Below are 1,109,585 nucleotides of genomic sequence, written 5' to 3'. Positions count from 1 at the left end.
TGTACATCAGAAACACAACATCGCAAACCAACTGTACTTCAATTAAAACAAAACAAAACAAAACTCGTCCAATGGCACACACATGCAGCAAGGAAAAGCAGTTCAGGTATGCAAAAAAGGCAGCTGGATTCCAGAATCAAGGGAAATATAAGTGTATGCTATCATGTGAACTAAGATTTTAATTTTTTAATGCTAATATGAAATTGATTCACTAAGCAGTTTCTTAGGAAAATTAATACTAAATGTCACAACAGATGGTATACTAGTTTGTTGTCTTATTCTATCCTTTGCTGCTTCTGGCTTCAAAATTTCAGTTAGGAAAGTCAAAGTTAGAAAAACTGAATGAGAAAGAATAGAACCACAAGGGGGCAAATCTATCAGAAAGACAAATTCAGTATATTTTTCAATAAGGAAATAAAAAAAGGGATACTGCTTATTTCTAAACTACTTTTTAAAGAGCAAGAGTTTTAAGGGAAAAAAAATCTCATTCTTTAAGCAAAATTGTGGTAATATATGTCATGATATCTACGTGTAGCATGCATTAGTATTGCTTGCATCTGCAGAATCCAGAAACTCAGCTATCATTTCTTTGCTTTTGTTTCCCTCTTTTCATATTTAATCACCTGTAGTGAGAAATCGATAGTTTGTGGCCAATGAAATGCCTACTCCAAGACATGCGGCAAAGTGGAGGGCATTTCCATCATTCCTGGAAGTCACATGGATATTTCAAGACAAAGAGACACATGAGCTACCTGCATCTTAGAGCTTCATCCCACCAAAGTATTGTAATAAATTCTAGTGGTCACTATCACAGAGGTGTCTCTGTAACTTCCCTTTCATTTCTTGCCATTTCCAGGTTTTACAATAGCTTATGGTGGCAGCTCAGTGAGCCAAAGGCTTTGTCTGAACAAATCCTTGGCTTCTTTTTGTCTTTCTTTGGTCCAGCTTTTGACAGTGAAACCTGCCTGAAGGGCCCAGTCTGGCAAGGTAAATTCCCAATGATTTATGCAATGTCACTTTCTTGATGATTAACCTGAATAAATCATGCTGGTCTTTTCAGCAGTGACCTTTATATTCTTATCAATTTTCAGAGCAAGAAGAAATTAGCCCAGTCCTCTCATTGATCTTGTGAGGGAAACTGTACCTCATAGCAGGGGTTCTACTGATAGACAATGAACACTACAAATAAGTTATCAGTTTACTTTTAATAAAGCGTCTCACAATGCATTATTCTAGCAACGGGTCTAAATCACTGTAACTATAAGTGTTGTTTTCAAAACCTTTTAATCTAATTGGAAAATCTTCCTTCGTACTAGTAATAAACACTCACTAAACTGTCTGCACCTAATTGAGCTATAATAATTTATGGGTACCCTCTACTGTTTTCCCCCTTTTTAATCAGACAGACCGCTTTATGTCTTTAACTAATGAAATCTCAGAATCCACCCAGTAGATCTGGTCAAATGTCACTAGTGAATAAATCTTCATTAACACTGGCAGGTTCCAAACCTAGTCTCCATCTTGATTTAATTATTGTCTCACAACTGTACTCTTGTCAGATTGCAAACACTTTTTCTCCATTTCTTCAAATAACATGCCTTCATCACCAGATCTACTTGTGGAGCACAGCCCTCTGACAGCAAGTGTCTGTGTAGCCCTCGGAATGAAAGCAGAGCTGACTTGCTAGTCCAAGCAAGACCATGTGTCCCAGTCACGGGCACTGCTTCTGTTTCAGCTTCCTCTGCAACTTTTTCTACTTCTTACCTTTGTCAGTGTAAAAGCACACTTCTGTCAGTTCACTCAAGCTGTCCAAACCCTGGTAAATTAAAGTACACCACCCCAAATCAGAAAAGAACAAAAGATAAACTAAAATAATTTTAGGAGGAATAGAATAGTCCCACAATAGCTATTTATCCCAGCAGGAAAGTTTTCTTGGGAAACTGACTAAGGTCCGAGCAAAAGGAGTTAGATGATACTAAGTTTGGAGCAGTGTCACAAAGCTGGCCCCTACCAATGACCAATCAGATCCTCTGGAAAGTCCTCATTAACTATATTTGCAATAAACTGACATAGCATTTATTTCCCTGAACTGTTCTCAGAAACACTGGCTGATCAGGTTTACTTTGAAAGCTTGTTTTTTTAATCCCATCTGCTTCATTTTGAAACATGCCATTATATGATTTATATAATTCCAAAAAGTATGTCACCCACAAGTGACTTAGGTACCTTAAAATTAATAAAGAGAAATAGATGCTGGGAAGCAGGAGCTGGATCGAAGGAGAAAGCAACACTATTATCATGAGGAAGCCAGTTTCATTGCCAGTTAACAAATGCTTATGTAGTTTTAACCATATGCCAGTTACTCTTCTAAGTCCTTTGCAAATTTTAACCTTTACAAAAACGCCAAACAAGTTGCTCTTATTAAAAAAAAAAATAAGATTTTCCAGCTGAGGGAACTGAGACACAGGAAGTTTAAGCACTTTGTTAGAATCACACAACCAAGGGGCGGTAGAACTGGAATTTGAATCCTGGTAGACAGGCTTTGGAGTTAATGCTTTTTCCTCTACATTATGCTATCACTTTGCACAACTGAATATCTGACTTGATTGAGTTCCCGAATGTAGGGCAAAAATGGAGTGTAATGATACCTTAGGGAAGACATTCCTCTTGGTGTTTAATTATAAAAAGGTATCTTTGCACTTATTCCAGGGAACTATAGTCTCTCAGAATAATCATCCAAAAAAGGATTCCATGGCTTAATGAATTGGGGAACTTCACCCATGTTATAACTTCTTTGGAAATTCACAAAGCACGTCAGTATGCTAAAGGCTCTGGGATGTACAACGACGACATATGTATAAGTAGGTGTTTGTAGACCTGCTCAACAGCGGAACAATGTTTTCTGGAAGACTCACTAAAATCTTGCAGAACTAATGACTCACCATGAATCATCTTTATGGAAAAGTCATAAAAGTCTTGTTTAATGTGGGTCCTTAGAGGGGCACTGAATAATATATTCAACATATCCTTGACACAAATCCAAAAAAACAAATACTGAATTGGTTTTTACATACTTTCATGAACTTTTTTTTTAATTAAATGATTAACACTGAAATACAATGTGTTAAAGATTGTCCTGAATGAAGCTAAACTACATATAACATTCCTATGGTTATTAGATGGAATGAAAATGTAGTATCCATCACAATTTCCAAAACTATAACTTACTTAGGTTTCAGATTAGTTGCTTCCCAATTGAAATTTTGGAAAATACGTATTAACATAACCTTAAATCAGGCATTAAATGGGGGTAAAGTGATTGTATTCCACGATACAGGAGTTTTTATGTCCATAAGAGAGGTCATTTTTTCTCACCATTGGGTCAATTACTGATCCCCAGAGCCTTGTTTTTCTGAAAAGTTTTATGTAGCCTTTTCTACTTGGGGCCTACAGTTGACTTTTCTGTTGTGCCTACAGTGTATCTTTGCACAGCATTGGAGAAGTCCCAGTCTTTCCCATTTCTGCTTGGATATTCTTCAGTGGTTCAGAGTATGAGATCTAGACTGGTCAGAATGTGCTTAGAAATCTATCTCCCATTTGATAGTTCCATAACTTTGGTCAAGTTACTTTACATTGATAAGCCTTGGCTTCCTGACCCATACAACGTGAGTAATGATGAAACTTGATTCACATGCTTATTGTGATGACTGACAAAATGCTTACAATTAAATGATTAACACTGAATCTAGTGTGGTATACTGGTATCACCCAGTAACTGGTGTCTACTCCTATCATAGCTTCAAACTTTAGTTTCCATCAGACACAGTAGAGGCTTTTTAACACAGATGTGAGCTTTACCCCCCGAGTTTCTAATTCAGTGGATCCGGGACGAGGCCTGAGTATCTGCATTATTGATAACTTCCCAGGTGATGCTGATGCTATGGTTTGAGGACCACACTTTGAGAATCACTGCCATAGAGTACCTGACAAACGTTCTATAAGAAGAGAAGCTGTCAAAGTGGTCACGTTGTAGCAGGTGCATTTATCAGAGGCATTCAACAGATGTGCCTGTCAGAGACGTTGAAGAAAAGGGCCTTTAGGCAGCATTATTGTCTTAACCTAGAGTCTGCCAAGAATAGAACTTTTGAAGAGGTATACAAATGTCTTCAGCTGGTAATGCATTGGTCTTGTATTGGCCTGGGATGGTTTCTTCCTCCAAAACAGTACTGCATTCAAGCTTGGTGCTAGGTAGCAATGTTTTGTTTCATTGTTGTTTTGTATCAAATTCCCATGCTGTCACATAATGGTGGTCTATTAGAGCCCATTTTACACTCTCCCAGGTGTCAACGGTGCCGTTAAGATGGCTCTCCCCTAAAAGTTATCCAATGAGAAGTAACACTCATGAGTCACTGGGGGCCCTGAGCATGCAACCTGGACTAGAGTCATTGGAAAGTTCATCTTTTCACCTTAGAACAGATGGAAGCAGCTAGAGAAAATGATAGACAGAAGGGGAACAGAATTCATTATACCTTCTGAGTTAATATTGACCTGGGAAAAATACAATGATTTCAAAGTTTGTTCTGATAACTGAGAAAGCCTTCTTAATTAGAAGTAATGTCAAAAAGGTGGCTATTCCCCCAAATTCCTGCTCACTCACCATCTGCTGCTGATAAAGGCTGGCAATTAAGGAACGTTAAGAGTAAGTTCTAATTACCTTCCTACCTCTGTACTTTGTTCCCTTGTTGCTCTTTGATAGCTTTAATTGAAGCCCACATGTGAATCACATCTTCTGCTTCATGCTGGCTCCTTCTGCCTGAATATGCAGAAATCATCATAAATCCAAAGTTGCCCTCTGGTAAGTATCTGTTGTTAGAAACACTCTTATCCATTTCAGCTTCTCTGTGTGTACTCATCGTGTTTTCCCATCATTACTCTGAGTGTGGCGGTGATAGCAGTCCTAAATTTAATTTCATGGCACTTGTCATTGGCTTAATCCTCCTCTTTGGTAAATTTGATGATGCAGTGGAAGTGGCAGCCTTTCTCACCAAGCCCTCACCAAGTGTATTGAAATCTGTGTGGTCCTAATTCATGTCACCTCTTCTTTTATAAGTCACAGAAACAAATTTTAGAATCTCTATTTTTAGTAGGGAAAATTTTGCTTCCTATGCTTTGGTACTGCCAGTAGAGAACAGAAAAAGAAGAGCAGTATTATGCTGGAAGTAATTTATGACTGCTGAGGCTTTGGCTGTATAGGAATCAGAGCTTGTTTACCCTCCTACTGTCAGATAAAAACTATGACATTCTGGCTCCATGTTGCTGTGGTGTTTTTTGGAAGAGAGATTCACCTCACTGCACTGACCTGGAAAAGTACAAAATAACTGTTTCATTGAGGCCAACATAAATATATCTCTACAAGTGGTGCCCAGAATTCATAGATCTCTAAATATCTGAGTTTATGAAATTTATTTATATCCAGCATCTGTTCAATTTTTTCACCAATTATTTTAGCAAAAAGTGAAGAGCCAGATCCTGATAATTTTCCACTTTATCACACAATTCAGAAAAGCAGCAACATACAGGCAGTTATTCTTTGTGGAGCACTTACAGGAGCAAAACCATATGCTGTTCTTGTTTGGGATAATTATAAATTTTTAAACATTTAAATGTAGTTATCTTTAAAAGTGGTATTAACTCCCAAACAATTTAACGTCAACAACTCAATACCTGGACTGTCTATCATACAAAATAGTTAATTAGGTTTATATGTGTATCACTGCAAACAGTTGCAAATGGCTTTCATGGGTTTGCATGAATAATCAAAGTAGGTTATACATTAATACATAATTTTTTCCTTTTAAAATAGTTCACTAGGACTTGAAGTCACTGAATTTTAAAGTTAGGACTTCAAAATCATCTAGTCCAGTGATGTGCAAGCTTGAATATGCATTATAATAAGCTTTGGTGCTAAAGCATATATACTTGAGCTCCAGGTATGTACGAATAAGAATTTGAGATGCTTATTCACTGGATGAGTAAGAATGAGAACCTGGCATGTATATTTTTAGATGTGTAACAGATCATTCTGATGGGCACTTGTATTAGTTTCCTAGAGTTGCCATAAAAAATTATCATAAACTGGGCTGCTTAATGCAACTTAAATGTATTCTATCACAGTTCAGGAGGCTGGAAGTCTAAAATCAAGGTGTCAGCAGAGCCATACTCTCTCTGAAAGCCCTGAAGTCGGAAGAATCCTGCCTTGCCTCTTCCTAGCTTCTGGGGGTTGCTGGCAGTCTATATCATCCCTTGGCTTGCAGCTGCATTGCTCCATTCTCTGCTTCTGTTGTCACATGGTCTTCTTCCCTTTGTGTCTGTGTCTCTATATCTCTCCTTATAAGGATACCAATCACTGGATTTATGGCCCAACCTATCCAGAATGATCTCATCTTAACTTGATTACATCTGCAAAAATCCTATTTCCAAATAAGGTAACATTCACAGGTACCCAGGGTTAGGAATTAAATATATGGGTGTAGGTAGGGAGGTGACACAGTTTAATCCACTAAAGCACCCAAAGTAAAAAGTTCTGATCTAGTGTCTCTAAAATCTACTGACATCACTGTGTTTAAAATAGAAAGTTAAGCAACTTATATTAGTTTTCTGTTGCTCCATAAGAAATTACTCCAATTAAAATAATAAACCTTTATTATTTAACAGTTTCTGAGGGTCAGGAATCCAGAAGAAGTTTAGTTGTGTTGTTCCAGCTCAGGGTCTCTTATGAGGTTTTAGTCAAACTGGTATCTGAGGTTATAGTCATCTGATGGCTTAAACAGGGTTGGAGGATCCAGTTGGAATCTCACTTAGTTCTGCAGTGTCAGTTGGCTTTAGGCCTCAGTTCCTCACCAGGTCAGCCTCCCCAGAGGGATGTTTGTGATATGACAATTAGCATCCAGCAAAGTGAGGGATATGAGATAGAAAAAGAGAAACCAAGACAGAAGCCACAGTGCCTTTGGTAACCTAATCTCAGGCGTGAGATACCATCTATTCTGTCATATTTAATTGGTCACACAGACAAAGGAGGGGACTTACAGTGTTTAATAGTAGGAGGCATAGATCACTGAAGGCCATGTTGGAAGCTAGCTACCATAAGTGGGGAGTCAGGCATTTTGACTTCAGGACCAGAGACACACCTTTGCCACTCAAGGTGTGGTCCAAGGGTTGGCAACGCTTGGGAGCTGAGTAGAAATGATGAATCTCAGGCTTTATGTCAGATCTAGTGAATTAGAACCTATATCTTAATAAGATCTCCAGGTGATTTGTATGCACACTACATTCCGAGAAGCACTAGGCTAGAATTACTGACTCAGACACATTGCCCTTTTGAAAGCAGTGCCTTGAGTAGTACATCTAAGTCCAAAGAGACTGTCATTGCTTGAAATCTGCTATGAACTTTGCTTTGGGACAGAGCATAAGACACCCCAAGAAATCAGTATCTTCCCCTTGTGGCCACACTATCTTACTGTACCCATAATAACATTTTACCCTTTGGTCACACAAAGTTTATTTAACCAGGTTGATTCAAAGATGTTTAATTCATTTTAAAATACCAAAAGTCCACTTAAAGAATAAAAATCTATTCTACAGTAAAGATATTAAAAATGTATTGCATCCTCCAAAGATCATATGATCCCAAATCATAATGCTGTTTTCAGAAACAGCGCCATGCACTTCTAGCCTCTCAGCTTCTAAAGGGAAGATTACGATCTTGCCCTCAAATAACTGAAGCCAGTGGTGAACTGAACCTAACTAGAAGTACAACAAAACTCAGACCAAAATAAAATACAGATTACATTAACTCAGGCCCCTATACCAACAGCTTGAGAGAATGAGAGGCATAACGTCCAGAAGAACACTGTATACTGGTTCCCATTTCCAAGGGAAGACTCCTCAACTACATGGAGAGTAGCAAAGATCATCACTGTGCCAACCACCAGGAATAGGAATCCAGACACCTCTGCCCATTGCATCTTGGTGTTGGAGTTTCCAAGGAAAACAATGCATCAAGCACTGGATGAAATAATGCTTTACTTACATAGAGAAGGGACAGAACGAGATCAGCTTCTGTAGTGGGTGTCAGTTCCCCATGGCCTGCAGGTCTCTCTCTCAGCAGCCAATGCAGGGCAGTTCTATGTGCAGCCCTCCCGTGCTGCAGTGGAAACACCCCGTGCCATCCCTGTGAAGGACAGACATAGCGGTAGGGTTGATCAAGTGCTGAAGATATATCCTATAGCACACACATTTAAGGAGAACCACAGAGAACCCACTGAACATGAAACAGGGAAAGGTATTTCCACACAAGGTGATAAGTGTGGCATAGGCTGTGTGAGCTTTTTTGAAGTATTTTTTTAAAACTTAAAAAAAAAATCGAACGAAAGATTCTTTAAGTTCTATAGTGCTTTACAGTTTTCAAAAGTTTTACACACATGATTTCATATAATTCCCAAAATAACCCTTTTTAAAATCCTCTACCCCTATATTGCCTCTTCTCCCTTCCCTCTCCCGACTGGTAACCACTAGTTTGTTCTCTGTATCTGTGAGTCTGCTTCTTTTTTTTTATTCACTAGTTTATTATATGTGGAATCTAAAAAATACAAGTCATCACATACAGTATTGGTCTTTCTCTGACTTATTTCACTTAGCATAATGCCCTCCAAGTCCATCCATGTTGCTGCAAATGGCAAGTTTTGTTCTTTTATAGCTGAGTAGCATGCCATTGTGCACATATACCACATCTTCTTTATCCATTCATCTGTTGATGGACACTTAGGTTGCTTCCATATCTTGGCTATTGTAAATAACGCTACTATGAAAACTGGGGTGCATGTATCTTATCGAATTAGTGTTTGTGTTTTTTTTCAGACATATACCCAGGAGTGGAATTGCTGGATCATATGGTAGTTCTTTTTTTAGTTTGAAAAATCTCCATACTGTTTTCCACAGTACATTCCCACCAACAGTATAGGAGGTTCCCTTTCTTTTGGTAAGGAAGTGTTCCAGGCCCAAGGCCCATTCTTATGAGGACGAGTGGGAGTCAAAAGCCTGTAAACATGAGACTGCCTTTCCCAACACACAAACTTTTCTAAGTGGCAAAAAATATTTAATGTCATACTTTTTTTGTTGTTTTTTATACAGCTACTGTCATGTGATAAAACACATATGTGTTTTTATTATAAGATAAAGTAAAAACATATATATATATATATATATATATATATATATATATATATAGTCAAAAGAGAAAAGCATCAATAAAATCAGACTCAGAGATGGCCCAGATGTTGGAATTTTCAGACAGAGACTTAAAAATAACTATGAGAAATAATGTTAAGTGTTCCAGAGGAAAGATTAGCAACTTAAGGGAACAACGGGAGAGAGATGGAAACTATAGAAAGAACCAAAAGGGATTCCTAGGGATAAAAATATACGATATGAATCATAAAGAATTTATCTGAAAACAAAAAGAATTTATCTGATGAGCTAATGTGGTCTGGGCACAGATGGAGAAAAATTTAGTGAACTCGAATCAATGTCAATAAAACTTATCAAATCTGAAACTTATGAACATAGACACAAAAATCCATAACAGGATATAGTGCATCAAATCATACAATACATAAAAAGGATAATCCATCATGATCAAGAAGAGTTTCTCAGAAATGCTAAGTTTGTTCAGCACTAACATTTTTACCAATTTAATTACCATATTATGAAGAAAGTATCATAAATTAACCTCAATCGATTCAGTATGGGCATTTGATTAAAATTTAGCACTCATTTTAATAAGAACTTGCTGCAAGTGAGAAATAAAAGGAAACTTCCTCAGCCTGATTTAGGGCCTCTCTGAAAAACCTACAGCCAACGTCATGCTTAGTGAAGAAATAGTCATCATTTTTCCTTTGAGACTGGGATGAATGCAAGAATGTAGACTCTGACCACTATGCTAGAACATAATGCTGTTTTATTTTAGAACCACAGATTCTCACCAAGTAAGCTAAGACATCTTATTCAGGGAAGTCTTGTCCTCTACCTGTTTTCTTCCACCCTAGAATTTGAAGGTAAATATACAGTAGTGATAGTCTCAGACTTTGGTGTCCTTCAAAGTCACAGGACATCATTCACTTTATTAATTCAGAGTCTACTATGTCTCAGGCACAGTGCTAGGTGATGGGGAATTATTTATACTTCTTTTCTTTAAAGAACATACAGATAGGTGGAGGAAGTAAAAAAACACATTGTGTTTTACAAAGCACAAATGACAGTGTGCTTCTACAGAGATAAGCACAGGCTGTCACGGGCACATTGGAGGGCGTTAACCTAGCCTGGGAAGGAAAGGCCAGGGGAAGTGAGGAAAGTCTTCCAGGAGCAGGCAAATATTAATCCTCAGATTTGACTGCGATCTAGTAGTTCTTGCTGTAAGGTCCCAAGTCACAAGCACCAAATCCAATGTAGCCAGAAGAATTTCCTAGTGTCCCCAAGGGCAATTGGCCTTCTTTATTAGCAATAAGCCAGAGACAACACATTCATTTATTCCCACTTGAGAGCAAGGGGTGTGTACCCAGCCTCAGCCTAGCCAAGGCTCATGTCCATTGCAATATACTGTTGGACCTTCTTTTAAACTGGGTACAGTGTGTGCCCACTTGTGCTAATCAGTCCTTCCTGGTCTTGGTCCTACTTTGTCTGGAAGCATCTGAATTATAATTTTCTGTATCCACTACTCCTAATTTATGTGTATAGAGAGGACTAGATAATGGGCAGGTGCTAACACTTTTACACGTTCCCAAAGGAAAGAAAGGAGAGTGAAGATGTGTTTTGACAGAAAGAATAACAAATGCAAAGGCTTGAAGGTAAGAAGAGCATGACTCTTTCAGGGAACTGATAGTGCTTCAGAAGGAGTAAATTTTGAATGGCTACCGCGGGAGGAGCAAAGCCATAAAAGGGCCTACATGTCACACTGAAGAGTTTAAACTTTCCTTTCCCTTGGGCCAACAGAGAGCTATTGAAGGGTTTTAAGAAAGAAACTGTGTCACTACATAATTCAGGTTTAAGAAATATTACCCTGGTGACAATGTGAAAAGTGAACTTAAGGGGGCAAGACAGGAGTCATGGAAACCATTTAGGAAATTGTTACCATAGTGGACTGCGAAATGATGATGCCATAATTCAAGGTGCTGGTGCCCTGGTGGAGAGAAAAGGACAGATTCGAGAGATTGAACAGATAGCACTTGGCGGCTAATCGGACATGAGGAATGACATAGGATAATTATGCTTTAGCCCTTCCTCCTTCATCAAAGGATGTTTTTGTAACACTGTGTTACTCTATGTTTTATATTGATACTTCTACACCAAGCATGTATTTCACACTTTGTTAAAAGCCCGAAAATGTTCATCCATTTATAATGTTTTTTTACTGTCAGTTCCTAAGATAGCAAAGATAAAATGTATCTTTGAACAAACTCTCACATCACTTTCCAGCAAAAAACACCTTGAATACTCAGGTACAAATAAGATAAACACAAGATACAATTTTCATGTATTGTGATACAGCATTACATATTTCAGTGGAAACTTGAACTAAAAGAGATCTAAGAAAAGAAGTGTTTAAAATCATTTTCTGGTTAACCTTAAATTAACCAGAATTTTCTCCTTATTTCAATATTCATAATTGAAAATCTTATTAAAATTAAACTGTTAATCCTTTGCTTTACTATCTACATCATACCAAACATAATTTTTTGATGAGTCAAGGTTATTTTTGTACTCTTTAAGTCATTCTTATAAATATCAATAATTAATCACCCTTCAACCCACTCTATATTCAGTAATGACTTTGCTCATTAAGCATATCAAAGGAAGAGTAAGATGAAGCTTCTTTAAGAAACAAATATCCTAGTATAAAAAATAGCATAGTTTCAAGGGGGATATTTTAGAGAAAGCTTTCAGGAACACTATGGAGTGTAGACAATCTGTGTGTGGTCATGGCAGGAGGTGGGGGGAAGGGGGTGCAGTAGTGCAAAGGCCTCAAGGAAGGGGCCTGGATGGTGTGTTTAAGGACCAGAAGGGAGTGAGTATGGTTAGAATTGAGTGAGAGAAGAGAAGAGGTACAGGGATAAGCTCTGAGAGGTAGCCAGCTATGGTGGTTTCGAAACCTAATTCTCAGATTCTTTGACACTTCCCTCATCAAGAGGTGGGGCTTATAGGTCTCTCCCCCTTGAATGGAGGTGGGTGAGTGAGTGACTGACTGGCAATGTGGTTGAGGTTATGCTGTGCCAGTCTCTAGGTCCAGACCTTAGGAAACTGGTAACTTCTGCTTTCTGTTCCTTGGATTGCTTGCTCTTAGAACTGTGAGAGGTGCAGGCAACGTGGAGGGGCTGCGTGTAGATCCCAGCTAACAGGCCACGACCACCTACAGCCAGGATTAGTTGTCAGTCTTGTAACTGGGAAAGCCTGTCAGATGATTCCAGTCCCTGCCACCATGAAAGAACCTGAGAAAGAACCACCTAGCTGAGCTCAATCAACCCCAGAACCAAGAGAGAGAGTAATAAAATGATCACTGTGGGGTGACTTGTTACACAGCAATAGGTCATCAGAACACCAAGTTCTATGTCCAGTAAGGCTTTTTAGGCCATTATAAGGCTTAGACCCTGAGTGATAGGACTGCCAATTTGAAGATGGATAAGATTTGACTTCTCTTTTAAAAGGGTCACTATAAGTGCTGGTTTGGTAAAACACTATAAAGGGTAAGGGGTGGAAGCAAGGAAATTAGGCCACTGATGTAACTGAGGTGTGAGTTCACAGTATTTCCATTTAAGGTGGTAGCAGTGAAGTGGGTAACAATGGCTCACGGGCAGGATATATCTTAAGGGAGACTGAAGATATATCCTGACTTGATTTCCTGAAAACAATGTGGGTGTGGTCCATTTTTATAAGCATATTCTCCCAGGATGATCCTGATTTATAAACATTTTCCTTCAGTACAGAGGAGGGTACATATATATTATTTTTCCCTTGTTTCAGTCTATTTATTAACATATTTGAAGGGAATATTGGAACAGCAGGTACTTGCTGTTTCTGTACATTCTACTTCATTCTACGAAGCATATTTCACTTGTCACTGGTGGCCACTTTTACAGCTTTCTTTAAACTTCCACAAATAAGTGCTCCCTCTTCCTTCTTTGTTTAAAGTAAGATAAATGAAAATTAGAGTGGACTGGATTTTATCTGGAGCCCACCTCGATGTTTTCACCTGATATCTGTCACCTAGGGAAAGATTTAATTAGATGGCTACTGTTCTCACTGTTATGCTGTGAAAATTTTTACTTCAGTGGCTTATCTTGTCTTATAAAAAGAAATATATAATTAAGCCCTATGGGAAACCATGCACTTTGTGGCAGCTTCCACATTTGTTACACTCTTGTAAAAATACAGTATGCCAAGTCAACTATGCATAAAAACAAAGTTCACTTTATGTGAATAGTCTGTTCAAAAATGGTGAAAAGAATGAGTTTAGAGCAAGGGCTCAGGAGGTAAAAGAAATGGCAAAAGAAACAATGCAAATATAATACAAATAACAGAAAAAGGAAGGATTTGGGGATTCTGGTTATGAATGTGTTTAGGGAAGAAGAGCTGATGAAATTACTAATTGTCATAAAAAATATAAGTAACTGAGCTCCCTGAGACCAACTGCTCACAGCTGCCCTCTAACACTGAAGTGTGAGTACGTGTCACATCAATCTGAGCTCAGTTTGTCTCATGCGGCCTGAAGGTCTGAACCATTTCACTAATATTTCACACAACTTTAAGGCACAATTTCCCCAATGAAGAGAACCACCAGTCTACCAGGTAATGCTAATTTTGCTGATGAGATCTCATAATTCAACCCAGAAGACACCAAATACTAGCCAAATAGAAAGTGCCCTTCACTCACAGCTTGGCTCTGAAAGCATTAAATGTGGAAGATGGGAAAGTAATATTTTTACTTTGACTTTACACTTAAAGATAAGAGCGACTCTATCAGAATTTCTACAAAATTATAAATAGAAGAAAAATGCGATGCCTGGTTATAACAGCTGCTGGACCATTTGCAACACCATTTCCCGGGGTGGGTAAGAAATGAAACATGAAAATATAGTAGAGGCACCATCAGAGAGTCACATGAATCTTTTGAAATTATAACCTGATTAGGCCTATGGGAAGAGAATGCCTTGCCAAATGCAGGTATTCATCTATCATATTCTGAAATATCATTTCTTCTCATTATTTTTCAAATATATTCATTGAAAATAAGCTTTGTAATATTGTCAATCAAGAAAAAAAGTGAAGCACCATTTAGTGGAAAGAATTAGAGTTTTAGACCTTTCTCTATCACTAACATGTAAACCTGGACAATTCCTGACGTGTCTGGTCACAGTTTCCTCATCAGTAACACTGCAGTTTAAATACCTCTCCCCACACTCCCCCTCAAGCCCTTGCTTTGTCTTGTTTGTAGGTTGGCTCAGCCTAGACTATGGTGGGGAAATGTAGATGCTGGTCCTTGGTTGCTTCTGATTTGCACATGTCCCAGCATCTCTGGGATCCCCCACTCACAGTAATGCTGACCACCTTCTAGAACTCCTCCTCTCTTAGGTACAGCCTGCTGAGCATGGGAGTTAGTGCAGAGGTGGAGGTTGTCCTCCTTGGTCATCTAGGTCCTTCAAATAAAACCAGGACCATAACACCAAGACAGCAGGGCTAAAGGACTGTATTACTGAAGGACTCGGTTACAGTACAAGGGCAGTTATGATGGAGGAGGGCAAAAATCAGCAGCATGCACTAAATATCTTCTCCAGAGTAAGTGCTGCAAGGAAAAAGTACCATTCTGGAGTGCATCTCCCTTCTTAGACAAGCTTCCCCACCCTCAGGTTCTACAGGATAGTGGAGGTAAGAACCAGGAAGAGGCTTTGTATTTCAGGCTTCTTCTTCTACTCTTCAGAAAGAGTAGAGATGAGTCTTTGAGGCCCTGTCACTTGTGCAATAGTGTAAACTGCAATAATGTTCGTCTCTAGAGCTTTTACTTCTAAATTTTTAATGGTTACGTATGTTGAATTATAATATATGCTCACATCTCCCCCCAAAATTTTCATTCATTCACTCATTCATTTTAAGTATTAAATGAGAGCCTACTCTCTGCCAAGTTAATAGTAAAATAGTAAACAAGTCATTTAAGCAAGAAAATCTTGGATTGTGATTAGTGCTCTTAAGACATTAAACAGGGAGATGAGTGAAAGTTGCATAAAGGGGGTGCTACTTTAGGTAGGATAATCAAGAAGGTCTCTGAGGAAATAACATCTGAGGTGAGATTTTGTCTATGAGGTTAAGATAACAATTGTATCTACATTAAAGTTTTTGTTGAGGATTAAATGAGATAATGTATGCAAAGTGACTACCACTGCATGGCTCATAGTTGGGACTCAGTAAATATTAGCAGCCATTATCCATGTTATTTTTATCATTAATCATCATAACAGCCTGGCAAGATGGGCAAAGAGACTATTGATATTATTTTATAGATAAGGAAACTGTAACTCAGAGATGTTAAATCACTTCTCTATGGTCACACAACTTATAAACGGTAGAACCAAAACTCAAACCCCAGTCTTTTGACTATTATTCCAATGCACTTTCAATGCACACTGTCATATCACTTGGGAGCAACACCTCTATCTATCTGGCTATCTGGCCATCACTCCCTCTCTCCATCCATATCCATTCACCTATTTAACTAATTAGTCAGGGTTCCCCAGAGAAAAAGAACCAAATGGATAAACATAGATTTATCTCCTATCCTATGTTCTTTCTCTCTCTCTCTATCTATATATACATACACACAAACATATATATAAAATGAAAAGAACACATAGGATTAATATATATATAGATATAGATATATCCCTATATCGCAGCAAGATTGTATGTTGCAGACTTGAGCCTGAAGATCATCTAGAGGGAGAAAGCCTTCCTTTGCAAGGATCCCAGTCTTTTAAAGTCTTCAACTGACTGGATGAGGCCCGTCCACATTACGGAGGGTAATGTGCTTTACTCAAAGTGTACTGATTTAAATGTTAATCACATCTAAAAAATACCTTCACAGCAGTATCTAGACTGATATTGCCAAAAAACTGGGCACCTTTGTCTAGTCAAGGGGAAAATTATATACCTACTTTCCTACCTATCTAGGAGTGCATACTACCTTTTGTCATAGGATTTACATTGAATAAAAGGAAGCTCTTAGTTTCAGCTGTGGGTTTGTGAGGTACAGGCAGACTCAGATTCCTGGCAAGCATTCTTCCATGGATTCTTCCATGGATGCCCCCTGATAGAATGTGTTTGTTCTAAATGCCGTTATAAATCATATTTTATTTTAGTTACATGGTTATAGTGGATGTACATCAGTGTTCCAGGTATGTGGTATAACTATTTCTTTTCCTTTAGCTCAGCTGAACAAACAAAATGCTTTCACAAAATAATTTCCCACAAGCTCATTCTTCCATAACAGTATCAAAGAGACCCCAAGAGGAGAAAAGTAGTCTTCTCTTTGTGTATATGAGGGTATTGGTTTGATTCTTGGTTATTCATTAAATTATATAAAACAAATATTTTGCAAGTTTGATAAAGAAGTTGGTTGTCAAAATAAGGTATCTCAGTTCTACCCACTGTTTCTGTAATATAATGCCTAGATATTTAAGGTAATAATCTGCAATGTATATAATGATTTATGTACATAAATATTTGGAATTGTGAAAATGAACACAAACGAAATATTTAATAGGCAAATGGCTAACTATATTAGAGTATGTTTTTCAGTCCTTCAAAATGCTGAGTTTTTTTTTTATAAAGACATGGAAAACTGCTTATGAATTTATACAATTAAAGTAGAATTCTCTTTGTCTCTATTTATAATATCCCAATTATGTAAAAAAATGCGTAGACCAAAAGGATATCTACCTAAAAAGTATATAGTTATCTATAATGACTATTATCTCTAGATGGTAGTATGGATGATCTTATTTTGCTTCTTTATATTATCTTTATTAAAATTAGCTTTTATGCCATACATGTACATTTTTATAAGTAAAAAATTAGCTTAAAATTAAAAATAAAGAAAAAAAAAAAAACCCCTAAGTATCCTAGTTCCATGTGGTGAGCTTAAGTGGCATACTATACTTGTGGCATATGATCTCTTTTTAATGCTCAGTCTTGTATATACTAATAAAATAAGAAAAACATAGCATATGCCTAGTCCATTCTATTGGCTATCAGATTTTTATCACTTAATTTAGGAGAGAAATTCTAGGAAAAAAGTAAAACCATTTCTCAGTTTCAATTTGTACGTCTAGATCTTCACACCATGAAGTTTCTTTTAAAACTGGTGAGCAGTTTGTGTGACTGTGCTCACATTGTTTCCCTGCCTGGAAAACTCACATCTTCTCTCTCATTCACTTTGCTCTAATTTCAAGGTGCTGAACAAGACTTGACACCTCCAAGAAGTTGTCTCAGATACCTCAAGCCCAGAGTAATCTTTCTTTCTCATATTCAGCACATGATGTATTACAGTTGATGTAAACTGAACCCTTGACTTCATCTCTCTCTTCCATTAATTGTTCTTTATTTCCATTAACCTTCCTTCAGATTTATCATCGAGTCTTTTTTTTTCAACAAACTTACTAAAAGCACCAGTCTTAGAATTAGTTTTATTATAACAACAGTATACAAACTAGAACGAGCCAAAAGGAGAGATACACAGGGCAAAGTTGGGGAGAGTTCCAAATGCAAGCTTTCCAGGGATGTGTTACCTTCTCAGAACCAAAGTGTGATAATACTCAAAAAGTATTGCCAACCAGGGTACTTCAGCTAAGCTGCAGTGTCCAAAGTTTTCAATGAGTCTTCATTCTGTGGGCATGACTGATTAAAAGATTTGGCTATGTGATTGAACTCAATCTCCATCCTCCTTACCCTCCTCAGAGGTAGGACAGATATCACCTGGGTCAAAGCCCAAACCCTCTAATTACACGATTGGTCTTTCTGGCATGGCCAGCCCCCATTTTGAGTCATTTCATTAGCATAAACTATATAGGGGCCCACCACGATTCACCTTGTTAGCATAAACTATCAAATGTGGTCCAGGGGCCCACCCTGGATAACAAAGACAGTCCTATCACTTGGGAAGTTCGAAGGGTTAGGAGGTTATTTCCTCAGAACTGGGGTAACAGCCAGCCAAATCCTTTATCACACAAAATAAGTACACAAATTTAACAACTTTCTTACCAAGCAGAAGAAAATTTGGCTCCTTAGATTTCCATGCGTGCATTTTTAAACATGAGAAAAAGGTCAGTGGCCGTAGTTTATAAAGTATCTATATCTTGATTCTCTATTACATTTATTAAAATGAATAAAACACAATATCAAGCAATTAAATACTGTTCATATCCTAGATTTTCATTTGAAACAGAAGGGGAAATATTTTTTGCTGCCAAGCCATGAAAAAAACGTGAACAACACTTTTTGCTATCTGAACTGAAATCTTGAAAAATGAAAGAGTAAACGATAAGCTTAAAAGTAAGTGAATTTAAAATGGATCAAAGACCTAAATTTAAGAGCTCATACTATAAAACTCTTTGGAAAAAAAAAAGGAAAATCTTCATGACATTGAATTTGGCAATGATTTTTCAAATATGACACCAAAATCACAGGCAACAAAAGAAAAAATATATAAATTGGACTTCATTAAAATTAAAAACTTTCGTGTATTAAAGGAGACTATAAAAAGAGTGAAAAGACAACCCACAGAATGGGAGAAAAATTTTGCAAATCATATATCTAATATGGATTTAATATTGAGACTAAAGAACACTTACATCTTACCAACAGAAGAAAACAACTCAATTATAAAATGGACAAAGGACTTGGATAGACATTTCTCCAAAGAAGATATACAAATGGTCAATAAACAAATGAAAAGATACTCATCACTAATAATTAGAGAAACACACATTAAAACCACATTAAGATAGTACCTCACACTCAGTAGGATGGCTAGTGTGAAAAAACACACAAAAACAACAACAACAACAAAAACCCAGAAAATAAGTATTGGCAAGAATGTGGAAGAATTGGAATATATCAAAGGTATATTTGTACATTCACGTTCATAGTACCATTATTCGCAAAACCCAAAAGATAGAAGTAACCCAAGTATCCATCAACAGATGACTGGATAAACGAAATGTGATATATACATACAATGGAATGTTATTCAGCAATCAAAGGGAATGACGTTTTGATGCATGCTACAACATGGATGGACCTTGAAAACATTAGGGTAACTGAAATAAGCCAGTTACAGAAGAAAAACTATTGTATGATTCCACTTATATGAGGTATCTAGAATAAGGCAAATTCTTAGGGGCAGAAATTGTTACCAGGAGCTGGGAGGAGGGGGCAATAGGGAGTTGTTGCTTAATGGGTAGAGAGTTTCTGTTTGAGATGATGATAAATTTCTGAAAATAGATAGTAGTGATGGATACACAACATTGTGTATGTACTTTATACCACTGAATTGTACACTAAAAAATGGTTAATTTAATATTTATGTTACGTAAATTTTATCACAATTTTAAAAAGAGTCAGTGAAGTAAAGAAAAAATAGAAGAATGTATCATTAGATAGCTAGATACTAAAAGCAAAATAAAAAGTTATGACAGTTGATAACTACCGAGAGGCTTTCAAATGGGCCTCTATACAGAGAGGAAAAGAAAGTGATGGAATCAATTCCAAACAAACATCACAAAAATTACACAAGAGAAAACTCTTTTGAGATACCATTTCCCCCAATTTAAAGATGTTTATGGCTCTATGCAGCTATTATTAAATTATAATTTAACTTACTTGAAGAATAGTGTGGTAGGCAGAATAATGGCCCCCCAAGGTGCCCACTCTCTGATTCCCGAAACCTGTGAATATGTTGTGGTTACATAGCATAAGGGACTTTGCAGATATGATTAAGATTACAGTACGTGGGGCTTCCCTGGTGGCGCAGTGGTTGAGAATCTGCCTGCCAATGCAGGGGACACGGGTTCGAGCCCTGGTCTGGGAAGATCCCACATGCCGCGGAGCAACTGGGCCCGTGAGCCACAGCTACTGAGCCTGTGCGTCTGGAGCCTGTGCTCCGCAACAAGAGAGGCCGCGATAGTGAGAGGCCTGCACACCGCGATGAAGAGTGGCCCCCGCTTGCCACAAGTAGAGAAAGCCCTCGCACAGAAACGAAGACCCAACACAGCCATAAATAAATAAATAAATAAACCCAAAAGTTAAAACAACGCAAAAAGCATTATTAAAAAAAAAAAGATTACAGTACTTGAGGTAGGGAGATCATCCTGGATTTTCTGGATGTGCTCAATCCAGTCATATGAACCCTTAAAAGCAGAGAAATTTCTCTGGCTGTTGTCAGAGAGATGCAACAGGAGAGAAGGGCAGCAGATAGGTGAGGCAGAGAAATTTAAAATGTGAGAAGAGCTTGAGCCCCTTTGAAGATGGAAGGAAAGTGGTCATAAGCCAAGAAATGAACTCACCTCTAGTGTTACGGAGTCCAAGCTTGTACTGCTCGCCACAAAACGGGCCAATCACTCGAGAAACAAGGTTTTGGGGCAAGGAATAGTAAGTTTATTCAGAGAGCCAGCAGATCGAGAACATGGCAGACTAGCGTCCTCAAAAAGACTGCCTCCCGCGAGATTGAATTCAGCCTTCTTTTATACTAAAAGGGGAGGGGCTACAGTCCTGCTTCTGGCAGGACTCCGGAAGGGATGCGTTAATTTATTCTCGTCCCCAGCCATTCACAGGTGGGCCTGGTCGAGATGCTCCTGTGAGTTAACCCAAGGTATTTTAGCTTAACCTTCATTACCTGGGAGGCAAGGTTCCCAGAGATGGATCATTACATAATATTTAAGCTTATAGGCAACATCCCTTTAGTGATTAACTTAACAATAGAATACAAAGTTTCTTCCCTATTACACTTGGAGCCAACAGCCAGCAAGGAAATGGGGACCTCAGTAGCACAAAGCCATGGAATTGAATTCTGTCAGTGGGTGGATTCGAAAAGGATTTGGAAATGGATTCTCCCCAAGAACCTCCAGAAAAAAGCAGAGCCCTAGTGACACCTTTTGGTTTTGGCCTTGTGGGACCCTATGTAAAGAAACCAGCCAAACCCACTGGATTTCTGACCCATAGAACTATGAGAAAATACATTTATGTTGTTTAAATGGCTAAGACTGTGGTGATTCTTTTTGGTAGTGATAGAAACCATACAAACAATAAATCAGGAAACACTTTGTAAATACATCTAAATTTCTTCCAAACACTATTTAGAATTAAACATCAACATCACTGTTCCCTTCAGATGATTTCCTGACATTTAATAGTCATTGAAATTAAGCAACCTAACTCCAAAGTTTCTGAAAATCAGTTATTTTTCCCTGGGTATGTTTTGACTTTTTATAAAGGGCACCCAAGAAAATCAAGGGGCAGCAAGAAAAATAAAAGAATAGTGTTATTTTTTTTCCTTGTGTGTTAGCAAAATCTCAACTCAAATATTACATATTTGATGTTGAATAATAATGACTCAGGAGATGATTTCTCACTTGCAGAATAAAAATACTTTAACTTGAGAGAAAGCAAAACTTCTCTCCACTTGACATGAGGTAGCTCTGAGCACTATCCATTTTGGGATTTGCTCTAGGCCTCAAGGTCGAGATCACTGAGGTAACTGCAGAAGTCTAGAGTCGGTACCTCAAGGATGGATAATGCACACAGATATGGTTCAGATGCAAGTGAATTAAAACAGAGATATTTTACTTTCTGAAATATTCCTGCCAAGCCTGCTTCTCATCCTGCATTAGTTTTATATTCTCCATAAAAAATTACCATAAACTTAGCGGGTAACACAACACAGATTTATTACCTCTTATTCTCTATAGGTCAGGCGTCCTGGCACAGGACTGGTTTCTCTGCTCAAGATGAAGCAGGGCTGCAATCAAGGTGTTTGTTGTCTGAACTGCGTTTTCATCTGGCTCAGCTGGGAATGTATCTCCTTTTAAGCACATCCAGGCGGAATTCATTTCCTTGTGCCTGTAAGCCCGAAGGCCCTGACTTTTTACTGGCTGTCAGCTCTCATCTGAGGCTCCCCTCAGGTCCTAAAAAACACCAGTGATTCCTTGCCAGGTGGGCTTTTTACTTCATCAAGCTAGCAAGGAGAAGCTGTGAAGCAATTTGGCTAGCAAGACTTATACAATGGGATATAATCACAGAAAGTTCCATCCCTTTCTCATATTCTAGTGCTTACAAACAAGTCACAGGTCCCACTCCCACTCAAGGGGTAGGAATCTTGAAGGGCATGAATGCCAGATAGCAGAGATCACTGGGGTCACCTCAGGGTCTGTCTGTCACACCCAGTTAAAGATTTCATGATTTTATGTTGTTTTTCTAAGCTTAGAAAATGAAAAGATAACCCGACTTGGGTTGATTTTTTTTTTTTAATTCCTGTACTCATTTAGAGGCAAATATGGTAAGCATTGATTAAAAGCATTGGTTTTGGAGTATTTACATAGGCCTGGGATCAACTACCAGTTCTAATGTGCAATTTGGGGCTAGCTGCTTAATTGCTATAAACCTTGACTTACTCTTATAGGAAATGCAGATAAAATTACTTACAGTTATTCTGTGAGAATTAAATGACAGAATGCATATTTAGTAAAGTGAGACAATTCAAATTATTTATTTTATATATTTTTCATTTTTATTGAAAAAAATCCTCCTGATCCACAGGCAAGAGTCAAAGTTAGTATCTGGGCAAAAATAGTATCTGTTACACATGGTGTCTGTAGCATAAACCAATCTGTCAAACAGATGCAATATATGCCATGTAAAGAGATTTTACTGAATACACATTTCATTTTAAGTCATTCTTTAGTAATCCATAACACCAGTTTTGGAAATTTCAGTTTCACAAATTTCTATTATAAGAAATACCAAACGTAAAGCTCACATTTTAAATAATTCCTTCTCTAAAATTGGATGGAACTGGATTGACTTATTTATTTATTTGAAGACATTACAAAATAATTGAACTCCTCAACAATTTTTTTCTTTTTGTTTCTTCAGTGATCCCCCTTTAAGTAATGACTTTGCATGAAGTGTGAAACCATGGGAGTACTTAAATATACAAATCAAGTGGAGGTAGAGGAGGCCATTTTTCTAACAACCGTTTTATTGTTATGCCATGTGGGCCCCATTCAGTTTCACATAAATTGTTGGAATATAAAGCATGGTACATAATATGAGTTCATGTACCAGCTGAATTTATTTTTGTCAATTAACAGCTGCATATGCTGTTGAGATCCTTTGGCTAATATGCTACATTTAGTTCATATTACAGCATCCAATACAGATCACACCAGGCCATGGCTGTCTTGCAGAGAACAATTTTATAGTAATTATTATTGTGGCCAGGAAATATTTCCTTTTAGTTTTTTATTTTTGTACTTCACTCATCGTAGACATAAAAATAACTAGATAAGTAGGTAGGTAGGTAGATAGATAGATAGATAGATAGATAGATAGATAGATAGATAGGTAGATAGATGGATAGGTACTTCTTGTGGGTGATTCATACTAGATCATTTTGGCAAATGAGCCATAGTAAAGGTGCTGTACTAAGAAATTTATTAAATAGAATTTTTACAAATCAGAGAAAGTATATACTAGAATCGAGGGAGAAAGTTAATTTCTGATTTGATGGGTTTGTCTACTCTTGTCTATGTTTTTACTACTTTTTTCTTTATACATTTTTGTGCTTCACCATTATTATTAAAATGAGCATGACATTCAGGAAAAAGATGCAGACTTGTAGTTTAAAGACCTGGGACCGGGCTTCCCTGGTGGCGCAGTGGTTGAGAATCTGCCTGCCAATGCAGGGGACACGGGTTCGAGCCCTGGTCTGGGAAGATCCCACATGCCACGGAGCAACTGGGCCCGTGAGCCACAATTACTGAGCCTGCGCGTCTGGAGCCTGTGCTCCGCAACAAGAGAGGCCGCGATGGTGAGAGGCCCACGCACCGCGATGAAGAGTGGTCCCCACTTGCCACAACTAGAGAAAGCCCTCGCACAGAAACGAAAACCCAACACAGCCATAAATAAATAAATAAAAGAACGTGAATTTCTTAAAAAAAAAAAAGACCTGGGACCATGTCTCAAAACAATAATTATTCATTTTGGCAAATCATGGAGTTCTTTTTAGCCTCAGCTTCCCTTTCTGTAACATGGGATTGTTAAACTTCTGCCCTGCCTACCACACACAGTTGTCACAATGATTAAAAACATATAAATAATGTATTTGGTGTGTCTCGCCGTTTTTATCTACGTAAGTCTTAAGATCCTGGGGTATGGATGTATAACCCTAGGACCCTGGGGCTAAGTCTGAACCAGCTGTACAAACACAAAATTTCTTTGATTTACTAGTTTTATTTTTAATAAAAATGTATATGACTTTTAAATTCTATTCCTTAATATATTACATTAACGGTAATAAAATTTTGTAGTCACCTCTGAGTAAAATTAATGCCATGCAAAGATATACTTTGGCTTTAAGAATTTCCTGGCTTATGGCTGCTTTGTAAATACAAGTGCTTTGTATATTGTAGACATTTTACACATCTGAATTATTTTTGTAGATAAAGAAGGAAAAAACTTTCTCTGTGAAATAAGCTAATAATAATTTTTATTTCTCTAATAAAAGAATATGCTTGAATGAGATTAAGGAAGGCCAAAAACATGTGATAGAGTGAGAAATATAAATATTCTGTAATGGTTACTTCAAAGTACACTTAAAGTAGTTATTAGCAACAGACAGAAGAATATCTGAAAACTTATATATAAGAACTTTATGAAATAAGTGTCTTTTAAGAAGGTAATACTAAATGCTTCATACAGCTCATCATGAACAACAGGTCTAGACACCACCTTACATAATGTAGTGAGCCTTTTACTGATCATGGCAAAGTAATTGAAGGGGGCAATTCAGTGGCAATTTAAATAATCCAGTGTTATCAACAGCTATGAAGCTATTTCTAAGACCAATGTGACACTCAAGATGAAGAACTGGTTCAAGGTACAACATGATTTGCTTTTGTGTGGGAGTTCATCTGATCATTCCTGGCCCATTCTGGCTATTTTACAGGCCTGTGTGGCAGAGGCTGGGACTCCACTGTTTTCCAAATGTGCACATTTATCCCTATGCCTTCTTCACCCAAGAAAATCTTAGGTTAGTGAACATTTAAATGTCACCATTTGACTGATGTCCATAGAGCTTCTTTGCATTTTATAACGATTGAAGAAATCATACAAGGCCATCTGGAGTATATAGGTTGTCATGTATCCTTAAATTCCTACTCCAGACTTACCATGGCTGTATCACTGGGACTATTCTTATAAAAACGGGTTTCCAAGGAAGCTGAATCATTTGATATATGATACAATAAATAGAGGAGAGAGAGCATAAATGTGAAATGGAGAAAATTTACAGGGTGACCATACTCTTTCGATTTTTATGTTTCTACATTATATCATTACAATTCCATTCAGCTGTTCATTCTTTTAAAAGCTGGTTAAACTGCTCCATTTAAGGATTTATGTACTAGATTCCTTACAAATATGGAACATAATTATCTGTGAATTATATTCTGAATATGGCACTTCTGCATCACTGTCACTTGAGCCTCAGAGATATAAATAGGAGGTCATATTTATGTTTGCTTGACCTTACAGCATCTAACAATCGATTTTTATAAAACACAGTAAAAAAATCCTATCAAGTGTCCTTGTTGAAATATAAAACAAAGTGTAACTTCTAATATCTAATTTTCAAATTATCTGTTTCCATCTTTAGCCAGTTACTGAAAAAGTTAGATCCCCCAACACTGAATATACTATATCTTTCTCAAATCATTTCCAGCTCAAAGTCCTGCAAATGTAGATGATTCCAATAATTGTGTTTATCTTCTTCAGCAATTTAACTCTCTATTATGTAAATTCAAAGACATTGGAAAATGTACCCCCATGTCCAGATATTGAAGAGCCCACTCTCTCATTCATGCATCAGCTGGAAGCAGGAGCTGGGAGAGCAATTCAGCTGTGGCAAGACTGCCAGAAACTGACCAATCCAAAGCAATTCAGTCTCTAAAGATAGGAGCCAGTTTTTCAATGAGGCTGGCTGGTAGAGAATGTGAAACAACACAAATTGGCCAATATTAATTTATTTTCACCATCCATTAATTTTTTGATGGGAGAAATAACTCAGCTACATTCCCCAGTTCTTAAACAAGCATGCTTCTTTCTTTAGTCTCTCTTTCGCCTCTACTCAGCTTTCTACCTGTGTTACCACCATCATCCCATGGGTCGTTCATTCATTAATTTAAGAAATATTTGTTGTGTATCAGCTCTGTGCCAAGCATCTCTATTAGGCACTGGAGATGTGGCACTGAACAAAACAGACAAAAATATCTTCCCTTATGAAGCTTATATTGGGAGGGGAGTGTGTAAGATATTAAAATAATTAAAGTGCTGATTAGAAAAACAAAGTAGGGAGGGGGGTTAGGGAATTTCTGTGTGGGAGGCAGGGCTTGCAATGCTGGCCAGAGGAGGTCTCACTGAGAAGGGGGCACTTGAAGGGAGATCAAAAGGAAGAGTTGGGATGAGCCTTGTGGCTATTAAGAAAAGAACCCAGGCGCAGCACAAATGCCCTCAAGTGAGGACGTGTTGTTTAAGGAATCACAATGAGAGTAGTAGAGCAGAGGCAACTAGCATGAGGTGAACAAGAAGTGAAGTCAAAGAGGCCACGGGAGGGAAGCAAATCACAGTGAGCCTTGGAGGGCCTTTTGAGGACTCTGGCTTTTATGCTGAGTAAGTGGGAAACCCCGTGGAGAGTTTTGAACAGTGATGAGGCATTTGACTTAGATTTTGACATGATCACTCTGGTGTCTTTTTTGAGAAGAAAATGAGGAGAAACTAAGAACAGAAATGGGGAGATCATGATTCTGGTGAGAGATGGATGGCAGCAGTGGAGGTAGAGAGAATTGGCCAGATTCTGGAACTATTTTGAAAGTACAACCAACAAGATGTGCTGACAGATCATACGTGAGTGTGAAAGAAAAAAAAAAAGAGAAGATAAGGGAGACCATCAAGATTTTGGACTAAGCCTCTGGGAAAATAGAACTAAAGGCTGTAAGAGGAACAGTGGAAACTCTCAGGAGGCCAGCTTTGAACATGTTAGGTCTGAGGTGTTGATTAGATATCCAAGTGAAGAGAATGAAGAGCTAGTTGATAGATGCCTGAAATTCAAGGGTGCGATCTAGACCAGATATATAAGATTTGGAGACACGAACCTAAAGATGGTATTTAATCCACTGAACTGGATGAAATCACCTAAGGAGTGAGTATAGATAGTAAAAGAAGTTCATAGATGGATTAAACTCCAAGGTTGATTTTAGTTTGTTATCTTACTGTTTCTTAAATTCTTTTTGTCTTTTAGTGTGATTCTTTTCTTGGGGGGAAAGGGTAGTATAAGCATGCTTTTAATTACAGTAACTCCCCTACATATGAATGAGTTTTGTTCCAAGAGTGCATTCATAACTCCAATTTGTTCTTAAGTCCAACAAAGTTAGCCTAGGTACTCAACTAAACAATTGGCTATACAGTACTGTACTGTAATAGGTTTATAATACTTTTCACACAAATAATACATAAAAAGCACAAAAAACAAAGAAAACACTTTTAATCTTACAGTACAGTACCTTGAAAAGTACAGTAGTACAGTACAACAGCTGGCATACAGGGGCATGTTCGCATCTTTGAAAGTTCACAACTTGAAGGTTTGTATGTAGGGGACTTACTGTACTTACTTTTAGGCTGGCTTACTTCTAAAATATCATTTGGAACTTAACTGTAGCTAATATATTTTATTGATTTTTATATATATTTTTAATACCCAACATATACAAAAAGGTAGTACAATACATTTTAATAATTCCCATAGTAAAAATTCCTATAATGTATATGATTATCTTGTTAATAATAGTTTTCATTATTTCAAAAAGTAACATAGGAGAGATGACTAATTCAAAGCCTGGCACTTTTTGCCCCCAGCATCTAACACACTGTCTCATATATAGAATGTGCTCAATATACATTGATTGAATGAGTAGTTATGCATGCTAATTTATTTGGCACATGAGAAATTTGAAAAAGAAATTTTATTAATAGAATTGAAAAAAATTAGTGCTCTAATTATTCCTTAATAAGATTTTTAAAGTTATTTTTAATTTTAAAAGTTATACAATTATAGAAATACAGTTAATACAGAAATGTAAAAAGAAAGGAAAATAACCTAGTCTAAAGAACACTAAAAATACACTGTTAACATTCAACTGCATTACTTTCTAATCATTTTCTATCTATACTTTAAAGTTAGTTATGATTGTTTCATATATATGTACATTAGTTTAATCTTACCTTTCTCAGCAACATCACAACAAAATATTTTCTAGCTATTTTGTTTTAAAACTATACTAATTTAAACTGTTAATCTCTTTTTAGGATATTTTTGGATATTTCCAATTTTTCATTATCAAAAAACAATGTTCAATGAATGTATTCGTACATGAATTTATTTTCTGAATTAAAAATCATTGACATATATACACTGCTATATTTAAAATAGATAACCAACAAGGACCTACTGTACAGCACAGGGAACTCTGCTCAATATTCTGTAATAACCTAAATGGGAAAAGAACTTGTAAAAGAATAGATACATGTATATGTATAACTGAATCATTTTGCTGTACACCTGAAACTAATACACCATTGTTAATCAACTATACTCCAATATAAAATGAAAATTTAAAAAAAAGAGAGAGAGACTGTGGAAGAAAAGAAAAAAAGAAAAAAATTATTTTCTTAGGTGATATTCTTGACTTAGAATATAATAAAACTTAAAAGGTATTTTTAAATGTTTTAGAACCTCAACATTAGAATATGTACATTATATCTCTGTTCAAACAGTAGCTGCCAAACAGTATAACTTCAGAGGTAGGAGATATGTTTTCTCAAGCACAAAATCATCATACTTTTGTAATATTTCTTAGGAATAAAGTCTAATATTCTGACTATACCTTCAATATATGAAGATATATTGGAAATATATCCAAATATATATATATTTGGAAATATAAATATTTCCAAATATATATTTGGAAATGTCAATGTAGCATCCCCAGGACATGTTGAAGTAATCACACAATTGTTCAACCATGGCCAGAAATCAGATATGAATAAAAGAGAATTGCCTTAAGAAGGTTAAAATTTAGAGAGGGAGAAATAGAGATAAACTGAGTATTATATTAAGGCCCACAAAACCTGGGGCACGGGGGTTCCGCATCTGCATAGACACACTTAGAGAAGCACTGAACAATAACTCATGTAAGTAAAAAGAACTTCATTCTCTACTCTTGTCTCCTGAACAGCCCAGGGTGACGCATCTCAAACAGCCCATTCACTCAGAACTCATTTGGAATCTCTCACACCTCGCACCCACCATTCTTTCCATTTCAAGTTTTCTTTTACCTAATTCCTCTCTCTACTCCCAGGTTTTTATTGCATTGATAGATTTAGCCTCTGAAGTCAAGTCCTTCACTCTTGCCTCCACCCTTTCCCACTATCCTGTTTATTCATTTACAAAATATCCAATAAATTGTATCATTCCTTTGGGGAAAGGGAAGGGATTAAGTTAGATAAGGAGGCAGAAACATTCCCATGATAATGAATCTAGTCCCTACCTCGTTTCCCCCATCTATATTTAAAAATGCACGCAAAGAGATGCCTGACATTTAATTGTACCACTAAAAAGCACAAACCCCTTTCTTCTGGAGTAAATGTAACTTCATGTGGTCACTTCTGGAGGTGCCGTCAAGCTCAGCCTATTTGTGGCAGTCAAAATCCTATTTTGAGGACTTTGACAAGGGGTGTAGGGTGGGAGGGTAAGGGGTGTTTGAGTACCAGGGTTTCAGTATTGGAGGTTGCAGAAGGGTACCCTATTACCATAGGCCCTTCTTAGTGAAAACCAAACATATACAGCTTTTGTTGGTGTGGATTTGGGATTTGCCATATGCCAAGCCCTGAAAGCAGAACTGTTATCTAAACCAAATGGTTTCATGGGAAGCATGAGCAGGCAAGGCTGTCAATGGCTGTCTCTGAGAACCTGCTATTGGAATTACTTTTCTTGCTTTTCACCACCCATGGGTACCTCCTTTAACACAAGTACAACCCTATGTCCCAGATCTGAACTATCCAAGCATCCGATGTCAGTAGTTTCCTTCAACAGTGACTAGAATTCAGATAAACCACTGGTGTGACAAAACGACATAAGATAAAAATCCTGGATTCCTGTTTTTCATGCTTCTGCTACTATAAGAGTTTATCTCCTAAGACTACACACTGGTTAAATTCTAGATGCTTAGACTTTGTTCATATTAGAAAAAAAAAACTACAGGAGAATTTTAAGAGTAGATTTAAGAGGGTACTGAAGAGAGGCACAAGGCTGTGAAATATTTTAGAATAATCTGTGAGAAGTGCTAAAGAAATTCAATTATAGAAAAACAGAAATTGGCAGCTAAATGGTAAGCTTAGTAAGTTTTGACCATATGAGGAGACATTAAGTGGCTTGCCATAGAATTCGATAAATATCACTTTAGAGAATAAATGAATCTCCTGTCACAGCTTTGAAAAAAAAAGAAAAACTCCTTTTTGGAGGTTTGCATGAATAAAATAGCCAAATCTTCTGTGAATGATTTGATACAGTTTTCCTGGGAAGATAAAAAATAAAGATACATCCTGAAGTCCCATTTAGCCTCATGGTTTTATGAGCCTCATCTTTCTTTATTTATTAGCATGTCTGAGTAACTTTCTAGGAGCAGATGTTGATTTCTCACGATTTTTGTAAAGTCTCAAAATAATTTGCAAATTGGTTTCCATTTGCATTTGTTATCAACTACGAGTTTTCCATATTTGTTTTTAAGGTACAATTTTCTGACAAATAGGTTGTTGAAAAGAAATGATAGTTATGAGTACAGAGAATAACATTTGTTTATCTTTCTGTATCATTCCTCCAGGAATTTATAAGATTTTAATACATTAATTATCTCAGAACCCCACCCAACCACACATACAGCAAAGAAATATTGCAAACTCTGTTAACTGAAAACCATCTGAACCACTATGAATCGATTACTCCAGCACCAAGATTTCTGACACTCAGTGGGTGTTCAATAAACATTTGCTGAATTTAAATAAATTGACTCAACAAACTTGAACTGAGTCTCCTGTGGTTGTTCATTTCTCTTCACAATCTGCATTGTACAAAGAAAGTGACAAATTTACTAAGAAAAGTCATTGTCTCTGAGTTTACAAATTCTAGCTCAGACAGTCACGATTAGGTAAGATGGCTTTTCGTGTATGTTGAAATTATACCTAACGTCCCTTAGAAAGGGATTACAATATATTTAAAGTATTTCATCTAGGATTCACCGAATACTATGATAGTTTCATTCTTTTCCTATTTTCTTTCTCTCCACTCTGTATGTGAGTAATGGAAATGCTATTATTGTAATCTCTTTCATAATATTCAAATCAGATCTAGTAGTCAAAAGTTTGTAAGTTGGAAATAAAGGCCAACATAGCAAAAGAAAAATAAATTACCATTAAATAAGCTTAGAGAAATGTCAATCATTGGATACAAATTTTATTTATTTATTTTTTGAGTTACTTCCTCTATATTAGTGAGTGGGGTGAAAAGTAATGCAATTATTTCTTTCTTTCATGACCAGATTCTTTTAATCATTAGTATCACTCTTGTTTTAGAATCAATGGATACATCCAGCCATTGTTTACACTCAGGCTTTGACTCCAGGCACACAGTAGGTATTCCATAAATTTTTTTTTTAGATTTATTATTTAGTTATTTATTTTTTGGCTGCGTCGGGTCTCAGTTGTGGCCCGCGGGATCTTCGCTGAGGCATGCGGGATCTTTGGTTGCAGTGCGTGGGCTCTGCATTGCAGCGCGCATAGTTGTGGCACATGGGCTTAGTTGCCCCGTGACATGTGAGATCTTAGTTCCCTGACCACGGATTGAACCCGTGTCCCCTGCATTGGAAGGCGGATTCTTTACCAGTGGACCACCAGGGAAGTCCCTCCATAAACATTTATTGGGTCAATAAATGCAAGAGTGACCTAGCATCAATTTCTATGCTTTTGAATACAGAATGAGTTAGGAAACCTTAGTAAAATTACAGAGATAAATTTCTACTCTTTGCAACCTGACCAATGTGTTTTGCCACATTTTTAAAATATGAGAAATGCTTAGATTTTTTTCATAAGGGGAAAGGTAGACCTAAGAGAGGAGTTCAGATTTTAAAAAAATTTCCTCCATCTTTGTAATTAGCTCACCCTAGTAAGGGCAAGGCAAATAGAGCTTGAGAACTTAAGAAATAGCAGTTCAATAGGTTTAATCTGACTGCTAATGTCAGAGAATTATATAAGCCATGTAAATAAGCTTATTATGTACCATGTCCTGCTTTACACGGCAAAGGGTATTGTTACTGTGTTAGAATTGTTTTTTGCTACTATCAGGAAAATTTTAGGAAACAACCTTGCACATATGCTTTTTATTATTTTTCTATTTCTTTATTATGGATTCTACAAATGGAATTGCTCCCTGTGTTGATTCAGATTGCCGACTCTCCTTCCAGTGTGGCAATATGATTCAGTTTGAACTTCTGCATATAATGTGCTATGTTCATTTCTCAAAATCATGCCAACATCGAATAGCATCGTTTAATTCTTTGCCTAAGTAATGAATGAAAAATCTCTCATTAGCTACCGATGCATTCATTTAAAAAAAAAAATTCTCACAGAACACCACTAGGTAAGAACTAATACTGTCTTTCTTTTATAAATAAAGACACTGAGACTCACTAAGACTCAGAACACCATGTATCTTACCATAGGTCACAAAGCTGGAACCCATGTCCTTCTCACTTATGAGCTAGTGTTGTCAACAATGTATCATTCAACATTTCCTACTGAAAAGGAACATTTCAAAATTTCATGTCCTGAATACTGGCATTTTATAAAATCTATTCACGACTTGTATTTTTTTACTCACAATATTTTCCTTTGGACCACCATTGTTTGTTACTGATTTTTTAAGAAGCCTGTAAATGTAAAGCAACAGCTCTGTTACACTACATTTTGATTTGCATTTGGATCTTATTCAACTTTGTGCAGTAACTCAGTATATCCATAGAATTCTGCAAAGTTTCCATAGGTTGGAAATCAGTAGTTTATTCAAAATTAGTGACTTTCAAATAAGTAATATGCTGCTTGAGCTGACATGGTTTACCACATGAATCTCTAAAGGATTTCTTCCAAGTATGTCCTGTTTCTCAGGATATTCCAAATCATAATCCATACATTAAACAACTTGCTTAATTTCTCTTCCACAATTTTCTTTCTATGAATAATAGAGTTCCTTACTGGCTTCCTAAATCTTTCCACATAAACTGTATGTTATTCTTTGTTTAAAGTGCTTTCACACACACACACACACACACACACACACACACATTAGATAAGAGTAATATTTCATTTTGAAAAATTCATTTCAAGGCATTCATTTTTAGATCTAAGAAAAATGATCTTTAAACACTTTGGCATAAGACTGAAAAATAAGTAATTGATAGATATTTTGAACAAGTAAAGAGATCTGCATCATTACCAGATTAGAAGTTGGTTTGATGAAATGGTCCAAATGCAGGGAAAATGAAGGCTATTAAGGGTCTTAAAAGCAATTTCTAAGTAGAATTGTTTTCATTTATTGAGTACCACCTTAAATTTATTGGAAAGCTTCCTGAAGTTGTTCAGCAGGAGTTCTATAAAATGTATCTTTAACCCCATTTTCCCTTCTTTTCTCTCATCTAAAAACAGCTTGAGGATACTTGCCCAGTTGGTTGTCATCTTGAGAGGGCCTTTTAGTAAACATGTTCTGAGTAGGAACTCCCTGGCACTATAAGAGACAGTTGGCTCTTATTAACAAACTTTGCATTACAAATAGAGGCAGGCGCATCACACATGGGGGCTTGTGCATCTATTTTCCTGCATTCCAGGCAAGTGTTCTTCCCACAGAGGCCAACTCTCAGGCACTTTTATTTTAACTATAGATAAATTATAGGGAACATGTGTTTTCCTTTTGAGAGCGCTGCGTAGCCTAGAAGCAGTTACCCGACTGCAACCACAAATGTGAAACAACAGTCTCCCAGAATAGAAGTAAACACAGGATCAAATATTCTTGGGAAAGAAAGAATAAATAGCTAACAAACTTTATGAAAAGATACATAATATTACTAATAGTAAAAGAAACACAGTTTTGTGGGGGTTTTGCAAAGATTATTGGTAAAGGTATGTATGGATAAAAATACACTTTGATGTACAATTTCATGTTTGTATGTACCTACATACATATATATGCAATATGCACATGATACATACACAATACTTACATGATATATGTGTGTGTATAAAACCTATTTGTAAGAATATAATATACACATGTATAACATATCTATATGCATATAGAAAATTCATCATCAAAGTTTATATTTCTCCATTTGTACCCTTATCAATAATCTTTCAAGAAACAAAAACTGTTTTTCTTCTATTTGTTTTAGTATGTACAGTTGACCTTTGAACAACACAGGTTTGAACTACATGGGTCCACTTATACGTGGATATTTTTTAATAAATACTATAGTACTGCACTATCCACTGCTGGTTGAATCCTCGGATGTGGAACCATGGATACAGAGGAACCTTGAATATGAAGGGCAGACTATAATGTTATACATGGATTCACCTGCTTGGGGTTGGTGCCCGTGAGCCCCACCATGTAATCAAGGTGCAACTGTACATGCATATATGTACACACATATGTGTATCTCCCCCTTGCCACCCCAGTCTCCTGGAACCCAGCTAGTCTATTTATCCTACAAAATTATCCTTTGAAAATGATTGGACAAATATACATATATATATGTATAGGATTGCTTATTGTGACATCTATTTTAATAGTAGAAGTAGCTTACATGTTCATCCATATGGGATTAATTAAATAAACCATGGTGCATTTATACATTGGGCTGCCAGGCAACTATAAAAGAGGATGAAGTCCTCTGTTACTCCACATCTTAGTGATGTAATCAGGGACAATTTACTTGACCTCTTTGTATTACATTTTTCTCAGCTGTAAATGATAATACTTGTATCTAACACACTGATTATTATGAAGATAAAATGAGTTAATTTATGTCAAATGCTGAGAAAAATACCTGGCATATAGCTATTATATATGTTGGATTTTTATTACCTATAGTACATTTTGAAATATAACTGCTTTGCATAATTATGTGAATAAATCAGATTACAGGGTAATAGGTGTATATATGTATTTATAATTATATACACATTTAATGAATGTTTTATACACACACACATATATATATGTATACATATCTCCAAATTTTGTTTATGTACATAAGCAAGTCGGAATGGATATTTACTGACTATTGAACAGTGATGATCTCTAGGGTGATTTAAGGTGCAACTTCATTTTCTCCTTTATACATTTCTTCAGTTTAGACATTTCTATATATGATATATTTAATAATATCCATGCATTACTTTTCTAAAATAGAACAAGGTTACTTTGATTATAGAAATAATCTGAAGAGCAAAAACAACTTCCAAATAAAGGAGAAAATTTAGTTACATATGCAAAATTGGCCCAATACTTACTAGTAATTTAACAGAAAATAATTGTGATCAGATATTATTCTATAGATGCAGGTATTATAATCAGATGTAAAATCTTTTGATTTTTGTATACTTTACCAATTTCCATCAAGTCTTCTTAAGAAAGATCAAAGTAAAATATTTTTATGCATGTTAGTTTTATGCAGCTGCACTTATTGAACAATCATTATGGGTTTTATGTTCCATTTTTGCATAATATCTCATTCTTTACATTTGTTTGCCTTGCTTTATTGTAAGATTTTTAATACTAGAGAACTTATTTTTTAACTATACCAACATTCTATTATTTAAATTACAACTGTGATCATGAGTTGATTACATTAATAACATTCATTCCTGCCACCTAACCTTCCCTTACAAACTTTGTTGTTAAAATGGTAACTATAGCACTTGGACTCCTGGGGGAACTAAATGTATTTACCAGCTGCTGCCCATACTATTCTGGTATCGCTATAAACTATTTTACTGGGGATGAAGAATAAAATGGGAGCAGTGGGGAGAAATTGTAAAAAAGACTATCTCAGATATTTCAGACAGAAATGAATGACATAGTTGATCAAGACTCCAAAAAGTAGGAATTAACTGTCAGTGATCATGAAACATATAAGAAGATTTCTGTTCCACATTAGAAGGACTAATCATTTCCTTGTGCTTTTAAAGCTTTTAAAGCTATAGCTCTATAGCTATATACCCACAGTCTTGTTTCCTGATGGCACCTGAAAGTTTGCCAGACTGATCCAGTTCTGTATCTTGATGATGGGCCATTTAAGCGTTTTTATTTCCAAATATTTTGTGATGTTTCTGATATGTTATTGTTACTAATTTCTAGTGAACATTATCGGGGTCAGAAACACTATTCTGTATTGTTAATATCAATCTTTTTAAATTTATTGAGACTTGTTTTTTGTACCCACCTTATTGTCTTTCTTGGTGAATATTCTATGTATGCTTACCAAAAAAGTGTGTATCTATAGCTGTTGGGTATAGAGTTCTACAAATATCAATTGGGTCAACTAAGTTGATACTCTTGTTCAAGTCTTCCACCATGATACCTATATTTTTGTCTACTTGTCCTTTCAACCACTGAGATAAGGTTCTTAAAATATCCAACTGTGTGTGAATTTTGTCTATTTCTTCCTTTAGTGTTTAAGTTGTACTTCATATACTTGAAAGTTTTGTTGTTATGTAATTATAAAGTTAAACTTGCTAGGCCTTCTTAATGAATTTCCTCTTTTATCATTATTTCTTTAGTTCTAGTGAAAATCACCATCTTGTTTATATAGCCATGGCAGTTTCCTTGTGCTTAGCATTTGCATGGTGTATCTTTTCATGCTTTTATTTTCAATATCTTTATTAATATATAAACTGTGTTTCTTGGAACAGCATATAATCGAATCCATTTTTTAAAATCCAGTTTAACAATATCTGCCGTTTATGTGGAGTGATAAGCTCATTTTTATTCAGTATATTGTGGTTGAGTTTGTCTATCATCTTCATATTTGTTCCTATCTATACTACTTCATTAACAATGTTAAAAAGTACAATGGTATAATTCTATGCTCTTATTGTAATATATTTTATTTCTGTATATGCTACAAACATATTGCTTTAATAAGTCAGTATTCTTTTTAAAACATTTAAAAATAAATTTGTATGTAAATAAAGTAAAAAGATGTCTTCTAATTACCCATACTTTTACCCTATCTGGTCCCCTTAATGGTTTCTGCATATCTGACTTCTCTATGGTATCAATTCCTGAAGAATATCTCTTAACATTTCACCCAGTACAGGTCTGCTAGCAATCAATTCACTTGGCTTCTGTTTGTCTGAAAATGTCTTTCTTTTGCCCTCATATTTGAAGCATATTTTCACTCAATATGGCATTTCATTTGATGGTTCATTTTTGTTTTTCTTTCAGCACTTTAAAGATGTTGTTCAATTGTATTTGGTTCTCATTGTTTCTGATGGGAAGTCAGCTACCAATATATCTCTATGTAATGATTCTTTTTTCTTTAGCTGTTTCTTTATATTTGGTTCTCATCAGTTTGTGTATGATGAAACCAGTTATGGTTTTCTTTGCATTTACTCTGCATGAGGTTTGTTGAGCTTTCTCAGTCTATAGGTTGATATGGTTTATCAATTTGGAAAAAATCCCAGCAACTAATCTCTTCAAATAGTTCTTCTGGGACCTCAATTACACATATATTGCCTTACCATTTGATATTGTTCCACAGACCTCAGGTGTTCTGCACCTTTTTTTTTCCTCTTTGGGTTACACTTCGTATAATTTCTGTTGACAGGTCTTCAAATTCACTGATTCTTCCTTCTGTTGTGTTCTGTCTTCTGTTAATCCCACAGAAAAAAAAGATTTCTGATATTGTATTTTTCATTTTCTTCATTTTTATAGTGTCTACCTCTCTGCTAAAATCCATCATCTGTACATGCATGTTGTCTACCTTTTTCACTAGGCATATTTTTGCCAGTTATTTAAAAGTCACTGTCTGATAGATAATTCCAGCATTGTGGCTAATTCTAGTTCTGTTTCCATTATTTCCTCTCTTCATCAAAGGTCATATACCTTACTTCTTTTTGTTTATTATTATTATTGCTTTTTATGACAGAATTTGTACATAAGCGACCAAAGAAAATAATATTTATCTCAATAAAGGTGTGCCCTTATGTCAGCCATTAGTGATGAGGACTAAATCAGCCTAATACATATTTGACCTCCGTCTGAGTTTTCTTGAAGCTTTAGTTAAATTCAGTTAATCGTTGATTTAAAATACTTTGAAGAACTGACTTAAAATGTTTCCCTTTAGCAAGGCTTGGGATCTGGGCACTGGCAAGAGTCTGCTAACCTCTTTTTCACTAACATCCAGCTTCCAGCTTTCTGGGCCATTTGGGAGTTCTCTTTGCTCTCCAGTCCTGCTACTCGGGAGATCTCTCTCTGTCCTGCGGCCCAGTCCATAGGCTTCTGTACTGCAGCAGTACACTTGGTGAAGCGCCAGGGTTTCCCAGAGGGATTTCTCTCTGTTCTCCTGCTCTGTCCCCAGCCTTTGGCATGCTGCTTCAGTACAGTGGCAAAAGCCCAGAAAATTTTTATGAATTTCTCTTATTACTCCCTCCCTAGACCCAGCTTTCAGTGTATAGCTGCTTTTCCTTTGGAAGGCCCAGGTACCTGGAGGGGTATCTCTCTCAACTTTGCTGCTCTGTCTCTGGGCTGCAGTGTACCCTATTATGTGAATACTTGGGGAAAGACTGGGCAGGTGGGTACAGGCTTACTCTGTGGCTGAGATGCCCTATGATTCTCACCCATCATACTGATCTACATTCTGCTGTGAAAGTTCATTAAAGGTTGGTCAGATTTCTACATGTCTTGCCCTTATCTCTGGAAGATTTCTCCATTTCTCCCCTTGTTAGCAGTGAAAGCAGGTGTCCAAATGCTCATAACTTTCAGGATTTTAGTTCATTTTGGTTTCTTTGCATAGTCAATTCTCTGATTTTTTTAAAACCCTTCATTTGTAGCTTACCTAGCTTGTTCTAGTTGTTTGGATGGAGTGACACTCATTTGTGACTTTCTAGATACTAACTCCACTTGGTGATGAAAAACTAGTAATACTAATTTGAACTCTGGTGCCCTGGGACACAATGAAATTCACATCCAACCTCAGGAAACTAAGGAAAAAATCAAGCAAGTAAATTTATTTGTTCCCAAGCGCCTCCTTTGTTTCACACCTGTTCCTTTTTCATACTAGGTGTTTGCCTTTGAACATTCCAATTCATTTCTTTAGTATTCTTTTTTTGTGCTGACCTCCTCAATTGATTTGACTGTATTCTTTCTTTCTTTAGGTCAGTTTTTCTTCATATTGGTTGGCCAAAAAGTTCGTTCGGGTTTTTCTGTAACATCATACAGAAAAACCTGAACTTCATGGCCAACCTAATATAAGGACATGTGACTCTTCCTGAACTTAAATCTGAGTATTATGGTAATTCTCTTCTCTTTGAAAACCCTTCCTGTCTCTTGGAGAGGATGAGTGAAATAGCTGAGGGAGATGAAGAGGAATAAACTTCCAAATGCAAAATAAATGAGTCACAGGGATGAAATGTTCAGTGAAGGGAATATAGCTAATAATAATGCAATATTATTAACAAATAATAAAACAAACGGCAACTAGACTAATTGTGGTGATCATTTTGTAATGTATAGAAATATCAAATCACTATGTTGTGTACCAGGAACTACCATAGTGTTATAGGTCAATTATACTTCAAAAACAAACAAACAAGCAAACATACACACTCATAGAAAAAGAGATCAGATTTGTGGTTACCAGAGGTAGGGGGTAGGTGGAGGGGGAACTGGATGAAGGCAGTCAAAAGGCACAAACTTCCAGTTATAAGATAAATAAGTACTAGGGATGTAACGTTCAATATAATAAATATAATTAACACAGTTGTATGTTACATATGAAAGTTGTTAAGAGAGTAGATTCCGAGTTCTTTTCACAAAGAAAAAATATTTTTTTCTTTTATTTTTTAACTATATGCGATGATGGATGTTCACTAAACTTATTATGGCAATCATTTTATGCTGTACATAAAACAAATCATTATGCTGTGCACCTTAAACTTATAGAGTGCTGTATGACAATTACATCTCAATAAAACTGGAAGAAAAAATAAAAATAAATCCCTTTGCATCTTTTGGCAACTTCATGCAATTAGAGACTCAACACTATTTCTACTGAGAATTTTTGTAAATTATGTTTCAAATGATGCATGGCCCCATGGATCTAACACATAACTATATGGCTATGATTAATCAACACATATTTTATCAATTTGCTTTACTTGATTGAGCTCCTTTGAATCTATTACTGAGCATAACAAGAAAAGCTGATCTGCTCTAGGGAGTTTCTATGTATCTTACTGTTATATTTTTATATTTCTCTAAATGTCATAAACATATAGTTGAGCGCTGATTATTTGATGATTTATAGATTATGACATTTTTATTTTCAGTGTTATTGAGGTGATTAAATATTTGATGCAACACTACAAGCACAGACACTCATTTCAATCATTACATATAGTTGAAGTATGGAATTGTCAGGATGAATATGAGATGATGAAATCATCTTTTCATTAAAGTTAAAATATAGCTATGCTGGAGAGTTCACCCCACCCTACGGAAAGTCTAGATTCTAAAATATAGTAGTGGGATTTAGAGATTAAACTGCACAAAGTCAGTAGTGCTGCCCAAAGATGTAATGTACTTATATACATTTTGGAATTAAAAAAAATGGGTTTTGATTAGGACAAAAAATACCATATAATTTCATTCAATAAAACATCAGTTAGCTAATTCTTAATCTAATTAAATATCAAAATTTCAAGATTCAGTTCTCCCATATAGCACATTATTTTCCATTTGCAAGAAGCAAATGATCCAGAAATATTTAAGATTTGAAAAATATGTGATAAAAATGTGAAATTTGTTTGAACTCCATGTCTGAGCCTCACTGATTATTATTCAACTGAGTGCTTGAATGTGTGTGTGTTTTAATCACATAAGAGTTCTGAGTTAATCAGAGAATGGATGTCTAGTATAACACCTTTTAATTCTTCAGTTTTCAGAAGAGGGGAGAAAAATCCCATCCCACTATGTCACATAGAATATTTTGAGATGAACAGGTCCTTAATGAAGAGTAGAATGAGAGTTGTGAAAGACTATTATCTGGGGAAATGTCCTAGCAAGGAAAACAGAAGTTGTAGGAACATGTGGGTTGGATTTTTGGCATAAGCAACCAAATGTACTCACGAGGAGCAAACCTTCCCAAAGAAAACACGACTGAAGCTGTCTGCTTTTATTAATGCGCCTCACTGGTGAATCTCCAGTGGTGATGGATCACCCTCATTTAAGGAATGATGTGCTGGAAAAATGCATTATTTTCAAGAGTAATAGAGTGGATTAATGCAAGTGTGTACTGAAAAAAAAAGTCAAAACTCTCATGATATATGCTGATTTTCGGGTGTTCCCTATTTTGCACGGCTGTTTAAGCAAGCACTCTAAATGGAAATGCACTTGACATTTTTGCAACTGGATGTGGTGAAACACCATTAGAATTTAGCTGATTTCTCAGAAAAATGATTAAACCAATTTCTTTCTCATTTCTACTTCTTGCATGGAAACAGAAGGAATAAAAGACATTTAATAAAATAGATGCCCTAAATGAAAGGCTGCCTGGGAACAATAGAAGAGGGTTGATATCTTTTTTCTTCTTTCCTCCCTTCCTTCATCTGTCACAATAGTTCTGAGCTGCATACATCATCAGAGGGGAATTTTGATTACCTGTTTCCAGGCCTTGGTAAAGCCATTCATGATAAATATTCTATAAGGTACCTTGAGACTGAGTTATGCTTGCCATTAATGTTTATGTCACAAGGACTTGTTAATACAGAAACATTCTTAAACATTCCATAATAAATGATTTTGGCCTTGCAATGCCTGGTAGTGGACAACTGAGCATTAAACTCTGTCAGGGAGGTAAGAGATAACACGATAAGATGACTATGTCTGCTGCACAAGATCATCAGGCACAAGTACATATTTTATTACCTGGTACAAGTTAGGGTAGCATATAAAACAGGGTGATGACAGCAAACATAATTGTTAGGTGTGTTTGTAGCTTTTTACCTACAGGAGCATTCTTGTTCTATTGAAAATAAAATGGATCAATTACTACTTTAGTTACTAGTGCTGCATAATAAATTATCACAAAGTTAGCAGCTTAAAATAACACATATTTATTTCCTAATGGTTTCTGTAGTCAGGAGTCAGGGCATGGATTTGCTGAGGCCTCTGCTTTAGGGTCTCTCAAAGCTGCAATCAAGGTGTCCACCAGGAATGGGGTTTCACCTGAGGCTGGACTGAGGAAGGATCTACTTCTAAGTTCACATAGTTGTTGACAAGATTCAATTCTTTGCTCGCTGTTGACTGGAGGTTTCCCTCGGTTCCTTGCTATGTAGGCCTTTTCACAAGGCAGTTTGTTTCATCAAAGCCAGCAAGAGACAAAGCCAATAGTGAGAGTCTGCTAGAAGATGGAAACTATAGCCCTATGTAATATAATAATGGGAGTGACATCCACCCCTTTTGCCATATTCTGTTGGCTAAAGGCATGTTACAGGTGCTATCCACATTCTAAGGGAGATGATTATACAAAGGTGTGAATACCAGGAGGCAGGGATCACTGGGGGCCATCTTAAAATCTTCCCATCACAATTACTAAGCCCTAAACTATTTCTCTGTTTTCGAATCCAGTTATGTCTAAATAACTTTGTATTCCTGCAAAATTCTGTACAAATATTTCTGTGATGGAGAGTTTGTAGTCTTGTGAAATCCTAAGAGATGTATTACTAAATCTGTCTAGAAATTAGAGAAAAAATATATTTTAAAATTCTTTCCCGTTCCTTGCCAGCTATACAACATAGGTTAATTTCATAACCTACTGTGCCTCAGTTTTGTACATGTGAAACAGGGAAACTGTGGTTCTCTTGTCTACCTCACAGACATATTCTTATAATTAAATGACATACACCAAAAGAGTCATTTGAACAAATAAGTTGCTTATAACAACTTATTTGATATATGCAAAGGTAACTTAAATTTTCCCAAGTTTCACTAGTCTGAGATCCCAAATATAATAATGGCTTGAATGTTCTGATCCCACATCTCACAATTTCACCACACCTCCTCCTGAATTTTCTCTGAGTTTTTCTATGAGCTTCCAAGGAATGTCTCTCACGTTCTCATAAACATTTTCAATGAACTGCCAAATGCCATCTACAATTTCTTACCTTTTCTCCTGCCATGGCCTCCCTGTGTGAGGTCCTGGGAACCCGCTGGGTCCATTGCCTTCTCTAGGGACACTGCCCTGGAGCTTTGGAGGTGGCAGGCCTGTGAGTTGGGAGTTTAAATAGGGCCAATGTAGTACACACTTCCCCTCCACCTCAAATGTAGAGTCAGTTGAAAAACAGATACAGGAGTTTGATAAATAGAGACTAAAATGCCAGCTTAACCATCTGTGGAGGTGGTTAGAAAACACAGCTTGGGTCTGTGACTGTGCACAGACTTCCTGATAGCTATTGCCTGAGTTCTGATCTTAGAAAACTCCTTTCAGGAATACAGGGTATGCAGGCTGTTTACACACATAAGCTGCACCGGGAAGTCACAGTCTCATACCCATTGCCCCCTGAGAGCGGGGGCAGGGAGTGAGGCCCAGGGCTTGGGCCACTAACCAGTGGAGGAACTGGGCCAGTGGAAGGAACAACGGGCACCAGAGCCTCCTCATCTCACCGGTCAAATCAGTCAATCCTTTTCCTGTGGAGAGGGGGAGCTAAGAGAAGGAGAGAGAGGCTGGAGGAAGAAACTCACACGAACGTGGGGAAACGGAATAGGATATCCCCTAGCACCGTGTCGTGTTCTTAGGCAAAGCTGGGGACTAACTGGTCTCTCATCTTGAAATGTTGCTCTAAGATAGAGGGTATAAAGGAGGTACTGCTTGTGTCCTGGTGAAGGGTCTGGGAAAAGAGTAGGCCAGCCAGAGCTCAGCTCTGCTACCTATATGTGATCGAGAGGAAACATCACTGTTATATTATGATGTTTACTCCCTGTGAAATGGACTAGATCATTGGCTGGAATTTGACAAAAATAAACCAAACGGCATCACAATACAACAACAGCGGCAACTCCTTGCTAACACAGGTCTATTTCTGTTGATTTGTTTTGCAAGGTTACATACCTTGGCTAGTTGAAAGCCAGTGGTCACAGTTGACTGAAAACCTAAAAATACTAATACATGGCATGGTGCTGTTTACTGAGACTAATTTTATGCTTTTATTATCTAAGTCATAAATGGCTTAATATGCCTCCCAAGAAGCTTTGAAAAATCACAAGAGTCTAAAGAAGAACAAGTACAAAAGAAAAAGGAGGTGGTTTGTAAACTATTTCCACAATGCCAAGTCTGATTCAGACCATGGAAATGAAATGATAAGTGAACCTGGTTTTTAAACAATATTAAAGAGCAAATCAATTTCTCTCTGCCCCTATTAACTGTACACTGAATGCAAAACTGTTTTAAACCTGTTTGAGGTAGTAACACATAAAATCAGTCCAGGGAATTCTTATGTCCCATGCTGGTCTGTCTGTGCCTAATTGAGTTCTTAGCAAAGCAGAAGTTTTGGTTTTTATTTATGAGATACTCCACTTAGCTACATATGCATGGGGGCCATCTTAATGACTGACTGTCTTTGCTCTTGCCCTCCAAAGAAAAGGGATTTGTTAGTGTCTCTCAGCCTGAGTTATTTCCCTGGAAATTTTTCGTCTCATAAAATTAGGCTTCTCCTCAAGTTTCCAATTTTGCCCAAGAATACCAGCAGCCTAGGCTCAAACCAGGACTTCTCCTGTACTCCCATTCTCTTCTCCACTTCTCTTCAATAATAACTTGGAAATGTGATGGTGGATACGAAACTGAAATTAGGATTTAGGAATAAAATGTGCCCACTGGGCACTTTTTCTATGTTTGTGGTTGAGGGAGAAGTAAGATTCTGTCATTTGGATTAGATCATTTTATATCTACATGTAAACAGGTTGGGATTACCAGATGCTACGAATTTGTCATAATTTGGCTGTTCTCTTCTTGTGATGCCCAGCCCCGTATTTTGTTAAGTGGTCACACAATCACGAGGGCTCCGCTAAGCTGAAGGCAAGTCTGATAGCACCTTTTTTCTTGAGCAGGGTGAGCTTGCATTTGAGATTTAAAATGCACTGTATTGCAGGTGTTGACCCAACCCTTGCTAATGCAGAGGAAAGTGCACTCCCATGACAGGAAAGGGAGCTAAAAACGTTTCCTGCTGTGCTTATAGCTCTGTCATCGCTGTCAATTACTCTTTGTAGATAGTTTTACTGGCTGCTTTGCTTCACAACTCTTCCACTAAGCAGTCCTTATCTCAGAAACAGCTCAATCATCCACCCGTCCATCACCAATCATGAGTCCTGTTGTGTCACAACTAGATGGAAAACTGCTGGATAAAATACCTCACTTTTAATATAGAACCAAAACAAGACAATAAAGACGGTGTTTTGATCTTTCTTTAAAACTAATAGCGCTGATTCTAACCAGCCTCTACAATAGATGTTGCAGCAGCTACGGGTGTTTATACTAAGAGTATAACTCTTTGGATTGTAGTCCTAACTTGCACCTCTTCCCCAAATGCTGGGAGCAGTTATGACTAGAGGAAGTTCATATGCAAAGCGAATAAAATGTTTTTGCTTGGGTTTCAGAGTTTTCACTTATTTCTTGTTATCTAAAATCATACCTTCAAAACACTGACATGGGCCAGGATAACATAAGGGAATGGATGAAGGATCATTTTTATAAAGTCATTCATGCTGTATCTTTTTTGTTGGATAAATGTAAATTGAACATTTAAGGGAAATTGCTGAGAAAGGTAGAAGTGTATTACCAATAATGCCAAAAAGTTTTACTTGTAAAAGCAAAATGAAACAAAAAACCTCCCATTCTTTTTATTTTTAATCCAGATTACAAATTAAAGAATTATATGTATGTGTTATATGCTCCCTTTTTGCAAAAACTTAATTCTCTGGAAAGAATTCATATGAAGACTGCAATCATCAGAGTTTTAGAATTTGTGATGACAGCCAGGATATCCACGTTTACCCCAAGTAATTCTTATGTTAACTTTTATCACTGCTTTCCTATTTCAATGGTAGTACACAAAAACTTGCTGGATATGCTGGATAATACGATCAGAGCATAACTCTTATTAGTCATAGGCTCTATAAAGTTATTTGTTCAAAATAGAGATAATATTTTAATTGAAATAGGTTCATAAATCTTTGGCCACTGTGAATCTTATAACTGATCATAGCTTCTTTGTTGCCATTAGAAATCTAAAAGCCCATATCTAGCATGTGAAAAAGTCCTTATAATATATGTTTTTAGACTCACCTTAACGTGACTTTACTGTGTATGTGTGTTTGTGTTTGCTGCACTTTACAGTGTGTAGATGTATACTCACACACTCATATACATAGGTTCACACATGCACATGTATTTTGAATGTTTTGTATACAAGAAATGAGTTTTGAGTTTGAATGGAACAATAATTAATGAATTAATTAAATTAATGAACAAGTTAAAGCCTGTGAGGCATACCAACAATTCATCTCAAATCACCTTTCTGTTTGGATGAAGTCTTTGTGCTATTGTCATTGTTTGAAATCTCCTGATAGATGGTGCTGGTGGTTTATTTTAGCATGCTAAAAATGGGTCAGATATTTCTTTTTTTTTTTCTTTTTTTCCTCCCAAATCTCATGGGTTTTGTTTTGTTTAATAGATTCCTTCAAAAAGGTGGGCTCTTGCCCTTGGTTTCTAACGAAGCCTTTTGTTAAGTTCAAGCCCAGTAATCACAAACAATGTAGAAGGTAATGGTTGAGTGAGAGACATAGTTTGCTCTTCTAAGGATTTCAGTTACACTTCAGTTTTTATATTCAGCAAATGAGAATGCCTTTAAAACCTCTCATCTGTACATAAAAGTGAGTAAAAATAGAAAAGAAGAGAAGTGAAAAGAAGCTACAATTACAGAATATACGATAGGAATACAGAGAGCAAGATGGCATTGGTCCGTTTAAGAAAGAGAAATGCATTTTTAATATTTTTATAGAAAAATCCCTTCAGATTGATTTGCATTGCCTCTGTTTAGCACAGATAATCGAAAAGAATGTTTGATGGTAGTGGTATCGGAGTCAGCCTGTGAGGAGGAAAGACAATGACTGGATTGCGCTGGCACCGGCACCCTCCCCGCTCCCCCAAGCTGTGGGCCACTGTGTCTGCAGGCTCCTCCCCCTCCTGCCCAGAAGCACTGGCAGCTCTCTCCAGGTGTCCTGTCACCCGCCCTGACCTCGCAGACCCGGCTCACTGTGGACACCCTGGATGCTCCTGGGTCTCCTCGGTTACACTCACACACAGTGCTCTATTGTGTTTGGATTCCAGAGTCCTGACTAAAATTCCGTAACTGTCAGGAGTAGATTTTTTTTTTTTTTTTTTTAACTGCAAAGATAGTTAGAAAATAACTCAGCAAAGAGGATTTTGGCTAATTTAAGCTGTTTATCATTCTTCCCCATAAAAAGCAAAGAGAAATAAAGGGGGAGAGGGGCAAGGACAAAACTTGGAGGTGAAATCTGTCTATCCTGAAACACTCCGCTGGATGTGGTAGCCACCCAGTTACAAAGTGAGAACACAGAAAGATTATTCTTTTCAGCCTTCGTGTGCTCGGCACAGAGAGAATCCTATTATGTCCACTATTACGTTGAGAACCTGTACCCGCCTCTCCGTTATCTGGTTGAAGAATATGCTACTATGACATAATAATTACTGTGAGTTGAAGGCATTAGAGTTCCTGAAATCCCTTATTTGCCTAAAAGTAGAGCCTCCCAAAAGAAGTCAATTGTTATAAATTCCCTCCAGGGAGCCACAAGGGACAAGTTGATTCTTATCACCTGAGACAAACAATGAGTCAGCAGCACACCTAAAAGACACTGTCAAAAAGCTATGTAACTCCTGTCTGTTCTCCGAAGGACTCATTTATCTTACCGAAAACTCATCTGTTTTCCCATAAGTGCCTTTCTCTATGCCCCACCTCCCCTTCTAAGAATTTACTTGTTTTCCCATGTGTTCTTCTCCCCATTCCCTTCACCTATGTGTTCTAAATTCTAACCACCACTTTGAGGCACATTTTTTGGTGAACTCTCTTATTTACATAGGTGGTTAAAATCTGTCATTTTTCTTGCTAATCCGTCTTCTGTCAATTTAATTTGCAGGCCTCCCAAACTCAACATAAGAGGGTAGAAGAAAAGTTTTTCCTTGAAGACAGGGTTTTATGCTTATGCTTAACAATTTTAGCAAAATTCTCTCTGCCTTTTGTTTAGGGTGGCTTCCAGACATCAATGTATTAAAGAATTTCATTTGTATGTATTTAAAAAGATAAAGTTATAACATGTATACTCATATATATGCATAAATTTATTCTATATAATTTTCGCATATGGCCATTTATGTAACTATTATTTCTGAGATCCCCTTAAAACAAAAGGAATCATGAGAAAACGTTGTCTTTAGAAAAAACTGTGAACTCTGGTAAATGAAGAGTTTTCCCAAATCCTTTCTTACTACAGAATCCAGTGATTTAAAATATTACATTTTGTATGACGCATAGAAAAACTTTAAATTCAAGTTTATATTACCAAAGAATTTTTGATTTTTCCCTTTCAATTTTTTTTTTAATAGCCTGATGCTGAAGAGAAAGATAGAAACTTGGCCCTCCTTTTTATTCCTTTCTTATCATCTGTTTGTTTTAGACCCTGGGTGGCTAAGTTATGGATAGGGATAAAAAACACAACATCCAAGCAACATCTAGCAAAGAGCATATGGATATAGATATATAAAAATCTGGACTTGAATGAAAGATAGATAATGCACTGTCTGAAGTATTCTTCATTCTGCAATAAAATGCTCTATAGGAGTCTTTTTTTTTTTTTAGCAAAATGTCTAATCATATCACTCCCCTATATAAATAGTCTGCATGATATTGCCAAGGCATTTAACATGGTATTCAAGCCTAATTATTTGTCTTCGTCTATTCCTTTATAGCTCCATCATAGTACCTATCACATTCTATTATGGTTATTTGTTTACTTTTCTGTATTCCCGACTAAATTAATATTCCATAAAACAGGAACATTTAATGTCTCTATCTCCAAAAACTAACACAAATTATATCTGTATGCCAGCACCTAACTCTTATGTTTAGCACACAGTGGGTGCTCAATATATGTGTGTTGAATAAACTCATATTTGGAATGCCTCCTCTGATCTTTCTGCCTGCTTAGCTCTTAAACTTCAATTAATATTAAATTCAGAAAATCTTCTTTGTAATGGCTAGCCTGGTCTCACAGTCTGAATTAATCACACACTAATCTATGCCCCCAGGGCACTCTGGTCATACCACTAGTATCACATTGAAATACAGTATTTTAAGTGTTTGTTTCTATATGTCCTTTCAGGTAAGAACTAGATCTAATTCATTTTTATTGCTCAGAATCTAGCATTGTGTCTATCAAAAAAGAACTGCTGAATAAATGTGTGTGAAATGAATAAAGGAGCAGCCTCAATGGTGGGAAATATATGAGGTTTTATTTCCTGGGTGGAATTGCATCCCCCAAAATAATATGTTGATGTCCTGAATCCCAGTACCTCAAAATGTGACCTTATTCGGAAATAGGATTGTTGCAGATGTCACTAGTTAAAGAGAGATCATGCTGGAGTAGGGTGGGCCCTTAATACAATATGACTGGCGTCCTTATAAGAAGAGGAAGAACAGACACAGAGGGAAGATGGCCATGAAGACAGGGCTAAAGATTGGAGTTATGCTGCTATAACCTGAGGAACACCTGGGGTTACCAGAGGCTGGAAGAGACAAGGAAGATTCTCCTCTAGTGGTTTTGGAGGAAGCATGATACTGTCAATATCTTGATTTCAGACTTTTAGTGTCCAGAACTGAGACAGAATAAATTTATGTTGATTTAAGCCACCCAGTTTGTGGTGCTTTGTTAGGGAAATGCTAGGTAACCAAAACACCTAGTATGTTTAAACTGTCTTATTTATGTTACTTGGAGTTATCTTTAAAATGGAATTGGTGTAGGCAAGAAAATAAAAGCATATGTGATACTTAAGGATTGCCTCTGCTCTGTAAGGTGTTAATGGTCTCCCAACATGGCATCCGCCTGAAATGTGAGCTCTTTGAAGTGAACAAACAAATGAATGAACATATACTTATAAGTTACTGGGTAACAGTAACGTACGGAAAGTGATGCCCTTTGTTTCCAAATATCTCAAAATTGGGAGCAAACTGTCTTTAGAATCATAAAAAAGTGATAATAAATTTTTACTTAGAATCTATAATGAGAGGAGGACACAAAATGAAAGATAGCAGATTCATCTATTCATTATCCCCTGTTTTGGGGATACAGCAGTGGGCAATAAAATGAAGGTCGCTTCTCCTGGAGATTATACTTTATTGGGGTAGAGCAGAAAAAACAAAATATAGGATACATTGGATGATGCTATAAAAAAAAAAAGAAGTAGGATAAGAAGATGAGGAATATTGAAGGGAGGTTACTTTTTCAGTTGGGGTTGTCAGACGGTGTTTTTCATCCGATAGCATTTGGGTGGAATGAGGGAATGAGCCATATATATGGATCTATATAGACATATATGTATATATATACATCAGATATGTGCATGTGTGTATATGGATCTATATAGATATATATGTGTGTATATATACATCAGATATGTGTATGTGTGTATATGCATCTATATAGATATATATGTATATATATACATCAGATATGTGCATGTGTGTATATGGATCTATATAGATATATATGTGTGTATATATATACATCAGATATGTGTATGTGTGTATATGGATCTATATAGATATATATGTGTGTATATATATACATCAGATATGTGCATGTGTGTATATGGATCTATATAGATATATATGTGTGTATATATATACATCAGATATGTGCATGTGTGTATATGGATCTATATAGATATATATGTGTGTATATATACATCAGATATGTGTATGTGTGTATATGCATCTATATAGATATATATGTATATATATACATCAGATATGTGCATGTGTGTATATGGATCTATATAGATATATATGTGTGTATATATACACATCAGATATGTGTATGTGTGTATATGGATCTATATAGATATATATGTGTGTATATATATACATCAGATATGTGCATGTGTGTATATGGATCTATATAGATATATATGTGTGTATATATACATCAGATATGTGTATGTGTGTATATGCATCTATATAGATATATATGTATATATATACATCAGATATGTGTATGTGTGTATATGGATCTATATAGATATATATGTGTATATATATATACATCAGATATGTGTATGTGTGTATATGCATCTATATAGATATATATGTATATATGTACATCAGATATGTGTATGTGTGTATATGGATCTATATAGATATATATGTGTGTATATATATACATCAGATATGTGTATGTGTGTATATGCATCTATATAGATATATATGTATATATGTACATCAGATATGTGTATGTGTGTATATGGATCTATATAGATATATATGTGTGTATATATATACATCAGATATGTGTATGTGTGTATATGCATCTATATAGATATATATGTATATATGTACATCAGATATGTGTATGTGTGTATATGGATCTATATAGATATATATGTGTATGTTGTATATGTGTATATATATATATATATATATATATAAAATGTGTGTGTGTATATATATATATATATATATATACACACACACACAGACAGAGAGCGAGAGGGCAAAGGAAACATGTCCTAAGGTAGAAGAGTATTGTTGGAATAGCAAAGGAGCCACTGTCGCCTGTGAAGGGGAGAAACATGTGACAGGAGATTAGAGAGGTAACTGAAGACCAGATCATGTAGGCTATGAAGGCCATTTGAGAATTTTTCCTTCTCCTCTGAGTGAGTCTGCTTAGTCTGGTTAGTTGTAAGCAGAGGAATAATATGATCTAACATAGGATTTCCCGTGTCCCTCTGGTGGCTGTGTAGAGGAATTCAGCATGGGGTGAGCAATGGTAGAAGCTGACAGACTAGTTAGATGGAGACTGCAGGAATCTATTTGAAAGGTCATGGTGACTTGAACTAGTATGAGAAGTGGTTGGAGTTGTTATGTTCTGAAAATGGAATCCGAGATTTGCAGATGGGGTATATGAGTACACCTGAAATGAGTTTTGTCAGACAAGTAAACATCACGGTGAAGAGGGGAGTAGTGAAGGTGGGAGTGGAAGGGCCTATCAGAAGGCATGGAGGCTTAAGGAAAGAGTACATGCTTGAGGAATTGGAAAGCCCTTGGAGGAAGAGGAGAATAAAAACAAATGACAAGGGAGATTTCAAAGCTCAAGGGGACCTAGCTTATATAGAATCTGCTGCTGCGTTCTGGAGGTTGGAGTTTATCCTGAATGTGGAAAGGAGTCCTTGAAGGTTTTTTGAGAAGGAGTGAGGCAGTTTTATATTTACAGTGTAGGATGCTAATGCTGACAGTAGATTGGAAAATGGATGGAGAGAGGGCAAGGATTGAGGGTAGAGACCAGGCTGGAGATTTTGCAGTATCTCATTTAAGAGATGATGGTGGCACTAGCACTATAAATAAGGAGAAATAGACAGACAAAAGACATTTATGAATAAAGTGGCTAGACTTAATCATTAGTTGAATACAGGAGGTGAGGGAGAGGGAGACAGCAAGGGTAATTCCAAATTTTCTGACTTGGGTAACTGGGTTGTGATGGGCCATGACCAGCCTTGTCCACAGATACCTTCTAAAAGGACATAAACAGAAAACTCCTAGGGCCTGAGAGCAGAGGCAGAGATCAATGAAGATTGCACACAGTGCAGGCACATCAAGAATGCCAAGGCCTAAAGGCCGAGCCTTGCATGATAATTTGCTTCAAAGTGCTGATGTAGCAACAGGTAAAGAGCCAGTATGCCCAAAGTTCTGTATTTCTCTGACCTGGTGGGCATCTCCTTCTCTGTGGGTGTTCAAGAATACCAAATTTTGGAGCTTCCCTGGCGATCCAGTGGTTAAGACTCCATGCTTCCATTGCAGGGGGCATGGGTTCAATCCCTGGTCAGGGAACTAAGATCCTACATGCTGTGTGGTGTGGCCAAAACAAAAGAATACCAAATTTTGAGCACTCCTTCTCATGAAAACAAGGAATGAATTGGGAGCCATGCCTATCACTTGTATCCTTTGCACTTCCTATTGTGGCTTCATGAATAAACCATAGAGAAGTGCAAGCCAAGCCAAGCCATCACCATCTCTAAGCTTTCAGCCATTACCAGACTAGCTCATGGGTGGATGATTGTGCTATTAATTAGGTTTGTGAATAATAAAGATGAAATATGTTTGTGGGGTGGGTGGGGGAGGGTAGGAAAGACAAGAAATCCAAGAAGAGATTTCCTGGGTCTGTAATTCAAGTTTAAAACCTGTGTCTAGAGCCCCCAGATGAGGTCTGGCTTCAACCATAGATATGGATGCCGTTAGGGAACTTAGAAGATCCCAGAATGCGGTCAAAATAAGGAGACAAAAGAGTCAGGGATTGATTTTAGGAAATGTCAGAATGCAAGTTATTAATACAGGAAGAACATCATTCTAGAAGAGGAGACCAAGATGGAACTTCCAGCGAGCTAGTAAAACAAGGAGAAAGTGGATCTCAGAACCCAAGGGAGAAGGGATATTTATAGGTTGCAGAGAGACCTACTGAGGTAAGGAATTAAAACTCTCCACTGGATTTAGCAACTAGGAGGTCATAGATGATGTTAGGTGTAATCACTGTGATAATGAGGTACAGGAATCAGATTTCACTGGGCTAATGAAATGGCAGGTGAAGCACTGGAGACAGCGTGGGTTTAGCACTCTGATGCACAGGCTTTTAGGTGAAGGAGAGATCAAATGATGGCTGGAGGGGAATGTTAAATCAAAGAAGATTTATTATGTTAAACTGAAGCATATTAAAATTTTTAAGAGTTTATTTGAGCAAAAATCAATTTGAATATGGCAGCATCCAATCTAGCGGATAGAAAGGAGCTCTGAGAAGCTGTACAAAATGAAAGACTTTTATAGGCAGAAGGGAGCAGGAACAAGGAAGTTATACTAGTCAAAAAAGCAGATTGGTTACTGCAAGGTTACTTTCCTTTAGGGGATGGCAGGTAATCAGACAGATTACCTAACTAGTGCTGATCAGGTGATTCCTGATTGACTGGTTTAAGATTTCGTTTCTGGGAGAGCCAAAACAGTAATTAAGTCTCAGTTTTGGTGACCTTGGGCTCAGCATAAGTGACTCAGTTTCGGGCCTGTTTTCTCCTTTTTTAACAATTTTATGTGGCACAGCTGTAGAACTCTTGCATGTTGAGAAGAGAAGCAAGTCTTAAGCAAGTTTTTAGAGGCATCATTTGAACCACAGCTAGAATAAGCTATCGAGTGAGGCATTGGAGAAAGCAGATGGTTCCATTATTCTAAGGTTTAGATTTTACCTAGTGAGTTTGCTGGAAGAATATTTGCACTGGGTGTTAAAGTCATTGTTGGGAGATTTAACGGTTTAAGTAAATCAAGTCTAGGCTACTAGGAGTTGAAACCAGGAGGGGACTAACTCATTAAGACTATCCCTTCATCCTCACAAAAGCTGGGAGGTTAAAGCGAGAAAATGGTAATGTGGCACACGGTGAGTATTCCATCAGTGCTGGTTCTCTTTTGAATAACCTGAAAAAATATATATAAGAATGTGAGACCCCCAAAACGTGTCAAAATTAGAGAGCTCATTATTAGCTCTAAGAAAAGTTGTCTCCAGTAGGACACTGCAGAAACTGGGCAGAAAAGTCTTAACAAAGGCAAATCCGTAATTCAGTCTCTTTGTGCGCCTTAATAAAGGAAGGGGCTTGAGGAAATCCATGGCACAGTGGCACCTGATTCAGACAGCTTATCAAGAGTCCAAGAAACGCTGCACTTCTGAGTTCTTGTCGAATAGATTCTATAAATGCTAGACTCTTAGGAGACAAAGAAGTGCTAGAAATATATCTAGTGATCTCTGAGACAAATGCAGCAGACCAGCTCTGTGACTGATCTCACCGTTATTCCTATTTCAAGGCAAATGCTTCTAAATATTGGCCCATTCACACTTAACAAAGAATTCCTATGATCACGTGTGTATTTTAAAATATGCTTTAAATTTTTTCACTTTACTTTTTATACTTTCTTTTTTTTTTCCTTTACACTTTCCACAATGCTTTGAAGAATGAGCCTTTGTTGAAAGAATCTAGATTTCAAATAATCCCTCTCTATCCTCCTTCAGTTCAGGATTACTTTCCTCTCTTAGGCTGTCCTCTCCCAGCCTTCTAGATGACTGACCTCCTTGCAGGCAGAGAACCTTGCCCTTTGCACCTTTCAGGCCATCATTAGTCATTTCAAAAATTTTACAGAGTAATGATAAAGAAAACTGTTATTTGAAGGACTTGGGCTGTGCATTATTTTTTTGGCCTTGACAAATACCCATTGGTAAAATGAAGACTTCAAAGGGCCTTCGTTAGGGCCTAAGAAAGGAACAGTGGGAAAGTTAATTACCTGGAGCCCAAAATCCTATTTTCCCTTTAACAACCCAGGGCTGCACTTTACAAGCAATCAAATGGAGTGATGTTTGGCAAATAGCCTTTCTTGAAATGCTGAGTGTAAATAGATGCTCTCCTGTCTGTCATTAAAGACAAATTGTTTATAAATGGTTAACATTTGAGTACTGCACTGTCTTCAACCTTTATCATAATTATATTTCCAATATTGACTGAAATATTCTAAACTGAGAAATGGGAGCTTATTGCAAGGTTAATTGCTTGATAATAAATTACTGTCACTCTTAAGAACACTCGCACTGTTTATGTATTTTGCCTTCATTTTCTTTAGGGGTTTTGACATTTGCATTTCAAATACATTCAGAAGAAGTCTTCTGTGAAAAGAATCATCCATTCCCTGATAGTGGCTAATTTTGTTCCTAATTGGGGCTGTGAACCATTCAAAGAAAAAAACTCTCAACCCTGCCCCAAACCCACTGGCTCAAAAGAAACCCAGATGTCATTAGGGTTGTCAATGCTCCCTGATGAGAGAGAAGGGTGAATAAAGTATTTTTGACCTGTAGAGGATGTTTCGAGATTGTGATGTCATATGCTTCTCCCATGCTTGACAGCAATTTACTTCATTATATTGTATTTTAACTATTCAATGCACTATTCTAATCTGTTTATTCAACTGCACTATTCTCATTCAGTCCCTAGTCACCCTACATAAAACTAGGAAGTTCAGACAGAAGGGCACAAGAGTCAGGCTCCTGAAATGATGGTGATACCAATTTAGACTCTTCTGCATCTTTCAAATGATAAGGTTTCAAACTGGCACTTGGGTCTATTTCATCAGTACTATTTCAGTACTTTCATCTTAAGAACTGAATCTAAGAGGGTTGAGGAGAAGTTTTTTGTTCAGAATTCCGAACAAAATAATATGGATATCTTCCTAGTTATAAAATTTTGAGCATGGTGTTTCTAAGTGGTAATTCTCATCATTAAAACTGAATGTTTCAAGGTGGAGATATCAAGTCTATTCTAGGGATATCAGTAGAACCCAAATGCTCATTTCTCCATTGCCTGTCCCATAAAACCTCTATTTAATAATAAATGATAAACGATGAAAGAGTAACTTAGCCATTAGTTATTTAGAAGTTACTATATGCTAAGGGAGTGTGCCAACTCCTTTTATGTATTTTACATTTAATTTTCATAATTACCCCATGAAATAGATTTTATCCTTTCCCTGTTATAAATGAACAAACTGAGTTTTGGAGACATTATTTTCCCACAACTAGTAAATGGCAGAGCCAAAAATCTGAGGAATATTTGTCTGCTTCCAAAGCCATGTTCTTTCAAGTAGACAATTACCTAATAATCTGAACATTATAACGCTATTATTACCCACTTTTTCAAAAACAACATTATAAATACTATAGAAATAATGAAGGCTCTTGACAAACTAAGTACAGGAAATTAAGTAAAAATCTTTGTTAACAAGTTGAATTTTAACTGCATTATCTATATTTAATGTGTGTGTCCTGAACTTACAGTAAAAGTCTAGAGTAGGATCTGCAAACCACAAACCCCTAGCCAATGACTGTTTTTGTAAAGAAAGATTGATTGGAACATGGCCATCCCCATTCATTTACATACTATCTATGACTGCTTTCATTATAAAACTATGAAGGGTTCTAGAATATACCATTGTGGCAAAAGGATTACTTTGAGCTGAAGACAGTTGAGAATCAATAGATGAAGTTTTTCTTCATCAATAGATGAAGTTTTTCTGAACTCCCTTTATCTGCTTAAAAACAGAGTCTCCCAAAAGAATTCAACTGTCATAAAACCCCTCCATGGAGTTTCACAACCAGGGAAGATTGACTCCTATCACTGGAAAGAAGTCAGCAATGGGGATAAGAAATAGACAGAAATTGTCACAAAACTATCATATCTCCCATCTGTTCTGCTAAGGGCCCACGTATCTTTCCTAAAAGTCATTTGTTTTCCCACAAGTGCCCTTTCTCCTCAACCTCTTCCCCTATTGATATGGTATATAAACCTCAAATTCTAACTGCCTCTTTGAGACACATTTTGTTTTGTTTTGTTTTGTTTTTGTGAGCTCTCCTGTGAACATATGAGTAAACTTTATCTTTCCTCTTGCTAATTTGTCTTTTGTCAGTTTAATTCACAGGGCCCCAAGTAATAAACCTAAGAGGGTTGAAGAGAAGTTTTTCCTCCCTGATGACTGCTTTGTCAAGAAGTTGCAACAGAGACCCTATGGCCTATAAGTGTAAAATGTTTGCTATCTGGCATTTAATAGAAAGTTTGCTGACCCTGGTGAGGCTGAATGAATATTCAGAAATGGAACAGAGAACTTCACTATGTTTTAGCCAACTTCATAGTGAATCTGAAGTTTATAAGAAGAGGCACAGCCATATTATCTACTTGCAAATAATCATGTAGATAATGAAGGAAATATATAAGCTTCTTTGCTGCCATGTTGCTTATGTGGTCACCAGCAATGAGAACCTAGGAAACTTTCTTCTCCTAAAGGTTACTGTATAATTGTAAAAATTTTATCAAACGTCTCTAGTTTAAATTCCAATCAGATATACAGTGTGTGGTATGTATGTAACACAATAACATTCAAATACAAATAATCTGGAAAATGATTGTTTAATTTCTACTTTAAAATTTTTACAGTTTGATTATCCAATAATATAGTTATGCATGCTTCCTCTTCTGTTAATTTCTTTTTAACGTCTTTATTGGAGTATAATTGCTTTACAATGGTGTGTTACTTCTTGCTTTATAACAAAGTTAATCAGCTATACATATACATATATCCCCATATCTCCTTCCTCTTGCGTCTCCCTCACACCCTCCTGATCCCACCCCTCTAGGTGGTCACAAAGCACGGAGCTGATCTCCCTGTGCTACGTGGCTGCTTCCCACTAGCTATCTATTTTACATCTGGTAGTGTATATATGTCCATGCCACTCTCTCACTTTGTCCCAGCTTACACTTCCCCCTCCCCGTGTCCTCAAGTCCATTCTCTACATCAGCATCTTTATTCCTGTCCTGCACCTAGGTTTTTCAGAACCATTTTTTTTTTTTGTAGATTCCATATATATGTGTTAGCATACGGTATTTGTTTTTCTCTTTCTGACTTACTTCACTCTGTATGACAGACTCTAGGTCCATCCACCTCACTACAAATAACTCAATTTCATGTCTTTATATGGCTGAGTACTATTGCATTGTGTATATGTGCCACATCTTCTTTATCCATTCATCTGTCAATGGACACTTAGGTTGCTTCCATGTCCTGGCTATTGTAAATAGTGCTGCAATGAACATTGTGGTACATGACTCTTTTTGAATTATGGTTTTCTCAGGGTACATGCCCAGTAGTGGGATTGCTGGGTCATATGGTAGTTCTATTTTTAGTTTTTTAAGGAACCTCCATACTGTTCTCCATAGTGGCTGTATCAATTTACATTCCCACCAACAGTTCAAGAGGGTTCCCTTTTCTCTACACACTCTCCAGCATTTATTGTTTGTAGATTTTTTGATGATGGCCATTCTGACTGGTGTGAGGTGATACCTCATTGTAGTTTTTTTTTTTTTTTTTTGAGTGTTCCCCATTGTTTTCTTTTTTCTCACTGTAGTTTTGGTTTGCATTTCTCTAATGATTAGTGATGTTGAGCATCCTTTCATGTGTTTATTGGAAATCTGTGTATCTTCTTTGAAGAAATGTCTATTTAGATCTTCTGCCCATTTTTGGATTGGGTTGTTTGTTTTTTTGACATTGAGCTGCATTAGCTGCTTGTATATTTTGGAGATTAATCTCTTGTCAGTTGCTTAATTTGCAAATATTTTCTCCCATTCTGAGGGTTGTCTTTTCACCTTGTTTATGGTTTCCTTTGCTGTGCAAAAGCTTTTAAGTTTCATTAGGTCCAATTTGTTTATTTTTGTTTTTATTTCCATTTCTCTAGGAGGTGGATCAAAAAGGATCTTGCTGTGATTTATGTCATAGAGTGTTCTGCCTAGGTTTTCCTCTAAGAGTTTGATAGTGTCTGGCCTTACATTTAGGTCTTTAATCCATTTTGAGTTTATTTTTGTGTATGGTGTTAGGGAGTGTTCTAATTTCATTCTTTTATATGTAGCTGTCCAGTTTGCCCAGCACCACTTATTGAAGAGGCTGTCTTTTCTCCATTGTACATTCTTGCTTCCTTTATCAAAAATGAGGTGACCATATGTGCGTGGGTTTATCTCTGGGCTTTCTATCCTGTTCAATTGATTTATATTTCTGTTTTTGTGCCACTACCATACTGTCTTGATTACTGTAGCTTTATAGTATAGTCTGAAGTCTGGGAGCCTGATTATTCCAACTCTGTTTTTCTTTCTCAAGATTGCTTTGGCTATTCAGGGACTTTTATGTTTCGATACAAATTGTGAAATTTTTTGTTCTAGTTCTGTAAAAAATGCCACTGGTAGTTTGATAGGGCTTGAATTGAATCTGTAGATTGCTTTGGGTAGTATAGTCATTTTCACAATGTTGATTCTTCCAATCCAAGAACATGGTATATCTCTCCATCTGTTTGTCATCTTTAATTCCTTTCATCTGTGTCTTACAGTTTTTTGCATAAAGGTCTTTTGTCTCCTTAGGTAGGTTTATTTCTAGGTATTTTATTCTTCTTGTTGCAATGGTAAATGGGAGTGTTTCCTTAATTTCCCTTTCAGAGTTTTCATCATTAGTGTATAGGAATGCAAGAGATTTCTGTGCATTAATTTTGTATCCTGCTACTTTACCAAATTCATTCATTAGCTCTAGTAGTATTCTGGTAGCATATTTGGGATTCTCTATGTATAGTATCATGTCATCTGCAAACAGTGACACTTTTATTTCTTCTTTTCCGATTTGGATTCCTTTTATTTCTTTTTCTTCTCTGATTGCTGTGGCTAAAACTTCCAAAACTATGTTGAATAATAGTGGTTAGAGTGGGCAACCTTGCCTTGTTCTTGATCTTAGTGGAAAGGGTTTCAGTTTTTCACCACTGAGAACGATGTTGGCTGTGGTTTTGTCCTATATGGCCTTTATTATGTTGAGGTAAGTTCCCTCTATGCATACTTTCTGGAGGGTTTTTATCATAAATCGGTGTTGAATTTTGTCAAAAGCTTTTTCTGCATCTATTGAGATGATCATATGGTTTTTATCCTTCAATTTGTTAATATGGTGCATCACGTTGATTGATTTGTGTATACTGAAGAATCCTTGCATTACTGGCATAAACTCCACTTGATCATGGTGTATGATCCTTTTAATGTGCTGTTGGATTCTGTTTGCTAGTATTTTGTTGAGGATTTTTGCATCTATGTTCATCAGTGATATTGGCCTGTAGTTTTCTTTCTTTGTGACATCTTTGTCTGGTTTTGATATCAGGGTGATGGTGGCCTCATAGAATGAGTTTGGGAGTGGTCCTCCTTCTGCTATATTTTGGAAGAGTTTGAGAAGGATAGGTGTTAGCTCCTCTCGAAATGTTTTATACAATTTGCCTGTGAATCCATCTGGTCCTAGGCTTTTGTTTGTTGGAAGATTTTTAATCACAGTATAAATTTCAGTGCTTGTGATTGGTCTGTTTATATTTTCTATTTCTTCCTGGTTCAGTCTTGGAAGCTTGTGCTTTTCTAAGAATTTGTCCATTTCTTCCAGATTGTCCATTTTATTGGCATATAGTTGCTTGTAGTAATCTCTAATGATCCTTTGTATTTCTGCAGTGTCAGTTTTTACTTCTTCTTTTGCATTTCTATTTCTATTGATTTGAGTCTTCTCCCTTATTTTCTTGATGAGTCTGGCTAATGGTTTATCAATTTTGTTTATCTTCTCAGCTTTTAGTTTTATTGATCTTTGCTATCATTTCCTTCATTTCTTTTTCATTTATTTCTGATCTGATCTTTATGATTTCTTTCCTTCTGCTTACGTTGGGGTTTTTTTGTTCTTCTTTCTCTAACTGCCTTAGTTGTAACGTTAAGCTGTTTATTTGAGATGTTTCTGTTTACTGAGGTAGGATTTTATTCCTATAAACTTCCCTCTTAGAACTGCTTTTGCTGCATCCCATAGGTTGTGGGTCATGGTGTTTTCATTGTCATTTGTTTCCAGGAATTTTTTGAATTCCTCTTTGATTTCTTCAGTGATCTCTTGGTTATTAAGTAGTGTATTGTTTAGCCTCCATGTGTTTGTATTTTTTACAGATTTTTTGCTGTAATTGATATCTAGTCTGATAGCACTGTGGTCAGAAAAGATACTTGATACTATTTCAATTTTCTTAAATTTACCACAGCTTGATTTGTGACCCAAGATATGATCTATCCTGGAGAATGTTCCATGAGCACTTGAGAAGAAAGTGTATTCTGTTGTTTTTGGATGGAATGTCCTATAAATATCAATTAAGTCCATCTAGGTTAATATATCATTCAAAGCTTGTGTTTCCTTATTTATTTTCATTTTTGATGATCTGTCCATTGGTGAAAGTGGGGTGTTAAAATCTCTTACTATGATTGTGTTACTGTCGATTTCCCCTTTTATGGATGTTAGCGTTTGCCTTATGTATTGAGGTGCTCCTATGCTGGGTGCATAAATATTTAAAATTGTTATATCTTCTTCTTGGATTGATCCCTTGATCATTATGTAGTGTCCTTCTTTGTCTCTTGTAATAGTCTTTGTTTTAAAGTCTATTTTGTCTGATATGAGAATTGCTACTCCAGCTTTCCTTTGATTTCCATTTGCATGATTCCATCTTTTTCCATCCCCTCACTTTCAGTCTGTATGGGTCCCTAGTTCTGAAGTGGGTCTCTTGTAGACAGCATATATACGGGTCTTGTTTTATATCCATTCAGGCTGTCTATGTTTTTTGGTTGCAGCATTAATCCATTTACATTTAAGGTAATTATCAATATGTATGTTCCTATTACCATTTTCTTAATTGTTTTGGGTTTGTTATTGTGGGTCTTTTCCTTCTCTTGTGTTTCCTGCCTAGAGAAGTTCCTTTAGCATTTGTTGTAAAGCTGGTTTGGTGGTGCTGAATTCTCTTAGCTTTTGCTTGTCTGTAAACGTTTTAATTTCTCCATCAAATCTGAATGAGGTCCTTGCCGGGTAGAGTCATCTTGGTTGTACATTTTTCCCTTTCATCACTTTAAATATGTCTTGCCACTCCCTTCTGGCTTGCAGAGTTTCTGATGAAAGATCAGCTGTTAACCTTATGGGGATTCCCTTGTATGTTATTTGTTGTTTCTCCCTTGCTGCTTTTAATATTTTTTCTTTGTATTAATTTTTGATAGTTTGATTAATATGTGTCTTGGCGTGTTTCTCCTTGGATTTATCCCGTATGGGACCCTCTGCGCTTCCTGGACTTGATTGACTATTTTTGTTCCCATATTAGGGAAGTTTTCAAGTATAATCTTTTCAAATATTTTCTTAGTCCCTTTCTTTTTCTCTTCTTCTTCTGGGACCCCTATAATTCGAATGTTGGTGCACTTAATGTTGTCCCAGAGGACTCTGAGACTGTCCTCAATTCTTCTCATTCTTTTTGCTTTATTCTGCTCTGCAGTAGTTATTTCCACTATTTTATCTTCCAGGTCACTTATCCATTCTTCTGCCTCAGTTATTCTTCTATTAATTCCTTCTAGAGAATTTTTAATTTCATTTATTGTGTTGTTCATCATTGTTTGTTTGCTCTTTAGTTCTTCTAGGTCTTGTTAAATGATTCTTGTATTTTCTCCTTTCTATTTCCAAGATTTTGGATCATCTTTAGTATCATAACTCTGAATTCTTTTTCACGTAGACTGCCTATTTCCTCTTCATTTGTTTGGTCTGGTGGGTTTTTACCTCGCTCCTTCATCTGCTGTGTGTTTCTCTGTCTCCTCATTTTGCTTAACTTACTGTGTTTGGGGTAACCTTTTCGCAGGCTGCAGGTTTGTAGTTCCCATTGTTTTTGGTGTCTGCCCCCAGTGGCTAAGGTTGGTTCAGTGGGTTGTGTAGGCTTCCTGGTGGATGGGAGTAGTGCCTGTGTTCTGGTGGATGAGGCTGGATCTTGTCTTTCTGGAGAGCAGGACTGCATCCAGTGGTGTGTTTTAGGGTGTCTGTGACCTTATTATGATTTTAGGCATCCTCTCTGCTAATGGGTGGGGTCGTGTTCCTGTCTTGCTAGTTGGTTGGCATAGGGTGTTCAGCATTGTAGCTTGCTGGTTGTTGATTGGAGCTGGGTCTTAGCGTTGAGATGGGGATCTCTAGGAGAGTTTTCACCATTTGACATTAAGTGGAGCTGGGAGGTCTCTGGTTGACCAATGTCCTGAACTCGGCTCTCCCACCTCAGAGGCACAAGCCTGACACCTGGCCAGAGCACCAAGACCCTTTTAGTAAGTCTGAGGTCTTCTGCCATCATTAAGTGGGTGTTCTGTAGGAGTTTTTCCGCATGTAGATGTATTTCTGATGTATTTGTGGGTTGGAAGGTGATCTCCATATCTTACTCCTCTGCCATCTTGAAGGTCTCCATCTTCTGTTAATTTTCTGTTCAAATTTTACTGATCTTCTCATAAATATTTATAAACATTATATATACATGAGTGTTTGCTTTTAATACTACATGAATAAAAGTAGTGAGAGTGGGCATCTTTGTTTTGTTCCCAATCTTTGAGAAAATGCTTTAGCTATTCACCATTGAGTATGAGGTTGGCTGTAGGTTTGTCACATATGGTCTTTATTATTTTGAGGTATGTTCCCTCTATACCCACTTTGTTGAGAGTTTTTATTATAAATGAATGTTGAATTTTGTCAAAAGCTGTTTCTGCATCTTTTGAGATCATATGATTTTTATTCTTCAGTTTGTTAATGTGGTGTATCACATGGATTGATTTGCAGATTTTGAAACTTCCTTGCTTCCCTGTTATAAATCCAAGTTGATCATGGCATGTTATCCTTTTAATACCTTTGTGAATATAGTTTGCTAATATTTTGCTTAGGATTATGGCATCTATGTTTATCAATTTTATTGGCCTGTAACTTTGTTTTTTTTGTGTTGTCTTTGTCTGGTTTTGGTATCAGGGTGATGCCGGCCTCAGAGAATGAGTTTGGAAGCATTCCTTCCTCTTCAATTCTTTGGAATAGTTTGAGAAAGATAGGTGTTAACTCTTCTTTAAATATTTGGTACTATTCACCTCTGAAGCCATCTGGTCCTGGACTTTTGTTTGTTGGGAGTTTTTTTTTTTTAATTGCTGATTCAATTTCATTACTGGTAATCAGTCTATTCATATTTTCTAATTCTTCCTGATTCAGTCTTGAGTGATTGTAAATTTCTAGGAATTTATCCATTTCTTGTAGGTTGTCCATTTTATTGACATATAATTGTTTGTGGTACTCTCTAATGATCCTTTGTATTTTTGTGGTGTATGTTGTAACCTCTCCTTTTTCATTTCTGATTTTATTGACTTGGGCCCTCCCTCTTTTGTTCTTGATGAGGCTGGGTTAAAGTCTATTAATTTTTTTACCTTTTAAAACAGCCAGCGCTTAGTTTCATTGATCTTTTCTATTGTTGTTTAGTCTTTATTTCATTTATTTCCCCTCTGATCTTTATTATTTCTTTCCTTCCACTAACTTTGGGTTTTGTTTGTTGTTCTTTTTCTGTCTCCTTTAGGTGTAAAGGTTAGATTATTTGAAAATTTTCTTGTTTCCTAAGGTAGGCTTGTATTGCTATAAACTTTATTCTTAGAACTGCTTTTGCTGCATCCCATATGTTTTGGATTATTGTGTTTCCATTTTCATTTACCTCCATGTTTTAAAATTTCTTCTTTGGTTTCTTCAGTGACTCATGAGTTGTAACAATAGTAACATATTGTTTAGCTTACACCTATGTGTGTTTTCCTTCTCCCAATTTCATTGTGGTTCCTTCTTTGTCTTTAGTTGTGGAAAACCTTTTTTGCTAGTCTTCAGGTTGTTCTCATAGATAGTTGCTCTGTAAGCAGATGTAATTTTTGTGTGTCCAATGGAGGAGATGAGTTCAGAGTCTTTCTACTCTGCCATCTTGGCCACCTCTTGTTCATTCATTTTATTTTTCCAAAAATGTATTAAATAATTTGGAATTTAATTTAGATAAATAGGTAAGCATTAAATCATATCAGAGACTCCAATTTTCCAAACCTTCCTGTTAGCATAACAATGGTCACTAGAAGTTGCCAAATCTAGGAATACTCAAGGTGTCGCCTGCCCATTCTTAGACATGTTTCATTTTTGGTGTACATTTTTAACACTTTTAATTGGACACTTCTAATGCAGACAACAAAATTGCAGGTGATGTGCATTACTTCAGTGTTTTTGCTTTCAAGAAAGTGAATTTACAGCAGGAAGCTTATATAAAACTGGTAATAAAACTATGTACTTCTGCACCACCCACAGCCTAATAATCACAACTAGTACCTGATGTTTATTAGTGGGAACCAAGAGCTTAATTTCTTAATTTTAGAAATAAGAATTAGAAATACTCATATGTGAGAATATTAATTTTTTTTCTGGTATATACCAAGCATGCTGATGTATAAGTGCCCAGTAAATGTGTGTTGAATGAAAGAAAAATTGATAATATTTTCCAAAGAGTCAATCAAATCCTTGATATTGAAGCTGAACTGCAGGTTTATCCTCTCTACTCCTTCTTACTAGTCCTGGCCGAATCCTCTTGATCTTTATTCTCCCTTCTAAGACAATACATAATAAGTATAACCCCTCTTCTATATGTAGTCTTTCATATAGTTTATGATACTTTTAATTTCCTATGGAAGATACTCCTGATTTTTTAATATGTAAACTCTATGTGAATAGTATTGAATTTACTAAGGGTGATAGCCAAAATGTCTGATACACAGTAGATAATGAATAGTTTGGAGGATAAATTTTAGATACATACAGTGTTTCCAATACACTATATCCTATATTTTTAATATTTTAAATACTATATTTTAAAATCTGTCTGTAAGTAATATTTTTTCCTGTGTGTTCACATTCTTCTTCAAGCCTAGTATACAGAATTTAAGGAATTGTTATTTTGATGAATGTACTTCAGTAAATGCAGACTAAGATCATATTAGCCCTTCAACAAACATTATATTTTTAGATTAATTATACCTCCCTATTCACAAGTTAGCTGCTGAATATCTAGCATATGCACAAACAGAACGTTAAAAAGATATAAAACTGTGTTATTTTGCCATATTTATACATCTGGGATCTTTAAGCCGAGTGCACATTTGAGTGCCTTTAAATTTCTTGAATTTTCTGGGAAAAATAAAAGAAGATTTAAAAAAAAAAGGCGGGTGATGTTTTGGCTGGTGATAGACATCAAACATTAAAATGTCACAAGAAATATTTACTTTTGTTCACATCCCCTATTTGACCTGTGTCCTCTAATATTTATGCTTTTTGGTTTCCAAGGGTTGTTGAGTGTTTTAATCATAAAGATAATTAAGTAATGTCATTTACCTTTTATTGCACCTGGGATCTGATAGAAACTGCAAATACATATATATATACATAAGGCTTTAAAAAATATATTGCAATGCTTTCTCCCAAAAAGCAGGGTTTAGAAGTGCTTGAAAATTGAAAAAAATGCTCCTTTGGCACATTTGTGCTGGACAGATATTCTACTTTTTAACTATTGGGGCTCCATGTCCAGTCCTGGGGCATCTGTTGTGTTGATGTTTTCAATATTTTCTACATTTTCAAACTGGCTTCAGATTAAGCCAGACTTTTCCTTGTGTAGACTGCAGAATACTGGGATATAACCCATGGATGAGCACACATGAAGGAACACGATAAAAGTCTAATCAATCACTCTTATTTGCATAGTCCTACTTCCCAAGTACATTATAAAGACTAAGAAAAAGTGATAATTAAAGCAACCTAATAATAGGAGGCATTTAAATTATTTTTGTATTTAATTTTATTTTCCTTTGTTTGCAGCTTCAGAGTAGATAGCTAGATAATTAACAGAGGGGAGTATAAGGATCATAAGAGGAGATGGTAAATAAAATGGATGGTTCTGAATTCAAAGAATTTTCCTAAAATGGTAGATTCTAATGAATGAAAGTAGTTTTCTGAGTTATGAGTTTACAGCACAATAAAATTAACATTCAAAGTTTCCTATATTGTCTTATAAATAGCTACAATTATCTCAGATTTATAATCAGATTGACCACATCATTTCTTCTTGAAACCAGAACATTTTAAGAGTGAATGGGTGAGCTATGGGTAATTATGCCTGGGCAATAGGCATAAACACAGATTGTTCCAGCCAAACAAATACATATGGTCATGCCCACACAGTGTTCTGTAACTAAGAGATATCACTGATTTCAATCAAGTTTTGAGTTTTCGTTTGTTTGCTTTCTTTGATTCCTTCTCTTTTGTTCTTGCCTTTCCTCTTTCTTGCAATGTTTTTCCTCAGATTTTCACATAGCTGACAACTTCTTATTCAAACTTTAGCTGTAATATCTCATTTTTAGAGAGCCCTTTTCTAGAGCACCCTATGAAATGCCACCCACTCCACAGCCCACCCACTGCCACCCATCCCACTGCCCACTCACATTAATATATCATTTTATTGTTTTCTTCTCTTCATAGTTATAATCATGATCTGAAAGTATCTCATTTATTTATCAGTACTTGCTAATTGTCTGTCTCTCCCACCAAAATGTAAGCTACATGAGAAAGGGACCTTCTGTGTTGTATACTGCCAAATCTTTAGACCTTTGAAGAATCTCTGGCTCAATAAAAATGTGTTGAGTTCCTGAACAAATAACTAACCAACCACCATTACCAGCTTATATTGGTGTTTAGAACCGGAACTAGAAACAATGGGAAATAACTTGAATTTAATGTGTAGATTACATGAAACTTCTATATTACTATGATTTCATGGCTTTGGAAAATACAGATTTTGTTCTATGTTAATTATATTTAAGAAGTTTGGGTCATTTGAACAAAAGACATGGATTATGGTTTAGGGTAGAACATCCTTTATCTCAGATTCTTAGTTCACTTTATGGCAGATGTACATAAACACAGATATACCATATGAATGATTCCAAAGATTAATGCCTTCCACATGAAGTTTTTTTTTTTTTTACAACGAATGAAAATCATTCTGCCTTGTTAGGGAGGTATAGAAATAGCCAAGTACACTATGTACCAAGGGGGAGATTTAACTCTATGTTTGTAAATCTCAGGATGTTTCTAAGTCAGTTTTATTGATATGCAATTACAACCTTGAAACTCATCTATCATCAACTGTAGTGGGAGATAACCTGAAATTCTAACTGGCAGATTCCTCTCCTCTCTTCTTGAACACAGTACATAAATAATCCTACAGAAGTCTCAATCCTACTATTGTCTCAATATTAATTGCATCAAAATTCCTTGACCAGAACATTATATGCCACTGAAAGAAAGGGGAAAAAACCTCTCAGATGGATTGAATTTTCTGGAGATTTTGCCTCTTTTTCAAATTAAAAAAATTTATTAGGAAGAATAAACTCATAAAATTCTACTTAAATTTGAATGAGAAAATGGTTGTTCTTCAACTGAAACATTTTTTAATGGGTTGTAGGATTCTTCAAACAGCTACAAGAGAAAAATTATTAGAAATAAGATTAATTTTTCATGTGATATAACTATTCAGCTTGGTCTAAATGTAGTAACAGAACTAGAATTCTGCATAGACAGTGTGGGCAACATTCAAACTTTGAAGGACATTGAAAGAGCAACCTATCTAAAAATCTCTTATGCTCTATTGTCCTTACTTCCTCCCATTTTTTTGTCCTAAAAGTATTACCTTAAAATTTTATCCACAATATGTCTTTGATAAAAGATTGTTCATTCTCTTCACACTTGTCTCCTAAGCTCTTCTTTTCCATGCTTACTATCTTTTTCACGTTATTAATAAAAGTATTTTAAGTGCAAACCTTTGGTGAATTCCTGGTGACATCTTTATAAACAGTATTTTAAAGATTATTTCTAAATCTTAGTTAAATGTTATTAAGCCTTTAGGGAAAGTGGCAAGTATACTCAGTGTCACCAAGTTAGAATCTTTTAAGTATGAGGAAATTTCCAGTCACAAATAGTTGACAGAAAAAAATGCTTCTGATTCCTGACTAGAAGATCTAGCATGGCTGCTAGCTTATCCCTTCAACCTAAAACCAGAAACAGAAAGAAGAATGACACTGATGGAGTCAATAACCTAAGACAAATGGTAAGAAAATCCTGGGGAGAGAGAAGACATTTGGGATCACATCTGTAATGGGGACCCTGGGAGTTGAGGTCAGAGGAGAATTAGATGTTTTAAAGTGGGCAAAAGCCTTATAGTTGTGCCTTTCTCTCTCCCCTACTTAAGCATGGGGGGATAATTGCCTGTATTTGCACTATTCTGGGACAGAAAAACCAGTGACGTCACAGTGAAACCAACCAGAGGTGACAAGGTAACATCAGTACAGAAAGAGGTCCAGATGAGGTGGAGAGCACATAGTATCTAGAGCTAATAGGGGGTAGCTCCTGAAAATTTTCCTCTCACCACTCTTTGTCTAAGGGATTTTACCTGAAAGAAATGGTTCAGGGCAAAGAACAAAGCCAGGGATCAAACAAGATATACCAAGAAAATATCAATTCAAAGAAAAGCTGTGATACTGATTTCAAACTTAGCTAAAATATAATATACAGGTTTGGAGATCCTGGTTAAAATATAAATGGACTAAAAAAATATTTCTTATTTTCAGATGACATGATTATCTACATAGAAAGCCCAACAGAATCAAGAAGTTATTAAAGTGAAAAAGAGAGCTTGCTGAATACAAAAGAATCTTGCAAATATCATTAGCATTTTTCTGACCTAGTAGTAAGAAACTAGAAACTATAACTGAGAACACAGAAACTGTCCCATGTAAGCTTCGTAACTTAGAAATTTGGTCTCTTGTTCTTGCTATGGTTATTAAGAGAGAGCTAATATGTTATTTAATGAAAATTTATTGATAAACAAATACAGCAAAGCACTATCCTTGGTGATAGGCACAGAAAATTGTCAGAAAGACAAAATATCAGCTTTGCTTCAAGGGAAGAGCTTAGTAAAATGGAGGATGATCTCTACCAATGAAGGTAAGTTTGTACGTTTATATTTACTACAATAATAAAGTACATTTTTCTTAACATTATTGCTTTTGAAACTAAATTTTTGACTGAAGATGCACAAACCAGTATTATACGTATTTGTCTCTTGAGAATACTAGTAACTGTTTTTTAAAAATATGTACCCAATTATCTGACATAAATTAAGCATTCATTGTAATCTTATAGCTAGTAGTGCACACAGGTCTTTTAGACAGGAATATAAAATAGAAAATATAGTTCCTGAGTATGAGGCCCTTAGAAGCTAGTTGAGGAAATAAAACATAGGCATATGAAACAACATGATAGCAATTACAAAACAACCTGTGTAGTAAAACCTCTGTAATGAGAACTAACTAGAAATAAGCTAATTTAAACTAGTTAAATATGTACTTACTTCTTCCAGGTATATAAAATAGCCCACACTAGGCTAAATAATGCTCCATAAATTAGTATGTGCTAAATAATTTTGCATAAATAATTTCTGTGGTGGAAATAGCTCCACTGTGGACAATTTCAAGCTACCAATGAGAATTCCTTAATATTTGCAGAATTACCTTAATACTCATGAACCAGTATGAGCTGGCTCCAGCACACCACAACCTGTATTTTAAAAGCATATTCTCTTTCATTATCTCTGAGAGTTACTACTCCCTTCCCACTCTGACTGTTGGAGAGAGATGTGGAGATGTTTTCTTTATAGTCAATTTGTCTCAAAATGTCTTATTTCTCATATGTTTTGTCAGAAAAATATCTACAAATGTCATCTGAAATATTTGAATCTTTAGTCCATGAAACCATACCCTTAACCACTGTGTGGTTTAAAACAAACTTAGTGACAAGATATATGTATAGGTATTATATTTGTTAATGATATGTTCTTTGCATTTCATTGAGACTATTTGCTTCAGAGAGTATCCTCATCTGAGAGAAGACTTTATCTTCTCAGTATCCTCCAGCCAAATTCATTTTTCTCAATTTTTTTCATGTTAGTGTTTCCTAAAAACTTAGCACTTACTTGTAAAACATCTTGGACTTGGTTTATCTGAGATACTGCAATGTGGATTATTTGTAATAGGAATATTAGAGAGTTAAGCTGGATACTGTTCTTTGACAGTTTTTCTATTGATGTTTTTTCATCAGATGTTGGAAAAGCTGCTGTTCCCTGGAGCCCTTTGGCATAACAATGTTAATGCCACAAGCCGGTAGTAGTAGGTTTTGAGCTTGGGGAGTCTTGGAAGCAGGGGGAAATATAGACAGCTTGTCTGAAATTCCAGCTGTCTGTCCCTTTTGTACATGAAGAGGTAAGGATGACGTCCAGATTATTTTATTTTCCAGGAAAGACTGTGGGGGAATATACGCTTAAATTGCAAAGGCAGTTTCACATCAAATCGTTTATTAAAGTCATTACCATTTAGCCTCCATAAATCCTCACAGGTCACTTAGATGGAGAAAATAAGGATATGACATGCAGTAATATAATGTGGGCGGGGGTAAGGTGAGGATTTAGACAGAGAAAAAGGAGGAAGGAAAATGTTTTGAAAATGTATTGAAAATGCATTTATATCAGAAAGACTCATTTAAACTATATGGTTTCGATAAGGAAAGGAAAAATAACTCATTTATATCCAGGGCCATGAATAAGTGCATGTAACATATATTGAAATCTCACATAATGACTGACATAATAACTGATTCAAGTAAATTGAATCAGTTCCCTGGAGGAAGTTTCTTCATTTGATACATCATAGTATAAAATAAGAAATGTAGTGAGGTAAAGGTATGATCTTACTATGTATGGCTTTTAGAGTGTATGTAAAGATGTTTGACATTCTTATACCTTTAAAAGCATGAATTGACAGAAATGAAATAGGTAATGATGAGATGGTGCTTTCAACTGAAATTGAACAATGATTTATTGATAATGTAAATATGAAAATTATTCTGTAGGTCCTATGGTGACCACAGTTATGAATAAACTGCATGCCCTTAACCATTAAGAGCATATAATTTAGCAGAGGAAATAAAAATCATATATAATTAGATTTAAAATTCAGCAGGCCATAATAAGATCTTTATACACTGGTGCAAATAGGCCATAAGAATTTAGGGAAGAAAGAACTTAGTTCTGAGTGGAGGGTACCTGGGAGAATTTTGGTAAATATATAGCTTTGAGGCAGAATATTAAAAGGTACCTAGAAGTTATATAGGAGATATCTGGGGAGTAGGGGCATTCAAAATACAAACCTTTGCTTTTTATTGTTAATTTATTACTCAAAATTTATTGATTGTTCTATTACATGTCAGACCTTGTGTCTGATGCTGGGAGGAAGGATGAATAAGGTGTGGTCTCTGCCCTCAAAGAAATAATAGTGATGGTTCATGTTATGAAAGCAATTCATCTTTTTTCCTTTTTCCTCCTACAGTATAAATACATTGATACAAACTTTTAAAAAATTGTGTTTAACCAGTCAGTTAGGGTTATAAGTGGAGAAGATGATATAGAGAGAAAAGAAGTTGAAAAGTAATAAATCAGAGCAGGTAGCATATAAATATGATAAAATGTGGAAAAGTCAACCTAATTCTTGAACTTTAGCACCAGCGTTGTGATGGACCTAGCCTAGTTGATATATTTTTTAACATCTCTCTGTTCTCTGTGACAAAATTGTTTTGAGTAATAATTAAGTAGTATTTAATAATTATTATTATTTTTATTTGTTCTTTATTAATAAAACTTAATAATTTAAGAAGAGAATTACTTTCAATTTTAAAGCTATTAAAATTTATTAAAATATTTCATGTGTGAGCTAAAATTGCACTTAACCAATTGTAGTATTTCCTATAGCTGCTATAGCTAATTACCACAAACTTAGTGACTTAACACAAATTTATTGTCTTACATTTCTGGAGGTCAGAAGTACTAAATGGGTTTCATGGGACTAAAATCAAGCTGTTGGCAGAGCTATGTTCCTTCTGCAGGCTCTGGGGGAGACTTTATCTTTTTCTGTGTCTAGAGGTTGCCCCTCTTCTTTCTTCAAATCCAGCTATTACATCACTCCAACCTCTTGGACCCTTGTGATTACACTGAGCCCACTCCATCTCAAGATCCTTAATTCAATCACATGTGCAAAGTCCTTTTGGCTGAGTAAGGTAACATTCACAGAGTCAGGGATTCTGACGTGGACATCTTAGGGAAGGGGTCATTATTTTGCCTATCATACAAATAAAAAATATTGTGTCTTACAGTTTGCCCTTTCTTTCACTGTTTTATATTTTAAACACAAATAAAAACTCCGAATGCTCACATTGAAACTGAGCAAGACCCTGCAGGGCCTTCCCAAGAGCCCCCCTTGCCCCCCAACCATGTCCCCTTCCTCTTGTTAGTTGAAAAGTGTTAGCCTCCTAGGCTTTCCTAGAGTTCCAAAGAGCAAATTTAATCAGAGAAATGCAGAAACGAAAGAAAACAGTCAAGCAAGACAAAATAATAATAGTTTAAAAATAAACTACTCCTTTAGTTCCTTCTTAAGGAGTATATTCCCTTGAGTTTTTTTTGCAGATACTAAAACGCCCACCAGGTGGAAGAAATTAACTGCTGACCACCAGCATGTAGACACCAGACTGGTTGGAACCAGAAGGTTGAAGATGTTGACTCCCAAAATACCACCCTGTTACCTCACCATCAACCAATCAGAGAATTGTGCACAAGCTGAGCACACACCCTGTGACCCTCTCCCTCACACTGTCTTTAAAAATCCTTCCCTGAAAGCCAATAAACACTGTACTTTCCTTCGCCACAAACCTGTGTCAGTAGATTGGCTTTACTGTGCATTGGGTGAGTGGACCCAAGTTTGTTTCATGAGCATCATGCACGGATTGACAGAACTGAAGGAACTCAAGTACTGGGTATTTTGTCTGTTTGTTTTTACAATCACTGTGCTCAATTCACTTATTTCTATCTAACAAGCTAAACACAAAAATATGTTTATTTCTAATCTATTAAATAGGGGTTTTCATAGGCATTAGATAAATGAACTGCACCAAAAGTGAAAAATTTTGAATTGCTATGAAATTTTCTTGAAATAAATTTGCATAGTTGAGACTATATGTATCAGGGCCAGTTGTATAACTAGATTTTGCCTGAAATAACTTTAATGAAAGAAACAATATTTATTAAAGGATAAGCAATGAAAATGTGCTAACGTTAAACTTCCTTGTACGTTAGTGAAATTCAAGAGTAACTGTAGCACTTGTTTAAAAGTTAGACCATCAAAAGATCCTTTTCATGGAGAGGTAATTTACCACTAATATTGTTTAGGATCATGATAAGAAAAAGAAGATCAATAGACATCCTTTCACCGTCTCCACACAGGAGAGGACTGTTCCTGCAGCTCCCCCTTTGGCCATTGAATCAGTTACATTCTTTCCAGGTGCATTTTTAAAAATTTCTGTTTATCAAAGTCTAATCTGGCTATTTCAGGTACAGTAAGTGCTGCTATAATGAGACATCTGTGTGCCTAAAAATCACTATACAAATTCTCAATATTGGGACTTTGTTAAATTAACAATTATTACGTAAAGCCCTGGGTATCTGAGGTGAGCTGTGGTTCAACAAAAGACCTCAAGAGAACTGAAAAAGAGAAGTTTATTACTCACAGATCTTGGGGGAGGTAAAGGCATTCCTCAGAGACTACATGGGGAGATTAAGGCAGGGTGTAGGCAGAGAGAGCGGCAGGGCATGGGGCACATGCCTTCACTAGGGTCCGTGGGCAGAGTGCTTTGGGATTCTAGGGCTAAAACCAAATTGGCTTTGAGGGGGTCTTATATAAGTAGTGCACAAGGAGAAGGCCCTGGGAGGTGGGAGAGACTGCTTGTCATGAGGGCAGTTGCCGAGAGTCATATCAGGAACTTACATTTACTTGTGACTCTGCAGGCTATCTAGGGCATGTAATCGAGGGTGTGCCTAGTGTCAGTTCAAGGTACCTGTAGGCTGTTTGCCACATAAAACAGATGCTGGATGCCAAGGCAGTAATATAGTTAATAGTTTAGCTAAACTCTTAACACAAGAAAAAGTCAAGATCACAGGACTTATGGGAACAATGGGGTTAGAGTCACAACACTCAAAAACTTCAGTGACACATTAAAAAAAGATAGGAATCTAATAAAAATGTTAGCATAGTTTTACACATTTTAAATTGTTAAGAAATAGATAAATAATTCAATATGACACTTTATCTTGACAGAGACCTGAAGTTTACATGGAAGGGGGTTTTGGAAGGGTTGTAGCCTGAGAGTTACTGTGAAATGGCAAAGGGAGGGTTACCTGAAATCAGTCCGAAAGTTGTGACGGCAGCTGTGGATAGGTGTGGTTCATAACACACTGGATGAACTGAGATAACTAGTAGATATTTGAGGTGTGTGCCTGTATGTATTACGTATATTCATATACATCTTGGTTCAGCAGTGTGCAGTTTTTTGCCATCATGTAGCTTTTCTCACTGATGAAATTACACATAAGCAAGTGTGAAATTTGCATGATGCTCAAAATGTTCCTTAATAGATCAATTAATAAATCAATTGCGACAAATTTGTGTTTTCAAAGCAAGCATTATAGCAGAGTCCAACATAATGTCACTTCAACTCTGAGTGGCAACATGGAGAAATACAAAAGCATGTTTTCCAACTTGCAGATCAGAGAACATGCCTGGTACTGAGAGACCGGAAGGTTTCATGTCAAGTACACAGCACCTGTGACAAATACTGCCTCCATTTTTCCAGGCAATACCAACATATCCCAGTACTTTTCCCTCTTGGGTCTTAACTCTACCTCAGAATCTCTCTAAAGACAAATTTCAGGAGAACCACTGCCAATTGGCTGGAGTTGGCATCAAGAGATGGGAAACCGCTTTGCCATTATCAAGGGTGGAAAAAAGCATGGGTTATGAAGTCTTTTAGACTTGGGTTCAAATCTTGGCTTTTGGCTCTTATTTGTAAGTTGTGAGTCTTGAAGAATTACCTAGACTCTCTTGGCCTCTGTTCTCTGAACTATAAAACTGAGCTAAAAATGCCTATTACAAATAGTTGTTGTGAGAATGAAATAAGGCCATATAGACAAAGTACCTAATGCAGTGTCTGCATCAGTCTGCCTTCAGTAGTTTTCTTAACTTCCCCTTGGGCAAACAAAGAAGCAGAGAAATATCTTGATTGGGGGTAGAGGATAAGATGAAGATATATCATGAAACTCACAAACCAAAATAATTGTCTTACTTTTAAGTGTACATGCTTTCTGTGCCCTCTGCATGAAGACAAATTTGAACAAAATGTTACCAAACCACAGATACATGGCACATTTATCCTGGGTGAAATACAGATCCACTGAAATATTGCTTATCACTTCTCGTCGTCTGTCCTAGTCACCAGGCAGTGCTTTACAGAACTGAACTTTGAACAAAATATTTTGGCTGCTTCTCGTGGTACGCAGGTGTATGTGAGATGGATTTTAAAACTAAATGCAAAGATAAAGGTGCCAGTGGAGAATGCTTGGTTCTCCTCTCTCTAAAAATGTTGATGATGACTTATGATATGAACTCAGGCACACTTGACTGAAGAAAAAAAGCTCCAATTCATAATCATTTCTTAATGATATCACAAAAAATTAAGCACATAAAGCATGGAAATTCTTGCTTATATTATTCAAAAAATAATGAAATAGTTGGGCATTAAAGTAATGTTAAAAGATGTTGTTGAAAGGCAATCAGTGTATTTCTCTTAGTTGGTAAAACAGAGACCCTCTTGCACTGTTGGTGGGAATGTAAATTGATATAGCCACTATGGAGAACAGTATGGAGGTTCCTTAAGAAACTAAAAATAAACTACCATATGACCCAGCAATCCCACTACTGGGCATATACCCTGAGAAAACCATAATTCAAAAAGACACATGCACCACAATGTTCATTGCAGCACTATTTACAATAGCCAGGACATGGACACAACCTAAGTGTCCATCAACAGATGAATGGATAAAGAAGATGTGGCACATATATACAATGGAATATTACTCAGCCATAAAAAGAAACGAAATTGAGTTATTTGCAGTGAGGTGCGTGGACCTAGAGTCTGTCATACAGAGTGAAGTAAGTCAGAAAGAGAAAAACAAATACTGTATGCTAACACATATATATGGAATCTAAAAAAAATAATAATAATACTGAAGAACCTAGGGGCAGGACAGGAATAAAGACACAGACGTAGAGAATGGACCTGAGGACATGGGAAGGGGGAAGGGTAAGCTGGGACGAAGTGAGAGAGTGGCATGGGCATATATATACTACCAAATGTAAAATAGATAACTAGTGGGAAGTAGAGGGGTGGGATAGGGAGGGTGGGAGGGAGATGCAAGAGGGAGGAGATATGGGGTTATATGTATATGTATAGCTCATTCACTTTGTTATACAACAGAAACTAACACACTATTGTAAAGCAATTATACTCCAATAAAGATATGAAAAAAAAAATACTGATTGCAATCTGCCAAAAATGTGGATACTATTTCTTGAGGAGGTAAATTGCCCAGCTATAATATTTGCTATCAAAGGCATTACATTATAAAGCTTTAGTCCTCATTTCAGAGGCAGAGACCTGCTTCTTTTGTATTGTAATCTTTAGACAAGAAGATTCATGCCCATAAACATGCACAACAATAAAGCTACCCAGGACAGATGAGACTTGAACACTGGCAGAGCACATTGTCGTTTCTGCCATGGTTGTGCCAGTTACACGATCCCTACTGGAAGCTGCTCGTTGGCTGAGACCTCATTTCAATTCAGAAGAACTGAATACCAGTGAGGTTTCATGTTCTGGTATAAAAATGGAAGTGCTGAGCTAAAGTTAAATAAAAGTCAGAGCTCCAGGAAAGTAGAAGAGGAAATTGTTTCTGCTCCAAGCTAATGCTAAGGATATACAACAGATTCATGCCAAAATTAACCTGAGTTTAGACTGAATACGGTGTCAGATATGTTTTCATTGGGTAAGAATACTGATGAGGCATTTTATATGTTATTAGTATTTCCATTATTTTACTGTGAAAGTGATGATTTTCCACTATTCTAGCCGACTGTATTTCAGGAGGTAAAGGGAATATAGTATCACTGTTTCTTCAGCCTGACAAAAAGTTGTGGATTGTGTGTCTGACACTATAGAGAAGATGTGTTCTAATCTGTTAAACCAACAGTTATTTCACAGTGTGGACTAGAAGCACATGCCCTTCTCTGTCTGAACAGTTAAAGCCCTGGGATTCACCTGGAAGCCGGAGTGTTTTTGAAATAAACCTTCAGAAGTACACTGTCTGAACATCCCAATCATTGCCCGAGATTCTCTGTTTTCATTGTCAGTGGCAACAGGTCTGATGGAAAGCAGGAGATAGCCTTGTGGTGTATCAAGGTGGTACCAGTGCCCAATGAAATTGACTTCCTGCTGGAAGATGTCTCTTAATATGGCAGTATCTAGACTGCCCACCTAAACCCAGTTGACTTGCCATCTGCTCCACAGTGAAACTGGCACAGTTTCCAAGAGGAAACATCCTGCCATCCTATATAATGGCCTTTGGGATGGAAAGCCAATTGACCATGGTAAGTTAAGTTGATTAATTGTTGATGTTAAAATTAAGATTGCAAGCCAAAAAAAGAAAAAAAATTGTAAGACTCTAGTTCATCCTGATTTTTTTTTTCAGTCTGAATTTTTATGCTGAAAATGATTCAGGTTGTTTGCTAAGGTGCTGTATTTTTAGAACTCACATTTACAGTAAAATATCTATATCTATAGATATTTGAGACTAAAAAATAAGGTTTGTGAAATTATTAATTACGTACCACCAGATTTTGAGGTAGAATGCTAATTTTGTAGTTTTCTACAAACTACAGTCAGACTCAAGACACGGACACATGCGTACATCTTTGTGTTTGTACTTAGCATACTATGTTATCTGAACATCCTAAGATATTGTCCTGATAGGCAATTTTTCCTCTGCTAAGAGAAAATGACCTCAAAGTTACATTATATGACCATTAACTCACATCAGTGTACTCCTCTCAAAATAGTTCCCTTTGAAAGGGATTACTTTGTCTGATCTAGCATAGTACCAAGAACACAGAATGAGCTTAATGATTATCATTTTTATTTGATATTTCATAAAATTTATCTTCATGAAGTTCTAAGGCTGTAATTCAATGACACTTGGATTCTGCAGCCACCAGAGCTGTAGTTTCTCTCAGTGTGTGTTCTTTACCCGTGATGTGCTGTTGCATCAAAGTCTATGTCTCTCATAGTTTATCGGTAGTTTGCGGTTATTCCCATCTTATAGCTTAAGCCTTTCCCCAGTTTATAGTTTAAGTCTATGCCCATTTTATAATTCATATATAGGTAAGATCAGTTTTTAATTTGCCTATATTATGTTTAAAATTAGTCATATTGGTTTCTTTATGAATTTGTTTTCATATTTTTGGGGGTTTCCTCATGAATTCATATTTCATCTAAATGATTGTTGAACTCATGTTCAGGGTAGGAGACAGCTCTACTCTGCAAGGGCAGCAGAGAGACTAAAAAAATAAATCTAGATGGCCCTTGGTCTCACATGGGCAGGTGCACCAATCAACCTCACGGTGAGAAAGCTATAATGATGAGATATGTTATGGACTTGTTGGCTTCAACTCCATCAGTCGTGGAAAACACTGAGAGCAATTAGATTTGACATTGATACACCCTCATACTTAAAACTCTGGGGGAAGGAATTTCCCCCTGCCACAGCCAACTGCTTTCTAAACAGGATCTTTAACTGTTTTTATAAAATGTCTGGCTCCTTAAAGAGTGAAAGTATCCAAATTAAACCTAAGCAAGGGGCTCTGTTAATTCTGAATTGAAGATTTCTTCTAGGCAAGAAGGCAGATGGCATTTGGAAAAGGATTGTAAGATGATCCTTGAAAATCCTTTGGACTTTCTCTTTCCAGATATGCATGAAGACATTTATAAAACTTAAGGGAGGGCAAACCATATGGGAAATTTGATAAATTTATAAATATTAATAAATGTACAATTGTTTTGTATTTCTTTTCAATACAGAAGATTTTGAAAATACATATTTGGAGTATTTACATATGTGTAATATAGATATATTGTGGAATGAAGGTCAAACAAAGCAGGAAGACATCTTTGGTAATTGCTGAAGTTATGCATAGTATTTAGGTTTAAGCATTGCTGTGAAGATAATGTAAAATATTTGACATACTGTATATATTTTAGTAATTCTGGCTCAAACATTTAAGGAACAACTATTCCAAAAAGCAAATTAAAAAAAAAAAATCCTAAGAATTACTCCGTTTTATTGTTTGCTTAAGATTCCTTACCTGGGCTTCCCTGGTGACACAGTGGTTAAGAGTCCGCCTGCCAATGCAGGGGACACGGGTTCGAGCCCTGCTCCAGGAAGATCCCACATGCCACAGAGCAACTAAGCCTGCGTGCCACAACTACTGAGCCTTTGCTCTAGAGCCCATGAGCCACAACTACTGAGCCTGTGTGCTACAACTACTGAAGCCTGCGTGCCTAGAGCCCGTGCTCCACAACAAAAGAAGCCACCACAACGAGAAGCCTGCACACCACAACGAAGAATAGTCCCCGCTCCTCGCAACTAGAGAAAGCCTGCGTGCAGCAACGAAGACCCAACACAGCCAAAAATAAATAAATAAATAAGAATGAAATTTTTTAAAAAAAGATTCCTTACCTTAGATAAATCGTATTGTATAAATGGTTGAAAGATGATTCTAATTGTTTTTTAAATATGCTTTTTCTTTTCTTTTTTTTAAACATCTCTATTGAAGTATAATTGCTTTACAATGGTGTGTTAGTTTCTGCTTTATAACAAAGTGAATCAGTTATACATATACATATGTTCCCATATCTCTTCCCTCTTGCATCTCCCTCCCTCCCACCCTCCCCATCCCAACCCTCTAGGTGGTCACAAAGCACCGAGCTGATCTCCCTGTACTATGCGGCTGCTTCCCACTAGCTATCTATTTTACATTTGGTAGTGTATATATGTCCATGACACTCTCTCACGCTGTCACATCTCACCCCTCCCCCTCCCCATATCCTCAAGACCATTCTCTAGTAGGTCTGTGTCTTTATTCCCGTCTTGCCACTAGGTTCTTCATGGCATTTTTTTTTTTTCCTTAGATTCCACATATATGTGTTAGCATACTGTATTTGTTTTTCTCTTTCTGACTCACTTCACTCTGTATGACAGACTCTAACTCCATCCACCTCATTACAAATACCTCCATTTCATTTCTTTTTATGGCTGAGTAATATTCCATTGTATATATGTGCCACATCTTCTTTATCCATTCATCCGATGATGGACACTTAGGTTGCTTCCATGTCCTGGCTATTGTAAATAGAGCTGCAATGAACATTTTGGTACATGACTCTTTTTGAACTATGGTTTTCTCAGGGTATATGCCCAGTAGTGGGATTGCTGGGTCGTATGGTAGTTCTATTTGTAGTTTTTTAAGGAACCTCCATACTGTTCTCCATAGTGGCTGTATCAATTTACTTTCCCACCAACAGTGCAAGAGTGTTCCCTTTCCTCCACACCCTCTCCAGCATTTATTGTTTCTAGATTTTTTGATGATGGCCATTCTGACTGGTGTGAGATGATATCTCATTGTAGTTTTGATTTCCATTTCTCTAATGATTAATGATGTTGAGCATTCTTTCATGTGTCTGTTGGCAATCTGTATATCTTCTTTGAAGAAATGTCTATTTAGGTCTTCTGCCCATTTTTGGATTGGGTTGTTCGTTTTTTTGTTATTGAGCTGCATGAGCTGCTTGTAGACCTTGGAGATTAATCCTTTGTCAGTTGCTTCATTTGCAAATATTTTCTCCCATTCTGAGGGTTGTCTTTTGGTCTTGTTTATGGTTTCCTTTGCTGTGCAAAAGCTTTTAAGTTTCATTAGGTCCCATTTGTTTATTTGTGTTCTTATTTGCATTTCTCTAGGAGCTGGGTCAAAAAGAATCTTGCTGTGATGTATGTCATAGAGTGTTCTGCCTATGTTTTCCTCTAAGAGTTTGATAGTGTCTGGCCTTACACTTAGGTCTTTAATCCATTTTGAGTTTATTTTTGTGCATGGTGTCAGGGAGTGTTCTAATTTCATACTTTTACATGTATCTGTCCAATTTTCCCAGCACCACTTATTGAAGAGGCTGTCTTTTCTCCACTGTATATGCTTGCCTCCTTTATCAAAGATAAGGTGACCATATGTGCGTGGGTTTATCTCTGGGCTTTCTATCCTGTTCCATTGATCTATATTTCTGTTTTTGTGCCAGTACCAAACTGTCTTGATTACTGTAGCTTTGTAATATAGTCTGAAGTCAGGGAGCCTGATTCCCACAGCTCCATTTTTTGTTCTCAAGATTGCTTTGGCTATTCTGGGTCTTTTGTGTTTCCATACAAATTGTGAAATTTTTTGTTCTAGTTCTGTGAAAAATGCCAGTGGTAGTTTGATAGGAATTGCATTGAATCTGTAGATTGCTTTGGGTAGTAGAGTCATTTTCACAATGTTGATTCTTCCAATCCAAGAACATGGTATATCTCTCCATCTATTTGTATCATCTTTAATTTCTTTCATCAGTGTCTTATAATTTTCTGCATACAGGTCTTTTGTCTCCTTAGGTAGGCTTATTCCTAAATATTTTATTCTTTTTGTTGCAATGGTAAACGGGAGTGTTTTCTTAATTTCACTTTCAGATTTTTTGCCATTAGTGTATAGAAATGCAAGAGATTTCTGTGCATTGATTTTGTATCCTGCTACTTTACCAAATTCATTGATTAGCTCTAGTAGTTTTCTGGTAGCATCTTTAGGATTCTCTATGTATAGTATCATGTCATGTGCAAACAGTGACAGCTTTACTTCTTCTTTCCGATTTGGATTCGTTTTATTTCTTTTTCTTCTCTGATTGCTGTGGCTAACACTTCCAAAACTATGTTGAATAATAGTGGTGAGAGTGGGCAACCTTGTCTTGTTCCTGATCTTAGTGGAAATGGTTTCAGTTTTTCACCATTGAGGACAATGTTGGCTGTGGGTTTGTCATATATGGCCTTTATTATGTTGAGGAAAGTTCCCTCTATGCCTACTTTCTGCAGGACTTTTATCATAAACGGGTGTTGAATTTTGTCGAAAGCTTTCTCTGCATCGATTGAGATGATCATATGGTTTTTCTCCTTCAATTTGTTAATATGGTGTATCACGTTGATTGATTTGCGTATATTGAAGAATCCTTGCATTCCTGGGATAAACCCCACTTGATCATGGTGTATGATCCTTTTAATGTGCTGTTGGATTCTGTTTGCTAGTATTTTGTTGAGGATTTTTGCATCTATGTTCATCAGTGATATTGGCCTGTAGTTTTCTTTCTTTGTGACATCTTTGTCTGGTTTTGGTATCAGGGTGATGGTGGCCTCGTAGAATGAGTTTGGGAGTGTTCCTCCCTATGTTTTTTCTTTATTAGCCTTTTTTAAAAAACTGCTTTTTCATTTCTATTGGTCAAAGTCTATGAATATGTGAATTTTTCCCTAAATGGTCCTATGTTATTAAATAAAATGCGATTCAAAGGTATTTGTTAACTTTTTTTGAACAGGCTTGGGACAAAGCATATAAAATCATATAACGATGGAAATCGTTAAGACCACCTGATCTCTGCTTCACAGCAAAACTGACATATGTGAAATTGGACTCTAGCTTATCATCTAAAAAAAAAAACCTAAATCAATTCAAGTTATTGCACCTTCAAGATCATTTTAGGAAAAAGATATTAAGACAAGAAGCCTTATTCTTAGCCAGCGTATTTCTCTTCTCAGGGTGGAATCACTGAGAGCAGGTATACGGTCTCTTTCACATGCTCATCACAGCAGTCAATACAAAGAAGACTTCTCGTTTGTGCTCCAGGCACCAACACCTACCTTCCCTATCTCCACCTGTCTTTTTAATTTGTTGGTTTCAGTTTGGTTAGATATTTTATTAAATGACAGTAATATAAGCAAGATAGGAGTTTGTTACTTTCTTATACAAAAGAAGCCTTCTTTGATTCTAACTTTCTGCTCCTAGGATAATGTCATCATGTAATGACATCATGTCACTACATTTGAATTTCAGGCCCAAAGAGGGGGAAGACTAAAGGTGAAAAGGGAATCTCTTCCAGAAAAATTCAGAGAAAAGTTCACTGAGAATAAATTTTGTCTAAAGATACGTTGTATACTATATTAACCCCTTTCACTAGAATATTTATGAAAATGTTTATTAATTAATAGTAAGGTGATTTTCTAAAACTTGACAGGATCTGTTTATTCTTTTCCTTGTCTAGATTTACTAAAATTATGTGACTATGGATATATATATAGTTGTAGTTTTCTGTATTTAATTATGCTTTTGTGACATAAGATAAAAATCAGTTAATTCCAAAATGACATCAGTCTTTCCTAATTTTTTTTCATTCCTCATGCAATAGTAAGTTGAGAGAATCCCTTCATGTGAATGTAAGAAGAGACACTGTGGGCACGGGCTCACTACCCCAGTGATTTGATTGGACTGAGAAAGTAAGCACCACTTCTCAGTGATACCTGGAAAAGTAAATTCCTATGAATTAGGTGCCCTCACAAATAAAAGCATTTCCTCTTTATTTTTCTTTCCTGCTTAATTCTGAAGATTGATACAGAGACAGAGTCAGAATATGTCTATTTGTAACTTCAAAGACCTAGGTAGGATTAGACGCTCTGAGAGCATATCCAAATCTAGGGGTTTGCTGTAACATAGTTTCCTTGAGAAATATGTTGAGAACCTAAACTTACATGAAGAAACTCCAGAGGAGGGGGTCAAAGCTAATATTTGTTTCTTTCTTCCTACATCAGTTATAAAATCCATGATATGCTGATCTAGCTAGAATCTCAGTTATCTTTGACCACAGTACTCCTTCATTTGATCCAAATACACAAGTGGAAAAGATGGCAACTATTTATATCAACAATCAAATTTCTCAGTGACAGAAAGAATTTAGAGCTATTATATTGCACAAATAATTAATCTAACCACCCACACAAGCAACAATGCAAATTTTGTAAAAAGAACTATTTTTATGCACATGTATCAACCCAATTACATGCTCAGGAATGAATATCATTAAAGGATGTCCTTATGTGTACAGTACACTAGAATACTGAGGTCCATTGCTTAGACGTCTGGTGTCCTATGCACGCCTCATTCCTGGGATTTTAATGTGCAGCTGCACAGTGAATACACTGTACATATTTTACCACTTGCCCATTGTATTAATTTTGTAAAGTCAGAAAATCTGTCCTTTGTGGATAGAGACAAGTGGACACAAGCTTATAATCTTTGCAGAAGCATTAGTTTTATCATATGCAGCTGTGAAAGAAGGTTGGTTGCATTTAATTAGGTTATTTGCCTCATGTTGAACCAAGTGGATGCTCATTTCAACATTCCGCTGTATTGTTTTTGTAGATCTGTATGGATGTCTGGGCTGAATCAAATGTGAGGCAGACAGAGCAAATCTGTATACTTTAAAATGTAAATTTTTATTGCTTATCCAGAATGAGTCTGTTAATCTAGGAAGACATAAAGTTTATATTTATCATTTAGACTGGAGTAAAATTTATGTGCATTCCCTTAATATATAAATTATGAAAAGTCAAAATGTGTATAAGGGACTCATTACTGTGCTTGATTAGAGGTATTTTACCATGTTTTGCTTGCTTTTGTGTTTCTTTATTTTTTTAAACATTCTAATGTGTGCCAATAAGCACTCTGTGGAGTGTTACTAGACAAAATTTGAATGAAATGAGGGGGTAAAATTACATGAAAATAAAATGGAAAGAGTTTTCAGGCAGAAGAACTTTAAGTATAAAGGTCCTGATTGGGTACAGGTGTGTTGGGTCTTAGACTTAGCTAGAAAAGAATGAGATGAAGAGTGGTTAAGAGATAAAATCAAGGAGATAATTTGGGACCTGAGCATGTAAAACCTTTTAAGGACATGGTTAGGACTCTGAAATTTATTCTAAATGTGTAGCCAGTCATTGGTGAATTTTGAGCAAAGAAGTGATGTGATAAGCTTTATGTTTTAAAAGGATATATCCGGTTGCTGTGTGGAGCAGGAACTCACTATTCATAGGAACTGTCTATGAATATTACTTTTTCTTTCTTTAACATAATGATATAATTAACTGTATTGATATAAAACTATCTGTGCATTCCTGAAGTAAACTACATTTTATGTAGGGTATTACATGCAGTTGACTTTAAGTTATTATTTTCTCTGAGATATTTACATTAATGAATGAGGTTTCTTTTCTAAGCTTTATCAGGAAGTTAGGAGAAACTGAAGAAGGTACTGTTAAATCAAAACACAATTTAAACTGGGTATCTTATTGATATATTTGAAACATACCTAAGAAAGTAATCAGAAAAGAGCTGGCAAATGTAAAATTATATTTGGATTAGCAAAGTAGATTTTAAAATGAATAGGTTGGGATCAGTATTATTCACCCTTTGCTGTTAGATAGAAAGTGAGAAGTCAATCTAGCATCTGAAACAATGCAGTGGTTTGATAAAACAGCATTTTACTGGTTTTTATGCTTTCAATCTTTAGTGGAACAAAGGAGTGAATGAATAAGTGAATGGATGGATGGATGAATAAATCACCAATATTTTCATAGTACTTTTCAGAATACAAAGCTCCTTTCCCCAACATCACTCACAATAATTTTTGCAATAAAAACTCTAAGAAGTGAGCTATTCCAAGGTTTTAAAAGAAGCAATATATGCAAGTGGTTAACAACACCCAGAATTCTGGGATTCAAGTCCTGTCTGTGCCTCCTATCACATGTGTAGTATCTGGTAAACAACTTCTTTGCCTCCAGTTACCTCATCTGTAAGATGGAAATAATATTTTATGGTTTTATTGCAAACATTAAATGACTAAGGCATTTAGAACAATACCTGCAGAACAGTATGTGTTTAATAAATATCTGCTTAAAAAGATAGTGAAGGTAGTATTAATTGTATGGAATAGAACTGGCCACAAACAGAGGTTGTTTCAAAGTAGCACTCTTTCCATTAATAAGGCTAATAAAAATACAATCACAAAGGGCATGCTAAATAATTTGATCTATCAGCTCAGTATTCTCATATAAGAGAGATAATGAATATTTAGTGCTTTGCACATTAAGTGTCATGGTTATTATAAGTGCATTTAGCCAAGTTAAGGACCTAATTATTGTAAGGCTAAAGCATTTATATAAATATAGCATGTTGTTATGAAGACAGTAGCAAGCTATATACTAGCCAGAGATTTGCTGTTTGTCTCTATTGGCTATAGACAGCTCTTTTCAAAGCACAGCTTGTTATATCGTCCTAAATGCTATTCAACCCAATTTTCCTCTAGGTGTCCATGTGGACAATGGTATTTTGCAATGTTACTCATCTATTAGGAAACAATGTCATTTTCAGAGATTAGAGATGACTATGTTATCTGGCCAGGGCTGTTTGTCACTCCCCTACGTTCATTAGTAAGCACGGCAACAGAAGATTCTGCATGCAGTGCCACCTGTGTGTTCAAAAGCTTTTACTCCCATTCACTCTGAGTTTGCTCAGTTTGGAAGCATGACCAAACTCTAAAAGTCATTTACCAGCGGGGTGGGAGGAGAAATAAAAACAGGGCCAGAAAAATTCTTCCCAGACCACCTGAAGAGGTATTTCTAAACATATCACCAGACCTGAAAATGTTCTATCTGAAATGAATGTATGTACTACCTAACATGAATGAATGTATAATACTGACAAGTTTTTTCATAGTGAAATAAAATTAAATACATGACTGTGAATAGTTAGTCCTGTTTATGCTATCATCTCAAATATTTGGCAGTGATAATTAAGAACCTGGCATTTGGCAAGTTTTTCTTATAATAGTCGTAGTGTCTTTGTGTGTCTGTGGTCAAATAATAGATGGCCATTTCAGCTGAACATGTAGCAGTCTCCAGGAGTTGGCTTCTCTCTCTTTTTGGGTAAGCATTTCAAGTTGAATCTTTTTTTTTTCCTTGGTGTTGAGGTATTCTGTCTTTTATGGTAAGTGCTTTACAACGTAATCTTGGAGAAAACACATTAGCCTTATTACTATATAACCCTGTTAATAGTGAATGAGTGCATTTTATTTAAATTAATAAAATGGAAGCTCAAATAGAGAAAGATTGAGGGACTGGGATTTTGGGGGGAAATATAGAAGCTAGCATTTCTTGTAATTCATATCCTTATGAAATACTTCAGTAATATCTTCCCATTACCCTTCTCTGTGGAATTATAATTTATCCAATAAACCCTTCTGCAAATATAAAGTCTGCCTCAACTACTTAGTGAGTTTGTTTTTAAAATTAGTTACTACTCATGCACTTTTAAGTGTCTTTTGTTAAGACAGTTTTTTTTGTTTTGTTTTCTATTTAATTAATTAATTAATTAATTTATTTATTTAGTTTTGGCTGCGTTGGGTCTTCGTTGCTGTGTGCGGGCTTTCTCTAGTTGCGGCGAGCGGGGGCAACTCTTCGTTGCGGTGTAAAACAGTTTTAATCATGAGGAAATTGGGTGAACTCATGACTAAAATTCTTGAGAGAATAGTCTTAAATGTCTGGGATCATATTTCCCAAGCAGTCTTTCTGCCTCAGAAAATGATTTATTAACCAGAGTTCAGCTGCTTTTTGCTTTTGTTGTTGATGACAAAAGGCATGTTTAAGCATGTTAAATTGGCTTAACGTAGTGGACAGAAATGTTGGTTTACCGTAGGAGAATTCGCTGCCAATGCATATTTCTTCTTTGTGTTACATATAAGGAATAGTTAATCTGACCTCAAAGAAAAGAAACATATGCTCCCCTAGATAAGGTTCTAGAGATGAATGAGTCTGTCTGCTATATAGCATTTGCTGGTCAGAGAGAAGGGAGAAAAAAGGAGGGTGGAAAATAAGCAGAAAATGAGACTCACCAAAGGCCTGATTCTAAAGGGAAAAAGTGAAATAAAACAGAAATGACACATAAAATGGAAGGAAAGTGGGGTGAATAGATGTGGAATATAAAATAAGCACAGGTATATTGGCAGTATACTGCTGAGTCTCTCTGGGGTCACATTTGTTATTTGTCCCTTAGCAAATGATTCTGGAATGTTAAACAGTCAATGTGCCTGTTTCTAATAAATTAGGCTGTCAAAAATAAATAAACTCAATTTGGGGACTGTGGTCCATCAATTATATAATTCTAACAGGCACAACTATTATCCAAATTCTATTTTGGGCAATGTCTCTATGTACTCAACGAATTAAGACTGCAGTCTTAATTGGCCCAGTTTGGTGTGGTTCACGTAGCTGGAAGCTGAAAGAGGTGGTATCACCTAATTTATATCACTGGGACAATTCAGGATGGCTGTATTCAAGTTCCACAACTGCTTTGCCATCTATTACACTGTCCCATTTTATGCCTGCTTGCCTTACTCATTACCCTTTTCTTACTCTCTCTTCCACTCTACTCCATTTTCTAAGTTGGTTATACTTTATTTTGTTAGGAATACTTGTGCCAGGCAACTCCTCCTTGATCTTCCAACATTACTCGATTTACTGAACACTACTTTATTCTTAAAATTGATCCTTCTATTTTCAAGATGCTTCACTTACCTGGTTCTCCTTCTACCTTTCTGATCACTTCTTGTTTCCTTTCTTTCTCTCTCTCTCTCTCTCAAAATGTTTAAACACCAATAATAGTCAGTGAGAAAAGTGCTCTTTTGTCAAATAAATTTGGAAAATACTACACATAACACCCTCTTCTTGGTAACTTACCAAAGCATATTAGATTCTTTTACACATCCTAGGAATAAAGAATCTTGTTTGTGTTTAACTCAACATCTAGCACTATTTCAAACACTTTTTTTGGTTTCTTGTTTACTGCTATATTTTAAAGGATCATGTATCTGCAAATAACTGCATATAATGGGCCTCAGTTACTATGTCAAGCATTAATCCAACATTTCCAGTTACCTGTTGAATATCTTGGTCTGAATATTATGCCAGAACTTTGAATCAATATTAAAAGACATGTCGTTTTTCCTCTTAATAAAAGTATTTATCAGTTGGCTTCAGTGAGCCAGGCACTGCTGGGTGCTAAGGATAGAATGATAAACAGGATGTAGTTTCTGTGATGGAGATAAGTAAACATAAAGTGGGGTGCGGTTTGGGAGAGATGAGGACAAGAAGGGCGACAGATCTAAACAGAGATCAAATTGTGAAAAGCGTGGAACGTCATGCTATGGAGTTTGAAGTTTTTCTTGACAACAAAAGGCAGCCCTTGAAGGATTTTAAGGCCAGCGATGATCAGATTTTTTTAAAGACTCCAGGATGAGGTATACATTAAAGCAAGGCATAGATTCTTCATGGAGTCTATGAAATCAGCTATCGTAAGACAATAAGACGATTAAGAAATTAATCAGAATCTGCCTCATGTTATTCTTGGGTGTGAGCACTTTTCTATTTTCTAAATGTGAGGTCCTTAAGGACAGTAGTATCTTGTTTATCCTTGTATACTTGCCCATCCTTAGCATATCTCTTTGTACAGACTAGTTGCTTTCTTAATGATTGCTTGGTGAGTAAATAAACATGAACTTGTTACTGTTTAAAACATGTTGTAGAGCACATTTCCTCAACGGACTGATAAGCAAAAAAAAAAAAAAAAAAAAAGAAAGCAGTTAATGAGCACCAAGAGAAATAGGGAATTAGTGATGGGTGAAATACAATCATAAAGAAAGAAAGTAAAATTTGATGATAGGAATTGCCTATTTAGGAGACATATGAGTTCAGAGGCCTGGTAATTTAGTACAAAGACTTTCACTTCTAAGTCAAAGAACTTCAGTCTTCCCATCACCATTTAAAAAAATAAGTAAATTGTTGGGTAAGCAGCCACTGCGCAACCTGCCACCCCTCTCTCTGGGATTGCCCAATCAGTGCCCTGCACCTGGAACATTCCCTTATACGGAACACAGGTGCCAAGGTGTCAGTTGACTCCAGATTTTTCTTTCTTATTAGCAGGAAACTTTCCCATGTTCTGGGTACACAGTGAATTTCCTTGTATTGCTTACATGTGTGTCGTATGGACAGGTCCACCAGTAAATCTGCCCTCCCCAACCCAAGGTAAAGGGGTCTTCGCCCGCAGCATGAGCGAGGTGCTGAAGCCACTGCCTTGTGTTGGCTATCAGAAGGGACCTGGTGGCCATGGATGACAGCACACGCTATAGACACTGATCTCGCTGCATCTCTTCTCCTTTCTGTGAGTAAGGCTTCTTCCAACCAGCATATTATGTGTTGAGTCCTCTTTAGCAACTCTGCACCCAGAGAAGATGCAGTGGGTCGAGGGCTGTGGGCTCCTACTTCTGGAGGTTGGCATTGTCATGATCTCTGCCATCTTTCATACAGTGGAAATCCTCACTTGGCATTGGCAGCTGGTTCTGCCTGCCCAACATAAACCCATAGTTTGTCAGAACTACAACATGGAGTAAAATCAAGGGGCAGACAGTTTCAATTTGGTCACTATTTGGTAACCACACCTGAAGTAAAGCTCAGTCCAGGGTGCAGAAAGTGAGTAAAAGGGAACCTTAAAATGCTGATGGTTCCCTCTCATGCCTGTCAAGAGTATGATGTTGAAGGAATGTTTTGCATATCCATTGGTTATTATGTTTTTGAATGATAAGCTTTAAGCTAAGAGTCTAGAACTATAATCTGGTTTCAGTGAACTTGGAGGAACTCTTCTACATTCTCAGCAAATGTTAAAAAAATATAATGTGGTGTCATTAGTTTCTTGAGTATTTATTATGTGCCAGGATCTATGCTATCTCATACAAATCATCTCTACCTACCCATTATTACCCCACTGTAGAGACAGGAAAACTGAGGATCATGGGGATTAAATAACAGCTAATAACTGGCAAAATAGAGCTAACTTCAAAGTTTATGATCTTAATCTCTATATTTCATGCTTCATCACTTCATCGAAAGAAGAGAAAATAATTAGCTTTCTCATGAGCTCAGCAGTGCCTAGGAATTCTTTTGGCCTCAGTTTGGATTAAAACTGCTAAAAAGCCATTTATTTCAACTGTGTTTATTAAAAATTCTGCCATGCTAGTCAAAATATTAATAAGAATGGAAACTATAAGCCACCATTAAAAATACTTTTCCCTTGGTTATATGTTCGCCTGGGTCAAATATGTTATCTTCCTGACACCAGGAAAAATGGCTCAGATTTGCCCAGCAAAAGCTCGGGTGCCCTGAAAATTCGTATTCTAGTAGCAGAGATTCACACATTTTGATGTGATCACACAAAAATGTAGGAATATTTCTATTAGTCATATCACCAAAATAAAAATCAAAGTGTAAAAAGCTCCAATGACGGATGATACTAGCAAGTAGCCAATATTGTTCCCTATGTTTGATGAGTATCCCAGGCAAAGCCAGAGTTAATGTTTTATTCTTTCTAATAGATATTTAAAATTTTTCTTCTATTTTTAGCTTTTGAAATTGTTTTGGCTTTTGAATTGTCTTGGCTTCTGGGTGGATAAAGCTGCTACTAAACTTGGTTTTGTGTACTATGCTTAAAAGGAAACAAACAGACCATTTTAAAGTGTCAGCAGAGATATATGTAAAGACAGAAGTGAATAACTCCTGCAAAGAGTAGAGGAGTCCAGCAGCCTGAAATAGACTCATTAAAATTAACTTCATCTAGTATCACAACCAGGGGCCTTAGGAAAATCTATGGTATCTACTCTGTGGGCAAGAAATAGCTATGTCATATTTTAAAGGGAAATCATTGATTCTGTATTTTTCTCAACCTTGAAACACATAATAAAGTGCAGAAAGGAAAAAAAGAAGCTGTTCTGATTATTTTCCCTGGGACAGGGGGTAGAAAGGTTTGGACCTAATAGAAAGGTTATTTTGGAAAAGCTATGACTGTATCAATTTGAAAGTAGTATGAATAGATGCTCAACCTTGAGCAGCTTGAACAAAACACTGCAGAACTTGTGGATGCCCAGAGAGCACATACAGAAGACTCACGGAACAAGGCCTTTCAATACAGGTAGCTCATACATTTTCTCTTAAGTTTTTTGCCGAAGCTGAAGCCTGAAGTAGAATAGAGATAGACAATTCTCACCTTGGTGATAGTTACTGACAGCAGAAATGATATTAGGAACAGAGCTCATTCTGCAAACAATCAGAAACCAAGCCTTTTACTCTTAACTTGGAAACATTGATATAGGCGAGGTTATGTTGAATTAACAAGTAGAGCAAGGACTAAATCTTTTTTTAACACAAACCTGGTTCGAATGTCCTTTTGTAGAGGTGTTCTAGGGGAATTTGCTTCCACAGGCCATAAAATTTTCTACCTTTGTCCCATTCAATGAAGTTTTATGTTCCTTTTAATGAGGTGCTGAGAATTTTTGTTTCCATGATTAGAGAAATGGCTTATATATCTATGGAAGCACAACGGAATATTGGCTAAAATTCGTATTTACCTAAAGTTGATCCATTTTACTTTATTGATTGATGGGGGTGAGGTAAGAGAAAAGATATCTTGGAGTTCAGATATTGAATGGAAAAAGATAATAAAAAAATAGGAATAAGCATGTGGAGAAAAAGTTCAGCTACTTAACATTGGGGCAATATGTACTATTATAATGCTTTCAGAGGCATTTCATACAGGGAGTCTTGCTTTTGTGCTGAACTCAGGGCTACTGGAACAGAGAAGTTGATGGAACAGATGAAGTTCGAATTGATTTCCCCTAATGTTCAAGGAGGCAAGACTTTCTACTTAGAATGGAGATGTATTTTAATAATGTTAAGATAGTAGGAATAAATTCATTCAGCTTAATCCCTAGGCAGAGTTTTTCCCATGGCAACATTACCAGGTAAGCCCTAAAAGAAGGGAGCCGATACTAACAGCCATGTGGGAACACCCTGCCACCATTCCTCTACACAAAATACAAGTTACTCCATAAGCCACTGAGAAAGATCACCATTTTCCTTGTAATACTCAAATAGCAATCAGTGCAAAAACAATATTTGTATTCTGTTTTAAGAAACTTACCAAGATAAGATGACCCAAATGCTGTTTGAGTTTTATTAAGAATATGCCAGTCTTAGTGAAAATGTGAAAAAATAAAGATTGTCATAATAAAACCACTTATTGTGGTGAAAAAAAAAAAGCCAGTCTAATAGTTTCTTTTTTGTTCAATATTAAGAGAGAAAAGTAACTTTTAATTTTTATTTTAAAAGGACTCAGAAGAAGATATATATGTTGGATTGTTCCAGAATCTTGTTACACTCAAAAGTGAACATGGATCTGGTTCTAAATCATTTTCTTGGCTTAGATTCAGAAAAGGTTCCCTGCATATCAGGTAAATTGGTCCTCAAAAAACAAACAAACAAACAAACAAAAACCAAGTTTTTAACCTCCAAGTTGCCCTTAGCTGAAGCTTGTTGCTCCATAGGCTTCCCAGCTGGTGCATCTGGCTCCAGGACAGGGCGTGTCAGGTTCTATCTATCATAATGTTCCACTTGACCTCATGGTTCAGAGAGGAGTGCAGATGATGAAAGGAGATGGTGTCACTCATAATGTGAGGTCTCAGTTGGGGAAAGTCTCAGAAACCCTCCAACACATTATTAAAAGGAAATAAATTGGAAATGAAAAGCTCAGCTTGCTGGGCAAATTGAATTTTATTTGGTTCAAAATTTTATCTCAGAAAAAGTAAAGAACACATGGGAGTAAACAAAGATTACAAAGTTGGGTTTGGAGATTTTGTTTAGTTCGTAGATAGATATCAGAATTCTCCCACTTACTCAGCTCAGGCTTCATCTCACTTGCTAAAAATTCTTTTATTTATCTGACCATTATTTTAAAAATAAGTTAGAAAAGCCTATGTGGGTTTTCAAATTGATGATACAATCTAAGATATTACTTAAATCTACACAGTACTTATTACCTTTCAGAAATAAATGCTTTTTGTTTTATGCTATTTTGTAATTGGTGCCTAATGACACCAAAACATCTCTGTGTTTATGTGACATTGTTTCACATGGAGGAAAACTGAGGCTGGTCTTGGTTAAAAAGCAGATTCAGAGAGAAAGAAAAGAGAGATCTAGAGAGTAAAAAGTTAGGAATATAACTACAGAATATTAGAGTTGGAAGCTTTCTTAGAAATCATCTAATTCCTAAAATATACAGAATTAAGAATATTATTTCCACACGATGTCCTGAAAATAAAGTTCCATTGTTAAAGAAACATGAGCAGTAATGTATACTAAACCATCATCTGTAGATGCTCATTGTATATTAGTGTATTAAGGACCTGAGAATTTAAAAAATTTTTTCAAAAACTGTTTAACATGTTTCTTCATCATTTCCTCAAGTAATGTAGTGTGGCGGTGACGATTCAAACAGATTTAGCTCAGAATGCTAACTTTACTATTCATTAACTGTGTGTACCTGGTAAGTCAGTTAGCATCGCTAAGTCTGAATTTACTTACCTAGTAAATGTGGGATAATATTATTTACCACCTAAGGTTGGAGTGGGGATGAAACGAGAAAATGATAGTAAAGATCCTAGCTTTGCAGCACCTCACACATAATTTATGTCCTCTTCAAATGGTAGCTTAATTAACAAGATAGCCTTTGATAAAAATGACACAGGAAAACAGTTGTTATGGGAATTAAAGCAATGCATAATTTTGAAAAGGAAATTGTAATAAATTGTTAGTGAAAGTAAATGACATGCAATACATAGAGTTACTAGTAAGATGTGAAATCTTTGGACTCCTAATAATTGTCCTCTTTCATAATGGTTTAGTCATCTTTCATGGATTATGGATTAGGTGATTACATAGAGTAATGATAAAGGTACACAGTTTGGTACTGTATCATCTAGATTCAGATTCTAGCTTGCCAATTCCTAGTGCAGTAATGTTAGGCAAGTCACTTGACATTTTGAGCCAGTTTTCCTATTTGTAAACCATGAATTAAAATATTATTCCTCTTTCTAAGAGTTGTTGAAGATAATTAAGCTATAGAAATTTACCATTTGTTGAGAGTTTACCATATCCTAGGCCACAGTTCCTAGGTAAAAAGGTAGTAAATGTTTTGCATACAGTTAGTGAGCAACTGTTCATGAAGATGCTGTACAAACTACAATGCTATTAGTAAATATTAGTCAATAGTAACAGTTAATGCTGCTTGGCACCCCATGGTTTCTGAGTAGTTAACTAAATATCTGTATGACTTCAATGCCTAGTAATTACATGGAGGAAGAAAAGAAGATATACTCAGTCTCCAAGTAATTTTGACCTTTTAAAGAACGTTTAAAATCTGTTCTAATATCAAATTTCAAACAATGTAAGAATCCAGGTTCAATTTGCCCTGTGCAATCTGGGATCTCCTCTGTTTTCTTAGTTCAGACTTTCAAGGTGCCTGTCCCTAAGCAACTGTGGATGTGTTAGGGTTACATAAAACTTTTGTGGATGGACCCAGTAGAAATGAGAGTATGTATTATTATTCTGATTTTTCATAAGAGGAAACTGAGGTTCAGACAGGCCAACCAACAGAAAGTTAGAGAGTCAGGACATGCACCTAATTTTTAAATTTCAAAGTCTAGGCCACCTTCTATTGTGTCCAAGATATGAAAAAGAAAGATAATTTAACAGATGATTTCTAGAGCTCAAGCTCTATCAGATTAGCTTTATTAAAGGATTGATTTACTTTAAAAAATGATCCCTGGGCATATATTATGTATTTAAAAGATAAATTTATTCTGGGAAGTTTTATATCAGTTAATTATTTTTATATTCATAAGTGGTTACCAAAGATGCTTGAGGAATGTTCAGTCTGTACAGTTTTGAGGATAAGAATTATAATCTCTCATATTCCCTCTGTGGAGATAGAAAGTAAACTGGGTAATCTATGTTCAGATCTGGTACTATGTTTGTTTTTTGATCATTTTTGCTTTTCCTTCTCTAAATTTTATACGTATGCTCTCTAAAACACAGGACAAGTATTGAACAGTTAGATATATAATTTCCCAACCAATACCTATCATTTAGGATTAAAAAAATCCCTTTTGGGTGAAAATCTTTTGGGAAATGACTTACCACCATATAATCTGTATAGAACTTTCATCAGTAAACATATTTCAATGAGTATTTGTCAAACATCTTTGCAGTCTAGGTGTTGTGCAAGGTAGTAAATGGCCTTCCTGTGTTGAAAGAAGTTAAGAATCTGGTGAGTGAGGTAGACAAAGTCAGAGAATATTTAACTGATAAGGAACGTACTGGGCCAGCACGTAGACTAGGTCCTTTGCTCTGTCTGGATGTGCACACTAAGCTTCTCCTAGTGCTCTGTTCATTCATTCTTCCAAGGCACACTCACTGTGAGTCAGTCAGATATCAGGAATTTCATCAATCTCTTGTGATACTACCATAAAAAAATTAACATAGATCTATAAACCTTGTCCTCAAGAAATATGAATTTAATTGACTATTAGTGACTATGCTATTGCAATATAGATTGACATGATATAGGAAGTAGAACAAGCTATTGGAATATATGGAATGAAAACTGCCCAGACATGGGAACTCAAGGAAGTCTTTCTCAAAGTGGCATCTGAACTTAAAATTGAAGTCAGAGAAAGAGTAGCCAGAAAAAAGTTGGGGAAGTGAAGGAAACATTCCAGCCTAGAGAAAAGTACATAGGAGGAACAGCCTCAGCTTCACACTCTAGAACAAACAGAATTGAACCAATTGAGAAAAATTTTTGAGAAAGGGAAAACCATATGTGAAGTTATAGAGGAGTTAAATCCACCATGTATATGAGGCAGCACTAGTATTTTGGTATACTTCTATAAAATTCTGCAGTCAATTCAGACTATACTACAAAGCTACAGTAATCAAGATAGTATGGTACTGGCACAAAAATAGAAATATTGATCAATGGAACAGGATAGAAAGCCCAGAGATAAACCCATGCACATATGGTCACCTTATCTTTGATAAAGGAGGCAAGAATATACAATGGAGAAAAGACAGCCTCTTCAATAAGTGGTGCTGAGAAAACTGGACAGCTATATGTAAAAGAATGAAATTAGAACACTCCTTAACACCATATAAAAATATAAACTCAAAAAGGATTAAAGACCTAAACGTAAGGCCAGACCCTATAAAACTCTTAGAGGAAAACATAGGCAGAATACTCCATGACATAAATCACAGCAAGATCCTTTTTGACCCACCTCCTAAAGAAATGGAAATAAAAACAAAAATAAAAAAATGGAACCTAATGAAACATAAAAGCTTTTGCACAGCAAAGGAAACCATAAACAAGATGAAAAGACAACCCTCAGAATGGGAGAAAATATTTGCAAACGAAGCAACTGATGAAGGATTCATCTCCAAAATATACAAGCAGCCCATGCAGCTCAATATCAAAAAAACAAACAACCCAATCCAAAAATGGGCAGAAGACCTAAATAGACATTTCTCCAAAGAAGATATACAGATTGCCAAGAAACACATGAAAGGATGCTCAACATCACTAATCACTAGAGAAATGCAAATCAAAACTACAATGAGGTATCACCTCACAGCAGTCAGAATGGCCATCATCAAAAAAACTACAAATAATAAATGCTGGAGAGGGTGTTGAGAAAATGGAACCCTCTTGCACTGTTGGTGGGAATGTAAATTGATACAGCCACTATGGAGAACAGTGTGGAGGTTCCTTAAAAAACTAAAAATAGAACTACCATATGACCCAGAAATCCCACTCCTGGGCTCATACCCTGAGAAAACCATAATTCAAAAAGAGTTATGTACCACAATGTTCATTGCAGCACTATTTACAATAGCTAGGACATGGAAGCAACCTAAGTCTCCATCAACAGATGAATGGATAAGGAAGATGTGGCACATATATACAATGGAATATTACTCAGCCATAAAAAGAAACAAAACTGAGTTATTTGTAGTTAGGTGGATGGACCTAGAGCCTGTCATACAGAGTGAAGTAAATCAGACAGAGAAAAACAAATATTGTATGCTAACACATATATATGGAATCTAAAAAAAGAAAAACAAATAGTTCTGATGAGCCTAGGGGCAGGACAGGAGTAAAGATGCAGACGTAGAGAATGGACTTGAGGAGACGGGGAGGGGGAAGGGTAAGCTGGGACGAAGTGAGAGAGCGGCACTGACATATATACACTACCAAATGTAAAATAGATAGCTGGTGGGAAGCAGCTACATAGCATGGGGCAATCAGTTCTGGTGCTTTGTGACCACCTAGAGGGGTGGGATAGGGAGGGTGGGAGGGAGATGCAAGAGGGTGGAGATATGGGGATATATGTATACGTATAGCTGATTCTCTTTGTTATATAGCAGAAACTAACACAGTATTATAAAGCAATTATTCTCTAATAAAGATGTTAAAAAAAAAAATCTGCAGTCAAGTAGATGGAACAGGAGCCCTGAGGAGGAGAGGAGGGTCAAGATTAAAATGGATCTTGATGTTATTAGGTAATAGGAAACCACTGACAGGCATCATACTAAATCATTGCTTAGACTGACTACCTCAGATTTACAGGTAATAAAATGGAGGTCCAGAGAGGGTCTATGACTTGCCCAAAGGCACACAGCTAGTTAGAAAAAGAATTGGAAATATAATGCTAGTCTATGGAGACCTGCTACACATGCCTCACCTTCAGGCGTTTAAATTATTTGGGAAGTTTAAAACAATGACAAATTGATTGTCTATCAAGTAACTGGTAGAAGTGGCTCCTTCTCTCATGAAGACTCCTAAAATATGTTCTTCCCAGCGTAAATCCTGGGATGATGGCTAGATAAACACAAAGGAAGGCAATGCTTGCTTGATTTGCAATATTCTTCTTTTGTATCCCTCCCTTTACACCTCACTTATTTTTGATTATTCATTGTCTCTCACCCTGAATATGAGTTTCAGGAGGTCATTGTCATCTTGTCACAGACTGAGAGCTGTCTCCCCTGAGTTCCCCAGCACCTGCAGCACAGAGTTCACACTGATTCAGATTAGCTCTGGGTCAGCAGCGCTGTAAGGAGAGGGTTTTAACCCCTTGTAGACCTGATTTCTTTCTTGGAGTGAGGCTGAGGAAAACACATTTGCAGAATTCCTCTTTCCCTGATCTTTCCTGCTCACTTCCTGCCCTCTCTCCAGAGCAGGCCGAATTTTCTCCCTCAGCCTGCAAGCTTCTGTTTTCTGCCTGGCTGCGCTCACCGCCTTCCTATGACACCTTAGGGAATTGCCCTCTTATTACCACAATTACAATCTGTACACATTTCATTAAACTAATATCGCGTCGCACAGGCTTTCTCCACAGAACTGCACAGCTGGAGGCCCATTTTTTTCCCTCAGCTTAAACACTTTGACAGGTTAAGAAAGCTATTATGTCTGAATAACAGGTGTTGCAAAACAATGTGCATTTGATGCTTAAATGAGAGAGCTTCTTTATTGACTGGCTTTATTGCAGCTAAGGCTCTCCTTTTTCACAATGACTGGATTTTTATTGTTTTTACTGCTTTTTAAAGTGTATTCTCTTGTTTCAGAATAGGTCTGAAGTGACTGTGTGTGGTTATTTGTTATTCTGCTGTCTTCTCTTTAATATTATTATTATTATTATTAGTGCTTCTTGCTTTACTTTTCAGGTGAAGAATAGTTGCAGAAATAAAAGGGTTTTATTGGGTCTCTCTTTCTCTCTACTAGAAGAACACCCACTTCATGAACAGCTCCCAGAGGACCTCCAGTGGGATCCTTCTCTATTATTTTCCCTCCATTTATATTGCCTTACTCACTTCTCTCACCTACCTTCCAGTTACCCAATGAATTGGCTCCCAAATGAGAAACAATAAAATACAACTGGAGGGAGAGTTTACTGTTATGCTCCCTTATCTGAATATCACTCACATTTTTTGTACAGGATCTGGCTGCATAGAACATACACACTGGTATATAATTTTTGGTATTTATCCTTTACCTCTTGACATTTTGTTTATTTTTCCTTACGTTCATCAATGTTAAGCAAATCTTTATTCCTTTTCTCTTATTCCTCACACAATATCATGCTCAGCAGGATATAGTCTGTTTTATTATTTCAATAAGATGACTTTTGCTGAAGAGACAATCAAGTGTTAAAATACCATTTTTCAAAGGCAAGTGCTCAGTGAGAGAGAACACATGATTATGAAAGCATAGAAATGGATGGAAATAAAAGATGGCTTTGAAATATGTAGATGGGTATCCTTACAGTATCTAGTGTAGTTCTCTTCATATTGCAGGCACTCAAAAATGCTTATTAACTCAAAGATAGGCCATAACATACTTTTTGAAAGCAAAATTTGGGTTTCATGTTTACTTACATTTTATGGTAGTAAAAAGCCGAAAGAAAAAAAAAAGGCAAAAGAAAAAGCTCATTATTTCCTTGAGCTGAATATTTTCAATTCTCCTAGTGTAGTCAAAAGTTGTAATCATCCTAATTATCACCTATTTGTTTCCATGAAGGCAAATGAAGTCATATCTGTGATTAGGTGAGACACGTATTTTACTCAACGTATGTATAATGACTACTAGAGTTGGGACAGTGCCTAGTTACCTAGTATCTTTAGTATCTAGGTCATTTTTGAGAACAAAGTAAGGGCCCAATAAGTGATTGCCGAATGAATTAACCTTAGTCCCTTTAGAGGTGAATTCTTCACCTGGATTTCAGATGGTTCCAAGACCTCTTGAAATTCTAAGTACAATTTTGTGTATATGCACAGGAGTGGGGCAGTAAGAATTCTTGGTTTTCATCTGATTGTCGAAGGAACCTGTGACTCCAAAATTTATGAGCATCTCCTTAAAAAGAAGTCCTCTGAATGATAATAATAATAATAATAATAATTTGGTAAATGCAGGAATTATTTATTGAACCTGTAGCTTAAGCATATTTTTCTACCATAAAGTTATGCCTAGTTGAACATGGAATTTAGGAAACTAGGTAAGCTTTACTTGATCTTATAAAAATATACTCTTAAATTGTTTAATTGTTTCTTCCCAGAGCCAGAGAACAACTGTGATCATCAACCTACAATTGTAACACAAATGGATATTTTTAATAATAACACCCAAACTTGTACTTTCTGTAAGTGCTTTACAATTTAACAAGGGCTTTCTCATTTAAAGGACAACAGAAATCCATCCCACTAGAGTACTGATTCGCCAATATCCCTGGGAACAGGTGAGGCCAGTTCTATTTTCAGGGATTTCCAAGTACAGTGTGTCTAAATCTCTGTGATGCCTAGTTATTATTTTTTTTGAAGTAGTAACTCTACATTTATGAGGCACAGTTCTCCTAAGAATTTCAATGAACTTCATGAAGTTTCTACAAACTTTGTAGAACAAGACTGTGATTCTCCTCACTTAACAGGTAAGGAAACTAAAGTGCAGATATAGTTCAATGATTATTCTCATAGCTATTTGGACCATGACTGGATATGCAAATCAAAACATTAACCCTGGATTTTTCATTGATTTCCTGCTTCTAAACTAATACATACAGAAAAAATTAAATATTTATAATTTTAGGAATACCTTTGCAAAAAAAAAATCTCCTAATATATATTTTTCTTTCTGATTTAAAACTGAGAAAATAATTTTACCTTAGGAAATTGGTTCTAAAATGAAGGAAAACGTTTTATATCTTTGAGCTAACAGATTTAAATAAAATGTTATGAATACCTATCAATATATTAAAATCTAGTAAAATAGTATATGATGGAATAGTTTATGGAAATCCATTATAACAGACTTTTAGAATTATCTGCTCTCTTAAGATAATTCCACAGATGTGGGTGATACATAAATTTTCAGGAAAAGGTTTTGTTTGAAAGATGAATGAAAGATTACTATCAGATTGAGAAGGTTCTGCTTTTGAATTTTCCCTTAAGTCTCAACTATGTTAATTAAGTTATTTAGCATGACATGGATTCCCTGTATCTGATTTGTACTTTGGGCCATTTTGAAACTTTATATCTTTAGGTATTTATGTGAAAGAACATGAAAAAGTTAAATTCAGTTTTGCCTCTTATACATTCTTCCCTTTTGAATATTATTACAAGGTATGATTATGTTTGAACAGATTCTCTGATTCAGCCTATTGAAAATAATAGAGAGAGGAACCAAGATGGTGAAGTAGAAGGACGTGCCCTCACTCCCTCTTGCGAGAACATAAGAATCACAACTAGCTGCTGGACAATCATTGACAGGAAGACACTGGAACTCACGAAAAAAGATACCCCACATCCAAAGACAAAGGGGAAGCCACAATGAGACGGTAGGAGGGGAGCAATCACAGTAAAATCAAATCCCATAACTGCTGGGTGGGTGACTCACAGACTGGAGAACACTTATACCACAGAAGTCCACCCACTGGAGTGAAGGTTCTGAGCCCCACGTCAGGCTTCCTAACCTGGGGGTCCGGCAACGGGAGGAGGAATTCCTAGAGAATCAGACTTTGAAGCCCAGTGGGAATAGATTGCAGGACTTCAACAGGACTGGGGGAAATAGAGACTCCACTCTTGGAGGGCACACACAAAGTAGTGTGCACATCGGGACACAGGGGAAGGAGCAGTGACCCCAGGGGAGATTGAACCAGACATACCTGCTACTGTTAGAGGGTCTCCTGCAGAGGCGGGGGGTGGCTGTGGCTCACTGTGGGGACAAGGACACTGGCAGCAGAAGTTCTGGGAAGTACTCCTTGGCATGAGCCCTCCCAGAGTCTGTCATTAGCCCTACCAAAGAGCCCAGGTAGGCCTCAGTGTTGGGTTGCCTCAGGCCAAACAACCAACAGGGAGGGAACTCAGCACCACCCATCAACAGTCAAGCAGATTAAAGTTTTACTCAGCTCTGCCCACCAGAGCAACAGTCAGCTCTACCCACCACCAGTCCCTCCCATCAGGAAACTTACACAAGCCTCTTAGATAGCCTCATCCACCAGAGGGCAGACAGCAGAAGCAAGAAGAACTACAATCCTGCAGCTTGTGGAACAAAAACCACATTCACAGAAAGACAGACAAGATGAAAAGGCAGAGGGCTATGTACCAGATGAAGGAACAAGATAAAACCCAAGAAAAACAGCTAAATGAACTGGAGATAGGCAACCTTCCAGAAAAAGAATTCAGAATAATGATAGTGAAGATGATCCAGGACCTCGGAAAAAGAATGGAGGCAAAGATCGAGAAGATGCAAGAAATGTTTAACAAAGACCTAGAAGAATTAAAGAACAAACAAACAGACATGAACAATACAATAACTGAAATGAAAACTACACTAGAAGGAATCAATAGCAGAATAACTGAGGCAGAAGAATGTATAAGAGACCTGGAAGACAGAATGGTGGAATTCACTGCTGCAGAAAAGAATAAAGAAAAAAGAATGAAAAGAAATGAAGACAGCCTAAGAGACCTCTGGGACAACATTAAACGCAACAACATTCGCATTATAGGGGTCCCAGAAAGAGAAGAGAGAGAGAAGGACCAGAGAAAATATTTGAAGAGATTATAGTCGAAAACTTCCCTAATATGGAAAAGGAAATACCCACCCAAGTCCAGGAAGTGCAGTGAGTCCCATACAGGATAAACCCAAGGAGAAACACGCCAAGACACATAGTAATCAAATTGGCAAAAATCAAAGACAAAGAAAAATTATTGAAAACAGCAAGGGAAAAATGTCAAACAACATACAAGGGAACTCCCATAAGGTTAACAGCTGATTTCTCAGCAGAACATCTACAAGCCTGAAGGGAGTGGCATGATATACTTACTGATGAAAGGGAAGAACCTACAACCAAGATTACTCTACCCGACAAGGATCTCATTCAGATTTGAAGGAGAAATCAAAAGCTTTACAGACAAGCAAAAGCTAAGAGAATTCAGCACCACCAAACCAGCTCTACAACAAATGCTAAAGGAACTTCTCTAAGTGGGAAACACAAGAGAAGAAAAGGACCTACAAAAACAAACCCAAAACAATTAAGAAAATGGTCATAGGAACATACATATCGATAATTACCTTAAACGTGAATGGATTAAATGCTCCAACCAAAAGACACAGGCTTGCTGAATGGATACAAAAACAAGATCCATATATATGCTGTCTACAAGAGACCCACTTCAGACCTAGGGACACATACAGCCTGAAAGTGAGGGGATGGAAAAAGATATTGCATGCAAATGGAAATCAAAAGAAAGCTGGAGTAGCTATACTCATATCAGATAAAATAGACTTTAAAATAAAGAATGTTACAAGAGACAAGGAAGGACACTACATAATGATCAAGGGATCAATCCAAGAAGAAGAGATAACAATTATAAATATCTATGCACCAAACATAGGAGCACCTCAATACATAAGGCAACTGCTAACAGTTATAAAAGAGGAAATCGACAGTAACACAAAAATAGTGCGGGACTTTAACACCTCACTTACAGCAATGGACAGATCATCCAAAATGAAAATAAATAAGGAAACAGAAGCTTTCAATGACACAATAGACCAGATAGATTTAATTGATATTTATAGGACATTCCATCCAAAAACAGCACATTACACTTTCTTCTCAAGTGCACACAGAACATTCTCCAGGATAGATCACATCTTGGGTCACAAATCAAGCCACAGTAAATTTAATAAAATTGAAATCATATCAAGCATCTTTTCTGACCACAACACTATGAGATTAGAAATGAATTACAGTGAAAAAACCGTAAAAAACACAAACACATGGAGGCTAAACAGTACGTTACTAAATAACCAAGAGATCACTGAAGAAATCAAAGAGGAAATCAAAAAATACCTAGAGACAAATGACAATGAAAACACAATGATCCAAAACCTATGGGATGCAGCAAAAACAGTTCTAAGAGGGAAGTTTATAGCTATACAAGCCTACCTCAAAAAACAAGAAAAATTTCAAATAAACAATCTAACCTTACACCTAAAGGAAGTAGAGAAAGAAGAACAAACAAAACCAAAGTTAGAAGAAGGAAAGAAATCATAAAGATCAGAGCAGAAATAAATGAAATAGAAACAAAGAAAACAATAGCAAAGATCAATAAAACTAAAAGCTGGTTCTTTGAGAAGATAAACAAAATTGATAAACCATTAGCTACACTCATCAAGAAAAAGAGGGAGAGGACTCAAATCAATAAAATTAGAAATGAAAAAGGAGAAGTTAGAACAGACATCACAGACATACAAAGCATCCTAAGAGATTACTACAAGCAACTCCATGCCAATAAAATGGACAACCTGGAAGAAATGGACAAATTCTTAGAAAGGTATATAACCTTCCAAGACTGAACCAGGAAGAAATGGAAAATATGAACAGACCAATCACAAGTAATGAAATTGAAACTGTGATTAAAAATCTTCCAACCAACAAAAGTCCAGGACCAGATGGTTTCACAGGTGAATTCTATCAAACATTTAGAGAAGAGCTAACACCCATCCTTCTCAAACTCTTCCAGAAAATTGCAGAGGAAGGAACACTCCCAAACTCATTCTATGAGGCCACCATCACCCTGATATCAAAACCAGACTAAGATACTACAAAAAAAGAAAATTACAGACCAATATCACTGATGAATATAGATACAAAAATCCTCAACAAAATACTCGCAAACAGAATCCAACAACACATTAAAAGGATCATCCACCACGATCAAGTGGGATATATCCCAGGGATCCAAGGATTCTTCAATATATGCAAATCAAACAATGTGATACACCATATTAACAAATTGAAGAATAAAAACCATATGATCATCTCAATAGATGCAGAAAAAGCTTTTGACAAAATTCAACACCCATTTATGATAAAAACTTTCCAGAAAGTGGGCATAGAGGGAAACTTCCTCAACATAATAAAGGCCATATACAACAAACCCACAGCAAACATCATTCTCAATGGTGAAAAACTGAAAGCATTTCCTCTAAGATCAGGAACAAGACAAGGATGTCCACTCTCACCACTAGTATTCAACATAGTTTTGGAAGTCCTAGACAAAGCAATCAGAGAAGAAAAAGAAATAAAAGGAATACAAATTGGAAAAGAAGAAGTAAAGCTGCCACTGTTTGCAGATGACATGATACTATACATACAGAATCCTAAAAATGCCACCAGAAAACTAGTAGAGCTAATCAATGAATTTGGTAAAGTTGCAGGATACAAAATTAATGCACAGAAATCTCTTGCATTCCTATATACTAATGATGAAAAATCTGAAAGAGAAATTATGGAAACACTCCCATTTACCACTGCAACAAAAAGAATAAAATACCTAGGAATAAACCTGCCTAGGGAGACAAATGACCTGTATGCAGAAAACTATAAGAGACTGATGAAAAAATTAAAGATGATACCAACAGATGGAGAGACATACCATGTTCTTGGATTGGAAGAATCAACATTGTGAAAATGACTATACTACCCAAAGCAATCTACAGATTCAATGCAATCCGTATCAAATTACCAATGGCATTTTTTTACAGAACTAGAGCAAAAAAATCTTAAAATTTGTATGGAGACACAAAAGACCCCGAATAGCCAAAGCAGTCTTGAGGGAAAAAAACGGAGCTGGAGGAATCAGACTCCCTGACTTCAGACAATACTACAAAGCTACAGTAATCAAGACAATATGGTACTGGCACAAAAACAGAAACATAGATCAATGGAACAAAATAGAAAGCCCAGAGATAAACCCACGCACCTATGGTCAACTAATCTATGACAAAGGAGGCAACGATATACAATGGAGAAAAGACAGTCTCTTCAATAAGTGGTGCTGGGAAAACTGGACAGCTACATGTAAAAGAATGAAATTAGAACACTCCCTAACACCATACACAAAAATAAACTCAAAATGGATTCGAGACCTAAATATAAGACTGGACACTATAAAACTCTTAGAGGAAAACATAGGAAGAACACTCTTTGACATAAATCACAGCAAGATCTTTTTTGATCCACCTCCTAGAGTAATGGAAATAAAAACAAAAATAAACAAATGGGACCTAATGAAACTTCAAAGTTTTGCACAGCAAAGGAAACCATAAACAAGATGAAAAGAAAACCCACAGAATGGGAGAAAATATTTGCAAATGAATCAACGGACAAAGGATTAACCTCCAAAATATATAAACAGCTCATGCAGCTCAATATTAAAGAAACAAACAACCCAATCCAAAAATGGGCAGAACACCTAAACTGACACTTTTCCAAAGAAGACATACAGATGGCCAAGAAGCACATGAAAAGCTGCTCAACATCACTAATTATTAGAGAAATGCAAATCAAAACTACAATGATGTATCACCTCACACCAGTTAGAATGGGCATCATCAGAAAATCTACAAACAACAAATGCTGGAGAGGGTGTGGAGAAAAGGGAACCCTGTTGCACTGTTGGTGGTAATGTAAATTGATACAGCCACTAGGGAGAACAGTATGGACGTTCCTTAAAAAAATAAAACTAGAATTACCATATGATCCAGCAATCCCACTACTGGGCATATACCCAGAGAAAACCGTAATTCAAAAAGACACATGCACCCCAATGTTCATTGCAGCACTATTTACAATAGCCAGGTCATGGAAGCAACCTAAATGCCCATCAGCAGATGAATGGATAAAGAAGAAGTGGTACATATATACAATGGAATACTACTGAGATGTAAAAAGGAACAAAATTGCGTCATTTGTTGAGACGTGGATGGATCTAGAGACTGTCATACAGAGTGAAGTAAGCCAGAAAGAGAAAAACAAATATCGTATATTAACGCATGTATGTGGAACCTAGAAAAATGGTACAGATGAACCGGTTTGCAGGGCAGAAGTTGAGACACAGATGTAGAGAACAAAGGTATGGACACCAAGGGGGGAAAACCCCGGGGGGCGGGGGATGGTGGTGTGCTGAATTGGGCGATTGGGATTGACATGTATACACTGATGTATATAAAACTGATGACATAAGAACCTGCTGTATAAAAAAATAAATAAAATAAAATTCAAAAATTAAAAAAAAAACAAAACTAAACTTTCTTTGGGTTATTTGTATGGAAATATGTTAATATAAATGTTTCAAACATTACATGAAATTCCAAAAAATCTTATATGTTCTGGTATAATGTTATAAGTCATAATTCTAGTTATTACTTTAAAATGTATATCTCAGAAATAACTAAATTTCCTTGTCAATTGCACTATTATGAACTTTCATAAAATCTTTAACTGTGGTCATTTTTAAGTCTTTTGTTATTTACAGACAGTTCTGGGTGTACTCTGATGCTTCTGCAAAAATGTTCCTATAAAAGGGTTAAAAAAAAAAAAAAAAAGAAAATAATAGAATCAGTTGCCCATAACAACTCTGTCAATTAGATTGTATCAGTGCTGTCATTCTCTTGTCCTAGAAATTCATCTTCTTGAAAGCATTTGTGTTATTGAAAGCAATGGAGCCTGGTAATGCTGGCCATTACCTTTACTTCATTTGCATTTTTGTCCAATATTTTATCCCCAAGCTCCCTTCTGTCTCCTGAAGCCCCCATCACTCCACTGCATCTCATCAGGCACTCTCTCAGCCACATAGAGGCAGTCTGCTGTGCGAAAACGAACTGGGTACAAACCACAGTTCCCCATGTGTCTGGGGCTTTTCACGCTTGTTCCTTAAGCCCACAGCAGCTGGGATGACCCAGATACTAGAACGGTTTTCCTCTCTCTGGGTTTCCCCATTTCCAGGAACGACCATTGCTGCATTACCTTTAGGATTTGAAAACACAGCATGATCCCTGTGGGTGGCACAATTTTCCTCTGCTGGAAAAATTAGGGCACAATACAAGACTTAAAGCCCCAAAGAGCAAGAGGGTGAATGTAGCAAAACAGAAAGTATTAGCACGGTGTTCCATTGTGCCAGCAAATATTCCCTCCTGTGTGTGTGAAAACAGTAAGAGAATTACACACTCACCTGCCTGGTTATGGGCAACAGGCACCAAGAATAAACGCAGTTTTCAAATACAATAAGGAAACGAGAATTTGTTCAGTCTGGGGATTAAATCTAAGCAAAAAAGAAAATGTCATAAAGAAAAAACATGTATGATTAATTTAATAAGATTTATTTTCTTCCCAGCAAATGCTAAATAACTTATAAAGAACAGTCCCTGGTCATAGAAGGAAAATAAATAAATTTCTAATTTTTCTTTTGGCTTATGCTGCAAAAAGGACCTTAGCTATTAGTCAATATCCCTAAAAGATTTTATCTAAACCCGTGGTTCTTAAACTTGGGCATGTATTACAATCACCTGGGGACTTGGTAAAAGTACAGAGGCTTAGGTGCTATCTTGCTTCAATATGTTGGCCTCTGTACTCTGGTAGCCTTCCAAACAATTCTGCTACACACCCAAGTTTGAGAACCATTGATCCAAACCATGAGGGAGAAGAACCAAAATACTTCAATACTGTACATTTATTTATTTTAAATTTTTTGTACTATTTTAAGTTATAAATTTTAATAGTAACTTTGGAGACATCTTAGACTCTTTTCATATCACACATCCAATCCATCAACATATCTTTTTTTTTTTTAAAGAATTTCACTTATTTATTATTATTATTATTATTATTTTGGCTGTTTTGGGTCTGCGTTTCTGTGCGAGGGCTTTCTCTAGTTGCAGCGAGCGGGGGCCACTCTTCATCGCGGTGCGCGGGCCTCTCACTATTGTGGCCTCTCTTGTTGCAGAGCACAGGCTCCAGATGCGCAGGCTCAGTAGCTGTGGCTCACGGGCTTAGTTGCTTCACGGCATGTGGGATCTTCCCAGACCAGGGCTTGAACCCGTGTCCCCTGCGTTGGCAGGCAGATTCTCAACCACTGCGCCACCAGGGAAGCCCCCCATCAACATATCTTGTTGGTCTTTCTTTAAAATGGAGCCCAAAGCTGATCACTATTCATCATCTTCACCACCGCTATCCTACTCAAAGTCAAGATGATCCTCACCTGGGCTATAACAACTGCACAGGTTCCTTGAATCCTCCTAGTCTACCCCGATCCCAGTCATTCAGCAGCCTGAGGGATCCTGCTGACACAAATAAGACCATGTTACTCTCCTTCTAAGAACCTCCCACAGCTTGCAATGTAATTCAGAGTAAAATCCTATGAGTTCTGGACCCATTACCTCTCTTTCTTCTTCCCCTCACTCACTTCTCTCAACCACATTGCTTTCCTTGCTGTCCTTTGCACATGCTACTCTTGCTTCTGTCTTGGAACTCTTCTCCTGACCTGTTGCTTTGTTTGGATCACTCTCTTCCATAGGAACTACCTCAATCACTGACCTGCTTCATCCAAACCTCTACTCAGCAGGCTTCTTGCTCAACCTTGGTAGAATAGAACCCCAGACCCTACTGATTTAATTTTCTTATGTGTGTGTGTGTGTATTTTAAACCCTTGTTGATACCTGAAATGTTATATATTTATCTGTTTACCCTTAATAGAACATGGGCTTCATGAAGCTGAGGCTTTGTCCTTTTTGTTCTGAGGGGTGGTGTATTATTAGCATTCAACAGGGTTCTGATAAATGAATGAATATATAATTTCTTCCAGAAATACCCCAAATCACCAACTGGATAGTATTCTTGAGATTTATGTTAAGTTTATGAGTGTCATTTTACATATGAGAAAACTAAGGCACAGACCCACCTATTTATTTGAGGGCATTTATCTAACTAGATAGAACTATATTTCTCCCAAACCCCCTGGACCTGTGTCTGGAATTCAGACATCTCATGACTTCCAAAACAAAATCTTATTACATATCATCTCCTCTGGACTTCACGTTTTACATTTAAAAATGACTTTTTTTGAAGTAATATTACATATGGTAACAAAAGTTTTTTTGGTAATCATTCTGTGGACACACAGAAAATGCATCCAATTGCTTAAAAGAAAATTGATGAATGTGATACTTGGACTAAGTTTTAGTTTGTTCAGAGTTCACATCATTATCTCTTCTCAGGCAACATTTGTCTGAGTGTATTTCCTTGTATCATTCTTCCACACACCCTCCATCCCAGCCTCTCCATCTAGATTATGTTCATGGTGGGTGACTTTACAGTCTTTTATCATCCTAATATACCCAGGTTTGTCCATATTTAATGTCTCATTCCTACAAAGTCTTTATTTTGTAATCATAAAACAATTTAACTAATTTCACATATGAAGGTTTTGCTTATTTGGTAATATTCAGTATAATCCCTAGGTAAAATCCTTAGATATTTATGATAGTAAATATAAGCAGCAAGAGAAAAATATTAAACAAACGTCAGTGAAGTGGCTATTAAATTTAAGAGTGAGTGAATTAAAAAGCAGTTAATTAATGGCAATTAGCTAAGTGGATGAGTTGATTTTTTTCCCTCTAAAAGAGGTTTTCCACATAACGACAGTCTTTGCTTTACAAGAGCTGTTCGTAACCCTACTGTCATCCTACTGAGCGCATTTAGAAAGATGAAAACTGGAGTGTGAGCCTGGAGCTGAGGCTATGCCATGAGTACTGCATGTGAGGGCCAGGGAGATGGCTTGGAAGCTGCATCACTAAGCTGAGCATTTGGAATGGGAACTCCAGAACAGAGTACCCACCTTCCACTAAGGAAAGTCAAAATTGGTTCCAATAAGCCTCATGTCCCTACTTTCTTCTTCCAGAAGTCCACAAAGTCCAAGTGCACATAGAATCCAAAGAGAAGCTACAGATATATTCTCACAATTGATGAGAGGTCAGCAAGTTTCCTCAATGTAAGAGTAATATATGAAAGTACATTCCAACAACAGTTATAAAATGAAATTTATGTTGTCACCTACGACAGCAACAAAACTGTAAAGCACTTAAGAAAAAAATCTAGTAGAAAACATGCATTGAAGGATAAGAGTTTATTACTTTATGACCTAATACTAGTTTTCATAAATTTTCTATGTGCTTAGAGTATATTTATCAAATCATTACTTAGAGAAAATAGATACATACATTATATGTCCTTTGGTGGAAGCTTGCTTAATTGTGCTGCTGCAGTCTTTTGAAATCTTACTATTTTTTATGCCATTTTCCAATATAATTTTTTAAAAATAATTGCGATTATTTTTAAGCATAAGGACACTGCAGTGGATACTATGGAGAAAACATAAATGTCAGTAAAGTGCCACTATCATTAGGATCACAACCTAAAATGAATTAAAATACGGGTGCCATTACCTATGGATGCTGTCACTTGGAGGAAGGCAAGCAAGGCAAAAAGTCATGAACAAACGAAAAACTTTTTCAGGTGAATTCTACTAAAGCTTCAATATAATTGTATGTTAACATTTTCCCCATTTACTAAGAAAAATGTGGCTTTGAAACTAAGTAAGAACTTATTCCCTCACTGAACTTTAAACGGGTAAGCATTTTGTAGAGTATCTCACAATCTGACCCAAGTTGTTTACTGGTCTGGGGTTTTTAACAGCCAGAGAAAACTCCGTGAAAAGCAATTATAAAATAGCCCTTGTTTGTTTCCCATTCCAAATGCAATTTTTCAACTTCTTCCACCTATCAATGAAGAAAGTACTGCTTCTGATAATACGTAATTACTTTAGATAAAAAGTTTTAGGTGGTTTAACAAGTCTTATAGTTCAAAAATTAATTTACCTTTTAAAAGAGAATTCAGTAAAGATGGCAATGAATCTTTTGGTTATCTAAGATTCTTATGTTAAAGTAAGATAAGTAGGCAAGGTAGTTAATAAGTTCAATTAATTATTTGTCAAATTGATACGATTCCTTTTTTTTTGTTTTCACCATGTATTTCTAGGTTAAGGGTATGTCATGTTGCATTTTGAACAAGAAGGCACAGCACATTTTCCAGTCCTGTATGCTCTTCTAGAACCTAGCCACTTCATCAATCAAGAGATAGAGTCTCTTTGCCCTCTGCTTAAAATTAGGCTGGTCTTTGTGACCGCCTTAACAAGTAGAATGCAGTAGAAGTGATGATGCACAACTTTCAAGGACAGGTCATAAAAGGTAACGTAGCTTCGACCTGGCCCAACCCCTGCCCCAGCTCTCTCTCTCAAATGCTCACCCTTAGAATCCAGCCACTGTGCTGTGAAGAATTTCAGGTCACGTGTAGTGGCCACAAGTAAGTGTTCTGACCAGTATCCCAGCTAAGGTCTCAAATGAATGACATTAGCTTCCAGACATGTGAGTGACCAAGCCTTTAGATGAATACAGTTTCCAGCCTTGGGGCCACCTCACATGATGCTGAGTACAGCAGAGATAAGCTAGCCCTGGTGAGCCCTTCTCAAATTGCAGATTCAAGAGCAAAATAAATGTTTTAAGATGCTAAGATCTGAGGTGGTTTGTTGCACAACATTAGGTAACTAGAAAGAGGAGAAATAAGAATTTAACATCAAGAACCAAAACTACAAATTCTTCACTATTTTGTACATATTATAAGAATCTATACGTTGACTTCATGTAAGTCTGTTAACTTTTGTTTTCCATATTTTGGGATGATGCTATTAGATGCATGCATGTTTTGAATTAATATATATTATCTATACGGTGAACTAATTCATATTAGATGTGTACATATTTATATTTATAATATATATGGCAAATTAATATTTCGTATGTTGAAAGCATTGTATTTCCTAATAAATTTTTTATCTTACAGTATCATTTATTTGATGTTCATATAGCCGTATCAACTGCCTTCTGGATGGTATATGCCTAGTGTACTTTATCCATTCTCTTTTCTTCAAATTTTCTTTGTCATTATGCTATAAGTGTGTCTCTTATTTTTAAAAGCATATAGCTGGATTGTTTAAAAAATGTCAATTTTTGAATTTCAACTCATAAATTTAATTCACTTATATTTATTGTGATTATCAACATATTTATATTTGTTATTCCATTTTATTTTGTACTTTCTTTTTACCCAGCTATCGACATGCTTTTTATTCCCCTTTTATCTTGCAAGCAGGGTTTTTTTTCCCTTTCATTTATTGATTTTTTTTTCTCCTTTGGATTGCATATTATATATTCTCTTTCTATTTTTTTAGTGCATACTCACATTTTCAGTTTGCATATATAACAAAGATGAATCCACATCTCAACCCTCCTCCTGAACAATTTTAGGAACTTAGAATGCTTTAACCCTGCTTTTCTTCCTTTGACATCTTTCATGTCATTATTTTCCTGTATTTTAATTCTATGTTGTTATTCTAATTCTATAGACTAATCACTAATTTGTCATTGTTTTATGTCATAAGTATTCACCACATTCCAGCAAAAATTTTTCTCATTATTCTTTGCTGTATCTCAGTACAGCTTTTGTGGTTCAATTTCCATTTTCCTAAGATGAAGTTTTTGAACACCCTTTAGTGAATGTGATGATAGCAAACACTGTTTGATAATTAGAAAATATCTTTACTTTGCCTTCATTCTTGAGTATTAGTTATGGCAGAGATTTACAAAAAATTTTTATTTTATATTGGAGTATAGTTGATCAATAACGTTTTGTTAGTTTCAGGTGTACAGCAAAGTGATTCAGTTATACATATACATGTATCTATTCTTTTGCAAATTCTTTTCACATTTAGGTTATTACAGAATATTGAGCAGAGTTCCCTTTGCTATACAGTAGGTCTTTGTTGGTTTTCTATTTTAAATATAGCAGTGTGTACATGTCAATCCCAAACTCCCAGTCTATCCCTCCCCTGCACCCTTCCCCCCTTGTAACCATAAGTTGGTTCTCTAAGTCTGTGAGTCTGTTTCTATTTTGTAAATAAATTCATTCATATCATTTTTTTAAAGACTCCACATATAAGTGATATCATAAAATATTTGTCTTTCTCTGTCTGACTTACTTCACTTAGTACAATAATCTCCAGGTCCATCCATGGTGCTGCAAATGGCATTATTTCATTCTTTTTAATGGTTGAGTAATATTGCATTGTATATATGTACCACATGTTCTTTATCCATTCATCTGTCAATGGACATTTAGGTTGCTTTCATGTCTTGGCTACTGTAAACAGCACTGCAATGAACATTGGGGTGCATGTATCCCTTCAGACCATGTTCTTCTCCAGATATTTGCCCAGGAGTATGATTGCTGGATCACATAGTAGCTCTATTTGTAGTTTTTTAAGGAACCTCATACTGTTCTCCATAGTGGATGTACCAATTTACATTCCCACCAACAGTGTAGGAGGGTTTCCTTTTCTCCACACCTTCTCCAGCATTTGTTGTTGTATTAAGAGATTTTTTGATGATGGTCATTTTGAACAGTGTGAGGTGATACCTCCTTGTAGTTTTGATTTGCATTTCTATAATAATTAGCAATGTTGAGCATCTTCTCATGTGTCTCTTGGTCATCTGTATGTCTTCTTTGGAGAAATGTCAAACATCGGTAAATGTCTTCTGCCCATATTTTGATTGGGTTGTTTGTTTTTTTGATATTGAGCTGCATAAGCTGTTTGTAAATTTTTGAGACTAATCCCTTGTCAGTCGCATCGTTTGCAAATATTTTCTCCCATTTTGTTTTGTTTATGGTTTATTTTGCTGTGCAAAACTTTTCAGTTTAGTTAGGTTCCATTTGTTTATTTTTGTTTTTATTTTCATTACTCTAGGAGGTGGATCAAAAAAGATCTTGCTGCAATTTATGTCAGAGAGTGTTCTATGTTTTCCTCTAAGAGGTTTTTTGCTGTTGTTTGTTTTTTAATTGGAGTATAATTGCTTTACACTGTTGTGTTAGTTTCTGCTGTACAGTAAAGTGAATCAGCCATATGTATACATATATCCCCTCTTTTTTGGATTGCCTTCTCATTAGTTCACCACAGAGCACCACGTAGAGTTCCGTGTGTTATACAGCAGGTTCTCATTAGTTACCTATTTTAAACATATTAGTGTATATATGTCAATCCCAATCTCCCAGTTCATCCCACCCCCCCTTCCCCCTTGGTACCCATATTTTTTTGTCTATGTCTGTGCCTCTATTTCTACTTTGCAAATAAGTTCATCTATACCATTTCCCTAGATTTTGTGCCCTTACATTTAGATCTTTAATCAATTTTGAGTTTATTTTTGTGTATGGTGTTAAGGAGTGTTCTAATTTCATTCTTTTACATGTAGCTGTCCAGTTTCCCAGCACCACTTATTGAAGAGACTGTCTTTTCTCCATTGTATATTCCTGCCTCCTTTGTCATAGATTAGGTGACTATAAGTGTGTAGGTTTACCTCTGGACAAGATAGGACAATATAGGAATATCTTGTTCCACTGATCTATATTTCTGTTTTTGTGCCAGTACCATACTGTTTTGATTACTATAGCTTTGTAGGATAATCTGAAGTCAGGGTGTCTGATTCCTCCAGCTCCATTTTTATTTCTCAAGATTGCTTTAGCTATTTGGGGTCTCTGTGTTTCCACACAAATCGTAAAATTTTTTCTTCTAATTCTGGAAGAAAATGCTATTGGTAATTTGATAGGGATTGTATTGAATAAGATACTGATGAATGAAATAAAAGATGACCCATTTGTTTATTTTTGTTTTTATTTCCACTACTCTAGGAGATGGATCAGAAAAAGATATTGCTGCAATTTATGTCAAAGAGTGTTCTGCCTATGTTTTCCTCTAAGAGTTTTATAGTATCTTGTCTGACATTTAGGTCCTGAATCCATTTTGAGTTTATTTTTGTGTATGGTGTTAAAGAATGTTCTAATTCCATTTTTTAAGATGTAGCTGTCCAGTTCTCCCAGCACCATTTATTGACGAGACTTTCTTTCCTTCATTGTATAGTCTTGCCTCCTTTCTCAAAGATTAATTAACCATAGGTGCATGAGTTTATTTCCTGACTTTCTATCCTGTTCCATTGATTTACATCTGTTTTTATGCTAGTACCATACTGCTTTGATGGCTATAGCTTTGTAGGATAGTCTGAAGACAGGGAGACTGATTCCTCCAGCTCTGTTTTTCTTTCTCAAGATTGCTTTGGCTATTCGGGGTCTTTTGTGTCTCCATACAAACTTTAAGATTTTTTGTTCAAGTTCTGTGAAAAAGGCCATTGGTAATTTGATACGGATTGCATTGAATCTGTAGATTGCTTTGTGTAGTATAGTCATTTTCACAATATTGATTCTTCCAGTCCAAGAACATGGTATATCTCTCCATCTGTTTGTGTTGTCTTTGATTTCTTTCATCAGTATCTCATAGTTTTCTGAGTACAGGTCTTTTGCCTCGTTAGGTAAGTTTATTAGGTATTTTATTCTTTTTGATGTGATGGTGAATGAGATTGTTTGGTTTTTTTTTTTAAGATTTTATTTATTATTTATTTATTTAAATAATTTATTTATTTTTGGCTGCATCAGGTCTTAGTTGTGGCACACAGGATCTTCATTGAGGCATGTGGGATCTTTCATTGCAGTGTGCGGGCTCTTTATTGTGGTTCACGGGCTTCTCTCTAGTTGTGATGTGCATGTTTTCTCTTCTCTAGTTGTGACGCACAGGCTCCAGGGCACGTGGGTTCTGTAGTTTGCAGCACGCGGGCTCTAGTTGAGGCCTGTGAACTCAGTAGTTGTGGCATGCAGGCTTAGTTGTCCAACGGCATGTGGGATCTTAGTTCCCTGACCAGGGATAGATCCCACTTCCCCTGAATTGTAAGGTGGATTCTTTACCACTGGACCACCAGGGAACTCCTGGGATTGTTTCTTGAATTTCGCTTTCTGATCTTTTGTTCTTAGTGTATAGAAATGCAACAGAGTTCTGTGTATTAATTTTGTATCCTGCAACTTTACCGAATACCTTGATGAGCTCTAGTAGTTTTCTGGTAGCATCTTTAGGATTTTTTTATGTATAGTATCATGCCATCTGCAAACAGTGACAGTTTTACTTCTTCTTTTCCAATTTGGATTCCTTTTTTTTTTGTATATATCTTTACTGGAGTATAATTGTTTTACAATGTTGTCTTAGTTTCTGCTGTACAACAAAGTGAATCAGCTATATGTACAGCTATATATACATATATTCCTATATCCCCTCCCTCTTGAGCCTCCCTCCCACTCTCACTATCCCACACCTCTAGGTTGTCACAAAGCGTTTCTTTATCTTCTCGGATTGCTGTGGCTAGGGCTTCCAAAACTATGTTGAATAAAAGTGGTATGCGTGAACATCCTTGTATTATTTCTGATTTTAGTGAAAATGCTTTCAGCTTTTCACATTGCGTATTATATTAAGTGTAGGTTTGTCATACATGGTCTTCGTTATGTTAAGGTATGTTCAATCTAGGCCCACTTTCTGGAGAGTTTTTATCATAAATGCGTGTTGAATTTTATCAAAAGTTTTTTCAGCATCCATTTAGATGATCATATGTTTTTTATTCTTCATTTTGTTGATGTGGTGTATCACACTGATTGATATGTAGACACTGAAAAATCCCTGCATCCCTGGGATAAATCCCACTTGATCATGGTGTATGATCCTTTTAAGGTACTGTTGGATTTGGATTGCTAATATTTTGTTGAAGATGTTTGCATCTATGTTCATCGGTGATATAGGCCTGTAATTTTCTTTGTTTGTGGTATCTTTGTCTGATTTTGGTATCAGGGTGATGGTGGTCTCAGAGAATGAGTTTGGGAGTTTTCCTTCTTCTACAATTTTTTGGAATACTTTCAGAAGGATAGGTGTTAACTCTTCTCTAAATGTTTGATAGAATTCGCCTGTGAAGCCATCTGGTCATGGGCTTTTGTTCCTTGGAAGTTTTAAAATCACAGTTTCAATTTCAGTACTTATGATTGCTCTGTTCATATTTTCTATTTCTTCCTGGTTCAGTCTTTGGAGCATATACTTATCTAAGAATTTGTCCATTTCTTCCAGGTTGTCCATTTTTTTGGCATGTAGTTGCTTGTAGTAGTCTCTTACAGTCCTTTGTATTTCTGTGGTATCCCTTGTAACTTCTCCTTTTTTATTTCTGATTTAATTAATTTGAGCCCTCTCCTTTTTTTTCTTGATGAGTCTGGCTAATGGTTTATCAATTTTGTTTATCTTTTCAAAGAACCAGCTTTTAGTCTCATTGATCTGTTCTATTGTTTTCTTCGTTTCTATTTAATTTATTTCTGCTCTGATCTTTATGATTTCTTTCCTTCTGCTAACTTTAGGTTTTGTTTGCTCTTCTTTCTCTAGTTGCTTTAGGTGTAAGTTTCGGTTTCTTATTTGGGATTTTTCTTGTCTCCTGAGGTAAGGTTGTATTGCTTGTCCCATAGGTTTTGGATCCTTGTGCTTTCATTTTCATTTGTCTTTAGGTATTTTTTGATTTCCTCTTTGATTTCTTCAGTGATCCACTGGTTGTTTAGTAGCATACTGTTTAGCCTCCATGTGTTTATATTTTTTGCAGTTTTTTTCTTACAGTTTATTTCTAATCTCATAGAATTCTGGTTGGAAAAGATGCTTGATATGATTTCAATTTTCTTAAACTTACCAAGGCTTCCTTTGTGGCCCAACATGTGGTCAATCTGGAGAATGTTCTAAGTGCACTTGAGAAGAATGTGTATTCTGCTGCTTTCAGATGGAATGTCCTATAAATATCAATTAAATCTATCTGGTCTAATGTGCCATTTAAGGCCTGTGTTTCCTTATTGATCTTCTGTCTGGATGATCTGTCCATTGATGAAAGTGGGGTGTTAGAGTCCGTCACTGTTATTTTGTTACTGTTGATTTCTCCTTTTATGTCTGTTAGTTTTGCCTTATATATTGGCATGCTCCTCTGTTGGGTGCATATATATTTACAATTGTTATATCTTCTCCTTGGATTGACCCCTTGATCATTATGTAGTATCCTTCTTTGTCTCTTGTAACAGTCTTTATTTTAAAGTCTATATGAGTGTTTGTCTGATATGTGTGTTTCCACTCCAGCTTTCTTTTGATTTCTATTTGCATGGAATATCTTTTTCCATCCCCTCACTTTCAGTCTGTATGTGTCTCTAGGTCTGAAGGGGGTCTCTTGTAGCCAGCATACATACAGGTCTTGTTTTTGTATCCATTCAGCCAGTCTATGTCTTTTGGTTGGAGCATTTAATCCATTTACATTTAAGGTAATTATCAATATGTATGTTCCTACTGCCATTTTCTTAATTGTTTGGATCTGTTCTTGTAGGTCTTTTTTCTTCCCTTCCTCTTTTTTTCTCTTCTCTTCTGATTTGATTACATACTTTAGTGCTGTGTATGGATTCCTTTTTCTTCTTTGTGTGCTTATCTATTGTAGATTTTCAGTTTGCAGTTACCATGAGGTTTTGATATAGCAGTCTATATACAAGAAAGATCCCTTTAGGCTGCTGGTCTTTTAATTTCAAATGTGTTTTCAATATCCTGCATTTGTGCTCTCCTCTTCTCACAATTTCTGGTTTTGATACAATATTTGTGTGCAGATGATTTCCTACATTTATTTTATATTTGCATTTACCAGTGAGCTTTTCCATTCATGTTTTCCTTGTTTCAAGCAGTGGCCTTCTCTTTTCTTTTTTTGGAAAATGTGTTTTAATTAATTAATTTATTTTTAATTAATTAATTATTATTATTATTTTTGGCCATGCCACACAGCATGTGAGATCTTAGTTCCCTGACCAGGGATTGAACCCATGCCCCCTGCAGTGGAAGTGCAGAGTCTTAACCACTGGACCACCAGAGTTTTTCTTTTCTGCTTAGAGAAGTTCCTTCAGCATTTGTTACAAAGCTGATCTGGTGGTGCTGAATTCTCTTAGCTTTTGCTTGTCTGTAAAGCTTCTGATTTCTCTGTTGGATCTGAATGAGAGCCTTGCTGGGTAGATTATTCTTGGTTGTAGGTTCTACCCTTTCATTACTTTAAATATATTGTGCCACTCCCTTCTGGCCTGCAGAGTTTCTGCTGAAAAATCAGCCAATAACCTTATAGGAGTTCCCTTGTATGTTATTTGTTGACCTTCCCTTGTTGCTTTTAATATTTTTTCTTTGTCTTTAATTTTTGTCAATTTGATTACTGTGTATCTTGGCGTGTTCCTCTTTGGGTTTATCCTGCCTGGGACTCTCTGTTCTTTTTGGACTTGGGTGACTGTTTCCTTTCCCATGTTAGGTTAGTTTTCAGCTATTATCTCTTCAAATATTTTCTCAGGTGCTTTCTCTCTCTCTTCGCCTTCTGAGCCCCTTATAATGTGAATGTTGGTGTGTTTAATGTTGTCTCTGAGTTCTTCATTTCTTCTCATTTTTTTTTCTTTATTCTGCTCTGTGGCAGTTATTTCCACCATTCTGTTTTCCAGCTCACTTATCCGTTCTTCTGCCTCAGTTACTCTGCTATTGATTCCTTCTAGTGTAGTTTTCATTTCAGTTATTGTATTGTTCATATCTGTTCGTTTGTTCTTTAGTTCTTTAAGGTTTTTGCTTTGATGTTGATGACTGATCAGGGTGGTGATTGCTGAAGACTGGAGTGATGGTGGCAATTTCTTAAAATTAGACAACAATGACTTTTGCCTCATTGACTGATTCTTTCATGAATAATTTCTCTGTAGTATGCAGTAGAGCATCTTTCAAAATTGGGAGTCAATCCTCCACTCAAACCCTGCCAGTGCTTTATCAACTTAGTTTATGTAATATTCAAAATCCTTTGTTGTCATTTCAACAAGTTTCATGACCTCTTCACCAGGAGTACATTCTTAAGAAACCACTTTCTTTGCTAATCCATAAGAAGCAAATCCTTATCGGTTAAAGTTTTATCATGAGAGTATAGCAATTCAGTCACACCTTCAGACTCCACTTCTAATTCTAGTTCTCAAGCTATTTCCACCACACCTGCAGTTCCTTCCTCCACTGAAGTCCTGCTTTCTTCAGAGTCATCCTCGAATGTTGAAATCAACATCTTCCAAACTCTTGTTAATGTTGGTATTTTGACTTCCTCCCATGAATAATGAATGTTCTTTTTTTTAAAAATGTATTTATTTCATTTATTTATATTCGGCTGTGTTGGGTCTTCGCCGCTGCATGTGGGCTTTCTCTAGTTGCAGCGAGCAGGGACCACTCTTCACTGCGGTGTGCAGGCTTCTCATTCTGGTGGCTTCTCTTGTTGTGGAGAATGGGCTCTAGGCATGTGGGCTCAGTAGTTGTGGCTCATGGGCTCTAGAGCACAGGCTCAGTAACTGTGGTGCAAGGGTCCAGTTGCCCCACGGGTGTTGCCCCCAGTTGCAGCACCCGAGCTCAGTAGTTGTGGCGCACAGGCTTAGGTGCTCGGCGGCATGTGGGATTTTCCCAGACCAGGGATTGAACTCGTGTCCCCTGCATTGGCAGGCAGATTCTCAACCACTGCACCACCAGAGAAGTCCCCATGAATGTTCTTCATGACATCTAGAATGATGAATTCTTTCCAGAAGGTTTTCAATTGACTTTGCACAGATCCATCAGAGGAATCACTATCTTTGGCAGCTATACTCTTATGAAATGTATTTCTTAAATAATAAGTCTTGAAAGTCAGAATGACTCCTTGATTCATGGGCTACAGAATGGATCTTGTGTTAGCAGGCATGAAAACAACATTAATTTCATTGTACATCTCCACCAGAGCTCTTGGATGACCAAGTACATTGTCAATGAGTAGTAATGTTTTGAAAGGAATCCTTTTTTTTTTCTGAGCAGTAGGTCTCAACAGTGGGCTTAAAATATTCAGTAAACCATGTTGTAAACAGACATGCTGTCATCCAGGCTTTGTAGTTCCATTTATAGAGCAAAGGAAGAATCATTTAGCATAATTCTTAAGGGGAATTCTTAGGATTTTCATCATGGTTAATGAAAACTGGCTTCAACTTAAAGTCACCAGCTGCATTAACAAGAGAGGCAGCCTGTTCTTTGAAGCTTTAAAGTCAGGCATTGACTTCTCCTTTCTAGCTATGAAAGTCCTAGTAGGTGGCATCGTCTTCTAATAAAAGGCTGTTTTGTCTACATTCAAAATCTGTTTCTCATGTAACCACCTTTATTATCTTAGCTAGATCTGGGTAACTTGCTGCAGCTTCTACAACACCACTTGATGTAATGGAGATGGCTTCTTTCCCTAAACCTCATGAGCCAACCTTTTTTAACTTCAAGCTTTTCTTCTGCAGCTTCCTCACCTCTCTCAGCCTTCATAGTTTGAAGAGAGTCAGGGCCTTGCTCTGGATTATGCTTTGCTTTAAGGGAATGTTGTGGCTAGTTTGATCTTCTATCCAGACCACTAGAACTTTCTCCATAACAGCAATAAGACTAATTTGCTTTCTTATCATTTGTGTGTTCACTGGTATAGCACTTTTAATTTCTTTCCTTCAAGAATTTTCCTTTGCATTCACAACTTGGCTAATTGGTGTAAGAGGCCTAGCTTTTGGCCTATCTTGGTTTCAACATGCCCTCCTCACTAAGCTTAATGATTTCTAACTTTTCATTTAAAGTGAGAGATGTGTGAATCTTCCCTTCACTTGAACACTTAAAAGCCATTGTAGGGTCATAAACTGGCCTAATTTCAATATTGTTGTGTCTCAGGGAATAGGAAGGCCTGAGGAGAGGGAAAAAGATGGAGCAATGGCTAGCGGGTGGAGCAGTAAGAACACCCACCACACTTATCAATTAAATTTGCTGTCTTATATGGGCACAGTTTGTGGTGCCTCAAAACAATTATAATAGTAACATCAATGATCACTGGTCACTGATCATAAGAAACTAATAATAATGAAAATGTTTGAAATTTTGCAAGAATTACCAAAATGTGACACAGAGATATGAAGTGAGCAAATGCTGTTGGAAAAATGGCGCTGATAGACTTGCTCAACACAGGGTTGCATTACCTGCAAAGCACAATGAAGTGAAGTGCAATAAAGCGAGGTGTGCCTGTAATATCTTTATGCTGGCCATTTCTAACATTTGTGTCACTTTCCATTAGCGCATAATAGAGCAGTGTTGTACAAACTTATCTGATCACATGAATTAGCTAAGGATCTTATTAAAAATACTAATTCCAGGCTCCTCTTCTGGAAAGTCTGTTTGTCAGACACTGTAAGTACCCCATCCATATCCACTCTTGGTCTCACTGTTCTGGCATATGTCTCTTGCTTCCCACTATGAGCACTTGCGACTCTCCTTCTGGGTACTCTTTCTCTTTTTTTGTCTATGCAGAGCAGACAAGAAGTAATGAAGCTGCATGTTCCTGGGGATAGACCTCAGTCAATGACTAATGGGAGCCAGAGCTTCCTTACCCTTTGGATGGAATAACTATTTATAATTATTTACATGGTCCCACAGTTCTCCAACATTGAGCCTCAGCTCAACAGTAACATGCTCAGCAATGAGCAACTTGTTGGCTTCCTCTCCTTCCCTGTTTCATTTCCCTATGCCCTTAACTGCTTCCTGGGACTCCCCCCACAAATATGATATTTGTACTCAAATACTTTTCTCAGTTTTCTTTTTTGGGGGGGTCACCCAATTTAAGAGAATCTGATAGGTTTGGAATGGGACTAGGAATCTGCATTTATAACAAGCATTCCATTATGATTCTTGTGATAAGTTAGGAGCAGTATCTTACTGCCAGATAACAATCTATTTTTTTAATAGCCTGCAGGATTTTTCTCCTTGAAACTTCTGTGTTGTGAACAACTCAACTATGAACTATCCTCCTATAGAGATATTTTATTTGTTCTCTTCCTGTATAGCTTTCTAAAAGATTTTTATAGCTTTGAACTCCAATAAATTTTCACTTTGGTTATTGCAACCTCTTTGCTATTTTTGCTTATTTTCATGGTAATCTACATAAATTTGAGTTCATCATACATTAAAAATTTTTTTCTATGTAACCTCTTGCCTTTTTATAACCTGTAATACAATGCTAAGGAATCAGCATTGATGGGGTTGTGTTCTTACAATTTCATCAAATTCTACATTCTTTTGTGCGATAGTTCAGATTTAGTTACACTGAATAAATTTTGTGATTATACAAAGTGAATAGTGGTAGGAAGAGAAAGGGGCTTTTATTCAAAATGAGCCTATAAAGTATTCATTCCTTTTCTAGACCTCCTCAGTAGTGAACACTATGATTCATTTCCCAAATACATCTATAGGACTGAAAGACATATTTTCCCAGCTACTAGGAGTGGGTTACCTCATCTGTAAACCCTCTCCAGAAATTGCCCTCAGATGGAGAAAGCTGTCTCAATCCAGGCTATATTCCTTTCTCAGAGGCCAACTACACTCAATGACCGATTGATATGTGAGTATTAAAGGTCTGGACTCCTTGTCACAAGCAGGTTAAATCTAAAAGGTTATTCCAGCTTCAGAGCTTCCCAAGGGGTCAGCTGAGTCTAATGTGGATTGTATAACAACATAACTTCTCCCTTGCTCAATCCTGCTTCTTTCCTTTCCTTGTACCAGGAGTTGATCCCAAGGACACTCCCTAACACATTTGCTGCATGCTAATCTCCATCTCAGAATCTGCTTTCAGAAGAACCCAACCTACAGCATTTGGTTCTATGAGTGGTATTAATAATGATATAAGAAAGCAGATGCTAAGATGGGATTCTGGAGCCCATCATTCTTCAGCTCACTTGCACTGAGGACTCCATCACTGGTGGTAAGTAGAGTGTGCATAGTTGCTGGCTTAGCGTAGCAGATGCAATCCTTAAAATGTTCATTGGTGGTGAACTGCAACAATAAGACTGGAAGGGATTCCATTAATGGGGACAGTATATCAGGTGTTTGAGAACAATGGTGAAATAGTAACTATAAGGATAAGGAAATTGGATGTGTGTTGCTAAGTACAATTGACGGTTTAGAGAAGGATAATGAAAAAGGCTGAGAGGACTAACTAGGGATTAAAACTAAGTGTAAAAGTCAGGAGTCCTCCTGCTAGAATATAAAGAGGCTCTCACTGGGACTTCCCTGGTAGTCCAGTCATTAAGACTCTGCACTCCCAATGTAGGGGGCATGGGTTCGATCCCTGGTAGGGGAACTAAGATCCCGCATGCTGCACGGCATGGCAAAAAAAAAAGGCTCTCACTTTTTAAAGCTTGAAGACAGAAAAATCTGAAGACCAGGACTTAATCATAAATATGGCAGAGCTCCTAAGAAAGTTATGTACAAAACCTAATTAAGTCAGCCACCAAAAGTCAGGGCCCAGAGTTATGGAATGGGACATCTGTGTTGAGGCGCTCAAAAACTCAGGAATCTCAAATATTCCTGAACTCTCAGCTTGGCAAAATGGTCCATGTCTCCTTATTAAGGACTGGTGTATCCCTTGGCTTGATGAAAAGGCAGAGACCTCTACCTGTAAGACAATATGACACATATATCCGCAATCCCTCTGAATCTCCCCTACCCCCATTTCTGGACACTAAGACAACAATTAGGGATAAATTCCAACATAACCTGGCTCAGGAAGTGCCGTGCCTGCCAATGGAGAGAAAGAAATATACTCCCAAGGAGCTGTAGAACATAGGCAACATATACCAGTAGGTACTAGGAGATACTCATGGAACTGGATTCTGAGGGTGATATATCAAATGGAGGGAAAGAACATAAAGTTGGATAAGTTACAGTATGGGTCTGCTGTCATGGGATATAGGATTCAGCACCCAAACAAAGATCCTAGCAACACACTTCTTAGAATGGTTCTCAGAAGCTGAAAATAATCAAGCAACAACACAAAGTGAGGTAGAAATGCCAAAACTGTCATAGCAGACAGAGAAGAAGGGATGCTAGAATAACTATGCTAGGTGAGGTCTGAAGTACCACCAATGATTATGTTCCTTAGGAGCACCCAGAGTGTTCATTATTTACCAGAACAATAAGGGATAGGTTGGTGATAAGGGAATCAGCATCACTAAGAAGTTCAGTTATGCCTCTTCTCTGTTAAACCAAGGAAGGTGGTAAGATATGCCATTACAGAACTGCATTCTCTGACATCAGTGGGGATGATAGGACTCCCAAGCAATAGAGGCCAGGTGGGGAGGCTTAACCGACATAATCTAGGCGGATGCAATTATTGCAATTGGTGGCAAGGTCACAGTGTGGAAGGGAGGAAATGGGGTGGCTTGACACACAGAGAGTTTTGGAGATAGTTAATAGAACATGGCTTTCTTCGGGGAAAGACATACGGTAGCCAATAAGGGGATCTAAATAATTCAACCATCTAAATAACAAAAACCAGTCAAGAATGATGGTCAGGAGGTTAGGGCAGTTGTCCCAATAACATTTCATGACGCCTTGCCCAATTTTAAGAACAGGAACCCATTGCCTGGTCCTATCACACATCACACTATCCAGAAGCTTCTAGCCTGACACAAAGATGGGTTAGTCTGTGGAAAGCACAACTACAGCACCAGACAGTATTTTGTAAACATGGGGCACCATCATCCCAGATTCAGTGTACACTGAAGGTGCTGTTTCTCCAATAGCTAGAATATATGGATCCAGGAACCAAAGGCTGGAGGCAAGAGTGACTGTGCTTCCCATCACTTCTGTCACTCACTTGGGAAATTTGAGTTTCTTGTTCTAGTAATGCTGGGCTTTGTGGGTTTAAAGATTCTAATTTCCAAAGCAGGGATGCCTACACCTGGACACATACCAAAAGTTCCACTGAACTATATAAGTTTTGACTTTTCCTGAGGACTTTGGGCTCCTCAGACAAGAGGACAAGAGGAGGACTCACCATCCTGGCAAGGATAACTTACCCGGATGTTACTCAGGAGGGACAGGGAGGAAGATGTTTGGCACCAGGTGATTCACTTTAGTACCTGTTGCTACTTCCTTGCTCAACTTTGACAGTAAATTGACTAGTGCAGAAACCACAGTCTAAAAAGGGCAAGCTCAGATCCCATAAGGATGAGTGTCACAGTCACATCATTCAGTAAGCCACCTAGACAAGGAGTGTCAGCTGAGGATAGAAAAATCTAGAAAGTAGTATAGATGGGAGACCTGAGCATAATTTGTGGCCCTGAAACCAGCTGTACCAGTGGGGCATAGTTTGTCCCACTAACCTTCCTCTTCTAAGTTTTCCTAAGGAAAATAGGTACACCAGAGTTCTAGAAGATTTGCTCCAAGAATTTATATAAAGAACTGTATCTGAGAGGCAGAAAGAGTGAAATGGCAGTGGATGTTGCATTATTTCCTAAGTCTCCTTTCGGAACTCAAAGACTGAATCTCCCAGCTGCCAGCTGATCCCCCTGGAAGTCAGGGTCCTCTGGAAATTGCCCTCAGCTGGAGAGATCTGGTTTGTCCAAAATCACACTCCTTCCTGGGAAAGTCTGCATTCAGTTGACAGGTCAATATGGGACTATACAGCCTCAGTCCCCTTTGATACAACTCTGAAGGGTCATCTTAGCTTCAGAGCTTCCCCTTGGGTAGCTGAGGCCTTTGTTGAGACAGCCTCCAGACCGAGATCCTCACGTTGCTTAGTCCTGCCACAGCTATTGATCCTGAGAGCACCCCTGCTGCACTCTCCATCTCAGAGTCTCCTTCCTGGGGAAATCAACACCTTCAAATGCTGTTTGCTCTTCGACTAATCACGTCCCTCAAGTAGGATCAATGGGTTTTCTGTTTCAAAAAAATGTGTTGTACTAATCTCTTAATTCAGAACCTCTGCTCAGGATGTCTGGCTTCAATGCTTGCCTTTTTTCCAGTGCTTTTACACAGCACAAAGTCTCAATCCACATTGACATTCCCCTGCCCTTCATCTGCAAGACTATTTATGCTCCTCATTCCAACTAAGTCATATAGTTTATATTTCCCTGTAAATGTATTCTTCTGCTAAGTAAGAATCATTCTTTAAAATTTGAGATTATGTTTTAAATGATTTGTGAATTCTCTAATAAATCCTGTGTAAGACGAGGCACATTATTTAAAAGAGCAACAAGTATTTGTTAATTTGTAAATTACCTAATAAATGTAATCTACACCTTTCCCTCTCTGCCTCTTACCCTATAACTCACTACATTCAAGTTCTACCTCCCTCTCTAAACCTTCCCTGCCACCCCATCTTCAGTATCAGTTACTGAATTAACTGTGGCAGAAAGAAGCCTCAGCTATTGTGTTTACTCCATAAATGTTGGCATTTAAATGAGTGTCTGAATGAATAAATGATTAACTTATTAAGTCAAGTTCCCCCAGACCTAGAATCTTCTTACTGAACCATGATTAATAGATCCTTGCATAAATCTACACACTTACATGAACCCACCTTACCCCTCTACCAATGCTCCATTGTCTCCACATCTTGTCTGTGGCCATCTAGGTAAAAGATCTGGTGTACTGCTAAGGAGAATGGTAAAGTGGAAGAAAATCAAGGCTCACTGAGCCTCTGGGTTATAGCATTTCCTATCTTCCTGTGATTCTTGGGCCCACTGTTCTCCATTCTACTCTATGTGGTAATCAAGGATGGTGGTCCTGCTCTAAACCTCAACCAATACCTAAGGGTCCTGGTACTTCATTAATTCCTGCCAATCCTCTTACCCTAGATCTAAATCCTGCTTAGTTTACCTCAGGCTCTTGTCAAAGGATCCTTCTTTGCATGTACAAATTGCCTGACATAGAACTAAACACCACCCTGCCCCATTTCAGAACTGATTTATTACCTAATCTCTTTTTATTGCTATATCCCAGAATGCAGATTGGGATGCTTGGTATGTAACAGTGACTAAGCTTATGCTCACTAGACACAGGGCTTCAAATGCAAACTTGCTCTCTTGTGCTCTTCTTGGGTAAATGTGTAGGGTAGGGGAAACTTCTGCAACAAACATTGCTTCCTCAGTTCCATTCTGAATGCCACTGCATTGATTTCTAATGAGTCTTGGCCTTCCCTGATACATTAGTTAGCAAGGGCTGCCATAACAAAATACCACAGAATGGGTGGCTTAAACAACAGAAATTTATTTTCTCATTGTTCTGGAGGCTAGAAGTCTGAGGTTAGGTGTTGGCAGGTTTGGTTTCTTCTGAGGCCTCTCTCCTTGGCTTACAGTTGGCTGCCTTATTGCTGTCTCCTCAGATGGTCTTCCCTCTGTGCACAGCGTCCCTGGTATCACTTTTTGTATCCTGATTTCCTCTTCTTATAAGGACACCAGTCAGATTGGATTAGGGCCTACCCTAAGAGCTTCATTTTAACATAACTGCCTCTTTAAAGGCCCTGTCTCCAAATACAGTCACCTTCTAAGGTAACTGGGTGTTAGGGCTTCAACATAAACATTTGGGGAGGGGGCACAATTCGACCCTTAACAGTGGCATGTACTCTGCTCTGTGCTGCTCATGTCTTAGCAGTTCTCACATTTGAGCCATCCCATTTATTTTATTTGTTTATTTATGGCTGTGCTGGGTCTTCGTTTCTGCGCGAGGGCTTTCTCTAGTTGCAGCGAGTGGGGGCCACTCTTCATCGCGGTGCGCGGGCCTCTCACTATCGCGGCCTCTCTTGTTGCGGAGCACAGGCTACAGACGCGCAGGCTCAGTAGTTGTGGCTCACGGGCCCAGTTGCTCCGCGGCATGTGGCATCTTCCCGGATTAGGGCTCGAACCCGTGTCCCCTGCACTGGCGGGCAGATTCTCAACCACTGTGCCACCAGGGAAGCCCTGAGCCATCCCATTTATTAACTAATCTATTCCTCAGCAGCTCATCACTATTGAAAAACAAACTAAAGAGCTCCCCCAAATATTTTGTGATCATTGCTGCTATTAATACAGTTTAGTTTTTTTATAAACAAATTTACTGGCTTCCACTTTGATTTGTTAAGTAACAAATAGTTAACAATTCAAAAATAAGAAACTCTCACCCACCCCCATCCCCAGATCCTAAGTATTTCTGTATATTCCAAGGGAAAATATTACATTTTGTTTAATTGGATAAATATGCATTTCAAAGACAATAAATTCTTAACTGTTTAAATTTGTGGCTTTGACCTCTGTTAGTAGTTTTTCTATTTCTAACTATCTGCACTCATTCTCAATATACTCTCTGGGAAATTATGCTTTTCTGTGTGAGTGAATAAAAATTTTATTGTTTACATAGTCTAAATACGTATAAGAGATTTATTATAACATATGGGAATTTGAGAGACCATGGAGATCTTGAAGATTTGGAAATATTGGTCTAAGATGTCATATATTTATACATTCCTTCATAAGTTTATCAAATCCCTGTCTGAATCTCATTCCTATAGTACTGTGATACACAGACATAGGCAAGGTTATAAAGAATACAGAGCCACAATAATGTTATAAAGATTGTCTCTTTGTTACAATGCTAAGGAAAGTACCAGGATTTGTGCTGTTTTATCACTGCTCAGAGACTGACTACTCCTGATGGCAAATTTCAGATGATAGATTTTTCAGGAAATTAAAATGCCCAGGAGTGGATATTGAAGGGCTATCTAAAGGATCCCATTATTGACAACAGAGAAAAGAAAACTTGCAATGATATATAATTTTAATTGGACTCTGTCATGACAGGCTGACCACTTGCCAACAGTTATCCTGAGAAAAAATAACATGAAGGGGTGTAAAATTTGCTATATGTCTTCCCAGGTTGGTTGGAACAGCTGTGACAGTTTTTAATTCATTTAAAATGCCTCTTGTCTTGGGCTTTCATTTTTAAAACTTCTTTGACAAAGAAGTAATGGAGGAGGGGGGCAGCCAGACAGTGTTAAATTGTCTAATGAGGAAACTTTACACTAGATATTACATGGGCAATAGAAACAGTCCTTAGACTGTGTACTATAAAACGTATATGTTTCTTTATTTCACATTTTAATATGTCTCAAATGGAGGAAATACTTTCAAACCTCCCCCCTCCCCCAAACTTGTTGTTTCAGGAGTGAAAACCAAGGATGGAATGCAGTTACATTATATACTGGATTTACCATGATAATATCAATTTTGCTGGGTCCTTGAAAGCTCTTAACCCTGATGAATCTAATTATTTGTTTCTCTGGTAGTTCCTAGAAAACAGAGGTGGTATAATCCGGGCCTACAAGGCCCCCAGCCTTCAGGTCCATTTTGTTTGGCCCTCAAAATGTTGGCCCTTGAAGCACTTAAAAAAATAACATTTTAGCCAACTATTTTCAGATAGGCCCATTTTCCTTGAAAAATGGAAGTTGGAAGGTCTGATGATACTGCTTCCTCATTCCTGCATGGTAAAATATCACCTGTGAGTTTATTACTCTTATAAAATTGAAGGGAAAATTAGTTTTGCTTTTCTTTTCCAACTAGAATCTCCATTTCTAACTCTAATAAATATGGCTAATGATCAAATTTTAAGTTTTAATTTAGTTCATTTTCCTAGACATGTTGTGGGTGAAAGGAAATAAAGTGTTTTCTACGTTTTGCCTTGAGATCCTCAAAAAGACGTTCTGTCTGAGATCATGCAAGAATCCACTAAGGTAAGCTTGAAATGATTATAATTATGGGTTTGATCACTACATTTTATGCATTTCTCTCTTCATTTCAACATCTATTATTGAACACCTGTACTGAGGTCAAAACGGTACCATGGGCTTTGAGAGATGCAAAAGGGATATGCAACAGTATTTTCAAATAAGGGTATTAAAGTCTATTTGGAGAAATAACAAATGTACAAAGGAAATAGTACTAAAATAACATGAAACCATGCATATTTAGAAACCAATGAAGGTTGCACAGATAATGTTGTAACTTCAGAGAAGGGAGATATCAATCTAAACCAGAGTGAACAATGAAGACTCCAAGGAAGAGGTGACTCATAAATCGCATGTGTTAGGCCTACAGTCTCGGAAAACAGGACAGAATATTTAAAATAGCAGTGGTATAAAGGCTTCAAGGCAGAGATGATTTTAAAAATATCTACAGGGACTTCCTTGGTGGTGCAGTGCTTAAGAATCCACCTGCCAATGCAGGGGACACAGGTTCGATCCCTGGTCCAGGAAGATCCCACATGCCGCAGAGCAACTAAGCCCGTGCACCACAACTACTGAGCCTGTGCTCTAGAGCCTGCAAGCCACAACTAATGAGCCCATGTGCCACAACTACTGAAGCCCGTGTGCTTAGAGCCTATGCTCTGCAACGAGAGCAGCCACTACAATGAGAAACCCATGCACCGCAGCGAAGAGTAGCCCCCGCTCGCTGCAACTAGAGAAAGCCTATGCACAGCAACGAAGACCCAACACAGCCAAAAATAAATAAATAAATTAATTTAAAAAAATATCTACAAAGAGGCTTGTTTGATATGAATACCTTGGGGTCATGATGAGAGAAAAGGATGAATACACAAGACATTAAAAAGTCATGATAGAATGCAGTAGTTATTTGAAGCAAAGAAAAAAGTGTTACTTCCACCATCACTTTCATTTCATTTTTATAGTTGTTTTCAAATTTAGCATAACTCACTAGTGTTAATAGCCAGTGCGTCATTGGAAAATCCATAATAAAGTAAAGAAGTCACGTAAAACCCTAAGACCTGTCTTAAGCAGCTATGATCTTAGGCAGCAGAGTGTAGAAGGTTTACTAATGCTCCGTTCTTCATCTCTGACATCTAGACCCAGGTGTGATGAAGAAAACCCTCTTCTCACAAACCACTGAGGTTAGGTCACAAAAATAAAGGTGAATACATACGTGCCACTAACTGCACAAACACTCATTCATAGGTAAAAAGACATATCCTTGCGATCAAGGATTTCACAATTGTGAAGAAGAGACAAACACACACATACATGTTAAAGTTCTCTGTATGTGAAAAAGAAATGTGCTATTTACAGTAATAGAACTGTGTACAAGACGTGATAACATGCTCTTTCTAGGAACGTTTACAACATACTTCAATGGAAAAGGTGATTCCTCATTAGGATTTAAACAGAAAAATCAAATTTTGCAAGATACACTGAGACTGAAAGGGTATTCCAGGCAAGAGACATGACATGGGCAAAGGCAGTAAGGCATACACACCTATAATGTTAGGGTAACCACGGGTATTTTTTGATATTATTGGAGGCTGAAGAAAACAGGAGGATAGTGCTGAGAAGTAGAAGAGGGGCAAATAATTAAGGAGTCACAGCTTTGTTCTATTGGCCATGGAGAGCCACTGAAGTGTTAAAGCTAGGAAGAAACATGATAAGATTATTCTGCTTGCAGTGAAGAAAACATTAAATATAGTCTAGTCTAAAGGCAGGAAACTCAGCTGGCTTTCCTCAGAGAGGAAAGCTCTGAGAGCTTTCTAGGAAATAAGATTTACAGGACTTGATTAATTTAGTAATGATAATAATGAGGATGGTAATGATCATAACAATACCTAATGTTTATTGAAACTTATTATATACCATGCTCTTTGCAGAATGCTTTTATTTTCACATTAAACCTTTGAGGTAGGTATGTTTAATTCCCCCAAAACTTGTTTACCTCTAATGTGTCCCAGCTCAGTAACTAGAACCACCTTTCACCCAATAGCTTGATTCAAATGCCGTCACCCTTGATTAATCTTTCCCTTCCACTCTTCCTCCAATTCATCAGTAAAGAATAGTCATTCCTCACAACCTCCATGGCCATAGCCCTTGTCCAATCTGCAGTCATCTCTCTCCAGTATTAACTGAAACTGCTTCCTAACTGGTTTCCTTGTTCTTGTCTGTTTCCCTACATCCTATTCATCCTACAATTGTTGGAGTGACATTCCTCAGGCCTCAGAAACACCAATTGATTCTCATCGTACTTAGACCTAAGTCAGAAGTCCTGTTGAAGACCACCAAGGCCCTACCTGAGCAATCACTGGTCACTTCTCTGACCTAATGTCTGCCAGTTTCCTCCTCCTCTCTCATTCTGCCCAACACATACCTCTTTGTTGTTTCGTGAACACACACAGGCATGTTCTGCTTCAGGGCTTTTGTACTTGTTCTTCTCTCTGTCTGGAACTGTCTTCACAGAATTCCCTCCCACAGAAAGATCTCTGTTCAAACATCATCTCCTAAAAGATGCATTTTGTGACCATTCTATCTAAAATAGCTTCGTTTTCTTTTCTCTACCATCACTCTCTAGCCTCCAACCAACTCTGTTCTTCTTCATTTGTAATTGGGTATTGCTACCCAATGAATATATCTATTATTTGTTAACTGACTATCTTCTCTGGTAATATAAGTAGAGATTTTATTTGGCTTGTTCCCTGTTATATCCCTAGGACCTACGGGCAGTCTCCTGCATTCTGTTGGTATATAATACTTGCTCAATAAATGTAAAAATGAATGAATTAATGGATTAATGCTCTTTTTATAGATGAAGAAACTTTGGCATAGAGAAATAAGTAAATTTCCCAAGCTCCTACAGCTATTAGATGTCAAGAGCCGGGTATTAAGCCTAAGCAATATCACTAAGAACATGCATGTTTATGTGCCTGTGACTTAGTGGAAACTGATTCACAAAAGAAGGTGTTAGAGAAAGACTAGTAAATTCCCTCTCCTTCCCCAATTTACATATTTTAGTTAAAATTTTAGGCTAGATGTGATTTCATAGGAAGGGCATATTCAATATAGCAAAAAATAAAAGCAGATTGAAGATGGAGTCAGTCATTGTGGTGTGCTAGAAAAATGACGACTTGGAGTCAAAAACACTGCTTTCTATTAACCTCCACCACATAGTCATATAGGTGGGCTTCATTCCTCCTATATATAAAAGATAATTTCTAAAGATAATTTCTACCTCAGATATTGTGAAGATCAAATGAGATAATATATGTGAAATATTTTGCAAAATATTATAGCAATGTTGGTTTTCTTTACCACTATAATAGGGCATGATCTGGACTACAGTGAATGCAATGATTGTGGGTTAGAGCATATCGTTTCTTCTCTTCCTAATGTGCTATATATTCTGTTGTGGCCTAGGTGTGTTATATGGCTAAACACCACTTGCCTAGATGCTTTTGGCTCTTGCAGACCCGGCGGTCTCCTGGGAAACCACGTACATACTGGGGAAATTTGGCTCAATCCGTGCTAACTGGCTGATGGAACTGACCTTCTGTCTTACAGAGCATAATTGCAGCCCTTGTATCGAGAGTTGCTAACAGTGAGATCTGCAAAGAAGTTCAGAGACAAATTGACCCTTTGCGCTTTTTTTCCTATTAAATCCATTACAAATTGTTGTGACTGGTTAGTTTAAACAAGCTGAAAACGAGCCTCTTATGTGCATAAAAAACATGTAAAGCAAAGTGGTGTCCCTAGAATTGTTCATTGTTTATTCAAATCAGAGGTGTTGGAAGGACTCGTTTCATGAGAAGTAAAGGGAAAAGTTTAAAAGGTTAGCCATGGCAATTACTGGGAGCGTGTTTTCTGTCTCTTCTCATAGAAACACATGCATCTTATCCTCAATGGCTGCCAGCCTTCTTGTCAGACCAATTACTTTAAAACAATTGTTTCATTTGGAATAGATGCCCCAGCCCAAGTGATTGTCCCTTGTCAGTGACACATTCAATTAAAACAGCTCTGAATAGGAGTTCTGGGGGGCCTACTGTGACTTGTCCAATCTTATCAGTCAACAAAGAACAACCTTGGAGGATTCAGTGCCTACTGGGTCCACTGTCAGTTGGTTCAAACATGTTGCACCTTCCCAGGGTTCCTCAGAGTCTTCCATCCCTGTGCCTTTTACAGCCAATGACGGGCGCCATCTCAGCAGTGTCTGGGTCCACAATGCCAAGAAAGCTTATGGCAGTAAATAAGATGGCAGCTGTGACAGCCTTGACAGCTGGCTGGAGCTCAGGGTGGCAGGCTGAACCACACTGGGAGCAGTTGGAGCAGCAGTGAAGTATGACCACCATTACTGGCTGGCAGATGCCAGTTTCCACACCACTAGTTACTACATGATATGACGGGCACACTTGCCTTATTAGATAGGCAGGCACAACTTTAAACAAACTCTGCGCACCTAGTACGCTGTTTACCTTCCTTTGAGTTCAGGAAAATGTAAACATTCTCATCAAGATGAAAATTCCTTGCCTTTATAGTAGTACATGTACAATTGAAGAAGAATTTTATGAAGTAGCAATAGCAGAGAGTTGAGTGCTCCATATGAGAGCCAGAATCAATGAAAGTAAAACTGATTCCAAAGAAAGGTTTGTTGTGTTGGCTGCCATTTTAGGAGAAGCACTGTGAGTTCACATGTATCTCAGGACTCCTGTGTGTAGAAACTGTACCTGTCCCCCATACCTTTTGCATATTCTCCCATACTCTCTTTTCTTAGGCAAACTTACCATACCTCTGCTTCTTAATTATCTTTCTTATTTTTGAAGAAGAACTGGTTATAAAACAGCCTATTATCAGAGGAGATGTGTGATGTAAAATATATATTATCAAAACAGGTAAAATGAAAAGAAGCTGTTGTATTAAATCATGTGTACCACTGTGAGTTCATAGATAGGGCAAGATGGGTTTCTGTGGCCATGTCAATTCTGTGCAGAATACAGATTTGCTACTTTGTCACAGGGTCAACCAAGGTGGGTGAGCCAGGCTCCAGGTCTGGAAATTTGTCATGGATCTGAAGTTGAAAGCTGTCAGACTAGATCTGACAGCAGCTAGTTTCAGAGCTGAACCTTGTCACAGAGAAAAGTCAACAAAATGACCCAGGCAAAAACTGGTACCACTGCTCTCACATCCCGACCCCGTGGGAGATTGAGCGTGGTTCACCTAAAACCAATTCTCCTAATATCCAATCTGCCCAAATGCCCATTAGGCTAATGATCATATTCCTAATAAAAATCTGTCAAAGATGTAGCATTTCATATATAATAAGATGCCACTCTTAAGCATTTTTAGGATATAGTGGGCTTTTAAAATCTACTTTATAATACTTTAAACATTTAGTCTTAATTGGGTGAAATGTCTTGAAAATCCTCAAAGGTCAGCAAAATAGTCACTATGAAAGTTTATAAAAATGCCTCCAAGCTACTACTATTTTAGTACAGATGAAAAGTTGTATATTTGGTAAGTGAACATTTTAGATGACTGTGTCATTAGGTAAATTGATCATTATGCCAATTGATTTTAAGAAAATTAGTTTTAGGCAATTTGACATTCTCCCCCTTCCCACTCTGAAATTCTAGGATTTTTGATGTGCACAGCAAAGCCACTGCCGAGACAAGGTTTGCTCGGCCCTACCCCCAAACAAGATCAAGATTTCTAATATAAAGTTATGATAAAAGTAGTACAAAAATAATTGAGTATTTGCTATGAGCCAGGTATATGCCGATGTACTCTACATCCATTTATTCAGTAAACATTTATTGAGTATCTACTGTATGCCAGGCACTGTTCTGAGCTATCTCATGTAATCCTCACACTGACCTTGTGGTTTATCCCCAAATGTGTCTGGGGATGGGGCTGGAACTGAAGTATAGAGAAGCTAAGTAATTGCTTAATTAAGTGGTGAAGGTGGGTTTTGAACCCAGGCAGTCTGGGTCAGTGCTTTACTGCCTCAGCAGATAGGCCCTGCTGAGAAGTCATTAACTACAGCTCTAGGTGATTTTTCAAGCTGAGCAGGTTGTGGGGATGTAGGTGATATCCCCTGTATGGTTAAAAAAAAATGTTAGGGTTATGCCTTCTCAGCGATAGCATTACTGGAAGATCAAAAATCTGCTTGAGAGTGGTTCCTTTCTCTGAGTGTGTCTAATGATCTCCAGATCCTAAACAGATGAAAGAGAGTACCTATCAAAATGAGCATATAATGAGCAAGAAACTCCAGATGAATCCTATTAAAAGAACAGCAGTATGACACGCTAATAATGTTCATATTCCTTCTCCATGCTGTCCAGTTGTTGATGGAGACCCAAACTCTGTTTCCTCACCTTCCTGCCTTAATACTCCTGCGATGGATGGGAGCTGAATGTTTGAAGATGTCACTCCAAGAAGGACATTTTTGCTGGCATTCTGTGCAAGCTGCCATAAGTCGGAGCTGGCGATGGGGATCATGTATGTGTTTTCATGCTGTTGACCAGGTGAGTGACCTGGACCATCAGAAATATACTACACTAACGCAGTATCCAATATTTGGTGCTAAACATCAGAGACCTTCTGGACAATGGAAATTGTTAACCAGTGGCAGTACTTTCAGTGTCCTTCGTTAAATAAAACTTCCATTATGAGATAATTATAATGAATCCTAATGCATAGTTCTCATGTAAATTTGTTAGTAAACAAACAAACATATATATATATGTGTGTGTGTGTGTATTATATATATATATATAACTAATTGGAAATTTAGGAAACAATAGCAAAACAGAAAAAAGAAGGAAGAACACTTCAGATTGGAGTTATTTAAAACTTAAAATTAGTATTGCTTGATTTAAGCTTTAATTTGCAAGACGAAGATAAAGATAAGAAAGAAATTTTGGTATGGCTAAAGAAATATTTGCAAAAGGTAAAATGTACCTGCAATGCAACTGACCAACTGGGGACACTTTTCACAGAAGTAAAATGTCTTCCTGAGCTCAGCTGGTGATCAGTTTATGCCCTGAAGCATGATTATAATGTTAACCTTGAAAGGTCCTAATGAAATGAGTTTGGTGGTCTCAGTCTACATATTTTTGTATGCACCAGTTCACGCCTTGGAACATATCTTGATGGACTCTCTGCAGAATAGCACAGCATGTATTTGAGATTACAGTGTGACCCCCAGTCTCCACACTGTAACTCCTATTTTTTCCTGCATGATTCACCTCTCAAAATTCAGCCCAGAAGGGAGAAATGACTACTTAGTGACAGTCTGTACATTATTGATGGGGCAATAGGGTGGTAAAGAGATAACCCTAGGTGTCTTGTTTGCCAGTTGATTAACCAGAGTGAGTGCGTTCCCTAGGGAAAACATGTTTTGCAGAAAACCAGTTATCCATTCAGTCCCTCACTAATGACAATACTGCAACATTTGAGACATTCCTCTTTCCTCAAAAGCTTGGTGGAGTATGACTCTTTAAATCAGACTGCAAATTAAGACATAAAATTAAAATTGAGACGCATGCATACCATTTGGGTCAATGAAGTACTATTAAGAACTTAGGTTGAGGTAAATGACTGAATTATATTATTTGTATTTCACTGTAAAGATGACAGGTCTCCTGGGTAATCTTTCTACGTTTTAAGGCAAGAAATCTTTATATGTCTGGAAGGGATATGAGATTGCTATACCTATTACATTTGATTCAAATAAAATATTTAGAATAAAGTAATCACATTATAGGTTAAAGCTTTAGTATTTTAAGGGCTGTCTAGTGAAGTTCTAATGTGATGGTGCCACTCTTTCTTAAAACAGGGGCGATCAAGTTGCAGCTGTCCAATCTTCTGTATTAACTTTCGAACCAGTTTGGTAATGTCAGCAGTTTATTCTCAGTATCCTGGAGGAAAAGACATTTAACTTCTCTTGAATCCACTGCTTCATGACATAAACCAACTCAGGATGCCCTTCTGTTATATTATACAGAACTAGAATGTTGGATAGAATTCAGTAGCAAAGCTTTTTCACAACCAAAAACTTTGCATGTCTCACTCCTCTGAACATGAGTGTCAGGCTGATAAATAGCTTGCATTCTTTATATTTAACTTCTCTGAATGGAATTCAAGATTTTCTTCTCTGAGGCCATCAGAAATTTATGAACCATTTTTCTTTTCTATAGTCTTCAGAGAGGAATCTACTTGTATAAAGAAGACTCCAAGGCATCTGTCATTTTACAGAGTGAGACCATTAGCAGGTATTGAATACGAAACTAAGATTTTAGGAGTTCTGAGGAACTGTGGAATCAGAGCACCTGTAGTTAAAGAACAGAGACTAAGCACAAACATTTTATTCTCCCTCACTGAACATCTTTTCTTTTGTGTCTTACAGAAAACTCAAATTATAAAATTATTCAGATGTTAGCAACTTCTTTGAAAATTTCTGTTAGTTATCATGTTTTAGTAGTGTTATCTCCACACATCACTGCTCTTTTCTTAACATACTTAAGGAATGTTGGGTTCAAAATCCCCTGTGACTTCAGCATTTCTCCTCCTGGCTAATGCAAGAAATTCAGATAAGAATAAAATAAAAGAAGGAGATGAATTATTTAGCCTGCAGAAGAGAAGACTAAATGGGTTTGAGGATCAAGAAGGAAATTTAATGATAATTTTCATGTACAGAACAGATATTATACAGAGATTGATGGCTAGCTATTCTCTACATTTTCTGAGATCATAATAAGAAGAAATAAAATAGGAGAGACTAAGGCAGCAATGAGGAAACATTTCCTGATGTTGAAGTTTGTTGATTATGAATATGTTCAGTTTGTCATTCAATATTTATTAAGTTTCTACTATATGAAGTCATTGTTGCCTGGGATGGAATTGTTTACTTAGGGGTCTTCTTAGAATATATTTACATTTTGTTTGAAATGATTTATCTGGTCTTGTTTAGAGATAGAGAAACAGATCATCGGCTTTATGATTTTTGTAACTTACTTCAAAGACTCACAGCAGAAAAAATAAGATGCTGATACAAATTTTCACACAAACGTAACATAGATTTTCCCAACATCCATCTTAAGAAACATAGAGAAGAGCAGTTAAATATAAGCTCCCATCAATGTAATCATTGAAGCTCCAATACCTTTAAACCTCTTTTTTAATCAGGGTCAAATTATGGCTGATTAATCTCTTTGAGTTCCATTAATGTTCTCTTGGATAGCTGACCATATCAAGTCTCATTGTTTTGGTGGCTTTAGCTACCATTTTAGGGGCTCGTCCTGAATAAAATGATGACCATTGACTTGGGCTAAGATACTTATCCCTCTGGTTTGCTACAAATGCCACACTAACCTGCTGGTTACTCAACTCCAGTTTCTCCTTGATGGATATCACTCTTCTCTCCGTTTAAGACATTTATTCCTCTGACCCCAAATCTACATTATCACTAAAGTTAAGGAAGGTCTCTTCCTCATTAGAAAAATCATTACTTATTAAGCTCCTAAGTGGTGAGGATGTGCTCTTTCAGTTAGGACAGTTTCTACTTTTTGCTGAGTTTGAGGAAAATACATGAGATGCAATATTTTATGTGGACGTAAAACTGAAAATCCTAACTGACAATTCAGAAGTATGTAATAACTGACCTCAATCAATTAAAACACTTATTTTGAATGAGCTCCTGCCTCCCAAGGTACCCCTCCTCGTGTTTGCTGTATTCTTGGTTGTCTCCATTGCTAAAAAGAATCTCAAGTCATGGATCCTGGGGCTGTAAGTTACAAAACCATCCTACCATTTTCCAATTACAAATTAACTCATCTTGTAAATACAGCACCTGGTCACCAGTTTTTCAGCTGTGCTTTTTCGTAGTTTTCTCTCTCCCATTTCATTTAGATAGGTGGAAGTACTGAATTTTAAAAGAACCCATTAGGGTTACAAAGACGTACATTTTAGTACTCAGAAAACATTTGCTTTGGGAATTCCCTGGTGGTCCAATGGTTAGGACTTTGTGCTTTCACTGCCGAAGGCGCAGGTTCGGTCCCTGGGAGGGGAACTACCATCCCCCAAGCCACGCAGCACAGCCAAAACAAAACATTTGCTTTTGCATATGATCCTCATAAATAACTTGCAGCCATGATATAGTTAAATAGCATACACCTAGACCAGGTCAGGGAGAAAAAGGAGTCAAAAATGTGTGTGTGTTTTTCAAAGTGACCCGAATTCATAAATGTGATTCTACCCTTATTGGAGGAATAAATAAAGGTTTATTAAGTCAGAGCTAAAATTAAACATTTTCAAAATCTGAATAGTTACTGAACAGTATTTTTGTCTACTGTAGCCTGACAATATATAGGAAACTGACAAACAGCTTCAGAGAAAAACCAGAGGAAATGCTTTCCTCAGGAATTTGAGGTATAAAGAAGGTATGCAACTTCCCCAAGGCACAGCCTGGGTGGCAGAGAGGAGATTCATATTTACACAAGTCTAAGTCCAAAACACATGCTTTTTCCTCCATACAACTCAACTTTTACAGTGAATTTTAAATGATCTCACTATGTCTCGTAATACTTCAGTTCAAAATTGTAAATGTGTTGACGGCTTCAGTTGATCACTGCCTCTCCCCGAAGCCCTGTGTTTTTCACTTGGTTTCTAGGACACAACTTCTCTGGGTTTTCCTCTTGCCTTAGGAGTAATTCTGTTTTCCAAACTTGTTCTTGGAAGGCCACAGGCCTTAGTACTTCCACCTATTCATATTAAACACTTACTTCTTTGGAGATCTCATGAAATCTTGTGGCTTTAAATATGATCTATGTGCCAATGGCACCAAATTTATATCTATGTTTTAGAACTTTACCTTGAACTCCAGACATATATTCAACTGTCTACTCAATAGCTCCCGTTGGATGTCTAATAGATATCTCATATTCAACATGCCCAAAATTGAACTCCTAACTCTGCCTTCCTGCCACAAACCTGCTCTACTTTAGTCTTTGTCATATTAATGGCAACTCTGCCCTACAGTTGTTTAGATTCAGGTCCTTAGAATCCTCTTTTACTTTTTGCTTTCTCTATACCTCACATCTAATTTATGAGAAAGTTGGTGTGGCTCTACCTTCAAATATTTCCAGAACTAGACCACCCCTAAACATTTCTACTGTTCCTACGGTTATTTCCACAGCACCATCATCTCTGGCCTGGGTTACTACTGTAATCTCCTAACATTCTTCCTTCTTCCACTCCTGCTTCCTACAGTCTGCTCCCAGCAGAACAGCAAGGATGATTCTGTTTTACCATGGATGATGGAACAGTTCTACTCCACTCTCCAAAGTTTCTCAATATTTCTTAGAGTTAAAGCTATAATCCTTACAGAGTCCTTCAAGGATCTACCAGATTTGACCCTCTGTTACCTTGCTGACAGTACTGCCTGTTGCCTGCTCCCTTCCTCTTCTCCAGTCACCTGTGCCAGAATTCTTACCTATTCCTCACATACTCCAGGTAGCACCTGACTCAAAGTCTTCGTAGTGGCTCTTGCTTCTTTCTCCAGATATCTGCATGGCTCACTCCTTGATTTCCTTCAGCTCTTTCCTTGTATGTCAGTTGAGGAGGACTTTGACTACTCCTTCCCTTCCAATCTTCCTTACCCTGCACTATTTTATCCCATACCATTTAACACTTTCTAGAGTACTATGTAATTTAATTATTATGTTCATTTTTTACATTTTCTCTCTACTCACTAAAACATAAGCTCCCACAAAGCAGGTTTTTCTACTGCTTTGTTGTTGGATGAATTCCCATAGCATGGAATGATATCTGATGCAGTGGGCAGTCAGTTAATATTTTGAGAAAGAAAAAAAGAAATAAATGAATGAATAAATGAAAACAGAAAGAAAAGAGGAAAGAGAAACAGGAAGGAAAGAAGGTAACTAAGAAGAAAAAGGGTTTATTACTATTATTATGGAATCTACATACTATCTCTTACTTAAGGTGATAGCTCATTCTCTGATTAAACTATGGAAATTTAAAACTTTGGAATAGGGACTTTCCTGGTGGCTCAGTGGTTAAGAATCCGCCTGCCAATGCAGGGGACATGGGTTCAATCCCTGGTCCGGGAAGATCCCACATGCCGTGGAGCAACTAAGCCCGTGTGCCACAACTACTGAGCCTGTGCTCTAGAGCCCACGAGCCACAACTACTGAGCCCGCGCGCCTAGAGCCCGTGTGCTGCAACGAGAAGCCACCGCAATGAGAAAACCGGCGCACTACAACGAAGAGCAGCCTCTGCTCGCTGCAACTTGAGAAAGCCCACGTGCAGCAACAAAGACCCAATGCAGACAAAAATAAAAATAAATTAATAAAAAAAACCAACCAAACAAAAAACTTTGGAATAATCATTTATAATAATTATAGTGAGAGTATTTGGGGTGGTATTTTTAAACTATTGGATGTTAATTTTAAAATGCAGGTGTTGGGCTTCCCTGGTGGCACAGTGGTTGGGAGTCTGCCTGCCAATGAGGGGGACGTGGGTTCGAGCCCTGGTCTGGGAGGATCCCACATGCCGCGGAGCGACTGGGCCCGTGAGCCACAATCGCTGAGCCTGTGCGTCTGGAGCCTGTGCTCCACAACAAGAGAGGCCGCGATAGTGGGAGGCCCGCACACCGTGATGAGGAGTGGCCCCCACTTGCCGCAGCTAGAGGGGGCCCTCGCACAGAAACGGGGACCCAACACAGCCATAAATGAATTAAAAAAAAAAAAATGCAGGTGTTTACCAATGCCAAAAGATGCCTACGGAAACATGAGGACTAAATGTAATGCATCCTGAATGGGATTCTGGACACCTCACCACCACCCTATACATCTGAAACTGATTTGATCAACTGAATGTTGTAACTTTTCTGTATTCAACAATTTCCCTTAAAAGTAATATTTCTCCTATCTAGCTTACTTACTATCTCTTCATTCCAAGCCACCATTCTGCTTTAAAATTCCATCATTTATTTTTGTCATCCTCTGTTATTCTCCCATTATATCAGTAATACCACAGACTAATATACTCCCATTGCCCAACAAAGTTTCTGGCATATGATATAAAACAATATTTGTTGTGTGAATAAATAAGAAATATATAGGTAATAGTCATTCTCAGATTATTATGTGGAAATCATATATTATCCCTATCAAATTCTTCTAAGATCTGTTGAAAAGTTGGTAGAATGCTCTGGCATCAGAATTATAAACACTGATTTGTTCTCTTTGACTTTTCTCAATATAATTTATGGCAATGGATACCAGCACACTAAAATGTGCTATGCATGATGGTTGTCACTTTTTCCTTATTGTGTCTATGACTGAGTTCTCAAAATAAGAAACAACAAACACTGTATGTGTATATATTTTGTCTCTTTCTCTTCTGAAAATGTCATCTAGCTATTTTCTCTTCATTACTTTCTACGGATATTGTTTGTTTATTAATTTTTGTGTTAAAATGAAATTTAAAGGTGAATTTTGGGGTCTGGCCAATAGTTTAGAATCCAATCATTAATAAAAGCAGCAGGATCTGATAGTGTTTTGAGGAGATATTCTATCTGAAATTCTTTCACTGGATGAGGATTTTAAAGCAACCCCTTCAAACCAAAATGTCTATGCTCTATTTTGAGAACTTGGAACTAACCACACCCATTTTTAGGCTGTATTCTTAGACCATATTCAGCTCTCTCTCTTCCTTGTGCTCTTTGCTAATTTCTGTATATTATTTCTGCACATTCATACCTCTTCTTAAAGGTAGAGAAGATATTTCTTCTCCTACCCAATAACTAGAATAGTATTTTGTATGAAACAGATGTTGAATTAATCTGATTAAATATATTACAATTTGTGAAATGAATAGAATGAACATTATACTATTTCTACTAAAATTTATAATGCTTCAGTATGCTGCCAAATGGCCACGTGTATTCTTGATTTCCTGTCAATCATTAAACACATATTTTATTGTTCCATTTTACTTCATTGTTCAGAATTACCCATTTCAGCCATAATTTATTACTTGTTCTATGCTATTTAGGTCTACTTGCTGGTTCTAAATGACCACAATATCATTTTACAGATATAATTCATACTAGATAGAAAGCTTAATACAGCTTCTCAACATTTGATCACTTCATAATGTCATGTTTTTGGATTAATGGTATATTGTATCCTATTTCACTAAGTTAAAATGAGGGTCTAATAAAAATTATAGTACCTAGAAAGTATAATTTTAGCATTTAAAATAACTGAGAGAATATATCTAGAAGTCACATTTTCCCTTAATTGATCACTGTAGGAAACTTCTGATGGTGCTGTTGTTGAGTGGAGGTCACTGTCAAGGAGCATGATGTAATATATCACAGGACTCATGGGCAGATATTAGTTGAAACTGGCTTTTCCAGAACCTTCCTGTCTTCCATGTCTTCCATTTCTAAGAGATGTGTAAGTATGTAACTTTCAATTTCATAAGAACTTTATTCACTTGTAATTAGATCATTTGACAGAACCCACTGTCTTGAATCACATTTTTTCCTATTTTGGGCTATTGAGAGTTTAGCTAAGCTACTTCATGGTATTGCTGCCTTGACATCCATTTTGTTTGGCCAAGTGACCTGCAGGGCTCTTAAACCAACACTAGCCCCTCATGTAAATGCATGCCCTAGATAAGAGCTCAGAGTCACAAGCAAATGTTAAGTTCCTGATATGACTACTCCAACTGCCCTTGTGATCAACAGTCGCCCAGCCTCCCAGGGCCTTTCCCTTGTGCTTAGATAAGACCCCCATGCAACTTAACCAAAGCTGTGCTCTTTTGGTTTGAATTGACCAGTCTGGCTTTAGCCTTGGAACCCCAAAGCACTCTGTCCAAGGACCCTAGTAAAGGCATGTACCCCAGATGCTATGGCTCTGTCTGTACTCTGCCTTGGCCTCCCCATGTAGTCCCTTGAGGCATGCCATGCTTCCCCCAGGACCTGTGAGTAATAAACCTTTATATCAATTTCTCTTTTGGTCTGTCGTTAAACTGTGATTCACCATCTGGCACCCTATGCTCCACTTAACAAATGTTAATTTAACAAAATCAGAACATGGGAAAATTCATTTGCTAAAATACAATATAAATATCAAATTGAGCGAATTCATCCAGATATTTTCTTCTTATGGACAGAAGCTCGATAGATATTAAGCCCCTAAAAGGAGGACTGTAATTCTAGTGAGAAGAAATATATTGGGTAAAAAGATTATGGAAAACAATGTGAAAACACTTAAGCAAGTACAGAATGGTATGGGGAAAATTTGGCATGGATTGATAAAAAGAAAGGTGAATGTCAGACTTAACAAACCAATTAACTTTCATCAGGCAGGAGAGTCAATGAGTTCTTGACAGGGGTAAAGTAATAGACATAATTTGTTTACAGACTAAAAAACCTCTTTGACATGCTACCACATCATAGACAAGAACATGAAATTAGCAAGTTATTTATGGAGACATTATACATTGAGTGAAAAAAAGTGCACAATGGTGAAGAACACTGACAGGCATTCCAGATTACATAGAAGGAAGACCTAAATGGAAAGAGGGGGCTGCAGCTGTGCCCACACAACATATCTGCTCAGAGAGACATCTGTTAAAGGGAACAAAATTGAAAGTTGGGAGGAAGCTAGCATTGTCAATCAAGAGTATTGATTCAAACAAATTAGGATCAAATTGGGTCTGTTATTAGAAATTTATTCCCTTGATTTTTTAATGGCTTTGAATTCCTTAGAAAATATGAAAGAGTTTTTCATCAGCAATAGCTGTATCTTTCGTGCCAAAATGGATTTCACACACTAATGGATGATTAGAATATTCTGTTTAAAGGACATATACAAAAAAGGGGAGGGCAGATCTTCACTGCCTTCCTTCAATCCTTCCTTCAGTCATATATTTAGATATATTTTCTCTTCTTTCTTCTTCACTTCATGTTTTCCCATACCTATGAGCCCAGACCAGCACAGCATTATGTCTTACACATTTTGTATACTCCAAAGAAATCCCATTTTTCATATTTTCATATCAGTACTGGGTCAGATTCCAACATTTTTATACCTCAAATATTTTAATAATTTTCCAAGGTAAGACAAATTCTTAAGTATCTAACTTCAAAATTGGTTCCTTTTCATATAATTCCAAACTGGGTTACTGACATAATCCCCCAGAAGGTTAATTTTGACCCCTCCTTTTCCTTCCCCTATCCAGGGGCTTCCTTAGTATGTCTATACTTTTTCTCCATTTTTCTCAAACTGATTTTATTCAAGCCTCTAATACTGCTAACCTATATTATTCCAATCAGTACTAACAGCATCCAATTATATGTTTATTCTTCAAAACTTGCACCATGCTAATGGTTTTATAAAAATTATTTTTCATAATTTTTATAATACTACGTCAAGAAAGGTGTTAATATGTCAGTTTACAAGTAAGGGGAAGGAGACTTAGAAAGGCTAACAAACGCTGCAGGCCACACAATTGGAAGAGAAGGATCCAGGATTCAACTGATACTCTAGTGACACTTTTCTCTGATAGTTCCTGTAATTGTTTCCTATCTGATGTCCTTGCTTTACTTAATAGACCCTTTATATTGGGTTGGCCAAAAAGTTCGTTCGGGGTTTTCACAAGCTATCATGGAAAACCCCAAACGAACTTTTTGGCCAACCCAATATTACTACAAAAACACTTTTTAAAAGATTATTTGACTTTGAATTTAAATCCCTTCAGTGCAGTCCACTCTTATCCATATTGCCTTCTGGTTAAAGTCTAAACTCCTTAGCATGTCATATCAAATTCTCCCTGACCTGGTCTCTTAGGCCCCATCTCCTTTCATTCCCCACCTAACAGCTCCAGTCATACTAAACTACTAATTTCCTTTCTGGCAAGTTTTTGTCCTGACCTTCATGTTGTTACAGCTCCCTTAGAACCTCCTCCCTCATTATCCACTGGAGGATGTGTCATAATTTCACCTTCTCTGTCACATTCCATTGTTTGTGGTTAAGCCTCTTTCAGGAGGATGCTATCATTTATTTCTGCTACTGCAATGCCTAACACAGTGACTTTCACATAGGAAATGCTCAATAAGAGACTGCTGAATTAATGTACAGACATATCCCAATGATTTCCCTCTGTCTTATTATATGAATTTTGAATAATTTAACTTTTGTTTATACCCTGAATTTTTAAAATGTTTTGATTATGTGTGTTCATGTTTAATTTCTGTCCTTATGTATACAAATTTTTGTGGTCTGAATTTTTCACTTAATCTCATTTATTTAAAAATAGATATTTAGATATGGACACATATTTTTCAAAATTATGTTGGGGCAGATGCCTGTTACCTCTTTTTGGTATGCTTGACTATTTCTTTGTTGTTGAGAATTAAGACAATAACAGTGTTACCCATTATGGTTAACATAGCAATGAACATTAGGGTGGAAATATATTTTTAAAAATTATTCTGGTAAATATCTTTCTTAGGGTACATACCCAGAAATAGGGTTAGTGGATCAAAGCATGAACTTTTACATGGCTTCAGAGAAGGTGTCAATAAACTCCAGCCTGTGGGTCAAGTGTGGCACATTGCCTCTTTTTGTGAATAAAGTTTTATTGTAACACAGCCACACATTTATTTAGATATCACCTATGCCCTCTGTCATATTTCAAGGGCAGAGTTGAGTAGTTCAGCCCATAAAGCTGAAAATATTTACTATCTGGTTCTTTACAGAAGAAGTGGCTAAACTCTGCCTAGAGGCATATTACTCAACTTATTTCTGAGAGGCAGTTTTCACTACTAACAAAGTAAGTGTTGACTGATTTCACCATACCTTCACCTGTGATGAGAATTATGATTATAGTAAAACATTTATGAATTGCCTTTTCTCCATGATAGTCTCATTCTTGGAACTGAGAGGAAGATTGAGAGATCTAGAGTTTGTACCAAGGGACCTGGCAGCTTAAAAAACTGTCCTGAAGCTTGGCTATATATGCTTCCAAAGAAAGTCTATTACTATGGGAGTCACCATATTAGCACTTCAGTGACTGCCAGGTGCTTCCTCTCTCTAGCTAATGAGTTCTATGGAGCCCTCATCCTCATCTAGTTTGTAATGCCAACAACTATCAGACTTTGTAATATTGTCTACTTTACCACACTGAACTGTTGCAGATGTTTTGCATTCCAAGAGTACCATTTAATATACACAAAAGTGCCGTAAAGCAAAATTTAGGTTATTGCATAAAGGTCTGCTGACTTGCTTCAGCATGGCACTATGCTGAGATTGCAAGCCAGGTGCAAAGGGCCTATCACGTTTCATCATTTCTGTGTTGCAAAATCAGGTAACATGGGTATATTATAGGTCAGATTATCTCCTTGTAATACAATGTGACCCAATTTGCCAAATAAAAATGGAATGAAACAGCAGCTTGTAGCAACACCTAAAATATCTTCTGAATCATTATCTCTTTAATGAAAAGCAACACTGGACAATTTCAACGCAAATTGTGGTTTAGCATCTCATTAACTGAATAATAGCTTTTACACATGATGCATTTCTAAGCACCTGAAGTGTTACAAAAATGTTACACCAAAATGAATCAAGAGTCCATTCTTCTATCCATCCTAGATGACAAGTAAGATCTTTCTGTCTTTCATTATTTCACAATAATAATTTGTTTTTTCTTTTATCTTCCACAGATACTAAGTAGAACAGAGTAAGATTTCCAAGCAGCCTATTTGCAGTATTTCTATGTGTTTAAAAAATTTTTCCACTGTGGATTATGTGGCTATTTGATTCTGATTTGCCATTTGACTGGCATATTTTTTTCTTAGGAGACTTAGGGGATCTAAAAATAAAAGAGGAGTTGACTTCGTGTATGAAAGTCTCCCCAGAACATAAATTACTTCTGGGCATCTCCTAGTGCCAGTAAAACAAATCTCGCAACTTTTTAATTGAAGCCTACTGAGACCAGTATGTCTATTTTTTAGTTCATTTAAAACATACCCCTCCAGAAGTGATATTTTCCTTTCAGTAATCAAGCAATTACTAGGCTGATATCACTTCTTTTGCACAAACTTTGCCTTGTGTTCATCAGTCTGGTTCTTTCACCCTGATAAGCCCTGGCTACTGAGGCTGGAATAGCTGTTCCATACCAGGTTTGAATATCTGCAGGCATTTTCCTCCTATTTCACACTGAGTTAGCAATCAATCCCATCTGTTATTTATCATTAGGATTTCACAATGTGCTCTAAGCCATTCTTCAAGTAATGTCTTAAACTTTCGAGGCAGCTTTCTAGATAGATAGATAGATACATACATACATACACGTACACATACATATACACACAGTTTTTTATATCCTATAATTCTCACACAGATTTTAGATAATATGGATATATAGGCATCTGGAAATAATTATTTGTGAAAAAAAACCTCACTTGTATATGCTCATTGCTTTATCATTCTCTATGAAATAGTATCAGATGACTAATTGATATACCATGTTTATGCTCTTAGTAAAAGACAAGTTGTTTTTCAAAACACTCATGCATCAAGGCCAGGTAATCAATCAGGTGTTAACATTCCTTGATTTTTGCTTCAAGCAATTCTTCATTGACTTATGCAGTATTCTCATATTTGATGTGTTGTCAAAGTCAAGAATAATCAGTACCAAATCCCTCACAGGCCATTTTGTTGGGGTATTAATGTTAAAATATAGCAGTATATAAATTGGCTAGTGTATGACATGTGTTTCAAATAAAGACAAAAAACACTACCCAAGAAAGCCCTACAAAATATTGTCCTACTGTTTTATAAATGAAAATAAATGAACTTCACTTAACATTTACTTTAAAATATGAACAAATTTGAGCTGTTATGAATCCTTAAGAGTGCTGCTTCATTGTGTATGGTGTGAAGGCCTTTTAATCCAAAACTTTGCTTCACACAATGAAATCTGACTACTTCCACTGGTTAGTACGTTTCAAGTAAATACAATTATTTAATCTTTAATGTATCTCAAATGCTATTTAATATTTGATCCTTTATCCATCTCCTAAGTCTCTAAAACTAAATAAGTCTTGATCAAAATACTAGATCTGTTTCCTTAAGAGATTTGATAATACTTTTGTAGAAAATATCATTGCTTATTTTCATTTTTCAGTATTTTAGTAAAACTATAAAGGCTACTCATACCATTTATTAGAGCATAACAAGATGTCCTAAGTTTCTAAAAATAATTTCAAAGAGCTGCATAAGCTCCTTGAAACCATGAATGATGAAGTATGGAAAATCCAAAAAGTATCTACTTTATACAAATTATATTTTCGATCACTTATTAAGATACTCCTAGAATAAACACCAACTTTAATATATCAGGTTTGAAATGCAATTTTTCTGCAAAGCATAGGAATTTACCAACTAAACTTTCCCTACTACTTGTTACAGGGGACTTGCAAGTATGTTTCAGTAAAGAGAACAAATTTATTAATAAAAGCTCTTGAAATAAGATCTATAACTTTTTAAGAGTATGCCTTTTGCTTTAGAATTATTAAAGCGTAATTATTGGAACCCCTTAAAGTCAATTTACCCAAATAAGAGCATTATAAAAGCATGAACAGGGATGATTGTAAAATTATAGGCTCCACTGGTGACTGAGCTCCAGGAGGCAAAACATTTTATGTATACTTTCTTTGATATACCATATCCATGTCTGTTATATAATTTCTTTGGCATTTTTAATTGATCTTTTAGACAGTTTATAATACTGAACTTGGGGAAAATGTGATTTGAAAGTACAGTGGCATCTGTTACACAAATATCTACTAGGGGCAATTAATGCTTCGAATTTTCCCAAAATTCCATTAGGGAGGAGGGAATAGGTCAGAGAAAATTGAAGGGAATAATAGAAGGAGCATAGCAGAAGGTTATAGGCTTTGTTTAGACATCTGGATATAGAAGAAAAACAGCCTGAGTTGACATTCTCCTGTTTTTTTCCAAGCTTTAGTGGAGAGGAAGTCAACATATTGTAAATTGTTTTCCTTCCTAGCTTGTGACATTGAAAAACTCTTACCTCCTAGTTTTGATTCAAGCTAGTCATCCAGCCTCCAAATTTTGGATGAGATGTGACTCATCCCAATTCTTTTTAAGATCCAGTTGGTCACGAAATTCTACGAATTATTCCTTTAAGATATCACTTATCCAAGTTCTTTTCACTTTACTTTCATTGTCAACATCCTAATCCACAGTTTCATCACCTAACACAGAGACGAATCAAAGAGCCTTGTATGTGTTCTAACTTCAGTCTCCTCCATCTGCTCCAGCCTACATACAACTGACAGATGAACCTTGCTTAAATCCTTTTTCTAAAAATTTGTGTCATTATCTACTCATCCTTCACAATGAATTTCAACAGTACATCCTGTAATGTTTCTCTCTCTCTATCCAAACAACCATATATCATATGATTTCTCAAAGATAACTTTAGCTTAACTTATAAAAGCCTCTACATCTCAGGGTTTATGTATCTACTGGGAGTTGTTTGGATTTGGCCTATGAATTGAGCTTTAAAGAGATATAATACCATTACTGAAAAATAATTTTTCTATTTGTTCTAAGATTTTTTTCAAGTTCATCTTTTCTTGATATAGTGGCTGCATTAATTGTTCCTACAACCATTATCTAGCTTTTGATTTAGAACTAATCACCTATTAGTTATCTATTTCTCACTTAATATTTCTCAAGATATAGGTATATTTTAATTTATATTAAAAGGAACCAAATTTGAAATGTTAAGTGGTTACAAATAGATCTAGATATAATGGGATATTTTTGTTTCCCAATTATCCAAATGTTAAACTTTTCTTTTTTTAATAGGTGATTTCACAATATCAGACAGGATTAAGTAGCTATTCCCTGGGCCCAGAAATAGAGGAAATCAGGAAGTTTAACTGAATTCATTTGAGTTCAGATCTTTCTAGCTAAACAAATCCTGATGATATACTTCCTTTGGAATTTTAGGAAAGAAAATTCAATTAATTAAGTTCAAAATATTGCTATGAATAACCAGTGTTATTTTTTGTTGAAAATTAACCTAAGCATATCAAAATAGATTTCGGTTACAGGTTTGATTGTGTCTACCAAAAAGATACATTGAAGTCCCAACTCCCAGTACCTGTGAATATGACCTTATTTGGAAATAGGGTCTTTGCAGATGTAATCAAGTTAAAGTCACATTGAATTAAAGGGACTAATCCAATGACTAGTGTCCTTATAAGAAGAGGGACATTTGGACACAGAGTAGGCAGAAATACGGGGAAGAACTCCATGTGACAGTGGAGGCAGAGATTAGAGTGATGCACTTAGAAGTCAAGGAATGCCAAGGATTGCCAGAAACCACCAGAAGCTTGGAGAGAGGCATGGAAGAAAATCCTCCTCAGAGCTGTCCAGAAGGAACCAACCTTGCCGACACCTTGATTTCAGATTTGTAGCCTCCAGAACTGTAACAAAATAAATCTGTTTTTTTGAGCCACCCAGTTTGTGATAACTTTGCCACAGTAGCTCTAGGAAAGGAAAAACTGATTGTGTTTAGCTAAACTACTAATATACGTATCTATCTATGCATTCATCTATCTCTCATCATCAGCGATCAAGCTATTCAAATTCCATCCATCCATCTGTCCGTCTGTCCATCCACCCATCCTAACAAAGAGAACAAATTTTGAAGTCAGTCAAAGCCAAGTTGCAAGATTCTCAGCAAGTTCTTAGTTTTTCAAAGCCTCAGTTTTCTCATCTGAAACATGAATAGGTTTTAGGATTAAATAAAGCTTAGAACAGTACCAGAAACATTAGTAAGGAGTCAATAATTATACATACACACACAAACACATACATATACACACATATTGTCTGCTTATAACCATGTTCTCTTTATTCCTTAGCAATATCTGCCTAGCTCACTATGTATTTTTCTATATGTCCATATATACATACAAATGCATAAGTGGTTTGGTAGCAGAAACTACTGGTTGTCCTCCAGTATCCACACTTTCCTCCTTCTTTCAGAGCTTCACTTGAGTACATAAAAATCTGGAATAAAAACTGTATTTTCCACCTGCCCAAACTCACAAATTGTGACCATAAAATTCTATTCTAGCCATTAGAATATATGTTAAATTGTTGCATCAACTCTCAGTGAGAATGCTTAAGAGGAGACAGTGCACCTTTGTTTGTCAGATCAGGCCCTACTTGCTGGAACCCTATCAATGTGATTAGCTGGAGTTCAAGTAGTCATTTTGACTATCAGGTGGAAACTGCATGTTGAGAATGGTAAAGTGAAAGATAGAAGAAAGATTAATTATAGTTTCTGTCATGGCCAACTAATTGTAACAGATGTCCATGTACTAATAACTTGAGAATATTTAAATCTCAGCATAAAATTTCTCATATGAACAATGAAATATATAAATGGGTTGACTATAGGAGCTCCTATATGTGTCTATTTCTCGTTATCTCCACTATTACCACCCTAGTCCATGATTTTACCGTCTCTTTCCTAACCCATTGCAGTTGTCCCCAAGTGGTCTTCCTGCTTTCACTTTTGTGCAACACCATGGTCTATTATCTTCATAATAACTTGTTTTCTTTGTTAAATAATGGGTCAAGTTATATATTTCTCCTTCTTAAGACTCTCCAGTGGCTTCTACTGCATATACATCAAACTCCTTAAAATTTATGGTAAATTCCTTTTTGGTCTGACCTGGTTTTATCCTTTCATTTCATGCAACATGTTCCTTATAGCCAACATGCACACACTCCAGATTTATTTCTGTTTATCAAATATTTAAGGCTCATGTCATGTTACTTTCCTAAAGAGGACTCCTTATCCAAAATTATATCGCCCTCACATAGACACACCTAATCACACTCTACCAGCAATCTCTGTGTCAATACTATGTTTTATATTTTGTATACTGTCTACTGCAATACAGTGTAAAATTACCTTGTGTATGTATGTTTGTACACATATGTGTATATACTTATTTTTTATCAGCCTTAACTGGAATACAAGCTTTATGAGAACAGAAGCTTATCTATCTTATTTATCTTCTTATCGAAGTTCCTGGAACATATCTGGTACATAATAGATGCTCAATAAATATTTGATGAATGAACAAATGAATGAACTCAAAATTAAGACTTACAGAAAATACTTAAAAGGGCTTCACATGGTTATCCTGAACAAAGGAAGATTCAGGGAGAATATCTGAGTAGCTGTCATGAAAATAATCTAAAGATATTTCAAATGGAAAAATAATTTTTTTGGTATACCCTTAAAATTAGGATACCTATTTTGATTTAAGAGAGAGAAAACCATTCTAAAAATCAAATCTGTGGAAAGATAAAATGAGTTGTTTGGGGAGTTTTTTGAATAAAATCTAAATAATCACAAGGAGGGTTTCTATAGAAAGCACTGAGCCTTAGTATAGATAATGTAGCTGCATTATATATATGCCATCCTCTTATACCGAGGAGCTGCTTCCTCTTTAGCTATCATAACCCAATGTGGCATTATGTTATCTTAAAAGATTATGCAAGTAATCTAATTAAGTTTATTTTATTTTCCTCATCAAGCCTATGAGTTACTCAAAGTACTGGAAATACCATATTTTAGATCTGTCTCAATGGTATACCAACATTTAAATAGGTTACAAAAAAATCCAGTTTCCCCCCCAAAATTTTTTTATAATCTATTCCCATTTTTTTGTCCCCTCTCAACCTATCACCATGATCACTGAATCGTACTTCTGAGGAATGTGGAAGGAATATTATTAGGAGAGGCAGTATGAAACATCCTGCCACTGGGACCGTTACCCTTTTATCCAAGAAGATTCTTTCCATTTCTTGTTATGATGTCTTATCATCTTCAGCACATGACCATACACACTGGGGAATATAGGCTCTACTGTGCATTTTGGTCCTTTGTTCTTATAAGCAGTATTAATTGCCCAGTAATCAAATGGCAAGCCTAGCATAGACTCTGCATAATATATGATCTAAGGGAAAGGTGAAAAGCATGAATGGCAGTGCAGTGGTATGAAGACTGTTCCTGAATAGCATGGTCTGAAGGTAGAAGATAAGGAACTTCAGTCTGGGTTATTCTAATAGTGCTGAGCAGAGAATGAAAAGGAACAGAAATACTGACTAGACTCTTAGTTACACTGAAATCATCTAAAATAGCCAGAGTAGTTACTCAGAGTGCAGGCCCTGAGATCAACGCTGACAGAGTCTGATTCCCTGTTTTATCACTTACTTAGCTGCAAGACTTTGGACGAGTCACTGAACTTCTCTCATTTGTTTCACTGTAGAAATGAAGATAATGATGGCATGCACATGATAGCATTTGGGGAGGAAAAAGTAAGTTAATTCATGCAAAGCACTTACCAAAGTGCTCGATGCATCAAAAAAGGCCCACAAATGTTAACACTCTAATTCTTATTTTATACTTTATATGCTTAATAGCCTCTGCTTTCCTAAGTCTTCTACCTTTACCCTCCTCTGAATGGCTGTTTTTTAATCAATTGAGAATAGAGACAAAATTATAGAACTTAACATCAAAAAATTAGGATAGAGGAATGGAGAAGAAGAGAGAATAAAGGCTGGGGACTAAGGAAACATGTCTTGTGACTATAAAGCAATGAGGTTCACAATTTTCTTCCACAATAAATTCTGAAGGCAAATTCTTAAGAGGAGTTTCATTCCAAAAATGCTCAGAGCAAAGACAGTGAATTTGAATAAATTTTGTCCCCCCAAGGGATTCCTTTGAAGTAGCACTCTTGTTCTGATTATGTATCCTGTAAAACTTACTAAAAATAAAAACCACTTGGCATTATACAGACAATCTATTTTAGAACAATTTGTAAGCAAAAGAAATGTGTATATATGCACGTTCACACATACACACACATGTTCTTGCCTAGTAATTGCAGAAATCCATATCATAAGGCAGAGTTCAGATAGCAACACCTTTGATGTTACGGTTCACGATCAAATTACATCAGCTTTTGAGTCTGGCCATGGTCAAATAACAGCTTTGATACTTCGGGTCAGTTGAACAAACATTTGTTATCTACTCTCTGCAGGCACTGCAGGAGAGTCCCTCTATGATCTAGTGAGTACATCAGACACGTCAACAGCTGGAACAATACCGCTGACGGTTTCCTCTGACAGAAATGGCAAATGTGTACAAGAAAGTACAGAGGAGGGTGACAAAAATCATATGACTAAAAAAGGATTCGAAGTTTCCTTCAGGAAGTGTAACTTGAGTTACACCTCGCAGAATGGACAAAACTCTGGTAGCTGGAAAAAGTGAGGAAACAGGCTCTGAAATGGAGGGTTTAAAAGGCATATTTCCCTTGAAGTCTTAGTCACTTGACAAACTTAATTCTTTATCTCTGATGCCTTCTGGTGCTAATCCCAGATTTCCTGTCACCCTGTTATAGGAAATCTACCCAATCATTGATTTCACCACACCCACATGTTTGTTCACGAGCATGTTTTCTGAAATGATTGAACTGGCCAATGAATAAGTGGTTAGAGGCCATTTGGGGAAGAAGACTTTAAGTTCTGAAGAAACTCTGAACCTTAAATGAAAAAAAATATGTATAAAAGATACTGGGAAGAGCTCTCCAAGATCAGGGGAGAGAGAGATCTGTGCATTATCTCACATTTTCTGCATCACCACCAAATTTATTTTAGTAATTCACTTCAGAGCCTGGATGCTGCATCATCAATGACTGTACCGTGAAGCCAAGCAAAAGGGGCTGCTCAGCAGTTCCCTGCCGCTTCGCCAGTGCAGACCTAAACTTAGAACCAACTCCGCTCCACACACATGCTCTTCCTATTATGCCATGGTTCATTCTAATTAAAAGGCATAAATCCCCTGCTTGCAATGGCAGGCAATTTTGTTTATTTTTGTCTTAGGTAAACCATACAGAGCAAAACTCATGTGGACTGGGGCCATAAACATGAAGCCCAGAGATAATAAGACCACTATTTTCCTTTAGGAATGACTAGAAAAATCAATGAAAGGGTTTGGTAAGAAGGGAAGACTACAAGCTCAACCAATCAGGAAATGATCTGTCATTTGGATGAGTCTAATGAGAAAAGCAATGCAGTGGATGCTGTGACATTACGCAACAAAATAGTGAATGATTAAGAAGTGACAAATGCAGGAGAAAAAAAAGGTACAAAAGATAATTTGACAAACTCTTCCCAAAACTAACCAAAAATTTTTTTTTCTCTGCGTTAGTGGAACAACTTGACATGAGGAGAGTTATCCTATTTTCAAAGAATTTTGTGTGAAGTGAGTTAAATTTTTATATAATTTTAATAATTAAGAATTGCAAATATATGTAAAGAATTTGGACTTTTAATGATGTAAACTCTGAAAATTGTGCTACATTTATTCAGAGTGCATTAAAAGTAGAAGAAAAGCTGATAATTATATTTTCAAGTATAAATATCATATATTTTATTTATTAAAATGGAAAATTAATAAAATACATTTTACATTGAATATAGTTAGAAAATTTTAGATCGTACATTTTACAGAATTAATATGTATTATCTGACCTCTAATTCAGAGTATTTTAAAACTCTCTTTCCTCTTACTTCTTTTAAACAGAAACTTACGTGTAATATTTTTTATTGACTTAGATCATAACAGTGGAGTATCATGGAAGGATGTTGGCCTTAGGCTACCTGGTCATGGATTCAAATCCTAAGCACTATTATTTTCTAACTATGTAGCCTTGGGCTAGTGTCTTAAGTTTTCTGAGTTTCCTAAGACTCAGTTTCCTTACATTCAAACTACAAAGCCTGCCACAAAACACACATCCACAATATTAATTTTCTCCTATCATTCCATTACATAGTCTCAACAAGAAGTTAAAAATCTGACCTCATCTGAGATCCAGTTAATAAGGTGAGAGAAATCAGAGAAATTTGTTTCCTATGACTTCAAGTACAAAATTTATTGCACCCTAGGGGGATTTAAATGATGGAGAACACCAGATGTGAGTGGAGTTTGCCTAGCACAAATAAAATAATCTCCTTTTCCTTGAGGATGTTAACATTTAGTAAATGTTAATGATAAAACAAGTATTACATGCTTAGTCGTGTGCTGCAAATGACTAATCTGGAGTAATCTTTAAATAGGGAACAGTTTAAATAGCAAATTCATATTTTGGGTTCCTATTTGTAACATGTAAGCTTCATGTAACATGTACACTTCAGTAAAACTTCATGTGTCTTGAAATATCTTTATGTGAATATGCTGACTGAAAATGGATCATTTGACAAAGACATATGAAGGTCGATATCTAGAAAAAATAGTAAGATTGGCTTAATTTCTATAAATAATGTATGCAAGATAATAGAAATATGACTCATTGATTTGTTAATAATATTTTTGTTTTTAAAAATACAAATGTTGCTTGGCTCTAGAGGCAATGTGCATATGCACAGTGTGAGGAATATTTTCTGACTCTGCCTGTGGAACTTCCTTAAAATATAGGCTCCAAGAGTTGTTTGTTTGTTTTTCGCTATGGATACTTAATTTAATGACACTCTTTTAGAAAAAGTTAATTTACCACATAAATGGCCATTTTGAGTTAAGGCTTAGAACTAATTATGAATATTCTCAACATTTTTAAAATAACAAAAAGGACAAATAGGATTAGGAATGAAAAATGGGTAATGAGTGAGGGATAAGGGTAAAGCTCAATGATAGGGTGATACATTGAAAAGGCTTCTGGGATAGAATTGACTGAATGACCCGGGGCCCAGCTCAGCTGACTCCTGATCTAATCATTTCCCATATAATCAAAGTTTATAGTCTAGGCAGAGAACTTTGCCTGTATGTATGCGTGTGTGTATTTTAGATAGGAAAATCTCTCCCCCACCCTTTGGGGCACATTTTTATCAGTATTAGTTATTCCTCTGGGCTGTAATAGAATGAGCCATTTGAGCTGTGTTGGAAAGTTATTCCTTAAACAGAAGTGGACCCAGACTGTTACTCTGTTCTCAGTGTTTAATCCTGCAGTTTTTAGCTCTCCTCTGGAGTCGTGCTGTGGTCAGCTCACCGGCCACACTGGTCACTTCTCCATTTCCCAGGGGAAACAGAGTGTTACAGTTACAGTGAAAACAAAATGAGCCTCTGAGGCAGACAGACCTGAGCTATATCCTGGGCCTCTCAAGGTGAGCAGATTACTCAAACTCAACGAGACCCACTATCTTCACCTGTCAAATGAGGATAATAGGACCTACCGGCTGTCTGAATTAAATGAACAACATCCACCAGATATTTAACAGGATTCCTGACACATAAAGCACTCACTAGAGCCTTTTCCCTTCCACATTCTCCCATGCTGTTAAAAGTATGTCTTTTGGGCTTCCCTGGTGGCGCAGTGGTTGAGAGTCTGCCTGCCAATGCAGGGGACACAGTTTCGAGCCCTGGTCTGGGAAGATCCCACATGCCGCAGAGTGGCTAGGCCCGTGAGCCACAACTACTGAGCCTGTGCGTCTGGAGCCTGTGCTCCGCAACAAGAGAGGCCGCGATAGTGAGAGGCCCGCGCACCGCCATGAAGAGTGGCCCCCACTTGCCGCAACTGGAGAAAGCCCTCGCACAGAAACGAAGACCCAACACAGCCAAAAATAAATAAATAAATAAAATTTTAAAAAAAAAGTATGCCTTTTGTTGTGTTTTTGGAGAATGTTACTCTAGCTTGATAAAATATTGCCTAAAATAATGGTAAACTGGCTCTGATTACATGACTGAGACACTTTCCTATGGGTTTATATTTGTCTATTATGGCTGCCTACTACTAGGTTTTTGGCTGTATCCAAATAATAGAGATTTTTTAAAAAATATAAGTGAAGTTACCACAGTATTACAAAATCTTAACATTCAACGTTCTTTGAGTTCTGTGTTAAGAAAGTGCATGTGTTAAATTGAATACCTGAGTTTTCCTATTCACATATGACATAAGAGAACCAGTGACAAACTGAAATATACCAGTTAAGTTATTCATCATATAGACTGTTAGATTTACCAAATTATTTATTGTATTGAGTATTTAAAAGCATATATCTAAACCATATTTTAATTTAGCCAGATTGGTTTCATGTATATTTACTATACATGTTTCAGATGGTACCATTTTAACATGTCTAATTTATTTTTTAAAGATTATGAAAATAATTTCTAAGTGATACTATTGTTACTGAGTTCTGTGTTTTTAATAAATCTAAGAAATTCTCAAAAATAGAATTCCCATAGAAATGAATTCTAAGTTTTTGAAAAATGGGAGCTCATTTTGGGGGCTTAATTATAATCTGGTACTTTTAATTATAATCTGGCACTTTATAAGTATAATCAGATACCTGATTATAGGGACATGTATGCACTCAACAATAATAAAAAAGCTTAAATTCTGTCTCTTCAGATATGGATATCTTCCCACCCGCTTTTTATGTTTGTTGTAGGGCAATAAACTCTTACTTTTCTCCTACTGGAAAAGAAAAAATTACCTTCTTTTAACATAAATTTTATTTACATTTAATCTTTTTCCATTATGATTTTGGTTATTCTGTTTAATAATAGAAAAAAAACTCTATGCATACTTGATTGATACTAAATTCTTTCAAATATCGCACGAGAAAGCACATAGAAATCACAGTACAAAGATATAAAGTTTATAAAATAAAAAATGGAAAAAAGATATCAAATAAAGCAAAAAAATGTTTTACCTGATTTTGTTTGTACTTAAATTTCATGTTTTCTCATAAGGATCTACTCAGTGAATGACTCTAAGGAAATTTGACTAACTATTTGTTTTACATATACAGTATTTATTGAGATTTCATTAAAAAGATGATTTTGTTCAAGTAATTTCTCATTTCATAGCAATAGATGACAGAGAGAAAATTGGAAAAATAAATATTGATGAGTACATTTCAAATTGAAATTTCTATTAAGTCTTTTTTTTTAACATCTTTATTGGAGTATAATTGCTTTACAATGGTGTGTTAGTTTCTGCTTTATACCAAAGTGAATCAGTTATACATATACATATGTCCCCATATCTCTTCCCTCTTGCGTATCCCTCCCTCCCACCTTCCCTATCCCACCCCTCAAGGTGGTCACAAAGCACCGAGCTGATCTCCCTGTGCTATGCGGCTGCTTCCCACTAGCTATCTATTTTACGTTTGATAGTGTATATATGTCCATGCCACTCTCTCACTTTGTCCCAGCTTACCCTTCCCCCTCCCCGTATCCTCAAGTCCATTCTCTAGTAGGTCTGTGTCTTTATTCCCATCTTGCCCCTAGGTTCTTCATGACTTTATTTTTTTTTTTTTAGGTTCCATATATATGTGTTAGCATACGGTATTTGTTTTTCTCTTTCTGACTTACTTCACTCTGTATGACAGACTCTAGGTCCATCCACCTCACTACAAATAACTCAATTTTGTTTCTTTTTAAGGCTGAGTAATATTCCATTGTATATATGTGTCCATCTTCTTTATCCATTCATCTGTTGATGGACACTTAGGTGGCTTCCATGTCCTGGCTATTGTAAATACAGCTGCAATGAACATTTTGGTACATGACTCTTTTTGAATTACGGTTTTCTCAGGATATATGCCCAGTAGTGGGATTGCTGGGTCGTATGGTAGTTCTACTGTTAGTTTTTTAAGGAACCTCCATACTGTTCTCCATAGTGGCTGTATCAATTTACATTCCCACCAACAGTGCAAGAGGGTTCCCTTTTCTCCACACCCTCTCCAGCATTTATTGTTTGCAGATTTTTTGATGATGGCCATTCTGACTGGTGTGAGATGATATCTCATTGTAGTTTTGATTTCCATTTCTCTAATGATGAATGATATTGATGTTGAGCATCCTTTCATGTGTTTGTTGGCAATCTGTATATCTTCTTTGGAGAAATGTCTATTTAGGTCTTCTGTCCATTTTTGGATTGGGTTGTTTGTTTTTCTGATATTGAGCTGCATGAGCTGCTTGTAAATTTTGGAGATTAACCCTTTGTCAGTTGCTTCATTTGCAAATATTTACTCCCATTCTGAGGGTTGTCTTTTTGTCTGGTTTATGGTTTCCTTTGCTGTGCAAAAGCTTTTTAAATTTCATTAGGTCTGATTTGCTTATTTTTGTTTTCATTTCCATTTCTCTAGGAGGTGGGTCAAAAGGATCTTACTGTGATTTATGTCATAGAGTGTTCTGCCTAGGTTTTCCTCTAAGAGTTTGATAGTATCTGGCATTCCATTTAGGTCTTTAATCCATTTTGAGTTTATTTTTGTGTATGGTGTCAGGGAGCATTCTAATTTCATTCTCTTACATGTAGCTGTCCAGTTTTCCCAGCACCACTTATTGAAGAGGCTGTCTTTTTTCCACTGTATATTCTTGCCGCCTTTATGAAAGATAAGGTGACCATACATGCATGGGTTTCTCTCTGTGCTTTCTATCCTGTTCCATTGATCTATATTTCTGTTTTTGTGCCAGTACCATACTGTCTTGATTACTGTAGCTTTGTAGTAGAGTCTGAAATAAGGGAGCCTGATTCCTCCAGCTCCATTTTTCGTTCTCAAGATTGCTTTGGCTATTCGGGGTCTTTTATGTTTTCACACAAATTGTGAAATTTTTTGTTCTAGTTCTGTGAAAAATGCCAGTGGTAGTTTGATAGGGATTGCATTGAATCTGTAGATTGCTTTGGGTAGTAGAGTCATTTTCACAATGTTGATTCTTCTAATCCAAGAACATGGTATATCTCTCCATCTATTTGTATCATCTTTAATTTCTTTCATCAGTGTCTTATAATTTTCTGCATACAGGTCTTTTGTCTCCTTAGGTAGGTTTATTCCTACATATTTTATTCTTTTTGTTGCAATGGTAAATGGGAGTGTTTTCTTAATTTCACTTTCAGATTTTTCATCATTAGTGTATAGGAATGCAAGAGATTTCTGTGCATTAATTTTGTATCCTGCTACTATACCAAATTCACTGATTAGCTCTAGTAGTTTTCTGGTAGCATCTTTAGGATTCTCTATGTATAGTATCATGTCATCTGCAAACAGTGACAGCTTTACTTCTTCTTTTCCGATTTGGATTCCTTTTTTTTTTTTTTTTTAACTTTACTCAGCATAGGTTTTACATTTTATTTATTTATTTTATTTTTGGCTGTGTTGGGTCTTCGTTTCTGTGCGAGGGCTTTCTCTAGCTGCGGGAAGCGGGGGCCACTCTTCATCACGGTGCGCGGGCCTCTCACTATCGCGGCCTCTCTTGTTGCGGAGCACAGGCTCCAGATGCACAGGCTCAGTAATTGTGGCTCATGGGCCTAGTTGCTCCATGGCATATGGGATCTTCCCAGACCAGGGCTCAAACCTGTGTCCCGTGCATTGGCAGGCAGATTCCCAACCACTGTGCCACCAGGGAAGCCCCTGGATTCCTTTTATTTATTTTTCTTCTCTGATTGCTGTGGCTAAACCTCCAAAACTATGTTGAATAATAGTGGTGAGAGTGAGAAACCTTGTCTTGTTCCTGATCTTAGTGGAAATGGTTTCAGTTTTTCACCATTGAGGACAATGTTGGCTGTGTGTTTGTCATATATGTCCTTTATTGTGTTGAGGAAAGTTCCCTCTATGCCTACTTTCTGGAGGGTTTTTATCATAAATGGGTGTTGAATTTTGTCAAAACCTTTCTCTGCATCTATTGAGATGATCATATGGTTTTTCTACTTCAATTTGTTAATATGGTGTATCACATTGATTGTTTTGTGTATATTGAAGAATCCTTGCAGTCCTGGGATAAACCCCACTTTATAATGGTGTATGATCCTTTTAATGTGCTGTTGGATTCTGTTTGCTAGTATTTTTGTTGAGGATTTTTGCATCTGTATTCATCAGTGCTATTGGCCTGTAGTTTTCTTTCTTTGTGACATGTATGTGTGGTTTGGGTATCAGGGTGATGGTGGCCCCGTAGGATGAGTTTTGCAGTTTTCCTCCTTCTGCTATATTTTGGAAGAGTTTGAGAAGGATAGGTGTTAGCTCTTCTCTAAATGTTTGATACAGCTCGCCTGTGAAGCCATTTGGTCCTGGGCTTTTTTTTGTCGGAAGATTTTTAATCACAGTTTCAATTTCAGTGCTTGTGATTGGTCTGTTCATATTTTCTATTTCTTCCTGGTTCAGTACCAGATGGTTTTGCGTTTCTAAGAATTTGTCCATTTCTTCCAGGTTGTCCATTTTATTGGCATATAGTTGCTTGTAGTAGTCTCTCATGATCCTTTGTATTTCTGCAGTGTCAGTTGTTACTTTTCCTTTTTCATTTCTAATTCTATTGACTTGAGTCTTCTCATTTTTTTTTCTTGATGTGTCTAGCTAATGGTTTATCAATGTTGTTTATCTTGTCAAAGAACCAGCTTTAATTTTATTGATCTTCGCTATCATTTCCTTCATTTCCTTTTCATTTATTTCTGATCTGATCTTTATGATTTCTTTCCTTCTGCTAACTTTGGGGTTTTTTGTTCTTATTTCTCTAATTGCTTTAGGTGTAAGGTTAGGTAGTATATTTGAGATGTTTCTTGTTTCTTAAGGTAGGATTGTATTGCTATAAACTTCCCTCTTAGAACTGCTTTTGCTGCATCCCATAGGTTTTGGGTCATCGTGTTTTCATTGTCATTTGTTTCTAGGTATTTTTTGATTTCCTCTTTTATTTCTTCAGTGATGTCTTGGTTATTAAGTAGTGTATTGTTTAGCCTCCATGTGTTTGTATTTTTTACAGATTTTTTCCTGTATTTGATATCTAGTCTTATAGCATTGTGGTCAGAAAAGATACTTGATACGATTTCAATTTTCTTAAATTTACCAAGGTTTGATATGTGACCCAAGATATGATCTATCCTGGAGAATGTTCCATAAGCACTTGAGAAGAATGTGTATTCTGTTGTTTTTGGATGAAATGTCCTATAAATGTCAATTAAGTCCATCTTGTTTAATGTATCATTTAAAGCTTGTGTTTCCTTATTTATTTTCATTTTGGATGATCTGTCCATTGGTGAAAGTGGGGTGTTAAAGTCCCCTACTATGATTGTATTACTGTTGATTTCCCCTTTTATGGCTGTTAGTATTTTCCTTATGTATTGAGGTGCTCCTATTTGGGGTGCATAAATATTTACAATTGTTATATCTTTTTCTTGGATTGATCCCTTGATCATTATATAGTGTCCTTCTTTGTCTCTTGTAATAGTCTTTATTTTAAAGTTTATTTTCTCCAATATGAGAATTGCTACTCCAGGTTTCTTTTGATTTCCATTTGCATGGAATACCTTTTTCCATCCCCTCACTTTCAGTCTGTATGTGTCCGTAGGTCTGAATTGGGTCTCTTGTAGCCAGCATATATACAGGTCTTGTTTTTGTATCCATTCAGCCAGTCTATGTCTTTTGGTTGGAGCATTTCATCCATTTACATTTAAGGTAATTTTCGATATGTATCTTCCTATTACCATTTTCTTAATTGTTTTGGGTTTGTTATTGTGGGTCTTTTCCTTCTCTTGTGTTTCCTGCCTAGAGAAGTTCCTTTAGCATTTGTTGTAAAGCTGGTTTGGTGGTGCTGAATTCTCTTAGCTTTTGCTTGTCTGTAAAGTTTTTAATTTCTCCGTCAAATCTGAATGAGATCCTTGCTGGGTAGAGTATCTTGGTTGTAGGTTTTTCTCCTTCATCACTTTAAATATGCCCTGCCACTCCCTTCTGGCTTGCAGAGTTTCTGCTGAAAGATCAGCTGTTAACCTTATGGGGATTCCCTTGTACGTTATTTGTTGTTTTCCCCTTGCTCCTTTTAATATTTTTTTCTTTGTATTTAATTTTTGATAGTTTTATTAATATGTGTCTTGGCATGTTTCTCCTTGGATTTATCCTGTATGGGACTCTCTGTGCTTCCTGGACTTGATTAACTCTTTCCTTACCCATATTAGGGAAGTTTTCAACTATAATCTCTTCAAATATTTTCTCAGTCCCTTTCTTTTTCTCTTCTTCTTCTGGGACCCCTATAATTCGAATGTTGTTGCGTTTAATGTTGTCCCAGAGGTCTCTGAGACTCTCCTTAATTCTTTTCATTCTTTTTTCTTTATTCTGCTCTGCAGTAGTTATTTCCAGTATTTTATCTTCCAGGTCACTTATCCTTTCTTCTGCCTCAGTTATTCTGTTATTGATTCCTTCTAGAGAATTTTTTATTTCATTTATTGTGTTGTTCATCACTGTTTGTTTGCTCTTTAGTTCTTTTAGGTCCTTGTTAAACGTTTCTTGTGTTTTCTCCATTCTATTTCCAAGATTTTGGATCATCTTTACTATCATTATTCTGAATTCTTCTTCAGGTAGACTGCCTATTTCCTCTTCATTTGTTAGGTCTGGTGGGTTTTTGCCTTGCTCCTTCATCTGCTGTGTGTTTCTCTGTCTTCTCATTTTGCTTAACTTACTGTGTTTGGGGTATCCTTTTCGCAGGCTGCAGGTTCGTCATTCCTGTTGTTTTTGGTGTCTGTCCCCAGTGGCTAAGGTTGGTCAGTGGGTTGTGTAGGCTTCCTGGTGGAGGGGAGTAGTGCCTGTGTTCTGGTGGATGAGGCTGGTTCTTGTCTTTCTGGTGGGTAGGTCCACGTCTGGTGGTGTGTTTTGGGGTGTCTGTGGCCTTATTATGACTTTAGGCAGCCTCTCTGCTAATGGATGCGGTTGTATTCCTGTCTTGCTAGTTGTTTGGCATAGAGTGTCCAGCACTGTAGCTTGCTGTTCATTGAGTGGATCTGGGTCTTGGCGTTGAGATGGAGATCTCTGGGTGATTTTCGCCATTTGATATTATGCGGAGCTGGGAGGTCTCTTGTGGACCAATATCCTGAACTTGGCTCTCCCACCTCAGAGGAACAGCCCTGACGTCTGGCTGGTGCACCAAGACCCTGTCATCCACACGGCTCAGAATAAGAGGGAGAAAAAAAAAAGAAAGAAGATAAAATAAACTAAAATAAAGTAAAATAAAATAAAACAAAGTTATTAAAATAAAAAATAAAAAACAATTGTTAAAAAAAATTTCTTTAAATAATTAAAAAAGAAAGAAAGAAAGAAAGAAGAGAGCAACTAAACCAAAAAGAAATCCACCAATGATAGCAAGTGCTAAATACTATACTAAAAACAAAAAACAAAAAACAAAAAACGGATAGACAGAACCCTAGGATAAATGGTAAAAGCAAAGCTATACAGACAAAATCACACAAGAAGCATACACATACACACTCACAAAAAGAGAAAAAGGGAAAAAAATGTATATATCGTTGCTCCCAAAGTCCACCTCCTCAATTTGGGATGATTCGTTGTCTATTCAGGTATTCCACAGATGCAGGGTATATCAAGTTGATTGTGGAGATTTAATCCACTGCTCCTGAGGCTGCTGGGAGAAATTTCCCTTTCTCTTCTTTGTTCGCACAGCTCCTGGGGTTCAGCTTTGGATTTGGACTTGCCTCTGCCTGTAGACCCTCCTCACAGGACAGGGTTAAAGTAGAAGCTGCTTCAGGGGCTCTGGCTCACTCAGGCCGGTGGGAGGGAGGGGTACAGGATGCTCTGAGAGCCTGCGGTGGCAGAGGCCAGCGTGACGTTGCACCAGCCTGAGGCGCGCTGTGTGTTCTCCCAGGGAAGTTGTCCCTGGATCACGGGACCCTGGCAGTGGCGGGCTGCACAGGCTCCCAGGAGGGGAGATGTGGAGAGTGAACTGTGCTTGCACACAGGCTTCTTCATGGCTGCAGCAGCAGCCTTAGCATCTCATGCTCGTCTCTGGGGTCCGCGCTGATAGCCACAGCTCGCACCCGTCTCTGGAGCTCCTTTAAGCAGTGCTCTTAATCCCCTCTCCTTGCGCACCAGGAAACAAAGAGGCAAGAAAGTCTCTTGCCTCTTCGGCAGCTCCAGACCTTTTCCCAGACTCCCTCCCAGCTAGCTGTGGTGCAATACCCCCCTTCAGGCTGTGTTCACGCCGCCAACCCCAGTCCTCTCCCTGGGATCCAACCGAAGCCCGAGCCTCAGCTCCCAGCCCCGCCTGCCCCGGCGGGTGAGCAGACAAGCCTCTCGGGCTGGTGAGTGCTGGTCAGCATCGATCATGTGTGCAGGAATCTCTCTGCTTTGCCCTCTGTACCCCTGTTGCTGCACTCTCCTCCGTGGCTCTGAAGCTTCCCCCCTCTGCCACCCACAGTCTCTGCCCACGAAGGGGCTTCCTAGTGTGTGGAAACCTTTCCTTCTTCACAGCTCCCTCCCACTGGTGCAGGTCCTGTCCCTATTCTTTTGTCGCTGTTTTTTCTTTTTTCTTTTGCCCTACCCAGGCACGTGGGGATTTTCTGGCCATTTGGGAGGTCTGAGGCCTTCTGCCAGCATTCAGTAGGTGTTCTGTAGGAGTCGTTCCACATGTAGATGTATTTCTGATGTATTTGTGGGGAAGAAGGTGATCTCCACGTCTTACTCTTCTGACATCTTGAAGTTCCTCCTCTATTAAGTCTTATAGATCTGAGACCAAGGCTATTAGTGAGATTATCTTGATAACCTGGGTGATAGTATTTTCCCAAAATAGCCACAACCGTATCTCCCATTCCACATTCTCTCCTACAATATGACTTCAACCTTTCTTCCATTAAGAGGTATGGTCTACATTCCCTCTCCTTGAATCTGGATATGATTATGTCTATGGCAGAAGTATGACTTCTGAGTTTATGTCATAAATAGTGATACAACTTCTGACTGATTTTCTTGAATATTTGTTCTTGAGAACCTATTACCATGCTGTGAGGAAACACAAGCAGCTAATGGAGAGGTCTACATGGAGAAGACCCAAGACCTTCTGGACTACAGGCCTAGCTGAGCTCCCTGATGACAGGCTCATTAACTTGCCAGCTATATAGATCAACCATCTTAAAAGTGGATTCTCCAGCTTCTAGTTAATCCACCCCTGTTGATGTTTACAGAGAGCAATGATGAACCATCCTTCTGAAATTTGCCACAATTTCAGATTCATGAAATTCAGAAATGATTGCTCCTATTTTAAGCCACCAAATTTTGAGCAGTTTATTACATAGAAGAGATAACTAATAGAGACAATCTCCTAAAAATGATACCCAATTATTCAACTAAGTTTGTATGAGTTAGGAGTGATCATTGTCCACTTTCCCAGTTATGAGTCAAAGAATTCGGCTTTATCACCTTTAATAAGAGGCAGAGTATGTGTGTGTGTGTGTGTGTGTGTGGATATATATATATACATACCTACATATACATATATATGACATACCATTCAAATATGTCAATGTAGAAAGATATGTTTTCCTTCACATAAATATCTAATAAAATCCCATTATCTTCTTGAATAATAGTTTTACTTAAAGCCCTCAAGCTGAACTCAGTATTATGTAAGAAGTGTCAAAACCAGGGGGTTTTCTTCGTTTTTTGCACCTCAGTTTGAGAAGTACAGACTTCAGAATTGGCCATCCTCAAGAAACTGTCTCCTAAGAACCATTTTCTGTAACTGTGGCTCAACAGCAGCAAATATAAAGGTAACTTTATAAAGAAAAATATAGATCACCATTAAAATAGCCTGGGTCTTCTCTCACCAAAATAACTTTATACATTAAGTGATAGAATAAGTTACCCTAACTTAACATAATGGTACTTTCCAAAATTAAGTGGGTTTAACAAATGGTAGAAGCTCTCCTAAATATTATTATTCATTATCCTATCTTCCACAGACAGCTGAAAGACAGAATTGATCAGATAAATCCACAAAATCCTGTGTGACTATTTTATGGGAGGTTTTAAATTGCACTCAGAAAAAAAAATGAAGGAGATTAAAATAGAATCTATGTACATACAATTTTGGGGATCAAATGCAGGCCGAAAGAGTGATGTTCCAGTTCTAATGTAAATAAACGTAGACAATATTTTAAAACAAAAAAGTTGTAGTTTACAAGGCCAGTTAATGTTAGATGAGAATCATAATCTAGAAGGAGATTTATTTTTTTTTAAATATATAATTTCTTTGAATTACTTGGAAATTAAAGGATTTGTTTAATAAATAAGAGATTAAAGATGAGATTTATGTCAATTACATGAAAGTGAATTGGCAGAATTAAGAAAATAATTTAGGATGAAAATAATGATACTTTAGCTTTAAAATGATTTTAAAAGTACTAAGGAGCTAAACTGATATATAGAAAGAGAATTCATAGAAATGGTGAACAAATTTATGGAAAAGCCTTTACCCTGGATGCAGGAAAAAAATAGAAAAGAAGTGAAAAAGGATAATATATATATATTATATATATATTATATATATATACATAATATATATATAATATATATACACACACACACACACACAATGAGCTGAGTTACTGAGTTCGATACACTGATTAAGAAAAAGCTGAATGGCCTATTACCAAATGCACAACAACACTGAACAGGTAAAATCACAAACACAGATCACAAATAATCAGTAAATGTTTCAAACTCATATAAAATCAAATGTAAGTTACAAAAATCATAAAATTGCACATTCATATTCCAGAACATCAGTAATTAAGACATTAATAATATCAAGGTAGATGTGATTGTGAGACATGCAGGGACTCTCATACAACGCTGATAGGAAGGCAATCTGGTATATTTCTGATAACAAGTACCAAAATGTACTTTGTCAGAGGTTTCTATAAGTATGCTCAACAAACCCTGCTTCGCCTTTGTTCATGGGCACATAGCTGGATGAGATTTCCTGTTAAATGTTAGATCTGCTGTTAAATGGTCATGCAACTAAGATTTGGCCAATGGAAAGAGGTTACAAGTGACACACCAATTTTAAATCCTGAAGACTAAAATATATCACATGTAATCTTTTATGTACTCTCTATTTCATGTCTATCAGTTGAATTATGATAATGTAGCAAAGGACTGAATGCCCTAAGGAATAGAGGAATTATAAGTTAAAAAGGTGTCTGAGTGGCTGATTCACTGCATGAAAGAGAGCCACTCAGGACAGCTGGTCAACAAAGAATCCATATGTTGCATGGTTGCATGATGAAAATGAACATTTGTGTTAATCTACCAAAATTTGGAGGTTGTTTATAACAAACACAGACATAGACAAATCGTTATCTTAAAGTATGATGCTGCCACAGCAGAAACCTAATGAGGCATTGGCTTAATTGGTCAGGTGGCTGGCAGCAAGAAAACTGATATCAGAGGCTGAGAAAGTGGAAACCCAGGTTGTATTGTGATGGTATATCTGGCAAAATTCTTGCCTGGGATAACTTGGAAGGCAGACCACATGCCTTACTGATCTTGTACCTCTAGAGAAAAAATCAGAGTGTTTGTGTGTGTTGGTTATTATTGGTTGCTTTTGGCAAGTTATAAGAAAGTGAAAAACTCAAGAAAGTCTTGTCTGATTTGTTACTAGATATGGACAGGAGTTTTGAAAGTACAAAGACTTGGAGCAATAAAAGTTTGTAAAACCTTATATATTCTAGACCTAAACAGTGAAAGATAAGATTGAAAAAAGCTTTCAAAAGATATTGCAAAGCTTCTATGCTTAAAAGAGACCATCATTTCTGTGTTAAATGTATGGACTTCCCACCTATTGTTTTAAGTTGGCCAAAATAATTGCCATGATGTTGATAAAGCAGCATGGGTTTGAGGAAGCAAAACATTAGCCTTGAGAATTTCTGCCTAAAAGATAACCTTGGTTGTGGTTAGCAGCACCTGGAACTCACTGGATGCAAAGAGAGATCTACTAATTTTCTGAGAGAATATTATTGCCAAAGGAACTATGAGCCTGAACTTAAAAGCCACCAGCCATTTGAATGATAACATAATATTCAGAACACAATTTTTACCAGGAGGAACAGGCTATGAAACAAGGGAAGACCTAATAAGGGCATATTCCTCATTGCTCACCTCAGACCACTTCAGATATGAATATGGAAGATAATAATTTATCAGTGGGTAAAACCGTTAGACAAGGGAGTTCCACACAAAGAGCAAACCATAGTCTCATCAAGGAATATCCCCTACCCTATGATAAGGAGTTTTTATATACCCTGCCACTGAGATTTCTAGATGTCTGCATACCAATAACTGCTATGTATCTCCCACTCTGCCCTTTTCAAATACGATTTTCTGTTGTGGTCATCCTGTCCCAACTGTGCTACTGTATATTGGGTGTAGGGGGAGCTAAAGCTCTATTTCAAGAGCATCAGACCAGAGTAGATATACATGGATCTAATAAAGATCACTACACTCATATTACATCAATATCCTGGACTTCAAGTTGTACAGGACTTCAGAATGTATCTCTTTAGGAAAGGGGTAAGTCGGAAAAAGTACAAAATGATATTTGGGGATCAGATGGATACACTGTGTCAGAGGCTGCTATGGGTTCACTGAAAGCTACATTCCCTTTCTTCTGGAGAACACAGTTAGACCACATTTTTTATTTAGGTATGTCCCTGTGACTGACTTACGGCCAGTGGAATGTGAACACAAGTGATGTGTGATACCTCAAAGCCTAACTCCTAAAAATCCTCAAATGATCCCCATACTTCTTTGCAGAGAATTCACCAGAGGAGCTTACCTACCTAGGGAATGCAGAGTGATGAGAGAGGAGGAGCCACAGGCTCTAAGACACCACTTGGAAATCTGCTTTATTCATGACAGACTGGTGCATGACCAAGAAAAAATTTTATGGTGTGAAGCCACTGACTTTTGAGGTTGTTTGTTACAGTAGTTAGTACATTCTGACTAACATACTGAGTCAATAACTCTATTGCATTGAATTTTTTTCCCTAAGGTTGTTGTCAGGTAAAAAGAAAAAATAAATGAATAAATAAATATATATACACACACACGTATGTGTGTATATATATATATATATATATATATATAAAGTTATGCTTATAACAACAATACTTAGAAAAATAACATCTAATTAAATTATAGTGCTTTATATAACTGAATATTTTGTATTATTTAAAATGATACATGTATCAAGGTAGAAATAGATTTAAGCTATATTGTTTATGGAAAAACTTTTATAATGAAATTACAAGTGAATTTTCACTTTCCTCTTCATTGCTTTTACTACTGTCTGACTGATTTACCTTTACCATGTACTTATAATCAGAAGTTTTAAAAAAGTATTTTCTTTTTTTTACATTTTTAAATGGTTTTAAAAAGGTATTTTCTTTTTTTTACATTTTAATTTTATCTTGGAGTATAGTTGATCAACAATGTTGTGTAAAAAGGTATTTTTTTTTAAAAAGTTAAATTAAAAGACAACCTAACAAATGAGAGACGATATTTGCAAATCATGTATCTTTAAGGGGTTAATATCCAAAATATGCAAAGAACTCATACAATTCAACAGCAAAATATTCAAACAACCCAACTGGAAAATGGGCAGAGGACCCGAATAGACATCTTTCAAAAGAAGATGTACAGGTGATCAACAGGTACATGAAAAGATGTTCAACATCACTAATTATTAGAAAAATGCAAATCAAAACTACAATGAGATATCACATCACAACTGTTAGAATGGCTATTATCAAAAAGACCACAAATAACAAATGTTGGCTAGGATGTGGAGAAAGGGAAACACTTACATCCTATTGGTGGGAATATAAATTGGTGCAACCACTATGGAGAACAGTATGGAAGTTCCTCAGAATATTAAGAACAGCATTACCATATTATCCGGCTCTTCCACTTCTGGGTACTTATCCAAAGAACAGGAAAACACTTCAATTCAAAACGATATATGTACCCTAATGTTCACAGTAGCATTATTTACTTACAGTAGCCAAGATATGGAAACAACCTAAGTGTCCATCAACAGATGAATGGATAAAGAACAGTGTGTGTGTGTGTGTGTGTGTGTGTGTATATATATATATATATATACACACACACACATACTACTACCCAGCCATAAAAAAGATGAAATCTTACAATTTGTCACAACATGGATATACCTTAAGGGTAATATGCTAAGTGAAATAAGTCAGACAGAAAAAGACAAATACCATATGATTTTACTCATATATTGAATATAAAAAACAAACAAAAATAAATGAACAAACCAAACCAAAACAAACCAAAAGAAACATGTAGATACAGAGAACAGAATGTTGGTTACCAGAGGGAAGGGAGAGGGGAGGGCAAAATGAGTAAAGGAGTTCAACTGTATTATGAAAACTAAATTTTTGGTGGTGAGCATGTTGTAGTGTATATAAAAGTAGAAAGATAACATCGTACACATGAAAATTAAACTTATATGTTATAAAAAAGTTATCTCAATAATAAAAAAGGAAGACAAGATAAAAATGTAAAAATAAACAAAAGTAAATTTTATCTACGAGGCATATGAGATTTAATTTGTACATTGAATCTAACATAGATTGTGTCTTTCCCAAATCAGTTTTAGTGAGTCTGAATTTTTCTGGAAGATAGAAGAGCTCTTCCAATCATCTGAGCCTGCTTCTCTTTAAATAGGTAAAGAGAACTTGGGGGGAAATTAATGTTTTCACTGTCCTGCTATATTGGAGTAAGATTATTTTAGAACGATAAAGTCAAGCCTTAATGAACTCCTTGCAGAATTTCTGAAGGCCCTCAAACTAGGCATTGATGGAATTAGTTGTTTTAAAACCTATGTCTGGGACTTCCCTGGTGGTCCAGTGGGTAAGACTCTGTGCTCCCAATGCAGGGAATCCGGGTTTGATCCCTGGTCGGGGAACTAGATCCCGCATACATGCCACAACTGAGAGTTCATACGTCACAACTAAGAAGTCTGCATGCCACAACTAAAAAAAAAAAAGATCCCGCATGCCACAACAAAGATCACGAGTGCTGCAACTAAGATCTGGCACAGCCTAAATAAATAAATATTTAAAAGCAAAAACAAAAACACATATGTCCATCCACCTTACCCAACCTTAGTTTCTTTAGTAAACCACTATGTTCTAATCATTAGTCTATATCTATGCCCATTAATCTGCAGTCCTTAGTTTTGAGTCAGACTCATAATTTACTTCTCCATCTCAGTCCTGCCATTCTACTGAATAAATTTTATATTTATATAGATGGGGTTTTAATTTCCTACTGGTGCCATAACGAATTACCACAATTTGGGTGGCTTAGAACAACAGAAATTTATTCTCTCACAGTTCTGGAGGCTAGAAGTCAAAAGTCAAGGTGTTGGGAGGGCCATACTCTTATCAGAAGTTTTTGGGGAAGAATTCTTCCTAGCTCACCTCTTCTAGCTCCTGTTGGCTGCCAGCAGTCCTTGGCACTCTCTGACTTGTAGATGCATCACTCCAATCTCTGTTCCATCTTCACGTGGAAGATGTTTGTCTGTGTCTCTATATCTGAATTTCCCTCTTATTATAAGGAAGTCAATCGTATTAGATTTAAGGCCCACCCTATTCCAGCACAGCCTCATCTTAACTTTATATCTGCAAGGACCTATTTCCAAATAAGGTCACATTCATAAGCTCCAGATGGAAATGAATTTTGGGGAGACATTATTCAAACCAGATGGTTCAACCCAAAACTCTGTTTTTTAAATTTTCTCATTTTCAACAAGATTATACAGTCACACTCTCTTTCCGTCATACGTTAGTACTTGTTATAACCCGAAGCCCCTTCACTTCTGAAATATTAAATTCAAACTTTCCATTCTCTGACCGATTTTTCTTTCCTTTTTATTTGCTTTTCCCTGTCCCTTCAATATCTACACTTCAATTCATCCCTCTAATTCTCCTGATGCATCAATCCCTTCTTGTCTTTGCCCAAATTAATATTCTGTCCCAGATTCGGTGGTCTATATATTGGAAATATTTTTACTATCTCTCTGCCTTATTCCTATCTTTTTGTCAAACACATCCAGCAAAACTCCAAACCCTGGATGAATATGAGTATCTATCTTTGTTTGTACCTGTGCCCAGGACCCTCAGCCTATGTGCAAAATTATTCATATAATCAATTAGACTGTTATCACCATGAATGTGGTATAAAAATATGAAGTGAGATTTCAACATTCCTCAGTAATTATACAGGGTATCTATTTAGGTCACTTTCTCATTTTCCTAAATTACAGGTTTCAGGCTTTCTGTGAATATTTCTATCAGTAGTTGACACTGACTAGAGCTTCCTCTTAGAAATGCCCTTTTCTTGGCTTTCACAGCTCTTTTCTTCTCTAGTCTCTCTTTCTTAGTCCTGTTTGCAGGACCTCTTTTCATTTTTGCTTCCTCTTAATATTGATATATTGGTGAAACAAGGTTCTGTTTAAACCTATTTTTATCTCATTCTATATACATACTAGCAAGGCAATATTATTCATTTCCATGGTTTTGATTATAATTTATATATTGAAGATATGCATTTATTTAAAATATCCAATTATTTCTTTCTTCTAGACATCAGGTCTACATATCAAATTGCTTACTAGATAACTTCACTTGAATGTTTTATTGGTCAGCTCAGATTGCCATAGCAAAATACCATAGGCTGAGTGGCTTAAACAACAGAAATATATTTCTCACAGTTCTGGAGGCTGGAAAGTCCAAGATCAGGGTGCCAGCATGGTTAGGTTCTAGTGAGGACTCTTTCTGGCTTGCAGCTGGCTGCCTACTTGCTTTGTCCTCACACGGTGGGGACAAAGACAGAGAATGAATTCTCTGGTGTCTCCTAAAAGAGCACTAAAAATCCCAACATGAGGGTCCCACCCTCATGACCTAATCTAAGTCTAATTACTTCAACAAAGTCTCACCTCCAAGTACCAACACTTTGGGGATTAAGGACACATTTTAGTCCATAGTAGGTGTATACAGGTATATCAGCCACAATATGTTGCATGATTATCTCCTTGTCTTTAACACCAAACCTATCTATTCCCTGAAATACTTAATTATACTAACATCCATCCTTCTGCCAAATCATAAAACTTAACACATTTGACCTTTCCTCCTCCTTCAAACACCAAGTTTTTTCATCTATCTATTTTAAAAATGCTGAATACCAACAGGATACCAGGCACTGTGCTAGGAACTGGGTTAACCACAGATAGCCTGAGTAAGTGAAGATTGGGTTGAGATGTGAAACAAGAGTAAGAATTTTACCACGCAGAAAAGAAAGAAGAGGAACAGGTCTTTTATCTTCCTTAGATTTATTCCCAGGTATTTCATTCTTTTTGATGCAACTGTGAATGGGATTAACTTCTTAATTACTCTTTCTGATAGCTCATTATTAGTGTATATAAACACAACAGATTTCTGTACATGAATTTCATATCCTGCAACTTTATTATGTTGAGATATGCCCCTCTTTACCCATCTTGTTGAGAACTTTTATCATAAATCAATATTAAATTTTGTCAGTAGTTTGTTCTCTATTGAGATTATCTATCATATGGTTTTAATGCTTCAATTTGTTAATGTGGTACATCACATTGGTTGATTTGTGGATATTGAACCATCACTGCATCCCTGGGATAAATCCCACTTGATCATGGGCAATGATCCTTTTAATGTATTGTTGAATTTAGTTTGCTAGTATTTTTTGAGGATTTTTACATCTAGGTTTTTCAGTAGTACTGACCTGTAATTTTCTTCTTTTGTGATGTTCTTGTCCAGTTTTGGTATCAGGGTAATGCTGGCCCTGTTGAATGAGTTTGGAAGCATTCCTTTCTCTTCAATTTCTTTGGAATAATTTGAGAACTATAGGCATTAACTATCCTCTAATGCTTGATAGAATTAACCTGTGAGGCCACCTGGTCCTGGACTTTTGTTTGTTGGGAGTTTTTCTTTTTAAAATCATAGATTCAATTTCAGTACTAGTAATTGGTGTGCTCATATTTTGTATTTCTTCCTGATTCAGTCTTGTGAGATTTTACCACTGGGAATTTATTCATTTCTTCTAGGTTGTCCATCTTATTGGTGTGTAATTGTTCATAATAATCTCTTATGATCTTTTGTATTTCTGTGGTGTCAGTTGTAATTTCTCCTTTAGCATTTTTTTATTTTATTAATTTGGGCCCTCTCTTTTTTTCTTAATGAGTCTGTCTAAAGGCTTATTAATTTTGTTTATCTTTTCAAAGGACCAGCTCTTAGTATCATTGATCTCTTCCATTGTTTTTAAAATCTCTACTTCATTTATTTCCACTCTGATCTTTTTTGTTTCTTTCCCTCTAACTTGCTTGTTTTTTATTTCTTTTAGGTGTAAGATTAGGTTGTTTATTTGAGATTTTTTCTTGTTTTCTAATATAGGCTTGTATCACTATAAACTTCCCTCTTTGAACTGTATTTGCTATATCCCATAGGTTTGGGGTCATTGTGTTTCCATTTTCATTTGTCTTCAGTTAGTTTTTGATTTCCTTTTTGATTTCTTTCTTTCTATGTTTAGTGGCATACCATGTAGCCCCCACATGTTTGTGCTTTTTGCAGTTTTTTCTCTTGTAGTTTTTTCTAGTCTTATAGTGTTGTGGTTGGAAAAGATGTTTGATATCATCTCAATCTTTTTAAATTTATTAAGTCTTGTTTTGTGACCTAGCATGTGATCTATCCTGGAGAATGTCCAATTTGAATTTGAAAAGAATGTGTATTCTGCCTTTGGATGGAATGTTCTATGTATATCTATTAAGTTCACCTGGTCCAATGTGTCATTTAAGACCAGTGTTTCCTTATTGATTTTCTGTCTAGATGATCTGTCCATTGATTTAAATAGGTTGTTAGAGTCTCCTACTATTATTGTATTACTGTCAATTTTCCTTTTATGTTTGTTAACTTTTGGTTTATGTATTTATGTATGTTGAGTGCATATATATTTACAATTGTTATACATTCTTATTGGATTGCTCCCTTTATCATCATGTAATGTCCTTCTTTGTCTTTTGTTATAGTCTTTGTTTTAACATCTATTTTGTCTGATATAAGTATTGCTATCCCAGCTTTCTTTGTTTCCATTTGCATAAAATACATTTTTTTCATCCTTTCACTTTCAGTCTGTGTGTGTCTTTAGATCTGAAATGAGTCTTTTGTAGGCAGCATATATATTGGTCTTGTTTTATTATCCATTCAGCTAATGTATGTCTTGTAACTGAAGCATTTAGTCCATTTCCATTTAAAGTAATTTTGATAGATATAAGCTTGTTGCCATTTTGTTCATTGTTTTCTGGTTATTTTTGTAGGCCTTTTTTTGTTCCTGTCTTCTTCTTTTGTTCTTTTTCCTTGTGATTTGTTTACTGTCTTTAGTGTTATGTTTGTGTGTGTGTATCTATTGCAGAATTTTGTTTTGTGGTTACCATGAGGTTTATATTTATCTATTTATCAATCAACCTATCTATCATTATTTTAAGTTGATGATCTCTTAAGTTTGAAAGCATTCTAACAATCTTTACATTTTTACTCCCGACTTTAATGTTTTTTAAGTCATATTTTACATCTTTTTTGTTCTGTGTATTCTTTAACTACTTATTGTGGACATAGACTATTTTACTACTTTTGTCCTTTCTATTAGCTTTATAAGTGGTTGATCAACTACATTTACTGCATGTTTGCCTTTACCAGTGAAGTTTTCTTGTCATAATTTTCATATTTCTAGCTGTAGCCTTCTCTCTCCTCTTAGAGAAGTCCCTTTAACATTTCTTGTTAAACTGGTTTAGTGGTGAGGAACTCTTTTAGCTCTCGCTTGTCTGTAAAACTCTACCTCTCGTTCAAGTCTGAATGATAACCTGTCAGTAAGAGAATTCTTGGTTGTAGGTTTTTTCCTTTTATCACTTTGAATATTTCATGCCTCTCCCTTCTGGCCTGCAAAGTTTCTGCTGAAAAGTCAGCTTATAATCTTATGGGAATTCCCTTGTATGTAACCAGCTTTCTCTTGCTGTTTTTAAGATTCTTTATTTTTACCTTCTTAATTATAATGTGTCTTGTTATGGACCTCTTTGGGTTCATCTTGTTTAGGACTCTTGTGCTTCCTGGACCTAGATGTCTATTTCCTTCCCCATGTTGGGAAAGTTTTCAGCTATTATTCTTTCAAGTAAATTCTCTGCTTCTTTCTCTCTCTATTTGCCTTCTGAGACCCTTAGAATGTGAATGTCATTATGAGAACTGCCTTCATTTTTTAAATTCTTTTTTTCTGTTCAGCTTGGTTCATTTCCACTACTCTGTCTTCCAGATCGCTGATCTGTTCCTCTGCATCATCTAAGCTACTGTTGATTCCTTCTAGTATTTCTGTTATTGTAGTCTTCACTGTTTTGTTCCCTTTTATATTTTCTGACTCTATTGAAATTCTCACTGTGTTCATCCATTTTTCTCCCAAGTTCTTTGAGCATCTTTATGATTATTACCTTGAACTCTGTAGGGGAAACTGCTTATTTCCATTTTGTTTATTTCTTTTTCTGAGGTTATGTCTTGTTACTTCTTTGTAACATGTTCCTCTGTCTCCTTATTTTCTCCCAATTCTCTATGTTTATTTCTATGTGCTATGTAGGTTAGTTATGTATCCTGATCTTGGATAAAAGGTCCTATGTAAGATACATCTTATGGGGCCCAGCAATGCATTCCCCTTTGGTCACCAGAGCTATATGCTCTAGGGTAGGGGTGCCCACTGCATGGGTTCTTCTGGTGTGGCAGGGCTGACTACTGTCAGCATGATGGTAGGTGGGGCTGGCCCCCAGCCTGTTTTTTTTTTTTTTTTTTTTTTTTTTAGGCCATGCCTTATGTAGTGGCTCTCAGGTCTGCTGGAGGGTGGAATAGGCTTCCTGTGTGATTGGTTACACGGCCCAGAGGGGCATGGGGCTGCTGCCAGCTTACTGTTGGGTGGGTTGGGTCCCTACATTTTTGTTTGGCATGGAAGATCCTATATTTATTTCAATTTTAGTATTTGCTTAATTTTTGGCTGCATTGGGTCTTTGTTGCTGCATGCGGGCTTTCTCTAGTTGTGGCAAGCGGGGGCTACTCTTTGTTGTGGTGCGCGGGCTTCTCATTGCAGTGGCTTTTCTTGTTGTGGAGCATGGGCTCTAGGCACATGGGCTTCAGTAGTTGCAGCATGTGGGCTCAGTAGTTGTGGCTCACAGGCTCTATAGTGCAGGCTCAGTAGTTGTGGTGCATGGGTTAGTTGCCCTGTGGCATGTGGGATCTTCCCGGACCAGGGATCAAACCTGTGTCCCCTGCCTAGGCAGGCATATTCTTAACCACTGCACCACGAGGGAAGTCCCTAGTATTCACTTTTTAAAGTGTTTATTTTTTAATTTATCTATGTCTTCTGGGACTATAAACACATTGTATGTAGGACCTATATTTTGATTATTATCTCTCTAGAACCTAGCATTGTAGTCCCTCAGTAAACAATTGTTTAAGCATAAATTGCATGATTAAATAAATGGATGAATACTATTTAATTTGTATAGTAGGGAATTTGAATCGAATATGTGTGTCCTAGTGCATAATACTGTCAGTGCTACTCCGAAAGAGTTCCTTAATAAGAGAAAAATCTCATAATATATTTTTAAATTTTCCTTTCCTTTTATAGCTTGGATTATGTCAACTTATTGACTAGTATCCCAGAGAATATTCTGGTTTTTTCAACAGATTGCATGTATATATTGCTTCTTTTATGTAAAAAATATTTACAGTTTTCATAATAGCTAACATCTAGTGAACAGGTATTATACATACTCTAGGCAATATTCCAAGTAATTTGCATGTATTAATGTAATTATCACAACAAAGCTATATAGAAGATATTACTAGTATTATTTTGTGTATGAGGAAAATGAGACACTGAGAGGTTACGTAACTTGTGCTAAGTCACACATCTAATAAGGCCAAGAGTCAGGACTTGAATCCAGGCATGCTATCTGCAGAGTCTGTGCTCTTATTCCCTATACCATATTACCTCTCAATCTCAAATACAACATAGAAGAACCAGAAGACTTATTTTTTTAATCATGTTAGGCTCAGGAGAGAACTCAGAAACCCACAGTGTATTAGATAAAATCAGTGCATGTTTTCCCCCAAATTATACTTGGTAGTTTCACTTTGTAATTACACATGCTCCATACATTTCCATAGCTTCTAGAATATAGTCTGAGTACAAGAACCAAAAGGAATTTTGTTCAGGACCAGAATAAATTAGTAGAACTCATATGAAAATGAAAATAAGCAAAATGGGAATAAAATTAAAAGGGCCTTTGGGACACATACAAATTCCTTTATACTCCAGGCATCAGTAAATGCAGTATGAGGAGCTATGTGACTCTAACTTCTATAAGAGATAGTACTTAACAGACACACACTGATAACTCTTGATAGAGTAATTAACTTTTGCTGTATAAATCAAGGTCCATGTTTCAAAGCTATTTTTCAGTCTATACAAAAGAGATAGAAGGATTGATTGAGTGATGTCGTTTTTCTTTGGTATGTAATTATTACCTGTTCATAATTATGGATGTCAGTTACATGCAGATATCATATAATAGTAATAGGTTTGGCAGTGAGAAGCAGTAACTAGCATTAACTGTTATTCCAATTACTTAGTTGTTCTGCAAATGCTAAGATAATGAAAGAGGTCATTTTTCTACTCCTAATTAATTAATTCATACATTTATTTAACAGATATTTTCTGGGCACCTTGGTATATACTAGGAATTCTTTTCAGTGATGGGTATCTAGTGGTACACAAGACAGACATAAATATCCTCATGGAGCTTTCAATCTAGTAGAAAATATAGATAATAAAAAATAATTAGGGAAATATATATAGTAAGCTAGATAGAGAGGAATTTTATGGAAAAAAATAAAGCAAAGAAGGAGGATAGAAAAAGCTAGTGGGAGGGGTAGCAATTTTTAAACAGGTAATCAGAGAAGGCAGACGGGTAAAGACTTAAAGGAGAAAGCCAGCAACATGAGTATATGGGAAATGAACTTTCTAGGCAAAGCAAAGAGAAAATTGTATTTTTGCTGTATTAGTGCAACAAGGTGCTCATATGCCTGAATTTGCAAAAGCAAGGGAAAGAGCAACGGGCGATTTAAGAAGTAATGGATATCTAGGTCTAAGACATTTTAGCATGAGTGACATAGTATATCATTGCAAGGTTTTGAGTAGCAGAATGAGATCACCTGATAAATTTAAACAGGACCACCCTGGTTGTTATGTTGGAAAGTAGGCAAGGGAGAGACAGGGAGATTAGTTAGGAAGTTAGAACATTAACACAAGCAAGAAATGATAGTGTTTGACCTTGGGTTGCTGAGAAATGTTCAGATTCTGGAAATATTTTGATGGTAAAGCCAATGAGATTGAGCGTGGACTGTGAGAGCAAAATCAAATCAAGAATGACTCAAGTTTTATGGACTCTACGATTGGAATCATAGCATTTGCTATTAACTGAGATGGAGAAGAATGGAAGGTGAGGTTTTCTGTGTGTCTGTGGAGAAGATCAGGAGTTTGATTTTGGGTGTGTTAAGTCTGAGACAAGTAGTAGGCATTCAAGTGGAAACATCAAGTAGGTAGTTGTGCTTAAATGTATAAATTTCAGAGAGGAGATCTGGCCTTGTAATATAAATTGGGAGTCGTCATCATATAGATGTTATTTAACAACATGAAACAGGAGGGAAACATCAAGGGAGTGGAGATATAAACCTGTACTCTCTAATATGATAGCCACAACCAAATGTGTCTATTGGGCACCTGAAATACAGCTATTCTCAATTGAGAGTGCTGTTAAGTGTGAAAAATACACTAAATTTCAAAGACTGAGTATGCCAAAAAGAATGTAAAATAGTTTACTAACATTTATATATTCTTAAATATTAAAGTAATATCTAAAGCCATTCAAATAAATATATTACTAAGATTAATTTCACCTGTTTCTTTTGCAGCTCATATTTGTAGCTCATATTTCTATTGAGCATTATAGATATAGAGGAAATGAAGTCCAAAGTTTGAGCTCTGTGAAATTCCTAGATTAATATATTTGGAAGACGAGAGGGAAGCAAAATGTAGATTGGGATGGGGCAGCTAATGATGTGGGACAGATACTGGAAGATGATTGAATCCAGAAATTCAAATGAAGAAAATATCTCAGGGAGGAAGGAGCAGACATGGAGTTTGATCTACCATGTCCAATTTTTAATTGACTGTGATACTTCAACTAAAACTAGGGTTGAGAATTGAGTATTGGATTAGCACCATAAAGGTCATTGGTTTTGGAGCAAGTCATTTCTGTGGAGATTTAGGGTAAAAGTCCTATTGAAATGTTTTACAAGAGAGAATTAGAGGAAACAGACTGGAGGAAATTAATATAGAAAGCTCTTTTGACGTGTATCATGGTAAAAGGGAGGCAATCAATGAAATGGTAGTTGGAGGGGACAGTATAATGCAGTTGAGAGCCATCTTTTAAGGAAGAGAAATATAGCACCATGTTTTTATGCTGACATGAATGATTCAGTATTGAGGAAGTAAATGTTCATATCATAGAACTCTTCAGTGATTTCCTGATTAGTCTACAGGAGTTGGAATCTAGAGCAAAATGCAGGTGAATATGAGAAGCTGACTTGCTCACAGAATACTTAAAATCTAAAGGGGGTTGTGAGAAAGTGTATCTGCATGGAGAAGATTTGTTACTTAAGAATAAACACAGGTGGGGGTGAGAGTTCTCCCTTTAAAATGTGATGAGATGAGATATGGAAAGGAGGTAGTTAAGTAGTCCAAAAAAATTCAGAGCTTTTATGTGAAAATCTGCCTTAAATTCAGAAACAATAAAAAATTTATTATTGGGGAATTACAAACTAGTGTGCTCCACAATATTGTTTATTTTATTTGAACAAGTGGTGAACTCTAAGGGAGAGAAGGATTAAAAAAAATAACAGAGTTTCATTTCATCAGTGATACTTTGGCTTTACTTTCATGAACTCACTTTGAAGGTTTTGTTTTCACTACTTATTGGAGTTACATTAAGAAATTAATAATGAACATATTTTGACATTAAAACCAGCATAGAAACTATGGTTGCTTGAAGATGAAGGAAAAATAGCTGCTTTGTAAAATAAAAATGTTAAATTTTTGTATAAAGAAATAGAGTCCAAGTTTTGCTTCTTCAATGCCCATTAAATAATTAAGATTGCAAAGCATCCTATATTTCTTAATATTTGCTTTTAAGAGAAGGTTAAGTATAATACATATTTTCTACTACTTAGTTACTTTTAAATTAAACATTTATTATTGAATACTATGTGACAAATGCTGTTATACAAAAGTGGATGAAGACATCTTCCCTGTCTTTAAGAATCATATACATAAGCAGAACAGTCACTCCTATAGACAAATAATATAATAACAATAATATTGAGCATCTATTATTGGGGTAAAGACCTCACAATAACCATGCAACATATGTATCAAATTTAATCAATAAGAAAACATATTGTAACTTGTCTAAATGCACTCTGTTAATAGTATGGTAGAAGTAGAATTTGAACTGTCTAATTTAGTTCCAAAATTTCTTTCCTTTAATCCACATTCCCCTTGACAAGCAAATAAAATAGAAATGGTGTGTATTAATGATCTATTGTTGAGTAATAAATTACCTCAAAACGTAGTGGCTTAAAGCAATATTTATTATCTCAAAGATTCTATGGGTCAGGAATCTGGAAATGGCTTTGCTGAGTCCTCTAACGCTGGTCCCTCACATGCAATCAAGCATCAGCTGGAGCCACAGTCATCTCAAGGCTCTACTGGAGATGAAACCACCTCCAGACTCACTCATGTGGTCATTAGCAGGATTCAGTTCCTCTCCGGTTTTTGGACAGAGGGAATGGAGGTGTTGGCCAGAGGCTTGCCTTAGTTCTTTGCCACCTGAGCCTCTCTATGGAGTATCTCACAACATGGCCGCTTTCTTCATTAGAGTGAGCAAGTGAGAGAGCAAGAGAGGTCTAACAAGATGGAAGCTAGAGTCTTTTTGTAACCTAAACTTGGGTGTGACATTTCATCCCTATGCCTATGTACTATTCATTAGAAGTAATTCAGGTCACATTCAAAGGGAAGGGATTACATACAGGCACGCATACTAGAACTCAGGCATCATTGGGGGCCACTTTAGAAACAGTCTACCATATGGTGTATAAAAAATACAATAGTAGCTCAGAGGAGGAGTTGTTAAATCTTTTGTAGTGGTGGGAAGAGTTGAAAAGAAGCAATATGTGCCTGAAATGCATGTTGAAGATCTTATAGTAGTTAGGAAGTCATTTTTCTATAGCTTTGTTTGTTCGTTTGTTTGTTAACATACAGGAAGTGTGTTTAAAATAAAGGGTTAAGGGAAAGGCATACCTAGAAGCTTAACAAGATGGGAAAATATGTTAAGTTATAAAACTATGGAGGCAAGTGGGAGATGAAATTGTAGAACAGCAGACCTTAAATTTGGGGGAGGCCATGAACCAATTTAAACAGTTGATGAAAAACAATTATAGTGTTCTCAGAAGAAAATTGAGCATAAATATAACATTTGTTGCTTTTCTGAAATTATCTGTGGATCCAAGTTAAAAACAAACAAATACCTCCATGGTTAATTAGGCCCAGGGAAAATTTTGAAGGACATCCTTAATAAAAAATTGGAATTTTACCCTGCAAGGCAATGGTCAGGTTCTGAAGAAATTGTAAGGAGAATGAGGTGATGACATTCACTAACAATGGGTGCAGCGTCACTAACTGATTAGAGGGAAAAAAACCATGTTATGAAGCTACTGTAGTAACCTAGGTAACAAAGATCTGACTGGAGCAGTGATGTTTCAGTAGAGAGAATGACAAATCTCTAGGAGATACAATCACCTGGACTTGTTGACTAATTTAAAACTTGAGTGATACAGAAAGGAGAATGACTTTAGATTTCTGGTTTTAGAAGCTGGGCGATGTGAAGAGAAAAGCATAATGGAGTAGGTATTGTTAAGAATGCTCTGTAAAATGGAGCTGGGAGGCCACTGAGGAAATGTGACTTAAGTATGTCTCAGCCCAGATGGAATTTAAACTTTTGACCACTTATTGTCTTAAACAGGCATACAGCCCTTCTGTCAGAAACTTAAGATACTTATTGGACACTTACCCTAAAATAACTCGTGAGAGCCTATTCCTTAAGGACAAATATTTACTTTCCTGTATCACAGTCAACCACAATTCTTGCTAAACAACTTTAACAATTGTGTGACTTTTGTCTTTATAATCCCCTGACTCTTTCTCTTCCCCAGAACACTCTTTCGGTTTTACCTAAATCTGTGTCTCTGGAATTGTAATTCCTAAGAATCCAAATAAAGTTCTTTGCAGCCTTGACACTGGTTATTGTTCAACAATGATAACATTTAGAGAGATACAAACGTCCTTATTTCCTTCCTGTGTAGGGAAAAACTCAGTTCTTTGTTACTATGTTTTTCTTCTCTGTGAGTCTCTTTTCTATTCACAAAAACACTTCACTTTTGACACCTCTGGTCACCAACTGTGTGGGGAGTTTTCCTCACAACCTGAAGCAAGTTTCCATGACACAAGCTGGGTGTCCTACAATTTAACTCAATTTTAACACTATCTACCTGGAGATAGTGACAGATCCCACAGGTTAAGGCTCAGTCCCACAAGACTGCTCCCACCCTCAAGCTCAGCTTGTCACCTATACTTCTGACAAACCAGCTATAGATTGGAGGTTCCAATGACCTCCTCCTCAGGTTTGATTAACTTGCTAGAGTGGCTCACAGAACTCAGGAAAACACTTATGTTAACCAGTATATTAAAGGATAAGATAAATGATTCAGATAAACAGTGAGATGAAGAGATGTATAGGGTAAAGTCTGGGAGGGTTCTGGGTGCAAGAGCTTCTCTGTCCCTGTGGAGTTGTGGTGTGTCACCCTCTTGTATGTTCACCAACCTGGAAGCTCTCTTAACACATACTTTTAAGATTTTATGGAGGCTTCCTCATGTAGGCATGATCAATCATTAATTCTATTTCCAGTCCTTGTGCCTTCTCAGGAGAATGTGGAGTGGGGAGCTTCTAATCATGGCTTGGTCTTTCTGGTGACCAGCTCTCATCCAGGAGCCCATCCAGATTTGCCTCATTAGAACAAAAGACACTCCTATCACCTAGGAAATTACAAGGGTTTCAGGAGACCTGTGTCAGGAACTGGGGGCAGAGGCTAATATATATATATATATATTTTTTCTATTATCTCACAATACATATTAACAAATATACTAATTTTTCTTAAAAAGAAAAGAACAAATGTAATATCGATAAAACAGATATACTTGTATTGGCTATTTCTAACATTGTTTAAATACCATATCTGCCTATAATAGAAACAAAATTCATGGCCTACAATGGCACCCGGAGAAAATCAAAGTAGAGAGGGACCGTCTACAACAGAAATGAGATAGAAAATGCTGAGAATGCCCAGTGGTTCTCTTAAAATATTGTAGACTAAATTAACTGATGGAATTGCACTTCTTAATTTAATTAATGAAGTTTGCAGCCAGAAAATGCTTCTCTCTATATTATTAGTCTGACATTCATTTGACTTATGTAGGCCAAAGAATATTTCAAATCACCTTAGGCTCAGGGTTGTCAATCTTATTTTGCTCTTTTCTTCTTGTTCCTTATAGAACAACAGAGAAGCATTATAGAAGCATTTCACAGTGACAAAATGCCATATGAATTCTCATATTCTTTCATTTGAGCTTTGGCCTTATGATGACTTCAATTTAATTCACTAAGAATGTTAGGGCCATTTGGCTGAACCATCAACAGTAAAGCACATGTTTACTGAGTTCTTGCGTTAGGAATATAGGAATGAATAGAACATATTTACAAGCTACAGTCATTCTCTTCAAGAATTATAAACCTAGTAGAAGTACTGAGAGTATATAAATAATTATGAAGAAAATAAAATTTATAAACACAACACTATTAATATAAATAAAGTACTGTGAAAATCCAGAGAAAGGAGAGATCATACATATCATTAAGAATCCAGAAATATCTCATTTAGTAGGTGGCATCTGAGACAACCTATGAGCAATCAGTAAGATTTTTGAGCAGTAGAAACAAAGCAGAAGAAATAGGAGAAATCATAATCATAAGACTTAGGAAAATATTGCTGTTTAGTAAAGTTTTCCCAAGGAAAATGAAAGATGAGCTTAGAAAGATATAGTTGAAGTAAAATTAGTTTATGCTTGCTGCTCAAAATAAAATACTTAATCTCTGTTGCAGGACCTGGCTGGCTGTTTACCAAACTTGTTTTTTCTTCCTCCCTTGCATAGAGCTAACCTACATTTACTAGCATACCTTGCAGTTAGGTGTGGCCAAGTGACTGAATTTTGACAATGATATAAAGTGTGCTACTTCCAGAGGTGGCCCATAGAAGATTGAATGTGATCCTCCATGTTCTTTCCCCTTCAGAACAAATTTGGAATACTCACATTACCTGATTTGAAGACTTGGATTAGTCAGAGTTTTTACATAAGGCACCAGGAACATGATATATAAAAGAAAAATTGCTAAATTAGACTTCATCAAAATTAAAAACTTTTGTTCCGTGAAAGAACTGTTGAGAGAATGAAGAGATCAACCAGAGCTAGAGAAAATACTGATAAATCACATTTCTGACAAAGGACTTGTACCTAGAATGCATAAAATTTTCTAAAAGTCAAACAATGAAAGAAAACACAATATGAAAAATGAGAAAAGGATCTGAACAGACACTGCACCAAAGAAGATATTCTGATGACGCAAAAGCATAGGAAAAGATACTCAACAAAATTAATTATTAGAGAAATGTAACTTAAGGCCACATGAGATACAGGTATATACTTATTAACATTGCTAAAATGAAAAACAAACAAAAAACACTTACGATACCGAGTGCTGGTGAGGATGTGGAGCAGCTGGTAGGAATGCAAAATGATACTGTACAACTGCTTTGGAAAACAGTTTCACAGCTTCTTGTAAAGTTAAATACACACTTGACATATGATCCAATGATCCTCCTTCTAGGTGTTTGGCCTAGAGAAATGAAAATGTATAATTATACAAAAATCTGTTTCTGAATGGATATCAGCTTTATGTTAGTCACCAAAAACTGAAATCAAACATTTGTATTTCAATTGTTGAATAGTTAAACAAACTTTGATACATCAATACAATGGAATTTTACTTGGCAATAAAAGGAATAAAATATTGATTCATGCAATAATATTGATAGATCTCAAATGCATTTTGCTAAGTGATAGAAGTTAAACACTCAAATACATTGAGCAATAAGAGTAATTCTACTATTATAATAACTTTCTTAAAAAAAATAGTATTTTCAAGTTCCTGAGTTTATGAACCACTATATTCTTCTACTGTACATCATACAAAATAACACTGGGAAATTGTTTTTAAAAAGAACATTTCTATATGTTTTTCTTTTTACTACTCAAAGTATTTCAAATAACTCTCACCACAATGGTAAAAGGTAAGTGAGAAAATTAGATAATAATTGGATAGCAGGGTAGTTTATATGTATTTGGTGAGGGAATTAACCTTTTATTTGTGGACCAACCACAAAATTGCAAGTCTGGAATGTTGTATTCTTGGTATTAATAGCAATACTCTTACTTGTCTTCATATATTATTGCAGCTGCATACTTATACATTTCATTGAACATTGAGCTGATTACATTTTTGGAACATTTCAAACTTTAATATTCAAATGCTACTCTTGTGACAGTCTAAATACTAACTAAAAAAGAAGTAACAAGATCTAAAAGAATAGACAAACTTTGTTAGTAAAATGTTCTCTGGCATACATTTGTCTTTCTTTTCCTAAAATGAATGTATATGCATTTAAAATCTATTTCTCAGAAAATAATTTGTATTAATTTCATGCATAATTCAACAAGGTCAATCCTGACACTTTAAAAACTTTTACAGTAAGTGCTAAAAAAAAGTTTTCAAGAAATAATGTTACCAGATATAGGAAAAGCACAGTCATTTACTCTTAGAAATTCTTCATGTTCCACATTTTCCCCAAGCATGAGATATAAACAAATGAACCAACAATCATGTATTTTGCAATTTCTAGATTTGCTATTCTCATTCATATAGGCTAACACATAGATTTTTTTCACTCTCTAGAAATACTAACATAGAAAATATGAAAAAAATTCTTTTTTTAACTTATAGCTTTTCTGTACTATTTATCTGATTTAATAGAAAAGAGAGAGAGAGAGAGAAAAGAATGACTGAGAGGATTTGGGGAAGGAGGAAGGACAAAGAAAAACCTAAACTAAAACTTTAACATTCAACTCTAAACTGAGTTTTGATTTCACCTACTAACATCTTGATTGAACCTGAAATGCCCATCACAAATATGAATGTCTTTTGTTCCCAACAATCTGCAGCACTTTATGGCCTATTTCATTGCATCATAAATGTCATAATGACCAAATGTTCCATGAAATGTCATAAAATGACATGAATTACAGTTATCATCTAGGTCTATGTCTGGAAAACTGAGTTTCTGGTTCATGCTCAGGTAACATTGTGCTTTTTGTGTTTGAAGTTTCTGTGTACTGTGGCACTGAATTAATTAATTTTATCATCGAAATGTACTATGGTTCTCTCTCAAAAAGTAACTCATTAGTCAGGAGAGTACACACATAACTGAATTAAGTATTTCTCAATTATAATGCTGTTATTTCTTTAAATACCAGCTATTTAAAGATTCTTAAAATCTCATCTTAACAAAGCTCTCTGGCATGATATTGCTTTACAACTAATGTTTCATTTTCAATATTGGGACATTTGCTGCTCTGGGACTTATTAATGTGTATGAGATTTTATCATACTGTTCAAATTCAGTAATGAATGCCATGTTCTTTGGCCACCCCATTCTCCCATTATCATGTGCATGCCAGGATGTAATTTGATAGTTTCCTAAATGTGAGTAAGGAAAAGGGAAAAGATCATAATGATGCTATTCACACAACTGTGCTACCTATACTTGTATTGCTAAACCTATTTTTGACAAGTTGGTTTTACTACGTACTTTGATCCAGCTGGAAATTTAGCTTGCTAGCTAAAAAGCAGTTTTTGAAATGTTAATTTTCAGTTTATATCAGTATTTTACTTCTCCTTTTTCTTAATCCAAATAGAAAAATGATGCAACTCTTAGACTGGATTTTAATGTACCTATTTATTCAACAGGTATTTACTGAGCCCCTTCTGAATCTGGGTACTGTGGCTTAGAGGCAGAAATAAACATGGCAATTGCTGTTTCTCCCTTCTTGACACTTATCCAGGAGTTCAGAAAACAAATATGTAATTGTATGTCCAGTTCTAAGTGTCTGATTTTGGTAAGCTAAGGCATTTTCTACAGAATACCATTACTCCAGATCCATAGAGGAATAAAAATTGAAACACTTGAATCAGCATTTTCAATTCTGAAAGCTATTCCTTTTCCTTTCACTTAAGGAATTTTCCCTGTACTTTACCACTGAGTGAATTACAGGCAAACTAATGCAATCCCTTCTTCTTTGTAGGAGTGCATCTTTGTGGACAACCAATGTAATTGTAAGAGTGAACACTTTGCTACTCTTGATTTTCCAATCTCACTCAGTATATTCCTGCTGGTAAGAGAAAGTAGTGAGTAATTGAATATCCTGAGTAGTAATGTACATCCTGGGCCTCTGCATCTAATTCTCTCTCCTACTCTTACCTTCCTCAACAAAACATTTGTCTCTTAGTTCTTTCAACACACAATTAGATATTCACCACTTGGTTTATTGCCAGTCCCTACCCTGACATGTAATAGTCATTCAATAAATTAACTGACACAACCCTGGAAATAAGCTATAGAGAGTTTAAAAAATATTTGCAGAAACATGGTTCATTCCATTTGGCACGATACTTTTACCCACAAGGATTGTGTTTTACTGAAACAATTATTTACTTCTGTGCAGAAAGAAGCTAAAATGATGCTTTAAAATTTTTGTTAGGGTTAGACGAAAGAGCCATAAAATAATGGAATTTGTCATATTGGAGACTTATGTGATTGGACAATGATTTTTAAGACAAATATGGGTGCATACCTTATTATAATGCCCCAAGAGAAAATCCTAAAGCCCAACTCAGCAACAATATAGTCAGAGGTTATATAAGGCAATTTATATATTCCAAGGGAGGAAATTACTACTACGCTTGGGGCACTTTATAATGTGGAAAAATACAGTGAGAAAGACTGTCAACCTAATGTTTCAGTAGTACTAAGTATATATGTGAATAATTCCCTTGACTTCAATCTTTCTAAAATGGCTCTTAATCAACAAAGAAAAGATTGGGAGGAAAATGTCTGTTTAAAGGTTTTTGTAAAGTTCTGAAACTTCCATCTGTGTCTGTTTGTGTAAAAATCTGCCTGTCATTCCAAAATAATTTATAATTTTTTTTTCAAGGATTTTTTTTTAAGTTTATCATCTCACGAAAAAAATCCTACATTTAGAAAAACTATGCAGACTTAAACTTTGAACTACCTTTGGTTTTGTAATTAGTAATTCCAATTGCAAGAACTTCTGATTCAGGAAAAAAAATCTGTAGGAACATTTAAGTGCTTGGAGGAAAGGTGCTGGATAATGACAAGTGAGATATTCGGCCTTGCATGACAAAGCCAGTGAGGAACATTTACGTTATAGGGAGAGTAATATGTTACTTTAAGTTCGCACAGTCAGTCGTGTTTCCTATATGGTTTGTTAGGTTCCAACATATCTTTTAAACTTTCCACTTAATTTGGGCTCTGAATCTCATTGTTTTACATGGTTATATTTTTGATGATCTTTAAAAAGAAAGTTTAAATATATTTAGAGAATGTTTTTACTTCGTGAGTGACATTATGCCAGGCATATTAAAGGACATAAAGATAAAAGAGACATAGCCTATTCCATGAAAAAGCTTAAGCAGTCTATAAGGAGGAAGAGCTCAGTACATTTAATAGAGAGAAGAAAAATGCATAGTAGAATATAGTAGGGAGATGTTTTGAATATTAAGTACTTTTCTCATGTTTTTATTTTTAAGGGTACACTGAAAATCTCAATTGCTAATAATAGAAGAAAAATAAAAACATTGAGGGTTAATTTCCAAAACACGAGTAACAGAAGTATGTGCATTCATTATAGTCCCACTCTTTTTCAGTTCCTTTGTTTTTGAAAGAGCAGAACATAGGTAGAAATTTTCAGGCCTTTGAAAAATTTTACATCTTTCATATGTGCAATATTTGGTTGTCTTTTCTATCTTAATGTTTCCTCTTAGAGTCTATCATTTCTTAAAAGACAAAATTAACATTTTAATGTTTACTACATGGCTGTAATGTTCGAGACTTGAATATTCTGTGATATTCAAGACTTGTGAGAATGCATGAAAGTCAAATTGAAGAGTTGTTCAGTAAACCACAGAATTTGAACATTGAACAAAATATTGCTGTTAATATGGTACATTATAACCTCTTTTTGTTAAATCTTTGGCATGAAATACTGTTAAGTTCCCTAAGTCCTCATTATTTTCAGCAGGCTAATATTTTTGTTGCATTGCTATGATGACTGAACTTGAGTTGACATGGGTTGACTGCCTGTAGGGTATTGTGGGCTAACTTGCTGTTGAATAGACAAGGCTTCCCTTCTCTCTAAATTACAGAGGAGAATTATTTTGCAGAATAGGAATAATAAAACATGCAAATTAGCTGAAATAGAAACAAAAAAATTCCACAGGAGTTGAAGGAATGGCATTCAGCTAACAATACTGTTATAAGAGAAATCTTTCCTGTATGTTGATTTTATCTTAAAGTGGAGGGATCATTTATTGTTTGGGAGAAAATTTACACAGAGTTTGGAGAAGTGTTTAAAGAAAGCTTTTCCTTTCATTATTTGTGCTTGGTCAGATCCAAAGAATTCTCCAACTGCATCACTTTGTTAATTCACTGAACATAAGTTCACAGAATATCTGCTATGTGGCAAAGTCTACGCTAAGTATTAAATGTACAGAGGTGCAGGACCTGGTCTCTAAGCTGAGGGAAATTACAGGTTGGGGGAAACACTGTTAAAAATCAATTAAGTGCAACACAAAAACTGTAAATTTCACCAGCCCTTCAAGGAAGATATAATTCTTATTTAAAAATTTCCAAATCTTCCAACTAATTTTATAAGATGAGTAAAACACTGTCACCAAAGCAACACAAATAATGCAAAAAAAAGTAGAACATTTTCACATATGAGTAAAGATACAAGATTCAAAATAAAGTATTAGTAAATAAAACCTAACACTGTATCAAGAGGAAAACACCTCATAAAGCAGTCTTATGACTTCAAAGATTAGTTGATGTCAGGAAATCTCTAATGTAATTTACTACAACAAGATTAAAAAGGAAATAAAATAATATCACTATATTGATAGATATCCAATATCATGTTTTGCATTTTAGTACCCATTACTGAAACATAACTTTGCTTTTTTTTCTGAGCACCTTTCAGAAAACTATTGCAAAGTCCTATCTTCAAATATATTCATGCCTACTCTTACATCTCCTCTTCAGTATTGTACTAAATATTTTCCTAAAGTTAAATGAACATGGTTGATAAATTAACATCTCACAAAGTTGGTGTTATTTAAATCTCTTTCCTTAATAATCCATTATATATCCTTACTCCCTGGATCTTTGGATTTATCTTACGCTCCTTTATGGTTATTTATAATTGGATTGTATTATTTACCCATAATTCTCAAAATTCCCCAGATTCTCAAATTAAAAAGTCTGCATTCCAAAAGACTAAAAAATTAATTGCTTGATATTTGGAATGTAGTTTTCTGTAGAAAACTCTGTCTAGACTAGCATACAAGACCTATTAATACTAGGGAATAAACTTAACAAAGAAAAAACAAACTAACCTACATTCTATGTAAGTGAAATACAGAAGTAATATTAAAAAATAGTGAAATAGGGACTTCCCTGGTGGTGCAGTGGTTAAGAATCTGCCTGCCAATGCAGGGGATACGGGTTCGAGCCCTGGTCCGGGAAGATCCCACATGCCGCGGAGCAATGAAGCCGTGTGCCACAACTACTGAGCCTGCGCTCTAGAGCCCGCAAGCTACAACTACTGAAGCCCGTGTGCCTAGAGCCCGTGCTCCGCAACAAGAGAAGCCACCGCAATGAGAAGCCTGCACACCGCAACGAAGAGTAGCCCCTGCTCACCGCAACTAGAGAAAGCCCGCATGCAACAACGAAGACCCAACACAGCCAAAAAAAATAAAAAAATAAAAAAAAATAGTGAAATAAAATACTTTGTGATACAAATAATAAACATAAAAATAAAATATGTAATGAAAATTTTCAATTTTCCTTGAATTCTTGTCCTTGAAGGAAGTAAGGTGAGGTTCTAGACCCTCCATGCACATTAAAAATCAATAGAACTTCTTTTGGGGTTTTTTGTTTTGTTTTCTGCTTTTTTTTTTTTTTTTGCCCATGTATAATTTCACTTCAAAGTGAAAATTTTAATTATTGAAAAATATTTAATTATTTTAAAAGAAATTTATTAATTGTGATTCCAGTCTTTTATTGGCTTACAATTGATTTTTTAAAACATAAGCAAATGACTGAATTTATATAACTGAGCAAAAGTTGGAGGACAGAAAACAAAGAGTATACCTGAATGAGATCATTTTATACAATATAAAATGAGGACGACTTTAATAGAGAATCTTTGTAGCATCTCTTTGAGAGAGAGAAAGGAACAATGCATTAGTCAGTTCTCCTGTCAACTGCTAGTCTGCATTGGTATAGGTCATCTCGGTTATGATCCAAAGCAGGCATGAATAATCTTGGGGTGACTGTGGAGAAGGTACAAATAGTCGAAACCACAGAACATTAACCATACAGATATTTGTAGCAAAATTTTGATAACTGCATAACTAAATGGACTAATATCATCTCTAACAATTTTGCTAGAGTTAAAATGTATGGATTAGCACGCTGCAGTTAAGGTTTATTTATATGTTAACCAGCTTTAGGCTAACTTGCCAGAAAACAGTAAATTGCAATAGTAATTTGTTATTTTTGTTTAAAAGCTAATTTAAATATAATGTGTTTCTTCTCTCCTTTTAATTGAGTTGTACAAGATTACCCTCATTTAAAAAAACAAAAAACAAAAACCTAGAAACCAAACTTCTATAATCTGTGCAACATACTATTTTTGAGTACCTATTATTAGTATTCAACAAAACACACCTAGGGGCTTCCCTGGCGGCGCAGTGGTTGAGAATCCGCCTGCCAATGCAGGGGACACGGGTTCGAGCCCTGCTCTGGGAAGATCCCACATGCCGCGGAGCAACTGGGCCCGTGAGCCACAACTACTGAGCCTGCGCGTCTGGAGCCTGTGCTCCGCAACAAGAGAGGCCATGATAGTGAGAGGCCCGCGCACCGCGATGAAGAGTGGCCCCCGCTTGCCACAACTAGAGAAAGCCCTCGCACAGAAACAAAGACCCAACAACAACAACAACAAAAAATTACCAAAAAAAACCACACCTAGTTTTAGTTATCTTGGAATGACATTAAATGAACAAAGATAAATCCACAGTTGAAATCTGTGGAAAATGCAATGAAGGAAAAGAATAGGATGCAATGATATACAGTCACAGGAAGAACAACTTTTAGGGGAGGTGGTTATAGACAGTCTTGCTCAAAATGGCATTTAAGCTGCAGTCTGAAGGGTGACTAGAAGTTATGCATCTGAAGAAGAAGAGGATGTGCATTTCAGGCAGGATGAATAGCTCATTAAATAATAACAGTAACAATTTAGATGAAGGAAGAGCTTGTGAAAAATTTCCAGGCGGGCTGGAGGGTTTTTGAGCAGTGGGGGCAGTGATATTGAGGAAGGCTGGGACCTGGGATCTGGGACCCTTCACTGCAGTGCTTGCACCTGGACAAACATCTCCTCAAGCAACAGAATACAAAGAAACTACAAGGGACTAAAAATAACTGCACGCCTGAGTAGTTGGACAAATTATGAACAATAAGATACAAAAAGGCCAAACCCAAACTGTCTCTTCTGAGGTGCCAGGAGCAAAAGCAGGGTATGACGCATGATCTCTGCACACAACACCACGTAATGGTGGGCAGCCCACCTAAGCCACCCCTCTGGCCCAACCCACCGATCTGCTCCCACCCTCACCTCCTCTAGGGAAGCCACTCGCCAGCTAGGCCCCCACGCCCCACCGCAGGGGCAAGCAGCAAGGGCAACTGTTCCTTGTTCTCGCTCCCTTGTGCTACAACAAGAGTCCGGGTAAAGCCTTGCCTGATTTCCTCCTCTGGCCTCTTATCAGTTTTTATTAACTAAAGAGTCCACGAACCCAGTGTGGTAACAATATGAGTTGAGGATGGAGTTAAATCATGAAGTTTTTACATGATTCTGGATATAATGAGGAGGTTACGGCTGTGATGACATTACGGCCGTGGCAGACGTTTAGTTTTTCTTTTGGAGGATCAAATACCTAGATCGTAAATTGGGTATGATGTGGTCAATAAGTACAGAAAATGGAGGAGGAAAAGCACAGGAGCTTAAAGGTAAGGCAACTCACATGCCAGGAAACTGCAAGTACAGAATCTGTTATTGTAAATAACAGAAACCACCAAAGGGAGTTTATGGGTACACATAACAGGAAAGGTAGAGGCCTGTCTAGCTTCAGACACATTGTATCCACATACTCAAACAATGACTGCAGAAGAAGCTGTTTCGTCATCTCCCAGCTCTGTTTTTGTGTGTGATTTAATTTTTCATATGAAGTGACACATTGCCAACAGCACCTCCAAGGTCATATTCTACCAGCCAAGTGACTCCAATGAGGTAGTGCCTCTTTCTCAATAATTCCCATCATAAAGCCTCCTTTAAATCCAGGTCACCTACCCATCCTTGAACCACTCACTCACTAGGAAATGATCTAGGAAATGGAATACCCTCCTTGTCCAGGCCTGACTCACATGCCCAACCTTCAACGGGTATAGGGTTAGGCTTTTCCGAGTCACATTGGCTCAACATGACTGAGGGTGCAGAAGTTGTTCACTAAGGGAAAATCAGGATGATGTTATTGGAAGAAGTAGAAATGTACGTAGGTGTTAGACAGATAGGAAAGTGGGGGATTACGGAGGGAATCAGTATACTGAGAATCAGAGAAGGTCCAGAAGAAATTAATGGCTGGGAGATGGATTCCAATGAGATCTGTAAAAACAAGTCCAAAAATAGGATAAAAGTAAAAATACATATATACACTACTATATATAAAATAGATAACCAACAAGGGCCTACTATATAGTACAGGGAATTATACTAAATATTTTGTAATAACCTATAAAGGGAAAAGAATCTGAAATATAAATATATATATACATGCATGAATCACTTTGCTGTACACCTGAAACTAACACAACATTGTAAATCAACTCTACTTCAATGAAAAAAAAGATAGGCTAAAAGGACATATTCATAATCTACACCTGAGTTCTACTGAATCTGAACCAGATCCTCTAGGGTTGTGTCCTATTGATGTGCATTTTAAAATAAGAATACCAGGATTCTTTAGCACTCTATAAAGTTTGAGAATCACTGGATTAAAATTATAACCATGGGAAGGCCTGAATCTCTCAATAATTCAATGTGTAGAGTTTCTCTGAGTTGTGAATTTGTATGATTTTTTTTTTTGTCACTTGTTATCTGAAGCAAGAAAATAACCTGACCACAAAATGGGCATCTACCACATAATATTGTTTTTAATGTTGGTACTTCTATTAATGCATTTGTATGTAGAGAAAAATTGGCCCAAATCGATTTAAGACCAGTAAGACCTCTTGGTGATTTTGCTTCAACCTCCAAACACTCAGATTTTCTTCTCCACATAGAAACTCACAGCAGATGAATTGAGTTCTTGAAAACAGGTGTGAAAACTTGAAAATGAATACCCATGAGTGTCTCTGAACATGAATAAACTGCAAGGTTTTGCTTCAACTCTGAATTTCTTACCCTGCTTAGACTGGAGTTAGTGTTAGTGTCCCTCAGTGTCAACTGTGTTGCAAATCCTGGACTAAGTTTTATTGCACAAACAGCTCATGTTTGATTACTGTGAAGTCTGTTAGGATTCAGCCACCAGGTGTCAGTAAGACTTGAAAAACAGTAGGGTTCTGCAGAGTCCAGTGATTTTCTTCATTCAGTCTCTAGGAGCAAATCAATACAGCCTTTGGTTATATCTTTTTTTGTTGTTCCCAAGGAAATGCAATCCATTGACAGACCCACTGAACACAGAGAGAATTTAAATCTTCACCCCGCCCCCCATGACAAGGCCTTGTTTCACCACACTTTCATAGTACGGGCTGGTTTTTAATTTCCAATAATTGAGTACCTCAAGATTCATAGTGAATGAGGTAGTTTATCCAACCTAGAAGGAAAAGGATGCATCTGAAGCAAGTGACAAGGAGGCAGGGTATCTTGACAATTACATGTAATCTATTATGAAATGTCAATTAATAAAAAACAAGTAGAAAAGTTAAGCATTCTCAGACTATTTATAATGCCAAAAACATACGCTGGGACAATTTTGAAACTTAAATAAAATGGGGTCTTTTTTTTACTAAATATCCAAAGTTTTGTGTTAGTATTCTCACTTATTATTGTTGTTGTCTTCATCATTATTGTTTTTTTACTCTGCTATTGTTGCTTATAAGACAAACATAAATCCACTTGACCCTCATACAAAGCCACCTTAATACCTCAGTTTTTTTTTCCTATTTCATATAAACCTTGAATTAAAACTTGAAATTAAATGTGTCACAGCATATCCGTGATATCATTATAAAATTTATTCTGTTCCCTATAGTTCTGTGTAGAAAAAAGATTTTGCAAAATGTACTCTCAGCTTCTTGAGGATTATTCTAATAGTTATTGTGTTCTGGTACAGTTTGGTGTAATTCCTATTTCACTTTAAGTTTCCTCAGAGGTAGATATTTCAAGTGCTTGGTGCTGCCAGCCTATCTAGTTAAAGTCTGACCAAGGTCACAAAGTCTGTTGACTCATATGGCAATTCCTGTGTAGAACACAAAATTCTACATCATCTTTGAGTGAAATCCAATAGAGCAAGATCCCAGCTGTCCTAGTATCTGTTGAAAACATAAGACTGACCTAGTCTAAATTGGTTCTCAGCATTATTTTGGAGAGCATTTAGGTTTTCAAGACTGCAAGAATAATACATGTATATTTTAGAAAATTTGAAAAATCAAGAAAACACCAAGATGAAAAAGAGACAGCAGCTGTTAATATTTTGACTCTCAAGATTTTGTATTATCTTGTCTCAGTGTTTACAATATTTAAAAAGAAGCAGCAATAGGAACAGCTGGTTTTGTAAAGAAATTACTTATTTGTGAATAATCCAAAAGACTGTACAGAGCTTCTCTTCCCAGGATAATAAATGGTAAGCTACAGTGGCCAGATTGTATTGTTCCTATGTCTCAGCAAGGCGAAGTCCCTGACGGCTATTGCCAGACTAACATCTTTTTCCTCCTTCAAATACAACACGTTTCTAGAAACTGAAGTAGGAAAAAGTTATTGTAAGGGAGGCGTGGCGCAGGGAGAAGGGTTAAAACAGCTTTGAATGCTCTATAAACCGGGTCCAGTATTATAAAGGAGTGACTTACTTCCCTGTAGACACAAAAAAAGTTTGGGTTTGTCGGGGGGATGAGTGATTGCAATACTGGTGAGTGAACACAAATGTGCTGTGGTTTTTCCTTGCGTGCACTTGCTGTTTTGCCTCAAGTCTTTGTTAGAACTTTGGTTAGGGGACATTCTATTGATATTTGCCAGATTAAAAAAAAATAGTTCTAGTGCTGTTAAAACTTTCCACATCACATTTTATTTTGTGTTGTGTTTCAGCGGGAGTGTGAGGGGGGGGGTCAGTCAGGTACCCCTAAATTTCTGCCACTGAACTCAGCAGCCCCTCCTCACCAGCACTACGATATCCTCATTCTGAGCCATTAGTGAGCACTTTTCCAGGTAGGGCTTTTCAGAGTAAACTAGTCAGATTAATTTCTAGTGGCTATCACAGTCCCCAGGACAGAGTAGATACCGAAAAAATATGAAAAGAGTCAGTAAACTAATTTTTTAAGATATAGCAACCTGTTGTCAGGTATTAATGAACAAAACAAACCATAGTTTTCATTTGTCATGTTTCATCGGTTTAGTTGGGACATCTGGTGGAAATAATCCAAGGCAGACACTGTTAATATATATGACTGGCAGGGTACACATGCACATGTGAATGATAAATATTGGACAGAATTGTAACAAGAAAATACTGAACATTTAGATTATATACAACATAAATACAGTTTCATTGTTGGCAATAAATAATAAAAGAACTAGTGGAGTTCAGTATTTGGTGTGAGTGGGTAAGTGGAACTCCAGTTAACAAAAAGTGATATTGTCAAGAAGGAAACCATACTTTGATAGTGTGTAAGAGAGAAACTGGATCACAAATTGAACTTCGGTTGTACTCAAACTGTGAAGTTGGAACATGACCTGGGAATATCACTAGATTTATCACTTTTGATGCTTTTCAGATTGCTTAGGTGGCCAGGATGCCCTTTTAAACTCTCCATCTGACTGACTGTCTGCATCCTTTCCTACAGAGCACAGGCTTTTTGCTACAGTGATCCCTGCATTTATCATGTTCAGATGTGTCTATTTCAATGTGTTTTTCTGAAACTAGGGGAGAAAACCATGTGGAGATTGCAGCTGGTACCAAATGCCGTACCTCACCTCATTGTATAAGACAATCTCCAAAAGAACATTACTCAGACTCCCATGTACACAGAGAAAACATCCCTCAGGGAAGATTATCTAGCTCACTGCATGAGTGTCTAATTGAAGATTCTCCCAAAGTGAATATGTAACTTCCTAAAAGCCCCACAAATATCCTTAAATATTACACATAGCATAGAGGGCACTTTCAAGAGGACATTTTGTTATTAAAAATACCTATATTTGAAATACTATTTAAGAAAGAATTCATTTTTATATTAATAGTTTCCTTGTCTATAGGCATGTGTCCTTTCTATCCTAATGTGTTTTGGTTCTAATATGCATTTGTGACTTTGGCTTCATAGAATATAATTGTGACTTACTCTTTTTTTCCTTCATTCAATAAATATTTACTGAGCACCTCCACCTTTAAATAAGTCTACTATACTCCATAGGAGATACAAAAATGTTTAACACAAAAAAATAAATAGACCCTCAGGGGCTTACAGAGTAGGACAGAAAACAAGAAAATCACACAGATCTTTTTATAATATAAAATATAAAGCAGTAAGTTCCCTGTGAAATGTGTACATCAGTCATTCTCAGTCAGCCAGAGAGGGTGGTGAAACTTTCCAAAGATTTTCTTGTAAAATCGCACACTGAATTCTTTAAAATATGATGAATTTGAAATCAAGTCAAGAGTTAATTGAAGTTGAGTACCAGTAAATCTAACAGTTTCGGGCAGTGAGGCATATACGTTTATATTTAATTGGCAAAAGTTACCTGATTGAGAAATCTGTCAATCACAGTGTATGAATGGCTAACTCAATCACCTGAGTGACTGATACAGCATTCAATGAAGAGTATTGTTATTAAAATACCTGGAAAAAGAATCAACTATAAATAAATTAGTTGGCTGGGAATAGAGTTTCAAATTTATGTAACATGTAGGAACCTCTGTTTTATGTTTGTTTATTTTCTATAACAATTAAATTTCTGCAAATATGGCAGAAAAAAAATTTAATATATAACCAACCACTTCTCTTTTTCTAAGGCAGTGCTAAATTTTGGGAAATCTGACATAGGACAAGGCAATGGAGAGACTCATTGGATCCTCGGTGTCCTCTTCCGGGCTGAGTGAGATCCATTGTTTTATCTGGACCCATTTACCAGTACATATATGTTGCCTTGTAGGCATCTCTATTCCTCTGTTTCTTCTTCCTCTATTTCCCGTACTTCCATGCCACATTCATAGGTACAAGAATCATGCTGCTATATCCATGCAAAGCTAAGGCACAGAAATCTCTGGAAGGCTGTCTGAGGGCTTGTCTTTTTCCTCCACTTTCATGGTGCTGCCTGGGAAGTAAAACTCAGAATGTTTGTCTGGGAGGGAACCATCCCTTTCAGTATCCTGTCCTCATCGTGTCTCATCTCTCACTTTCCTTTTTTCCAAAGAAAAATTTTCTATTTGAGGGAGTGTGAAGATTCCCTTCTTCAATCTACCCCTCTTAAGTATTTATTGTATACATAGTATTTCTCCATTTACTGAGGGAACCAGTCTCTTGGAAGACAATAGGCAGGACAATTCTCTTTTCTGCCTTCTTTCATCTCTCCCATGAAGTACTGAGTAGGAAAAGGTCTAGCAACTTGACATGGGGGAATAAAGCAAAGTAAAAGGGGTAATATCCAAGAAAAAAATCACAATGAATAATATGTCAAATATGGTTATTCCTACATTTATGTATATTATAATCACCTCATGATTTTTTGATCAAATAAAAATCAAATATATAATAAAACTATAAAAATGGAATAACATATCAGAACATGTATTCATTATTTCAACATTAATCCTTGAATGAACATTTAAGGCACTGTCTCTAGTGGCTCAGGATGCAAAAACTAATAAATTCTCTCCCTTTTTTTTTAGATGCTTATGACCTATTTGGGATGACAACACATGAATAAGAGCACAAAAGTATTACAGATTATGAAAATACGTAGAAAGTAGACTGTGGATGAAGGTCTAGGTGTCGTCAATTCTATTTAGGTGGGGAAGGATTAGGCAAGTCTTCATAGAGGTGAAAAATCTTGAGTTGAGTGTTGAAAGATGGCCAGATGTTCTCTAGCTGGTCAGAGCAGTGAAGGTCTTCCAGGAAGAGCAAGCAGGAATAGAAGAGAATATGAGGCATGGCATAAGCAAGTAGGATGTAGACTAGAGTGAGGGAGTCTGACGAAAAAGAAAATATGAGCAGTTTGACAAAGCAATGACACAGAGTGGGTTTTGTTAGGGGAAAAATAGCTGAAGACGTAGAATTCTGAAGGACCCTATATGTCATTCTACCGAGCTCTGTATGTCATTTTGAAAGATTGAGAATTTAGTCAAAAGGTGTTGAGGAACATTGCATGGTTTTAGAGGAGGGGGGGTTAATAAGATTGAACTTGATCTTAGGGATGTCATGTTGGTTTCAACTGTGGAGGACAAATGTGAGGCAAGCACAGATAGAAGTAGGGAGAGTTTTGGAGAACAGTTCAGAAATGTTGGCAAGCCATATTTAAAAGCAGATGGACGAATGGATAAAGAAGATGTGGTACATACATATATATATAATGGAATATTACTCAGCCATAAAAAAGGAATGAAAGTGGGTCATTTGTAGAGATGTGGTTGGACATAGAGACTGTCATAAAGAGTGAAGTCAGAAAGAGAAAAACAAATATCTCATATTAACACATGTATGTGGAATCTAGAAAAATGGTACAGATGAACCAGTTTGCAAGGCAGAAATAGAGACACAGATGTACAGAATGAATGTATGGACACCAAGGGGGGGAAGGAGGGGTGGGATGAATTGGGAGATTGGGATTGACATATATACACTAATATGTATAAAATAGATAACTAATGAGAACTTGCTGTATAGCACAGGGAACTCCACTTCACTGTACAGTAGGAACTAACACAACATTGTAAAACAACTATACCCCAAATTTTTAAAAAAGCAATCTGTAGTAGTGATGGGGAAGCAGTAGCTTCAGAGTGTTGTAAGGAGTTCGAATTAATAAGACTTTGAGTGTCTTTTAGTAATGTCTAAATATGAAGTAAAACCCTAGAATGACTCTAGATTTTTGGCATGGGTCTCTGGTGTGTGGTGGTATATTTCACAAAGATAAAAAATAAAAAAGAAGCAGGTCTATTTGGGGAGAAAAGTAATCCAGTATATAAATGAAATGTAGAATAATTAGGCCGATTGGATCTTTTTAATGCTGAGAATGTTGACTTTTTTTCTTATCATTATATAAATGAAGGTTTTGAAATGCTAAGTTTAAGGCACATAATACCATACTGACACATATACTTTTCTTAGTGATCTGCTGTAGGTAATTTCAGTACTTCATTTCAAAGTTCTAGCTGCCACCTGGAGCTTATATATCTAAACAGACCTCAACATCTAGAATCATTATTCTCCTCTTTACTTGTAGCATATTACACTAATGAATATTTTGTGTCATTTGGAGGGCAAGATTTCGGATTGATCATACTTCCTCTTCTTTTAAAGATTTATGAGCTTTATAAAAGGCTTTATTTCAGCTGGGAATTGTCCTGTGTCATGTTCTGGACTATGTTCGTCATCTAGTCTCCCATAAATATTAAACCAAAGTCAACAACAACAATAACAGTGAAACCTTATGGGAGAAGGAAGTATAATTCTGAGGATGCAATTATGTTTATGCATTTAAGAGCATGCTCCCCTTTATGACATTTTTAAATGAACAAAATTTCATCTCAAGTCACCAACTAAACAGATGGTATTGACCAGTGGGAATCTTTTTAGTAAATGGGATAATTTTTTAAATTGTGCACATGCAAATTTGGCCATGGCATTTATGAAAGATATTCTGACACTAGACCTGTTAAAGGATGGAGTAGGAGATAGTAGCACGTGAAGTTAGTGTCAGGTTGCTTTAGCTGTCACTTTAATGTTAGGGCCAATTTTGTCCTCAGTTAAAGAAAAAAGTACTGTTTTTTGGTTTGTCTCTCTCTCACCTTACCATTCTCTCCTGTTTTTCATTTCTGATGCTTGTCAGTTTCCAGACATGCCTACCATAAAATACATCAATCAATTGACTCTTGCAATTTTTTTTCTCATTCAGTAAGCATTCACTGAGATAGTGAGTAAATGTGGGAAAACAAATGTAAACTGGTTTATAAGCTATAAGGACTGTGATATGAGTAACGGCTTCATACTGGCCTTTGCTACTTGACTACTAGAATAATGGATTTTCTTATGCTACTTTTTTTTATCTCCCAAGGCAGAACAATGCAATTAGACCAGTAGTAGTGTATTCCCACTTTTCATGAGTATGTGCTATGGGGGTGAGTCAATGTAAAATAGATCACTGCTTCCAGTGGTCAGTCATGGGAGATGTGGCCCAGTGAGGAATAGGAGATGGCAAAGCCAGGTAAGGAAACTGTACTTAATCAAGGGGTGGTATCACACCATTGTGGGTCCCTATGATTTCAGAAAGGCAGCCCAACCTTGTTGGCTTCTCCTCTGGGGAGGAATAGGTCATCATTCTAGAAAGGACATCTAGCTCCAGAGAGAAGACCCAGGCTGTGGGAGTATTACAGCTTGAACCAGAGAAAGGAGATAAGTAGGGAAATGCTTACTGGTGCCAATAGGTTCCTATTATAGTGGCACTGTAGCCAATACATATGTTCTGTTACTATTTGTATTAGTTCTCTATTTCTGTATTGCAAACTACCATAAGCTTAGTGGCTAAAAAATCACATATTTATTATCTCATAGTCTCTGTATTTTGGGAATCCAGACACAGCTAGTGGATTCTCTGTTTCAGAGCTTCTCGAAAGGCTGAAATCAAGGTGTTGACCAAGACAAGGGATTCATCTGAAACTCAAATAGGAAAGGATCCACTTTCAAGCTCAAATGGTGGTTGGCAAGATTCAGTTCTTTTTGATTATCAGGCCGAGTCTTCAGGCCCTTGCTGATATTGGCCAGAGGCCATTCTCAGTTCCTTGCCATGTGGGCCTTTTCAATGGCTGGCTTACCTCATCCAAACCAGCAAGGGAGAGAGTCAATGAAGTCTCCTAGCAAGACAGAAATTACAATCTTAGAAGGGACTTCCCACCCTTTACCTTATCCTATTGTTTGGAAACAAGTAATAGGTCCTCTTTCATACTCAAGATGAAGGGTGTGAATGCCAAGAGGTAGCAACAATATGGGTATTGCAAACATACAGCAGAGTAGAAGAACATATGACTAAGACCATAAACATTGGAGCCAGACCACCTGCGTTCAAATCTCAACTCTGCTACTTACCAAGCTGTGTACTTGACATTGGGTTAGTTACTTAACTTCTTTGTATCTAATTTCCTATCTATAAAATAGAAAATACAATCACGCTCACCTCGTACGACTGTTGTGAGGATTAAATGGGTTCAGAGGTTTAAGCAGTAGGAAAGTCTCACTAAATGTTTGTTATTACATTTTGTGAATAATATGGCGAAAACAGATGTATTTATCACTAGACCTTGGGTCATCCATTCAAGGGCATGTCTGAGTTTGCAGAGAGACATGAATATCAAGAATCACTGCTTCACAGAAAGAGCAGACTTACAGATCTGCGTCTAGAAAGCAGTCCTGGGCCCTGGCTCTCCTCATGGAGAACAGGGTATGGAGGGACTTACATCCATCCTGAGAGCCCTTAAGCCAAAATTAGGATGCACATGGGGCTGAGTCATACATACTCTATTTCTCCTCTTAGGTAAAGGGATAAGAGACCTCATATTTTGTTTCCCTCCTGAGAAATGAAAATTCTCATCTTTCTGTGGCACCAAGAGGAACAAGAATCTTGTAGTGCCCTCATCTCCCACTTCAATACTTCTATGACCTATAAGTCACTGCATAAACCTGGCTCTATCCACTCTCCAACATCATGTCAATACTTATCCCATCATTCACTGTCCCCGGAAACTGACCTCTTCTCTGTTCCCTGAGGAAACCAGGGCCCTTTTTGCCTCAGGACCTTACGTAAGTTCTTTCTTCTGACTGAATACTTTCCCCATATCTCTTCACACTGTCATTCTTGGTCTCAACGTCAATGTCCTCTCAGGGAGGACGCTGCTGAAAGAGGTCTCAACCCTCTCACAAAGCTGTCTAGCACATCACTCTTCCAGAATTTCTTTACTTTCTCCCCTTATTAGAATCTAAGCTCCATGATTGCCAAACTCTTTTCTATCTGGTTTTCTGCAGTATTGGTAACACCTATCACAGACACTGGTAATAAATATTTGTTGAATAAATGAATGTTATAAATGCAAAGATATGATTGCTGAACTCTATTACATCTTTACAAAAGAGTAGAAAAGCTATTTTAGCCATATGAAACCCTCAAGATTTTCAAATAAAATACACTCCAAAAAATAGTCACATAAAGGTAGAGTTATTTTTTTCTGTAACAATGATCCAAAGATATATCTTGTTCTTCACATGGAAAACATTTTAATAAGTGATAAGTTAATTGAACTAATGCTTTTAGTCAGAGGGTTAGAAATGAAGATTTATCAATTCATATAACCATTTCATATATTAATCAGAAGGCAGAATTTAACAATTAGCTATTAATCATGTGCTAACTGTTTTTGAACTAACTAGTTGTTTGATCTGATTATTTTCAGCTTGAATATCTATTGGAGTACTACATTCTGCATGCCCAGCATTAGAGTGCCAATAAAAATCATATTTCCAACATCATGGGAAAATTCTCACAATATACGGTACTGCTAAACACAAAAAAATAGTACACAGATTCTGTATACTCTGTGAACTCAATTTTTTTTAGAAAGAAAGATTCTTTAGAAACATAACCAATTATTAAAGTGTTTATTTCTAGGGAGTGTTTGGATTATGAGTGATGTTAATTTTATGTAATCTGCTTTTATGTTTTTCCACAATATTTCTACTTCAAATTATTTTAAATAAGGGAATTTTCTAATGCAACTACAAAAAATTTCTCTGTTTGTGGACATCTTAATAGTTGAAAATCAATGAATAGTTGAAACTCATGTGGATTTAAGTATTAAAATCTTTTTAAAATGAAAGAGGGATATGAATCAGCTGCATTCATTAAACCTCCGGGACAGGGACAAATGGACGAACAATGGTTAAATAAAGTTTGGACAATAATCTCAAGGAAGTGTTTTAAGCAGTGGGTGGTGCCTGTGTAAAAAACACCCTTCCAAGAGAAGCAGTAAAGGAGTTCCCTGGTGCCACTTCATGAGAACAGAAAGAACACTTAGCAGGAGAGACCCCTGAGGACTATTATTATATTAATGGCTAAACTCACTACTGAAGTCAGGTGGGAAGCTGGCCAGGACCCTGCTAAGTCTCAGGTGCTTGACGCAGCTCCCTTTAGGCAACGACACGTTTTTCTGGAGCATGTGTAGGCCAAGTTCACAGACTTTGGTGGGTAACCGCTTTTTTTGTTGTTAGATTTGTCCATTCCAGAGACTTAGTCCCACACATTGGTTCAAAATTACTTCTGAGCCTTCATGTTTGCTAATTAATTTTCAAACATGTAGCACAAAGGAAGGAAAAAGTCCTTCTTTTTTACAGCTCATTCATTTGTACATTTTTTCCTCTGCCCTATCCCTGCTCTATTAACACAAAGATTCTTTCTATTTTATATAGCTGTAAAAACCAGCAGGCTTCGCTCTTAATCAGAGTTGTCTAGTTTCATTGCCTGAGGGCCTAGATCATTAGTAATAAATGTCATTAGTTGATGTTTCCAACATCCAGAGACTGTCAGATGATCTCCTCATTTAATCTCCCCATGATTAGAAACAGGCCCAAGCTTATGATATTTAGTAATTTTATTTTCTTGTTGTGGGAAAAGTAAAAGGCTACCTCTTGGAAACAAAAACAAAACTAATAGCCACTTCACAGTAGACTTGAAGGAATAGCAGACTATATACAAAGACACTCAAAGCGGAAACAAGGGAGAAACTGCAAGGAATTGGTATCTGCTGCACCCCAGGTTTCTTCAAGGAGCTAAAATAAATTGAGACATGGGCAGCCCCAACTTGCCTGCCCTCGTTACCTTACATCTTAGAGCATTGTCTGATTTCCAGCATTCTAATTGAAAAGACCGTTTGTAGTAAAAAGCTCTGTTTGAGTCGCTTTGAAATCATGAGCCTCGGGTTTTCTTTCTGGCAAATGTTTCTTAGAGATCACTAAGCTTATTAAACAGTTCTGTGTTTGGAAGCTTCTGATGTTGGAACAGGCATAGTCCAGACACCTTGGTATAAAAAATAGCAGTCAATTCTCCATGGACTCTTTGGAAAGATGCTGTGTGCTGCTCTCCCTTCCTTGACCTGTATCTTTGGAACCTCAATGCCATGTACACAGAAGTACCTGGTAAACATCTGCAGTGGCAGATCATAATCATATAATTATTATTAGTCACAGAACAGACTGTTCTTCTGTTCTTCAGTGTTCTTCATCTTATTTCCTCCATGGACCCAAAGGAAGAATGGGAAGTTATAGAGCATCAGAAAATTTTTAAAGATGGAAAAGTAGTTCTACTTGAGTGAAATTTAAATAATCTTTAGGGAGATGAAGTATTTATGAAGTCTGGACACCTAACAAAATTGTTCACAATTCATTTTTGAATGCTGAAAAACAAGATTAATGAATGTAACTATACGTTTGTTTCTCTATTCTTTCAATACTTTACTCAGCATTACGTTATATGAGTATTGTCATATAAGAATTGTCCTAAGAAAGTGATTTTTTTAAAGTCTTTGTTTTCATAGTTATTTCTCAGTACAGAAAAATTGCCTGTTTTATTTTTTAAAGTTCCTTGAGACAGGCAATACATGAGCCAGTTAAAAAAAAAATGGCAAACTTACAGGATTTGAAGCTCAAACTGATAAAAAGCATAATCAGTTTCATCATAGGTGACTGCCTTTGATCAAATATTGGTTATTTAACTCAGCTGAATTAGCTGCTCCTGGAAATCGGCTTCTACTCTACATAGTTGGCATATCTTTGAACATTCAGGGCCTCACTAATGCAAAACTGAGGCTGAGAATTCTACAGTCACCTGCTTATTGATACATATCATCTTTTAATGAAGAGGATTTGTGGAAAAATAAAGAGAAAATAACACGTTGAGCTTCTGTGTGGCAGGCACTTTCCAGTTTTATCTCTTTTAATCCTAACAAGAATCTGCCCTGTGGGGTACCCATCGTTATTTCCATTTTACAAGTAAAGACAGTGAGACTAGAGAAGCTATGACTTCCCCAGGGTCATAAATCTGGATAGAATGGGAGACAGATTTCAAACCCACATATGACTGACGCTAAAAACTCAGGCTCTTTCTTGTATTCCATGCTGGTGAACATACTTTGAAAAGATAAATTTATTGCATTTCTTATTCCCCCATTCAGAAATTTACATCGCCTGTTTAATTTTCTAGCTATATACTCTGTTCTTAATTCTAGTAATTAAATATATATTTATTTTTCTTCAATACAAATTTTTTCTAATTCAATTCCTTTCTCTCTTTTTCTTCTTCCCTTGAACTATTTCTGTCTTTTTCCTTCTCATCTTCTTCCTTTACAAAAGCAGTTCCATGAAGGAGGAAAGAAAAAAGAATTCTGAGTGGTCACAGTGAAGAATGAGATTACTACCTGGGGCACTCAGGAAATAATGCTGGGAGATCAACCAACAGAATGGAACTTGTGTCCAGACCAATGACCATTCATAGATGTGGTCATTCATTTAACTCATGTATTGAGTTCCTAGTATATGCCTTCTATTGTGCTGGCACAGGCCTTAACACCAAGTAACGCAGTGTTTAATGGGACAAGACTTAAGCATGAAGAAGGTAATGACAGAGAAAGTGATATGGGCAAGGTGCTGTGGAGAGACATTGGTGAGGGCCCTAATCAAAATGGGTGGCAAGGTGGTGGAGAAAAACACAAGCTTCATAAAGAATTGAAGCTTAAAATGAATCCTGGAGTCCTGAATGAAATATTTGAGCCCAGGGTCCACTATGTAAGGAAGAAGATTTATCTGTGGTTCTAGCCTAAAATGTTGACAGCAGCTAGACTGTGATTCGCGAAGATCATGGCCTAGAGAAGAAAATGTGCTTTAAGCCTAACAGAGCCATGGTTGGGTTTTGTATTCTTCACCAGAAGGGCAGGCTTGGAGTAAAAAGGCTGAAACACGTTTCACTCTGCTAACCGCCCCTAATCAGTAAAAGGCCACACTTTTAAGTTGTGCATTATGCTTTAGTATTCACAGACAGAACAGAACAGCTCTATTCTTCTGCATTGGCCTAGGTTATATTGACTCATCACTTTTTTTGGATATCTTGCTAGGTAACTGAACTATGTAATGGTTAAGTATGACTCCACTGTCTGACAAAGTTTGGAAAACTATGAAATAGATAGATACCTTTATCAAAGAGATACCACTGTAAGCAAATTATTCAATATACATTTAAAATTAGAAATTTTTCTCTAAGTAGAACGTCTAGCTATAGAGGTTCCATTATTTATGGCATTATGCTTAAAATTTGATGAACAGCAACAACAAAATTAAAAACAAAGAAGTAAACCTAATGTATTTTTATCATATGTCTGAGAATCACTGAAAATAAAGGTCTGGAAAACAATCACTTAAAAAATACATTGTGTCAGGCTTCCCTGGAGGCGCAGTGGTTAAGAATCCGCTTGCCAAATGCAGGGGACACAGGTTCGAGCCCGGGTCTGGGAAGATCCCACATGCTGCGGACCAACTAAGCCCGTGCGCCACAACTACTGAGTCTGCGCTCTAAAGCCTGCAAGCCACAACTACTGAGCTCACGTGCCACAACTACTGAAGCCTGAGCACCTAGAGCCTGTGCTCCGCAACAAGAGAAGCCACCACAATGAGAAGACCATGCACCACAATGAAAAGTAGCCCCCACTCACCGCAACTAGAGAAAGCCCATGCACAGCAATGAAGACCCAATGCAGCCAAAAATAAATAAATAAAATAAATAAATTTATTAAAAAAATAAAAATAAAAAAATAAAAAATACATTGTGTCACTCTTATTCTTTATGAATTACTGTTTTATGGGTCTACTAAAAAACTGAAGACAGAACCAACCTTAGTGTAGGCTTTGTTCTTAAAGATAATTTGGGAAATAAGACATGATCTAACTTAATACCTACAGTCAATAACAATTGGCTACTTGTTTATGCAAATAAATAAATAAATAAATAGTAAGTGTTAATGCCCAAATTCCCTCTCTAATGCTGGTGAATAGAGAAAATGTACATTCTATAAGCAGAACAATATTCTTTCAAGCATTCTGTAGCATTTTCCTTTCTCTTTTTTCTCCTTCCCCTTGTTTCCTCCTCCTCCCCCTTCTTCAATTTCAACCTGGGTATCTGCCTGCTGGATATATGTTGGTAGGGATTCAAGAAAGTTTTGGTTTACTCTATTTGACCTCTCATCCTTCCTACCCAATTGAAATTTTTATAGCCCACAAATCCTGCATACAGAATTACTTATTTAAAATAAATTTACAATGGAAAAGTTGGCATTTTCACTTATGAATCTGACAAAGTTAAAATTTGCCCCAAAATAACCTTGTATAGATGAGATAGGCTGAGCAAACTAACCAATGACTGTTGATTCTGGTTCAGTTCCACAGATGCCTCACCTTTAAAGTCTTGTTTGGCTGAGTTGAGTGCTTGTCTGAGAGGAGCAAATCCTCAGCAGGAGAAGGCCAACACTGAAAGAAGTCCTTGATGGTCTTCGAAGCAACCAGGAGCACTAGTGCAAGAAAGAGTGAAAAAATAAAGAAACACCTCTGAAAATCTTTAGTTTATATGAGGTGCTAAATCGGTAGTAACTTTGGGCAAGGAAAGTGACCCAAGCAATTCTATCAGAAGTTATCAAAAAGAATGTGTCTGCTTAGAATTTTATGTCTAACAGGCAAAAGATAGTTTGGGAAGGCATGCATTAGGCAATAGGTTACTTTTTAATTATGAAGTCATTGTTTATCAGTACTTACATCTGAGCTGCTTTTGAACTCTCATGTAGATTTAGAGAAATAAAAAGAAAAATATAAAATCTGGAACTAATTTCTACTCCAGGGGGCACCATTTATAGAGAACAGAATGGGAATGATACTTCTGGAATTGTATAACATGGTAGCCTTCTTGAACATTTACAGATTTACAGATTTTCTTGAATATTTACAGTAACTTTTTGCTATATGCATATCAATCTCCAGTATGGAAATTTTAGAAAAAAAGATAACTTTAAAACATCCTATTTAATTACTAGACAATCAGGATGCTGATTATATGGAACTGATAACCAGATTTCTGGTTATCTGGAACTACTTAAAATGACCAAGAATTCATATGAGTTTTTCTATAGTTTTAGAACCAATTTTGATATAATTTGACATCCATTATGGATGAAAACTCTTATTAAAGTAGAAATAGTTGTAAAGTTCCATATAGATACATATATATATACAAAATATATGATCATATATATATATAGATGCATAATATGTATTTCAAAGTTAACATGTTAAAACCCAGGCTCCTGATCATTTCACAACAATCTTGGTTTATATACAATCTTCTCCATGTATGTTAAGGCAACTCCATCCTTTCAGTTTTTCAGACCAAAAAACTTGGAGTCATACTTGACACCCAGAAAATCCTGTTAGTTCTTTCAAATAAGTTCAGAATGTGACTACTTCTATTGCTACAAGTTTGGTAGTCAGAATGAGACAGACCTATTATTAATATCAGGAAAAGATCAATATGATATATTAAGTGGAATAATCAAGTTGCAATAATTTTTATTTTATGCTGCCACTTGTGTTCCATAATTTCTCACTATATATAGTAATTTAGTATGTTTATATATGAATTTGTTTTACTTGTTTAGATAATAAGTAAGAAAGAATATCTTTGGAAGACTGATGGGGTATCTGGTTGGGATGATGAGCTGCTTGGGGAAAAAGTGGGGGGGGGTTCCTTTAATTGTGTAATTTCTGGTACCTTCTGAATTTTATAGCAAGTGAATATATTACCAACTATTAAAGTTGAAATTTTAGAAGACTATAATTATTCAAGAAAACATTTCATTTATTTTTCTCTCAGAGTTTACTTAACTATATGGTACTTTGGAAGACAAATACCTTAAGATATAGTTCCATTCTTCACAAAGAAATAGGTGAAAAATCAATTTATCATTATGTAGTATAGATAAAATTATGCTTTGATCATTTTGTATCACTATCTTATGTAGAGAATGTAGTTAGAAAGTGGAGATAAATTACTTAGGCCATTATAAGGCCTCTTATCTAGTGAAATTTAGATACAATTAAGAAAATGGAATGTACATTTTGTGTTTAAAAGCAAAACAATCACAAAATCCATGAATTTAACAATAGGGCAAATGAGCTTTCAGAGAAAATGATAGAAATCATATCTCTGAAGATAGCTGTAACCAAAATGGACAAAGTACACAAAATATCCATAAGGGAATAATCTTGATATCAGCAGAGAAAATACATGACTTCAGAGAATGGTTTCTTTCTTCTTCCTCAGTGATAAAATACTATGATTATGAACCGTAATTAACTCTAAAACAACATGGAAGTTGGATGGAAAGAACTCTACCTAAAATGTTGAATTATTAAAGTGAGTGAAACAGGAAGCATGCACTGGGGACATAAAGCATGCTACTCTAGCAGAGCTATTAACTATTGCATTAGAGCCTCTAAAATATGCTCTTTTTACCTCTATTGACTTCAGTCAAACTGGATCTTTCCACTAAAGGAGGCAAATGAGCTTAATGTTTCAGCTGGTTGATGCCAGTGGCAAAGAGACCTTCAAATGCACTTTGAGAAAGATGTATGATCAAGGAGACATATGCTTTTCTCCATTAGTGTAACAAGTCAAAATATCATTTAATTTATTTCTGAAAGTGTTTTTTACTGTAACAGATATAGCTCATCATTTAACTTCATTCACTAAACATTATACACTAGCATTTTATTATAGTTTTAGGAAGAGAAAGGGGAGGCATTTCAGGGGTGATTCACTGACATTCCTGAAAATAGTATCATTGCTTCAGAATTCTTAAAATGTTAAGTATAGGTTTGAATGCAGTACAAGTGGATACTGAAAAATTTAGGTTTTCTGTTGCTGCTTTAACCATATGTTGTACAGATAAATGCTTACAAAATCCACATAAAGCATTTTGAAATTTCAAAGAAGAGAAAGAAAGTATAATTGATGCTACCATTGAACACCAAAGGAAGGCAATGAAAATGGAATAAAATACCAGTATAAATACTACTATTATACTACTAAGTACTCTATGACTATCTGAGCTATATATAAATTAGGGCCATTTTCACATGCCACAGATTATCTGCATGAGAAAATTCAAGTATCTAGATGTTTTAACTTCTAATCTCTAGATTTTTGGTTTCATACAGAAGAAAAAAATTATTGTAAGTTCAATATTTTGGTTGTCTTTTTTATATTTTAATGACATAGATACTATGGTATCTTTTTGGTCAGAAACAAGATGTTTGGGGACATAGAGAAGATAACTGACATACTTTAGATTGAAATGGGGGGACTGAGTAGTTATACTGTGAATCTGGAAGATAAAATGGGCATTTATATACAGTATTACAGAAATGCATAAACATGGTACAGGTAGCATAAACAATTATCAGGTAGCAATGAAGCATTTTTGCAATGCAGTTTACTGTAGGAATAAGAGAGTCTGGAGTTAGATTCAGAAAATCGTATTTATATCATTTTCTTACTTTGAAAATTGAACAAGTCATTAAACATCTCTAAACCTCTATTTACATATTAGGGAATTAGGAATAATATTAGGAATAATAATTCTTATATCACAGGGGTATTATGGATATTAAATTAAGTAATGGGTAGCACTTGGCATAAAATAAATGCTCAATAAATTAGAGCCATTATTCTGTGCAAATTTTGCTATGTTAAGCATTTCTTGTAAATGTAATTGTTAATGTATTTTGTTTCTTTTGACAGTTAATGAGCTAACTATAACTGTTAATCAGGTGTTAGCCTGGTAATGTATAAGTATGGTATAGGCTTACCTTCAGAAGAGTGAATGGTCATTAAGCTGTGTAAAGAAACAGATCTGGCTCTGACTTGACAATAAGTTTGTCTCCCTCTTTTCTATCATGCTTTTTGCAGGGTTTTGCAGTTCCACCTTGTAGATGCACCCCATCACCACCTGAAGCCTGTTAGGTATTCCCTCAGGGAGGTGTCGCACAAAAGTGTCACTGTGAATTCCATATCTTCACTTTCCATCTTTGAGGAAGTAACTTTCTCTGTAGCTTAACTTCATTACTCTAAAATAAGTGTAATAATAGCACCAAACTCAAAGTTTTATTTGAGGACTAAATGAATTGATGCATGTGAAAAAACTTAGAAAAGTCCATCATGTAAAAATCTGTTTGTAAATGTTAGCCATCATTCTTAGTGACTGCTAAGCATTTGACTCTTCTCAATTATTGAAAAGTGAATCTGGGAATCTAAAAGAATCATGTTCCTTCCTGAAACCTATGCTCAAGTTCTTATGAAGTGATACTTGTATGATTTAGGAATGAATTCGATTCTTATTAATAAACTTAAGCACAAGTTATTTAAAAACTTGTTAGTAACATTATTATCTAAACTTGTCTATGGCTGTACACTCTGACTAGGCTTAGAGTTTTACAAACTTGTTTTCCACCAATTGATTGACCTTATTTTGCCCTCACTACTCTCCAACTGTAAAACAGATGGTGAAGTGAATTATAATTTTTTTTTAAATAAACTGAATATATAGACACACCGTTGCCTATTTTATGTATAGCAAAAGTTGACTGGTAAGATGTAACAATCAAGATACAAAGCTAATATATAACAGGTATAATACCTTATATCTTAAATACAAGGTATTTAGTTTACTTGTTTTTTCAATTGGTGTAATCAAGTCATTTTTAGCTATTTATAATTGCATTACATACGAGTAACTACTTTCTTAATTGGAGAACTGGAATAATTATCCATTTAATCACAGATTAATATACGGTACATTTTAAACTACTTTTGGTTACTTAATAATTACTTTTTTCTCTACACACCACTGCATATTTGATAATTGTATAATATTGTCCTTACTTTGCTAGTATATAAATAGTCCTAAAATTCTAGAGCAATTAAAACAAGGTTTCCTCTCCATCTTGTATGAATATGTTAAGTATGTATTTTTAAAATTAAAGTAGAATTAGTTAAGAAGGCAAACTGTTTACATGGAAAAATATGCTATATTAAAAAATACATAGTTTTTAAAAGACTTGAAAGCCCAAATGAAACAAAGTGCTTCAATGTATTTAGTCCAAAGTTTGATATAAATTCTTCTAAGTGCGTTAGAGGAAATTATATGACAAACAAAACTTACTTGACATTTTGGTGAAACAATTAGGACACTAGCTTGTTTTTCCTTGGGTAAGCCATAACTGACCATATAGGATTAGAAATAATGGGGATGGGCTCATTTAATTATGCTTTCAGAATCTTAGCCCTGTATTTAATTATTATTTTTATTATCCTTCCTGCTCTTTGCCTCTCACTAAAACAAACTCCATTTCAGAATGTAGAAATCTATTCTAATAGAGCAAATGAAAGTAAGTTTGTTGATCTAGGCTTACATTAACAAAACATATAACTAACTGGATATCATTTTGAAATGAATACAATACTTACTTCTGGTTATTTCTGTGTTATAAAATTACTGATGATTCTTATTTTACTTTTTTTCTTTTATTGCTTAGTTTCACATTCTACAATGAATAAAATATATATTTCTTGTACAACATGGTTAATTTTTCAAACCAAATGATATAAATATATGTTTGTGTTATACCTACGTATTCCAACTTGTATGATGTATTCTAATTACGGTTAAATTGAGATTTCATATATGAGGGAGATTTTAATTAATTAAATTCTATTTTCTCTGTGTAATAATGTCTTCAATTCTCACCAGTATGTGATAACTTTTTTAAGAATTATTATTTAGAATGGACACTGGCAAACAATAATGGTACTAAAATAAAATTTTTGGTTTCAAAAAGGAAAGGCTTTTTTGTGTTACTAAATGTTTTCATTTTCATAAAAATGTTAAAAAATATTGAAAATCAAATCAAATTATTATTTTAATTAAGGTTTGATAAAGTTGTCCACTGTAGATGTAACTTTTAACAAGATTACCACATATTAGCCATCTACCCCATTTAAATATAAATCCAAAATTCACTCAGTGATAATCCACATTGTACATTACTCTATACTCTTTAGGTGTGCTATATGGGAAAACTTAAGTATTTGAAAAATATAGCTTACTAGGAAGGAACTTCAAGTCTTCAGAGACTGGCTATGAGAAGTAGCTCCTAGATTCATCTTACAATTGCAAATTGTGTCTTACATTAAGATATACTTATATCTATCTTGTTACTTTTTAGGTCTCCTCCTCTCAGTCTGGAGGGTACAGGACCCTGGAGAAAGATTTAGATGAAGAGGATCCTGAGGCCCAAAGGACTTGGAGTCTCCTAAGATCACAAAACAACGAATTAAGTCAGTAATGAAAAGATCATATCTTGCTTTAATAGTTTCTTATATTCATACCTGAAAGGACTCCCTCACCAATGGGTCTGAGTATGGTGCATTCAAGCTGCCCCAAATTAAAAAACTCTGTAATTTGCTGCAAACATCTTTCGGATAAGAGACACTAGGAGCTAAATTTGGTTCAGTCTCAGAACATTTATTTTGTTTCTACCTCTGTTGCTACTATACCTCTTCCATTAAGCCTTAATGCATCTTACCCCAAATTCTATCTCATTTTCATAATTGTAATTTAGCTTCAAGTAGGAGAATTTGATGATCCATCCATATGAGCAATGTTCTGAGCCAGTGATCTTGCCTGGTTCCCTGTCTCTGGGCATGTAACCATATTCCTTGATAAGCCTCCTCCTCAATAAGTTCCAGGCACCAGACTTAAATCCTAGCTCCTGGTACAGCTGTGGTTACAACTGGGTAATAAAAGCAGATACTTTCATACAATAGTAACATTTTTATATATATTTTTAAAGCAAACAAAAAAAAATCCAATTTTGAAAAACAGGTTTATTGGAATGATTTCTAATTATGTGTGGTTACTGCATTCTCCCATCCTATCAAATTGATGAAATAAAATTCATATTTTATGGCAAGACAAGAAAAATTTAAACATAAAACTTTTCTTTGCCCATCTGGGCCTCCTCCCTTCCCTTTAGTGTGTTTTATGCATCTGCATCAACCAGACCTCCTTAGGAGATAACATTCCTTCTTACTCTTGTAAGAGGTCGCAATGACCGATCACCCCTACTTGCTTTGTAAGTGCAGATCTGGATTGTGTAAACTATCAATACATCATTTGCTATATAACCTTTTGTCTCAAAAACTTATACAACTGTGCTTTGATCTCTAATGGGCAGAACAGTCCTCGGAGCGTTCTGGAAGACTGTCTCCTGGGTTTTAACCCTCAGCTTGGCTCAAATGAAATTTTTCATTTCTTTTTTTGATCAATCGACTATTGATTAATTTTTTTCATCAATATTAAACAGTAATATTATTTTCTCAAATGTTTGTGCACTACCTCGTAAACATGGTTTAATAAACCTTCATAAAGTAAACAAAATACTTCCTTCAGGACCATAGAACCCTGTCTAGTGTGCATGTAATTAGCCAGTGTACTTCCTAAATCCTATTACTTTCTAAGTGAGAATTCATTCTCATTTAGAATCTCTCTCTCTCTCAAAAGAAGAAACAGTGGTATTTCAGGAAAATATACTTATCTTAAAGATTCTCAAGTCACCCTTAGCTATTTTTATACAGGCCAACATATAGCTCACATTCTAACTTTTATTAAGAGGAAATGATTTTCTTTCCTTTTCATTCTCACATAATTTACTTTGAGTGAGAGAGTTATCTTCAGCACATCTGGTTACAAGACAGAACAATGAGATGTTTATAACAAAATAATGTTGCATAATGAAGTACTTCAGGTAGACGAAAAGCGAATCTCCAAAGAGATTAGAGCTGTAATTTGTATTTGGTTCTGAAGATGAACACCTGTAACAGTCATTTTTCCCTATGGTAGCTATCTTTATAAAATTAACAGTGATTTAGATTTAGATTTGAGGGTTAATCCGTATTCCTTTTGAGTGCTAAGGCAATTTCAAATAAGTAAAAATGCTTTTTCTCTAGGTCAAAAACAAGTACTGTGAGGGTATAAGACTGCTTCTATAAATGAAATGCAAGTGTTTGAAAAGTGACATCCATTTCCTTGGCTAACAAATTTTTCTTTGAACATGTAAATGCCTATAAAGAAAGGAGACAAATGGTGCGTGTTTGTCATTAACATCTTATTGTCTCTTTGTTCAATCAAATGATTTCTTCTGAACACCTAACTAAGATGACGTGGAAGAACACTTGCAAAATATTGTTATTTTTCACAAAAATACTTTTCTTTGAGTTGACACTAAATATATAAATATATACTTATTCCCTCCCTACATTGAAACATATTTGACCTTTGATTACTATGAGAGATAAATATTTAGGCTACTCCTAAATAGTTACTAGGTAAATAAAAATCAGAATTGTACCTGTTGAATTTGATAAATTAAAATAATTCAATAGAAACAATTCATCATGAAGCTTGCATTGGACCACACAACCGCATAAACATCGTGATACACGATCACTGACAAGCAGTATAGCATGGTAGTTAGAAGCACTGGCTCTACAGCCCATCTGCCTGTACTTAAATTGGCTCCATGACCCAATGCATTTGCTTAACTTCTCTGAATCTCAGTTTCCCTATTTCTGAAAGAGGGATTGATATTTAATAGGGCTATGATTGGAATTTAATGCATCAGTACAGGCAAAGCTCTCAGAAGGATGCCCAGCTCATAATTTAGCGGTTATCATTATTACCATCGCAGAAACAGCATACAGGAGAAATGTAGTGAGAAGCTATATTTTTATGGTAACTAAATTAATTTGCAAGTTAGGACAATTGAAACTTAACCTTTAAGGTGCCACAAGGTATTTAAAGTATCCAAGTGTTACGGGTTGAATGTTTGTATCCCCCAAAGTTCATATATTAAAATTCTAACTCCCATTGTATTAGGAGATGGGGCCTTTAGGAGGTGGCTATGTGTCAGAGCCTTCACAAATGGGATCAGTTACCTTATGAAAGAAACCCCAGAGAGCTCTCTGGCCCCTCCCACCAAGCGAAGACACAGCAAGAAGATGTCTGTCTAAGAACCAGGAAGCAGGCCCTCACTAGACACTGAATCTGCTGGAGGCTTGATCTTGAACTTCCCAACCTCCAGATTTGTGAGAAATAAATTTCTGTTTTTTTAAAGGCTGCCAAGACTATGGTATTTTGTTATAGCAGCCTAACAGACTAAGACCTGTTATAATTTGACTATGACCTAAGACTGAATACAAATATATGCTTTACAAAATACTTTATAAACAATACCTGTTTTAATTTTGTTAACTGCTGAGTTATTTTTTATAATAACACATTTTTTACTAAAAGAAACAGGCCTATAAGCAATTAATTATGTAATACAGAATGAAATAACTGTAATACTAGGCAAATAAGCAAAGTGATCACATCATCTTGGAATTTATAATAGACATAGAAATGAATGTATAGTCAGATAAACAATTTAGATTTTAGGACAACTGATCTCAAAAACTTCAAGAAAGAATAGGCTGGATATTCTTAAAGGAGATGGCTCAGGAGAAATGTGATGTGATATTAAAAAGTAAATTCTTATAACACAATTTTAAATAATTCCAAAGATGAAGAAATATGGCAATATTTTTCAAATTACAGTCAACTTACTGTTTTCATTAAAATGATGTAGACTGTTTCATAAAAATGTGGATTCTAGAACCACACTCAAGTCTGGCTGAGTAATTATCTGGAGCTGAAGTCCAAGCTGATATTTTTTTTAACAGCTTACTAGGTGATATTCATGCATGCTAAACTTTGAAGTAGGGAAAATGTGAAGTACTTTAAGTAATACAGGATGAACTGGTGAGAGGCCAAAAGAAGAATCACTTCTCCCAGCCTTTCCAAACAAATGATCTTCAAAGTCAAAGGATAAACTAAACTTGGTTGAGAAAATATTTGAATATCATAAGTGAGTTATTAAATATTAACTGCTTAATTAAATACAGTCATCCCTCCATATCCTCGGGGGATTGGTTCCAGGACTCCCACAAATAACAAAATCTTCAGATGCTCAAGTTTCTTAGTATGGTCAGCCCTTGGTTTTCCATTCGACTTCCTCAATGTCAACTGGTTCAGTACCTGTGGATTCTGCATACAGAAATTTGAAGTTGATTCTGTGGATATGAAGGGCCTATTTTAAGTTTAAATTTCTTGTCCAGATAAGTTATACTCAAGAAACAAGAAGCAATTTGAAGTTTTAATTCCAGACCTACTATTGGTGATAACTGAAGAATTATGGATCATTTCAAAAACAGTAGAAGAAAGTTGTCTACAGTTTTTCTCTTTTTCTTTCTTTTTCTCCCTCTCTCCCTCCCTCCCTCCCTCTCTTTTTCTTCTTCCCCTAGCCTCTTTCATTCTTTCTTTTCTTTCTCTCTCTTTCCTTCATTTCTCTTCATTTCTTTCTATTTTGTGGGGAAGCTAGATCTCTAAAAATATAGACAAGTGATCTTGGTAACAACCTCAACAAAATTAAACAAAATCAGGTCAGGTTTAGGAAAGAAAGTATTGGTAGTTATGACCCTGTCTCTATTTACTAAGAATAAAAAAGATCCTTTTATTTTGCCTGATTTTTCTCAGGCTTTGACAAAATTATTTAACTGGCATAGTGAGGACCACAGACAACTGTATTTCATCAAGGCTGCTTAAAATGTTTCTTGGTATGTTTTTGTGAGAACTGTCTTAATTGAATTTTAAATAAGAATGATCCAGTATTTTAATTGACTATAACTCATACTTAGGCAGTAGTGAGCTATGGCTGCAAACAGAGATAAACTACTCTAGCCTGTTTTGGTAGAAGTACAGTATCAAGCAAGACAGGTAAAAGTTCTTGGCCATATCTTGATTTCTATGTTTGTTATAGGGGGGACACTTTAATAGGAACATGGCAAAATAATACAAAACAAAACCAAAAAACACCTAGTGTAAGGCCAGAAAAAAAATTGGAAAGAGCTGGTTAATGGTCTAAGAGCTCTGTCACATGAGGGAAAGCAGAAGGAGCTGCGATATTTAGCTTGAAAGGAATAGAAATTGGAAAAGTAGGTTTACCCGTTTCTATGTGTGAAGACTGATCATATGGAAGAATTAGACGGATTCTGTGTCATTCTACAGGATGAAGTTAAGGTGGTGGGTAGAAATACATGGGGAGTGTTCAATTCAAACTAAAGACATTGTTTTTAAGACATAACAGCTTTCTAAAAGCACATAAAGAAAAAACATTCTTAGGTTCTGAAGTTTATGCAAAACTAGACGATGATCTGTCAAAAGTGATACAGAGGTAATTTTTTATTGGGTGTAAATTGGGCTTACTGACCTCCTTTAAATTCTAAATTTTCATGATGGTCTCTGTCTAGTTTATCCTGAAGATAGGTGGGACTTGAATCCCAAGTGATATCATCTTAGTCTAAGTTGGTACAATCTTCATGATTTAGGACTTTGTGATAGCTCAAAATTAATAGTGAAATAAGTCTTTAAAAAGTGTAAGTGAGTGAAATTGACTTTTCCTTTAGTGATGTTAGGGTTATGAAATATTAGAAAGGGAATAAGTTTTCTTTCATTAATAATGGATAAAAACACACTTTTCTCTCATGGGACTGATAAGGGTTGAAAATGACAGCTTAAAAAGAACAGTGTTGTATATTTCATTTAAGTTTTTTTCCCCTAAATTTAAAAGTATAATCTATTTTATTAAATGTAAGTATGCATATAGCTTTGGTATTGCATGTCATGTCAAGCTGTGTTGTGGAAATTGTGCCAGGGTGAAAATATTTTAAATAATTTTTTGAGATATACCAGCTTTTTAAGGTGTAAAATGCTTTGAGATCATGATCTATGTCAAAATGGTTAAAAATAAATAAAGAAAAAAATAAAAAGCTGCTATAATGCAATAAACTGAGTAGCCTAGTACTTATTAAACAAACGTTTCAGTTATACAATATATGCAAAGGGAGTAGTTGCTAAACTCAAAAACAACAACAAAACATTTGCTAGTAGCTCAGTGTTCTTATATTAGTGGTTAATTCACTAACATCATACTCTAATCACTGCATAGAATTGACCACTTACCTGAATGGTCAATTCAGGTAATCAATTACCTGGTTATTTTAGATTAATCTACAGATAACACTTTAGTTTTTCGATGACTTTGGGTTTCACCAAGGAAGTTATTATTTTATGGTTTTTCATTTGAGGAGTCAACATTTGTTCTATATCTGTTACATTAATTGAATTGAAATAAATATAAAATCAACTATAACGTCACTCTTCCTTATTTAACGAAGAATCATATAAGGATAAAATACCAGAAGAGATGTCACATTTATTTATAAAAATCACTGAACTGGAAAGTAATGATTTTCTCCATGATTCATAATATTATTTTCAGATTTTTAATGTTATGCTATCAATCGCTTCAGAATCTGAATCATTAGAATTTCCTCAAAAAGGTTTTAGCTTTCTGCCTTTATCAACTTGAAAACAAAGAAGTTTTCAAAGTTTACAGAATTCCTCTTTTAAATTCTTTGAATATAAAGTTGAAAAATAAATTTGACTCAATCTTTTTTTGCTGTTTGTTTTTTTTTAAAACTACACATCACTGAGCCTATATTTGACATTCTAGAGAACCATGCTGTCCATGAACATGCATAGTTAGGAAATAATATTCAGAGGCTATACACAATCAAAATAGGAAGCCATTGAGAAATAATGAAATAGAATACCTGGTCAATTGTAGGCCACTATGCCAGAAACTGCAAGTTACTACTCAATATCCTTTCTCTCCTTCCTCTGTTTCTTTCTCAGGAAGAGATACCTCCCCAACACCATCCCCCATTTTATTCAAGTGGCTCTGTGGCTCAGCTAAAAGATTATATTTACAGCCTCCTTCTCTGCTCATTGAAGCCACTTGTGTTAAGTTATGGCTGATGAGATATAGATGCAAGCTATTGGTGGGGCTCCTGAAAAGGTTTTTTAAATGGAACTTAATTAGCTGGGAGGAACCCTTTGCCCTTTCCTTCCCCTTGTTCTTCTTCCTGCTGAAACATGTATTGATACATGGAATTTGGAGTTCTGGTATCATTTTCTTCCTTTGTGGATAGGGACAGAAGGATGTGAGCAGAAAAACAGAAGCCTGAGTTGTTTAATGATACTATGCAGTCACCTCATCAATTTGGGCATGCCTACTGATGTACTTATTCTTTTGTGAGAAGATAAACGGTAGTTCATTTTAGCTTCTGGAGTCTGGCGTTAGTTATGAGTAACCAAACACAACTCCTAACTGACAGAGACACTCAGTGACATAACATGTTGTTGGATGCAATTTCCATGTCTGTAGCAGTGGCAAAATGATTTGATTTATTTTGCATGAGACTACAATGCAGAAAATCTTTGGGGGAGGGTGTGAGAGTAATAGAATCATTTTGGGTGTGATCTAATAGATGTATCCACATAGAAATATATATTTAAAAATTTGTGATCTAATAACTATTTTTACTCAAGTAAAATATCCACCAGGGTTCAAATTAAAAGCAACTGGGTCAGGGGTAGGTTTCTAGAGTATTTATGAACAGGTTCTTAAATATTTCTGCCAAGAAAAATATGGGAAGGAGAGACTGCCGACTGTAACACATATGACCCTGGATTATTACATAGAAACACAGACTTAGCATTGGAAAACCACCCATTGTACTTCTCAAAACGGTGTCCAACAGATGCTAATGTCCCTAATGGATTCTCTGTCGCTTTTGGCATGAGAATTGATTAGACTTGGATAGTAATAGAAAATATTCTAACAAAAAAAGTGAGGTCATTGGAGAATAACTTTGTCTAATTCAATATTTGGCAAAGCAAAAATACTACGTTGATGCTCAGTTAAAGATAAAATGCTAATAATTTACTAATTTCCACTACTATACTCAATCTCGCCCCTCTTCATCTTTCCTTCAGACAAGAGAAAGAAAATCTACATAAATAAAACAGATTTTAAAAAACCTACAAAGTCACATTGGTCCCCTTTAATCAGTAATTCTCAAACTTGTAATTTTGACCTTAAATATATATTTGAGCCTTCCCCTTTATTCTTTCCCCAGCTTCTGGGTGTTTAGCCCATAAAAGAAATAACGCTGGAATAGGTCAAATCTGATGTGAGTTGCATTTGATGACAGAGATACCAGGAAATTGTGAGTCATTCACCAGGGTGAACATTGAGCCTTTTCTGTACTGCAAGGGCTCTAAGATGGGTGCTTTCTCCTGGGTGCCAAGAGGGCTGTTATGACTCTATGCAGAAGCTGGAAAATGTGAGAGATAAAGAGAAGCAGGCCATTCTTTTAACTCCTGAGAGACCATAAATAACTGTCAGTAATATCATACAACTTAAGAGTTGAAATCTCATTAATTGTATGGTTTTTTTAAAAAATGGCAGCTTATTTGTCAAAGGAAATCAAATCACAGAACTCCAGTATCTAAACCTGACAACAGCCAATAAAAATGGAGCTCCTCTGGTTAAAATTTGAAGAGAATAAAAAGCCCCACCCTACTCAATCTCCTCCACATCCCCCCAGGCAGACCTTACGGTTCTCCCAGAAAGCTCTGAGTTCCACGTGGTCCTTGGAATTGACAGAACATGATTGGAAGCTTCTTGTCTGCTTCACCTCCTTCCATCTCCTTCTATCATTTTACAACTTGGGTGCTAGATGAGGAAATTGAGAGCAGAGAGTTCCAGTAATTTCCCCATGGTTACTGTTAGAGGGAGAAGTAAATCTGACTACTGTCTTTGGTTTGTCTGTTTTTTCATTGTACAACACTGTCTAGAAACAAAGGGAACGATACTTAACATCATTTCAAACTCCTTTTCAAATCATTTCCCATCTGAATATGTTAAACTGCAAAGAGAATGGCATTTGTCACATACTTTTGGATTACTTCATAAACTGAAGAAAATTAACCATGATTAATCATTGAGGGAGTGATTCGGGACACAGTCTTAGATTGCATGAAAATTCAAAGCAACCACAGACAGTTCAACCAATGAGAATATTATTTATTCATCATCAATAGTGTGCCCAGGATTCCAGAAGATATTAAAGGAGCATAAAACATGGTACTTGACCTTAAGGAACTGACTATTTTGTTAGGCAGACAATGTGTGTGTGTGTGTGTATGTGTGTGCATGTGCATGCGTGTATTTAGAAGATAAGTATCAATTGAACTGTGTAGGATTTAATAAAAACTTCATTGTAGTTTATGAAAGAGAATACAATCAGGTTCTCTTACTTATCAATTTAGAAAAAGAGAGAGAGAGAGAGAAAAAGAGAGAGAGAGACAGAGAGCTTCAGGAATTTGGTTTTTGGTCTTTGAAGCTATCAGTGGATTGATGGATCTACTGCTGTTCGAAGTTTCCTGGCCTGTCAAATTCATGGAAAGCAGAAGTCAAGAATTTTGCAGAGAAAAATGGGCAGCATGGGATAAAACAGATTTTGTATGAAAAGAGAAACAGAAATAGAGAAGGCAGAAATGGAACCGCAAGCTTGGAATGTTCTAACTACTATATTTCCTAAAGTTAGCCTCTGTAAAATTGCCTTCAAAATTTTAGATTCATGAGTCATTCTTTAAGCTTGGGTGAAGGGTTTAAGTTGTATTCAATCAAACTTTTCCTGAATAATTCGGAATAAATGGATACAAATTACCTAGTAGAGTGTATAGCACATGGAAGAAAAACATGATATATATCATTATTATGTTGAAATATTATAATTTCTGGTGCCCAAGATTCCACATGGTTAAAGTTATAGAAACAAAAAATGCAAAGCTGCTGCACTTTTCAATACCTTGTGTAAAGGGAAAAACACTGAGTGGAATTTGGGAGCTGGGACCTTTAGTCCCCCCCTTTTTTTTCTTTTTACCAAGTGTCCCGTTGCCAAGTGTCGGTAAGACTAAGTAAGGAAGCCTCAATTTTCTTTTCTGATGACAAGGGAGAAGATGAGTGATTTCAAAGATATCTTCTATCTTTAAACTTATGTAAATCTGGGGTTGAATCAAAGGCCTGGTATAATCTGCAAGTACTTTTGTTATTTGTCCTGTGAAATCATCCATGCATAAATTTATATGACTTCAAAATAAGAACATTTTTCTTTATGTGAGCTTTTTTCGTGTTAGCTTTCCAGCCTTGTACTGTATGTGTAAACCTCATTTTGGAGACTTCCAAATAATTATCACTGATTAAGAGACAGGGGGATTTTAGTTTCTAAATCATAACATGTGGTAAGTGTACGCTTGTTTTCCTTGACATTAACAAGATCTTAATTCCATCTGAAAAGCTGATTTAACATAGGTTTAATCTTGTATATGTGTTATTATTGAGAATGGATCTGCCTTTATACTTGGTAGAAAATATGACTGTGTCCTGATGAGAGTGACATTTAAAATTAGTTTCCCAGACTCAGTGTGCCCATTGAAACCTCACAGATGCAAGAGGAGAAAAATGTCAAAGAAGCTCATATACTTGGATTTGTTTCTGCTGCCTGTGCTTTTCTCCTGACACCTGCTTCTTGGCATTGCCTCCAGTGCCTCAAAAGGGAAACATGTTGCAAAATGATATATTAGAGCACTGTATAATATTTTGATACATTTTTTAAAGGGAACAACTTTCTCTTCTCTCATATTGCTGACCTCTCCACTCCTGTATTCATCTTCCTCCCTGCTCTTGATTCCTCAGGACACTGTAGTGTTTCCCTGGGGGACAAAAGCAAAAAGAAACTCTTGGTGCTTTAACAGGTTTAGATATTACAGAGAATTCCCATTTCTCACAATGCCCCTTACAATAGCAGTTCAAGGACTCACTGTTGCAAAGACTGATGTATGTATATTAAGCAAAAACAACAAGGAAAAACAAGAAGCTGACGTCTCTTCTATATGTCACAATGTTTTAAAAATTGCCCATCACTTGGTAACCATGTCTTCCTCTCTAAGGCCAAAACTTCAGAGGTTCATCTTTTAGTATAAGTCTATGACAACTGACCTCTATGGTGTTAGTGGTTGGAATTGGTACAGCCTGTAAAATCACATAACGTAAGGGAAAAATGTGACCCTGAAATAAAAGGATATTTTATTTGTTAGACAACTTTTGTTTGGAAGAAACAAATTCAAAATGAAACAAATTGATTTAATCTGGCAAAATTCTGGTTCATCTTGTATTCATGTATTGCTCAGTGATGGTTTCATGCTTCCCTTCTCATTCCCCATTGTGATGGTTAATTTTAGGTGTCAACTTGACTGGGCTAAGGGATGCCCAGATAGCTGATACGAATTATTTCTGGGTGTGTCTGTGAAGATGTTTCTGGAGGAGATTCGCATTCAAATGAGTACACTGAGTAAAGAAGATCCACCCTCACCAAAGTCCAATCCCTTGAGGGCTCAAATGCAACAAAAAGGTGGAGGAAGCGTAAATTCTCTCTCTCTCTCTCTCTCTCTTCTTGAGCTGACATCTTCTCCTGCCCTCTCTCTCAGACCTTCAGACTCTGGAACTCCTATCAGCGTCTTTTCCCCCAACACCCCCCATCTGTATTTCTCAGGCCTTCAGATTTCAGCTGAATTATACCACTGGCTTCCCTGGTTCTCCAGCTCACAGACAGCAGATAGTTGAATCTCTCAGCCTCCATAACTAGGAGCCATTCCTATGATACATCTCCTTTTACATATATCCAGATATATCCTATTGGTTCTGTTTCTCTGGAGAACCCTGACTGATACGTCCATCATTCTCCTCTTTTCTGAGTGTTAGATATAAAATCCCCATATATTTATCTGTTTTCAGTGACACTGCTCTCAAAAAACTTTGTTAGATTTCTGTGAGATATTAATCTCATCCAAACTTCAGCAAAAAATAGAACACTAAAACTCCTAGGATACCTTATCTTCTCTTCAATAAAATTTTATTAATGTTCTAGGTCCAGTTTAGTAAAAACAAAGGTGCTCTTTCCAGAAGTTCAATTTTCCAGCATGCTTACAATTGTGATTTAACCAGGTAGCCTGAAACTGTTGATTTTAATATAAGTTTCTGAACTAAATGCCTTGGGTAACAAAAATCAGAGGAATAATATGGTAGTGACATGGTCCCTTAACAAAGCAGTAGCACTCAACATGAGAAGACTCCAGTCTGGCCATAGAAACTGAAGAAAAATTGTCATTGTTACAGTTGTGAAACAGGAGGAGACAAGGGGTTGAAAGTTAAATGAGGTTTTTCCTTCTAGAACTGAAAAGCAAGTCAATCCAAATGACAAATTGAATGGAGTTTCTTACAAAATTGTGGGTTCCCCATCACTGTAAGTATTCAGACAAGAGACAGACACAAATCTGGGGGAATCCCACAGTAGGTGGGAATTGTACCAGGTGAACTGTAAGCCCCTTCTAATGCTGAGATTCCATTGTTCTAAGAACCATACGGTGAGGGCATTAAGAACAGGACTGGGGAAAAAGAGACACTGTAAATCCCCCAGTCATCCTCCAAATTTCTCTCTACTTGCTGGTTCCCTGGAAAGGCAGCCTCTCTTTATAACAGAGATGCTAAATTTAACTGGTATGCCTAACCTCATTTATAATCTCCTAGCCTATTTCCCAAGTTTTTTTTCTATACTATTACAGGCATCATTTAAAAACCATTAATAATTGTGTCCATTAACTACGTTTTCAAATGTTCTGAGACATAGTCTCAGAGATGAGGCATGTGAAGTGGCTGGAGCCTGGAATGGAGAAGAATATGAATTGCACTTAGTTTGTGGCAGAAGGGAAGAGCATAGGAGACTATTCCCCAATTCACTTGATTTTTACCTGATGATTTACAAGGTATGTAAATTAGGAGACAACCACAGAAGGTACATTTAATGACATCTTAATGCATCATGGAATTTACGACAAGGCATGAATAGCTTGTGCACTCAACCATTGGAAGCAGATGTTGCAATAATTCTACTTAATACTTAGGAGCAAAGTAAAGCATATTGTTTTATGTACAAATGTTTATGAAACATTAATAAGAATAATATGCACCATTCAATGCTGAACATATAATCTGAAATCCTTTCCTATAAATATTTATAAAGGAGACATTTTGGTTTTCAATGTAAACTGATTTTAAGCCCAGATTTTGAGATGCTGCATGTGTTTTTTTTTTTCCTCTGGGTGTATATTTAACTAGAGTAAGACTAACTGACTCACAGGGCAGCAGCACTTTTTACTGTACCTACTTAGTGAGAGCCTAAAGAGATTGCTTTGAATTAATTCATGAAATATACTCTCTACTACAATAGCTCAGCTAGTGGCTTGGAAATGGAACTTTTACTGTTGTATTAGTTAGTAACTACTTACTGTGTTGCAAAGAATTAATGAGCTTCATTAAGTTCAAGGAAGTACACAGTTTCTAAATTATGTGGTAATATTTGATATGTATAATATAAATAATTTTAAAAATGCCTTTTCCATCAATGCCTCAAATGTTGGCTTGGTTATCCGCAATGACCAATTAGAGGTATTAAAGGAGCTAGGGTATATTTGAGAGAAAAATCTACATTACAATATTATAGTAAATTTGATTTACTGTTCAAAATGCTGTAGTTCTTTATTGCTAACTACGGTTGCAAGGCTCTTAGTCACCTTATTTTCTTTCTGACAGTATCTTTTCTATTTGCAGTTGTATTATGTTTCTTCTAGTGACTTTTACTAGCCAATGTCAGGTTTTATTTTGTTTCTCCCCCTCCCCTTAATAGGGGAACCATTTTAGAGAAATAGAGTATCTGTTATTTTCTTCTAGTTAAAACAATCCTAACTGCTAATTGCTCTTCAACACTGCAGTATTGTCCATCCTTAGCTGCCCAAGTTTAGTTGAAAATGTCAAGATTATGAAGTGAATCATTTTCATAACTTTTTTTGTGTAAGTATATAAATATGGAGTAAGTTTAACATGCCAAATTTAGCATTCTCAAGCAATACAGTGAAACTGAAAAGCGTCAGGTGAAACGTGAGCCTTGGGAAAAGTGGAAAGGACTTTATGGTGTAAAGAATATCCCACAGCAACAAAGCAGACAAAGAACAGCTTGAAGGTGGTTAGGAGCTATGCATAGGAGTGATTTTTAAAGTAATGCTGAATTTGTCTCATCAATTTCACTTAAATCTGCCTAATCCTTTTGAACAGAATATGATCGGTAATTTAAACCAGTCTTGAGACATTTGATCACAGCATGATGACATCAGCACTCTCTAATCCACTGGCTCGTGTCTTATCATTTAAAGATGTTAGGATTTGTAACATCTTCTCTGACCTTTGTGTTTGTACTGGATGTACAAATCCAAAGAAATCAAGTATTATAAAACTATGCTGCACCTTAGGATATTTAAAAAGCTATTTTTGACTCACCCTTGTCCTACTGACTACCAAAATTGAGACACTGTAAAAAAGATTTGGTGAAAATTTTCTTCTTTTCTATCGCCATGTATCTACTGTGTTATGAATTTCTTCAACTTATTGAAAGTTTTTAACAAATTTTATATCAATTGTGTCTAGAATACCTTTGTGAAGTAAATTTTAACACTAAAGTAAATGTTTGTAAGAATATAGTACTAAAAATAATCTCATCATGGGCACTTAAGCAGATATTTGTTCTAATTGGAATAAATTAAAGTGAATTTACATTAGAAAATAACAATGGTTATTTTAAAGCACCAATTGATATTGTAAAATAAAGGCTTCACAAATGTTTAAGTTTTATCCATTTCACATACCTTGTCTTGCAGTGGGAAAAGAAAATGGTAAATAGTGAATATATTCCGCAGCCCATTTTAAAGTAGCTAGAGACAGAGATTATGATTTAAATGAGCTTTAGAGTAAAGCTAGGATAGCAGTATTCCTGAGCCCAACTGTGGTCCAGGTTTACCTAATGAAGTTGTAAACGTCTTTTTTTTAAGGTTATACTGTTAATTCCCTCATTAGACTCCATGTTCACAACATTACCAGGAAGCTGGGTCTGGTTTATTGCCAGGCTCAAACCCCATGCCAGCCCCTGCTTATTCACATATACTAGATCATGGGACTCCAGTAGTCACTAAACTACTGTTCTTCCTTTCTCTACTACCTTCATCACCATTTGTGACCTGAGGTGAGAGAACTTCTTGTCCTCTAGCTATTATCCCCAACCTTTCCTGAGAATGTCCTCTCTCTGCTGTTACTACTTGGATACTGGAAGAGACCAGGATGGCAACAGTAGCAGTGGGAGGGAAACATGCAATTTTATATATTCTATTGCATTTAATGTTATTGTACCATAACCCTATTTGGGGAGATCAGAGAAAAGGCTTAGGGTGATTAAATACTTTGCCTCAAATCACACAACTGTGAAGTGATATAGCTGGTGTTTCTGGACCAGTTTCTGATTTCAAAACCCCCTTTTCCCCTACTGGATCACAGTGCTGGCAGCAAGAATGACCAGCGACTATGTGCTCTTACATGAAAATGGACCTCTGATACTTTCCCAAGGCCGTTATCTACCATGACTTCGGGTTCCATCTAAGATGGGTCAAAGATTATCAGGGCATTATAGCACTGAATTTACTAATAAATTATGAAATAAGCCTGACATCTTCAATTAGTCTTGGAAGTGAACTATTTAATAAAAACTCTGAATCTTTTTCAAAGGTAGTTTTAAATGGTTATTTTTGAAGTATGAATCCCAACAATCAGAGTTCTGTGGGCAAAAGTTCTTAACCAATTACTTCTCTGAGAGTTTATTTTCTCTGAAAACTTACCTTTATTCTTGACATTAGGCATGTGAATAGAAGTTTGAAAGACAGAATAAGCCAGAGGAAATAAAGGAATAAATGATTCTAGGAAAAGGCTTGAGGAAATGTCAAACTCAGGTTATAGATTGTTGGGACTGCAATTTATGTAACTTATTTTCCTGGATATATCCTTTGACACACTTTCATAAATATTTTCTTTGTCTCTCCAAATGAAGTTCAAACTCCTGAAGCTTGGAGGGCAGATAAAGTGCTTTATTAACATTATATCCCCAGTGTCTCACATTTATTTGCTGCTTAATAAATATTTACTGAATAAGTGAATATAAATAAAAGAGTAAACTTTGTCTTATATATTGTATGTTATACAATTTTTGCTTGACTATGAACTGTCAGTTGTCTTTGAATCATGAGAATAAGGACCAATAATAAAATCTATGCAGCAAAGATATATTAATCAGAACAGAATCCTTTAAAATATGTGGGTCAGTTGGCATGTATATGTGCAAGAATAATGTGAGTTACAAATATGCATGTATGCTTATTGTTAGTAGTCTTACCTCCTACATAGTGGGTTTTCCAATGCACATTTTTTTGTAACTCATTTGATTGAACAACATTCACATTATGCTTTTACTATCAGCTATAATGTACAGGTATTCTAGAACTAACTCTGTACTTTAAGAACTTGAGAAGAAAGCTCCCAGATGCTATTTCATCATAATAATGGCTGATAAAGGTGACAAAATGGTAAGAAGGTGCCAGAAACCCTGGGCTTTGGTATTGCTGATGGTGACAGAAGAAGTAAGGCCATTACCCTGGAGCAGAGGTTGGAAGCCTCGGGTGCTGAGATGCTTAAATTTTATTATTTACTTGTATCACAGTTAAACAACTTAAATTATTGAAATTCTAACCACTAACTACTGTTTTATATTGAAACGACACCTTTAAAATTTTCCATACACAGTATTTATTAAAAATGCATTATACTTTTAAAATCAACCAGCCTAGGGACTTCTGATTCTGGACCAAAATAGAGTAAATTCACTTCTCCTTATTGCTCCTGATAAGTACAGTTAAAAACTTTGGAGATTATACATATAAAAAGCATAAGAAAACTCTGGAAGGTGGAGAGAAGAAGGCAGAACAACAGAACAACTAGGGATCTTGGGGGCCAAGGAACGACTCAGTATGTGTGTGTGTGTGTGTGTGTGTGTGTGTATATATATATATATATATATATATATATATGTATGTGTATATATATATATGTATATATATATATATATATATATATCCAGGGCAGATTGCCTCTGGATGTGGACCCCGAAAGAGAGAATGTATCAAGAGACTTGGGCATACCTGAATTCTGCTTTCTGGAATGCCAAGTTCTCGGGCCAGTCATTTTCTAGTTGTTATCCCAGGGTAGCGGTTCTGTTGAAAGAGTGTTTGCAGGACATCCTTCTGACTCAGCTTCAGAACAAGCCTCCTTCTTTGTGATCCTCTTGAGAGTGGGCCTGTGGAAGAGAAAAGGGGGCGAAGTCTCAGCGGGGAATCCATGGAGGTACAAAACAATGGTGCCGGCCCAGCGGTTATCCTTGTGCCGTGTGGAAAGCCTCTAAGTCAGGGGACAACTCTGCATTTGGAACTGACTTCGGTACACCGAAAGCCATGTTGAATGGGACCCTGGTGGTCCTGGGCCCCCTACCCTCATGGTGCAGTGCACGCCTCATGGGGAACCTAGTTTTCCACTCCCACGCCAGGCTGCGCACCCCCTTCCCTTCTGACACAGTGTCAGAGGAGGCCTGATTAAACAGAAGATTTAAATAAGACACAGAGTCTAACAATATAATACCCAAAATGTCCAGGACACAATCAAAACTCACTTGTCACACTAAGAACCATGATAATATCAGCTTGAATGAAAAAAGGCCATCACAGATGCTCACACTGAGATAACACAAATGCTGGAGTTATCTGACAAAGATTTTAAAGCAGCCATCAGAAAAACGCTTCAAAGAAAAATTATGAGCTTGTTGTAAACACATTAAAAAATAAAAAGTAGTAAACAAATGGAAACTTTAGAACAAGAAATAAGATGAAAAAAAGAAACCCTCAGGGAATGCGCTCAATAACATAATGTAAAGGGCAGAGGAAGAATCAGTGAACTCGAAGATAGATCAATACAAATTTCTTAGTATGAACAAGAGAGAAAGAATGGGCTGAAGAACAAAATAAACAACCTCTGAGATTACGTAGGACTGTAAGAAAAGATCTGACATTCATGTTATTGGTTTCCCAGAAAGAGAGTAGAAAAAGAGTATGGCTGAAAAATTATATATAAACCTAAAAGAAGTCATGTCAAAACAACTCATTATTAAATTTCTGAAAACTAAAGACAGAAAAAATCTTCAAAGAAGCACAAGAGAAATAACACATTACATATAGTAGAAAAAACAATTAGAATGCTCTAGACTTTTATATTCAATTAAATATCCTTCAGGAATGATGGGGAAATCAAAATATTCCCAAGAGCACCAAAACTATGAGAATTTGTCACCAGCACATCTGCCCTAAAAGAATGGCTAAAAGGAGTTCTTGAATCAGACTGGGTACAATTTAAAAAATAAAAATGAAAACAGCAAATCTTGGAACATGAAGAAAGAAAGAAAAACTGAAAAAAAATATGGGCAAATACCATACACTTTCCTTCTCCTGATGGGTTTCTAAATTGTGTTTGTTGGTTGAAGCAACAATTATGCCATTTTTTGGTGTGGTTTTCTATGTAAAGGAAATACTTAAGACAGCGCTATTATAAACTGAAAAGGGTAAAGGGATTTAAAGGAAGGTAAGGTTTCTTTCTGGTGATGAAACTGTTCTATATATTGATTTTGGTGGTTATACAAATATACACATGTGACAAAATGGCATAAAACTATATGCATACATTATACCAATCTTAATTTCCTGATTTTGATACTGTACTATAGTTATGTAAAATGTTACTGTTAGGGAAAAGGGTGAAGGGTACATGAGATGTCTCTGTACTATTTTTGCAATATCCTGTAACTCTAAAGTTATTACCAAAAGAAACTTAAAAAAGAAAGACAGGGTATGCATGTATTTTGATACTTATATTTATTATATGTATTTGTCTTTGAAAAATAAATACATTCCATATACTATACACAAAGACCTGTTCAGGACTGGTCACTCACTCTGGCTAACATCCAAACTTGGTCCTGATCCAGTACTGGATCTCTAAAGATCAAAGCCTGGATATATGATACAGGATATATTTAGCATCATCAAACCTGATCTTTTAAAACATAAGGTGTCAGGATGAAATGCAATGATCAAGTAAAATTTCAAAATGAATGTAATAATTTCCAAGCCAGTATTTAATCAACCAAACTATCACTGTCACTTCACACAAAGTATTAATTCAGTTAACATTACTATTTTATACATAGTATCAACCTGTTACAGAAATATCTACAGAAATATCTATTATAAGATTTCTTCCTAATAGTTTTTTAATACCTACAATGTGCCATGTACATTAAATATACCATCTTATTAAACTTCACAACAGTCCTCCAATGTGGATATTATTTTGTCTGTCTTTTTTTCAGAGATAAAGATAAAGCTTAAAATATTTAAATAACATATCCAGAATTATCTATCTAGTTAGTGGTCAAAGGCAATATTTACGTTTGTATCAGGCAGTCTACAATGAGGAAAACAGCAACCATACTAGGTATTTCAAACAGAAAAGAATTTAACACAGGAGATTCATTATGCATGTTTTTGAAAATAGAAAAAGCAAAAATTGGAATGTGTATTAACGCAGAAATTAGAAATTGTGAGAAGTAGCTATCACCTACCTGAAGGGGGGGGAACACAAGGGAAGAAGTGTTAGTACCAGACCTTGGAGCACAGAGGAAAGGACCCTACCTTTGGTATGTTCCAGAAGCAATGCCAGAATAAGAAAAAAAAAAGCTAGAGTGAGAGTGAATGTGAGAGAGTGTGAAAGCAAGAGGAAGGAGCGGGAGACAGAGAGAAAGACACAGAGAGAGGACTATGCTTGTTTCTCATCTCCCAGTAGTGCCTCCTATTGATCACACCCAGCGAGAAGCCAACTGGAAAAATACTCTGGGAAACAGTGTGCAGACCTTCAGTGTAGATGGGGTGCGGGGATAAAAAGAAGGGTTGAGACAGTAACAAAAAATTGGTATAGACTGATTTATTTTTAGAGTTATATTTATACTGGAATATGCTGCCTTCAAACCAGGAACTATGCACAAATACCTAAAATTTGAAATCTAAAGCCCAAATCTGTTCCCTACATTTTCTAAGAGTTTTAAAACTATGTAATATATAATTTAGTCTTTTTTCTTACTTTTCCACCAGCCTTCCAGAGATGCAAAGGTATGCAATTTCTCTTTTATATTTAACCAGTTGTGTAAAAATCTTTAACATTAAGAAATAATTCTAAACTTTGACATGATCCAAGACAAAAAATGCTGACCTGCTTTACTTTCTTTTCATAGATCCCTGGTTAGCATTGAAGGTGATAATAAGGCCAAGGTCTCAGGTATATTTCCTTAATGGGCCAGTTAGCGTCACTTATCTCATGCCCACAGATGATTTTTACTAAGGTTTGTTAGACTTGTGAACAGATGTTGTTGTTCACCTGAAACACCCTGGGGGTTGATGGGTCATTGCAAAACTCACTTGGTAGTATTGGTAGAAGCTGTTGGGCGTGAAGATTAGTAAACATTTAAACATCAAGGAAATACACTTCTCTGCAGTGTATTGGCATTCAAAGAGAAAGAAATAATTCTAGTTATCTTCTGAGGGAGAAAACGTCTTTTTAAAAAGCTGACTCTCAGAGATGTCAGTGAGGTTGACCCAATGGACTCTTGTCCCCTTCTTTCTATTTATGTTGTTGTCTTTGGGGCCAACATTGATTGAATAAAAGTAAAATAGTTTTGTATTTGCTGGGTTTCTTCTGTAAAAAGTCAATGTTGTCAGGATATAGTTTGGATTTTGAGATAATTCTATATGAAATGAGTAAGGTGTAATAGAGAAGAACATGTTAGATTTTATACCTGGGAAGTGCACTCTAATTATTTATATAAATCACTAAGAAGCAGAAATTAAATGGACAAAAATGCATTTGCATGTTCAATGGCATAAAGGAGAGAAGGATGAGAAGTTCATTTTAGTACCATAACACTAGAAGTCTTATTAATAATATTAGATGTATGATATGTAGTAAATGAAGATAATTTGATAGAAGAAAAAGCTTTTCTCTGACTTTTGTTTTTATTTTTTATTTCTTTTTTCCCAGCTAATTTTTTAATGAGGTATATTTAACATGTTACTTTTGTTTCAGATGTACAACAATATTCAATATTTACAATGATTCAATATTTGCATACAGTGTGGAAGGACCGCCACAATAAGTCTAGTTAACATCCATCACTATACATAGAAGTTTTTCTTGAGGTGAGCACTTTTAAGATCTACTCTTTTACAAACTTTCAAATATACAATACATCATTATTAACATAATTGCCCTGCTGTACATTACATCCCCATGACTTATTTATTTTATAACTAGAAGTTTGTGCCTTTTGACTCCCTTCACCCATTTCCGTACTCCCCATACCCCACCTCTGGAAACCACCAATCTGTACTCTGTATTTATGAGCTTTTTTTTTAATGATTCCACATATAACTGAGAACATATGGTATTTGTCTTTCCTCGTCTGACTTATTTCACTTAGCATAATGTCCTCAAGGTCCAACCATGTTGTCACATTTGGCAAGATGTCATCCTTTTTTATGGCTGAATAATAAATAATAGTCAATTACACATATATACCACACTTTCTTAATCCATTCATTCATTGATGGACAGTTAGGTTGTTTCCATTCTGATTTCTGCTTTTAAAACTATGTTGCTGAAGCTGGTCGTGATGGCAACATGTAACGGGGGATTTAATTCTAATTATGTCTTTCTAGACTGACTTTGATCTTGTAAATATGATTAATTAAGAGAACTTGAGCAACATCTGACCAGCAACTTGGAGTAGGTGAGTGGTTTCCAAACAGACAGTATCAATCAGTGTAATGACTTAGTAGATCTGGAACATCACTTTTGAAAATGAAATTGAATAAAATAGGATAGAATAAGATAGGATAGGATAGGATAGAACAGAATAGGATAGGATAGGATGGAATGGAATAGAATAATATAGAATCAGAATAGATTAGGAGGTGAATAATATTTGGTGAAATGCTTACTTTGGTTGTGTATATATCTGTGTGTGTGTGCATGTGTGTCTGTATGTGTGTGTGTTCTGGGACATGATATGAAATGTGCTGCTCACTATAAGTTGTGGACAAAAATATTTGAAGTTGGAAAATACAGCGAAAGAGATCTAACTGAAACAATTCTGTACTTCCTTGTTGCTTCTGTTAGTCAAACCACTCTGGCTAATTGTCTTCCTCTGTTAGATTAAGGTAAAAGCGGAATGAACTTGATGACTTAAAATGCTAATTCTTCATAAAAACATCAATTTTGACTTGGCCAATTCATTCTGTCCTCATTTTACTATAGATAAAAGTAAGAATTTGAACCTGTTTCAAAAAACAATATTTTCCATCACCTTGTAGGATTACTGCCACTCCAAATCACATAGGTTATCTCATAGGTCTGAAACTTCTTTTACGTGGTGGTTAGTTTTTAGACTGTCTTTATATCTGATTATACAGTGTATTCACTACTGGCTATTTAGGATGTGGTAGGGATGGCAGGGGCAGTTGTGATTCTAGAAAGCAGAAGACTGAATAATACTGACATAGTTTGTGAGCTGTCAGGTTTTGCCAACTTGATTGTGGTAAGCAGACTTGAAAATGGTCCCCAAATACTTCCCACTTCCTAGTGTTCATAGCCTTATTAATCCTGTCTCCTTTAGTAACTGATTCTCACTAATAGAATACAGCAACATTGAGGGATGCTACATTATATTACAAAAGATTGTGACTTCTCTATTACTGGCAGATTCTCAGTATTGCCTTCTCAGCTTGCACAGTTTGATGAAGAAAGCTGCCATATGGGAGAGGTCCACATGGAATGGCCTCCAGCCAACAGCCAGCAGGGAACTGAGGCCCTTGTCTCTCCGGGAACCATTCTACAGGAACTAAATGCTGCCAAAAACTAAATGCTCAGAAGCAGATCCTTCTCCAGCTGAACCTTCAGATGATACCCCCCCTCTCTTGCCAGCAACTTGATTGTGGCCTTTTGAGAGATTCTTAAGGAGAGGACCCATTTATGCCATATCTAAATTCTTGACCCATAGAAATTGTTAATTTTAGGGTTAATTTGATATACACAGCCATGAGAACTAATGCGTTGACATATACTCTGCTTCTCAAACATGGGTCATTTGGCACTGGCTGGAAATACTTTTGGTTTTCACGACTTTATGGGTGCTACTGGAATCTAGGAGGTAGAGGCTGAAGATGCTGCTAAACGTTCTATAATGCACAGGACAGCCTCCTAACAACAAAGGATTTTCTGACCCAAAATGTCAATAGTGCTGGAGTTGAAAAACCTTGGTCTAAAGAAGATTACAGAACCTTTAGACAGTAGACTTTAGATCTCATTTTCCACAAACTATCTCTAATATCTACTACTCAAAGGGAAATTACTTTTAAGTACATTCTGAGAATCTTGTTATAAAATCAATGCAATTTCATTCATTTTTGAAAGATCACAGCATCATTTTCTTTAGGAATGTCCCAGAAATCAAAGTATGAAACATGTCTCCATTAAAATACTTTGTTTATTAACTCTAGAGCTATGTCCATTCTGAAATATATAGGCAAGCTAGAAGCTGATAATAAAGCATCTAAAAGAGGTAGAGAAATTTTACATCATATTAATCTCATTATGGTAATACCTGAGCAGCCAAATTTATTTTTCTCTGTATTTGGTAAGTTTGCTCCCCCTCAGGCTAAGGCTCATTATGCCCAGTTATATCTTACACTGAAATGGCTGACATACAACGAAAGGAGATCCTAAAATCCCGGTGGGTGTGCCTGTAACTTTTCACACTCTAAAGCGCTTCATGAATAAATCAGTGAAGTTGTCACAGAGAGGAAGCATACATTTTTCCACAAATGGAACTGCAAGCAACCTGTGCACATTGTGAATAGCCAGTAAGCTTCATTTATGACCTGTCCTGTCAGAGAAACAGCATAGCTTGTATTGCTGTTGACATATTGACAAACAATTGACATATTTCCAGTACATAAAAACAATCTGAATGGTAAGCAAATAAATACTGATATTATTGTGTTTCCGCCTTATTCAGAGCAATAATATAATTCCTTTTTTCTTTAAGGAAACAAGAGACAACCAATAGTCCATTGAAGAAATAGCTCCTCACACTAAGTTCAAGAATTGTCTTACTAAAATTTGCCTTAAGTACACTGTACTACATAGCCATGCTCCATCACCATCAAATAAGCTACATAACCCTTTAGTTTGACTGCATATATAGCACTTCACTTTTGCCAGCATAGATCAGGGAATACTGGTTAAGGATACATCTGCCAGGGTCTGTTACCCTTCAAGCATATTCCTGTCCTAAATTTATTACCTAGGCTAAAGACAGCTGAAAGGCTGATTCAAGCCCACATTGTGGTTTTGCTTTGACCATGATCATGAGAAATTGTGATTGATCAGCACAGACTTGAAAAGAGGTTAAAGTACACAACATGCAAAGTGAAAGATACTGGCTCAAGATCACCCCTTCTGTTCACTATTCAAAAACTCCAGTGGTTCCTTATCCTCTACAAAAAGTTTAGTCTCTGTCTGGCATTTAATGATTTCCCTCCAACTACTTTTTTAAAAATTTGTTTCTTAGTACTTCCCATCTTGAAGTCTTTACTTCAATCAAATTCAATCAGACTCTTTTCTCCTTCTTATGTCTGTGTCACAGGTTATGGGGTTCCCTCCATCTGAACTAACCTTTTCTCTTCCTGCACAAATTGTAACCATCCTCAAAATTCTAGTTAATGTCTTACTCCTTCAAAGATGTCTTCTTAGATCTACAGCAAGAAGATAGTTCTTTCCCTCCTCTAAAATCATAAAATGCAGTTTATCTGTATGTTCAGTTCCTATTTTGCATTTAATTTCATGTCTGAATTACCTTTGCGTTTCTCCAATGCACAAGGTCTGCTGTATTAAATACACATGTAATCACCTGACCTAGATCCTAATGAAATGCAAAGTGCTTACTTAAATTTGCAAATTCAAATTTTTATTGCCCAATCATTAAGTCTATATTTCTTGTTTGACTAGTTTGACATGTCTATTCCTGAACGTATCATTCACTTTACAGAAAAAGAATACAAAACTGACAGAGAACAGTATTTACATGGTAATTAACTAATTAATAGGGATCTGTAAAAAGCCTCTCAATATCTTGTATCAGTCTTTAGTCTGGCACTATCAAATAAACATACTGATCTTCCTTATTTCTTTCCTTGGTAATGAAAGATGATCTAATTCATCTCAAAGATATGTTTGAAAGTCTAAACTGTTGACTTGCACTGGAATGAAGCTTTCTTTTCTAGCACAGGATAGGCAATGTGGTTAGTGTACAATTGCTATAATGTGGCAAAAATACAATTGAATTTAATTAAGCAGGTTTAATGACTAAAATGTTAACACAGTTCTAGTTTATAATATCCAGCCTTAATGTGTGTTTTGTCTGATGAATTCATAGTGCCTCCCAACATTCATTTGGCTTGACTCTCCTGCCTGTCACAGAAGGAAGCTGAATGGCTCAGAGAGAAAAATAAACAATTCTCCTTCTTGTATACCATGTTTATTTATGGCATATTTGAGTTATAATAAAAGAGAACAGTTAGGCAAACTAGCATCTATCCTGACGAGTAAGACACGAAGAAGCTAAAAGTGAAAATAAAAGGAAAAGAATATAAACACACATCAGATAATTATACTTCCTCATTAACTCTCACTGCAATCTTGTAAATGAAACTATTCTTCCATGTTTAGAAGACTAAATGTATCCCATTACCAGAATTTACCTGCTAATAAAATAAAATTTTAATTCTATTGTCTTGCCATCATATCCTAATGGGACCAGGCAACTAATACTTGCTAAAGGCATCAAAGTTATCTTCTAAGAATAAGTACAAAGTCATGAAGCTTTATAACTGCAATGCCAAGGATTTTGTGTGTGCTTGTTTTGTGAATTTGTCTTTTACTATGAGTTTAAATATGTGATTCTCTAAAGGTAATTTTACAATAAGTTTCCTTTTGTCTTCAGGAGAAAAATTTAATAAGGATGATAAAAAAGAATTTATTTTTTTTTCCTTTTGGAGAATAGGAGCTTTTGAAAAACATAGTCCTTCACTGAATGAGTAGCTCCTATTTAAATAAAATACATTCCAGTTCTATTTTCTTTTTTAAGTAGTAAATGCATACAATGTTTTAAAAAGGGAGATTTGGTTCCTGGGAAGCAGTTAGATGATAATGATGTCAGGAAAGAAGCCTGGAAGAAAGGAGTCCAGACAAAGTGTTAAAGAGGGAACATGGCACAGTGCAGCACTTTCCAAACAGTGGTTCTCCTACCACCTGTACTACAGTAAACAGGAATGCTTAATAAATATTTAAATTCCTGGCCCACTCAAAACGCACTGGGTCAAAATATTTCAGCGCTGGACAAAAGCATCTGGATAGACATCTTTGGTGATTCTGAAGCACATTAAAAATTTAGAACTATTGCCAATGAGAGCACATTTTAAATTTTTTATGAGTATAATAATAACTGTTTTAAAAAAGCATCAGGACACTCATCTTTAGTACTTTCTCCATCTCTTCTTACCTTTTAAATTTAGCATTTCTATTTCATGTTTCTCTGCAGACTGTGTCTGCTATTCATACAGTCTACCAGGTGGAAGATGGTCAAATCATAAAGCCCATATCTTTACCTCCTTGTTCAAGAAGGCAGCCAAGTCTGAGACTATATTCATTTGGCCTCAGTTCCAAATTTCTAGAGAAGGGATTTTCATTGGCTCAGCTTGAACTAAGTGTCCACCCTCTGCCCAATAAGCTATGGCCAAACAAGACAGGACCATGATATAAAACACGGTAACAGAGTCCCTACCCCAACTACCTATGAATTCAATTACAAAAATATACTGTTTGACAAATACAGGACACTTAAAACAGAGAGCAATTAGGAGTGAGGGAGAGAAATTCCCAAAGATAAACAAATCATTGTATTCTGGGCAGGTAACTTAAGACCTGTCAGCCAAAGGTAGCAAAATAGTGGTAAAGAATCTAAGTGTCCAACACGATGGCTTGGTTAAAGGATAAGATACATCTTTGAAATAGTAGAGTAAAAACCCATTCTTAGGAGAATGTAAAGAATGAAGGAAAACAGTTCAAGAATATTTTTATGCTAAAAATACATACAAATTTTTAAATGCCTTAATATGACCCTATTTAAAAATAAACACAAAACCAGGAAAGACATAAGGAGATATACTAAAGTTGCACAGTGAACGTCACTGGATTTCTTCTTTTTTCTTTAAATATTTCTGATTTTACAAATTTCTACAGATTACTATTAAACTGGCAGAAAATAGAAAGGAAGGAGTAACATTTATTGTGCAGCTTGCTGCTTGTCTACTTTTAAGTCTGACAGCAACCAAAGAGGCTCCTTTCTCTCAGTGTTTTTGGAGCCACAGTCATTGACCTGCAGAACACACCTCTTCTTGAAGCCAACCATAGAGAACACAACTTGCATTTTTTGCAAAGCATAGACTAACCATTAAGACTGTTTAGAATAAATATTCCTCAGGATTCCATCCTTAAGATGTGGTGAACCCACGCATGCCTTCTTCCTCAATCCACATGGTATTTGGGTTGACGTCAATATGAAAATTACCTGTACCCAACTGAGCACACCCAAAAATGTCAACTAGATTATAGTGATCATTTACATTTTTTGGCCATTTGTCATCTGCATATACTTTTTATTTGGAGGAAATTTCAATATAGGTAGGAGGTATTATCCCAACTCCCACTACAAAAGTAAAATGAAATGCATATTTTCTCTCCCACTCCAGAAACTGCTATAAAGTGGACTTGGGGCCTTAGTGTAGACAATTAAGTATTCCTATGCAGAATTTTGACTTCTGTGATCGTTATACAAAGATGCAGGACAATCAGGAATTTTCAGCTGCTGAATTGGCTGGTTCTAGATTTGAGTGGCATTTGGAGAGTGTCTGATGGGGACAACATAAAACTGTGTCACCCACACTATTGTGGCCACTGCCTCCCTTCTCTTGATCTACCTGGTTAACTAGTCTTTCTGAGGATTTCATAACGTAGCTTTGATGGTTAATTTTACATGACAACTTCACAGGTCATGGAGTGCCCAGATTAAACATTATTTCTGAGGGCATCTGTTGTTTCTAGGTGAGATTGTATTTGAACAGGTGAACTCAGCAAAATAGATTGCCCTCCCCGTTGTTGGCGGCATCATCCAATCCACTGAGGGCCTGAATAGAACAAAAGGCAGAGGAATTTTTCCTGCCTCATTAAAATGGTTTTAATTTAAAAAATCCTAAAATGAATACATATGAAAAATAAAGACAGAAAGGGAATAGAAGGAAGGGAGGGAAGGAGGGATAGAGAGGAAGGAAAGGAATAATATTTGGAGACTGAATGCCCTGAGATTAAGCTGAAACATTACTATGTGCTGTGTAATTTTAGGCAAGTTACTTGAGTTCTCTGAGCCTTAGTTGTCCTCACTTAAGAAAACAAAAGATTTAATATTTTTTAATCTGTTAGAAGAATTAGAAGAGATAATTTATGTAAAATAGATAATAAAAATGAAAGCCTTGTACATGGTAAGGACTTAATAGATATTAGTTATTTCTCCTTTCCCCAACATCATCTCTGAATGGGTCCGATCTTTCTAGTTATGTCTCTCTGTCAGATGTAGAGGGAAGGATGGACTCTAAAACTAGTTCAAGAACTTGTTAACTTGACTCACAGAGACATCTAGGTAACTGAAGTTTATTTTAGCTCTGTAACAATAAAGCCAGGAAGATACTGGCCCATGCTGTGTAAACTCAGGGAGATTAAGAGTGAAGATGAGAAGTTTGTTCAGCAATATCTGTTCTGTGCACTATCCCTTAACAATCATATTGTGCATGGCTTTATAGATTTGATGCACCTGGCCCAGGTATTGAGCTCTCCAGCATCAATCTAGGCAAGACAGCATCCTGAACTGTTTTAGCTATATTGGGCCTAAAGAGGGCAGTTGAGTTTCCAAGTTCTGATATTTATTCTTTCAACCTTATTATCCACAAATGTTGGTCTACAGTTCAGCCCCCCTTGGGTAGACTAAAATTCTTTTTACCTTCATATGTCTTTGTAGAATGTTAATGAACTATACAATATATCCCACTCAGTGCTGGAAGAAACACTGTTTTCATTACTGTCTTGTCTCTTTTGCCCTTCCTAGTAATGCTCAAGAATATAGGAGGATATTGTGATGGTAATAAAATGAGGCCAGTAGCTCTAATCTTTTGTCTATCAGATGTCCCAGAATCTCTAAACATATCATTTTTCCCTTGGAGACACATTAGTTCAGAGAAGTGATGTAACCTACAGAGATGTTGAGATGTTAGTCAGACTTTGGAATTAGAAGACCCTACTCTTTTACACTGGACTTAACCCTGGAAGAAAAATCCATAGCACTTGTGGTAGCCATCTGGCTAACTAAGAGGAGTTTGTAATTAAGCCAAAATAGGGGAAAGGAGAGTCAACAAATGACAACAGATCTAGTCTAAACACCCATTAACCCTTTGTATCAAGCTACAATTCACCAGATCTTTTCCTGGACTTTTTAGTTGTGTAAGACAATAAATTACCCTTTTTCCTTTAGACAGTTTTAATGGGATTTTTTTATAACTTTGAAATGAAAATGGATGCATTTTTTTTTTCTTTATGGAATTCGGCAGCCAAAGGAGTTACCTGGTAGCTGCAGGTCAGAAAGAGCACTTGATGGGGCTTATGAATTCTTCCCAGTAGTACTGAATGATGTCCTAATTAATACCCACATTCTCATTTAGGATTTAAATGTGTTCTCTCTTAGCTCATTCTATCCCTCGATTCTTCTGTAGGGCTCTACCTTGTTTTCTATAACCCCCAGTCCCTAGGGAGTTGAAAGTGGAAGTTCGTTGACTATAGACAGATATTTTGTTTCCAAATCAATAGTCTACATGGGATTTCTTAGTGTTGTGCTCTGTTTAACATACTGAATTTTTGGTTATCTCTAAGTGCCTGAAGCTTTCCTGAGCTTCCATCATTCTGAGACTATTGCTCTTTGGAGCATGTGCTGATTATTTCCCAACTGACTGGCCTGAGGAAATTCTGGGCATGGCCGGATTGTAAGACTGAAGGGTATGAATACAGGAACAAACAGATCTTCAACTGAAAAAGGTAGGGTCTGAGAGCAAGCTATGGAGGAGGGCAAAACCAGTACCCTGAAATATACCTATAAAGAAACCAAGGGTTAAATAATCATGGAAACAGTTGACTCTATTATAAAAGGAAGAGCCACAAAACAAAAACTGGTCAAAGGTAATGGAACGTCTATAGGGACAAAAGGATTCAAGCAAATTTAAATATAAGTATAAGACAAAATTATTAAAAGTAAAAGAAGCAAACTCCCTTGTTGCTACTTCTGATAATTCTTTTTCAGCTTTATCCACGTGTGGAAATTTGATCTGCTTCACACAGACTTCCCAACCTCTGAAGAAGGATGCTTTTCTATATTCCAATCAGAATAAGATTTTTCCACCAGACATATGGTATATTTCCTCAAGCTGCTCTGTCTACATTTGGAGATCCTACCCCGGGTACTGGCTTGTATACTTTGGTTTCAGGGAACATGGAGACTAAACTTTGCTTGCCATTTTCTGAGTCTAGAGCTAAGTCTTCTTCCAGCAGTTTTCCAACACCCAACTGGTTGTTCAACAATTCAATTCAATGCAATTCTGACACTAACTACCTTGAGTTTGCCCAGATCCCACAGGTTAAGAACTCAGCTCTACAAGGCTGCCCCAATCAGATTGGGGGAACCAAAATAAATGGGGCCCTTGGGTAATCCACACATCTGCCTGGTTGGTTACAAATTCGGGTCTTCCCTCGACCGCCCCCTCAGGTTTGATAATTCACTAGAACAACCCACAGAACTCAGGGAAGCATTATGCTTATGATTATAAAGGATACATTATAAAGGATACAACTCAGGAACAGCCAAATAGAAAAGATGAACAGGACAAAGTACGCAGGGGTGGGGGTGTAGGGTGGGATGACGCAGAGCTTGCACGCCCTCTCTAGGAGCATCGCTTTCTCAGACCCTGAATGTGTTCACCAGCCCAGAAGTCCCCTCAAAACCCTGTCATTCAGAGTCTTTAATCAAGGTTCCACTACATAGGCATGATTGATTAGATCATAGACCCCGATGACTGAGCTCAGTCTCCAGCCCCATTCCCGGGAGGCTGAGGGATCAGGCTGAGAGTTCTACCCTCTAATCATGTGGTTGGTCCCAGTCCTCATCCTGACGCCATCTAGAGGCTTACTGTGAGTCAACTAAATAGTCAGGCAGGATACAAAGAGGCTCCTTATTAATAACGAAAGACACCCATCACTCAGGAAATTCCAAGGGTTTTAGGAACTCTATGCCAGGAACCACGAACAAAGCCAAATATATTTTGTAGTATAGGACAGAATTTCTCCCTGAAATTCCAGAGGTTACATGTAGACCTGAGGCAGGAGATAGATAGGCTCCAGGCTAGGCATTTACAACTGGCCTCCTGTTCACACCTCCTGGGGTGAGAAGAAGATGGGCTCCAGGCTGGACATTCATTACCAGCCCCCTGTTTACATTTCCTGAGGCAAGAGACAAATGGGCTCCGGACTACATATTTACGACCGGACTTCTGTCTGTATTTCGAGATCTGCACATCGGTATAAGAAACGACAACAGAAATAGGGTAGATGACCAGACACTGGATACTTTTATGGCAGGGACAGAGAGGGGCTCAACTCTGTTAAAAGATCAAGGGGTCATACACTTCCCATCATTGGGGCAAGGGAAACATGGCACATGTGCAGAAAGGCTCCTTGGGGGTCAAAAAAGAGGGGGCACCACCCCATAATATGGATGCTAAGGCCGTCCCATAGGCCTCTGGGCTGAAATCCATCTTGGAAAAATGTTGGGCACGCATGTTGGGGCGGGTCCTAGGGCAGGGCCGGTGCAGAGAAAGAAACCAGGTAATTGGCCAGAGGTAAACAGAGACCCAGAGGAACTGCCCTATACAAATGACTTAACCACCTCTATTGCACTCCTCCTCATTAGGGAGGATGCCCACACCCTTTCTCTCCAGGTGTGCATCTCTGACTTGCTTCTGTCTTAACTAAACAAACTGTTTCTCTGTGTGCTCTCCCACTTGTTGTTGTGCTATGTCTCTAATAATAAACTTTGTACCTGTTTTTACACTTTTGCCTCCGTGAGAAATGCATTTTTCACTGGGGGCAAGAGCCAGGGGGTGTGGTACCTAGGAGTCCTGGTTTTCATCCAGGCTACCCAGGTTCGATTCCTGAGCAGGGAATTAAGATCTCACTTCATGCCACCACTCACTGCTGCCTCTCCGAGATCAGACCAATCAGAACATCCATATCACCCTCATAAACCCTTGTTCTCTATTCTTGGGTCTTCATTATTTTCTGAACAGATAAAAACAGTGTCAGAAAATATTTAAAATTGCATTAGCTGATCGGTAATTTTCAATGGAAAAAAAAAGTTTATTCATATATATTTTACAAAATTGAAATGTAAGTCTTCATGATCTTTAAAGCAATTCTCTCTTTTTTTTTTTTTAATTAACCATTATGCTCTGAAAGGGTATAAATGAAGCTAAAGGTTGTACCAGTTATTTCATCTAGGCTGCAGTCATTCATGATTTTCCTATTTGTATAGTATTTGCCTGCATGGTTTCACTTGTTCAATTTGCATTTTCATAGTTACTACTATATTGCATATCTTCAATTCTAAAAACTGACTGTAGGAGTCAAGATATGTTAGATGATAATAAATAACCACAGAGCTCTTAATAGACTTAACAGAACCAAACGCTGCTCTTACTGTTGCTTCACATCTAAAAGACCAGCAGGGTGCTCTTCTCACCAGAGCACCAGGACCAAAGGCCTTCAAGGCTTCATCCCGACACCGGTTTCTTAGATTAGCGTGGCAGAGGGAAAGGAACCTGCCAGTCTATGCACTGTCTCTAAAAGGTCTGCCCGGAATGGATGTGTCTCACTTGCTCACATGTTAATGACTAAACCCCCATGAATCTCTCTCGACTTAATTGCAGGTACCATGATCCTATCAGCTTTTGGTAGGGAATCTAAACAATCATTTTCCTGGAGAAATTTTGACTAATTGAAAGGATTTTTTTCCTATGTGTTGCCATAAACCATTCAGAGGTTTAAATAATGAGTTTAATGGCCATGCCTTTGATATGATGCTTGCCAAGAGTCTGAATTTTAATTGGCCTTTTTAATGCAAAGCATTTCTCCATTTTATTTTTTTATAGTTTGGAGTTGAAAGCAGTTCTGCTTCTGAACCAACAAGTCCCTGAATTTGTGGACTGTTTCTATGTCTTTTAGATCTGTTTTCTTGAACTCAGCTTTTTCCTTTGATACCTCGCCAAATACAGTCAATAACAACAACTTCAAACCATTACTATTCTATTTTCCACTATTAGACCACTTCTAGTACTAAAAATTCATGTGGTGTATAAGCTGCCTTCCAAGCAGAGGTGGAAATGTTACCAAGAGCTTTGACCCTGCATAACATGGACCATCCTTTCAGGTTCCTATATCAGTTATCTCCCTGCTTGTTATTACCTAGCCCTTATGTTAATCCCACGTTTTGGCTCTGTTGTCACAGAAGCATCCAGAATAAATTTTTATATAAATCAGGACAGGATATTTTCATTTGCCCCTGTAGATCTATAGTCTACACTTCACTACTTTGTGCCTTGTGTGGGGAGAGCAGAGCCGGGGGGCGGGGCGCGGGGGGGGTGGGCGCGGGGTGCAGCTTGATGTTATTATCTGTATCAGTGGATTCTTTTGTCTTCCAGCTTCCAAGAGTGTTCAGCAACAGAAATCAATGGTAGGAGATTGGAGGGTAAAAGGAAAGTAGGTTGCTTACTCTCCTGGATTCTTCCCCTTCAGGTCACTACAGGTTGGCCGAAATCTTCTAATGAAGGCTACAGTTATTGTTAGGCCCTTTCCACACAACTATACTCTCCATCTTCTAGTAATTAACTCTCCTTCTTCTTGCTCTTTCAGGTCTAGTGGTCATAACATCTATCCAACGTCATAAGGCCCAGGATACTACACCAGTCCTGGTTAGTTTACCTACCGTCCGATGGCGACAACGCTGTAAATACTTCCTTCCTTTAAACCTCCTCAGTCATCGAGTTTGAAGGGGCTTCCTTTTAGGACTCTGATTAGGTTACGCTTCGGTAGTACAATAGTCCTGACTCCTTGCAGCCTGACATAATAAAAGTTCATTTCTTACCTAGGCTACCTATCCCACACGTGCAGGCAGGGAGCTCTGTTCACTCTAGTTACTCAGCATTATTAGCTTCAGCTTGGCTTATGCTTCTGTAACCAGCGGAGCCATAGGGAGAGTATACGTTACTCCCGTAGGGGCCCTTCTACATCTGCCTGGTTGTGACACCTGCCACTTTTACTTACATTTCTAACCTCGGAGGTTTAAAATTTACCACCCTAACATGCAACCACACAGGGGAAAAGGGGAAGAATTTAATGTGTACTTTACAAATGGTTCAAAAGTGGGTTTTGAAGCACAAAGTTATGATGAAATTAAAGCAAACATTAAAACTCATTTTAACTTCATACACGTACATAGCAAGAATGGCGACAGCGCCCACACAGACTATGAGGACTATCTGTTTGTCCTCAAGCAAATAAATCTGTTATTGTAATGATGCTGCACAATTAGCCAAAAAGGAAAGTGTAAGATCACAGACAAGTAAATAACTGAAAACTGAATAGTATTCAGGCCCGTTTATGAGCCTTCCAGATCTCTCAGCTCCACTCCAACCCTGGGCCTGGGAGTTGGTTGTTTTCCCTGCTTCCCACACAGAGTTGCCCCAGTGATGGCTTTCACTCTTCCCATGGGCTCAAAGCCAAGATCTATTCGCCACGGCCTTTGCCTCATCTTCAGCATTTTAAATTATCCTACCATCCCAAGAGTGAGAGTGGAGCTTCGGCAAGAATTCTATTGTACCCTCATGGTATGAGATGAAGCTGCTTTGGCTCTTCAGTGTGACACGCATGGACTTTTGGAAGGGCCAGGTTCCCCAGCAGCTACTCAAAGGGGCCAATTAGTAAAATGCAGAAGAGTGGGAGAGTAAACATCATATGAAATGATCTGTGACCAAAGAAAGACAAAGAGTGGGAAAAGTGTATTGAAAGATTGCTTTCCCTTCCTCTCCTAACAGTTTTGAGATGGTGGTATCATATAGTCTCTCTGCAGATATTCCACAAAACTAAGCAGCTGATTGCATTTCCTGGGAAGCTGGGACAGTTTAAGTAACAGGCAACTTTAAACTTGCTTGCCCTTCTTCACCGCCTCACTTCCCTTTACACTCTTGTTTCCCTGTGATTGTACTGCCTCTCTCAATACAGTGTTTACACGTAAGGTTTGCCTTAGGAAATATTTGCTAAGGAATCTCAGCTTAGAAAACTAGTACCAAGGATGGTCATAAAAAGAAGAACTTCAGGAGGAAATTTGGTGGTGAATTTCCCACCTGTCTGAAAGCAATAAACACTCAATCATTGGGGGTGATAAATAAGGTGATAAAAATCCCTGGAATGAAATAATAGTACCAGTATTAAACATTTTAGCAGTAAATAACAGAATTTAGGTATATTTGGGTTTTTTTTTTTTGGCTCATTATTTTAATTTCAGGTTTTCCTTGACATTTATCACACTTTACCCTGTAAGAGTTTTTTTTTTTTTTCCTCTGCCACTTATATTTTCATGTACATCTATGAAAATACCTGCTCAGATTGTTGTTGTTGTTGTTTTTAAATAAGATACATACTAAGAAAATTGAAATATTGGGATAGTTATAGAAACCCCATTTAATCACATTCCCAGAGAGAATGTCAGTTGTTAACAGACTCATTCCAAAGAAAACTTACCAAAGTTTATTTTAAATTAGTCACTGTCCTTTTGTTGGTTTTGCAGCTTCCATTTGAATTTTCTGACCAAATCTGGCTCTTTTACTTCATCTGGACAGACAGGTAAGCATATTGATCTAGGTTTTGGTAATAGAATACTTCTCATGCCAAACTCTGAATCAGGTCAAACTCACTTAGGAATCAAAGAAAAAGGAAGAGTGTTCTAGGTAGCAACTGAAGTTAGCATAAACTCTGACTTAAAATGGCTCAAATACGTAGGTGTTATTTATACCCCATAAATCTGAAGCTAGGCAATTGCTGGTGTTGATTTACCTACCCAAGCCATTTACGTCTCCCTGTCGTGTCATTCTTATATGTTGGCTTGGGTCCACACATTTATTAGTTTTCTAGGGCTGCCATAACAAAGGACCACAGACTGGGTGGTTTAAAACAGAAATTTATTTTCTCATAGTTCTGGATGCTAGAAGTCTGAGGTCAAGTTGGCGGCAGAGATACTTTCATTCTGAGGCCTCTCTCCTTGGCTTATAGATGGTCCTCTTTTCTGTGTGTCTTTGTGTGGTCTTCTCTCTGTGCATGTGTGTGTGTTCCAAGCTCCTTCTCTTATACAGACTCCAGTCATAGTGGATTGGGGCCCATCCCAATGACTTTAGCTACCTCTGTAAAAATACTGTCTCCAGATATAGTCATTCTTATGTACTGGAGGTTAGGGGCAACATATGAATTTTGGTGAGGGGCACTATTTCAGCTCAGACCACTGTGGTTATCACTTTGTGGTCTTAAGATGAATGCCATGCATCTCATAGTTACTATAAAAACAGAAAGAAAGAAAAAAAAAAAAGAAAGTAATGGGACCTGTTATCTTTATCCCCTTTTTAGAAGAAAAACAAAAGCTCCCCATGCCACCATCCTTTCCTCATGTAGTTGATTCATGTATAGCTCAATAGCCAGAACTGTGTTACATGGTCACTCCTAGCTGCAAGAATGGCTGGAAAAGTGAGAGGGCTTTTTAATAGTTACATGAAATATAACTACAGGTCTACAGTATCTACAGTAAAGGAGACAAGGAAAAGGATGATTAACAATGGATTTGGGACCCCTCAATCTACAGAATCTGTTTCAGAGAATTTCATAGAATGTTTAACAAATGTGTATTTATTGACCTACTACTAATGACAGATGCTATGCCAAACACTCAAGACATATGAGTGGACAAAACACATACCATAAACACAGAATTCACAGCATGGTTTGGAAGACAGAAAATTAGTACAGGCAGTTACAGGGCTGCATGGCAATGGAAACGATGGAGCAGCACAGCGTACTGCAGAAACTCACAGGAAAGGCAACCAATCTGGCCACAGAAGATCACAAAAGGCTCCACAAAAAATGTGATATCTATGCTTTTCTCATCATTAACATGCAAGTAGAGATATTGGTAGAGATATTTTAAGCAGTAAGTAAATGAATGTGCCAGAAATCACAAGCACAGGGCTTGGCACAAAATAATTACAACGTCTGTGTGCATTTATTGATAATTGTGGGGTTTTTTTTCTTTGTTTTTTCTTGGGGGGGGGGATTTAGTTGTTTACTATGTCACAATAGCAAACACTTTTGTACTTCTTAAAATACATTAGACTCTACTTGAAGGGTTCCGTTTTACTCAGTTATTCCTCACAATAATTAAAGGAGGTAGTAACTATTACTGACCTCATTCCATAGATGAAGAAATTGAGACATTAAAAAATTAAGTAATTTGTGTAAGGTCATGTAACTACTAAAAGACAAGGCTGGGATTTGAGTCTAGCCAGTCCAGCTCCAAAGAGCAGTCTCTTACCTACCCTGTCATCAAGGCTCTCCTCATTATACTCTGCCTCTGATACTTACTTCCGGTGGCGTTCAGGGTGTACTCATTTTAAAACTATAATTCACCCTGATGTCTGAGTTTCTATCTCTGGTAATCTATCTATCTTGTAGGATAGGTGGTTTCTATCTACCTGCTGCTGCATTACGTTTTTAAAAAAAATGTATATATTTCCAAGTTAGATCATGGAGTAATCATTTTCTATTCAAATGGCAAAAATAGGGGAAGCTTTAAATTCCATCAGTACATTAAATGTCTTAGTTTACCTAAGGCTAGTCATTTTCTCCACTCATGCTTTTTCTTCCTGTGGGATATGCTATAAACCAAATATTGTTAATTTGGCATTCAGACAAATTGGATGATTTTAGAAACTGTTTTTGGTTCTTTCCGGGCAATGAAAAATAGAAGTTTTGTTTTTATGCAGTGACCATCTCTTCCTTTGTTTTGTCTTTTTGTTAATATTTTTAGTGTTTTGTGTTCATATTTTGTTTCATTGCTATCCAAGTTTAACATAGTTTCTATTCAGTTATTTGTTTCAGGATATAATTAAAGGAAATATATTCACCAACTATAATATAGCTCTTATTTTAATTTTTCAATGACACACATTTTGAAGTTAGTAAAGCCTCAGTTTTGCTTTACTTTCTTCTGGCTGGGAAAAGAGCCTGCCAAGGTGTCAGGTGAACAATGGGATTTGAAGAGTACATTGGAAAAAAAAATAAAAGAGAATTGGTCCTCAATTTTCATTTCAAGCATCAACTACTAAATGTCTATGTACCACTGGCAATTTTTCATAATCAAGTCCTATGCTTTGAGAAGTCAGCAGATCCACAATCCTGAAAATGCTGGTTGTTTTTATGCAAATATGTATTGTGTATAAACAATTGTAACTCAGGAACCTGGACTTTTCTTGTAGACAAAGCCAGTGTTAGCAAGTTTTTAACTATAGGTTTTAGAGTTTGCTGCCACTTGCTACTTATTTTTCCACAGCGATTTCTTGTCTGTATTTTCTAAAACCGTATTTATTTTTTATTTCCAGTCGATATAGGAAAGCTTTCATGTCTCACTCACCTTTTATGCTTTTTTGAGTTTTATGGAATGAATACATTTAAAAATTGTGTCAAGAATAATCAAGGGCCTTGATAATTTCCAAGGATGTGCTCTCTTGTTTTGTTGTGATGCTACTATTTCCATGTTACCTTGATGCAGCAGCATGTAATTCTTATTCTGCCTATGATAAAGTATGATTTCTATTAAAATTGCGATTGATTCTGTATAATAACTACATTTTGAAATAGATCTTTTCAGTTTTCTCTTGGCAATGCCTATTTCTATTTGTGTCTATATGGACTTAGCACTTAAAGCCAACTGAGTTTTATTACATTTTAATTTTCCCAATACTTTGATGGCATAAATTAGCTAACCTCTGGCCTGTTAGAGCCTTGCTGTTAAGATCTGACAAACAAAAATTTTACTGTGTTTATGATGGTTAAACAATTCTAGCTCTGTTCATTTCCGGCAATCAACCTTGGGGGTCTCATGGTCACTCTAGGCCTCAACTTTCTCATCTCTAAAATGGTAATGGCTCTCCCTGGCATGGCTCTTTCTCTGAATGGCTGTGAGGATCAAATGACATAAGATACGACTTGGCATCTCAAAATGGAGAAAAAGGATTCCAAGGAGGAAAAGTGGTAATCAGGAGGTGCAGAATTCTTACAATAAAGATGGTACATCATCCAACAAAAAGGATTTCACTGAAAATCTGGAGGGAGAAAAATGAAATAATTTTATACATAAAACCAATACCAGTATTATGGTATGGAATTCAAAACTTACATGAATGTTTAAGATAAAACATTCAAAACTAATAGTGAGGAAGTGTCTCTCGTGGCACTAAAATTCCATTTTGTCACTCTGTTTGTCTCAACCTATCCTCCTATCAAGCTTGTATGTTCACTTTTCTCTGCCTTAAGGGGACTTGAGAAATAAGCATATAAATGTGCTTAAATATGCATAAAATGGCATTCAAATATGACATATTACTATCACCTCTGGTCTTTCTGAAATTGTGTGCAATATCTTGAAAACCTTTCTGCATTTCTGCTGTTTACCACTTAATTCAAGTTGCCATCTTCACTCTGTGGATCACTGCAACTACCTTGCAGCTGATCTACTGTATCCAGTCTGGTTTCTCTCAAAGTCAACCTCCAACACTGAAGTAAAATAGTGTTTCTGAAACTCTAATCCAATCATGGCACCTTCTTCCTTAAAACCCAGCCATGACTTCCCATTTTTCCTGGGAAAAATACAAAAGTTTTCAACGTGTCTTCTTGAGCCTTCCACAGCGATTCCCCAGCACTCTTCCTAGCTCACACTGTTCCTACTGTTCTCATTTTTCAGCCGCTAGAATTGTTCAAGCTCTGTCTTGCCACAGGGACTTTGCATATACTGTTCTCTTGCTGTTATGGTCTTTCTTCCTCTCTTCATCTATGACTCCTCCTCTTGCTTGAGATCTTTCATGAAAAAGCAAACTTCCTATAAGAAGCTTTCCCTGTCCACTACAGTTTAGGTAAACTCCCATTATAAGGCTCTGTAGCACCTTATGTGTCTCCTTTGTGGCACTTACTACAGTCACAACCAAACATTATTTGTGCAAGTATTTTATTAAAGTTACTCTTTATTACCTCTCTATTTAAACTCCATTAGTCTACTTTGTTTCATAGTAGCACATAATAAATCCTCCATATATATTTAATGAATGAATGAATGAGTGGATAAAACTACACTTTACATAACAATTTTCATCATTGTCATTTTCCTGAATATTTTATAGATAAATACCTGCAAAGTAGAGTTATAAAATTCTTCTAAGATAGTAATATTACCATACTGCATGTCTCATTTATATAAAATTTTATTGCTGATATAGTGTTGGATATACAGTAGAATTAAAGTGAATTTTTATTAAAATGGATTGAATGATGCAATTTATAGGGAAATGAAGATCAGCTATATATTTGATTTTAATTTGTTTATTGATTTTCTCTGATTGAGACAGAACTATATGTATTCTACTAAGAAAGACTATATTACATTATGATCTAATCTCTATAAACTATCATGGAGAAAGGAAGAATGATCCCAGATAGAATGTATTAATGATGAGTGAAAACGATTAGCATTTAATGTAGAAAATGATTAGCATTTAATACTAGGTGGGTAATTACCTTTGTTAGAAATTAGATATAGACATTTGAAAGCTGGATTGCCAAAGTGATGATTTAATTACTTATGTATTAAGCATCTATCATAGGCAAGAAACAGTGATAGGCATTGTGAAGATAATCAGTTTAAATTAGAGGGTATCTCTATCCTCAAGGAGGTTAGGCTCCCATTAGAGAACCAAACAAACAAACAAACAAACAACAAAAACGTAAAATAGAGCCAGACTGCTGTAATAAACGCTATAGTACAGTGTCAGTGATATGGGCTGAATTGTGTACCTCCCCACCCTCCATCCCCAATTCACATGTTGAGGTCCTAACCCTTGGTACCTCAGAATGTGACTGTTTTTGGAGATAGAGCCTTTAAAGAGGTAAATAAGGTAAAATGAGGTCATATGGATGGGTCAGTATCCAATATGACAGGGTTTAGTACTGGATTAGTATCCAATATGACAGGTGTCTTTGTAAGAAGAGGAATTTTAGACACAGATACACACAAAAGGAAGAGCATGTAAAAACATAGGAAGAAGATAACCATCCACAAAGCCAGGAAGGAAATCCTCAGGAGAAAAATAATCTGCCAATACCATGATTTTGGACTTCTAGCTTCTAGAACTATGAAGAAATAAATTTCTGTTGTTTAAGCCACCTAGTCTGTGGTTTTTTTTGTTGTTGTTTTTTTTTTTTTAAATTAATTAATTATTTATTTATTTTTTGGCTGTGTTGGGTCTTCGTTTCTGTGTGAGGGCTTCCTCTAGTTGTGGCAAACGGGGGCCACTCTTCATCACGGTGCGCGGGCCTCTCACTATCGCGGCCTCTCTTGTTGCGGAGCACAGGCTCCAGACGCGCAGGCTCAGTAGTTGTGGCGCACGGGCTTAGTTGCTCCGCGGCATGTGGGATCTTCCCAGACCAGGGCTCGAACCCGTGTCCCCTGCATTAGCAGGCAGATTCTCAACCACTGCGCCACCAGGGAAGCCCTGTGGTTATTTTTTAATGGCATCTCTACTTAACTAATACATACAGTTATAATCAAAATGTTTTAGGAACACAGAGAAGAAGAAAACAGTTTTTCTGGAGGTTTATAAACCTATAGTGAAAGTAGTATCTCTGCTTATTTATTGAAGTTTGTATAAAACTTTCAAAAGCAAGATCACATTCTTCTCTGTTTCTACAAATCACTCAGTAAACTTCTCAACTTCAAGTCTTGTAATACAACTCCAGTTTTGGTCACCCATACCTTAAACCTTGACACCTAGAGTACTCTGTATTAGTTTCCTATGGCTGCCATAATAAATTACCACAAACTTAGTGGCTTAAAGTAACACTAATTTTTTTTTTAATATTTTTAAGTGTCAGAGGACTAAAATTGAGGTGTTGGCTGAGCTTGTTCCTTCTGAAGCTTCCTGAGAATTTATTCCTTCTCTTTTCCAGTTTCTAGAGGCTGCCTGCATTGCTTGGCTCATGGCCTCTCCCTCATGTCACTCTAACCACTTGCTTCCTTTGGCACATCTCCTACTGCTAACTTGGATCTTTATCTTCCTCTTATAAGAACCCTTGTGGTTACATTGGTTCACTTGGATAATTTAAGGTAATCTTCACATCTCAAGATTCTTAACTGATCATATTAGGAAAGTCCCTTTTGCCTTGTTACATAGCCATAGGTTCTGGGTATCATGATGTGGACATTTCTGGGGGCCATTATTCTGCCTAACATATCCTACAAAACAGATCTCTCATATTTCAGTACCCTGCTTTTTAAACTCGGCCTTTTGTCCTCCATTTTCTCATTTCTATTAAACCTGCTCATTGAACTCTAAGCAATATCCAATATTGAATCTTTCACTTTCTTCGTTGGTGTCGCTTTTGCTTCATTCTATGTTTACTGTAATTTGATCATCCTTATTACTCTCTCCTCAGATCCTTCAATTCCCTTACTTTACTGTCATACTATTGCCCAGGCCCAGACACACCCCCCGGCTGATCAGTCACCCACGCTGTCTTCTCCCATACACTGGTGCTCCTGCAGGGTAGAGGACCGACCACACAACAAGGGTCTCCAATCTAAGTCAGTCTGCAGTGTTAACTTTACTTATCCCTTTCCAGTTTTAATGTCTATTAAAAGAAAACAAAACAAAAACAAGAAGAAAACTTTTACCCTTCACTTTAAGCATTCCCAATCCTCACCATTTCTCAGTAGATGATCTAACTTCCTATTTCCATAAAATAAGTGAGCCCATCAGCACAAAATATCTCAGTATCTTGCTCTCCCACCCACAGAATCCTAGAAAGGTGTCTGATCAATCTCCATTCTCCTTAGAAAATGCCGGAAGGAATATAGATTTGATTGTGTCATACTGCTGCTTAAAAATATTTATTGGTTCCCAGTTATCTACAAAGTAACTTCTAGCTTCTTAGTTTAGCAAGGAAAAATGTTCCAAATCATCCAAATAACTTACCATTTTGCATCTTCATCTTATACTCTACCTATATTGCGCTTCTCGTTATTATCTAAATATGCAACTCTACACTATTATACATATTTGATCAACTTTTTTTCTGCCTGTAATGTTCTTACGGGATGCTTTAAACTAGCAACCTTCACCTTCTCCTTAACAATCTAAATCATATTTTTCCTGGGAAACCTTCCTTAACTCTTCTTGGAGAAGTTAGTAGATATTCTCCTTAACTTTTAACTTAATTACTACTTAATACTACTACTACTGCTGCTACTACTACTGTTAATATTATCCAGACTATTACAAATAATGTAATGATTAGCTACCATTTACTGAGTTAACCAATGCAGATAATATTTCTTTTGAATCCCCCAATCACCCCTGAATTTAAGGACAATTATTATCCCTTTTATTGTTGAAGATACGGAGGCTTAAGGTAGTTAAGTGGTTTGCCCAAGGTCACACAGATCTAGGATTTATATTCGGGTCTGTCTGATCCAAAACTTTTACTAAATGCTATATTCTGTTGCCTCCCTTGCAAATTTATCACATTTAACTGCAAGGCCACATATGCTATATTATATAGACTACATACCCTATAGAGGATTAGCAATTCTGTGGAGCAATCTGTGTAATATTGGTAAATCAAATTCTTTTAATTACTGCCTTAATGCCAAACTAACATAATACTGGCAAAGAATATAAAAAGCAATTATTATTACTTAAAATATGTGCTTTCTTGTGTAAATTGAGGTGCTTAAAAATTCACCAAAGGATGTGTAATCTACAATCTCACTTATATCTTTCAAATTCCTAGTGAGCAGAAAAATGCTTCTCTAAATGTTTATAATGTATACTTTGTGTAAATTATATAAATGTTACAAGAAATACTTAAGATTATAAACAGTTGACTGACTTTATTCTGGTAAAAGGAATCTGGGACAATTATAGTACTCAAAGTTAGAATTATTTTTTCCCATTTATTATTTTTATTATTTTTAACTTCTCATTAAACACCTGCCATGTAATACACAACGCACAGGAGGCTTTCTGCGTACAGAAAATAATTCTAACCAGTGCACAGAGTATCAGATTAAAAGATGTTAAGTCTCTTGTCTATGATGTCTTAGTCTGACTGATGCTAACCCTGTGGGCTGCATTATGGTACATTTACCTTTAAAAAAAAAGTCATCACCTTGCAAATTATCTTTTCATTTACAACCAAAGAAGGGGCAACAGGAGAGGGACAGCCAGCTTTTGAAGGCTCCCCAGCGGATGCAGTCTACCAATTACATCCTAGCCCACAGCATCGCAGAACAGCAGACAATGGGATGCAGAGCACTTCGTCTCCGCCAACAGATACCACCACTCAGAAAATCCTGGTGCAATTGACATTTTATGGATAACATTTCCCGAAAGAGCTGGAGTTTGAAATTTCCTAAAGCCAAGCCCACTCTGTATCTATTTCAATATATGACAGTCTCAACTGAGTGTCTAACCAATAAAGTCTAAACAAACTGGCATTACATTTGAAGCCATATATCAGATGTATAGCTAACTATGCTCATCTCATCCTGAAAATGAATGAATTAAAATACATTACCACAGGGTTGGCTAGCTAAGCAAATACTATGAAGTTTGAAATTGTTACTGCCTTATTCATGCCTGTAATTAAAGTTTAAGTGTTTCTATACCAAAAACCTTGAATGGTCTCCTAATGATCTCTGGAAGCCAGGTCTTTTAAACTGAATGTGCTGATGTACATGACTGGCCCCAAATCTTACCCACAGGTCTTCATGGTTTACTTCGAAGGTGAAACTGATAATTATTTGTCCTGATTCCTGAAAGATCCTTCCTTTTATGTTCTGCACTGAATGTAATGTGGTTCATTTTCATTAGGTGAAAGCACTGAGCTTCAGGCAGAATGTTCTACTGAGATGCTGCAGAAAATGCACGCAGCACACACATTAGAGCACACATTGAGAGAACACACTTAAGTGTGACTAGCCTTTCCTATAAATCAAAAGATTAGAAACTCCAGAAAGCTACATTAATTTTTTACCTTTAGAAAACTGCACTGTTTTGAAGCCATTCATACGTGTAACTAAAAGAAATGTGAAGTTAGGCATCGGTAATAGTGTTACTTCTTTCATAAATTCAGACAAATTATCTGAGTTAATTCCCAAGAGCTTTCTATTTACTTTTAAATTATTTCCTTGTTATTTTCCCCAGATTGTGAGGCGTGAATGCATAGATGTCTGTAGCCATACAATCCACCCCTTTGGCAGCTGCCTGGATTATTCTGAGGACTTTATAAGAGCATTTAGAAAAGCATGAAAAATCCTGATTGCTAAGCATAAAAAGGAGAGTATGCATAATATGGGAAAAGGTTATGAATTTTTATTACCCACTTCTCTGAGCTCCATTTTTCAAACATATATGGAGTCAGCATGGCTCTGTAGAAGGAACACTAGACCAGGAGAAGCAGGGCTAGATATTCCACTCCCAGCTTTTACAAAAAACAGCTTTATGCTCTTACACAGGCATGTAATACCTTAGAGTTTGAGCTAATGATCTTTCATATTCAGTTCAGATTTAAGATTTTATTATTCCATTTTGCAGTTTTTTCATAACATACCATCTGCCTACCTATCTACCTACCTACCTATCTTATATCCCACTTTCAGGAAAAACTTATTATATAGAATTTACTTTATTTTTACTTAGCAGTACCAACTTCCAAAATCTATTGAAGTGCTGGGTAATTTGGAAATGTCTGGTTAAAAAAAAAACTCTTGGCTGTTGGCAAAAATGTTTCCAAAATTGTAATACACTGCATGATGAGAAAATGTGCCAGATTGAGAGAGTTATTTAAAAAAAAAACAAGTTGATGCTTACTGGGTAGAATAACTGTTTATAAATGTAATGAGCTTATCATGGAGTAAAGAGAAAGGATTTACACAGTATAGACACAGGGGTCAGAGACTGAGCAGATTAATTTAAGAAATGATGGCACATTAAGAAAAAATTATATTTTTTTAGAGTTTATGGGTTTATCTGCTTGAAAAGTAAATCTCTTATTATTCTTTCTCTTGTGTTTCTCTGAAGACTTACTGTGTTGTGACCTTTATACATTGATAGGATAAGAATAGAAGAATATTTTATATTTTCATCTATAGTATTTACTACTACATTTAAACATTCTAATTCTCATGTCTCTCTACCTATCAAATTTATTTTAAAAAGACTCTAACAGAAAAAAAATAATGATAGAATAATTAAGGAAACAGGATACATGTACAACAGAAGTAAGAGGATTATTTGTAGCAATTTTTCTTCAGCTTCCCCACTTGCTTATGTTTTTGAGATCAGCATTCAAATAATTATCTTTGGATATCTACATGCTCTTTTTGATATGTTAGAAAAGTGGAACGAAGGGCTGAGGAAAACAGCCAGTGGGGAAAATGCTAAGTCTTTAAATATGAGCAGAAAGGGGAATACTCCTAGCACTGCTAATTGCTTGCACTCTGAAGTGGGCAGCTGTCAAGACAGTCATGTTATGAACCCCAAGCTGAAGCAGCTGCTGCTCTTGTGCACAGAATATTTTGTGTGCTCTTTTTCATGTAGAAACACTCCCCTTGTGGTCTTTCGGGAGATTTTGCTTTTATATGGATGCATTCATAGTTTTCACTCCCAGACTGAAATTATTCTTCAATAAAACATGGCTATGAGAGGTTATCGCTCATCCATCTTTGGAAAGGACATCCTAAGATGAAGTCATATTTAAAGAAATAAAAGAAAAATGAATTTACTAAAATTGCTATTAATTGAAAAACACTTACGGAGTGTCTATCATGAGGCAGACCCTATGTTAGGCTCTGGAGATATGTCATATTCAATACAAGAGTGAACATAATTTTTGGACATTAAACCACAGAATTGGAAGGGAATTTGTAGATACAGCATTATAGCCCTGTGGTTCTTTTTCTTTGGGGTTCTTCTATGTTAGTGGTACTAATAAAAATAGCTACATGCCAGAAACTTCACATGTTACCTCTTAAGGCATGTGTTAAAAACTACATTTTTAGATAAGGAAGTTAAAAATTCATAGTGGTAAACAATTTGCCTAAGGTCACACTGTGGCTGACAGATTCTCAGGTGGCTTTTCATGATCAGTGTCTCTTGGTGTTCACACCCTTGTATAATCTCTTCCCCTTAACGGTGAGCAGAGCCTGTGATTTTATCTAATAGAATGTGGCAGACGTGGTGAGACGTCACTTTGGTGCTAATGTTACGTTATGTGGATCCTGCTAGTGGATTTCTGCTAGAGACTCACCTTGCTGCCTTGCTGAAGTAGGCATCCATGTTGGAGAAGCCCAGGTGTCAAGGAGCTTTCGGTGGCCTCTAGGAACTGGAGGAGGCCTTTAAAACTGATCTCTTGGCTGTCAGCAGAAAACTGAACTTCTAAGTCCTACCACCGCAAGGAAATGATTTCTGTCAACAAACTGAGGGAGCTTGGAAGTGGATCGTTCCCCATTTGAGCTTCTAGATGAGAACGCAGCTCTGGTCAACACCTTGATTCTAGCCTTGTGAAACCACAAGTAGAGGACCCAGACTAGAAGTTCCCAGCTCCTGACCCACAGAATCTGTGAAGTAATAAATGTGTATTTCTTTTAAGGTGGTAAGTTATAGTTATTTGTTACACAGCAATATATAACTAATACATAGTATTTGAAGACAGAGGCCAAATTCAAATCCAGGTCTGCCTGACACTTAAACCAATTCTTTTTCCATAACGTCAGTGTCTACAAGTTTGGGTCCCAGGATCCCCTCTATAATAAGTACCTGGAAGTCTTATTAAAAATATTGTTTTCAGGGTTTCACAGCTGACCTACTGAAACAGAATCTCTGGAATAAAGGTTGAGTATTTGTATTTTTCACAAACTCCTGAAGTGATGCTTATATACATTAATGCTGAGAATGTTTCACTATACCTGGTTGCTTTTATAAGCTGCAGTTGCTATTTTAATTATTTATAATGGCTATAGATCAGAACATCCTTTTATCCTCTAAGAAAGGTTTTTTTTTTTTGAAGGTTGATCATTCCAAGATTTTTATTGCAATACAACAAGATTATCAACTAATAGTAGGGATAGAATTGTGTCTTTACAACTTAGTTTGCATATTTTCAGTTGCATTATTATCCAAAAATAAAAACAATAGGTACTTGTTTTATGGCTCAAAATAAAATGAAAAAAAAAAAACCAGGGGATATGTGAGACCCTTCATAGATTAAGAACTAAGTGTCTGACAGATAAGAGCTACATCTATAGTGTTAAACTCCACTGTATGTACCCAGCAGCTGTCACAGTGTTGGATACACAGAGGGTGCTCAACGAATATTTTCCAATGATTGACTAAAGTATAAAGCAGGCAAACTCATCAGTCCTTAGCTTTTTCAAGTCTTGATCCTTTAACACAGAACTTCTTAACGTGAATTACAGGTATGTCAATATAAAGACATTCTCAGTGCTGTTTGGCACCCAAGTTTGTTACTGTTAGACATAAGTAGCATTGTTCACTTACCTTAGTGTGCCTCTTACTACTTACTATGTGTGTCATGACTTTATTTAAAGTTGGAAGTTCTGCATTAGGGTTTATATGACATAAATGGTACAAAAACCAACTTTCAGTAAAAGTGTCTTTTAATTTATGAAAAACAGAATCTCACTGCTTTAATTTTGTGTGTCTGTTTGACTCCTGAACGCGACAGGCAGGTTTCCGAGAAACATCACCAGAAATGCCTTTGCATAACCAAGTAGACAAAATCATCCCACTTCCTGTGATCTTCAGGGAACCAAGTGTGAGTTTAGATATTAAGGAATTCAGGTACTAAGACTATAATATTATAATGCCACAATCTGTAAAAGAACTCTTATTTCTTATACTATAAAAGACCAAAATTAGCTCAAAAGAGTGATGAGTCTTATCCAGGCTGAGAACCTGTTTTTTAAATCCTCTTCCAATGTTCTTTCTTTAATACTGATTTCAAGTTTTAAGCAGTACAAGCCTCAATTACTTTTGGAAATAAAGGAAAAACGTCTCAAGATTGAGTTAGGCACTAGGAAACAAAGAAAAACAAGTTCCCTAGTACTGAGAATTTCCCATGATAGCAGGGGAGATACATACATAGACCAATAGACAACTATAGGCAAAGAGGCCTTTAGCACTTCAAACGGTTCCTCTTTGACATGGTTTGGGTGAATGTCAAATGTAACTCCTATGTTTCTGTATGTTTACCACATATGTTGGGTCTCTTTCTGTCTCTCCCTCTTTCATGTTCTGTTTCTCTAAGTACACAAACAAACACACTACCTCTGTTGGAGTGGGAAAATTACTACCCTTTATTTTTGGGCACACAGGAAGACTGCACTTCCTCCTTCCTCTTGAAAGTAGACAAGACCAAGTGACTTGTTTTAGGCAATAAAGGAAGAGCAGATATAGCATATCTTTCACAGGTAGAAACATTTAATTGCTAGAACTCATATCTCCAGCAATCTCTTTTCCAGCACCAATGATCATAGCACAAATTGATGTGAAAATGCTAAGTCAAACCAGCCTGGAATGCTGAGCCAACACAAAGAGAAAATTTGACTTGAAGGTTTACTCAGATGCAGAAAGTACTGAATACAACCAAGAAATACTTTTTTGGTATAGTTGAGGCACTAATCCTTTGGGATTATTTGTTACTAGGACACAACCTAGTCCATTCTGATTAAAACATATCCTGCTGACAGGTATTAATCCTTAGACAGAGTTGAATCTCAACTTAGAAGACATAGTGAAACTGCCCTATAATTTTTTAATGCTAATTCATCTCCAAATGAGAAAGGAATGGCTTTTATCTAGTAGAGTCCTGCTATTTTTTTTCTTTGATTTTATCCCCTTCTGGCGCCACCCTCCCCACACTCTCATTTTATGTCTCCTTAGGTGCATTTAGAATAAGAGAATTTACCAATTTTTCCCAATTTTGTTGAGATATAATTGACACACAACACTGTAAATTTAACGTGTTTATGAGGTGTTGATTTGATATATTTATGAATTGCAAAATGATTACTACCATAGTATTAGCTACCACCTCTATTCCATCACACAACTACCATTTTTTCTTATGGTAAGAATATTTGAGATCCACTTTCTTAGCAACATTCAAGAATATGATGAAGTATTATCATCTATAATCACCGTGCTGTACATTAGATCCCCAAACTTGTTAATCTTGTAACCGGTAATTTGTATCCTTTGAGCAATAGCTCCCTATTTCCCCCTAACCCTTAATCTGATAATTGGATGTTTTAATTTTAAATGGCTCTTTTGCTAGAAAAACCCAGCCTATACTTTGAAGTTATTCCTTGTTTATAAGAGACTTACTTAGATCCTAGTAAAATACTAGGATCCTGAATTTGCATTTTATGATGATATGGGGGAATGATGGTTCATTTTTTCCAATCACATATATAAATTTGACAGAATTAGACAAATAATGTCTGTAAGCTAAAAGTTACCAAGTTTTAATATAACATAAAGGAGGGAATCATTAATTCTGTCTCAATGGGGTAGCGGAAATTTTAAAGAGGTGCCACTTAAATATGGCATTTAAAGCAAAGGGAGAAAGAGAAGTAAATAGGTAAAAATTATAAATATATATATTTACATATACAAATATATAAAATATTTAAAATACAGAAAATATATTTGTATATATAATTATATATCATATAATTATATGTATGCATGTAGGTAATACCAAATATATACCATATACATATATGTACATCCACTCACATGTATCTATATATCTATATATTTATCTGTATACACACACACAAACACACACACACACCTTGGAGCATGGAGAACACACAGCAACAGCAGTTAGAAGCAACGGGCCACTTGTACACTTAACAATGAGGATAGACTTTTAAAGGTAATACTGAGTAAAAAAAATAGTGTGATTTATACTACAGGACTTGGAGAATACAGGGAAGACCAAGAGGAGCTTCCCATTTTCAGGAGAACAAGAGTAAAAAGGAACTGGGTTTGTTGGACAGACTTGTTGCAAATAGATTCACCAAAGGCTGGAATGCAGAAAGCTGAACCAAGAAGTATAGTTGGCAACCAGACTCTTACCTGACTAAAGTATAAAGCAGGCAAACTCATCAGTCCTTATGAAAACGTAAGGAAGATACATGATTTGTGTGTGTGTGTATATGTGTGTGTGCGTGTGTGTGTAAAGAAAATAATTAAATCATTAGATTCTTGGGCAGTTGAAGAAAAACTGTGAATAGTAAGGGGTAAAAGAAAATTTTTCTTAGAGATAAAATCTCTGAAATATGAGAGAAACTTGGAGGACAATTGGAAAAAAGAAATAAATTAGATTGAACACTGATATTTCTTTTGACCTGTATAAAATTTTGCATTCATAATATGAAGACCATCTAATTATATTATGATTTCATATTTTTAAGTTTAAATTGGAAATATTTCCTAACCTCATTGGAGATGTGTGCCAGAAGCTTAGATGCTTCAAATTATTTATTGAAATATTAAACATAGTATAATAGGTCAATAAAGAATACTATTTCAGTATAGCATTATATAACATAATATATAATATAATATTATATAATAGCAATATATAACATTTTAATAGCACTAGAACACAAAAACTAATTTTGGTTCTTTTCCTGAAAAAAAGACATACTGCTTTTTTTTGGATTTTTTAAACCTTTTTATTGGCTTCTGGAAAGAATTCATTTCAAATTTATATTTTGTGAATGCTACACACTCTGCCTTTCTTCAAGAAAAGAGAAAGGAAAGTAGAAGTAGAAAAATATGTATTATGTCTACACCAGATCTAGAAAAATCCCAAATAGTAACAGTTACAAATAGTAACTAGCAAATAATAACAAAATTCCTATTTGTTTTGAAAATTTGCAAATAACACAATATTTCATGAGATTTTATTAATAATATAAACTATGTCTAAATCTCACAAAAGATATAAATGTATTTGAATCTGTTTATGTTGTATAGGACTGGGAAAAAAAGAAATTATTATGTTAAGAAAAATATTCTACCCATTCTTTTCAATTTCACTTCCACACAAAAATATGTATGATTTACTAGCTTACAAATTTCAAGGTATGTATTACCTGCATAATCATAATAAAATAATAAACAATATTTATTGAGCTCAAGCACTTACTACATTCCAGGCACTGTTCTAAGCAGTGGGCACATACTACGTCATTTAATTTTTGGCACAACATGTGCGATACTTACTATTAGGGAGAAACTGAGGCACAGAGAATTGAAGGCTCTTGTCCAAGGTCATAGAGAGTTAATGAGCTAACTGAGTTTCAAACATATGGTCTGGCTTCAGAATTGGTATTCTTAACCACTTGGTGTCTTTATTCCTCAGCGTGGCAGTCATGGCTCTTGTCATCTTGTAGGAGGGAACCTCTCTAGAATCGTCACATATTACTCTGCTGTATCTACTCAACTTCACAGCCAATCTGCTCCTCGAATCTGTATCATGTATTTCCATTTTTGTGGTTGTTTATGTTGTTCTTCCTTACTTAATGCTTGTCTTTTTTTAATAGCCAGGTCAAAAGTCAATTTCTCTGATTTTTCTCCCCAGGTCCTACCAACCACAATGGATTCCTCTTTCCCTCCTTCTTGCCCCTATAATCATGTATCACTTAGCTTAGCTTAAATCATTCATAGATCTCTTCCCACATATTGCTTTCTATTTTGCCTTGTGGTTTTAAATTTGCAGTTTAAAATAATATAATATTTCATTTATTTTATTAATAATATAAATTATGTCTCGATCTCACAAAAGATATAAATGCATTTGAATCTGTTATGTTGTATAGGACTGGTAAAAAAAAGAAATTATTACATTAAGAAAAATATTCTACCTGTTCTTTTCAACTTCACTTCCACATCTTTACATCCCTAAACAATCTTACAATGTCTGAAGACAAGGCCTGTTTGTTTTTAATCATAATATCTAGTCTTATCTTTGAAAGCATATCTTTTGATCGAATGTTAATAAATGAATAAATAAGTGATTTAAATATAAAAAGAGATAAAAAGCTATGAAGTCAATCAATCTTGGAGAAGTAATTAAAGTGTTCACTGTTGTGCAGTACGTACATTATCGGTTTTTTCAGACTACTGGGACTATTTTATAAATAAATTTCAAGGACAGTTAAGAACTCATTCACTCATGAAGTGAATGATGTACTTTTTACATTGTAAGATTCTGAGTCAAAGACATGTAAAAATAAGATATAATGTCCTAATCCTTCATAAAAATTTATAAAAAAGTAAAATGTATAACTAACAAAGTATGTTAGTACTAATATTTCTCCTAAATATATTTTGGACTGCTTGACCACAGAAGCTATGTGTTTCTCTCTACTCATAATATTTCATAGTGCACATCCATAGAAGGTAATTAATATATTCTGGCTGAGTGAAAAAAAAAGACATAAATGAGTAAAAAAGTTAATGAATGATGAGAGAACTTCAAACTTTAAGAAATAACCAGAGCATATAAATTTGTTTAAACTCTGACCCTAGGAAAAAATACTTTTTGGTTAGCGAGTAAGGAAAGTATATGGTCACTAATGAAAAGACTTTTGGCTCTTGCTGCTGATCCAAATTGTTATAGTTAATGGAAGTTGAGACAACGTCTACGCCAAGAACAACACACTAGCTAGGCATGTAAACATATCAACTGGGACTTGAAGTCAGGTTACCAGATTGTGGTAAAAAACGTAGCATTATGAACTGGCAATGACAAAGCAAGTAGGAATTTCTTTGGAATTAGGAATATACTTCTAGTCTTTTCACATATTGGAGCACATGATATTTTCTGTGCTTTCCATTTTATCCCTTTTTCACATGCAGAAGTATCATATTGTAGTTTTAATGAGCATTTTCCTAATGATTAAAGATATTGAGCAGCTTTTCGTATGATTATTTTCCATTTTATGCCTTTTTTTGTGAAATACTAGCTTAAGTTGTTTGTTAAGAGATACAATTATCTCCCTTTTTATTAAGTTGTAAGATATCTTCTGACAATTTTGGTACATGTGCCTTTTTTCCTGAGATATATATATATATGCATAATATATATGACAAATAACTTCATTTCTTTAGTTTGTTCTTCATACTTTAATCTATTCTTGATGAACAGCTCCTTAAACCCATTATTATTTAATTTATCATTTTTAAGAGGAAATGTTTTTATGCCCTGTGTAAGAAAGTTTTGCTAACTCTAATGTCATAAGTTTTTCCTATGCTTTTTTCCCTAAAATCCTTATTATTTCTACCATTGACATTTAGATTTGCAATCCATATAGAATTGATTTTTAGGAGAGGTGTGAGATTTTTAGGAAAGGTTTAAGACTGGGGAGGGAGACGCACTAAATATATGTTTTCCTTATGAATATCCAATTGATCCAGCATCATTTATTGAAAAGATCATCCTTTCTACATTGCATTTCTGATTAACATCTGTCAAAAATCAGGATGCTGTGTGAGGATCTGTTTCTGTACTCTGTACATAACTCTAATACACAGCTAGTTACATTGTAAATTGGTACCACCACTTTGGTGGAAAGCTATTTATAAATACCTGTTAAGTTTGAACATAATGCATATACCATATGATTTAGCAATTCTACTTCTAAGTGTACATTCAAAAATAAATGTGTGCATATGTTCACCAAAAGACATGTGACTGAATGTTCAGAAAAAGATTATTTGTAATAACTAAACAGTGAAAACTACCATAATGTTCATGAATGCTGTAATGGATAATTATAATATATCATACAGTGAAATATACAGAATGATGAAAGTGAATCATCTACAGCTATGCACAATAACATGGATGAATTTCAAAAACACAAAGTTGAGGGGGAAAAGCAAGTATAAAAGCAGGGAGCAGGGTAGCGGGTAGTGGTAATCTTTATACATTAAGGTTTGACTACAGATAAAACTAATCTATAATACTAGAAGTAGGAAATTACTAACCATTGGGTGTAGTAATGACTGAAAATAGGGGTTCTTCCAGGCTGCTGGTAAGGCTCTATTTCTTGAACTGGATGCTAGTGACATTGGTATATTCAGTTTGTGAATGTTCATCAGCCTGTATGCTTATGTGCATTTTTAAATGGATGTTACATTTTAATAAATAAATTTTAAAAAGGAAGAACATATTTAAATAATTTACAGTTAAGGAATAAATTATAATAAAACTTAGGAGATATTTAGAACAAAACCAAAACTTGTGGAATGCAGTTAATGCTCTGCTTGGAGGGAATTCTGTAAGAGTTTTAAATGCTCATGTTAGGAAAAAAACCTAAAAATTGTTTAAGGAAGCAGACAATTTAATATGTGAGAATAGAGCAACAGAGTAAATATAAAGAAAGTAGAAAGAAGAAAATATACAGCAGATGCCACTAAAACATAAAACATGCATGCAATAGAATGAGTTAAAGAATACAGTAGTTGTGGGTTTTTTAATGAATAAAACTGATAAATTTGCAAGAGTGATTAAGAGAAAAAGTAGGTACAAATAAAAATATAAATTTTGGAGTGAAAAATATTACATAAACACTGAAGATGTTAAAAGATACTGAAAGAACACCTTGAGAAATTTAATGACAAATTTGATAAGTTAGGTTAAGTAAACAAAGGTATACAAAAACAATTTTTGCAAAATAAAATAAGATTCAATTCAAGCGAAAACCAATTTTTCAGAAACAAAGATATGCTTTAGCTTGAGATTAGAAGGTACAGAGGAAAGTAATGAGAAGTAAGGTTAAAAAAAGGAATTAATTGAAATTGTCTTAGATGAATAGCTGTACAAATTGGCATCTTCTAACCCAATGCGTACTCCTTTACCCCATCCTCATGCACTTCGCTTTTAACCCTAGTTAAAACCCAACTAAGCAATCATACAGTAGAAAAACAGTAAAATCAACAATAAATAAGAAATAGAAAAAACTATGTGGAGAAGGTTTAGGGTTCTGGCATTCCAGAGCAAAATCGTATCCATTAATGGTTTCTCAGACCGCTCATTTCTTAAGCAAAGTCTATGAATCGTCAAGCTGAGCCAACTGACACAGAATTACCAGTCAACATTCCTATTTATGAGACAGACTTGGCTGAAAACAGACAAGTAGGAGTGAAGGAAATTTACATATGTAGGAATGAAGGAAAATCACAATAGCTACCTGAGAAAAAAATCAACCTGTAATAATCAAAACCTTGAAATATAAAGACCACAACAGATAAACATTAGAACTGACTCTGGAGGAAACAGGCATATATCAAGAAACCACAAGATTATTTAAAACAATATTACCAACACCACCAATAATAATAACAACCAATCCCTCTAATTATTAAGCCTCCCTTCTTAAAAAGCGGTACTTTTATTCATGTACTTAATTTAGGGCACAAGCCTTACAGTCATCCCTACCCACTTCTTCTCTCATACCTCCCATCTGACTTACCAGTAAATCTTATCAATACTACTCTACATCAAAAATATAATCCGAGCCCAATTTTTTTCTCATAAACTACAGAATGACCACCTTATTCAAGACACCACCATCTCACCAATGGACTATATAAGTTTCCCTCGAGTTTGTGTCTTCCTTCTTTGCCCCACTGACCTTTTCACCTCACTCATCATATACCTTTTCCCCTTATAAATGTAACTGTGATCATGCATGTCTCCTTCAAAGCTCTCCACTGTTTACTCATATAGTAGAATAAAATCTAAACTTCATGCCATGGTCTGTAACGTCCTGTATATCTTCACAGTGGCTACTTTTAAAAATTTTACATGCCCCCCCCAAACATTCTTTACTCCTTCACTCAACTCCAACCAGACCAATCTCTTTTCTTGTTCTCAAAAATGCGAAATATGCTTTACAAATTTAGAATCAATCTGAAACAAAAATAAAACAAAACAAAACATACATATTTAAATAAGTTACAAAAGAGAATGTAAAAGCTACAACAATCCTCCTAATGTAAAATTAAAGGTTTAGTTGACAGAGATCAATGACTATACATAGATGCAAAATATCCATTGTATTTAGATAGATATGATCATTCCTAACAAATAATATAATTTTATGGGAGGAAACCACTGTATTAAAACAGGAAAATATTTTTACATAAAATTATATAGATTGTCTATATACTATGTTTTCTATACATACTGTATTATACTTCGGTATTTAAAAATTTTTAATACAAATTGAATGCAATTTTAAAAGATTGAAAAACATGTACAATGTTACTTGTGGTTACCTCTGAAGGAGGACATAAACATAATGATTTTATGTGCAGTTTTTGTTCAGCCATACTTCCTAAATCTCTCAGTCTAGTGTTAAGTTACTGACAATAATAGAGTATACTTTCAGAATAGTTATATTGCTGTGAAAAAATTTTTTTAAATTATACAATTACCTATACACACACAAACACATTCCCCAAAATTTATACACATAAACTCCTTCTCCAAACTTAGATATCAAGACAACATTACCCAGTAGGATTTCAGAATTGCTATGGACCAGGGACTATAATGCACCTCTCATTCTTTCCCTCCTTGGGTGTCGTTGGGTCTTACAGTTGATCTGTCTCTGTTCCTCCTTCATAAAGGTGAGATAATTTGTCTTTTTATACAAATTGTATTGTAAGACTTACATCAAAACCTGATGTAGATCATGAGACCCTGTACTTTGAGCATAATATTGTAAGTGGATCAGAATTTTGAGCCTCTTGAAATAGAATGGATGTAAACAACTGTGGTCAGGAAGTGGACTGTGGAATATCATTTAGAAAAATAGTTACAATTAATCTTTTCTCTATAACCATACCCTACTTAGAATATAACACTGCAAATCATACATTAAGCAGTAGAATTTCTTTCTTACTCCTTGAATCTGTGCTGTCCTCTTAATTTGTGGTGACCAATACAGTACAACAGAAATCAGATTGTGTGAATTCTAAGCCTTGTTTATTTCTGCTTTCTCTCTCATGGAATCCTGAGACTGCTATGTGAATAAGATCCACTAATATGCTGGATGATGAGTGTCATGTGGTCTCTTTTATCCTGTTTCCATCACTGACAGCTAACCTTCAGACTTGTAAGTGAGGCAATCAAACACCAGCCAGCCCCTAGCTAACCTGACAATAAACCTCACATATATAACAATTCAAGAAACCCAGATTAGCAGAACAGCCCAGCTGACCTGTAGTCTTATAAGTTATAATAAATGGTTGTTTTTAATTCACTCAATCTAGGAAATGTGTGTTACACAACAATAGTTAACTAATGTACTGGCTCAAGGGTAACTACAATTGAAAAATCATAACAGTGGACAGTCTGAAAATTTGGAACAAGAAAAAAGTTATGTAGATGCATGCTACCACTAAAATTAGAAGCAAAATACTATAGAGAATAATAATAAACAACAGTTGGATTCACTAGTCAAATAGTGAGTGATGCCTAGCAAATATGATTCAGGATTGTATAGTTTTTCAGTTTTATTATTTTCTTATGCAAAATAATTTCAAAATCTATAGCAGAAAAAATTATTTATATATATTATAAACAATGGGTGAATGAAGCTATGAAAAATAATTAAGTAATGCTTTTGTTTGACCCTCCATACTTCTCATATCCTTTTCCCCCCACCCTAATGGTCTTGGCATAACAGTAATATAAATGATGGCTGCACTTAAAATAATATCTATCTCCCATAATACATTCTCTATAATCTCATTGAAATAATCAAATGATCTCAAATTATTCAAGATAAGAATTTTATGATTAGACATAGAAAAACTGAATCATACTTGTTTATGCAGTGTGAAATAGAAGCTTGAAACATCTTGAATACAACATTGTTACCTAAGTAGGTATAAACCAGGTCAGCAAATGAACTAGTTTTACTGACTGATTAGAAATATATTAGGAGCAAAGGAAAAAAAAGGCATGTTCTACAGAAATTCAAATAAACCACATATAAATGAAGAAAAAATAGAGCAGAATAGCCAAGAAATGTTTTCTATTCAGAATTGTAAAATGCATAAATAGGTCTCTTGGCACCACCATCATCAAATTATCAAGAGTGAGTTAAAGGTTATACAAACAGAAAAGATAACATTTTGAAAAGTATCAACAAAATAGGGAAATGCTAGATTTGCATCATAAAGGACACACACCTTGCTGGGCCTTAAGCAGTACAGAAGAAATGCACTTACATGAAAAATTGAAAGACATTCTGTCAATCTGGGCAAAGTGATGTGGAAAATTGGAATAATTATCTGGATAATTCAGGCCAAAAATGCTAATGAGGTAAAAGAGTTCTTTACAATCTGATTTATCTAAGTCAGCTGTCTACATTTATTAAATTAACTGGACAGTTATTCAACTCTCCTTTTTTCTGAGCTTGAATAGACTTTGGTATTGATTCCTTGTCTGTAGGATGAAGCAGAAGAACCTTGGTGCATTACTGACATTTCCATATTGGTTACAGATAACTCTCATTTTTAATCTCACAATGCACTTAATTACAGTTTAAGACACTACTGAATTATACTTAAATATTTATAACATTCTTTTAAAAAATTTGTTAAATATCAATTTCCAATTTAGTCTTTTATTAAAGTAATGTCCTAGGCACAAAGCAAGTTGAGCTGCACTTAATGGCTACTAATCACTGGATAGTTTCATAAGTCTTATAAATGCTTGACAAAATCATATAGGATAGTGTTCTGTGTGTTTCAAGTGACAATTTGACTCTAGCATGTTGATTCAATTCATTAAAATAATATCAATTCAATGATTAATTTTATCTTTCTACCAAATCCAAATACTGATTTTTTTTTCTTTTGACATTGGTTATTTAAGAGTAAATGGAATATAATAGCATGCAATCCCTCCAGATATGTGTAAGAAAAGAATGAAGCAGAAAACTATAATAGTATTCCAGGAGACCTTCAAGATGGCAGAAGAGTAAGATGTAGAGATCAGCTTCCTCCCCATAAATACATCAGAAATACATCTATATGTGCAACAACGCCTACAGAACACCTATTCAATGCTGGCAGAAGACCTCCGACCTCCCAAAAGACAAGAAATTCCCCATGTACCTGGGTAGGGCAAAAGAAAAAAGAAAAAACAGAGACAAAGAATAGGGACGGGACCTGCACCTCTGGGAGGGAGCTGTGAAGGAGGAAAGGTTTCCACACACTAGGAAGCCCCTTCGCGGGTGGAGACTGCGGGTGGCGGAGGGGGAAGCTTCGGAGCCACGGAGGAGAGTGCAGCCACAGGGGTGCGGAGGGCAAAGTGGAGAGATTCCTGCACGGAGGATCCATGCCAACCAGCACTCACCAGCCCGAGAGGCTTGTCTGCTCACCCGCAGGGGCGGGCGGGGCTGGGAGCTGAGGCTCGGGCTTTGGAGGTCGGATCCCAGGGAGAGGACTGGGGTTGGCGGCATGAACACAGCCAGAAGGGGTCTAGTGCGCCACAGCTAGATGGGAGGGAGTCTGGGAAAAAGTCTGGACCTGCCTAAGAAGCAAGAAACCATTGTTTTGGGGTGCGCGAGGAGAGGGGATTCAGAGCGCCACTTAAAGGAGCTCCAGAGATGGGCGCGAGCCGTGGTGATCAGCGCGGACCCGAGAGACAGGCGTGAGATGCTAAGGTTGCTGCTGCCACCACCAAGAAGCCTGTGTGCGAGCACAGGTCACCATCCACACCGCCCCTCCCAGAAGCCTGTGCAGCCTGCCACTGCCAGGGTCCGGTGATCCAGGGACAACTTCCCCGGGGGAATGCACGGCGTGCCTCAGGCTGGTGTAACGTCACGATGCCTCTGCCACCGCAGGCTCGCCCCACACTCCATACCCCTCCCTCCCCCTGGCCTGAGTGAGCCAGAGACCCTGATCAGCTGCTGATTTAACCCCGTCCTGTCTGGGCAGGAACAGACACCCTCAGGCAACCTACAGGCAGAGGCAGGGCCAATCCAAAGCTGAACCCCAGGAGCTGTGTGAACAAAGAAGAGAATGGGAAATCTCTCCCAGCAGCCTCAGGAGCAGCGGAATAAATCTCCACAATCAACTTGATGTACTCTGCATCTGTGGAATACCAGAAGAAACAACGAATGATCCCAAAATTGAGGCAGTGGACTTAGGGAGCAATGATAAATATATATTTTTCCTTTTTCTCTTTTTGTGAGTGTGGATGTGTATGTTTCTTTGTGTGATTTTGTCTGTATGGCTTTGCTTTAACATTTGTCCTAGGGTTCTATCTGTCCATTGCTTTTGTTTTGGTTTTTTTTTTAGTATAGTTTTTAGCCCTTGTTTTCATAGGTGGATTTGTTTTTGATTTGGTTGCTCTCTTCTTTCTTTCTTTCTTTTTTTCTTTTTCTCTTTTTTTATTACTTTTTAATTTTTTTTAATTTTAATAATTTTTTAATCACTTTGTTTTATTTTACTTCTTTCTTTCTTCCTTTCTTTCTTTCTCTCTCTCTCTCTCTCTCTCCTTCTCTCTCTTTCTTTCTTTCTCCCTTTTCTTCTGAGCCATGTGGCTGACAGGGTCTTGGTGCTCTGGCCAGGTGTCAGGCCTGTGTCTCTGAGGTGGGAGAGCCGAGTTGAGGACATTGGTCTACCAGAGACCTCTCAGCTCCACATAATATCAAACGGTGAAAGCTCTCCCAGAGATCTCCATCTCAACGCTAAGACCCAGCTCCACTCAACGAGTGGGCTACAGTGCAGGACACCCTATGCCAAACAACTAGCAAGACAAGAAATAACCCTACCCATTAGCAGAGAGGCTGCCTAAAATCATAATAAGTTCACAGACACAGCAAAACACACCACCGGACATGGTCCTGCCCACCAGAAACACAAGATCCAGCCTCATCCACCAGAACACAGGCTTCAATCCCCTCCACCAGGAAGCCTACAGAACCCACTGAAACAACCTTAGCCACTGGGGGAGGACACTAAAAAAAACGGGAACTACAAACTTGTAGCCTGTGGAAAGGAGACCCCAAACACAGTAAGTTAAGCAAAATGAGAAGACAGAGAAACACACAACACACGAAGGAGTAAGGTAAAAACCCACAAGACCAAACAAATGAAGAGGAAATAGGCAGTCTACCTGAAAAAGAATTCAGAGTAATTATAGTAAAGATGATGCAAGATCTTGGAAATAGAATGGAGAAAATATAAGAAACGTTCAACAAGGACCTAGAAGAAGTAAAGAGCAAACAAACAATGATGAACAACACAATAAATGAAATTAAAAATTCTCTAGAAGGAAGCAATAGCAGAACAACTGAGGCAGAAGAATGGATAAGTGACCTGGAAAATAAAATAGTGGAAATAACTACTGCAGAGCAGAATAAAGAAAAAAGAATGAAGAGAATTGAGGACAGTCTCAGAGACCTGTGGGACAATATTAAACATAATAACATTCGAATTATAGGGGTCCCAGAAGAAGAAGAGAAAAAATAGGGACTGAGAAAATATTTGAAGAGATTATAGTTGCAAACTTTCTTAATATGGGAAAGGAAATAGTTAATCAAGTCCAGGAAGCACAGAGAGTCCCAAACAGGATAAATCCAAGGAGAAACATGCCAAGACACATATTAATCAAACTATCAAAAATTAAATACAAAGAGAAAGTATTAAAAGCAGCAAGGGAAAAACAACAAATAACATACAAGGGATTCCCCATAATGTTCACAGGTGATCATTCAGCAGAAACTCTGCAAACCAGAAGGGAGAGGCAGGACATATTTAAAGTGATGAAAGGGAAAAACCTAAAACCAAGATTACTCTACCCAGCAAGGATCTCATTCAGATTCAACACACAAATTGAAACCTATACAGAAAAGCAAAAGCTAAGAGAATTCAGCACCACCAAACCAGCATCACAACAAATGCTAAAGGAACTTCTCTAGGCAGGAAACACAAGAGAAGGAAAAGACATACAATAACAAACCCAAAACAATTAAGATAATGGTAATAGGAACATACATATCGATAACTACCTTTAATGTAAACGGATTAAATGCTCCAAACAAGAGACATAGACTCGCTGAATGGATACAAAAGCAAGACTGATATATATGTTGCCTACTAGAGACCCACTTCAGACCTAGGGACACATACAGACTGAAAGTGAGGGGATGGAAAAAGATATTCCATGCAGATGGAAATCAAAAGAAAGCTGGAGTAGCAATTCTCATATAAGACAAGAAAAGACTTTAAAATAAAGGCTATTACATGAGACAAAGAAAGACACTACATAATGATCAAGGGGTCAATCCAAGAAGAATATATAACAATTGTAAATATTTATGCACCCAATACAGGAGCACCTCAGTACATAAGGCAAATGCTAACAGCCATTAATGGGGAAATCGACAGGAACACAATCATAGTAGGGGACTTTAACACCCCACTTTCACCAATGGGCAGATCATTCAAAATGAAAATAAATAAGGAAACACAAGCTTTAAATGATAAATTAAACAAGATGGACTTCATTGATATTTATAGGACATTCCACCCAAAAACAAAAGAATACACTTTTTCTCAAGTGCTCAGGGAACATTCTCCAGGATAGATCATCTTGAGTCACAAATCAAGCCTTGGTAAATTCAAGACAATTGAAATCGTATGAAGTATCTTTTGCAAACACAGTGTTATAAGACTAGATATCAATTACAGGAAAAAATCTGTAAAATATACAGACACATGGAGGCTAAACGATATACTACTTAATAACCAAGAGATCACTGAAGAAATCAAAGAGGAAATCAAAAAATACCTAGAAACAAATATCAATGAAAACACGACTACCCAAAACCTAAGGGATGCAGCAAAAGCAGTTCTAAGAGGGAAGTTTATAGCTATACAAGCCTACCTCAAGAAACAAGAAACATCTCAAATAAACAACCTAATCTTACACCTAAAGCAATTAGAGAAAGAAAAACAAAGAGAACCCCAAAGTTAGGAGAAGGAAAGAAATCATAAAGATCAGATCAGAATTAAATGAAAAAGTAATGAAGGAAACAATAGCAAATATAAATAAAACTATAAGCTGGTTCTTTGAAAAGAAAAGCAAAATTGATAAAACTTCAGCCAGACTCATCAAGAAAGAAAACGAGAGTACTCAAATCAATAAAATTAGAAATGAAAAAGAAGTTACACCTGAGACCCCAGAAATACAAAGGACCATAAGAGACTACTACAAGCAACTACATGCCAATATAATGGACAACCTGGAAGAAATGGACAAATTCTTAGAAAAGCACAACCTTCCAAGACTGAATCAGGAAGAAATAGAAAATACACACAGACCAATCACCAGCACTGAATTTGAGACAGTGATTAAAAATCTTTCAACGAACAAAAGCCAAGGACCAGATGGCTTTACAGGCAAATTCTATCAAACACTTAGACAATAGCTAACACCTGTCCTTCTAAAACTCTTCCAAAATATAGCAGAAGGAGGAACACTCCCAAACTCATTCTATGAGGCCACCATCACCCTGAAACCAAAACCAGACTAAGATGTCACAAAGAAAGAACACTAAAGGCCAATTTCACTGATGAACACAGATGCAAAAATCCACAACAAAATACTAGCAAACAGAATCCAACAGCACATTAAAAGGATCATACACCATGATCAAGTGGGGTTTATCCCAGGAATGCAAGGATTCTTCAATATATGCAAATCAATCAATGTGATAAATGATATTAACAAATTGAAGGATAAAAACCATATGATCATCTCAATAGATGAAGAAAAAGGTTTTGACAAAATTCAATACCCATTTATGATAAAAACCCTCCAGAACGTAGGCATAGAGGGAACTTACCTCAACATATTAAAGGCCATATGTGACAAACCCACAGCCAACATCGTTCTCAATGGAGAAAAACTGAAACCATTTCCAGTAAGATCAGGAACAAGACAAGGTTGCCCACTCTCACCACTATTATTCAACATAGTTTTGGAAGTTTTAGCCACAGCAATCAGAGAAGAAAAAGAAATAAAAGGAATCCAAATTGGAAAAGAAGTAAAGCTGTCACTGTTTGCAGATGACATGATACTATACATAGAAGAATCCTAAAGATGCTACCAGAAAGCTATTAGTGCTAATCAATGAATTTGGTAAAGTAGCAGGATAGAAAATTGATGCACAGAAATATCTTGCATTCCTATGCACTAATGATGAAAAATCTGAAAGAGAAATTAAGGAAACACTTCCATTTACCATTGCAACAAAAAGACTTAAATACCTAGGAATAAACTTACCTAAGGAGACAAAAGACCTGTATGCAGAAAACTATAAGACACTGATGAAAGGAATTAAAAATGACACCAACAGATGGAGAGATATACCATGTTCTTGGATTGGAAGAATCAACATTGTGAAAATGACTATACTACCCAAAGCAATCTACAGATTCAATGAAATCCCTAACAAACTACCACTGGCATTTTTCACAGAACTAGAACAAAAAATTTCACAATTTGTATGAAAACACAAAAGACCACGAATAGCCAAAACAATCTTGAGAAAGAAAAACGGAGCTGGAGGAATCAGGCTCCCTGACTTCAGACTATACTACAAAGCTACAGTAATCAAGACAGTATGGTACTGGAACAAAAACAGAAATATAAATCAATGGAACAGGATAGAAAGCCCAGAGATAAACCCATGGTCACCTTATTTTTGATAAAGGAGGCAAGAATATACAATGGAGAAAAGACAGTCTCTTCAATAAGTGGTGCTGGGAAACTGAACAGCTACATGTAAAAGAATGAAATTAGAACACTCCCTAACACCATACACAAAAATAAACTCAAAATGGATTAAAGACCTAAATTTAAGGCCAGACACTGTAAAACTCTAAGAGGAAAACATAGGCAGAACACTCTATGACATAAATCATAGCAAGATCGTTTTTGACCCACCTCCTAGAGAAATGGAAATAAAAAGAAAAATAAACAAATGGGATCTAATGAAACTTAAAAGCTTTTGCACAACAAAGGAAACCAGAAACAAGACGAAAAGACAACCCTCAGAATGGGAGAAAATAGTTGCAAATGAAGCAACTGACAAAGGATTCATCTCTAAAATTTACAAGCAGCTCATGCAGCTCAATATCAAAAAAAAACAAACAACCCAATCCAAAAATGAGCCGAAGGCCTAAATAGACATTTCTCCAAAGATGATATACAGATTTCCAACAAACACATGAAAGGATGCTCAACATCACTAATCATTAGAGAAATGCAAATCAAACTACAATGATGTATCACCTCACACCAGTCAGAATGGCCATCATCAAAAAATCTACAAACAATAAATGCTGGAGAGGGTGTGGAGTAAAGGGAACCCTCTTGCACTGTTGGTGGGAATGTAAATTGATACAGCCACTACAGAGGACAGTATTAAGGTTCCTTAAAAAACTAAATATCGAACTACCATATGACCCAGCAATCCCACTACTGGGCATATACCCTGAGAAAACCATAACTCAAAAAGAGTCATGTACCACAATGTTCATTGCAGCTCTATTTACAATAGCCAGGACATAGAAACAACCTAAGTGTCCACTGACAGATGAACTGATAAAGAAGATGTGGCACATATATGCAATGGAATACTACTCAGCCATAAAACGAAATGAAACTGAGTTATTTGTAGTGAGGTGGATGCACTTAGTGTCTGTCATACAGAGTGAAGTGAGTCAGAAAGAGAAAAACAAATAGTGTATGCTAACACATATATATGGAATCTAAAATAAATAAATAAATAAATGGTTTTGAAGAACCTAGGGCCAGGACAGGAATAAAGACACAAATGTAGAGAATGTACTTGAGGATGGGGGAGGGGGAAGGGTAAGCTGGGACGAAGTGAGAGAGTGGCATGGACTTACATATACTACCAAATGTAAAATAGATAGCTAGTGGGAAGCAGCTGCATAGCACAGGGAGATCAGCTGGGTGCTTTTTGACCACCTAGAGGGGTAGGATAGGGAGGGTGTGAGGGAGATGTAAGAGGGAGGTGATATGGGGATATATGTATATGTATAGCTGATTCACTTTGTTGTAAAGCAGAAACTAACACACCATTGTAAAACAATTATACTCCAATAAAGATGTTAAAAAGAAAAATACAACTTTAAAAAAAACTATAAAAGTATTCCAAAAAAATCACTTAATATGTTTCAATTTCAAGCATTTTATCACAAGTAACCATGAGGCATATATTTTATTTTAAACATTTGTGCAGTGAAACTGGAAAATAGAAGATACATCTTAAACACAAGTTAACAAACACCATTGGACTTGGAAAGTTCAACCAGTCTGCAACAGGTGCCTACTAAGCCTGTTCAGACAATTAAGAAAGTATTACAAATACTTCTGAAGGTGTATGCTTTGACAGATACTGCAAAAGAAATGTATTCTTAAAGATATCACCTCTAAAAATCTTTCATCTAAGGTTTGCCCCATGTAACTGACTATTAGAAGATGCATAAATTGGAAAAATATATCCAATGATTGTGAAGAGGAACGAGCCCACAGAGCAGTATTTTGCAACTATGGCAATATTGATATTTTGGGCCAGATAATTCTTTGTTTTGGGGGGGCCGTCTTATGCATTGTAGGATATTTAGTAGTAGCATGCCTTGTCTCGCCCCACTAAATGCTAGTATCACCTTTACCCCCAGTTATAACAACTAAAAATGTCTCCAGATATTGACTAATGTCCCGTAGGGGGCAAAATCACCCGTGGTTGAAAATCACTGCCATAGAGTGTACACCTAATGTTCTCAGTGCCAGTATACCTGCACAACTAGCTCAAGCTCATTCCCAAACAAGAGGGCATGTTGCCCTCAGAGACTAAAGCTTTTCAGCTTTGTCCCAGCTACAGGGTACATCTAGAGACTGAAAAGGAAAAAGTGGTTAACAGTGACTTTGCTGTGAAGAAACTATCAATAACTTGAACACCCTACAGGCAAAGCATAGCCGATTAGCCCTTTAATTGTCTTAAGCCCTCAAGAGACTTCCCAAAGAAAACAAATGAAACCAACCCTGGACATGTGGATTTATGGTCACTGTGTGAAAGAACCTCTCCTGCTGGGAGATCTCTGGCCAAACTGGGAATGCTACAGGCACTAAGGCTGTGCAAATAGAATGCCTTCCTGCCCATGCTTAGATTTTTCCCCCTCAAGATCAAAAGCCTGAGCTCTGGAATCCTTGAAAAGAAATCACCAGAGACCTGTGCTAAAGCGGAATAGAGTCATTAGGGATGCCTGATTTCCTTGAGTTTCTGTTATCCCTTGATAGGGCTGTTGCTTTTTCCAGTAATAAAAGTCTGTAAAAAATCTGAACTGTTTAAACGTTGCAGTGATAACTGACCTGAAAGCCACCATTTTCTTCCCTATAACCAGTGAAATAAATGGTTTTGCTTGAAAATATCTGGCAGTGAAGCAAGAAATTTTTTTTTTTTTAGATTTTGGTAACCTATGCTTTTTCTCTCAGAATACTGGCTGAAAATGCCTATTCGTATAAAAGCTATCTTTGTTATTTAAGTTGATCGTATCAAACAATATCAATAAAGATATTTTTTCACCTTCTGAATAATTAGATAAATACAAAATGATTTTTAAAGTGCCTGACATAGGAAAAAAACAAAACACCTGAACAAGGTTTCTCAACCTCAGCACTACTGGCATTTTGGACCAGACACAGTGTAATAGTTGTGAGGGAGGCTGTCCGGTTCATTGTAGGATGTTTACCAGTATCCCTGGCCTCTACCCAGTAGATGCCAGTAGCACTACCACCCCCAGCCCCGGCCACACACACAAACACAACACACACACTTTCAGATTATAGCCAATGAACATGGCTCCAGAGATTGCCAGATGTCTCCTATGGCGGCAAATTTGCCCAAGTTGAAAACCACTGATCTAGAAAAGTCCTGCTTTGAAAAGGCACAGGTGTCATTTGACATTTACAATTCCTTTGTCATAAATAACCTTATTAGGCCACAAAGATTTTCTCCTATTTTTTTTCTAAATGTGTTAAATTTTTACATACGGAGCTATGATCCATTTTGAATTAATGTTTATATAAGGTGTGAGGTTGGTATCCATTTTTTGCATTTAGATGTCCAATTTTTCCATTTGTTGAAAGACTACCTTTTCTCCACTTAATTATCTTTACACGGGTGTCAAAAATCAATGGTTCATATTTGAGTGGATCTATTATTGGCCTGTCTTTTCTATTCCACGGATCTATATGTCTATCTCTCTGCCAATAACACATTATCAATAGCAGTATATAGTAGGATTAAAAATTGGGCAATGGGAATCCTTCTGTGTATTCTTTTTCAAAATGGTTTTGACTATCTTATTTTGCCTTTTCATTCAATTTTAAAGTTAGCTTGCATATATCCAAAAATAAGTATATATGTATATATACATATAATATGTATTATATATAATTTATCATTGTAAATGATTTCTATATAGCAGGTAACAAGTACTATATAAATTCTATATAAGTATGAGTTTATATATTCACATATATAAGTTCATGTATATATGTACATATATATATTTGCAATAGCTCAAAAACTACATGCTTAAAGATAAGTCCAAGAGAATATGTATAGGATCCTTATGGGGAAAACTACAAACGCTAATGAAAAAAATCAAAGAAGACATAAATAAATAAAAGATATGCCATGTACATGGATTAGATGATTCAACATAGTAAAGATGTCAATTACTCCCAAATTGAACTGTAACACAATTCCATTCAAAACCAAAGCAGGATTTTTTTTCTTTTCCACATATATATACTATTCTAAAACTGAATGAAAAAGGCAAAATGTTCAGAATAATTTTAAAAAGAATAGCTGAAGCAACTGAACTATCCACTTTTAAGACTTACTATAATAATATCACAATAGCTCCAAATATATTTTTACTACTAGTTATTTAGAAATATCTAAATACTGCTTTGTCTGAATGCTGCAAATTTTGATATTTTGTATTTTCAATTTTGTTCACTTAAAAATAATTTTTAATTTCCGTTAAAACATTCTCCTTGATCCATAGATTTTAAGTTTTTTTTTTTTAATTTAATAAACTTTTTTTGGCAGCAGTTTTAGGTTGATAGAAAAAGTTGAGTGAAAAATTTAGAGAGTTTTCACACACAATTTCCCTCTCAATCTCCATTATTATTAATATCTTACATTAGTGGATTGCTTTCATTGTAATTTGAGTCAATATTTATCATTATTAATATATAATACATAACCAAAGTGCACAGTTTAGTTTTAACTAAAGTCCATAGTTTATATAAGGTTTACTTTTTGTGATTTATATTCTATGGGTTTTGACAAACGCATAATGACATTAACCCACCATTACAGAACACTTTAACTGCCCTAAAAATCCCCTTTGCTCTGTGTGTTCATCCTTCCCTGACTCCCCCCCAAATTGCTGGCAACCACTGACCTTTTTATGTTCTCCATATTTTGCCCTTTCCATAATGTCATATAGTTGGAATCATATAGTATGTAGCCTTTTAAGTTTGGTTTCTTCCACTGAGTAATATACGTTTATGGTCCTTCCATGTCTTTTTGTTGCTTAATGATTCATTTATTTTTATCACTGAATAATATTCCTTTGTATGGACGCACCACAGTTTATCTGTTCACTCAACTGACGGACATTTTGGTTGCTTTCAAGTTTTAGCAATTATGAATAAAGCTGCTATATACATTCATATGGAAGTTTTTGTGTGGATATTAAGTTTTCAGCTCATTTGTGTACACACCAAGGAATGTGACTGCTGGATCATAAGGTAAGAGTATATTTAGTTCTGATAGAGCAGCCAAACTGTGCTCCAAAGTGGCTGCACCATTTCACATTCTCACCAGCAATAAATCAGAGTTTCTGCTGCTCCACAACCTTGCCAGAATTTGGTGTTGTCAGTGTTCTGGATTTTCACTATTCTAATAGATGTGCAGTGGTTATCTTATTGTTGTTTTAATTTGCAATTCCCTAATGACATATAATGTTGAATATTCAATCAAATGCTTATTTGTTATCTGTATATCTTTTTTGATGATATATCTGTTCATATCTTTTACCCACACTTTTTATTTCTCTTATTGTTGAGTTTTAAGGGTTCTTTGTGTATTTTGGATACAAGTTCTTCACCAGATATGTGTTTTGCAAACATTTTCTTCCAGTCTAGGGCTTGTCATTAAATTCTTAAGTGTTTTTTCCAGAATAGAAGTTTATAATTTTAAAGAAATCCAAAGTCTTTGTCCAATAATTTCAACATCTATGTCATCTCAGTGTCAGTAACTGTCCCCATTCAAGTTGAGATTTTTCTCAATTCTACATATGCTGAGTAAATTTGGATTTTGTACTACACTTTTGATATTATAAAACTCTGGGGCTTATTTAACATCTATAGAGAATGTTGCTATTTTTGTTTTGTAAGCAGTCAAAAAACAATATATATAAAAAAAGAGATTTTTACAAACAATTGATCCAGCTGAGTTCTGGCCACAAGTTCCAACCAGTATCTTGTGAGTTGTGATACTAATTTAGTTTTCAAATTATTGTAGTGCTAGTCTAATCTGTCCCACACATTCACCACCAAGTCTGAAACTTGAGTGATGTTCTATCTTGCAGTTAGTTTTCAAATGCTATGCATGCTGTTTAGAGGCAGATGCATGCATGTTCAGGTCAGAGGAGAGTTTATAAACAACTTTAAAGGGTCAGTCTTTTGAGTTCAACCCCCTGCACCATTGCCCAGGCATATTCCAATCCTCTGGGTCCTTCTTATCCTTGGGCCAAAAGTTGAGTCTCAATTTGCTCCAATATGCTGCATACTTCCTACAACATCACAATGTTTGCAACTAAGATGTGGGAAGATGAAAAGGAAAAAAAAGTCAATGGGCATTTTCCCCATTCTCTAAGGACCCCAGCTCCACGGACAGTGAGGAAGACTTCCTTTCTAGAGAGTTATGCACTTGCTCATATTATAGCTCACTTGTTACTGCTTCCACAAGATCATTTAGGTTTCAGGATACAAAAGAATAGAAAAAAAGAAGAAAAAGAGAAAAAAAATGGTGACGTTCCTTACTTTCTCTGAGTATGAGAACATCTCTTTCTTGTTCTTCAAGCTGGACCAGTGGATTTTTCCTAGAGCTCTCTCTCTCTGCATTGATTATCTCTTCCAGATTTCAGGCTGCATTGAATTCAGGCTAGGGGACACAAGAGCGAAAAATAATGGCAGACTCACTGATGGCCAATAGTGTTTTGAATACTGGTATTCTTCCTCAATCCTCCTATCATTATTTACTTTTCACAGTCTATAGATAGCTGTCCCATGCATTTTTTTCTAGGTTCCATAGCTGCTTTCAGTGGGGTAGAGAGGGTGGATTATGTTCACTGAATCCTAGAAGTGGAATCTTTAGTCTTATTTTAAAGTATATATTGTTGCCTTAGTGGATATTTTTAAAAAATCATGGATTTTTACAACAGTTGAATGAACTTCCTACAGCCCTTATCTTTAATATATATTTTTACTTTGTATAGGGAAATTGTATTTTAGAGGAAAATAATAGAGAACGGCACAGTCTCTTTTAGTAAAAGACAAATGATTTTACAAATCTGTACACATCTTTATGAAATAAAGTTTAGATATTTAGAGGACCCCTCTATGTATAATGAGGTGGGATCGACTATGACATCTGCCAAAATTATAGCCATATTGACTATTTTTCTGAGAAAAATGAAAAATTTGTAGGTGTCCTAATGCTCAAGTACTGGGGTAGGCATGTTCACATATTATCACTCATTCAATTTAATGTAATCCTACAGCATATTTTTAATCTACTTACTATTTACATTTATACAAACAAGGAAAACAAGGATTCAAAGAGGAAATTTCTCAAGAAATTTCTCTTGAGTTATACAGTCTGAAAATGGCATAGCCTGGGTTTTTTATAGATCTTTCTGATTTAAAGACTCCAAAGCATGTGATATAGCAAATATTATTTGATTATTTGAAAGTTCAGATGTGGAGGAAAGTCATGAAAATATAAAGTAGAAAAGACTAAGAAGAAAATAAACAGAAATATTGAATTAGATTTTAACATTAAAAAAATTAATAGGTAATAATTACTTACTCCTGACTCTGTCAAGAGTCATTTTGTATTTTCTAAATATTTCTCTGGAAGGCAGTTAAGGTTTTACAACATTAGGATTTTACTCACAAGATTTAAAAATAATAATTATAGAAATAACCCATGTTCAGAAGTTTTTAACCTCAAAAATATAATTTAAAAATGTACTTTAAATAAATGTTGAAATTATAAACACTCATTACTTAGTATAGATAGATAAAGAGACAGGTCATAGACTGAAAGAAAGATGTGTGTACAGAGAGATAAATCATTAGATAACCAAAGCCTACTCTATTCAAATATATTTATTCAAATAGTACTTAAATTGAGATGATTACTGCTAAAATAAATATTAAAAAAAAAAGTGGGACTTCCTTCATGGTCCAGTGGCTAAGACTCTGCACTCCCAATGCAGGAGGCCCGGGTTCGACCCCTGGTCAGGGAACTAGATCCCACATGCTACAACTAAGAGTTTGCATGCTGCAACTAAAGATCCTGCGTGCTGCAACTAAGACCTGGGACAGCCAAAATAAATATTAAAAAAACAAAAACAAAAAATGAAAACAAAATAAACAAAAACAAAAAAAAATTGAGGTGATTACTGTAGGGGAGTAAAAACAGTCTTTTTCCTCTACCCTTTGTGGGTTCTGATTGAGGCTCTGTAAATTAATAAATGACAAATTAATAAGAGAAAAACAAAAGTTTATTAACCTGTGCATCACACTAAACAAAGGAGCACTAAGTAATGAGTAATTCAAAGGAGTGGTTACAGTTTGAGTTTACATAACAGTTTATCAAAGAAAAAGACAAAGGAAATGAACTTTGAGCTCCTTTTTTTAAAATTTTTTATTGTGGTAAAAGTCACATAATATAAAACTTACTATTTAACCATATTTAACTGTACAGTTCAGTGGCATTAAGTACCTTCACATTGTTGTGCAACTCTCACCATCATCCATCACCTGAATTTTTCACCTTCCCAAACTGAAATTCTGTCCCCTTTAAACACTAACTCCCCATTCCTCGTCCCCACCTTACCCCCCGCCCCCGCCCCTTGGCATCTACCACTGTACTTTTTGACTCTATAAATTTGACTATTCTAGGTACCTCATATAAGTGGAATCAAACAGTATTTGTCTGCACCTGATGCATACTGGAATGCATTTTTAAGGTTAACTTAATATATGTCCTATAAACAGATCATACCTTCTTTTTTTTCCCCCTGTGCTATACAGTAGGAACTCACCAGCCATCTACTTCATACATAGTAGTGTATGTACATCAATCCCAATCTCCCGATCCATCCCACCACACCCCTTGGTGTCCATATGTTTGTTCTCTATGTCTGTGTCTCCATTTCTCCTTTGCAAATAGGCTCATCTGTACCGGTTTTCTAAATTCCACATATATGTGTTAATACACGATATTTGTTTTTCTCTTTTTAACTTACTTCACTCTGTATGACAGACTCTAGGTCCATCCACGTCTCTGAAAATGGCACAGTTTCATTCCTTTTTATGGCTGAGGATTATTTCAGTGTATATATGTACCACATCATCTTTATCCATTCTTCTGTTGATGCATATTTAGGTTGCTTCCATGTCCTGGCTATTGTAAATAGTGCTGCAATGAACATTGGAGTGCATGTACCATTTGGAGTTATGGTTTTCTCTGGTTATATACCCAGGAGTGCGATTGCTGGGTCATATGGTAGTTCTATTTTTAGTTTTTTAAGGAACCTCCATACTGTTCTCCATAGTGGCTGTACCAATTTACATTCCCACCAACAGGGCAAGAGGGTTCCCTTTTCTCCACACTCTCTCCAGAATTTATTGTTTTCTCCACACCCTCTCCAGGATTTATTGTAGATTTTTTGATGATGGACATTCTGACCGGAGTGAGGTGATATCTCATTGTAGTTTTGAGTTGCATTTCTCTAATGATTGGTGATGTTGAGCATCCTTTCATGTGTTTGTTGGAAATCTGTATATCTTCTTTGGAGAAATGTCTATTTAGGCCTTCTGCCCATTTTTGGATTGGGCTGCTTGTTTTTTTGATATTGAGCTGCATGAGCTGCTTGTATATTTTGGAGATGAATCCTGTGTAAGTTGCTTCTTTTGCAAATATTTTCTCCCATTCTGAGGGTTGTCTTTTTGTCTTGTTTCTGGTTTCCTTTGTTGTGCAAAAGGTTTTAAGTTTCATTAGGTCCCATTTGATTATTTTTGTTTTTATTCCCATTTCTCTAGGAAGTGGGTCAAAAAGGATCTTGCTGTGATTTATGTCATAGAGTGTTCTGCCTATGTTTTCCTCTAAGAGTTTGATAGTGTCTGGCCTTACATTTAGGTCTTTAATCCATTTGGAGTTCATTTTTGTGTGTGGTGTTAGAGTGTTCTAATTTCATTCTTTTACATGTAGCTGTCCAGTTTTCCCAGCACCACTTATTGAAGTGGTGTCTTTTCTCCACTGTATATTCTTGCCTCCTTTGTCATAGATTAGGTGACCACAGGTGTGTGGGTGTATCTCTGGGCTTTCTATCCTGTTCCATTGATCTATATTTCTGTTTTTGTGCCAGTAGCATACTATCTTGATTACTGTATATTTGTAGTATAGTCTGAAGTCAGGGAGCCTGATTTCTCCAGCTCCGTTTTTCTTTCACAAGATTGCTTTGGCTATTTGGGGTCTTTTGTGTTTCCATACGAATTGTAAAATTTTTTGTTCTACTTCTGTGAAAAATGCCCTTGGTGATATGATAGGTATTGCACTGAATCTGTAGATTGCTTTGGGTAGTATAGTCATTTTCACAATATTGATTCTTCCAATCCAAGAACATGGTATGTCTCTCCAGCTGTTTGTGTAGTCTTTTGATTTCTTTCATCAGTATCTTATAGTTTTCTGAGTACAGGTCTTTTACCTCCTTCGGTAAGTTAATTCCTCGGTAATTTACTCTTTTTGTTGCAATGGTAAATGGGATTGTTTCCGTAATTTCTCTTTCTGATCTTTCCTTGATAGGAATCAAGAGATTTCTGTGCATTAATTTTGTATCCTGCAACTTACCACATTCACTGATTAGCACCAGTAGTTTTCTGGTAGCATCTTTAGGATTTTCTACATATAGTATCATGTCTTCTGCAAACAATGACAGTTTTACTTCTTCTTTTCCAATTTGGATTTCTTTTATTTCTTTTCTGCTGTGATTGCTGTGGCTAGGAATTCCAAAACTAAGCTGAATAATAGTGGTGACAGTAAACATCCTTGTCTTATTCCTGATCTTAGAGCAAATGCTTTCAGTTTTCCACCATTGAGAATAATATTTGCTGTGGGTTTGTTGTCTATGGCCTTTGTTATGTTGAGGTAGGTTCCCTCTATGCCCACTTTCTGAAGAGTTTTTATCATAAATGGATGTTGAATTTTGCCAGAAGCTTTTCCTGCATCTATTGAGATGATCATATGGTTTTTATTCTTCAATTTGTTAATATGGTGTATCACATTGATTGATTCAGGTATATTGAAGGATTCTTCCATCCCTTGGATAAATCCCACTTGATCAAGGTGTATGATCCTTTTAATAGGTTGTTGGATTCTGTTTGCTAGTATTTTGTTGAGGATTTTTGCATCTATACTCATCAGTGATATTGGTGTGTAATTTTCTTTTTTTGTGATATTTTTGTTTGGTTTTGCTATCAGGGTGATGGTGGCCTCATAGAATGAGGTTCTGAGTGTTCCTTCCTCTGCAATTTTTTGGGAGAGTTTAAGAAAGACAGGTGTTAGCTCTTCTCTAAATGTTTGATAGAATTCGCCTGTGAATCTATCTGGCCCTGGACTTTTGTTTGTTGGAAATTTTTAAATTACAGTTTCAATTTCGTTACTTGTGATTGGTCTGTTCATATTTTCTAATTCTTCCTGGTTCAGTCTTGGAAGTTTGTACCTTTCTAAGAGTTTGTCCATTTCTTCCAGGTTGTCCATTTTATTGGCATATAGTTGCTTGTAGTAGTCTCTTATGATCCTTTGTATTTCTTCAGTGTCAGTTGTAATTTCCCCTTTTTCATTTCTAATTTTATTGATTTGAATGCTTTCCCTTTTTTTCTTGACGAGTCTGGCTAATGGTTTATCAATTTTGGTTGTCTTCTCAAAGAACCAGCTTTTAGTTTTAATGATCTTTGCTATTGTTTCCTTCCTTTCTTTTTCATTTATGTCTGATCTGATCTTTATGGTTTCTTTCCTTCTGTTAACTTTGCAGTTTGTTTGCTCTTCTTTCTCTAATTGCTTTAGGTGTAAGATTAGGTTGTTTATTTGAGATGTTTCTTGTTTCTTGAGATAGGATTGTATGGCTATAAACTTCCCTCTTAGAACTGCTTTTGCTGCATCCCATAGGTATTTGGTCATTGTGTTTTTGTTGTCATTTGTTTCTATGTATTTTTTAAAATTTCCTCTTTGAGTTTTTCAGTGATCTCTTGGTTATTTAGTAGCGTATTTTTTAGCCTCCATGTGTTCCTGTTTTTAGTCTTATTCCTGTAATTGATTTCTAATCTCATGGAGTGGTCAGAAAAGATGCTTGATACAATTTCAATTTTCTTAAATTTACCAAGGCTTGATTTGTGACCCAAGATGTGATCTATCCTGAAGAATGTTCCATGTGCACTTGAGAAGAAAGTGTATTCTGCTGCTTTCAGATGGAATGTCCAATAAATTTCAATTAAGTCTATCTGGTCTAATGTGTTATTTAAAGCTTGTGCTTCCTTATTAATTTTCTGTGTGGATGATCTGTCCATTGGTGTACGTGGGTGTTAAAGTCCCCCACTATTACTGTGTTACTGTCCATTTCCCCTTTTATGGCTGTTAGCATTTGTCTTATGTACTGAGGTGCTCCTATGTTGGGTGCTTAAGTATTTACAATTGTTATAGCTTCTTCTGGCATTCATCCCTTGATCATTATGTAGTGTCCTTCCTTGTCTCTTGTAACAGTTTTTAAAGTCTATTTTGTCTGATATGAGAATTACTACTCCAGCTTTCTTTTGATTTACATTTGCATGGAATATGTTTTTCCATCTCCTCACTTTCAGTCTGTATGTGTCCCTAGGTCTGAAATGGGTCTCTTGTAGACAGCATATACAGAGGTCTTATTTTTGTACCCATTCAGACAATCTGTGTCTTTTGGTTGGAGCATTTAATCTATTTACACTTAAGTTAATTATTGACATGTATGTTCCTGTTACCATTTTCTTAATTGTTTTGGGCTTGTTTTTGTAGGTCTTTTTCTTCTCTTGCGTTCCTGCATAGAGAAGTTCCTTTAGCATTTGTTGTAAAGCTGGTTTGGTGGTGCTGAATTCTCTTATCTTTTGCTTGTCTGTAAAGCTTTTTATTTCTCCATCAAATCTGAATGAGATCCTTGTTGGGTAGAGTAATCTTGATTGTAGGTTTTTCCCTTTCATCACTGTAAATATATCCTGCCACTCTCTTCTGGCATGCAGACTTTCTTATGGAAAATCAGCTGATAACCTTATGGGGATTCCCTTGTATGTTATTTATTGCTTTTCCCTTGCTGCTTTTAATATTTTTTCTTTGAATTTAATTTTTATTAATTTGATTAATATGTGTCTCAGCACGTTTCTCCTTGGGTTTATCCTGTATGGGACTCTCTGCACTTCTTGGACCTGGGTGGCTATTTCCTTTCCCATGTTAGGGTAGTTTTTGATTATAATCTCTTCAAATATTTTCTCAGACCCTTTCTCTTTCTGTTCTTCTGGGGCCCCTATAATTCAAATGTTGGTGCATTTAATTTTGTCCCAGAGGTCACTGAGACTGTCCTCATTTATTTTCCTTTTTTTTTTCTTCATTCTGCTCCTGGCAGTTATTTCCACCATTCTATCTTCCAGCTCACTTATTCGTTCTTCTGCCTCAGTTATTCTGCCATTGATTCCTTCTAGTGTATTTTTCATTTCAGTTTTTGTGTTGTTCATCTCTGTTTGCTTGTTCCTTAGTTATTCTATGTCCTTGTTAAGCATTTTTTGTATTTTCTCGATCCATGCCTCCATTCTATTTCTGACATTTTGAATCATCTTTACTGTCATTAGTCTGAATTCTTTTTCAGGTAGGTTGCCTGTTTTGTCTTCATTTATTTGGTCTTATAGGTTTTTACCTTGCTCCTTCATCTGTACCATATTTCTCTGTCATCTCAGTTTTGTTCATGGGTGGGGCTGTCTTGCTGGTTGTTTGGCCTGAGGTGTCCAGCACTGGAGTTTGCAGGCCGTTGGGTGGAGCTAGGTCTTGGTGCCGAAATGAGGACCTCTAGGAGAGCTCACACTGGTTAATATTCCCTGGGGCCTGACGTTCTCTGTTAGTCCAGGGGCTTGGACTTGGCACTCCCACCACAAGGGCTCAGGCCCGACCCCCGGCCTGTGATGAGACACAAACTTCACATCCTCCTACTCTGCAATCTTTACTCCACCCCCCTTAACTTTGAGTCTCTAGGTGCAGTAAACTATGGCTGAATGCTATGGAAAAGATGGGAATATCATAGCTAGAGGAATGGGTGGGAACAGTGTTTTTATGAGAGGGATAAATCTTCTTTTGATTGAGAAACTCTAAATAAAATGTGTCTTTGAGAGGCTCATATGTAAATGATAAGAAGAAAACAGCTAAGATTTGGAAGTGTAGGGGAGCAGATTTTGCCACCCAAAATTATGTCTCTGGCATATCAACTATTTTAGGCTGGTTATTTTCTAAGAAACAGCAGATATGGGAAAAATTCTGAAAACCAAGGAGTTATCTTTTTGTAAGAAACATTTACATTTGTAAGAGAAATCTTCATTTGTAAGGATGTCTTCCTCACTGTACCAAGATGAGGTGGATGACCAAATATCTAGAAATCTTATCAATGGAGAAGGCAATGACTTAAATTTGCATCACAATCTTACACTCATTTACTGTGGTTTTCCTGGTAGCCTCCCATAACTAACTCCACCCTCAACATCCTCTTGTCTTTAGCTGAGGATGGTATTTAAGGTGAGGGCTTTGGCCATTTTGCTAGTTACTCAGTTTTCCTGGGCCTTTCCCATGTATACATTTATTAAACATTTGATTTTCTCTTGTCAATCTGTTTCATGTCAATTTAATTCTTAGACCAGCTAGAAGAACCTAGAAGAGTAAAGGAAAATTTCTTTTTCTCCAACAAAAGAAAGGAGAGAAAAGAGTTAATGTTATAGGCCAAAAGTAGGAAGATGCTTCACTTTCTAAAAAAGAAAGTATCATCATAGATGACTGAGAGGACAGTAGGAAATGGAGTCAGAGAAATGGGCCTGAATCAGATCACCAAGGGGCATAGGAAACATGATGAAGTGTTTGGATTTTGTTCCGAGTTGTTCTTTTTCATTTATGTGTCTACACAGATGCACATGGTCACATGCATCTCAATCACTATTGTCCTACCCCACCCACTTCTTTTCTCAGGTATTCACTATACCTCCCCAATTATTTTGACAGTCATCATCTCTCCTCAGAAGAGGTAAAAAATAGAGGAGTAATTTAGAATTCAGACTTTGGAATCAGATACACCTGGATTCAAACTTTGTCTCTGACCTTGTTGGCAGCAAGATAATTTGGGCTTTGGTCAAGGACCTTAACTCTTTAAGATAAGACTTTTCATCTGTAATATGAGAAAAGCAATATTTAATTTGTAGAATTTTTGCCAGACACAAACATGATAATATTACACACTACTTAAAAATAATGTGTAAAATAAATGGTATCTATTATCTATTACTATATCTATTATTATTACTAATAAATGGTATATATTATTTATTACTGTAAAATGGCCTTCCCTTCATTACATCTTCCAAGGCTGTTTTCTATGATGTAGTATCCAATTGAAATTAATCTCCTCTATAATCTACTTCCAATCTTTATCTTTATTTAAAATGACTAAATTAAATTCTTTTATATGAATATGAAACCGAGCAGGACCCTGTGGAGTCCTCCAGGGTACAAATACTTTCTGCATCCCCCATTTCTTTTCTGTAGGAAATAGGCTTAATTCAGCCTCCTAAGACCTTCCCTGAGTTCCAAAGGACAGAATCAAAAAGTTGCTAATCAAGGAAGGGAAAGAATGCAAAAACAAAAGAGGAGCAAGTCAAGAAACAATAGTGCAGCCGTAAAGCAGGGTTCTGGTTCCTTCTCAAGGAATATACATAACACTATATCTCTGAGTTCTTCTGCAGGAACTAAGGCCCCTACTCAGGTGGAGGATGGTAACTTCAGGCTGAGCACAAAAGTCCTGGAGAACCGCCCTGTTACCTCACCACCAACCAATCAGAAGAAAGTCTGTACACAGTGGAAGATAAGGAAGACTCTGACCTCCTCCCCAAATAATTAACTGCAATTAACTTCCTTTTTCTCCCTTTAAAAACATTCAGGGTCAAGCAGAATCTTGAGACTTGGTTCTTAGACATGAATCAGGCTTCTCCCCAGGTTGCTGGCCTCTTGAATAAAGCAAACTTTCCTTTCCGAACAACTCGTCTCTTAAGTATTGGCTTTCGAGCAGTAAGCACCCGAACCCAAGTTTGGTAACAAACAGTTATTTGTCTTACTGTAACTTAAGCTACTTAATGATGACCACATATCACATTATCATTAGAATCTCCATAATGACTCCACCAAATATGCAGTAGGTACTTTTAGCAAATAAATACATAAATAGTTTATTTAACTATTTATTTAATAATATAGTTATTATTATTTTTATTCTATCTATTGAAAGTTGTTTCCTATCACAGAAAAATAATAGATGAAAATATGGCCTGTGTTTAATAACAAAGTTGCCATTTGTTTAGCCGTTCTTTTCTTAATCAACGCATTCAGTATAAGATCCCTTTAAGCAGTGAGCTCATCATGACATATATACTTTTGTTGTGATCACAAAAATCTCATTTATACATCACCTTTGAGTTGGTCAGAAACACTTATTTGGTATACCAACCTACAGGTATGTAGATGAAATGAGGTGTGTTGAGGCAAGTCTCAATGATATAATGATATACTTATGAAAAGATATTTTTTATCTAGAAATGCCTCTGTGTGTGTGTGGAAACCTTCGGAAACATTAGAATGCAAATGTCAACATACCTCAAAGGAGATAAAGTAAATAATGAATTGTTTAGGTACTTAAGAAAGAAGCCAACATGGCAAATCTTTCTGAGATGATGATAAAATCCATGTGATTACTTTACTTGTATTTATTTAAGCTATTTTAAATGTCACAAATCTCTTTGAGGGCATTATTTCAACAGGCTACAGAAGCAATCCTCTCTTTAAAAGTGAAGATCCCTTTCGTCAAGAGAAGATTCTGTGATTAAGTCTTTATACCACTAAGTACCCAGACAAATTGTTTAAGTTCTAGAAAATTAGTAATTGTATTAAGCCTAAGCTTACAAAATAAACAGTTACATTTTATGTAATCCATAGTTCAAAGAAACATAAATTTGCAATTGATAATTGTATGTCTTTATATTCCATGCAGGTAAATTTCTACTAGAGATTAAAGAGAGTACAGCCTTGATGCAGAGACACAAATGATAGAAGAAGTGGTAAGTTAATAGCTTCTTATACAAAAGAAAGTTTCCAGTTAATGTCAATCTTAGTTGCCAAAACATGACTGTAAACCTAAAATGAACTGTGTAGATTATGGACTGTATCGTCACTCATGCTTGGTCTTTCTTACTTTTCAAAGTTTACCACTGTTAAATATCAGCCTTTAACAACTGATTTCTGAAGGATAAATTTACTTGTACACAGAATGCAGAATTCCTCTGTCTTTCTGGAACTCTATATCCATATTTTCTGTCAATTCATCCACTCTGCAGACTTTAGCATGTTTATTATTATCTTGTGTTAATGGAAGGGGACATTTTAAACTGGCTTTCTACATGGAAATCTTGCTTAAAGTACAGTCACCTAGTTTGCCTCATCATGACATTTCTTGATGTGCAGGAATGTCAAATATGAACTTGAGAGTAGCATCACTTTTGGTCAAACCATATCCAGTATTTTTTGAGCTACAAAAGCAATTTGTCTCAATTTAAGCAAAATTAGATGGGATTTGGGTAACTGTGTCTGAGTAAGGCAGTCTTAGGGGATCTGAGATCTGGGATTAGATGATTATTGTAGAGAAAAAGATTAAATTTTAGGTGCTGAGAGAAAAGCCACACACAGAGGTATGGCACCAGAAGACTATGCTTCAGACCAGCAGTGAGTGCCAGTGCACTGCGTTAGTCCAAAGTAACAGTAGGTAAGTGGAGCATCCAAAGGCAAAGATCTAGAGGAAGAGAGACAGCTGGACTTCAGGAAATGTGCTGGGGGGAAATATGCCCCAGCCAAAGGGATGGCTTCATTATTTCACTACTTATATACTACTGAATATCTGTTATGTGCCAGATCCTATGCTAGTGACACAAAATAAGAGTTTTGAACAAGGTAGACATGATGTTTGCCTTCATAGAGCAAACAGTTTAGTGAGGGAGATAAACAAATATTAATTTTACATACAAAATTATAGAATTGGTGTATACTTATAATTATATAAGTATAATATATACTTATCAAGAGTAAGTGCCATACTGTGCTATGAGACCATATGGCAAGAAAATATAACCTAGTCAGCATAATTATGGAAGGTTTCTCCAAGGATGTGAAATATAAGCAGACTCCAATCTATGGAAAAAAGGCTGCCAAGAATAAGACAGGGACAATTCCATAGAGACTGGGCCACTAAGTCTTTGCTAAGACACAGATTCAGGAATGAGTTAGGCAGAAGCCAAGTTTTTAAAAATTGAAACAAAATGGCAAAGTTAATACAGCTATAAGAACAATTTGATATCAAAGCAGAGAGCAAAGTTAGTACAATTTAGATTCTTTTGTTCTTGCACTTCTGCTTTCCTACAATTGCTTTACAACTCCACCTCCAGTTTAAGCTGAGGGTTTATCTTAGACACTGGAGGAATGACTGAATTAAATGACTTCAGTTATAGGAAAAAGAGGAGTGCAAGGAATTTGAGTTTTTGGGATCTAAGGAGAATTTTTTTTTTAATTAGAAGATATTATTTCTCTATGACACATGGAATGAGGACAGAGAGATACTGAGGATGTCCCACTATTTTAATCAATTTTATTTTTTTAAAAATCAGTAAATGATTATTGAGTGGCGATTACATGTCTGATACTGTGCGACTCCTTGAGGATGCAACAGTGAACAAGATTAGCTTTTGTACTAAGATGGTCATAGTCCAGAGACATATCTGACACATGATATAATAAGGTTGAGCTCTAAAAGATCACACAGAAGGACAAATAATCTAAACTTAGAGAGTCAAAAATAATTTATTGGAGAAAGTAATGTTTAAACTGAGATGATTAGTGAATAAAAAAGAGGTGAACTTGAGACTATAGGATCACCCAGGACAACATGTGGAGTGAAAAGGTAACAGTGTGAAGGAGAGTTAACATGAGGAAGGAAGAAGGGCTTTTACGGAACGGGTAGAGGGAGGAAAGCCCAAAAAGGAGCCTATAAAGGATTATCCACAGATAAGAGAAAAACACATATACATACGCACAAAAAAAACCAATCACAGAATGTAATGGAAGAGAACATTTCAAGAAGAAAGGAACTATAGACCATGTCAAAAGTAGCAATTAAATTCCTTAAAAAGTGTCCTCTGGTTTTAGCAACAGAGAGCTTGTTGGCCACCTTGGCTAAAGCGGTGGTAATGAGAAGTTGAAGTCAGGAGACTAACTGCAGTTTACCAAAGACTATTTAGAGGAGAATATAAAGATATAAGTGTAGACAACTGAACAAAGTTCCATAGGTTATTATGGGTTATAAAACATGTGGGGGAAGGGCCCTCTGGTTTCAGTCTACACTGGTCATAGTTGATGTGCTCAGTGTCTAAACCAGCTTAGTCTTACTAATGCAGATACCAAGCTAAATCATTGTTGACCTGCAAGGTGGTGATGTTGGGCTTCAAGTGTCCAGTCTCTCTAAGTGCATTGCATAGACATTCTCCACTGAGGTCCTGCCATTTCCAGGATGCTATGATACTCATAATATCCTTATTCGTTTTACAGTTTTGGAAGAAAGTTTCTGCCAACAGTTCTTCATTTAGTAACTTCTGTTTTTTTCATTCTTTCCCTTCTGGGATAATTCCATAGAATTATGGAATATTATGGAATGGATAATTCCATTTACAGAATTCCATAACTCTTACAAACAAAACCTAGGAAAGCACTTAGCTTCTTGTGCCTAGGAACATCTCCTTTGGACCTGACTACTCTGCAACCTCCGAGTGAAGAAAACACAATATTGGCCATCTTCTTGGAATCAGGAAGGGAAAGCATTTACAGCAATCCAAGCAAAATCCAAGTTAAAGTTTCAATAAATCATTCTGCCACATTAGGCGTCTTTTGTGCAAATATCATCCCTTCTCTATAGGGTACACTGTTGGCTTTTTGTTTTTCTGTGGAATCTGGAGATAACATTATTTTTATTAAATTACCTTAGAGATATATTAAAGAAAATTTGACCATTCCACCTTAAATTTTCAAAGTCCAGCTCCTTTAAGGTTTACATATCTTTAGAAAATTTTTCTTCTCTTAAAAATTCAAAAAGAGTCATGTACCACAATGTTCATTGCAGCTCTATTTACAATAGCCAGGACATGGAAGTAACCTAAGTGTCCATCAACAGATGAAAGGATAGAGAAGATGTAGCACATATATACAATGGAATATTACTCAGCCATAAAAATATATGAAATTGAGTTATTTGTAGTGAGGTGGAGGGACCTAGAGTCTGTCATACAGAATGAAGTAAGTCAGAAAGAGAAAAACAAATACCGTATGCTAACACATATATATGGAATCTAAAAAAAAAAGAAAAAAAATGGTTCTGAAGAACCTAGGGGCAGGACAGGAATAAAGACACAGACATAGAGAATGGACTTGAGGACACGGGGAGGGGGAAGGGTAAGCTGGGACGAAGTGAGAGAGTGGCATTGACATATATACATTACCAAATGTAAAATAGATAGCTAGTGGGAAGCAGCTGCATAGCACAGGGAGATCAGCTTGGGTGCTTTGTGATGACCTAGAGGGGTGGGATAGGAAGGTGGGAGGGAGATGCAAGAGGGAGGGGATATGGGGATATATGTATATGTATAGCAGATTCACTTTGTTATATCGCAGAAACTAACACAACAATGTAAAGCAATTATACTCCAATAAAGACGTTTAAAAAATATAGATATGCTCAGTTCTTATGCACTAAAAGCACTAACAAGTTTAAAGAATTAATGCATGGATTCAGCAAAGTTTTACCTTCACCTAAATTAGTTAGCTATGTAGACATTTTAAATAAAAGGAACATAGAGACTTGATATTTTTAAGTATAACGGAAGGAGCAGCTGCCACCACCATAGGAAATTCATTTAAATGCAATCTCTGAGGGAGTTAGATTTTCATACGGAAGATTTTCCTTGTGTGTATAGAAGTCTTTAAAGATCAGTCGTCTTTCATGAAAGTTCTTATCCTTTAGTTTATTTGCTTATGCTGCCCTTTCCACCAGTTGCTAAGCTCATGGAAGATGGTATTTCTGAGGTGAATAATTTGCCTTTTTCTCTTTGGGTTCCTGAATATGACTAGAGGTTTGTAAAAGTTCAATGGATTTTTTGTTCACCTGTAATATCCTCTTCAATTTCTTCAAGTTTATAATAAGATAATATTAAAGCCAATAATAATGCAAATCCATTCTATGTAATTTATTTGTTACAAAGTTCTGAACAAACACGCCTCAGTAATTTGAAAAACAATTTACAGCAACTGGAAGGTGGTCACATACTACTCACAGGCAATTTTAGTTTGGCCTGCATGATTTTTTTAAATATATTTTAAATACTCAGAAGATTTCACATGAATAAAATCTGAAATTTTAAACTATTATTCTACTATTGCAAACTGATTGGAAAGAGTGAGCTGCAGCAGAGAAGCTCCATTCAGACAGAGCACTCCCACTGTCTGGTTCAGAGAATGATGGGCTCGGCTACTGTGAACATTTGAATTTGCAACACTGATTTACATAGTTGAGTTCTGGTAACGAGATTTCAATTTCCAAACTACTTTTAATAGCAGACCAACGCCTTTTTTTAAAAAAATGAAAGCAACAACAAGAAAGAGGTGTCACCTCTTCTGAGGTGAGGTTTGGGTGGCTGTAAGCCCATCTTTTGATCTCTTCATAACAATCCTCACTAAACCTCTGAGCTATCCCTCATGGTACCCTTAAGGCAAATGTTCATACTGAGTTGTATGCAAAATATTATTCTTAAAACATCTTATTAGGTCTTAGCATATCTATAGTGACTTCCATGACACTGGTCAGAGCTATTTTCGTTCTTTCTCATTTTATCTGGTTTTGTAGCTGGACAATTTCAATTTTGAGTTTTGTGTAAAATATTGTGTAAAATATTGAGCTAAGATATGTCTAACAAGAAATAGGGTACTTTCTCACTTACTCACTTGTTGGGTAATTTATTTCCTACTGAGACAGGAAGGAAGGGGGCAGGGCACAATTGTTAAAAGAATGAGGAGGTGGGCACAGCCATTGAGAAAAATAGGATATGACAAAAACCAGGCGGAACCAGCTAAAACCAAAATGACTTTGAGCAATGTCTGGTCATTGACCTTTAGCTCATTATACCTTCACGAGAATACTAAAAAATCACTCCCCCTAGCGCCATGACAGTTCCAGGGCTGACCATAAAAGGTCAAGAAGTGGGCAGTGGCCCAACTCCTAGAAATCCCCACCCTTTCTCCTGGAACAGCAAGAATATTCCTCCCACTCATTAGCATATGAAATTACCCAGCCCATAAAAACTAACAACCCTATACCCCGGGCCACTCTTGCCTTCTGAGACAGACCACATTCTGTGTATGGAATGTATACCTTCCTAAATAAACTCGTTTTCACTCTACTTCCTCCCACTCTTCTTTCCTGCGCCAAGCCAAGCACCCTCACTTGGTGGCCTGTCCCAGGGACTTGCATGTGTCCCAGGACATGATATTTCCTTCTGCACCACTACCATCCAAAACAGATTCTGCTCTTCCAGCTCAATGGAAACATGGTTCCATAATTCAAGAAACCAGCTTGGTGTAGTGCAAGACAAACACATTCTGTCCAACGTCACTATAATGAGTTTACATTGAAAATGTGGACATGTGAAAAATGGAAAACAACTTAACTGAGTCTTTAATATCTTGTATTTTACATAATTCACATTCATAGTAATTTAAATTATATATCAGTGTAACAGTATCATAACCCGCAAATATATAACTATTGTATTTTTTCTCCTTTTTCTGGCTTTTAAAATTCTCTTCACTTATTTTTAATTGATATAATCTAGGAGAACTTTGTTTTCTATGTTTGTATCCTGAGACTTTTACAGAGAAAGGGTTATGAAGAATCTAATAATCACATAGGTAAAATACATAAAAATATGCAGTTACCAGGTTTTGGTCTTTTCATAACCTTGCAATATCTAAAATCCCTTTTTCTCCCTGCCTTTGGCCAAGAGAGCAGATGGATAATTACACTCCTCAAAAGATAAATTAAAGAAAGAATTTGGACCAACTGGGTTACTGAAATATAGTGCTAATGGAGGGTTGTGGAGAAATGGCCAAATAAGAGTCTCGAATGACCTTCTTTTCCTCCTGGTGACAGTGCTTTCCAGATTAAAAGCTGTTTTCTTTTATTGAAATAGAATAGTGCCAAACATTGAACATGCTTTGTAAGACATACATCAAGAGAGAAAATATTTCACCACAATGACATGACCTGACATTTTAAAGCAGATAACAAATGACATCTTGTCAATGGCACCAATTTATTATTCCCTCTCTTGTACCTTGGTGCAAAAGCAGGATGCACATTCCTTTTAATCATGGGATTGTGTTAAACAAATTTTTACCAGCAGAGACTATAAAATGCCCCTCATCATTTCCGAATATCCTGACCTCTTGACTGCCCCCACTGTAGCATATAAAGACAAAGGCTATGCTAAGTTTTTCATCATTTTATTCCATTTCAGATCCAATTATGTGAGGGTCTTCCATCACTTACAGGGGTGTATATGCTATAACATGAAGTGCCACACATTAATCAGACTCTTTTTATCCAGCAGACACCAGTGCTAAATCACATAACTCCAAAAAAAAAAAAAAAAGGAACATGAAATAGATGCAAACGTACAAGGAGGGGGCCCTCTTTTGTGCAGCTACAATAGGAGGTGACTTGTGTGGGTGGCCTTCCCATCCAGTCCCAGAGAGTCTCAAAGTGCATTTTGTTTTTCATGTTTTCTACCACGTTCTTCCCCAAAAGGACCCTCTTCTCCCACTTGCTTTAATGTTCCTCTGCCAGTTTATATCATAGAATCTACCACTTTAAACACTGCCCTGGGCAATGACTTTCTAGTTGAACTGTTGTAACTAATCGGCCTGTAAGCTGAAAAATGACCAGCTTGACACTTGTTCAGCCCTCTCAGCAATGAAAATTCTCCCTTTATCTCAGCAGTCTCTTTACAAGCACATAGGACAAACACCTTAGATGCTGAATATTTCTGACAAATGACATTGAAATTGTGGATCTGAGAGAAGCAGAAAAGTTTATATTACTAAATAATCATAACTCTATCTTGGAATTAACATTTTCTCTATAATATTTTAAAATTATATTTAGGTTGTATTTTCAGACACCATCATGAAGATGGGTTGCTTATGATTTCAAAGACATACATAAAAAGTACAGTATAACAGTTAAATAAATTTCACTGAAAAAAATTAATGAAAAAAACAAGTATTCTAAAAAAAAAAAAAAAAAAAACAAGTATTCTTTTCTTTTACCAATATGGGGTAAGGATTACAGTTTAAAACAGACATAGTTATAAATATCACTTCGACAGCTTTCTCATGACATATGTTTGGGCAAGTTACATCACTTTTTGAAGTCTCGATTGGTTCCTTTAAGAAACAGGAATAATATTATCACTTAACTTCACAGAGTTGAGTCAGATTAAGTGAGCTAATACCTGTAAAGCCTCAGGAACAGTGGTTGACAATGTTAGCCACTCAATAAATATTGGTCTTTGTTATTATCATCACAAAATTCTAAGACATGCCTAGAATAAAACAAAGAAAAAGTATAATTGTTGGTTTGATTTCTTCCAAGGACTAATTGGAAGGAATAATCTCAATTGCTTTAGATTCAAACTGTGGATTTAGAAGTTTTATTGCAGAAAATAACATAATTTTCCTTAAGAAAGTCTTCCATAAGAAAGTCTTAATAGATAGCCTAAGAAACAAATTAAAATCAAAGTTTTTAAAAATTTAACTATAAATTAGTGAGTGTATTAAGATAATTTCACCGTATCAATGAAAGACACAATCCCTCCACTTACAAGAAAATATTAATAAGATTTTAGGACTCTGCATTTTTAGGAGTATTGGATTAATCTTCTAACTTTCACTGAAAAATAAACAAGAAATGCATACCTCACATAAATTTAGGCTCTAGGAGCAATTAGATCTGATGGTTTCATTCATTCCAGATTTATGTAATGATCTGAAATCATTTTAATTTCTTGATTTTCAATTAAAATATTTTGTACAATGAACAGATTTTGGGAGAGGAAATACAAAGTAATACATACAAAGTAAGCAAATATACCAGTGACTTATGTGAAACAGTCATTTTCTAAATCACCTTGGTATATATATTATAATCTAAAAGAAATGAAGGAGATAAGTTTCACATTATTCTTTTGTGAATATAACATATACTCTTATCCTTTACTATTAGTTTTTAGAATAAAGGAGAAAACCATTAAACCAAATAACTGGGTGGTTGTGAGCTAAAAAAATTCTTACCTTAAACTATGTAATTCAGAGTTAAGTGGTCGTACATTAGGTAAGCTTTTTAAAACTTTCATGCTAACTTTTTCTTAGGCTTACTATTAATATACTGGAGTTTCGGGGGGTTTTTTTCTTTTTTTTTTTTTTTGTGGGCTCTTAGTTCCCTGACCAGGGATGGAACCCATGCCCCCTGCAGTAGAAGCACGGAGTCCTAACCACTGGACCACCAGGGAATTCCCTATACTGGGGATTTTAAAGTGTATTCTAAGTTACACATGGCCACTCTTAGTGTATTTTGGACTCAACTGATTCTTTCACTAGAAATGTTTACACGAGTTCATATGTATATGAATTATTTCAGGGTATTTTTGTTTTTATCAACTGTTAGTTTGGGATGGTTGGCATCACTTAGCAGGGTAAATAAGAGTTCACAGATAATGAAGCAAGATAGACAAATGCTTAAGGAGTAAAGGATACCATTGAATTTAAATTGAGGTACAGTTTTTGCATTACATCACCTTGTACTTCATTCACCCTGAATACAGAAGAAAGGGAACCAAATTCTTCATTTCTTCCCTACAGTAAGTTTTATCATCCTTTATCTGTTTCAGTGATGTGATCATTTTTTCTTATTAGTGGACTTTGTAACTCAGATTCGGTTTTTTTGTTTATTCTTATTCTTTGTTTACCTAATGTAGTTCTGTTTCCCTTCTTTCCTTTTTTTCTTTCTCTTTTTTCCCATTCCCATTGAAACAAGACGAGTGCAGTTCCACAAAGCCTCACACGTAGATTACCACGGTAACCTCTTAGCATGCTTAGCTGATCTGCTTGGTTTTTACTTCAGTTTAATATGACTTATTCTGATTCTCTCAGTTTTACTTTTTTTTTTTATCATCAACAGCTTTCTATTAATTACAAGTTTCTGTTTTAGACCGTGGGGCTATAAGAAATGCAAGTTTCAGGCCTACCTCATACTGTCTAGATTTAGACCGTATTTAATAAAAAGATAAATAATAGTGTATGAGAGTAACTGGTTAATGACAAATGAATATTACAACTTATTACAATAGCTGCTTCAGTGAGAGGAGAATGAGATGAGGTGGTGCTAAAGTAAATCTAGGAACTTTTTAGAGTGGTGTTGGTAGTCCATTCTGGGGAAGATGGCGAGAAAAGGACATGAGCAAAATATGGGAGGAAATAAATATACATTGTGCAGCAGGAACACGGTGAACTGACTTGACAAGCAGGCACCAGGAATTCAGAATGACTGACTGGCAGCAGAGCAGGTACATCCTTGGCTACTAAAGTAAGGAGACATGGACTTTACTGTGTATGCAATTGAAATATTTTTGTTAGGAAAGTTACATACACAGAGCCTTGGTTTTGGTTGAATTTAAGGGAGGAGAGACTGACAGGGGGAATACAAATGAGAAAAAGGAGTAGCATTTATTTAGTACCTTCTGTAGTTTCATTCAGTCCATCAAACGTTACTGAGGTAGGAAATGATGGTACAAATATATATATTCCTGAAAAATATTTGTGTGTTGGAAAATTGTATATTAAAAGTAACATGGCTTAAAGGAGAAATGGGATTGTGCAGACCACTAAAAGCCTATATAACTTTGAAACCACAGCACTAACAAAAGCAGTAACAATCTTAATAAAAACAGTAGCACAGCTATATCTCCCCTGACATTTGCATTCAGTAACAAAGTCAGTTGCTCCTTTGCAGACTTTTACCCTTGCACTCACAACTCTGAAGTCTTTGGGAACATTCACCTATAACAGATCAGGTACAACAAAATTGAAAAATCTTATCCAGGGTATTTAACACATGAGAAAATGTCTTCATAGTTACTTCATCTGTACTTTCAAATTCCCTAGGTTAATTAATATTGTGGAAAGTGTAACAGTCTTTGAAGCAACTAACTCCATGCCACTCTTAGATTTTCAACCTTTTTCCTTAAGGTTTTGTGTACTACTAACATGTTCTCTATGATTGTGAGAAAGTTTGCCCTTGATCTCTTCAAAGTATTGAGAAAGTTATGAATGAACGAACATTAGATTAACTTCTGCATTATACTGATATCATTCCCCTACTTTAGCAATCATAAATGAGCTAATTTTCATTAAATAAATACATATTGTAGCAGAACAGATTGAAATATGTTTTAAGGTAGAGGCTACAGAGGATATCAAGAGATCACAGAGAGGAGATACTTGATTTAACTTGAGGTCTCTGGGAAGGGGTGCTGGAACAGGTGACATCTTAATTGGGCCTTAAGGAATAAGTAATAGTTGCCCAGGTAAAGATGCCACATTCCTCTTGATGGAAAGGAAATTGAAGCAGAGAGAGGTTGTAAAAATTGCCTAAGATTGCAGAGCTAGTAAGTTATTGAAGTTAGTATTTGAACATATGAATACAGTTCTAAGTGTACAATCTTTGCAAGTATGTTATATTAACTTTTTTTTATGCTTACTATTTAGAATATATTTCCTTAGACCAGGTGAGAAATGTTGAGGGACTGAATAATATCATTGATGCTAGGAATGGAGAAAACACTATGAATTGGAGAATCATTTTGTAAGTTAGTTATATAAGATTCAGTCACTGATTCAATGCAGGGGTGACAAGCGGGAGAACAAGCTTCTGACGAGGGCAACTCACTACTGCAACGACAATATCACTAACTGAAATTTGGGATGAAAGAGGAGAAATGAGTTTTGAGGAGAGATGCTAAGTTTAAGTTCTCTTTTGTACACGTTGAAGTTGATGAGCCGGTGGCAGAGTTAAATGAAGAGGCTTAGCTGAGTAACTGAGTCAAGAATTGTACATGTAGGACTGGAGCTCAGAGAAGAGCTCAGGACTAAAAGCATACATATATAACTGGTAATTACTTGCATACAAATGATTGTTCAGAGTGTGAAAATACATGAGATTTCACTCCAGAGAAGCACAGCTAAGCATCAAGCAGAGGAGACGACTCACAAGAAAGAGATGTGAGTCATCTTGTGAGTCATCTCACAAGAAGGACTATAAAGGGACAGTTCTGGAAACTGTAGGGAACAGTAGGGTCATGGACGACAAAGGGAAAGAAAATTCAAGAAGTCATGAGGGCTAAATGCAAATTTAGTGAAGGGGCCTATTTTAAAACAGTCAGGTGATTGACAGCCTAGATAGGATCTAATTTAGAGGATGGGCAAGTCTGTTTCCAAGAGGCTAGGAAATACAGAATTGAAGAAGTGTGTAGAGTGAATAAAATATACCCTTCTAAGAAATTTTGCCTGGAAGGGTAAAGGAGGATTAGGATGGTAGCTCAAGTTTAGATCTTAGACCAGGGAGGGACATGTCAGGATGAGAAGTTTCAATTGTGTTTAAAGATTAAGGCAAAGAGTAAGTAGACGTGGATATTTAGAATGTAGTAGAAAAGGGGACATTAGTAATGGAACAAATTCCTGAATGAGATAATATGGGAAGTGAGTGATCAAAAGAAGAGATGAAGGGTTGACCCTGAACAAAGGCGAGGACACCTCTGTGCCTAAAACTGGGAGCAAAGGAATAAGAGAGGGGGCATAGTTAGATCAACTTATTGGTGTGAAGGTAGAAAGATGAGATAAATAAACCTGACAGCCTCAGTTGAAGACAAAAATGACACCTGAGATTAAATGGAATGAAAACAGGTAAAATGGCTTATGGGGAATGGTGAAGGTTCAGAAATGTTCTGAAAGTAAAAGGAGAAGAAGAAGCTGATTAAAAAAATAATGAATTATTATTGGAAGCCTAGCTACTCTTCGTGACTTTGAACTTACAGAATTGTATGATTTTCTTCAGTAATTCTCAGGAGTCTGAGGTGGAAGAAAGGAGCAATTGTGGGAATAATTGTGATAACAGATTTTCCTAAGCGGGTACTAGACTTGTGCTAAGTCTTCAGATAAATTATTTCAGGTTATCCTCACATCAAATCTGTAAGGCAGCTATTTTTAATCTCCATTTTACAGATGAAGAAACTGTAAATTTTAAGTGACTTGCTGAAGGTCACACAAGGTAGTCCAACCTAGGTTCATCTGAACACCAAAATCTACGTTCTTTGTTCCACAGCTAGTCATGGAAATGGAGGATCCAAAAGTTAATCTAGACTGGGGAAATGACAGTGGGAATGCAGTAGAAAGACTTGGGTAGGAGGTTAATAACAAGAAAGTTTTTGACTCATTTTTTATGGTAAGAGAGAAAGAAAAGCAGATAATGTATATATATTTTGCAGGGGCTTGAAAGAATGGTGGTAACCTGGTAATGGAATCTGGCTTAAGGAGAAATTGATAATTTCAGTTTTAATATGTTGTGTTTGAGGCTATAATGAGAAATATGACTAGAAATAACCAAGTAGCAATTTGGGGTTCGGAACATGAGTTTGAAAGAGATATGGCTGAGGATAAAGATTGGATATCATTTTACTTGAGAGATGACTGAGAGAATGAATGAAATCTCCATTGTAGGAAATAAAAGAGGGGAAAGCGAAAAGCCTGAATAGAATATACATTCAAAGTTGAATGACATACATTCAAATTATGGAAGTAAAAATACAGGAAAAAAATATCCAAACTAATAGGAGGAGAATAATGAGAGGGTTGTCCTATATAGACCAAAAGAAGTTTGGGGTTTAGGAACTGCTCCTTGGAGCCTAAGAATATAAATGGGGATGAGCACTTCGATATATCCATATTGCATTATACAATTATTGACTTCAGAATGAAAATTTCTAAAAGAGAGGTAGGAAGAGAATCTAGATTACAGACTTATGTATACACTCATGTATAAGTATTATTTATTGACTTAACAGACTCATTGCAAAAATGTAACTTTCAAATATGACCCTTTGTAATTTCCTTACACTGAGGTACCAACCTGCTTGATGACAAATTAACCTAGGATCTTTATAGGTCTCCCTTTGTCAGCACAAGTATTTAACATTCGTTTTCGGTTTAGCCCAGTCTCACTTTAGTTCACTCTTCTCAAAGCCCTCGTGTTGCTGCTTCTCATCCTGCTTCTGTTTCTAACCTCCAGGGGACCTAACTGCTACCAGCAGAGTGGCTGGAGAGGAGTGACCCTGCCTCACTCTCCCTCGCGGGCCACGCTGCTCTTCTTCTCCTGATGCAGAAGGCCCCAGCAGAGTTCTCAGTGTTGATGCCTCTGGCCTTTGTTCTGCCAGGTCCTGTTGCAGTAACCCTAGCCCCAACACGGTCCCTCGAAGCCCAGCCTCTGAACCTCTAGCCATGTCTTCCTGGGCCTGGCTGCTGGAGACCTGGCTATTCGTCTATGCCTCTCTGAGGGCTGCAAGTACTCAAGCGTCCGTGCTTACTCCTGTTGCTCTGTAAGGCCCTCTTCATCACTCCTGTGAAGCTGCTGACTAGCCGTGCTCTAGCCAGGACAGGAGCGGTGCTGGTCCATGCAAGCTGAGAACGTGGGCAGAGACCTGGCACCTGCAATGCCTCTTAGTATAGTTTCTTTTCTTTTCTCTTCTGCCTCTCTTAACTCTGAGGATTCTTTATGTGGTAACTGGAAGAAAAACATTCTTTATGTTCATTTCACAGCCTCATTTTTTTCTTCTTTATATCCAATGAATCCTTTCACAATTAGAAGCTACAAACGAGGTTTTTTTTTTTTGCTTGTTTGTTTATTTTTGCTTTTTTTGTTCCAGTCTATTTTTGACAGCTGCTCCTGGGGCAAAAGCTGGCTCACTGTCTCTCAGTCAATGAGTCAAGTAGGGAGACTCACATGAGAAAATGGAAAATATGTGCTGCTTATTATCTCAGATTATTAATCTTCCTTATTTATCACATCTTTTCCAGAAAAGGATTTATGGAAGCTTTCATATATTTAGGTAAATTAAAGTAAAAAAATAAATGGCAATGGGGGAGAAGGAAAGCAAAAGAAGGAAACATGAGATTAATTCAAGAGTGCCATAAAGGCATCTAAACTTGCTTGAGGCAGGCCACACATCTGACTCTTGAGTTTTGACATTAGAGGAAACATGTTGCCCAGTGCCAATAAAATAGAAGCTCACCTGTTGCCTAGAAGAAGCACAATTATTCCTGGCACTGAGTCCAGAGAAAAACTTCTCCTTTGAGTCCTCATAAGAAGGGCACTGTGACACAGTGAACAGTATCCTCAAGAAATTGTTGTAGTAACTACATCAAAGTGTTTTATGGGACTTTTTGTTACAGAATCCTGCAGTGCAGGCCTGGGCATGATGCCAAGGTGAAAGCACAATTGACTAGAAGTATTTCTGTGGGGGGCAACGTTTGGATGTCTAGGTGTGCATTTCTCTGTTCGTCAGGTTTATTAATCCATGGGTTGATTTTAATGGCTCCTCTATGTGGATTCAATTACACTTCAGAAAATTTTCCAGATACCACTCTCTTAACTAAAGTTTTGATGGGTACTGAGTGGCAGTAATTTGTAGTTGGATTCCCTAACAAGAGCTTGGAGTGCAACTGCTTTGTGTTATTAATGAAGAGCAGAGCTGCACACTTTATTGTTCTGTGGTCTGGGAGTAGACCAGCATTTCTAAGGAAGGAGGAGGGGACTTAGAAGGAGCTGGGATAACAGCTACCCCATTTCTACTCAGCAAATGTCTGTTGGGAAGGGTTGGTCCCAAATTTCCTCAGGAGGCAGTTTGGAGTCTATTTTAACTCATAGATAAAAAGGCCCCTTGTATCTGGCCACTATAATTTCATCCTGAAAAAAAAAAAAAGTGTACTGTGTGTATTTAAATACTCAGAGCAATTATGAAACCCAGCTCAGCCTCTACAGACCATTTAACCTTGAGCTTTGTCATTTCCAGGCATGTCCTGCAAAATAAATGGATGGCAAATCATATAGAGATGTAAATAGATGAGTCAAAATGAGTCTAAAATTATGTCAAATAAATGTTGCTTTGTATCTAACAAAAATAATGAGGTTGTTTTTAGTGGGGTAGATTAGCACCTCTATTTTGGCAGTAATTAAGTAGTGGACCAACTTGGAATTTTAGAATCATAAAAGTAAAATTCATTCATAACCATTAATTTTAAAATATATTTTTAAAATAAAATTCTTAAAAAAATGGAATTCAATATGTTGAGACATTTTCTTTCGCGTGGCAACATAGTTAACTTTGCAGAATCAGCTATGGTAAAGAATGGTTGGTCCCCAACAGTATACAGGTTTTTGAAAATTCATGTTTGGATTGTAAACTTCACCAAAACAGAACACTTTCTTTCTGTTTTGTCTCTAGGCCCGCAGAACAGTGCTTAGCACATAGCAGATATTAATAGCTGATGTTATTACATTGAATATTATGCTCTGGTAAGACAAAAAAATAAAAATCAGGAAGAGATGTTATAGTTTTTGTGTGAGTATTATCCAATGAAAAGTACATGGTATATGTTTGTATTAAAATCGTATCAGCTTTTAATTAGTGACTTTTGATTCCTTCTTTAATTAAAAAAGCGGCTATCGGGCTTCCCTGGTGGCGCAGTGGTTGAGAATCTGCCTGCCAATGCAGGGGACACGGGTTTGAGCCCTGGTCTGGGAGGATCCCACATGCCGCGGAGCAACTGGGCCCGTGAGCCACAATTACTGAGCCTGCGCGTCTGGAGCCTGTGCTCTGCAACAAGAGAGGCCGCGATAGTGAAAGGCCCGCGCACTGCGATGAAGAGTGGCCCCCACTCGCCGCAACTAGAGAAAGCCCTCGCGCAGAAACGAAGACCCAACACAGCCAAAAATAAATAAATAAATAAATAAATAAATAATTTTAAAAAAGCGGCTATCACATTTTAATCAATGGTCTATCACAGTATCCATGGAGACATGATATAACTAATATATTTTTACAAGCCACTTTTGCTTGCTTCTTTGAAATCAGACCTCTAAATATGTGATCTGAACAAAATATATAGCCCAATTATGATCCAACTTAAAAACTGAAAAATATAGAAAAGTTTATTGTATCACATTAGAAAGATTAATGTGGTGAGACAAAAACTTCCAAAATTTTAGAGACAGTGGTTCTGCATTTGCAGGTCATTATGGTAATTAAAATAAGGTAAATGCCAGTTGTTTCTTATGCTCTTAGATTATCTATTCATGTTACTGTGATGCTTTTATGAAGTTGATTAAGTGCTGAGTATTAGATTAACTGTCTTAGCAGGCTCAAAGCCCAAAATCAGAACCCTGAATTTAAGTTTGAATTAATCCAGGTTGTCATTTACTTGCTTTTTGATAATAGTCCACCTAAAATGGCATAAGTAGTAGAGATTTTTATCTCTGAATGATATTCCTGCCAGCACCAACAACTGTTGAACGTTAAATACGAGATCTGGCAGGTGCAGAGATTTTTAGTCACCTACGAAAAGCAGTATGTAGACACCCAAGCCAAACAGCTTATACACTAACAAAATCAATATCCAAAACATCTGCCAATGGAACAAACGTGTCAGTCATCTTTCCATTTGACTGGTGGTGTTTCTAGAAATGGATGATTTTAAACATTATTTCTGATCCAAAAAAGAAAAAAAAAAAACCCCATAGAGTTTGAGTTTTATTTACCTGGCAATTGAGCTGGTTCTAGGCAAAATTATGAGGTTAAAAAATGTCTTCAGCTTCTTCCCATTGCTCTTTCATTGCCTGCTTCCCGGTTACTAGTTTACACCCTGCACACTCATCCTAGCACCGTGACTAACTCTTGCCTGCTGCTGTACAGTGACTAGGACAAGTTAATGCTTGCATCTGATTTATTTCCTCTTAGCCAAACTATGTTTTTTAGGACTCTGCTTATAGGTGATTATATGTAGTAATTAAATCAGGTAAACCGATTCTTGATGATTAAACTACCTAGTAAGTTATAATTCCTAGGTTAAAAATGACATCTGTATAAAATACGCTTCCCCACTTCCCTAAAAATCTTTAAAGAGTAAGTATAAATTCTTAAAATGCTTGTATCTCTCTAGTCTGCTTGGGAAATGTTTGAGAAATTGTTAGCTTATTCAGTGCCCCTGAAATTAGAGGTTTTAAGCAGCAATGTAATCTCTACTCGTCTCTCTGGCTAACTCTGCTTGGAAAACTCTGCTGACAAATGACTCTGCTATGGTTTGGCAGTGGTAGCGGAAGGTCAGAGTCTCTGAGGTTTGCCAGACTCCCTGAAATTTCGAAAGGACCTAATTCCTCACTCAACAGACAAATTCTTATTCATTCAGTGAGATGCTAGACTGAATTTAACAATAACAACAACAAAAATTCAGCAGCGAGTCTGTATGCTTAACTTAGGGGCTACTTGAATCAGAAAGAAAACAAAATAGATGTTGACAGTATCATTTTATATTTTATTTTCTACTATCATGTACTCTGATAACAATTTATTTCTACTCTTAAAAGGAGAGGAATTAGGTATAGAGAATTCTGTAATATTTATCTTGTCTTTCTTTCAGGATAGAGTATCCAATTATATCTTTTGCATAATGTAAAATCTTCACCATCATAGAGACCACATTTTAAATTTATGACTCAGAGGGATTTCAATCACCTCTGACATTCAGCACTCAAGGGGTTTCAGATATTTGTTCAGAGAAGTATAACAGAAAGTACACAACAGATTGCAATTTAAATGCTGTACTTTTTGCAACATATATTTGCAGTAAAAGCTTGTAGAATATGTGAAAGTAAGAATGTATTATGAGTACTGCACATTTTGACTACACATTTTGATAAGAGAATTCTTACATTCTTCCATTTAACAGACATTTTCTCAGCACAACTCTATGCATAGAAGGACACACACCTGATGTCATGATCTTACAGTCATGTGCATTGTTTTTTGTCCACGTCTGGGTATATGAACCTTCATGTGGAGATCTTTTCTCTATGCAGTAGAGGGCAAATAAAAATATTGTAATATCGCATTTATTTTTTGGCATATAACCAAAGAGTAATGCAGAGGATAGACTGACTGGAGGATTGGGTGCCAAGAAGTTAAGAAGTCATTGCAATAATCCATGAGGCCTGAAGAAGGCTCCAGCTAAGAAGAGAGAGAGAGAGAGAAAGAATGGGAGAGGAATGCAGAGTTAGCATTTTCTAGGGAGGTAAAGAAAAGAATGGAAATCCATGAGAAAGAATGAGATACATTAGCAAATAAATGGGATTGAGGAAAGGCATGCAACATTAAATTAGAAGAATTTTTGCAAAACCTATATTTAAGGAATTTTTAAAAAAGTAGCCATTAGGAAAAAGTTATATCAAGGACAATTAATCAAGAGCTAAAGAGTTTCAGGATGTTGAGGGCGAGTACAGCCTTGGTTAGCATGAACGCTGAAAGTAAGTTGGTCTTGTTACCAAACGTCATAGATAAATAGAAGCCCTATGGTATCTGTGTGCACACAAAACTAAGAGAAAAGTAAAAGCAAGAGGATAAAGAGCATTCAAGAAAAGAATTTGGTGGTTGACAATACAAACCAATGCTTTAGACATATCAAAGAGTTTGGAAATAGGCCAGTTGGATTTGGAAATTAGGATATCTTGTGATGTATGTGAGGGTAATTTTATTAGAATAGTGGAGATGGAAGTCAAACTGCAATTGACTTAGGTGATAGGGAACTGGGGAAATTGGGAAAGCAAGTGTGGGCAATATCTTTTAAATAATTTGGTCACTAAGAGAAGGAGGGAGACAGAGTCTCAACTTGAAGGATATGAAAGTTCAGAAATTTCTCATTTAAAAAAATAAATATGGAAGGAAGAAAACTGAATACATTTCTATAATGAAAGGCAAGAGAGAGGTGCAGGTAGAATATCTGGAAAAGGCCAGAGAATGTTGAGGTGGCAATTCAAGATGGGGCAAAGTGTGCAGGTGAAAGTGTGAATCTTAGGAGTTGGAAACGTGGGTGCTATTAGGTATAGATGAGAACTGGAGAAGGAGGTGGCAGGGCACTTTCCCCACTGATGGCATCTATTTTATTTATGAAGTAAAAAGATATTCTGATGGCAAGACAAGTAGAAATCCTTTAGGGAACATGAGGAGGGAGAATATCAGAATTGGGAGGCCAGATATTTTGAATGCAGTAAGCACACGCTTAAGGATAAATACTCCAGTCACTAAGGAATCTCCGAGAATGGTGGCTATTTTTAATATTGCTCTCACTAGTGCTTATCACCACACTCTTTGTAAGTCCCACAAATATTTATTGAGATCAGCCTATGTGCCTGGAACTATATTAAGGTCTGGCGGGTTTTACAAGACAAGGAAAAGAGGTGGCTCTTTAAGGAGCTCGTGTTCCTGTCAGGTAGCAGTAGGCCAAGGAAAATAATTTATTTCAGCCCATTCTCTTCTTGTATTGAACAGTATTTCATTGTCATATTATCCCATTTGCTGTTCATATGTGACTGCTTCATGGTTTCCTTCCACTTCCCTGTGCATGTTACCTGTATTTTGTGAATGGAGAAAGGATCCATAATGATAGCATTTTGTTCTTTCTTCTAATGCTTTCAAATAGGCTACTTGTTTATTAGTGCTGCCTGCTGTGAGCAGCTCCGTCCCAATTTAGCATCATCAGTAATGACTCTATTAAGGTGATCGTCCCTGTGCAAGATCAGTAACCAGGATACTAACCACAAAGCTCATTCCACTAACTCATGAAAGCAATATCCATTTATTTTTAGCTTATCCAGTAATCTTCAAACTGCTTTTTCAGGTATACATCACCAAAACATTTCCTATATCTGTAATGTTTTCAACCTTCATTATTTTTTCACTCCAGTAATTTAGAATGTATGCCTCCCTCAAATTTTATGAAATTAAACTACAATCATTTAACCTTTGCCATTATGCTGATTTATTTATTTATTCATTTATTTATGGCACATGAATACTTAATAAATAATGGGATAGAGTTAGCTATTTAAAAATAAAGAGCACTTATAGAATAAAAAGTTACCTGACAGAAAATTTTAAAAATATCATTTTTGTCTATGTATTCACTCCACATTTACTAAAAATCATGGTGGAAATTACTGGTTCCACTTCTATCCCTGCAAACCATCCATTCCTTTTCTTTTCACTAGGAAGCAGTCATTTAGTTCCAGTGGGTTGATCCCACCACTGACAGCAGAAAAGGAACTCTGCCATTCAGCATAAATCACACATCCCCACCTCAGTGACTGTTCAGGGCACTTGAACTAATTTGGTCCAACCAGAATGAAATGCATGGCAGTTATTTTCTGATTGGGGGATCTTTTTCCCCCCTGATGGTGTGGTACTCTGGTGTGACACATGGCCCTACTGCAGCTGAGTGGAAGGGGATTGAAGCAGGGAGCTGACCCACAGAAGAGCAGCGATCAACCCTCCATCACAGTGAGCCAAGCCTGCCCTTTCTCTGGTCATTTCAAGCACGTGAGCCAATAAAACTCCCTTACAGTTTGCACAACATCATCTTCCTAATTATTACAAAACTCTGTTATAAAAAGCAGCGTGGTAGAAACTCTTTGAAGCTAGACACACTGATAAGTTATCCCAGCTCAAGGAGATACTGACATCTAAATGTCTCTGAACCTCAGCTTTCCTTGGGTAATAGGGATAATCGTACTACATTGCAGTTATCATAAGAATTAAAATAATATATGTAGAATAGCTACCACACAATGCATTTATTGTCACAAGGTAGTATTAGGAATACTAGATCAAATAAGAGTGTTTTGGACACAATCACCTAAGTAAAATACTCTTTAGGTTGACTTTTTTGAAGTCTCAACTCACTTAACTAAGACACAAATATCTGCAGATAAGCAGGAGACATACTGATTGTGTACCCATCAGTATTGGAAGTAGTTTTATGATCTTCATATTCTGGAATTTCTGTGCCCACTGAGTGAAAGCTTTCTTCCTATCTCTCATCAACTGGTAAAATGCATTTTACCAGTTTCTCTGAATGGGTATCTGTATCAATATCCTCTTTGCATTCCAGGTTTTCTGCAAAAGAAATGAAGAATTCTCCAGCCTAAATTTTTTTCTTGACATACTAACTCCTAACTATTACTGGTTACCAGGTGCTGTATCTGATCCTCTAAATTCTTACCTAGAGCGGTGGTTCTTCTTCAGAATGGTCAGATAGTCTGTGACCACCCTGCTGCCTCACCTTTGTGAATCCCTGGAACTGTCTGGAGACTTCTTCAGAGTCTATGCATCTTCTCTCCCATAAGACTCTGGGCACTGGCCCGGGGTTAACTAGAATTTGATATTCTCCTTTGCACATTGCAGTAGAACCTGAAGACCACTTCTCCATCCCTTCCTCTGGAGCTATCCTCACAGCAAGGTTGGATTTTCAGGGCTCAGCAATATTCTTCTTTGCATTTTCTTTCTCTTAGATATGCTATTGAGATAGCTTGATGGGCTTCATGGTTCAGTCCTCGTACATTCAGAAAAAAATGTTTTCAGAAATATTTAGAGTCAAACAATTGGAATATATTCCAATATATTTTTTTTTTACTTTCAAAAATTTTGGCTAACATGATTGGGCCTTAATTATGTGCTGGTAATTAGTCTAAGAATTTTATATGCACTTTCTTATTCCAAAGAAGGCATTCTTTGAAGACCTGTGTTTTCATTCCTCCTAGAATTGCAATTTGGGAAGGTTAAACTCCCTTAATATAGAATCTGACTAAATTTAAAAGTAGACAATATTAATAAGAAAAAGCATAGGAATTTCTTGTATTTTTTCCTATTATTTAGGTGTTCAAAATCAGAAGAACAAAAAGTAGTAACCTAAATCTAAGAGATATAATATCTTTGCATTGTGACAAATTTGGTAACAGATAAGCAGAAAAATTGAAAGGAAAAAAAAATACCCACAGTTTTAAATAGAGTAGTCTATAAATTTCTCATACTGATTATATTTCACTTTAACTTAGAAACATATGAAATTACCTTATGTCCTATAAACTGAATTTATGAAAGTAAGCAGAATTTTTTTTTTCCTTTTGGGTTATGTCATAGAGTATTCTTCTTTTGTCCAGTAACCAGCAAATTCCAATTGTAAGTTCAAGTTTTCATATCATTTTTAATCTTCATTTTCCTTGAATGACTAAAGGAAGCTGCTTCTGTAGTAAGTCACTTTGAATCTGATAACGCAATTAGATTTATGAGTTAGGGCTTCTCCTTCCAGTTACTCTAGGAATTCAACTGAAAATGTCTTCTGAGTGAATAATTCTTCTTTTTTCGGTCTTGAATTTGGGCAGTACTTAGGAACTTAGGCAAATAGAATCCAATGAGAATTGCCTGTGAAATTATGTAAGCTTTATAATGTTTTGAGCTGAGAAAATCAAGAAAATTCCATTTCCTGACCTATGTACTCATGGGATGTTCTGAAGATTAATGTGTCTCTTTCAGAGCACTAAGGTACATTTAGAGCACTAAAGAAGTCATTTACTAAATGGTGCCCCTGGGACTTGAAAGAGTTAATGTACCTCTCAAAGGTGAGCAATGAACTGTCAAATGTGTGCAAGGATCAGTACCAAAGCTTATAAAGAATTGAAAGAATGTTAGTTAAAAGCAGCTGTTAGTCCATAGTTCTATTATTCATTACTATACTCTTTAGTCAGTATATTTGCTAGTATTCAGTGGGTACCTTACAAACAATGCAGACAAATGAGAATCTTCTTACTTTTAAAAGTGAAAACATGAGGTGCTATAAACATTGGCCAAGAAAAAATATTGTAAATGTGTAAATGTTATCCAAATAGCTTAAATTTCAAGAATGAGACAAATTATGGAAAACTAGACCTTCACTCCCAAAGTGTTTTTTTTTTTACAAGTTACATCAGAATATTATTAAATCCTTTGCATATTTTCTTCTGAAAAAAAAGTATTATTTGAAGATAATTCTGAGAAAATTTACAATATGTAATGTTAAATGATAAAGTAAGGATATAAGACTGCATATAGAATATAATAACTATTTTATCAAATATATTATATGAGATATGAAAGCCCAAAGGAAATACAACAAAGCATTAAGATCTTTTACTCTATGTGATGGGATTACAAGTTATGGTTTTATTTTCTTATAATTTTTGTTTTTCTCTAAATTTTTTGCAATGAACATTTTTCTTGAGACAGTTAAATGTTGAGAAAATGTGAAAGGAGGTTAGTGACAACTTTATCACGTTAAAGAATGTTGCTACTCTGCTTTCTTTCACCTGAAGCAGGACACTTGAGCATCACTCTATGCAGGATCCTTGCCAGAGTGAAAACTGTGCGCTTCTCAGTGATTCTTATGGAGAAGTCAATTATTCTTCACAGGCTAGTCCAAGTTTCTCAGTATGGAAGTTGAACATAAAGAAGAGAGAAAACTCCATACCTTGAATGATGGTAGAGCCTGGAATTCTCTCCTCACCTTTCTTCTCAACTTCTTACTCTTTCTGGGTGATAAATCTACATTCCTGGCTTCAAATGTCAATCTACATACTAAAAACTCTCAAGTACTTATCTTTAGAATATCACACTCTCCAATTTTCCCTATTTAAGTACACAGACACCTGTAAATATGGTTTACTTAGTACTCAATACAAGATGAAAACAACCTCAACTAAACTCAGAAACTTCCCTAAAGCATTTCTTCTTTCCGTTTCCTTTCCCAGAGAATGACGTTAACATCCTCCCAATTTCCCAAACCAGAAAAAATGAAGCCACGCTTGACTCCCTATATTCCCATTCACTCATTCGTTCTACAAATATTTTACCTCCTATGTATTTCTCACATCTTTTTTCTTTCTCTTGAACTCACTCTTATAACCCCTACCTGGGTCCTCAATTTGTCTTACATGAATTAATGCAACAACCTCTGATATTTTCTCCCTACATTTGGCCTCCTCTTTCCATATTTGTCATCCACATTAAAGCTGGAATCACATGAAGTCATAATTCAGGCCCATGTTTATCTCTGATTCCTGAGCTCTTTCCACTGTAATATTTGCTTCCTATGATAAAGAATTTGGGGGAAGCTTCAACCATCTGTTTAGGGGGGAAAAAAAGACAGGCTTTCAGTTAAAGTTGGGGGGTTGAACTCATATATCAGCTTTCACTCCTTCCTCAAACCCCACAAAAATGATATAATAGAAAGTTTGGTTTTTATCTTTCAGTCATAAATTCAAAAGGCTAAGTAGAATTTCCAATATACATCTGGAAGTTGGAAAATGATAACTGATTAAATAGAACCAAGAATGTTGAATCTCATGGCAGCAAGATTCTGAGAAGCAAAACACATGCAGAATCCCCCAAAGGGAAAGGATAAACAGCACCAGGTACTTCTGGAAATAAGCATCAAGATGGGACTATAATCTAGTGAATTTGGGGGAAGTCTATTTAAGAAACAGTTAAAAGATCTTTTCATTGACACCCTCCCCTCCAGGAAGCAACTGTCCCTCAGGAAACACTGGATGGTTATATTAGTTTGTCCAACAACAGAAGGATGCACTTTATGGTGTGGGTCCTCCACACAAAGCAATATATTGGGCTCTCAAATAAATAACATATTTAGAAGTGCAAAAGGAAGTCACTTTCCCTCACCATGCACTACATTTAAAAACAAAGAATGAAAAACAACTAACAATAATATAATGTGACAAATTCTGTTACATACCTAAATGCAACCAATCTGGGTTAAATGCAACCAATCTGTATGGTGGGGGCCATAGGGAGAGTTTTCTTAAGCCTTGGAGGGTATCTATTTTTGTAGAATTTTTAAAAAAGGACACTAAGCAAGCAATAATATTCTAATTATAACTTGGCCTGCATAAATAATTTTGCACTTATAATAAAAATGCTGCTAGACAGCAGGAACAAATAAATCACCCACCAACAACACTTGTGCCTTAGGTGTCAGGCACATAGCAAACTCTGGAGAAGGGATATTGTAATGAATTACTCACTCAGACTTTATTCAATTCCAATGACCATAGTTTAGCCCAAACAACAAAATTGCTCTATCCAAAAAAAGATGTAAGGAGCCCCAGAAAGTATTCTAATGGCTCAGTACAAATTCATGTTGACAATTAGAAACAGTACAAATATACAGTTTCCTGCTGCATCTGAAGCAGGAGAGAATATATCTGAGAATTAGATACATTCTCATTGTATCTGGAATTATTTTACTTATTTCAAATTATTTCTACTTCATTACCAGTTGACAGATATTTTTATGACATTTTTATCACTTTCTTCCAAATAGATTGTTAGCTCTTGAACGGGAAAGCCAGGAGTCATTTATTCTTGTGCCCTCTGAACCTAGCAAAATGCTTGAACATATGATGGATACTCAATAAATGATGAATGACTTATTTGACCCTAATTCTAATACCAAAAATTATTGATTCTTCTTTGGGACAAAGGGTCTTTCTGGTCAATTGGATGAACAGCTCAATTCCTGTATTATGAGTCCTGTGCCAGGATCCCTTCCAAATATCCTAGCTCCCTTGGTCTAAGATTCCTATCCTCTGGGAAACTAGAACAGAGTTTGGAATTCTACCCCTGAAAATTGCTATGGAACTTTTACCATGACACTTAATATACTACTATGTTCCTTTATTTACATGAGAATACTACATCTATTTATTTATTTTTTGTGTTCACTTGAGAATGTTGCTGAGGTACGGGCATTAATTGAATGATCTCTATATTGCTAGTCACGTTTAGATACTATATTTGTTTTGTTATGACAAAGTACCACACATGGAGTGGCTTAAACATTAGAAATATACTGTCTCACAGTTCTGGAGGCTAGAAGTTCAAAATCAGGGTGTGCAGGGTCAGTTCTTTCTGAGGGCTGTTAAGGGAAGGATATCTCCTAACTTCACGTGGTTTGCTGGCAATCTTCATATATCTTGGTGTGTAGATATATCACCCCAATCTCTGCCTTTATCTTCATTGGTATTCTCCTTGTGTCTTCACATTGTCTTTCCTTGTGCATGTCTCTGTGTCCAAATATCCCCTTTTTATAAGATCAGTCACATTGAACTAGGGCACAACCTAATGACTTTGTTTTAACTTGACTACTTCTGTAAAGATCCTGTCTCCATATAAGGTCACATTCTGATGTACTAGGTATTAGAATTTCAACATATGAATTTCGAGGGAACACAATTCAACCCATAACAGTATTCACTGTCTAAAGAGAATTATGCTGAAAGTCTCTTGTATGGGAGCATACCAGGCACAGTTGAGAATGGGATTATCATTCTGAAAATTTGGGAATAAAGTAAGTGCTATACATATACTGTGTCTGTGACGCTTTACATGTTCATCTCTGCCAGACTCCAGAATTGTGTGGGTACAGATAGAATTAGGTCTTCTTAGCATTAATTTAGAAGTGCTTTCTCTAGAAAATGAGACTAGTTTAAGAGAAAATATACTAACATCAGGGGTTCTAGCAAGGGAATGGCCCAAAGAATCACCCTACTCTGGAACCCACAGTTTATTAGCACCACCCAGTATCACATAGATAGAACTTCTAATCAGCATTTGGCTGCCCAAGTCAAATAGGAACAGATAGCCACAGGTCACCAGACTTTGGGAATTCCTGTAATATCAGACAGAAGCTAAAAGAAAAAGAAACACCAAACAAAAAATAAAACCTTGGAAGAAAGAGTGAATATAGGGAAAATGAAACTTCAAAAAAATTGTTAGTGGCAAGGGTGAGGGAGCTACAAAAGAGGAGCAGGAGGGAATCTGCGAGGATGATGTAACTGTTCTGTATTATGACTGTGGTAGTGGTTGTATGGCTTTATGCATTTGTCAAAATGCATACAACTGTACATCATAAAGAAGAAAGTTTACTGTATATACAAGTTTAAAAAAATCACTTGGATGTAAGTGGAATCCAAAATAGAATATAAACTGTAACAAATGAATCTAACTGTATTACATATGAATAATATAACCATACTGAAGAAGTTGAATTGTGCCCTCTGAAAAAGATATGTTGAAGTCCTAACCTCCAGTACCTGTGAATGTGATCTTATTTGGAAATGGGGTCTTTACAGACCCAATCAAGTTAAAATGAGACCATCGGGGTGGAGCCTAATCCAATGACTGGTGCCCTCGTAAAAAAAGGAAATTTGGACATAGAGAAAGACATACACAGAGGGAAGACAATTTGAAGACATACAGGGAGAAGAGGGCCATATTGACCAGAGTGATGCATCTACCAGCCAAAGAATAGCAAGAATTGCTGGCAAACACTATAAGCTAGAAGAGGCAAGCAAGGATTACCCCTCTAAAGCCATCAGAGAGAATACGGCCCCTTAGTTACCTTGATTTCAGACTTATAGCCCCCCAAACTGTGACACAATAAATTTCTGTTGTTTTAAGTTATCCAGTTTTGGTACTTTGTTATGTCAGCCCTAGGAAACTAATGCAGTAAATTACTTTGGAAAACAGCATTTTTATTAGATTCTATACAGCTAATAACAAAAAGAACAGTGTACAAATACTGTACTCTAGTTAACAGATTTGTTTCTCACAGGATTATAGTTTAGAATTTCAGAACTACTTTACATATACAGTAGGGCTGAACAAATAAATAAATGTATTATAGATAATGCAAAGTGAGAGTGATTTCCTGTTTTGGACAAAAACTTTACAGATATGGAAAGGGAAAGGCTAGATGGACTCTGTGGTGTTGGATTAGAATTGCAGCTATTGATATAAATTAATGATTTTAAATGTTGACCAAAAAAATTAATCAATAGTCAATCTTAGAAATAAATAGAAATTTTTATTTAAGCCAAATTGAGAATTATAACCCAGAAGACAGACTCTCAGAGAGCTCTAAGAATTGTTCTGAGCAGGTAAGTAGGGAGGTCAATATATATGTGATTTTGGTGAAGGGGATACATGCAACCAAGCACACATCTCAGTAGAAAGTTGCTGCTACTCATAAGGAAGAAACATCTTAGTTAATGGTTTTAGTGTTAAGTATGGGAAGATGCAGGAATCCAGGTTCATAAAAAAATTTCTCCTGAAAATATCTAACTATCTGAAGGCCTGTTCTGCCAGTTTTCCCAGAGCACAAAGTGCCTCATCCTGATCTTCACTCTGAATTCCTTTGTAGGTCAGCCACTGCAGTGGCTAACAACTTAATTATTTTAGAGCTGGATGGTGTGCAACATTCTTTATTTTACAATCTCTTTCCTTTTAGTCTTAATTTCAACCAAGGTTTGGGAGGTATTTTTTGACCAGTTTATCCCATGGCCCTAGGAATGCTCATTCCCAGGTCAGGCAAGGATTTAATTGGTAAGTCACTCAACGTGCTTTTACTGGATTAGGCCCTGTTAACAGTAAGCAGAAAGCTTCTGGACTGCCTGTCTTACTAGTCTGTCATAGCCCAGGAAGTTGTTCCCTCTTGTCACTTCTTCCTCTATCTAGAGTTACACTATCAGAATCATTGACCTTATAGGACTATATATTTGGTCAATCTTTTCAAGTTTCCTAAACATCATTATTTTTATCTGCGTTTCAGTCACACATTTGGTAATGCAAGAAACAATAATCTTGTAAAATAGGCAGAATACAAGTAACATAGCTAGTAATATTAATAAGGTCATAAGTAAGTTTTTTTTTAACATCTTTATTGGAGTATAATTGCTTTACAATGGTGTGTTAGTTTCTGCTTTATAACAAAGTGAATCAGTTATACATATACATATATCCCCATATCTCTTCCCCATCTCCCTCCCTCCCACCCTCTTATCCCACCCCTCTAGGTAGTCACAAAGCACCGAGCTGATCTCCCTGTACTATGCAGCTGCTTCCCAATAGCTATCTATTTTACATTTGGAAGTGCATATATGTCCATGCCACTCTCTCACTTTGTCCCAGCTTACCCTTCCCCCTCCCCATGTCCTCAAGTCCATTCTCTAGTAGGTCTGCGTCTTTATTCCCGTCTTGCCCCTAGGTTCTTCATGACCATATTTGTTTTTAGATTCCATTTTTATATGTTAGCATACGGTATTTGTTTTTCTCTTTCTGACTTACTTCACTCTGTATGACAGGCTCTAGGTCGATCCACCTCACTACAAATAACTCAACTTCGTTTCTTTTTATGGCTGAGTAATATTCCATTGTATATATGTGCGACATCTTCTTTATCCATTCATTTGTCGATGGACAGTTAGTTGTTTCCATGTCCTGGCTATGGTAAATAGTGCTGCAATGAACATTATGGTACATGACTCTTTATGAATAATGGTTTTCTCAGGATATATGCCCAGGAGTGGGATTGCTGGGTCGTATGGTAGTTCCATTTTTAGTTTTTTAAGGAACCTCCATACTGTTCTCCATAGTGGCTGTATCAATTTACATTCCCACTAACAGTGCAAGAGGGTTCCCTTTCCTCCACACCCTCCTCAGCAATTACTGTTTGTAGATTTTATGACAGCCCTTCTGACCAGTGTGAGATGATATCTCATTGTAGTTTTGATTTGCATTTCTCTAATGATTAATGATGTTGAGCATTCTTTCATGTGTTTGTTGTCAATCTGTATATCTTCTTTGGAGAAATGTCTAGTTCTTCTGCCCATTTTTGGATTGGGTTGTTTGTTTTTTTGGTATTGAGCTGCATGAGCTGCTTATAAATTTTGGAGATTAATCCTTTGTCAGTTGCTTAATTTGCAAATATTTTCTCCCATTCTGAGGGTGGTCTTTTCATCTTGTTTATGGTTTCCTTTGCTGTGCAAAATCTTTTAAGTTTCATTAGGTCCCATTTGTTTATTTTTGTTTTTATTTCTGTATCTCTAGGAGGTGGGTCAAAAAGGATCTTGCTGTGATTTATGCCATCGAGTGTTCTGCCTATGTTTTCCTCTAAGAGTTTGATAGTGTCTGACCTTACACTTAGGTCTTTAATCCATTTTGAGTTTATTTTTGTGTATGGTGTTAGGGAGTGTTCTAATTTCATTCTTTTACATGTAGCTGTCCAGTTTTCCCAGCACCACTTATTGAAGAGGCTGTCTTTTCTCCACTGTATATTCTTGCCTCCTTTATCAAAGATAAGGTGACCATATATGCATGGGTTTATCTCTGGGCTTTCTATCCTGTTCCATTGATCTATATTTCTGTTTTTGTGCCAGTATCATACTGTCTTGATTACTGTAGCTTTGTAGTATAGTCTGAAGTCAGGGAGCCTGATTCCTCCAGCTCCCTTTTTCTTTCTCAAGATTGCTTTGGCTATTCGGGGTCTCCTGTGTTTCCATACAAATTGTGAAATATTTTGCTCTAGTTCTGTGAAAAATGCCAGTGGTAGTTTGACAGTGATTGCATTGAATCTGTAGTTGCTTTGGGTAGTATAGTCATTTTCACAATGTTGATTCTTCCAATCTAAGAACATGGTATATCTCTGCATCTATTTGTATCATCTTTAATTACTTTCATCAGTGTCTTATAGTTTTTTGCTTACAGGTCTTTTGTGTCCTTAGGTATGTTTATTCCTAGGTATTTTATTCTTTTTGTTGCATTGGTAAATGGGAGTGTTTTCTTAATTTCACTTTCAGATTTTTCATCATTAGTGTATAGGAATGCAAGAGATTTCTGAGCATTAATTTTGTATCCTGCTACTTTACCAAATTTACTGATTAGCTCTAGCAGTTTTCTGGTAGCATCTTTAGGATTCTCTATGTATAGTATCATGTCATCTGCAAACAGTGACAGCCTTACTTCTTCTTTTCTGACTTGGATTCCTTTTATTTCTTTTTCTTCTCTGATTGCTGTGGCTAACACTTCCAAAACTATGTTGAATAATAGTGGTGAGAGTGGGCAACCTTGTCTTGTTCCTGATCTTAGTGGAAATGGTTTCAGTTTTTCACCATTGAGGACGATGTTGGCTCTGGGTTTGTCATACATGGCCTTTATTATGTTGAGGTAAGTTCCCTCTATGCCTACTTTCTGGAGGGTTTTTATCATAAGTGGGTGTTGAATTTTGTCAAAAGCTTTCTCTGCATCTATTGAGATGATCATATGGTTTTTCTCCTTCAATTTGTTAATATGGTGTATCACATTGATTGATTTGCGTATATTGGAGAATCCTTGTATTCCTATAAGTAAGTATTTTAAGTAAGAATTTCCATTAGGTGTGGCCCAGTATCTCCCCAGGTCATCTGACCAGCCTGTTCTGTACCAATCCCTACTTTAAGGGAAATGATATATTGGCATTATTACATATAAAGTTTACCAAAGATGTCTGCATGTAGAAGTGGTAAGTCATTGTGACCCTTTATAGGATTGAAAAAGGTATGTTATCTTCTAAGGAGTTACATGGCTAATGCCAGAAAGAGAAAAATTGATCTTTATAGTTGAGCAGGTATTTCTTCTATTGGAGAAGTCTGGCTAACACATAATGCAGATGCACAATGCACACTAGATGGGAAGGAGGAGGCCAAAGGGCAGATACAGGGTTATAGATATATGTGTGTTTGTGTGTGTGTGTGTGTGTGTGTGTGTGTGTGTGTGTGTGTATACACCTGTGTAAGCATAACTTTATATGTCTACATATATTTTCAAGGTCGGTCCACTGAGAGGTCCTACAAGCAATGGTAGACTTAAGGCCAAGATTTAGTTTCTAAATACCATTATTCAGTAAGTGTAACTAGGGCTCCTTGGAAAAGTTGTTGATTCCAGGGCTGGGATGGTGTAAACACATGATGAGCCTGGAACATCTTGTTGTGCTCTTTGTATACATTATGAACTTTTTAGAATACGAAAGTGCTCAAAACTAGGTGAATGCATGTTAAAAGTCACTAAAACCAATACGACGCAATGGCCAAGGACCAAAGCTAGAACAATCAGAGCAAGAAAATAAATCATAATAGTACTGGATTAAACTGAAAGAATAAAATAAATATCCGTGAGTCTATACTTATATAAATAAATAATTAAATAAATAAGAAGTGGAAGAGAAGACACAACTCTTCCTTGTAAAACAATTCCACTTATTAGATGAAGATGGTGTGAGAAAAATAAAAATCACAATTATACATAAAGAAAATAATGAGTGATATCTACCCCTGGCGATGGAAGCTAAAATTAAGAACCAAATGTTTGAGATGAAACAGGATATTGCAGTCTCAAGCAATCTCCCCTAAAATATTTATTGACTACAAAGTTTTAAAAAAAGAAAAGAAAAAAGTACTTTTACAGTGGATAAAACAGGCAGATCCCACTTACCCAGGTAATCAAGGTAAGTGTCATCAGTAATAAGACAGATCAATATCAGGTATCTTTGAGATGATATACTGAGAAGGACACATTACCTTGATAATTTTCTCCAGAACCCACAACCTCAATCTAATCAAGGGAAAACATCACATAAACCCATATCAAGGGGTATGTTACAAAACAATTGATCAATGACTCTTTAAAAGTAAGGTCATAAAAGAAAAGGAAGGACTGAGGAGCTGTCACAAATTTGAGGAGATTAAGGAGACATGATGATTACGTGTTGTGTGGAATTCTATAAGAGATAAAGGACATTAGAGAAAAAAAAATCTGGTAAAATCCGAATGAAGTCTGTGGTATAATGTACAGTATTTTATTAATGTTAATTTCTTAGTTTTGATCATTATGCAATGGTTATGAAAGATGTTAGCCTTAGGGGAAAATGAATGTAGGTATATGAGAACACTCTACTATTTTTGCAACTTTTTTGTAAGTCTATGAAAGAAAAAAATTAAAAATGCTAATTATAACCTCAGAGAGATATGAAAATATATTGAGCTATGAACAAGAGCACAATACTATAAAAATAGTATTTATGAAACAAAAAGATATTCCTTGAAGATTAAAATAAGAGTGGAAAAATTCAATAAAACAGTGGGTAGATACAGTTGATGAAATCTCTCAGATGGTAGAAAATTAAAGAAAAAAATAGGAGAGAAAGGTAAGAACATTAGAAGAGAACTTTAAAAGATCTAGCATCCAAGAGAAAAGAATAAGAAATTATCAAATCAATGACAAAATGATTTGAGGAAATATCTTAATTAAAAGATGTAGAGAATACTTTTATTGGTCTATATCAGTATGGCATAACTGGTATTTACTGAATTATCCAGTGCTACTGCATTAGATGAAAATGGATTTTAAAAAGACACATTCCTGTGAAATTTCAGAACATTGGAGGCAAAGAAAAGGTTTCCAGAGAGAGAAAAGATGTCTTAGTAAAAAGGTCAAAGATATAAGAACACTTTATTCTTTTGGACTTTTTAGCAGCAGCACTGGAAGCTAAAAAATAATAGAAAATCTTTAGTCAAAATAACTTTCAAGTTAGAATATAACCAAGCTAAACTATTATTCAAATGTGAAAGCAAAATATAGACATTTTTATACAGGCAATGTCTCAAAAATTTACCTCTAATACACTTGTTTTAGAAAGTCATGGGAGGATTACTTCATCAAACCAAGGGAGTAAACACAGAAATCATGGATTTTGATGCAAAGGAAAAACCTTAGGATGATAAAGGGTATTCCTGTCCCCCCCCCAAAAGAAAGAGGCTCTGAAAGAGATTTTCAAGACGAAAGCTCATAGACTACTGTACTGAAAGTGTTTAGTACATTAAAGAAAAAATTATACAACTGAAAAAGAATAGGAGGATAAATTAGTGATAAGTATATAGAAAACCAAGCAGAAAAATGGAAGTAATCATTAACTCCAAGGAAAACAAAAATTGTGCAGTAAAGGAAGAGTTATTCATAGATGACTCCATATATGGCTCAGCTATGAAAAGCATTGTGTCATATAAAGTTGAGTATAGAATTGACAAAAAATTTCTGTGTTTATACTGGGATAATGTGGAAATTAGAAGCATGAATATGTGATGTAGAGGTAGCTGTATGACAGAAAGCTAAATATTAATACTTCTATCGTGGGAGTCCAATGACAATTCTTACAGTGTTAAAAGATAGAAATAATAGAAATGTACTGCAAGGTATTTGGAAGTGTAGGAGAAAATTCCGAAAGAATAAATTCAAAACGTTGAAATCAGTAACCTTTAAAGTGTAATGAGAAAACAGAGATGTAGAGTTTTTGGAATCTTTAAACAATGTTTATAAATAAAATTCATAAATACTGAAAACAATATTAAAAAAAAGAAGAAGTAACTAGTTGATTCCCAAATTAAAAAAAAAAAACACATTCCAAAGTTACTAAAATTGTTTTGGCTAGCATTAAGAGAACATTTACTATGTGCTAGGTACTGTTTTAAGTACTTCACATTTATTAACTCAATCCTCTTAATGGTTATTCCTATTTAATAAAGAAGACACCATGTTCAAAGAAACTATGTCTCCAAAGTCACACATAATGATATAGCAGCAATGGAGTCTGCACCCAGTCAGTTAGTCTTCAGAGCATGCATTCTTAACAGAAATACAAAATCTTACGCATGAAAAAATCTATTAGCAGAATATTGCAGTCGTGTGGACAGATCCCTGGAGGTGGTGCAAGAACACCTGGCTCTATATTTTGACTCTATCATTTACTAACTACGAAGCTTTTTACAAAGCAAGTAATTTCTATGAACTTTAGATTTCTTGTCTGTACTGAGAATAACTTCTGAGTGCTGATATTAAAATAAAATAAGGTGATGTGAAGTCAAGCATAGGGAACAAACTGATATAAAGCCTACATAGGGAATGGCACATAGTAGACATTCAATAAATTCATTCAATAAATGTTAACCGATTTGAATTTAAAGGTTACTGAAATGGATGTGAAGTTCAATGTTATGTTGGTGCACCCGTAATTTTTAATTCTAGCTATAGCTCCTTCAGAGTGTCTAAGGAAAAGCCATGGATACTTTTCCTTGGGGAAAACTGAACCATACACATCTTATTATGATTGAAAGTAGATTGTCTAAATTTCCTTATACATATATTATTTTTCCCAGAATCAATTTAGGATAATTATTAATTAAGCCACCATGATATCTTCGACATTTTTTTTTCAAATGCTCCTTTTCCAAAAATAGCTTGTTGTTTGAAATTAATTCATGCATCTGACTTAATTGCACTTGTTAAAATTATTCTCTCGGGTTGTTCTGCATGAATAATAAGTTCAGTCAAAACTTTTACATTCCAGAGATGAAATGTTGACAACTTTAAAATGAATATGCTTCCAAATAATCAGACTCTACAAAACTTTACTGTAGAAGAGCAGCTTTTGAGTATTCGAACTAAGACATTTTTGTCGTCTCTGAGCATTTCCCAAGAGTCCAGAGAAATATTTGTGCCTCAGGATATTAATAGCAGCTATGAGAAAAAGGTGTTCTGTGATGATAAAATATTTGGAAAATGCTAAGTTAAACTAGTAAAAGATAGGTTTCTTTTCTGTGAGACTTTCCAGAACCTCTAATGTGGTAGCTTATGCTTGAATCTCTAATAGGAAATAAAATGTGCACTGTTACTCCAAATTACATTGACCACAGCATCCTTTATGCTTGGTTTTGTTTGTGTGTTGTTTTTTTCTGAAGCTTACCTATTTCCTATTCCATAAAGTTGACATTTCTCTCTAGAAGTCAAATGAGTAAGGGGTTTTCCCCCAATTATTCTTTAGACTTTACTTTTCTCCTGTATTTTACAACAATAAAAAAAAATCAATAAATTCAGAAACCAATGTGTAAATGAGTCGATATGTAGTTATACCTAAAATTCAATTAATATGTAAGAGCAACTTTCACCAGGAAACTTATTCCTACTTTTAAAATTACAAACACAGAAAACAAACTTATGGTTACCAAAAGGGAAAGGTGGGGGGAGGGATAAATTAGGAGCTTGGGATTAATAGATCACACTATTAAATATAAAACAGATAAACAACAAGGACTTACTGTATACTACAGGGAACTATACTATAATCAATATCTTGTAATAACCTATAATGGAAAAGAATATGAAACGGAATCACTTTGCTGTACACCTGAAACTAACATAACATTGTAAATCAACTATACCTTAATTTAAAAAACTACAAATATAAACCAAGTATTGAATAATCGTTCAAACTGTATGCACTAAAGTTTGGGTTTGAATCAGATCTGGGCACATAGTTTCCAAGAACTAGTTTTGTAGGTATTGTAAAATAGAGAGATGAATCTAGCATATTTTCTCATTTGGGTTGCGGAAGTATTTTGTTGTTTTTCCTAAGGATATTTCCTTTACAGAGAATGAAGTAAACAATAATATATAGTTAGTGTCTAGAAAAGCAAATTTGTATACATGTATTTTATCTTATATATTAAATAAAAAGTTAAATATGAGAAACTTGATTAAGGAATTTCATTGTATGTCTTCTTTGGAGAAATATCTATTTAGATTTCTGCTCATTTTTTGATTGGGTTATATGTTTTGTTTTGTTTTTTTGATATTGAGCTGCATGAGAAGTTTATATATTTTGGAGATAAATCCCTTGTTGGTTGCTTCATTTCCAAATATTTTCTCCCATTCTGAGGGCTGTCTTTTTGTTTCATTTATGGTTTCCTTTGCTGTGCAAAAGCTTTTAACTTTAATTAGATCCCATTTATTTATTTTTGTTTTTATTTTCTTTACTCTAGGAGGTGGATCAAAAAAGATGTTGTTGTGATTATGCCTAAGAGTGTTCTGCCTATGTTTTCCTCTAAGAGTTTTATAATGTCTAGACCTACATTTAGATCTTTAATCCATTTTGAGTTTATTTTTGTGTATGCTGTTAGGCAGTGCTCTAATTTCATTTTTTTACATATAGCTGTCCAGTTTTCCCAGCACCACTTATTGAAGAGACTGTCTTTTCTCCATGGTATGTTATTGCCTCCTTTGTCATAGATTAGGTGACCATACGTGCATGGGTTTATCTCTGGGCTTTCTATCCTGTTCCATTGATCTATAAGTCTTTCTCTGTGCCAGTACCATGCTGTTTTGATGACTGTAGCTTTGTAGTATAGTGTAAAGTCAGGGAGCCTGATTCCTCCAGCTCCATTTTTCATATGGAAATATGCTCAACATCACTAATTATTAGAGAAATGCAAATCAAAACTACAATGAGGTAACACCTCAAACCAGCCAGAATGGCCATCCTCAGAAAATCTACAAACAACAAATGCTGGAGAGGGTGTGGAGAAAAGGGAACCCTCCTACACTGTTGGTGGGAATGTAAATTGGTACAGCCACTATGGAAAATAGTATGGAGGTTCCTTAAGAAACTAAAAATAGAACTACAAGATGATCCAGCAATCCCACTCCTGGGCATATACTCAGAGAAAACAATAATTCAAAAAGATACATGCACTCCAATGTTCATTGCAGCACTATTTACAATAGCCAGGACATGGAAGCAACCTAAATGTCCATCAACAGAGGAATGGATAAAGAAGATGTGGTACATATATACAGTGGAACATTACTCAGCCATAAGAAAGAATGAAAATAATGCCACTTGCAGCAACATGGATGGACCTAGAGATTGTCATATTGAGTGAAATAAGTCAGACACAGAAAGACAAATATATGATATCGCTTAATTGTGGAATCTAAAAAAAGGGTACCAATGAACTTATCTACAAAACAGAAATAGAGTTACAGATGTAGAAAACGCACTTATGTAAGGGGGGAGGGACAAACTGGGAGATTGGGATTGACATATATATACAACTATACATAAAATAGATAACTAATAAGAATCTGCTGTATAGCACAGGGAACTCTATTCAATATTCTGTAATGGCCTATGTAGGAAAAGAATCTAAAAAGAAAGAGTAGACATATGTATATGTATATCCCAACAGCCAGCAAGCTCCAGTGCTGGACGGCCCATGCCAATCAACTGCAAGACAGGAACACAACCCACCCATTAGCAGAGAGGCTGCCTAAAATCATACGAAGTTCACAGACACCTCAAAAACACCACTGGACATGGTCCTGCCCACCAGAAAGACAAGATCCAGCTCCACCCACCAGAACACAGGTGTCAGTCCCCTCCAACAGAAAGCCTATACAACCCACTGAACCAACCTCACCCCCTGGGGGCAGACATCAAAACAACAGGAACTACAAACTTGCAGCTTGCAAAAAGGAGACACCGAACACTGTAAGTTTAACAAAATGAGAAGACAGAGAAATATGCAGCAGATGAAGGGGCAAGGTAAAAACCCACCAGACCAAACAAATGAGGAGGAAACACGCAGCCTCTCTGAAAAAGAATTCAGAGTAATGCTAGTAAAGAGGATCCAAAATCTTGGAAATAGAATGGAGAAAATACAAGAAATGTTTAACAAGGACCTAGAAGAACTAAGGAGCAAACAAAGAAAGATGAACAACACAATAAATGAAATTAAAAATTCTCTAGAAGGAATCAATAGCAGAATAACTGAGGCAGAAGAACGGATAAGTGACCTGGAAGATAAAATAGTGGAAATAACTACTGCAAAGCAGAGTAAAGAAAAAAGAATGAAAAGAATTGAGGAAAGTCTCAGAGACTGCTGAGACAATATTAAATGCAGCAACATTCGATATAGGGGTCTCAGAAGAAGAAGAGAGAAAGAAAAGTCTGAGAAAATATTTGACGAGATTATAATTGAAAACTTCACTAACAAGGGAAAGGAAATAGTCAATTAAGTCCAGGAAGTGCAGAGAGTCCCATATAGGATAAATCCGAGGAGAAACACGCCAAGACACATATTAATCAAACTATCAAAAATTAAATACAAAGAAAAAAATGTTAAAAGCAGCAAGGGAAAAAGAACAAATAACATACAAGGGAATCCCCATAAGGTTAACAGCTGATCTTTCAGCAGAAACTCTGCAAGCCACAAGGGAGTGGCAGGACATATTTAAAGGGATGAAAGGGAAAAACATACAACCAAGATCACTCTACCCAGCAAGGATCTCATTCAGATTTGATGGAGAAGTTAAAACCTTTACAGACAAGCAAAAGTTAAGAGAATTCACACCACCAAAGCAGCTTTACAACAAATTCTAAAGGAACTTCTCTAGGCAAGAAACACAAGAGAAGGAAAAGACCTACAATAAAAAATCCAAAACAATTAAGAAAATGGTAAGAGGAATATACATATTGATAATTACCTTAAATGTAAATGGATTAAATGCTCCAAGCAAAATATATAGACTGGCTGGATGGATACAAAAACAAGACCTGCATGTATGTTGTCTAAAAGTCACCCACTTCAGACCTAGGGACACATACAAACTGAAAGTGAGGGGATGGAAAAAGATATTCCATGCAAATGGAAATCAAAAGAAAGCTGGAGTAGCAATTCTCATATTGGAGAAAATAAACTTTAAAATAAAGACTATTACAGAGACAAAGGACACTAAATAATGATCAAGGGATCAATCCAAGAAGAAGATATAACAATTGTAAATATTTATGCACCCAACAGAGTAGCACCTCAATACATAAGGCAAATGCTAACAGCTATAATATGGGAAATCGACAGGAACACAATCATAGTAGGGGACTTTAACACTCCACTTTCACCAATGGACAGATCATCCAAAATGAAAATAAATAAGGAAACACAAGCTTTCAATGATACATTAAACAAGATACATTAAATAAGATGGACTTAATTGATATGTATAGGACATTCCATCCAAAAACAAGAGAATACACTTTCTTCTTCAGTGCTCATGGAACATTCTCCACGATAGATCATATCTTGGGTCACAAATCAAGCCTTGGTAAATTTAAGAAAATTGAAATCATATCAAGTATATTTTCTGACCACAACACTATGAGACTAGATATCAATTACAGGGGAAAAAACGGCAAAAAATACAAACCTATGGAGGCTAAACAATACGCTACTAAATAACCAAGAGATCATTGAAGAAATTAAAGAGGAACTCAAAAAATACCTAGAAACAAATGACAATGAAAACATGACCACCCAAAACTTACGGGATGCAGCAAAGCAATTCTAACCCGGAAGTTTATAGCAATACACTCCCACCTCAAGAAACAAGAAACATCTTAAATAAGCAACTTAACCTTACACCTAAAGCAATTAGAGAAAGAGAAAAAAAAAAAAACCCACAAAGTTAGCAGAAGGAAAGAAATCATAAAGATCAGATCAGAAATAAATGAAAAAGAAATGAAGGAGACATTAGCAAAGATCAATAAAACTAAAAGCTGGTTCTTTGAGAGATAAACAAAATTGATAAACCACTAGCCACGCTCATCAAGAAAAAAAGGGAGAAGACTCAAATCAATAGAATTAGAAATGAAAAAGAAGTAACAATGAAACTGCAGAAATACAAAGGATCATGAGAGATTACTACAAGCAACTATATGCCAATAAAATGGACAACATAGAAGAAATGGACAAATTCTTAGAAAAGCACAACCTTCTGAGACTGAACCAAGAAGAAATAGAAAATATAAACAGACCAACAATAAGCACTGAAATTGAAACTGTGATTAAAAACTTTCCAACAAAAGCCCAGGACCAGATGGATTCACAGGTGAATTCTATCAAACACTTAGAGAAGAGCTAACACCTATCCTTCTCAAACTCTTCCAAAATATAGCAGAGGGAGGAACACTCCCAATCTCATTCTACAAGGCCCCCATCACCCTGATACCAAAACCAGACAAAGATGGCACAAAAAAAGAAAACCACAGGCCAATATCACTGATGAATGTAGATGTAAAAATCCTCAACAAAATACTAGCAAACAGATTCCAACAGCACATTAAAAGGACCATACACTGTGATCAAGCAGGATTTATCCCAGGGATGCAAGGATTCTTCAATATACGCAAATCAATCAGTGTGATAAAACATATTAACAAATTGAAGGATAAAAACCATATGATCATCTCAGTAGATGCAGCAAAAGCTTTTGACAGAATTCAACACCCATTTATGATAGAAACTCTCCAGAAAGTGGGCATAGAGGGAACCTATCTCAACATAATAAAGGCCATATATGACAAATGCACAGCCAACATCATTCTCAATGGTGAAAAACTGAAACCATTTCCACTAAGATCAGGAACAAGACAAGGTTGCCCACTCTCACCATTATTATTCAACATACTTTTGGAAGTTTTAGCCCCTGCAATCAGAGAAGAAAAAGAAATAAAAGGAATCTAAATCAAAAAAGAAGTAAAACTGTCACTGTTTGCAGATGACATGACACTATACATAGAGATTCCTAAAGATGCTACCAGAAAACTACTAGAGGTAACGCATGAATTTGGTAAAGTAGCAGTATACAAAATTAATGCACAGAAATTTCTTGCATTCCTATACACTAATGACGAAAAATCTGAAAGAGAAATTGAGGAAACACTCCCATTTACCAATGCAACAAAAAGTATAAAATACCTAGGTATAAACCCACCTAAGGTGACAAAAGACCTGTAGACAGAAAACTATAAGACACTGATGAAAGAAAATAAAGATGATACAAATAGATGGAGAGATATACCATGTTCTTGGATTGGAACAATCAATATTGTGAAAATGACTATACTACCCAAAGCAATCTACAGATTCAATGCAATCCCTATCCAACTACCAATGGCATTTTTCACAGAACTAGAACAAAAAATTTCACAATTTGTATGAAAACACAAAACACCTCGAACAGCCAAAGTAATCTTGAGAAAGAAAAATGGAGCTGGAGGAATCAGGCTCCTGGACTTCAGACTATACTACGAAGCTACAGTAATCAAGACAGTACGGTACTGGCACAAAAACAGAAGTATAGCTCAATGGAGCAGGATAGAAAGCCCAGAGATAAATCCACGCACATATAGTCACCTTATTTTTGATAAAGGAAGCAAGAATGTACAATGGAGAAAAGACAGCCTCTTCAATAAGTGGTGCTGGGAAAACTGGACAGCTACATGTAAAAGAATGAAATTAGAACACTCCCTAACACCATACACAAAAATAAACTCAAAATGGATTGAAGACCTAAGTGTAATGTGAGACACTATCAAACTCTTAGAGGAAAACATAGGCAGAACACTCTATGACATAAATCACAGCAAGATCCTTTTTGACCCACCTCCTAGAGAAATGGAAATAAAAACAAAAATAAATAAATGGGATCTAATGAAACTTAGAAGCTTTTGCATAGCAAAGGAAACCATAAAGAAGACGAAAAGACAACTCTCAGAATGGGAGAAAATACTTGCAAATTAAGCAACTGACAAAGGATTAATCTCCAAAATATACAAGCAGCTCATGCAGCTCAATATCAAAAAAAAAAAACAACCCAATCCAAAAATGGGCAGAAGACCTAAATAGACATTTCTCCAAAGAAGATATACAGATTGCCAACAAACATATAAAAGGATGCTCAACATCACTAATCATTAGAGAAACACAAATCAAAACCACAACGGGGTATTACCTCACACCAGTCAGAATGGCCATCATCAAAAAATCTACAAACAATAAATGCCAGAGAGGGTGTGGAGGGAAGGGAACCCTCTTGCACTGTTGGTGGGAATATAAATTGATACAGCCACTATGGAGAATAATATGGAGGTTCCTTAAAAAACTAAAAATAGAACTACCATATGACCCAGCAATCCCACTACTGGGCATATACCGTGAGAAAACCATAATTCAAAAAGAGTCATGTACCACAATGTTAATTGCAGCTCTCTTTACAATAGCCAGGGTATGGAAGCAACCTAAGTGTCCACTGACAGATGAATGGATAAAGAAGATGTGGCATATATATACAATAGAATATTCCTCAGCCATAAATAGAAACGAAATTGAGTTATCTGTAGTGAGGTGGATGGACCTAGAGACTGTCATACAGAGTGAAGTAAGTCAGAAAGAGAATAACAAATACCATATGATAACACTACATATGGAATATATATAAAAAAAAAATGGTCCTGATGAACTTAAGCACAGGACAGGAATGAAAACGCAGATGTAGATAATGGACTTGAGGACGTGGGGGGTAGGGGTAAGGGTAAGCTGGGACGAAGTGAGAGAGTAGAATTGACACATATACACTACCAAATGTAAAAGTTAGCTAGTGGGAAGCAGCTGCATAGCACAGGGAGATCAGCTCGGTGCTTTGTGCCCACGTAGAGTGATGGGATAGGGAGGGTGGGAGGGAGATGCAAGAGGGTGGGGATATGAGGATATATGTATACATATAGCTGATTCACTTTGTTATACAGCAGAAACTAACACAACATTGTAAAGCAACTATACTCCAATAAAGATGTTTAAAAAAATGCTATGCATGCATCTCATTTCTTCACAATTAAATTTTAAATAGAAGCAAAATGTCACTAATGCATGTCTAATTTTACAATGCAAGAAGATGTTGTTGTTAAAACATCTTCCACTGTTAGCCTCTGGCTCCAGTGACTGCCATCCAAAGAACAGGGAGGAAGAAACAATTTGGAGAGCAAGATAAGTTGTTTGCTGGGGGCACAGAACATGATAAGTAGTTGGAAGTCATTAAATTATAAGTGCCTACAAGTGTGACTCATAATCTATCTATTAAATATATTTCAACTACAGATCACTTTTTATGAACATCATTTCTCATGATTTCATGAAAATACTTCAAATTTTAAGAAATTAAAGAAAATGTGATAAACTTAACTAACTGATATAATTTAACCTGAATTTGTAGTTTTATTTAATTTAAAGAATTTATTGGAATTTTTTCCATTTAACTAGAAAGCATCTGCAGGTTTGTAAATGTAAAATAATGAAGAACAGCCTTGGGATTTGTTTTAACTTTGCATGTGTGGGAAGAGAAAAGACTTTAAAATGTCCCCCAGCTTTGGGAACACATGCACAGAAAACCTAAATTTTCAGTCCTATATGACTGGATATTACTCAGGATTGATAATTTATTGAATTAAAAATTATATTCAAATATGCATATAAATAGTAATAACTGATTCGTATGTATCTGTGGTCCATTGCAAAAGGTGGCCACAGATAATTCTTACATCTGTACACATATTTCTTTGCAGTGTGACCACTAGTACTTTTTCATCAAGTGGTAGAGTCTATTTCCACTCTGCTTGAATTTGAGCTGGCCCTGAGGATTATTCCTTGACCAAGAGAATGTGGTAGAATTGATGCTGTGCAACTTCTAGGTCCAGACTTCAAGAGTACTTGTAGATTCTGCTCTAACTTTCTTAGAACTTACTGTAACCTTGTAAAGAAGCTTGAGATAAGTACCCTGAGGGTGAGATACTGCTGGAAAGAGGCTCTACCAACAATGCACCAGATGCCCAAAATGCGTAGGGCTACTTTGAACCATCTGTCCTTACTGGAGTCACCAGTAGACTGCAGATGAATGCATGACTCAGGTGAGACTAGCAGAAGAACTACCAGCTGAACCCAATCCAATGCCCAACTCACAGAATCATGGACAAATAAAAGAGTTGTTGTTTTAAGCCACTACATTTTGGGATGGTTCATTTTGTAAAATTAGAATACTGAGACAACAGCATTTTACCAAGGGTTTAATATATGGAATATCTTACAATATTTAAAGGGACGATATTATCCACACTGCTTTTTACATAATTTATAAACTGTATATTTATAATGTTCTAATTTAGAATCCATTAAAGATATTGCATCAGCTAATATATTTATTGGATATCATTTTAAAATCATTTTCTGAATGAAGAGAACATCACTAACTCTTTTTCTGGTTTCCTTATTCCCAGCAAAGATTTCTTCATATTGAATTTGTTCAGTTTAATTTCTTTCTGGTTAAGTATATTGTCCTGAACTCTATTCAATGAATTTCATTATATTGTTGCAGAATGTTTCTAGGGTCATTTGGGACACTTCTGTCTTCTTTGGATGTGCTGTTCACACTCCTTAGTTCAGTGTCATTGGTATTCTGTCATCAAGCTCGTTGTTTAAAATGTGAAATCTCACTGAGTATAGGATTAACTACAGAGGAATGGTTCTCTCCATTCAGAAGACACAGCTGCACTCCTGACAAGAGTCCTTGCCTGCCCCTGCCCTGTCTCTATCGATAACAATTTGTTCCGGTGGAGCACACTGCCAGACGTGATACAAAGGTCTTGTCCTATATTCATTGTGCCTGGGATGAATAGAGCCCCACATAAATATGCATATTTAGCAGAGACTTCTTACCTAATCCCTTTTAGTATTCCTCAAATTATCTTGGATAGACCTTGATCTAAAACATGGATATCCTTTACTCTAATAAAAGTTCCACCTCCTAGAAAACCCACCACTAAGCCAGGTCTAAGACTCCATGAATCACAACCTTTGGTTAGGGATGCTGACCAGAATCATATTCAACCATGTAAGACTTTGGAATTGGTGATTTATATTGCAATTTTGCCCTGACCAGACAAAATCTGTATTTGTTCTTCCTTTGCAGCATGACTACACCAGCTAAAACAAATAAACTTCTTCTTGGGAAGAAGCTTCTTGATTTATTCTGAAGGATTATATGTTCATTAGGATCCCAGGAAGAAACAGGTTGTACCCTCAAAGGGATAATTGAAGGGAATTTAATAAAAGGATGCTTTTCAGAGGTGGAGATAAGATAAAGCCATTACTATCCCTGAAGTGGCAAGTGTAGGCTGTGGCCTTACAGAACTGGACTAGGGCCACAGTCATAGAAAGTGAGCCACCGCCAAAACAATAGTCCTTCACAAAGAAGGAATGGATTTAAATCATATCCTAGATAGTATTTCCTTCAGACTTCTCATCTTCAGTTGATTCCTTCCATTTGCCAAATCCAACAGAAACCAGACGGCAATACAGCCCTGGACTCTTGGGGCAAAGAGCAGGGCAGGGAATGATAGAATGGATATGGGAGAACACAGAATAACCATCACAGCTCGGGTAGAATGGCTACAAGTTCTAGATTGAAATCAGGCTTTTTTCTCCTACTCTTAGCAGATCAGGTGCACTCACATACTGCTAAAGAACAAGATGTCCTCTCTGTATGCCAAATATGAAGTGTTAGCAGGGAATTTAACTTTACTGTATATACACAATAAATGTATCAAAATAATACCCTTGCTAGACTTGCCTTTCCTTATCTAGAGAAAATGTGGGGAATAAACCGGGGCTCTGAATATCAGAAAAATTTGTTTTAAATCCTGAATTTGCCACTGCTTAGCTGCAAATCCTTGAGTAATAAACTTAGTTTTTTGCTCGTTTTTTCTTTACCTATAAAATGGAAATACCATACCTACTGTATAGAATTACTGTAAAGATTAAACAAAAAGATGGTTGTAAAAAATTTGTAACATGCTCAGAATTTAGTAAGCTCTGAATAAATTTAAGGTATTGTTTTCAGCTAAAAGTTGTTAGAGTTGGTAACCTTGATTATTACTACTTTTTTCCTATTTAATGACTGAGAATGTTCCTGAATGTGTGGGTCTCTGGACTCCTGCATCTACTAATAACTTTCTTCCAAAAACTGTGAATTCACCTTTTAAAATAAATACATAATTGATAATACAATTAAGAGCAACTAAACAAATGAAATTTGTTTTAATGTATTATTAAGTTAATAATATTAATAATATTATAATTATCTATTAATGATAAAATGAATATAAGGCACATTGATCTGCTACTCGATGGAAGTTTATGACTCGAGTCTTAGGTCAATATGGATTAGATTCTACACTCATGAGAGTTACTCAGCATGTAGTTAAAATTCTTATTGCCAAGTCCATAAGCTGAGGTGGCTGGAGCAATGAACATCTTAGTGAGAAGATATTTATAGTAGCTGGAGATGTATTAGTGATATTACCAAGAAATTGATCAAAGCACTTACTGCACTGAGGGTTTTTACATTTGAAATTTTAATAAAATGAATTCACATTTGTATGGACAGCATTTTTATAATCACAACTTCAATCAGATATTGTTTTTTTCTCTCTTGAAGATTTTGGCATGAATATAATTTTCAAAACCTTTCCTATCACATTCACATGCTCTGTTTTGTGATAAGCTCTCATAGCTGTTACTTTGAGAAGAATAAATGGTACAAGATAAAACCCTTTAGATGCGTCCAGGATTAGAACAAAAAAAAGTGATGGTCCAAAATGTTTTACTTCAAAAAAAATCACTAGAGTGTTAAGTGATGATTTATAAACACAGCCAAACTTCCAACCTCTAAGAAAATCTGGGAAACATTTATCAAGACCAATAAATAATAATTTCTTCAGGGTACTTTTCAAATGGTATCTCATCACTAGTTTTATTTTGATCTATTTTTTAAAACTTCAGTTCCTCATGGAAACAAGTTGTATAGCTTATGGTATTACTCTAGCAAAATGATTTCCATAAATAAAGCAAGATGCAATGGAAAGGAACATATATAAAGATTAATGCAGCAGGCTTCTAGGCTTATGGTGACTAACTATAATTCCTGAGCCTGAAGTTATTGGAAAGAAAATCTCTCTTATGGAAACAGGCAACAAATCCCGAACTATCTGGTCAGCACAAGCAATTTACTTTCCCTTGACTTAAAAAAGTGTGGTTTTATAGCCATTTTCCCTGTGTTTATTGATTTCATATGCAGTTTTGTACAGTGACATAATGCATCTGGGCTTCATACACAGAGAAAGGATAACTAACATTTGTCTCATTCGTCAACCCAAAGTAATCAATGGGACCTGGTCTCCACTTAGATGTGCAAAGCAACAAGGCAAATTCTCTTCAATTAAAGTGACTCAGGAGCAAGAAAGGTAAGAATATTGCAGAAAAGAAGGAGCAAAAATAAGAAAAAAAATCCTAATGTTAAATGCTTGTCAGAAAATAAAATCATGTGTAAGTTTTTTGGCATCTTTCATCAAGTGTCACTTTAGCAGCATTGTAAATGCTAGTCATTTGTGTGCTCTATGCACCAAGAAAAAGTGTGGGTTACTTAAGGTTATTAATCTGTGTGCTCAAGGAATATGGATGCACTTTAATACAACATAATTAGGTAAATTTGCTGCAATATCAAAGTCCTATTATACTTTATAAACTAAAATACAAAGTTTTTAATATTATTTAATGTTTCATTTTCCTGCATCAGTATACCCATTCATCATGTCAGAAAAAATTAATGAAATATTCAGTAGAAATGATAGCACTCAGAGGCAAACCTAGTCAAAATTCTAAAGTTGGTGAAATTGTTCCTTCTTCCTTCTAACCTTTCCCTGCCTGTGCTTTTCTTCCATAACTCCAACCACTGTGCTCAGTATCCAGTGTTTTCATGTTATTTCATTGCTGCTCTCTTGTTAGGGACTGAATGTTTGTGTTGTACCAAAATTCATATGTTGAAATCCTAACCCCCACAGTGTGATGGCATTAGGTAATGGGGCCTTTTAGAGGTGATTAGGTATGAGGGAGGAACCCCTATGCATGAGATTAGTGCCCTTATAAAAGAGACCTCAGACAGTTATCTATGAACAAGGAAGGTGAACTTCACCAGACTCGAAATCCGATGGTACCTTGATCTTGAACTTCTCAGCCCCAGAGCTAAGAAAAAATAAATGTCTTGTTTAAGCTACCCAGTCTATAGTATTTTTGTTATAGCAGCCCAAACATAACCTCTAGATCACACAAGGTAATCTAGCAAAGATTTTGCTCTGTGTTGTAAACTATTTGCTCTACCCTACTTATTCTCAAAGAACTTGACTCTCAATGTAGCCACTGTGAGTAGGCAGGGGACAACTTGACCACATTGCTCCAGCTAGTTTTTGTTGGAGACTCTTTCACAGCAAGTCTGCTAGCTCTTCTTAAACACCTTAAAGGAAATTTTAATGAAACAACCCATAAAAAACGCATCCCAGGTCAAGCAAATAACAATGACACAAGTAAATTTCTTTACCTCTGAAGAAAGTCCTGTGTCATCCAGGTGCAGTTCCAGCAAATCATAAATTATTCTCATTCATTCATTCAGCAAATACTTATCAAGCAAATATTATATGTTGCTTTTGATGTGGTGAAGCAACAAACTAGACAGACCCACTCCTTGAATCTGTCGAGTTTAAATTCTAGAATAACAAATTCTTACAGCTCACTACGCCTTTTGTCAGTACAGAAATGTTTGTATCCAATATTATAAACTTAGAACCTGGGAAAGCCAGCAATCTAAAGAAATATCTATGCAGATTTGGGAGATCCTGAGGGCAGAGGGGGCTTTCTCCTTTTTTTTTTTTTTTTTTGGACTACGGAAGAAAAATACATCATAGGCCCTTCTCACACAGATATAAGCAGTAAATTCAGTGGTACATCTTATTGAAAAGATGGAGGGCCTGAGTTTCTCAAGTTCTCTTTGGAATACACACAGCTCAGAAGATGTCTCAGAGTGTATTAAGGGTGTTAGTGGATAGTCTGACTGGGTATCTTGACTAAGGAGTTTGCCAGAAAGAGGCGAAGTGAACTGAAGTGGAGGGCTGTGTGGCAGACAGCCTCAGTCAGACACACACGGAGATCACAGATGGATGCCCCTGGTCCACAGCCCAAGGGGATCAAGCCCAGGACCTGCCAGTCTGCCCTACTGACAGGGACAAGAATCAGGCTCTGAGATACGCACCCTGGAGATTATACCAGCAAACCTTTTTTAGAATGGTGACAGGAAGGGCAGTGGGGCTTCAGTTGTCACCAGTCTGGTTTTTCAGCACAGATCAGTCACACTTAAGTAGACACCAGTGAAGAACCTGAGAACCTGCCTGGATTGAAGGGCTTCCAGAGACCTACCCTGCTCCTTCCCATCACATATGGTACCATACACATATCCTATATATCCAGATACCATCCTAGAAAGAAAAAATAAGAACATGGAGGTAGGGGAAGACTGGGAAAACTCTAAAAGCAATACAGTTCATTTGGAAAAGAATGATTCAACTAAAGATACTGTCTAAATTACAGGATAAACAGCATATATCATACTAAGTTTAGTTTTGTATTGCTCATGTGCACTAGTATAGTGTGTGTGTGGGGGGAAGTTGTGAGGAAGATCAGATAATTTCATAGAAAAATTAAGAAGCTGTATAACATAACTTAGTGTAGTGAAAACAAATTTGCAAACCTGTATGTTATCTTCAACTCAAAAGAAAAGAAATATATTTGTGAAATATGGATCATTGCTTTCTATCAAAATTACGTGTAGGGTTTTATTTCAAGTACATTTTCTAAAGTACCATTATTGGTTCATTAAAATAAAATTGAAGTCTAAATCATATTAGCAGCTACATCACATAGTAATTAAAACTTCCAGTCAAAATCATTTCAATGTATGCCTGTTTAGACACTGTTATTATTATTACATAGTGTCTCTAATGCATATAGAGATTGTACATGATTCCAGATTATAGGTGATATTTATGCGACGATAAAACTCTAAAATATTATTTGAAATTTTCCTTTTTGGTGTCCAGTGGCCCTATGCACAGCTCAGCTAGCTGGGCTACATCTAATGGCCAGTCTCAGGTAATGGAGGCCAAAGCAGAATCTGAGGCCAAGGAGAACAGTTCTTGGTGTTTTTATTTTCCAAATATAAGCTTTGAAGTTAAGGTTTTAAATTTGCAAGAGTCGTATTAGGTAAGGCCCAAATGTCTAAGCCCTAAAATCTCTAGTGATGAAGATTATATCACAAGAATAGAGTGGGAAGAAGAGCAGCAGTGCCAGTCTCCCCCTTCCCTCAAGCCCACAAGAAATAAAAATTCCAAGAACCAAAGGAAGAAACTGAGGGAGCACTGTAACAAGGGACAGAGCTATGTGGGCTTCTGCTGGAGAGAGAAGAGGGACGACCCTGTGGGTGTGACTGAGTCTGCAGCGAGTGACCGTCTGTGCTCCACCCAGGTCACAACCACTCATTGCAGGCTGCCAGGGAGCCAGGTGGGAGACAAGCCAGTGTCCCAGAGCATCCCAGGAGCATCTGTACCACATCAGCAGTGCTGAGGAAGCATAGTAGCAGTTCTTTTCAATATTGTTCAAAGAAGACTTCCCGTTCGCAGCAGTCAGAACATCTCTCATTGTTCACACAGTAGCACTGACATCTTCCTGGGCCCTGAAACTTTGCTCAACCCTATCTGAACTACGCTTCCAGAGCAAACAAACTACCCTTACAGACAATTCAATGTCTTAGGATCCACTTAAATTCCAAAGTAGGGAATGGAGGCCTGGACACCTGTACTTACGTGGATGTGCTGGTTTAAATCACTTCAACCTTCCCTGAGCCTGGATCCGTATATCTTTACAAAATGAACTGCCTTTGAAAATAGAGCTGACAATGGTATTTAGTGAGCAACAAACATCATGCCTCTCATATACGTAGGAAAGAAGAAAGTGTTAAAGAGGGTTTTCTCTTTAGGGAGAAGTAGTTACCCATCAAAACTTTAAGTCGATAGAGATAATGACACCAGGAAAATGAGAGCTTGTAACCCTCTTTTATAGCTACTGCTGAGTGCTCTCTCAATTTGTAAGAATATGATCCACCTAGGTAGTTGTCTCCTTTGTAGTGCTCTCCCTTGCTTTAGGGTTTTCCATATGCATTATAACGGACATGGTGGGTTCCCCTCTCATATCCCTCAGCCCACCTCTGGAGTCAGATTCAGTTCTGGCAGACAGATTTTATTCATACCTATAGCTTTCTGCTCCCCTTCTCCTGGGGCCAATCTTTGGCCCTGGGACTGTGTTTAGCACGGAGCTATGCCACCATGAGTGCCTCTCAACCAATGAATAGCAGTGGGTATATAGCTTCGTGCTTTCCTCCCTTGGTTGCAATAATTCTACAGAATCTCTTAAAGGGTCCAGAGCAGGACTGAGTTCCAGTTCCCCACAGCAGTAATCCACTCATTAGTAAAACTTTAATGGCTTCCCTCCCTTTTGTTTCTCACTTGTTCTCTCCTTCACTGTCCGAATATTTGGTTTAGTATCTGCTTTTGAGGGACCCAAACTATGAAATGCACATTGTGGAGTCAGTGTACTTATGTATCACAGCCCTTGATAACTTCAATTGTAAGAAATGTGATGTGTTGATATAAATTATCCTTAAAACAAAAAATCATTTTTATAGCTCCATCTTTATAGATTTGATTTATTATGAGAAAAAGTCTTTCTTTTAACTTTGTAAGGAAATTACAATGAATGTCAACTAAAGGAATTCTTAAAAAAATGAAATCTCAAAGACAGGTTAAGTGCAAACTGTTTGCCTGAGTATACCATTCTTTAGTGTTTATACTCATTTTAGGTTCAGGTTTATCTCTAAGCTGGGTGCCTATCATTTTCTATAAATAGCCATTAAAATTGTCTTCTGAATCCCTTTACAGCACTCCAAAGATATGAAGTTCTCACAAGGGAATGTGAGTTTGATTTTGTTGAGTTGAGAGATCTGTCCTTGGGAAATGTTTGTTATGTTTAATTATGTACCCCTGTGTCTTCATGAAGCACTCTCTCTGTTAAAGCAATATTGATCTACTTCCCTTTCTGTCTGGGCATTGTATTTCACAGATCACTGTGGACATGTCAGGCATTCCGAGAAATTTAAGTATAGAGAAAAATATATAGGATAAAAAGAAAAAAAAAAGAGCACTAGTTCCTGTTCTTATATTTTTGCATTAGTTTGTTGATAAAACACGAAGAAGCAAGGGTGATTTTTTTTACCTCATACCTTCTAGAGGTCTTAGAGGCTGTGAGGTGAAATGAAAAAAATAATAAAATGAAAGCAGTGAGTGCATTTTTGGATCAATTTACATAGCTCTACACCTGGGGCCAGCTTGCCCTGGTTATGATGGACAGGTGTCTGTTGGTTCCTTCTTGAATTCATCTTTGCTTATGGATCTGAGAAGGCACTTGTCATTCCAACCACATCTCATGTCATATATAGACTATAACAGAGAATAAAAGAACAAATACTGAAAGAGGAAGGCAGCTGGCATAATTCAAGGTGAATCTCACACCTGGGGATAGTCTGTCTTTATAAGAAGGTAGTGTAAACAATAGCTATAATTTGTGTCAGGGCACATTCCTGAGAGCTTTCAAATTGTCTGATGCTAAAAATAGGAATGCTGCTAATAAAAATGATTAAGGGGAGAAAACCGAGGGCAACTGGCTAGCTAAGACATTTAGTAATGGAATATGACACTGTTTGCTTCTAGGTCACTAGCTCCAATTCAGTCAAAATCAGAAGCAGCTGAAAGCTGTGGTCATGTAATGTGTGCTTGGTGGCCTATGTGAAATAGTGTGATGGTCTTAGTTCAGGGACGATGTGTCCCCTGCACCCATAAATATATTGAGTATCAGTTATAGCCTTTCAACCGTTTTAACTGTTTTGCAGTTACTCTAAAGAGACCAAATATTGCTTAGGATTAGATTCTATTCTGATCTTTCTTACTGGTATCTCATCGTTGCCGAAAGGGGCCTCTCAAAATGTGAGTACAGTCAGCCCTCCTTATCCACAGATGCAGAACCCACAGATATAGAGAGCCATCTGTACTACGCCAGTTTATATACGGGATTTGGGCATCCATGGAGTTTGGTTTCCACAGGATGGGGGGCGGTGGGTGGTGGAAGTTCTGGAACTAATCCCCTGAAGACACCAAGAGATGATCAGAACAATTTTTTCCCCCAGAGACTTTGGGGACTGATTGGTGACTTTAGTTTTGTCCCGTATGGCAACTACTAGCTTCTTAGAATTTTTATTTTAAAGAAAATAAAACAAAAGGCATTGTGGGGGGCTTCCCTGGTGGCGTAGTGGTTGAGAATCTGCCTGCCAATGCAGGGAACACGGGTTCGAGCCCTGGTCTGGGAAGATCCCACATGCTGCAGAGCAACTAGGCCCGTGAGCCACAACTACTGAGCCTGCGCGACTGGAGCCTGTGCTCCGCAACAAGAGAGGCCACGACAGTGAAAGGCCCGTGCACCGCAATGAAGAGTGGCCCCCGCTTGCCACAACTAGAGAAAGCCCTCGCACAGAAACGAAGACCCAACACAGCCAAAAATAAATAAATAAATAAATAAATTTATTAAAAAAAAAAAAGGCATTGTGTTATTTTGAGGTGGAATTTGAAGGAATTTGCATTGATTTAAGGGTTGTATTTTCTTTTCCTTTTTTTTTTAAGCTTCTTTAAAAAGCATAGCTTGGGTTTCTGGATAATTTTAGAAATGTGATAAAAAATAACTTTCTAAAAAAGCCATCTAGTTCCCACTATGCTCAGCTCAACATTTAATTTCTCCAGAGAAGTATCAATTTTGAAAGGTACAGACTTGTAGCCACATAAATGGGCAGTAATACTACAAGAAGTCAGGTACCTTCTATGTAATACATACACAAAATAGCAATGTAGTGTTTAGTTTACCAAACCCTACAGCAGCAGCCATTTTCAAAAAGTAAATAGTTATTTACTCCAGTCCAAGGGGAGGGGATTAAACTTGAACAACAGTAAACAACTATGAAGGTAATTATTTTTCAGTTACGAATGAAAGTCTTCCAGATAGTTATCAATCCTAAATATACTCTCTATATGTTATATTCCAGATGAGATTTGCATTTTGAAGGTTTTGGAAGCTTATGTCATTGTGAAGTATTAAATAGGAATACTAATAGATAAAATGAAGTCTGTGTCACTGAGGAAATGTTGAATGGTCTTTGGTGTCTGTGGAGCTTAGACTCTTGGCTCCATCATTTACTACTAGTATGCTCTTAAGCAAGAGTATTTCCTCTAGCCTCAATCTTCAATGCTTAATTTGTAATCCAAAACCTACAAAACTGGCCATAACAGTATAAAAATTATTTGGTTCCTGTGGCTATATAGAGATTATAGACATATTAATATTAGTTTGCTTCCATTTAAAGTTTGAATTTAAATAAATAAGCATTTCATATATATTAAATTAGATAAAAATATAAAATATTATATATATATAGCAAATTCTCTCCAGTATGAAAAACTTGAACTCAAGATACTAATCTCCTTCGACCATTCTAGATAGTATATAGAAATTTACAGTTTGGCATGAATTAGATAAACACTGCCTAAGCAAAAAGTAAACAAACAAAACAAAAAATAAAGTAACAAAGAAAAGAGCCGGATAGGATGGGACCCTGCCTGCTACCATGATTATTAACAGTTGATTCATATTCAATGCATAAATATACATTATTTATAATTTTTTCCATGTATTATGGTGTGTATGTGTGTGTGTGTGTAAGATAAGTATAAATAAACTGATTCTACTTCATGAGTTCAATCTTCTCATCTAATTTGTCGGTAGCTGGAGGGCCCAATTCAATATTCCTCCCTTCCAGGGTATTGTAAACAAAGGGAGAGATACAAGGTGCCAAATGAGAATTTCAATATTGGTATTATTCTTGATGGGCCAATAACTCCCAGTAGTGCTATACTGTAGAAGGCGGTTGCAACCTAACGCCAAAATGGGACACTTTTCCTTCCTCCTCCTCAAATCTCCGTTTGGTACAGCTGGGACTACAAAGTAGTTTAAAAGTACATGCATTTGGACTTCCCTGGTGGTGCAGTGGTTAAGAATCCACCTGCCAAAGCAGAGGACATGGGTTTGAGCCCTGGTCTGGGAAGATCCCACATGCCGCAGAGCAACTAAGCCCGTGTGCCACAACTACTGAGCCTGCGCTCTAGAGCTCACAAGCCACAACTACTGAAGCCCGTATGCTACACTACTGAAGCCTGCACACCTAGAGCCCATGCTCCGCAACAAGAGAAGCCACTGCAATGAGAAGCCCGCGCACCGCAACGAAGAGTAGCCCCCGCTCGCCACAACTAGAGAAAGCCCGCGCGCAGCAATGAAGACCCAACACAGCCAAATAAATAAATAAATTAATTAAAAATAAATAAATAAAAGTACATGCATCAACAAGCTTTGTGGAGGATCAGTGCACTTTACAAAACAGGTCACCTGATAAGAAGCCATTGAGCTCAAGAGAGAAAGATGGGAGTCCCTGACCTAGGTGCAGTTTCTGCTTTCATTATCTACTAGGTATGGGGCTGTGTGGAAATCACTTAACATCTCTATGCCTCAATTTCCTTCTCTATAAAATGGAGATGACTAAAGACGTATTTTACAGGGCTGTTTGGAAAATTAAATGAGTTAATGTATATAAAAACTTTAGAACAGGTGTCATTCTTCTTACCTACAGGTGAGAAGTGGGATGGGGATGGGTGCCTGTTTTGAGGCCTTAGGCACTAGTATAGTACTTGGACTAACACATATCAATAACCTTAGCTAAAATGTTGAAGAGTAAGTAAGGAGTGGAGAGAGAAGCTACACATGTTCACTTCCTTATTGCTCTTTCCTGGAGTAAAGCAGAGCCCATGCCCTCTACTGAAAGAGGAGGAATGAGAGACAAAGCTGCCCTCTAAATTCAAATAACCATTTCATCAGCTTTTTGAAGTCCCAAGGTAAAAGCATCTCTTCAGGTACTGTGAAATACAGCACCTGAAATGTGCTTTTGTCACACTCATCTCTCTACCCTTGGAAGAACAGGGAAGTGTACACTTCAGAGAATGGAGTCTAAAACGGAACCGCCCCTATCTGGCTGTTCCATTCTTTGTGAAAAATTCAAAAAAGTACCTCCATAAGACCTTCCAGATTGAGAATTTCATTTACTTCCCAGAATAATGATGAAGGTTTTTTTTTTTTCAAAATAATAAAATCCATGGACTTAGTAAGGGATCCTGATGAAGTACTATATAACCATGCAGTATTCTTTTTAAATCTGTACTTTATCACAGATTAAATGGGTTGAATTTACAAATATTTAAACCATTTCTCTAAGGCTTATGGGGAAAATTAAATTCAAACAGGTTTCCTATAGGCAAAGGCTGAATCCTTCTGGTAGTGAAAGTTAACAGCAGTGACTGAGTTTTCAAATTCTTTTATATGTATTGTCTTACTTGATCATTCCAACAGCTTTGGGAATTAGGACACTGTTATCGTTTTTGTTGTTGTTGTTGTTGTGTGAATGAGAAATTTTAGCCTCAGACAGTTTGTTTTGATTGCTCCTAGTCACACAGCTAGAAAGTGGAAAAGGCAGGAACCAAACCACAGGGCTCCACATCTCTTGCTGCTTCACCGTGCTGCCACTAAGCAGTTACGATTTCACTTTCCATTTTATTGGGCATTGGGTTAGATGTTTTACCCTGTAAATATCTCTCAGAAATTACAGTGCAAACTAAGAGAGGGTCATTCAATTCAACACATACGTATGGTATACCTATTATGCTATTTGACAATAAACTCTCTTTTTATAGTTATCAGGTACACAAAATGAGATCAGCTTACACTATATATTTGCCCCTGTAAAGAACTGTTTGTTTAGCATTTCATCTACTGCTGTTCCTATAGCAGGGATCTAAGGCTAAATGTCTTCTAAATGGAAAACTGAACGTACAAGGCTCTTTACTAAAACAGGCAAACTAGTGAGCCAAGTAATAGATCTCCTTAACATAGTTGCAGGTTATTCCCACAATATCTAAGCCCCTTTGAGTTTAGAAAGATATGTGACCATTTTTAAGTTATTTCTATTTTGTACACAGATTTGAGAGATTGAATAGTACGTAGGTTCAAATCTTGAAAGCCTTTTGCACAGATCATATACTGACTGGCGTGATGTTGAAAGATGCCCTAGTGGAAAATTCATGGCTTACTGCATTCCCCTAAACTCCCCAAAGTTAGAAACATGAATTAGCTTATCTTCTTGAGAACTATTTGTGAATAAGTGTTCAACATTCATTGGTAAAGTAGAAAAATCTTGATAAGTATTTTAATTTTAGGATCTTAAGTATTTTACAATTGGTCAGATAAATAATTACAATTACAAAAATGTTTATCATAAAAATACAGATATTACAGAAGTAGGTATTTCTATATGTCTTCCTTTCCAAGATATTTATTGCTCATTAATCTTGCATCATTATCTCTTACACACATCATTGTAGTAGCCTTCTAACAAATCAACCTCTTCCACTTTTGTCCCTCTCTAGTCTATTTTTGCTTTCTACTGCCATCTTTAAATATATGTATATGCTCTTTTCTTTTCTTTTTTGTGTAAATACTTCAGTGATTGAACATCGCAGTAAGAATAAAACCCCAACTCCTTACTATGGTTATAAGGCTTTCCATGATCTGGTTCTAGCCTGGCATGACCATCTTATTACACACCTCTCTCCTTTTTTTTCACATTAAGCGACAGACATAGTTTTTAGCTTGGCAAACCTACCAAAGCTCCTCCCACCTCGGGGACTTTGTACAGGTTGTTTCCTCAGCCATTTTAACATAGCTGGTTCATTAACACTCTTTAGATTTCGTCTCTATTGGGTAGTCTTTCCTGAGCTAGAGTAGATGGATATCCCCACAACCACCAGCCCTAATTACAGAAAGAACAAAGTAACGTTCTTTTCAACTTTGTTTTGTGCCTTAGCTTCTATAATAATTTATCCTGGTCACACTCCCCACACCCTACTTTTTTTTTTTTTTTTTTTTTTTTGCCTGCAATGTTCAGCTTGTGGGATCTTAGTTCCCTGACCAGGGATGGAAACCATGCCCCCTGCAGTGGAAGCAGGGAGTCAACCACTGGACCACCAAGGAAGTCCCCCAACACCCTACTTAAAAAAAAATATTTTAACAGATTCTAATGAAATATTTGAACTCACTTATTAGAGAAAATATACAGAAAAAAATACATTCAAAGATTTGAAAAGCTTTTAAACTTTCAATTAAAGTATAAAATACATAGAGACACAAATTAAAAGCATACAAATTGATGAACTTTCACAAATTGAACACACCCTTATAACCAGTACCCAGAACAAGAAATAGATCATCACAACTAGCCCCAGGAGTCCCACCTAGTCCCTTTCCAATGTTCACTAACACCCAAGAGTGCACAATAGCCCCATATAACACTATAGATTAACTTTGCCTGATTTTGAAATTTTTATAAATAGAAATATGTACTCTTTTTTGTCTGTCTTCTTTTCCTCAACTTTATGTTTGTAAGATTCATCCATGTCTTTGCTTGGGGTTATAGTTTGTTCATTTTTACTCTGTATTGTATTCCACTGTGTGACCTTTATTTTATTATTTATGGAGTGTGGTTTTCAGCTTTTTCTACTACAAATAGCATTTCTATGAATATTTCCCTACATATCTTCCTGTGGGGGGGAGAATATATATATACATATATACTATTGGGTTACAGGGCATGCATACGTTTAGTTTTGTTGATATTGCCAAACATTTTCCCAAAGTGATTGTATCAACTTATCTTTCCATCAGCAGTGTGTAAGTGTTCTCATTGCTATACATACTTGTGTAAACTTCTTTTCTTCTTCATTGTAGCCTTTCCGGTGGCTGTCTAGTTGTATAATACTGTTACTTCGGTTTGTTAGTTTTCTTAGTTACTAATGAAATTAAACACCCTTTCAGATGTACTTTTTGGTTTCAAACTCTTACCTGTTCTTTTCTAATGGTTTTCCTGTCTTTTCCTAAGTTTTTAAAATTTCCTTATATATTCTAAACAAAAGTTCCCTGAATCTGTAGATGGCTTTGGGTAACATGGGCTTTTTAACAATATTGAGTCTCCCAGTCCATAAGCATGGAAAATCTTCCCATTTATTCGTCTCTTCTTCAATTTATTTCATCAATGTCTTATAGTTTTCAGTGTACAGGTCTTTTACTTCCTTGCTTAAATTTATTCCTAGGTACTTTATTTTTTTGATGCAATTGTAAATGGAAATGACAAGAAATAACAATTGTTGGCAAGGATGTGGATAAAATGGACACTTTTGTACTGTTGGTGGGAATGTAAATTGATGCAGCCACTGTGGAAAACAATATAGAGGCTCTTCAAAAAATTAAAAATAGAACTACCATATGATCCAGCAAATCCACTTCTGGGTACTTATCCAAAGAAAAAGAAAACACTAATTCAGAAAGAAATATGTACCCCCATGTTCACTACAGCATTATTTACAATTAGTCAAGATATGGAAACAACTTAAGTGTCCATTGATGGATGAATAAAGAAGATGTGGTATATATATATATATATCCAATGATGGACATTTAGGTTGTTTATATATATTTTAATATGTTTATATACACACACACATGCACACACACAATGGAATACTATTCAGTGCTAAAAAAAATGAAATCTTGCCATTTGTGACAACATGGATGGACCTTGAGGGCATTATTCTAAGTGAAATCAGTGAGACAGAGAAAGATATGTACTGTATGATCTTACTTATATGTGGAATCTAAAAAGAAAAAACAAAAAGACAAAACAAAGCTCACAGAAATAGAAAACACATTGGTGGTTACCACAGGCAGGGGTGTGCAGTGCACAAAATGGGTGAAGGGGGTCAAAAGGTAAAAATCTGCAGTTATAAAATAAACAAGTCATGGGGGTATAATGTACAGCAGAGTGACTATAGTTAATAATACAGCACTGTATATTTGAAAGTAAATCTTAAAAATCCAATACTAGGAAAAAAATAAATTTCTGTAACTATGTATGGTGACAGATGTTTACTAGAATTATTGTGGTGATCACTTCACAATGTATACAAATATTGAATCATTATGTTTTATAATTGAAGCTAAAATAATGTTATATGTTAATTACACCTTAATAAAAAAATTCTTAAAAAAAAAAGTTACTTGCAGGACGTGTAGGATATTGTATTGCATTTTCTCTCTCTCTGTGGCTTCCATTTTTCAGAGCCTTATTCAAGAGATGTCTTTTGAACAGAAGTTCTAATCTTATCATTGTCTTATTTACCATTTTTCTTATGTTTAGCACCATTTATTATATGTGATCTTTGAATACTCTATAGTCATGAGGATGCTTTTCTATGCACTCTTTGAAAAGTTCTATTGATTTCCCTTTTACATTTAGATTTGCAATCCATCTGGAATTTACTTTTGAATAGTGTGAGGTACAGGCCAGGATTCATTTTATCCATATAGATATCTAACTGACCCAGCACCACTTACTGAAAAGTTAACTCCTGGCCCACTGTGCTGACCACATTGTTTGTTACCTTGTCAGAAATCAAGTGACAATCCATCTATGGATTCAATTCTGAACTCTCTTTTCATTTCTATTTTTCTGTTTGTCTTTGTGCCAATAATATTCTGTCGTAATTACTATAGCTTTACAATACAACTTGATATCTGATAGTTTAAGTTTTCAGCTTTATTTACCAGCTTTGTTCTTAGCCCTTTTCAGTTCCATATAAATTTTACTATCAGTTTGTCAATTTCCAAAAGAAAAAAAAAAGAGGGAGATGAGCTACTGGGGCTTTAATGAATCATGTTAAATCTATTAGATCAGTCGGTGATATTGACATCTTTATAATATTGAGTCTTCTATATTCCACAGACATTTTTACTCACAGTTTGACTTTTTTTCTTCCAGTTATACTGAGATATAACTGACATACAGCACTGTATAAGTTTAAGGTGTACAGCATAATTATTTGACTTACATATATCATGAAATGACTATCACAGTAAGTTTAGTGAAATCCATCATCTCATATACATACAAAATTTAAAAAACAGAAAAAAATTTTTCCTTGTGTTGAGAACTCTTAGGATTAACCCTCTTAACAACTTTCATATATAACATTCAGCAGTTGTTTATCATGTTGTATATATTTATCATGTTGTATATATTACATCCCTAGTATTTGTTTATCTTATAACTGGAAGTTTGTCCTTTTGACTGTTTTCATCCAACTCCTCCTCCTCCCACCCCACACCTCTTGTAACCCCAGATCTGATCTCTTTTTCTGAGTGTTTTGTGTGTGTGTGAAATATACTTGACCTACAACACTATGTTAGTTCCTGGTATGCAATGTAATGATTTGATATCTATACATTTCAAAATGATCACCACAATATGTCTAGTTACTATCTGTCACCATAAAAAGATATTACAAATTCATCGCCTATATTTTTCACACTGTGCATTTTATCCTCATGACTCAATTCTTTTGCAACCGGAAGTGTGTACCTTTTAATCTCCCTCACCTACTTCTTTCCTGCCCCCACTGCCTCCCCTCTGGCAACCACCTGTTTGTTCACTGTATATATAAATGTGTTTCTCTTTTGTTATGTTTGTTCATTTGTTCTGTTTTCTAGATACCATCTATAAGTGAAATCATTTGCCTTTCTCTGTCTGACATTTCATTTAGCATAATACCTGTAGGTCCATCCATGTTGTCACAAATGGCAAGATTCCATTCTTTTTTATGGCTGAGCAATACTCCATTGTATCTATAAACCACATCTTTATCCATTCCTCTATCAGTGGACGTTTAGGTTGTTTCCACATCCTTGCATTGTAAATAATGCTGTAATGAACATAGTGGTGCATATATCTTTTCTAATTAGTGTTTTGTTTTCTTCAGAAAAAATACCCATAAGCAGAACTGCTGGATGTGCTGGATCATATGGTGGTTCTATTTTTAATTTTTCTGAGAAACTTCCATACTGTTTTCCACAGTGCCTACACCAATTTACACGCCTACTAACAGTGCACGTAGATCCCCTTTTCTCCACATCCTCACCAATACGTGTTGTGTGTTGTCTTTTTGATAACAGCCATTCTGACAGGTGTGAGGTGATATCTCACTGGGTTTTGATTTGCAGTGCCCTGATGATTAGTCATGTTGAGCATCTTTGCATGTGCCTGTTGGCCATCTGTAAGTCTTTTTTGGAAAAATGTCTATTCCCATCCTCTGCCCATTTTTTAATCAGGTTTTTTTTTTTGATGTGGAGTTGTATGAGATCTTTGTAAATTCTGGCTATTAATCCCTTACTGGATATATTATGTGCAAATATATTCTCCCATTCAGTAGGTGGCCTTTTCATTTTGTTGATAGTTTCCTCCACCGTTCAGAGTTTTTAGTTTGATGTAGTCCCACTTGTTTATTTTTGCTTTTGTTGCTTTTGGTGTCAGTTTCAAAAAAAGAATCATCACCAAGACCTACGTCAAGGAGTTTACCACCTATGCTTTCTTCTAAGAGTTTTATGGTTTCAGGTCTTCTGTTCAAGTGTCTAACCCATTATGAGTTAATTTTTGTGTAAGTTGTAAGATAGTGTTCCAGTTGCATTTCTTTGTGTGTGGCACTCCAATTTTCTCAACATCATTTATTAAAGAGACCATCTTTTCCTCATTGTATATTCTTGCCTCCTTTGTCACAAATTAATCAACCATATATATATGTGGGTTTATTTCTGAGCTCTCTATTCTGTTCTATTGATCTATACATCTGTTTTTATGCCAGTATCATCCTGTTTTAATTACTACATCATTGTAGTATAGCTTAAAATCAGGGAGCATGATACTTCTCGCTTTGTTCTTCTTTCATAAGATATCTTTGGAAATTAATGGTCTTTAGTAGTTCTACACTAATTTTGGGATTGCTTGTTGTATTTCTATGAAAAATGCCACTGTAACTGGATAGAGGTTACATTGAATCTGTATTTTGCTTCGGGTAGTAAGAGCATTTTAACAATATTAATGCTTCCAATCCATAAGCTTGAAATTTCTTTCCATTTATCTGTGTCTTCAAGTTTTTTCATTAATGTCTTGTAGTTTTCAATATCCATGTCTTTCACCTCCTTGATTAAATTTATTCCTAGGTATTTTATTTTTTTTTGATGTGTTTGTAAATGGGATTGTGTTCTTAAACTCTCTTTCTTATAGTTATTAGTGTATAGAAATGCAAGTGATTTTTGCATAATGATTCTGTACCCTACAACCTTACTTGATTCATTTATTAGTTCTAATGGTTTTTACTGAGTCTTTAGGGTATTATACCTATAATATCATGTCATCTTCAAATAGTGACAGTTTTACTTCTTCCTTTGCAATTTGGATGAACTTTATTTCGTTTTCTTGCCTAATTGCTCTGGTTAGGACTTCTAATACTATATTGAATAAAAGGGCAAGGGTGAGCAACCTTGTCTTGTTCTTGATCTTAGAGGAAAAGTTTCCAGTTTTTCACTGTTGAGTACAATTTTAGCTGTGAGCTTGTCATATATGGCCTTTATTATGTGGAGGTACATTTCCTCTATACCTGCTTTGTTGAGAGATTTTATCATAAATTGATGTTTAATTTTGTCAAATACCTTTTCCTGCATCCATTAAGATGATTATGTGATTTTTTTATCCTTTGTTTTGTTGCTGTGGCATTTTGCATTGACTGACTTGTGGATGATAAAACATCCTTACATCTCTGGAATAAATCCTGCTTTATCATGGTGTATTTTTTTTAATGTATTATTGAATTTGTTTTCTGTTGAGGATTTTTGCATCTATGTTCATCAGGGATATTGGCCTGAAATTTTCTCTTCTTGTGGCATCCTTATCTGGTTTTAGTATCAGAGTACTGCTGGCCTTGTAAAATGAGTTTGGAAGATTTCCCTTCTCTTCTATGTTCTGTGAGAAATTGAGAAGGATTAGTATTAATTCTTTTTTAAATTTTTGGTAGAATTCACCGGTGAAGCTATCTGTTCCCAGACTTTTGTTTGTTGGGAGGTTTTTGATTACTGATTTAATCTCTTTAATAGTAATTGTTCAGTAAAAGTTCAGATTTTCTATTTCATCCTGATTTCATCTTAGTATAGCTGTTCCTGAGCCTAAATTGTAGCTCAACTTCCCTTTCGGCCTAGTTATATTTTCTTTTCAAGAGCATTTCTGGATAAACATCCTGTAAGCTAAACTCATCTAATTCTACTTTCCAGAAACCCAACCCAATCCTTCAGGTTGGAGACAAGATGGTGGTAGAAGAACTTGAGCTCACCTCCTCTGTAGAAAACACCAAAATCGCAACTAACTGCTGAACAACCAACAACAAAAAAGACTGGAACCTGCCGAAAAAGATATTCTACATCCAAAGACAAAGAAGAAGACACAATGAGACGGTAGGAGGGACACATTCACAATATAATCAAATCCTATATCTGCCGGGTAGGCGACCCACAAACTGAAAAATAATTATATCGCAGAGGCTTTCTCACAGGAGTGAGAGTTCTGAGGCCCATGTCAGGCTCCCTAGTCTAGGGGTTTTGGCATTGGGAGGAAGACGTTTGGCTTTGAAGGCCAGTGGGGCTTGATTGTAGGAACTCCATAGGACTGGGGGAAACAGAAACTCCACCCTTGGAGGGTGCACATAAGGTCTTGTGCACACCAGGATCCAGGGAAAAAGCAGTGACTTCACAGAAGCCTGGGCCAGACCTACCTGCTAGTCTTGGAGGATCTCCTGGGGAGGCAGGGGTGGCTGTGGCTCACTGTGGGGACAAGAACACTGGTGGTGGAGGTACCAGGGAGTACTCATCTTTGTGAGCTCTCTTGGAGGCTGACATTTTGGCACCAATACCTGGCCCCACCCAACAGCCCTATCAAATTACCAATGGCATTTTTTGCAGATCTAGAACAAAAGAATCTTAATATTTGTACGGAGACACAAAAGACCCTGAATAGCCAAAGCAATCTTGAGAGAGAAAAATAAAGCTGGAGGAATTAGACTTCCTGACTTCAGGCAATAATACAAAGCTACAGTAATCTAAACAGTATGGTACTGGCACAAAGAAAGACTTACAGATCAATGGAACAGGAAAGAAAGCCCAGAAATAAATGCATGCATCTATGTTCATTTAATCTATGACAAAGAAAGCAAGAACATAAAATGGAGAAAAGACAGTCTCTTCAATAAATTGTGTTGGAAAAACTGGACAGCTACAGGTAAAAGAATTAAATTGGAACATTCTCTAACACCACCCACAAAAATAAACTCAAAATGGATTAAAAACCTAAATGTAAGATTGGATAGTATAAAACTCTTAGAGGAAAACATAAGCAGAACACTCTTTGACAAAAATCTCAGCAATATCTTTTTGGATCCACCTCCTAAAGTAATGAAAATAAAAACAAAAATAAACAAATGGGACCTAATTAAACTTAAAAGCTTTTGCACAGCAAAGGAAACCATAAGCAAAATGAAAAGACAACCCACAGAATAGGAGAAAATATTTGCAAACAATGCGACTGACAAGGAATGAATCTCCAAACTATACAAACAGCTCATGCAGTTCAATATAAAAAAAACCAAACAACCAAATCAAAAAATGGGCAGAAGATCTAAATAGACATTTCTCCAAAGATGACATACAGATGGCCAAAAAGATCATGAAAAGATGCTCAACGTTGCTAATTATTAGAGAAATGCAAATCAAAACTACAATAAGGTGTCACCTCACACCAGTCAGAATGGCCATCATCAAGATGTCTATAAATAATAAATGCTGGAGAAGGTGTGGAGAAAAGTGAGCCTTCCTACACTGTTGGTGGGAATGTAAATTGCTATAAGCACTACGGAGAACAGTCTGGAGGTTTCTTAAAAAACTATAGAGCTACCATATGATCCAGAAATCCCACTCCTGGGCATATATCCAGAGAAAACCATAATTTGAAAACATACATGCACCACAATGTTCATTGAAGCACTATTTATAATAGCCAACACATGGTAGCAACCTAAATGTCCATCAACAGATGAATGGATAAAGAAGATGTGGTACATATATACAATGGAATATTACTCAGCCATAAAAAAGAATGAAATAATGCCATTTGCAGCAACATGGATGGACCTAGAGATTATCATACTAAGTGAAGTAAGTCAGACAGAGATACACAAATATCATATGATATCATTTATATGTGGAATCCTTAAAAATGATACAAATGAACTTATTTACAAAAGAGAAACAGGCTCACAGACACAGAAAACGAACTTATGTTTACCAAAAGGGCAAGGTGGGTGGGAGGGATAAATTAGGAGTTTGGGATTGACATGTACACACTACCATATATAAAATAGATAACCAACAAGGACCTACGATATAGTACAGGGAACTCTACTCACTACTCTGTAACAACCTAAGTGGGAAAAGAATCTGAAAAAGAATAGATACATGTATATGTATAACTGAATCACTTTGCTGTCCACCTGAAAGTAATACAACATTGTAAATCAACCATACTCCAATACAAAATAAAAATTTCAAAAAAAGGAAACCCAACCCAAATGACAAGCAGTTACAGCTAACTGGAGAAATGACAACAACCTCTCCCTGGGCAGTTTATTAAGTATGAAATGTCCCTCTTTATCTTTTTCTAAGGTAGATGCTGTGCTATTTGCTGGGGAAAGGGAGGGAGAAACTGTGGCAGAACATCTTGTGGGTGGGGTAGAAGGGTTACTATCTGAGAGAGAAAATTTATAATGACTAAGGCTGCGGGGTAGCAATGAGATGTTTTTCAAATAAGAAATAATTATTGAAAAGTCATGGTTTCAGACTGATATACCACTGAAAAGCCTGATCCCATATAGGAAAGTAGAGATTTAGGTAGATCATGGAGAGACGTTGCTATAGCATTTTAAAAGCCCTTTCTTCCTTATTTATAAACAAATGAATTGAAACTCTTCTCTAAACTAATTGTGTGTGTGTGTGTGTGTGTATTTCCATGTGTGTTTTGTATGTGGTTGGTATGACTCCAACTGCTAGAAAAACATGTCATGAAATCAATTTTGTGTTATCCTATACAGAAATGCCATATTCCAAATAATGATGACATATATCCAACGTATATCCACTGTCAAAATATATCTACTTGTTTATTTCAATGAGCTTCATAATAATAGTATATTTATTCACTTTACTGACCATTACAACATGCCAGATATTATGCACATACGATTTTAAAAATTCATTACAAGTCGATAGGTGTCATTTTCTAGGAATACCTTGGAATCTGCCATTATAAACTGTCCAGTACCATTGAACACAAATTTAAAAGGAATTTTGAATCTCAAAATTTAAATAAGTTAAACACTGATAAACTATAAACTACAATTTTACTATGAGAGAACTTTGAATTCCCTTTAACAGATTTTTCTCAGAGTCTTTTTGTCTTTCTTAAAATTGTTGAGTATGTTACTATTTTATAGCAGTCCTACATGCAAAAGTAAATTTGTAGATTCAGATAATGAAGAAGCATAAAGTCAAGTAATAAATAAAATATTTATTTATTTATGGCCACCAAATTGATGGTGGCCATACAAACACATTATTCTGAGATCTAATCTTTCTGAAAAACTTTAAAAATCCATAAAGAAAGGAAAATTATGTGAAGGCTGAGAAAAATGTGACTGCTAAATAAAAATATGTAAATGAATAAAGAAAATAATTGAATAACAGGTGAAGTAATCAGTAAGAGCCTCAAATTATCAAAAATATGAGAACTGTTATATACGTATGTGTATACACCCAAAGTCTATGATTTATATGATTTACATATAAATCTCCCAGGTATATTTGATTGCAGGATTTTAAGTTGAGCAAAAATTCACCAGCAGAAGCAATATCTTGGACTTAACTATTTTTCTCTTCTAATAAGATCCAATAAATACATAGACAGTTTAGAATACCTAAGCAGTTATTTAATTAACTCTGAGAAACACACAAAGACCAAATAAATACAGGAAATAGTGATTAGTACTGAGAAGAAACAACTTGGAATAAGGCAGATGCTGGCATATGGCAGAATTGGAGAGCTACATATTTCACATCCAGAGGGATCCAAACAGGGAATATGACTACTTCTGGGATATGGATAAAAATGCAAATGGAGCCATTGGACTAAATCCTCAGAGTAAGATAAATACTCCAGAAGATACAGATGTCAATTTGGACAGTAATGGTGGTTAGTGTGATTTGGTAATTGAGGAGACAGCAAAGGCAGAATCTGAAGTCTTCTACATTTAGGTCCTGTGACATGTTGTTATTTGACTCAATTAACTTAAATTACTGAGATATAACTGAATACGTTTTATTGTGAGGCATGACTCATCCAAGCACATGCTAGTTAGTAAGGAAATTCAGAGTTTTGTTAACTGTAAATTAAGAGTTAATGGGAATTTGTAAACAATATTTGATCCCAGGAACACAGCTTTCTATTTTCTTGAGGAAGACTAATGGCTTAAAATGGCATCCTGCCTCACTGGTTAAACAACAGAATGAGAAGACAGGGACTGTATATTCTATTGAATAATGATTCATCTCACACTAGGTGAAGCAATTAAATTTGGTTTACTTGGGTATAAAATGGAACAAATAATACCCAATTACCTTGTGGGAATATTGTAATGAGAAACTCCTGATGCATACTTATAAATAACCTCAAAAATATAAAGCTCTAGATAACTAAGTGGTAGTATTTTCAAATTCACCAGTCATATGCAAAATATATTGCTGGTTTTATGCTATATTATTAAGCTAGTAACATAGAGTAGTATGGGAATGCGTAAAAGTTGTCTTTATTTTCTAGATAAAATGATTATGAGGCAAAATAAAATTTATTCAAAGCATTTTAAATTTACAAAATTTAAGAAAGAATGGCATTGGTCCATAGATAGAAAAATTGACCAATAGAACAGAAATGATTGCAGAAAAAGACCCATACATATACCGTCACTGAATATGTCAAAATAATTACTGAAATGTAGTGAGGGAAGAATGGTCTTTTTAAGAAATGATGCTGAATAATTAGATATAATATAGAAAAAAATCTGACTGTACTATACCTAGAACTATACACTAAATAAAATCAGGTGCAATTGGATTATAGACCTAACTGTGAAATGTAAATCAGTTAAGCGTCTTAAGGAAAACATGAAGAATATTTTTTGATTTGGGGAGGATTCAGAGATTTCTTACATAGGACAAAATAAATATTAAAGAAAAGATTGATAATTTGGACTTCATTAAAGCTAAGAACTTCCATTTGTCAAAAGATTCTATTCAGAGAATAAAAAGTAAGCCACAGGATTGATGAAAATATCTGTAAGTCATATTTGACAAAAGGTTCACATCCAGAAAATTTGTATTTTCTTTGTAGAACTTCTAAAATCAATGAAAAAAAGAAAGGAAACACAATAGAAAAATGGGCAAAGTAATTATCCTGCACTTGACAAAAAAGGTTATCTAAAGGACTATGAAACATGTAAAAAGGTCCTTAACCTCTTTGGTCATCAGGTAAATGTAAACTAGAACTACAGTACGATAATTTCCACCAGGAAGGCTACAAGTGAAAAGACAACTGTTATGGCCTGAACTGTTTCCTCCAAAATTCACATGTCCAAGTTCTAACCTCCAGTATCCCAGAATGTGACTGTATTTGGAGGTAGGGTCTTTAAAGAGGTAGTTAAATTAAAATGAGGTGATTAGGGTAAGCCCTACTGCAATATGACTGGAGTCTTTATAAGAAGAGGAGATTTGGACACAGACACACAGAGACAGTGGAGAGACCACATGAGGTCACAGGGAGAAGATGGCCACCTACAAGCCCAGGAGAAGGAACCAACCCTGTGGACATCTTTATTTCATACTTCCAGACCCCAGATCTGTGAGAAAATAAATTTCTATTGTGTGAGCCACCCAATCTGTGGTATTTTGTTATGGTAGAACTAGGAGACTAATACAATGAAAATACCAACAGTTGGCAAGGTTGTGCGAAAAAACTGTATCCTCTTACATAGCTGGGGTATGCACCCCAAACTTGTTGTCACTTCAGGGCCTTTGCACAACAGCATGACTTGCTTCCTCACTTATAACAGGTCTTTGAGCAGATATTATTGATATTTTCTTGTGAGGTCTTTCCTGACCTCCCTATCTACTACCTTATCACTCTTCCACAGTCTTTATTTTCTTTTTCTTGCTTCATTCTGAGTAATTATTTATCACCATATTTATTAGATATTTATTATATATCCCTCACACAACTAACATATAAGCCCTTGAAGGGCACAGATTTTATCTGCTCTTTTTTTTTTTTTTTGTATTCTCTTCACTTGGAATACTGCCTGATATGTAGTTGGCAGTCAGTAAATACTTGCTTGAAGGGGATAAACAAATCAGTTTTCTCTTAATTTTAATTATTAGGCCTCAATATTACCCTGTCATCTGTAACTTTTAGTAAATGGATAATTGTCAAATGAGAATCATTTGTGGATTACCTTAAATTATGAATAGAGATGTGAGGAAGAACCCAGGACACCATGCATTTATTAACATTAATCAAATGGCTTGATTTAACATGCCTTATTTTAACAAATCACAATGATCTCTGCAATGGTTTGGTAGAAAATCAACATATCAGAGGGAAAAAAAATGCCATTGTTTATTTCTTCTCGAAGAAGTTGTCTCCTATTATGTAAGTACAGATTGCATAACTAAATGTCTTCCTCAAAAACTAAAATTGTTTAAGCAATGTAATTGGAGATCAATTACTCAAATTAAATTTTAATGTAGTAAATGGGACACATGAAATGCTGGAACAAAGTGGTTTTTAGTGTTGGCCTCACTTTTGTCATGTACAATTTTGTTATTGTGGTTGGTCTTTCAGAATGTAAATTGGAACTTCACCAGAAATGCTGTCTATTTTCATGCTTCTATGTCAACATTTTGTGAATCACAATGTATTGAAATGTCAGAAGACCAAGAGTCTGTAAGAATAAGTAGCTAGTATTAGATGTTTATGGCTCTATTCCAGACCTTGATCTTTATGTGAATATGATGACCTCTGTATTGTTCATGAGGATATCTCAGTGACTACCTCAGTGCCTGTCACAGACAGTGCTCAGTAAATGTTTCTAAATGGATTCTGTTTGCTTGCTTTTATTTGGCACTCACATAGCACATCCACATTTCAAATATCCTTAGCTATCCATTTGACTCTATTGACTATTTAAATCTCTAACTAAAATAAATTTCAATTGAAGTGTGTCCTTTTGATGCTCTTCTGGTCAGAGTATGGAGCTTTAAATAATAGGGTTCTAAAATTTTATTTTCATTAAAATCTATATCTTTTCTCCTAAAATATAATTCTCAATAAAATGAGAGAAAAATGCATCATTTTCTATTCATCATTTCAACCTCTTATACAGGAGAAAATATAATTGTCAAAGAACTAATATTGACACTGGAGAATATTATCAGGGAAAAAGTGAGTTAAGACTGCCTGAAAATTATCTTGTTTACATTTACATGTAAAAAAAATCATTTGCAAATACTAAAGCTGTGGCATTGGACTCCCCTGGGGGCACAGTGGTTAAGAATTCACCTGCCAATGCAGGGGACACGGGTTTGATCCCTGGTCTGGGAATATACGACATGCTGTGGAGCAACTAAGCCCATGAGCCAAAACTACTGAGCCTGCACTCTAGAGCCCATGAGCCACAACTACTGAAGCCTGCATGCCTAAAGCCTGTGCTCCGCAGCAAGAGAAGCCACTTCATAAGAAGCCCGTGCACCGCAATGAAGAGTAGCCCCCACTTGCTGCAACTAGAGAAAGCCTGTGCGCAGCAACGAAGACCCAATGCAGCCAAAAATAAATAAATAGACATATGGTGGGGTGTCACTCAAGGACCTTGCTTCAGACGTTTGAGCTCCCCCATCCATTAAACCATTGATGACTCTTTCGCTGACTCGGGGCTCTTTCTTCGGTCTTGAAGCTGGGCAAGTGCAGGCCTCATAGGCCAGCGGGGTGCAGCCCAACAACCATCAAAAAAATAAAGCCGCGTGGCTGACAGGGTCTTGCTGCTCTAGCCAGGTGTCAGACCTGAGCCTCTGAGGTGGGAGAGCCAAGTTCAGGACATTGGTCCAGCAGAAACCTCCCCACATAGTATCAAACAGTGAAGGCTCTCCTAGAGATCTCCAACTCAATGCTAAGACCCAGTTCCACTCAACGGCAAGCAAGCTAGTGCTGGACACCCTATGACAAACAACTAGCAAGACAGGAACACAACCACACCCATTAGCAGAGAGGCTGCCTAAAATCATAATAAGTTCACAGACATCCCAAAAACACCACTGTACACGGCCCTGCCCACCAGAAAGACAAGAGCCAGCCTCATCCACCAGAACACAGGCACCAGTCCCCTCCACCAGGAAGCCTACACAACCCACTGAAACAACCATACCCACTCAGGGCAGACACCAAAAACAATGACAACTAAGAAGCTGCAGCCTGCACAAAGGAGACCCCAAACACAGTGAGTTAAGCAAAATGATAAGACAGAGAAATACTCAGCAGATGAAGGAGGAAGGTAAAAACCCACAAGACCAAAGAAATGAAGAGGAAATAGGTGGTCTATCTGAAAAAGAATTCAGGGTAATGATAGTAAAGAGGATCCAAAATCTTGGAAATAGAATGGAGAAAATAAAGAAACGTTTAACAAGGACCTAGAAGAACTAAAGAGCAAACAAACAATGATGAACAACACAATAAATGAAATTAAAAATTCTCTAGAAAGAATCAATAGCAGAATAACTGAGTCAAAAGAACGGATAAGTGACCTGGAAGATAAAATAGTGGAAATAACTACTGCAGAGCAGAATAAAGAAAAAAGAATTAAAAGAATTGAGGACAGTTACAGAGACATCTGGGACAACATTAAACGTACCAACATTCGAATTATACAGGTTCCAGAAGAAGAAGACAACAAAAAAGGGACTGAAAAAATATTTGAAGAGATTATAGTTGAAAACTTTGCTAATATCGGAAAGGAAAGAGTCAATCAAGTCCAAGAAGTGCAGAGAGTCCCATGCAGGATAAATCCAAGGAGAAACAGGCCAAGACACATACCAATCAAACTATCAAAAATTAAATAAAAAGAAAAAATATTAAAAGTAGGAAGGGAAAACCAACAAAAAACGTACAAGGGAATCCCCATAAGGTTAACAGTTGATCTTTCAGCAGAAACTCTGCAAACCAAACGGGAGTGGCAGGACATATTTAAAGTGATGAAAGGGGAAAACCTATAACCAAGATTACTCTACCCAGCAAGGATCTCACTGAGATTTGATAGAGAAATTAAAACCTTTACAAACAAGCAAAAGCTAAGAAAATTCAGCACGACAAAAGCAGCTTTACAACAAATGCTAAAGGAACATCTCTAGGCAGGAAACACAAGAGAAGGAAAAGCACTGCAAGAACAAACCCAAAACACTTAAGAAAATGGTAATAGGAGCATACCTATCAATAACTACCTTAAATGTAAATGGATTAAATGCTCCAACCAAAAGACATAGACTGGCTGAATGGATACAAAAACAAGGCCCGTATATATGCTGTCTACAAGAGACCCACTTCAGACCTAGGGACACATACAGACTGAAAGTGAGGGGATGGAAAAAGACATTCCATGGAAATGGAAATCAAAATAAAGCTGGAGTAGCCATTCTCATATCAGACAAAACAGACTTTAAAACAAAGATTATTATAAGAGACAAAGAAGGACACTACATAAAGATCAAGAGATCAAACCAAGAGGAAAATAGAACAATTGTAAATATTTATGCACCCAACATAGGAGCACCTCAGTACATAAGGCAAATGCTAACAGCCATAAAAGGGGAAAACGACAGTAACAAAATCATAGTAGGGGACTTTAACACCCCACTTTCACCACTGGACAGATCATCCAAAATGAAAATAAATAAGGAAACACAAGCTTTAAATGATACATTAAACAAGATGGACTGAATTGATATTTATAGGACATTTCATCCAAAAACAACAGAATACACTTTCTTCTTAAGTGCTCATGGAACATTCTCCAGGATAAATCTTATCTTGGGTCACAAATCAAGCCTCAGTAAATTTAAGAAAATTGAAATCGTATCAAGTACCTTTTCCAAACATACACTATGAGACTAGATATCAATTACAGGAAAGAAATCTGCAAAAAATACTAACAGATGGAGCCTAAACAGTACACTACTAAATAACCAAGAGATCACTGAAGAAATTAAAGAAGAAATCAAAAATACCTAGAAACAGATGACAATGAAAACACAAAGATCTGAAACCTATGGGATGCAGCAAAAGCAATTCTAAGAAGGAAGTTTATAGCAATACAATCCTACTTCAAGAAACAAGAAACATTTCAAGTAAACAACCTAACCTTACACCTAAAGCAATTAGAGAAGAAGAAAAAAACCCCTAAAGTTAGCAGAAGGAAAGAAATCACAAAGATCAGATCAGAAAATAAATGAAAAAGAAATGAAGAAAACATTAGCAAAGATCAATAAAAGTAAAAGATGGTTCTTTGAGAAGATAAACAAAATTGATAAACTATTAGCCAGACTCATCAAGAAAAAAAGGAAGAAGACTCAAATCAATAGAATTAGAAATGAAAAGGAGATGTAACAATTGACACTGGAGAAATACAAAGGATCATGAGAGATTACTACAAGCAACTTATGCCCATAAAATGTGAATAAAATGGACAACCTGGAAGAAATGGACAAATTCTTAGAAAAGCACAACCTTCTGAGACTGAACCAGGAAGAAATAGAAAATATAAACAGACCAATCACAAGCACTGAAATTGAAACTGTGATTAAAAATCTTCCAACAAACAGAAGCCCAGGTCCAGATGGCTTCACAGGAGAATTCTATCAAACATTTAGAGAAGAGCTAACACCTGTCTTTCTCATACTCTTCCAAAATATAGCAGAGGGAGGAACACTCCCAAACACATTCCATGAGGCTACCATCACCCTGATACCAAAACCAGACAAACGTGACACAAAAAAAGAAAACTACAGGTCAATATCACTAATGAACATAGATGCAAAAGTCCTCAACAAAATACTGGCAAGCAGAATCCAACAGCACATTAAAAGGATCATACACCATGACCAAGTGGACTTTATCCCAGGGATGCAAGGATTCTTCAATATATGCAAATCAATCAATGTGATAAATGATATTAACAAATTGAAGGATAAAAACCATATGATCATCTCAATAGATGCAGAAAAATCTTTCAACAAAACTCAACACCCATTTATGATACAAACTCTCCAGAAAGTAGGCATAGAGGGAACTTACGTCAACATAATAAAGGCCATATATGACAAACCCACAGCCAACATCATTCTTAATGGTGAAAAACTGAAACCATTTCCACTAAGATCAGGAACAAGACAAGGTTGCCCACTCTCACCACTATTAGTCAACAGAGTTTTGGAAGTTTTAGCTACAGCAATCAGAGAAGAAAAAGAAATAAAAGGAATCCAAATTGGAAAAGAAGAAGCAAAACTGTCACTATTTGCAGATGATATGATACTATACATAGAGAATCCTAAAGATGCTACGAGAAAACTACTAGAGCTAATCAATGAATTTGGTAAAGTAGCAGGATACAAAATTAATGCACAGAAATCTCTTCCATTTCTATACACTAATGACGAAAAATCTAAAAGAGAAATTAAGGAAACACTCCCATTTACCACTGCAACAAAAAGAATAAAATACCTAGGAATAAACCTATGTAGGAGACAAAAGACCTGAATGCAGAAAACTATAAGACACTGATGAAAGAAATTAAAGATGATACAAATAGATGGAGATATACCGTGTTCTTGGATTGGAAGAATCAACATTGTGAAAATGACTATACTACCCAAAGCAATCTACAGATTCAATGCAATCCCTATCCATTACCAATGGCATTTTTCACAGAACTAGAACAAAAAATTTCACAATTTGTATGGAAACACAAAAGACCCTGAAAGCCAAAGCAATCTTGAGAAAGAAAAAGGGAGCTGGAGGAATCAGGCTCCCTGACTTCAGACTATACTATAAAGCTACAGTAACCAAGACAGTATGGTACTGGCACAAAAACAGAAATATAGATCAATGGAACAGGACAGAAAGCCCAGAGATAAACCCATGCACATATGGTTACCTTATCTTTGATAAAGGAGGCAAGAATATACAATGGAGTAAAGACAGCCTCTTCAATAGGTGGTGCTGGGAAAACTGGACAGCTACATGTAAAAGAATGAAATTAGAACACTCCCTAACACCATACACAAAAATAAACTCAGAATGGATTAAAGACCTAAATGTAAGGCCAGACACCATCAAACTCTTAGAGGAAAACATAGGCAGAACACTCTATGACATAAATCACAGCAAGATCCTTTTTGACCCAGCTCCTAGAGAAAGGGAAACAAAAACAAAAATAAATAAATGGGAGCTAATGAAACTTAAAAGCTTTTGCACAGCAAAGGAAACCAGAAACAAGGCAAAATGACAACCCTCGAAGGGGCGAAAATATGTGCAAACAGAGCAACTGACAAAGGATTCATTTCCAAAATATAAAAGCAGCTCATGCAGCTCAATATCAAAAAAACAAACAACCCAATCCAAAAATGGGCAGAAGATCTAAATAGACATTTCTCCAAAGAAGATATACAGATCGCCAACAAACACATGAAAAGATGCTCAACCTCACTAATCATTAGAGAAATGCAAATCAAAACCACAATGAGGTATCACCTCACACCAGTCAGAATGGCCATCATCAAAAAAATCTACAAACAATAAATGCTGGAGAGGGTGTGGAGGAAAGGGAACCCTTTTGCACTGTTGGTGGGAATGTACATTGATACAGCCACTATGGAGAACAGTATGGAGGTTCCTTAAAAAACTAAAAATATAACTACCATATGACCCAGCAATCCCACTACTGGGCATACATCCTAAGAAAACCATAATTCAAAAAGAGTCATGTATTGCAGCTTTATTTACAATAGGCACGACATGGAAGCAACCTAACTGTCCATTGACAAATGAATGTATAAAGAAGATGTGGCACATATATACAATGGAATATTACTCAGCCATAAAAAATGAAATTGAAATATTTTTATTGAGGTGAGTGGACCTAGAGACTGTCATACATAGTGAAGTAAGTCAGAAAGAGAAAAACAAATACTGCATGCTAACACATATATAAGGAGTCTAAAAAAAAAAAAAGTTTCTGAAGAACCTAGGGGCAGGGCAGGAATAAAGACATAGATGTAGAGAATGGACTTGAGGACATGGTGGGAGGGGGAAGGGTTAACTGGGATGAAGGGAGAGAGTGGCATGGACATATATACACTACCAAATATAAAACAGATAGCTAGTGGGAAGCAGCCACATAGCACAGGGAGATCAGCTCAGTGCTTTGTGTCCACCTAAATGGGTGGGATAGGGAGTGTGGGAGGGAGACGCGAGAGGGAAGAGATGTGGGGATATATGTACGTGCATAGCTGATTCACTTTGTTATACAGCAGAAGCTAACCCACCGTTGTAAAGCAACTATACTCCTATAAAGATGTTAAATAAATAAATAAATAAATAAATATATATATATATATAAAAATATATAAATAAATAAAAATTAATTAAAAAAAATAAAGCTGTGGCACTGAGAAAAGATGCAGTTTTCATTCACCTATAATGAAGAGATATTTGCAAGGTCAAAACTTTCAGTGATTTGTCCAACAGAATTCCTCCTATGTTCTTTTGGGAAAATTGATCCAGACTGATACACAGGCTAAAGAAATAGATACAGAATTTCAGTATGGTTTAACTACCCTGAGGTATGCCAACTAAAAATTGGCATTTGCCATCTGTTTCCACAAGGATTAGGTTGCTAGCCACTGCAGCCGCTGACCTTCAACACACACTGAGAGGAGTTCAGGTTGGAGATCAGGAACCGAGGCACTCTGTGTTCTGGGAAAAACTGGCAGCACAGGTCTTCAGACAGTTAGATATTATCAGGAGAAGATTTTATGAGCCTAATTCTTGCATCTCCTCATTTCTAGAAAAGCACTAAAATCTTAATGGTGACATCTGCTCCTCGTGCCCAGCAGCAAGTCTCTGTCAAAATGTAGATTTGACTGCATGTACCCCCTCCCGCTTCACTAAAATCATATATAATACTGACCTTCCACCCTACCTCTGGTGCAGTTTCTCAGAGCTACCTGAAATGCTATCTCTCGGGCTATAGTCCTCATTTTGCCCCAGATAAAACTTAACTTACAATTCTCACGTTGTGCATTTTTTTCAGTCGACAGGTAGATGTATAAACAATATGAAATAGTTTTCTCCTTTAAGAAAATCATTTCAACACAAGAAGAAACAAAGAACCCAAGGGCTCCAGTGGATTTATACACTCCTTTTGCCCTTTTTAGTTAATTAAGTGACCTCAATAAAATGGAGGGCATCCATTTTTAAATCTCGGGATTTCTGAACAGTAGATTATATCTGAAAATCAAAACACAAATGGCCAGCTCTGCTATCAAAGGGAAGGCAAATTCATGGGTGGATTAATTTGGCTTTTTGTTTCATCTATTTCTTTCATTAACTTTTTGTTTTTATACTACTTATTGCTTAATTTTTCAGTTTTAATGAGAAAGAGATATTAAGAGAGATGACATGTTAAACTCTTGGTTGAAATTAAGTTTTTTGATTGTCTCTTTTATGTTTTCTCTCCCAGCTGACTATTAGACTATAAAATCAATTATTTCAGAATTAAAGACATCTGTTATAATTATATATGAAAAGAAGAGATTTTTAAAAATTAAAAGATTAAAAGGTTTTTGTTGTTTTCTCATAAAGTGGAAAAGCAGGTATCCTGCAAGCCACATCTAACAGATGGGTCCATAAACCTGATTTTCAAAGATGCCTGTGTTGCTGAGTCTCAAAGCTGCTAAGAGCGTCTCCCAGCTGTGGGATGTTCTAGGTAGTGCCGAGGAAAGAACCTGACTCTTGGTCTACAGAGATGTGGCGCCTGCAAGAAGAAAGTTTGCAGTAGTCCAAGGAGATTAAAGAGGAAGATGAGATTGAAGGACCTGAATAGAGACATAAAGCATGGAAAGTTTTGGCTTATGACAAAGTGGTGCAAAGTGGTTCAGTAAATTATCCACAAAACCAACTTTCTTTATGTGCTTGCTTATAGACTTCACATATATTTTTTAAAGAACTTAGGCAATGAGAATGGGTGTTCTATTATTACTACGTAAGAGGCATTGTCATATTTAACTTTATGTTGCCCTCAGTGTTTTGTAAATAAGCACTCAGTCAATACTTGTTTAGTTTAATTTAGTTATAGATAGAATCTCCCAGTAGCCACAGATCAAAACAGATAAATGATTTTCCTTTCTTTTTTACTTTAGGATAACATTGACATTTTGTAGGGAGGTGGATTTACTTAAATAGTATTTATTTAACCACTCAAATACAAGAATAATAATAAACCTTATTTACTATTACTACTAAGTGTAATTTTTTAAAGTGTCAAATTTTTCTTAATTTTGTTATTTAACTGATTTTGTTATTAGGTTAATTTTGATTGATAGTGATATAATACTATTCATATATTAAGGCAGCTTTAGTTCTAGATAAAATTTTATCAGTCTTAAAAAGATAATGATTTTGATAGCATTATTTGTTTACTCAGAAACAGAAAAGTGTGCTCCATATTAATCTAGGTTATCTAAGAAAAAAGAAATATCATATGCTAATTTCAATGTCTCCAGCTATTTTTGAAAAAAGATAATTTTATAGTACTGTATCATAAAAGTGAATCTTAGTATATAAATATTTAGCATAATTTTTCTTCTGGGGACCTTAAATCATATTATTGATGCATCATATCATTTTTGAAGATTTTTAAAAATGTTGTATTGTTTAGGGTGATAACAAAATAGTTATTACTATACATGAAACATAAAACACTGCTCTTTCACAAACACCTAAATGTTGTTGGCATGAATCAGTTTTAACTCATATTTCCTCTTTTACTATAACCTAGCCCAATGAACAAAATATTATCAGGTGGCTATCACATAATTAGACAATTTTATTATAATACAGTAATATCAAGAACTTCATATAAAAGCAAACATAATGCAAAAATTAAAATACCCTGTTAAAAAAATTTTTTGCAAGGCTGTCTCTCACTTATGACAGAATTATTTGCCAGAGGCTTAAGTAATATACATATATTGACTATTCTTGAGAAACCTATTACATTTCATTATTCAGAAAAGTGAGCGTTGACTGGGAAGAATGTTGCATTTGGATTACATTTTGTCCTTGAGCCACGATTTTCCCCACCCCTATCTACAGGAATGTTAACTACTTCATGCACATCATCCTTTTGTTCCTAATAAGTAAAATGCTCTCGATTGAGTTTAAAGTTGATTGATGTCAGCAGAGTGTAAAGATATATAAATATGTAATGTTTTCGGACATAAAAAACTTGACCTTCATTTGTTTTTTCTGTCTTTTGTCTACTTTATTAGAAGAAGTCAATTGACACGTGATGTCCTGCCCCCACCTTACCCCCAGGATTGAGGGCAGAATTTCCCCCTCCTGTCTGGGAAGTAGTAAACAGACAGTTTTGTTTCTAACAAAAAGACCTCCCTAACCAGGGAGAAAGAGAGAGACAGAGAGACTGTTTTTAGTGTGTTTTGTTCTGTTTCTTTTCTTTTTTAAAATAAACGGCTAATCTGAAAGTGGAAGGAAAAGAAGATGGGATCCAAAAGATCAGGAACCACTGAGCTAAGGAGCAGACCCAGCACAGGGGGGCTGCCCTGGAGGTTATGTTTCAGTGTCTCAGAGAGGCAGTGCTCGCGTTCAGGAGTGTGGGAACTTCACGTTGCCACATAGTATGTACTCACCAGTTGACTGTTCTCACACCAACAGTAGTAGGAAGGATATTAGATCCACATTACCAGACTTCCTTCTTGCTGCCTTATTTATCTGTGAAAATGATTTCCAGCAATGCATCTCAAGGTTTCCATAAGACCAAAGCATACACCCCCATTCCAAGTATTCATTTCTGCATAAAGTGGCTGTTGTTTGAGCCATGTGTGTAAAATGGAATCCACTTGTGCTACCATGACTGCAATTAATTACATACAGATAAAGTGTCTGACCAAATAGCAGCTACAGTTTCATCTGAATATAACTGCAACCAACTGGGTGATGACAATCTGTTTCAATCAAATAAACTCTTATGTAGTATGAATGCTGGATGCACACAGATAAGGTGGGTCATTTAAGCTCAGGCCGTATCTCAAACAACTGAGCTCCATTTCTGGCTCTCTACCTGGCTTTCTCTGCACCCCAGTCTTGGATCTGATCTGACCACATGATCCACATTGCTAAGAAGAAGATGATATCCAAATAGTTGGGTCTTCAAAGACAGTTATGGCAAGCTAAGAATTGATCATAATGACATCTCTCTTGTTCTGACACTTCTGCTTCTTTCTTCCCAATTTAAGAGCCCTTGTAAACACATTGGGCCCATCTGGATAATCTAGAACAAACTCCTTATTTTAAGGTTAGCTGATTAGTAACCTTAATTTTATCTGTAACCTTAATTCCTCTTTGCCATGTACTACATTCACAGGGATTAGGGATCAGGATGTTGACATTCTGGAAGACAACATTTCAGATTCATAAGAGAAGTTGTCATTTGTATGGTACACAGATTGAACAACTCTAATCATGCAAAATTCCTGGTAGCTTGAGATAGTAAGACTAATTCTAGACCCAACCATGCTATTGTGGATGTGATTTCTAACAACTGTTACACATGGTGGCTCTAGGATTGGATGAGGTTTGAACTTCAGGGAGACAGTGTACTGGTTTATAGCTGGAGGGAGTGGAGCAGTCAGAGAATAAAACTTTCTCATTATTAAATAAAATATATCCCAGCTACCAATTTCATTTCTGTTATCTTTTTCACTATTTTTTCTTTTGAAGGCTTTCCAGGATTAAAATAGCCCTCCGTTATTTCTAAGACTTAAAAATTATTCTTGCACTAAGCTATTCAAAACACTGAATAACTGGACTTTATTTAAGAGTTCTAACTGTTAAGTCTTAAAAGTGATTCTTGCTGTGGAATGCCCTGAAACAATGAACCACTGAGTTTAAAAGATTTAGTCAGGTCTGCTGTGTGCTGATGAAACCGAGCAGGACCCTCTGGGACTCCCGGGCACAGAAGCCTTTCTGTCCCCCATTTTTTTGTTTGCAGGGAATAGACCCAGCCTCCATGACCTTCCCTGAGTTCCAAAGGGCAGATTTGAACAGTTGCTAATCAAGGTAGTAGCAGCCAAGAATCCACCTGAGGCTACATTAAAAGAACCAGAGAAGCTCACCAAGAAGATTACCTCAGACTAGATTAGAGGAGTGCAGACCCTGCATACACCCTAATCTGATCAGCAACCCCACCCTTGAACCATTGCTATAAAATTCCTCATCATAATCCTCCCAGGTTGGGTCACATAGTTTTCGAGGTTAGGAGGCCACTGTGTCCACCGTTGCCTGGCAAAGCAATAAATCTATTCTTTTCTACTTCACACAAAACTCATGTCTCTGAGATTCAATTTGGCGCCAGTGCACAGAGGCCGAGCTTTCAGCATCACTGATATATCTGCTCTATTCCATCATCAGTTACAGAATCAAAAAAAAAGAAAAAAAAAAAAAGGACACTGTTAACCTTCTAAACGTCTCAGCTGTGAAAAAAGATAATGATAATTGAAGCACAGAATTTATCCTGTTTTCTGGAACATCTGAGTGTGTTTCAGTTTCCTTGCTGTGAGGCTGTGGGGACACTTTTTACCAGGTTTTTTCCCCAGGTTGTTCACACACACACACATACACACACACACACACCCCTTTCTTCATACATACCTTTCTTCAATACATGAGGCTATAATAATGAAAGTAGATATTCATTACATTTGGTTAATATTCTTCTATTCTTTTAAGATAGCCACAGTTTAGTTTTTCTCAAGGAAAACACAAAGTGACTTCCAGAAATTAATTATTTATTACGTGAACTGTTAATGATATATTCCATATTTTGTAAAGGCTTAAATACAGCAAAGAAGAAATATTTATTTTGTGGGTGTTTAGACAACAGTTTAAAGTTTTTTTCTCCATATAAATATTGTTGTCACGACTATTCCTTATACTTCACACCCCACAATCTGCCTTTTCTTACATACATGGCATCTCTTTCTTCCTGTCTTCATCAGCAGCTCTAGTGTTTCACTTGAAATTAACACTCACTTAGGCAAAAGATTTTTAAGTGAATCAGAATGCTCTGGGTTCATCTACATTGAAATCTACATTGTTTTCTACCTGTCAGAAAACAGGTCAGTACTGGGACAGAGGGCTTCAACTGTGCAATAAAGGGCAAAATGATTTTTAGTTCAGTCTGCACCCAGGACAGAAGCCTGATTTGTCAATGAGAACAGCACCCTCAGAACTTTCTATAACCACCTACAAGTAGTTTGGTGAGCCTCGCAATATGGTTCTTAAATCACCCTCTGGTCACTGAAAATGATAATATTTGAGTTAAAAGAAGATGTATGAACCTATAATATTCCTCAACTAACCAGAATCCCCTGTGATTGGCAGCTCAGCTGGTTGTGGCTGAACAGGGGCACATAATTGTTTTCATATTGGTTTGCCTTTCTCTTTGGGCTTATTCCATTCCTTTTAGAGGTAAGGCTCAGAATCCAAATGATCTTGATTACTATGTGATTTAAAATTGAGGCAGTTAGAGGATAAAAGAGACTCAGATTTGAACCAGAGCAGTGGTCCTTCATAGAATGTTGTCCTCTCTCAGAAAATGTTTTTTAATATTTGGGGGGTGGGGAGAGAATTTTTGTCATGATAATCAGTAGATGATTCTTCTGGCAGTTTTGTGGACAAGGGTCAGGAATGTTAGGGAATCTACAATGCACAGAGCAGCAAATCATGTATTTTCCTATTTTATAAAAATTATTGTAATCATCATAATAACTTAGCAAGGTAGGAATTATTAAATCCATCTACAGATTGAGAAAGTGAGGCCCAAGGAGGATAAATGACCCTTCCAAAATTCAAACCGAGGTTACTTTGGTCTCCCATCTAATCTAGAACTTCTACTCTGTCATAATGTGTTAGTTTTCAGGCACGGATTCTACTTATTCTTTCTAAAATCACCTTTTCATCTTCATATAGTTTATGTAAGATCTTTTGTGTTCATTTTCATCAGTATAGATGACTATCACTGTCATAATATCCTCCCATCTTTTTGTAACTAATTGTGCCACATACAGATACATCTTTTCTTTTTATATTGGTATTATAAGTCCATAAATAATTGATGCCAAAAAAAAACCCCTCTGCTATAGAACAGAAGCTAAGTTAACAAATTCTAGTTTTCCAAATGTAGTACTAATGATTCACCAAATAATAGATATGGAATTGCTAAAATTTTCACATGAATTTCCATCTTCATTTCCTGGAGAACTAAAATTTTATCATTTCGTCTCCTAAATCTTTAGAGAGTGATCATCTGAGCAGAAATATTTTATAATATTTCAAAAATATGTAATCTTACATCAAGGTGGCTAGTGGGAAGCAGCTGCATAGCACAGGGAGACCAGCTCGGTGATTTGTGACCACCTAGAGGGGTGGGATAGGGAGGGTGGGAGGAGACGCAAGAGGGAGGGGATATGGGGATATATGTATACACATAGCTGATTCACTTTGTTGTACAGCAGAAACTAACACAATATTGTAAAGCAATTATACTCCAATAAAGATGTAAAAAAAATCTGACATCAAGACCATTTTATATCAACAGTAGATGCACGCCTTTCAACATTTCTATGCTAAAATATAACAATTTCCACCTTTCCTCTCATAATTCAAAATTCTGGATATTTACCAAAATATGATATAGTTCTGGTAAACATCAAATTTTTCCACATTATAAAATTCAGGTTTCTCTAATACATTGATAGATATGATTTAAAATTATTCAATTTTCTTCTTTTTCTGAAAATGATCTGGTATCAGAACTTAACATTTCATAGCATTTTTTAGGCTGATGTAGTTTGACACAACCACTGAATCACATTAGTACTTTTGTTATGTCGGGGACATACTGTAAACAGGGAAACAAGAGAAACTGAGTAAGTGTCCACAGCTGCAGCCCTCTTTAGCCTTTATCCTCAGTTGCCTTTCCTTCCTCCCTCCCTTTCTCTCATTTATTCTATCTCTCCCTCCCTCCCTCCCTTCCTATCTTCCTTCCTTCCTTCCTTCCCTTCTTCCCTCCCTGCCTTCTCTTTTTTTATTGCTATTTGATTAGCAGTTATTAAGGTGGATGTTAAATGATGATGTTAAATGATTTCAGCACTCTGAAATTCATGCCCAGGAAAGAGAAACATTTTTATATCTACCTGTGCACAAGAAAATTTCCAGTTGATTTTCTTCTTTGGTTCTTTTTCTCCAGTCTTATGACAATTTTATTGCTCTATCTGTGACAAGCCAGTGTCATTTCCGCCGGCAGCACTGTAAGTGGCATTTATGCTTGCTCATGAATGTTCACAGTGTCCTTCATGCCTAGAACATCTTATCTTCTCCTGAATTTTCTTTATGTATTAAACAACTCCCAAATCTATACCACCTGCATCTGATACCGTTTGATAATTTGTTTCTGAATTTACTTACTTGTATTTTGTTCTATCTTATGCAGTTTGATAGTTGAAATAATGTTTCTTTTATTTCTGATATGAACATGAACCATAAAACCTAAATTCTGGCTAGTGGGGAATGCCAAAGAACAATAGGTCTGTGCTTAATAATTCCATCCCCATACTGAGATTCACTCATCCTTGGTTTTATTTCTACCTTTGTGATTGACTTTTATTAAGACTTTAAACAATCCAAAACAAACAAAACTTTGTTAAAAGCTCATTTGCTCCTTTTAAATCTAGAAATAATAAATACTCAACAAGGAATCTACTTCATTGCAGTTTACTGTAATATACAGTCTTTCATGCATTGCATGAGTTTTCAAACATGACTAGATTTCTTCTCACAGAGCCCTATTTAATTTCTTAGCGTGAAACACTGAAAGTTCCATTTAAATATCTTCAATAAGACTAGAGAGCACATTCCTAGTGTAGGTAAGAATATATTTTCTTCCTCCTCACATGTGCATGTTGCTGTGATGCATCTATAAACAAAGCCAAGTTCCTATTATGAGAAGATGTGGAGGAGGAGAACAGACAGGAGAAGAGGGGTCATTTAATAACCTACTTGTTCCTCATTCTTCCCTCCCATTGCCTAACACATGAAAAATGGTACCCAGCATTTACCAATTGATTACAATGTGCATCATGTACATTGTATACATGTATCAAAGTATGTACTTTGCAGTATATATCATGGTAAGCCTTTTTATATACACTAACCATTTATTCTTCACAAAAAAATCTAAGAAGCTAGTATTTTGTCTGAACTTTATGATTAATGCACTAGGTATAAGAGGTCTCGCAGATTGCTTGCCCAAGATCTACTAGATTGTAAATATCTGACTTTAAATAGAAACTCAGGTTGATTTGATCCCCAAGCCTGTGTTTTAAAGAGGCTATACTGCTTCAACTTCATAAAACCACGTCTGCATATTTAGTGCTTAGCTACTGTCTTCCAAGTACTAGGAAATATCCTCTCCAGAGCCAAGTAGAATTAGGGAATCCCTAAATGAAATATTCAATGACTCACATTAGGCCACTCTTTCCGCTAGTCATAGTTCCAATTCCAGGATTATTTTCTTGTTCCTTGTAACCCAGAACTCAAAAATCATGCATATAATTTTCATAATCTGAATTTGGAGCTAGTTTCTAGAACAAAGCCCTTTTTCTGGCACTTTCCAGAACTCAGATATACTGCAGTTTCATTCCTAACCTTTAGTTCCCAGGTCTGGGCTTTCTGTACAGTGCCACATCCTTCTGATTCCAGTAAACCGTCTTTCCGGATCACTGCCTAATCCTGGCTCTCTGACTCCCATGAGTCCTCTTGCTTGCCGAGATTTCTTCTTCTATGTATACTTGGGTCCTCTTAGACTTCACTTCAACAACCAAAAGGATCTTTCAAATCTTTGAATGCCTAGCCCTTCTGATTGGTTCTCTTTCTAATACTTGCTTAAGTTTCACAAAGATTTCTTCTATTATATTCCAAGAAGTATGAGTTGTTGAGGATATAATAGGAAATAAGACAACAAACAGCTATTCCCTTATGGAAATAATAGTCTAGTGAGGGAGCAAAACAGAAACAAAGACTATAAGAAAGTAACCTTATAAGAAGTTAATACAAGTGCTATTAAAGGAACAAATGGGTGCTCTGATAGGGGAAAGTGTTGGTTAGGTGAGTACTGATTTAATAGTGTAGTTAGGAAAGGACTTTCTGGGGAAGTAGAGTTTAAATTGGAGCACGCAAATGTATATGACATGTGTAAGTAGTGAAGGGAACGATATTGCAAAGAGAAGAATCTGTATGCACAAGGATATGTGGGTAGAAAAGAACTCAGCATGTTCAAGGAACTGAAAGGAAATTGGTTTGGTGCGTGATAAGTCAAATTAGATGAGGTTAGAAAGGTAGATGGAAACCATGGTTTTAAAAAAAGTCATACTATATTTGTTTTAAGCAGGATATTGATAAAAGCTGCTTTCCATTTTAAGAAGGCTTTTCTAGCTGCTTCATTAAAAATTGATTTAAAATGACAAATGCAGTCATGAAGAGACCATTAGAAAGCTGTTCCAGTTTTATAGACAATGAAAGTTGGTGGCTTGGGCTTGGGTGGCAACACTGAAGATGGAGCCAAGTGAAGTACCCCATATATGTCTGTGTGATAAAAATTTACAAGGTTCAGCTAGGGTGAGGTAGTAAGAGAAAGGGTAATAAATGCCAAGATTTCTTACTTGAGTAACCAGGTGTGTAGAAATGTCCAGAAATGTCTTTTAATTAAAGGGGAAGAACTAAGGGAATTAGGATGGACTTGGGAAGTAAAATCAATAGTTTGGATTTAGACATGTTCAGTTTGAGATGTCTGTGAAATGTCCAAGTGGAAATGTCAATTATCAATTTCATATATGAGTCTGTAGTTCAGAGGAGATGTCTAAGCTGCAGATGGAAATTAGAGAAATCTGGCATATTTCATAGGAATGAATGACAGTTTAGGAAGAGAGTGTAGAAAGGAAAGGAAATAAAACTTAGGACAGACTTCTGACTAATTCCAACATTCAAGGTAGAGGAGAAACTAGTAATGAAGATTCAGAATTGGCCAGAGATGTAAAATAAAATCCAAGACGGTGTCTCTGAAGTCAGACATGAGTAGAAGGATGAGATCTATAGCACTGAACACTTCTAAGAGGTGGAGTAAAATGATAATGTTGTTGATTTCCAATTCTGACAGCTTCATTATGCCAATATTCTTTGCATCAGTACTTAATTTTGAAAAATCTCAAAATAAGTAAATAATCCTAACAGTGCCCAGATATCAGAAGAAATCTTTCTGGTGCAGAGGGAGTAACTGAGTTAAATAAGTAATTATCAAGCACAGCCATTTACTCTGGGAAGGGCTCCTAAAATTTGAAAGCAATATATTTTCAAATTCTTTTGTTGAGATGCTTCCTACATTGTTTTCATTAATAATTAACTACTAATCAAAGTAGGGTCATGTTACAAATAGTTGTTTTGTCTTAAAATAATGTTTCTACTATATCACTTCTTACAACCTATCTAGATCTCGTAGTTTTATTGAATTTTGGCATATTGATGATTATCCTTTAACTGTAGATATGGTCCTTTTTGACTCTTTGTTTTTTCTTTTATGTTTCACAACCAATCAGGAATAATTATGCAAAAGATTTGAGATTGTCATATTATCTTAGTTTTTACTTGGATTTGCAGCTTGCTTGTTTATTGGGCTAGAATTTCTCCCAGCTGTAAGATCTACTTCTTGTTTTGGTGATATTTACCATTAAATCTGTTAGTTGATACGGTGTATGATATTTAAGTAGGAAGAGATCCATAGATATCAGATAATCACATGAAACCAACATGATCTTGAAAGCCATATTAAAATGTAAAAGAATAAAAAGCTCTTTCAACTAATATCTTTCTTTTCAAGTTATGCTCTACAAAATAAATAAAACTTCGGTGAATAAGGGTTGAAGAATATTCTCATCTACAGTACAGGTTAGACTTTAAAGTGCACTACTACTTCTATTCATGTATTCAGTGTTCTTTCCATCCATGAAGTCCACAAAGGTGGGTGCCATATCTGTTACTCTCAACAATGGCACCATGCCTGTTACACAGAAATCTCTCAGTAGATATTTGGTAATGAGTGAGTTTAAGATGGTTAAACGCAAGAGTTGGTCCCCAAATTCCAATATTCCAATTACAACTTAACTTTATACTACTTACATTTGAGCCCTATGAAACTAGTTGTATTATGCCATACTTAGAATAGAGGAATTCTTCCCAGTAATAAGCGCGTGTATTTATACACAAAAAGAAAGAGAGACAGAGAGAGAGGAAGGAAGGAAGGAAGGAAGGAGGGAAGGAGGGAGGGAGGGAAGAAGGAAGGAAAAGAAAAAAATTCTCAGAACTTACTTCTCTTCCTCTATTTGCCCAGATGATCAGTGATTGGGGTTCAAAAAATTTTTTCCTACATACTCAATGGCTAACACTAAACTCCAGCAAGATTGCAAAGAAACTGGGTCACTTACACATTACTGGTGGGAATGTAAAATAGTACAGCCACTCTGGAAAATAGTTCGACTGTTTCTTATAAAACTAGCCATGCAAATACTATACGATGCAGCAATTTCACTCTTGAGCATTTACACCAGAAAAAATAGATACTTATGTTCACACAAAGACCTGTACAAAAATATTCACAGCAGCTGTATTCATAATAGCCAAAATCTATAAATGACCAGATGTTCTTCAATAGGCAAATGTTTAAACAATGTTATATCCACACCATGGAATACTACTCAGCAATAAAAAGGAATGAACTATTAAAACAGTCAACAACTTGGATGACTTATCAGGGAATTATGCTCTGTGGAAAAAGACAATCCTAAAAGGTAATATACTGTGCAATTTAAATATTTAATTTAAAATGCAAAATAAATGTGATCTTCTCTCACTATCTTTATACACTGGGTAGGGCATTTAAAAACCAAGACATAATTCTGAATTTTAAAAATCTAATAAAGGTTTATAAGACTCTCACGACATTGTTCTTATTTTTCTCATTTTGATTAGCCAAACACTAATCCACGTACACGCCTTTAGATAGTGCTGATTTGGAATAATACATTACCTAGAAATTCCAAAATTCAACAAGCAATTTTCCTAAGTGTAAAACACTGAGTATATAGGTACCAAAATGATCATAATCTTAGCTGTATCTATTCACTATGTATAGGGACTGCTCCCAAAATCTATTCTCTCTTCCTCCTTCTCCACCTCCCCTCACTCCCACCTTCTTCTTTCTTCTTTTGTACCTTCTTTTCCATAGAGTTTGGGACTGCGCAGAAGACCTCCTGCTCAGTTATGTGTCATATAACTAAGTTCTGAATATCCATTGGGATAGCAATTATAAATAATACATATAGTATATATTATTATATATAATAATAGTAATAACAACAACAACAGAAAATAACAAGTGCTGGCAAGGATGTGGACATTTGGAACCCTTGAGCATTGTTGGCAAGAATGTGAAATGGGGCTTCCCTGGTGGCGCAGTGGTTGAGAGTCTGCCTGCCAGTGCAGGGCACACGGGTTCGAGCCCTGGTCTGGGAAGATCCCACATGCTGCGGAGCAACTAGGCCCGTGAGCCACAACTACTGAGCCTGCGCGTCTGGAGCCTGTGCTCCGCAACAAGAGAGGCCGCAACAGTCAGAGGCCCGGGCACCGCGATGAAGAGTGGCCCCCGCTCACCACAACTAGAGAAAGCCCTCGCACAGAAACGAAGACCCAACACAGCCAAAAATAAATTAATTAAATAAAAAAAAAAAAAGAATGTTAAATGGTGAAGCCATTGTGGATAATAACGATACGGTGGTTCCTCAAAATATTAAACACAGAATTATCATACGATTCAACAATTCTATTTCTGGGTCCATTCCCCAAAGAATTGAAAGCAGGGACTCAACTAGGTATTTCCACAGCCATGTTCACAGCAGAATTATTCTCAAGAGCCAAAAGGTAAAAGCAACCCAAGTATTTTTGGCCAATGAAAGAAAAATTAAATGTGTTACATATATATATATATATATATATATATATATATATATATATATATATATATATATATATATATATATATATATACACATATAATATTGACTATTATTCAGCCTTAAAAAGGAAGGAAATTCTGATAAATGCTACAAAATGGATGAAACTTGAGGACATTACTCTAAGTGTAATAAGCTAATTGCAAAAGGGCAAATATTGTATGATTCTGCTTATATGAAGTCTTATAATAGTCAAATTCATAGAGATAGAAGGTAGAATGGTGGTTGCCAGGGGCTGGAGAGAGGGAGGAATATGGAGTTATTATTTAATGGGTATGGAGTTTCAGTTAGAGAAGATAAGAAAGTTCTGGAGATTGATGGTTGCAATGGTTTCACAACAATGTAAATGTACTTCATGTCACAGAACTGTACATTTTAAAGTGACTAAAATGGTAATTTTTACATACACTTAATCACAATTTAAAACATAAATCATATTTCCTTTATCTGAATTCAACTGAGTGATGTGAGAAACTAAAGGCTGAAAGACACAAATAAGGACTGAGGAAAACAAAGACAAGAGGATGGAAGAGAATGAGAATGTGGGTTTTCTGTATTTATCGGAACAACATAGATGTTGTTTCCAATTTTGTTTTTAATCTGTTATTAGGTTTGAAAGAATAATAAATACTGAATGAATAGTTTTCAGAGTAAATCTGGCAGAAAAAGTAAAATAATTGTGTGTGAAACCTTCTGAATAATGGTGCAATTGCTATAAACTGGCATAAGGAGAACCCACATGAAGTAGATGTCCTTAATTAAATATAAAAGGTATTTGCTAACTTTCAGTCATTCGTACTATATCATTAGGTACTACTGAGACCTGAAGCATAATGACCCCTCATTTTCAGTAATTTTGTAATCACCATGTAGAATATTATTCAAGTTTCAATTTCATCATCTGTGTCAACAAATTTACGGTAGACTATGCCACAACGCAACTGAAACCTATACTTATATGTAGTATTTTTTCCAAATTTGAACATATAACAGATGTTGTCAGAAAAACAGGATAAACTATTCTAACATGTTTGTTATACTTTGTTTTCCCCTGGTCCTTATATCTGAAAGTTTGGGCATCTCTAATGACTTTTAACACTTCATTTTTGCTTTTATTTTTGTTTGTGGATGCAAGGAAATAGAATTGATGTGAAGAGAAGTCTTATTGGGTAAGATTTCAACTGTTTTGATATTCAACTTTAGAAAAAAATCAATTTTTTCCTTTGGATATATCTCCTAAAACTTTTAGAAAACTGTTTTTTATTTTTTTTATTGAAGTATAGTTGTTTTACAATGTTGTGCCGATCTCTTCTGTACAGCAAAAGACATATATACATTCTTTTTTTATATCTTTTTCTATTATGGTTTATCCCAGGAGATTGGATATAGTTCTCTGTGCTATACAGTAGGACCTTGTTGTTTATCCATTCTAAATGTAATAGTTTGCATCTACCAACCCCAAACTCCCAGTCCATCCCTCTTCCTCCCCTGATCCCCTTTGGCAACCACAAGTCTGATGTCAATGTCTGTGAGTCTGTTTCTGTTTTGTAGATAGGTTCATTTGTGCCATATTTTAGATTCCACATGTAAGTGATTTCATATGGTATTTGTCTTTCTCTTTTTGACTTACTTCACTTAGTATGATAATCTTCAGGTCCCTCCATATTGCTGCAAATGGCATTATTTTGTTCTTTTTTATGGCTGAGTAGTATTCCATTGTGTGTGTGTGTGTCTGTGTATATATATATATCCACACACCGCATCTTTACCCATTCATCTTTCAATGGACATTTAGGTTGTTTCCATGTTTTGGCTATTGTGAATAGTGCTGCTATGAATATAGGGAGTGCATGTATCTTTTTGAATTACAGTTTGTCCTGGTATATGTCCAGGAGTGGAACTGCTGGATCATATGTTAGTTCTATTTTTAGTTTTCTGAGGAACCTCCATACTGTTTTCCATAGTGGCTGCACAAACTTACATTCCCACCAACAGTGTAGGAGGGTTCCCTTTTCTCCACACCCTCTCCAGCATTTGTTATTTGCAGACTTCTTAATGATGGCTATTCTTTCTGGTGTGAAGTGATACTTCATTGTAGTTTTGATTTGCATTTCTCTAATAATTAGTGACATTGAGCATCTTTTCATGTGCCTACTGGCCATCTTTATGTCTTCTTTGGAGAAATGTTTATTACGGTCTTCTGCCCATTTTTCGATTGGGTTGTCTTTTTGTTGTTGTTGAGTTTGAGCTGTTTGTATATTTTGGAGATTAAGCTCTTGTTGGTTGCATCATTTGCAAATATTTTCTCCCATTCTGTAGGTTGTCTTTTTTTTTTTTTATGGTTTCCTTTGCTGTGCAAAGGCTTGTAAATTTGATTAGGTCCCATTTGTTTATTTTTGTTTTTATTTCTATTGCCTTGGGAGACTGACCTAAGAAAACATTGGTACAATTTATGCCAGAGAATGTTTTGTCTATGCTCTCTTCTATGAGTATTACGGTGTCATGTCAATGTCTTTCTAAGCCATTTTGAGTTTATTTTTGTGCATGGTCTGAGGGTGTGTTCTAACTTCATTGATTTACATGTAGCTGTACAACTTTCCCAGCACCACTTGCTGAAGAGACTTTTCCATTTTATATTCTTGCTTACTTTGTCTAAGACTAATTGACCGTAGATGTGTGGGTTTATTTCTGGGCTCTCTATTCTGTACCATTGATCTGTATGTCTGTTTTTGTACCAGTACCACACTCTCTTGATTACTGTAGCTTTGTAGTAGTATCTGAAGTCTGGGAGAGTTACGCCTCCTGTTTTGTTTGTTTTCCTCAGGATTGCTTTGGCAATTCTGGGTCTTTTATGTTTCCATATAACTTTTTGGATAGAAAATTGTTTAAAACAGTTATCTTTTACTACGAAGGACATTTTAAAAGTAAAATTTAATTTTTCTATTTATTTCCTCCTTTTTACATCTCAGAAAACACATGTTGAAAAAGGAAATTTTATTGAAAACAAAAGTACTTTTCAATTAAATTGAGATATCTGCCAAGTATGAATCACCTACTTTATTTAATATTAAAGGTTCAGAACAATAATCTAATCATCTTCAGAATACTTAACTCTTATTTTCTTAGTTTGGCCCTGTGTCACAGTAAGTGTCCTGATATTAGAGTATTACATATTTTGCTCTTTAAAAGACTGTTTTAAAGGAAAATTCAAATATTTATGAAAGGTTACAGACAATAAATAGCAAATGTAAGCTCAGTTTAGAACATTCATTCTTTTCCTGCACAGAGTAATAGACTTAAATCATTTCACATATGGAAATTCACATTTGATGGCCAGTGAGCTGTGAACTTTCCCCATGTATCAAAATTACTGCAACACCTGGAGCAAATTTCTCTGTGATGATGCACTGCAGTTGCACCGTAAAGTGTTCAATAGCTTTCAGAATCTCGTTCTTACCCAAATGTGATTTCCACTGATGTAGTACTGCACTGTATTTCAGAAGTTTTTTCAAACTTTGATTTAATATCAACTGATTTAATTTTAAATGTTACTCATAGAAAGTAACATCTATCCAACTGCATTTATAAATGGATATTTCTTCTGATTCTCTGTTTTTATCTGGAGTACTCCTTTTATCTAGAGTACTGAATGTATTGATTATAAAAACATATTTAGATTTGGTTTATACATATTGTAACAGAAGAGATCTTTAGGCATTTTCATTTTTACCCTAGAGCATTCTGAAACAAAAATAGAGACATGGAAAAAGACATAAAACTTTGAAATGATGCATCATATTTCTATTTAATTAAAACATACATGCACTAAAATGCACACAATGCATAATATGTGCTGGCAGGTACTTTTCTAAGCATTTCACATACCTTAACTTTGTTTGTTGATCCTCAAAATCATCCTATGAGGTAGGTATTATTATTATCCCCATATTAGAGAAGAAGAAACTGAAATAACTTGCTCACAACAATTAAGTAGCAAAGCAAAGATTTGAGTTCAGGAGTCTAGTCTAGATTTGGTATTGCTAACTGTAAATTTGGACATATTGTAACAAATGTCTTCTAGCTTGGAATATTTAAGCCTTAGCCACAGGCTCCTGACTAAAATTTCTCTGCTTTAAAGGCACATCAAAGCAAAGGGACGCCTTTGCTGGGCTCCCAAAGATGCATATAATCAGGCTGGCAGGAGTGAGGGTAGCTTCCCCAGATGCTAGAATATTTAAAAAATAAGTGATGCCACAGGAGCTACATTATGATGGGTCTCTCCCTTTGGCTACTGATTAGAATTTGTGTATCTGCCCTTTGAGTGGTAGTAGAGAGGACTGCGCTACTGTGGCAACATACATTTCTAACAGGGGAAATTCCTTCAAAGGGAGGCTACAGAGCTGTACTCCCCAAATACATTTCATGGAAGAGTAGTTGAGTAGGATCTTTTTCATTTAATATATTTGAATCCCTTAAATGTGTCCAGTAATTATTGTTACTTAAGAAGAAAATTCAGATAAAAATAAGTGAAGTGGTCTGAGTCTTATTTTATAAACACAAATATATAAGAAATACTGTATCTATTTAGAAATCAAAATAAACTCAATTTTGAGTTACCCATCTTGCTAGTTTGGCAGGAAATTCAACATTAGTCATTATCAGAGTCTCTCTACTTCTTGTCTACAATTTCAGATTGCACACAAACACAAAGGGTTTACAATGCTCCAGCAAAAGAGGTGGGGACTATCGCTCATGATCACAGCAACTGCAGACATCCTCATTGTCTCAGACCATGTGATCCCATATGGCAGGCTACACTGTGGCTTTTGTGCCCAGCTTGGGCCACAGGACTTTTTCTTCTTCTAAAGTTTAAGGCCCTGGGACCTAGGGTCCTACCATGCAGCCATTACTCTCTGGGTTTTGTCATCTGTCATGGGCGATGTCGTAAAATGAGAATGCATCTGTGTTATACCCAGGACCTGTTGATTTCAGGACTGGTTCCCAGGCTGGGGAAATGTCTCATTTATGATTCTGTTCAAAACTCTCTCTTTCCCCTTTAGGTCACTACCATCCTTTCTTTAATAATCTTAGGCTTTCATAAAGAGAGAAAGAAGAGAAATTGATCACTTCAATAATCATCTGCTTTGGGCCAAGACAAAAGAAATCAGAAAGAGTCTGGCTCCTTGCTTGAATAAGGAGAAGAGGACATTGCAGAAAATTAAAAATGAGATAAAAATCTCAATAAATTTATTCTGTCACCAAAATTAAACACATTTCTTTCCTGTAGTACTTCCCAGAATATTTAATCTCTATGTATTACTAAACAAAAGATTTATTATGTAGTATTTTCCAAACATCTTTGTCCATGAAAACTTTGTAGGCTTTTCTCTTCTCTGAAGAGCATCTTTCAAGAACTAGTTTGGAAAATGTTTCTCTTGGAGAATGTCTGGACCTCTAAGATTCTCCACATTTGGGTTTTCTAAACCTCACTGTTTCACACTGCTTCTATTCCCAGAGAGCACAAGAGAAGATAGCTTGTTTTATAATGGCTCAGAAGACTTACCTCTATATTTTTTATATTTAAAAAGGAGATGGAAATGTTCTAAAGAAACTTAATATGTGCTCTTTTTGAAGTTCCTTCACAGGTAATTAATAACATTTTTTCTCTAAACCTGCTTTTTACAGAGGAGGGCTCTGTGTCTTTTCAGGATAAACAAAGCAACAGGTGAGGGGGGTTGTGTAATTTAATGATTCTGCCATTAATTCTGCCATTAAAGAATGATAAAATTGAGCACAGGCAAGCCTCCTTCTTTTGAATCACTGGATTTGTTGAAAGTTAAGCAACAGGGAATACAGAAACATTTCTCTTTTCCTATAGTTCAAGGAAAATAAAGCTCAGAAAGAAAGAACACAGAAGAAACTTGTCCGTACGTAGCAAACAGAAGTCATCTGTGCATTCTTTGGATTAAGACTTGGTGATATATTGAAATGTTGGATAATTCATCGCCTAAATGCTGTCTCCAGTGCTTTGTAATTTGAATTCAGAAGTGCGATTTTATTTCCTTTTTGGTGGCAATATTATTTCATATAAAGAAGAGTTATATGAAGTGCTTATAGCATGACTTTGGTCAATTAGTAAATTTTTGTCAGTTACTTTTAAGAAAAGGAAAGAAAAGAGAAAAATATCACTTGCCTAGTGAACTTTTGGTCACTGCATAACTATCTATTGGGTATAAAAAGGACCTTTACTAGCCCATGGAATATAATATTGGTCAGACAGATAAGATCTTGCCTTCATGTATCTCACAGCCTTATTTAAGGCAGATCGACTTTGTAAAACATGGAATAAATGATTCTAGAGTACAAAATGGTATGAAAATAAAAAGTATAAAAGGTAGGCAAAAATGGGTTCTGGAAGAAAGCTAAACCAAGATTTAGCATGAAAAGCGGAAGTCAAGGACAGGGAGAACACCCCATACTAATGTTGGAGGAAAAAGCCAAACCTTACGTGTATGTCACAGATATACAGAGCACACTCGTTTCCGTTTCTATTCAATTTGTTCTGGCAAAAGATTAGGTAAATGTAAAAGCTACTGGTCTTATATATTTTGTATTTTTATCCTGTTCCATGAAACGTCTGCCATGCATGCTTATTTTCTCATCAATAAATTAATGAAGGAAAGTATATTTACATCTCTTCCCTTATCCCAGTGCTTTTGTAATGTACATCTTCCTAAACGTTTAGGTAAAATGTCAAATGTACTGATAGATATTACCACCATAAAACAACAAGAACAACAACAATAACAACAAAAACCCAAGTAAAAACAAGCGAACATAGGTAACTTAAAAATGCTCTAAGGTTTTACAAACTTGCAAAAACTTTTTCTTCTGTGTGTAATTTTTTTCTTTTTTTTTCTTTTTTTCACAAAATATATAACTCAAATCTTTGTAGACTTCTCTTTATGAGATTGGGACTCACTTGACTTTCTCACCTCACCTTTGGAACCTCTTTCCCCTTCTCCTTCTCAGAATTTAATTAAGAAGGTACAATTTGGGTCTCTAGACTTAAATGTACAATCAGCATTACTGTGTGTCTCAACTTTGCTTCCCAACTCAGCGGCACATGTATAGATTTGCTCCTTCTCCCATTGTCCCAGAGAAGCAGTGTGAAGTCCTTCTTGAGGGCTGTCTCATGCTTCCTCAGGTGACTAACATTAGGGGCATCTTGGTGTCACCACCTTAGAGTGGAAGTCCTGAGAGTCCCAAGGGTGTTTAGAAAATCATCCAGAGGATCTGAGATGCTTGCTCCTAGCAATGTATTGGAGAGAAATAATGTCTCTATCAGTCCCAGCCCATCAATACTGAGTCACTGAATTTATTTGTCATATAACAGTCTACAGCATTATTGATGTCAGAATAAAAGGAAAGAAATGTTGTACTGAATTGAATTAACGGGGAAACTTTCCTCATTACCACTGGTAAATCACTCTTCTTAAACTGGCTCTTGTTTATGTCAGAACCTGGTACCTGAGGTGCTAGTGAATGAAAATGCTCAAATCATTAACCTGACATTAAAATAATATGAGTTGTGCTGATACTACTGACTATAGGAACTGACTCACCCAACTAGGAGTCTCAACATATTTTCTTGAATTTCCTCAGATAACAACCTCATAAGATACAGCAAGGTTAACACATCCTCCCTTAACAATTTTCTAATCTTTAGGAAAATATGAAATATAGGGCAGACAGTCTAAACACCAACTTATATTAGTGAATATAATGAGCCTAACACAATATTAATTAGTTTACTGGCACAGCAAGCTGACTATCCTTTAAATTAAAGAGTTTCTAATCCAAGCAAGTAATATTTGAAGATATGTAGATACCTTAAATATACTTAGGCTTCCTGACCCTGTGTCTGTCTATTGTCTTTCCTACTGTTCTATGCTTATCCATTGTCCTCATGAAGACATTCATCTTCAGAGGGCCAGCAGTGAATTCCTGGGTTGACGGTCTCAGTTGTTTGTGGATGGACATCATCTGTTTTTAATCTGTGGCTCACCATAATTCCATAAGACAAAAAGATAGATGTGTTTTTGTTGTTTTGTTTTTTGCTTTCTTTTCTTACTGCCGTTTCCTCTCTTCATTTCTGGAAATCTCTGCTCCATCTACCAGTTAGCATATCATTTCCAGTCTCTCCTGGTGGCTATTTTACCCAACCAATCCACTGAGTCCTTTCATTTGGTAGGTCCTCTAAGAATCAATGACTATGATGGCTTCTACTTTAAGGTTTGGTTTATTTGTTTGTACTGTTTCAGTTATGCAGTTTCTCTTCTTGGTACAGCTTGTTCTTGATGACTCTTAATGAGATGATGTTTAGTGACAGGACGTTTTCTGTTGGACACCTACACTAATGGTAAAGTTTCTTGGTTTAATAAACCTATTTGCCAGTCCTTGTGGGAAAGCAATAGAAAATTAGTTACATTTGTGAATATTTTGGAATTGCTGTTATTGTTTCTCATTATTTACTAAATAATAAAGAATTCTTGGTTTATGATTGTAGCGATGTTCAAATGTTGCCATGGAAACAAGTTATTTGTTGTTTTGAAATTTTACATTTAGATTTGAACTGTAGAAAATATAAAGCTAAAAACAGAAATTAGATGGTTAAGAATTATTGGTAATAAATATTAGTTAAGTTTATCAGGAATGAAAAGTTACATAGTATTTTCTGTAATGATACTTTAGCAAGATTTTTGAACTCTTAATTTGTGCATAAGTATTTATATTCTATATTTGAATACATTTTTTGGGTTTAAGAAAATATATAATTAAAAGATTTTAATTATTTCTCAAAAATATTTGAATAAATGATTATTGATAATTAAGTTAAACACTTGTCATTTGTAGACAGTGGAAACGATTGTTTGCCACTGCTATGATATTAAAATTTATGTAAAATTATATACATTGAAAAATAAGCCAAGTTTAAGACAGCAAAATGCTATCACATTTCACTCTCTTTTCTGTTGTATTCTGCACTGTTTAGTTTCCAAGGAAGGAGAACATTTCAATACTACCTGCAAATATCCTTTATATCAGTAAAAATGTATTACATTCTTAGAACTGAATTTTATATTCTCCTCTCAGATGAAATCCCATGCTTTGAGAGAGAATTTGGCTTGTGTAAAATGAGGGAAATTTACAATAATCATAGCGATGGACATGGATTTCCTTATAGAGCAAATTAAAACCCTTATTTTTCCATACCACAGTCATAATCATTAAAATCTCTGTTTTGACTGTTGTATAATATATTGAAATGCCAAAAAGATAAAACCCCATATAAACCTGTGATGTAAAGTGCTTACTACCTTAAAGAAAATAATGAAAAAAGTATGTCTTTCTTACTTTAGAGTTTATGACAATTGTAATGTTACTCTGATAATTTTCATAGTAAAACTTCTTCCATTAGGTAGTGGTCTTTGTACCGTTTAATCTAATAAAACAGTGGATTTCAAGTGTTTTTGCTCACGTACCACCTAAAAGAGTTTTCAAAAATGATATACTCCTTCATAGGCTTTCATGTTATCTAAAATTTTACATTTAAATAATTTCTAGGATAAATTTTCCAGAGTGTTATACATTATATCTATTCTTCAAATGTATTTTCATCAAAGTCTTTGAGGTACAAATTTAACACGTTCAAGTTATGGAAAATATCTCGCAATTTTCAGCCTTTGTTATACAAAGCAGCCAAATGGGACTATTCTGTCTGAAAATGGGTGCCTTTATTTCGTTTTAACATTTAATAATTGCAAATATATTTATGACAATTTACAGCTTAGCTAACAGTTATATACATAAGTTTAGCTATGAAGTCCCAACAAACTGGTTACATTTAAATCATTGGATCTGTAGAAGCCAATTTAGACGTCTTCTAGTCCCCTAACTTCACCTTCCTTAAATCATAAAAAAATAAAGTCTGATAGTTTTGATTTCAAGTTAACAATGACTAGATGATGTTATCACATTTGAACACTCAGAAAAGGAAATTTTACTTGTCTGTACAAAGCCTTTCATATGCTACATTGATACTTAAAGCACCATCGCAAGATTTTTAGGTGTGTAAAATGTTCAATTAAAACTTCTAAGGATTTTCTTTTTAAGATTGAAGGCTTAACTTTATTCTAACAACTAGAATCAGAATGAAACTGGTAAGAATTCTGTTTTTTTCCCTTGTCTAACTTTAAAATGGTCCCTTTTATCCTTATCACCGTCTGATCACTTCTTTTAAAGGAGGGTAGTAAATGGGAGAATTCTTCACCAAGCTTTTAGGTTATTTGGTAGTGAGGTTGGAATTTCAAGGGAACAATTCTCCAAAATCCAGTAAATGTAAAGATATTCCATTATTTTCATATATGCAGAGGTGCAAGATTTCAAAAACACAAAACACAACTCAAGTCTCTGAAATAAAATACTATACTTCAGTCTGGTTTTAAAAGAAGGCCTATACATTTTCAAAGTTTTCTTTTCAAGGCAAGTGACACCTTCTTTCCAACTGACACAGCTAGTGCTTGAAACTTAGCCTATTTCCATGGTGTTATACCAGACTCTATAAATGCATTCCCTATGATTACCTAAAATGGAGGGGCACAAAACACATTGAAGAAGGGCTCTGCAAAAATCTGACTAACTTTTAGTTGTTGTACTCTCAGTGTGTTTATGTATGAATATATATATATATATATATCTCCATATATATACATATTAACACTAGAGGCAGTTCTTAGAGCAAACTAAATAGAAATAAAATAGTGACTAGGTAGATTATAAACTGAGGTAGTAACCCTACAAGCACTTCGATGAAAAATTTGTCCCCACTCTGAAACATGTTCAAAATTAAGAGGTCATCTATTCTATTCGTGTTTTCCATTATCTGTGATAGGAGGCACATGAAGTAAAAATAGACCATTAAGGAGTCAGTTAACATTCCCCCACCTAACAAATGCACACTATGTAGACCTAGCTAAATATAACAAACACAATCAGTCATTGCAAAAACTTCAATTCAATAGTAAACTTTGGTCAAGGTAAATCTGGAAAATCCCATTCTTCTTAGTTTTTTTTTCTTTTTTTCCTTTTTTCTTTTTTGCTTGTAGTTTGCTTTGGAAAATAAATATTGTCACCTTTGTTTATTAAAGATATTGGCTTTTCAAGTGGAAAAAAATAGCAAAAGTAAACTTTGGGCTGAAGATATTAAGACTTTCCATTTGTTAAATCTATAGTTCTCTCCTGAAATTATAGGCCTTGCCATTACTTCTCTCACTATTAAAAAAGGATAACACAATAAACTTGGATATTGACTGAAGTCTATATTTTACATTTCAAACTGGAAAATTAAGAACTGCCCATTTCCAAGTTTACGGTGCCACCCTGACAGGTTTTAAAAGTGATGGTGCTGAGGCATGATATTAATAACACTGGTTTTCTTTGAGAGCATATACAACAAAACCAAATTGCTCTGAGATGTCTCCTATCTTCTTCCTAGGAAAATTCTAAGCTTTTAAATTTCAAAGCAACTATGATGCCATTATTACTTTCTGAAGTCTTTTACAATAATTGCTACCTGCTGAAGACACAAAGAACCACTCAAGTAGGAACTACAATAACATATACAGAACCTTCTCCAGAAAAGAGTTTGCACAGAAATTAAGTATATCAGATGTTAAAATTTGGCAGAAATATGCAGCTTTCCCAAAATAGCAGAAAGTACTGCACATACAGATTTTGTGGCAGTCCTTGGAAATATTCTAGGTAGAGCTTAACCTAGAAATAAAAACCCACAACACATTTTCAACCAGTCATTTTTAGAAAGAAAAAAAAAAAGAAAAGAAACAATGACACAAGATAATGTAATTTAAGTTGGTAGTATATACAAGATTATTTTCTTAGCCTTGAAGTAGAAGGGCCAAATTACTGAAATAAAAACATATAGAAAAAACATAACAGCCCATTAATTTCAGAATGTTCAGGGGGAAAAAAGAGCCCAAAGTGTTTAGACAACTACACATAATTTAAATTAGAATGGAAAATGGGCTTTGAACCCTACAAATATTGTTTCCTAAGAAAATAAGTTTCCAAAGTGCAAAATTACACCGTAAGAGGTCCCCTTTACACTTCAGCAAGCAAACATTCAAAAACAGTTTCAACTAAACAAAAAAGGGAGGATTAGAAATCACACCATCTCATCCTTCATTTTCAGTGGGTGCCTTTATTTTAAAATCTGGATTCATGTGTTAGTGTGACTGAGAAAACATGTGTTTTCTGAGAAGTCATGTGTTAGCATGACTGAGAAAACAACCTTTTCTCTAGAATGCTAACTCTAAGATAGATAGGGAGATTGTTTATGTATATAAATAGACTGTTGTTCTAAGTTTGTGGCATATATGAAATTTGGTGCTCACTCTTGCCAATTTTTTAGAAGCTCTATTTGCTGTGCTCTCACAGAATACATCTCGGTGGCACTGTATTCTTTTTTTTTTTTTCTTTTCCTACATCTTTATTGGAGTATAATTCCTTTACAATGTGTTAGTTTCTGCTGTATAACAAAATGAATCAGCTATATGTATACATATATACCCATATCCCCCCCCTCTTGCACCTCCCTCCCACCCTCCCTATCCCACCCCTCTAGGTGGTCACAAAGCACTGAGTTGATTTCCCTGTGCTATGTAGCTGCTTCCCACTAGCTACCTATTTTACATTCGGTAGTGTATATATGCCAATGCTGCTCTCTCACTTCGTCCCAGATTACCCTTCCCCCTCCCCCCATGTCCTCAAGTCTATTCTCTATGTCTGTTCTTTATTCCTGTCCTGTCCCTAGGTTCATCAGAACCATTATTTTTAGATTCCATGTATATGGGTTAGCATACTGTATTTGTTTTTCTCTTTCTGACTTACTTCACTCTGTATGACAGACTCTAGGTCCATCCACCTCACTATAAATAACTCAATTTTGTTTCTTTTTATGGCTGAGTAATATTCCATTGTATATATGTGCCACATCTTCTTTATCCATTCATCTGTAGTTAGAGACTTAGGTTGCTTCCATGTCCTAGCTATTGTAAATAGTGCTGCAATGAACATTGTGGTACATGACTCTTTTTCAATTATGGTTTTCTCAGGGTATATGCCCAAGAGTGGGATTTCTGGGTCATATGGTAGTTCTATTTTTAGTTTTTTAAGGAACCTCCATACTGTTCTCCATAGTGGCTGTATCAATTTACATTCCCACCAACAGTGCAGGAGGGTTCCCTTTTCTCCACACCCTCTCCAGCATTTATTGTTTGTAGATTTTTTGATGATGGCCATTCTGACTGGTGTGAGGTGATACCTCATTGTGGTTTTGCTATGCATTTGTCTAATGATTAGTGATGTTGAGCATCCTTTCGTGTGTTTGCTGGCAATCTGTATATCTTCTTTGGAGAAATGTCTATTTAGGTTTCTGCCCATTTTTGGATTGGGTTGTTTGTTTTTTTGATAGTGAGCTGCATGAGCTGCTTGTGTATTTTGGAAATTAATCCTTTGTCAGTTGCTTCACTGGCAAATATTTTCTCCCATTCTGAGGGTTGTCTTTTCGTCTTGTTTATGGTTTCCTTTGCTGTGCAAAAGCTTTTAGTTTCATTAGGTCCCATTTGTTTCTTTTTATTTTTATTTCCATTACTCTGGGAGATGGGTCAAAAAGGATCTTGCTGTGATTTGTCATGGAGTGTTCTGTCTATGTTTTCCTCTTAGAGTTTTATAGTGTCTGGCCTTACATTTAGGTCTTTAATCCATTTGGAGTTTATTTTTGTGTATGGTGTTAGGGAGTGTTCTAATTTCATTCTTTTACACGTAGCTGTCCAGTTTTCTCAGCACCACTTATTGAAGAGGCTGTCTTTTCTCCATTGTATATTCTTGGTTCCTTTGTCAAAGATAAGATGACCATATATGCATGGGTTTACCTCTGGGCTTTCTATCCTGTTCCATTGATCTATAGTTCTGTCTTTGTGTCAGTACCATACTGTCTTGAATACTATAGCTTTGTAGTATAGTCTGAAGTCAGGGAGCCTGATTCCTCCAGCTCCCTTTTTCTTTTTCAAGATTCCTTTGGCTATTCGGGGTCTTTTGTGTTTCCATACAAATTGTAAATTTTTTTTTCTAGTTCTGTGAAAAATGGGTGGCCCTGTATTCTTAAAATACCACTTGTTTTGTTCGCTAGATCTAGTTGGGAAGAACTTTCTGCCTGCATTGTAGAAAATAAATGAGAGTGAAGATGAGACTGGAATGAGCAAAACAGTCAGATGGTTGCTGCAGTGATGATACAGGTGAAAGATGTGATGCTCTGGACTTGAACAGAGCAGTAAAGATTTAGAGAAATGAACATATCTAGAGATATACACAAAGGATTATCAACAGAATATACTGATTGCTTGGATGAGTCAGTTTTAACACCCAGGGCCCTGGCTTGGGAAACCAAATTGTTGATGGTGCCATTTACCAAAGCAGGAAGCAAGTGATGCATCTGGCCCAGCCAGCAGGAAGAAGAGATGATGAGTTCAGTATGGGAAATAGTCTTGAGGTCCTCTCTGACATCCAAGTGGAGATCAAAGTAGATTATTAATCATACAGGTCTGAGACTCAAATATATCTCAGACGAGAGGGGTGAATATTTCCTGTCCTTCAGTCAAGCAGTTTCAGAAATCTGCTATTCATAATCTTTTCTTGATTAATTATAAAGATGGTGACACTGGTCCTCAAGACATACTTTCTATGATTTCTCCTCTACCTGCTACTCCACATATTAAACATCACTATTATACATCAAAGTAAAATTATTTCATTTAGTCTCTCATCCTTCTTTAATAAACATTTTGGTAAAAATATACTGAGGAAATTATACAACCATGCAGATATCATTCAATGATTTTCCACATCCTAAATACATCTACATAACCACCACCCAGAGCAAGAAATAGAATACACCCAACAGTGCAAAAGTCCTATCATGTTCCCTGTCAATCACTTCCTTGTCAACAAAAGTAGCCACTATCTTGACTGTTAACTTTATAAATGTGCCTGTTTCCTTGTTGCTGTTGTTGTTTTTATTTTCTTTTAACTTGATATTGCAGGGCCTTGCTTGGAACCTCAAAGTAGGTATGAATATTATTTTCACCTAAAGAGATTTGAAATTCAACAGATGCAGAAAGAAGCCTTCTTGGAGCTTCCCTTATCTGACTAAAAGCGACAACCTCTGAGAAATGAAGCTACCATAAATCCCCTCTCTTGGGAAATTTCATTGCGATGAAGAAGACGGAATGGCACTCACACCTGCATAAACAAATAGCACAAACTTTCTTATCTCCCATGAGTTGGCCTGGAAACTCATTTGTCTTTCCTAAAGAAATCTATTTCTTCTTCCCATAGAAGACTTTTCTGCCCTCCTCCCTTTCCTCTACTAAGTTAGGTATATAAACCTCTCTCTTCAACTATTCAGCAAACTAGCTACTTCTTTTGTTAGTTCCTGTATGCATATGAATAAATATTTCCTCTGTTGATCTGTACTTTGTCAGTTTAATTCCCAGGCCCCTAAGAACTGAACCTAAGAGGAAAAGTTTTTCCTCCCTAACAATACCAATGGAAATACATATTATGCTCTTTTTTGTGTCTGAAAATTTTGCTCAAAATTATATTTGTATGATTATTTTCATTGCTGAATAACATTTCCTTGTATGAAATTACAATTTATTCACTCTAGTATTGAAACAATTTTGGGTTCTTTCACTTATTCATTAATGTATCAATAAGTATGACATACATTTATTGAGTATCAATTTAACATTAGATACTGTACTAATTAAAGATAAAAATATTGATAGGACACAATTTATGCCCTCAAGGGACTTACAGTCCAATAGCAGTAATAAAAGATGAACAAATGTAACCAACTGCAATATGGTTGGACTTGATCATTTAGCTCTCTTATACTATGGTTGAGTGAAATGATAGTTGAGATGCGTAAATCCTATAATATGTTCAACAATGAAGATATAGTTATTTGCATTTTTTGCAGTAATAATATAATTTTAATGTATACTTTGGAGTAGAACAGTATCTTAAAACAAAACAATGTTCTTACTAAAGAAACTAAATAAAAAATGAAGACATATAATTGAAATTGGCTGTGGTGCTCATTATTTTTTAACTTCATCTTAACAAATTGCAGTGTTTTCCCAGTTGACGTAGAAGGTACAGCTGTAACAATATACAAACATACTTGTATATATTTCAAAATTTAAAATAATGTTAGGTATTTTAGCACTGATGTTCACCCTCAAAAGTGTCCTGGTTTTGATGATATAAATGATATGAACACATTAGGCAAGGAAAATAAGCAATAGCAAACAAACCAAAATACTGAAAAGTGAAATTTGTGGTTTTCATGATGTTCCACTAAAAAGTTATGTACCATTATTTTATGGTATTTACTTCTAGTCATTCTCAATTTGTTTCAGATTTCAATGGGTGACTTTGGGGTGAAAGATGCCATCTTCTATAATGTCTAATACATCCAACTACCCCACACACTGAAACAACAATTTTAAATGGGAAACATTAAATCAGCTTCCCCTTTGGCACAAAGCTTGAGTCTTTGCTCCTCTACTAGTCCTCATGAATGTATCAGCCTCTCAGAATGAAAGATTGCTCTACTTTACGGTAGACATATATTTTACAACAAGGAATTCCTGACCTGTTATTTTACAAACTATAAAATCAGTAATGCAGTTATGAAGATAAACTCTGGTCAATATATCAAAGATCTGAAGAAAATGAGGGTGACGCTATTAAGATTTGGGCCACAGCCAAGAGAAGAACTGTAACAAACTCCATTTCCATTACATCTTGGTTGTTTTATGCATATATGAAGTATCTCTTAAACTAAAACCTGTAAGCAAAAGAATATTGAGTAAAATTCAGACAAAATTTATCTTCCAGATGGAAATGACCTAGACAAGTGATTTTTGTGAACATTTGCAAGGCTAAAGTAATTTGAAAACTTGTTTACACAATTGTTTTCTGAAGTTGAAGTTGAAGTTGAAGTTGATATCCAAAGTTACTTAATGGTTTTTCACTTGAAGATTGAAGTAGGGAACACAGAGAGACAGTAGAGAGGTAATGAAGATGAATGAAAGAATATAGGTAATAAAGGAAGGTATGTATAACTTATAAGCAGCTAAAATATGTGCCATGGTGTTGAAAACCTCTACTGAAATTCAAGTTGATTTCAATGACTCCTATCCTGTATATAAATCTGTTTTGTGCTGAGAGCTCCTGGCCTCACTATGCAAACCCTTAGCGTAGTTCCACCCACTGGGCATTTTACTGACCACAGCAAAGAACAGTTACACTGTCTCTGAATAATGAGAATATCAGCTTGACACATTTAGACAGATTTTTAAAAGCACCTCTTTAAAAGAAAGCAGCAGCTTGAAGAAAGAGTTATAATGTAATGCAAATAAATTCTAAGTCCCCCAGTTTTCCTATGCATGGGCAGTTAGTTCTAGTATACTCGGAAATTTCTGTATTGGTAGGTAATTTAGCAAAATACCTAAGAATACTGTATTTTATTATGGAAGGATTATAGATTTTCCCGTTCAGTGATTAAACAGTGAATTGTGGCTCTGAGCGATCATAAATTCAAATGTGTTAACAGTTTTAAATCTCTTATAGGTTACTTAGAGGAACCCATTCTTGTGTGTGTGTGTGTGTGTGTGTGTGTGTGTAAAGTAAATGATAATGTAGAGACTGACCAGAATAGGTTTTAAATAGCTTTTATAATATGAAAATGACAGGAATTTTGAGAGAAGATTTAATTAAGATCCTTTTTAGAGGCACATAAGATTGTGAATAGTTCACTCACAATTATGCATGAGGTTACATTTCCTTCTCCTGGCATTGTGGGGTCACCTAGACACTCTCATCCAGCATACCACCAGGTATCCAGGAGGAAGGGATGAAACTCTGCAAAATGCATCCAGTAGACAGAGTATCAGAGAGAAAAAGGGAATCAAATTGACATCAGGGTTCCGTGCAGATGAAATCTGGGCTCAATCTCAGATACTTTAGTATCTTACACTTGAAATGGATGTTAAGAATTAATCTAGTTTTGTCAATTAAAGTCTGATCTTCAGGTAAGCTGTTGTCAGTATTACCAATGTGCACATCAATGGTATCTATTTTATTCTCTCCTAAAAAACACCATTAAAGTAAAAGAAACTCATCATTAAAAGTAAAGCTAGATATTAACTTGTGATAAAGCAAAGATATCCAACAAATTCCTTGTACTTGTTATAGTACTAAACACTGAAAATCCTAAGCAAAATACTACTGATGGAGAATGTTATGGAAAACATGAAATGACAGCTATATATATGTCCTTTCTTAGTCAAATTTGTTGACAACTCTCTTGATTTTTTCTCCTTCCATATCCTTTCAAACAATTTCTATTTTGCTCTGTCTCTATTACTTGATTGAAACAGCTCTTGTCCAAGTTACCACTGACAACTTATGTTACAAAATTTAAAGAATGCATATTTATTCTTATATTGTTGATCATTTTCTCTGTCTTTACACATGCTCTTATCCTGGCTTCTGTGATTAGCATTATCCTATATATTCTGTAAATCTGCTCTGCCCCTATAGTGTACTCAAATATTTCAATGGCATTAAATATAAGTTATTTGCTTATGTTTCCCAAATTTACATTTTAAAATCAAACTTACCTCAGCAGTAAGCTCATATATTCAAATATCTTCTTGTCATAGACTACTGAGGTTTCATTCTATAATCTCAAATATAATAGGCCCTTAGAAGAATTTTAACTCTGTTCTTAATTTTATTTTTTTCTCTCTGACACTTTTATCTCCCCTGGGTTTCTCCAAACCAGCAAATGGCACCACCATAATTAATAAAACTTCTCAAGCCATAAACCTGAAACTCATCCTGATTCCTCTATTCTTTACCCTCCATATCTAATCAAACAGTGCCAATTATAGCCCACCAATATATTTTAAGTCCACCCACTTTATCTCCAACTTGACTGCCATCATGGTAAACCAAATCATCATCAATTCTTACCTAATAAAATTACTTTCTTACCTAATAAAATTACTTTCTAACTGATCTTAGCATGTCTATTTTTAGATTCCTAAACTAATTGTGTGCAAAGCAGACAGCAGGATTAAAACAAAACGAAACAAAACAAAAACTTGAATTAGACCTTGCTTAAAACCTTCTGATGGCATCTTATTGCAGTTAGAAGGAAATAAAAATATCTAGACAGGTCCTATATAATCCTTTCTGATATGAGGCTGCCAACCTCTCCATTTTCCTTCGTAACCCTATACCTTTCACTCTCTACACTCCTGCCCCATTGTTTTTCTCAGTTTTTCAAACACACCAAGTTCTATCTCCGCTCAGGGTCTGTGCACATTTCAGTTTTTGTCTGTTTTGCTTACTATGCTTTTGTTCCTGCTCTTAACATGTTTGCCAATTAATTAATTTTTGCTACTTCATTAAAATTGAATGAAAAAAGCATTTTTCAGAGAATTACTGACCTATTTAAACGACCCTGAAACTACCAACCTATTTTAAATGATATTGGGCAGATATCTCAAGATGAGAAACAAATTTCTCTAGACTCTGGGCTGAAAAATTTTATGAATATCATTACCCTGAAAAATAGAGATGAATATAACAAACAAAAGGACATCGTGATTCTGTGTTCCTATTCGGTATAAAGATAAATATATACAAAAGAAAAACCGCAAAAGTCACAGTTAACTTTTTGAAAAGGTTGCTGTCTATAAACTGCTTAACATTGATGTATTTTCTTAGGAGAGCAATAAGAAAGGGAAGCAAGCAAATGGGCTTTAATAAACCGTTATATTCATTTGCTATCTTCTTTTTCCTTACCTCTCCTCTAACAGCATGTCTCTTAAACTGGGGACAAAACATAGATAGTAATTTAAATTTCAAAGAAAAAAAAGAGCTATTTTAAAATAGTAGTTACAAAAAGTGACTGCCTGCCAGCTGCACTGATGACCTCTTAGCCCGCAGACTGACTCACACTCAGTCCACCTGCAATGTTGCTCTAACTGGTCTGCTGCGTGGAAGGAGCCCCTTTTCAGTGTGTGTTTAGTCAGTCACATCTCAACTAGCTTCCATGATGTAGTTCAAGTCCTACCTTTCTAATAAGCCTCTTGCAGACCATTTGAGCCTGTATGTGGACTTATTCTGACATATGCTGCTCTATCTACCAGTATGACCACTTGATCACCTCTTTTATCTTTTCATAAAATAATTTATGGGGGGATTCTTCTTCCTGGTGACATTCTAAATTCACTGAGGGCAATAATAATGTGCTTTCTGTTTGCTTATTTAATATATTTTCTAGTGCTATCTTGTCCTAAGCATTTGTTTTATAATAAAGAATATGATTCACTCAGCAAATAGTTACTGAGTTCTGCCATGACACTATAACATACTATAGTGCACTGGGAATACAGTGTTAACATATATTAAGTGTTTCATATATGTCAAGTATTGTTCTTTGTGTTTTACATTTGAAAACTCAATTTTCACTGTCAAGTTCTGAATAGACAGTATTATTACCCCCACCCGCAATTTATAGATAAAGAAAATGAGACACAGTCACGTGAAATAACTTGTTCAAGATCACAGAGGTTGTAAATAATAAGGTCAAGATTTGAATCCATGGAGTCTCATTACAGGTATATGTAATTAACTGCTTAGCTCACTGTACTTACAAGCTTGTGAAGAACACAACAATTGAATGAGCAATTACAAGGTGACATAAATACTGTAACAGGGTATAGACAGGGTATAGAGGAACACAAAGGAAAAGATTTAATGTAGACCTGTGGGCCTAAGGTCTATAGAGTCTGTACATATAAATTATATATAAATTGTGTGTGTGGAGAGAGAGAGGAAGAGAGAGAGAAGCTGTGTGTATGTGTGTGTATATATATATACCTTGTATTGAACATATGCATCACACACATACACACACACACACACACACCACACTACACTAGTCCTTAGGCGGTTTTGGTCTTCAATTTGTTTCTATCTTTTGCATACTATCAGTTTTGCATTAAAGCCATTTAAAAATGGATTTACAAAAAAAAACTACTGCCCTGTCATCAGCAAAATCTTATTGTCTACATTTTCCTACTGAATTCCTGGGAAAAATAATAGGCTTAAATTAGTTTACAGTATAAAACATAAATATTCTCCTAAAATTATATAAACTAACTTCTTCTAAAATGGAGAAAACCATTCGCTTACAGAGTCATATACAAATATATTGCCTGCATTCAAATGTTTGTCTTTTGAATTAATAACCCTATCTAGAGTATTTACTAGGAAAAATATCTGAAAGTTTTACAAGTCATATTAATCTTTTAGCAATGGAATTTCAAAATCTTTACAAATGTCTTACCAAAGTAGAACTCTTCATATGTAACAATTGCACTTAATTTTTTCAAGTTTGAAAGTTCCTACAGTGCTCCAAAGAGTTTGGCATATTGTCTTCTGTGAGAAGACCCAAAATCTCACTCAACTTCTCTCAGCATTCTTTGAACCCAAGGAATAAATTACTCCATCAAGAAGTGGTTTTCATTGTCCATTCATTGCTTATGTATTAAGCGCTGATAATATAAAAGTAAGTCTGCCATCAGGGGAGCCAGAGACTAGTGGAGAAAGAGATTCCTTGTTTTTGTTTTAATCCTTTTCAGATGACACATCAGTACAGCCTAAGTCTGAACCTCAATGTCTTCCCAAATGTGCCAGGGAGGAAAAGCCTGATGTAAAGAGAAAATGTGATGTGAAAGATGAGCCACAGATGCACTGATTACATAATGCTCTGAGCAGGGCTGCTGCATTGCACAATTCCAGGAGGCAGTCACATTATCGTCTATGTGTTAATAAATAACGCTCTCTGGAGTTGTGCAGTTTACAGCCTGCTCAACCACACCTGGCAGCCCTGACTAGGGCTTCTCTTAATGCTCCAAGTAACAGTTCCAATGAATTCATTTTAGAGACATGAAAACATCAAACAAACAAGGCTACTCCTCAGCTTCAGAAGCAGCTTTTCAAGATAATGGAGAGAAAGCAAATCATTATAAAATTCAACATTTATATTGCAGACCATCAATGATTAATTTAAGAGACTTTTTTTTTTTTTTTAAAGTAACCATGCCTACTGGGGGACATGGAGCCAAACTTCTATGAATGACTTCATCCTGCTCTCCAACAAAGCTTTTAATTATGGGTACTTTATAAAGTGCATGATGTTAATGAGACATTTGCTCAGCAGGCTGCTTCCCAGGGCTCCTTCTTCTAGTTCCCTTGACTCTGGCAGGACCTGGCAGCCGCTACAGCAAGAGTAAGAGTTCAGATGTTTCAAAACAGAATTCAATGATCTTTTGCCAACATGAAGGAGATAGATATGAGCATAAGGAAAAAAAATACATTGCTCTGCAAAACACTGCTTCATTTCTCAAACACAGAGGGAGGGCAGAGAGGAATAAATTGCATTGGGCTGCTTCTCAGTTTTAAAATAAAGGTTTACAAAGCAGTTTCATTTTTTTTGTGCAATTCATCATTCCTTTAATATTATTTGGATAGGAAACTGATTTAACTCAATTATCCTTAACTGAATTCAGGGCATTTTAGTCACGCAAACAGGAAAGGAAGAGTGGAGTAGCATGAGAGTTATTAGGGTTGAGACAGAGAAGAAATGTTCCACCCACCCAGCTGCCCACTAGTACCATTACTTTTGCCATCTGTAATTACATTCTATCCACAGTTTTATTCTCTTCACAGAGACACATAATCTGACTTTGGAAGTTATCTTTCTAAAGCCATAACATGCTGGAAAGCCTCACTATTTCACGAGCTTTACTGAAAATTCTGGAACTTTCTTCCCCAACTGTTTCCTCTTAACCATGATTTCAAAGCCTAATTTAGGAACCTAAAAGTTTGGGTTTGGAAGTATTTTTCCGTATCATCCTCCTTACATTGCACAAGTATGAGTTTGTTACAGGAAATTCTGGCTACAAAAAACATGGAAGGACTAGGAGCCTGGGAAGGCAAGACTATTGCAGGGGCCAAATTTGATATCAATTAACATTACTTGGTAAAATAAATTTCAGCATCTGCCTTGTGCAGTTCCTGACAGCCATCCCCACTACTGTCAATTTCCCTCTTTTGAATCTTCCCATCTTACTTTCCCTACACATGTCAGGCAATACTTATAATCAAGGCATATCTCAGCTAACCTTCTCCAAGGTATAAGAGCCGCATCTCCTGGTCTCATACTGTGGAGTTATCCTAGGTAATTTATTTATTTATCACATTGGCTAATAAAGCCTCAAATATGTGAAGGACTTATCCAGATATCGCCATAGAATTCTGTGAGGATGGGCATAACTCAGAAGGAACATTCATGTAGAATCTCAGACATATTTTTTAAATACATGGGCTATTAAATAAGGTGAGAGAAAAAATACATGTCAAGTACTTTTCCGTTCACCAAACTAATTCAATTTGTGCCGTTGACAACATTGATGATGGCTTTTCTGGGAAAAGCCTGCTCAGTTTGAGATTGTCTCAATATTGTAAGCATGGTTTTCAGAAATGGACTGCATAAACAATCCTGCCCAGAGATAGAAGCAGAGAGAAAGCAAATGGACTGTGGTTCCATGGAAGGCTCCTCCAAGCAAGCTCTGGTGCTCAGATGTTCCCAGGAAGGGAATACGTGTGCAGAGACTGCTGGGTTGCCTTTCCCTGGTGTTAGCACTCAGAGCCACTGAACATGGACTAATATTCTCCATTGTGCAATATCACACTGTTTTACTCTGACCTGTTTTCATCAGAGACAGGCTAGAGTGTGTGGACCTTTTTATCTACCAGATCTCTGCACTAAGCATGGGTATAGGTAAGTAGAGGAAAATGTCTTGTATGGGAACAGTGGCACATAGTTTACAAAGGGCTTATTACACATGATCATTTGCCCTAATCCTCCAACAAATGTTTTAAGGAAGGATTATTAACTCCATTTTTAAAATGAGGAAACTGAGGCCTGAAGAGGTGAAAAGGTTGGCTCAGAACCATACAACAAATAATGTCAGAGTGGAGGCTCAAATGCAAGGATTATATTTCTTGCAAGGATTATATTTCTAAGTCCAGTGTTTGTTTAAGTTATTGCATATCTCTATAGTTACCTGAAACTTAAAATAATTCTATATCATTGTAAAAGCTTTCTAAAAATTTCCTAGTGACCTAAAAGAAAAGAGAGAATAGATGATACACCAAAAACTATGTTTCCATGTTTTTCTGAGGAGCTCTTTTTTTTATTTGATAGGAACATAGAGAAACTAGAGAAGAGTCATAGAACAGAGGACAATTCCCTGGAATCAAAGAATACAATTAGGCTAATTTGTTTTTAGTGCACCAAAATATATCTTATGGACAAAGTAGCTGCTGAGCCAAAGCTGTATTCATGGTAGTGATACACACAGGAATACACAAATTGTGATGCAGATAACCAAGTCTTTGTGGTCATTGGAGTATGTGGGGCAGTGAAGGTGAAGCTCATTGACAAGTGTGGTTTGGTTTCTTCCCAGATTTCTATACTTTCTGAGTTTCTTATTTTTGACTCTATAGGTAATTTTTAAATTATCTAACTACAGTTCTGAGATGTCTATTATTATTTTGCCTTAAAATAGTCTTAAAAAGATATATTGGATATCTTATATTTTTAAATGGTCATATACAAAACATTCTCCTTCCTTATAAAATGTTATTTCTTTGCATAAAAAAGGTATTTCTTTTAATTAATTGATTTTACTCTACTCACATTTTAAATTCCAACGCTCCAATTCTCGTCAACTATCAACTAGGTCAATGACACCTAAATCTGCATCTTCAGTGCTCACTTCCTCTCTGTCCATTTCTTTCTCATACTTCCTGGTCACTGATTTACCTCTGAAACATTTCTCAAGACTGTTCATATTGGCCTGCTTTCCTAAAACCCTTCAACATTTATTACTTGAATAGCAACAATCTCCTACTTGGTGTTCCTATTTCCACCTCTCTTTCTTCCATTATAAAGATAGAACCTATCTTTTGTCAACATTTAATAAACAAAAACCTCAGTTAAGTAGAGTCAGGGGACCAGAAAGGGGAGCTCTCATGCTCTACCACTTTGTGGAGCCCAATAGGGAGACAAAAGACTTCCTCTTCTTGCTTGGCAAGAGCTCAGCCTATGAGAGACTATCACAGCTCAGCCAGTGAAAAGTCCTGGACTCTTTGTTTACTATAGTTCTCACAACTTCCTTTTCCACTCTATAGAAGAGTTCTCCTCATTTTTGCTGGGGGATTGCAAGTGCCTTGCCATGGTTGCAGACCTAAAATTACAGCTCTTTGCTGATCCTGAATAAACCCATTTTTGCCGCAGAAATAATTGGCAGTCTATTTGGTTTATGTAAACACTTTCTAAAATGTAAATATAAGTCTGACAATCTTTTACTGAAATGTCTAATACCTGAATAAAGAAGGAATTTAAAATATAAACATATTTATGGGACAGTATTAAATAAAAGAGTAAAAATGCTGTATGCAGTGTTAGACTTAACTAGGTAAGTATAATGCAAGCATGTAGGTAGTAACACACAAACTTCTCAGGCATTGTGTATTATTGTGGAGGATGCAAAAATATATTTTAATGATATCTTTTCTATTTATTTTTGTATAACTTTAAAATTAAATAGTAAAAATGTATATTCAATAGCTGTGTTACCTAGCATCCTTAGTCTAACTGTATCAAAACAACACAGAAAATTCTTTCAAAGCTGAACTCAATTTAATTTTCCCCAGACACAAATTAAAAAAATAATCGTATCCAGGCATACAATGCTATTCAATCTTTTAAAAATATGCCTTGTTAATTCCTCTTCCTATACTTGGCACATAAATCCCATTTTTCAATGCTTGTGTTTTATTTCTGTCCTAGATCCTACCCAAATTTTCCAGGCAGTGAGGTTCTTTATCATCTATGTTTCTAATGCTCTGTTCAGCCATAAAAAAGAAGGAAATCTTGCCTTTTGCTGTAACATGGATGGGTCTTGAGGGCATTATGTTAAGGAAGTCAGCCAGAGAAAGACAAATGCTGTATGATTTCACGGATATGTGGAATCTTAAAAAACCAAACTCATAGATACAGAGAACAGATAGGTGTTGTCAGAGGCCAGGATGAGGGTGGGGGAAATGGGTGAAAGGGGTGAAAAGGTACAAACTTCCAGTTATAAGATAAATCAGCCCTGGGAATGTAATGTACAGCATGGTGACTGTAGTCAACAATAGTGTGTTGTGTATTTGAAAGTTGCTAAGAAAGTAAATCTTGAAAGTTCTCATCACAAGAAAAAAAATTTAACTATGTGAGGTAATGGATGTGGACTAAACTTACTCTGGTAAACATTTCGCAATATACACATATATCAAAGTATGTTGTACACTTTGGACTAATACAATGTTAAATATCAATTATTACCTCAGTAAGACAGGGAAAAAAAGTCCTTGACATACTGGGCCCATCACTGGACCTCCTTGAAATGAAGAACCTTAGCTTTTCATATTCGAATCTCTCCTTTAACTTATCAACTCCTCTAGAGTACTTCCTTGTCCTCCGAGTAACCTCTCATCCCTCTTAGCCCTAGCCTCAGTTTATAGCATTGCACCTGGATTGGAGCTGAAGCTGGAGCTTTTCTTTAAGCCTAACAGGCCGTGGACCAGTACCAGCCCACAGCCCAGGGTTGGGGACCCACGTGCTAGGTGATTCTGTCTTAAGTAGAACTTTACAGCTGTATTTTAGTGCCTCCATCTATAAGGGAAGGAAAATGCACTTTCACCTACTTGAAGTACACAGAATCAATAAAGCACATTTAAATCTCTATAAACTTAGGTAGTAGTATGATTTTAGAGCACTTCCCTTCACACACAATCTCTCAGTAAGGGATAAGTTATTGCCATTCTGATACACACACTCACTTATATAGTCACACTCTTTTCGTCTCCCCGGTCTGTCCTTACTTTTCCTTTTCAAGCACTGTGTTCACATCACTTAGTTTCACATAGGTAAAGTCAGCACTGAACCATACTTCCTTCATTCTCATGTGCTATGTTACTTCAGCAGCAGCATCACTATCGTATATCGAGTACCTACTACCTAAAGGCATTTTCAAATGACAGAATAAAATGGGTTTGAGGGGAAATCCACTTTTCTCCCACAAGTTCAGAAGCATGTTCAAGTTCACAGCTCCTCATAGAACAGTGTTTAATCATGATGAGTTACAGAAAGTCTTCTTAAAAATGAGCCCATTAAAAAAAAAAGTAACATGGTAGACCTCCCCTTTCTATGACCAAATATTAGTAACACCATGTCCTTCCTCTTCCTCACTACAAGCAGACTGATAGACCTATTCCTTCCTGAGAGGCACATGCAACACACCTTTCAACTAACAAGTTCTATGTACCCATATATTCCAGCACACTTTTTCTGCTCCCTACTTGTTCCTATAAGATGGAGGAACATTTCTCATTTTAATCATGTTGCTCTCCACAGTTTATAAGAGCTATCTGACACTGGCTTTAAAAGCCAGAAATAAAGTGTACGCTTTGTTATTTTAACAAAGTTCATTCCTTTAGGCAGAGCAGCAAAAGGACTACAGGGCAGTTTATTCCAATCTCTTTACCAGATAGACACCTCCCACTCTTTAATAGATACCCAGCTTTTCACAAGCAAAGGCTGTTCTTCAGATGTACAACCACACTCCTAAGGGATTCTTCTCCACCAGCTATTCAAAGAGTACACTGTGGGATATAAAGATATTTTAATTTGATCCATTGACTGCCTGATATTTTTAAACATTCCTGGTTTTTTACCAAATTATCATAATTACCAGAGTTTGGTTCTTTCTTTCCTTTCTAAATTATTGCTATATTCTACCTTGCATTCTTTTCGTGGAGCCTCAAGCAGCTAGATCTTCCTAACAGTACTTATTCCAACAAACTGAGAGGAAGGGGACCTAATGTAAATCTGCACAAGGACACAAAGTGTGTTGGGAGGATGGTAAAAAGGCCACTTAAAAGAAAACCAAACACTTCATCAGTGACTGCACTTTAAAAGTGTCAAGGTCATACAAAGACAAGAAAAGGCTAAGGAACTGTTACAGACTAGAAGAAACTAAGGAGAAATCACAACAACATGATTCTGGAACAAAAAAAGGCCATCAGTGGGAAAAATGAAGAAAGTCAGATCAGGTCAATACATTAATAGTTAATACTATTGTACCAATGTTAATTTTCTGTTCTTACCACTGTTCTGTGGTTACGTAAGATGTTAACATTAGGGGAAGTGAATGAGGTGAGGAATATAAGGAAATTATTCAGACTTTTTTTTTTTTTGTAACTTTTCTGTATTTCTAATATCAGTTCAAATTTAATTAATAAATAAATAAATAAAATGAAAAAAAATGTAAAGCCCATGCACAAACCAAGGTCATGTTCCAGAAGTTTTGGTTGAAGCCTAACTTTCAGGAAAATGGAGAACCTAGACAGGGAAATGATTCGACAAATATATGGAAAATCAAACTTCACTTTTAAGCAGAGCCACCTAAATGAATCATCTAACAAGTTCTGGAGAAATAGCAGATTAAAGGGCCAGGCCTAGAAGGCAGAGAGCAGGGAAAAACGTTTCCTCACTGTTTTCTTCAACATTCCCAGCAACAGAGGAAAGAAAGCAAGCCTGAGTAAGCAGCAAGTCATGTGCTGTGACTCTGGGAAGGCTTCTCCTCCCTCCACCCCCGTTTAGTTTGTGCTTCTTAAAAGGAAAAAAGTGTACTTGGTCACTGTGATGGAATGTCTTTCATTAGGAGGATCTGAAACACCTACCAATATTAACGTTTATGGAGATAAAAAGTATTCCTCTTTTAGAATCCCAGATATAATACCAAGGTGAAAAAAAAATCCAGTAATTCACACAAATTGTCTTGTGCAATGATGCCCTAAACTTAATACATAGATTTTGAATAGCCTCTATTAGCAGTGATAAAATATGAGTATCTATCCTTAGAAAAATTTTAGTTGTTAATAGCATATTGCATTTGCTTAACATAGTAGATATCCAAAGTGTTTCAAAATATATTATGACACCATGACATCCTTATAAAATATCAATATATTTAAATTTTCAAATGAAAAAAGTGAAACTTCACAAGGTTTATTAACTGCATAACCTACATATGGCAGTAACTGACATTTGGCTTGAATGCAGAGGAACTCCAAGGGCATGGTAAAAAAATAGCCTGTGCTCCTGGGAGGGAGGAAGCTGATATGCAGCTCGGAGCTGGCTGTCATGCAGGACTGCAGGCCTGATGTGATCTGCCAATTATTCAGCAGGAAATCAAAGTTTCATCAAATAAAATTTTGTCAACCAAAAACTGACTGTCTTGTTTCTACTCCAACTCAGTTGGAGTCAGAATGGCATTTCTGAAATATATATATTTCTAGATATAATAGTACATTAATTTCCTCATCAACTATCACTTGAAGACTAAAAAGTGGGATAAATTTGTGGCTATTTTACTATATCTATTGTGAAATATATATAACATTTTACATCATGTAAATATTATGTGATATTTCTTAATATTTAAGGATTCAAAAACTTAGTTTTTTTAAAAAATAAAGTGCCAGGGGACCTTCAAGATGGCGGAGGAGTAAGACATGGAGATCACCTTCCTCCCCACAAATACATCAGAAATACATCTACATGTGGAACAACTCCTACAGAACACCTACTGAACGCTGGAAGAAGACCTGACTTCCCAAAAGGCAAGAAACTCCCCACATACCTGGGTAGGGCAAAAGAAAAAAGAAATAACAGAGACAAAAGAATAGGGATAGGACCTGCACCAGTGGGAGGGAGCTGTGAAGGAGGAAAGGTTTCCACACACTAGGAAGCCCCTTCACGGGCGGAGACTGCGGGTGGCGGAGGGGGGGCTTTGGAGCCACGGAGGAGAGCGCAGCCACAGGGGTGCAGAGGGCAAAGCGGAGAGATTTCCACACAGAGGATCGGTGCCGAGCAGCAATCACCAGCCCGAGAGGCTTGTCTGCTCACCCGCCGGGGCGGGCGGGGGCTGGGAGCTGAGGCTCGGGCTTCAGTCAGATCCCAGGGAGAGGACTGGGGTTGGCTGCGTGATCACAGCCTGAAGGGGGCTAGTGCGCCACGGCTAGCCAGGAGGGAGTCCAGGAAAAGGTCTGGAGCTGCCGAAGAGGCAAGAGACCATTGTTTTGGGGTGCACAAGGAGAGGGGATTCAGAGCACCACCTAAACGAGCTCCAGAGACGGGCGCGAGCCGCAGCGATCAGCGCGGACCCCAAAGACGGGCGTGAGACGCTAAGGCTGCTGCTGCCGCCACCAAGAAGCCTGTGTGCGAGCACAGGTCACTCTCCACACTGCCCCTCCCGGGAGCCTGTGCAGCCCGCCACTGCCAGGGTCCCGTGATCCAGGGACAACTTCCCCGGGAGAACACACGGCGCACCTCAGGCTGCTGCAACGTCATGCTGGCCTCTGCCGCCGCAGGCTCGACCCCCATTCCACACCCCTCCCTCCCCCCAGCCTGAGTGAACCAGAGCCCCTGAATCAGCCGCTGCTTTAACCTCATCCTGTCTGGGTGGGAACAGACACCCTCAGGCGACCTAAACACAGAGGCGGGTCCAAATCCTAAGCTGAACCCTGGGAGCTGTGTGAACAAAGAAGAGAAAGGGAAATCTCTCCCAGCAGCCTCAGGAGCAGCGATTAAATCTCCACAATCAACTTGATGTATGCTGCATCTGTGGAATACCTGAATAGACAACGAATCATCCCAAATTGAGGCAGTGGACTTTGGGAGCCCATAGAGTTGGAATTTGCTGTCTGTCACTGATTTCTTTCTCAGTTTTATGTTTATTTTATCATACTTTTTAGTGCTTGTTACCACTGGTGGATTGTTTAGTGGTTTGGTTGCTCTCTTCTTTTTTAATTATTATTATTTTTTTAATTTTAATAATTTTTTTGTTTCTCTTTTTCTCCCTTTTCTTCTGAGCAATGTGGCTGACAGGGTCTGGTGCTCTGGCCTGGTGTCAGGCCTAAGCCTCTGAGTTGGGAGAGCCGAGTTCAGGACACTGGACCACGAGAGACCTCCAGGCCCCATGTAATATTAATCAGTGAGAGCTCTCCAAGAGATACCCATCTCAACACTAAGACCCAGCTCCACCCAACGGCCAGCAAGCTCCCGTGCTGGATGGCCCATGCCAATCAACTAGCAAGACAGGGACACAACCCCATCCATTAGCAGAGAGGCTGCCTAAAATCATACGAAGTTCACAGACACCCCAAACACACCACTGGATGCGGCCCTGCCAACCAAAGACAAGATACAGCCCCACACACCAACACACAGGCAGCAGTCTCCTACACCAGGAAGCCTATGCAAACCACTGAGCCAACCAGACCCACTGGGGGCAGACACCAAAAACAACAGGAACTACAAACCTGCAGCCTGCCGAAAGGAGACCCCAAACACAGTAAGTTAAACAAAATGAGAAGACAGAGAATTATGCAGCAGATGAAGGGGCAAGGTAAAAACCCACCAGACCAAACAAGTGAAGAGGAAATAGGCAGTCTACCTGAAAAAGAATTCAGAGTAATGATAGTAAACATGATCTAAAGTCTTGGAAACAGAATGGAGAAAATACAAGAAATGTTTAACAAGGACCTCGAAGAACTAAAGAGCAAACAAACAATGATGAACAACACAGTAAATGAAATTAAAAATTCTCTAGAAGGAATCAATAGCAGAATAATGGAGGCAGAAGAACGGAGAAGTGGCCTGGGAGATAAAATAGTGAAAATAACTACTGCAGAGCAGAATAAAGAAAAAAGAATGAAAAGAATTGAGGACAGTCACACACCCTCTGGGACAACATTAAACGCACCAACATTCGAATTATACAGGTCCCAGAAGAAGACAAAAAAAAAAAAAAACGGGACTGAGAAAATATTTGAAGAGATTATAATTAAAAACTTCCCTAACAAGGGAAAGGAAATAGTCAATCAAGTCCAGGAAGTGAAGAGTCCCATACAGGATAAATCCAAGGAGAAACACGCCAAGAAACATATTAATCAAACTATCAAAAATTAAATACAAAGAAAAAATGTTAAAAGCAGCAAGGGAAAAGCAACAAATTACATACAAGGGAATCCCCATAAGGTTAACAGCTGATCTTTCAGCAGAAACTCTCCAAGCCACAAGAAAGTGGCAGGACATGTTTAAAGGGATGAAAGGGAAAAACCTACAACCAAGATCACTCTACCCAGCAAGGATCTCATTCAGATTTGATGGAGAAATTAAAACCTTTATAGACAAGCAAAAGTTAAGAGAATTCAGCACCACCAAACCAGCTTTACAACAAATACTAAAGGAACTTCTCTAGGCAGAAAACACAAGAGAAGAAAAAGACCTACACAAACAAACCCAAAACAATTAAGAAACTGGTAAGAGGAACATACATATTGATAATTATCTTAAATGTAAATGGATTAAATGCTCCAACCAAAAGATATAGACTGGCTGAATGGATACAAAAACAAGACCTGTGTGTATGCTGTCTACAAGAGACCCACTTTATACCTAGGGACACATACAGACTGAAAGTGAGGGGATGGAAAAAGATATTCCATGCCAGTGGAAATCAGACAAATGCTGGTGTAGCAATGTTCATATCAGACAAAATAGACTTTAAAATAAAGCCTATTACAAGAGACAAAGAAAGACACTACATAATGATCAAGGGATCAATCCAAGAGAAAGATATAACAACTGTAAATATATATGCACCCAACATAGGAGCACCTCAATACATTAGGCAAATGCTAACAGCCATAAAAGGGGAAATCGACAGTAACACAATCATAGTAGGGGACTTTAACACCCCACTTTCACCAATGACAGATCATCCAAAATGAAAATAAATAAGGAAACACAAGCTTTAAATGACACATTAAACAAGATGAACTTAATTGATATTTACAGGACATTCCATCCAAAAACAACAGAGTACACTTTCTTCTCAAGTGCCCATGGAACATTCTCCAGGATAGATCATAACTTGGGTCACAAATCAAGTCTTGGTAAATTTGAGAAAACTGAAATCTTATCAAGTATCTTTTCCGACCACAATGCTATGAGACTAGATATCAATTACAGGAAAAATAACTGTAAAAAATACAAACACATGGAGGCTAAACAATATGCTACTAAATAACCAAGACATCTCTGAAGAAATCAAAGAGGAAATCAAATTACCTAGAAGCAAATGACAATGAAAACATGACCATCCAATACCTATGGGATGCGGCAAAAGCAGTTCAAAGAGGGAAGTTCAGAGCAATACAATCCTACCTCAAGAAACAAGAAAAATATCAAATAAACAACCTAACCTTACACCTAAAGCAATTAGAGAAAGAAGAACAAAAAAACCCCGCAGTTAGCAGAAGGAAGGAAATCATAAAGATCTGGTCAGTAATAAATGAAAAAGACATGCAAGAAACAATAACAAAGATCAATAAAACTAAAAGCTGGTTCTTTGAGAAGATAAACAAAATTGACAAACCATTAGCCAGACTCATCGAGAAAAAAAGGGAGAAGACTCAGATCAACCGAATTAGAAAGAAAAAGGAGAAGCATCAACTGATACTACAGAAATACAGAGGATCATAAGAGATTACTACAGAAACTGTATGCCAATGAAACAGACAACCTGGAAGAAATGGACAAATTCTTAGAAAAGTACAATCTTCTGAGACTGAACCAGGAAGAAATAGAAAATATAATCAAACCAATAACAACCACTGAAATTGAAACTGTGATTAAAAATCTTCCAACAAACAAAAGCCCAGGACCAGATGGCTTCACAGATGAATTCTATCAAACATTTAGAGAAGAGCTAACACCTATCCTTCTCAAACTCTTCCAAAATATAGCAGAGGGAGGAACACTCCCAAACTCATTCTACAAGACTCCCATCACCCTGATACCAAAACCAGACAAAGATGTCACAAAAAAAGAAAACTACAGGCCAATATCACTGATGAACATAGATGCAAAAATCCTCAACAAAATACTAGCAAACAGAATCCAACAGCACATTAAAAGAATTATACACCATGAAGCGGGGTTTATCCCAGGGATGCAAGGATTCTTCAATATATGCAAATCAATCAATATGATACACCGTATTAACAAATTGAAGGATAAAAACCATACGATAATCTCAATAGATACAGAAAAAGCTTTTGCCAAAATTCAACACCCATCCAGAAAGTAGGCATAGAGGGAATCTACCTCAACATAATAAAGGCGATATATGACAAACCCACAGTCAACATCATTCTCAATGGTGAAAAACTGAAACCATTTCTTCTAAGATCAGGAACAAGACAAGGTTTCCCTCACTCACAGCTATTATTCAACATAGTTTTGGAAGTTTCAGCCACAGGAATAAGAGAAGAAAAAGAAATAAAAGGAATCCAATTTGGAAAAGAAAAAGTAAAACTATCACTGTTTGCAGAGAACATGATACTTACTGTACATAGAAAATCCTAAAGATGTTACCAGAAAACTAGTAGAGCTGAAAAATCACTGAATTTGGTAAAGTAGCAGGATACAAAACTAATGCACAGAAATCTCTTGCATTCCTATACACTAATGATGATAAATCTAAAAGTGAAATTAAGGAAACACTCCCATTTACTACTGCAACAAAAAGAATAAAATACCTAGGGATAAACCTACCTAAGGACACAAAAGACCTGTATGCAGAAAACTATAAAACACTGATAAAAGTAATTAAAGACGATACAAACAGATGGAGAGACATACCATGTTCTTGTATTGGAAGAATCAACATTGTGAAAATGACTATACCACCCAAAGCAATCTACAGATTCAATGCAATCCCTACCAAACTACCAATGGCATTTTTCACAGAACTAGTACAAGAAATTTCACAGTTTGTATGGAAACACAAAAGACCCCGAATAGCCAAAGCAATCTTAAGAAGAAAAATGGAGCTGGAGGAATCAGCCTCCCTGACTTCTTACTATACTACAAACCTACAGTAATCAAGACAGTATGGTACTGGCACAAAAACAGAAATAGAGATCAATGGAACAGGATAGGAAGTCCAGAGATAAACCCACGCACATATGGTCACCTTATCTTTGATAAAGGAGGCAAGAATATACAATGGAGAAAAGACAGCCTCTTCAATAAGTGGTGCTGGGAAAACTGGACAGCTACATGTAAAAGAATGAAATTAGAACACTCCCTAACATTGTATACAAAAATAAACTCAAAATGGATTAAAGTTCTAAATGTAAGGCCAGACACTATCACACTCTTAGAGGAAAACACAGGCAGAACACTCTATGACATAAATCACAGCAAGATCATTTTTGACCCACCTCCCAGAGTAATGGAAATAAAAACAAAAATAAACAAATGGGACCTAATGAAACTTCAAAGCTTTTGCAGAGCAAAGGAAACCATAAACAAGACGAAAAGACAGCCCTCAGAATGGGAGAAAATATGTGTAAACGAAGCAACTGACAAAGGATTAATCTCCAAAATATACAAGTAGCTCATGCAACTCAATAGCAAAATAAAAGAAACAACCCAATCTAAAAATGGGCAGACCTAAACAGACATTTCTCCAAAGAAGATATACAGATTTCCAACAAACACATGAAAGGATGCTCAACATCACTAATCATTAGAGAAATGCAAATCAAAACCACAATGAGGTATCACCTCACACCAGTCAGAATGGCCATCATCAAAAAATCTATAATTAATCAATGCCGGTGTGGGTGTAGAGAAAAGGGAACGCTCTTGCACTGTTGGTGGGAATGTAAATTGATACAGCCACTATGGAGAACACTATGGTGGTTCCTTTAGAAACTAAAAATAGAACTACCATATGACCTAGCAATCCCACTCCTGGGCATATACCCTGAGGAAACCATAATTCAAAAATAGTCATGTACCACAATGTTCATTGCAGCACTATTTACAATAGCCAGGACATGGAAGCAACCTAAGTGTCCATCAACAGATGAGTTGATAAAGATGTGGCACATATATATAATGGAATATTACTCAACCATAAAAAAATGAAATTGAGTTATTTTTAGTTAGGAACTTTTATCCTGGCGGTTCTTATACTATCACAGTATATGACCCCATGTGAGTAAAAGAGTATACACAGGATCCAAACACAGGGCTGAGTTCGCTTCTACGGATTTGTGCCTTCTTGCTTACAGAAGCAAATATGAAGAAATGAAAATAGTAGTAGTAGTAATATTAAAACATAATGTTCCGTGTAGTAAATGAGTATAATGAGACAGCTAAAACTTAGCTTTCAAATCAGAACTGATAAAAAATTTTATGCATATAATATGTATCAACATGAATTTCAAAATTAACCATTGTCAAATGTCAGAATAGAAAAAATGAGATTAATAGTTTGCTCCACCAACTAGTCAATATGCTATGAGATAAAATTAATAACTCAATATAATTCATACCACTTTCCAAATACATGGAAATACCAGAAAAATAACAGAGAAAATTAAGCAAATATGTATGTGCCATTGCATTTCTTTAAAAGGCAAGGGTAGTAAATAGGGACTTAATTTGTAGAGATAAACTTGGATAAATGGCCCTAGGGCCAAACCATAGTCCCTCACAGCTCATAGGATCTCTCATGACGAACTTCCCCTGCCTTCACCCCTTCTAAGAAAGGAGAATCTGAAGCAGGTTTTAAACCCCACTTGTTATGGAACTTTCCACTCAGGCTTTAGGGCCAGACTGACTAGATTCTGAGCTGTCATTTACTGTGAGACTGAGCAAGTTATTTAATTTTCTTATTCTCAGGTTCTTGATATGTAAACTTGTGGCATTAAAAGTACTTACCTGTTAGGTAAGGAACATCTAAAATTGACTCCAATTTATTAACAGAGTATTTTTAGATTTTGTGCTCTCAAGGAACATAGCTATTTTTCAAATAGAAAAGGAGATTCTACTCTGCATTGCCTGCTGTTGTATGTTATTTTGACATGAAAGAAATATTCTCTGTGTGGGTTTTGATAGTATTCAAGAGAGATTTATTATGTTTGACTTTATTTAGTTTTAGAAAGAGCCAATTTCATATATATGTATAAATTATATGCTAAACTTTAAATATTAATAAATTATATATGTAACTCTCAATGTCCCAGTGTGTTTATTTTTCCACAATGTAATTGCCATTATTCAAAAATATTCTCTGTGAACAAACTGGAGTATATTTTAGATACTAATAGCAATACTTATTAGTAGTTACATGAGAATCTCACCGTGTGACAGGCACTGGGCTAAACATATTACACACAACATTGTGCTGGTGAAGGAACAAAAGTAGAAAATTTGGAGTAGGTATCCTGAGTTCAAATCTTCACTCTGCTACTTCCTAGCTGAGTGAATAAGGGAAAATTATGTAACATCTTTGTGTCTCAGTTTGTACAACTGTAATATGGATCCCATGTATAGAGTTGTTATAAGGATTAACTCAGTTAATTAGAGGTTTCAGATCAGTGTCTGGCACATAGGAAGCACAGAATTAATGATTATTATTATTAAATATTTTAATTGAGACTTTTGTTTTGTTTTCAGAATCACTGTAGTAGGCCTAGCAGCAAAATTTGCATTGAGAAGACCTGAATTTCAATTCCAGATCCAATTTCTAATATCTGTTGTGACTTTGGTTGAGTCATATGAAGTCACTGAGCTTTACTTATCTGTAAAATCTGAATAACAACATTTGACTAATGGCCTACTATTACTGTCAAATAGAACAATGTAAGAAAAATTCCTCATAAGGTATAAAACCATAATGAAAATATAAGTATCTTCTTACCTAAACATAGAAAAATGAGTATTTATTGTCTTGCCTTTTCTTTCATGACATCTCCCTCAGTCCACCCTAACCCCACTCAGTGGAGGGTTTCAAAACTACAAACCCCAAATCACAATGGTTTCTATATGTGTTTGAAGATACAATGTCCCTAACCAGAAATATTTAAAGCAGCTGCTTTCTTTCTTTCTTTTTTTTTTTTTAAAGCAGCTGCTTTCTTAAAGAACAAACGATAATTTGGTACAAGTTATTCCATGTGCAAAAATCAAATAATGGTATGCATTTCCCAATTCACAGGAGGAAAAAAATGACAGCATTTTCTCAAGATTGAGACATTCTTTCATTTATTTTTTTCTTGTCTTTCCTTTTTGCTATTCTTTATCTGTTAGGGAAACTGAAAGTGACAGAATGAATTGTTGAGTATCAAACACACATTAATTAAAAGCCTCAGCCTCAGCCATGCTTTTTCTTTGGCAACAAGTTTCGTGATTGATACATGTATTTGTGGTTTTGCTCTTATATTGTGTTGATAAAATGTCATTTTTCCCTGTTATTTAATGGTTATGACACTGGGTGGAAATGTTTCAGGGTAAAAACATTCTCCAAGGAAAATCACATATGGTGTTTCCCACACTAGGCAGAAGAATTTTTCAGTAATTAGGTAGGATTTTACCAATCCAAGTAGAGATTTCTGAAAATAACTGGAGATATTCTTTCCTTGGGATGGAAAATTTTTAAATGACGAAAGTGAATTATATAGTTAACTAAAACTTAATTTTTTCCAACAGCTCTGGAAACCATACATTGGTCTGATTTTTTAAAAGCTTAATCACTAAATTACTAGTGGGAATCAGTATGTGACTTGTCATCAGATATGACTAATAAAATTTTTCTCTTATTTTTCCAGTAGAGAAGAAAAAATTCTGACAAGTCAGAATTTATCTGAAAGTCTTTTCAGTGGAGACCTGTGATTGAATGGTGTTTTGGAATTACACTTGGTTATGTAATTCTTCTAAATCTTTTCTCACTGTGTACTCCTGAAAGTAGAAACATGTGTTCTTTGGATGCTCTGGGCTGATAAAGCATGAAATTTCTTTGAAGTTTGCTGTTTCATTTTTTAAATTCACGTGAATTTTGCATTGTATTCCTTAATATAGGTGAATCTCTTTTAAAAGGAAAAAATCATTTTAAAGATAAAAATAATAAAATTAATAGTAATGTATACCAGGAAGATGTTTATCATGATTGAAGAAAGTGTTTCAAATTTTAATGTCCACACAAATCTCCTAGTAACCTTGTTAAGATATACATTCAAACCCAGTAGTCTTGGTGACGGCCTAAGACTCTCCATTTCTGAAGGCCCCGATGTGAGGAGATGCTGCTATAGTCCCCAGACCATATTCTGAGTAGCAAAGTTTTAAAGGACAACTGAAAAAAAATCCAGATGAGTCTCATGTAGACTCATTACAGTGGTGTTAATTCTGAAGTCATGTTGAAATATACAGGTAATGCATAGGAGTAGTGATTTCTGAATTATAAACAAAACATAAAAATTTCTCACTTCAATTAAATTCTAGCTACTTAAATAATTTCAATTACTCGAAAGCTAATTGGTATCACTCAGTTTACACATATTCTTTAGATTCTAATTTAGTGTTATATTGAACTGAACAGATTCCTTTATGCCCTTTCTAAGTAATGCATGCAACTCATTCCTCCAATGAAACCAGTTCTGCCACTCTGGCCCTAGCAAGGGTCTAAGGATCAGAGTCAGAACCACAGGTTTATAAAGCCCCAGAAACAGTAAATGATGGGTCTGGAATTTTAATCCAGTTTGACTGCAAAACCTTGCCATATACCTGTACAAGACAATGTTTATTTCCACACTAAAACCCTAAGTTTGTAAAGGCATTAAAAATGGAAGAAGTTAATATATTGAATATAATTATTTTCTTGAACTTATGGCAGTTGATAGAATACATCTTTATAATATAAGGTACTGAAAATATGTTGAACTGAATACATTTTTTAGGTATGTTCTAAAATAAAGCAGAATTCCATAACATCTGATGCAGATAATGGATAATATCCAGTCTCAAAAGTTTGACTTGATGTTAACCTAATACAAAATAACAGCATAATCACGTTATGAGAAAAGTGAGGATCTGAATTCACACTGAAATCACTTGTTAAGTCATTCTAGAAGAACTCTACCATTTTGAATAGTTTCAAATACACTTGTATTTTCCTGCTCTGGGCAATAGATGTTTATATGTCTATTTATCAGAGATTATCTTTTTCATAGCACCTTTAAAATCAGTAATCTGAGAGAAGCGGTACTGAGTGTCGAAAAATGCTACTATTTGTTAGTATTAGTAAAATACCAAAGTGTGAGAAAATCATCTAACACAGCTATACTTTTCTCCAAACCTAAAATAGCTTCTGAGAGCTTAGCTTGTGCAATTAGATCAGTGACAGCTGAGGAAGAGAGAAGTTCAAAGAGTGGCTCAATCAAACCACTAAACCAGGCAAGTGGAAAATTGCATTTTGTTGCTTTGAGTTAGGTAGGCTATTACCTGAATATGTATGCACATATTTATTTTCCATGTTTATTAATTTGGAGTTCTTCACTTTTCTTTTACCCTTTCTATAGCCCCATATTTAAACAAGTTGATGTTTTGGTTTTGTTTCTTTAATCTCTCGATGGCATTTCTCACAGTACGAGGTTTTCCACATCTCATTTTAATATCATTTAGTATTTAAGAAGAGTACTTATTTGCGAACCCCAGTTTATTAGTCATGCTCCAAAGTAAACATTCTGTATGAGCCCTCTGGAAGCACTGAAATTAAACTAGAAAACACTAACTCAAATGAATACAGGGCTGATGTGCATTCAGTCAGATAGCAATGTGCAACAAATGATCCCATTTTGATTATTTGTGTATCCTCATGCACAACAAGGGTGTGCTGTAGACCATGGTATTTAACCTGGACTCCACAGGCCCATGAACTAATTTCAGGGATCCATAAACTAGCTGATATTGGGTGGAAAATCTGTATGTATATATGTGCATGTGTATATTTCTGGAAAGAGGAGATGCTGCTTTCAGGAGCTTCTCAAAAGGGTTTAAAGCCACCAGAAAGATTAAGAATCACTGTCATAAACCAAGAGATATGTGATCTGACATTTAGATGTGGGATTTAGCAGGTTAACAGAGAACACAAATAATGCAAGCTAAGGTCAGATATGGAAGAATGTGGCAAACATCACCAAGCAGTCCTAAAAATCTTCAGTTGAGCAGAAAATACTAGCATTGGTTGAACTACTACTACAAGTCAGGCACTGTGTCACATGCTTTTCATATCTCATTATATCTTAACTACACTTCTGTGAGATGATTCTCCTTTACTCCATTTCACAATTGAAAAATTTGAGGGTCAGAAGAATTAAATGTTTAGCCATTAGACCTCAACATTTATTGACACCATTACTTGTGCCAGCCACTACTTCATGCATTATTTCATTTAATCCTCACAAACAACCCTATGAGGAAAGTGTTACCCTTATTTAATAGATGAGTAAACTGAAATTTAGAAATTTATGTAGCTTACTCAAAACTACACAATTAGGGAAGGGCAGAACCAAGATAAACTCAAACAATATATGAAACAAATTCTATGCCCATAATTACTATTTTAAACCAGGTATAACTCAAAATTCATATTATTCTTACTAGGGCACAACTCCTAAGAAAGCAACAATGTTAATTCACATTTATAGTCTACCAAAACGATTTTATATCTTAAAGGGGATTAGCAGTAGGAGAGAATAATTTTTTTAGAAGACCTGTAAGAATTAGGTCAAACTCTTTAGATGAGAGTTGAGTTCAAGAGATTCTTCTTTGCTTAGAGCTTTAGGGTTGACGAGAAGTACCTTAATACAGTCCAGTCCAACCACCCTTTGATGCTGAGTTTCCTCTATCTCCAAGTCAGTATCCAGCTCTTGCTTAAAATTCTCATTGGGTATGAAACTCATTTTCTCTTGGTTAGCCCATAATAACATTTTAAGTTTTCACAATTGTAAAAATTATAAAGGGAATAAATTATTTCCTGACCCAGAATATAATTCAACTAGGTTGGGCAACCCAAGCCTAAACTCATAGAGAGCATGTAAATGTTCTTTTCCTTTATTCGTTCCCCTTGAGCATCCATCCTCTCTTTGGTTTAGTATATCCTCTTCTGTTTCAAGATTATTTTTATTGGCCAAAAGCATAGGTGCAAAATATCAAAGATCTCTATTTTTGGTCACTGACTGCCAGCAGCAAGCTTATCCCTTCTTTGATTTTTAAAATCCAAATTTTAAAACCCAAATTTATCTGAGAGCTGCTTGTGCAGTCAGATGGCTCTCTCTGGGAAACTAACCCTTCTCTTACTCATCAGAATCATTTGTGATTGCAGAGTTAAAATTGCATTTGTGATAACATTTTCATCTTTTAGAAGCCTGATGACACATTCTGATTCATAATTCTTATGTATATTTTGTTGACAGAAAAATCAGAAAAGAAACCTTTCCCTTCCTTCTCACTGCCCTATTTTTTTCTCTAATGTTTTCCTGTGTGACAATTGTCAGGGTCACTCTCAGATAGGTGGTATATTGGCAAATAACAAGTGATTAGATCAGACTAAGAGAAGATGTTGGCACTGAATTACGAAGAAACAAAATACAAATTGCTAATAAGAAGATTGTATTACCTTCCCCAGTGTGAAAAGAATCTAGAAAGAATGAAAAGTGTCTTCCAACTTTTAATCTATGTCTTCAAGTTTTGATCATGGTTGATCATGAATCTGACAATCTAGTGATGATATCTTTAGCTTTGTGCCTACTCATTTTTATCCATTTAAACACTGAGTAATCTGATTTTCTCCCTTTTTTCCCATAATATGTTTGCAGCTCAAGCTTCTAGAAAAGTCATGGTAGAAGCCTTTTGTACCCTGTGGTTCTGCCTAAGCTATCTGAAGTTTCTTCAACAGGAAAGGTCTTTTTAAGCCATATTTAATAAAGGAAAAAAAACCCAACTCACTAGAATTCTCAACCATCATCTTTCATGTGTCACAACAATGTAAGCTTTAGAGAAAAATGTAGCTTTTTGTCCAAATAAAAATAATAACTATAGTATAGTAATCTGGCTCCCTCTACTTACTTTCTTCCATATAACTGAAAGAGCTTTGATGAATATTATCCCATCCTGAAGATATGGAGGTACCAGTTTTATGGTCACCATTTTTTCTCTTGAAACATTCCTACAACATTCCTGTTCTCACTGGTTCTAAACTAACTCTTATCTCCCATAACCAAAAATGACATGATATTTTGCTTTTATCTATTTTCCTTCTCTTATATGTTGTTACTCAATATCATCTTCTGCCTTTACAATAGTCTTCAAACCTGTGTCATCATCACCATATTGTTAACATCCTTCCACAGAAACTAATCTCTTCTAAAGAATGAGCTTTCAGCTTTCTACATTCTCTGTTTTGCCCATTATCTATTTCAAGAGGCATAATATAGCAAAAGTCACTAAATGGCATGAAACAACTTGCTTGCAATAAATAGATTACATTAAAACCAATAATAAGATATTATTCTATATACTTCTTAAGTTTAAAATGTAATTTAAGTTTGTTTTTCCATACCCCATACCTTTAGAGGTATGGAAAATACAAAACCAACCCTCCCTTTGCCTTGGTCCAGTCCCTTGTGACAGCTTAACCCTACCCTTAAATATTTTAAACATGCATGTAATATCTGGAAAAGAGTGATTTTCTATCCACCTTCCTGCCTCCATAGAATCTATCCAAGGTGTGTAGGCTTCATTTCCTAAGTAAATTCTGGGGCATGTTGTCACCTAAATCAGAAAAAGGAAGTTCTCTTCTGAGTCTGGAAACTTACAACTTTTCTAAATCTCATTAGAATGTATTCCGTTTGAGAACAGGTAAAGAAGGGGTGGAAGATGACAAAATAAGCCCCCAAAAGGAAGGCACTAAAGCAAGCAATCTGGTGCCATTAATGCGAGAGCTGTCAGAGACACAGCTTGTAATAACAGGGACAGCGCTTCTTTCAAAGCCTAAACTTAAAGCTTCAACAGTAAGCAGGAAAATGATATTTACATTGAGATGTAAATTACAGCCAATGACACTGTTCATTTATATAAGATGGGTTTATTTTGGTGTTCAGAAATATAAGTTGAAACCCTGTGTTTTCTTTTAGAGAGACTCTGCATAGAAAGTAAAACTTAAACTTGTCCCTGATATACCAGGAAAATGCAAAGGCCACTTCACTGCCTAAATGTGAGTTAATATAGTGCAAAGGTAATCCTGTTTAAGAGGAAATCTACATTAGTAAGATTATTTCCAAGTTCTCTTGTAAAGGCCACTGCTTTTGAGGCAATGGAAAGTCTATAAAACAGTAAAGCCTTCCATACAGAAATACGCAGACACTTCTCCCTTATCCCTGAACATTAGGTAAACAGCTTCACAATTGTGTACCCTAGAGATAAGTGATGTATTTTATAGAACTAAAAGACTGAAAGAGAATTTAAAATGCTATTTCATTTGAATTTCTATCTCCTGGTACAAATGGATTATGGGTTTATTTTTTCCATACAAATTCCTAGAAAAGATGATTCTTTAATATCTGTGGTACTATATTAAAGCAATCACAACCTTTCTCATAAGGAAGCTTGGGAGACCAACTCTAACCCCACCTCCTTCCATTTATTACACTGACTGAAACATTCCTCAGTGAAAACTCAAAACAATGCTCAATCACCATACACTGCACATTTGTATCTGCCCCTTCAATAACGCTCTGCATAATTTTATGATAGCACCAATCACATTGGAAAAAAGTTACACCTGTCTCTCTTACCTGCTGGATTGGTCACTCTTTGATGGCAGTGTATCTTCCCAGTGTCTATCTTAGTAACTGGAGCACAGTATGCATTCAATAAAGGTTGAGTTATGTTATGTTTGTTATATTCAGTTATGTACACTATTTTTAATCTAAATACTTTCAAGCACTTCAGCTATTAACAAGAATTATTTCTCAAACTCTTTCTAGAATTCATCAACATACTTTATCAACAGCATCCCAATAAATGTTTTATAGTTATGATAATAATGCAAAATATAATTTATGAGTTGCTTTGTTATTATTTTGAAGACCCATCAAGGTGTCATGTTATACATTGCTTATAGTACAATCTTTGTGACTGATATATAGTCTATATTTGAGATAATTTGGGGGGAAAGTAAGAGCTGCTTGGTACAAACCACACTATTTGTTGTGATTCCACCTTAACATCTCACTATAATCCCCAGGTATGTTGGAATAAAAATGATCAGGGCAACTTTAACAATAAATAGAAGGCAAATGTCAGTAACAATAATAGTTAAAGAAGATAGAGATAATGTCAAAGCTATTTTGAGAAGTTGTCTTCTCATTGCTTTAGAGATTGTGACAATTCTCCCTCAGGTTCCAGCTGATCAGACCGCCTCCATCACCTTTCCCACTTTGACACCCTGAGTGGCTTGGGCAAATCTCACACCAGCCTTGCTGCAGCAAGGGTATTCCAAAAACACCAAGTTCTCTGTAATATAGCTCCACTATGATCAAGATTATTAGTTCATTCATTCAACTAATATTTTTTAATCCTTTGTCATTCATCAGACATTTTTCTGAACACTAAACAATTATTAAAAAGAAAAAGTCTTTACTATGGAGCTTATATCTAGTACAGGCAGACAATAAATATATGTGAATAAATATACAGTATATTAGATTGTGCTAAGTATTATGGGGAAAAATAAACAGGCTGAGGCGATCATATAAATCATTGTACAAAATGAGAGATTTTTGAACATTAAAGAAGGAGTATTTATAATAACACAAGTAGTCATAAACCAGAACTGTCTCATGTAACCAGAGCATGTAGCCACTGTAGGTGAGGGAGATGAGAAATGTGTTGGGGTACAAGAAAATGCCTTAATTCCTAGGATCTAGAGACCTGAAAATTAGGTAGCTAGCTTACAGGTATTGAGTAGCAGGAACTGTTCAGAGTACATTACCCATAGTAACTCATATCAACATTATCACAACATTATGAGATAGGTGCTACTATTATTTCTATTTGATGGTTCAGGAAACATATGCATAGAGATTTGAGAGCAAGTTTTTCCTAGGAAAGTTTTTTTCATTACCTCCTTGTTCTACTGCCTCCTCTGGATCCTTTTTCCCATTAGCCTGAAGTGCCCGTGACCACGTTTTCCCTTTCAAGGAGGCTTCTGCATGTGATTCAATAAGACACCATGCTTACCAAATATGGTAAGTTAAAATAGAGACACTGAATTCTCATCATAATTGCGGCGCTTGTGAAGCTGGGGATATAATTCTTTTCATGGGTCCTCTTTGGTAATTAAAGTCTTTAGACAGAGCCTCTGGTGTTTGGCCACAAAACTATGTTTACTTTCTCCCTATATCCCTCTGTACTGAGATTTGATGAATTGCCTTCATATCATATGCATAGTTTTATTTCACTTTTACATATATTAAGAAAAGAGGAAATATAGCCAGTTGTTAGACAAGCCTAGTTATAAAATCAAATCTGTACCTTTTCTCTAGAGGTATCTGTAAGCAGAAATGTACCTTAAAATATTTCCTCTAAGTATTAATCATTTTAGGAAGTTATTCCTCTAATTAAATGGTAAGAAATAAACATATGTTGTCCACATATGAGTCAGTGGATATCTGCATTTTTACTATAATTAAATCAATAAAACACAAGCAAGCCAATAATGAGATATTCGATTATTTATATTATACGAAAATAATAAATATTCTGAAAATATCCAGTGTTGCAAGAACATTATCACATGAACACAGGCATATTTTTTGGTAGCAGTATAGCTTGTTATACTCCTTCTAGAAAGCAATTTGTCAGTACTTTTCAAAAAAAAAAAAAACGGTAAAATTCACAACCTCAGCACCTAGTCACAGAGAAATTACCTTAAGAAAAATAAACAAATGATGTATAATTCTATTGGCATAAATAAACAAAAGTTGGAAACAATCTAAATGTTCCAAAATAAGGATATTAATTAATTCATTGAGTTCTAACAACACTATAGAATATTTTATAGAAATTAAAAATCTCCTTTTGGAAAGTTGTATGCCATCAAAGTAAGGCAATCTGATATAGAAATATTAAGCTAAGAAGAAGAAAATACAAAGTTTCATTTGTTATATAAATATCTTTGTGTAAACCATGGATATTAGTGGGAATTGAAAGAAAACATGCAAAATAAAAATTAAAATAAAGTAGATGTATTAGAATTATGGGATTGTGAGTAATTTTTAATGAGTTTTATTACTATTAAAGATTGCAAAATAAATAGAATTTTTAAAAATCACCGAGCACAAGTCTTATTCACATTATAGAATCACTCGAGAGGCGATTTATGGTCCTTGTATTTTTCGAAGCCATGTAGATTAAATGGTACTCTTCTTATATGATACATGGATTGGTTTAAAGCCTTATCTATCAGTTAAGCATTTTAAACTTACACAGAATGAATTGGAGAAAGGGAACACAATTGAGTAGAAAAATTGTTAGAGAGCTTTGATGAAATCTGATAATAAGAGTAGACTGTGATAAAGTGTTTTAACAGAGACATTTTTAAAGTAAAAGTCTATGATTTGACATCCAGTCCATTTGTGTATTTTGAGGGATGTCTGGAGAATTTGCTGGTGCCCTGCAGAGAGATAGATCCAGGATACTGAGAAAAATAAATGTCTCTGATAGTTCTTCATGGATAAAATTTGAAGGTTATTTATGCCCCACAGCTCAGTTTTAAATTAATCACTCCGAAGCTATGACAGTCTTTATATATAACTCTTCAAGTTGAAGCTATGTAAATAAATAAATATATATTAAAAATTTTATTTAAATATATATATATGTTCAAAACTGCTAGCGCTCTGCAAAAGAAGTATTTTTAAAAGGGACTTCTCTGGTGGTCCAGTGGTTAAGACTTTGTGCTCCCAATGCAGGGGGCCCGGGTTTGATCCCTGGTCAGGGAACTAGATCCCACATGCCACAACTAAGAGCCTACATGCCGCGACTAAGACCGGGCACAGACAAATAAATAAATTAAATAAATAAATAAATAAATATTTGGAAAAAAGAAAACAAGCAAGATTAGAGGATTGAAATAAACAAGTTAAGAAAGTTTAAATGTCTTATCCTGGCAGAGAGGCTGTACATTTGTCATTCAACATTTAGAAAAACAGCTCTTTGACTTTGACATTTGAAAAACATTGTATGCATATGTTCATTTAAACATGCTGCCTTATCAATGTTGTCTAGGAAATTAAGAAAGTACTTTTTGTTACTGTCCCATTCTGGAAGATGAATGAAAGCAGATGTTGAACCAAGAAAGGAAAGGTTACTGCAAGATACATGTATGTGGGCGCTTTTGAAAAGAAATAATATTGGATATATTTACGTGTAGGCATTGAATATTAATTGGCTCAAAGTGTCTGTTAAATTTAAACAAATGTTATACTAAGCCTTGTGATATAGCCTTTAAGGTGTCTTATTTTCCAAGTACTACTAAGCTTTGTCAGCTTCAGCAAGGCAAATAATGCAAAGCCTCAGCAATTATTAATTTAATTAATTAATTAAACACCCCTCTGCTCCAAACAGTCTTTGAGTAGGTCTTAGGGAGACAGGAGGCAGAAAGAATAAGCACTGGTCTGAAGCTGGTCTTAGAGCCAACAGAGGGATGCTCTAAGGGGACTTACTCATCCAGATAATCTTTTATGGTGAGTTTGTTTTTGACAACTCCCTCTTTAAATTGAGAAACCTACCCATACTATTAGATCAAGTAACTCAGCCAAGGTCAAGCTCTGGTTCAAAAATATTATCAATACCACATCTATGATATCCATTGTCAATCCCTTAACCAATCCTCTCTATGGCCAGACCCCAAGGTTGAAGAGTGAAGGATTGGGGGAGGAGGGCATAAAACTAATTCCATTTCTATGTTTTCATTCTTTGTATGCAGGCTTTCTTTCAATTAAGACAACATTAAAATATCTCCCACCCTCAAATCACAAAAACAATAATCACTTGTTTGGTGCTTCCACCACAATAATGATCAGCACAAGAGTAACCATGGGAATGAACTCTATAGAAACCAATTAGAATACCATTGTGTGCCGTGGGATGTATGTGTATGAGGAAATGTTTTAAAAGTGCATCACTGTATTACAAGACGTTCTCTATAAAATTAACAGCAATGTTTATGGATAATTTAAGCTAAACATCTAGTTAGCGAGCAAAACAAAAAGTTCAAGGTAAATCAATACTTTTGATGTAATAGGAGTAAGAGCATTCCAGTGCATTTAGCCTAAGTACGTAAGCTTTACTAACAAGAACATTTGTTTAGTCTTTTCTATTAGGTTTTATCACTACATTGATTGTGAAACTATAATAAAACCTGTTGAGACTTTATAACCAAATAAAATGTGCTGATAAATGAGTCACCTAACACATAATGCATAATACACGATGGCAACCACTTTTTAAAGACCTAGGCAAACACATTTAATCAATAGACAGCTGTTTCCTAAACACTGTGTTAGGCACAACTAGCATCATAAAATATGCAAATGTATTCCGTACAATCTGTAATACTGAGTTCATGTTACAAAAATATCTCTTAATACTCCAAGGAATAGAAGTGACACGTGATGTAGAGATAATAAATGATAGAGGAGTTCATGATATTTGAGTAGTAAAAACGTGTTTAATGACAAAGAGTGTAATTGAGTTAGGCCTTCCTTAATACAGGATGAGAATCTGGAGTGGTAAAAAGGAGAAAAGAAAGGCATTAGGGGATACTATGTACAAAGTCCGCAGACACTTGACAGACTGAGAGGAAATTATTACAGTTAAAACAAAGACTAGTGATTAACCTTAGAATATGTAAAGAACCCAGGTGAATGAAAAAGACAGGAAGCCTCACATGGATGTTAACAGGCACCAAAGGGGAAACCCAAAGTATAAGAAGATACGCTCAATCTCATCATGAAGACAGGAATGAAATTAAAACAGAGTGACCATCCCTTTTGCAAACATTATTTAAGCAACATGGTCAGACCTAGAGATAATCATACTAAGTGAAGTAAGTCAGACAAAGACAAATATATGATATCGCTTATATGTGGAATCTAAAAACATGATACAAATGAACTTATTTACAAAACAGAAACAGACTCACAGACACAGAAAACAAACTTATAGTTACCAAAGGGGAAAGGTGGGAGGGTATAAATTAGGAGTTTGGGATAAACATATACACACCACTGTATATAAAATAGATAATAAACAAGGACCTACTGTATAGCACAACTATACTCAATATTCTGCTCAATATTCTGTAATATTGGGAAAGAATCTGAAAAATAATGGATATATGTATATGTATAACTGAATCACTTTGCTGTACACCTGAAACTAACACAACATGTAAATCAACTATACTCCAATATAAAATAAAAATTAAATTAAAAAAAAATCAAGCATGATACAGCAGTTTGCAACTTAGATTTAAAAGATGAATGTTTTCTCAGTAGGCAAGAATCCTCAGTGGTAACATTTAATGTGCATGTGGAAAGGGCTAGAATGGCACAGATTTGCCTGCTTCAAATTTTCTTACCACTGTGTCAGTCTGGTTTCATCCACATTCCCTGGAAGAAGTTGGGCAATTTCTCTTCTCCTCGGCTTTGGCCTGTTGCTCTCAGTATCTTCCAACCCACAGCCATTGCTTCCTAAACAGTGCACGCTCTGAACTCAATCCATTTCCACCCCCCCTTTTCTCAGGTCTATATTTCAGAAAAAAAAAAAACACACACAAATTTCAAAGCTCTCAACCAGCCCTATAATCCTGCTGATTTAAGCCATGTATTACAAAGTCCTTGTTAAAAAATTCAAGATAATGTTAACCCCAATTTTATTCCTTTTGTATAGAATTATAACTGTATGCCAAGAAAACACAGAGGCTGACTATTTGGCTTTCCTCTTTTGGGGACCCAGGTATTAAGAGTTGAGTACTCCCCAGTTGACTGTCCCTTTCATCTCTAGTCTCTGCAAATCACCCTCTTAGATTGATTTTTCTTTCATCTCAAAATCCTTCTTATTTACCCTCTCCTACTGTAGGTATCTATTCCTTCTGTTTGCTGTATATCTCTGGATATGTATGGAAGGACTATCAGTGGGCCCCAATATTCATCCCAGTCTCTGACACTGTTTGCCAAGATTGTTTCCTTTAAAATCAAAGGAACTCAGATACTAGTGTCAAAGCATTTTTAATCTAACTGCCTCAGAATCTATATGCTACCTGAGCATACTGTGCTACCTACTGCACATTCTTCCTCCAGCTCCTATCCTACTCAAATCCATCCCCAGAGCATTTTCTAGGCTGTCTCTCTCCCTTTTAAGGCCCACCCTTGGCTCTTGGCCTAAAATTTCATCTTCTGCCTACCCAACATAATTTCCCCATTCTTAAGACACTGGCCCAATGCATCATTCTGATTCTGTGGTACAAGTCTGCCCTTTGATTCCTCCCTTGAAACATGTAAGCATTTGGGGAGTTGTGAAAATATTGGTTTGATGGTTTGACAAAGGACATTAATGGGGAAACAAACATAGAGGAGACTCCAGAGTATAATGTTTTACTTTGTGTGAGAATTGAAGTGGAATCTCCTTTCCTCGTCTTCAGCTGATAAGAACTAGGAATTGTTCTTATCACATGAACCACCAAAACTCCCAACACTGTTTGAACAGCTTCTCATCAGGTCACTGTGAAAAGGGAGTGACACTGCATGAACTCAAACTCACAAAAAGGCATTTTGATCATTGACTTTCATGTGAGTTGCTTACAATTTTATACCTGATTACTATGCTATAGAATAATGATTATGTAGACCATTAAATGTTTCCTTAACATTTTATGTCTTTTATTTGATTAGTACAGGAAACTCTATTCATGTGTTTTCTGTGTTCATAGTTTATTAAATGTGCAACAAGGTTATCTGCCCATAGAGCTTGATCTCCCCTGGTGTACACATAAGGAAATTTTCAACTGTATAGTCTTTTTTTTTTAATTTCCTTTTTTGCCTTATGTTGGAGTATAGAGAATGGAACCACGAGACAGAGTTACCAGAAATTTCATATAAGTATAATGCAGTAAAAACCAACTTAAAATAACCTTTTTGAAAAAATGAATACTTTGGATATTGTAAAAAATGAATTGAGTCTTTCTGCATCCCAGCTCCAGACTTTCTGGCCTGTAGCATGAGTACAAGTACCCTCATTCTGGGTTACACAGTTCAGTTAAATTGAGCGTGTGTTAACTGGCAGCATACATTTATAATGGTGACAACAAATAGAAGCATGTCCTTCTAAAAAACATGAAGGAACCTAGGCTTAAGAACTTTATAACACTTTATTCATTCCCTTTAACGAAACTAAAAGAACTCTATTTTATAGATAAGAACATTTCATGTACTTGATGAAATGCTGATTTCATGTAATTGATTTATGATAATAAATCCAAATTCAGGACTCAATATCCCATCTTTATTTTTCATTAGTACGACTCCAAACATTGCCCAATATAAACCATTTTAAGAGAATGACTGAAATTGAGATTAATTTGCATTTTTAAATTAACAATTAAAAAAATAGAGATTGTACTTGAACCCGCATCTTGTAAGAACCTAGTTCTTGCTTAACCTTTGAATTTCTTTAATGGACTTCAACAACATGAACCTATAACCCTCTGCTCATGCTAACTGTTCTAGATTCCCTTTATTTCTCAGTTATACTGTCATTCTGCTTTTCTAGCTTGTTGATGTCCTTAGTCTCTCCACAGTAGTTGTAAAAATTTTTTCTAATAGTTCCAGATCTCCTGTGACCTTTCACTTGATTTATGCGATCTCATTTGACTTATGTGAGAATTTATTCTCAATAACCCCTGCAGTTTGAGATGTTTCCCCCTATTTTTGGCTTGGCTAGTAGCAATGAAAGGAGAAAGTATTTAATTTATTGCAATCCTAAGACATCTTTTCTTTCTTTACCATTGTCACATACATCATAACGATGCAAATTTTATTTGTTGCAAGAATATGAGAACAGTTTGCAAATGATGAAGACAGCATTTGAAATTTTTAAAAATAAGTACAAAAATATATACACAAGTGCATTTTGTCAGGTTTGTCATTCCTAAATAACAATATGAAAACAGACTGAATTATCCAAGATTAGGAAATATTATCACAAGAAGGTAAAGAAACAACAAAAGCAGACTCTCCTGAGAGAACTTAGAAGCTCAGCATTAATACAGAAAAACAAGGAAGTTTGATGGCTGTGATGGTTAATTTTATGTGCCCACTTGGCTAGACCATGGTGACCAGTTGTTTGGTCAAACATTAATCTAGATTTTTCTGTAAAGGCATTTTTTAAGATGTGAATAATATCTATAATCAGTTGATTTTAGGTAAAGCAGATTACCCTCCATAATGTGGGTGAGCCTCATCTAATAAATGAAGCACTTAAGTGAAAAAAACTGAGGTTTCCTGAAGAAGAAGGAATCTTGCCTCCGAATGCCAAAATAAAAATTCTTCCTGAGTTTCCATCCTTTGGACTCAAGACTGTAACATGAACTATTTCCTGAATCACCAACCAGCCAGTTTGCCTTAAGGATTTTCAACTTGCCACCTACCAGCCCTAACAATGGCATGAGACAATTCTTTCAAATCAATCCCTCTCTCTCTTTCTCTCTCTGCCTCTCCCTTTCTCCAACTCATCTCTTATTGGTTCTCTTTAGAACTCTGACTAATACAATGGCCACTAAAGAATCTTCCAAATTTTATCATAAAAAAAACAAACAGGACTTACCCAGATCATAATTAGTCATAGTCAAGATATAAGATGTTTTCTCTCCTTTGTGATCAAATCATTTTCTTGACAGAGGTCTCAAATATAACTATCATCTGCAAAGGGTCATTAACACAAGTAGTTATTTTATCCTGAAAGTTGATATATTAATAGAAAAGAAATCTTGTGATGTTTGCTCAACCTATGGTCTATTTTATTTTTCTGAAAATTTCCCGCCCATCCCATAGCATTAGACCACTTGCTGTCATGTTTGCACTATGTGAAACCTACCTCTGGTCATTGCTGATTGGCCCAGAGATGGGCACCCAATACAGGCTGGATTCACCATGTCTTTCTCTCTTAGGGATCTGCAGGTTGGTTTCAAAGTCAACAGTCTCTGTAAGTCTTCTTGGAAATGGAGACAAAGCTGGCTTCAGAGAAAAAGGAGACAAGAATAAATCAAAATGTAATAAAAAGCAGAGACAATAACTTCAAGACCCACAAAAATGGGAGAAACTAAAATCCTAAAAACTAGTAATTTTAATTGCAATTAATGATTACATTTAGTAAAAATAGAATCAATAATAACCAGATTCAGTTCCTGAGGAGGTCTGAATACATGTCTTTCTTCAGATTCCATGAAATATCTCGGAAAGCTTATTCTGAAGTCCTTCCTCTTTTTAATTCTCCTCCTACTTCTTTGTTTCCTTCTTCTTTGAGCAAATTTGAGTGGCTTAGCCACAAGAGCTCTGATTAAGATAAACAACCAGTTTCCTTTTGAAAAAATTAACTATGATTTTATCATTTGCTGCCTTATACTTCCATTTTTAAGCATTTTGAAAAGATAAAATCAATACCTTTGCTTTTAATTCACTGTCACCTCATTGAAACACATCATTTTGATTCATTCAAAGAGTTAAAGATAAGAGGCACTTCAAGATGGCAGAAGAGTAAGACGCGGAGATCACCTTCCTCCCCACAAATACATCAGTATTACATCTATATGTGGAACAACTCATACAGAACACCTACTGAACACTGGCAGAAGACCTCAGACCTCCCAAAAGGCAAGAAACTCCCCACGTACTTGGGTAGGGCAAAAGAAAACAGAAAAAACAGAGACAAAAGAATAGGGATGGGACCTGCACCAGTGGGAGGGAGCTGTGAAGGAGGAAAGGTGTCCACACAGTAGGAAGCCCCTTCGTGGGCGGAGACTGCGGGGGGCGGAGGGGGGACGCTTCGGAGCCACGGAGGAGAGCGCAGCAACAGGGGTGCGGAGGGCAAAGTGGAGCGATTCCCACACAGAGGATTGGTGCCAACCAGCACTCACCAACCCGAGAGGTTTGTCTGCTCACCCGCTGCAGCAGGTGGGGGTTGGAAGCTGAGGCACAGGCTTCAGAGATCACATCCCAGGGAGAAGACTGGGGTTGGCTGCATGAACACAGCCTGAAGGGGGCTAGTGCGCCACAGCTAGCCGGGAGGGAGTCCGGGAAAAGGTCTGGACCTGCCGAAGAGGCAAGAGACTTTTTCTTGCCTCTTTGTTTTGGGGTGCGCGAGGAGAGGAGATTAAGAGCACCACCTAAACGCTCCAGAGATGGACACGAGCTGCGGCTATCAGCGCCGACCCCAGAGTTGGCCATGAGATGCTAAGGCTGCTGCTGCTGCCACCAAGAAGCCTGTGTGCGAGCACAGGTCACTCTCCACACCTCCCCTCCCGGGAGCATGTGCAGCCCGCCACGGCCAGGCTCCCGTGATCCGGGGACAACTTCCCCGGGAGAATGCATGCCGCACCTCAGGCTGGTGCAACGTCATGCTGGCCTCCGCCTCCACAGGCTCGCCCCGCACTAGTACCCCTCCCACCCCCCGGCCTGAGTGAGCCAGTGCCCCCGAATCAGCTGCTCCTTTAACCCCGTGCTGTCTCAGCAAAGAACAGACACCCTCAGGCGACCTACACGCAGAGGCGGGGCCAAATCCAAAGCTGAAACCCAGGAGCTGTGAGAACAAAGAAGAGAAGGGAAATTTCTCTCAGCAGCATCAGAAGCAGCAGATTACATCTCCGCAATCAACCTGATGTACCCTGAATCTGTGGAATATCTGAATAGACAACGAATCATCCCAAATTGAGGCAGTGAACATTGGGAACAACGATATATATATTTTTTTCCTTTTTCTCTTTTTGTGAGTGTGTATGTGTATGCTTCTGTGTGTGATTATGTCTGTATAGCTTTGCGTTTACCATTTGCCCTGCGGTTCTGTCTGTCCGCTGTTTTCTTTTTTTTTTTTTTTTAAGTATAGTTGTTAGCGCTTGTTATCACTGGTGGATTTGTTTTTTGGTATGGTTGCTCTCTTCTTCCTTTCTTTCTTTCTTTTTTTTTGTATTACATTTTCATTTTTTAAATTTTTAATAATTATTTTTATTTTAATAACTATTTTATTTTATTTTATTTTTTCTTTCTTTCTTTCTTTCTTTTTTCTCCCTTTTATTCTGAGCCGTGTGGATGACAGGGTCTTGGTGCTCTAGCCGGGCGTCAGGGAGAGCCGAGTTCAGGACATTCGTCCACCAGAGACCTCCCAGCTCCACATAATATCAAACGGCGAAAACCTCCAAGAGATCTCCATCTCAATGCCAAGACCCAGCTCCACTCAATGGCCAGCAAGATACAGTGCTGGACACCCTATGCCAAACAACTAGCAAGACAGGAACACAACCCCACCCATTAGCAGAGAGACTGCCTAAAATCATAATAAGGTCACAGACATGCCAAACCCCACCACTGGATGCGGACCTGCCCACCAGAAAGACAAGACCCAGCCTCATCCACCAGAAAACAGGCACTAGTCCCCTCCACCAGGAAGCCTACACAGCCCACAGAACCAACCTTAGTCACTGGGGGCAGACACCAAAAACAATGGGCATTATGAACCTGCAGCCTGCAAAAAGGAGACCCCAAACACAGTAAGTTAAGCAAAATGAGAAGACAGAGAAACACACAGCAGATGAAGGAGCAAGGTAAAAACCCACCAGACCAAACAAATGAAGAAGAAATAGGCAGTCTACTTGAAAAAGAATTCAGAAAAATGATAGTAAAGATGATCTAAAATCTTGGAAATAGAATGGAGAAAATAAAAGAAACGTTTAACAAGGACCTGGAAAAACTAAAGAGCAAACAAGTAATGATGAACAACACAATAAATGAAATTAAAAATTCTCTACAAGGAAACAATAGCAGAATAACAGAGTCAGAAGAATGCATAAGTGACCTGGAAGATAAAATAGTGGAAATAACTACTGCAGAGAAGAATAAAGAAAAAAGAAAGAAAAGAATTGAGGACAGTCTCAGAGATCTCAGGGACAACAGTAAATGCACCAACATTCGAATTATAGGGGTCCCAGAAGAAGAAGAGAGAAAGAAAGGGACTGAGAAAATATTTGAAGAGATTATAGTTGAAAAGTTCCTTAATATGGGAAAGGAAATAGTTAAGTCCAGGAAGCACAAAGAGTCCCATACAGGATAAATCCAAGGAGAGACACACAAAGATACATATTAATCAAACTATCAAAAATTAAATACGAAGAAAAAATATTAAAAGCAACAAGGGAAAAACAACAAATAACATACAAGGGAATCCCCATAAGGTTAACAGCTGATCTTTCAGCAGAAACTCTGCAAGCCAGAAGGGAGTGGCAGGACATATTTAAAGTGATGAAAGGGAAAAATCTACAACCAAGATCACTCTAACCAGCAAGAATCTCATTCAGATTCAACAGAGAAATTAAAATCTTTACAGACAAGCAAAAGCTAAGAGAATTCAGCACCATCAAACCAGCTTTACAACAAATGCTAAAGGAACTTCTCTAGGCAAGAAACACAACAGAAGGAAAAGACCTACAGTAACAAACCCAAAACAATTAAGAAGATGGTAATAGGAACATACATATCAATAATTACCTTAAATGTAAATGGATTAAATGCTCCAACCAAAAGACATAGACTGGCTGAAGGAATACAAAAACAAGACTTGTATATATGCTGTCTACAAGAGACCCACTTCAGACCTAGGGACACATACAGACTGAAAGTGAGGGGATGGAGAAAGATATTCCATGCAAATGGATATCAAAAGAAAGCTGGAGTAGCAATTCTCATACCAGACAAAATAGACTTTAAAACAAAGACTATTATGAGACAAAGAAAGACACTACATAAGGATCAAGGGATCAATCCAAGAAGAAAATAGAACAATTGTAAATATTTATGCACCCAACATAGGAGCACCACAATACATAAGGCAAATACGAACAGCCATAAAAGGGGAAATCGACAGTAACACAATCATAGTAGGGGACTTTAACACCCCACTTTCACCAATGGACAGATCATCCAAAATGAAAATAAACAAGGAAACACAAGCTTTAAATGACACATTAAACAAGATGGTATTAGGATCATGAGAGATTACTACAAGCAACTATATGCCAATATAATGGACAAGCTGGAAGAAATGGACAAATTCTTAGAAAAGCACCATCTTCTGAGACTGAACCAGGAAGAAATAAAAAATATAAACAGACCAATCACAAGCACTGAAATTGAAACTGTGATTAAAAATCTTCCAACAAACAAAAACCCAGGACCAGTTGACTTCACAGGTGAATCCTATCAAACATTTAGAGAAGAGCTAAAACCTATCCTTCTCAAACTCTTCCAAAATATAGCAGAGGGAGGAACACTCCCAAACTCATTCTACAAGGCTCCCATCACCCTGATACCAAAACCAGAGAAAGATGTCACAAAAAAAGAAAACTACAGGCTAATATCACTGATGAACATAGATGCAAAAATCCTCAACAAAACACTAGCAAACAGAATCCAACAGCACATTAAAAGGATTATACACCATGATCAAGAGGGGTTTATCCCAGGGATGCAAGGATTCTTCAATATACCCAAATCAATCAATGTGATACACTATATTAAGAAACTGAAGAATAATAACCATATGATCATCTCACTAGATGCAGAAAAAGCTTTTGACAAAATTCAACACCCATTTATGATAAAACCCTCCAGAAAGTAGGCATAGAGGGAACTTACCTCAACATAATAAAGGCCATATATGAAAAACCCACAGCAAACATCATCCTTAATGGTGAAAAACTGAAACCTTTTCACTAATATCAGGAAGAAGACAAGGTTGCCCACTCTCACCACTATTATTCAACATTGTTTTGGAAGTTTTAGCCACAGCAATCAGAGAAGAAAAAGAAATAAAAGGAATCCAAATTGGAAAAGAAGAAGTAAAACTGTCACTGTTTGCAGATGACATGGTACTATACATAGAGAATCCTAAAGATGCTACCAGAAAACTACTAGAGCTAATCAATGAATTTGGTAATGTAGCAGGATACAAAATTAATGCACAGATATCTCTTGCATTCCTATACACTAATGATGAAAAACCTGAAAGAGAATTTAAGGAAACACTCCCATTTACCATTGTAACAAAAAGAATAAAATACCTAGGAATAAACCTACCTAAGGAAACAGAAGACCTGTATGCAGAAAAATATAAGACACTGATGAAAGATATTAAACATGATGCAAACAGATGGAGAGATATACCATGTTCTTGGATTGGAAGAATCCATTGTGAAAATGACTATACTACCCAAAGCAACCTACAGATTCAATGCAATCCCTATCAAACTACCACTGGCATTTTTCACAGAACTAGAACAAAAAATTTCACAATTTGTATCCAAACACAAAAGAGCCCAAATAGCCAAAGCAATCTTGAGGAAGAGAAATGGAGCTGGCGGAATCAGGCTCCCTGACTTCAGAGTACACTACAAAGCTATAGTAATCAAGACAGTATGGTACTGGCACAAAAACAGAAATATAGATCAATGGAACAGGATAGAAAGCCCAGAGATAAACCCATGGTCACCTAATTTTTGATAAAGGAGGCAAGAATATACAATGGAGAAAAGACAGCCTCTTCAATAAGTGGTGCTGGGAAAACTGGACAGCTACATGTAAAAGAATGAAATTAGAACACTCCCTAACACCAAACACAAAAATAAACTCAAAATAGATTCGAGACCAAAATGTAAGGCCAGACACTATCAAACTCTTAGAGGAAAACATAGGCAGAACACTCTATGACATAAATCACAGCAAGATCCTTTTTGACCCAGCTCCTAGAGAAATGGAAATAAAAACACAAATAAACAAATGGGACCTAATGAAACTTAAAAGCTTTTGCATAGCAAAGGAAACGAGAAACAAGATGAAAAGGTAACCCGTAGAATGGGAAAAAATATCTGCAGATGAAGCAACTGACAAAGGATTAACTCCCAAATTTACATGCGGCTCATGCAGCTCAATATCAAAAAAACAAACAACCCAATCCAAAACTGGGCAGAAGACCTAAGTAGACATTTCTGTAAAGATATACAGATTGCCAACAAACACATGAAAGAATGCTCAACATCACTAATCATTAGAGAAATCCAAATCAAAACTACAATGAGATATCACCTCACACCAGTCAGAATGTGCATCATTAAAAAAATCTACAAACAGTAAATGCTGGAGAGGGTGTGGAGAAAAGGGAACCCTCTTGCACTGTTGCTGGGAATGTAAATTGATACAGTCACTATGGAGAACAGTATGGAGGTTCCTTAAAAAACTAAAAATAGAACTACCATACGACCCAGCAATCCCACTACTGGGCATATACCCTGAGAAAACCATAATTCAAAAAGAGTCATGTACCACAACGTTCATTGCAGCTCTATTTACAATAGCCAGGACATGGAAGCAACCTAACTGTCCATCAACAGATGAATGGATAAAGAAGATGTGGCACATATCTACAATGGAATATTACTCAGCCATAAAAAGAAATGAAATTGATTTATTTGTAGTGAGGTCGATGGATCTAGAATCTGTCATACAGAGTGAAGTCAGTCAGAAAGAGAAAAACAAATACTGTATGCTAACACATATATATGGAATTAAAAAAAAAAAAAAAGGTCATGAAGTACCTAGGGGCAGGACGGGAATAAAGATGCAGACCTACTAGAGAATGGACTTGAGGATACGGGGAGGGGGAAGGGTAAGCTGAGACAACATGAGAGAGTGTCATATACATATATACACTACCAAATGTAAAACTGAGAGCTAGTGGGAAGCAGCCGCATAGCACAGGGAGATCAGCTCAGTGCTTTGTGACCACCTAGAGGGGTGGGATAGGGAGGGTGGGATAGGGAAGGTGGGAGGGAGGGACATGCAAGAGCAAAGAGACATGGGGATATATGTATATGTATAGCTGATTCACTTTGCTATAAAGCAGAAACTAACACACCATTTTAAAGCAATTATACTCCAATAAAGATGTTAAAAAAAAAAAGAAACACATAATTTTTCCTAACAGCATTGAATGTATTATCTAACACAAAAAACTCAGATGACACCAAAATGTAGGTTTTGATTTTTACTGATTGTTTCACTTAAAATCTGAAGAACAAAGGGTTTAGAAATCAAGGGGTGAAAAGTCTGGAATTGATTATATTGTGAAATAGCTGCAAATAGTCCAAAATACACCAACTAGAAAAATGATTCAAAATAATTAGTATCTAAAATTTTTCAAAGAAAGAAAGTGATTAGAACTTATATTTGATAGCATTTGAGGTAGGAGTTCCAGTAGGGTATATCCATAAACATTTTTTATCCAATCTCTGGACCTCATCCAATCTCATCCAATGTTAACCAATCGAAAAAGGACCTTTACAATGGGCAATGCAAGAGTGCAGTAGGAACAGACTGAGTAAATATAGAGTTCCGGCATGGCAATTTTGGAGATCCATATGTTTGTGAGATAGAAAGTCAATACCCTTAGCAATTATCCAGCTTATCCATTGCTTCGGTTTAATCAAGAAACTATGTATAGTCCATCTGACAGTGACCTGGGCTTCCTCTAAATAGAGGTTTGGATTAGGAATACTGTAATCTCTTCCATCATGATACATGATTTTCTTTTATGACAAAAGTTCACCAGAAAAAGCAAAATCTTGACTCTTCCCCAGAAAATATGTTCCATCTCAGGAGAGGTAGTAAAAAAGTATGTAAGGCATGCTATATAAGAGATAATGTTTAAGAAGAGCAAAAATAATAACTATCCATTTTACTATTCTAGAGAGGAAGTGATATAATGACATTAATGTATGCAAAAATTTAGGGATAAATACTTTAAGTAATGAATTTGTCATTTCAGATTTGTGTGACAAAATTTTCAATGAGCCAATCAGATCTGAATGTTTCTAAATAATAATTACACTGACGTCAGACATACTTAGCTGATTAGTATATCAAAATCTCTTTAAAATAATTCATAAATGACTCACCATTTCATAGGCTGAATCTGTGACGTGGAAAAACAGGTGTATTTACCAAAAAAAGTGTCTTCTAAAGGTGTTCCCAAATGGATGACCTTTGCTGCTTGCTTATTTTAAAAATCTTTGTACTTATTAGGTGTATATCATATAAATTTAAATGAAGATGTCCATGTAGCACAATTCTACTGAATAACAAGGTTTCCTTTATTGATATGGCTTTGATTATGTTTCTTTGTACTAAGGCAGCTACAGCATCAAGTATTTCCTATGCAACTCACAGGAGCATTGTACTATTTAAGCCTAATGTAAATATCTTTATAAATCCTAAGTGAAGGAAGTCAGTCTCAAAATCTTTGTACAATTACAGTGCTCTGTGGTTGAATGAAGAGCAATGTTCAGTACAATATGGCATCTACTATGCAGATTTGTTCTATGCACCTGCCCCCATCCTCATGGGCCCACAGCTTAGTTGTCTCAGGGAAGTCTTCAATTCAAAAGGAAAAGAACTTAGATGGTAGTTCACATAACACTTTCTGTGGGATACAAGGGCAGTAGAACAAATAGGCATGGCATAGGAGAAATGAATTCTCTTCAACGCAGTGCTATGGCATTGGCCATGCCTTAGGCAACTCTATATCATAGGTGGTACTAGTGACAACAGTTATGGTGGCATCAGGGTCTGATGACTTGTCTTAAGTGTAGGTGGTAGCAGTTAGGATTGCAGTACCTCTATTTTTGCTATAGAAGTTTCTTTTCAGTGAGTTTTCTTGGAAGCCTAGTACAGTTTTGGAGCTTTCAGAGTGATGCATTGTAGCAGCTCTCACCACTCTGACAACAATAAAATCCAACACTGACTACGAGACCAGCAAGAGAAGGCAACTCCACAGCCAGCCTCAGTGGCAGGAGTGAAGGTTCCTCCATGAACCTTGTGGGAAACAGGGCTTTTTGAATAAACTTCAATCCTTAATTAGTGCATATCTTTTCATCTGCCACAGACTACACATCACTTCCTCAGAGAAGCCGTCTCCAGCTCCCCACATATGCTTCTGTGGTGCTCTGTTAATACTCTTTCAATGAACACTTTTACTTGCTTAGTGCCTACCTCCTTTCCTAGTTCCTAATTGGCAGGAGAACATTTACCTGGCTTCTCTTGTTCCCTGCTCTATCCCTAGAGCCTGACATATAACAGGGGCTCGAAACCCATTTGTTGAATTAATAAAAAGGATATCCTGGCTGGGCTAATCCCGATGTCGCTAGAGGTCTTCGTATATAATGAGCAAATAAAGCCAACTTGAATATAATAGGATATTTTGTGGTACATGAATAGGGGCTGAACTCTATGTCTTAATTAGCCAGGAGCATAGGAAGCCCCTGGGAAAGAAGTAAAACTATGCCTTCAATCAGGGATCATACACATATGCATTTGTCTAGTGGTCTGATAGATGCCAACAACGGTATTGGGAGAGGGCATGGTGGAACTGGAACAAGTTAAATGGTCAGGAGACCTAACTTATCCATGAGATAAGATCACCTTTAACCCAAATGTTCTCTGGGCCCTTATGTGTGTGGGCCTTACATAATGTCAGTTGTCACAAATTGCTCCGCAGATCTGTTGAAAAGAGCTCTTCTTCATGCCAAGAGAAAAGACCACAATCATATCTATTTGTAAAACTTTCTAGAAGTGTTCATGCAAATGGGTATGATGAGGACATTCTCATATATAATTAGAGCTGCTCTTTTATCTTCTTTGGCTAAAGCTCTTCCAGTCACTGATGCTATTTTGCCCTGAACCTCATAATATGTGTCAGATTCTATGCTAGTCCCTCAGAAGTCAATTGTGAAGAAAACAAAGCAAAACAAAACACAATTTCTGCCAATGAACGTGGTCTAGTAGAGCAGACAGACATGAAAATGGGCCATTACAAGCCCAGTTTGTAAGTACTGTGATCAGACTAAACACAGAGGACTCTGGGAGCAGAAAAAGGTCACCCAAAGTATTATCAGAGAAGGATTCTCAGAGGAAGTGGCATCGAGGTTGAGACCTAGAGAATGAATAGTAGGAGGTTACAAGGTCTATGCTGAGGGCAAAGCCTGTGCAAAGGTTTGCACAGCATAGTGTATTAAAGAAATACCAATTGGCAGGTACAAATTACTGTGTATAAAACAGATAAACAACAAGGTCCTACTGTATAGCCCAGGGATCTATATTCAATATCCTATAATAAACCATAATGGAAAAGAATACGAAAAAGAATATATATATACATATATAATATATATATACCTGAATCACTTTGCTGTACACCAGAAACTAACACAACATTCAAACAAACAACACTTCAATGGAAATTTTTTTTCAAAAAAAGAAATACTAATTGTTCAGTAGAGCTAATCGATCAGAAGGTCAGAAGTGGCAAAAAGGTATAGGAGAGGACTGGGAGATAAACAAAGCCAGATCATGAGGGCATTAGAAGCTATGGAAGTACCTTTAAAAATGGTAAATTTCATGTTACATATATTTTACCACACACACAAAAAAATCTCAGCTTCCCTTTCCAACCAATATAATGAAATAAAGAATTGTGGTTCTTCCAAAAAAAAAAAAAAAAAAGATGCTATGGCAAGAGTCTGGACTGCTGGACTTTATCCTGGAAGTATCTGAGAGCTATTAAGGGTTTTAAATTGGAAGTGATAGCATCAGTTTTGCACTTTAGAATGATGCCTCTGGCCATAGATAGTAAAAAAAGGATCAGAGCATGAAAGGCTAGATGTAGAGAAACAAGTTTGGAAGCTCCTGCAAAGTTCTAATAATACCTATAGCAAATGAGAATGGTTTGAATGCAAAGACAGAGGATATGGCAAACTTGAAAGAGTAAGTCTCAACAGCTGTTAAGGACTGGTTGATTGATCTGAGTGAGGGGATAAGACAAAGGGAAGATTCTTGCTTGCACATTTGTGTGAATAAGGGATTTCTGGCTCTGAGAAGGAGAATCCACTGGGCCTGAATAAGGTTAGCCCATGGCTGGTATGAGTGTGGTACAAGCCTGCCCCATTACGTGGGTACAAGGAAGTTACTGACAGAATCCTTTCATGGTGCTGAGGGGGAAGCCCCCTACACTTCACAGTACTTCCAGGGACAGCGCCACTGTTTTTGTCTACTACAAGTTTTAAGAGACAGATCTTCAGGAGCTCTTTATACAACTACCCCCAGCCTGCCTTTGCAGCATTAATATTGTTTCCACAATCTGGTTAAGAAACCAAGGCCCCTTACCTGAGCACACTTCTTCCCCTGACACTCTCTGAAGTGGCTACTTTCTGGTATTCTTTTCCACATCATGGGTATTAGTGCACCTGGAGATGGTTTTCCCTTTTTTATTTCATAGAAACATAGAAGCAATGGGAAGAGAACTTATAAACTCTACCAAAGCCATACTTCCCTATCTACCTGTATCTGAAACCACAGACTCTGACTTTTCTCCTGTCACTGGAGATGAATCATTTCTTCCCTGGGTTCTAATACCTCTCACTTGTTTGTGCCTTCTCCATCTTCATGTTCTCAGCAAATAATGTCTCTATTTATCCATGATCTCAGGAGAATGCCTTGTAATCCTTGATTCCTTGCTTTTTCTTACCCTATGAATCCAACCCAAATATGATCCCTGGGAGCTCTATCACCAAAATATATCCTCAAACCGCCCAGTTCTTTGGCACTTCCTCTGTCACTACTCTAAGCCAGCCACCATCAGCCACTGCAGAGACCCGCCCCACTGTGACAGCTTGCTCCCAGGTCTTCCTCATACTGATTCATGACCCCTCAGGTTAATTTTTCATACAGCAGCAGAAGTTAGCTTTTAAAATATACATTTGAGCACATTAGTTCACTTCTCAAAACCCTCCAATGACTTGCCCTTATATTCAAATAAAACCCTAACCCCCTTCTATAGCCTGCAAAGCCCTACAAGATCTGGTCTCTGTCTTTTCCTGCATCAACCATATACAACCCTCTGATCCATGAATTCACATCAGAAACATAGGACTTTTTTCTCTGCCTCAAACTCTCATTTCTGCCTCAAGGTCTTTCTTATCCCTCTGCCTAAAATATTCTGTCTGAAGACCTTAAAATGACTCATTTCTCCAGTTCGCCAAGGACTTTGCTTAAATGTTAACATATCATTTAGAGTTCAATCAGAGAAGCAGTAGGAATATGTGTGTATATATATATATATATATATATATATATATATATATATATATATGAGAGGTATAGAAAGAGAACTTCTCTCTATATATAGAGAGAAAGGAAGTATCTATCTCTGTCTCTCTATATGGAGATATTTATCGAGGAAAGGGCTTATGCAATTGTGGAGGCTGGCTTAGCTAGTCCACAGTGTGTAGGGCAGGCCATCACGAAGGGAAGACCATGAGTAGACTGACTGTGTCTCCACAGGCATGAAACTGTTGTCCACAGGCAGAATTGCTCCTATCTCCCAGGAAAGCCTCAAATCTGATTTTAGAACTTCCATTTGATTGTCAGGCCATTCAGCATAGTTACTCTTATGTAAAGACAACAGATATGAAACTTTAATTACATCTGCACAATTCTTCATAGGATCATCTAGATTACTGTTTGACTGAAGAGTTAACTGGGGACTGTAGCTTAGCAAAGTTGACGCATCAAAAAGCCATCACAGTCACCTATTCAGAGAGGCCTTCCGTAATCATAGTGGCCATATCAGGACCCTGTCAATCTCCTTACTCTCTGTGTCCATAATCTGCTTTGTTTTTCATAGCATATATCACAAACTGACGTTAATTTTTTATTTATTCATTTTATGATTTCTCCAATAGCTCCAAGAAATCAGGGACTTTGTTTCATTTACTACTTTATTGTCATTTTAAAATTTTTTAAATGAATGAATGCATTGGCCAATGAAATGATCACTATTAATGTAACTCAGAGAGGGAGGGTGATCTTCAGTGTGTGATATAATTCTCTACTCAGAGATGTGTTCACAGTGATTGGCAATAAGTGTGGTTAGATCTTTCATTAGGGACTTGTTGTCAGAAAAGTTTGATGGTGTTGTCATCTACAACCCAAAGTAAGAAAGCAAGGAGGACTGGTCATGATCTATTTAATTTTAGTCTAAAATGTTTTAAAGATATTTGATTTCTAATACATGATTATTTCACTCTGATCAGGACTTCTGACATCTGTTAACATTTTTTCTGTACAACTTAAATCTTAACTTCTCTTCTGACCATAAAAGAGCAGCATTTATAGGTACAGAAATTAACAATGTAGTTTCCAGATATAAGAAAGAGAAAAAAAGAAAAAAGAAAGAAATGAAGGAAAGAAGGAGGGAGGAGGGAGGGAAGGAAAGAGGGAGGAAGGGAAGGGCCAAAATTAATCCATGGTCAATTTCAATTTTTTTTGTTGATAAATTTTCCCTTTTCTTTCAATGTTCAGAATACAGTAAACCAAAGTGCTGTTTATAGTCTTGGTGTTTTTGTTTCATACAAGTATCTTTAAAAATACAAACAACACTGTTGTCAATAAATTTTACTTCATCCAATTTCCCATTACAATGAATGGCCTGTGCAGTCTGAAAAGAGTGAAAACGGTGATAATTCAACTGATTTGTACCATATACTGAAATTCTATTACGTGATAGGCACTAAGTAGGTGGTATGAAGGATACCAAAAATGACCTCTGCCTTTCTGTACCTCATATTTATAATATGCATAAATCTTTCTTTCATTTTTCTCTGAATTTACAAAGCACAAATTCCCTTTCCCATACTTACATGTGTTTTGAATTAACTTCAGCTAAATGAATGAATAAATACATACATAAATGAATAAATAAATGTCACAAACCCATTTAAAACATTTACCTTTGCACAGGGGACCTATACACACTATTATTGATATGAGAGATTAGGACATATAAAAATCAAAACCCAAAGCAAAACAAGCAAGCAAACAAATTCTGAGTTCCTCAGAAGGAAGAAGCTGTGGGTATACTGAAAATAAATACTTCATTAACCAATTCTCTAGTTGGATGAATGGATGAATCATTCCCAGGGAGCAGTAAGTTGGGTCATTGCAAAGGTCTAGTCTCTCAGGCCACTAAAGGCACATTTAGAAAATGAAGCTGTTGTATATAAACTGTACCAGACAGGTTAGAAATCAAAATGCCTCCCTATCTCACTCACGAGGAGAATCTGGCAGATTGAGAATTGTTCCAGAAGAAAGCATATTAGGCAACAAATAGCTTCTTGAATTATACCCAGTGTAGGAAATTAGAGATGTTAAGAAAAACTCCTTATATAAAGATCCTTAGCAGAGCAAAAGGTAGGGTTCCAGAATAAATGATTCTCAGTGGATTAACATCTTATATCAAATTCCTACTAAAAGAGAATTTCAAAGCTTGCATGAGTGACTGCTCAAAGGCTCCTAATTGTTACTTTCTGGATGGGAGGTTCTCAATGTTTTGTACTTGTTGCACACTTTCAAATACAGGCCTTTCCCTCATGAGCCAAGTTTTCATAATGCAAATTTGGTATGACTTGATCAATTAACTTTGGAGAATAATTAACTCTATAATTTCTATCATATAGAATAGGATAATAAAACTTGCTCTATTCTAGAGTTCATATGAAAAGATTGTTACAAAGAAAATAGATGCAATCAAACACTGGGTCTCTCAAAGAGATTTACATTAACTTGTAACAATTAAAAATAAAATTATCACTGAAACTTCCTGTGAATCATTGGATAGCCCACACATGAAAGTGGCATTTGGCATTTCTCTATCATTAAGAATCAGCAAAAAAAAAAAGAAGAAGAATCAGCATTATTTACAGTACCTAAGACATGGAAACAACCAAAGTGTCCATTGATGGATAAATGTATAAAGAAGTTGTGGTATATATACATACAATGGAATATTATTCAGCCATAAAAAATGAGGAAATCCTACCACTTGCAACAACATGGATGGACCTTGAAGGTATTATGCTAAGTGAAACAAGTCTGAGAGAGAAAGACAATGACTGTATGATTTCACCTATATGAGCAATCTAAAACAAAGGAACAAACAAACAAAGTCATAGAAAAAGAGATCAGACCTGTGGTTACCAGAGGCAGAGGCTGGGGGAAAGGAATTGGAGGAAGGTGGTCAAAAGGTGGAAACTTCCAGGTATAAGTAAGTGCTAGGGATAAAATGTACAACATGATGACCGGAGCTAACACTGCTGTATGATATGTAGGAAAGTTGTTAAAAGAGTAAATCCTAACAGTTCTCAGCCCAAGGGAAAATTTTTTCCTCTTTTCTTTCTTTTCTTTTTATTGTTCATATGAGAAGATAGATGTTAGCTGAACCTATTGTGGCAATCATTTCACAATATATATAAATCAAACCATCATGTTGTATGTCTTAAACTTACACAGCGATGTATATCAATTATTTCTCAATAAAACTGAAAAAACTGTAAACTGTAACATATTTGCCAAAGTAAAAAAAATCAATATTTTCAGTATATTTGTACTTATGTCACCATACCCTATTTCCCTCTTCTTTTTATGTAAGTTGACATATAATTTATATACAATAAAATAAACCAATCTGAAGCGTACAGTTCAATGATTTTGCCTCTTTTAGAATTTGTATAAATGGAATAATACAATAAAAAAAAGAAATAGGGACAATTTTAAGCCCTCTTTCATTTTATGTGAGATACATCAGGATAATCACAGATTACTATATAAAATATTTATAGAAACATCAACATAAAATGTACCTCGATTTGTTATAGAGACTGTCCCTGATCATCTGAATTATAATTGCTGATATTTATTGAGAACTTATTAACTTTCCTGCTTAAAGAAACTGACATATTTACATGTTAATTTTTTCATCCTTAGATGACTCTATGAAGCAAATACTATGTTATTACCATTTTATAGATGAGAAAATGATATACAAGGAAATGAGGCAATTTGCACAACATCAGAAAGCTTAGAAGTGGGGGAACCGGAGCCTAAGCAGACTTTAGAAGATAGGTTCTTAGTCACTACATAATACTGCTTTTATAAACTCACTCAATTTCTCCTCATTGTATTCATGGAACCTTTCTCCTACCATTCATAGCATGCATCACAACTCATAAATATACATCTAATTGTTCTCTTATTGATTTAGTATGTCTTTTCCTGCGGTCTCTAACTCCCAGTAGACTGGGCCATGTCTGTAAATGCAGTTTTTGGCACTGAGAAAAACCATCATAAAGGTATATTGACTATGTGAATGAATGAATGAATGAACAAAGGGATGGATGAATAAATGAACAAAAAATCATTTAAAATTGTTTTGCCTGATATTATCACCATTTTTTTCAATTGAAACAATTGCAAGCAAAACTTAGTTTTGATATCAAGTGAACCTAGGAAACTTTGGTCACTTGACGGTTACTTTAGGGGAGGCATTAAAGGCAATTTCATGGTACCCATCAATGGCTCACTAAACCTAATCAACCTCAGCTCTGTTTCACTGTCTAAATAGAACTGACTGCCTCTTTTATAATCACAAGGCAAAGTTCTCATATGCTCTATTAAATATACACTCCTTTATGGCTGTTCAACTTGCACTACCCATACCTCTGACTCCTGGCAGGTAATCCCCTGAATTACATTCACAATGATCCAGTATCTCAGTCCATATGAGAAACACTGTCATAATAATATCTGCCTCATTATGGAAAAGTATGTTTTATAACTCATAAAAGTTATGAAGGGAAATTAGTGGTGATGTTTAAAAAGAGTAAAAAGTTGGTGGAAACATAAGAAAGTGAAAACTAGAAATATGTGAGAAAAAGGCAACACCTTGGAGGTATCAAAGGAAAATATTCCCTATGATCTGCTTAAGCTACTCAGTGACATTCTTCTCATTATTACCAATTCCCCAAACCCTCACTTTCATGATTTTTTTTAAAATTTGAGGGTACCCTTTGTCCCTTATTAGACTGCGAGCACCTCAATGTTAATGGAAGGAACTACCTTCTATATATGTACAGAGACTTAAATGTTGGGATAGTGGTCAGGTCTCATGGAAAAAGCATACGATATGTACTTTGGGGCCTATACATGTGACAAAGTAGCACGAAGAGTGTGGGATGCCTGAGCAGCAACTAGGAAGAGAGAGTTTGCTGTGACAGGGTGTTAGGGTTGTGGTGAAGGGGCTGTGTGGGTGAGAGAAAGAGGAAGGTATTCTAGGCACTCTTGAGAGTGAAAAAGATTTAAGGGGATGACGGCAGGCCCAAAATAAATTTTAGAAACATTTTGTATGATTCATTTTCATCCAACTGTTAAGAAAACCTTTGATAATATCTAAATTATTCTCTGAGGTCTCTGAGTTCACGCTATTCTTTCTTCACCTATGACTGAGGAATTTGGGCCATGAAGGAGGTGGAGAGCTCTGTGTGACCTACACACAGTTCCATTCCTTGACACTTTATAGAGAGCAGTTTTTTTTAAAATTGTTTTTTGACTCAACACATAACTTAAAAATAAAGAGGAGTAAGAATGCAGGCCTGAACATAAAATAATAAGGTCTGCTTTTTCTTAGGAAATACATTCACATGAGATGACTTATTTGTGATTTGATTTAGACTATTTCACAAAAGAACTGCATTGCATTCCAGACTCTAATGCTTAGCAGATAGAGGGTCAATAAATGTATAAAATGAAAGATGATCAATAAAAAAATATACGATTTCATTCAAAACACAAAAGACTTACAAGGCCAGAAAAATAAGAACTTTTTATCAGCACCAGTTAATAGAAAAACAGAATTTTAAAAGTTGAGGCAAAGTGAGACCCTTGTTGGGATAAAATTCAAATCTACATCACCCAGATGACCCACACCTATAAAATCAACTTGCCCTCCCCCTCTCGCCATGATGCAGTAGCTGATGCAATAAAATTGGAAATTTTACATATATATTTCTTCTGTGTTGCATTCTAGTATGAATTTATACAGCCTCATAGATTGGTCTCTTGTCTCTTTCATTTGGGGGGAAGGAATAGAGTTTACCAGGACACAATAATCATAATGAAGATGTGGCTGAGTCCCCAGGAACTCGATCTGAGACCAGACGTGCCCCTTAAAGCCTTGCAACCTGTTGCAAAGTTCCAACATTTGTAGAAGGTTTGTCAAAGGGAAGTTGATATGTACTGCTACCAATTTTCTCCACCTTCTTGCAAGTCAACAAAGCCTGTCTCAGCTGAAAAATGACCAGAACCTGTTTATTAGTCAATATATTGAATCACTGCTTTCTCATTTTTTAGAAATTGCTTTGAATCATTTAATTATTCTATAGATCAAAGTATAGCAACCTATGACCCATGGACTGAACAACATTTACCTAAGCTTTAAAAATGTGTTTATAAAACCATTTAGATAGCAAACACCTCAAAAGCAGAGACTCTAACATCCAAATTGTTTATGTCTAACAATAATACAGTACTATGACTGTTAAGGGATTCCACAATGATGTGTATGTGTGTGTATCCCCAAATTTGAATTAAATTATTTTCCTAGGTAAGGAACTTAGCTTTCAGAGCACAGAAATATAGCTCATTCTGTCATCTGTTAGATTCAGGCATGACCATTACTGTGTAGTTATTCTGAAAGCTCAGGGACAAAGGGACCCTGAAATTTAGCATCATTAAGACTAATCTTTTATTTTTCTCTCATACTTCCTTTTTTCAAATTCCATGTATATCATTCATTCATTTACTCAACATACATTCTTAAGGCCCTATAAGTATCAAATACTGTGCTAAAATTTTATCACTTTCTCATAGCAAGCACAAGTGTGATGAAGAGAAACATGTAAATGCATGATACAACAGAGATTGCTATGGATAGTATTTAAATCAAAGAGGATAGTAAAATGATGAGCACTGGCTCAGGGAATAGAGATAATATTTGAGTCATGTTTTGAGACTAAGTAGGAATTTTCCAAAGAGGCAGAGAAGGGCATTACCATAGAGGAAAAAGAATACATGATTTTTCAGAGGCAACAAAAGATTTTGCACGCAATTCTTAAGGACATGGGTTGCTTCTAACTCATCAATAGACAATAAAGCAAAGGAGTGTTACTTTCTCTACTTCACAATTACTTTTTAAATCCTTAGAACTGGGGGCCAAAGCCTGAATACTTGAAATTATAAGGCAATATTTCCATACATAGAGAATAATCTAGTGGTACAGACAGAAAACATATGAAAATTTTAGTAATATGAAATAGCATTTGAAATTACATGTTGTGGGATGTTTAAAGGAGAGAGAGAGGGAGAGAGGGAGAGAAGGGCGGGGAGAGAGAGCGATGGAGGGACAGAAAACGCAGTATTATAGCTAGGGTAGGACTTTGAGGATGGGTGGGGTTTAGACAAGTGATAAAGAGTGGAAGTATGATGTCAGTGAAGGATGTCCAAGCAGGGTGACAGTGCTGCAGAGTTCTACAGCATAAAAGTCTAACTGAAATTCTGCTGCAGGGAGAACCATTTGCATAGACTAAAATGTGAATACGTCATTCCCATTTACCTCCTGGATTTGTTCAACTCAGCAGCACCAGATAACCCACCCTGGATATCCTCTGAAAGCCCAGCCACAGAATTTGCAATTTAGAGCATCAAAACTTGTTTAAGGCCTAAGGAGCCAATTTCTTCTCTGAATTGGGATCAGGCCACCTTAACACTGAATCTCAAGAGAGTCCTAAAGGTCACTAGCTTTCTGTGCCTTGCTTTTGCTGACCCAGCACTTAGAATTTTCATTTCCATTTTGAAACCAATAAATCAGCATATCTTGCCAGAGGAGTTTTAACCTCTTAAGATGCAATCAAATTGCTCAGTCAAAATGACTCCTGAAATTGATCTGCACATTGCTAAGAATGAAAGAGAACTTTCATGTTTCTAAGGAATATATATCTCTGATTTATAGGATAATGTTAGCTGGATCCTGAAGGATTGAGTAATGCTGTTACAATTAGAAAGATGTGATATTATCTATACCAAATAGAACAGAAAGTTGCCCATCAGTGATACTTACCAATTGTACATAGATAACCACTGTAATCAATGTGTTTGCTGATACATTGTTTTCTAATTATCTCCATTTCAACTTGAATGTTTACTGTCTTTGATCACTGTTAAGAATGATAAAAAACACAAAATATATCTTTAATTTCTGAAGTACCTCCTTTGGTGCTTTAAATAACATACCAAAGGCTTGAAAGTTGTTTTGGGTTTTGTTTGTTGTTTTTGGGTTTTTTGGCCACCTAATTTTAATTTTTTATCCTGATTTTTTTCTAGTTTGACTCAACAAATTATCAATAAATAATTTTCACCAAAATTAGGTCTTTCAATGAAACAATTTTATTTTGAATATGTTAAGTTTCTCATTCAATATATGTTTCAAAGCAATAGCTTTATCAATGTGTTCCTTCTCAGTTTTTTTCATCCCAATTTTGTCTTATTTCTTTAGTCAGGGCTGGCCCAGCCTCACAAGAGAATCTTAAAAAGATCATTTATCTCCCTGCTTAAACATTGTGAGGGAGTTGAGAAATGACCACCTCTCTTGGGACCCTACTTTCCCCATTAATGAAGCAATAGCCATCTAATTAATTTAATCAGCTATCACAAAGATTAGCAAGGTAACATGTCCCAAGTGTCCCATGTTAGTTAGAGAAAGGTATTATGTATACGGAAGAAACAGCATGATGTTATCTGTGCATTATTCCCTCAGCCCTTAAACTGGCTGACTGGTTTTCAGCTTCAGTGCTCAGGATCAAGTGAGCATAATGTACATTTAGGAAGAACACACGAATTGCCAACCAACCACCAAAGATCGCTAAGTAATATTTGAAACATATGAACATGAAAAATCAGTCTGCTATTGGGAATCTCAGAATAGTATTTTTTTTTCTTATAGACTTTAGCACTAATTTCTCCCCTCTTCAATTGCTGAAATGTCATGTAAAAAGTAATCTGTGCATGCTTTACTAAACTAACAAGGCAGGGAGCGTTGTTTCTGTCTTCCTGTGGAAAGGAATGCAAACCTGTCCCATTGTAAGTGAGGTAATCAGGTAAGTATAATGGAACAATCTTTTCCTATAAAGTTTTGTATTGTTATGAATATAAAATAATAATAGTGTTTTTGTTAATGTTGTTATCACCAACTCATTTTCTGTTTGAAGTCAATGACTGCTAAAATCTAAATGGGAAAAGGGGATAGAAAAATGAAAAGAATCATTAAAAGAGGGTTTTAGTAATACAGCTGCAATGCATTAAATTGTAGTTTAATTTTATTTCAAAGTTTTCCTCAGAACACTTAAGGGAGAATTGTAGGCATACTGGAGAGGAAAGGCCAATCTGTGCCAGGCATTTTGAATGAAAGTATTCTAAGCTTTTCTACTTCTGTTATTCTTCCATCTGCTTTCTGTAGCCCACAGAGGAAGGAAAGGAAGGAGCAGATACCATATTCATCCCTATGGCCTAGATCTTGGTTGCAAAAGCCTCAAAAGCATGCTGTCCCTTCAAGCTTGCTCTGTAATTATGATATGGGCTTTTCTATGGAAAGACACATGGAAAAATCTGAAGACTAATCTTCTAGTATCACTTTGCACAGAAGTTGTTTTCATCTCATCAGAAGCTACAAACAAATTCCTTCTTGGTCTCTCAAGAATCGCAGAACTTGAAGCTGATATTAGGGGAAACTACTCTTGTTCACATTTATGAACTTCTGAAAGTGAAGAGTCTGTATACAGAAAGAGAAATATCAGCACTGGGCAGGGTACCAGATTGGACAAGTTCCCACAAGTCAATTGTTAAATGTTCTGGCATTTAATGAGTCAGTTTTTAAGCCACTGGTAGTTTCAAATTGGGCTTGACAGGAGTATTTATACCGTGGAAGCTGATAAACACTACACATCAGTTCCCCAGTTTACCAGCATCCCAGGATGCTGAAAGAAGAGGCAGCTAGAATAATAGTGACTGCCATCTGGACCTTATGTTCTTTAGTAAAGACACTTGAGTATAAGAGGATTAGTGTGGAAGGCTCTGTTAGTCTTGAGATGATCATCACAGCAGCTTTCAGAAAGACAATGGATACCAGGATGATACAGCAGAAGATAATGCAAGAAACAAATGTCTAGAAGTTGTTCAAAAATGGTCACTAATCACCCATGACAGATATCAATCCCTAGATAGGAAACTTTGCCTCTAAATGCCACCATGCTTGATCGTTTTAATTAAATGTTGTACAAAATTGCATGCAGTTTAACCAAATTTCCTCTCCACCTACACCCAGCCCCAAACAATTTTCTTAGTGGTGTCCTAAAGCTCAAATTTCAAAAAAAAATCCTTTTAGGTTTTGTTAAATCAAAATACAACCTGAACTTTCTGGAGGTCACTGCCTCAGGTTTTTGCAGACAGTAGCCTAGATGGGTAACTGAGCAAATTTAGTTTTTTATTTATGCTCATGAGTGGACAGTTGCAAGATAAATAACCAATACAAATTTGAAATTATAGTTAACACTTATACATTGCTTACTATGTACGACATGTATGAAATACTACATCCTCATATGATGTAACTACTGCCATTTTACAAATGAAAAACAAAAACAAACAAAAGATGAAAACCTGGGTCACAGGGAATTGAAGTACCTTGCCTACTATTTCACAAAAGCAAGTTTGGAGCATGGTTTTGGATCTAGAAGGTCTGGCTCCAGAAGTGAAGAGCTTAACCATTACACCAATGCTTTTCATGGAACCATGATGTTTGTGGCATTCAGAAGCGCCACTGACTAAGAATGTTCCAATTCAGTTGCCTCTTTTACTAGAATGCAATGTGTATTATATTTTCTCTTTCCTTTTTTTTTTTTAATAAATTTATTTATTTTTGGCTGCGTTGGGTCTTCATTGCTGTGTGCGGGCTTTCTCTAGTTGCGGCAAGCGGGGGCTACTCTTGTGGCGGAGCACAAGCTCTAGGCACGCAGGCTTCAGTAGTTGTGGCACGTGAGCTCAGTAGTTGTGGCTCGTCGGCTCTAGAGCACAGGCTCAATAGTTGTGGCACACGAGCTTAGTTGTTCTGAGGCATGTGGGATGTTCCTGGACCAGGGCTCGAACCCGTGTCCCTTGCATTGGCAGGCAGATTCTTAAGCACTGCACCACCAGGGAAGTCCCTCTTTCCTTTTTATAAAGAATGTTAGTTTATATGTCATGATTTTTACATATTTATCACTTGCTATGATTATTATAGTCATTTGTATAAATGTGAATTTATCTACTTCAGTTGGGTTTAATAAACAATTAAGAACTTACTAGAAGCTACACACTCTACTGAGAACTAGGAAGAATAGAAAAGCAGGATAAACAGTAACATGATCTCTGAACCAGACGTTGTTACAACAGAACTTGGGGAGCAATGCTTACACACTTGGCACACTGAAGACTGGAACAAGATAATACACAATAAAGCGCTTCCTCTAGGAAAATTTGTGTAAGAGACAGTATTAAATCTAGGTACAATCCATAAATATTTTTACAGAAAAAAACATAAGGTGAAATAATTAGACACTAGCAAAATAAATGAGAAATAAACTGTCACTTTGATATATAAAGATGAATAAAATAAATGACGATATAAACAAAGGATTTTCTAAGAAAAGTTGATACTGAGAAAAAAAGAAAAAAACTGAGATTAGATAATGTATAAAGGAAACATTGCACAGAATCCTGAAAAAATGAAAAAGAAAAGTGTATAATGCAAGAATAAAGCAGAGCTGTAAATTAATACAAAGCTGAAGGGAGAAATTTAAATTAGAAATTCAAGAGGTGCCAGTATTTCTTTCAGTAGGTTGAGGTAACTGGATTAACAGCACTGACAACTCTCAAAGCCTATAAGTATGGTTTATACTCATTGAAACATAGTATTTTAAATTAATATTAGTAAAAAATATATTTTAACATTAGATATCCTGTGATGATTGTGTTGACTGAATTTAACTTCTATTTGAATTAAAGTAACAAAATTATTGAATTTAATGGGTTATAAGATCAGTTTCTTCCTTAGTGTCCATGTTAATGGAATGACTGAGGAGCTACTAGGCATTTGAAAGATGAAGAGAGAAATAAGGACCCATGGTGTCATCTGAGGAAGACATTAACTCAGAAAAAAAGTAATGGAATTGACATGTAGTAAAATATTTCCCAATAAATAAAGAAATTGATTCAGTATTCTTTCAAGGCCTGGAGGTATACATGGGAGGATAAGGTCAGAATAGCATGTGTGAGAACAGAAATTCTAGAGGAATCAAGCAACTTTCCTGATAGAATTGGATGATTTTTGACCTCATAAGGGCATTTATTGGCAAATTGATCACAAAAAGTAATGGTGAAATCCTGAAGCCTATTATCAAATTGAATTTTATTTATTTTTAGTCATAAGTGTATATATAGTGGTTAGGCTAATGGCATAAGTATTAGTTAGAGTAAGCAACCCTTGCTATTGCAACAGATAAATCCTGAAATTTCAGAGGCTTAACAAAGATTTATGTCTCACATGTGCAAAGTCTAACATGGGTCAGTCAATGCTCCTCCATCTTTCAGTTACATCATCTGTAGTACTTGGCCACCAGGATCACCACAAGAGGGAAGGTGTGACCTGGAGTTATGCAGAATTTTTTAAAAGTTCAAGCCAAGAAATAGCACACATTGTAACCGTCCACATTGCATCGGTCAAAACAATGACACAACCTAAGAGCAAGGAAGTATATTTTTCCTGTGTGTCCAGGAAGAGAATATATTGAAGAGGCAAATAGCACTTTTTCTGCCAATATAAATTATTAGCATACAAGAAACAATAAATATATTTATGCTTGGAGAACATTCTGCTTTTTATTACTCATGACTGGGAGAGAAAACTGAGCAATGGGATAAACTAGAACAACTAATCACCAGTGTCTTCACTATGAAACTGAAAGACCTGTGAGCAAAGCAGTGTCTGACCAATGCATGATGAGCCAGTCTTCAGAGAGAGAGGAGGGTGCTAGCTAGTCAAATAAAAAGTGTAGCTTATCAAATATCAATCCTCAGTAAGAATTTATATATAGGCTCTCTCTATATACATACTGTCTGGAAATCCTTTAGTCTCTGTGTCCCTGTACCATTCTAGATGCACAGTTGGGCCTCTCAAGATTTTCCAAGAAGTCATCCAATGTAGAATTAGCTGATAATTTCATGGAGAAAGGTACACCGCAAGGAATAACTTGATATGCTCGTTGGGATGCTTCAAAATTTGTCTCCAATCTGCGCTCAGTTTTGCTAACTACTGCTTACTTCTTGAACCTACTTTTCCCAATAATACATCTAATTATACACAAAAATTTACCTTTGGAGAAATGCACTCATAAATTTGAATACTCAGGGTCATAATTTTTCCCAGGGAAAAAAATAAAAGCTTGGTGAAATTATGAAGTCCTTCACATCTCACTCTTTAGAAGGAAGAGGAATAGTAAGTAAATGTGTAAATATCTTTTTCTGTTTTACTGAAAGGCAAGGGGGGGAGGGAGGGAAGGAGAGAGGGAGGAAGAGGACTGGCTGTCTCAGATCAGACATCTCTATCCCCTGCAATAACTGGATCAAGGATGGACACATCCAAACAGGCCAATTAGACTTATGCCTGAAATTTTTCTGAAACTGTCAAGAAAGACATAATCTTTCCTGATTTGCCAAGTTGTGATAATATAAGATGGTAGATAGGACCCTTGTTCCATGATATGTAGAAAATCTAAGAATAAATTTAATAAAAGTAGACAAAATAGCCAACAGATGGAAAAACAGAGAGGGAAAGAGTGGAGAGAGAGAGAGAGAGAGAGAGAGACATGAGTCCTATATTCTTCAGGACTGAAGCCATTTCTCAACTTTCCAATTACTGAGCTAATAAGTTTCTACACTATGCTACTTCCACAATTCACATAAAGGGTTGTTTGTATATATAATATAATAGATGCATATCTATTTAAGAATAAAATTGTTTAAATTTACTAGAGAAATATGTACATAAGTAGAAATAAAGGGTGAATATCAATAACTACAGATTTTTATAAAGAAATATTTTAAGGTTTCTGTGTTAGTGCTTAAAATGCTTTACATTTATACAGTCCTTTGTACTTACAAAGTTTTCCAAAAAATTAGCTAATTTAACCTTAACATAACCGTACAACAGTTATTATAATCCCACTCCAGAAGAAGTAAAATTGTGGCTCAGAAAAGGAAAATGATTTGCTCAAGGTCATGTAATAAAAACCTGAGTAAGAACTCAAACTAATGCCCTCATTCCTGCTATATGATTACAAAATGTTCATCTTAGAGCCAAGAACTGCAAAGTCTAAATTAAACGTAATAACACATGGTCAAAAAGGTAACTTCCACCTCAAAAAATAATTATAGAGACGAATTTATTTTAGTCAGTCATCTTGGTTTGAGTTCACCTGAAAGCAGAGCCTGAGACAAAGACCTGATGCAGATATTTTATTTGGGAGGTGATCCTAGGGAGCTAGAGTGAAGGAGTGGGGAGAAAGAGACGAAGAAGAGAAAGACAATAAAGGAGGAAGTACTGAGCTTGTCATCACTATGAGCAACTAAAGTTCAATCCCACTTAGGAACCTCTAATAAATCTTACTGCATATACACAAAACTTTTGTGGGAAGCATTGGAAGCTGGGGCTTTTATCTACCAACACTGGATTTCTACGTTTAAAGCCCACACCTCTCCCCTGCTTGAGTACTTCCACCAGCTCCTTGATGCCACACCTGCAAATGGGCCATGAGTACTTGTCTCTGTTGCTTAGAGGAAGACCTAATGGAGAGTTGGGAAGAGGTCAGCATTTCAGTGAAGAGTCCCTCACAGCTGCAGTGAGTCAGAGGTGGGATATGGGTACCTGGCTAAGGGTACCAATAGTGTCTGCTACAGACATACCCAAAATAGATTGGCATTAAAGTCAATGTGTTACCATTAGTTCAAGATTTGATATGGACTTGGTAACTACAGAGAGAAAGAATAATGGAAAAGTCTATATCAGCTCTCATAGAAAATAGGTAACATTTTTTTCTCCTTATCAATTAAAGTTCAGCACACATCTCTCTAAAACAATTTGCAGTTTCAGAGAGATTCCATTTCTGACTTGAGTGACAAGTAGAATTATTCATAAGCAAAGAATGAAAATGAGTTAGAAGAAGACCAAATTATTATATACAGATATAAATGTCTCATCTCTATCTTTAATGAGAAATTCTAACAGATTTTGCCACTACAAATGAGTCATAACTCATGGACTAAATTATCCTTAACACATACATCAGGAAGGCAACTACTTTTGGGCAGTAGACAAAGATAAACATAAAAATGTCTCAAGAGAAATACAAGGACTTACATCTTTATGGTGTTACAAACTAAAGATAAATTGTGTAGTGCTAAATTTAAAATCTGTACAGAAATCAAGTTTGTATAGTTTCAAAAGAAATTTGAATTGTAGAAACTTAAGTCCCTCTATTTAAAATATCCTATTTGTTTATAGCCTTAAAAGTCTTCATAAGCATCAATACTTCCAAAATATTTTTAATATTTGCAAAGAAGTCAGGACTAAACAAACAGAAAATGGAGATTTCTATTGGGTAAGGCATGTATTAGTAATGAAACTTATGTGATAGCAACTATGCCAGCCACTCAAGTCCCTTACTAAATTATGCTTCTATTGACTTCAGGAGTTTATACTCAAGATCACATAAAAAGTACCAGACAGTTGTTTAGGCATATCTCCCAGGATAATTTAACTTGTGATAAATTAATCCAAGCAACTTTAAATATCAGATAAAAACTATTAAATAGAGCTAGCATTTTAAAATCCTACAAACTTTTTAATTAAAATACTTGAAATGACATTGATTTTATGAATCTTTCCTACTAAAGTACAAAAGCTTCACATAGAAATTATAATCCTAGAAATAAGAAGATTAAGGGAATTTCCCATATATTCAGGTATATCTGTATAGGTATTATTCATAAATATTTTTAAAATTTATATCAACATTATTGAGGTATAATTTATATTCAATAAAATATACCCATTTTGAATGCACAGTTTGACAAGTTTTGACAAATGTATTCCAGTAACTACTACCACAGTCAAGATATGGAACATTTCCATCACCTCAAAAAAGTTCCCTTATATCCTTAAGCAGTCAGCCTCCACCACCACACACCAGTGCTGGCCCCAGGAAACCACTGTTTTTTGTTTTTGTCACTGTACATTATTGTTGCCTGGTGAATTGCATATAAATGGAATCATATGTATTATAATATTTTTTGGCTTGCTGAAATAAGGTCCTAAACATAGAATAAAAATAAGCTGAGAATTATTGTCCCCCTCTTTGAAGAATGAGCTAGAAAATGGAATCTTCCCTTGGGAATGACCCATCAGGAGCTCTTAGGGTTTACAGGTGTCAATAGTGATAGCTGGTTGCTTGCTCCAAATTTTCACTTGGTCTTTCTCTCCTCCACTTGGGGAGACGCTGGGAAAATTTCTGCTTCTAAATTAGAGTTTCTACTTCTTTTTAAAGTCTCCTGTTCTAAAATCTGCCAAAATCTAGACACTACTCTTTCTGGGATAGACAGTACTTTCATTCATCTATTCAAAATGAACAAAATACTTCAGCACAACAAGCAAATCTGAATAAAGGCTATCCCTATAACTATTTATTCCCTGTCAAAACTAAACATCCTGCAGAGATTTCATTTCTCTTCCTGAAGAGGGGAAACTTCAGTTTTGTCAGGGGATCCTATGGTCTGAGCAATAGTTGCTTGATGATGATAATCAGAGAGAAGGCAAAAGGGACTGAATGAAGGTACAACAAGTGGAAAAGGAAAAATCTAAGCCTTTCATATTTTGCTGGGGAAGTGGGTTTGGGCCTCCATCTACATCCCAATCCATAGGGTTATGTCCAGGCAAATTCTCATTTTGCATGACTTGTGACTATTTTCTCCTTAATATTGTGGGGAGGAATACATATTAAAAAAAGGGCAAGCCATCTGGGTTTCTATACAAATGAATTTTAAATATGGAATCTGCATATGTTATTTATTGAAAACATGTAAATGTCTTAGGGGAAAGGCTGTAGCTAATTTTAAAATATCTTACTTAAGAGTGATGTTTATAATATTCATATACTTTATTCCCATTAAAAAATCTTTATATGATTAGGATCATGGACTTTCAAGATACATTTGGAGAGGGCCCCTGAGTTTTCCAATAATGATCTATATAATTATGTAAAGTGAATACTTTGTCTTAATACTTGAGGACTTCAAAACTTTCCTTTTCCTAGATTTTAGTTTCTGGTAAGCCTGTGGTATTCCCCCAATTGCTCTTCATACCATAAATTAAACATCGAATTCTTAAGAGAATCTGATGAATTCAGCCACTGTAATTTAGTTTGACAATCTATGTCCTTATCTTTCTTGACCTTGCCTTTCCTCCTTCTGAAAGCACCTGCTATTTCCCCTACTTTACCTCCTCACTTTATCTCCTCTTTTCAATGCAGCACTCAGGTGATTGCTGAAGTCCAATGAGCACATAGTTAGCCACAGGAAAATGTGTAGGAGAGAACAGAAAAAAAAAAAAATGAAGTCATTGGCATGTACTAAGAATAAGGGAGCTTATTTATGGAGATGGAGAAGACATGATGATGAAGATCAAAGAAAAATGATACTGGGAAGAGTCATGTAGGTAAGCGAAAAAGATCATTAGAGAAGTGGTGGCAGTTAAGATTTGTGAGATAGATGACACCAGATCTTGGATGTCCATCACTGCCAGGCTGAAGATTTAGATATAACTTTATAGATAATGGATTACAACTGAACCTTTTGAGCAAGAAAGGAGTGTGAAAAACACAAAGCTTTGTTTTAGAGAAATTAATCTGGAAGATACTTGTAGCATGGATTTTATATGTGTAGACTTTGTCAAATGGCTATAATGTACCCTAAAATGCTTGAGTTGAGTGACGTGTGTGTGTGTAAGTTAACTTTAATCTATACTTTAAGGGCAGTTGGTTAACTTAAATGATCCTAATCAGGATTTACCTACTCCAGAGATTGTTGGTTGGTTAGCGGGAGTTCAAATCCCAGAACTGACTACACTTTCTTCCATTATCTTTAGCTCCCTTGGCTCTTGTGGGTTTGTTAGCTAATACAAAAGATGTAAGAAATAATTTTTCATTGGTGATACATGTTATTCAAAGTATCTTGATTTGCCCAGCAGATTATACATTTCAGAGTAGTACCATAGACCCAATACTTTTAGTTCAACCTTTGGTTCAGACATTCAATGAAGGATTCTGTCAGTGTATTCCAACCAGGACAGCTGGATTCTACTGCTAGAAGATTGTCACATATGCATTGAGCTAAGCTTTCATGTAATAGTCTCACCAGTATGCCTAAATGATAATAAGCTGTACTCCACTGAACTTACAAGAAAAGGTTATATGACTGTTTTTGTCACTGTTTCTTAATAAATGTTTCCATAAGTAGCGGTATTTCGAAACTCGCATTTATCATATTTACTATCAGGTAGTAGCACTGTAAAAAAAAAAAAGAAAGCATATTTGGAGCTATCTCACCTAATAATTTAATTGGAGACTACTTATAAAAAATGAAAACCAAAAACCTAATAATTGTGAATGGCTAAATTGGCTTGGGCCAGCATGCAACAAACATAAGATATAAGACCTATTTTGAAAATAGTATCCATGTGAGGGAATGATGGACTCAATTGTATGTGGGAATAGAAATATTTGGGAAAGGCTGAGCTCAAAGTCTCTTTAAAAGCATTAAACAAAAGAAATTTAACCTCAGATTTAATTAAACTTTCCAACTTAAAACATAAATTTAATTCAAGAATATCAAATTAAGAACACTATTATAAAATGTAAAACTTATGTGTCAAATTTTATTTAGTCATTTTGATTAAAATAATAAGAATCAGTAAGAAAGTGGAACTGGAATAATACAGAAAGTAATTAGAAAAAATAATTATATCATGGGGAAAAAAAGGCAGAATTCCAAAGATTGCAAATGGTTTATCTAGAGGCATATTACAGGTTCTGTGGAAGAGTTTCTAGCATTGTGTGGGATGATGGAACTGCACTGTGTTATGAAAACACAGCTGCACATCCTGTTCTATATAAAATGCTATGCTAGGGCGACAGATTGTACATAGGTGCAATGTGTACTCAGTTTGTTCTTATAAAGGACAGTTTTATGTTTTGCCATTTCTAGCATAGTTTAGTCCATTTTGAAAATTACTCTCTATCATCCCCAAGGAATGGCAAGAGAATTTTGGATTGAAATATTTTCTTTTTTAAGAAAGGGAATTGAACATTCAGGGGGAAAAAAAGAAGGTAAATTTCATGTATCTCACTCTATATGCTCCTTACTTAATGAGGCGTTTCCCCCAAATTTGACTAGCTCTATGGTAAGCAGAATAAAAACTACTTATATGACATGACTCCAAAAGTATGAAAAACCCCTTCAGTGTCCAAAGGATTTCTGAAGTACTTAAAAATATTATTATGTTTGACAAGAAGAAATTAGCTGAAGTTATAGTTACACATGTAAAATTTCACCTGGTGCATAGTAGGTATCAATGAATCGTGTTAAATTTAAATGCACATACTGGAGTGAGAAGTAGAATAAAGATTATTAGCTCCTGGACTTCCCTGGCGGTGCAATGGTTAAGAATCTACCTGCCAATGCAAGGAACACGGGTTCGAGCCCTGGTCCTGGAAGATTCCACATGCCTCAGAGCAGCTAAGCCCGTGCGCCACAACTACTGAGCCTGCTCTCTAGAGCCCATGAGCCACAACTACTGAAGCCCGCATGCCTAGAGCCCTTGCTCTGCAACAAGGGAAGCCACCTCAATGAGAAGCCCACACACTGCAACAAAGAGTAGCCCCCGCTCGCCGCAACTAGAGAAAGCCCGCACATAGCAATGAAGACCCAATGCAGCCAAAAATAAATAAATAAATAAATAAATAAATTTATTAAAAAAAGATTATTAGCTCCTTTTTACAAATCAACAGAGATTAGTTTATTGCGTTAGCATTAGTTTCTTCTTAGAAGAACTAGGTCCTTTTTTTCAAGAAAATAAGAGCAAGTTAGAGTGTGTCTGAACCTCGGAAAATTATCTAGGAATGCCAGGCCAGGTAGCGGGGGAGTCTGGAAACTGCCAAAAAGTGAATGGGCAGGACCAAAAGATGAATAATTTAATATTATTTAGTTCAAATTATTGTAATATTAGAATATATTGCAAAATAAAAAATGCTTTATTTCCTAACTCTAATTATAGAAATAAATAAAATAAAATACATTAATGGCAAACTACTTGCTTAAATATTTATAATTATTTTTAAAATATTCTAATTCTAGTTAGTTATTGAAAGTTAATATAAATTTGAAACAGGAGGGAAGGGGGCAAGGCACAACCTTTAAAAGAATGACAAAGCCCTTGAAGATACAACATAAACTGGTTAGAACCAACTAGGTCCAAGATGGCGGCAGATTCGACTTCCAGTAGACCTTGAGCCTCATTATACTCTCATTGTAATTAGCATGTAATTAGCAATGTAATTAGCATTGTAATTAGCGTTAGCATGGTAAACGGCATACCTGCAGGCGCCATGACAGTTCCAAGGCCGAGGACCATAAAAGGCCAACATGTGGGTGGTGGCCCAATTCTTGGAAATCCCTGTCCCTTCTCCAAGATAGTTGTAATAATCCTCCCACTCATTAGCCTATGAAATCACCCAGCACATAAAAACTAACCACCCCATATTTCGGGGCCTCTCACCTTCTGAGATGGCCCACGCACACTCTGTCTGTGGCATGTGTTTCTCCCATGGCTTCTCTCACTTTCCAAGACAACCCCATGCCCTGGGGCCAGTCTTGCCTTTTGAGACAGACTTCGTTCTGTGTATGGAATGTGTCTCTCTCTAAACAAATCCACTTCTTACCTATCACGTTGTTTCTCACTGAATTCTTTCTGTGATGAGACACAAAGAACCTAAGCTTCAGTAAGTACTGACACCAGGTGAGCAATTTTAAATAAAAGACAGTGGGTTCAAGTCCCAGTCAGAGTTTTGGCTGAGTTAAGAGTCTCAGCCTGTGGGTTCAAGTCCCAATCTGGGTGTAGGCTGGGTTCAAGTACCGGCTGAGTTGTGCAGTTTTAAAGATACCTAAGTAAATCAATGAAACAGAATAGAACCCAAAAATATATGAACAATTGATTTTTGATAAAGGTGCAAAAGCAATTTAGTAGAGAAATAACAGATTTTTTCAACAACTGGTGCTGAAAATTAGATAGCCATTAAAAAAAAAAGTACTTCAAACCATACCTTGCACTAAAAGAAGTTCATTAACTTAATATAAAATCTAAAACTTAAGAAGCAAACAAATCTTTGATTAGGAAAAGCTTTCTTAAATATAGCTATAAAAGTATGATTCATAAAATAAAATTATTGATATGTTGTACTTCATAAACATAAGAATTCTGCTCTGTGAAAGAAACTGTTCGAAGAATGAAAAAATAAGCCATAAATTAGGAAAACAATATCTGCAAAGCATATATCAGATAAAAGATCTGTGTCCAGAATATATAAAGAACTCTAGTAACTCAAAAATAAGTAAACAAACAGCTTAATTTAAAATGCACAAAAGATTTGAATAGAAGTGAAAGAAGTGGCAAATTAGCCCATGAATAGATGTTTAACATCACTAATCATTAGGAAAATGAAAATTAAAGCTACAAACAGATAGCATTACATACCTCTTATAATGCTTGTAATACAAAAGACTGACAATACAAAGTAATGTCAAGGAATGTGGGGAAACCAGAACTCATTGCTGGTGGGAATAGTACAACTACTTTGGAAAACAGTTTGACAGTGTCTTAAAATGATAAACATACACCTGTCATATGACCCAGCCATTCCATCCTTAGGTGTTTTCCAAAGAAATGAAACATTTCAATAAAAATGTCCATAGCAACTTTATAAAAGTATCCCCAAATTGGAAACAACCCAAATGTCCATCAGCAGGTAAATCCATAAACAAATTTTGGTATATCCCTTCAATGGAAATCTATTCAGCAATAAAAATTTCGGGACCATTGATACAAGCAACACCATGAATGAATTTCAAAATAACTATGCTGAGTGAAAGAAGTCAGACAAAGAAACAGTACCTACTATATTTTTTTTCTAAAATTCTAGAAAATATAAGCTAATCTATACATAGAAAAGGCAGATCCATGACTTTCTGGGGATGAGAGATAGTTGGGAAAGGCTGGGAGAGGGGAATCACAGAGCAGCATGAGGAAATTTTGGGAGGTGATGAATGTGCTCATCATTTTGCTTGTTTACACACACACACACACACACACACACACACACACACAGAGGAGTATTTTACAGTTTAAACATGTGAAGTTTACTGTATATCAATTACACCTCAATAAAACTGTGCAAAACATATTTCCAGTTTCTGTGAGATGCTTATATAAACCTGTACAATTTCCTATGAAAGCATCCTGATGCATAGCTCATGTTCCCTTTAAATTTATCACAGAAAAGGGTGAATTAAAAATAAAATTATATGGCAAGAAGTCAAAGGATGTAGTTAAAAATGACAACTTTATGCTCTTGAAGGGAACCACAAACACTAAACAACAGAACAATAGTTCCTAGACTATTACTGAATTCAAAATTACAGGAAATGATAAACGAGAAAAACATTAAATCTGACTGTAAATTGATCGATGAATTGAAAAGCAGAATCAGGAAATGGTAAATTTCTTAAAATGTTGCTTTTCTCAGCCTTTGGAGTGAAGATTGCCAAACTACAAACTGAAAAGACCATATTTTCTACTGCGAGGAAAACTTAAACATTGTCATTTAGAAGTAACTGAGGAAGTGGTGGGAAAGAGACTAAATGCTTGAACCTATTTAGAGGGTTCTCTATAAATAGCAAATTCCCACAGGTCCTAAAGAGAACTATAAGTATAAGGTGAGCTGCCTTGTAAATGTGCTAGTAGTGAAGGAAACTTCCTAAACAATTAGTCCATTTTTCTGCAGTGAAACAAGGATTTTTCTTAAGGAAACTAATGGTGGACAGTCTGGAATTGCTACAAATGAAAGATCTAGATTAATTTATAAAGCATTTGCAAGTTCTTGAGATAAAGCCTGGGAGACTGGGGACTTACTCACTGTTTGTTTTTGTTGTTTTGTTTTTTAACCAGTGCTAAACACAGGCATACTGGTGGTACTCAACAAATGTTGGCTAAAGCATGTTTTTTGTTTTGTTTTGTTTTTTTACATGGGAGAATCTCATTTTTAGTGCATTGAGATTTTATACTAGGCAATACTGGTTTAATTAAAAAAAGGAACTCTCTTCTCTGGTAGCATATTTCTACTCTTTCATAAGTGAGATTAATAAAGTGAGTACAGGACAACACAAGAGAAACCAGATACAACAGAGGCATCACCAAGACAACCAGAATAGAAAGGTTTATTAGGACAGAGGCCAACGAGCTATGGAGTTGAAACATGACAGAAATGCAATAGAATCATAGAGAAGGCAAATAACTTCCAAATCAGTAAATCAATCTGATGCAAAGATTCGAAGGCCCTTCCTAATTCCAAGGTGTTACACTACTCAGAATAGTAATAATGCAGAGCAAGGAAAATGCACATTAGCAGAGGATTAGAGTAGATTTGGACTTTAAAGTAAATGAGTTTTATTTTTACCTTTGGACCATATGTAAAAATGAATTGCCTAGAAGCATAAATAAAGGAAACATATAAGTAGCCAGAAGTTGGGAGACCAGAATCCTGATCACATCAACACCACCTTCACTACCCGATGCCAAATGCACCCATAAAGCGTCTCTTCGTCACACCTTATATTAGCTTCCTAGGGCTGTCATAACAAATTACCATGAACTAGGTGACTTCAAACAAGAGAAATTTATTTTCTCATAGTTCTGGAGTTCAGCAGTACAAAATTAAGGTGTTATCAGGACCACACTCTCTCCACAGGCTCTAGGGGAGAATCTGTTTCTTGTCTTACCCAGCTTCTGGTGACTGCAGGCCAATCCCTGGCTTGTGGCCATGTCACTCCAATCACTGCCTCCATGGTCACATTCCTCCTCCTTTTCTGGGTCTTCTCTGTGTGTCTGCTTTATGAAGGATACATGTGATTGCAATTAAGGCCCACCAGGAGTATCCAGGATAAACTCCTCCTCTCAAAATCCTTACTTAATCATACATTTGCAATACTAAGTAATATTCATTCTTTTGCCACATTATGTTATATTCATAATAAATTCTGGGAATAAGACATATTTTGAGGGGACTACTATTCAACCTACTACTACATATCATCTCTCTGGGAAAAGATTCATATATATATATATATATATATATAATAAAGGGAGTATAGTTACAATTGAAAATAATAATAAAATACACAATACTATTTATTGTAAACTCTATTTTAATCAATTCTTAAGGAGTGCTTTCACTGATTTTTGCTGAACTCTTGTATCCACAGCCAAACTACGATTTCAGTTAGCAAGGACTGTTGATTGATATTTTAGTTTATATTTATAAGTTATGTGAGGGTGAAATAATGAGGACAAATGTGGGAACTTTACTCATTCACCAATGCAGTGAGCATATTTTTCCTGAATTTACTGATAGTTTTTTTTTTTTTTAATACTGAAATGGTATTTCCTCAAATATTTTTATGCTAGTTCCAAAGTAACAGCTACAGGTGGCACATAATTTGAAATTTAATCTGCATTATTAACATTTTCTCCATCACTTTCTTAGGTCCATACAATCAGCAAAACAATAATCAAGTTCTGATTTGTAGCATTTGCTGATTTTCCTGGTGTAAATATTTCCAACATGACTGAATTCAGGCTACTAATATGAAATCACTAAATGCAGAGTTGGGAAGAGATAGTCAATAGCACATAATTATATAGTATTTCCTCCGTTTAGACACATAGAGTAAATAACCTCAAGAGCATACATAACAGTAAAATATACTAAAATAATTAAGAAGTGATAAACTTTGGTATTTGTCTTGGCTTCAACACAGTTTTTGAATTTTAAGTTTATATAATTTAATTTTCAATAATGGTTATGTTTAAAAACTGTCTTTTACTATAACTGAAAATTTAAGCTGGCTCTCACAAATTATGAGTTGGTTCCAGCATGCTACTATATAACATGACAATGAAGAATCAGAAGAGGGCTTCCCTGGTGGCGCAGTGGTTGAGAATCTGCCTGCCAATGCAGGGGACACGGGTTCGAGCCCTGGTCTGGGAAGATCCCACATGCCGCGGAGCAACTGGGCCCGTGAGCCACAATTACTGAGCCTGCGCATCTGGAGCCTGTGCTCCGCAACAAGAGAGGCCACGATAGTGAGAGGCCCACGCACCGTGATGAAGAGTGGCCCCCGCTTGCCACAACTAGAGAAAGCCCTCGCACAGAAACGAAGACCCAACACAGCCATAAAAAATAAATTAATTAATTTTAAAAAAATTTAAAAAAAAAAGAATCAGAAGAAACATTTTCCAATCTTTACATCAGTTACACTAAAAATTAACGATAGGCTAGCAGGTTTAGCCAGAGCAAATGCATCTTAAAGTCTTCAGTCTTTTCCAGGACTATTGATACAACTATCAGTCAGGGCTGACTCCAAAGAAAAACACCAAGTTTTATGTTAAAGGTCTCAATAATTCAGTTATAATAAGCAGAACAAGAAGCTGACTTTCCTGCTCTACATTTCTAAAAGTTTCAGCTATACCTACTGATGAGTCTCCAGGTGAATTTCATAAGAGGGAGCTTACTGATGAGTTCTAATTATGCCTAATTCCATATTCACCAACAAATTGACAGTTTTGTTGTTTTGTTGTGTGACATTAGGCAAGTCACTTCCTTTTCCCTGGCGATTTCTTAATCTACAAAATGTGGATATCCTACCTCACAGGGGTGCAGTAAATTATGACAAATTAAAAAATATTACATATCCAAAATGCAATTGCACAATTTAAAATAGTAATTAAGAAAATTAGTAGGATACTATGACAACTCCTTTGGAACCAAGCCATTAATTTTTAAATAAGGAAAGGAGAAACACAAAGGAGTAACCTCATCATGATCTTTTATAACCTCTCTTTTGGGAGAAAGGAATCAGGCAACACTTATTCTCTCACAGAGAAAAATAGAGAGAGGCATGTGACCCCCGGCCTGTTTCTATTATGCTAGCATCTGCAATCATTAGGTTCAAGTGACATTTAAAAAAATTATTTTCTGCAAGAGTCCCAAGGAAACAATAATTACCATTTAATGGGATTCACAGTGGCACAATAATATCACTGCTCTTCCTCACCTGAGTTCTGAACCAGTTGAGAAAGGCAGATGGGCACCAAAATACCATCTTTATTATTCATAATGGAAAATGTGGCTTTTATTGGATGGTAAGTGGGCTTATAATGAACACAACAGTAAAACTGACTTACCCACTATGACAAAGGCAAAATGGGATCACTGCATACTTCTGTCCTAGAACAAGGCTCTTGACAACTTATAGCATGACAGATATGCACAGGATACATGCTTCCCAAGACAGGGAGAGACAAAGGGTCAGCGCTTCACACCTAGCTTCTCCTTCTAAATTCACCCATCAGGTAAATCCTGCCTCTTCACTGGGAGATAAAAGAGTGATGAGGCAGAAAAAGTCCTAGAATGTTATGCTAAAGGAGCTGCCTCTATAAGGAAGGAAACCTCAGGAGTAGAGAAAGCTCATCCTTTTCAACTCTTTCCCACCACCATTCAAAACTACTGGTGTAAGAAAAAAGAGTTAGGAGTTGTCCATGAGGTACGCACACCCCAGCAAAGAATTTGGGATCAAGAAAAAGGATAGTTCCCTTTAGTTCACATCTAATGATGACTGACTCAGTACTAGGTGCTCAGAGAAGTCAAGCAACTTAAGTAAGGTCACACAGCCAGCAATGGTGTATGATTAGATTATGTGCTCTTTGAATGCAGAGATTATACCTTAATAACTATATATAATAACTATAGTTTAATAATAGCCTGGAACATCATAAATATTTGTGGAAGGAAGTAAGAAAGGAAGGAAATAAGGAAAGAGGTAGGAAATAATTGAGAGAAATAAATTTAAACCCAGGTCTGAATAGATCCTGTCACCACTCTACATTGCCTGAGTATGGGTGTTATTACTGGGCCTTGTGACTCCTAGCATTTTATCACACATTTAGGAAGAAGGCACTCTTGAATGATCATATTCTTATTCTTAAGAACAGTAAGTCTCTCTAAGGGAAATATGCTCAGTGTTCCAACCAACTCAGATATTGTTCTGGCTGCATGCTGAGATGATATATAATCTCACGGGTCCTCAAACCAAATGAGAAAAACAAAATGAATTGCATCTAATACATAATGGTGTTTATAATCATACTTAACATCAGCATGTTATGCCATAAATAATAGTGTAACTACAAGCTTGCATTAGCGTATTTTAGGCATCCTCTCTCAAAACAGTATACAAAGCTAGGGTTGTCATTCTTTTGCTGTTAAAGATTGTTCTTATAACACTGACAAGCATTGATATATGGGATTAATCCCTTTAACTCATTTATTCAAGAGATTATTCTCTACCATGTCCATGGCTGAATAAGCAAACAATAAATATCATTGAAAAATCATAGGCAATCCATTGGTCAAAAAATTCAGGTAAGAAAAGAAGTCAGTCATAGAGCTCAAGTAGTTTTTCTGCTCTTCACATACTTTGGGATTGTGGGATACTATTACTTACAGAGAAAAACAAAGCCCTCAGTATGTATGATGAGCTATTTAAAAACTAAAGTGAAATTTCAAAGTGTTTTATATTAGAGAAACATATCAATATACCTTTTAAACTTATATATTTGGTAATTGTGAATCTCTCCTTTTTTGAAGATTCTCACATAAATGTGCTATCAGACCTGCATTTTAGAGTCTACTCTGTTGATGACTAGCGGGACCACCTTAGCCATATGACGGCTCTCCTTTGGGTCTCAGTTACAGTATTTTGTTTATAAGGATGACAGTAACTGGCTACATGAAGACAGAGGCCTAGATCAAGCAACCTCTTCACATCTTTTATAGTCTTAAGTATCATGATCTATGATTATATGTAAAAAGTTGCAATTTCAGACAACTGGGGTCTGAGGTAGTTACGTGGCAAAACTGCTGTTCTCATTCAGCTGCCCTTCTGCACCCATGGCAGCTTCAGGAGCGGTGCTATCTTCCTCAGACTTAAGAGTCTCAGCTGTGTCAACCTCCACTGCAGTAACATGAAGGTTGATGCCTAAGTGAAGCTTTATCCTCCACTCCAGTCCAGCCAGCCTCCTTTAGTACAGGAGCACTCCACAATCAGGCCTGCAATTCAGTTCTGCCTACACAACTCTTATTCAAGTCCTATTCAGGCTATAAATTCCACCTCCTCAGTATGTTTCCTATTGCCACTGAAACACAAACTTAGTGGCTTAAAACACCACAAATTTATTATCTACAGTTCCTCAGGTAAGAAGCTCTGCATGGGTCTCTGCACAAAAAGATATAACAGGGCTGTGTTCCTCTATGGAGGTTCTAGACAAGATCTATTTCCTTGCTAAGAGGCTGCCCACATTCCTTGGCTCATGTCTTCTCCACCATCTCCAAAACTGGCCATTGACTCTTCTTCCATAGTCATACTAACCTCTAGCCATAGCCAGGAAAGTGTTTCCATTTTAAGGATGCACGGGATTAGATCGGGTCCACCTGGATAACTGAGGATATTCTCCCTATCTCAAGGTTTCAAGATCCCTGTTCTTAATCACATCTTCTAGATCCCTTCTGCCATTGTATTAGGGTTCTCCAGAGAAACAGAACCATTGGGGTGTGTGTGTGTGTGTGTATGTGTGTGTGTGTGTGTGTGTGTGTGTGTGTGTGAGGGGTGAGGTGGGGTGGGTAGAGAGAGAGATGGATTCTTTTTCAGGAATTAGGAGTTGGGTTACAGGATCATGGGGGCTGGCAAGACTGAAAGCTGCGGAGAGGCCAGCAGTCTGGGAACCAGGGGAAGAACTGGTGTTGTTTCTCAAACCCGAAGGCAGTCTGAAGGCAGAACTCCTTCTTCCTTAGGGGAAAACCTTCAGTCTTTTTTTAAGACCTTCAAATGAATAGATGAGGCCTACCGACTCATGAAAGTTAATCTACTTTACTCAAAGTCTATTTAAATGTTAATCTCATCTAAAAAATACCTACACAGCAACATTTAGACTGACCAAATATCTGGATACCCTGGCCTAGCTAAACTGACACATAAAATTAGCCATCACAGCCAGGTAAGGGGACGTATTCATAGGTTCCAGGGATTAGAGCAGAGACATCTTTGCAGGGAGGGAGTATTATTCTGCCTGTCATCTCCTCTATGAAACTTACCATAACCATTCCAGCCCTCACTCATTAAACTGTGCCTGCCACTACTGGAGTCTATGTTCCCAATTACTTAACAAGTCATTAATTACTGCCTTTTTGAAATCAGATTGTTTTAAAAGTGGTGTGGTAATTATCATCTTTTGTAAGAAGACTTTCTGCTTTATGTGTCCTGTGTCTTCTCATTCTTTCCCTTTCATGTTCACAGTGCTAAGTACATAATAATCCGCATATTTCTTAGATACTTCTTTAAAAGCAAATAACATATTTTGTTTTTGAAGACACTTTATGTTATATTATCTTTTTTTTTTTTTTAACTCAAATTGAGTACCAGAAAAATCAAATGAACATCTAAGGTGACATGGAGTAGGACACAGCATTTAGGACCTTACAGGCCCCAACAATACTCTTTCTATTACCTCAAGTTAAATGTTTATAAATAATAATCTTACAATCATAAGGCAAGGACATTGTACATGGGTATAAATTTCCCATTTTTTTAAAATTAATTAATTTATTTTTGGCTGCGTTGGGTCTTCGTTGCTGTGCGTGGGCTTTCTCTATTTGTGGCAAGTGGGGGCTACTCTTCGTTGCGGTGCGTGGGCTTCTCACTGCCCAGGCTTCTCTTGTTGCGGAGCACAGTCTCTAGGCGTGCGGGCTTCAGTAGTTGTGGCACACGGGCTCAGTAGTTGTGGCACACGGGCTTAGTTGCTCCGTGGCATGTGGGATCTTCCCGGACCAGGGCTCAAACCCATGTCCCCTGCATCGGCAGGCAGATTCTCAAACACTGCGCCACCAGGGAAGTCCTATTTCCCATGATTTACCAGTATGAACATATACCATTTTCATAACCAGTTTCATATACCATTCTGAAAAAAATGTTTTTAACAAAAGAATATAAATAATATTCTAAATACCCAGGTATACTATGATTCAGTATTTTGGTTATTATTCCTTTAAATTCTTATTGTTATGTACTATGAGTTTTAACATGGCTTAAGTTCAAAGTAATTTGCAGAAATGAAGTCTTGCTGAAGTCTTCCCTATTCCCTGCCAGTGTTTTAATGCTACCCAGTAAAAACAAGGGAAACTTACTATCAGTGTCCACAAAGGATACTTTATCCCTGTACAGTTCAGTCACTAAAGTCTGACTGGTATTAAGAATTTTCTGGGTCAATATTTAAACAACATTGAGGTTAATCAGTGATCCTTCAAGAATTTATAGCTGGTATAAAAGAGGTAAAAGAAGCAAAAAATACCACAAAAAACCCAAAACAAAGCCAAAACCAACACACACACACACACACACACACACACACACACACACTCTCTCTCTCTCTCTCTCATACACACACAGCTTCTATGCCTACAGTGAAAAAATGATAGAATATATTTTCTAAGTGATCTGTAAAACAGGGATTCTTAAGATGATCTCATTTGACTTAAGGATATAGAGCCTCCCCATTCAATTAAAAAGTGGTAAAGTCTTCATACAAGCACAGTCTGAATTTAAAATTCTGTAATATATTTAAGTAAATAAGATTCACATTTGCTATACAAACATTATTTACTTCTCCCAAATTCTTATATTGAAGCCTTAACCCCCAATGTGATTGTATCTGGAGATAAGGTCTTTAGGAAGTAATTAAGGTAAAATGAGGTCATAAGGGCAAGGCCATAATCTGACAGAATTGTAGATTTATAAGAGGAAGAGAGAGATTTCTCTCTCTTTCTCTGCCATGTGAAAACACAGCAAGAAGATAGCCATCTTCAAGCCAAAAAGAGAGCTCTCATCGGAAACCAAACCCTGCTGGAAACTTGATTTTGGATTTCCAGTCTCCAGAACTGTGAAAAAAAATTTTTTTCTGTTTTTTAAGTCACCCAGTCTATGATATATTGTTATGGCATCCTGAGCCAACTAATACAACTTTTAATTTATGAAATGGCTTCAATGGAAATCTAATACAACTAACCACAACAATTTAGTATATGTAACTCTCTCCAACAGGAATAAAGAAATTTCCAATCAATAAAACAATAGGTCTTGTTGAAGCACAAATAAAAAAATAAATCTACATGCAGAAAAACCCCAAAAAACCAAAAAACAAAAAATCCCAAAAAACTAGACACTCACACTAAACTGTTCACAAAAATTAACTCAAAATGGGTCAGAGACCTAAATGCAAAATGCAGAAACTGCAAAACTATAAAACTTCTAGGAAACAATAATGGTGAAGATCTAGGTGACCTTTGGTTTGGCAATGACTTCTTAGAAAACAACTCCAAAAGCATGATCTGTGAAAGGAAATTTTGATAAGCTGTATTTCATTACCATTAAAAACTTCTGATCTGCAAAATACAGTATTATAAAGTATGAAACAACAAGGCACAGACTGCAAGAAAAATATTTGCAAAACTCATATCTCATGGACTATATCCAAATATACAGAAAACCTTAAAAATCAATAAGGAAACAAATAACCCAAATAAAGTGTGGGTAAAATATCTAAACAGACACCTCACCAAAGAAAATATACAGATAACAAATAAGCATATGAAAAGATGTTAAACATTATTTATCATTAGAAAATTTCAAATTAAAATGAGACATCACTACGTACCTATTAGAATGGCTAAAAAAAAAAAAATGACAACATCAAATGCTGATGAGGATGTAGAGCAAGAGAAACCCTTATTCATTGCTAGTGGGCATGCAAAATGGTACAGCCACTTTGGAGGACAGTTTGGCAGTTTCTTACCGAGCTAAACACAGTCTTACCACATGAGCCAGCAAGCACATTCCTTGATATTTATGTCAAGGAATATATGAGTTGAAAACTTATGTCCGCACAAAAACCTGCACACAAATACTTACAGGAATTTTATTGATAATTACCGAAACTTGGAAGCAACCAAGATATCCTTCAATAGGTAAATGGATAAACAAACTGTGGTATATCCATGCAATGGAATATTATTCAGTGCTAAAAGACAAAAGGAGCTCTCAAGCCATCAAGCCACAAAAAAGAAACAGAGGAACCTTAAATGTATGTGTGTGTATGTGTATATATATATGTACATGAAAGAAGCCAGCATGAAAACACTGCATACTGTATGCTTCCAACTATATGACATTCTAGAAAAGACAAAACTATAGAGACATTTAAAAGCACAGATGTTGCAAGTGGTTTGAGAGTGATGAATAGGTAGAGCACAGGGGTTTTTTAGGGCAGTGAAACTATTGAGTATGATGCTGTAATGGGATGTGATGGTGTAATGGTGGATACATGGCATTATGTGCTTGTCAAAACCAAGAAGAACAGTACAACACAAAGAGTGAAACCTAATGTAAACCATGGGCTTTAATTAATGTATTGATATTCATTCATCAACTGTAACAAGTATACCACATCTATGCAAGATGTAAATAATAAACGAGGGAGAGGGAATATATAGGAACTCCCTTTATTTTCTGTTCAATTGTGTGCAAGCCTAAAACTGCTCTAATAAATAAAGTATATTAATTTTTAATAAATAGGCAAAATCAAGATATAATCTATAGCAAATAAAAAGTTTTAATCTTGTAATAAAACTACTAAACATAGCGGTCAGATATTTCTTTTATATCCATTATACACATATGCATATATTACTAGAAAATACAATTCTATGACATATCAGCTCATAAACCTAATGGAACAAGAACAATGAGGTACAGAAGAAATAAACACAACTACAGTTATACGAGTGAAGTCTCTAAAAAAATATATATATTTATACTCCAAAATGCCTTTCCAGCATGAAAATTGATTATATTTTAACTCCTAAGAGCAACATAAAAGTAGAATGAGTAGAAGTTACAATATTTAGACTCTTAAGAGAAGAAAGAATCCATAACTTGAGTGAGGAACAGCACTGGGGTATGTTCAGTGAAAGGTTTTCATATATTCAAATTGTTCTCTACAGAGGCTATGGGATGCTCTCTAATGTCTGTCTTGCTGGATCCTCACACTGGGAAGAAGTGGTCTTTGTTCTTTACAACGGCGGGTCAGAAGGAGAAAAGTTTTGCAAGCTCCTCTCTCAGAAGTCACTGCAAATTTATAAATGTCATGTACCGTCTCAGAAGGGAGATGGGACAAGTACTGTTTGAATGTTGTAAATTCTGTGACTTCTACTTGCTCATTATTTTTATTTATACTGACAATTTTTGAGCTCTTTAATTGATTTATTCATTGATTCATTCATTCAGAAAATAGCACAGGAGTTTCTACCATCCATTCTAGACACTGGCAGTAGAACAATGATCAAAGTGCACCAGATCCTTGGTCTCAACAGATGGAAATAAATCCTTAGTTCTTTCAATGAAATCCTGTGTATGTATGTATCACTCAGGAATGATCAAGCCATTGTCTTGTGGTATCTGCTGATGGAAGTGAAATAACTCCTTTCGGTCTAACTGTTGTTTCTTGAAAGTAATCAGTTTATTTTCTCCGGTGACTTCATTATTTTTATATCCCAGGTTCTGCAGTTTCATTGTAACATGTATAAATGTGGATTTGTTTTTATTTATCCTTTGTATGCTTTGTATGCTCCTCCAATCTGGGAAACTTTATGTCATTGCCTCTTGAAATACTGATGTACCTCCACCCTCCCTCTTACTTTTCAAATGTTCTATGAGAACTATTTGGGCTTCTCATTCTACACACTGTACTTCAACTGCTCTTCCATTTTTTTCCATTTCTTTTCCTTTGCACGCTATATTTGCCAGATATTTCCTCCAATTCACTTATTCTCCCTCTCTTGGTATCTACTCTGTTTGATTCATCCATTGTTAGATATTTATTTCTAGAAATTCATTTCATTTTCAGAGTATGTGTTTCATTTTTTAATAAATTTGTTCAATTTTTGTATTTCCTTAAATTGTAAGCAATGAAAAATGTAAAAAAAATATGGGAGAAGAGTTTGTTATATTTAAGGAACAAAAGAGCGGTCAGTGTGAGAAGGAAAGAGTGGTATAAAATGACGTAATAAAAGGTAGGCAATAAATAACCAGATCTTGCTGGGTCATCTAGACCATTTTAAGGAGTTTAGATTTCATTCTGAGGGTGAAAACAGTGTTTTAAGCTGGGACATAATATGATTTTATTTATGTTTAGAAACATGTCTTCTATGAAAATAGGAGAGGAATGAAGGGAAAAGTGACGAACAGTATTTCAGAGGTTTAGAAAAGAGATTATAGTGGTTTGGATTTGATCATTATAATGAGAATGCAGTGCAGTGACAAATGATCCTTAATGTATATTGGCCAATGCTCAACAGCTTTATGCACATTATTATTTTTAATCTTCAGAACAGTTTTTAAGCTTTTACTAGTCCAGTTTTGTAGATGTGCAAACAGAGGCTTAGTCATACTAGATAACTTACTAAATTCACAAAGATGCCACATAGTGTAAATAGTTTTTGACTAAAGTCTCTCAGTCTAGTCATTTTAAGAGAGAGATATAATGAACAAATAGACAAGGTATATTCAGATTATGACATGTGCTGTGAAGAAAATACAACAGGATAATTGATAGAGACCAGCTGTTGGGGTGGTGATCATTCAGCAAACTTTGAATTTGAGAACCGGTTGACAAAAAGGCATGAGGAAATCTGGTGGGAGAAGGATTTTTGTGAAGACTAAAAATTGAAAGTTTTAAAAAACTCTCAGCATAACACTCAATATTATGAGTTCTTAGCTCCAACTAAGAGTCACTCTTTTGATGTGTTTACTTCTCTCCACATCTGTAGTGAGCAACACCTTAGTACCTGCTATCAATTTCATGTCTTATCCCTGTGTCTATTAATGACATACCCCTTAAAAAAAAAGGACCCCCCCCTCCTTGACTTTGGGAGCTCAGGGGGTTGATTGAGAGAAGAGTAAGGGGACTGATAAAGGAGACGCAAATTCCAATATACATCTATGCATGGTGAAGAATTTCTGGAAAGATAATATCAGACAGTTACTGAGAATAAATGACAGGTGCCTGCCTTATGGAAGGAAAGCAGAGAAAACAGACGAGGTCTGAGAATAAGGCCTTGGCTTCTAACAATATTTCTTGATGAATGAGTGGCCCTTGCAAAATTCACTTCTATCCTAAAAGTGTATCAGTATTTTAGAAGTTGTCCATCTGTGTCTTCATGTTCATTGGACAAATCAATATTCTTTTAAGCAAAATAATTACTATGTTTAAATTATATAACTTTAAGTTTTCTCTTGGCAGTCTTTGCTTTGGGAATTCAACAGCATTAGAAAGAGGCAGAGTTAGTAATAAAAAGTGTGACCTGATGTATATCTCAATGTATTTTAAATTTTAGAAAAGTTACATAATTATGCAAGTAATATATGAACATACAGACACAGGTATACATGCGCGCACACACACACACACACACACACACACGCACACAAACACTCAGTATGCTTCTGCATGGCAATCTTTTATTTACTGATACCAGCCAAACTGTGCATTTCTTAGCCTAGTCTTCTGGAAATCCTAAAGAGCTTAAAAATCACTACTTGACCTGATAGATGACAGAACTGAGAAACAGAGTTCATGTGCTTGACTGCTGTAGCTGCAATCATTTTCACTTAGTGACAAAGCACAAGTCTATATCTGAGAATATCTTATTCACTGTTCACCAGCTATAAAACCAAAGACAATGTTCTCTCTCATCAATAGCTCTGCAGAAAGAAAACTGTCTGGATAAGGGGAATGGCGGCACTGCCATGAACTAAAGCCCTGGCACTCTGTCCAGAACTCTATGTGCTTTTAAAAAACTGCACTTATTCTTTTCCATATGTGAGATGAGGAATAGTAAGAAATCCAGCCATGCAGTATCAATAGCTCATATTCCGGAGTCAGAATACCCTGTGTTCCAAATCCCCTGTGTGCTTCTTGTTAGTCAGACGTGCTTGGGCAAGTGATAGAATCACACAAAGTCTCAGCTTCCTCCTCAGCAAATGGCTTGAATAATTGAACCACTCTCTCCACACAAGAGATGTTGCGAGGATTAAATGAGGATAACGTGAATGCTCCATAATTGTGTGATCAACAGAAATAATTTTCAAAGCACTTTCTTCATATAAGACATAGAATAATTAAATTATCATTCTGTAATGAGAGACTTACTGCTAATTGATATGGGTACCGGGCCCTTGACTAAAACTATTTATTGAATCATACCCAATATATGTGACAACTTTAGTGGTATATGATTTTCTTTCAATCCAGGACCTCATAAACAGTCAGTTATAACCGAAGCTACATAGTGGAAGAAACTACACACTGTTCACTAGACAAGTATTAACTCAAACATAACTATATATTTAACAAGCTACAAGTAGTATTTAATTTTGTCAATTACATTGATTTTCTATTTCCCCTTTCTTGAGTTAACAGGACATTTTAGCCAGAAGTCTCTGAGTATCTCTTTCTTCTGGTTTCACTTATATCCCCATCTTTCATTGTTGAATCCTATAATGTCCCGAATAACTCTACTGTGTGTTCAATGCAGTATTAGAGCTTTTAATACCAATTTTTGGGATTCTTTGGTCTCTCCTTCCTCAATAACTGCTCTGTGCAATGCTGGAATTTAAAAAGATTTTTCTATCCTTCAGCATTTTATCTTTAAAATACTGACTACAGATGCTTATCCCTTATTACACAGGATACAACCCAGGAAATGACTAGTCCCTTTATTTGCAAGGTACTGCAGTTCTGTACAATATCTCTTGATCAGAATTCAAGATTCTATAATCTTGACCCTGTGTCATCATGAGAATGGAAGGGAATTTTATTACTGGTTGCTTTTAGCCAAGAGCAAAACTGTTTTCAGGGTCAAAGAACATCGAGGTAGTTAATGTGCTACCTGGAAAGTAAAATTATCCTTACTCATCAGATATAAAGAAATTATTGGTTTACATAAGCCTTACAGTGTAGCACTTAATGTGCATGAATGTTTTTCCTAAGAGTCTCTAAGAGTTTAAACTTTAAATTGTTTATTACTCACTTTCACTTTTTGTTTAGGTTACACTTTCACATATATCACAAACACTGGATCACCATAAATACCCTGTGCAGTGAGCTGGGCAAGCATCTCCCTACAGGGACACAAAGGCTTGAGAGATGCCCTGAAAATGACGATCATGGTGACTGAGGAGCCAAGATGAGGACAGAACTGTGATCCACATCCAGTACATGTTTCACATACCACAATGCCTTCATCATGTGTAATTTTTATTGAACACCAGTCAGCTCAGTACTCGTTGTTTCTAATCTTCAAAATAAAGTTCACCAAAGGAAGAAACTAATTCTATACTTCTATGTTTCTTTTTTAATGTCATTAACCCAAAATCTAAATGACATTTAAAGCATTTGGGCAGACAATGGCGGAGTAGGAGGATGTGGAACTCACCTCTCCCCACAAATATATCAGAAAATACATATACTTGTGGAACAATTCTCACTGAAAACTAACTGAAGACTGGCAGACAGACTCCTGTACAACCAAGGCTGTAAGAAAGATACACGCAGCATCAGGTAGCAAGGGAAGAAAAGTGATCAGGTAGGGACAGGTGCTCTGGGAGGTGACTCAGAAGGAAAGGGAGATTACGTGGGTGGAGACTCTCCCCGGAGAGTGAGTGGTTCAAGCCACACTTTGGGTGCTCCAGTCCTGGAATCCAACAAAAGGAAGACAAGCCCCCCTGGCTGGTCAGAGGGCCAGTGGGACTAGCAGGAGGACTGTGGGAAGGCTGGACTCTGCTCCTGAGAAGTATGCAAATGCTTGCTTGAACCGGAAGCAGGCGAGAGGGAGTGGAAAGGGAGGACTGAAACTGTGTGGTTGACTGGTTTCCCACAACCACCCTGATGGCATCCCAGCCTAAGCCAAGCAAACCACAATGGAGCAAGGGATGCCATGATCGAGGAAACAGCGTAGCTGCGAGACGCTGTGGTGGCTCAAATCCTAAGTGGCATATCAACAGGGAGGTGGCAACCACTACTCGCAATTACACAGGCAGCATATCAGAGGCAGACCATATTTCTGACAGTGGCCAGACTACCACATCCAGTACCCTGACCTTAATCAAATACCCATACCAGCCTCTCTTGCTCTAGCACTGTCCCCCTCTGGGATTGAGGGTGCTGGTACTGGGAGGGGAAAGAGCACACACTTAAAAGGAACTGAGCAGGCTCAGACTCAACCCTCAGGGCTTCTGCTCTAGTACTTGGGACCTGACCCTGCCCCACACCTGGCTCCAGCCCTAGCCCCTCCTTCTCCAGCACCACCTCCTACCAAGGTGATAGCTGCCAGCACATCCTGAGGAAAGATCTGACTTGAGTTCATATCAAATCCAGCTCTCCCACCAAAGCCACTGGGCACACAGACTATATAGGGATGCTCCTATGTGAGAACACCACTTCAAGACCACCATAGGTAACTGTTTGACCTAATTTGAGAAAGATAAGCAAAATTAGAAGACAGAGGAATTTGTCTCAATTGAAAGCGCAAAAGAAAACTTCTGAAAAAACAACTACTGAAACAGAAATAAACAATTGATTAGATAAAGAATTCAAAGCATTAGTAATATGAATGCTAACTGAATTAGGGAAAAGAATAGATGAATATCATGAGAATTTTTAAAAGAAACTAGAAAATATAAAAAAGAATCAGTGATAACTGAAGAATATACTAACTGAAATAATTTAAAAAAAAACCCACACACATTAGAAGGAATGAATAGCAGACTAAATGATATAGAAGAATGCATAACTGATCTGGAAGATAGAATAATGGAAATCACCCAATCAGAACAGTGAAAAGAAAGACAAATTTAAAACAAATGAAAACAGTTTAAGATATCTTTGGGATAACACCAAGCATACCAACATTTGCATTATAGGAGTCTCAGAAGGAGAAGAGAAAAAGAAAGGGGTCGAAAATGTATTTAATGAAATTATGGCTGAAAACTTCCCAAGCTTGAAGAAGGAAACAGATATCCAAGTACAGGATGCACAGAGGGTCCTAAACCAGATAAACCCAAATAGACCCACACCAAGACATGTCATAATGAAAATGGTAAAAGTTAAACATAAAGACAGAATTGTAAAGGCAGCACGAGAAAAACAAAGACTCATATACAACAGAACCTCCATAAGGCTATCAGCTGATTTTTATGCAGAAACTTTGCAGGCCAGAAGGGAGTGACAAAATATATTCATTTGTAAATATCTTCTCCCAGTCTGTAGGTTGTCTTTTTGTTTTATTTATGGTTTCCTTTGCTATGAAAAAGCTTTTAAGTTTACGTAGGTCCCACTTCTTTATTTTTGTTTTTATTTCCATTACTCTGGGAAATAGATCCAAAAAAATATTGCTGTGATTTATGTCAAAGAGTGTTCCTCCTACGTTTTCCTCTAGTTTTATACAGTCTTACATTTAGGTCTTTAATTCATTTTGAGTTTATTTTTGTATATGGTGTTAGAGAATGTTCTAATTACATTTTTTTACATGTAGCTGTCCAGTTTTCCCAGCACTACTTATTGACGAGACTGTCTTTTCTCCATTGTGTATCTTTTGCCTCCTTTGTCACAGATTAATTGTGACCATAAGTGTGTGGGTTTATTTCTGGGCTTTCTATCCTGTTCCATTGATCTACATGTCTGTTTTTGTGTCAGCACCATATTATTTTGATTACTGTAGCTTTGTAGTATAATCTGAAGTCAGGGGACGTGATTCCTCCAGCTCCATTCTTCTTTCTCAAGATTGTTTTGGCTATTCGAGGTCTTTTGTGTTTCCATACAAATTTAAAATATTTTGTTCTTGTTCTATGAAAAATGCCATTGGTAATTTGATAGGGATTACATTGAATCTGTAGATTGATTTGGATAGTATGGTCATTTTAACAGTATTGATTCTTCCAGTCTAAGAACACAGTATATCTTCCCACCTGTTTGTGTTGTCTTCAATTTCTTTCATCATTCAGCAAATATTAAACATTATGACAATTAGTTAATAACATGATTTAGTAAATCTGAGGCATAGAGAAATGAGAAAGTTTTCCTAATGTCACAAAATGAGTACTGCTCAATCTGGAAAAAAGAATCCTCATGTCATCACACTATTTTTGTTCACTTAAATTAGGTCAGCAACCAAATGTCCTTATTTCTAGAAACTTTTAAGTAGAATGTATTATTGGTATCACAAAGAATTAAAAAACAAGGGATAAATGGCAGACATGTTCTACAGAGATATTTGCTGTACTGGTGGTAAACCAATGGTGGAAAAATGACATTTTATTTTTTACTATCATAATTTAAAAGATAAACTGAAGAAAATATACATATTTCTAACATCTAACCATGAACTCTCATTTAACATCTCACTTAACTCATCTACAAAATAAGAGTATTAGACTAATAAATATTTACCAGTTTAATCATGTTTTTATTCTATGATTTAGAAGGAAAACAAATTCTAGGACAATAAGGCAATATTATGAATTTTATAGGAGCCCTGGGACTCAAAAGTATTTTGTCAGGATTGTGAAATATCAGTTGAATTAAGGAGAGCCACTGATTCACATATCTGGGAAGAAAATAAAATCACTGCTGTTAATTTTAATATTTCATCAGTTGATGAATCCTTTTAGCCTTGAATACTGTGTGCCAGGAAGTTAGAAACTGGCAAATTATGATTCAACTGTTTTACCTTTTTTAAAAGCTAATCATAATTTTCTACCTTCACATATATGCCCTACTTACATTTTGTGAACCAGAAGATGTCTCTCACAGAAAGAGAGCTCTCTGAGACTCTATCACAGGAGAGGCATTTTGGGTTTTCCCCTGTAGCAAAACAAGTAGAGAATTTCTTCTCATTTCTTGGGTCCAAAGGATTTAGTATTATTTTCTGAGAAGGAAAATAGGAGAAACTGCACTACTACAAGCTTAATATCATGTCAGTCTCCAAGGGCATTAAAGTCTTTTCCCCTAAATTCTCGTAAGATTCTTAGAACAAATATACCATATCTTAGATTAAATTTAATCACTTGACCATAGAAAAAAATTGCCTATGACATTCCTTTAAATGGGAAAATTATATTCCTATAGTTTTATATAAATTACATTCTTAAGTTAAATTACATTCTTAAGTTGTATAATTGTTATATAACATAGAATGAAATTCAGGCCTAAAACGCATCACAGAGGAGCCTTAACCAGCACAAGATATCTATTTAACCACATTTCTGCAATTCTTAATCTTGGGATTGAAAACAGCCCCAGTAGGAAGACTACTGCCTGCAAATGCTTGACTTAATATCATGCCAAGGGATAGATAAGAGTTTACAATGCTGGTTTTAAACTGTGTGGGTGGGGACAGGGGAACTGCTTATGATATAAATACTACAACAAATGTTTGACATGATTTTGACAGTGGCACCATGGTCGGACATGATGGAAAATAGAGCAGCATTTGTTTCCACTGTGTGTGGAAATCTAAAAGGATAGTTCTACTCATTAAAAAAAAATCGAATCTAAATGTTTCCTGTTTCATGTATGATTAATGGTGGCTCAAATTCATCCTCACTCAGGAATGAGAACAGAGGAATGAAGGAATCATTGAGTATTCAAGACTCATATTTTTTAAGCATGTATTAAGGATGATTAACTCGGACATCTGAACCAATCATCTTACTATATTTATAAGATTTCAGGGAACTCTACCAAGTTAAAATGTTATTTCTCTAACTGCTATTAACATGTTGAAAATAAATTTAAATATATGTATAATTATGTCCTGACTATAATCTCAAAAGGCATATCACACAATGAATAATCATATATTTTTAATAAATACATTCAATATATAATACAATATATTTCAGTATACAATGAAAATTAACTCCAAGCACACTGCTTTTTTGTTGCCTTCTTGTTGCTTAATAAACATTTTCTCATTTACATGTAGTACCTGTTTGCAAATTGCACTGCTTTATCTAAGAAACGAAAGTGAGGTAAAACATTATGATGTATTCATTTATTTTGAATTTTATTTTATTTTTTTAATACAGCAGGCTCTTATTAGTTATCTATTTTATACATATTAGTGTTTATATGTCAATCCCAACCTCCCAATTCATCCCACCACCACCCCCCACCCCTGTTTTCCCCTCTTGGTGTCCATAAGTTTGTTCTCTACATCTGTGTTTCTATTTCTGCCTTGCAAACCAGTTCATCTGTACCATTTTTCTAGATTCCACATATATGCGTTAATATATGATACTTGTTCTTCTCTTTCTGACTTACTTCACTCTGTATGACAGACTCTAGGTCCATCCACGTCTCTACAGATGACTCAATTACGTTCCATTTATGGCTGAGTAATACTCCATTGTATATATGTACCACATATTCTTTATCCATTCATCTGTTGATGGGCATTTAGGTTGCTTCCATTACCTGGCTATTGTAAACAGGGCTGCAATGAACATTGGGGTGCATGTGTCTTTTTGAATTATGATTTTCTCTGGGTATATGCCAAGTACTGAGATTACTGGGTCATATGGTAATTCTGTTTTTAGTTTTTTAAGGAAACTCCATACTGTTCTCCATAGTGGCTGTATCAATTTACATACCCACCAACAGTGAAAGAGGGTTCCCTTTCCTCCACACCCTCTCCAGCATTTGTTGTTTGTACATTTTCTGATGATGTCCACTCTAACTGGTGTGAGGTGACACCTCACTGTAGTTTTGATTTGCATTTCTCTAATAATTAGTGATGTTGAGCAGCTTTTCATGTGCCTCTTGGCCATCTGTATGTCTTCTTTGGAGAAATGACTATTTAGGTCTTCTGCCCATTTTTTGATTGGGTTGTTTGTATTTTTAATATTGAGCTGCATGTGCTATGTATATATTTTGGAGATTGATTCTTTGTCAGTTGATTCATTTGCAAATATTTTCTCCCATTCTGAGGGTTGTCTTTTCATCTTGTTTATGGTTTCCTTTGTTGTGCAAAAGCTTTTAAGTTTCATTAGGTCCCATTTGTTTATTTTTGTTTTTATTCTCATTACCCTAGGAGGTGTGTCAAAAAATATCTTGCTAGAATATAGAAATCAATTTTCACTGCAAAGTAAAGGAGCTGTTACAGTGGAGGATTACTGGACTGAATGTCAATATTATGACATAGTATGAGTGTGTTTTGTGTTTGGTAACTGCAATCATTGTTGCTTTTGTTGTGGTCATCCATTTACAATGCTTGGTGTCAGTCTATTTATCTCTTGCAAAAATAAAATACAGTGTGTGTGAAAAAAAAAATCTTGCTGTGATTTATGTCATAGTGTTCTGCCTACGTCTTCCTCTAAGAGTTTGATAGTGTCTGGCCTTACATTTAGGTCTTTAATCAATTTTGAGTTTATTTTTGTGTATGGTGTTAGGGAGTGTTCTAATTTCATTTTTTACATGTACCTGTCCAGTTTTCCCAGCACCACTTATTGAAGAGATTGTCTTTTTTCCATTCTATATCCTTGCCTCCTTTGTCATAGATTAGATGATCACAGGCACGTGGGTTTATCTCTGGGCTTTCTACCATGTTCCATTGATCTGTATTTCTGTTTTTGTGCCAGTATCATATTGTCTTGATTACTGTAGCTTTGTAGTATAGTCTGAAGTCAGGGAGTCTCACTCCTCCAGCTCCGTTTTTTTCCCCTCAAGATTGCTTTCACACTTTGGGGTCTTTTGTGTCTCCATACAAATTTTAAGATTTTTTATTCTAGTTCTGTAAAAAATGCCATTGGTAATTTGATAGGGATTGCATTGAATCTGTAGTTTGCTTTGGGTAGTATAGTCATTTTCACAATATTGATTCTTTCAATCCAAGAATATGGTATATCTCTCCATTTGGTTGTGTCATCTTTGATTTCTTTCATCAGTGTCTTATAGTTTTCTGAGTACAGGTCTTTTACCTCCTTAAATAGGTTTATTCCTAGGTATTTTATTCTTTTGGTTGCAATGGTGAATGGGATTGTTTCCTTAATTTCTCTTTCTGATCTTTCATTGTCAGTGTATAGGAATGCAAGAGATTTCTGTGCATTAGTTTTGTATCCTGCAACTTTACCAAATTCATTGATTATCTCTAGTAGTTTTCTGGTGGCATCTTTAGAATTCTCTATGTGTAGTATTATGTCATCTGCAAACAGTGACAGTTTTACTTCTTTTCCAATTTGGATTCCTTTTATTTCTTTTTCTTCTCTGATTGCCGTGGTTAGGACTTCCAAAACTATGTTGAATAATAGTGGCGGGAGTGGACATCCTTGTCTTCTTCCTGATCTTAGAGAAAATGCTTTCAGTTTTTCACCAGTGAGAATGATGTTTGCTGTAGGTTTGTCATTTATGGCCTTTATTACGTTGATGTACGCTGCCTCTTTGCCCACTTTCTGGAGAGTTTTTATCATAAATGGGTGAATTTTATCGAAAGCTTTTTTTGTATCTATTGAGATGATCATATGGTTTTTCTCCTTCAGTTTGTTAATATGGTGTATCACATTGATTGATTTGCGTGTATTGAAGAATCCTTGCATCCCTGGGATAAATCCCACTTGATCATGGTATATGATCCTTTTAACATGTTGTTGGATTCTGTTTACTAGTATTTTGTTGAGAATTTTTGTATCTATATTCATCAGTGATATTTGTCTGTAATTTTCTTTTTTTGTAGTATCTTTATATGGTTTTTGTATCAGGGTGATGGTGGCCTCATAGAATGAGTTTGGAAGTGTTCCTTCCTCTGAAATTTTTTGGAAGAGTCTGAGAAGGTTGGGTGTTAGCTCTTCTCTAAATGTTTGATAGAATTCACCCGTGAAACCATCTGGACCTGGACTTTTGTTTGTTGGAAGATTTTTAATCACAGTTTCAATTTCATTACTTGTGATTGGTCTGTTCATACTTTCTACTTCTTCCTGGTTCAGTCTGGGAAAGTTATACTTTTTAAAGAATTTGTCCATTTCTTCCAGGTTGTCCATTTTATTGGCATAGAGTTGCCTGTAGTAGTCCCTTATGATGTTTTGTATTTCTGGGGTGTCCGTTGTAACTTCTCTTTTTTCATTTCTAATTTTATTGATTTGAGTCCTCTCCCTCTTTTTCTTGATGAGTCTGGCTAAGAGATTTTCAGCTTTGTTTATCTTCTCAAAGAACCAGCTTTTAGATTTATTGACCTTTGCTACTGTTTTGTTTCTATTTCATTTATTTCTGCTCGGATCTTTATGATTTTTTTCCTTCAACTAACTTCAGGCTTTGCTTGTTCTTCCTTCTCTAGTTCCTTTAGGTGTAAGCTTAGATTATTTGAGATTTTTCTTGTTTTTTGAGGTAGGCTTGTATTACTATAAACTTCCCTCTTAGAACTGCTTTTGCTACATCTCATAGGTTTTGGATCGTCCTGTTTTTGTTGTCATTTGTCTCTAGGTATTTTTTGATTTCCTCTTTGATTTCTCCAGTGAGCTTGGTTATTTAGTAACGTATTGTTTAGCCTCCAGGTGTTTTGTGTTTTTTACGTCTTTTTCCCCTGTAATTGATTTCTAATCTCATAGCATTGTGGTCGGAAAATATGCTAGATATGATTTCAATTTTCTTAAATTTACTGAGGCTTGATTTGTGACCCAAGATGTGATCTATCCTGGAGAATGTTCTGTGTGCACCTGATAAGAAAGTGTAATCTGCTGTTTTCAGATGGAATGTCCTATGAATAACAATTAAATCTACCTGATCTATTGTGTCACTGAAAGCTTGTGTTTCCTTATTAATTTTCTGTCTGGATGATCTGTCCATTGGTGTAAGTGAGGTGTTAAATTCCCCCATTATTATTCTGTTACTGTCAATTTCCTGTTTTATAGCTGTTTGCACTTGCCTTATGTATTGAGGTGCTCCTATGTTGGGTGCATATAAATTTATAATTGTTACATGTTCTTCTTGGATTGACCCCTTGATCATTATGTAGTGTCCTTCCTTGTCTCTTGTAACAGTCTTTATTTTAAAGTCTATTTTGTCTGATATGAGAATTGCTACTCCACCTTTCTTTTGATTTCCATTTGCATGGAATATCTTTTTCCATCCCCTTACTTTCAGTCTGTATGTGTTCCTAGGTCTGAAGTGGTCTCTTGTAGACAGCATATATATGGGTCTTGTTTTTACATCCCATCAGCAAGCCTGTGTCTTTTGGTTGGAGCATGTAATCCATTCACATTTAAGGTAATTATCGATATGTATGTTCCTATGACCATTTTCTTAATTGTTCTGGGTTTGTTTTTGTAGGTCCTTTCCTTTCCTTTTTTCCCCCAATTAGACAAGTTCCTTTAGCATTTGTTGTAGAGCTGGTTTGGTGAATTCTCTTAGCTTTTGCTTGTCTGTAAAGCTTTTGATTTCTCTGTCGAATCTGAATGAGATCCTTGCTGGGTAGAGTAATCTTGGTTGTAGGTTCTTCCCTTTCACCACTTCAAATATATCATGCCACTCCCTTCTGGCCTGTAGAGTTTCTGCTGAGAAATGAGCTGTTAACCTTATGGGAGTTCCCTTGTATGTTATTTGTTTTTTTTCCCTTGTTGCTTTTAATACTTTTTCTTTGTCTTTAATTTTTTTCAATTTGATTACTATGTATCTTGGCATGTTTCTCCTTGGGTTTATCCTGCCTGGGACTTTGCACTTCCAGGACTTGGGTGGCTATTTCCTTTCCCATGTTAGGGAAGTTTTTGACTATAATCCCTTCAAATATTTTCTCGGGTCCTTTCTCTCTCTTCTCCTTCTGTGACCCCTATAATGCGATTGTTTGTGTGTTTAATGTTGTTCCAGAAGTCTCTTAGGCTGTCTTCATTTCTTTTCATTCGTTTTTCTTTATTCTGTTCCATGGCAGTGAATTCCACCATTCTCTCTTCCAGGTCACTTATCCATTCTTCTGCCTCAGTTATTCTGCTATTGATTCCTTCTAGTGTATTTTTCACTTCAGTTATTGTATTGTTCATCTTTGTTTGTTCTTTAATTCTTCTAGGTTTTTGTTCTGTAATTCTTCTAGGTCTTTGTTAAATATTTCTTGCATCTTGTTGATCTTTGCCTCCATTCTTTTTCAGAGGTCCTGGATCATCTTCACTATCATTATTCTGAATTATTTTTCTGGAAAGTTGCCTATCTCCACTTCATTTAGTTGTTTTTCTGGGGTTTTACCTTGTTCCTTCATCTGGTACATAGTCCTCTGCCTTTTCATTTTGTGTATCTTTCTGTGAATGTGGTTTTCGTTCCACAGGCTTCAGGAATGTAGTTCTTCTTGCTTCTGCTATCTGCCCTCTGGCGGATAGGGCTATCCAAGAGGCTTGTGCAAGATTCCTGATGGGAGGGACTGGTGGTGGGTAGAGCTGGGTGTTGCTTTGGTGGGCAGAGCTCAGTAAGACTTTAATCTGCTTTCCTGCTGATGGGTGGGTTGAGTTTTCTCCCTGTTGGTTGTTTGGCCTGCGGCAACCTAGCACTGTAGGCTACAGGCTCTTTGGTGGGGCTAATGGAAGGCTCATGCCAAGGAGTACTTCCCAGAACTTCTGCTGCCAGTGTCCTTGTCCCCACGGTGAGCCACAGCCACCCCACACCTCTGCAGGAGACCCTCCAACACGAGCAGGTAGGTCTGGTTCAGTCTCCTATGGGGTCACTGCTCCTTCCCTGATGTGCACACAACTTTGTGTGTTCCCTCCAAGAGTGGAGTCTCTGTTCCCCCAGTCCTGTCAAAGTCCTGCAATCAAATCCCGCTAGCCTTCAAAGTTTGTTTCTGTGGGAATTCCTCCTCCCATTGCCAGACCCCCAGGTTGGGTAGCCTGACATGGGGCTCAGAACCTTCACTCCAGTGGGTGGATTTCAGTGGTATAACTGTTCTTCAGTTTGTGAGTCACCCACCCAGCAGTTATGGGATTTGATTTTATTGTGATTGCGCCCCTCTACCATCTCATTGTGGCTTCTCCTTTGTCTTTGGATGTAGGGTATCTTTTTTGGTGAGTTCCAGCGTCTTCCTGTCAATGACTGTTCAGCAGTTAATTGTGATTCCAGTGCTCTTGCAAGAGGGAGTGAGTGCATATCCTTCTACTCTGCCATCTTGAACCAATCTCCTAAAACAATATGTTTAATGAACAATCATTATCGTGCATTTAAATTCCATTGAATTGGTCCTGTCTGAGCCTGCATTTTCAAAAGAACTATTAAAAGAGTCCTATGCAATGAAGTGTCCCTTCTGCCACCCTAAAACAATGTATTTTTCTTAACAGTGTGTTTTTGAGCTATATATCAAGTCTGAGATGAGCTGACTTTCCTGAAAATGGCCATATAAGCACAGAGAAGCAGAGGAGATGACGAACAGAAATACACATATTAGTGCGAGACACCCAAAGTGTCTTCCAAAGAGTTTGCCATTGGAAAACTCATTCCTTAAGAAATAGTAGCAGAACTATCAATGTGAATAGTGTACAATTTATTTTATACATTGTGTTCCTCTGATTATGGTGTCATCAGTTCCTAGTGTAACTGAAAACATATTTTCTAGACACTTAATAGGAAAAAAAAGTTCTATAGCCAATTCCCCAACAAAACAGTGTTAGTTACTCTTCTTTATCAAAATTTTTCCAACCTAAAAATGAGATTAAATTTGTGTTAAAAAATGAAAAATTAAAGAAAATAGTCATTTTCTTATATAAAATGATTATTTTGATGTAGTGCTACCAAAGTCTTAAGTCCTTATACTATTTTAATACTTTAATCCTTCATAGACTTTTATAATTGAATCCTAAAATACAGTAAACACACACATGTAACTGGTGTGTTGAACATGACTAAAGAAATATAGTCAAGACAACTTTATGAACTCTCATTGTCTTTTCAACATTTATTCATAGAAAAGTTTTCTTGTTGTCTACTTAAAAGAAAAGTTATATGATCACTTTATTCCATGAAACCCTTTGAATTATTTTATCAGAAATGTCCAGTACAGTAGCTTAAATCTTCATGATTCATTGAAAAGTAAAGTTTCTGGTCACTGCTCCCCACAAGCCCCAATCACCCCACCGTTCACCACCAGTATTGCTGAGTAGCAAGTAGGCTGCTTCGTTTTTTATGAAGGGGTATGATTGGCTTTTTCCCTTTATTCTGTTCATAATCATACTTCATGCTTTTAGTTTTTCTTGGGTTAGATTTTGGGGAAAATGGAATACAGAAAATTCTTGTTAACTGGTACTCTGATAAGATAATCTTCATACTCTTCGAGCTTGGCATAGGTTGAAAATTAGTCCTGGTCTCCAAGTTGCTTTCCTGGAAACCTCTGAGAATGATTACTGGGACTCTCTGGAGAATGCCTGAGTGGACAACCCTATTTGTCCTATACCTGTCCTGCCCCAGCTGCCCCCTCACCCTCATACTCCCCATTCCTCCACCCCCAGCTTTCTAGTTACCCACTCTTACACAGTTTCTTGGGCAGGATTCAAGAGGGCTCCGTTCTTGCAATTGTTTTTATGTGGCTGATTTTTTTTGTTTGTTTGGTTTTTTTGCTTTTGTTGTTGTTGTTTTTAATGGACAATTCTTACGGTCCTTTCTTCTTTTGAAAAAAAGCAGGCCACCATTCTGCTGCTAACATCACTCTGGGTTTCTTAACTTGTGTCAGGCACATTTTCTAAGTCTCCAGTGTGGGCATACTCTCTGGGTGGTCCCTTTGGGGTCACTGTAAATGGCTGAGGCTTAGAGTAAGTCCCTCCACTTAATTGGGCATCCTGTATTTTATCTGGTTACTTTATTCACCCTTCCCTTGTGGCTGAGTAGGATATAACAGCACTTCCCTCCAACATATCCTTTCCAAATCTCATTCCAACTTCCCTCTTAATCCGGGCTATATCCCTAAGAGGTAAAGGCAAGGAATTTAGTTCTTGGATATTTCTTTTGATTAATGCATTTTGGTATATCCCACAACTCATTAAGTATCAAAAATCTATCTTATCTCAGTCTCAGTTGAAACTTTAAATTTATCTTCCTGGTTTAATAAATGTGATATATTGTACCTTTATGGGATAATTTTAAATTCTCTAAAACTTCATATATTTTAAAGCACATTGTATAGCATTTACTATTATAACAGTCTCTGATTATAATAATTTTATACATTTCTTTTATTTTATTCATACGTTTATATATATTATACTTATGTGCATTTACATATTAAATTTATAATTTATATAGCTTATAATTTATATAGCAATTATAATTTTTTAATCTAATGCCTCAATTCTTCCAGGAACTGCAATAGCCCCATTCTTTCTGGAATTGCCCCTTTCCTTGTTACAAACAAGATCTTCTATTTTGACTGGCCCAGGATGGGTCTGTGACCAAAGTCAAGCGAACCTGAGTCATAGTTACAGTCACAGTCACAGTCAAGCCAATCATTGTCCATTGGTAATTTATAGCAAAACTTAGAAAAATCAGTTAAACTAAACTTTACCATATAAAATTCAGAAGCTGTAATTAATCATATGTTTCTAGAGATAACAGGATTTTAGTAACAGATATGGAGGCATCTGAGACTCTGTTCTATTTATTTCTGTGGTCTAGGTGCCGCTCTTGACCTTCTCACACATGGGATGTTTAATTTTTCTTTGTTTTTTAGACTGACAAGTGACACTTTTTATCTAATCTACTTGGAGTTACAATCAATAGATACAGTCAATCAATTGTATCTTACCTTACAATCAATAGATTGCTTAAATGTTGCAATTCAATTCATTATTTTAATATTGTGTCCAACAAAATATTACCAAGTCTTTTACAAAATGTCATAAGTTAGGGAAAATGATAGGTTTAAAATAGCTTAACTAAAATAAATTGGTCCTATTTTAGGAACACAGTTAGAAGAGAGAGAAACAAAAGAGCACCACAATAGACACAGTTAATACTTGAATACACCCCACACAAATATTCAATCCACAGAATATTTATAAAGCCATTATTAAAATGGGTGGTAATACCTGAGTAGAACTGTAATTAAGATAAGAAAATAAAGACTAAGAGTACAAGTTCTAAAAATTCTTAAACAGATCATCAAATATTCTTAGCAAAACATTTTTAAAAAATATATTTTACATAAGGAATTAAAATTAGAATGAAAATCCCTTCATATACGAACATTGAGCAATGGTATTGTTTGATACTTTGTGTGTGTGTCCCTAAACCACACCTCTCACAATGACAGGCGAATAATTGAAAACGTACAATTAACTACTTTACCTTCATTTTAGCATTACATCCAGTCTTGGCTCTAAGGAATATTTTAGGCAAACGGTTTGGTATTCTATTCTTTGCCTCTCTCAGAGCTTTTCCCCTCATTTCATTAACGTCCCTCCAATAGCTTCCTAGTTCTCTTTTGCTATCTTATTTTCTGTGGCACAGATACTTAATCGGTTACTTCTGCACCAGTCTTGACCCTAAGTCTAAAGCCGCCCTTCTGCATTATCACTCACAATAGTCAGCACATCATGACATAATCAGGTGTGAATCAAGTAAATCACCTTTACAGACATTCAACTACAATGTCTTCTTTTGCAGGCAACACACTGATGATATAAAATTTTGCCTATTTTACAATTTTTATTTCCATTTTTATATTATTTTATTCATATTTTCTAAACAGAGGAAAAATTGTTTCCTCTTTCAGATCTATCGTTTTGCAATAAAGTTCACATAATTTTATGAAAGGACTTTAACGTCTAAAATTAATATATAATTATACTTTATTTAATATTTATCAAGTTTGTTATATATCTTCCTTCATTTCGGAAATCACATAATCATAAAAGAAATAGAAATAGGATGTGAGATGTTACTAAAACATATATATTGTAAACATGGTAGAAAGCTGCAAATATTCCAATTGAAAAAAGAAGTGTAAAATACCTGTATTCTGAAGAAACCAACATGTAGCTGAATTAGAATGATATTTTTCTGTGGTGTTCATACTCATACTAAAAATCAAGAAAAAATGTAATGGTAAAAATATGGAGCCCTCTAAGAAGAACTTTGCCTCTGAAAGAACAATAGAGGGGAAGGAGGTGATGGGTAATGACATAGTCAAAAGAAAAGAAGGAATACAAAGCAAAATAGCTAGTGAAACACAAGGAGGGAATCAGATTCTCCAGTGGGGGTAAACTTAACGTCAATCTGCTTGACATATGAAAGTCACACAATTGGGGATGGGAGATATTACAGTTAACAATGTACTTTTTATTATTATTGCAGTATGGATATAGAAAATAATAGCTGTCACACAAAGGGACTTTGAAAGGGCCCGACTTTAACATAAATGAACTAAGGTGAGGGGAGAAGGCCTCCTTGAGAGAGCAAGCATTAGGAACTCATGCTTTTGTTAAGTAATTAACGTAGCAGCAGGCTTCACACTGACTATTTCAAAGCAAAAAATGAAGCAGGTAGCAGGGGTGGGCGGTTATGGTACATGGCATTTAATTTCTCACACTATACTTGAAAAGAGAAGAATTCAAGATTATTTGTAAATTAAGCTAATTAATTTTACTTAAAGGAAAAAAGAAAAAAAAATGAAAAAGAGAAAAAAGTTGCCTATCTGCATAGTCTATATTTTGAAAAACAATTTCCAATTTTATTTCTCTTATTTATTTAGCTATTAGCTACACAGTATTCTAATTTCTACTTTTAGTTTTAAGATTATTACAGAATTGATATATTATATATCAGTGGTATGGTGAAGTGAGTACATGTTAATCTTTCTAATCTTTTGCCTTTGAGAAGCCACTCCTTCTGGATCTATGTTTGGACCTGGGTCCTGCAGTCATAGTGACTTTCCCTGCATTTACCTCACCTCCACCTCATTACCTGGCTCCAACAAGTGGTGATCCTCTGATCCACAATGACCAGTGCGTGGGACCACCTTATACAGTTTGTTGCGCCTGAGAATGTCTGGCCAGGGCAATGAGTGGGGCCTGAAATCTAGCCACGCTTCTCTCCCCAAGCTGTGTACCTTGGCATGGGGTGTATATGTCTGAAGAAAGGTCACCTTTCTCTCATCCTCAAAAAGGCTCCATCTGCTTGCCAAGCTGTTCACCTGCAGGGCTGCCTCTACCTAGCAGGGAAATCATTTGCTCTTTTGTACAAAGGCTATGGAGCCATATGGGCTAGCAGAGACCCTGCCAATGACAGAAATTCCATACTCTGCCTCAGTGACTGTTTTGTGGATGGACCCAAGCTCAAATCTGGTGAATCAGAATTCTCCCCTGAACTTTTATTTTACTATTAGCTTGAAATATTGCATTTAATGGCTTGGGTTGCTAAACTGAAAGGATGGTTGCAGCCATACTCCTCACTATTTGCAGAGTCTGTTCGCAGCATTAAGCAAACACAAGGAAGAAAAGAGCACTAAGAGATGGAAAAAAAGAGAACAAGCTCTGGTTTGAACCCCTGGTTCCAGCTCTAACAGAAGTCTCGACCAGCATTTCCCAGCTACAGGAGCCAATGGATTCTTCCTTAATTAACTTGGTGCAAGTTGAGTTTCTGTCATGTTCAAATGAAAGATTCTTATATACACTGATGGTATACTGATTAGTTCCGTTGTTGCAATTCACTAGAAAGGATGTTGCGCATAAGGAACGCTACTAATCTCCCCCTAAGAGCAGTACTCCAGTTACTATGTAACAACAAGCATCTGCTGCCTTTCACCTTGAACCTGTATGTAAATGCTGATGTTTTCAGAGTAAGTGACTGATTACAGTGGGATGAAGTTAGGAAAGGATCTCTGAAGATAGATGAGTGCTTTTGCCTAATCCCAAAGCAATGAAGCTGGATTGGCAAAAGAATGAAATGGAACATTCCCCCATTTGAGGAAATAGCATAAGCAAAGGCACAAAGAAGCAAGTTAGAGACATACGTTATGACTCTTTTAAGTTTCAAATGAATGAATTTATTAGCTCACTACTGAAAATCATCATGGATAGTCCGGAAGCAGGATTGTTTTGATTCCTATTTAGATATGATTGTCAGGAATCTCTTTATCTCTCTCCTCTTGGAGAGGGAACAGCTCCTTCTCTGTTATTCTAGCACAAATCTTAGGAGTAATTATGACTGAACAGTTCCGTTGCTTAGGTCATAGGTCCAACCTTCACTGGATCTGATTGGCCAAGGTAATATGAGGCTCTGATCAGTACTGCCTGTAGCTGAGTGTGGAGGCAGCACCATCTGACCAAACTCATTGATAAGTGTTTGCCCAAGGTAGTAGTGGGAGCCATTACTAGAAAAAGGAAAATAGATGCTGGATAGGTAAACATCCAAGGTCCAAAGAAGAGAATAAGCTGGCTGGCTAGGTGATAAGGAACGAATTTATTAGCTAGCATGAAACATGAGATTGGATAAATGGGACCAAGTTCAAGAAATATTGGAGTGTTTTAAATTTGAGGTATTTGAATATCAGTATTGCACATAAAAATGGAGTTTACACACAGTAATCTGTTTAGCACTAGAGAAATAGGTGGGAAAAGGTGCGCCTCTTTTGAATAGGGAGCTCATGTAATTTATATTCCAAGCTGTGACACTTTCAAGAGTAAAAGGGGGGTAGTCTTAATGATTATACTGGAATAAGAGGCATAAATTGGGACTTTACCCCAGAAAACTAGGGCAAATGGCTGCTCTTTTTCTCAGGAAAGTGGTCAGAAAGAGTAGTTTATACACACATTTCGTGTGTAGTGCCTTTTGACGGTGTAATCATAGACAGAATCAATTCCAAGCATCTGTGACTAACCTTTAGGCAGTCACCTATAGCTAAACATAAGAGGAGCCAGGTGATTGACAGGAAAATCTGTGCCAGAATGGATACTTGAGCAGATGGTAATCTACAAAGCCAGTTGGATCCTCTCCCTTGAGAAATGTTAGATGCAAGATACACAGAGCAAGACTCCTTGGAATGAAACAGAATTTAAAAGAAACTCACAGATAATGTGGTGTATTAGCTGGTGTGGGCTAAAGTTCTATAAAAGATAGAACAAAATATTCATGTCTCAACCAAGAGAAGTTATGTCTTACTCCCATGACAGTCCAAAGTGAGCGTTCCTAGTCAGCGGGAAACTCTCTTCACACAGGGATCCTGAGAGTAGGACTTTTTCCACTTTGTGGCTTTGTTGTCCACAAATCACAGATTAGGATTAACATTTGTACCATCAGGAGGGATAGATAAGACATTGGAGGAGCCAAAAAGTTTTTCTTAAAAGTCTTGGCCAGGGCTTCCCTGGTGGCGCAGTGGTTGAGAATCTGCCTGCCAGTGCAGGGGACACGGGTTCGAGCCCTGGTCTGGGAAGATCCCACATGCTGCGGAGCAACTAGGCCCATGAGCCACAATTACTGAGCCTGCGCGTCTGGAGCCTGTGCTCCACAACAAGACAGGCCACGACAGTGAGAGGTCCACGCACCGCGATGAAGAGTGGCCCCCGCTTGCCGCAACTAGAGAAAGCCCTCGCACAGAAACGAAGACCCAACACAGCCAAAAATTAATTAATTAATTAATTAATTAAAAAAAAAAAAAGATAAATGGGCGAAGAACATTTAAAAAAAAAAGGTGTTTCTCCAAACAGGGATTGAGTTTAAGTATATAAATACTTCCATATGGTTTGTCAATTACCTTTAGTAATTAAAAAAAAAAAAAAAAAAGTCTTGGCCAGGAATAGTTCACACATTTCTACTCACTTTCCATTGATGAGAAGTAGGCACAGGAGACAGCTACAACTAGAAGCAAGGAAAGGAATAGGGTCCTTTCCTGGAGAAAGGTAGTATGGCTGGGACACCTGTATACCAAGTAAGGGACTTTAGAAGACTACCAGTGGTCTCTGTCCCAGGCTGTAAGCAAAACCCTCAGCAAAAAACCGGAGAGGTGGAGAGATGGACAGTTGTGAGTGGGTTAGAAATGGACATTTGCATAAGAAGCAGAGACAGAGAGATGTTGACTGAGCCTTCTCAGCCCAGCCTCCATAAATTGGTGTTAAAGGATTTTTTTCCTGACTTGCTCTTTTTGTTTACAACAGTCACTATGTGCTTACATGCGTTAATCTGGGGAAAATAATCTAAGAAGTCTGTGACCTGATCAAGTTTAAGACCCACCTCTCTTAACTCCCCAAGCAACACTGTCCACTTTTATGGCTTCACTGACACTTTACATGGTGATGATTCCCTCGTTTATTTCTCCAGGACAGACTTCTCTCGTGAGCTCCAGCGTGGCATACCTAGTAGTACTGCACAGCTCCACTGTATCTCATAAACAAATAATGGCATTCTGGCACTGAATTCATCACTCATCCTCCTCCAGCCTGCACCTCTCGTACTTTGCATCTCAGTGAATAGCACTAGCATTCATCTGGATGTTCGGATGGGAAAACTGGGAATCACTCCTGGATCCTTTCTTTCTCACAGCTCACAGAATTGATCAAGACAGGAGCTCACCTCCTTCTAAGGCTGGAATCCACCTACACATCGCCACCTACTGCAGGTTTCATAACCCAGGTCATCTTTTCTCGCCCAGATTTTCACAGGAGCCTTCTAACTATTCCTCCTGCCACCAGTTTTGCCCTTCTATTTATTCTTTACACATCAGCCAGAGTGATCACTTTGTTGTAGATATACAACTAAATCACAAGTCCTGCTTAAAATATTTTTTTGCTATCACTTCTAGAATAACTCTTATTTACCATACATGGCCTGTAAAGCCCTTTTGTTAGTCAGGCTCTAATCAGGAAAACAGAATCCACAGAAGTTCATTCAAAAAAGGATAGTGAATACAATAAACAATTACAAAGGAGTTGAGAGAAACAAAAGAAACACAGGTGATGCTGAGACAAGCAGAAACTGGCAACAGCAGGAAGCCACTACCACTCTAGGGTGGCATGAACAAAAAGAATAAGTAATGTTATTAGAGTTCAGAGTAAGGAATTCCTAAAAGAAGATATAACTTCTGCAGGAACTTGTCTGACAGGAGCTGGGACCATGGATGAGGAGGGTCTGGTGAAAGCTAGAATCATGAAGAAGATGCAGTCTCTTTAGAGAAAGAGAGGGAAAACCATCCTGGCTTCTCTTCTGCTCTGCACTCTTGTGCCCTCAATCACTGACTTTACCTGGAAGCCAACTGGCAAGGGAGCCTGCGTGATGTACTTTTCAAAACACAAGAAGGTTAGGAAATGAATGTGCACAACTTCATATTCTGGCCCTGCTTATCTTTCTAGCTCAGCCCTGCCACTGCTCCCTCCCCTGCATACTCTGCACTTCATCTCAGGAAACTCATTTCAGTTCCCTGCCATACTCTGTTCTCTCTGTGTTTGTACATCCTATCACCCCAATTCAGAAGGGCCAGAAAAGAGGTCACCCTTTTGCCTTCTCCCAATTGCCTGAATATCCCCAGCAACGCTTTGGGTCTCAGCTTAAGTATCACTCTTCTAGAAAGTTTATTTTGGTCCCCAAATCTGAACTAAATACTCTTAACATATGAGCTCTTAATAGCCTATAAATTCCCATTACAGCATTTATTAAAAAAATTAAAACATGATATAAAAATCGATTATGGTTTACAATTTACCTGTCTATATCCTGAGTCAGCCTACAAATTCTGTGAGAGTAGGGGCCCCATATCTGCTAGTCACCACAGCACACAGAAGGTGCTCAGTAAGTATCCATTAACTGAGTGTGTGGATCAAGAGATGAAGGTGGTGAGTCAGAAAAGAGCAGTGGTTGACAGGTAGTGGTGCCAGCCCCTGATCTGGAATTGCAGTGAGGACCTCACTGCTTTGAAAAGCAAAGGACATTGTTCAAAATTTCCATGATTTCTGAATGTGTGATTGCTACTTGGGCTTTAGGCTACCTTATTTCACTTCTACCCTTACAATTACTTCCTCACTCCTTGACTCAGGTAACACACATCTTACTGTATTAAACAGCTGAAGGAGAAAGACACAAGAAGCCGGAAGTCCAGCTAAAGGGCTATTGTGGAAATTTATGTATGAGTTTATAGGAGAAATAAATTAAATATGAGGCAAGAAATAATGAGGATATTATTTAAACATGAAAATAGTTTAATTTGGAAATAATTCTGTAAGGAGTAATCATAGAAGGCCATGCTTACCTGAGGAAACAACTAGGAAAATTTATTCCAATCTAGTTTAGATGCCTCCCTTTTAACTCATTTGTGAAAAAACAATAAAAAGATTAGCTAAAGAAAAGCTAATACTACCACATTCTGGAAAAAAGTACATAGTTCACTAATAGTTATTTTAAATACAACATATACACCAAATTACAAACAAGAAACAGTATGGTTCTGGCTTTAGTCATTATTTCCTCAGCCACAAGTAAGTCAGGTGGTGTTTCTGTCCTCATCTCTGTCTCTCCTATTTCCACACACAAATTCTGCTGCTGAAAGCTGAGACAATGCTCTTAGGAAGTGCTGTTATCACTCTCTCTTGGAATGATCACCTTTTATTATGATAATCCATTTGTCTGCAGTTTTTTTTCCATTTTAGTTCATAGATAATTTCTTCCTTAGCCATGTAGATTTGTTCTTACTTGCTCTACTTCTATACCTAATTTCTGTTACACAAATGTATGATGATGAAATTCTTCAGGGTTTCTGGTGTGACTGACTTAATATGTGAATGTGCTATGCTTGTAATCTTCTCTTCTGTGTTGGAGGGGATTTCAATTACTCCTATCTGTGAGCAGAACATCTTCTAGAGTAGTCCATGATATACAATGCCCTTTTCCAATGGTTTCTTGTCTCTATACTATAGTTATTAACCTGAGCAGCTAGAGATAAAATCTCTTGCTCTGTAATAAAACTCTGCCTCACTAGGTCTTTGCTTACTGTATATTGGTTCCATATATTCTCAATATTAAATAAAGAAGCAAAGGAAGATTGAAGTAGGGTATGTTTATAAAAGATTACAGAGTTCAGTCAGAGGTATGATATTGGGTTTTCTATGTTCTCGAACAAACACTACTTGAACAAATTTGTCATTAAATCTGACCTTGTGAAAAGGGATATTCAAAATCAATAACATATATGCCTTAAAATATAAACTTAATGATTTTTTAAATTCAAACATAAGATCAGTAATTATATTACTTATAAAATACCTCAATAGTTTGAAACTGGCTTTATGAAAAATAAAAAAGGTCTTCAAACAAGAGAAAGTAACCTAGAACTAAAGGCAGAAGTCAGATTGCATGATTTCCCGGGAAAAAATCTTATATCTGAGATATCTTGTCACCTAATTGCCCACACAACTGTCCACAAAGCAATTGTGTAGCCAAGAATACAAATAATAAATAAAAACATAACCACAAGAGTTCATAGCTGGAGTTCACAGTCAGCCAGGAGTTCTACTGAGGAAGCTGATTTTATGATGCTCTCTGAATGATATAAAATATATTTTCCAAACACAGGCATAGCAAAGTCACCTGAAAATTCTATCTAGATAGAACCCACAGGCAATTTTTATCTAATGGAGATAAATATACTTACCTCATAGGGTTGTTGTGAGGATTAAATAAGATAAAGTACATTCAATACCTGTTATGGGTTGAACTGTGTTCCCCCCTAATTCACGTTGGAGTCCTAATCTCCAGTACCTCAGAATGTGATCTTATTTGGTACTAGGGTTGTTGCAGATGTAATTAAGATGAGGTCACACTGGAGTAGGGTGGACCACTACTCCAGTATGACTGATGTCCTTATAGAAAGGCAGATGAAGGCAAAAAGTGCCTTCAATCTTCTACAAGCCAAGGGAGACCAAAGATTGACAGCTAATTATCAGAGGTAGGCAATAAGCATGGAACAGATTCTCCATTCTCCATCTCCATCGTTCTCAGAAGGAACCAACACAGCAATACCTTGATGGTGGACTTCTAGCCTCCAGAAATGTGAGACAATGTATTACTGTTGTTTAGGCCTCCCACTCTGTGGTATTTTGTTATGGTAGCCCTAATAAGCTAATACGGTACCTAAGAATGACTGGCACATAGTGGAGGTTCAACTGATGCCAGTGCATCAGTGACAGACTCGTGTGAACACATTCATGTAAGTAAAGTGATGTAGTAGTATATATTCTTGTGTAAAGGAATGTAGTAGTATATTAAGTGTTGCCTCAAAAGTTTCATAGCAATTTCGAGGGCTAGGATTCAAAATCTCTAATTTCCTGGAGGAGAAAGGAGAGCTAGACAGGAATCTGAGACCAAGGGAACTGAGATATTTGACAAGACTGTAGCAAAGCACTCAAAATACAGGAATTCAGCTGTTCATCCAACTGACAGAATGAGCTTTGGACACAAGGAAGAATGAAAAATTTGTGTACTGGAATTAGGGTCACATTAGTCATTCATCATTTCTAGAGTATCTGTCACATGTTCATGCATTTTGCTAGATACAGAGGGCACAAGAAAAAACGACTCCTGGCTTTCATGTTCAAGAGCTAACAGCCTACTTGGGAGGAAGTCATAAAAATGTCATAAAAAATACCATTGGGATATAAAGTAGAAATGATTGGTAATACGTAAAATAATTCTAGATACAATGAGGATTCAGATGTGGCAGGAAACCGTATGTGTCTAATGTTACCAACTGTCAATATGAAGTTGTGCTGAGCCATTAGAACACTTCACGGAGCTCCTTGCATCTTTTTTAGATACAGCAACTTTGTTGTTTGGGCTAAACTGTCATCACTGGAATTGAATGAAGTCTGAGTGAGTAATTCATTACAATATCCATTCTCCAGAGTCTGCTATGCACCTGACACCTAAGGCACAAGTGTTTTTGGTGGGTGATTTATTTGTTTCTGCTGTCTAGCAGCATCTTTATTATAAGTGCAAACATTATGCAGGTCTAGTTAGAATATTTTCAATGACCTTTCTTAAATATTCTACAAAGGTAGATACTACAAAAAACTTCTTTCCGTGGCACCCACCATAGAGATCAGTTGCATTTAATTCATAGCTATATAACAGAGTTTGTCATAATATATTATGGTCAGTCATTTCTAGTTCTTTGTTTTTAAACACTGTGTACAATGAGGGGAAACAATTTACTTTTGGACTTCTAAATGTGTTATTGCTTTAACAGCCCAATATATTGCTTTGTGTGCAGGACCCACACTATGAAGTGCATCCTCCTGTTGTTGGAGAATAATACAAGAATAGGACAAAATCAAGGCAACAGAGGGTAGTATCAGGAGCATACAGTGTGATTCCTGTTGCACAGGGCCTGCCCTTGCTAGGAGGTGGGCATGCATGTTGACATAGCATAAAGGAGCAGTCTAGCATCCTACACAGTTCAGAGGTTCTACATACAGGTGGAGGTGGGGTGATGGGCTTGGCAACAGGTCTTGAGGCTGGAGGCTCAGGGACAGTACTTGGTTCTGGGCCATGTGATGAAAGTCTGAGATATGCTGCAGGTGGTGACAAAATGACTCCAGCTCTTGGGATTGGCAGAGGTGAAAAGACATGCAGAATTACACAGACCAAGAAACAGGAGCAAAGAGTCATACCCCACAGGATCAGGACAAAAAAAGTACAGAATACAGTTCAGATCCTCCCTAAAAGAAAAGGATCTAGATGAGAGGGGTGGCAACAAGTTGGGGACAATAAGCAACAAAGCAACATGACTGCAATGGTGACGATAATATACAGACTTCCTGAGCCAAAAGAGTCTAATATTCCTCCTGCCCTCCTTCCAGGGACTAAAAATGGCCTCAGCCAAACGGATGCCAGCAAAAACATCTGGCGAAAAGAGGTGTGAGGTTGCCAAAATCAAGGCAGTTTATGAAAAAAAAATGTACATATTTAGAAAGATAAGAGTAACATATAGTTTGCAAATTGAGTTTTAATGATGGAATTTTGAAAAGCTTCTAAAAAGTTTTTGATTCATGTTTAGCCAAATTAATATAATCATGATTCATGTATGTAAGGATATTACCACCCCCTTTAAATATAGCTAACATATCTCATTTACATTTTATAGGGAAAAAAAGATAATGGTGCAGGGTAGCAGATGTTATGCTACTGTCCCAAGAAACTCATTTTCTTTTCAGGCTAAATTCAGCTACTAAAACTTTATAGTCAAGCATTAAAATGCCTGGGGAAACAAAGGTACTGGGCAAAGATCCTAGCAGATACTTCTGGAAGCATGAGAGGGCAGGTGATCTTGAGTCTAAAGTAAAATGAAATCATGAGTATAGATTTAGAACTAACTTTGAGTCATTAGGAAAACCAAAGAATCTCTATGTATTTGAAACAATAAGCAGACGTTTGATTAAAAGAGAAGATGTGAATAACTTTAAGTTGATTTTTAAAAATTGACTCAACGTTAGTTTATTTTAGGGCAGTGTTTCTCAATGTGTGTTTATGGAACCAAGGGCACCAATATCTCCTAAGAAATCTGTTAGAAATGCAAACACTCAGGGCCTACTTCAGATCTGCTGGATCAGAAACTCTTAGAGTGGGGCTAGCAATCGGTGTTTTAACAAGCTCTACAGGTGTAAAATTGCCACATTTAGCAAATAAATGTACAGTATACACAGTTGAATGGAATTTCAGATAAAAAAATGAATAATTTTTACTATGTCCCATGCGGTATTTGGGACATACTTATACTAAAAAAAATACGCTGTTTATCTGAAATTCAAATTTAACTGGGCATCTTTCATTTTATTCTACAACCTTACCCAGGAGACTCTGATACAAGTTAAACAATGAGAATTTTAGGGTAAAAATCACAGCAATGTTAAAAAAAAATAGTATTTCCTTTGCCTATAGAACAGATAATGCTGAAAGCGTTAATGTCTGGTGCACGCATCTTTCTGCATCTGTCTGACAGAATGTTGAATTCGGTTTTAAGATATTTTTGTTTGGCCAAATGTATTTGTTTTTATTTGTTCTTTGTGTTTGGATGTTTGGATTAATTGCAATATTTAAAATGTTGTGAAATTTCACATAAAATCATGATCTGGATCACATACCAGTATGGCAACAACTGAGACTTTTAACAAGTGGGTCCAGTGTTCCACAGTCCACACCACTCCCAATTGTGTCTCTACCATAAATCTAGACATTGCCTGTCATTTATATCTGCTATTGCACAGTTTTAATTATCCCAGGTTGGGAATATATTACTTGCCTCTGTCCTCATAGTCGTGTAAGTTTGCAACCTCTTTTCATTAAAGGTTTCCCCCTACATGTGGACTTTTTGGAATATGAACTTCTCAAAAGGAAGGTCTCACATGGGAAATGGGTATCATGTCTTTGGCTACATCTCCCAGAAAACAAGTTAGTAGAATTAGAAATCAGGGTTGTAATAGAGTTTAGCCTAAAACAACCAAGCTTGACTTACACAAGGACCAATTTAGAGGAAAAAAATATTGGGCTGCTTTTGTTTGTTTCATTTAAATTAAAAATATTGTTATTGATTTTCCAGGTAAAAATGCATATTCTAAATCTGATGATATGTTTTAGTAGTGAAAAGAATAACAATATAAAAATGAACAGTGATTTCTAAGGACTAAAATGTTAACACTGCAGAGTATTTAAGAAGCAAAACACAAAGGGTGATTTTCAATCTTTCACACTAAAACTAAATTTTAGGTCATATCTTGCATTTAGGTCATATACATGCACCCTAAAGATTGTGACTTACTAATCATTTCTCTATACCAGCTTGAACTAACATGTGGGCATGTGGGCATGTATCAGTAGCTCACGCCTTGTTGAAATTTGGTTCCTGGCGCACTCCAAGAACTGCTGTAGGCACACTGTTTAGGCAATGCTCCATTTATTTTAAGTAACTGGATAAGTACTGAAGAAAAGTCACCTATTTTGTACTTAATCCAACTTTGTGCCTTGCAGATCTGAATTCTGCAAAGTCGCTTTTGATTCAAACTTTTGCAGCAATGTCCCTTTTACTATCTCAACAGCTTTCCCAGAATAAATCTTTCCCCTTACAAGCTAGGGTTGGAGAACATGTGCCAGGCTTTTGTGACATATGGGTCTGTCTACAGTAATTAATTCCTAGTTTGTCTGACCTAATTGCTCCATGTTGGCAACTCTTGTTATCTTATTAAAGGCAACATTGTTAAATATAAACAGAATATTGCCAAAATAATGATTATTTTTTCAAAGCTGCACACGTTTCATAATTCCTCTATTGTATCAATTATTAAATTCTCTTTGTTCACTAAATATTTCCTAGCCTCTGATCTCAAATGCATTGCATGTTCCAATTTAATTTATCTTTTTAATTATATTGATGATTAGTTGTGTTCTAAATCTACTGTGGAGCCAGAAATTAGATTCAATTTTCTTTTCCCACGCTTCTATATATCTATATATCTATTTATATCTACTTATATATTTATATATCTATATCTATATATCTATGTATCTATGTATTTATCTATATCTCCTATTTTATTCTCACCAGTCAGGAAAGTAGAAAACCCAAGTGTTTTCTATTTTTATGTAAAGTAGATTAGTGTTCCTCTCTGCATGGTTGATGAGGAAGGGCATTTTGTCTACCTTGAACTCCCTCATTTCAAGTTGGTATATGCATCTCAGATCCATCTGGACTTTTTTCTCTATTCACTTGTATCTCCTTTTAATCCAAACTCCAGAGCAGTGGCTTATAGTAAAATTTGGTTTGAGGCAGAGTAAACAATTCAGGCATTTACAAAGCTTGATAGTTGTTGCTTTGTCACAATTAACAACAGAGAAAAACCCCTGAGGGAATGAATTTTATCTATCACTCTCTAGATTTGTGAGACATTTTTACAGCAATTCCCTAGGTCTCATGTAGTATGTTATAGGATGCCCTTATTCTACATGCCTAATTCTAATGCTGTCCCTTATGCATCAAAATATACTTTATAAACAGTAAAATAATTATAAACTCACACTGTTCTCACTTCTGAATTCTAATATACTACACTTTTGAAAAATCATATGGAATTTGTATAGCCTTCACAAAAATTTTCATCTAAAGCAATCAGTTACACTAGACAGGACCTCTCAATTTACGAAAAAAATTAATCAGGGTATACAAAGGTATAGGTGCAGCAGTGGGAAGATAAAATAGAGCAGTATCTCCTTCTATCTCCCCCCTCCCCAGCATCATAAAACTGGAAGAGAAAAATATTTTTGAAACATTTTCACTTGAATTTGAATATTCTATAAATCTTGATGCCATGTGAATTTCTCACCCATTAAAAGCAATGGGTTCTGATTCTTCAGAGAAGAGACTGATACACGATAAAACAAGAAGTTATATCTCAGCTTTCACTGTCAGATTTGATTTTGTAGCAAAACAGCAGGCTTGAAAAACAGGCCTTGTTAAGGGATGGAGGATGGAGATTCTAAATTCCTTTAGCCTGGACGATTGAGATCATATCAATAATTTTGTTTTCTAAAGTATAGGAAAATGGAAATAAAAACAAAAATAAACAAATGGGACCTACCTTACCCTGTCATCCCAAACCTGTGGAGACAGGTAGAGGGGCCTTTAGAAACGTCCAGTGAGCTCTGGCAAAACCCAGACTTTCAGGCCTACATCTTTGGGTGTGTGTGTTCAGGAGGGGGAGGGAAATGGACGGTGTGCTCCTAGTAGAAACCTTGCAATAAGGCCACCAGGTGACTGTGCACAATGGGGGCTGAGAGAAGCGATGCAAGCAGTGAGATAGTTACCGGGAGAGAAGGTATTTTTTGAAAGCTAAATGTCAAAGTCATGAGGCTCACCTTAAAGTCTAGGACTCCAGAAGATCATCTCAAAGGCCACGCGGCACGAGCTTCGGAGGACCACGCACAGTGAAGTAAGTGCAGCTCAAATTAAGAAGAAGAAAGGCCAAGATTCAACTCTTCTGTCCATTCACTCCCCTTGTGATGAGGATAGGTTGCAAAACATCCCACTTGGCCTTCAGGCACACACGGAAGCCAGCTGAACCTGCTAAGCTAAATTGGATACACGTGATGATGAAGGGCACGGTGGGCCTGAGTCGTGGCTGGTGGTTGCATGGAGCGGAGTGACGGAGGTGGCGTCCAAAACGTTGGCTGCTCTTGCTCTGGCCTGCCGTCACTGCCCCAGAGTCGGAGCGCTACAGTGACCGTGGGAGAGAGCTCTCACTTGGACTGGGCGTCCAGGGGGCACTGGCCTCGCTGGGCTCGGGCGGAGCGATCCCATCATCCCCCACGGGATGGCAGCTGACAAGGGCGACAGAGCTGGGGCTGAGGTGTCCCCAGAGAAGTCGGATACTCGAGGGACAGGCATGACTGGCTGGTGAGGTTCACCAGGCGTGGTTTGGGGGGCGTACGGTGACTGGAAGCTTTGCGCGGCCTCAGGGGAGCTGTCGCCAGGCCCTGCCTTTGGCTGGTGCCCATTCTTGAGGACGCACGAGTCTGAGGAGTCTGAGGTCCTTCTTATTGCCTCACTGTCTTCTGCCACGACCGCACTCAGGCAGCAGCCCATGAGCAAGAAGATGGCGTGGCTGGCGAAGTATGCAATGCCCAAGCAGGGTGCGCGGTCCCGCACCCCGGGGCCTGGGCGTTTGCCTGGCTGTGGTGGGCGTGCCTGCCGCGGGGTCAGCCTGGCCACCACGCCCACCGCCTCCACACGGGGCTTCAAGCGCCGGAGCTGCTCCAGCAGTCTCTAGCTGTCACGCAGCAGCTGGGCCACTGCGCTTGCGCGTTGACTTCTGACCCTGCACAGCGCGGCCGCACGGCACGTCCTCGTGCTGCGCGCGCCCGGCGTCCCGAGCGTGCTTCCTCGGCTTCCGGAGGTTCCGTGACTAGCAGGGAACGCTGGTGGGAGAGCGGCGTACCGCGGAGAGGCTCCGCAGGGACCTATGTGTGTAAGTATATTTACATGTTTCTATATTTACATTTATTATAGATGTTATGTATAGCATATTTTATATATATATTATATATATAGCCCTTTGTTGGGCCACGGCGGGAGTGTGGCCCAAGAAAGGGCCGTATATATAATATATATATATTTACATATATATTTATATTATATATTAAATATATTTAATATAATATATGTTAATATAATATGTTTTATATTATATGAAATATTATGTATAATATAAATCTATATATAAATATATTTTTTGATAAAATCTAGCGTCATCTCATGCTCCCTCATGCCCCTGTGGAACTTTCTGAAGCATTGATAGCCTGCTGGTAGGGCTACAACCTGGTACAACCATTTTGCAAAACAGTTTGTAATAGTTACTAAAGTTGACGATTTGTGTGTCCGTGTCCCAGTAATTTAATATCTGGTGATTTAGCCTACGGACCCGCATGCATGGGTGTACCAAATTATAATTCAAAGAGTTTCTAGCAGTGACGTTTATAATAGCACAAAATTGGAAAAGACATTGCCCACCCAATGTTAAAATTAAGTTTGATATGTTCAAACAATGGAAAATACTACAATTTACTTAAATATAACTTAAAAGTTATATTTGATATGTTCACACAGTGGGATACAATCCAGTAAAAAGAAAAGAAAAAAAAATAGAGGTATGTGTGACAATGTGGATGGATTTTGCAATAGTATTATGGGCAAGAAGCAAAACCCAAGTGTTTACTTACTTATGATTTGTGTAAATTTTAAAGGCAGGAAAAGCTAAGCTATAAATTATATTGTTTAGGAGTGTATATTTTGGTGTTATATCTGTACGGGAAAACAATAAATGAACTGCCGCAATGGTCCTGGTAGTGGTCGCCTCTGGGAGTTGGAGGAGGAAGACGTTTGTAGGGGTACATAGAGGCTTCCAGGATGTTAGAAATGTTCTGCTTTTGACCTGGGAGGTGGTTACATTGCTGTCTGCTTTATAATCATTCTTCACACAATTTGTTTATGTTTTATGCATGTTTCTATACATTTTTATTGTTTAAAATGAAAAACAAAACAATTTTAAAGCTGGGGAGTTTTTCAGACACCACATAATTATCAAAGTCTTCTTGTAGCAGAGGACTCACAGTGGGCTGACTGCTGGGGCTGGCACCCATGGTCCTCACAGCCTGACCTCAGGACATTTCCCCGGACCAGGGAGGACTAAATGAGGCTAGATCAACCAGGAAGGACTGTCAGGCCCTGTCAAGACCAGGGAAAGAAAGACCATGAGTTGTCCCAGCCACAGTCCTCCAGATGCCAGCCAAATCTACCCTTGACAGGAGTTCAGCGAGGAGCCCATACCAGCCACCCCTTGGCAAAATGCAAAGATTATTTAGAGGACAGCATATTTATACATGGTTACCAGCTCCCTTCATTACCATACTACCCTACAAAACACATGGACACTACCTTGGGGAGGAGCAGGGTAGAACTCTGAGCATTTTTATCTAAAGAGGCTAAGCATTTACCTAAAAGGACTGTTTAAATGATTACAGCCACAGTGCTTACCCAGCTAGACTAAAATTTATGTTTTTTTTTTCTTTCTACTACGCTGAAAAGTGTGAACTGTAAAGAAATTCTTATCAGTAACACAAAATAAACTACATTTTCTTTGGACATCTAAATGTAGTAAATCTTTGAGTAAATCTTTGACCTAGCAATAAATATATGTGCATTTCTAAAGGACAGTGGGGAGGAAAGAGACAGTCTGCATTGTTGTAAGTATTTCATTGGAACAACACTGGGATCCAATTTACTCAATAATTAATTGCTGTTGCAGATGATTCTCTCACCCACTTTGATTATCAAGGTTGTACAGCTCTTAAATTTGGTGTGGCAAAGTTTCCTATGTGTGCTTTGTTTCTTGAGCTATGGCCTCCATGCAGAACTATACTTGATTATAGTTAAACCTTGTATAAAGAACATCAAAATATGAATATGGACATTAACAGTTAATTGAAGTATTGATATTCCTTAATAACATTGTTAAAATTGTGAAATTAAATAATGAAGCAAATAAGATGCTTATGAGTCTTTGAGAAAAAATAAAAGACTGCTTTAATGATTTTGAAATCCCTTATATGACATTCTTTTTGTTATTCTGTTTGACTCAAATAATAATATCCTAATATTATAAAAAGTTATAAATAAAATTATGAATTAGAATAGAAGCTTTCTATAACACATATGCTGATATACAGTGTAGCTGTAACACAGTGAGATTAGCTGTGTGCATGGCTCATTCCAGAACTCCTCTGAAACAAAAATCCCATTTAATAGTTTTTTTTTTAACATTTTTATTGGAGTATAATTGCTTTACAATGGTGTGTTAGTTTGTGCTGTATAACGAAGTGAATGAGCTATACATATACATATATCCCCATATCTCCTCCCTCTTGCGTCTCCCTCCCACCCTCCCTATCCCACCCCTCTAGTTGGATGCAAAGCACGGAGCTGATCTCCCTGTGCTATGCGGCTGTTTCCCACTAGCTATCTATTTCATATTTGGTAGTGTATATATGTCCATGCCACTCTCTCACTTCGTCCCAGTTTACCTTTCCCACTCTTCGTGTCCTCAAGTCCATTCTCTATGTCTGCGTCTTTATTCCTGTCCTGCCTCTAGGTTCTTCAGAACCATATATTTGTTTTTTTAGATTCCATATATATGTGTTAGCATACTGTATTTGTTTTTCTCTTTCTGACTTAACTGCACTGTATATGACAGTCTCTAGGTCGATCCACCTCACTACAAATAACTCAATTTCGTTTCGTTTTATGGCTGAGTAATATTCCATTGTATATATGTGCCACATCTTCTTTATCCATTCATCTGTCGATGGACTCTTAAGTTGCTTCCCTGTCCTGGTTATTGTAAATAGAGCTGCAATGAACATTGTGGTACATGACTCTTTTTGAATTATGGTTTTCTCAGAGTATATGCCCAGTAGTGGGATTGGTGGGTCGTATGGTAGTTCTATTTTTAGATTTTTAAGGAACCTCCATACTGTTCTCCATAGTGACTGTATCAATTTACATTCCCACCAACAGTGCAAGAGGGTTCCTTTTTCTCCACACCCTCTCTGGCATTTATTGTTTGTACGTTTTTTGATGATGGCCATTCTGACTGGTGTGAGGTGATACCCCATTGTGGTTTTGATTTGTGTTTCTCTAACGATTAGTGATGTTGAGCATCCTTTCATGTGTTTGTTGGCAATCTATATATCTTCTTTGGCGAAATGTCTGTTTAGATCTTCTGCCCATTTTTGGATTGGGTTGTTTGTTTTTTTGATATTGAGCTGCATGAGCTCCTTGTAAATTTTGGAGATTAATCCTTTGTCAGTTGCTTCATTTGCAAATATTTTCTCCCTTTCTGAAGGTTGTCTTTTTGTCTTGTTTATGGTTTCCTTTGCTGTGCAAAAGCTTTGAAGTTTCATTAGGTCCCATTTGTTTATTTTTGTTTTTATTTCCATTTCTCTAGGAGGTGGGTCAAAAAGGATCTTGCTGTGATTTATGTCATAGAGTGTTCTGCCTGTGTTTTCCACTAAAAGTTTTATAGTGTCAGGCCTTACATTTAGGTCTTTAATCCATTTTGAGTTTATTTTTGTGTATGGTGTTAGGGAATGTTCTAATTTCATTCTGTTACATGTAGCTGTCCAGTTTTCCCAGCACCACTTACTGAAGAGGCTGTCTTTTCTCCATTGTATATTCTTGCCTCCTTTATCAAAAATAAGGTGACCATATGTGTGTGGGTTTATCTCTGGACTTTCTATCCTGTTCCATTGATCTATATTTCTGTTTTTGTGCCAGTACCATACTGTCTTGATTACTGTAGCTTTGTAGTATAATCTGAAGTCAGGGAGCCTGATTCCTCCAGCCCGTTTTTCTTTCTCAAGATTGCTTTGGCTATTCAGGGTCTTTTGTGTTTCCATACAAATTGTGAAATTTTTTGTTCTGGTTCTGTGAAAAATGCCATTGGTAGTTTGATAGGGATTGCATTGAATTTGCAGATTGCTTTGGGTAGTATAGTCATTTTCACAATGTTGATTCTTCCAATCTGAGAACATGGTATATCTCTCCATCTGTTTGTACCATCTTTAATTTCTTTCAACAGTGTCTTATAGTTTTCTGCATACAGGTCTTTTGTCTCCTTAGGTGGGTTTATTCCTGGGTTTTTTCTTTTTGTTGCAGTGGTAAATGGGAGTGTTTTTTAAATTTCTTTTTCAGATTTTTCATCATTAGTGTATAGGAATGCAAGAGATTTCTGTGCATTAATTTTGTTTCCTGCTAATTTACCAATTTCATTGATTAGGTCTGTTAGTTTTCTGGTAGCATCTTTAGGATTCTCTATGTATAGTATCATGTCATCTGCAAACAGTGACAGTTTTACTTCTTTTCTGATTTGGATTCCTTTTATTTCTTTTTCTTCTCTGATTGCTGTGGCTAAAACTTCCAAAAGTATGTTGAATAATAGCGGTGAGTGTGGGCAACCTTGTCTTTTTCCTGACCTTAGTGGAAATGGTTTCAATTTTTCACCATTGAGAACAATGTTGGCTGTGGGTTTGTCATAATGAGCCTTATTATGTTGAAGTAAGTTCCCTCTATGCCCACTTTCTGGAGGGTTTTTATTGTAAATGGTGTTGAATTTTGTCGAAAGCTTTTTCCACATCTATTGAGATGATCATATGGTTTTTCTCCTTCAGTTTGTTAATATGGTGTATCCCATTGATTGATTTGCATATATTGAAGAATCCTTGCATTCCTGGGATAAACCCCACTTGATCATGGTGTATGATCCTTTTAATGTGCTGTTGGATTCTATTTACTAGTATTTTGTTGAGGACTTTTGCATCTATGTTCATCAGGGATATTGGCCTGTAGTTTTCTTTTTTGTGACATCTTTGTCTGGTTTTGGTATCAGGGTGATGGTGGCCTTGTAGAATGAGTTTGGGAGTGTTCTTCCCTCTGCTCAATTTTGGAAGAGTTTGAGAAGGATAGGTGTTAGCTTTTCTCTAAATGTTTGATAGAATTCACCTGTGAAGCCATCTGGTCCTGGGCTTTTGTTTGTTGGAAGATTTCACAGTTTCAATTTCAGTGCTTGTGATTGGTCTGTTTATATTTTCTATTTCTTCCTGGTTCAGTCTCAGAAAGCTGTGCTTTTCTGAGAATTTGTCCATTTCTTCCAGGTTGTCCATTTTATTCATTCTTTTACTTGCTTGTAGTAATCTCTCATGATCCTTCGTATTTCTGCAGTGTCAGTTGTTACTTCTCCTTTTTCATTTCTAATTCTGTTGATTTGAGTCTTCTCCCTTTTTTTCTTGATGAATCTTGCTAATGGTTTGTCAATTTTGTTTATCTTCTCAAAGAACCAGCTTTTAGTTTTATTGATCTTTGCTATCGGTTCCTTCATGTCTTTTTCATTTATTTCTTCTCTGATCTTTATGGTTTCTTTCCTTCTGCTAACTTTGGGGCTTTTTTGTTGTTCTTCCTCTAATTGCTTAAGGTGTAAGGTTAGGTTGTTTATTTGAGATGTTTCTTGTTTCTTGAAGTAGGATTGTATTGCTATACAGTTCCCTGTTCAAACTGCTTTTGCTGCATCCCATAGGTTTTGGGTCATCATGTTTTCATTGTCATTTGTTTCTAGGTATTTTTTGATTTTCTCTTTGATTTCTTCAGTGATCTCTTGGTTATTTAGTATTGTATTGTGTAGCCTCCATGTGTTCGTACTTTTTACGGATTTTTTCCTGTAATTGATATCTAGTCTCATAGTATTATGGTTGATATGATTTCGGTTTTCTTAAATTTACCAAGGCTTGATTTGTGACCCAAGAGATGATCTGTCCTAGAGAATGTTCCATGAGCACTTGAGAAGAAAGTGTTTTCTGTTGTTTTTGCATGGAATGTGCTATAAACATCTAATATAGCTTTATACCCTTCATAGCATATAATATCTCAATCATTATTTGAATGAATTAATGAACAGATAATGTGAAATCTTGCCCAATTTGGAATTTATAGTTTAAAGTAATATAGTAATTAATTTCAAATTTATTTTAAAAATTCAAATTTTGATGGTTTAAGTATGTTTTATATTTGCATTATACCCAGGTGCATTCCTTTATTTTTTTATTCAAATATAATTGACTTATAACACCATGTTAGTTCCAAGTGTACAACACAGTCATTCCCTATTTCTATACATTACAGAATGATCACCACAGTTAGTGTAGTTACCATCTGTCACCATACAAAGTTATTACAGTATTGTTGACTATATTTTCTATGTTGTACATCTCACCCCAGTAACTCACTTATTTTTTTAAACTGGAAGTTTGTACCTCTTAGTCTCCCTCATTTATTTCACTTATCTCCCCACCCCCCTTCCCTCTGGCAACCACCTTCCCACCTGTTTGTTCTCTGTATATGTGAATCTGTTTCTGTCTTGTTATGTTTGTTCATTTTTTGTGTTTTTTAAGAGTCCACACATAAGTGAAATTGTATGGAATTTGTCTTTTTCTGTCTGATTTATTTCACTTAGCATAATGCCCTCTAGATCCATCCATGACATTGCAAATGGCAGAATTTCTGTTTTTATAGCTGAGCAATATTCCATTGTGTGTGTGTATGTATAAATTCTTTATCCATTCATCTGTCAGTGGACACTTCGGTTGTTAGGTTGTTTCCATATCTTGGCTATTATCAATAATGCTTCAGTGAGCATAGGGGTGAGTATAGCTTTTTGAATTTGTGTTTTACTTTTTCTTCAGAAAAATACCCAGAAGTGGAATTGCTGGATCTGCTGGATTGTATGGTAGTTCTGTTTTTAATTTTTTGAGGCACTTCCATACTGTTTTCCATAGTGGCTGCACCAATTTACATTCCAGCCAACAGTACATGAGAGTTCCCTTTCTCTACATCCTTTCCAACACTTGTCTTTTTGATAATAGCCATCCTGAAAGGTGTGAGGTGGTATCTCATTGTGGTTTTGATTTGCATTTCCCTGATGATTAATGATGTTGAACATCTTTTCACGTGCGTGTTAGTCATCTGTATATTTTCTTTGGAAAAATGCCTATTCAGGTCCTCTGCCCATTTTTAAATTGGGTTGTTTGTTTTTTGATGTTGAATTGTGTAAGTTCTTTGTATATTTTAGATATTATTCCCTTATCAGATATATTGCTTGCAAATATCTTTTGTCATTCAGTAGAATGCCTTTTTGTTTTGTTGATAGTTTTTTTTGCTGTGAAAAAGCTTTTTAGTTTTATATAGCCCTATTTGTTTATTTTTTTATTTTGTTTTCCTTCCTTTAGGAGACATAGGCAAAACAATATTGCTGAGACTGAAGTTAAAGAGCATACTGCCTACGTTTTCCTATAGGAGTTTCATGGTTTCAGGTCTTACCTTTAAGTCTTTAATACATTTTGAGTATATATTTGTATATAATGTGAGAAAGTAGTTCAGTTTGATTCTTTTGCATATTTTTATCCAGTTTTTCTAACATCATTTGAAGAGACTTTCTTTCCCCTCTTTGTATATTCTTGCCTCCTTTGTCACAGATCAACTGACTCTAAATGTGTGGGTTTCTTTCTGGGCTCACCATTCTGTTCCATTGATCTGTGTGTCTGTTTTTTGCCAGTATCATAATGTTTTGATTACTCATAGCTTTGTTATACAGTTTGAATTAAGGGAATATGATACCTGCAACTTTTTCTTCTTTCTCAAGATTGTTTTGGCTACTTGGGATAGTTTGTTTCCATACAAATTTTAGAATTATTCTAGTTCAGTGAAAAATGCCATTTATAGTTTGATAGGGATTGCACTGAATCCGTAGATTGCCTTGGTCATTTCAACAATGTTAGTTTTTTCGGGAGTATGGTCATTTCAACAATGTTAGTTTTTTCACTCCATGAGCACAGTATATTTTTCCATTTGTATTTTCTTCAGTTCCTTTCATCAGTGTTTTATAGTTTTCAGAGTATAGGTCTTTTACCTCCTTAGATTTATTCCTAGGTATTTTAGTCTTTTTGATGTAATTGTAAATGGGCTTGTTTTCTTAATTTCTCTTTCTGATAGTTCTTTGTTGGTATATAGAAACACAACAGATTTCTATGTATTAATTTTGTATCCTGCAACTTTACTGAATTCCTTTGTCTAATTCTAATCAGTTCTAATCGTTTTTGGTGGTGTCTGTTGAATCTGATATCTGATTCCTCTCACAGGCAATTTCTGTGGCCTACTTTTTTCCTGTGTCTGAATCATGTGTGGCATGTCTCATATTGTTTTTTATTAAATACTAGCCATTTTACGTTATATATTGTAGCAACTCTGGGTGATGATTTTCCTCCCTACTCTCTGGGGATGTTTTGGTGGTTGTTTGTATCCTTATTTGTTTTGTGACTTGACTAGGCTACTTGTTAAAGTCTATTTCCCTTGCACCATTAAGCCTTTGGTGCCAGTCCTCTGAGGACATAGCTTTGGGCATGTGGCCCATGCCTAGGATAACAGTGGTTTTTCCAGGGCTCTCTTTGATTGTCTTTCTCTGATAAGCCATCTTCTTCCTTTGGTATTACACCCTGCTCATTAGGCTTTATTAATTACTGGCTGATTTCTCTATTATTTTCAGCATCACCCTAGAGCATAAATTGCTCAGCAGTCTGGTCCAGTTAATTTGGACAGTGATAATTTTTAAGACAATCTTTAAGGTTTTTTGCTGTCCCTGGGAGGGCTCTTTTCAACTGTTTCTATCCATGGTTCTTTCTGGAAAATGAGGTGGCCAGTGGTTTAGCATGTTACTCTTAATTAAGGAAAGTTATTATTTTTGAGAGCACCCTTCAGCTTGATCTCTAGTTCAAATGAAGAATCTAAGTAACTCCTTTAGATAAAGTTTCAGAGCTCCCTTCCTTATGGACTGCCCCTTCCCCTGGGAAATCTCTGAGCCACTACTCTGGGTTCTGCGTGAGGCAGTAACCTCTGGTTTTCTTGGCTTGCCTCTTCCAGAATGGAACTCTGCTCTAAGAAGGAGCTGGGCTTAGTGCCATAGGGGCTTCAGTATTCTCAGCTTGCTGAGGGTAGAGCCTCTGTGCTATGAATAGGAACTGAGTGGAAAAGGAGCCCCTCAACTATTAGCTGGCCCTCACCAGGAATTAGCCATTTCAACTTGCAGTTGAAGTGGATGAGAAATACTGATGGCTTATACCTTCTGGTGAAATATGGTAAAACTTGATTGGGAGCTGAGGGAAAAGGGAACCCCATCCTCTTAGCCACACCTACCTGTAGTGGAGCTTTCATCAAACTGAGTTTGGTGGATGGAGAGAAGCAGTGAATCATGACTCAAATGCCACAGTCTTTCATTGTTCTTACTGAGAAAAGTAAAAACTCACTTCATTCTTTTTTTTTTTTAAGATTTATTTTTGTTTATTTATTTATTTAGGCTGTGCCAGGTGTTAGTCGCGGCACGTGGGATCTTCGTTGCAGCATACGAGGATATAATTCCTCAACCGGGGATCAAACCCAGGCCCCCTGCTTTGGGACCACTGCAGAGTCTTACCCACTGGACCACCAGTCTAGTTTTATATGGTTTTATAGTTTTCATTAGCTTTGCTTATTTCACTGAGGAATGGGTCTGCAGGACTCTTCACCTTGTTGTCTTGAAAATGGAGCCCCTATAATCTCATTCTTTAAATTTTTATTTTCTTTTTTTTATTCCAAGGAAATATGAGGTGAATGTGAGGTAGACAAATATGTTCAGTTTGTCATCTTGATCTAATCCCTTTCATCTCTTTTTAAGTGTTCATCTCTTCTTTCCAGGTCTCCTTTCTTGCCCAGCTATGAGAAATTGACTTGTGCAGTCCTATTACTAGCATTTGAGAGAAGCTCTCTTAGTAAACTTGATTTCAAATTCAGCCTTCTCTACTAACTAGTTGTTTGACTTTAACATCATATGGGCTCTTTGAATTTCTGTTCCTTCACCTGTAATAAAAAAGGAAAGAACGCCTACCATGTGTTGTTGTCATTAGAGATAATGTAAAATGTTAATCTAAATATCGCTTTTAAAGAATCCAGATTATCTTATCTTAATTATGGGAAATATAGGAAAGAATGTGGCAAAATTATTTTAGCTTCATTATCTAATAAGCTTCAAACTACTTTTGAATTTAAAAAAAGTCATCTACACACAGAGCAATTACTGCTTCATTAAAAATGTTTCAAAAGAATACAATCAAACCTATTTTTTGATTTTTGATTAATCTCTACAGTGCCGTGAATTCTCATGTAAGAAGCATTTAAGAGCTCATGACTGGGAAAAATAATTTCTTTTTCATATGAACACTCTCAGATATTTTGGTGCTGCTTTTGAATATAGGTTTAGACAAAACAGAATGACTTTAAAACTCTCGTACCAGAGGGTTTCATTTCAGAAACCATTGCTGTTTAACCCCACAGTGACTGATTCCTGTATCTAGAGTGCTTGATTTAATTTAAAGGTCTATAACTTCAGCGATTTCCATACTGTTAAGAAATGCCATATTATTGTATTTAAATTTTACTGATTATTACCCCATCTATTTGAAATTGGTAAAGATTTATACAAGGGTTGAGTGAAAATTTGCCTTTCCTATTCTTTTTTGAAGTGAGTTTTCTAAACATTTGTCAAAGCAAAACCTAGTTGAGAACCCTACAAAAGTAGGTAGTCAATTGCTATATTTAATAAATTGCTGTATTTAATAAACATGCTCCTAGATGAGGGAAGCATTTGATAAGCAGGGATTTGCTGTACATTTAGACAAGTGACAGATAAATTACACATTTCTAAAAATTTAGAGTATAGGAAAGGCCTTCAGGACCTTGCCTAGCAATACCTTCTTACATCAATTGGTGTCTGAGGGCTGGAAGTTGCCCCATTATTTAGACATTTATGTGGTTTTTAAATGGTGCATCAATAAATCTTTGCAGACTTTTTGAGGCCTCTTAGTGATGGAAATCGGTGGTTTTGAAGTGGGAGGTGTTGTCTGTAAAAAATTCCAGGAATTCATCCTGCTTCAGTTGTTGAGCTTTTATTGATTTTTACGTATGGATTTCTATATAATGTTTCATTCATTCAAACAAAGGGTTCTGTGGTGGTTAATTTTATGTCCATTTGATGAGACCTCAGTAACCAGATATTTGGTCAAACACCAGTTTGGATATTGCTGTGAAGTATTTTTAAGATGAGATTAACAGTTGAATCAGTAGCTTACTCTTAATAATGTGGGTGAGCCTTATCCAATCAATCGAAGGCCTTAAAAGAAAACAGACTGAGTAGAGTTCCTTGTGCTATACAGTAGGCCCTTACATGGGAAAAGAATCTTGAAGAGTAGATATATGTATATGTATAACTGATTCACTTTGCTGTACAGCAGGAAGTAACACAACATTGTAAATCAACTAAATTAAATTTAAAAATTTAATTCAGACTGAGGACTCTGAGGAAGAGTTTTGCCTCCTGACTGCTTTTGGTCTTGAGCTGGAATATCAGCTCTTCCCTGGGTCTCCAGCCTGCCAGCATGCTCTGCGGATTTTAGATTTGCTGGCCTTCACAATCACATGAACCAATTCCTTAAAATAAATTCCTCTCTCTCTCTCTCTTTCCCCCTCCCTACACACACACACACACACACACACACACACACACACACACACACACACACACACACACACACACACACACACACACCCTTATTGGTTTTGTTTCTCTGGAAAACCCTTACTGATACAAATACAAGTGTATGTTAAAAATCTTGACTTGGTTCAATCCCCTCTTTTTCCAATAAAGTCTTATTAAAACACAGATTGCTAAGTTTCACTTCCTCCCTGTTAGAATTTCTGGTTCACTATATTCATGGTAGGACCCCCAAATTTGCCTTTAATTTCTAACAAGTTTCCAGGTGATGCCGACCCTGCTAGTTTAGAGACCACACTTGAGAACAGTTCCTCTAGATTACAGTGTAAAATGTTGGGAAGTGATGAAGGAGCTGCAGTATACTAGAAATTTTTAAAAATCATTAAATAAGTTATTTGATATGGCCCCTTTCTTGGCCTCTTGACTGGGATCTACTGCAATTTTAATCCATATTCCTGGGCCTCAGATTTGTTATTAATAAAATAAGGACTTTGGAGCAAATGATATTTGATGTTCCTCCTAGTTATAATTTATGGGATTTTATAAATACTACTACTCCTTGTGAGAATTAAAGAAAAACACTTAAGAAAATAAATTCTGGAATTGTCTGCCTGTAACAGTGAGGAATGGTTTGGCAGCAGGTAACTGTGAACTTTGCAAGTGACTGTGATTTGAGTAAATTGTTTTCTCACATGAAAAATATCTGAGAGTAGATGACTCATTATTGTTTCCATGATTGCAGGTTGGGTTCTCTGGAACAGAGTCTGAGATGCAGTTTGGGTTATAAAATGCTAAGTAGGGATCAACACCTATGAGGAGAAGTGGGAGCAAGCAGGATTGGACAGATAAAAACTGAAATGCATACCCGACAAAACCTCAGCCATTCTGGCAGGGAGCTCTAGAGTGAACATTGCGTAGCAGAGGGTCTTGTGTTGGCCTGAAACAGCCGGGTCTGTCTCAGGGTATAAGCTCTATCTCACTCCGTCACTGGAAGAGTGTGACCTCAGCTTAGTAGCTCTCAGCAGCTGAGTTAGACCCTGAAGAGCTGATGTTTGGATGCTGTCTGCTGGTCCCACTCTCTACACCTAGCAGCCATTTCTTCCTTAAAGGGAGTTATGTGTGGTACATCTTTTGTCTACCACACATATGAAGACAAGTCCTCTCTGGCTCTCCTTACCTTTCTCTCATGTTCATAAAATGGCTCCTGCAGTTGCAAATATTACATGCCATTCAAAGCATCAAGGGAGGGGAGAAGCAGTGATGTCCTTCTCTTTTATCAGGAAATAAAAAGCTTCCTAGAAACCATTGAGCAGATTTTGCTTATGCTTCACTTACCAGAAAGTTATCACATGACTAGATCTGTAGAGGTTGGAAAGGTGACTAGTTAGTGTCTTTATTCTCTACAGTGGAGAAATAAAAGGGAAAGATGGTTGGGATGGATGTGGGATTCCTTGGAAGTCTTTGTCACTCATTCTACTAATCACCTAAAATATCTCCCAGTTACTCTTCTAGGTACTATGTGTTAAATCCCACAAAGGTGTGCAGAATCAGTAGTTATTCCCTATTCCCAGGTAAAAGCCTGAAAACTAAATTCTTGCTTTTTCTTATGCTTTTTTTTTACATTTTCCTCAGTCATTGTCATGGAATCCAGAATTAACAGTCTTAGACTTTAAAGAATTTACTGGAGCAGCAGAAAAGAATGTTTTCTGGCAATGTATATAGAGTGCAGTTTTACTAAGAACACATACATGCTCCAATTGGGGAAAAATAGCATTTACTAAACTTAGTATTTTTATTTTTATTTTTCCTTTAGAGTCCAAATAAGTTTTCTTTTCTCTCCTGAGAAAATGTGGGCAGGCAATTCACAAATATGTCATGAACTGAAGGATACAGGGGCTGTAATTTGCATCAAAGCCAAATCAACAGGACTCCTGTCATCTCCTTTTCAAAGCGATATTATCCCAAGGGATGTGCTATTTCACTGTAAACCAAGGAATTCATGCTCAAACATGCAGTTGCCAGCTCACAATTTAACATAAAAAGTCTTAAGAAGAAAGCAAGAAAGTAGGTGGGAAAGAAGCCCTACCAATCTCAGGAATCTCTCCTGTTCTTAAGTAGCAGGCATTGTGCTAATAAACAAATGAAAATGAGTAATGACTTAGTGAATTACAATAATGCATATTGTCAAGTGGATAAATCATAACTAAAAGTAAGGACCATGCTTTCACAATTGCTGAAGTGGATAGGAAGAAGGAAGAACCTAATTATCTTATTTCTATAGCATGTCTGATTGAAATTTAGCTATATTCAAACTCACTTCCTGTAAATTTATTTCCGGGGTCAATGATTTTGACCTAGGATTTGAAATTTTTTTTCAAAAACATTTAAAAATTATATAGAACAGCAGAATAATGTCAGCGTTGTAATGTAATATCAAAGTTATTGTAATAAGAACTATGTTTTAACAGCAGTGTATAACTTCTCAAAATAATTTAGATAGCTGTTTTTCATGGGTGCTTTTAGAAATTGTTAGAAAAATAAATACTTTGATGTATTGGAGAAGAATATACTGTTTTCATAGTGAAATTGTAAGATCTCTCTGCAACTTTAACAACCAGAATAGCCCAATCAATGAGCACCTTTGAATGAACTGCCTTTCAGGAGACAAAATAAGCAGGGGTTTAAAAAACTTGTTATTTTAAATAAAAACAGTAGAGGGCTCTAAAAATGATGAAACAATCAACTGCAAAAGCTAATTCAGTTGAGTCCCAACTAGGTATGACACATTTTACACACATTATCTCATGTATAAAAGAAATATAGAAGCTATGAATAAAGGAATCATAAAAAGCAAGTTGTTTATGAATAACTTTCCATACAATATTATTTATCCTTTTAAGCCATTCCTTAACTATTTTATTTTTTTATTATTTTTCAATAAAAATTCCAAAGAGGCAATTTAATCACTTACAGAAAGATTTCAAACATATATATTCTCAAACATATATTCACTTACAGAAAGATTTCAAACATATGTTATTTCTTTAGGGAATAGTATTCTCTGTCTTGTTTCAATATTGATTTATGCGTTAATTTTTTTCTGCCATGGAACATCAGTGGATATATTTTTCAAGGGGCTATATTTCTAAATTATATTAAAATAGAATTTGTCTACTTTCATAATTAAAGTTCCAGGAGATATTTTTCACAGGAATATACATATAATTTTTAAAATCCTTCTTAATGCTACTAAAAATAATTGCATTATTTTCCTAATGAACTACTATCACCAGGGCTCCATGTTCATAGAACTGTATTAATTCTGACTCAGAATTTTGTACACATATTTCACTCGGGTAATTTTCTAAATAGAGGATAAATTTACTCAATATGGAAAATATATATTGAATGTTATTTTTAAGCTGCAATTATAAATTTGGTAATTAATAAGATGGAATCAATTGATTATATTTAATGTTTAGCAACATCCCTCTCTCCTACTATAGATGATTAGGGAGCAACAAGATGGCTGAACATCTGAATTGCTTATTTTTTCTTTCTTCAGAGTTCCCAAAGGTATATATTAAAACACAGAAATGACAATTTTAGAACCATAAACACATACAGAACCCAAGATAAGTCCTGTGAAAGGAATTAATGGCAGTGTAACCAGAGTTGTAATGTTAAATATTTCTGCGATATGAGAGGCAGCATAATGTTATGGTGAGGAACACAGACTCAGAGCAAGACTGCCTGAGACAAAGCTGGGCTCCACTCACCATCTGCATGCCTGTAGGCAAGTTGGTGCCTCTCTATCAATGTGGAACATTACCATAATATACTTACTATTAATATACTACTGACTTAAAGCATTAACGTAACTTCCCAAGGGACCTATTTTATTAATAAGAGCCCAGTTTAAACCCAAGGAAAATTGAGTTCAAATAATAAAGGATGGTTAACTATTTCAAAGTGTGCAAATAATTTTTAATTTTATGATATTAATATGAGTCTGGAGTAATTTATCTATTTGAATCTCTTATTTCTATTCTTCAAAATTCATCTCTTCTGTCTCTTCTCTCTTTTAGCTGTAATTTGACACAGACAGGACAAAAAGAAAATGCATACTCCTAGAACATTTCCTAGAAACAGTGTAAGTCCTGTGAACATCATACAATAACTTTTTAAATTGGAAGATTAAGAAAAATACCTCAACCACAAAAACCAAAGGCTAGTCCTATTCTGTTTTTATTTCCTTCCTGGAGTAAAAATCAGAAATATTAGGATTATATACAAAATATATGTAAAATGAAAAACCAAATGCATCCTTTCTCTCATTTTCCTCTACCCTTTTTTTATTTCTCTTACACATAATACCTCTATTAAACTAAAAAGATGTTTTGTCAGCTTTTATTTTTCACCAAGCACTCTCAGTTAGCACGTGACACAACAAAAAGCATTGTCAGATGATATTAAAGATAGGCAACATTCTAAATGGACACAAATTGAACGATTTAATTATCTGCCACCAGTATTATCAGTGTACCTCTGTTGTGCTTCTCCATTTTATAGGAAACAGCTGCCTAGCCAGTTATTCCTACCTATTTGTGGAAACTCAAGACCTAGTTTCATTAACAGCATAGTTACTGGACCACAGAAATAGACCCTTTTTCTAGTTTATGAGGTAAACCCTAAAAAAGCTTATTCAATTAATCATGGAGGGATTTAAGTAAAATCAGTGTATTTTAGAAAATGATTTAATGTTAAAGGGTATAGGGCAGGGACTCAGGTTAGTTTTAACTAAGTGTACTTATGTATTTGCCTTCTCTTATAGAAATGAGAGAAACAAAGATAAATAGATGTATTTATCTATTTATAAATAGATGTATTTGTAAAAATCTGTGGCTCAAGGAAGGAAGTTGATTGATTGTGCTAGGGAAATGAAACAGTTTTTACATAGAGTAAGAATTGCACTTATATGTGTGGGTGTATACATACACACATGTGTAAAATCACAACACTATATAATTACAACTTCACTGTGGGAGCTAGCTGTAAGAACTATGGGGTCTTTGAAACCCCTTAGATCGGCATTGAGATAAACAATATTCTGAAGAAGAAACAATTAGAAAATACTGTTTGATCTTACACTGTAGAAGAACTACGGTGTTGGGGTGGGAGAAATTATACCTGATTTCAAAGTTTTTACATCGATTGACATACGTATATCCTCAAGGCTCCCACACAGTTATGTTATAAATCTCTTTTATATTTCTGTTCTGAGAGATAAGTGAGCATGAGGGAGGAAGAGAGAAACTTCAGATACCTTAGTTCTACTGTCACCTTTAGTAACCTTTCTATTTTGTTACTCAAAGCCTTTTGCATTTAGCAAGAGGTCACTTACAGAGGTAGAAAAACACTTATTTTCTCTGAGACTCAATTAATTGAATGTCTTAGAGGCACACTTGCAGATATCAATACTAAAACTTAACCTGGAGAGAATAAAAAGGGAGAGAAAGACTGAAATCTGTGTGCATGGAAGTCTTGGGGGTGTGAATGAAAAAGTCATTGCTGTTGAATTCTCCTTTTCTTATATTCAAACTAGCAAGACATAAGTATATTTCAAGAGATTTCAAAACTGACTGGAACTTAAATAATATCCATATGGACTCATTCATGTTATGAGTGAGAAACCTATAACTGAGGGAGGATAAATGGATTAAAACATGGTCTTATCACTAACCTTTTCATTAATTCATGTTTCATTCATTTAAATAAACATTTACTAAACACTTTTGCATGGAACACTATGTTAAGCACTAGAGAACAATACAAATACATCATTGTCCCTGCCCTCAAGAGTACTTTATGTTCTTGGAAGAAAAAAGGCAAATTTCCCACAGCAAATGTCTCATAATTAAAGAGAAAGTTGTCCATAATTAAAATTGTTCTTTGATTAAAAAAAAATCCATTAACATGAGACATCATTGTAAGCACACCAATTTTATTTTTTTTAATTTTTTTAAATTTATTTTTATTTTTTTCTTTTATTTTTTATTTATTTATTTATTTATTTATTAAATCAGTCATCAATTTTATACACATCAGTGTATACATGTCAATCCCAATCGCCCAATTCAGCACACCACCATCCCCACCCCACCGCGGTTTTCCCCCCTTGATGTCCATACGTTTGTTCTCTACATCTGCATCTCAAATTCTGCCTTGCAAACCGGTTCATCTGTACCATTTTTCTAGGTTCCACATACATGCATTAATATATGATATTTGTTTTTCTCTTTCTGACTTACTTCACTCTGTATGACAGTCTCTAGATCCATCCACATCTCAACAAATGACTCAATTTCGTTCCTTTTTATGGCTGAGTAATGTTCCATTGTATATAAGTACCACAACTTCTTTATCCATTCATCTGTCGATGGGCATTTAGGTTGCTTCCATGACCTGGCTATTGTAAATAGTGCTGCAATGAACATTGGGGTGCATGTGTCTTTTTGAATTACGGTTTTCTCTGGGTATGTGCCCAGTAGTGGGATTGCTGGATCATATGGTAATTCTATTTTTAGTTTTTTAAGGACCCTCCATATTGTTCTCCATAGTGGCTGTATCAATTTACATTCCCACCAACAGTGCAAGAGGGCTCCCTTTTCTCCACATCCTCTCCAGCATTTGTTGTTTGTAGATTTTCTGATGATGCCCATTCTAACTGGTGTGAGGTGATACCTCATTGTAATTTTGATTTGCATTTCTCTAATAATTAGTGATGTTGAGCAGCTTTTCATGTGCTTCTTGGCCATCTGTATGTCTTCTTTGGAGAAATGTCTGTTTAGGTCTTCTGCCCATTTTTGGATTGGGTTGTTTGTTTCTTTAATATTGAGCTGAATGAGCTATTTATATATTTTGGAGATTAATCCTTTGTCCGTTGATTCATTTGCAAATATTTTCTCCCATTCTGAGGGTTGTCTTTTCGTCTTGTTTGTGGTTTCCTTTGCTGTGCAAAAGCTTTGAAGTTTCATTAGGTCCCATTTGTTTATATTTCCATTACTCTAGGAGGTGAATCAAAAAAGATCTTGCTGTGATTTATGTCAAAGAGTGTTCTTCCTATGTTTTCCTCTAAGAGTTTTATAGTGTCCGGTCTTACATTTAGGTCTTGAATCCATTTTGAGTTTATTTTTGTGTATGGTGCTAGGGAGTATTCTAATTTCATTCTTTTACATGCAGCTGTCCAGTTTTCCCAGCACCACTTATTGAAGAGACTGTCTTTTCTCCATTGTATATCTTTGCCTGCTTTGTCATAGATTAGTTGACCATAGGTGCGTGGGTTTATCTCTGGGCTTTCTATCTTGTTCCATTGATCTATGTTTCTGTTTTTGTGCCAGTACCATATTGTCTTGATTACTGTAGCTTTGTAGTATAGTCTGAAGTCAGGGAGTCTGATTCCTCCAGCTCTGTTTTTTTCCCTCAAGACTGCTTTGGCTATTCGGGGTCTTTTGTGTCTCCATACAAATTTTAAGATGATTTGTTCTAGTTCCGTAAAAAATGCCATTGGTAATTTGATAGGGATTACATTGAATCTGTAGATTGCTTTGGGTAGTATAGTCATTTTCACAATATTGATTCTTCCAATCCAAGAACATGGTATATCTCTCCATCTGTTGGTATCATCTTTAATTTCTTTCATCAGTGACTTATAGTTTTCTGCATACAGGTCTTTTGTCTCCCTAGGTAGGTTTATCCCTAGGTATTTTATTCTTTTTGTTGCAATGGTAAATGGGAGTGTTTCCATAATTTCTCTTTCAGATTTTTCATCATTAGTGTATAGGAATGCAGGAGATTCCTGTGCATTAATATTGTATCCTGCAACTTTACCAACTTCATTGATTAGCTCTAGTAGTTTTCTGGTAGCATTTTTAGGATTCTCTATGTATAGTGTCATGTCATCTGCAAACAGTGACAGTTTTACTTCTTCTTTTCCAATTTGGATTCCTTTTATTTCTTTTTCTTCTCTGATTGCCATGGCTGGGACTTCCAAAACTATGTTGAATACTAGTGGTGAGAGTGGACATCCTTGTCTCGTTCCTTATCTTAGAGGAAATGCTCTCAGTTTTTCACCGTTGAGAATGGCGTTTGCTGTGGGTTTGTTGTATATGGCCTTTATTATGTTGAGGTAGATTCCCTCTATGCCCACTTTCTGGAGAGTTTTTCTCATAAATGGGTGTTGAATTTTGTCAAAAGCTTTTTCTGCATCTACTGAGATGATCATATGGTTTTTATTCTTCAGTTTGTTAATATGGTGTATCACATTGTTTGATTTGCATATATTGTAGAATCCTTGCATCCCTGGGATAAATCCCACTTGATCGTGGTGTATGATCCTTTTAATGTGTTGTTGGATTCTGTTTGCTAGTATTTTGTTGAGGATTTTTGCATCTATATTCATCAGTGATATTGGTCTGTAATTTTCTTTTTTTGTAGTATCTTTGTCTGGTTTTGGTATCAGAGTGATGGTGGCCTCATAGAATGAGTTTGGGAGTGTTCCTTCCTCTGCAATTTTTTGGAAGGGTTTGAGAAGGATGGGTGTTTGTTGTAAGATTTTTAATCACAGTTTCAATTTCATTACTTGTGATTGGTCTGTTCATATTTTCTGTTTCTTCCTGGTTCAGTCTTGGAAGGTTTTACCTTCTAAGAATTTGTCCATTTCTTCCAGGTTGTCCATTTTATTGGCATAGAGTTGCTTGTAGTAGTCTCTTAGGATGCTTTGTATTTCTGTGGTGTCTGTTGTAACTTCTCCTTTTTCATTTCTAATTTTATTGATTTGACTCCTCTCCCTCTTTTTCATGATGAGTCTGGCTAATGGCTTTTCAATTTTGTTTATCTTCTCAAAGAACCAGCTTTTAGTTTTATTGATCTTTGTTATTGTTTTCTTTGTTTCTATTTCATTTATTTCTGCTCTGATCTTTATGATTTCTTTCCTTCTGCTAACTTTGGGTTTTGTTTGTTCTTCTTTCTCTAGTTCCTTTAGCTGTAAGTTTAGATTGTTTACTTCAGACTTTTCTTGTTTCTTTAGGTAGGCTTGTGTAGCTAGCTATAAACATCCCTCTTAGAACTGCTTTTGCTGCATCCCATAGGTTTTGGATCATCGTGTTTTCATTGTCATTTGTCTCTAGATATTTTTTGATTTCCTCTTTGATTTCTTCAGTGATCTCTTGGTTATTTAGTAACGTATTGTTTAGCCTCCGTGTGTTTGTGCTTTTCACGTCTTTTTCCCTGTAATTCATTTCTAATCTCATAGCGTTGTGGTCAGAAAAGATGCTTGATATGATTTCAATTTTCTTAAATTTACTGAGGCTTGATTTGTGACCCAAGATGTGATCTATCCTGGAGAATGTTCCATGTGCACTTGAGAAGAAAGTGTAATCTGCTGTTTTTGGATGGAATGTCCTATATATATCAATTAAATCTATCTGGTCTATTGTGTCATTTAAAGCTTCTGTTTCCTTATTTATTTTCATTTTGGATGATCTGTCCATTGGTGTAAGTGAGGTGTTAAAGTCCCGCACTATTATTGTGTTACTGTCGATTTCCTCTTTTATAGCTGTTAGCAGTTGCCTTATGTATTGAGGTGCTCCTATGTTGGGTGCATATATATTTATAATTGTTATATCTTCTTCTTGGATTGATCCCTGGATCATTATGTAGTGTCCTTCCTTGTCTCTTGTAACATTCTTTATTTTAAAGTCTATTTTATCTGATATGAGTATAGCTACTCCAGCTTTCTTTTGATTTCCATTTGCATGGAATATCTTTTTCCATCCCCTCACTTTCAGTCTGTATGTGTCCCTAGGTCTAAAGTGGGTCTCTTGTAGACAGCATATATATGGGTCTTGTTTTTGTATCCATTCAGCCAGTCTATGTCTTTTGGTTGGGGCATTTAATCCATTCACATTTAAGGTAATTATCGATATGTATGTTCCTATGACCATTTTCTTAATTGTTTTGGGTTTGTTTTTTGTAGGTCCTTTTCTTCTCTTGTGTTTCCCACTTAGAGAAGTTCCTTTAGCATTTGTTGTCAAGCTGGTTTGGTGGTGCTGAATTCTCTTAGCTTTTGCTTGTCTGTAAAGCTTTTGAGTTCTCCATCAAATCTAAATGAGATCCTTGCCGGGTAGAGTAATCTTGGTTGTAGGTTCTTCCCTTTCATCACTTTAAGTATATCATGTCACTGCCTTCTGGCTTGTAGAGTTTCTGCTGAGAAATCAGCTGTTAACCTTATGGGAGTTCCCTTGTATGTTATTTGTTGTTTTTCCCTTGCTGCTTTCAATAATTTTTCTTTGTCTTTAATTTTTGCCAATTTGATTACTATGTGTCTCGGTGTGTTTCTCCTTGGGTTTATCCTGTATGGGACTCTCTGCACTTCCTGGACCTGGGTGGCTATTTTCTTTCCTATGTTAGGGAAGTTTTCGACTATAATCTCTTCAAATATTTTCTCGGGTCCTTTCTCTCTTCTCCTTCTGGGACCCCTATAATGTGAATGATGTTGCATTTATTGTTGTCCCAGAGGTCTCTTAGGCTGTCTTCATTACTTTTCATTCTTTTTTCTTTACTCTGTTCCGCAGCAGTGAATTCCACCATTCTGTCTTCCAGGTCACTTATCCGTTCTTCTGCCTCAGTTATTCTGCTATTGATTCCTTCTAGTGTAGTTTTCATTTCAGTTATTGTATTGTTCATCTCTGTTTGTTGTTTAATTCTCCTAGGTCTTCGTTAAACATTTCTTGCATCTTCTCGATCTTTGCCTCCATTCTTATTCCGAGGTCCTGGATCATCTTCACTATCATTATTCTGAATTCTTTTTCTGGAAGGTTGCCTATCTCCACTTCATTTAGGTTTTTTTCTGGAGTTTTATTTTGTTCCTTCATCTGGTATATAGCCCTCTGCCTTTTCATCTTGTCTATCTTTCTGTGAATGTGGTTTTTGTTCCACAGGCTGCAGGATTGTAGTTTATCTTCGCACACCAATTTTAGAAAGCATAAAAGTAGTTTAAAATGTTCCAACAAAGAACAGTCCAGCCCCACATAGCTTCCATAGTGAATTCTCCCTAACATTTAAGGAAATAAATACCAATTCTATACAAACTCTTTCAGAAAATAGAAGAGGAGGAAATTAATTTCCAACTCATTTCATGAGGTCACTATTAGTCTAATGTCAAAACTAGACAAATACATTTGAAGAAATAAATGCTATAGACCAATATCTTTTTATGAATTTGCACACAAAAATCCTCAACAAAATATTAGCAAAATCAAATCCAGTAACATTATAAAGGCCAGTATATCATAGCCAAGTTGGACTTACCTCAATAATGTAAGATTGGTTTAACATTCAAAATTTAATCAGTGTAATTTGCCATATTCACAATATAAAGAAGAAAAGAATACGATCATTTCAATATATGCAGAAGTATATTTGATGAAATTCAGCACCAAGTCATTTTTAAAACTTTTAGCCACATACAAAAAGAGAACTTCCACAAACTTCTAAGGGCCATTTATAGGAAACCTACAGCTAACCTCATATTTAAATGTGAATATTTGATATTTTCTCCCTAGGATTAGGAATAAAGCAAGGCTGTCTGCCCTCCCTGTTACCATTCAACCTTAATATTGCAGGTCCTAGCTATTGATATAATGAAATGAGTAGCATAAAAGGCATAATGATTGACCAGAAATATGTAAAAAATATTTCTATTTCCATAAGACGTGATTGTTTACATAGGAAATCCTCAAGGACTCTACAAAACAACCACTGAAAATAATAGGTTAGTTTTGCAAAGTGGCAGGGTACAAGGTTAATATATAAAAACTTTTGTATTTTTGCATTTTTATATAACAAAGGAAAATAATTGGAAAATTAAAGAATATTCCATTTGTAATAGTGCCAAAATATATAAGAACTAGTAATTAATTTAACAAAAGATAAGCAAGGCTATATACACTGAAAACTATAGCATATTGTTGATAAAAAGTAAAGAAGACCTAAATAGAGATATTTACTATGTTCATGGATTGGAAGAGTTAACATTGTTAACATGTTAATTTTCTTTAAATTGACCTATAGAATTAATCCAATCTCGATCAAAATTTTAGAGCTTTTTTGGTAGAAATTAATAAGTTGATTTGAAAATTTATGTGAAAATGCGAACAATTCAGGAGAACCAAAGTAATTTTTAAAAAGAACAAAGAAGACATACATTACATGAGTTTAAGACTTGCTATGAAGCTACAGTAATGAAGACAGCATGGCCCTGGTGAAAGAATAGATCTATCAAATGGTTAATAGAACAGAATAGTGAATCTGGAAAAAAACCTGTACATACATGCTCAATTGATATTTGCCGAAGGTCCCAAAGCAATTCAGTGGGTGAAAGAAAACCTATAACAGTGTTGGAACAACTGGATATCCCTGCAGAAAAAGTAAGCATCAAACCTTAACATACACAATACACAAATGTTAACTTGAAATGCCTCATAATTGTAGTGTTAAAAATATAAAACAGCAGGAAAAATATTTGAAAATTTGGGTTAGCCATTGTTTTCTTAGAACATAAAAGGCATAAACCACAAAGGAAAAAAATGAAAAATTTGACTTCATGAAAATTGACATATAGCTCTTCGAAAGACACCTTAAGAAAACAGAAAGGCAAGCCATATAAATGTGAGGATAGATATACACAGCAGCAAGTAATTGGAAAGTGATTCACCATAGTGCCAAAAACAATGTAATTTGAATAAATGTATGGTATGAGGAATAATAATTTATAATTCAATAATAAGGACAATTAAGCCAATGATAATGGACATAAATATTTGAACAGACTTCACAAAGGAAAGTATTTGGCCAGTAGGCTCATGAGAAGATACTTAGCATATGGTCGTAAAGGTCATTTATGTAAATCATAAAGAGTTATCGGCGGTGGAGGGGGCGGCGGGCGCCGCGGGAGCTGGGCACGTGGCTGTGGCGCCGGCGGGTGGGTCGGGGCACGCGATGCTGCCGCCGCCACCTCCTCGCCGGCCCGGGCTGAGCTGCTGCTAGAACCGTGAACCGAGTGGCCGCCGGGCGCGCCAGCAGCGTGGGAGAATGGGCTGTGGCGGGAGCCGGGCAGATGCCATTGAGCCTCGCTACTAGGAGAGCTGGACTTGCGGGACGGAGTCCGCATGGCTCACCTACACCGACTCGGATGCGCCGCCCAGCAACGCCGCCCGAGACAGTGGCCCCGAGGCGGGCGGCCTGCAGGCAGGTGTGCGGAAGATGGCGTGTCCTCCAACGGTGTGCCCCGATCGACAGCACCAAGTGGAATATCCAACACAGAGAAGATGAGCTGTGGGACCTAGTGCCCAAATCCCCAGGGCCTCAGCTTAGGCCCCCTGACCCAGAAACAGAATGGCCTCCGGACCACAGAGGCTAAAAGAGATGCTAAGCGGACGTCTGCAAAAGAAGTCACTATTAATGTCACAGACAGCATCCGATAGGTGGACAGAAGTTGAAGAATCACAAAGAACTGTGGCAACTAGCAGAGTGTTCAACCAGTTGAAGGGCAGAGGGACTTCTTTGGTGCCCTTCACATCCTGGACCACATCGCGGAATCTTGAAGACGTGGGTGGCCCTTGCTGTGTGGGAACGCTGCCGAGTGCCTTGGGAGACTGTCTTAGCCTGTTGGGATGTTCTCAGCCTCCTGTTTATCACGTAAATCTATTGGCACAATACTCCCACAGGGTAATAAACTGCAAATGTATGTTCAGTTTGCTTCTTGCAACTCCTGCAGTGTGGTCTGATGGAAAAGTGGCGAGCAAAAGCCACGGGCCAGTTTAGGAAACGGAAAAGTAGAAGGGGTAGGTTCTTGGCTGAAAGAGTCACCGTCGGCCATGGTCCTGCGCACTGTTTCAGGCAAGCTTATTCCTTCATTCTTCCTTTTTGAAATACCACCATCACAAAGCTTACCGTGTTCACTTAAAAGTTGGTTTTCACCCAACTCTAAACTCACATGTATGAGGAATCAAGAGACAGGAAAACTCTGTTTTCTTGTTTCCTAGCTCAGGATGAGACAGATTCAGATCCAATTTTACACAAACTAACCCCACCAATACCCATGATGTGTCCCAGGGTGGTCTCTGTGATACAGTCACACCCATTTCTCTCTCATCTGCCTTCAGCATCCCCTCAGGCCGGGGTCCACGTTGGCCTCTGAATCATAATATCACAGTAGTGGTCATCTCGGAGCCCTCAGGGCCCAGCAGACATTGCATTTTTCCAGCTTTCCACTTCCCTTTGCTTGTGTTCTTGAGTGTTTTCTCTCTCCAATGAGGCCATTTGCAGTTGTTAATCAAAGACCAGGCTCGCAAGAGGGAGAAAATCTGGAACATGTTGGCTTCCCTTTGGCCTCTCTGCACAGCCCAGGACTGTGTCATTTGGTATCTGCAAAAGTATTGCTTTAGAAAGTCAGTAACTAGTTGGTGTGCGTTCACATGGACATTAGATCCACATGCACTGTGTTAGAGATCAGTAGCTGAGGCAGTTAAAAAAAAAATCAGTAGGAATAAAATTTTCTAGCATTTCTTTAGACGTGTTAAGGTGGAAGTATTTTCCTCCAAAGTAATGTAACATGATCTTTAAAGGGCTGTTAAGATGCCTGGGATTGGGAAAGGAAGGACTAAAGTTGTACTGAATGATACCAATAAACTCCATGTTTAGCAGAAAAAATGAAATAACAAAACAACAACAGCAACAAAAGTTATCACTATCCATTCATTTAAGTGGCTAAAATAAGTAATGACAGTACCAAGTGCTGGAATGGGTGTGAAGCAACTGAAAATCTCATATACAACTTTTCAAAATATAGAAGTGGAATAACCTCTTCATAAAACTTTAGGACAGTTTCTTAAAATATTAAATATGTATCTGCCTTATGAAGCACTATCGCATTCCTAAGAATTTTCCCAAGAGAAGTAAAAATATATTTCCACATAGATTTGTATGTGAATATTGATATCAGCTTTATTCACAATAAACAAAAATCATACAAACAACTATTGCTATATTAACATAGCATAACAGAGAGGGAAAGGGGCCTTACTTTTCTTTCTTTACTTTTCTTTTCTTCTCTTCTCTTTTTTCTTTTCTTTTTTCTTTCTTTTCTTCTTTTCTCTTCTCTTTTTTCTTTTCTTTTCTTTTTCTTTTATTTCACCATTAGATGGCTGAGCAACTCTTATATCTTAGTGTTTGGGAACATTTACCAGCTATATCTTGGATGGAATCATAGTGTGGCAGGGGCAGGTGGTGATTTTGCTGGCTCAGAGCAGCAGAGTGACCACCTCAGAAGTGGAAAACATCTGGAACTAGGGTGAAATAGTGTCACATAGTGGCCTGGATGGCATGCTGCAATAAGGGCCTTTGAGAAGTTGACTGGGGGAGATAAACATGAGCTGAGGTGAGAGAAGCAAAGAGCAGAAGCAGGTCCAAGTTGGATTTCATGTAGCAGATGGCATGTGCAGTACACCTTATAAGAGGATTGAAATCCTCCTTATCAGGGTAATGGGGAATCAGATTAGTACATTAACAGTAATATCAATTTTTTACTCTAGTAGAGAAATTTGGGGAAATTTAAGTTAATTAAAAATACAATAGGATTCCTAGCAGCAGTCACAAAAATTCGGGTGCCAGACATGGCTATAAGCATCTCGTCTCACAGTGCATGTCTTTAAAGTTGGGATGACTGAAGTAGGGTTCAAACCCTTCTTTCCTCAGGGAGAAGCTCTGGGTTCTAAGTTCCCTCGTGACTATGGGCCATTGCACTGGGGGTGGATTTTATGGCGAGATTGTGTCCCAGCCTCTCCTGCCTGCTTCAATGTGGTTTTCTTCTCATTTGCCTGATGTGTAGTTGTCACTTAGCCAGTATTTAGGTTTTTTTAAGAGGAAATTGTTCCATATTGTAGCTATAGACTCAATGTGTCCGTGGGAGGAGGTGAATTCAGGATCTTCATACATCACCATCTTGAACTGGAACCTCTTTCCCAACCTCTTCATCCCCACCTCTATATCATCTGGCTTTGGTGGCCAGTGGGGCTTATGTTTGCTCATGGGTCTGTCCCACAGGACAGTGACCAACAGAGAAGGAGTCCTTAAACAGTTACCACCACTGGGGCACATCAAGAGGTAACAGATCCAGGAGTTCAGTCTGTGAAGGAGGCCTATTAGCTAATCACTATGATTGTAGCCTGAGGGGCAGGCTTCTAATTAAACATGTATCTAAGGGCTAAGTGTAATTCTTTCCAGAGACTTAGGAGGGGGTCACTATCTTTGCACTCATCCTCTGTCATGCTCAGAGCACCAGTGTTTCCTGAAGGCAGCTTTACATGCATCTGACACCTGGTTTGTATGTCTAGCACCCTGTTTTATGTAGCTGCCACTCAGGGGATGCCTCATGATCACCTGGCTCTGGTGACCAGAGGGACTTGTATTCTTGGATCCCACAGGACTGTGGCAATCAGAGAAACAGTTACTGCAGGCTTCCATCCCCAGGGCAGTGCACAGACAGTGGACAGAGGCACTCCCCCAAGTCTTTTTGTGAAGGAGGCCTCTTTGCTTTGGCCTGAGGAGCAGGCTTCAGATTTAGCATACATTTAGTGGCCTGTACAGCTGCTCTAATAGGAACATGAACTGGGCACCATCTCCTCCTGCCTTGCTCCAGCTCACTGATATCTCCCAGAAAAGAACTTATACACTCATTTGGAGCCCCAATTTTTGTGACTGCTGCCAAGGGATCACCTCCAGATCACCTGTTTAGTGGCCAGTAGGGCTTACACTTGTGGTCTTACAGCACTGTATATATTTGCATACTTTTAAAAGCTGCTGCCTAAGGGTCTTGTTTCTAGTCAGCCTGACCCTAGGTGTTGATATTCTCTTTCGGGACACTGACAGTTCTTGGTACATCATCAACTACTGGGAGCTATTAAAAATATAATAGGCCGCTTGGACAAGCACAGAGGTTTGAGAGATGACAGAGACCTGAGGTAGGATTAAACAACAAGGTTCATTTCCGACACAAGGTCACTCCCTCCACTGGGGGAGGTGGTTGCTTCAGCTATTGTATAGAAACTAACACATAGAGTCAAGCAAAATGAAGGAACAGAGGAATATGTTCCAAATGAAAAATAGGATGAAACATCAGAAGAAAACATTAATGAAATGGAGATAAGTAATTTACCTGCTAACGTGTTCAAAATAATGGTCATAAAGATGCTTACTGAACTGGGGAGAAGAATGGATGAACACAGTGAGAACTGCAATAAAGAGATGGGCAATATGCTGCAGGACACAGTAACAGCTGAAAAATACACTAGAGGGGTTCAGCAGCAGATTAGAAGAAGCAGAGGAAAGGATCAGTCAAATCAGAGACAAAGCAGTGGAACTCACCCAATCAGAGTAGCAAAAAGAAAAAAAGAATGAAAAAAAGTGAAGACAGTCTGTGGGACTTATGGGAGAACATCAACCAGACTAACATTCACATTATAGAGCTCCCAAAAGGAGAAGAAAGAGAGAAAGGGACAGAAATATTATTTGAATAAATAATGGCTGAAAACTTCCCTAACTTGGGGAAGGACACAGACATCTACCTCCAAGAATCCCAGAGAGTTCCAAAGAAGATGAACCCAAAGTGACTCACACCAAGACATGTTATAATTAAAACATCAAAAGTTAAAGACAAGGAGAGAATACTAAAAGCAGCAAGGGAAATCGGCTTGTTGCATACAAGGACAACCCCTTAAGACTCTACGCAGACTTTTCACACAAATTTTACGGGCCAGAAGGGAGTGGCACAGTATATCCAAAGTGCTGAAAGAAAAAAAAATTCCAACTACGAATACTATACCTGGCAAAATTATCATTGAGAATTGAAGGTGGGATAAAGAGTTTTTCAGACAAGCAAGAGCTAAAGAAGTTCATCTCCATTAAAATTTCCTTAAAAGAGATGTTAATGGGACTTCTTTAAGTTAAAAGGAAAGACACTAATTAGTGACAAGAACACATATGAAAGAGTAAATCTCACTAGAAATGTAGATATCAAGAAAAAGTGGATTAATTACTTGTAAAGCTAGTCTGAAGGTTAAGAAACAAAAGTAGTAAAAAATAACTATGATTACAATAATTAGTTAAGGGATACACAAGATACAAATACTTAAAATGTGACATTAAAAACATAAAATGTGGGCTTCCCTGGCGGCGCAGTGGTTGAGAATCTGCCTGCCAATGCAGGGGACATGGGTTCGAGCCCTGGTCTGGGAAGATCCCCCATGCCACGGAGCAACTAAGCCCATGAGCCACAATTACTGAGCCTGCGCATCTGGAACCTGTGCTCCGCAACGAGAGAGGCAGCGATAGTGAGAGGCCCGCGCACCGTGATGAAGAGTGGCCCCCACTTGCCGCAACTGGAGAAAGCCCTCGCACAGAAACAAAGACCCAACACAGCCATAAATAAATAAATAAATAAATAAATAAAAATTAAAAAAAAAAAACAAACCATAAAATGTGAGGGCAGGAGTAAAAATGTTGAACTTTAGAATGGGATTCAAATTAAGTTATCAACTTAAAATAGACTGTTATAAGTTGTTACATGTAAGCCTCATGGGAACCATGAAGCAAAAACCTATGGTAAATACACAAACGATAAAAAGAAATGTAAGCATACCACTGAAGAAAGCCATCAAACCACAAAGGAAGAGAGAAAGAGAAAAAGAAAGGAGCAAGAGGAACTACAAAAACAGCCAGAAAACAATTAACAAAATGACAATAAACATATACCTATCAATAATTACTTTAAATGTAAATAGACTAAATTTGCCAATCAAAAGACAGAGTGGCTGAAAATAAAAGAAAAAAACCCAAGACTTATCTGTATGCTGCCTTTAAGAAACTCACTTTGGATGTAAAGACATGCAAGACTGAAAGTGAAGGGATGGAAAGAGATACTCCATGCAAATGCAAATCAAAAGAAAGCTGGAATAGCTATACTTAACATCAGACAAACTAGACTTTAAAACAAAGACTGTAATAAGAGACAAAGAAGGGCACTACATAATGATAAACGGGTGAGTCTAACAAGAAGGTATGATATCTGTAAATATTTATGTACCTAATTAGGGGCACCTAAATATATAAAGCAAATATCAACAGACCTAAAGGGAGAGATAGCAATACAATAATAGGGAACTTTAATACACTCACATCAATGGATGGATCATTTAGACAGAAACTCTATAAGCAAACATAGACCTTAAATAACACATTAGAACAGAAGGACTTAGATATTTACAGAACATTAAATTCAAAAGCAACAGAATACACATTTTTCTCAACTGCACGTGGAACATTTTCTAGGATAGATAACATGGTAGGCCACAAAACAATTCATAATAAATTCAACTGGGTTGAAATCATTAAAAATAAAGCATCTTTTCCAACCACAGTGTTATGAAACTAGAAATTAATTGCACAAAGAATACTGGAAAATTTATAAATATATGGTGATTAAGCAAAATGCTACTGAACAACCAGTGGGTCAAAGAAGAAATGAAAACAAATCAAAAAAATACCTTGAGACAAATGAACATGATAATGTAAAGTATCAAAATTCATGGGGCAAAAGCAGTTCTAAGATGGAAGTTGATAGTGGTAAACTCCTACCTCAAGAAACAAGAAAAGTCTCAAATCAAATAACCTAACTCTGCACCTCAATGGAGTAGAAAAAGAAGAACAAATGAGCCCAAAGTTAGTAGAAGGAAGGAAATAACAAAGATTAAAACAGAAATAAATGAAAAGAGACTAGAAAGATAATAAAAAAGATAATGAAACTAAGAGCCAATTCAGGGTTTTAATAGCTCTGTGTCAAGATTCTCAAATGTTTGTTGCAGAGTTTTGTTTTGTTGTGCTTTTTTTTTTTTTTTTGCAGTGTGCATTAGTCAAACTTTCCCAGAGAAACACAACCAATAGGTGGTTTTATATATATATATATAATATACATACATTTAGATATGAAGAGATTTATTATAAGGTACTGGTGCACACAACTGTGGAGGCTGAGAAGTACCAAGATCTGTCATCTGCAAGCTGGAGACTGAGGATAGCTTGTGATGAAGTTTGTAGGCCTGTGTAATGGAGTTCAGGAATCATGAAACTGGTTCTCAAACATTTCCTTTGTACGTTCTGTCTATGGAGATGTGGATTTAAATTTTCTTATACACCCCCCCCCCTTTTTTTTGGTTTCTTGAGTTTTCTACAATTTAATTTTTATGATTCTTTTTTATGTAAAATTTAGATTCTGAAACAGATTCCTCATGTCAAAAATAGGTATTCTAAAATGGTGCAGTATTCTAAATATTGCAGTGTAGTGTCATAAGAAACACAGCATCTGGACAGTATGACTTTCTGAATTACTCATTCTTGCTCAACTACCAGATAGGTGATTTGGATAACATATTAGCTAAAATTATCTCTCTATAATATGAGGTGATGACATGAGATGATATCCAAGATCCCTTCTAGCTCTAACATGTTTAGTTCTATAAAAATAGTAATATTATTTTTATCACAAGCAGTGAGTACTATGTTGGAAAGAAAGAACAGTTATAAAGAAGAACAATGCTATTGAAAGATATAGACAGTGAAAATATTTTCTCTTAACCACCACTAACAGGATTAAGTTGTAGCAAGAGCAAAGAGCTTATAGTTAATATAACTTAGTTAATGTCCTAATTGTACCTCTTGTTTTAACCATTTATAAATTGATATTTCTTGGTAATTTCTCCAATTTCTTTTATGACTTCAATACCCTCAAAAGTTTCCCCATCCTAATTAATTCTGTGCATTCCCTGGGCATGTTTCGGATGTGAACAGAAATTATTAGTCAGCTATCTATCCTCAGTACTCTGGCCACCTCTAGTACCAGCTGCTCCTCCCTTAAATGCTCATCTTTGAGGCCATTCTAGTGGATTCTGTCTCTCCCACTAAGCTATTTACTGTCAGGCATCACCATCATTGCCTCCCTCTGGGTATCACCATTGCTACTGTCAGTATCCACTTTTGTTTGTGCTTTTTAAAGACCTTTCTTTGATAAAGTCAATGTGTGAAACTATAGAAGCTGGCAGTTTTCCTCTCTCTCTGCTTGAGTGTTGTTTTTATCCTCAGGGGTACCAAAAGCCTTAGTGCTTATACTGCAATATCTTAGAAAAACTTTTGTGGAATATTTGGCTTTTATTGGTAACTACTGTCATGTACGCCCCCTATAAATACACATACCATTTCTCCTTGTCCTTTGTTAAGAATCATAAGAGTGGGTGAAATGAGAAAGTAAACAAAAATTAGTTATTGTGATACATGAATGATAATTTATGCTTGGATTCTAAGTTGATCATGGGGAAAGAGAAACAAGAACAGGCATAGGCACATGAAGAACAAGAATTCATGAGTGTGTAGTGTGCGTGTATTATGGCACTTAAGAGGTATGTTGTGCTGTAATGTGCTGTACATATAAGAGATGTCATCTAAGAACTAAATCAAGAGGGAGTTGTCTCAGAGCAATGTGGTCTGTATTCATCTGAGGGAGATGACTAGGGGACATACAGATTATTTAATGTATTCATTATTCAGCACACATTTTTGATCAATTGGATGGAAGGTAAAAATGTCATATAGAGTTATATATGATATAAAGCTATATATAGCTATATAGAGTGAAGGGGAGCAGAATACACCACCCCCAAATATGCCACTTTGGCATATTAATTATTTGCAATTAAAGTTACTTAAGAAACAACCAGTTCAAGGACACTCTGACCCTCCTTTGTCGCCCTGAAAGCAATAAATAAATCTCCCATGAAAGGTACCCTTCTTGTACCAGGAGGGTAGAAGGTATCCTTACCACCAGAGTTAGGGAATTCAGGGCTGAGAAGCCTGTATAAACAGACCTTGTTAGTTCTTCACTAATTTTCTATCCCAAGCCCAAACCCCTTTGTCTTATTAATTCTTCACAAATTTATTATTTCTTTGTCTGAAAGGTATAAAAGCTGCCTGCTTTGGTCATGTCTTTGTATATCATATTTTTATGAACTCCTGTATGTACAAAATAAAATTTGTTTTTCTCCTGTTAATCTACCTAATGTCAATTTAATTATTAGGCCAGCCAAAAAACATAGAAGAGAAGAAGGAAAAGTTTTTCTCCCCTATAAGAGCTTTATAGCTACTACTTTTAACAGCAGGAGAAGGTGAAAAATATTGGAGTTGTTGATGTTTGGGTTTTTAATTATGTCAATTAATTTAATTAATTTAAATATGTAATTAATAGCTTGTGCTTGTGTCCTTCAGTGTAATCTTGGACCAGTGCCTGAGGGTTTTGAAGGAACCACACATCCCCCATGAGGGAGTGAGCCTAAAGATAATTTGAGTTACAAACACTATGCTAAACTCTTATTGTCCCCTGCCTATGATGATTAAAGTTTTATTACTAGGTCAGATGTGTCTTCTTTACTCTCTTTTCTTGGTAGAAATGCATTCCTAAGAGGCTTTTAAGTTCCTCATGGAAATATTTGTTTAAAAGCATAAATAATCATCAAGATTCATTTTTTTTTAACATCTTTATTGGAGTATAATTGCTTTACAATGGTGTGTTAGTTTCTGCTTTATAACAAAGTGAATCAGTTATACATATACATATGTTCCCATATCTCTTCCCTCTTGCATCTCCCTCCCTCTCACCCTCCCTATCCCACCCCTCTAGGTGGTCACAAAGCACAGAACTGATCTCCCTATGCTATGCGGTTGCTTCCCACTAGCTAGCTATTTTATGTTTGGTAGTGTATATATGTCCATGCCACTCTCTCACCCTGTCACATCTTACCCTTCCCCCTCCCCATATCCTCAGGTCCATTCTCTAGTTGGTCTGTGTCTTTATTCTCGTCTTGCCACTAGGTTTTTCATGACCTTTTTTTTTTTCCCCTTAGATTCCATATATATGTGTTAGCATACTGTATTTGTTTTTCTCTTTCTGACTTACTTCACTCTGTATGACAGACTCTAACTCCATCCACCTCACTACAAATAACTGCATTTCGTTTCCTTTTATGGCTGAGTAATATTCCATTGTATATATGTGCCACATCTTCTTTATCCATTCATCCAATGATGGACATTTAGGTTGCTTCCATGTCCTGGCTATTGTAAATAGAGCTGCAATGAACATTTTGGTACATGACTCTTTTTGAATTATGGTTTTCTCAGGGTATATGCCCAGCAGTGGGATTGCTGGGTCGTATGGTAGTTCTATTTTTAGTTTTTTAAGGAACCTCCATACTGTTCTCCATAGTGGCTGTATCAATTTACATTCCCACCAACAGTGCAAGAGGGTTCCCTTTTCTCCACACCCTCTCCAGCATTTATTGTTTCTAGATTTTTTGATGATGGCCATCCTGACCGGTGTGAACTACAATGAGATATCATCTCACACCGGTCAAGATTCATTTTGTTACGAGCTTTCATCATCTTAGTTCAATTGGGAGAGAGTGAATTACAGAGTTTGCAATATCAAAATAAGTTTGAGTCCTGCTTTTACTTAGAAAGCCGCAAGAGGAGGATATTGCTCCCACATCAGGAACAAAGCCATATAAGTTATAAAATTATAACTTTTTTTACCCATTAGAGATTTTGTAAGGCTGAAGTTGTAAGGCAAGCAGATGAACTGAATTCCACAAGGTAACAAGCAGAGGAGGAGATATAGGGTATACTGAATGTTACACATCGGGCAGATTGTGGGAGGAAGAAGTGTTAAGGCATGAACGCAGGTGCGAAGTAAATCTGCATGCAGGCATGCAGGTGGTAATTGGCTAATGCTGGGGGACAGGACTGAATAATGCCTATGTATTGGAATCTTCTCTTCTGCAAAGCAAAAGCTGACTTATCCTTGGGGGAAAAGGAGAAAAGTCTTTCACACCATGGCCCCAGAATAGCATCCACTACCACTGGAAGAAGGATAAAAGCAGAAGCCCTCTAGCACTAATGGAAAAGCTAGAACCACCCCCACCTCCCCAGTACTTCTGACCCAAGAAAATCTTGGCAGCTGCTTGGGAAGAGGAGGCCTTTCCCCATCCATCTTGCACTGATACTAGAGAAAGGGCAGGAAACCCACTAGTATTGAGGATCCTTCATTGGTTCCAAGTAGAGGTTGCCTGCTGCTGGTGTAGCATTACAAAATAGGAAAAAATCGTCAACTAATTCATTATTAAGCAATAAATCAATCAGTAGAACCATACCAGAGACTGAGGGTCCATAAATTGGAACCATCAGACAGGGGCTTTGAAGTAATTACAGTTAATATATTGAAGGATATATAGTAGAAAAAGTTAAAACATGAGTGAAAAGAGTAAGAATTGAATGAAAGAAATGAAAAAGATTTTAGAAATGAGTCACAGAAATGCTTGAAATTAGAACCAACTAATCAAATAAGAAAAAGGAAAGCACTGTATCAGAGACTGTGTAGTCCATATCCTCTGAAGATAAAACATCAAGATGGCATTAGCCATGGAAGAAATGTATCAATAGAAATCCTTATGAGAGAAAATGGAGAGTGAGTAAAGGGATGCTTGCAGAGCCATCAGACCACAAAGGAAGTGTGATTCTATATGAAGGAGAGGGGAAAGGATGGAAGGAATGTTGGCTGGAAGTTTCTTTCACACATGGATTATAAAGAAACTTCAAGCATGCATAAGATGACTTATATAAGAATGTTTAAAATGCTTTTAGTTTTTGTAACGAAGAAGTACAAGCAACCAAGGCATCCCTTGCTACGAAAAATGAGAAATTAAATGTAGTATGAGCATATAATGGAAGACTTAGCACAGTGAGTAACACACATGCACACCTGTATTTCACAAAACACTGTATATTTTCAAGGATACATTTACAACTAAATAAGCATATTGATTGACAGTGAAATGGATTGAAAAACTAGGCATTCAGTATTCTAGAGATAGGAATGAAAGAAGAGAGGAATATGACTGGAAAAGGATGAGGACAAAGAAAAATAAAATACAATTAGAATAAATTAAAGAGGGGCTTTGGACATAATGATGCTGATATTATGCCATGAACTTAATTCTGTGTATATGTGATGTTCTTAAAAAAAAAGAAAAGAAAGGAAAAGAAAGATCTATATCTTCTTCCTTCAAAGTTAAACAGCATTTCCTGACTTCTTTCTGTGAAGATGAGGGTATTGGTATGTGTACTCTTCCCTCTGCCTTCAACTTCAATAATCTGCACCTTTAATTTTATATTTTAAACATTGTTTATATTAATATTCTCTTCAGCATCTATATTTTAGCCTTCCATATTTCGTCTACAAGTTGATTCTAAAAAATAACAACTACTGAGGAGCTTTTTAATCATTTTGACTATGTAAATAGTATGCATTGCAAAGCCAAGTGGTATCCTGGATTGCATCTTCTACTCTGATTGTTGAATGTTAACAATTACCAGACTGCTAAAATGGGAGTGTTCCTTGGATCCACGTCAAATAGTTTAACTTTTCTTATTTAGCATCAACCACACAATATCTGGAGGCATTTTTATTTCCATCATATGTGGACGATTCTGTTTTTTGGAGGGAAGTGATTTCTAATTTTTAAATTTTTAATTTGTTGAGACTAAAGACATGCTCTCTACTAATCCATTAATATCATCCATTTTTCAGTTAGTTTATCTATTATGTGGAATGTAGTCCAATATTCTTGATGACATTCTTTTTTTTAATATCTTTATTGGAGTATAATTGCTTTACAATGTTGTATTAGTTTCTCTTGTACAACAAAGTGAATCAGCTATATGTGTACATATATCCCCATATCCCCTCCCTCTTGAGCCTCTCTGACACCCTCCCTATCCCACCCCTCTAGGTGGTCACAAAGCACCGAGCTGATCTCCCTGTGCTATGCAGCTGCTTCCCACTAGCTATCTGTTTTACATTTGATAGTGTATATATGTCCATGCTGCTCTCTCACTTTGTCCCAGCTTACCCTCCCCCACCCTGTGTCCTCAAGTCCATTCTCTACGTCTGTGTCTTTATTCCTGTCCTGCCCTTAGGTTCATCAGAACCATTTTTTTTTAGATTCCATGTATATGGGTTAGCATATGGTATTTGTTTTTCTGACTTACTTCACTCATTATGACAGACTCTAGGTTCATCCACCTCATTACAAATAACTCAATTTCGTTACTTTTCATGGCTGAGTAGTAGTCCATTGTATATATGTGCCACATCTTCTTTATCCATTCATCTGTCAATGGACATTTAGGTTGCTTCCATGTCCTGGCTATCGTAAATAGTGCTGCAATGAACACCGTGGTACGTGTATCTTTTTGAATTATGGTTTTCCCTAGGGTATATGCCCAGTAGTGGGATTGCTGGGTCATATGCTAGTATTTTTTAGTTTTTTCAGGAACCTCCATACCGTTCTCCATAGTGGTTGTATCAATTTACATTCCCACCAACAGTGCAAGAGGGTTCCCTTTTCTCCACATCCTCTCCAGCATTTATTGTTTGTAGATTTTTTGATGATGGCCATTCTGACTGGTGTGAGGAGATACCTCATTGTGGTTTTGATTTACATTTCTCTAATGGTTAGTGATGTTGAGCATCCTTTCATGTGTTTGTTGGCAATCTATATATCTTCTTTGGAGAAATGTCTATTTAGGTCTTCTGCCCATTTTTGGATTGGGTTGTTTGTTTTTTTGATATGGAGATGCATGAGCTGCTTGTATATTTTGGAGATAAATCCTTTGTCAGTTGCTTCATTTGCAATATTTTCTCCCATTCTGAGGGTTGTCTTTTGGTCTTGTTTATGGTTTCGTTTGCTGTGCAAAAGCTTTGAAGTTTCATTAGGTCCCATTTGTTTATTTTTGTTTTTATTTCCATTTCTCTAGGAGGTGGGTCAAAAAGGATCTTGCTGTGATTTATGTCATAGAGTGTTCTGCCTATGTTTTCCTCTAAGAGTTTTATAGTGTCTGGCCTTCCATTTAGGTCTTTAATCCATTTGGAGTTTATTTTTGTGTGTGGTGTTAGGGAGTGTTCTAATTTCATTCTTTTACATGTAGCTGTACAGTTTTCCCAGCACCACTTATTGAAGATGCTGTCTTTTCTCCATTGTATAGTCTTGCCTCCTTTGTCAAAGATAAGACGACCATATGTGCATGGTTTTATCTCTGGGCTTTCTATCGCGTTACATTGATCTATATTTCTGTTTTTGTGCCCGTACCATACTGTCTTGATTACTATAGCTTTGTGGTATAGTCTGAAGTCTGGGAACCTGCTTCCTCCAGCTCTGTTTTTCTTCCTCAAGATTGCCTTGGCTATTCGGGGTCTTTTGTGTTTCCATACAAATTGTGAAATTTTTTGTTCTAGTTATGTGAAAAATGCCATTGGTAGTTTGATAGGGATTGCATTGAATCTGTGCATTGCTTTGGGTAGTATAGTCATTTTCACAATGTTGATTCTTCGAATCCAAGAACATGGTATATCTCTCCATCTGTTTGTATCATCTTTGATTTCTTTCATCAGTGTCTTATAGTTTTCTGATTACAGGTCTTTTGCCTCCTTAGGTTTATTCCTAGGTACTTTATTCTTTTTGTTGCATTAGTAAATGCAAGTGTTCCCTTAATTTATCTTTCTGATTTTTTGTTGTTAGTATATAGGAAGACAACATTCTTCTTAAGGCTGATTTTTTTTCAATTTCACGTGGAAAAAAGTTTTAAAAGTAGAAAAAACATGGAAAATACTAGGAAAAAAACAAAAATAAGCACTAAATATAGAGATTAAACCCATATGAATTTATTTCTGAATTTGCATTTAGTAATTAAATCTGCTTAGGAAACAACTTATTCTGATACTGTGAAATTGTTTATTTTATAATTACTGATAAGAAAAATGACAAAACATATGGTGCACTTACTATCTGATATGCTATATGCTAAAAGTTTTACATACCTTATCTCATTTTTCACAGCATTTCTAGTTTGGGGTTTAATCATCATTCCTATTGAATAGATAAAATGAGACTTAGAGAATTCATATGCTTTTTACAAGGGCACACAGCTTGAGAGGTAAAATGATTCTGGTTGTCATGGACTGAAGCAATGAAGATGTTGGGGATATTGTTGTTAATGTAAACTTTGTATCAGTTAGGATTATAGGTGACTGTATACAATAGTTTGCTAGTGCTGCCATAACAAAATACTACAGATTGGGTGGCTTAAACCACAGAAATTTATTTTTTCATAGTTCTGGAGACTAGTAGTCCAAGATCAAGATGTGAACAAGTTTAGTTTTTTCTGAGGCCTCTCCCCTTGACTTGTGGTTGGCTGCCTTCTTGCTGTGTCCTCACATGCTCTGTCTTGTCTGTGTCCTAATTTCTTTATAAGAACTCCAGTCACATTGGATTAGGGCCTACCCATATGACCTCATTTTAACTGATCTCCTTAAAGGCATTCTCTATCTCCAAATATAATTATGATTCTGAGGTGCCAAAGTTAGGACTTTAGAATTTGGGGGGAGCACAACTCAGCCCATGACACTATATATTCTTAATATATTTAGGGGCAGCTAGAGTATAGCAAATGGGTTAAGAAAATGGATTCTAAATCTAGTCTGCTTGGGCTCAAACCATGTTCTGTGAGATTTCTCTGATCTATGCTGGATTTCTTCATTTGTAAAATGGGAGTAAAAATACAATCTTATATCAAAGGTCTATATAAAAGATTTTCCTCAATACATGCATTTAGAATATAGCCTGGTGTGTCATAAGTAGTGAATAAAATTTAGCTTAAAAAATTCACAAAAAGTGTATAATTTCTAAATAGGTTATATAAACATGGCACAGAGTTTTCCAGTATGTATTGAGCAGATGATAAAGTGGAAAATTCATACCAAAAATATTCATTAGACCCCAGATATTGCCAAAATTCAAATTCTTATGTTTTGAGAAATGTACAAAATCCATGAGATTAATTTTAAATTAAACAATAAATATGTAATTTATAACGATAATAAATATGTGTCAAAAAACAAATAACAATAAAAGATAATAGCAAGATCTACCTTGACAACTTAATTTATAACAAGGGTTCATGATAATTATGGGGTTTGCACATTACTATTTTTGAAGATATAGGGTAAACGCTGTTAACTTAGTTTTAACCACCAAATATCCAATCAATTTTTTAAACTTTTGTAAAACAAAGATATTATTACCCAAAGGAATTATTTTATTTGTTTATTTATTAATTTGATCTTGTAATGCTGAAAAATGAAAAAAAATTAATTTCCTGAATTCAGGTAATTAGTTCAGCTTTTTAAAAAACATTTCAATTTCATACTGAAAAAGGGCCATATTTGAACTTAAGATAAATAGAATTCACTAGTAAAAAGATAGAGAAAATAAAAGTACATGGAGTATTTTATGTTTCAGGGAGGAGTCTCAGATCACTAGCTTTATATCTAGACTTTTCTTTTATCCACTTAAAGTGTTTTAATTCACTTGAGTAGCTCTCAGACAAGGTAGAATCTGTAGTGTTTTACTTCGTATGTGTGTGTGTGTGTATGTGTATTTTTTGACTGACTATTGGAATTTCTATTTTTTTTGTGAGGGGCAGTTTTTACTTGGATTTCTATTTGTTTGCAATTAGACTGTGTTAAAGAAAAATAACTGTGCTTTATGAAGTACTTCTCAGCATTGAGTGCATATTGCTTATCCTAAGAACCTATGGATTATAAAAGAGAAGAGAAAAGTAGAAAACTAACATTGCTGGACTTATGTGCAAAGTATTTAAAAATATTTCATTAATAGAGAAGTTAAGCACCTTGTCCATGGTTACATAACTAATAATTGTCAGAATTTGAATGATCACTTCACTACAAGTCCCATAAAGATTTGGTGAGTATATTCATGACAGTCTATCTTTATTTATTGTTTTGTTAATATTTTTACTTTCATAGTTTGAATAATTTTTTAATTGTATATATCTAATGACACTATAGGGAGGAAATTTTTTTTTTTTTTCCACTTCATAGGTTCTAGGGGTCTATGAAATAAACTGACAACAGACAAAGTAACAGGAAAAAAGGTATACAAATTTCTAAATTAAAATAAATTCAATCTATTTAAACTGAAAAAGAAAACAAAAGCATTTTATCCCCCAATTCTCTGACATCACAACCCCTCCTACCTCAGGTAATCAACAATTTGTTCTCTGTATCTATGAGCTTTTTTTTTTTAATTAGTTAATTTATTTTTAGATTTCACATATAAGAAAAATTATACAGTATTTTTCTTTCTCAGTTTGACTTATTTCACTTAGCATAAAGCCCTTGAGGTCTATACATGTTGTTGCAAATGGCAAGATTTCATTATTTTTTATTACTCAATAGTATTCCATTATGGTGTGTGTGTGTGTGTGTGTGTGTGTGTGTGTGTGTGTGTGTGTGTGTATATATATGTATATGTCACAGTTTCTTTACTCATTCATTCATCAGTGGACAGTTAGGTTATTTACATATCTTGGCTATTGTAAATAATGTTTCAATGAATATGGGGGTGCATATCTTTTTGAGTTAGTGTTTTCATTTTTGTTGGATAAATACCCAGAAGTGGAATTGCTAGATCATATGGTAGTTCTACTTTTATTTTTTGGAGGAACTTCCATATTGTTTTTCATTGCTGCACCAGTTTACATTCCCACATACAGTACATAGGGTTCCTTTTTTTCCACATCCTCTCTAGTACCTGTTATTTCTTGTCTTTTAGATAAATAGTCATCCTAACAGGTATGAATAATATCTCATTGTGGTTTGGATTTGCATATCCCTGATGATTAATGGTATAGAGGATCTTTTTCTGTACCTACTGGCCATCTGTATGTATACTTTGGAAAAATGTCTATTCAGATATTCTGCCCATTTTTAATGGATTTTTTTGCTGTTGAGTTATATGAGTTCTTTATATATCTTGGATAATACCCCTTTATTAGATATGTTATTTGAAAAAACTTTTCTCCATTCAGTAGGTTGCAGTTTCATTTAGTTGGTGATTTTCTTTGTTGTGCAGAAGCTTTTTGATGTCATCCTCTTTTTTAAGTTTTGCATTTGGTGCTTTTGCTTTTGTTATCAGATTTAAAGAAAAAACTCATTACCAAGATCTCTGTCAAGGAGCTTATCACCTATGTTTCCTTTTAGGAATTTTATGGTTTCATGTCTTACATTCAAGTCTTAAATCCATTTTGAGTTAGTTTTTGTGTGTGGTGTAAGATCATTGTCCAGTTTCATTCTTTTGTTTGTGGCTGTGCAGTTATCCCAATGCCATTTATTGAAGAGACTGTTCTTTCCCCATTGTATATTCTTGGTTCCTTTGTCATAAATTAATTAACCATATACGCATGGGTTTATTTGAGCTTTCTATTCTGTTCAGCTGATCTATGTGTCTATTTTTATGCCAATACTATCTTTTTAAAATTATTCTATCATTGTAATATAGCTTAAAATCAGGTTGCATGATGACTCTAGCTTTGTCATTCTTTCTCAAGATTGCTTTTACTATTTGGGGTCTCATATATGTGGTTACACCCAAATTTTAGGTTTGTTCTCTTTTTATGAAAAACAACATTGGATTTTTGATAGGGATTGCATTTAATCCATAGATTGCTTTGGGTAGTATGGACATTTTAACAATATTAATTCTTCCAATCTGTGAGCATGGAATGTCTTTCCATTTACTTCTGTTTTGTTCAATTTCTTTCCTTAATGTCATAGTTTTCAGTATACTGATCTGTCACCTCCTTGGTTAAACTTATTCTTAGGTTTTCATTATTTTTCATGCAATTTTAAATGGGATTGTTCACTTAATTTCTCTTAGTTCATTATTAATGTGTAGGAACACAACATATTTTTGAGTATTGCTTTTGTATCCTGCAACATTATTGAATTGGTTGTTAGTTCTAAGAGTTTTTTGCTGGAGTCTTTAGGGTTTTCCATATATAATATCAGTCATCTGGAAATAGTGAATTTTACTTGTTCCTTTCCTATTTAGGTGGTTTTTATTTCTTTTTCTTGCCTAGTTGCTTTGACTAAGACTTCTAATACTATGTTGAATAAAAGTAGTGAGAGTGGGCATCCTTGTCTTATTCCTGATCTTAGAGGAAAAGCTTTCAGCTTTTCACTGAGTATGATTTTTAGTTGTGAGGTTATCATATATGATCTTTATTATGTTGAGGTATGTTCCCTCAGTATCTGATTTGTTGAGAGTTTTTATCATAAGTGGGTGTTGAATTTTGTTGAATACCTTTCCTGGTCTATTGTGATGGTCATATGATTTTTATTCTTCATTTTATTAATGTGGTGTATCACACTGACTGATTTGTGGATGTTAAAACTTCCTTGCATCTCTGGAATAAATCCCACTTGATCATGGTATATGATCCTTTAAATGTATTGTTGAATTTGGTTTGCTAACATTTTGTTAAGAATTTTTGCATTTATGTTCATCAGGGGTATTGACCTGTAATTTTCTTTTCTTGTGGCATTCTTGTCTGGCTTTGTTATCACGCTAATACAGGCCTTATAAAATGATTTTGGAAGAGTTCCCTCCTCTTCTTTTTTTGGGAAGAGTTTGAGAAAGATTGTTATTAATTTGTCTTTAAATGTTTGGCAGAATGCACCAGTATAGCTATCTGATCCTGTACTTTTGTTTCTTGGTAGGTTTTTGGTTACTGATTCTATGACCTTACTTGTAATTGGTCTGTTCAGATTTTCTATTTTGTCATGATTCCCCACTGTCCACCAGAGACAGGTGATCTGGAGGTGACTCTGGGGGTCAGTCACAAAAATTGGAGCTCCTGATGAGTGTGTAAGTTCTTTTCTGGATGATACCAGCAACATGCAACAAGGCAGAGGGAGAGCAGCAAGATGATGTCCACAGCTTATTTTCCTTGCGAGCAGCTCCATAAGCCACTAAATGTGTGCCAAACGTGAAACCTGTCCCTAAGGCTTAAGCTCCAGGACAAGCAAAGGGCCTTTTTCACAGAAAGACTGGGTGGGGCTGTGGGGAGGTGCCTCAGTCTGCTTTATGTGTGGAGCCCTGGGGTTGGTAGCCTGTGAAGAACTTTTTCTCTGATTGCCACAGTTCCGTGGGATCCAGGATGCAAGCCCCACCCAGGAATGCAAGTCATCAAAGCCAGGAGATCAAGGGGTGTCCCCTGAAAGGCAGCTGCAGGAACCAGGGCTTCAGACATAAAAAAGATACCAGAAGCATGTAAAACTCTCCTACAGGAGACTCTGATACTCTGGAGCACTGTGGAGGTTGAGCACAGATAGTGCCCACCCTCCCAAGATGTCTGGAAAGGTTTACAGTCAGTCCCTAGATGCATGTTTAATTAGAAGCCTGCCCCTCAGTCCACAGTCATGATGATTAGCTAGCTAACATGCCACCTCACAGAAAGACTGAGCTTCTAGCTCTGTTGCGTCTTGCCATGCCCTGAGGATGGTGGCTATTTACAAACCTTTTCTCAGTTGGTTACAGTTCCATGGACTTAAGCCTCACTGGCCATAAGAACCAGGTGATAAAGAGGTGTCCCCTTGAAGCAGTCACAAAAATGGAGGCCCCCAAAAGGGATATGAGGTCCTTTCTGGGTAACATTAATTATTACAGGTTATTGTAGTCCCAGGGAACCAGGAATGCAAACTCACCTGGCCTCCAGTGCCAGGCAATCAAGAGGTGTTCCCTAGGTGGCAGCCGTAAAATTTGGGTCACCAGATGCATGTAAAGCTCCCTTGCAGGAGTTATGAGTGCTCTGAACCATGGCAAAGATGGTGCCCACCAATTTCTGTCCCTGGGTAGTGTTCCAGCAGGCTCTTAAATGTGTGTTAAATTAGATGCCTGCCCTCCAGTCCAGTGCTTTAGTGTAAGCAGGTGAATCTCCTTCACTTTAAGCCTTGGCACAATTGGCTGCCTTTGAGCTGGGCCCTGAAATGGGTGAGTCCACATGTGCAAGTCGTTTCAGAGCATTTTCTCAGATTGCTTCAGACTTACGGGTCTTGGGACACATGCTGTGTTGGTTTTTTTTTTTTTTTTTTTTTTTTTTTAGAGGATTTCTGTGGTTTCTTTTTTTGGCCGCACCACGCGGCATGAGGAACTTCCCTGACCAGGGATTGAACCCACGCACCCTGCAGTGGAAGCATGGAGTCTTTTTTTTTTTTTTTTAAACTTTGGGTTTATTTATTTATTTATTTACTTTATTTATGGCTGTGTTGGGTCTTCGTTTCTGCGCGAGGGCTTTCTCCAGTTGCGGCGAGCGGGGGCCACTCTTCATCGCGGTGCGTGGGCTTCTCACTATCGCGGCCTCCCCTGCTGCGGAGCACAAGCTCCAGACGCGCAGGCTCAGTAGTTGTGGCTCACGGGCCCAGTTGCTCCGCGGCATGTGGGATCTTCCCAGACCAGGGCTCGAACCCGTGTCCCCTGCATTGGCAGGCGGATTCTCAACCACTGCGCCACCAGGGAAACCCGCTGTGTTGGTTTTTAAAGTTAAATATTTTGAGGGCTCATCTCTCAAGTGTGTGTTTTAAAAGTTGGGATGACCAATGTGGGCTTTGAACCCTTTGCTCCTCAGAGAGAAGCTCCAGGTTATGAGTTCCCTCCAGTTGTGGGTCACTGTGCCAGGGATGGGGTTTATGGTGAGATTGTGGTCCAGCCTCTCCTACCTGCATCAGTGTGGTTTTCTTCTTGTTTGCTTGCTATGTAGTTGTCATTCAACCAGCCTTTAGTTTTTTGTTTTTTTTTTTAAATTATTTATTTATTTATTATTTTTTATTTTTGGCTGTGTTGGGTCTTCGTTTCTGTGCAAGGGCTTTCTCTAGTTGTGGCAAGTGGGGGCCACTCTTCATTGCGGTGCACGGGCCTCTCACTGTCATGGCTTCTCCCGTTGCGGAGCACAGGCTCCAGACACGCAGGCTCAGTAGTTGTGGCTCACGGGCCCAGTTGCTCAGCGGCATGTGGGATCTTCCCAGACCAGGGCTCGAACCCGTGTCCCCTGCATTGGCAGGCAGATTCTCAACCACTGCGCCACCAGGGAAGCCCCTTTAGTTTTTTTAAAGAGAAAATTGTTCCATATGTAGCTGTAGACTCAGTGTGTCCATGGGAGGAGATGAGCTCAGGATCATCCTGTGTCACTACCCAAGCTGGAACATCCCAATTTATTAATTTTAAAAATTATGTACATGAGGGTATATAGGAAAACAAAAGTGGATAGTCCAAAACCGGTGCTATTTGGGAGCTTATATACCACCTAAATAGGGGAAAAGGAAGAGGGGATGTAGGCAACTTAGGGTTGAGGGAATGATTTTTAGGAAAGATGAATGGGCCTTTAGAAGAATGGATGGGAGGTATGATAGTTTGTGACAAAGTTGTCTGAGTGTGATGTGGACTTCTAGTGTCCTCTCCTGTGATAAGAGGCAACCTTCCATGTTGATGAAACTCCCAAGGAGGATGTCTATGATAGTTGAGTTCATTTTGGAGGCTCTGTCTTTAAGCAGTTAGGAGGAGTCAGAGAAAGTCTCTTCCTGCTGTTTTCCCAAGTGTCTTCAAGCTCAAAATAATCAATATACCAAAGTCTCATATTTGTGGTAACTTTTCCTGAATTCTTTCAAAACAAGTAAACGAATAGAAGCACCTTTTTTTTCTCGGCCATGCCACGCAGCTTGCGGGAATGTTCCCCGACCAGGGACTGAACCTAGGCCAGGGCAGTGAAGGCCCAGAATCCGAACCACTAGGCCACCAGGGAGCTCCAGAAGCACCTTTTTCTTATCTAGCATGTATATAGAATGGAATGTTCTGATAATCTACATTAATTTTTGGAGAGGTTTAACTTTTATGTGTGTGTACACAAATACACTTAATAGTGTTTCCAAAGAATTGAAATGTACTGCTGATATAAATACAGTTTAATATAGAATTTTGTTTAGATTTTTAAATATTTTTTAAAGTGTAGCTGTTTATTTGAAAACAATTTCGAACTAACAGAAAAAGTTGCAAGAATTTTAAAAAGAAACCCCTTGTATTCTTTCCCTAGTTCCATCAATTAGCTAAATTTGCTAAAATGGCTTTTCTAGTCTCTCTCTATACATATTACTATTTTTTCTGAACTATTTGAGAATAAGTTGCATATATTATGTACCTCTTTCTTTACTTTTTTATTTATTTTTTCTATAAAATGATTTTTACATGTTTTTCTATTATCTTTGAATATAACTCTGTAGGAATGATATAGTGTTATTATCATTAGATTTACTGATCTAGTCATTATTTATTCAAAAAATATTTGTTGAGTACCCAATATGTGGCTACAGTGGTGAACACATTTGGTTAAATCCCTGTTTTCATCAGTTTTACAAAGGAAAATAAAAAGTAATTACAATAAAAGTTTTGAGGGTTGTGGTAATAAAAATAAAATTGATGTGAATGCACAGAGCAAGAACATCTAATATATTTTCATGTAGCTGAGAAATCTGGAGAAAGGTATATTTAAGCAAGGGCTGAAGAATTAAGCCCTAGGAGAGCAGGGAAAGGGGTCTTCACTGAGGGGACTGACTGTGTAGAGCTTCAGAGGTGAGACAATATGCTCAAGTCCAAGAATATCCATATCCTTGGGCTTTTGTATAGTTCTTTTAGCTGGATAATATAAAATATGGTTATTACTTAGAAATATTTCCTTTTGCACATAAAGAAATCAAGGAAAAACTCTTTCACTAGTGATCTCAAGCAACAGAAGCGAGAATGCTTATATGCTTTTGTTTATGAATGGCAAAGTAGAGAAAGATGGACTTCTCTAGAAAGTAGAACAGCTCCCCTGATGTAATTTAATCAGATAGGAGAGGAACTTCAGATAGCAGGCATTTCCAGGAGAGCTTGGAAAAATGACTATTGCAGTGAGTCAGTTTAAGGGCTTTTTCCAGAAGAGGAGATGTCTCCTTGATACACATGAGTCAGTGTTCCAGAAGAGCACTCTGACCTGAAGAAGAGAGGTGAGTGCCTACCAGCAGAGCAGGAAACAATGTCCCATCCACTGAGCCACCCTTATGGAAGGCAGCCAAGGAGAAAAGTTATCAGCCAAATGAACTGACCAAAGGCACTACCTTTATACAACCAGGCCCAGCCAGAGAGACCTCAGGATAACCTCAGGTCAATCTTTTTATGGTATGATTTGAGACTGTAGAATCACGTAAAATTGCTCATCACCAGGACATGGCTATTGCAAATTGTGTGTCTTAGCTTTCTGTGAGAGGGCTGGAGACAGGCATATGATAGTCTCACTCCAAGTCTTCCCAGGACAAAACTAAGCTTGGTATTTTATGTGCAGACACCTCTCTTTGTGAGAGAGATTATCAAGAAATGTTTGGAAGAGTTTGAATGCTTATATTGAAGTATAAGATGTGTAAAATTCATGCATACTTCTGAAAATTCAAGCATGCTGAAAATTATACATGAATACTAATGCCTTTAGTGAAAACAAAACAACGTAAAGAAAATCTCTGATGAATCTTAGAGTTATAAGTGCTCTCCAATTATATAGTTATATATGTATACATATGTACTGATTATTTCTGTTACGGTCTTTAATACAGTATTATAATTATTGACTGTTTTCCTATCTCTTGAGTTTAAAGGTGGGCCCCATGTGTTGTTTTCCTGTGTTTTTTACATTGCCCAGTATAGCAAGGAGCACTAACTAATATGAGGATGAATAAATCCTTTCAGTTTTACCAAAGTCATATATTGATTGGTATTGATTTAACTAATCATTGGAATTTACTACACACAACCATCATAACAAAATTAGCATCTAGATAGGAGATATTAGATTTTATAATATTCCCCACTATTTAAAGTAAGATATTTGTATTTTAGTTATAACTGTTTCAATAAACTAAATTTATAATTAAAAACAAAAAATAGGTTAAGGATCTAATCCCTCTTGCCTCTATCTGTATTTAGAGTTAGAGGAACATTTTGAGAAAACTTTCAGGAATGCAGTGAATTTAGATTTAGTTTTTAGAAATAACATTTACTAAGGGCTAAATGAACTTCTTACTGAAGAACTACTGGAACTTTCCTGACTCTTCTGGTCTGCCTCACAACTTGAAAGTGCTAGAAAAGCAGCAAAGCTTCCCAAATGATGCGTCATATTTCAATTAACCATTTGGAATTCTCCTGTCAGTTAGCTAATGAAATTTTACTTCCCAATTGTGATGAGAATAAAGAAATAGCAGTATGTTTTACTGAACTGGGTCATTCAATACCCTGACCTGAAACAAAGATGAAATTTTCAGCAAACCCCGACTCATTATCTCTGCAAGCTGAGGTCTAAAGTGCAAGGTTATTAGTGGTGACTTCCAGAACAACTTAATGTATGTTTCATGGAAATGGTAAAAAAAATTCTTTTTAGTGAAGGAAATACCACATCATTTACTTGTAGGGGCTCAGTCACAAAAAGGCCAGAATGATAATATAGGGCAAATGATTATTTTAGCCTGATGATTTTCCAGAAGTTGATTAGCATTGCTAGGAATTCATTATATTAAAGTATTCTTTAATTTTGTGTAGATGAAAAGTTTTTAAACTTGAACTTTTCCTCATTTTATTCTGCGCAAGCAAGGGTCACAAAGGTAACTAGGGGAAAGAACTCTGTAAAGCTGTCTGGACAATATGAATTACTAGGAGATGCTTGGAAACAAGAACATTTACTGTTTTCATTTTGAAGCTTATCTCCCAAGAAAGCTCCGTAGATGAATGAGTAGTACATTAGAGTAGCAAGTTGAGTCACATGCAAGGCTTTCAGACCTTTACTCAAAAGGAATCTGCTGTTCAAACTCTCTGTGTGAATGTTTGAGCAAAAGTCAAAGGTGATATCCCTCAAAATTATCTATTTGATTTTTCTGGTGTAAGCTTTTTAGTAAGGACATTTTAACATACATGGATATAAGTAAGTGGCAAATTCAAGATGACTTGTAAGGACATCATCCAAAGCACCACTTTAATTACCATTATTCAACAGGCACTAGTTGGATATAACATTCATTTTGGAGCAGAGGCATCTGTCTGATTTCATCCCTTGCCAAGCTTGTCTGTACTTAAAACTCCTTAGTAATGAAACTAATTTCTTTCATCTCTCTGGGCGCTGACAATGAAAAATTAGCAAGCAAATTGAAGTGAATATAAATATTAGATGCCCAAATATATTGCTGTTTATCATGGTGCGGGGACTGGGCATTGTGTTGATCTGGGTACATTCTACAACTTCTGAGAGAGCCATTTGTTTCTTTCAAAATGATAAGTCAAAGATCTCAACCACAAGCTATTAACTTGTACAGGGTCTAGCTCGCTATACAAAAATGTTGCATTTTCTTTGCCTGCATTAATCTTTCTTGCAAAAGGAAAGGAGGAAGGAAGGCAGGGAGGAAGGAAGGGAGGGAGGGAAGGAAGGAAGGAGGGAAGGGAGGGAGGGAGGGAAGGAGGGAAGAAAGGAAGGAAGAAACTGAAGAAACTCACAAACTGTTGGAGTCATAGATACTAAGATTATTTTCACACTGTTTTTTCTTTTTCTCCTTAGCTTGCAAAGAGACAAGTTTTCATCTGCTGTAGGGCTTTTGAGATGAAAACAAAGTATAGGCAAGTTAATATTTAAAAATAATATCAACATATAATAGTGTACTCTTTTTATTTGTTTCATTCAGATCTCTAAGCACTATTTGCATATTCACAAGCCTTAACTGACTCTTCATGATTAGCAAATTGAGTACAAAGTCCTCAGAGCTGGCATTTGAGGTCCTCCATAGTGTGAATCCCACCTACCTCTCTGTAATTATCTCCCACTGGTCACTTACATTCCAGCCTACACGAAGTACCTAAGTCTTTCTCAGAAACTATCCTGCTTGTCTCCACTTCTGTTCCTTAGCTTACCTTATTCTCCACTATAAATTTGCCCTTACAGTATCATACCTTCAGTTTTTCCCTCTTCAGTAAATCTTACTTATTTCTCCCAAGCTCCATTAGGGTGGGATTTTTTGTTTGTTTTGCCTTGAGCAATATCTGGTGCATAGCAGGAGCTCAATCAGTAATTGTTAAATGAATGAATTGCTCATTTATTTTGTAGTCAGTGCCTCCTAACTTTGCACATAGTTTGTCCTGTAGGGAGCTTCAGCCCATGTCCTGAGCTGAGGTGTCAGCTCAGCCGTTTCACGAGGAACTCTGGTCTGAAGGGCTGGGGGCAAGGCCTCTGCACGGGCCTGCTATGAGCAAGGGAAACAGACTAAGCAGCACAAAGGGAAAAAAAGGTGGATGGGCTAGGCCTGAAGTGAGATTGCCAGATTTATGTCCTTTCCAGATGAAATGTGGATCCTCTAGCAACAGTAGTAATGGAAGATTACCCTTAATCTGCCCTAAACTTTTCCTTGATTGATCTGGGAGTATGGAACACTTCAAAACTGAAAAATAACTCCTGGATTTTACTGACATAATGCCAGATGTTGAGTACTATTCCTCAACTTCATTTTAAAAGGTGTGAAGAGAGAGCACCTTCAAGATGGCGGAGGAGTAAGACGTGGAAATCACCTTCCTCCCCACAAATACATCAAAAGTACATCTACATGTGGAACACCTCCTACAGAACACCCACTGAACACTGGCAGAAGACCTCAGACCTCCCAAAAGCCATGTGGCTGACAGGGTCTTGGTGCTCCGGCCGGCTGACAGGCCTGAGCCTCTGAGGTGGGAGAGATGAGTTGGCGACATTAGACCACCAGAGACCTCCCAGCCCCAAGTAATATTAATCGGCGAGAGCTCTCCCAGAGTTCTCCATCTCAACGCTAAGACCCAGCTCCACTCAACGACTAGAAAGCTCCAGTTCTGGACACCCCATGCCAAACAACTAGCAAGACAGGAACACAACACCACCCATTAGCAGAGAGGCTGCCTAAAATCATAATAAGTTCACAGACACCCGAAAACACACCACCGGACATGGTCCTGCCCACCAGAAAGATAAGATCCAGCTGCATCCACCAGAACACAGGCACCAGTCCCCTCCACAAGGAAGCCTACACAACCCACTGAACCAACCTTACCCACTGGGGGCAGACACCAAAAACAACGGGAAATATGAACCTGCAGCCTGCAAAAAGGAGACCCCAAACACAGTAAGTTAAGCAAAATGAGAAGACACAGAAATATGCAGCAGATGAAGGAGCAAGGTAAAAACCCACCAGACCAAACAAATGAAGAGGAAGTAGGCAGTCTATCTGAAAAACAATTCAGAGTAATAATAGTAAAGATGATCCAAAATCTTGGAAATAGAATGGAGAAAATAAAAGAAATGTTTAATAAGGACCTAGAAGAACTAAAGAGCAAACAATGATGAACAACACAATAAATGAAATGAAAAATTCTCTAGAAGGAATCAATAGAAGAATAACGGAGGCAGAAGAACGGATAAGTGACCTGGAAGATAAAATACTGGAAATAACTACTTCAGAGCAGAAAAAAGAAAAAAAGAATGAAAAGAATTAAGGACAGTCTCAGAGACCTCTGGGACAAAATTAAATGTACCAACATTCGAATTATAGGGGTCCCAGAAGACGAAGAGAAAAAGAAAGGGACTGAGAAAAAATTTGAAGAGATTATAGTTGAAAACCTCCATAATATGGGAAAGGAAGTAGTCAGTCAAGTCCAGGAAGCGCAGAGAGTCCCATACAGGATAAATCCAAGGAGAAACACGCCAAGACACTTATTAATCAAACTATCAAAAATTAAATACAAAGAAAAAATATTCAAAGCAGCAAGAGAAACACAACAAATAACATACAAGGGAATCCCCATAAAGTTAACAGCTGATCTTTCAGCAGAAACTCTGCAAGCCAGAAGGGAGTGGCAGGACATATTTAAAGTGATGAAAGGGAAAAACCTACAACCAAGATTACTCTAGCCAGCAAGGATTTCATTCAGATTCGACAGAGAAATTAAAACCTTTACAGACAAGCAAAAGCTAAGAGAATTCACCACCACCAAACCAGCTTTACAACAAATGCTAAAGGAACGTCTCTAGGCAGGAAACACAAGAGAAGGAAAAGACCTACAATAACAAACCCAAAACAATTAAGAAAATAGTAATAGGAATATACATATCAATAGTTAACTTAAATGTAAATGGATTAAATGCTCCAACCAAAAAAAATAGACTGGCCGCATGGATTGAAAAACAAGACCCATATATATGCTGTCTACAAGAGACCCACTTCAGACCTAGGGACATATACAGACTGAAAGTGAGGGGATGGAAAAAGATATTCCATGCCAATGGAAATCAAAAGAAAGCTGGAGTAGCAATTGTCATATCAGACAAAATAGACTTTAAAATAAAGACTATTACAGGAGACAAAGAAGGACACTACATAATGATCAAGGGATCAATCCAAGAAGAAGATATAACAATTGTAAATATTTATGCACCCAACATAGGAGCATCTCAGTACATAAGGCAAATGGTGACAGCCATAAAAGGGGAAATCGTCAGTAACACAATCACAGTAGGGGACTTTAAACCCCAGTTTCATGAATGGACAGATCATCCAAAAGAAATAAATAAGGAAACAAGATTTAAAGGATAATTTAAATAAGTTGGACTTAATTGATAGTTATAGGACATTCCATCCAAAAACAACAGAATACACGTTCTTCTCAAGTGCTCATGGAACATTCTCCAGGATAGATCATATCTTGGGTCACAAATCAAGCCTTGGTAAATTTAAGAAAATTGAAATCTTATCAAGTAACTTTTCTGACCACAACGCTATGAGATTATATATAAATTACAGAAAAAAATTTGTAAAAAATACAAACACATGGAGGCTAAACAATACACTACTAAATAACCAAGAGATCACTGAAGAAATCAAACAGGAAATAAAAAAATATCAAGAAAAAAATGACAATGAAAACACGACGGCCCAAAACCTATGGGATGCAGCAAAAGCAGTTCTAAGAGGGAAGTCTATAGCAATACAATCCTACCTCAGGAAACAAGAAAAATCTCAAATAAACAACCTAACATTACACCTAAAGAAATTAGAGAAAGAAGAACAAAAAAACCCCAAAGTTAGCAGAAGGAAAGTAATCATAAAGATCAGATCATAAATAAATGAAAAAGAAATGAAGGAGACAGTAGCAAAGATCAATAAAACTAAAAGCTGGTTCTTTGAGAAGATAAATGAAATTGACAAACCATTAGCCAGACTCATCAAGAAAAAAAGGGAGAAGACTCAAATCAATAGAATTAGAAATGAAAAAGAAGTAACAACTGACACTGTAGAAATACAAAGGATCATCAGAGACTACTACAAACAACTATATGCCAATAAAATGGACAACCTGGAAGAAATGGACAAATTCTTAAAAAAGCACAACCTTCCAAGACTGAACCAGGAAGAAATAGAAAATATAAACAGACCAATCACAAGCACTAGAATTGAGACAGTGATTAAAAATCTTCCAACAAACAAAAGCCCAGGACCAGATGGTTTCACAGGCGAATTCTGTCAAACATTTAGAGAAGAGCTAACACTTATCCTTCTCAAGCTCTTCCAAAATATAGCAGAGGGAGGATCACTACCAAACTCATTTTACGAGGCCACCATCACCCTGATACCAAAACCAGACAAAGATGTCACAAAGAAAGAAAACTACTGGCCAATATCACTGATGAACATAGATGCAAAAATCGTCAACAAAATACTAGCAAACAGAATGTAACAGCACATTAAAAGGATCGTACACCATGATCAAGTGGGGTTTATCCCAGGGATCCTTCAGTATACACAAATCAATCAATGTGATACACCGTATCAGCAAACTGAAGGATAAAAACCATATTATAATCTCAATAGATGCAGAAAAAACTTTCAACAAAATTCAACCCCCATTTATGATAAAAGCCCTCCAGAAAGTAGGCATAGAGGGAACTAACCTCAACATAATAAAGGCCATATATGACAAACCCACAGCCAATATCATTCTCTATGGTGAAGAACTGAAACCATTTCATCTAAGATCAGGAACAAGACAAGGTTGCCCTCTGTCACCACTATTATTCAACATAGTTTTGGAAGTTTTAGCCACAGCAGAGAAGAAATAGAAATAAAAGGAATCCAAATTGGAAAAGAAGAAGTAAAACTGTCACTGTTTGCAGATGACATGATACTATATATAGAGAATCCCAAAGATGCTACCAGAAAACTAACAGAGCTAATCAATGAATTTGGTAATGTAGCAGTATACAAAATTAATGCACATAAATCTCTTGCATTCCTATACACTAACGACGAAAAATCTGAAAGAGAAATTAAAGAAACACTCACGTTTACCATTGCAACAAAAAGAGTAAAATACCCAGGGTTAAACCTACCAAAAGAGGCAAAATACCTGTACTCAGAAAATTATAATACACTGATGAAAGAAATTAAAGATGATACAAACACATGGAGAGATATACCATGTTCTTGGATTGGAAGAATCAAAATTGTGAAAATAACTATAGTATCCAAAGCAATCTACAGATTCAATGCAATCCCTATCAAACTACCAATGACATTTTTCAGAGCTATAACAAAAAAATTCACAATTTATATGGAAATACAAAAGACACCGAATAGCCAAAGCAATCTTGAGAAAGAAAAACGGAGCTGGAGGAATCAGGCTCCCTGACTTCAGACTATACTACAAAGCTACAGTAATCAAGACAGTATGGTACTGGCAGAAAAACAGAATGATAGATCAATGGAGCAGGATAGAAAGCCCAGATATAAACCCACACACATATGGTCACCTTATCTTTGATAAAGGAGGCAGGAACATACAATGGAGAAAAGAAAGCCTCTTCTATAAGTGGTGCTTGGAAAACTGGACAGCTACATGTAAAAGAATGAAATTAAACACTTCCTAACACCATACACAAAAATAAACTCAAAATGGATTAAAGACTTAAATGTAAGGTCAGACACTATAAAACTCTTAGAGGAAAACATAGGCAGAACACTCTGTGACATAAATCACAGCAAGATCCTTTTGGACCCACCTCCTAGGAAATGGAAAGAAAAAGAAAAATAAACAAATGGGACCTAATGAAACTTGAAAGATTTTGCACGGCAAAGGAAACCAGAAGACAAAATATGGGAGAAAATATTTTGGGAGAAAATATTTGCAAATGAAGCAACTGACAAAGGATTCACCTCCAAAATATACAAGCAGCTCATGCAGCTCAATATCAAAAAAACAAACAGCCCAATCCAAAAATGGTCCTAAATAGACATTTCTCCAAAGAAGATATACAGATTGCCAACAAACACATGAAAGGATGCCCAACATCACTAATCATCAGAGAAATGCAAATCAAAACTACAGTGAGGTTTCACCTCACACCAGTCAGAATGTCCATCATCAGAAAATCTACAAACAACAAATGCTGGACAGGGTGTGGAGAAAATTGAACCCTCCTTCACTGTTGGTGGGAATGTAAATTGATACAGCCACGATGGAGAACAGTATGGAGGTTCCTTAAAACACTAAAAATAGAACTACTGTATGACCCAGCAATCCCACCACTGGGCATATATCTTGAGAAAACCATAATTCAAAAAGAGGTAGTACAGTGTTCATTGCAGCTCTATTTACAATAGCCAGGACATGGAATCAACCTAAGTGTCCATCGACAAATGAATGGATAAAGAAGATGTAGCAAATACATACAATGGAATATTAACCATAAAAAGAAATGAAATTGTTATTTTTAGTGAGGTGGATGGACCTAGAGTCTGTCATACAAAGTGAAGTAAGTCAGAAGGAGGAAAACAAATACAGTATGCTAACACATATATATGGAATCTAAAAAAAAAAAAAAAAAGGTTCTGAAGAACCTAGGGGCAGGACAGGAATAAAGACGCAGACGTAGAGAGTGGACTTAAGGATACAGAGAAGGGGAAGGATAAGCTGGGACGAAGTGAGAGAGTGGTTTTGACATATATACACTACCAAATATAAAATAGGTAGTGGGAAGAAGCCGCATAGCACAGGGAGATCAGCTCGGTGCTTTGTGACCACCTAGAAGGGTGGGATAGGGAGTGTGGGAGGGAGACGCAAGAGGGAGGGGATATGGGGATATATGTATACGTATAGCTGATTCACTTTGTTATACAGCAGAAACTAACATGACAATGTAAAGCAATTATACTCCAATAAAATGTTAAAAAAATAAAATTAAAAAAATAAATATAAAGGAATAAAATACAGTCTGTTTTTAATACCTGCGGGTTTTGCTTGTGCAGGTAGGGTGGGCTGACTGTACTATGCCATTTTGTATAAGGGACTTGAGCATAGGCAGATTTTGGTATCTGCAGAGGTTCCTGGAACCAATCGCCCACAAATACTGAGGGAAGACGTTAGATAATTATTCATGTCATGGAGTAAAATAGAACAAGGAAGAAATATAAGGGAAAGTGTGTATGGAGAACTGTTGTTTTAAGAGACTTATCAAGAAAGGCTTCACTGAGAAAGTGGCATTTGATTAAACCTGTTGGGAAAAATACATGTGTGTATATATATATGTTTAAGGTGTATAATGTGTGTGTGTTTATATATGTGCACATGAGGTTTATATATATATATATTCTGTTTAATTAAATAGATGAAAAAGACTAAAAATTCCAAGGCAATACCCAGATTAGTATAGGACATCTGGTTAATTTGCAGATAAAATGTTTAAATATAACTGCTTCTGTCAATCAACCTTAATTCAAACTGAAAAATACCCAAAATATTCAAATAATTGTTAGTAATGGAAAATTTTAGTTACTTAAAATGAGAGCTAACAGCCTCTTTTCTTTAATTTCTGGCCGATTACTAATACATTCTTTGGTGATCAGCTCTGGTCATAAAATTGAGTGTGATTGATCATTATAAAGTGTGAACTAATGATGATTAATTGTACTGACTAAACACAACTGCTAAACCCTACGACTCTTCAACTTGTCATTGTTGAAAAAAATTTACCCTAAATGCAATAAGAAGCTGATGCAACTTATTTGTTTTAAACATAACATTTTTCTGGGTTTTAATTACACTAAGTATACTTGCATAGATCCCTAAATAACTTACTAATAATGACTGATATTTAATATGACTTTTAAAATAAATATGTCCTAAAGGCCAAAAGCATCATGATTTGGTTAATAGTGAATAATGTATCTTATAAGAAAAGAGTCATCATAGCATAAGAAGTTACTTTTTCAGGGTTTTTTTCCTATACCTAATATTTTATACACTAGTGTCATTTGTTTTGCTCTGTCAGTTACCTTGGAGAAACATAAGCACGACTTTAACGCACATAAAGAAAAATTTAAATGCTTTTGATAGTGTGATCTTTTAAATGAAAACATCATCACTGCTGGAGAAGAAAGGTCTATGAACAAACAATTATGGCAGAGTTTCTCAACTTCAGCAGTATTGTCATTTTGGGATGGATGACCTTTCCTTATGGAAGACTGTCATAGGCTTTGTAAGGTATCCTGTCCACCACCCACTAGATGCCAGTAGAATCCCCTCACCTACCAACCTGGTCGTGACAACCAAATATCTTTCCAGACCTGGCCCAATGTCCCCTGGGGGACAAATCACCCCTGGTTAAGAATCCTTGGTACTGAAAATGCCTTCTTATATTAATAGTTGTATTAATAATAGTAAATAGGTTAGCAGATTTATTTACTGAGCACAAATTATTACCATGTGTTCTGATGAGTGGTAAAATATATATCATCTCATTCATTTATTTCATCTATCGTATGAGGAAGCACTCTAGTGATGGTCATCTCAGAGATATGGGAACAGAGCTCCAAGAGGTTGACTTGCATGTCCAAAGCCCTGTAGCCAGTAAATAGCAGAGAAAACATTTGAAGTCAGCAAGTCATAGCTGTCTTATTTCAGGAATTATACTCTTGACCACTTTTCTTAATTCCCATTTCCTTAAAGCTTGAAACTGAAATGTTTTTAATGGATTCAAGAATCAAAATGTAAAAAAAAAAATTTATAGCCAGTAAAAAATGGTTTAGACTTTTTAGAGACCCAGGTAAATACTATGGGTGGCATTTAGAGTACACCAAACATACATTATACCACATCACATTGTTCATCAGTTGGTTCTGGGGAAAGTGTTTCGCTGCTTATTGGCTTTGGCTGACAGATCCAAGGAGTAGGAAGGCATGGGCAGGAGGACCTCTCAAGAGGTTGCAAAGTACTAAAGACTGGGACAAATGCCAGGAATAAAGAAAAACTGAACCGAGTGGAAAAAAAAAAAAAAAGCCTCTCTATAGAGAGTATGTTAAACCTGCCAGATCAACAGAATAAAATAGAAACATCTGACAGATTCTCTGTTAACCAGGATATTAGAATTGATGAATTGAAAGCAAAACTGAGATAAAAATTCAAGTATCATTATATTTTTTATAATAATGGGCTCTTAAAATAGGAGTATTGGACAGAGTTCTCGTCAGTCAGTTGGAAGAGCTCTTGAACAGGTGTATCTCTTACTTGATGATGCCAAAACGTTTAACATGATGGCAGTTTTCTCATTATGGCAGTCACTCCTTTGATTACAGTCAATTGCCAACTTAACTTTTTTATTAAAAAATTAACTTGTAGCACAATTGCAAAATAAATTTTCTCATTGATGTTAATGCATGTATATGCTAATGAGTTGCTTATGTGAATCATCAAATAGCAGTTAACAGGAATGAATATGAATTATACTAGAAACCAAATCAAATCGAAACAAACAAAAACCTTATCACCATGTAAAATTTTCCAATTCTAGAGCAGGAAGGGGGCTGATTTCTGAACAAGCTTTCACTACAACAGGTTGACAGATGAAAATGGAAACAAATGGAGGAGAGAAAAGATCCTAGTGTATATAAAATAGTTTAATTCATACTAAAACCCAGCAATATAGATCATGAAGAAAAGAATGAGTTGATCATTAATTCTGTTTAATTAATTGACTATTAGTTTTCTACTGCAGCATGACGAATTACCACAAATTGAGCAGCTTAAAACAACATGCTTACTGTCTCAGTTTCCATGGGTCAAGGATAGGTTACAATCCAGGTGTTAACCAGGACAGCATTCTCATCAGAGGCTGGACTGGAGAAAGAGTCACTTCCAGAGGCTTTCAGGTTGTTGAAAGCATAAGTCTCCTTACAGTTATAGAACTGAGGTCCTCACTTCCCTGATGGCCTTTGACTTGGGACTGCTTTCAGCTCCTACAAGTTGCTTGCATTTTCTGGACAGGGCCCTCTCATAAGATGGCAGCTTATTTCTTCAAAACCAGGAAGAGAGAGACATCTTCCTGACAGGCTTGCATATAAATGCATGCTTGCATACTTTTACAGAGAACTACATGCTTCCATATAAAAATATATTCATATACATATATAGGTGTGTATGTGTGTTTTTATACAGGGATAAATAGATATAGATGGAGATACAGATATAAATATACATATATGTATATATATACATACTTTTACATACATCTGTATATATATATATATACAGATGTATGTAAATGTAATCATGAGAGTGACGTCTCAGCACCTTTGCCATGTTTTATTAGTAACAAGCAAATCACAGATCCAGTCCACATTCAGATTAGAAGATTATACAGAATAAAAACATAGGAGGTATCCTAAATTTTGTCCAACACAACTACTCTGAAAAGCATTAGTTCAGAACAACCTATGACAGATACACAACTTTTACCTTGTTGGTTTTAAAATTTCAAATGAAAAAGCAAACAAACAAAAACACCAAAAACCATAACCATGAAATCAGAAGAAAATGTTCATTTTAAAGAAACAAATATTTTACCTCTTTGTAGAATACAATATCCTAAGTATAACATTAACATCTGTTTCAGAATAAACTTCTTCTTCACTGGAAAAAAGACATATTTGGCAACTCTGGCAAGTGACAATGTGACATTTCCAGGTCTCTTTGCATGAGAGAGAAGAATCCTTAGAAAGATGTTTTGCAAAAACTTCTCTCCAATCCTCCTTCCACTAGCAGCCTACAGGACAGTCACAAATATGTCATCAAATCTAACGTTTCCTCTCAAAGGAAATCCTGGTAATTAAATTGCTACCATACATTATTACTCAATTTGTTAAAACTTTTACTTATTAATACAACTCCTTTAGACTTAGCTTAACTAGATTTTTGTCACTCTGACTATTAAAAAAGAAAGCATACATAAAATATTGGTTAAGATTGTCATAATATTTATTCACTTTCAGATCTCTTTTTTTTTATTTTAAGAAATTTATTTTAACTTCACCAAAAATTCTGTTATGTTTGTTCACTTGTTTTGTATTTTCAATTCCACATATAATTGAAATCATGCAGTATGTGTCTTTCTCTGTCTGACTTATTTCACTTAGCATAATACCATCTATGTCCATTCATGTTGTCACAAATGGTAAGATTTCATTCTTTTTTCTGGCTGAGTAATATTCCTATATGTGTATGTATATTCTATATACATATATATAGAATTATATTTTTTTATATATATGTATAAAATATCACATCTTTATCCATTCATCTAGTGATGGGCATTTAGGTTGATTCCATATCTTGGCTTATGTAAATAATGTTGCACACTGGGGTACATATATCTTTCCTAATTAGTGTTTTTATTTTCTTCAGATAAATATCCATGAGTTAAATTGCTGGATCATATGATAGTTCTATTATTAATATTTTGAGAAATACTCATACTGTTTTTCCATAGTGGCAGCACCAATTTACATCCCTACCAAAAATGCACAAGGGTTCCCTTTTCTCCACATCCTCGCCAATACTTGTGATTTGTCTCTTTGATAATAGCCATTCTGACAGGTATGAGGTGATATCTCATTGTAGTTTTGATTTGCATTTCTCTGATGATTAGTGATGTTGAGCATCTTTTCACGTGCCTATTGTCCATCTGTATGTTTTCCTTGGGAAAATGTCTATTCAGATCCTCTGCCCATTTCTTAATCAAGTTTTTTTTTTTTGATGTTGACTTGTAAGAGTTCTTTGTATATTTTGGATATTAACCCCTTATCAGATATATTGTTTGCAAATATCTTCTCCTGCTCAGTAGGTGGGGTTTTCATTTTGTTGGTAGTTTCCTTTGCTGTGTGAAAGCTTTTTAATTTGATGTAGTCCCATTTGTTTATTTTTGCTTTTGTTTCCCTTGCCTGAGGAGATGTCTCCAAAAAAATTAGCTTAAAGTTAATGATAACTGCTTTGACCAAACACTATAGTATTCCATAGTGTACCAAGCGAAAGAGAAATGCAGCAATATTGAAAGACTATTTCTGTCTTTTCTCTAAGCCAGTGGTACCTATATCAATTCAGTTAATTATTTTTTATCTTGGGTAAATAAGAATCTCTGTGTTTTAGAGTGTATGTTAAATGAGGCTGTGTTGCTTTCCTAGGGGTGCCATAACAAATTAACTGCAAACTTGGTCAACTAAAACAATAGAAATTTATTCTCTCCCAGTTCTAGAGGCTACATAACTGAAATAAGAATGTAGGCAGGGTTGGTACCTTCTGAAGGATCTGAGGCGTAATCCAGTCCATGGCTCCCTGCTGGCTTCTGGTGGCTGCAGGTGATCCTTGGCATATAGATGTTTATCACTCCAGTCTCAGCTTCTGTCTTCATGTGGCCTTCCCCTCTCTGTCTCTGTGTGTCTCAAATATCCCTCTCCTTTCTCCTGTAAGGATACCAGTCACTGGATTAAGCCCCCCCCCCAAATCCAAGAAGATATTAACTCAAGATTCTTAACTTAATTACATCTGCACATATCTTATTTCCAAATAAGGTCACATTCACAGGTACAAGGGGTTAGGACTTGGACATTTCTCTTGGGAGGGACACTACCAACCCGTTATAGAGGCAACAATGAACAGTTGCTGTGTGTAAATAAAAGCAAATTCTAAATATAAAAAGCTATACAATATAAATTTTGGCATATAAAAATCAAATGTCTTTACGGTTTTAGCATTAACTACTATTACTTGATCATTTAGTCTCAATTCTCATACAGTGTCTCCAACAAAATTTTATGGAGGCAAATCAGGAACCAGAAGACCAGGGGATACATGCTAATATTTTATACGCAACTAACAAGAAACTAGAATGAAATTATGCATATTAGAATTAGAAACATAAACATCAGGATTCTTAGAGATATGAATGACACATAACATTATCTTTTGAATTTGGCCACTCTTCCATTTCAGTGAAAACATGTAAAAATTTGATGGGTAATATTGGTCACTGACAAAGAAGAACATTTAAAATGAATCTCCTTCTTCAGATGATATTTACATTTCTTCCCCTCAAAGTTAACCGTATTATTACTAAGCGCGTTATAGCAAATTAAATTTCTGATGGGTTCAAAAAGTAATTTCAATGGCTAGCTTCTTAGTTTTCAAAGGTATTTTAGTTAAACATGCAAAGACTGACTCAGTTCCTCTCCTTCAAGGACAACTGATTTCATATATTATATATTCTTAATTTTTAAGTCTTATTGTCAGAAAAAAGCACACAGTGGATCTTGCAACAGCATTTTTTAAATTGCTGAGGGAAATTCCATTTAAGTAGAAAACAATAATAAATGCCTTACTTCCTATAAAAATAGTCTTTCAGACACACACTTAGGCTTATAGGAATGTCTGTATTTGAAAGTTAGCATAAACATGTTCAAATATATATATGTGCACATGCACAACTTTTGATACTGAGGATATACATCTCCATTCATTTCAAGGTTTGTTGCTACCAGCAAGCTAGCAGCTCAGGAAGCACTGCATTAAAGTGACCGCCATCAATATTTTCATATAAAAATGTGATGGTAATATTAAACCAGGATATCTGTAGTTACCTGAAAGGTGGATTTCTTTGTAAACAGCTTACTATCTTCTTGACAAATCAGCAGACTAAGCCAGGTTATGAATAATGATAACTAGATATATTATATTGAATTCTTTACTAGATTAAGTGATTAGAGCAAAGGTTATGCTACTTAGAACCAATCCAGTTGGTTTAAGAAGTAGTGAGTTATTCCTCAGTATAAAAACATATTTCATTTTGGCATTATTTGAACGCCTTTGATTTTCTGAGACTTTTTATAATAAGAAAAATTCATTTAGTTATTTGGAAAATATTTATTAAGTGCCAACTGCATTATGTGCGTTGAGTAGGAGGCAGCCTGTAGGATAACCTAAGACCTCACTTCCTAGTGTTTACACCTTCATGTAATCCCTTTCACTCCAGTGTGGGCTGAATCTAGTGACCCACTCTTGATGAATAGAATAGGGCAAAAGGAATCCTGATGTCACTTCTGAGATTAGGTTACAAAAGGACTGTGACTTCTGTCTTGTTCACTTTCTCTTGCCTTCACACTTGCTTGCTCAGATGGAAGCCACCTGCCATGTGTAAGCTACCTTACGGAAAGACTCAAATGGCAAAGAATTGATTGAGACTTCCGGCCAACAACCAGTGAGGAACTGACCTCCTCAGTCCGCCAGCTTGTGAGGACCTGGCTCCTGCCAACAACAGGTGAGTGAGCTCGAGAGTGGATCCTTCCTCCGATGAACCTTAAGGTAACTGTAACCCCAGCCAGTACCTTGATTGCCTCATTGTAAGAGACTCTGAATGGGAGGACCTAGCTAAGGGGATGCACAGGAACTGTGAGATAATAAATGTGTGTTGTTTTAAGCTGCTGAGTTTTTGGATAATCTGTTATGCAGCAATAGATATTTAACCCACTGTTGATACTAGTGAGAAAATCAGAAATAATATGTGTAAGGAATACAGGAAGACAGTAAGTTCAATATGTCAGTCTAGTCCTATTTAAAGTTGGGGTGCATGAGAGTATTTTGATGTAGGAGTGTGTGTTTATGTGTGCGCACGTATCTGTGCTTTTTACACTTGATGTAAAATATATGACTATTTTCCTGGAACATGTCATATTTGCCTCACAATTTTATAGGCATAGGAAATGATAACATTCAGAGTTAACTCCTGTTAAATAAGAGATTCTAGCACATAATAACATCTCTATAGTCTATCTGACATGAAATTGTTATTAATTTGAAATACACTTCAGTATTTTTGTCTTCTCTCCCTGTAATCCCTTTCAATTTTAAAAAGCAGACTGCAGAGGTGACAATTACACAAACTACAAATGAGCCAAAAGAAAGATTGTAGCAGGATAAGCAACTTAAGAAACAACCTGCTATGTAACTTACTTGGATTTTGACATTGAGTTGAATAAAATCAGTTATTTGAGAAAAATTGTTTAAAATAAATTATTTCCCATGCCTTATTTTTACAACTAGAGATATAGCATTCATTGTGTCACATTCAACAAGCATATACCTGTTTTAGAAGCGTGAATCAGTATCAGTCAAGCACTACATTTCTTTTATAAATTGATGGTTTAAAACATGTAGTTGGAATGAATTTAAAAGATGGGGAAAGTATAAGAGTGATTAGCTTCCTCTAAAATGTTGTTAGAAAAGTTCCAGCCAGAAAAATTAGCTTCACTTTACCCATTAGAGAGAAGGGAAGCTTGGGGAAAGCTATATGTTTAGACTTTTTAGCTGAGGCTGATAATAAATATTTTCTTCCTTTCTAATCATATAAACTTTTGAATATATACACATCCATACATAGTTTGTTGTTGTCTGGTCTGGAAAAACATACATATAAAAATTAAGAGCCTTCCTTTTTCTAGTTCAAATATGACCTCTTATGGGAAATTGCCTTCAGCATGCAGAGTTAGACATTCCTTTGTTTACATTTATAACGTGTTAGAATTCTTATTTTGTTCCTTTTCCAAAAAAGAAAATAGATGACTGGAAATATTTGATTCTGTATGTAAAATACATGGCCCAGTCTCAACACAGTGAGAGTTAATTATATTTTTCTGGAACCAATCTCTCAGCACACTCTTACTTTGTGCTTTGTAGTATATTTGTACAAAAACGTTAGAAATTTGCTTTAGTAATAGACGTGTTAGCTGCTTTTTAAGGAAACATACCACAAAAATATGAGAAAATCCCATTTATTTTGTATTTATTAGGGTGGGGGATGTAAAGAGGTGTGTACAGTATCAAACATATCCTCATTCTTGTTCTGAAGTAGAATCTGTACATAGTTGCAGGAAAGAAGCATGGCATAATTCTCAGAGCACTAAACTCCACATTTTATTGACTCTTGTATTGGAGAATTCTACTCTCTCCCAAATAAAAGCAAACAAAATATAACAACAGAAAAACAACAAGTTAATTTACCGGAAAGATTCACATACTCTTACCTTTTCCTTAATAACTTGATACATCTCTTCAATTAAATTAATGAAAATCTGTAGACATTTTTGAAAATGGACTTCCATATGTTTTAAGGGTTATTGGCTTCACTTTATATTCCTATGTAATTACGTTTTTCTTATGAGCACTGGCTAGGTACTAAGTGGAAGGAAAAAGAAAATAGAAGAAAAAATATATCTTCTGCCCATCACCCATATATTTGGGGTCATTTTATCTGAATTTCTTAAAACATGATGCTTCCTTCACTAAAGTAATACAGAGATTATAAGACCTATTAGGTGTTATCTATCTTTATTACTTTATACAATATATTTATTCAAGTTGTTGCCCAACATATTAATATGTTCAGCTACAAATATGCTCCATAGGAAATTGAATCTTAAATTGATATCTCGGGACTTCCCTGGTGGCGCAGTGGTTAAGAATCCACCTGCCAATGCAGGGAACACGGGTTCTAACCCTGGTCCAGGAAGATCCCACATACCACGGAGCAACTAAGCCCATGCACCACAACTACTGAGTCTGTGCTCTAGAGCCCGCGAGCCACAACTACTGAAGCCCATGCTCCTAGAGCCCGTGCTCTGCAACAAGAGAAGCTACTGCAGTGAGAAGCCCTCACACTACAACAAAGAGTAGCCCCCGCTCTCTGCAGCTAGAGAAAGCCCGTGCACAGCAACAAAGACCCAGAGCAGCCAAAAAAAAAAAAAAAATTGATATCTCAACTAGTATATCAAAGATTCTATCTTCAATAATCAAATCTATTTAAAAATGATGAACATTAGAACATTAGTGATTTTTAAATGATAATGTATAATAAGCTGTAAAGATAATTCTAAAAGAGGGGCTCTACATATTTTTGAATTATGTTAACATATTAATTGTATAGACATCCAAGTTGACTCTTTTGAAATGAATATTTGGATCTATAAATTCCAGTGTATTTCTTAAAAATCATTTACATTACTACATATATCATATATAATCCTACCACATTTAGTGTTTTGGACTTATACCGCTTAAATCCATTTAAAAAGGACATGACCTTCATTTTGGCGTAATTTCTGGAATACCTTGAGACCATTTCCATTTAATTTTTTTTGAATACCACCATGATTGAACTAGTTCTCAATGTCCTTAACTAAATTTATGCTTCCTGGTGGAACTGCTTTTGTTAATGTATAAAACAAATTATTAGAAAAGTCATCAAAATAAAAATTGGTTGGTATCTTGAAAATTGTCCCCAGAATGTGAAATTACATTAGGAAATAATCCTTACTTTGCCAACTGGGTAGATTAATTGCATAGGAACATAAATACTTAAGCTTACTGGAAAACTGAGCAGTTCGAAATTATTTAATAACCAACATTTAAATAATTTCAACGAATGATACTAGCCAGTAATACTAATTAAAAAAATGTGACCCTTGCTATGTAGATATTTTTCTGTATGTGAAGAAAGGACATAATTGGTGTTGATTAACACTTCATATGGATTGACTATAATTACACTATCTATCTCAAAATAATCCCCTTGATTGATACTAATTTAAACAGTTAACAACCAATTTTACATGTAATATTTAAATAAAGCAATACAGCACTATGATGACTGTTGATGGAATATAGTCTTCCTGGTAAGTTCTCATTTATACTTAACACTGTCTCTTTAAATGATATATTGCTCTTTCTTGCTATTGCTATCAGTAGCTTTCATGTTGTGTGGGAGGGGAGAGGACATTTAATTTTCCTTTATAAACAATCTTCAATAAAAGAGGGGCTAGGTAGACTATTTAGAATTTTCATGCTTTCAAGCACTGCTTCTCAAGTGTTAATATGTATAAAAATCACATGGGGAACTTATTAAAATGAAATTCTCATTCAGCAATTTTGGGATTGGGTCTGTGATTCTGCATTTTTAGTAAGTTCCCAGTTACTGTGGATGCTGCTGTGGGTAAGCAATTTTTTAAAGAATAAGAACGTACTCTACCTTCTCTTTTGGGGTTTACTAGTATACATATGTGTATATTAGACTTTGGCTAGTAAGTATACATACTCATACTGAAACTCTATATTCTCCCCAAAGATAGTATCAAGATACTATTTATGGTTCTTATTTTCTGTTTTAGAATCCTTTCTTTGTTTTTTTTAATTCCATTGGCTAGAGAAAATTCTTCCCTTTGAATCCTAAACCCCATTTAGATGTTTTTCATTTTTGTTTCCCCTTCGATTTGGACACAGGCTATATCTGGATTTGGATCTAGGATAAAGACTCAGTGGCAATTGTCAATCACACTGGATATTGTATTTTACATTTAGGAAGCAAGAATGTGTTTGGAATCTGAGAATAACATAATTAGATTTCTCTGTTCTTTAACAAGTTGTCTGTCCATCTCTATCCCAAGACTTCCATGGCAACTATAAACTCTGTGTGTAGTAATTTCAGCTGGGAATTGATGTTGATTTAAGAATCTAAAGCCTTAGGCTATGATTATAAAATTTAGATGCTCATCTGAAGATCGAATTTGAAGATTGAGGCTTGCCAACTCTAATCCTGGCAATGCTTATTTCCTAATGCTGGCATGCCCAACTGCTAGTAGGGCATGCTTGGAAAATATCTGAAATCTAACACTGCCATTTAGACCAAGTTTTGTTCACTATAAACCAGAATCTGAATACACGCAATGAAACCACATGGCAATACTCAGTTAGTTACAAGGAGTTTACACAGAGGATCCAGAAATATTTTTTATTATAATATTATATTATAATTATAATTATAATATAATATTATAATAATTTTTTTTTTATATAATAAAATAAGAACATAAATTAAATGAAATCTGATACAGACCACAGAAATCCATATATTCACATACTAGTTTGCAACTAGTGTTGAATTTGGGAAGTACTATTCACAAAGTAAAATTTTTGGTTCTTGAGTAAGAACTTCTCAAAAAGAATTTTGTGACGCCGCCTTCTTCAAATATAGTCTCAAGAGCTAGGCTTATTCAAGTTGGAAAAACTCTCCGACTCTCCAGAGACTTATATCGGATTGGCCAAAAAGTTCATTCGGGTTTTTGCATAGGATATTAGGAAAAACTCGAATGAACTTTTTGGCCAATCCAATATATTGCCTAAACTTTCTTAGTTCTTGAAATAGTTAGACTTTGTCTTCAGTGAGATTACACCATTATGCTCCTTTCAGACTCCACAGTAAAGACAAGTAACTTTGCCTATACCATTCCTGTAACAATTTAACTTTTTTCTGATCGACTTACTCACACTAAGGTGAAGGCAAAGGGGTACAGACCAGGCCTTAACAGAGTTTTAAAAAATGTAAAAAACAATTTAGTTCGCAGACAAGCCAGAAACGATAGAGGGGTGAGTTGAATCATGGATGTCATTTGCTGAACCTTGTTGTAGACAATGCATTGAGAGGATCAGTATTTGAATGATCGATGACTAAGTTGAAAATAGTGCTGGATTTAAAAGGTTAGATTGAAATGTAGAGTTATGGGAGAGGTATTGTGCATAGTAGGAATAAATATAGCTGGAAATACAGGGAAAATAAATTAGACAAAGAGAGATTTGTGTTTGCTAAGGGAGAACATTGAGTCATGATTTTGAATGTTATAGAAACCTTTTAGGTTTGTTTTGATGGAGGATAAGCGCCTGATGGGAACACTGCAGTAGGAAATTAATCTGATGGTGGTGTTCAGGATGAGATGGTTTTACTGAAGGCTGGAAACTCTGTTAAAAGACTAGTACAATTATCCAAGTGTGAGAAATTGATCTAGAAAAGTGGTAATAAAAATAAAGAGATAATAATGAGGTTACCAGTATCAAAATAATTGGAGTCTGACCTAATGAGATATCTTAAGTTAAAGAGGGGGAAAAAGAAATTCAGACATATTTCTGAGGGTCTGAATTTGTATAACAAGAAAAATGATGGTACCATTGTTTCTGACAGTGAAATTGGCGAGATGAGCAGTTTGAAAGGAAAGATTGTGATTTTAGTTAGACATACTTTTGTTAATGAACTAGGACTTCTAAATGAAAATGCCCAGCTGCCCGTTAATTATAATAAAGCCAATATTCATCAAGCAGAAAGGAAAAGAAAAACTTTTGAAAGAAACTGGAGTAATTAAAACTACAGAAGTACTAATACATGATAGTATCTCTGAGATGGGGGAGGTGTGAGGGAGGCAGAGGTGGTCCATTGTGGCAGGTTTATATCTTACAAAGCTATGTTTTTGGCCCCAGGCTTACAATTCCATTTTGAAGGTGCAAATAGCCATATTCTCACCCTTTGGGAATGTTCAATTTCTATTCAAACATAAGTGCTTGCTGTGTGAGAGACTGCATGTCACTGTTTGCTAGTGTGAGGCAAAGTCGCAACAGAGGTTAACAAAAGATTTTTCCGGTAGGTGTATTTTCCTGCTAGATGAAATATAAGCTTCATAAACTGAGCATTATAATCTCAAGAAGGATTTTGCTTCAGGCTCATCTCTTCTCCCATGGGCTGTGGAGGTGTGTGTATGAGCCAATTTGCACCCCTTCACAGCACTTTCATTCATCTAAAATTACAATACAATCCTTATGTGATTTTTATGCACCCAGAGGAATTAAGCTCATCATTACTATTATGACAGTAAAGCTCTCATAAGAAGTTGCTATGTTGGAAGTTTTCCCAAATGATTCATTCGGGTTTTCATCCCTACCTCCAAGTATATAATTACCCATTTCCATTTTTAAGATACTTAACATGTATTGTAACTGGTGTTTTAAAATATTTATTTAAGGGAATTTTAGTAAGACTCACATGGTTTATAGAAAACAAACTATATTTTGGCCAACATATTTTCTGTGTTCCCAAAATGTATACATGAAGGCAGGAGTTTAGAATTACATTGTTAGCTCAAATGAAGATATGTTAAGAGCTTTTTTTTCCCTGACTAACGCAAGCTAAATGTCTGTTGAACACGTCCTCCAATCAGAATGTATCTATCTTTCACATATTTCATCTTAAACATAGTTCATTGAAGTACCTATATTTAATCCTCCAGAACAATCAAAACACAGGAACTTCAATGCATTTGGTAGTTATTTGTACACAAATTAGACATCCTTTTTTGATTATTTAAATTGCTTTGTTTTTAGAGAAATAAAAATTAAAATTTCAGAGGTCTTTTATTAAAATCTCATTCAAACTTTTATAAGATAAAAACGCTAAGTAAAACAGATAATAAACTGTTTTCATTTGATAGCTGATTACCTCAATTATCCTTGTCAGCTGGGAATGAATTATTCCTGTAGCTGTGCTTAGAAATAGTGGTGAACAAGGGAGGGCTGTGCCCTATGTTTCCCCACCCAGAGGAAGGGGTAACATAAAAATATAGTAGACCATAAAGCATATGTACATGAAATGAATTATATGTATATGTATATGTGTGTGTGTGTGTGTGTGTATATACACTAATGCATACTGAAGAATAAGTTAATGCTTTTTCTTCCCAGAAACACTGGAACAGTAACATTTTTCTTCTATAAATTAAAACAAAGAAAAACTACAAGCTCCATTTTATGGAACTAGTCACTATTAGCTTGTGACCTTATACCTCATCCTCACTGTACCCAATTGCTATCTATGAGAAGTGCTATCTTTGGAAAAGAAACAGTTTCTGAGGAGATAGTATGTTCATAAGAAGTCCTATTATTAATAGCATAATTATCTATATATACTATTACCCTATACATTATATCACTTGCTCAATAAACGGGCAAAATGGAAATTATTCCAATTTTATTGTTCAAGGCCAGAACAGAAACCTATGCTTTTGTAAACAAGCATATCACTAGAGGGAAGGTGATTAAACAGTGATGTGTCCTGACCCCTGCAAATGAGGAACCCAAGTATAGTTGAGTCTAAGCAGAAAGAATCTTTCCCTACTGCCTGGCACCTCTATAGATATGATAGAGCAGAAATGTTCAGAGCAGGAAAACACTGCTCACCATGGAGAGAGTTCAGACACACCCATCTAGCTCAGAGAAACAATGTGGAAGTATGGTCTGGTCTTCCTTGGAGTGAAAATGAAAAGACCAAGAATTCAGTGGTAAGGTGTCCAGAGTTTAGCTAAGCTACTCTGTGGTATTGCTGCGTTGGCGGCATCCATTCTGTTTAGCCAAGCAGGCTGTGGAGGCCTTAAACTGACACTAGCCCCTGATGCAAATGCATGCTCTAGACAGCAGCCTACAGAGTCACAAGTAAGTGTAGGTTCCTGGTATGACTTCCCCAAGGGCCCTTGTGATAAAGTCTCCCCTGCCTCCCAGGGCCTTTAACCTTGTGTACTGCTTAGATAAGACCCACCGGGTCTATGATCAATCTGGCCTTAGCCTGGGAACCCAAATGCATTTCACTCACAGCTCCTGGTAAAGGCGTGTGCCCCAGTTCCTACCTTTTTCTCTGCCTGCACCCTGCCTTGACTTCCCCTTGCTGTACATCTCCTTCAAGACCTGTGAGTAATAAACTTTTCTATTTCAGTTCCCTTGTGGTCTTTTGTTGAACCTAGCTCACTATCTCGTAGATATCCTGGGATGGGGGGTTTACTTAACAAATGTTAATTTAACAAAGTCACAAAACAAGGAGATATCCTATAGCAAATTTTGCTATATTGCCTTACTAAGGATACTGCCTTAGTAAGAAAAAAAAAAAGTTTACCCTTTACAGCCTTTATTGTTCATTGCACATAAATATAAACACCAGTAGCTATATCGTTCCCATTATTGAATATAGGTTCTGTTATTTCAAGAGATCTCTTTGTTTCCTTCACACAGTCTTGAGTTAAATAAGTCTGGGATATAATATTGTATTTAGATTGCTGGAATGAATGGATAAATATTTATCACATTTAAGAATGTATTCATTTTTGGCTTCATACTATTGGTATATAAATAAAAAAGAGTATGGAAAAAAGCACACCAAAATAACAGCGATTATTCTTGTTGAGTGAGGTTAAAATAATTTATTACTTTCTTTGTATGCTTTTGCATAGTTTTCAACTGTTTAATTACTAATAGAGGTAAGGTAGCTAAGAACTAAGCTCTGGCTTAAACTGCCAAAATTTGATTTCCAACTCTGCCATTTAGTAACTGTGTGTTGAAGCTAATCTCTTTATATTAAGATTCCTCATTGAAATGGATGGGTTATTGTGAAGCTAAGATTTAAATATACATAGACATTAAAAGTTCAATAGTATTACTATTAGTTCATTATTAATTAATTAACTTATTTTGTAATGAAGGAAAAAAGAGAGATTTCTGATTTGTTTAAGTGTTAGAAATCCTGAGAACTAAGAGATGAATTGCACTAGTGGGTCTTTTTAAGCTTAAGGTATACAACATGTTAATTTGATGCACTTACATATTGCAAAATGATTACCACCATAGCATTAACTAACACCTTCATCACATCATATAAGATCAACTCTCTTAGCAAATTTAAAGTGTATAATACAGTATTATAGTCACCATACTGAACCTTAGGTCCCCAGAACTTATTCATCTTATAACTGGAAGTTTGTACTCTTTGACCAGTGTATATTGATTTACCCTGCCCTCTAGCCCCTGGTAACCACCATGCTACTCCCTGTTTCTGTGAGTTTGGCTTTAGTATTTTTTAACTGGACTTATTTCATCAACTGATTTCAAGATTTATTATAAAGCTGCAATAATCAAATCAGTGTAGCAGTGGCTCAAAGACAGAAAAATAAATGAATGGAGTAGAAAATCCAGAATTAGTCTCACACATATTTGGAAAACTGTTTTGACAAAGCTTAAAAGGCTTTTGGAGTTAACATTCTGGAGTTGACTTTAAGATGCAGCCTACTTAGCTCATAAATAGGAATGGAAGCCTACTTTTACTAAATTGTTTTATTTTAATCAAATACATACATATTAGTGCTACTTTCTGACAATGAATACCTGTGATAGAGTATTATAGGCAATCTATAATATTTATAAATAGAAAACTACAAATATGCACTTTTAAATTCAGATGACTAGGCAAAAAAAAAAAAGAAAAGAAAACCTACATAGAAAAAAAACAATGTTAGGAAATAAAAGTATAGTGAAATGGAAAGAGGATTACTTTACTAGCAATGTGACCATGAAGTTATTTAATCTTGCTGTAAAGTTTGGATATAAAAGACTAACCACACAGAGGTGATATCAGAATAAACAGTATCAATAAACAGATCTTTATCTGCTTGACGGGTTAGAAGATATAGTTTAGCAATACCAGGGCAGCTGGAAAATTAAGCATGGGAAAATACCAAAAAGATGGAGAGGCTCAAAATGTTCAGAAAAGCTGTCTTCAAATCTTTGACTGACACACAGAATTGTGTAAGTGTTGGGAAGGCTCTAAGAAACCAAGTGGAAGACAGGGATGGAATGTTTAAAAACACTGAGCAGAAATTGCAACTGCTGCCCATCTCATGGGAAACACAGTATCAGTATTAAGTTTGAATCCTGCCAAAGTGGAGGTACATGGAAATACCTTGGGCTTTCCATTGAAAAACCAGAAGAGACTTACATCAGGCATAAAAAGTGCAGCCCTGAATTAAGGGATTCACTCCAAGAGCAAGGGAAAATCTAAAACAGGTTGACTTTAATAAAGCACAAAACCAAGTTCCCATTTTTACAAGGCAATAAGCCAGCAATTTGAGTGCTAAACAAAAAATAATACTCCTCAGAGGAAGAAAACAGAAGCCAGAGTGTCTACAATGTATTATCCATAATTACAGTATATCCTTGTATACTTGAAGAAACAGGAGAAGCTACCTCGTGATATTGGAATTAGCATAAGTGGAATTTAAAGCAACTATCAAAGAATTAAAGCAGGAGTTCTCAACTGGGGTGTTTTTTGACCCCCAAAGTGGGCATTTAGCAATGTCTGGTGGTATTTTATTGTTACGACTGGTGGGTGTGTTGCTGGCTGGCGTGAGTAGAGGCCAAGGATCCTGCCAAACGTCCTATGATGCACAGAACAGCATCCCCAAACAAATTATGTGGTTCAAAATGGTAATGCTGCTTAGAAAATCTGACTTAGAGAAAAATAGTGACACAGTGAAAAAACGTCTGGGAATTCTCAGTAGAAAAGATATGAACTATAAAAAAGTTTACAAAATAGCCGATATCTCTGTTATTAAGGAAATGAAATTTAAAACCACAACAAGATACCTTTGTTTTTTTTTTTTGGCTGTGCCGTGCAGTATGTGGGATCCTAGTTCCCTGACCAGGGATGAACCCATGGCCCCTGCATTGGGAGCACAGAGCCTTAACCACTGGACCGCCAGGGAAGTTCCAACAAGGGACCATTTTAAACTGACTATAATGGCTATAATTTTTAAAAGGCCAAAAAGTGTAAGTGTTGAGGATGAGGAAGAACTGTAACTCTCATGTATTGGGGGATTAGACTGCAGAATAGTGTAGTCATTCTGGAAAACAGTTTGTTTCTTCAAAAGTAAAGCCTAAACTCACCATATGACACAGAAATATGATTCTTATGAATCTACACACAGTGAAATGTACATATAGACACACACACACACACACACACACACACACACACACACACAAAGATTTTTACACTTAGTTCCATAGCAACATTATTCATAAGAAGCAAAAATTTGGAACAGCCCAAGTGTCCATCACCGGTGAATGAAAAAAATATAAAAAATAAACAAAATATTATATGTTGTAATATGGGTAAACTTCATAAAATTGTCTTTAGTGAATGAAACCAGATGCAAAGGACTGCATACGGTATGATACCATTTATAACAGCAGTCCCCAACCTTTTTGGCACCAGGGGCCGGTTCTGTGGAAGGCAGTTTTTCCATGGATTGGGGGTTGGGGGATGGTTTCAGGATGATTCAAGAGCATTACATTTATTGTGCATTTTATTTCTATTATTGTTACATTTAATACATAATGAAATAATACAACTCACCATAATGCAGAATCAGTGGGAGCCCTGTGCTTGTTTTCACTTGGAACTCACTGATAGGGTTTTGATATGAGTCTGCAAACAGTTGATTTATTATGGTCTCTGTGCAGTCAGACCTCTCTGCTAATGATAATCTGTATTTGCAGCCACTCCCCAGTGCTAGCCTCATCTCTTCAGCTCTACCTCAGATCATCAGGCATTAGATTCTCATAAGGAGCGCACAACCTAGATCCCTCACGTGTGCAGTTCACAGTAGGGTTCACGCTCCTATGAGAATCCACAGCCGCTGCTGATCTGACGGGAGTCTTAGCTCAGGCGGTAACGCGAGCAATGGGGAGCTGCTGAAAATACAGATGAAGCTTCGCTCACTTGCCCGCCACTCACCTCCTGCTGTGCGGCCTGGTTCCTAACAGGCCACAGACCGGTACCGGTCCACAGCCCGGGGGTTGGGGACCCCTGATTTATAAGATATGTATTTAAAAGAGAAATCTTTAAAGACAGAAAGCAGATGTGTTGCTGCCTGGGTTTGGAGGTAGGAATGGGGATCAACTGCAAAAAGGAATCATTCTGAAATGATGGAAATTTTCTAAAACTAGCTTCCCAATTTTATAAATTTGTTTTAAAGCATTGAATTATATACTTACAACTGGTGAATTTTATGCTATATGATTATACTTTAATACAACTGTTTTAAAAAAATAACAAATGAAATTACAAGTAGAAAATTACAATATCTGAAATGAAAAATTCACCAGATGAGTTTAACAGCAGGTTGGACATGGCAGAAAAAAAAAGAGTCAGGTAAATTGCCGTCAGATCAATAGAAGTAATCTAATCTGAAGAATAAAGAAAAAATTCTTCAAAGCCTTAGGGGACTTATGGAACTGCATCAAGCAGTCTGACATGTGTAAATGAAATCCTCGTTGGAGAGAGACTGGGCTAAAGTATATATTTGAATATATAATAGCTGAAAATCCTCTAATCTTGTGAAATAAATACACTTAAAGATTGAAGAAGCTCAGACAACCCCAAATAGAATAAATACAAACAAAACCACATCTAGGCACATCATGGTCAGACTGCTGAAAACTAAAGTTATGGAGGAAACTTGAAAGTAGCAGAGGAAAAGAAAAGACATAAGGTAAACAGCAATATGTAAGACTACTCATTTGATCAATGGACAAAAAAGGAATGACATCTCTACAGTACTAAAAGAAAAAATCGACACAGAATTCTATGGTGAAAATTTCTTCTAAAATGAAGACAAAGAAATTTTCAACTAAATGCTATATAAAGAAATTCATTACCACCAAACCTATCCTAAAAGAAATGCTAAAGAAAGTTATTCAGGATGAAGAGAATGATATCAGATGGAAACTTGGATCTAAACAAAGGAGGGAAGAACCCTATAAATGGTATATTTGGGGTTAAATATAAAATATTACTTTTCTTAATTTTATGTAAAGATAAACCACTTAAGGCAAAACTAACACCTATGTTTTGTGGAGTTAATAACATGTAGCTGCAAGTAAATGAAAAAGTAGCAAAAAAGTCAGGAAGATAGGAATAGCTTTACATTATACATGAGATGGTATTATATTAGTTTAAGCTAGACAGTGGTAAGTTAAGGATGCATATTATTATAATCACTAGAATAAGCACTATAAAAGTAATATAAAATAAACACCTAAAAACAAAATAGAGGAGATAAAAAATGACAAAAACTACTTGGTTAAGTAAAAGAGAGATAGGAAAAGAGATACAAATAAAAAAAGGATCTAACAAAAAACAAACAGCAGTATGGTATAGATTAAACCCAACCATGACAATAATTATATAAATAGTAAATGGACTAAACACTTTGATTTTAAGGTAGCGATTGTCAGACTGGGATAAAAAGGAAGATTTAGCTAAATAGTCTTTATAAGAGAAAAATATTAATTAAACATAACGATAGAGACAGCTTGAAGGCAAAACATTACTCATCAAAAAGCTAGTATGGCTCTATTAATATCAGACAGACTGTGTTTGTATTTTCAGAAGAAGAGAAATTTCATAATAATAATGAAATAAGTTAATCAATTATATATGCTTATTCACCTACTAACAATTTCAAAATTTTTAAAGCAAAAATTGATAAATAGTTGTTTTAGCACTCCTCTCTCAGTAATTTATAAAATTAGCACACAAAAATCTATAAGGACTTAGAAGATTTAAATAGCAAAGTAAACTACCTTTACCTAATTGACATTTATAGAACAATTACACTCAATAATTATAGAATGCACATTGTTTTCAAGTGCATGTGTTTAATATAACAAACCTAATGAAGTAAAATAAGTTTCTGTAAATTTCAAGTGTCAAAATAGTACAGAATGTATTCTCTGACAAAATCAGAATTGAAATGGAAAACAATAGCAAAAATACATGTAAGAAGTAACTATCTTAAGCATGTAATCACAATTATCATTCCAAGAGTGATTTTTGAGGAAATGACTGGTAAAATTAAAGTTTATATGAAAATGCAAATGATTTAAAATAGCCAAACCAACTTTAAAAAGGCATAAAAGATGGATGATTTCTACTGCTCAAATTTTTCAAGTACTGTAAAGGGACAGAAATTAATAAGGATATATAAATAGATTAATAGAACTGAACATGAAGTCCGGATGTCTGTAAGCTCACATAACATGTGGAAATTGATTTTTTAACAAAAGTAATAAAGCAATTCAAAGAGAAAGCAAAGTCTTTTCAACTAATGGTGTAGGAACAAATGAATATTAAAATCAAGAAAAATGAATCTTCTTCCATATTTTGAAACATATAAAAATTATTCAAAGGTGTATCACAGTCCTAAATATAAAAGATAAAATTTTAAGGATTACAGAAGAAAACATAGGAACGTGTCATCACAGCGCTGGGGTAGACAAAATTTTCCTCAGATACAAAAGCACTAGCAATATGTTAAAAATTTAATAAATTAGGTTTCATTAAAATTTGAAAACTTCTTTCATTAATAGACACTATTAAGTAAATGAAAAAGCAAGACAGAGACTGGGAAAAATATTTGTAAAATTTTCTGGCAAAGGACTTGTATTCAGATAATCTAAAGATTATCCTTCAATTTATAGTTGAAAACAAGAACTACCCAATTAAAAGACTTGAACAAACACTTTACGAAAGAAAATAAGCATGTGGAAGGAGCTCAACATAGTGCTTCATCAAGGAAATGCAAACTAAAACAATGAGAGAGATATCACTACACTCTCTCTAGAATGACTAAATTTTTAAAATGATTAATGTTTTGAGAGTGTGGAGCAACTGAGAAATCTCATGCTATACATTGCTGGTGGAAGCATAACATGGAAAAATATTTGATACTCTCTTATACAGTAAATTAAACACGCACCTGCCCTATAACCTTAAATGTTCACTTCTTGGTGTATAATGAAAATAAATGAATGTGTGCATATTCCCCCACCAATATATGTGAAGAAGTGTTTAGCATCTTTATTTGTATTAGCTCCAAACTGGGAGAGTTGAGGAGATGGTGGGGAAACAAGTTATCTATACACAGGAAAATGGGTATACAAATTTTTGTACATTCATACAGTGGTATAAACTAAGCAAGAAAAAATGATTACTAATAAGTACAAAAACATGGAGTCATCTTGTAGCTATCATAGTATATGAAAATGTCAAGAAAAAAGTAAGATATGCCCTATGATTTCATGCATATAAAGTTCTAGAAGAGGCAAAAACAATCTGTGGTGATAGGGATCAAAACAGTTCCTCTGTGGGAAGAGGTTGACTCAAAAGGACGGTGAGAACACTCTGTGGGGTGGAGAAACATTCTGTTTTGAGTGTTGTATACACAGTTGTATAGATTTGTCAAAGTCCATGAAGTGAACAGTTCAGATCTCTGCGTTTTGCTGAGTGTACATTAAAACTGAATTAAAAAGTATTTAAGAATTCTGACTTGATGCATTGGATATATTTACTTATCAGTATTTCTGGAACAAAAACATAATTTTGTCTGTGTAGCTCAAGTAGTTTAGTCTCTTGAGAACTAATCCACAATGATCATATTTTCAAAAGATTCAGCTGTAACCAGAACCACAAAATATAGATTTGTCATGAGCAATATAGCTGCGATGTTCATGGTGACTACCCAGGACATCCATTCTCCATAGGAAAGTCTTCCTTGAGCAGCCCAATTCCAAAACGGAGTTAGTTCAGTGGGTACAGAATCAGTTCAAGGATAATTGGTTTTATTATTGAAATGGCTGGTATCATCAAGCTGGGATAGCCTAAGACACCTGTCTCCCTTTTGGGCCATGTGAACCTTTACCCAGACTAGATAGGTGTGAAGTCACGTGGTCAGAGTCCAGCCTTTTGAATGCCTTGTCTCTAGAATCCTTTAAAACGTTGTCTTTCCGTTAACACAGTTTTTCTCTGAGGAACAGTGAAATCAATGACAATTAAGCTTTATTCAAACTCACCTACTCATCCTACTCTACTAGGACTTCCACTAGCTATTTTGCCTAAACTTTGATATTTCTATATGTAGTTACTGATTTAGTTACTTACTCAGAAATCTCTGTGTGTGTATTTTAATATTTTAACTCTTGGACAATAAATTCTAGGGGGTTCCTCATTACAAACCTTTTTATGTTTGTGATGAAACAGGACATGTGATATGGTTGATTGAACAAAACATTATATTGCAATGATTTGTCCATAAGCACATCATAGTATTTAAAGGCTATTTCTGTACCACAATAGTGTTCTACAGGCACTCAGAGTTTTATCTCTGAACTTTATCTCTCACCCCCTCTTTAATCCTTACTCTATCCCTCACTCATTCATAAGATTTTCCCCATTTTAATCCTATCTATGATTTTGAAATTTCATATTTGGTTTGGCTAATTTCTGAGTCTCAGCTCATCCTAAACATCTAGATGTAGTGATAGGGTAATATTCAGACAAGGTGAGAACATATACTTTTCATATTACTTGGCAATAAAAATGGCTAAAAGCTTAGTTTTCTTTATTTACCTCATCAAAAGTATCACTAATCAGAATGATCGTATAAAACAGTTAAGTAAAATGAATTCTGGTGAAAATAAGTGTTAGAAGAGTTTTTTTCTGAATGTCATGTACTCATTCATCATAGATTTCAATTTTGGGGGGGGAGGATGCATTGATGGATTAACCGAATAATTTATTAAGTATCATGTTTTATAGGTAAAGGTGATCTGATTGTAAAATATTTTCACTCCTTGATTACCAAGGTAGACTCACCAGTGTGTATACTCTTCTTTCTTTACTCTTCCACTTATATACCACCTCAAGCTGTGATTTGAATCAAATGGAATTACTATCTAAGTCATATATTTTTAATATGGGATTGGTATTACAGACTTAATTTTAGTGATTGTTAATAATTCAGCTTCTTTCATTGGTATTAGAAAAATTCATAAATATACCAGGGTCTTGTTGCTAGCATGTAATATTTTCTGGAAGGAATATATTCTGAATTTTCATTTCCTCAAAGTTTCTATTTTCCTTGTATGTTAGATATTATGTATTATGTTTGGTTATTTTTAAGATTGACTGAATAATATTTGACTATTATTTTAATGTGATAAATTTGTCCCTATAGTTAGAAAATAAATGTATCCTTTACAGAGGAAAAAAAGAGAGGTCAATTCTGTGACACAGCAAAGGATTGCTTATATGAGATTTGTTGTGTGTCTGAATTCCTGAAGGAGCATGGCAGCTAACTTGTAACAAATAACAGTGAAGGCAAGAAAGAGGCTGTGGCTTGACATACCGTGGAACAAGCCCCAGTGCCCAGATTCTGGTAAGTGAGGAGATCCAGGCTGGAAGACACTCTCCAGTGAGAGAGGTAATTTCTGGTCATGATCCAGGCAAATGGCAAAAAGTACCGCAAAGAGGAATAAAGCGAAGTAGTGATTTGTCCCAACACATAGGAGGAGAATTATCATAGTTTAGCAGAAGGCTGATTCTCAGAAATCTGGCCATACATTTGTATGAATGTACGTAGGAATCAGAGCAAGGATAGTTTGTGGACCCAGATGGGGGTGGTATCCAGATTCTAAGGACAGATCCAGATCAGAGTCAGGACCTTTTCATTACTCAAAGATTAAGAAACCACCCAGGCTGCTTACACAGAGACTTGAGAAGGACCACTGGGATGTGAATGAGAGGGCCAGAGTAGAGGAAGGATGGAGGGTGTGCTCTGTGGTTCAGCATGCAGTTCCAGAGTTTCCTGTTCAGCACTGAGGTACACTTCCCCAGTCAGCCTAAGGAGAGGCATATTGTAGCTGCTCAGAAAACATAGTTTGAATAAAAGTGGTTGAGCTATTAAAAGGCCATCAGATGGAAGTCTCTAGCAGCACCAGGTTTTCTAGGGTTGGATGGGAGATGAGAGCATAAACAAGGCAGAACTGACTGAAATGTTTAATCAACATAGCATATTTCATTTTTTAAAAATTTTATCCAATATTGAATTAGTGTAAATATTACAAATTTTTCCATTTTTACCAATACAAGTAGAAAATGAAGTGAGAAGACACATACTTAAGTAAACATCAACATGTACACATATAAACAATTAAATTCTAATCGATGGGCTTATTTTCTTTATTCCACAATTATGTGGAAGGACATTCTGGCAACCTATATTACATTTTTCCTAGGAATATTCATTTGTTCTCAAATTGTGAAGAAAAGAGTTCCTTTCAGATTTTTGAGCCAGCAGTAAAATAAATTAAAAACTTTGACACCTTCAAAATTGAGACAGACTTTGTGATTAAAAATATATATAATTCTCCATATCCGTGGTTAAATATTATCACCAAAAATTCCCTTAAGTACACAATTTTACTGATTATTTCTAATTTAATGAAATTACTATTTCTAAAACCAAAGGAAAAATAAATTATTTGATTATATAATTATTCAATGGATTTATCCTTAACCAAAGGAAAAAATATAGTCATATAAAAATGACCTGAAATTATATAGAATATTTGTGTATTTCCTTCTAAAAATTAATAGCTTCATATGGCTACATTTATATACCCAACAGAGACTACTCTATGAAGATATTATTTAACTTGTATATTTATGTTTAGACTGCAGTCTCAAATAATTCCATAATAATTTGCCTAATTAAGTCTTTAGAAACAAAGCCCAAACATGATATTAGGAACATAAAGAAGTCTATATATAAATAATAAATTTGTGCTTTTAATGTCAGGTCTTATGTTTATAATGTTTTACTGAACTGATAAAAAGACATGTTTATAAATTAAACCAAAAGTTATATATGCCTCCCACTATACTGCTGTTCTTGTTGAATAAAATATATGTGAATGTAGCATGGTTTGAGTGAAAAATAAATATATAAAATTTCTGCTTTTGACTATGGCAGATCAGGTTGTATCAGACTAACTCTTCTGCTGAGAAAAACTAGAAAAGTGAATAAAATATTAAAAAATACAATTTAAAAACATCAGAAAACCATCAAGTCAGTCAAAATTTTAGAGGTCAATATCATAGAGAGATAAGAAACAAAAAGAAGTGGCCCTGATATTGGAAGTTGCTGTTGCTTTGGAGTTATTTGCTTATTTACAAGTTGTAGCCAGATCTTAAACTTCAGCCGTTTCTGTCCTGATTATATCATGATGATCTGTCCTTAGTCTAAGCAGCAGAAGAAATGCTGAGAAGTTGAGAAGAGCATTTAGCAGTCTCATGGGGACATGGGGAGGGTGGTGAGTGCTGGAACACATTTAGGATTTTAGTTGGGATCTCTGAAGAAATTTGCCCAAAGAGAATGGCCAGACAGAATGCAGAATTGCTCTCGTGAAGAGAGAAACCTAGCCTCAAAAGAGTTAACTCCTGGTAAGATTAAAGCTATCTTCCCATAGTGTAACTTCTTTTTAGGGACAAAAGAAGAAAATAGTAACATTTTGTATAGTCACAAATAACCTGGACACATTTTCATACAGAATGCCTGGAATTAAAAAAACAAAAAAACAGGAACACCAGGATACCAAAAAAAAAAAAAAGAAGAAAAGAAAACTTATTGAAAACTAAGTGAAAAACCATACAATAGAAACAGACCTACAGGAAAAATCAAAAACAAAATAGTGGAGGTATGAGCCATATTTTATATTTCAAATAACTGAAGTTTATATCTATATATCTATCTGTCTATCTATCTATAGAGATTTTCAGTAGGAAATTAGAATTTAAGAAAATAGTTCAAAAATAACTCTAACATTAGAAAAACATACTACCTAGAATTAAGAACTTGATAAATTGATTTAATAGTACATTACACATAGCCCAAATAAGGACTTATGATCTGAAAGTTAAATCAGTGAAAATTAGCAAACTGAAGCACAGAGAGATTAAAAAGTTTGGAAAATATAGAAAAAGGAGTAAGACACATTTGGGGCATGGTAAAAAAAAAAATTAATGTTTATATATTAGAGTAACAAAGGGAGAAGTGAAAGGCACTGCAGCATGAACACTATTTGAAGAAAAACAGTAAAAATGGTTCCAAAGATAATATAAACTACCAAGCAACAAATAGCACTACAGTCTTCAAGTTGGTGTTATAATGAATTTGTTGAACTTTTTGGCAATATCTACTAAACATAAACATATGAGTACCCCATAAGTAAGTAATTTCACTTCTAAGTACAGTAACAAGAGAAATGTCTATGTTTGTGCACCAGAAGACATGTTCAAAAATGTTTGTAGCAACATTATTTGAAATGACCCCAAATTGGAAACAACAAAATTGCTTACAAGAATAGAGTGGATGAATAAACTGTGTAATATTCTTACAATGGATATAGAAATGAAAGGGAACAAATGACAGCCACCTGCAACAACATAGTCTGATATCACAATCATTTTGGAGTCAAAAGGAAACATGCTGTAAAAGTCCATTTGAATAATGCTCAGAAGCAATCTAATCTTCAGAAAAGTGGTTACCTCTAAAGAGAAGGGATGCTATTGGGACAGGGCTTGAGGGAAGCTTCTGAAATGTGGATAGTGTCCTGTTTCTTGTTTTGGATTTTCTTTTGGATGTGTTCACTTCATAAAAATTAATAGACCTGTGAACTCATTGTTAGTTTGTACTTTTTAATGTAACTTATACCTTAATAAGATGATTTTTTAAACAGGAATAAGTATGTTTGCAGAAAGATTATGAAGTATGATGAACTTACCAAAAACAAAAGTTTGAAGGACAATTTAGCACATTTTCACATTTATGGAGGTAGTTATAGAATGTTTTTGCTCAAAAGGGTAGGAAATATATTTACCTCAAGGAAATCACTTAATGTTAACCAAAAGAACTCCTAAAGTCGATTTTAGCTGGAATTTGTTTCACTTATATCATATTCTTCAATTAAAAGACTAGTAGTTCCAAAGCACTTGCAGAAGTTTGGTTATAGACTGATCAGCCAGAAAAATCTCCCTTTTCCTAATTAATCAGGTAAATGATTTATATTGCAAAGTCCTTGTCACATTTTGCCAACTTATGTGATATGCATTCCTGCCCTGTTGCACAATTTGTAACTAGGTGCCATTCACTTTATATTCTATGTGAAAGGTGCCTTCAGTAGGTACACAAACATGGTGGTGATGTTAAATCAAAATTATTGGTCTGATTGTATAACATTGCAAGTTGCCACATGGAAAGCAGAGCCTAGTGCAGATTTTATGGCAGTTGATTGACTTTGTCCAATAATACTAAAGCAATGAAATCTAATTGTCCATGTAAATTAGTCACACCATCTTCCACTACAGTGAACATAGACTATGCCTATGTTTAAAAATAAATTATCCAAGTAAAAATAACTTCAACCTTTCCTTAAGTTATTCACTGAAAAAAATGTATAATATATAAAGTTAATTGCGATCACAGAAAATTATTTGCAAATACATGACATGTATCTTAATTTTTACACTCATATGCGTATATTTACATCATTATATATTTCTCTCTGCTTATTACAGCATCAGTATGTGGGCAGAGTCCTAGATCTAGATTTCAAGTATATAACCTAAGTTATGAGTTAGAAGAGACAGTCTCTTCAAATAATAGTCATTATTTTGTGTTGGTACTTCTTGAGCATATGACCTTTTTTTCTTTTTTTAATTTATTTATTTATTTATTTATTTTTGACTGTGTTGGGTCTTTGTTTCTGTGCGAGGGCTTTCTCTAGTTGACGCAAGCGGGGGCCACTCTTCATTGCGGTGCGCGGGCCTCTCACTATCGTGGCCTCTCTTGTTGCCGAGCACAGGCTCCAGACGCGCAGGCTCAGTAGTTGTGGCTCACGGGCCTAGTTGCTCCGCGGCATGTGAGATCTTCCCAGACCAGGGCTCGAACCCGTGTCCCCTGCATTGGCAGGCAGATTCTCAACCACTGCGCCACCAGGGAAGCCCCATATGAGCATCTTTATTTGGCCATCTCCTAGGTGAATATCAAAGAGCTATATGATGGTTAATGATCAGAGCCATACCATGCTAGAATGGTCAGCTAACATAAATAATTTATATAATCTGTAATTCTTATTTTCTTCACCTTTCAGTATCAGCTCCCTTTGCTATTTAGGATAAGCGGAGAAGGTTTGATCTTAAGTCTTTTGATTTTGGTATTTAGATGTTTTCTTAGCACTGTGAGGTCTTTTCCTACTATGTCTAGTTTTGCCATTGCCCATTGTACAACTGGTATTCTGTTCCCTAAAGTGAACTTTCTTGAGAGTCTGTAAAAAGATTATCTAAGGAATTAGAGTTCTTCATCAAAAGGTTTCCGCATGAGGACACATTCAATTTCTTAACTGTTCTGATAAGATATCTTTCTTTTCTCAAGTCCAAACTGCATAATGCTCTTGTAATAATTGCCACCACATTTATAGAAGTGCAAATATTACTCTATTCCTTTAGCAGTACATTTTTCCAAATTTGAGACCTTTGGGATTAAGTCAGTCCCTGGGCTTTTAGGAGGATGATCAATGTTACCCTCCATTCCCAAGTCCCATGTCTAGGGAAGAGAGAGTACCCTACGGTACTCTATGTCTCTTGGCCCGTGTCAGGCTTCTAAGTCAGGTCTCTTTCACAAGACTCCTGTTTAATGTCTCCCAGTAAGCCATTTGCAGTTCAGAAACTAGTGTATAGCAGCTGTGTCCGCCACAGTGTCTCACTTGTTGTGCTCCCTGGCATGGTGTATAATAGAAAGACTCAAAAAAATAAAAGATTCTTTGAGAAATTGAGTTTTGACTAAAATCAGGTTTTTAAAACATTCTTGGGAAAGTCAAGGGTCATAACTAAAAGGTAACAAGCCCTGATTCTTAGTTCAGCATATCCACACAGGAAGCAATAAAGTGGAAAGAAATAAACTTTATTCTGACTGTAATATGTTTTTCTAAGTGTAGGCAAGTCAAAGAAATATTTCCTTCCTCAAATGGGTTTCAGTAACTCTGTCATTGTCCTATTAGCAATGTCCAATGTCCAACAGGGGTAAGGGGTATGTGTGTGTGTGTGTTTCAAAAGATGCAATAATTAAATAGGTAGTTCTGTAGCTCAGACTAGCAGGAGTCTTGACCTACAACAGAGATGGAGAGATGGAATGCTTCTGGTGTGACTTCAGCAATTTGCCTGGCAGTGCTGGGCCAGCCCAGAGTGGTAGGGAATCAGCAGCAACTGTTTTCTTGTCATTCGGGTAAGATTTCTTGAAGGAAAAATAAGGTTTTACAGAGCTATCCATCCTCCAATATGTGTCAGAGACCATCCTATATATAATAGATGCTGAATAATATTTATGGAATGAATAATAAATGAGAACATACTTTTGTTCCATGCCTAGTGTTTTCTGTTTTCAAAAGAAGCAATATCCAACATTTAAAAGAGAAATTTCTCTCACCAAAACATTTCTTCAAACTGTATCAAAATAATGAAAATTTAAAAAACCACATCTGTATAAGTGGTAACAGAACACAAAGTGATAGTTTAGAATGCAATGAAATTATTGTATAAGATTACTATTCAAATCATAAAGTTGTACAGGATTAAGTTACAAATTGAATTGGAGAGAAGAAAATGTCAGCCCAGAAAGAAAATATCATGGGCATTTTAAACTAACATTCAGAAACATGTGATGCTCTGTCTGTTCTATGAGATAAATTTACTGACCCTTGTTTCATTCAACAAATATTTCTTTTAGTTATACAACTGGCATTTTTTTTTGTTTTCTGTGTTTGGGTGGATTGATGATTTGTTTGCAAGTAACCTCTGCATCCATCATGATCACAGAGATTGCTTCATTATTCAGAAAATTTTCAGGCATTTTCTGAAACATTTTACATTTTAAGAAGAGAAAATCATATGGCTTAAAAACACATTCTATTTATATGGTGTTTATATGACATATATGTTATTTATATTTATATGATATATATATGTATGACATATATATGTAATAAAAGTCATTTGCAAGTTAAGTGATCAAAACATTCTCATTCTTTATATCTCTACCTCTCAAAAACATTTCACAGAGACTTCTTCAGATATGAATTTAAGTTAACACTTTTCTTTCTTTAATTCACTATCAATAGTTAGCTTCAAACTTCTAAGGAAAAAGGAGGATTCTGTAGCCTGCAAGTTCCCAATTATATGCATTAATGGAATGGATAAGAGAGCATCTTCTGAGACCCTTATTTGCTAAAAAGAGAATATTATTTAAGTCACCCAAGGCAGTAACATTGAATCAGTATTTCAGAAAAGATTATTAATATAAGAATTAACATGAAATTTTGAACTGATTAATTACCTTTGGGTAAAATTAACTGAAATAAAGGAAACACAGCAGACATTATGTCTCCCAAATTCACCCTTTTAGAGTTTTCCTAAATTCATTTTAATAGTATGAATTTGTCTAAATGATAAACTCATTTGCCCAAATCAACATACTTACTTTCAACTCTTCAGTAGAATTTATAAATTCATTGGATATTTGTACCTAGACCTGTAACTATTTCACTTTAGTATTTTTTTCCTTTTATGGTAATAAATTATAAAAGAGCAGTTTTCATAGTGCATATAAAGGACAAAAGCCAATTACTGAATATGAGTTGTAACTAAAAGTACAGTTTATTCAGAATTAAAATGGTTTGTGATTATATGAAAGCAAAAATGGTAATGATGCATTATGCTCCTACAATTATATTACATCACACTCATACACAGACCCAGTGCCATGAGTTCTAGCCAAAGATGCGAAGGGTATATAATGGAAGGCAACAGCACACTAAAATGTTAGTATAATAAGAAATGGGAGTAAAATGAGTTACATTTTAGATAACATTAGATATAAAATATGATCTTAAACTAATTGAAATCTGTATTTGTACCAAACACATGATTGGTAAGGAGAGATTGGATGTATGTTAGAGTTACTTGAAAAAGAAAAAAAATTCTCTTGTACCCACAAGATTTCAGCCATTCCCTTTTTTTCCTTTTATCAAAATTCAGTTACTAGTGAGAAACACTCACTTCAGGATTCAGCTGATTCATATTGTCTCCACACTTTGGTCCAGACAGAAATAGATCATTTTGAGTACTTCCTAGAAAAGCAGACTGATAGAAAATAAACTGTCCCTGAGAAATCATTAGGACAGAAATTTAGGACAGATAGATTTAAGTACCTCACCAAGAAGCTGTAATACTTAAAGAACTCTAAATTCTTCAAGGGTCTAAAGGATAATTTTCAGTTTCAGGGCACTTCAAAGCTAACACATGTTTCTGACATTTTTTGGTGCCCCAAATGGGATTTGGTTCAGATCTGCATCTAGGACAAGATTATCCAATGCAGTGAGCTCAACTTTTGACTCCAGTTGAGACTCCAGCTGACTCCTTGTCCAAACTTGAGAAATGGAGACTCTGTGGAGACTGAAAGGAGATAGATGACATGCAGCACAACAGCTTCTTATCTTCCTTCCTGACAGTGATTTTGATACATTGGAATCACTGGAGCCATAGAAAACACTTGTAGCTAGGGACATATAACTCTGGGAGATATCAGCTATTTATATTAGATTCTACCTATATTTATTCTACCTATACCTTAGAGTTACTGTATTCTCCATGCAGAGCTCTACAAAAGATTTGGTTCTGGGTTAATGTTACTAATAACTAATAACCATTTACCACTTCCTGTGAACTAGGCGCTGCTCTAAGTCTTATATCATTGATTATTTAATTATCACAAAAATAGAATGTAGTCTAATTTTTCCCACTTTTCAGATCTGAAAGTTAGGCGAAGAGAACATAGTGTCATGACCTTCCCCTGAGTTGTAAAAGGATCAGTCTGGCTGTTTTTTTAACACATTGCTGATATATCAAGTGTGGAGAGTTAAAAAACCAGAGGAGTCGGATGAATCCAAGGTTTTATGCTTCAGTAATGATAAAATGGATTTTCCATTTACTGAGTTTAGGAAACCTCAGGAGGATATTTGGGGGAAGAACAGAAGTTTTGTTCTGAGTATAAATTTGGGATGTTTATCATTTATCAAATTAAGGTAAAAAGTTAGATATAAAAGTTGGGAGTACAAGATAGATATGCAGGATGAAAAGTTTCAATTTCTGAGTCATAGGCATTTAGATGGTATTTAAAACTCTGAGACTGAATGAGACCTTCAAGGTGATCAGTGTAGACAGATAGGAAAGATACAAAGACTGAGCAGCAGGACATTTAAATGATTAGAAATCAGGGAAATGCAGATAAACCAACAAAATCAGAATAAACCAGAAAAAAGAGTCAGTGATCTAGGATGAAAATCAGGAGAGAATGATGATCTGGAGCCCAGGGAGCAAATACTCAAGGAGAATGGTCTGAGAAACCATGACACATGTCACTACTAGGTCAACTAAGATGAGAAATGAGAATTGACCATTGGTTTTTAGCAACAGGGAACCACGTAATAACATGGGGACATTTTGGAGAAGTGGAGACAATTCCTGATTAGTGTGGATTCTTGAGAGAGAAGAAGAAGAGATAAATTAAAGATCAGTATAGACCTTTGAATCTTTTTTTTTTTTTAATTTTATTTATTTATTTATGGCTGTGTTGGGTCTTCGTTTCTGTGCGAGGGCTTTCTCTAGTTGCGACAAGTGGGGGGCCACTCTTCATCGCAGTGTGCCGGCCTCTCATTATCGCGGCCTCTCTTTTGTTGCAGAGCACAGGCTCCAGACGCGCAGGCTCAGTAGTTGTGGCTCACGGGTCCAGTTGCTCCGCGGCATGTGGGATCTTCCCAGACCAGGGCTCGAACCCGTGTCCCCTGCATTGGCAGGCAGATTCTCAACCACTGCACCACCAGGGAAGCCCTAGACCTTTGAATCTTAACTGAGATTTTTTCTTGGTTTTCAGACTCCAGTCTATTATTATGACTGGATCTTCTGTTTTATGGGTAAAATTTTGAACTCTGATGTATAGATATTGCATACCAGTATATAAATAAATATTGATAGAGGTTTTCTAAATATTCTAAATATAGAGGCTTTCTAAATATTTTATTTATTTGGATGATAGCAAGTAGAACAATAGTAGTTGTGATATTACAAGTTTATGTCCTAGAAATAACTAGCATTATAAATGAGAAGCTATCTCAAACTTTTTAAATATTGGGAATCAGACCATTCAGAGATAAATTATTGAACCGAGATTTTTATATTATTAAGATTAAAAGGAATGACATTTTCCCTTAGCCTTTTACTTAATTTTCTTTTGTTCAAATACTTGTACATCAAAAACTGCATTGCTCATGTTGGTTAGATTATATCTTTTAGTGTTTGAGTTAAATTACCCACATTCACTTATTACACACTAAGCAAAGTAGCAGTTTGTCCTCAGATATCTCAGAGACAGTTTCAAGGAACCTCTGACCTAACTTATATAGGAAATGATATTCACGCATGTCACAGTCTCCGAAACTATGAAAGTCATCTTTATTTAAGAAAAGTAAAGAATAAATATTCACAGTAGGAGCATACTTTTATATGAAAAAAATCACTGTGCTTTATTTTATCTGTTTATAGATGAATCATGTGTGGATAAATTGTGGATTACATTTATCTTTTGAAACTTACTACTTAAAGATGTAAGAAAAATCAGTGTGACATTTGAATACACTTTGAAGTTCTTTCAAAATTCAACACTTTACAACATTTATCTTTCTTTTGCATCAACTGCTTTTTAAATTGTATTCGTCTAGCAACAGCATTTTTGTTTTAAACCAATTTTCCTTTCCTCTTATTTTATTCCCCCCCCCACTGTATTTTTCTCTGTTTCTTCACAAGGACCAAATATTTTCTGTCAAAGGTAACATAACACCATTCTAATAAATCCTTGCCGTTTGAAAAGAATAATAATGACTTTGATCACTGTATTTGTATAATTAAGGTGCAAGCTTTTGCTTTAAAAAGAGTTCACCTCTTGCATTGACTCTGGGAGGACATGAAGCATGTACCGAGATGAGTACTCTGCTGGAAGGTCCCTGGTCTCCTTTGGTGTCGCATCTATCTACGTCCCCAGACTGCTCATCCAATGTTCCAATGGCAATGATTAGTGGGACCCCCCACGAGTTGCAGATGGAATGAGGCACAGCGATAAGGCAAGCTGCCTCTCAGATCGGCAGAGAGAAAGGCCTTCTTCACAGGAAGCCCAAGAGGAAGCCATTTAAACAAGTGTGCAGAAAATATTGGGGTAATTACCAAGCACCAGGAGGGGGTCTCAGCATTGAGAATGGATTCAAAAATTCATTCAGCAGATTAATTGATGTTTTCCCTGCAGCTTGTCTTTGGAAATAATTCCCATGGAAATTCACAACTGAGACTGGGGAACTATATTATAAAAAGATATTTTCATTAGAGTATATATATTTACTAATGTTTGAACCACATTTATTTCTGCCAGAGAAGCTCTGACGCTTTTGATCACGCAGCCTTGCAGTTTTGCTCTCTAAAATAAGACTCTTGCACCTACAAAAGCCAGAAAACCTTGATGCGTGAGGATGTATTATAAGAAGCTTCTTAAAGTACTCTGATTATTAGAAATAACTAGGCAAGCTTTTTGTGACTATTTTTTCCTAACACAACAGACTTCATTGCCATTCTGATGTCCGATTCATCTAGAAGAAAATTTGTTGTGTGTATTTGAGCAGGAAGTGCCCTAAAGGAGGAGGACTGGCCTCCCCAGTCCCACAAGGCTGCTATAGTGGAACATCAGTGATATGACAGATTTGTTTCTGGGGAGAAGCAAATCGACCTTTGCCTCCTTTTTTCCTAACCAGCTGGCAAATAAAGGACCTTGACAGCAAAAATACAGAGATAGCCACTTCTCAAATGTACCGGTTTAGAAAAGATGTCAGAAAGCAAAAATATATGTGTGTGGGCTGTGCCCGTATGTATATGGCACAGTGTTTATGGAACACAGAGTTAGTCTTAAAAAGGGCACACCTTTCTTTTGGAAATATTGTTCTATCATTTTGAAAAATTGAAAGGAAAATCTGTTAAAATTATGTCACTGTATTATCACTGGCATCTCTGGGAAAACCTGTTTATTATGTCCAGTTTAATTGGAAATTGACTTGGAATAAATTAGTCTGAGTATCCTCACTGCAGTTGTCTGCTTATGCACGTAATGATCCTAGGATCACTTGGGAATTTGAGACTGTGGATATCAATTCCTCTGAAAAGGGGTGGTTCACCTTTCCCATGAGGAATGCATATGCTGTTCCCTTCACCTTGAATGCACTTCCTCTCTTAGTGCACCTAGAATGCTACACTCATGCAACTAGGGCTGTATTATGACTTCCATGGGCCCCTGCCACTATAGAAAAAAATTTTAAACTTATGGTTCACAATCACATTTGTATAAAGATGAGTATATTGATTTTACATATTAATATATTTTCTTCTATCTAAAAACTTATTGTTTTCTGACTTAAAGGAAATGAAAATATTTTCTTGTCCCCAAATGCATTGTGTGTTGTAAGCATTATACCTTTTATGCCTAATAGATTGATAGGTCCTGCATGCATCAAGTCCAAGGTAAAATATTAACAGTTTTGTGTAAGTTCCTATAGCAGACCTGTTGAAGGCCTCACAACAACTATTTACTTCCTTTCCTGGCTTATAGATCCTGGATTTTGTTTAGGGTTCAGGCAGTAAAGGCACAATGAGCAGACTACTCCACCCCCACCCCCAGGACAAAGGAATAGGCCATGACTGGCCCACTGCCATCATGGAAATTCTCCCTTTTGTCAGTGAGGGGTCAGCCATAAAAAGGTTTGGGCTGTCTCTTGATCTTAAGGGGAGACATGGTTGAGCAGACCAATGGAAGGAACCTGACTGCTTGATAACATTGTTGAACCACCTGAGATTCTTTTTAAGTTACGTGATAGACATTCTTGGTGTTTTTGACTTGTTTAGTTCAATATTCTGTTATTGGCAGCTTAACCAGTATATTTTCTTTGCACTTCTTAGAGATGTAGCCATGTTTCTTTTTTAACCTTATGTGTAGGTTGCACATTCTATCATCATAGTTTCACCTTACTGACTAATTAATGTTTAACATAACAATGTCCCCACTAGATGGTAAACTCTGCCCAGTTCCTTGGATAATCTTGCTAAAAATATATAGAATTATTTGTTTTATTAGGAAAATGGAGATTATTAAGCTGCATTTTTCTGAATATGCTTTTTCCCCCTTAATTAAAAGTCAAGATGGTAGTATTTTGATACCTTTACGATTCTTAAATTGTTAGCAGGTTCTGGGTTGTAATTTGCCTGAGCCAAAAAAACATTAATTTAGTTAATTTCATATTCATCCACTTCTCATATATTTAGAGCTCTGTTTGTTATACCCTTTTCATGACTGAAGACCAGTAGCCCAGTTACAAAAGATGTAAAGAATTCAGATTGGTAGTGATGTATTCTCTGTGCCATCAGTTTTATCCTTTACTATATACTCAGTACCCAGTACCTGACTAAATGCCTGGCATATACTAGAAATTTGAAAATAATTTTGGTTGATTTAATTTTAAACCTCATATTATCATGTATCCTCAACAATAGTTCTGTTCAATCTTTGTTACCCCAGTTTCAAATGACCAGTCTCCATACATTTTGCTTTCTTCCCTAGCCTCAAGCTTTAACCTTTGACAAGGTCTTAATAGAGCAGTACTACTCTGAAATTTTAAAGCAATGTGCCCACATTTCCCTCTTATGCATTTTTGATAGGTTTTGTTCTATTAGTCTCTGTCAAGATTGGCTTGCCTCTGCTAATGCCACTTAGGAGCATCAAGTGGTTTTGAAAAGGGCCTATATTTCTTGCCATTATAGAAAGGGCTAAATGAAGTTAAGAGCTATAGGTTGGCATGTGAGGGGTGACAAATAAGATAAGGGCCTCACATTGCTTTCACTCCATTTTGTCCTTTCCCTAAGGAAAACATGGCATCCACCACAGAAACTTAGGGTCACACTGGGCTATACCAATTTATAGGACATATGCCAAAACACTCTGGATTTATGAAACTTTCTAATCCTCAAATGCTATTGGATTTATACCAGACTGCTTCAACTGAATGCATTCTCCAGGACAGGTTCTTCTTTATTCATGTCTGTACTTCCCATTCAGCCTCCAGAAGTTCCATGTTTCCCAGCTCTTGTTGACTGGGTACTTGAACTTCAATTCTTCCCCCACAATCTCCCTCTCTCTTCCTGTCTGTTCTCCCCTCTGTTGCCAGACATGACTCTTCCTGGTGATAGTCTTTGAGAACTGACCTATCCAAAAAATACAACTCAAATTTAGGTGGCTTGGCCCAGAAAATCCTCTTTTATCTCAGTTACTATCAATATGCTACAGTATCAATTAGATAAGCTTGGTTTCCCAGCCTTGGGGAGATTAGCTGCATTAAAAGTTATGGCTTCTGCATAGCACAGGGAGATCAGCTCTGTGCTTTGTGACCACCTAGAGGGTGGATAGGGAGGGTGAGAGGGAGACAAAAGAGGGAGGAGATATGGGGATATATGTATAGATATGTATACATATAGCTGATTCACTTTGTTATACAAAAGAAACTAACAACAACATTGTAAAGCAATTATACTCCAATAAAGATGTTAAAAAAAAAAAAGGAGCTGGGACCCAGTGGTCATGAAAATGTCTTGTCCACCTTGGATTATCTGTATTTACCTACATTTACATGGGGGAGAATTAGTTTCTACCCATTTTGTTTAATTTATTATTACCTTGATGTTTCTGCCATTTTCTGTGAAACCTAATTTTAACTGATATGGTTTCTGAACTTAAAAGGAGACCAGCTGGTTCAAAATCTCTTGGTTTTAAGGTTCAGGCAGCTTGCCAGTCTTTTAAATTTCCTAAAATGCTTTCATTGCCTGAAAACTGTGAAAATAGAGGGACATTAAAAAATTAGAATTGCAAAAAATTAATAATAAAAAAAATAAAAATTATGGCTTCTATAGGAACAAGTCTGGTAGCAAAGTGAAATAGCTGTTCAAACTAAGTATTAAGGTCAATAAATAGACTCCCTGGAGATTCTGGGAACAAGTTGGGGGGATAGGGTAAATATGGTTATATCCATGTCTGGGTTGGGGTTTTAAATTAAGTGTCTAGCTCAAAGTCTATTTACATAATTAATCACTGAAAAAATTAATTACAGCTAACATTTGTGCACTACTGAATAAGGGAAACCTGCTAATTTACAGTTCTTAAACAGTGTGCTATTTATGACTTTGCTCAATAATCAACTAACTGTTGACTATCCAAAGTGGACAATCATGACTTGCTTCGAAACACCAGTGAAATTTTAGCATAATGATGATACCAATGTTCAATGTATCCTTTTGTTTCACTTTTACATTTTAAAAATTATCTTGAAAAATAAGATTTAACGGAGTTCAATAACATTCTGACTCATCCAATTCCCTTTGTTGTTTTTTCCTGTCAGAATATCAATATCTAAGAAAACATTAGCAGAAATGAATATTGGCAGGTACTAATTTGTTTAATGCATGGAGTAAACACAGGCACATACAATGGAATAAAACAATAAAGAACAAAGGCATAAGTACAGTGAATGAAATTCCTAAAGACTACTATAAATGTTTAAGTATAAGTTACTAGGAATAAAACATTTTTGGAGAAAGAGTCTTTAAGTAAAGATGTAAAAATGTCTCAAAATATTTGGAAGAGATGAAAGGAAAAAAATGCATCTATTAAAAAGTCAGAAAATATTGCAGATTTGATACATGTATATTGGAAATGCAAAAATAATTGAGAAAGTACTGCTAGATTTATTGATTAGTCTATAAAGATGTCAATAATTCAAGATAATACAATATCAATAACAACAAAAAATAGGTCTCAAAGTAGTTCCAAAAATACTTAAGGGGAGGCTGAATTTAAGCTAGCTGTCCACTCGGCAGATCAATCTTTGGGCAAAATGCTTTTAAGGAATGTGGGTTTGGGTCATTGTTTTTTAAGAATTGGTTAGACAAATATGAATTGGACTTTCTGAATATACTAATAGTAAATACCTATAGGATACTTGTATTTCATAACCTTTGCTTCCACATATGTAAGGATTTGGGACATCTGACTGGGGAAAGCAAATTGGGCAGGACAAATGACAGTGGGCTGGCCAGTTTTTCCTATGTTACCTTCAGGGGTTATCTTTCCTGTGCCTGATTCAGTTTTTCAGCAATTTGGTTTAAACCTTAAATTTCCCCAATTATGGCACCTAGAACCTCTGTTTTCCTTTTATTCATTTAAATATCCCAAAGATATGAATTCATAAGCAGCCAGTTTGGTTTTCATACACGTCCTTCTTTTTTCTCCTTTTGCAGCATTTTAAATTCTAAGTATTTACTTGTGTAGTGCTTCTATTGTCCTTCTTTATCCATTTTCTCTTTGAGAAGCTCTGGCTTTGGAGGCTGTTTCTTTGAAGGCTTTCATATGATTTAATATAATGTAGGGTGCCAGGTATTTTTCTAGAAGGGAACATTAAAAGTTCCAATTATGCTTCAGTTTTTTATGTCCAGATTTAGAATTAGAAGAACTATTCTCTTCACCATTTTCTTAACTTAGAGAATCAATAAATAGTCTAGTCATGAATTTACCAGTGTTCTAATTTGTGTAAATCTCCACATACCAATCTCAGACCAAAAAAAAAAAAAAAAAGAAGAAATAAAACATTTTTAGTGTTAAATTCTAAAGTCAGCGGGTGATGGGTTAGAGAATACTTGCTTAAAATGTACAGAGACAATGATGGGCAATGCTCTGGTTCAAGAACTAAAATTCTTAGAATTTTGTTGTACTTCCTTATCTCCATCCTGAGAAGAGGTATAAGTTAGGCAATTTCAGTCTGATGCCATTAAATATTGAATTATCTAATTCTTCCTTTCTCACCAAGCAACAGACCTATTGATTATAATTTGATTTCCCATAATCTTGGGAATAATTAATTGACTTGAGGATATAGTCATCTGGTCGTATTCATATTTTTCATTTAAAGTAGCCAATTGAATTTTGTTCCTTTATAAATACTGTACATCTTTTCCTTTTTGTTCACTTAAGCAGCCATGGAGAGAGAGATGGATATAATCTTGGGAAGCTGCCAATGGCAGTTTCCAAGCCTGCAAAACTGAAGCACAAAGTTTGGACCAAAATAAATTAAAGCAGTGCCATACTATTAAATATCTTGGAATAGATCCATGTGGTTTTGTGTGAAAATCCTCCATCGTTGTGCATCATAAGCTTTTTCTATTTGCGACCTATATGAGTGGTGGTTGTTTTATTTAACATTAAAATGTCTGGGTCAAAATTACTTCTTGCCACTGCATAAATTTGTGATTTTAGGAAAGCCTACCCTGTTACTATATTAATGGTCTGTAGTACATTCCTTCTGTTTCTCTCCCTGTTCTTCTTAAATACCTCCTGCCATGTTTCAGGCTTTTCATGGCTCTATGGACTTCCCAGGTATATAGAGCTATCTACCACCCCTTCCAACAGTCATAAGCATATTCAGCTAAGCCTTCCTGATATCTGTGTGTATTGCAACTAATAAGGAAAATCAATTTGTTTGTTGCCAGTTTTAGTTTATTTGTTCTTCAATGTCCAATATCACTTAGTCTGTTTTCAGCATATGATTTCATTTCGCACTTACAATACATCTGATCTGAACTATTTTAATTTCCCACCAAATTTATTGGGGAAACGTTATTATCCCTCTGCATAGAGGGCCATTCCATTCCCAAAGCAGAAGCAGCAATGAGGTAATATTTCCAGGCATTCGATGTATTTTTCTCAAATTCCACCTCAAGAGAGAAAAAATGACATTCATTGACTCCCATTGTTGAATCAATGTGTTAAAGAACAGTACTCATACATAGGCCAACTGCTTGATGCCCTCTCCTCTCTCTCTTTAACTTTCTCTCCACAGCTGCTGCTTCTGCCATTTAAAGGTTAAATGTAATTCACAGAGCGGACTGGTGGACCGCACATTGTAAACCTTACCCTAGGCTGCTTTTCAATCCAGCTTTAACACCAACAAAAATCATGTATTATTTACATCCTCATTTAATTCCTATATCTCTTTCTCAGTTGGTTCAAAACATGAAAGAAGAAGTGTAAATATTAAGTAGTAATTCTCAAAACAGCCAACATTTCAAAAAAAACATTCTAATTGTATTACATCACTATCACAATCTTTATATTAAAATGTACACTTATAAAAAGTGTAATAAGAAATGTGTACATGATGAAGAATTAACTTTATTAACAGCAAACAACTTATTAAGTCATTGGTCAATTTTCAAGTTCACTGATTAGACTGTTTTTATTTGTTAAAAAAAATAAGTAGGTGATATATAGCCCATAAAACACCCTGCCTCATTTCTGTTGCCAAGTTCTCCAAAGGTGAAAACGGATATATATCTTTTTTTTTTTTTTTTTTTTTTTCTGGCAAGAATCCATTCCAGTACAAAATAGCTTAGAGATGTAGATTTTCTTGAGGTTTGTGGGTCTAGGCTTATTTCCTTGTAACCTTGGTTTTACCTTAATACACTGACACCTGGGAATTGCCTCAAAGGAGGGGTGGCTGAGTCCTAATTAGAAATGTTAGGTATAGTGGAAAGAACCTAACTTTTGGTTCTTTTCGAGTTATATACTCTCACAATGTAATGCTCCCTGTAATTCATACTAGATTTGATATATTTAAACTTATGTGATTCTCCATTTCATCGATATTAAAATTATTGTAAGGATAATATTAGACTATCTATCTATGTAACTATGTATCTATCTATCTATCATCACCTAACACAATGCATGGGTGCATTGTAGACACACTCAATAAATAATAGACTTTAATTTTTTTCATTATTGCTGTTACTTTGAGTTAATGGCCTGGTTAACAAGTCAAAATCCATGCTTCTGTCCAGAAAAAAGCTCAACCAAAGCCATTAATTCAGCTGGAAATAGCCCTTTGACATTAAATAATAAATTTATGCTATTGATTCCATTTAGAATGAGCCAGAAGTTCCCCTACATCTTAGAGCAAATCACTGGATTGTCTATTATTTATTTTACAGAAATCCTTGAAAAGCTGTGTTTACCTTTTGCAAGGTAAAAGGTGCTTGTCCTTTAAAAATTACAGTGCCAGTACTTATACCTATTGATTGCCAAGAACCTGTGGATTTAAATAAAAGGGATCACATCCTTAACTGGAAGTTGGAATGTGTTCAGTTTCAGCATGTTGTTACAAGCAAAGCATGTTCAAAAAATTGTCAAACAGACCAACAAAGATATGACCAAAACTCAGGAAGATGCAACAGGACAGCCAAGACTAGAAGGGAAAAGGTGGGACAAAAATATAAGCTAGTTCTTTTAGTGAAGAGTTTATGTGAATAAAATTAATAAAGTAATTCCAAATGTGTACATCATCCCAAGGATAATAAAGTAAAACAATATTGAATATAATAACATTTAATTTTACCTAATAAATTATTATTTATTTCTCTTTATATTCATTATACTTATAAATACTTGTTATCCTGGTATTTGTCAAAACTATCTCATGACATCATAATCAAAGTGGCTTCAAAAGTCAGAGGGAAGACTGCTAAAGTTCAGGCAGGTGTATTGTCAGAAATAGGCAGGGCCACCAGCAATATACTGGGGATTGAGAAAATAAAAATCATTCCCCAGAGAAATAAAATTCGTAAGAAGTTGACAGAGAGAGAGGACTGAAGGTGCATAAAAAATTACCTACTGGATGCCTACAATCAGGACATTTCTCTGGCAGCAGGTCTGAGCCTATATATGGTAGTCAATCTGATTAACTCTCAGGTTGAGAACTGCAAAGACACAGGGTCCGAAAAGCTATTATGAGGACTACTGTTTGAATCACAGCAGTCTCTAAAGACACTTTATCAGTGTTGTGGGTGCTAGGCCAGGCCATTAGTTTGTCCTCAATATTCAAGCAGCCACATGGACAGTCAGATTCTTTCCTCCAGACACATGCACCTCCAGGTAATGAATTCAGAATAACTTCCTTCCATTCTCAGCCCTAACCATAAACTGATTCTTTATGCCATTCTAATAGAAAGTGCCTTTTGTTGTAGGTAACGCTCCCATGGATACTTCCCCTGATGCACTTGAGAAGGAAAAAGTGGGAGTAAAAGCTAACATTGCTTACTGTGTTAGTAATTTAAATAACCTGATAAAGCTCATCTTATTTATAACTTATGTATGTAAGTCAAGAAACAGGGTATGGGAAAATGAGAGAGTACCAAAATTCATGAAAATGAAGATAACTTTTATTAAATAATTATCCAGAAAAAAAGAAACAGCATTTCGATATTCATTTTTTTATATTACCAGAAAAATCTTTCAACATCACTCATTATTTGATGACCCTACTGTCACTTCAAATAAAAGCCTATGATCATTGGAATGAATAAATACAAACAGGTTGTTGAAATAGATGGCTCTTCAAAGTTCATGTGTGTCAGCATACCGGAAGTTTTGACCAAGCAAAACAGACTCTCAGAACCCCTTTTTAAGCATCTTAGTTTTTTAAACTGAGTACTTTTTTTTTTTTTTTTGGTATCAGCAGGGAAAAAAAAAAGTCTCTATGTAATATCATATGATGTATTCAATTGATCTGTATCTGAAACATCTTGTAAGGATTTAGAAGTGACTTCTATGGAGCTGAGATGTCCCTTACTAAAGGCTTCATTTAGTAAGCCACCTTTCTGTCTCTAGATGCAAACACAAATGTATTTGTTTATTTAAGCTCTAAAATATTTGTGGGCAGTGTCAGCAAAAGTATGCTTCAGTTTGCTATTCTTCGTATACTTTAAAATATATTAAATTATAAAATATCCAGTGCACTTTTAATAACAATGATATGAATATTTATTTCCATTTACAAAAATCCACTAACAGTCAAGTCCAGGAAAAGTTACTCGTATAACATGCATATAAGATATAGTTTGCCTAAAATTGCATTATAGTGTTTTTTTTTTTTTTTTGATGCTTTCTTTTAGGTGCAATTTGGGTTAAAACATCTAGTACTACTCTTTGATCTGACCTAATAAATTTCTAAAATATACTTGTAGGGTACTGTCAAAAAAGGATGAATCAGATTCCTAAATGATCACAGGGAGATTTGATTAAGAGGTTTAAGTTTACTTTTAAGGAGACCTTTAAAAAATAATAAATCTCAGTGACATTAGTTATATCTTTCTTATATTTTACAAAAAATAATATACACATGCTCTTTGTTGTCTACAACATAAAAGTATGTCTCCATCATCAACTAATGGTTTGTTGAAGTCTCTTAAATTCCACCATAATAGAGCATGTATTTGAATTGTGTCTAGAAATTAAACCAATCTCTAATCCTTTAATAGTTCCCCTAACTGAGAAGCATGGAACAAGTCCTATAATATTTCAGTGAATGTCTGTCTATTTATAACTTGTAAATGTGTGAGCCAGACTAAAAAAAATGTGTGCAGGAAAATAAAAAGTGTTTGTCATAATCTCAAATCCTGATCTGAAGCAGGTGTCATTTTTCTATTTCTTGTTAGTTCATTCTCCAGGATTTCTTTTGAGGATCCATCATAGAATTCTAAGTGTTGTGTCCACTGGGATTTACACCACTTGTTCAATCTATTTATACCAAGTTAATTAAGTGATAATCCCAAAGTATCAGAGGACATATGAAATAATAAATGTCTGATTCTCTCACAGACATGTCGAGACCACATGATGAGGAGTCAAAGGAAGGAAGGCTGTTTCATTGCCTAATATCACATTATCTTGTATAGGGAATATTGCTATTAAACATGCTGTTCTCTTATTTCCTGAGGTTTTATGCCTTTCATTGGATAATATTCTTTTGACAATTGATGTGATGCTTTTGAAGGAGAGTCAAGCCAAAGGCTTGCATACATGAAATTTTACAATTTAAGTAACGGATTACTCCTATTTTGCAAACTTGGTCAAATCCATTGCTGAAATAAATCAAAATATAACATAATTTTTATATATGTTAAATGATTTCCATGAACAGACAAAGAAAAACCTGTAAGATGCCTTTATTTCCAATTCCACATTCATCCTATATGTGCATACAAACACACATACAACTACACGCAGAGAAACAGATATTATCCATTTGCTAACTTAATATACCTGATTGCCTGTTTAAAAGTTTATTAATCTCATTCATTTTGTTGAGTAAGCAAGAAGGAAGTAAAATTCATTGTTCTTGTATTAGCACTAAAGATAGTTGTAAGAGATAAATATCTGAATATACTTAACGTCCTAGAAATCCCATGAGTGATTTTCAGCTATAGATATAAAACTATTTCCAACAATTAAAAACAAAAATTAAAAGACTGGCCAATATAGAAAGCTTACTATTACATTGAGAGTCAGGTAGTCTCATGATAAGATAAAGAATTAGGAGAGACTGGCAGGACATATTTAAAGTGATGAAAGGGAAAAACTTACAACCAAGATTACTCTACCCAGCAAGGATCTCATTCAGATTCAACGGAGAAATTAAAACCTTTACAGACAAGCAAAAGCTAAGAGAATTCAGCACCACCAAACCAGCTTTACAACAAATGCCAAAGGAACGTCTCTAGGCAGGAAACACAAGAGAAGGAAAAGACCTACAATAACTAAACCAAAACAATTAAGAAAATGGTAATAGGAACATACATATCAATAGTTAACTTAAATATAAATGGATTAAATGCTCCAACCAAAAGACATAGACTGGCTGAATGGATACAAAAACAAGACCTGTATATATGCTGTCTACAAGAGACCCACTTTAGACCTAGGGACACATACAGACTGAAAGTGAGGGGATGGAAAAAGATATTCCATGCAAATGGAAATCAAAAGAAAGCTGGAGTAGCAATTCTCATATCAGACAAAATAGACTTTAAAATAAAGACTATTACAAAAGACAAAGAAGGACACTACATAATGATAAGGGATCAATCCAAGAAGAAGATATAACAATTGTAAATATTTCTGCACCGAACATAGGAGCACCTCAGTACATAAGACAAATGATAATAGCCGTAAAAGGGGAAATCGACAGTAACACAATAATAGTAGGGGACTTTAACACCCCACTTTCACCAATGGACAGATCATCCAAAAGGAAAACAAATAAGGAAACACAAGCTTTAAATGATAAACTTTAAACAAGATGGACTTAATTGATATTTATAGGACATTGCATCCATAAACAACAGAATACACGTTCTTCTCAACTGCTCGTGGAACATTCTCCAGGATAGATCATATCTTGGGTCACAAATCAAGTCTTGGTGAATTTAAGAAAATTGGAAAAGTATCATGTATCTTTTCCGAGCACAACGTTATGAGACTAGATATCAATTACAGGAAAAAAATCTGTAAAAAATACAAACACATGGAGGCTAAACAATACACTACTTAATAACCAAGAGATCACTGAAGAAATCAAAGAGGAAATTAAAAAATACCTAGAAACAACTGACAATGAAAACACAATGACCCAAAATCTATGGGATGCAGCAAAAGCGTTTCTAAGAGGGAAGTTTATAGCAATACAATCCTACCTCAAGAAACAAGAAACATCTCAAATAAAAAACCTAACGTTACACCTAAAGCAATTAGAGAAAGAAGAACAAAAAAAACCCAAAGTTAGCTGAAGCAAAGAAGTCATAAAGATCAGAGAAGAAATAAATGAAAAAGACATGAAGGAACCGATAGCAAAGATCAATAGAACTAAAAGCTGGTTCTTTGAGAAGATAAACAAAATTGACAAACCATTAGCAAGATTCATCAAGAAAAAAGGAAGATTCAAATAAATAGAATTAGAAATGAAAAAAGAGAATTAACAACTGACACTGCAGAAATATGAAGGATCATGAGAGATTACTACAGGCAACTATATGCCAATAAAATTGACAACCTGGAAGAAATGGACAAATTCTCAGAAAAGCACAACCTTCTGAGACTGAACCAGGAAAAAATAGAAAATATAAACAGACCAATCACAAGCACTGAAATCGAGACTGATTAGAAATCTTCCAACAAACAAAAGCCCAGGACCAGATGGCCTCACAGGCAAATTCTATCAAACATTTAGGGAAGAGATAACACCTATCCTTCTCAAACTCTTCCAAACTATAGGAGAGGGAGGAAGACTCCAAAACTGATTCTACGAGACCACCATCACCCTGATACCAAAACCAGATAAAGACATCACAAAGAAAGAAAAGTGCAGGCCAATATCACTGATGAACACAGATGCAAAAATCCTCAGCAAAATACTAACAAACAGAATCCAACAGCACATTAGAAGGATCATACACAATGATCAAGTGAGGTTTATCCCAGGAATGCAAGGATTCTTCAGTATATGCAAATCAATCAATGTGATAAACTATGTTAACAAACTGAAGGAGAAAAACCATATGATCATCTCAATAGATGCAGAAAAACTTTCGACAAAATTCAACACCCATTTATGATAAAAACCGTCCAGAAAGTAGGCATAGAGGGAACTTACTTCAACATAATAAAGGCCATATATGGCAAACCCACAGCCAGTATCGTTCTCAGTGGTGAAAAACTGAAACCATTTCCTGTAAGATTAGGAACAAGACAAGGTTGTCCACTCTCACCACTGTTACTCAACATAGCTTTCGAAGTTTTAGCCACAGCAATCAGAGAAGAAAAAGAAATAAAAGGAATCCAAGCCGGAAAAGAAGAAGTAAAGCTGTCACTGTTTGCAGACGACATGATACTATACATAGAGAATCCTAAAGATGCTACCAGAAAACTACTAGAGCTAATCAATGAATTTGGTAAAGTAGCAGGATACAAAATTAATGCACAGATACACTAATGATGAAAAATCAGAAAGAGAAACTAAGGAAACACTCCCATTTACCATTGCAGCACAAAGAATAAAATACCTAGGAATAAACCTACACCTAAGGAGACAAAAGACCTGTATGCAGAAAACTATAAGACACTGATGAAAGAAATTAAAGATGCTATAAACAAATGGAGAGATATACCATGTTCTTGGATTGGAAGAATCAACATTGTGAAAATGACTATACTACCCAAAGGAATCTACAGATTCAGTGCAACCCCTATCAAACTACCAGTGGCATTTTTCACAGAACTAGAACAAAAAATTTCACAATTTGTATACACAGAAGACCCCGTATAACCAAAGCAGTCTTGAGAAAGAAAAACGGAGCTGGAGGAATAAGGCTCCCTAACTTCAGACTATACTACAAAGCTACAGTAATCAAGACAGTATGGTACTGGCACAAAAACAGAAATATAGATCAATGGAACAGGATAGAAAGCCCAGAGATAAACCCACACACATATGGTCACTTTATCTTTGATAAAGGAGGCAAGAATATACAATGGAGAAAAGACAGCCTCTTCAATAAGTGGTGCTGGGAAAACTGGACAGCTACATGTAAAAGAAAGAAATTAGAACACTCCGTAACACCATACACAAAAATAAACTCAAAATGGATTAAAGACCTAAATGTAAGGCCAGACACTGTCAAACTCTTAGAGGAAAACATAGGCAGAACACTCTATGACATAAATCACAGCAAGATCATTTTTGACCCACCTCCCAGAGAAATGGAAATAAAAACAAAAATAAACAAATGGGACCTAATGAAACTTGAAAGCTTTTGCACAGCAAAGGAAACCATAAACAAGACCAAAAGACAACCATCAGAATGGGAGAAAATATTTGCAAATGAAGCAACTGACAAAGGATTAATCTCCAAAATATACAAGCAGCTCATGCAGCTTAATATCAAAAAAACAAACACCCCAATCCAAAAATGGGCAGAAGACCTAAATAAACATTTCTCCAAAGAAGATATGCAGATTGCCAACAACACATGAAAGAGTGCTCAACATCATTAACCGTTAGAGAAATGCACATCAAAACTACAATGAGATATTATCTCACACTGGTCAGAATGGCCATCATCAAAAAATCTACAAACAATAAATGCTGGAGAGGGTGTGGAGAAAAGGGAACCCTCTTGCACTGTTGGTGGGAATGTAAATTGATACAGCCACTATGGAGAACAGTATGGAGGTTCCGTAAAAAACTAAAAATAGAACTACCATACGACCCAGCAATCCCACTACTAGGCATATACCCTGAGAAAACCATAATTCAAAAAGAGTTATGTAATGAGTTTTGATGACAGATTCTCTAATCCTGCACCATTCTTGCATTACTGGAATAATTCATTCATTGTCAAGGCTTTTTATTTTCACTTTACTGTAACATTGAGGAAAAGGAAGTATTTTCACCCTGTCCTTTTTGTTCTTTTGTTCTGATTATGTAAACAGCTGCTTATCTAAAACTTTGACAATTCTCTTTTTAATATATTCTCTTTTATGCATAGTTTGTATCCCTAAGTTTCTTTTCTAGTGGAGAGTAATAAACAATACATATTTCTTTTTTTTTCTTTTTCAGAAATTACTGCTGTTCAGCTAGAGGCTATAACTCTTTATAGTCTCCTTATTTGTCTCTTGCTTGCAAGGTATTCACATTAAGTGATATGAATTTCTAAAACAAAATTACACAGTATACATTGGTTGACTGAATGAACGCTTCAATCATTTATTGATTGATGCTTCGGGCTCACCTTTGATTTCATTGTTTCCTATCCAAAGAACCTGTTAATCTCTTCTTAAGATTACATACAACTGACATTGTCTAACCATAAGCAATTAAAACTATAAGTAATAGTCATGACTCTTTGTATTGCAAGAATCTGAATCTCAACTACTAGTAACTGAAGCAATAAAGTTAATGTATTGACATAAATTACTGGTTGACTCTAGCTCCAGATATAGGTAGATTCAGGGGTATTGTTAATATCATCAGAATTTTTTTTTAAAAATCTATTTCTGCTTACATCTATTTGGCTTTATTTTTAGTAAATTCAATTCATTTAGTTGCAGAAGGCTCACCAGGAGTCACATGCTCACAGTCTACAAATTTAACAACTTGAATAGCAAACAATAAGTATTTTCCAACAATGCCTGAGGTCTCTGGAATCCTGGCTTGGGTTACTTGTCCTTGCCTGAAATAATCATTGAGGTTGGAGGACTGGATTACCTCACTGGCTATGTGTGGCAAATATGCCCATTCTGCTGGTTGGAGGTGGAGGGAAGGGGAAGATGTTGTTAGTCCCATGCAAAGTACTTGCATAGTTTCCCCCAGGCAAGAAAGGGTTCCCTTTTTTTTTTTTTTTTTTTTTAAATAAATTTATTTATTTATTTATATTTATTTTTGGCTGTGTTGGGTCTTCGTTTCTGTGCGGGGGCTTTCTCCAGTTGCGGAGAGCGGGGGCCACTCTTCATCGCGGTGCACGGGCCTCTCACCGTCGCGGCCTCTCTTGTTGCGGAGCACAGGCTCCAGACGCGCAGGCTCAGTAGTTGTGGCTCACGGGCTTAGTTGCTCCGTGGCATGTGGGATCTTCCCAGACCAGGACTCCAACCCGTGTCCCCTGCATTGGCAGGCAGATTCTCAACCACTGCGCCACCAGGGAAGCCCAGGTTCCCTTTTTAGAAGAAGTGGGAAAGAAAAGACTAGACTGACAGAATGCATATTTAGCTAACATTACATAATGTTTATATCTCAGGAATTGATATATACAATTTATATATATTAACTTATTAAATCTTCTTAACAACCCTATAAGGAACATATTCTTTTTATTTTGGAATAATTTCACATTTTTTACATTTACATTTTGCATTTATAGAAAAATCACAAAGATGGTACATAGAGTTCCAGTACACCTCTCATCCAGTTTAACTAATATTACTAAGGTACATTTATTGAAACTAAGAAACTTCCATAGGTACATTACTATTAACTAAACTCTAGCATTCATTAAAGTTCATTCTCTGTGATGTATTGCTTGTATGATATGGTTTATGATGTATATGATCTATAGATTTTGACACATGCATAGAGTCATGTATCTGATATTCTAGTACCATGCAGAAGAGTTCCTTCACCCTAAAATTTCCCCTGCCCATTCTCTTGTAGTCAACTGATCTTCCCTCCTCTAACCCCTGGCAACTGCTAACATATTTTCTGTCCTTATAATTTTTGCATTTTCCACAATATTATATGAATGAAATCATGTCTTATGTAGATCTGGGGGTCTGTCTTCTTTCAGTTAGTGAAATGCATTTAATATTTATCCATGTCATTGTATGCATCAATAGCTCATTCTTTTTATCCCAAAATAGTGTTCCATTACATGGCTTTTCCATGATTTATCAATTCTCCAATTGAAGAACATATTGATTTCTTTGGCTATTAGGGATAAACATGCTTTCAACATTCTCATACAGATTTTCTGTGAATATAAGTTTTCAGATTTCTTGGATAAAGACCTAATAGTGTGATTGCTAGGTTGTATGGTAAGTCTTTCACTTATAAATATCTGCCTAACTCTCTTCTAAGGTTGCTGTACCCCATAATCCCATCATCAATGAAAGTTCTGTTGTTCCTCATTTCACCAGCATTTGCTATTATCAGCTCTCCCCCCTCCCCCCATTTTGGCCATTCAAATAGATAAGTAGTATCTCATCTCATTGTGGTTTTATTTTACAGTTCTCAATGACAAATGATTTTGAACATATTTCATGTTTTTATTTGCCATATGTATATCTTCTTGCCATTATTATTATTAATTCCATTTTACAGATGATAAAACTGAGAATCAGAGCAGTTAATTACTTGCTCTAATGTAGCTGGTAGCAGTAGATTTCCTCTACTCTACTTTTAAGTAGCGTATCTACAGAACATTAAACCAGTTACAGAAATAGCATCAAACTCTAGGGTAGGTATTATTGTATTATATTCCCTTTCTATCTGACCTCCAACTCTTAAGAAACACCATGCAAAATTATAAATTAAAAAATCACTCCAGCAAATCAGAAACAAATAAGATATAAAAATCTGTGAGATTAAATATAAATATTGAAGAACTCTTAGCAACAACATCGAAGGATTGAGTTAACCTAGGAAGCTACTGCACTAGCCATTTTTAGTTAAGTTCTATACCTTCAATGACTTTTGAGAAAACTATTAAAATGATGATCTGTAGCATGCTAAATGTTGTGCTTTAGTAGCACTATATTTATTCCTGGGCATTTCCTGACTTGATATTTGCAGTCTCAATACTTTGCTTTCTTTTCTGTTTCTTTTGTCTGGTCATTTATGTGAGATATGGGTGAGGTGCAATGTCACATTATGCCAGTAGTTGACTCCAGAATGAGATGTGATGATACCCCACTTTTAAAGCTTATTTGTGTGAAATGAGGGGCATCTACACAACCATAGCATCACATAGGCTATTTTCAACTTTACATAACTTAAACAAGGGCTCAGATTGGATTGATTATCTTCCACTTATTTTAGTCTTTTCATGTATTGAAGTTGTGGCCATCTATGCCTTTTATGTCGCCTAGCATTAAAAATAAGTTCAGTCCTCACTGAAACTTTATACTATTTTTTGCATTGTAATTTTAAACTAAAATACAGGGTATTTCCCTAACATGTAATAAACTAGAATCACTATGTTTTGAAAGCTAGACTTGTGCAAAACTCTGTTTCTCTGGATCTTATACTATTTTGCAAGAAAAAAATATGTGACTACTCTGTGTAGCCATCTTTTTAAAACAGCTTTAATGCTTGGTCATAAATGTTAAAACTTCTTATTAAACTTTGTTTAAACCTGAAATTTACTGATTCAAGATGTACTAAATTCGGTGTTTTTAATACATGTATTTCATAAGTAATAAAGAACCATTTAAATATTTTATGATACATTCAAAATTTATTTGAGCAAATATTTACTAATTCTTTAAATTGCAAACTGATTTTTCTTAAATTAAGTGTATATATTTTGGTCTGTTTACTGAGGCAGAGATACAATTAATAAATATTATTTAATAAAGAAGATTATGAATACAATGAATTTATCATAGTGTTATCCTCATTTTATGAAAAAAGTCAACTATTTTATAGGAAAAGCATGTCATGCAATTTCAAATGTGGACAGAATAATTATATTATTTTTAGTGTTTTTCTCCCTTACAGTTATGCTACATTATTAGTTTTGGCTTATTTGCTTTGATCAATGGGCTATAAGAGTGAGTAAATGCAAATGAGCGTCTCTGATATACAATGCCTTAGAAATTATACTATGTATCACAATAACCTTGCATCAATTTTCTATAAAATTTCTAACTTTTTTAATCAACACATAGCAACCTATATTTTAGAACAGCAGCTGTCAAGTGGTTTGTTTTAAAATATAGTTTTATTTCCATGTCATATCACAGTCTATTACAGTACATCAAATACTGAAATGATATGAGCAGATTGATTTCTAGAAACATTTATTTGAAAACCACTGTTCTTTTTTATGGTATATTACATACTGTAAAGTGTGGTCAGTGATACCTTATTTTGATCATTTGTATATACTCTCTCATGGTTTGGGAAGAGAATTAACATTATTGCTACATTAGATTATTTTTCTTTTTGTCTATGATTTCTCCTAATAATATGTGTATTCTCATAAATAACACACGACAAAATAAAACTCAATAGATACTGAGTTAGTATCTAAATTAGTCTGCTAAAGTATACCAGGAGATAATAAATTGTATGTTTTGTGAAATATAGTTTAAAAGGTTGGAGTGAATCCTGTTTGCTTTCATGTAACTCAAGTGGAGGATACAAAATAATTCAGGATTTGGGAGAAAGATAATGTTAAATATTTGGTGATGAGATCCAGGCAAACAAGAATCAAATTCCATTAAGTGCATTTTTAATCCGAATAAATGTAAACAAATATCTGGGTCTTGATATATTCTTTTACTTTACAAAAGACTGAGATAATTGTTTCCTTCCCTCCACTGAGCAAGAACAACTTAAATGTGTGACACAAAGGAAAATTTTTAAAATAGCAGAATCAGAAAATTAGACTGAGAGGTGTAAATATAGGGCACAAAGCACAGACTTCCTAAAGAACTAGGTGACACTAGTGTCTGGAGTCTTTGGGGAAACATAAGATAGCTGGTATATGGTAAACACATAGTTTCTGCCAATAAAAGTGTTATTTGCATAGACCTCTTGCCTGAGTGCATGTGTGTATGTAGAGGGAACAGATGGTCATGGGAGATAGAAAGGTAGGACATACTTTTAGCTTGTTCACACTGCGTGTCACATTCAAGTGCAACTTTGAGAGTCAGGTGCAACTTTGAGAGTCACAAATGTGTATGTATACCTGCATCAATCATTTTTTACTAACCAAATTACTAGTCAAGCCACAAAATCTTCAGCCTTTTAATTCAGATAATATTTTCCCCAAAAATAATTATGAGAATTAAATGGAACAGTAATTATAAAATACCTAGAACAGTGGGAAACACATAGTAGGTGTTCAATAATTTTTTATCTCTTTTTTCCTTATTCCTCCCTGCTTTTGTTTTCCTTTGATTGAAGGTGGTGGCCAAAGAGTCAGAATATTAGATTATGATTTGTAATGGGGTAATCTATAATTTAATTTACTTAAATAATAATAACTACAGATTACTGCTCAGCATGGTAGAACATTATTTTACCAAGTGGAAAACCAGGCCATAGAAATTAAATGACTTTTCATAGATTACAGCTACATTATGTCATAACTAGATTAAAATCCAGTTTTCAGCATTATTTATTCTTCACACTTTGCCATCAGATTTGTTAGATTAAGTTACTCATATACCAGCTAATATCTGAAACATTAATATTCAAATATTCTCAATATCAATGTGATTAATGAACTGGTTCTTTCAAAGTAGAATCACATTTTTATTTATGTGGGAGCCAGGAAGAGAAAGTACTCTACAATATTTCAAAGTTATTTTTCAGCTTCATTTGATATATTTTAGTTGTAAAAATCTATTAAGATCCATTACAATTATATTGGAAATTATGTAATCTGATAGGCAGATCAGGCTTCATATCCATACTGTAATAGTATAGTAATGATCAGGATGGATAGAATTAAGCCTCTCCTGTATTTTTATTGTGGAATTCTCATTTTTGTTCAAAATCTGTTAAAAAAAAAACATGAAAGTGATTATTTTTGCTTGTTTTCTAACATGTCATTTTTGTCAGCAAGATATGTTTGAAGCAAAACATATTCAACGGAGGGAGGGAATGGGAGGAAGAAGGAGAAGGAAAAAAATAAAGAAACAAGCAAAGAAAAAAGGAACGTCAACTGAATTCTGAAGAGTCACAGACCTAGTAGATAGGTCCTAGTTGCCTTGAAAAATTGTGACTTAATTTATCCAGTCATCAGTCAATGCAACTTCTAGCATTTTCTGTAGCTTATGAGGGCTCACAGAGTTGGACTTCCCTACAATTTCTCTCAGTGCCTCTTAGCCATTGGTGTAATGGGGGTGAAAGTGCTTTGCGGACACTATGTGCTCCATGAAAATATAATGCATAGATAAACTAATAGGTAAGCAAATGCAAAAAATGCATATAACCTTAAGGTCGTCGTATGTCTCAGATGCGACCAAATAATCCCCATCTTAGATAAGAATTAATTAATCAATTTTACATAGTTCCTATTACATAGGATGACATAAACAGGGTTTATTTGTAGGAAAATAGTATTTCCTAATATAAATGAACACCCAACAAAATAGTATATGTTAGAAATATAGAAAGTGCTTATCAATACAGACTTCCTAGCAGTATTATAAGCACCTAGAAACATTCTGCAGGTTGCATATATTTGTCAATTTACCTGAAGTATTCTTGTTTTTCTTTTAACCCTTCCAATTCTAAGCTACATTATTATTTGGGAAGTATATAGATAGAAGCAGAACAAAATATGCAATGTTTAACTATCTTAACAGTTTTAATAAAATGTTAAGAGACTTATTTTCTTAAAATGAACCATGTAATACTACCACTAATAAGACAGTCTTTCCAGAATTTTGAAAGCTGGAGGAACATTTTTCTGAACAAAGACTCTGGTCTTACTGATCTTGATTTTGTTTTAAGAGTAAAGGAAACCTTTCAAGGGAACATTTTTTTAAGATTAACAATTAGATTGCTAGTGTAAGTTCTTTTGGAATGTTGATGGAAAACCCACAATAAAAGATTAGTGATACAAGAACATTTGACTTCTTTTCCAACTCTTATACAAGACCTATTAGTGAAGTTTGTTACCGGCAGGGAACAGAACAGAACAAGACAGGAGAAAAGCATCACATGGATAAGCCACTTCTCTATCAACTCTGGTAACATCTTTGCTTTTCGTTGAGTTTTTCATTTAGCTAAACAAACTCGGAATATTTAGCAGGTGTGTGTGTGTGTGCATTTGTTTTGTGTGTGCATGTATGTAGCCTCTTCCTACTAGACTAACAGTCTTTGAAAAATTGTGACACTGAGTCAGAAATTAATATCAAGAGTATCAGTATATTAAAAAGATATAATTAAAATTTTCAGTGTTCTTATAAAGTGATTATCTACTCAAGTTATCCCTATAAGGCAAACCCTTCCACCAACATTAAGTATTTTCCATTTCTTATACAGAAGGAGACTATTTTGTCGGAATCCGTTAGTTCTAAATTAAAAGTGAAAATGGATTTTTCTAATGTAGTTTAAGTGCATATTTTATATTGAATGCTGAGTTTATACTATGCCTTTTGGAAAAAAAAAACCTCAGTGATAATCAAATCCTACTATGCCATTTTACAAATGAAGGAATTTACTAATAGAAAAATGAAATGACCATTTTAAGTTGCACATAGATATTGGAAGATTCAATTCTAGAATCTAGGCTAAATTCTCTTTCAAAAAAAGGACTCCTACCTCTATAGTCAGGTACATTTTATCAGAAAGGTCTTTAGTGGAATGAAAGACCACATTTCGGTGTTAATATATTTTCTTCAGTTTAGTTAATATGATGTCTAATTAATATTTTCACAGTAATAATTGAAGCAAATAAAAGCTAAATAAATCGCTATGTAGTTGGTTGATTTGACTCAATAATGGGGATAATGTTATAAGCCTTCAGGTGCTTGAGTGTCTTTTAAAGGTATCATGTTATATGACCAAAGAAGGAATCAGTGAATATACTTAGATCAGCCTCCTAATGAAGAAGTTTTAAATTCAGTACCATTGAATCTGCCAGGCCTGAAAAGAAAGTCAGAGGCAACTGAGGAAGATATTGAAGTTAGAAGTTTAGCAGAAAAAAATGGGTAGTTTCAGAATTTTTGGATTAGGCCTCTAGAAACCAAATTTAGCTTAAATTACAATTCTTTACTTCTTGGTATTCAGCAGCAACAAAAGCCACCTGACAATCATTTGGATCCCTCCTGCTGTTTAAAGTGTTCAAGGGAAAGAAACATGACATTGTGTCTTATTGTTTCATTTCAGTGAGCTTACTTTAGGGTCCTAAAAATAGGAGATAACATGACAAGAATTACCAATAGCTTTTAAATATTATTTGTCTATTTACAGCCTGTTTTTTTCTCACGAAATTTCTCTTTGTTATATCTTAAACTGATTGCTAATTGTTTAAATGAATACAGAAAAACTCATTTAAAACATGTAATTTCCTATCTGTTAAACAAACAAATATTATAAGAGGAATAAAGCATAATAGCCATTACTCAGTGTTTCTAAAATACACTTATAAATTTATGTATAGCCGATATTAGATAGTCTACAGCAAGGTTTCAGTGTTCCTTTGGATGTCATTCTCTCATAGTAAGTCATAATTTTCCAATTATTACCGTTATATGTATGAAAAAAGCATTGTTTTGGATTGATGACAGAGAGAAAGTCTAGAAGCACATAGAATAATAAAGAAAAGTCATTTGATTTTAAAAACTAGAAATCACTCAAACTAGATGATCTTTACATATATAGACTTGGCCATGAATAATGGCATGGGCCAATACTTAAACAAATGAGAACAAGACCAAAAACTAAATCTAAAAGAGAAAAACTTCAAATCTACAGAATATGCATTTAAACTCCTAGTGTAACCAAGAAACATAAATAGTTAATAAAATGTAAACCTCTAGAGTGTGTGAGTATGAGTGTGTGTTTAAGTAACCATCTTTAGAACACACACAAAAACCAGCAGTCTCCAAGTAAATGCGTAAATGCATGCTTTAGCAAATATGAACCAATAGGGTCTTCTTATTAGATGGACAATATGTGAATTACTACTACAAATGCTTTCATTGCAAAAAGAGAAGGCACTTGCTTCCTAGTTGTATGATTCATGAATTCCTATGAAGAGTAGTGCTTGAAGTTGCAAAGTAATAGTTTAAAGTCTGTGTATTGGAAAACTCTGAATTGACAGAGAATGTACTTAAACTGTAACTGTCTTTCATAGAAATTGGTAAAATAAATTAGTCTCTACATGAAATATATAGATAGGGAAATAAATATTTGCTAATCCATTATATTCTATCTAATATAAGAAGCCCAACTTAAATAATTTTCTTTTCTATTACAATTACACTGAAAATCAGTTTATTAACACTAGATAGTATAGTCAATGGATTTGCAGCCCTTTCCACATCTTAAAGGACATTATTAGAGTATTATTGTGGAATTTACAGTAACTTTTTATAGTAAGGAGGTTAGACCTTCTTTTCTAGTATTGTGAATTTCAGAAAATATCATTAATTCATAGGATTTTACTAGATTCTTTGTGCATTTTATTTTATATATATATATTATATATATAGGACACTATGATGTAGTACAGTGATTTTCAGTGTGCGTTTGGCAGAAGATTAAAATTTGCAAAGTATTACTATGTTACCACAAAATATAGTCTGTAGTCAAATAAGTTAAGAAAATGCAGGATTAATCACTTCAAATGAGTTCTTTCACTGCAGGACCTCAAAGAGCATTTAAAAATAACCAATTTTATTAAAAATATTCAAAATTAGGATATGCTTTAAAAAGTTTTCCAAGCTTGTTTGACCAATATACAATTTTTAGGTGACATCTTACAGGATTAGTATTCGACAGAAGTCTCTTTAGGAAAACATGTTTCTTTAGAAAAAAAATTGGGGCTAGCAGTATGTAACACTTTCTGATTTCAATATCTAGCATTAACTACCTTTGGGACCTAATTTACTCAATTAACTCTTTTTCTTTTTTAAACTTCAAACCACTTTCATATATTACATTTGGGCACAAAAGGAGAAGATCGTGTATGAATAAGATTTAAGAAGAATATACCAAACAAACATACATTGCCTTTTAAAACATAATAAAGCAACACATTATTCTTTATCCTATGGCTTTTTTGGCACCTCAACATTCTAGACTTCAGCTGCACGTTAGAATCTGGAAACTTAAAAACAATCAATGTCCAGAACCATTCCTAAATCAATTAAATGAAGATCTTTGGGTTGAAGCCAGACTTTAATGTTTTTAAAAGCTCTCAAGATGATTCTAATTGAGAAATACTGCTGTAGACTACATCTGAATTGAAAGAAATCAACCCTCTGAGTTTCATCAGACTTGTCCTAAGGTAATATATTGTATCAGATAGTGAAACAAGTCCCTTCTCTGATAACCCTCTTTATTTGACTCAACTTCACATCCCATGCTAGTCACTGGGATTCACCTGGCAAAGGTTCATCTTGATCTGGAACAGGATCTGGGAATAGGAGGCGAAGAGCAGAGGTGATGGGCAGCAAGCTGAAGGTTGATGGCATTGATTCAAGTTGGTTTTAGGGATGGGTGGAGGAGGCAGAAACTTAGCTGAGTGTCTCTCAGTCATGCAGAGGGTATGGAGCACGCTTCACAATTACCCAAGGAGTACTTCAAAACCTTCATGCCTGGCCAATCCCTTCTCCTCCTCACCCACACATCCTGATGCAACTGCCCTGGAAATTTTGTTTTACTCTCATCTCTGCATTGAGAAGCACTAGCCTGGAAATTTACTTCAATTTCAGGATCTATGGTGAGCATTATACATATTGGTTAAAATGTATTTAATTGTGAAAATGCAAATACTGTAAGAAAGGATAACACTGCTTTAATTGTTTATTTTTTACCTTGGTATAAAAAAAATTAGGATATGAAAGAAAGATTTTAGAAATTTTGAAGGTCAGACAGGGAATGAAAATGAATGCTGAGTGGACATGGGAAGTGAAGGGAAAACTAGAATGCGTCTGAGAAGCTTGATATATTAGAGGCAATTTTTACCTATTTGATAACATACCATCTACCTGAGCATTATAAGAAATGTTAATGGTGGGCAGATATATCCAGAAAGCCATAGAGAAAATAAAAGGTATACAAAAGAGTTAAGGGCCTGAAAAGATATAACCTCTACTAATTTCATAAATCCTTTATCATTATTAAGACTCAAGGTCTGATTATATGCAAGATCATATGTTCTTGTTCAGAAGAGTATAGCCAATGGAATTTGACAACACGTAGCTGAATTGTTTTGGAAACAGTAATAAAGAGATCATTTTAACAGCATGGCTTCCCTCCTTTTCAAAACTAAACAAACAGCTATTATTAATCAAGTTTACACTCTCCCAAATTCCTAGTAGTCTGGTTCAGTGTGAGTTAAATGAATTTGTTCTCTTAACAGCTTTTTTCTTCAAATGATTTTGTTGCTCAGAATTACCTAGTCTAGAAACCCTTGCTCTTTCAGCAAGCCCTCATAGTGTAGCGGACATGAATCAACAGCTCATACTGAATTTAGAGAAATACTGACTAACCCTACTGCAGCAAGACAAGATTTGCTTCTAACGAGCAATTAAATTGCCATGTAGGCTAAAATCCATATTTCAAAATTATCACCATAATATTAGCTTATTTGATTCCTAGACCTTCAAAACGTACTTACTTTTCAAATATACTGTTATTAAAAGATAAATTTCACAAAACTAAATCCAGGCTTTCTCATCTCTAGCTTCTACTTGCCAAGTAATGGCAGCCTGAAAAGATTTACTTATTGCACTGAGAAAGCAGAGGTTGAGTTCTGGCTAACAAATAAAACAGAGACTTACTGAGTCTAGCCAGTGCTGTGGTTCTTACCTCAGTCTACCTCAAACAGAAGTTTTGTGCTTTGAGGCATTGATGGAAGAGTTCAGGAAGGAGCACCTAAATGCTGTGGACTGAGATGTGTTAAAGAGTATCAGAGAATCATAGAAATAGCAGCCAACTAGTAGTCCTTAAAGCTTGACCCATGATACCCACTCTAAAACCAGTGACTGATTTTCTTGTATATCGTCAACATTTCTTCAGACCTTCCCAGTGGTGCTGAGCTGCCAAAAAAATTACATCTGCAGTTCCTTTACAAACATTGATATATGTGTTAATTAGGTTAAAACTAATATTGAGGGTAGTGGTCCAGAAGTAGAACATCACAAAGGGTGCTCTGTTTAATAAAACTAAAGTGCAGTGGTGGTTGGATGGATGGGCTGAAATCTGTCAGATGATGTTTTCTCCACATGGAACAAGAAAATCTCAAAATTATAAAAATCTTGAAATATTGGCTACCCAAAATTTATTCGATATGCTCTATACCAGTGGTCCCCAACCTTTTTGGCACCAGGGACCGGTTTTGTGGAAGACAATTCTTCCACGGACCAGGGGGTGGAGGATGGTTTTGGGATGATTCAAGCACATTACATTTATTGTGCACTTTATTTCTATTATTACTACATTGTAGTATATAATGAAATAATTATTCAACTCATAATGATGCAGAATCAGTGGGAGCCCTGAGCTTGTTTTCCTGCAACTAGATGGTCCCATCTGGGGGTGACAGGAGACAGCGACACCTGAAATGTGTTGCTTATGTCCATCTACTCCGTAATCTCGTTTCCGTTGCCATCACTGCAGAAAACCCTGCTTCACAAAGATAGGATGTTGGAAATGGAAGCAGGCTTTTCAGTGCTTTTGTGGCTATCTCAGGATATTCCGCCTTGACTTTAATCCAGAATGTATGGAGATTTGAAGCTGTTTCAAACATACTTTTAAGGCCACCATCATTTGTGATCTCAAGCAGTTGATCATCTTCCAGCACGGACAAAGTCGATTCACCTGGCTTATTCACAAATGGGTCTCAGATCCATTCCTTCCCAGTTCGGGGGTCTTTTGTGGTTGGGAAATAATGCTCAAACTGTTTTGAAAGCTGAGATAAGTGATCATGCACGAGCTGTGAGAAAGAAGGCCCTGGCTCAGTCTCTTTCAAAATCTCTGCTAATGTTTGAAACATGTCAAAAGTCCCAATGTTCACTCGTCGCCCCCATAATTCCAGTTTGGCTTTGAATGCAGCCACTTTATCTGCCGACTTGAACACAGTTGTCATTCTCCCCTGAAGTGACAGATTGAGTTCGTTGAGCAGGTTGACTATGTCACACAGGTAAGCAAGTTTTGTGACCCATTCTGCATCACTGAAATGTGCTGTCAGTGGTGACTTTTTCTAAAAGAAATCTCTGGAGCAGCTCTCATAACTCAAAAACTTTGGCCAGTGATCTACCTTTAGAAAGCCATCTCACTTGTGTGTATAAGAGAAGACGTGTGTGCTCTGCGTCCATCTCCTCATGGAGCTGCGGGAACAGACGTGAGTTAAGGACATGTACTTTAATGTAGTTGATAATTTTAATCACATCCTGCAAAACATCGTTAAGTTCAGGTGACATTTTCCAGCTAGCCAGCATTTCTCTATGGATGACACAGTGCATAGACTCACATTCAGAATCAACCTTTTCGACCCGAGTAGTGAAATCAGAAAGCTGTCCAGTCATGGCAGCCACTCCATCCTTTCATAGACTGACACAAAATAACCAATTCAGTTTTCCTGATATGTAATAATTCAAAGACTTGAATAGTTCTGCAACTGTGGTGTTGATTGGCAACAAAAGTACACATAACATATCCTCATGAAAAATATGTTGCACAGAAACAAGCATTGTTGCCTTGTTGTCAACATCGGTAGACTCGTCAACCTGGATTGCGTACCACGGTGACTCATTAATCCTCTCTAACAATTGTGCCTCAGTATCTTCTGCTGCTTCATCAATTTGTCTAGTTATGGTGCTAGCCAAAAGAGGAACAGGTGCCACCTTTTGAACTGCAGCCTCGCCTAAAAGTTCACGACAAATGTCCTTAGCAGCAGGCAGGATCAGCTCTTCACCAATAGTAAGGGGCTTCTTAGCTTTAGCAATGCAGTTAGCCACTAAGAATGATGCTCTCAGTGCAGACACATTTGATGAAGTGGTGGCCTTCAATAATTGCTTTTGTTCTTCGTGTTCACATATTTTTCTTTTGAAAAACTCCAAAGGCTTGTCTTTTAATGCAGGGTGCTTGGTCTCCATGTGGCGAAGCAGTTTTGAAGGTTACATGGCTTTGTTGGATAGCCGGTCACCACATATTATACAAAGCATGCTTGGAGAATGTGAATCACTTGTTGCAATGAACCCATAATTTAAGTAAGACTCTTAGTATGTTCTTTTAAATGCAGCTTTCTTTTTGTTGTCAGTCTTAGAGCCTTCTGGTGTCTCATCATTGGGTCTTTCCCCCTTTTCAAAGAAGCTCTCCAGCGACGTTTGTTTTTTACTCATTTTGGCTAGGGTTAGCTTGTGGGCTTACCAAAACTGTGACTGGGACAAGTGCGCAGTGCAGGAAAGAAGCGTGGATGGAAGTGGTAAATACAATAATGGGCGGGCCATGCGCGGACTAAAATAAGTGGCGGATTCTGACTTAAAGCCTGCCACCAGATGCAGCTTACTTGTCCCTTGCCACTCACTGATAGTTTTGATGTGAGACTGCAAGCAGTTGATTGATTATGGTCTCTGTGCAGTGAAACCTCTCTGCTAATGATAATCTGTATTTGCAGCCACACCCCAGTGCTAGCCTCAACGCCTCAGCTCCACCTCAGATCATCAGGCATTAGATTCTCATAAGGAGCGCACAACCTAGATCCCTCGCATGGGCAGTTCACAGCAAGGTTCACACGCTCATGAGAATCTAATGCTGCTGATCCGACAGGAGACGGAGCTCAGGTGGTATGTGAGCGATGGGGAGCAGCTGTATATACAGATAAAGCTTCACTCGCTTGCCCACCACTCACCTCTTGCTGTGCAGCCTGGTTCCTAACAGGCCACGGACTGATACTGGTCCATGGTCCGGGGGTTGGGGACCCCTGCTCTACACTTTAGAACCCAACCTTTTAAAAAAATTAACTTTCCTTCTGAAGAGACTGGAAACCGAGGCAATCATTCTTTGTACTAAAAAGAGTACACTAAGTATTTAACTATTTCCAGTTTCCCTCTAACAGTGAAGAGGGATATCTAGAATTCATTGACTTTCCAAAGAGAAGTGAATGAAAATTATTGAAACTCAAAAATAAATGCATGAGGATAAAAAGAAAATCAGAAGGTGAAAATAATGTATTTGTTGGGGGGGGGGAGGGGGAGGGAGAGAGAATCCTGGACAAAGAAAGATATAAGGGAAGGCATTCACAGATGTGACAATATTAGGGGAAACAATGAAATTTCTGGCTCAGGCATTTATGGAATATGCATAGGAAATGTGAATCCCACTGCTTTCTGACCTTTGTTGTTTTAATGCAAAATCATCTGTTAATTGTGATTTTGTTTCTCTGTACATGTTTTTCTCTGGCTATACTGAAGATTTTCTTTGTCTTTATTTTTCAGCAATTTAACTTTGATATATCTAGGCTTAGATATATTTGTGTTTATATTACATGGAGTTGGTTGAGCTTCTTGTATCTGTAAATTGATATTTATGACATTAAATGTGAGAAATTTTGAATGCTTATTTCTCCAAATATTATTACTACACCTTTATCTTATTTCTATCTATCTGGCAGTCACATTATCTCCATGTTGGCTTGTTTGATATTTGCTCACAGGTTTCCAAGCTTCTGCTTATTTTTCTTAAATCTTTGTTTCTCCTTGTCCTTAAGATTGAATAATTTCCTTTGATCAAGTTTGTTGATTTGTTTTTCTGTCATCTCAAATATGCTAATGAGCCCATCTAGTACATTTTCCATTTCATTTATTATATTTTTCAATCCTGGAATTGCCATTTGGTTCTTTTTTCATGTATTGCTATGTATTTACTCAGATTTACTATTTGCTGAGTCATTGTCATCATACTTTAATTCTTTAAAAATCATTCCCTTTGGTTCTTTGAACATAGTTATAAGAGCTGCTTTGAGGTCTTATTCTGCTAAATCCAAATCTGCCCCCTCTTATAGAAAGTGTCTTTTTCCTGAGTATGAGTCATACTTTTCTATTTGTTTATATTTCTTATGAGGTTTTGTTGAAAGTAGCCATTTTAGCAACTCATTTTAGCAACTTATAGTTGCAACTCTGTATTGACTCTTTCCCTCTACACATTTTTATTGCTCTTGTTTATTTTGTTTATTTGTTTAGAAACTTCTCAGTACTAAAAATGTCAAAAGCAAGAGGAGTAAACATAAGTAGGCACTTATAGGCCATATTTGGGATAATTTAAGCATCTCTTAAAATAAATAATACAATGACAATAGTATATTATAACATTAAAATAAAGACATTGATGAGTCTATAGAAGATACTAAAAAAGAGGGAGGGGAGAGCACTCTTCTTTAATATCAGGCCTTAGCAAAAAAGTACTAAATGATACTAAATATATTACAGAATTAAAATAGTGCTATTTTGCAACTACCAATTTACTAAATAATTTAGAAAAAGATCATGAATGAATGAGAAAAACCATTACTGAGTTAAAACAGCAATCAGATATCATTACACACTTGTTAGAATAGCTTGAAAAAAAGACAGTATCAATTACTGTCAAGGATGTGGAGCAACAGGAAATCTCATTGATGCTTGTGGGAATGAAAAATGGCATAGCTACTTTTGGATACAATTTGGCAGTTTCTTATAAAACTAACATAGTGTTACCATAGGATCCAGCAATTGCACTTGTATTTATCCAACTGATTTGAAAACTTATGTTTACCAGAATTCTATGTGCAAATATTTACAACAGTTATCCCCCAAAATGGAACAGCCAAGATGTCCTTCAAAAGATGAATGGATAAAAAACCCTGTCATACCTTCATGCAATGGAACAAAATTCATTGAAAAAGAGAAATGAATGTAACAACTTGCATGAATATTAAATGCACATTGCTAAATGAAAGAAGCCTGTATGGAAAGGTTATATATTATATCATTCCATTTATATGGCATTTTGGAAAAGGCAAAAATATAAAGATGGAAACCATCAGTGGTTGCCAGGGATTTTGTGAGAAATAAATAGAAGCACAGGGAATTTCATTTCACAGATGTGAAACTTTTTAGTATGATACTATAATGGTATACATATTACAACATGGATTTGTCAAACCTGTAGAATTTTACAGTCAAAGAGTGAAACTTAATGTATGCATTTAAATTAGGAGGTCGGGGATCCCAAGATGAAATGCAAATTGTGATAAAATAATCTGTTGCATTTCAAATGTATGACATCACTGGAGGAGGTGGGGAGAAAACATGCTGACCCAAGTGACTTTTAACAAGTGGAGACTTAAGACTAAAGAAAAAAGGAATGGTACATAAGCACTGTACGGTAGTTAGGGAAATTGTTTCTCACAGGTCTATGAGACAACAAATGTGAAACCGCTGTACACGTGTACTGGGACTGAGCAAACACATAAATGAATCATGGGTGTTGGAAGCCAGGTTTCTCACTGTTGGAGTTACAAACAAGCAAGAGAGCAAAGCTAGAATAAACCGTGTAATACTGGATTAAGTTAGAGACCTCAGTATGAGCTCATGTTTGATTTAGTATTGACACAAAGGGATGTAAATATATAAATATAAATATGGGTTTATACACCATATTCATCTATATAATATATAATCTATATAATTAGCACACTATTAATAGTTTATTATAATAATATGTTTATACATAGATAGATTTCTAAGCTCTGTATTCTCAAAAAGTCTAGAAGCAATGACACCCCAGTAGCAATGAGCATGTCCAGAACCCAGATCTTGGTTTCTAGTAGAAGGAATGAGGGCTCCTTGGGGAAATGGTTGCTTATAAGTCTGGGACAGGAAATATACAAGATAAGCCTGGAGCATCTTGTACCAGAAAGTAACAGAATATGTTAGAGAAGCACAACTGAACTAGCTTTTGTTGACCAAAGCTGGAACAATTTGAACAAGAAAATAAATAATGTAGAATGAACTATAATGTAAAGTAAAAATAAATATAAGTCCATACTTATACAAATAAATGATTGAATGAATAAATATATAAAATGGGGAGAATAGACAAATCTTCACACAGACTAAAAATAATTATGAAGATACTTCTTGTTTCAGGAGGTGGAACATAGAACATCATCGCTTAAGTGTGGGCTACCCATAGTGATTTCCTACAAAAGAGTAGAGTATGGAAAGAAAGAAAAGGAGTAACTTCACAGTGGTGAAGCCTGACAAACACTACTCTAGCTGTGTGATCAAGGTTAATATCCACAGTCGTAAGTCATGTTGATAGCATGCACCCCTGATATGATGTGATGCCCTTTACCTCTGTGGCTTTTCTTTCCCCAAACCCATAATTCTAGTCTAATCATAAGGAAAACATCAGCCAAACCCAAACCAAAGACATTCTATAAAATACCTGATTAGCCCTCGTCAAAACCGTCAACTGTCTTGTCATACGAGAAAAGTATGAGAAACTGTCATCATCTAAAGAAGTCTTAAGGAGACATGGTGACTAAATGTAATGTGATATCCTGGATGGGTTTCTGGACCAGAAAAATAACATTAGATAAAAATCAAATAATCCAACTAAAGTATGGACTCTTGTAATAGTACATCAATACTGTCTCATTAGTTGTGACATATATGTCATCCAATGTAAGACGTTAAAAACAGGGCAGTCTACTTATGGTAAATATAAGAACCCTCTGTACCATCTTTATATATTTCTGTAAATCTAGAACTATTCTAGAATAAAAATTTTATTAAAAAGAAAACATCGGATAAAGTTTAGCAGGAAAAAGGAAGTTTGCACAGTTCAAAGAATAGCTACACAAATTGTTTTTCATTAATGGGAAAGGCACCTTTATGATGGAGAAATCTAGAGGATAACACTTTAATCAAGTGATCAAATTTTTCATTGCCAAATATTGAACAATTATACACCATATGCCTCCTGATATGCTGCACAGAAAATACAACATCACTATTCCTGACAAAAATGTTTAACCTGGTCTCATTATGAGGATACCATTAGACAAATCCACATTATGTAATGTTCTGCAAAATAACTAAAATTTATTGGATAGCTAAAAGCATTCTTAGCTGGAGGGTTTCAGTATTCAGTTTTTTACCTAACACGATCTGTTACCATGGCATCAGGGATGCAAATCTAAGGATGACTTGGAAGGATCACTTGGACCTAGTGAGAAAACAGAATACATGTTATGGTCAATTAATGTGTTGCTGCATAAGGAGAAAGAAAAAATATAAATTTTCCTAGGAATTTGGATCAAACAAGTCAGAGATGAGCAGGCATAGTGACAGTGACATAAAGATTTAGCGTTTGAAGTTTACCTAATGCTGAAGCTTTGTGATAATTCTAAATTCTACTTCATGATCTTAGGTATAAGAAATATTCAACTCTTTCTCTGCTTTTATCAGTCAGTATACCCACAGAGAAAGTAATCATGTAAACAATTTTGGAGCATAAGATTTCTTTTAAAATGGAAGAGATTATTCATGTTTTTAAAAATATAAATGACAGAATCATCTTTTAAATGTAGGAAATAGTTTTATATCCATTTAAGAGGTAGATCAGTTATTACATCCTGGTTGACAAAAAATTTAAACACTGCTCTGTAACATTATTTTGTCTGGTTATGCAGAGGAATTTGCAGCTTTTGACTCTGAACCACTTTCATTACTGGATCGTTAATTTCAGTTTCATTGGTTATATTTTATAAAGTTAAGTAAAAAGACAAAGTTGTAATAAAGTGCTGTAAAGGGACAAAGGTGTAAAGACACCTTCCCACCACTGTGCTTTTTCTTATTTGTTTTTCAGTATTTCAGTAAATCTCTTTGAAAACCCGTATTTATTTCACACATGCTGTAAATAATCCAATCCTGGTAACAGAGGTTGCATTCTTATCATCAAGCCCTGCACTTGTCTTCCTGTACTCGAAGCCAGTTTTCTTCTTTCCTCCAGCTGTGATCTCTTTCCTAGCACATCAGCACTATAAATTTCTAACAGAGCCTCCCTAGAATGGGTTGACTGGGTTATTTGCCTTTGCCCCAAGCTTTTCAGGCCCCCTGTAGCTGGTTATAAGAGGCAGTTGAGAAAGGAGAAAAGTGCAGTTCGCCAGCTAGTAGTGAGTAGAGACATAACACGGACACCTTGAGACTCATATTCAATTAACCTTCCCTGCCTCCCAGCATTTTCATGGCCAAACCACTAGCATCCACAAAAGTTATAGTCAATTCAACAAATATTTACAGAGCTCCTACTGTGTGGGTGGCACTCTGCTAGAGCAAGGAGGATAGGAGAAAAGGGGAGTAGGTGACTGATGAAGAACAGGGGGGAGAGCTTTGGAATTAAATAAAATGGGTTCAATTATTTTTAACTTTTCCCTCATTGACCTGTGGCCTTAAGTAAGTTAACTTCTGCAGTTATTTTTTTCCCCATTTGGATAGAGCTAAAGAGAATTGTAAAAAGGTAAAATTAAGTTTGCAACCATTTTTATATTTTGGATAAGACAATAACAAAAGTTAAAATTAAGTAAAATAGAGTGAATAAATGTAACATTTTGAATTATGTGCCTGCTACCTTGTAAGTGACTGAGAATAAAAATTGAATAAAGCTAGTTCTGGGAAGCAAACCAGAGTTTGGAAATAACAGGTAAAACCTTCTGAGAGGAGGCATTCAGATAGGCTGCGCTAGGTGGAGATCAAAAGTCCAGGTTTTCTGGTGGAACTGAATTATGCATTTGTAGACAGGTTAGCTACAGAGTGCCTTGATAGCATGCTGGAACCGATAATTGCATTCATTCATGGAACTGCAGTCTAAGTGGGGTAGTCAAAAATTTAATAGCAAATTACAAGAGAATACAGGATGAAACAAGTGTTAAAATGAGATACAAACCACAGGGCCAGAAACCTAGAATAATTTATTCCAGCTAAGTTGGGTGGGGATAACAGGAAAAGTTTCATAGGAGAGGTAGCATTGAATTGGCTCTGGGGATAATAGTGGTGGGTATCAGAGGCAGAGAATGGGAAAGAACTTGATCGAAGTCAACTATGTGAGAGCACAGGAAGTTTTACAGAAATACAGAAGTATTACAGAAATTATGAATACACCAGAGGGTTGTGATATATGAGTGCAATCGGTGATGAGTTTATATTTACAGAGGGCAGGGAAAGCTGCATAGCTAACTTAGGGAGAAAGTTTATATAAGGAAGAAAATGAGGCCTGAGGACTTAACCCTGGAGTATGCCAATATTTGGAGTTTGGAAAGAGGAAGTAGATCTAGCAATAGATAATGAAAGAAGACATCTATGTAAAAGTTCTCATCACAAGAAGAAAATTGTAACCATATATGGTGGTGGATGTAAATAGACTTACGGTGATCATTTTGCCATATATACAACTATCGAATTGTTATGTTGTACACCTGAAACTAATATAATGTATGTTGATTATATCTCGATTAAAAAAAAAAGACATCTATGGAGTAGGAAATAAATCAGGAGTGTATGGAAATTAAAAAGGCAAGAAGAAAGTAATTCAAGAATGGGAATTAATCATCTGAATCAAATGCTGCTAAGGTTTGAGTGAAAAGGAGACAGATAGATAGCTGATAGTGGACTTAGCATGATGGATGTCTTTGGTGATTAGGAATGATTGGTTTAATGGGTTTGTGGGGATGAAAACCTCCACTAGTTTCTAGAGAGAACAGACTTGAGGAATTGAAGACAGGCAGTATTGACAGCTTTTCTAAGGAATTTTGTCATAAAGTTGTGTTATAAATCTTTTTATCCTAAAGGCTAGCTGAGAAATGTGGCTGTGAATGGAGGGAAGGAGATCCAGTCAAAGCTTCAGAACTGGAAGCTTCAGGTATGAGAATCAGGAGGTGTTGATAACCTCCTTCCCTATCCTGTGGATAGTGTGGAGTTTTATTGGGCATAACAAAACCAGCACCTAGAAAGAAGCAGGGAAGACAGCTATGCAGACTTCTGACTATGGTTAGTCCAATCACATGCCTATTAGTATCTTTCTAATAAATCCTTCTTTAGCCTAAGTTAATTAAAGTGGGATTTTTGTAACCTAAAGAGGCCTGGCTGATTGAGTAGTAAAATATAATCACCTAAACTTTGCAAATATTAAGTGTGAGCTGTCAAAAACATCAGCAGATTTTGGAGATTCAGACCTGGAATTCATGAACGAGCTCAGAACTGTAGTTTCCTAGTTTGGAATAGAGAGGACAATCAAATTATTGGGCAAGATGGAGATTACTTGTGTGTCCAGGCATGGTAGGAGTATTTTTAAATGTGTATATAAATCAATATTGTAGAACACATACATGTGAAGAACAGATGACTAAAGCCCACAGAAGACAATTTCAAGAAAGGTAATCAGAGACATGAAAGAGAAAAAGAATGTAGCTTCATAAAATGTAAGAGGCGCTTAAGCATTTTAGGGAGGCACATGTCATCGTGTGTCAGGTTTTTTCAAAGACATTAATTACGATAAAACTACTGGGCTTGATAGTGAGGAGCTTTGAGAAAGCAATTTTAGTTTAAGTAGTAGAGGGAAAAGAGGGATCAGATTATCAGGTTAAGTTAATATGTGCATTGACAGAAAGGAGACAACAAGGGAGAACTAATGTAAGTAAAAGGAAGGAGAAAAATGGTAACTATAGAGGGAAGACTGAGAATGAAAGTGAAGGATCTTTTTTTTTTAATTTATTTATTCACTTATTTATTTATTTTTGGCTGTGTTGGGTCTTCGTTTCTGTGCGAGGGCTTTCCCTAGCTGCGGCAAGCGGGGGCCACTCTTCATCGCGGTGCGCGGGCCTCTCACTATCGCGGCCTCTCTTGTTGCGGAGCACAGGCTCCAGACGCGCAGGCTCAGTAGTTGTGGCTCACGGGCCCAGTTGCTCCGCGGCATGTGGGATCTTCCCAGACCAGGGCTCGAACCCGTGTCCCCTGCATTGGCAGGCAAACTCTCAACCACTGCGCCACCAGGGAAGCCCCGAAAGTGAAGGATCTTAAACAGTAGTGATGCTTGAGCATATTTGTTGATGAAAATAGAGGAGCAGGGGAGAGGGAGAGACTGAAAAGCAAACAATTAATGGATGCAGCAAGGATAAGAATGGCAACAGGGGAGGAAGAGTTAGCATTAGAAAGAAGGCAGATCAAGTCTTTGTTGAAAGTAAAATGACAGAAGTAATAAATGCAGAGATATGTTAGGTGAAAAAGTGGGGAATTTCTCTGTTTTGAAGATGATAACTGAGAGTAAAGGGGCCAGATCTAGAAAAATAATGATAAGGCTATAGGTCAGCCAAAGTAGCAAATAAGGTAGATAATTATCCAGAAGTGAATAAACAATGCTGCTTCTTCCCTTCCTCCACTTCTTCCCTTCCCTAGAAGTCTATCCTTGATTTACAACTAGTTTTAAGTCTATTAAACACCCAGGGACTGTGCCATCAAAGGATAGGATTAGGAGAGCAAATACTGGAGTTTGCTTTGGTATCCAAGAGGATGACTTTAGATTCTGTACCACAAAGAAAACCTTGATTTCCCAACACAAGAATTAACCTTTCCAGAATGTTATCTTGGTATACAAGCAAGAGCAAAGGACTATTAATTAGCTGATGGAAGTCTTTCTGTAGGAGATGATTGGTTTTAGAGGAAATAGGTAGCTTCTACGGGGCAGCCAACTTTGTGCTGCCCTACCCTTGTGATAAGTAAGGAGTTCCCATAAGAACCATCATCGTCCTTTACAGTGGAGACTCGTGATACCGTGATACCGGAAATACATCCTTCAGAGGCTTATAAATGAATCTGCGCGTATAGAAAAATACCATCCATTTACAAGTCATGGATCACCTTCAGGTTTACTGCTGGTTCTTTATTTGAACTCTGCATCAACAGAAAAACACATTTGCTCTGTAGCCTATGACTCTGATACACTGAGACATTGTAATTGCTCCGCATTCCTGAGTAATCATTTTCTGATGGGTTTATTGCCACCTCTGCCTTATCGGGGCATGGCACTGTTACGGACCCTGGTGATAAATTACCCTTTAGAGAGGGATAAGACAGTGCCACTTTAACAAGTGCAATAAAGCACTTTTTATATTGGGAGAGTTCAGTGCATTTTCCATTTATCATACACCCTCAGTGATTTTACACAGATTTTACACTGTTGATTAGCTCATTAGTGGGGTTAATTGGATACATTAACTGGCAGAATTACAGCTTGACTGTGAACCAGAGGCTGCAGCATTATAAATGACAGACAAACCACAGACATGCATGGCCAGCCTGAAGGAAGTTCTTCTCTTTGATTAACTTTCATTAGATTTTAATTTTCCCCCTCCCCACTCCTGTAATTGACTCCACATGAATATTTACTATGGACTGGATAAGTGAATAGATGGCATCAATACATATTTTCAATATTTCCTCTCCTTCTACCATAAGTTTTCCTGCAAAATAATAAGAAAAAGAGCAGTTTAGGAAAGTGATGAAACTAGTCTGTAAGAAATCAAGAAATGAATGTCTAGAAATTCAATAAATTTCTCCTCTTTCAAAAGCCATGTTTTTACTGAATCCTTGATAATACATAGTGTGAATTAATTGTTTCCTCATGGGCTGCATGTCCTTATCACAGGGAAGCATTTAATAATACAGATTTCTGGACTATACCCTAAACCTACTAAATAAAGACTTCTAGGAGTAGGCCCAGGAACCTTTATAATTAACAAATTCCCCAGCTGATTCTTACACAATGAGTTTTACATTGTGGTTAAAATAGCATGTTAGTTTGCATTGAACATCAAGCAATGTGTAGTATTCACTTAATTAAATGACTTTAAATGGATGTGATACTATTTGGAGAAAGGCCAAGGTCTTTTCAGAAGCAAGACAAAACTTTTTCTGTAGTGCAGATTCTCTACCAGACTCAGGCTTTAAGTTTGCTGAAGTCTTTCTGAGTCTCTTCTCCCATATTTTCTTTAACTTTTTACTTCTACGAGTTGTAATTGTCTTTATGAAAAGAAATTTTTAGTGTTCTTTCATAAGAACTTGTATTTGTCCCAGTGGAAACTATAAGTATAGAAACTATGTGTAATTTACTTACGTTTTGATTTGTTTATGTTTTATATAAAATAGTGGTTGTCAGCGGAAGGAGCATAAGACTAGGACCTGGGCTCCAATGTCAGCTGTGTCACTCCCCTTTGTAGGCACCTTGGGAAAGTTTCAAATTCTCTGGGCCTCAGTGTACAATTCTTCAATTGGAAATCAGTCATACCTCATGTACAAGGCTAGCGATGAAGATTAAATGAAATTTTACCTGAGTCTATGTGCATTTCTGAGAATGGTAGGAGTTGGAAAGGATCATCTCCAGAGGAGGGGGAGAGAAGGAGTGTGGCACATTAGGCAGCTAATTCACAAAGCAGCGGATATAAAAGAGGAAAAGTATTTCACGTGGGCAACATGTGCAAACTGTGTGGAGATCAAGGAAGTTGGGATTAAAAGAAACCCGATGATAATTTCAGGTAATTCACCCCTACCTGCCACTCTTCAGGCAGAGAGGAGCAAGCATGCATCTAAACTGTTACCCATGAAGCAAACACTGAATGAGGAGAAGGCAGAAGATAGAGGAATGATTTGTAGTTGTAGGAAAGAAAAGCACAGGAATAGAATGGGGAGGAAGAAATAAGGAAAACAAAAAGCTTTGTCTGTGAGTTCTAGGAGAAAAGAAAGCCAAGAGGGCCAGGGAGAGAGAGAAAAATCTCCCCATATGATATCGCAGGAAGGGAGTGGAAGGCCTGTTATTAGGAAAATCTACATAAAAATGCATGGGAACAATTACCAACAAGTTACTGTGTAGTTGGGGCTTTGATAAATGGATGATTTAACGGAACTGAACCCAAAGGCTGCATTTACAGAGATTCTGTTTTGGAATTCAGTGCTTGATTTGCATTCCATAGTAAAACTTTTACTCTGAAAAATGTTTTAAGAGGATAAATATTGCTCCTGAAATTCCACTAGGAAAGGTAAAGGCAATGCTCTCAGTGGTTTTCCGTAGGTGTGAAGTAAAACTTTTAAGACATACTGTATTGTGACTTTTGTTAACAAGATATTGTGATGTGTTTAGGCGGCCTTGAATCCAGAGATAGCAGATTAAAACTCCACACGTCAGTGACTCATATGTTTAAGAAACTTTAGGAGTCTGGCATGTCATTATTTTTCAGAAAAATTATTATTTGTACTATTTTGGAGGGGGACCCTCAGGCACAGATTTTACCTTCTTGGGTTATGTAATATTTTGTTTTTAACTACCTTAATGAGCTTTTTGTTAATAGCAGCCCCAAAATATGGCAGTGCTGTCTCTTAAAACTCAAGAACTAAAAAGTTTCCAAATACATTCATTTAAAAAATATTTTCTGTGCTATGAGAACCAAATAAAATGTAACACATTAAATAAAGTTCTTCCAATTCAACCAGGTATCTTTCTTTTCTGAACTTCTGTAACATGCTGTGTGTGCCCCTTATGAGGTACTTATCTTATTTTACCTTCTGTCATGGTTATTTGCACATGAACTTTATCTTCCTTCCTAGATAATCTATTTCTTGAGGGCAGAGATGATGTTTAATAAAATGCAGAATAGCCACACAGTTAATCATTGTAATTCTCATAATAAACATAAAGATCTCTTGAGAACAAAGCGGGTACCAAGCAGAACACAGAATGAGACAGACATTGATTGCAGTTTCCTTCAGAGTTCATATATTGAACTTAACAGATCTCACAGCTTGGAACAAAAGTTATGAATATACGTTAATATTGGATTAACTATTTTTATATCTTAGTGGAGTCTAAAATGACTGGAAATAAAGGTCAATAAAATGCATATTTTGAAAGGTATTAAAATAGGGAAATAAAATATTTTGGGGAGTATATTGTAGAATATTCTTGGTCATGCTGAGAAATGAAAATATCTTGAAGGAAAATAGACGACACAAATTGAACAATGTATTGAAATGAAATCACAAAGTGAAACAAAATATATGTTTAAATATGCATAGTATAAGAGGGCATATTGCTTTAATATTGTTCTAGAAAGCAATTGAGAACCAATGAAGAGGACTAAAGAACAGAAGAATGTTGGAAATACATTTAGAATATGGACAAAGTATCTCACCTTTTTATTTCTCTAGTCACAAATCTGAAAAGCCTTATTATTCCCTGTTTTCCACAGTGGAGCTCAGACTTTACAACCTCCTGATTTCAACGAATGTACCTGAGCCAGTCACGTAGGGCGGGAAGAGCACTGGGAGAAGAAACTCCACAAGCGAGGGGGGGAGTTGAAATCATCCTGTTACTTTTACCTGCCATAGGGCCTGGGTGGGCACTTTGGACACAAATCACAGTTTTATTTATCTACTGTATAGTAGACTACTACTGTGTGTCACATCTACTACATAGTGTGACTTCCTTCTGTTCTTGTTCAATGCACTTATTACCCATCAACTTGAATCTCAGGCTGCTCAGCTGGAGTCCTGACACTGCTAAAAGCTATCACTAGTCCTCTCTTTCTAAGTCCAGAATCTATTCCGTACTCATTTCTTGTGGTTGGCTCTGAAGTTTCTCCAAACAGGATAAGTCAATGAGTACCATGATGAGTATCTGCCTGACCTAACCTTGTCACATCTTGAGACTATGGCTTCAACTGGACTACACTGAAATCAATGCCAATGTATAGTCTGTCATTATACCTGTTTAAATACTTATAATTTGGAGGGAAGTAAGTCAGTGACAAATTAGCTAAAATATTGAACATATCTTTTTGAAACTCAATGTGTTCATTCACAAAGCATTCATTCCATTTGTTCATTTTATTGAGAAAATATCCTGCAAATTATTATAATAGTAATACATAGAAATATAGCAGTTATCATTGCTTGTTGATATCCATAAAAATGGATACATACTTGCAAAGGATGATGCAGAAATCAAGCTGGTACACTACAATCTGGAATCTGAATCTTGGTTCTCCAGAGCTAACTTACCTTCTTGACAACTTCATTACCTAGCATAAGCCCTTACCCATACTAGGCACTATATTAATATTTGTTGCAAGAGTAAGTGTGTCTGCCCGAGACAGAAGGTTTAAGCAAACAGAAATAAAGCACAACAGTTCTATATAATAAATGAACAGTTACAGCTGAATCAGAATCCAAAATGCAGTATTAGTTTCGAAAACACAATATGCTAACAATGGAATATATGAGGATTCCCTTTGTCTAATGTATTAGTAAGGGTTCTTCAGAGAAACAGAACCAATAGGCTATAAAGAAAGATTTGTTATGAGGTATGGGCTCATGTGACTATAGAGGCTTAGAAGTCCCACAATCCTCCGTCTACAAACTGGAGATCTAGGAAAGCCAGTGGCGTAATTTAGTTTAAGTCCAGAGACCTAAGAACCAGGGCAGACATTGATGTAAATCTCAGACCAAGGGCAGGAGATGATGAGATGAGATGTCGCAGTTCAAGTAGAGGCAGAAAAAAGGGACAAATTCTTCTTTTCTTGGTCTTTTTGTTCTATTCAGGCATTCAGCAGATTGAATGATGCCCACCCACATTGGGGAGAGCTACTTACTTAACTGAGTTCACAGATTCAAATGCATATCTCACCTGGAAACACCCTCACAAACACATCCAGAAATAATGATTAACCAAATATCTAGGCATCCCCTGATCCAGTCAAGTTGGTATATAAAAATAACTCTTATACCTGGTTTAATTAATTTAATTAGAGTATAGTGACTGGGTAATTTAGTTATAGTTTAGTTACAGTATAGTATAAAGTGTAGTTAGAATATATTTAGTAAGAGTATAGGTGTGTGTATATGTGTGTGTGTGTTTTCAGTAGGTGATACATATCTTTAAACTCAGAACAGCAAATAGATTCCATGTTGCTTTCCAACTCTGATTTGTTGGAAGTACCTACCCGGAGGATTGCATTGAAAAAGATTATGATCCTAAGTTTGGACTTAATAGAAAAGTTTCAAGCTCAAGTTTCATATCTGGCATGGTCTGGAGCTGGGGGAAAGTCAGTCTATTCTGATTTCTACACTTGACTGAAACTGCATGTTAACAATCTTTAGTAAAATATTAGATATTGTGATTTTATAATAAATCCCTACTCTTAAGTCGCTTTGAGCTATAAATATAGCTTGGATATAAAGCAGCGGTCCCCAACCTTTTTGGCACCAGGGACCAGTTTCGTGGAAGACAGTTTTTCCATGGACTGGGGGCGGGGGGTGGTTTCGGGATGATTCAAGTGCATTACATTTATTGTGCACTTTATTTCTATTATTATTACATTGTAATATATAATGCAATAATTATTCAACTCACCATAATGCTGACAGGAGGCGGAGCTCAGGTGATAATGCGAGCGATGGGGAGTGGCTGTAAATACAGATGAAGCTTCGCTGGCTGGCCCGCCACTCACCTCCTGCTGTGCCGCCTGGTTCCTAACAGGGGCTTGGGGACCCCTGATATAAAGGATCTTTAATGTCAGAAGCATGTATGATGCTGCATATGTACAAGGCTCAAGTTGGGAATACAGAGTGAATAAGAAACTGTCTCTGCTCTCAAGGATTTATAATTCATAGATGCTCTTAGCCACAAATAGTGCCATCCTGAGAAGTGCAGAGAGCTTAATACAAATACTGTTAATGAAAGCTGGCATTTGACGGTATTATCTACCTATGTGTAAGTCAGTATATATATCTACTTGCAGTCTTCTGAGACACAGGAATTAGAACATCCAGTATAGCTAGATAATAATTTAGGCAGTCTTGGGACCAAACAGCCATTTTGTGTATTTCCACACCAGTGTTTTCTTCTAGAATTGTGAATGCCTCTCTGTCTTTTATTGCTGGTTCTTTGTTGCCCCAGATCATAGTGCTTCTTGAAAGCTGCTAGTGAATGAATAATTTTGTTTCCAATCCCAGGCTAACATCTGTAGGAAAACAACTCAAGCAGACACATTCACTTATGCAAGCAAATACTACTTTCTTTTTTTCTGCAGAAAGTCTTTTGAGGCATGATTATGCAGCACCTGCTAAGATGTTAGCTGTTTCTTTCCCTGTTAGGAAGATGTGGTTCTGAGGACCCTACCTGTGTTGGAAAGAATAAGGGCAGTGATTAGGTGGTTATTGTCTCTCATTGGAAGGCAGATTTCTGGTTGAGACTTCTTATTTTCAGTATAGCTGGTTTATATAAATGAGAAGAATGCCACACTCACACAAATCCTTGGAATAAAGTGGCACATCCTCAGCATTTCATTCTGAATCTTATCTTCCTCACAATACCTTCATCTCTACAAAATGTCCAATCAATCCTTCCAACCTTTCCACTATCATTCTAATTTAATTAAATACCTTTTCAATGAAATTATCATATTTTGCTGTGTTAATTAAATGTATCTTTTATTCTCTTGCCCTATAATGAAAAAAATTTGTTTATGAAAAATGTAACTGAGTACTGAATATTTTAAGCTTTTCCATGTTATCTCTTTTACTACCTGTATGTGCTTTAACCATTTAGCCTCTGAATTACTTAAATCCCATCACCTGCCTTAGTTGAGGCTGCTGATCCCACCTTCATGGGTCTCTCTGTGATCTCATTTTATATCCAATTGCCATCTTCTTTGAATTCTTCTCTAGATAGGTTAACCTTCTCACTTTGATCACATGTACATAATTTGGTCTCTTTCCCAGATGGAGTCTTCTCTGGGTTGAATATTTTGCACTTAGCCCTAGAGTTTCATTATCTCCCTTCTTTACCATACTCTGTGCATCAGTATTCCATGTGGCTAGACTGCCTGTCCTTATCCCTTACAGTTACATTTGTTCCATAGAAAATTCCAGTGGGAGATTGGTGGGTGTGAAGACATAAGTACCGTTGCATTTAAATCTCTGGCTCTCTCTGTTAACCTGTGGTTACCAATGGCTGGTTCCTGTACTGCAGGCCACAGCTCCAGTTGGGCCGCACCTTCTGTAGCTCTAAGTCTTGTCACGTGCAGAGAAGCATCAGTCACCAGCTGTTGCCAATTCATAGGATTCTTCACCTTCTTTTTTGGTCTCCCATAAATGTGTCCACACAACTGTAAAACATCCTTTATTAAACTCTTTTTCAGTCACCTTATATGAGTATGCCGTATATATTTCCTGTGGGAATTTTGCTAGATACACTGTCTGCCCAACCCTAATCAACATCAGTAAAGACTGAGTAAAGAACAAATGAAAAAGTGGGTAAGTCTCAGTAAAGAAATAGAAGATATAGAGAAGACACAAATGAAGATTTGAGGACTGAAAAATAGAATAACCACTAGTAAAATTGGGTAAAGAATACACAGGATCTCTCTGTATTATTTTTACAACTGCCTGAGAATCTATTATTTCAAAATAAAAAGTTTAATTTAAAATATCTATTTTAGAACAAAAAAGAGTTTACCTTGAAAGTATCAGTATTTAGATTAAAAAAAGTCTCCAAACACCCATATAGTAATTTTTCTTTTTTCTTTTTAACCTTTTAAAACAGCTTTATGAGTATCATGGATATACAAAAACCTGCACATATTTAATATATATATAATTTGATGAGTTTAGACATATACATACACCCATGAAACTATCAACACGATCAAGGTAATAAACATATCTGTCACCTCCCAAGGTTCCCTCATGCTCCTTTGTTTTTGTTGCTGTGTGTGTATGTGTTTTATATCATGCCTTTAATCACTAAATCACAGTATTGACACTATATTCAAAAATCCTTAACATTTTCTATATCTACAGTATAACTCTTGATATCTTTACAGTTTGTTCTTTTGGAAAATGATCCTTCTCATAAAAAAAAAATGACTGCTTTTATCTTTTAATTATTAAGTAATTAGTAGCAAAGCTTGTATATTAGGAATACTGATGGGTAGCCATGGACCAGACTAGGTAGGGGCTTATAGGACCTGGAATGGATTTTGAATTTTATTATGACTGTGTGTCAGATTAAGATTGAGAATAAGGTAAAGTTTGGGTGAGAATTAGCCTTTTATCTTTGTTTATGCTCTCCCTTGCCAAATAATATTTTTTCATATTATACAATTTATTCTGTGAAAATCTTCATTCCTAATTTGAACTTACCTAAATTATTTAAATAGGTTTGCTTTCTCCACCTCCTGATTGTATAAATATTCTCATATGTTCTAATATGTTATTCTAAATTTATATTTAGACCTTTAATTCATTTAAAATTAATTTTGTTGTATGTTATAAATTGAAAAACTTATATCTATTTTCTTCCAAATAAAATATTAAGTATGCTAACACCATTTTTGGAACACTCTTGTCCCCCACTTGGGACATATTATTATTATTTCCACATAACTACTTTAATCAATTTCTTCACTTTCTATGATTTCCATTGACTTTTATTGTACAGCTATCATACTATTCTGATTGGTAGCTAAGGGACAGGTATCTTTTCATTATTCTATTAAAATGTTTGTTTAGCAATTTCATGCTTATTCTCCCATATACACTTTAGAATCATTTGCTATAAAAAAGTCCTTTGTAATTCCGGTTGTCATTAAATTAAATGCAAACATTTATGTGGCTAGGTAGCTATTGTATAATGTTATGCTTTTCCTTCAGTGCATCTATTCATTTATTCAGGCATCTACAAACAAAAGTGTATTTTTCTATCATTTGTGTGTGTGTGTGTGTGTGCACTTGTGCAATTTTAAAAATAACGTTTTGGTGATAGGATCATGCCAGCATTATAAAATAAGCTGAGAAGTTTTTCTTGTCATTCTCTTATGAAATTTACTAAAATATGAAGGGTTTGTTTGTCTTTTGAATATATGTTAAAATTCACAAGTAAAACTACCTGGCACTGGTGTCTTTTGCAATCATGTACCTTTGAAAATCTTTCCTTCTAAAGCTATGGAATGTTGAATCTTTTATCTCTTTTTAGGCCAGTTATTATAATATATATTTTGCTGGGAAATCATGAAAGATGTCATGCATTAGCATACAACTGTCACTTATAATAATTTAAATCCCTTTTGAGTCCATATTTCTCAATCCTGAGGTTGTACATATTAGTACTTTTTTCTTTCTTTTTCTTAATGATACTTGGTCTTTTCAAGGAAAGAGAAGGTGGCTCTATTTAGAGTTTTATATTAATTTATTTTTTACTTTAATTTAATCTAAGCTTTTATCATTATTCATACCAACTCAATTTTTAATTTATTTTGCTCTTTTTCTATTATCATAAACTTAATATAGCGTATATATTTTCTTTTATTTTTGAAAAGGAAAGCATTTAAACAAATACAATTCATTTCTTACAAGATATGTTGTTCCTTAAAAATCTCTTTTTAATTTAGAGATGATTCCCATTTTAAATTTCCATTTATTTAATGTTAAGCTATTTTTTTTCACTTCTATATTTATTACATTAAAGTCTTAGAACATGGCCTCTAAAATCACTGTTTTTAACATTTACTGATGCTGTTTTTGTTACCCATATACAGGATTTTTTTAAGGGTTCCATAGACAAAAGAAAGAAGAACGTGTTTTTCTGTTTGTTGGTTCAGACATCCTTTTTCCTTTGGGTTTATGTTCAAGTTTTCAGATTACTTGTTTCTACTCCTGAAGTGACGGTGATTTTAAAGATGGGGAAGCAACTACATGGGGAGAGACAACAGAGTCTAAATCAGATGCTTTGTAAAGTGATGTGCTACCCTTGTCACTCATTGTAGTCCTGCAGCTATTCTGCGATTTGGATTATATACTGTGATTTTAGCTACCTTCCCTTCTGTTTGAATTGATGTTTCTTTCTATTGCTGTTAGCTAACATGTTATTCAAATTCAAAACATTAGTATATTTCTGTCTTTTCTATTTCAAATCAAACCTTATTAACAAACCCGATTCCTACTCATTTTGTTGTTCGTTCCCTTAGGGTATACCCAGCAGCCTTCATGCTGTTAGAAAGGGGCAGGGAGCATAATTAATTTACCAAGAGCTGACACGTTAAAGGTATAATGTTAAAAATATCTATTAATCAAAACTTATAAAACACATTAACATTTTTAAATAGAAAGGTCCCAAAGGCCACTTAGAGGAGGATGAATATGGGCTTTCTTTCCAAATGCCTCATATCGTTCTTTTAAATATTTTCCACTTTGATATTTTGACAGGGGACAACCATGCCATTATATGTCTGCTTTATAAAAGCCATTTAAAACAACTAATGTGAGAAAAATCAATCTGAACTTACAATCCATTTTAAGTACTATTATAGTAAAATGTCTGTCTTCATGTAACACAGGTGCCCATGTTTAAAATGCTTGAAGAAATGTACTACATCCATAAAAGACAATGTAGATGTAAAAGCATTGATTTTTCAAAATATAAAGAGTAGGAAGTGCATTATTGAGTGGATATAATTTCTAAAATTTACCTGAGTGAAAATTCAAGAATAAGGGTGTATTTCTGGGATACAGTTTTATGTAATTTCATTCACACAAATAAGGATGGTTATCAAGCAGCAGTCCTCCCCAATATCAATCACACCAAGACATCACACACACAAACCCACATATAGTTGAACATATACACATGTACAGTTGCACATACAGGACTTCACCTGCACATACACTCACACACACATACACACGTATCAACTCAGACATCCTAACTTTCAGGGCTTTGTTAACAGTCTTTTCCAGACTGAACTATGCATAAGAAGAGTTTGGGGATGCTTTAAAAAACATTTCTAGGTCACCAGAGACTTACACAAACAGACTTCTAAGAATAAAGACTGAGAATCTGCCAACCCTTGCTGTAATAATAACAGTGGAAATATCACCTATTTTATCCTATTATTCCTAACATTTAGCAAAATTTTAATCAGCTTACCCCCTAAGATTCCACACTTTTAAATGAAGAAAAAGCACAAAAAACGTATCTTGATTAGTTCAAGTCTGGACACTTTAAATCACTAGCTATGAAACTTGGCTCAAATCCCCATTTTTCTGAACGTCATTTTTTTCACCTCCAAAATGGGAATAATGAACTTCCTTCTCTTTCTTATAAGCCTGATCAAGTGGAATGAGCTAAAATTATGAATAGCATTTTTAACTGTAAAACATTATACAGCACTATTATCTTTTGAAAAAGCATATTAATATATTTTGACAATTTTCTTCTTTACTACCAATAATCAAAAAGTTGTACATTCTGCCTCTTGGTTCAAAGAGCCAGAAAATACATATATACTTTTGTTGTTTATCTGTATATATATTGTTGTTATATTTTGTTGTTGTTATCGATTGACAGTTTTTATTTTTTAGCTCAAGACTTCAAAATTGAAATCAAATAGGAGTTAAATTTTTTTTCATAGGCTAATTAATTTTGCTCTAATCAGTCCTTATATTTAAATACATTTCAAAATAATTCATTTTTTTCTATTTGAAATTGATAATGTTCCCTTGCCTTCATAAAAGTATTTACATTTCAAAACACAATATGGGGTATTTGCCTGCATTTTCATATTGTAACAATCCAATTTCTTTTTTTTTTTCTTTGAGAAATAGATTTTTGTTTAATGGAGGATGCATTGATCTCAAAGAAAAGGTAATTTACATTATTTTTGACACCATATACTTTGAAAGCCACTTCTCATCCCAATGTGCCAATATAATAGGGAAAAATAAGTTATTTTCTTTATTTTATAGAAGAGCACACTAAATTCCAGGGAGGTTAAGTGACTTGTCCAAAGGAACATAGCAGGGAGTAGAATATAGAGATTTATAATTCATAAACAAGTGTTTTATAAAATCTTATTTTCTCTTAACTCTTAAAGGTAATATTAAATTTATATTTATCCACAAACTGTGTAGATAAATATACAGTTTCTTTGTATAGGAAACTTTCCTAAAAAGATCTCTACCATAAAAAGGGAGCATGCTTTTGTGGGAAGTGCACTGGACTGGTAGGTAGAGTACAGAAGTCCACATCCTGCATTGGCTAATAGTGAGCTGTGGAGTTTGGACCAATTAGACCTATTATCCTTGGGATGACTTAGAGCTAAGTTTCTATCTGTATCAATAGTTGTATTTATATCTACATTTATGGATGAATTTTTAGACTAAGGATTGGACAAGTAAAATATCTCTTTGATTAAACTACTGTTATTCTTTGATGACTGCTATGGTCTGAATGTTTGTGTTCCTCCAAACTTCATATGTTGAAATCCTAACCATCAAGAGAATGGTATTAGTCAGTAGAGCCTGTGGATAGTGATTAGGTCATGAGGGAGCCCTCATGATTGGCTGTAATATTCATATAAAAGATGCCCCAGAGAGTTAGCTCATCCATTCCACCCTGTGAGGTTACAGCCAGAAAGTGCAGTCTGTGGACTGGGAAAAGGGCTCTCCCCAGACATCAGATCTATTGGCCGTTGATCTTGGACTCCTCAGGCTCCAGAGCTGTAAGCAGTAAATTTCTGTTATATCTAAGCCACCCAGTCTGTGATGTTTCGTTACAGCAGCCCGGTGGACTAAACAATGACTTAACCACAGTTGTCATTATTCTGCTTTAAGAAAAACTGGTACTTTTTTTTTTTTTTTAATGTATTTTTATTTATTTATGGCTGTGTTGGGTCTTCGTTTCTGTGCGAGGGCTTTCTCTAGTTGTGGCAAGCCGGGGCCACTCTTCATGGCGGTGCGCGGGCCTCTCACTATCGCGGCCTCTCTTGTTGCGGAGCACAGGCTCCAGATGCGCAGGCTCAGTAATTGTGGCTCACGGGCCCAGTTGCTCCGTGGCATGTGGGACCTTCCCAGACCAGGGCTCGAACCCGTGTTCCCTGCATTGGCAGGCAGATTCTCAACCACTGCGCCACCACAGAAGCCCCCGGTACTTTTTATTTCAGGTGTTCTTGGTCCTAAAAAATTATGAATTTGCTTCTTCTCTTTGTTTTCACAGTGATTTCCCTTGTCTTCTGATAATTCCTAAAAATGTCATTGCTGATAACCTTAGTTAATAATAACTATGGTAGATTGCACAATAATTTTTAGCTTCTCACATCTTGAGGTGACGCTCTCTTACTTACCCCTTGAATCTAAGCAGACCTTGTGACATCCTTGAAGCAATGGAATGCAATGGAAGTGACAATGAGCAACTTTCTAGGTACATGTCATGAAGTCTTTCTTGCTACCACATGAATAAGCTCAGACTAACCTGATGGAAAATGAGAGAACATAGTGAAGTTGTTAACCCCCCTGCACTCTTTGTTGCTACAGCCACCAACTACCCAATCAACAGGAGCAGAGTTGCTCTGCTGAACTGCAGTTCATTGCAAACACATGTATGAGCCCGGCTAGACCAGCAGAGGAACTGTACAGATGAGCCCAGTCTAAAGTGATGACATACAAAAATTTGAGTTAAGTAACTAATAGTTTTAAGACATTAGGCGTTGGAAGTTTTTTATGTAATAATAATGATAGTAAATTTAAAAATTAAAAAACAAACAAAAGAAAAAAGAAAACCTAACTATGCATATTCACAAGTGACCAGCTAATTCTAAAATTTATATTGAAAGGAAAAGGTACTAGAACAGATAAAACAATTGTGAGAAAGATAAAGTTTAAGGACTCACATTACTCTATTTCAAGACTTACTGTGAAAACACAGTAACCAAAACTGTATGGCATGGGCAAAATAATAGATATATAGATCAACTGGACATAATTGAGAGATTCAAATATAGTTAATTAATTTTTTACAAAGATGCAAAGGAAATTCAACGCAGAAATGTCAATATGGGGAAATGGCTGATTCTAGGGCTGGAACATAAAAAGTACAAAATGAGCCTGGGCATCTTATAAGAAAGTAAGAAAATGCTCAAAGAATTGAATAAGGGCATGTCAAATGGACAGCAGAGCCAACCTGAGGGAGCTGCCAATAACCAAAGCTGGAACAATTGAGCAATAAAATAAATGATTTAGTACTGGTCATAACCCAAAGTATAAAATAAACATCCCTGACTCCATATAAATAAATAATTGATAAAATAAATAAATAAGTGGGAAGGAATACACAAATCTACTATACAGAAGAATTCCAAATAATTTATGTAAATACTCCTCCTTTTAGGAGGTGGAGTCTATAATGTTTTTCTTCCTTGAGTATGGGCTGCACTTGATGTTTCACAGATTGGAGTATGGAAAGGGAGAAAAAAGTAACTTTGTAGTGAAGAACCTGGCAAACAATACCTTAACCAAAACATCTAGTTAAATTACGAGAAATAAAATTCAACTTAATAACATGTACCCCTGTTATTATCTGATGAGAAAGGCAATCACCCCTGTGGTATTCTTTCCCTAAACCCACCTTCCTAGTGTAACTGTCAGAAAAATATTTAAAAAGTCAAGGGACAGTCTACAAAACTGTCAGGGTCATGAAAAATACGGAAATATTAAGAAAATGTCCCAGACCAGGAGAGACTATGAGATATGATGGTTAAGGTAGTTTTTTGGATAGGATCTTGACACAGAAAAATGACATTGCTAGAACATTGATAGTAATGTGCAAATGTTTTCTTAGATGTTACAAATGAACCATGGCAATGAAAAGATGTTAACAAAAGGAGAAACATAGTGAAAAGTATACTACAACTCTGTTTACAATCTTTGTAACTTTTCTGTGAATATAAAGTTATTCTAAAATTAAAACATCATTTTAAAATTCTGACCAATGTAATACCTAACTTTGAGTGATTGCTTTCCACCTTCCAGGTACTGTCCTAAGCTTTGCATGTATCAATTCATTTCTTCTTCACAGTGCTATGAAGTGGGTACATTTTATAGAAATACTGAGGCCCAGGGAGGATACATAACTTGCCTAATGTTATATAACTAATAAGCATGCCAAACAGATCCAACATTCTTTATTTCTAATAGCAAAATAAAATATTATTAACTAGTCTTTTAGTTAAGTTAAAGAAAAATTAGTTCCTTAAAGTCCATTTCTATTTTTTAATGCAAAATCTTTAAGCAGAGTATAGAAAAAAGAAAAGATATGAAAATGGTTACCAAAGCATCAACCTCCAATCCCAAATACAGCTAACTTTGCAGCTATTGAGCTCTATTTCTTTCTGTATAGAGAAGATTAGTTAAAACATGATTAGAATCATATTTTAACTATTGTATATGCAGTACTTTTCCTTTTATTTATATTTTTTAAATTTAATTTTTATTTTATACTGGAGTATAGTTGATTTACAATATTATATTAGTTTCAGGTGTACAGCAAAGTGATTCGGTTATACATATACATAAATCCATTCTTTTTCAGATTCTTTTCCCATATAGGTTGTTACAGAATATTGAGTAGAGTTCCCTGTCCTATAAAGCAGGTCCTTGTTGATTATCTATTTTATATACAGTAGTGTGTATATGTTAATCCCAAATACCTAATTTATCCTTCACCTCACCTTTCCTCTCTGGTAACCATAAGTTTGTTTTTGAAGTCTGTGAGTCTGTTTCTGTTGTGTAAATAAGTTCATGTGTATCATTTTTTTTTTAGATTCTACATATAAGTGATATCATATGGTACTTGTCTTTGTCTGACTTACTTCACTTGACAATGACAATTTCTAGGTTCATCCATGTTGCTGCAAATGGCATTATTTCATTCTTTTTAATGGCAGAGTAATATTTCATTGTATATATGTACCACATCTTCTTTATCCATTCCTCTGTCGATGGACATTTAGGTTGCTTCCATGTCTCAGCTACTGTAAATAGTGCTGCAGTGAACATTGGGGTGCATGTATCTTCTTCAGTTATGGTTTTCTCTGGATATGTGCCCATGAGTGGGATTGCTGGATTGGATGGTAGTTCTGTTTTTAGTTTTTAGGAACCTCCATACTATTCTCCATAGTGGTTGTATCAATTTACATTCCCACCAGCAGTGTACAAGTGTTCCCTTTTCTCCACACCCTCTCCAGCATCTACTGTTTGTAGACATTTTGATGATGGTGTCAGATACCTCACTGTAGTTTTGGTTTGCATTTCTTTATTCATTAGCAATATTGAGCATCTCTTCAAGATGGCTTTTTGGCCATCTGTATGTCTTCTTTGGAGAAATGTCTGTTTAGATCTTCTGTCCATATTTTGATTGGGTTGTTTGTTTTTATGGTATTGAGCTGAATGAGCTGTTTCTATAGTTTGTTGATTAATCCCTTGCCAGTCACAACATTTGCAAATATTTTCTCCCATTCTGTGGGTTGTCTTTTCATTTTGTTTATGGTTTCCTTTGTTGTGCAAAAGCTTTTAAGTTTAATTAGGTCCCTTTTGCTTCTTTTTGTTTTTATTTTCATTACTCTAGGAGTTGGATCTAAAACGATATTGCTGTGATTTATGTCTCAGAGTGTTCTGCCTATGTTTTCCTGTAGGAGTTTTATAGTATCTGGTCTCATCATTTAGGTCTTTAATCCATTTTGAGTTTATTTTTCTGTATGGTGTTAGAGAATGTTCTAATTTCATTCTTTTACATGTAGCTGTCCAGTTTTCCCAGCACCACTTATTGAAGAGACTGTCTTTTCTCCATTGTAGGTTCTTACTTTATTTGTCATAGATGAAATGAGCATAGGTGTGTGGGTTTATTTCTGAGCTTTCTATCCTGTTCCACTGATCTATATTTCTGTTTTTGTGCCAGTACCATACTGTTTTGATGATGTAGCTATGTATTATAGTCTGAAGTCATGGAGCCTGATTCCTCCAGCTCTGTTTTTCTTTCTCAGGATTGCTTTGGCTATTCAGGGTCTTTTGTGTTTCCATACATATTTTAAGATTTTTTTGTTCTAGTTCTATGAAAAATGCCATTGGTAATTTGATAGGGATTGCATTGCATTGCATTTGTAGATAACCTTGGGTAGTATAGTCATTTTGACAATATTGATTCTTCCAGTCCAAGAACATGGTATATTTTTCCATCTCTTTGTGTCATCTTTGATTTCTTTCATCAGTGTCTTATAGTTTTCAGAGTACAGCTCTTTTGCCTCCTTAGGTTGGTTTACTCCTAGGTATTTTATTCTTTTTCGTGTGATGGTAAATTGGATTATTCCTTAATTTCTTTTTCTGATATTTTGTTTTTAGTTTGTAGAAATGTAGATTTCTGTGTATTAATTTTGTATCCTGCAACTTTACCAAATTCATTGATAAGCTCTAATTGTTTTCTGGTAGCATCTTTAAGATTTTCTATGTATAGTATCATGTCATCTGCAAACAGTGACATAATTACTTCTTCTTTTCCAATTTGGATTCCTTGTATTTCTTTTTCTTCTCCGATTGCCATGGTTAGGACTTCTAAAACTATGTTGAATAAAAGTGGTGAGAGTGAACATCCTTGTCTTCTTCCTGATCTTAGAGGAAATGCTTTCAGCTTTTCACCACTGAGTATGATGTTAGCTGTGGGTTTGTCATATATGGCCTTTATTATGTTGAGGTAAGTTCCCTCTCTACCCACTTCCTGGAGAGTTTTATCATAAATGGGTGTTGAATTTTTTCAGTAGCTTTTTCTGCATCTATTATGATGATCATATGGTTTTTATTCTTCAATTTATTAATGTGGTGTATCACACTGATTGATTTGCAGATACTGAAAAATCTTTACATCCCTGGGATAAATCCCACTTGATCAGGTGTATGATCCTTAATATTAATTAAACATTTTTCCATAGTCTACCTTCAGTGAAACAATTTCCCTTTAGTACTTTAACTTTCAGCACTTCAGTAATTAACTTCCTGTTCTTTTGGAAATAGAGGATGGAGGTAGCAGAGTAGAATTTCTATTAAATGTTGTTCCTCCTTTGCCAGCCATTGGATTAAACACAGGTCTCAATGGGATGGCCCGTACTTCACTGGGTGAATGGCTAAACTGTGGTACAACCATGCCATGGAATACTACTCAGCATGAAAATGGAAGAAAGAGTTGATACATACAACATCTTGGATGAATCTCAAAGAGATTATGCTGAGTGAAAATAAATAAATAAATAAATAAATAAATAAATAAATAAAACAAGCTAATCCCAAAAGTTTACCTATTATGTGCTTCATTTACCTAAAATTTTTGAATTGAGAAAATTTTAGAAATGGAGCCCAGATTAGTGTTTTCCAGGGGTTAGAGATTAGGGTGGAGTGTGTGGATGTGATTATAAAAGGCAACAGGAGACCCTTGTGATGATGGAACTGCTCTACATCTTGACTGTGGCAGTATATACATAAACCCAAGTGTGTGATAAAATGGCATAGAATTAAATACACACACACACAAGTATAAGCAATACTTGAGGAATATGAATAAGATTGGTAGATCATATACATGTCAATGTCCTGGTTGTGATATTGTCCTATATTTTTTCCAGATGTTACTGTTGGGGAAATAGAGTAAAAAGTACACAGGATCTTGTTCAATTTCTTAGAACTGCATGTAAATCTAAAATTATCTCAAAATAAAAAAGGTAATTTATAAAAAGAATCCCCCCCAAGAAATTTAAAAAGATGGCCTCTTTAATTTTAACTTCGAGATGAGGAGGAAGTAGTAAGTTTGGTGTTGAAAACCTACAGACTGTGCCACAGATTGGGAAAGAAGGAAGCAAGCAGTTAATCCAGCCAGAGTGTTCAATATGAGTTATCTGTGTGAGAAGATTGTTTAGCTACCTCCTAGCCAGCATAAATTAGGTAAGTAGTGTGGGAAGAGACTTTCCACAAAGAAGGAATACTATGAATGGAACTACATAGATAAGAAGCAACATGATAACAAATTATGAGGGGCAGTATGTGATAAGAGGAGTAGTAAAGACGGAGATGGGAAGGTAGGTATCAGTCAGGCCATCGAGTATCTTTTCTTTTTTTATACTCAAGAGACTGACATTTTTATATACATGGTGAGGAGCCAATATCATGGTTAGGTATGAGACCTAGACGTTCATTCTGTCTCTAATGAGCCAGGAAGTGAATTGGATCTGAGGGCACTAGATTTAGAAACATTCATATCTCTTAGACGTAATCTCTTTTAATGTGACAGAGGTAGGTGGTGATAATGAGGAAGGAGAAGAGAGGAGAGATTAAAAAAATAATAATTTTATATATATATATAGGTTTTAAAGACATTGATCATTTGTAGAGAGTTAAATAATGTGGGGGACCTAGGATGGGTTTTTCCTAAGTGACTGAGTGTGTGATGGGCTTTTGTTAGAGGTAAAGAACCCAGGAGGACCAGCAGGTCTGAGGGGAAGAAAGTGGGTTCCCTGTTAGCCTTCTGAGCTTGGTGATTGTAAATCCCCACTACCTTTGCCCACTACGTTATGTATATCCAGATGTTCCCTAAATATCTATCATAAGTTCTATAATATTTTACCTCACTTTTATTGGTTTAAACTACTAAATTTAAAGCCCTCAAAACAAGGACTATTTTATTTTTCTTTTTTATCCTAAGAATCTAGTTCATTGTCTGATACTTAATAAGTGTAATAGGAGGTATAAACAGACTGTTGCTGTCTCAGAATATTTGTGAGGACTCAAAGGCCAAGAACAATACAGTTATTTCCACTTCTCCCACATTCTAAAGGTTCTAAACACTTTGGTAAGACATGTTAACAGATAGTAGTAAGATGTTACCAGCAGTAACCACCTCTCCCTTTTCTTACTGTTATTGTTGTAGATGGGGTTGGGGTATTGTACAGGACAAGGAGTGATAATTTTGGGGGAATGAATCGTTGGAGTGCTGTGGCATTTGCTCTCCCTACCTTTTGGAGGAAGAGAATAAAGTGTGTCTCTGTCACCTTAAGTCAGGTGAGCATCTTCTGAAGACTGAGGGATATTGGGGTCTGGGATCTTACTCTTCTGTGATAAGTCAAAAGGTAAAAACACTGATTACTTACGTCTGAAACATCAAAACAAAGCAAGAGAGGACTGTGATGGCAGAAGCTGCATTTTCCTGCAGGCAGGGCAAACGTATTTAGGACCTGATGAGAATTCTCTAGGTGGTTGGCCTAGGGCCCCTTTAAAAGCAGCAGTCCTAAAATGGATAAGGGTGTTCTATCAGAAGGGTGAGTACCCTGCAGACCAAGGCCTGGGGGGGGGGATGGTAAAAAAGGGAGTGGATGCCTGTCAAGGGAATTACAGGTCCAAGTCTCATTGGGAGGGTCTCTGAGGAACTCACAGAAACCCCATGGGAGAAAGCCAAAAAATTCCTCTTTCACCCTGAGGGTGTTGAAACCAAATTACAAGTTTACCAACCTAGTGAGGTTTTTGCTCTCTCTTATCTCTCTTGCAGCCACAGTAGCCCAATAAAAGCCAGCACATGGCGAGGCGGGGTGGGGAGTAGAGAAGTGGTTTTCTAAGTATGATCCCTGACTAGCAGCAGCAACAGCGTGATCAGGGAACTTATTAGAAATCAGATTCTCAGACCTCACTGGACCGCCTGAATGAGAAACTCTCAGGATTAGACACAGCAACCTGTGCAACAAATCGTACAGTTGATTCATGCTGATGCGTGTGGAAGTCTGATAACCATTGCATTAGAGAATGAAGAGGTGAGTGTCACACTGTGCCACTGTGGTCCATGGCAGTCCTGAGCTGTAGAAGGAACAGAGCTCCCAAGCAGATCAACTGGACTTTTGGATCCGAGATTATTTTTAAATAACTGAAACTGAGGCTTTCTCTTGTACCACAGAGGGCTCAAGAATTGATGGACCATGCTTGAAAGAAGAAGAAAGAATGAGATTGGAGAGTGTGTTTGATAAGGAAAGGGGAAAAATAGAGTTGTTTTCTGATTGTTCCCTATAGAGCTCAGTTCATTCAATAAACTTGTCAGGAATGTATCAAATAAATGTGTACATAAATTTGAGTAAATGTACAAGTCTGAAGCTCAAATGAAAAGGCAGAAGAGATAACGATTTTGCTATCTACTGCATATGGATGCTAGTTAAAACAATGAGGAATGTGGAGAATTATAGAAAGGTTAGGAAACCAAAGACGGGAGTCTGAAAGCCCCAGTATTTAAATAAGAGCTGGAGAAAGAAGTTCTCATGAGGCAGGTGGAAAAAAAGAATTGTTAGAGATGTCAAAGAAAAGCTAAGAGAAAGTAGTAAAATGTATGGCAAAGCAGGATAGTCAATTAAAAAGAAAAGAACAAGAAAGAAAATTGACGGGCTTTAATTTTCTGTAGAGATTCAATAGTATTGGATGTGAAAATGTGGAGTAATTTTTTCCAAGAAGCTTAGAAAGCAACAGAGGTGAGAGAAGCCAGTAGCTGGGGTTTGGAGGTGAAAAATGAAGGAAAGCATTTAATCCACATGAGACAGAATGTGTGGATGTATATATGTTTTAGGGTAAGAGCCTTTAGACATAGAGATGCTCAGAATTTAGGAAGAGGTTGTAGTGAAACAACATGATCCAGAAAGAGTAGAGGAAGGAAGGGATAAAAAGGGCATTGGTTAAATAGCTGGTTGTTTAAACAAAATTTCACAATGATTCATTCACAATAAAAATTGAATGACTACTAATTATCAAATTGGAGTACTTAGACAGTAAATGGTTCTAGAAATCCTTTAGCCATCTCATAAATTTCAGACACTGATGGGACAGCTTGTTCAGTACAGGGGATTCCCTTCTTTATCAAGATGACACAATGCTGGTCTGACCCACATAAAGTAGGAGAAAGAGAGAAGAATAACAATTTTTTTTTAAATCAAACACATTCATATATATATTTTTATTACTTAAGAGTTAAAGTAGCTTGAGTAATGACTAAGTTTAGAATATGGCTATGGGGATGGATGTCTCCAGTGGAGCAAGTAGGATGGTTATTTGGAATATTGGGTCAAGGAACTGGAAATGCAGTGTGTTGGGTGGAGTTTTTTATATGGACATAATCATTCAGGATGATAGTAAGGATTTGAATGGAGTAAGGCCAGAAAAGCTAGTAACAAGATTATCAGTGGAAGAGAGGAAAATGACAAGAATGAGTAATGAAAGCATGAGGAAAGATAGCTGGTTACATAGCCAACTGGCATGGGCCTCCAAAAGCACTGGACTAGTTTTTACAAGAGAAATCATCAATAATGGCTTGGAAAAGCCACTGAGGAACCAAGACTACACCAGTCTCAGCTGATACCCATACAGCAGTGTAAGAGAATGATAACTTCCTCTTAAATGTTCTTCAGGGAAATCTGTTTCCAAAAGGCCACAAGTTTAAAGGGAGAGGATGAGATTGTAGTGGAATAGACATTTTCAGAATTCACAATGGAAATACTTAAGAGCAAGAATAAGAGGAAAGAAAGCATTGTAAGAGTGTATTGGTAAAACATGACAGAGTAACTTATGGAAAAAGCTTACATCTTGGGTGCTGGTCAAGGGGTTCAAGGGTGTTGAAGAATGGTAGATAGTAAACTTTGTATAATAGGCAGCATTTATTAAGATGTATGCAAAGAGAATACTATATAGAGTTGGTTGTAAAGAAAACCATAAATGTTATTATATTGAAGTTGTGAAACCCTCTCTGCTATGTCATCAGTTAAAGAACAGATTCCAAAAGTGTTTGGAGTTTTATATGCCTGTAATAAGTTTATGAAGCCACTAAACTTATCTAGAGACATGATTATAATACTATGAGACAAATATTCTTATGTGGAAACCTTTCTTATATTTTATAGTCATTAATCACTACTATCCTTACATATAAAGCACTTTTTTTCACTATTTCAGAGGTCATACTTTTGGCTAAGAGAATAGACATTCTAATTCTATTATCACTAAAATTTTACCTATGTCATGCTTTTTCTCTAGGGCAACAGTAAAAATGTGAATATTTAATTAATGTTAGGATTTCGCTATGTGATTATCAATTTTATACTCATAGAAATCATTTTATATATTATAATATATTGAATTTCTGACTTCCCAGAAATAATTTCAATAAAGACTATTTTAAAATGGGGCAGTTCAAAGCATATTTGCTCTTTAAGATGTGGATTAAAAACAATTTTAATGCATTTCCTTATATACTTGGCTTTAGTATATTTTAATTTTTGTAATTAAAATAAGGAATTTGCCAGGGTAGATAGGAAGGACTGAATGCTCACCACATGTAAACAATTCACAGTTCTTCCCACTACATTCTCCTTGTATCACCATGGTAACAGCCAAGTAGTTTGGCTGTTGGGGTAACATCACTGATGGCAGGTCCTTTTCTACACAGTCCAGTAAACGATTGTCAAGAACTTGTTTTGTGCATTCACTTCTAGGCCAGGTTAAGCCAGGGGTTGTGATTTTTACAGAACTAGGGTGCATTTATACATACATATTTTGGGGATGAGATGGTTAACTCTGTCACCTCAGCTCATTCTAAACCTCAGGAACTTCAGACTTCTAGGTAAATTGGTTTTGTGTATCCAGGGACAGATGGGAAAATTGGACTGTGCTCTATCGTGATAGAACTGATAATGGGGATTTTGATTAAATTTCTTCAAATTTTATTCCAAAAAACTTCTTACCATCATACCATTTAAATTATATTGAATGGACGTAGATGTTTTAACTGATTCTTAGGTAAACAAAGGGGATTAAGTTAACTATCAACATGAATTTCTTCCATTGCAGACATTAGATACGGAATACATGGATGTCCTTTCAATGACCTTAATGCCTTGTCATTATGAAGGGACAGATGAAACTGGATGGCTGTGCCTTCCCTGACACACAATGTTAAATTTTGAGTTCAATATTTAAGTACAGCTGAATATTCTATTATTTATAACTCAATTAATTAACAATTTCCTTACTCATAGCCACATTATAATAAAATATTTACTTTATGTGTTTAGAAATATGCAGTTATATTTATATTCACGACAAAATATCCAAGCTGCTTTTCTAAGAACCCTGATAAATTCTGTTTAGACTTAATTTAGAGCAAGAAAAAGGTCATTACTGCAACTGATAGAGTTAAAAAAACATAAAAACAGGCCTTAAAGAGGCAGGAACCATGCAACTCTAGAAATTACAGTAGTTTTTAAAAAATCATTCATATTTTCTTTAGAGGACTACATTGTTTTAATCATGACTAAAGCTGTTTCATTCCAGAAGCATCTGTGCTCTAAAGTCCTGAGAAAGGAATTGGCCCAGCCTGAGTCACATGATCATCCTCTGCATAGGAGCCCGAATTCTGCAGTGATTGGTAGCTTTACCAGAATCACATTGAGCAGAAGCTAATTCAAGAAAATTGAGCTTGTACTACTAATAATCAACACACAATTTATTTTTATTATTTATTTTGTGTTCTTTTCTTGATACACCTCTCTCTCTTTCTTTCCTTCCCCCCTCTCTCGCACACACATGCACACACACACCTTTTTCCCTATATGTATTCACTTCCAAAAATGTCACTGTTTACAAAACTGACCCTCTTAAAATTGCAAACCAATTCACTGATTTGTCAGAGAGACAATCTTAAAAAAATGTCTAGCTAAAGCCTACAAAGGCCAGTGTCACAAGGCTTCTTTTCTCCAAATCCAATATCATTAAGGAATATTATGGACTCGGAGGAATTATGCATAGCAGAAGTGAAGAGGAAAGACTGAGCTTCCTGTCCAATCTCCAGAGTCTGAAGCCTTCTAAGATCCTAATTTTCTATTCCATTAGTCACAACTCATGAATTAGTGTAGATCTTGACCCCAGGTCATCACTCCTTTTAAGCAAAGTAGAAAAAAAATGTAATGATTGAAGTTTTTGCCTAATCGGAGAACTTTCCTTTTGTCCTTAGAGATTTCTTATTAATGAGGCTGTAATATTCCAGTTGATGTCTCGTTGCTGTAGTCTGCATATTTTCAGAACCGTCTGTAGTTTGGGCAAGAGATTTTTCATTGCTTAGTTAATTGATCTGAGGCACGCCTCTGATTTCGTGTTTGGTGGTGAGGAAGTGGTATGTACGTACGGCACTTCAGAAATAGTAGCTTGTTAATGCAGTGTTCCTTCCGAGGCAGCCCAGGCCTCCCTTAGATGAGCCAGGTTTCTCTGATGCCAGAGAGTGGCTACACATTCCCAGTTTCACAGCCAGATGAGTAAGGGAAGGCTGGGTCCATGTTACCATCTTAGATTGCATGTTCACATGCTGGACCAAGGGTAGGTGTGCTGCCACCCTCAAAGCTCAGTAATAAATCAAAATCTGTTCCTCAAACCATATGCAAATCCTCTGGATGAAATTCTTTAACTTTTATGATTCCACTTTACTGATTCCAAGTTTCCTTTATTTGAATATATGTTACCTTGTAAATAATGCGAGGGGTATGGTATGAGGAGAAGGGTTAATTCTTTTCTATAGGGAAAGCACATTCTCTTCAGTCTGATAAGGCACGATAATAAAGGATAATTCTCAAGGGATTTGGGAAGTTGGGATTCTTCAAGGCTCTTAGTCCTCTGAAACCATATGATCAGCCTTAACTTTTCATCTAGCAGCCAAATGTCAATAAAATCCAGCAATTTCCACAATCAATCTCTTCATACTATCTTCAACAACAGATACAAGCAGCAAGCTATTCTTTCATTATTGTTACATAAAGGTTCTAAAAGATAAACATTTCAAATTTTAGTTTGTTTTTCTTTTTTTTTAATTTTAATATTCAGTGCTTTGAAAGCAACCTGTATTTCTTTGGTTAAAAAAAAACATTTCTCATCTCCTTTGTATTGATCTATCTTAGCAGTTGCTTAGTCTCCCAAACTTTACCAAAAGCTTACTCTGAAGCCACATGGAGTAGGCTGATTAATGCAATTGGCACTGAGAGACATGGACTAATTCTAGCTCAATCAGAATATAAATGGAGACTTCAATTTCATATGCCCAATCTGAGTTTGATAACTAATTCAAAATACCCCATGTTTCATGAGGATCTTTTCTGTATAGCTCCTCTCTGGTATCCCTTTTTGTATCACTTAGGTTATTCAGTTATCATAAACTCCAACTTCAACTAACTTAAACAATAAAAAGGAATAAAGGAGAGTAAAGGAGGATTTATTTTAAGAATTGTGTAGCTCAGAAAATCAAAATCATTGATAGAATACATTCTCAAGAACAACAGAAATCAGGGCAGCTTGAGATCTCAGCAAAAGGCACTTTGGGGGACATCTCTTCAGGACGATGCAGTAACAATTCAGTTCTAACCACTTCATCCCCGTGTGTATCTGGAAGAAAATTCTGAATTGGGTCATGACCTTATCTAGGAGGCAGAGGTCTGATTAACAGGCTCATTAGATCCATTGGTAGTAGAAGTCTGATCCTAAAGTAACATTTGTGGGGAAGATAACAAAGTTGTGGGGTTTTTGTTTTTATTTTTCTATGTTTTTTGCCAAAAATGTTACTTCTCTTTCTTCTTTGGAGATTTTTTACATGACTGGAAATTATTTTCAAATTAATTATGATCTCCATTATATCACCAAACTGAAGCCTCAAGGTTGCCCTGAATGATAATAATGCTTATCACTTATGCAATGTTTAAATTCAAAGCTCCTTATGGTTAGAATTATTTTAATCTATTAGAAGCATAATTATGTTAGCTGAAGTCTCCCTACTTTGCTGTAATAATGTGCCACTTTCAGTAGGAGTAAATGTGATGACAAGAAATGGACCTTGAGAAGTCCCCCCATGTACTTCAAGCCCCATATGTCCCCAAAAGAACTAATTATTTTTCTTCTCAAAGGTATTTACCCAACTGAATTTTATAGCCTTTTTAGTTAAACTTAATTCTATTCATTCATATCTCCAAGCCAAAACCCTTATAATTATTAACTCTTTTCTCTTGAACTCTTCTCCTCCAATTAGACACTAAATCCATTTAAATATATCAGGAATATCTCTCAAATTTGGCCATTTCTTTTGATCTATGCTTATTATCCTTTTCAATACAGGTCCTTAATGTCTTTCAACTGCAACAGCGTGGTAAATGCTCTTGTCAACACTATTTTATCCAGTTTTTATATATATGTTATATATAGTCTCACTGTCACCAGATTTATCTTCATAAAAATGTCTTAATCACATTTTTCTAACTAAAATATTTCTGTTGGTTCATTATTGCCTGCATTATAAAATTGAATACTGCCATATGGTGTAGAAAGCAGCCAAACTGGCATACAATTTGGACTCAATTTACCTCTTTCATTTTATACCAGATATAATCATCCCTATCTTCTCCAAAAGCTTTTGCTTCAGCAAAACTGAAATTATCATTTTTTCAAGATGGCAACTAAGATTTATACTTTGGTTCCATGACCTTACACAGAGGTGTTTCTTCTGCTAAGTGATTCTCTTCCTGCATATTCATTCTTTTCCTGCATGCTCTTGTTCATTATTCAAAACACGACACAAATGTCAATTCCTGACTATCTCTGCTTACTCTGAGAGTTTACGTGCATGCTAAGAACATTGCAATCTGTGGAATAAATAATCCACAAAAATTAATATGAATTTATTACTATCATTATCATAATTATTATTATGTTACATTGTAATTGTTTGTTACATGGCTATCTTCCTGAGCAACTTCTGAGCTTCTCAGAAGCAAAGGACATATCTAATTCACCTTGGGTGTGCTCAGTGCCTAGCATTGAGCATGGCTTTTTATTTGGTATTCAGTAAGTTTTATTGAACTAATAAATCAATGATTGAATCTTCTAAAACAGAAACATGACATTTATCAACCACAAAAATTTCTGAGTTGTGAAGTGTAAAACAATATATTTTTTCCTCAGAAGACCTTAGGAGTTACTTAGTCATTGTCTAGACTTATTTTACATGTTTTAAGAAAATCTAAACCTTTTTCACCCAGTGTAAAGATGACCTTGGTTCACCCTCAGAAAATTAACAGTAAGAGATCTATTTTAAAACAGCATGCTTGTTTTGAAATCTTGTCTTTACTCATTAAGATAAAGGCATGCATTAACTATTTTTGTAAAGAGTATCTTCAGCTGATCAAGTATACTTTGATGTATCCTTAAACATTCATCTTACCAGAATGAAAAGAAACTTCTAATCAAAAAGGTTCTCACTAAAGCTTGGCATAGTAGGAGGTAGAATGTGTACTGAGTGAAGAAATAGGTCTCCCAGGCAACTTGCACTTTGAGACCTATCCAGATATGTCAGAAATGAAAACCTTCAAATGATTTCAGAATGTTCTATTTCTTTGTCAAAAAATGTTTTTTCATGTAGCAATTTTAAGAAATATTAACTTGATAGCTGAGAAGTATAATGGAGACGAATGGGTAGTAAGTTCTTGATCTCTTTCATTTTTCTTGAATATAAAGATTGTAGGGGCCAAAGGAAGTGAAGAAAAACACATGCGTGGTCCTTGAAAAGTTATATTTCTGTTCTTTGTGTGAATGCAACATTGTAAATGCTCAGGGTGAGACACATTTTAGTACTAAATATTAGTTGTTTCAGGGACCCCAGTACTATGTGAGGCATCTTTGTGGTACAGGGCGGAGACTCCGTGCATTGACTCATGCAGCAGATATTGCCAGACATTATTCTAGATTCTGGTGGTACAGTGGTACAAACAAAGCCTTTGCCCTCGAGGAGCTCACCATCTACTGGAGGGAGAAATACAGGAAAATATAAACAAGTGGATTATAATATAATGACAGGTGAATAGATGGAGAGTACATATTTTAGGGTGGTCAGGGAATGACTCTCTGAGTAGGTGTCACTTCATCCAGGCAGGAATGTACTTACAAGTGTGAAAATCATGGGAAAGGGAAGGAAAGAGCACTTGCAAATGATCTGGAGTTGGAAAAAGCTTAGTGTATTCCATTAACAGCAAGAAGGCAAGTGAGAACAAAGCCCAAGATTGTAGGAGATGAAATCAAGAAGTTGGGCAGAGGCAAGATCCTTTAAGACATTGTAGGTTGAGGTAGGATGTTTGCATTCATTTCATATTGGATGGGAAGCCAGTGAATAGCTTGAGAAGCAAAGCAATACAATATTTGCATTCTTAAAATATGATTCCAGCCATTGAGTTTTGGGGTCAAGAGTGGAAGTAAAGAGACTAGTTAGCAGGCTCTCATTGACCTCAAGGGGACAGGTAGGTCAGGGCATGAGCTTAATGCTGAACATGGTCAGAGTTGGGATATATGTTGAAGGTAGGGCTGATAGAACAAGTTGATAGGGTGGGTATTGTATTACTGTACTCAGGATGCCAAAACAACAGACTAAGTGGCTCAAACAACAGAAAAATTTTTTTTCTCACATTTCTGGAGGCTAGAAGTCTGAGATCAACACTAGTTACTTATGAGGGCTGTGAGAGAAGGTTCTATCCAGGCCTTTATCTTTGGATTGTAGATGGCAGTTTTCTGCCTGTACCTTCTCTTCACCATTTTTCTGTACCTGTCTGTGTCCCAATTTCCTCTTCTTATAAGAATATCAGTTATATTGGATTAAGGCCCACTCTAATGAGGTCACTTTTCCTAATAACCTCTGTAAAGATCCTAACACCAAATATGGTCATATTCTGGGTTACTGGGGGTTAGGACTTAAACATATGAATATTTTTAGGGGGTAAGACACAAGTCAGTCCATAGCAGACAAAGAGCCATTTTGAAAGACATGAGTTGGGATAATTTCGAAGCATTGGCCTGAGTAATGGTAAATTTATATTACTGAAGGGTAAGAACATGATTGGTCAAGTGTGAGGGTGATCGTAGGAGGGAAAAGAAGATTTATGTTCTGTACAACTATATTGGAAATGTCCATTAGATAGTTAGGTATATGAGCCTGATACTCAGAAAAAAAGATTAGGGGTGGAGGTACACATTTGAAATGCTTCAGATAGACATTTGGAATGCACTGGGACAGAGATGGTGTTTAAAGTCAAGGGATGAGATGAGAACACCTAGAAAGTGAATGTGGAAACTGAAGACTTCTGAGGACTCAATCAAGGGGCACTATAAAAATCTAAAGGCAGAAAAAAAAGAGCAATCAGAAAAGGATATTTAAAAGGAACAGTCACTGGTTCAGAAAGAAGACCAGTAGGATATGGTTCCCTAAGAGTCAAGGGAAGAGAGTGATTCAAGGGGGAGATGGTCAACTGTGTACAATGCATTTGTGAGAGAAGGGTGAGAACTGAGAACTTAACCACTGGGTGTGGCAAGATGAAGGTGACTATGGAATAATTCTTTCAGAAAAGTTGTGAGGAACAACCACAGAATGGGTCCAGGACAGAATAGAAGATGAGGACAAGGAAACATCAAGTACAGTACATTTTGTGGAATTTGCTATAAAGACGAGCAGATAGGCAAGGTGGAATCAAGGGAGGGTTGTGGTTTGTTGCTTTGGTTTCATTTTAAGTTGAGAAATATTGTGAGATGTGTCTGTGAACTATAGAGAAACAGTTCAGTAGCATGGGAAAATTTGATGATACAGATGAGAGAGAATCATTTCAACAGCAGAATCCTTGCAAGGCAAATGGAACAAAGTTTGTTGCACAATATATTGTGATAGGAGGGAAGGCAGATTTTATGGAAACATGTATGAGTGGGTTATTAGATTTGTTGGTGGGAAGATGAAGTAATTCTAATCTGATGACTTCTGCTGTTTTGGTTGTTCCTTTATAATGAAACTGCAAAGTCTTTTCACAAGTATACTTTATAAAATATTTGCTTTAAAGCTTTATAATGTATGGAAAAAGGTATTCCTATTGTAGATTTTATATCATGTTTATCTTGATGCCAGTGGGGTTTATTCCTTGTTTTTAAAATTATGTGAAGATATTTTGTTGGGTGGTATAAAGGCTGAAGATTCAAATAATGAGTTGTAAAATAAAATTTGAAAAAAATTTTGGCAGAATATGATTTTTTAAATCCCAAATGGATGTTAAAATGTTTTAGCTATTTAAAGATTTAATATTATTAAATAAAAAATAAGAATTAATAAATTAAAAATATGAGACTAAAATCATTTCTCTTTCAGTTTTCATATTTCCCTTTCTTTCCTTTTCTCCCTAAGTTTACTCATTATTCTATTTACATGCCTTTCTTCGTTCTATCAGTCTCCTTTGAATCTACAGATTACTCATTAGAGGTAATTCCAAAGGTAAATTACTAAGGATTTCTCATAATTGCTTAGTCTGATCTGCTGTCAGATGTCCAGATTATTTTTCAGACTTTAAATAAGTTTTGGAAAGTGAAAATCTAATTATCTAGTTTGACACGGGAAATAGAGAGGCAAGACAGGAGACATTTCTTAGCTTCTCCTTTAAGAGATACCTTGTCTCTCTTAAATTGTCTGGTATGGCATTATTAACCTAAAGCTAAAGGTGGGTCATATCGATGCATATGTTAGAAGTCAGCATAATGGTTACCATTGAGGGGTAGAGGTGGATGGTGACTGGAGGGGGCATGAGGAGATTCTGGGGGGCTGGTAATGTTGTGTTTCTCGTCTAGGCCACTGTGTCTGCTTCATGCTCCAGTGTGGTCCAGTAGACTCCTCGAGGGCAGTCAGGCTGCACCATTCTTCCCTCTCTTTGTGCTTCCCTCCATTACATATACTCAAAGCAGTTCTGCTAAGCGCAAACTGTGTCTCATGCTTGACTTGGTATTTATTGTAGCCCCTTCTCTAAATTTAGAGATGATCTTGAAAGGAAGAGCAGAAGGGTTAAGACAATTTAAGATACAATTACTGATTGCTTAAGTACTCCCCTCTGATGCTGACACATTACCTGTGAAAGAAATACATCATGAAGAGATCTTCCCTTAGAGTGAGAGTCTTCCCAGATCTTTCATCAGTCCTTCAGGCAAACAGATACATGATGGGTACCTAGGGTGGAGAGACATGAGGCTTACAAGTGATTCTTTTTAACCCTACAGCTCTTTTAAGTCTGTTGTTTTTGTTATTTGATGTAAGGTCACAGGATTACCTTCTACCCTTTAAGGCAAGATAATATTCCTCAATGTCTTGTGATTTCTATCAATTAAAGATTACACATATGAATTCTGGGAAACTCCACATAACTTAAACATTTTATTAACTACCCATTTTTATGATCTTTTCTTCCTTCAGTATCAGTTTATAGATTGGTAAACTCTAGAAATAAAGTTTGTGATATATAGCTTTATCTAAGGCAATATAAATGTTAGAGGTATAAAACAGGAATCACTTCATTTACTGTGATGACGGATATATAAGATATGGAAAACATTCTATTTGAGGATAATCAGTTTCTATCAATTCAGTCAAATTAGTTTGGAACATATTGCTTGGTGGAAAGGAAACCAGCTACTATTTTCTAATTTTTAAAAATATGTGCTGCATTTCAGAAACTTATGGTGACTTTGCAAAGTACAAATGACAAATTTCAAACTTAAAATGGTATTAAAAATTTATCTTGTAGGATAATGCTAGATTTTACCTGAAGGTTTATCTTTTGTCATGGCAGTGATGACATTGCACCATTTTAAATGTTTCTATATTGAGATGATAAAACATGGAAAAATATTGGTTCCACAGAGAACTGCAGTAATTGCTCTGACCCTGAAGGGTGACACATTAGGACCACCAGGAGAGACACAGAGTAATGATAGTGCCTCTAAGCAGAAGTTACCCTTTTCATGAAAATGCTACAGTTTCCTTCTGTGCATGCCCTTTACTATAATCATTGATGGCAATGGTTTAATCTCATTTTTATAGTTGTAAATAATGTAAATCATCACAAACCACACTTAACATGGAGAATGGGAAGTACAATTAGTCACTGATTTATTGCTTCAGTGAATGTGCAAGTGAGGAGAATAACCTTGCCATATTTATAAGAGATAAGAATAATGTCACAGAGTTACTGGAATTGGGAACTAAAAGGTGAAACAAAAACCTTGACTCTACCTAGAGATTTCTTATTTTATTCCACATGATCTGTATTTCCATGGTCTGCTTGAGGATTATCTAGAGACTGAATTTGTGTATACTTCTTGACAGAAAATTACCAAATGTTTCCAAATTTTGCTACCCAAGGAACACACACAATTAGCAGATTAATTGTTTTATTTATTGGTGTACATTTTTCTCCCAAGACTATTTTCTCCTGCATAGCAGATGTGTTTCATGCTTTTAAAGAATCCAATTTACCATCCTAATCTATCAGACCATCATTTTATGCAATTTAACTATGTCATATTATTTTAATCCAGAATATAGACTTAAGATCAAAAGGGATATTTTTACCCTGAATTTTTCTTCAAGCTCAGCTGGTTTTAATATTCTGTTTTCTTCTTCTCCTCAGATATGGATCCATTTGCACCCCTTGTACACATTTGTACGCTTTATAGTTTACTCATCATCTGTCCAGAATATAGAACAACCCCAATTTTAAGCAGACGGGATTTAGACAACTCTAACATAACACTCTGGAACTCAACATTAAGATACCCTTCCTGCTTGTCTAATTCAGACATATTTATCTCTGTTCTAAAAACTCAACTTTATTTTTTTCGTTAGAGACAGTTTGGCTCATTAGTTAGGATCGCAGTTACTCCAGGACTCTAATTCTTTTTTTGTCTTGCCAGATTTTGCCCCAAACTTCCCTCCACCAATCTTCCCTTCACCCCCAAAACACCATTGCTTACCAAAATATGGTCTTGGGGGAACTGATTTCTCAGGCTGATTCAGCACAAACAGATGTTTCTATGATCAGATACATTTCATAAATTCTACATGCTGTATGCATGGTTTTCCATGTATACAGGAAAGTGGAATGTTAAAAGAGCATTGGTTAAACTATATATAGCACTGTCTCCACCATACCAAAAAAAAAAACCCTCATTTTTCCTAAATAGTATCTATCCACAATTTTAACTAGGACCTTAATCACGTAGGACCAGTCTTCCTGAATTCCAAAAAGCACAGTGTAGACTTCAGATGCTGCCTAGATACTTTTTAATGCCTCATTTTCCCCCATGGCCTTATGACAAATGTTTAATATCACCTCTGTAGTTATAAAAAGAAGAAATTAGGTCTGAAGAGCCAGGTGTGAGGCCTCTGCCCCCGGCACTAAGGCAGTGAGTGAAACTAGAAAGCACAAAGGGAAAAAAAGGGAGAATTCCTTGTAAAATATGAAGAAGGAAAACTCCTTGATCCAACAGACTGGAAAGCTAACGCAAAGAACACATTGAAGAAGATTTGAAGCCGTGTGGCTGACAGGGTCTTGGTGCTCCAGCGGATGTCAGGCCTGAGGTTCTGAGTGGGAGAGCCGAGTTCAGGACATTGGTCCACCAGAGACCTCCTGGCCCCACATGAAATCAATCAGCAAGAGCTCTCCCAAAGATCTCCGTCTCAATATTAAGAACCAGCTACACTCAATGACCAGCAAGCTCCAGTGCTGGACACCCCATGCCAAACAATTAGCAAGAGAGGAACACAACACCACCCATTAGCAGAGAGGATACCCAAAATCATAATAAGGTCGCAGACACCCCAAAACACACCACCAGACACGGTCCTGCCCACCAGAAAGACAAGATCCAGCCTCATCCACCAGATAACAGGCACCAGTCCCTTCCAACAGGAAGCCTGCACAACCCACTGAACCAAACTTACCCACTGGGGGCAGACACCAAAAACAACAGGAACTATGAACCTGCAGCTGTGAAAAGGAGACCCCAAACACAGTAAGTTAAGCAAAATGAGAAGACAGAGAAATATGCAGCAGATGAAGGAGCAAGGTAAAAACCCACCAGACCAAACAAATGAAGAGGAAATAGGCAGTCTACCTGAAAAATAATTCAGAGTAATGATAGTAAATATGATCCCAAATCTTGGAAATAGAATGGGGAAAATACAAGAAACATTTAACAAGGATCTAGAAGAACTAAAGAGCAAACAAACAATGATGAACAACACAATAAATGAAATTTAAAATTCTCAAGAAGGAATCAATAGAAGAATAACTGAGGCAGAAGAATGGATAAGTGACCTGGAAGATAAAATAGCAGAAATAACTACCACAGAGGAGAATAAAGAAAAAAGAAGGAAAAGAATTGAGGACAGTCTCAGAGAACTCTGGGACAACATTAAATGCACCAACATTCGAATTATAGGGGTCCCAGAAGAAGAGAAAAAGAAAGGGACTGAGAATATATTTGAAGAAATTATAGTTGAAAACCTCCCTAATATGGGAAAGGAAGTAGTCAATCAAGTCCAGGAAGATCAGAGAGTCCCATACAGGATAAATCCAAGGAGAAACACACCAAGACACATATTAATCAAACTATCAAAAATTAAATACAAAAAAGAAATATTAAAAGCAGCAAGGGAAGAGCAACAAATAACCTACAAGGGAATCCCCATAAGATTAACAGCTGATCTTTCAGCAGAAACTCTGCAAGCCAGAAGGCAGTGGCAGGACATATTTACAGTGATAAAAGGGAAAAACATACAATCAAGATTACACAGCAGGGATCTCATTCAGTTTCGACGGAGAATTTAAAACCTTTACGGACAAGCAAAAGCTAAGAGAATTCAGCACCCCCAAACTAGCTTTACAACAAATGCTAAAGGAACTTCTCTAGGCAAGAAACACAAGAGAAGGAAAAGACCTACAATAACAAACCCAAAACAATTAAGAAAACGGTAATAGGAACATACATATCGATAATACCTTAAATGTAAATGGATTAAATGCTCCCACCAAAAGACACAGACTGGCTGAATGGATACAAAAACAACACCCGTATATATGCTGTCTACAAGAGACCCACTTCAGACCTAGGGACACATACAGACTGAAAGTGAGGGGATGGAAAAAGATATTCCATGCAAATGGAAATCAAAAGGAAGGTGGAGTAGCAATTCTCATATCAGACAAAATAGACTTTAAAATAAAGACTATTATAAGAGACAAAGAAGGACACTACGTAATGATCAAGGGATCAATCCAAGAAGAATATATAACAATTGTAAATATTTCTGCAGCCAACATACAAGCACCTCAATACATAAGGCAGATGCTAACAGCCATAAAAGGGGAAATCGACAGTAACACAATTATAGTAGGGGACTTTAACACCCCACTTTCACCAATGGACAGATCATCCAATATGAAATTAAATAAGGAAACACAAGCTTTAAATGATACATTAAACAAGAGGGACTTAATTGATACTTATAGGACATTCCATCCAAAAACAACAAAATACACTTTCTTCTCAGTGCTCATGGAACATTCACCAGAATAGATCATACCTTGGGTCACAAATCAAGCCTTGGTAAATTTAAGAAAATTGAAATCATATGAAGTATCTTTTACAATCACAATGCTATGGGACTAGATATCAATTACAGGAAAAAAGCTGTAAAAAGTACAAACACTGGAGGCTAAAAAATATGCTACTAAATAACCCAGAGATCACTGAAGAAATCAAAAAAGGAAATCAAAAAATACCTAGAAACAAATGACAATGAAAACACAACGGCGCAAAACCTATGGGATGCAGCAAAAGCAGTTCTAAGAGGGAAGTTTATAGCAATACAATCCTACGTCAGGAAACAAGAAAAATCTCAAATGAACAATCTAACCTTACACCTAAAGGAACTAACTAGAGAAGGAAGAACAAGCAAAACCCAAAGTTAGTAGAAGGAAAGAAATAATAAAGATCAGAGTAGAAATAAATGAAATAGAAACAAAGAAAACAATAACAAAGATCAATAAAACTAAAAGCTGGTTCTTTGAGAAGATAAACAAAATTGATAAACTCTTAGCCAGACTCATCAAGAAAAAAAGAGTGAACACTCAAATCAACAGAATTAGAAATGAAAAAGGAGAAGTAAAACTGACACTGCAGAAATACAAAGGATCATGAGAGATTACTACAAGCAACTATATGCCAATAAAATGGACAACCTGGAAGAAATGGACAAATTCTTAGAAAAGCACAACCTTCTGAGACTGAACCAGGAAGAAATAGAAAATATAAACAGATCAATCACAAGCACTGAAATTGAAACTGTGATTAAAAATCTTCCAACAAACAAAAGCCTAGGACCAGATGGATTCACAGACAAATTTTATCAAACATGTAGAGAAGAGCTAACACCTATCCTTCTCAAACTCTTCCAAAATATAGCAGAGGGAAGGACACACCCAAACTCATTCTATGAGGCCACCATCACCCTGATACCAAAACCAGACAAAGATGTTACAAAAAAAAGAAAACTACAGGTCAATATCACTGATGAAAATAGATGCAAAAATCCTCAACAAATTACAAATAAACACAATCCAGCTGCACATTAAAAGGATCATACACCATGATCAAGTTGGGTTTATCAAGGGAATGCAAGGCTTCTTAATATACACAAATCAATCAATGTGATACACCATATTAACAAATTGAAGGATGAAAACCAAAAGATAATCTCAACAGATGCAGAGAAAGCTTTTGACGAAATTCAACATCCATTTATGAAAACTCTCCAGAAAGTAGGCATAGAGGGAACTTACCTCAACATAATAAAGTCCATCTATGACAAACCCACAGCCAGCATCGTTCTCAGTGGTGAAAAACTAAACCATTTCCACTAAGATCAGGAACAAGACAAGGTTGCCTACTCTCACCACTATGATTCAACATAGTTTTGGAAGTTTTAAATAGCAATAGAGAAGAAAAATAAATAAAAGGAATCCAAATCAGAAAAGAAGAAGTAAAGCTGTCACTGTTTGCCTATGACATGATACTATACATAGAGAATCCTAAAGACTCTACCAGCAAACTACTAGAGCTAATCAATGAATTTGGTAAAGTAGCAGCATACAAAATTAATGCACAGAAATCTCTTGCATTCCTATACACTAATGATGAAAAATCTGAAAGAGAAGTTAACGAAACCGTCCCATTTACCACTGCAACAAAAAGAATAAAATTCCTAGGAATAAACCTACCAAAGGAGACAAAAGACCTATATGCAGAAAACTATAAGACACTGATGAAAGAAATTAAAGGTGATACAAACAGATGGAGAGATAGAGCATGTTCTTGGATTGGAAGAATTAATATTGTGAAAATGACTATACTACCCAAAGCAATCTATAGATTCAATGCAATCCCTATCAAACTACCAATGGCATTTTTCACAGAACTAGGGCAAAAAAATTCAAAATTTGTATGGAAACATAAAAGACCCCAAATAACCAAAGCAATCTTGAGAAAGAAACACGGAGCTGGAGGAATCAGGCTCCCTGACTTCAGACTGTACTACAAAGTTACAGTAATCAACACAGTATGGTACTGGCACAAAAACAGCAATATAGATCAATGGAACAGGATAGAGAGCCCACAGAAAAACCCACGCACATATGGTCACTTTATCTTTGATAAGGGAGGCAAGAATATACCATGGAGAAAAGACAGCCTCTTCAATAAGTGGTGCTGGGAAAACTGGACAGCTACATGTAAAAGAATGAAATTAGAACACTCCCTAACACCATACACAAAAATAAACTCAAAATGGATTAAAGACCTAAATGTAAGGCCAGACACTATCAAACTCTTAGGGGAAAACGTAGGCAGAACCCTCTGACATAAATCACAGCAAGATCCTTTTTGATCCACCTCCTAGAGAAATGGAAAAGAAAACAAAAATAAACAAATGGGACCAATGAAACTTAAAAGCTTTTGCACAGCAAAGGAAACCATAAACAAGATGAAAAGACAACCCTCAGAATGAGAGAAAATAGTTGCAAATGAAGCAACTGACCAAGGATTAATCTCTAAAATTTACAAGCAGCTCATGCAACTCAATATCAAAAAAAAAAAAAAAAAAAAAACCCAATCCAAAAATGTGCCGAAGACCTAAATAGACATTTCTCCAAAGAAGATATACAGATTGACAACAAACACATGAAAGGATGCTCAACATCACTAATCATTAGAGAAATGTAAACCGAAACTGCAATTAGGTATCGCCTCACACTGGTCAGAATGGCCATCATCAAAAAATCTACAAACAGTAAATGCTGGAGTGGTTGTGGAGAAAAGGGAACCCTCTTGCAGTTTTTGGGAATGTAAATTGATGCAGCCACTATGGAGAACAGTATGTAGGTTCCTCAAAAAACTAAAAACAGAACTACCTTACAACCCAGCAATCCCACTACTGGGCATGTAACCTGAGAAAACCATAATTCAAAAAGAGTCATGTACCACAATGTTCATTGCAGCACTATTTACAATAGCCGGGACATGGAAGCAACCTAAGTGTCCATTGACAGATGAATGGATAAAGAAGATGTGGCACATATATACAATGGATATTACTTATCCATAAAAAGAAATGAAATTGAGTTATTTTTAGTGAGGTGGATGGACCTAGAGTCTGTCATACAGAGTGAAGTTAAGTCAGAAAGAGAAAAACAAATACTGTATGCTAACACATGTATATGGAATATGTATTTTTTAAAAAAAAGGTTCTGAAGACCCTAGGAGCAGGACAGGAATAAAGGCGCAGAGGTAGAGAATGGACTTGAGGACATGGTGAGGGGGTAGGGTAAGCTGGGACGAAGTGAGAGAGTGGCATGGACATATATACTCTACCAAATGTAAAATAGATAGCTAGCGGGAAGCAGCCACATAGCACAGGGAGATCAGCTCGGTGCTTTGTGACAACCTAGAGGGGTGGGATAAGGAGGGTGGGAGGGAGACGCAGAGGGAGGGGATATGGGGATATATGTATATGTATAGCTGATTAACTTTGTTATACAGTAGCAACTAACACAACAATGTAAAGCAATTATACTCCAATAAAGATATTAAAAAATAATTAATGACAGAATAATAGCAAGACCCTTGAACATTTCGATACTCATGTTATTTGAAACAATTCATATTTATTCATCCCAGACTGCCCAGCCTGGTGGTGATTTGTTGATCCATATGCTAATAAAATATAACATGCTTTTCATTTTCAGTGGGTTAAGGATTTGGAGTCAGACAAGATTTGAATACCAGGTACCAGCTATAATTAACCTATCTGGTCCACAGTTTTCTTTTTCATGAAATGAAAAAAATTTGAGATTATTGAGGATTAAATGGATCAATGTGTGTAACTTTCCACTCTGGTGCCTGGCACTCCTTATGTGGATTAGTTCCCTTTTCTTCATCACTGAAGACTTCCCTGATGTTGATTTCCTGATAACTGGTATGATCTTCTAAATAACATTTGTTTCTGGATTCCTTATGGCTGTTCTCTACTTGCCTGTTTGGAAAATACTGTGTCCATATTGGAGCTCTCTGAGGCAAAATCTATGTGGAATTGTATTACTATCATTACTATCTATGATGTATCTCTTCCATATCATGTTTTAGAAGCGTGGCTAGACTTCTTCCTGGCACCTGTTGCAGTGTCTGTGTCCTGTGTGTGACCCACCCCTGGGACAAATTCCACAGTCTGACCTTCCCAGCCTGCTCTATTCTGTTATGATTAGCGTGCCATCCATTTTCCTGCTCCAGGATCAGACAGAAAATATTTACACAACTCCTTATGTCTGTAAGAAAATGACTCTTTACGTATTCAGTGGTTTTGGATTTGCTACATGGGAAACAAAGAAACAAACATAAACCTATTTATCATTTCATAAATTCTCCAAAGAATGTGCATGTATAGAAAGCCTAATACTTCCCAGTACTGCTGAGTTTTGAAAAACTTCTTAATAATTTTATAAGTGGTAAAGATGGTAAAACCATTTGTGGAAATATATATCCTAATAATGTAAGCTTTGTTTTCCAAGAGAATTTAATTAGCAGATCATGTTGGTCTAATTGAAAAGAAGCATAACAAACAAACAATAAATAGTCCTATTTGAAAATAATTCCTACTCCAGTTAGTTGGGCTTCCTGGGGGAAAAATAAAAACAATCAATAAAAAAATTGAACATACAAAACAAAGAACACTGTTTTGTGAATTATTAAAGATAACTCAGTGTATGTAAATTTGTTGTTAATATATAAGCTTTTCTAGAGACTTTCTTCTGTAGGGAGTTTTCATTTGAAGATTTTTGGTGCCTATGTTAAAATCTGTAGTACTCACATTTTCCTGCATAATGACTAGGAGCTTACTCATATGGGGTATGCAGAAAATATTAGCAATATTTTAATGGTGTTAAAGTATTTTTCTGCCAGGGATATAGAATATTCCCTCTCAATCATCCTTCTTTCCCTGAGGGATCCCTAAGGGAGCCCTGTGCATAGCTGAATGGGAATTGAAGTATACTTTATGATTACTTGGGTCAACCCAAATCAGAAATGCAGGGCTCATTGGCATAAGCTAAACTGGATTGCATGGCTTCGTCTTGAACTCTGGTACAGTTTTATACTTCTTCCTTGATTCTAAATCTTGGTACTAACAAGTTAAACCTGTCTGTGAGGAAAGAGGAAATTGGCCTGTCCTCAGAGTGGTGCACTGACTAATCTAGCATTGATTAAAGAAAAGAGAAGACAGCCTGCCTCGCTGTGCTCCACACGAGGCAGTATGGAACCCAGGAGAGAGGAGGAAGCTGAACTTCTGCCTTGAGGCATGGGCAGTATACCTTCTGGTGAAATGTGGCACCAGGAGGTGGTCCTGGATTCCAATCAGATAAAATAACAAGCAGAGTCAGACTGGGAAGGAGAGTGGGCATGCTGCCTCCTACCTATGGTGATGGAAAAGAGAGGGGACTTTAATCACTTTACGTAGCATCCTTTAAGTATCTTGTACCCTTTCCATAGAACACTGGAGAGAGGCCCACTGGAGGGGGGCCCCCTGCTGTGTGTTGGCACCCCAGTCATTGCAAAAGTAGGCTTTATGCTATGAACTTCACCTAACAGGGCCCACAGATGTATTCACATTGTGGGGTTGTTCTGGAAGAAAGATAGCTATGCATTAAAGCCACTTAAATACACCAACCACTTTATCTTATGTGTATATTACAATTACTTGGGCACTGTTTGCCAATGCAACATTTTATGCCAAATATTGTGTCATTCTGGAAAATAATCCTTGTACTGGAGTAAGATGTTATGTTTTTTTGTGTGTGTTTTGTATACAAAGAAGAAATTACTTCATGTATCACCAACCTAGCATTAAGTTACTTAAGGATTCCAGTAATATCCTATGTAGCCCTAGATTGAAACATTACTGATCATTGCCTAGGGAAATTACTAATTTTATGTTAATATGTGCCTTACCTAATTTATACTATAGTTGAGTCACAATTGCAAACTATTTTTGAATTGCGGTTTTGTTTCTAACCAAATGTTTTTAATATTTTTCCTCTAAAAAGTTATTTTATTTAAAATAATAAAGAATATCATATATATTGAAATGAATGACAAGAAAATAGACACACATGTATCCACCATTAAAATTAAATAAATGTTAATATCTTTGCTTCTAAAAATCTAATTAAAAGGAGAGCTAAAATGATACAGATGTAAATAAGCTCCCTTGCCCTTTCTCTCAACTTTTCATTTCCCAGAGATAAGGAGATGCCCAAGGTTGACATATTCCATTTACATTTATATATTAGAACTTGTACTATATATTTATTTATCATTATAATATTAACATTTTAAAATGTATGTTTTGCAACATTATATAGTTTCTTACTGCGTGTATTCTCACTCATTTGACCTTATAAATTATAAAATCTTTATAGTGATATATATATTCACTTATTTGCACTATTTTGTAATTTTACATTATATTAGAGAGAGTTATTTTCAGTTTCCTATTTAAAATGAGACAGCCATAATTAGCATTCATTTTGTCTCTTTATTCACAGGAAGATACAGAAAAGTTTATTTTCTGGGTCAAAGGATATATGCATAATCAACTTTTCTTGATATTGCCAAATTAATTTCAAAATTGTAGCAATTTAACTCTCATCAGCAAAGTGCTATCAGAAATTGATTTTGGTCAATATGATATCTATGAAATGACATATAAATGTTCTAATTTGTATTTCCCCCATTTCTGGTAGGAATAAATCTGTTCATATTTTTTGCCATTTTTCCAATGCTTCTTCTTTCCTTTCTTATTGATTTGTAGGAGTTCTTTAATTTCTACTTTCTTTGTCCTATTAGCCTTGCTTAAGAAATATTTCCCTATACTGATGTAATAAAGATATTCCCTTTTCTATTTGAGGGTGGGTGTTTAGAAAATAATCACGACTACTTAAGCACAAATATATTTTGCTAGTTGGCTTAAATCTAATGAAGCAACATATCACAAGTTGATCTTATAGTTTTCTAAGAGATTGTTTTTCTTTTTGATCCATAATGGGTTTGTGTATTTTAAATAACGGGTAAAATCCTATGAATCCTATGATTTTCTTATACTTTATTTTAAAATATTTTCTTTTTTTCACATTCATGTCTTTAATTCATTTGAAATTTAGTTTTGCATACCATATGGCAGAGGTATCTTAATTATTTTTCCTTTTGTGAGTATTTAGTTCACCCAGTCTTCCCTCACTGATTTGCATTGGTCTCTCTATCACATGTAATGTCTCTGTGTGTCTACATTGGTCTATTTTTGAGACTTTGTTCATTTTTCTATGTTTCCAACTCTATGCCAATGCCACATTTTCTTAATTATTGTAGATTTTTATAAATTTTGCTGGCTGTTTCCATCACCAAAGGTTAACAAATAGTCCTGGTGTCATCTGATATGGGTAAGACCGCCATTTGCCAGCCTCCAACCCTCCACTGTAGAAGTAAGAAACCTCAGTGCAATCAGTCTCATCCAGCCATACAACTTCTGTCAGCGGGAGCCCTGGAAATCTTCCCATGCAATGCAGCCCACTCTGTCTTATACATCTACCATGATCTACCTCAGGACCATCCTGACTAGTTTCTTTATGCTTTTTATTACTATTTTTATACCAGCATACAAATGCAAAACTTTTAGGTCATCTTTCTTCCCCATATGACTTTGAGTATATCTCTTTTCTGAATACATCTACCCCCATTCCCAAGTCCTGACCTATAGAGAGACTCAAAGATGGAAGTTATTCAAGAATTCTGGACATTTTTCAGCCAACATTTCTTCAAATATTACCACTCTCCAACTCCCAATGGTATCGGCTTTTGGAATTCCTATAGGAGTTTCTGTTTTTAAGCTTCTCACTTTATTCACCATGTTTCTTAATTTCTCCATCATAATTTTGAATTCTTTACATCTGTACATTTCAGATAATTGCCTCAGTTTTATCTTGCAGTTTATTTTCCTAATAATTTAACTAGTTTATTGTGCATATCTTATTTCAATGATGATATTCTTTTCTTCTAAGAGTTTTGGTAGTTTGTTAAAACTATCTAGCATGTTTTTCATATTTTATTATTTTATCTTATAAGGATATCAATTCATTATTATATGTCTTTAATGTTTTTTAGTATACTTCCTTTGTATTATTTAAATGCTTTTTTATTTTGCAAATGTATGAGGATTACTATCCCTCTTGATTCTCACTCTAGGTGTTGGTTTCCCTCATTTCCTTTGTGAAGCTCTTCTTCCGTGGGATTTATCAATAGTTATCCTGTGACCTGAGCAATTTGTGTTTGACTTTACCAGGCACTTCAGGGCTATCAGTAGTGCAGGACCAACTTTTATGGTCTTTGGAACTAGTTTGGAAGTTTTGGAACTACTGGTCACTTCACACAAAAACTTTGTAAGGTACAGAGCAAGGTTATGAATTCTCACTGACTTTATTTTTTCCACTTGGATCCTATGAGAGACAGACAAGTTTCCTTTTTCACTTATTTGTCCCATTGGACAGATTATCTATTCTCAGATTATACATTTTGTAGTTTAACAGCGCTTTAAATGTCTCCATTTTATGTCTAGGCTTCTCAGGTTAACTCCCTGCATTTCACAGGTTAAGGTCTTACCTCCTGCCCCCATGTGACAAAGCTAATGGACTAATGTGGGAACCGCTACTTTGCCAACCCCCTCCCCATTTTTTTGCCAAAGGTTGCATATGAGCCCTTGTGCTTTTATTTTCAATTCCTTCTGTATTTCCTGCACCTGGTAATTTATTTATTTTTTTTTTAAATTCCAGCCTCAGCTTTCAGTATGTGAATGTGTTGTGAATAGTTTTCTTAAATGTTAGTGTTTGGAATGTCTGCAGTTTACCTAGTCAGCTGCATTTTTGGAATGTGAAGTCAAATGACTTGTTTACCTAACTAGTTTTCTTGAAGATTATTAACATGTCAAAGGAACACTTAATCTATGAACAAAAGAAGTAAAGGTTAGAAACACAAACCCTTATTTTGGCAATTTAAACAATGTAACAATGATGTAGTCTCAGCTCCTTAAAATATACAGAAGCCTTTAGGCAAGTTTAATTATGGAAAAAAATATCAATAGGCAGCATATGATATTATAATTTGCTTATAAGTACGAAGAAAATCTTATATATAGAATTCTCTTAACCAACAGAGTCAATATTTAAACAATAAGATTATGAAACATTTAGCTGTTTTTTATTTTGAGAAACAAAAAGAGAAAAAAAAATTTAAGTGTATTGTCTTAATAATTTTGGTTAAATTACTTAATCTCCCTGTGCCTTATTATTCCCAACTTTAAATGAAAATGAGAATTACATGTATTTCATAGGTATACTGTGAGGATTAAATAAATTCAACACAATTAGAACAGTCCCTAACAGCACAAAATAAATGCTTACTATTGCTCTTGTTATTATTATCTGTTTTGGTTATGTAGAGTTGAATAAGAAACAATCCTAAACTTATGTGATGGTTCATTTTATGTTCCAAGATGACTGGATCACAGGGTACCCTGCTATTTGGCTAAACATTATTTCTGTATGTGTCTGTAAGAGTGTTTCTGGATAAAATTAGTATTTCAGTGAATGGACTCAGTAGAGCAATTTGCCCTGCCCAGTGTGGGTGGGCATCATCTAATTAGCTGAGGGCCTGAAAAGAACAAAAATTTGAAGGAAGAAAGAATTCAGCCCTTCCTGCCTGATTGCTTAAAAGCTTTTCTTGCCCTCTGTGCTCTGGTTCTCAGGCCTTCGGACCTGAACTGGATTCTCAAGGTAAAGAATTCCTAAAGGACATTGCAAATATGACTTGTTTCAGCTCCTCTACATCTGAGGCCTCCCTTGGGAAGACTCAGCATCTGGGACTGACTCAAAAGACTAGATAGAGTTTAGGGGCTTTCCTGGTGGCGCAGCGGTTGAGAATCTGCCTGCCAATGCAGGGGACACGGGTTCGATCCCTGGTCTGGGAAGATCCCACATGCCACGGAGCAGCTGGGCCCGTGAGCCACAACTACTGAGCCTGCGCCTCTGGAGCCTGTGCTCCGCAACAAGAGAGGCCGCGACAGTGAGAGGCCCGCGCACCGCGATGAAGAGTGGCCCCCGCTTGCCACAACTAGAGAAAGCCCTCGCGCAGAAACGAAGACCCAACACAGCCACAAATAATTAATTAATTAAAAAAAAAAAAAAAAGACTAGAGTCTAGAATTATCTGAGGGTTTCTTCAGTCACATGGCTGGCATCTGTGATGGGATGACTTAAAGCCTGGGATAGATGAAGCTGCTAATGAGAGCACCTGCATATGACCTTTTTGTGTGGCTCACAGTGTGGTAGCTGGGTTCTGCCAGGAAGCATTCCCTAGAGAGAACTTCTTGAGACCAGAAGTTCTGAGATACCAGAGAGGAAGCTTCAGGCCTTGAAAATCGTATAGCATTATTTCTATTGCACTCTATTGGTCACTGTTCCACCCAGATTCATAGCGATAGTAGTAGCAGCAGTAGTTGCAGCAGCAATAAAAAATAATCCTACTGCAAGAGACTAAAAAATGCCACAGCTCCAATGATATCGGGTCCAAATCCCTGAAACCTATAAAAGGTACTTAATTTGGAAAAAGGTTATTTTCAGATGTGATTAAATTAAGATCTTGAGTTGGGTAAATTATCCTGGAGTATCCAGGTTGACCCTAAATATATCACAAGTATCATTATAAGAGAGAGGCAGAGGGAGATTTGACTCACAGAGGAGAAGGTGACATGAATATGGAGCAGAGAGAAATTTGAAAATGCTGGTCTTGAAGACTGGAGTAATACAGCCAAAAATCAAGTAATGCTGGCACCCACCAGCAACCAGAAGACAAGGAACAGATTCTCCCCTAGAGCCTCCAAATGGAGTGAGGCCCTGCTGACACCTTATTTTGACCCAATGATGCTGATTTAGAAATTCTGGCCTTTAGAATTATAAAAGAATGAATTTCTGTTCTTTTAAGACACCAAGTTTTTGGTAAGGTGTTACCATCCTCAGGAAATTAATACAGCACCAGTAATAGCCACTAGTCTACTTCAACCTTACTCAATTTTCAGTAGAAAATTCAAGTCCAGAAGAATTAAAGAGAATCAGTCAGGGTCACACAGTTAACTAATTAGGATTAAAACCGTAGGGTAGTCCAAGTCTTAGATCTTTGGAGTTTTAGTCCAGTCTTTACATTATGTTTGTTGTACTGTATTATTAGCTGTGATTTAATGTGAGTAAAACTGTACTGAAAAGATAAAAGTTCTTTCCACCAAACAATTAAAATTTTGGCTATTATTTCTGTTTGAAAAGGAAATTATTCTTTCACCTTTAAAAAAAAACCCCTGAGATTCAAATGTGTAGTGAAAAACTGTATAAATTGAGAAGGCACTGGTAATTCCAATGTGAGGAAGTTAACAGAGTTTTGAGTTCACGGAACTTGCAGTTTTAGTAGAGTGATGGACAATTAGCCTTTACATGATAATGTGATTTTGTGATTTGCTATGATAGTAGAACAGTGGGGGTTACTATTGGAGCCCCTAACCCTACCCCATAGGTCAGGCCTGATGGGACTCAGGTATATGTTAGTGTGTGTGTGTGTGTGTGTGTGTGTGTGTGTGTGTGTGTGTGTGTGTGTGTGTAGGGAGAGGGTGCATGCATAAAAGAGAGAAAGAGTGTAATGTATAGCATGGTGACTATAGTTTTTTTTAAATTTTAATTTCTTAAAAATTTTTGGTTGCATTGGGTCTTTGTTGCTGCACGCGGGCTTGCTCTAGTTGCGGTGAGCAGGGGCTACTCTTTGTTTCAGTGTGTGGGCTTCTCATTGCAGTGCCTTCTCTTGTTGCAGAGCATGGGCTCTAGAGCGCAGGCTCAGTAGTTGTGGAGCACCGGCATAGTTGCTCCTCGGCATGTGGGATCTTGCCGGACCAGGGATTGAACCCGTGTCCCTTGCATTGGCAGGCAGATTCTTAACCACTGCGCCACCAGGAAAGTCCAAGTATGGTGACTATAGTTAATGACACTGTATTGCATATTTGAAATTTGCCAAGACAGTAGATCTTAAAAGTTCTCATCCCAAGAAAAAAAAGAAGAAAAAAATTGTAACTATGTAGATTACATTTGTTTACTAGGCTTATTGTGATGATCAGTTCACAGTGTATACAAATATCAAAGCATATGTTGTACAATTGAAACTAATATAATGTTGTATATCAATTTGACCTCGATAGAGAGAGAGAGAGAATCTTAACCAATTTTAGAAGTTCAAGGAAGATTTCTCAAAGTAGTGACTGCTAAGCTAACACTGGGAAGATTAGGCAGGGCAATAAGGCAATGATGAGAGCATGTTTGTAGAACTTATCATTTATTTTACTTTTGTGCTGTTTTTTTTTATTTTATTTATTTTTTATATAACAGGTTCTTATTAGTTATCTATTTTATACACATCAGTGTATACGTGTCAATCCCAATTTCCCAATTCATCACACCACCACCCACCACCCCCCCAACTCTCCCCTCTTGGTGTCCATACATTTGTGTAGAACTTATCTTTAAGCAGCAAGGGTGTGAATTGTATAGCAGACTATCAATATTAAGTCAGAGTTGGGTTGGTTGTATTGACAGAAAGGAAGACAGCAGGGGTTTCCTTTTGGTGAGCCAAGCAAGGGTTGCATGCCAGAAGTAGCCTGAGTACAGGAGTAAGAAATGCTCAGATCCTTTAGGTACAGGCGGCAGAGAAACTATGAAATGAAGAACAGCAAACCTAACTCAGCTCTTCAATTAGGTAGCAACTGCAAAGGAAAGAATATTCTTTAGAGATTAGAAATTATTGTGCTTATATGACTTGTTTTCCAAAAATAGTCCTATACACAAATGGAAATTATAGTTACTTGTATAGTTACTTGTATAGTTACTTGTATAGTTACTTTAAATATCACTTTTTTCACAAAAATGATGAATTTATAGAACACACTAAAGAATACACGATGTAGTAAAAAGGGGTCACCCAACTTTTATTGGTCTGTCTGAAACCTGGTCTTCAGCAAACATTGCAGTGTGCCTTCTCCCCATCCCACTAACACTCAACTCATTTCACTGAGCCAAAGGTATTCAGTAAATAACCATCACTTTTTTCTGTATTCTTGGTGATTCTACTTTCTATTTTTAGTGAAAATAGAGCTGAAAAGGAACGGTAAATTGTATATGAAGTTAAATGAGATGACTAAGCAAGTGCATATACCATTGCTTAAGAGTGTAACCAATGAGCATCCAGTTTTATAATCTTTGAGTCTCTTTTGCAACAAATGTTTATGTTTGAGTCCACTGCTTTTTGTGCTCATTTTCAAAAGGATGTGTCTCCTTATTCATTCCTTACTCAGTGTGTCACTTTGGAGTATGCCACCATTGCAACACAGTCTGTTTATTTTTAAAAGTAGCATCCTGTTTTGAGCTTTTAAAATTTTATCACAATATATTATGAAATACCTCTCTTTCAATTTTTAAAATTTGAGATTGTTGCAAAAATGTAAAATCTGCCCCTCAGGTAAATTTGTGACCATCTGTGTAGAAGTCATAATTGAAGGGCCAGTTATGGATGAAGTGGCCTCATGAGAGAATATATCCTGAGTTAAATATATAACAGCTTTAAGGGATTCCTAAAATGAATGACTCAACAGAAGAGGGGAAGCATAAAGGTGTCTGAAAGGACTAGTTATAGAGATGGGAGGAAAGCAGGACAGTGTCACGTCACGGCTTCAAAAAAAGGAGACTGTTTCAAGAGCAAAGGAGCATTCAAATGTGGATGGCTGATGGGGGATCAAGCAAGTGGGGTGTGGAAGAAGTTACCAGTTTCCAAACATGGCCATAGAGATGAGGGACCAATAGCAAGAAGATCAAATAAAATATTCTAAAAACTTTAAAACCACTTTAAGTCAAAAAAATGATGAATATGACCATGGAACATTGTCAGAAAGTGCACACAGGCAATATACTATAGAATGAACAAAAATCTCTAACACGTATTTAACCACTTTTTCAAAGAGTTTGGTTGTTTGAAAAGAGAGATAGAGGACTGTAACTGAGGGTGCTGGTGGGGTCCAAGAGACTGGATGTGTTTAAAGGCTGATGGAAAGACTCAAGGGAGAGGAAGAGTTTGCAAAACAAGAGTAGAGGAATAGTTGGTGGAATAAGGGTCCTGAAAAGGAATGAAGGTAGTTCCACAGCACCCACAGAAATTGGCTTGAGGCACCTTGAGCTGCTCCTCCCAGCAGCAGCAGAGGAGGAGAAAAGGTCATTTTAGTAGTTCTGAAGGGAGCCTCTATGATAAGATTTCTTTTTTTTTTTCTTTTTTTTTTTTGATAAGTTAAGATACAAAGTCATTTGAAGGACCTAAAGGAACTTGATGATTATTAGTTAACAGTTGACCCAATCTACCTCTTTTATAATTATAGCTAACCATCCTCAGCTTCTTGGAAGCAGGGCTAGCTAGAGTAGGTGTTTGGTTTTGTTCCAAGATGTGTTTTTTGCCCAGGCAAGTGTTATAAAAAAGATGAAGAATTAAGGTAACTTGGGACAATGGCAAGAATGTTCTTAAAATAATGCTCCTAGTAATCTAATCCAGATGTGTTTAGCATTGAATAAACAGTCTATTTCCTGAGAATTCAGCTGAAATAATGGGGTCAGTCACTGAAAGTCTCCATAAAGGTGAATGAAACCATAGGGTCATCATTGAATAAGAGAGTTGAAAGGAAGGAGGTTGTAATCTGAGGTTGTGATTCTTGAGATGGTGATACAGGTTCAGCAATTTTGAGTGATGCTAACATTCAAGAAGAGGCTGTGAGTGTGTGTTGTTGCACAGGTATCAATGATGAGGAAGGGATTAATGATAATAATAGCTTATATTTATTGATGGCTTATTATAAACCAGGTACTGGTTTATCTACTCATTTTATCTACTGTTTTTTTCTCCCAACAATTCTAAAATGAGTTACTGTACCAACCCTATCTTACAGATGAGAAAGTTAAGACACTAACAGTTTAGTAACTTGCCTTGGGATCAAAGTTATCTGCTTCAGAAAACAGGTGGGCAGGCAGCTTACACAGTCCACAATTTTGCCCCTGACCTATATTGCTTCTTTAAAATGCCTGGTATAAGGTGAGTATTCTATGTGGATGCTAAAGTCATCCAAGATATTGGTGTTTGTGGTAGAAGACCGTAGTCAAAGTGCTAAACTTTGCAGTGAATGAGGGAAAGTGGCTCAAATTCAGGTGACAGTCTGCAGTGAGAGAAGAGAGCTGCTGAGTTGCATGGAGTGAGCTGCAGTTCATCAAGTTTGATGAAAGTAATGATATGGAAAGTCTGGAAGAGACTATGTGGATCTAAGAGGGGCACATCCTTAACACCTGGCCTAACGAGGATGAGGATAAGAATGTATACATATCAAACATTTGAGATAGTTCAAGAAAAGAAAAAAGAACGTTTTCAAGGAAGACCTACATATCAGTTAAAACAGAAAGGTAGAACAAATACAAATGTGGTTGAAGATTCAGAGGATGTGTTGGTTAAGAAGAAAGAGATCCAGATGCCTCTGTGGAAGAGTTTGAAAGGTAAGTGAAGAAAAGGGTTTGGGTAAATGCAGAAAGCATAATGCGTTATGAGAGGATCCTGTGCAGGAAGACTTAAGGGCTAGAATTGGTTATACTTTGTAACCAGTGACCAAGGTAGGTCACTGTAACGCAGTGACCAATGAAAACAGACCCAAACATTCCCTTTGAAGAGGGCAAGCACTGGGTTTAAAAGCAAAAGGACTTGGCTTACACTGATGGGGTGAATGCAGTCTAAGAAATTGTAAACCTCAGACTACTGATTGGTAGAGACTGTATGGGGAGCACTTTGCCGGTAAAGATTGTAAGGTCACATTCTAACTCAGCTGGAAGGAACAGTGTGACTGAATAGATGGCTCTACCAGGGACACAGAAAGAGACAGTGGAGAACATGTAGCTGTCCTTGCTGACCCAGATTCATAAATTTATCTGGAAATCACACTTTCCATAGAAGTAGCCATTGTTGTGATAAAATATTTAACAAAGATGCTACTCAATCACATGCTTTTCTAGAGAAGTGTCTCTTTATAAATTATTTCTCCAAGATACTGAGTTTAAAATAATGTATAAAAATCTAGGTCAGATCAGGGAATAGGTAGCACATTCAAAATGTTAGGTGAAGAATATTGAAAGAAAGGACTATTGACGGAAGCGATAAGAGGCTTAATGGAACCAAGAAGAGACATTAAATCACCCGAAAGCTTATAACAGCAGGAAGTATTAGCTCTCCTAGGCTTGAATGGGCAAGGCAAAGATGAGTGTTACCAGCATCCAGAGAATTGGACTGTGTGACTCTAGCTGTGCCAACAGAAAGAACAACGGAATGACTGATAAAACAAAGTCTCAAAAGAAAGAAAGCTGAGGAAATGTGCACCCTGACCTTTCTCTACCATGATACTCCAACCTCCTGCTAGTGCCCTTCTTTGGAAGCTAAAAAGCATGAGACCCTGAAAATGACAATCTCCTGGAGCAAAATCGTAAGGCAGAGAATGATCTGGAAAAGCTAACTGTAAAATTTTCCCCAGAAAGATGATGTCATCATGCTCCGGGCTGCCACTTATGGTTGTGCCCGTTGTGCACTGCACAACCTCAGTAGGCACCATTCCCATAGGCAATAGTATTGAATAACATTTATGTAGCTCTTCTTTCAGAATTGCAGCCATGGCTATGCTTTATCAATCTTTGAATGCATAACCAGATTGTGGTTTGTCTTTTCCTCATAACAGTTAAATTCACATTGAAGGAGGTATAGGAGAGGAAAAATAAATTTCCCTCTACCTTTCTGAGTTCTTAGCTGAAACCCCTGTAACAAAAGATAGGTTAATGAGAAAAACAAGTTTATTAACATACATTCCTCATTTATACTTGGGAGATAACCAGGGGAAAATGAGTAACTCTCTGTAGTGGATTAAATTTAGCTTACATACCATCTTAATAGGGAAAGGGGAGGGAGGATGTAGGCCTCCTAGGGGAGAGTAAATGATTTTTAGGAAAGATGAATGGGCCCCTACAAGAAAAGATAAGAGATATGGTAGTTTGTGACAGTTTGTCAGGTTGTGGTGTTGACTTCTAGCTTCCTGTCCTGTGATTAGAGTCTGTATTCCCTGGTTGATGAAACTCCTAGGAAGGGGATTTATGGCAATTGAATTCCTTTTGGAGGATTTGTCCTTAGACAGATAAGGGAAGTTCAGAAAAAGCCTCTCCCAGCATCTGCTGATTTCAAGTGCCTACAGCTCAAAATAATCAGTATAACCAAAGCAGCATATTTTAGGGTGGCATGTCCTGAAATCCTACAGTCATATTTTGAGGTGACATTCTGTTATACTTCCGAGGATTCTAGGATATCATAATATGGAGTAATAACATCTGTCACAGATTGAGATTTAATGGACAATTTATGTTCGTTAAGTGTGACATAGCTGTTGAACAGGATAGCCTCATAGAAGTGCCTATTTCTTTCTTATTGTTTGTATATTAGTAACACACGATTTCATGTAAACTCCAGCTCGAACTCTTATCACATCAACAAATATTTTATTTTCTAGTACTGACATATGAAACCAAAAAAAGTCTCAATGCAGTTGTAGCTTTGAGAAGTTTAATCCAAGAAAGACTTTAGAGAGTGTTGAATGGAAAACATAGATGATGTTTGTAAAGTGCATTGATATCTTCATCACTGTTACTTTATTAGTCTCTTCCAAATGAATTTCAAGTACTTCTTATAGAATCATTATTATAAATAATGTGACACCTTCTTTATCTTTAGTAACTCAACCAGAAGAAGTTTGGGAGAAATGTGGAAGTAACGAAGAGATAAAGTGGTGTCCTTGGCTACTCAATCAAGTTTAGAAACATAATTTGAATGTATATAAATTTAAGAAAATTTTTAAAATTAATTTTAATGTTCATAAACATTAATAGTATTTAGTTTTTATGGATAACCAGATTCAGATAATATCCTTCTGCTTGCTCAGATTCTAGTATATAAACCTTAATATTTACAAAGTAACATAAAGTAGCCTCAGAGTAGGGAGAAATCAGAAATACTGTAAAATGGACCAAGGATGAATTTATCTAGTCTTCCATATCTTATTCAACAATATCACCTTGCTTAAAGAATTGTCAGAACTGCTGAGAACAAATTACATTTTATCATGTATTCACTTTATTGTCCACAGAAAGAAAGCTTGTTACAGAATGTAGCAAGTTTCATTATCAAAATGTATGGCAAAAAGACACCGACAGGAAAGTGTTAGGCTCAGAAAGGAAAAACTAATGTGCACAGTGTGGGGCGTCTTTACCAGAGCTTTTTGTTCACCCAGCTCCATTGCACATTATGTAAGTATGTGCTAAACCACTTAAATACTGTTTGAACTACATAATGCAGTATTTTAAAACGTTACCTAATAGGAAAATTGTTGAATATCATTTTTTATTAATTGTCATATTACAGAGTATGATTTGACATAGTGTCTTCAAATGAAGGATATCTGTGACACAAATTCATAGAAACAATAAATATAGAAAAGTGAGGAAAAAAATTAATGTATTCATGTTTCCTCTCTATTTCCTTAGCAAGAATTTCAGTTCAAAGACTCACGCTTTTTGCTCAAACTTCTGAAATAATGCATTCCTGTTATACTGTCATTCCAAATTCCACCATATGTCAGTTATGTCTCAAAGTTCAATTAAAGTGACAAGTATGACACACATCAATAGTTCTGCAGTAAAAGTGAAAAGTGAGGGCACTTCTAAATGAAACTTAATTATGATCTTACGGTAGAAATTATTCTAGACAGAAGGGAAATGCAATAGCAAGCAACGTTTCATATTTTGGAATTTTCATCCCCAGAGACAGTTAACCCACAAAAGCCACAGCAACGTTTGATTAAGTCTGCATGTTGTTCTTGACCTCATTAACGGAGTCAGCTGATGGATTTCCAGATCAATTTGTATGCAAATGTAACAAGTAGGAATGCAGTTTCACAAATAATCTGCCCACTTTCTCTAAGTACTCTTTTTCTCTCTTCCCATCTTCATTTAGGCACTTAGTGATACTTATTGGTACCCTTATTAAAGTGTTTTGATAACTGATTGTATATGTTAAATGGAAAAAAGGAAGATGTAATTCTAGAAGTTCATTTCAAATAAGACTGTGTGGTATTTAAATGCAGTCTAACATTTTCTGAAGGCTTACAGCTGTGATTTACTTTACTCCTAAATTATTCTAATGCATTCGAACATACTGGGAAATGACTAGTCGACAAGAACAGAACACAGCGCAGTTAACACCCGTCCATTCTGAGGTGAAGGGGGCATCTCACCACAAAATGGGATAAATGTAGACATTTAGTGTTGTACTGAAAAAATTATAATTATATATTGTAAGACCTATATCTGTTTTTAGGATAATGGATGTGGGATCAACTGATTTCTCGATAAACATTATTTATATGATTCACACTTGTTTGATTTCAGGTGTTTAATTAAATTCAGTCAATGAATGAAGCTCTTGTGAAGAGCTCTTGTGATACTTCTTGTGAAGTATCTATTTATGTGATATCATATTTTTGCCAGGCATTATTAGAAATGTTTGGGGAAAGTTAGTTTTAATTTATTTGTTATTATACTAAGATGGCACAAATGTGAACTAGATAGGTAAGATAGATGATAAATAAACTTAATAAGCAGAAAATTAAGAGGCTTAAAGGAGGAAAAATCTGTAAGATTTATGATTGGATATGTGGAGACATGTGAAAGGGAAGGCTGGATATGTGGAGACATGTGAAAGGGAAGGCTGGATATGTGGAGACATGTGAAAGGGAAGGCTAGCGTCAGTCTTAACTGAAGAACTCCTCTAGGACATCAAAAGAGTGATGAATCACAGAGTAGGGTAGGCACATTAGATAGATGGCTTGATGAAATGAACAAGGCTTTATGAAAAGAGGAAAACTTGTATTTCAGGTTTCATCTCAGTCAGACAGACTGAGAGTATGTGATTTTCCTCTTTTTCCCAAGGTCTTATGAAAAATTCTGGTCAAAAACAATGAACACAATGAGGTCAATAGAATAGAGATGTTATTACCATAGTCTTGAAATGCTAAATCCTCACTTGTCATGGCAAAAGTCAGTAGATAACATCTACAGTTAATGAATTAATATGCAATGTCATAAGCATATAATCTGGAGTTTTGAAAGTAAGCAACTGAATAACAGTTACAGACAATTGTTAAAAAAAAGTTGTGGATGTGGAAACAGCAGCAGTGGGGCAATGGGACTGTTGCTTTCCTTTATAAATCCTTGTTTATCACTGGGTTTATAAGCTGTGTGTGTGTGCGTGTGTGCGTGTGTTACTTTGATAAAACATAACACTTCTAAGGGGAAAAATAATACTTGCACTATTACATTGAGAATTCTGTACATTTCTAAATATTCTATTTACTTTAAGATGATTATTAATCAGATATTTAAACTTCACTCGCTGCTTTATAATTAGTCAATATTGCTCTCTCTTATAATATCAGTTGTTTAAACAATTTTATAAAATTTTTGAAAAGTTAAATTATGATTTGTTATTTTTATTTAAATTACGTATTAAGGGTTGATTTTGTACTGCTGATAAACCTTGTGGCTCAGATGCTTTCAATTGTTTGCAAATGTGGAGTACTTTTATATACAGCAGAATATAATACACTTTCATATACCACAGAATATGGTATATAATATACCACAGAATATTATATATACCAAAGATGTACATGCCATATGCATGCATACATATATGATATATAGAATATACCACAGAATATGGTATATAGTATACTTCTGTATACTACAGATTGTGCAGAATTGATGCTTTTCAGCATTGGCTAGAGTTTAAATTAGCCTGAAGATTTACAAAACCTCCATATTTTGGCATCATTATTCAGTATCAGATCATCAAAAACCTTTTCAATACCTTCTGAAAAATGAGGGAATGTGTTGCTCACTCTTCTTCAAGTGTACTGAAGCATAAGTGTTCTTATGTAAATCCACTTTATATTAACCTGTCAATGCCTGTAGATTCACAGAAAACCTCCACCAGGCATGAGCTTGAAAAGTAATGCATGCCATTACAAGAGCTCAGTGGCCACACACTGAGCTCTTGTAATGGCATGCATTACTTTACAAGACTTTAGAAGACAAGTTGCCTTTGTTAAAATGCTCTGATTTTTTATTAACAGCTTCATTGAGATCTGTTTGATTCATTTTAAGTGTAAGATTCATTGATTTTTTATTACATTAACAGGATTGTGCTAACATCACCAAAATCTGTTTTTAAGCGTTTCTAACATTCCAAAAAGGAAACCTTGTACCCATTTACAATGATCCCTATTCCTGCCCCTAGCCCTACATCATGAGAGACCTACTTTCTGTCTTTACGGGTTTTATGATCAATTCTTCATGCATAATTTGTGACTGGAACTATGTTTTCAGTTAAATACAAGTTTGGATTCTGTTGTTCAAAGTGTTATAATTAAATAATTTTTAATGTCAATTTTGCTTTGTACCCTTTTAAAAGGCAAAGTATGTAATTCACGAATACTTTGAAAAGTCAAAATTAAATTGTTTGACTTTGAGCTCTTTCCTTACCCATATCCGTTTAATACACCTCTGATCAGAACTGGCTGCGTAACTGGCTAATCATCATTATAACTGTATGAATTAATCAGATAAAATGTGTAAATTGATAGCACAGTCTAGAAAATACTGGCTCCTTGTCAGATTTTCCTCACCTCATAAACTCGATTCAGGATTAGATTTTTAACTGTTTACAATTGAGTAAAAGTAGGTTTATTCTGAACACAAATCCAGTGATTTGCATGTGTTCATTGGACTACAGGTATATTGATAAGTTTTCCCTGAACTGAAGAGTTAACCTAATTGTGACTACATTTTTATAAACAGTGCTGTAAATTTCCAGTGAAGTATAAACAAGTTCTCCAAATTATTAGCAACAATTGTTATTTTAGAATTTATTCAAATCCTATGAGAGTAGTATGGATTAAGATCAAGCACAGTTTGGTGAATGTAAAACAATTAAGAAATATTTCTTTTGAAAATTATGCCTTGGCTGGATGATGGCTTTGGCAGAATGAGTCCATTAGCCTAGCGTCTTTCACCCCACAGCAGGAATAGAAGGAAAGGTTTGTCATTCTTAAAGCTGAAATCTTGTCAGCATCTCTGTAGATTTATGTGGCAATGTTCCAATCCCTCATGATTATCTGTCCTGTTGCTCTCCATTACTGCTTCCTCAAGGAGGTTGTTTTTGTGTATACTGCTCATGTCATGCTCAGTTGAAGTATAATTGACTGGAAGACCATCTACACTTACGGTGCATTCATACACAAATGAATGGATGCTGGAAAAGTTGTACATGCATTAAGCAGAGCATTAGTTTTGATGTTATTCATTTATCTATCAAATATACTTAGACATATGAGTTCTCTGAAAGCTTGTTTACTGAGAAATGGCACTTTGCTTTTCGATAGGGGAAATGAAAGATATTGCTACTGTCAATGAATTTAAAGACTTTTATGCAAAAGTCTGAAAAATGAGAACTCATGTCATTCTTCCCTTGTCTGTTCTGTGAGGGTTTAAAGTGAAATCTTTCAGCAGGCTGTTTTCATGTTATGAGCAGAGAGAAAACACATACATGAACACACACATAATTATTTTGAGTTGCCTTACTTTATCTTTAAAGAGAAGTGTACAGAAATTTAAGTCACTGATGACTTCCATATTTCTAATTGCAGGTAGTTTCCTTTTGAAAAATAATGCAACAGAATAAGCAGATGATTTAAAATGTCATTTTTCATTAATTAGTAAAAATGGACTACATTTCACGTCCTTTGGCATAAGAAGGAAGCTAGGAAGGGCAAGTCAGTTGAAACAACGGTCAGGCGTATGATCAATTTTCTGAAGGAGAAGTACAGAATATTATATAAAAAGATAGTGGGGACACTAATACTTGTCGAGAAGTCTTGGAAGCTCTTTGGGGAAGTGGCAGATAAGTCTAACTTTGAAAGTTGAACAAGAGTTAGAACCAAAAAGAGAAAAAAAGAATGTTCAGACATTAGAAATAACAGGTGTGAACACTTCAAGATAGATAAAAGTAAAGCACTTCTGAAGAAAAAGTCCAGTATCACTGGAGCATAAAGAACAAGAAAATGTAGGCTGGGCTAGATCATGTAGAGCCTTGCAGACTTCATTAATAGTTTTAGACTTTATTTTAAGGAAAAAGAGTTAACCACCAAAGGATTTTAAGTAGAATAGTGAAAAAATTGGATGTGAATTCTTTATAAGGACAATTTGGCTGTCATTTGGAATTGAAATTGGAGTAAGAGAGATGAGCTTATGGCTATTGTAATGGTCCAGACTAAGGAGAGCTGGTTAGCACCCATTGGTTGGAAGGGGGATATAGAGAAGTGGGGAGTTGAACACTTGTGAGATATTCAGGGGAGGAGTATAGAAACCACAGGAATTATGTTAGATGCTTCCATATGAATTCTCATTGAAATGCCAAATTATTTTAAGATGCATGTCATCATATCATTTTTAGATCTGTAAAAATGGAAGCTTAGAGTAAACTGAAAAATGGAAGCCCAAAGTATTAGAGATGTGAGAGACCTTGTACTAAAAGGTCTGAATTAAAAATCAACCATATGCCAATTAATGGTCAAGTTCTTTTTGATATAACCTGTAAATTAAACATATAACACTTGAATAAACAATTTTTTAACATCCTTGTCACTAGAAGCTCGCTAATTCTTAGTATTGACACCATTTGGAAACCCTCATTGTTTCCTAATTTCTTTTCAAAGTGTCAGTGACATTTTGAAATTTTATATGACACACATATTCCTTTAACTCATTTATACCTAGTCTAAGATCATACTTTGTTCATAATATTTCTCCTTTATTTTTTTTCTTTTTAACTTTCCAACCTAGAATAGAATATCTAGAATTTATATGTCAGCACTCTCTAGATATTTTGACATACTTTATTTTAAAAGGTGCTTCACTCTTCTCTCTCACACAAATGAAACTATAGTTTTATCTCAGTTTATTTTTTTCTGCATTACTGAAACAAATTCAAATGAATTTTAAACTTAAAAACATAGGTATATTAAAGATAGTCCTTGAAAAGATCAATTATATTGCCACAGATAATTATTAATATAGTCACAATCCCCCTTCTTTTTTGTCTGTTATTTGGTAAGTTATACATCTACCCCAAGGCAGCTCTTGGGTTGCAATACAGTAGATTCTCAGTTGACTAACCATCTGGTTACAAAACTTTAAGGAAATCACTCTGAGTTTCCAAGGAGTTGTTCAAAGGTGAAAAGTCTTTAGTGTGAGAGATTGAATATACAAAAGCACAGTAGTTAGAGTATCTGTGAGAATAGAACCCTTACTTCCACCTCTGCAGCAGTCAGCTCAGGACTTAGTGAATGCCAAGTTTCCTATTTTTGGCACCCACTTCCAACTCAGAACCAACCAGAGGAAGGCAAATATGTTTCCCAAACCAATCACATACAATGCCCTGCTTCCCCATGTCATCAATGCCCAATCAGAGCATGCTTGAAGCCTTCCTTTTTTACTACAAGACTTTCCCACTTCACTCTTTGTCTTTTAAGTTTCTGCCAAATACAAGTGATGGTGACTGACTCCCTTTATATAGTAAGTTCTGAATAAGCAGCCTCTGTTCGAGCTTGATTTCTCTTCATTTGTTTCCACAAGTGTTATTTTGGGAGTTATGAGACATGAAGGAGGAAGAGGCAGAGTTGGACGACAGGATTAATTAGGGGGGTCTACCTTCTTAAGACCCATTACATGGAAAGGAGACAGGGATAGTTGGGCAGTAGTATTTTGCAGTATCCAGCAGGACTAGCCTACAGAGCTTAATGATGCCCTTGTTCCCTGCTAGGACCAAGGAGACCTTTCCTAGAGAGGAGAGAAAGGAAAAGAGTCTTCCTGTGGTGTGGAAAAAGGAGGAGCAGTTTAGTCTAGAATATAGCCCTGTCAAAAATCACCACAGCTATTAGACATGTAATGTTAGGTAACCACTTTGCCTAATTAGCTTCCTATGATTTCTACACATGCTGACTCCTACTTAAGTCTTTGTCCTTTTATATATCCTGAATGCAAGTTATTTATTATATATAAAATTTTAAAATATTTTCTCTGTCTGTGGCTTGTCTGTTCATTCTCATAAGAGTGTCTTTCACAGAGCAAATTTTTAAAATTTTCATAAAGTCTAATTTAACATTTTCTTTTATATTTCATGCTCTTTGTGTACCATTTCTTTTCCTTCTCTTTGTGGTACTCCAGCTGCACTTATGTTATTCCATTTGATATTGCCGCAAAGCTCACTGATGCTCTCTTCGCTTTGTTCAGTCATCTTTCACTATGTGAAAGATATATGGTATAGTTCCTGTTACTAGTTCTTAAAATTCACTAATTATTTTTTATTCTTTAGCTAAAACTTGAGGGGATCTCTCCACAGAACTCCAGAAATCTCTCTAGTATTTTGTTTCATAAATCTTGACCTCTTGTGTTCCCCAAACACTCCACTTTGTCTCTTCAGTATATGCAGACTTCTGGCCTCTGGATTGTCCCTCTCTGCACTGTGGCTTCACCCTGTAATCTGAAGGGATCCTAGCATTCACTTATTTCTTTTTCTCACACATTACTTTCTTGGGTTAGCTCTAGCTTAGGGCCTGACAACTTATTTCTTTGTTTTGTCCACTTGTCTAGTATTTTAAAGCAAGAGGGTAAATGAGATTCCTTTTACTACATCATGGTGGAAGTGGAATTCCTAGTAACTTTTATTAATGTGTCCAGATCTTGTGCTAGTTTCTCCCCTTCTCACAAGCCAATTACCATTTTACTTTGACTTTTAAATTTGAAGGTTTTCAGGTAGACATAGGCAAAGTACCACTAATCATATTTTGTATGTTAATTTTTGCATCAATCAGAGGTACACCAGTTATTTATTTTTATATTTTATTTTAATAAGTTAAAACTATTATTTGTTTTATTAATAGTTTAAAATAGTTTTATTTTATTAATAGTTTTATTTTAAATATATTTGGCTCATTCATAGTTTTATTTTAACTATTTATATTCCTTTTTTATCAGTTAATTTCAAAAATTCTATTTGAGAAATATTTTAAAGTATTTTATTTGTTTGTTTTATCATGTTATAAATTTAACCAGTTTTTATTATTGCTTTGTTATATAACTGCTAACAGATTTGACAGAATTTAAAAATTGGGAAAATATAAACATGCTATTTTGTGGAATTAACTTAGATCTCTATACTTTTTTTCTGATTACAAATGTATGTGTGACAATATAATTATTGCTTAAATTTCTAATTATATATAAAGTGCTGTGGTGTCAGTGCTGACAGAAAGAGTGGTCAGAGTCAAAATAACAAGTATTCCTTTGTACTTAAAAGAACCTCAAGATTTTTTCCTGTTTTCAAGTTATCCAACCTATATAATACCTAGAATCTATTCAAGGTAGGAGTAGAAACTAAATTAACTGTCCTAGAAATTACTGACTGGGTTAATGCCAAGTGTACCTTTAACTTAGTATCCTTGGTACAGAGAGAAAAACATACAGATAATTTCAAAGCAACTAATGAGAAGAAATTTGTAAATTTTTCATGTTTTATTTAGTTTCTTTTAGAAGTTCTTCCATCTTTTCAGACCTTACTCTATCCGCAGTGTATGTTAACATTCTTTACACTGTATTAAAATATATCTACCCAAGGGCAATAAAGTAGATTTTTTAAATCAAGATTTCTTTGGAGTCTATGCTCATGGAGCACAAAAAAATTTTTTAAGGAAAATAATGTATAGACACATCTATGAGTTGAAGACTCAATTAAAATTTCCATATATTTTGTTCATGAATTCATTCTGTCAATATTTATTATGAACCTACCATGTACCAGAAACAGTAGTGAGCAGAAGAGAAAGAATAAATATATTTTCTTATGAAGCTTAAATTCCGGTTGAACAGATGGTCAATAAACAGTACAAATAAATAATATATTAAAATATAAATTCTATTTACACATTTAATGTGAGAGACATTCTTCTGTTAGCTGAATGTCAAACTAAACAGATATGGCTGTTGCCCTAAGAGAGCTGAAGTTATTTACGCTCCCACTAGACAATTTTGGCTGGACATATTGTCAAACATGGCTATTGATATTTTGCCTGAGGAAGAATCTGTGCCTTTCTTTCTTGACTCATTGAATTAGACTCACTACATTGTAAACTTGACCTGTTCTCACCAGCAATTGGGAATGTTCTCTATCCACCAGTTCACCAGGATAGAGTATAAATATTTCATCATATTAAAATAAATTTTTGGTTGTAATTGGATTTACAATATTTCTCCAGACTTTAGACGTCCATCCTATGGTTACTTAATCCTGTGGCAGAAATTTTGATGTCTATCATGACCTTTGAACTTATTTTTCTTTTTCTTGATTTTTCCATAGTGCAATATTCTCATTTCTATTTATGCCTCCTTTTTTTATGTTCAAGTCTTGCTTTTTACTTTCTATTTATGTTTTCTATAATAAGAACAGTACAATCTGATTTCTATATAATTTTGAGAAGGCAGGAAAAAAAGGAATATAGCTACATACTTATAATTATGCAGTAGGATTTTGCATAGCTTTGTTTTGTTTTATTTTTGGTGTCATATCTTACATTTAACTGTTCCTTATTTTTCATTAACAACAATCTCTTATACACACACATCTGCTCAGTCTTTAAGAACAGAGATAAAATCATGAAAATAAATAAGTGTATTCAATGAGTTACATAAATCATGTACACATTTTTAGTGTCTAACAAATTCTAGCTAGTTTGTTGCCTGAAACTAATTTAGAATTCTTATTATAAAAATTCCCTCTATGAATGGTAGCAACTATATATATCCTAGATTTCTAAGGACAATTTTGATTTCAAAGAATTGGTCCTATTTTCAGAAGAAGTATCAGACTCTTCTGTCCTGGTATTTAGTTTAGAAAGTAAGATCATCGTTCCTAAAAAATTAGATTAGTAAATGTACATTAGGTTCAATGTGAGATACAAACTCAGTATGAGATGTAATTATTATCACATGTAAACTGGAGCATAAAAACAATAAAGTGAACATAATATATAAGCATATTTATCTGGAAGTGTTTTTTGAACTCCCATAATGTAGAAAACTGAATGTTGGAGAAAATATATCTCAAATATCAGAACTGTTTCCAAATGAGACATAATTCGCTGTATTCTCATATTGTATATCAATTACTCTCTCTTTGTATTGTTTCTAAATAGCACAGGTAAGGATCAAATAATTATGGTAAACATAAATAATAAATTATGTTTTTAATTACTTTGTTATTATTTATATTTTACCATTTTGTGTGTGAATATTAATGAATACATTTGGTGTCGTAGGAAAATATGTACATTTTACTTCAATAAATTTTAAGCAGGCACAGAATATAATATTACCTAGTATACTGCTATTTGAGAATTTATGACAGGTGAAATAGATACTTGAAATTGCATAGTTTTATTATCAATCTGGTTAGACTATAGTACAGTTATTTAACCAAACAGTAATCTCTGTGTTGATGTGAACCTCACGCATTTTGTAGATGTGATTAATACCTACAATCAGTTGGCTTTAAGTAAAGATTTCCCCTCAATAATGCATTGGGCCTCATTAAGTCGTTTGAAGGCCTTAAGAGCAAAACCTAAAGTTTCCTGGGAGAAAAAATTCTATCTCAAGACTGTTCAAGACAAGAATCAGTTCTTGACTGAGTTTCTAACCTGCCAGCCTGGTTACACCTTCCCGATTTACCATCTCCCACAATCATGTGAACCAGTTCCTTAAAATAAGTCCATCTCCCTTTCCATCTCCCTCTCTGTCTCCCTCTCTCTCCGTCCCTCTTCCTCCTCCTGTTCCTCTCCTTTTCCCTCTCCCCTCCCCTTATTCCTCCCGCTATATTGGTTCCATTTCTCTGCAGAACCCTAACTAATAAAGTGGCTATTAGAATAGGTATCAGAAAGAACTGATAGAATAAAATTATTCAGTCTGTTTACAAAAAAAGTGTAGATTATTTAGCAGACTTCCACAATAATTTAAAAGGCCTAGAATTTTTTTTTTAATTACAAAGGATTTATGAAAGTCCTATATAATTATAAGTTCATATTTTCCAATTATTTAGGGATTTTTTTCACAGCAACATACAAGGTGAAGATAATTATTATGAACACTGTAAAAGTAAATATAGTTCACCTATACCATCCTAATGCAGAAAAAAGAAGAGGAAACAAGACGTCAAAGAAACAGATGATCAGGCTTATGTGCCCTGACTTTCAACACTGGGACAAATCTTAGCATTAAGACAAGATGGGCCATTAGGATGAGGGGAAAGTCCAAGGACCTACACTATCCTCAGTTTGTAACTATCAGAGAAGATTTGCAGACATGGTGACCCCATGTGAAAACAAGAAGGCCAAGCAACAATGGTTGTTAAAATGAGTGTGAAACCTGCAGGTTAATCACCAGTAGCTGCTTCTTCATGGCTAAGATGCAGTCCCTGAATTGTCCATGTTTGGGCAATAAGAAAACCACGTCTCGCACTCATGAGCCTCTCTCGGCTCCGTAAGGATCCAGAAGTTCTTACTCTTCCCTGGAGGATGCAAGAGGTAGTTTAGTAAAGTCAGCAGTTTTGCTATTAGGACCAAGGGGGAAAAGTAACTCCACAATAAAGTTGTGAAATGTACAGCCTGAGCCAGAGGAAAGATGTAGAAGTATCTACTATTTGGGGACCCTGTAGTACCAGTAAGAAAAAAATGTAAAGACCAGTGGAAAAGGAGAGTAACACGAACACTTTTACTCAGAGCTGAGAAGTCAACTACCCACAACCACTGTATCATGCAAGACTCCCTTTCCCTATATGTACAGATTAAACCTCCAGGAAGAGCAATTTCATTTACTTGAAAGAGAGTGAGTTCCCTGGAAGACATTTTAAACCAAAAGAGAAGAAAATATATTAAAAGGATAAATTAAAATCTATACTTCATTTCTGTTCCCAGTGGAGTTCATGAGAAAGATGAGAGCTTTTTCAGAAAACAAAGAAGCTTTGTTTTCTTTGCATATCTGAAAACTAGTGTATTAAACATAAACTTCATTAAAATGTTTGTAGTCAAATGATTCATTAGACTGTCATTAAAGAGCCAATTCCTTGCTATTTTACATATTTTAATTGCTTAACAGGAAAAAAATAAAAAACATTTGTTAAGCTGCACATTCAGAACTCTTTAGAAATTATGTCACCGCATACTTAACATTCTTATCCTACTTTCTAGGATATAAAGTTAAGATATCTTGATAAATTCACTCTTGTGATGACCTCTAGAAAAAAATTTTTTTTTCTATTTTGTAAAACATCCCCCAACTTTATATGACAAGAATTTTCATGAACACATGAGAAATTCATATTTCATAAACCAGCTTAGTAAGAATAATTCTGAGGTATTTTTCTTTAATTCTTGGAGTTGCAAGGATAAATTGTCTGCCCTTTATTCAAATGATTTTAACTCATTTTAGAAGGCAGTGTTTGAATTTCCTGTCATGTATGCTATAGAAAAGTTGGCTCTGGATATTATAATTCAGGCCCTCAAAGTTCTATCCATGATTTTTCCTTTCGTGATTGTAGTAATAAAAGATTTTATAATTTTGACTTTCCTATGAAGAACCAATGCTCGAAAATGCAGTTGGCCTTCCATAGCTGCGGGTTTCACATCCGGAGTTACAGAAGACCAACTGTATTCACTGTACCAAGCCATTTTATGTAAGGGACTTGAGCATCCTTGGATTTTGGTATCTCTGGGGACTCCTGGAACCAATCCCCTACAGGTACAGAGGGACAACTGTAACTAACTTCTTGAGTAGCCAACAGAATATTTCAAAACATCAGATTGATTTACTGTTTAAAAAGGGATAATGAGAGGAACTAATTATTATCACCAACTTTCCAGCTTTAAAAGGAAATTGTAAATAGCGTACTAATACATAAAACATACAAAATTATATTTTTTGTGAGAATACATATACACACACACTATAATCTCAAATTTGTAGTCTTTAGTTACATAATTATTAAGAATCACAAGAATTTGATGAGGGCTAAAGCAATTTGAACTTTATGGTGTGGGGTGAGAGTTGCCAATTTAAAGCAGCTTACATTTTAGTATCTTTTTGGTTTTGACTTGGTTTTATAGTAGCAAAAAAATCTTGATTGAGAGAAAAATGTTCCTGGAAACTCATATATTTTTCTTTAACATCTCACCACACAATCTTATGATATTTTTTAACTAAAAAATCCCAGAAGCTTTAAAAACAAATAACAGAAATTCATAAATAGTATCTAATAACATCTTTTTCCTTAATAATTAAAGCACAATCAGTAAGTAATCAATTTGTGGAACTAGGAAAAGATAAAGAGGTTTTGAACCATTTTATAGTTTGAGTATCTGGAAAAATGTATTTTTCCAATTCTTCTGTAATAACAGGTTTCAATTATACTCTAAAATAATGATCTCAATTCATATCTTTTATAGATATTCACTTAAAATAGCATAGGAAATTTCAATTTTATTGCTGGTATTTTATCTACAATATAAATTATAGATCTTTGCAACCTCTAATTGTTAAGTGGACTCATTCAGTTTATTTAAAGTCAGCCCTAAAAGTTATAATAAACAAACCAGCCATTTGAATTCTGATTCAAGGTGTTGGACTCAACACATATAGAAAAAGGCAGAAAACAGAGTAAAAATAGTGAACACAAGGCCCTGCTCATTAAAAGTAAAGAGTTGTTAAGAAAGTAAAATGTTGAGAAATTTTGGAAGATCTGAGTCAAAGAGGACAAGATTTCTTGAGATGTCAAATAGATACGAGAAAACCAGAACCCAACCACCAGAGCTGCGTAAGCTCCTCTTAAAGAAAGTTGAGATTGGTTTTAAATTCAAACTTAAAAAAAATTATAGAATAGGAAATGGCTTTCGGATGGTCATCTGAGTATTTAAAGAAACACAGTTTAAATACTTGGACTAATCACATTCTTTCACCACTCCCATGTATATAAAATTGCTGGCAGTAAGCCTTCCTAAGATACTTGTGTGGATTTAAAGGTTTAAAGCACTGAATTAAAGAACTATTTAAGCTTGAAATGCTTCTATATTAAAATGTGAGTCAAAAAAACCCAAAAAACAAAAAAAGACACCTCAGCCCAGATGTAACTTTCACCACATTAATCCAATTTCATAATAATGCTCTTCTAAAGAGATTGAGAAGGACACTAGAATGCCTACCTGTACACTGTCTGGGTCCCCTTTAGGGATGCTAGCCTGTTGACAAATCTCTTCTACTTACTTAATGTGAGTTGTCAGTTGTTTCATTCAAGGGAGAGACCATTTTGTGAAATATATTCTGACAACTGTAGAGACAATTCACATAATCTAGTCTTTCATTCATGAATATGAACTAAGAATCATCAAAAATTTGAGAGTAACTATGAGCAGGAAATATATAGACCAAAATGAGGACATGGAACAAATGACACTGAAAGAAGCAGATATAATTCAGACACTAAAAGAGGACATTAAAAATTCAAATTAATACCCCTAGAGAAATGCAAGAAGACATTGTATCTCTAAGAAAATAACCAGAGAAAATAACCAGCTGTTATGAAAGAGCAATGATAGACTAAAGAGCTTATAGGAATTATTATTATTATCTTAAATTTAGTTGATTTACAATGTTGCATTAGTTTCAGGAGTATAGCAGAGTGAATCTGTTATATGTATACATAAATCCACTCTTTTAGATTCTATTCCCATATAGGTCATTACAGAGTATTGAGTAGAGTTCCCTGTGCTATACAGTAGGTCCTTATTAGTTATAGAGTAGTGTGTATATGTCAATCCCAATCTCCCAATTTATCCCTCCCCCCCTTTCCCCTCTGGTAACCATAAGTTTGTTTCCTAAATCTGTGACTATTACTGTTTTGTAAATAAGTTCATTTCCACCATTTTTTTTAAGATTCCACATATAAGCAATTTCATATGATATTTGTCTTTCTCTATCTGACTTCACTCAGAATGACAAGCTCTAGGTCCACCCATGTTGCTGAAATGGCATTATTTCATTCTTTTTTATGGCTGAGTAATATTCCACTGTATATATGCACCACATCTTCTTTATCCATTCTTCTCTTGATGGACATTTAGGTTGCTTACATGCCCTGGCTATTGTAAATAGTGCTGCAATGAACACTGGGGTGCATGTGTCTTTTAGAGTTATAGTTTACTCCGGATATATGCCCAGGAGTGGGATTGCTGGATCATATGGTAGCTCTATTTTTAGTTTTTTAAGGAACATCCATGCTGTTCTCCATAGTGGCTGTATGAATTTAGGTTTCCACCAGCACTGTAGGAGGGGTCCCTTTTCTCCACACCCTCTCCAGCATCTATTGTTTGTAGGTTTTTTGATGATGTCCATTCTGACCGGTGTGATGTGATACCTCATGGTACTTTTGATTTACATTTGTCAAATAATTAGTGATGTTGAGCATCTTTTCATGTGCTTTTTGGCCATCTCTATGTCTTCTTTGGAGAAATGTCTATTTAGATGTGCCCATTTTTTGATGGGTTATTTGTGTTTTTTTGATATTGACCTGCATGAGCTGTTTGCATATTTTGGAGATTAACCCCTGTTGGTCACTTCATTTGCAAATATTTTCTCCCATTCTGTGGGTTGTCTTTTCATTTTGTTTATGGTATCCTTTGCTGAGCAAAAGCTTTTAAGTTTAATTAGGTCCCATTTTTGAATTTTTGTTTTTATTTTCATTACTAGGAGGTGGAGCAAAAAAGATCTTGCTGCAATTTATGTCAGAGAGTGTTCTGCCTATTTTTCCTCTATGAGTTTTATGCTATCTGGCCTTACACTTAGGTCTTTAATCCATTTTTAGTTTATTTTTGTGTATGGTTTTAGGGAGTGTTCTAATTTCATTCTTTTACATGTAGCTGTCCAGTTTTCCCAACACCACTTATTGAAGTGACTGTCTTTTCTCCATTGTATATTCTTGCCTCCTTTAACATATATTAGGTGACAGTAGGTGCGTGGCTTTATCTCTGGACTTCCTATCCTATTTCATTGATCTATATTTCTGTTTTTGTGCCATTACCATACTGTTTTGTTGACTGTAGTTTTGTAGTAAAGTCTGAAGTCATGGAGCCTGATTCCTACATCTCTGTTTTCTTTCTCAGGATTGCTTTGGCTATTCAGGGTCTTTTGTGTTTCCATACAAATTGTAAAATTTTTTGTTCTAATTCTGTGGAAAATGCCATTGGCAATTTGATAGGGATTGCATTGAATCTGTAGATTTCTTTGGGTAGTACAGTCATTTTGACAATACTGATTCTTCCAATCCAAGAACATGGTATATCTCTCCATATGTTTCTGTCATCTTTGATTTCTTTCATCAGTATCTTATAGTTTTCTGAGTACAGGTCTTTTGTCTCCTTAAGTAGGTTTATTCCTAGGTATTTTATTATTTTTGATGTGTTGGTAGATGGGATTGTTTCCTTAATTTTTCTTTCTGATCTTTTGTTATTGGAATATAAGAATGCAAGAGAGTTTCTATATTAATTTTGTATCCTGCAGCTTTATCAAATTCATTTATGAGCTTTAGTAGGTTTCTGGTAGCATCTTTAGGATTTTCTATGTATAGTATCCTGTCATCTTCAAACAGTGACAGTTTTACATCTTCTTTTCCAATTTGGATTCCTTTTATTTCTTTTTCTTCTCTGATTGCCGTAACTAGGAATTCCAAAACTATGTTGAATGAAGGTGGCGAGACTGGTCATCCTTGTCTTGTTCCTGATCTTAGATGAAATGCTTTCAGCTTTTCACCATTGAGAATGATGTTTGCTATGGATTTGCCATATATGGCCTGTATTATGATGAGGTAGTTTCCCTCTATGCCCACTTTCTGGAGTCTTTTTATCATAAAATGGTGTTGAATTTTTTTAAAAGCTTTTTCTTCATCTAGTGAGATGATCATATGTTTTTTATTATTTATTATAGTTTGTTAATGTGGTGTATCACATCGACTGATTTGTGTATATTCAAGAATCCTTGCATCCCTGGGATAAATCCCACTTGATCATGGTGTATGATCCTTTTAATGTATGTTCCTATTACCATTTTCTTAATTGTTTTGGGGGTGTTTTTGTAGGTCTTTTCCTTCTCTTGTGTTTCCTGCCTAGAGAAGTTCCTTTAACATTTGCTTCCGAGCTGGTTTGGTGGTGCTGAATTCTCTTAGCTTTCAATTGTCTGTAAAACTTTTGATTTCTCCATTGAATCTGAATGAGAACCTTGCTGGATAGAGTATTCTTAGTTGCAGGTTTTCCCTTTCATCACTTTAAATACAGCATGCCACTCCCTTCTGGCGTTCAGAGTTTCTGCTGAAAAATTAGCTGATAACCTTATGGGGATTTCCTTGTATCTTATTTGTTGCTTTTCTCTTGTTGCTTTTAATATTTTTTCTTTGTATTTAAATTTTGTTACTTTAATATGTGTCTTGGCATGTTCCTCCTTTGGTTTATCCTTTATGAGACTCTATGTGCTTCCTGGACTTGGGTGACTATTTCTTTTCCCATGTTAGGAAAGTTTTCGACTGTAATCGCTTCAAATATTTTCTCAGGCCCTTTCTCTTTCTCTTTGTCTTCTGGGACCCCTATAATTTGAATGTTGGTATGTTTAATGCTGTTCCAGAAGTATCTGAGATTGTCCTCATTTCCTTCCATTCTTTTTTCTTTTTTTATTCTATTCTTTGGCAGTGATTTCCACCACTCTGTCTTCCACCCCACTTATTCATTCTTCTGCCTCAGTTATTCTCCTATTGATTCCTTCTTGTGTATTTTTCATTCAGTTATTGTGTCGTTCATCTCTGTTTGTTTTATATATCTTCCATCTCTCTAAAACTTTCTTGTATCTTCTCAGTCTATACCTCCATTCTTTTTTCCAAGATTTTGGATCATCTTAACTATCATTACTGTGAATTCTTTTTCAGGTAGATTGCCTGTCTCCTCTTCATTTAATTGTTCTTGCAGGTTTTTATCTTGCTCCTTCGTCTGCAACATATTTCTCTGTCATCTCATTCTGTCTAACTTACCATGTCTGTGGTCTCCATTGCACAGGCTGCAGGATCATTGTTCCTCTTGCTTCTGGTGTCTGTCCCTTTTTGGTTGAGGTTGGTCCAGGGGCTTGTGCAGGTTTCCTGGTGGGAGGTACTGGTGCCTACCCTCTGGTGGCTGGAGCTAGGTCTTGTCCCTCTGGTGGGTAGGGCGGTGTCAAGGGGTGTGTTTTTGGGTGTCTGTGAGCTTAGTACGACTTTAAGCAGGCTGTCTGCTGATGGGTGCGGCTGTGTTCCTGTCTTGCTTGTTGTAGCCTGAGGTGTTCCAGCACTGGAACCTGCACACTGTTTAGTGGGGCTAGGTCTTGGTGCTGAAATGGGGCCTCTGGGAGAGCTCACACCAAATAATATTCCCTGGGGCCTACCCTACCAGTGTTCTTGTCCCCACAGTGAGCTATAGCCAACCCTCCAAGAATGGAGTCTCTGTTTCCCCCAGCCCCATGTAGTTCCTGCACTCAAATCCCCCTGGCCTTCAAGGCTAAATGCTCTGGGGGTTCTTGCTCCCGATGTCAGACCCTCAGACTCTCTTGGAGGGCTATTTTTATATGGGAATATCCCTGTGGGTTTAATTTTTTTTCTTTTTTTGGTGCAAGGGCGGTTTTAATATGGATGATTGCCACCTCTTTCCTCAGTGTACGCTGGCCGTTACCCCCTTGATAGGGGTTGGCTGGTGTTTTGGTGACCAGAGCCTGCCCTGGATATTGAGTGGGGCCTCCCCTTTGCTCTTTGGTTGTCACAGCCCTGTCAGGGGTGGGGTCTGCTGCCTAGTTGTTGGAACAGAGGCCCCCAGATCTGTTTCTGAGTTGTGTTTCTGATCTGAGGTGTGAGGTAGGTAGGATTGGAGCACTCCCAGTGGGAGAGAAGCTACTGAGTGTTCCTCCTCTGGAGCTGTTCATGTGTCTGTGTGCACTGATGTGTTACCTTTCCCTCGCTGTGTGGGCTCACGAAGTACACTGTTGTTGGCACTGTTCTCGGTCCAGCCTTAACCATAGGTATGCCAGCAATTGGCCCTGGTGTCTCTCAGGCATTGTTTTCCGTAGGCCACCAACACAGACCCGCTGAAGTCAGGTCCCAGGACTGTGGTAGTCATGCACGTGGACCTGCTGTGGGAGCTATGGAGGCAGCTCAGACTCTGGCCTGGCCCAACCCCCATGTGTACGTGCCCACAAAGCCCGCAGCTGCTAAAGCCAGACCCATCTCAGCGACAGAAGCACTTGTTATCCATGCAGATATTCTGCAGGCACTGAATTTACAGAGCCGTCAATGGAAGTGTAAATCAGTGGTTTGTGCAGCCACAAGGAGAGATTTCAGCTCTTCTTCCTTAGTCACACGGCCCCGGGGGCTCAGCTGTGGATTCAGTCCCACCTCTGCTTGTGGGCCGCCCACTGACATCTGCTCCTGAGGCTTCCGGAGCATACAAGCCCACCCATGTGGGAAGGGGCTGGAGGGCAGTTGGGGTGCACAAGCCCGCCCAGGTGGAAGGGGGCCAAGGCGGTGATCAGGGCAAGTGGGCCACCCAGGCAGGAGGGCACCGGTGTGACGATCATTGGGATGTGCCAGCCCGTCAGGCGGGAAGGGGCAGAGGTGGAGATCTGGGCAAGCAGGCCACCTAGGCAGCGAGGGGCAGAGAGGTAGCAGCCAGGGGCACGCAAGCCCGCTCAAGGGGGAGCCCTCTCTAGTGCCTAGGGAGGCAGGGGCTGTTGCATGAGGAGAGCCCCGCCTTTTGCGTGTCACTCAACGATGGCGATTTTCTTCAATGGTGTTCTGGGCTTCCTCCACAAGCATTCCTCGTTGCAGAGCTCCTGCCTTCCATCCCCTCAGGCTGTCTCCTCACAGCCAACAGCAGTCCCCTCCCTGGTCTGCTCTCCAAACCCCACATTCCAGCACCCAGCCCCTGTGCGCACCAGCGGACACAAGTGTCATGCTGGGGTGCGCAGGTCTGTGGCGTGGACCATCTGTGTAGATCTCACGCTGTCCTGCCTGCCGCTGGTTGCCGTGCTCTCCTCTGAGCCCCTGAAGCGCTCCTTGTGTCCCAGCTGATCTCCCTGCCTATGAGGGGGCTTCCGCAGATGCGGGAACCTCTCCTCTCCTTTAGCTCCCCCACCCCCAGGGGCTCAGGTCCCGTCCCACTTTCTCCTCTTCCTTTTCCCTTTTTCTTTCTTTCATCCTGCCCAGTTACGTGGGGGGGTCTTTCTTGTCCTTTTAGGTGTCTGATGTCCTCTGTTAGTGTTCAGCATGTGCTCTGTGAGAATTGTTCCATTTGTAGATGTATTCTTGATGTGTGTATGGGGAGAGATGAACTCCATGTCCTCCTACTCCTCTGCCACCTTGACTCCCCTCCAGAATTTTTAAAAATGTTAAAAGTTATTTAAAAGATTAAATGAACAGACTGGATAATAGACTACATGGGACAAAAGATTAAGTAGGTAATCTGAATATTAAGAAATCTTTCAGAAGGCAGATAAACAATGGTAAATATGACATAAATAATTAAAATACTTGGAGGCAAGAGGATCTCTCTCTTAAGGAATATAGTTAACTTTTTAGTTTTCTGGTTTTTTTCCAGCTTTATTGAGATAGATTGACGTATGACACTGTGAATATTTAAGGTATACAAAGTGATGATTTGATACACATATATAGTGAAATGAGTACCAAATAAGGTCAGTTAACACATCCTTCACCTCACATAATTACCATTTGTTGTTGTCATGTTGAGAACATTGAAGCTCTACCCTCATAGCAACTTTCAGATATACAATATAGTATTTTTTACTATAGTCACCATGACGTACTTTATTTTTTTTTTTTTAATTAAATAAGTAAATTTTTTTTTTTTTTTTGCATGCAAAACCAATTTTAATAAGCAAGTCAAGTTTGCAAATCTTTCCATCTGCTATCTTATTTAGTTCTTGTTCCCTCTTCCTGGTCCCAATATGTATTTAGAAATTAACGCCTTGTGGAAGTTCACTACTATTGTAACATAATTCATTCTTCCTCCCTCCTTCTCTCTCTATTTATGTTTTTTTTTTCACACACACACACTGTATTTTATTTTTACAAGAGATAAATAGACTGACACCAAGCATTGTACATGGATGACCACAACAAAAGCAACAGTGATTGCAATTACCAAACATGAAACACACTCATACTATGTCATAATATTGACATTCAGTCCAGTAATCCTCCACTGTAACAGCTCCTTTACTTTGCAGTGAAAATTGATTTGTATATTCTTTGCCTCTGAGTCCTTGTGGGATTTTTTTTTTTTTAATTCAGACAGAAAGTCACAAAAATTATACTCATCCTCATCAGTTCACTCAGTCCCATGTAATTAATTTTTTTTTATCTTGATCTTTTGTTAGCACTTTTATGAGTTCATCAGTTTTTCATCAGAGTTCTGAAAATGCTTATTCATTCAGTTCAGCAGTACAGTCAGTGACCAGAAACCTGTACTTGTCAGAGTCTTTTCCATGAATTTCTTGAAGATGAAACCCTTTTATAGGAACATATTTGCAAAATCACAGTACACCCAGAACTGTCTGTAAATGACAAAAGACTTAAAAATGACCATGGTTAAAGATTTGATGAAAGTTCATAATAATGCAGTTAACAAGAAAATTAGTTATTTCTGAGATATACATTTTAAAGTAATAACTAGGATTATTACTTATAACATTATACCAGAACATATAAGATTTTTAGAAATTTCGTGTAATGTCTGAAATATTTATATTAACATATTTCCATACATATTTCCATACAAATACAAATATAAGATTTTTAGAAATTTCATGTAATGTCTGAAACATTTATATTAACATATTTCCATACAAATAACCCAATGAAAGTTTAGTATTAGTTGTTTTGTTTGTTTTTTTATACTGCAGGTTCTTATTAGGCATCAATTTTATACATATCAGTGTATACATGTCAATCCCTATCGCCCAATTCAGCACACCACCATCCCCACCTCACTGCAGTTTTCCCCCCTTGGTGTCCATATGTGCATTCTCTACATCTGTGTCTCAACTTCTGCCCTGCAAACTGGCTCATCTGTCCCATTTTTCTAGGTTCCACATACATGCATTAATATACGATATTTGTTTTTCTCTTTCTGACTTACTTCACTCTGTATGACAGTCTCTAGATCCATCCACGTCTCAACAAATGACTCAATTTCGTTCCTTTTTATGGCTGAGTAATATTCCATTGTATATATGTACCACAACTTCTTTATCCATTTGTCTGTCAATGGGCATTTAGGTTGCTTCCATGACCTGGCTATTGTAAATAGTGCTGCAATGAACATTCGGGTGCATGTGTCTTTTTGAATTACGGTTTTCTCTGGGTATATGCCCAGTAGTGGGATTGCTGGGTCATATGGTAATTCTATTTTTAGTTTTTTAAGGAACCTCCATATTGTTCTCCATAGTGGCTGTATCAATTTACATTCCCACCAACAGTGCAAGAGGGTTCCCTTTTCTCCACACCCTCTCCAGCATTGTTGTTTGTTGATTTTCTGATGATGCCCATTCTAACAGGAGTGAGGTGATACCTCATTGTAGTTTTGATTTGCATTTCTCTAATAATTAGTGATGTTGAGCAGCTTTTCATGTGCTTCGTGGCCGTCTGTATGTCTTCTTTGGAGAAATGTCTATTTAGGTCTTCTGCCCATTTTTGGATTGGGGTGTTTGTTTCTCTGATATTGAGCTGAATGAGCTGTTTATATATTTTGGAGATTAATCCTTTGTCCGTTGATTCATTTGCAAATATTTTCTCCCATTCTGAGGGTTGTCTTTTCGTCTTGTTTATGGTTTCCTTTGCTGTGCAAAAGCTTTGAAGTTTCATTAGGTCCCATTTGTTTATTTTTGTTTTTATTTCCATTACTCTAGGAGGTGGATCAAAAAAGATCTTGCTGTGATTTATGTCAAAGAGTGTTCTTCCTATGTTTTCCTCTAAGAGTTTTATAGTGTCCGGTCTTACATTTAGGTCTCAATCCATTTTGAGTTTATTTTTGTGTATGGTGCTAGGGAGTATTCTAATTTCATTCTTTTACATGTAGCTGTCCAGTTTTCCCAGCACCACTTATTGAAGAGACTGTCTTTTCTCCATTGTATATCTTTGCCTCCTTTGTCATAGATTAGTTGACCATAGGTGCGTGGGTTAATCTCTGGGCTTTCTATCTTGTTCCATTGATCTATGTTTCTGTTTTTGTGCCAGTACCATATTGTCTTGATTACTGTAGCTTTGTAGTATAGTCTGAAGTCAGGGAGTCTGATTCCTCCAGCTCCATTTTTTTGCCTCAAGACTGCTTTGGCTATTCGGGGTCTTTTGTGTCTGCATACAAATTTTAAGATGATTTGTTCTAGCTCCGTAAAAAATGCCATTGGTAATTTGATAGGGATTGCATTGAATCTGTAGATTGCTTTGGGTAGTATAGTCATTTTCACAATGTTGATTCTTCCAATCCAAGAACATGGTATATCTCTCCATCTGTTGGTATCATCTTTAATTTCCTTCATCAGTGTCTTATAGTTTTCTGCATACAGGTCTTTTGTCTCCCTAGGTAGGTTTATTCCTAGGTATTTTATTCTTTTTGTTGCAATGGTAAATGGGAGTGTTTCCATAATTTCTCTTTCAGATTTTTCATCATTAGTGTATAGGAATGCAAGAGATTTCTGTGCATTAATTTTGTATCCTGCAACTTTACCATATTCATTAATTAGCTCTAGCAGTTTTCTGGTGGCAGTTTTAGGATTCTCTATGTATAGTATCATGTCATCCGCAAACAGTGACAGTTTTACTTCCTCTTTTCCAATTTGTATTCCTTTTATTTCTTTTTCTTCTCTGATTGCCGTGGCTAGGACTTCCAGAACTATGTTGAATAATAGTGGTGAGAGTGGACATCCTTGTCTCGTTCCTGATCTTAGAGGAAATGCTTTCAGTTTTTCACCATTAAGAATGATGTTTGCTGTGGGTTTGTCATATATGGCCTTTATTATGTTGAGGTAGGTTCCCTCTATGCCCACTTTCTGGAGAGTTTTTATCAGAAATGGGTGTTGAATTTTGTCAAAAGCTTTTTCTGCATCTATTGAGATGATCATATGGTTTTTATTCTTCAGTTTGTTAATATGGTGTATCACATTGATTGATTTGAATATATTGAAGAATCCTTGCATCCCTGGGATAAATCCCACTTGATCGTGGAGTATGATCCTTTTAATGTGTTGTTGGATTCTGTTTTCTAGTATTTTGTTGAGGATTTTTTCATCTATATTCATCAGTGATATTGGTCTGTAATTTTCTTTTTTTGTAGTGTCTTTGTCTGGTTTTGGTATCAGGGTGATGGTGGCCTCATAGAATGAGTTTGGGAGTGTTCCTTCCTCTGCAATTTTTTGGAAGAGTTTGAGAAGGATGGGTGTTAGCTCTTCTCTAAATGTTTGATAGAATTCACCTGTGAAGCCATCTGGTCCTGGACTTTTGTTTGTTGGAAGATTTTTAATCACAGTTTCAATTTCATTACTTGTGATTGGTCTGTTCATATTTTCTGTTTCTTCCTGATTCAGTCTTGGAAGGTTATACCTTTCTAAGAATTTGTCCATTTCTTCCAGGTTGTCCATTTTATTGGCATAAAGTTACTTGTAGTAGTCTCTTAGGATGCATTGTATTTCTGCGGTGTCTGTTGTAACTTCTCCTTTTTCATTTCTGATTTTATTGATTTGAGTCCTCTCCCTCTTTTTCTTGATGAGTCTGGCTAATGGCTTATCAATTTTGTTTATCTTCTCAAAGAACCAACTTTTAGTTTTATTGATCTTTGCTATTGTTTTCTTTGTTTCTATTTCATTTATTTCTGCTCTGATCTTTATGATTTCTTTCCTTCTGCTAACTTTGGGTTTTGTTTGTTCTTCTTTCTCTAGTTTCTTTAGGTGTAAGGTTAGATTGTTTACTTGAGATTTTTCTTGTTTCTTTAGGTAGGCTTGTATACCTATAAACTTCCCTCTTAGAACCGCTTTTGCTGCATCCCATAGGTTTTGGGTCGTCGTGTTTTCATTGTCATTTGTCTCTAGGTATTTTTTTATTTCCTCTTTGATTTCTTCAGTGATCTCTTGGTTATTTAGTAATGTATTGTTTAGCCTCCATGTGTTTGTATTTTTTACAGATTTTTTTTCCTGTAATTGATATCTAGTCTCATAACGTTGTGCTCGGAAAAGATACATGATACTTTTCCAATTTTCTTAAATTCACCAAGACTTGATTTGTGACCCAAGATATGATCTATCCTGGAGAATGTTCCACGAGCACTTGAGAAGAACGTGTATTCTGTTGTTTATGGATGCAATGTCCTATAAATATCAATTAAGTCCATCTTGTTTAAAGTTTATCATTTAAAGCTTGTGTTTCCTTATGTGTTTTCCTTTTGGATGATCTGTCCATTGGTGAAAGTGGGGTGTTAAAGTCCCCTACTATTATTGTGTTACTGTCGATTTCCCCTTTTACGGCTATTATCATTTGTCTTATGTACTGAGGTGCTCCTATGTTCGGTGCAGAAATATTTACAATTGTTATATCTTCTTCTTGGATTGATCCCTTGATCATTATGTAGTGTCCTTCTTTGTCTTTTGTAATAGTCTTTATTTTAAAGTCTATTTTGTCTGATATGAGAATTGCTACTCCAGCTTTCTTTTGATTTCCATTTGCATGGAATATCTTTTTCCATCCCCTCACTTTCAGTCTGTATGTGTCCCTAGGTCTAAAGTGGGTCTCTTGTAGACAGCATATATATGGGTCTTGTTTTTGTATCCATTCAGCCAGTCTATGTCTTTTGGTTGGGGCATTTAATCCATTCACGTTTAAGGTAATTATTGATATGTATGTTCCTATGACCATTTTCTTAATTGTTTTGGGTTTGTTTTTGTAGGTCCTTTTCTTCTCTTGTGTTTCCCACTTAGAGAAGTTCCTTTAGCATTTGTTGTAGAGCTGGTTTGGTGGTGCTGAATTCTCTTAGCTTTTGCTTGTCTGTAAAGCTTTTGATTTCTCCATCAAATCTAAATTAGATCCTTGCTGGGTAGAGTAATCTTGGTTGTAGGTTCTTCCCTTTCATCACTTTAAGTATATCATGCCACTCCCTTCTGGCTTGCAGAGTTTCTGCTGAGAAATCAGCTGTTAACCTTATGGGAGTTCCCTTGTATGTTATTTGTCGTTTTTCCCTTGCTGCTTTCAATAATTTTTCTTTGTCTTTAATTTTTGCCACTTTGATTACTATGTGTCTCGGCGTGTTTCTCCTTGGGTTTATTCTGTATGGGACTCTCTGCGCTTCCTGGACTTGGGTGGCTATTTCCTTTCCCATGTTAGGGAAGTTTTCGACTATAATCTCTTCAAATATTTTCTCTGGTCCTTTCTCTTCTCCTTCTGGGACCCCTATAATGCGAATGTTGTTGCGTTTAATGTTGTCCCAGAGGTCTCTTAGGCTGTCTTCATTTCTTTTCATTCTTTTTTCTTTAGTCTGTTCCGCAGCAGTCAATTCCAGCATTCTGTCTTCCAGGTCACTTATCCTTTCTTCTGCCTCAGTTATTCTGCTATTGATTCCTTCTAGTGTAGTTTTCATTTCAGTTATTGTATTGGTCATCTCTGTTTGTTTGTTCTTTAATTCTTCTAGGTCTTTGTTAATCATTTCTTGCATCTTCTCAATCTTTGCCTCCATTCTTATTCCGAGGTCCTGGATCATCTTCACTATCATTATTCTGAATTCTTTTTCTGGAAGGTTGCCTATCTCCACTTCATTTAGTTGTTTTTCTGGGGTTTTTTCTTGTTCCTTCATCTGGTACATAGCCCTCTGCCTTTTCATCTTGTCTATCTTTCTGTAACTGTGGTTTTTGGTCCACAGGCTGCAGGATTGTAGTTTTTCTTGCTTCTGTTGTCTGCCCTCTGGTGGTTGAGGCTTTCTAAGAAGCTTGATGGGAGGCTCTGGTGGTGGGTAGAGCTGACTGTTGCTGTGGCGGTCAGAGCTCAGTAAAACCTTAATCCACTTGACTGTTGATGGGTGGGGCTGGGTTCCCTCCCTGTTGCTGTGGCGGTCAGAGCTCAGTAAAACCTTAATCCACTTGACTGTTGATGGGTGGGTCTGGGTTCCCTCCCTGTTGGTTGTTTTGCCTGAGGCAACCCAACACTGGAGCCTACCCGTGTTCTTTGGTGGGGTTAATGGCAGACTCTGGGAGGGCTCACGCCAAGGAGAACTTCCCAGAACCTCTGCTGCCAGTGTCCTTATCCCCACGGTGAAACAGAGCCACCACTCGCCTCTGCAGGAGACCCCCCAACACCAGCAGGTATGTCTGGTTCAGTCTCCCCCAGGGTCACTGCTCCTTCCCCTGGATCCCGATGCACACACTATTTTGTGTGCGCCCTCCAAGAGTGGGGTCTCTGTTTCCCCCAGACCTGTCAAAGTCCTGCAATCAATTCCCACTAGGCTTCACAGTCTGATTCTCTAGGAATTCCTCCTCCCGTAGCCGGACCCCTAGGTTGGGAAGCCTGATGTCGGGCTCAGAACCTTCACTCCATTGGGTGGACTTCTGTGGTTTAAGTGTTCGCCAGTCTGTGAGTCACCCACCCAGCAGTTATGGGATTTGATTTTACTCTGATTGCGCCCCTCCTACCGTCTCACTGTGGCTTCTCCTCTGTCCTTGGACGTGGGGTATCCTCCTTGGTGAAGACCAGGGTCTTCCTGTCAATGATTTTCCAGCAGCCAGTTGTGATTCTGGTGCTCTCGCAAGAGGGAGTGAGAGCACGTCCTTCTACTCCGCCATCTTGGTTAATCCTCTCACCACCATGATGTACTTTAGATCCCTCCACAGTATTCATCTTATAACTGCAAGTTTGTATCCTTTGACCAACATGTCCCCATTTTCCCACCCATCAGCTGCTGGCAACCACCATTCTATTCTACTCTCTGCTTCTATGAGTTAGATGTTTTTAGCTTCCACATCTAAATTATATCATGCAGCATTTGTCTTTTCCTGTTTCACTTATTTCACTTGGCATATGCCCTCAAGGTCCATCCATGTTGTCTTGTTGCAAATGGCAGGATATCCTCCTTTTTTTTAATCACTGAGCAATATATATATATGTGTGTATGTGTGTGTGTGTGTATGTGTATACTATACACATATATTCACATTTTCTTTATCCATTCATCTGTCTATGGACTTTTAGGTTGTTTCTATGTCTTAGCTATTGTGAATAATGCTACAGTGAGCATGAGAATGCAGATATCTCTTTGATATCCTGTTTTCATTCCCTTTGGATAAATACCCACAAGTGGGATTGCTGGATCATATGATAGTCTTACTTTTAATGTTTTTGAGGAAACTTCTTACTGTTTTCCATAGCAGCTGTACCAGTTTACCAATTTACATTCTTGCCAGCAGTACACAAGTGTTCCCCTTTCTCCACAGCCTCAGCAGAATTTGTTATCTCATCTTTTTGATAGTAGCCATTCTAACAGGTATGTTGTGTATCTCACTGTCATTTTGATTTACATTTCGCTGATGATTAGTGATTTCTCTGGTCATATATAATAAAGCCATTGTAGCATGACACCTTTCTTATCCTTTTTATTTATTTATCAGTATATTACCAAGGCAGCTCTGGCATTTTTATTTAATGAAAACTGACCCTTGTTCCAAGCATTCAGATCATCCCTTGTGAGAGTATTAAGTTATTTGCTATCAGAGAGTACCCAATATAGACAAACTCTCTCTTACCCAGCTTTATATTCTACCCACCTGCTGCCACCCTCATGATCCCTTCTGGGCCTACTTCCCATGTCCTGCTGGCACATATTAGCCAGAGCTTGCAGCTCCTTCAATATATAAAACCTCTTCATCCTTTTTAGGTCCACTAATTTCTGGTTGAGTTATACTGAGATTTTACCCTAATTATGAGTCTTTTTTTTTTTTTTTTTTTTTTTACTCATTGCCTTCACTAATTATTTTTATTTTTATTTTTTTAAAATTTTTATTGGAGTATAGTTGTTTTACAATATTGTGCTAGTTTATATCATACAGCAAAGTCAATCAGCTATATGTATATATATATCCCCTCTTTTTTGGATTTCCTTCTCATTTAGGTCACCACAGAGCACTGAGTAGAGTTCCCGGTGCTATACAGTAGGTTCTCATTATCTATTTTATACATAGTATCAATAGTGTATATATGTCAATCCCAATCTCCCAGTTCATCCCACCCGCCCCCCTCTCCCTTTCCCCCTTGGTGTCCCTACCTTTGTTCTCTATGTCTGTGTTTCTATTTCTGCTTTGTAAATAAGATCGTCTATACCAGTATTTTTCAGATTCCACATATATGCGTTAATATACGATATTTGTTTGTCTCCTTCTGACTTAACTTCACTCTGTATGATAGTCTCTAGGTCCACCCATGTCCCTACAAATGCAGTGTTTGATCTTCGTAATAAATGGAATATAAAAAAGCTGAACTCACAGAAATAGAGAATAGAATAGTGGTTGCCAGGGGTTGAAGGATGGGGAAATGGGGAGATGTTAGTCAAAAGGTACAAACTTCCACTTATTCGATGAATAAGTTCTGGGGATCTAATATACAGTATAGTGGCAGTAATTAACAATGCTGTATTGTATATTTAAAGTTACTAAGAGAGTAGATTTTAAATGTTCTCACAGCAACACACACACAAAATGATAATTTAGTGAGGTAATGGATGTGTTAGCTATCCTTACTGCAGTCATCATTTTGCAACATATATGTGTATCAAACCATCCAGTTACACATCTTGAACTTACACAATTTTTATATCAATTATATCTCAGTAGAACTAGACAAAAATAGTCTGTTGGCCAAGAGGGCAGTTGAGGGCACATCTTGAAGAGGGCATGCATTGTTTTGTACATTCTTGCCTTATTGGAAATTCTTACATTGTTTTAAGCAAGCAGCTAGAAAAGGGGATCTGTCTGCTAAGAAAAGGGAGTTGACTTTGAGAGAGAGTTAAGCAGAACCTCAAGATTCAAGATTCTCAAATGCACCAACACAGGTACCCATTTTAAAATCTCTGGGTTTTATTATTACCTCTACACCAACACAGGTACCCATTTTAAAATCTCTGGATTTTATTATTACTTCTACACCAGACCCTGGCCTGGTGTAGAAGACTTGCTGAGGCTGAGCATACAGGCTTTTCTTAAGTTCTGCACTGCTATAGTTATATCCTGGTCTTGAACTTTAATGGTTCTGTCCTAGGACTTCAATGACAGTCTCTTTAAATGCTATCAATAAGGCCTTTTAACTCTACCTTACTTTAAGTTATTGATTAATAGATGTGAGCCTGTCATTTTTTTTCTCTTCAGAATATCAGTGGTACTTAAGAACAAGCATTCAATTCTACATTTCTCACATTTTCTTTTTCTGTTACACCTTTCAAATGCTGGAGACATTGCACCAGCTAGTGTAACCAATTCCAACTATATGCCACCTCAGTTCACTATAGCTGTAGTATGACAGGGTCCATCAGTCGTTTACCTGCCATAGTGATGGGCCTCTCAAGGTCATACAATCAATAAATAACCCAGCTCCAGATGTCATTCTTAGAACTTTTTTCCTAGGACCACTCCTGAATCTAGAACCAAGCCCACTCTTTGATGGGATTTCCTCAACGAAGTGACTGAAATGGGGATTCTTACCCGGCCTCTTGGCACAGTGGGCAGTGCGTCAGTCTCATAATCTGAAATGGGGATTCTTGTACTGTTATTTATTGGGGGAGTACCCTTAGGATAAGGGGAGTGAAGGAGCTGAGATAGCCAGGGGAAAATGCTAAAGAATAATGAAAACTTAGATGGAAACTAGCTTTATTCTGAAGCACAATGTTACTCACACATGTGACAGTGGATCTAGGATTCAGTCTTTGTCTAGGATCTGTTGGGTAGAAAGGAAGAAGCATAGACTCCCATGTAAGGGGACCAAGGAGAATTCTCCAGAGAAGTAGGTTGCTCTGAGGTTTTTTTTTTTAATTTTATTTATTTTAACATCTTTATTGGAGTATAATTGCTTTACAATGGTGTGTTAGTTTCTGCTGTATAACAAAGTGAATCAGCTATACCTACACATATATCTCCATATCCCCTCCCTCTTGCGTCTTTATGTGCTAATACATCGAGTAGCCGGGGGATTAGGACACCAGCCTCCAAAGGAAGATTAGACGGGACACCAAAGGTATCCACTATGCCTTCCTAATGCTTATTTCCTAAATTATCATGCCATGGAAAGGACATGAGACTAGCAGATGAGCCCATGTCCTGCCTAGCAGTTATTTAGTTCAGTATAGCAGACACATGCTATACTGAGTATTTATATTATACAATTATATTTCCTTGTACAGTTTTACATGAGCTGATGTGCACAGGCTTGAGACTCAAAGAATTACCAGTGAATGATTACAGTCATTCTAGTCGATGACATATTTATCATATGTGACAAATTTACTGCAGGGAGTACACCAAAATTATGGCAGCCCAAAATTAAAATACTAGTGATTTCCAATGAGTGTTTTTTGCTATCACTATTCAAATAGTTCATAACATAAATAGTTTAGATTACATTGTAGTCCAACATCTGCAGATCATCTGAACCTTTTTTGCCAAGTTATAGGTAACCAAAAATAACATCTTTACAAAGCTCTATAATAGAGAGATGTAAAGGTAGGAAAATCAACTCCAGCACTGTTAAAACTCAATATTTGGTACCTTCATGTAGCAGGCCTCATTATATTCCATTTTGTTTGCTCATTTCTTCATAATACACAGGTATATGTTGCCTCTCCCTTTATGTCATGGACCTGTCTAAAACAGAAAATATTTGAGTAGCATTTGTGATTAGAAACTACACTCTTCATTCATTTCTCCCATTAGCCATATTGGGTTGGCCCAAAAGTTCGTTCGGATTTTTCATAAGACGTTATGAAAAACCCAAATGAATTTTGTGGCCAACACAATAGATAGCTCCTAGTCCCTTATGCTCTGTCACTTTATCATTGCTTCTCTTCCATCCTCCATGAGAGCCCTATCAAGGCTAGTGTATATAATGGTTAATGTGCCCTAAATTCATAGACTTGGATACTTGCTCTTCTCTACCCCTGTATTGGAAATGGTCCAAGAACTGCCCCCCCCCCCCAGAGCACGTCAAACATCAAAAGCCAATATTTTATTTCCCTCTCCCAAATGGACATCACTGGGCAAATTTCCTATTCCCCAAGGAACATCTGAATGACATATTGCTGACCAAGCAGCCTTTCCACAGACAGAACCTGAAACATTTACAGATTAGAAAGTAAATTAGCATATAGTATATGTTAATTCTTTCCTCATGAATAGTTACTTCTGTTTTCACTATTTAATGAAGTTACGGACTATGGCCTCCCTGTGAAAGCACAGTAATTAGGAATCAATTACACTTTATATTGAAACACTGGTTACTCTGCTGCTGTGGGATAATTGGGAAATAACTATATTGTCATTTTTATGTACTTCGGCTACATTGAATCGTAACATTTCACTGATGACGTGCTGGCAAATTACACATACATTTGTTCATATTAGGTCATGAAACGTGAACACAGTGTGAAAAAACTGCTCTTTTAGAATGAACTCCAAAGATAATGTATAAATTCAAGCAGCTATGCAAAAACAGCCAAGGCTTCTCAATTAATTTCCATTCCCAATGCAATTAGTGGTACTTGATAGAATGTGGTGCAATATTAGAAAATGGATTTAAATGCCTTGCTGGTTTGTGTGTGTGTGTGGGTGTGTGTGGGTGTGTGGGTGTTTTAACTTGACTATTGAAAGGAATTGAAAATCTCAGATTGAAGATTTTTTTACAGAATAAAAAATGATTTATTTAAAAATACAAATACTTTGAGAATAACATTAAAATAACTAAATAGAAGCACTAATAAGTCGGCATCCAGTGTCCTGAAGAGGTTTTCAATTGGAACTTTTTAGAGAGGTGTGATTTTTCGCTCATTATGTGACTAGGTAACAAAACCTTGTGATATTGGAGAAACATTTTGTTTTGCTTGCTTGTCTGTCTGTATTGCTACCATTGATATTGCTAATCCAGTCTCATAGGGAAAAGTAGTGGTGACAAATCTTGAGCCAAGAACTTAAAGGTTCTAATACGGATGTCATCAGAATTTCTACACTAAAGATAAATATACTGCTGTTTACCTTCTAAAAAACAAAGCAAAGGAACTCTCAAGAGCTTTACCTAGGCGACATCTATATTAACAGAACACTGATGGCCCATAGTTTAGATGTCCTGTCTCAACTTTTGGTTAGTGAGCTGAATTCGGAATGCTGATGTATAGTTTTTGCCATCGTCTTCCTGCTTTTCATTTCTTTTCCTTACATTTTTTTTAATCTAAAAAATATCTGCTATTTTAAAAAATTAGAGATTTCACTCTCACATCACACAGAAGTAGTTTGAAAATGTAGGAGCAAAAATGTACTTGTACTATAGGTACAGGAAAGCTCAGTTAAATGATTTTTTTCGTCTGCCAAGTGTTAAGATTATATCTATTGATGGTAACTATCCTGGTGTGAAGCATCCTCAATCTGAAGAACAAGGATAGTCTTTCCTGGCTTCCAGTTATACTTTTACATAGCCACGATTGAAAAATGTAAGCCTCTCAGAAGACCTAGATCTCAAATGTTTCATAAAAGTATTGTTCAGTTATAAATGGATCCCTTTCTACGCTTTGAAATGTAATGTGTGTACTTTCCTCCAGTGGGTAGGTGGGTAAGAGCAAGAGTTGTAGTCCTTAAAATAAATTGAAAGCATTCTTCCAGAGCTGCATTCAACTAATACCATCCATATTATCTTCAGTCAGACCACCCCACCAAATGAGGCGGTACAAAGACCTTATAAACATCGAACTAGTCTACAAGCCTGATACACTTGATCACTGATTACCCAATTACTTAAGAGGCAGAATCTGAGCACAAAACAAAAGTAATTAAGTACGGGAGATTTGTTGTTTAATTATAAGCAAACTAAGTAAAACAGAGGTATTACTGTGAAAGGAAAAATATAACAGAAATTGTCTCAAATGTGACTCTTTAAAGCACTACTTAGTAGTCAAGTGACTTGCATCATTTAACAATAGAAAATTAAGAAAATGGGCACAGATGTGTTTTTCACTTCCTGAGGTGCAGTTTGGTTCTCTTTTTTTTTTTTAATTTGTGTAATTGTGAAATTAAATTTAACAAGTGGTGAAGGAAGTAAAATTATTTTAAATGCCTTTTGATACTAAATTTTTGACAGAGTAAATAAACACTATTTTGTCTACTTGCACTCTTTTCTGATGAGCCTAGTATCAGTAAAAATAGGTCACCTTGGAGATATAGGATAATAGCAACATTAGCTTCACATATCCTCTGAAAAAGAAGAAAATAGAATGCAGTAATAGTTTATGATAATGCAAATCTAAAAGCTCCTAAATTTCCATTTTTTCAGTTGTTTCTCAAAGTTAAATTTAGAATATATGGAGACTTTTCTCCCTGAATTACTCTTTGTTTCTATCAGATTAGAGTTTCTATTAAACACATGCTCAGTAGCAGCTGAAATATTAAATGGAAACACGCATCTGTTTCTATTTGAGTATTTTCAACCTGAAAATGGCAGTTTTATAAGACTTCATCCAAACTGTTAACCAGTATGTGTCTTCTGATGAGATTTCAGCAAAGCAGTGTCACATGTAAGGGGGGAGGATTACTGCTACAAGTGAGATGTTGCTCAGCCAGAACTGAAGAATTCTCAGGAATGTATTACTCCCATCTTACTGTACAAACACCCATAATAATCTTTGTTCTCAGATCAACACGTCTCCATTTCTGGTATTGATTTTAGGTGATTTTGCAATGGTAGATAGTGTGCTGGGTTTTGAATAAATAACTAGTACCTACGTAATGCCTTAGAGTAGAGGAGAATGATAGGAAATGATTGTCACTAGGACACATATGCCAGCGGAATGATCAGAATGCTTTTATTGATGATCCGGAGAGTAATTCTAGCTCCTAGCAGAGCATGTTGAATCAGGATACCAGCTATCAGATTACTCACTTCTGTAATTGAGTAATGACACTATTTATGTATAATTAAGGGGAACATGAAAACAACCAACTTTTGACCTATGGCTTTCATTAATTTGTGATATGCTAGACGTTTCACCTGGAGCCTCATACACATTCTTTGCAGTAACCCTTAGATTATGATTGCGATGAACTCTCTTTTTCATTTTTAGCTGTATTTTCTTTAGTAAAATGCTGCCTAATTTTCACTGTGATTGATATCAGTATATTCTCATAGAATATACATGATCGACCTTGAAGAAAAATTATAGGATCAGGCAAAAGTATTATTGAAAAATTGATATTACATAACAAAGACAAGATATCATTATTGGCATAGTAAGAATTGCCAACACAAAGAAAAGTATAAAAACTTCACCTAAAGTTTAAAAAAATAGACTGGAGTGTGGAAGGAGATTTTTGCAATATGAGGGTAAAGTGCTTCGCTTACTTTATTATATTTTAAACATATAAAGTGATGAAAATTAAGACATGGAACTGATGCAGAAACAGATCGGTGGAAATAAATAGGAAGACTTCCATATAATAATGTCTGTCAGAGCAGTAATGGGGCAAGAGATTATTAATATTGAGTTGTTTAAAAAATTGTTTTTATATTTGGAAAAGTAATTTAGGTCTCAATTTTACATATTACACTAAAATAAATTCTGCATATACTAAAGATTTATAAAACAGTACTATTCCTAGAATAAAATACAGATTGGTACCTATATAATAGTGTGCTGTGTAATGACTTTCTGTGTTTGAGCCCTTGGACATTAAAAGAACGGAAAACATTAATACCTTTTATAAAATAAAACTAAAGTTCTTTATGGAAAAATACCTATGTATATGTGTTTAAAATATATATTTATAGGTGAAGAGATTTTTTTGGCTTTAGTGTTTTGCAATATATCAAGAAGTAAATGATTTTGTGTATAGAGTTTATGAAATATTATTCCTAATATCTTTTCAGATGTGTGGCTAGTATGGTAGAAATACAGTTTCAAAAAGAAAAAGAATGACACATTGACTGCTAAAGAAAAGCTTTTTCATATTTTTTAAATGGATGATAATAGATACCTAGTATTCACCTCTTATTCACCCAGTTGCTGAGGGAAGGATCTCTGCCCTCAGTAGTGTGAAATGACCAAACATACAGCACCCAACATGGGACAGTGAAATTAGCAGCACTGTTTAAAGAATCTTCCTTTCTTCCTCACTTGGGGTTCTCAGTGGCTCCAGGCCAAAGAGCCAGTGGGACCCATGGCTGTCGGTGGGACCACCCATGGCAGACAGCCTGGTCTGTGGCTGTCTGTGAGACCACCCAAGACTGACAGCGGGACCCATGGTTCTCAGTGGGACCTGTGATGTTCGGCGTGGCCCATGGCTGTTGGTGGCACCTGCGGTGGCAGTGGGGCTTGAGGTCGTCAGTGGGGCCCGTGGCGGTCGGCGTGGCCCGAGGCCCGTGGGCAGACCCTCGCCAGCTCTCCAGTCTGTCCCCTCCAGTCCGCCGTCCCCACTTGCTCCTGCCCAGAGCACTCGCTCCAGAGATCTCTCAACTGTGCTTTCAGAAGTGCCCTTCCTGACTGCTCTGTTCTCCCCGGGACGGTGGCAGTATTGAAGCTTGTGACAAGTGCTTTTGCACAGACTCTCCCCTCGCAACTGTCTACATTTGCCGTGGGCACCAAGCCGCTGCCCACCTGCCGGCCCCGGCCGCCCCTCCTCGTGAAAGTGCTTTTTTTGTAAATATGTACATATTAAATGAATCACTCTGTATATTTGATTTAGTAACTTAAATGTTTTGTCCTCCCTTGGGGAAAAAAAAAAAAACCCAGTTTTTTAGTGACATGTATTTACTCCCTGAGAGAGGGGGACATTGCTTGCCATGCAGGGCCACACAGGGCTTGCATTCGGAAGCAGATTGAACAGCTAGGACCTATGGGAGGCAGCCTTTGAAGTAACAAGAAGATGAGGTACCTCTTAGTCTGGCTGAGAAGTGAAACCCATTGGGATTGAGGATTGGTCGAGTGCAGTTGTTCCAGCTGATAGGGAAACTAGCCAGATGCAAAAGCCATTTAACACCCTTTTATCTTCTTGCTGTAAATTTTTTTAGCAAAATTGGGTCGAATTTTCCAACTGGGTCAAATTTTGGACCTCTGTTTTATTTTTATTTTTATTTATTTATTTATTTATTTTTAAATTGAGGTATAGTTGCTTTACAACGAAGTGAATCAGCTGTATGTATACATATATTCCCTTCTTCTTGGGCCTCCCTCCTCCCCCCAACCCCCCATCCCACCCATCTAGGTCACAGCAGAGCACCGAGCTGAGCCACCTGTGCTATGCAGCAGGTTCCCACTAGCTATCTATTTTACACGTGGTAGTGTATATATGTCAATCCCAATCTCCCAGTTCACCCCACCCTCCCTTCCCCCCTCCATGTCCACATGTCCATTCTCTACATCTGCGTCTCTATTCCTGCCCTGCAAATAGGTTCATCTGTACCATTTTTCTAGATTCCACATATATGCATTAATATACGATATTTGTTTTTCTCTTTCTGACTTTCTTCACTCTGTATGACAGACTGTAGGTCCGTCCACGTCTCTGTGAGTGACCCAGTTTCATTCCTTTTCATGGCTGAGTAATATTCCACTGTATATATGTACCGCATCTTCTTTATCCATTCATCTGTCGGTGGGCATTTAGGTTGCTTCCATGTCCTGGCTATTGTAAATAGAGCTGCAATGAACATTGTGGTACCTGACTCTTTTTGAATTATGGTTTTCTCAGGGTATATGCCCAGTAGTGGGATTGCTGTGTCGTATGGTAATTCTATTTTTAGTTTTTTAAGGAACCTCCATACTGTTCTCCATAGTGGCTGTATCAATTTACATTCCCACCTCCAGTGCAAGAGGGTTCCCTTTTCTCCACACCCTCTGCAGCATTTATTGTTTGTAGATTTTTTTTTTGATGATGGCCATTCCGACTGGTGTGAGGTGATACCTCATTGTAGTTTTGATTTGCATTTCTCTAATGATTAGTGATGTTGAGCATCTTTTTATGTGCCTCTTGGCCATCTGTGTCTTCTTTGGAGAAATGTCTTTTTGGTCTTCTGCCCATTTTTTGATTGGAGTGTTTGTTTTTTTGATACTGAACTGCATGAGCTGTTTGTATATTTTGGAGATTAATCCTTTGTCAGTTGCTTCATTTGCAAATATTTTCTCCCTTTCTGAGGGTTGTCTTTTCGTCTCATTTGTGGTTTTCTTTGCTGTGCAAAAGCTTTTACGTTTAGTTAGGTCCTATTTGTTTATTTTTGTTTTTACTTTCATTATTTTTTGTGTCCAGATTGTTTTCTTTATTTCCCCCCTTCCTTTTTTGTCACTGGATATATTTGGTGTGAGGGGTTCTTTTTATACTGTTCATATTTATCAATTCCTTTATTCCCTTCTCCAGAAAGCCTCAGATCAGTTTCATTAGGGATAGGCGCCTCCCCAGTGCCAGTGGTTGTATGGTTTAAGGAAACTGGCTTAAGGAAGGTTTGAATTAACCCCTTCACTATACCACAGATGTTTTCCTCTATAAGTCTGAGGATCAGTTTTTTTGTTAACAGAGGCATAAGTAGGGGGGAGGTGCAGTGGAAGACCCCTGGGACCACAACTCAGAGCTTGGTAGATCAAAACCATCCTTTGCTACAGCCTGTGCAGGTTTGAGTTTCTAGCTGCATAGTTATAGTTTTGGGCTGATAGGGAAACTAGTCAGATGAGGAACCTTTCCTACTGGGTGGGGACATATGTGGTGAGAGCAGGGAAACTGAGGAGCCAATGAAACTTAAAGATGTCAAAGCAGTACATGAAGTTTTAGAACATACAGTACCCCTAAGTCATGTAATGTTTGTATATTTTTTTTTTAAGTTATGTAATGGTTTAAAAAAGCAACCACAGAAATTGCATTTTTTTGCAATTATATGGTTACAATAAAAATTTTACAGCAATTTGTAAATATTTGGGTGTGTATATAGTTTTTAAAAAACCTTTTTTGGAGGTACCTGAGTAAAACTATTTGAAAGTCACTGCTCCCCTTTCATAGTCTGCCTTTGCTTTCACTTTGCTCACTATAGGAACATTAGAGAGTTCTTTTACATATATCACACTTACCTTTAAATACATTTGTATCTTGCTTAAAATGTTAGGAAATGAATATTACTTCTCAGTGCCTAGTATTGTTTGAGCTTAAATTTTATAGATTTGGACCTGTACTCTGCATAGCTTGTGACTTGAATTTTCCTTATTTTGCTGAAGGATTTTATTTTCTATATTTTGTTCACTTTATTTATTGAATGAGTGAATTTTGACAGAAGTAGGTGAGATCAATAAAATATATATGTGATACTTTTTATATCCTATTAAATAATGTTTGTAAATGTATTGACTACCCTCCAATTTATAAATTCAATAGATTATCTATTAGCACCAAATTAATTCAAGCAACATTTTCTAAACACCCTCTATATTTAATGCATTGTGTTAAGTTTGCTAGATGATACAAAATCAGTTACAGTAAGTACCTGATCTCAAACATTTGACAAGCCATTTTAGATCTACTAAGATATATTGTTTATCACTCTAGTACATAATGCAAAATGCAATTTAAAAGAAAGTGACCTAATGTATCAGAAATACAGATGTTTTCTAAGATATGAATCTATAATATGGCCAAGATGCTTGGTCAACTAGAATAAAATTAAAGTGTATTTTACCCTCTTGATACAATCAAGTTTCTCATGGGTTTCTTATGCATAGCATCTTTTCTCCTATTATTCAACATTCAAAGTTACTTGAGAGTGATTCCGTGTATGTATGATGTCACAATGTTATTGAACTTACTGCATTTTTCTTTTCCTTTTAAATTTTGATATTAATTCTCAGATCAAATAATTTTATTATTAATTTTTACAAATATCTAGAGAAAAATAGATTTTGATCTTCCTCACTGAATAATAAAGAAATTTGTTTTGGGCTTGTTTTAAAGAGATTTAAAAATTATGCCTTTGGCATTTTATTCATAGATGAAAAGGGACAAAATTTACGTTTGATAAGCACCTACCACATTCTACACATTTGCAAACATTATTTTACTTAACCTCATAATAATCCAGAGAGTGATACCTTTAATTCACAGATGACTTTGAGAGCCAGAGATATTAACTGACTTGCTCTGAACCACAGAGTAACTAAATGTCTGTGTAAGGATCTGAGCCCAGGCTGGTATCCAAACTGATACCCAAACCAAACTGGTACCAAACCTCTTTCCATTCACAGTAAAACTGTTTCCTATGGAAACATAGGAAAACTCATGTAGAGTTCTCCCCTGTTATGTGATGTATCAATTAGGGTTAAATTGTTTGATACTTTTAGAACCAGCACTATTAATTGGTCCCACTTTAGAGAGATTTATAGAATTTATTTATTCATTTAACAAATATTTATAGAGTGTTGGTTCGTGCCAAGCACTGTTTTATGCACTGAGGATAGAATAGGAAGTAAAACACATCTCCGCTCTACAGTTTATATTCCAGTGAGCAAGGGAAGTTTTATATAAACAAACGAATATATAACAATACTGTTATAATAAGGGCTAGAAAGAAAAATACAAGAGGAAGGAAATGGTGAGTATCAGGACAATTAGAGGCTGGGGAGTGTTGCTTTAACTAATTAGGGAAGGTCAAACTCTTAGTCTACAGTGTTTAGGATTGTAAAATTTATGTCATTGAAGATGCGCAACCTACAAACAGACTGAGAAAAGAGGTATAGTAGCAAGGGAGGCCAATATTTCTAGGAGGATATTTTGATAATGTTTGGTAGAACTTTTGCAAGGGATGAGTTTCTTAAGTTAGGTGCAATATTTCTTGCTGCTGCAGATAATGTGGCTGCAAAGTTGGTTTGTGCAAGGAAGTTGATATCAAGTCATGGGTAAAGGATTACTCATGAATTTAGAATCACTCAGGCATACAAATCTTCCATTTTATCCCCATATGTTGCTATGAGCCTTAATTAACATTACTCCTATAACAACAAATCAAAGAAAGCACAGACATTCTAGACTAGTATACAAGACTCATTCCATTTAAGAAGTACATTTATGTTTCCTTTGAAGGCACAGCAGATCTATCATCATAAATTTATATATACTTTGTAAACACTGAGTTTTTTATGGGTACTTTATTGGCTTTAACATTTATGAAATAGTAGCCATTTTAACTCCATATACTCAAACATTGATTTTTCTCAACCCAGTACCATTGCTACAACAGCATTCCATTTAAAAATAGGCTAAAGCAGCTGTCTGCTGATGGTTACTATTGATCATGCATAGAAATTTGGATTCATGGTATAGCAGAATACTGTAAATTTCAGGGTTTTTTCTATTGGTTTCCATTTTTAACTGCAAACAGTGTTTTGCCTGTCATTGAGAATTATTTTTAAAGCAGTCAGCATTCATAAATGACAATTGAAAATGTTTTCGTGAATAAGAATTCAAACCTTTTGTTCAATGAAAATTAAACATTTAAAAATTAAACGAAAAAAGTTAATGGGTATATACCTCATCAGTTAAAACATATATGTGCATCTTATTTGAATTATCCATATCTGCTACCAATCTATCTATCTATCATCTATCTATCTAATCTATCATCTATCTATCTGTCTTCTATCTATCTACCTACCAATACCTACCTATCTAGTATATATAGCCAAAAGAAAATAACTTTATTATAACAGGGCAGGAACAAAAAGCTCACACATGAAGAAAAGCAAAAATATTTACTATCACTGATGATCAAAAGAATGCAATGAAAACAATAAAACAATATGAAAACAGTTACTAAATAAGAAAATTATTTAAATGACAATGTTATTAAGGCTCAGAAACTGTTGTTATAATTAAATATTAATGTAATTAAATTAAATATATATTTAAATATTAAGAATAATTTATTCTCAATCTTACTATACAAAATATTTAAGATTAGTTATTAAAATAAATAATATAGCAAAAAAATTGTGAGAGTAAGACAAAGGGAATATATGCGTAGAAAATAGAAACAATGAAAATATTTGCACACAAAATTGCATGCTGTAGCTTTTTGTATATGAGCTAGAGGTGGCCAAAATTTGGCTCAAGTTTCCTAGTGGCCAAAACAGAAAGAAAAATAAATTTAGATAAACTGTTCATAATGTCCAAACACAAAATCAAACAATTGATCAAGATAGTTTTTCTTGATGCTAGACTGAAGGGCAGCATATTTTCCGGGTTTCTCCTGAAGTACTAGAGTACTAGAGTATATCCTAAAGTACATCTCTACAATAACGAGAATTCTGGTTCTCATAAAGCTGTTCGTTAAACATGAATCAGTGCAAACTGATAGCAGGCGGCCTACCATAAATCACTGAATTCTGAAAGCAACCAAAAGCTGGTCAATATATATATTACAGGCATATGCCCTAAAAGTTTAAGAGCAATCCACTTAAAATTGACAAAGAATAACATTCCTCTTATTTCTGCCAATTAACTCCCATTAATATTGCCAACACATCATATTCTTTCCTTTGGGAATCCAACCAGCTGTATTGCAAAAGATGAACCTTAAAATTCAACTGGTATGAAAGAAAACCTCCACAGGCCAGCATGAGGAGCTTGGCATGAAGGATAACTAAAAAAATTGAAATGATTACTGGAGTCAACCTAGATTGTTATTGAGCCAACATTCTACCCATTCAAGGAGGCAGGAGTGCCTCAGGATATTTGTACAAAGATATCAGTGAAGGGAAGAAGCTCACAAGTGTATTGGCCAGATAATTTCATTAGCCAACATTGAATAAAATGGGATAAGAAAATTAAAGAAGAAAACTTCAGGGTCTGTACTTTCAGAGAAAAGCTAGGGAAATGTTTTCTAAGGATGTGTAGTAAGCATATTAAGACAAATTTTGTGAAGATGGGTGAATCCTACTAATGGGAGAAAGCTCCCAATCATTTAGAAAAGACAAAGAAGTAATTTTGCGATCATTAGTGGACAAAAAGTTACCTGAAAAGTTTGGTAGTAATGCAGATTTTCAGATTCTGACCCCAGAAATTCAATTTCAGGAGACCTAGGGTGGAGTCTGAGAATCTCCACTCTAATTTAATAGACATCGGAAATGACCCTGGGTCAGATAGCCCTATGTAGCCACTTTCAGGAATGTTATTTCTATAGGAGGAAACAATGTGGTTTAATGGAGAAGCAACACAGTGATTTTGAAAAATACAGTTATGATCTAAGTTCTAAAGTTGATTGAGTCTCCTTTCTTGGTAGATTTCCTTAGGAAGTATTCTTTCTCTTCACTACAAGACAGATGAGTGAATGGATGTCTAAAATGTTCTAGGAACTTAGCAATTCTTTCAAAATAATAAAATGGTTATATTCACAAAGATACTCCTTAGAGTAACATATGATATATGTATGTAATGGCTAAAATTAATAAGCTAAATGCCTAAGAATATTTATGTAAATTATATTTAATTGTATTGAATTACATAAATTAAACTGAATAAATGACAATATCAATATGGTAATTATATTATCATATATTATTTATAGTATACGAATATATAGTAATTGAAACAGAAATCAAAATTAAATGTGCATGATGATAATAACTAGGTAAATTATGCATGTGTATGATAATATTCAAAGGAGACTTTGGGAGAATTAAAATAGTTGTGTTTGGAGTGGCAAAAGAGCATATTTTTTGTATAGTTTCATAATTGGTTTATTATAATATACTTCAAAAGTGTTCAAAATTAGTATTAAAAATAAGTAGTTACATTAAAATTATAATTATAACTTGCTTTCTGAAAAGATATGATAGGTTAGTACTTTGGCCAAGCATATATTGATATATATAATACTTGGGGGAAAACATTATTGCTGCTTCTTCGAAGAGTTTTATTTTAATGTTTGGAATGAGAAGCCCATGAAAAAATATTTTTTATACTAAATTCTGGCTGCCTATAAATCTAATTTGACCTTTCAAATCTATTCTTTGCACTGTTAAAATTTTTCTTCTCTGTAGTCCAAGGGTGACAGAGAAATTGGGATGATTTTATTTCTGTTGTATTCTCATGTATATTTAATGTAAAAAAGGCTTTTTATATTTTAAACTTGCATTACTGAAATGATTTATCTAATACTAACCATAGAAATACAGTCCCTAGAGAATGGTGTTATTTCTATTCTCTTAAATATATTCTGGCGAAGGCCAAAAGAATATATTCCTAATGTATAGTCTTGGGTATTGTATTGTAACATCAAGTAAACAGTAGGATTTTAATGTACCCCAAATTTTATTCTTATGTTGGAAAACACTCACCTTTTTCTGAACTCATATGACATGCTTAGCAATATTTAGCAATATGATACTTAGATTATTTCAAGAACCCCTTTGCTATTGTGCTATGTTATAATATTGATATCGTCTTCAGATTACATAAGAAAATCATAATTTATACATGTGTAACATGAAAATAATTTGTTATAAGATCTTAAAACTAAACTTGTTTACCTGTTAATAACAAATTTCTACAGGCATGTGACATCTGCCCCTTATCAAGTGACATATGCACTGTCAAAGAACATTTGACACTTCTTTGGCTCACGTTTTCCAAATTGCCTGTTCCAAGAATAATGATGAGTTAAAATCCTGTGTTTTTTTCCTTGTTTCATTTCCAGTGACTGAAGTCTATACCTGTTAGATTTCAGAGTAATTTCTAATATTCTGAAATCAGGAATATTTATATTTCTTTTCATAATTTATTTTGAGGACATCATGACAATACATCGCTTTCCCGGGTAAGTAGTTCTAGGCACAAGTAAGACTTCCTTTTGATAACTCCAGAGAAAATAGAATTTGTTTTGTGTTTACCTTAAATGCTTTCATCCATATAAGCAAACAAAAGAATTGCCTCCTATTTATAGAATATATGTGGAGTTTCAATAGGATTACATTAATAGCAAGCAATATTTTGGGTGCTCTTCTCCCCACCAAAATGTTCTGGAAATCTAAGTAGGCCTTTGTAAAATATCTCCATCCAATTTTTGGCAATCCCAGGAAGGTATCGCGCATTTACCACCAATAACTTCTCTCTTAAATGATGTTAAATGATGCAAACACTCTCTGCTCTCTTGCTCTGGCTGCTGTGAGGACATACTTTCTGTAGAATCATCTAGTGCGTGAGGAGACAATCAAACCAACTGCTGCTTCTACTGCCTTTAGCCAAGGATGAAGAGCCATCCTACCACTCATTTCCTAATAACAATATACTTATTCTTTAATTTATTTAAATATATTCAATAAGCTCTTAATATATGTGAAGAGCTGCACCAGACACTGGGCCTACAAAGATGAATATGCCCTGGCTCCCGTCCTGAAGCAGCAGATAGTCTATTTAGGGGAAGAATAGAAGAAAACAGGAAGATAATACAGCATGAAAAAAGCTATGCTAGGTAAGCACAGAGGGCTACAGACACACATAGGAGGAGAATCAAACCATTTCTATAGGTTCAGAAAACTACCAGTAAAAAAGTGATGTCTAAGCTGAAATTTTAATAGAAACTAACCACAGAAAAGTGTGTATAGAGGGGTGTATAGAGGGAGTGCATAATAGTAACAATTATTAATTTTTGTTATATTTTTACTAACTCATAACTCACTAGTTGGAGACTTAAATAAGATAATACATGTAGAATCTTAGAACGAGTATGACTGTCATATGGTAAATGTTCCCAAAATGTAAGATATCATCATTGTACATCCATCGCTATAGAAATTGTTAATATCTCATTTATCATTTATAATTAATATGATCTTATTAATATACTATGATTGTATAATTTAATAAAATGCTACCACTACTATGTCCATTTTACCGATAAGAACAGGAGGCTTCAATAGCATTAATTTCTTGTGGCAGTTAACATAGGTAGTAAGAGGTGTAGCCTATTCCTAAACCTGGCTCTGCCTGATTCCATAGCCTACCATTAACAAACTTCCTGAAAAGAGCTTTCCTGCTAGAAAGGACTGTATATGCAAAATAGCCTGAAATGAACTGAGATGAGTGAGTAGTAATCCAGGGAATCACAAGTTGTTTTATACAAGCTGGAGATAGAGCTGTATGTGGACCTGAGAGGTATACAGCAGTCATAATTTTTACTTTAATCTAAGAATGAGAACCTTTCAGCTTTCATGTCAATGTTTTTACTTTCTGGTTCTTGTGAGACTAATAAATTGGAAAGGCACAGGAATGGGTGCCAGCCAATCAATCAAAAATATCAGCCATTCTCTTGGTGGCAAGTTGATGACATTGAACTCCTTTGAAGCACTGTGGAAAAGACTGACCAACAAGGGAGTTACACCAGACCAATAACACTGCTCTGGCTACTGCGGTACTAGTGTCCACAGTGTAGCACCACCACCACTGCCTCAGGCTAATATCCATGTCATCAGTGATGGTGTCTGTGGTTCCCCAACACCCTGGTGCTGCTTCCTATGGCTGTGGATGCATTGTGGTGGGACCTTCCTGGTGATAGCCCAGCAGGGTGATGCTGATGTGCTAGAAGATTCAGCGTCCCAGAGTTGCATTGTGGGTTTTTGATCCCCAGAGTACGGAAGCTTCATTGTGTTCTCTTCCAAAATGGAGAAAGTGCTGTCATTAATTTTGGTTACGCTTAGCAATGTGACCTTTCATTTTAATGCCTTATAAAAATTTTACCAATTTATACTTTAGGCTTTTACAGTGCAGTCCCACTTTTCCTTTTCTGACACAATGTTGCTTAAAATAATGATTTGTTGGATTAATTTATTTCAATTTATTATCCCTTGTTCCATAAAAATGTGAAGTGATTCCAAGATCTATTACCACTTCGGTTTTATAAGTTCAATAAAAATATCTGGTAATACGCATTTTGTTCCTTCAAATAATATATATATATATATATGTGTATATATATGAGACACTTTTCTGTTGTTTTGACATAAAATTGTGTCAACTCTCAGCATTTCATTCTGTTCCTAGTGATGCCAAGCAATTAGCCTTCTCTCTGATACTGTTTAAAAAGACCTCATTTTGCTTCTGTGCCCTACTAAAGGCAAGGTATATCACACCCAAGTGGCTATGTGGCCGGTATTGCCAGTCATGTCCTGGGTCCAGTCAGACCACCATGTAATAAAGTCAAATGGGCCCAGCAGAAACCCAATGTAAAATGGAAATGGTACATTCAGGATTAGAATCAGGCATGTCCAAAGATCACAGTAAGCTGTATGCGGAGATAGACCAGATTCTCCTGTTACCAATCCGTGTTGCACTGACTCCTATCAGCTCACACCCAAACTCATGGGAACCAGCTGATAGAGGATAAGAATAATTTGAGCCTGATTCAAGGGTAAATCAGGTTAACATGTGGTTGCAAGATGAAAATGTTTTATTACTACATTACCTTCTCACATAAGGGTGATCTGAAAAGGGAGCATTGAGAGTAAATCTTCCCAATGGGCAAAGCTTTGGGTTATGTAACTGACCATCCACTTTGTGTAGTGAAAGTTGTGATGTGAGGTAAGATTATGCTTGGATTTATAGGCAGGAGAATGGCTTAGCTAATTGGTTGGAATCTGAACAACTAAGATTGAGAGATCTTTGAGAGGCAAGTTTAGGGAAGAAGCTTGTGGTTGAATCTATGGAAGTGGACACAGGATGTGAGGATCATGTAATTTCTACCAAAAACTGTCCACTACTGAAGAGTTTCTAAACAATTAAGTGGGCAGGATGACTTGGCCAGTAGATTTCAGCCAATTTCTGTTCTTAGCCACCAAAGCTTGGACAATGGACTCATAAACAAAGTAGATAGCAGATGATGACCAAGATGAGGGCTATACTTTGGAGCAAGAACATGGCACCCTGTTGAGGTTTGTCTTGCTACTTCCACTGCTGAATGTCCAAACCACCTGCAACAAAGTTCAGTGCCATGCCTGAAATACAGTACTAACTTTAAAAAGAGACTAACAAATCATTTGGTGGTAAGTTGACTGTATTAGATGCCTTCCACTCTGGAATAGACTGGCCAGAATTCCGCCTGACCAGTATTGACCATACTTAGGATTTGAATTTGTCTTTTTTGTCTACTGTGCCCCAGCAGTGCCACTCAGGGCTCAGAATGTGAAATAAGCTGATGTATGAAATCATATAGCATTTTCTTGGACTAAGAGATTGTTATATGACAAAGAATTACAGTCAGTGGTAGATACATTATTGTGGGATTCATAGATCTTATCACATACAAAACTTCTGAAATTTCTACCCTGATAAAGTAGTAGACTAAACCTTTGAAGTTAGAGCTAGGACACTAGCTTGAGGATGACAGTCAGTGAAAATGAGGTAGTGTCTTTCAGGATGCAGTATAAACCTTAAACCAATGGCCGCTATATGGTGATGTGTGCCCAATCGGTAGACTGGATGGGTTTAGGGACCAATAAGTTATAATAATATTGGCCTTGCTTACCATCAGTTTTAGTGTTCTGTTTGTGGGATTTGTACCTCTTGTCCCCACAAGACTCAGTGTCTAAAGTCCCAAGTCCAGGGTGGACATTTCCAACGGGATACAAGTAAGAGTGTCTGTAAGCTATCACTGTCTCCTGGTCTGATTGGGTTCCTTGCTACAGTAGATCAGCAAGCAGAGGTCAGTTACCCTATCATCAAGGAGAGGTAGGCTACCACCGCATAATGGGGGTGAAGAGGAATGTATAGAACACTGGTGACCTTCTTGCATCTCTTGATATTCCCAAACTTAACTGAAACCACAAATGGACAAGGAGAGCAACCAACCCCTGACAAGGGCATCCTAAACATGGATTTAGTCTCCTTGGACATGGTATGGATCATTCATCATGAAAGCCACTGAGACATACAGAAGTGCTAGCCAAAGGGGAGGGCAATCTAGAATGAATTTTGGGGGAGAGTGATGATGAGTATCAGTTAGTGTCTCCAGACCGACTATAGCATTGAGAATTGTAGTTTGCCCGACAGTTTGTCCCACTCTTGTAAGTTTTCTCAGAAATTGTGACAGATCAAAATCTGAAAAAAGCTGTGCCTAGCTGCAGTATATTTAGTGTTAACATAAGTGGGTCTGTGACTTGTGAAGTGTGAACTAGAATAGATTCTGTTGGTGACCTAGATTCCCTTTCCCAGCCAGTGTTGCCACACCCCACCTGCTTAGAGGTAGAGTTGCTAAGGCTCAGAATTGTCCGATTCTCCAGAGATTCACCCTAATTACTCACCCCAAAAGGATGCAGTTTGTGTTCAGTGACTGACTGTCATTCAAGATGTAGAGTTCTTCTTGGGTACAGACTGAAGCTAGATCTAACTGAGGCCACATCCTTCCTTAGCTGCTTTCCGTGCTCTATGATGCTTCTTCATTCTCTTTCTCCTGAGAGCTCTCCCGCAACATATCATATGAACCTGTTTTAGACTCCACATTTGGAGAACTCAACCTAAAAACATGGAGAAATATAATTTCCATATTAATATCCTTGAGACATTTACATACTACTGATGTGTGAGAAAAATTGTACAACTATTTATAGGGTACAGTTGTTCAAATCTCTATTTTTTTAACTCAGACATTTTGTTTCTGAGTAAGTATCCTGCAGAAATAATCATGCAAAATGTGAAAAAATATATATATACGTAAATGATTATTATAACATTGTTTTTTAATTGCAAAAATGCTGAATGTATATCAGTATGGGAATGGGTTAAATAAGTCATAATGCATCCATACATTCAATAATACGGTATTAAGTAGATTCATTTGCTCTTACATAGAAGTATGCCCAGTGTATGGTGGGACTAAATAAAAGAGCTTAAGTGCATGTACTTTCGTGTTGGCAAAACAATTCTTTTGCAGGCTCTGCCTCTTATTTACTGCATGATGTCGAAAAAGGTACTTCACCTACATAAACCTACATTTCATTTTCTTCATTTTTAAAATTGTCTTTTTAACAAGATATCACATGCAAAGCATTCAACACACAATTAATGGCCAGTATAAGTTAGCTCTTCTTTTATTATTATTATTATATTTTAAGTGAAAATGTTAAGTAGCAGAGCACTGATTCACTGAGTGTATTTAGAGATTGGTATAGCACTCTTTAATGTAGTTTAGATAGGATAGAACTTAAAGCATGGGCATGTAGCCAGTTCCCTAGACTAATGCCTTGTTGCATCACTAACTTTTGTGTAACCTTGGGGAATTTCTTAAACTCTCTAAACTCAAATTTCCTTGTCATCAAAATGGGTACAGTAGCAGTTCCTTCTCTGGGGGATTACTACCCTAACAGGCTTAAATGAAAGAAAAGCCATAATAGTTACTGCTTACTGAATGGCATCGTTCTAAATGTTTTACATGTATTTTTATCATAGTTTAACTGTAGCCCTAGAAGGTAGACATTGTTATTATCCCTGTTTTATAGATGAGGAAATTAAAGCATAAAGTAGTTAAATAATTTGCCAAGATTCATATAGCTAGTACAAGGTGATTCAGGATTTGAATTCAGTCTGTCCAGTTTCACAGCCTGGGGCCATAACCACTTTGATATAATGTGATTCCTAAGAAATATTAAGGGTTCAACAAATGGTATATATCATATTTGTATAAAATGTATGTATACACATGTGTATGTGTATATATATATACATGTATATACACATGCACATAACGTGTGTGTGTTTGATTATTCATGGGAAAATATCTGGAAGGAGTTTAAACACTTGTTTGTTATGGTTACATCTGGGAATATGTTTCAGGGAGATCAGAGGAGGATATTCATATTTTAGTCAAAATATATCTATTTTAAAAAAATGTTACAATAATCTAGATGCCCCCTCCAAAAATATTACAGTAAGCATGCATTATTTTGAAATAAGAGTAAAAATATAGTTTTAAAAATCAAGAAAATTACCTTAGTTAAATCCTAAAAATAGATTCAGTGAAGACAAGTTAAAATTAGTACACTTAGTAATAAAGAACCAATTACAATGAAAAGTTCAGTAATGATGGGTAGGTAGGAAAAGTGGAAAGACAAACATCTCCTAATCATGGTTCACTAGAGAGCGAATGCATTTATTATGTTGGAACAAAATTTAGGGGACAGAAAATCATTGGTGTTCTTAACTAGCCAGTTCATTGCCCAGCTGAAGGTGTGTGGATCATTCCCTATCTCCACCTGGGGCACACTCCTTCAAAGACTCCAATTGAGCAATAAGATTAACAGGGATGGGTAGCTTCTCCTGGGCCCTCATTCTTACCCCCTTCAAAGGTACACAGAACGTTTGAGTTCCACATAAAATAAAAAGGTGTCATTAATTTGGGATATTCATTTAGTTCTCAGACAGAATTGGAAGTTGTCTTTTCATATTCCAAGTCAGACTATTTTTAAATTATTAGTCCTAATCAACACATTTAAAAAGGATTCAAGAGAATGTACACTGAGTTTAAGAGAGGAATTATAAAAAAACTACTAAAGGAGAACACAGTGAAAAAGCTGAGAAGAATTTAGGTAGTATAATTCATACAAGAAAATAAAATAGGCATGGCTGGCGTGGGGTGTTGGTTTGGGGTAGCTATTGATAACTATGGCATGATGCACAGAACCAAGTTACCTTTCACAGCAAGCACATTTCTAATAGCTTAAGCTTACATTGTATTGGATATCCCAATAGAAAATATATTATGCAAGTGATTCAGAATAAGTTTTATTAACACAAAGAAATAGAGCCTATAGAAGTAGAAAAACACATTCTATAAGGTTCCATATTGGATCATTCTCAAATATCTCTCACTTATTATATCGAGGGGTTAAAATGGGCCAAGGAAGGCGTAGCTCTTCTACAGAATATATCTGCAATCCAGGCTCCTTTTGCCTAGAGTTGCTCTTATGATGTCTTATAGAACTGACTTGTTCTGGCTGAAGTCCTGATGTTGTAAAGAGTAAAACATAAGGAAAAAAGGATGAACACAGAAATCACACTGGCCAGGGCACACATCCTGCCTTTACACCAGCTTAGCTATATGGTTTGGGACGTTTTCTGAATTTTTTGAGTCTCCGATTTTTATTTGGCAAAAATCACCTTAAAGAGTTGTAAAATTACTTAGACAATATACGTGATAATGTGGCATATAGTAGGAGATGATAAATTAACTATTATCATTATTTTCCTATATCCCTCCACAGATTTATACTTCAGTCTGTTTGTGAAAATCACAGTTTTCCAGGCCTCAGTGTATTGAAACAGCCAGATCACAAATGAACAACCACACTGTGGAGAAAATGGAATCATTAAGTAACCAAGGAGGAGCTAGAAAGCAGAGAGGAGACTTACACAGAGAGAACAAGAGACAGTTCATTATTTCTGACTCACAGATGACATTTTCTCTTCTTTAGACACAAAAAGTTATGAGAATATAGAGGGAAATGGAGCTACTGCTTTAGTGCTTGTGATTTCTATGTTCAGTGAGAATCAAGTGCAACTGAGAGGCAAGGCCTGGCAGAATCAACCCCTGTAGTGGGAGGTTCAGCCTGTTTTGATGAGCCAAGTACCTATTCATTAAATTGAAAGGAAAATGGTTATGTTGATGTAGTCAGCTTCAGAGCAAGCCAAGAGCTAAGTACAGGGAGATACAAGCAGTTCAGTGAAGAAGTACAAAGTCTTCTGACAAAGGGGAGTACTTTCAAGGTAGAATGCATCTTAACTTGTAGGCTAGCAAGAGATTTTTCACAATTTGGAAATGAAATTGCTTCTTTTCCCATTGACATCTGGGGCTTGGTGACTTTAAAAAGGCATTTTAATAACATTGATGCAAGTTGGTTTTATTTCAAAATGTAACCTTTGTCATTTTCAGTTTAGTATTTTATTTAGAGAGAACTTAAGAACTTTTCTGCCATGTACTAGTATTATAATGTTAGGAAATCACTTTATCTAATATTCATTCTGTCCTTTAAAATGCCAGACTCCTCATTAGGCCCCAAGAATACAAAAGAGATTCTGACAAGACCGCTCCTCTCAGAGATGTTCATAGTCTAGTGGGGGAAATACATGTCTGAACACATGATTTCAGTAATGTGAGAAAAGTGGCAATACTCACACGCATAAAATGGCACACTTCCCTAAGAGGTTTAGCAAAGGCCTCATGAAGACAGTAGCAACTGAGCTCAGACTTTAAGGGTAAGCAGGCATTTTCCAGATTGAAAAAAACAAAACGGACATTGCAGAGAGTGTCCTAAGGATGTTGACTATTTTAGCTCATTTAGCATGTGTCAGGTACTGAGGAAAATACTTTATATGCATTAACACATTTGAGCCTCCAGCACTTGCCTGAGGTAAGTTTTGTTTTTACTCCTTGGTACATAAGTGGCTACAGGGATTACATATAACGACACAGTCTTTGAACACAAGGCAGTCTGACTTCACTTTTGTAACCACTTCACTGGAAAGTCTTCGGGTAAATAGATTATCATGCCACTGTAGAAAAGCACCAAAGGGAAAAAAACAGAGCATTAATTAATTCATGAGCACCTACTCTCTGCCAGGCACTGGGCTGGGGTGAACTGTCCAGAGAAAATTTAGGAGGATACTCTACTAACAAAACAATGAGGCTGAAGAAGCAAGTATTGAGAGAAAAAGTAACTACTGGAAATTCGTTGTGGCCAGTAGATTAGGGATGAGAGATGGAGTAGACAAAAATGACTGATGGTTTTTGCTTGAAAAATGGAGTAAATGTGATGACATAATATGAAGTAGGAAAAACAGGAAGAAAAACTTAATGGGGGAAAACAGGGCATTCATTTTGGAGCCCTGGGTTTCCCATGAAAATTAGACAGTCAAATTACCTGCTTAACTACATCTCAGATTATGCAGTGATGCTTCTAACTCTAAAATACTATGCAAAGGTTAAAACAAACTATCCTACCCCAAGTAAATGAAAAGCCACAGTGATATAAACTCATTCAATCCGGAAACATGGGAAACTCTAAGAGGGTCCTTCAGGGAGGTAAATGGCTACTTCCGAAGTCTGACATAGAACAGATAATAAATATTTGTGGAGTGAAATAATAAATTAATGAATAAATGAATGTGCAAATTCATGGTGAGATTATCTACTGAATTTACTTGTAGAGCACAAATGAGAGAAAATGGACCTGAATTAGTGCAAAAGAGAGTTGAAATTCATAAATCATTAACTTCTTAAGCTTGTAGAGTATTACCCCTGGAGATGTTCCATAAAGGGAGAAACTGTCATTGCTAGAGAGGTTGCTGCTTTCTAGCTTGGATAGTTTATAACAGGCCCAATACGGAGTTCAACAGAAGTAGGAATGGAGGGGCATTATTTTATCCTGGAGAACCAGCCCTGAATATTTTGATAAACCCATATGTAAGCATTTCCTTTATCCTTAGATATTAACTCTTTAATTTAATTTTGTTTCAATATGCTACTTTTTAAACCCCAGCTAAGATTCTCTACTCATTTTTATAGAGACATTAATGTTAACCTTATAATTTGGTAAAAAGTTTACTTGGATTCAGAGTCATCGAACTATTTCCTTTCAGTTGTATTTTTATTTTTACTCTCATGACTCCTCTACCTCAAGTGTCATTTCCTCCTCAACTGCCTTTTAAATATGTTTACAGTCATGACATCTATTGCTGTCATTTGCACTGAGAGCCAACAATTTTTTTTTTTTTTTGGTATATAAAGCTGTTTCTTTCACATTCAGTGATTATATTTTTAGCTATTTTTTTATTATGCAATACTTTTTATTGTATTGCACAAATATTTTACTGTCTCTGTAATCTGGTCCACATACTTTTGTTCTATTGCCTCAATAATAGTTTAATATACTCATTTTGTGTTTATTTTAATTTTAAAACTTATGAGTAAAATTATATTAAATATTTAATTTAGAATTAAAATATTTCAACTATGACAGAAGTAAATTGTAGTCATATAATAAATAGTAAGAATATATTACGATATGGAAATTTATCAAAAAACACTGAGCGCCTGGTTGATGCTACTTGCCAAGCTAAGAGTTGGTGATAAAATAACCAACAAGACAAGGATGGTCCTTATTCTGAAAATGCTTTTAGATTAGTGGAAAACACAGACAAATATAATTTTAGAATGTCATATAATAAGGACTATAATAGCAAAATGTCAGATTACTATGAGATATAAATACACATATATATATGTATATACATATGTACATACATGTATATGCATACATATACATATATATTTAAACAAATAAAATATTTTCATTTTAATCACTTTATTGTTGCTAGACTATAAGGTTGACTTCAATGTAATGACTTACATATTCCTAAAATACAGATATCCACTCTATTAATGATAAATCATTTTAAAAGTAACACTGTATTTTTAAAAGTTCCTGAATGGATCATAAGTATTTGCCATTAATTCAGTAATATTTCACTTTTGCAATACATAAGAAAGTGGCATGTCTTTATGATTGACAAGTAATATGGAAAGAGCCCTTTTGAAGTGGTTGTTTTCATTTGAAAATGCATATTATTAAGGTTATTTAAAAGGATATAAAAACTATGTTCATTTTCATGAAGCATACTTTAAAACATAACTTTTTTTTTTTTTTTTTTGGCTGTGTTGGGTCTTTGTTTCTGTGAGAGGGCTTTCTCTAGTTGCGGCGAGCGGGGGCCACTCTTCATCGCGGTGCGCGGGCCTCTCACTGTCACGGCCTCTCTTGTTGCGGAGCACAGGCTCCAGACGCACAGGCTCAGTAGTTGTGGCTCACGGGCCCAGTTGCTCCGCGGCATGTGGGATCTTCTCAGACCAGGGCTCGAACCCGTGTCCCCTGCATTAGCAGGCAGATTCTCAACCACTGCGCCACCAGGGAAGCCCTAAAATATAACTTTATATTTAAGAATTTTTATATGTTACAGCCTTTGAATTCTGATAAATGATAAATATTATAACCACATTAAAACGGCTTTCAAATCATTTTTATTACAACCTAAGAAATGTAGCAAGATAATAACAAAAGATTTGATTATGAATTAAGTATTTTTCAAGAAGTAGTATCTGGAAGACAAAAGCTATGTCTACTGTTTCCTTTGCATTTTCCCATAGGGTGTAATAAAGTATGGTAGGAGCTCACTAAATGTTGATGATGGTCTCACTGCAAACTTAGTTTTGATGAGTTCCTGAATTAGATGTCCTCTAATGTCCTTTCCTTCTCTGAAATTATGTTATTCTATAATATAGCTCTATATGTTCATTTTCCCCCATAGAGAAATATAAAGCACATGATGGTCTTTAAGTAAGAATGATCTGTTCAGTGATGCAATTTACACATTATTCATGTTAGCGTTTAAGACAAAAATCACAGATAAGGTTCTCATCAGGAAGAGTTATTCCCAGATTAGCAGAGAAAGAGTTGAGGCAGTCTCTGCTCTTTCATTTTTTTCTTTTCAAATTCTAGTTGAAGTAGGACTACAAGTGGAATTGTTTTGCTGGCATATTACCTTTAATTTATTCCTTTTTAAAAAAAACTAGAGCACACATTATTACATGTTTCTCAATGATCAGTGTTAAAAATAGCATAGGTGGAAAACTTCAAGTTAATTACAAATACTGATTTATTAAACCTGAACTATCTAGAGTTGCATAGTGGTGATGCCAGGGAGGTCCAGAAAAACATCTTCTAATGTTTTTTATTATACATTAGGTTTTTTGAAGTGTTGTTTGGTCACTTAATTCCTGTACATATCCTAAAAGGGTGGATGAATAAAACACCCACCATAACTAATTTGAAAAGTTTTTTTGACAGTACAAGGACTATATAAATTTAGAAGTGAGAACATGCCAAAGACATAGTATATGATTCATTGCCAAATAAATGGCAACTAGGAACTCCTTTAAGATTTCAGATTGAGGAATCATGTTACCTTTTCTGTAGTATGGATAGCGTTTGAATGGACAAAAAAAAAAAAAAAAGTGAATACGATAGACAGTAAGGATGAAAAGCCTTAGTAAAAGCTCAGAAGCAGGCACACAAAAGCTAGACTCAGTGAAAATGATAGCGTCAGTTTGTCTGACACAGGGGTATGAGTAGGGAAGAAGAGCAGGCTGGGGACGGACGCAAAGGGTCTGAACAGGATAGCAGTGGAAAATGGACTTTAATCAGACAGAGGCTGAATAAAGGTGTCTCTTACTTGTGAAAACCTTCTGAGGCAGAAGGCAGTTTATTTCGTTTCTCCCAAACCAGGAAAAAAAAAAGAAATAAAACGTACCTCTAGGTTATCACAGAATTAAATTATGTCCATAATCTGCCATGCAAAGCATTGAAATTCCACTCAATATTGTAAGTATAGATTTATACAAACTTCCTGAAGTACGCAAGCATTGAAATTCCACTCAATATTGTAAGTATAGATTTATACAAACTTCCTGAAGTACGCTCTGTCCCCATAGGCTTTATAAACATTGTCAGGCATAAAAGTGATTTTTTTTTGCCATGTATATGTTTAGGTTTTATTTAATTGAGGTATTTTAAACTGGAGGCGAATACAATGAGAACATTGGATGGTAGAAACTCAAAGTAAAACCCTGGCTCTGCCAGGTCTGTTTTAAGAGTTTACAGTTTCTATTCTATAGGTTTAAACATAGTAATGACACATAGCAGGAATGGAGGAAAGAAAAAAAAATATTTGTGATGCAAGGGAAGACCATGGACTTCAGAGACAAAGAGACCTATGTTGTAATAAGTCTGCCTTTCTTGCTGTGTGGCTTTTGAACTCTACTGAAGCTCTTTGACTTTGAGATTTCGTATCTATAAAACAAGGACAATTTTTTCTACCTCATAGTATTTATGTGTCTAGTTTCATGCTTGACACAGAGGCAGCACTTAAAAAACAATAGCCTTCATCCCACGAATGTCATTATTTTATTCTTGGTGGGTTTTCTGTTAGTCATAAAAAAGACAATATCAGCAATTTTTAAAGTTCAATATAAGGCTATATTGTGGTTCTTTGAAAATATATTTTAATTAACAACATCATTAATTCTATATATCTTTTTTCTGGGTTGAGATGACTACAGTCAGTGTTCAACATTCAATTTATGATATGATTCAGAATTCAGTTGAAGAGAAGAGAATCCACTCTGTTTTATATTAGCAGAAAGGGATTTGTTGCTGAGCATTAAATGCTTACAAAAGTTTGGGATGGGCTGAAAAAACAGTCTCTAGCCTGATCTTTCAAGAGCTGCTACTTAAAAATATGCTCCAGAACTAGGCTGCCAGGAAAGCTGCTGTTCCCTCTGTGATTGGTAAGAATGCTACGTTGAGCATCAGGAAGTCCCTGCTACGGCTCCACATTACCTCTGCTATAATTCTCGTGTGCAAAATGGATGCCTCAAGCCCTACTCTTTTTCCCACATAATTTATTTCTAATGCGAGTTTTGCTCAAGTCTACCTGACTTGCAGTACCTAGATCACTTTTGAAATTCTAGGTTCAAAGAAGAATGAAAAATTAATTTCTTAAGCTTTTGAGCCCTTTCTGCAGAGGAATTTTCATAGAAGACAGAATGGCTCATTATCAAGTCAATACTGTGTATCTACCGCAGTCCAACAGTTGCTACTCAGTAACCTACTTCCATACTTAAATTTCTAAGCAACAATAACTGTACAACAGGTACCTCCCTGATAAATATAAATGTCCTTCATGCAAATGAAATAGTATCCAAATTTTACTGAAAAGGCACATTCTGCATGATGTTCATTCCTTCTCTAATTCAATTAAAATGATGAAGCCAGCATATTTACTTAGGGGATAAAGATAAAACTGATATATTCTACTAAGATAGTTGGACAAAGGGAGAGAGAAACAAAAGATATCCGGTTAATATAAAAGCATATAGGAAGCATCTATGGGTAGCTTCTTTAGTCTCTATATTTGCATAAGGTAATAAGATTTGCAGTTTGTTTCTTCCACTACCCATTCTTTATTTCCTTTGTTCACAGTTACTACCTCTGCTCTTCAGGATTCTGTACATGTTGGGGTGGCTCAAAACTGTATTCCTTAAGGATCTAACCCTTGATGCTCCTGCATATGTGTGGTTACTCTGGTCTTCCATTAACTAATAACACTGGAATGGCAGTACATGAAATACTCCTCCTTACTCCTGTTGTGTTAAAACAAACCCATTTGCCCTTGATAATCAGAACTAGTCATCCTAGATAACACTGTATTATTCCCCTTTTGGGAGTTGTTGGTCTAGCAGCACGAGGAGCCCAAAATGACCAGGGGGTGATCTCAGTGGCATTACTGTTGTTTTATCTGGTGGAAGCATTTAGCTGAGAACTCTAAACCAATAGAACTTTGTGATGCAAGGAAAAGAAGAAAATATATTGTGAGTTAGTCATTAGGTATAATAGAAATATTACTTCTAATTTACCCAAATATTCTAGTTCCATGTGTTCTAACTATGGGAGAACTAGTCCAGCCTTATATATTTGTCACTGATTTGTAGAATATTCTGTCTCCTCTAGGATGTCATACTTTCAAATGGTTGTTTCTAAGTAGCACAAAAGCAGAGTCTTTAAGAGCCCATTTCACCAGTTATTTCCGGGTGATAGAGTTAGATTACTCAGTTCTCTGAGTGTAAACCAATTGCCTCACTACTTTGGCTGGAAAACAAGTTCATTCATTTAGAGGTAGAATATCCTGACGTTGAATAAGACATTCAGTAAGATTATAGTGGCATTGCTGGCAGGCAGAGAAGAATGAACTGGAATAAATGTCTCTTCAAATAAGAAAACCTTCCATATTTGACATGCCCCAAGTTACTAACTGGTCCCCTAGAGATATACTGTTATTTGGGGGCCTCAGAGTTGCTCCTTGCTGCTGGCATTGGGCAGTTTAAGTGGCATAGCCAGATAAGCTTTGAGAAGAGAAAAGAAGTCTGCATGCCCTCATTCATAATCTTTATTCCTACCAACATGATCACTTTTTGCCTTAAACCTTTTAAGTATACATGAGATACCTAGGAAAAGAGGCCATGTAATATCATAATAATGCTGTCTTATTCACCTGAGAGCTTCTCCTACCAAGAGAAGCTTATATCCTCTCATTTTCAGTCTATTTTGAGTTCATAAACATACCTCTTCCCCCAAACTCTTGGTAACCAACCTGTTTTTACACATATATATATATATATATATATATATATTTCTAATTCACTGACCATCTGGCTAACCTGTTACCCTCTGTTCTTGAATAAATGTTAACTCATACTTTCAGCCAGTTCTTCTTCCATGCAATGTGACAACCATATGTATCATTAGAATTTTTGCCAAATGACAGTACCTTCTCCACTCTCCTTTCCAGTCAATAGACTGCTTCGGCATTACAGGCACACTTTTAACTATTTCTAGCATATAATGAAGAGCTGTTTGTAAACGTGGCTCTTTTTTTTTCTTTCTCAATCAAGTGATCATAGGGAACTCTCTAAGTGAGCATGCCCAAATGTGGCTTGAAGAGGGGTGCCAGTGCTGTAGAGATAGATGCACTGGATTCAGAGACTTCTAGAGCCTCAGTTTTACTTTTACTTCATATTATAGAATATTTTTGGTTATAAATAATGCACTCTTCATAATAAATATGACATAAAACTTGTAGTTAAGAAGATTGTATTTATAAGCCTAAAAATTAAAGTAAGGCCTTAGTGGGCTCCCCGCCTATGTTAATCTTTGGTAGTGTATGAGCAATTAGTCAAAAATTCTGATTACTTTAACTATTATGAAAACCATGATACCCTTGCTTCTGTCTGTTAAATATATCCACTTGACCTCCGGATTCTTAGATCTCATCATACTTATTAAAATCTGAAGTCATATCAAGACAATTCTCATTATCATATTACAAAGAATAGCAAATAGAATGCTATGGCTTTCCTTACCAATGGATTTTTCAATGATTTGGTGAAAGGAATCTCCTTTGGACTCTCTCAGGGAGTCGCATTTAATGGATGTATAAATGAATTATGTATGATTAAGCCACACCAACGTTGTTAAATCTTTGAGGTGTTAGAATTCCTTCTTCTATGTTATAACATGGAAATTTTGGCATTTTTGTCATAAGGATATACTGCAGCAGCTAATCAGCTTATCAAATACTTTGCTTCAATGAACACTTTCTGCCGGGAGACTGCAGATAATCATTTAATTTGTTGCTTTGACATAGCATATGATGGAATAACAGTGTTCTGTACTCTGATGTTAGCAGGACCCTCTTTGTCTTCAGACACAACCAGGTCAGACATTCCATACTGGTTGCCCATTTCCTTGAGGCTCATTACCAGGCACACATTGTTGTATTAGTTAAGGTTTAACAGCAAAGACAGAACTCACTCGAGCTGGCATACACATAAAATAATGTATTATAATAAATTTAACTTCTTACTGAACTATTGGGAGGCAGTAGGAACAGACTCTAGGTTAAGATGCCGAGAATAACCTCCAAACCAACGATAGAACTGGGTTTCCAAGGACTGCTATTCCCGCCATGATCAGGAAACTTCCTGTTGAATCAAGAAATCAGTACTACAGCTGCTTGCTTCATAATCACAACACCTGTGCTCTACTACACATACACCCCCCCCCACACACACACACACACACTCACACCCCAATGGATGCCTTGTGCCCTGCTTCTTTTTACACTTAATTGAGTTTTGAATTCAAGTCTTTTCAAGTGTGTCTGATTTGGGGAATCTAAATCATAACAAGGAATTTTATATTCTTGTTTTGTTCTGTTTTAGTAATTCAGCATCTGCATTACAAGAAAGCATATTAGAAAGAGGTCGGAATGGCTATTGAACTGCCTGAGCCAATGCATCTGCCACAGTTTACTTCCATGGTAGTGATTTATGGAGTGGAAGCCTAATTGCGGAAAAGCTTTAGAATTAGCACTTCAATTTTGAAGTGTTCCCTCAAGCATTTACTCTATAGAACTGTTGCCAAACTTTTAGTTCAATTCACAACTTTAAGTACATAATTTGTGCCAAGTTCTGGGGATGCAAAGATGAATTATATCAGTTCTTCACCCTTAAGGGGCCAACAGTCTATAGTGTACGATAAACTATTCAACAGCTGTAGTAATTCAGGTATTAACACTATACCAAGAAATGAAAACATGCTCTGGAATTAATTTAGCTTTGGGTGGGTATAGAATGGATATTTAAGTACTCCTACATGGGGAAATTTAAATCATGGCTTAAAGATTTTTAGTGGTACTATATGAGAAGGGAAATATATTATTTAAGGAGATAAGAACATGAGTAAAGCATGAAAAGATGAATGTTCATGTGAAAGTATATGATCCCTGACCCATAGTATGTGTACAATAAATATGTGTTGAAATTAATTTTAAAAAACTAGGATGCAGAGGTCACAATAATAGTGAACAGAAAATAGGCCAAGATAGTTAGCATTTTTAGATTTTTAAGGACTTTTAAGGCAGTGTTGACAAGCGAGTTGTGAATGGATATCAAGATGTATCACTTCCAGGCCAAAGCATTTAATTGCTTGTACAAGAACACCCAGGGATTTCTTTTCTATCTTGCAAAAACCATCAATATTCAGAAGGAGACTGCTTACAGGAAATGTAAGAAAACAGAAGTCATATACCAAGAAACCCCATAGTCGTATATTTATAATGGTAACTCTGGAAGTACTGAGGAGGGTAGATTATAGTGCAGACAGCTGGAGTCAGATGTGAGATAGAATACCATGTAAGAATCTATGTCCCCTGGAGCAGAAACAGAAGTGGAGATGAGGAAGCTCATCTCAGAGACATTAAAGGGAGGGAAATAAGAGGACTTCGTTGGAGAAATTATATAGATAAAGAAGAAAGGGGAGGCATCAGCAATAAGTTCAGGATTGCCATCTTGGCTCACTGGGTGAATGGTAATTTCTTAATTGTGACACAGATATTTAATGCTCACCAAATATCTACGTTTGTTCCCGTACTGACCATTCCTCTTGCTGTAAAGTAAGATAATCTAGCTACTTCTTGTCAATGAGCTGCGAGCAGAAATAATGTGTGTCCCTCCTGAAAAAAGAGTAACTTAAGTGGTATGCAGCTCTCTGGATCTTTCTTCCCTGACCTTGATAACAGAGGAGATCTAGAGCTGAGATGGCTGAATCACTTAGAGACTAGAATCCTAAGTCACTTGATGGATAGAAGCAACCACAGAATGTCATCCAATCCTCATCACAAATTAAGTGAGGTATGAACTTTTTCATGTGTAAATTGACTATGATTATGGGTTGCTTTTATGACAGCTTGGTTAGCTTACCCTGACTACAAAAATGGTGAAAGAGAAAGAACAGAACATTTGTAGAGGTAAAAATGTGTAGTTTACTGAATATCTATCATATGCCAGTCACTGTGTGAAGCACATCTATTATATGTAACAATCCATTTGGTTCTAGGACAACTGTACAAGGAAGGGTTATTTTATTCCAGTTTTAGAGATGAGGGAATTGAGGCACAGGGAAGTTAGGTAATTTGATTTCATATAGCTAGGATGCTGTAAGCTTGAAATTCTGGACCACATTTTACACATGCTGAATATGAGACAAGAATATCCAATGTGCACATAGAGATATGTTCTTCATGCTTAAGAGATTTAATTTTGTGATTCATTCCCATAGAGTTGATATCTGAATCCATAGACAAGATAAGTGTATTTGGAAGCATACTGATGCAAAAACAATATTGAGCTGTGGCAATATAAGGGGATTTTTTTTGGAGACCTGAAATGACAAGAACGCACACAAACACTGTGATATAAAGACTGAAATGTCTCTCCCTGGCTCTAAGATTCTAGATCTTAGTGGTTTTATCAGGCTGCCCATTCACACTTGTAAATCCTATGTAGGGTGGGTGATGGAATTGGAGACCACTGTATAGATTTGATTCAACTAAAGTCTGCAGGGCTCCTTACCATGAGGGATAGTGAGATAATTATCTGCCTCTGCCCTCAATCTGGGTGGAGAGGAAAAAAGGGAAAACATCTACCCTTATACTTTCTCACTACCAATCCACATTATCAGAGCTTGGGGGCAAGAACTGCAACCTGTTCCCCTACAATTTCAAGCAAATGATAAAAATATAAAGTGGTTCCATAGATAGTACTTCTCTTTGTGGAAGAACTTCTTGCAATGTCTAACTTTGATAATGTTTCCTTCTCCACTTTTCCTTTATTATTATTAGTTTTGAGTGCTGAGCTCTTTTAATATTCCTTATTCTGAATAATCTTTCTCCTGCCTTATTCATCATTATCTCTCAGGCCCAGCCATCTGTCTGTCCTGTGGGGGGCTTATATTCGAAACGCATATTTTCAACTACTCTATGCATATAAATATTCCCAAACATCTATTTATATCTTTATGTCTAGTTTGTGTTTCTGGTTCTCTCTAAAAGCACTATGCCCTGACGTCTACAGCACATCTCTCATTAGTTGTCTAGCCATTACACAGGGAAAATTAAGGACTTTGATGGTGAACATTTCTTTTTTTTTAAAAACATCTTTATTGAAATATAATTGCTTACAATAGTGTGTTAGCTTCTGCTTTATAACAAAGTGAATCAGTTATACATATACAATACGTTCCCATTTCTCTTCCCTCTTGCATCTCCCTCCCTCCCACCCTCCCCATCCCACCCCTCTAGGTGGTCACAAAGCACCGAGCTGATCTCCTTGTGCTATGCGGCTGCTTCCCACTAGCTATCTATTTTACATTTGGTAGGGTATATATGTCCATGACACTCTCTTACCCTGTCACATCTCACCCCACCCCCTCCCCATATCCTCAAGTCCATTCTCTAGTAGGTCTGTGTCTTTATTCCCGTCTTGCCACTAGGTTCTTCATGGCCTTTTTTTTTTTTTTTTCCTTAGATTCCGTATATATGTGTTAGCATACTGTATTTGTTTTTCTCTTTCTGACTTACTTCACTCTGTATGACAGACTATAACTCCATCCACCTCATTACAAATACCTCCATTTAATTTCTTTTTATGGCTGAGTAATATTCTGTTGTATATATGTGCCACATCTTCTTTATCCATTCATCTCTCGAGGGACATTTAGGTTGCTTCCATGTCCTGACTATTGTAAATAGAGCTGCAATGAACATTTTGGTACATGACTCTTTTTGACCTATGGTTTTCTCAGGGTATATGCCCAGTAGTGGGATTGCTGGGTCGTATGGTAGTTCTATTTTTAGTTTCTTAGGGAACTTCCATACTGTTCTCCATAATGGCTGTATCAATTTACATTCCCACCAACAGTGCAAGAGTGTTCCCTTTCCTCCACACCCTCTCCAGCATTTATTGTTTCTAGATTTTTTGATGACGGCCATTCTGACCGGTGTGAGATGATATCTCATTGTAGTTTTGATTTGCATTTCTGTAATGATTAATGATGTTGAGCATTCTTTCATGTGTCTGTAGGCCATCTGTATATCTTCTTTGGAGAAATGTCTATTTAGGTCTTCTGCCCATTTTTGGATTGGGTTGTTTGTTTTTTTGTTATTGAGCTGCATGAGCTGCTTGTAAATCTTGGAGATTAATCCTTTGTCAGTTGCTTCATTTGCAAATATTTTCTCCCATTCTGATGGTTGTCTTTTGGTCTTGTTTATGGTTTCCTTTGCTGTGCAAAAGCTTTTAAGTTTCATTAGGTCCCATTTGTTTATTTGTGTTCTTATTTCCATTTCTCTGGGAGCTGGGTCAAAAAGAATCTTGCTGTGATGTATGTCATAGAGTGTTCTGCCTATGTTTTCCTCTAAGAGTTTGATAGTGTCTGCCCTTACACTTAGGTCTTTAATCCATTTTGAATTTATTTTTGTTCATGGTGTCAGGGAGTGTTCTAATTTCATACTTTTACATGTACCTGTCCAATTTTCCCAGCACCACTTATTGAAGAGGCTGTCTTTTCTCCACTGTATATGCTTGCCTCCTTTATCAAAGATAAGGTGACCATATGTGCGTGGGTTTATCTCTGGGCTTTCTATCCTGTTCCATTGATCTATATTTCTGTTTTTGTGCCAGTACCAAACTGTCTTTATTACTGAAGCTTTGTAATATAGTCTGAAGTCAGGGAGCCTGATTCCCCCAGCTCCATTTTTCGTTCTCAAGATTGCTTTGGCTATTCGGGGTCTTTTGTGTTTCCATACAAATTGTGAAATTTTTTGTTCTAGTTCTGTGAAAAATGCCAGTGGTAGTTTGATAGGGATTGCATTGAATCTGTAGATTGCTTTGGGTAGTAGAGTCATTTTCACAATGTTGATTCTTTCAATCCAGGAACATGGTATATCTCTCCATCTATATATATCATCTTTAATTTCTTTCACCAGTGTCTTATAATTTTCTGCATACAGGTCTTTTGTCTCCTTAGGTAGGTTTATTCCTAGATATTTTATTCTTTTTGTTACAATGGTAAACGGGAGTGTTTTCTTAATTTCACTTTCAGATTTTTCGTCATTAGTGTATAGAAATGCAAGAGATTTCTGTGCATTAATTTTGTATCCTGCTACTTTACCAAATTCATTGATTAGCTCTAGGAGTTTTCTGGTAGCATCTTTAGGATTCTCTATGAATAGTATCATGTCATCTGCAAATAGTGACAGCTTTACTTCTTCTTTTCCGATTTGGATTCCTTTTATTTCTTTGTCTTCTCTGATTGCTGTGGCTAACACTTCCAAAACTATGTTGAATAATAGTGGTGAGAGTGGGCAACCTTGTCTTGTTCCTGATCTTAGTGGAAATGGTTTCAGTTTTTCACCATTGAGGACAATGTTGGCTGTGGGTTTGTCATATATGGCCTTTATTATGTTGAGGAAAGTTCCCTCTATGCCTACTTTCTGCAGGGCTTTTATCATAAATGGGGGTTGAATTTTGTCGAAAGCTTTCTCTGCATCTATTGAGATGATCGTATGGTTTTTCTCCTTCAATTTGTTAATATGGTGTATCACATTGATTGATTTGCATATATTGAAGAATCCTTGCATTCCTGGGATAAACCCCACTTGATCATGGTGTATGATCCTTTTAATGTGCTGTTGGATTCTGTTTGCTAGTATTTTGTTGAGGATTTTTGCATCTGTGTTCATCAGTGATATTGGCCTGTAGTTTTCTTTCTTTGTGACATCTTTGTCTGGTTTTGGTATCAGGGTGATGGTGGCCTCGTAGAATGATTTTGGGAGTGTTCCTCCCTCTGCAATATTTTGGAAGAGTTTGAGAAGGATAGGTGTTAGCTCTTCTCTAAATGTTTGATAGAATTCGCCTGTGAAGCCATCTGGTCCTGGGCTTTTGTTTGTTTAAGGTTTTTAATCACAGTTTCAATATCAGTGCTTGTGATTGGTCTGTTCATATTTTCTATTTCTTCCCGGTTCAGTCTTGGCAGTTTGTGCATTTCTAAGAATCTGTCCTTTTCTTCCAGGTTGTCCATTTTATTGGCATAGAGTTGCTTGTAGTAATCTCTCATGATCGTTTGTATTTCTGCAGTGTCAGTGGTTACTTCTCCTTTTTCATTTCTAATTCTATTGATTTGAGTCTTCTCCCTTTTTCTCTTGATGAGTCTGGCTAATGGTTTATCAATTTTGTTTATCTTCTCAAAGAACCAGCTTTTAGTTTCATTGATTTTTGCTATTGTTTCCTTCATTTCTTTTTCATTTATTTCTGACCTAATCTTTATGATTTCTTTCCTTCTGCTGGCTTTGGGGTTTTTTTGTTCTTCTTTCTCTAATTGCTTTAGGTGCAAGGTTAGGTTGTTTATTCGAGATGTTTCCTGTTTCTTGAGGTAGGCTTGTATTCCTATAAACTTCCCTCTTAGAAGTGCTTTTGCTGCATCCCATAGGTTTTGGGTCGTCGTATCTCCATTGTCATTTGTTTCTAGGTATTTTTTGATTTCCCCTTTGATTTCTTCAGTGATCACTTCGTTATTAAGTAGTGTATTGTGTAGCCTCCATGTGTTTGTATTTTTTACAGATCTTTTCCTGTAATTGGTATCTAGTCTCATAGCGTTGTGGTCAGAAAAGATACTTGATATGATTTCACATTTCTTAAATTTACCAAGGCTTGATTTGTGACCCAAGATATGATCTATCCTGGAAAATGTTCCATGTGCACTTGAGAAAAATGTGTATTCTGTTGTTTTTGGGTGGAATGTCCTATAAATATCAATTACGTCCATCTTGTTTAATGTATCATTTAAAGCTTGTGTTTCCTTATTTATTTTCCTTTTGGATGATCTGTCCATTGGTGAAAGTGGGGTGTTAAAGTCCCCTACTATGATTGTGTTGCTGTCGATTTCCCCTTTTATGGCTGTTAGTATTTGCCTTATGTATTGAGGTGCTCCTATGTTGGGTGCATAAATATTTACAATTGTTACACCTTCCTCTTGGATCGATCCCTTGATGATTATATAGTGTCCTTCTTTGTCTCTTGTAATAGTCTTTATTTTAAAGTCTATTTTGTCTGATATGAGAATTGCTACTCCAGCTTTCTTTTGATTTCCATTTGCATGGAATATCTTTTTCCATCCCCTCACTTTCAGTCTGTATGTGTCTCTAGGTCTGAAGTGGGTCTCTTGTAGACAGCATATATATGGGTCTTGTTTTTGTATCCATTCAGCCAGCCTGTGTCTTTTGGTGGGAGCATTTAATCCTTTTACATTCAAGGTAATTATCGATATGTATGTTCCTATTCCCATTTTCTTAAATGTTTTGGGTTTGTTATTGTAGGTGTTTTCCTTCTCTTGTGTTTCTTGCCTAGAGAAGTTCCTTTAGCATCTGTTGTAAAGTTGGTTTGGTGGTGCTGAACTCTCTCAGCTTTTGCTTGTCTGTAAAGGTTTTAATTTCTCCATCGAATCTGAATGAGATCCTTGCTGGGTAGAGTAATCTTGGTTGTAGGTTTTTCTCCTTCATCACTTTAAGTATATCCTGGCACTCCCTTCTGGCTTGCAGAGTTTCTGCTGAAAGATCAGATGTTAACCTTATGGGGATTCCCTTGTGTGTTATTTGTTGTTTTTCCCTTGCTGCTTTTAATATGTTTTCCTTATATTTAATTTTTGACAGTTTGATTAATATGTGTCTTGGCGTGTTTCTCCTTGGGTTTATCCTGTATGGGACTCTCTGTGCTTCCTGGACTTCATTAACTATTTCCTTTCCCATATTAGGGAAGTTTTCAACTATAATCTCTTCAAATATTTTCTCAGTCCCTTTCTTTTTCTCTTCTTCTTCTGGGACCCCTATAATTCGAATGTTGGTGCGTTTAATGTTGTCCCAGAGGTCTCTGAGACTGTCCTCAGTTCTTTTCATTCTTTTTTCTTTATCCTGCTCTGCAGTAGTTATTTCCACCATTTTATCTTCCAGGTCACTTATCCTTTCTTCTGCCTCAGTTATTCTGCTATTGATCCCATCTAGAGTATTTTTAATTTCATTTATTGTGTTTTTCATCGTTGCTTGGTTCCTCTTTAGTTCTTCTACGTCCTTGTTAAATGTTTCTTGCATTTTGTCTATTCTATTTCCCAGATTTTGGATCATCCTTACTATCATTATTCTGATTTCTTTTTCAGGTAGACTACCTATTTCCTCTTCATTTGTTAAGTCTGGTGTGTTTTGACCCTGCTCCTTCATCTGCTGTGTGTTTTTCTGTCGTCTCATTTTGCTTATCTTACTGTGTTTGGGGTCTCCTTTTCACAGGCTGCAGGTTCGTCGTTCCTGTTGTTTTTGGTATCTGTCCCCAGTGGCTAAGGTTGGTTCAGTGGGTTGTGTAGGCTTCCTGGTGGAGGGAACTAGTGCCTGAGTTCTGGTGGATGAGGCTGGATCTTGTCTTTCTGGTGGGCACGTCCACGTCTGGTGGTGTATTTTGGGGTGTCTGTGGCCTTATTATGATTTTAGGCAGCCTCTCTGCTAATGGATGGGGCTGTATTCCTGTCTTGCTAGTTGTTTGGCATAGGGTATTCAGCACTGTAGCTTGCTGGTCATTGAGTGATGCTGGGTCTTGATGTTGAGATGGAGATCTCTGAGAGATTTTTGCCGTTTGGTATTACGTGGAGCTGGGAGGTCTCTTGTGGACCAGTGTCCTGAAGTTGGCTCTCCCACCTCAGTGGTACGGCCCTGATGCCTGGCTGGAGCACCAAGAGCCTTTCATCCACACGGCTCAGAGTAAAAGGGAGAAAAAAAGAAAGAAAGAAAGAAAGAAGCTATAATATAGTGAAGTAAAATAAAGATATTATAAAGCAAAGCTATACAGAGAAAATCTCACCCAGAAGCATATACATATACACTCAGAAAAAAAGGAAAAGGGGAAAAGTTAATATATCCTGCCCCCAAAGTCCACCTCCTGAATTTGGGATGATTCGTTGTCTATTCAGGTATTCAACAGATGCATCACATCAAGTTGTTTGTGGAGTTTTAATCCGCTGCTTCTGAGGCTGCTGGGAGAGATTTCCCCTTCTCTTCTCTGTTCGCACAGCTCCTGGGGATCAGCTTTGGATTTAGACCCGCCTCTGCGTGTAGGTCGCCTGAGGGCGTCTGTTCCTCACCCAGACAGGACGGGGTTAAAGGAGCAGCTGCTTCGGGGTCTCTGGCTCACTCAGGCCGGGGCGGGGGGAGCGGTACGGAGGAGGCGGGGCGAGCCTGCGGCGCCGAGGCGTCGTGACGTTGCACCAGCCTGAGGCACGCCGTTTGTTCTCCCGGGGAAGTTGTCCCCGGATCACGGGACCCTGGCCTTGGCGGGCTGCACCGGCTCCCGGGAGGGGTGGTGTGGAGAATGACCTGGGCTCGCACACAGGATTCTTGCTGGCGGCAGCAGCAGCCCCAGCGTCTCATGCCCGTCTCTGGGGTCCGCGCTGGTAGCCGCGGCTCGCGCCAGTCTCTGGAGTTCGTTTAGGTGGCGCTCTGAATCCCCTCTCCTTGCACGCCGCGAAACAAAGAGGCAAGAAAAAGTCTCTTGCCTCTTCGGCAGCTGCAGACTTTTTCCCGGACTCCCTCCTGGCTAGCTGTGGTGCACTAACCCCTTCAGGCTGTGTTCACGCCGCCAGCCCCAGTCCTCTCCCTGCGATCCGACCGAAGCTGAGCCTCAGCTCCCAGCCCCGCCCGCCCCCGGGGGAGCAGACAAGCCTCTCGGGCTGGTGAGTGCTGCTCGGCGCCGAGCCTCCGTGCGGGAATCTCTCCGCGTTGCCCTCCACACCCCTGTGGCTGCGCTCTCCTCCACGGCTTTGAAGCTTCCCCCCTCTGCCACCCGCAGTCTCTGCCCGCGAAGGGGCTCCTAGTGTGTGGACAACTTTCCTCCTTCACGGCTCCCTCCCACTGGTGCAGGTCCTGTCCCTATTCTTTTGTCTCTGTTATTTCTTTTTTCTTTTGCCCTACCCAGGTACGTGGGGAGTTTTCTTGCCTTTTGGGAGGTCTGAGATCTTCTGCCAGCGTTCAGTGGATGTTCTGTAGGAGCACTTCCACGTGTAGATGTATTTCTACTGTATCTGTGGGAAGGCAGGTGATCTCCGCGTCTTACTCTTCCGCCGTCTTCTCTCCTCCCCCGGTGAACATTTCTTATTGCTCTTACTGCTATTGAGATTTCTGCAAGGCAAAATATATTATCAGGGAGACAATATGTTGCTGAAAAGGAAAACCTCTGGAGTCACAGAATTCTTTGGTTTCAATCTTGCCTCTGTTATTTATATGTGAGAGTTCAGATCTTTTAAGCTTTATATTCTGAGCCTTAGTTTCCTCATTTGTAAACTGAGGATAATTGATCCTACTTCACCTGTTGTGAGTACCAAATCAAATAATTCACAGAAAATCACTAGGTACCTAGTATATAGCAGGCTTTCGATAAAAGTTAGATCCCTTCCCACTAGTTTGTGTTTTCAGTTAGATTTTCACTACAAGGCAACCAGCTGATTCTATTAGGATTTTCAAATCATCCTCTTTGCAAACTTTGATTCCAAGTTTTTGAGTTTGGATTTTAAGGCAATTCAGTATATGTATTAAGATTAATACTTTTTATTCAGTAGTAATGTGTATATCCTCCTTTAATTGGATGGAAATATTAATTATTTTAAAATAATTTAATACATATTTTTAGCCTCTATACTTTTTACATTTAACCTCTGTATATTGTACTTTTAATTTGGGGAAAAGTTTTCTTTGACAATCATATTTTTCTTCATTCACTTCCTTTAAAAATGTAGTTCAAAACTGACTATTTCGTGAAATTCTCTTTGTTGTAAAAACTAAATTCCATCCTCTGACACAAAATAATTATGTATTTATTATATGCTGGAAAACGCACAACCTTAGTGTGCACTGATCTATGTTTAAATCCTTAAGAAGTCCCCCCATTATGTTAACAGTGTGTGTGTGTGTGTAGGTCAAAACTGAAACAAATCTTGGGAAAGTCTTTTAGAAATGTGATTTGAGTTACAATAGAGATTCCTTAATGCTTTTTTTTTAAAAAACATCTTTATTGGAGTACAATTGCTTTACAATGGTGTGTTAGTTTCTGCTGTATAACAAAGTGAATCAGCTATACATATACACATATCCCCATTTTTCCTCCCTCTTGTGTTTCCCTCCCTCCCTCCCTCCCTATCACACCGCTCTAGTGGTCACAAAACACTGACCTGATCTCCCTGTGCTATGCAGCTGCTTCCCAGTAGCTATCTATTTTACATTTGGTAGTGTATATATGTCCATGCCACTCTCTCACTTAGTCCCAGCTTACCCTTCCCCCTCCCCGTGTCCTCAAGTCCATTCTCTACATCTGTGTCTTTATTCCTGTCCTGCCCCTAGGTTCTTCAGAACTTTTTTTTTTTTTAGATTCCATATATATATGTTTTGGCATATGGTATTTGTTTTTCCCTTTCTAACTTACTTCACTCTGTATGACAGGCTCTAGGTCCATCCACCTCACTGCAAATAACTCAATTTCGTTTCTCTTTATGGCTGAGTAATATTACATTGTATATATGTGCCACATCTTCTTTATACATTCATTGTCGATGGACACGTAGGTTGCTTCCATGTCCTGGCTGTTGTAAATAGTGCTGTAGTGAACATTGTGGTACATGACTCTTTTTGAATTATGCTTTTCTCAGGGTATATGCCCAGTAGTGGGGTTGCTGGGTCATATGGTAATTCTATTTATAGTTTCTTAAAGACCCTCCATACTGTTCTCCATAGTGGCTGTATCAATTTGCATTCCCACCAGCAGTGCAAGAGGGTTCCCTTTTCTCCACACCCTCTCCAGCATTTAGTGTTTGTAAATTTTTTGATGAAGGCCATTCTGAGCGGTGTGAGATGATATCACTTTGCAGTTTTGATTTGCATTTCTCTAATGATCAGTGATATTGAGCATCCTTTCATCTGTTTGTTGGCAATCTGTATATCTTCTTTGGAGAAATCTCTATTTAGGCCTTCTGCCCATTTTTGGACGGGGTTGTTTGTTTTTTTGATATTGAGCTGCAAGAGCTGCTTGTATATTTTAGAGATTAATCGTTTGTCAGCTGCTTCGTTTGCAAATATTTTCTCCCATTCTGAGGGTTGTCTTTTCTTCTTGTTTATGGTTTCCTTTGCTGTGCAAAAGGCTTTTACGTTTCATTAGGTCCCATTTGTTTATTTTTGTTTTCTTTTCCATTTCTCTAGGAGGTGGGTCAAAAAGGATCTTGCTGTGATTTATGTCATAGAGTGTTCTGCCTATGTTTTCCTCTAAGAGTTCTATAGCTTCTGGCCTTACATTTAGGTCTTTAATCCATTTTGAGTTTATTTCTGTATATGGTGTTAGGGAGTGTTCTAATTTCATTCTTTTACATGTAGCTATCCAGTTTTCCCAGCACCACTTATTGAAGAGGCTGTCTTTTCTCCATTGTATACTCTTGCCTCCTTTATCAATGAGAAGGTGACCATATGTGTGTGGGTTTATCTCTGAGCTCTCTATCCTGTTCCATTGACTTATATTTCTGTGTTTGAGCCAGTAGCATACTGTCTTGATTACTGTAGCTTTGTAAGATAATCTGAAGTCAGGGAGCCTGATACCTCCAGCTCCGCTTTTCTTTCTCAAGATTGCTTTGGCTATGCGGGGTCTTTTGTGTTTCCATACGAATTGTGAAATTTTTTGTTCTAGTTCTGTGAAAAATGCCACTGGTAGTTTGATAGGGATTGCATTGATTCTGTAGATTGTTTTGGGTAGTATAGTCATTTTCACAATGTTTGTTCTTCCAATCCAAGAACGTGGTATATCTCTCCATCTGTTTGTATCATCTTTAATTTCTTTCATCAGTGTCTTATACTTTTCTGCATACAGTTCTTTTGTCTCCTTTGGTAGGTTTATTCCTACGTATTTCATTCTTTTTGCTGCAGTGGTAAATGGGAGTGTTTTGTTAATTTTACCTTCAGATTTTTCATCATTAGTGTATAGGAATGCAAGAGATTTCTGTGCATTAATTTTGTATCGTGCTACTTTACCAAATTCATTGATTAGCTCTAGTAGTTTTCTGGTAGCATCTATAGGATTCTCTATGTATAGTATCATGTCATCTGCAAGCAGTGACAGCTTTACTTCTTTTCTAATTTAGATTCCTTTTATTTCTTTTTCTTCTCTGATTGCTGTGGCTAAAACTTCCAAAACTATGTTGAATAATAGTGGTGAGAGTGGGCAACCTTGTCTTGTTCCTGATCTTAGAGGAAATGGTTTTAGTTTTTCACCATTGAGAACGATGTTGGCTGTGGGTTTGTCATATATGGCCTTTATATGTTGATGTAAGTTCCCTTTATGCCTACTTTCTGAAGGGTTTTTAAATGGGTGTTGAATTTTGTCAGAAGCTTTTTCTGCATCTTTTGAGGTTATCATATGGTTTTTATCCTTTAGTTTGTTAATATGGTGTATCACATTGATTGATTTGTGTATATTGAAGAATCCTTCCATTCCTGATATAAACCCCACTTGATTGTGTTGTATGATCCCCTTAATGTGCTGTTGGATTCTGTTTGCTAGTATTTTGTTGAGAATTATTGCATCTATGTTCATCAGTGATATTGGCATGTAGTTTTCTTTTTTTGTGACATCTTTGTCTGGTTTTGGTATCAGGGTGAAAGTGGCCTCGTAGAATAAGTTTGGGTGTGTTCCTCCCTCTGCTATATTTTCGAAGAGTTTGAGAAAGATAGGTGTTAGCTTTTCTCTAAATGGTTGATAGAATTCGCCTGTGAAGCCATCTGGTCCTGGACTTTTGTTTCTAGGAAGATTTTTAGTCACAGTTTCAATTTCAGTGCTTGCGATTGGTCTGTTTATATTTTCTATTTCTTCCGGGTTCAGTCTCAGAAGGTTGTTCTTTTTTGAGAATTTGCCCATTTCTTCCAGGTTGTCCATTTTATTAGCATATAGTTGCTTGTAGTAATCTCTCATGATCCTTTGTATTTCTGCAGTGTCGGTTTTTACGTCTTCTTTTTCATTTCTAATTCCATTGATTTGAGTCTTCTTCCTTTTTTTCTTGATGAGTCTTGCTAATGGTTTATCAATTTTGGTTATCCTCTCAAAGAACCAGCTTTCAGTTTTAATGATCTTTGCTATTGTTTCCTTCCTTTCTTTTTCATTTATTTCTGATCTGATCTTTATGGATTCTTTCCTTCTGTTAACTTTGGAGTTTGTTCTTCTTTCTCTAATTGCTTTAGGTGTAAGGTTAGGTTGTTTATTTGAGATGTTTCTTGTTTCTTCAGGTAGGATTGTATTGCTATAAACTTCCCTCTTAGAAGTGCTTTTGCTGCATCCCATAGGTTTTGGATCGTCGTTTTGTCATTGTCATTTGTTTCTAGGTATTTTTAAATTTCCCCTTTGATTTCTTCAATGATCTCTTGGTTATTAAGTAGTGTATTGTTTAGCCTCCATGTGTTTGTATTTTTTACAGATTTTTTCCTCTAATTGATATCTCACCTCATAGTGTTGTGGTCAGAAAAGGTACTTGATAAGATTTGAATTTTCTTAAATTTACCAAGGCTTGATTTGTGACCCAAGGTATGATCTATCCTGGAGAATGTTCCGTGAGCACTTGAGAAGAAAGTGTACTGTTGTTTTTGGTTGAATGTCCTATAAATATCAGTTAAGTCCATCTTATGTAATGTGGCATTTAAAGCTTGTGTTTCCTTACTTATTGTCATTTTGGATGATCTGTCCATTGGTGAAAATGGGGTGTTAAAGTCCCCTACTATGATTGTGTTACTGTCAATTTCCCCTTTTATGGCTGTTAGCATTTGCCTTATGTATTGAGGTGCTCCTATGTTGGGTGCGTAAATATTTACAATTGTTTTATCTTCTTCTTGCATTGATCCCTTGATCATTATGTAGTGTCCTTCTTTGTCTCTTGTAATGGTCTTTGTTTTAAAGTCTATTTTGTCTGATATGAGAATTGCTACTCCAGCTTTCTTTTGATTTCTATTTGCATGGAATATCTTTTTCTGTCCCCTCACTTTCAGTTTGTATGTGTCTCTAGGTCTGAAGAGTGTCTCTTGTAGACAGCATATATATGGGTCTTGTTTTTGTATCCATTCATGCAGTCTATGTCGTTTGGTGGGAGCATTTAATCCATTTACATTTAAGGTAATTATCAATATGTATGTTCCTATTACCATTTTTTAAATTGTTTTGGGTTTGTTATTGTAGGTCTTTTCCTTCTCTTGTGTTTCCTGCCTAGAGAAGTTCCTTTAGCGTCTGTTGTAAAGCTGGTTTGGTGGTGCTGAATTCTCTCAGCTTTTGCTTGTCTGTAAAGGTTTTGATTTCCTCGTCGAATCTGAATGAGATCCTTGCTGGGTAGAGTAATCTTGGTTGTAGGTTTTTCCCTTTCATCACTTTAACTATGTCCTGCCACTCCCTTCTGGCTTGCAGAGTTTCTGCTGAAAGATCAGCTGTTAACCTTATGGGGATTCCCTTGTATGTTATTTGTTGTTTTTCCCTTGCTGCTTTTAATATTTTTTCTTTGTATTTAACTTTGGATAGTTTGAATAATATGTGTCTTGGCGTGTTTCTCCTTGGATTTATCCTGTATGGGACTCACTGTGCTTCCTGGACTTGATTGACTATTTCCTTTCCCATATTAGGGAAGTTTTCAACTATAATCTCTTCCAATATTTTCTCAGTGCCTTTCTTGTTCTCTTCTTCTTCTGGGACCCCTGTTATTCGAACGTTGGTGCATTTAATGCTGTCCCACAGATCTCTGAGACTGTCCTCAATTTTTATTCTTTTTTCTTTATTCTGCTCTGTGGTAGTTATTTCCACTATATTATCTTCCAAGTCACTTATCTGCTCTTCTACCTCAGTTATTCTGCTATTGATTCCTTCTAGAGAAAATTTAATTTCATTCATTGTGTTGTTCATCATTGTTTGTTTGCTCTTTAGTTCTGCTAGGTCCTTGTTAAGCGTTTCTTGTATTTTCTCCATTCTATTTCCAAGACTGTGAATCATCTTTACTATGATTACTCTGAATTCTTTTTCAGGTAGACTGCCTATTTCCTCTTCATTTGTTTGGTCTTATGGGTTTTTACCTTTCTCCTTCTTCTGCTGTGTATTTCTCTGTCTTCTCATTTTGCTTAACTTACTGTATATGGGGTCTCCTTTTCGCAGGCTGCAAGTTCGTAGTGCCTGTTGTTTTTGATATCTGCCCCCAGTGGGTAAGGTTTGTTCAGTGGCTTGTGTAGGCTTCCTGGTGGAGGGGACTGGTGCCTGTGTTTTGTTGGGTTAGGCTGGATCGTGTCTTTCTGGTGGGCAGGACCATGTCCGGTGGTGTGTTTTGGGATGTCTGTGAACTTATTATGATTTTAGGCAGCCTGTCTGCTAATGGGTGGTGTTGTGTTCCTGTCTTGCTAGTTGTTTGGTATGGGGTGTCCAGCACTGTAGCTTGCTAGTTGTTGAGTGGAGGTGGTTTTTAGCATTGAGATGGAGATCTCTGGGAGAGCTTTCACTGTTTGATATTATGGGGTCCGGGAAGTCTCTGGTGGACCAATGTCCTGAACTCTGCTCTCCCACCTCAGATGCTCAGGACTGACACCCGGCTGGAGCACCAAGACCCTGTTTGCCACTTTTGGGAAGTCTGAGGTCTTCTGCCAGCGTTCAGTAGGTGTTGTGTAGAAGTTGTTCCACATGTAGATGTATTTTTGATGTATTTGTGGGTAGGAACGTGATCTCCACATCTTACTCCTCCTCCATCTTGAAGGTCCCTCCCTTAATGCTTTTTATGTGCAATGATTTTGATCAAGTAATGTGATTTATGAAGGTAACTTTCTGTTATTTTTCTTGTGAATTTTCTATCAGCTTCCAATTTCTAATGCTGGCTTTTTCTGATAAGTGAACATCTATTGAAGAACATCAGCAATTTTGTACATGGAAATTGAAAAGAGAAAAAATTTGTTTGCCCCAGTGGGAAGTATCTTGCCATTCAATTGCTCTTTTATATTTTATTGTAAAGCAGTAATGGGGCAGGATATGTATTTGTTGTAGAGGAGGTTATGATTAATTTGTCTGATAAGTGAACCAGAGTTTCTCCTGTCAACCTCCATCTGCACAAGATAAAAGAGAAATATTATAGTTATTTCTTTTTCTTTTCCTTATAGGTTTCTCATTTTTATTTCAAAATGCTAATAAATGAAGTTTATGTCCCAACTTATTAGTGGCAGTTGATATTGCCAATATAGTGCAGGGAACTATGAACTATATTTCAATACAGTAAAAGCTGGTTAACAAACATCTGTTCAAAAATAATTTTTTTTAAGAAAAAATATAACCCATTTTCAATTTTAAGTTCCTAAATTATTTCCTATCTTGTAGTTTTATAGTGACTATAATTTGAAAGAGAGCCTAATGTTTCATATTTGTAGTGTGTTTTATGCCTGAATAAAAAATATACCCAATAATCCCACATAGATGCAGAGGACACTTATCTGATAATCATATTATTTGGAAGAAGGAAATCAGCCAGGATCATTTATTCATTCATTTACTCACTCATTTCGCGTTTACTATTTGATAGTGCTGGATAGAATGGTGAAAACCACAGACCTCACCCTACCTTCACAGAGACTACAGCCAATCATGTGTCACAGAGTTCAAGGATTTCTGCTCATGCCACATATACAATCTTTTCTCATAAGTGCTGTTAGCCACTGAGTCCCACATCTCATGTGAGCTTAATAGGCCCAGTGATCAAGCACTCTGGCTCACAGCTGATTAAAATAAGTAAATCAAACCTGAGTTCACCTGCTAAGTGGTAAAGACATTAACAAGAAATGAAAGCATTTTGACTGTGAGAGTGGATAGAAAAATTTTCCCCACATTACATTCCACTATTCAACTACAAAATAGCACATAATCTTATTCAACTCTTATTCACTTGCTTAACATTTATCAGTTATTATGTGACATATACTGTACATGGATTTGGATTTATAAAAAAAGAGGAGTAAAATATGGTCCCTAAATAAAAGGAACTCATAGTATTGTTTGTACATATGTGTATCCATGTTTTGTGTGTGTGTCTTTGGCAGGGAGGTGGGGATAGTTGGTATAGGTTTCAAGAGCTGAAATCAATCAGAGGGAATATAGTGCCAAGGGAGAACTTTTAACCAGAAGTTACTTCACAACTAGGGTTAAGCCTGAAATTGCTGTCAGAGAAGGTAGTGAAACTATTACAAAGATGGCATGATGACAGTATCCTTGAAAGGGCAGAATGTGGATAGAACCAGAGTAAAGATGGAAGACACTTATCCCACTGTGATAGCTGAAGGAAGGAAATGGACAAGGATCTGGGAACATGAGAATAGGTGAGGGAGTGTGAATGTTTGCATTATTGTTCAGCAAATAGTCACTATGTTTCCTGCCCTGCTGTAGGCAGAGTCTATTTACATACCTTATTGATTTGGGGTTTCCCCATATGACAGGAGCTTTCAACACTGGAGGCAGGACATGAGTTCCAAATGTAGGTCTTAAGATTTATAAAGTGTTTCTCCTCAACTCTCGGAGAACTTTCGACCTCCACTATGAAGATCATACCCCACATAGCTTCTGCCCCTCTAGCCTGAGCCCCAAAATAAAACAGATGGAGCAGAGTCCTCCAACCAACATGAACACCTGTGGAGATAAATAGTTTTTGAGAATAAATAAGAATTCACATTGAGAATAAATAGTTATTGTTGTATACCACTGAATTTTATGTAGCAATAGCTAAGTAATAAATTAATTGGTGGCTAAGAATGGGGATGACCTAGAATAGGTCACACTGGCTTTGAGACTGGCTAATAGATAACAAGGAAACTCTTATTGGAGACTGGATAATAGTGAGCTGTGGTATGTAATGGAAAAACATCTGGTAAAACATTTGCCTCTGGTAACTTGGAAGATAAAATAAATATCTAAGGAAACTGTAGTATTGGGCAAGAAAGTTTTCATAGCATAAATGGCTAGTTGCATTTGGTAAGATACTACAGGGGGAAAAAATGAGTCAAAGAGCTGTGTGGTTTTAAATCATACTTGGAAGGAATATAGAGAAACTAGAAATTGCAGGGTTGAAATCATAGGCATAAAACATTACGACATAAATTCAGGAAAAAAGACAAAAATCCAGAGCACTAGATAAGAATGTAACACCCTTTGTGAAGATCTCCAAGTGAATTAAACTTCATTTATTGAACTGGACAAAGAGCCACTAGAAAGCACAAGGGTGTGGTCCTGTAGAAGCCAGATAAGTAAAATCAACTATAATTATGTTTAAAGAGAAAGAGCAGCATGCCCAAACAGACAAACAAACAACAGCAAAAATCCAAATCCTTGTGGTTCTGCCTTTTGGCTGTTGGAATTCACTGGCATGAAACACATCAGAAATCCACAGCTTACAGAAACCTATATTAACAAAATCACTACCAGCGTAGAGCAAATGAGATAGTCTATCAATGTAAAAATACCTCAGAGCCACCACCTTTGTACAGACAAGAAGCAGTCTGAGAAAGCTGTTTATCCACCAAGCAGTACTGCTTCAAAAGTAGCTAAGGAGGATTAAAGATAAAGAAGGGCCTCCCAGAGGGTAGCACCAAGTGTGGTAGTGATCAATGGAGAATGGGTAGCCACTCTCAGGGAGCAAATCTGGAATTAAATCAAAGATAGGGGCATCTGGAAACATTTGCCTAGCAGGAATTAGGCTTCTTGTGGACTATTAACTATTAATTCTGCTTCTTATACTTCTCATTGTGGAATGAAAATATTTATTGTGGATATCCTTGCTTGTTTCACCATTGTAACTTAGGTAGGTGGAGAGTAAATGGCTTGTCTCTTTGGTTCATAAATCTTCAGGTCAAGAGAATCTGCACCTGGACATGATGCAGAGGATGAGATTCTTGTCTTACAGTCTGATACCATTGTGACAGATAAGTCTATTAGTGGTCTTAGAATAGGAGTACCTGTGTTTTGTGTGCAAGAGAACATGTGGAATATTTCTAAAGAAGAGGGTAAATTCTGATTGTTAGATGATTGTTCAGCAAATATTCACTCCTCCCTACTTCTCACTATGGGCACAGTATTTTTCTAAATACATTGGTTTTAGATTTGGCCATGAGACTTGCTTTGGTCAATGGAAATGGCAATGGAAATAACACAGTGCAAAATCCAAGAACAGACCTTAAGACGCATCACATCTTTCTGTGCACTCTCCTGGAGCTTCTGACCTCTGTGATGAGAAAACCATAGCACAGGTAACCCCTGCACTGCCAGCATAGACATATGGGACAGGGTAGTCCCAGCTGACCTATGCAGACTAAAGTAAAGCAATTCCAATTAATCCTGAGAGCCACTCTAGCTGACCTGTAGACCTATGAGCATGAGAATAAATGTTTACTGCTCCCAGCCACTGTGTTTTGGGGGTGTTTTGTTATGTAGCAGTAGCTGACTAATACAGGCAGGAAACTTAGTTCTGTGAGAAATAAAATACAAGGATATCTCCTGAGAGTAATAGGAAAAGCATGTGATAAGGACCATGATTAGATTATTGAATTATTTTAAAAGTGGTTATGAGAAATGGCAGAATAATAAGAAGCCGTATGGAAAAAGAATCTAGGGTGTTATTGGAAACAAGTTTTCTTCTTTTTGCCTAAAGTGAAAGGAGTCTGCCACATGCTTGTCAACTCACAAGTGAATTCTTCCTTTATCCTGTGTTCCCCTTCCCTTTTAGAGACCTCATGTTATTTTGCATTTCTTTACTCTTATAGATCTTCAAACTCTCCCTCTCATAATTAAAAGCCTACATAAATCTCCTTCAAAAATTTTTTTAAAAATCTATAAATATATGTATAAACAACAACAGGAACACACACAAAAAATTATTATTACCCTTTGAAGATAAACATAGATTACAAATCTTACGTCAAAAGATTTTCAAAAGAGCACTTCACACCCTTGAGATTTTGAATAAAGACACCTACAATTTTGGCAAAACCTAACTTTAAAAATGCCATTGTCATGATAGAAGGTATGTCACTCAGTAACAGAGATTCGTTGGTATTTATCAACCACCTCACACATTTTTCTTGTTATCTCAATTTTCCACGTAACTCTCACAATAAACCTACTAATATGTTAGTCTTACCATCCTTATCTTAAATTACAGCTTGTTAAGGTGATGGACAATATTAAATTCAGAAGTAAAATTCATCTATCTCTTACATTTCCACTTCCCCATTTCTAAGTAATACTTGGTGTGTTGCACGCCACTCCAGTCACCTTAATAAAAGTTGAAGATTCCTAAGCTCTTTCTAATCATCAAAGTGCCTATTTCCAGACTCCATTTATCTAGAATTCTCTATAGCATTAAATATTATTGACTCCTGTTTCCTCTTTCAAATATTCTTCATTGACTTCCATGACCGTTTATTGTTCAAGTCCTCTATATATCAGCTCTATATAATTTCTTCTGTGTACAAGTATTCCCCATGTCCTCATTCTTTAAGTTGATCCTATGGGTTTTTATTTTCCTTCTGATATGCTACTCTCTACCTTCTTTATCGTGGCAATCCATTCATTTGCATAGTTTTGATGCCAAAAACTGTAACTGTATTTCTGAGTTTTCCTTCCTTTCTGCACTTCAGCTCAAGTCTCCTCTTATTCTCAACTGTATTTAATTGCTTATTTATGATTTCATGAAGTAATATTTTGTATATTGTTTTCTGCTTATGTTGAAATCTTATATCCTTTAAAATGCTATATAAATTTATTAAGGGCAAATTTGTATTCTTCATGTTCTAATTCCCTCTGAACCTATTGTAGTGTTTGGGTATAAAAGATCAGTAAACATATTTGCATTCACTAGTGCATAATATATTTCTTTAAAAGACCCAGTGAGTCCATTTAGGGCCTGAACTGCCTCTTAAGATCCCTTGAGATCATTATTATCTTAAGACAAACAGTCTTGCTTATAATGGTGTCTCTGATGAACCGAGTGAAATTTAAATATTTAGTGTACTCAGTCAAGAAAGCAGAATATGTAGAAAATAAATCAGTCTGAATTGTTCAGATAAGCTAAGCTTTGATCTTAAGAAGATTAACATATGTTCTTGAATATTTATTTATTTTAGATGCTTTTAAAAATGGACTCAGATAATGTTGCTATACTAAAAGTACAATTTACCAAGTAGCTTCCAGTCTATTCTACATGCAGAGTTGTCAATAGCTCATTATCACAGATCTTTCTTGACTACTGAACAATTTCACAGCTTCTTCTCTAGATAGATTGCAGAGGTCTATTCTCTGCAATATATGTCATTTATTCTGAAGGAAAGTAAAGCACCAAGGATGCATTGTTTTCTAATCAAAAGCATCTTCCATAGCATTTGTTTATCTTGGACTCACTGCCCAGAGTAAAATTCATATACTGAGGCAACACGTCTTTTGGAGTTATAATTTCATTTTTAAGGTATATTATTCTTAAAGAAGTAAAAATACTAGATGGATGAAAATTTTTAAAAAACAATAAATAAATTTAAAAACAAACATACATGTTAAGGAAACTATATCCTAGAAGAGTGTGAAGCAACTTCACACAATCTGCAAGTGGATAGAGAAAATTGTTTTCAGCTATTTTTTATTACCACAAAGTCAAAACAAAGAAAAATATAGTGCAGGGCATTAGATTTTAGTACAGGGCATTAGATTTTACCCTGATCTATTCCCACTTCAGTTATAGTGAAAATTGTCATTTATTCACAATGTTAAGTTTAAGTTTTCTGGTTAATTTAGTTACCAGGAGGAATAAAGTATTTTTGTACATTTGTTTCAGACAATTCTGAATTGTGATGGACAATTCCTTGAACCTAGTCTTAGGGGGACAATCTGCTTATGATATATTGACATGCCAAGAGTTACCTTGGACACTTAGCTTCTTTGTTTTCATTATCCCACCTTATTTTTGCCCTTTAATATTTAACATCCAGCCCATCCTATGTTGCAGGTATTTTATACTGTACTTCTGACCCTCTCCCAGTACCCATGGCCACATGGAAGTGTTGCTGCCAGCTCAGTAATTATCGTCCTGCAACACAATTATTGATGTTTATAACTTTTGAACATGTCAACAGTTTGACCCAAAATATAAATGCAATAATGGTGATAGTTTACAGATATTATGGTTTAGTATCATGGACACCTTCTATAGATGGCAAATGTAATAGCAAAATGCTTGTGAGCTTAGCATGTCCTTGGTGGGAAGTGGACATTTCTTTCTGTCACGATTCATTAGTAAAGGGAGATGCTAACAGCAGAAGTTAGTACTTTTTTTGTTTGGGTTTTTTTTTTTTACTTTTTATTTTTTATTTTTTTTTGGTAGTCCATTCCTAGTCTTTGGGATTCAAATGTGACTCTGTTGCTTACTAGATGAAAGTCATCAGAAAAGTTACTTAATCTATATTGCCTCAGTTTTCTCACTTATAAAATAAGAATAATAAAGCTACTTATTTATAGGACACTTGAGAGTTAGATAGGACAATACATAGGAATTGTTCAGGACACTACCTATAACAGCTCCATTAACTAATTGTTGCAATTATTATATAATAAAGTGAGTTTGATATACATGATATTTAATATTGAATATTAGTGTCTTAGTAACACTAGCCAGTATAATTTGTTTCTTAGTCCATCTTAAATGAGTGGGAAAGTTGAATAGATTGAAATATGATATGGTTGGAGACTAATTTTTAAAAATTCCTCCTTGTCAGTGATGAAAATTAAAATCTTGCTCTATAGTACTCAATAATAAAGAAATTAGAAAATAACATTTGAAAAAATAGTGGATTGGGTTATCAGAACCAAGATGCTTTTCCTAGTTTTGCTCTTACTGGCCATGTTAGTTGTAACAAATTGAGGCTCTGCTTGTGTTATGACTAAGAGCTGAACAAACTGTCCTTCCCTCAGATAACAACGATATACTCTTCACAAAATACAACTGCCAGGAGGCTCTGAAAAGGGGACAAAAGCAGAAAGATTCTAGAGGGAATTTGAAACTTGGAAGAATGGACCAAAATAGGTGAGTTATTCATTTAGGGACAGTACCTAACTAACAGCTTTTTAATATTATATTGATAACAGTGACATTTTATTTTCATGTGGTTCCCCTGCCCCCTCCCCAGACAATGCCACTGAAGCTAGTTTGCTGGGGAAATATGTACATGAGAGCAAAACATAAGGGACCCCAGGTGAGGCTCCGTGCTGGGCTCCCTGCTTCTGAGGTATTTTGTGCACACATTGATGATTCTTTATAGGAGAAAGTATGTCCTACCACAGCCCCTACAGATGGGGAATAGAAATCCATGCCTGGCCTCTCTGGTCCCTTTGCTGTAAGATATGGCTGTGATTCATATCCTCATTTTAATGCTATTGCTATACTGTATTATTTTCCTTCATTTAACTGTAGATTAGGAAGCACCATCATTTCAGGTTCTGTGAAAACTTTTTAACAATTGAACCCTATTTATCTGCTATGGTTACTGCATGTGGTATGTTTACTGAGACACAGATATAAATATAATTTGATGAAGAAAATTATGATTGCAATGAATTAGTCATAGAACTACACTCAATTGATGAAAAATGTCAACTAACCACTTTATAGAAAAAGCCTTCCCTGTGAATTCAAATGTAGACAAAATAATTAAAATTTTGTCTTTTATTTTCTTCTGCTTTAATGTTAAGCTACATTATTGGTCATTGTTTTGGTCAGTGGGATATGAGAATGAATGATTACAGGTGTACACTATTTGCAAAATTATAATAGATACCTCAGTAACACTGCATTGACTTTTTGTAAAATGACCATTTATCAACCAACATAAACAACTTGTATTTTAGGATAGTAGCTGTCAATTTCTTTTTTAAAAATATACTTTTAATTATGCAGTAAAATGTATCATATCAAATATTGAAAGAACATAGACAAATTGATCTCCAAGATGCATTTGCAAAAGACCATTCATTTTGATGATAAAAAACCTTATAAAACATGATTTATAATTTGATATTTTGGTCAATTTTATTTTCTATTTCATCGTTATAGAATAAAATTAAGTAAATTATTACTGCATCTGATTAGTTTTTCTTTTCCTTTATGATGGCCCCTGGTAATATGTAAACACACAATAATGTGCCTATGTGACCAGCAAGGTAGAAAAACCCCAACTGAGGCTCCATTTTGGGCCCTCTGCTTCTGAGGAGTTTTGTGCACATGTTGATGAACACAAATTCTTTTCTCTGTAAGAATTTGTGTCCTTATAGAGGGAGGATAGTTGGCGCTTCCACACGACCTCTCCAGAGTTGGGATTCTTTGCTACTGAGACAGCCTTTGGCTTTGGTGCATTTCCTTATTTTAGTGGAGTTGCCTGGTCCTAAAATAAACTAGATTTGTCAGCATTGTCATGTTGGCTCTTGTGAGTTGTTTTAGACCCTGAAGTCTGTTTAACTATAACCATTACTGCAAAAACTTTTATTGTTTTTGGCCTGACAAATTGGAAAACAGTTTGAAGGATCCGCAGTCTCTTGAAGTTGAGGAGAGATTCCAATTCTGTATGTAAACTTTGTCTATATTCCTGCTGATCCCTGAACCACATACGTATGGGGCAGACAGTGAAGAGTACACCTTAGGAAATAAAGAACTGAGATTTGACCTGCTGCCTGAGGACTTGGCAGATTGAATCCAGCCAAGTTAAATACCTATGAAGCAATAACAGCTACAAAATTCAGTGTTATTCAAAGGAAAATGACAGAATTCTTATATAGAGTCTCCACAGTATAATACCACAATGAACAGGACACAATACAACAGAACACTGTATTTTATTCTACAAACAGAGAATCAGAAAAATGTGACCTATTTTTCAGAAGAAAAGAATAAATGTAGACCTACCTCCAGATGACCCAGATGTTGGAATTAGCAAACAAGGACTTTTAAACAACTATTAAAGCAGTGCTCATGCAGTGGAGAAAAACGTACTTGCAATGAATGAAAGAATGAAAAATAAGAGAGGCAATTTCATGAGAAAAATAGAAACTCTATTAAAAATCTAACTGAATTAACAGAACTGAAAAATATAATATTTGAAATAATTTGAACAAGTTTTTTTTACCCCTGAAACTGTTTATTCCTCTATAGAATCTACAGTCTACTTTACAATCTTGTTGCATATTGTAAACTCGTAATGGCTTACACAGAAAAGCACATTTTAGTTATATTTTACTTATAGATATAACCATAAGCACATAATAAATACTGGGAAATAATTAGAATCATATTAATAGGCTACCTTAAAGTATATCCATTTATTAGGTTGAAAATCCACATCTTATTTAAAACTATAATTTGGTGACATATGTATTTATATATTATTTATATATAAATATATATAGTATTTTTAATGAGGAACTAGGGAACTGACAAGGTGTAATATGAATAAATTTTTATCTACCTGTGTAATTCAAATAAATTACTTATTAGCAATGATGACTGTAATAAATTAAGAATATGGTATGTAGAAACAAACAACAGTTTTTCTGGTGAATCAGAGGGCCTTGCAATGTGATCAATCTTTGTTTTTTAAATAATTTATAAAGTGAATATCATATAACTGACAATAAACACAACCAATCTGTGGAGCTCATTCTCATATCACTAAAATGGATCCTGTTCTCTGCAGTAGGTTGACTTCACTTGTATTTAAATCAATGGTTTCATTTAGAACAGAAGCCCACTTTGAGAATTGTGGAATTTCTCTACTACAGAGATCTATAAATCCTGATGGGCCATAAAGACATAATGAACAACAAGGCAGTGTTCCAGGTATCGTATATCATATAACCTAAATATGCGTAACAATCAGAGAATTTCTGTCATTTAAAAAACCCAGTTGTTCTAATGTTTCCATATTACAGTTTGATTACCATACTGTCTTAGACATTACCTTCCTAAAAGTCATCATAGTCTACTCCCAGCAGTTCTGGCTGTGCATTTGTGATATTTAACTTTGCTGCAGGTACAGTTCTTTCTGGTTTAGTCTATTTCTCATGTTACAACTAGAGGCAATGCAATTCTCATTTTTATAAGGCAAATATCTCAAATTTTGTAGTAAAAATTAGGCAAATGAAATATAGGCGGTATAATCCTACTTAAATGTTTCAGGTAAATTTGCTTTTGCCAAAAAATTATTTTTAAATGCGTATTTGTATTACCTCTGTTAATTTAGCACAACATGCTTAAAACCATTGTAAGCAACATGTTTTTATTTAAACTGAACAAAGCACTTTGAACAAGTGAACATGTGCATTTAAAGTTCAGCGTTAGAAACTCTTTTAAATGTTCTCTGAAGGGTCAGTTTGTGGCAAAATATAACACATATTTAACACAGTGGTAGATCACCTCATGATGAACTGGGTCATTTGAAGCAATAAAACCTAGGGTATTGCTTTTTTTCTTTCCTTCACCAAAGAGCAGGACGAAGGTAGAATTGGGGAATTCAAAATGATGTAGTTTACTAAGACCTGTGGTGAAAATGACTGTGTTTTCATTGAGGAATTTTTTGTTTGTTTGTTTGTTTTGGTTGCTATTACTATCCCTTTCTTTTTCCCCACTTGCTTTCAAAGGATTTCTGTTTTCAACCAACTGCCAAGCAGGAGTTTCTACTTCAGTTAGTCCAGCTCACCACTTTTATTTATATGTTTTTTATCTTTTTAGGTACTCAGATCCCCCAAGGTTCATGCAGTCCTATGCCCATGTCCCTTTAATTGTGCAGTTTTGTTGGGTTTTTTTTGTCTTGCAAAAGAGTGAATAGTCCTTCTCAGGCTCTATGTAAATTCATTGTCATAAAAGTCAGTAAGATGGTTTTTAGGCTCTTTGCTTGTAAACCATAGGGCACAAATGCCCAGTTTTCAGGGAACTCAGAACTTTGTCTTTAAAAATTGATTTTTTTCCTCTTTTGCTAAAAGTGTAGGTCGGTTATAATCTGTTGATAGTGTTCATCCTATGTAGAAGACATACTCCTTCATATGTTAGCTGGCCATTGTTTTCAGCTGCCATGCTGGCCTGAAGATGAAATTATGTTGTATGCAGTGATGCACTATAAGGGAGAAAGAAAAAAGGAAAATATCAAATAGAAGAGTTGCCTACTCTCTTGACATTTTATCCAAAATAATTAAATCAAACAAAAGGAATGAAAACCTGAACTTATAATAGTACAGATATATGATGAATAACGTTTTGCAAAGCTAGCTAAAGCCTTCTTTCAAGTCTCTTCTTTATTTCCTTCAGATATTATCTGACTTATGTTTTACAGCAGCTGTTTTATTATACATGATAGCAAAGTGAGATTATTAATAGAGCAAAGTGGAGAGTACATATAATGAGTCTATGCTTCATCTAAGAAACTAGTGTTTTATCATGCATGAGAAAAGAAGCTCAGACATAACATCTCAGAATTGATACATTCAGGACTGATACAGCTTCTTTTATTTCTAAGAACCAAATCCTGTGGCAACACAATTGCTGAGTACTTGCATAAAATAATACAACCATTTTTCATTTATTAATGTGACCTGAACATGTGTTAATCTTATAATCTTAGCCTAATATATATTTTATATGTATATATATATATATATATATATATATATATATATATATATATACAATGCATATATGCTGTTTCCTAATATCAAATGACAAAATATATTTCATGCACAAAAGAAGTTCCTTTATTCATAACTATTCAGTTTTATCGTTATTTGTTTTGTTAAAACATAAGGAATATTTCTATTCTCATTTGGAGAATATATTTTAGAACTAGTCAAGTTGTGAACATCAGCAAGATGGCGGAATGGGAAGCTCCAGATGCTCTCTCTCTCCACAGACCACCAATTCAGCAGCTTCACAAGCATCAATTCCCTTTGTGTGAAATCCAGAAACTGGTTGAGAGATTCCTGTATGCTGGGCAAGTGAAAAAACACCCACATCGACTGGTAGGAAAAGCTGAGACTCAATCTTGTCATAAACTCCATCCCTGACACAGTACCATACGATCAGGAGGGAACCTCCAAATTGCAGTTCCTCCCTGAGGAGCAAAGGGTTTGGACCTCACACTACCGCCCCTGTTTTTCCAGCTGCTATTCAAAGGTCTGTCTTATAACTCTTGTACACTGTTGATGGAAATGTACATTCATACAGCCTTTATAGAAAACGGTATGGAGGTTCCTCAAAAAACTAAAAAAGGAACTGTTATATGATCCAACAATCCCACTTCTGACTATATATAAAAAGGAAATGAAAGCACTATCTTGAAGAGATATCTGCATTCCCATGTTTATTGCAGCATTATTCACAGTAGCCAAGATATAAAAACAACCTAAATGCCTGTCATTGGATGAATGAATAAAGAAAATGTGGCAGATAGATAGATAGATAGATAAAAAGAAAGAATGGAATATTATTCGGCCTTAAAAAAGAAGGAAATCCTGCCATTTGCAACAACATGGATGAACCTGGAGAACATTATGCTAAGTGAGATAAGCCAGACACAGAACGACAAATACTTCATGATCTCACTGATACGTGGAATCTAAAATGGTCTAACTCATTAAAGGATAATGAGACTAGAATGGTGCTGCCAGAAACTGAAGGAAGGGCAAAATAGGGAGATGCTTATCAAAGGATGCAAAGTATGAGTTATGCAACATGAATAAGTTCTGGAGCACTAATGTATTGTACACTTGAAATTTGCTAAGAGTGTAGATCTTAAGTATCTTGAAAGAAAGAAAGAGAGAAAGGGAGGAAGGAAGAAAGGGGGGGAAAGAAAATAACTATGTGAGGTGATGGATATATTAATTAGCTTGATTGTGGTAATTATTTTACAATGTATACTTATATCAAAATATCAAGTTGTAAACCTTAAATATATACAATTTTTATTTATCAAGTATATCTCAGTAAAGAGGAAAAAAAAGCAGTCAGTGTGTAAAGGTAATCAATATGCTCAATCTTTGTGAAAGAAATATTTATGATATTGGAATAAAAGTGTTTCCAATGGAAAACTGCATTCTTTATAACATACACTTCCAGTTTATCTGATCCTATAGGGATTCTGTGCCTTTCTTTGCTTTTAAGCTACTTTGCAACTTTGTAAATTGTAGATAAATGATAGCAATGCAAAATAATTCACGTTTATAGGTATGCAAAGAAATTTGTCATGTGGAGGTTCAATTTGGTTCCTTCCCAACTGAATTACAAGTCAGTTTCACACCTGTTTGCAAGCCCATTTCAATATTCCAGATCTATAAACATATTCCTTATATTCTTCTTTGGACCAGTTAACTTCTTACTCGTTCCTTCATTGATTAATGAGTTAATAAAATCTTTGCTATATGTTCATTTTATAAATAGATGTTACAATTCTCATTTGAAATTTCCTTTAAACTTAAGTTCCTAAATTATGTTTCCAAAATTATAAAGGAATTAGATATTTATACATTTGAAGGTATTAAAAAATATATTGTAAATCTCAGCAGTAAAGTGCTAATTACCAAAAGTATATCGAATAAGACTGGAAGCCAGAATTGGGAAGAGAGGAAGGGTGCTTAGGGATTTTCTTCTTCGGTTTGTTCAGATCTGTCTAGATGTTCACTATCAGGGAAGGGGAAATTAATACTTGTTCTCAAGTACAGGTCTGAAAGGTTTAGAGATCAAGAAAACAGTCATTTTGTTGTTGACCATAGCAATACCGATTTGTATGTAGTAGGCTGGAGACAAGACAACAAATCAAGAACTGCCACTAAAGAAAAGAACTAGTGCTAAAGAAAAACTTGAAATTGAAAGAATGTTGAATAAAGAGAGCGAGGATAGAGAAAATTAGAAAATGTACTACAAAGTTCAAATACCAATGGAGTGTAAAACATTTGATGAAGTGTTATTAAATTCATCACGACATCTGGACTTTAAGAAGCATTACCATCTTTGTACCTTTAACTTGTTTCATTTCAGTCTTCAAATATAAACCAAGCATAAGCAGTTTTACCGATATGAAAACATCAAACCATCCAAAGAAACATAAGTTCCATTTTGTTTAAAAGAAAAGAAAGGAAGTTTATCTTTTACTCAATAACTTCCCTTTCACTTTCAGGAAATAAGTGAGCATTGGACAATGGTCTAATCTTTATTTTCTATATCTGTGGTCTTCATTTTGGAGAGCAGCTATCCTTCCCAGAAGACATTCTCAAGGGTGACCAAAGATACAGTTTAAAAGAAAGACATTTTTAATTCCTCAACTTCCACTCATTAAAAAGTGATCTACTTGAGATTTCACTTGCTTGTTCCTGTAGGTTTTCCAAGTTCAATCCTCTTTTGCAAAATCCTTTCACTTGCATATCCCTTTACTCAAACTAAATTTTAGTATGTTGTATGTGTCCAGGACTAAGCACCTCAGGCCTCAAGAAAAGGTGCACTTTAAATTGCCCAAATCATCATATGTACCTCTCATTCTTGGCACATATTTTTTTTTTTTTGGTTAAGAATGAAGTGTGGCCTTAGACCAAATATTGTGAACTGTGTCAGGCTGTTCTCATTTAGATACAAACTATTATAAGCTATGCTTAATGTGAAAGATGGAAATACAAAGAATGGCCTAGGGACTCTTCTAAAGAAAATTTTATTTTTCTTTTCTCATATTGACACTTTTTTTTAGCTATCACATAGTACTTTAAAAAACTTTATTTTGTTTTAAAAATCCTACTTTCCTTAGACAGTTTTTAGTTTTGACTGACTTTTTAAAATAGGATGCTGATATTAGGATAAGTTGCTTTGTATTGAGAAAAAAATATATACATTTGGATATCTGGTTTCTGGTTTACAGTTGAATCTCAAAATTGCATATTTCTATTTGGTCTATGTATTAAATGACATTTTGGATGCCTTATTTTGTTCTCTACTCTGGATGAAACTTTTATTTCTAAGAGATGATGTTTCAACAGGAATACGTCCAGTATTTTAGGCTTAAATCCTAGTTATAGTTCTTCCCATCCCACCATTAAAATTCACGAAATAATACAGCAAAAGATAATAATAAGCTTCTATGTGGTGCTAGCATATGGGGAATTATTTTAACATCTATAAGACAAAAGAAAGTGAAAACAATTATTGTTCAATATAAATATTGATGCTTAAATCAAATATGCTAATCAAAGAGGTCTACAACATATTTCACTTCCCATCATATTCTGCAAAATTCAGAATTGTAAGGAACATAAAGATAAGAAAACTTCTACTTTAGAGGCACTGGTTTCACTGGTCCAGGTACCTCTACTGTCTGCACTTCATCCTTTACCAGCACCTGTCTACATCTATTTGTGGTCTGCAATGACCACAGAATATGGATAAGGAATTAGAAAATGGAAATAGTGGTTTGGTGGGAGATTTTGGAAGTTGTACACTTACCATTAAGACCAGGGTTAGAATAGGAGTAGTCCTGGTAATTAATATTGTTTTGGCCAAAAAGTTCATTCAGGTTTTTCTGTAACATCTTATGGAAAAACCTGAATGAACTTTTTGGCCAGCCCAATATTTCATGATGGGGACCTCAGTTACTGATATATTACATTATGCTAACTGAACAACAACGAAAAAAACACAGTTAATGAAAGTATGGAATAGTTTTTAAACTTGGAGAGCTAAATTAGAGGAATATTTGTAGGCAAATTGAACAAGAGTAATTATTTAAACCTATGCTCCTAAAATTTGAATGAGAATCTTGTATCACCCAAAGGATAGTGAGTAGGGACAAACATCTTTAAAAAAAAAATAGCCAGTCCGAAAAACTGTTGCCTTGAATGAGAATGGTTAAAGAGTTAGGAAATCCAACACAATGATATTAGAAATATCAAAAGAAATTCAAACATTATGGAAATGGATTATGGATGATTCATATGGCTAGGAGGAAAAGTGTATCGTTGACCCTCATTTTGAAGAGAAAATCAGCCTTCATATTTACCACATTTTACATTTACATATTTAAAAATGTAAAGTCTAAACCAAAAAGTATTCTTAATGCTTTATTTTCTTGAAGAACTATGGCAGGCTCAATTATAATCCCAGATATTTAACACTTGAACACCTTTAAAATATATATTACTAATACTAAATTGAAATAGCATTTTTAATATTTGCTCATTTATGACCAAAAGACTCACATTTCCCTTTGTTGCAGAGTATGAGAAGACTTCATATTCCCTACAGGAGCATTATGAGGTCCCTCTTTGCCTACCAACACCAAAGCAATTCTTAGAATAGATGTTAAGTTATACCTGTTTATAAAAGAAATTTTACAATTTTTATGGGTTAATCTGTAATTCAGTAAGATAAAGAAGGATATGGAAGAGGTATCTTGTGTGCCTACAACGTAGAAGCAGTACTACAGAAACAAAAATCATAGATATGAAAAACATGTTCTCCCTAATATAAACAAAAAGACAGTGAAATGAGGAACGTGGGGAAAAAAAGATAGTAGATACAAGGGACAGAGGGAGCCAAAGCTAAAATTCAAAATTTTGCTTCTGGAAATGGCAGATTAGCTTATGTCAAACCAACCTTCCTGCAGATAGTAATGATTAAATCTGTACAAAACATTTTTCAAGTCAACCATTTGAAAACACTAGAGGAAAAACAATACCTGTCCAAAACCAGAGAAGAGCTGACCCTTGAAAGAAGAGAACTATGCTGGGTGAAATTTATGTTTCTATGACTTTTCATCAGCGTCACTGTCAGTCTATTGGGTGTAGAGTGACTACAACTCAAAAGGAACCACAACCGTACTGACTTGAAGAATCAGAGGATGAAGTAGTGCAGCGCTGTAGTGTCTGGAATGTCTGTGTTGGGGGAGGGGTTATACTAAAGGGAAGAAGCCACCAAAGAGGGAGCCCACAAAATCTCCGTTTTACCTTTGCCCGGGACGTGAGTGGTCAAGATGCCAAGAAAAATTGCGAATCAAGAGTGAGGGCCTAAAAGAACTACAGGAGAAACAAGTTTGGAGTTTGAATCCAGCCAAATTAACCATCTATTTGAAGAGAAATCAATACCCCTCAGAGGAAGATAAATAAATCTAAACTGTCACAATACCTCAAATACAATGTCAACCATATAAGAACAGTACGGTAAAATTGCAGAAAAACAGAGAGAATGAAAAACTTGGAAGCAGATAGAAAAAAAATCAAAAACATATTAAATATGAGAGGAAGCATACACATGATCGTTGACTTCTCATCAGAAGCAATAAAGGAAAAACAAGGAATTACATCTTTAAAGTGCCTTAAAAAATTTTTTTTTAATTCTATCAACCAAGAATTTGATATCTTAAAAAACTGTCAAGACCCGAAGGCCAAATGATGACAATTTCAGATAAATAAAAATTGAAAGAATTAGTGGCAGGGGATCCTGTACTTCAAGAAATGCTAAAAATGATCGTTAGGCTGAGGGAAATGTCAACATATGGAAACTGTAATCTACAAGAAGAAAGGCAGAGTACTAGAAATGGTAAATATGTAGATAAACATATGACTATATACTTTTTCCATCTTTTAATTTTTAAAGACATAGATAACTTTTTAAAGCAAAATGATGTGGGATTTATAAATAAGTGCAATATATGACTAAAGTAGAACTTAAGTCAGGAGTAATTAAAACTATAAGGTTGCAAGCTTCTTGCATTGTACATGAAGTAGTACATTAATAATTCTAAGTTAACTGATAAATTTTGGTTGCATACTGTAATCCCCAGAGAAACCATTAAAAATGTTTCAAAGAGGTATAGAAAAAACTTATTATGAATTAAAATTAAATATTAATAAGAAATTGATAAAGCTAAAAGGAAAGGAAGGAGTGAAAAATGGGCAAAAATTAGGTGTGGTAAATTGAAAATAAATAGCAGGAAATTTAGAGTTTCTGTATTAATGAGAGACAAAACTGACTTTAAGACAAAGAATATTACCAAAGAATGGTAAGTTCATTGAGGGTATAACAATCAATAAAGAATGGAAAGTCTTTTCAAGAAGTGGTGCTAGAACAACAGTATATTGATATGGAAAAGAAAAACACAATTATTTTCTACCTCAAAGTGTATAAAAAACTAATCATAGATTTATGTATAAAAGTTAAAAGCAGTGAAACTTTTAGAAAAGAAAGGGGAGAATATTCTCACAACTTGGGAGTGGCCAAACTATACCTTGATACTGAAAGCAATAACAAAAACAAACCATAATAAGTTAGACAAAAAATCTGCTTATCAGAAGACATGGTTAAGAAAATAAGTAAGCCCAGACTATATGACGAAGGATTGTGTCTAGAGCACATGAGGAAGGAATCCCACAATTTGATATTTTTAAGGTAAAAACTAATAAAAATTGGGCACAATTCTTGAATAAGCATGCCACAAGGAAAGGTATATGAATGGGAAACCTACTACAGAACCCTTTCCTGCCTGCGTTTCATTCAAAGCCAGAAGGCTTTTTGAAACACCAGATATATGGGCCAGAGCAGTATCCCTTGTGCTGGAATATGCTGCTTTCAGGAACTGAAGAGGACTATCAGGCACTGTGCTTCCTACCTCTTGGTGGAGACAGTGCTGTTGCGATTGTAATGTGTTGGCATTTACTTATTTTAGATCTAGAGAACACTTATTTTATTCGATACCCCTGATTTATATTTTATGTCCTAGGTAGAAACTATCTGTCATTCATGGTAAACTTGACTCAAAATTTAGAATTTTTGCAAAAATTCTAATACAAAACCCAAAATATTTTAAAAAATAGATGGCATTCCTTTTGCCCATTTCTGACTTATTATCATTAGTTCTTTTGTACATCTCAGGAATAGGCAAGTTGCTGTATCTCAGGATATTATGAAACATTGACCTCTGAGTCAGTTGTTGTTGGTTGTTATTTATTTATTTTTTTTGCTTCAGGCTCTGTCATCATCAGTTCATCTCTCATGCTCTTCTATGCGTGTGTTTCTAGATGTTGCTCTCCTCTCTTCATTCCTTTTCCATCCCTTCCTTGCTTCATTTCTTCTTCATTTTTCATTTTCTTATTTTACTGTGATTTCTTTTCCCCTGCTTTTCTTCATCACTTTTCTGTTTGTCAGATTTTTTTTTATGTCTGTTTCTTGGGCTAGTGTTTAGTAGCCCATGTTTGGGGGTTTGTATGTCCTTATGAGATAATTCAGAAACTCATAAAATAAGGTGCAAAAAGGTGGTGTTCACTCAGTTGGTGAGAACAATACAGAAAGGTAAAGTCAAAAAGAAAAAGCAAGAAAAAGGAGAGAAAGAAGGACATAGGGAAATAAAGTGGAAGCAGAAGGACATAGAGAAATAAAGGGGAAGCAATCAACAAAAAATATTAAGGACGAAAAATTCACACTTAATTTCTATGAATATGTATTGAGTGCCTCCTAAGAAACAGAAATTACTGTATGGAATGAGGAGAAAATAATGGTGACCAAAAAAGAAAGTTTGCCCTAGCATAACTCAGTATAATCCAAAATATTAGTATATTTATTTAGTCATATCCCATGTCCCCTTAGCATATGGTTTTATGAGTATTATTTCTTATCTAATTACCTGATTAACCATAGTTTATATCTAGACCTATTATTTATATTCAAACCTCCTAAAGGTTTACCCTGTTTGACAGAGCCACAAAAACCTGCCAGGGGAAAAATGATTCTTTCAGCTGACATAGCAGTATCTACAGAAAATATTACCCCGGGACAAAATAAATAAAGTTAAAGGGCAGTGGAGAATGAGCTTACTATACACAATATACCAAGAGGAATAACTATTTTGAACCTGAAAATAGTGGAAATGACAGGTGGTCAGTTTGTTTAAAATAGAGAAAGAAATATCTATATCTGATAAGATAAAAAGCTAGTTGCTATTATGATTTTGAAAATTTTTGAAAAAATTTTTTTGTATATGAAATTTTAAATAAATATATTGAGAGTAAATTTTAGTTTGAAATATATGTTTTTGTATATCACTATAAATATTTTATATACATAACATTATTTTCATTATAATTTAATTATAGAACCAAAATACCTTGGTATTTGAAGGAGGTAAATTGAATAGAAATGCTTTGTCCACAATTTTGTAAAAATTCCACTTACTAATTTCTGAATTGAATTATATTAAATGCTGTTTTTAAAAATTTAGACATTTAATTAAACCTATGAATTATTTCATTGAAAGGGATTAAAATCTCTTTAATGTTCCATTCCCATAAGCTGAATTCTCTGCCTGTGTTTTCTTTTCTTCTCAGAAAATGGTAATATGAGATTTCTAGTCCATAAGCTAAAACATTTAGAATCTTCTATCACTCCTTTCATTGATCCACCTCTCATTTCAACAAGTTATTCAGATTCAACCTCCTATCTTTCAAATACATCTCGGTTGAAAATCTAATGATGATTTTTCTTGGCCTATATAATTACATAATAATTTCCATATCCTTAGTAGTACTCTGTTTTTTCCTGTCTTCTCCTATTTTCTGGTCACATCTACTCTAACCCCACAGTGAACATGTAACCACTCTATGCTGTATCCGCTAAAAATATTTGTCATTTAATAAGTGGGCACTTCCAAATTTGGTGCAAGTGTTCATACTTGTGCCTTTCTCTGTAATATTCATTCTCTATGGTTGTGATTGTCAAAATCTTGTGTTTGTTTGTTTTTTTTTTTTAAATCAATTTTAAGTCTCTTTTAAAAAGCTCTCCAGGATGAAAACCAGTTCCTGGGCAAAACTCCACAGCCGTGATTGGATATTTGCTGTGTAATAATAAAGCAATGTATAAGACACATTAAGGCTGGGAAAGAAAGGAGGTTAAGAAGGACATGACTTTGAGAAAGGAGAGAGATAAAGAGAAAATATGCAGAAGAAATGTTGGCTTCTTGATGCTTACAGTTCCCGGAAAGCAATGAGTTTTGTCTATCTCTGAAAATATTAAATTGAATTCTGAAATTCAAGATCCATATCATTTTTTATATTGAAAATTTTATTGAGATCATTGAAGATTCACATGCAGTCATAATAAATAATACAGAGAGATCCAGTGTAACATTCACCCTGTTTCACTCAGTAACAACTTATAAAACTCTAGTACAGTTTCATGACAGGATACTGACATTGATACAAAGTGCTGATTTTATTCACAATTTCCCAGTGTAACTTTTACTCATTTGTGCATGTGTGTGTGTATTTAGTTATATGCAATTCTATCACATGGGTAGGATTCTGTATCCACTACTACAGTCAAGATACAGAACAGGTCCATCGCCACAAAGATCATTCAAGTTGCCCTTAATAAAGTACGAAACCATTTGGAATTGTTTTCACTCAGTATTATTCCCTACCTATGCATCTAAGCTGAGTGTATCATAATTTGCTTCCTTTTATTGCTGAATAGTATTCTATAGTATGTATTTACTATAATTTAACCATTCACCTCTGAAGAACATCTGGACTGTTTTATTGTTATTACAAATAAAGCTTCTGTGAACAGTGATGTATGTTTTTGTGTAATAAGCATGTTTTCATTTCTCTCATACCCAAGAGTGAAATAGCTGGGTCATATGATATTTGCATTTTAGTTATATAAGAAACTGCAAAATTGTTTTCTGTAGTGGCTGTAACATTTTACATCCCACCAGCTATGCACAAATGATCCAGTTTCTCTGCATCCTCAGCAGCATTTGGTACTGCCACTATTTTTTTTTTAAATCATAGCCATTCTGATAGATATATAGTGATATCTAATTGTGTTTTTATTTGCATTTACCTAACGGCTAATGATGAACTTCTGTTCATGTGCTTATTTGCCATCTGTATTTCCTCTTCAGTGAAATGTCTGTTCGTATCTTTTGCCCAATTTCTAATTGGATTGTTTTGTTTTTTGAGTTTTATATTCTAGATACCTCTTCCTTTTGTCAGATATGTACTTTACAAATATTTTCTCCCAGTCCATGGCTTGTCATTTTATCCATGTAGGATCTATTATAGAGAAAACATTTTTTAATTTGGAAGAAGTCCAAATTTATCAATTTTTCCTTCTGTCTATCATGCTTTAAGATCAAAAACTGTCCAGCCCTAGATCCCAAATATTTTTCCTCATGTTTATTCTAATTCTTTTGTGGTTTCATATTTTACATTTAAAGCTTTATTCTATTTTGAATTAATTTTTCTGTAAAGCTATAACATATTTAGGTTGACATTCAATTTTTTGCTTATAGATGTCCAGTTGCTTCCACACAATTTGTTAAAATGATGTTGAATTGAATTGCTCCATTGAATTGCTTTTACACCATTGCCAATAATCTGTTGAGAATATTTGTGTGGGTCTAAATTCTGTTTGCTATTTAATTCCGTTAATCTGTCTATTCCTCTTACAATACCACACTGTCTTAACTACTATGACCATATAGTAAAACATAGTATCAAGTAGAGTGAATCCTCTCACTTTATGCTTCTTTGTCAAAATGGTTTTAGCTCATCTAAGGTCTATGACTTTCCATATAATTTTTAGAATAGGCTAGTCTATATAAAAAAAATACTGCTGAGACTTGACAGTAATTGCATTAAACCCATAGATCAATTTGGGAAGAATTAATACCTTTGCTATGATGAGTGTTCTGATGCATGAGCACAGTATATCTTTCAATTAGTTTAAGTCTTCTTTGATTTAACTGGTATTTTGTTATTTTTAGTACATACATGCTTTAGTGTTCTGTTAATTGTATACCTAAGCATTTCCTTTTCTTGGAGTGATTGCTACTGTTATTTTAAATTTCAGTTTCTGTAGGTTCATTATTAGTATAGAGAAATGAGAGTGATTTTGTGTGTTGATCTTAACATCCTGAGATTTATTACATTTTTAGTTTTAGGAAGGTTTTTTCTTTTTTGGTATAGTCCTTGCAGTTTTCCCCTAGATACTCATGCCACCTTCAAATAGGAAAATTTTGTTTCTTTTTTTCTAATTTGTATGTCTTTTTATTCCCCCTTATTGCAGTAGCTAAGATTTCCAGTACTATGTTAAATGAGTGGTCAAAGTGAACATCATTGCCTTGTTCCCTGTCTGAAAGGGAAAATATTGTTTGAGTTTCTCCATTAAGTAAGGTATTCGCTGTAGGTTTTTTTGTAGTTGTTCTTTATCAAGTAGAATTTCCCTCTACCCTTAAATTGCAGAGGTTTTTTTTGTTTTGTTTTGTTTTGTTTCCCTTAATGGGTTTTGGATACTGCCAAATGCTTTTTCTTCATCAATTGAAACGATCACGTGATTTTTTTCTTTAGCCTGTTGATATCGTAGGTGTATTGTTTGATTTTTTGAATGGTGAGTCAGACATACTTACCTAGAAAAAAAGTCTCATTTGGTCATGGTGTGTAATTCAGTTTTACATTTTGGATTGGATTTGCTTTTATTTTCTTGAGGGTTTTTGCTTCTACGTTCATGAGAGATATTGAGCTGTAGTTTTCTTTTTTTGTACTGTCTTTTTCTGATTTTGGTCTCATGAAAGAAGTTGAGATAGGTACTCTCTGCTTTCTGGAAGGGCCTGTGGAAAATTTTGTTAATCCTTCTTTAAATATTTGGTAGAGTTCTGCAGTGAAATGATGTGGGCCTGGAGATTTCTTTCTCAGGAGTTTTAAATTACAAATTCAAATTCTTTAATGATTATAAGATTATTCAGATTATCTGTTTAAGTTTGCTTGTTTTTAGTAGTTTTGGGTTTTTGAAGAATTACTCCATTTCAAATAAATTGCCAACTTTATCAGTGTAACGTTGTTCATAGTATTCCCTTATTATCCTCTTAATGACGGCAAGATCTGTAGTGATATATCCCCTGTCTCATTTCCATTATTGTTGATTTACTTCTTCCCTTTTTAAACTTTTGTTTATCTTGCTGAATGTTTATCAATTGTGTTGATTGTATTAAAGAACTAAATTTTTTTAGTTTTAGTTGGTGTAGTGGTCTTACTGATTTTCTGTTATTCTCTTTTGAATTTCTTTCATTTCTGATCTTATCTTTATTATCCTTCCTCCTGTTTGCCTTGGGTTTATTCTTTTTCTTTTTATAGTTACTTGAGATAGAAACCTAGATTATTTATTTGAGATCTTTTCTCACTTCTAATATAAGCATTTGAGGTTACAAATTTCCCTCTCAACATTCTTCTAGCTGCATCCCACATATTTTAATATGATTTATTTTCAGTTCATTTGGCACTCTATTTTTAAAAAATTCCCTCTCAGACTTTTGTTTTGACCCATGGATTACTCAGAGGTTTGTTATCGAAGTTTCATGTGTTGGCTTTCTGTTACTGATTTCTAGCCTGACTCCATTATCATCAGATGTTGCTTTCTGCTTTCTTTTGGTGGATGGTCTATGGGAACCTAAGAATGTGTGCATTTTGTTGTTGTCAGGTGGATTATTTTATATATCTGAATTTGATCCTACTGATTGATTCTGTTGTTCACAAATTCTATAATCTTGCTGATTCTCGGCTTAGTAGTTTTATCAGTTTCTGAGAGAGGTGTGTTGAAGTTTCCACATTCATTGTGGATTTGTTTTTTTCTCCTTTCACTTCTATCAGTTTTTGCTTCATGTATTTTGTGATTCTTTTGTATGATACATACACATATAGAGGATCATTTTGTCTTTCTTGTGGATTGATTCTTTTATCATTATGCACTGTTCTCTTTGTCTCTAGTAAATTTCTTTGATCTTCAATCTAATTTATCAAATATTAATATACCTATTCTCCCATTGTTTCTAATTAATGTTTACATGTTATATATTTTCCTATCCTTTTACTTTCAACCTACTTATGGCATGAATTTGAAATAAATTTGTTATAAACAGTGTATAATTGAGTAACTTTTTAAAAATCCACTGCAAATCTCTCATTTTTGATTGGTATATTTAGACTATTTACATTAAGTTAATTTTGAATATGTTAAAGCTTAAATCTGCCATTTTATTATTCATTTTCTGTTTGTTCTGTTCTTGTTCTTCTGTTCCTCTTTTCTTGTCTTCTTGTAGGCTACTTGCACCTTATCTTGATTTATTTACAGTGCTTTTGAGCATATCTTTTTGTATAGTTGGTGTAGTGGTTGCTGAGTATTTCAATATTCATAAATGACTTATTACCATCTACTGGTATCAATATTTAACACTTTGAGTGAAGTTTGGAAATCTTTCTCCATTTTGGCCCTTGTTCCTCCCCCATTTAATATCATTGTCTTGAGTATCAGATGGTGTTTTTTTTTTTTCCTCAGTGATCAAAAAGTTTTTTTTTTTTTTTAATTTTTTTTTCTTTTAATTAATTAATTATTTTATTTTTGGCTGCATTGGGTCTTTGTTTCTGTGCGAGGGCTTTTTCGACTTGCGGCGTGCGGGGGCCACTCTTCATCGCAGTGCGCGGGCCTCTCACTATCGCGGCCTCTCTTGTTGTGGAGCACAGGCTCCAGACGTGCAGGCTCAGTAGTCGTGGCTCACGGGCCCAGTTGCTCTGCGGCATGTGGGATCTTCCCAGACCAGGGCTCGAGCCCGTGTCCCCTGCATTGGTAGGCAGATTCTCAACCACTGCGCCACCAGGGAAGCCCGATCAAATAGTTTTTATAAAGCTCAAGATGATAAGGTTAGTTGCTTGTATGTACCCATATATCTATTCTTTCAATTGCTCTTTCTTCCTTCTGGATGCTCCAAGATTCCTCCTTTTATCACTTCTTTTCTGCTTCAGGAGCTTACTTTAGGCAATCTTAAAGGGTCATCTAGCAAAATTTATTTTAGTTTTTCTTTACCTGAGAATACTTTTACTTCCCATTTATTCCTGAAAAATAATTTCAATGAAAATGGAATTTTTAGTTGACACTTCCTTTTTCTTCATCACCTGAAAAAAGGTTATGCTATTTCCTCTGGCCTGCATAGTTTCAGAGGAGAACTATAAATTAGTGTTTCTCTGTTAGGGAAGTTTTCTGATATTAATTTCTTCTAAAATTCTTTCAGCTCCACTCTCTTTCTACCATCTGAAACTCTGACTATATGCATGCTGGATTTTTGGTATTGTCCCACAGATCTCTGAGAATCTGCACAATTTTTTTTTCAGTATTTTTTTCTCTGTTGTTTAGATTAGGTCAATTCTGTGTTCTGTCCTTAAGTTCACTGATTCTATCACCTCCACTATTGTCTCTCTCCTCTGTCATCTCCACTCTACTCTTGAGTCCATTAAGGTATTTTTATTTGTTACTGTGTCTTTCAGTTCTGTAATTTTCATTTGGCTCTTTTTAAAAACTTCTGTCTCTTTACTGAGGTTTTTTTTCCATTTATTCAAGAGAGTTTATAATTAATTGTTGGAACATTTTTAGGACATTTGACTGTCTTATCTCATTCAAGTTATGATTTTCCTGGTTCTTGGTGTGCCAGGTGGCTTTTTATTGTATCCTGGCTATTTTGTCTATATGTTAAGGAGTGTCTGAGTCCTAGTTAAGCCTTTTATTTTAGTAGGTCGTCATCCTGTTTATGGTTAGCATGTAGGTTCTAAACTACATCTGTAGGCTGCAATTTTAAATACAGCTTGTTTCCAGGCCTTCATGGTTTTATTTTGGTCTGCTTGGTTTATCTGGTCTCTCTGGGGTTTCCAAGGTCCTGCTGTTGCTGCTTCCCATGGCCACTTCAACAAGTACATTGGCCACACACTTCTGTGGTGAGATCTTCCTTGTTGGGCTACAGGCTTATAATGGTAGATGCCCTCTTTTAGCCTCCTCCACAGCCTGGCCATACTGGCTGGTGGTACCTGGGAGGGAGCATCAGTGGCAACCAAAGGAGAAGCAAAGGGGGTTCTCAAGCAAACAGGGATAAAGAGTATCCAGGGCCAGGCTACTTGTTATAGGGTGGTCCCTATTGCCAGTCCCACCTGGCTGCCCTGATATCTCTCAGTGGGAGAGGGAAGTTTCAAACCCTGTGGGGATAAAGAGCACTTTTCCTGGAGACTTATTTTTAGCAGAACTACTGCTAACAAAAGTGATGCTAGCATTTCCAGTGGTGCTAGGCTCATCTGCGGTTGTCAGAGGGACTCCCATTCAATCCAGGGGAGAAATGAGCATACCTATGCTTCCTTCTGTTGCCAGGTTTGGATTTTGGATTCTGGAAACACTGAACTTTGATTACCTTCTACTGTTGGAGAGGAGACATAGGACACCCTTCTGCTTTGTTGTTTCTTTACTCCTGGGGTCCTAGACCAATCCATCTTCCTCTTACCACCTTTCAGAACTTTCCCTTGGTTGCCTTTTGCATTATTTCTAACGTTGTATTTAGCCAGGAGAAGCAGAGAGAAATGACACGATCTTGTCCAGATCCCCTTGTCATTTTAATTCCAGCAAAATGTCTGCACTTCTCTAAATTTAATATAAGTCAGATGGATCACAATAAATTTCTAGGAATTCTACACCAAAATAATGATGTTACTTTTACAGACTCAGTAGTATACATGGCCTGTATATTTCAACATGAAAAAAAGAAATACCAGCTCTAGAATTTTGTTATTTTATACTCACCCCAATTAGCGTTACTAGCTGGACCGTTAGACCGATGAGTGGAGTATGACTTCTGTGGATGTCCACATGGCATTTCGTTCTGAAGCTCAGGAAATCAAGAAGAGGCAGAATAGCACTTGAAGATTATTTATAAACAAAGAGCTCTAACAAGGGGGAGGTGTGATTATGACAATGTAGATGAAAGAAATGGATAAGATTGAATCAAGTTTTAAATGTCATAAAAATGAAATGACCATTTTGATTCAATGTTCTAAAAAAAATATTGATTTGACTAATTTATATTTTGTATTTTGTGGTGGATAAAAACCACTGTGTGTCTATTGTTTGAGGAAGACAAGTCCTTCAGTAATAACACAGAGAATACTGAGGGTATAATCAGGATTTGAAAAATTAGCATTTTCCAGATAGATGAAGATATGGGAAGTATAGTTCAGAAAATTAAGATCTCTTTATTGCCAGATATAACTTTTGAGAATTGAAATCATTCACAGAGCTCACTGTCTATATTATACAGAGTAATTTTTTATCAATAACTTTAGTATTGCCCCAGGAAGATAAACGTTGTGAATAAAGATATTGTACATTCCAAGAACTTCCTGAAACACCCATGTTCTCTGAAATAGAAAACATCAAATGACAATACCCGAAGACTCTTTGCAACGCTCACTGTGCCCACCTTAAACTACACTTAAATATCTTAATAAATATCCCATCCCTCTTTCACCAATAGACAGATCGACCAAAATTAAAATAAATAAGGAAACACAGCTTTAAATGACACATTATACAAGATGCATTTAATTGATGTTTATAGGACATTCCATCCAAAAACAACAGAATACACTTTCTTCTCAGTGCTCATGGAACATTCTCCAGGATAGATCATACCCTGGGTCACAAATCCAGCCTTGGTAAATTTAAGAAAATTGAAATCATGACAAGTATCTTTTCTGACTACAACACTATGAGACTAGACATAGATTACAGGAAAAAACTGTAAAAAATACAAACACATGGAGGCTAAACAATATGCTACTATATAAACAAGAGATCACTGAAGAAATCAAAGAGGAAATCAAAAAATACCTAGAAAAAATGACAATGAAAACATGATAACCCAAAACCTATGGGATGCAGCAAAAGCAGTTCTAAGAGGGAAGTTTATAGCTATACAAGCCTACCTCAAGAACAAAGAAACATCTCAAATAAACAAGCTAACCTTACACCTAAAGCAATTAGAGAAAGAAAAACAAAAAAAACCCATAGTTAGCAGAAGGAAAGAAATCATAAAGATCAGATGAGAAATACATGAAAAAGAAATGAAGGAAACAGTAGCAAAGATCATTAAAACTAAAAGCTGGTTTTTTGAGAAGATAAGCAAAACTGATAAAATACTAGCCAGACTCATCAAGGAAAAAAGGGAGAAGAGTCAAATAAACAGAATTAGAAATGAAAAAGGAGAAGTAACACTGACACTGCAGAATGCAAAGGATCATGAGAGATTACTACAATCAAGTATATGCCAATAAAATGGACAACCTGGAAGAAATGGACAAATTCTTAGAAAAGCACAACCTTCTGAGACTGAACCAGGAAGAAATAGAAAATATAAACAGACCAATCACATGCACTGAAATTGAAACTGTCATTAAAAATCTTCCAACAAACAAAAGCCAGTACCAGATGGCTGCACAGGTGAATTCCATCAAACATTTAGAGAAGAACTAACAACTATCCTTCTCAAACTCTTCCAAAATATAGCAGAAGGAGGAACACTCGCAAACTCATTCAGCGAGGCCACCATCACTCTGATACCGAAACCAAAAAAAGATGTCACAAAGAAAGAAAACTACAGGCCAATATCACGGATGATCATAGATGCAAAAATCCTCAACAAAATACTAGCAAACAGAATCCAACAGCACATTAAAAGGATCATACACCATGATCAAGTGGGGTTTATCCCAGGAATGCAAGGATTCTTCAGTATATGCTAATCAATCAATGTGATACACCATGTTAACAAATTGAAGGATAAAAACCAAATGATAATCTCAGTAGATGCAGAAAATTTTTCGACAAAATTCAACACTCATTTATGATAAAAACTCTCCAAAAAGTAGGCATAGAGGGAACCTACCTCAACATAATAAAGGCCATATATGACAAACCCACAGCCAATATTGTTCTCAATGGTGAAAAACTGAAAGCATTTCCTCTAAGATGAGGAACAAACCAAGGTTTCCCACTCTCACCACTATGATTCAACATAGTTTTGGAAGTCCTAGCCACAGCAATCAGAGAAGAAAAAGAAATAAAAGGAATCCAAATCGGAAAAGAAGAAGTAAAACTATCACTGTTTGCAGATGACATGATACTATACATAGAGAATCCTAAATATGCTATCAGAAAACTAACAGAGCTAATCAATGAATTTGGTAAAGTAGCAGGATACAAAACTAATGCACAGAAATCTCTTGCATTCCTATACACTAATGATGAAAAATCTGAAAGAGAAATTAAGGAAACACTCCCATTTACCACTGCAACAAAAAGAATAAAATGCCTAGGAATAAAAGTATAAGACACTGATGAAACAAATTAAAGATGATACAAACAGATGGAGAGATATACCATGTCTTGGACTGGAAGAATCAACATTGTGAAAATGACTATACTACCCAAAGCAATCTACAGATTCAATGCAATCCCTATCAAACTACCACTGGCGTTTTTCACAGAACGAGAACAAAAAACTTCACAATTTGTACGAAACACAAAACACCCCAAATAGCCAAAGCAATCTTGAGAAAGAAAAACGGAGCTAGAGGAATCAGGCTCCCTGACTTAAGACTATTTTATAAAACTACAGTAATCAAGACAGTATGGTTCTGGCACAAAAACAGAAATATAGATCAATGGAACAGGATAGAAAGCCCACAGATAAACCCACACACATATTGTCAACTTATCTTTGATAAAAGAGGCAAGAATATACAATGTAGAAAAGACCGCCTTTTCAATAAGTGGTGATGGGAAAACTGGACAGCTACATGTAAAAGAATGAAATTAGAACCCTTCCTAACACCATACACAAAAGTAAACTCAAAATGGATTAAAGACCTAAATGTAAGGCCAGACACTATAAAACTCTTAGAGAAAAACATAGGAATAGCACTCTTTGACATAAATCACAGCAAGAACCTTTTTGACCCACCTCCTAGAGAAATGGAAATAAAAACAAAAATAAGCAAATGGGACCTAATGAAACTTAAAAGCTTTTGCACAGCAAAGGAAACCATAAACAAGACAGAAAGACAACCCTCAGAATGGGAGAAAATATTTGCAAATGAAGCAAATGACAGAGGATTCATCTCCAAAATATACAAGCAACTCATGCAGCTCAATATCCAAAAAACAAGCAGCCCAATCCAAAAATGGACAGAAGATTTAAATAGACAATTCTCTAAAGAAGATACACAGATTGCCAACAAACACATGAAAGGATGCTCAACATTCACTAATCATTAGAGAAATGCAAATCAAAACTACAATGAGATATCACCTCACACCGGTCAGAATGTCCATCATCAAAAAATGTACAATAAATCCTGGAGAGGGTGTGGAGAAAACAATAAATCCTGGAGAGGGTGTGGAGAAAAGGGAACCCTCCTGCACTGTTGGTGGGAATGTAAATTGATACAGCCACTATGGAGAACAGTATGGAGGTTCCTTAAAAACTAAAAATAGAACTACCATATGACCCAGCCAACCCACTACTGGACATATACCCTGAGAAAATCATAATTCAAAAAGATTCACGTACCACAATGTTCATTGCAGCACTGTTTACAAGAGCCAGGACATGGAATCAACCTAAGTGTCCATAGACTGATGAATGGATAAAGAAGATGCGGCACTTATACACAATGGAATATTACTCACCCCTAAAAAGAACTGAAATTGAGTTATTTGTAGTGAGGTGGATGGACCTACAGGCTGTCATACAGAGTGAAGTAAGTCAGAAAGAGAAAAACAAACACTGTATGCTAACCCATATATATGGAATCTAAAAAAAAAAAAAAATAATGGTTCTGATGAACCTAGGGGCAGGACAGGAATCTACATGCAGATGTAGAGGATGGACCTGAGGACATGGGGAGGGGGAAGGGTAAGCTGGGACGAAGTGAGAGAGTAGCATTAACATATATACACTACCAATGTAAAATAGATAGCTAGTGGGAAGCAGCTGCATCACACGGGGAGATCAGCTTGGTGCTTTGTGACCACCTAGAGGGGCGGGATAGGGAGGGTGCGTGGGAGATGCAAGAGGGAAGAGATATGGAGATATATGTATATGTATATCTGATTCACTTTGTTTTACAGCAGAAACTAACACAATATTGTAAAGCAATTATACTCCAATAAAGATGTTAAAAAGAAAAAAGAAAAGTGACTGCAGTTCAGCTGAGAGCACAGTTGGCCACACATGCAGATGGTATAGGTATTTGCCTACCTGTTATAGATGAGAGATTCAGAAATAGTATATGCATACATAACACACCATCCTAAAAATATATATAGTGTGTATATATATATATATATATATATATATATATATATATATATATTCTTGAATGCCTGCCCTACCATGCACCCTGTCGTGTGTGTTTGAAATTCTACAACAAGCGATTACATTATTTGAGCTACAACTTAAACAGTAGTGGTGCCCTCTGATTAAAAATTGAGCATTCCTTTGTAATTAATTTAGATTCATTGAGTTATTATTAGTCATCAACAATATAATGTAAACCAGAATCCTGGAAGTTGGGGTACAGTCTAGAACGCATGCTCCAGAGTATGCCTCTCTACGCCGCATGTCAATGTGAAAGTTCAGAAAAGCCATGGAGCATAAAAGAGAATTAGGGGAGCAGGACCCTCAGAGAGGGAAAGGACCCTGATGTGACACTTAAGAGGGCTTTAAAGGTCAGATCGCTGACGTCACAAATTTTCCTAAGCAGTGTTGGATTGAAGCATAAGGACGATGTAATCTGCTAGTGGAAATATCTGTGGAGATGTATTTTGCATCAGAATTTGTGTATCACATTCTCAGAAATAACAAACAAAACTTAATTGATCCCAAAAAGACTCTAAGTGTGCAGTCATACAGCAGTTGCACATTCATACATTCTGAATGTGAGAGGGCCATACAGTCTTATTCAGTTCTTTCCCTAGGAGTATGTGTTTCTAGTATTTGATTGTGTTCTCGGAGATCAGCAGATCCTCAACTATTTTTTTAATGTTGTGATTTACTGTCCATGATAAATAAACTCTGGAGCTTTTAGATTTCCTTTATGATTTTGATCCCTGTATTTACATTTGTATGTGAATCATAAGTGATTACGTAAGAGCCAATATTTCGCTTTTAATGTTTGGGTTACCATTTCTATTTGGTCTTAAGTTAATAAAGCCAAATTTCCAAATGACAGAAATTTTCCTACATCCCCTGTTATACTCAAATTATTTTATCAGTTCTGAAGGTTAAAATTATATGCACAATGGAGAGCCATTTTATAAAAAGGACTTTGATTTCTGAAATTAATAAACAGAGGCTTTAATAATGGAGGCTTTTATTTTACATCACAGCAATGATAGGCAGTGAAATACACTGCTTTGTGTCTAGTGCCATCAAGAAAAGGACTGAGGCCAATTAATATGTAAATTTGCACAGAGTGAAGATGAAATGTGGTCAAGAAGCACTGTACAAATGACAGTTTTACAGTAGGTGAACTAGATAATAGCAGTGGGTGTTTGAAGTACAACATGACACACTGAAGTCAAAAGCATTAGACAGTAATGGTTAAGAAAATGGACTCTCCAGCCAGGCTTCTCTACTTGCTAGTTTGAACAAGTGATTTCACGTCTTCCTGTCCAAGTTTCCTCAATGAAAATTGGAGAATATAATAATACATTTTTATAGGACTGTTATGAACACTAAATGAGTTTAAAATATAATGTGCTAGAATAGTGGTTGGAACATAACCCAATAAAGGTCAGACACTGTTATTACTAGTTGTAGAACATGCACATTCAAACGGATGTGCACCAGAACAGTTACCACTATATTAATGTTGTGGGCATTAATTCAATTTCAGCGAAGTGATACCCTCTGCAACATTAAATTAATGTTAATAATGTGAAAGTAGTTGGTTTAATAATTTTGTTTATTAATATTTACAAATATGATTATTAAAATTTTTAGAATACTGACTGATTTATGGTAATGACTATATAAGTTTCTGTTAAAGAGATATAAAATTCTATTTATGAATTGGTTTAGTTTCTGAGATGAACCAAAAATATAAACATAGAAATTTTTAGTTTTTGTTTTTACACATGTATTTAAAAACATAACAAGAAAAATTTGTCTAAGTGGAGAATCTGTTAGAATTTTCTCCATTTGAAACAAAATCTGCACAATTGTAAAATTTTGGGAAGATGCCCCACACAACTTATTTGGAGACAGATTCAAAATTAGGAGTACTGGAATTGGAATCAGGAAATGTTACTTTGAGGCCCAGATGAAGAACTAATAAAGTATGTGAGTTACATCAAATTCGTTTAACCACTGTACTCCATTTCCTCACCTGCAAATTTCAACTTAAACTCAATAATCTTTAAGGCAGGAGAATCCCAAGAGGTGGTCCTTTGGCCACCTGCATCAGCATAATCTGAATACTCAGTAAAAGTTGTCAGCAAGAAATTTCCTGTATCTTAGAAGACTTCTGAATTATTCTCGAGGAGACGTGTTTTAACGCATAGAATTTTAAACTAAGAAGGTACATGGAGAAGATTATTAACATAATATTAGTAACATGTTTTGAGTTTCTCAGAAGACATTTTCTATTTATAAATAGCATTATATGTCATTATCACTATTGTTAGTTTATTTTTACAACATTTATGTGTTTTTTTATAGTAAAATATTGTAAAATTAAATGAATTTAAACTGCACTGGGTATATTTGTCTTAGGGAAAAATGAATTATCAAGACAATAACTTTATGTCTACATATAGTTTACTTATTTATAATAATTTTATATCTTGATCAACTTAATTTTAATAAATATTCTTCATGTCTCCAAGAAGTTACTAATTACCCCTCCACTGCTGACCTCACATTTGAGTGAGACTGAATCCAATATTGTCCCTGATATATAAATTTATATTGTTCAATACAAGTATTTGCAAAATTGAATATTAATCAAATCAGAAAAATGCTGATCAGTAATAATCAATTTAATGGCTAGCTATCAATGTGCAGCTCAGAATTATGTACATATACTTGGCAAACATAACTCAAAATTGCCTCTGTAGCAGGGACAATTTCCTAGAATAAGTTGCCTCCTCCATCCACCTGTGTAATTTCTTTCATCCCAAGGGAGATTACTGGAAACAATGTCCTCCATTATCTGAAGTGTCAACCACTCTGAAAGTCCTGTGTGTCCCACCTTCTCCAGCTGAGACTCTCGACCAACTGCAGCTGTGAGACTATTTGGTAAATACAGATTTGAATGTTTATAAATGAAATAGAAGATAAAACATTCTATGACAGTATAATCTTTGGAAATATAGCAGGATGGATCATCAAACTTAACAAAGGGTTTTCTCCTTCCATTTGTTCTTCCCTGAAAACATTATCTGAGCCATGTTGTTATGGTACTGTTAGCTAATCAGACTTGTTTCCTAGTGTTGAAATATTTTTTAAAAAAATAGGCATTATAAATCAAATTCAAGGCTTTATTCTTCTAAATTAAAAAATATATAATTTGATCATACTTCAAGTTATATTATGATAACAGATCTCACCTTTCACTCTGATTGAGCGTATATGACTTTGTGGTACAATTGTTGAAAAACGTGAATGCATAAACTAACGAAAGTAAAAACTAACACGTGATTTTCCAAGGAATCTGTGCTTTTGAGAGTTTTTGTAGTCACTAAACTGGTAAATATCTGAGCCAAAACTAAATTGGATTTTAAAACTTCTTGCATAACATTTTCTTAAATACGTCAAATTGAAGTCTTCTTGATGCTATTTTTCTCAACCATAAAATATTACCCTTTTTGGATTATATGAGTAATATTATTTCTGCCTTCTAAAAGTTATATCTTTTTTAAAAAATTTATTTATTTTACTTATTTTTGGCTGCATTGGGTCTTTGTTGTGGTGCGCGGGCTTCTCATTGCGGTGGCTTCTCTTGTTGCGGAGCACAGGCTCTAGGCGTGCGGGCTTCAGTAGTTGTGGCACGCGGGCTCAGTAATTGTGGCTTGCAGGCTCAGGAGCACAGGCTCAGTAGTTGTGGTGCATGGCCTTAGTCGCTCCAGGGCATGTGGGATCTTCCCAGACCAGGGCTTGAACCCGTGTCCCCTGCATTGGCAGACGGATTCTTAACCACTCCACCACCAGGGAAGCCCCTAAAAATTATATCTTTATTTGAGATCCAGAGCAACACTCCATTGAAAAAGTTGGTATGTAAATTCTCCCAGCAGGGTCTGAAGTAACATCCCATAATCAAACGTATTTGCATTTCTTCAGCAAATTATGAATAATTAAACTGTATGGGATTAATATAGGCTAAAAATCACACGCCTTCCCGTCAGATCAGGTTATGTTTTGCCACGAAATGAGTTTGCCACAATCTCACCAAACTACTTTAGGAGTTTTTTGGACTGTAATACCATGAATAATGGATCATGGTGGTATTCTAACGTTCTAAAAGTCTTGATTATCCCTGAATAGTGAATTTGCCTCCAGGGAGCAACTCTGACACTGGGGAGAGTCTGTATGCTTCCTTGAATTCTATAAATAGTTGCACTTATTGAGCTGTGCCTAAACACAAGAGAATTCTCTGCATACGATGTCCACCATGTATTTTTTTTTTAACATCTTTATTGGAGTATGATTGCTTTACAATGATGTCTTAGTTTCTGCTTTATAACAAAGTGAATCAGCTATACATATACATATATCTCCATCCCCTCCCTCTTGCGTCTCCCTCCCACCCTCCCTATCCCACCCCTCTAGGTGGTCACAAAGCACCAAGCTGATCTCCCTGTGCTATACAGCTGCTTCCCAGTAGCTATCTATTTTACATTTGGTAGTGTATATATAAGTCCATGACACTGTCTCACTTCGTCCCAGCTTACCATTCCCCCTCCCCGTGTCCTCAAGTCCATTCTCTATGTCTATGTCTTTAATCCTGTCTGGCCCCCTAGGTTCTTCATAACATTTTTTTTTTTTTTAGATTCCATATATATGTGTTAGCATACGGTATTTGTTTTTCTCTTTCTGACTTAACTTCACTCTGTATGACAGACTCTAGGTCCATCCACCTCACTACAAATAATTCAATTTCATTTCTTTTTATGGCTGAGTAATATTCCATTGTATATATGTGCCCATCTTCTTTATCCAGTCATCTGTCGATGGACACTTAGGTTGCTTCCATTCCCTGTCTATTGTAAATAGAGCTGCAGTGAACATTGTGGTACATGACTCTTTTTGAATTATGATTTTCTCAGGGTATATGCCCAGTAGTGGGATTGCTGGGTCGTATGGTAGTTCTAGTTTTAGTTTTTTAAGGAACTTCCATACTGTTAGATAGTGGCATCATAGTGGCTCTATCAATTTGCATTCCCACCAACAGTGCAGGAGGGGTCCCTATTCTTATTCTCCACACGCTCTCCAGCAGTTATTGTTTGTAGATTTTTTGATGATGGCCATTCTGACTGGTGTGAGGTGATACCTCATTGTAGTTTTGATCTGCATTTCTCTAATGATTAGTGATGTTGAGCATCCTTTCATGTGTTTGTTGGCAATCTGTATATCTTCTTTGGAGAAATGTCTATATAGGTCTTCTGCCCATTTTTGGATTGGGTTGTTTGTTTTTTTTGATACTGAGCTGCATGAGCTGCTTGTAAATTTTGGAGAATAATCCTTTGTCAGTTGCTTCGTTTGCAAATATTTTCTCCCATTCTGAGGGTTGTCTTTTCATCTTGTTTATGGTTTCCTTTGCTGTGCAAAAGCTTTTAAGTTTCATTAGGTCCCATTTGTTTATTTTTGTTTTTATTTCCATTTCTCTCGGAGGTGGGCCAGAAAGGATCTTGCTGTGATTTATGTCAAAGAGTGTTCTGCCTATGTTTTCCTCTAAGAGTGTTATAGTGTCTGGCCTTACATTTAGGTCTTTAATCCATTTTGAGTTTATTTTTGTGTATGGTGTCAGGGAGTGTTCTAATTTCATTCTTTTACATATAGTTGTCCCGTTTTCCCAGCACCACTTATTGAAGGGGCTGTGTTTTCTCCATTGTATATTCTTGCCTCCTTTATCAAAAATAAGGTGACCATATGTGTGTGGATTTATCTCTGGGCTTTCTATCCTGTTACATTGATCTATATTTCTGTTTTTGTGCCAGTACCATACTGTCTTGATTATTGTAGTTTGTAGTATAGTCTGAAGTCCAGGAGCCTGATTCTTCCAGCTCCGTTTTTCTTTCTCAAGATTGCTTTGGCTATGCGGGGTCTTTTGTGTTTCCATACAAATTGTGAAATTTTTTGTTCTAGTTCTGTGAAAAATGCCATTGGTAGTTTGATAGGGATTGCATGGATTCTGTAGATTGTTTTGGGTAGTATAGTCATGTTCACAATATTGTTTCTTCCAATCCAAGAACATGCTCTATCTCTCCATCTGTTTGTATCATCTTTAATTTCTTTCATCAGTATCTTATATTTTTCTGCATACAGATCTTTTGTCTCCTTAGGTAGGTTTATTCCTGTGTATTTTATTATTTTTGTTGCAGTGGTAAATGGGAGGGTTTACTTAATTTCTCTTTCAGATTTTTCATCATTAGTGTATAGGAATGCAAGAGATTTCTGTGCATTAATTTTGTATCCTGCAACTTTACCAAATTCATTGATTAGCTCTAGTAGTTTTCTGGTGGCATTTTTAGGATTCTCTATGAATAGTATCATGTCATCTGCAAACATTGACAGTTTTACTTCTTCTTTTCCAATTTGTATTCCTTTAATTTCTTTTTCTTAGCTGATGGCTGTAGCTAAAACTTCCAAACCTATGTTGAATAATAGTAGTGAGAGTGGGCAAGCTTGTCTTGTTCCTGATCTTACTGGAAATGGTTTCAGTCTTTTACCATTGAGAACAATGCTGGCTATGGGTTTGTCATATATGGCCTTTATTATGTTGAGGAAAGTTCCCTCTATGCCTACATTCTGGAAGGTTTTTATTATAAATGGGTATTGAATTTTGTTGAAAGCTTTTTCTGCATCTATTGAGATGATCATACGTTTTTTTATCCTTCAATTTCTTAACATCATGTATCACATTGATTGATTTGCGTATATTGAAGAATCCTTGCATTCCTGGGATAAACCCCACTTGATCATGGTGTATGATCCTTTTAATGTGCAGCTGGATTCTGTTTACTTGTATTTTGTTGAGGATTTTTGCATCTATGTTCATCAGTGATATTGGCCTGTAGTTTTCTTTCTTTGTGACATCTTTGTCTTGTTTTGGTGTCAGGGTGATAGTGGCCTCGTAGAATGATTTTGGGAGTGTTCCTCCCTCTGCTATATTTTGGAAGAGTTTGAGAAGGATTGGTGTTAGTTCTTCTCTAAATGTTTGATGGAATTCGCCTCTGAAGGCATCTGGTCCTGGACTGTTGTTTTTTGGAAGATTTTTAATCACTGTTTCAATTTCAGTGCATGTGATTGGTCTGTTTATATTTTCTGTTTCCTCCTGGGTGAGTCTCGGAAGGTTGTGCTTTTCTGAGAATTTGTCCATTTCTTCCAGGTTGTCCATTTTATTGGCATATAGTTGCTTGTAGTAATCTCTCATGATCCTTTGCATTTCTGCAGTGTCAGTTGTGACTTCTCCTTTTTCATTTCTACTTCTATTGATTTGACTCTTCTCCCTTTTTTTCTTGATGAGTCTAATGGTTTTTCATTTTTGCTTATCTTCTTAAAGAACCAGCTTTTAGTTTTATTGATCTTTGCTATTGCTTCCTTCTATGTTTTCCATTTATTTCTGTTCTAATCTTTATGTTTTCTTTCCTTCTGCTAAATTTGGTGTTTTTTTGTTCTTCTTTCTCTAATTGCTTTAGGTGTAAGGTTAGGTTGTTTATTTGAGATGTTTCTTGTTTCTTCAGGTAGGATTGTATTGCTATAAACTTCCCTCTTAGAACTGCTTTTGCTGCATCCCATAGGTTTTGGGTCATTGTGTTTTCACTGTCGTTTGTTTCTAGGTATTTTTTGATTTCCCCTTTGATTTCTTTTGTGATCTCTTGGTTATTAAGTAGTATATTGTTTAGCCTCCATGTGTTTGTATTTTTTACAGATTTTTTCCTGTAATTGATATCTAACCTCATAGTGTTGTGGTCAGAAAAGGTACTTGATAAGATTTGAATTTTCTTAAATTTACCAAGGCTTGATTTGTAACCCAAGGTACGATCTATCCTGGAGAATGTTCCGTGAGCACTTGAGAAGAACGTGTATTCTTTTGTTTTTGGTTGAATGTCCTATAAATATCAATTAAGTCCATCTTATGTAATGTGGCATTTAAAGCTTGTGTTTCCTTACTTATTTTCATTTTGGATGATCTGTCCATTGGTGAAAGTGGGGTGTTAAAGTCCCCTACTATGATTGTATTACTGTCAATTTCCCCTTTTATGGCTGTTAGCATTTGCCTTATGTATTGATGTGCTCCTATGTTGGGTGCATAAATATTTACAATTGTAATATCTTTCTCTTGGATTGATCCCTTGATCATTATGTAGTGTCCTTCTTTGTCTCTTGTAATGGTGTTTGATTTAAAGTCTATTTTGTCTGATATGAGAATTGCTACTCCAGCTTTCTTTTGAATTGCATTTGCATGGAATATCTTTTTCCATCCCCTCACTTTCAGTCTGTATGTGTCCCTAGGTCTGAAGTGGGTCTCTTGTAGACAGCATATATATGGGTCTTGTTTTTGTATCCCTTCATCCAGTCTATGTTGTTTGGTGGGAGCATTTAATCCATTTACATTTAAGGTAATTATCGATATGTATGTTCCTATTACCATTTTCTTAATTGTTTTGCATTTGTTTTTGTAGGTCTTTTCCTTCTCTTGTGTTCCCTGCCTAGATAAGTTCCTTTTGCGTCTGTTGTAAAGCTGGTTTGGTGGTGCTGAATTCTCTTAGCATTTGCTTGTCTGTAAAGATTTTGATTTCCTCGTCGAATCTGAATGAGATCCTTGCTGGTTAGAGTAATCTTGGTTGTAGGTTTTTCCCTTTCATCACTTTAACTATGTACTGCCAGTCCCTTCTGGCTTGCAGTTTTTTGCTGAAAGATCAGCTGTTAACCTTATGGGGATTCCCTTGTATGTTATTTGTTGTTTGTCCCTTGCTGCTTTTAATATTTTTTCTTTGTATTTAATTTTGGATAGTTTGATTAATATGTGTCTTGTTGTGTTTCTCCTTGGATTTATCCTGTATGGGACTCTCTGTGCTTCCTGGACTTGATTGACTACTTCCTTTCCCATGTTATGGAGGTTTTCAACTATAATCTCTTCAAATTTTTTCTCAGTCCCTTTCTTTTTCTCTTCTTCTTCTGGGACCCCTATAATTTGAATGTTGGTGCATTTAATTTGTCCCAGAGGTCTCTGAGACTGTCCTCAATTCTTTTCATTCTTTTTCTTTATTCTGCTTTGAAGTAGTTATTTCCAGTATTTTATCTTCCAGGTCACTGATCTGTTCTTCTGCCTCCGTTATTCTTCTACTGATTCCTTCTAGTGAATTTTTGATTTCATTTATTTTGTTGTTCATCATTGTTTGTTTGCTCTTTAGTTCTTCTAAGTCCTTGTTAAACGTTGTTTGTATTTTCTCCATTCTATTTCCAGGATTTTGGATCATCTTTACTATCATTACTCAATTCTTTTTCAGGTAGACTGCCTATTTCCTCTTCATTTGTTTGGTCTGGTTGGTTTTTACCTTGTTCCCTCATCTGCTGTGTGTTTCTCTGTCTTCTCATTTTGCTTAACTTACTGTGTTTGGGGTCTCCTTTTCGCAGGCTGCAGGTTCACAGTTCCCGTTGTTTTTGGTGTGTGCCCCCAGTGGCTAAGGTTGGTTCAGTGGGTTGTGTAGGTTTCCGGGTGGAGGGGACTGGTGCCTGTGTTCTGTTTGGTGAGGCTGGATCTTGTCTTTCTGTTGGGCAGGACCACGTCCGGTGGTGTGTTTTGGGATGTCTGTGACCTTATTATGATTTTAGGCAGCCTGTCTGCTAATGGGTGGGGTTGTGTTCCTGTCTTGCTAGTTGTTTGACATAGGGTGTGTAGCACTGTAGGTTGCTGGTCGTTGAGTGGAGCTGGGTCTTAGCCTTGAGATGGAGATCTCTGGGAGAGCTTTCGCCATTTGATATTATGTGGTGCCGGGAAGTCTCTAGTGTACCAGTATACTGAACTCAGCTCTCCCACCTCAGAGGCACAGGTCTGACACACGGCCGGAGCACCAAGACCCTGTCAGCCACACACCTCAGAAGAAAAGAGAGAAAAAATGAAAGAAAGAGAGAAAAAATTTAAATAATTAAAATTAAAAATACAAAATAATTGTAAAAAAAATTAAAAAGTAATAAAAATAAATAAAAAACAAATGGACAGACCGAACCCTAGGACAAATGGTAAAAACAAAGCTATGAGACAACATCATGCAAAGAATCATACAAATACATACACAAAGAGAAAAAGGAAAAAAAATATATATATATATATATATCGTTGCTCCAAAAGTCCACCACCTTAATTTTGGGATGATTTGTTGTCTATTCAGGTATTCCGCAGATGCAGGGTACATCAAGTTGATTGTGGAGATTTAATCGCTGCTCCTGAGGCTGCTGGGAGAGATTTCCCTTTCTCGTCTTTGTTCGCACAGCTCCTGGGGTTCAGCTTTCGATTTGGCCCCAACTCTGCGTGTAGGTTGCCTGAGCGCGTCTGTTCTTCGCTCAGACAGAACGGGGTTAAAGGAGCAGCTGCTTCGGGGGCTCTGGCTTACTCAGGCGGGGGGAGGGAGGGGTACAGAGGAGGCGGGGCGAGCCTGCGGCGGCAGAGGCGTCATGACGTTGCACCAGCCTGAGGCGCGCCATGCGTTCTCCCGGGGAAGTTGTCCCTGGATCACGGGAGCCTGGCAGTGGCGGGCTGCACAGGCTCCTGGGAGGGGCGGTGTGGAGAGTGACCTGTGCTCGCCCACAGGATTTTTGGAGGCGGCAGCAGCAGCCCCAGCGTCTCACGCCCGTCTCTGGGGTCCGCACTGATCGCCGCGGCTCGCGCCCGTCTCTGGAGTTCGTTTAGGCGGCGCTCTGAATCCCCTCTCCTCATGCACCAGGAAACAAAGAGGCAAGAAAAAGTCTCTTGCCTCTTCGGCTGGTCCAGACCTTTTCCTGGACTCCCTCCCGGCTAGCTGTGGCACACTAGCCCCTTCAGGCTGTGTTCACACCGCCAACCCCAGTCCTCTCCCTGCGATCCGACCTCCGAAGCCCGAGCCTCAGCTCCCAGCCCCGCCCGCCCCGGCAGGTGAGCATACAAGCCTCTCGGGCTGGTGAGTGCTGGTCGGCAGCGATCCTCCGTGTGGGAGTCTCTCCGCTTTGCCCTCCGCACCCCTGTGGCTGCGGTCTCCTCCGTGGCTCCGAAGCTTTCCCCCTCCGCCACCCGCAGTCTCCGCCCGCGAAGGGGCTCCTAGTGTGTGGAAACCTTTCCTCCTTCACAGCTCCCTCCCACTGGCGCAGGTCCTGTCCTTATTCTTTTGTCTCTGTTTTTTCTTTTTTCTTTTGCCCTACCCAGGTACGAGGGTAGTTTCTTGCCTTTCGGGAAGTCTGAGGTCTTCTGCCAGCGTTTAGTTGGTGTTCTGTAGGAGTTGTTCCACATGTAGATGTATTTCTGATATATTTGTGGGGAGGAAGGTGATCTCCACGTCTTACTCTTCTGCCATGTTGAAGGTCTCTCTCCACCATGTAATTTTATAAGTAATATATCTTATACCTAGGATTTTGGTTCTTTCTATCAAAGTAAAATATTATTTTTAGAACAAGAAACATTTGATTGCCCTTGCCTCTCTAGCGACTCAAGCACCGAGAAGCAAAGTTCATTATTACAGTACAGAGTGAAAAGAAGCCTAGAAAGTTCAAGTGAGTTAGACATGTTTCTATTGATTACAACACTACTGAGAGTAGAAAGAGATAGATAAAAGCCAGAAAGTTGGAATTAGTTTAAAATTATCTCTCTAAGGGCTGAGCCCTTTGGAGAAAGCAGTGGATAAATTACAAGTCACATTTTAATAAACTTCAAGTACAAAACTATGAATATACTATATATATGTGTGTGTGTGTGTGTGTGTGTGTGTGTGTGTGTATTCTAAAAGAAAACATAAGTGTAGTGTTATTTAGATGCTTCTATTTCTTAGAAATATTTTGTAAATCTTCCAGGGAAAATTGCAAGAAATTCCTCACAGTTGCCATAGTAACAGAGTTAATATGTTTTGAACGCAGTAAAATGAACCTTATTTTGAAAAAAAAAGAAAATATGTAACCTTGGTATACCTGTGGAACAGCGCTGTCTGTAGAACTTTCTGTGATGATGTAAATATGGTAGCCCGTAGCCACATGCTGGTATTGAGGATTTGAAATGTCGCTCCTGTGACTTAGGAACTGAGTTTTAAATTTAATTAGATTTCACTTCATTTAAATGTGAATGTAAATAGACACACGTGGCTCATGGCTACCCTATTTGACAGTGTAGGTATAGAATTTAAGATGTATTAAGCATGGGCTTCCCTGGTGGCACAGTGGTTAAGAATCTGCCTGCCAATGCAGGGGACACGGGTTCGATCTCTGGTCCAGGAAAATCCCACATGCCGTGGAGCAACTAAGTCCGTGCACCACAACTACTGAGCCTGTGCTCTGGAGCCCGCAAGCCACAACTACTGAAGCCCACGTGCCGCAACTACTGAAGCCCATGTGCCTAGAACCTGTGCTCCGCAACAAGAGAAGCCACTGCAATAAGAAGCCCGCGCACTGCAAAAGAGTAGCCCCCACTTGCCACAACTAGAGAAAGCCCGCACACAGCAACGAAGACCCAATGCAGCCAAAAATAAATAAATAAAATAAATAAATTTATTTAAAAAAAAAGTTAAGGAACTGTTTTAAAAGTGTTTTTAAAATAAATAAGGAAAAAATAAAATAAAATATATTAAACATGTGAGCTTTTCCTACAATGTTGAGGTTATAATTTTTTGGATAAACCCATTTTAAAATTAATAAAAATTCTAATTAACTATCTGATGTTTGTTAGAACTAATGAAAACATTTTACTGGTGCCCAATCACAGTATGTAACTCATGTCATTCTAAATAAGAGGGTGGAGGGGATAAGATTTCCCAATGACAACCTAAGTCTTAGCTACATAAATCTAAGCTACATCAGTGCTCCTCAAACCTGAGAATACATAATAATCAGATGAAGAACTTGTTAAAGCACAGAGATTCTTATTTGGTAGAACTGGGGTGGGACTCAAACATTTGAATTTCTAACAAGCTCCAAATAATGCTGCTAGTGGTGGTTCATGGACTACAGTTTGATTAGCACTCAGTAGGTACTTAGTGCAGTGGTCCTCAAAGTACAGACCCTGGACCAGCACCTTCACCATCATAATTACCTGGGAACTTGTCAGAAATGCACATTTTTAGTATTTATCTCAGACATATTAAATTAGAAACTCTAGGGATGGGTGTGTTTTTTTGGTTAACAAGCCCTCCAGATGAACTTGAAAATGTGCTATAAAATCACTTGCACATATGCATGAGGAAGAATGTATTGTACATATTAGCAAGAACTTGGAAACAACCAAAATGTCCATCTTGAAGAAACTAGCTGAATAAATTGCAGCTGAATCTGCTTTGGGAATACTATGCAGTAGTTAACAAAAAATCAGTAAGACAAATATTAACTGTCATGGAAAGATGTCTAAGACATATAATGTATGTGGAGGAGTTGCAGAAATAGACAGTGTATCATGATTTATGTAAAAAACAAAATAATTTTAAAAATAATGGATGATCTTGGTATGTATATTTCTTGTATGTAGAATAATTTCTTTTTTTTTTTAACATCTTTATTGGAGTATAATTGCTTTACAATGGTGTGTTAGTTTCTGCTTTATAACAAAGTGAATCAGTTATACATATACATATGTTCCCATATCTCTTCCCTCTTGCATCTCCCTCCCTCCCACCCTCCCTATCCCACCCCTCTAGGTGGTCACAAGGCACCGAGCTGATCTCCCTGTGCTATGCGGTTGCTTCCCACTGAAATCAAATTGATAGCAGTGGTTTTCTATAAGGAATGTACTAGGATTGAGAGCAATAGTTGATATAGAATTTATTTTCATGTTGAATTTTATAAAAGGAAAATATATTCATAAAATTAATACTTGTGACTTAAAAATAATTAAGATACTCAAAATCCATGTCATGGTGTTTTACAGCGATGCACTATCTATAAACATCAATTGCACAGACCTATTTTATTATCTTTAATTTCTGAGACCATATATATTATCTTTAATAGTTTACAAGTCGTTTCCTGTATTAAGTTAGAAACAACTTCCATTGCTAATGCTACAGTATGTCATTATATGATAATATTAATATTGAGTCAGAATTTTAGACCAAGAAATAACATTTTTACTCTTACACTTTTTGGTCAGTTTGCTCTACTTCTTCTGTAGACAGTGAACCTGCTTTGAATTCAGTTTCCAATATCAGGGTTTTTTAAATCTTTGTAAAATTTCGGTGGATTTCTTTTCAAGACATTTTGCATTGTAAGGCGAACGTGATTAAGTTCTCTATTTAAAAAGATACTAATTATCAGAAAAACCAAGACAAAGGTGCTCTAACAGGGTACCTGACAAATTTTATCTGGTCCATTAGCGTTCACTTTACCTCTCTGCCATGCGTAAGGTGATTCCTCATTATCTTACCAGTTAGGTGCCCACAATAACAAAGTGTATTTATCCCGGTGCATCATACACTGAACATGCACCTCAAGGTTTGTGTAACATAGGAATACATGAATGTACCAGATCCTTTCTGTTTTTCAAAACTTCCTTGTTAACATTTTAGGTATAATAAAACAACAAAATGCTGTACTACACCTGAGGTTAATAGTGCTATTTTAATATTGAAATTAATTTTAATACTGCTAAAATTTCCTGTCATGATCAATTTTATGTGTCAACTTGGCTAGGCTATAGGACCCAGTTTTTCAAACAAACATAAATCTTAAGTGTTGCAGTGGTGCTATATTTTAGATGTGATTAATGTCTACCATCAGTTAACTTTATGTACAGGAGATAATCCTTGATAATCTGCATTGGCTGATCTAATCAGCAGAAAGGGCTTAGGGCAGAATGGAGGTTTCCCTGGGGAGCAGAAATCTCACCTGTGGACTGCAGTAGCGGCTCCTGCCTGAAAGTTTCCAGCCTGCCCTGACTCAATATGTGAAAGTGACTTTGGAATTGGATAGTGGTAAAGAATGGAAGAAATTTGAAGCACTTCATAGAAAAAGCCTAGATTGCCTTGAACAGAATGTTAGCAGAAATATGGACTTTAAAAGTGCTTATGGGGGCTTCCCTGGTGGTGCAGTGGTTAAGAATCCTCCTGCCACTGCAGGAGACACGGGTTCAAGCCCTGGTCCGGGAAAATCCCACATGCCACGGAGCAACTAAGCCCGTGTGCCACAACTACTGAGCCCGCATGCCACAACTACAGAAGCCCACGTGCCTAGAACCCATGCTCCACAACAAGAGAAGCCACCGCAATGAGAAGCATGCACACCGCAACAAAGAGTAGCCCCCTCTTGCTGCAACTAGAGAAAGCCCGCGCTCAGCAAGGAAGACCCAACACAGCCAAAAAAAAAAAAAAAAAAAAAGTGCTTCTGGTGCTCAGAAGGAAATGAGGAGCACAGTAGAGAAAATGTCTATCTTGATTCAAAGACAAAATTTTTATTCACCGTAGGTCAGCAGTCCTCCTGTGGCTTTGCTGTTATTGTAAATGTTGCAAAATGTGGATATGTAGGCTGGAAGAGTTGTGAACTTTTAATACTTTTTGTGATTTTTTCATAAAATTATTTATTACCCATCTGTTTTATTAATGTTTCTCTTTACAAACATGTTTGAGGATCCAGTATGGTGTTTTCTGGACATGAGGTGTGAGATTGAAGAGGATGATTCTTTATCTTAGGTCTGCAGATACTTCTGGTAAGGTTGGAAGTAAACAATCACAATCTTCAAAGTCATTTCAAAGTAAGTGAGCCAGAGCAACAAAGGAAAAAATGAAACTATAGCAATAAAACCAAAAACTTCCTATATTTACCATGAAAGCCAATTATTTTTACAGGAGCTGACAATCCAAGTTATCTAATCCCACTGTACATAGTTTGTTGCAAACAATCTCTAAGTGAAGCAACAAGATCAAAAGGACACAACTACAAACCACAGTCACTCAACAAGGAAAGTACTGAGAAATAGTTCTTGGAATCTTAAACTCAGTAAAGCTCTTTTTTAAAAAAATACCTGCATTCAATGAAATGTTTCAAGAATCAAGTTATTTAGTAGCAGGAATTATTGCCCCCCCCCCAAAAAAGAAAAGTTTCACATGGTTGGTGAGAACATAATGATGGAAGCATGTAAAGTTATAGTGAGAAAATGTTAGGTCAAGATGCAGCTGGATAAATCAAAGACTCCACTCTCTATCAGTATAAGTTGAAATACTGAAGAAGTATCACCTGAAACTGAAGAGATTTGAGATCAGTAAATGGAAAAATGACTTCTCCTTCCAGATTGGTAAGTAAGCAGATTTCACCATTAGATATCAAGCTCTTGTAAAAATTGTAAATGTTGGCAAAATTCATGAACGATATTTTCTTGCTGCAAGTTTCTGTCTGAAACAAAAAAGGTAAAGGTACATTTAATTTTTTTGGCTTCATATTTAGAAAGTGCTGTCCAGGAGGAATTGTGTTGGCTTCTTTACCGATGTTATCCCATAGGTGGCTGGCTCCAGGCGAGGTTTCGTCTATTATAAAATAAAATCTTGACATTGTCATAATACAGTGCTTTATTCACAGATAAATGCTGGGTTCAAAAAACTTGGAGAGGAAATGAAAACTAAAATGTCTGAATGATACTATAAAATGATTAACTTTGTTAAAGGATGATCAGTTCCCTTGAGCATGTAAAACTGGACAAAGAGCACATGAATCGTTTAATACATACAAAAATCTGGATTCATTGTAGAGAGAGTTCTCAGCAAATTGTCAAAGTGTTTGAGGTGGAAGGTGAATTTCAGTAGTACATTTAAGGAAATATTGATACAAATTTTGTTGAATGCTTTGAAAATGATACATGGCTGCCCAAACTAACCTAATTAGCAGGTACTCTTTCTTCACTTGAACTGGTTGAATAAGTCTCTCTCTGCCAGGCTCTGGAGCGACAAGCCTCTTACACTTTGAAAGGAAACTGAATCTTTGAAAAATCATGTTGGAAATAGAAATTTTTAAATGTTGCCACTTTTGCTTGGGTTTGACCGTGAAGAAGGATATTAGCAAATATCTCCTCAATCCCACAGTAAGTAAACGTGGTATGAATTGCCTGCCAGAAGAAAATCTCTTCAGGAAAAACTTAATATCCAGAGCCTTTACTAATGTTAAAAGCCTCAATAATATTGACCCAGTTATATCAAGTAACAGAATAAAATAACTAAAAAACCTAGAGAAAAACATAGGACATGGAAACAGACCATTGGGGTAACAGATATTTTTAAATAATGTTAATTTATATGGTCAATAATATAGAAAGGTAGAGAATTTTAGCAGACCTGCTTGAACTCTACACACAGAAAAATCAAATGAATATTCCAAAATTAAAAATAAAATAACTGAAATTATAATTCAGTAGGCTTTAACAGCACACTAGACAGAAAAGGAAAGATAATTAGTGAAGAAAAAGATAGTTTAGTAGAAAATTTCAAACTGAAGTCTGGAGAGAAAAAAAATAATTGAAAATGTATTAAAAGCCATAAGAGATATAAGGTATATAAGGTACATGCATGTGTGAATTAATGAAAGAAGCAGGTCATTGTTACCCAGTCAGTTACCCTTAAGTATAGCATTCTTGTTTCCTGGCAGTGGCAAATGTCATTCCTGCTCTCCCCACCCTGCTTATTCCCTTGTCCCTTTTTAGAGAAGGGGAGTAAAAAGGGCCTAAATTTTTGTCAGCTTTGGGAATTTAAATTACATTTCATGATAGGTATAAGCCTCACTTTCTTCACTTGTACAAAGGAAATAATACTCCCTTCTTCTCAGGTTTACCCTGAGTCTAAAATGAGAGGATGCATATAAAATACATAGCACAGGATAGACAAATTTAATTCTCCTCCTCTTTTCTCATTTTGTTGAACCTAGTAATTAACAGTCACAAGAGGATCCCTTAACTATAATTTGAGATGCAATTTCAAGGATATGTTGGCCTCTGAAAGAGAAATTGATACTTGACGAAGGTGATTCTTACTGGAGTGAATAGAACCACGTGGAAGACTAGAGACTTCAAATCCACGTGTGTAAATTCAGCACATAGGTTCTTGCCCAGACAAACTGCATGGCATTTAGGTATGAAGATGCCAAAAAAAATTATAGATTAAATGTAGATTTTAGAAATGCTTTGGAGTGAACTAATTACAGTTTTAAATGATAGAGAAAAGGGAAAGAGAATATTGCTTTAGGGTTGTAAATTTGACTAACTGAAACTATAGAGCTTGCAACAGCACTGGCAAAGTCAAATTACAGATACACTGACTTTCTCAAAAGTTACGTTGTTTTTTTAGAAGAGAAATCCATGAATTCACATCATCCAGGGCTACAGATGTTAGTGTGAGTAAACTAAAAGAATGAAATAGATATGTATATACTGTCTAATCCAGGTACAGCCAAGAGACTCACTAGTCATGATCAAATTCAGTGAAGCAGCCAGGCAGTGGGGCAGTACCTGGAATCATGATGTGCTCCAATGGAAAATCCAATATTTTAACCTATTATTATATACAAGGAGACTAAAGAGAGGGAGAAGAATTTAGGATGGCAGAGAGATAATTTTGGAAAAAAAGCCGAATACAAGGATTTGGAATACAGTAAAAAGCATTAAATTTCCTTTATATTACCTCACTTAATTATGTATACAGAAAAATAAATGTAGTAAATATGAGAGACTCCTACATGTGTGTAAGTGTGTTTGAAGTGAAAATAGTAAAATCCGTTTAGAAGTGGCAATATTCCAAATCTGAAAAATGAATTGCTTTCTCAACCTTACTTAGACACACAGTGGGGAGTACCCTTACCAGTGGCAAGCTAGTGTTATGTGACCCCTATACGCTCATACAAAAAAAGCAAATTTCGCTTTGAAATAACAGGCCAAGGCCAGCCCTTGGTAAGGGCTGAGAAGGAGGGCTTCTCCACTGATTAATATTTTGAGCTGACCTAAATTGTCCTCCATGCTCCACTAATGTAGAGATAGGGCTACAGCATTTCTTTTCATTTAAAATAGCAGGCTGAGTTTGGAAATACTGCATGATTTGAGAAGAGGGGTGAAGAGGTAGGGAAGGCAGCCTTTTTTTCACTGCATAAATGCTACCTATTCAGCTGTAACAAGCCAGTGAAGTTGGAGGTTGCAAATGAGAGAGGAGAATCACAGGGGTCTCTATTAAATTCAGCTTCTGCTCTTGATTCAGTTTTATTACTTGCTAAACAAAGCTTGGATTTCAGTGATTTAGGGTTCATAAACCCAGACCAAGTTCTTTCTACTCAATGAGCTCGGTCAGTTTGTGACCAGTCTAACTTAAAATCCATAAATGTGACTTGTTTAATCTGTCGTGTAGGTTGAGAGTCACTCAGGATTTTAAATCTCTATTTACTTTTCATTCCCGCAATGCTCTGCTCTCTCCAGCATGCAAGGAATTTGACTCACACACACTGGGAAGCTCTAGATGGTTTTGCCTCTAAGACATATTCAGTGTATTTTGGTTCCTACATTCATCATTTCATACTGCCCTTGATTGAAACTGGACTTGAACAGAACTCTCCTGAGTTACCTCACACCTGCAAAGCTTAAATCTAGTCACAGTTTATTGACGGAGGCAGTAATGCATAATGAAATGCCATTAATTCACACGTGTAATACTGGTTTCTAATTTGAAGCATAACATCTAATTGTCAGTAGATTAGTTACTCAGATTCATAGCCTGGTGACTATGGGGAAAATGTGCCTACTTCCACTACCTGAACTGTCCGAAAATAGAATGATGTCTGTTTCTTATGAGGGCAACTAGGAAATCTCTGAAGCCTTCACATTGTTATAGATTGATGGCTCAGTCCATAAAGAGAGTTCAGGAAAATCAGCTCTGCTGCTTGTTATTTCTCTACAACTCTCATCCCAGACAGTGCTTGCAAAGAGCTTCATCTTGGAAAAAGCACCTTATTTCAGTGCAACAGTTAGAGGCCATTATCCTGCTGTATTTGGGAGTAAAGGGCATCAAAACATGGCAGCCATATTTCTAAAGCCCCGACTTTTGAAAGTATAAAGGAGTTCAGCATTTGATCAGCCTTTTAGGGGGCATCCTACTTATTCAGGGCATGAATTCCTAACCTCTGATTCTGTGTTTGCTTAGCTAACTTGGAGTGTTCGCACCCCCAGAGCAATCCTGATTCCACTTACATCTATTGTTCAAGACTAGTTTCATAAAGTGCTTTTGAATTCTGAGAAAGTACAGTCATAGGCATATTGAAGTTACAACTAGGTATTCACAAAGACTGGCCCCTCTACAAGGGAGTATAGACGTTTGTGGAAAACATTGTTTCTCTTGTCTTCAAAGCGCCCACAGCCAGTCAGCAGGGAAGTGTGAGGATGTCAGGTAAACATAATCAAGCCATTTGTGGAAAATGTGAGAGGAGAAAGAGGGAGGGTAATGAGGCATAGCTAGTCAGACTGTTTCCCAGTCTATTTAGCTAGATTGTTTTTCTCTAATTGTTTTTCTCCGTGGAGGTTAAAAAAAACAGAGAGAGAGAGGAAAAAAAGAGAGAATTTCAATATTATAAAACAAACCTTTATTATTGCTGCTTTCAATTTTTTCACAAAGAAATGTGTAAGGCATTATTGTTGTACCCAATAGCAACTCCATAGTTAAGGATTTGTCAGCAGTTCCATTATAGACCGTATTCCTGAAGATTCTATTACAAAGGCAAAATATTTGCTTTCAGGTAAAACTGGCATAAGTATTCTCAACCCAGGAGCATTTTGCTTTGCTCATTATTTTTAAAAAACCCTCAGAAAGTGATTTTTGTCACTTTGTCACCTCTGAAGACTTTTATTTATATCTTACATGAATGTTGTGAAAACTCTCAAAATCAAGGTCCAATTTATTAACTCTAGAATATAATTATAAAAGGTAGCAATCTTCTAAACTCAAAGTTTTCTTTCTTTCTATCGTAATGAATCTAGCTGAATGTCAGTCATCTATGAAAATGGGAAATAAGGATGACCTGGATAAATACAGTACCTAATAAATTCCTAAACTTCATGTAAACAAATAGTTTGCTTCTTTCCTTTTCAGCAACTCTCACCAACTATCAATCAGACTAACAAACTTAACTAAAGATGGTACTATATCTACCAACCTTCAGGGGTTTACATTATTAAGGAGGAAAATAGTCATTATAAGCAGTAAAAAAGAAATATAATTCAACAGTGATCTAAAATGAAGTCCAAGGCTTGTGGATAGACTGAGGAAATCCATGAATCTCTGACATTAATTCAACAGGTTTTGTGCACGTGCACGCATGTGTATGAATGTGCCTACATAAGAACATACAAATGTACTCATTTTTTCTGACAAAATCAGATTGAGTCAGTGATCTAGAAATTCCATTAATTAGTTTGTGGACAATTAATATGTAACTATACGTATTAATATGTACTTAGGAGTACCCGAGTACTTCTTAGTACCTAGCAGTTCAACTAGAAGTACCTAATACTTTTACTAAAACCTAATATAATCCAAAATGTTCTTTCAAATATGTAATTCTTAGCTACATACTCATCATTTTATGCAAGAAAGAAAGTGGTGAGGATAGGAACTTGTAACAATATATTGGACAAAGCACCAGTGAGCAAGAACCTTGAATATAAGCATTTATAAGCATTTTAACAATATTAATTCTCCCAATCCAAAAACAAGGGATATTTTTCCATGCCCATCAACAGAAAATTGACTTAAGAAGATGAATATATATATATATATATTCCATTGTGTGTGTATACACACACACACACACACAATGGAATATTACTCAGCCATAAAGAAGAATGAAATATTGCCATTTGCAGCAACATAAATGGACCTAGAGTATATCATACTAAGTGAAGTGAGTCAGACAGAGTAAGACAACTATTATATCACTTATATATGGAATAAAAAAAAATACAAATGAATCTATATACAAAACAGAAATGGACTCACAGACATAGAAAAGAAACCTATAGTTACCAAAGGGGGAAGGGCGGTGGGATAAATTAGTAGTATGGGATTAACAGATACAAACTATTATGCATGAAATAGATAAGCAACAAGAATTTACTGTATAGCACAGGAACCATATTCAATATCTTGTAATAACCTGTAATGGAAAAAATCTGAAAAAATATATAACTGAATCAATTTGGTGTATAGCTGAAACTAACACAATATTGTAAATCAAGTGTGCTACAATAAAAAAGGGGAAAAAGGAAAAAAGGAAAGAAGGAAAGAAGGACAGAAGGAAGGAAAGAAAGAAGAACAAAAGAAAGAAAACGAAAGAGTGAATGTAAGATACACATACCCACGTACTCATATATATGCATTGTATTTCAATAAGAATCTTTCAAAAGTGGAGGTGATTCATATATTAAGTTTCCAAGTAATCAACATCAGTTTGGAATTGATACTCAGTGTATATTCATTGTTTCCATTAAATGCATTAAATAGAAGACAAATGCAATTACTGTATCATTAATCCTGAATTTTAGGCCAAGTCAGAGTTGAACTTATCAGGTTTCTGTAGAGAGAAAAGCAAAGCACAGTGCCTGGATTAGGAACACTGGGTTAAGATTTAGTCCTCCATAATGAACAGAAAGCTACAGAGAGAAACAGATGATGTGGCTACAAGACTGGCGTGGCAACTTCAGACTCAAATCAGCCATGACAGAACACTGGAGAAAAGAGTAACGTCAGAAAAAGTCAGAAGACCACCTTAGGATCAAATAGAAGGAAAGGGGTTCAAAGCCAGAGGAATAAGACTGCAACTGCTGAACTTGCGGCAAAGCCTGTGGCAGACACAGAAATATACTGCTTGTATCTCCTTTCACAAAAGAACTGGATGATCAGCTGTAAGGAGTTCAGTTAGCTGACACCCTCCAGCTTCAGTGCCTTCAGGATATAGCACAGCATTTGCCTGAGGCCATGCAATGGTTGAGCGTGGTGGGGATATTAAACGTGACCATTTCTTCCCCGAGCAGGTGCAGGACTCCTCTCCCAGCAGTCTGTGCTTGAGCTCCCACATGGGCCTGCTGACTTTTTCAGAGCTTCAGTGCAGTCTGATACTTTTCCTACCCAACCTTCCATTCTTATCCTCTTCTTTTACAGGTGTCAGACCGGTAGAATTGTCAGAAGGATTTTGAGGCCTACTTCTACTACAATCCTCTCCTCTTATTTTTCCTTGCATTTCTAACTCTGTCTTGACATGTGACTGGAGGTGCCAACAGATGCAAGGGATACCAGTTCTTCAATTTGAAGACTTTTAAAAATATGCTGCCCCCTGGTGTGGAAGTGGGAGAGAAGGGCTTTGCAGGTACTTAAGGGCATGATCACAGCATAGATAGGAAGCTTAAGCAACTGTGGAATCCTTATGTTTTTAACAACACCATATATCTTTATAGCATTTTAACCACTTTTATGTAAATATTCTTAAATATAATACACCCCAAAAATAAGAAACTAGACTTCTCTTAAGGGCTCTGAGTCTTCTTTTTAAATTTATACTATTGCAGTATATACCAAAAGGTTGTTGAGAGCTGTGAAGCTCTTTCCCCACAATATCAATGTTTGTAGGCTGCTGTGTCACTGATGTCACCTTTTTCACTTCTTACTGGTATGTTTCTATTCTTGTCTTACGTGTCTAAATGGCTGAAACTTGTGCAATTTGCAACCGCCACGAGTCTGATCACCCAATAATTGAGTTTAATTTCTGTTGTTAACTCCATTCTCAACTCATGGACTAGCTTTGACTTTTGATCTCATTCATATAAACTCACTTGCTTGGGTTTATTAAGTTATGAGTCTTTGCTAAATCAGTGGTGAATCCAGGGTCAGAGTGGTGAAGTAGGAGAAAGAACATAGATTTTGGACTCTGATAAACCCTTATTATGCATGTGTCTTTGGGCAAGGAATTTTACTATTCTAGATATATCCTTTAGCATCCATAAAATTTATTTAATAACCACATATACTCTCTTGCTGTAAAGTTTAAATAACATAAGAGTTTACAAAATTCGTCAGCATGCAGCACAGTCCTTGGCAGATATAATAATGGCCTCTTTACCCTCCCTACAGAACGATAAACCCTTTCAGAAGTTAGTCAGAGGACTTCCCTGGTGGTCCAGTGGTTAAGACTTCACCTGCCAGTTCCGGGGGTGCGGGTTCGATCTCTGGTCCGGGAACAAAGATCCCACATGCCTCGCGGCCAAAAAACCAAAACATAAGCAATATTGTAACAAGTTCAGTAAACACTTTAAAATGGTCCACATCAAAAAAAAAAAATCTTAAAAAAGAAAAAAAGAAGTTAATCAGGAACTTTAAACTGATATTTCTTAGCTGGCTATGCTAGAGCAGTTTGCAGGTTATGTTTAGCTAAATGTGAGTCATAAGATGTAAATCTTAAATAATTAATATTTGCTATTAGAACCATGCACATGATTGTGCCACAATGGTATCTAAGCTTTAGCATGTCTTTTGTGAAGTCATTTTCCAATCAGTGTTTGCTGAGTGGAAGTCACAGGGAAATTGAAAACATATTAATTTGCAAGGTGGGTAATATCAAGTGATGAAAACCTATAATGACACCTTTGGATTTCTACTTTGAAAACTCAGTGAATAGTTTCAATAATAAAAGATATTTCCCCCTTTAAAACGGAACAACTTGAGTGATCAAGTGTACTTTTACAGCTATTAGGGGAGACTGAATGAGCATACTCAAGATTTAGCCTTTCAGGTGTTTTATCACATGATGGTTGTGGAGATCATAATTTTAAATTGTTTTTCTTGATTCTTATATACTGCTTAATCGCACCCATAAAAGACCAAAAGACCAAAAAAGATAAAAGCAGACAATATGAAAGGACTTAACATTGAAATACAAAAAAAGTTAATAGGGACATTAAAAATTATAATAATTCTGCAACTACATCTTGTAAGTTGCATTCATCTGATCAGAAATTTTACATAATACAGGGAGACACTGATGATACTTAAAAACTTTTAAAAGAGCAAAGAGTGACCATTATATGCAACTCTAATTATATTCAACATTTAACATTGATTTAATTCAATGTGAATTTTCATTTTTTTGAAATGAAAGGTATCAATAGAGAGAATGTATTTTGCAGAGAAACATTGTCATAAAGGATGTTGAAGCACTCTAGTTCCTTTTGTCATTAAAAAAATGAAACTGAACCCCTATCTTAAACCACACACAAAAATGAACTCAAAATGGATTAAAGACTTGAACATAAGACCTGAAATCATAAAACTTCTAGAAGAAAAAATAGGGACCTTGCTCCTTGACATCAGTATCGGCAGTGACTTTTTTTTTTTAATTTGACATCAAAAGCAAAGAAAATAAAAGCAAACATAAACTAGTGGAACTACATTAAACTAAAAAGCTTCTTCACAGCAAAGGAAACTGTCAACAAAATAAAAAGAAGACAACCTATGGTATGGGGGGAAATATTTGCAAATCATGTATCTGATAAGGGGTTAGTATGCAAAGTATATAAGGAACTCATACAACTCAATAGCAAAAGAGCAAACAATCCAATTTAAAAATGAGCAGAGACATTTTTCCAAAGAAGAAATACAAATGGCCAACAGGTACATGAAAAGGTGCTCAACATCACTACTCATCAGGGAAATGCAAATCAAAAGCACAATGTGATATCACCTTACACTGGTTAAGATGGTTGTTATCAAAAAGAAATAATGTGTTGACAAGGTTATGGGGAAAAGGGAACCCTCATGAACTGTTGATGGGAAAGTAAATTGGTGCAGCCACCATGAAAAGCAGTTTAGAGGTTTTTCAAAAAATTAAAAGCAGGTCTATCATAGTGATCCAACAATTCCACTTCTGGGTATGTATCTAAATGTATCCAAAGGAAATGAGAACAGGACATCTAAGATATATCTGCACTCCCATGTTCATTATACCATTATTCATATTAGCTAAGATATGGAAACAACCAAAGTGTCGACAGTTGAATGGATAAAGAAGATGTGAGATATATATATATATATATATATATATGACATATCACAATATATTCACTATATATTCACAATATCACTATATATATATATATATATATATTCACACACACAATGAAATATTATTCAGCCATGAGAAAGAGGAAACTTTGCCATTTGAGACAATGTGAATGGAATTTGAGAACATTATGCTTAGTGAAATAAGACAGAGAAGAATAAGTACTCCATGGCATCACTTATATGTTTAATCTAAAAAAAAAAGGTCAAACTCATAGAAACAGAGAATAGAAAAGTAGTTGCCAGGGGCTGGGAGTAGGGGAAATAGGGAGAAATTGGTAAAAGTGTACAAATCAGCTGTAAAATGAATGAGGTCTGAGGGTCTAATGAATAACATTATGACTATAACTGTCAACTCTATATTATATAATTGAAATTTGCTAAGAAATTTGCTAAATGTTCTCACCAAAAACACAATAATACAAATTTAAAAAATAATAATAAATATATATGTGAGATGATTAATGTGTCAGTTAACCAGAAGGGGGGCATCCTTATACAATGTATACATATAACAAATCACCATGATGGACACTTTAAATATCTTACAATTTTATTTGTCAATAAAGGAGAAATAAAAAAATAGTAAAAAATGAAACATACAAGCACACACAATAATTTGATGGAAATTTAAAATAAGATGCACAAAATCTAATAATCCAATTTTTAAGGCACTTCTGCCTCTTTCTAATGTTGTAACACAAGTAGAAAAACTTATTGTATTTTAAATTGATTTTTGTTATGAAAGATTTTAAACATGAGAACCAAGGAAAACCTAGTAAAGAACACCTGTATAATAATAATAAATTTTAAGCTATATCAAATATATATATAATTTTCATCATATATATATTTTGGCTGTGTTGGATCTTTGTTGCTGCACACGGACTTTCTCTAATTGCGGCGAGCGGGGCCAACTCTTCATTGCAGTGCATGGGCTTCTCGTTGCAGTGGCTTCTCTTGTTGTGGAGCACGGGCTCTAGGAGTGCGGGCTTCAGTAGTTGCAGCATACTGGCTCAGTAGTTGTGACTCGCAGGCTCTAGAGAGCAGGCTCAGTTGTTGTGGCGCACGGGCTTAGTTGCTCCACGGCATGTGGGATCTTCCCAGACCAGGGATCAAACCTGTGTCCCCTACATTGGCAGGTGGATTCCTAACCACTGCACTACCCGGGAAGTCCCTGTCATATATTTTTAACCAAATGAAAACTAAAGCTATAAGCAAGGACACTAAAGCCACCTATGGAATACTTTTTAAATAAGTTCTTCACCTCCCCCCTTAGACATAACAGTTTTCTTAATTTGTATCATTATTCTCATATATGTGTTTGTACCACATACTTGCACATTCATAAATGATATACAACATTATTGATTTGTTTTTTATTTTATATAAATGATACCTTTTTGGCATATATCTTTAACTCATTCATTTTAACTCCAGTATAATACAGTGACTTAATATCCCTCAATTTATTTATCCCTTGTCTTATTAGTGGATATATAAAGTTTTTCTGAGTATTCCTAATTATGAACAAAACTGTAATCAATACTCATATATTTCTCTCCATGAGCACTTTAGAATAAGCCTGATGGTAGAATTGCTATGTAGTATGGTACATTTCACAGTTTTGTCAATTTATATTTCACCACTATATAGGAGAGTTATTTGATTTCCACACCCTCACTTGGTAGAGTCTGTCTTAATTTTTTCAATCTGATGTGTATGAAGTACTATATTATCTCATTTTAATTTTCATTTGTCTGATTCTGAGGTTCTATAATGAGATGGATCATCTTTTCATATTTTTTATTGTTATTCAGGTTTTCCTTTTTATGAATTGCTATTCCTATTCTTTGATGTATTTTTCTGTTGAACTTTATCTTAAATTGATTGGCTTGAACACTTTTTTTTTTTTAAAGTCCAGTTACCTCAGAGTTTATTTAAACTAAGAGAAAAAGGTCATAATATTTTCATGCAGTGCATACTTCGTTCTTTAAATAACAATTGTGACAAATAAAAGAAAGAATTAGGAATGCTGTACTTGTGATCCATACAAAGCACCAACATTTTGGGTTGTATATAATTTAAAGAAATGTCTCAAACACTTTTCAAAATACTGTAGTAGCCAGTACATAGAGGCATGCCTTAGGTGGCCATAGGAATGCAGTTTAGAAAATAAAGAAAAAATTCACACTATAACTACTCAGTTTCTTCAAAATCACTGAGCAAGAAAAGCACCAATGAACTTCCATACTGATTTTACATAACTTCTATACAGTACCTTGACTTAAATCCAAGAACAAAAGTTAAGACTCTCCTCCTATATTTTTGGTAAACAACTGCATGGTAAACTTAGATGACTTTTCCCCCAGATTTTACCTGGGAGTGGCCTTTTAAATTTTTTATTTAAAAGAGAGAAGGTTTGGCACTTTTATACTGATGTCACCAATGTTAATATTTCTTGGAATCTCAGGAAGATTTGTATTCTTTACAGCTGATACAGCACGGGCTGGAGCTCCTGCTAAGCCAGCCACAGATTTCTCCAGTTTAGTTTGTGCATCAGTGTGTGTAACATTCTCATTCATGTTCGTCTCCAATACCATTCTCCCCATCACCATTTCTGCAAAGATATTGTGAACATTGTCTACATGGAAAATTAAATCCAGTTCACAGACGTTTTCAAAACACTTGTCTAATGTTTCCACAAATAATTGAATTAGATCTAAAATGACAAGTTCACTTTCTGAAGAATTCTCACAGAAGACAAAATATAACGTTGCATAATGTCTATAAATCAGTTTGTTGTCAGATCATCCAATTAATGACCCTCCTTCTAGGAAATTACAAACATTTTCATCTCTCTTAGATACCAAATGGAATGTCTCCCTGATGGTTTGCTGTTGTGTATCTTCACTGTAGGGCTGGTAGAACTTGGAGAGCCGTGGCTTCCCATGGTTGTTAAAGATGAGGATTGCCTTGATCATGGCTGAGCCTGGCCAACCGGGTGGGAGCTGGGGCTAGGACAGGGGCGGACATGCGAGCCTTGCCTCGGGATCTTGCTGGCGATCCTTCCCCACCTGCCCCCGCCTGCACCCCTTGAACACTTTTCAAATACTAATTTTTTTCAGTCATATATACGTATGTACATATATATGATATAAAAAAAATACTACATCTTCCTAATTTGTCACTTATTTAATTTTATATATGGTTACTTTATTTATATAGAACTTTTAAATCATGTAATGAAAGTGTCTTTTTTTCTTTATGGATATTATTTTTTTAAGTTTTGTAACTAAGAAATATTTTCCTACCTCAAAGTCATAAAGATATTCCTCTATATGTTTTAAGTATTTTAAGATTACATGATTAATGTGTGTGTGCAACACAATATTGACAATATTTATTGAATCTGTACATGTTCCAGGCACTATTATAAGCTCTTTGCATGTTTAGTTCTTAAAACATTATATGATATACTTGATGCTTTTACTCCCATGACCCAACTGAGGAAATTCAACTGAAAGGGTTAAGCAACTTGCCCAACAGTAGGAAGCCTGTGATAGAGATATATGCCCACTGGGATTCAAATCCAGGCATTCTGGCTCTTGCTAAGTCAATACACAATCTATAATTTTAGTATTAACTCAATGCCCAAAATTGATCCTGAGATATAATTTCAAAATTTACCTTTGATAATTAAGTTTTTTCTTGAATAATTAATTTAATTAAATATTTGTTTACCACTTATCTATATATAATAAATAGTATTACACATTGTATTAAAATGAATTTGGTATGACAGTCTTTAGTACTATCATAATTAATTATTTCACTGTATTACATGCCATGAAAAATAACTGAATTACTATAAAATTGCCTAAGGAGATTCCAAAATTAACATAATAAAATGAAAGTTTGAGAAATGACTCACAAATATTCTCAAAGGGAAAAACACTCAGCTTCTTTTTGTCTACTCACCCCACAACTTTTTTGTCGTATCAGAAAGGAATTGCTGGGGCCCTGAACCAAGATGCCGGAGTAGAAGGATGTGCTTTCACTACCTCTTGTGAGAACACCAGAATCACAACTAGCTGCTGGACAATCATCGACAGGAAGACACTGGAACTCACCAAAAAAGATACCCCACATCCAAAGACAAAGGAGAAGCCACAATGAGAAGGTAGGAGGGGCGCAATCACAGTAAAATCAAATCCCATAACTGCTGGGTGGGTGACTCATGGACTGGAGAACACTTATACCACAGAAGTCCACCCACTGGAGTGAAGGTTCTGAGCCCCACGTCAGGCTTCCCAACCTGGGGGTCTGGCAACGTGAGGAGGAATTCCTAGAGAATCAGACTTTGAAGGCTAGTGGGATTTGATTGCAGGACTTCGACAGGACTGGGGGAAACAGAGACTCCACTCTTGGAGGGCACACACAAAGTAGTGTGCACATCGGGACCCAGGGGAAGGAGCAGTGACCCCAGGGGAGACTGAACCAGACATACCTGCTACTGTTGGAGGGTCTCCTGCAGAGGCAGGGGTTGGGGGGTGGCTGTGGATCACTGTGGGGACAAGGACACTGGCAGCAGAAGTTCTGGGAAGTACTCCTTGGCATGAGCCCTCCCAGAGTCTGCCATTAGCCCCACCAAAGAGCCCAGGTAGGCTCCAGTGTTGGGTTGCCTCAGGCCAAACAACCAACAGGGAGGGAACCCAGCCCCACCCATCAGCAGTCAAGCAGATTAAAATTTTATTGAGCTCTGCCCACCAAAGCAACAGCCAGCTCTACCCACCACCAGTCCCTCCCATCAGGAAACTTGCACAAGCCTCTTAGATAGCCTCATCCACCAGAGGGCAGACAGCAGAAGCAAGAAGAACTACAATCCTGCAGCTTGTGGAACAAAAACCACATTCACAGAAAGACAGACAAGATGAAAAGGCAGAGGGCTATGTACCAGAGGAAGGAACAAGATAAAACCCCAGAAATACAACTATATGAAGTGGAGATAGACAATCTTCCAGAAAAAGAATTCAGAATAATGATAGTGAAGGTGATCCAGGACCTCGGAAAAAGAATGGAGGCAAAGGTCGAGAAGATGCAAGAAATGGTTAACAAAGATCTAGAAGAATTAAAGAACAAACAAACAGAGATGAACAACACAATAACTGAAATGAAAAATACACTAGAGAGACTCAATAACAGAATAACTGAGGCAAAAGAACGGATAAGTGACCTGGAAGACAGAATGGTGGAATTCACTGCTGTGGAACAGAATAAAGAAAAAAAGAAATGAAGACAGCCAAAGAGACCTCTGGGACAACATTAAACGCAACAACATTTGCATTATAGGGGTCCCAGAAGGAGAAGAGAGAGAGAAAGGACCCGAGAAAATATTTGAAGAGATTATAGTCGAAAACTTCCCTAACATGGGAAAGGAAATAACCATCCAAGTCCTGGAAGTGCAGAGAGTCCCATACAGGATAAACCCAAGGAGAAACATGCCGAGACACATAGTAATCAAATTGGCAAAAATTACTGAAAGCAGCAAGGGAAAAACGACAGATAACATACAAGGGAACTCCCATAAGGTTAACAGCTGATTTCTTAGCAGAAACGCTACAAGCCAGAAGGGAGAGGCATGATATACTTAAAGTGAAGAAAGGGAAGAACCTACAACAAAGATTACTCTACCTGGCAAGTATCTCATTCAGATTCGATGGAGAAATCAAAAGCTTTACAGACAAGCCAAAGCTAAGAGAATTCAGCACCACCAAACCAGCTCTACAACAAATGCTAAAGGAACTTCTCTAAGTGGGAAACACAAGAGAAGAAAAGGACCTACAAAAACAAACCCAAAACAATTAAGAAAATGGTAATAGGAACATACATATCAATAATTACCTTAAATGTGAATGGATTAAATGCTCCAACCAAAAGACACAGGCTCACTGAATGGATACAAAAACAAGAACCATATATATGCTGTCTACAAGAAACACACTTCAGACCTAGGGACACAGACACATACAGACTGAAAGTGAGGGGATGGAAAAAGAAAGTCTATGCAAATGGAAATCACAAGAAAACTGGAGAAGCAATACCCGTATCAGATAAAATAGACTTTAAAATAAAGAATGTTACAAGAGACAAGGAGGACACGACATAATGATCAAGGGATCGATCCAAGAAGAAGATATAACAATTATAAATATATATGCACCCAACAGAAGAGCACCTCAATACATAAGGCAACTGCTAACAGCTATAAAAGAGGAAATCAACAGTAACACAGTAATAGTGGGAGACTTTAACACCTCACTTACACCAATGGACAGATCATCCAAACAGAAAATTAATAAGGAAACACAAGCTTTAAATGACACAATAGACCAGATAGATTTAATTGATATTTATAGGACATTGCATCCAAAAACAGCAGATTACACTTTCCTCTCAAGTACACATGGAACATTCTCCAGGATACATCACATCTTGGGTCACAAATCAAGCCTCAGTAAATTTAAGAAAATTGAAATCATATCAAGCATCTTTTCTGACCACAATGCTGTGAGATTAGAAATCAATTACAGGGAAAAAATGTAAAAAACACAAACATATGGAGGCTAAACAATACATTACTAAATAACCAAGAGATCACTGAAGAAATCAAAGAGGAAATCAAAAAATACCTAGAGATGAATGATAATGAAAACACAATGATCCAAAACCTATGGGATGCAGCAAAAGCAGTTCTAAGAGGGAAGTTTATAGCTATACAAGCCTACCTCAAGAAACAAGAAACATCTCAAATAAACAATCTAACCTTACACCTAAAGGAACTAGAGAAAAAAGAACAAACAAAACCCAAAGTTAGCAGAAGGAAAGAAATCATAAAGATCAGAGCAGAAATAAATAGAAACAAGGAAAACAATAGCAAAGATCAATAAACCTAAAAGCTGGTTCTTTGAGAAGATAAACAAAATTGATAAACCATTAGCCAGATTCATCAAGAAAAAGAGGGAGAGGACTCAAATCAATAAAAATAGAAATGAAAGAGGAGAAGTTACAACAGACACCGCAGAAATACAAAGCATCCTGAGACTACTACAAACAACTCTATGCCAATAAAATGGACAGCCTGGAAGAATCGGACAAATTCTTAGAAAGGTATAACCTTCCAAGACTGAACCAGGAAGAAATAGAAAATATGAACAGACCAATCACAAGTAATGAAATTGAAACTGTGATTAAAAATCTTTCAACCAACAAAAGTCCAGGACCAGATGGCTTCACAGGTGAATTCTATCAAACATTTAGAGAAGAGCTAACACCCATCCTTCTCAAACTCTTCCAGAAAATTGCAGAGCAAGGCACACTCCCAAACTCATTCTATGAAGCTGTCATCACCCTGATACCAAAACCAGACAAAGATACTACAAAAAAAGAAAATTACAGACCAATATCACTGATGAATATAGACGCAAACATCCTCAACAAAATACTAGAAAACAGAATCCAACAACACATTAAAAGGATCATACACCATGATCAAGTGGGATTTATCCCAGGGATGCAAGGATTCTTCAATATATGCAAATCAATCAATGTGATACACCATATTAACAAACTGAAGAAGAAAAACCATATGATCATCTCAATAGATGCAGAAAAAGCTTCTGACAAAATTCAACACCTATTTATGATAAAAACTCTCCAGAAAGTGGGCATAGAGGGAACCTACCTCAACATAATAAAGGCCATATACAACAAACCCACAGCAAACATCATTCTCAATGGTGAAAAACTGAAAACATTTCCTGTAAGATCAGCAACGAGACAAGGATGTCCACTCTCACCACTAGTGTTCCACATAGTTTTGGAAGTCCTAGCCATGGCAATCAGAGAAGAAAAAGAAATAAAAGGAATCCAATTGGAAAAGAAGAAGTAAAACTGTCACTGTTTGCAGATGGCATGATAGTATACATAGAGAATCCTAAAGATGCCACCAGAAAACTACTAGAGCTAATCAATGAATTTGGTAAAGTAGCAGGATACAAAACTAATGCACAGAAATCTCTTGCATTCCTATACACTAATGATGAAAAATCTGAAAGAGAAATTAAGGAAACACTCCCATTTACCATTGCAACAAAAAGAATTAAATACCTAGGAATAAACCTACCTAGGGAGACAAAAGACCTGTATTCAGAAACCTATAAGGCACTGATGAAAGAAATTAAAGATGATACCAACAGATGGAGAGATATACCATGTTTTTGGATTGGAAAAATCAATATTGTGAAAATGACTATACTACCCAAAGCAATCTACAGATTCAATGCACTCCCTATCAAATTACCAATGGCATTTTTTATGGAACTAAAACAAAAAGTCTTAAAATTCATATGGAGACACAAAAGACCCGAATAGCCAAAGCAGTTTTGAGGGAAAAAAACGGAGCTGGAGGAATCGGATTCCCTGACTTCAGACTATACTACAAAGCTACAGTAATCAAGACAATATGGTACTGGCACAAAAACAGAAACATAGATCAATGGAACAAGATAGAAAGCCCAGAGATAAACTCACACACCTATGGTCAACTAATCTATGACAAAGGAGGCAAGGATATACAATGGAGAAAAGACAACCTCTTCAATAAGCGGGGCTGGGAGAACTGGACAGCTACATGTAAAAGAATGAAATTAGAATACTCCCTAACACCATACACAAAAATAAACTCAGAATGAATTAGAGACCTAAATGTAAGACCGGGACACTGTAAAACTCTTAGAGGAAAACATAGGAGGAACACTCTTTGACATAAATCACAGCAAGATCTTTTTTGATCCACCTCCTAGTGTAATGGAAATAAAAACAAAAATAAACAATTGGGACCTAATGAAACTTAAAAGCTTTTGCACAGCAAAGGAAACCATAAACAAGATGAAAAGACAACCCTCAGAATGGGAGAAAATATTTGCAAACGAATCAACAGACAAAGGATTAATCTCCAAAATATATAAGCAGCTCATGCAGCTCAATAGTAAAAAAACAAACACCCCAATTCAAAAATGGGCATAAGACCTAAATAGACATTTATCCAAAGAAAACTTACAGATGGCCAAGAAGCACATGAAAAGCTGCTCAACATCACTAATTATTAGAGAAATGCAAATCAAAACTACAATGAGGTATCACCTCACACCAGTTAGAATGGGCATCATCAGAAAATCTACAAACAACAAATGCTGGAGAGGGTGTGGAGAAAAGGGAACACTCTTGCACTGTTGGTGGGAATGTAAATTGATACAGCCACTATGGAGAACAGTATGGATGTTCCTTAAAAAACTAAAAATAGAATTACCATATGATCCAGCAATCCCACTACTGGGCATATACCCAGAGAAAACCATAATTCAAAAAGCCGCATGCACCCCAATGTTCATTACAGCACTATTTACAATAGCCAGGTCATGGAAGCAACCTAAATGCACATCGACAGACAAATGGATAAAGAAGATGTGTTACATATATACAATGGAATACTACTCAGCCATAAATAGGAACGAAATTGAGTCATTTGTAGAGACGTGGATGGATCTAGAGACTGTCATACAGAGTGAAGTAAGTCAGAAAGAGAAAAACAAATATCGTATATTAACGCATGTACGTGGAACCTAGAACAATGGTACAGATGAACCGGTTTACAGGGCAGAAGCTGAGACACAGATGTAGAGAACAAATGTATGGACACCAAGGGGAGAAAGCCACGGGGGGTGGGGGTGGGGGTGTGATGAATTGGGAGATTGGGATCGACATCTGTACACTGTTGTGTATAAAATTGATGACTAATAAGAACCTGCTGTATAAAAAAATAAATAAAGTAAAATTCAAATATTAAAAAAAAAAAAAAAAAAAGGAATTGCTGGGCTTCCCTGGTGGTGCAGTGGTTAAGAATCCACCTGCCAATACAGGGGACATGGGTTTGAGCCCTGGTCTGGGAAGATCCCACGTGCTGTGGAGCAACTAGGCCCATGAGCCACAACTACTGAGCCTGCGCTCTAGAGCCTATGAGCCACAACTACTAAGCCCGTGTGCCACAGCTGCTGAGCCTGCCCTCTAGAGCCCATGCTCTGCAACAAGAGAAGCCACCAAAATGAGAGGCCTGTGCAAATAAATAAAATAAATTGAAAAAAAAAAAAAAAGGAATTGCTAAATTGCTGTTTAAGTCTTGAGACTTCTTCAAGTTTAGGTAAGTGGGTAATTTGTTATTTTTATTTTCTGTAGTTTCTAAATATTCACTTGTATTATGATTTCATATTCTATATTAACATTAAAATAAATGAGAAAGTGCCACCCAATATCTTTTTCAGCTTCTGAGGCTTTCATCCTCACTGCACTGCCTCATGTGTTCTACCCTGTTTGTCTGAGATCTTCCCTGATTGTGAATTTTCCCAAGCCCATTTCTAGTTATCAATTTTATGTACAGAACGATATAGTTTGGAGAGTTCAAAAGTACAGCTCTTTCCACAGGATCAGAAATGATTGTGCTTAGTAGCAGGTCTCATTTTAATTATCAGATCATCAATACTGAGGAGACAGCAGGCTATTTTTATGATTCTAATGCTAGAGTTGGGTTTGCTATTAGTTTTACTGAAAAATTGCAGGATGATGCTACCAGTAGAGGAAGATGCAGAATTCAGAGCTGCTATAAAATTTGCTTTAAAAATACAAATGAAACAGTAAGTGTAGGGTACATGCAATGGTTTTGAGTCCTAAGAGGATTGATAGTTAATATTTAAAGTATTAACATTAACATCCTTCTTGTAAGATTGAAACACACATCATGGATAGTAGTCTCCATATACTTATAGGAAAATGAAGGTAGTCCATAAGCCATTATGTATGCCATGCTGCTTCTAAACTTAAATAAGTAGGAATTTCAGTCATAGGCTAAATGCATAAGGAAATATAAATGTGTAAGGAAATATAAAACTTTAGGTATACATTTTTTTTCTTAAAAACAGAAAGTTAAATTGGATGCTCTCATTGAAGTGCCAAAATATAAAAGACTAGCTAGGTCAAACCTCAGTGCTAGAACAAGATGTGAATTTACATGGGAGATATTACAAAAGAGTTACATGATTCCAAAAACTCCCACCCCCGTTGAGGGTATTTAGGGATGAGGATTTGGAGAATGAGAATTTCTCTAGCGACAGCTGGACTGGCTGAGTGCTCCGCCCATCCCCAGGAGCAGGAATCCCTGCCCTTCCCCTCAAATCTAAAGAGAAAGACTTCAGTGAGACCTTTCAGACAGTTTGACATCTATTCTCTGAAGCAGAGCTGGTGCAGTGAACCTGGGTTGAAGGCAGAAATAAAGGCAAAGAGAACACTTTGGTTGGTAAGTCTGTCCGGGGTGTGTTGGATGTGTTTCCCATGGACCTGATTTGTGCAAAGAGAGAGAGACAGGGAGAGAGAGAAAAAGGGATTATGTAAGATTTCGTCCAATAATTTTGCCATTTGGTGTCTGAACAAGTCTCTGCAGAGACAAGATGAGTTTTCTTGAGATTCTTATCTGCACCAGCAGAAATAGATGGTGAGTTTTGTAGTGGCCCTACACTGTTTCACCTTACTCAACCTGGATCTACATTTCCTAGTAATTCCTTACCTATATGGTTTCAGGCCATGTTGGCTTTGGGAGAAATGTGCCAGGCATTTGGAAGGCAGAAGTAAAGGCAGAAGTAAAGCTTAACCATTAAGCTCTGAAGGTCAGTGCAGGGGCCAGGCAGTTTTTGCATTCATAGTTGCTGTTTCACTGGCTCGCCTAATTAGCATAATGCTGTACTTGAACTCATAACTCCTCCAGGCCCTTTTATAGTTTGTCTTGAGGGTCCCTGTTTGTCCTTGTAAGGTGCAGTTTGTCTCTGTTCTCATCCAGGTCCAGCTTTCATTTTTGACAGCCAGTCTGGCTGACCTATAGTAACTCTAGGGTCATCACCAGATTCAGGACAACAGACTGCTTTACCAGCTCCTACATTGTATGATCCCTGCAATGCATTACTTACTCTATATCTCCCTTAGCAGTTTCTCTCCTCTGATCAAACTCAGATGAATGAAAGCTGTAATAGAAAGAGGGTATATCCCTCAAAATTGAGAGACCCTCAGTGATGGGGGAAGACGTTGAGGGGAATCACCAAAGAAACCAAAGAAGTGCCTACCCCCAGGAAGGAGTCTGCTTTCTACCTCAGCCAAGCCCAGAAAGCAGGCAGCTTGATTGGCACTTGCCCATGACTGCAAGCATGCAGGCTTTTCATCAAGACAGAGCCTACTGGAAAAAGAGGAGTAACTATCATTTTGTCTGAAGTTGGAAACTTTGACTTTTAAAATATAGGACTGGGCATTCATTGTACTGAACTAAGACTCTGTGACATAAGGTGACAGCAGCTTGAATTAGCTACGAGTTAGCAGAAAAGCCATGGGTGCCTAAATTTTTATCCAGTGACAGGTGAAAAGTAGCCCCACTGAGCAAAGTTAAATAGACAGGGTGGTAATATAATAAACATGGTTTTGATTGCACCCCACTACTTGTGCTTGTTCACTATTCATTGCACAAGTAAAACTTGCTTTCTTTACTTCCCAGGTGTTTGTCTGTTTACTTCCCTATATGCCTGTTCTACTTCTTCCTCTTTTCCAGTGTTTTCTTGACTTTTATGTTTTCTGCTTTGCACTAGCATCATTATCTATTTGCAAATGTCTCCTTAAGCAATTCGATTTCTAAATTCAACATCTATTTCTTTTACATTCAGTGACAAGCAAAGTGGCAGCATCAAAGACAAATTAGTAGTCAAACGATTTGAGATTGTTTTCCCTTAGAATGAGGTGGAAATAACCATGATCCTTTCTGGAAAGCACTAGGGTATGAAGCTGTTTTCTATTTAACCACTGCAGGTTCATAGAGAATGTGCTAATATAATATTACTCAGAACTTTTAGAGCACACAGCCTGATAGAGCATGAGGTTTTATTTCCTCGTTAAGTTTAAATCCCAAGGAAGAACAGCCTAAGAAAACGTGTAAAAGTGTGTGTTTTTTTATTCACAGTAAACTAGTATGATTCAAAGCATTAACTAAAATATTATAAAATAAATAAGAATAACAAAAAATTTCTAATATGAAAACCCACTAAATATATGCAAAGCAGCTTCATCGTTGACCTGTTTATTTGATATAAATTAATAAGTTCTGTGTGATTCCACTTCCAACTTTAGTGATTGACCTATGGTGGCGATGTTGGATCTTCCTTTCAATGAAATTATTTTGAAATAGAAGTTTAAATATAGAATAAGGCACAGAAATATGTTAAGTGAAAATGGAAAATAGCTTTGAAGGGATATTTATGTTGGCTTTCTGTTCTACTCTCACTGCCCACTTTGGGCTGCCCAGTCCTGTCCTGTGGGGCAGTAATAATGGCAGAGAAATCATCTAAGCACAGGCTGTACAGATGTTCTAATTCAAGGCCAACTTGAAAAGTTACCAGTAGAGCAAGGTTCTCTGAGTAAGTTTAAATGAGCTGCCAGTGATACCATTTGGCATCGTTGAGTGTGCAGTAATGAACAGAAGAGAAAAGCTATTGAATGAAGGAGACAGTGGCCATATTAAATAGTAGGTACAAAAAGAGTAGGTTCAAGAGAAAATCAACAGGACAGCCATACTTGGAGAGAGAGAGAGAGAAGGAGAGAGAAAGAGAGGTGAGAAATAGGCAGAAACTGTAAACTATTCACACAAAATTGAGTGGGTCTAATATTACAGCAGAAATTTACTCAAGAAGAGTTAAGTTTTTTGCAGTGAAACAATGCCTATTCTCCACTCTGGTTACCCTGGCAACATGACTCCTTTCTTCCAATAATGCCATTATAATAAGAAAAACAGTAGACAAAAATGGTGTGAAAAGTGATTAGAGGGCAGCTCTCAATCCGCCTTGGAAATGCTTGGGGGAAAAATTTGAAAGGTATTTTTTTCAAAAGAAGTGAAAGCATGAAGAAACTCACTGACTTGGGCAAAGACAAGTAGAATGTGTTACCTTCAAACATCTTTTTTGTGTGCTGCACAGTTCCACCCTTGGACCAAGGCACATAGAAACCCTTCCTGCATTGCCATACGCTTGAGGGCCCACACTCTGGTCTCCTTCCAGCTGCGTCTATCCGTGAGCTGAGGCATCCCTGGGCCTGTTGAGATGTGTGCATTCAGAGCCCATGCATCACCTTGCAGACCATGGTACTTGTTCCTGTGCACTGGAATTTTGTACCCAAATGGCTCCTAATCTGTGTCCACAGCCTGCCTGGGTCCTCTCTAGGGTGGATTATATACCACTGTTGTGGGTACCTCCAGGCTCAAGTGTCGGCCAAGGGGAGGTTGTTCGTGGAGACTTTGGACAGATCTGTTAGTCCCAGCTGGGGTGCTCTGCTATAGTATAAGACTGAGCCCGGGCTGGAGGAGGAGGAGGGGCACACTACACAGCCACATTTAGGCACTAAATTCTGTCCTTCCAGGTAATTTTGAGGAGTGCCTTTTATAAAGGAAGAGATTAGAGCATATTTAACTCTTTGTTGTTTTGAGTTTAATGTAACATTTACATGTTTAGACATATGGAATTTGATCCTCCATTTCCTCTTGTCTTGATCTTGCGAATGTCAAGGGCAGACCTGATACTGCATGTCATAGATAATTGCACTTACATTTGTGTTGACAGTTCTTTTTTTTTTCTGTAAGTGCTTTAAAGGTAAGGATGAATAGTAACCTACACATATTATTTCTAAGTATTACTTAGAAAATCTGTAAATACAGAATTAAGATTATGCATCTTATTCTTATGAAATTACCTTGCTTTTCTATGCATACTCTCATCAAGGATCAGAAAAATGAACAGACCAAGAGCCAAGGGAGAAAGTATTTGGAAAGATAGCTGCATGAATCTTTTTAAAGTTATGTTAAAGAATGAAGCACATGAATTAGATTATGGATATAACTCATGCAAGGTGCAAATTTTTAAAATATCATATTATTTTGACATTAAGTCTTCAAAAGCAACTCTGAAACAATGTGAGCTAATGCTTCTCAATAGACTCCTTTTGTTGGTGACTTCTTTTTATATTTTGCCTCAAAAACTACTTATATTTTAAAAATATTGTTCCCACCATTTGATCAAAGAACCAATCAATGTGAAAGCATTTTAAACTATATTATATAAACTTAAACACTTTTATATGTTATAATAAACAAATAAAGCAAATAATATATGTATATATTATATATAGTGAAACTGTACTGTATTACTATAAACATTAGCCTAATTATAGTAAACGTAGAAAAATGCCTTTGATCTCAATGTTGCATCTTACCAAGTAAGACAAGATATGTCTAAGGCACATAAAGTGAAAGGCCAAATCTATTTTTACCCTCACATTTGACTTTAATATTTGATATAATCTTCCTTGTAATTTATTTGTGTATTTATGTAATATCTACCTTTAAGAGTCAAGTTCAAAAGCATCATGCCATTCACCAAAGATAACGTTGCAGAGAGCTAAGTGACACTGCAGGACTCTGGAGATTCATGATGAGCAAGCACAGAGGTCCCTGTTCCAGGGGAGCTTGAAGACTAGTTGGGGAAAGGTCATGAAGAAGCCCCATGTATTAATAAACATGTATCATTTCACTTTATTCAGATAAGTGCTTTGTGAGAAAGGAAAGTGATCTATAAGAGCATCTGGTAAAGCAGTGGTTCTCAAGCTTTAGCACACATCATAAACCTCAGGGGGGGTTTGTTAAAACACAGGTTACTAGGTCCTAACTCTAGAGTTTGATTTTGCATTTTTAACTGCTTCTCAGATGAAGCTGATGCTATAGGCTCTGGGACCAAACTTTGAGAAAGAGTCATAAGGAAACCTCACTAGATTGGGAGATGCTTGTTCTTACCTTTGTATCTAGCATGCAAAACAACATGAGCTCAGCGAGTGCTGATTTCAGTTATGTGCTTCCTGTAACATGTCCCACTTACCAGGGATTTCATTCTTCATATGACCATCTCTTCAGGAGTGATCCTGAATTTGTTACAATGAACACAATCAATTGAGGAGAAAACCAACAAGTGGTAGTTTTATGACCAGAACTAAAAGCTCTATACTTTCTCCTTTCCTCTTTGGTTATTGTCATTTATAAAATTATGTTTTAAGTAATAGGAAGTGCAGGAAATCTTCTGTGAGAGAAAATGAAGAATGGTAATTACTGTAATGGAAGCAATAAGCAATTGCAACAGAACAAAAGGCATATAATACAAGAAAAGTAAGTTACATAAAATGCTGTGTCAAGAAGCCATTGGTTTACAGCCTATAGTTTAGTTTAAGCTGAAGAAATTGTACAAAGTAGTCATTAGATATTACGTGGATTTGAAATGTCAGTATGTCAAAATATTGCAAGCTACACCAAAGTAGTTAAATGGTGGATAATTCATTTTGTAATATTTTGTTCAAGCTACCCTATTTTTGTTATCTTTGAGTAGGTATCATCCTACTCAAGCTGAAAAATTAAATATTAAATACTTAAAAAAACAAAATTTAACCATTATGCAAATATAATACTATTTTAAGGACTTATGACTGATCTGGTTATAATATAATTATATAGATGCAACTACAGATTAAAATTCAATGTGGTTATAATTTTATAATAGTATTTACATTATAGGCATTTCATATCAATAAAATAATGAAAGATTATAACAAAAATTTTAGAGATAAGGTTGTATGTTTCAATAAATTATTCACTATTTTGCCTGTAGGCTACAACTACACAATCTAACAACACTGTATTTTTCAAGTAATGGAAGAAATGACCTTCGTATGCATCTAAAAGAAGCTATTCCTAAATGTTTCCTTTAGGCTATTAAGTTGAATCAAAGTTCTTCAGCCTGATATTTTTAAGGATTCTACTTGCTTCTGTAAAAATCAAGTTTTTTGTTCATTTGTTTGTTTAAGCCTGAAAAGCAACTCTGAAAAAGAGTGACCTAATGCTTCTCAAGCATGGTTTTGCTCAAAGGATATTGACCTTAGCAATAAATTGAAAGTATTAGAGATTAGTTAGCTGGAAATTAATGATAGATTGACTTATGATCACATGTCTCACCAAAAATATGTATCAAAATATAAATATACCAATACGGAATGGGCCATAATTAATACCATTCATATCTGTAGTGGATAACTAAATAAAAGCAAACTTGGAAATAATTTCTGTGCTTTTGGTACAATTTCTTTTTCCTGTTATAAAAATTTGCAGGAAAAATGGCTGAACTAGTGCAGACCTTCTAATTCTGGTTTGATTAATTTGCCTTTTCTATATAACCATGACTTGGGGTAGTTGGGGTGGAATACAATTAGAAATCATGGGAGTTAAATTATGATGAATTTTAATGTAAGTAAATGTCCTGAAAGAAGTAGCAGAACTTATCAGTATTGTCAAAATGGTGGTTACAAGATTCAGCTATGTCACCATCTCCAGGAAATTGTTTCTTGACCCAATCTATTGGAGTCACAGTGGGATACATATCCCTCCTCTATTCATTAGCACCCCATGTTTGACTCTGCTGTGGTCTAGCTTACCACATGTTAATGCTTGTTCACTTACCTGTCTGCTCCTTTGAACTGTGAACTCCTTAGAGAAATTGATTGTGTCATTCATTTTTCCTCTTTTTTATTTTAATTTTTTATTAAGACTTTATATTTTTAGAGCAGCTTCAGGTTCAAAACAAAACTGAGGGGAAGATACAGAGATTTCCCGTTTACTCCCTGACCATATGCATGCATAGCCTCCTTCTTTATCAACATCACTCACCAAGATGATACATTTGGATGAACCTACGTCAATGCATCATAATCATCAAAATCCCTAGTTTACATTATGGTTCACTCTTATTGTTTTACATTTTATATGGGTTTGGACAAATGTATCATCATTATGGTACCATACACAATATTTTAACTGCCTTAAAAATCCTCTGTGCTCTGCCTATTCATCTCCCTTCTGCCCAAACCCCAATCCCCTGGAAAGCACTGATCTGATCTTTTTATTGTCTCTATAGTTTTGCTTTAACTAGAATGTCATATAGTTACTGTACTGTATATATAGTTACTGTACATATACAGTTACTGTACTGTATATATAGTTACTGTACATATACAGTTACTGTACTGTACATATAGTTCTCTATGTACTGTATAATTATACAGTACATAGCATTTTCAGATTGGCTTCTTTCATTTAGTAAGATGAATTTAAAGTTCTTTCATCATTTCATGGCTTGGTAGCTCATTCTTTTTAGTGCTGAATAACATTCCATTGTCTGGATGTACCACAGTTTATTTATCCATTCACCTGCTGAAGGACATCTTGGCTGCTTCCAAGTTTTGGCAGTTGTGAATAAAGCTGCTATAAACATCCATGTGTAGGTTTTTGTGTGGACATAAGTTTTCAACTCCTTTGGGTAAATACCAAGGAGCACAATTGCTGGATCATATGGCAAGAATATGTTTAGTTTTGGAAGACTGCCAAACTGTCTTCCAAAGTGGCTGTACTATTTTGCACTCCCACCAGAAATGAATGAGAGTACTGTTGCTTCATCTCTTCAGCACTACTTGGTGTCAGTGTTTTAGATTTGGGGCCATTCTAAAAGGTGTGTAGTGGTATCTCATTGTTGTTTTAATTTGCCTTTCCCTGGTGACACATAATGTGGAGTATCTTTTCACATACTTATTTGAAGACTTGTCTGTTAGAGTCTTTGGCCCATTTTTATATCAGGGTATTTATTTTCTTAACTTGTTGAGTTTTAAGTGTTCTTTTTGGATAACAGACATTTATCAGATATGTCTTTTGTAAATATTTTCTCCCCATCTGTAGATGGTCTTATTCTCTTGACAGTGTCTGTTGTGAAGCAGAAGTTTTAATTTTAATGAAGTCTAGCTTATTGATTATTTCTTTCATGGATCATGCTCTTGGTGGTGTATCTAAAAAGTCATCACCATACACAAGGGCATCTAGGTTTTCTCCTGTGTTATCTTCTAGGTGTTTTATTATTTTGGATTTTACATTTAGGTCTGTAATCAATTCTGAGTTAATTTTTGTGAAGGATGTAAGTTCCATGTCTAGATTCTTTTTTTTTTTTTTTTTTTTTTTTTTTTGCCTGTGAATGTCCCATTGTTCCAGCACCATTTATCAAAAAGATTATCTTTGCTCCATTGTATTGCCTTTGCTCCTTTGTCAAGGATCAGCTGACTATATTTATGTGAGGTTCTGTTCATTTTTATAACTCAACACTCAGCACAGTGCCTGGCACAGGATGAGTTTTCACAGTATTTTTATTCAGCGAATGTGTGCATGAATGAATGAATCTTGGTTTGGATATGATGTTTTATGCATTCAATTTCTAAGTTTTTTTTTAAAGCAGTTGACAAAAATGTACAGTAAGGTCAAAGTAAATGACAGTGATCATTTTGAAAGACAAATGATTAGAATAATGTTAGTAAGTAAACCAAATAATAGAAATGTTTAAAATTGCTAATTCTAGGTTAATATTTAGTTCTTAGCATTTTATTGGCTACTTTTAAAAAAGGAAGGTTGTTACAACTATGTAACATTCTGGAAAAGGCAAAACTATGGAGATAGTAAAATGATGGCTGGTTGCCATGTGTTGGCTGGGGGGTAGGAATGAAAAAGCAGAACCCAGAGGATTTTTAGAGAAGTTAAAATACTCTGTATTATAATATAATGATGGATTCATATCATTATACATTTGTCCAAACCCAGAGAATACACAACACCAAAAAGGAACTGCAGTGTAAACTATGGACTTTGGGTGATTATGACATATCAGTGGCAACAAATGTGCCCCTCTGGTGGGGGAATGTTGATAATGTGGGGGGGGGCTATTCATGTGTGTGGTCAGGGGCTATAAGGGAAACCTCTTATAGCCCCTGACCAAAGTGTTAATTTGGTTTTTTAAAAAGTAAATTTAAAAAAGTGAATTAAGGGGACTTCCCTGGCCATCCAGTGGCTAAGACTCCACACTTCCACTACAGGGGGCATGGGTTTGCTCCTTGGTCAGGGAACTAAGATCCCGTATGCCACAGGACGTGGCCAAAAAAGAAAAAAAAAGAAAAGCAAAGGATGTTGATAAGAGTGAACTCTATGATAAATTACCAACAAAAGTACTAATTTGAAGAAAAATAAAAAGTTAGTACCCAAATAAAATAACAGAACTCTTAATATGTTGTTAGTTCTAGGTAAAGATGGAGCTCTAAGATTCTCAGAAACTAAAGTGAAGGGAGAAACATAATCTTAAGATTCAAAGTAATCATAAAAAAAATTTTTTTCTGATATTTCAAAATTAAAATTCTGGATAAAATTTTCCCTGATGCCTCTTGAAGGGACCACTGTGTGATGTAATAGACAGTATCCTTTAAAAATCCATGAAATTATTATAACGGCAGACTTTATACGATGGCTCCTACAGCATTAATCAATCCATGCTGAGCACCATGCCGTAGGGAAGTCCAATAAAAGCAATTGTTCAAGATGTTGAAACACTGAGATCCAAATGCAATCCTCAGAGACTCTGGCTCCCTATAAAGTACTATTCTCAACATAAAAAGGGTGATACATGATCCAACACATCCTCCAAGAGCAACCCTATTAATAGCAACCGTGTTTTTTTGTTCCTTTTTATTTTTCCTAATATTGAGGAACAAAGAGTATGAGACTATATAGTCTGTAGAAATCTAGAGGCCCAGTAGTCATTCTGCTGATTAAAGATAGGCCCATACGCTTTATAATCATCTAAGGATAGTTGACATCTGAAAAGGAAAGAGATTTCAAAACCTGGAATTTTGTCTAAAGTTGCTAGCCCATATTTGCATGAGGATAGCAAGAGGAAAATTTCAGGACCTGGCATTTCCTTGGCAAATAATTCTGCATCTGCTCCAACATGAAAATGAGTGAGGGCTTAAAGGCTTATTCCACACTAGATGGTCTCAATAATTTTATCCTGAACCATTTTCATAACAAATATTATCACTCACCAGGGCCCATAAAACATTTCATTTTAAGCAATTTGACTTCCCGGTAAAGGATCAAAAGCTAAATTAGTTGTAAAATATACCCTGAGGTAACTAAACATGTTAGCATGCTGGATACAGTTGTTGGATATAAACCAATTAGACATTGGAGAATATATATCAAAAACTGATTTCAGTTTTAGAGTAAGTTGATACGAAGTCATTCATTGTGACAGCAAGTGTGAGCTACTAGCTCAAGATAAAGTTTTATCGTTCACATGGTGCAGAATGCATATTGTCTGGTTGTCTGCAATAGTGGCAACGGTTCATGCAGTTTTTCTAAGAGACATGTTAAGTCATTAATCCAAAGTTAGAGAGAAGGAATGTTAAAAACTCTGACATTGAGAAATTGGGATTGTTAGGTTTTTTAGCATCATATCTCTAGCAGTTTCATGGGGAATAAAATTATGTATCCATATATTACACTCAGTTACATTGTGTGCATTATATTAAATAGGATTCAGTATGCTACTTGAAAATGAAAGTTATATGTGCAAAGTTTTAATGGTATAAATCACTTGAAGTATACAAATTCAGACAAAATTTAGCATAATCTATTTTTTGCTGTTTTTCAACTATCCATATCCTTAGTGGATGTTTATATTTTGTCATGTCTCAGCAGAAGAAAAACAAATATATCCCTATGATTGACTCTTAGAAGAAATATGAGGAATAAAATATTTAAATTGTATTTTTATAATTTAAAGAACAAATCATTTGTTCTTGCAATTCAAATTCTTTTAGAATAAGAACATTTTTCTAGATAACACAAGTTACTTTCTTATGACTGTTTTTGATAACTTAGAACACATAACACTCAAAAAAAAAAAAGAATCAAAGAAGGTTAGACTAGGATCATCTTTTGCAATAAACGTAACAAACCATAACAACTTGCCAGATATTATTCCTCATAAAGGAATATTTGGAGAGCTGAAGTTGTATAATACAGGCATAGAATTATCCATCTTATGCTGATGATGTAGAAAATACTTGAAATAGCTCATCATTTTCCAATCCGTTATACATTAATCCTGGGCATCTATATATAGCCAATGAATTTAACTTAAGGAGATTGGTGCCAAGACAGTCTGTACTGAATAATATCCTGACTGGACTACATTCCAGACTTAGTAGAATGAGGGGAAGTAGGTAAATGGAAAGCAGCATCTGCTCTGTCTCCTATATGAAGTTGGTGTAACAGAGGCTTCCATAAGAATGATAATATTACGGAAGCATTTAAACATAATTGGATTGCTTTCAGTACAATTACCCTTATAAATGTGCTTTGAGTCTTCCCATGACCTTCTGTATCTAATTGGCAAAATTTAGTAGGAGGGTAGAAAAGAAATAAATACAGGATGTTCATTTCAGGGTTTCAGCAGCATAATTGCTACTTATTAATAATGTTTTGCTTTTCTTTATCATTTTTGGACCTCATTTTTGAGTTTCATAAATAGTCTTATAGTATTTATAATATTTATGCATACATTTATACATATATAATATGCATTATATTTTATTTTATATCACTGAATAACACATTGAATTAATTTGTACTTAAATAAATCAGTATTATTTCTGTATCACTTGTCTCTGAAAAGCTTAGAGTTTTCCATTAAACTGATACACAGATAATCTAAGATTCTGGTGTTAAGCTATTTAAGAGACCTAACAGCAGAGCATGGCAGGAAATAAATACATCAATAAGGACTTATAAGTATGTGTGTTCAAACAAGTATATTTTACTTATGTCCTAACTTTTATTGTAATATTTTTGATGCCCACACCACATACCTTTTACATGAAAATTCAGATTAGAAAGATTCGGTTGAATTACATGTCAAATATTAGATAGCGATTCATGTGAAAACTCGCCAAATAGTCAAATTACAGTCTCTTGAATGTTAAATTAAAAGTGAGAAGATAATTTATATAGCAAAATTGATCACTTTTTTAAAGATACATGTAGTTTATAACAGTTACATGTAGTTAAAATTACTCTGGGAACCAATGGCAAACAGTTATCTATGTAAAATGCCTGGTAGATATACTTTTAATATTTGTTATCCTTCTCTGTACTGAAGAAAAATTTCTTACAGATTCATATTCAACCAGAACTATAATATTTATTACTGTTAATCCATGCTAGAGCATACCATTCTTCCTCTGCTATGTTGATGCTTCTGGGAACTTTCTTTAACTTTTGAAGTCATCTTATACTCGATAATCCTTTTAATGGAAATTCTAGGATTCTTTTTCAACCTCAATTTCATTCTTACAGTTAGTGCTTTCAGTACTTACACAGGCACAGTGCTCATGCAAGGATGAATTTGATGTCATTATAGTCATTAGAAAGTATTGAATTCAGACACAGTCACAATGTCAATTACAAGCATAGTTAGAAATAGGATATGGATGAAAACTGAGGATGCATATAAATAAATAGCCGTCCATTCTTTGTGTAATATTCCAAACATAATCACTAAGAAACTGTACATTAAAGTCATCATGCTGAGCTATAGCTCCATTTCTTTTCTGCTTATATGTTAAAATATCTATATGGTTTTCTGTTATATGCTTCAAAACAGTGACCACTGGGCGATGTGATATATTGCCTAACAAATGACTAGCATAGAGGATCTTAATGTGTTGTGAGTAGAATAATATTGCATATTGTATAACTTTGTGGCAGTAACATTATGCATGTACCATAAGATCCACTTATAGAAAATAGAGATATAGTGATTTTTTAGTTTTAGTAAAGTAGAAATTCCTGCAGTGCATTAGAATATGCAAATTTGAATTCTACTTGAGTGAACTTCCGCTTAGAGTCAGATGGTCTGCCAAGAACAAAAAAGCATTTGTAATACAATGGTTTCCCAACATTTTAAAGAATGATCTGATACTTTTTTTTATAAAATGAAAGCTCAGTTTTTTTACTTGTTCAGGCATGGACAAGCTGAACTACTTTGAATTTTGTCATCTATGAACTATTGTCTACTGAGTCAGTGATTTATCTGAGCTTCATTTCTTCAACAAATGACAGCAATAATGACAGTAAAGTACTGTGATTATAAAAGCAATTAACAATACTGGGTTTAGGAAATGTATGAAAATGTTTTTGAAACATGAATTTTTATCTTGAATCCCTTATGCTGGAAAGAAGATGCCACAAAACAAAGCCATTTCAAGAAAAACTACCTTGATTAAAAAAAGAAGGTAGAAAAGTGGAGAGAAAAAAAATGGAAATTTCTAAACTCTATCTTTCTATATAACAAGTCAATGTGACATTAGTACTGCATTACAGTGTGAAAGTACAGAAATAATAGAGAATAGGGATTCTTTATTGTCATAAAACTATTTTAACAATTTATTTGAGTTATTTGCTCCTTGCTCTACAAGAAGATACTAAGTTGATATGTATGATTTTATATTATAAATCATATTCTATAAATCCAAGAAGTTACTTTGTTAGTATCTAGAAGTTATTAAAACAGCATAATACATTCAGAGGCAGAATGTTACTAAGAAGGTACTATTGTAAAAGCAAATCTTTTCTTTTGAGAATCATGTATTTACCTGTTCTAGTAATAGAGTGTGTATCTGTCTGGATAATCTAGGTTATGCTGTGACAACAAACAGTCCAAAAATCTCAACAAAAATTCATTTATTTCCATGTTTCATGTCCATTAGTGTTGACTGGGGCCCGGCTGCATGTTGTTCTCAATCTTGAACCCATGCCAACAGACCATCCATCAACTAAAACTGTCACTTTGATAGAGAGAAAAGAACTTGGTGTATCATACTGGCATATAAAGCTCTGCTGTCAGGTAACACACGTTGGAAAAAACAAGTCATATGGCCATGCCTCATTTTAGTGTGATGAGGGGATTACAACTTACTAAGTTCCAGGGGCAGAATTAGTAATGCTTGGTTTTTGTGTTAATGACTAACATAGGAGTACTAAGAAATCATATTTGACTAGCAAAATCTATTATTGTATAAGGCTGGTTATTAGAAGATGACAGGCTAAAATAAACTACATTACTGTACACTCTGGGCTTAACCAAAAACAAACCAAAATATATCATTATCATTAAAAAGTAAGTAAATAAGTGTTTTAGAAGGATCACAAAATAACATAATTTTTCTATTGAAAGTTATAATGTTTTTATTCTTTTGGAAAAAGAAAAAAGGTGAAAGGGAAAAATGTAATAACCGTGGTTAGGTTCACCATTAACTTCCTTTTGGTTTAAAAATGCATTACTAATGGCATTATTCTGGAAAGTACGACAAAGCCAGAAAAAGATTTTTTTATTATTTTAATAATTAAGAGGAAGTATTATTAAGAGAGTGGGTTGCCTGGAGCCAGATTACCCATGTTTGATTTCCAGTTTTATCATTTACTAGCTGTGTAACTTTGGACAAGATATCTCAACAGTTTATGCCTTTGCTTTTTCATCTGTAAACTTAGCACCATAAATAACTCAAAGAATTTTTAAGAGGATTAAATGAGTTAATACACAAAGGGCCCTTAGATCACTATCTATTACGTTATAAGGACTCAGTGGAGATTAGTCAATTATGTTACAGTCCTCTCTCCCTCTATTTAAAATAAAGCAGCTGAGCCAAAAATGATTTTAGACTCTACCCTTATCCCTTACCATGTCACCATACCTCTAACATGTTTGAGGAAGAAGTAAGGCAATGAGACAGAAGCAAGTTTCTAATGTGCAAGGCTCGAGGCTGATGGAACAACAAAGATGCTTCTGAAGAAGGTGTGTGTGTTTGTGTATGTTTGGGGCATGGGTTGGCAGTTTGCAGCCCCTTATAGTAAGGCATATCCATCCCTAGTGGGGTGGCACAGTCAGTGCCCATCTGATCTGATTTTTCATATAGTATTTTGAAGTGCAGTTTGTTATCCGAATTCCCTGACTTCTCTCTGTAATGTTTAGAAAGGCACACAAAAAAGAAAAAGCAAAGTGACGTGGAGTGAGGGGAAGGGTGAGTGGGTCATGTACATACTGGGAACAGAGATAGAAAATACCTGGTTTATAATCAGTTGTGGCACATCTATTTCCAGCTTTTTTCCACAAATTCTGCCCTCCTCCCAATATGTCTGTTTTCTTTTTATATGTAATTAGTTTTGTGTCCAACTTGATTAAAATAAGTAGATTGCCTAGAAATCATTTATGTAAACTAATTTAAACACATTTTTACAATAGGAACTTTATAAAATTGTTTCTTATGTAAAAACTTATATGTTACCTTATCTTTAATTATATAAACTCTAAAGATTTTTTGACATTCATTGTATGATACACATTCAGAAATGTGCGTGCAAATGATATGTACCTTTGTATGTGTTTCACAATCATCCAGGTCAAAATCCACCATATTATTAATACTCCACAACATTGTAAATCAACTATGCACCAATAAAAATTGTAAAAAAATAAGTATTGCCAACGTTATAAAGAAATTGGAACCATTATACCCTACTGATGGGAATATAAATGGTGCTGACAACATGGAAAATAGTTTGTCAGCTCCTCCAAAAGTAAACATAGAGTTACCAGCAATTCTATTCTTAGGTATATACCAAGAAAATTTTAAAAATATGTTCATGCAAGAACTTAAGCACAAATCAAATGTTCACATCAACATTAATGATAAACCAAAAAGTAGAAACAGTCCAAATGTCTATCACTGGTGAAGGTATAAACAAATTGCGGTCTATCCATACAATGGAGTATTATTCAGCCGTAAAAAGGAATAAAGTACTGATACACACTACAACATGGATGAACCTTGAAAACATTCTAAGTGAAAGAATCCAAGTACAAAAGATTCCATTTACATGAAATATTCAGAATAGGCAAACCCATAGAGACAAAAAGTAGATTGATGTTTGCCGGGGGTACATTGTGGCAGGAATGGGAAGTGACTGCTAATGGGTGTGGAGTTTCTTTAGGGATGATGATGCTATTTTAAAATTAGATATTGGTGATGGTTGCACAATTCTGTCAATCTACTAAAAATGCTGAATTGCACACTTTGAAAAATGAATTTTATGTTATATAAATTATATCTCAAAAAAACTGATATAAAAAACCTGGAATGGGAAACTTAACCCAGGGGATGTTCTCTACATATTAAACAACTTATATATGTAAAATACCTACCATGCCTGACAGCAAGAAAGTACTCAATATATAGTTACTATTATTATATCATAACATTAATAACATCTGAGGGCTCTAAAAGTCTTGACATTAACAAATGCATCTGCCTTTTCGAAAATGGTACACTTATTAGCTGAACAGAAAGGATACCATCTGTTTTTATTTTCTTTGTAATTTTCTTTACTTATGGCCTGAATAAAAGATTAAGCAGATGCTTATTGGTATGCTGCACCACATTATGTAAAGTTTTGTTTTTCACCAATCCTTCTCATTTTAGAGATTCATGAAAACGTAGTAATTAAAACTGCAAAAATAACGTTTTCAGATAATATTATACAAAATTATTGTTCAGATTCTGTTTATTTTATTTTTTTAACATCTTGATTGGAGTATAATGCTTTACAATGGTGTGTTAGTTTCTGCTGTATAACAAAGTGAATCAGATATATGTGTACATATACCCCATATCTCCTCCATCTTGCGACTCCCTCCCCCCTCCCCTATCCCACGCCTCTAGGTGGACAAAAAGCACGGAGCTGATCTCCCTGTGCTATGCGGCTGTTTCCCACTAGCTAGCTATTTTACGTTTGGTAGTGTATATATGTCCATGCCACTCTCTCACTTCGTCCCACCGTACCCTTCCCCCTCCCCGTATCCTCAAGTCCATTCTCTATGTCTGTTTCTTTATTCCTGTCCTGCCCCTACGTTCTTCAAGCCATTTTTTTTTTTTTTAGATTCTATATATATGGGTTAGCATACAGTATTTGTTTTTCTCTTTCTGACTTACTTCACTCTGTATGACAGTTTCTAGGTCCATCCACCTCACTACAAATAACTCAGTTTCGTTTCTTTTTATGGCTGAGTAATATTCCATTGTATATATGTGCCACATGTTCTTTATCCATTCATCAGTCAATGGACACTTAGGTTGCTTCCAAGTCCTGGATATTGTAAACAGAGCTTCAATGAACACTGTGGTACATGACTCTTTTTGAATTATGGTTTTCTCAGGGTATATACCCAGTAGGGGGATTGCTGTGTCATATGGTAGTTCTATTTTTAGATTTTAAGGAACCTCCATACTGTTCTCCATAGTGGCTGTATCAATTTACATACCCACCAACAGTGCAAGAGGGTTCCCTTTTCTCCACACCCTCTCCAGCGTTTATTGTTTGTAGATTTTTTGATGATGGCCATTCTGACCGGTGTGAGATGATACCTCATTGTAGTTTTGATTTACATTTCTCTAATGATTAGTGATACTGAGCATGCTTTCATGTGTTTGTTGGCAATCTGTATATCTTCTTTGGAGGTATGTCTATTTAGGTCTTCTGCCCAGTTTTGGATTGGATTGTTTGTTTTTTTGATATTGAGCTGCATGAACTGCTTGTATATTTTGGAGATGAATCCTTTGTCAGTTCTTCCTTTGCAAATATTTTCTCCCATTCTGAGGGTTGTCTTTTCATCTTGTTTATGGTTTCCTTTGCTGTGCAAAAGCTTTTAAGTTTCATTAGGTCCCATTTGTTTATTTTTGTTTTTATTTCCATTTCTCTAGGACGTGGGTCAAAAAAGGATCTTGCTGTGATTTATGTCATAGAGCGTTCTGCCTATGTTTTCCTCTAAGAGTTTTATAGTGTCTGGCCTTACATTTAGGTCTTTAATCCATTTTGAGTTTATTTTTGTGTATGGTGTCAGGGATTGTTCTAATTTCATTCTTTTACAACTAGCTGTCCAGTTTTCACAGCAGCATTATTGAAGAGGCTGTCTTTTCTCCACTGTATATTCTTGCCTCCTTTATCAAAGATAAGGTGACCATATGTGCATGGGTTTATCTCTGGGCATTCTATCCTGTTCCATTGATCTATATTTCTGTTTTTGTGCCAGTACCATACTGTCTTGATTAATGTAGCTTTGTAGTACAGTCTGAAGTCAGGGAGCCTGATTCCTCCAGCTCCGTTTTTCTTTCTCAAGATTGCTTTGGCTATTTGGGGCCTTTTGTGTTTCCATACAAATTGTGGAATTTTTTGTTCTAGTTCTGTGAAAAATGCCATTGGTAGTTTCATAGGGATTGCATTGGATCTGTAGATTGCTTTGGGTAGTATAGTCATTTTCATAATGTTGATTCTTCCAATCCAGGAACATGGTATATCTCTCGGTCTGTTTGTATCATCTTTAATTTCTTTCATCAGTGTCTTATAGTTTTCTGCATACAGGTCTTTTGTCTCCTTAGGTAGGTTTATTCCTATGTATTTTATTCTTTTTGTTGCAGTGGTAAATGTGAGTGTTTCCTTAATTTCTCTTTCAGATTTTTCATCATTAGTGTATAGGAATGCAAGATTTCTGGCATTAATTTTGTATACTGCTACTTTACCAAATTCATTGATTAGCTCTAGTAGTTTTCTGGTAGCATCTTTAGGATTCTCTACGTATAGTATTATGTCATCTGCAAACAGTGACAGTTTTACTTCTTCTTTTCCAATTTGGACTCCTTTTATTTCTTTTTCTTCTCTGATTGTCGTGGCTAGGACTTCCAAACTATGTTGAATAATAGTGGTGAGAGTGGGCAACCTTGTCTTGTTCCTGATCTTAGTGGAAGTGGTTTCAGTTTTTCACCATTGAGAACAATGTTGGCTGTGGGTTTGTCATATATGGCCTTTATTATGTTGAGGTAATTTCCCTCTATGCCTACTTTCTGGAGGGTTTTTTCATAAATGGGTGTTGAATTTTATTGAAAGTTTTTCTGCATCTATTATCATATGGTTTTTATCCTTCATTTTGTTAATATGGTTTATCACATTGATTGATTTGTGTATATTGAAGAATCCTTGCATTCCTGGCTAAACCCCACTTGATCATGGTGTATGATCCTTTTAATGTGCTGTTGGATTCTGTTTGCTAGTATTTTGTCAAGGATTTTTGCATCTATGTTCATCAGTGATATTGGCCTGTAGTTTTCTTTCTAGGTGACATCTTTGTCTGGTTTTGGTATCAAGGTGATGGTGGCCTCGTAGAATGAGTTTGGGAGTATTCCTCCGTCTGCTATATTTTGGAAGAGTTTGAGAAGGATAGGTGTTAGCTCTTCTCTTAATGTTTGATAGAATTCGACTGTGAAGCCATCTGGTCCTGGGCTTTTGTTTGTTGGAAGATTTTTAATCACAGTTTCAATTTCAGTGCTTGTGATTGTAGTGTTTTATTTTCTATTTCTTCCTGGTTCAGTCTCAGAAGGTTGTGCTTTTCTAAGAATTTGTCCATTTCTTCCAGGTTGTCCATTTTATTGGCATATAGTTGCTTGTAGTAATCTCTCATGATCTTTGTATTTCTGCAGTGTCAGTTGTTACTTCTCCTTTTTCATTTCTAATTCTGTTGACTTGAGTCTTTTCCCTTTTTTTCTTGCTGAGTCTGGCTAATGGTTTATCAATTTTGTTTATCTTCTGAAAGAACCAGCTCTTGGTTTTATTGATCTTTGCTATTGTTTCCTTCATTTCTTTTTCATTTATTTCTGATCTGATCTTTATGATCTTTCCTTCTGCTAACTTTGGGGGTTTTTTTGTTCTACTTTCTCTAATTGCAGTAGGCATATGGTTAGGTTGTTTATTTGAGAGTTTTCTTGTTTCTTGAGGTAAGATTGTATTGCTATAAACTTCCCTCTTAGAACTGCCTTTGCTACATCCCATAGACTTTGGGCCATCAAGTTTTCATTGTCATTTGTTTCTAGGTATTTTTTGATTTCCTTTTTGATTTCTGCAGTGATTTCTTGGTTATTTAGTAGTGTTTTGTTTAGTCTCCATATGTTTGTATTTTTTTACAGTTTTTTTCCTCTAATTGATATCTAGTCTTCATAGCATTGTGGTCAGAAAAGATACTTGATACTATTTCAATTTTCTTAAATTTACCAAGGCTTGATTTGTGACCCTAGATATGATCTATCCTGAATAATGTTCCATGAGCACTTGAGAACAAAGTTTATTCTGTTGTTTTTGGTTGAATTGTCCTATAAATATCAATTACGTCCCTCTGGTTTAATATGGCATTTAAAGCTTGTGTTTCCTTATTTACTTTCATTTTGGTTGATCTGTCCATTGGTGAAAGTGGGGTGTTAAAGTCCCCTACTATGATTGTGTTGCTGTTGATTTCCCCTTTTATGGCTGTTAGCATTTGCCTTATGTACTGAGGTGCTCCTATGTTGGGTGCATAAATATCTACAATTGTTATATCTTTCCCTTGGATTGATCCCTTGATCATTATGTAGTGTCCTTCTTTGTCTCTTGTTTTAGTCTTTGTTTTAAAGTCTATTTTTTCTGATATGAGAATTGCTACCCCAGCTTTCTTTTGATTTCCGTTTGCATGGAATATCTTTTTCCATCCCCTCACTTTTAGTCTCTGTGTGTCTCTAGGTCTGAAGTGGTTCTCTTGTAGACAGCATATATACAGGTCTTGTTTTTGTGTCCATTAAGCCAGCCTGTGTATTTTGGTTGGAGCATTTAATCCATTTACATTTAAGGTAATTATTGATATGTATGTTCCTATTACCATTTTCTTAATTGTTTTGGGTTTGTTATTGTAGGTCTTTTCCTTCTCTTGTGTTTCCTGCCTAGAGAAGTTCCTTTAGCATTTGTTGTAAAGCCGGTTTGGTGGTGGTGAATTCTTTTAACTTTTGCTTGGCTGTAAAGTTTTTAATTTCTCCATCAAATCAGAATGAGATCCTTGCTGGGTAGAGTAATCTTGGTTGTAGGTTTTTCCCTTTTATCACTTTAAATATGTCCTGCCAGTCCCTTCCAGCTTACAGAGTTTCTGCTGAAAGATCGGCTGTTAACCTTATGGGGATTTCCTTGTATGTTATTTGTTTCTTTTCCCTTGCTGCTTTTAATACTTTTTCTTTGTATTTAATTTTTGATAGTTTGATTAATATGTGTCTTGGTATGTTTCTCCTTGGATTTTTCCTGTATGGGACTCTCTGCATTTCCTGGACTTGATTGAATATTTCCTCTCCCATATAAGAGAAATTTTCAACTATAATCTCTTCAAATATTTTCTCAGTCCTTTTCTTTTTCTTGTCTTTTTCTGGGACCTCTATAATTCGAATGTTGGTGCATTTAATGTTGTCCCAGAGGTCTCTGAGGCTGTTCTCAATTCTTTTCATTGTTTTTTCTTTATTCTGCTCTGTGGTAGTTATTTCCACTCTTTTATCTTCCAGGTCACTTATCCGTTCTTCTGCCTCAGTTATTCTGCTATTGATTCCTTCTAGAGAATTTTTAATTTCATTTATTGTGTTGTTCATCATTGTTTGTTTGCTCTTTAGTTCTTCTAGGTCCTTGTTAAACGTTTCTTGTATTTTCTCCATTCTATTTCCAAGATTTTGGGTCATCTTTAGTATCATTACTCTGAATTCTTTTTCAGTTAGACTGCCTATTTCCTCTTCATTTTTTTTGTTTTGATGGGTTATTACCTTGCTCCTTCATCGGCTGTGTATGCCTCTGTCTTCTCATTTTACTCAACTTACTGTGTTTGGGGTCTCCTTTTCACAGGCTGCAGGTTCATAGTTCCCATTGTTTTTGGTGTCTGCTCCCAGTGGGTAAGGTTGATTCAGTGGGTTGTGTAGGCTTCCTGGTGGAGGGGACTGGTGCCTGTGTTCTGGTGGATGAGGCTGGATCTTGCCTTTCTGGTGTGCAGGACCACGTCCTGTGGTGTGTTTTGGGTTGTCTGTGACCTTATTATGATTTTAGGCAGCCTCTCTGCTAATGGGTGAGGTTATTTTCCTGTCTTGCTAGTCGTTTGGTATGGGCTATCCAGCACTGTAGCTTGCTGGTCGTTCAGTGGAGCTGGGTCTTAGCATTGAGATGGAGATCTCTGGGAGAGCTTTCGCCATTTGATATTACATTGGGCTGGGAAGTCTTTGGTGGGCCAATATCCTGAACTCGTCTCTCCCACCTCAGAGGCTTAGGCCTGACACCCGGCCCGAGCACCAAGACCTTGTCAGCCACACGGCTCAGAGGAAAGGGAGAAAGAAAGAAAAATAAATTAATAAAAGAAAATAAAGTTTTTAAAATAAAAAATACAAAAATATTATTAAAATTTAATAAGTAATTAGAAAGAAAGAAAGAAAGAAAGAGAGCAACAAAACCAAAAAACAAATCCACTAATGATACCAAGCACTAAAAACTGTACTAAAAAACAAAATAAACAAACAAAAATACCGACATAACCCTAGGGCAAATCATAAAAGCAAAGCTATGCAGACAAAATCACACAAAGAAGCATACACATACACACACACAAAATGAGAAAAAGGAAAAAAAATATATATATATATATTTTAAAAGAAAAAAGGAAGAGAACAACCAAATCAATAAACAAATCTACCAATGATAAAAAGCTCTAAATACTAAACTAAGATAAACATAAAACCAGAAACAAATTAGATGCAGAAAGCTGACCCCAAGTCTACAGTTTTTTCCAAAGTCCACTGCCTCAATTTTGGGTTGATTCATTGTCTGTTCAGATATTCCACAGATGCAGGGTACATCAAGTTGACTGTGGAGATTTTATCCGCTGCTCCTGAGCCTGCTGGAAGAAATTTCCTTTTGTTTGTTCGCACAGCTCCTGGGGTTCAGCTTTGGATTTGGCCCTGCCTCTGTAGGTCTCCTGAGGGCGTCTGTTCCCCGCCCAGACAGGACAGGGTTAAAGTAGTAGCTGATTAGGGGGCTCTGGCTCACTCAGGCCGGGGGAGGGAGGGGTACGGATGCGGGGCGAGCCTGCAGCGGCAGAGGCCAAGGTGACGTTGCAGCAGTCTGAGGCGCACCGTGCGTTCTCCCGGGGAAGTTGTCGCTGGATCACGGGACCCTGGCGGTGGCGGGCTGCACAGGCTCCCGGGAGGGGAGGTGTGGACAGTGACCTGTGCTCGCACACAGGCTTCTTGGTGGCAGCAGCAGCAGCCTTAGCATCTCATGCCCGTCTCTGGTGTCTGTGCTGATAGTTACACCACTGCAGCTCACACCTGTCTCTGGAGCTCCCTTAAGGCAGTGCTCTGAATCCCCTCTCCTCATGCACTCCAAAACAATGGTCTATTGCCTCTTAGGCAGAGCCAGACTTTTTCCCGGACTTCCTCCCGGCTAGCCGTGGCGCACTAGCCCCCTTCAGGCTGTGTTCACGCCACCAACCCCAGTCCTCTCCCTGGGATCTGACCTCCGAAGCCCGAGCCTCAGCTCCCATCCCCCGCCCACCCCAGCGGGTGAGCAGACAAGCCTCTCGGGCTGGTGAGTGCTGGTCGGCACCGATCCTCTGTGTGGGAATCTCTCCACTTTGCCCTCTGCACCCCTGTTGCTGCGCTGTCCTCCATGGCTCCGAAGCTTCCCCCCCACCACCCCCTGTCTCCGCCAGTGAAGGGACTTCCTAGTGTGTGGAAACTTTTCCTCTCTCACAGCTCCCTACCCTAGGTGCAGGTCCCGTCCCTATTCTTTTCTCTCTGTTTTTTCTTTTTTCTTTTGCCCTACCCAAGTACGTGGGGAGTTTCTTGTCTTTTGGTACGTCTGAGGTCTTCTGCCAGCGGTCAGTAGGTGCCCTGTAGGAGCTGTTCCACATGTAGATGTATGTGATGTATTTGTGAGGAGGAAGGTGATCTCCACGTCTTACTCCTCTGCCATGTTGAAAGTCTGCCCAGATTGTTTAAAATTTAGTCCTTTGAGGGAAATTTTTCTCTTTGCAACCAGTAAAAAAGTATTAAAATGTGGCATATGCTTGTCTGTTATACAGAACATGTATGTAAATGGCTTGGGTAAGAGTTTGTTAACAACTAGGACTAAAGTGTGTATTTTTTTAAAGGTTTTTGAGAAAAGAGTTCTAGTCTCTTCTATATTTCTAACTTATTTAAAATTTCTATAGAGCCAAGGTGACATTAAATTTAATGTTCATTCGAATCTCTGTTACTGAGTGCGCTTTTCCCAAATGTGCTCATGTTAAGTACATGAATAGAAATTGTTCTACCTGGATTTTCTTTTCTTCTTTAGTGTATCAAAATCTCTTCTCATTGAAAGGAAAATTAATGTGTTACAGTGGTAGATATTAGTTTGCTTGACCTTTAACTCCATTTTTTTCCTGGGCACATGGTAAGATTATATATCTCTATATGGAATTTTAAAATGTCTTCACTATTTGCTTTTATAAATGAAATATGACTGCAGAGAGCATTTGTAACTTCCAGGTAGAAGCCATTAAGAGACAATGTATAGTATGTCCCCTTCCCTCTTCCATGGTGACTAGGGAGAGGAAGCTCCATTTACCTGAGCCCCATTGTGAGAAAAACCTGAGACAAACTTACAACCAGAATGAGAAATACACATATGTATTTGTTTGTTTGTTTTAAGCCGTTGAGGTCATGGTTGTTAGTTACCACAAGATGGCCTGGTATCTCCTGGTTAACACAATGTTTTGGGGTGTTTTGAAAAGTCTAAGATATTAGTATTCTACTTAACATTTAAACATTAGGTCAAATAACACCTTCAACACCAACATAGGCACTCCCATATTATGCATTATTCAGAAAGTTTAGAGGTGTTTTTAAGTTAAAACTTTACCTTGAAGAAGCATATTGATCAGTTTTATGGTTTGAAAGGGTTTAAGTACAGTGTGTTTATGGTGGAATGTGTTATCCAATATTGAAACATAGGTTCATTCCTTATAATACAGATTTCTTCACACATTTGTTTCACAACACCTAGATGTAGTTTACAAAGCTGGAAAAAAATAAGATGGCTATTTTAAAGAGTAAATCTCATTATTAATACATGTTATTTTATCTACTAGATGAAGCAAATGGCATTAATGATTTTTCAATTTAGATAATAAGGAAAGTCTCTTGATTATGTTTCCTTTAGAGGTGTTGTATCCATCATCTTCTCTATAGTTCTATTGTTACCTGTGTAGTTCAAGTTCTGACCATCTTCTTCTGGACCTCTTAAAAGAGTTACCAGTGTGACTTTCCCATATCCTAATCTTCCCTTTATGTGTTTTCAGAGCAACGTTATCAAACAAAAACCCCCTTCCTAAAGAATTTCAGTGGCTTCCTTTTGCCCATAGAATGGAATCCAATCTCTTTCTCACAACTTAGAAGATCTTGCTAATGAGACCACAGTGGAGAATGTTCTACCTGACCATAGCCTTCCTCCTTCCTACACTCCATGTTCAACCATACTGAAATAGTCACAGCTCACATAAGAGGCCAAGATCACTTAGTCTTCTGAACCTTTGTCCACAATTCTTCCTGTGTTAACAACATCACTTTCAAGGAAAACAGGTCAGTAAATACAGCAGCATCACCATGAACACTTAGCCATTAATCTCTACTTCAGTATGACTAAATGAACACTGTTTCATCATCTGGTACCTTGTCTCTAGTTGTTTTCCCTAAAATTGGACTTTCATTATTCCAGACCTATCCCAAATTCAACATAAACCTCTGCTTACTACAAGATCAATTTAAGCTCTTGTACTTGTGTTGGTCCACATTCCTCCATAATGAGTTGCCAACTACTTTTCCAGGCCCATCAACCCCTCCCCCACTATATGCTCCCTCAAAGACTGTCAGTCTGAGATACTCAGCCACTCCAAACACATCTGACTTTTTGGGAGCTCTTATTCATACACTGATCCTTCTATCATATCTGTTTTTTGAATGTTATCAATTTAAGTCTTCATTATTTGTATAGTAAATTATTATGTGTGTGGTTTTAAAAATTGTCTGGAAGCATATAAAATGAAATTAATATTTCTTATTTTTTTCCTTCTGCTCATTATCTATTTCCCCAAGAGGCTACCAGTGTTTCTGTATCTGTTTTTAGTATTCTGATGATTATGAGCAGTATAACATTTTATTTATTTTTATTTTTTTGTTTTTTTTTTACACTGTATATCTTAATTTAATTTTATTTTTTTTAAACATCTTTATTGGAGTATAATAGCTTTACAATGGTGTGTTAGTTTCTGCTGTATAACAAAGTGAATCAGCTATACATACACATATATCCCCATATCTCCTCTCTCGTGTCTCCCTCCCATCCTCCCTATCCCACCCCTCTAGGTGGTCACAAAGCACTGAGCTGATCTCCCTGTGCTACGTGGCTGCTTCCCACTAGCTATCTATTTTACATTTGGTAGTGTATATATGTCCATGCCACTCTCTCACTTCATCCCAACTTACCCTTCCCCCTCCCTGTGTTCTCAAGTCCACTCTCCACGCGTGCGTCTTCATTCCTGTCCTGCCCCTAGGCTCCTCAGAACTTTTTTTTTTTTTTTAGATTCCATATATATGTGTTAGCATACGGTACTTATCTTTCTCCCTCTGACTTACTTCACTCTGTATGACAGACTATAGGTCCATCCACCTCACCACAAACAACTCAATTTCGTTTCTTCCTATGGCTGAACAATATTCCACTGTATATATGTGCCACATCTTCTCCATCCATTCACCTGTCGATGGACACCCAGGTTGCTTCCATGTCCTGGCTATTGTAAATAGAGCTGCAGTGAACATTGTGGTACATGACTCCTTTTGAACTATGGTTCTCTCAGGGTAACATTTTAAACAGAATATTAAATTGAATAGATCCATTAAACTGTAGGGTTTAATGCAACTTAAAGTAAATGCTTCATTGTTTTCAGTTTTTCTTTCATGATATGTTTTTATCCATTTTTTTCATTTATTTATACTCATTTTGTTGAACTAAAAGGGACATGTGTTCTTACTGTAATAAGTGAAATAGTACACAAATGGTGTAAAAAGTTAATAATTTCTTCTAACCTCTATTCCCACCCCTGCAGTGTAATCAATCTTAGCAAATTGCTGTATTTCTTTGCCCATTTATCACCAGTCATACAATCCTATGAAACACATGTGCACATCCATAGGAGTGGCAGACACTGTTAGTCACTCATCCAGTATTCATTTTTCTCTGCTACCTTACAAATAGAACCCATTTTTTTAGGGAGGGAGTTGCCAGTGTGCCCAGTTAAAATATTTGCTATTATAGACTTCCTTTCAGATTGGGGAACAATGTGACAAACTTCTTGGCAGTGAAAAGGGTGTGGATGTCAACTAGGTGAGCTTTTGCAAAAATTTTTGAAGGGAGAGAAGCTCAGCTGTCCCCTTGTAAGCTTTTCTTTTAGACTTTTCTATTATCAGATAGTTGTGATAACTTCTAGTCCTTGGAGATGGCTTGGTAAAACTTTTCTCAAGTGGGTGGACCTTTCAAATATTGAGAAAACATTTGGAAAATTGTTGATACCTGCAAGACAAGGACACCAGCAATTCTGTCTTTGTCACAAGGATTGATATCTGCCAATCACAGTAAAATAGAACATACGTGATTCGTTTGTTAAATCTATCAGCTGTTTCTGTAAACTGTATGTTGTAGAAAAAATGAATCACAAATTATGAAATAGAATCTTGGATGATATTTATTTATGATTTCTTAGATTTAAAGTTGTAAGGCTTGGTGTCTTTAGAAATTTCTTATTTCAATTACTTATTTAATGAAGGAAATTCTATCTTTGTGAAATTCAAAAACAAATGTTATCCTAGGGTGGAATGTTTAATTTTGAGGTCCTGAGGCTTAATACTGAGTACAATAGCTAAGTCTGTGGTTTTCTTTTCCAATGACAATTTTAATAAATACGTACAGAAATGAGTATCAGTTGTGTTTAATGATTATAATGTATTAAACTAGCTCTGTTAATTTCTACTTGCCTCTAACTTATTATGTCTTTTCCTATGAATAGGCTTATGTTTTCCATGTGAAGAATAATGTAAATTTTGCATTTTTTATCACAATAATTATTACATGCAAGTTAGCATGAACATTTACAATTCTGTGTTGATTTAACTTAAGATGTTTTCCTTGATATTAAAGAGAGCATAATTCAGTCTAAATGATATATTTCAACATAAAATAGTATAATTCAGCCTTTGTAATTAGATAGTTCTTTTTTCAGGGAGGTTCTTATATAGTAGTGGTGAAGGGTAGATGTGAGTTCACAACAGCCTCAGAACTTGAGGCAAGGAAGGGAGCGTTTCTTCACCTAATTTATAACTTTAAAAATGTGGCTTCCAGTATTTATAATTCACAGCCAGCAAATTTAAAACTGATATAATCTTGAAATGAAGTCAGCAATGTTTATTCTAAATTTAAGTAAAGCTTTTTTTCCCTTCTCTTTCTCTTCTCGCTGACGTGTGTTTCCAACATAGTTTTCTTTCCTATTTAACTTTCACTTCTTGACTTTTGGCTTATACTCAGCTGCTGCTTTTTCTGGTAAACCATGTCATCATCTTTATTTTACATCTTTCTAAAATCTTCCTTTTTTTATTATTTGCATGGGTATAAGCTTTCAGAGTTCTAGTTGGTCCAAGGACAACCTTTATCTTGCCTTTTGCACAAATGGAATCAGAATGAGAGGTAACTTACCTGATGACCCAAGCCAACAGAAAAACACATGGAGGCCACTATCTAATCATTTCAAATTGGGGACAGTCAAAAAATTATCAGGCTAAGAAAAATCACAAGGTGTCAATCAACACTATACTAAATTGAGCGAATTACGTAATGCTTAGCTTCTGAGCAAAAGTACCTTTATTTATGAACTGATACTGCTCAATTTTACTGAATTCTTGGATAAAGTTAAAACAAATTACAAAAAAGTGCTTTCTAAATTAGGAAACATTCCATTTAGTTTAGGTGCATTATTAATTATTAAGACTAGATTATGAGAAAAAAATTAACTAATGACAGATATTTAGAAAAACAGCCTACATGTACTAACCAGATCTCTAGTTCTGGTAGGTCAGTGTAGTAGAATGATAGAAGAATCAGCTCAAGACTCAGGAATGGGGGGGTATTCAACAGTTAACTTGATAGATCCCAGGGCAGTTAAATGCAGTCATGTTTTTGTGTAGTGCAGTAGGCAGAATGCTAAGATGACCCTTACTGAATCATACATGCCTTTTAAAAATCTTTTCCCCTTTGAATATGATACAACCTAGGACTTGCTTCTTGCCAATAGAATATGACAAAAGTTGTGAGATAATCACTGCCATGAGTAGGTTATATAAGACTCCATCTGAATAGACCGGTATAAGAGCTTCTCCTATTGGCTTTGAAGAAGTGAGTGACTATGTTGTAAACAGCCCGTGAGCAGGCCACAGTACAAGGATCTATGAGTAAGAGGGCCTCTAGGAGCTGAAGCAACCCCTGTCTGACAGCCAGCAAGAAAGTGGGGCCCTCAGTTGATACAACAGCAAGGATCTGAATTCTATCAACAACCATGTCAGTTTGGAAAAGGATCCTGAGTTCCAGAAAAGAAAGCAGCCAGGCCAACAAGTAGACTGCCAAATTGTGAGGCCCTGAGCAGAGGACCTGAACTCCTGACCTGAAAACTGATAATGAAGCTATGTTGTTTTAAGCATTAAATTGTCAATACTGTGTTATGCAACACAGAAACTAATACATGTAATGAAAAGGGTTTAATCTAGCCTCTAGGAGTAAAATGTTCACTTCATATTTTAGAGACAGGGGAGGCATTTTTATCTAGGAAAATAGGGCCTGGGGCTAGCTTGTAAAAAAAAACAAGACAAAACAAAGTAAAAAAACAAACCATGCACACAGAGAAATATCAGGATAAATTAGCAAAATAATTACAATTTTTTACATTGTGTATATGGGTGAATATTAAGGAATCTATTAAAGAGCTATTTAATTGCTGCTGCAAAATAAATAGCATGCTTTTCTGTTAAAGAGCACACTATTTAACATAGAAATCACTAGAAATAGAAAGCTAAGGAAACCAAGTATGAATTGTTACTCTATCAGAATTATTTTATTAAACTTAGACCATGTTTTATTTAAGAAGGCAAGCACTATTTTTCTTTACTATGTTTTAAAACTATGAAGTAAAACTCTACACTTTTCTTTAGACTCATTCTAGGATTTTGTGTGTGTGTCAGGGATGGAGAAGTGTTTGCTAATTTTCTTTAACAACAAGTTAACAGAAATGATTTTACTTCAAAATAATCACTATGATGAGAATGCTGTAAACTGATATGTTCATGGCTTGCTTGTATACATACCCAATACTGTAATAGTTTTGGAAAATATTTGCTAATACATAAACATCAAGTGACATAAACAAATCAAGCCCTTTGAGCCAGTTATTCCACAACTGGGAATAGATCCTAAGGAAATAGCTAAAATTTGTAGAACTTTACAGTAAATTACATTTATTGCTCGATATAATGAAAATGTTTCAATAAATCTAAATCTCTAAATGTAAGGAAATTGTTAACAATACCAGGCATTAAGGTAATCTTACAAGTAGTTTACAATTAGTGAGTTTCTGAGGTCTCTAAATCTAGTTTGCTCACATCCTCAGGGGAAGCGCTGGAGAAGTGAGTCTACAATCCTCTGACTTTCTATCCAACAACTGCTATTTCCATGCCCTGCTATGTCCTTGCCTGCAGAGCTACCTCCTCCTATAATAAAAAGCAATTTTTAATGACTGTGAACATTTCTGAAGAATATATTATTTGTTTTATTGCGAGTGTATGTGTGTGTTTGTGTATGTTTATACCCTGCACGTGAGAGAGAGTTTATTGCGCACGATAACCTCAAAAAAACTATGGGCTTTAGGAGAAGGAGAGTTGGTTCAAAGTTTAAAATTTTATTCGTTTCCCCACTAGGCCAGAGAAAAGGAATCACGCTTAAAGCTGCGGATGGTGGCAGCTGAAAGAGAAGCAGATGAACAAATACCAAGCATCAGAAAGTGGAAGTAAGTGCTGTGCCTGGGGTGTCAACCTGGGAGCTGCAGAGCATCCCTGGTGGGTCCCAGAAAGAGTCTGTAGGAGAAACCCATTTCTTTCTTCATTCCAAAGTGACCATCTCTACTCCATAGCGCAAATGAATTTCTTTTTGTTAGAGTCTCCCTCAACCTTCTCCCCCACCTCCAAGCTGTGATGTGCATGAACAGTGGATTGAAAATGAGGGAATCCTTGTTCCCTGCATGAGGAAAAAAGGATAAGAATTGTTCTCCTATCATTTCATATCTGTTTCTCCTGTTAGGCTGTTTAAGAGGTTGAGTACGCCAAGAAGACCCCCCAGAATGAATAATTAAGTCTAGTAGGCTTCCACTTGGTGCTTCTTGCCCAAGTCGTGCTTCACCTTTCTTCTAAAACACAGTTATAGACTCCAACTGATAAAAGGCATCTGAAGCACAATTTAAAAAGTACTGATGCAATTTACTATTTCCCTTGAAAGTAAAATAACTCATATTTCCATATGAATGTCAAGTTAGAAGCATAGCTTTTAAAATTTTTCTGTCATTATGAATCTCAAACTTTATAACATTTCATGCTTTATAATATTCTTGATTTTTCAAAATAAAAATATAAGCATTATAAATTACTTATTGGAAATTATACTTATACCAAACATCAAAATAATGCCATTTGTGGTCACAGCGAATATTTATAAATCAGATATAAATATTTTCATATGACTTGAATCAAATACATGAGACCTGTATGCAAATTCAAGGCTGGACAATGTTGATACAGGGATAGTTTTCAATTTGTTAAAAGGAAGTGTGTGCACTCATTTGTATTTGTACCTGGGGAAAATTGTCTGGACAGAAGTAACTTATTGCATTTTGTATAAGTATACCCCTCAAGTAAAAGTAATTATTGCATTATTTAATCTAAACACGAATCACAAACACTTTGAACTCAAAGTATTCAAGTACTGTTCCTTTTAGGCTTTCTGTTGAGATACGAACACTATACACATCCAAAACATGGGGCTTATTCAAATAGTCATTCTAGGTATGCAAATTCTCTTTGTCATGTAAAATATAAAGACAAGAGGCCTAACTCAAACAGGTAGATATATTCTTTCAAAGATGAGAATAAACATCTATTAAATATTTTCTAAATTAATTCATTGGTTTATTTATTAATTTAAGCATTCATTTAGTTCTACCTGATATGAAAAGGTAAGTGTTGCAAACTTCTCAGTATTTTAAGAGAAATAAGACCTCTAGATACATCATATTTGACTGGCAATCTATTTAGTAAATTTTCAGTAGATGTGCAGCATACTGAATGGCTAATAATGTATTGTTGATTAAGCATTTAAAGGATATTTATTGATATTCAAGTATTTTAAAAAGAGAAAAAAATAGATTTCTTTTTCTAGAATGTGATCTTGAAAGATTAAAGACTGCAACCGCCATCAAAAAGTCAGCGCTTAACATCATTTGCATTTATTCTTTTACGTGTTTATTGTCTGTCCTCCCACTAGAGGGCAGGGCCTTCTCAGTTTTGTTAACCAATTTAGCCTCATGGCAGTTAGTAGGTGCTCCAAAAAAAATTTTTTTGAACAAATGAATTGAATAACTCTTTGGATTTATGCAATCCAACTTTTTGAATCCTACATTAAATGATATGCTTTAACTTCTCTCATGGTCCCACTGACCTGCACTGCTTATACCACATATGACAGAAAATTCCAGTTTGGCTTGTGAGTTTGCGGATAAGTACAGTTATCAGGCTACTGTGAAGTTGAAACTTCAGACAAGCGCAAGGACCTCAGCTGAGCCATCAAAAACAAAACCTTTGTGAAAGCATTCCAGCTGAAACTTATGGTTTACAATCAACTAGGTTTTATCTTCACTGTGATGTGAGGAGCAGGCGTCTGAAAGCGTCAGTTGTCCAATCATGCCCCCGTGAAGATGGCGGGCAGCTGGCTGATTTCACAGAAAGGATGGTGCTAAAAGCACAATGCGTCTGTTGATAGAATCTCTTCTGTTTCCAATATATTCTATAAAAAATAGAGCATTTTAAAATATGCTAGCATTTTAGCTGCAAACTACTCTTTCCATTAAAATTTCCCCTAAAGATATTGAAAGAACTCTAGCAAATTTCATATGTGGTAGTGGACTACACGTATTCTCTTATACAACTGTACCTATCAGAAAACAGATGAGACCACATAGGCAGTATTATTATAATCCAGGTAAGAGGTTCATTTTCCAAATGGCTAGCCAGTTAACCAACAGCGTTTGTTGAAAAAAAAAATCCATATTTTCTCCATGTTTTCTTTTCTTCTACTGGGTAGAATTACTATAATAATCAAAACAATTTGACACAGATATATATATATGTATATACACACATATATATACACATATATACATACATAGACATATATGTGTTTAGATTTATCAAATGTAAAAGATGAAATCAAAAACTATTTTGATTTAGTTATATTGAAGACTTTAGTGAAAATTGGCAGCTTTATAATGGTGAGATTTGTCATCCAAGAACAAATCATAATCATTGCTTTCGCTTTGTGAAGAACCACCACAACAATAAAAGCTAACTTTTGTTGAAAACTTACTTTGTGCCATTATCATTCAAATCATTATATGCTTTAACTCCTTTAATCCCCCACTACAATGTATGGTAACTACTATTACTATCATTTCCATTTTACAAATGAGAAACTGAGGCCCGGACAGGTTAAGTGATTTGCCCAAGACCATGCAAGGAGCAGGCAGATCAAAGCAATCTGCCTCTCACAGAGGATCTGTTCAGTCTTAATTCTGTCATCTTCTCTGATATTTTGTTGATACTTGCTTATTTTCTCTGTTATTTCTTTTGCTATGTGGTCTGTTTGGCACCTCACAGAAGTTATAATCTGTTTTATTTACTCAGAAGTAATTTTTTTCTTTAACTCATAACTTAAACCTGCCTTTCTTACTTTATTAACTTCAGGAAAAAAAAATATCTACTAATTCCCTGATGTGGAAGATGAAAAACTTGATGAACTAATAAAAACTTTCTTCAACCTCTCTTCCTCATTCTTAATAAAATATTCTGGGATTTTTATCACAATCACCAGAGATAGTTAACAGCATTTAGTATGTTTTACATTTATATAACTTGCCTTTTCAGAAAATAAACTATATTATTCATTTCTTAGTACAATCATCACAGTTATTTAGTTAAGCCTATATTTTAATGAATGTGCTTATCTCTATCAATCCTTTCACACCATATGATATGAGGTAAGATGCTTCTTTTGGAAGTAAGTTTTAAAAATCCCACTCAAATTGCCTTAAAAACTTAGGAAATATATATGCCATAATTAGAAGTTCACAAATGACACAGGATCTAAGAACATTGCAATGGACTTGGTCTCAATGGTGTTATGGAGAACCACTGTTACCTTTAACCTCAGACCTAGAGCAAGTAGCTGGAGAAATTTTAGGAAACTCAGTCACATCCAAAGATAACGAGATGAAAAGGAGAAAAATATCTAAGTGAAAAAGAGGAAGTCTCTCTTTCTTCTCTCTTAGGCATAGAGACACTTCTCACAGAAGTCAGTAGCATACTTTCCCTCCAGTGTTGTTGGAAGTTCCATTCCCATTTTTGCAATTTTACTGGGAGGAAAACTGGAATGAACATGTTTACTTTAGATTAATTATGTGGGTTTTTGAATTTTGGGAACTCTATCAAAAATCCCCTAAACACTATCCTCTTCATAAGTGAGCTATTTTTTGGATCATTTTGTAAATATCTAGAATATCAGTGAAGAATTATATTTCTGGAATTACTGCATACTAAATATATCATCCTGATGCCTTTGTATATGAAATACAACTTCCTGAGTAAGTAATTCAGAATTCACAATATTTTCCTTCATACTCAATAGGTAGGCATTACTACACTAATTTCTGGCACTAAATAGTATCCTTTGTATTTGTCGCCTATTTTACGTTTTTATACTCTTCATATCACTGTTGTATCCTCTAACTTCTGATTTTTTTGTAGTTGTGTATTTTCTATGAAAGTTTTTTCCTTCATTAAGTGTTCTGTCAGTTCATTCTGTGCTATTAATACTTGATCCTTTATCACTTGTTTTGTGAATTGCATGTTCTCTTTAATTTCCAGGAGGTAAATTATTACTTGCTAAAAAATTTCTTCTGTCTCTTAAGATATATCTTCTTCTGGAATGTTTTTTCAGTTTTTTCCATACTGTGTTTATATGCTCTACCTTTATTCCTTTTTTTTCTTTCTGTCACCTCTGTGGCTATTAATAAATTATATATCAACTAGATTTTTGTAGAACTTACATATTTTTTTCTCTTTTATCTGACTTTGGATAAATCCACCTAGACCGTTTTTTTTCTTTTTGCATCAAAATTGATTGTAAGGTTTTCTGTTGACTCTCCCCCTTTTTCCTCAAGGCATTGTTTGAATCATACCATAAAAGAATTAATGTGAGGACTAGAATTTGGTATGATTCGATTGTATTTTTTCCTTGGCAACTCTTCAGATTACTGAAGAATTTATGGCATTATTCAAGAAACTTGTTGCATTCTGTAACTTTGACTTTTAAGCTCTAAATCAAAAGGCATCCCAGCAAAATAACCAAAAAACCACAGTCTAGGTAGTGTTGAGGGCTTTGTAATTCTAGTAATTAGATTGGAGGTGAGCAAATACTTTGGTGGTACAGAGAACAAACGATTAGATTTGCATGACCATTGCTGCAGAGATTAATTATAAAAACATTATTCCACAGACATTCTCTTCTACAAGGCATATATATTTGTAATAGATTTTATAGTTTAGAGCACTTTTAGGTTCATAGCAAATTTGAGCAGAAAGTATAGAGAGTTCTCCTGTCCCTCTTGCCTGCACCCACATACAACTTCCCCCAATACTGACATCCCGCACCAAAGTGGTACATCTGTTTACAATTGATGAACCTACATTAACACATCATTACTAACCAAGTCCATAGTTGACCCACAAAAACAAACCCAAAACAATTAAGAAAATGGTAATAGGAACATACATGTCGATAATAACCTTGAATGTAAATGGATTAAATGCCCCAACCAAAAGACACAGACTGGCTGAATGGATACAAAAACAAGACCCATATATATGCTGTCTACAAGAGACCCCCCTTCAGACCTAGGGACACATACAGACTGAAAGTGAAGGGATGGAAATAGATATTCCACGCAAATGGAAATCAAAAGAAAGCTGTAGTAGCAATACTTGTATCAGATAAAATAAACTTTAAAATAAAGACTGTTACAAGAGATAAGGAGGGACACCACATAATGATCAAAGGATCAATCCAAGAAGACGATATACCAATTATAAATGTTTATGCACCCAACAGAGGGCACCTCAATATGTAAGGCAAATGCTAACAACCATGAAAGGAGAAATCGATAGAGTTACTCTTGATGTTGTACATTCTATGCACTTTGACAAATGTATAATGATATGAATCCCCCATAATAGCATAATTCAGAATATTTCCACTGCTTTAAAAACTCCAAAGTCATCTAAGTTTTCTCCTTTGTTATCTTCTAGGAGTTTTATAGTTTTGCATTTTACATTTACATCTGTGATCCTTTTGGTGTTAATATTTATGATGAGTGTAAGGTCTATCTAGAGTCTTTTTTTTTTGCATGTTGATGTCCAGTTGTTCCAGTGCTGTATGTTGAAGAGACCATCTTTACTCTGTTGTACTGCCTTAGCTTTTTAAAAACAGATTGGTTGACTGTATTTATGCAGGTCTATTTCTGGGCTCCAGGGCATATTTTTTCAAAGGCAAATTTTAGTGTTTTTATAATCTAGTTAAACCTACGTTTGTTCTCATTGAAGGGAATGGGTAAAGCCTCACCTGCTGGATCCTTCTTTCTTCCACCCCAGTGGCTGCTTCAATAGAACAGTTACTATTCCAAGAAAATCAATGTGATAAACTATTTGATTAAAGTTGATATACAGATGCATACTAAACATTCACACTTACACATACACACACACACACACACACACACACACACACACACTCACAGCCACAGAAGTTTTATGCCTGGTGGATTCCCATTCTTTCTTGATAGTAACATGAGAGAATTTAATCAATTGTGTAAAATTCTCAAGTGCTCATAATGTAATTTGCATGATAGGTCTTATTTACTCTCAAAAGGTAGTGCTCTGAGTAATCTTGTGATTATCTTTGAATGTATTCTTTTGTCGAAGCTTGAACACTCTGTTCTTAAATGTTGTGCATTTTTTAATAAAACAATTCAATGAAAAGGAGAACATCCTCTCCTTCATCCCTTAGAAAGCATAAATACATATTTTATTTTACCATTATCATTCCTATAACAATTCTGGTGGATCTCAGCATATCATGATTAATTTATATTAAATGGAAATCAGAAGTTTTCAATCTAATATAAACTGGTGGATTGAACTACATTTTTGGGACCTGTATTCATGTGGGCTCAGTAATTTGAAATCTAATTAGTAAAGAATTTTAAATCAAGTTGAAGACATTTGGCTGAAAGTCAATGGTAAATTATACCCTCAATAATTTGGCTTACCATTGTTATGACAAGAGTTAGAGTAAGGATAAACCTACTGTAAGCTTCTTGAATACCAGATCTGCAAGGGACAGGAAGACCAGAACTACAGATCAATCAGTAAAGAAGAAGAACACCTACTTTCTAAGTGGCTCAATCTGGGTGGAACTAGGGAGGCAATTGTTTTAATCAATTTAAGTCTTCTCTATATTTTATTTAAAAAGACACAGATATGGAGTACAGTGTTTAAGGGAAAGTCCCAGGGGCCCTCTGATTGAGGCCATCATTGCATGATTGATCCTACTTTGGGTGGTTGAAAAGAGAGAAAACAACCTCAGTGGAAATATGTGTGCCTGCCACTTTGTGGGGATCCTAGGACATCAGTCAAAAGTTGCTAGATACAGAGGGGAAAAAACTAAGCTCTATGTCTTCTGGAATTTGCTGATCTATGGACGTAAAACTTCAGTAAAAAGGAATCCCGTGGTACTCTATTTCTATGTCTTTCCAATAAAATATGGAGAAGACAGCAAACTGATGAAAAGAATTACATCTCTTGTCTTTCCTATATAGAGCCACATAGAAAGTAAGCTTTCTTCTTTACTGTTTAATCTATACTCTTGATCATTCTGTCTCCTGTAGATTTGGTATTTAAGAAGCCTAAAGAAGTTACTATCTTTAATTCTAGCCATAACCATTAAAATTATGATTATTGCACTCAGTATCTATCACTAGATTTCATTTCAAAGAAACAATGACATAAACAAAAATTTAAGTTTTAGAAATTTCTCTTTTCCTTATGATTATGTAATTTCTCAGCCACTTCAGGCAACTACAAAGTTTAAAAGCAGAATCAATGCAAATTTCCTTTTCTTATTCCTTTCTTCATCTAGGTTGACATCTAAGTTCTGACGTTGGTTAGCAGCTGTAGTACATCATGGCATTTGAATGTTTGGCCTGTGGCAGCATCTGGTGACCAATGCATCTAGACTAGCTGCTTTGGTCTAAATGTGTCCCCCCGCCCCATCAATATGTTGAATCCTAACCTCAAAAGGTGATACAATTAAGAGGTGGGACCTTGGGAGGCTCTGCCCTCATGAATGGAATTAGTAGTCTTATAAAAGAGGCTCTACAGAGATCTCTTTCCCCTTCTAATATGTGAGAATCACAGAGAAAATGCACCAGCTATAAAACCAGAAGAGGGCTGTCACCAGAACTCAACTGTGCTGGTGTATGGATCTTGAACTTTCAGCCTACAGAACTATGAGAAATAAATTTCTGTTGTTTATAAGCCATTCAGTCTGTGGTATTTTGTTATAGCAGCCCAAATGTACTAAGACACTAGTCTATACCACAACCATTGCATACAATTCCACAAAAATCCAAAATAGCTAGTTACAGGCAACTGTACACAAGTATACATGGGGATAACAGTAGTACCTACTTATAGTGGTATTATAAGTATTCAGTGATTTAATATATGAAGAGTATTTAAAATGACTGTCATTTACACAATCTTCTAACTTATAATCATCAACACCATCATCGTTATTATTTTTTATTTCCACTCGTATTAATTATATGTGATTGTTGTTTCTAATGTTTCTGTTTCAACCACGCTTCACTGACAGCAGCTCAGTGTATCTGTTCTGCTTATAGGAGGAGCAGGCGGGAGCAGTTGGTACAGTAAACAAGAAGGAGCAAGAAGCAAAAAGCGTGATTTAGCCTCTGTAGACATCAACACAAAGCACCTAAATTTACTTAAACACACACACACACACACACACCAGATAAACACACACACACACACACACACACACACACACACACACACACACACACACACCAGAGTGGGCTGTCAAGAACTGTGAAGGCTCTGAGATTTTATCCTACTTGCAAGCTAACAAGTTAGCTTGTCACAGTTTCATACATGGTGGCAGACTCACGGGTCAGAGAGACTCCCGGGTCAGAGATAAAGGACTTTATTACTCATGGTTTAGCAGGCAGCTTGAGCTTCATGTTCTCATTGGGAGCCCCTTGCTCTCCAGTCTCCAAGAGTGATGAAGAGGCGGTCCCTTTTGGACACTGCACACATAGTGGGTTGTTTCCCAACTGAAGAAGTCCAAGCTTTGGGTATCACCAATCTTATAAAAGGATTGCCAACTCTTACCTCAGATGGGGACATTATTTTTATTTTCCTGGACAACAAATCCATTTACCCTCTTGCCTGAAGAGAGATATTTTCTCTACTTTCTAAGGCTGTTTGTTATTCTGGAAAAGGTAGCCCAAAACAATCTGATACTAGACATACATAAACAACATTTGGGAGAATGGCCTCCCTGAAAGCACACGGATTGAAATGACATCTCTTTCCCTTAAGATGCATGATAACCTTAATGTTGCAGGAAATTTATTATAACATATTTTGATTTATTTTACTTTTATTATATTAAAGTAATGTGGTGATGACAAATAAACCTCCAAAATCCAATAGCCTAACATGGCAGTTACATAAAGTATATCTATTGCTATGATATGTGAAGTCCAGAATGATAGCTCCTAATAAGTGGGTAATTCTTCAAATAGTCGTATGTATAAGAATTCTAGCTTATTCCATATTGTGACTCTAATATCTTCAGCACAAGTCTCCCAAGTTTGCCATAGGCTTGGTCTTCATTCCAGCCATCTTAGAAGAGAAGCAATCTCAGTGGATCATATGTGGGAGGGTTTTATAGGCAGAACTCCAAGTGACACACCTCATTTCACCCACATTCTACTTATTGTCTAGCGTTTAGTTACATGACCACATCTAACAGCAAGGTAAGCTGGGAAATGTAGTCTAGTTCTGTGTGTAAGAAGAGAAACTGGTTTCAGTACAGTACTCAGTTTGACAGTCTCTCACACATTCAAGTTAGATAAGGCTTTGTCTAAGTTTAAACTTTTTAAAACCCATATCTAGAAAAATATATTTTAAATATACATTTAATTTCATTTTGAGTTTTGCTGTGTGCCTTGAGTAGATCTGCTAGCTATGGTACAGAATTAATTTCAAATTAGTTTTCCACAATTTGAAAGTAATTTTGATGTGACATAAATACATTATTGGTTAATCCCTCATATCAGATGTAGAGATTTTGAGGATTAAAAAGATTGATTTAAAGCCAACACAGAAAAATATTTATGCATGCATGAATAAATATAAAGCAGCAGAAATGAAAGAACTGGGGTATTGAAACACTTATATTCAAAAGATTCCAAACAATTTCAGGGAGCTGGGGTCTGCCTGAAGTATTTTTTAATATTTAGAGGATAGTAAAACAACTTGGTTGGTTGTAATCATCCCTGGCTCAATTTATTTATCTATGCTGCGTGCAGAGAAGAAATGGAAAAGTAAAATAATGCTTGGCAAGGTCAACTTCTGGGAGCCCTTGGCCACATAGGGCAAGATAAAGAGAGTGGATTAGCTTCTTAACTAGTAAAATGTGACTTAGCGATGGCTTAGATCTCTGAACAATTTTATCAGAAATTCACCCTACCTTGTGGGGAACTAGAAATCTTAACAGCACTGGGGATGGAAGATAGCAGTTTTTCCTGTACCTATACCTTTTACTTTGAATTAAATTTAATTTTTCTTTTAATCACTTCATTTTAGTTTCTCATATTTATAACCTCACTCTGATAATTGCATCGTGTAAGTATTCTTTGTTCATGATCTTTGCTTTCATCTTTCCGTATTTTTCAGCATTGTTCAGTCACCATTTTTCCTTGTTGCTATGTGCAGTTTCTATGGTATCCTTTGCCATTAATTTTGTTTCTCAAAATAACCTCCACTCTTTCTCTTTGAGAGGAAACATCACAGAGCAAATAAACATTCTTAGTCCAAGATACATCGAAAGGTTTTAGTCTTAAAAAATAAACAGGTATCATCATTCCTAAACTATTTTGTTTAATCAGAGTGTTGAAGATATCCCCTTTACATATTTAAAGTAAACATATCACATGGAAATTTGGAAAAAGATAAGAATTACGTGTATCATCTTCATTTTACTCTCCCTATTCAAAACCTCTTACAGCATGCTCTTCCAACAACAACAAAAACAGCTACTATCTATTTAGTGCTTACAGTTTGGGATTCAAGGCCAAACAAACACTCCTTTCTCTCCACACCAGGTTTCTGGCTAAAGGAATATACACATCAGCATTTCCAGCCAAATGGGAAACAAGCAATGATTTTTAAAAACTGTGCAAGCAACTTAAAATGCCAAATGTAAGGCTCTCTTTTACATGTTGTAGTGAAGAACAAGACAAGGGCTTACATAAGGGTCTGAAAAGGCATCTCCTCAATCATAAGCCAACCTTCACCTCTGAATCTTCTTTACTCAGGTGTGCCTCAGGAGAGCTGGGTCTGAAGAGGCCCAGGTAGCCGCAAGGGAGAGAATGGCAAGACTGACTAACATATGAACAACCCTACCCAGGTTTGCTGTGGTAGGGAAGTAAGAATTCCAGGATGCTTTTTATGTATCTTTGATATAAGTAATAAAAAAAAGTTGATGTTTGGGATAGAACATGTAACATGCTGTTCAATGCATGTCAAACTTAGCTTAGTCAGATTAGTACCTCTGCTACTTTGGGGATGAGCAAATAAATATGCTGTGAGAAAGTGATGAATGTAGCTTCCCCCCTTTCTGGCCAAGGCAGAAATAGGGAAAGAGAAGAATAATCATTCTCCCCTAAACTCACAATATGCTAGCTATTGTGCTAACCAATTTACATTTTTTTGCAGTGTCTTTATCAATGTTGTTATTATACATTTAAACAACTGTTAATACAGATGTAAAATAATGAAAGGTGTTGTAGTAGGTGAACCCACCATTTGACTGTTTTCCCTCAAATCCATTCCTAACATTTCTCTGCCCCTCTATGTCCCATAAAGAAATAACCCGTACAGATTACACTTTCAAAGCCGTAGAAACTGGCAGGAAGTACTGGCAAGGGATGGGAAACGAGAGGAAGGAAGAGCCTTGGTATTGTTCCTCCTGGCTGCTGGCTTCAAATGCAGTGTAGTAGTAGCTGCATCTTCTTTATGGCTCCATCTCTCTTGGGCAGCCCCTTTCTCTGAGGTCCCAGCTCCTGATGGGAAGCTGCCTAGATGTTTCCCTCTCCTACTTTGTGGACCTTCCTCTAAGATCACAAGCAGGTGGCCTAGGATCCTGGAAGCAATATTACCTTCTTCCTTCCTAATATCCCATCATCCCGAAGAGTAGAGAGGGCCTTCTTTAGTTTGTAATATCAGGTTCTCCTTTGATCCTTTAGCTCTTCTTTTATTTAGGTGACTAACTACTTCCAAACTCATGTTGTCTAATTTCTGTTGAACTATGTGGTGTAGGTTCTAAATTCCTCAGATGAAGACCAGAATGTTAAGCTTAGTTATCCAGTACTCACTTGTGAAATATATTTTTTTCTGAATCCTGTTATATATTTTAGGCACTTATCAAATGATCTATTACATCGGGGACTCCTAGAGACCAGTGTATTATATTACTTTTTAAAATTTGTACAGTACGGAGTAAATACAATGCATTAATCGAGAATTAGCCTAATAGTAGAGGAAATGGAACTTATTTATTGATTCAACAGATATTCTTTATGTTCTTTGAGTACCAGCTACATGTCAGATATCTAGTGAAGAGAACGCCTATGGCCCCTGCCTTCGAGAGGCTCATAATCCGTCTTTGTTTCTGGCTCTTTGTAGTATTTGAGCAGGGGGTTCCAAGTAGGTTTTTTCCACCAAAATTAGATTAAGAAAATTTTCAAACATATAAAAAAGTTGAAAAACTATTATAGTAAATACCCACATACTCATCACCTAGATTCTAACTTAATTAATATTAACTATTCTTATTTTATTATTTATCTATCCATTTATCTCTGGCTCTATTCATGCAAAATATAATCTTTTTTTGGATGTACTTCAGAGTGAATTGGAGTCATCATATACTTCTCCCTAAACACCTTAGCATGAACATCACTGACTAGTTAAATATTTTAAAATTTTTTTCTTGCATATAAAATACTTCCTTACGTATAAAATTTACATACAATGAAATGCAAAAATCTTCCTTACACATTAGCTGAGTTTTGACAAATGTATATACTTCAAACTCTTATCATGATACGGAGCATTTTGATCACTGCAGAAAATTCTTGATATCACTTCATAGTCAACTCCTGTCTATTCTCCATTGAGGATAACACTGTTCTGATTTTATCTACCATGGTTTAGATTTTCCTCTTCTAAGAACTTCTTATAAATAGAATATTACAATATTCACTCTTTGCATAAGGCTTCATTCACTCAACATTATGGTTTTGAAAGACATCCATGTTATTGTGTGCTTCAGTAATTCATTAATTTTTATTGGCCACTGGTATTCCTTTGTATGAATACTCTTAATTTGTTTTATCCATTTACCTTTCGAATGACACCTGGATTCTTGCGAGTTTTTGGCTACTATGAATAATGCTACTATTTACTACTAATGTTAAATAGAACATAAAAAATAATAGAATATCATGCAACATTTCAAGTCTTGTTGTGGGATATAGATTTCCTCTAGTATTGAAAATGCTGGTCATAGAGTGCATGTATATTTAGTTTTAAAAGAAAGTACTGGTTCATGTTCCCAAAAGACTGTAGCATCTTACCTTCCTACCAATGGCATATGAGAGTTCTGGTTATTCCACAGGCCCAACAAAGCTTGGAGTGAGAATTCTTTTAATTATTGCCCTTCTAATCAATGTGTACTAGTATTTCATTGTGATTTAATGTGAATTTACCCAATGGCTAATAATGTTGAGCATTTTTTCCTGCATATTGTCCATTTTTATATCTTCTTTTGTGAACTGTCTTTTGACAGTTTTTAATGGGGTTATCTTTTCAGTATTGAGTTCTAGAAATTCTTTATATATCCTGGAAACCAGGGTATGTTTCACAAATATTTCTTTTAACCTGATAAACGGTTTTCCTTTCCATTTTATTAACAGTGTCTTTTGATGAACAGAAGTTTTTGTTTGTTTGTTTTGTCTTTAATTTTTATTGGAGTATAGTCGATTTACAATGTTGTATTAGTTTCAGGGGTATAGCAAAGTGAATCTGTTATACACATACATGTATCCACTCTTTTTTAGATTCTTTTCCCATATAGGCCATTACAGAGTATTGAGTAGAATTCCCTGTGCTATATATACAGTAGGTCCTTATTGGTTATATATTTCATATATAGTAGTGTGTGTATATGTCAATTCCAGTCTTCCAATTTATCCCTCCCCTCCTACCCACTGGTAACCATAAGTTTTTTTCCACATCTGTAACTCTATTTCTGTTTTGTAGATAAGTTCATTTATATCCTGTTTTTTTTTTTTTTTTTAGATTCCATATATAAGGAATAGCATATGATATTTGTCTTTCTCTGTCTGACTTACTTCACTCAATATGACAGTCTCTAGGTCCCTGAGTGGAAGTTTTTATTTTTGATGAAGTTTTTAAAAACTAACCTAATTTATTATATTTTTTTTAATGTTTTAATTGCCACTGTTTTCTTTATTTACGAAATCTGTGTCTATTTCTTTTTTTTTTAATTTTATTTATTTATTTATTTATTTATTTATGGCTGTGTTGGGTCTTCGTTTCTGTGTGAGGGCTTTCTCTAGTTGCGGCAAGTGGGGGCCACTCTTCATCGCGGTGCGCGGGCCTCTCACTATTGCGGCCTCTCTTGTTGCGGAGCACAGGCTCCAGATGCGCAGGCTCAGCAATTGTGGCTCACGGGCCTAGTCGCTCCGCGGCATGTGGGATCCTCCCAGATCAGGGCTCGAACCCGTGTCCCCTGCATTGGCAGGCAGACTCTCAACCACTGCGCCACCAGGGAAGCCCTGTGTCTATTTCTGAAACATAAAAATACTCTCCATATGTTTTTCTCTAAAAGGTATTACAACGATAACTTGTAGTTTTAGGTCTATGGTTGATCTTAATTTTTGTGTCTGGTGAGAAGTAGTGGATAGAAGTCTTTTTTCTTTTCCATATAAATATCTTGTAATTCCAACATGAGTTGTTGAAAAAGACACCCCAGGCCCCATAGGATTGCTTTAGTGTCTATGATGAAATTTGCCTGACCATGTAAGTGGCTCTCAATTTCTGGACTCTCTATTTTGTCTGTTATTCTCTTTGTAAATCACACAGTCTTGATTGCTATACCTTTATAGTAAATATTAAAGTCATGTAGTGTAAGTTATTCAACTCAGTTCTTATTTTTCAAGATTGCTTTGGAGAGTCTGTCTTTTCATTTCCATATAAATTTTAGAATTTTATATTGTTCATTTCTAAAAAATCTCTATTAGTATTATACTTGTAATCGCAATTAAATTACAGATTAATTGATGGCTAATTGACAATTTAACAATAATATCTTTCAATTCATGAACATGGCACATATCTCTCCATTTATTCAGCTCTTCTTTAATTGTTCTTAGCAATAGAAGGCTTGCACATAGTTTGTTTAATTGAAATATTCAGACGTTATGCTTTATCTTCTATCAATTTTGGTAAAATTTATATCTTTAACACTTTGGTAGTGCAGTATGCTGACAATTATTTTTCTTATTTACTTTTATCTAAAAATATCTTTAGCCATTATTCTTTTTTTTAAATAAACTTTATTTTATTTTCATTTATTTATTTATTTATTTTTGGCTACATTGGGTCTTCGTTGATGCACGGGGGCTTTCTCTAGTTGGCGGCGAGCAGGGGCTACTCTTCGTTGTGTTGCGCGGGCTTCTCATTGCGGTGGATTCTCCTGCTGCAGAGCACGGGCTCTAGGTGCGCGGGCTTCAGTAGTTGTGGCATGCGGGCTTAGTTGCTCAGCGACATGTGAGATCTTCCTGGACCAGGGCTCAAACCCATGTCCCCTGCATTGGCAGGAGGATTCTTACCCACTGTGCCACCGGGGAAGTCCCTAGTCATTATTCTTGAATGATATTTTCAATAGATTTAGAATTCTAGGCTAATATTTTTTCCCTTTTGGCATTTAAAATCATTATCCAAATCTCTTCTGTCTTGTATGGTTTCTGTGGAGAAGGCAGCTGTCATTTGAACCATTCCCCTGGATATAATGCATTATTTTTCTCTGGATGTTGTCAAGACTTTTACGTATTGTTGGTTTTAAATAGTTGTACTACGATGTGTCTAGGCTTGCTATTCTTAATATTTATCCAACTTGGGTTTTTTTGATCTTCTTACCTTTACAAATACATAACTTTCACTAAATTGTAAAAATTTTCCCTCATTATTTTGTCAAACCCTTTTCCTGCCATATTGATCTTCATATTATCCAACCAATATTTAAGCTTATGTTCATATTTCCCTGATCTTTTTATTCTCTGTGGTCTTCAAATCAGATCATCTTTATTGACCTATTTCCAAATTCCCTCTTTCCTTAGTCAACTCTAAGTCCATTTAATTGTTTTTTTCCAGATATAATATTTTTCAGCTCTTTAATTCTTCTTAATTCTTTTTTTTTAGTTTTTATTTATTGTTGAAATTTCCATTGCTTATTTCACTGAATTCACATTTTCTTTTACCTCATTTATCATAGTTTATTAGCTGCTTTTAGGTCTTTGTTGTTATTTCCAAAATCTTGGGATTAGTATCTATTGATTGTCTTTTTTCCATAAAGAATGGGTCAGTTTTCCTTATTCTTCATATATCAGGTAATTTCAACTTTTTCCCAGATTTTTGAATGTTATATTTTGGAGGCTGTGAATTCTGTTATATTCCTCTGAAAGATACTGATGTTTTTATTTTAGAAGGCAACTAACTTGGTTGGACTCAAAGTAAAACACTTTCTCTTAATCTATAACTCAAAACTCAGTTCAAACCCTTCTTCCCTCCAACACCATCACCCCCCCTGCCCCCACCCAGCAGGGCTTCTTTCAGTCTGTAATATGCATGCATGCTTCAGTGAGCAGCTAGAGATTTGTACAGAGTTTATTCATAGAGTATGAAGATCTCAGCTCTGCATCTCTCTTTGCTAGGATACCCAAACCAATTTCTAGGGTCTGTGCTTTCTCTATATTCCATTCAATGGCTGTTCAGGCCCAGACGTCATAGATTTTATACTGGAGTTTTAGCTGTCCTGAACAATGTCGACCATGACTTACTTTCAAGCTAAAAGCCATAAATGTTGGAAACTCTCTCGACATTGTTTCATTCTTCCATAGTAAAATTCCCTCCACAGTATGCCTACTATTTTTCACTGTACCAGAGTTTATTGTCTAGACCAGAGGTTATAGTTTTTATCTGTGAGAGGATCAGTCTGTTAGGCATTTACTTGGCCATCCCAGAGGTAGAACTTCTATTTTAGAGATATTCCTTTCTTTGGAATTATGTGCTATTCTTTATATATTGTCTGATAATTATGGTTACTATATTTAGAGAGCCTCTAATTTGTGTCTAAGCTTTACTCTAGACACTCTCATCAGTATATAATATATGTAATGCTTTTCACTTTATTCAAGATATATAAGAAAGAAAAACTATAATTAAAAACCAAATGTTTGTAATGTCATCTTTTTCTGTAGAAATCATATATGATGATGAGAAAGAGAATAGAGAATATTGAGAGGGTGTCAGCTAATCATAGATTCTGGAACTTGATTGAATATGCTAACATGAGAGAAGATTTAATATTTTCTTGGAATAGTCCAAACCCCAGTGTGGCTGAAACTTAATGAGCAAATATAAGAATTGCATTAGACCAGACTGGAAAAATTGTTAGGGGCCAAATCAACCAGATGCTCTACAGATTTTGTTAAGGGGATTGGATTTAATTGTAAGTATGATGGGAATCAGTTGAAGAATTTTTAGCAAGGAGTGACTCATCTTGAAGAATCTACATCTTCCAGTGTCTGAATTCACCCTGTTCAAGCCCAAACTTGTTTGAAGTCTTATATATGATATTTAAAATGCACATAAAATACAGCATGTCTGTGTGGCATGTCTGTGTAGGCTCAAATTAGAAATAACGATGTGAAGTGAGATAATGCTACCAGAGAAACATTAACTTGTTAATAAAATTATTATAAAATCTTTAGTTATGGGAAAGAAATTAAAAGTTTAATTCAGTTAAAACAATGTTAAGATTTTTCAAATCAGTAAATCTCTTTGCTTTATGAAGCCTTTCTCTTCTACCCTGTCCCATAGAGATGACTATTTTTCTGAAGTTCTGAAACTTGTATACATGCATCAGAACTTGCAATTTAGATGTATTAGCCACCATTATTCATAGGGGATAGTTTTAGCTCTCTACCACTAGTAAAGATTTCTTGGAGGAAAATATCATATTGTCACACTATGTTTTTAAGCATACAATGTATGCACAACAAATTATCATTAATTATAAATATATGAACTCTTCCATATTTATAATAGAGTGGTGACATTATTTTTGTAGTGGAGTTTCATCTTAATTGAATAACCAACACATAGCAGACCGGTTTCTCAAATTTTTCAAACTTTCAAATACTTTATTTTGATGAATATACTCACCTTATTTCACTCCTCAGAGGTTCTGATTTACTTGTCTAGGAAGATGGCCCACAATTCTTTTAAGAATCCTCTTCACTAACAAAAAAATCTTCTCAAGCTTTTCTTTTTTCATTTTATATTTATAAAAAGATAGTTTTCACTCATTAAAATTTATTATGTGTATTGAATAATAAGTCAGAAACAGTGAAGGATCTGAGCATTCACGCTACTTCTAAGCTAACAAATTAGTCTGATTTTATCTGTACACACACACACACACACACACACACAATGCATGCACACACTGACAGAAGACATAAGAAGACATGAGATCCCTTGATCAGAGACAAACAACATTTATTACTCATAGCAAAAGTAGCAACAAGAACAATATTTTAGCACTGATTACTCAAACCCCAGTCGTCACAGCATGACACAATGGGGACCATATAGTACTTGTACATACAGTGACCTGGATCACAGGAGAGAAAATTTAGAATTAGGAAACTCTGAACTTATTAGGTCTGTTGCTGGCCTGATTGTCCTGCTTTCCAGAGAGAAAAAGAGAGAGAGAGATCTTACTTTACTTTGGAATGTAAACAAATGTCTCCAGAGAGGTGAGGAAGGATTTATCTTTATTACCCTCAGATATCTCTGGAGAGGAAAAGGTCTTTTAGTTGATTATCCTAAAATATTTCCTTATACAAAAATTTATACAAAGTTAAGTATTCTTAACTTTGCTGTAAATACCTTTGCTAAGAGGATCAGCAACGTGCATAAAAATCAGATATTTATGGAGAATTGTCTCCCAACTACAGTCACCTTGTCTTTATAACTAAGTGCCACTACTTGGCCCCTGCCATCCTGGTATTCCATTATCCCCATGCATTTTGGGATTCCAATTTGATGGTAGCATTCTGGCCTACATGAACTTACAGTGATCACAGAACCCTTCAGGGATGATGGAGCTCCCCTCACAAATTTATTTGTCACATTTTTTTGTGAAATGTGGGTCCTATGGACCCTCCTAGGATGACTGAGCAGATCTTAACATGATAAATGTATTCTAACATTCCAATCTCTCTGTCTTTGGACATTTTCCTCTATAGTTTACCAAGATAGTTTTGATATTTCAACTTCATTTAGTGTAGTCCATGTTAGGGTCTATCAGACAATCAAGCAAAACAATTGTTAGAGCCCTTTCTAACATCTTCAATCAAACACTGAGTCTAGAATCCCTGTTTGGTGATCCTGTATCAGTAAATGTGGCTTGATCTAATTTTTTAAAATTTATTTATTTTTGGTTGCATTGGGTCTTCGTTGCTGCACGTGGGCTTTCTCTAGTTGGGGCTACTCTTCGTTGTGGTGCGTGGGCTTCTCGTGGCGGTGGCTTCTCTTGCTGTGGAGCACGGGCTCTAGGCATGCAGGCTTCAGTAGTTGTGGCATGCAAGCTTCAGTAGTTGTGGCTCACGGGCTCTAGAGCACAGGCTCAGTAGTTGTAGCGCAGGGGCTTAGTTGCTCCGCGGCATGCGGGATCTTCCCGGACCAGGGCTCGAACCCGTGTCCTCTGCATTGGCAGGTGGATTCTTAACCACTGCACCACCAGAGAAGCCCCGGCTTGATCTAATTTTATGTTCTTTCCACCATTACCCACACCTTTAAAATCCATTCCCACACATATCCCCCAAATTTTTGTACATTTGTATATACTGAAAATAATCATGCAGTTCTTTTGATGTGTCAGGCACCTTTTCATGGGTCACACTTTGTGTCTTCCTCTTTGGGATCTATTAGTAATTGAGTCTAAGTATAGGCCCAGTCTATAATAGTCCTGTGTAGTTATAGGTCCAGAAACAAAGAGATGGCTGGGGTGGGCCCTAAATAGCATCCACAGTGCCTTGCAAGGCAGCAATCTCAGGAAGGCTTCTGCTGACAGAGAAGAATTTAGGGATTTGTCTTCCTTGGCTTCATAGTGATCTGCATATATGACCCCATTTGAATTTTCAGCATCTCACTCCCCAAACAATGAGGTGGGGGATTCAATTTGCACTGTAATCCCATCATCCACAAAATGAGACTCTGACTTTTTGTTTCCAGCTTTATTAAGATATAATAGACATATAACATTGTGTAAGTTTAAGGTTTACAACATGTTGATTTGATACATCTTATATATTGCAAGAAGATCATCACCTTCACATAATTACCATGCCATCATATAATTATTAATACCATTTCTTTTTTTTGTGGTGAAAGCATTGAAGATCTCCTCTCTCAGCAATATTCAAGCCTATAATACAATATTATTAGCTATAATCATCATACTGTATATTAGATCCCCAGAATTTGTTAATATTATAACTAGAAGTTTCACCCTTTGACCCATATCTTCCCATTTTCCCCACCCCCAAGCCCTGGTAACCACCACTCTACTGTCTGTTTCTCTGAGATTCTGACTTTTGTTTTCAGAAATCTCAGCCTTGTGGCAACAGGAGATAAAGGTTTCTTTCAAGGCAGATAACAGAAGCTTTCAGGTCATTTATACTCAGCTGAACCTGGGAATTTGAAACCCTGAGATAATCCTTTCCTTTCCTTACTTTTCTCAGCACAGTCAGGAGAAATATTATCCTCTTAGCTTGACTACAATATTCTAAAGCATCAAATACATGGTCATGTAGAACATTCCCTTCTTTACGTATTTGGTTAAGAGTATTCAAGGTGATATTTTGTCTATCTCTATTGCCAAATCATGCCTTGGACTACAAGTGCCATTTTTACCACTGAAAATAGTAGAGTCATTAGTCTTTGGAATCTAAGCAGAGTAGAGAAGCAGTTCAGCAAAACCCAGAACCAGTTTAGAAAACTCATCCTTATCATGCTATTCCTCCAAAACCACCCCGTTACTAAAAATCTGTTGTCAGTCAGGGTTCAACAAGAGAAGCAGAATCAGAAATATATGTTATATATATAAAATGAGATTTATGGAAAGGAATTGACATAAAATTGTGGGGCTTCTAAGGCCAATTTAAAATCCAAAGGACTGGTTATCAACAAGGGCAGGCTAGAACTCTTGCACATGAACTGAAGCTGCTAGCCACAGGCAGAATTTCTTCTTCTTCAGGAAACCTCAGTTCTGAAGGTTTGTTCAACTAATTAATTTATGGCTGTTCAACTAATTAATTTATGCCCGCCCAGATTATCTTGGATAATCTCCTTCAGTTAAAGTCACTAGTTACGGATCATAATCACATCTGTGATTATTAAAATACCTTCACAGCAATGACAAGATAAGCGTTTGACTAACTGGTGACTGTAGCTTACTCAAGTTAACATATAAACTGTCCAACATAATAGAGAAACAGTTTATTATTCTGAAGACTGGTAAATAGAGTAAAATAATCAAACATTGATACTGCTGTTTCTATAAGAACTATACCAATAGACAGGCAAATAATAGGTGTGGGGGAATGTGTCTTTATAAAAGTATACCAAGCAATAATTGAAAAAAAAAAAATGATAGAATAGAATATCACCATTTAGCAGCCCCGATGAATTAATGGATGTGGGCATTGAGCACAAATAAAAATGAGGAAAAAAAAATCAGACATGCTCGCTTCAGCAGCACATATACTAAAATTGGAACAATACAGAGAAGATTAGCATGGCCCCTGTGCAAGGATGACACGCAAATTCATGAAGCGTTCCATATTTTTGAGCCCTCGCACAGAAACGAAGACCCAACACAGCCAAAAATAAATATAAAAATAAATAAATTAAATAAATAAATAAAAATGCAATAAAAAAAAATCAGACATTGTCTGTCCCTGTTCTTGATGAACAGCCATTTATAACCTTGCCAAAGAAATGAACCTGTGTCTGATCAGGTCTCTATACTCAGCTGCCAGTATACTGAAAATGCAAAGGAAAAAAGCACATTTTGAACTATGTTGCGCATATAAAAATAGCCAAATCCAGACTGTGGGAAATTCTTTATATCAAATAGCCCAGGTTCATCAATGGATAAATTGTAAAGAAATGAAAAGGACAGGGGTTTATATGCTAAAATTAATCTTAAAAACTATCATGTTTTAAAAGAACAAAACTATAGTCTTTAGGTATCACCCTTGGATGATAATCTGAAAAATAGCTGTTTATATGATAGATTGTTTGTACTATAGTTATATAGAGTATCAACTTCAATGTCATACACTTTCATGGCTCTCCTGATAGGAACTCGTTCTTCTGCTGTTTGACAGATGAGATTCTTGTCAATTAAGATATTTTGCTCAATGGATTCTTAATAATGGGGGAAAAGCCAACGTGTAAGTTATTATCAGGTCCTAGGAAATCTAATAGTTTTGATATCTATTGTTTTGTGATGTTCAACACCCATTATACCCTTTTTTATTCTAAAAGCAGAACCATTTATTTTTGTGAAAACTTATCTATGTAGAGCGGACCCCATCACTCCCCATTCATGGTTTTGGGGCCATTATACAGGTGCAGTAATCAGAGTTCATCAACCCTAAGACGCAGTAACTGATACAGGGAAGAGATGGGGATTCATTACTCAACAAATATTTGTGGCAAAATTAGACCAGAGTTCTTCCAAGGACATGTTTTCATTGCTCTTCAATGTCCCTTTCATACTGGCACTGATAAGCTGTTAGGATGTAAGTCTGGTCCTGCCAGCAGGTTTTCTATCAACTGTATGAATAGAGAATTTGAGTATAAGAGAATCTGGCCTTGATGTCACTGATTTCATGAATCTAGCAGTGACTGAACCCATGGACTGTAGTCTCCCAGTTTAAATTTGGTTCCTATTTTTTGTATCTAAAAGATTTTTCAATAACATATTGTGAATATTTGAAGATTTCTAGAACCTAAAAGGACACATAGATTATAAAACTATGTCTTTGCTAAAGACTATGGGACATGGATTTTATGTGATGCGAGAGAATAGAGTTGGAGGAAGATTTGAGAAATAACTTCACACTGTAGTATATAAATGTGTCTGTAAAAATGTGTTTCCAAACTTTTGTCTAGTAAGATGTTTACAGTTGATAGAATGTCTTGAGATTCTACAATGAACACACTGAAGTGACTTATCCAAGGTTACAGAATGGTAGGAGTGCCTCGATAAATAGAACACATTTGCTCTTAGAAAAGAACACGAAATCAACCATTTTCAGTGTACAGTACAATCTACTCAGAAAACTATCCATTGAAGCTTCAAATTAGTCTTTTCTTATTCACCTTAGAGAATCACTTACTAAATATAGTTTTTCAAAATGCATATTGTATTAGGATACTATGGACATAAACATGTCTGAAAATTTTATTTAAAAATCTTTAAAAAGAAGACATCTCAAAGTTGCTAAATGGTAAACAGAAGGTAAAATATTTTTAAAGTTTATGCTAAAATTAGATCCTTTCACTTATTTTATTTATGAGAATTTATTCACCAGTATTATTCCACAGAGGTAATGCATTTTGAATTTTAAATATTGGCATTATAAATTATAATATCTGTCTTCAAAAGGAAAACAAAAAGAATGATCTTTTGTAAAAATATTTCTTTAAATCTATAGCACTCCTCTTTTGGCATGTTGAAATAGCTGTAACTCAGAGGTAAAGAAATATATGCATATTGATAAAGCATTTATTAATATATAAAACTACAGTAATTCCAGAAGGCCTGCTTTTGTAAGCACTCTAATACATGGACAATTTCCAAAAAGTGTTCTGAAGTCTAATAATTATCAGCCCAGATGCTGGATTGTGTCTGGGTGGGACAGGTGAATGAGCTGTCACATGCAACAGAGTTGCCAGTCTTAAACCAGCTATGACTCCTCTCTGTACACTTCTCTCTCTGGGGCATTAAAAACCTCTTAATTAGCTTTTGTTTCCAAGCAGGGCTTCACTTTTCATGATGTTACTTTATTTTGTTAGGATTATTAGATTCAAATTGACCTTGACATTTCATTTATTACAATAAGTACATATATTTTGCAATATTTAAATTCAAGTTGTTAACCTAAGATAAAATCAGAGGTTCATTAAAACATAAATGTCCCTTTAATACTGAAACAAGAATTTGTTATATGCAATTCGGGATTGTGCTGAGATATGATAAATTTATCTGGATAAGCAAACCTATTCTTGAAGACTTAACAAAATGTTAAAAATACATAGGAATAACAGAGAGGGTAGAAATACTATGAACCTATATTGCTGGTAAAATTCTTGAATAAATTCTATACTCCCACAATGGCAAAAAAAAAAAAATACTTGAATTAAGACTATATTCTACTTAGCGTAGAGAAAATTTAGAAAAACTGCCATATGATATATACCAAAATGTTTTGAGTTCCCAAGGGGGAAAGCATTACACCAGTGCAAAATATTTAGGTATTTTTCAGAGCCTGGTATTTTTGAATAGTTTAACCTAAATGCATTTTTATTATATAGTATCAATTTCAACTTACTTGAAATTTTTCACACAGTAAATTTCAATTTGAGTCTCTATCTTCACTTACGGTTCAGGATCAGTTAAAATGTGACAGCAAATTCAGCTGTTTATGAAAGTAAAGAGCCAATCGTCATTTACCTTTACAGATATTAATAGTGTGTTTAACAAGTAACAACATGCATCCTCCTTTTAGCAGAGATGTTGCTTACTAATGACATCTCATTTCTTTACACAGCAGGGCCTCTCATTCTATTTGGGCATAATGATTGAGCTAACATCAGTTTTTAAGAATGTATGTTATCATTATTCATTACAGTACTGCACTGAAGTTTCTTTGGGAGGCAATAAAGAACAAAATGTATATTTTAAAGACCCTCATTTTCCCCCTAAATGCTTGAATTAACCTGTAGTCTGTGGTGTTCAGAGAATTGAGTTATGTCCTAAAGCAATGCTTCTCTTGGAGTACATCGCGCCTGGAGATTGGGCTCTGATTAGCCTTTGAGTTTTCTAATACAGTCTATTGATTTTCTGTTACTGTAGCTGCCTTCGGATTTTGTGTGCTGGTACAGGGCTTCTGTCTTTTGCATGAGAGAATGATGAATGGTTGTGTGCGAGGCTCCAAGCACATACTTATTTCCTCTTCAATAAGGACACCCGTCAATATCATTTAAGCAGAGAAAAACAGTAAGGAATCCAGCACACTTATGGAACAAATTGAGTTTTCTTCACATTCTTTGTTGATTCTAACTACTAAACTACACACATCCTCCAAAAATTTGACAATCTTATTTGGTACTCTTAAATTCCCTTACTCTTATGGTGAGAAAAGAATAAACTTTCTTTTAACGGTAAAAATGCAACTTTTGTGAAAGTATATTTTAAAAGCAATCTCATTTATATTTTTCAGTTGGCCACTACATTGATTTTAAATGCAAACAGACTAGGACTAAGAAATAAAGCAATATTCTGAGCACATTTTTTCTTAAATTAAGATAAATAAGTACTAGACATATAATGTACAAAATGATTAATGTAATTAACACTGTTTTGTGTTATATATGAAAGTTGTTAAGACAGTAAATCCTAAGAGTTCTCATCACAAGGGAAAATATTTTTTCTTTCTCTCTCTTTTATTTTGTATTCACGTGAGGGGATGGATGTTCACTAAACTTACTGTGGTCATCATTTCATGATGTATGTAAGTCATATCACTATGCTGTATACCTTACACATACGGTGCTGTATGTCAATTGTATCTCAATGAAATTGGTAGGAAAAATCTTATTATGAATGAATGTACAAAATTATAATCATCTAGAACTTCCTACACTTTACACTATATAAGTTCATTTCAATGTCAACTGACTCTAATTTTTTTTTTCAGTAAGAATACAGCATTGTCTTAGATCATATTCACTACAAGCATAGTCTGAGAAATAGAATCTTGGGCAAGTGATGTTTTGAAGAAGTGGTCTGGATGACACCTGTAGCAAGTGAAGGAAGGAAAATAAGTCAGGGAAGACCTAAGCACAGATGTGGATGCAGGTGAAGTCTGGCCTCTGTCTCATTTCATAGGGAATCCTGGAGTGGGAATGGTGCCACTCAATTGTCCCACCTTGAAGCAAGGGCCCCGCCTTTTTTTCACGCTTGTCAGTAAGTCATTGGTCATAGGCTGCATAGACGTGGAAGGGGAGCATAATTCCCTAGATTATTTCTTTGCCAAGCAGTTCCCATCAGCAGAGGGCAATATTCAAGAGAAGAGGCAGCTGGAAGCTGCTAGCAGTCAGCACTCAAGCAGCTGAGAGACAGGTGAAAGAGCCCTCAAAGGGGACCTGAGCAGGGCAACAGCAATGCCTGCTGGTCACATTCAGATTCACAGTCCTGGTCTGACTTGCTCCCACATAGATAGGCAAAGATTGAACATAGTACCCATTGCCTTTAAAGCAGGGATCTGTGAAAGGGATGCACAGTTGGCTTACCAAAGTAATGGTGCTTTGAAATTGTAGTTTAGCATATAAATTGACCAGCAAAAACATTTGCTTTGCAATTTATGGATAAAAACCACAGGGTGTTCTGCATTAATTGAATCCACATTTTTACACCTGTTTAAAATATTTTTACAATTTTAATATTCAGTAAAGTATAACTAAAATGATTCGATTGCTGTGTTCCTGTTATTAATTTTTGTTCTTTCAAAGAACCCCCATAAAATGCAGTATGTGCTGTTTCAATGTTGTACAGGGAAAGAGGATACAAAATGATCTACCTCTATATTTCTCAAGTTCATTTAGGAGATGGAAAATACTAAACAAATACTGTAATGGTTCAAAAGAGTAGTAATTATGACAGCAACTGAAATTTAGTTATACTTTAAAAAAAATTACCAAATTGTTTATGGAACAATGAATTTCATAGCTTCTGAAAGTTGGAACTATCATACTATAGTATCACAGTCCTTAAATGGTACATGAATCTGGGTTTTCCCACACACGAAATCATCCTCAGAATAAACTGAATTATATTCTAAGGAAGAGGTAGATTAAAGCAATCCAGATATGCTTAGATATTCATTTAGAAGTATTGTTTTGCTTCACAAAGAGTTGGTTTTATTGAAAACCTAGCTCCATGTCATTTTTTTCCAATACCTTGAGTTTTTAGTTTTCTTCTTTTCTTTTCACCTATAAAAATACTTGGTGTATTCTTTGCTCAAATTCTCAAATCACTAAAATAAAGTTTTTATATATGGTATTTAAGTTTTTTTATTGGTGTCAAATACTCTGACTTGCTGATACCAGAATATGAAATTACTGGCTATTGCAAATGATAGATTCTGGAGTGATTTCAAGTCACAACAGGATAGTGGATGAGCTTGTGCTTTTAGGTCTTTCTCCAAGCAGATGACTCAAAGTATATAAATTAATATCAATCCAGTTTTGGCTTGGCACCTTGGTATTTATTCTACACAGGAATCTGTAATATTGATTTCAAGTCATATGAAGTTAGACTGATATACTTCCTTCCATCTTCTTTCCAAAAATAAATTATGCCAGAAATTCAAGGTTAATGAAGCGAGCTCATTATAATATACCTCTTCTGGGCATTCTTTCACGTTAGTTAAGTAACTGAGGAAATTAGACAGGTGGAGGTATGAAATGTGATACATGCATACATATTCCTCAGGCTAAGCTGATGTAAAATTACTTGACTTCATTTCCTACCTGTAATAGAAATGACAAGGTATGCTGATGGACTAAGTCCAACAAACTTCAATGTGGTAGGGTATCAACTAGTCAAGTTCACTCCTTGTCAGTTAGTAGAACATTAATATAGTAGCATATGGCATTTTGTGAATTCTTGAAGAATCAGTGCAAACTTCAAGGAAGGTAATATTCATCTATTGCTGATTAAGATCAACTGTCCTGCTGTAACTTGGGAACAATTTAGTAATATTAACCAATTGAATAAGGGATATACATATTCATTGGTATGCTGAAGAGCACAGACTGAGGCCACTTGCAAACTTGGTCAAGTTACTTAAACTCAATATGCCTTAGCTATCTCATATTTAGTATAAAGGTAATAATAGTACACTCTACGTGGAGCTAATAGATGTAAAATACTTAGAAGAATACCTAGCACATATAGGTATTAGCTATTAATATTCAGCAATAATCTTAAGAAGATTATTAAGGATGTATATAAAAATTTCCTCAAGAATATTTAGTGTAACATTATTTGATACAGTGGAAAAATATAAATAACCTTCAGGTCAGAACACTGATGTTTGAATGATTACGTTAAATCCTAAAGTTGGAACCCTACACAGCCATGTAAAATGGCATCATAGAAATGCATTTGTGATATAAAATATATTAATATTATAGTGCCAAGATAAGTTAAAAACAGTATACGAAACATGACTTTAATTTTATTAAAATTAAAAAGTAAATGCATACAGATACCCTAAATAATTTTAACAGTGGAAACACATTGATAAGATTGACTATTTCAGAATGTAGATATATGGATAATTTTATCTTTTTAAATATTATTGCACTCTGGATTTTTTTTTAAAAATGAATTTCATTTTAAGAAAGAAGTCAATTAATTTAAAGGTTTAAAAACTCTCACAAATTGTGCTAAACATAGTTTCTAATCTGCTAAGTGATCTTGTAGAGATATACCTCTAAATAGGACCTTTTTATATAAATGATGTAAACCCAGCTAATCTGGGCTATTTCTATATGAGATAAGTGCCTTCTACAGAAAGTCTTCTGTTTTTAAATGTAATAAATGTAAAACTCTATAGGGGATATAGGCTAATAATGAGAAATCACTGACTGGCTACACTTATGTCTTGAAGCAATAAAAATGTCCCCTCACATTATATTGAGCAATCTAGAAAAACAGAAACCTGATAGCCTTTAGCTGAGACTAATGTAAACAGCCGCCATTATGTAACCTACAGTGCTCAGTAAGATGGCCTTCTGTTGGCAGAATGAGCAATGATCTTCAAGAGTACTAGAACGACTTTTTTTAAGAAACCTATAGACATACATCCTGAATTTTTCATGTACTCCTCAATACTATCAGAGAATATTGTTTTACACAAAACAGTTTCATTGCCCATGGAAAAATTCTGTGATGTGTCTACTAGTGAGAATTTAAGCACATTTACATAACATTACCAGAATACATTGAGAAGGTAATTAATTCTTCACGCAGTCAAAAGTGCACTTGGCATTGGTTGTTTATAGAGAAGAAAACTTGTAGCATGCCTAAAAGTTAAAGACAAGAAATGTTATTAATGAGATGATTTCACCTTGAAACACAGAATAGGAGAAGAAATCCATCTATGAGAAATCTAGTAAAATTTTCAACCATGCCACCTTGGAAAGAGCACTAGTTGACATGATTGAGCCTTTATTTAAGCAAGGGTTATTGTAATCTCAGCTTCATCTATTATTTCATTCAATCATTCACTCATTTATTCCTTCATTCATTTACTTAGTTATAGCAAACCATTGCCAGATGAAGAAACAAAAAAAAAGCTCAATTAAAGCTAGAATCAAATAACTTACAACATGTCACCAGAAGTTACTACTAAATTTTCAGAGTATGGATTTTGGCAGCAGATAAAGAGTACCTATGCTTTAGTTTCCTTAGAAATGAAATTGGATAAAGCCAATTAAAGGGGGAGGGGTCGTGAAACCAAAAAGCTAATGCCTACTGATTGATTTAAAGGAAACTTTGATTCTGCTGAAGATGCAAATATCAGTATCTCAAAGTTTATGACTTTTCCTACATTTAGTTTCTTCCCCCTTCCTCCACCCCTAACCCTGAATATGGCTGGAGAGCTGACAAATGCACACAGTACATTTAGATGCCAAATACCTGGAAGCACGTGTCAGCCATGATTATCAACAACCTGTGCTACATGCCAATTTATCCCACAGGGGCTCTGGGAATATGTGCATGTTGTTAGTCCACAGTGCCAACAAACCATGTGTAACCACAAATAGAAGCAGAGCCCTTCTCAGATCTAATCACACATTTCAGAACATGACTTTGTTTTTGTTTATATACCTTGTATTTCAGAAATAGGTTTATGTCTATCTCAAGGAAAAATAAAGAGGCTGGGTCTGATCATATATCTTTCTGGGAATTATTCCCAGAAATTATATACTGAAACTGAAAATCTCTTCCAAAAACTATAATTTTCAGATAGTTAAATGGGCAAAATATCAGCTTGTTATCCATTTGCTTATTAAAAAGCAGATCAGGAACATCCCTACCCATCTTTTAACAATTATTGTCTAATATTTAATTGCCTGCTCACTGCCTTCTTACCCAAACATAAACCTTCTTTCACACAAGTACAAAAATCTGGAAAACCGTCCTCTGAATTAAGTGCTTCTTTTAATGAATAAATAATTCATGAACTGTTACCTTCTTCATGAAAGTTTTTAGCAATTGGATAATATTATAAATGTTTTCCTATCACCACCTACTATAGTTTTCAAAACTCATACTTCACGTTTTGCTAAATTTGCAAATTATGTAAATATAATGGGTTTCACTTTATGGACTTAACATTTGTGACAGGTCAATCTCTCAGTTATCAACATATTTGTTAATTCTCGCTTATTAGAATTTCTATTTTAATTTGCAAAGTCTGAAATTAAGGTGGTTGAAAGGAAATAAACTAGTTGATTTCTTCTGAAACGTATACAAGAGATGTTTACTCAGTTCACTTGAGCACCAAGAAATCTAGTGAAGAATTGTTAAGCTTAAAAGGATCAGTGAAAATAGAGAAAATCAAAGTAAAAGCTATCAACCAATCAGTGATCTAGCTCTCTTTCACCTCATTATTATTGCTCTTTTATACTTTCTATCAATTTAAATTTCCCTGCTCACATTCATGTAGCTGACCTTGAATTATTTACTTAACTTCTATTAGCTTCAAATTGTTCATCTAAGAGGATTATATAATAGAATTGTTGGAAGACTAAATTAGATAGGATATGTGATGTAGCGAGCATATTGTAGACTTTAATAAATGGTGGTCAATATCTTTTATTTCTCCTGTTTTTCATATAAACACTTATCTCCCACTCCCTGAAATATACAGCTCTAGATGCAACATTATAATGTGTGTGGGTTTTTAAATCTAGGTTCACTTACTCTCCTGCAGATTAATTTTCCTAATTATTAGTGAATGGGGCTACTGATTAATATATAACCATACTTAATAAAGGAATCTTGTTTTAAAATATCTGTGTTGGTTAATTGATATAATTCAAAGTTTTTCTAATATATGTAATTCAGTAATCTGGGTTTTTTTGTTTGTTTGGTTGGTTGTTTTTTTCTTGGTGTTCTGCTTAACTTGTGACTAACTGCAAGCAACCAGACAGGCTTTGTTGAGTATAAACGACTTCAAATGCCTCTCTCTCCATGGCTTGAAAGTCCCTCGTACCTCTGGGAAATGACACATTGAACATATAATAGATAACGTTTTTATTCTTTTTCTAGGTTATGGTAAAGGTGTCTGTAAGGGAAATTGAGCTACCTTTATTAAACTATTGTGCAACTATAAAGACAACCCATATTTCAAAGACTTGGACTATATATCCTTTCCTTGAACAAAAGTCAAGATGTGAATAAAGTCATGTCAGTAAATTAAAAGAAAAATAATAATATAATTTCAACCCTCTCTCAACCTCATATTTTTTTCTAACATAAATGGAATGGGGGCATAAGTATGGGTTCATAATTATTAGGAGTGTGTCTCTGGAGAATTTACTGGAACTCCTTGACTTCTGTTACCAATTCTGCAGTTTGGGGTAAGAACAGCATATCAAGCTTGTTTTATGATTACTAAATAAAATAGTGTTCAAGTACTTGGAAGATTATCAGTATGCAATAAATGTTAAATGTTAGTAAAGGGAAAAATTTTAAATAACATGAAGAAAGTAATCTGGTATCATGAAATTAAAGAAAATAATGTAGATATATGATTATTCTGACACTAAAAAGTGCTTCAGGAAATGGCCTGCCAAAGTTTTTATCTGTTTGTCCTTTTTTTGTTGTATTGAATGAATAGCCAGAAATTTTAAGAAGCAATAGTGATTGAATAGTGATTGAATAGTGATTGAATATAGTGATTGTGTTTGATGTATATATAATATTGTTTGATTTCCCATAGAGAATGAGATCCCAAGAAAAGTGTTGTACTCTTGAGCACGCAATACAACCTATTCTGAGTGTATATATAGGTTTGAGACGTTAATGATTATATAGATCTCTGACAATACTAAAGTGCATAAAAATTTAACTTGCTGAATTATTGTGGTTCATTTTGGGATTATTTCAAATAGCCCTTTGTAGTCTATGTTTATAATATCATGTCAGTGATTAGAACCTACAAGTAGAAGGGCAATAGCTACAAGAGTGACTAATTATTAATAATGTACCACAATTTAAAAAATTTAAATATCAGCAGTTGCTTACAAGGTGGGCATATGCTGCATTCCGAAAAATAAAAATAGAAATAGTAATTGGAAAGCTAATTACTGAATGAAACAATTACAATTTTGATTATGTGTTGGAAAAGAACAATTTATGTCTCATACTCCCAGATGTTAATTTATCTTCTTTGTTTTAAATTTGAATTGAACACAGCAAAATGTGAAAAGTTAAAAAACAAGTTTCAAAAGATATTTAATATACTTTACATTAACTGTTCTAAAATCACGAAAAATTAATTTTTATAATTTTATTCAACTAGAAAGTATTTTGTTATACAACTGCACCATAAAATTGCTAAAGTAACAAATACATACTAATGATTATTTGTACAAATCTTTTTAGATTTTTGGAGTATCACGATCATTGAAATGTTTTTACGTGTGTATACTTCATGGCTCAAACTATAGTGAAACTATAAGCTTGTTCAAGCTAGAAATGACAGATAACACTATTTATATACCACCTACTCTCAACCACATCCCAGTTTCAGCTTACTACTAAATTATTGTTGGTCTATGCCTTTCTTATTTAGACTATCAGATATTACATCTGTTAACTGTACTAATTACTTAATTGCTCAACTATGTTGATATGGGATTTGACCAAACTGTATTACACAGATGACAAGAGACAAATTCAATAACCTTGGAGGCCCCATTCCTCCACTTTTGATGATGAGCAAGAAGACAAGAAGCCCTTCAGTAGGTCTAGGGCAGCTCATGGAAAAACTGGCTCATAACAGACTCTGAGGTCTGGAGACACATCCTTTTTATCAACACTTTTTCCTTGGAAAGAAAATTCTTGTTGCACCTTTGTCTTGATATTCTCTGCCTGCTATTTCTTTTAATAGGAAGCACCCTCACTAGGAGCTCTTTCCCTCCAGTCCAGCCATAGCTGGTCTAAGTTTTCTCCAGCCTGAGATCTCATGAATTCCATGTGCTCTGATACTTCTCTTCTCAAAAGTTTTAACTCAATAAACCCTATTTACATTTACACTACATCAGGGTAGTACGTGGTGACTTGTGTATCTGTGCCTTGGTTCAGTGACAAAGGATGTAGAGGCCTATTACTTTAAGATTAGTATGAGAGAACACCTTTCATCACTTAAATGGTAAAGGGAACAGGGACAAAGTCTTAAATATACAATACTTGCATATAAGTCTGTTTTCTAGTGAATTTGGAATTTAGGATGGACTAAAGGACATATCTATGATTTTCTTCAAAATGCTGCAATACCATTTTATTGAGAATATACTGAAAGCTCTTTTGGAATCAGTTGGATCCATGTCTTTAGGTTACAAAAGTAGCATTGAAAATGTAAACAATATTAAACTCCAACAATTCAAGACAGAATGTTAAGGCTAACAGAAGTCCTTCAAGATTTTCTTTACATTTGTAAATATCTTAGTAGACATGCCATCAACAAAACTTTTTTTCACTAATTATATTATAAACATGTTTATCTTTTTCTCATAAACATCATCATGAAATGCACATTGTTTCATCACATAAAGAATACTTAGCATAGGGACAGTTTATTTCCCATATTTTTAGTACAGTCTAGCAGAGTCACTAATATTTATCGACATTTTAAACTACAGAATAATTGGCAAAAACTGCTTGTGTCTTTTATTATAGCAGTTATTTAAATGAACCATATTTGGGGGGAAATAATTGGTTTGAGAGATGCCTACAACTATCTGTGTTATTGGTATTTGCATGGAAAAACAGATTAATTTAACTTTCTACCAAAGGGAAGTATTACTTTCTGATGGCTAGAGTTTGTCTCTTGAGACCAAAGGCCACTGCATAACTGCAGCCTAAACATCTATGGTTCCCTGACAAGGAAATAGATAGTTTCACCTAATGTTACAGGTCTCTTGTGATTTTTAACACAACTCTAATATAAAATTGAAGAAATCTACCTATCATTTTAGGTTACATTACAGACTGATTCCAGCTGGGAACATGAGAGAATTTATCAGCTGTTTGCTGAATATCTTTCAAAGGCAGTGATTAAATCCAAATTCCTTAATAAGATATTCAAAGACCTCCAAAATATGGTCCCACTCCCATTCATATTCTTCAAAAGAATTACATTAAATTCTATAAAATAGGCCATATTTTTCACTACTACTGTGCTTTTTCTCAGGACTTCTTTCTTTCTGGAATGCCCTGTTTCTCTTTCCTACCTACTCTGTTTTCTGTCCAAATATTGTCTGCCTGCTTCCTAGGCCCAGTGCAAAAGTTGTCTCTTCTCTGTAGCTTCCACTGACCTCTTCTGAGCCATCTCTTCACTTCACGTGCCTGACACAGAATTCCTCATATTCTACCTTCTACAATAGATGTTAAGACATGTTTTATTTCCTTTACTTGATTGTGAGTATTTTGATGGCATGTATTTCATAATATCAACCTTCCCACCTACATGCAGTGCTGCGCATTGTCAATTCACTTGAATGTACTTAATCATTAGGTGGCAGAGAAAGTTGAGTGATTGTTATAGATATGCAATTTTAAGTGAAATTTAATTGAAACTTTGAATGATTATATTAAAAACATAGGACTGACTTTACTACTTTTATTTTGGCAGGGATTTTATGTAAGAGAAATGGAACCTTAAAAAACCTTACTAACCATGCCACTGATTTATTAGAAACAATGGCACTATTTTCCTGCGGGTAATTAAAATACCGCAAATAAGTAAAATCCAAAAATTATCCCCAAATCTCATCTTCTAGAATTTGTATTTCTTCCACTCCATCTTTCCAAGTCGTACCTAATAAAAAAATCCATATAAACACAATCATTTCCATGAGCGTGGCAATTTCAGAGCCAATACATTTGAATTTGGTGATAGTCATTTAGCGTGGTAGTTCGGTGTAAAAGATGGAGCAGGACAGGTCTGGCCTTGTCCCTTCCACCTAGTTATTCTGTAATCCTGGGCAAGTTACTCTCCCTGGCTCAACTTCAGTTTGCTCATCAATAAAATGTTGGGAAGGACCCTACCCCATAGGCTTTTCATGGTGATGAAAAGCTAATGTAAGTGTTCAGTATATGTGACCTATTTATATTATTCATTCTTGACTCTTCGGCCTTTCTAGCTATAGATCTCTCTCCTAAAAGACAAACATTGGCAGAACCGAATTCAGACTTTTTTTTACCTACTGGGAATCTTTTAGCCCAGTCATGTTTCAGGCATGTATGCATTTTTTAAATTTGCAGCATTTTCTTCAATGGAAAATTTGTTTGTTAAATCAGAAAGTTTCCTTTCGGGAAACAAAACAGAACACCTCAGTAACAGTGCTTCAGGTATACTTTGTGCCCAAATCCATTGATTCTTTGTTTTACTTTCTAGGAAGTAAATGATTTTCAAACAGGTCAGGAAAGGGTGATAAAACACACAGAAACATTTTCTCTATTTCTATTATTCGAGTAAAAGTTCTTTTACAGTGCATGCCCAGAAATAAAATAATTAGACTTATGCTTGTCTGCAATCTAAGGAATAATGTATGTTATTTAGCACAGAGGTAACGGCAATCTGAAGCTTTTCAATTAAATCCAAAATGCTGACATACCAATTCTGTTACCTCATACATATCAGTAGATTTGTGCTTGACTAAATTGCATGGAGGCATCTTCATATGTGTTGAGAAATATACCTGCAATTAACGGCACAATACACAATCTATTGACGAATTTTCTTGAGAACTAATAATTATTTTTTGATGTGTGTATGTTTGGTAAATGATGCTATAAATGAACTCAGACCAAAGCAATTATTAAACAGAAGAAAACATGAATCTGTCCTTTCTTAGGATTATGATATAAAAAATTAAATGATACCTAATCATTTGCTAGCATCAGTTGAGTTTCACATAATGTTGTCTGCCTGCCTAGGGTATATAATTTAAAGGCTTTCTATACAGAAAAAATGTTTCCCAGAAGTATTTTATTCTTTAAGTTTCTTTATTAATTTAAAAATAATTTCATTCTTCTGTCCTATGTCCTACAGAGCAGACAAATTTTTTTCCAGTGCTAATTTTTCAATCACATTTATGTGAATTTTACATTCTCAATTGTTATTTTAGAGCTAGTCAGTAAAAGTTATTTCTTCTATCTTTGAACCCAAGAAGGGAATTCTGAAGGTCAGAGCTACTAATGCTCTGTCATGCATATGCTATCCTGTTCTCACTCCAGCTCTTATTCTCTCTGTATCTCCCCTTAATGCCTCTAAATCACCAGTATACTCTGAGACAGAGGAAAAGAGGGATTTTTCTATGTTAGGGATAATAGTTTGGCAGGAATATGGGGAAGAGAGGATGTAATTGTCTGAACTTAACAATCAGATTAAATCGGGTTTTTCCCCCTATGGACTAATCTAAGAAACTTTATTACCTCTAAGTTATAGAAATGAAACCAAACCACAGACAAGACAGTGTTTTAAAGAAACATACCATTAACTCAGAGCCAAAGTTTTGAAGTCTTAGGAAACTTCAATTGTTTGAAATGTATAAATCTCAGAAAATTGATACTATATGATTTTTCCCTTTAGAATATGATCAACTTTTACTTTGGCAGAATGAATACAAAGATCAGCATTCCATGTGAACGTAGAGTTATGGAAAATGGAAATAAAAATCTGCTTCATGGACAGTATTTGCTCAAGAACAATAATTTACACTTTAATTCCAAACTCACTAGAATAAATCATGGTACAATTTTTTTTAAGTACAAATCTTGATATTAAGTTCTCTTTATAAAATTTTTCATATTGTGTTATTTAAAATTAAGTAATTTTCCCTTTCTATTTTTTTTCACTGTATGATGAATTCCTTTTTCCAAATGGTTTAGATTGAAAGAACTTCCTAGGCAACATATGAAGTAATGCTCAAACAATTCATAAGTTTCATTAATTTCCAAACTATGACATGACATTAGATAGAATACCTTTATATAATCATGCTTTTATACATTTATTCACTAAGAAGGCTCTTATATAATTGTTCAAATGTGTAAGTGATCTATATTTTCATTAATGTAGATTGCATTGTTTCTGGCACAAGGTGGTATAGATTAATATAAGTGTGTGTTTGTGGCGTGTGTGTTTACGTTCTCTTTGCCCATAGGAAAATGGAAACACTTGATAAAAGGCATTTTTGGAAAATGGCATTTTGGATAAAAGACATTTTCCCCAAGGATATACAAGAAAAAAGGGTAAGCATTTATAATTTGTTTCTAGATAATTCTTTAAGGTGAAATGAATTCCTTATTAAAGATTTAGCTCATAAGGAGAGTGAACAGTGTAAATAGCTGCCTACTTTTGATGAGTTATCCAAATATTTTAAGGGTTATTTTTCCATCTTAAGGATCAAAAGCTGGTTGAAATTATATGCCTTTAATCAGCAAACAGTTTTTATATACACTGGCTAATATCCATGACTCTTTTTTCCAGCCAATTAAAATAAGACACAAAGAATTCTTATCCTCCATAACTTGTATCCTGTTACTTATGTGAGACAGTAAAATCCTTCCCCATAGAGCGGAGGAGTAAGCCCGATAAGATCGTTCCCACTGCCTTTTAGAATCTTGTCAGCACTTCCAGCATCTCCCAAAGTTGTCGCCATCCTTCTGTCTCAGAAATGGCATTCTTCAATTTATTTTGTAAATGGATCTTTGGCAATTTCTCAAATTCCTCCTAGCTTAGAAACTTCTTTTTTTTTTTTTTTTTGTATTTAATGGATCTATTGTCTTATCAGACTAAAGGCTCTAACAAAGGGATTTTCTTTCTTTTTCTCAATGCATATAAAATGGTGATGCTCAACTAAGAGATATTTTATAGCTTCTAAGGGACACTCCACACCAGCCAATTCTCAGGAATAAACCCCTTTTTGGAAGACCCTCAAAACAGGATCTTTGCCTTGCCTTAAACAGAAGGATGTTCTTGGAGAAGATCATTCATTTCTTTTTTTTTAGGGCTATCTGTATAATTCCTTTATTTTTTAATTAATTTTTATTGGAGTATAGTTGCTTTACAATGTTGTGTTAGTTTCTGTTGTACAGCAAAATGAATCAGCTATACATACACATATATCTCCTCTCTTTCGGATTTCCTTGCCATTTAGGTCACCACAGTGAAAATCATTCATTTCTAAGCCAGAAAAAGGAGGAGACAAATAGTGTTTCTCAATCGATAATTCAGAGGCTCACTTAAGTCAATTTCAAAGTAGGCATGGACACTCAAGGAGACATCATAATTGTCAAAGTGTAATTTTCAAAAAGTTAAAAATGTGACTTGCACAAATACAGATTGAACAGCAAAGATTTAAAAACCCATTGTATTAGTTGTCTCTTGCTGCTTTGACAGATTACCATGAATTTAGTGGCTTAAAGGGATGCAAATTAATTATTATACAGTTCTGTGGGACAGAAGTCCAGCATGAGTCTCACTGGGTGTAATCATGAAGCCAGCACAGCTGTGTTCCTTTCTGGAGGCTCTGGAGGAGAGTCTGTTTCCTGCTCATTTGTGTTGTTGGCAGAATTCAGTTTCTGTGGCTGCAGGACCGAGGTAACTATGTTCTTTGTTTGTTGTTGTTGGCTGTAACATGCGGGCTACCCTTAGCATCAAGAGTCATCTGGTTTTCACTCAGAACCAGCAGTAGGGCATTGAGTCCTTCCTGCTGCAGTATTTTCTGCCACGTCCTGTGGTCAAATCTCTCTTTCTGACCATAGCCAGGAAGAGTTCTCTGCTTTTTTTTTTTTTTTAAAGGTAAAGCTATTTTATTTATTTATTTATTTATTTATTTATGGCTGTGTTGGGTCTTCGTTTCTGTGCAAGGGCTTTCTCTAGTTGCGGCAAGCAGGGGCCACTCTTCATCGTGGTGCGCGGGCCTCTCACTATCGAGGGCTCTCTTGTTGCGGAGCACAGGCTCCAGACGCGCAGGCTCAGTAATTGTGGCTCACGGCCCCAGTTGCTCCGCGGCATGTGGGATCTTCCCAGACCAGGGTTCGAACCCGTGTCCCCTGCATTGGCAGGCGGATTCTCAACCACTGCGCCACCAGGGAAGCCCAGTTCTCTGCTTTTAAGGACTCATATGTTTGGGCTTACCTGGATAATGCAGGATAACCTCCTCTTTGCAAATTCCATAACTTTAAAAGCACTGGCAAAATTCCTTTTGCCCTGTAAGGTAACATTCAGGAGTTATAGGGATTAGGGTGTGAATGTTTTGAGGGGATCATTATTCTGGCTACCACACTCATTTTTTGTACCTTTTGACCCCCTTCACCCATTTTCATCCACCAAAATCCCCACCGCTGGCAACCACCAACCGGATCTCTGTATTTATAAGTTTTTTTTAGATTCCACACATAAGTGAAATCATACCGCTTTTGTCTTTCTCTTTTTGACTTATTTCACTTAGGATAATGCCCTCCAAGTCCATCCCTGTTGTGGGAAATGGCAAGATTTCATTCTTTTTGGCTGAGTAATATTCCATTGTGTATGTATGTACCACATCTTCTTTGTCCATTTGTCTGTCAATGGACACTTAGGTTGCTTCCGTATATTGGCTATTGTAAATGATGTGCAATGAATATGGGGTACATATACCCATTTGAATTGGTGTTTTTGTTTTCTTTGGATAAATACCCAGAACTGGAATTGCTGGATCATATGGTAGTTCCATTTTTAACTTTTTGAGGCACCTCCACGCTGTTTTCCATAGTGGCTGCACCAATTCACAATCCCACCAGCAGTGCACAAAGGTTCCTTTTTCTCCACATCCTCACCAACATTTATTGCTTGTCTTTTTGATACAAGCTACTCTTAACAGGTATGAGGTGATACCTCATTGTGGTTTTGATTTGCATTTCCCTGCTGATTAATAATGTTAATCATCTTTTCACTTATTAATAAACTAAATAGCACAATTCAGAAGGGGATAGGGGAGACTCATACAAAATCTGTGGGGAAAAAGGATTCTGGAACAAATTTGCACAGATGGATATAAAACAGGTAAATGTATTACAGGGTAATAAAACTGTAAGATTTGGATTGATCTCTTCAGGTGGATAAAACTTATTTGAATCTTTAATAAATGGAAATTATTTACTACATATTAATTATTTATAAATTAATATGTAACTTTGTAGAATATAGGCCCTAATCAATAGTAAATAGGTCAAACAAAATTATATTTCTTAGTCAAACTTCATCATGCATATAAGATTTTTAAAAACTTATTTTGAAGCTTTGGATTTTTTTCCCCTAACAAAGTGAATCACATCAATGGTTATTGTCAGTTTCTTTGGACTGACTCTAAAAATTAATATTATAGGTTAAGGATTGGACGTAAGGAAAACAATTGTTCAAGTTAACTATAGTCATTTTGATAATTAACTGAATAAAAATAGTTATGTATTATATGCACAACTATGTTATGTAATGTATGTTCAAATGTATTTTAACATATGCATGTGCATACATAACATAGAGACATTTGTGTATCTGTACACAGATAATAAATATATCTAGATCCGTATTTGCTAAGTACTGAGGACTCTACACTTTAAAAAGAAATGCAGTTACTTCATGCAATTCACAGGAAATGCCTTTCTCAGTCTTCTTACATAAGGCATTTTTAATGTGATCACTCTACAATTCTTTGAAATCACTTTAATTCAACATATATTTATTGAAGTCCTACTATGAAATATGAATTATATTAGGTGCCATGGATATTAGAAAAGAGTCACCTATGGTCCCAGGTCTCAAAGGACATACAGTCTAAAGGATGAGGTGAATAAATAACTAAATAACTATGACATAATCTGAAAATTGCTCAATATAGGGATATATGAAAAGTTATGGGAATGCAAATGCATAATTAGATACTTTTTCTTGGGGGAGAGTTTCAGGGGAAACTGAGGAAATGAAGATACACTTGATTTCACTTTTGAAAGATGGGTAGGGATGAGACACATTAACAGGAAGTGTGGGCCATCCAGAAAGAGAGGCAGCAAGATTCCAATGTGATAGGAGTGGAGGGCCTATGGTGGGTGGTGATTGGGATGAGGCAGGAAAGGTAGGCCAGAGCCTTGCTTTGCCATCAGGCAGACGGAGCTAAACAAATATCAGCTCTTCTCTTGTTTACTGTGTGCTTTTGGCAAAGTAGTTTTTCTAATGTTGAATAAATTGTACAAAATTATCTCCCTCAGAGTATTCTCATAGTACTGAGTATACATAGTACAGTATAAATGCTAAGTTTCCATCATTCCTCATATACCATGACTAAAGTGTAGACTTTTTTCTACAAGCGATAGAAATTCACCGGGATGTTTTTTTAAAGATCATAGTCGTAGTAAAGTAGAAGATGGCTGCAACAGCAAAGGGTCGAATGCAGAAAGGCCATTCCAATCGTTCCTGTCACACAGGAAGAGGCTGGAAATAAAACACTGGAGATGGAGAGGAGGAGGCAGCTGCCAGAGGCGTTTGGAGGTGCGGAGCTGGCTAGAATGATCACATGGTTTCTGGCTGATAAAGAATGTAAGAGCGAAGGAGAAATCAAATATAATCATAAGGTTCCTGGTTTAGACAACCTGTTATCAGTGATATTATTAAAGAGAATGGATAGGATGAGGAGAAGCAAGCAGATCATTAGGGAAAATTTTTAAGTTTTCAAATATTTGTTAGAATAAAACTGTGAAAGAAATTACTTTTTCTAGAGTTATTATCTTCATGAATTTTATGTTCCCTTTTCTAATAAACAGAAACTATTCAATAGTGAACTAAAAAGCAACTTATAAAATATAATCTAACCCAAAGAAATACACACACACACACACACACACACACACACACACACAAGTGTGTAGCTCATGAAGTTGTGATGTTTTGCTGCGTTTTCATCTCACTATTTTTGCAGTTGTAAAAACCTTGCTTCTTCATCTCAGGTCTGTGTTTTCGACCTCTTCTGTTGAAATCGCTCCTTGAAGACTGTCTACATAGACTAACGTACCTTGAAGAGAGGAAATTTATCTTCTGTTTGCTTTGAAATCTCCCCACCAGTACTTTGTTGCTGTGGTCACAGTAAGTGTTTAACACATATTATGAAACAAAATCATCCCATAATCTTTAAATGCAGACATCCCTTAAACTCTTGTTGCTAATTAAGTGAATTAATTTCCAATTTGGTTGACGAGCAAATTCAAGAGACTCTTGGTATTCGCAGAGGCCCTGAGAAATTCCATTTAAAGGTTATAATCTATTCTGTCTCCCACACAAAAAGCGAAATAGGAAGCAGGAGGCTTGATCTAACCTCCCAGCTCATTTGAGTCAGTCACCTATAACTAATTAAGAAGGCGTGCTTTCGGGACGTCTGGACCAAAGCTGGATGTGCGGTATACCCGGCAACCACCTGGTCCAAGGCAGCAGAGCCAGCGGAGAGTGAAGAAACATTTTCTTCCCTGAGGTCTGACAGACACATGCTGGGCTAATCACATTTTGCTTGGGCTCAGCTTCCACGGCTTTTTCCTGTGTCGTCACTCTTCCAGTTGCAGCCTCCTGGGAAGGTTTTCCATTGCACACCCTGACTCTGCACAGTTCATTCGCGGCGCATGGCAGGGAGAAAGTGGGTGAATGGTTCTAAGTATCATCGGCAGCAGCTGTATGTTGTGCTGAAAATACCCACAGCAAATTGTTAGGAACACAAGGGAAAAGGAAAGAGAAAGACTGAATGTAAAAAGTGCCTGAGGTAATCCAGGCAAAAGCTAATAAAGAGGGAACAGGTACCTCCCCTGAGAGCAAGTGCTGGGGGAGCCGGTGCCAGGTCCCTACGTTGTAGACTAGTGCGACCATCCTGAAACCTCTCCTACTAATTCGTACTCATTAGGCTGATTTTCTTTTCAGAAGGCTCTAAGGCAACTGAAAAACTAATTTTTATTTTGTACAGGTCTCTTTTTAAAATAAGTCATTTCCACAGAAATCATTTAGTTATAAAAAAACTATTAAGTCAGGTTTCAGAAACACCTACGAGGGTGGGGAAAGACAAGAAGAACTCCTGGGTGGGTGTACAAAAAAAAACTCATAAAGTTACCAGGACGGGCAATTTAAAATAGGTAACTGTTTTTAAAAATAGGAAGAATGTAACATATGTATTTTAAAAATAATATTGTCGTCTATAAGTTAAATTCGATCTTTAGCATCTAAAGTTTTTTTAAGAAAAATGTTTTATTATTGAACAACTGAACCTTTAGAACCAATAATGTAAACAACAGAAACTTTGAGAGTATAATTAAGTATATATTTTATTGTTAATGAAATGTTAATACATAGTTAAATTATATGTTTTAATAAATATTTATTTGTACTACAAAACATGGCATTTTGTGCAAGCTGTGTCTTATTTAGTCTCCTGATGAGGGAAGATGATTCCTGTTAGGGGCTGAGTAGCACATGGGGCATATAGGAATCCGGCTGAAATGGTTATTACTTTTATTATTATATCCCATCGTAATTTCTCCTTTCTGTTCCTCAGTGTGAACAATCAACATATATAATGAAGTTCTAAGACAGTAACTCTAATATTTCTAAACTTCACCAAAAGAAACTTATTTGAAGTAAACAGTAAAACTGGTATGGATATATTGAATAAAGAGTTCAAATATTTTTCATTCAGTTTAAACTTCCTTATATAGTAAATGTTTCAATGTTTCTACAAATATACAAATAAAAATAATAATGAGAACTTCTATTTTCAGCAATGTGAGTCAAGATTAAAAAATTAATTTTTTGGAGAGAAACTCTCTGAGGCCAGAGATGAAGCAGAGCCCCAGAGCCGCTTAAATGAGCACTGGTTACCCATACCTACCCTGCCTGGAGGAATTCTGCAGTCAGGTGTCCCAGGATTTCAGAGTCCAGGTAGGAAAGTACAGTGGATAGACGCAGTCATATCCCCAATTTGTTCATCTTCATTTTCTTTCTCATTTTATAAGACTTTGTGAAGTATAACCTCATTTTAATGATTCCCCAGTTACTAAACAACATGCATTTATTGAACAAATGAACATTTAAAAATTTCTGTTTTCTGCAACTCGTTTTGCATGTGTTAACTGAACAAACAATTAGCACTGCATTTTTACAAATCTAATTTCCATGGCTTTAGTGTAACCTCCAAACTAGCTAGGACCTTAAATTTAAGTAAAATGTTTTACTTTTATTTTGTATATTGTGTGAAAATTAACACAGTTGTGGATTGCAATTAGCTATAAAAGAGGATGCTGGAGTAGAAACAGAAAACCTAAGCTCTAGTTTTAATTCCATCACTTACAAGCTGTATTGTCTTCAGCAAACTAGTTACACTCTATAAAACTGTATTTCCTTACCCCTCCCCAATGGGAATATAGAGAGCCACCCTGCCTACATCACACATTTACTTTATAGATCAAATAAGATGATGCATGAGGCAGTGTTATTAATAGAGAAGACCTATTGACCAATTGTTGTGATACCTATTCAAAAAAACGGACTGGAGCAGGACAGAAGCAGGACACAGGTGTGCAGAGAATGTCACATTGTCACAACAGCCCACAAAAAGGAATCACAATTACATCGAATGTGCTGAAGGACACTGGCAGGTTGGAGGGCAGAGAAAAACAATGTTTTGTTTGTTCCCCAGGTATAGGAGGCGTAAATTAGTTTGCTTATAATCCTGAGACTATAAGAAATTGTCCAGGTGCCCGTTTCACTCACACTATAGAAGAGTGGAATGAGATGTAACCCCAGTGGAAAATGCTGTCCTAATGATTGTGTAACATGTTCTGAGTTAGCCATCAGATATGATTACTTGTTACGGAGGGAAAACAGAATGAGCTATTAGAAGGAATGTTCAAAATGTAGAACAGACATATATGAAATGCTTTCTACAATAATTCATATTCTCTGGATAATTTCTGTCTTCTTTATGTCTGTGAAAATTATATTGCTCCTTTCCCCCCCCGCCCAGTACCAAAGACAATAAGTCGTGTCTGTTCTGACTGGTACCTTGTATACCTATGGCTACCAAGGAAGAGAATCCTTTGGGAAACATATAGGAATCTTCTGTGATTTGCTGAAGTTTCCTTCCTGTGAAGTTGAAGTGACTAGTCGTAAAACTGCTGCGCTAGAGTCACCCATTTTACACAAGTACTCTGCCCTGAGATAAAACAGTACTATAGTCCAGGGAATGTGGTGGATGTTTCTTGCAGACCTATTATAGCATCAGAGCCTTTTCCAAAGAAAAAACTCTTCATAGCTCCATCACTTTTAGTGTTATTTTTTTAACTTTGCTACTGCCAAACATGTTGCTAATTACTGTTTCTGTGCCCCCCTCCTCATGTTCTAGGCCAGGCCTGACCCCGTTCCTGACTTATGAGTGATTGACAAGGACTCTTCTGCTTTTGGAACTTTTTGCTTTCACTTTAGCTAACGTACATATCGCTTATACACTCTCTGTTAAGTTGACGCCATATTTTCTGTTTACTGTTCTGCTATAGCGGCTGTACCATATAAGAGTTAAGTCCCTATCTAGACATGGCAAATAAGCATGGACATCTCTTTTCTTCTATACCTTTCTTTGAAATCATACTGGGAAACCTTGACCTGCTAAATTTGGGCCTTTTTCACTCTGATAAATCTCTCTCACTGCCCTTTCATATTACTATGCCAACTGCACATTTTCGAATCCGTAGAAATACTCCTTAGGATGCCCCGAAGGTGTTGGCACTGCAGGTATAAATCTGTGCTTTGTCTCCGCCCCATCGCTCTGTTCCTCCTGCTGCAGCCCACTTTGCAAATGAGCTTGTTTAGAGAACTGGAACATTTGGACAGCTTTTCACTGGGCATGACTAGAAAAAGAGCAGGTGATGTGCAAGGTATGTGGCAAGGGCGATACAAGGTCACATCAAAGGAATTAATGGAACAAAGGAATTAATCCTAGAAAGTGATGTCAAAATATGATCTACTTATGATACTCTTGATAAAATAATAATCACTGCTTTATTATGACTACCATACGTCGTTTACCTGACATCTAATAGGCATTGTAGTAGGTTCTTACATATTTTTTGAGCATTCACAACACTGTGGGTCGGCATTATTACCTTAGCTGTATAAATAATAAACTGAGGCTCAGTCCTGTTAACTCAGCAGGAATTATGCTACCAGCCTGTGAGGCAGGGTCTGGGATTTATCCCAGAGTTCTCTGACTCCAAAACTTTTGCTGCTCTTTTTTTCTAAGCAGAAATAAATATGCTCTAGGACTAAGTAAATAAATGATATATGTATGTGTGTATATATGTGTATTCATATATATTTAGAAAGAGAGTAAGAAATAGAGTGTGTGTGTGTGTGTGTGTGTAAATTGTCATAACCTGAAGATGAGATTGTGATACTGGTTAGTAGGGACAGCAGAATATAGTTGGAATGAGAGATTATGGATTGCTTCTTTTATATATGTGTTGACTTCTGTGCATATTGTATTTAACCCAGATGTTGGAGTTAATATACAACGAGAATTAAGGAATATGTCCTCATAATGTATTTCAGTGTTTCAGCAACTATATTAGATGCAAGGGTAGGACCATAAGGCTCTCCAAATCATGACTTTCATGCTTACAAGTGCTCTCAAATGTAGAGCCCTCTAATAAATGGCAGTCACTTCAGTACAATGCTGACATTTCTAGGGAAAAACTTTACAAACATGCTACTGATATGTTGGAAACATCTGGTTGAAGAAAATTTTGTGAAATTGAACTTTACAGTAGGAAAGTAGTACAACATTTGATCTGTACCATTTTCAATTGTGGCAGGATGAAGTGAGTACTGGCCTCAGAATGTGAAAGCCTGAGTTTTAAGTATTGACTTGGAACAAGCTGACTTAATTATTAGCACCACAGTGATTTCACTTATAAAACGGCATAATACTTAGTTCTCAGTATGACTGTGAGGATTAAATGAAATAATGTTTATATTGCACTCTACTGATATTTCTATACTATTATGATCATTATGCCATTTAAAATATATTGCATTGTAATTTTCTCATTGGTTCTATACACAGTTTTAAAATATAACTTATTGTGAATTATAATGAACAAAGTTGAGTAATTGCAAGTATAAATATGAATAATACATTTTTCAGAGAAATACTGGAAACATAGTTCAAATTTCTGTGAAAGCTCACTGATACTTTAATTATAGGGAGTGTTTAACCAATGTTGTTATTTGGCCTTTGTATATATTAAATAACCAAAAACTGAAGTAGAAAATTCCATTTCACGAAAAAGTCGCTTCATAAGTTATCCACTTTGAATGGTTTAAGCTGACTTAAGATTGGCACGCAAGGTGTCTCAATTGTGACTCCAGGTTAAGGATAGGTTCAGTGCAGGGACCAAAATACGAACAGTTTTGTCACTTGTAGCGAGCAAGATTCTGAAACTGACTTTTGGAAAAGCAAATAAAATTATGCAAAAAACTGGCAGAGCTAGTTGATATCAGTTTTTACTCATTTGCATTTTCTAATGTGCCTGATTTCTAACACACAAGCAAAAATTTACGTGAAAGAAAAAGCTGGCTAAGTAATTATTGGTATTGAAATGCTGATTAATAGAGACCAAAATCTTATTAATATTAGTCTAGGATGAATTTATATTTAGGATAAACGGGAACGATATTTTCAAAAATAAACTGTGTGAAGGGAGTTTACGAGAGGAGAATTTTTCATTGAATACTAATAAAGGATTAAAAATTGACTTAATAACTAAAGCCTCTCATATTAAGTATGCATTCTTTTATCTGTAAAGAAAATAATAAAAACAAATTCCTTGTTTTTTAATTTGGATGTAAAAGAAAATCTTTTTGTCTACCACTGCTGCCTCATGCTATGATTTACTATTTTGATCTGTAAACTCCAACAATCAAGATTGACCATATTTGGATATTATAAACAGCTGCAAAACAACAACTATATCATGTAGAAAATCATTTCAGGAATTGTATTCTTCAGAATAATCTTGGTAAGAATATATTGTATTAACTGTATAAAACACTGCCTCAAGTTCTACCTCACTAGTTTGAATAAAGTCTACATAGTTTTTAAATTACAGATAAATTCTTTAAATTATATTGTTAACACATAAACATTTTGGGAAAAGTTTCAGTTTATACTCATTTGTTCTTTGTATTTTTCTCATAAAAAGATAAGCAGTGCCAGCAATATAAGCATTTCATTGCATTTAAGCAATAGCTTCCTACCATGGAGCTCAAGTTGAATATTCATTTGAGCCATATTCAGAGGAATGGACCTTTAAAATAAAATAAGGCTAAAATAATCTGAAGATGATAACGTCATTTTGCGCTACCACCATATTTGTCTCTTTGAAACCTCAAATGTAGTTATGTGACACCCACTGGTAAAATCATTCAGTGGCACCTTGTGGCAAACAGAATTAAGCCCCATTTCAGATAATGCTTGATTTCTTTTCCTGTGGTTCTTACACTTTAGCACATGTCAAAATTCCCAGGGCGCTTGTTCAAACGCAGATTGCTAACACCTACTCGGTAGGAGTGAGATACGGCCTAAGAATTTGTGTTTCTAGCAATTTCTCAGGATGCTGACTGCGCAGGTCCGGAGACCATGCTTTAATAATTGTTCTCGCTACTCGTAGTTACTTGCAAGCTGCGTAATGTTACTTGTCTCTCCGATCATTGCTTATGCCATTCTCTCTGCCTGGAACAAACAAATACCATTTTGTTTTCCACATGCTTAATTCTGAATTTGTTATTCAAAACAGAACTCAGGAAAACCTTTTTTTTTTTTTAAACTTAGTCCTTCAGGCTGAGTTAGAGGCCTTTCTTCTGTGCTTTCACAGAATCCTGTGAGCGTCTATTAATTCATATGGCACAATGTACTGAAGTCACATTTTTGGTAGCTCTTCCATCAGCTTGTGAGTTTCTCGAGGGCAAGGACCATGTATAATTAATATTTGCAGCCCCAAATCTACCATGCTATGGGGCACCCCACGAACATCCACTCATTTGTAGTGTTCTTTCTGTGTTTCTATATACAAACTTTGAAAATGACCAACAACTATACAAATAGTCATAAAGGATTGAGAGTAAAGAATATCCCAGGAAAAATCAGTAGCAAGAGGATAGTAGAGATGGAATGTAAAGTGCAAGCTCAAGTCTGCTGACGGGTGCTACCTAGAGAAGGTTAGTTTAAAAGAAGGTTAATGATTCACTGGAATTAGCTGAAGATGATTGCTTTGTCTAGGAATTGATTTGTAGGTATGGCTGTCAAGGTCAGGTTCTGAAATACATCTTTTTTTGAGAATATAAACTTCTATACAGAGTGTAATAAATTCAAATGAACTTAACTGCAAAATAAGTTTTTACCCTTCATCTCATTCAAGGTTTGGATATTGTTGTAGTTTAATAATCTCTAATTGTATTTGAAACAGACAAAAGATTCTTTTTTCCTAGATTGATGTTATTTGTCTCATACCTGGATTAATGTTAAGTGCTCCCAGACTTCAGAAGTGCTCAGATTAACATGATTTCGTTTCTGGAATAATGGAAAGATCACAATCTTACATTATTTATATTTTAAACTGCAGTTTTATCGTTCCACATTGGAGGGGGTGGCAGGAGGTTGCAGGGAACGCTGTAGGCAATTCTGCACAATTCATACTTCTGTAAGAAAAAATATATCATGGAAGGCCACAGAGACAGGAAAAAGGGTCAGGAAAATAAAAAGCTAGGGACTTATTAGGATTGGTCATGTTCAATTTATGAGACATAAGTAGTAACAGCTGAACAAATAGAAGGTAGGAAAATCATATTTCAATTAAGTATCCTTGAAGCTTCAGATTCAAAAATACCACCCAATCTCTCTGGGGAATTTGATTGCCAGACTGCACTTTTATCAGAGATAATTAGGGCTCACAAGAAAGCAATGTGATGATCAATAAGACTTTATGGGTCGTACTTACTCTATAATGATATCTTGTGAAATCTTAGGGCAAAATAATGGTCCTCAGCGCTGATGGGGTTCATGAGCCCTTCAGCATCTCACTGCCGCCTTCTCTGCATTTATTTCTAGCGACTGTCTTCAGGCTATGGTATGCATGGTCCATATCACCCAGGACGTCTGCTTCTCACAGAGAATCAGGACAGCAGTCAGAGGGACTGCTGCAGAAAAGTGGACATGAAGAAGCAATGCACACCGGACACTTTGTTCCTTCTGTCAGAGGATTAAAAATGTACAGATGGATCCTGAGGCCAAAGGTATCAATGCATGTGGATAAGGACTTGTTCTTAGTTGTGCCTCATCTGCAGTCACAGATCCTGAAGAAAGGGACTGTTGCTTTCAAATATACTTTTCAAGCTGAGAAAGCAAGTGGTGGGAACGAGGCAATGAGGGGTGTGTGTGTGTGTGTTTAGGGGGTTGGTTTTAGAAAATTAGGAAGAGTATACAAAGGAGAAGGGATGCAAACATCATAGCAGAAAAAAGCAAGGTCTTTTGGCTTCCTTATGCCTTCAGATAGGAGGGTTCTTTGTGCTGCCCATCATTAAAATGGTACCATATTAATAATTCAGAAAGATCACAACTTTACATTTTTAGAAATACAGTTCTACTTTTATTGAAACAAATCTGCTATTTTTAGTCAGCTGCTAATATATTCCTTTAATATTTCACCCTACAATTTGAAACTAATTTCAATTCATTCAACCAGAATGAATCAAAGGAAAGGGAAAAACACGTTTAAAAAGATTAAATCGTGTAACTGAAAAAGGACATTATGATTGAAAATGTCAGAGTAGATGGGAATATTTTAAATGTGTCATATTGAAACATGTTTTTAGTCATATACATAATTATATACATATGTTTATATACATATATGTATGTATGGCATCCTGGTTACTCTTAGTATCTGTCCCTTTTTTTATTTTTTTTGAGCAGCAGGCTATTAGAAGGACTTTTTAAAATGCAGTGTTTTATTTCTTTGTTAATGGAAACATAGTTTTTAATCAAACTACCCAATGTTCCTTTCATGAGCTATAGGACAAAAAGGTGAGAGAAAGGTGGAAAAGGATTATATGTCAAAAAATAGAACATATTCACATAAAACTCAGAGAAAAATTTTTCCTCGAGTCTTAATTCTAGAAAGTTCTAAGTTTAACATTTAGTTCAACCTTTGAGAGGATGTCTGCCTTATTCCTCGTTTGTGCTGAATTTATACCAATGCCTTTGCTAGTAACAGACAGATAGATTGATGACATCCTCGCTACTAACTTCCAAGAAACCCACTATACCATTACTGACAAAAAAATCAGGGTCAAACTTTAAAAGCAAAAGCCATGCCTCCATAATCTTTTCTATTTCTTCCCTTAAGGTCAGAAAATTTGACTCCCTTCTATCACCATTTATTGCTTCTTCAAGCTAAAAATCTGTTGATTGACAAGAAATGATGATATAAGCTAAATGGTCTATTTTGGTTTTACATCTTATTTTTTTGTTGTTCTATGCTCACTCATCTTCCCCCTCCCTCCGCAGCTTTTACATGTCTCATCTTTCTGCCATAATTGTCTAATGCCTCAATTTAGTTACTGCTTTTCATACTGTGCTCAAAAGCTGACATGGCTCATTTTGAAAAAGCAGCAGTTATTGTGCAGAACACAGTTGCATAGCCTGGAACATTTTCAGTTCAAATCAAATAAAAATATTTATGAGCACACATAATAGGAAAGCCACTGTGGTGGGTGCATTTGAAGATACAAAGAAACATAAGCAATTCCTGCTCTTAAAATGCTTAAGATCTATCCATTTGGAATTCAAGACATTAGTACAAAACCTAAATATCAATAATAGATTGAAATGAGAATGAAGGCACCATTAAGAGAGGAAGCAACCAGAGGTAAGTGATTAATTGCTGAAAATGTGGTAAGCACATTAGGCATTCAGAAGACAGAAACATCACTTTATATTGGGATGCTGAGAGCAGAATTCAGGTCTTCAGTGGTCTGAAATTATATAACAGATTTGGGTGGGTGGTGACTGGTAAGCCACAGAGAGGGTAAAGGCTAAGGATGAGGTTAGGAAGAATATTGGAAGGTAACTCAAGCAAGACACATGGTGAGAGAAAATCTCCAGAGAGAGCAGATCAGTTGCAGTGTTTTGTGGATAGTGACTATTCCATCTGGTGAGAGAGGAGAGGTTACACACCAACATATCAAGAAACGGAACTGTCTTCTAGTCAATGGGGAGTCACTGATTCAGAGACATGGTATTTGAGCAAGAAAGTGGCATGATCCCAGCAGTGTCTTCTGAAGATTAATAAAATTCTGCTATGTGTTGGACTATTTGGATGAGGAAGTTAGAGCAGATCAAGATAGGAGTCTCACATAATTAACGTCAGGTTGAAATAGAAATGGGGAAGTCAGTTCTTCCACACACTATCTGTCTCACGACAGAAGCAATGGGAGAGCTGTGTGATGTTGACTAAGTGACTGCCGTGTGCCATACCCTGGAAGTACAGCACAGAGCAAATGTAGACATGGCTTTCGCTCTTCTTGAAGGGAAGAGCAGAGTCGAACAATATAATAATTAACTAATTACACAATCTGGAAGGGAAAAATATAATAACTAATTACACAAATAAGTGTGTAATTTAAGATAAGATAAACGGTATAAAGAAAATAAAAGGCAGCCTTAACAATGTGTATATATGTGTGCACATAAACCATGAAAGAGTGATATGTCTGGAAAATTTCCCTGAAAATGGACATTTTGGTGAGATTTAAGAATGAGTAGGTATTATCTAGGTAAAAGGGACTGGAGAAGAGACTTTTAGGAATAGTAGAGAAACATATGCAAAATTAAATGGGAAATAGCACTGATATATTTCGATACAGAAAGAAAGCAGATTTGACCAGAAAAAATAAGAACAGAAAAATGGAATGAGATGAGGCTAACAAGATAGGCGTTTACCATAGTAAGGCTTCAAAGGATTGAAGGATATCAAAGGATTCATATATTTTATCTTTTATAAAAATTGGTAGCCCGTGAAGGATTTTTAAGAGGAAGCATTTAGAAAAGATTACCATAACTAGTACTTGGGTCAGAGACTAGAGGTAAGCAAGTGTCCCTGCAGGCAGATCAGTTAAGAAGCTACTGCAGAGAGAAGATTCTGGGAAGATGGCAGAGTAGAAAGCACAAAGAATCTGTCTCCCCACGTAGACAACAATTTCACTAGCATAATCTATCTGATTTAATTATTTTGGAAGTCTGTTGAAGGCTTGTAACTTCCAGGGCAAGGCTTGGACAGTCAAATGTGGTTATTTTGGGTCAATTTCAGCTTGTAACACAGTAGCAGCTGACCATCCCCCATCCCCAGCCCCATGGCAGGCAGCTGTGTGTCTGTCCCTAGATCAGCCTGCACATAGCTTGTGGGAGCAAGGTGGATAAGAAGATTCAGCCTTCCACATATTGGGTCTGGGCGCTCTGATTGTTGATCGTTGCTTCCACATATTGGGTCTGGGTGCTCCAATTGTTGATTGTTGCTTCCACATATTGGGTCTGGGCGCTCTGATTGTTGATCGTTGCTTCCACATATTGGGTCTGGGCGCTCTGACTGTTGACTGTTGCTTCCACATATTGGGTCTGGGCGCTCCGACTGTTGACTGTTGCTTCCACATATTGGGTCTGGGCGCTCCGACTGTTGACTGTTGCTTCCACATATTGGGTCTGGGCGCTCCGACTGTTGACTGTTGCTTCCACATATTGGGTCTGGGCGCTCCGACTGTTGACTGTTGCTTCCACATATTGGGTCTGGGTGCTCCGACTGTTGACTGTTGCTTCCACATATTGGGTCTGGGCGCTCCGACTGTTGACTGTTGCTTCCACATATTGGGTCTGGGCGCTCCGATTGTTGACTGTTGCTTCCACATATTGGGTCTGGGCGCTCCGATTGTTGACTGTTGCTTCCACATATTGGGTCTGGGCGCTCCGATTGTTGACTGTTGCTTCCACATATTGGGTCTGGGCGCTCCGATTGTTGACTGTTGCTTCCACATATTGGGTCTGGGCGCTCCGATTGTTGATTGTTGCTTGTACATATTGGGTCTGGGCGCTCTGATTGTTGATTGTTGCTTCCACATATTGGGTCTGGGTGCTCTGATTGTTGATCGTTGCTTCCACATATTGGGTCTGGGCGCTCTGATTGTTGATCGTTGCTTCCAAATATTGGGTCTGGGTGCTCTGATTGTTGATTGTTGCTTCCAAATATTGGGTCTGGGTACTCTGATTGTTGATTGTTGCTTCTGGCTACAGAAGTGCAGACAAAGAGGTGGGTAGCCATTATTGTTGTGCCTCCCCACACCGTGGCAAGCCCCTCTCCCCCACCTGCAGTGATTTCCAGGGGGTTTAATGGGCAGTGCTCTTCCTCCCCCCTTCACTTTCTCTTTTTCCCCATTTGGGAAGTAGACATTAAAGACTAGGATATTAAAATGCATGTGTATATGTATGGGAAAAATTAGAAAGTGACCACATATGTTCAAGGAAGGTGCAGGCAGGATCAGAAAAGATCTGAGAATACAAGTAAATCAAATTCAGCAACTTATTATTTATACACAATGACAAAGTAGGATCATGCTTGGAATGAAAGGATGGTTCAACATATCAAAATAGATCAATGTAATACACCAAATTAACAGAATGAAGGAAAAAATGATCATCTCAATTGATACAGAAAAAGCATTTAAAAAATTCAGTATTCTTTCATGACAAAAAATGACTCCATGTTCATGGATTGGTAGACCTGATATTGTTAAGATGTCAGTACTACCCAAAGTGATCTACAGATTTAATGCAATCCCTGTTAAAATCCCAGTGGTGGTTTTTTGTAGAAATAGAAAACCCTACCATAGTAAAAAAAAAAAAAAAAAAAAAAGGGGGGGGTGGGCACAGTGAGAAATCACACCTATTGGAATGGCAAAAATAAAAAATCTGACTGTATACCAAGTATTGATAGAATGTGGAGGATCTGGAACTCTCATATACTGTTGGTGGGAATGTAAAATCATACAAGTACTCTGGAAAACAGTTTTGTAGTTTCTTAAAAATTGAAATACATTTACAAGACAGAAACAGACTCACAGACTTAGAAAACAAACTTATGGTTACCAAAGAGGAAAGGCGGGTGAGAGGGATAAATTAGGAGAGATAAATTAGGAGGTTGGGATTAACATATATACACTACTATATATAAAATAGATAATCAACAAGGTCCTACTGTATAGCACAGGAAAATCTACTCAGTACTCTGAAATAACCTATATGGGAAAAGAATCTGAAAAAGAATTGATATATGTATATGTATAACTAAATCACTTTGCTGTACACCTGAAAGTAACACAACATTGTAAATCAACTATACGCCAACATAAAATTTTTTAAAATATAAAGTTGCACAGATCCTGGATTATCCCCCCAATATATCAATTTTTTATTTGAAAAAAAATTTTTAATGTAAACCTGCATATGATCCAGCCATTATTCCATTGTGGGCTTTTACTCACGTTAAATGGAGGCATATGTCTGTACAAAGACTTGTACATTAATGTTCAAAGTAGCTTTATTTGTAATAGCCCCAAACTGGAAATAACCTATGTGTCCATCAACAGGTGAATGGATAAACAAACTGTGGTATAAATAATGCTAAGCAATAAGAAGGAATCAACAATTTGCACATGCTGGAAGAAGAAGGAGAAGCAGGGGGAGGGGGAAGAGGAGGAGAAGCAGCTTACTGAATTTGTCTAGGTGACAGATGATGGTGTTGCTGGAGATAAGCGGAGGCTCTCAGAAGCTATTTAGGAAAAATATTCAGCAGTACTTATTGGTTCATTAGATATGAGAGGTAAGGTAAAAAGAGATTGCAAGGGTGAATCCTAAATTCTGACTTGCACAACAGAATTGGAAGGATGATTCATTGAGATAGGAAATCATGGAATAGAAAGAATAAGATTTTTGAAGAAAGAGTTGAGGGAATTTATGATTTCCGTTTGAACATGCTATATGTAATGGTTCCTGTGAAACAACCCAATAGTTGAATAGGTATGTAAAGCATGGAGGATCTGTCTGGGCTTAAAATACAAAATTGAAAATACTGTTATTTTTGATAGTATACAAAGGCATAGGTGGTTATGGTATCATGTAGTGAAAGGAAAATAAAAATAGTACTGAACCCTGAAAAACTCTGGCATTTAATGTGGTGGAAGTGAATCATGGATCTACAAAGTATGTTAGAGAAAAGATGAGAGGGAAACCAGAACAGTGTGATGTAACCCATGGGAATAGAAAGTGTGAAGATGGAAGGACTAGTCATAAAAGCAACTTTAGCTGAAAAAACCAGATAAAAGAAGAAATGAGAAGGGAATTAGGGAATTAGTCCAAATAATATTTTGTGACTTTTTTTTATGATTACAATAAAACTGACAGTTTAGTATCAATAGTATAAAGTTTTATGCATTTGAGTACATGTATAAATTCATATAACCACCTCCACAGTCAGGATACAGAACAATTTTATTATCCCCCAAAATGTTCTTTCTTCTATCTCTCTATAGTCATACCCTCCCCTCAAACCCAAACACCAGCAAACACTGATCTTTTCTCCATTACTATAGTTTTGTCTTTGAGAGAATGTCATAAATAGAATCATAGAGTATGGAAGCTTTTGAAACTTGCTCCTTTCACTCAGCATAAGGCATTTTAGAATAATCCAAGCTTTTTTGTTGTTTATATTAACTGCATCTTTTCATTACTGATTAGTGTTCTATTGTATGATATACCACAGTTATTTTATCCATTCATCTGTTGAAAGACAGCTTGTTTCTAGTTTTTAGTGATTATAAAAAGAACTGCTATAAACGTTCATATATAGGTTTTTGTGCCAACAAAATATTTTACTTCTCTCAGGTAATACCAAGAATGTGATTACAGTGTAATAATGCAAGTACTAGCTTAACCACACAAGAAACAGCAAACGTTTTCTTGAGTGGATGTACCATTTTGCCTTCCACCACCAACATATGAGAATACCAGTCGTTCCACATCCTTGCCTGCACTTTGTAGTATCAGCATTTTTAAAATTTTATTCTTTCTTATAGGTGTATAGTGATTTGTTATCATGGATTTAATTTGTACTTCTCTAATGACTAACAATATGGAACATATTTTCACCATCTTATTTACCAACTATATATACTCTTTGGTGAAGTATCTGATCAATTATTTGACCTTTTTTTAATTGGGACTTGTTTTCTTAATGTTGAGTTTTGAGGATTCTTTATATATTAGGGATGCAATTCATTGTAATATATGTGATTTGCAAATATTTCTACCAGTTTTTATCTTGTCTTTTCATGTTTGTAGCAGGATTTTTAGCAGAGCTAAAGTTTTAATTTTGATGATTTATCCTTTTCTTTTGTGAATTGTGATTTTGGTGACAATTCTAAGAACTCTTTGCCTAATTCCGGGTCACAAAGATTTTCTGTTATGTTTTCTTCTAAAGTTTTATAATTTCATAGTTTACATTTAATATATGATCCATTTTGAGTTAATTTTCATATAAGGTGTGAGCTTTAGGTTGAGGTACATATTTTTATTTTGTCTATGGTCGTTCAAATGTAATTTATAATATTGTTGAAAATATTATCCTTTCTCCATTGAATCTTGAAAATAAGTACCAATAAGTACTATTATTTTGCCTTAGAATAGCATCATATGTTTTGCAATACCCAATTTTATATTTAAATGAATTTTACAATTATTGATAATATGTTTCAAAAGGCAAAACTTTGTTTTCCTTTGTTTCATTTTAAATAATTTTACTAAATATTGAATACACATAAAATGATATTTATAGTATGGGTAATATATCAAGAATAAATGTAAAATGAGGCAAAACCTAGAAACATTCCAAATTGTTCTTTACCTGGGAGGCAGATAAAACAGCAGTGGTACATACATATATCGGAATACTATTTTTTTTTTTAACATCTTTATTGGAGTATAATTGCTTTACAATGGTGTGTTAGTTTCTGCTTTATAACAAAGTGAATCAGTTATACATATACATATGTTCCCATATCTCTTCCCTCTTGCATCTCCCTCCCTCCCACCCTCCCTATCCCACCCCTCTAGGTGGTCACAAAGGACCGAGCTGATCTCCCTGTGCTATGCGGTTGCCTCCCACTAGCTATCTATTTTACGTTTGGTAGTGTATATATGTCCATGCCACTCTCTCACCCTGTCACATCTCACCCCTCCCCCTTGCCATATCCCCAAGTCCATTCTCTAGTAGGTCTGTGTCTTTATTCCCGTCTTGCCACTAGGTTCTTCATGGCCTTTTTTTTTTTTTCCCTTAGATTCCATATATATGTGTTAGCATACTGTATTTGTTTTTCTATTTCTGACTTACTTCACTCTGTATGACAGACTCTAACTCCATCCACCTCATTACAAATACCTCCATTTCATTTCTTTTTATGGCTGAGTAATATTCCATTGTATATATGTGCCACATCTTCTTTATCCATTCATCCGATGATGGACACTTAGGTTGCTTCCATGTCCTGGCTATTGTAAATAGAGCTGCAATGAACATTTTGGTACATGACTCTTTTTGAATTATGGTTTTCTCAGGGTATATGCCCAGTAGTGGGATTGCTGGGTTGTATCGTAGTTCTATTTTTAGTTTCTTAGGGAACCTCCACACTGTTCTCCATAGTGGCTGTATTGATTTACATTCCCACCAACAGTGCAAGAGTGTTCCCTTTTCTCCACACCCTCTCCAGCAGTTATTATTTCTAGATTTTTTGATGATGGCCATTCTGACCGGTGTGAGATGATACCTCATTGTAGTTTTCATTTGCATTTCTCTAATGATTAAGGATGTTGAGCATTCTTTCATGTGTCTGTTGGCCATCTGTATATCTTCTTTGGAGAAATGTCTATTTAGGTCTTCTGCCCATTTTTGGATTGGGTTGTTTGTTTTTTTATTATTGAGCTGCATGAACTGCTTATAAATCTTGGAGATTAATCCCTTGTCAGTTGCTTCATTTGCAAATATTTTCTCCCATTCTGAGGGTTGTCTTTTGGTCTTATTTATGGTTTCCTTTGCTGTGCAAAAGCTTTTAAGTTTCATTAGGTCCCATTTGTTTATTTGTGTTTTTATTTCCATTTCTCTAGGAGCTGGGTCAAAAAGGATCTTGCTGTGATTTATGTCATAGAGTGTTCTGCCTATGTTTTCCTCTAAGAGTTTGATAGTGTCTGGCTTTACACTTAGGTCTTTAATCCATTTTGAGTTTATTTTTGTGTATGGTGTCAGGGAGTGTTCTAATTTCATACTTTTACATGTATCTGTCCAATTTTCCCAGCACCACTTATTGAAGAGGCTGTCTTTTCTCCACTGTATATGCTTGCCTCCTTTATCAAAGATAAGGTGACCATACGTGCGTGGGTTTATCTCTGGGCTTTCTATCCTGTTCCATTGATCTATATTTCTGTTTTTGTGCCAGTACCAAACTGTCTTGATTACTGTAGCTTTGTAATATAGTCTGAAGTCAGGGAGCCTGACTCCTCCAGCTCCATTTTTCGTTCTCAAGATTGCTTTGGCTATTCGGGGTCCTTTGTGTCTCCATACAAATTGTGAAATTTTTTGTTCTAGTTCTGTGAAAAGTGCCAGTGGTAGTTTGATAGGGATTGCATTGAATCTGTAGATTGCTTTGGGTATTAGAGTCATTTTCTCAATGTTGATTCTTCCAATCCAAGAACATGGTATATCTCTCCATCTATTTGTATCATCTTTAATTCCTTTCATCAATGTCCTATAATTTTCTGCATACAGGTCTTTTGTCTCCTTAGGTAGGTTTATTCCTAGATATTTTATTCTTTTTGTTGCAATGGTAAATGGGAGTGTTTTCTTAATTTCACTTTCAGATTTTTCATCATTAGTATATAGGAATGCAAGAGATTTCTGTGCATTAATTTTGTATCCTGCTACTTTACCAAATTCATTGATTAGCTCTAGGAGTTTTCTGGTGGCAGGTTTAGGATTCTCTATGTATAGTATCATGTCATCGGCAAACAGTGACAGCTTTACTTCTTCTTTTCTGATTTGGATTCCTTTTATTCCTTTTTCTTCTCTGATTGCTGTGGCTAACACTTCCAAAACTATGTTGAATAATAGTGGTGAGAGTGGGCAACCTTGTCTTGTTCCTGATCTTAGTGGAAATGGTTTCAGTTTTTCACCATTGAGGACAATGTTGGCTGTGGGTTTGTCATATATGGCCTTTATTATGTTGAGGAAAGTTCCCTCTATGCCTACTTTCTGCAGGGCTTTTATCATAAATGGGGGTTGAATTTTGTCGAAAGCTTTCTCTGCATCTATTGAGATGATCATATGGTTTTTCTCCTTCAATTTGATAATATGATGTATCACTTTGATTGATTTGCGTATATTGAAGAATCCTTGCATTCCTGGAATAAACCCCACTTGATCATGGTGTATGATCCTTTTAATGTGCTATTGGATTCTGTTTGCTAGTATTTTGTTGAGGATTTTTGCATCTATGTTCATCAGTGATATTGGCCTGTAGTTTTCTTTCTTTGTGACATCTTTGTCTGGTTTTGGTATCAGGGTGATGGTGGCCTCATAGAATGAGTTGGGGAGTGTTCCTCCATCTGCAATATTTTGGAAGAGTTTGAGAAGGATAGGTGTTAGCTCTTCTCTAATGTTTGATAGAATTCGCCAGTGAAGTGATCTGGTCCTGGGCTTTTGTTTGTTGGAAGATTTTTAATCACAGTTTCTATTTCAGTGCTTGTGATTGGTCTGTTCATATTTTCTATTTCTTCCTAGTTCAGTCTCGGCAGGTTGTGCATTTCTAAGAATCTGTCCATTTCTTCCAGGTTGTCCATTTTATTGGCATAGAGTTGCTTGTAGTAATCTCTCATGATCGTTTGTATTTCTGCAGTGTCAGTGGTTACTTCTCCTTTTTCATTTCTAATTCTATTGATTTGAGTCTTCTCTCTTTTTCTGTTGATGAGTTTGGCTAATGGTTTATCAATTTTGTTTATCTTCTCGAAGAACCAGCTTTTAGTTTCTTTGATTTTTGCTATTGTTTCCTTCATTTCTTTTTCATTTATTTCTGGTCTGATCTTTATGATTTCTTTCCTTCTGCTAGCTTTGGGGGTTTTTTGCTCTTCTTTCTCTAATTGCTTTAGGTGCAAGGTTAGGTTGTTTATTCGAGATGTTTCCTGTTTCTTGATGTAGGCTTGTATTGCTATAAACTTCCCTCTTAGAACTGCTTTTGCTGCATCCCATAGGTTTTGGGTCGTCGTGTCTTGCTTATCTTACTGTGTTTGGGGTCTCCTTTTTACAGGCTGCAGGTTCATAGTTCCCGTTGTTTTTGGTATCTGTCCCCAGTGGCTAAGGTTGGTCCAGTGTGTTGTGTAGGCTTCCTGGTGGAGGGGACTAGTGCCTGTGTTCTGGTGGATGAGGTTGGATCTTGTCTTTCTGTTGGGCACGTCCACGTCTGGTGGTGTGTTTTGGGGTGTCTGTGGCCTTATTATGATTCTAGGCAGCCTCTCTGCTAATGGATGGGGCTGTGTTCCTGTCTTGCTAGTTGTTTGGCATAGGGTGTCCAGCACTGTAGCTTGCTGGTCGTTGAGTGAAGCTGGGTCTTGATGTTGAGATGGAGATCTCAGAGAGATTTTCGCCATTTGGTATTACGTGGAGCTGGGAGGTCTCTTGTGGACCAGTGTCCTGAAGTTGGGTCTCCCACCTCAGAGGCACAGCCCTGATGCCTGGCTGGAGCACCAAGAACCTTTCATCCACATGTCTCAGAATAAAAGGGAGAAAAAAATAGAAAGAAAGAAAGAAAGAAAGAGGATAAAATAAAATAAAATAAAGCTATTATAACAAAAACTAAGAAAAAAAATTATTAAGAATAAATGTATTCAGAAAAAATTTTTTTTAATTTTTAACAATAGATTTATTAATTTTTTATAATAAAAAATAGGAAAAAAATTATTAAGAAAAAATATATTAAGAAAAAAATTTTTTTAATTTCTTAAAATAAAAAATATGAAAAGACTTATTAAAAATTTTTTTTAATTTCTAAAAGTAGAATATAAGGACAAAATTATTAACAAAACATTTATTAGGAAAAAAAACATTTTTTAATTAAAAAACAAAAAACAAAAACGGACGGACCTAACCCTAGGACTAATGGTGAAAGCAAAGCTATACAGACAAAATCTCACCCAGAAGCATACACATACACACTCACAAAAAAAGGAAAAGGGGAAAAATTAATATATCCTGCTCCCAAAGTCCACCTCTTGAATTTGGGATGATTCGTTGTCTCTTCAGGTATTCAACAGAAACAGGCACATCAAGTTGTTTGTGGAGCTTTAATCCGCTGCTTCTGAGGCTGCTGGGAGAGATTTCCCTTTCTCTTCTTTGTTCCTACAGCTCCCGGGGTTCAGCTTTGGATTTGGACCTGCCTCTGCGTGTAGGTCGCCTGAGGGCGTCTATTCCCCGCCCAGACAGGACGGGGTTAAAGGAGCAGCTGCTTCGGGGGCTCTGGCTCACTCAGGCCGGGGGAGGGAGGGGTACGGAGGAGGCGGGACGAGCCTGTGGCGTCAGAGGCGTCGTGACGTTGCAGCAGCCTGAGGCGCGCCGTGTGTTCTCCCAGGGAAGTTTTCCGGGATCACGGGAGCCTGGCAGTGGGGGGCTGCACCGGCTCCCGGGAGGGGCAGTGTGGAGAGTGACCTGTGCTCGCACACAGGCTTCTTGGTGGCGGCAGCAGCAGCCTTAGCGTCTCCTGCCCGTCTCTGGGGTCCATGCTGATAGCCGAGGCTCGCGCCTGTCTCTGGAGCTCCTTTAAGCGGCGCTCTGAATCCCCTCTCCTCGTGCGCTGCGAAACAAAGAGGCAAGAAAAAGTCTCTTGCCTCTTCGGCGGCTGCAGACTTTTTCCCTGGCTCCCTCCCGGCTAGCCATGGCGCACTAGCCCCTTCAGGCTGTGTTCACGCCGCCAGCCCCAGTCCTCTCCCTGAGATCCGACCAAAGCCCAAGCCTCGGCTCCCAGCCCCCGCCCGCCCCAGCGGGTGAGCAGACAAGCCTCTCGGACTGGTGAGTGCTGCTCAGCGCCGAGCCTCTGTGCGGGAATCTCTCCGTTTTTCCCGGTGCGCCCCTGTTGCTGTGGAATCCGCACTGATAGCCGCGGCTCGCACCCGCCTCTGGGGTCCACGCTGATGGCCGCGGCTCGTGCCCGTCTCTGGAGTTCGTTTAGGCGGCGCTCTGAATCCCCTCTCCTTGCGCGCCGCGAAACAGAGGCAAGAAAAAGTCTCTTGCCTCTTCAGCAGCTGCAGACTTTTTCCCGGACTCCCTCCCGGCTAGCACCGAAGCCCGAGCCTCAGCTCCCAGCCCCGCCCGCCCCGGCGGGTGAGCAGACAAGCCTCTCGGGCTGGTGAGTGCTGCTCGGCGCCCATCCTCTGTGCGGGAATCTCTCCGCTTTGCCCTCCACACACCTGTGGCTGCGCTCTCCTCCGTGACTCCGAAGCTTCCCCCCTCTGCCACCCGCCGTCTCCGCCCGCGAAGGGGCTCCTAGTGCGTGGAAACCTTTCCTCCTTCACGGCTCCCTCCCACTGGTGCAGGTCCCGTCCCTATTCTTTTGTCTCTGTTATTTCTTTTTTCTTTTACCCTACCCAAGTATGGGGGGAGTTTCTTGCCTTTTGGGAGGTCTGATGTCTTCTGCCAGCGTTCAGTGGGTGTTCTGTAAGAGCAGTTCCATGTGTAGATGTATTTCTACTGTATCTGTGGGAAGGAAGGTGATCTCCGCGTCTTACTCTTCCGCCATCTTGCCCCCTGATCTGGAATACTATTTAACAATTAAAAGGAACACATTATTGATCCATGCAAAAATATGGGTAATTCCCAAATACATTATGCTAACTGAAGGAAGTCAGAATCAAAAGGATACAAACTTTATGACTCTACTTACAATTTATTTTATAAAAGGCAAAACGCTAGGGATGGATTATAAATCAGTAGGTACCAAAGGTTAATGGTTGGGGGATTCTCTGGCTCCAAAGGAGGTAGCATGGAGGAATTGGCAGGGCCAAGCAGGGGAAGGGTGTGTGTTGAACTGTACTGTATCTTGATTTTCTTATTGGTTACATAACTCTATGCCTTTTTCAAAACAAAATAGAATTTTACACCAAAAAGAGTAAATTTTACTATATATAAAATCAAAATGCATTTTTAAATAATAAAATAAGCACTAGTGTACTTTCTCCCAAATTTAAATAATAGCATGCTGCTAGTGTATTGAAAGAACACTATGTACTCTTCCATATTCTAAACACTATCCTGACTTCTGAGATTAGGATTTCCTTACTTTTCCTTAGTGTTTCTTCTCTTATGAGGATATCCCTAGACAATATAGTGTTTGGATTTGTATATCTTTAAACTTCATATAAGTATAAACATATTTTATATTCTTTAACTTATTTTTTGTTCAGTGTTGTTTGTGAATTTAATCCAATTTATGTGGACAGTTGTAGCCCATTAATGTTTTCACCGCTATATAGTATTCCAATTCAATGAATATAGCACAGTTGATTTGCCTATCCTCTTTTGTACAGACAATGGTTTATTTTATTTTTTTCTAGTTAAATGATGCTTCTGGAATAAATATTACATATATATGTATGTATGCATATGATATATATATATATATATATATATATATATATATATATATATCACCTGATAAACACTTGCAAATATTTCTCCAGGATATATACTAAAGAGTTGAACTACAATAGAGTTATAGAGTATGCATATTCTCTACTAGATAACTTCTTCCAATTTTTCAAAGTAGTGGTAAAATTATATATTCCCATATTCCCATTAGCAGTGCATGGAATACATAATTGTTCTTTCTGGATAGCACTTTATCTTATAAGATTTAAACATTTTGCAAATATAGTCGTTATGATGGAATCTCACATCTGGCAAAGAAATTGTCTAAAAAGATACGCAAACTGTTGAAAATTCTCTCACTTTATACATTCTATAATTCTGTATAGCTTGAAATCTTTATCCAATGAGCTTGTACTGATTTTTAAATAACAACAAAAGTAAAGACAAAAATATAGATAAAAGACAGTAATAAAATTCAGCTATTTTAAAAAACTTGTTTATCACATAATTAGCAAATACTCTGACAAATTGGGGAACGAAGAGTGCACAGCAAAATCTTGTCCTGGGGACAAAAGTAGATAAACATATGTATTACTTTTCACTTAAGCAGCATAGACAAAACAATGAAGTTTTTTAATAATTGGCAATCTTCCAAATACTGGGTTCCTTGTAAGTAGCAATATGTAGTAGTGAACAATGCCCAAGTAAACTAACAAAATTCTGTGACTTAGGACTTTATGGTAATTTTATCCATTTGTGGAATGTCTTGCTGTCTGCGATGATTCTATGATCTTTTGTTCAGCTGTTTTTAGGGGTTCTAACCTACACTGAATTTTAATTTATCAATGTATGTGCATGTCTACCTTCCCCACTGGATGTTTTTGCAAGAACACTGGCTTTGAAATCATACAGACTGAGTTTAAATCCCAATTCTGTAACATATTAGTGGTTTACATGTGGATGCTTAGTCCTTGAGCTAAAACAACATTTTCTCTGAAATGCTACTTTTGTAAGACGGGGAAGGGTACAATATTTATAATGAAAAAGTAGCTGTTCTGTAGACTTTTAGCAAAAGGAACATACATATGTAAACATGAGAAGTCATGGAGTCTGTCTTCAGCTCCCGCCTAATTATTGCAACAACCTCTTGAGAGACATTTCTTCCCTCTCTTGCCTCCACACACTGTGAAGCCAGTGATTTTTCTAAAACACGGTATTGTTCATGGATTAACCCAACTGAAAAACTTTAATAGTGGCCCTTAAGGTTAAGTTTAAAATCCTTTAACATGACTTACAAGGCTGTTCATGACTGACTTTTCTTCCTCTCTCCAGTCTCGTCTCTTGTTACTACCTGCTCACACTGTTCCTTCCAGCCATCCTATTTTTCTTGCAGTTTCTCTATTTCTAGAGAAATATACTTGTTTTCCTCTACTTTGCTGTTTTTTAAAGAGAACTTTATTTTTTGCTATTTATTTATTTATTTATTTATTTAGGCTGCACCAGGTCGTAGTTGTGGCATTCAGGATCTTTAGTTGTGGCATGCAGGCTTTTAGTTGCATCATGCGAATTCTTAGTTGCGGCATGCGGGATCCAGTTCCCCAACCAAGGATCAAACCCGGGCCCCCTGCATTGGGACCACTTAGTCTTACCCACTAGACCACCAGGGCAGTCCCACCTCTACTTTGCTTTGAAGCCATAGGTATGAGCTGGCGGTTGGTATCAGTGCACTGGGAGTGGGTGTCTTTGGAATCTGGACCACCTCTGTGCAGTTTACTTTGGCCTTCCAGCCTGATCCCTGATACATCACTTCTGTTTTATAATGTATTCCTGCTGGGCCCGTCACACTTTTCAAGTTGGTGAGTTGTACGCAAAGTAGCTCATGATGAGCAGTTTTACCAGAGTTGCTACTGATGTCCCGTTGTTAAAGCCTGGGTCCTAAGATCTAATAACTAACGAAGAGCTACTTTTCAAATAATAATCTGTGCTACACACAGACTGAGCTTCTCTAGAACCCTAAGGATCTATTCTGTGAATCTCTTAATGGTGACTTTTCACAGGCTCAGCGAAATATGTTTTCCTACACAGATACTCAAGTTCCCTGCTATCTGCTCGGTCCATGGCCCAAGTTGGATGACTGTTTATACTACTTCCCGGCAAAGTTAAAGTAATGGTACATTCAATTAGAAGGTAAGACTGCCCCCTGACCATTCTAAAGACCTTATGCCACTCAACCAACAAGCAACAAAAGAAAAAAAGTCTCCTAGTTGGAGTGTTTTCAGTTATCAAGGGGAAATTATGTTGCTGTTACACAAATTTAGGCAGAGAAAACTGTATCTGAAACCCAAGAGATTCCCTGAGGGTGGGAGCCACGCTTAGTACTTCACTGACCGCTGAGGTTCTGAGTGAGGGCAAGGGAAATGCATTACGCAGAGCAGAAGGAAGCCATAAACGCTACAGCTTTGTGACCCGCTGCGGAAAGGACGATAGCACGTTTGCATATCTTTTCCTCTGCTTGTTATAGGTGTATGTTTGATTGTACATACAACCATGTTATTTTTCTCTTTCCTTCTACCCCTTCCTTTTTATTTTATATAAAATTTGTAGGAGAATAATTTAACATGTGGTGTTTAGCTAATGAAATTTTCAGAGATTCTGTGGTAAAATTTTATGGTCATAGCGAATGTGCATATTTCTGTTTCGGGAAATGGTAAAAACTTCTAAGAAGGACAGCTGTATCTTGTTAAGTGGAAAAGCAGAGTTGTCTCACTGTCATACGGAAGTTCAAATGTGTGTAACAGAAGTATATGGAAGTGTCCAAAGGAGTGAACTTTCCCAGTTATCAGTGTATGTCCTGTCAGCTCCTAATCCACCCTCAATACCCGTACAGTGATAATGGGGCTTGTGCTTGTATGAATTTCTTTTTTGCTCCAAATACGACTTTAAATTTTGATTGTAGGAGGCACCAGAGGAACATTACAAGAGGAAGGAGTTTTTCTTCCTGGTTACTGTGTCCTTCCTTTTGCTTCCTTTTGTTCCCGTTGCATGGTTTACAGTAGCGTGGGAGAGGAACATCCAGTGATGGTCAGTGCTGGCTGTGCACCTAGAGAATACAGTCAGTGTCGCAGCCAGCTTGATTCCTCAGCCTCAGTAGGTGGGTGGCCAGCTCACAGTGGTCCACTCTTGCAGACAGTGTACAGCCTAGACCTTGTACTATCCAGCCACAGAGAAGGCTGCTAGAACCCTGAATAAATCTGTACCTTAGTCTGCTGGTCTCAGACCCTCTGCACCCTGGAAAGTTGTTTCCTGCTTGCCAGTCCCAGCTCCTATTTCCTACATATCTGTACCCCTCATAGCTGTGCCAGTCTCAGCCCCTTCGTACTCTGGAGAGGTGTACCTGACTTGCCACCTTTAGCCCACATACCATAAAAGGTACCTCCTGTTTGCCCAGTGACTCTGGGCAACACAGGGAGCCTCTCCACCATCCAGGGTGCAGCACCCACACCTTCTCCAGTGAGATCTAAATTCCAGCCTTGGGATGGGAGCTCCCTTCCAAATTTGTTCTTTCCTTGGTTATGTGCCTTTCAGCCTTAGGACATTCTTTAGAGTTCTTGTTACCCTTTGTATTTGCTCCCTAGTCATAGTTAATAATTCTTTATATTAAACTCTCCCTGTTCAAATTGTGGTTTTTATCTCCTGATGTATCTCTACAGTTATAGGATCAACTGAATTTGAAAATTGTGGATTTGTAGTGTTCTTAATACAATGATATCTCTTTTTTAAAAATAAATTTATTTATTTATTTATTTTTGGCTGCATTGGGTCTTCGTTGCTGCACACAGGCTTTCTCTAGTTGTGGCGAGCGGGGGCTACTCTTTGTAGTGGTGCACAGGCTTCTCATTGCGGTGGCTTCTCTTGTGGAGCACTGGGCCCTAGGCGCACGGGCTTCAGTAGTTGCAGCATTCAGGCTCAGTAGTTGTGGCTCGCAGGCTCTAGAGCACAGGCTCAGTGGTTTTGATGCACAGGCTTAGTTGCTCCGCGGCATGTGGGATCTTCCTGGACCAGAGATCGAACCCGTGTCCCCTGCATTGGCAGGCGAATTCTTAACCACTGCGCCACCAGGGAAGTACCCATACGATGATCTCTTGAAACATACAATACCCTGGGAAGACGAAAGAGTATGATGGAAAATCAGGGAGTGAATAGTGATAAAAGTGCTGGTGGAAAAATATTTCTGTTGTAATACAGTAGAGTTTAGTCTTTGGCATTTTCTTTCATATGTAACATCCAGATCATCGTTAGGTCCTGTCAATTCTATCCGCAACATATATTTTGAATTCTTGTTACTTCTTTCAATCTCCATTGCTTCCAGCTTAATTCATCCAGTTGTCATCTTTCATTTATATGCCAATTAAGCCTTCTCACTAATCAAACCACTTCCCTCGTGCACTTCTTCAACCTCTTCTTTACATAGGAAGTTATTTAGTTTCCATAACGCATTTCAAGCATTAAAAAATTTTACTGAAATTTTTATGTATCTGTATTTTGTTTGTCTTGTCAGTGTTTGTAGTTTGGTTTTTCATTTCTAAAATCTGTGAAACATTGAGTCAATGTCATTCATCATTATATCTGTAGCTCTAAGCAGAATGTTGGCATACACACTTGGATGTCAGCACATACTTGCTGAATGAGTGAATGAATGGCAAGAATTAGAAATCTATTTTTTTTCAGGTGTATAACAGGATTCCATATTTGTATATATTGCAAATTGATCACCACAATGATCTAGTTAACATCCATCGCCACACAAGTTACAATTTTTTTCCTCATGATGAGAACTTTGAAGATCTACTTTCTTAGCAACTTTCAAATAATACGATACATTATTATTAACTATAGTCACCATGCTGTACTTTACATCCCCATGACTTATTTATTTTATAACTGGAAGTTTGTACCTCTTGACCACCTTCATCCATTTCACCCCCCCCCCCCAACTCCTGCCTCTGGAAACCAACAATCTGTTGTCTGTATCTATGAGTTTGGTTTTTCAGTGTTTTTTTTTAGATTCTACATGTAAGTGAGATCATATGGTGTTTGTCTTTCTCTGTCTGATTTATTTCACTTAGCATAATGCTCTCAAGTTTCATCCATGTTGTTGCAAATGGCAAGATTCTTTTTACAGCTGAATAATATGGCATTTTATGTATACCACATTTCTTTATTCACTCATCTGTCAGTGGACACTTTGGTTGCTTCCATATCTTGGCAATTGTAAATAATGCTGCAGTGAACATAGAGGTGCATTTATCTTTTTGAATCAGTGTTTTAATTTCTTTCTGATAAATACCCAGAAGTGAAATTGCTGGTGCATATGGTAGTACTATTTTTAATTTTTTGAGAAACCTCTATACTATTTTCCAAAGTGCCTGCACCAATTTACATTCCCACCAACACTGCCAAAGGGTTCCCTTTTCTCCACATCTTTGACAACACTTGTTATTTCTTGCCTTTTTGATAATAGCCATTCTAGAAGGTATGAGGTGATATTGTGGTTTTGATTTGCATTTCCCTGATGATTAGTAATGTTGAGCACCTTTTCATGTACCTGTTGGCCATCTGTATGTCTTCTTTGGAAAATACCTATTCAGATCCTCTGCCCATTTTTCAACTGGATTTTTTGTGGGTTTTTTTGCTGTTGAATTTTATGAGTTCTTTATATATTTTGGATATTAACTTCTTTCCAGATATATGATTTGCAGAGATTTAGGTTGCCTTTTCATTTTGTTTCCTGTGCTGTGCAGAAGCTTTTTATTTTGATATAGACCCACTTGTTTATTTTTGCTTTTGTTGCCTTTGCTTTTGGTTTCAAATCCAAAAAAATCATTGGAAAGACCAATGTCAAATAGTTTACTGCATATGTTTTCTTCTAGGGGTTTTATGGTTTTAGATCTTACACTCAAGTCTTTAATCCATTTTGAGTTAATTTTTATATTGATATATGGTGTAAGACAGTGGTCCAGTTTCAGTCTTTTGCATGTGACTGTCTTTTTCCCACCACCACTACTTGAAGAGATTGTCCTTTCTCCATCATATATTCTTGGTGCCTTTGTCATAAATTAATTGACCTAGAAATCTATTTTTGATGAGTTCTTTAAATTGATATCTAAGTCTTCAGAATATTTTAATGCATTGAGAAACAAAATGTCATTGTCCTTATAAAATTGGTGCTTACAGAGTAATAGGATAAGATGACACATATTAGAACAATTTCTGGACAAGGCAAAATGCAATGGGTATTATTGTTTGGTGGAATCAAATTGTATGACAGTTGAGAGAAGAGGAATTCATAGGGGAGGATCAAAGACAAGATGTTTGAAGTAGAACATTTTTAAATGGGTTAGGAATGCCAAAAAGATAAACAGACCAGGCAGAAAGCATGAAATAAGCAAAAAGGAGGGATGCAAAAAATTCAAGGTTTATATTAGCAATGACACGTCTAGATGGGCTGACCGTAGGCTATATTAAGAATAAAACAAATAGCTTTTTAAAAAGTGAGGGAATATTAGAAACGGGATTAATAGCAACTTTAGTAGATCTCTGTCATTATTCATGGTGTTCAGCTTTTGAAACCCTTCCTGTGTGTGGGGAATCCACTGACTTGTGAAGCAAAACTCACATCCAACTATACAAGTGAAAAGTGCTAGAGAATTTTTTTCTTTGTTTCTCTTGAATGTAGGGCTCAGGTGCAGGATATAGGGCAATCAGATGGGCACGTCTCAGTTTTTTAGTCTGAAGTAAATGACCAGCTAGGTATGGTAAAAGGGGTCAGCTAACGCTTATTTTCCCAAGTTGTCCATGGGTGTGGCTCCATTGACAGCATCCATCTTTTCAGTATTGATGCTATCAGAGCAACATTACTGGTATCTTTGATGAAAGATTTTAGTAGCATAATTTCAAATACTTTTTTTCCCAAAATGCATGACATCCAAATATGGTTCTCAAGCCCTGCCATAGATGGCGAGTTTCTCAGTATCCTCCTAAGGAAATGCACTGCAGCTAAAACCATTCAGATTTCTGCTTCTTAATGCTTGTACGTAAGAACTTTGGTAAACTGGTTTAGGAGATTTGAATTTTAAACAGTTGAAAAACCTACAATAATTTGAAGTATTTTAACTGAGAATTATTCTGGAAATGTGAATTAGTTAAGATTAATCTAGAAACAATTTGTAATCATCATAGAAGCCAAAAGAGGCTTGCGGCAGTGATCCAAGAAGGAAAAAAAAAAAAAAAAAAAAAAGACAATATGTACAGGCATTTCACAGAAAAAGCGATACAAATTACTTATAAGCATATGAATAGATGTTCAATCTTATTCATAAATAATAAAATGCAAATTAAAACAACAATAAGAGAACAGATTGGCAAATATTAAGGAATGATAACGCAAGGGTGAGAAGGGTGTGGGGAAATCTCATCTTCATACATTGCTAGTTAAAGAGCACATTGTTTCAGCTACTTTGGAGATGATTTGGAAATATATTTGCGTGCATGAATGATAATTTTTTGGACTGATACACATAAAACTGTGGTAATAGAAGGAATGGAGTATTTGTGCCAGAAGAGAACTTCAAATTTAATTTCATTATAGTTTTATTGTTTTTATTGTGAATAACAATTATTTTAATAACCAGACAAACTGAAAAAGAAAAAAGGAAAGAGTTAAGGCCAAACATGAAGAGAAAAACAACTTGAATAGGGAAAAAGCCTATTGAAAGAAAAGGACAAAATCAAAATATAACTCAAAGAGAAAACTTCCCTGGAAAATGATTAGATATAGTAAGTGAAGAGCAGAGAGAAATGAAATGTTATTTAAGTATGTGGAGACTAGGCAATTGAGAAAAATGGGATTATCATAAACCTAATAGGAGAAATTAGAAAAAAATAATTGTTTTAGTGAATAAAATGAATATCATTTTAAAAATGTGTTGAAGTCTTTCAGGATATTCAGCTAGATATCACAACAGATAGTTATAGATTGTAGACTAGATCAGTTAAGAGATATCAAGGTTCAGAGATTTAGGAAGTACTCACAAAGGTGGGATGGCAATAACTGTAGGACTGCCAAAGAAGAGAGACTAATAAAGATGAAAAGAAGCATGACCTTGAATCTTGTAACACAACTACATTCGGGCAGTAGTAAAACAGGAAGAGTCAGTAAAGAATAAAAGAGAGTAACAGGCTCTATGTCAAGAGAAGCAGCAGAATAGTATATGTTCATTGGACCCAAGGGATAATACAATTTTAAGAAGATAGTCAGCTGTGTGGATAGTTACAGAGATAGAGGTTCAGACTGAGAAAGGGTCACTTGATTTTGTGATTAGATGGTCGGTTTCAAGTTAAGCAGTGGTAGATACCTGACTGCAAGCATCCCAATGCACAAGACAGTGGAAACAGCAAGAAAAATAGTAGTTTCAAAACTACTCTTTTTTTTTTTTAACATCTTTATTGGAGTATAATTACTTTACAATGGTGTGTTAGTTGAAAGGTTAGTCACAAAAGGAAAGAAAAAGATAATTCAGGGAATTAGAAGAGCTTTAACATATGTACACGTCTCTTGTGAAGATATATTGTTTTGTATCCAAATGTTGGTCTTTTTTAACAATAAAGGAAGACACAGGAAGCCAACATTCAGAAGACAGACTTCTGTGGGAAATATTACTATTGTTTTTTGTGCAATTGAATCTCGGGGTTCTGAAATGTAAAATCTAGGTATGCTTGAGAGTGTGTCCTGGGTGATGCAGTTTAAATGGCTTCCCCCACTTCGGGTAAAACCAAAAGTCAAGGGGTGGCAGGGTGTAGGGTCTTCCAGTGGGAGTCATTAGCAAGGAATTATTAAATCTAAAAAATCTCTAGCTTTATAATACATGGACCCTTACTTAAGCTGTGATTGTATCTTCTAGCTTGGTTTCAATTGTGCAATAAGGAATTAAGAGAAGGGTTCTGTGTTTTCTTTTGGGTTAAAACATTACAAGAGCATTACTCTACTGAGTTCTGTGTATCAGGTATCCACCAGAGATTAACCGTATATAGCCCTCTTGCCTCCAATTGCCTTGCCCAGCAGTATTTAATATCTCAGATATCCCTAAAAGGGAGAAGAATCTGAGGAACAGTGGTTGGGACTCTGAAGCCTAGACAGCTCTTCTCCACATGAAAAGTCCTCCCTCCATTGCTTTGGAATACCTGGATTTGATTTCATTTATATTGTTGGCTGGTACATTATAAGATAATAGAAAATCTGGGAAGTTTTATGAGTATAGGGAGATCAAACATGTTTATTAAAATAGCTAAAAAGTCACTAGTAAAAAATTGGAATATATATGCTGAATATAAGATGACAGGTTTCATTTTTTTAGTCAAAATGATATTTTTCTGTAATTTTTATCTCCAAATGGATAGGAGAATATTTTTAACCATTTTGAAGACATCAAGAGGTAGTTACCTCATGACCAGAATTGCAGTATATGAGGGTAGCTACTAAAACATTTGGCACTCAGATTTATTGAGAGCGCATTGACATGTTCCTAATTCAATAAGATACCACCTGCAGAGTTGACAGATTTGGTCAACTTCATCCAAAACTGGGCAGTTCCTTGAAGGAAAAAGTAATCTATCAGATCAGTTACTTGTAGTACAGTCAATCAAAAAACTGGCTATATGCCTGAAATTTTAAATTTTTAATGTTTCCTTTTGGCATTATGCAGGCATAACCACTTTCAATAGCATTTAATACTTATTCAAGATTAAAATTTTACAGTTAATTTTACACTTTATACTTCCTCATCCACTCTCTCCTCACAAAATACAATAACAATCAAATCACATAAGAAGAAAGAGCATTTCATTTTTTTAAAGCATTTCATTTCTAACCAATAAGATGACTCTGTATATATGGAAGAGCTATTTAAAATGCCATCTTTATGAATATTCAACTAAATTCAGATTAAGCTTTACCATTAGGATAAGTGAAGCAGAATGCTGACTCTACCATGAAAACACTTTTAAAAACTACTTTTTTGGGAATGCCATATGTAAAGAGTGAATGTTAACAAGCAGTTGGGCAACTAGTACTTTTTCCTGTCAAAAGTGGTATACTTTTTATATCTATATTATTCCCGTGTAGTCCTTAAAATGACTGCAGAGAGAAAGCTTTGAATGCTAATTTACCAGAGACAGGAATACACATTTATATCTATGGCACTTAAAAAGTACATCTTTTTTCCCCTTACAGTGACACATTATAATGATGTCAAGGTCCTGAAAAAAGAGCATGACATTAACAAGATGGAAGGCTAACTTAATGGAAGTTCCATTGATAAAATGCCATCCTCACAAAGCTAGTAATTGTTCGTTGGCTATTATACTCTTACCAAAGAAGAAATATATCAGATGCCTGCTCATCTAGGCGTAACTCTAAAAGATTCTGAGGCACTGTAAATTGTATATCACTAAACTGTAGAACATTAAAAGCAACTAACTTATTCATTAATTACTGACTAGAGTCAAGAATTATGACAGACAATTTAATTGTTAAAAACCTCACGCATAGTTACTTGAAAGTGTTGTTTTCTTTTAAAATAAAACACATCCCCAGGAAAAAAAGTCAAAGATTCTGCTTCTCATGCACACATTAATAACCATATAGCACTGGATTGTGAAGTTCTTAGTAGTCAAATTATGTTTGTGTTTTATTGTAAGTTTCTAGATCCTCATAAGAAGCTTAATGTTATTACGCAGCAAAAAAGTGGTAGGGCTCGTCATAATAGCAGATAAATTAGCTTTAATATGACTGTGGTTCAATTAAACTTGAAATTAAAACTTTAAAATATGTGATTTGGGTATTTTTATCTTCATCATATGCATTACCATTATGCAAGTTCTTGTAAACCATCTTTTTGCTGCTCTCTTTTCCATGGTCACTGAGTTACTAAAGTTAGCTTTTGTGCTATCACCTACCCTGAGACTTTTCTGTGATTATTACATGCAGTCACGGAGAACACTTACAACTGACTGTGCACTTGTAGAATCATAGAAACAGAGATTTGCTCAATGTGGTAAAATTTCTTTATGTACCTCATGCCCCTCTCCCTACCCACATTTAAAATTCACCACTGAGTATCAAACAGTAGGTTACATACAAGAATTTCTAATCATGCACCATAGCAAATCATTCCCCCAAGGAAAGGAGCAAAAAAGGCATCAGAATGATCAAATTTACTTAAACCTCTAAACCAAGGATCTCTTCCTTATCCACTTTACTCACATTGCTAGTATTCATTCATTCCACAATTATTGATCAACCCCCTATCATACACAGCACAATGTGAAAGGCACAGATACAACTTGTCTTCAATTGTTTCTCTGATAAGCAGACTTTGAGTCAAGGGTTTGAGGGAAAGAATATGGGCAAAGCAAGACAGAGAAGGAAGAGAGTCAAGCAAAGCTGTAATTTTAGGTGAAGTCCCAGCCTCAGCCTGTTCCCAGGGGTAGGGGCTCTGGAGTGGTCAGTCACCTCTCAGATGAAGGAACTAGGATTTCCTCCCTCGCTCCCTCAATGTTACCAGGAGGATCAGTCAGTCATTGCCTTCTGGCCTGGCTGCATCAGCAGAAAATAAACTCCCAGGCACTTGTTGCCTCTAGCTGGGCTTGGCAGCTTCAAGCACCCTGACCACCTTCTGAAGGTCACAGCAACACACAAAGATGCTGGGAAATGGGTGCACAGGCTCTCAGGGATCTGGGGAGAGTCACCGTGGTGTCAGCTGCACAATTCTAACAAGAAACAGTATTTGTACTAAAATGATTTTATAGTGGGTTTGAGTTTAAGAAGCAAGCCACAGATAAAAAGTTCCGTTCTTTGGTATTTAGCACTGCTGCTGATAGACAAGAACTAGTATAAACTGATCACACAAAAGGCAAGCCTATGCCCAGTGGTTTACGAATGTATGCTATCTGGCCTGTGGCAAACTCAGTTGCGTAGTTGCGAACGCTTGTCCTCAACATCACCCAAATATATTTTCTTTTTTTCTCTTATTTCTCCGTAAATGTATATGGAAAAGAGCCATTTTGGAACTGTACATGCAAAACTCATATGGCTAAAGGCTGCTAAATGCCTGGAAGATTATCCCGAGAAGTTCTGCGGTTAGTTTTATATTCACTGCACTCAGTGCTAGTTTGGTAATTGTAAAATTAAGAAAGAGTAAGTGGAAAGATATAAAAGGTATTGTAACTACCCCTTAATTAGTGTGTTTTAAATGAATCTGAATCTTTGCAATTAGATACTACGTTATTTCAGTTATTTTGTGGGAAATAGATGACAAAAGAAAAAAATGTTCTCCAGTACTGAGGCATTTTTGTGTGTGTGAAAGCTGTTCAAATAGAAGGTTTATCCAACTGGCTTAGCACCCATCTGCTGGGCAGATAATAATAATTCTGATTAGGTGCAACCACAGCAGATATCCACTGTAAGACATCAAGTTATTTATTAGTCTATATGTGTTGGCTTCTGTCCTGATTACATTAAAAATACTGCGGTGTAAAAGACACTTTAATAAAAGCCCAGCGATATTTGTACTCATGCCAAATAATTCTCTTAAGACAGTAAAGTCTTTAAGGAAACGTCTTTCAGGAATTGATATAAGGACATTTACTTTTCTCTTTACATATGGAAAGATAGAAGAGGCTGAGTGACCTTGCCAGATGCAAAAACATGCCCTCATTTTCAGAATAAAGAGGTAAATTCATTTACCCTATGGAATTTTCTTATATAGGCTTAAATAAATAAAGTACCACTTGAATTCAGGTTTCGTCGCTATTTACGTACGTGTTTATAGCTATTAGAAAGCAAAAGTTGGCCGGTTCCCTAGGTGCAGCCGCCGTCGCCGTCGCCCGTGCAGGTGCAGCGCGGCCGCCTCCCGCCAGCTCGCTGCGGGGAAGGAGAGCGCGCGCCAGCGCCGGCGTCCTAGCCCCTGCCTTTCCCCGAGCCCCGAATCCCAGCCGCGCCCGGGGCGGCGAGATCTTGTACCCCACGGAGAAGGTGAACTGTCTGCGGAAGTTCTGGCCTAAAGCATGCTTCCACTGCGAGACCTGCAAGGTGACACTCAACATGAAGAACTACAAGGGCTATGAGAGGAAGCCCCGGTGCAATGCACACTCCCCCACGCAGTCCTTCACCGCGGCGGCCGGCAGCCCGGAAAAGCAACGGGGTGAGCTCCAGAGTCAGGTGCGCTGCCCTGTGCGCGCCCCCCCCCCCCGGCATCCTGCCCAGGCTCACTCCTCACTTACTTAAAGCCTCCTTGAAGCAGAGGGAGAGGGTCCCAGGGCTACAGCACTGGAAGCACAGACCCGGGATGAGGAAGGGAAGGGTGGTGCCGTCTCCGAGTCCCTTCTCTTGCTCGTTGGGGGCTGTGATGACCCTTGCCTGGCTTTATTCATCTCTGGGCTTTCTTGTCACCCTTCTGGGTCTCCCCCTCCCATCTTCACCCCGAGTCCACTGACTCGGGGCCCACGGTTGACATCTTTGCGTCCTTGTGCCCTGCCGGAGAGGGAGGGGCCTGCAGGCATATTTAGCATCAAGTTCTCACTGCTTGTGAGTTGACTTGGGAATATTTACCCCAAATCAGAGGCTTGAGCCCCTGGCTGACCAATCCCTTTCCCTCCTTGGCCAGAGCCAAGGTGAAGGCAGGTGGAGTGTCTTATATCGGGCAGTTTGGGGGATGAGGGAGGCAGTGAGGGAACAATTGTGGGAGCCTTGGGGCAGGCGCTAGTCCATTTTTTTTCCTCTTGATCTCAAAGCATAATGTGGATTCTGGGACCAAAGGTCAGAGACACATCCTGTTGGAGAACCTGCGGTTGGCAGGGTAGTGAGAGGGCAGGAGGAGGACCTGGGGGAACAAGAAGTAGCCTGTTTTCACTCGGCTTAAGTGTCCTTCCAAAACAAGGCAAGCCAGCTGCTGGAATCCTGCTGCCAGCCCTCTGCGCCTCCCATCCTAAAAATAGGGGACCTTTGCTTCCACACCCCCAGAGAGAGGAGGGACTGTCACAGTGGTGCTGAGGGACCCAGGGGCTGCTGGGAGTCCTTATGCCTTTCCAGAACCATCCATCCCTAGAAGAGCACAGAACCTGAGGGCTGGGCTGAGTCTCTGGTCTTTTCTTACAGTTCACAGAGGTTTTTTAGTCAGTCTAATCCCAGGAAAGAAGATGCAGCAAAGCTAGAATGTGAATATAACTTTAGTGGACCAATAATAAAATGCAAGAAGCCCAATGGTGAGAAAACTGAATTCTCTCAATATTGCTTCCTGTTTTCTTCCTCATATCCCTCCAGGGAAAATTACTATATTGCTTAATTTCTGCCTCTTTCCCCTCACATATGCACTTTTGGGCCTTTTTTTTTTTAATAGCTGGAAAAAAAAAATAGCACCTCACAGACCTGTATTTAAAAAGAAACAGAAATGACCATGTGAAATTTACCTCTGTCCAAACATTTCATCTGTGTGTGTGTGTGTGTGTGTGTGTGTGTGTGTGTGTGTGTGTGTGTGTGTGTGAAGCTGTCCGTTCATCTTTTTACATGGGGTGGTTGTCTTTCCTTGGTCTGTTTTGGTCCCCTCCCTCGTGGGCTTGTGCTTGGGATCAAATCTTTCTAGACTGTTATGATTTTGAACATTTGACTTGGACCACAAGTAAATGTTTCTCCTGGTGACAAAAAAAAAAAAGTTTTCTTACAAAGATGAGTGGCAAGACAAAGTATTCATTATATCCTAGCTGTGTATTAAAAAGCTGGATTGATTTGATCCCTCTGGCAATTCTTATTAATACAGTGAATGATGATGTCTGGGAAAAGTTACCTACAGTCACCCTCTAACGCTTATTTCGTTTCAGAGCCAGTAAACTCCATTTTCATGTTTAGCTCACCTGGACAGTAGGATAAAAATCATAGCTTGTTAATGGTGCTATATCACCCATAAACTAAAATTTAAACAGTTGCTTAAGATAAAATGTGCAGGCCTCCACCCCACCCAATTTGCCTAAGCGTGTGAAAGTGGAGTGAATAATAAAGAGAGCAATTAGACATACAACCTGAACAATGCCATTAGGCTTATTGTAGAGTTATTTTACCACGTTCCTCATTTACATAAAAACAGATCTAAAAGCATCATCACCAAATAATATGAGTGATTATATGCAAATTATAGAGTAGGCAGTAACTGGGCTTACCTCATACTGGGATAGTACAGAAAGCAAGCAAACTAGACCTGGAGGTGAGAGTTCTCCAAGCAGCTCTCGAGCTTAGCAGAAAGCAAATTAACTCACGCTCTCAAAGTTACAAATACTTAATTCTTTTATGCAGTACATTCTCTGTAAATGCACTTTGCAGAATACCACAGCAGGAAAGTGATTGAGTTTCAGACGTTTTATTCCTTCAGAGATGATATAATTTTTAGGAACATTAAGGTGGTGTAAATAACCTGTCCTTATGTTTATTGATTTATTCCCTTTTAAAACAATTGTTCTGCGCCAGTCATTCTATGTAATTATCACTCAGTCTGTAGTTATGTGTATTTTTCCTCTAAAAAGTGGACATCATCTGAATGAAATAAGTGGCTGAGGCAATATAAAAGAAAGGATATTATTGATAAAGACTTTAAAGTAAACGTATGGGCCACCATGTATTTTTTAATATGTACCAGAATTTTTAATAATTACCAGAATAATTTTGGTAATGGAGCCATTAAAAATTATAGATATTTAAACAGTTTTGACCTACAAAAATGACAGTTTCCTATGAGTCAATATAACTCTTATTTGACATGCTCTCTAGTCAACATGAAGGTAACAAAACTTCCCAGGCTTGCTGTTTCTATGTTTCTTAGTTTTCTAAAATGTTTAGAATATAATATCGTTATTAATATTAGCAATGGTTTCCAGAGTGCTTTACTATGCTAGACACTGACCAAGAGCTTTAAATGAATTGTCTGATTTTACTCATAAAAAAATCCACGTTAAGAGATTAAATATAAATGGGACAGACCATACGATCAGACCATATGTGCACATACTCTGACCCACCAATGCTGCAGCAACCAGCCCAGGAGGCCAAACAACAACTTCTGTAGCAACTGGCTCAGAACCATAAGGACTTGGTCCATAACTGCCAGCTTCCCTATATTTTGCCCTGCTTCCAATTCAGGACCTATCAGAGAAGGTCAAATAATTTCCCCAGACCGATCACATAATATGCCCTGCTTCTAATTAGTCCCCCCCCCAGCTTCCCCAGGCCAAAGCTTCCCATCAGCATCTCTGAAGCCTTCTTTTTTTTTCACTATAAGGCTTTCCCAGCTGGTCCAGTTGCTCCTATGCAGGACAAATGAAGAAGGGAGGGACTTCTAGAGCAGGGAGACCCCTTTGGAGGCTATTATAATAATATAGAAGAGAGACGATGAACGCCAAACATAGTAGGGTGATACAGAAGGAAATGATGGTATATAAAGAGAAAGTAAAAGTTGACCCTCAGTTTAGAGCCTAGATAATTTGAAGAATAATGACATTACTTACAGGATTTAGAGAGACATAAAAAGGAGTCACTTTTTCTGGGAAAATAATAACTTTTTAAAAAGCATAGTGACCATTGAAGTTTCAGGAGTGACCCATCTGAGCTGCAGTGTCCTATAGGCAGTAGGGGGCATGGAGAGAGTGGAAGAGAGACCAGAGTTGAAGTTAAAAATTATAGTTGATTGATTGTTAAAATTTTTTGATTAGGATGACTGATTTCTGCTGAAGAGTAAAGAGCTGAGGATAACAGACTAAATCCTTCGTGCTCACACAAATGGGAAGCAAAAAAGGAGTCAGTTAAATGACACAGAGATGATGCAGTCAGATCTGTGTGTGTGTGTGTGTGTGTGTATGGTCTCTGCAGAAATATAGGGCCCCACTTGGCATGGTGTCACCAGCCTAGGGCTGCAAAATTGCTCTTACGATGCCACAGCCCAAGAGAACAATGACAGACACAACACACCCCAGGTGTGTCTGACCTTTGCCCAGGAACCCCAAACATCTCCAGCCACTGACCCTAATAAAGTCATGGGCCCCAGGTTATTTCTCCTTTGCCTACACCCTGCTTTGACCCCTCCGTGTGGCACCTTGAGGCTTGTGGTGTACTTCTCTAGGACCTGTGAGTAATAAACTTTTCGATTTCAATTTCTCTTGTGGTCTGTTGAACCCTGGCTCACCATGGGGCATCCTGTGCTCCACTTAACAAATGTTAATTTAACAAAGTCATAAAACCTGTGTAAAACCAAGATTGGTAAAGCTAACTTTTCTTTTTCGATAGGAAAAATAAAAAACTAACCTGTAGACAAATAGGATTGGAAAATATGACTGTAATTACAGATCTAGATGCAATTGTGAGGAAAAAGACAAGACAAGGCCAAACAAAACAAAATGGAAACAACACTTTGTCCTCATATTTCTGTACTTACATGGGCCAGAATTCAAATTATGTATCTCTAACCCTCTCCTCCTCCCAAATACCAAAGTTTAATTTAAACTTTTTATTTTTTTATTTTTTTACTCCCAAGTCTCCTACAGAAGCATAGAAATCCTAGGAAAAGGCATTTTGCAGCCAGATGATGAATAGTTTCTACAGATAAAGTTCAAAGCAGAAGGGCTCACACTAAAATTGTAAGACACATAAATAAAAAGCTAAAAAAGTAAGAGTCAATAAAAGTAAACTATAAAGTGAAGTTTACCAAAACAGTGGAAATGAATGCATTGGAATTATAAGATTTAGACAGAAACATTCTATTGTTAAAATGTTTATATAAATGAAAACAAAAAATTTATGTCCAATAAAAAGACTGACATCGAATTTTCAAAATGTAAAAAAAAAAATTCATTGAGTCCTCAGTGGATAAGGTAGAAAGCACATTAGACACAGATGAAGAGAAGATTAGTGAATTGGTATATCTGAATAAATTAACCTGAATGCAGCTCAAATAGGGATGACAAATATGCAAAAGAGATTAAGAGAAGGAAAGAGAAGCACTGGCATATGTTTAAATTGAGTTTGACATATAATAAATGTTCAGTTAATAGTTGTTGAGTACCTAAATAAAGGAATAGAGAAAATGGGAGAGAAGAAATAGTCAAAATAATAATGACTCAGATTTGTATTAGAATAGAAGACACACATTCTCTGATTCCAGAAACTAGCTTATCCTAAATAGAGGAAGAAAAAAACCAAAACAACAAAATCATCAATGAGAAGTTTTTATGACCTCAGTAGAAATAGATTTCTTAAGTATATTACAAACAACACATTATAGTGACATATTAACAATTTAAACTGTATTAAAAGTAAGTCCATTAACACTGTGTTCTTCAAAAGATGTCGTGCAGATATTGAAAAGACTAATCCCCAAACTGGAAGATATATGCACAAATAAAATTGACCAAGTAATAAGTAAAGAGTACTTATTAATTAATAAGAAAAATATACCTAAGTAGAAACATGGGCCAAAGAGTGAACAGGATTATCTGAGAAGCAAGAACATCAAAAAAAATGATCAACTTAATTGGTATTAAGAGATAAAAAATAAAACTAAATTAAGATACGATTTTACACCCATGAAACTGCTAAAATTAGAAGTTTGGCAATATAAAAGACTACTGAGGATGAAATGGAATGAAAATGATTATACACTGCTGGTGAAAACACAGCCCAACAACCCTGCTCCTAGGAATATATCCTTAAGAACTCTTGCACGTATGAACCAGCACACATGTAAAAGAATGTCTTCAGCAGTATTTTTTTTTTTAATTTTATTTATTTATTTATTTTTGGCTGTGTTGGGTCTTCGTTTCTATGCAAGGGCTTTCTCTAGTTGCGGCAAGCGGGGGCCACTCTTCATCGCGGTGCGAGGGCCTCTCACTGTCGCGGCCTCTCTTGTTGCGGAGCACAAGCTCCAGACGCGCAGGCTCAGTAGTTGTGGCTCACGGGCCCAGTTGCTCCGCGGCATGTGGGATCTTCCCAGACCAGGGCTCGAACCCGTGTCCCCTGCATTGGCAGGCAGACTCTCAACCACTGCACCACCAGGGAAGCCCCAGCAGTATTTTTAATAGTACAAAAATCTGGAAACTATCCAAACATCTAACAAGTGTAGAATAAATTATTTGTGCTATACCAACTCCCGAGGGACAATTTTTCATAGGTTTTTTATGCTTCTGCAAATCTTATGAGGGAGGCATTTACTACTCTTTGTTCTAGACTATCTTTTCAAGAATGTTTACATAGCCAGAAACCTTGGCATATATAGCATTTCCCTCTGGAACAAAGGGCATGTTTGCTTACAGCCATGAGAGAGAGAGAGAGTGCTTCCTTCCAGAGCAAAAGACAGGCCTACTTACTGTCCAGGAAGATATCTCCCTGCGCAGCTAAGGGCAAAAACGCTAATCACTCATGATAAAAGATTTGTGTTCATAATCTCAGCACTTCTTTCCTGTAACACAATCCACTGTGCATGTAGGTGTCACCTGGCCCTCTTCTTGTTGCCCTGTGGAAACTGGAGTTTGGGGTGTTGGGCAAAGATTCTGATGCTCCTATTGCTTGTCATTCATGAGTAATAAATTTCTTTGTCTCTGACCCAAGGAGTTTCATGTCTTCTAGCAACATTCTTGAAACTGTGACAGTCTAACTGGTTAGCCTACAAGATGGATAAAATCTTGGGCCTTTCAGAATTCTTGATATTCATATGATGGATTAAGTAGTAGATTTAATCTATCCTATCTTTATATGAATTAACGTGGATGAATCATAAAAGCACTTTATTGAGGCAAAAACCATAGATTATCTAAAAGTATGATTCATTTCATAGAAAATGGAATAGGTAATATATTATTCAGTTTTACATACACATGGGGTAAACCTAAACTAAAATCAGAATAGTAGGTTCTTCTATTGGAGGTGTCAGGGAAGGGGATGTGGTATAGAGTAGGTGCAATCTATGAAGGGTACCTAGGTGTTTCAGAGGTGTTGGTAAAATTATGTTACTCCTATTGAGTAACAGGTAGACAGGTATTCATTTAATTTGCTTCTTTAAACACTACATATATATTTTTACATTCTTTGATACGTTTGATATCATAGTTCACATTTAAAAATATAGAGAGAAGGGAAAGAAAAGAAATAGGGTAAGGAGGAAGGACCCCCTTCTAAGGGGGTTCAAAGGGGCAGCAAAGTCTTTCCTGATAAGGTAACATTTAAAGACATATGTTAAGAAATTTGGGAGAAAATCCTGTGGCTCTCTTGGAGAAGTTGTATCTTGGCAAAGGAAGAACAGCTGAAACTGTCATACACCAAGTAGGCCGGCATGGTTCGAGTAGGGTGAGCAATTGGGAGAGATGTAGAAAGTGAGTTTGGAGGGGTGCAGATCTCGGAGGGCCTGAGGGGTCATTGAAATCTAGGAGACAGATGTTTGACATGATAACACAATATTTTATTTTATTTATTTTTTAGCTTAAAAATGAACGCAGAGATTTTTATTTTGCATCTTTTTATAGTTTTATATCTGTTTTACTCTGGGTAGATGTGGAATATGGTATTCCTTCTGTAGTTTCTTTTGTTTTTTTTCACATTTTTTTTACTGAATAAAAGATTCTTTAAATTCTATAGTGCTTTACAATTTTCAAAAGTTTCACACACGAGTTTATATAATTCCATAATAACCTTTTTCCCTCTACCTTTATGTTGCCCCTCCCCCTCTCTTTCCCCATCGATAACTACTAATTTGTTCTCTATATCTGCTTCTTTTTTTGTGTTATTCACTAGTTTGTTGTATTTTTTAGATTCCACGTATAAATGAAATCATACAGTATTTGTCTTTCTCTGTCAGATTTATTTCACTTAGCATAATGCCCTACAAGTCCATCCATGTTGCTTCAAATGGCAAAATTTCATTCTTTTTGATGGCTGAGTAGTATCCCATTGTGTATATATGTACCACAGCTTCTTTATCCATTCATCTGTTGATGAACATTTAAGTTGCTTTCATATCTTGGCTACTGTAAATAATGCTGCTATGAACATTGGGGTGCATGTAACTTTTTGAATTAGTGTTTTAGTTTTCTCAGATAAACACCCAGGAGTGGAATTGCTGAATCATATGGTAGTTCTATTTTTAGTTTTTTGAGAAACCTCCGTACTGTTTTCCACAGTGGCTGCACCAAATTTACGTTCTCACCAACAGTGTAGGAGGGTTCCCTTTTTTCCCACATCCTTGCCAACATTTGTTAGTTGTGATCTTTTTGATGATAGCCATTCTGACCAGTGTAAGGTGATATCTCATTGGCATGATAACACTAAAATAATTTCCCTGGCTGTTGTGTGGAGAATAGACTGTTTGGAATCAAGGAGAGAAGGAGACCATTTCTGAGATTATTGCAGTATTTCAGGCAAGAGAAAATGGTAGTTTGGACTAAGGAAATCGAGGAGGAGATGGTGAGAAGGGGTCATAGTCAGGATACATTCTGGAGGTAGAGCTAAGGGGATTTCCTGATTATTTTGATATGGGAAGTTAATGAAAGAGTAGAATCAAAGATGCAAATTCAAAGGAAATACACAGCCCAAGCAGTTTGAAGGTTAGCATATTAGAAAAGGTTTTCTGGCCTCTTCATGACAACCACATCAGTGAATTTGTTTTATCATTAAAATTATCTGAAATTATTAGATATTTTTAATGTCTCCTCCTCAGTATAGTTTTTGTTGGGGTGGTATGGTCTGTTCATTTTGTTTTGGTTTTGTCCTTTTCTTTAAAGCAAATTCTTACAGATAGTATTCGATTATCATTATACGTGATTACATAGCTGGAACAACTTACAGAATTTAACCAAATTTTATTAAGAAATAAAAGAAGAAAAATTGCCACTGGGAAGTGTATGAGTTTAATGCAAAATTACATGCCCTTCTGATCAATTTTTAAAATATGAATAGGGTTACTTCAGCTCCCAAGGAAACTGATATGAACTCAGCATGACAATCTAACCTCCTTTCTTTAGTCCCCCAGGTTAGCTAGTGTTGAGTGAACAGTTGGGTGACAGTGGGGTCTTTTGCTTCCCTCCTGTACCCACTTCACCTTGGACTTCTCTTGGTGTCCTTTTTCTCTTCCTTTTTTCCTTTATTTCTGCCTCCATACTTCAGCAATCATCAAATGTCAAAGAAGTTAAGAAGTACCAGGATTTTGCACAAATGAAATAAAGGCAGACACAAACTATGACTCTGGGGCCAAAGTGATCAGAAATATATAAAAGATAGGGACCTAAACTATAAATGTGGATCAACAGCTACTCAAATGATGGTAGGTCAGATAACATAGGTCAGGAAAGGTAAGTGAGACAGAAAACAGAGAAACAAAAGTAGAGCCCAAGCAGAGGTCATGTCTCAATTGCCTTACCTTATATTCATCACCCAGCACAAGGTCAGCACTGAAACAAAAGTCCTTAGAATTCTTTTTCGTTTCCAACAATATTATAAATTTCTGTAACAGTATGAAGAAGTAATGATGATCACATTGTTAAAACTCCTGCAGTTGGCTTAGGGCTATTAGAGACACAAACATTTAAAAATCCATTGCAGAAATAATACACAAAGATTCCCTGCATCTGTTTACTGAAGTGTACCTTGAACTTTGATAATGTGTCTGTCTTGAGGATATTATTCACGATGTCATAGATGTCCTCAAAATGCTTTCACTCCAAGGGAGAAATTGTGCTCATATCTTATCAGCAAAAAAAAAACCAAAACAGGTATTTATCTAAAAAACTAAGAATGTTACATTGACTATGTTTCTTGCTGTCCTTTGACATTTTGGAAATTTAAAGCCAAATTGTTTTGTCATTTGATAGCACATGAGATATCTTAATGGTATTAATTTCAGTGTGTTTATCTTTCCTTTATTATTATAATACATTATTCTTTGATTATTTATTTTTAGCCTTCCAATTATATATATTTTTGAGCTTCAATTTCTTCATATTCTTTCCAGAATAAGCTGAAAATAAATTAGCAAATCACAGAGTTTTACCAATAAGATATAATCACCTATTCCTTTCATCCTTTTAGCTCATAAACAATGAGTGATTTTTTCTTCAAAGACATAGAACATTTATTGGTATAAATAATTGAGGATAATATGTAATTCTGAACTGTGAGTCTAATTTATAAATTTTCCCATCTTAAATTACCAAGTACAGTAATAACTCCAACTCCAGTGCTCACTGTTCTATCTAAATGCTTCTCTTTCTGCCCCATTCCAACTCCACTCTCACCATAAATCTCATTCTCTAAGTGCATTTCCAGATTGAGTGTTCTCATGTCCAAGCCTTAGATGACCTTATTTATCATAATCTCATCCCACAGCATCTCTGCTAACAAATATAGGTCTGTCCAGTTGTCAATGATGTAGAGTCATTATCTTCCTGAAGCATCTATCAAGTGCCACATCTGTTTTAGCGCAAACTGCTTTAAAATAACAACGTCAAAAGGGACTCACGGAAAGTTAAGAAGAAAATAAAGATCTTTAAGTTTATTATAATTGGTTGAAGTTTGTGCAGGTGATATTCCAAGAACAGTCACCAGGATCTGGAAGAGTTGTAGGGAGTTCAAGTTAACTGATTTTATGCCTCAGAGCACTCTTAGTAAAAAAGAAAAGGAAAAGAAGGAGTTAGAGGGGGAACCATCTACTTAACTAAGCTTGTATCAAATACTACCCTGCTGGTCATGCTGGCCATTTCTGGAGGTTTGATGTGGTTAATAAATTCACAAGTCAATTCTGACTTCTGGAAACCAAAGCGTTCCTCAAATGATCTAATCAAGTCTTACTGATTTTTCTTTCCTTCAAAGAGAGGTTTACAGTAAATTAGGGGTTGGTGGTATGGGAGGAGGATAGAATAAACTGAAGAATTGGGGGAGGGCTGAGAGATGTAGAGAGAGAAATCTGTAATCATCAAATAAATTTTTTAAAATATTCAATCAGAATTATGATGTTAATAATGATATTCATACCTTGGCCTCACATAATTAGCTTTAAAGGTAGAGCTCTGATTTAATAGCATTAGTCATTTCCTTTCTTCTGAAGTTGCGGGAATCAGCTACAAATTAAATTTTTTTTATAAAAGTGAATAGTAAAAGTGGTTGTTTTTCTGAATATAGCATTTTATACTGTCCATTAAAGATATAAGATTAACTATAAAGAAATGCCGTTGGCACAGGCAATGAAAAGATAAAGAGGAGTCCTATTAACAGATTGCAATTATTTTAAAGCTTTTCATGAAGATTTCACATGTTGACAAAGCAGTAATTATTGAAGCTGTGTGTACAAGGTGAAGTGCATATGGAGTGGACCAGTTAGAAAGAAGTTACAGGTGTGCACGTTATCAGGCCTTGAATTGTTGTGTATCAGGCAGGTCATGGTGCTACATGCATATGTTTCCAAAGCACAGCTGCCTCTCATTTGGATGCTGAACTGGATGCCTTCTGTCTCCTGGTTTGCTTTGTCCCTTGCAATGTAACATTAATTCTATTCTTCACTATATTAAGTAGGATTTGTATCTAGTCATAAAAACAAAATGGAATTTCAGTTTTCTTTTATATAAACAAGATGCCCACTGGCTTCAATTTCTTTTTACCTTAAATCAGTTCAGTTGTTGAATTTTTAAGGTATAGCATAACATCAAAGCTAAAATGATTGCAAGAGAATCTATAAACATTCTAACTGCATTTTAACTGAGGTGTCCATTAAATTCTAACCAACTCATTTCTTACTTTACTTTTCCTCCTCTACAGAGTCAATAGAGTGTAGAGCTTAAGAGCTCAGTCTCTGGAGCCAGATGGTTTGGATTTAAATCCCAGCTCCAACACTTACTAGTTGAGTGAGCTGAGGTAAACTATACACTTCACTTTCCTCCTCTGTAAAAAATAAGGATAAAAAGAGTAGCTTATTATGGTATCCCTATTATTATAGGGATCTTGTAAAGATGTCTAAACACTTGGAAAGATGCCTAGCTAATAAGCTACACTATTTAAATATTTACTGTTGTTATTGCTTTCTGCCAAGATTCATATGTATTCTGAATAAAAATAGTTATGTGATCAGACTTCTCACAATCAATCTATAGCATCATATTTAAGAATAAAAATTACTCTGGACCTCTCTGAATTAAAGGAAACACAACTAAAATATAGTAGGGAGAGAAGCTTTAATTTCTTGAGAAAACCTCAATAGTGCATTAAGTATACCAATCTTTATATAACTAAGTAAATAAACTAGATAATATAGAAAATCAAAAGAAAGCAGGCTTTAATAAATATAAAGCTGTTATTTTTATTATAATATGCTACTCATTATTTTAATTAGCTATGAGGGTTTACAATTTTAAATGACTTGAGTTCAGATTATATATTTAGTATTATTTTTCATAAAAAGCCATGTCATATGTCCTGGGAATTCATTTATCTAATTATGATTTATTTTGTTTAATATGGTCATAATGAGATGGCACTGTATTTCCCATTTTATTTTTTACATATGATCTACAATAGTATGTAGCCAACATTTTGTTTTTAATATATTGAGAAATCTCACACATGACTGTAAAAATAGTCCATTAAATTATATTTAATATTTTACAGAAGTAGGTATTTGAGAATATCAATTATGTCTCTGGAGAGTATTCCAATTCTCAAATAATGTGTAATAAATCACCCAAATATAGCAGTATCACCCAAAAATACATTCTGTGAGTCAGGAGTTCAGGAAAGACTCAGTGGGTTGGCTTATCTCTGCTCCACAATGTTTGGGACCTTAGCTGCAAACTGAAACATCTGGGGATGTCTGATGTCTCAGATAACTGGAGACCAGTGTCATCTGGAGGCTTTTTCACTAACACGTCTGATGCCTGTGCTGCCATAACATGGAGGTGGGCTCAGCTGAGACTGTTGACTGTAATACCTCCCCCTCCCTCCATGTGACTGAGGTTTCTCAAAGCAGCTGGGGGAATTCTGAGAGGAAGCATCCCCAAAGGGGAAAATGAGGATTCCAAAAGACTGAAGCAGGACTGCAAGACTTCCTCTTACCTAGCCTTGGAAAGGATGCTGCATCACTTTTTTCACCACTTTCTACTGCTATAACTGAGTTAGGAAAGCCATGCCAGATGCAAGGGGAAGGTGATTTGAGTTTACCACTTGATGGGGGAGTGGCAGAGTCACATGGCAAAAGAACCTGTGTGATTGTTGATATTGGTGCGGCCATTTTTGGACAAACCGATCCTGCTACAGGGATCATGTGACTTATAGGATTATTAGGTCAGTTTTAGGTTAAGCAATGTATACAGAAATTTAAAGTGCATACACAAAAATAACAAGCTTAATAAATAAATTAAAAAAAACAATTTACTCCTTATCTACAAGTAGAAAACATTTTCAGAAGGCTTCTCTTTTTTAAAAAAATATTTATTAATTTATTTTTGGCTGCGTTGGGTCTTAGTTGCCACACGCCGGATATTTCATTGCGGCACGTGGGCTCTTCATTGCAGCATGTGGGTTTCTCTCTAGTTGTGGCACGTGGGCTTAGTTGCCCTACGGCTTGTGGGATCTTAGTTACCCAACCAGGGATCGAACCCATGTCCCCTGCATTAGAAGATGGATTCTTAACCATTGGACCACCAGGGAAGTCCCCAGAAGGCTTCTCTTAAGAACTCCTCAAAGTTATAAAACTTAAGATTCATTCATGACTTATTAATTATAAGTAAATGATATCTCTAAAACAGAAACCTCTGTAAAAATATTTTAAGTGCAGTAAAAGTTGCTAAAACTATGAATTAAGCTATCTTTTATAAACCATTTTGATGTGCAAAAAATGTTATCATATATGAATTATGATTATTTCCAAATCACTTCTATTTAAATGAACATGATAGCATCAGTGCTCTCTGGAAACTTAAATTATGTTGGAGGGGTAGATTTATAAACAGATAAGTATAATATAGAACCAGGCATTTTAAAATATGTTATCTGAGTACTTTGAAAAGAAGGAAAAAATGAAAATTATCAGAAAACTATGACAAAAACACATATATTAATAGCTATGAAGGTCTTCAGTATTTTTTATTAGCCTGTCAGTTATATATAAATGTACATTTATATAGGATATGTACTTATACTTCATTATCACAGAAAAAATGGGTGATATTGGGTAAAAATTAAAGATTTTTTCTTCTTTAGAAAGACCAATACTGAATATCAAGTTTGTATGAGATTTGAATCATTTTAAATAGTAATAAAGAAAACAATGAAAAAACTGTTTAGAAACAGTTTTTGAGCATCTACTTACTAGTTGCTGAGGATATAAAGATGAATGATGTCTCCTATTTATATGACAGAAATGATTTGCTTCGTTTATCAGAGATTAAAAACAAAATCTAAATGAGCATTGGGCCCAACTCCTTCACCACTTTTGTTTTCTCAGAAGAAAAATGAAAGGTATACATTTTAATTCATAACTGCAGCTAATAGCCAAAGGTTCCTGAAAGAAGGAAAAGAACTGTGCAGGAGAAATATTTTCTTTTTTCTTTTTTGAAGTTCATTTTTCCATGTTTCTGAAGTACACATATTCCTGAGATAATTTCCGAACAGCCATGTTCTGGATATCAACATTTGAGCAACAATGTCTACGATCTCAATCAAATGTTGATATCTCCACTACTGATCCACTTTTAAAAATAATATAATCTCTCAATTGTTATTTTCCTATCCTATGGCACAATAAAATCGTGTATTCAAGAGAGATTCTGGGGAAAAAAACAAATAAAACCTCAAACCACCTTTGTTATAATTCTTCCCAATGAAGGCACTCTAAGAGCAATGGCATATTTTTCTTAATTGTTTTTTATGTAATCCATTTATAATCATTCATCTGCTCTGGGTATATTTCACAGGATTTTCTCTTAAAAGTAGCAAATGGATCTTGGTGTCCAGAATGGGTGTTAATGACTGACTGATACAATGGAATCCTGGAAAGAACTCTCCCAGTGCTGTCTCATTAACCAGATGACCTCCAGACATTGTCAGTGCAACCCGGCCGAGGTGATTGATCACCAGAGAACAGAGGTTAGTAACTCTCCCCCAGGTATTAATGTATAGCATCTTCACTTACCCTCCTCTCAGGCTTTTCCAGTAAAAGATTGATTTATTATGCAGCTTCAATGGGGATTTGTCAAACTCTTAATCAAGGAATCCTATATTGCCACAAGTAAATCAATGACACTTTCTGGTACCTGAAAACATTACTCTGTGTGCAGGTACTGTTCGGTAACAGCAAAATATGTTCAGATATCAGTGAAACAGAGATGGCCCAATGGAAGGCAAAAACAACACATCGATTCTTTGACAGATGCTATTGTAAAGTAAAATGCTTTTTTGTTGTGTGCTGGAAAAATCAACACAGTTCAAAACTCTGGGACTTGGTAAAAGGAAGCACAGAAGGCAGAGGTGAAATGAGTAAGGAAGAAACATACTTTAAAGACTGAATGTTTGAGATATATATAAAGAAAATGATAGGGAAAGAAATCTTAAAGCCTGACTGTTTTGACTACCTGTCCTATTTAAATGTCCCCAGGGATCTAGCCAGAAGCAGGTGCTTTGTTGATTTCATGACATATATTATGATGGGAATTCAATAATCAATGGTATGTCTTATGATAATGACTAGAATTGTTATTATTTGCCAAACCATATACCAAATAATGTAGACTTAAATGAATGTAAATAGTACAAACCAAAGACACTAAAGTCTCCTAACCAAACAAAACATATAAACAAACAAACCAAAATTTCTTCTTTCTGCTCTTTATGTCTAGGAGTACATTCCTCACCTCTGAAAATAATTTTTTTAAATAAGCAAATTATATTCTCTGGTATGTGTTGAATTGTACTCTTCTTCAAAAGAAGATATGTTGAAGTCCTAACCCACAATAACTCAAAATGTGTCCTCATCTGGAAATATCGTCTTCTCAGATTTAATCAAGCTAAGATAAGGCAATTAAGGTGGATCCTAATCCAGTATGACTCATGTCCTTACAAAAACGGGAAATTTAAACAGACCCCCACAGAGAGAAGATGGTGTGAAGATGGCCGTGTGATAGCAGAAGCAGAGACTGGACGGATATAACTACAAGCCCAGGAATGCCAAGGACTGTCAGCCAGTATCAGAAGTTAGGAAGTAAGGAAAGATTCTATCCTGAGTCTCAGAGGGAGCTAGGCTCTGCTGGCACCTTGATTTCAGACTTCCAGCCTCCAGCACGGTGAGACACTAAACTTTTTGTTGTTTTAAGCCATCCAGTTTGTGGTACATACAGTTTGTTATGACAGCCCAAGCGACTAATACCCTCTCCGTGCTCTGTGCACAGACCAGTCATTGCCCCAGTTAGGGAGACAGTTGCCACCTGGACTGACTAGACCCATGCAAGAATCAGCTCGCAAGGATGGAGAAATGGGAGACTCAGTGCACGCAGCTTAGAAGTTTCACGCCCTGGGCAGGGCTATCAGTGTGTGGGAAACAAATGGATGAAACAAAGACCATAACTTCCCTTATCAGAAGAGAACAGTCCCACCTCAGTGATGATGGGCATCTCTGAGGAGTGATAGAGATGACTTCCTCTTTAGATGTGATAGTTTTAAATATAGCATTAAAATCTAGTAATTATTGGAATTGTTTGTTATCTTTAGAAAACAAAACCAAATTTGATGTGATTGCTACAAGTGTTTCTGATACCCAACCCCATGGGCAATGAGGATGGCTTCTTCACAAAGCCAGCAGTCAAATTATTCAAAATCCTATGAGCTTTGTAAGTCGCTAGGGACCACATCAGTTGACATGTGTTTAATACAATGTGTTTACCAATAATTCATTTGTTTGAAGAAATCAAATATGACAACAAAGCAGGGGAAAGCTCAGTTGCACTGTAAACTGGTATCCTCACTGCCGAGCTTGTCCTTATTTTATAACTAAGACCTATGCTTTAAGGGCAAAACACTACATCCTAAGCAGAAAGTACTACTTTCATTGCGAGGAACATTTCATTGTAATGTTCCTTTAAAGAAGTCTACTATCTCAGAAGAATACTTTGTCTTTGAAGAACTGCAAGGACGTTTGGGAATTACTTAAAGGTTTTCTTTCCTTAAATGTCTTATAAATATACGTGATGACCATATGATAAGACTTCTTGTTGAAATAGTATATGTTAATCAAAATCTCCAACATATGAATATAGGCTATATATAGAGAGTGATCAGTATTAGCATTTAATAGCTCCTAGTGAGTCTCTCACAATTGCTAAACTTTGTATTATCAAAATCACTTCATATCTACATAACCTTTTACTTAAAATTTACAAGTCTTTTTGCATCCAAATAGTCTGAGCCACTGATTTGTATACAACGATGTGAATATTTAAAGATCTATCAGAACCAGAAATCCATCATAAGAGATTTTTGTCATGATGAAAATTGAAAATATCGTATTAATATGAGATGTATTTCTTGGGAAACTATAGCCTACTATGGGGGAAAACAAATCTGTATTTTATAATGCCTTACTCGAAACTTATTGAAAATAAGTTATTTATCACAACATAAACATTTTGGAGGTCAATCATTTTAAAGAAATTCTTCCTTAAAGTGGATTTCAGTGGTTCTCATTTAAAGTGAGCCACACGGTGTACTTAAATTAACCACCTAAATTATAGTTACACAAAGCAAGAAAGGAATAATACGGACTTAGACTTTTCACAAAAAAAGTGAAGAGCTTTTGGATGCATGAGAGAATATACTAGAAGAAACTCCCTCTCAAAGTTAGAGCCCCTAAAATGACCTTATTGATTTGCCTTGGGACAATCTCCTTCCAATGCAAGGTTTCATTTCATTGAGTGAATGTTCTTTGAAGTCAGTTAAACTTGGGCATGGCACTCCCAAGACTGCAGCACTTTTATAGCTGAAGGCAACAACTATTTGACAGGGTGACATGGAAATCAGACTCCTGATGCGAAGCACTATTTTCAACCTTCAAGCGTGTGGGAAATATAAAGTAAGGGTATTTATTTGATATTTAAAATTGAGCTGTTTCAGGGCTTTGGAGAATAAATATACAAACTCAACTGAGCTTTTCTTAACTTTTACTCAGTTCAGACCTAAAGAGCTTCCATCTGTTTCCAGCTGCCAGCCCTCTCATGAATGCTTGGCCATGCCCACAAGAGTGAATATGTGAGGGATTTGAGAACAAATGAAAGAAATTTCAACAATCACAGATACTGGAAATGCCTAAATGTGGGTCATCGGGGTCCAGTTATCAAGGTGAGAAACTTCTGTTTGGTTCATTTATTGAAGAAAATCTTTGAGTGGTACCCGATTATTCCCATTTGGCAATTTTGTAAATCAGGAGATGAGATTAAACTACTAATTCAGAATAGCCTTTGCCATGGCATGGTTGTTATTTTATTAACGTATCATTGTTAATATATAATCAAATTTATTCTAGGAAAGAGAAAATGTTTTGAAACATTCATCCAGATTCACTATATGTAATTCACAATCAAATAAGCAATTAAAGATTAAAAAGAGTTAACTTAGTTTATATGTATTGACTTAGTGTAAATTAGTTGAATAAAATATAAAGGACCGAAGGCATTCTTTTAATATGTCTATTGCTCTAAATTTCAAAGGAAATAGAAAAATACTTCTGTTTCCATTTATTTATGAAAAATAGTAGTTAGCTATTTCCTGTGCATACTACCTTCCCATTTACCTCATGAAATGAAAAATATAGATAACAAAGTTTATATTCACTTTGGCAAATGGTGTAACTTTGCTCATACTCTGTTGCTCTTCCTGTAGGTAATGCTACCTGACATCCTATACTAAAATTAGGTTTAAAAGCAAATTTAAAAAATAATTACCTGGGAATGAGAAATCTTAAAACTCTATTAGAGAATAACCCATTAACACATTTACATATATTGTTATGGGAATAGTTAATTTTTCTTCCTGTTCATATCAAATACTAAAATACAGTAAAATCCTTAGGAACCTTCAAATGCATAAAAATATAAGATTTCATTTTTTGTTAACAACTTTATTGGAGTATAATTGCTTTACAATGGTGTATTAGTTTCTGCTGTATAACAAAGTGAATCAGCTACACATATACATACATCCCCATATCTCCTCCCTCTTGTGTCTCCCTTCCACCCTCCCTATCCCACCCCTCTAGGTGGTCACAAAGCACCGACCTGATCTCCCTGTGCTATGCGGCTGCTTCCCACTAGCTATCTATTTTACATTTGGTAGTGTATATATGTCCATGCCACTCTCTCACTTCGTCCCAGCTTATCCTTCCCCCTCCCCGTGTCCTCAAGTCCATTCTGTACGTCTGCGTCTTTATTCCTCTCCTGCCCCGAGGTTCTTCAGAACCATTTTTTTTTTTTTTTTTAGATTCCATATATATGTGTTAGCATACTGTATTTGTTTTTCTCTTTCTGACTTACTTCACTCTGTATGACAGACTCTAGGTCCATCCACCTCACTACAAATAACTCAATTTCATTTCTTTTTATGGCTGAGTAATATTAGGAAATAGCTCAGGGACTCAAAGATTTCTGCTAATTTGTGATCCCGTGTTTATTGTTATTACCCCTATTTTTTTTTTACCATTGAAAAATGTGAACTACTCATCTAACCAAAGTCATTTTAGCAGATTTCCTATACAAGTGCATTTATTTCCACATCCCAGTTGGAAAAAGTAATTAGAATATTGGTAACTCAAGGTAAATACTTGAGAACATTCCCAAGTGATGTCAGAAAAACCTTTATTTAAAGAAATGAGAGTTTCATTTACACTAAAGCTCTTCTCCCATTGAGCACCATTTTCCCATGTCCTCCTGATGCTGCAAATGATGTTGCCAATTGTTGCTTCGATTGGCTCATCCTACTTCTGATGTTCCCATAGCTGTTCTCAACAGTTTATCAAGCAGTTCCAAAGTGCTCATCCACTGTTCACGTGGGATCTTCGTTGCCACATGTGGGATCTTTAGTTGCGGCATGTGAACTCTTAGTTGTGGCGTGTGGGATCTCGTTCCCCGACCAGGGATGGAAGCCAGGCCCGCTGCACTGGGAGCGCGGAGTCTTGGCCACCGGACCACCAGGGGAGTCCCCCGGAGTCATTCTTGATTTCTTCCTTTTCTACACTTAAAACATTCAGGCCATCAGCAAGTCCTTTGACAAACATTTTGAATCTCCTGATATCTTTTTCTCCACTTTATAGCTCTAATTCAAGACACCATCACCTTGTTTTAAGACTATTTTCACAACTTCCTAGTTGGACTCCCTGCTTCTGCACTTTCACCCTAAAACCTAGTCTTCGTACAATGACCATTATAAAACATATCTTAGCTCGTGCTATTTCCCTGCGTGAAAGAGTCCAGTGGTTTGCCAAACTCATTACCAGCAGTCATGATATAATCTTATATGTTTCTTGGACTACTGCTGCCATGCTCACTATACTGCAGAAACATATGCTTCCTTTCTCTTCATTCGGTTACCAAGCTCTCTTCTGCCTCATGGTCTTAGCATTCTCAGTTTTTTCCCTGACTCTCTGTGTGGCTGGTTCCTGTCACCATTAAGTTCTCAATCCTGATGCCACTTCCTTAGCTTCCCTTGCTGTTCAAGTACTTTATTTACCCAATCTGCTCTTTTCATATAACTTCTTTATTCCAGAAATTTTTGCTCTCTGAAATTAACTTGTTATTTAATACACAAAACAAGAGAAGTGACCTTTTCTATCTTGTTCAACTTTTCCCCCATATCTTAGAAAAGCATATAAAAATATTAAATGTTCAATATGTGTTTGATGTATGAATGAAAAGACAGACAGACTGATACCTGTTCATATAAAGCTTAGAACCAAAGAATAGGTCCAGATAAAGTGCTGAGTAAGTCCAGGAAAAGAGGTAATTACATCTAGGGAAGACTATATGAATATAGAAGCACTGCTTCTAAAAATGTAGTCCTCAGATCTTGCACTATTTATGTTAATAAGGATCAAGAGTGGAAACGGGACAACGAGGTACAATGGAAAGAACCTGAAGAGAAGTCTGAGAAATTGGAGTTTTTCCTGTTTAACTACTTTCTAATTGTGGCAACTTGGGTGAGTCTTTTTGCTTATTAGACCTCTGTATTTGTTGCTATAAATTGGGAGAATAATCCTTGCTTAACCAACTAGGGTTTTGATGAAGGATAACTTGAGGTAATGTATGTATGTGTATGGATAGAAGGTGGAGGGGCTCCAGAGGAAAAGGCTGGGATTTGCACATCCCTTGGCGGAATGTCGATACTTTTTGTATTTAATTCATTCATTTTTAAATTTATATTTTTAAATTCACTTCTGATTATAAAAATAATATGACTTTCTTATTAAGAGGGGAGGAAAAAGTAAGTATAGAAAAGTATACAAAAATAAAATCTGTCATCCATAATTCTACTATTCAAACAAATTACACAATTTGGCTATTTTCTTCTGGTCTTTTTCTGTGTGTTTGTATTGCAGTTGAGATCATACAGTATAAGCAGTTTTGTATCATTTTTCTTTACTTAACATATATTCATGCAGAAATTTCAATAGCTGCTTTTTGGCAATAATGTTAATAGTCAGAATCATCAGCTTGTTGGTCTTTATATAGTTATGCAATAGCTATATCACTAGCTAAATTATAAAGACACATTAAATCCATGTTCATAGATGAAGAAATAATCAATTTCCCAAATAAGAGTAACATCTCATATCATCAACTCATCAACATTTGAGGACAGAAGTACCTTTCTCAGAACTGCACACAGACACCAGATATATGATGATGTGATCTGAGTCTGAAAGCATTCAATGAGCCCTTTATAATGTGGCTTCAACGCCCCAGGGCCTAAAAGCAACCACCTCAAGATTTTAACAAATTATTTTAAATGTTACCTATTCAAGTAGTTTGGTCTGCTGTCAGCTTTGAATGAACTATGTCATCTTGGGGTTGTTTTGAGGGCTGGGGGAAAAAAAAAAAACTAGCAAAAAGTTCTGCTACCCAAATAGTATTTAATTTTCAGCAAATCTAAAAACATGAAAAAAACCTAGGTGAAACTGACTTTTTTTTCTTGAATGGTTTGATAGTATTTAAGCCGACAAAAGATCTTTAGAAAGCTCTCTGAAAAGGCATTGTGAAATAATGGATCTGTTATATGAGAGATAGCTGTTCCTATGAAAGAGAGGCAGATATTTTCAAAATCATCCAGAGGGTAGATCCAACATTTATTCCTAAAATACAGTGAATATTTCACAATTACTCTGTACCATCACTTCTTTCCTGCTGCCTTTTCTTATTTTTTTCTTTTTCTACTGTCAAAAAACCCAATAGTGCCAGTATACATTAAATTCTGTGTTATTTTATTGTAAATGTGTACTACTGGTTCTATAGAATTAAAACATTAATATATATATAAATTTTATATAGAATTTTTATAAAATATATAAAATAATTATAAACAATATAATATATAAAAGATAAAATAATATGAATACACTTATTAAATGTATTATTAAATTTAAATTTAACTTATTCAACTTAAAAAGCAGGGCATTTATCTTTTTTCTTTTTTTTTTAAACATCTTTATTGAAGTATAATTGCTTTACAATGGTGTGTTAGTTTCTGCTTTATAACAAAGTGAATCAGTTATACATATACATATGTTCCCATATCTCTTCCCTCTTGCATCTCCCTCCCTCCCACCCTCCCCATCCCACATCTCTAGGTGGTCACAAAGCACCGAGCTGATCTCCCTGTGCTATGCGGCTGCTTCCCACTAGCTATCTATTTTACATTTGGTAGTGTATATATGTCCATGACACTCTCTCACTCTGTCACATCTCACCCCTGCCCCTCCCCATATCCTCAAGTCCATTCTCTAGTAGGTCTGTGTCTTTATTCCCATCTTGCCACTAGGTTCTTCATGGCTTTTTTTTTTTCTCCTTAGATTCCATATATATGTGTTAGCATACTGTATTTGTTTTTCTCTTTCTGACTTACTTCACTCTGTATGACAGACTCTAGGTCCATCCACCTCACTATAAATAACTCAATTTTGTTTCTTTTTATGGCTGAGTAATATTCCATTGTATATATGTGCCACATCTTCTTTATCCATTCATCCGATGATGGACACTTAGGTTGCTTCCATGTCCTGGCTATTGTAAATAGAGCTGCAATGAACATTCTGGTACATGACTCTTTTTGAACTATGGTTTTCTCAGGGTATATGCCCAGTACTGGGATTGCTGGGTCGTATGGTAGTTCTATTTTTAGTTTCTTAGGGAACCTCCATACTGTTCTCCATAGTGGCTGTATCAATTTACATTCCCACCAAAAGGCAAGAGTGTTCCCTTTCCTCCACACCCTCTCCAGCATTTACTGTTTCTAGATTTTTTGATGGTGGCCATTCTGAACGGTGTGAGATGATATCTCATTGTAGTTTTGATTTGCATTTCTCTAATGATTAATGATGTTGAGCATTCTTTCATGTGTCTGTTGGCAATCTGTATATCTTCTTTGAAGAAATGTCTATTTAGGTCTTCTGCCCATTTTTGGATTGGGTTGTTTTTTTGTTATTGAGCTGCATGAGCTGCTTGTAAATCTTGGAGATTAATCCTTTGTCAGTTGCTTCATTTGCAAATATTTTCTCCCATTCTGATGGTTGTCTTTTTGTCTTGTTTATGGTTTCCTTTGCTGTGCAAAAGCTTTTAAGTTTCATTAGGTCCCATTTGTTTGTGTTTTTATTTCCATTTCTCTAGGAGCTGGGTCAAAAAGGATCTTACTGTGATTTATGTCATAGAGTGTTCTGCCTATGTTTTCCTCTAAGAGTTTGACAGTGCCTGGCCTTACACTCAGGTCTTTAATCCATTTTGCGTTTATTTTTGTGCATGGTGTCAGGGAGTGTTCTAATTTCATACTTTTACATGTATCAGTCCAATTTTCCCAGCACCACTTATTGAAGAGGCTGTCTTTTCTCCACTGTATATGCTTGCCTCCTTTATCAAAGATAAGTTGACCATACGTGTGTGGGTTTATCTCTGGGCTTTCTATCCTGTTCCATTGATCTATATTTCTGTTTTTGTGCCAGCACCAAACTGTCTTGATTACTGTAGCTTTGTAATATAGTCTGAAGTCAGGGAGCCTGATTCCCCCAGCTCCATTTTTCGTTCTCAAGATTGCTTTGGCTATTCGGGGTCTTTTGTGTTTCCATACAAATTGTGAAATTTTTTGTTCTAGTTCTGTGAAAAATGCCAGTGGTAGTTTGATAGGGATTGCATTGACTCTGTAGATTGCTTTGGGTAGTAGAGTCATTTTCACAATGTTGATTCTTCCAATCCAAGAACATGGTATATCTCTCCATCTATTTGTATCATCTTTAATTTCTTTCATCAGTATCTTATAATTTTCTGCATACAGGTCTTTTGTCTCCTTAGGTAGGTTTATTCCTAGATATTTTATTCTTTTTGTTGCAATGGTAAATGGGAGTGTTTTCTTAATTTCACTTTCAGATTTTTCATCATTAGTATATAGAAATGCAAGAGATTTCTGTGCATTAATTTTGTATCCTGCTATTTACCAAATTCATTGATTAGCTCTAGGAGTTCTCTGGTAGCATCTTTAGGATTCTCTATGTATAGTATCATGTCATGTGCAAACAGTGACAGCTTTACTTCTTCTTTCCGATTTGGATTCCTTTTATTTCTTTTTCTTCTCTGATTGCTGTGGCTAACACTTCCAAAACTATGTTGAATAATAGTGGTGAGAGTGGGCAACCTTGTCTTGTTCCTGATCTTAGTGGAAATGGTTTCAGTTTTTCACCACTGAGGACAATGTTGGCTGTGAGTTTGTCATATATGGCCTTTATTATGTTGAGGAAAGTTCCCTCTATGCCTACTTTCTGCAGGGCTTTTATCATAAATGGTGTTGAATTTTGTCGAAAGCTTTCTCTGCATCTATTGAGATGATCATATGGTTTTTCTCCTTCAATTTGTTAATATGGTGTATCACGTTGATTGATTTGCATATATTGAAGAATCCTTGCATTCCTGGGATAAACCCCACTTGATCATGGTGTATGATCCTTTTAATGTGCTATTGGATTCTGTTTGCTAGTATTTTGTTTAGGATTTTTGCATCTATGTTCATCAGTGATATTGGCCTGTAGTTTTCTTTCTTGGTGACATCTTTGTCTGGTTTTGGTATCAGGGTGATGGTGGCCTCATAGAATGAGTTTGGGAGTGTTCCTCACTCTGCAATATTTTGGAAGAGTTTGAGAAGGATAGGTGTTAGCTCTTCTCTAAATGTTTGATAGAATTCACCTGTGAAGCCATCTGGTCCTGGGCTTTTGTTTGTTGGAAGGTTTTTAATCACAGTTTCAATTTCAGTGCTTGTGATTGGTCTGTTCATATTTTCTATTTCTTCCTGGTTCAGTCTCGGCAGTTTGTGCATTTCTAAGAATCTGTCCATTTCTTCCAGGTTGTCCATTTTATTGGCATAGAGTTGCTTGTAGTAATCTCTCATGATCTTTTGTATTTCTGCAGTGTCAGTGGTTACTTCTCCTTTTTCATTTCTAATTCTATTGAGTTGAGTCTTCTCCCTTTTTCTCTTGATGGGTCTGGCTAATGGTTTATCAATTTTGTTTATGTTCTCAAAGAACCAGCTTTTAGTTTCATTGATTTTTGCTATTGTTTCCTTCATTTCTTTTTCATTTATTTCTGATCTGATCTTTATGATTTCTTTCCTTCTGCTAGCTTTGGGGTTTTTTTGTTCTTCTTTCTCTAATTGCTTCAAGTGCAAGGTTAGGGTGTTTATTCGAGATGTTTCCTGTTTCTTGAGGTAGGCTTGTATTGCTATAAACTTCCCTCTTAGCACTGCTTTTGCTGCGTCCCATAAGTTTTGGGTCGTCGTGTCTCCATTGTCATTTGTTTCTACGTATTTTTTGATTTCCCCTTTGATTTCTTCAGTGATCACTTCGTTATTAAGTAGCGTATTGTGTAGCCTCCATGTGTTTGTGTTTTTTACAGATCTTTTCCTGTAATTGATATCTAGTCTCATAGCGTCGTGGTCAGAAAAGATACTTGATACGATCTCAATTTTCTTAAATTTACCAAGGCTTGATTTGTGACCCAAGATATGATCTATCCTGGAGAATGTTCCATGAGCACTTGAGAAAAATGTGTATTATTTTTGGGTGGAATGTCCTATAAATATCAATTAAGTCCATCTTGTTTAATGTATCATTTAAAGCTTGTGTTTCCTTATTTATTTTCATTTTGGATGATCTGTCCATTGGTGAAAGTGGGGTGTTAAAGTGGCCTACTATGATTGTGTTGCTGTCGATTTCCCCTTTTATGGCTGTTAGTATTTGCCTTATGTATTGAGGTGCTCCTATGTTGGATGCCTAAATATTTACAATTGTTATACCTTCCTCTTGGATCGATCCCTTGATCATTATATAGTGTCCTTCTTTGTCTCTTGTAATAGTCTTTATTTTAAAGTCTATTTTGTCTGATATGAGAATTGCTACTCCAGCTTTCTTTTGATTTCCATTTGCATGGAATATCTTTTTCCATCCCCTCTCTTTCAGTCTGTATGTGTCTCTAGGTCTGAAGTGGGTCTCTTGTAGACAGCATATATATGGGTCTTGTTTTTGTATCCATTCAGCCAGTCTGTGTCTTTTGGTGGGAGCATTTAATCCATTTACATTTAAGGTAATTATCAATATGTATGTTCCTATTCCCATTTTCTTAAATGTTTTGGGTTTGTTATTGTAGGTGTTTTCCTTCTCTTGTGTTTCTTGCCTAGAGAAGTTCCTTTAGCATTTGTTGTAAAGCCGGTTTGGTGGTGCTGAACTCTCTCGCTTTTGCTTGTCTGTAAAGGTTTTAATTTCTCCATCGAATCTGAATGAGATCCTTGCTGGGTAGAGTAATCTTGTTTGTAGGTTTTTCTCCTTCATCACTTTAAGTATATCCTGCTACTCCCTTCTGGCTTGCAGAGTTTCTGCTGAAAGATCAGATGTTAACCTTACGGGGGTTTCCTTGTGTGTTATTTATTGTTTTTCCCTTGCTGCTTTTAATATGTTTTCCTTATATTTAATTTTTGACAGTTTGATTAATATGTGTCTTGGCGTGTTTCTCTTTGGATTTATCCTGTATGGGACTCTCTGTGCTTCCAGGACTTGATTAACTATTTCCTTTCCCATATTAGGGAAGTTTTCAACTATAATCTCTTCAAATATTTTCTCAGTCCCTTTCTTTTTCTCTTCTTCTTTTGGGACCCCTATAATTCGAATGTTGGTGCGTTTAATGTTGTCCCAGAGGTCTCTGAGACTGTCCTCAGTTCTTTTCATTCTTTTTTCTTTATCCTGATCTGCAGTAGTTATTTCCACCATTTTATCTTCCAGGTCACTTATCCATTCTTCTGCCTCAGTTATTCTGCTATTGATCCCATGTAGAGTATTTTTAATTTCATTTATTGTGTTTTTCATCGTTGCTTGGTTCCTCTTTAGTTCTTCTACGTCCTTGTTTAATGTTTCTTGCATTTTGTCTATTCTACTTCCAAGATTTTGGATCATCCTTACTATCATTATTCTGAATTCTTTTTCAGGTAGACTACCTATTTCCTCTTCATTTGTTAGGTCTGGTGTGTTTTGACTCTGCTCCTTCATCTGCTGTGTGTTTTTCTGTCGTCTCATTTTGCTTATCTTACTGTGTTTGGGGTCTCCTTTTCACAGGCTGCAGGTTTGTAGTTCCCATTGTTTTTGGTATCTGTCCCCAGTGGCTAAGGTTGGTTCAGTGGGTTGTGTAGGCTTCCTGGTGGAGGGAACTAGTGCCTGAGCTCTGGTGGATGAGGTTGGATCTTGTCTTTCTGGTGGGCACGTCCACGTCTGGTGGTGTATTTTGGGGTGTCTGTGGCCTTATTATGATTTTAGGCAGCTTCTCTGCTAATGGATGGGGCTGTGTTCCTGTCTTGCTAGTTGTTTGGCATAGGGTGTCTAGCACTGTAGCTTGCTGGTCGTTGAGTGAAGCTGGGTCTTGATGTTGAGATGGAGATCTCAGAGAGATTTTCTCCATTTGGTATTACGTGGAGCTGGGAGGTCTCTTGTGGACCAGTGTCCTGAAGTTGGCTCTCCCACCTCAGAGGCACGGCCCTGATGCCTGGCTGGAGCACCAAGAGCCTTTCATCCACACGGCTCAGAGTAAAAGGGAGAAAAAATAGAAAGAAAGAAAGAGGATATTAATATATTGGAGTAAAATAAAGCTATTGTAAAGCAAAGCTATACACACAAAATCTCACCCAGAAGCATATACATACACACTCACAAAAGAAGAAAAAGAGGAAAAATTAATATATCCTGCTCCCAAAGTCCACCTCCTGAATTTGGGATGATTCGTTGTCTATTCAGGTATTCAACAGATGCAGGCACATCAAGTTGTTTGTGGAGTTTTAATCCACTGCTTCTGAGGCTGCTGGGAGAGATTTCCCTTTCTCTTCTTTGTTCGCACAGCTCCCGGGGTTCAGCTTTGGGTTTGGCCCCGCCTCTGTGTGTACATCACCTGAGGGCATCTATTCTTCGCTCAGACAGGACGGGGTTAAAGGAGCAGCTGCTTTGGGGGCTCTGGCTCACTCAGGCCAGGGGGAGGGAGCGGTACGGAGGAGGTGGGGTGAGCCTGTGGTGGCAGAGGCGGCGTGACGTTGCAGCAGCCCGAGGCGCGCCGTGCGCTCTCCCGGGAAAGTTGTCCCCGGATCACGGGAGCCTGGCGGTGGCGGGCTGCACAGGCTCCCGTGAGGGGCGGTGTGGAGAGTGACCTGGGCTCGCACACAGGCTTCTTGGTGGCGGCAGCAGCAGCCTTAGCGTCTCACGCCCGTCTCTGGGGCCCGCGCTGATCGCCGCGGCTCTCACCCATCTCTGGAGTTCATTTAGGCGGCGCTCTGAATCCCCTCTCCTTGCGCACCCCAAAGCAATGGTCTCTTGCCTCTTCGGCAGCTCCAGACTTTTTCCCGGACTCCCTCCCGGACAGCTGTGGTGTGCTAACCCCTTCAGGCTGTGTTCACGCAGCCAACCCCGGTCCTCTCCCTGGGGTCTGACCTCCGAAGCCCGAGCCTCAGCTCCCAGCCCCAGCCCGCCCCGGCGGCTGAGCAGACAAGCCTCTCGGGCTGGTGAGTGCTGCTCGGCACCGAGCCTCCGTGTGGGAATCTCTCCGCTTTGCCCTCTGCACCCCTGTGGCTGCGCTCTCCTCCGTGGCTCCGAAGCTTCCCCCCTCCGCCACCCGCAGTGTCCGCCCGCGAAGGGGCTTCCTAGTGCGTGGAAATCTTTCCTCCTTCACAGCTCCCTCACACTGGTGCAGGTGCTGTCCCTATTCTTTTGTCTCTGTTATTTCTTTTTTCTTTTGCCCTACCCAGGTACGTGGGGAGTTTTCTTGCCTTTTGGGAGGTCTGAGGTCTTCTGCCAGCGTTCAGTGGGTGTTCTGTAGGAGCAGTTCCACGTGTAGATGTATTTCTACTGTATCTGTGGGAAGGAAGGTGATCTCCGCGTCTTACTCTTCCGCCATCTTCTCTCTATCTTAATTATATTTAATTATCATGGCATATTCAAAGCCTTATCATTTTGTAAATTAATGGCCTGACTGAAGCTACAGGAAAAGAGAGGTAAATGGGGAAAAATGTCTTGAAAGTTTCTTAGATTGAATTGTGGAAAAGAATTGCTGGGATATAGTAAAAATGAAAAGATAGAAACCTTCATTACAGCTATTACAATTTTGAAATTGAGATGATACTAAATAAGGGAACAGAATCTAGACTTGTTCATGGGTATGTGGTTTCACACCCTGTGCCTGTACCCACTTTCCATTTCTTGGAAAAACACTAATAGCTGATAGGAAAAGGAAGACTCCTAGGTGGTGATCTGAGTTTGAGAGCAGGATTCCTGTCTAGAGTAGAGTGATTGGTACTGAGAAGTGTAATTAAAGTTGTGCGAGAATAAAGTAAGATAGAAACCTAGTTACATGAATGGGGCCAACATTAGAGGTTTTAGAAACAAGGATAGAAATGTAACTTGGATTCCGCAAGAATTCAATGTTAAACCTTCAAAGCATTGAGTCTAGGATGATGACTTAATTCTAAATCTTGGGAGGAAGGGAAAGTCATTGACACACTTTCTAATTTAGTTAGAATGAGCCCAGAAACTGAAGTACACTTGAGACTGAAGATGGGAAACATAGAAGCAGATTTAAGAAGTGAGTTCGTATAAAAGCAGAGAGGACAATGCAACAATGACAGCCACAGTGATAGTTTCTGATGCTTCAAAGTCCTTCACTGGGACCTACCACTCTCAAAACATGACAAACTGTCAGGCTCTGAAATCTGCTGTAATTGGTCAGTATAGTTTTCTACTGCCAGTTAGTATACTGAGTCATATAATGAGGTCACAAGATTCCTATGTTAACTCCTAGTTAGAAGGAAACAAAGGACCTATTTCCAATCTTTTATTAGGATTTAAACCTTTTTGCTTTTAGTCTCATTGATAGGGAGGGCTAGAACACTACCATTAAAAGGATATCCCTGGTGGATGAGCATAGAGTAGAATAAGTTCCTGGGTTATACTTTCACAGCAGAGTCACAAACAACATGGAGGTTCCTCAAAAAAAAAAAAATAGAACTACCATATGATCCAGCAATTGCACTTCTGGGCATTTAGCCAAAGAAAAGGAAAACGCTAACTGGAAAAGATATATGCACCCCTGTGTTCATTGCAGCATTGCTTACAATAGCTAAGACATGGAAGCAACCCAAGTCCATAGATAGATGAACAGATAAAGAAAATGTGATACACACACACACACACACAGGAGTATTATTCAGTCATAAAAAGAATGAAATCTTACTGCTTATAACATGAATGGACCTTGAGGGCATTATGATAAGTGAAAAATAAGTCAAACAGAAAAAGACAAATACCATATGATCTCACATATGTGGAATCTAAAAACAAACAAACAAACAAAAATCCTGAACTCGTAGATACAGAGACTAGATTTGTGGGTACCAGAGGTGGCAGTAGGGGTGGGAGAAATGGGTGAAGGTGGTCAAAAGGCATAAACTTCCACAGTAAATCATGGAATGTAATATATAACATGGTGACTATAGTTAACAATACACTGTTATATATTTGAAAGTTGCTAAGAGGGTAGATCTTAAAAGTTCTCATCCCGAGAAAAAAGTTTGTAACTACATGTGGTGATGGATGTTAACTAGACTTATCCTTGTGATCATTTCACAATATACGCAAATTATTATGTTGTACACCTGAGACTAATATAATGTTATACTTCAATTATATCCAGATAAAAATGTTATGTGATGTCTAAACCTTATATATTTCTAGCATATATAATTTTTAATAAGCTTTTTATTTTAGAACAGTTTTAGATTTACAGAATTATTGTGAAGATAGTCCAGACAATTCCTATATACTCCCCATTCAGTTTTCTCTTATCATTAACATCTTACATTAGTATGATACATTTGTTTAATGACCAATTATTGTTACATTATTATTAATTGAAGTTTTAATTTATTCAGATTTCCTTAGTTTTTACCTAATGTTCATTTTTCTGTTCCAACACCCCGTCCAGGTTACCACGTGTACTAGTCATGTCTCCTTAGGTTCCTCTTGCCTTTGACAGTTTCTTAGATATTACTTGCTTTTGTTGACCTTGAAAATTTTGAGGAGTACTAGTCAGGTTTTTGTAGAATGTCCCTATTTTAGGTTTGTATGATGTTTTCCTCATAATTAGACTGAGGTTATGTTTTTTTTGGAATGAAGACCACATAGGTCATATGCCATTTTCATGATATCATATCAAGGTTACATACTATCAATATGATTTTTCATTATTGACGCTGATTTTTACCAACTGGCTGAGTTGGCATTTGTCAGGTTTATCCACTCTAAAGTTTTTTCCCTCCTTCCCACACTGTACTCTTTGGAAGGAAGTAACTATGTGAAACCCACACTTAAGAAGTGAGGAGCTGTGTTCCACCTAATTGAGGGCGGAGTATCTATATAATTTATTTGGAATTCTTCTGCACAGAAGGTTTGCATATTCTCCCCTATTTATTTATTTATATCAGCATAAATTCATGTATATTTGTTTTATGCATTGGGATATAATCCAACATTACTTCATTCTCAATTCTTTAGTGAGCCTATGCCTCTGGACTGTGAACTTGACACGTGTGTTTCTCAGGTTTTTTCTGCCTCCTTTGGTGAGAGAGGTTATTTGGATTGGGCTAGAATTGAGTATTTCCTTTCTCCCACTTGCAAGGCTAGAGCTGACTAGAGTTGGATACTTCCTTTCCCTAGGTCAGTTAGGCTCTGACAATACTGCACTAGGTTAGCCTCTGGTGAACTAGTTTTCCTAAGGGTAGGCATTGTGAGAGTCCTCTGGCATATTTCAAAATTGTTCCTTTTCCACTCCTCCTGCAGGAAGCCCAAAGGGATATTTCTCCACTATTTACTGTGAGAACCTGGCCGAGCTCCTAGAGGTAAATCTCACAGAGTTGCAGTGATTCTCCAGTGGCTGGATTCACCCTGGAGTGTTTAGCTCTCAGAGTTGTCCACATTGAGCTTCCAGCAATTTGTCAATTATAGTTCAGGTTTTCTTACTCCAGCATTAGTTCCCCTGGAGATTTCCACTCATGAATCTCTGCTCAGGTAAACCATGACTCTCTGTATTCACCTGTCTCTCTCTTGTTGGGGACAAAGCCTCTCTTAGGAATCCAAGAAGAGTTGTTGGTATTTCAGTCTGCTCAGCTTTTTACTTGTTGTTAGGATAAAGTGATGACTTCCAGCTTCCTTACATGTGGAACTGGAAACTGGTCATCTCCTTCACTTTGAAGTGTAATTCTAGGTGGAATTTGCAGTTCTCGGTTAGTTGTGTTTTTTTTCTTTCAACACCTTAAACATTTCACTCCATTTTCTTCTTGCTTGCATGTTTTTTGATACGAAGTTTTCTGTAATTCTTTTCCTTATTCCTATATAGGTAAGGTCCCTATACCACCCCTCCCCCCGCTTCCCTGGCTTCTTTCAAGATTTTCTACTTTTCTTTGGTTTTCCACAATTTGAATATGATATGTCCAGATGTCGTTTTTTGGTATTTATTCTGAGCTTCCTTGACCTGTGGTTTGGTATCTGTCATTACTTTCAGAAATTTCTCACTCATTATTACATCAGATAATTATTTTCTATCTTCTCTTTCTTCTCCGTCTGGTCTTCTAATTATGTGTATGTTACAAATTTTCAAAAATGTCCCACAGTTCTTGAATGCTCAGCTTTGATTTTTAATTATTTTTTTCCCTTTGCATTTCAGTTTGCAAAGTTTCTATTGACTTTTCATCAGCTCACTGATTTTTTCCTCAGCTATGCCTTCTCTGCTAATGAGCCCATTAAAGGCATTATCCATTTCTAGTACAGTGTTTTTGATTTATAGAATTTTCTCTTGAACATTTCCATCTTTCTACTTACATTGTCCATGTATTATTGCATGTTGTCTACTTTTTCCATTAAAGCCTTTAACCTATTAATCATAGTTATTTTAAATTGCCTACCTTCTAATTCCATCATCTGTGACATACCTGAGTCTAATTCTGATGACTACTTTATCTCTTCAGACTGTTTTATCTTGTTTTTCAACATGTCTTGTAATATTTTTATTGAAAACTGGACCTGTATTCACTAATAGCAAATAAGGTAAATAGGGTTTTATTGTGAGTATTTATGTTAATCTGGCTGGGAGTCAGGCTGTGTTTAATGTTTACCTTAACTAGGTTCCAGACACTTTGTATTTGTATTCCTTTAGTGTCATTATTTTGACTCTTCTCTTGACCTTGGGTTTAAGTACTTCTTATGGAGAGCCTGTTTCTTGTAACTGTTTCAGCTAAAATCCACTGCTGTCATACTGGAGCCCTGTTGATATAGAAGTAATGTGTAGAGGATAGGAAGCCTTCTAATATCTTAAGGTTCTCTTTAAGTCTCAGTCTTTAAATAATGGGCTTGTGTCTCTGGTTTGTAACTTTCACGAGCTTTTCTCCAGTGGTTATGTTATTTTTTCACCCTTTAGGTGAGACAGGACGTCAGAGAGGTCTGGAGGGGGAAGAATGCCTTTACCCCAGCTAGGATAAGTCTCTGACAAAGTCTGTTCCCCTGGAGAACAGAAATGGGTTGTGGAGAACTTCCTAGGAATATTTTGCAATGATTACTCTCCCCTTCTTACTGTCAGAGCCATGAGAGGATCTTTTTTTGGATAGGCACCATGAGAACCTGGTGGTATTTCTGGAGGTAAAAACCCATGAAAGTTTTGAGGTCCTTCTAAGACTACAGACCCCAGGAATTTCACATTCTCACACTAGTCTACATGTAGCAAATTTAAGTATTTGCTAAGTGTATTTTTGGAATAGTTATATATATTGATGTTTTTTATTTTCCTCTACTTATCAAAAATTATTTGCCTTCATTTCTTTGTTTAAATTTATAAATAAAATTCAAACCTTGAATAAAGACACAAGTATATTTAGATTTGACTCTTCATTTATAGTCAGAGCATATAGCATATTATGCTTTGTGTTTTTTAAACTGTAATTATACATTAAAATATCTGGCATATTTTTCATCTAATATCATACCTTCAGAACTAGGAGAGGCTAATAAAATTATAATTATCTCTATTGCTATACCTTGTAGATTACCAAAAAGATTGGTCTATAAATATTGTGATTAGGCTTTTTTATTATGAAGCATATACTGGTATAGAAGAAGTGATATGGAAAACATAACTGTTTTTTCACTGCATAAACCAAGATAATTGGTAATCAATACTTAAAAGTCTTTACGGCTGTTCTGCAACTTCTTATCAGTCAGTTCCTATTACTAAATGTTTATAAAATGAGTTGACTTCTACATTATATCTATATTCACCTCTACATTTAAAAATTTTAATGATCTTTGTCAGTTGTAGAGTTGAATTCAATTGAATAAATGCTGTAAAAAGTGGACTTTCTTCTTCTTTCCTCTGTACTTAATGGTTTGATGGATGGGTATATCAAAATACTAAGCCTTATTGAAGTACAAATAATTAAACACTTAAGTTATTATTTTTCGATGAGTATATAAATAATTATTATACTGGCCTTTAACCTCTTCGCAGAATCGAAATTTTCCAAAATGAAAATGGGCAACTGGTGGGAGAATCAGCCTTGGGGCTAGGATGGCCTACTCTGGTCTGTAGGCACCACAGCTTCCTTTAATTGGTCCACAAATGAAACCCTTCTCCTCTAGATCATGCACTTCTCCACAGCAGGGTCTCAGCCTCCTGCCTCTTGCTGATCTCCCACAGTTCTGATTGCAGAGGTGGTGATACAGATTCTTCGAGGCATAGATTTATCCATGATGATCATATAAATGAAACATTTACTTCTTCTCAGTGAGTATGTTTTCTCAAACAGCTATATGGTATATAATTGGCATACAACATGTATTTAAAGTATACAATGTGATAAGTTCTGACATTTGCATATACCTGTAAAGCAGTCAACACAGTCAAGATAGCAAATATTCATCTCCACCCAAATTTTCCTTGTGCCCCTTTATAATTCCTCATTCTGTCCTTTCCCTACTCTCTCATCCCCCAAGCAACAACTCATTTGCTTTCTGTCTCTAGAGATTAGTTTCCATTTTGTAGAAATTTGTATATGTGGAATCATACACTGTACACTGTTTGTTGTTGAGCTTCTTTTACTTGGCATCATTCAGTGAAATTCATCCATGTTTTTAGATGTATTAGTAGTTCATTCTTTCTATTTCTAAGTAAGAATGCAAGGTGTAGATACACATAATTTGATTATCTAGATGGACTTTGGGTTGTTTTCAGTTTGAGAGTATTACAAATAAAGCTACTGTGAACATCCATGTAAAATTCTTTTTATGAAAATAAGCTTTCATTTCTCTTTGATAAATACTCAGTGAAATAACTGAGCATGTGATAGGTGTATGTTTAACTTTGTAAGAAATTGCAAAACTATTTTCAAATGTGGAATATTTTACATACCAACCAGCAGTTTATTAGAGTTCCAGTTGCTTCAGATATTTGCAACACTTGATATAGTCAGCCTTTTTAATTTTATACATTCTAGTATGTGTGAGGCAGTAGCTGTGATTTCATTTTACATTTCCCTAATGACTGACTGACTAATGATGCTGAGAATTGTTTCCATGTACTTATTTGCCATCTATGAATCTTTTTTTGAAAAAGTGTCTATTTAAATTGATTGCCAAATTTTTCAGTGGGTTATTTTATTATTGAATTTTGAAAGTTCTTTATATATTCTGAATGTTCTTTATCAGACACATGATTTGCAAACATTTTCTATAGTCTTGTTTTTTCATTCTCTTAAAGTATTAACCTTTTAATTATCAATTTCTGGCTAGAAGTTTTTTTTAACACTTTATAACTAAAAAGCCTATAATATCAATTTAACAATAAACTATTTATTATATAGGAATAATAACAATGCTTCTCTCTACTGTAACTTACATTATTCATCACTTATAGTATCCAAATATCCCAAATCCCCCTACAGGTAAATGCTTCTTCTTAAATAAACATGTGAAATATAATCTTCATCAAATGCTCTTTGAAACACATCAGATTAAATATTTATTGAATGAGTTTTCTGGAAGAGATGCTGCCAGTTCCTAGTGTGCTTCCTTGAATGATTCAAAGTGTTTCATTTCCAGCCCAACACCAATGTCAACAAAATATTGAAATTAAATTTAGGAAAAAATTGTTTACCATTGTTTATAATCAAGCACACTATCTAGATGACTTTTTGATAGAGAAGAAATTAATATTAGAATTTATTATTTGGGGATGGTGGTGTGATGAATTGGGCGATTGGGATTGACATGTATACACTGATGTGTATAAAATTGATGACTAATAAGAACCTGCTGTATAAAAAAATAAATAAAATTCAAAAATTAAAAAAAAGAATTTATTATTAATTATTCATAATTCCTAAGTGGGTAGTAATTGTTAATCCATCTTCAGGGAGACATGAAAAGGTAACAATACATATATATATTTTTTAAACTTATATTTATTTATTTATCAACAGTTACAGTGCTTAAGAATCATGTTGATTCTCCTTTCTCTTGTGGGGAATGTGGGCTTTCATAAAGTCACAAGATTTAATCAATGTGTTCTCTTTCACTAAATATTTTAAACCAATGTCTACTATGTGTCAAGAGATATTTCATTTCTATAAAGCCTCTATTTCTAAAATGGTAAAAACTGAATAGAGATAGTTCAGATTCTGCCTTTTTTGCTGAATGCGTTGATGCTGAATAGTGGTGCTACAGGTATTTAAAATGTTATTTCCTGGCCTTTTGAAATAAAAACAATGACATTTAGAATGCAGCCAAATAGCATTAATCTGACTTCTCTGCCTCCAAGTTATATTGGAAATTTATCTCAAGCAGAGTTTCATAGTTAAGGTGACATAACCCAAAATGTCACTCTGTAGAGAGCCAGTGACCCTGTTCTTATAGAATAAAAGCCTAAACAATGTAAGTGGCTATATTTCAAATTACACCATGTTGTACCCTAAAGGACTCTCATAATGGAATCCAAAGTATAAGATTCCTAAGCAGGATTCTTGCATCTAAGGTCTTTAATTTATTTTCAAGGTTTATTTAAATATAGCATTATCACTAATTTCATATTTTTTTGACACATAACTATTGATCATCTATTATATTCCAGACACTGTTTTAGTTAATTAACAGTAAAATATCACTGTTTACATGGAGCTTAGAGTCTGTTAAGAGTGGTAAGAAATAAAATAAATGAGCAAATTGTTAGAAGTAAGTACTAAAGAGGAGAGAAAGAAACAGGAAAGAGTTGCAGAATGGTGGGGTGAGAGATGGTTTAAAATTTTCAATACAGGGTCAGGGAAGATCTGATTAAGAAAATGACATTCTGGGAGAGGACCCTCAAGATGGCAGAGGAGTAAGACATGGAGATCACCTTCCTCCCCACAAATACATCAGAAATACATCTACATGTGGAACAACTCCTACAGAACACCTACTGAACGCTGGCAGAAGACCTCAGACCTCCCAAAAGGCAAGAAACTCCCCACGTACCTGGGTAGGGCAAAAGAAAAAAGAAAAAACAGAGACAAAAGAATAGGGACGGGACCTGCACCAGTGGGAGGGAGCTGTGAAGGAGGAAAGGTTTCCACACACTAGGAAGCCCCTTCACTGGCGGAGACGGGGAGTGGGTGGGGGAGAAGCTTTGGAGTCACAGAGGAGAGCACAGCCACAGGGGTGCGGAGGGCAAAGCGGAGAGATTCCCACACGGAGGATTGGTGCCGACCTGCACTCACCAGCCCAAGAGGCTTGTCTGCTCACCCGCCAGGGCGGGTGGGGGCTGGGAGCTGAGGCTCAGGCTTCAGAGGTCGGATCCCAGGGAGAGGACTAGGGTTAGCTGCGTGAACACAGCCTGAAGGGGTTAGTGCGCCACAGCTAGCGGGGAGGGAGTCCGGGAAAAAGTCTGGAGCTGCCGAAGAGGAAAGAGACCATTGTGTCGTAGTGTGCGAGGAGAGGAGATTCAGAGCACCGACTAAACGAGCTCCAGAGACGGGTGTAAGCCGCGGCTATCAGCATGGATACCAGAGACAGGCATGAAATGCTAAGGCTGCTGCTACAGCCACCAAGAATCCTGTGTGCAAGCACAGGTCACTATCCACAACTCCCTTCCTGGGAACCTGTGCAGCCTGCCACGGCCAGGGTCCTGTGATCCAGGGACAACTTCCCCGGGAGAACACATGGCGCACCTCAGGCTGTTGCAATGTCATGTTGGCCTCTGCCGCCACAGGCTCGCCCCGCATCCGTACCCCTCCCTCCCCCCGGCCTGAGTGAGCCAGAGCCCCCGAAGCAGCTGCTCCTTTAACCCCATCCTGTCTGGGCAGGGAACAGACGCCCTCAGGCGACCTACACGCAGAGGTGGGGCCAAATTCAAAGCTGAACCCCGGGAGCTGTGTGAACAAAGAAGAGAAAGGGAAATCTCTCCCAGCAGCTTCAGGAGCAGCAGATTAAATCTCCACAATCAACTTGATGTACCCTGCATCTGTCGAATACCTGAATAGACAACGAATCATCCCAAAATTTAGGCAAAATTTGGGAGCAACTGTAGACTTGGCGTTTGCTTTCTGCATCTAATTTGTTTCTGATTTTATGTTTATCTTAGTATTTAGAACTTATTATCATTGGTAGATTTGTTTATTGATTTGGTTGCACTCTTCCTTTTTTTTTCATATATTTTTTTTTCCTTTTTCTCTTTTTGTGAGTGTGTATGTGTATGCTTCTTTGTGTGATTTTCTCTGTATAGCTTTGTCTTTACCATTTGTCCAAGGGTTCTGTCTGTCTGTTTTTTTTGTTTTGTTTTTTTAGTATAGTTTATAGCACTTGTTATAATTGGTGGATTTGTTTACTGGTTTGGTTGCTCTCTTCTTTCTGTTTTCTTTTTTTTTAAGGTTTTTTTTTTACCTTTTTAATTTTTAATAATTTTTTAAATTTTTTTATTTTCATAACTTCATTTTATTTCATTTTTTTCTTCCTTTCTTTTTTTTCTCACTTTTCTTCTGAGCCATGTGGCTGACAGGGTCTTCATGCTCCGGCCAGGTGTCAACCCTGAGCCTCTTAGGTTGGAGAGCCAAGTTCAGGACATTGGACCACCAGAGACCTCCCAGACCCACGTAATATCTAACAACAAAAGCTCTCCCAGAGATCTCCGTCTCAACACTAAGACCCAGCTCCACTCAACGACCAGCAAGCTACAGTGCAGGACACCCCATACCAAACAACTAACAAGACAGGAATACAACCCCACCCATTAGCAGAGAGGCTGCCTAAAATCTAATAAGTTCACAGACAACCAAAAACACACCACTGGACGTGGTCATGCCCACCAGAAAGACAAGATCCAGCCTCATCCACCAGAACACAGGCACCAGCCCCCTCCACTGGAAAGCCTACACAACCAACTGAAACAACGAGACCCACTGAGGGCAGACACTGAAAACAACGGGAACTACAAGCCTGCAACCTGCAAAAAGGAGACCCCAAACACAGTAAGTTAAGCAAAATGAAAAGATAAAGAAATACACAGCAGGTGAAGAGCAAGGTAAAAACCCACCAGACCAAATAAATGAAGAGGAGCTGGAGGAATCAGGTGCCCAGATTTCAGACTATACTACAAAGCTACAGTAATCAAGACAGTATGGTACTGGCACAAAAACAGAAATATAGATCAATGGAACAGGATAGAAAGCCCAGAGATAAACCCACACACATATGGTCACCTCATGTTTGATAAAGGAGGCAAGAATATACAATGGAGAAAAGACCACCTTTTCAATATGTGGTGCTGGGAAGACTGGACATCTACATGTAAAAGAACGAAATTAGAACACTCCTAACACCATACACAAAAGTAAACTCAAAATGGATTAAATACCTAAATGTAAGGGCAGACACTATAAAACTCTTAGAGGAAAACATAGAACACTCTATGATATAAATCACAGCAAGATCCTTTTTGACCCACCTCCTAGAGAAATGGAAATAAAAACAAAAATAAACAAATGGAACCTAATGAAACTTAAAAGCTTTTGCACAGCAAAGGAAACCATAAACAAGACAAAAAGACAACCCTCAGAATGGGAGAAAATATTTACAAACAAAGCAACTGAAAAAGGATTAATCTCCAAAATGTACAAGCAGCTCATGCAGCTCAATATCAAAAAAACTAACAACCCAGTCCAAAAATGGGGAGAAGACCTAAATAGACATTTCTCCAAAGAAGATATACAGATTGACAACAAACACATGAAAGGATGTTCAACATTACTAACTATTAGAGAAATGCAAATCAAAACTACAAAGAGGTATGACATCACACCAGTCAGAATGGCCATCATCAAAAAATCTACAAACAATAAATGCTGGAAAGGGTGTGGAGAAAAGGGAACCCTCTTGCACTGTTGGTAGGAATGTAAATTGTTACAGCCACTATGGAGAACAGTATGGTGGTTCCTTCAAAAACTAAAAATAGAACTTCCCTATGACCCAGCAATCCCACTACTGGGCATATACCCTGAGAAAATCATAATTCAGAAGGAGTCATGTACCACAATGTTCATTGCAGCTCTATTTACAATAGCCCGGACATGGAAGCAACCTAAGTGTCCATCGACAGATGAATGGATAAAGAAGATGTGGTACATATAGACAATGGAATATTACTCAGCCATAAAAAGAAACGAAATTGAGTCATTTGTAGTGACGTGGATGGACCTAGAGACTGTCATACAGAGTGAAGTAAGTCAGAAAGAGAAAAACAAATACCATATGCTAACACATATATATGGAATCTGAATTTAAAAAATGGTTCTGAAGAACCTAGGGGCAGGACATGAATAAAGACGCAGACATAGAGAATGGACTTGAGGACAAGGGGAGGGGGAAGGGTAAGCTGGGACGAAGTGAGAGAGCGGCATGGACATATATACACCACCAAATGTAAGATCGATAGCTAGTGGGAAGCAGCCGCATAGCACAGGGAGGTCAGCTCCGTGCTTTGTGACCACCTAGAGGGGTGGGATAGGGAGGGTGGGAAGGAGACTCAAGAGGGAGGGGATATGGGGATATATGTACACATATAGCTGATTCACTTTGTTATATAGCATAAAGTAACACACCATTGTAAAGCATTATACTCCAATAAAGAGATTTAAAAAACAAAAGTAAATGACCTGTATTATTTACAAAAACACTTGTATAACACTGTCTTCCAGGCTAAGTGCTTTTCAAATATTAACGCATTTAATCCTCATGACAACTCTTGAGGAGGAGGTACTGTTACTAACCCCATAGTATAGAAAATTAAAGGGAAGGACAGAAAGGTTAACAACTTGCCCAAGATTCATAAAGCTGGAAAGTGGCAGAGCGGTGACTTAACACAGGTAGCCTGGCGCTGGGCTCCAGGCTCTTTGCCTTTAAGTCCCTCTGCCTCTCTTCTCATGTCACAAAGACATGTAAGGAGCAGGAGGGCAAGCCATGTAGATATTTGGAGGAAATGTATTTTAGACATAGGTAAGAAATAAAGGCCTAACTTGTTCATAAAACCGTCTGGAGTCCAGTGTGGCTGGTGTAGAATGTAGACAAAGGAAGGGTAATAGGAGTGAGGTCTGAGAGGTAGTGAGGCAGTAGATCACGTAAACATTTTACTTTTACTCTGAGGGAAATAGAGAACCAGGGGAGAGATTGGAGCAGAAAGGACATGTTGAGTGTATTTTAATCACTGTGGTTACTCTGTTGAGAACAGACCATAGACAGTAGGAAAACAGGACCACTAGTGGGGAAACCAGTCTGAAGATTTGCAGTAATGGTGATGAGAGATTATCATTCCTTGGATGAGGTAAAAGTATTGGAGATTATGTAATAACCAGATTCTGATGTATTTTTAGTCTGGCCAATAGAATTTCTTGGTGGTTAGGTATGGGATGTAAAAATAGACAGAAAACCAGCATGACATCAAGGATATTGACCTGAATAACCAGAAGGATAAAGTTACCATTAATTGAGAAGGCAAGGCTGTAGTAGAAGAAGATTAGATTATGGGTAGAGACAGCTTTGTACATGTTAAATTTGATGCCTATTTGACATCTAAGTGGAGATGTCAATTTGGCAATTGGATTTATGTGTCTGGAGTTCAGAGAAAAGATCACACTAGAGATATAAATTTGGGATGATCCAAGTACAATTAGTATCTAAAGGCATGAGGCTAGATGAAATAAAGCAGTAACTGTGGAGAGAGAAAAGAAAGGGTTCCAGGACTAAGCTAGATCAACAGTTGAGCATTTTTTCATTTGCTGGATATTAAATGTAATGTGTCACATATGAAAAGGTAGAAAAAACAATGAGAGAGCAGAAGCTAAACTGTGTTTATAATACTTTGATATTAACACATGTAGAGAATGCTGATATATATGTGTATATATATAACATAACACAGGAGACTACAAGTTTAAAATGCATTTAAACTTCACCTCAGTACAGGTTTAAATTTTCTCAGAACTCTGGATTCTCAAAATTAATAACACAGCAACATTCCATTTCATGTAACTTCTATAAATCTTCCTCCTTTGAAGATCACTTGGATTAAGTTTGATAGACAAGAGCTGTCTGATATTGATACAATAAGTTATAAATGGGCCAATAAGATGTTTGTTACATTTATCATTAAGAAGAAGGAAGGAAAGAAGGGGGAGGGAGGCAGGGAGGAAGGGAGGAAGGAAGGAAGGGGAGAGGAAGGAAATGAAGGGAGAGAGGGAAGGAGAGAAAAAGAAAGAAGGAAGGACAGCAAAATTGGTGGATGAAAGCAGCCACACTTGCCAGGTCTGTATTCAGCATTTGAATGGCTAGTTTTACAGGGAGTACCTGGATTCCCTAATCACCCCCCCCATGTGAGTAATCACGTGAGTAATAATCACAGCAAAAACACACTTTCAGAGCTTCTGATATTGCAAAATAGCTAACTATCTTTGGTATTTAATTGACCCGTGGAATTAAGCCGTCGTTAGAGTTGATTTTGCAAAGGAATTTGGCTTCTGAAGCCCATGAAAAGCAGATGGATTCTGGGAAGGAATTAAGTGTCTGCTGGTAGGCGGGTGACAGGGTTGTTTCATTAATAAAATGTGAACAGCAGGAGGATGTTAATGAATAGACACCCCAGAACTTGCATTTATTTCATGAAAAAAAAACTTGAATATGATAACAAGCAGAGGTATTTTAGAAAAGGAAATGCCAAAATAGGGGGAAATTCATTACTTAGAACTGTAAGGTTTTTAAAAAATCAGTTTCTGCTACTTTCAATATAGCATTCCATTTTTTCCAACTTGTGGTCTAAAGACAAATGGAAAATGTAACTAACATTAATTAATATCATATATTCCATAGTTAGAATATTGATCCCAACATTTGGGAATTTGTGATAACTGGTTATTTATTTTATTTAGATAACATACTTCCTTCTCAATTTACTGGCTTGACAAATCTCAAAAAATTTAAACTAATTGTGTTTATGTCACAAAAGTAACTCATACATATTTGCAAAAAGTTAAAACTACAGATAAGCCAAAAAAGAACATTAAAATATATCATAATCCCACCATCCAAAGGTTATCACTGTTAACTCACTCTCCTCTCAGACCTTTTCTATTGAATAAAATACTGATTTACATGCATCACCTAAAATTAATTTCTGGAGAATGCTTCAAATATCTGGACACAACAAAGTATGGCAAGCAAGATGGGAGTAAAAGCCAGTGTAATGATACAAATGAACAACAAAGTATGGCAAGCAAGATGGGAGTAAAAGCCAGTGCAATGATACAAATGAAGGGTCTTTATTCCTTTCAACGTTCTATTTGTTTGTAGTCCACTGAGGTGAAGGCATGTCAGGGCAGCAAGGATACTGCAAAAGTAACTCTTCTGGCATGCCTCAACATTTAACTTTATAATTTTGCATTTACAGTTAGTGAGGTAAAGGCGTTTTCTGCACATTCTGCAGTCCTCTGGGGTCTCCAGCTGGTAGGCTGCTCTGCTTCTCCAAGCAAGATAATCAGCCTTGCAAATCCACTCCTGTAAGGTATGGTGCACTGCCATATGTGGCCATCCGGCTCATGATTGCCATGCATCCCCTGACATCCTAATGCAGGAAGTAGGAGCTTCCCTGGATGAGTGACATTCAATTATCCAAGAAAGAAATTCTTAAAGGACCACATGATACAAAGATAAATCACCTTGGCTGACAGCTTCATTACAAAACTGACACATGGAGAAGAGAAGTAGCCCACTGGGCTAAAGGTATCTTCTCAGCCACTCCCTAAGCAATCGTGATGTCTGGCGAAAGGAGAGCCTTAGCCAGATGATTTGGGCAAGGCCGAGGAGTCACATCATGAGAGGATTAGATTTTCCCCACAATATCAAGGACTGTGTTTCTGACATCAACTATTTGATAAATCACCCCTGAGAAGTTACTGACAAATAAGTATAATAGTATTTATTATGATATGGTCCTTGACTAGGTTATCCAAAGCTACTCCCTCCTCCTAGCACCCCAACTCCCCACCATTAATCTAGGATGGTCTCAGTCTCTCATTTACTTTTTACACTTTACCAGGCACAATCCATGTCTGTCTTATTCTTTATGTTATCTCTATCAACTAGCACAATGCTTGGCACTTGGAAGACAATGAATAAATATTGGTGAATGGATGAATACACGAACGAATAGAAGTATAAATGGTGGAATGCCTCACCAGCTGAACACAGACTACTGGTACATGTCTTCGCTCACAGAGCAAGAGGAGATAGCCCGCCCCTCCTCCACACTGACGCCATAGTAAGAAGTCAGGTCTTTGGCTTACACTATGCACCCTCCACCAGCCCAACGCCTTTCACACCGTCCCCTGGCATTAGTAAGAAATAGGACTAAGTAAGGCTTTTGCTTTTGTCAAAAGGAATACTAATAGTATTCAAATCCTAGGATTATTGTGAAATTTAATTTAGATAATGTAAGTAAAACAGTAAACGCCATGTCTGGCACATAATAAGAGTTCTGTAAACAGGAACTATTTGGCTGTTGGCCACTAATGCTAGCGGCTCATGGTCACAACAGTGAGACTCTCCCAACGTCTGGGAGAAAAATATCATTTGGCTGGTGGTAGAAAACACAGAACGTTTTAAAAGTCCTTGCTTCACACTTATTTTGCGGTTATGCATCTGTCTCAGAAGGACAGGACAAAAAGGAAAACTCCCTGTAAAAGGCCACCTCCTAGTTGTGTAACCATCGTAAATCATAGCATATTAGAATTAAAAGGTGCTTTAATGATAATAGGTCTAGTCTCTCACTGCACGTTGGAATCCTCACTATAGCATCCTCTGTGAAGGGTACTCAGCTCCCATAGCCACTGGTGAAAAGCCTGTTCCCAAATATAGTTAAGAGAGAGGTCCCCAGGGACGAAAATGAAAAGTTGCCTGTGTTCGCTCCTGTTTTTTATTAAATACGATAAATTCAACAACATGAAATTCTACACTGCATATCACAGTGCATAGACTGCCATGGAGGGTTCCTTTTAAACTTCTGAAATAATCTTATTCTCATTTTGAGTCCAGTAATAGGAGATGTAATGAAAATGTCAAAAGAGGTTACTAAACGGTTTAGCCACATTTTCAATTCCTGTGTTGCATTTTTAATAGTTACATTAAAGAGTGAATACTGTAGGGACTCTTTCTCACTCTCTCTCAGGGAAAATGAGGTGTTCTGGAGATAGATCTTTGATATACGTAAAGGCTTTAAAGAGACAGCTACTTAATTATGCATTAATATAAATGCTGAATAGGAGATGTTTCATAATGAAGGGAGCCCCTATTACAGATTATATCCTACTCTTCCTATTAATGTTTAGTTCCTATTACTGCCTGTAGGGCTCACCAAGGCTGGAAAGAGCAGAGAAGCCTAATTAAATCAGGTGGTTCCTTTGGAGGTGGGGAAAAGGAAATTGATGCCTGCATGGGAAAAACAGTTAGTCATTGAGATAAAATGAACCAGAGGTTTATAGTGAAGGATCATGTTGCTTTATCACTTGATGTGTCAAAAACACTATGGTTAGAACTAACACACTAACACACAAATACTACCACCTGGCAGAAAAGGGGTTTGAAACACTAGTGGCATGGTACAAGTCATGTCTTGTACCTTAAAAGGAAGACAGTCAAAAATCCCTGAGACCTCAAAGGACTCGAGTCAGAAGTGCAGGCTAACTTCTTTGTGAACTGGGAAGCCTAAAACAGATTTCACATGTGGCTACTTTATGCTTTGCACTTTAGAATGCCATAGGGCAAGTTGTGTTGTGTTTTTCTTTCCTACCACTATCATATTTATAAAGATAAAATTTAGATTAAATATCTAAGTAGCCTTGAAAGCAAGAAATAACACAAGGGTGGGATTTGATGTGTGTATGATGCAGGTAAGGACTTTGGATATGGTCTCCACAGATGCTTTTATTCTTAACTCAAGCAGGCACTCCCTTGACTCAGGGATTATATCATAAATGGAATTCCAAAGTTATTAAAGACAATAGGTCTTTCTTTTCTTCCCTAAGTTTTGAAGTTTTTAAAGAGACCAAACACTTGTAAAGGCCACCCCTTTAAAGAACACAACAAGGTGGGGTGAGAGTCTTTCAGGAAAACTAAATGCTAGTGAAGGGATAAACTTCCTGAGATTAACAAGCCGTCAGTGGGCAGGCCCTGGGAGAGAGTGGTGATTTAGAAACCCTTTGGTGAGAGATGAACAAAATGGCCTTGTGATTTAGAGACCTTTCATCCATTTCCTAAACACCAGTGGACTTCTGAATTTAGTGTGAACATAGGAAAAAAGAATAATCTAAAAATTTCCAAAATTAAATAGCTACCGATTTGGTGAGATCATAGGAAGAGTCAATTTTACCTCCAATTTAAATTTCAAAAAGTATGAATATTTCTTGTGCTCCTGAGTTGTGGGCTGAGTTTCACATCAGCTACAGATGTAGAAAACCAGTTTTTATTCCCGGTGCACTTGCTAAGCTAGTTGGAAAGGCAAGATACACATGGTAGATTACAGGATCAAGATGGTATAGGTCAGGCTCTTAAGATTAAGTCTTAAATCTGAGTATGCCTGGTTTTATGATGAAATTGTTAAGTAAGTGAGGTCCTTCATATCCCCTCCATAACCACATATGGCTCCGTGCTTCTCATACGTTTCATTCACAATGAAAGGCAGCCTTGTCATCGTGAATGACAAGCCTTGTGCCTAAGTCTCTCTATTACTCTGACACCATTGAGATGTGCTTGAGACCCATTCCCTCCTAACTTCATTCCTCAGAGAATATAGATACATAATTTGATAAAATCGTTCTAAAGCATTATTATCCTTTGGATTTCCACAGGATTTTTCAGTGCTCTAATTTAAAGGGGGAATTCTAAGCAAGGTAATCTCAAGCTCTGTGACAGGAAATCATGGGACATGGTTGGGGGCAGACAGGTGGGAATGTGTGTCGTCACATGGATAAAGCTCAGGATCAAGGGTTAGGTTGCCTGGAATCTATGCTACTGTTTTTTCCGGGTCACAGTTCGCTCATCTTTAAAAAAAAAAAAAAAGACTTGAAAGCAATACTTTCTACCTTTCTAATGTTTGTCATTCAACAATTCTATTTTGCTGCCCATAACTAAAGTATCTGTTCAATATCCATCTCCTATTCACACACACACACTTCCCTTTTCTCTCAATTTGCCTCCTACCCCACAGCATGTCTATTTCTAATTAAATGAGTAGATATATGAATATTCAAATAAAATAAAAATGAATAGAGTTTCTGTACTCATTGAGAGCTATCTTCCTGTGCTTAGATGTCAAGAGATCAAAATACTAAACTAACAACTATAGAATTGTCATATTTATGTTTTATTTATTTCTGAGATTTTTGTATAAGAAAACTATTTTCAGAATTTTTCAAATTAATGACATGAATCTATCACAGTCCTAGGGAATGATTTTACAAAGAGACATAACCTTATAGGTCGAGTGGAATATGGTATGAATATGCTTGATAAGAAAAAGCAAGCCCTTGATATAGACTAGAGACAAACTGGCCACTAGCCAAAGGTGGTGAGCAAACTTATTTCAGAATAACACAGCGATAAGTGGTGTTAGGCCACCGTGTAAAGCTGACAGACTCTGTTCTTGACGTCCTACTTCACATTCACCTTTCTGTGCAGGTAATTCCCTGTACCCCTGGTCTAGACTGCCCTCGTTACTGCTGCACTTGATGGGTCTTTGTGATGGCTCTGTTTACCTGTCATCGTGTTTCCTGGGGGATGTGTAGCAGGGTGACACTTCTGACCTGGGGGAAGGTAATGAACATGAGCATCTCAGTGTCACTCCGTGCTTCTTTAAGAATAGCTTCATCCCTGGACCGGTAGGTGCCTTCTGCTGTGTGTCTGCTGCCAGCTGTAGCGCAGACTTTGGTCAGGCCAGACTAACTTCTGAGAGGCAGGTCTTAGAGACATGTTTTTCATGAGACTCCTCCTATCAGACTTCAAAGATAAGGTAGAATGATTACCCTTATCTATCTCTGTTTAGGTAGAGATACTTTTCCTCCGATGAATCACCCCGAGGTCTAGACTGGGGGAGGGAGGCGGGGAACAGATAATGTTTGGGAACCAATTTGGCTTTAGATCCCAGTCATGGTCTCCATTCCAGCATTTCCAGAAATACAACTGGTATTTAGAGGTACACTCTTCCGTTTATCAACTAGTTCTTAACTGTAGGGGATGGGGATGGGGTAAGAGCGATAGTGTTTAATTAAATACCAACTTTAAAAACTAACACTGTCAACCATCTATTATTAGCTTGTCAATATTTTAGCTGATACAGGTTAAGAGATGTGTTTTCTGAATGATAACCTGTGTTAGCTTGAAATTTCATGGTGGTGTTGATCGTTCTATTATTAATTAATTTAAGAAATTTTATCTGTAAAATTCATTTACATATGCTTATTCTAATTTTTTACAACCTTATAAGGTGGGGATTATTGTCTCTACAGAAAAACAGGATCAGATAACAGTAACTAGGTGATAATTAGCTGAGCCAGAATTTTAACCAGATACATACTTCAAAGTTCATACTCCTGAACATCGCTATTATGAAAGATGAACCGTATATACAAATAATCATTTAATGTAAAAATCCATGTCTACCATTGAGAGAAATGCAAACACCAACCTGACTTATGATATAAATCAGAAATATCTGAAATCACCTCTAATCATACTCTTAATTTTTCCTTCAGAGCATTATAACCATTTATAGTTAAATGTTTCTATGGCTACTTAATGTCCATTTCACCAAATGAATCATATATTCTGTATGGAATAGAACTGTTTCTATTTTCTCCACCATTGTACCCTTAGCTCTCAGCTCACTGTTTTGCTCATATTAAATAACCAATGTTTGTTGAATAAATTTTAAAAATAGAAATTCAGCCCTGTTCTCCCTTTTAGCAACTCCACTCTTTTTCAATGAGAAAGAGAGTATGAATGGACCAATCAATTTTCTCTCTCCAGAATCTATTTTGGATCTATGGGGAGAAAGTAACTTAATTGCATTTGAAAATCCAAGCAAAAAGACACAGGAAGAAGCAGAATTTTCAGAATTCGCTTGAATGTGCTCCTCCCTTTGTATTGTTATTGATCCTTCTCCTCACCTTCCCAGGACCTTCGTGCACCACCTGCCGGGTATCCCCAGACCGCTGTGTTTTTTAATAATATGGCCCCATGACCAGGTGTTGGAGACTAAGTTTGTCTTGTGCTCAAAATGTTTACCTCACCATTGTCAGCTGTCAAAATACAGCCTTTATTTGAGGTGCAGCTTCTATGTGAAGACGTCAGCTTCTCTTCCCAGCCAAAGATAATTCTTTCTTCTTCTGATCTCTCATCAAACATCCTTAAATTTGTATTATAGTATTTATCACAGACTGCCTGGTATTAGAGTTTGCTTTGTACAACTCTCTCCCTAACAAAATTCAGAGCTCCTTTGTGCCAGGAGCTATGTACCCTCAGTTCCTGGCACTGTATCTTGGGCCAGGAACATAGTCAATTAATGCTTATTAAACTGAATTCTGTATCTTTATTTAGAGTGTGGAGATAATGACTAGCTTATAAATAGTGGGACACTTCATCATGCCAGAATCACGAAGCACTGTCAATAGTTGAAATGACAAATTGTTCAGTCATCAACTTGTTTGTTTTGTCAGTCCTTTTTTAAAGTGTATCTTCTAGCTGTTATTACCGAAAAGAAATAACAATATAGAATGCTCCCAGAATAGTTTACCATAATGGGTGCAGATCAGATAACTATTGATACAATTGTATCTAATCCCCTATGTTATTTATTAGGAATATAATTTTAAATTACCTGAATTTTGACAAAATAAGTCATATACATCTTGTAAGCCTCAGAGTAGATTTACCTTTTTCTATTTTAGCAAACATCTCTCCAATGACTTCATTATTTTTTTATCCGGTTTTATTGAGATATAACTGACATACAGCACTGCATAAGTTTAAGGTGTCCAGCATAGTGATGTGACTGACATAATGAAGTAATCACCACAGTAAACTTAATGAACATCCATTATCTCATATAGATACACAGGAAAAGAAAAAGGAAAACATACTTCCTTATGATGTGAACTCTTAGGATTTACTGTCTTAACAACTTTCATAGGTAACATACAGCAGTGTTAATTATATTTATCATGTTGTACATTACATCTCTGGTATTTATTTTTCTCATAACTGGGTGTTTGTACCCTTTGACTGCCTTCATCCAATTCCCCTTCCCCTCAGGCCCCTCCTGTGGTAACCACAAATCTGATGTCATTTTCTATGAGTTTGTTTGTTGGTCTGTTTGTTTATGTAGTATAATTGACCTACAAGACTGTGGTAGTTTCTGGCACACAACATAAATGATTCAATATTTCCATACATTACAAAATGATCACCACGATAAGTACCATCTGTTGCCAGAGATATTACATTATTAATGACTATATTCCCTACACTGTACATTTCCTACCCATGACTCATTTTTTTTTTTTTTTTTTTGGTAACTGGAGCTGTGTACCTCTTAATTTCCCTCACCTATTTCTCTCATCCCCCTACCCACCTTCCCTCTGGCAACCACCAGTTTGTTCTCTGTATCTATGACTCTGTTTCTATTTTGTTATGTTTGTTTTGCCTTTTAGATTCCACATACATGTGAAATCATATGGTATTTATCTTTCTCTGTCTGACTTATTTCACTTAACATAGTACCCTCTAGGTCTATTCATGTTGTCACAAATGGCAAGATTTCATTCCTTTTTATGGCTGAGTAATATTCCACTATATCTATCTTTCTGCCTATCTATCTATCTATACCACATCTTCTTTATCCATTCATCTATCAGTGGGAACTTAGGTTGCTTCCATATCTCTGCTATTGTAAATAACACTGTAATGAACATAGGTGTGCATATATCTTTTTGATTTAGTGTTTTCATTTTCTTCAGATAAATATTTATCTAGGAGTAGAATTGCTGGATTGTATGGTAGTTCTATTTTTAATTTTTTTGAGGAAACTCCGTTTTCCATAGTGGTGCACCAACTTACATGCCCACCAGCAGTATATAAGTGTTCCCTTTTCTCTACATGCTTGCCAGCACTTGCTGTTTGTGGTCTTTTAGATGATATCCATTCTAACAGGTGTGAGGTGATATCTCATTGTGGTTTTGATTTGCATTTCCCTGATGACTAGTGATGTTGAGAATGTTTTCATGTGCCTGTTGGCCATCTGTATGTCTTCTTTGGAAAAATGTCTATTCAGGTCGTCTGCCCATTTTTTCCATGGGGTTATTTTTGATGTTGAGTTGCTTGAGCTCTTTTTATATTTTGGATATTAACCCTTTATCAGATATGTTGCTTGCAAATATCTTTTCTCATTCAGTAGGTGACCTTTTAATTTTGTTGATACCTTCCTACACTGTGCAAAAACATGTTAGTTTAATTAGGTCCCATTTGTTTATTTTTGCTTTTGTTTCCCTTGCCTAAGGAGGCATATTCAAAAAAAAATATTTCTAAGGCCACTGTCAAAGAACATACTGCCTATGTTTTTTTCTAGGAATTTTATAGTTTCAGGTCTTACATTTAAGCCTTTAATCCATTTTGAGTTTATTTTTGTATATGGAGTAAGAAACTCATCCAGATTGATTCTTTTGTCCATAGCGTCCAGTTTTTCCAATGCCATTAATTTTTTAAGGTTAAATAAAACAGGATGAGTTTCTGGTGTTTTCAACCAAAGTGGCCTAATTGCCACAGTTGCTGAAATAGAAGAGAGGTGACGTTTACTGGAAATATTAGAAAAACATAGGAAGGAAAGTCAGGGAGGGATGATGTTTGGAAGCTGTCTGGATATTTTCTACTATGCATGGATTGTTGTGGTATTTGGGGGGAATGGTGGAGAATCCAGAACATCTAATTTTGATTGGTTATTTCATTTCAAGATAGGTGAATTACCTGTCTATTACAGCTTCATTATTGTTTTCTTATGACACCAATGCTCCATTCTCACACCATGGTATTGCTTATAATGCCCTTCCACCACCAATTATATAATAAACTGAGTCAGATTCTTCCAGTCGCCAATCCTAAATTAGATATCTTTGAAAGCTATACTAAAATTTTAGCTCAAAACATAAACACCATTTTCAGAAGTTGCTTAATTATTATGCAAACACTGGGGAAATCTGACTCAACACATCTTAAATAATTGGTGGCATATATTAAGTGTTAGCCAAGGGCAACTTTCAAAAAACAAATTACTAAGTTGTCACACATCAAGGCAGAATTATGCTTCCTGTTAGCTAGGATGCAAGCTATCCTTATTCCAAACACAGAATCTACATCTTCAAAGTAGACAAAAGAGTGCACACACATATAGTTGAACTAAACATGAGCTTGCATCAAAAATGACAGGCATTTAGTAGTGATCTAATACTGAATGTGGTATGAGTACTTCCGAAGAATCATAAAACCTTCAGAGTGTAAGAAAAATATTTTTCTAGAGGAGTTAGTGTAAACTGGTCTTTAGGAGGAATGGTAAGATGCAATGAGTTGCATTTGAAATATTTGAAATATGAAAGCTGCTGTTTTCCCTAATTATTTCATTTCAAATGGTCCCTTTTCTTACAGGTGTTATTTTCAAAGTATGATTAACAGATTCTTGGGAATTCCTGAGACATTTCAAGTATCTGTGAGGTCAAAGCTATTTTCATAATAATGCCAAGATGTTATTTGACTTTTTCACTGTGTTGACCTTTGCACTGATGGTAAAAGTCAATGGTGGGTAGAACTGTTGGTTTCTTAGCTTGAATCAAGGCAGGCAATGGTACAGAACTACTTAGTCTAAACCATTATATTCTGCACTACCATACACTCACAGGAGTAAAAAAATAATTCCATTTTTACTTAAAGATGTTGAAGCAGTAAAATATGTTAATTTTATTAATTTACTAATTGTTTTAAATCTATAATCTTGAGTACTGTTGTTTTGGTTCCTTTTTTTTTTTGGACCAAGTATTTAATGTATTCATCACACTATCAATGAAACAAAGAATTTATAAGACTGTAGTAAAGAATGTGATGCTCTCTCATTCGTAGTCTATTGTTTCAGGACAGAGGTCTTGAAAAAATTTAAGAAGTCAAAATTTGGTCCAGTATGATGAAAAAATGTTCTAATGGGCATTGGTTTCAGAAGGTAGAGGAAGTGAGTTTCTCAACTCCAAAGATATCCTAGGATACGATAGGTGACATCTTGGAGGGATTCTACAGACTCTGTGGTAGAAGGGAAATCACACACTACCTGAACTGGGAACAGATAACCTTTACAGTCATTCCCACGTGGAATTTCATAGCAACTTGCTTTCCCCAAGGTCTGCAAATTTGAGCATATATAGTACTTAACTGAGTAGAAGCTAAGAGTCTCAGAGTTGATTGAAATTTTGGGTAGGTACCTCAAATATAAATAGGTGAAAAGAAAAAAAAAGAACAGAAAAGGCAAGAGGGGGAGAGAAGAGAAAAAAGAAAAACCAAAGGTTATTACCTCTAAGCAACCAGATTTGTGTTTATGTCCACATGAGGTCCAAATTCTATCTGGGATTAAATCCACCAAACTCACCAGCTATCTTGAAGGAGACACTGTGGGAGCTATTCAGGATGTCATCCCAGAGGCTGAACATAAGCAATTCCAGCTTTGCAGGGTCTAGAATCTACATTCTGATTGGCATGAAAGAACTTCTAAGCGCAAAGATTTGTTTTCACTACTCTTACTCTCTGAATGTGTGCCTGTGATCCCCCCAGTTTAGGTTATCATCTATGTGAAGCTTGGCCTTCAGCGTCTCCATTTTCCTCTCATCTCACCTGTTTTGTTTTTGTTTTGTTTTGCTTTGTTTTTGTTTTTGTTTTTTTGAGTCTACCATCCCTTCCTCTTTGTTTTATTCAGTAGTTCTTGGACTAAGAGTATTCTTCATAGTTTATTATTTCCATCCTACTGAAATGGTAAACAGTGGTTGTGGAGTTGTCTCCCATCACCATTTTCACAGATCCATCCAGCAACAGGATTTTCTGAGACGTGTGTTTCTTTTTGTATTCTGAAGTATTCCCATTTTGCAACATGTGGTAATCCAGCTCTGCCCATTTCTAATCAACGCCTTCCCCAGTGTCTTTACCTTAAAGAAAAAGCCCATAGTCAGAAACTTGGCCAGTCTGTGCCTCAGGTACCTGCTTTCCAGTTACTTGGCATGCATTGTCCAGGCCACACTGCATGGTCTTTATCACCTTGCAGTAGCAGGTACAAATGGCCCTTTAAGGAGGGAGACACCATTTTTCTAGATGATTTGAAGGCTCTCCTTCAGATTTCTTATCCCTTATCTGGCTTCTGCCCAGCACTCTACTGGAACCTGTTCTGGCCAAGGTTACTTTTGTCCTCTCTGCTGAGAAGACAGGTGATCTCTGTCCAGTCCTTTCCTGACTTGAGGAACACGGGACCAGACCCCCCCATCCTTCTGAGCCCTCCTCCTCAGTCTCCTCCGTGGGCTCCTCTTCGTGCTTAGATGCCGTGTTCCTCAGGTTTCCTCCTAGTCCCTCCTCTCCTGGTGCTCCGTACCCTTGTCTGGTGGATCACGTTCATGCTGAGGCCTTGCATTCACCAGATCTGCAGGTCGAGGCCTGCACTCTCCCTTGTGTTCCTTATTCAAGTCTATACCATACCGTCCCAAGATCTCCTATAAGCACATTAAATTCATCTTACTAAAGAATGAACTTGATGTGGTTCAGGACACACTACCCCAAAGTATGGCACCTTAACATATTGAATATTTTAAGCTGAAGGAGTTTGAGAAAACAGCAGAAGCAGGAACATCACTCTGACCTCCTCCCTCACCCCTACTTGCCTATTGCTTCACCCTTCTTCCTTGAAACAGGCCATGAAATCCTCATGTGATAGGTACCCTCTCTATATCTGGAGGAAAGGAACATCCTTATCTCTGAAGACAAAGGAACCCAAGAAGAATCCTAATAAATAGGCCTTGCTAAATTCCCTCCAGTTTACTATAATTACCCCGTATTTCTTAACCTATCATGTTCCTCCATAGCTGTCCACTCTACATCAAACCAGCATAAAAGAACAAAGGTCTCACCATTTCTCTGTGTCTTCATATCCTCATGAAGGCTCCCATGTCCCGTAATCTGTTCATCTGCAATCTCCTGTTAATCTGTCCATGTCAGTTTAACCCTAAGAGCGTTGAGGAAACTTTTCCCTCCCCTACAAACTCATCATCCCTCCCCTGCCTTCACCCCTCCCTAACCTGCTTTTCCTCCTGAGTTTCAGATCTCAGCAGCACCACCATTCACCCAACTGTCAAAGCCAGAAATGAAAGAACCATCCTCTCATGGGACATGACCCTCTCCCACACTCCCACATCCAATCACCTAAGTTCTGAAAAATGTCAACTCTTGAATATTCCTCAACGGTATTTTCTTCTCCTACTCTAAACTAGCATCTTCTTTTGCCCAGATTACAGCAACAACTTTCTAGCTGGTCTTCCCAAGAAGAAGAAAATCTTACTGCTCTTAATATACTTTCCACATCTCAGTTAGTTGAATACTGTCTTTTTAATATGCTGTATGATGAAATGGGAAGTAAACAAAAGGACTACCGCATACCGAAATACGATGATTGTCTCGAGGAAAATCACACGTGCAATTATTTGCATTGCAAACTAGCCTGGCCACCTTTTCATGGAATATAATTTTTACTTGAAAGTACTAATGAACCATGGCTATTCAGACTTGGATACTTAATAGACATATCTTGACAATAAGCCCGTCACTTTAAGAAAAACACTGGACAGCACATTTTCTCCAAAGATAAAATTTGAAATTAAGAGTAAAAATTATAATTTTGGAACACTTGTACTCACCAAGATGAGTTTGACAGCTTTCCAATTCTAAAGACTTTTCTGATGAGATTTGTGTGATAGTAACAAATATGATTTTTGTTGTTGTTGTTAAATAATAGAATCTGTCAACATTTGGAAGATGTACATAACCCAGTGAACCTATCTTCCCCAAAGAAGCAATGCATGATATCCCAAAATCTGTTCAAAGTGAAGCTATAATGATAGACTTTAACAAAACAGAGTATGACAAATTATTTCTTTTAGAATTTTTCAGATTTCAAAATGCAGTTTACATTTAAGAAACTACCACATGTTGAGTTTGGTGTAATAATAAAAACTATCCATGATTAATCTGAAAAAGCTTTTCCTTTTTCAACTATATAATATGACAGGCTGGATTCCTTTACATGTTTCAACCAAAGAAATGTTTCACAACAGATTGAATGAAGAAGCAGTTATGAGAAGCCAGATGTCTTCTATTAAGTTAGACACTAAGGAGAGTTGGATAATTGTAAAGCAAAGCCACTCTTAATGTTAACTGTTTTTGTTTTATAAAAGAGTATTTTACTTTTTAAAAAATGTTATTTATATTAATATGCAATGAGATTATTAATGTTATTTTAAAAGAATTAACATATAAATAATTTAAAGCTTCTCAGTTTTCATTTTAATATGATGAATATTGACAGATATTGTCCTCATTAAAAACAGCACTTTGGTGTCCTCAATAATTTTTAAGAATGTAAAGAAGTTCTGGGGAAACCAAAAGTTTCAAAATTAGTTTCTTATAATATCTATAATATATAATACAGTGCTGAATAAACACTTGCTACTTCTTATTAATTGATTAACTGTGATATCAATTTAATCTCTGAGATTGAATTCCAAATAATGATTTAGTTACATGATTGAGTCTTCCTAAATCTTATTTTCCAATTTTAAAGATAAAATAATGTTTTTGAAAACTTTTTCTGCATTTCATTTTCCAGTCTCAAAGATATACACCTTTAACCCACAAATTCTACCTGTAGGAATTTATCTTAAGAGAAAAATTGAGCCAATGTATCAAAGATAGGTATTAAAAGGTCTTCACTGAAGTGTTTTTATGGTAACAAAAATGTAGAAATAAATAAATCCTGATCTACAGTGAATTAGTTAAATAAAGTATGGTACGGCCATATGAAAGTCTATTACAGAGTCACCGAAAGAATAATATAGTTGTAGGTGTATTGAAATAAGTATGTATTTATGACATATAAACTGAAAAGCAGGTATCAAGATAATATGAATTCTGGATAGTGTTGTAAATGTAGGATTTTCCTCCCCCTTCACCTCCCACTCCAAGTTTTAGCAATTGTAGGTAAATTGTCAAAACAGAAATTTAAAAAGATATAAGTGAACTCAAAAGAAGAGAAGTATTTCCATGTACCAAAACATAAATGTCAAATAGAGAACAAGCCTGAAGCTGTGTGCTTACTGGGTCCTCGTTCATGTTGAGGTAAAGGGACTATAAGTGCCCTGTGATGGTTGCATGACCAGGATCTGAGTGAGGTTCTCCCGCTTATAAAAGGAGTCTGGAAGAAAAAAAAGAGGAAAACATCTTCCAGTGGCTGCCTGGGCTTTCAGGTTAGATGAAGCAGCATGTCTGGGGAGAAGGAGGACAGAAAGGATGAAGTTAAGGGAATTGAGCCAATCCTTTTAGGAGGTGACTGAATTCTCTGATGTCTCTGAGGAGATGTATAAAATCTGATTCTTTTATTTTTATTTTTTAAATTGAACTATAGCTGATTTAAAATGTTGTGTTATAAAATCTGATTATTGACTGACAATCCTGAAAAGTAGAAATGGAAGTAACTGCAGAACAGACAAACAGGGCTGAATCTAGAGCGAGTGATAGACCAGAGAGAGTAAGGCGGGAGGGGAGACGATGGAAGGAGATGACAGAGAGGGAGATAAAAGAGACAGACGAAGAACACTTCCCAGTCAGGATGAGTCACCTAATGAAAATAAACGAATAAAAAGTAAAGAAAACTAATGCGGAGAAATACAATAATGATAATAATTGAAAGATAAATTCATGAGAGATGAATAAAAATTCTTTAAAAACAAGAAATAGAAGACTATGAAGTGTGGAGATTTGAGATCCTGAAAGAAATAAGTGTTGAGAAACTAGTAGTTTTCTAATCTTAACTTGGGTGTGTAAATATATAAAATAACCTGGTTTTTAATTTTGTATTATCAAAGAAATTGGCATCATCTTTCACAATTGCACTTCTAGGTAAACGTTGAACATTTACAAGAGAAAATTTTGCACATATATACCACATATAAGGATGATCTTATTTGTTAAACACACATTCAAACAATAATAACAAAAAAGAATCTAAATTCTGCTAGGAGAATTAAAGAACTGGTACCATATTTATACAATGGAACACAAAGGAAGTTAAATTAAATGTCCTAGGTATTACATAAATTAAAAAGAATAAATCCAAAAACAGAATACTAAAAGGCAAAAAACAAGTTGCATAATGATGCCTACAATATGAAAGCACTTGTGTAAAACTTAAAAATATGAAAAAACAATGCTACATAACATTTGCAGACACATATTATGTAGTAAACATGGACAAGAAAGGTGGACACCACCTTTAGAATGGTGATTAACACTGGGAAGGAAAGGAGAGACTAGAAATAGGAAAAGCTACAAACAAAAGCTTCAATTGTGTATTTTATATAATAAATAAATATAAATATAATAATTTTTTAAAAAAAATCTAGGGGGCCTCGGGAAGATGGCGGAAGAGTAAGACGCGGAGATCACCTTCCTTCCCACAGATACAGTAGAAATACATCTACACGTGGAACTGCTCCTACAGAACACTCACCGAACGCTGGCAGAAAACGTCCGACCTCCAAAAAGGCAAGAAACTCCCCCCGTACTTGGGTAGGGCAAAAGAAAAAAGAAATAACAGAGACAAAAGAATAGGGACGGCACCTGCACCAGTGGGAGGGAGCCGTGAAGGAAGAAAGATTTCCACGCACTAGGAAGCCCCTTCGCGGGCAGAGACTGCGGGTGGCAGAGGGGGGAAGCTTCGGAGCCACGGAGGAGAGCGCAGCCACAGGGGTGCGGAGGGCAAAGCGGAGAGGTTCCCGCACGGAGGAGCGGTGCCGACCAGCACTCTCCAGCCCGAGAGGCTTGTCTGCTCACCCGCCGGAGCGGGCGGGGCTGGGAGCTGAGGCTCGGGCTTCGGTCGGATCGCAGGGAGAGGACTGGGGTTGGCGGTGTGAACACAGCCTGAAGGGGTTAGTGCACCACAGCGAGCCGGGAGGGAGTCCGGGAAAAAGTCCGCAGCTGCCGAAGAGGCAAGAGACTTTTTCTTCCCTCTTTGTTTCCTGGTGCGCGAGGAGAGGGGATTCAGAGCGCCGCCTAAACGAACTTCAGAGACGGGCGCGAGCCGCAGCTACCAACGCGGATCCCACAGCAACAGGGGCGCAGAGGGAAAAACGGAAAGATTCCCGCACAGAGGATCGGCGCCAAGCAGCACTCAGCAACCCGAGAGGCTTGTCTGCTCCCCCGCCGGGGCGGGCGGGGCTGGGAGCTGAGGCTCGGCTTCGGTTGGATCGCAGGGAGAGGACTGAGGCTGGCGGCGTGAACACAGCCTGAAGGGATTAGCGCACAACAGCTGGCTGGGAGGGAGACCGGGAAAAAGTCTGCAGCTGCCGAAGAGGCAAGAGACTTTTTCTTGCCTCTTTGTTTCGCGGCGCGCAAGGAGAGGGGATTCAGAGCGCCGCCTAAACGAACTCCAGAGAAGGGCGCGAGCCGCGGCGATCAGCGCAGACCCCACAGCAACAGGGGCGCAGAGGAAAAAACGGAGAGACTCCCGCACAGAGGCTCGGCGCCGAGCAGCACTCACCAGCCCGAGAGGCTTGTCTGCTCGGCGGGCGGGGCTGGGAGCTGAGGCTCGGGCTTCGGTCGGATCGCAGGGAGAGGACTGGGGCTGGCAGCGTGAACACAGCCTGAAGGGCTTAGCGCACCACAGCTGGCTGGGAGGGAGACCGGGAAAAGGTCTGCAGCTGCCAAAGAGGCAAGAGACTTTTTCTTGCCTCTTTGTTTCGCTGAGCACAAGGAGAAGGGATTCAGAGTGCCGCCTAAACGAACTCCAGAGAAAGGCGCGAGCCGCGGCGATCAGCACGGACCCCAGAGACGGGCGTGAGACGCTGGGGCTGCTGCTGCGGCCTCCAAAAAGCCTGTGTGTGAGCACAGGTCACTCTCCACATCGCCCCTCCCGGGAGCCTGTGCAGCCCGCCACTGCCAGGGTCCCGTGATCCGGGGACAAGTTCCCCGGGAGAACGCGCTGCCCGCCTCAGGCTGCTGCAACGTCACGCCGGCCTCGGCCGCTGCAGGCTCACCCCGCCTCCTCTGTACACCTCCCTCCCCACGGCCTGAGTGAGCCAGAGCCCCCGAAGCAGCTGCTCCTTTAACCCCGTCCTGTCTGGGCGGGGAATAGACGCCCTCAGGCGACCTACACGCAGAGGCGGGTCCAAATCCAAAGCTGAACCCCAGGAGCTGTGCGAGCAGGGAAGATAAGGGGAAATCTCTCCCAGCAGCCTTAGAAGCAGCGGATTAAAACTCCACAAACAACTTGATGTGCCTGCATCTGTTGAATACCTGAATAGACAACGAATCATCCCAAATTCAGGAGGTGGACTTTGGGAGCAGGATATATTAATTTTTCCCCTTTTCCTTTTTTTGAGTGTATATGTGTATGCTTCTGGGTGAGGTTTTGTCTGTATAGCTTTGCTTTATAATAGCTTTATTTTACTTCACTATATTATAGCCTCTTTCTTTCTTTCTTTCTTTCTATTTTTTCTCCCTTTAACTCTGAGCCGTGTGGACGAAAGGCTCTTGGTGCTCCGGCCAGGCATCAGGGCCGTGCCTCTGAGGTGGGAGAGCCAACTTCAGGACACTGGTCCACAAGAGACCTCCCAGCTCCACGTAATACCAAACGGCAAAAATCTCTCAGAGATCTCCATCTCAACATCAAGACCCAGCTTCACTCAACGACCAGCAAGCTACAGTGCTGGACACCCTATGCCAAACAACTAGCAAGACAGGAACACAGCCCCATCCATTAGCAGAGAAGCTGCCTAAAATCATAATAAGGCCACAGACACCCCAAAATACACCACCAGACGTGGACGTGCCCACCAGAAAGACAAGATCCAACCTCATCCACCAGAGCTCAGGCACTAGTTCCCTCCACCAGGAAGCCTACACAACCCACTGAACCAACCTTAGCCACTGGGGACAGATACCAAAAACAACAGGAACTACGAACCTGCAGCCTGTGAAAAGGAGACCCCAAACACAGTAAGATAAGCAAAATGAGACGACAGAAAAACACACAGCAGATGAAGGAGCAGGGTCAGAACATACCAGACTTAACAAATGAAGAGGAAATAGGTAGTCTACCTGAAAAAGAATTCAGAATAATGATAGTAAGGATGATCCAAAATCTTGGAAACAGAATAGACAAAATGCAAGAAACATTTAACAAGGACGTAGAAGAACTAAAGAGGAACCAAGCAATGATGAAAACCACAATAAATGAAATTAAAAATACTCTAGATGGGGCTTCCCTGGTGGCGCAGTGGTTAAGAGTCCGCCTGCCAATGCAGCGGACACGGGTTCAAGCCCTGATCTGGGAAGACCCCACATGCCGCGGAGCAACTAAGCCCGTGAGCCACAACTACTGAGCCTGCGCGTTCTGGAGCCTGTGCTCTGCAACGGGAGAGGCCGCGATGGTGACAGGCCCGCGCACCGCGATGAAGAGTGGCCCCCGCTCTCCGCAACTGGAGAAAGCCCTCGCACAGAAACGAAGACCCAACACAGCCAAAAATAAATAAATAAATAAATTTAAAATCCATTGTAAAAAAAAAAAAAAAAAAAAATACTCTAGATGGGATCAATAGCAGAATAACTGAGGCAGAAGAAAGGATAAGTGACCTGGAAGATAAAATGGTGGAAATAACTACTGCAGAGCAGGATAAAGAAAAAAGAATGAAAAGAACTGAGGACAGTCTCAGAGACCTCTGGGACAACATTAAACGCACCAACATTCGAATTATAGGGGTCCCAGAAGAAGAAGAGAAAAAGAAAGGGACTGAGAAGATATTTGAAGAGATTATAGTTGAAAACTTCCCTAATATGGGAAAGGAAATAGTTAATCAAGTCCTGGAAGCACAGAGAGTCCCATACAGGATAAACCCAAGGAGAAACACACCAAGACACATATTAATCAAACTGTCAAAAATTAAATATAAGGAAAACATATTAAAGGCAGCAAGGGAAAAAAAACAAATAACACACAAGGGAATCCCCATAAGGTTAACATCTGATCTTTCAGCAGAAACTCTGCAAGCCAGAAGGGAGTGGCAGGATATACTTAAAGTGATGAAGGAGAAAAACCTACAACCAAGATTACACTACCCAGCAAGGATCTCATTCAGATTCGATGGAGAAATTAAAACCTTTACAGACAAGCAAAAGGTGAGAGAGTTCAGCACCACCAAACCAGCTTTACAACAAATGCTAAAGGAACTTCTCTAGGCAAGAAACACAAGAGAAGGAAAACACCTACAATAACAAACCCAAAACATCTAAGAAAATGGGAATAGGAACATACATATCGATAATTACCTTGAATGTAAATGGACTAAATGCTCCCACCAAAAGACACAGGCTGGCTGAATGGATACAAAAACAAGACCCATATATATGCTGTCTACAAGAGACCCACTCCAGACCTAGAGACACATATAGACTGAAAGTGAGGGGATGGAAAAAGATATTCCATGCAAATGTAAATCAAAAGAAAGCTGGAGTAGCAATTCTCATATCAGACAAAGTAGACTTTAAAATAAAGACTATTACAAGAGACAAGGAAGGACACTATATAATGATCAAGGGATCGATCCAAGAGGAAGGTATAACAATTGTAAATATTTATGCACCCAACATAGGAGCACCTCAATACATAAGGCAAATACTAACAGCCATAAAAGGGGAAATCGACAGCAACACAATCATAGTAGGGGACTTTAACACCCCACTCTCACCAATGGACAGATCATCCAAAATGAAAATAAATAAGGAAACACAAGCTTTAAATGATACATTAAACAAGATGGACTTAATTGATATTTATAGGACATTCCACCCAAAAACAACAGAATACACATTTTTCTCAAGTGCTCATGGAACATTCTCCAGGATAGATCATATCTTGGGTCACAAATCAAGCCTTGGTAAATTTAAGAAAATTGAAATCGTATCAAGTATCTTTTCTGACCACAATGCTATGAGACTAGATATCAATTACAGGAAAAGATCTGTAAAAAATACAAACACATGGAGGCTGCACAATACATTACTTAATAACGAAGTGATCACTGAAGAAATCAAAGGGGAAATCAAAAAATACCTAGAAACAAATGACAATGGAGATACGACGACCCAAAACCTATGGGACGCAGCAAAAGCAGTGCTAAGAGGGAAGTTTATAGCAATACAAGCCTACCTCAAGAAACAGGAAACATCTCGAATAAACAACCTAACCTTGCACCTAAAGCAATTAGAGAAAGAAGAACAAAAAAACCCCAAAGCCAGCAGAAGGAAAGAAATTATAAAGATCAGGTCAGAAATAAATGAAAAAGAAATTAAGGAAACAATAGCAAAAATCAATGAAACTAAAAGCTGGTTCTTTGAGAAGATAAACAAAATTGATAAACCATTAGCCAGACTCATCAAGAGAAAAAGGGAGAAGACTCAGATCAATAGAATTAGAAATGAAAAAGGAGAAGTAACCACTGACACTGCAGAAATACAAAAGATCATGAGAGATTACTACAAGCAACTCTATGCCAATAAAATGGACAACCTGGAAGAAATGGACAGATTCTTAGAAATGCACAAACTGCCGAGACTGAACCAGGAAGAAATAGAAAATATGAACAGACCAATCACAAGCACTGAAATTGAAACTGTGATTAAAAACCTTCCAACAAACAAAAGCCCAGGACCAGATGGCTTCACAGGTGAATTCTATCAAACATTTAGAGAAGAGCTAACACCTATCCTTCTCAAACTCTTCCAAAATATTGCAGAGGGAGGAACACTCCCAAACTCATTCTACGAGGCCACCATCACCCTGATACCAAAACCAGACAAAGATGTCACCAAGAAAGAAAACTACAGGCCAATATCACTGATGAACATAGATGCAAAAATCCTCAACAAAATACTAGCAAACAGAATCCAACAGCACATTAAAAGGATCATACACCATGATCAAGTGGGGTTTATCCCAGGAATGCAAGGATTCTTCAATATACGCAAATCAATCAATGTGATACATCATATTAACAAATTGAAGGAGAAAAACCATATGATCATCTCAATCGATGCAGAGAAAGCTTTCGACAAAATTCAACACCCATTTATGATAAAAGCCCTGCAGAAAGTAGGCATAGAGGGAACTTTCCTCAACATAATAAAGGCCATATATGACAAACCCACAGCCAACATTGTCCTCAATGGTGAAAAACTGAAACCATTTCCACTAAGATCAGGAACAAGACAAGGTTGCCCACTCTCACCACTATTATTCAACATAGTTTTGGAAGTGTTAGCCACAGCAATCAGAGAAGACAAAGAAATAAAAGGAATCCAAATCGGAAAAGAAGAAGTAAAGCTGTCACTATTTGCAGATGACATGATACTATACATAGAGAATCCTAAAGATGCTACGAGAAAACTACTAGAGCTAATCAATGAATTTGGTAAAGTAGCAGGATACAAAATTAATGCACAGAAATCTCTTGCATTTCTATACACTAATGACGAAAAATCTGAAAGTGAAATTAAGAAAACCCTCCCATTTACCATTGCAACAAAAAGAATAAAATATCTAGGAATAAACCTACCTAAGGAGACAAAAGACCTGTATGCAGAAAATTATAAGACACTGATGAAAGAAATTAAAGATGATACAAATAGATGGAGAGATATACCATGTTCTTGGATTGGAAGAATCAACATTGTGAAAATGACTCTACTACCCAAAGCAATCTACAGATTCAATGCAATCCCTATCAAACTACCACTGGCATTTTTCACAGAACTAGAACAAAAAATTTCACAATTTGTATGGAAACACAAAAGACCCCGAATAGCCAAAGCAATCTTGAGAACGAAAAATGGAGCTGGGGGAATCAGGCTCCCTGACTTCAGACTATATTACAAAGCTTCAGTAATCAAGAGAGTTTGGTACTGGCACAAAAACAGAAATATAGATCAATGGAACAGGATAGAAAGCCCAGAGATAAACCCACACACATATGGGCACCTTATTTTTGATAAAGGAGGCAAGTATATACAGTGGAGAAAAGACAGCCTCTTCAATAAGTGGTGCTGGGAAAATTGGACAGGTACATGTAAAAGTATGAAATTAGAACACTCCCTGACACCATGCACAAAAATAAACTCAAAATGGATTAAAGACCTAAGTGTAAGGGCAGACACTATCAAACTCTTAGAGGAAAACATAGGCAGAACACTCTATGACATACATCACAGCAAGATTCTTTTTGACCCAGCTCCCAGAGAAATGGAAATAAGAACACAAATAAACAAATGGGACCTAATGAAACTTAAAAGCTTTTGCACAGCAAAGGAAACCATAAACAAGACCAAAAGACAACCATCAGAATGGGAGAAAATATTTGCAAATGAAGCAACTGACAAAGGATTAATCTCCAAGATTTACAAGCAGCTCATGCAGCTCAATAACAAAAAAACGAACAACCCAATCCAAAAATGGGCCGAAGACCTAAATAGACATTTCTCCAAAGAAGATATACAGATGGCCAACAGACACATGAAAGAATGCTCAACATCATTAATCATTAGAGAAATGCAAATCAAAACTACAATGAGATATCATCTCACACCGGTCAGAATGGCCATCATCAAAAAATCTAGAAACAATAAATGCTGGAGAGGGTGTGGAGGAAAGGGAACACTCTTGCACTGTTGGTGGGAATGTAAATTGATACAGCCACTATGGAGAACAGTATGGAGGTTCCTTAAAAAACTAAAAATAGAACTACCATACGACCCAGCAATCCCACTACTGGGCATATACCCTGAGAAAACCATAGGTCAAAAAGAGTCATGTACCAAAATGTTCATTGCAGCTCTATTTACAATAGCCAGGACATTGAAGCAATCTAAATGTCCATCGACAGATGAATGGATAAAGAAGAAATGGCACATATATACAATGGAATATTACTCAGCCATAAAAAGAAATGAAATGGAGGTATTTGTAATGAGGTGGATGGAGTTAGAGTCTGTCATACAGAGTGAAGTAAGTCAGAAAGAGAAAAACAAATACAGTATGCTAACACATATATACGGAATCTAAGGGAAAAAAAAAAAAAAAAAGGCCATGAAGAACCTAGTGGCAAGACGGGAATAAAGACACAGACCTACTAGAGAATGGACTTGAGGATATGGGGAGGGGGTGGGGTGAGATGTGACAGGGTAAGAGAGTGTCATGGACATATATACACTACCAAATGTAAAATAGATAACTAGTGGGAAGCAGCCGCATAGCACAGGGAGATCAGCTCGGTGCTTTGTGACCACCTAGAGGGATGGGATGGGGAGGGTGGGAGGGAGGGAGATGCAAGAGGAAAGAGAAATGGGAACATATTGTATATGTATAACTGATTCACTTTGTTATAAAGCAGAAGCTAACACACCATTTTAAGGCAATTATACTTCAATAAAGATGTTAAAAAAAAAAAAATCTAAAGGTAACGGGGCAAAATGTTACAATATTTGTTTCCTTTCTGTATATATGAATATTTGACCATAAAAAATTTTTACATTATGCTTAATATAATTCCATTTCAGGATAGTTTTATAGATAAAATGATGTTTATCTTTACTTGCTATTTTTTCTATAAGGGACATACATTAGTTGACTGATAATAATAGAAAAAATAAATATAATTGTTTAAATATATTACATTATATTCAGAGGCATATAGAAGTTGTCAGCCGCCTGACATGTATGGTGAAATAATAAAGATAAATAATCTTTAAATTCATTTCAATGATTATTTCTTGGCTGAAAGAATGTAGGAGTTTAACCAATTTTGCCCAACTAAATATTTGTCAAGAATGTTTTCAAGGTCATAAAAGAAATTTTAAAAATTGATGTATAAACCCTTAGCAAATATCTTAGTGTACTTGTAACTGAAAAAGTATGTCACATCTTTAAACTTAAAGTTCCAAAATTGCATTCTCTAAAAATTTTTTCTTCGAAGTGAATGGTAGGAATAGCATATCTGCTGTGTTATGAATACATTATTCCATTAAAATGAATTTCCTTTATACCACATTTTACTAAAACATACAAAGTCCATTTAGGAGAAATAATTTTACTCATCAATTGTAAACATTAACTAATGGCAAGCTGTCACTTTAAAGATTGCTTTGGGACTAAAAATATAAACAGGAGTGTAATTTCCTAAATTTACAGTCAGTTTTCCTGCCTGAAGATAAATATAATGCTATGATATATACATTTTATTAACAGAAGAGTGCTATGTGTGTTCAGAAAATCCTCCTTTCTTTACTTTTATAAAAATTTATAGTAGCTACACTCCATCTTCCCACATTCAGCAGCCAGTCATAGAGATCCCATAGGCTTTAAGGCTTTAAGGCTTAACCAACACAAACAAAATGATTGAAATGGTTTCTAATATCTTCTTACATCCTATACAAATCCTGAAATATTGCTTTGAAAAGACTAATAAAACGGATGCATAATAGGTAGGTTAAGCTCATTTAATAGGTCCACTCTATTTGGTAAAACAACATGCTGAACTAGAACAAGTAATAATGTTCACCATCTGAATTAATTCATCAATATTGTGTTTAGACTGTCATTGCCTAGGAAATGCATTTCCTGTCAAAACAAACAAACAAACAAACCAAAAAACAAAAGCAAAAGAAACTGATTGAAATGGTGACTTGGGTTGGGTTTCCTGTAAACAGACTCTGAGATAAGGAGTTGTGTACATGTGTATCTAGTAGTATTCTTGAGAGATTCACCTCAAGGGACAAGATAGAACGGGGGAAAGCGGATCTACAGTGCAGTTGCAAGTGAGGCCTCATCTGATTGCATGTGGAGCTCTGGCGTTAGAATGGCCCTTCAGTTGCTCCAAATTGAAATGAATGGCAGAGCCTTATATATCCTGGCAGCAGCCTGTGATTGACCGTGAGCCCTCCTATAGGAAGGACAGAGCCTGGGGGTGGTCCTGCCCTGACACTGAGGGCAGTCCTCAGTGAGTGCAGAGCTGTGAGCTGGTCGTGGTCTATATTCTTAACTGCTGGGTGATGGCTACAGTAGCCCAGACAAGAGAAAGGAAGTGGAGTATGTGTGTCCAGTACAACAGTATCCACAAGACAAAGTCTGAATGGATTTTAAAATTTTTAATACACATGCACCTACTCCTATGTATATTGAAGATGCCTGAAATAAAACTTATATTCTTCGCACAGTATTTTTTAAAGGTCAGAATCAAATTAGACAAGTAGCCAACAGGAAAGGTGAGAGCTAAATTATAAAATATGAAGGAGCTTTTGCTGCAGATTTACTTCAAGGTTTGAAATTTGTGGCCGCCAAAGTAAGAAACAAACTGAAATAATATGGCTTCTTGTCATCCTAAAAGAAAAGAATTAGCTTTCAGGAAAAATAAACATTTTCTTGTTTATAACCTTAGAAATAATTTATCACATGTAAAATATATTAAATAACGATGTCTTTAATATCTGCAGAAAGTGTCATCATTCAGCTATATATTGGTAAAATTGAAAAGCTGACAAGACAATCAATCGCAACAGATCATTGCCAAGGAGAAGTAAGCCCAACTGTATTGTTTTCTAGTGCTGTAACTTGATCCTACCTAGAGAAATGAATTGGTACCCTGTCTTTTAGACCAATACTGATGAGAAGCATTTGCCTAACCATATTTTGCCTGCAGCTAAATAATAGTTACTGCAAGATAGAGCTCTCAGGCAAGTACCTGGCACACACATATCTATGTTGATGATTGAAAAGATACCAGATGGTCTGGCAGCAAGGTTACATTCTGTTATGGAAATTAAGGAGTTGAATTATATTCTTGCCCACTTGGAGGATCATCCCCTGTCCACATGGAAGTAAACAGTAGGGGAACTATGGGTAGAATCAATGTTTAAAAAGAGCTTTACTCTCTATAGACTGAAAACATGTCTCTGTTTTATCTTAAAAGCCATCGCAGATAAACTGGTACTTCCCAGAATTCCAACTTGAGAAGAATTTTGAGATAGTTTCAGTATTCTGTGGCAAAAAGTGTCATGACTTATTAGTAAAATCTGCCATGGACAAGAGAGTAAGCATGCTATTTATGTGCTAACCAGGATTTAGTCCCACGGAGAACTGTACCATGCAGCTTGGGAAGGCTCTGGATGAGATCACTTTTGGAAGAGGTGAAATCTCAGTTGGCTTCTCTAGAACATATGATTGTGAGTAGTACTGCTTCTTTTTGAGTTCATGAGCTGCAAAATGTACTCCTCAGGGACTCTTGATAGAATTATTTACTGTGGCTCATGTAATTAGATGATGCCAAATGCAAATTTAGTTTTAGCCTAGCTGCCACAGAATTGATAGTCTCTGAGAATCACATCCAACTTGTTTGGCTGCTTAAAAAGCATTCTGATTTTTGATAGTGCAATGATGTCATTTGAAAAGAAGAAAATATCTGCCTTTCTGATTCCTAATGGCAGGAGAGTAGAGTATGTGGTTTCCATCAAATTATTTGAAAGTGTTAAGTGATCGTATTCAGGTATATGTGCATATGTAGTAGGAGCGTTAAATACAACCCCATTTTAATCCATTCATAAGTATTTTGTCTTTTCTAAATACCCTCTTTCCCAATTAAAATGGTAACTCCATCTCACTACTTACTCTGGCTTCCATATTCAGCTTCCCCACTTAATTTTTCCAAGTAACACTAATCATTGTTTTCAGTATACTGTATAATTTACCCATCTATCTTGTTAATTGATTTTTCTCTCCCCATGAGAATGTGTGCTCAGCAAGGGCAGGGATTCAGCCTACTTTGTTCACTTTTACACCCCGGGGTCTAGAATAGTAGCATGACACACACTAGGGAGTCAATAAATAAATAGCTGTTGATGAAATTAATGGATGAACCCACCAATAGATGGTGCCTGTCCATTCTGAGTCTATAATTATACTGATTTATATTGATTTCATGAATAAATAAGATTGAGATCATGTGGAAGTCACATGGCTTGGCCCAGACATAGGTCCTACTAATATAGAATGTGAGGAGGCAAATGATAGATCAATACACAGTAGTATGAGAGCATTGGGTTGTTAACTGCTTTTTTTAAAGATAAAATAGAGTACTTGAGGAGATGATTCATTCTACAGAATACTGCAAATACACCCCCCTGAAGTTCAATCCTGATGAATACTTCTGCTCTCCTCAAAACTCTTCAGAGAAGATCAAAAGCCATACTCTTGGCCTGGAATTCATTGCCTTCTCCTTTCCTGACAAATTGCTCCTGGACAAATGTTACAAACTCATTTCTATTGCTACAGCATCTTATTCTAAGATCTGCTACTACCTTCTGCTAATGCTATTTCTCCTCTGCATTTTGATACAGATGAACTGTGCTAAAATGAGAGTCCCTAATGATCAAACACTATTAAAGCTTGAACCAAAGATTGGCAGGATGTTGAGTTTATCCACACCCTTTCATATTCTGGAAGAATTTTAGAGGGGGTACGTTTGTTTGAGGAACCAGAACTAGAGATAATTGTTTCATTAGCTATTATGTGTTAAGCTTAACTGATTCCACAGTTACTAGTATTTCATTGTACAACTGTATGAGAGTTGACACGTCCTACAAAAAAGAAGAAATGCATAAGATTCCTTGACCAGACCACTTAAACAAAAGGGTATGATGAGAAATTCATTTATTCCAGAGAAGTTGACAACTGATAAAGTTACTTATCAATTTGTTTATCGTTTGTTACCAATTCCTGTATAACGGATTATAAACTCTATAAGACGCATTATGATCTGTTGTTTTCTTTGTTATTAAATACCCAGAAACTAGCACAGTGACTAGCTAAGGGTGCTTATTAAATAATTGTGAATATAGGATTAAGGCAGAGACTTTTACTTTATAGAGCAATTACCAATAATTTATTGTGCATTCTTCCAAGGTTTCTAATAAAGGCATTTTAATGTCTTCTCTAGGTTATTAAAATTCTCATTGGTTGTCTTCTCAGTCCACAGCATGGCCCATGTGAAAAGCACAAGTAAAAATAAATTTTATGTATTGAAGAGCATGGTTTTTACTTTCCAAATGCTCTCATATAGGATTGTGGAGGACCTATAAAGGCAACAGATACCTGACTTTGTTCTTAGATGCTGTCGTTGTGGCTGCTTTTCTTTTCTTTTCATCAAGTAACAAAGGGTAAAGAAACGCAGTCAGACATATTCAAGTCTGTGAGACTTTAGAGTCTGTTTGGGTCCTAATGACAAACTCCTCTTTGGTCCTAGGATGGTTCTGGACATGTTTAGTGTGAGGTAACATTAGGAATGCCCCCTTGACACTGACATTCTTATTGTCATTAAAGGTAAAATATGAAAATGCACATTTATAGCCATTAGATAAATGTACTATACTTCTAAAAGGAAAATTAACCTACTCTCAGTAGTAAAGGAAAAACGTAAGAGAAGAAAGGTCAGAGAAGACTACACAGATAAAGCACTGAAAAGCAGCTATTAAGCTGACATCTGAATAGTGATAATAATAATTACAATTTAGAGTTTACTATATGCTAGGCACTGTTCTAAACACTGCACATATATAGACTAATCCTACAATATCCTGGTAAGGTAGATACTGGTATTATATTCATTTAGCTAAAGAAGAAACTGAGACTGATGGAGGTTCAATGATTTCCTCAAGGTTACACAGCCAATACATGTTAAAGCCTGGACTTGAACCCAGGCAGAAGGTACGAAACCTGTGCTTTCACCACTGTGAATCACAGGGTCTTGTAAACTGGCAGTCTTTGTTAAAATAAAAGATTGATGTCCTTGTAGTCATCCATGCCCATGTTCCTATCATTATCTGTTTCTATCTCTATCTTTATAAATAGATAAATTAATTGATGCAGTATTTGCTAAAGTGTGACCTAAAATCCACCTACCTCAGAATCACTTGAGGACTGCAGGTTCCTGAACTCCATCCCACATCTACCAAATCAAAATATATATGGGAGTAGGTCCATATATCTATGTTTAAAAATTAATCTCCCTTTTTTATATAAAGGTCAAAGACAGAAAATCTAAGTACTAGTGGATTCACACACATTTATTTATTCATTCAATAAGTATTGAGTACCTACTATGTGCATTCATATTAGGTAAATCATAAACAAAAGCCGTGGGGTGATTAACACAGAGCTCCATAGAGTGGTTACACCTGGTGGGGGAGGGAGTGATGGCCTAAGGTGAACACACAGAGGGGCTTCTAAGTAATGATCAGTTTCTTAAGCCGGGTTTGGGTAATCAAATATTTTTTTCTTTTTTTTAATCATTTAAAGTTAAAAGTAAAAAAAAATGTATGAATAAATAAATTTTCCTAGTAATTTTTGTGCAGACTAAAGTTTGAAAGCTTCTGTTTTGGTCAATGCAAAGAACTTTCTCTTAGAGGAAAAGCATGTTTGGCTTGCCGTTATATAAGAAGTTAAGAAAAAATGCTTATACTTTATTTCTGCTTAAACAATTACCATATTCATTTGGCAAATACACACATCTAAGTAGGCAATTTCAATCTGAAATCATTTCTTTTTCTCCCTAAAATAGATAGCCCTGAATAATGCTATGATAGTACCTGTATTCGTTTGTTCAAAAAATTTTAATAAAATGCTACTATATTCCAGGTACTGTTCAAGACAATGGGAACAGTATAATAAGACAGGCAAGTCCTTGAGATAACTTTTAAGTCATATTTATATACAATGCATGTAGAAAAGTGAATTATTTGTAAAAAAAAACTTGACATAATGTCCAAATGAATGTATGGGTTGTATATATTATTGTGCAGGCCTTATTCTATACAATAAGTTAGCTTATTTACTGAAGTTATTACATTTCTTACGTAATTTTATTGTATTTGCACAGTGCTATTTCTCCCATGATATCTTTACAAGTCACATTTGCAGGAGCCACTTCAATCCTGTTTTGAAATGAGACCTTATCTGTTTCACAGAATCATTGTAGTACAGGACAGGAAACCAAGGAGACCTTCATTTCAAAGAAACACATAATACATTCATCGAAATGGGTGATGTGCTACACGGAGCATCCTTTTAGGGCAACATTTGTCTCAGTGCTGCCAAACGCAAATGACCAGAAGAAACAGCAATGATCTACAAGGCCTATAGCAAGTAGATTAGGGATTTCTTTTGCCAGCGCCTTTAAAGTCTTAACTAGACTTGGTATGAAAAATGTCTAAAACATCTCTAGAAAGAATCAAAACCTCCATAAAATATGTAGTAATGCATCTTAATAAGCAAAGGGAAAAGAAAGGAGAAAAAGATAAAATACATGTAAAAGTCCATTAAAATCATTCTACTTAAGTGTAAACTTTTATGGCATTGGGTAGAAAACATGTGCCTTCTCAGACTTATAAGTATACTTCTTATGAATCACTTGTTAAGTGTTTGGGCTACATGCAGCATTATTTTTCATGTACTGCATATGCCTCTGCATTCTCTGGCAATGAATTCTGAACACTTTCACGTGTTGGTAAACGATCAAGTCAGCATCTCACAGGTACAATATGAAATTCTGACTTGGCATTTACATACTAACTGAAAACACAGTTGCTCACAAAATGTGGTAGCTTCTAAAATCAATACACAACGTCCTTGAAATCTTTTGTGGGTGGAGTTATATATAGGAAAAAAACAGTTGAAGATGTTTAAATACCTTTTTTAAAGTTTTTTGAAACTTATTTAAAGCAATAAATAAAAGTGTATAGTATTTATGTATATAGGTATATGCTTATATGTAATTATTTATTCATTAGTTCTTCCAAAAAGTTCTGAGGCACTTAAAGAATGGAAAAGGTACTATCATTCATACTGATGCTTGAAACTGAAGGAACTCATTTTAAATGAGTAAACAGAGTTGACTCATCAAACTTTTAGGAATATTGCATAATTTAAAAAATAATATTACTTATTACTTACTACACTATATATATGTGCATATATGTGATGTCCTAATCACTTTCACATAGATCACCTCATTTGATCATCATGATAATTCTGTTTCATATTCTTGCTATATTAATTTTATATATAAAGAAACTAAGGGCAACAACAGAGAGGTTACCCAGTTAGCCGATAAGCAGTTCTATATGCAAACACAAGACTTTGGTTCCTAAGCAGTTAGATCTAGAGGGAAGAGATAATCAGAAAAGTCTAATGTATAAATTATTGAAAAGGAAATCCGTTTTTCCCATAAAATGATTTAATTATTATAATTAATATCAAATTACTAAATTCACCATTTGACACTTAATGGAAGAGCGATGTTATACAGATCATAGATTATAACATCTCACAAAATATTCCAGAGAGATCTGTACTGTGTCTTTTTTCCGTCATAGTTATTTAGAACTATGGGATGAGGAAATCATACTGTCAGATCAAAAGCAGGATAAAAAGAGAAAGCAATGTTCTCTACAGAGATCCTTTCATACGATATGAGTTAAAATTCCAAAGACTAGAGTAGGTATCACATTGAAGACAAGAAACCAATTTTAAGATAAATCATTAAAAAGAACCTCATTTTCTAAGTAACTCCTTTCCAAAGTGACTCATTGGCCAAATCAGTATGGGAAAATATCAAACTTATTTGTGAAACATAAACCCTTATATGTCATCTATCCGTGTATCACCATTATTCTCTTGATTAGATGATATGCCTTAATAATCCCCTCACATTAAAAAATTCATCTTTTTGTATATTATAAACATTCCATAGTAGATTAAAATTATTATAGCTATTAAGCCCTTCAAAAGCGTTATGCAAATTCTCCTTCAACTACAACTGTATTTCATACAGCTAGGAGCAATGAAAGATAGGATTGTTTTATTTTAAGGAAAGAACATGAGATTATTTTTTTACAGATAACTAAAAGTAAGATGTAAATGCCATTCTGTTTTATAGTCAAGGTTATCAGGATCATAGTTAGTGAGCACTCCATAGGGATGTTCACTTAGCATTATTGCAAATTAACAATATGCATGAGTGTCAACTAATACTAATTAATGATCTAAGTGACTCTAACACTGTAGAAAAGCACACAAGTGAGTCTTTTGTTCCCAACCAGTACTTGTCTCTGACTTTCAGTGTAATAATATACATTGCAAACCCTTTAGATTTTTCATCTGAGAGGACCAGATGTTCAGATGAATATGTTTTACTATTTTTAGAACTATGAAATGTGCTTTTCTGCCATCTGAAATGTCATTATGATATGTATTACACTTTCCTAATATTTATCTGTAGGACCACTTATCTAAAAATTGATTTGTGATCTTTGGATAACAATTCAGAGTGCACATTATTTCTTCAGGTGCTATTGAAATATAAAATGGCTTCTGTAGAGAAGCCTCCATTTACATATTTATTCTTTCTTTTATACCCTCCTATCTTTCTTTATTCCTGATAAGTTTATATCCAAGAGTGTATGCTTTATCTCAGAGTATGCCATTTTATTTTTATTCTCCTTTTACCTAGTCCCAACAAATTTATTGTGTATTTGTTCTTGGGGTCGCCATTCCAAGGAAGGTTCTCTGTACACAATAATTCTGTCCTTATGATAAAGCCTAGTCAAAATATTGGCTATACTTTGCAATTAAAAAGTTTCCTCCTAGAAATGGGATCTTAAGTTCCCCCACTAAATCTTTCAAAACACTAGAAATAAATATGAATATTATTTTAGATTTAAAAGGAGTAAATTTGACTTTACTCAGAAATAGTTAAATAATTATTAATAAGCAGAAATATTAAATATATTTCTACTGTGTCTGTCAGGGGAGTGTAGAATTCTAAGACCTGACTTTTCTGAATGTCTTTAGACCAAGACCCAGTCTGTGTTTGGGGATCTTGTTTTGACAAGAACAGATAATTTTAGAGACCTTCCCAGATCCTATCAAAATACATATTTATTTCCTGTGGTATGAGATAGGTTCAAAGAAGGTGTTTCATTTGCAATTAGCAGACAACTTTGCCTCAACTGATGTAAGCAATAAGGAATATTTTGTTTCATGATATGCCAGAGATTTACTCCTCTTACTTATTTGGAGTTAAGGTTTAGAAGTAGGGGCCAGCACCCTCAGAGGGCTCAGTGATCTTTTCAAGGACACAGTTCCTTCCACACCTGTGTCCTATGGCCCCCAGTCTTAACCTCATCCTGAGCCTGTTTGCTCTCTTGTTGGCAAGACAGCTACAGCAGTTAGAGGTCCAGACACCCTATGGTAGGAGAAAGGTTGCTTCTTTCTTGTGTCCTACTTTATCAGTAATCCTTACCAAGGACTATCCTCAACAGACTTCTCCTCACATCCCAGAGAGCACACTGGGTCATATACCCACACCCAAACTCATCCCAGAGAAAGGGAATGAGACCACCATGACTCATTTCAAGCCATCAGGTTACCTGACAAATCAAAAGTCAGAGCTCTGATTTTGACATTGAAACATCCTGTACCTTGAAATAAAAGCAGGGCTCTGCCAGCATGGCAAGGGGGAAATACTACTGAGTAGACAACCAGCTGATGCTACAGGCCAGTTGGTCTATCCAAGAGATATTCACATCCTTCATTCTGCATACATATCTAAAAATTGGTCTCGATGAGGGTAAAGCAAAGAGCACAAAGGAGGGGGAAAGACTCCCAGGACCCAGCAAGATGGCAAAGCTAAAAAGAAGACACAGACTCTTCCCAAGACATTTTCAAAAACTGCAGCATGTAGTTTGGCATGCCCTGGGAAGTGATTAATTGGCAATTTGATTCATTTAGGTACCAGAGAAGAAATAATTTACCATTAACTCCCTGGTGCTCTGAAGGAGTTAATTTTCACCACATGGATGAGCACTTTATTCCCAGAGAGTATCTTACTCACTCTGCCCCATCATGGAAAGAGACTCAATTCAAGGAAATATTGAACCATTTGGGAAGAACATTAGACTGAATTAAACACTCTCTGTGCTCACCCATATGATGCAAATTAGTTCATTGTATTCTTTTAGTCTGTTTGCCAAGAAGCAAAAGAAACAGGAATATATACTACCAATTTAATTGCATAGCTAACCAACAGTATTTATTAAGCACCTACTGTTTACAGAGAACTATTCTTGGAATGATGAAAGTCAAAAAGGAGACAATATTCATGCAGAGACAAGTCAGATAAAAGTCCATCAAACTCTGACTTTCTCAGTCTATTTGTAAAATTAAACCCAGCAAAGCCTTCCATTTGCTTATTTCACAGTAGAACTGGTAGACAGGTCACAATAAAGAAAGAGGCAAATAGCTACCTTTCCATCACTTACAAACCTTACTCAGTAAGTTTTTTAAAGTATTTTTTAAAAATAAATTTAAAATAAAAATAAGTTTAAAATAACTTCTAGCATCCTGCCTCACCCCACCCCAGTTCACTCTTCTGAAAGCTAGATACTAAGCATTATTTAACTTACAATACAGTTGATAATTATCATTTGCATATATAACATAATATGCTTATTCTGTTTTTTCATATAGCGACATCTTAAATGTTGAGATTTCTCAACAATATTTCATTTTCAATTTTGTAAAAGAAGGAATAGAAGGAAAATGAAGTGTAAAAATGTTGATATGGCAAAAAATATATACATTAATCATACTGTTTTCTTTTCATATGGATAAATACATCAGATACCATATTATAGAAAAAATTCAATATTTTATAGTATGTAGAATACTATCAATTTCACCCACAATTTCATAAAAAATAAGCAAAGGGCTTCCCTGGTGGCGCAGTGGTTGGGAATCTGCCTGCTAATGCAGGGGACACGGGTTCGAGCCCTGGTCTGGGAAGATCCCACACGCCGCGGAGCAACTAGGTCCGTGAGCCACAATTGCTGAGCCTGCGCGTCTGGAGCCTGTGCTCTGCAACAAGAGAGGCCGCGATGGTGAGAGGCCCGCGCACCGTGATGAAGAGTGGCCCCCACTTGCCGCAACTAGAGAAAGCCCTCGCACAGAAACGAAGACCCAACACAGCCTAAGTAAATAAATTAATTAATATTAAAAAAAAAAAAAAAAAAAAAAAAAAGCAAATATTGGGAATTCCCTGGCAGGCCAGTGGTTAGGACTCTGCGCTCTCATTGCCGAGGTCGCGAGTTTGATCCCTGGTGGGGGAACTAAAATCTCTCAAGCCACTGGGCCCAAAAAAAAAAAAAAAGCAAGTATTATTTTATATGCTTTATGGAGAAGATATAATTTCCTTTGGTCAACTATCTTTGATTCAAATATTAATACTAATTTGGCAACAAGAGGTGGTAAATTCAGTGTAAACAAAAATGCTTTTGCTTTTCACGTTAGACCAATATGACAAGGCTGCTTTAGTATAGCACCTCCCATGCTGTATGTTGCCGAATGCTCTGCAACATGCCACTGCCTGATGCCATGAGATGTTCCTGGGGATTGGCACAGGGCCCATTTGCATTCTACAGAGTAGAGCACTAAGAAAGAATTTATGGAGATTGAAATGTGAGCTACATTGAGAGCAAAATTCCAAACAGATGATTTCAGTTAATTAAAACTAGTAGTACAGGTCCCATATAAATGGGTGCTGGTAATTTCCAGAATATATGAGGACATCTACTGAACTATACATTTTATCACAGTCTTATAAGCTGTGATAAAATGCTTTAAGTACTGTGAGGATTTATGGAACCAACTGTGTTTATCAGACTGATATTCAGTCAACTCTGACATACTAAAAGAGGGCCCAATTTGGTTTATTCATGGCCTTACTTCTCTTTATCTTCCTTTCTACTTACCCCTAAGCTCATTATATCCTCCATCAGAGGAATAACAAGGAATCACTCAGTTGCTTTTAATGTTTTTCGTGAAACTTGCCTTGGTGAAGTGGGAGCCTGGTAAACTTGCCTGAGACTAGGCTGGAGAATATGTCCATGTTTTATTCCTGACATACAAGAAGAAACTAATTATTAATCTCCAAAGATCAGTGGATAATGAGATAATACCAAATCAATATACTGAGTATTTTGTAGTGTTCTTGCTTTGTATCCATATTATCTGGTTGGCTTATCTTATCCATCTTATCAAGATATTACTAAGATCAGCCATTTTGTAGGTTGTAACATCTGCTAGATAACAATTTATTCTTCCCAGATTGAAACATTTTTTTCATTTTCTAATATGAAGCTTATTAGAGCATCAATTAGGAATATGAATATAATGCCATTGGTGATGGGTATCCTCTTCCATCTATCTCTGTTATTAAATGGCGTCATAAAGTATCCCAACTGATGTTTAACTTTGGTCATAAAACCCCTACCAGTTTGTGCAAAATTACATTCAGGACCTAAAGAATTTGGATTATGGAATTGATCCCTGAAACTTCCAATGCTCCACTAATACAGGCAATATGAGACCTCACATTTTATTTGATTATATGTTTTATATATTTTAGCATGTTTTCATTTGAGTAGATCTGAAACTGCTTCTTGAGGAAAAGTTCTCTGTCATGAAGGTCCCTCTTGTGTCCCATCTCCATGCAGAAATCCAATAATGAATATTCAGTTTACTTCTCAGTCTTAAGGAAATGATATCAAACTTTCCAGTAGTACATGTGGTATTTTCTAAGATCTTACTGGAAAATACCTCTCTGATGAATTGTGTATAATTTGGCCATAAAGCAAGCACTTAATGAAAGTGTGCTATAATACTGTAATTATAATCATAATTAATAATTAAATAATATTGTTATAATAATAAATATTTTTCAAGCTAAGCACTATATATGTTATATATATATATATATGAAATCTTATTTAATTCTCATACAATATTACAAGGGCTAATACTAATAAATAGTATGTATTTAACTCTTACTCTCTGCCAGGACACTAGGATGTGGGCTTTTTTTTTTTTTTTTTAGTATTAACTTATCTAATTTTTAATAAGCTAACATTTAACATGAAATAAGTACTCTTTACTTCCTCTTTACAAATGAGGATACCAAAGCTTATAAAGTTATGTGCATTGCATGCTAGCTGCTCTAGACTCTAGAACATATTCACTCAATGTTGACAATCCGAGGTAGCACATACAATAGCCATACCCTTGAATCAGCTGTCTATTTCAATTCCCTTTCCCCTAACTTCAATGATCAAAGCAGTGACATCAATAGCCTTCCTCCCCTGCTATCTTACTCTTGGTCTCAAAGCAGGATATTCCCAGTGTCTGGGCATCTTTGTCTATGGTGAATGTGACCATAGCTGGAAACGGATTAGGCAATACTGATGGAGCATCAACTGACTATGGCGGTTTTACTACTTACTTTCATACTTTAGTAACTTATTTAGTGGGGGCAGCCAAGGAGGCATACCAGTCTCTATCTGAATAAGCAGAATATTCATGACAACAGCACCAGTCTGTGTTCACGCTGACTCCTTTCACAGTTTGCCCTTCACTGCACCTCATTTATCTTATCTTAAGTAGGGCTCTATTCATGATTGAACCATCTTCCCCAAGATTGATATATTAAAATGGGTGAGGGGCAAAGGTAGCACTTACCAGCATTAATGACTAGCCTGATTTTATTGATGATAAAAAAGCTTAAGAGCATTAGAAAAGAAAACAAAGTGGAATGTTTGCTTAATTAATTCCAGTTTCATTGGGAACCTAAACATCATTAACTTTCTCACAAGCCTTCCTTCCACTTTTCCAAATTTAAAAGAATAAATAATTTATATAGGAAACCTGTTATGTCGGGATGGTTATAAATGTGAATTCTTAACTCAAAGGCTTATTTGTGAATCCTGGTTCCATTATTTATTAGCTATATGAACTTGGGAATTCACTTAACTTGTTCCTGTGCCAGTTTTTTCATCTATAACATAGAGTAAGTAATACTATTTATGTCATAGGATTTCTGTGATGAGTTAAAACATGAAAGAATTTAGCGCTCTACTTAGCACACACAAAATACTCAATAAATATTAGTTAAATAATAATGTTATTATTAATTCAGAATGGCTTTCTCAACAGAGTCTGCTGATTAGTCAAAGTTTCAAGATGTTATAGGAAGGAACTCAAGCCCTAGGTCCTAGAGCCTCAAGGAACTGAATTCTGCCAATAACAACCTGAGTGAGCTTTGAATGTCCCAATAGAGTCTTAAATGAGACAGCAGGTTCTGGATGACACCTTGTTTACAGCATCATAACACCCTAAAAAAGGGCCCAATTTTTCCATACCCAGACTCCTGACTCACAGAAAATGTGAGATAATAAATGTGTCATCCTTTAGACAACTAAGTTGGTTATACAGCAATAGATAGCTAATCACTGGCAGTGGAGAAATGGAGTAATTATGAGATTTCTAGTTTGAGAGTCTACATTTATAACTGTGTTAAGGTTGAGATATTATTTGCTATATGGAAGTCAAATGATCTGGTGCTAAGGACGATTTTACTTGACAGCAGTGGTAATCTTTTACAGAGCAGTTTCAGCAAGTCAGCAGGCTCTGAACCAGATTTAAACCAAAGTTTAAAATTGGTGACAGAAAGTCCAATGGCTGTTCCAAAAAGAAATTTTTCTTCACTGAAGGAATAAAAGGAAATAAGTAGCCTGAAGAAAAGAGAGTTTAAGGTACATTATTTTACAGTGAAGTAAGAAAAGGGAGTAGATAACTTAGGGAAAGTAAGAAAAGGGGAAAAGGACTACATTTGTTAATGGAGAGGATGAAATCTCCTGAAGACACAGATTGAGAACAAGGCAAAAGAAGAGTCAGATAACCCTCTACATCTGAAAAATTGGGTAAAAGCAATACTTAAATCATACAGTTGTTGGGGAAATACAACAAGACAATAAATATCAATATAAAGCTTTTAGCACAATGTCTAACCTAGCAAACAAGAAAAACTATCACCTACTACTAATTTTATAATTATTAGAGATATCAAGAGATAATTAGAAGAACAAGAATTGGAGGTAGCAAAAGGAAGGGTATGAGTGTATCAATTAATATCTTTCTTTTTCAAGAAGACAAAGAAGTGTTAGATGAGTGAAGAACCTACAGTTGGGAGCCATTACAGTAACTTGGATATAGGATTATTGGGGGAAGCTTGCTTCAGTTGCAAACTATGAGTGCTCAGTAATAAAGGCATGAATTTGGTGGCCTATACCGAGAACCAAGGCCATGTTCTATTCCGTTTTCTCTACTCCTCCAGTTGTTAATCAAACTTCTGAACTTCAGCTTATCTCCAATCTTTTCTTTTATGAAAGGAGAGACATCAAAATATCCTAGAGTAACTTAATGAATCGTTTAGGATAAAGGTAAGTTCTATTCTGAAATGTATGAAAAAATTATCTTTAATTCAGATACAAGATATGTTATGCTTCTTGTTTTCAGAAATTGTTTTTAACCGTGTAAAAACAACAAGTAATCAAAACCTCCTTGTCTTAAATTTTGAATCTTCAGTTTGTATTATCAACCTTTCACACACGTCTAGGCTGAAGTGTTAGTCTTGTATTGAACTCTGGGTTGGTTAATGTGCTTTTCTCATCATGTTACCTTCACACTCGTCTCCAATTTACAAATCTCACCAGTATAGGCAATTTTGCTATCTTTTCACAAGATGACAGAATTCTTGGTTCAATGCTGAAGTGTGAAAAACTTTCCACTATAATAATAAATGTGATACATGATATTAGAGGCTTTATTTTTCAAATTACTAATGTAGCTTTGAGTTGCTGGAAAGATTTTAAAGGAAAGAAACAGTTTAGTACACCCCCCAAATTTTCAAACTACATAAAAAAAGAAAAATCAAGGAACACAACTGGACTGGAAGTGTGTTTTACTGATAGGCATCATTTCACCTTTGCCTTATTCACTCTATGGGGATAATTATAACTAGAATAAACAAACATGGAAAACAATCTAATGAATGTAGAATGGACAACTATTTAAATAATTCAAAATAATTAAAATGATATGTAAATGATATTAAATCCATAAGTATTTTTTATTGCTGCATACCAAATATGGACATTTTTCCTAAAAAATGCATACAGCAATAACTAGTACTGGTGTTATATAAGCTCTGACAGTATTAAAAATAAATGCCCAAAGAACCTATGTCTTTAAAATTGTCCATTCTTTTCTTCTCTTAGAAGGAAAGAAAATGAGTTCATTCTGATAGGCAGAGGTAGATCTAGCATAAAGCTAAAGAAGCTCTTTAAAACTTCTGAAGACGTGACGTTTCTTCACCCGCTTTTGAAGAAAAAAAGCGCTTTCTGACACCCGCTTTTCTGTGAAGAACCCGCATGTCGGGCACTTCCGACAGTCACATCAGGCATTTCAAGGCAGTGTGTTCATACATGGCTTCTTTGTTCCCCAAGCCACATACAAGTAAGGTCCCAAAACAATATCCATGGCCATTTCCATTAGTTTTGTCTATGAAAGTGGAGTAAATGAAACTTAAAATCTAATTTTTAGTTCAAGTCTTTCAAACAAAACCGTACACTGAGGGGAGAGCTCAGTCACTGCTTCCTTCTGCCACAGTTAGCTTTGTACATTTGTGGAGCAGGAAGAGATTTTATGTATTCTGAAGTTGTTCCCACAAAGAAAGGGGACAGTAGCTGAATCTTTGTGAATTTTGGATTCATATATCTTTTCATCTATATGATAATATCTTAATTTTCTTTTCCTAAATGTTTGGATTATTTTCTCTTTTATTACTAAAGAATGAAGAATTCATGTTTTTCTGCTTTTTTTTAATTGAAGTATAGTTGATTTACAATATTGTGTTAGTTTCAAGTGTACAGCAAAGTGATTCAGTTATATGTATATGTATATATTTATATATATTCTTCTTTCTATTCTTTTCCATTATACTTTATTACAAGATATTGAATATAGTTCCCTGTGCTATACAGTAAATCCTTGTTGTTTATCTATTTTATATATAGTAGTATGCATCTGTTAATCCCATACTCCCGATTTATCCCTCCCCACCCCTTCCCTTTTGGTAACCATAAGTTTGTTTTCTATATCTGTGAGTCTGTTTCTGTTTCGTAAATAAGTTCATTTGTACTATTTTTTTAGATTCTACATATAAGTGACACCATACAATATTTGTTTTTCTCTGACTTACTTCACTTAGCATGATAATCTCTAGGTCCATCCATGTTGCTGCAAATGGTATTATTTCATTCTTCTGTATAGCTGAATAGTGTTCCATTGTATGTCTGCATTTTTTACCATAGCCAAGACATGGAAGCAACCTAAGTGTCCATCAATAGATGAATGGATAAAGAAGAATTCACTTTTAATTGTTGTCTCATTGCTTTGTCAATGAAAAAAAATTCTGCCCGTGTATTGCCAAACAACACTAAACCGCTCAATCTCAGATACTTCCTTACCCAAATTAGGACCATCTGAAAGGCCAAAGTAAGTATATTCTGATAACAAGGTGCTCTAGGCAGGGAAGAAAAAATGAGAGCAGTTGTGATTTTGTTCATAAACTGCAGCAAACTGAGTCTACCTTACTTTCTTTTCATTTCCTTATACAAGATGTCATCAGATTGGAGACAAAGTGAAAATACTTAGTTCATTTAATGAAATTAAACCTAATAGGAGCTTTGTTTAATTATCTAAGAGCAGAGTCAGTGAGAGATTGGTGCTGAGAAAATGATGGATCCAGTGAAAGCACTTTAATCTGGTGCTAACCTGCTAGCTGCAGTTTTCTTGGTGTGCATATTAATTGTAAAGGGGAGATTTTATGTATCATTTAGATGGACCCTTTATAATTCAAGCCTTCTTTACGTACAGTGCAAAATGTATGCTTAGTTCTTCCAGTAACACTTGGGGAAATGCCTTGTAAATGGTGTATAAATTTGCTTAATTAATCAAACAAAGGGAAAAGCTTTTAGAGAGCAAAATCATGACGGGAACTTAAAAGAAGGAAATTAAAAAGATAAAGCTTATTACTGCCTAGTAATTTCAATTTATGCTGTAAATAAAATAGGTCTAAAAGCAAAGCCAATGCAAATATGCCTCTATAGCAGGTTCTCCGGTATAATTGGCTGTGACCCAAGAATTACCAATGGGCTCTGAGTCAATATTGTTTTTTGAGTGTCCTTGGACTATTGAATTTATTAAGTGGTTTGTGTGTAGTGAAGATATTCTCTAGGTAACCTTGCCTATACTCCACATGTGATCTCTAAGTCACCAGCTAAGCGCAGGGGGTGAATTCTGATAGACAAAAGTTTTCATATTGGTCTTGGAAATGATACTACTCTACAGTTAAAACTGATTTTAAAAATCATAGTGATTTGGGGATTATTGTAAGTTACTTCAATAAATACATACTTCGAATGTTTGTCCTTTACTTCCAAGAAATTTGAGCAAAACGTCAGAGAAAGTGACTTCAGTTAAAGTCCTGGGCTTATGGCAAATGCGCCATACGAACCTGCAGTTCTGGTGGGTGACGGGGGTGCTCTGCCTACCCCTTTGTCTTCAAAGTGGGTCTATGAGCCAACGACGTGTGTATTACTGGGGGACTTCTTACAAATGCAGAGGCTTCCCATGCCAGAACTACTGGATCAAAATCTACATTTTAACAAGATCCCAGGTTACAGAACAACCAATCCAGCTAAGGTAGGGAGAGTGAGAACTCTTCTTATTCCCCAGGGGATCTGTATTTGTATTTGTACTTGGCACTGTGTTGATTCATAATTTTATGGCAGTAAATGTGCCATTTTTTAATGTCTTGAGGGATTTATTTCTCCTTTCTTCTAATGGTTTGAAATAATAATTTAAAATAATTCAGAATAGGCAAATGAATTGAGAAGTAATTTGAGCCATGGAAATAAAGAACTCTAAATTGGTCTCAGTTTGGGTTAAGCATCATCTCAAATACTATCCAAGTTCTAAGAGTGTAGGACAAATTAAGTACTTGCCATTTTTGCAAATTATTCCCTCCCACGGGGGGAAAAAAGGTTTACCTCATTTTCAATTTTCTCTATAGGTTACAATTTACTACCTATTTGTAATAGAAAATGGTTTTGTTCTTATTATGTGCAATGATTTGATTCAGTGATTTAATTATTTCTCATTACATTTCTAATCTAGGCATTTGTATAACAGCTGTAAAAACCAAAAACATGGTATACAGTATAAATAGCTAACATTTATTTAGGACTTTTCTATATGCCAGGAATTCTAAGTTTTTTATATATATTAACTCATTTAATCCACAAAATAACCCTATAAATTAAGTGCTATTGTTAGACCCATTTTACCCTTGTAGAAACAGAAGCACAGAAACGTTGTGACTTTCCCAAAGTCACACAGAAAGCTTATAATGGAGTTGAAATACAAATTTAAGTAGTCTTTCTTCAGAAATTACACTCTTAAAAATTTATAAACCCTAAACAGTCTAAATGCCCAATAACACAGAGATGGAGGCTCTGGGGAAGGGGATGCATTTGGGTTGAGAGAATCCAGTCCCTTGTTCCTGTAAGACTCAAGCCCTTGTTCTCTTGCTGCCTAATACCCAGACATTGCTCTCAGCTTCCATAAGCTGCTCTCAGGTCCTCTTCACACAGCTCTTAGGTTGACATGCCAAATCCTAAGAAAACAGGCTTACTGCTTTCACATGTAGGGAGTTAAAATGCTCTTTCCAGGGAGGGGGCTAAGGAACAGAAAGAGCTGCCATTTCTGTCAAGTTACTGAAGGTTTCATCTGATTGCTAGAGTCACAGGCAAAATAGCTGGAGGCTAGACAGGTATATTGCTCTTTTAAAAACAGATGGTGGAACTCACAAGAGATTTGAGAGGGCGGGAAAACAGAAACTTGAACAGAGTAAGAGATTTCTATAAAATGAGTGATCTTATATATAATAGCAGATACAAAATCACCAATGCATTCTTTGATCCTATATTACCTTTATAAAAGTTATATAGCACAACCTACCGAGACTGAACCAGGAAGAAATAGAAAATATGAACAGACCAATCACAAGCACTGAAATTGAAACTGTGATTAAAAATCTTCCAACAAACAAAAGCCCAGGATCAGATGGCTTCATAGGCGAATTCTATCAAACATTTAGAGAAGAGCTAACACCTATCCTTCTCAAACTCTTCCAAAATATTGCAGAGGGAGGAACACTCCCAAGCTCATTCTACGAGGCCACCATCACCCTGATACCAAAACCAGACAAAGATGTCACAAAGAAAGAAAACTACAGGCCAATATCACTGATGAACATAGATGCAAAAATCCTCAACAAAATACTAGCAAACAGAATCCAACAGCACATTAAAAGGATCATACACCATGATCAAGTGGGGTTTATCCCAGGAATGCAAGGATTCTTCAATATACACAAGTCAATCAACGTGATACATCATATTAACAAATTGAAGGAGAAAAACCATATGATAATATCAATAGATGCAGAGAAAGCTTTCGACAAAATTCAACACCCATTTATGATAAAAGCCCTGCAGAAAGTAGGCATAGAGGGAACTTTCCTCAACATAATAAAGGCCATATATGACAAACCCACAGCCAACATTGTCCTCAATGGTGAAAAACTGAAACCATTTCCACTAAGATCAGGAACAAGACAAGGTTGCCCACTCTCACCACTATTATTCAACATAGTTTTGGAAGTGTTAGCCACAGCAATCAGAGAAGAAAAAGAAATAAAAGGAATCCAAATCGGAAAAGAAGAAGTAAAGCTGTCACTGTTTGCAGATGACATGATACTATACATAGAGAATCCTAAAACTGCTACCAGAAAACTCCTAGAGCTAATCAATGAATTTGGTAAAGTAGCAGGATACAAAATTAATGCACAGAAATCTCTTGCATTCCTATATACTAATGATGAAAAATCTGAAAGTGAAATTAAGAAAACACTCCCATTTACCATTGCAACAAAAAGAATAAAATATCTAGGAATAAACCTACCTAAGGAGACAAAAGACCTGTATGCAGAAAATTATAGGACACTGATGAAAGAAATTAAAGATGATACAAATAGATGGAGAGATATACCATGTTCTTGGATTGGAAGAATCAACATTGTGAAAATGACTCTACTACCCAAAGCAATCTACAGATTCAATGCAATCCCTATCAAACTACCACAGGCATTTTTCACAGAACTAGAACAAAAAATTTCACAATTGTATGGCGACACAAAAGACCCCGAATAGCCAAAGCAATCTTGAGAACGAAAAATGGAGCTGGGGGAATCAGGCTCCCTGACTTCAGACTATATTACAAAGCTACAATAATCAAGACAGTTTGGTACTGGCACAAAAACAGAAATATAGATCAATGGAACAGGATAGAAAGCCCAGAGATAAACCCACGCACATATGGTCACCTTATCTTTGATAAAGGAGGCAAGCATATACAGTGGAGAAAAGACAGCCTCTTCAATAAGTGGTGCTGGGAAAATTGGACAGGTACATGTAAAAGTATGAAATTAGAACACTCCCTGACACCATACACAAAAATAAACTCAAAATGGATTAAAGACCTAAGTGTAAAGCCAGACACTATCAAACTCTTAGAGGAAAACATAGGCAGAACACTCTATGACATACATCACAGCAAGATCCTTTTTGACCCAGCTCCTAGAGAAATGGAAATAAAAACACAAATAAACAAATGGGACCTAATGAAACTTAAAAGCTTTTGCACAGCAAAGGAAACCATAAACAAGACAAAAAGACAACCCTCAGAATGGGAGAAAATATTTGCAAATGAAGCAACTGACAAAGGATTAATCTCCAAGATTTACAAGCAGCTCATGCAGCTCAATAACAAAAAAACAAACAACCCAATCCAAAAATGGGCAGAAGACCTAAATAGACATTTCTCCAAAGAAGATATACAGATGGCCAACAGACACATGAAAGAATGCTCAACATCATTAATCATTAGAGAAATGCAAATCAAAACTACAATGAGGTATCATCTCACACCAGTCAGAATGGCCATCATCAAAAAATCTAGAAACAATAAATGCTGGAGAGGGTGTGGAGAAAAGGGAACACTCTTGCACTGTTGGTGAGAATGTAAGTTGATACAGCCACTATGGAGAACAGTATGGAGGTTCCTTAAAAAACTAAAAATAGAACTACCATATGACCCAGTAATCCCACTACTGGGCATATACCCTGAGAAAACCATAATTCAAAAAGAGTCATGTACCAAAATGTTCATTGCAGCTCTATTTACAATAGCCAGGACATGGAAGCAACCTAAGTGTCCATCATCAGATGAATGGATAAGGAAGATGTGGCACATATATACAATGGAATATTACTCAGCCATAAAAAGAAATGAAATGGAGGTATTTGTAGTGAGGTGGATGGAGTTAGAGTCTGTCATACAGAGTGAAGTAAGTCAGAAAGAGAAAAACAAATACAGTATGCTAACACATATATATGGAATCTAAGAAAAAAAAAAAAAAAATGTCATGAAGAACCTAGTGGCAAGACGGGAATAAAGACACAGACCTACTAGAGAATGGACTTGGGGATATCGCAAGGGGGAGGGGTGAGATGTGACAGGGTGAGAGAGTGTCATGGACATATATACACTACCAAATGTAAAATAGATAGCTAGTGGGAAGCAGTCACATAGCACAGGGAGATCAGCTCGGTGCTTTGTGACCGCCTGGGGGGGTGGGATGCGGAGGGTGGAAGGGAGGGAGATGCGGGAGGGAGGAGATATGGGAACGTGTGTATATGTGTAGCTGATTCACTTTGTTATAAAGCAGAAACTAACACACCACTGTGAAGCAATTATACTTGAATAAAGATGTTTAAAAATAAATAAATGAAAATAAAAAGATGATTCATCTTGGACAAGAAAAAAAAAAGTTATATGGTGTCTATTAATAAAATGTTCACCTTATGATCATTTTTGCCAGTGTGTTTTTTAATATCAAATTTTGAAGACAAAATTTTATATAACACTTTTATTGTTGTATTCACATCTAAAAATGATAGCATAAAACTATTATTTAAGAGATTTTTAAAATTGATTGCTTGAATATATGTATCGTAATTGAGGAGGGTATTGACTGCCTGGTAAATACAAGTATATTTATTAAATTAAATTACTGCTTTCATGTTGATGTAACATTTAGTTTTGTAGTAAAATACATCATTGGAAAAGCAAAGTTGGAGACAGCAATCCTAATTCTATGCAGGAGGGTTGCTTATTGCTAAATTGGAATTAGCTTATTGCTAAGTAAAATTTTCTTCAGAATTTACCTGCAATAGGTATTGTAAAATGATGAGATAATAGACAAATATTAACATGGCATGTACCTTAACCACAAAAAAGCAAATGTCTCATAATACATTTCAAAAAAAACCATTTATTTAAAGAGGTCTTGCCCTCTGTAGATAAAGATAATGCTACTGGTCAACTTGAAAAGCATTTCTCCCCAATGGGGATATGTGTTGAAACATTCACAATATCTGGAATAATCATCCTAGCAATAACTGCCTAGTTTTAAGTGTTTAGGCTACTACCATGGACAAAGAATAAGGTAAACTAATCATGATGATCAAACACGGGGTAATAGCAACATAGGCACAGATTTCTTTATCTGTGACCTAATTATCTCACTTTTATTAATGTGTCATAGTTTCATTTTTACTTAATATTATCATCAATTGCTTAGACAAAAATATCTATAATCAGTTCAGAAGCCATTTAAGTGTGTATAGATGGAGAGATTTACTAGCATTTTGCAAAGAGTACCATTGTCCTCTATAGACTCTCAGATTTATGAAGACAGAGAGCATACCTGGCTTATATCTATAAGCTCATATCTATAAGCTACTGGGACACAGCACGGTGTTTGGCACATAGTGGCAACCACTCTACATTTATTTAATTAATGTTAGGTCATCACAGAAAATTGTGAAATAAAGAGTAGTTAGTAGATGGCATCATTATGGAACATCTACAGTAGAAAACATTTGAGAAGGAATTTTCCTTATTTTCCTGTCTTTAGAGAGTGCCATATTTAAAATATGATAGGAGAAGAAAAATAATATGTAAAAATAACAATTAGCTCTATTTAATGAGACTGAACAAAATAAGGTTAATATTTGGTTCAGTTGAATGAGTTAAACATGATCCTGCAATGTGACTGTAGATGTAAGAATACAATTTGAAACAACTAGTATTTCTGTAAAATTAACTTATTTATTACAAACTTAGTCTTGCCTTCCTCCAAGTATAAAAGTTTAGTATTATATCTTATACAGGCTGTTTCTTTCTTTATTAGTAGTATTAGCATTATTCTTAGAAAAGGAAAAGTCAATCTAATTATATAAATACACCAAATAAATTTTAAAAGTTAAAAATAAAGTTAGAGAGGCAAAAGACTTAGAAGAAACAAGCTATTTAATCTCATCAAATGTCATAAAATATTATCTGAATATATGGGAAGACCATGTGTCTCTCTCATATGAAACGATTTTTTGCCATATGTAGATCAGCTTTCCAAAAGATAATGCATATGCAGATCCAACTGGAAACTCAAAAGTGATATTAGGGGGGAATTGCATTTAGCGATTTTTTTGTGTGTGTTTGTATGTTTCATATTTTAAATAACAAATACTATCTGAGACTAGCCAAGAAATTTTAAGAGAAGAAGAATCAGGAAAAGAAAAAAAAAGTATATGATGGCAGAACATAGTATAAAGACATGGTAATCAAATAAATAGGATTTTGGCCCAAGTAAAACAAATGGTGTGGACACAAAGTGACTATCCCTCTAAAAATATAAAATTGAATCCCAATATTATACCATACGTATTAGTTTCTTAAAGACAAGCAAAACATAATATTAATTTTTAATTATTTTCCCTGTATTTAATTTAGTGACGTGCACATAGTGTCTGCTTAAAAAATGTATGTTAATTTGTTTAAATGATAAACATTGAAAATAATATTGTATCTATCAATAACTTAATTTGTCAAAAATCTCAACAGTAGTAAAAAAAACAATAATAATAATGGTAATGTTAGCAACTAACACTTACAGAAGGTTCCCTTTTAAGCACATAAAATGTGAAGAATTCTATAGGTATTACCTTATTGATTCCTCACAGTAACCCCATGAGGAAGAGTCTGAGATTCTCTACATTTCATAAAGCAGGAATCTGAGGACTGGAATGGTCAAGTCATGTACCCAAGGTCACTCATACGAGAAAAAGTGGAGCCAGGATTTGAATACAGACCGTCTGATTCCAGGAGCCTTATCCCAAACTATAAAATTTGTATATATGAATATTCATACTCACTCTCACTTTTCATGACAATGTTCCTGTTAAGGATAATCTAAAATGTATATGCATGAAAGACTTGTAGCAAAGATAATGATAAAATAACTTAATTCCAGGGAAGGCAAAGAAAAAAAGAAACCAGTTAAAACTTCTGCAAGAAGAATTTCTTGAATAATTATTTTATGATTTATTACTTTACTTATTATTCTATTTTGCTATTTTACTAATTATTTTAATGCTACTGAAATAACTTCCTATGAATGTAAATAATAAGAAGATACATTTATCAGTGAGGTATTACTTAAATATTACTATTTCCTATAAAAGCATTCCAAATGGTCCACCACAATTAATTCTTTATTCAAATTTTAGGGAAAAGAAAAAAGATTTGAAGTATCAATAATGACATGTAATACGAGCTGACTTTGAGATGTTTGGCAACCAAACACATGATAATGGATAGGTATATTCTCAGAGTGAATTTTATATATTATAGTTAGTACAGAAGGAAGTAAGATTTCTATTCTTTTATAGAAATAAACCAAAAATATTAACCAGATTGAGATATAACTTACAGTTTTAACTGGAACTGAGATTAAAAATTCCTACACTCTTAGGAAAAACTGGTCTTTTGTAGCCATAGTAACAAGTAGCCATCAGAATCAGCTTAAAATCCATTCCTTGTATGACAACAACTTGCAACCTGACTAATAAGAAAGTCCTTCCTTTCTGAAATGCAGTTACTCAGGGACTAGGCACTCCATTAAACACACCTCTGAGGCCAACCAGCCAATAACAGCCTCACCCAGTTTTCAACCCACTTCTGCCCCTGAACTCCACCAATCCCTGAACTCCATGCTTCCCCCAAAACATTATATATGATTTGCAGTCACCTCTGCTCAAAGAGACTGCACCTGACCTGCATGGCTGTCCCCTCCTGGTGTGCAGGATAAATGCAAACCTGTCTTTTCAGTTGAGAGGATTGGTCTCCTGAGCCTTGGAGAGACTCCTCCAACTAAGGGTCTTAATTTTAAAATAAAATTATTTTAAAATAATTGACAATTATTTTGGATAGGAGGGCCCTAGTGAATGTAATTGAAACTTGCCATCCTTTTTAAGATTTGGATTTGTAAAATAAACGTAGCAGGCTGGAAATGGTAGCAGTGATGAAGAAAGAGAGAAAAGTCTAGAGTCAGACCCACCTAGGTGTTTTTAATTCTGGATCTAGAATTTACTATCTGGGTGACATCACTGGATCTCTGAAGTTTTAGTTTTCTCATATGTAGAATGAGATTAATAATAGAATAACTCCACAGGGATTATGTAAAGAACACATGAAGTAGTTTGTCTAAAACACAGAGATTAATCCCTAGCACACTGCAAATGCTCAATAATGCCAGTGTTTTGTTATTATATTTCTTACTGGTCTTCAGATTTAATCCAGATTTACCAGTGATAAGTTTTAAATACATTTAATTATAGCAAATAAAGTTTTAGAAGAGATACAGATGGTTTACACATTTTATAGGGCAAGAATTTGATAATATTCTGCCTTTTCACTTTTTTTTTTTGGTTTCAGAAAATTATGTCTTGAAATTAAAAAGTAAATAAAAAGAAGAAAAAATGATGTCTTGGTAGAAAATAACTATTAACAGTTACAAGTAGCAGACATGCTGCAAAATAACCTCAAGATATTAGAGACAATTATTTTTCCCAATAGTTGATCATTATATTTGATGATCAACAACCAAAAATCAACCATCAAACATCTTCAAATATTGGCTTAAATTCTCAGTACATTCTCTGTATCTCAGAGGATTCTTTTGTGTTTCTGAGTTTGGTTTCTCCTTAACTTTCTGACTTCCCTGTTGATGCCACTGCTTTTGCCCCCAGGTAATTCAAACCCACAGTCCTTTCTTTCTTTGCTCTAATTTCCAAACTATCTCCCACAACATAAAAACAAAACCCAGACATGTTGCACCTGAGTGAAAAAAATGCAATGAGAATGTCAGAATGAATTTGTCTTTGTGAAAATTACATAAGACAATGGACTTCTGGGACTTGGGAGGATGTTATGTGAGGGGAGTGGAGGGCATGGGGGCATGGTGCCTACCACAAAGTGGGCATTCAATAGTAGCTGTTGAATGAATGAATGTATGAATTAACATGAACTACAAAATCAGGAAAGCCATGACTCAAAGAGCCCTTGTAGATTTCTTGTTGGTTCACTGCCAAGGGTCCTTGACACAGACCTTACTTCTGTAGAGGTGATTTTTTTTTGAATCATTTCTTTCCATTACCTCTTTTCCTTTCTATTCCTATTAATTTAAAACCCAGTGACACAACATATCCACTTATATTGAATTATCTGATTTTATGAGCCAACCATCAAGGACACAGAGAAACTCTTAAAGCTATATGACCTCGAGTTGTCTCCTACAAATAAGAAAACTAACTCACATTTTCCTTGTACTTAATGGGTATTCAGTAAATGAGAGTGATATGTTTATTGGATTAATAATCAGAAATACATGAAATTATTTAAATTTTTAGACAGGAAATCCAACATGCTCAAAGAATTTTTGGACATAGAGTCGACAGCTTATTTTCCAACTAGATTTTGCAATTAATTAGCTAACAGAATAACTCAATTAAATTATCTGTCAAATTCAGTGTCTGTAACAGTATTTCCACTGGGGATATACAAAATGGTCCAATTAAGTACAGAAAGAAAATAAGTAAACTTTTTAAAATAATTATTTTATTAAAACTAAAAGAGAAAAGTTAGGCTGGACAATAATACATGCAGATAATATATGAATATATATGTATATAAATAAATAAAATACACACACACACACACACACACACACACACACACGGGGTAAAAGTGCAATAGCATTCTACAGATCAGAGAGAGCCCTAAGGACTTGTTTTAGGTGATGTCTAGGATGATTTCTTTTAACTCTTCCACTTTTAATTTTGTTATTTTATTCCCATTACCAACATGAATATTATTTTAGTAATATATTATTTTATTAAAATATCTCAAACTTCTTGGAAACTCCAGGCAAAAACCTTATAAATTTAAACTCAAAGTCAAAACCTTAAATGGCAAAGTTCTGGTCACAGTGATTTCATATAATTGTATATTTTTGCAAAGACTAAAAGTGTTCCTTAAATATAATTTGAAGACTTGATACCATGAACCTTTTTTGTTGGTGCATCTGATAATATGAGAAAATTTAAATTATAACCTTCACATTAGACTTTACATAATTGTATTGGGGAAATTATTTTGAGAACTTTAAAGACTTTACCACATGTGTTAATGCTTTAAGTACCTTAACTTTTCCATTGAACTTACACAGACTAAAAATCAAAAATATCTGAAAATATTTTCAACTAGGACAAATGACTGTATCTAAAATTAATTTGACCCTAAGATGTCTATAAATGAACACTTTTATAAGTTTAGAACCTTAGGACGATAACTGAGTTCTAAATATGAGGTTAGTGAACAGTGGTTTAGTGTATCAATAAAATGTTACATATCTGTTGTCTTCAAATTTACCAAAGAGTCCTTCACTTGATAGTCACATCATGTATAAACTCAAGAAAAATTGTCTTTTCAGAGACTGCAAAATAAAGGGAGGCGATAAAATAAAAAACTATCAAGGGAAAGGGAAGTGGATAAAAGAAGAATGGGGAAAAAAAAGAAGAGGAGAAAGAAGGTATGAATGCTGTACGAGTTGCTTCTGATTGTCAATTTTTAAAAGTATTTTCCGGTTCAGAGTAACAACAGCTGAGGGGGAGGGAGCTGTCATTCCTTATGATGTTTTTTTGGACAAGAGAATACTCTAAAACTCTTCTTTAAAATAGTTTGATAAGAACTCGACATTTTTTTTGTGGGAAGAGAGTTTTTTCTGTTCTCAATCCATCTCACTTGTAGTTATACATTAATTAAATGAACTGTGGAATTTTTTTCTTACTTCAGAAATTACATTGGAATAAATGGAGTGCTAAAAGGATGTTACCACATACTTTGTCATTTTACATTTAGCTCCTAAGAAGATTAACTATGCTTCTTTAATTGCTCAGAGTAAGAAAGCAGGTTCCAGTTAATACCTAATGGAGAAAAGAGGGAGAAGGATTGAGGGCAAGTGAATAAGTGTGGTGAGTCACCGAGCTTAATAGAACAGAATGCAGACTAGTGATTTACACATCTAATGGAATAAAGCAACATCAAAAAATATTTCTTCTGCAAAATCCCAGGTCAGAGGGCACTGGCTCAACACACATACACACAGGCACACACACACTTAACAGGAAAGTCATAGACTCCCCCCCTCAAATAAGGTTAGCTATTCAGAGAGAAGTAATATCTTTATATAAATATTATTTCTGTGCATATAGAAAGCTTAGTTTTCTTTGAAAACACACCTAGGTATTGCACCTGCAATAAAGTAGAATTTTGAGTTACTTTTACGGTGGATGTCATGACAGGGAGGGGAAAGCACCACTGAATCTTCGCAACTGTAAACATGCTCAAAAATTTTGTAAACAACATCAGCATCTGAGGACATCCTTGCCCCCATGCTTTCATAACCATATATTATTTTACAGCTCAGGGCATTGTGTGGTGTGTGATTTGGTGCAAAGCAAAGGAGTGGTGGGTCATAAAACAGTGCTCTGCCTCCTGTGTGTGATTTATTCAACATGATATCAAATTTTACATAGTAATCAAAACTTAAGCATGGATTTAAAATTTGTCATGTGACAAACATGATGCTCAGCTCAGAGGAGGATGGGAGAGAGGCAGCATGTTTGTTTTACAGGCCCCCAAGTCACATATAATAATTATAACAGCAATAAGTGTTATTTGGATAATATTTTGCAGTGTAAGAAGTGCCTTCTCTGATAATAATGGATAGTATAACTGGAGAACTTATCCCTACCCTTAGCAAAACAATGCAGAAAAGGATATCACTAAATCAGTCTAAGAAACATTACAGATTTGAAGGCACAGAGGTGAATTTATGGAGACATTTTATTTCTCCTGGCTCTAGGATAAAGAATATTGTTTTTTCTTCTCTTTGTAGAATGGCTGGATTAGCCGTTTTCTGGAAAGACTCTGAAATATTCCCTCAAAGCAGTAATTAAAAGATAGGGAAAGGAGGTGAGCATCTGTAGACAATGCCTAAGACATTAACAGCTGCATACAAACCTAGGAAAACAGGGATTTCTTTTAAGGCAAGGAAGTCAAAGACAGCCCTAAAATAGACTGTGATAAAGGAGATGCTATTCCTAGGCTTAGCAATTTAGAATCAAACTAAAGAAGTGGGGCACAAGTGAGACTGAGGATTTAGGTCAGTGCGTAAGTACACCACCAACAGATTTATATAAAATCAACAAAGTCAGCAAAATCTGGATTTTCTTCCAAAAAGTTAAAAAATCAACACCTTAGTCCTACAAAATGGATACAAGGAAAGTGTTTGCCTCTCTTTCTCTTTTTGTTTTCTTAAATGCGATGTCCCGTTGAATATTTAAAATCAGATTTTATCAAAGCACAGACTATTAATAATTTGCTCACTGTTGTAATTAGTCCTCTCTCAAAAAAGATACAGATTTTGGTATAACCTCCCTTAATTCCTATGCAATTAGAAGATCTTCAGATTCTTAGGGTTTTGTGTCTCTTTTTTTTGTGTATACAGATATCCATATATGTGTACACAAATAGGCATTCTTTAAGATAGACACACATATATGTATGTAATTCCATTCATACGATTTACAAAGGTAAATATAAAGTATGTTGATGCCATTTAAATGACAAAGTAAATAATAGGAAATTTTAAAATCATTAGCTTCTTCCTTCCTCACTTTCCCCACGGACTTAACCATCAGTGTCAATTTAGTACAAATCAGTGATGTTATTTTCCTCTTCCAATACATATATACATATGTATTGGTTTTTAATTAAATTTTTAACAATATGAAATCATGTTAAACATAACATTTTGTACCTTTTTTCACTCGACTGTTGTAGCCACGTGTCCTTCATTTTATTTTATTAGTTTCCCAGTATTCCATAGTTTAAATGAACAAATTTAACCATTCCTTTTTGGATGTAAATGCAGATTTTGCCCAATTTTTTGCTTCCATAAACGATGATGCAATAAATATCTTTGAAATTTATTTTGGCATAATACATTTATTTTAATTTAATAATATTAATATTTAATAATATTTTGACAACATCTGAAACATTCCCCAAGGTAGAATTGCTGAGGCATCATAAGAGCTTTTAAAAATTTGAAAAAAAAAAAAAAAAAATACCATAGACGATGTTCTACAGTCTCACCAGCAGAATGAAGAGGACTCATTTCCTCACTCCTTCATCGTCACTGAATGCTACCACTTCATTTTTTGGTCAGTCTGATGAGACTAACACGGTTGTTTTATTCCCTACCATAGCTACTAGTGAGCAGGGCCAGCTACGTGACTGGCGCGGCCGGGACACAATGTAAATGCAGGGCCCCGGCCGGCACCCGGAAAGACAAGTCTCCCCTTCTCACAGCCCAGCCCTGCACCCCACGGCTGATGGGTGACTTCTAAGGGACTGAAGGCTTCACACCTGGACACACCTGGTGCCTGGCTGCAGGTGGGCAAGAGAGGCCAGCCAAGTAATCCTCAGAAGCAGCAGGGAGGCAGGCAGCCAAGACTGGGTCACCCCTGCCTGGCCCCGCCCAGGACCACCTGGGGCAGGTGCCGACCCGCCTGTTTCCGCACCCCACAAAGGCCCTGGTCTTCGAAGGGCAACAGAAAAACGGGGGCCTTCCGCAGCCACACAAGCTGCTCTCTGTCCCCAGCAGGGAGGGGAGGAACCCATCTGAGGGAAGTAACAGGGGCCAGGAAGGTGGGAGGAGGCTGGACCTCCCGGGAGCCAGGGTGCGTGCTCTAAATGTCCTCTCCGAGTTCACTTACAAAACCCCAGATCAAGAGTAAAAATATTAAGAATTTCAAGATGATGGCCACAGGGCATTAAACACCAAGCAAGGAGGCCTTCTCAGGGCGGGAACCTTGGTTGCTGGTTGCTCGCAGAAGAAACAGAACCTGCTAGTGAGAGTGAACGTCTATTTACAAGTTTATGGGGCTTTTGTATTTATTTTTCTGTAAAATTTTTGAGTATATCCTTTGCCCACTATGATGTGTGTTTGTTTATGTTTTTCTTAGACGGTTTTAGAATCATTTTGTTTAAGAGAGAAAAGAACATATTTTCTGCCCAGGATGTTGTCAATATCTTCTCCTAGACTATTTTTGTCTTCTTACAGACTTCAACAATTTTGTGCAACAATGTAGTCTTTATCTCTATCAACTCTGGGAATAAGAGTGTATCCACTCCCAAACTATGAAAATACCTAGATGTTTCCATCCAATACTTTTTATTTAATTTACTTGATTATGTAATTGTTTTTACATTTTGAGCTCCAATTCAATGGAAATATATGTATAATGAGATGTTTGAGTCTAATTTTATATTCTTCCAAATGGTTAGTCAGTTGCCAAACACCATTATTAAGCAGTTGAGGCTTTTTTTCCTGGCAGATAATTCCATCAATATAACAAGTAAAAGTCCCATTTATACTTGAATAAGTTTTGGTTCTCCTTATTCTATTCTACTAAACCACTGTGTCATGGTAAATATCTGATTACAATACTAAGTGTTAGCGAACTGGTATTGCTGTTAATTTAAAGGTTAGGAATGCATAGTCAGCTCTATTCATAACATACAGCTTAGCTGTTATAAGTATGTGGAAATACGTAACCATACATTTTCCATGCTGTTAGGTAATGAAGTTTGGTGTAACGGATAGCATAAAGAATTGTGAGTCCAATCGTGTATTGAAATCTTATTTATATGAGTACTAGGCAACAGGTAAATTGCCTATATTTACAATGCCTTATAATTTTCAGCTGTAAAACAAGGATAATAAAGCCTCTTTCACAAAACAAATAAACTTATTGCAACATTATAAGCACTCTATAAATATTAATGCCCCCTCATCATAACATCAAGCATTTTACTTTACTTTACATCCTAGTATATCTTTAGCCATATCTTGCTCTTATACCTTTTAACTTCCAAATAGGTATCATTTCTCTGGAAATCAGGAAAGAGCTGGAAATTTCTAGTTCAATTGAAGGTACTGCTCAAATAAACAACCTAACCTTACACCTAAAGCCACTAGAGAAAGAAGAAGAAGAACAACAACAAAAAACTAAAGTTAGTAGAAGGAAAGAAATCATAAAGATCAGAGCAGAAATAGATGAAATAAATGAAGAAAACAATAGCAAAGATCAATAAAATTAAAGCTGGTTCTTTGAGAAGATAAACAAAATTGATACACCTTTAGCCAGACTCATCTAGAAAAAAAAGGGAGAGGACTCAATAAAATTAGAAATGGAAAAGGAGAAGTTAACAACTGACACTGCAGAAATACAAAGGATCATAAGAGATTACTACAAGCAACTCTATGCCAATAACACGGACAACCTGGAAGAAATGGACAAAGTCTTAGAAGGGTACAACCTTCTGAGACTGAACCAGGAAGAAATAGAAAATATAAACAGACCAGTCACAAGCACTGAAATTGAAACTGTGATTAAAAACCTTCCAACAAACAAAAGCCCAGGACCAGATGGCTTCACAGGTGAATTCTATCAAACACTTAGAAAAGAGCTAACACCTATCCTTCTCAAACTCTTCCAAAATATAGCAGAGGGAGGAACACTCCCAAACTCATTCTATGAGGCCACCATCACCTTGATACCAAAACCAGACAAAGATGTCACAAAGAAAGAAAACTACAGGCCAATATCACTGGTGAACATAGATGCAAAAATCCTCAACAAAATACTAGCAAACAGAATCCAACAGCACATTAAAAGGACCATACACCATGATCAAGTGGGGTTTATCCCAGGAATGCAAGGATTCTTCAATATACACAAACCAATCAATGTGATACACCATATTAACAAATTAAAGGAGAAAAACCATATGATCATCTCAATAGATGCAGAAAAAGCTTTTGACAAAATCCAACACCCATTTATGATAAAAACTCTCCAGAAAGTGGGCATAGAGGGAACCTACCTCAACATAATAAAGGCCATATATGACAAACCCACAGCAAACATTATTCTTGAAGGTACCGCTTTTTAATAGAGAACTGTAACTTATTTACAGTTTAATAATAAATACATATGAGCTTATTTCTCCTATTTGACTTTTATTATTTAATATCCTTTTTATTGCCTTTATTTTCCTTTTTTTTAACCTGATTGAATAACTTTTTTCCTCCAGTCAGTAATTTCAAATTTCTATGTGTATACATATATATTTTCCTCAGTGTTTGTCTTCATCATTTTAATGGTTACATTTAAGCATAGGTTTATTTATTTATACCAAAACCAAACAACTTATAAGCCCTTAATTCCACTTACACAAAATCTTTACAACACATTTATTTCCTCATTTTTTCCAACCCATACAAGCTCTTAAGTTTTATTAAATTTTTGAATTTTAAGTCTAATTTATCTTTCTCTTACAGAATGCTTCTTATATCAACTGTATTGTTCACAATCATATTATTATAATCAACTTGGATTAAATATGAATCCTACTGGATTAATTTTTAACTGTACTTCCCTAATTAACTTGTATTCTATTTTTAGATATTCTGATATAATTTTCATTCAAATGTAGGATTTTCTTGAGTAGTTTTTTCAGAATATGTGTATCTCTTAAAATTGTCTCAGGAAGTATATATCCTCCCTGTGTGGTGTGTGTATGTATGTAGCTTGCTTGCTTTTTTTCCTTCTTTTCTTTCTTTGTTTTAAATTGTTTTTTCCTTCTTTTTTTTTTTTTTTCTTGACAAAATAGGAGTTCTTGGTTCAGAGGCTCATGCAGTCTTCCAGACTTCATTGGTGCAGATGAGATGAGGGACACAAAATTGACTCTCCTTTACTCTCATAAAATTTATATAATTTTTCAGTTTTTCCTTGGAGTTGAGGAAATTTCACCAGGCTAGGTCTGAGTGTGTATCTTCTTTTCCTTAATCACACTTGGCACACTTGGTAGGTGTGACTTAAAAGCTCAGCTCTTTTTTCAGCCAATGTGAGTGCTCTATTCATGGTTTATGAGTTTCCTATAATGGCTTTCCAGAACGCCAGTAGTTCAAATTGAACCCCTGGATTTGTTCTCCATTTCTCTTGTTGCTCTTACTCCTGATTTCCGGTTCTTCATAGGGTTCTTTTGGGTTGTGGAGAATTTTGCCATTTGATTTCCAAACCATTAATTCAGCGTTCAGCATTTTTTTCTAATTTTTCTATGGAATATCTTAAATTCAGAAATCACATTTAAAATGAGTTGTTAAATCTTATTCTAAGATTTTTATTCTGCTATATCTCCATCTCCTTAAAATTTCATTCTGTAAAATATATAATCTAAAAAGAACTTTACTGAATAAGATGAAGAAAAGACTTTAGCTTCTGAAGGCACATTTCTGAAATCAAATCCTGGTTTTGCCAATTACTCTCTACTTTTTATCCTTGGACAAATACTTCACCTTTTAAGCTCAAATTCAAGAAATTGTTGTGAGGATTAAATGAAAGACTCTGAGAAGCAAAGCCTAGCTCACAGTAGGTGCTTAATAAATTGAATTACTTGCATTAAAGAAACTTAAGACTCCATGAAAATTGTGCTTTACAGAAAAGTCCTTTAGCTAAGAACAATCTTGTGTATTGAATACTGTTCGTTATTATTAACCACAATGTCTTAACTTAAAAGAAAATTGAATGTATCCAATTCAGACACTACTTCTCATTTATGGTCTTAGAGAACTATGTATGAGTTTATGAAAACTCTTTTGTAACTGAAGCATAGTTGATTTACATATTGGTTTCACATGTGCAGCATAGTGATTCAGTATTTTTACAGATTATACTCTATTAAAAGTTATTACAAGTTATTACAATGGCTATAATTCCCTGTGCTATACAGTATATCTTTTATGCTTATCTATTTTGTACATAGTAACTTTTATCTCTTAATCCCATACACCTAATATGCCCCTCCCTTCTTCTCTCCCCCCACTGGTATCCACTAGTTTGTTCTCTATATCTGTGAGTCTGTTTCTATTTTACTATGAATATTTATGAAAACTTATTATCACTATTTTTTTGTATTTAGGCATTCTATATTATATTAGCCATCCAATATGTAATAAAGAAAAAATACAAGGTAGTTAAAACCTTACCTTGAAATATTTTTTAGAAGTTTTACCATTCTTCATTATATTTTTAGAACAAAAAGAATATCCATTTTAATTATTTTGCTATTTGTTTTAATATTGGTTTTATTCCTGGTCATTTTCAAGAAGTAAAAGAAGCTGGACATGGACTCCTTGAGACCTGGTTATAGTGCCGGCATTAGCCACCACACAGAAGTTTCTAGATTCTCCGTTGTCCCTTTTAACATTTCTGAAATTGGAGTCCACTGATAACAGATGTGTGCAACTAATGTAAAATTAGCTCCTCCCATTCCCAGTCTTCTGAAGAGCTGATAGTAAGTAGTTGGTGAGTATTACAATCAATGTATGAGAGGTACTTTTACAGACTGGTAAATCAGAAGTAAATTAGTTATCCACTGAACAATTTTTGTGTTTGCTTCCTTATCTAAAAAAATGGAGATAAAACAAATCTTGCCCTTTCTACCTAACAGATGGATTTCAAAGCAAACAACACATTTCAAAAGTACTCTATACTTAGAAGAGGTACTTCTTTATTGAAATCATTGTATGCTATGCTCTCCAACAGCAACACCAAAGGTGCCCCAACTGCACAATTGCCTGAGCGCTTGCCTTTCAGAGAGCAACACAGGAGCAGTTGCCATTGGTGGTTTTCCCCTTTTTCATCACGCCTGACATTTCTGAAGTGCAACTGCTTGCCCAGGAGTTACCCATGACACAGAACAAGGCAGGATTAGACTTCACTGAGTTGTAGAAAACAGATGCCCAAACAAATATAACAAAAAAAATAAGTGATAGCTTGTAATGACAAAACAGGAGTTTTGAGATGGGGGTAAAATGTTTTCTTATGTTCTAGTGCAGTGGGATAAAATACATGTCCTATATTCAAGATTTAAATAGAACATTCACTGTTATAAAATAAGCATATTTCCTGATTTTTTTCTTTACTTTGACTGGAAGAGATTAATGACTCAGCTGTCAGTACAGCTTATGATTTTGAAGCTGAAATGAGGCTAAAATCTGTGCTTAGTATTCTTAAAATGCTTTCCCCATAAAGCTACAGCTATGAGAGATACTGTCATGGATTCTCCCACATATTCCTTGATATTTTTGGTTCACCACTGGCAAATTGAGCAACCAGCAAGGAACTTGGGATTTATTTTTCGTTGTTACCAACCAATATCAAATGCTTTAATTAAATATGTAAATGAACTAGAACCATAATTAAGAATGCCTACTTTGGAAAAAAAAAGAGCCTATGTTTCTGTAGTTTTCAGTATGTCAAGGAATAGAAGTATCGCTCAGTCACCTTATACTAAACCTTTTAAAACCAACACATTTTAACAATGATTAGATTAATGCAGTGTGTTGCAGCCACAATAAACTACCAAGCAAGGACTATGATAACAGACAACCCAACAGCATAAATACATGCTTCACAGTTTCATGTTGTGAAAGCTTCTACTTCTATTTGGCCAACACACAAGATTTACAGTGAGAGTAGAAAAAGTCACAAAATGGATCAAAAGACACAGTGGGCAGTTGGTAAGAGACACACACACGCTTAAAGATAATAAAAATTAATGTGAGTCTCAGGCTGACATCTAGATTTCATGCAAAAGGAGGAAATATGTTTTATAATATAGATTTACTGCCAGAAGGCTGGGCTGAGCATTGCTTTGGGAACAGAAGTAGAAGAGGAACTCCAATCAGAGTAGCCACTTTGGGGGACAAAAGGGAGAGCAGAAATGACTAATAAACTTTGTTCTGGCTGTCTGGCAAGGCAAAGAGTTCATTGGTACCTTTTATATATACAATTCCATTATGGTGAAATGTGGCTTCAAAGAAACTAAAATCTTTTATCAAGATACAAATCTATCCAGAAATTTTGAAAAGAAAAACATTGTCCCTTACTAGTTCTTAAATCACTTGATTTTGTTTTCCTCACTTGGGTATATATCTGCAAATCTCCATCTTACCTCTTCTCAATTTAGACTCTGAATACCATTTTTTGTTTTGTGTATAATCTGACAAAATACTTTGCCATAAGATAATCTGAATAGGTTATAATAATGTTTCACTTATATCCCTGATATAAAGTTATTTTTCTTCAACTGTTATGATAGATATTTCTATCTATATCTATAAAAATACCTCGGTATTGATTCTTATGTTATTTCTTCTTGTTACATATTTCTCCTCTCCTTAGGCATTTTGTTGGAGATTGACTAATTACAATTTCTGTGGACCATAAATCTTCCAGATAACGTCTTCAAGATTGGGAAGACTTGCTGAGTAATAATAAAGAGATCTGATCTTAAGTGCATCTTGCATAAGATGCTACATCGTTGGTTCTTCTTCCTCTCTCCATCTTCTGAAGAAAGCACCATCAAAAAGCACTTAAGCTTTCCAGGGCTTTGTTCACATTTACTTAACCTATGATAAAAGAAGGCATATTTAATGCTTCTTACAAAGTCCCACCTCCCACTCCAGGTTTTTGTACTAAACACTGATGTTTCTATCAGTGCTGCTTGTGGAACCTCTAAGCACACTGTTTACTGACTGTACCTAAGGGAAAAATGTTTGATTTTTTTTTGTGAATAAAACAAGAGAAGGAAGATGTAAGAATACAACAAGCAATTCTATGCTTGAGAGGAAAAAGCATAGAATTAGGACAATATATGGGGGACCAAGAAGTTTTGCAAAAAAGGAGGAAAATTCACTAGCTGGTGAGCTCTCCAAAGTCAGGAACAATGTCTTATTCCTCCAGCATATTGCCTTGAAAGAAATTTCAGAATGAATAAAATGAATTCAACATGAAAAAATTCAGTAAGAAAAAGAGGGAAGATTTTGATGCTCTTAACTAAACTTGGGATCCTTCAGTGTGTACACAGGTGATCTAAATAACATGGAACTTGTAGAACTTGTTTGCAGCCAGTCTGCCTCATATCTTTAAAAACAGATCGCTTCATGAAGTAATTGTAGAAAAGATTTCTTACCTTTGCCCATCAACATAGTTCTTACACCAATACCAACCAGAAATTCTGCTTTATTTTCTGGCTTAAGACTTTGATTCTTGTTGAAAAACTATAATTATTTCCCTCCCTCTCTCTCCCCATCCTACACATGTGTAGGAAGAGAAGTAGTATTTGAATACAATGATGTAAACAACAGAGATACTTTCTTAAATCAGATTTTCAAAGAGTAATAAAGTATACAACGATTCATCTCTTGGAAGAGCCAAATGCACATTTTTCTCACTCATATCAGGATAAGCCCCATTGCTAATTTTCTTACAACCAGTTCATTCATCTTATCATGATGTACATCGACACTTGCTGTTTCCTACTTAATTACCTTCCCCTTTAGAATATGAGCTCTTGAGCATGGATTGTCAAGCTGGCACACTGAGCCACAGAGTAGCTGCTCAATAAAATGGTTGAATGAATGAATGACTTCAGATGCCTTTGACTCTAGATATTGTATTCTAATGCTAGCAAATTATGAATCATTCAGTACTGCAAGTTATAAGCTAGTGTTTATGAACACTAATTCGTTCACTTCATGAGACTGAACTTTCATATTATAAAGGTCAAGTTGGATTTCCATTATACTGACATGATATTACTCCTTTTGGATGGAAGAAGGAGCTTTATCAGAGACTTTCTTGGATCAATACATGACACTATTATGTTTAGAATCCATGTTTTGAATTTAATTATAAAATGATATTTAAAAATATTGTGACTGGAAAGTAATGTCCATATAATTTTCCTGCCCCCTTTATAATATTTTATTATCTGTACATATAAAATCCTTCACAAGTTGGTCTCACAGATACTTAGCAACCCCAATTTCTGTTTATTACTCTGCACAGTCTGATTTCAGCCAGTTTTCTTTTCTCTCTGTTCCTAAGACCTACCAATCCTTACAAAGTTGCAGAAGGGTTCACATTTCCGTGTATGGTTTACTCTGTTTGGAGTAGCTTCTTTCATCCTCACTTGGGTAACTCCCACTCAAAAATCACATCCTCTGTGACTGACGCCTGTGTGAACTTCTCTGGGTAAAGGCAATTGTTCAACCTCTAGTTTAGCCCCTCCCATTGGCGAGTGCTTGCCTGGGTGCCTTGGGGCATAGTGACACATCTGTGCAACACTCCAGGCTTCCCGCCTCACTTGTGATGATGCCGAAGAGTGTGCCCCGGGATCAGAGCTCCTAGCTCTGCTCGGTCCCACAGACCACAGATCTCTCTCTCGTCAGACATCTTGGTGTGGTTGACTTCTGCTTCTCATTCACGTTTCTGCTCAAATGTCATCTCAAAAAGAGGACTTTCCGGACAACACAATGAATTTTGCCCCCCCATGCTTTTCATCCCAAACATTCCGCAGTCCTTCCCTATCCCCTTGCACTTTTATTTCTTTTCTATCATCTCATTCCTTTTTTTTTTTCCTTAACAGGGAGAAGGTAATATTAAATACAGAAAAGGAATACATTTCTAGAAGTAGAATTCATAGATCAAAGAGTATACTATTAAGACCTGTGATACATTTTGCCAAGTTCCTATCCAGAGATATTTTATTGTTATTGCGATCATTATGTAGCATGTATAATTTTAATATGGATATATAATTACACCATTTATTATAACTATCACTTGTGTTCTTACAATATACCAATCACTGTGCTAAGTGCTATAATACATTAAGTGTATCTTAGCATGTATTAAGTCTATTTGCACTTCCGCTAGCAGTATAAAATAGTGCTAATTTTAATATAGTCTTATCATTATTTTAAAAAAATTTTTGATCATTAGAATTATATTTTATTTCCTAGATTTGAATTTCTTTAATGGTAAATATGATAGAACTTGTCACATTTTACTGGTCATTTGTATTGCTTTTTTTGGTAAACTCAGCGTATTAGTTTACTAGGGCTGACATAGCAAAATACTACAAACTGGGTGGTTTAAAGAACAGAAACTTATTGTCTCACACTTCTGGAGGCTAAAAGTCCAAGATCAGTGTGTCAGCAGGGTCATACTCCCATTAAAAATGCTAAGGAAGGACTGATTTCAACACTCTCCCCTCTCTTCTGGTAGTTCTTTGGTCTGTGACAGCATAGCTCCAATCTGCACGTGGTGTTCATTTTATGTCTTCACATTGTCTTCCCTCTGTACATGGGTCTCTGTGTCCAAATTTTCCCTTTTAATAAGGACACTAGCTATACTGGATTGGAGCCAACCCTAACGATTTTATCTTAACTTGATCATCTGCAAAGGCTCTATTTTCAAATAAGGTCACATTCTGAGGTACTGGGCATAAGGACTTCAACACAAGAATTTCGGGGGAAAACAATTCAACCCATAACATTCAGTTCATGACCTTCACTAATTTTTCTTTTGGTATTCTCATATATTTTCATATGTATTAACAAAAGTAGAACTATAAGCCTGGACCACATGTCTGGCAATTCTACTTCCAGTTAGTGCTTATCTTTCAGTTTTGTTTATGCACTATTGACATAATGAAATTTCATATTTATATATGGAAAACTGATTATTTTTTAGCAATCATCTTTAGATGCACCTTTGCTATGGTAAAGGACCTTTAGTTAGATTACTTAAAATTTCAACTTTTCATCTAATTATTTAGTACAAGCAATACATGTTAGCCCGCCAGAATTACACTTTTGCAAATTATTCTTCACTCTGCCAGAAGAATTTATCTAACATATGCTTCTGATTGTTATCCCATTACTTAAAATCGTTGAATGTTTTCTTATTTCCTATACTGTAAAAAAAATTATTTGAGGAGTTTGATTTCTAGCTTCTTCAAGATCTGGCCCCAGCTCATTTTCCCAGCCACAACTTCCACCCACTCAAATACACACCTGTACTACTCTCTCATCAGACTACCTGAAGTCTGGAAAATGCACCATGTCCTCTCAGACAAACACAGTCCCTAACTACACACACATACACATATCAGAACTAAATCCAGGAATCACATAATTTAGAATGAATTTTATCTCTGAATTCCAAGTATTATTTACAATATCTACTCTACCAAAAAAAAAATCCACAGTGAAAATGAAGTAATTATTTGCAATTAAAAATTATTTCTAACATAAAGAAGTGATAATTCTGAGAGGAGTTACACAATTTGGGGGATGGGGTGCGGAAGCAGCTGAGTAGATTGTGCAAAACTGATGGGACAATAAAATCAAAGGCCCCAAAACCAAATCTGGGAGAAACACGTCCCTAGCCATTCTCTAAAGGCAGACTAGCAATTCTGAACATGAAGAAGATAATTCCTCAGATAATTTTTAAACTTTGCATTTTGAAGTAATTTTAGATTTGCACAAGAGTTAAAAGACAGTACAGACGGTTGCTCGGTACCCTTCATCCAGGTTCCCCTGATGAAAACATCTTATAACCATGGCATATTTATCAAAACTAAGAAACTAACATTGATACAAAAATACTAACTAAACTATACACTTTGTTTTCTGCTTATGTTACCTTCCTGTTCCAGAATCCAATCCAGGATATCACACTGTATTTAGTCTTCATGTCACCATAGTCTCCTTCATTTTGTGACAGTTTCTCAGTCATTATTTTCATGATCACTTTTGAAGAATTTCACTTTTGAAGAATACTTATCAGGTTATCAGGTATTTTTAGACTATCCCTCATGTGTATTTGTCTGACGTTTTTCATGGTTTGATTGAGAGTATAGATTTGGGGGAAGAATACAGCAGAGGTGACGTGCCCTTCTCACTGCACCATATCAGGGGGTATATGATACAGAAATCATTCATTACTGATGATTTAACCTTGGTCAATTGGTGATGGTGGTGTCAGCCAGGTTTGTTCCCTGCAAACTTACTATTTTTCCCTTTCTTTATTTGTTAGAAGTGAGTCACTAAGTTTAGCCCACTCTCAAAAGAAGGGGAATTAAGCTCTGCTTCCTGGAAGGAGGAGTATCAAAGAATTTGTGGACGTATGTTCAGACAACCACAGTAATTATTTTGCAGGAGGTACTCTGTGGCTATTTAAATACTCAGTCTACTTTTTTATCCTCTAATTTTAGCATTCATCTGTGATTTTCTGTTTCCCTCATTTCTTTTACAGATATTGGTTTGAATCCTTCTGAAAAGAATATTTATCCCTCCTCCCCCATTTATTTATTCTTTTGCTTATATCAGTTTGGGCTTGTGGATATTTATGTTTATCTTGGATTACAATTCATTACAATTATTATTTATCTTCTTGCTCAAATTACTCCAGAGTTAGCTACTGGAAGCTCTTTCAGATTGACTTCTGTGTCATCTTGATACGGCTCATCCTTAAAAAAAATTTTTTTAACTTTCTCACATACTGGCCCTGCAAGATGCTTTAGGCTCATATTGTACCTTCCCTGCATAAATTTAGGTTCACAGGATGAGCCATTTCTCCCGTGACCCCTGTTTTCTCTTATTAGAGACTGAGGGTCAGAAATTAAGATCAGAGTCCTAGTCAACAGCTCTTTGCTATTGAGGTTTCACTGATGCTAGGTCCTTTCAATAGAGAGTTATGTATGTATAGTTTCCAAGGATACATCCAAATCTATATTTATTTACGTATTTTATCTGTCAGCATTTATATTAAAATAAGCATGTATTCACACTTAAATCTCCAACTCTAATTCAGCATCACAGTTTATCCTAGTTTCCCCCTTTTTTTCTCTGTAACTCTACCTCTAACAGTGAAAAACCTGGACTCCATTATTTACAATTTGTGTCAAACCTAGTGAACATGTAAAATTGTTTCAGAATTGCTAACTCATGCATCTGTGAGAATATTTTATCAACTAGAGTATAGTTTAATACATACAATTTTTTTTTCCTGTGGCCTTACAGTATGCAGTCAAAACACTGTTTTCCAAAGTTACTTATTTTAGTTCCTTTTCCCCATTTTTTTTCAATCATTAACTAGTACAGACTTTATTTGGAATTAACCTTGACTTTGTTGTAGAGCAGAAACTAACACAACACTGTAAAGCAATTATACTCCAATAAAGATGTGAAAAATAAAATAAAATAAAATAAAAGAGAGAGAACTAAATCCAAATGGTACTCTGAATTGGATCCCCATCTTCTGCAGTGAGATTATGTCACACATTTGCAGTTAGATTTACTCTCAGAGACTGCATTACATCCTGGGATCTCACAATATCCTCATTTAGTTTCTTAAAATTTTAATACATTAAAGTTCTCATTTTGTGATATACACATGTATTGGTTTTGAGAAATGCATTTAGTCCTGTGTCCTCCACCAAAGTTTCTTACAGCACAGTTCCATCACCCTAAAAATTCACTTGTGTTGACCATATGTAGCCAGCACTTGACAACTAATGAACTATTTTCTGTCTCTATAGTTTTATCTTTTCAGAGGATGAAATAAATGGAACTACATACAATATGTAGTCTTTGGAATCTGCTATCATTCACTTAGATATTCCTCCCTGTTATGTCAATCACTTCTTTACTCCTTTTATTACTAAGTAGTATTCCATTGTATGGATGTACAATTTGTTTATCCATCCATAGGTTGCAAACCCCTCGGTTGCTTCCAGATTTTGGCAATTATGAACAAAGATGCTATAAACATTCCCATACAGATTTTGTTATGAACATGTTTTTAATTTACTGAGTAAACAGGAACAGGATTGGACTTCCCTGGTGGTGCAGTGGTTAGGAACCTGCCTGCCAATGGGTTCAAGCCCAGGTCCAGGAAGATCCCACATGCCATGGAGCAACTAAGCCCGTGTGCCACAACTACTGAGCCTGCGCTCTAGAGCCTGCAAGCCACAGCTACTGAGCCCGTGCGCCACAACTACTGAAGCCTGTGTGCCTAGAGCCTGTGCTCCGCAACAAGAGAAGCCACCGCAATGAGAAGCCCGCACACTGCAACAAAGAGTAGCCCCCGCTCACCACAACTAGAGAAAGCCCACGCTAAACAACAAAGACCCAACGCAGACATAATTAATTAATTAATTAATTTTTTAAAAAAAAGAAACATTAAAAAAATTGGAACAGGATTGCTGGTTTGTATGGTAAATGTATGTTTAACTTTATAAGAAACTGCCAAAATCTTTTCCAAAGTTCTGTACCATTTTTCATTTGCATTAGCAATGAACAAAACACGTGCAGCATATGTAGGTTGAAAAGTACAAAACACTGACAAAAGAAATCAAGGAAGATCTATATAATGGAAAGATATATAATATTCATGGATTGGAAGACAATATTGTTAAGATGACAATTTTCTCCTGATTTGATGTACAAATTCAATGCAATCTCATTCAAAATCCAAGCAAGCATTTTGTAGACATAGACATTCATAATCTAAAACTTATATGGGACATCAAAGTAACTACAAGAGCCAAAATAATTCTGAAAAAAAAAAAAAAAAAAAAGTTAAAAAATTCTCATTCCGGGCTTCCCTGGTGGCGCAGTGGTTGAGAATCTGCCTGCCAATGCAGGGGACACGGGTTCGAGCCCTGGTCTGGGAAGGTCCCACATGCCGCGGAGCAACTGGGCCCGTGAGCCACAACTACTGAGCCTGCGCGTCTGGAGCCTGTGCTCCGCAACAAGAGAGGCCGCGAGAGTGAGACGCCCGCGCACCGCGATGAAGAGTGGCCCCCAGTTGCCGCAACTAGAGAAAGCCCTCGCACAGAAACGAAGACCCAACACAGCCATAAATAAATAAATAAATAATTCCCATTAAAAAAAAAAAAATTCTCATTCCATGACTTCAAGACTTATTATAGGGAGATAGACAGTTCAATGGAACATAATAGAGAGTACAGAAATTGACCCATGCAATTATAATCAACTGACTTTTGTCAAAGTTTCAAAATTAACTCATTGAAGAAAAGATAGCCTTTTAAACAAATGGTGCTAGGGGCATTTGGACATCCATATCAAAAAATCAAAAAAATAAGCTGACTCGTATACCTCACATCTTATACAAAATTCACTCAAAATGGATCATAGACATAACCGTAAAACATGAAACCGTAAAACATCTAAAAGAATATACTGGAGAAAATCTATGTGACTTTAGGTTTGATGATGAATTTTTACATACAACACCAAAAGTATGAGCCATAAAATGAAAAATATAATAAATTGGACTTTATCAAATTTAAATATTTTGCTATGGAAATGAAACTCTTAAGAGAACGAAACTACAACCCACAGACTGGGAGAAAATTTTTGCAAATCACATATTCAGAATACATAAAGAATATTTGAAATTCCACAGTAAGAAAACCAACAACCCAGCTTAAAAATGGGCAAAAGATCTGAGCAGACACCATTAAAGAAGCTATAAAAATGGCAAACAAGCATATAAAAAGATACTCAACATCATTTTTTATTAGAAAATGTACACTAAAACCACAATGGGATACCACTACACACCTATTAGAATGTTTTATATATATATATATATATATATATATATATATATATATAATCAGATAATACCAAATCCTGGTAAGAATGCTGAGCAACAGGAATTCTGATTCCACAGATTTTTAAACTGTATATTATTCATTTCATATCATGGGTGTCATTTTCAAATAACCCCTTTTGTTTTTATTATAAAATTTCTAACGAATAATTTAGTCAGGTATGAATAGATGATTAAGCATAGGAATCAGCTTTACTAAATGTATAATTATAATCATTAACCTTGAATCAGAGCAGGCCAGCCAGCCAAAGTGTACCATATAGCATGGTATCTGAGACAAACCTATCCATTCCTATTTGGGTAAGTCATAGTTATACCCATGTGGGACTGGAAGATATACACTACTGATTGGAAGAATCAAGGTATGATAATTGTTAATAAAGACATGAGGTATCTCTATTATAAAATGATTTTTAATAACTTCCATAATACTTTTAGTATTTATTATATGTCAAGCACTATAATACGTGCTTTGCTAGCTTATTCATGCATGAGAACAAATTACTAATATTAGGGTGAAATACCCTAAAATAGAATAACATCATTTTCTTTTCTCTTTTAAACTTCTGATGAAATTAAGATATTTAAAAATAGCTTTATCTAACAATATGAATTAAATAATATTGATGGTTATTAGTCAAAAGGAAACTCCTATGATTCAATTAAATATGAAAGGTGGCACAGGATAATTTTCTTGAATGTTCATACCTAATGGATATTTGTCAAGATAAAACATGGTCATTACAGCGTGCCTAAGAAGAGAATATTGTAAACTTTTTACAACGTTAAGACAACTTGCTCAATTTTAAATACATGTTCATGTAAAAACACAGTTAAAAATAAATAGTAGTTGAATATACAGAAAAGGGCAAGTATGGCAAAACACACTATTCTAGAACATGTTACTTAACAATAACCATAATTATGTGTATTAGAGTCTACCAGTTGAAAAGAACAAAGTGTTTATTTTGGTGTTAACACTATTTTCCTTTCATATTTTAGCTTAAAATATTGTCAAATAAGAATAAATATTAAGAATAAAATTTGCATTAGCCTAGAGTGGTAAGAAAAAAAAAAAAAACAAAAGGAAAGGAAAGGATTTTTACTGAGCTGCCACCAGCATGCACAGTGAAATGTGATGGGAGATCCAGTTCAGCTGAAGGTAGGAGGAAAAGAATGATGAGACTCAGGGAAAAAAGAAAGAAAGAAAGAAAGATTCTAGTGATCAACTGTTTAACTCCCGGTGGTCTAAAGGGAACTGTGGACTCTGTGAAAGAAAGAACCCCTAAAAATAAAACTGTTTCTTACAAAAAGATGCTACAGAGAAGGCAGTTTTGGTTGTACAATAATTAGATTTTGAGGGAGAAACGAACAGAACACTGCTTTAGATGTTATTAGGGGCAATAATACTTAATGATATATTTCAGTTCTAATTTTACTTAAATCACAAAATTGCAAGCCTTAGTGTTTCCTCACACCCCTCCTCCCTCGCTCCATCAGCGTTTCGCGAAGTGTTCTCCTTCATTAACTAAATTGTTGTCTAGCCAGACATCTTGACTTTGAGAAAATGGATGGCAGGGGGTTTGCTTAATAGAGGACTTAACAGCGTCCTCACACAGAACAGAAACAGGACACTGGTTCTGAAAGAAATGTATAGCCCTGCTGAACAGAGGTTCCGCTACCAGCAGAAGAAACTGCTCTAGAGGCGGGATGACTAATATGTCACCACATCAGCGGTTCCTTTATGGAAGCTGAAGAAGAACATCCAAATAAATCAGATTTGTCACAGGCCTAAAAACCACTAGGCATGTCAGCCGGGATCGGAATTGGTGTCCCAAAGCAATGGATTGGCAAGTGTTGACTGCACTTCTCCGGAATCCTCATCCTCAGCAACCCAGGAGCCATTTTGGTGGCTCACACCTTACACGTTAACCCTAAGGATCTTAACTAGATGTGGCTTCCAGATCATCGCAGCTGTTTTGTTTATTTTAAAAGGCAAACTAAGGACTGGATACAGAGAGAACAACATATGCTGCAGCTTTTCTTTGTACATGGGGGGCTTTTCTAGAGTTATAATTCCACCCAACACATACTACAGTAATAAGCAGCCATTATTTTTTGAAATGGATCAAGAAAATGTTAGTTTAGTGATTAACCAATTCTTTCCAGTAAAAGGGTATTATTATAAAAATTACTATGTCACATACACAGTAAGAGGGCCTTACTAATTATATATTTAACAGTATTTATATATAGCTAATAGATATATATGTAATATATAAACTAATTATATTTAGTTTTGATGTCTAGCAAATAAGTTGGTATCAAATAAGTAAAAAAAAAAAAACTATTCAAAGAGAAAAAAAAGATCATTTTAAATTTATAATACTGATGTTTCTCTTCTGCAGAAATTTTATAAAATATACCCTGGAACTTGGAAAAGCAGCATCATAGATATAATAAATATTTTTGAATCCTTCAGAGTTTACATTTTATGGGAGGGAGTGGTTTTTGGCTTACAGAATTTTTTAGATATAAGAGTTGTGACTTTTCCATCCCCAAATATAAATACATGGTTGTATTAAAAAGTGTAGGATACCCTGTCCATCTGCAAAGCAAGTGCCCCAACATGATTAGAAATGATTAGAAAATAAATGTGCAAATTTCCAACAAAAATGCCCTTTCTTTTCACAAATACTTCTAATTTAATTCATCCAATTCATTATAGTCTTATATAAAATAGATCAAGGATTATTAAAATAAATCAAAGATAATTAAAATAATGAGATGTTGGGGGAGAAAAAACACACTTACATTGAACTCCACTGATCTCTGATCTTGAGATGTCTTTTCTGACATATAGTTACTTTATTTGAACAACAAATAATTTATATTCTTTGAAAGAATTTGTTCAAATGAATAACTGTGCATGTATACATCTCCCCCACTAATTGGGAACTTCTTCATTCATTAAACATATATTTATTTACTGGCTGTTTTGACACTAGGGATTCAAAGATGAAAGGCATCTGTTCCATGATCAGAGAACTTTAGGTTCTCACAGCAAGACGACTGTGCACTCAAACAACACACTATGCTTAGAAAACGTTTATGATGATAGTAGATACAAAGTGCATTGGGAGTGTAGAAGACAGAGCATCTGCAGTTGTAAGAATGTGTTTAAATAACTTCTATATAAAGAACTGTGGAACAACAAAAAAATAAATGCGTGATATGAAATATTATTGACAACGATCATATTCCTACATGTTTTCTTAACTTTTAATGATTACTTTTTACTAAACTGCTGCTTTAAAAACTAGACACTTAGCAGTCCTAGGAGCATTTGAATCACTCTAAAGCATTATGGAAGTCTTCACACAGCAGATAGAATCCGAGCTGAGAACTAGAGGCTGTGTAGGAAATTATTTGTTAAGTAGGCAAAGGCTGGGAAAGATAACACATTTAGGTGAGCAGCGAGGAGCAGAAAGAGGTAGTCCGGGCTTCCCTGGTGGCACAGTGCATAAGAATCCGCCTACTAATGCAGGGAACACGGGTTCCATCCCTCGTCCGGGAAGATCCCACATGCCGCAGAGCAACTAAGCCCTGAGCCACAACTACTGAAGACTGCGTGCCTAGAGCGCATGCTCCACAGCAAGAGAAGCCACCGCAATGAGAAGCCCGCGCACCACAACGAAGAGTAGCCCCCGCTCGCCATAGCACGAGAAAGCCCGCACACAGCAACAAAGACCCAACTCAGCCAAAAGGAAGGAAGGAAGGAAGGAAGAAGGAAAGAAAGAAAGAGAGATAGTCCAAGCAGGGGAACAACTTGGACATAGGTGTGGGCTTAGGTTATAGTAACGGGTTCAGAGGGATAGTAGTTCAATATTGATGAATCATAATACAAAAATAAGGGAAGAATAATGTTGAGAGTAGAAAGGAAAGGACAGTAAAGAAAAGTGAAGGATTTTTTAATTTGATCCCAAATCTCTTGAAGATTTCCTATATATTGTAGTCATTCAAGAAAAGTGGATGGCATAGCACAGGGAGATCAGCTCGGTGCTTTGTGACCACCTAGAGGGGTGGGATAGGGAGTGTGGGAGGGAGGGAGATGCAAGAGGGAAGAGATATGGGAACATATGTATATGTATAACTGATTCACTTTGTTATAAAGCAGAAACTAACACACCATCGTAAAGTAATTATACTCCAATAAAAAAAAGAAAAGTGGATGAATGAATAAATTAATACTCTGAAAGTACTGAATCATCTTGACAAAATATTATACAGATCTTATTACGTAGCCATCTTCCTGTGACAGTATAAAGAGTCAACTCTACTTGAGATATGCATTAGTCTGTGTCTGCCAAGAAATGAATGCCAACAGGGTATTAAATGTACAAAATCTGTTTTGGGAACTGAACAGAAGAAGGCAGAGGGAGACTTCATGCCATAGTGCAGGTCTGATGCCTGTGAAATGAGAGAGGGAAGGAAGGAGGATTGAGTAGAATGTCTCCTGCATAGTTGCAAGAAAGATTTGGTCAGGTCCATACAGAGTCCTCAAGCCAAAGTCATCCATGAGAGGAGTCCTGCATCTCACTCAATAAGCCAGCTTTAGTATGGCAGCAGGTTTAGTCATTGGTTGGGAGCAGGCCATGGGAAGCAGGGCTTGGCAACAAATACAATGTTGGATCCAGAGGGGCAGCAGCTGGGGCCAACAGTCCATTATACTCTTCACAGCAGGAGATCTGAGTGGCACATTTTCATGGCTGCCACAATACATAAATCTAAATGAAATGTTCTCTGAAGACTGATTAAAAAACAGAATTAAAAATCATGTAGAGACCATGTTCCCACAATATCAAGAAAGAATCCTCTGTCTCTTAATTGATCTTCTTCTTTGTGCAACTATAGCTCCCTGTGGTCTCATAACAGAGCACAGAAAACAAAGCACTACATTTCCCTGAAATCGTAGCCGTGGCGTTAAGGAGACCGACTCAGGGGCCCTATGAGTAATTGTAGCTATATCTGGGGGGAAAAATTCCATTTCTCATGTTATCTTTTATGATTTGGAATAAAAAAGAGGTTTTCTTGTTGTAAAATGTATTTCAAAGTTTTTGTTATTTTCAAAAGTTTAGCTTTAGGGAAAGCAAGACTTTTCATAGATATATGAATATTATCCAAGGAAGACTAGAGGAACTAAAGTTTACATAGCATTTAAAAACATAAACCAGAGTGTTTACAAATATAACATGAGTGAAATTAGCCTCATTTGCACTAAAATGTTCTTCATATATTCAATGCTTATGACCATATTATGAGCCAAGCATTGAAGGATATGCTAAAAATTAAAAATAATTGTTTTAAAAGTATATAAAATATAACTCCTCCACAGCATAATGGAGGAGTCTAAAACAGGAATTACAATAGCATGAACATTGCTTCAAAGTTGACATAGGAGGAGAAAGCGTGTCATTGGTGAGTTCTAAGCAGGCCTCATAGAATAGCTACTTGGTATGAGTCAGGAAGTAGCATTAGGACAACTGGGAGGGAAAGGGTCTTCTAAGCAGAGGGAACAGTATATGCAAACACACAGAGTGGAAAAGGTCAAGAAATCGTACATAAATCACTATGACTAGAGGGCAGAAATCTAGAGGAAGTGAGGAGGAGACCTCGCATGGTATGAAAATAGTTTACTTTTTTCCCTTCTTTTTATAGACAATATAGGACCATGGAAGAATTTTGATGAAGGAATAGCCATGATCTGGTCTGTAGGTCTAGTATATTTGTTACATACATTAACGGGATGAGAGTGGTATAGACAGAATGGGGTAGAGGAGACCTTAAGTAAATTATTATAAAATTCTGAATAAAATATGACCAGCAGTGGCAGCAGCAGTAAAAAAGGGTCAGTATGAAAAATATTTAGGATGATATACTGCATTCCCCATGAATGACTAGAGGCAGTGGAACAGAGGGAGAGAGATTCAGTGTGCCTTCCTGACTGTGGCATGGGCACTTGGGTAGCACTACTCACAGAGAGAAGGGTTCTAGGACAAACTCCCTATTGGACAGATGGGGGAAATGTCTCCTTAGCAGCTAAAACTATGAAAAACATATTTATCTGAATAATATTTTTAAATTTATTTTCTTCTTTAATATATCATTCATATATTCACCAAGTATTCAGTGTCTTCTATATGCCAGGAACTGTTCTAGTCTAAAAGAATAAATCAACGTTCAAATGGACAAGAATATTTCCCCTTTACTAGCTAATATTCTAGTGGGGAAAATTAGGAAACAAAAACAGCTAAGATACGTAATATGAAAGATTTTATGAGAGTGGTTTGAAAAATAGTGAAGGACAAATGAAAGTGAAGGGGCTATTTTAAGATGGAGGCCTGAGAAGGCCACACTGAGAAGGGGTCAGCTGAGCGGGGACATGAGTAGGTAAGGGAGATCTGTGGGACACTGGGGGAAAAAGGAGCGTTGTGGGCGCAAGACTCAGCATGTACTAAGGCTTGATGGTGGGAGTAGGTCCAGTGTGTGCAAGGGACAGCAAGGAGCCTGGTGTGACTGCAGCAAAGTAAGAGAAGGGGAGATTGGTAGGAGGTGTGGTCAAATACATAAGGGGAGGCTTAATTATGGGGGCTTTAATTTTTATATTAAATAGGATGAAAAGCTGTCATGTGAAAGTATCATCTTCCCTGGAACACTTAAAAAACCCTTTCTTTAAATCTCAGATTTTCAATATACTTTTTAATGATATACACCCTGGGTTTTGTTAATATTGCATTTTTATTTTTTTCATAGTCAGCCAGACTAGACTACATTAATTTGAATTAACAGCTGAGGCTAAAAATCAGCCATTTGGGCATACTTAATGTTTTGCCTCAATGCCTCAGTTTTATTTTGAAAATTTTTTATCACTGCGATTTTAATTTTTGTTTATAATTAATGTTTATTTTTATTCACAAATATATTTCGATGTATACTTATTTTTTATAGTGAAAGCACATTGAAGAGATTAATATGATGGCTCAAGCACTTCTATATAAATAACAGCACTGACAGAATCAGAAGGTTGTGAATTCAATGAATTCAGTATAAGAAAGTCACTGTTCAGGATACGAATATTTCAAATATAAATGTGTCAGTTCCCTCTTAAGCATAAATATAGAATGTTAGTAGATGTTTTATAACTGAGGTTTCCATAATCAAATGTTTTGGAGAAACTGTTTAATTAAACAGAGTTAGTTGGATTTCTTTAGTACAGGACAAGGCAGATCTTTGTAGAAATGAATCTCCAAAAGAGGTGCATATAGTATGTTGTGTTTCTCAAGTTTATTTGTCCACAGCCCTTCCTTTAACAGTGTCTCTCACCGAGACATTAGAAATCACATTTGATTGCCACCAAATATGTGAATCTGGAATTCTGTGTAGAGACCCCTTCAGGAACTACCGTTTTAGATGTCGTTATATTATGCATCACTACAGTGGGTAACTATTACTGCTACTACTGCTAATAATTCATACTTCCACAGCTTTCACTATGTGCCAGATACTATTCTAAGTGTTCGACACATATAGACTCTTCTAATGTTAGCAACATCTCTTTGAATCTGGTGTGCTATTATTCTATTCACTTTAGTGATGAGAAAACTGAAACACAGAGAGGTGAAATTACTGGCCAATATCACAAAGCTCATAAGTAGCTGGACCAGGCAGCCTGGTTCCATAAATTATGCTCTTAGGCTCTTGATGTACTGCCTCTCAAATAAATCATTGGTATATCCCTTATCAGAGATTAGCGGTAGCCATCTCTGTTACAATTCTAGGGCATATGCTCTTCTATTTCATTCCAAGTGTTATATTCTATCTACTCTCTGTTTTTATCTCATTCTGTACACCACACATTTCTACGTGTGCCCCACTTAGGTCCTATGCTGAGAGGCAAATTCTCAATCTCTGTAATTGCTTGAAATTTATTATTTGAAAATTCAACCTTTTCTCCTAATTACACCATCTTTATCAATTTTATTAAAATTAGTATCACTATTTTTGTTTCTAGAATTGCAACTGCACAAATGCTGAAATTGTAATACTTCTCCTATATGAGGATCTTCTGTCAGTTTCCTTTGTTTTCTTTGCTGACATGGGAAAGCTTTTATAAACATACTGATGTTCTGTCTCTCCTTACCTCTCTCTCCAATTTTGTTCCTTTAACAAATATTGACAAAAGATATTGTTCTAGTCCCTGGACATCACCAAAAAAAGATACTTGTTTTTGTTTGGCTTATATTCTAGTGGTGAGAGGCAGATGTTAAACCATAAACATCATTAGTGGGTCAATTCTATTGTGTATAAGGAGATAAGTGCTATGGAAAAAGTAATCAGAGATCAGGAAAAATGGGTTGATGGGGTGGTTGTAATGTCGAACAAGGGATAAAAGTATATTTTGTTGAGAAAGTTACCTGTGGGGAAAACTTGAAGGAGATGAAATATTTAGCTCAAATTCAAAAAGATATCTGACAGAAGAAAATTCCAGGCTGAGGGCTGGAGGAGACGTCTGAAGACAGGAGCTTGTCTGGAATATTCCTAGAACTGTACAGAGGCTAACGTGCTGTAATGGAGTGAGAGAGGAAAGGGAGGTAGAGCTATGGTCAGAAAGGTAAGGTGACCTAGACCTCATAAGCCATCAGGAGGAATTTAGCTTCTACACTTAGTGAATGGGGGAGCCACTGTAGGGCTTTGAATGGAGAAGAGACATCACCTGATTTATGCATTTTAAGAAGTTACTCTGGTTTCTTAGGTTGAGTATAAAGAGTGGGGCCATGGGGGTAGCTTATAAGAGTCAAATCAAAGATACCTGTTAGAAAGCTACTACTACGTATCCACAAGAACAGTGATATGCTTTGAATCAGAGTAGGAGTGATAGAAGCAGGAAAATTGGTGGATACATGCATCTATATTTGAGGTGAGAGAGTTGAGAGGCAAAAAATAAAACGAAAAGACAAATTGAGAGCTATCATCTATCTATCTACCTATCTATCTATCTATCTATCTATCTACTATTTAAAGATATAGAATTAGATGAGCTCATGGAAGATGAACTGAATGTAGATGGAGAAAAGGGGAGAGCCAAGACTGAGGCTTGGGACACTAGAACTGAGAAGACTAAAAGAAGAGGAAGAGCCAGCAGTAGCTGGGTAGGAATGTCCAGTGAGTGAAAGCAAAGCCAGGAGATTGTGGTGTCCCGGGAGCCAAGGGAAAATCATGTATTAAGGAGGAGGAAGTACCCTTAATTAGCAAGGGCTGTGCTGCTCCTGCCCTCCAACCCCATAAAGATTCTGGAAATCCTGGCTTCTGTCCATTGTGAAAGCATGTTCTTGAACAAATGATGGGGCTAGAAGACTTATGAGGGGTCAGTCTTCCAGGTGGTTTATTACCTGCCAGATGCTCCTGCCATTGCTCAAAAGTCCTTTATTCTGTGCTTCTTTCAAGCGTCTTCCTTTACACTTTGCTCCTCTTGTGGATGTTTTGCTCCTTGATTGTCTTAAGCTCCTTAGAGATGATTTACATCAAGATGTGGGAAAGGATCAACTGATTTTCTGATTGGCTGAAACCAAAGAAAGAAAAAAGAAAACATTTTGATTTCAACCATAGATATGTTCTTTTTAAGCCTTCAAATTTGTAATAAATTACCTGAAACTGGTAGTTCAAGGTCATTCTCTCTCCCTGAGAATTTTAAATTTTGTTCAAACCAAAAAAAGAATTACTAGTTTCACATTACAGTCTTGCAGCACTATGCTCTTATTATACAACCTCTGTCCTATCTTTCACAGAAAGAACTCTGTATAAAAGTATAGGATGGTAAGCAATTTAGCAGTGATATTGAAACATTGATTAGCCCTTAGCTTCATTTTCCTCAGGAACTCCGCAGTATAATTTTGTGTAACTGCAATACATAAGAAGCAAATATAGGACAACTATTTAGCATATCCTTTTTATCATTACACTGTCAAATACAAAAAGAACAAACGCTTTTTTGTGGGTTTATTTGGTGCTCTCTATATCCCTGGCTAGAAAAAGACATTCTCACATACTTAATTTTCAATTAGTTCAAGGATGAGTCTCTGCACCTGTGTTTTATTTAGCCTATCCAGAGGGCATCTTCACCTTGTTTTTCCCCAGTATAATTACTGTTATTATCAATAGGTGAGAAACTAATTTTGATTAAAGTCCAATTAGTATCAATGCTTAGCATATAGGTATAAAGTGTGCAGACTACATAGAAACATTTTTATGACTGGTATTCATGTGCTAACAACTGAAGAAAATGGAATATACCATTATCATTTCATTTTAAAAACACCTTATGGATTTGCTTAAGGAGTAAGCAATTTCAAAAGCCAAGAATATTGTAATTAAACAGTTATATTTTGTATAGGCAATAATTGTTCTGCAATATTTTTTCCTAAGTGGCCAATTTAAGAGTATTTTATGGTTTTATATACACTTATCATTAAATTAACTTGTCCAGAGTAACCAGCTTTCCTCAGCAGAGGTCAAGATTTGAACTTTATCAGAACTTTGCACAGCATAGCACATTTGATGAAGTCTGCTGCAAGTCTAATATTCAGTTATCTATATTTTAGTAAAGTTGTGAATTCTAAAATGGTATCCCCAAAGGGAAATACTAACCATTTCTTTCTGAATAGCTTCATTTTTAACATTAAAAATTAAAATAATAAACTTGCGAGGACTCGGGGCAAGATGGCGGAAGAGTAAGACGCGGAGATCACCTTCCTCCCCACAGATACATTAGAAATACATCTACATGTGGAACTGCTCCTACAGAACACCTACTGAACGCTGGCAGAAGACGTCAGACCTCCCAAAAGGCAAGAAACTCCCCACGTACTTGGGTAGGGCAAAAGAAAAAAGAAATAACAGAGACAAAAGAATAGGGACGGGACCTGCACCAGTGGGAGGGAGCCGTGAAGGAGGAAAGGTTTCCACACACTAGGAGCCCCTTCGCGGGCGGAGACTGCGGGTGGCGGAGGGGGAAGCTTCGGATCCACGGAGGAGAGCGCAGCCACAGGGGTGCGGAGGGCAAAGCGGAGAGATTCCCGCACAGAGGCTCGGCGCCGAGCAGCACTCACCAGCCCGAGAGGCTTGTCTGCTCCCCCGCCGGAGCGGGCGGGGCTGGGAGCTGAGGCTCTGGCTTCCGTCGGATCGCAGGGAGAGGACTGGGG

General features: G+C 36.2%; 3 long non-coding RNA genes and 2 pseudogenes across 6 annotated transcripts in view; 2 read left to right on the top strand and 3 right to left on the bottom strand.

Moving 5' to 3' along the window:
* Nucleotides 1–153,768: 153,768 nt before the first annotated feature.
* On the bottom strand, nt 153,769–1,003,778 carry LOC309660860. The gene is made up of 2 exons (XR_014263688.1): nt 1,001,814–1,003,778; nt 153,769–166,720 (listed from the first exon to the last, which is right to left on the bottom strand). It is a non-coding gene; the product is annotated as an uncharacterized lncRNA (long non-coding RNA).
* Nucleotides 195,367–339,326, bottom strand: LOC309660828. 2 transcript variants are annotated; one of them, XR_014263654.1, is made up of 5 exons: nt 326,316–339,326; nt 298,738–298,858; nt 242,865–243,019; nt 220,018–220,130; nt 195,367–195,479 (listed from the first exon to the last, which is right to left on the bottom strand). It is a non-coding gene; the product is annotated as an uncharacterized lncRNA (long non-coding RNA). The 2 variants fall into 2 exon arrangements; XR_014263655.1 differs by lacking the exon at nt 195,367–195,479 and having other exon boundaries at nt 200,580–220,130.
* Nucleotides 556,509–566,065, top strand: LOC309660809 (brain and acute leukemia cytoplasmic protein pseudogene; annotated as a pseudogene). Its single transcript has one exon. The product of its transcript is annotated as a brain and acute leukemia cytoplasmic protein pseudogene (transcript).
* On the bottom strand, nt 861,617–869,424 carry LOC309660792 (AP-3 complex subunit sigma-1 pseudogene; annotated as a pseudogene). The gene has a single exon. The product of its transcript is annotated as an AP-3 complex subunit sigma-1 pseudogene (transcript).
* Nucleotides 1,003,779–1,076,977: 73,199 nt separating the features above from the next.
* The window catches only part of LOC309660829, a 1,143,314-nt gene continuing 1,110,706 nt past the window's right edge, over nt 1,076,978–1,109,585 (top strand). Inside the window, exon 1 of the long non-coding RNA XR_014263656.1 lies at nt 1,076,978–1,076,992. This is a non-coding gene — a long non-coding RNA (uncharacterized lncRNA). The remainder of the gene's footprint in view (nt 1,076,993–1,109,585) is intronic.

This window comes from Balaenoptera physalus (genome assembly GCF_965194825.1).
Source record: "Balaenoptera physalus genome assembly, chromosome: 5".
Taxonomy (NCBI): Eukaryota; Metazoa; Chordata; class Mammalia; order Artiodactyla; family Balaenopteridae; genus Balaenoptera; species Balaenoptera physalus.
This window is presented reverse-complemented; position numbering and strand designations above follow the sequence as displayed.